We start from the raw sequence: 1,153,433 nt of genomic DNA, 5'->3' as shown, positions 1-1,153,433 counted from the left end.
ATCATCCGGCCGGTACTTAAGTACGGAACACGGAACAGCCGGTCTCTGACGTTGTGTGAACATAGCCTTACACCTGTTAGGAAAAGTACTGCTCCTGTCGCTGACTCTTTTAAATGCTGCCATTGTTATAGATCGTGGAATTTGAGGGGTTAATGGCAGACAGCTGCAACATTGCAACTGCCTGTCATTATGCCTGGCTCCCTGCACTCATTAGTATGTTTATAGTACATACGCACAGTATATTCCTATTGCATGGGGCATGGTGTAAAGCCATGTGGTTGACATGAAAAGGTTACGATATGTTTTTTTTGTACATAAGAAATCATTGGCAAAGTAGCTTTTTAACCTTAAATACAACACCTTTTAACAGGATGTAAAAATATGGTATAAATGGACCCTGGATTATTAGTAAAAGAGTCTGTAGAGAATACTTAGCAGTGTTTCTCTCTAATGATTTTAAGTAAATCAATCAAAATAATTGAATCTAATTAACTCACACGAGGCCAATGAAGGACGTGCTGAAGCTTTGGCATCTAGATAATTCCCAAAGGAGAGGAATGACAAATTCTGTAATGGAAATACAACAGTTGTACTGCTGTCAATCAACATTCAGTCTCTTAATTTTATAAAATAATGATTGGAAAAATCTCAAGTGACAAACTATGTAAAGCATAGATTATGAAATTTCACAAAATGAAAGTCTATTAGAAAGTCACTTTATCTACTTTATTGTTTTCAACACTTTTACAGAATACTAATTATTTGCTCTGGATAACATATTGTAACAAAAAAAATTGTGTTAGAAACTGTCTCACCTGTTCATTAAGGTTTATACGGCACAGTGCAACACTGCTAACAATGAGGGGAAAAATAAGTCACACAAAGGAAACATATCTCTTCTATGATTGGTAATTAAGGTCAGATAGCGAAACAGTTTTTTTTCTAGTCCATCCTATCTTGTAACTATAGAACTTTTTTTAGTCACTTTTTGTAATGTTTCCTCCTTATATAGTGTATATCACTTTATACATTTTTTTGTGATTCTTTGATCATTTGATTCTAGGATTATAAATGAAGAATGTAAGAAAATAAAGAAAACACCAGTTAGTCTTGTTTGTTAATGTTATAGAGCATGGAATTAACAGCACTAGTACTATCTTTGCAGATGACACCAAAGTTTGTTGTAAATTACAGTCTATGGCTATGTTCACACAACTTTTTTCAGCTCAGTTTAAAACGACGTCCGTAATTTTGAGTCTAAAACAGCGGATGTAATTTAGCTGTCTGCCCGCCCCTTAGTGCAATGACGGCTGTTGGCACATTAGTTATAGTTTGGGAATTACTAATTGGCCTTTGGGTGTGGCTTTATTGAATTTAATTGTAAAAACGGAGAAAAAACGATGACAAAAGAAAAATGGTGTGTGAACCACTAATAAAAAACGTCCACTGTTTGCAAAAGATGTCCACAAATAATTGTCATGATCATTATTTTGACATCCGCATCCAATGCATTGTGTGCATTGGACGTCCAACTTTCCATTGACTTCAAGGCATCGCAGTAGTCAGTTAAATCAAGGCAATAACGGACGTTATTTTAAATTTCAAAGCCTGCCTTTTATCTGTTTTTGACGTTGTGGGAACATACATTTGTTGGAAGAGATATCACAAAAAGAAACGTGCAGTACCACAAGTCTTGTACATCATTGGAAGGAATTTCCAGATGCCTGAAAATAACACATTTATGTCTGTTCAAATGATAAAATGCAAGTTGAAGCCACATGAGACCACAAAGCTGTAATAAAGGATGGCGATACGTATTGTCTTCTTAAGAAGAACACACTCTGGTGTGCAAAATACTATCAACAAAGATCAATAAAGAACAACAGCAAGCATTGGGAAGATACTAGGGAAAACATAGGCATCTATAGATGGATATCAGTACAGATAAAAGTTTACTACCATGAGCTGATATCCAGCAATAGAGATTCAGGCAGTTGGTAAAAAGTGATGAGCGAGCATGCTCGTCCGTGCTTGGTACTCGTTCGAGTATTAGGGTACTTGATGGTACTCGTTACTCGGATGAGCATTTCGCGATACTGAAGCCAATGGCATGTTCCTCTTCCTGCATGTTTGGTGGGTTTTTTCAGCCAAACATCATGCAGGAGAGGCTTTGAGAGCTTGTAGCATCACGTGGGAACCCTACATGTCGATAACAGTGATAGGCTGGTCAGATCAGATGACCTGGGCATATAAGGATCAGGGCTCACGATGCTCGCGTCAGAAGCAGGCTGGAAGAGATTAGGGAGAGAGCTGCTGTTTTCAGGGAGAGTGTTAGGCAGGGAATTAGTGTGCGGTTAGTCAGGAATCTGACACAAAGAACCCAACAGTCTTTCTAAGGGCTTAACATTTTTAAAACATATATTTTTTGCTACTCTTGGCTGCTGGTTTGGACTTGTAGTGCAGCTGTCAGTAGTCAATATTTTTTCTGTTGCTGACATTCTCTTGGCTGGCTGGGATCTGTAGTCCAGCTATACCTATTCTTACTGTGCAGTGTCCTGTGCAACGGGTGCCTTGCACCAGTTACAAACATAACCTATACGACAACCCCCAAATCTGCTGTCAGTAATCAATTTGTCCTGTTGCTGATATTCTCTTGGCTGGCTGGGATCTGTAGTTCAGCTATACCTCTCCTAACCCTCTCCTAACTATACTGTGCAAAATTGTCTTGAAGGTCACCACCAGGCTGTTGCCCTGAATTTGGCGTAATGGTGCGATTAGGCAGCCTCAGAGGCATCCATACATGCTGTGCTGCTGTTTCCTGTCTATTTCCGAGGTGTTGCCATCATTTTCTGAGGTTTCCAGGTTTCCAGCTTTGGTCCCCTGCAAAAATGCTCAAGTTTCCTATTGACTTCAATGGGGTTGGTATTGAAAATGCAGGCCAATTTTTACACAGCTTGTTAAAGGGCAGGAATAGCTAATATATATATATATATATATATATATAATGTATATGTCTTGTGGGAAAAGGTATAGAACAATAAGTAGAGATCTACATACAAAAGTGATCTTGAAAGTTACCCTGGAACTTTTCCCACAAAAGTGATTGTGGCACCTGTTATTGCATCTGATTGTTGCTCCTGTTACAGTACCTGACTGTCACTGCTTTTATTGTCCATGAAATTTGATAAACATCCTAAAAAATAAAAAGACATTTAATGCCAAAATAAAATAGGCATACCTGTATTGTAAATGTGAATTCTTATCTCATTTGAGTTGTATCTTTGTTTCAAGAAGAGAAATTCAAACCTACAAAAAGTGCAAACGTTACAAAAGGTATATGACGTTTTAGAGTCTGTCACAAAAAAGGGTCAGTGTATGAACCAAAATTTACTAATAACATGAAGTACATTTTCTAAAGGGAAAACCTTCTCAGAATCACTTGGATAAGTCAAAGCTTTACAAAGTTATTTGCACACAATTGCACACACCATTGCACACAATGCGGTTACATACCCGCAGTGGAATTTTCATTCCGCTGCTAGTATGTAACCCGGCCCCTTTAACCCCTCAGCGCCGCGGCTGAATGCGAGGCTCCTGGCTCCCGTCGGCCACCATCAGCCAATCAGTGCTGCCGTGAAATCCGCTGCGAATCCGGTACGTTTAAAGCTACCTTTAAAGGTTTTTTTTTTTTTCATTTCTAATCCATTACTATTTCACTCTACATCTCCTTATTGACATAATTTTGCCCATGTTTTTCTTCATACAGGACAGCTTCATTACATTTTACATTTAGTCTATTCAATATAATAAAGCTTTGCAAGATGTCAACAATTTATGATGCAATTTAATTTTCAGTTGTCATAAAATATGAATAATGAGCTCAAAATAACCTTGATGATCCATGAGTTTTATGAAAAGTCTTTAAGCTAAATGCACTTAAAAACTCACAATGACTAACCAGTTGTAAACCAAATACAATGGCACAAACAATCCTACAAAGTTCTTTTTGAAATATAATTGCTATTGATCTGCAATAACCTAGAGGCATTATAATGTAAATGCTAAAGCTAAAAGGATGAAAATTGCATCCTTCGTTTTAAAGACTACAGTAAAACCAAAATGATGAGTCTCATAGACAATGGACGGCAGTATAATGCCAAGTTGGGTATTGCATTTTTTTTTTCTTTTTCTTTTAACTTTTTTTTAAGCCAAATAAAACATTCCATGTCCTACAAGCAGGAAGGAACTTAAGTATGTCTGATGCTGTGTATAAAAAATGTACATAAAGTATAAAAAAAAAGGGCTGATATAAAAATAATAATATTACAATAATAACATTGCAAGATTAAGTTTATTTTCATCATTGAATTTCATGGCTTATTCTAGAAATCATAATTGTGGTTGGTGGATGCTCACTGTGTATGGTGAATAGGGCTGTATTGTACACCCTACTGAAAACTGTCCAGAGCAGCAGCAAATCCCCGTAGAAAACCTCTCATGCTCTGGAGAGTTCCTGTCTTGGACAGAGATGTCAGCAGAACTGTGTCAGGCTGAAAAGAAAACAACATGTCCTGCAGGGCACACAGCAGCTGGTAAGTATGGGAAGACTTGAGATTTTTAAATAGAAGTAAATTACAAATCTATATATCTGTCTAAACCAGTTGAAATTTTCGCTGAATAATCCCTTAAAACTTTTTTTATACTATAGAGTCAGATAGAGTTTGTTTAAATTGACATTATACTGCTGTACACAGTTACATAGTTATTAAGGTTACATAGTTACCGTTGCATAGTTAATAGGCTTACTAATATTAACTAAGGTTGTAAAAAAGTTGAGTTCATCAAGTCCAACTTATAATCCTGCTGTGTTGATTCAAAGGAAGGCAAAAACTCTTTGGAGGCAGATCCAATTGTCCAGTCCAATATGGCAATCAGAATAAATCCCCGGATCAACATCCTATCTTTCAAAATCTAATGCCCATAACTTGTAATATACAATATATATTTGTACTGTCCATTCATATATTTGTGAATTGTGATAAGATTACACCTAAGACATATTTTTTTTCTAAAGTAAATAACCCCAAGCTTAACAATCTGTCTTGGTTCTGAAACCCACCCATTCTCTTGGTTGCCCTCCTTTGCATCTTCTTATATACTGGTGCCAAAAACTGTACACAGTATTCCATGTATGGTATGACCAGGGATTTGTAAAGGGGCAAAACTATGTTCTCATATTTAGCATCTGTGCCTCTATTGATGCATCCCATTATTTTATTAGCCTTGGCAGCTGCTGCCTGGCACTGGTCACTAAAGTTGAGCTTACTGTCCACCAATACCCCCAGGTCCTTTTTGGAAGCAGTTTTACCCAGTGTTTTATTATTTAGCACATACTTACTACATATAACTGTACTTATTATTTCTACGGCCCAAGTGCATAACCTTACATTTATCCACATTAAACTTAATTTGCCATTTCTCTGCCCAAGCCTCCATTTACCTCAGTTCCTTTAGTAATATTATATTTTTCTTCTCTGTGGTGATTACTTTACCTAGTTTAGTGTAATCTGTAAATATGGAAATTTTACTCTGTAGCCCCTCTACAAGGTTAACAGAATAACACTATATATGAAATAAATCAAGATTAAAACATAAAAAAGACCGTGTAATTCACAGCTTTTGTAATTTGTAGTGAGTTATTTACTTGTTATTTACTAGAGATGATCAAATCTACAGAATTAGCAACACAAAGTGATCCTGGGAAACTTCTCACAGAATGGCACCCAGCTTTTCCAGGCACCTATTGTGGCATTTGGAGAGGATAAGGATTCTGATAAGAGTGCCAAAAAAGCTTGTGGAGACTATCCCCTTTCCCCAATATGACATCTGGGGACATCATAAAAATCAATGAGTAACTGCAATGGGATGTCCCTAGACATCATGCTGGCCCAATCTCACCTCGATGTTCTTAGCAGCAATCGAGTGGTGGTAGGCAGCTGCGGCACACCGCTGCCAGGAGAGGAACTGAACTTTCATGGCAGTTAACTCTATATATGTAACCCAGAAGCCAGCCAGTGCTTCTTGGTTGCTGGCTTTAGTAACTGATCAGACTCCTGCATTGAGGAAAGAGCCTGAGCTATGTGGAAAAAAAAATAAAATAAAAATTACACATATATATATATATATATATATATATATATATATTCACCAATATATAGTTATCAATAATTAACTAACACTCCAATAATACGTAAATATAAATAAATAAATATGCACATTCCCAATTTCCCAATTTTAAATGATCCCTATAAATAAAATACATTGTATTGTCTTGTCCGTAATAACCCCCTCTATTAAAGGGGAACTCCAGGTAGAGGTAAAAAAACATGAAACTTCAGAAGCATATAACAATACTTACCTATCTATCCCAGTTTTGAAACTACCAAAGATCCATTTGTTTTGGGGGGTCTTGTTCTGTTTTGTGTTTCTGTATTTCCTGGTTGAGCAGATGTACTCAGTACTACAGGTTCCAGAATGCAATGCTTTCCCTCAGCTGTTCATCACAGCCCCCACCCTGCACATTCCAGGCCCAAAGCTGTTGCAGAACATCTAGGCTGTGTTAACACATTGCAGTTTCATTGTGTTACTGAACTATTTGCAGTACTTTATAATTTCATTGTGGTCCTAACTAGGGATGAACGAACTTTTGAAAAGTGCGGTTCGGTTCGATCCGGCAAACTTTCGTGAATTTCGGATCGATCCGAACCGAACCGAAAACGAACCTTGCTCTAACGGCTGAATAATTGCAGCTACAATAGTGGGAGTGTGATAGGGTATAGTTTTGTTTAGTTGCAGTTGATATTACAGCTGATAACAAACAAACCAATTTTTTTTTTTTTAAGGTTCTTTTTAAACTTTTTTGGTTGCGGGCAGCTAGCCGGGGTTAACAGCAACCAGCAGAGCACAAACGGACAGCTTTTGTGAGGCGCTGACTTAGCATCACCTACAACAGCTGATCACAAACAAACGTCTAGCGTCTCCTCTCTGTCACGGAACAGTAGCTGGTTCAATGCTACGTGTCCTGACTCCTGAGTGACTCTTCTCACTTTTCTCTCCCTATTTCTTTTTTTTATCTCCCTATCTCTCTCTAGATATCACGATTTTTGAGTTAGATGGCTATCTCTCCCTCTCTCTACCTAAGTCTTGATTTCTCAGCCTCTTTCACTATGTATGAGCTTATCAAGCTTTCCCTGTATCTTGCAATTATTATTTTTTTATCTTCCTCTCTCCGGCTTCTCTCACAAACAATATATACTCCATCTCCCTGTACTTATCCAGTTGTTTTGATATGTTATCTATGTGTTTTCCCTCTCTGCCTAACTTACACCTCCTCTCTCTCTGCAGTCTAGACACACAATGAGAAAGAGCATGGACGCTCAGGCACTTCCTGTTCCTGGAGTGACGTCACACACCTTGATATTCACATAATAACAGGATACAAAGGATTATAGGAGTAATAATCCCTTGTAGCCTGTTCTATTCTCTGATTAAAGTACAGTTTTGCGACGCCGTTGCGATTTTAACGAACTTCTTCACAAACTTTTTGAAAGTTCGGTTCGGTACCGAACCAAACTTTTTGCAAAGTTCGTAACGAATCTGGTTTGTAACGGTTCGGTTCGCTCATATTGGAATAAAGCAAAGAACTTTTTAAATAATTTTTTTTCCTCCTTTCCACACACATGTCTTGTTTTTTGTGCAGGTGGGATTGGCAGTGGCGGCTCTTATCCTCTCTGCTGTTAAGCATTATCTATTTGTGTTACTGCATCTTTTTTGTGCAGATGCTGCAGTACTGCAACGACACTCTAACATGTGTGAACAGAGCCCTAAATTCTCTGTAGACTTTTGAACAATCAGCGAAAGTTGAAACACCTGCTGAGACAAGCAGACTGAGACTAGCAGACACACACAATGTGAGACAGAGGCATGGAAGATTTGTCTCCTAAGGGGAGATAGCAGAAGGAGCAGGAGACAATGTGGATTGACACAAAGGCAATTTTTTTTTTACTTCCTGGATTTCTATCAGCTACCAGTGTTTGAGAACCGTACAGATACAGTAATATAAATTGTATAGACACATCTATATAACGTTTAATGTACCTTTAATAGAAAACAAGTTTTTCTTATCCGGAATTCCCCTTTAAACTGTTACATTTATTTTCACACTTGATTAACGTCATAGAAAAAAAAATAGTTTTTTTTTTTTGTTAAACCCCCCCAAAAATATCAAAAAAGCTATCAAATTGTCACATGTACCCAAAAGAGCCCTTCAGAACCAACCTGATCCCTAAAAAAATGCTGCTCAATTTGTAACCTCTCAAACTTTCTACATAAATAAGGTTAACACAGTTGACATATTGTAAATGATAAATCATAGGTGATATTTAGTAACTTTTTAATGTTGGAGTCTTTCCACAAACATAAAGTGCTATGTGTCACAAAAAACAATCTCAGAATCACTTAGTTGGGTAGATGCATATTTTTATTATTATTTATTTATTATTATTTATTTATAAAGCGCCCTTAGTTCCAGAGCGCTATACAATAGATAGGCAACAGGCAGGAACAATACAAGATCAGAAAACATTACATGAAGGCAAAAGACAGACTGGTACATGGGGGAAGAGGACCCTACCCGCGAGGGCTCACAATCTATGGGGTATAGGGAGAGAAACAGGAGGTAAAGTGCAGCCATTCAAGTGTGATGCAGAGTTATTGTAGGTTGTAGCCTTGTTTGAAGAGATGGGTTTTCAGGTTACTTTTGAAGGACTTGATGGTGGATAAGAGACGGATGTGTCGGGGTAGCGAGTTCCAGAGTATGGGGGAGGCTCGGGCAAAGTCTTGGAGGCGGTTGTGCGAGGTACGAACAAGGGGGGAGCGGAGACGGAGGTCACTGGAGGATCGAAGGTTGCGTGAGGGACGGTAGAGGGATATCAGGTCAGAGATGTACGGAGGGGACAGGTTGTGGATTGCCTTGTATGTCATGGTCAACAATTTAAAGTCAATACGTTGGGCAATGGGGAGCCAGTGAAGGGATTGGCAGAGGGGAGAGGCTGAGGCAAAGCGAGGGGAAAGGTGGATTAGTCGGGCAGCAGAGTTAAGGATAGACTGGAGGGGATCAAGGGAGTTAGCTGGAAGGCCAGAGAGGAGGATGTTACAGTAGTCCAAGCGGGAGATAATGAGAGCATGGACCAGCAGTTTGGTGGAGTCAGGGGTGAGGAAAGAGCGAATTCTGGAAATGTTTTTGAGGTGAAGGCGGCAGGAGGTGGTCAGGGCCTGAATATGTTGTTTAAAGGACAGGGCAGAGTCAAAGGTGACGCCAAGGCAGCGGACTTGGGGGACAGGGGACAGAGTACAGCCATTGATAGTGATTGACAGATTAGAAGGCGGGGTGGAGCGAGATGGGGGAAAGATGATAAGTTCTGTTTTGTCCATGTTGAGTTTTAGAAAGCGGGAGGAGAAGAAGGAGGATATGGCCGATAGACACTCTGGAATCCTGGATAGGATATTAAAGTTATGGATATTAAAGTTATAGCTAGATAAAGTTTTTCACATCAGGACCCTGGTTTTAAGACATAAACTAGCAGCGGTAGCAAGGGGTCAGAGGGGTTCACAGGGGAGCAGAAAAGATGCCACCCATTATGCTCACGGGCTGCCTAATGTCCAATAGCTGCTCGATGTCACCAAAGTTGTGGCAACATCAGGCGGCTATTAGACATAATGTATGAGCCCAGTTTCACCCACACACAATGCTTGTGACATGCATTTACCAAGACAGCCAGAGGGAGAAATTGTAGTGTCAGGGAGTTGAACTGATAAGAACTTTTCTGCTTCCTGGACAGCCCAGGAATGATAGTCATAGAATGAATGGAGATTACATAAGTAACATAAAAAGTTAATTATACAAGGGGAAATATACAAGGGAAAATAATGAGATATAAAATAAGGTTGACCATTCACATCCACTGTATACACACAAAATTTTTGGCCTATTTACTAGGATAATTTACCATCATTTATGGACCTTCTCATTATATTAATTACATTTGACCTACATTGGCACAATATAAATTGGCATACACTGAGCTTTCAAGGTTGTGATACTGCAGCCCTAAAGGGGGTTGTGCCAGCTATCTTTTTTCAGCTCAGTTTTAATGATAACTTTGCCCCCCCCCTCGCTAAAAAAAAACAATAACAAAAAAGACAGGTTGCAGATAAATTCAAAAATGCAATGTGAACATGGCTTTTTTTTTTTTTTTTTTTTTTTACTTCATTTGATCCAGAGAATCATTATGTGTAGTGAATGTTCATGTGCCGAAGATCAGTGCAGCTAATTTGTTTGTGTTTGGTTCCATTTACATAGATTAATATCAAGTCAAGTCCAGGATTTCTTTCGTCTAGATTGCCAAAGTTAACAGTGTAGATATTAATTTTACATATAATTTTAGATATTAGTGTTTGCAGTTATTAGTACATTGCCTTTTCATCTATTTGTAGAGGTCGAGTGAAAAAAATAAAAGACTAACTTGGATCACTGAGCCCTGTACAAGAGACTGATCAGTCTGCAATTACTGCAGAGGATTCTAACATCTTCCTGGAAAGGAACTATGATATGAGTTAGACTCCTACTGAACTGAACTGAATCAAGCTGTATATTTTTATTTCACAGGATTCCAACATTCTCCAACTTTGAGTGATGATAGGGGTGATAGTCCTGTTAATGTGGCCCTTAACAGTGTCACAGTTGTTAATTTTTTTTTGCAGAAATCAATAGTACAGGCGATTTTAAGAAACTTTGTAATTGGGTTTATTAGGTGAAAAATGCATTTTTATCATGAAAAAGCAGTTTGAAGTTCTCTCTCTCCTTCATTGTCCTCTATGAAGAGGGGAGGGGTGGAGGGAGGTAAGTCACCAAAACAGGACAACAAAGAGTTAATTTACAGCTAAATCACCGGTTATCTCCTCTGACAGCACTGACCTCTCTGACCTCTGAATAGGGGCTTTTATGCAGCTCCCGTTGTGTAATCCTTTGTTCTCTGCTCTCCGCTACCGACTAACCTCCCTCCTCCCCCTCCCCTCTTCATAGAACAGACAGGGCCCCGACTGATGTAAAACAGTCCAGATTTCCTGATAATGACCAGTGAATGAGAGAGAGGAGGGAGGGGGAACCTGGGGAAAGGTTTTTTTTAATGCAGATAATGGCATATTTGCTTAATAAACCAAATTACAAAGGACTGGGAGATACGAACAGGACAGACAGTAGGCCCTAGGTCTGTACCCACCCCACTGTCTCTAATTACTTGCCTAATTCAGCCCTAGGCGGCCGTGGACAACCATGAAGACGTTCCCTGTACTGGATATGTGGAACACAAAACGAGACAGACAGACAAACACAATATAGAATAGTAAACAGGCCAAGTCAAAACCAAATCGGCAGCACAGTACAGAGTCAAAAGGCAATCGGATAGTCAAAGGTCAGGCGGGAGGTCAGATAACAAGGCAAACAGTAAGCGGGTATTAGGAAGGGGTTCACAGGAGAGCTGGGACCAGTAAATGTCCGCTGGCTCTTTAAATGCAGGACCAGGAGCCCGGACCAGAATGTGATTGGTCCGGACTCCGCACTCCTGAGTCAGTTGAGCAGCCTCACATCACTGGAGCCCGCGGCACCACTGGTAACCAGGGACGCCGTCGGGTCTCCGTGACATCACAGGGCCCCGGTCTGGAGGATGGTGCCGCAACCCGGAAGCTGAGACCGGCGCTGGTCAGGTAAGTTCCTTACACAAAGTTTCTTAAAATAGCCTGTACTATTGATTTCTGCAAAAAAATAAATAAATAAATGAAACAACAGCGACACTTTAAGCCTATTAATTTATAGCAACCTTTAAGATACAATAAAAACACATCTCTATGACAAGAAATAAACATCAAAATAAGTCCATTCCATTCAAAATTTTGTATTAGTGAGAATGAATCCAAGTTGGGTTTGACATAAATAATTTGTAATGACAAAAATACAGATGCAGCAGATTGATGGTAAGAGGCAGAATGCATGGGGGCAAGGATTATAAACAGAAAATGTATCATAGATAAGGGACAGAATAAACGTGTATACAAATAATTTATAAAAACAGAAATGCATGATAGCTGTTTAGATAGATAGATATATAGATAGATAGATAGATAGATAGATAGATAGATAGATAGATAGATAGATGTTTAATAAATAATGTACTCCTACCTGGGATTACTAATGTATATTAGCAACACTTTGGTTGAATTTGGCAAGATATAATTTGATATATTGTTGTCATAGTGATATGTTGATATATTATCATATTATTATGCTTATGCCTTAGGAAGGACTTTAATGGTCTGAAACATTGCATAATTCATGTGTGAACATAAGCTGATGTACAGTATTATCAAGAAAATAAAGATAAAATTGCATTTAAACATATCCTGCAGTGTGTGCTGTTCAAACAGAATTGTGAAATGGAGATATGTCATGATCACTAAGCTGTACAGCAAAATATGTAAATGTGCAACTGCATATATTTTCCTGGTCAATTTCCCTTGGTATCTACAGTATATTGTCTATGTACATTATTGTGAGCCTACTAACCAGTTATTATTTAAATCGTTGCCCGACTTCACCCTTGTTTTAGCACTTGGCTTCACTGCAGGGGGCCACAAGGTTGCTACCTCTAGGAGGGTTACTGGCATATGTGGAACATCATTTTGAGGCAAGGGGTTAAACCTAAGTGAGCAGGCACGCGTGTTAACAGCAAAGGAGAGGAGCAGGAGCATGGATCCATGAGTCACCCTGCAGGGCCTGGAGTGAAGCCCGTGGGCGTGACAGATATGGAGAAAGTTAAATGCCCTTCCTTGAGGATTAACACTTTTGGCACTATAAAATGTTCACTTTTTTTAACTGTAAAGATACTGCTGCCGAAAGGTAAAAGAACCTTCACCAAAAATTACGATAATCATAAGTAAGGGTTCTATAAAACAATGAATGCATTGAATCATCAGAGTTGTGTATTGTATTTTCTATATGGCCATGTTGGCATATTCTACGGCCATGCTGGCTGTTTTTTGTTACTCTTACTGGTTGGAAGGTGTAATTGCACCAAAGTAATAAAGGGTGAGTTAAAAAAACTCTTTGTGACAGATTTGCTGTTGCCAATCTTCAGATGTTTTTTTTTTAAAGTTACTACTATACAGCTGAGCTGAAGTCACTGATCATAAAAATTTTAAAAATTGAGAAGAGCTAAAACATTTTCAAGCAGTCACATTCCAAACTGCTGACACTCTTCAATAGCTGTTAGGTCAAGGAGACACATGGTACTTTTCATATATCTGTCTCTGCTTCCATAACATAGAAAAATACTTTTATTCTCCTTTGCAAAGTGTAAAGGAGACTTCCCAAGCCCCTGAGATTCCTTCTAGCTTCTCCTCCCAACCCTCACCCTGCTTGGGACTCTCCCAGGTGAATCAAAGTATTTTTCTACATTATGGAAGCCCAGATGGATATACTGAAGATACCATGTATCTCCATACTCTAACAGCTATCAAACAGTATCAGCAATATGATATGTGAATTGCAGCTGACAGATTGATTTTAAATAACATTGTTCTAAATCTCAGCTGGAATTTCTTTTTAACTTTCCATTGATTAACATGATCAATATTGCATTCTCCAGAATTGCCACCTCTAAATTTAAACAGCCTAATCTATATCCTATAGCTTTTATTTATTTACTAAATTCAAAGTAAGGAGATATACATTAAAACTAAAAGAAGCGCCATTACCTGTGAAAAAGACTTTGAAAATGCTCAATGCGAATATTTAACCCTTTTTTGACATGGAATTTTTTATTTTTTGCTTGTGTTTTTATTCCTCCTTGCTTTCTAAAATCCATAATGTTTTTATTGTTCCACCTATTTTATGAAGTTTCATTTTGTGCAAGGCATCCTGTACTTTGTAATGGCTTTGTAATGGCATCCTTTATTGTACCATATTGTACTGCAAAACCATTTAAAAATGATTGTGAAATAAAATAATAAAAAAAAATACATTTGCAGAATTTTGTGGGTGAAACTTTTCACCATATGGTAAAACTGACATGCTAACTTTATTCTTTCCTTTAGTATGATTACAATTATACAAAGTCTTTATACTTGTTTTCCTTTACTGTACTAACAAGACTAGCAGAGGGATTCAGAAGGCCTCTGGCTGCTATGACTGATCCGTACTTCCTGATTGCATCATAGGGGTGCCGACTGGAACTCCAACTTTTCAAATAACTCAAAAGATGCTCCAATTGCTATTGATCTTCAGAGTAGCTTCATGTGTACCAGATTTACAGCAGATTTCACGCTGCAAGTTTGCAGCGAAATTCGCTGCGAATCCTGGTAGTGTGATGTTTTATGGGGTTACATATCCACAGAGGAATTTCCATTCTGCTGCAGATATGTCCCCCGACCCCCTTAACCCCCTGCCGCTGATGAAAATCACTAGCCTCAGTTATACCTAGCACAAGACCATTGAGGTCAGTAATGCAAAATGTCATCAGAAGAGGATTTTTTTTTTTTTTATATAAATCTTGGGCAGCCTACTTAAAGGGGCAGAAAGTTAAACAAATTTGTAAACTACTTATATTAAGAAAATCTCAAACCTTTCAGTACTTATGAGCTGCTGTATGTCCTGAAGGTAGTGGTATATTCTTCTCAGTCTGACAGTGCTCTCTGCTGCCACCACTCTGTAAATGGAACTGCCCAGAGCAGTAGCAAATCCCCATAAAAAATCTCTTCTACTATGGCAGTTCCTGACATGGATAGAGGTGACAGCACTTGAGTAATACTGAAAGTCTCTTCCTCACATGTTTAGTGGCTTTAATATGCTAAATACATATGGGGAAGGGGCTGACAGATCCTGATATGCTGCAGCCATGTTGGTTTCTGGCATACCAGTAATTGGCTGTTAGTATAAGGAGACTTGGATGTATATAGACAACAGTTGTAAAGCTCTAAACTCTAAAGCAGTGTTTCTCAACTCCAGTCCTTGCCATCGGCAACAACGGCCGTACTTTTACGTAGTGTGAACATAGCCTTACAGTGTGTTTATGAGGCCCTCCTTTATGTGTAATGAATATTTATGGGGTTGCCTCTTTCCTTTAGACAGATGTCAGCCCTTTAGCTTAAACAGGGTCTTACCATGACACAAATGTGTACAAAAACATTTACCAGTGGCTGTACTTTGAGTTCCCCCTAAACTTGCTTGTAAGAGATGATGGCAAGGTGTGAGATTGGCCAATTTTAAAAGAATATAGGTGGCAAAGGAGATTTTTCAATTTTTTTGTTTCTCTACAGGTCAATGGCAGGAAAGAATGTTTCCTAACTTTTTTCCCACTTTCAATTAGACTTTCTCTTGGGGCCGATGGGCATAATTCTCAACCAGTAAAAGTGAAAACAACTCGACATAAATAATAAGCATTAGAGAATTTTAGTACTGGCTCAAATCTAATCACTATATATATGAAAACACTACATAATTCTGCATTAATAGAGGGCTATTAGAAAACAAGGCAATACATCAGCTATAAAGGGCATCTCTCCTTCTGTAAGATACAGTCTGTTGATGTATTGTATGGACATACAACATTCCAAAGAGTTTAATGTAATTCGTAATTCTTCATGTTCTGGAGCTGCAGGGAACGTATAGCTTAGAAGTATAGCTAGAGATGTCAACATTGGGGTATCCTGTAACCCACTTAATGGTTTTATTATGTGTAGTTGTAGGCAACTGCAGCATAGTATTAATATTTTTAACTTTCATTTTAAATGTTCAGTATAATAATTTTTTGAAGGCCTTATGGTCTCTTAATTTAGTTGTTCTTATTCTTTATTAACCACTATTTAAAATCTCCTTTTTATTTCTCAGATCTCTAGTTGCAAAAATTCTTCTGTATTAAAACTTGAAGGCTAATTATAAAGTAGGGGATTTATTTTTTACTGAAATGAATTTTCTTTTACTATTTGAATGTCTTTTGCTTACTCCCTGAAAGAACTATAAAGAGTAATCTTGATCATGGTTTTTCCGGCAATCACATTGCAATTCCTAGCTGATTGCCGATTAATGCATAATTTACCAGGTGCTCAGCAGGAAAATTTGCATCTGATGGCAAATATTTTGCACGTTTCACACATAATCAGGGTGCTTTAAGATTGCTGTTCTACAACTGAAATAGAGCTTTTCATGATGAACTGTCTGAAGAATATATATATATATATATATCACTTGAACAAAGATGCTTGAAATTGATAAGAATTTGCTTTCACCTTTTTTGTTATTATTCACATATGTGAAATATAATTTAAAGACAATTTTTTCATTTGAGGCATTAAATGTTAAAGCAATTGTACCACCACATTTAATAAATAAATATTTTATTACAACCTGATTGGCTCCGCAGCTGTCCAGTTCTCAAATCTCTGCCTGTTTCTTGAAATCTCTGTATATGAAAATGTTATATTTTTGTGCACTGGAGGCTTGTCCAGTGCCTCCCCCCCAGTGCACCGATATCTGTTGACCTGGTTGATGCGTGTCTCCGGCCTTTCTCTGGCTGGGGACAGACATCATTCAGGAGGTGATGCATCAGGAGATATCGGTGCACTGAGGGTGCTTGTTCTGCCTCCAGTGCACCAAACTGTTTAATTTTCATACACAAAAAATTTATGAGATCTCAAGAACCAGGTTTTGGTTTGAGAAATAATCATCATAAATGATCATATTGGTAAACAGCATAAATCAAATGTCTCAGGAAACCCTTGTATTTCAGAAATTAAAGGAGAAATTACATATTTAAATACCCTAGCAAGTAATGGGTGATGGGTGGTTTTTAGACCATGTCTGAAACATGCCTGCCATCTTGAAAGCCGCCATATTGAGTCCAGGGCATGTTTTTCCAGAGTAAAGGTTGTCATGTAGCTGTTTATGAAGACCTTGATTGATTCAAACAATCAGATTTGTACTATCTTGAGTGTTTTAAAAGTGAGCATACACTAACGTTCAAAAGTTTGGGGTCACATTGAAATGTCCTTCTTTTTGAAGGAAAAGCACTGTACTTTTCAATAAAGATAACTTTAAACTATTCCTAACTTTAAACAAATACACTCTATACATTGCTCTATACATTGCTCTATACATTCCAGTGTTCTAATGGAACAATGTGTTTGCTCATTGGCTCAGAAGACTAATTGATGATTAGAAAACCCTTGTGCAATCATGTTCACACATCTGAAAACAGTCTAGCTCGTTACAGAAGCTACAAAACTGATCTTCCTTTGAGCAGATTGTGTTTCTGGAGCATCACATTTGTGGGGTCAATTAAACGCTCAAAATGGCCAGAGAAAGAGAACTTTCATCTGAAACTCGACAGTCTATTCTTGTTCTTAGAAATGAAGGCTATTCCATGCGAGAAATTGCTAAGAAATTGAAGATTTCCTACAATGGTGTGTACTACTCCCTTCAGAGGACAGCACAAACAGGCTCTAACCAGAGTAGAAAAAGAAGTGGGAGGCCGCGATGCACAACTAAGCAAGAAGATAAGCACATTAGAGTCTCTAGTTTGAAAAACAGACGCCCCAAAGGTCCCCAACTGGCATCTTCATTAAATAGTACCCGCAAAATACCAGTGTCAACATCTACAGTGAAGAGGAGGCTGCGGGATTTTGGCCTTCAGGGCAGAGTGGCAAAGAAAAAGCCATATCTGAGACTGGCCAATAAAAGAAAAAGATTAAGATGGGCAAAAGAACACAGACATTGGACAAAGGAAGACTGGAAAAAAGTGTTGTGGACGGATGAGTTTGAGGTGTTTGGATCACAAAGAAGAACTTTTGTGAGACGCAGAACAAATGAAAAGATGCTGGAAGAATGTCTGACGACATCTGTTAAGCATGGTGGAAGTAATGTGATGGTCTGGGGTTGCTTTGGTGCTGGTAAGGTGGGAGATTTGTACAGGGTAAAAGGGATTCTGAATAAGGAAGGCTATCACTCAATTTTGCAACGCCATGCCATACCCAGTGGACAGCGCTTGATTGGAGCTAATTTCATCCTACAACAGGACAATGACCATAAACACACCTACAAATTGTGCAAGAACTATTTACAGCAGAAGCAGGCAGCTGGTATGCTATCGGTAATGGAGTGGCCAGCGCAGTCACCAGATCTGAACCCCATTGAGCTGTTGTGGGAGCAGTATGACCAGTTGAGCAGTTGACCGTATGGTACGCCAGAAGTACCCATCCAACCAATCCAAATTGTGGAAGCTGCTTCTAGAAGCGTGGGGTGCAATTTCTCCAGCCTACCTCAACAGATTAATAGCTAGAATGCCAAAGGTGTGCAATGCTGTAATTGCTGCAAAAGGAGGATTCTTTGACGAAAGCAAAGTTTGATGTAAAAACAATGTTATTTCAAATACAAATCATTATTTCTAACCTTGTCAATGTCTTGACTCTGTTTTCTATTCGTTTCACAATGTATGGTGGTGAAGAAGTGTGACTTTTCATGGAAAACACAAAAAACGGTAGTGTAAGTTTAAAAGTTATTAAAATTCTATTCTATGTTCAACAGAACTGTCCATGGTGCTGAACACAGAAATTAAAAGGGTTTTCAGGGCAAAATTTACTGATGGGCTATCCACAGAATTGGCAGATTAGCAAAGTGCTGATTGACAGGGCACTCACGTTGATCAACTTGAGGTTTTTTTTCAAAAATGTTGCCCTAATATGCAACAATGCAAGACAGTAAAATTGGGCGGTTATATCTGCGATATTTCTGATATGATATGTTGCAAAACAAAAATTGTAGTATACACCCTGATATGTACCTGTGGCTTCTTTTACATAGGGAAGACCATTCGCCCTATGAATAAGCGGTTCAGCGAGCACATTAGGTCACTGCGCACAGGACAGGGGGCACCACGCCTAATAGAACACATGAATCAAAAACACAAAGGGAACATAAGAGATCTTAAATTCATGGGACTAAAGCGAATGCATTATAAAGGAAATGGAGATGCCAATTGGCAGTTACTCCAATGTGAATCACGCTTGATACTCGCTACAAATGCACAGGGTCATATGGGTCTAAATGACCGTACTGACCTGTGACTATATGAGGTAACTTGACTGAAGGGGCGGGATCTGAAGATGCGCCGATTAGGAGGCGTGAAACAGCTGTCATCTCTAGTGGAAGGTGTTGGCGTCCCTCTCCCCCTTTACCTGCACCACGCTAATATGAACCTAAGAATTGAATGAAGAAAGCATTTTCTACCATACTGGTGAGTGCACTTGGACTTTTCTTTCTATACTAAGTATTACATGAACAGCCACTCAGCTCTGCCCGATTGTTGCACCACCGATGGTAACAGTTTGACAAAGAGCACAGCTACATGCACGCATCTGGTGAAGCTACAATTGCTAAAGGAGCTTCAGTAGTGCCGACTCTCTCTATCTATATACTGACTTTAAAAAAAAATATCACAGCACTCCTTTAATCCAAAATTGAACTTTAAAAAATGTAAATATGAAATAGAAAAATGGAAACAAAGTTACCAGTCCCGTAGTCCACCAGAACTAAAGTCCATGCAATAGAAAAAAGGTAACCCAGGTACTCAGGTACTCAGATTTTATATTTCACTCTTTTTTCACTGAGTTGGTGTAAAGTGGGTTAATGAAGTAATGAAGGGGTGAATACCTTGTAGCTCTCATTAGGCCTGTGATTTGTGATGTATTGTGTATACAGTACTGTATATACCCTGCTATATGCCATTGTATACTAGCTTGAGAAAGACTATGTAGGTCAAAACGTCACTGCTATGTATGTGCCATGAGGTAATAAAGCACTTTTGCTTTTTGCACTTTAAACTGCCTGGATGCTGTAACCTTTTCTTTATTGCATCGACTTTATTATGTGGCACGCAGAACAGCAGTACCACTCTTATATTTTTGGCCTTGGCACACAAGGAGTATACAGCCGTATACCCTCTCTGATGTATAATAAGAATGCCCTACAGTAGGCAACAAGTGTTTGACTTTATAATGTGGCACGCAACATGCAGAACAGTAGCACTACGCTTATATTATTTGCATCGTTCAGCATTTGAATAACGGTGGCTAAAGAAGTTGGATGCAGCCCTAGGGAGTCTAAAAAAACATGGATACCGTCATTGAGACAGCTCTTTTCCTATGTACTATTAGAGCTTTTTTCTACAATAGAAGGGAGTTCTAACTCATGACCTTCTTAATGTGGTACATATGCCTAATTATAGCATAGGAGGTCAAAGAAGGGAGCTCCTTCTTCTAGGAGATAAAAGGGTAATTAATAATTAAAGAAATATTTTCATGCACCCCTTTAAATCACATTGCACATTAATAATTAGAGTCTCCTGCTCAGACAGAATTGAGTTTTAAGTTGTACATGGACAGGCACTTAACCCCTTAACGATGCATGATGGGTAAACCCGTCGTGTGGCCGTTAAGAGTGATCACAGTGGGCTCCCGGCGTGAGCCCTCTTGGCCTATCCCTGGCGTCTAGTAAAGGATCTCCCCCCACAATGCGATCAATAAGGGGAGATCCGTTGTAATGAGTTGGCCGGGACTCAGCGTCTGAATGACGCTGATCCAGGCTCGGCAATCCGTTTAGATGGTCTGCAGCAGACCATTATAATAGAGCTCCGATCTGATGGATCAGTGCTCTGTTATATACACAGCATTGATCTTAATGGGAGATCAGTGCTGTGTATATAGAAGTCCCCCAGGGGGATCAGTGCTGTGTATATAGAAGTCCCCCAGGGGGCTTCTAATTACTGTATGTGAAAATAAAATAAAGTGTTTTTATTAATAAATAACCCCCTCCCCTAAAAAAAAAAAAAAAAAAAACATATTTGGTATTGACGTGTGCGAAATCGCCCAAACTATTAAATGATTACATTCCTGATCTCGCACGTTTAGGCTATGTTCACACTACGTATATGTCCGGCCGCATATTTTCGCGGCCGGACATATACGTGTTAAACTCCGGCCGGGAATTTACGCAAGTTGCGGTCGGCTACGTGCGGACCGCGAACTTACGCTCGTAGTCTACTTACGCTTCCCGAGCGCCCTAAGTAGCGATCTGACATCGGTCTTTTACTTGGAGATCTTCGCCTAGCCCCACAGAACCTTTTGGATTGTCACAAAAAGCTTGCAAAATGAAGAAATCACCACTATGTACGGGACCGCATGTTACGCTACGGGCGTAAGTTACGGCATTTTCGCCCTCAAACAATGGTCTGGTTCATTTTTTACGCGGCCGCATACGATCCGGGCGTAAGTTCGTACGTAGTGTGAAATGTGCAGCCGTACATCGTGTACTTTCCATTGTACGCAAACTACGTAAGTCTCCGGCCGCTTATTCACGGAACGCGCTTTGTCCGGAGACTTACGTAGTGTGAACATAGCCTGAGGCTGGGTTCACACTACGTATATTTCAGTCAATATTGTGGTCCTCATATTGCAACCAAAACCAGGAGTGGATTAAAAACACAGAAAGGATCTGTTCACACAATGTTGAAATTGAGTGGATGGGCGCCATTTAATGGCAAATATTTGCTGTTTTTTTTAAACAACGGCTGTTATATTGAAATAATGGCAGTTATTTACTGTTATATGGCAGCCATCCACTCAATTTCAACATTGTGTGAACAGATCCTTTCTGTGTTTTTAATACACTCCATGTTTTGGTTGCAATATGAGGACAATACTGACAGAAATATACGTAGTGTGAACCCAGCCTAAAGGCGTAAGCGCAAAAACCGGCCAAAGTGCAAAATTGCGCATTTTTGTTTACATTTAATCCAGAAAAAATTTGATAAAAAATGATCAAAAAGTTGCATATACGCAAACAAGGTACCAAAAGAAGGAACAGATTGCGGCACAAAAGATGACACCTTACACAGCCCCATAGACCAAACAATAAAAGCGTTATAAGTAGGGATGAGCGAACTTTTAAAAAGTTCGGTTCGGTTCGATCCGGCGAACTTTTGTGAATTTCGGATCGGTCCAAACCGAACCGAAAACGAACCTTGCTCTAACGGCTGAATAATTGCAGCTACAATAGTGGGAGTGTGATAGGGTATAGTTTTAGTTGCAGTTGATATTACAATGAAAAAAAGTGGGGGGAAAAAATTTCCAAAAATAATGAGAAAAAAAAATTAATAATATTAGGAATAAAATTAATAAAATATAGTGAATCAAAGTGCCAAATAGTGAAAAAAAATATTGGAAAAAAAAGTTTACAAGGAGGATGCGGCAGCACTTGATTGCACCCATGCCAGTATTGTTGAGAAGAGACAAGTTGAGAACCAGGAGGAAGCAGCAGTAGATTGCTCGCCTCTCAGTCCAGTATTGTTGAGAAGACACAAGTTGAGCAGCAGGAGGAGGCAGCAGTTGATTGATTCCAGTCCAGTATTATTGAGGAGAGGCTACTTGAGGAAGATGAGGCAGCAGTTGATTGATTCCAGGCCAGTATTATTGAGGAGAGGCTACTTGAGGAGGAGGCAGCAGTTGATCGATTCCAGGCCAGTATTATGGAAGAGTGGCTAGTTGAGGAAGATGAGGCAGCAGTTGATTGATTCCAGGCCAGTATTATGGAAGAGTGGCTACTTGAGGAAGATGAGGCAGCAGTTGATTGATTCCAGGCCAGTATTATTGAGGAGAGGCTACTTGAGGAGGAGGCAGCAGTTGATCGATTCCAGGCCAGTATTATGGAAGAGTGGCTACTTGAGGAAGATGAGGCAGCAGTTGATTGATTCCAGGCCAGTATTATGGAGGAGAGGCTAATTGAGGAGGAGGAGGCAGCAGTTGATTGAGTCCAGGCCAGTCTTATCGAGGAGAGGCTAATTGAGGAGGATGAGGCAGCAGTTGATCGATTCCAGGCCAGTATTATTGAGGAGAGGCTACTTGAGGAGGATGAGGCAGCAGTTGATCGATTACAGGCCAGTATAATTAAAAAGAGACTACTAGAAGAGCAGGAGGAGGCAGCAGTTGATTGATTCCAGGCCAGTATAATCGAGGAGAGGCTACTTGAGGAGGATGAGGCAGCAGTTGATCGATTAGAGGCCAGTATTATTGAGGAGAGGCTACTTGAGGAGGATGAGGCAGCAGTTTATCGATTACAGGCCAGTATTATTGAGGAGAGGCTACTTGAGGAGGATGAGGCAGCAGTTGATTGATTACAGGCCAGTATAATCGAGGAGAGGCTACTTGATGAGGATGAGGCAGCAGTTGATCAATTACAGGCCAGTATAATTAAAAACAGACTACTTGAACAGCAGGAGGAGGCAGCGGGTGATTGATTCCAGGCCAGTATTATCGAGGAGAGGCTACTTGAGGAGGAGGCAGCAGCAGTTTATCTATTCCAGGCCAGGATTATGCGGGTGGCAAGAGGGGTTTGACGGCAACCAGCAGAGCACAAACGGACAGCTTTTGTGGGGCGCTGACTTCGCCTCAAATAGAACAGCTGATCACAAACAAAAAAAAAAACTTTTTTGTATTTTTTTTGAAGATTTTTTTTTTTTAACTTTCTTGGTTGCGGGTGGCAAGAGGGGTTTGACGGCAACCAGCAGAGCACAAATGGGCAGCTTTTGTGGGGCGCTGACTTTGCCTCAAATAGAACAGCTGATCACAAACAAACAAACTTTTTTTATTTTTTTTAAACGTTGTTTTTTTTTTTACTTTTTTGATTGCGGGTGACTAGAGGGGTTTGACGGCAACCAGCAGAGCACAAACGGACAGCTTTTGTGGGGCGCTGACTTCGCCTCAAATAGAACAGCTGATCACAAACAAACAAACTTTTTTTTTTTTTAAGGGTTTTTTTTTTTACTTTTTTGGTTGCGGGTGGCTAGAGGGGTTTGACGGCAACCAGCAGAGCACAAACGGACAGCTTTTGTGAGGTGCTGACTTAGCGTCACCTAGAACAGCTGATAACAAACAAATCAATTTTTATTTTTATTTATTTTTTTTAAGTTTTTTTTAAACTTTTTTGGTTGCGGACAGCTAGCCGGGGTTAACGGCAACCAGCAGAGCACAAACGGACAGCTTTTGTGAGGCGCTGACTTAGCGTCACCTACAACAGCTGATCACAAACAAACAAACGTCTAGGGTCTCCTCTCTGTCACGGAACAGTAGCTGGTTTAATGCTACGTGTCCTGACTCCTGAGTGACTCTTCTCACTTTTCTCTCCCTATTTCTTTTTTTTATCTCCCTATCTCTCCCTAGATATCACGATTTTTTAGTTAGATGGCTATCTCTCCCTCTCTCTACCTAACTCTTGATTTCTCAGCCTCTTTCACTATGTATGAGCTTATCAAGCTTTCCCTGTATCTTGCGATTTTTTTTTTTTTATCTTCCTCTCCCCGGCTTCTCTCACAAACAATACATACTCCTTCTCTATCTCTCCCTGTACTTATCCAGTTGTTTTGATATGTAATCTATGTGTTTTCCCTCTCTGCCTAACGTACACCTCCTCTCTCTGCAGTCTAGACACACAATGAGAAAGAGCATGGACGCTCAGGCACTTCCTGTTCCTGGAGTGACGTCACACACCTTGATATTCACATAACAGGATACAAAGGATTATAGAAGTAATAATCCCTTGTAGCCTGTTCTATTCTCTGATTAAAGTACAGTTTTGCGACAGTTGCGATTTAACGAACTTCGTCACAAACTTTTAGCAAAGTTCTTAACGAATCTGGTTCGTAACGGTTCGGTTCGCTCATCCCTAGTTATGGGAATATGGGAAGGATGGGAATAGAGCGATTTTAAACAACATTTTTTTTTAAAAGCCATCAAATAATATGAAAGTTACATATGGTTTTACTGACTTGAGGAACATAGATAACAAGTCAGTTTTACCATAGGGCGAACGGCGAAAATACGAAACTCTTCAAAATAAAAGGAATTGCACCTTTTTTCAAATTTCACTGCACATATAATTTTTTTCTGCTTTTGCAGCATATTTTATAGAAAAATTAAGTCTGTATTTGCAAAGTATAATTGGTGTCACACAAAATTAGGGCTCATGTGGGTCTGTAGGGGGAAATATGCAAGCGCAGTGGCCTTTTAAACATGAGGAGGAAAAAACAGATGAAAACTGGCTCTGTCCTTAAGGGGTTAAATGGTCACTTGTAATACTTTCCTGGGAGTTATTATTTCCTGGAACCCAATGATCAGCTTAGCTTCACTGCAGTTCCCTTATGAAAAGGGTTATCTATATTTAACCTTTCAAATCACAAATTCAGATCAGTAGATTAACATCAGTCTATAAATACCTCAAATAGAACATTTAGAAAAAAATTGCAGACTAAGCACTTAATTAGTAAAGTTTCCAACATGTGGTATGCTTTTCAGTTTAGGAACTGGTAAGATTAGAAACTTGATAAATAGCTGGAAGTGTGGAAAGAGACCATGAAGTACTTAATGAAAATAGGTGATGTGAGATAAAGAGAGATAAAAGAGAAGCAGAAAAAAGATCTGGTTAATGACACAATATAATTGAATGAATGTGAAGTCTTCCATTTAATCTAAAAGTACCTGATGAATAATAAGTGCATTTCCATCACCCTCCCATGGCTGCTACGCCAAGTCTCTTGCTGGGAGAAATAATATTTCCTGCATCATAAGGAGTTCCATATTATATGAAAAGCAGAAAGCTTTCCCTAATTGTCCTGTGCTTTTTTATTTTATTTAAATTCGCATTGCAAATTATATAGCAGATTGTAATAACATTACAGACAATACTACTATTCAGGTGCACAATTTTATGTTTCTAATAATAATGCTTTCAAATGAGTAACATGAATAAGGAAATAATGGCTGATGAATATATTATTTGTTTATTGCAGCTCAAAGTTCTAGCCTATAGCTAAACATTGAATACTAGAATGTTTTCACTGTGAACCTTGCAAATGCACCCACATAAAACATATAAAGTTCATGTTGATGTTGATATAGGGGTTCTGGATTTTTGGTTTGCTAAGTTACAAATACCAAAATTAAAAAATTAAAACAGTCAAAATGTCTGACTAAATAGCCAATCTGGGTCCCAAATTTGGTATGAGAAACTTTGATGGTTTGACTGGCAAACATCATCATTGAAAAATCCTATGGTATCAATAATTTTTTATTATTATTATTTTTTCAATGACACAATGGCAGATCATAATGTGGGTGGTTCAGAGGCCGCCCACAGCCTGATGCTCCTGGGGGGCCCACAGCTACCGAAACCTCCCATATTTGTTCTTGCCTCCAATCCTTTGGTGGTCCTCTAAGTGATATGCAGCTGCAGGCCTTCCCTGAACACACACAGTAATCAATTGTGTGTGCACCGAATGCTTATAGGTGGCAGGAACTTCCAGGCCATCTAATATAGGGGAACTACACAGGGGCCATCTCTTATAAGGGGAGTTACAAAGGGCACTATCTACTATAGGGGATGCAAGCGAGCATGTTGCCCTTCGCATCTGGGCACTGGAGAGGGGCAGGATCGGTTGAAAATCCAGGGTACATTTAACCTGCCCCTGGACACACTCCAGTGCAGTTCAGACAATTTCTTTTTTTCAGTCCTCCCCCTCCTCACAGGGGGAAAAAAAAGCATGGTCAAGAGCTGAAGGCTGAAATAAAATATGCATATTTTAAGCATGGAAGAAAACAAACAAAGCAAGTAGGTAGCTGAAAAAAATTACATGAACATTGAGCTGAAAGGAAACTTATGATAGGCGAGTAAAGCCAGCTGTTTACTTTTCATGAAGTTCAGGGTGAAGTCTTAAAACAGACCAGAAAATTTGACAATCTATGTAATCTACAAAATTCAGCCTCAAACAGAGATTATAATCTTCAGAGTAATAGTTTTGGCAAGAATTAACTAAAAACTGTAATTCCCAGGGATTGATAGGAAGAATGGTATTTCATGGGGTTTGATGGATCAAACATTTGTAATTCATAAAGTATACCACATAAAGCAACTGTAATTTACAGGGTTTGGGTAAATAAAAATGTTATAATGCACAAGGATGTGAAAGCCTAATAATTGTAAAGCTCAGAGTTATGTAACTTTGTAATTCTTTGGATTTGTTAATAAAGCATTGTTAGTTAAAGGGTTTGGTAAATTTAACATTTGCAATCGCTGGAGTTTCATAAATAAAACAATTATCCAAGATATGGTTCTCTCTCTTTCTCTCTCTCTTTAATCAGAGTAGTGTTTGGGGAAAGCCCAAATGGTTGACAACTTTTGTATGGCTTTAAGAGGTTGTGTATTAAAGAAACTCTGTACCCACAATCCACCCCCCCCCCCCAAAAAAAAAAAAAAACCTCTTGTACAGATAGCTGTTTTTAATCCAATATCTGTCCTGGGGTCTGTTTGTTAGGTGATGCAGTTTTGACCTAATGATCCAGCACATGTGCAGTGTTCAGACAAGTGACGAGTGGGAGAAATCCTACCCAGGGGCATTCCTAATTATGAAGAGGGTGAGGAGGAGGCATTGAGAGTTTGTGCAAGCCTAGGGCAGAGACTCTGTAGGCCATGCAAATTTGACACAGTGCTGCAAGTTTAAAAGTTGTTTTTTAGGACAATAACTACATAACCTGCAGAATAGACACCAGGACAGATCTTGGAGTAAAAGAAGCTATGTGACGGTACAAAGGTGTTTTTTTTTTTGGGGGGGGGGGGGGGCAGATTGTGGGTACAGGTCACTTTAAGTCCCTATTACATGGCTCAATGCCTATCCCAATATTTTGGGTAAGCAAGCACCAATCTGCCCACTGACTCACCACCAAGGCTCTGAAGATCTAGCGTCGGCTGCGGACAGAGGGCAGAAACAAGAAGAACACCGGGAGATTTTCTTTTTTTTTTTTCAATCATTTTATTATTTTTTCTTTTTACACACTCACAATCCATCAGCAGAAAGATAAGTGGAACGAAAATTGAACCAAAGATAATCTAATTGTCACTCCCTGTAGTAGGGCCTTTTGTCACATTTTAGTTGTTGTCCCTTTCTTGTGGTGATCTATTTGAAGTGTCTCCTTGGAAATTGAATAGGTTAGATCCTATTTTATCAGTTTGGGAACAGACAACTCTAATTATACAACACTCTTGTGTACTCTTGAGTGATGTAACATTTTTTTATTCTAGATGGGGGAACCTGTGTTGTATTTCCTATCTCCTGCACCCCAGGAGAAAGCGCGTGCATCCCAGTCAGTACTTTTTTCTCTGGTCCCACTGCGCAGTTTCCCCAGGTTTCCCCAGCTGTCAGTGGGAGACAGAGCTCTCTTTTCTGTTACCCTGTCACCTGAAGATCGGGTATTCCTTTATACTACGCCAAACAACTTCATGCCTATACTATTTTCGGATCCACCACTTGTCCTGTCCCTCCATTTCCACAGTGTCTGACACAGTTTCTGGGAACATGAGCAGGATCAATATCTGACAGTTCTAGCGTCCTCCTGCCTGGTGTTTCAAATGATTGCCAGGATCATATCCTTTCGGCTCCTGTGTCCTGCTCTTGTCCCAGCTGCACCCTTGCTGGGGATCACATACTGTGCCCCGGCAGCCTGAATGCTCACTAGTGGCTTATAGCTTAGCTTGCTATGTAGCTTTTATGACCTTGCAGCTGCTTTTAAGAATACATTTCAACTGCTATCAGCAATACATTTTCAACAGTTTTCAACAATATATTACAACTGCTCTTTCAGCTTTTTTTTAGCTTAATATGCTGTATTATGTTTATGACCTTGTAGCTGGGCTGAAGAACACATTTTCATATTTGTAGATTTTACAAAATGTGTAAGTTAATGCACACAAAGGATATTAGGATATATAGAAATTTGAAGATTTAATGCAAATTTAATGTGCATAAATATGAGACTACATTTACATTACATTTGTAATGAGGTAATTCTGACATAAAAAAGGATGTGGGCATATCAGTCCACTACAAACAGACTTTTATTAACAAGTAACAGAAAGCTGTTGCTAATAGGGAAACATACACAAGAAAGTTTTACCTGAACGTCTAAACAGTCCAGTTTTATCTGAAATACTATGTAATGCTTTCTCCAAGAAACTCAGATCTTATTCTCTGAGTGCTGAAAGGTACAGAACTTAATTAAGAGAAATATGAAAAAAAAGATGTGATAAATGGCAGTGATTTATTTTATTAAAAAGATGCCTTAGGGGCAATCTAATTATACCTCGTAAATATATCAAATGCCAGTACAAAATTCTGTCTAATGAACTTTTTATACCCAAGGAAGAATATCTAACAGGGGTTATGCACTACACAAAAAGCTGAGCTCCCAATCCAGTCTCAACCCTACAGGACATAGCATTTTTTTTTCTTTTAATTTTTTTCATCTGAGCAGGATAAGAGTGGTAACTTACTTTTCTATGAACATTGAAAAAAGCAGTAACATTTTTCATTTAATGTAGCCTTTTTAGGTCTTATATTTGGATTTATAGGGGGACATTTATTAAGGTCATCATTGTTGCACCAGGCTTAAAAATGTCTCTGCAGCACGGTGGCACTGAGGATTTATGTCGAGGCTTACACTGGAGCCTCTCCATTTTTACACAGTAAACCTACGTCAGCCCTTTCCTTCGGTGAAAAGGGACACGATGCAAATGAAATATTTGCAGAACAGGCATTTGTGGATAGAATAATAATGTGTGTATAATAATAATAATAATAATAATAATAATAATAATAATAATAATAATATATGTATATACAGTGGGGAAAAAAAGTATTTAGTCAGTCACCAATAATGCAAGTTCCACCAATTAAATAAATGAGAGAGGCCTGTAATTGACACCATATGTAGATCTCAACTATGGGAGACAAAATGAGAAAACAAATCCAGAAAATCACATTGCCTGATTTTGTAAGAATTTATTTGCAAATTATGGTGGAAAATAAGTATTTGGTCAGTAACAAAATTTGTTATATATCCTTTGTTGGCAATGACAGAGGTCAAACGTTTTCTGTAAGTTTTAACAAGGTTGGCACACACTGTTGTTGGTATGTTGGCCCATTCCTCCATGCAGAGCTCCTCTAGAGCAGTGATGTTTTGGGGATGTCGCTTGGCAACACAGACTTTCAAAAGGTTTTCTATAGGGTTGAGATCTGGAGACTGGCTAGGCCACTCCAGGACCTTGAAGTGCTTCTTACGAAGCCACTCCTTCGTTGCCCTGGCGGTGTGCTTTGGATCATTGTCATGTTGAAAGATCCAGCCACGTTTCATCTTTAATGCCCTTGCTGATGGAAGGAGGTTTGCACTAAAAATCTCACGATACATGGCCCCATTTATTCTTTCATGATCAGTCGTCCTGGCCCCTTTGCAGAGAAACAGCCCCAAAGCATGATGTTTCCACCCCACAGTAGGTATAGTGTTTGATGCATGCAACTCAGCATTCTTTTTCCTCCAAACACAACAAGTTGTGTTTCTTCCAAACAGTTCCACTTTGGTTTCATCAGACCATAGGACATTCTCCCAATACTCTTCTGGATCATCCAAATGCTCTCTATCAAACTTCAGACGGGCTCGGACATGCAGGGCCGTTTCTGCCATGAGGCAGACTGAGCTTTCTGACTCAGGCGGCAGATTCTTTACTCCACTAGGGGGCGGCACAATCCCTCACTTTCACTTTCACCCGGTCTGCAGACACATCACCAGGCACCTCTGCCTCCTCCTCAGGCCCCCTCTCCGTAGCTCAGTGATGGACAGCCTTGTCACTGGGGGCGGCTGTCTCCTAGCTGGCTGGCTGTCTCTGTCGGAGCAGAGAGAAGGGGAGGGAGGCCCAGCACCACAGTAGAGCTGACTGGAATCTGTGTGTGCCCTGTCCCCTCCCATACAGCCTCATCTCCCGAGCCCTCCACTGCTGGCCTGGGATGTGACATCTGCTGGAGGAGACAGACACAGGAGGTTAGTGTGTGTGTATACAGTATGTGTGTGTGTATACAGTATATGGCTAGGTTCACACTCTGTATCTGTGCGGCTGTATTGCGGGCGGTAAATCATTGGCCGGATTTTTCCGGATCATGCGTACGCTGGAAAGTATACGATATACGGCTGCACAGTGCACACTATGTATGAATCTACGGCCCGATCGTAAACGGACCCTTAAAAAATGAACAAGACCATTGTTTGCGGCTGGAAATGCGTCCGTGGATTGACAGGCGGTCCGTACAGAGTACTTCAAAAATAGCCGGCAATGATGCCGAATGCCGATGCCTCTAATAGTTAATATTTTAAATTAATAAAACACATTTTCTTAGTAATAAAGTCCCTTTCGTTGTTCAATAATTTAATTCTAACGAATCCATCATTGTGCAAGGAAATATACTGTTAAAATAAATATATATATAAATAAATGTATATTTATATATATAATTATTTATTTTTTGACAGTATATTTAATTGCACAATGATGGATTCGTTTAAATTAAATTATTGAACAACGAAACTGATTTTATTTCAACGAAAACGTGTTTTATTAATTAAATATTAATTAGTACAGGAAGCTCCAGTAAGCCGTTAATTCATATTGCCGGCAATAGAGCATTCTGTACTAATCATCACTTTACTTTAATTAAAACATCAAATGTTTCTTCTAATTATGTTATCACAATAGCATTATTAGAAGAAACATTTAGAATTATATGTGCGCTCAGCTGATTGGCTGATCGGCTGAGCGCACATATAAAGAGCCGGTCCGCAGTACAGTGACTTCATTGTGCTGCGGACCAGCGAAGAGGACACATCGGAGTGAGTATAGAGCTCTCCCCACCCCCTCCCCAGCACTGCACCCCTCCAAGCAAGAAAGGGGGGTCACTTAACCCCTTCCTTGATGGGATGGGTTCAGTCTGACATCAGTCTGGCCCCCAAGGGGTTAAGGGGGATACAATACATCCTCCCTTAACCCCTTGGGGGCCAGACTGTAAGCAGCGATCTGTAAAGATGCTGCATACTGTAAGGAGCACAACACCGCTCACAATGATGGGTGTTGTGCTCCTGTTTGTGTGTTTTTTGTGTGTTTCTCCCTTTTTGTTTTTCAGATATCGGTATCCTGTGGATTACGTCGGATTCCGTGGACTACGTCGATGACCAGTGGTTATTTATTTTTTTTTTTTTATAAAATGGTCAATGAGGGGTGTGGGGGTGTTTTAATTTGAATAAAAAAATTTTTATCTTCTGTCTTCTCTTTATTTCTTTACTTTATAGACTTAGTAGTGGAAGCCGTCTAATAGACGGAATCCATTACTAAATTGGGGCCTAGTGTTAGCCGGTATAAAATGGCTAACACTAACCCCCCATTATTACCCCAGTACCCAATGCCACCAGGGGTACTGGGAAGAGCCGGGTGCCAGTGGTCCCGGAGCATCAAAATTGGCGCTCCTGGAACGGGCGGCAGCAGGCTGGTAAGATTTAGGCTGGGGAGGGCCTAAAACAATGGCTCTTCCCACCCTGGTGTTACCAGGCTGCTGTCGTTTGGTTTTTAACCCGGCTGGTTATAAAAATAGGGGGGACCCTATGCATTTTTTTTAAATAAATAAATAATTAAAAAAAAATCATAGGGTCCCCCCTATTTTTATAACCAGCCGGGTTAAAAACCAAACGACAGCAGCCTGGTAACACCAGGGTGGGAAGAGCCATTGGTTTAGGCCCTCCCCAGCTTAAATCTTACGAGCCTGCTGCTGCCCGGTCCAGGAGCGCCAATTTTGACGCTCCGGGACCACTGGCCCCCGGCTCTTCCCAGTACCCCTGGTGGCATTGGGTACTGGGGTAATAATGGGGGGTTAGAGTTAGTCATTTTATACCGGCTAACACTAGGCCCCGACTTAGTAATGGATTCCGTCTATTAGACGGCTTCCACTACTAAGTCTATAAAGTAAAGAAATAAAGAGAAGACACAAGTTAAAAATTTTTTTTAATCAAATAAAAACACCCCCACACCCCTCATTGATCATTTTATTAAAAAAAACAAAAAAAAAACGCTGGTCATCGACGAAGTCCACCGAATCCGACGTAATCCACTGGATACCGATATCTGAAAAACAAAAAGGGAGAAACACACAAAAAACACACAAACAGGAGCACAACACCCATCATTGTGATCGGTGTTATGCTCCTTACAGTATGCAGCATCTTTACAGATCGCTGCTTACAGTCTGGCCCCCAAGGGGTTAAGGGAGGATGTATTGTATCCCCCTTAACCCCTTGGGGGCCAGACTGATGTCAGACTGCACCCATCCCAGCAAGGAAGGGGTTAAGTGACCCCCATTCCTTGCTGGGAGGGGTGCAGTGCTGGGGAGGGGGTGGGGAGAGCTCTATACTCACCCTATTGTTGTCTCTTCGCTGGTCCGCAGCACAATGAAGTCACTGTGCTGCGGACCCACTAATTATACGTGTGCTTAGCGGATCAGCCAATCAGCTGAGCGCACATATAATTCTAAATGTTTCTTCTAATAATGCTATTGTGATAACATAATTAGAAGAAACATTTGATGTTTTAATTAAAGTAAAGTGATGATTAGTACAGAATGCTCTATTGCCGGCAATATGAATTAACGGCTTACTGGAGCTTCCTGTACTAATTAATATTTAATTAATAAAACACATTTTCGTTGTAATAAAATCAGTTTCGTTGTTCAATAATTTAATTTAAACTAATCCATTATTGTGCAATTAAATATACTGTCAAAATAAATATATATATATATATATATATATATATATATATATATATATATATAGATTTATTTATATATATATATTTATTTTAACAGTATATTTAATTGCAAAATGATGGAATCATTTAAATTTAATTATTGAATAATGAAAGGGACTTTATTACAACGAAAATGTGTTTTATTAATTCAATATTTTAACCATGAGAGGCATCGGCATACTGCAGAGGATCGCAAACCCCGGTAATAGCAATTGATGTAAACTGTTTCCCTGCTTTCCCAGATATGTTTGCATCACTTTCTTAAGATTTTTAGTTGAACCAGATTTCCGTATGTAAGTAAATGACCGTATGTTTTCAGCCGCATGTCTATTTTTTCTCACGGCCGTAGTTTCAGCCACACATTTACAGCTGCATAAAAAATACAGCCGCACACATACATAGTGTGAACATAGCCTATATGTGTGTGTGTGTATACAGTATGTGTGTGTGTATACAGTATATGTGTGTGTATACAGTATATATATGTGTGTATACAGTATATTTGTGTATACAGTATATGTGTGTGTATACAGTATATGGCCAGGTTCAGACTATGTAAGTGTGCGGCTGTATTTGCGGCTGTAATTGTGCAGCGGTATTTTTGGTGGTTCATGCGTACGCTGGAAAGTATACGATATACGGCTGCACAGTGCACACTATGTATGAATCTACTGCCCTATCGTAAACGGACCCGTAAAAAATGAACAAGACCATTGTTTGCGGCTGGAAACGCGGCCGTGGATTAACAGGCGGTCCGTACGGAGTACTTCAAAAATAGCCGGCAATGATGCCGAATGCCGATGCCTCTAATAGTTAATATATTAAATTAATAAAACACATTTTCTTTGTAATAAAGTCCCTTTCGTTGTTCAATAATTTAATTCTAACGAATCCATCATTTTGCAATTAAATATACTGTTAAAATAAATATATATATAAATAAATGTATATTTATATATATATTTATTTTTTGACAGTATATTTAATTGCACAATGATGGATTCATTAGAATTAAATTATTGAACAACGAAACTGAATTTATTTCAACGAAAATGTGTTTTATTCATTAAATATTAATTAGTACAGGAAGCTCCATAAGCCGTTAATTCATATTGCCGGCAAAAGAGCATTCTGTACTAATCATCACTTTACTTTAATGAAAACATCAAATGTTTCTTCTAATTATGTTATCACAATAGCATTATTAGAAGAAACATTTAGAATTATATGTGCGCTCAGCTGATTGGCTGATCGGCTGAGCGCACATATAATTAGCGGGTCCGCAGCACAGTGACTTTATTGTGCTGCGGACCAGCGAAGAGACAACATCGGGGTCAGTATAGAGCTCTCCCCACCCCCTCCCCAGCACTGCACCCCTCCCAGCAAGGAAGGGGGGTCACTTAACCCCTTCCTTGCTGGTTGGGTGCAGTCTGACATCAGTCTGGCCCCCAAGGGGTTAAGGGGGATACAATACATCCTCCCTTAACCCCTTGGGGGCCAGACTGTAAGCAGCGATCTGTAAAGATGCTGCATACTGTAAGGAGCATAACACCGCTCACAATGATGGGTGTTGTGCTCCTGTTTGTGTGTTTCTCCCTTATTGTTTTTCAGATATCGGTATCCTGGGGATTATGTCAGATTCCGTGGACTACGTCGATGACCAGCGGGGACCCTATGCATTTTTTTTTTTAAATAAATAAATAATAATAAAAAAAAAGCATAGGGTCCCCCCTATTTTTATAACCAGCCGGGTTAAAAACCAAACAACAGCAGCCTGGTAACACCAGGGTGGGAAGAGCCATTGGTTTAGGCCCTCCCCAGCCTAAATCTTACCAGCCTGCTGCCGCCCGTTCCAGGAGCGCCAATTTTGATGCTCCGGGACCACTGGCACCCGGCTCTTCCCAGTACCCCTGGTGGCATTGGGTACTGGGGTAATAATGGGGGGTTAGTGTTTGCCATTTTATACCGGCTAACACTAGGAACCAACTTAGTAATGGATTCCGTCTATTAGACGGCTTCCACTACTAAGTCTATAAAGTAAAGAAATAAAGAGAAGACACAAGTTAAAAAAAAATTTTAGTCAAATAAAAACACCCCCACACCCCTCATTGACCATTTTATAAAAAAAAAAAAAAACAACAAAAAACCGCTGGTCATCGACGTAGTCCACGGAATCCGACGTTATCCCCAGGATACCGATATCTGAAAAACAAAAAAGGAGAAACACACAAAAAACACACAAACAGGAGCACAACAGCCATCATTGTAAGCGGTGTTGTGCTCCTTACAGTATGCAGCATCTTTACAGATCGCTGCTTACAGTCTGGCCCCCAAGGGGTTAAGGGAGGATGTATTGCATCCCCCTTAACCCCTTGGGGGCCAGACTGATTTCAGAGTGCACCCATCCCAGCAAGGAAGGCATTAAGTGACCCCCTTCCTTGCTGGGAGGGGTGCAGTGCTGGGGAGGGGGTGGGGAGAGCTTTATACTCACCCTGATATTGTCTCTTCGCTGGTCCGCAGCACAATGAAGTCACTGTGCTGCGGACCCGCTAATTATATGTGCGCTCAGCCAATCAGCTGAGCGCACATATAATTCTAAATGTTTCTTCTCTTAAAGTGACACTGTCACCTCCTTTTTGCATTCTGACATCTTTACACAGGTGTAAAAGGTAAATTAAACGTTTTTCATACCTTATTTCATATCCTACGTCATGGTGTTTGTTCAAGTAAAAAGTGTTATTTTATCAACTGCAGATTGTATTAAGAGGGCGTGGCCTCACAGCATTAGCGCCACTTAGCCCTGCCCACAACGGCACCGTTGGCCCGCCCCCTCACCGGCCATTGGAACAGGCTGGCTGGAAGGTCTAGACCCCACCCCCTTTACGTCGGCCAACCAATGGGCGTCAAGGGGGCGGGGCCAACGGTACAATACAATACAATCTGCAGTTGATAAAAGGACACTTTTTCCTTGAACAAACACCATGACGTATGATATGAAATAAGGTATGAAAAACGCTAAATTTACCCTTTACACCTGTGTGGAGATGTCAGAATGCACTAAGGGGGTGACAGTGTCACTTTAAAGAAGAAGTTACAGGTCTGTGAGAGCCAGAAATCTTGATTGTTTGTAGGTGACCAAATACTTATTTTCCACCATAATTTGCAAATAAATTCTTACAAAATCAGACAATGTGATTTTCGGGATTTGTTTTCTCATTTTGTCTCCCATAGTTGAGGTCTACCTGGGATGTAAATTACAGACGCCTCTCATCTCTTTAAGTGGGACCACTATTGGTGACTGACTAAATATTTTTTTTACCCCACTGTATATATATATATAAATATATATATATATATATATATATATATATATATATATATCAGGGATGAGCGAACTGAACCGGTACGAACCAGATTCGTTACAAACTTTGCAAAAACCAAACCGAACTTTCAAAAAGTTTTTTACGAAGTTAGTTAAAACCGCAACGGCGTCGCAAAACTGTATTGTTTTCACAGAATGGAAGAGGATGTAAGGAATTATTACTCCTATAATCCCTTTTATCCTGTTATTATGTGAATATCAAGGTGTGTGACGTCACTACAGGAACAGGAAGTGCCTGAGCGTCCATGCTCTTTCTCATTGTGTGTCTAGACTGCAGAGAGAGAGGAGCTCCGTGCTAGTTAGAGAGGGAAAGCACATAGATAGATAGGCAAACAAGTAGATATTTACAGGGAGGTAGAGAGAGCGAGAGATAGGCAGAGATAGGATGTAAAAAACTTGTGATATCCAGGCAGAGATAGGGATATAAAAAAAAAAGACAGAGAAAAGTGAGAAGAGTCAGAACACCTGTCTCTGTTTTTTTTTATTTTTTTATTTATTTTTAACATTTGCTTGCCCTTACTATATCTAATGTTTTATTTTAGAATGGCCAAAAAGCTTTTATAAATTAATTATAACAAAACAATGTATGTAAACCAGGTAGTGCCTGTCAACATTGTTGTTGTGTCTTCAAATACACATAAGCTCACTAGATCAACTAATGGCCATTAACCTCTTAAGGACATATGACGTACCGGTACGTCATATGTCCGCACTTGCACTTCAAAGCGGGACCGCGCGGCGGCCCCGCTTTGAAGTGCCGCGATCCCGGGTGCCGCGAGTAGCCCGGGACCGCTGCTATTAGCGGGCACGGTCTGATCGCCGTGCCCGCTAATTAGCTAATCGGAGGCAGCTGTCAAAGTTGACAGCTGCCTCCGATTACCGGAGGCAACGTTTCCCTGGGGTCTAGTGGGGGAGATCGCTCCTCCGGGACCTTGTCCCGGAGGAGCGATCTCCGTTACTGATGCCGGCCGGGGACGCGTCCAAGATGGCGCCGTCCTCGGCTCGGCACACGTTCGTTTTGGGCGGCAGCAGCCGAAAGCAAACGAGTGCCGATCTCATGGATCTCTGCAGCATATCTATGCTGTAGAGATCTCAATGAGAGATCCAAGTGTATATACTAGAAGTCCCCCAGGGGGGCTTCTAGTATATGTGTAAAAAAAAATAAATAAAGTGTTGTTAATAGTAAAAAGCCCCCTCCCCTAATAAAAGTCTGAATCACCCCCCTTTTCCCAGGTTTTAAATAAAAGTAAACAAATAAATAAATAAATAAACATGTTTGGTATCGCCACGTGCGTAATCGCCCGAACTATTAATTAATCACATTCCTGATCTCGTACGGTAAACGGCGTCAGCGCAAAAAAATCCCAAAGTGCAAAATTGCGCATTTTTGGTCGCATCAAATCCAGAAAAAATTTAATAAAAAGCGATCAAAAAGACGTATATGGGCAATCAAGGTACCGATAGAAAGATCACATCATGGCGCAAAAAATGACACCTCGCACAGCTCCATAGACCAAAGGATAAAAGCGCTATAAGCCTGGGAATGGAGCGATTTTAAGGAACGTATATTGGTTAACAACGAATTTTTTACAGTCCATCCGATACAATATAAGTTATACATGTTATATATCGTTTTAATCGTAACAACTTGAGGAACATGCATAACAAGTCAGTTTTACCCCAGGGAGAATGGCGTAAAAACACATTTCCCCCAAATAAAAGAAATGCGTTTTTTTTTTCAATTTCACCACACTTTGAATTTTTTTCTGGTTTCGCAGTGTACTTTATGCAAAAATTCAGCCTGTAATTGCAAAGTACAATTAGTGACGCAAAAAATAAGGGGTCATGTGGGTTTCTAGGTGGAAAAATGCAAGTGCTATGACCTTTTAAACACAAGGAGGAAAAACCGAAAACGTTAAAACGAAAATGGGCCATGTCCTTAAAGGGTTAATTAGCGATCAAACACAGATGCAGCTAATATTCCAATAGTATACTGATCTCAAACTATTGTGCACAAACTGTGATGTGACCCAAACAGGTGTATTTCCTATGGACTGTCCAGCAGGGTGCGCAATATATGTAGAAATATATGTCATGTCTTTGATATGTAACAACACAGTGTATGTAATTTGTCCTGAGGACACAGGGCATCTCACTTTACGCATCACCATTACCACACTACATACATCCCTCCAGCCATCACCCAGGTGCGCCACGTGAATGGAGGGATGGATGTTGGCTAGTTATATATCTGGTTATGTGTAACAGTAACATTCTCGACGGCTACAGCAAAATCGCAGCTGCTGGTTGTCATGGCTGAGATTTTGGATTAGAATTTCAGACTGACACATTGCTCTCTGTTGAAATGTGTGTCTCCAGATCGGAAACATTTATTAGCCTAATAATATCGACCATCCAAACACTCTCCTGCTCTGGCCACTTCCTACCTCGGCCACAGATGTCAGCAGAGAGCACTGTCAGACTGTTACACATAATAAACAAAAATTTATCTAAAAGTAAAAACATTCTTTGTGTGCTTTGGTTTTGAAATCGCAAACAAGATAAATACATATAGTACAATTTATTAAACAAAAAATATATATATTTTTCATAAATTTAGAAAATAGTCAAACACCGATATATCACAAAATATCTTTATTACATGCTCGAAATAGTATAAAGCACAGGATAGTGGTTGAGGGGGGGGGGGGCAGAGGCTGTGTGACCACTAATCACAATCATTTATGCCAACAACAACCTTAGTATAAGAGGGAGTGCAGGCAGGACGCCCACAATTTATTCTTTAACATCAAGCCAGATGTTTGTCTCCCTGCCCAGGCTCAACAGGGCCCTCTTGGCCTCTTGGTGGTGGAGTCATGGTGCGTGCCTCCGTCAGATGAGGTTCTTTATTCTCTTCATCCGATGAGGCCTCTGCTGTTTGTTGAGATTCTTCATCTCTGCTGACAAATGAACAGTAGACAAAATCTGTTATTACAAACATGTTAGCAACATTGTAACAATTCTCAAGAACCAATATGCATCCAATGCAGGATTTTACTTAGGCTTTTTGTGTCCTTTTTTATCCAGTATGTCCAATGTGTTAGCCTTACCTTTGCGCATAATCTAGACTATTGATCAACATTCTCACACTGCTCCCCAAAAATGATGCTCAGGGAAAATAATATGTCTGCAAAGAAATAGTAATTTATTCTTACATCTTGCACTAATTAGCCCTTGGCTCCCTAAAAATCTCACTTGAGAAATGAGTGGGACATTGTTAGGTCATATGTAATCATTGGGGCACATTTGTCGCCATTTATCCTGTCCGTGCTTTGTAGCTAAATCGAACTCCAGTTAGGTCTTACATCATCGACTTATTAAACAATTTTTAGTATCCAGTTAGGGTACGCTGCATTTATAAAGAATATTGAGTGTGCAGCAGGGGGAGCATTATTGTTAGTAACTTTATTATTATCCAGTTCCAGAAATATATAGGTCCCCCTGCAGGAAGCTCGATGTATATAATCTCTATCTACGTAACACATGTCTATATGTCTGCACACATAACAGACTGAACTAATACTGACATCTTCTGATCCTAGCATGGACAGATGCAATTAAGACACACACTTACTGGCGCCGTCTGCTGGCATTCAAAATAAAAACGCAGCATTGGGGCAAAACGCAAAGAGCCGAGTTCTTCTTGTGAGGCCCCACGCCTCATCAGCTGCCGTCGCTCCCTGATGAATCTGTCCCTCACACTGGACCACCTGGTCTCCACATGTTTGGCTGAAAGCAAAAAACGTACAGACATTAGTAATATATGAGCGTCAGGTGACCATAACAGTAGAGTTTCTTGTTTGACATAGTGGGTAAATAACTTACCAATGATCAACTTCTGTAATCTACTATGCTTGTCCCAACCTGGGTACACAATCCGGGCAACCTCCCTCCATGCGGCACTCCGCCTTAGCCGGCTTGTGTACCCAGGCGCACTGCCGTCCGATAGCAGTGGCCGAGCATGGACCTTAATAAAAAGATAAATAAATAATATAAACCTCTTGCAAACAATGCTCGCTTGGTTAAGTAATAGCTAGTCAAGGCTTTTTCCTTGTTAGAGGCAATGTTGCTGACTAAATATGACGTCACTTATGTGGGTGGGTTATGGAGCTTCCCGTGCTGCTAACTTCCTCCCTCTCCCTCCATGATGTCCGCTGCCGGCACATATCATATACACAGTACACAACTACTCCCATCATGTGGTCATAGTGTAAGCCTCAAATATTTCAAACATAACGTAATAGTGAATTCGACACCACAATCCGGAGGGGGGATGGGGGAGGGGGGAGTGAGTTAGCTGCACGGACAGCTCGCTAACACAAACCATAAGTCACACCCTCGTTTCTTAGCAACATGTGATCAAACAAAGAAAATTCGTGGAAGAGATATTACACGAACATTGCGAATCAAACATAATTAGCGGCACATTGGCTACAATTGGAAATACATTGCATTATGTTTCACACAGACACATAGCCTAAGGGTACAAACACACACACCGTATACGCAGCCTATTTACTGCTGCGATACGCAGCAAATAAGCAACAAATACGCAGCAAATACGCAGCAGATTAGATCTAAATGACTGAACACAGCATCAAATCTGCACCACCAAATCTGCTGCAGATCTGCTGTGTATTTGCTGCGTATCTGCTGCGTATACAGTGTGTGTGTTTGTACCCTAACAAATATAAATGTATAGTGCGATTTAGAGCTAACCCTTATGGGCAAGCCATATGAATTACACACATTTGTAGGGACGTGAACTACTATCAGCAATGTATGGTGACCAAAGTAGTCACACAGGGCAATAGGTGGGGGCAAAAATCCATAATGAATATTTAGCTTCGTCATAAATAAAGATCATTCATGACTAACTTGTAATTGAGAAATTAGGAAGGAAAGAGCCTTTAACAACATATATAAAATGAAGCAATGTAAAGTACCGGGACAGAATGTAAGCATTATTGAGAACAGATATCTGATATATTCGAAGACCAGACCTGTACATTTAATTTTGACACTAATTCTAAAAAATACATCAAGTGACTGTCACACACATCGCTTCTCAGACTCACAATGATAAGCCAAAAAGCGGTAAGCTGTTAGAACTCCACCTATGTCAACATTTATTAACTCATTAATGGCAAGGCGTTATCAAATACTTACTTCTAAGATTAGTCCATAAACGTCGATGAGTGATTTATCGATAACCATATCTGCCTCCATGGATTTGCCTTCACAGTTCTAAATAAGCTAATTGAGTGAATTGCTTTCACTCTTCAGATGTGAAAATACAGAAAATGGCGAAATAACCTTGGCATATACACATAGGAACAAAAAACAATACATTTGTTATTTTGTTTCTCAAAACAATCACGTGACGCCCTAGATGCAATTGTATCATGGCCAGTGAACCTGCTTCGTAGGAGTAAGTAGATTCAGTTTGTCAGAACTTTGTAAGCCGAGGAACAAAAATAGAAATATAATCATCACTAGCAGTAGTGGATTATAATAGGGGCATTTTGGGTGGCAGCCCGGGGCCCTGAGCTCCTGGGGGGCCCATGACCACCCAAAAAGACTTATACTTTCAATGGTGTACTGTCTCCTGGCTACACTTCTGCCATGATTTGCAAAAAATCACTGTTTTTTTTATGGCAATTTTGCACAAATCAGGACATCATGATATTATCTATCCTGTACTATGAACGCCAGGCTAGTGCTTCCATAGTTACATTGGGGTGGGGGGGCCCAGGCTTGGTGAACAGCCCGGGGCCTATGGTAAAATTAATCCGCCCCTGATCACTAGTAGTCTATTTTTAATTATACTGGCCTGTAATCAATCAACTACTGCCTCCTCCTCAAGTAGCCTCCCCTCAATAATACTGGACTGGAATCAATCAACTACTGCCTCCTCCTCAAGTAGCCTCCCCTCAATAATACTGGACTGGAATCAATCAACTGCTGCCTCCTCCTGCTGCTCAACTTGTCTCTTCTCAACAATACTGGCCTGGGTGCAATCAAGTGCTGCCGCATCATCCTTGTAAATTTTTGTTTTCAATATTTTTTGTCACTATTTTGGCACTTTTATTCACTATATTTTATTAATTTTATTTCTATTATTATTATTATTTTTTTTTCCCTCATTATTTTTGGAAAAAAATATTCCCACTTTTTTCATTGTAATATAATAATTTTATTTTTTTATTTTTTTATTATATAGTGTCAACATATTCCACAGCACTTTACAATTCAGAGGGAACATACATAGAGAAAATCAGACATTACACAATCACTTACAATTGCAAGAACTGAGGACGTTGGTTGATCCATCAACGTCCACAGCTCTCCGGGGTAATGTTAAATCTGTCAGTCACTTGCCTGGTTACTTTAGGTGGCCTGTCCTAAAACCATGTCTGGCTGTAGAATAAATGTAATTGTCAATGACGCTTATTCAGCTGCCAAACACAGTATTGAAACAGGCCATCTTTTATAACCTGGCAGGCGACCTTAAGGGTTAAAATGTCACTATCTTTATAACTTTTCAAATCTAAATTAACAGGAGATGGGAAATAAAGCAAGTCAGTTCACACTTGTGTATATATAATACCCTTTTATAAATCACCCCCATGAAGTCTGACCTGTACAGAGTGTCACAGCTCAAGCTAATCTGTCTGTCAAGCAAATGACTGCCTTCTCTATGAGCCTGCAGATTACCTGGGAGACACAGGACTTCCTGGTGTTTAGACAAACAGAGTCTAAACACAGAAAGACAAGGGGGACATCCTTCTCCCTGGCGTATGCCTGCCATATGCCCCACTCACCCGATGGGCGGGCTGGGGGAGCTTGGGGGAGTGACAAGGCGGGGAGGCGTGGCCTCCTCCCGCACCTCATTTATTATGATTAAGGCCTACGCCTAAAGCATGATCCAAATCTACACCTGCTGGAAGCAGTATGCCGGGCACAGGTTCGGGTGTGTGCCTCTAAGGGAATCCTGCTAGGCAAAAGGGGCTAATATAAGACCGCCCAAAGACCGCCCAAATCCACCAAATAATCTAAACACAGGAAGTTCCATGTTTTCCATGCTAACAAAAAATAAATAAATATATAAAATATGAATTGCAAACTTGCTTTATTTCACATGTAAAGTTGATTTAGATTTTGAAAGTTATAACAACAGTGCCACTTTAACTTCTCCTAGGAGAGTTGTGGACAGCGGGGGGTCACTGGCAATCAGTGATCCACCACTGTTCACAGTTCTCTGGGTGAGTTTATCCTGTGAAGCACCTGATTCAAAGTCTTTTTTTTTTTTTTTTTCAAAATAAGATTCCCACACAGTAAAATAAAAGCTATATATGAGACCATAATTTTGAGCCATTCTTATAGATAAGGCCCATTAAAGCGACTCTGTACCCACAATCTGCCCCCCCCCCCCCAAACCGCTTGTACCTTTGGATAGCGGCTTTTGATCCAAGATCTGTCCTGGGTTCATTTGGCAGGTGATGCAATTATTGTCCTAAAAAACAACTTTTAAACTTGCAGCCTGTGCCAAATGGGAGTATCTGTGCCCTAACTTTGCACCACCCCTCCATGCCTCCTCCCCACCCTCTTCATAATTAGCAATGCCCCTGGAACATTTTCTGCATGCTGAACATTGCACAGGTCCTTAACAAACCAGCCCATGTGCCGGGCTGCCACAGGTGGGGAATAGGAGGCAATCTGCCTGGAACAATTCTAATGATGAGGAGGGTGGGGAGGAGGGACGGAGGGGTGGTGCAAAGTTATGGCACAGATTTTCCCGTTGAGCACAGGGCTGCAAGTTTAAAAGTAGTTTTTTGGGACAATAACTGCATCACCTGCCGAACGGGCGGCAGGACAGATCTTGGATTAAAAGCAGCTATCTGAAGGTACAAGCAGTTTGGGGGTCAGATTGTGGGTACAGAGTCGATTTAATGACATTACAAAACCATATATTAGCTCTCACTAAGAGGTTAATGAGAATCACTGCCCCCTGAGGTTGGTTGTATCAAAAGCACAGCAAAATAAAAGCAAGCAAACAATAATGGTATAAAATAAAATTTTTGTTTTATAAGTACCCAGTATATATTGACTATAATGTCTTAAAAACAACAATATATTCATACAACGTTCAAAGGAAAATGTGTTTCTCCTTTGTGTAAAGCAAAACATTTAACATATAAACTGGTACTATGGCAGTCATTTATTTTCCAAACTATAAAAAGGATTCAAATGATGCGATAATGTCTTTTGTACTATATTTTGAAAGAGTGCCTAGTGCTGGTAGCAGTATTATGAATTTATTATAGTCATTCAATAAAATGCTTAATGTACTTTTTTATGTAGCTCAAATATTGTTCATGATACAAAAATATCACAGAACATAAAGCATAAATTATAGGAAGAACAAAACAACTGTGAAGCCAATATGAGAATGAATTTGCTCATGAGCAACTCAATTTCCATTATTGAAGCTGTGTTTTTATTTGATTTGGCTTCTGTTTGTTTGTTAGAAGTTTTCTCCAATGTACTGTAAACCAGTTTTGATAAAGCTTGATTGAACATAATCACAAAAGCAATACTGAAAATAGAGAATTATGTTCAAGAACTGTTTTCATTTCATGCTGACAGGATATGCCCGTATTGCATGTAGAGCACATATTAAATATTTGGAAAATTAAATTAAAGCAAACAATTTTATTTATCTGTCAGATCTTCTTTTCACTAGCTGCACAATTTCATGCCATTACGATTCAATTATATGACCTATTTGGCCAAACTGTTAACTGTGAAGTGAAATAGTTTTCTTTATCAACTAATAAAATATGATTTACAATAAGCTTTCAAATCTGTGCTGCCAGTATTGTGACTACTTACTAAAAAATGATACCTCCACTGTGTTTAGGTAGGTTTCACAAAACAGAGGCACCAAGTAAAAGCTACTGAGGCTAAGTAGTGCTTGAAAATAAGAAAAATTTATAATGAGGGATTATCTCATGATGTGTCATGTTTCTGCGCACTAAAGGCCCTATTCCACGGAACGATTATCGCCCGTATTCGGCTGATATCGGCCGCTACAGACGATAATCTTCCCGTGGAATAGAGTGCAACGATCAGCCGACATCGTTCATGTCCGCTGATCGTTGCAGTCGCTTGTTTTTCAACATGTTGAAAAACAAGCGACTGATACAGCAACGATCTGCTGCTGTCGCTCCATTGAATAGGAGCATTGGCAGCAGACGCTGCTGTATCCTATGGGCTGCCCGGACGATCAGCAATCACCCGGGCAGCCCCCCCGCAGCTCCCCGCCGCCCCTCCCGCACTCACCCGCTCGCTGCAGCCGTGACGAATAACGGCAGCAGCGAGCGGGGAACGAGGAGCAAACGAGCGCTGAGAGCGCTCGTTTGCTCCTCTAGACGGCCCGTGGAATAGGGCCTTTAATGCATATTAGCAGCTATCATCGCTTGCTGAAGTGAGTTATATTAATTTCCTAGTATACCATTGCTAAGAGTTAAGCAAAAATGACATGTTAACATACTGTACTTAGATATATTTCAACATTTTCTCTAGATGCTATTTTGAAAAAATTATCCCTATCCACAGCATAAGGACTAACAAGATGATCATTGAGGGTCCAACCGATGGGCCTCACCTCCAATTCCAAGACTAGGGTCAAAATTGTCCACTCAATGAATGAATACATGCATTTCCTATGGGGCAACAGCATATTGCAGAGTTCAGTGCTTAGGAATGTTCAGTGGCATAGCAAGAGAATAAATTAAACACTAGACGCGCATGCATGGTGCACTTCATTTATTCAAGGCAAATTTTTGTTCCTGTTCTCAATCAAGATTGGAGAGAGTCCTAGAGGTTAAAGGAGAAGTCTGGTGAATTTTTTTTATTAAAGTATTGTATTGCTCTTCAAAAGTTACACAAATCACCAATATACACTTATTAGGGGAAATGCAGATAAACTGCTTTTTTCCCCTGCATTTACTACTGCATAAAGGCTTCACTTCCTGGATGAAATGGTGATGTCAAGACCCGACTCCCAGAGCTGTGCGGGCTGTGGCTACTGGAGAGGATGATGGCAGAGGGATGCTCAGTGTCCCTCCAGTTCCCTATGTCCCTCTGTGCTGTTGGAGACAAAAGCCTCTGAGTTACACCCACTATAAGACCCCAGGTGCATTCGGGCTAATTGTTGTTTGTTTAAAAGTGTTCCCTAATACAAAATGGCAGTTGAACATTTGGGTGGTTGCTAGTGATGAGCGAATATGCTCGACTAAGCTTGGTACTCGATGGTACTCTTTATTTGGACAAGCATCTCGCGATACTCGAGAAAATCTCATCATCCGTTTCCTGTAAGTTGCGGCGCAATTTCTCAGTCAATCAACATGCAGGAGACTCTTTGGTACATCCTGCGATCCCGTAGGACCCATACATACTTGTGTGACCACCAGTATATTTACTTATTTCTGTACTTCTTACTGAAGCCATACCCAAGCTCACTGCTAATTGCCCTGTGTAAGGGGATGTCACACAGTGTATAGGTACAGCCAACAACAGATTGTATACCACAGCCTCCAAAAAACTAGTGTGACCACCAGTATATTTACTTATTTTTGTACTCCTTACTGAAGCGATACCCAAGCTGACTGCTAATTGCCTTGTGTAAGGGGGAGTCACACAGTGTATAGGTGCAGCCACCAACAGATTGTATACCACAGCCTCCAAAAAATAAGTGTGACCACCATTATATTAACTTATTTCTGTATTTCTTACTGAAGCCATACCCAAGTTCACTGCTAATTCCCCTTTGTATGGGGGTTTCACACATTGTATAGGTACAGCCACCAACAGATTGTATACCACAACCTCTAAAAAAACAGTGGGACCACCAGTATTTTTATGATTTCTGTATTTTTTTACTCAAGGCATATCCAAGCTCACTACTGATTACCCTGTGTAAGGCAGTGTCATACAGTGTATAGCTGAAGTCAACAACAGATTATATACCACAGCCTCCAAAAAAACTAGTGTGACCTGACCACCAGTATATTTTATGATTTCTGTATTTCTCAGTGAAGGCATATCCGAGCTCACTGCTCACTGCAACTGCCCTGTGTAAGAGGGTGGCATGGCATACAGTATATAGCAGGACTTACCCACAGATTGCATTTGACAACCTCCAAAAAACAGTATATTCCAAATACCAGTCTGACCAGTATATTTTTTTATTTCTTTATTTCTCAGTGCAGCCATATACAAGCTCACTGCTAATTGCCCTGTGTAAGAGGGTGGCATACTCTATATAGCAGCACTTAAACTTCTGAGGGGGAGGCAAGGTCAGTCAAAGGACCGGTTGGAAGAGGGATGGGCAGAGGGAGAAGCAGGGCCAGAGCAAGTAGATAAGCAACTGTTTCACAGAGTTAAACTCCCGTGGCCAGGCCTAGATGATGGCAAGACTGGAGGTTCTTTAACCTCTTAAGGACATATGACGTACCCGTACGTCAATTTTTCTCATTAGCACTTCAAAGCGGGTCCGCGCGGCGACCCCGCTTTGAAGCGCTGCAGTCCCGGGTGCCGCGTGTAGCCCAGGACCGCCGCTATTAGCGGGCACGGTCTGATCGCCGTGTCCGCTAATTAGCTAATCGGAGGCAGCTGTCAAAGTTGACAGCTGCCTCCGATTACCGGAGGCAACCTTTCCCTGGGGTCTAGTGGGGGAGATCGCTCCTCCGGGACGTTGTCCTGGAGGAGTGATCTCCCTGTCTGATGCCGGCCGGGGACTCATCCAAGATGGCGCCGTCCCCGGCTCGGCACACGTTTGTTTCCGGCTGCAGCAGCCGAAAGCAAACGAGTGCCTATCTCATTGATCTTTGCTGTATATCTATACAGCAAAGATCTCAATGAGAGATCAAAGTATATATACTAGAAGTCCCCTAGTGGGGCTTCTAGTATATGTGTAAAAAAAAAAAAAAAAAAGTGTTGTTTATAGTAAAAAGCCCCCTCCCCTAATAAAAGTCTGAATCACCCCCCTTTCCCAGGTTTTAATTAATAAATAAACATGTTTGGTATCGCCGCGTGCGTAATCGCCTGAACTATTAATTAATCACATTCCTGATCTCGCACGGTAAACGGCGTCAGCGCAACAAAATCCCAAAGTGCAAAATTGCGCAGTTTTTGGTCGCATCAAATCCAGAAAAAAATTAATAAAAAGCAATCAAAAAGTCGTATATGCGCAATCATGGTACCGATAGAAAGAAAACATCATGGCGCAAAAAATGACACCTGATACAGCCCCATAGACCCAAGAATAAAAGCGTTACAAGCCTGGGAATGGAGTGATTTTAAGGAACATATATTTGTTTACAATGTTTTGAATTTTTTATAGGCCATCAGATACAATATAAGTTATACATGTTAGATACCGTTTTAATCGTAACGACTTGAGGAACATGCATAACAAGTCAGTTTTATCCCAGGGCGAATGGCGTAAAAACACAGTTCCCCCAAATAAAAGAAATTTTTTTTTTCAATTTCACCACACATTGAATTTTTTTCTGGTTTCGTAGTGTACCAAATGCAAAAATTCAGCCTGTCATTGCAAAGGACAATTAGTGACGCAAAAAATAAGGGCTCATGTGGGTTTCTAGGTGCGCAGGCATATGAATGCTAAACACCCCACTCAGTGGAACCAAGGCCATTCAGTGACTGCTAGTCACACCTCTGCTCCTTCCCCTGTGTCAAGTGCTGGCTCTGTCAGTCCCGCCGCCCAGGCCCAAGGCACGAGGCCCTCCCTGACAGCCTCCAAAAAACTAGTGTGACCAGTATATTTTCCCATTTCTTTATTTCCAAGTGCAGCCATATCCAAGCTCACTGCTAATTACAATGTGTAATTAGCAGTGAGCTTGGTTGCGTGTGACTACGAGCGAAACCTGGTGCCGACTCTGCAACTCGGCAGCCTCACACATATACCAAGCCTGGCCCACATCTTCATCCTAGAGTTGCTGCGGTTCCTTAAAATCTATCCCAATTTGGCTGACTTACTTACCAAGGTGCATTGTATCTGTGCGCATTTACGCAAGTCAACCAGGGAAAGTTACCCCAACTGCTACAGTCAAATTCAAAGTCAAATTCAAACTCTAATCAGCGGTGGGGAGAAGTGTTGAGTGAGTAACATGATGCAGGGAAAGTTACCCCAACTGCTACAGTCAAATTCAAAGTCAAATTCAAACTCTAATCAGCGGTGGGGAGAAGTGTTGAGTGAGTAACATGATGCAGGGAAAGTTACCCCAACTGCTACATTCAAATTCAAAGTCAAATTCAAACTCTAATCAGCGGTGGGGAGAAGTGTTGAGTGAGTAACATGATACAGGGAAAGTTACCCCAACTGGTACAGTCAAATTCAAAGTCAAATTTAAACTCAAATCAGTGGTGGGGAGAAGTGGTGAGTCACATGATGCAGTAAAAGTTATCCCAACTGCTACAGTCAAATTCAAACTCAAATTCAAACTCAAATCAGTGGTGGGGAGAAGTGGTGGGTCACATGATGCCGGAAAAGTTACCCCAACTGCTACAGTCAAATTCAAACTCAAATTCAAACTCAAATCAGCGGTGGGGAGAAGTCAAAGTGTTGAATGAGTCACATGATGCAGGCAAAGTTACCTTAACTTCTACAGTCAAACTCTACTGTGTCAGGCCTAATTTTTGTGAGATTCCACGCATGCCTCATCTAAAGGCCGGTAAATGCCACTTTATGGTCTTTTTCTTTTTAATCTTCAATTTTAATTTTCAAATCTAATCGACTTCAGTTCCAGTGCTTTTTTGCAGTGCTGTCTGGTCATCTATTGTATCTCCACGATACAAGCCACTGTTTAAAGGAACAGACAGGGAACATGGTGGATCCTAATTTAGCATCCTCCTTGTGTTGTCCATTTCAAACCATATTATCTGTGGATGTCAACTTGGGGTGTTCTCTGCCGTACTTTCATTTTTTAGCTGTTTCAAAGGCAGTAGTCATCTACTGGTCAGTCTATTAATTTAAAAGACAAGTTATTAAGGGGGGGAGGGAGCTGTCTGCTTGTCAGGCACTGGCAACATTCAAAGGAACAGACTGTGAAAATGGTGGCTCCTAATTTAGCATCCTCCTTGTGTTGTCCATTTTGAACCGGACAATCTGTGGATGTCAACTTGCGGGTGTTCTCTGCCGTCCTTTAATTTTTTAGCTGTTTCAAAGGCAGTGGTTAGCTGCTCGTTAAAGGGAAACTCTGGATTAGGAAAACTTGTTTTCTATAAAAAGTACATGAAAAGTTATATAGATGTGTCTATATAATGTATTACTGTATATGTGCGGTTCCAGGAAGTGAAAAAAAATTGCCTCGGTGCCAATCTACATTGTCTCCTGCTCCCACTTCTCTCCCACCTTAGGAGACAAATATTCCATGCCTCTGTCTCACATTGTGTGTGTTTGCTGAGCAAAGGCTGATGATGCAGACAGGGGCAGGGCGTGATGCCACAGGAAACTTGGCTGGATCCCCAATCCCCTAAATGATTCACCATCTGTGACCGTCCAGAAGCAGGTGCACAGATTTCTCTAATTGTACAGAAGTGTGCAGTGAAATTAGGGCTGTGTTCACACATGTTGGAGTGTCATTGCAGTACTGCAACGTGTTCACAAAAATGATGCAGTAACACAAGTAAATGATGCTAAATGGCAGAGAGGATCAGAGCCTTATTGTGGGGCTCAAGTTCAAAAATAAAAGATGCTTGATCATAATATGTGCGTGGAAATGAAAAGAAAAAAATACATCAAAAAGTTCTTTACTTTATTCCAATATCAGCGTTACATGTAGAGAATACAGCGTGCTGTGTGATTGAACAGGTAGAGAATACAGCGTGCTGTGTGGGTGGGACAACAATGAAATGATAAAGTAATGCATTCAGTGACTCAGTAATTCAGTAACACAATGAAACTGCAATGTGTGAACACAGCCTAGATGTTTTGCAATAGATTTGGGCAGGGAATGTGCACGGTGGGGGCCTGTGATGAACAGCTGAGGGAAAGCATTGCATTCTGGAACCTGTAGTACTGAGTACAACTGCTCAACCAGGAAGTGCAGAAACACAAAACAGAACAACCCTTATGCTTCTGCAGAAGTTTCTTTTTTTTTTTATCCTCTACCTGGAGTTTCCCTTTAAAGGCCACTTCATGGCCTTTATTTTAATCTTCAATTTCAATTTTCAATTATGTTAGTCTGTCTTTTCTGTGACCCTCGGGTTAATTTTTTTTTTTACAACACCGATTACTGGGTGTTCAACCTTCTGGACCCTCGGTACAAGCAGAACTTTTCCACTCGTATTCCTGCCGAGGAATGCAGTATGAGAGTGAATCAATATCAACAGGCCCTGATGCAGAAGCTGAAAATTTTCTTGCCATCTGACACCACTAGCGCCAGAGGATGTAGTTCTGTGGGCCAAAAAGTGGGGGAGAGGGGGGTGGAGCAGGCAGCTTGTCAAGGGGCAGGGGAACACTCTCTAAGGCCTTTGACAGTTTCATGGCACCCCAGCAAGACTATGTTACCCATCCCCAGTCTAGACAGAGTAGAGGAGAGGCCTTATACTTAACGTATACAATCTATGGGTAACTGCAGGTATATACTGTAGTATATTCCACCCTGTTACACAGGGCAATTATCAGTGAGCTTTGATGTGAGTGTAGTAAGAAATGAAGAAAGAAAATATAGTGGTCACACTAGTTTTTGGAGGTTGTTGAATAAAATCTGTGGATAACTGAAGCTATATAGTATATGCCACACTCTTACACAGGGCAATTAGCAGTAAGCTTGGATGTGACTGCAGAAAGAAATGATGAACTAAGAAAATATTTTGGTTACACTAGTTTTTGGCGGTTGTCGTATAAAATCTGTGGGTAATTGCAGCTATATAGTATATGCCACCCTCTTACACAGGGCAATTAGCAGTGAGCTTGGATGTGATTCACCACTTCTCCCCACCGCTGATTTGATTTTGAGTTTGACTTGGAGGTGCTGGGCTGCCCTGCCGCTAGTGTGTTGTCAGAGCGGGTCTTCAGTGCAGCTGGTGGAATCATCACTGTCTTGCATAATTGTTGGGAGGCTTACCTGCTACCGCTTCTACCTGGGTCACTCTGTCCTCACCCCCATACTGTGTCTTGCGTAATTGTTGGGAGGCTCACTTGCTACCTCACTTTTAATGGTTCTCTGTGTCCTCACTGCCATGCTGTGTCAGGCCTAATTTTTGGGAGGTTTCACGTCTGCCTCATCTAAAAGCCGGTAATAGACACTTTATGGTCTTTTTTTCTTAATGTTCAATATTAAATTTTTAAAGCACACCACAGACATTCACTCCCTAGCTTATTCTCCCAACTTACGGGGTCTCACGGTACACCGCTGTTGAAACCGCAACAGGGTAAACAGGTGATCACATGGAGAGAATATACAAACTTCATGCAGATCATGGCCTTGGTGGTATTTGAACCCAGGACCCCAGTGCTGCAAGGTTACAGTGCTAACCACTGAGCCACTCAAATTCAAACTCAAATTCAAAATCAAACTCAAATTCTAACTCAAGGCAGGATTGACCAGGTCTTTTTAATAAACATGTGATGATAATTTATGGTGAGTGCCACTGAAGATTATTTATCTACTCACTAAGTTATGCATGGACTACTTACAGTAGAGCACCACCTACCCCTGTTGAAGAGGGAGTGTCAGCTTGCATCTGAATATATATGCTGGGACTTGTAGTGCCGGTCACTTTCTATAGCTGGATTCTTTTTAATAAACAGGCTACCGCACTTGTCCTCTCTTAGATACTTTTTAAAGGATTAAAAGTGTATTTGTTCAAATTCCGGGGCCTCTTAAGAAGACTGTATTGTTATTCTTCATCCCTACCTCCAACCATATGCCTCTCATGCACAACTGCATGAGGGTGTGAGGCTAAATCTAGCCATAATCTGGCTATTTTTATTGGATGATTGTATTGTATATCTTGGTCTGGGTCAGTGGTGTCAGGCTAAGTTTTTGTGTGGTCCATATGCTACCTGTGTTTGAATGGTTCCCTGTGTTCTCCCTGCCATGCTGTGTCAGGCTAAATTTTGGGGTGGTTCATATGCTACCTCTTCTTTAATGGTTCTCTCTGTTCTCACCGCCATGCTGTGTCAGGCCTAATTTTTGGGATGCTCACTTGCTACCTCACTTTTAATGGTTCTCTGTGTCCTCACCGCCATGCTGTGTTAGGCAAAGTTTTTGGGTTGTTCATCATATGCTACCTCTGTTTTAATGGTTCCTTGTGTTCTCACTGCCATGCTATGTCAGGCTAAATTTTGGGGTGGTTCATATGCTACCTCTGTTTTAATCCTTCACTGTGTGATCACTGCCATACTGTTGCCCATTATTTGGTGTAATAGTGCGATTAGGCAGCTTCAGAGGCATCCATGCATGCTGCCCATGCTGTTTCCTATCCATTTCTGTGGTGTTTCCATCATTTTCTGAGGTTGACAGGTTTTCACATGACCTTTCCTCTACTGATCTTGGACCCCTGCAAAAATGCTCGAGTTTACCATTGACTTCAATGGGGTTTGTTACTCGAAACAAGCACCCGAGTATTGGGAAATATTTGTCTCGAGTAACGATCACCCAAGCATTTTAGTACTCGCTTACCAATAGTGGTTGCTAAAGAAGCCTATGGTGTTATTAATGGGCCTGCAGGCATACAGAGAAGTTGCAATCTATGTCTTCTTTACATACATTAATTGTCTGTTCAGTAGCTAGTAAGCTGATATGAACAAAGCGAATGTGGCAAATCTAGATTCACTACAAATCGCACAATTCATTTGCTTCATTTGTTGCACCAAAAATCGCCAACATGGCGGCCAGGATGGCACCCGAACATGTTAGCTTAGTACTGTCACTTGGCGGGAGCAAAGAATTATCTATAATTCCTTATGACCGTCCAATCACCTGCAAGCCCCACTGTGATGCAGCAAACCCACCCACCCCACCATCTATAAAGGGTGAGCTACTTACAGGAGGCAGTCAGCCAGCTGTGTGTGTAGTGAAGAGCAGAATTGCAGCGGCATTTAGAGCAGAGCAGGGAGAGAATATAGAGATGCTTGCTGTGCATTATACCAAGTCACTGTGTGCTTGCTGTGCATTATACTAAGTTGCTAGGTGTGCATTATACCAAATTTCTGGGTTCTGGATGTGCATTATACCAAGTCATTGGGTGCCGAGTGTACATAATACAAAGTAACTGGGTGCTGGTTGTGCATTGTACCAAATCACTAGGTGCCTGCTGTACATAATACCAAGTCACTGGGTGCTGGGTGCACATTATACCCAGTAACTTGGTACTGGTTGTGCATTACACCAAGTCACTGGGTGCTGCCTGTGCATTATACCACATCACTGGATGCTACCTGTGCATTATACTAATCACTGGGTGTGTGTTATACCAATTGTCTGAGAGTACATTATACAAGTCACTATGATCACATTTGCATTACAATAAAAAGATTTTTTTTGTTCCCTTTTAAAAATAAATACATATCCAAACGTGCCAAAAAATATGGCCCCTTATCAGGGTACGGCCAGTGTCACAGAAGGTGGTTCCACTCAAACACAGACTTGTGGAAGTGGTGATTGGTTTTCGGATTGCCTGTGCCATCAGCAAGACAGCTGCTGCTAAGCCTCACAGCCTAGAACCTAAGACACTTAATTTGGAGAAGTTTTTTGAGAAATCTACTGAGAGGCAACAATTTGAAGGAAGCGTTGAGATTTCATGGGTTGACGTGCTTTTTGGCCACCAACCCAGCGTCACGTCCCAGTCAAGTATTCTGGGTCAGGAGGGAAAAGAGGTAGGCGTAGCGCATTAGCCAAAAGACGTCAGAAAGGCCCTGGCACTCAACAGGTGCCATGAGGTGGCAGCAGCAGTTCAAAAGAGGCTACCAGCGGGCCTGCTTGGAGGAACCATCTACTGACATAAGAGGTGTGGCATCTGCCATCTGTTACATATACAACTATAAAGTTGAAAACCATAAAGTTGGTCGGGTTTGGGTGCAAACCCAAGCACCACTTTTATGCGTCAGCATATGTAGCGCCCCTACTCCACTGGCTGGAGGAACCCCAGGGCACTAGGTAGTCTCCATGAAAGTAAAGTCTCCAATGAAATATTTGCCCATATTTTACTTGTTATGCCAAAAATGTATAGGATAGTCCTCTAGCAAATACCCATAATCAATTTGGATATATAGGGGGAGATTTATCAAACTTGGGTAAAGTACAATTGTTTCAGTTACCCATAGCAACCATTCAGATTCCACCTTTCATTTTTCTAGGAATCTTTAAAGAATACAAAGGGGAATCTGATTTGTTGCTAGGGCAATTGAGACAGTTCTACTTTACAACCCTTTGATAAATCGCCCCCATCTTTAAAGTTAATGTCCATGTCAAAACATTTCCAATATATCATATTTTATCCACGCCAACTTAATGCTTTGCCAAAGTACAATGTGCTACCCAAGAACAGGATTACCTAGACACACATCCCCATGACTATGGATCACAAAAAGGACATTTCTCTTCTGGTTAACCATAGTCATGGGGTTTCAACACTGACACTTTTGCCAAGAAATGTTACCATGTCCCATTTTTGTGGACAAGCATGGTATCTGGACACATTAACTGTATCACAAGGGTATTTAGAGCTCGCACAATGGTTTTTGATAGGTTACTTGTTCTGTGAAGTTTTAATGGCTCTTGTGGTTTCTTGAGTGGTAAAAAGCTATAGTAAGATTTCTTGATGGGGTATATATCACAGATGATGATGTCCTCTAAACGTGATATAAGATACTTCAAAAGCTACCACCAGCAGCTATCTGTGGCTGAAATGCAGGTTATCTTAGTGCATTCATCCGTAAATGGTTGCTTTTTGGTTTCTGCTGCCTAAAACCCTCAGAAGATGTGCAGCTGTTTTTCAGCCACCTTTCATTACTATGGGGCAAGCGGATAATACAAAGTTTAGTGCAGAACTACCAAAAGAGATGCTTTTACACAGCAGCCCTGGAGCAACATGTGAATGCAAGATTAGGGTGAGGTTTTTTTGAGTAACCAATGCAAGGGTGGGAAGGTAACTCCCATACCCCATCATTGGTATCCCCCCTCCCTGTATATTTGCCTTAAGTTTTTCACATGAATAAAACGGCGCCGAAAAGCCAGTGCCATGTTCTTTTTTTTATAACCGCAGCCCAGGTACCGCGCACAGTACCGGTCTATTACTGAGCATCGGCCTGGGCATTGATTCTAATGGAGCCACGTTATAGAGGAGCGGGGATTGCCTCCCACCTGGGGCAGGCTGGCTTGCCTTCAGCACTTCAGCCTGGAATGGTGCTGTGTGATAGACAGGCGCCATACATGGTAAAACAAGCCGCAGATAAAAAAAAAAGGGCACCAGCTTCCCGGGGCCATTCATGTGCAAAACCTAATGCGAATGTACTGTTGGTACATTCACTTTAAGCACCCAAGAGATGCATGGGTTGCATCTTGCACTTTATTAAATCACTAACCAGGTGTTGATATGTATGCATGTTTTGAAAAAAGGCAGAGGTCCAGATTCAGCACGGTTTTTGAACACATTTTGCGCCCTTTTTTTTTTTTTTTAAGACAATACAGTACAGTGGAAAAATCCCTTAACCCCTTAACGACATCGGGCGTAAATTTACGCCCTCGCGCCCTGGTACTTAACGCATCAGGGCGTAAATTTACGCCTGATGTTTCCCCCGATCGCTGCGTGTTCGCACACAGCAATCGGGGAAGATGGCCTGCTATAAATCATAGCAGGCCATCTTAGCTTCTCGGCATGGGGGGTGGTTAACACCCCCCGTGCTTACTATCGCCGCTATTGGCTGATCAATTCAGATCAGCCAATAGCATCGATCGGAACCTTTACGGGTCATCGGTGACCCGATGACCCGGAAAAAAATGGCGGTCGGTGCTGTCCGAGGACGGCATCGACCGCCATTACTGTAAAAAGTAATGGTGGTCACGGTGCCACCGGCCCGATCACCGTGAACGGTTCACGGTGATCGGGCCGGCGGCACGGCGATCAGAGTCCCCCAAAATAGTAAATACCTGCTCTGGACCCCTCAGCTAGGTAGATGAGGGGTCCAGAGCAGGTATTTATACATTACTCACCTGTCCCGGGGTCCTGATCGGCGTCTTCCTGGTTCGCGGCGTCCTCCGTCTTCTCATTCGGTTTTCGGCTCTTTCCGGCAGTCCCCATCGGCTTTTTTCGGCTATTTTCGGCTCCAGCCTCGTCTTTTTCCGGATTTTGCGCTCTGCTGCCCCCTAGCGGCTGATATGTGTAATACACTTATCAGCAGCTACAGTTACAGCTTTTTTTCCAAATTTTTTTTTTCCTATTTTCCGCACCCTATCGCCGCTGAGTGTTGATCAGCATCGCACGAAAGTGCGCTGCTAATCAGCAACTCCTCCTTTTTGGCGTAGGGTGTTTTTTTTCTATATCCTACTGCCACGGTCTGCTGATAAGTGCGGCATTTATCAGCAACGCCTTTGTTGGCGTAGGTTTTTTTTATACTTACTGTAAAAAAAAAAACACGTAAAAAACACTACATTACACCACACTACATTGAATAAAGTTTGACACTACACCACTACATACCCCATATACTAGTCCCCGTATAAAAATGGCCCCCAGGGTGTTTTCGGCGTCAGAGGGATACGTTATTATTGCCTCCGACACCGAAACAGCCAGTGAGGATGAATGGGGGGATCCTTCTTTCCTCCATTCATCCTCATCATCCAGTGACATGTCTGGGGGGTAGCGTAGCGTACGCTGCCCCCCAGACACGTCTTTTCCGCCAGTACCGTCCCAATAAGAGATGACGGTATGGCGTGAAATTCTACAAACTCTGAGTGTACCTCTGGGTACCCTTACAGATTTAGGGTACGTGCACACTGCGGAATGGCGAAGGATAACCCTTTGTGCATTCCGCAGCTGGCACCCGCCGGCGGACTGATGCGGGCGCATGTCTCCACCCATGTCATAGACTCCAATCTATGCATAGGCGGATTCCATCGTCCATCCAAAGAATGAATACGTTGGACGGAGAGCGGAATCCGCCCGTGCATAGAATTGAGTCTATGACACTTGTGGAGATGTGTGCCTGCATCAGTCCGCCGGCGGGTGCCAACTGCGGAATGCACGAAGGGTTATCTGTTGTGACTCCGCAGTGTGCACGTACCCTCAGAGTGTATGTAGGAAGGGACACCAGAATCCAGCCCCCAGATGCCCCCTCCCCTCCATCCTCGGAACAAGTAGGAAGATCGTCCGGGAACTGATCTTCCCACTGCTGGATAAAGGTTACCACCTGTAGGGGGATAACTCTTATACCAGCACCCCCTCTTCCGGTCCCACGCTGCCCTGTAGCTTGCGGCACGATCCGAACATATCAGAAGTAGTAATAGGGCCCTAATATTTAGCAGCCATGGAGCGGACCCAGCGCTTCTGGATATGTAGGACCCCGTATCACACCAGGGCAACATTTTCCAGGTGACGTCCCCCACACTGGAAAACAGGAGACCCCAGAAGAAGTGCAGAGTGTGGCATAACAGGGGGATCAGGAAGGACACCATTTTCCAGTGTGACACCTGTCCTGATCCCCCCGGCCTCTGCATACTGGATTGCTCCAAGGCATACTACACGTCATTGGGGTTCTACATTATCTAAATTCTGTCCCTTATTCCTATTTCAGGGGTCACGTTGATCCAGGGATTATTCTCATCGCCATTATGGAGTCGGGAAGGAATTTTTCCCCTGTGATGAAGCTACTGTCGTCTGCCTTATGAGGGTTTTTTTTTGCCTTCCTCTGGATTAACACAGATTGAGTTTGATGGACACCTGTCATTTTCAACCTTATAAACCAATAATTGGCCTAATACCCCCAAATAAATTAGAATTGTCCCTTTTCCCCAGCAAAATAGATATGACCGCCATTCCTATTAGAGACTTGCCATTATGCAATTACAAAGCCTCTGTGCGGCCAGGACAGTAGAAACCCCCCACAAGTGACCGCATTATGGAAACTATACCCCATAAGGAATCTAACAAGGGGGGCAGCGGGGATATGGCCCCCTGGTGGAGGCCACATTTGGGACGTGAAAATGAAAAAAAATATTATTTTTTATTTTCTCGGCACATGTTCTACGTAAGTCCACGTCACCAGTGGGTTCCATATCCTCACTGCACCCCTTGTTAGATTCCTTATGGGGTGTAGTTTCCAGAATGGGGTCACTTGTGGGGGGTTTCTACTGTCCTGGCAGCACAGGAGCTTTGTAAATGCGACATGGCCTCCATCCTCCATTCCAGACTCTAAATGGCGCTCTGTCCCTTTGGTGGCTTGCCCTGTGCCCATATGGCACATTATGCCCACATGTGGGGTATTTTAATACTCAGTGGAAACTACCCTACACGTTTTGTTTTCATTTTCTTTTTTTACCCCTTGTGGAAATGGAAAAAATCAAGGCTAGACGAACATTTAGTGTAATTTTTGTAAAATTTTTACTCTAAATCATTAATCTTGTCATGATTTTTTCATTTTCACAAGGGGCTAAAAGATAAAAAAAAAACACTAAATGTGTAGCTCAATTTCCCCTGAGTACGGAAATACCCCACATGTGGACATAAAGCGCCATGCGGGTGCAATGTAAGCCTCCGAAGGGAAGGTGCGCCATTTGGTTTTTGAAGGCTGGATTTGGATGGAATGGATTTCGAGGGGCCATGTTGCATTCAAAAGGCCCCTGTGTTGCCAAGACAGTTGAAACCCCTACAAGTGACCCCATTATAGAAACTATACCCCTCAGGGAATGTAACAAGGGGTGTAGTGAGCATATGGACCCCACTGGTGATGGGCACAAATGTGGAACAATGTGGCGTGAAAATGAAATATTACATTTTTTACACTATAATGTTGGTTTAGCCTTGAATTTATCATTTTCACAAGGGGTTAAAAGAGGGGGAAAAAAACTAAAATGTGTAGAGCAATTTCCCCCGAGTCCGTAAATACCCCACATGTGGACATAAAGCGCCATGTGGGCGCAGGGCAAGCCTCCGAAGGGAAGGAGCACCATTTGGATTTTGGAGGTTGGATTTGGCTAGAATGGATGATGAACGCCATGTCGCATTTACAGAGCCCTCGTGCTGCCAAAACACTGGAAACCCCCCACAAGTGACCCCATTCTGGAAACTCCACCCCTCAGGGAATCTAACAAGTGGTGCAGTGAGGATATGGACCCCTTGATGACGGGCACATTTGTGCCATGAAAGTGAAAAAAATGAAAATTTTCCCTTTCACGTCACATTGTTCCACATTTTGCCCGTCACCAGTGGGGTCCATATGCTCACTGCACCCCTTGTTAGATTCCTTGAGGGGTGTAGTTTCCAGAATGGAGTCACTTGTGGGGGGGTTCCAGTGTCTTGGCAGCACCAGGGCTCTGTAAATGCGACATGGCCCTTGAAATCCTTTCTAGTGAAATTCAGCTTTCAAAAGCCAATTGGCGCTCCTTCCCTTTGGAGGCTCGTCCTGCGCCCCCTTGGCACTTTATCGCCACATGTGGGGTAGTTCCGTACTCGGGAGAAACTGCGCTATACATTTTGTGTCTTTTTTTTCCTCTTATCCCTTTAAGAAAATGAAAAATTGAAGGCTAGAACAACGTTTTAGTGTAAAAAATAAATTTTTCTTTTTTCACGCCATATTGTTCGGAAAATCTGTGAAGCACCTGTGGGGTCCAAATGCTCACCGCACCCCTTGTTACATTCCTTGAGGGGTGTAGTTTTCTAAATGGTGTCCCTTTAGGGGTGTTTTTTAGGTTTTGGCACCCCAGAGCCTCTGCCAACCTGAAGTGGTACAGTCAAAAATGACCAAATATAACAGAGGCATTGAAATTCACTAGGCGCTCTTTTATATCTGAGGCTTGTGGTTTCATCAAATAGCGCAATAGGGCAACATATGGGGTATTTCTATAAACTGCAGAAACGTGGCAATAATTATTGGGGTGCATTTCCCTGGTAATAGGTTTATAATTATGAAAAATATTGGATTACAATAAAATCTCTGCACAGAAAATTTAAATTTTCAAATTTCTTACACACTTGGCTTTTATTTCTGTGACTCCCCTAAAGGGTTAAAAAACTTTCTGGATGTGCTTTTGCAGAGTGTGGGGGGTGCAGTTTCTGAAATGGGGTGCTTTGTGAGGCTTTCTAACATACAGGCCCCTCAAATACACTTAAATTAAACCTGAACAGGTCCCTAAAAATATCTGATTTTGAAATTTTACTGAAAATTTGGAAATTTGCTGCTAATGTTTTAAGCTTCCTATTGTTTAAAAAAAATGAAAGATCGTTTAATAAATGCCGCCAACATAAAATAGACATGTTGCTAATGCTATTTAATATATAATTTATGTGGTATAACCACTTTCTGTATAAGCAAAAAAGTTTCAAAGTTGGAAAAATGCTTTTTTTCAAATTTTTTTTTACATTATTTGGTGTTTTTTCATAAAGATTCATTATGAGTATCGACTCCAATTTTCCAGAAATGTAAAGTACAATATGTCACGAGAAAACATTCTCAGAATCAGCCGGATAGGTAAAAGCATCCCGAAGTTATTAATGAATAAAGTGACACTGGTCATATTCATAAAATTTGTCTCTGTCATTAAGGCCATTTCAGGCTCTGTCCTTAAGGGGTTAATTAACTCTTTGTTGTCCTGTTTTGGTGTCTCTTTTCCCTCTCTCCATAGGAGAACAATGAATACGGGGATAGCTTCAAACTGCTTTTTTATGATAAAAATAAATTTTTTTGCCTAATAAACCCAATTACAAAGTTTCTTAAAATTGCCTGGAATATTGATTTCTGCAAAAAAAAAAAAAAAAATTACGACAGTGACTCTTTAACCCTTTGAGGACCAGGCCCAAAATGACCCAGTGGACCGCGCAAATTTTGATCTTAGTGTTTCCGTTTTTCCCTCCTCCCCTTCTAAGAGCTCTAGCACTTTCAGTTTTTTTATCTACAGGGCCATGTAAGGGCTTATTTGTTACAGGAATAGTTGTACTTTGTAATGGCGTCATTCATTTTACCATAACATGTATGGAATTCCAAATATATTATTTATGAAGATATAAATTGGTGAAATTGCAAAAAAGAATGCAATATGGTAACGTTTGGGGGGTTCCTGTGTCTACGTAATACACTATATGGTAAAAGTGACATGATACCATTATTCTATAGGTCAGTCCGAACACAACCACATGCAGGTTTACACAGATTCTCTAATGTTATAAATTTTTTTTAAATGAAATCCTTTTTTTTGGCAATTTATTATAAATAAAATGGGCCTATTGTGACACTTATAACGGTTTTATTTTTTCACCTACGGGGCTGTATGGGTGTCATGTTTTCCGCCATGATCTCTAGTTTTTATTAATACCATTTTGTGAAGATCGGACATTTTGATCACTTTTTATTAATTTTTTTTTTATATATAATGTAACATAAAATCGGTAATCCGCGCACTTTTTCCCCTCCTTTCGTGTACGCCGTTTACCGTTCGCAATGACGCTTGTTATATTTTAATAGATCGGACAACTACGCACGCTACGGTATATTATATGTTTATTTGTTTATTTATTTTTATATGTTTTATTTATATAATGGGAAAGGGGGGTGATTTCAACTTTTATTGGGGGAGGGGTTTTGGGGTAGTGTATTGGTGTTTTTAACTTTTTTTTTTTTTTACACATTTGAAGTCCCTTTGGGGGATTTTTACGTACATTAGTTTGATTTCTAAACTGATGAATGCTATGCCATAGGCATAGCATTGATCAGTGCTATCGGCGATCTGCTCATTGAGCCTGCCTGTGCAGGCTCAGTGTAGCAGATCGCCGATCGGACCGCACGGAGGCAGGTGAGAGACCTCCGGCAGTCCGTTTTACCGATCGGGACCCCCGAAGTCACACTGCGGGGGTCCCGATCGGTAAGTGACAGGGGACTCCCCCTGTCACTTACACTTAAACACTGCGGTCGTTTAAGGAGTTAATGACACGCGGCAGCGCGATCGTTGCAGTGTGTCATTACCGGTGAGGTCCCGGCTGCTGATTGCAGCCGGCCCCCACCTGCTATGAAGCGCGCTCCGCTCCGGAGCACGCTTCATAGCGGGAGAAACACCCAGGGCGTACAGTTACGCCCTAGGTCGTTTGGGGACAGACTTCCATGGCGTAACTATACGCCCTGGGTCGTCTAGGGGTTAAAGTTGTTATTAGGGATGAGCGAACCGAACCGTTACAAACTAGCTTCGCTACAAACTTTGGGAAAAGTTTGGTTTGGGTCCCAACCGAACTTTGAGAAAGTTTGTTACAAATCTGGTAAAAATAACAATGGCGACGCAAAATTATACTTTTGTCACAAAATAGACCAGGAAACAAGGTATTATTACTCCTATAATCCCTTGTATCCTGGTTTTCTGTGAATATCAAGATGTGTGACATCACCCCTGTTAGGGTGAGACCTTAACCCCTTAAGGACGGGGCCAATTTTCGTTTTTGAATTTTTGTTTTTTCCTTCTTGTATTTAAAAGCCCATAGCACTTGCATTTTTCCACCTAGAAACCCACATGAGCCCTTATTTTTTGCGTTACTAATTGTACTTTGCAATGACAGGCTGAATTTTTGCATAAAATACACTGCGAAACCAGGAAAAAATTTAATATGTGGTGAATTTGAACAAAAATAACACATTTATTTTATTTGGGGGTATTTGTTATCACGCTATTTGCCCTGGGGTAAAACTGACTTATTATGCATGTTCCTCAAGTCGTTATGATTACAACGATATATAACTTTTATAATTTTTCTTTTATCTAATGTCTTGTAAAAAATTCAAACCATTGTTAACAAATATATGTATCTTAAAATCGCTCCATTCCCATACTTATAACGCTATTATCTATCTATTATTGGTCTATGGGGCTGTGTGAGGTGTCATTTTTTGCGCCATAATGTGTTCTTTCTATGTGTACCTTGATTGCGCATATATGACTTTTTTATCACTTTTTATTAAATTTTTTCTGGATTTGATGCGACCAAAAATGCGCAATTTTGCACTTTGGTATTTTTTTGCGCTTACGCTGTTTACCGTGCAAGATCAGGAATGTGAATAATTAATAGTTCGAGCGATTATGCAGGCGGTGATACCAAACATGTTTATTTATTTATTTTTATTTATAACATGGGGAAAGGGGGGTAATTCAAACTTTTATTAGGGGAGGGGGCTTTTTATTAACAACAACATTTTTTATTTTTTTTTACACATATACTAGAAGCCCCCCTGGGGGATTTCTAGTATGTTCACTCTGATCTCCCATTGATCTATGCTGTATATAGTTATACAGCATAGATCGATGAGATTGGCACTTGATTGCTTTCGGCTGCTGCAGCCGAAAACAACCAAGTGGCGAGCTGGGGTCAGCGCCATTTTGGCCCCGACAGGTAATAGACTTGGAGATCGCTGTCCCGGAGGAGCGATCTCCGCCACTAGACACCAGGGAACGGCTGCATACAGTAATCGATTTCCAATTTCCTGATTAGCGGGCACGGGACACGCTAATAGCCGCGGTCCAGGGCTACACGCGGCACCCGCAGCACCGCGGCACCAGGGACATGCTAATAGGCGCGGTCCAGGGCTACACGCGGCACCCGGGACAGCGGCGGTCAGCTGCGGGGCCCCGCTCTGAACACTTCGTACGGGTACGTCATATGTCCCTAAGAGGTAAAATTAGTCTCCTCAGATATACCTGGGTGCTGCCTAATCAAGACTGTAATGTGACAGCTGTCTGTGAGTATTAACCAAGACACATAAAAGCAACTTCAATGTTTAAGCTTATCAAATTTATTCAGGTAAAATCAGTTCATATCTTTAAAATCAGGTTAAAAAAATAGAAGAACCCCGTTTAGCTGCAACAACGAAAAGTAAAAAAAAAAAAAATTCCAAAAAAGTCCCATCACTGTCTGAGAAACAAAACAAAATCATCCCAAAAAAGTCCCATCACTGTCCCAGAAACAAAAAAAGTAAAAAAAAAAAAAGTCCCATCAGCTTTCCCATCAGCTCTCCCATCATTGCACAGTTGTGTAGAAAAATGTTGGCGACTCATTGGGATTCTTGGTGTCCGAGACGGTGCACCCCAGTGCTGATGTCTGGTCCTTTAATTATGAGCAAGGGCAGTACATGATCTCCGCCACTAGACACCAGGGAACGGCTGCATACAGTAATCGATTTCCGATTTCCTGATTAGCGGGCATGGGACACGCTAATAGCCGCGGTCCAGGGCTACACGTGGCACCCGCGGCACCCGGGACACGCTAATAGCCGCGGTCCAGGGCTACACGCGGCACCCGGGACAGCGGCGGTTCAGCTGCGCGGCCCCGCTCTGAACACCTCGTACGGGTATGTCATATGTCCCTAAGAGGTTAAATTAGTCTCCTCAGATATACCTGAGTGCTGCCTAATCAAAAATGTAATGTGACAGCTGTCTTTGAGTATTAACCAAGACACATAAAAGCAACTTCAATGTTCAAGCTTATCAAATTTATTCAGGTAAAATCAGTTCATATCTTTAAAATCAGGTTAAAAAAAATAGAAGAACCCCGTTTAGCTGCAACAACGAAAAGTAAAAAAAAAAAAAAATCCCAAAAAAGTCCCATCACTGTCTGAGAAACAAAAAAAATCCAAAAGAAAAGTCCCATCACTGTCCCAAAAACAAAAAAAGTTAAAAAAAAAAGTCCCATCAGCTTTCCCATCAGCTCTCCCATCACTGCACAGTTGTGTAGAAAAATGTTGGCGACTCATTGGGATTCTTGGTGTCCAAGACGGTGCACCCCAGTGCTGATGTCTGGTCCTTTAATTATGAGCAAGGGCAGTACATGTCTGTTACTGCCCATTGGGTCAACATTCCCCCAGAAGACCACCAGAAAGTTAGCCCATTCTTGCCACTGTCACCTCCTCAGTGTTTTAGGGGGCCAGTTCTGCACAAGTTTTGCCTCCACCAGCTTGCAACCATCCACCACTTTGACTGCAGTCCAACCTGCCCTGGTGTCTTACTAATGATGTCAGGCCTAGCGCTCTCAGACTGTCCTCCATTTTGTGAGCCGGGGTGAACAAAGCCACAGTGGGCAGGAGCTCCTCCGGACCATCAGGTAGGAGATAGTTGACCTTGGCTCAGCCATTCATTTAACGGTGTGAAGTGTTGTAGCCCACGAAGGGAGGAACCTTTTCTCTGCAGTGCAGCAGGGAGGGCTGCGTCATACACATTATATGGCACATAAGATAAACCTCATAGTGCACAGGTCTCTTCAAACATGGCGTGCCAATTGTTGATCCCTTTTGAGGACGCGACTCTGTGAGTAGGCATCAAGGACATCATCCCACTCGTTCGTATTCTGGAAAGTGCGATAACCAACATCATCAGCGAGGAATCCCAGGCCACCACTCCAAGGCTGACCCTCCTCCTCCATGAATAGCATGTTCGCAATCATACTGGCCTGGGTGCAATCAGGTACTGCCTCCTCCTCCTCAAATAGTCTGTTCCCAATCATACTGGGCTTGGTGCAATCAAGTGGTGCCGCCTCCTCCAATAGTCTCTTTTCAACCATACTGGGCTGTTTGCAATCAAGTTATACTGCCTCCTCCTCCGCCTCGTCCACACTGGGTCCAATACAGTACTATTAACTGCTGCTGGTTCAACTTTCAAATGTCTGTTTTCCACCTACTGGGTCCATTGAACTTTGTGTCCTATGTCCCGTGTAATCACTTACACCTTGGCTATTTTTTTTTTTTTTACTATTTTTGCACTTTGATTTTTTCCCCCTTTTTTCATTGTAATAACAACTTCAACTAAACGAAACTATACCCTATCAGACTTCCACTATTGTAGCTGCAATTATTCAGCCGTTATTGCAAGGTTCGTTTTAGGTTCGGTTCGTACGAATCCGAACTTCACGAAAGTTCGCCGGATCGAACCGAACCGCTCATCCCTAGTTGTTATAACCTATGCCACCCTTTTATTTAATATAATTAATGTAAAGTCTTATTAAATCAGGATTTTTCTCTCCTTCTTTCTCTATCACATGATACTGTACATGCTTTTGCGGGTGGGGTTTTTCAGTCTATTTATATTCATTCCAATTGACTACATGTTCATTTCCATTTTTTTGGCGGTTGAATGGCACATTCAGCTAAACTTTCGGATTATGGTAATTTTTTCGTGATAAAAAAAAAACAAAAAAAACTGTGTGTATTAATTGAGAGTTTTCTTTCTTTTCTTGTATATTTTCAAGAAAAAAGGAAAGTACTACTACAGTTACCACACTTAAATGTCTGTGCTAGGCCCCTCAGGGTCAAAGTTAGGCAGAGTGCCATCTCTGCCACGTTTAGTGTCTTTTCTGGTGCTTTATAGGACCATTCCGCTTTAGAATGTCTACTGCTGTCCTGGGAGAAAGTGTCATTTTAAGCTGTTCATTTACCAATGTCTACTGCTGTCCTTGGAGTAATTTGATGTTACGCTGCTGATTTTTCCCGGAGGGATATCTGGCTAGTCCTGTGTTTTGAGACTCTTCAGTGAGGCTCCTTTGGCTCTTTTGTATATATATGTTTTCCAGGGGGCAACGCACCTAGGATTTCACTGCATTTAACTCTTTTACTAGCAGCCGGCAGTGTTATCGTTTGTCTGGTCTCCCTAAGATCAGCGATCTGTTTCTATCATGGCTCTACTAGGAATTGCTCCCACCTAGCCATAATCCTGCTCCACACTGATGCGGAGCAACAACCCAAAACAGCTGTATGTGGATTGATACCTGGCCTTGGTTTTTTTCCTTGCCAACTTATAATGTTGATTTTGGTGGTTTCCTTACTGGAGCCCCGCCTTGGCTGGGTCCTTCTCAGAGGGATATTTGGCTAGTTATGTGTTTTGAGATGCTTTGATGAGGCTCCACGGGCTCTTCTTTTGCATATATATGCTTTCCTGGGGGCAATGCACCTAGGATTTCACTGCATTGAGCGCTTTTACTACCAGCTGGCACTGTTACGGTTTGGCTGGTCTCCCTGAGATCAGTGATCTGTTTCACTGATCCACTAGATCCAAAGTCCATTACTGCCCATGGCGGGAATTGAATGACTCATTGACTAATTGACTTTTTTTTTTTAATTGTTAGTTTCCAATTTTGACACTGTAAAAACAACATCTGTTGAAAAAAAATCGCTACTCTGTAATAGTATCACTATTCCAAGTAATATGGTTCGCCTGAGATTAATTTATATTCGATTTGTAAATAATTACGAATCTGACCTAAAATTAGTTGACATCACAAAACAAATTTACAGCTGCTTAACTTATCTCTAAACAGTATATATCAGTAATGAAAGATGAATGAGTATACAGTAGTACCTTGGTTAAAGAATAACTTGGTTTAAGAGCTCACAGATCTTCAAAATTGTGACTTGGTTTAAGAGCATTGTTTTGGTTTCAGAGCTCCCTGTACTGGGTGGCAGCTGGAGTGGGGGAGGGGCATGGTCTGCATAGCAGGGTCTACAGCACTGTACTCTGACCCAGCAAGTCTCCCTCACCTTCAAAATCATAGCAGATCCACTTCAGGCTGGGGCTTGCATCATGGGACAGGATTGTGGAGGTAATCTCACAATAGCTGTAACCCCTCTCTTCCCCGACAGAGAGTGCTGCTATACTTTGCTCACATCAGCTCTGCTCAGTCCATATTGGCCCATGCTGGACCCACCCCCTTCCCCATTGCGGTCATGTGACCACACAGACCTCTGAAAGCAGCCCTGCTTTTCTATTCTAGCCTGTTGCACTACACTACTGCATTATGGTGATCTGCAGCTCCATCCTGTATCTGCAAACTGCTGCTGTTTTTAAGGTTTATGCACTTACTATACAATATACTCCACATGCTCATTGCTATATTGTACAGTAACTTATATCACATATACAGCTGTTTCTAAATGTTTTTTTTAACTCCTTAAAGGACAAGTGCCATGAAAAACTTTTTTCCCAGTAATTGAAGCACAATACAAAGTTATATAACTGTGTAATGTGCTTCAATCACCTATCTGCCTCCTTTCCCTGTCTTTTCCCCCCTCCACCCCCCACCAGGAAGTGCACTAAACTCACACAGACCTGATTACTGTTGTCACCGTCACCAGGCAGCTCCTTCTTGCAAGGATGAGTCATCAGCAGGAGGGCTGGTCTAGGTCCTGTCACATCAGCCTCCCCCTCTCCTCCTTGTCAGGTGACTCTGCTTGCTCAGCTTATCTTCTCTAGTGACATGACTCCTTCACTGAGTCCACGGCAGCAGGAGAGAGGGTATGAGGGGAGGGGGGAACTGCCTATGTGCCGGAGTCAGTAGGAGGGAAGATAAGCAAGTGAGATGTGACAAGTGATGGCTTGCAGTTATTCAGCCAATTGGAGCTGACCAAGCTGAGTCACCTGACAAGGCAGGGGAGGGGGAGGCTAGTGTAACAAGAGAAGGAGCTGAGAGAAGAGCTTGGTGACGACAATAATCAGGTCTGTGTGAGTTAGGACACTTCCTGGTGGGGGGTGGAGGGGGGAAAAGACAGGGAAGGGGGGCAGATAGGTGATTGAAGCATATTACAGAGTTATATAACTTTGTAATGTGCTTCAATTACTGGGAAAAAGTTTTTCATGGCACTTGTCCTTTAAGGACCGGGCCAATTTCGTTTTTTGGGTTTTCGTTTTTTCCTCCTTGTGCTTAAAAGGCCGTAGCACTTGCAATTTTTCACCTAGAAACCCACATGAGCCCTTATTTTTTGAGCCACTAATTTTACTTCGCAATGACAGGCTGAATTTTTTCATAAAGTACACTGCAAAACCAGAAAAAAAAATAAATGTGTGGTGAAATTGAAAGACAAAACAAACAAACAAACAAAAAAAAATACACATTTTGTTTATTTGGGGAATATTTGTTTTTACGCCGTTCGCCCTGGGGTGAAACTGACTTGTTATATATGTCCGTCATTACGATTACAACGATATGTAACATGTATAACTTTTCTGTTATGTGATGGCTTGTAAAAAATTCAAACCGAAAATTCAACCAAAAATATGTTTCATAAAATCGCTCCATTCCCAGGCTTATAGCGCTTTTATCCTTTGGTCTTTGGGGCTGTGTGAGATGTGATTTTTTTTGCACCATGATTCGTACTTTCTATCGGAACCTTTTTGATCGCTTTTTATTACAATTTTTCTGGATTTGATGCAACCAAAAATCCGCAATTTTGCACTTTGGGATTTTTTTGCGCTTACACTGTTTACTGTCAAGATCAGGAATGTGATAAATTAATAGTTCGGGCGATTATGCACGCGGCAATAACAAACATGTTTTATTTATTTATTATTATTTATAACATGGGAAAAGGGGGGTGATTCAAACTTTTATTAGGGGAGGGGGCTTTTTATTAATAACAACATTTTTTTTTTTTTTACACTTATACTAGAAGCCTCCCTGGGGGACTTCTAGTATAAGCACACTGATCTCTCTTTGAGATCTATGCTGTATAGATATACAGCTGCAGCAGGAGGCAACCGAGTGCCGAGCTGGGATCAGCGACATTACAACGCAGACCCCGGCCCGAGCTGGATGTGTGGATCGCTCATCCGAGACAACGTCCACCCCACTAGACACCAAGGAACAGCTGCATAAGGTAATCGGATTTGACGGCTGCATCTGATTACCTAATTAGCGGGCACGGTAATCAGACCCTGCCCGCTAATAGCCGCGGTCCCGGGCTACATGCGGCACCAGGGACCGCTGCGGCTCAGAGCGGGGTCGCTGCGCGGCCCTGCTCTGAACTCCCTTACAGATCGCAGGGTGTAAATATATGCCCGCGGTCCTTAAGGGGTTAATCTGTTCTACATGCTATTCAGAATATAAAATCATTATTTTTGGGGTGTGGAACCAATTGTCTGCATTTACCTGAATTCCTATGGGAAAATTTGCTTTGGTTTAAGAGTGGATTCGGATTTCAAGCACGGTCCCCGAACAAATTATATACTGAAATTCATACTGAAAAGTGCCATTCGTATCAAACTCTAACATTAAACTTTGATATTGAGGTAAGGGCCGCAAACTATTGTCCCAAGGGCCACAGTTGGCCCATGGGCCACAAGTTTGAGACCCCTGCCCTAGAGGATTATTGTATTATTGAGGGTGTAAAGGGGGAACATTATTTAATACTTTTAAAAAAAATAAATAAATAAATATGATGGACCTGGTGGCAATATTTTTTGGGGGACTTTTCTTGAAGAGAATGATGGTTGACTTCAGGGAGATCAACCAAAACACCACACAGACACCATCATGTGTTTCTTAACATCAGTAATTCTAACAACATTGCCCCCTGGGAAATCAAATATGCAAAAATACTGCGGAGACTCATAACATGTTTCTCAACTTCAGTGAGCTAGCCAGACCTTCCTCCATGAAGGAACAACCAAGCCAAGCAGGGTTCTCCAGTCAAGGATACCACCTTTCAACTACCCACAATCAAGAAATGACAGGACTTATGAAATACCCCAACAAGGTATCCATCCACAGACATTTGTTTCAGGGTATTTGCCTCTCATTGGTGTGGAGTAGGATTCTGGCTAGTGGAAGCAAAGCCTAGTAAGTGCATTCAAGAGAATGATGGTTGACTTCAGGAAGATCAACTAAAACAAGACAGAGACACCATCATGTGTTTCTCAATGTCTGTGAATCTAGGAACATTGTCCCTGGGAAATCAAATATGCAAAAATACTGCAGAGACACCCTCACATGTGTCCTTGAGCTAACCGGACCTTCCTCCAGAACGGAACAGCCAAGGAAACGACCCTCCATCAAGCCACAATCAAAAAATGACAGGACAACAAGGTACATATCCACAGACAGTGGGATTTGTCCCTCATCAATTTGGAGTAGGAATCTGGCTAGTGGAGGCAAAGCCTAGTGCATTCAAGAAAATTATGGTTGACCTCAGGGAGATCAACCAAAACTCTGCAGAGATACTATCACATGTGTATCAACATCAGGCACACTCCTATAGCTGTCTGCTGGCTGATGTCTCTGTCCTTAACATCCAGCATGGAGGTGGAAAAATTTCGTCTTAACTAGGCTTGGTTCAATTCAATAAAAGTCAGCCTCTTCACACTGGGGAAATACAGCCTTGTCCTTGTTGGTTTCCCAATGGCCCCTGCAACTCTAAATACCCTCTTAGATGCCACACTGCTGGCTGGCCAAGACTACAGGGTCAGAGTAAACTCTGCCAGATAACAACCTTTTCTGCCCATAACTGCTCCAGGTCAAAAATATTAAGGAGCAAGGGAGACTTCAAGTATGACTCGACCTGTAATTTCAGATGCTGCTGGAGGGAGACTTCAAAGTGTGGCTGACTGTTCTTTTTCTATGGCTATTGTACACTTGACCACCGGGTCTTATGGGGAGTCGTAATGAGCAAACATGTTTCTAAATGTTCGCATGTTCGTACGAACATGATGCTAATTGTCCGTGTCGCCGATCACGAACAATTTTTTCGATTATCGGAATGGTTATAACAATCATTTTCGAACATATTTAAACGTACACAACCGCCTTGCACCTGACAATCTGTACATGCGTAACTCTAGACTGAAAGGTACACAACCTGTACGCAATCTGTATGCAAATGAAAGCAAATGAAATGCGCAACTGCGTAATTTTACGTTTTGCACCTGATAATCTTTACGCATGTGCGTGGACTGAAACGTAAGCTTCTACTGTATGTTCGTTATTTGTTTGTGAATGCTTGGCAAACGCAAACACAAACTGATCACAATTTTTTATTTTTTTAATGTTCGTGTTCAGGATCCGAACCGAACATTTGGATGTTCGCTCATCACTAACTGGGAGCTGCAAGCTTTGTCCAAGCCTGTTAGGATCGCCACTACCACAAACTTGTGTTTTACCACTTTCACCCCCTTGACTGCTACAGTATCTCTCCAGCTGCCACTGGCCAATCCCTGAAAAAGGACAAACTTCTTAAGATGGTTTGATATCCTTGCAGAAGACTGTTTCTTTAATTCAAAATTAGGTTAATTAAAATCAAAATTAAATAAACTGAAATTAAATTGACACTTATTTTGGCGCAATGTAAACTAACAGGATACAAAGGGTGCCACATGAAGAGAGGTTAAAAACTCTGGTAGCAAGAATGCAAAGGAGGACTCCACTTATGTTAAGTATACATTGTGCATTTATGGGCCATGAACGCACAACATTTTTTTTTTGGTCTTTATCTTTTGGACGGACATCATTTCACGGTCAAATAATGACCGTTATTACAAAATACCATTGGTTATTACAAAATACCATCAGATATTTTGTAAAAACATATTATTTGGCTGGAAAATCCCAACCGTTAAAGAAAAAAAAAAAACCTGGCCAAAAAAACATGTTGTGTCGTCATGGCCTTACTGTGAATTTGAGAGCTGAAATTAGGTAGATAAGGAAGGCATCAGAAGAAAATGATTAATATTTGGTTAAACTGCATTACATAGAATTTTAAACCAATTTTAAACTAAACCCCAAGGATTCAAATCAAAAAAGTTTATTTTAATACAGTTACAAGAGGCTGCTTTGCTTTCAACTGCATGCACTGATACAGCTGGAAATTTTCTCAGTATTTTAAAGTTTATAAATGTGTTTAACAGCATTTCACATAAGACATGATCACATAAACAGATACATGTTAAAATGTTTTAAAACCTTCTGGATTAGTCTGATTAAAATTGAATTAAGCAAGATAACATATAAAAGAGAAATATTTATTTCCTTTTTGAAAGTAAGGATTTTCGATTCAGAAACATAAATCTTGTATCTCTGGTTTCTATGCATGAGCTTTAGCTAGAATTTCAAACATATCCTTTAGAAAATCCATTCCATGAGGAAATGGATGCATAAACATACACAAGGGCTAAGCTGAAGTATAAGCCTGTAAGTTCAATCATATGTTAGTTCTTCCAAACCATATAAACCCAGCTTCCCTACAGAATCCTGTTTTTGTATTAGTAGGATACAGTCATTTGTTTTGAAAAAGGTGAAAGTACAGAATAGATTAACATTTCTGTTCTTCCCAGCGTAAATACTAAAGTTAATGTTAACCCCTTCGTGCTGCAGCTAGTTTGGGCCTTAACCCTTTAAGGACATGGCCCATTTTCGTTTTTTACGTTTTCGGTTTTTCCTCCTTGTGTTTAAAAGGTCATAGCACTTGCATTTTTCCACCTAGAAACCCACATGACCCCTTATTTTTTGCGTCACTAATTGTACTTTGCAATTACAGGCTGAATTTTTGCATAAAGTACACTGCGAAACCAGAAAAAAATTCGAAGTGTGGTGAAATTGAAAAAAAAAAACGCATTTCTTTTATTTGGGGGAAATGTGTTTTTACGCCATTCACCCTGGGGTAAAACTGACTTGTTATGCATGTTCCTCAAGTCGTTACGATTAAAACGATATATAACATGTATAACTTATATTGTATCTGATGGCCTGTAAAAAATTCAAACCGTTGTTAACCAATATACGTTCCTTAAAATCGCTCCATTCCCAGGGTTATAGCACTTTTATCCTTTGGTCTATGGGGCTGTGCGAGGTGTCATTTTTTGCGCCATGATGTGATCTTTCTATCGGTACCTTGATTGCCCATATACGTCTTTTTGATCGCTTTTTATTACATTTTTTCTGGATTTGATGCGACCAAAAATGCGCAATTTTGCACTTTGGGATTTTTTTGCGCTGACGCCGTTTACCGTACGAGATCAGGAATGTGATTAATTAATAGTTCGGGCGATTACGCAGGCGGCGATACCAAATATGTTTATTTATTTATTTATTTGTTTACTTTTATTTAAAACCTGGGAAAAGGGGGGTGATTCAGACTTTTATTAGGGGAGGGGGATTTTTACTATTAACAACACTTTTTTTTTTTTTTTTTACACATATACTAGAAGCCCCCCTGGGGGACTTCTAGTATATACACTGTGATCTCTCATTGAGATCTCTGCAGCATAGATATGCTACAGAGATCCATGAGATCGGCACTCGTTTGCTTTCGGCTGCTGCAGCCGAATACAAACGAGTGCCGAGCCGAGGACGGTGCCATCTTGGACGCGTCCCCGGCCGGCATCAGTAACGGAGATCGCTCCTCCGGGACAAGGTCCCGGAGGAGCGATCTCCCCCACTAGACACCAGGGAAACGTTGCCTCCGGTAATCGGAGGCAGCTGTCAACTTTGACAGCTGCCTCCGATTAGCTAATTAGCGGGCACGGCGATCAGACCGTGCCCGCTAATAGCGGCGGTCCCGGGCTACACGCGGCACCCGGGATCGCGGCACTTCAAAGCGGGGCCGCCGCGCGGCCCCGCTTTGAAGTGCAAGTGAGGACATAGGACGTACCGGTACGTCCTATGTCCTTAAGAGGTTAATGACCAGGCTAATTTTTCAAAATCTGACCTGTCTCACTTTATGCTCTTATAGCTCAGTGATGCTTTAACATATGCTAACGATTCTGAGATAGTTTTTTCGTCACATATGGCTTCTTATGTTAGTGGCAAAATTTGGTCACTACTTTGTGTGTTTTTTGTGAAAAACATCAAAATATCATGAAACATTTAAACTGACCCCCCCTTCCTTGCTGGGAGGGGTGCAGTGCTGGGGAGGGGGTGGGGAGAGCTCTATACTCACCCCGATGTGTCCTCTTCGCTGGTCCGCAGCACAATGAAGTCACTGTACTGCGGACCGGCTCTTTATATGTGCGCTCAGCCGATCAGCCAATCAGCTGAACGCACATATAATTCTAAATGTTTCTTCTAATAATGCTATTGTGATAACATAATTAGAAGAAACATTTGATGTTTTCATTAAAGTAAAGTGATGATTAGTACAGAATGCTCTATTGCCGGCATATGAATTAACGGCTTATGGAGCTTCCTGTACTAATTAATATTTAATTAATAAAACACATTTTCGATTAAATAAATTCAGTTTCGTTGGTCAATAATTTAATTCTAACGAATCCATCATTGTGCAATTAAAAATACTGTCAAAAAATAAATATATATATAAATATACATTTATTTATATATCTATTTATTTTAACAGTATATTTAATTGCCAAATGATGGATTCGTTAGAATTAAATTATTGACCAACGAAAGGGATTTTATTACAAAGAAAATGTGTTTTATTAATTTAATATATTAACTATTAGACTCCGTAGCACTCGTTTTCATATGCAAAGTGTTCAAACGTTTATTTACAGCGTGAAAAACGGCAAGGCCAGGAAATATACAATCATTGCAAAATACTTGGGGTTATGGCGACAGTGTCGCCATAACCCAAAGTATTTTGCAATGATTGTATATTTCCTGGCCTTGCCGTTTTTCACGCTGTAAATAAACGTTTGAACACTTTGCATATGAAAACGAGTGCTACGGAGTCTTTATATTGGATTATAATTGGATGAAAATCCATCCGTAATCAGCACCACCCAGTCCTGCTGTGCACCCCTATCTTTTCTACTATTAACTATTAGAGGCATCGGCATTCGGCATCATTGCCGGCTATTTTTGAAGTACTCCGTACGGACCGCCTGTCAATCCTCGGCCGCATGTCCAGCTGCAAACAATGGTCTTGTTCATTTTTTACGGGTCTGTTTACGATCGGGCCGTAGATTCATACATAGTGTGCACTGTGCAACCGTATATCCTATACTTTCCAGCGTACGCATGAACCACCAAAAATACCGCTGCACAATTACAGCCGCAAATACAGCCGCACACTTACATAGTCTGAACCTGGCCCAAGTGTGTATATATCCCCCATTCTGTGTAGGTATACAGCAGTGTATATACTTATTATCCTCCTGTATAAGGCTGCGTTCACACTACGTATATTTCAGTCACTATATTTCAGTCAGTATTGCAACCAAAACAAGGAGTGGATTAAAAACACTGAAAGGATCTGTTCACACAATGTTGAAATTGAGTGGATGGCTGCCATATAACAGTAAATAACTGCCATTATTTCAATATAACAGCCGTTGTTCTAAAATAACAGCAAATATTTGCCATTAAATGGCGGCCATCCACTCAATTTCAACATTGTGTGAACAGATCCTTTCTGTGTTTTTAATCCACTCCTGGTTTTAGTTGCAATACTGACTGAAATATACATATACTGACTGAAATATACGTAGTGTGAACATAGTGTGAACAAGTGTGTATATATCCCCTATTCTGTGTAGGTATACAGCAGTGTTTTATATACTTATCCTCCTCCTGAGTGTGTATATATCTCTCCATTCAGTGCATTATATACTTATCCTCCTCCTGAGTGTGTATTTATCTCCTTTCAGTGTATACAGCAGTTTATTATATACTTATCCTCCTCCTGAGTGTATATATCTCTCCATTCAGTGTATACAGCCGTGTATTATATACTTATCTTCCTCCTGTATGAGTGTGTATATATCTCTCCATTCTGTGTAGGTATACAGCAGTGTATTATATACTTATCCTCCTCCTGAGTGTGTATATATCTCTATTCAGTGTATACAGCAGTGAATTATATACTTATACTTCTCCTGAGTGTATATATCTCTGTATACCTGTATCTATACAGTAGATAAATAGGTGGTAAGGTATATTGCCTATAATAGTGATATACTGTATGTGTGCAAGATATGTGACAATCACTATTATAGGCAATATACCTTACCAGATAAGGGGGTTTTGATGGCGGCGGCCGCTGGGGAGGGGGGTCAATTCGCACCTCTGCCCAGGGGCCCATAATGCTGTTAAGACGGCCCTGACTGTCAGCAGAACATGATGGGAGTAGTAGTTCTGCAACCTGAATGGCCACATGTTGCAGAACTTCAACTCCCATTATGGACTGTCAGCAGGACGGTGGTGTGGATGATGTGCATGATGATGTGCGGCCAGGCCACTGGTTCCCTAGGGGGGTATGGCCAGGCCAACGGCTGCCGAGGTCCGGGGGTCAGGCACTGAAGTGTCCGGGGGTGGGGTTTGTTTGGTCCGGCGGCAGGAGCTGAGGTCCGGGAGGGGGGAGGAGGCAGCAGGAGCTTGGGGGTCGGAGGTGCCGGGACAGATGGGGGTGGAGATAGGGGCAGATCTGAGCGGCAGAGGCAGGAGGCTGGGGGAGTTGACTTGTGGGTGAGAGGGGTACGGGCAGTGAGACAATCTGGAACTTGGCGCTTTCCTGACGGGTTCAGGTGTTCCCATAGGCTTCTATGGGAGCGTCTGGACATGACCTATAAAATCTGGATCTATTTTCCGGAACAGACACCCTTCTGAAAAAATCCGGAGGGGTGTCTGTGACTTATTAAAGTCTATGCGTCTGGAAATCCATCTGGATATCCTGATAGGAAATCCGTTTTTTTTCCCGGACCTGTGAAGGGGGCCTTATTGTCCCTAGTGCCACAAATTTTAAAAGGTGAGAAAAAAACATGCTGACAGCAATTTAGCTAAGAGAATTTAGACATTTCTAGAGAAACTATTCTTAAAATATTATGAGCGATGAAAGATGGGTCCACCACTATAATTCCAAGCAAGAGTCTATGCAATGAAAACATGAGGGGACACCAACTCCAAAGAAATTTTGTGTGCAGCAGTCAACTAAAAAGATCATGCCAATATTTTATTTAGATTGTGTCACAGTCTCAGCACATAGCTTTTGCCACGGCCACGCTCCTGACCACGGCCGCAATCTTGTCCCCGGCCGCATGTGTTCTGCCACTGCTTCCCATCTCCTTCTCTGTGCCGGGGCTCCGCCTCCTCCAGGTCCCTACTGGCCCAACACGCACGTCCCTGTCTCCTATGGATCGTGCACGCCGGCTCTGCTTTAATTTAAAGGGCCAGGGTGCCTTAAATTGGCTGATGCTCTGCAGCTCTCCTATAAATTGCAGCCCTACCTGTAACGACTAGAGTTGTGGATACACTATACCACCACTAGCGATGACGTAATCCGCAGCAGGGAGCGTAGTCTAAGTGGCCACTGGTCCTCACCAGAGCCCGCAGCAAGGCGAGATGGACTTGCTGCGGCAAGCGACCCCCCAGGTCGCTACCCCTGGCTTGGCTTGCTAGTGGCGGTGGCAAGGTGCAACTGGAGGCAAGTAGGCAAATAGGCTGGAACTCAGCAGGAGTCTCTGCTGGAAATGAGACAGCAGTCAGATGGCAGGAACCAGGAAGGACTGGAACCGCTTGGCAGGATACACAAGCAGGAATATACGGGTAGGATACACGGGCAGGATACACAGGCAGGAATATACGGACAGGATACACGGGCAGGACGCACAAGCAGGAAACACAGTGAGCTGGACCACACACTAAGGAAAGCATGCAGAGGCTCCAACAGGGAATGTGAGGACAGGTGCAGCTTTATAAGCAGGTGATTATGTGCACAGCCAATTAGGCATACACTGTTCCTTTTAGTTCAAGCAGAGTCGTCGCGTGCGCTCCCTAGGAGATGGGTACGCACACGCATGTGGAAGGAGAAGAGGGCTGAGGATGTCCGGGACCGTGTGCAGCCAGGGGAACTAGCCCGTCTGCTGCCAGGGTAAACAGCGCCGCTGCTGGAAGAGGTACGTGACGCAGTTGAAACACTGCCCTACCACATGTGTTGGTGCCTTTACATGCTTCCTTTTAGTGTTTGGCCCAGCTCTCAGTTCCAGCCGAGCCCCCTGCTGAGTTGCAGCCTATCTGCCTACTTGTCTTCAGCTGCACCTCGCCACCGCCTTTAGCAGGCCAAGCCAGGGATAGAAACCTGAGGGTCACCTGCAGCAGCAAGCCCATCCCGCGGCGCTCTGGTGAAGACCAGCGGCCACTTAGACTCCGCTCCCTGGTGCAGCTTACGTCATCGCTATTGGTGGCACAGCTGATCCACAACATCCATTGTTACAGATTGTGTTTTACTAGAGTTAATACCACACAAGAGAACAATTACTGCAGATACATACATGTGTCTGTATGCTTACTAAATGATGTTATTATTTCAGAAATGTACACCAGCAGTAGTTTACACAAAAATCTGAGATTTTTTTGTGTTCGTGCACCAGACGCAGAGATGATAAATACCCCCCTCCCACAATAAAATTAAGAATAAATAAATTTTAAAAAATGCCAGTTAGTCGGAAAATTTTGGAAGGGTGGAACATTTGGAACATTTTGCCCACAAATTTAGAACCCAGAAATACAACTGAAAGCTATATTTTTATAGAAAGTAAACACTCAAAAACTAGGTAAGAAACATTTACGACTTCTTATTTATTCATCTCCATATCTTCATTAGTGATAAATTATTCTAAAAGTGAAAATCAAGATTGGGAGGGAAGTGGTGTAATGCAAATAGAAAGTAATTCCAAACACATGCTGATCACCTAGAACTTTTTATCAGTAAATGTTCAGCATGAAGAATTTATAATTCACTCATTTAGCATCTGCCTTTGTACAAATGTAACATTTTGTTAATAATACCCTATGGCTAATTTTATCTTAGTTTAACTATTGTCTATTGTCATTTACAATTTGCTTTTACATGTTGCTCTTAAATAGTTGCATTGGTATAATTGTTATTGTGATTATGATTATTACCATAAAAAAACATGAGACAACCCCTTTAACAACCCATTAATTGTTTATTCTCTAATCTGTAAAACATCAAGCCGCAATATATTTAATCCAGGAAAAAAGAAAAATTGGCCATTACATGATGTTTGTGCAAGTTATTTAACTTTCTGCTGCAAAGTCTTTATGCATTCTGTTATAACTTATAAGAATATCCACAATATTCCAAGATATTTTTCAGGCAGAGCTATAGCTTGAAACTTCTTTATCCCAATGCCACATATATAACATGTCTGTCCTGGGGTTTTCCCATGTGGCCTTCTGACTCCTGCAGGCACCACGACTCTGGTACTATGTGACTGCAATCCCCATAACCTCTATAACGGCATCATATTTTCAGATTAAGAAAAAGTATACAATTGTAATAATGTTTTCTAATAAATGGTAAGTGGGAAGTTTATCTGAGTTTAAAAATAAGGATCTGGTGCAAAATTAAGAGCTGAAGGTGTCTGGGCATCAAACCGTATAGACAAGACATAGTTAGAAGAGGTAATGGTGCTTTACATCAGAAGGAGGGGAAAAAAGGAAAAACTTCAGAAAAGTTACCTGATACCATTGTGTAAAAGTAAATGTTGGGCCAGGCTGGAGCCCCCTCTTGGCTTCTGCCCTATGCTACTCAAAACAGCTAAAGACAAGTCTATAACATCATTAACCTCTCAACCTTCCACATGTCCCTTACCTTATTGAAATTATAAACTCTCATGTCCAGCTTGACTTTGGGTGCAGAGAGTTGCAGATGCATGCAGGACAGTACAGTTGCTGAAGCAACTCGCCATTGTCCATGATTTATATAGTTGCCTTTAGTGTGAAGATATAACTCTTGGTCATGGTATGGCTGGATTATGTGCACCTTGTATACTGGTACTTTTGGTAACATTAGTCTTGGTATACTGGATTTGGTCAGTAACAGCATGACAGTATGGTGATAATAGGTGTCCCTTGTGTTATTTAGCAGCTGTATGGCTTTTATTTAAAGATATATGGTATTATCACATATAAGAAATATTTATAGCCAAGTTGTCTTATAGATTTGTGTGTCTGTTTTTGCTTAGGGTGTCAAAATACTTTCTCCCAGCCCTGGCTAAATGTTTGGTTTTGGCAAACAATGTATTTCTATTAAGGAAATATAATGCTACTGCACATGCCTTGAAGCTGTCTTATTTACTTCTGTTCCAAGTTTCTAAACAAGGTAAAAAATAATGCTTAAGAAACAAGATTTCAGTATTTATTATAATAAGAATTGGTAACTACGGTAATCTTATGTTAGACTTTATCTTTCATATTATATGCAGTAGATTCAAGTTGTCTATTTTTCAGTGTCTTTGCTGAGAAATACTCAGCTCGCCAAAGGAAAGGATTTTGTAATTAGCATTTTTAATTTACTTACTGTGTCTTATGGTAATTGTACAGTACATACATTTCAAATGAAACACTGAATAAAATATAAGTTAAAATATGAAAAGGATTAGTAACCTGGGGTTTTATCATTATTTTGTGGTCATTGGTATAATTGTACTGATATATTATTGTTAATGACATTATAATGATTGATACACAAGTTTTTTTAACTGGATGACATCAATGTAATCAGTTATATAATAGTCATGATTGATGAGAGAAAGCAATTAGGCTAATTTCATATTAGTGTAACCTTTTGAAAAGCACCGAATATGTTTACACATCCCAAGTCGTATTTCATTGGGCTCAGAGTAGGATATGTTTCTCCTTTCTCTCTCTCTCTCTCTCTCTCTCTCTCTCTCTCTCTCTCTCTCTCCCCTTCTCCCCCCCCCCCCTTCCTACATTAAACCTTTACATTTATACCCAGTTATGTTTGATTAGTATTTGACATTTGGATGTCTGATACTGGAATGTTACTTAGAACGGCTTGAGGCTCATGTATGCCATTACCATGGGCGTATTAACAGCTGCTGCTGCCCTAGGCACTAAACCTGAAGATGCCCCATCTTGGGGAGTGTGGTTTAGGCCACATGAATTTCTCTAAAAAACATTGTTTAAATCATGTTTTTCATGGTTTTTAGTTGCTTAAAACATAAACAAATTTCCACATTGAATCAATGATTAGAGCCCTCTGCATACTGTCTGAGGGAATTCTCACCACAGGATTGGTAGATAGGTAGGTAATAGCTCCAGGCATCACATTTAACACCGCCACATCATACCTGAACAATACCACCATACTGTGACTGGATAACACGGCAGCACCAGACCTGACCAATACTACAATCCCCCCACCCCCGAAAGACACCAGATTTACTGGCAAATTTAAACAGGAGGTGGGAGACTAAAAAATTTTTTAACAACAAAAAAAGTTGTCTTCTCCCCCCTTCTCCCTGGTGCTGCCCCCCTGCTAGGTGCTGCCCTAAGCATCAGACCACAGGTGCCTAGTGGTAAATATGGCCCTGGCCATTGCTGTCCCTCGAGCTTTTGCTTGCAGACATACAGTACCTAAATGCATTTTTTCCTCTTAAGTCATTTCTGTTCTCTATGTTGACATTATTTCTTTTAAGTCTTGATATTGACAGTTGATTGTACTGTACTTTCATTGAACCTATATTATCTGTGTATTGTCACTTGATTTGATATGTTCATCTTAAAAATATATAGAGAATTGATATAAAAAATTAGGATATGTTTCTTTACAATTCAGTTTTTCAGTTTTTAGATACAATAGCTCAAATAAATTGAAATGAATAAAAATATAATTTTCTGCTGTATTAAAACAATTCTAGATATGCTGGTCAGCCATACCAAGCATAGGAATCTTGATGATTTTGACAAACACTAAACAATCCTTTGGTGTCAATGTGCAAATAAAATGGTCAAAAGTATGACAACCAGTAAATTATCTACAAGGTCATTTAAACAGATCCATAGAATAATGGAAGAGGTGGCCTCATTTAATGAATCCTGTGTTCTTTTACATGATTATGCTTAGTTAGGTAAGAGATGGTACCATGATGCACTGTGAGAAGCAGACAAGCTCGCAGAGGCAGTGTGAATCTCTGGGAAATGTTCTACTGAAAATCATTGGTTCTGGCAATTATGTTGATGTTTCTTGGACTACAAACGTAAACATTACTTAGTGAAAACAAAACTAAAAAGTGTGTTTTGACAGTTTAAAGACTGTATCAAATTCACTGTCTATTGAGGTATTTGCAAGTCAATGTATGACAGGGTATGTGAAAAATAAACCCTGCAGCTCTGCATATATTACCAGACTGCTACTTCTGATAAGGTTATATTTACTAAATATTTTTAGAGAAAAACTAGAAAAAATCTCGGCGCGTTTTACAAGCAGCTGTACTCAGCTGACAGGCGCTATGAGTGTGTGCAGGAGAGATTTCTTTCCTGCTCCGTACACAGCGCCTGTCAATCGCCCCGATACAATTCAGCTGACAGGCGCTGTGTACGAAGCAAGAAAGAAATCTCTTGTGCACACACCACACTCACAGCGCCCTGTCAGCTGAGTACAGCTGCTTGAAAAAGCCGCAGCACGAGTACACCGGGGGTTGGGGGTGAGTGATCTGTGTATTGGAATGATTACACAGGGATGGGGACTGGGTGGGTCTGAGTGATTACATCGGGAGGGAGACCAGGGGGGCAGTCGGATTGATTACACAGGGAGGGGGGCCGTGGGGATCAGCACCTGGCTAACTGTACAGCAGGTCACTGTGATGAGGGGTCCTGTAGAGTGATGTCGGATGCCAGGCACAATGGCACCGCACAGGGACCCCTCACAGTGACCTGCTGTAGTGCTGCACGCCGGCCCTGCTGATGTAACTGGTGACCCGCACTGAGCCCCCACAACCCCTGGTAATTAACAGCAGGCCCAGGGGATGCAGAGCACTAAACCCTGATTGGCTACACGCTACCAAGCCAGTCAGGGTTCAGTGCTCTGCTCCTAATAAGAGCCGGAGGCAGGTTGGGTATAATAACGTCATCGGACTGGAAGGACAGAGGATCCGGGAGCCGCAAGCTGGAAGATCAAACGACCGGACTGGAGATCTCCTTGGGGGGCCAATAAAGGACAGGTAAGTATATTAGGAAAGATTTAACCTTGGTTAACCCTTTCCATTACCAATTTATTGATTTTCCCTGGAATACCCCTTTAAATAAGGCTCAAAAAGACTATGAACATAAAGCTGCCTACATAATGAAATTGCCACCTTTTATTCCTTTGATGATTTCATGTTTATAGTTTTATATAAAGCACATTTCATTGTTTTCTGTTCCATTCTACTTGATTTAACCAGTTCCATTCTACTTGATTTTTTAGTCAAAAATACTGGATTACTGAGATTGAGAAAGGGAAACCCTGCTCTTTTTGTTACAAAGTGGAAGAATTCTCCTCCTTAACTCCAGAAACAATGGATCACATAGTAACCAAAGGGTCTAAGGTGCAGTTCCAGATATGCTTTATTCACAAAATCCACATAAGAAAAAAACGTTTCAGTGGATGCAACTGCCTTTTTAAACATTGCAGCTTATGTGGAATAAAGCATATCTGGGACCTCACCTTAAACCCTTTTGCTATGCTGTGAACGGTTGCTTCATATATTTAAGACTGATGCAGCCATATCAGCCATAATGGGGCTAATACCTTCAATTTACCATAATGAAAAATCGATAAGTACCTGTTTTTAACATATCATCTCGTGTTCATGGGTGTTTAGAGAAATACCTGGTTGAATTGATTCCTATACAGTACCTACAGAGCTTTGTGCTTTCTAATCTTCCTATTGGTAAGATCTTCCCGAATTTTTTTTTTTTTAGGTTGAACTGAAATTCATCTTGACATTACACTGTGAATTCTTGATAGCTAGATAACTGACAAGATAACACATATGAAGTAATAACTTCTTCACGGCATATCATTATAACAACATCACTAACCTATATTGTTAAAAGCAACATAAATTACCATCAGAATCATTATAGGCCACAACTTTACTAGATTAATTACTAAACCATTCGGGCCTACAATGAGTATTACATTTACTGCTGAGCCTAATTGGATCACCAGGGATATTATTAGTAATCCCTGGGCCAGTATAAATCACTACCTGTGATAAACAATAACCTTAAATCAATCACACTCTGCCAAGAACATTTCATATTACGCTGTCAACCCATGATAAGAAGTATTAGAAGAGGCATCAATGTGTTCTGGTGGCACAGTAAGACTAAACATTATGCAGATTTTAAAGATTTATGGCTAAGATGAAAACATAGACTATTTAATGAAAATCTGGGTTGTACATCTAAGCAAATTCAAATTGTGGTAGCCACAAGGGGTTGTGACAGATTGTATAGTAAAGAACTAGTGGGGTGCAGTAGTGTGTTGAAAATGGCCCGTTGCAGGGTGGTGTTGCTAGTGTAGTATACCTACTTTATTACGCATCCCTTTGTCAATGAGATATTTCAGTGAATCAAAGTTCACATGAAAGACTTCTGACACTAGGATTTTGTGAAACAACTGTGAACTTTACTGCACAGTCTTTAGGCAGAAATCCAACAATCATATGGTCTTTTATAGCACTGGGTAGATTGAGCTTTTGCATTCCCCATAATTCTGCTGCTGCTTGTGATGTGTATCGTAGGAATGCAATTATGTACTTTATGCAGGTCTTTCTGGGGAAATGTGTAATTTACAGTAGTAGTGCAGTGTATTGTATAAGTGACCAAAGTATTACACCAGTGTACAGTGTAAAGTGCACAAAAACACCATCCCCCCTATAATAAAAATGCATTACATTCCCCATATTCAATAAACCGTTACATAAAACAGATCAAAAACACAAATCATATACATGTTTGGTATCGCTAAGTCCGTAACAACCCAATCTATAAAACTATACCAATTATATCGCACAACACACGCTGAAAAAAAAAAAAAAAAAACAGTACCAGAATAACTGTATTTTATCAATCTGCTTTAGAAAATACATCATAAAAAAGATCAAAAATTCATATACATATAAAACTTAGTATCAATAGAAACTCCACATCTTCCTGCAAAAAATAAGCCCAAAACAAGCTCTGTCTCAAAAAAGATGAGAACACTATGGATCTTGCAATGTGGCAACAGTTTTTGTGGATTTTTGCAAGGAAGATAGTTTCTATTGCGCCAAAACGGAAATAGTTAAAAAAAAAAAAGACACAAATTTGGTATAGCTGTAATCGTAGTGACCCAGAGAATACGTGTATTATGTTATTAGTGACCGCCGATACAGATTTTTATGGCGGTCACTTATGGGCTCTATTCTGCTGCCATCAGCTCTTTATGGCAATGGCACAGAATAGTACAGCAGCGCTGGTAAGGTCCGCAGCCCCCTCCTCTCAGCTACCGGAGGCAGCTGAGGGGTTTGGGTAGAATGTGGGGTCAGTCCCAACTGGTCCTCACACTGGCGATCGTCGTTATTAACAATATAATGGCAGCCACCGGAAAAGGACACTGCACGCTTTTATCTCCTCTCACTGTGAATCCACAGTGAGAGAGGTTGAATACATGTCCCCCCCCAACCCCCACAGGATTAACCCTAGTGTTCACAGTGATTGATTCCTAAAAAAAGATCAAACTCCCATTCTCTCCACTACCCCATATTACCTGTAATCACCCCAGATTACCTGTAACCACCCCGCATTACCTGTAACCACCCCAGATTATTCATAACCACTCCACTTTACCTGTAACCCCTCAGATTACCCGTAACCACCCCAGATTGCCACAGACTGCCCGTAACCCTGCCCCCCCCGATTGTCCATCACCACCCCAGATATCCAGTAAACACCCCCAGATTGTCTGTAACCACCCCAGATAGCCAGTAAACACCCCCAGATTGTCTGTAATCACCCCAGATTGCCATAGGCTGCCCATAACCACTACAGATTGCCACAGACTGCCCGTAACCACCCCAGATTGCCCATACTTACCCCAGATTGCCTGTCACTCCTCCCCCTGATTGACCATCACCCCCCCAGATTGCCTGTGACCCCCCCCCAGATTGCCATCACCACCCCAGATGGTCAGTAAACACACCCAGATTGTCCGTTACCACCCCAGATAGCCAGTAAACACCCCAGATTGTCCATTACCACCCCAGATAGCCACTAAACACCCCCAGACTGTCCGTTACCACCCCAGGTGCATTTTCTCTCCTGTTCCTCGAGAAATTGAGAAATTTAAAACTAAACAAACATATTATTGGAAAAATTCTATTTTTTTTTTTTTCCATTTTTACTTTCTAATTTTGAATACTCTCCTCTAATACCTGTAGGGTCAAAATGCTCACCGCACCCCAAGTTGGATTCTTTGAGTGGTGTAATTTCCCCAATGAGATGACTTTTTGGAGGTTTCTCTTCTGCTGACACTACAGGGGCACTGCAAACGCACCTGGCGCTCGGAAACTTCTTAAAAAAAAATCTTCACTGAAAATGATAATTGGCGGTACTTCTCTACTGAACCCTGCTGTGTGCCCATACAGTGGTTTACGCCCACATATGGGGTACCTTTCTACTCAGGAGAACCTGCGTTACACATTCTGGGGTGCACTTTCTCTCCATTTCCTTGTGAAGTTGAGAAATTTCAAACTAAACAAACTGTCTAACTTTGAATACTTTCCTCTAGGACCTGTGGGGTCAAAATGCTCACCACACCCAAAGATGAATTCTTTGAGGGGTTTACTTTCCAAAATGGGGTGAATTTTGGGGGGTATCATTCCTCTGGCACTACAGGGGTACTGCAAACGCACACACTGAAAACTTCTACAGCAAAATCTGCACTAAAAATGCTAATTGGCTCTCCTTCCGTTCTGAGCCCTGCTGTGTGCCCATAAAGTGGTTTCTGCCCAGATATGGGGTACCTTTCTACTGTGTTACAAATTTTGGGGTGCTTTTTCTCTCCTATTGCTTGTGAAAATAAGATAAGATACCTAGATTAATTCTTTAGGGTGTGTGGTTTACAAAATGGGGTCACTTATGGGGGTTTCAAGTATACAAGCCTCCTAAACCCACAAAAAAAATCAGTTTTGGAAATTTCAAGAAATTTGATAATTTGCTGTTACATTTCTAAGCTCTGTAACACCCTAAAAAAGTACAATATGTTTACGCAATGAAGCCAGAATCAAGAGGACATATTGATAATGTGACCTAGTAACTAATTTATGTGATACAACTTTCTTTTTTTAGAAGCAGAGAATTTCAAAGTTCGTAAAGTGCAAATTTTTCATGATATTTTGATGTTTTTCACAAAAAAACACACGAGATAGTGACCAAATTTTGCCACTAACACAAAGTACCATATGTTACGAGCTGCCCACTCACTCATCGGTTTGAATTTGGCGCCTCTGTAGCCGAGCGCGCTGTCAAGAACATCTACTGTTTCTCTCTCCTCCACTCAGCAGCTGGATATCTCCTGTCAATACAGGTAAGAGGAGGAGTGGGGGCGGCACCAGGGCGGTCCGTGGGCGTACCAGATTGCCGGCGGGGAAATCCTCTTTTTAAATCTCTGGGATTCCTTGCGTCCGTGCCCTCTGCTAGGCAGCCGCTCGCTTGTGACAGAACTGTAAGTACTGCTACCTTATTGGGATTATCTGTGCTTTATCGTTGATGCAAGCAGTTGTATTCTGATTATATGTTTTAGATCCAGCATGGACTCTCCTGCTAGAAAAAATTTAAGCAAATCTAAACATAGATTATGCATATCTTGCCAACAACCTCTGCCAGAGGATAATGCTACTGTCACATGTGCCTTGTGTAGTTTGGCAGTACCAGCCTCTAACACCTCGCTGACAGATTCTATTCGTGACATTATAAGGAATGAATTGTCTAACATGTTTGGTGACGGGGGTCCCGGTGCTAAGTTACAGGCTACAGGAGGCACATACCTCATCGTGGGAGGCTCCTCCCAAGCTGGACTTAGCAGTTGCAAAACTGTCCAAGAAGTCTATCTTTCCACAGGAAGAAGCTTCTATGTTGAAGGATCCTCTAGATAAGAATGCGGACGTCCTTGCTAAAAAATCCTATGCAGCAGCTGCGGCCGTTTCAAAAGTGGCTTTAACTCCAGTGGTGAGAGCCCTCCGAGTATGGCTTAGTGACATCACCAAAGACCTCTCTTCACAGGTACCCAGAAAAGAGATTCTAGAAAAATTGCCAACCATGAAGGCAGCAGCAGAATTCCTGTGCGATCCCCCTGTGGATACTCTGGCTTTGGCTTCAAAAATTATGGCATCATCTAATTCTACCAGGAGATGTCTGTGGCTGAAACAATGGCCTGGAGATGTATCTTCTAAGCAACATTTCTGCTCCCTCCCATTTCAGCCTGAGTCCCTGTTCGGATCTCAGCTAAAGGATATCCCAAAAGACTTGCATGAAGAGAAAGGAACTTCCTTTCCTTTTCCTAAGAAACCATTCTCCAAGACTGGGAGACAAACCAAGTCTCCCCCCAGGGGACGCAGGGACTACAGGACCAACAGGTTCGAAAATTTCAGACCGAGACTGTCTGGATCAGCATCATCTTCCTCCAAGAAAACACCAGGGAAGAAAGATTTGAATTTATGACGCCAATTTTCCAAACTTAGGCGTAGGAGGGAGACTCGGGCATTTCTTGGCAGCTTGGACAAAGTCTACAACAGACAAATGGGTTCTATCCCTCATCAAAAACGGCTATTTTCTAGAACTAAAGACAATCCCTCAGGACCAGTACTTTCTCAACAAGTCCTCCGATCCACATCTTCTTCCCCTGGTTAGGGAATTTATCTTCAAGAACACCCTGGAGCCAGTCCCCAGTCCCCAGAGAGGCCGAGGTTTCTACTCGAGGATCTTCACAGTACCGAAGTCCAGCGGGAAGTATAGGTTGGTCATAGACCTGTCTCACCTAAACAAGTTTATGAAGAGAATTCCATTCAAGATGAACAACATCAGATCAGTAATTCCACTTCTGGACAAAGGGGATTATTTAGCGTCGTTGGACCTTATAGATGCCTATCTCCATATCCCGATAGCCCCAGCTCATCGGAGGTTCCTGAGAGTAGCCCTTCTCTGGGATTGGAAGATTCACCATCTTTAGTTTTGCTGTCTCCCCTTCGGCCTCTCATCAGCCCCCAGGGTCTTTACAAAAGTTTGCATAGTCCTATCTGCAATACTAAGGATCAGGGGTATTCGTTCCGTATTTGGACGATTGGCTACTCATCGCCAAGTCTGCAGATCAGCTGTCCTGTCAAGTCACAGAGTCTATCCATCTGCTACAACAACACGGCTTTCTAGTGAATTTCGAGAAGTCTCAACTGACTCCTTCTCAGTCCTTGATTTTTCTGGGTTTTGTAATCGACACACTACAGATGAAGTTATATATGTCGGAAGATCGAATCAAGAGATTGAGAAAACAAGTTGCTTTCCTGCTGAGCAATACTATCTGTACCATCAAGACTGCTATGAGAGTACTAGGTACCCTGTCATCGACTCTAGATGCGGTCCCATGGGCACGAGCCCACATTCGTCAATTACAAAAGGACATATTGACAGCATGGGACAGGGATCATCATACATTGCAAAGATACATGACAATCTCAGAATCGACTCAGTTGGACCTTCACTGGTGGCTGAAACCTCTTCATGTGTCTCGAGGAGTGTCCCTTTTCCCACAGGTGAAGATTATATTGACAACAGATGCCTCACAGTTCGGATGGGGAGCACATATCCAAAACTCTTGGATACAGAGGGAATGGTCTGCCCGGGAGAAGTTGATGTCTTCAAACAGAAGGGAACTTCGGGCGATAAGGTTGGCCCTCTTTCACTTCCAGTCACGGTTGAAGAATCAGAGTATACTGGTGCAGTCGGACAACCTCTCCGCTGTTTTCTACCTGAACAAGCAGGGGGGCACCAGGTGTCAGTCCGTCTTGGAGGAAAGCCAATCCATTTTTCGTTGGGCGGAAAGGAATGTGGCTCAGATATCAGCAGTTCATATCAAAGGGATCTTGAATCAATCAGCCGATATTCTCAGCAGACACATGCTACTCCCAGGGGAAAGGTCCCTGTCACCGAAAATATTTCATCAAGTGACTCAGAGATTCGGAGTCCCAAACCTAGACGCCTTTGCGTCTCGGCAAAACGCCAAGCTCCCCAGGTTCTGTTCGAGAGACCCGACTCATCAGCCTACATTTGTGGACAGCCTGACGACTCCATGGGAGGGGAATTTTGTCTATGCCTTTCCCCCTCTAGCCCTGATTCCGAGAGTCCTCTCCAAGGTGAAGATAGAACAGGCCAAGTGCATTCTCATTCTTCCCTACTGGCCACGCAGGCCATGGTTCTCCCTTGCAAAAGATCTTGCAAGAGGCAGAATATGGAGACTTCCGATGGTTCCAGATCTACTCTCTCAGATGGGATTTCTACATCCAAACCTGGACCATCTAAAATTAACAGCCTGGCAGATGAATTGAGTGGCATCAATACAGAAAATCTATCGAAAGATGTCCTGAATACAATGGTTAATGCTAGAAGGAAGAGTACTAGACTTAAATATGCGGGAGTCTGGAAAACGTTTCAAGCCTTCTCCTCAGACCATTCGGTCTCAAGCGTTTGGAATTTCCTTCAAAAAGGACTAAACCAAGGTCTTAAGTTCAGTACTATACGAGTACAGTTTGCTGCAATCAATTCCTTTATGGCTGGGAAGTACTCGGGCAACCCTCTTATCACAAGGTTTCTCAAAGGAGCTAGGAACTTAAGACCTCCAATAACATCCCCCGCTCCATCATGGGATTTGCATATAGTACTGGAAGCCTTCAAGAGAGCTCCGTTTGAACCGTTGAGTTCTACCGAACTGCACCACTTATCCTGGAAAACGGCTTTTCTAGTGGCCATGGCTTCGGCCCGTAGGGTCAGTGAAATACAGGCCCTCTCCTGCCGAGAACCGTATCTTAGAGACTTAGGAGACTCCTTATTCTTACGCACTATGCCTGGTTTTCTTCCCAAAGTTGCTTCACAATCAGCACTGAACCAGGAGATTGTACTCCCGAGCCTGCCTTCATCAGACGCCAAAGGCAATCCCCTGGATGTCAGAAGATCGGTCTTGGAATATCTCAAAAGAGTGAATTCATTCAGGCTGGCAGAGAATTTGTTCATTCTCTACGAGGGGAAGATGAAAGGATTCAAAGCCTCTAAAAGAATTATCTCTAACTGGATGCGTAATGCCATTACACTATCCTACTCACTGCAAGATCTTCAGGCACCAGCAGGAATTAGAGCCACCTAAAAATTTGGCCTGACACAGCATGGTGGTCACAACAGAGTGACCAAATTCGACTGAGGTAGCAGGTGAACCACCCAAGAATTTTGCCTGACACAGCATGGCGGTGACAACAGAGTCACCAATGAGATTGCAGTCAAAAGGCTGTAGTTGACCCTACTAAAAAATATTTTTTAAGTGTCTGTAGTTCACCCTCTTAAAAAATTGATTGGAGAGAGCGCCTGTAGGTGGCCCTCCGTAAACATTGTTTGAAGAGAGCCAGTTGGCCCTCTAAAAAAAATTGCCTGTAGGCTCAGCGTTTGTGTAAGAAGAGATAAAGGAGGAGGAAGAGAGGAGAGGATACATGAAGAATCTTCATGTTGAGCTGCTTTGCCTCGGTGAAGAGTAGAATTTCAGTGAAATTCAGGCTTTATTCATTTTAATAAGCATCAGCCTGTCAGCGCTGTCAGTTGACAGGCGAGTACGCTTATCAATTATGATGACACCAGCTGCACTATAGACCTGCTCTGACAACAAGCTATAGGCATGGCAGGGCAGGCCAGCACCTCCAAGGTGTACAGCGCCAGTTCGGGCAACATGTCCAGCTTTGCAACCCAGTAGTTGCATGGAGCAGAGTGATCATGCAGGATGTTGGAATTGTCAGCTAGGTACTCCCTCACCATCTTTCTGAACAGCTCCCGCCTACTTTGTCTAGACTGGTGACGGGTAACATAGTTGTGTTGGGGTGCCATAAAACTGGCAAAGACCTTGGAGAGTGTTCCTCTGCCAGTGCTTGACAAGCTGCCTGCTCCCCTCCTCTCCCGTGCAAGTTGGCCCAAAGAACTAAGTCCTCTGCCAGGTCAGATGGGTAGGATTGTTTCAGCTTGTGCACCAGGGCCTGTTGATATTGATTCACTCTCATACTCCTTTCCTCTACAGGAATGAGAGTGGAAAAGTTCTGCTTGTACCGGGGGTCAAGGAGGGTGAACACACAGAAATCATTGGAAAAATTGTTTCTAATGCAAGGGTCACAGGAAAGGCAGCCTAACATAAAGTCAGCCATGTGCGCCAGAGTCCCAATACACAAAAATTCCCTCCACTCAATAGGCTTACTCTCCATTTCCCCCTCCTCCAACTCCTCCTCTTCAGGCCATACACGCTCAACAGATAAGAAGGAATGAGCATAGGTACTCTCTTCAGTCTCACAAACAGTCTCCTCCTCTTCCCCCTCATCCTCCCTCTCCTCCAATACGCGCTGATAAACAGACCTGAGGGTCGTCTGGCTATCAAGCAACATATCTTCTTCCCCAATCTCCTGTGAAAAGCGCGAAACCTCTGACTTCATGCTGAGCAGTGAGTTTACCAGCAGACAAAGCAGCGGGATAGTGACGCTGATAATGGCGGCATCGCTGCTGACCATCTGTGTTGACTCCACAAAGGGACTTAATACCTGACATATATCAGACATCCATGTCCACTCCTCATTGTAGACTTGAGGAAGCTGACTAACCTGACCACTAGTTCTTGCGGAAGTTGTCATCTGGCAGCCTACAATCGCTCTGTGCTGCTGGTAAACCCTGGCTAACATGTGTAACTTGGAATTCCATTATGTGGGTACATCACCTAAGCTCATCAGTTTCAGCACCGCCTGTTGCCGTTTACCCATGCCAGTGCTGCTGTGCCTAGAGCTACCAACTGAAGGCGCCGTGCTCACGGATGGTAATTGAGAGGAGGAGGAGTTGGAGGAAGAGGCATAATAAGCCTGAGAACCCGTGACTGAGATAGGCCCCTCATTCCTCGGTGTGGGCAGCACATGAGTGGACCCAGGGTCAGACTTGATGACAGCTGGTACCCAATCTAACTTGTTCACTCTGTTTTCAACCCCATGTTGTATCAGGCTACATTTTTTGGTGGTTCAGCTGCTACCTCATCTAATTTGGTCACTCTGTTGTCACAGTCTGATGTGGCACAGGTTGCACACCACAGTTTGTAGGTCATCCTCACTTTATTTTATGAACCTCCAGACTTGTGAACATCTAACCCTTGACACGGGAGCTTTACTGCATGAAACAGTTGCTGATCTATTTGCTCTGGCCCTGCTTCTCACTCTGTCCACCCCATTGCCTTTTCCAACCTGTTCTGGTGCTGCACTTGCCTTCCCCTCAGAAGCACTGTCTTGACTAGGCTTACCAACCCAGCTTGGATCAGTCACCTCATCATCCACCAGCTCTTCCTCCAAATCCTCACTCTGCTGCTCCCTTGGACTTACTGCCCTGACAACAATGTCACTGTCTGACAACCGTGTCTCATCATCATCCAACACCTCTTCACACACTACTTGCAAGTCCCCTACTCTCATCACCGACAGACTGGGAAAGTCTGATATTTTGGCCATCTGGATAGAGCAACTGCTCAGGTTGCTGCTGAGCAGTGGTTTGTGACTCTGGGAACGGACCTGAAAAGAGTTCCTGGGAGTATACTGGATCTGAATCCCTAATTTCCATGGAGGGGCCAAGCTGGGGGGAACGAGGTTGAACTGGAGCAGCCACAGTTCCACTAACTTGGCTAGCGTGGGTGGACTGCTTGGAAAACTGGAGTGAATGTAAGTGAGAGGACACACTGATTCACTGGACTGGAGTGAATGTAACTGAGAGGACACATACATTCACACTGGACTCCAGTCCAGTATATCAAACAGATAGCAAAAACGTATTCACTAGACTGTGGTTGGTGTACCGCAGAGCACACACTTGTTTACTGGACTATAGTAAAGAGCATGCACTAGTATTTGGCGAGCCAAGAATATACCACCAAGGTGTTTTTTTTTTTTTAAATAGTGTACGTTGCGTTATGCGGCCAGGATAGGCATAGCGGCACTACAGATTCCAGCAAGCCAAGATGCTTGCTGCAACACTGCAACATAATTTGTAGATGTTAATTTAAAAAAACTGTATAGATTTTTGCCTTAAAAAATTAATAAGAACTCCTACTGAAATTTTGATGTGTCAAAAACGGAGAGAAAAGGACTTTTCGTGACAAGTAGAATATTTGCCATGCTGATTCAGCATCTCATTGCATGGAGAACAGATTTTACGTTTGAAGAAAATAATATACTAGCAAAAGAATTGATGTGCTATTTATACTTGCATTAAATCATTCTATACAGCATAAAATATTTCTGTTTGGAGCAGATGTGATGAATTTCTTGAAGAAGATTAATCATGTAGGCCTTCTATGCACATATAAAGATCAGAAAGAGATATTTCACCTCTGTTCTCTGCAAAGTACATTGACAAGTAGAGTACAATTAAAATTAAAGATGAAGCACCTGCTGAAATCACTAATCGAAGCTTTATTATTTGACTTTTGCCATAAATATATAATGCTTGGACATTAAAAAGTTTTATAATGTACTGCAAATAGCAATAAGATATAGTTTAAGAAGAAGCTATCATGAGCTGTTAATAAGTTTTGCAAAGGAGAAAAACAAAGAGGATAATTATTCCTTGTTAGCAAAACAGAAAACAGCAGAATGTTTCATAGGTAAACAGACTATTAGAAATCAAAAGTTTAAGAGAAAGTGTTTTGAGCAATTGTTTTATTCAAGTGACTCTCAGATATCTTTATATAAGTGTCCATCCTCCATACTATCGAGCTGGAGGGGACCCTGTGTGTAGTCTTTAGTGTGAATGATGCCTCAAAATTTAAAATAAAACTGTTAAGATTTTTTTTTATTTCCTTAAAGGATAATTCCAGTGAAAATTTTTATTAAAGTATTGTATTGCCCCCTAAAAGTTATACAAATCACCAATATACATTTATTATGGGAAATGCCTATAAAGTGCTTTTTCCCTGTACTTGCTACTACATCACGGCTTCATTTCCTGGATAAAATGGTGATGTCACGACCCAACTTCCAGAGCTGTGCGGGCTGTGGCTCCTGGAGAGGATGATGGCAGGGGGATGCTTAGTGTCCGTTCAGTGTCCTATGTCCCTCAGTGTCCTCCTGCCATCATCCTCTTCAGCAGCCACAGCCCGCACAGCTCTGGGAGTCGGGTCGTGACATCATCATTTTATCCAGGAAGTGAAGCCTTGATGCAGTAGTAAGTGCAGGGAAAAAAGGCACTTTATGTGCATTTCCTATGATAAGTGTATATTGCCAATTTGTATAACTTTTGGGGGCAATACAATACTTAGCCGGACTTCTCCTTTAACCCCTTAGTGACCGCCGATACGGCTTTCTACGGCGGTCACTAATGGTCCTTATTCTGCTGCCATCAGCTTTTTACGGCGATGGCAGAGAATAAGGCTGCGGGGCCGGGACGGCCCCCACCCCATCCCCCCGGCTACCGGAGGTAGCTGAGGGGTTGGGGCAGTGTGTGGGGTCCGTCCCGGCCCCCCCCCTTACCGACGATCGCCGCTATTAACGTTATAGCGGCGGCCGTCGGTAAAGGGGATTACCGGTGCCGCCGCCGCCGCCTTTCATCTCCCCCCGCCGTGAATCTACGGCGGGGGGAGATGAAATAAGTGTATATCAAATAAGTGTAAATAAGTGTATAACGTCGGTTCACAGCGATTAAAAAGTTAAAATGAATGAAAGCCCCATGCTCTCCGCCACCGGAGGTAGCGGAGAGCATGGGGCGGTCATCGGGGACCCCCCTGTGGGGTCCCGGTACAAGCGATCAGCGGTATATACTATATACCGCTGATCGCTTGTACCATGTGCTCCCGGCACTTTTTATCCCCTGTCACCATAAATGATTGGTGACAGGGGATAAAAAGTGATGTCCCCCCACCCCCCAAGTCGCCCCCCACCCCCCCTGTCACCCCCGTCCCCCAGTCACCCCCCCCCCCCCTTCCCCATTTACGTTACCTGCTCCTGGAGCTCCTTCCTCCTCGACGTCCTGGCTGGTTATGAAGTGCGCATGCACTTCACAACCAGCCAACTCTGAAAATTTAAAGTGACAGAGACCAATTTGGTCTCTGTCACTGAACTATGATTACTGTGATAGAAAATATCACAGTAATCATAGTAATACAGTGAAAATGAATATGTAAAGTACAAAAAGTGACAAACATACAAAAAAATAAAACACACACTTTGTATTATAGTAATAATTGCAGTTTACTCCCAAATTACCCCTAACCCCTCCCCAGATTACCCGTAACCACCGCACGTTGCCCGTAACCACCGCACGTTGCCCGTAACCACCGCACGTTGTCCGTAACCACCGCACGTTGCCCGTAACCACCGCACGTTGCCCGTAACCACCGCACGTTGCCCGTAACCACCGCAAATTGCCAGTGACCCCCTCCAGATTGCCCGTAACCACCCCAAATTACATGTACCCACCCCAGATTACCTATAAGCACTTCAGTTTATCAGTAACAATCCCAGATTGTCTGTAACCCTTCCAGGTTGCACATAACCCCCCCAGGTTCCCCGTAATCATGCCAGATTACATGTAACCCCCCCAGATTGCACGTAACCACCGCGCGTTGCCTCTGACCACGCCACGATGCCTCTGACCACACCACGATGCCTCTGACCACGCCACAATGCCTCTGACCACCGCACGTCGCCTCTGACCACCACACGTCGCCTCTGACCACCACACGTCGCCTCTGACCACCACACGTTGCCTCTGACCACCACACGTCGCCTCTGACCACCCCAAATTTCCAATGACCCCCTCCAGATTGCGGTGCCCATGTCAGATTACAGGTACCCACCCCAGATTGCCTATAAGAACTTCAGTTTATCCGTAACCACCCCACATTGCCCGTAACCACCCCACGTTGCCCGTAACCACCCCAGATTGTCAGTAAGCACTGCAGGTTGCGCGTAACCACCCCACGTTGCCAGTATCCACCTCAGATTGTCTGTAAGCACTGCAGGTTGCCCGTAACCAGCCCACGTTGCCTGTAACCGCCCCAGATTGTCTGTAAGCATTGCAGGTTGCCCGTAACCACCCCACGTTGCCCGTATCCACCCCAGATTGTCTGTAAGCACTGCAGGTTGCCCGTAACCACCCCACGTTTCCCGTAACCATCCCAGATTGTCTGTAAGAACAGCAGGTTGCCCGTAAACAGCCCACGTTGCCTGTTACCAGCCCACGTTGCCTGTAACCAGCCCACGTTGCCTGTAACCAGCCCACGTTGCCTGTAACCACCCCACGTTGCCTGTAACCACCCCACGTTGCCGTAACCACAGCAGGTTGCCCGTGACCACCACACGTTGCACATAACCACCACACGTTGCCCGTAACCACCCCGCGTTGCCTGTAACCACCCCACGTTGCCTGTAACCACAGCAGGTTGCCCGTGACCACCCCATGTTGTCCGTAACCACCCCAGATTACCTGTAACCACCTCAGGTTGCCCATAACCACCCCTGGTTGCCCGTAACCACCCCACATTACTTGTAATCTCATTTTTTTTATTTTATTTTAGTAACTGCGCTATTCTAATAACCATTACTAGCTGCGGTTTTGCTCCTGTAAATTGGCGCTCCTTCCCTTCTGAGCCCTGCTGTGTGCCCATACAGTGGTTTATGCCCACATATGAGGTACCGTTTTACTCAGGAGAACCTGCGTTACAGATTTTGGGGTGAATTTTCTCTCCTGTTCCTCGTCAAATTGAGAAATTTCAAACTAAACCAACATATTATTGGAAAAATTCGAGTTTTTCATTTTTACTGGCCAATTTTGAATACTTTCCTCTAATACCTGTGGGGTAAAATGGTCACCACACACCAAGATGAATTCTTTGAGGGGTGCTCTTTCCAAAATGTGGTGACTTTTGGGGGGAATCTATTCTGCTGACACTACAGGGGCTCAGCAAACGCACCTGGCGCTCAGAAACTTCTTCAGAAAAATCTGCACTGAAAATGCTAATTGGCGCTCCTTCCCTTCTGAGCCCGGCTGTGTGCCCATGCAGTGGTTTATGCCCACATATGGGGTACCGTTCTACTCAGGAGAACCTGCTTTACATATATTGGGGTGACATTTCTCTCCTGTTCCTCGTGAAATTGAGAAATTTCAAACTAAAGGAACATATTATTGGAAAAATTCGAGTTTTTCATTTTTACTGTCTACTTTTGAATACTTTCCTCAAATACCTGTGGGGTCAAAATGCTCACCACACCCCAAAATAAATTCTATGAGGGGTGCACTTTCCAAAATGGAGTGACTTATGGCGAGATTTTACTCCGCTGGCACTACAGGGGCACTGCAAACGCACCTGGCGCTCGGAAACTTCTACAGCAAAATCTGCATTGAAAAAGCTAATTGGCGCTCCTTCCCTTCTGAGCCCTCCTGTGTGCCCATGCAGTGGTTTATGCCCACATATGGGGTACCATTGTACTCAGGAGAACCTGCGTTACAAATTTTGGGGTACTTTTTTCCTCTTGTTCCTCGTGAAATTGAGAAATTTTAAACTAAACGAACATATTATTGGAAGAATTCGAGTTTTTCATTTTTACTGTCTTCTTTTGAATACTTTCCTGTAATACCTGTGGGGTCAAAATGGTCACCACACACCAAGATGAATTCTTTGAGGGGTGTACTTTCCAAAATCGGGTGACTTATGGGGGGTTTTCTCTCTGCTGACACTACAGGGGCACTACAAACGCACCTGGCGCTCAGAAACTTCTTCAGCAAAATCTGCATAGGAAAAGCTAATTGGCGCTCCCTTCCTTCTGAGCCCTGCTGTGTGCCCATACAGTGGTTTACGCCCACATATGGGGTACCGTTGTACTCAAGAGAACCTGCATTACAAATTTTGGGGTGCTTTTTGTCTCATATTCCTTTTGAAAATGAGAAACTTTAATCTAAACGTATATATTATTGGAAAATTTAAATTTTCTATTTTTTTACTGCCTAATTGTGAATACTTTCCTCCAGCCCCTGTAGGGTTAAAATGCTCATTATACCCCTAGATTAATTCTTTAAGGTGTGTAGTTTCCAAAATGGGGTCACTTATGGGGGTTTTCAGGATACCAGACTTCTAAATCCATTTAAAAAAAGAACTGGTCCCTAAAAAAATCAGTTTCACGAAAATGTGATAATTTGCTGATAAATTTCTAAGCCCCATAACACCCTAAAAAAGTAAAATATGTTTACCAAATTATGCCAGAATAAAGAAGACATATTGGTAATGTGACTTAGTAACTAATTTATGTGCTACGACTTTCTTTTTTTAGAAGCAGAGAATTTCAAAGTTCATAAAATGCAATTTTTTTTAATTTTTCATGATATTTTGATGTTTTTCACAAAAAACACACAAAGTAGTGACCAAATTTTGCCACTAACATAAAGTGCCATATGTCACGAAAAAACAATCTCAGAATCGCTAGCATACGTTAAAGCATCACTGAGCTATAAGAGCATAAAGTGAGACAGGTCAGATTTTGAAAAATTAGCCTGGTCATTAAGGCCCAAACTAGCTGCAGCACGAAGGGGTTAATTAAAATAAATTTTATTGTGAACAAACAACTGAAATGTTTTGTTTTAGACAATATATATGTATACTTTTATCCATTGCAATTATAAAATTGACAGAACATCACTAGTGTGCTTTAAAACAGCCCTATTGTACAAGATGGTGCCTCATCTTTCTGGTAATACCAATACTATGTAGCAGCTGAGTGTTATTTTTAATTTTACTTTACTGCTAGCTGTACTTCCTTCCTGAAAAGTGGAGTTTCACCCTACTGCTAGAGTGCAAAAGTTCAAGCCAAAAGAAAGAACAACAATCACCAGCAATCTCAGACTCAGTCGGTAAAATGCCTTTGCCTTTTTACCTTTTGTTCTTTTACATAGACATAGCACAATGTGGCATTTTTAAAAAAGGAGTAGTTTTTTCTGCGTGAAACCTGAATTTCTCATATTTTCTTCTTTTACACAGACTCAGACCAGTAACTGCAAGCTTCTACGGTCTCAACCTAAAGATATCCTATGTACTATATTTGAAAGTCTATTTTACAATGTCCTTATCTACCAATTCTTGGGGTGTTTGTGGATGTTTCAGTGACTGCACTCTACCACACAGTTAAAGAGATCCTGGTAGCTTTGTCTTTAACCCCTTCATGACTGAGCCAATTGATGCACGGATGTCTGTGTCAAATTAATGCAATGCAATATTTTTCTACCTACAGGGCTGGTTGGAGTGTCATTTTTTGCGCCACGATCTCTAGTTTTTATTTATATCATATTGGTGTAAAAGAAAAATTTTGATCGCTTTTTATAAAAAAAAAAAATCCTGATATATAATTTTAAAAAATCAGCAATCCTGGTGTTTTTTTTTTTTTTTTTCGTTTATAGCGTTCACCACACAGGAACAATAATGTTATATTTTAATAGATCAGATAATTCTTCACGGTTTGATATATACTATGTTTATTTATTTATGTCATATTTTTATTTTCATAATGGGTCAGGAGGTATTTTAAACATTTATGTATTGATCAGGGTTTCTAGATACTTAATTATTACACTTTTTAAAACACTTTTTACACTTTAAAACATGCAATCAATAGATTACATATACTGATCGATGCTATGCCATAGCATAGATCTGTATTATCGGCGATCTGCACATTATAAGTCTATGGAGCCAAACCTGGAGTAAACACCAAACTGACGACTGATGCATGTTGCTCCTGGCTTTATCAAAAGATTTGTGGGGGTCATGGCACTGAGACACCAACCAATCAAAAGGCTTGAGATTAACATTTTTTTTTTTAACAATAACACTTTAAAACACAGTCAACATGTTCATGTGTAGAGGCAAAAGTTGAATAAAAGGTCCATACAAGCCTTTGTGTGCTTTTTAAAAAAAAAAAAAAAGTATTAAATAAGTTAATGTATTTGTATATCATTTTGGAAATTTAAACTGAGGAATATGTTTTTCACAACCTTAGAGAGTCAACCTTTGCTTAACCGATATTTGACAGTTGCAGACCACAATAGATGTAAGCGCTAAATGCCAGCAGGCAGATTTTGTTTTTTGAGGATGTACTGCTTTTAAAGTTTTCCTATTTTGTAAATCTTAGAATGTATTGGAGCATTTCTTGTGAGACTAATCTTTTCTGTAAAGTTTTTGTATTGATAGTAGACTGAGGTGTAAAAAGTTTGATGGCATATGATGTATCTGAAAGTTTCAGAAAGAGCTGCTGTTGTCTTCATTCAACATCTTTGGAACTTTAATGTTTTTTTATGAAAGAAAATATTAGTACAGAGATAAACTGAGTTATATTTTTCTTTTTTTTTTTAACTTGTTTAAAAACTATTTTATTGAAGTCAGAGGAAAAAACGGTATTTGAGGAAAAACAGTTTTGCTTAAAGGGGTTATCCGGTAAAGTATATGCTGAAACATTCTCCCTCCTGGAGAATAACAATTCAATCCATACATTTCATTATCTATTCAATCTCCTTCCATCACTTTTGAGCTACTAATTTCTGCTGAAGGCATACAAATTTCTCTCTGACCTGTTCAGTCCAACACTGCTCTCAACCCCCTCCTCCTTCTACCTTACAGACGGCTGATGTAAACAACTCCTTATTTACAACTTGGTAGCTTCAGCAATGCGACCTCAGATTAATCCTACTAGCATAAAAAAAAGGAGCTACAATATTGTTAATAAGGACTTGTTTACGTCAGAAATTAGTAGATCCAAAGTGATAGAAGGAGACTGAATAGATGAGCACATGTATTGAATTAATTGTTAGTCTCCAGGAGGGCGGGGGGGGGGGGGGGTTGTGACTCAGCATAGATAACCCCTTTAAGGTTTCCACAAATTAGCTACAGATGTAGGCATTGTTGCCATGATCGGATTGACTCGTCAGCCCGTCACAGTAAACTTTCTCCTTCAAAGACGCATGGATAGAAATTCTGGATGTAATATCTACATTTCACCACCAAATAAAGCAATGGAACATGGAATTGAGCAATGTTATACTATATAGTACGACATGGAGAGAAAGGAACGGCTGCACATCCCATCTATGGCTGATACTAATGCCGCTAGGCCTGTTTTAAAAATCAACACCAGGGTGTCTGGATCAAACCATAATAGCCCCGTGTACCACGTGCAGGTCCCCTGGTTCACACGGGTCCCTACGCTAACTCCACACTGTGTCTGTCAGCGACCGCCAACCCCGCAAAGCGTGCACATGCAGGTAAGGGAGGCCACGGAATGGACCTGCAACCCAAATGTCACAGGACCAAACCTAAAATGCCCCACCAGAACCCGGCCAGCACCACCATCGGGGAAGGTTGCCCCCAAACAACACAAGTATGAATATGCTATTACACTCACGACTGCTGCTCACACAGAATGGGGAAGACATAAGGTACTGACATGTGTCACTTAAAAGTTGCTGACAGAGAGCCACTGTGTATAGAAGGCGGCTGATGCCCCCTTCAGCTGTCACATGTCTTGCCATTCCTTTTAGAACCAATGCTGAGTTCAGAGAGTGCAACTGCTGTGTATTAGCAATGCTTCAGAGCCCCTCCGCACTATCTGCCCCTTTCTGCTCTAAGAATTGACATGTTAGTTCTTTAAGCGGAGAGGCGCGGAAAGCAAAGGTGCGTGAGCCCTCCCATTCAAAGAGATTGAAGGCAGGATTTGGCACTCTGCACTGATTCTGTAGTGTGAACGGGTCCAAAATCTGTAACAAGTACGTATAGCCTAAAAGCCATGTTGGTATTTTACAGTCTTTATCTGAAGATTCACTTATTTTAAATCAGTATACTGTAATAACTTTTAAATTTTATAAGTTGCAACTATTAAAATATACAGTAAATATCCAGTACCATTGGACGAGTTTAGAGGAATCTGCAGACACTGCACAATGTCTGCTGACATTCATAGACAAAGAGTTTATGTAAAAAAGCTTGAAAGAAAATGATCTGAAATGAACAGTAGACAAGACATTTTAATAAGCTAATCAGCTAAACCAAATGGAAAACATCCAGAGTACTCAGTAAGAGGTCAAACAAATATAGAAATAAATTTGTGGCAACATAACCAATCACATCACAAAATAAGAAAAACATTTGAAATACTGCCATTTACTGTACTACTTAAAGGGGTATTCTCATCACAATTACTATATTTAAAACAATAGGTAATTTAAAGCGGCACTATCAGCAGGTTCTGACCAGAGAGCCTGCTGGTATGCCCCATAAGCTGATTTACTAAGCAGATCACCGTCCTGAAACTTGTCCTCCTCCCCCACATTTCCAAGTAATCCCCTAATTGCCCCTACAAATGATGTGTTTAGAGCATTTGGGGCGTCTCCCTCCTGCTCCGAGCACCACTCATCACCACGCAAGCGCCGGGGAGATGTCCCGTTAGAGACGAGCATCTTCCCGCGCAAGTGCGAATCGTCTAGTTGCCTGCGGCAAAGTTCTTTTCATCCCGAGGTCACTGACATCAGTAGGTATACATACAGTATGTCCGTCTTGTCATGTGTGTGTATTGTTATTTTGTAAATTGTATTTAGTGTGTCCCTGTTGGAGCATTGGGCATTGAGTGGATGATGAGAGTGTGGATGCATGGAGTGGATGATGGGAGTGTGCATGATGGTAGTGTGGATGACGGGAGTGTGCATGATGGGAGTATGGATGCATGGAGTGGATGATGGGAGTGTGGATGATGGGAGTGTGGATGCATGGAGTGGATGATGGGAGTGTGCATGATAGTAGTGTGGATGACGGGAGTGTGCATGATGGGAGTATGGATGCATGGAGTGGATGATGGGAGTGTGGATGATGGGAGTGTGGATGCATTGAGAGGATGATGGGAGTGTGGATGATGTGAGTGTGGATGCATGGAGTGGATGATGGGAGTGTGGATGATGGGAGTGTGGATGCATGGAGTGGATGATGGGAGTGTGGATGATGGGAGTTTGCAAGATGGGAGTGTGGATGCATGGAGTGGATGATGGGAGTGTGGATGATGGGAGTGTGGATGATAGGAGTGTGGATGCATGGATTGGATGATGGGAGTGTGGATCATGGGAGTTTGCATAATGGGAGTGTGGATGCATGGAGTGGATGATGGGAGTGTGGATGCATCGAGTGAATGATGGGAGTGTGGATGATGGGAGTGTGGATACATGGAGTGGATGATATGAGTGTGGATGACGGGAGTTTGGATGATGAGAGTTTGGATCATGGGAGTTTGCATGATGGGAGTGTGGATGATGGGAGTGTGCATTATGGGGAGTGTGGATGATGAGAGTGTGGATGATGGGAGTTTGGATTATGGGAGTGTGGATCATGGGAGTTTGCATGATGGGAGTGTGGATGCATAGAGTGGATGATGGGAGTGTGGATGATGGGAGTGTGGATGCATGGAGTGAATGATGGGAGTGTGGATGAGGGGAGTGTGGATGATAGGAGTGGGGATACATTGAGTGGATGATGGGGGTGTGGATGATGGGAGTGGATCATGGCAGTTTGGTGATGGGAGTTTGCATGATGTGATTGTGGATACATGGAGTATGGATGATGGGAGTGTGGATGAATGGAGTGGATAATGGGAGTGTGGATGATGAGGGTGTGGATGATGGAAGTTTGCATGTTGGGAGTGTGGATGCATGGAGTGTGGATGATGGGAGTTTGCATGATGGGAGTGTGGATGATGGGAGTGTGAATGCATGGAGTGTATGACACTCCCATCATCCACACTCCCATCATGCAAACTCCCATCATCTACACTCCCATCATCCACTCCATGCATCCACACTCCCACCATCCACACTCCCATCATCCACACTCCATGCATCCACACTCCCATCATCCACTCCATGCATCCACCCATCAGCCACACTCCATGCATCCACATTCTAATCATGCAAACTCCTATCATCCACACTCCCATCATCCACTCCATGCATCCACCTTATCATCCATCATCATTATCCTAATTCCCATCATCCACACTCCCAAAATCCAAGCTCCCATCATCCACTCCTTGCATTCACACTCCCATCATCCACTACATGCATCCACACTCCCATCATGCACACTCCCATCATCCACTCAATGCACATTCTCTCAACAGGGACACACTAAGCACAATTTACAAAAAACCACACACACATGACAAGATGAACATAAATGTATACTTACTGATGTCTAGGGGATGAAAAGAACTTTGCTGCAGGAAAGGATTCTTCTTCCTGCGTCCGCACATGCGCAGGAAGAGCTCCGTCCCCTTTTTTGATGCTCCATAGACGTATAATGGAGCCCTTCTCCTACAATGGGTTGGAGCAAGTCACAAGCCAGGGAGCGATGCACTCGCACCACATGCCGCTCTCGTCTGTATCTAGACATTGCAACTGAGACTGTGTGTGATAAAAACTTTTGACACGTCTGCATTACATGTGAACATTTTTTAATACATGACAGTTAGTCTTAAAACATATTTAAATGCAGAATTTATTTATTAATTCACAATCTGTTTAACCCTTTAGCGACCCATGACGTATCTGATACGTCATGGTGCCGCGGGGGGTGTTCAGAGAGGGGTCCCGCCGGGACCCCGCTCTGACTGGCGCCGCTCCCAGCTGATATGTATAGCCAGGGAGCGCCTCTTTTAGCTGGTGCGGGTCCCGTTGGTGTCTGGTGGGACGGATCTCCCCCCCCCCCCCCCCCCCCGCGATCTTCCCCCTGGGAAGAGAGCGATTTTAAGGAACATATATTTGTTAACAACGGTTTGAATTTTTTACAGGCCATCAGATAATATAAAAGTTATGTATGTTACATATTGTTGTAATCGTAATGACTTGAGGAACATATATAACAAGTCAGTTTTACCATAGGGCGAACGGCCTAAATGCAAAACTCCCCGAAATCAAAACAAATTCCTTTTTTATTTCAATTTAACAGCGCAAATGATTCTTTTCCGGTTTCGCTGCATATTTTATGGAAAACTAGTGCCTGTCATTGCAAATTACAATTGGTTTCGCAAAAAATAAGGGCTCATATGGGTCTCTAGGTTAAAAAATGCAAGGGCTATGGCCTTTTAAACATAAAGTGGAAAAAGCAAAAGTGCAAAAATTAAAATTGGCTTTGACCTTAAGGGATTAAATAGACATTATATTCTTCAATTCTTTAATTTTGTTAGCTTCTTAAACTTGTTTGCTTCTTTATGTTTATTTGCTCCTCTAGGTTGTAAAGGAAATTTATAGAGAATTTAATCTCGACAGGTTGAAAACTTTTTTTTTATAGTATTTTTTATTTTAGCAAAGGATTTAGAATTACTGCAGAAATAAGGGTTAACATCCATTGTGTTCTAGATTAGGTGAAACAAGAGACCACTATAAATACTTGATTCACATTTACTGTGTCACCCTACAGATGCTCTTTTTTGTGAAGGAGATCCACAATTCTTTGTAGACGTATTAACAATACCAGGAGGATATCATTTAATTGGCATCCATATGGATATAACATTTTGAAAGGACAATGTATCCCAAGCATTGGATTTAGTTGTATGGCATAAAAAGGGCAAAAACATTGTTCTTTCTACTTATGAGAAGCACTGAATGTTAATTAATAGGATATTGAATGAAATATATATATATATATATATATATATATATATATATAAGATATATATATATATATATATAAGATGAGTGAATCACTCGGAAAATTGTTTTGCGAAGTGCACGAATATTTACATGTATTCGCAAATATTCGTGAATAATGTATAACCGAATTTCATTTAAAACAGTTGAACTATAGAAGTTACAATAGTGGGACTATTAAAAAAGGGCAAATTTTTCACCCCATGTTGCTGTGTCAAAAGTTGAAAATTTTTGATTTTTTTTTAAAATGTCAATCAGCAGTGGACATTGCTAAAATAGCGGGCATCATTGGACGCCAGTCGATCAGTGGCATAAAATGAGTCTTTCTCACAGGACAGCATTTGACATTGTAAAGTGGAAGCCCCATCAGGGGCAATGTCTTAGCCCTAGAGGTGTCAGGAATATGACTTTGCGCTCCTCGGTTCGTGCTGGGCGACCGAGGAAGCACTGAGCCTATGGTTGTTTATTTGCACTAGTTGTCTGAATGCTGTCTTAGCTTCCCATTCACACCCGCATTGCCTGTTACACTCTGGCAGTGCTGGGGTTAATCTTTCTTTAGGCCTGTCCAGCTGAGATGGGTGCTAAGATTAGGGCTGAACCAATCAGCTGCCGGACCCAGTCCCTGATCGCAGATAAATATCAGCTAGCTCCTCATTTCCCTCCGGTTATAGGCTATGTTCACACAAAGTATGAGACCGGCCGTTCCAAGACCCCGGCCGGGTCACGGAACGGCAGGTTTCTGCCTGGATCATCCCGGCCATCCTGGATCAAGTTCCGGCCAGATGATCTTTCCAGCCGCAGAGCTCTGATGCAGGTGCATCAACGCGCGCCCGCATCAGAGCTTCCCATAGCACACAGTAAAGCAAGCAGCTGGAGCCACTCGCTTCACTGTATGAACTGACAGGGTTTCCTACGGCCGCAATTCATTGAATTGCGGCTGCAGAAAACTGACAGGTCAGTTTTTTGCGGCCCGCACGGAATCCCGACGGGAGCGCAACAATGTGTATATGCTCTGGCCGGGATCCTATTGAAAATAAGGCATTGTTCCGCCCCACTAAAAGTACGGCTGTTGTTGCCGATGGCAGGGCAGAGATGATAACTAGTGGTGTTTGTAAAACCTGGCCATATACCTCCTCCTCCAATTGGTTCATCTCTGGGCTCAGATGGACATCATAGGCGGTCCCACTGCCCCGAGTCCCCTCTGCAATGATTTCATTTAAAGCCGCCTCAATGATGTGAAGCAGGGGAATGATGTCATTTACAGCGTACTCGCTGCAGCTGACCAGAGTGGCTTCCTCGAACGTTGCAAGCAATCTGCAGACATCTCGCATCATCTGCCAATCTGTGACCTGAAAATTACAGTTCTGTGAGAAGGTGCCAGTGTGCGTGACGATGAAGGCAGAGACTGCTGATCTTTGTTGGTATAGGGACAAGTTCCACCACGTGGGCACATCGCACACGAGCCGATGTTCCTGCAGTCCGTGTTGGCGTTGGATCTTGTGGATGGCGTTTTATGCCACATAGGAGTGGCTGAAGTGTGTGCACAGTTTCCTTGCCATCTTCAGAAGATCTTTCAGTCCTGGGAAGGAGCGGAGGAACCTATGCACAACGAGGTTCAGCACATGGGCAATGCAAGGAATGTGCATTAGATCACCCCGCTGCAGTGCAGACACAATGTTATGCCCATTGTCAGCCACTACGTTTCCCACCTGCAAATGCCGAGGGGTCAGCCATTTTGTGATGTCATCCTCCATTGCCCGCAGGAGTTAGTTCCCAGTGGGGCTTCTTTCACCCAAGCTGCGCTAGTGAAGGACAGCCTGACAGCGCTGGGCTTGACAGTGTTGGTACGCCACTGTGACTGGGTGTGCAGTGTCTTGATGACCGGATGAGGTGGTGGAGGCAGATGTTGAGCTCTCTGGATGATGTCCTCGCACAATTCTTAAAGGAGACAGAGGTGTGACCTCCTTTGCTCCCTGATGCTGCTGCAGCTCTCCAGGGGCTACATTAACCCAGTGGGCAGTCACTGACATGTACTGGCCCTGGCCATAATTCGAACTCCACATGTCTGCGTTTAGGTACACCTGATTAGACACAGAGAGGTCCAAAGAGTCCCCAACTTTTTTTTTACAGATATAGGGGCATTGATGGAATTGCCTTGTTTGAAAAAAAGTGTTGACCGGGTGCTCTCCATCTCAGATGTGCACAAGCCATCAGGTCTCTAAATGGCTTTGACTCCACAAGTTGGAATGGGAGGGATTGAGGGCGACGCGCTTCGCCAGGTGGGCGTTTAGCGTCTGTGCCGTCGGGAGATTTGTTGGAGTATTGCTGTCTCCTGGTCATCGCTTCTGACAGTGACTGCTCTCTCATCAGTGGCAGTGTTTGCCTACTGTAGCTGATGGAGGAGGCAGACATCCAGCAGAATCCGACGCCGAACGTTCTGGTTTTCACGAGCCAGAAGTCCGAAAAGTCTGTTCATCTCTACTGTTCACAAGCGAGGCTGCAGAATCCTGGCTTTCTGCTACTGGCTGCAAGGTGGTAGCTGCAGCCATTTGCTGTTCCTGGCAAGATGGGGATTGCTGGTCCCGGTTCTTCCAGGCAGTGGGGTGGTGTCGCTCCATGGGCTGTCACATAGAAGTGGTCCCTGGATTCGAACCCAAACCACAACCCACTTTATGCTCACAAAGGCAGCACACGGCTGCATTGTCTTTGCCGCCAGCAACGAAAAACTGCCACACGTGTGATGTAAGTGGGCGTTTCTTGGGAGCAGGCTCACTGACAGCCTGTTGTGGAGTGCTGCCGCTGTCTTCCAGGGCTGGTTCACTGCCTGGGCCCTGCCCACATGAACTGGCTGACGTTGTCCGCCTCCCTCTTTTTCCTCCGGTGCCCCGAGCTGCAGATCGGGGCTGATGCTGGGTCAGTGGAACAAATACAGCATCGTCATCCCCTGACGATGATGCCGAGGATGGCATCTGTTGGACCACATTCCACGTTGGGTCTGCAACATCATTCTCTTCGTAGTCTGGGATGAATGTCTACTCTCCTAAGCTCTCCTTCGTAGTTATATGGGAGGATATCACACTTTGGTCTTACTGGCTCTCCTGACTCCTTTGGAGCCTGTCCACTCCAAGAGTCTCAAGGCCTTCTTCAAGGTCTTGCCTGTCAGGCAATTCCTCTAATAGATCCTCTGAAAAGAGGGGCTGAGAGTGTGGGGGGGGGGGGAGTGTTAAGCTTGCCAGTAGCTCTCTTGCCGACCTGCCTGGCAAGTGTGATTGTGTGCGGGACACAATAGGAGATGGGGGGGCGAATATACATCCTGGCCTTGCCAGGGAATTGTTGTGGCACTACCCTAGGACCACCCTTCCGTTGGCTGCTCTCACTGTGTTTAGGTATTGCCTGATGTGGAACTGGAGCTTTGCAGTAGCCAGTACACGATCCTAGGTTGGCTAGTGTTCACTTTGTCTCACAGGTAGCTGCAATCGTCCTCCACTTCCACGACTTTGCGATCGACTGGGGCCACCTCTGCCGCTGACACCTGACATACCCTCTGGAGACCGGGTTTTGATGAAACGCTTGGACATATTGACAATATAAATGAACTGACTCTTTCACAGTACACCTTTTATTTAGATATAGCCACACACTGGATTCTATGTGTAATGGCTTTTTCTGCACCCAAACACTGTGAGTTAGCTTCACCTAATGACTTTAACAGTAGACAACTTTTTTTTATATAGCCACACACTGGATTCACTTTAGACACTGTTTTCTCAAATGAACAGTGAATAGAAATAGGTTCCAAAAACACCCACAGACATGTATTATCCCCAACTCAACTACCTAAACTGCCCTTTCCTATCCTTTCCCTATCTCTTCTCTGAGCTCACTCTCCCTGCTCCTCTCTCCTCGCTATCTACAGCCAGAGTGCTGTCTGCTTCAACAGGCGGAAACTGTGTAGAGGGGGACGGGCGGGGGGACTACACAGAACTGCTGAAAAGCAATTTTTACCTTATTCTATGGGAGAAAGGGATTAGTAACCATATAACTGTATGCCAACACGGACAGCCGCAATCTTTAAAGCGAATTGGGTGAAATTTACTTCGCAATGCAGTGTTGCAGTGTTATATACAGCCTGGTTATATACAACATTAGCAGTGTTATATACAGCCTGGTATACAGCCTAAGGCCAGGTTCAGACGCTGTAACTGTGCGGCTGTATTTGCAGCTGTAATTGTGCGGCGGTATTTTTGGTGGTTCGTGTGTATGCTTGGAAGTATAGGATATGCGGCTGCACAGTGCACACTATGTCTGAATCTACGGCCCTATCGTAAACGGACCCGTAAAAAATGAACAAGACCATTGTTTGCGGCTGGAGATGCGGCCGAGGATTGACAGGCGGTCCGTACGGAGTACTTCAAAAATAGCAGGCAATGATGCCGAATGCCGATGCCTCTAATAGTTAATATATTAAATTAATAAAACACATTTTCTTTGTAATCAAGACACTTTCGTTGTTCAATAATTTATTTCTAACGAATCCATCATTTTGCAATTAAATATACTGTTAAAATAAATAGATATATGAATAAATGTATATTTATATATATATAAATTTTTTGACAGTATATTTAATTGCACAATGATGGATTCGTTAGAATTAAATTATTGAACAAATAAACTGTATTTATTTCAACGAAAATGTGTTTTGTTAATTAAATATTAATTAGTACAGGAAGCTCCATAAGCCGTTAATTCATATTCCCGGCAATAGAGCATTCTGTACTAATCATCACTTTACTTTAATTAAAACATCAAATGTTTCTTCTAATTATGTTATGACAATAGCATTATTAGAAGAAACATTTAGAATTATATGTGCGCTCAGCTGATTGGCTGTTCGGCTGAGCGCACATATAATGATCCGGTCCGCAGTACAGTGACTTCATTGTGCTGCGGACCAGCGAAGAGGACACATCGGGACATCGGATGGTGAGTATAGAGCTCTCCCCACCCCCTCCCCAGCACTGCACCCCTCCCAGCAAGGAAGGGGGGTCACCTAACCCCTTCCTTGCTGGGATGGGTGCAGTCTGACATCAGTCTGGCCCCCAGGGGGTTAAGGGGGATGCCATACATCCTCCCTTAACCCCTTGGGGGTCAGACTGTAAGCAGCGATCTGTAAAGATGCTGCATACTGTAAGGAGCACAACACCGCTCACAATGATGGGTGTTGTGCTCCTGTTTGTGTTTTTTTTGTGTGTTTCTCCCTTTTTATTTTTCAGATATCGGTATCCTGGGGATTACGTCGGATTCCATGGACTACGTCGATGACCAGCGGTTGTTGTTTTAATTTTTTTAATAAAATGGTCAACGAGGGGTGTGGGGGTGTTTTTATTTGAATAAAAAAATTTTTTAACTTGTGTGTTGTCTTTATTTCTTTACTTTATAGACTTAGTAGTGGAAGCCGTCTAATAGACGGAATCCATTACTAAGTTGGGGCCTAGTGTTAGCCGATATAAAATGGCTAACACTAACCCCCTATTATTACCCCAGTACCCAATGCCACCAGGGGTACTGGGAAGAGCCGGGTGCCAGTGGTCCCGGAGCGTCAAAATTGGCGCTCCTGGACCGGGCGGCAGCAGGCTGGTAAGATTTAGGCTGGGGAGGGCCTAAACCAATGGCTCTTCCCACCCTGGTGTTACCAGGCTGATGTCGTTTGGTTTTTAACCCGGCTGGTTATAAAAATAGGGGGGATCCTATGCGGTTTTTTTTTAAATAAATAAATAATAAAAAAAAAACGCATAGGGTCCCCCCTATTTTTATAACCAGCCGGGTTAAAAACCAAACGACAGCAGCCTGGTAACACCAGGGTGGGAAGAGCCATTGGTTTAGGCCCTCCCCAGCCTAAATCTTACCAGCCTGCTGCCGCCCCAGTCCAGGAGCGCCAATTTTGACGCTCCGGGACCACTGGCACCCGGCTCTTCCCAGTACCCCTGGTGGCATTGGGTACTGGGGTAATAATAGGGGGTTAGTGTTAGCCATTTTATACCGGCTAACACTAGGCCCCAACTTAGTAATGGATTCCGTCTATTAGACGGCTTCCACTACTAAGTCTATAAAGTAAAGAAATAAAGACAAGACACAAGTTAAAAAAATTTTTTATTCAAATAAAAACACCCCCACACCCCTCATTGACCATTTTATTAAAAAAATAAAATAAAAAAATGCTGGTCATCGACGTAGTCCACGGAATCCGACGTAATCCCCAGGATACCGATATCTGAAAAACAAAAAGGGAGAAACACACAAAAAACCACACAAACAGGAGCACAACACCCATCAATCAGCTGAGCGCACATATAATTCTAAATGTTTCTTCTAATAATGCTATTGTGATAACATAATTAGAAGAAACATTTGATGTTTTCATTAAAGTAAAGTGATGATTAGTACAGAATGCTCTTTTGCCAGCAATATGAATTAACGGCTTATGGAGCTTCCTGTACTAATTAATATTTAATTAATAAAACACATTTTCGATTAAATAAATTCATTTTCGTTGTTCAATAGTTTTATTCTAACGAATCCATCATTTTGCAATTAAATATACTGTCAAAAAATAAATATATATAAATATACATTTATTTATATATCTATTTATTTTAACAGTATATTTAATTGCAAAATGATGGATTAGTTTAAATTTAATTAGTGAACAACGAAAGGCACTTTATTACAACGAAAATGTGTTTTATTATTTTAATAGATTAACCATGAGAGACATCGGCATTAGTGCAGAGGATCGCAAACCCCGGTAATAGCAATTCATGTAAACTGTGTTCCCTGCTTTCCCAGATGCATCCAGAGGTGTTTGCATCACTTTCTTAAGATTTTATTTGTTATTTTTAGTTGAACCAGATTTCCAAGTAAATGACCGTATGTTTTGAGCCGCATGTCTATTTTTTCCCACGGCCGTAGTTTCATCCGCACATTTACAGCCACATAAAAAATACAGCCGCACAGTTACATAGTGTGAACCTAGCCTAAGGGTGCGTTCACACCTACAGGATCTGCAGCAGATCTGCAGCAGATTTGATGCTGTGTTCAGTTATTTAGATGAAATCTGCTGCAGAAAATCAGCTGCAGATCCTGTAGGTGTGAACGCACCATGAAAGTGTATTTGAGGGGACTGTATGTTAGAAAGCCCCACAAAGCACCCCATTTCAGAAACTACACCCCCCAAACTCTGCAAAAGCACATTCAGAAAGTTTGTTTTAACCGTTTAGGGGAGTCACAGAAATAAAAGCTAAGTGTGTAAGAAATTTAAAAATTTTAATTTTCTGTGCAGAGATTTTATTGTAATCCAATATTTTTCATAATTATAAACCTATTACCATAGAAATGCACCCCAATTTTGATTGCCCCGTTCCTGCAGTTTATAGAAATACCCCATATGTTGCCGTATTGCGCTATTTGACGCAACCACAAGCCTCAGATACAAAGGAGCGCCTAGTGAATTTCAACACCTCCGTTATATTTGGTCATTTTTGACCGTACCACTTCAGGTTGGCAGAGGCTCTGGGGTGCCAAAACCTAAAAAACACCCCTAAAGGGACGCCATTTAGAAAACTACACCCCTCAAGGAATGTAACAAGGGGTGCGATGATCATTTGGACCCCAGACCCCACAGGTGCTTCACAGATTTTCAGAACAATGTGGTGTGAAAAGGAAAAATTCTTTTTTTTTACACTAAAATGTTGTTATAGCCTTCATTTTTTATTTATACAAGGGGTTAAAAGAAAAAAAAAAAACACCAAACATATTGTGCAGTTTCTCCCGAGTACAGAAATACCCCATATGTGGACATAAAGTGCCAAGCAGGCGCAGGACGAGCCTCCAAAGGGAAGGTGAAGCTGAATTTCACTGGAATGGATTTCAAGGGTCATGTTGCATTTACAGAGCCCTCGTGCTGCAAAAACACTGGAAATCCCCCACAAGTGATCACATTCTGGAAACTACACCCCTCAAGGAATCTAACAAGGGGTGCAGTGAGCATATGGACCCCACTGGTGACGGGCACAAATGTGGAACAATGTGACGTGAAAGGGAAATTTTTCATTTTTTCATTTTCACGGCACAAATATGGCCGTCATCAAGGGTGCACCCCTTGTTAGATTCCTTGAGGGGTGTAGTTTTCAGAATGGGGTCACGTGTGTGGGGGGGTTTACTGTCTTGGCAGCACGAGGGCTCTGTAAATGTGACATGGCTTTCATCATCCATTCTGGCCAAATCCAGACTTCAAAATCCAAATGGTGCTCCTTCCCTTCGGAGGCTTGCCCTGCGCCCCATGGCGCTTTATGTCCACATGTGGGGTTTTTACGGACTCGGGGGAAATTGTTCTACATATTTTGTGTGTTTTTTTATCTTTTAATCCCTTACGAAAATGAAAAATTTAAGGCTAAACCAACATTATAGTGTAAAAAATGTAATATTTCATTTTCACGCCACATTGTTCCACATTTGTGCCTGTCACCAGTGGGGTCCATATGCTTACTGCACCACTTGTTACATTCCTTGATGGGTGTAGTTTCCATCATGGGGTCACTTGTGGGGGGTTTCAACTGTCTTGGCAGCACAGAGGCCTTTTAAATGCAACAAGGCCCTCAAAATCCATTCCAGCCAAATCCAGCCTCCAAAAACGAAATGGCGCTCCTTCCCTTTGGAGGCTTACCCTGCACCCGCTTGGTGCTTTATGTCTACATGTGGGGTATTTTCGTACTCAGGGGAAATTGCTCTACACATTTTATGTTTTTTTATCTTTTAACCCCTTGTGAAAATGAAAAAATCAAGACAAGATCAATGATTTAGTGTAAAAATTTTACATTTTCTTACACTAAATGTTGGCCTAGCCTTGATTTTTTTTCATTTCAACAAGCGGTTAAAAAAGAAAATGAATGCAAAACGTGTAGAGTAATTTCCCCTAAGTACGAAAATACCCAACAAGTGGACATAATGTGCCATATGGGCACAGGGCAAGCGACCAAAGGGACATAGCGCCATTTAGAGGCTGGAATGGAGGATGGAGGCCATGTCGCAATTACAATTACAAATTAGGACCCCCCCCACAAGTAACCCCATTCTGGAAACTACACCCAACAAGGAATCTAACAAGGGGTGTAGTGTGCATATGGACCCCACTGGTGACTGGCACATATGTAGAACATGTGCCATAAAAATAAAAAATACAAATTTTTTCAATTTCACGGCACAAATGTGCCCGTCACCAGGGGGCCATATCCCGGCTGCGCGCTGGTCCCCTGATTCCTCATGGGGAGTAGTTTCCAGAATGGGGTCACTTGTGGGGGGTTTCTACTGTCCTGGCCGCACAGAGGCTTTGTAATTGCATCATAGCATCCTCTAATGGGAATGGCGGCCATACCTATTTAGCTGGGGAAAAGGGACAATTATTCATTTATTTGGGAATATTAGGCCAATTATTAGTTTGGTTGAAGGTTGAAAAGGACAGGTGTCCATCAAACTCAACCTGTGTTGATCCAGAGGAAGGCAAAAAAAAAAACTCTTGTGAGGCAGACGACAGTAGCCTCATCACTGGGAAAAAAATTCCTTCCCGACTCCATAATGGCAATCAGAATAGTCCCTGGATCAACGTGACCCCTGAAATAGGAATAAGGGACAGAATTTAGATAATGTAAAACTCCAATGACGTGTGGTACGCCTTGAAGCGATCCAGTATGCAGAGGCCGGGGTGATCAGGACAGGTGTCACACTGGAAAATGGTGTCCTTCCTGATCCCCCTGTTACGCCACAGTCTGCAATTCTTCTGGGGTCACCTGTTTTCCAGTGTGGGGGACGTCACCTGGAAAATTTTGCCCTGGTGCGATACGGGGTCCTTCATATCCAGCAGTGGGAAGATCAGTTCCCAAATGATCTTCCCACTAACTCGGAGGATGGGGGGGGGGGGGCGGCATCTGGGGGCTGGATTCTGGTGTCCCTTCCTTCATACACTCTAAGGGTACGTGCACACTGCGGAATGGAGAAGGAAAACTCTTTGTGCATTCCGCAGATGGCACCCGCTGGCGGACTGATGGAGGCGCGTGTCTTCGCTCGTGTCACACTCCATTCTATGCACAGGCAGTTCATAGGATGGAGTCTATGACACGGGTGGAGACGCGTGCCCGCATCAGTCTGCCGGCGGGTGCCAGCTGCGGAAGGCACAAAGGGTTATCCTTCTCTATTCCGCAGTGTGCACGTACCCTAAATCTTTAAGTGTACCCTGAGGTACTCTCACAGAGTTTGGAGAATTTCATGCCATACCGTCATCTCTTATTGGGGCGGTATTGGCGGAAAAGGCGTGTCTGGGGGGCAGTGTACGCTACGCTATCCCCAGACACGTCACTGGATGATGAGGATGAATGGAGGAAAGAAGGATCCCCCCATTCATCCTCACTGGCTGTTTCGGTGTCGGAGGCAATAATAACGTATGCGTACGACGCCGAAAACACCCTGGGGGCCATTTTTATATGGGGACTAGTAAATTGGGTATGTTAATGTGTAGTGGTGTATTATAAAACTTTATTTCATGTAGTGTGGTGTAATGTAGTGTTTTTTAATTTTTTTTGACAGTAAGAAAATAATATACCTACGCCAAGAAAGTTGTTGCTGATAAATACCGCACTTATGTGCGGCACTTATCAGCAGCCGGTGGTGGTAGGATATAGGGGGGAAAAAACGCCCCTACGCCAAAAAGGAGGAGTTGCTGATCAGCGGCGCACTTATGTGCGATGCTGATTAGCACTCAGCGGCGCAAGGGCGCATAAAAAGAAAAAAAAAATAGAAAAAAAAAAATCTTTTTAACCCAAAGCAACTGATCAGTGAATAATATTGACTAATCAGCCGCTAGGGGGCAGTAGAATGGAGCTGCCGGAGATGGCTGAGGCCTGCCAAAGCCCGAAGACCTGAGTATTTCCGGAAATTGACAAAGACCCGACGCTGGACCCGACCGAACCCGGAAGTCGCGCTGAGGATGCCGTGGACCGCAGATCGTCGCTCCGAACGCTGGGATCAGGTGAGTATGGTGCACCTACACCACACACACCTGTTCTGCACCCCTCAGCTACCTAGCTGAGGGGTGCAGAACCGGGCAACACTGTTTTTTAACAGTTTGATCGCCGTGATGGGCCGGCCGGTACTGGCCGGCCTATCACGGTGATCTTGGGGGTGGCACCGGCGCCATCTTTCCCCAGTAAACAAATGGTGATTGGTGACCCTGAAAGCTGTATCCAGCTGCTATCGGCTGATCTGTATTGATTGTATTGTAGCGATCGTCGGCACGGGGGGGGGGGATTAATCACCCCCCGTGCCAACGAGCAGAGATGGCCTGCTATACATTATAGCAAGCCATCTTCCCCGAAGATGACCACTGTGACCCACAACAATCCTTTTCCCCGGGTGCAGGAAAATCTGGCTACACCTCTGGTCTAAAGGATCTACTTCCACAATTTAAAATTATTATGTCCTGGAAATAACTTTATGCCCCTACTCTAAGTGGGTTGAATTGGTTAATACCTATATCCCATTCTACAAGATTTTGTACATGCAAATGCCCCCCTCCTTCCCCCCCCCCCCAAAAAAAAAAAAAGAAGAAGAATCAGAACAAAAGATAACATATTCTTAGCATCATATAACATGCCTTCACAAAATCATGACGAAGGCCAATTATATAATGATTAAAAAAAATCCTGGTCTGACTGTGCATCTAAAATAACAGCTTCATATCTGTATTATGTTAGCTTAGATCAGGTCAGAAAACCTTTGGTCAGACTAGTATTTATACTTGTATAAGATCAGAAATCCACCTTTTTTGTCCTCTTCTGAATCTTTGATTTTTATGGTTAAAAAACTACAGTTCTCTTAACTAGACTGTATTACATTATTTTTTTAATAAACTGTGGAATACTTTCACAAACCAGGTTTTATACTCTCCTCAACTAAAATTCCAACAACAAGAAAGAAAATTCATGGAGTTATGGAAATTTGCGGATTGATAGACATGTTAGGCTGGGTATACATCTGAATTGGAGGCTCTATTCGGGGTCTTCTTCAAAGAGCCCATTCACTCTACAAGAACAGAGGTGGATGGGTTGTTGTACAACGGCCACCAACAGATCCTAATGGATGCCATTGACTTTAACTCCTTTAGGGTGAAGGGTATGTCATGGGGTGCTAGGGGGATTTATAGGGGGGTCAAAATGTAACCCCACACTGAATCACCCCACTCCCATCTGCTATCAGCAGCTGGGGACCACGGCTATTAGCGGGTGCGGGCCGATAGCTACGCCTGGCTAATTGACAAATTAAATACTAGCGAGTGGATCCCCGCTCCCACACAATGCAATCATGGAGGGGCCATCCGCGCTTGTGACCGAGCCAGTGTTAGCACCGTTATGACACCGATCCCGGTTTGGCACTAGATTACTATGGGTTCCAGTAGCAGTTTAAATCAGCCCTCTTTTCCCATTTTATAGGTAAAATAAGCAATTATCCACTTCAAGACCAAGCCCATTGATGCACAGATGTCTGGGTCAAATTAATGCAATGTTCCTCCCGGCCTTCCAAGAGCCATTGCGCTTTTATTTTTCCACCTACAGGGCTGGTTGGGGTGCCATTTTTTGTGCCATGATCTATACTTTTTTCTTATATATAATTTAAAAAAATCAGCAATCCTGATTATTGTTCTCCGAGCTAGAACAATAATGTTATATTTTAATAGATAGATAGAATAAATCAATAAATTGCATATACTGATCTATGCCATAGCATAGCATAGATCAGTGTTATCAGTGATCTATGCATAGATGGGAGCAGACTCTATACAAAGAATGCCAATATGACAGGATGGATGTAAGTGACTTACCCCCGCCCGTCAATACAAGCGATGGCTGCGGGGCTCTCGATCACTCAGTGACAGGTGCTTGTCCTGTCACCGACTATCTTAAACGTTGCAATCGCTATAAATCGTGCCGTTTAAGAGGTTAATGACAAGCAGCTGTGGAAATAGTCTCACGGTATATTTAATTGAAAAATTTGGTCTGTCATTGCAAAATACAACTAGTATTGCAAAAAATAAGTGATGAAGTCGGGGAAGGTGAAAAAATGCAAGCAATATGGCCTTCGGGAGGAAAAAAAAATGAAAATTGGCCTGGTCATCAAAGGATTAATGGGGATCATAGGGTTATCCTCTGGTGTCTGTTTGTTTACATAGCCATACAAACCACAAACTAATGAGTTTACATGGCAAAACGCATCATTTTATATCACATTGTTAAATAAAAAAAGATTAAAAAGAGAAAAAAAAAAAAAAAACATTTAAATGACAGTCCCGTTCCAGGAAGATGTATAAAACTATAACAAAACCACACACCTAGATTCTAGAGATGAGCAGACCGTCCGACTTTTGGTCCGACGACATTGGCGCTCTCTCATTGTGCCTTTGATCCCAGACGCATACTTGCGCTCCCGCGAATATGCAGCCATGGTTTTCCAGGGAATTCAACAGGGATTCCCTGGAATATCCTGGCCGCATATTCCCGTGAGCGCAAGTATGCGGCCGGGATCAAAGACATGATGAGAGAGCGAACTGCTTTCGTACCAAAAGTCCGAGCAGTTCTCTCATCTCTACTAGATTCCCACCAGGAAAATATATAGTAGAACAAAAGACAAATCAACACAATGAATTTCCAACTCAATATCAATAGCAAAAAATTGATAATATTTATATAAAGTGCAGAATGGAGTCTGGGCATACTAAAAACTGAGTTTCCACCGGAACGCCACCACCCTGATGCACGTTTCATGACCTTCGTCCGGGGGTTTGTGTGTGGTGTCTGTTTGTTTAGCAGAAATTAAGCAAAATATAAAAATTATAATATTATATAAAAAATACTTCTTGAAGTTTTTTTGTCCAAGCTGGCCAAGCCAAATAGATAGATTCTACATGGAGTGCCCCAGGCAAAATATTCAAAACATCTCAACTTACAAATTGGTATATTCTAAACATCTCATACATTATGCAACTCCAAATAATAATCCAAATAGTAGGATCAGTGTTGCAATCCTTTGCAATCTACGGGCCCTTGTTTTGCATAATCCTTTGTGAACGTCTCTTTATGTCATTGTCCACATGGTCTATAGACAAATCTTCAGCTATTATTACATCTAGGACAAAAGTGGGACTCATCACAGAAGAGGGTAGACCCCCATTTCAGTCTCCATTGCTGCCTTGCTGGGTTCACACTACGTATATTTCAGTCAGTATTGTGGTCCTCATATTGCAACCAAAACCAGGAGTGGATTAAAAACACAGAAAGGATCTGTTCACACAATGTTGAAATTTGAGTGGATGGCCGCCATATAACAGTAAATAACGGCCATTATTACAATACAACAGCCGTTGTTTTAAAATACCAGCAAATATTTGCCATTAAATGACGGCCATCCACTCAATTTCAACATTGTGTGAACAGATCCTTTCTGTGTAATCCACTCCTGGTTTTGGTTGCAATATGAGGACCAAAATACTGACTGAAATATACGTAGTGTGAACGTAGCCCCCTCTGCACCAAACCTTTCAGCTTGCCCTTTTTGGTGTTGAAATTTCAAAATTGATAAGGGAAAGTCACACCAGTTACTCCAGAAAGTATATTTTGTGGTTGACGTAATGTATGTTAGCCAGATTCCCTAAGACTTCATTTCAGGTATATTAACAGCTCAGCTTAACATTGATTTGGTCACGGAAACAGTAGTGTTCCACGAGTCATTAATTAGAATAGGGTTCATGTACGAGACTGAGTACTGTACACAAACTGTATTTAAGCAGAAACAATCTTATGTATCAGATTATCAAATTGTTATTACCCAATATTTTTAATATTTTATGCACCATATGTATTTCACAAACTACAGTATATAAATTGAATAATACTATTTGAACTACTTTAACTGTATTATCCTTATTTTATATACACTGATTCCACAGAACTTGCAGCAGATGGAATATACTGTAAGTGGAAAGAATGTTGACATGCTGGTTAGGATTCTGAGTAATTGCTTTTCATATGTAATAAAAAAAATGTTGGCTCATAATTATTATTATGTGCTGAATATGATAGATGATTATTAAAATCATCTAAACTTCGCAACCACAAAATTATATTCCATGTTTAAAGAGGTCACTGCTGTGATCATTGAAAACCATCAGTATAGATTTAGGCTGACACCTCTGATAAAGCCTAGACATGAAGCAGATCATTTATAAATTTACAATGTAGTATGTGTGGTTTAATATAAGACTACATTGTAAATCTATTACAAATCTAAATTCAGAATTTGAAATGTGCAAGACCTAGGAAACAAGAACATCAAATTTAGCTGTGCTAGATGCATAGAGACACATGGTGAGTGTAAAAATGTGGAACAAATTTTTTTTATTGCTCGACAGCATACGACATCAGGAAACTCTTAAAGGGATGCTTAAGACCATCTACTATTTTTGTAGTCCATCTTTGGACCCGTTCTATTTTTTTTAATAGTTTTCTGTAGATGAGGTCTCCAGAACTGGACACTGGACAGTCTTACTAGAGCTCTATACAGCAGAATAACAATCTCCCTCTTCCTACTGGTTATACCTGTAGCTATACAGCCCATTATTCAATTAGCTTTCCTTACTGCCTCTGCACTAGTAATTAAACAGCAACTACACCTCCAATACACTTGATCCAAAACACAGGTGAGTATGTGTAGGTCATTCACCACAAGAGAAAGATAATATGGAACATAAAATGTAATAAAATACTTAAAAGCGTAAAAACACAACGCGTTTCCAGGACGGACCAGCCTCTTCCTCAGGTGAAATGCTGTTTCTCACCATTGTGGGTTCCCAGAAGGGCTGTGGTCCCATAGTCCTGCATACACTGTAGTGAGAGTTGTGCCTTGTTCTGCACAACTCCACCAGTTGAGGGAGTCCACCTTTACTTCTGTTTGTATTCTTCTACTTGATACATCTTCTACACCATGGAGTGCTGTCTTTGCTTGTTCCTGTAGCACTAGTAATTAAAGTCTATCAGAAATAACTTCCTCTAAATCCTTCTCTTTTAAAGTCGGAACTGGCAAGCAATGCAAATGCAATGCAACTACATCATGCATTTTATTAGATGAAGCGATTTTTTGTTTTCTCTTTTTTTATGGTTTTAATTTAGATTGTCAATATACTCTAGTATACGTACGATTATAATAGCAAACAATGTGTTCATACACCAAAAGATTTGTGAATGGTTATCAATGATTTTATGGTCACCTTAACCGATGCAATTAACAACTTAAGAACAAATTTCCGTAGTTGTTTGATTGTTGTCTGCATACCCACGGAAAGATTAGTACTTAAATTTTAAGAATTTAACAATTTTTCACACGATAATCTTTCTATGTAATAGGGCCCTTAGGCTATGTTCACAGCAAAATATGGCTGAAAAATTAGGAAATAATATGGCTATTTTTAATATAATATTGTGTTAAAGTTTTCTATGCACACATTGCAATAAAATATTAGCTTTTACAATATATTTTTCTTTATCTATTTTATATATTTTCCTTATCTTATGGTCATATTTTGCTTTTTACATGTTAAGGCTATGTTCAGACTACGTAAAACTACGGCCGTAGTTCTCGCCACAGAACTACGACCGTAGTTTTGAGGAGTGGAACATAGCCTTATTTTTAATAGGATCCCGGCCAGAGCGTACACACATTGTATACGCTCCGGCCGGGAGCCCATGCGGCACCGGAAAAAAAACTGACATGTCAGTTTTCTGCAGCCGGAATTCAGTGAATTCTGGCTGCAGAAAGACCTGCCAGTTCACACAGTGAAGCGAGCGGCTCCTGCCGCTCTCTTCACCGTGGGCTATGGGAAGCTCTGATGCGCGCGCACGCTGATGCGGCCGCATCAGAGCTCCGGGGCCGGAAAGATCATCCGGCCGCTACTTAAGTACCGGCCGGGATGATCCGTGCAGAGACTGGCCATTCCGTGACACGGCCAGGGTCACAGAATGGCTGGTCTCTTACGTAGTGTGAACATAGCCTAACACAGTCTTTTGGGCAGTATTCCAGTCAGTATTTTGGTCAGTTTTTGGTCAGCATGGAAAGGTTTTATTAAGGCATGGATCATGGCCCTGTAATCCATACAGACATGTGAACAATGTCATTCAAACTCATTCAAACTAATAGATCCATAATCTGTTGAAAATTGTATGTGTTGAAAAACATTGAAAATTGAATGTGTTACTGCAGCCTTAGGCTATGTTCCCACACAGTGTGAGAATTGCCTTTCTGTGTTTTCAATGCACTCCTGGTTTTAGTTGCAAAATACTGAGCAGAAATTTTGCGTGGGAACATAGCCTAGGCTGCGTTCACACTACGTATATTTCAGTCAATATATGTATACTTCAGTCAGTATATTTCAGTCAGTATTGCAACCAAAACCAGGAGTGGATTAAAAACACAGAAAGGCTCTGTTCACACAATGTTGAAATTGAGTGGATAGCCGCCATTTAATGGCAAATATTTGCTGTTATTTTAGAACAACGGCTGTTATATTGAAATAATGGCAGTTATTTACTGTTATATGGCAGCCATCCACTCAATTTCAACATTGTGTGAACAGATCCTTTCTGTGTTTTTAATCCACTCCTTGTTTTGGTTGCAGTACTAACTGAAATATACTGACTGAAATATACATATACTGACTGAAATATATGTAGTGTGAACCCAGCCTTAGGCTGTAAAAAAGTAAAATAGAAATGTATCCAATAATATGTTCATTTACATTAAAGTGTCTCTTTTTCACAAGGAACATAAGAAAAAAAGCACCACAACATTTTTAACAGAGGTTCTCTTGAGTACATCGATACCCCATATGTGAGCATCACTGTTTGGGCACAGGGTAGGGCTCCAAAGGAAAGCAGCGCAAATTAGCATTTTCAGTGAAGATTTTGCTGGAGAAGTTTTTGAGTGCCATGTGTGTCCCTATAGTACCAGTAGTGTGGAACACCCCTTAAGTGACCCCATTTTAGAAAGTACACCAATTATATCATCTCAAGTGTTAGAGGAAAGTATTCACCTTTAGGCTATGCTCTGCATGAAAGCCCGTTGTTTAACACAATCTGCAAACAGAATTCATTTTATACAGGCTTTTTGCCTCTACAGAGCATGTGCAGTGCAGAAGCAGCCCGAATGTGGAAAGGATCTGATGATCACTAGGGGAGGATGGGGCCACTTTGGGGTTTATTCCGGGGGATGGGGGGGTGGACCTACATTCATCTCCTCTCACCGTGGATTCACAGTGAGAGGAGGCGAAAGCATGCAGTGGCCCCAGCAATGCCTGTTACAGTCAGTCGCCACTATAACATTAATTGCAGCGGCTGTCAGATAGGGGATTAGCCAGGACGGAGGGGGCTGTGGGTCTTACGCGGCTGCATTATTCTGAGCCATTGCTTGTCTCTAGAAGCCCTCACTTTTTAATATAGCATCAGTCCATAGGAAAAAGAAGTCGGCACTGCTAAGTTACTCTAACCCCCCACTTCAGGCTTTTATCTGGTCATAGCAGTACTACTGGGCTTGAACTTAGGTAAGGCTCCATGGTGTTAGTATATAGCAGTTCAAAATGGTATCATCCAAGAAAAGCGATGACAGCTCTCACAAGCATGTCCTTAATGAATCAGCTTTATTAGCTAGTGATCATGTTGCAGAGCCCTGCAAAATGATCATTGCCTAATAAAGCAAAATCATTATGGACATGCTTGTGAGAGCTGTGATAATTTTTTTTTAATGATTTAAACATAGGATGTATCTATATCACACTTTTTCACACACCTTAAAATGCAGCCATCATTTCAGGGTCAAAATACAGCTGTATTCTAAATATATTAATCCCTTCCATCATAGGTCAATTTTATATTTTGCGCTTTTCATTTTCTTCTGTTTAAAAGGCCATAGTACTTGTATTTTTTCCACCTAAAGACCCACATGAGCCCTTAATTTTTCCAACACCTATGCTTTGCAAAAACAGACTTAATTTTTCCATAAAATATGCTGCCAGGCTAAAAAAAATTATTTGTGCTATGCAGTGAAATAAAAAATAAGGTGCAATTCTTTTGTTTGTTGTTTGTTTACGCCTTTTGCCCTATGGTAAAACTGGCATATTATCTATGTTCATCAAGTCAGTACAATTACAATGATATGTGACTTGTATAACTTTTATTTTATTTGATGGCTTTAAGAAAAAAAAACTTAAAGTTCTTCAAATTGCTCTGTTCTGATGATTATAACACTTGTATTTTTCAGTCTATAAGGCTGTATAAGATATCATTTTTTGCACCATGATCAGTAGCTTGTTTGCATATATGCAACTTTTTGACTTTGATTTTTTACTTTTTATTACAATTTTTCTAGATCTGATGTGACAAAAAAAATCAAAATTCTGCACTTTGGCAGGTTTTTGCACTTACGCCCTTTAGGCTATGTTCCCACTACGTATAAGACCGGCCGTTCCTTGACCCTGGCCGGTCTCTGCCCGGATCATCTAGGCCAGTACTTAAGCATCAGAGCTTCCCATAGCACACAGTGAAGCGAGCGGCCAGAGTCGCTCGCTTCACTGTGTGAACTGACAGGGTTTCCTACGGCCGCAATTCATTTAATTGCGGCCACAGAAAACTGACATGTCAGTTCTTTGCGGCGCCGCACGGGATCCCTTCCAGAGTGTATACGATGTGTGTATGCTCTGGCCAGGATCCCATTGAAGCAGAGGCAGTGTTCCACTCCGCAGAAAGTATGGCTGTTGTTTTACGGCCGTACTTTTACGTAGTGTGAACATAGCCTTACAGTGCAAGAACAGTGAGTGAGATAGTTGAATAGTTTGGCCGATTTTGCACACAGCGATAACAAATTTATATATGTATTTATATTTTATAACATGGAAAAAAGGGGGTGATTTATACTATTACTAGGCGAGGGGATTTTTTTTATAAATGAAAAACCTTTTTTTTGCCCCGCAAATGTGAAGGAAGAAGATGGCACTCACAGACAGGGTATAATTATCCAGCTTTATTGAACATCTGAGGATCGGGGGAGGAAGGAGTCGGGTGACAGCTTTGTCTAACCCTCCTTTTTTTTTTTTACCAGTACACTTCAACTTTTATTATTACTGCACTGATAAATGCAGGATACCTATCCAGCACTGATCGATTAGATCACAAAGCCTCTGCAACGATTGGAACAGCTGCATCTTAATGGCCAATTAGTCGGGCGCAGCAATCGACCGCTAGTACTCGCTTTCCATGACTCCTGACAGCAATCAGGAGCTGTGTGCTGCAGAGAGGGATCACGCCGGGAGCCTTCTCTGCTTCCCCATAACAGTGGCAAGACAAGCATGCGCATCCTGCATCGTTGAGGGCTTAAAGTCAATTGGAAATTAGCCTTATTTGAAAAATAAGACCATTTTTTTATCTATTAACACTATTATTATTATCTATTATCTATTATTATCTATTATTATACTATATGTGAACATATAGTCTAACTAGCTTTAAAGATGTTGTCCAGCGAAAAACTTTTTCTTTCAAATCAACTGGTGTCGGAAACTTATACAGATCCGTAATTTACTTCTATTAAAAAATCTCAAGTCTTCCCATACTTATTAGCTACTATTTGTCAAGCAGGAAGTGTTGTTTTATTTTTAGTCTGACACAGTGCTCTCTGCTGACATCTCTGGCTGAGAAAATAACTCTGTCTCGGTTTTCTATGAATCTTCATAGAAAACCTCTCCTGCTCTGGATAGTTCCTGTCTCAGTCAGAGATGTCAGTAGAGAGCACTTTGTCAGACTGAAAATAAAATAACATTTCCTGCATGACATATAGTAGCTAATAAGTATGGGAAGACTTGAGATTTTTTTAATAGAAGTAAATTACAAATCTATATAACTTTCTGACACCAGTTGACAACCCCTTTAAGCTAATAAGACTTTGTAACGCCTGGAGTAGTGGATCCACTGGACCGTCACCAGCGACAGCACAGACCTCACCAGGGAGCGGAGTCTAAGGGGCCGCTGGTTTTCACCAGAGCCCGCCGCAAGGCGGGATGGACTTGCTGCGGCAGGCGACCCCCAGGTCGCTACCCCTGGCTTGGTTGCTAGTGACGGCAGGCGAGGCGTGACAGGAGCAGTAGGCAGGAGATAGTGCAGGCGAAGGATAGTATATGTGCTTGCAGGTGGCGGACAGGACTCAGGAACAATGGGAAGGCAGCGGGCAAAGACTAGGGACTAGGACTGAGGACAGGAACAAGGGACAAGGACTAAGGTCAGGAACAACAGGGAGCTGGGCCAAACGCTATGGGAAGCATATAGAGGCTCCAACACGAGGGACAGGGCATGCTGGGATTTATAGGGAGTGATTGGGTGCAACTACCAATTAGGGACGGACTGGTCCTTTAAATCTGAGACAGCCGACGCGCGCGCGCCCTAGGAGGCGGGGACGCGTGCGCCGGCCGGCACAGACGGAGACCGGAGCGGGACGAGGTGAGGCGCCCCCCGGGGCCGAACAGACCGCAGCGCCGGGTCCCTGCACAGGGACCCCGGCAGCTGCGTGGGATAGAGGGCGGTCGCGGCGGCGGCCCGGAGCACGGGACGCCGCCGCGGCCATGACAGACTTATCGTAGGGATAGAATTATATATAGATTATATATATATATATATATATATATATATATATATATACAGTATATACTAAAATTGGTTGTTTACTTTTTTTGCTATCTAAGAAAACTTGAAATATAAAAATGCAGTACTTCAGATAAAGATAAAACTAGTAGCAAAATCCTTACAGCTGCATTGCAAATTGTGAATGGCAATAGAAGGTTATTTTGTAAAACATACAGAACATAAAGTGGTACATAAGTTATTGAATACAGATGGATGTGATTATCAAGACACATCTGGCGTTATGGGAAAAAAATATTTTAAGCTGGAAGAAAAAAAATGTTTTACAAAATAAGCTTATCCACTATACAGATTTTATTAGTATGTTACAAATTTATGCTACAATGTTAACATTATTGGAGGAAAAGGGCATTCCCATTTCAACATTTATGGCAAATTCTCAAGATATACTATAAATGATAGCTGCTTGATTCCTTTAACTTTTTAATCCCTTTCTTTCCCACTTTTACAGATGCAGAATAAAACTATGTTCCCACACAGTATTTTGGTCAGTATTTTGAAACCAAACCCAGGAGTGGATTGAAAACACAGAAAGGCTTTGTTTACACACTGTTAAAATATGGTGGATGGTCGTCATTTAATGGCAAATAATGGTTGTTATTTAAAATAACTGTTAGTTGCCATTAAATGGCAGTTCTGCACCTCTTGAAGCATTTTGCTTCTACATTGTTCAATTTGCAATAAAACTGCTATACTATCTTTAACGGCTCCATACATAGTGGATGCAACATTGTGTTTGCTTTAAATTAATGCTTTATTTAATTTATACAATAGATGATATGAAAATATGCAATTCTGTCATTTGATATTATTTATTGCTTATGCCCATCACTGTGCAGGATTAAAAATGGTTTATTGTAATAATTTGTTTTTTGTATTTTAAAATTGAGAAAAGGGGGTGATTTACTTTGTAGCGAAGGTTTTGTTTTACTTTTTAAAACTTTAAAATAAAAAAAAAAAACTTTCTAAATCCCCCTAGGGAACTTTAATATGTAATCACATAGTATTACTTTCCGGCAGCTACAGCAACCAAACCACACAACCGTTCTTTGCTAAATGGTGCCGATCGGTCATCTGAAAGGTCTGTTGCCAGTGTTTTTACACGTTAACATCTGCTTGGATATAAGTTTTAAGAAAATAATTCCTTTCCTTTTTTAAAAAAATATTTCCTCACAAAATTATGCAAAGGTGCATATGGCGCACAGGTGTCTACAGCCTATCAAGACAGCTGTAATTGTCAGATTGTCTGCTTTTAAAAAATATATGGTTATTAGGGGTGCACTTCCTTTTTGAGGTGTGTTATGTCTGTATTTTGTAGGTTAAAGGATAGTGAAAGGGTAGTAGTGCAAGTTGTGTAACAGTGAAATCACTCCTGCCCTGTCACTTAGTGTGTCAGTACATGCTGTTTACCATTCTCCTGAGTAAAGGTAACGCTGTGAAGCACCTGACAGCCAAAAAGATGTTGTGGGAACATAGCTTTAGTGTGGTTAATTTTATCCCCCTTATCACACGTAGTTTTATTTTCACTTAAAATGAGGGCCATATTTTATTATTGTTATTATTATTATTATTATTATTATTATTATTATTATTTCACTGTGCGTGATCACAGCCATATTGTTAGGAGATAGGTACATATAACTTTGTACTTGGGTTTCACTTTTACCTGGTATTAATAGTTAAGGAAATATTACAATATTTAACCCTTAGGGGACACAGCCAGTTTTCATTTTTGCGTTTTCGTTTTTTCCCTCTTCGTGTATATAAGGCCATAGCGCCTGCATTTTTCCACCTAGAGACCCAAATGAGCCCTTATTTTTTGCGCAACTAATTGTACTTTGCTATGGCAGATGTAATTTTTGCCTAAAATGTGCCGGAAAACCAGAAAAAAATTATATGTGTGGTGAAATTGAAATTTTTTTTTTTTTTTATTTGGGGGGGGGGGGGGGGTTGTTTTTACTATGTTTGATATGAAAGAAAATATATGTTCCTTAAAATCGCTCCATTTCCAGGCTTATAGCGCTTTTATCCTTTGGTCTATGGGTCTGTGTGAGGTGTTATTTTTTGCGCCATGATGTGATCTTTCTATCGGTACCTTGATTGCGCATATATGACTTTTTGATCGCTTTTTATTACAATTATTCTGGATTTGATGCGACCAAAAATGCGCAATTTTGCACTTTGGGATTTTTTTGCGCTGACGCCGTTTACCGTGTGAGATCAGGAATGTGATTAATTAATAGTTCGGGCGATTATGCATGCGGCGATAGCAAACATGTTTGTTTATTAATTAATTAATTTATTTTTATTTATAAAATGGGGAAAGGGGGGTGATTCAGACTTTTATTAGGGGAGGGGATTTTGTGTTATTAAAAATACATTTTTCTTTTACTTTACACATATACTAGAAGCCCCCCTGGGGGACTTCTAGTATATGCACTCTGCTCTCTCATAGAGATCCATGCAGTATAGTTATACTGCATGAATCCATGAGATCGGTGTTCTATTGCTTTTGGCTGCTGCAGCCAAAAGCAATAGAATGCCGAGCCGGGATCAGCGCCATTACGGCGCAGACCCCGGCTCGGGATGGATGCGGGGATCGCCCCCCCGCAACCGCGCCGCAGGGGGGCGATCCCCCCACTAGACCACCAGGGATGGATATGAGCAAGTATTTAGAAGCAGCTGTCAACTTTGACAGCTGCTTCTAAGTACTTAATTAGCGGGCACGGCGATTGGACCATGCCCGCTAATAGCCGCGATCCCGGGCTACATGCGGCACCCGGGATCACGGCAGTTCAGAGGGGGGTCGCCGCCAGAAAATATCTTGTTAAGGCTATGTTCACACAACATCAAAAATAGAGAAAAGGCTTCCAATTTTGATATTTAAAATAACATCAGTTATTGCCACAATTTAATTGACTGCAATGGCAATGCATTGAAGTCAATGTAAAGACGGACGTCCAATGCACATAATTAGAGATGAGCAAACCTCGAGCTTTATCCAAGTTCAGCAGCCCCAGCTAATCAAATACCGAACGTTTGGGTTCGGATCGACTCGAACTCGAACCCGGTTTGCTCATCTCTACACATAATGTATTGAATAACGGATGTTTTTACCGCGGACGTCAAAATAATGAACATTATCGTTATTTCCGGACGTCTTTTGCAAACAGTGGATGTTTTTTATTAGTTGTTTACACGCAGTTTTTCTTTTGTCATTGTTCTTTCTTCGTTTATACTATTAAATTCAATGGATTTATTAATTAAAACCACACCCAAACTCTAATCAGTAAACCCAACCTAGAGTAATGTACAAATAGCAGTCATTGCACTAAGGGGAGGCCAGATAGGTGTTCGTTATTTTAGACTCAAAATGACGGACGCCATTTTAAACAGAGCTGAGAAAACGTTGTGAACATAGCCTAATAGTGGGCTTAATCTGATTTTTTTTTTCTAATTTTGGTTTAATTTCCTGGCTACCAGGGGTGCAAAATTCCCCCAAATCCCTGGCAGACAATGGGTTAAAGTTTACTTTTTAAGTTTAACTTCCATCTGTTCTTCAGATTGGGAATGGAAAGATACAGTGCAGTTAGGTTGCCAAGACAACCACACAAGCCCAGTGAGTTCCCTATGCAAGCCCTATCAGCAGTGGCATAGCCGCCACGACCGGGCCGCTACCAAGGGGAGGGCCCGTGAGGCCCCCCTCGCCACCGCCCTGTTATCCCTCCCATTCCCCCTTGTGACCGCAAGCAGGTTTGCTTGCGATCACAAAAGGGAGGCTGGCATGGGCTCCCGGCTGACGCACAGCTCCCGGCTCTCTCTGGTCCTGTCCCCGGCAGCACAGCACCAGTGACCTCTGTGTGCGCCGGGAAATACTTCCGGCACAGCTTTCGGCACAGCTAGCCCACTGTGCTGGAAGTAACATCCCCAGCGCACACTGAGGTCATTGGTGCTGTGCTGCTGGGGACAGGACACAGCCGGGATCCACGCATCAGCTGGAGAAGTGCTGGAGAAGACACGGCGGATGAGCTAGTTGTCAGGTGAGTTGTTTTTTTTTTTTTTTTTTTTTTGCACAGACTGGGGGTCATCTATAAGGGGGATACATGGGGCCATCTATAAGGGGGATACATGAGGGACCATCTGTAAGAGGGATACAGGGGGGACCATCTATAAGGGGGATACAGGAGTGGCATCTATAAGGGGGATACAGGGGGGACCATCTATAAGGGGGAAACATGGGGGCCATCTATAAGGGGGATACATGAGGACCATCTATAAGGGGGATACATGGGTGTCATCTGTAAGGGGAATAAATGGGTCCATCTATAAGGGGGATTGTAAGGGAGCCACCGATAAGGGGGATACATGGGGGCCTTTATAAGGGGGATACATGGGGGCCATCTATAAGGGGGATACATGGGGGGCATCTATAAGGGGGATACATTGGGCACACCTATAAGGGGGATAACATGGGGGCAATCTAAAAGGGGATACATGGGGACTACACAGGGGGTTGTATTCAATAGGGCATGTACTATAGTGGACCACAAAGAGGGGGGCGTATATAGGGGCATATAAGGGGGATCACATAGAGTCAGCCTACCCACTAAATGAGGGTGTAAAGGGGCCATTACAAATGTGCAGTTTATATAGAGATGAGGATGGTGCCAGAGTGAGGAGCCTAATATGTCTGTCTGGCAGATTCTGTGGATTCGTGTCTCAGAGAAGTTCTCATAGTGGTCCTAGACAGATGGAGAAGAATGAAAAGGGAAGAACTCTGATTAGAGAAGACGTCCCCTGTGAGTCACTTGATATAACTGCTCTGTCTAAATGCTCTATGCTCTTTATAATGTCTATGGTGTACAGAACCTTTGTAGAGCAGCATCCACCTCTATATGACTGTGATACTGATCTTTGTACAGTGGATTATTCAGTAGCAGCGGTGGTGTTAGTCAGTATGTGATGTTGTTAGTCAGTATGTGGTGGTGTTAGCCAGTATGTGGCGGTGTTATTTGTTACTTGTAATCTGGTACTGTGTTTTATTGGATTTAGCATACAGAATTTGGTCAGTAACAATATGGTGATGATGGTAGTGGTTGTGGTGTGGCGGTAATATTTCCCCTTGTACAGTATACTGGTATTATTGGTAATATTGGTCTCAGTATACAGGATTTGGTTAGTGACAGTATGGCGGTAATATCTATGGTGATATTTCCTATATACTGGTATTATTGGTAATATCAGTCTTGAGATTATACTAATAGCATCGCTTGGTTAAGGAAGGGGGGGGGGGCAAGTTGACCTCTTGCACCAAAACCCAGGAGACATTAGCTATGCCCCTGCCTATCAGTTAGAAATGGACTTGTGCACACCATGATCAAAAGAATAGGTAGGTCAAATTCATTAGTACCCTTTGACTGTGTAATAGTGTAATAGTGTTACCCTCAATTTGCTTTAGACTAGTTTCACACGTACCACATCGCAGCATACTTCATGCTGCGGGTTACGCAGCAAAATCTGCTGAGATACTAAATACTGCAGTGTCCATTCTTACAGCAGATTTTCATTCCGCTGCCAGAATATAGCTTATGCCATTTAATTAATTGGATACTGGGCTTTAAATACTTTAAGGGTGCATTCACACGTACAGGATCCACAGCAGATCTGCCGCAGATATGACGGTGCAGATTTTAACTGTGCTCAGTTATATGGATGAAATCTGCTGCGGATCTGCAGCATAAAATCTGCTGCAATACAGTGTGAAGCTACCCTGATACGTTATGAAACTGGTTGTTATGGAACTGACAGTGGAGAGGTGGGAGAACAGTCACTAGTGATAAGAGGAAATTAAATATGGTTAAGAATATTAGGTATATGCATACTAATGCCAGAAGCCTCATTAATAAAACTGAAGAATTAAAACTCATAATGGTGGAAGAGGAATATGATATAGTAGGGATAAGTGAGACATGACTGGATAATAGCTATGACTAGACGGTAATCTGCTGGATATGCTCTTACACTTGGTGAGGATTACTTTTAAGCTTGCAAAGTACCTGCAATGTATTACTTTCTGGCAGGTCTTTTACCTACAGAGTTTGAATGTTAAATAACACCAAACTGAATATCTGTGTGAAGTTTGTAAGACTTCTAACAGAAAGCATACCAGTCTAAACTGCACAAACATTGGATAGTAAAGTAATAATTTTACATATTAAGTAGAACCAAATATTCTTTCAACATTAATGCTTTATAGAGAGTCTATTCTAGGTTCCCTTTGTCCGTATTGTGGCTTCTACAAATTATACAATGTCATTTTTTTAAAGGTTTTCTAGTTTTATATAAAGAGTAGAGATGAGCGAATAGCTCCCGATATTCGACTATTCGATTGAATATCGAATCCCATTATAGTCTATGGGAGAAAAATCCCTGGTACTTGGAAATCAAGATTCGAACACTAGGAGGTCACCAAGTGCCCAATGAAACCTCAGGAAATTATGCCAACCCCTCTGGAATGCATATGGGACAGCAGGGGAAGCATGCCAGGGTACATGAATGTAAAGTAGAAGTGTTCTTATTAGGTGGTGCGTAATATTAGCATATGTTTGTTTCTTGTTTATTGAGTACACTTGTGAAATGCAATTGTTTGCAGAGTTATATATCCACTTTCAGTATTACGCCACTATCACAGACTATCAAATATAACCTCCAAATACAATATAACCGCTTTGTATAATGGAAAAAATACTCAGACAACTTATTTCCTCTACATTAGTGTAGACAGAAAGCCAAATATTGAGCAAAAGTAAATTTATCATGCAGCCATTTAAATTACAAAAAGCAAAGTTGGTGTGGGGATTACTTTAAACGGCAAGAGAGTCTCTCTCCCCATGCTGTTTAGCCAAACAGCAGTCCTTTTATTTTTTGAGGCAATGGAAAAGCGTGAAATACGTGCGACCAGTCGTCCCACCCATCACTTTGACTACTCCAGTAAAGCCGGACCCGGAACAGCTGTGTAAAAGTGACAATAACCTACAGTTACTGTCTAAAGCTACCGGTTCACTACACCAAGGCCAGGAACCTCGTGACACATATCTGTCCTCTAAAATGACAAATAGTATTTTCTCACAAGACCAAGACAAGCTTGAGGCCCATAAGGTTAGCCCTCAAAAAATTAGATTGAGGCCTATGAAGTGAGCCCTCCAAAAATTGTATAAAGGCCTATGCACTTTGGCCCATGAGGTGAGCCCTCAAAAAAAATTGTATAAAGGCCTATGCACTTTGGCCCATGAGGTGAGCCCTCAAAAAAAATTGTATAGGGGCCTATGAAATTAGGCCCATGAGGTGGGCCCTTAAAAAAATTGTGAACATGGCCCTTCAGGTGAGCCTTGTTAATTTTTTTATTTTTTTTAAATGGCCCATTTCTAACTTTATTTCTCAAGGCTTTCAACTGGTGGAGAAGCAAAGTTTGGGTCTATCCACTGGACGTTCATTTTGATGAGCGTCAGCCTGTCAGCACTGTCAGTTGACAGGCGGCTGCGCTTATCTGTGATGATGCCCCTAGCTGCGCTAAAGACTCTTTCGGACAGAACGCTGGCGGCAGGGAAGGCCGGCATCTCCACAACATTTACCCAGTGTGCCGTGAGTGATATATAGCGTCCCTGGCCTCAACCACTTGTCCATGCGTCTTCATGCTTTTTTTTTATTTTTATGTTGAATCTGATTTTATTAAAGATTTTCAGAAAAATAAAACAAGAGGGACAGAGTCCTGTCCAATCGTAGTACACAGAAACATAATGCACAATCCAAAAATACAACCGAACACAAAAGAACATCCATCCTATGATCTCTGTAATGTTTACAACTGGTACACATGTTTATCAGACTTTACTACAGATGGACAAAAGCTGAAGACAATGCTCAGGAAACCAGCAGGAGGATGGAACAATTTCAGAAAAAGAAAGGAAAAGAGAAAAGAAAAAGAAGGAAGGGGGGGGGGGGAGGGGGGAAAGACGATGGGGCAACATTCAGGAAACAAAATACTGTTGCCACACACCTTCAGGTGTGGGCTCGCCACCAAAGGACATGACAATACACAAAATGAAAACACCTATGACTCCTCTCCGTCTGAGGCCAGGAAACCAGAAGGTGCAAAGAATTAAAGGCCGTTTCCTCACTCAGTCACACCCATAATAAATGGCCAGGGAGCTCAACAAAACAGCTGTGGGAACTCGGGAGAATCTTTAAACAATAGCCATCCCCTCCACACCTTGGAGTACGCTGTTTTACGGTCGTGATCTTCCGCAATAAGCTCTTCATATCTGCTAATTGCATTAAGCTCCGCCAGCCATTCCGTCATGGAGGGACACATTGAGGTTTTCCAATGCCTAGGAATTACCAGGCGTGCAGCCATCAAGAAGTGTCTCAAAATGCCCTTTTTGATCGAGGAAATGGACCCCGGAAGAAGGCTTAATAAGGCACATTGTGGCGTGTTAGCGATTCGTCTCCCAGAATAGGCCTCATGTACCTGGAACACACGGTCCCAAAAGGATTTAATCGCAGGGCATGCCCACCATATGTGCAAAATTCCCCTATCCGAGGACTCCAGCAAGCTCCAGAAGCGGATGGATACATGCGCCGAATATCCTCGGGGCACCTATACCACCGTGACAGGATTTTATAGTTCTTTTCTTTTGTATGCGAGGCCATGGAGAGACCATGAGTGAAGGTACAGATCTTCTGGATCTGTTCCTCCGAGAAAGTGATAGAGCAATCGGCCTCCCATTTCCCAAAGAACTGGGCCTGGTCTTCATGCTAACCGCGTAACTCAGGGCCCGCCCCATGTTACAGGACATGTGCTGGTGCAAGGCGGGGAAGGCACACCTGGAAAAGTAATGGCGGCTGGGGACAGAATACCGAGGTGTGGCAATTGCCATGAGGTCACGGAAGGCTTGTGTCTCCACAAGCCTAAAAGGCAACATCTCCATGGCCAGCAATTTGGAGATGTGGCAGTTTAAGGCTTGGGCAGAGGGGTGAGTAGAGGCGTACTTATGCCTGCAATCAAATGCCCGACTGAGAAACAATTGCACTGAAGAGGCGCATGGCGGCGCAGGCGAAAGAGCAGATGCAGGCAAAGAGGAAGGTGAAGAAGGCACCAAAGTGGCCAAAGCACAGGCATATGACGAAGTGTCCTGGCTGGTGGTGGTCTGGACTGTAACTCTAGCAGAGAGAACAGGGGAAGAGTCAGCAGTGACGATGCTGGGTGCAGGTTCTCCTGCGTTTGCTCTTTCTCACTGAGCCCATTGCTTTGCTTCCAGGTGACGCCGCATGGCCGAGGTGGTCAAGTTGCTCTTCTCCGAGCCTCTACTCAGTTTGGAGTGACATAGTGTGCCCACCGCGCTTATCTTGTCATCCATGCAAACATTAAAAAACCTCGACACCAAAGAACTGCATGACCTCAAGGGGGGAGCTTGACATGACTGGCTGCTTCGGGGGAAAGCTTCGGCCCTGGTGACTATGGCCTGCCTCCGCTGATTAATCTGTCCTCTACCTCTGGACATCCCCCTGCCTCTTTGTGCCTTTTTTGTTGCGGCGTGGGCCTCCACACCTCCACTACTTTCCCCACTGGACATCAACCCTTGCCAGGTCAGTCGCTACATCCTCCAGCCCTACTCCTCTATCTCCTCACTCTGCTGCTCCTCCTGCATACAATTATACAAATATACAATTTAGCTGTACCAGCAGTATCGGACTGGGGTATCTGGGGACCACCAGAGGAAATGATCCTGGGGGCCCACCAATGAAGAACTAGTGAGAAACAAAATGTCAGTGTTAGTGCAGGTTCTAAAGCTAGGGGCCCACCGGAGGATCCTCTGGTCCTCTGGTGGGCTAGTCCAACACTATGTATCAGGTTGTTTTTAATTTATCCCACACACTGTATACAGCCGTATACCGGATATAGAATTGTTTATACAACAATAGAAATAACGGGCTGGTCAGCGCCTTCACTGGACGCACCCTGCGCAAATCTCTAGAGACGAGATAACAGCTATATTATCCCACACAATGTATACAGCCGTATACTTGAGATAGAATTGTTTTTACAACAATAGAAATAAAAGGCTCATCGGTGCCTTTAGTGGACGCAGACTAGCCAAATTTGTGGTAGCAAGATAAAAGGTATTATCCCATAATTACAGTATCAGTGGGTATACACACTGTGTATACACACTGCCTGTCTCACTACAACTTATACAGTGTAGACACACTGTCTGTCTCACAACTGCTTATACAGTGTGTGTCTACACTGCCTGTCTCACAACTGCAGTGTGTGTATACACCGCCTGTCTCACAACAGCTTATACAGTGTAGACACACTGCCTGTCTCACAACTGCTTATACAGTGTGTGTATACACTGACTGCCAGTCTCACAATAGCTTATACAGTGTAGACACACTGACTCTGTCACAACAGCTTGTAAATGTCTGTTTTTATATAGTTTTAACCCTAACAAGGGCTTTTGGGGGTCCCTTCCTACATAACTTCACAGACTGTCCCTCTCTAGTTCCAACCAGCAAGTGACACGAATCTCAAATCACTATTCTTATATTCAGGATGTCACATGATTTAGCCAGCCAATCAAAGTTAGAGTTTTTTTAAAAAAAATCCTGCCTATTCCTAGTACCTGTCCTTACCCCCTGCATGTTTATTGGCTAAAAAAAAGCGCCAGGGGATGTGGGAGGGGGAATCAAATGTTTACTGTGGTCGAATACCTCGAATAGCGTACTATTCGATCGAATAGTATTCGTTCGTCTCTAATAAAGAGTATTTATCATTGATGAAACAAGTGATTGGCTGAAAGGCCACATGTGTCAAGACAGAGACCAGGAAGATGTGCAAAGTTAGGACTGGGCACTGTCAGAACAGCACGATGGGGAGTACACAAAAAATAACATAATTGATTGTAGATACAGATCACCCGCACTGCTAGAAAACAGTTCTTAGTATGGACGATGAAAAGACACAAAGGAACTCAGAAAATGCTCTGCATGTAAAGGTGTCCAGCAAGATACCGGGGTGCTAGCAAACGAGTAAGTGCAGTCTGCACCCCCTGTATACCTGTTCCCGCTTCTCAGAAAAATGAAATAAAGCTTGTCCCTGCTTCATGGACCGGTAATCGCTGGACAGGGCCGGTGTCAGCACATGGTTTACCTGGGCAAGTGCCGGGGCCCACAGCATCTCTAGGGGCCCAGAGAGGGAGAGGGGCCCGGTTTTCTGATATTCAGCCTCCTCACTGTAGTGCAGGGTCAAACTTTAAAGGGGTATTCCCCCCAATTTTTTTTTTTTTTTTTTTTTTTTTTTTTTGCATTAATACGTTGCCCACCCATAGTTTTCCATCTTTCCAATATCAATTTATTATGGATTCTGCACAGTTTTACTGTTATCTAGTTGCATTCAAACCCCTGAACTGCATGGAATCATCAACTCTCAGTCCAACCCTACACCACTCCCTGCATCTGCCCCCCCCCCCCCCCTCCGAGGCGGCATCAGGTGTCCTCCATCTATTCAATGGGCTGGCTTCTAACCCAGTCCACTGAAGTGAGGGAGGACACTGACAGCTGCTGCTGAACAGTGTCTCCGGACTTCCGGTCACCGCAGCTCAATTGCCAGCTCACCAGCAGCAGCGGTAGCTGTACCCGACCCCCTCCCCCCGGCCGACACGTCCCTGTCACTTACCAACAGCAGCGGCGGCCGACACGTCCCTGTCACTCACCAACAGCAGTGGTGGCCGACACGTCCTTGTAACTCACCAACAGCAGCGGCGGCCGACAACACGTCCAACGGGCAGCATGGCCGCGTCACTCACTGGTACCCCCCCCCGGACTCGGCAGCAACCAACCCAGCCACAACCCCCCCCGGACAGCAGCGGGGGGGGAGGAATACCCCTTTAACATCAGAAGACACAGGAGAAGCAGCAGGACCTGCACAGAGAGAGAGAAAAGGGATAAGGACCTGATCACATGACCTAAAGGTCCTCAACCGTACAGTGTGGAGAGCAGCCCGACAGAGAGGAAGAGGGAGAAGACTGAGCTGTGTGTGAGTGTTTGAGTGTGTCAGTGTCAGTCAGGGCCCTATTCCACGGCACAATTATTGTTCGTATAATTGTTAACGATAAACAATCTCAAAAGACCGCTATTGCAAACGACCTGAAATCGTTCACCCATTTACATGGAACGATGATCGTTACTTATAATCGTTCTTGCGGTCGTCTTGTCTTCGCTATTGCGTTTGTCACTACTGCGAACGACCTGACGACGTCTTATTCCATGCAAACGGTTTGCGAACGAGGCACGATAAAAAACGATCCAGGTCTTATTAAGCGATGAACGATTTCTCTTTCGTTGCTTCATTGTTAACTGCTATTTAACCGAACGATTATCGCTTTGTTCCGAACGATTTAATGATTAGCTGAACTATAATCATCACCTGGAATAGGGCTCTCCATGTCTATGTCAATACTGTATGTTTGTACATGTTAGTGGTGCCTCACATTATTGTGCATAGTGTGTAAATGAGGGGCCCCGCTGAGGCTCTGTCGCCCAAGGGCCCACAAAAATTTGGAGCCGGCCCTGGTGCTGGAAATTCTTTTTCTCTGTATTTCACATAAAATAACACCGCTGCCTGATGTTTTAGTATATGGTAGCTGACTTGTATGCAGTGAGGTGCTTGTATGTCTTTATTTCTTTATCATTTTAAAAATACAATTTCTCTTTATGAACTGGAAATAATAGGAAAATAATCCTAACATTCCATCCATGGTGGAGTAGAAAAAGCAGGTAGATCAGCTAATAAATTATGAAAAAAATGTGCTTCATATAGGAATAAATGTGATAAATTCTTTAGTAAGCTTGATTCATGGATTTTCTCCTCAGATAAGCACTTTTACATTTTAAAGTCATTATTCATATACTGTATATTTTTTTTAGTTTAGTATTTTTAAGAACTGACTTTTAGGGTACAAACCCACCCAATACGCAGCAAATACGCAGCAAATACACAACAAATACGCAACAAATACGCAGCAGATTAGATCTAAATAACTGAACACAGCTTCAAATCTGCTGCGTTTTTGCTGCGTATCTGCTGTGTATACAGTGTGTGGGTTTGTACCCTAAATACACATAAAATTCTTATTATTATTTTCACAGCAATGTATTACTCCATACCACAATGCATCTTGCGGCATTACACTAACAAAACATACCTCTTCATTGTAAAACAACAGTATACTCTCTTAAAGGGGTAATCCCATGTGAAAAAAAAAAAAAAAATTGCAAATGCTGTGGAAACATAAAACAATAACTTGTGTGACCTAGTTCTCAAGCCAAAGTCCATTTGTTTTATGTGTCTGTAATCCTCTCCGTGCTTCCCTGTAGTCATGAGTTAGTATGTTCACTTGTATAGTCTGCTGCTATAGTAATGCACTTTATATTATAAGTCACTTGTATCTAAATAGCATTTTCCACCTTCAGTCCACTTTATTTATTTTCATGTTTTTTTGTTAGTAGTCACAGACCATTGTTAGTGATATTTGGATATTTATGTCTTTATGGTGTTTTAATAATTATTATTTTTTCCCTGCACTAATTTGAGTGGTTAAGCTTTTTTCTTATTGGTTGTGTAGTCTTTTGCTAAAACCCAAATCTTAGGCTATTGGGCCTTTAATATATGCTCCTTCATTCAGTGTGTTTACATACATTCCTTTTAAGAGGATCTCAGGCTATTATAATTTTGGTGTATATACAGTTTTTTTTTATCTATTTTCATCTTTAAACTACTGTTGATTTGATTGCATGAGTTTTTTTTTTTCTATGTTACAAATCGGCTACATTTAAACCTCGAGGCTAGGTTCCCACTTCGGGAAGGGCTGTCATTTAATGGGGAAAGGCAGACGTCTATTTATAATGATGGCTGCAAATAATGATCATAATTTAAAAAAGCCTTAAACTCAATGGACCTGCTGCCTATACAATACAATACACAGTGACTGTTTTTGACAAGTTACTGATGTAGTCATTAAAGTGTCACTGTTAAAACATAAGGAAAAAAAAAAAAAAAAAAAAAGGACAAAAATACTGAAAAAGCCAAAAGATGAACACCTAGTCAGGGACAAAAGTCAGATTACCAATAGATCAAGACTGCAAATCTCAGAGGCAATTAAAGCAGACAGAAAAATAGGGACCCAAGGACCCAGACAGGAAAATAGGACTGTTAATGAACAGCAACCATTAAAGTGCTGGAAGAAATCACTCCCAAAAATGCATAGGCGTTAACCAGAATTAAATCAACTAACCCAAGGCAGATTTAACCTATGTTCACACAAAAATATCCAAAATCATCTCAGCTGCGTCGCAAGTCAAAAGTTCTTTTAACCCTTTCACGGCCTGGGGTCATTGATGCCTCAATGCCAAGGTTGTTTTAGGATATCAGCTTATGGGATCATAATGATGCCATAAGCTGATGTCCCTATGTCTGCCGCCTCTCCTCTGACCTGTGCCGCTGTCACAATCTTGTGATAGCGGCAGGGAAGAGAGGGCAAGGGGCAGAGCTAACGGCAGACCCGCCACTTCGCAGAGCCCCGATAGACAGCGGACAAAAAATTCTCCCTCTGTAGAGGGAGAATTCTCTGTCAGAAGCCCTATAGGTGCTGCGGCCGTGCTGACCGCAGTATCTATAGGGTTAACTCTCAGCTCCGAATCTGCAATCTGGTGCTGAGAGTTAACCCTATAGATACTTGCGGCGGCTCTCCAGCTATCACTGATAGCCGGGACCCGCCGAGGATGATACAGGTGCAGCTCCTGCGCCTGTGTCATCCTGGATCGTAAATTACTATTGCTGCAGCATCATGCATAGGCTGCAGCGACGATAATTCACTCTGGAGCGGCGGGAGGAGGTTAAAGTCACAGTGCCCATTTGAAATCTTTTGACCCCAGACATTGCAAAAACTGCTCAGATGTTGTGCTACAGCTGCAGGTCAGGCAGGCTCAGTTGCTGTTATTTCATTCATAAAACATAACTATATGTTGTGTTGCAGAGCTTTACGTAAAAACTTGATGTACAGTTACTCAGTGTTGTTCTACGGGATTGTTGCCCTAGGGGATTAATGGGCTGACACAAATATATGAAATGTAACATTTAATCCTTTGGTGCACCCATTTGCATCTTACCAGTGCATGCATAAAATCCACAAAAAAAAACTGGTAAACCAGCATTTGCAAAAAAGAGTGCTTTTTTTCATTTACACAGGATGTACAAAAACACCTGAGTGCAGTGACCCCACAGAAATCAGACATGTTTCATGCGCATGCACGCTCTTGCTCACCTCAATTTCCACCATAACCACTCTCTTTAACCCCTTCCCGCATAAGGGCGTAACTGTCTGTCCTGATGCGGAAGGGGGCATTCAGAGAGGGGGCGCACAGCTTCCCCGCTCTGAGCCGCCGCAATCCCGGGTGCCATGTGTAGTGCGGGACCGCGGCTATTAGCAGACATGGTCTGCTAATTATTCTTTTAAACGCAGCTGTCAAATCTGACAGCTGTATTTAAAAGTATTACTGTCCCCCATTCCCTGTTGTCTAGTGGGGGATCTCCCCCCTGCGATGCAATCGGGAAGGGGAGATCCATTCTGCTTACCAAACTGGGACTTAGCGGCGCTCCGACGCTGATCCTGGCTCGGCATTTGATTCCTCTGGTCTGCTGCAGACCAGAGTAATACAGCAATGATCTCATCGATCATTGCAGTATAAAGTATACTGCAGTAATCTCTATGGGAGATCACTGCAGTAATACTGAAAGTCCCTCAGGGGGACTAAAAGTTAAAGTATAAAGTAAAAAAAAAGTGTTTTTATTAATAAAAAATCCCCTCCCTAATGAAAGTCTGAATAACCCCCTTTTTCCCATTTTATAAATAAAAATAAATAAATAAATAAACATATTTGGTATCTCCGCGTGCTTAATCGCCTAAACTATTAAATTATCACATTGCTGATCTCGCATTGCAAATGGCGTAAGCACAAAAAAAAACACCAAAGTGCAAAAATGCGCATTTTTTGTCGCATCAAATCCAGAATAATTGTAATAAAAAGTGATCAAAAAGTTGCATATACACAAGTAAGGTATCGATAGAAAGTACACGGTGGTGTGATGGTGCAAAAAATGACACCTCACACAGCCCCATAGACCAAAGGATAAAAGCGCTATAAGTCTGGGAATAGAGCGATTTTAAGGAACATATATTTGTTAGCAATGGTTTGAATTTTTTAAAAGCCATCAGATAAAATAAAAGTTATACATATTACATGTCATTGTAATCGTAACGACTTGAGGAACATATATAACAAGTCAGTTTTACCCCAGGGCGAACGGTGTAAAAACAAAAACCCTCCAAATATGTTTTTTTTTTTTTCAATTTCATCACACATTTAATTTTTTTCTGGTTTTGCAGCATACTTCATGCAAAATTTAAGCCTGCCATTGAAAAGCACAATTAGTGGTGCAAAAATGAAGGGCTCATGTGGGTCTCTAGCTGAAAAATTGCAAGTGCTATGGCCTTTTAAGCACAAGGAGGGAAAAAACGGAACTGCAAAAAATGCAAGCTGGCTCTGTCCTTAAGGGGTTAATCACAGATCCACACTCCTGTAGAATACACCTGTCGAGGTTGCTATTAAAAAAGGGTATTTTTGGTGGAAATTAAGGTGAGCAAGAGCGTGCATGCACTAGAAACGCGTCTGATTTCTGTGGGGTCACTTCACTCAGGTGTTTTTGTAGATAATGTATAAACGGAAATAAAGCATTTTTCTTTCAAGTGCCGGATTAACTGTTTTTCTTGTGGGGTGTTATTAGGTAACAGGTGATGAGTGACTAATGCAATTAAGGGATCAAACTTAATAACATTTAATTATATAATTGAAAACATCATAAATATTTATTAACACATGCTCTCCTATCACATACTAGTTTTTTTTAGTAGTGTGAAAATAATAATGAAATGCAGTGAGACATCTATATACTGTAATATTTTTATAGTGTTATTTTGGTTAGATAGTTTACTTTTGATTCTATAGATTTGCATTTTTCAATTTAAACTACTGTTCAGTTGATTTATAGGGTTTTGCCATCATAAAGTAACACAGTTATAGATTCAATTTTGTTGTTTTACAGCTATAAATTTACCAAGTATCCGTGAAGTTGTCATCATGCTCTCCATTTATCAGAAGCAAAGCTCAAATGGATTGCCATTTGGTCACTCAGACATTGCTTTACACTGTTTATTTTAAATGCCAGATGCCATCTGAATGTAACACATAACCAGGGAAGATATTTGCATGAAATGCTATCCCCTGGAGATATGGAAATATCTAAACTGTTGTTTTAGTAAAAAATAAGTGACATATGTTATAGATTGAACAAACTGGAATCTCAGATTTGTCATTAAGTCTTGAACAAATACTAAAACTTTCTAAAGAAATAAATTAGTGACTAGGTAAAACAGAACAATATGATTCCATTGAAGCTGTTAACATATTATTAAATATGCTTCTAATAGACTTATCAAAAGGTGTAAAGTCTAGAATCATAGTTCCTTGGTGGTTTTACATGGTCAACTATTCATTTGAATGGCCGGCATGTAATTCAACATTTTATCTGCAGTACAGCAGCAGTGTATGTAAATCTTCTCACCCTATCTGCTTTCTTTTGCAAGAAATTATATTTACTTTGAGTACTCCTTATATTAAACTATTGAAGTCAATATGGGCCATAAATCAAGGAGTCCTCACAGGAAATTTGGATTCCTGGGAGAGAGAGAATATGATTTATACATATTGCTTCAGTTATGCAGGCTCTATCTACATAAGCCGCAAAAGATCAATGATGTGTAAGGCACATCTACTGATTCATGATCTGCTTAGAATTTTTTTTCCTAAAGCTGGGGGGCAAACTTTAGAAGAGATTGTCCTCTAAATCTTCAGAGGAACCTGGTTGCAGGCGTTTAATTCTTTTACACATGAAACATTAAATGGGTATTGTCTCTGAAAAAAATATTTTTGAAATGTCAAAAGTTTTAATCAGTCAGGGTGCCTGCTAGTTCATGCCAACTGACAGCAATCTTTATTTAGGATATGTTCACACAACGTATCAGACAGGCCGTTCCATGACCCCGGCCGGGTCACGGAACTGCCGGTCTGTGCCCGGATCATCGCGGCCCGCATCAGGGCTTCCCATAGTGCACAGTGAAGCGAGCGGCCGGAGCCGCTCGCTTCATTGTGTGAATTGACAGGTCTTTCTGCGTCCGGAATTCACTGAATTCTGCGGCCCGTAATGGATCCCGGCCGGAGTGTATACAATGTGTATAAGCTCCGACCGGGATCCCATATAAGATAAGGTTATGTTGCGCTCCGTTGTTGCCGATGGCAACAATGGCCATACTTTTATGTAGTGTGAACATAGCCTTAGACTGCTCCATTATAAGTCAATGAGCTGCATGCATGGGGATGATTAAAAGTAGGGAGGTGGAGCACGCTGCAACACACCTCTTCATGCTTGTTATCCTGATCCCCACTGACATGTCTTCATGTAGATTTATTTTTTAAATGACATCTATGTTTTTAATATTATGAACACCTTTGAAAAGCATTTGTTTCATAGCCATGGTGCAAAAACATTTGCTGCATAGGTCTTATTTGTCCTTCAACAGGTCTATATGATTTTACCTTGCTGACAGCCTAGTATCTGCTCTCCTTTCCTTCTCCAGCCTGTTGTTTGCATTTAGGAAACAAATCAACAATAAAAAAAGAAAAGTGCAGATATGTCCAAAACCTTTAGGCATTTCGTTTAAATTATGCATGCTCCAGCAAAGAAATGTAGTTTTTATTCACAAAACAACCAGGATAAATAATTTCTAATATGATATTGTTAATCCTGTATTTTCTTTATAAGGCCTTGTTCACAGGCTGTAAAATCACCCGGTCGTTACTGCAATTCTGGCCGGGTGAACATCACTTCATGGTAATTGGAATGCGGGCACATTCGGGCATGCCTGCACTCCAATTAACCATAGCAAACAATGCAAAGTACGGTCGTGAGTCATACTTACTTTGTGTGTACTGCTTATTTTATGCTGCCAAAATACAGTGAGTAGTGGCTGCACAAAAGGAACATCTGCACGGAACCGCAGTCACAGTGTACACAGAGTATATTCATTGCGGCCATTGTTCCATAGAAAACAATGTTTTTCAGACTTTCAATAAATAGCAAATAACGGACGTTATTTATTTAAAAAATAAAAATGTGGGAACATGGCCTAAAAATGTATACAGTTTACTGTATTAAAAAATGTGTTTTTTTTTTCTTTCTTTTAACCTGAATTTATGATGGCAATATGTAACTTGCTTATAGATGGCCATGCAATTATATTATATTTCAGAACTTGACTATAAGTGTTTTCTTTGTAAGGATTGCCATTAATCTTATCTGAGAGATTCAGCTGCTGCAGTGTAAAGCAGATAAGCCAGTGAAAGAAACTAATCAGTGCAAAGAAGCTATTTCAGGTCTATATACTTAGCAATTGAATATCAATACAGTTATATTGAGATCAATATCTTAAACAATTTAGGATATGTTCTTAGAACTGGAATATATTTCCTAGTCATTGAGTTAGCTTTCTCAGCAAGTCAAATGTTTCCTGTTATAACATAGTTGAAGATACAAAAAGTTCACCTCAATTAAATTTCTTCCTATATTTTCACATATACAGTAGTAATCCCAAGGAATTTCCCCAATCTTTGCTATTCTTCAGCCTTGTGTTCTTAAAAGGATAATCTGAGTTTGAACATGCAATAGGGACAAAAGACAGATAAATGCTATCTCTTAGATTGGCAGCTACCATACACACACATACCTAAAGTGATTTTATTTTATACTTCATATAAAGGTTACAATCTACAACTGTCTCATTGAAATTATATTTTCCATTTTCAACTCAATTTTAACACCTTCACACATCACACATTACATTTACGGCATAGGATGCAGCTAAGGAATAAGCGGTTTAACTTATTAAATGACACTCTCAATTTGAAACAAATGCATCTATGGGGTCAAAGCAAAGGTGATTGTTCTCCTTCTTGTCTACGGGAAATATCAGAAACCAGGAGATAAAGGAAACCAGTGGGAGATGGGGAGTGGCAGTGCGGTGGCTGTGCTGAACCAACATAGGTGACTGTCAGACGACACCAGTTGCAAATTACCAACATCATCAATAACGGTGATGTCAGTCATTAAACCATTTCAATGCCAATTCTAAAATTGACAGCAGCATTTAAATAGTATCCTGAGACCAATATTGTCAATAATACCAACAATTACTTCCAAACTGTAACAAAACAAACCCAGTATTTTAAGACCAATAATACCAAATGTGGCAATTTACAAGGGACAAATAATACCATCACATACCAACCAAATACTTCCACCACACTTCTAATAAAAAATATTCCCTATACCAACACCCCCCCACCCCCCCAACACACACACACACAGCCTATAAAAAAAAGTAAATACCCAGCTGTACACTAGCTCTGCAGACCATATAAGGGGTTTCAGTGCTTTTACTCTCAATGACTCACAGGGGAGTCTTCTCTGAATGAATAACAGGTGACATCTTCTCTGATCTAAGTTGTTTTATTTTCTACTCGCAGCACTGGTTGTCATGAAAACTTCTACCAGCTGCAACTTGTCTCCACAAAATCTGCCAGACAAACATGTTGCGCTCCTCACTTTAGCACCATCCTTACCTTTATTCTTGCATTCTATGCAGTGCCTATATAGTATAAGGCTAATAAAGTTAAAAAAGATGAATCCATCAAGTTCAACCTATAACTATATTGATCCAGAGGAAGGCAAAAACACTCATAAGGCAGATGCCAATTGTTCCATTACAGGGAGAAAAAAATCATTTCTGACTCCCAAGCCTGATAATTTGTATTGGTACTGTAATCTTCCCATTCCCTTAATGAACTAGATTGTCCTGCTCTGTACCCTTTTCAGCAATGTCCTTTTTATATACAGGTGACTAAAACTGTACACAATATTCCATGTGTGTTCTGACCAGTAATTTGTAAAGAGGCAAAACTATGTTGTTATCTTTAGTGATTATATCTCTTTTTACACATCCAATGATTAGATTCCACCTTTCATTTTCCAAAGTGTCTGTGAGTAATAATCTGATTGGTTGCTAGGTGCAACTGAGCCTGTTTTACTTTACACCATGCTTGATCAATCTCCCCAATTATTTATATAGCCAAAGTGCATAACTTAATATATCCACATTTAATTTAATTTGCCATTTCTCTGCCCAACCCTCCAGCTTCTCCAAATCCATCTGTAATAATATATTATCCTTCTCTGTGATAATTACTTTACCAAGTTTAGAATCATGTGCAAATATGGAAAGTCCTCTATAATCTTTCTACAATCTCATTATTAAACAAATTTAAAAGAAGTGGATCCAATACTGACCTCTGTGGTACCTCACCACTCATTCCAGTTACTTACTCATTTATATCTTCCACTAGTCCAAGCATTCTCATTTTATGGACCAACTTTCATGCTGCACAGTATGAAATGCCTTTGAAAAGTGCAGATACACTTGTATCTGTAATGGGCTTAAAGTGTCACTGTCGTGAATTTTTTTTTTGCAGAAATCAATAGTCCAGGCGATTTTAAGAAACTTTGTAATTGGGTTTATTATCCGAAAAATGCATTTTTATCATGAAAAAGCAGTTTGAAGCTCTCCCCCCTGTCTTCATTGTTCTCCTATGGAGAGAGCTAAAGAAAAGACCAAAACAGGACAACAAAGAGTTCATCTACAAATCCCTCACGGGATATCTCCTGTGACAGTCACCAGTGACCTGTCTGAGCTCTGATTACAGCTGTCACCCAGCTCCTTGCCTGTAATCCTCTGTTATCTGCTTTCTGCTGCCGACTAACTCCCTCCTTCCTCCTCCCCCCTCCCCTCTCCCTAGAGCAGACAGGGTACGTCTCCTGCAACAAGTCACAATTTTCTGATTTTTCAGAGTGAATGAAAAAGAGGAAGGAGGGGGGGACCTGGGAAAAGGCTTTTTACATGCAGATAATGGCAGATTTGGCTAATAAACCCAATTACAAAGTTTCTTAAAATCGCCTGGACTATTGATTTCTGCAAAAAAAAATAAAAAATACGACAGTGACTCTTTAACCCTTTAAGGACATGGCCCATTTTCGTTTTTACGTTTTCGGTTTTTCCTCCTTGTGTTTAAAAGGTCATAGCACTTGCATTTTTCCACCTAGAAACCCACATGAGCCCTTATTTTTTGCGTCACTAATTGTACTTTGCAATTACAGGCTGAATTTTTGCATAAAGTACACTGCGAAACCAGAAAAAAATTCAAAGTGTGGTGAAATTGAAAAAAAAAACGCATTTCTTTTATTTGGGGGAAATGTGTTTTTACGCCATTCACCCTGGGGTAAAACTGACTTGTTATGCATGTTCCTCAAGTCGTTACGATTAAAACGATATATAACATGTATAACTTATATTGTATCTGATGGCCTGTAAAAAATTCAAACCGTTGTTAACCAATATACGTTCCTTAAAATCGCTCCATTCCCAGGCTTATAGCGCTTTTATCCTTTGGTCTATGGGGCTGTGCGAGGTGTCATTTTTTGCGCCATGATGTGATCTTTCTATCGGTACCTTGATTGCCCATATACTTCTTTTTGATCACTTTTTATTAAATTTTTTCTGGATTTGATGCGACCAAAAATGCGCAATTTTGCACTTTGGGATCTTTTTGCGCTGACGCCGTTTACCGTACGAGATCAGGAATGTGATTAATTAATAGTTCGGGCGATTACGCACGCGGCGATAGCAAACATGTTTATTTATTTATTTATTTGTTTACTTTTATTTAAAACCTGGGAAAAGGGGGGTGATTCAGACTTTTATTAGGGGAGGGGGCTTTTTACTATAAACAACACTTTTTTTTTTTTTTTTACACATATACTAGAAGCCCCCCTAGGGGACTTCTAGTATATACACTTGGATCTCTCATTGAGATCTCTGCAGCATAGATATGCTGCAGAGATCCATGAGATCGGCACTCGTTTGCTTTCGGCTGCTGCAGCCGGAAACAAACGAGTGCCGAGCCGAGGACGGCGCCATCTTGGACGCGTCCCCGGCCGGCATCAGTAACGGAGATCGCTCCTCCGGGACAAGGTCCCGGAGGAGCGATCTCCCCCACTAGACACCAGGGAAACGTTGCCTCCGGTAATCGGAGGCAGCTGTCAACTTTGACAGCTGCCTCCGATTAGCTAATTAGCGGGCACGGCGATCAGACCGTGCCCGCTAATAGCGGCGGTCCCGGGCTACACGCGGCACCCGGGATCGCGGCACTTCAAAGCGGGGCCGCCGCGCGGCCCCGCTTTGAAGTGCAAGTGAGGACATAGGACGTACCGGTACGTCCTATGTCCTTAAGAGGTTAAGGCAGGATTTAACATATAGGCAAACCCCCCCCCCCCCTTTCTTATTTGTAGAGTCATTTGTGAACCGTCTATAACCCTACAGATTAGTAGTAACCCAGTTTAAGTTATAATAAGCCTCTCTGTGCAGCTCCTATATAATATTAGGCCCCTCAGTGCAGCCCCAGTATTAGGCCCTTCTGTTCCCCTATATAGTATTAAACTCCTCTATCAAGTCCTCTCTGTTACTGACCAAATCCAGTATACCAAAGCCAATATTAACAATGATATTACCAATAATACCAATAGCCACACTATGACTACTATCATTACCACCATTGTTACGGACCAAATCTAGTACACTAATTATATCAACAGTACCACTTTACAAGGGTAGTATCGGCACAGGATGACCACTTACCACTTCATAATGACTAATACCACCACACTGCTACTGAATAAAATCCACTATACAAACAACAATATTCCCCCATATAAAGGTAAACCAGTATTAGGACCACTTGTGAAGCCCCTATATAATATTAGGCCCCTTTTGTGTAGCCCCTACATAGTAGATAGCAAACACAGTGTCCCTAAATAGTATTAGGCCCCTATGTACAATACTATAGGATTATGTTTCCCAGTGTAATAGTATGCCCCTTTTTAGTATTAGGCCTTGTGGAGCCTTGTATAAGGCCCCTCTGTGCAGCCCTATATTAGATTCTTAGGTGTGATATTATATATTGTATAAGGCTTCTCTATACAGACCCCATATAGCAAGGACTCTTCTTTCTAGCCCCAATTTTGTTTTAGACCTCCATAGATAGTCCCTATAGAGTGTTATGCCCCTCTGTGTTCCCATAAAAAAAAAAAACTACCTTTCACATTGCTCCACTGCAGCTTCTTTACCGGCTTGCACTCTTGTCTTCTCTCTTCCAGCCCAGGCAGCATGCTAGAGAGACACTGTACAAAAGAGAGACTCCTCTCCCCTGCTACCTCAATTCCCTTATTAAAGCCAGATTGTCTGTTCACACCTGGTGAGTGCCATCTGCAATCTCTCTTTTGTATGCTGCATTTAGTGTGATTTCTTAATAAAGAGCACCACTCAGCTACTGGCACATGCAACGTGTCCGACACCTAGTAAATGAAGAGCCAAGCTGTGCCATCTTCTGTTATCTATGCATGGAATTCTCCAGAGACACTATTTGCACTGGAGGATCTCAAGTGGTTTTTAGCATTACTAAATCTTAGGGTCCATTTACACAGAAAGATTATCTGACAGATTATCAGCCAAAGATTTGAAGCCAAAGCCAGGAATGTATTTGAAAAGCGGAGAAATCTCAGGCTTTCCTTTCTGACCTTATCTCTGTTTATAGTCTGTTTATAGCTTTGGCTTCAAATCTTTGGCAGATATTCTGTCAGATAATCTTTCTGTGTAAATTGACCCTCAAAGATGCTCATATAATTTAATTGTATGCTAATGAGGGAATCTGGGGCAGATGTCCTGGATTTCAGGGCAGGAACTGCACCAAAGAATGTTGCAATCATTGGGGCCCATGCTCCAGTGTTCCATGCTAGCCAAAGAACCACTTAGATGCTGTGGTCAATAGCAGCCACAGCATGTAAGGGGTTGCATAGATTGCATTTAAAAGTTTGACATGAGCCCCAGGCTTTCTCAGTTATGCCTGAAATTAATATAATAGATGCATATTTTTGTCAATTCTATTGTACATCATACCATTTAAGTCTTATAATATGTATATAGATATTTGAATTTGGTAAAAATTTTAATATGTTATAATATTAACCCCTTTGGCCACCATGATGTGATAGTACGTCATGGGGCCAATAGGGATGGACGTAGCAGGTTGACTCTCTATACCCAACAGCGTTCTGCTGAAGTTGAACACTCAGCCAGTCCGTGACCGTAGTGGGGTCCTGTCTCAGCTGCTGACTGGCTGAGCGGGCCTGACATGTCACAACCTTGGTCCCTCAGACCAGGAAGCGTCCGGGGGACCAGAAATCAGATCAGAGGATAGCGGAGCCATGCGCTGGAGCTGAGAATGTAGGTGCATGTTGTTATGTTCAGCCAGGGCCGGCCTTAGGGTATATGGCGCCCTGTGCGAAACGTTCTTTCGCCCCCCCCCCCCCTTGAAACCCCCTAATAGTTACATAGACTAAATCCCACAGCCTCCCACCCCTCTAGACAACCCCCACAATCAAACCAGGCTGAGGCTGAAGGATTTAGATATGATAGACTAAATCCTACTACTACGAGCGCCACCCCTAAACCACCCGGCTCCCGATAAAGATAATTACCAGCACACAAGGGGACAGGTGCCTCCGCGGCTGTCTTTGGCCTTCCTGATTGGCACTCCTGCAGACAATTGTACACAGGGGAGTAGCTAGGGGTTCAGCCTAGGAGAGGGGCGAGCGAGTCTGAATGGGCCCCCAACCGATTATGTTATTCATAGGGAACATAAGCAGGTTACAATGCCTATCTATCTCTCTATCTAGCTGGGTGACCTCCAGCATACTGACTGCTATACAAGATGCTGAGAAAGCTGGGTGACCTCCATTATACTGACTACTATACAAGATGCTGGAAAGCTGGGTGACCTCCATCATAATGACTACTATACAAGATGCTGGAAAACTGTGTGACCTCCATCATACTGACTACTATACAAGATGCTGAGAAAGCTGGGTGACCTCCATTATACTGACTACTATACAGGATGCTGAGAAAGCTTGATGACCTCCATTATACTGACTATTATACAAGATGCTGATAAAAGCTGGGTGACCTATATTATACTGACTACTATACAAGATGCTAGAAAAGCTGGGTGACCTCTATATACTGACTACTATACAAGATGCTGGGAAAGCTGGGTGACCCACATTATAGTGACTACTATAAAGGGTGCTGGGAGAGCTGAGTGACTTCTATTATACATTGACATACAGGATGCTGGGAAAGCTGGGTGACCTCCATTACACTGACATACAGGATGCTGGGGGGAGAGCTGGTTGACCACCATTATACTGACATACAGGATGCTGGGAGAGCTGGTTGACCTCCATTACACTGACATTGAGGTTGCTGGGAGAGCTGGGTGACATCCATTACACTGACATACAGGATACTGTGAGAGCTAAGTGACCTCTATTACACTGACATACAGGATGCTGGAAAAGCTGGGTGACCTCCATTATACTAACATCCAGGATGCTGGGTGACCTCCATTACACTGACATAGAGGTTGCTGGAAAAGCTGGGTGACCTCCATTTTACTGACATCCAGGATGCTGGGAGAGCTGGGTGACCTCCATTACACTGACATACAGGATGCTGGGAAAGCTGGGTGACCTCGATTACACTGATATACAGGATGCTGAGAGAGCTGGGTGACCTCCATTACACTGACATTAAGGATGCTGGGAAAGCTGGGTTACCTCCATCATACTATGATAAATCATTGCTAAATAAATCATTGCCAATCATAAATGCCATATAATGTTAGTAGCCCAGGAAAGAATCCTTCCAGCCAGCAGCATAGTGCAGTAGTATCAGTGCTGAGTACAGGCTGCTGATGATGATCACTAACCTGTTCCCAGCACACTAAGGGATGTGGCTGCTGCTATCTCCCTTTGCTTTCCTCACTTTAGACCCACTCCCTCCTGTATCTCCCCCCCTTCTTTGCTGCCCCTCAGCAGGATAATGAAGGCTCTGTGCACTCAGTGTCCCACTTGCGGTAAGCACCAGGGGTGGGGCTTTTGGCAGGGGGGCAGAGCCTACCGGGACATACCCAGAACAGTTATTTGCCAGGTCCCCAGCAAGCTTGGTGGGTGGGAGCGCCTCCCTACTGGCAGCACATCTAACTTAGACATAGGAATATCTAAGCTAGATGTGCTGTCTGTCTGCAGGAGCACCCCAAAGCAACCACCATGGGAGGAGGGGAGGCGGCCAGCTGGAGGGGTGCTCCAGCAGACACACAGCACATCTAACCTAGAGATTCCTATGTCTAAGTTAGATGTTCAGCTCTCTGTCTGCCAGAGCGCCCTCTAGCTGGCCAGGAGTGATGCGCCCTGTGCAAGGTTACACGCCCCAAAGGCCGCCCCTGTGTTCAGCCACCTCCTCCTTGGCTCTTTTGAAAAATAAAGTCTGAGCCTGGATTACCTGCACGTCTAGGGCCACCTACGGGCGTTCACAGCGGGGCCGCGCGGCGGCCGCGCTCTGAACCGGCCCAGTCCCAGGTGTCGCATGTAGCCCGGGACCACGTGCCTGCTAATTAAGTAAACGGATGCAGCTGTCAAAGTTGATAGCTGCATCTGATTACCTTATGCAGCCCTTCCCTGGTGTTTGGTGGGGTGGATCGCTCCTCTAGGACGTTGTCCCAGAGAAGTGATCCACACGTCCGACTTGGTCCGGGATCTGCACCATAATGGCGCTGATCCCGACTCGGCACTCGATTGCTTCCGGCTGCATCTCATTGATCTATGCTGTATAAATATACAGCATAGATCTCAAGGACAGATCAGAGTGCTTATACTAGAAGTCCCCCAGGGGGCTTCTAGTATAAGTGTATGAGAAAAAAAAAAGTGTTGTTAATTAAAAAAAAACCCTTCCCTAATAAAAGTTCGAATCACCCCCCTTTTCCCATGTTATAAATAAAAATAAATAAACATGTTTTGCTTTGTCGCGTGCGTAATCGCCAGAACTATTAATTAATCACATTCCTGATCTTGTACAGTAAACGGAAGCGCAAAAAATCGCAAGTGTATAAAATCCCAAAGTGCAAAATTGCGCATTTTTGGTCACAACAAATCCAGAAAAATTTTAATAAAAAGCGGTCAAAAAGTCGCATATGCGCAATTAAGGTAACAATAGAAAGTAAACATCATGGCGCAAAAAATTACTCCTAACACAGCCCCATAGACAAAACGATAAAAGCGCTATAAGCCTGGGAATAGAGCAATTTTAAGGAACATATTTTTGTTAACAATGGTTTGAATTTTTTACAAGCCATCACATAGTATAAAAGTTATACATGTTACATATCGTTGTAATCGTAACTACTTGAGGAACATATATAATAAGTCAGTTTTACCCCAGGGTGTTAAAAAAAAATACCCTCCAAATAAAAGAAATGCTTTTTTTTTTTCCCCCAATTTAACCACACGTTGAATTTTTTTCTGGTTTTGCAGAGTAGTTTATGTAAAAATTTAGCCTGTTATTGCAAAGTATAATTAGTGCAAAAAATAAGGGCTCATGTGGGTTTTTGGGTGAAAAAATGCAACTGCTATGGCCTTTTAAGCACAAGGAGGAAAAAACGAAAACGCAAAAATTGAAATTAGCCCGGTCCTCTAAGGCAGTGTTTCCCAACCTGCGGTACGAGTACCACAGGGAGTACGCGCTGCAGGTTGAGGGGGTACGTGGGACAGGGAAAAAAATAAATAAAGTTTGGGTGCTGGGACAATGCTATCATTTAGCAATGTCCCGGCACCAGTCACTGCAGCAGCTCTCCCCTTCTCTCCTCCAGCAGCAGCTCAGCAGTGTTCTGTGGGGGACAGGGCTTGGAGCTGCTGCCGGGTAAAAAATGGAGAGAGTCAAGGTGATCACAGGTGGAGCAGCACACCAGCAGCGTCTGCTGCATGCTGTCCCCTGCGGCTGCTGGATTCGGGAGTGGCGGCATCACTATCCCGGTCAGCAGCAAGATAGTGATGGGGCAGAGAGGAGGTGATGGGGGTGGATTTAGCATCACGAGTACAATCGGGGTGGGAGGGTCCTAATGCGACCCGAGAGGGGTCCGGCCAGCTGACAGAGAAGCGGGCCAGTGATGAGTCGTGGTGCGCAGGGCTACCCCGCCCCGGGCTGTGACAGGAGTGGAATGTGGACCGGAAGATTGGCGCTATACAAATAAATTTATTATTATTAATTTATTATTAAAATGGGGCAACCCCGGCGTCCACCGGCCGCTGCTATTACCTGGTGGCCCTGGACGCCGGGGCTGCCACATCTCTCGGTCCACATTCTACTCCTGTCTCACCCCCATCATCTCCTCTTCTCACCCCTATCATCTCCTTCTCTCACCACCTATCACCTCCTCTCACCACCTATCACCTCCTCTCACCCCCATCATCTCCTCTCACTCCCATCATCTCATCCTCTCTCCCCCATCATCTCCTCCTCTCACTCCCATCATCTCCTCCTCTAACCCCATCATCTCCTCTCACCCCATCACCTCCTCTCACCCCCATCATCTCCTCCTCTCACCCCCATCATCTCCTCATTTCACGCCCATCACCTCCTCCTCTCACCCTCATCACCTCCTCCTCTCACCCCCATCATCTCCTCCTCCTCTCACCCCCATCATCTCCTCCTCTCTCCCCATCATCTCCTACTCTAACCCCCATAATCTCCTCTTACTCCATCTCCGCATCTCACCCCCATCATCTCCTCCTCTTACCCCATCATCTCTTCCTTTCACCCCCATCATCTCCTCCTCTCACCCCCATCATCTCCTCCTTTCACCCCATCACCTTCTCCTCTCACCTCCATCATCTCCTCCTCTCACTTCATCATCTCCTCCTCTCAACCCATCATCTCCTCCTCTCACCCCCATCACCTCCTCTCACCCCCATCACCTCCTCCTCTCACTCCCATCACCTTCTTCGCTCACCCCATCATCTCCTCCTCTTACCCCATCATCTCCTCCTCTCACCCCATCACCTCCTCTCACCCCCATCACCTCCTCCTCTCACCCCCATCATTTTCTTTTCTCACCCCATCATCTCCTCCTCTTACCCCATCATCTCCTCCTCTCACCCCATCACCTCCTCTCACCCCCATCATCTCCTCCTCTCACCCCATCATCTCCTCTCACCCCCATCACCTCCTCTCACCCCCATCATCTCCTCTCACCACCCATCACCTCCTCCTCTCCCCATCATCTCCTCCTCTCACCCCGATCATCTCCACCTCTCACCCCCATCATCATCTCCTCCTCTCACCCCCATCATCATCTCCTCCTCTCACCCCCATCATCTCCTCCTCTCACCCCCATCACCTCCTCTCACCCCCATCACCTCCTCCTCTCACCCCCATCATCTTCTTCGCTCACCCCATCATCTCCTCCTCTCACCCCATCACCTCCTCTCACCCCCCATCACCTCCTCCTCTCACCCCCATCATCTTCTTTTCTCACCCCATCATCTCCTCCTCTTACCCCCATCATCTCCTCCTCTCACCCCCATCACCTCCTCCTCTCACCCCCATCATCTCCTCCTCTCACCCCATCATCTCCTTTTATCACCCCATCACCTCCTCTCACCCCCCATCACCTCCTCTCACCCCCATCATCTCCTCCTCTCACCCCCATCATCATGTCCTCCTCTCACCCCCATCATCTTCTCCTCTCACCCCCTTCACCTCCTTTCTCTTGCCTTCACCTCCTCTTTCCCCCTCTTTCCTTCTTTCCCCCTCAGACCGTACTCTGCCCTTGATCTCCTCGTGGCTCAGAGTCTGGAGAAGAGAGGAAGACCCACTCCATGCCCAGATTACGTGAGTATGAATTTTTTTTGTGTGTTGGGGCAGGAGGGGGAGGGAGTACAATGGTGGGCATTACTATGGAGGCAGGCAGAGCACATTAAAGGAAAACTGTGGTGCCTAAGATGTCTGGCAGGTTCTCTGGCAAGAGGTAAATTGTAGCTGCAAGAAATCATCATGGTGGTCTGGGCCAGATGGAGAAGAAAAGGACAAGCGATATCTGGCTACATGGGAAGGTATATGGCTATAGAAGGAGGTATCTTAACTACATGGGGGGATGTCTGGCTGCAAAGCGGGTAGGTATCTGGCTAAATAGGGGGAGGTATCTGACTATATGGGAGAGGTATCTGGCTACATAGGGTTAGATATCTGGCTACATAGGGGTAGGTATCTGGCTACATAGGGGGAAGTATCTGACTACATGGGAGAGGTATCTGGCTACATAGGGGGAGGTATCTGACTACATGGGAGAGGTATCTGGCTACATAGGGGGAGGTATCTGACTACATGGGAGAGGTATCTGGCTGCATAGGGGAAGGCATCTGGCTACATAGGGGTAGGTATCTGGCTACAAAGGGGAGGTATCTGACTACATGAGAGAGGTATCTGGCTACATAGGGTAGGTATCTGGCTACATAAGGGGAGGTATCTGACTACATGGGAGAGGTATTTGGCTACATAGGGGTAGGTATCTGGCTACATAGGGGTAGGTATCTGGATACATGTGGAGGAGGTATCTGGCTACATAGGGGGAGGTATCTGGCTACATGGGGGGAGGTATCTGGCTTCATGTGGAGGTATCTGGTTTCATAGAGGGAGGTATCTGGCTACATGGGGAGGTATCTGGCTTCATAGGGGGAGGCATCTGGCTTCATAGGAGGAGGTGTCTGACTACATGGGGAGGAGGTATCTGACTACATGGGGAGATATCTTGCTAGATATAAGGAGGCCTCTTGACTACATGGGGGAGGTATCTGGCTGCAGGGGGACATATCCAGCTCTGTGGGATATATCCCACCTGCTTCTCTGGCACCTGGTTTACTGACGGCCTGCTCAGTCAATCAGTGCACTGTCCCACCGTAACCACTGATTGGATGAGCGGGCTGTCTGTGAGCGGGGAGCCAGAGAAGCAGGTGAAAGTACAGACAGGTAAGTATGATCTGTTAAGGACCGACAGTTAATAAGGTAAATAGGCAGTAGCTACATTCTCGCAGCAGGATGAAAATCCTCTGTGAGAATGCAGAGCCATAGGCCATAACAGTACAGAGTATTGAAGTAGATTTTGCTGCGAAACGTACACGTGAATCTACCTTGAGGCAACGTTATTAATGGATGGCATCCTTGGGGGTACTCGGCTGGAGCATCTCGTCGCATGGGGGTACTTGGCTTGAAAAGGCTGAGAAACACTGCTCTAAGGGTTAATAAGTAGTTATAAGCGAATAGTGAAATATTCTAATATTCAATATCTGTATGAATTTCTCCCGAATATTCGAGCGAATATTCGATCCCATTAAAGTCAATGGGAACAAGTATTCAATTATTGAAAAACATCTATTCGACCACTTGGAGGTAAAAACCGGAAGTTGGGGGATTTGAATATTTGCCGAACTATTCAATAATATTCTATAGATCGAATACCTTACTATTCGATCAAATATCTATTTGATCGAACAGTATTCGCTCATCACTATTAACCCCTTGCCGCAAAATGACGTTTGGGGAATGTCATGTAAAACAAGTAGTTCCCCAAACGTCATGCTTTCCCTGCCTCCCCCCGCTGTCCCTAACGGTGATCGGGCAGCGGGAGGAGGCTATGTCACACAGCATCCTCCCGTTGCCTCTGCCCGGAGGGGAGCCGCGCTCCCCGCGGGCAGTTAAACCCATAAACGCCGCGGTCAATGCGACCACAGCGTCTATGGGAAGATTTGTGTCCTCCCGCCGATCGGGCGGGGTAGGAGGCTGCAGAACGTTGCCTCCTCCCGCCGCCACTTCTTCTATGTCCCCTGGCCCCCTCGTCTCGTCCCCCGATACCGGCGGATCGCCGCTATTACCGTTATAGTGGCGATCCGCCGGTAACGGGTATTACCGGCGCCGCCGACAGTTTTCATCTCCCCCACCTATTCACGGTGGGGGGAGATGAAAATGTATAAATCAGACCCCAGATCAGCCCCCTTAGTGGGCGATCACTAACCAGCTCCCCTCCCCGGGCGGCCATCAGATCCAAGATGGCCGCCCCTATCCCTGCGAACAAACAATGTTTGTTCGCAGGGATGGAAATAAATAAATGATCAAAGCCCCATGCTCTCTGCCACCGGAGGTAGCGGAGAGCATGGGGCATTGATCGGGACCCCCCCCCCCCAAATCATTGGTGACAGGGGATAAAAAGTGTCAGTGTGTCGCCCCCCAAGTCGCCCCCCACCCCCCCAGTCACCTCCCTTCCCCATATACGTTACCTGATCCACGGAGCTCCTTCCTCCTCGGCGTCCTGGCTGGTTATGAAGTGCGCATGCGCTCCACAACCAGCCAGCTCTGAAAATTTAAAGTGACAGAGACCAATTTGGTCTCTGTCACTGAACTATGATTACTGTGATAGAAAATATCACAGTAATCATAGTAATATGGTGAATATGAATGTGTAAAAGTACAAAAAGTGAAAAACATACAAAAAAATAAAACACACACTTTTTATTATAGTAATAATTGCAGTTTACTCCCAAATTACCCCTAACCCCCCCCAGATTACCCGTAACCACCGCAGGTTGCCCATATCCGCCCCAGGTTGCCCGTAATCACGCCAGATTGCACGTAATCACCGCACGTTGCCCATAACCACCACACGTTGCCCATAACCACCGCACGTTGCCCATAACCACCGCACGTTGCCCACAACCACCGCACGTTGCCCATAACCACCGCACGTTACCCCTAACCACTGCATATTGCCCATAACCACCGCACGTTGCCTCTAACCACCGCACGTTGCCCATAACCACCGCACGTTGCCCATAACCACCCCACGTTGCCCATAACCACCGCACATTGCCTATAACAACCGCACATTGCCTATAACCACCGCACGTTTCCCATAACCACCGCACGTTGCCTGTAACCACCACATGTTGACCGTAACCACCCCGAATTGCCAGTGACCCCCTCCAGATGGTCCGTAATCAGCCCCGATTGCCTGTAACCCCCCAGATTGCACGAAACCACCGCACGTTGCCTCTGACCACCGCACGTTGCCTCTAACCACCGCACATTGCCAGTGACCCCCTCCAGATTGCCGTAACCACCCAAAATTACATGAACCCACCCCTGATTACCTATAAGCACTTCAGTTTATCCGTAACCACCCCAGATTGTCTGTAACCACCCCATGTTGCCCGTAACCACCGCAGATTGTCTGTAACCCCCCCAGGTTTCCCCTAATCACACGTAATTCCCCCAAGATTGCCTCTGACCACCGCACGTTGCCTCCGACCACCGCACGTTTCCTCTGGCCTCTGCACGTTGCTTCTGGCCACCGCACGTTGCCTCTGACCACCGCACGTTTCCTCTAACCACCCCAAATTGCCAGTGACCCTCTTCAGATTGCCCGTAACCACGCCAGATTGCCTGTAACGACCCCAAATTACAGGTACCCATCCCAGATTACCTATAAGCACTACAGTTTATCCGTAACCACCCCACGTTGCCTGTTACCACCCCACGTTGCCCGTTACCACCCCACGTTGCCCGTAACCACCCCACGTTGCCGTAACTACCGCAGGTTGCCCATAACCACCCCAGGTTGCCCATGACCACCCCAGGTTGCCCGTGACCACCCCACATTACCTGTAATCTCATTTTTTATTGTATTTTAGTAACTGAGCTATTCTAATAACTATTACTAGCTGCGGTTTTGCTCCAGCAAATTGGCACTCCCTTCCTTCTGAGCCCTGCTGTGTGCCCATACAGTGGTTTATGCCCACATATGGGGTACCTTTTTACTTAGAAGAAGCTGCATTACAGATTTTGGGGTATGTTTTTTCTCCCATTCCTTGTGAAATTAAGAAATTTTAAACTAAACGAACATATTATTGGAAAAATTCGAGTTTTTAATTTTTACTGTCTTGATTTGAATACTTTCCTCTAATACCTGTGGGGTCAAACCGCTCACTGCACGCCAAGATGAGTTCTTTGTGGGGTGTACTTTCCTAAATGTGGTGACTTTTGGGGGGGTTCTATTCTGCTGACACTACAGGGGCGCTGCAAACGCACTTGGCGCTCAGAAACTTCTTCAGAAAAATCTGCACTGAAAATGCAAATTGGCGCTCCTTCCCTTCTGAGCCCGGCTGGGTGCCCATACAGTGGTTTATGCCCATGTATGGGGTACCATTCTACTCAGGAGAACCTGCGTTACAGATTTTTTCACTGTTCCTAGTGAAATTGAGAAATTTCAAACTAAACGAACATATTATTGGAAAAATTCTAGTTTTTCAATTTTACTGTCTTATTTTGAATACTTTCCTCTAATACCTGTGGGGTCAAAATGGTCACCCCACCCCAAGATGAATTCTTTGAGGGGTGTACTTTCCAAAATGGGGTGATTATTTTTTTTTTTTTGGGGGGGGGGGTCAGAATCACTAGCATACGTTAAAGCATCACTGAGCTATAAGCGCATAAAGTGAGACAGGTCAGATTTTGAAAAATGAACCTGGTCATTAAGGCCAAAAGAGGCTTTAGAAGCAAGGGGTTAATAAGTTAATTACTGCTTTGGAAAAGAACTGATTTCTAGTTACCAGTAGCCTGATAAATGGTTACCAGTTTTCAGTAGCCTGATAAATGTTTTTTTTTTGTCTAAAGTAAATCAGTTTAGCAAAAGGACATAAAGAGTAGTTGTTGTTGCTTAACACATGAATATACAGTACGGGCAGCATTTGGTGCACATGAAATAATATTGTTTGTATAGATGCTAAAAGCCAGACACATTGTTGAACTATTAAAACTTCGTGTGACCTCTTGCTTTTTGCTTTCTGCTTTTTCCACCTTGGGATCATTGACCCCAGCAGGTGGGAATTCAATAATAACAATGTGCCACTGTGCCAGAAATAACTGAGTGTATTCGGTTTCTTTCCACAAAGAAACAGTGTTTAAGAGACAGCCTTAACATAACTCTTTTGATCTTTTTCACCTATTGGTTCTGTACCTGAAACCTGGCTAAATGCCTATTCACTATTTATTCAGAATATTATTTATTATAGTTTTACACTTTCAGATTTACTATTTGTAGTGGGATTTTTTTTTTGGTCTGCTGTGAGTCTCCTCTGATCTTTGTTGCTAGTGCAGGAGTATGGCTGTCAATCGAAAACACAATCCTGCTGCTGAGCAGATTGACACAGTTATTAGTGTGCGTTTACACAGAAAGATTGACAGATTATCTGCCAAAGATTTGAAGCCATAGCCAGGATGCCCTGCAACAGCTCCTGGGCCGTGTGCCTCTTGTCACCTAAGCTGAGCAGTTTCAACACCACCTGTTGGGGCTTAACCACCGCAGTACTGATGCAGCAGTGCTGGTGTAGGCCTGGGACGCCACACCGTGAAAAGTAGTGGTGGTTGGGGACAGAGTATCGAGGGACAGCTACCGCCATGAGGTTCCTAAAAGCCTCTGTCTCTACCAGCCGATAGGGCAGCATCTCCAGGCTCAGAAGTTTGCACATTTAAGGCTTGTGCGTGCGGGTGAATGGCAGTGTATTTGCACTTCCGTTCAAAGGTCTACTGCAGGGACAGTTGAACGCTGCGCTTGGACACCTTGCTGGAGGGTGTGTAGCATAGTGGAGATGAGGGGGTGCGTGTAGGGCGGGAGGCGCTCATGCCTGGGGCCTGGGCGAGGGACTGACAGAGCCAGCATGTGACACAGGGGAAAAAGCAGGGGTGCGACTTGCACTAACTAAGCGGCCCTGGTTCCACTGAATGGGGTGTTTAGCACTCATATGCCTGCGCATGCTGGTAGTGGTTAGGCTGGTAGTGGTGGCTCCCCTGCTGATCGTGGCGTGGCACACGTTGCACACTACAGTCCGTCGGTCATCAGCACTTTCTTTAAAAAACCTCCAGACTTGGGAATATCTAGGCCTAGTCACGGGAGTTTGACTCCGTGAAACAGTTGCTGATCTACTAACTCTGCCCCTACTTCTCCCTTTGCCCACCCCTCTTCCTCTTCCAACCGCTCCTGCGGGTGAACTTGCCTCTCCCTCAGAAGCACGGTCTTCACTAGGCTTATCCACCCAGCTCAGGTCAGTCACCTCGTCCTCATCATCCACCAACTCTTCCTCCAATTCCTCACTCTGCTCCCCACTTTGAGTTACATCCATGACAACAACCTAACTGTCTGACAACCGCGTCTCATCGTCATCATCAGACACCTCTTCCAACCCCGCTTGCAAGTCCCCACTCTCATCACCCACTGACTGCGTGAGCTGCATAGTTTGGGCATCAGGACAGATAGACTGCTCCGGTTGCTCAGACTCAGGGAAGGGTCCAGAAAAGAGTTCCTGGGAGCATGGGGGTTGTAGTGGATCTGAATACCTTCTTTCCTTGGAGGGGCCAGGCTGTGGTAAAGGATGCTGAGCTGCTGGAGTAAGGGTTCCACTCCCTTGGGTAGCGTGGGTGGAATGCGTGGATAGGTTACTGGACACATTATCCGCTATCCAAGTGATTATCAGTTCATGCTGCTCCGATTTCAATAGATGTGTACCCTGGGACCCCGTAAGTTGTGCAAAGAAGGTAGGGAGTGAACGTCTACGGTGTGCCACTGCTCCCTCCTCAACGGGTGCTGCTATGTCTCCCTGCCCTGAACCACGGCCTCTGCCAACTGCATTGTTTGAACCCCACGCCCTCGTCATCGACCCTTACTCCGGGGATTAAACATTTTATGGACACTTGTCTACAGAATATAGATCCACACCCGTATAAAAATTAGATATCTTTATTTACATTAAATATAGGGATGAGCGAACTTTTGAAAAGTTTGGTTCGGTTCGATCTACCGAACTTTCCTGAAGTTCGGGTTCTGATGAACCGAACCGAAAATGAACCTTGCAATAACGGCTGAATGATTGAAGCTACAATAGTGGGAGTGTGATAGGGTATAGTTTCGTGTTGTTGCAGTTGCTATTACAATGAAAAAAGTGGAAAAAATCAAAATGCAAAAATAGTGGGAAAAAAATAGCCGGCAAATCGGCAATAATGCCGACTCCTCAAATGGTTAATATATTTAATTAACAGAACATATTTTCGTTGTAATAAAGTCACTTTCGTGGTTCAATACTTTAATTAAAACGATTCCATCATTGTGCAATTAAATATACTGTAAAATAAATATATATGTATAAATAAATGTATATATACATATATATATATATATATTTTTTTTTTTTTTTTTACAGTATATTTAATTGCACAAGTATGGATTTGTTTAAATTAAATTATTGAACAACGCAATTAATTTTATTACAACAAAAATGTGTTTTATTAATTAAATATTAATTATTACAGAAAGCTCTATTAAGCCGTTAATTCATATTGCCGGTAAAAAGAGCTCACTGTAATAATTAATACTTTACCTTAATTAAAACATCAAATGTTTCTTCTAATTATGCTATCACAATAGCATTATTAGAAGAAACATTTTGAATCATATGTGCACTCAGCTGATCGGCTCACATATAATTAGCGGGTCCGCAGCACAGTGACTTTATTGTGCTGCAGACCAGCGAAGAGGACACATGGGGGTGAGTATAAAGCTCTCCCCACCCCCTCCCCAGCACTGCACCCATCCCAGCAAGGAAGGGGGGTCACTTAACCCCTTACTTGCTGGGATGGGTGCAGTCTGACATCAGTCTGGCCCCCAAGGTGTTAAGGGGGATGCAATGCATCCTCCCTTAACCCCTTGGGGGCCAGACTGTAAGCAGCGATCTGTAAAGATGCTGCATACTGTAAGGTGCACAACACCGCACACAATGATGGGTGTTGTGCTCCTGTTTGTGTGTTTTTTGTGTGTTTGTCCCTTTTTGTTTTTCAGATATCAGTATCCTGTGGATTACGTCGGATTTGGTGGACTACGACGATGACCAACGGTTGTTTGGGTGTTTTTTTTTTTAATAAAATGGTCAATGAGGGGTGTGGGGGTGTTTTTATTTGAATAAAAAAAATTTTCACTTGTGTCGTGTCTTTATTTCTTTACTTTATAGACTTAGTGGAAGACGTCTAATAGACGGAATCCATTACTAAGTCAGGGCCTAGTGTTAGCCGGTATAAAATGGCTAATACTAACCCCCCCATTATTACCCCAGTACCCAATGCCACCAGGGGTACTGGGAAGAACGGTGTGCCAGTGGTCGCGGAGCATCAAAATTGGCGTTCCTGGACTGGGGCGGCAGCAGGCTGGTAAGATTTAGGCTGGGGAGGGCCTAAACCAATGGCTCTTCCCACCCTGGTGTTACCAGGCTGCTGTCACTTGTTTTTTAACTCGGCTGGTAATGAAAATAGGGGGAACCCTACTCGATTTTTTTTTTTTATAAATAAATAATAAAAAAAAAACGCATAGGGTTCCCCCTATTTTCTTAACCAGCCGGGTCTATTAGATGGCTTCCACTACTAAGTCTATAAAGTAAAGAAATAAAGATAAGACACAAGTGAAATTTTTTTTTATTCAAATAAAAACACCCCCACACCCCTCATTGACCATTTTATTTTAAAAAATCCAAACCCCCGCTGGTCATCGTCATAGTCCACCCAATCCGACGTAATTCACTGGATACCGATATCTGAAAAACAAAAAGGGAGAAACACACAAAAAACACACAAACAGGAGCACAACACCCATCATTGTGAGCGGTGTTGTGCACCTTACAGTATGCAGCATCTTTACAGATTGCTGCTTACAGTGTGGCACCCAAGGGGTTAAGGGAGGATGCATTGCATCCCCCTTAACCCTTTGGGTGCCATACTGAACAATCTGGCCCCCAGGGGGTTAGGTAAGGGTCCCCACTTAATCCTTTGGGGGCCAGACTGTTGTCAGACTGCACCCATACCAGCAAGGAAGGGGTTAAGTGACCCCCCCTTTTCTTGCTGGGAGGGGTGCAGTGCAGGGGAGGGGGGGGGTTACTCACGCTCCCAGGTCTTCTATCTTCTTTCTTCTTCACCTTTCTTCTATCTTCTTTCTTCTTCGCCGGAGCCGGCACACTAAGCTCAGTGTGTCGGCTCCGGCTCGGGTAAATTCACACGGGCGGATCCGCAGCGGATACCGCCCCTGTGATTTCCAATGTAATTACATACTGGCAGCGGGATTGTCATCCCGCTGCCAGTATGTAATTCCCGGCCCCATTAACCCCCCCGGGATAATACATTACCGGCAGCGCAATCCGGCCACATCTGAGGCTCCCGACTCCCGCGCAGCCAATCAGTGACTGCAGCGGGGCCATGCACTGATTGGCTGCGTGGGAGCCGAGAGCCTCAGATGCGGCCGGATCGCGCTGCCGGTATGTAATTACATTGGAATTCACAGTGGTGGTATCCGCTGCGGATCCGCCTGTGTGAATTTACCCGAGCCGGAGCTGACACACTGAGCTCAGTGTGCCAACTCTGGCGAAGAAGAAATAAGATAGAAGACCTGGGAGCGTGAGTAACCCCCTCCCTCCCCTGCACTGCAGCCCTCCCAGCAAGGAAGGGGGGGGGGTTACTTAACCCCTTCCTTGCTGGTATGGGTGCAGTCTGACAACAGTCTGGCCCCCAAGGGGTTAAGTGGGGACCCTTACTTAACCCCCTGGGGGCCAGATTGTTCAGTATGGCACCCAAGGGGTTAAGGGGGATGCAATGCATCCTCCCTTAACCCCTTGGGGGCCAAACTGTAAGCAGCGATCTGTAAAGATGCTGCATACTGTAAGGTGCACCACACCACTCACAATGATGGGTGTTGTGCTTTTGTTTGTGTGTTTTTTGTGTGTTTCTCCCTTTTTGTTTTTCAGATATCGGTATCCAGTGGATTACATCGGATTCGGTGGACTACGACGATGACCAACGGTTGTTTGGATTTTTTAAAACAAAATGGTCAATAAGGGGTGTGGGGGTGTTTTTATTTGAATAAAAAAAAATTCACTTGTGTCTTTTCTTTATTTCTTTACTTTATAGACTTAGTAGTGGAAGCCGTCTAATAGAAGGAACCCATTACTAAGTCGGGGCCTAGTGTTAGCCGGTATAAAATGGCTAACACTAACCCCCCAATATTACCCCAGTACCCAATGCCACCAGGGGTACTGGGAAGAGCCGGGTGCCAGTGTTCCCGGAGCGTCAAAATTAGCACTCCTGGACTGGGGCGGCAGCAGGCTGGTAATATTTAGGCTGGGGAAGGCCTAAACCAATGGCTCTTCCCACCCTGGTGTTATCAGGCCGCTTGGTTTTTAACCCGGCTGGTTATAAAAATAAGGGGAATACTCTACATACTCTATATAAGTGCAAAAAATTGTTTACACATTACACATAAACAGGATATATGTAATATATATTTAAAAATGTCCCCTTTCTTCTGTCCCTTACCCAGTATAGATCAGTGGTTATCCATAATACTTTCCTCTAACATTAAAATAGTAGCTCCGATTCATTTTTATTAAGCCACGGAATAGTCCTGAACACGGATGAGCGCATGCGCTGGTTTAAGATCTGGACGCTGCTTATCCGGGCATATGTAGGTGACGCGCCTATAACTTTTGGCCATCTTGGTCTTGGGCATCGGCACGCCGCCGGACGCCATGGATGACGCGGTGTGATTTCCGGAAATCAGCCGTGCATGCGCCAATAGATCCGAAAGTAGGGATGACATCAGCGAATCAGCTCATAAAAGAGAGCCCACATGACAGAATAAGCAACGCCCCCTGAGGAAGCAAAAAGATCGCTTTACGATCGCGAAACATGCGTTGGGGACTTGACCAGACGTGCATGATTATGGGTAAGATAAATAGTGATTACAGTGAGATTGTGCAATAATGTTAAATTGTTTACATATTGATCGTTGGGCAGAGGTTATGTGTTAGGATGGCCCATATTGAGAGTAGCTAAGTGTAACACATTGAGGACACACGGCAGATAGACACAATTTTGGTGTGGAACTGAGACTAACTCTAGACGCTGTATTCTCCTCCCATACATAGCCTCTCATCTGTACTGTTTTGCACTTCTTTGATTGTTATTGTTGCACAAAATTTTATTCAAACCCTTTTCTAAATACACGTTCTGGAAGATTTCATGTTTGGAATTGCCTCTTGTCTTTTTATTTTTTGTGTATCTAATGTTAATAAAGAAATCTAATTTTTATACGGGTGTGGATCTATATTCTGTAGATATGTATTTTATAAGGGATCTCTGTGGTCACTAGATTGGATGGAGGTAAATTGTATAACACTATGGTAGTGTAGTGTATAACACTGGGTAATGTGTTCCCACCATCCACTGGAGTACTTGTATATATAATTTTATGGACACTGCATAGTATGGAGCTTAGATATTCCTTGAGTAAGAAATACAAAAATCTGAAAATATACTAGTGGTCCCACTAGTTTTTGGGGGTCTGTAGTATACAATCTGTTGTAGAAAGGGGGGAGAAGAGGGGAAGAGGTGGGGGCGCCTCCTGGTGCAATAAAAGGTGACCAAAGTGATAAACACAGGGGAAAAAGAGGTGTTACACTCACCTAGTAGAGTTGTGCTGGGTTATAGGCACAACTCTATATCAAGCATATTAGGTAGAACACCGCAGCTCCTGCCGGGGTACGTCCAAGGGAGTCGTACAGTCAGAGAGAGAAGAATATCAGCCGCAGCAGGCTTTAGGACCATGGGGGATCCCGGCTCAAATAGGGCGCAGATGTCCAGTAAACCACAGAATGAAGCGGTTATCTCATGGAAGGGGTATTTATTAGAATCCACCTATATACTTCACCTATATACTCTGTGAAACCCCCTTTACACTGTGCAAGCAGTAGTGAATTTAGATATGCCTTGCGTAAGAAATACAAAAATCAGAAAATATAGTAGAGGGCCCCCTAGTTTTTAGGGGGCTGTGGGATACAATCTGTTGGTGGCTGCACCTATACACACTCTGTGACACCCTCTTTACACTGTGGAAGCAGTAGTGAACTTAGATATGCCTTGTGTAAGTAATACAGAAATCAGAAAATATAGTAGAGGTCCCAATAAAATAGTAATGAGCACTTCTTAGGGGTCTGTACGCAACACCTAATGTCCTCTTTCTGCCAGCAGCCGATCACCACAGTGTACTGCTGAAATCGTGGTAGCTGCACTGCAAGTCCTAGCCAGCAGTCTTTTGTAATACAATTTAAAAATGATTTGAAGGGGCTTACAAGGGCTGTTTGGTTGTTTCGCTAGTATTTCCTACCTATTGGAACGCTAATTCCCTCCCTAACGCTCTCCCTGACCCGCATCAGCTCTGTCCCTAACCTCTTCCAGCATGCATGTGAGCCGAGGCTCGGTGGCCGAGAGCTGAGATTTTTATATGGCAGAGTCATCTGTTCTGGCCAACCTATCGCTGCTATCAACATGTATGGTTCCCACGTGATCGCAGGATGTACCAAAGAGTGTCCTGCATGTTTATTGGATTAGAAAAAACACCAAAACGTACAGGAAACAGGAAGATGAAATCCTCCCGAATATCGCGAGATGCTCGAACGAGTAACAAGCTCGGACGAGCATGTTTGCTCATCACTATTAAGCAAGTAAATTTGATATTAAAGGAGAATTCTGAGCACAGACTCTTTTTTTTTTAACTCCCAGGGAGGAGATGGGTGAAAAAAAACATGTACTTACTTCCCAAACTCCAACACTGATGTACGCTGTCCTCCATTACTGTCCTTGGCAATTTCTAGGTCTGAGTGGGGACCTGGGACATGACATGTCAGGTCTGCTCACCCAGAGGCAGGACACCGCTACAGTCGCTGACTGGCTAAGCGGACTTGAAAAGTCCCAAGTCCCCTTCTAGACCAGAAAGCCACTAGGAACTGGGGGACCAGAACAGAGGACAGCAGACACCACCTCTGGAGCCACATAAGTAAGTGCATGTTGTTTTTTTCACCCATCCCCTCCGCAACAGTATTGAAAAAAAATGTTCCTGCCCGGAATTCTTCTTTGACAAAAGCTTGACAAGATTACTCCAAAAGTATAACAATAGGTTATCTAATAATTCACAAAATACTCGGAAAAACATAAAAAAAAATTGGCCAGAGAATCAGTAAGATCTGTACATAGTACAGTAAAATGTGGAGTGCAGATAGTTTCATGTTTCAGGAAAAACTTAATTTTTTCCTATTAACTTCTGTAAAATAAAGAATCTGATGACTGCCTTAGTGGTGATGAGATAACTTAAAGTGTCACTGTCGTCAATTTTTTTGTTGCAGAAGTAAATAGTCCAGGCGATTTTAAGAAACTTTGTATTTGGGTTTATTAGCCAAATATGCCATTATCTCCATGTAAAAAGCCTTTTCCCAGCCCCCCCCTCCTCTCCTTTCTGTCATCCACTCCTCAGAATCAGAAAATCTCGACTGTTTTTTCATTAGTTGGATCTGTCTAGTCTATGAAGAGAGGAGGGGGGAGGGGGAAGGAACAAAATTAGCGGGCAGCAGAGAGCTGAGAACAAAGGATTGCTCAGCAGGGGAGCTATTCAGAGCCCTAATTAGAGGTCAGATAGGTCAGTGGTGACTGTCAGAGGAGAGAGCCCATGATGTGAATGTAAATTAACTCTTTTTGTCCTGTTTTGCTGCCTTTACTTTCTCTCTCCATAGGAAAACCATAAAGACAGGGGGGAGAGCTTCAAACTGCTTTTTTCATGATAAAAATTCATTTTTCGGCTAATAAAATCAATTAAAAGCAATAAAAATTTTAATGACAGTGACACTTTAAGACTTCTGCCACTATAAATATGTATAGTGTCCTGTGGATTAATGAATATAGTGTCATGTAAAGTCCATTTTTTGAAATAGAGGTCCTCTAGCACATAGCAAGTAGTGTCCATTAGAGTCTCCAAATAAAAAAATCACCAAATTTAATCCCTTATAAAAGACTGCAGTAGCAATAACTGTAGTAGCATATTTTTAACACACTTAACCACAACAAAATTGCCCCCCCCCCCAAAAAAAAAAAAAAAAAAGCGGATGTAGAGGAAGGCTCTGGTGGCAACACACATGACTAGGTTATGGCAGCAGCCCACCATCCATGTGACCCTCACATAGGGCTGTACTCTGACTCCTCACACAGTACCGAGTTATGCATAAAGTCCAGGAGGTAATCTCTTTTCACAGAGCTCCTGGCAACAAACAAGGTACTGCCATGTGCTAGGTCTTTCGAAAAGCCATCCCCTTTAACTTTGTTGAACATCAAGATTGTTTCCTTGCTCCTTTCTGGACTTGCTTCAACTGCTCCTTCCTATGTCCAAACCATCTGTGAAAGGTCAGGGGGAAGTAAGTGTTGGTGCTGGTGCAGGAGAGGGTGATGGCCCAAATGGGACTGCTGCACACCCACAGCTTGATGGCCTCTCTAAGACTTCTGCATTCTCAAATCTTGACAGCCTCTCCGGCAATGCTGCCTGCTCGGGTGTGCTGCCTCTCTGGCACTGCTGCCACTTTCAAGCATAGTGGGCGATCTCTCTTTGATTGCTGCTCTGGGACTTTTACACTCCAATCATTTACTTGAGCTTCTGCTCCTAATACAGCCTCCCAGTAAGACAGTGTTTTATAGTGCTTTGTTTATAGTTCGAAACCTGCCAAACCGAACAGTTGCCTAAACAAGACAGTGTGAATATGGCATAAGAGACACATGTAGTATTATATATTGTATAACAATCTATTCATGTATCAAATGACTAGATAGATGTGAAATAACTGGTTAGATAGATAGATAGATAGATAGATAGATAGATAGATAGATAGATAGATAGATAGATAGATAGATAGATATGCTGTGGAGGCGAGTGGCACTACAGATCTCAGCGGTGCGGGTGCCAGTTGGCTTGGTTCTGACCACGAACCTTTGATCCAAATAGAAAGTGATGACCAGCGGCACACCAGTTGTGTGAAAACAAAACGTGATGATTTATTCGTGAATCAATACATCTCAACAGGTGCAACACAGTCTAGCACTGTGCTAGACTGTGTTGCACCTGTTGAGATGTATTGATTCACGAATAAATCATCACGTTTTGTTTTCACACAACTGGTGTGCCGCTGGTCATCACTTTCTATTTAGATAGATAGATAGATAGATAATATAGATAGAAGGGAGTAAGAGAGAAAGATAGATAAATAAATAGAGACAGATGCTTTAGATAGGAGATAGAGGGTACCTATTGGGCCCTCATCTTTACTATCTTATAGTTCGTGGTGAAAGGAAGTATATAGACAATATACAAAGTAATATGCCTTATGAAAGTGGAGCTGGATGTATGAATGGTATGAACGGTGTACAGCCTGGAACCCACAATCAATTGCAGATCGGGGTCTGAGGGAAGGGGGCAGTTTTTGCAAAGTACAAGACACAGACAACCGCATACTGTTTAAAACATATGGGCAGCGTGGTCACCACAATACTTACTAAGCCTGTGCCAGGATGACTGCAGCAGGGAATGCATGAAGTACTAAGCAATAATGAAGAGGGGCTGGAGCCAGACACTACTGGTCACTCTGGACACTCTCAGACTATGCAGGGGATAAAAATCTGTCCCCTTCACACATAGTTTCTCTTGGGGAGCCAGCTCCTTAAGCTGTTCACTTGTTTTTTTTTAAAAATGGGCAGCAGCTTCAGAAGCAAGCTACAACATATGAACTGTGCAGACGTGTCCTCTGTAACTTGGGTGAACCTCACCTACTGCATGGTATATTTGAGATCTTCTTCCTCACATGCATTACACCAATTACATTGCTCTGAATAAGAGGAGACAGTGATAACAGACAATGATAGATTGCAGAACTGATGGGCCTACAGTGGCTTGGCCCCTGACAGCAGTACCAACTATACTGCCCTGATGGTTCCAATGCTTCAGTCTCAGTATCACAAATAAGCATCATCTTCTCCTTAAACGATCAATAAAAATTAAAAACCAATAGAGCTGCCATTCTAAAATATACAATAACTACCTGAAAAGAAAAATGTAACATAGCATTTTCAACAAACAAATGCAGAAGGCATACAATACACATAACCTGAGCTGAGAAACTTACTTGAACAACCCTTTGTTAAATCCTTAGAAATACATTTAAAAAAAAAACTGTGATCACTTTCATGCTGTCCTAAACACAAGTTATCCAGGTGGTCTCTGGTGGCTTCATCCTGTCCTTGAGTGACAGATCTCTCCTTATACCCAGAGAGAGATCTATCAATCAGGGCTGTTTAGGCAGGAGGGAAGCAGCTGGGGACTACTTATAAATATATTGAAAGGTTCCCTTTAAAGTATATGTCAGGTTTCATGTGCTTATATGAAGACAGTATAATTTGTATAGCACCAACTGATTACGTAGCACTTTGCATAGCTTTGTCAAATATGGCATAGAAGGAAGTTTTATATGATGTAAAGTGTAGCTTTGGTGGTTGGGGCAGTTTTGTAAACAATTAATTTTTGTGCAGTATTGTTATTTTTCTAATAAACATATATTTAGAATTAAGCACTGGGCTCGGTTTCTTAGCGCCAATTCTTTCTGAGACAGCATGAGACCCAGTGCCATAGACTTATGCAGTGGGGAGCAGGGGGTGAGAAAAAGAAGTGCTCTGAAACTTATTACAATGTCAATATACTATCATGCATAGGTATGTTCAATGCCCAGTTTGTTACTAGGCCTCACCAGCTGGCCTCCTCTAGCTCCAGCTCCATCATGACCATCATGGGCTCAGGAATACCCACTCAGTCAATGACTGGGGTGGGACACCACTGCAATCACTGATTGGCTGAGGGAGTACTTTCCCTCGACTCATGACGTACCAGGAAGCTGGGGGGAAATAAAGTCTGGAAGCTGTCAGTGAGCTGTTGACATGGCACTGCAGAGGTATGGGGATGGGTAAGTAAACATTGTTCCCACCACCCCCTGGCTGCACTGGACTTTTAGTTGCGGCTCCTTTAAAGCAATCCTCAAGTATCCCTTTTATTATGGTTCACGTTTCACAGTATAATATGTGATATACAATTTTGCCAATGTACACCAGCTCTACACACATAGCCTGCTTAACTTGTGATGGACCTTTTACACACTATATATCAGACAATAAGAAGGGGCATAACTATAATGGGAAAATAGAGAGAGCAGGAGAATGGATCAATCATGAGACAGGAGACCATATTGTTTTGAATTTTTATCTTGAGAAATCATTGTCCTTAATAAATTCAATGAGAGATGAAATACATTTATTCCGATATAACTGCATGGAAGTAAAACTCCACTCATGTGACATGCTCAGTGGTCACATGTCTCTCCCAAAAAGATTAGTATTGCTTAATAATTCTTTTAATTAGATTATAACTTTGTGTACTATGTATTTATTAACCCCTCCATGTTAGCCATAGCTATATATGTTCCTGCTGCACGTACTGTATATATGCAACATATATAAACGTTCCTGAGAGTGAAGGGGTTTTAATGTGTGCAGGGCTGTTTCAATGTGATCGGCCCTGCACACATCATTGAGGGTGAGTCCCGCCGCTTTTTTTGCTTGACCCAGGCTCCTTTAAATAGGGCCACTATGTGTATTTCAAATGTACATCTTCTTGGCTTGAGAAAGAGGCATACTAGCCTTGAAACGCACTGCTTTTGCAACAATTAAAAAAGTTTAAACCATCTCCTGTCTGCTGTGGCCTTCCTGCACCTAAAGTCTCTGCTCTAGAAGCTGTCTGACTCCGGTCTCCACCTTCTACTCAGCACATCCTTCCTTACTGGTCTCACCTGGGACGTTGTTGGCCTTTCACCCGTGGGATCATGGAGCGGCTGCATTAAGTGCCACATACCCTCCAATCGCTGCTGATTCACCCAGGGAGCTCCTGTGTTTGTGGTTTCAACTATCTTTTTTAATATGGCCTACAGGCTCTGACATAATGATGGACTAAAATGTTTGTAAAAGGAATACTGGGTTAATTTGTTTATGTACTGTATTTTAAGTGTTCTGAAAGTGTGTCAGTATATTATGTTCAAGTGATTAAGGGCCAGTTCACAAGTAGCAAAAGCGGCGGAGAGGTCTGCTGCGCAATCCCGCCGGCCTCAGACATGTTAATTCTATGAGTGGAGAGCGACGGAGGCGGAAGCGCGCAAGCCGTCCCATAAAGACACTGTGGAACACTGATACAGGCGGGATTCCGGAGGGGAGAGCTTTGCCACAGAATTCAACTGCTTTTGCTCCATGTGAACTGGCCCTCAATGTGAAATTGAGAGAAATTAGACATAAAATAAGGACATATCTGTAAGAGTGCCCTCCCACACTTTTTGTCTGGCTTTTTCAGGCCCCAAAGAAAGCCAGGGAAAAAGGCCACTGTGGCACATTCTTTTATATAAGTTTATATGTGGTTTAGTCATTTTTAGGTGCAGAACTTACCTCTGCCATCAAAATACCTAGTTGCTGGACCAAACAAATGCCAGGAAAAAAAGCCATACACATAGCAATTAATATGCAAAAGAAGAACCCATGGAGCCTCAATACACAGGACATGCCAGAAATCCCTCCAGGAAAGACCTAGCCAAGGGATGGCTCCTGTAGGGAAACAACCAAAGCCACCATATTAAGTGGCCCTATAAGTTAATGTAATGACAAGGAAAAACCAAGGCCCAGGTATCCATCCACAGACAGCCGTTTTGGGGGGTTCTGGGGGGGTCTTTAACAGGGCCGGACTGGGACTGAAAATCAGCCCTGGCATTTCAGAGCACACAGGCCCACTCACCGTACGGTGATAAGTTATGAGACGATGTTGTGAGTGCAGCACGGCTACATGTTGTATCATCACGGCCATGACTGGAATTACAGATAATAACAAAGTAAATAGGGTCAGAAGCTTCTGTCTCTGTACTGTGTAGCTTAGCTGCAGTTACTGGTCATCACCACTACACAGTGTACAGAGGCAGACTGCTTCCGGCCCTGGGCACTGTGCTGAGTTTAACACCACCACCACATACTGACTAATACCACCGCATACTGACTAAAACCACCGCATACTGACTAATGTCACCGCATACTGACTAGTCAGTGTGTGGTGGCATTAGTCAGTGTGTGGTGACATTAGTCAGTGTGTGGTGGTATTAATGTCACCACATACTGACTAATGTCACCACATACTGACTAATACCACCACATACCGACTAACCCCACCGCTGCTACTGAATAAGATCTTCTGTACACAGATCACTATCACCTCATCCAGTCAAATAGAGGTGAACGCAGCTCTACACAGGTTCTGTACTCCATTTACATTACAATGCAGTTATATTAGGTGACTCACAGGGGACGTCTTCTCTGATCAGAGTTCTTCCCTTTCCATTTTCTTCTCCATCTTCCCTGGGCCATTATTACTTCTCCGAGCAACGAATCCACAGAATCTGCCAGAGAAACATATTAGGCTCCTCACTCTGGCACCATCCTAATCTCTATACACATTGCACACCTGTATTGTCCCCTTTACACCCTCCTTTAGTGGGTAGGCTGACTCTATGTGATCCCATTTTAGTATATGGCCCTCCTCTCTGTCGCCCCTCCTTATAGATAGCCCCCTTATTTTGCCCCCCTATAGAAGCCCCCCCCATGCTGTCCCCCGTACAGATGCCCCCCATGTTGTACCCTTATAGATGGCCCCCTATGTTGCCCCCCCTATAGATGGCCCCTCCTATGTTGTCCTCTTATAGATGGCTCCCTCTCCCCCTATATTGTCCCCTTATAGATTTCCCCCTCTCCCCCAATGTTGTCCCTTTATAATACCCCTCTCCCCCTATGTTGTCCCCCTCTCCCCTATGTTGTGCCCTTATAGGCCCCCTCTCCCCCTATGTTGTACCCTTATAGATGGCCCCCTCTTCCCCTATGTAGCCCCCTCCCCCCGTTATAGATGGCCACTTCTCCCTCCCTTATAGATGCCCCCCTCTCCCCCCTTCCTTATAGATGGCCTCTTCTCCCCATCCCCCTTATAGATGCCACCTTCTCACTTCCTAATAGATGTCCCCCTCCTCCCCCTTCCTTATAGATGGCTTCTTCTCCCCATCCCCTCCTTATAGATGCCACCTTCTCCCTCCCTTATAGATGTCCCCCTCTCCTCCCCTTCCTTATAGATGGCCTCTTCTCCCCATCCCCCTTATAGATGCCACCTTCTCACTTCCTAATAGATGTCCCCCTCCTCCCCCTTCCTTATAGATGGCTTCTTCTCCCCATCCCCTCCTTATAGATGCCACCTTCTCCCTCCCTTATAGATGTCCCCCTCTCCTCCCCTTCCTTATAGATGTCCTCTTCTACCCATCCCCCCCTTATAGATGCCCCCTTCTCCCTCCCTTATAGATGTCCCCCTCTCCCCCCTTCCTTATGGATGGCCTTATCTCCCCATCCCCCCCTTATAGATACCCCCTTCTCCCTCCCTTATAGATGTCCCCCTCTCCCCCCTTCCTTATAGATGACCTCTTCTCCCCATCCCCCCTCCCTTATAGATGGCCCCTTTATCCTCTCTTAATAGATGGCTCTCTCTCCCCCCTTCCTTACAGATGGCCTCTTCTCCCCATCCCCCTTATAGATGCCCCTTTTCCCTCCCTTATAGATGTCCCCCTCTCCCCCCTTCCTTATATATGGCCTCATCTCCCCATACCCTCCTTATAGATGCCCCCTTCTCCCTCCCTTATAGATGTCCCCCTCTCCCCCCTTCCTTATAGATGGCCTCTTCTCCCCATCCCCCCTCCCTTATAGATGCCCCCTTCTCCCTCCCTTATAGATGTCCCCCTCTCCCCCCTTCCTTATAGATGGCCTCTTCTCCTCATCCCTCCCTTATAGATGCCCCCTTCTCCCTCCCTTATAGATGTCCTTCTCCCCCCCTTCATTATAGATGGCCTCTTCTCCCCATCCCCCCCTTATAGATGCCACCTTCTCCCCCCTTCCTTATAGATGTCCTCTTCTCCCCATCCCCCCCTTATAGATGCCACCTTCTCCCCCCTCATTCCTTATAGATGGCCTCTTCTCCCCATCCCCCCACCCCCTTATTGATGGCCCCTCCTCTTCTCCTCCCTCCCCCTCGTCGTGGAACCCAGGTTTAAAAAAACAATAAAAAAAACCTCACCTAATAACGTGGTCCCCCGTCAACCCTTTTTCCTGCAGCCTCCGTCTGATGCACGGCTGCCAGGGGTTTCGCATCCTATCATCGGCAGTGGGCGTATCATAGAGCTCTCTGTGGGCCTGTGGCCGTGACTTCCAGCACACATCTCTGTACCGGAAGTCGCAGCCACAGCACAAGCCCACAGAGAGCTCTATGATACGCGCGCTGCCGGGGATAGGATGCCACACCCCCGGCAGCTGCGCTTCAGACGGGGGAAAAGCTCTATGGCCAGTCTGGCCCTGCTCTTTAATGAGGCTCTATGGGTTCTTCTTTTGCATATTTATGTTTCCCAGGTAGCAGTGCACCTAGGATTTCACTGCATAGAGCGTTTTAACTAGCAGCTGGTGCTGTTTCTATTAATACACATAGCAATGGCATTTTTGAGACAACCAGAACAATCCCATTAAAGTCTATGGGAGAAATAACGCCACAGTTTGCAAAGAATAAACAATAAGCCACACCCTCAGCATGTCAGCTGTTTTGACAAAACTGCCTCAGAGACTCAAAAACACCAAGAGAGGAGAAAAATGCCCCCCCCCCCCAAAAAAAAAAAAAAAAGTCATGTGTGCAAGGCATATTATAAACTTCTAAGGACTTCCAGCTAACATCTGGCTGCTGGTGTTTTTTGATACAGCAGTATCTATACTTTATTATACAACTGTATTCTATACAAATAATGCTAACTTTGCATCAAAACTGAATTTCTTTGTTGCATTATTTATGGAACTTACAGTTTGTTTGCAGCTTAATCTGTATTTTATAAAGCAATTGTTCTGTCTTGTTTGTGTATCATTTATTGTTAAATATTTTTTCAATTTTTTTCTATAGTCATATCATAAATCACCATCTTGTTTGTCGATTACTTTCTAGCTATTTATTTTCAAAGACTCAAATCTACGCCTAAATTTGATGAAGATAAAATGTATTAAATTTAAGAGCAACTTCCTGAAGTTTTCATATATTTCTAGAAATATTTTTTTTAATGTAATAATCTTCCAGGGGTTTATGTGATGTACTCTGAGATGAGATAAAATAGATCAATTCATTGTAGCAGGGTATTACTTTCTACTGTTTCTGGCATTTAAATGGTAGGTTATCCTTACTAGTCCATTTGTACAAAATGATAGATCAAGTGGCATAGCAAATATACAGTAAGTGGCCTGGGAATAGATCAAATCTACAGTCGATGCAAAGAAACAACATGCTTTTGAACTTTGGCTTAACAGGGAGATGACTGAACTGTTTCCTGTTAAAAAAAGGTCAGCTAAATGTGAATTATCAAAACAGAGCTACTAAAGAAAAAAAGGATACACTTTATGTTTGAAGGTGTTAATACATATCATAATTATCAATGTTACTCATATACTGTTGTTGTTGTTGTTGTTGTTATTATTATACAATAATGTCAAATAATTTGAATTATTTTATCATGTTATTCATTCCAGTGCATTAAACATACTATATGACATAAAAGTTTAAGTAGGAGTTTAAGCATAATATTAAAAAAGAAAAGTATAATAAACATGAACTTAAGTCAGACAGAGTGGTAGAGAGGAACTTATCAATGAGGACTTACAATTTATAAGAAGAGAGTGGAAAGAGAAAGAAGCAAGGTTATTGTATTTATTGGTTATTGTTATTGTAGGTCTTAAAGGTAGAAGATATTTAAATATGTTGGTATGTGTGTTATAAATCGGGGATAAGACTGTAAGAAGCAGACAAGGAGAAATAAACAAAGAGAGTTATAACCTACACTCAGAGGGGCCGACCTCCCCCGACCCTCTACATGCATGCCCGACTATTTCTTCCCCCCAACTCTGCACAGCTTCTGCAGCTGCACGTCCGCGCAATTGACTGTGCTGCAGCATCAAGAGGAGTTTGCCAGGTCAGCTGTTGGTCTACTCTTCTTCTTTTGGCCCGCCTGCTGTGATGTCACATGTTCCACGTCCCCAGCGCTTGCCCAGCAAGCTGGGGACACATCCTTTCCTGATTGACGCCAGCCAGTTTTGTCACAAGCGGGCACCCCAGAACTATGTAACACCCAACCCCAAAGATTGGGGACAACTCCCATCATACCCTAACAGCTATAGATCTTCGGGAACTGCTGGGAGTTGTAGTTCTCTCAACAAAATACATTTTTTATTAAGGTAAAATAGACACCCAGAATTATCTATTTTGTTGGGAGAACTACAACTCCCATCAGTTCCTATCATGTCATGATGGCAGTTGTAGTTCCCAATCTGTGGGATTGGGTGTTACATAGTTCTGGATATTGGAATAAAATAAAGAATTGTTTAAATTTAATATAATTTCCCCCTTAATCTCCTCGCACATATTATGATCAAGCATCTTTTATCTTTGAAGTTGAGCCCCACAATAAGGACTTTATCCTATATTATCTTACATGGGATATACTGTTTATGCCTGTTTTTTTCTCCAGGTGGGATTGGCAGTGGTGGCTATGATCCTCTGTGACATTTAGCATCATTCTATTGGGTTACTGCATCAATTTTGTGAAGACGCTGTAGTACTGCAATGAGACTCCAGCATGTGTGAACCTAGCCCTAATTTCATTGCAGTTGCAGCACCTGCTTCTGGCTGGTCAGAGATAGTGAATCACTCAGAGGATTGGGGGATCCAGCCAAGCCTCCTGTGACATTACTCCCTGCCCCTGTCTGCATCATCAGCCTGTGCTCAGCAAACACACACAATATGAGACAGAGGCATAAAATCTTTGTCTCCTAAGGTGGGAGAGCAGAGACAGCAGGAGACAATGTGGATTGGCACAAAGGCAAGTTTCCTTCACTTCCTGGATGATCAGCTACCAGTGTGTTAGAACTGTACAGATATGGTAATACATCATATAGACACATCTATATAACTTTTAATGTACTTTTAATATGTGGAGTTTACCTTTAAGGTCAATGCCTCCCCTTGATCCATCAGTCAAAACCAGTCAAATAAAATAAAAGTTATATAAATTGCCTATTTTTATAATCCTACTGACTTAAGCAATATAGATAACATGTCATTTTTACCATAGGTCAAATAGCTTAAATGAAGTGAGTTTTGCAGCATGTTTTATGGAAAAAATTAAATCTGTCATTACAAAGTGCAATTGGTGTCTCAAAAAAAAAGATCTTTTGTGGGTCTGTAGGTGAAAAAATGCAAGCGCTGTGGCCTTTTAAACACTAGGAGGAAAAATGCAAAAACAAAAATCGGCCTGGTCATCAAAGAGTTAAGCATGTAAATTCTCCTTTAATCGAACAGGTTCCCTTTAATTACCCATTATTGGCAAAGTGTGTAATTATTATAATCCCAATAAAATATAAACTTCCATGGGTTGTTATAGATCTAAATATAGAAAAAAGAAAAACATATAGGAAATGCATGAATACATATAAAAAACATGTTGGCAATCAGTCTGTAAACAGTGGTTACCGAGAATGTTTCTAAGTACTGGCAGGGCTTTACAAAACAGCTGAGTTTTAGAAAAAGTTTAAATTGTTTGATTTGATAGTTTGACAAAATACAAGCTTTTGCAAGGTACTCAATGTATTACTATTTTAGGCTTTAACTGATGATAAGGATTTCTTTTTTTCCCCTACTGGATTTTCTTGCTGCGTTCCCAGTTTCTCCCAGTCTTTTCTGTCTTTGAATTCCTACTCTGCTGAAGAAAGCTGAAAGTGTTATTTTGACATCAACAGCATTGGATGTGAAAGGTGGTGTTAACGCTTAAGTACTAACAGAACTTTCAGTTCATCTGAGAGAATGAGAAGATGAGTTAAATAGCATTGATTGATGAAAATGCTGTTATTAAACACCATACAGGGAATTGTTTCATTGTTTCCTTTTTATATTATAATCTTTATTTTTCATTGTAGATTCTACATTTCTCCTCTGCTCATACTAAATGCCCATTAACTGTCAATTTATGGAGGTTGATAAGACTTGTTTTCCTTTACTGTGAAAAATATAGCACAGGTTTGACATTATTAAAGGGAATTTACCATTATTGCTACAGGATTTTTTTTTCTTTGTAGTATCTGCTCGGCATTGGTGGGGATCCCAGTGATGCAGTCCTTATTTTAAAAGGCATCTGGTTCCTGCTCTCAGGGCCATTTTGTGCATAAGCACTGAAGGCAGGCCCAGCGCCCCCGTGGCGTGACAATACCCCTCAGCTCAGTGATGCATCTCCGAGAGTGTGGGATGATGCTCCCCCCCCCCCCAGAGTGGGGGTCACCGGGACTGCCCCCAGTGTTCAAAGCCGGGCCATTGCTTACATAGAAAATATTGCTGAGTGCTGGAACCGGGTGAAGTTTTGAAAATAGGACCAAGACCAGGATCCTGAAGACGGCACAGAGCAGGTACTACAAAAAATTTCTGTAGCAGTGATGATACATTCGCTTTTATGATTTTTTTTTCTCTCTTTATTATCACTATTGTTAGGTTCAGCAGTGAATATTAATGTATAGCAAACTTATTTCTTTGTTTTAGTACTCTCATCAACTAGTCTTTCCCGTTATACTATTTATTAGTTCAGGAAAATGTATGCAAATAATATAAAGAGGCCTCTAAAAGATATGCTTCCATTCAGATGGGTGTACTGAAACATATTTAGTACAGTTGGGGACATTTTTAATGATGAGCGAATAGTGAGATATTCGAATATTCAATATTCGTACGAATATCCTGCGAATATTCGAATGTTCGATCGAGTATTCAATCCCATTAAAGTCTATGGGAACAAGTATTCGATTAGTGAAAAACATCTATTTGACCATTTGGAGGGTGAAACCGGAAGCTGGGGGATTTGAATGCTTATCGAATATTTGTTGAATATTCGCGGGATATTGGTTCGAATATTCTAATATCTCACTATTCGATCGAATATCTATTCGATTGAACAGTATTCGCTCATCACTAGACATTTTATTTTTAAGCAGCAGTAAGTAATTAATGTATAGTAGCCAATGTACAGTCATGGCCAAAAGTTTTGAGAATGATACGAATATTAATTTTTACAATGTCTACTGCTTTAGTTTTGGCAATTTGCATATACTCCAGAAAGTGATCGAAGCTAGAAAGATTGCACCTCAGTCAACAATCTATCGCATCATCAAGAACTTCAAGGAGAGAGGTTCCATTGTTGGCAAAAAGGCTCCAGGGTGCCCAAGAAAGACCAGCAAGAGCAGGACCATCTCTTAAAAGTGTTTCAGCTGCAGGATTGGGCTACCAGCAGTGCAGAGCTTGCTCAGGAATGGCAGCAGGCAGGTGTGAGTGCATCTGCACGCACTGTGAGGTGGAGACTCTTGGAGCAAGGCCTGGTCTCAAGGAGGGCAGCAAAGAAGCCACTTCTCTCCAAAAAAAAAAAAAACCATCAGGGACAGACTGATATTCTGCAAAAGGTACAGGGAGTGGACTGCTGAGGACTGGGGTAAAGTCATTTTCTCTGATGAATCCCCTTTCCGATAATTTGGGACATCTGGAAAACAGCTTATTCGGAGAAGACGAGGTGAGCACTACCACCAGCCTTGTCTCATGCCAACTGTAAAGCATCCTTAAACCATTCATGTGTGGGGTTGCTTCTCAGCCAAGGGAATCGGCTCTCTCACAGTCTTGCCTAAAAACACAGCCATGAATAAAGAATGGACTGCTATCAATCAGGATTTTGTCCAGAAGTTTATTGAGAGCATGTCGGGGAGAATTGCAGAGGTCCTGAAGAAGAAGGGTCAACACTGCAAATCTTGACTTGCTGCATCAACTCATTCCAACTGTCAATATAAGCTTTTGTTACTCATAATATGATTGCAATTATATTTCTGTATGTGATAAAAACATCTGACACATAAAAACCAGAGGGCAGCAGATCATGTGAAAATATAAAATTTGTGTTATTCTCAAAACTTTTGGCCATGACTGTATAGTAGACTACTGGGTACACCATAGGATACCCAGCCAAAAATCTGCATGTCATTGTTTAGCCTTAGCCTGATAAACATGGGCAAACTGATAATGATATCAGTCTGAAATTTGCTAAAGGTTGGTTTGGTGCAATACATACACTAGTTGTAGTTAAAGCAACATTGTAAAGAATGTTTCACATATGCTGTGTCACTGCAAGTTCTGTTTCAATGCAAGTCAAGAGTCCCTGCTTGTTTGTTTGTTGTTTTTGGTACAGTAATTGCTGTGAAAAAGCAGTGTCAAAGCAAATCTAATGGGGGTGCACACATTATGGTCTCATTGCATGTTCATATCTATGGTGATCCGACGTTTCGGATGAAGAGAGGATCTTGCATATGATCCAGCAGCACAGAGTCATGTTGGGTACACTTTAAGATTTTACATTTACAAGCTGGTGCCCATCATTGTACCCAGGTGGCAAAATTCCAGCTCCAAATGATGCTACTCTGTGACCAACTGCTAAAGCGACCTTTGGATAAATGCACCAGCTGCATGGTAAAATGTTGATAAATTCCACCCTAATGTATTTTCAGATGCCAACTGAAAAATGATCACATTTAACTTAATTAAACACCACAAAGGTCAATAGAGCAACATAAAAGTCAATAGAATAAAATGATTCTTTACTAACAGTGGAACTTGTAGTGTAGATAATTGAGGGCTATGATGATAATAGAGTAGATGCCCCAAAATATAATAATATTAATAATTTATATATTTTCTGAGCTTAGTTTAACACTTGCACCGTACAGTAAGAGCCCTAATACATGGAAAAATTATTGTGCAAAAAACTTATTACAATTTGAATTTAAGTGACAATCTTTCAGTGTGTAGCCAGGCAACAATCAAACGACTAATTAAAATTTATAAGTATGTTGTTCAACACATTTTTTGAGCTGACCATAAAATCGTTGTTAATTATTCACTAATGGTTTGGTGTATGTACACATAATTTATTCATACTTATACTAGAGTATATGAACAATCATAATTATGATCGCAAATGCAACTAATGACTGTCATTCCATTTATTATGGCGAATGATGTCTGGACATTCCCAAAAGTGCTCATTTTTAATCTTTTATTGTTAATCAGAAAAAAACAAAAAATCGCTTTGTATAATAGGACCCTTAGATGATCAGTTCAATTATGTCATTAAGACCTGCAGATTGAAGGGTCTTTAGCTTGTATATCCTGCATCCTCCATCTCTTTTTCAGCTTTCCATGAAACATGAAAACCAATTAGGTGTCCCATGTCTTCTTTTTTTGTAAGGGCTATAATGACTCTAGGTAAAATAAATAAATAAATAAATAAATAAAAAATAATAATACAATAATACAATACTACAATACAATATACCACTGTATGGGTTGTCAAAACCATTGCTTCTACCCCCTGACCTAAATATTTCCTCAAAGCCATAAAACTTTTGCTTAAAAAGAGCTTTAAAGTACTTAAAAACACTCATAGGCTACCTAAAAGCGTGTTGCACTGTTAAACATGGGTTTTAGGCCATTGAAAAAAAGGTATTCAGGTCAATCTGAATCTTTGAACCAGATGAGCCAAAAGTTTGCTCATTTCTTAAAATCCATTTCACCATTGCCATACATGTTGCTGCAACTTTGACATTAAAGGCATACAGAAGACTTTTTTTTACTGCCTCCCCTAGCAATAAAAAGATTCTAGAAACAGGCTATGAACCCCAACATGCTTCCAATACCCCATAGAACAGTGATATTTATTGTATATTTATATGTAATATGTATTGCATACATACATACATATATGTTTTGGTCCACTGGGGGGGGGGGGGGGGGGTCTCTTAACCCTCAGTGCACTGATGCTGTTGCAGAATGCCCAATACTATTCAAAAAAGCCATCAGTTTGAATAGTATTTAGAGATGAGCCAACCAAACCCATCAAACCCAGGTTCTTTTCAGACGTGTTTATTAACCAAACTTTTGCCCAAGTTTGATTGAACCTTTAACAAAATGGCATGGTAAAACATTTTCAGGTCTTTTAGGACAGTGGCTAGAGCAAGGGATTATCCCTTATCCCTTTTTGTGAATGTAATTTCTGGGAAAAGTCTCCCCCTATTGATGTTATCATTCAGTTGCTGGAGTAAGGCAGAGAAGCAGCTGGATAGAGTAGTTAGGGACATAGAAAAAGAGAGAAAAGGTGATTATAGGTTCAGGTAGGGCAATTTAGAGTTGATTGCAGTGAGGCAGGACTGCTTTAGTTAAGAAGTTGTCACTCAGTGTGTCAGTTGACCCACTGAGGCACTTGCAGGTTACATGAGTTTTCTTTGTTTAATGTGTGGCACTGTGCTACTTGTGTCACTATTCCCGACAACATTTTTGCTGGCTATCTTGGGGAAATTCAACTCACAGAGCCATGTGGCATATTAAGTCCATTCACTATTTAGATATATTTTGACACTGTCAATAAAGTCTTATTAACAAATAAGGTATTTCTGGCCATCTTGGTTGAAGTTAACCCACAGAGGCAGGTAGCATATTACATAAAAAGAAAGAAAATGCTGCTGAAAAGAGCAAGTGCCATATAACATTTTAGTTTTATTAGAGAATTTTTTTGAAAAAAAAAAGAGGTTCTTAGTAGACAGTTTGATTAAACTGAATGTAGCAACCAATTACGTTAAGGTGCCCTCAGAGAGTTCGACCTACACTAACAATGAGCAACTGAACTCTGTGTAACACACCTGCAGGAGCTGGGTGAAGTGCACAGCTATAAAGAGGGAGCCACCCCCCACATTTGAAACATAACAAAACAATTAAAGCCCGCACATTTACTTTTGTTGACACTATGCAGTTTGCACACAGCCATGGCTAACAGTAAATAAAAACCAGAAAATGCTGCAGCAAAGAGCATGTTCCATATAACATTTTAGTTTTTCTAGAAACATTTTTTGAAAAAAACCTTGCATAGTGTGAACAAGAGTAAATTTGTGGGCTTTAATTGTTTTGTTATGTTTCACATGTAGTGGTGGCTCCCTCTTTATAGCCGTGCTCTTCACCCAGCTTCTGCAGATGTGTTACATAGAGTTTAGTTGCTCTTACATGCCCAGATATGAAGACTTATAGTCCGAGAGAGGCCATTGTCAGTGTAGGTCCAACTCTTTGAGGGCACCTAACGTGGTGAGTTGGTACATTCAGTTTGATCAAAGCATCTGCTAAGAACCTCTTTTTTTTTTTTTTCTAAAAAACATCACCATTACATGGCAAGGGCAGTCTCTCTCCTCGGCTCCATCTCCTCTCTTTACTATGCCTTTGGAGCACTATCAGCCCGCCGACTTTTGTCAAGCCTGTCGTAACCACGGAAGATGAATGTCCAAATAGTCAGTGTTTCCTTAGCAGTGTTGAGATTTTAGTAATTGAAAGCTCTCAAGGCAGCCAGAAAAGCCTAGGAGGGACACCTTCTGGATCATACTGCAAGACAACAGAGGATGACAGCATTGGAAATGAAATATTCATCCCCAATTACGAAGATGATGGTGCTGCAGACCATGATTGGCATCTGGGTCCACAGAAGAGATGAGCGAACTTTTCAAAAGTTCGGTCCGACCAGACTTTCTGATTTTTTCGGAAAATTCGGTTCAACCGAATTTCGGATTTCTTCGGATTTCATAGTTTAAAGCATCTATATGATACGAGGGTAGTATATTTGGTTGAATTTAGGACTCTATATTTCAGTAACATCATTATCTTTTTTTGATATCTCAAAGTCATTTTTTTTTTTAGACTTCAATATTCACCATTGCAGGGTCTATGCAGGAAATTCACCATTATAGGGTCTATGCACGAAAAAGGTCACAAATGCAGTGAAGGAGCAGCAGTAGTCATTGGAGGCCAGTGGAGGTCCAGCAATAATCATTTAAGGCCAGTACAGGAGCAGCAGTAGTCAACATGGAGGCCAGGCAGGAGCAGCAGTAGCCAACATGGAGGCCAGGCAGGAGCAGCAGTAGTCAACCTGGACCAGGTATTTTTGTCAGGATAAGACGGATTTGATATAAACACTAATAATTAGAAGGGTCCAAGTATAGAAATTGTGTGTGTGTATATATATATATATATATATATATATATATATATATAGCACTTTAACCTGAACCCACTGATCGAACGGGGCCGGCCGCCACAGTCCGTTTTTTGGACCGAGGTCTGGTTCCCAGTACGGCGCCGTTCTATGCACCAGAGCTGGCCGGTGCTCAAGCCCCCAGTGGGAGGGAATTCCCTCTCCTGTATGACGCGGCTCCATTGGGATTCCAGTGCATAGAACGGCGCCGTGCATGGGAACCGGGCCTCGGTCAAAAAAAAAACGGCTTCACCGTGGCGGCGCCGTTCGATCAGTGGGTTCAGGTTAAAGAGGATTTACCTGGTGGTACATCCTCTTTAAGATATAATGCTTACACCTGCACCAGGTATTTTTGTCTCTCAGGATAAGACGGATGTGATATACACACTATCAATCAGAAGGGTCCAAGTATAGAAATTGTATATATATATATATATATATATATAGCACTTTTTAAAGATATAATGCTTACACCTGCACCAGGTATGTTAGTCTCAGAATAAGACGGATGTGATATACACACATCAGAAGTATAGGACTTGTATATCTGTACTGCATGTTTTGGTTCCGTGCACCCTTTGTTGTCCTATGCCTAATCTATTTATCTTTCGCCCTCTCTATATTTCTCTCTCAATCACAAGATGTTTCTCCTCTCCGCTTTCCTGATCTTTCCTTTCCTTTCCCACAATATCTTCTCAGTAGTCTGTAGTACACAACAGCAGCTTGCTTCCTCTCTCTCTCTCTCTCTCTCTCTCTCTCTCTCTACACACTGCGTGGTGTGGTCATTGCTTTTAAAGCAACACTTACATCACACAGGGGGTGGGCTAGTGCAAGATTCCTGCTGATTGGATGTGTTCCGGGCATCATGGGAAAGCGCTTTTCCCGCCCAGAACACTTCCTGTTTTCTAGAATGGCGGCTGCCATTTTAGAAAGCAAGAAAAAAAAATCGGAGCGGATTTCCAAAACAAGACAGCTTGTTTACAAAGTATTGACACGCTGAGAGATATGGCCTATCAAGCTCTACAGCTTAATTTACAGACTATTTCTTACCTAGACAAATGGACAGAGGAGCTTCAGATAATTTCCAAAGAGCGTTGAGCTCAAGTATTTACATTACCTTTTAAAGTGTCAAAAATTTATTAATCACCTTAAAGCTTTGCGTAAGCTCCTATACCGATGGTATATGATGCCCTACCGCTTATCTAGAATATTCCAAGGTACATCCTCTTTGTGTTGGAGATGTCAACGTAGTATTGGTACTCTATTCCATATTTGGTGGGATTAGCGAACTTTTGAAAAGTTCGGTTTGGTTCAATCTGGCGAACTTTCGTGAAGTTCGGATTCAGCCGAACTGAACCTAAAATGAACCTTGCAATAACGGCTGAATAATTGCAGCTACAATAGTGGGAGTCTGATAGGGTATAATTTCGTTTAGTTGCAGTTGCAATTACAATGAAAAAAGTGGAAAAAATCAAAGTGCAAGAATAGTGAAAAAAAATTAGCCAAGGTGTAAATGATTACACGGGACATAGCACACAAAGTTCCTTGGACCCAGTAGTGTGGAAAACAGACATTTGACAGCGGAAACAGCAGCAGTAATAGTACTGTATTGGACCCAGTGTGGAGGAGGGGGTGGAGGAGGCAGTAGCACTTGATTGCAAACAGCCCAGTATGGTTAAAAAGAGACTATTTGAGGAGGAGGCAGTACCTGATTGCACTCAGGCCAGTATTATTGAGAACAGACTAGTCATGGAGCAGGAGGATGGTCAGCCTTGGAGTGGTGGGATTCCTCACTGATGATGTTGGTTACCGCACTTTTCAGAATACGGACGAGTGGGATGATGTCCTTGATGCCTGCTCACAGAGTCGCATCCTCAAAAGGGATCAACAATTGGCACAACATGTTCGAAGAAACCTGTGCATTATGAGGTTCATCACATGTGCTATACAAAGTGTATGACTCCCTGCTGCACTGCAGAGACAATATTCCTCCCGTTGTTGGCTACAACACTCCCCAATGTTAGTTGACCTGGGGTCAGCCATTCATATATCTCCTTCTCCACCATGATGATCCGGTGGAGCTCCTGACCACTGTGGCTTCGTTCACCCAGGCTCACAAAATGGAGGACAACCTGAGAGCGCCAGGCCTAACATCGTTGGTAAGACACCAGGGCAAGTTGGACTGCAGTCAAAGCGGTGGATGGTTGCAAGCTGGTGGAGGCAGAACTTCTGCAGAACTGGCCCCCTAAAGCAACGGGAGGTGACAGTGGCAAGAATGGGCTAACTTTCTGGTGGTCTTCTGGGGGAATGTTGATCCAATGGGCAGTAACAGACATGTACTGCCCTTGCCCATAATTAAAGGACCAGACATCAGCACTGGGGTGCACGGTCTTGGACACCAAGATACCCAATGAGTCGCCAACATTTTTCTACACAACTGAGCAGTGATGGGACAGCTAATGGGACTTTTTTTTATTGGACTTTTTTGTTTCTGGGACAGTGATGGGACTTAATTAACTTTTTGTTGTTGCAGCTTAACGGGGTTCTTCTATTTTTTTAACCTGATTTTAAAGATATGAACTGATTTTACCTTAATAAATTCGATAAGTTTGAACATTGAAGTTGCTTTTATGTGTCTTGGTTAATACTAATAGACAGCTTTCACGTTACATTTTTGATTAGGCAGCACCCAGGTATATCTGAGGAGACTAATTTAAGGTGATGTCACACATCTTGATATTCACAGAAAACCAGGATACAAGGGATTATAGGAGTAATAATCCCTTGTATCCTGGTGTATTCTGTGAAAAAAGTACAATTTTGCATCGCCGTTGTTATTTTTAACAGATTTGTAACAAACTTTCTCAAAGTTCGGTTCGGTACCGAACCAAATTTTTGTAAAGTTTGTGACGAATCTGGTTCATAACGGTTCGGTTCGCTCATCCCTAGGTGGGATTGTCCCCTTATTAAACCATTTTGGACCCACATGCCTTCCCTCTTAGAGAATATTCTTAGAATTAGGATAAGCTTGAGCCCTGGCTTAGCGCTGTTGGAACTAGATATGGATGCATGGCATATATCTGACATGAGAGTAGCATTACATGGACAGAGGAGCTTCAGATAATTTCCAAAGAGCAATGGGCTCAAGTATTTACATTACCTTCTAAAGTGTCAAAATGTATTAATCACCTTGAAGCTTCGCGTAAGCTCCTATACCAGTGGTATATGATGCCTTATCTAGAATATTCCAAGGTATATCCCCTTTGTGTTGGAGATGTCAACGTAGTATTGGTACTCTATTCCATATTTGCTGGGATTGTCCCCTTATTAAACCATTTTGGACCCGCATTCATTCCCTCTTGGAGAATATTCTTAGAAGTAGGATAAACTGGAGCCCTGGCTTAGCGCTGTTGGGACTAGATATAGATACATGGCATATATCTGACACGACAGTAGCATTACATGTATTAATGGCCACACATAACTGTATAGCCAAAAAATGGAAAAGTACTGATTTGGAAAAGTACTGTTCGCTTTAATTACCAGATAGTGGTGGCCACAGCAACCAGGGCAGAGTTCTTAACCCAATTTAATGCTAAATGGAATAAATGGGTTGAGTTCATGAAGGCTTAAACGTATAAAGGATGGACGAATGAGCCCATTGAGTTAGCTATCTGTCAAACATAATATAGGTACACTTTCCTAATAACAGAGTGAAAATGCCCTGCACTTGTTATCTGTTGTTATTTGTTATCTGTTTTTATTTTTTGTTGTAGCTGCTTGTTTGTGTGTATGAAAAACTTGCCTACTACCAGTTGTTTGTATATAGCAATGTTGGTAAGATACTGTTACCTTTCTGTATGTTTATAATGGAAATTTTTTAAATAAAAATACAAATCACAAAAGCGACTGGTGTGCTCACTCTGTAAATAGAAAGTGAGCGTGGCTCAATTGGAAACCTTGGTACCACCTCCATGAGAAGGCACCTGAAATGCCACCACCTCAGTGCCTGGCAAAATTGGGTCCCCAATGCCACAGCTTGTCAACAACCACAAATAAAAGCATCCACCACTGCTAAGACCACTGCTTGCCTTGCAGTCGCTCCCATTCCAGGTAGGGGTTTCCAAACCATTTAGGGAGCTGATGGCTTGTTCCCATCCGAAGTGGGAAGTACCGAGTAGGCATTATTTTTCTAAGCAGACAGTTCCATTGTTTCACAGTTACCTGTAGAAGAAATTTGCCAACTCCTTGGATTTTCTGTCTCCAACCAGGTGCACATCAGTGCTTACTTAAGGAGCTCCAGCTATGCTCAAGGGCAAGGGCAATATATGTCCATCACTGCCAACTGGATCAACATCCTTCCGGTTGAGGGACAACAACAGCAGTGCCTTAAGAGGCTATTATCAGGATCCTTTGCCTCTTTCTCCACCACCTTGACCTCAACTTCTCAGCAGTCAGGAGTACACCCTGTCCTTGTGTCTTACCAACGCTGCCAAGCTCATCAGTGTCAGGCTGTCAGGCATTTGCGCAGCATGGGTGAACACAGCCACACAGGGCAGGAATTGCGTGGCTGCATTAGGGAGGAAATTGCTAGCTGGCTGACGCCTCACCACCTTTATGTTTGAACCGTAGTTACCAACAACAGGAGAAACATTGTGTTGGCACTTCATCGGGGAGGGCTGACTCATGCAGCGTGCATGACTTAAGTCAACAACCTGATATTCCAAAGGTTGGTTGATTCACCAACGTCTAAAGCTGGCCGGGGAGAAATCTCAATTTTACGCTGCTAATCCACCACTGTGAACATCTGGCTTGAAATAAAAATTAACTGATGCGCGCAGGATTTATGAAGAGGCACAAATCTCCGAACTGTTGAAGCTGCGGGGACATTTTGAAGTCCGCCGCAGAAAACGCCAGACTTGATAAATGCCCCCCATACTCTGTAATGCTACCACTTATAAAGCTGCAATCCTTCTCCTATTACAATGCAGTTCATTTAGGTTCAGTTCAGATTGAACCTGAACTTTGTGGTGAAGTTCGGCGAACCGATCAAACCGAAGTTTTCAAAAGTTCACTCATCTCTACTAGTATTTTCTCACCACTTCTCTTGTCACTCAAGGAGTAGGACTTAGTAAACACTTTATGCATCGGAACTCCCTTTCTAGATCCATAGAAGTTAATAAGTTTGAGATCTGATATCTGACACCACTCAGATATATTCATGTTTGGTTCACATTTGATTTTTATGGTGTACTTGTAAGGACTGTACCTGTTGGGATATTGGTGTGATCCTTGGATTGTAAAGAACAATCTAGACTGCCTTTTGATAATGTTTGCCTATTTTATGTTTAATTTTCTCTTTTCTTAACACTGTCCTATTCTTTCTGCCATTGTAATTGATTTCCTCACCCATCTGTTCCCTGCATAGTTCTCTCTGGTCACTTTGGAGTTAATTTTTTTGTGCATTGGTTATTTCTGTGATGGGCAGGTCCCCTGCAAATATGGGCCCTATTCCACAGTAACGATAATTGGCCAGATCGGCCCCATTTGGCCCGATTCGGCCGATCATCGTTCGGTGAAATAGAGAGAACGATCAGCCGATGATCGTGTCATCGACTGATCGTTCATTTAGGGCCAGACCTAAAATTATTGTTCCCTCATGTGCATCACTATGGTTGAATAGCGGCGCGCGGCGGGCGACCGACAATTTGACAAGCAGCAACATACATTACCTGTCCAGGCTTCTTCTCCGCGCTGTCTTCATCCCCGGGTCCTGCGCGCTCTATCTTCAGAATGCTCTGCAGATAGAGCATGCGGGACCCGGGGATGAAGACAGCGCGGAGAAAAAGCCTGGACAAGCAATGTATGATGCTGCAAGGGCTGCAAGGACATTGGTAACGATGTCCTTGCAGCCCTCGCTCAACGATCATCGGGCCGTGGAATAGGCCCAGTAAACGAGCGGCGATCTAGCAGATTGCCACTTATTTACATCATTAATCGGGCCCTCCTCGTCCATGTTTCAGCTTTGTTGCAAGTGAGGGACCGGCTCTCTGGTTGTCCACAGTTGCTTAGGACTATTTGAGGCAAGAAGGCAAGATTAGTGAGAGGGGATGAGTTCAGGGTTCACTATCCGTGTTACCATCCACCCATAAAAGTATACTTGAACAAAAAAAAATTTGCAAGAAAAAGTATCAGCTATCTTATTGTTTAACCCCTTCGGGACCAGGCTAATTTTCGTTTTTGCGTTTTCGTTTTTTCCTCCTTGTGCTTAAAAGGCCATAGCACTTGCATTTTTCACCTACAGACCCACATGAGCCCTTATTTTTTGCGTCACTAATTGTACTTTGCAATGAATAGCTGAATTTTTGCATAAAGTATGCTACGAAACCAGAAAAAAAATTCTAAGTGTGGTGAAATTGAAAAAAACAACGCATTTCTTTTATTTGGGGGGAATGTGTTTTTACGCCATTCGTCCTGGGGTAAAACTGACTTATTATGCATGTTCCTCAAGTCATTATGATTAAAACTATATATAACATGTATAACTTATATTGTATCTGATGGCCTGTAAAAAAATTCAAACCATTGTTAACAAATACACGTTCCTTAAAATCGCTCCATTCCCAGGCTTATATTGCTTTTATCCTTTGGTCTATGGGGCTGTATGAGGTGTCATTTTTTGCGCCATGATGTTTACTTTCTATCGGTACCTTGATTGAACATATACAACTTTTTGATCGAGATCAGGAATGTGATTTATTAATTAATAGTTCAGGCGATTACACATGCGGCGGTAGCAAACATGTTTATTAATTTATTTACTTTTATTTAAAACCTGGGAAAAGGGGGGTGATTCAGACTTTTATTAGGAGAGGGGGCTTTTTACTAATGACAACACTTTTTTTTTTCTTTTACACATATACTAGAAGCCCCCCTGGGGGACTTCTAGTATATACACTTTGATCTCTCATTGAGTTCTTTGCTGTATAGATATACAGCAAAGATCAATGAGATCGGCACTCGTTTGCTTTCGACTGCTGCAGCCGAAAACAAACGAGTGCTGAGCCGGGGATGGCACCATCTTGGAGCGGTCCCCGGCCGGCTTCAGTAATGGAGATCGCTCCTCCGGGACAACGGTAATCGGATGCAGCTGTCATGTTTGACAGCTGCATCTGATTACTTTATCAGCGGGCACGGCGATCGGACCGTGCCCGCTAATACCGGCGGTCCCAGGCTACAAGCGGCACCCTGGACCGTTGCGGTTCAGATCGGGGTCGCCGCGCGGCCCCGCTCTGAACGCCCGCAACCGCGCGAGGACGCACAGTTACGTCCTCGTGCGGGAAAGGGTTAAATGCAAAAGGAGGTCATAAGGGAAGTTGCCATTTGCCAGAAAACTGGTTTAACTTTGCATTAAAACAAGCTCAAGTACTTAGATATACTCTTTGGTGACCTTGGCTTGTTATACTGTACATGACTTTTATAGCTCTTAAAAGTTTTAGAGCTATTGATGACGTTCGGATTGAGTCCACAATTTGCAGCGACTACAGCCCCCATCATGGGTCTTATAGCAAATAGAAGGAACCAGCACTCAGCAGTAATGCTTCTAATTTGTTCTTCGTATATCACATATCCAATAAAAGTCAGCGTTAGGGTACACAATGATGTAATCACTCCTTTGTCCTTGTCACTGTAACCAGGCAACCATTTCGGGCCATTTGCTAATAGGACATGGGCACAGTTACTTAATCATATTATACAAGAATTGCAACATCTAGTACAAAAACTAAACAGAACTATAAACCATACATATTATTTACACCATAAATATACAATTAATGTACAATCAATACACTAATATTAAATATACTAAATATATAATGTATACAAAACATTCATAACAATGTATCACTGATGTGGCCAATATTTATATTTATATTAATCAACCGAACAATTGATGCATTTTCGATTAATAAAAATTATGTACTATATTAATAGTGTAATGCTTGATAAATTATCATTAAAAATATAGTATGACACACCCTATTCTTGTTGCTGTGAACTTAGATTCAGGTCCCAGCTTTCTTTAACTGACCTGTGTCAACTATAGTGAACAAGAAACAAAGAGATTAAAAGTAGATATTTTAATATAGCAAGCTGTTCAACTCATATTCATGATTCAGACCCTTAGGGTATAATGTTTCAAGGGTGTGAATGCAAAACGCCAAAAGGGTCTGAATCGTGAACATGAGTTGAACAGCTTGCTATACTAAAGTATCTGTTCTTAATTTCTTTTTTCTGCTTCACTATAATTGACATTTAAACAGATCTGGCCAGAGTTGGGGCTCACAGCAACACAAGCATAGGGGTATCTCATACTACATGTTTACTGATAATTCATCAAGCATTAAAATATTAGTATAGTATGTCCTTTTTATTAATCAGAAATGCATAAATTTTTTGGTTGATTAATATCAATTTACAGTGGTAATTAAATAATTGCCATATCAGTGATACATTTTGAGGCTATGTTCACACTACGTATATGTCCGGCCGCATATTTCCGCGGCCGGACATATACGTATGAAACTCCGGCCGGGACTTTACGCAAGTTGCGGCCGGATACGTACGGACCGCAAACTTACGCCCGAAGTGTACTTACGCTTCCTGAGCGCTCTTCGTAGCGCTCTGACAGTGGTCTTTTACTTGGAAATCTTCGCCTAGCCCCGGACACCCCACAGAACCTTTTGGATCGGCACAAAAAGCTTTCAAAATGAAGAAATCACCACTACGTACGGGACCGCATGTAACTCTACGGGCGTAAGTTACAGCATTTCCGTCCCGAAACAATGGTCTGGTTAATTTTTTATGGCGCCGCATTTGATCCGGGCGTAAGTTCGTACGTAGTGTGAACCGTGCGGCCGTAGATCGTATACTTTACATTGTACGCAAACTACGTAAGTTTCCGGCCGCTTATTCACGGAACGCGCTACGGCCGGAAACTTACGTAGTGTGAACCCAGTTATGGATTTTTTGTATACATTGTATGTTGATTGTGTATTGATTGCACATTAATTGTATACTTATAGCGTAAATAATATGTATGGTTTATAGGGATTTTTGCACTAGATGTGATTCTTGTATAATATGATTAGGAAGCTATGCCCATATCCTATTCGCAAATATCCCAGAATGCTTGCTTGCTTACAGCGATGCAGTCGAAAGCATGATGTCATCAATGTGTACACACAGTACACAGTAGGCAGTTGAAAAAGGCTGATGCCGCAATGCATCCTGCGTAGGCTTTTAATGCATATATCATATTTGAAGAATATGATTTTGGGGATTTTCGGCCAGATCCTTTTGAATCTTGTCAGGTTGAGCAGGGACCATCGGTGGGCAGTAGTGATGAGTGAGTACTAAAATGCTCAGGTGCGCGTTACTCACGACGAGTATTTCCCAATACTCGAGTGCTCGTTTCGAGTAACGAACCCCATTGAAGTCAATGGGAGATTCGACCATTTTTGCACAAGACTCAAGGAAAGGTTGTGTAAAAAACCTGTCAACCTCAGAAATTGATGGAAACACAATGGAAATGGACAGGGAAAAAAACACAGGGGCAGCATGTATGCATGCCTCTGAGGCTGCCTAATGGCACCATTATGCCTAATTCTGTGCAACAGCCTGGTTAAAACAGGGGTAGGCATATGGACCACCTGAAAACTCAGCCTGACACAGCATGGCTGTGAGAACACAGGGAACCATTAAAACAGAGGTAGCATATGATGAACCACCCCAAAATTTAGCCTGACACAGCATGGCAGTGAGGACAAAGGGAACAAGGTAGAAGCGGTAGCCAGTGAGCCTTCCAAAAACCAGACACAACATGGCATTGAGCACACAGAGAACCAATAAAAGTGAGTGAGGAAGCAAGTGAGCCTCCCCAAAATTTGGCCAGACACAGCATGGCATTGAGCACACAGAGAACCATTAAAAGGAATCGAGGAAGCAAGTGAGCCTCCCAAAAATTAGGCCAGACACAGCATGGCATTGAGCACACAGAGAACCATTAAAAGTGAGCGAGGAAGCAAGTGAGCCTCCCAAAAATTAAGCCAGACACAGCATGGCATTAAGCACACAGAGAACCATTAAAAGGAAGCGAGGAAGCAAGTGAGCCTCCCAAAAATTAGGCCAGACACAGCATGGCATTGAGCACACAGAGAACCATTAAAAGTGAGTGAGGAAGAAAAAGAGCCTCCCAAAAATTAGGCCAGACACAGCATGGCATTGAGCACATAGAGAACCATTAAAAGTGAGTGAGGAAGCAAGTAGGCCTCCCAAAAATTAGGCCAGACACAGCATGGCATTGAGCACACAGAGAACCATTAAAAGTGAGTGAGGAAGCAAGTGAGCCCACCCAAAAATTGGAGTGAGTCCAGGGGCTGGGATTTATAGTGGACACGAACCCGGTTCCGACAGCTAACTGGCTAGGCCACCTGGTAGTCACCATCAAGGGTACACCTGCATGCATCTCGAAGGGGGGTGGTGAGGCCTTGGCCACGGCTAGACAAAAAAATATATAAATAAAACAGCTGGCTGGTTGGTGGAGGTGCAATCGGTGGGCCCCCACCAACAAGTCCTGCTCCTCTGCAGACATAGTGTGACGTCAGAGCATGGCAGTGAAGACACAGAGAACCATTAGAAGTGAGTAAGCAAGTGAGCATCCCTAAAATTACAGATGTAGCCAGGGTTAACATGATCCCTGACTCAACAATTGTGTCAGGGAGCTATGCTAAGTCAATTAGAGTGTCGAGTTAAATGCGTTATTGTGATCAAGTTAACCCTGGCTACATCTGTAGGCCAGACACTGCATGGCATTGAGCACACAGAGAACCATTAAAAGTGAGTGAGAAAGCAAGTGAGCCTCCTAAAAATTACATTGAGTACACAGAGAACCATTAAAAGTGAGTGTGGAAGCATGTGAGCCTCCTAAAAATAAGGCCAGACACAGCATGGCATTGAGCAAACAGAAAACCATTAAAAGTGAGTGAGGAAGCAAGTGGGCCCATCTCGACATGAATGGGTCCCACCTGATCGCAGGATGTACCAAAGAGTCTCCTGCATGTTTATTGGCTGAGAAATAGCGCCCAAACTTACAGGAAATGGATGATAAGATTTTCTCGAGTATCGCAAGATGCTAATCCGAGTAATGAGTACCATTGAGTACCCTAATGTTCAATCGAGTACCAAGCTCGGACGAGCATGCTCGCTCATCACTAGTGGGCAGCCATTTTTAGGTCTCTCCAATCAGAGCTTTGGCTGGGCATCTCAAAGATATTTACACAGTTGTCCCTAAGCCACTATTGTGCTGTCTTGGCTGTATGCCTTGGGTCATTGTCTTGTTGGAGAGGGACCCTTTGGCCCAGTCTTAGGTCCAGAGCATTATGCATCAGGTTCATACTAAGAACATCTTGGTAATTTGCTTCATTCCGCTTTGCCTCAGATCTGGACAGTGTTCCTGCACCAGAAGCTGAAAAAAATCAACCCACAGAATGATGCTGCCAGTAACATGCTTCAATGTAGAAATTATATTGGGCAGGACAAGAACAGTGCCTAGCTTTTACCTCGCATGATGCTTAGAATTTAAGCCACAAAGCGTTCAACATTCTAAAGAATCTTGCATCTTACTGTCTGAGGCTATATTGACACAGCATATCTTTTCATAAAATTATGGCCGTTGTTGCAATCGGCAACAACGGCCATACTTTGTACGAAAGGACACACTGTCTTATCTTCTATGGGATCCCGGACGTAGCTTATACATATAGCATATGCTCCGGCAGGATCTCTTGCGGCGCCGCAAACAACTAACATGTCAGTTTTTTTCCGGCCACTACTCAGTGAAACCATATCAGTGCACACTGTGGAGCGAGCAACTGCGGCCGCTTGCTCCAAAGTGTGCTGTTAAGATTTCTGATGCGGGCGTGCACGGATGCACCAGCATCAGAACCCTGCGGCCGAAAAGATGATCTTTTCAGAGACCGGCCGTTTCGTGACCCGGCCGGGTCATGGAACGGACGGTCTCTCATGTTGTGTGAACATGGCCTTATAGTGATATTTTTCCAAACTCCAGACTGAGGAGAAACTTTTTTCTGGTGGTGTGTCATAACTTCACATTGGTGATGTGCCAATATAACGGTTGACACTCTGGAAGTTTCTCTGATCTACACACCGTATCTTTGGAGCTCAGATAAAGTGATTAATGGGACCCTGGTCCCCTCTGTACCAAGGCTTTCCCCCCAATTACTTAGAAAAAGTTGGTAGACATACCAACTTTAAGAGAAATAAAAGCACTATGGCTCTTAAGGAGGAAAAAACAAAACACAAAAATTTTAATTAGCCTGGTTTTTAAGGCCAAAATCCACTGTGTGATCAAAATATAATGTTATTGATCTTCACAATGAACATCATATGGAAAAAAAACACAATGTCAAAATGATTGTTTTGCTCACAAAATATAATACTTTATAATGTGTTCAAAAACTTCTATGTAAACCAAAACGGTACCAAAACAAACTAAAAGTCATAGCTCAAACAATGAGCCCTTAAACAGCCTCAGGCCATGTTCACATGGCGTAATAGACCGGCCTTTCCGTGATCTGGACTGCAGTACCGGCCGGATGATCTTTCAGCACGCAGAGGTCTTATGCAGGCGCAACTGTGCGCGCCCGCATCAGAACTCCCCACAGCACACAATGAAGCAAGCGGCCGGAGCCGCTCGCTTCATCGTGCGAACTGACAGAGCTTTTTGCGGCCGCTATTCATTGAATAGCGGCCGCAAAAAACTGACATGTCAGTTCTTAATGGTGCTGCGAGAGATTCCGGCCAGAGCGTATACTATGTGTTTACGCTCTGGCCGGGATCCCATAGAAGGCTAAGCAGCGTAGCTCTTTGTAAAAAGTACGGCCGTTGTTGCCGATTGCAACAACGGTCATACTTTTACGAAAAGTTATGTTGTGTGAACATAGCCTTATACATTAAAAAATATTAAAAGTACATAGTGGAGTATAAAGTAATTTTAAGCATATGTATTCTTTAAGGAAAAAAGTAAAAAAATGTTTAATAGTATTAAAATTAAATAAAATCTATATACGATAATGGGTGTCAATGTAATCACACTGATCAACAAAATACACATAAAAATGTCTGCTATATAATAATTTGGATAGAAAATATTATAAAACAACATTTTTTCTTAATTTTTCAGTTTCAAGCCACAAATCAATCAAAAAATCTATCTATCTATTTATCTATCTATCTATCTATCTATCTATCTATCTATTTTTTAATATTATTTATTTATTTTTGTTTCACTGACAAAAATAAACTCAGTCCAGGATGGGTTAAATAACTGTTGTCAGTGATCTGTGTACAAAATAGACAATATTATTTTTTTTCTTAAACCTTCTCTACCAGCAGAGATTAAAGCAAGTGCTGGGACATTGGTCACGAGTCTAGTGCTTGGTCACGAGTCTAGTGCCTGTAAGTTGATATCTTTAGTTTCATGTTACAATTCCTAGAACCAGACTCCTATTACAACCGTGAAGGCCAATATAGACAGCAGAAGAGAAAATAAAAGTAGAACCTGCCAAAAAACATCCTCCTGAGATTCTAAGCTACCTGGGATATTTTTAATCCATATAACATGTCAAAGGTTATTCCAGTATTAGATGTGACACGCCATCACTTCATGACAAGTGACAATCTGACCTCTGAGACATAACCATTCACCTGAATAAAGTCACAAAAGGCATGTTATAATCTCCTCTAAAAACACTGCTCTTGTCCACTCACTGCACCACAGAAAACTGCACCACAGTCTTATTTACTTGAAAGTAGAGATAAGGGAAGGGAATCAGGCAAATCCAGATTCTTTGCGGATGTCGTTGTCCTGTTCTGTGAAGCAAATTCAACACAACTCCCACCAAAAGTCACTAAACATGGCGGCATTGATGACCCCTGCACATTAGCTTACAGTACTGTCACTAGGCGGGAGTAAAGGATTATCCATAATCCTTTGCAGCCGTCCAATCACCAGCAAGCCCCACTGTGATGTTAGCACCTCCCCCTCTATATAGGGTGAGCTGCTTCCTGGAGTCAGCTTTGTGTGTAGTGGAGAGCAGGATAGCAGCAGGCATTTAGTGCAGAGCAGGGAGAGAAATAAAGAGAGACAGGGACAGAGAGGATAGGAGGGTATATTGGTGGTGGTTGTCTGTGGGTGTGCATTATACCAAGTCACTGGCTGCTGGCTGGGCATTATTCCAAGTAGCTGGCTTTGCTTTATACAAATTCTCTGGATGTGCATTATACCAAGACATTGGGAAATGGCTGTGAATTATACCAAGTAGCTAGTCGTGCATTGTACCAACTGACCGGGTGCTTGCTGTGCATGATATCAAGTCACTAAGTGGGCATTATACCAAGTAACTGGGTTTTGGGTGTGTAATATACCAAGTTACTGGATGCTGGCTGTGCATTACGCCAAGTTGCTGGGTGTGCATTACACCAAGTCACTGGTAGCTGGCTGTTCCTTATATGAAGTCACTGGGTCCTGGCTGTGCATTATACCAAGGAACTTGGTTCTAGGTGTGCACTATATCAAGTCACTAGGATCAGGTTGTACATTGTACCAAGTCGCTAACTGGGCATTATAGCAAGTAGCTGGTTGTGCATTATAGCAAGTAGCTGGGTGTGTATTATAGCAAGTAGCTGGGTGTGCATTATACCAATCCTCTGGGTGTGCAATAAACCAAGTCACTGGGTGCTGGATGGGCACTATACCAAGTAGCTGGCTGTGCATTATACCAATTCACTGGGAGCTGGCTGAGCATCATATGAAGTAACTGGGTGCTGACGGTACATTATACCAAGTCCCTGGGATCTATGTATGCATTATACCAGGTCATTGGATGAAGGCTGTGCATTATACCAAGTAGCTGGGTGTGCATTATACCAATTCTCTGGGTTTGTACTATACTAAACTGGGTGCTGGCTGTGCATTAGCCAAGTCGCTCAGTGTGCATTATATCAATTTGCTGTGTGTGCATTATACCAAGTCACTGGGTGCTGGCTATGCTTTATATCAAGTCGCAGGGTATGCATTATATCAAGTTATTGGGCTCAGGGTGTGCATTATACCAAGTACAGATGTGCAAACTTTAAAAAAAAAGTTCATTTAAACGGTTTGTCAAATTTTACTGCAAAGTTTAGTTTAGTTTTAAACTAAACCAATCAAACCTCATTATAATAAGATAAGGATGCTATCTATTAGTGATGAGCGAATACTGTTCGATCGAATAGATATTTGATCGAATAGTAAGGTATTCGACCTTTAGAATATTATCGAATAGTTCGCCGAATATTCGATAAATATTCGATAAGCGTTCAAATCCCCCAGCTTCCGGTTTTTACCTCCAAGTGGTCGAATAGATGTTTTTCAATTATCAAATACTTGTTCCCATTGACTTTAATGGGATTGAATATTCGATCGAATATTCGAATATTCTGGAGATATTCGTATGAATATCGAATATTCGAATATTTCACTATTCGCTCATCACTACTATCTATGTTAGTGGTAATATTACTTACTATAGGTTCAAGAGTCAGCAAGAGCTATTCCAGTGAAAAAAAGGGAAAATTTCTTAGTGCAAAAAATGTCAATCTTCAGGGCATATGACTTTCACTATTTTTGACACAATACAGCATTGAAGCTGTCAGTAGCAGATGTTGCTGACTAATTTGGCTGATAAGTGTTGTAAAATAATGTTTTCTGTCAGGACAGCAGTGGGTGTAGTGGATCTCCAGCTTAAAATGAAATTTCTTACAGGGCAGAAGTTCGTGTTTGTGGATCAGTGGTGTAAAATTGAGGTTTCTTCAAGGACAGCAGTGAACGTTGGTGAATCAGTGGCACAAAACAGATTTTTCTCCATGGACAGCAGTGGACGTTGGTGGATCAGCGGTATATACTTAATTTTTTTCCAGGACAACAGTAGACGTTGGTGGATCAGCAGTGGTGTATACTTACGTTTTCTCCATAGACAGCAGTGGACATTGGTGGATCAGTGACATAAATGGATGCTTTCTACAAGGACACTGGAAACCTCAATGTGGCAGCACCGTTAGGGGCAATCAATTTTACCGTGTTGTTGGCTTTAGGCAAATAGCATGAGGGTCCTGATTCTTTCCTACATGCAGTCGTGGGGTGGCATTCCATGTGCTGCCACATAGAAGTTGTACCTGGCTTTTAACCCAAATCCAACCTACTTTATGATCACAGATGCTGCATACATATCATGTTTTTGATACTGTATGCAGTTGCCACCGAGACAGAAAAAAAGGCAGCGGGTATGTGTTTGTAGCAGTTGTGCTGCTTGACTGCTGTTGAGTGGCGCTGCTGTCTTAGTGTACCAATTGAGAGCCTGGGCCTTCTTGAATGCTACTCTGCCAACTAGCTAATGGTGTACCTCTTGGTGTACCCTGAGCCTTCCCCTTTGCCTCTGGAACAACAAGTTGTTCTGATGCTGGCTTGGTGGAACAAACACATTTAAGTGCCCTGGTGAACATGACAATGTCATCATCGTAGTCAGGGATGAATGTTTCCTTTTCAAGGCTCTCTTCTTCCAGTGGCATGTTTTTCATGTTGCTTTGTAAGAAGATTCCCCTGCCTGGCTCTCTTGAATGCTTTTGGACTTAGCAACTCCTACAATTTCAACGCATCCTTCCAAAGTTTGACTGTCCTCCCACTCCTCAATGAGATCCTCTGATTACAACGGCTGGGAGTCCGGGGGAGTTTCCTCTGCCCCGTCTCCTGTCGTGTCTTGGCCCCAGTTATTGTCAGGTACCATCCTCCCACACTGAAAGTACCTAACATTAACTGGGGACTGATATCATGAGGATCTTCACCACCCTGTCAAGGTCTTTTGAGTATATTCTGCACTTTGGCATTATGTGATCTATATCCACAGAGCCATGATTAAGGGTGAGTATGTCCGAAGCATGTCAGCCTTTTAAATAAATTTCTATAAAGCATTCTTTGATTTTACGAGAGCTGGAGACTTCTTTTTCTACAACATAATGAATAGAATGAGACTTTATTTATGTTTTCTGATTTCTCTGGAAATGTTATAATCATGGTGCACTAGTGCCACATTATATAATAAAGTTATTAAGAAACTTGCACAGTGCTTGCAATATTAGGGTTTATTCTCTTCCAAGCATTTATTACATACAGAACATCAATATGGTTTTAGTAATATAACTAAGATGTAAAAGAGACTGACTAGTTAACACAGATTGTACGATTATTACAAGGCGTTGTTTCACAATGGTAGTCTCAGAAAAAGGAAAAACATTTATGAATAAACATAATTCTGTCTTAGTTAATGCTAACACAAATTTTAGCCAAAATGATCCTATGTTCCAGGAGAGATTTAGCAAACACATCTTAGACCTACTTCCATCATTCTACAGCATTTTGAGCCTGTGAGCTAATTTATATCCTAGTGTCTATAAGTCATGTGATGGTGTTATTGTTAACACCAAAACTGGAATATATATTTTGAATTGTTATCAGTACATTTTACTGGCTGTTACCTTAATGCTATAATATCTATATTTCAAATACATTTGTGCCTCCACCCATGCTTTTCACCATAATCTGTATTATCACTCCACGTCCACATTACTTGACCTCAATTATTTATACTAAATATTATGCTTTAAAACCATTTAATGACCATTGATTTATGTCCTACGAGAGTAGACCAGCCATTCTGGCATTAGGGCAGACCTTAATGCTCATGGTTGAAAGTAGCCCATAGCTTTTATGTTGAATACAGCAGTAATTAATGGATAAAGGGGTTGCCTCATAAAGACAATCCTTCTCTATATTAGAACAACTACATGTCAGAGAGGGCTTTACTGTTACAAGGCTCATTTAAAAGCCACAATTGCAAAGCCACTCAAAGAGAAGCTTCTCATCTTTTCCTCTGGTGGATAAAGGCCCCTATGTATTTTTTGATGGCCATAAATGGCTTATAAACATTTAACCGCCTGCCTAGTATCCTGAAGCTCTCCCTTATACTACCCAAAGAGCTCTTAGACAAGGTATGGATTCCAGCAAACCTTTAAAGGGTTTGTAAGTTAAGTTTTACATTGTAAGATGAGGCCTCCATGCACTGAGCTCATTTTATCCAGCACTTTCCACAAATGTTTAATCAGATTAAGATTTCAGAAATTTAACATCCAAAGTTTAGACTTTTTGTTATGTTCCTTAAACCTTTAATTTTTGGAGTATGGCAGGGCAGATTATCCTACAGTATACAACAATGCATGCTACAGTTTTCATATTGATAGAAAACCTTCTAAACATAAACTCATACTGCTGTTTATAAAGTTTTAAAATACAAATTTCTTTGTGCTATGCATGGAGGACTTGTACCTGATACACTTTCTTGACAAAATACAAACCAAATTGAAGAATAGTATTGAATGAATCATTAAAACAAATCATTAAAAGAAAAATCACCACTAAGTTATGATTGAAAAGAGAAATATATAAATCTATATGTGGGTCTGCTTACATCATAGCTTCTTAAGTACCACTATATAATGATTACATCTTTTTTCCAAATCTTTTCGATGTTATTAAAAAACAAAAACACATTCTTTTCTAGATTACAACAGATCATTAGAACAATAGTTCCCTATTTCTTGATAGAAAAATGTCCATCACCCATCAATATTATTGGCAATTAACTGACTGTATTGGTTGGTAATTGTTGACAGAAACAAATGTGCGCATATACAAAACAAACTGTATAATGGCATGACAGCCTGACTGTTAGTTTATACATCCAGATGTACCATAAGGCTATGTTCACACAAATTTTTTCTGCTCTGTTTAAAATGACGTCCGTTATTTTGAGTAAAAAATAACGGACGCTATTTAGCTGTCTAGCCTCCCCTTAGTGCAATGACTGGTGTTTGTACATTTTAGTTAGAGGTTACTAATTGCACTTTGGGTGCGGCTTAATTAAAAAGTCCATTGAGTTTAATAGTAAAAACGGAGAAAGAACGGTGACAAAAGAAAAACTGTGTGTGAACAACTAATAAAAAGTTCGCTGTTTCCAAAAGACGTCCGAAAATTGGACGTTTGTCTTCCTATTGACTTCAATGCATTGCCATTGCAGTCAGTTAAATCGCGGCAAAAACGGACGTTTTTTTAAATATCAAAATCGGTCACCTTTTCTCAATTTTTGACATTGTGTAAACATAGCCTATCATGTTTTTCAACATTAACCTAAAAAATACACATGAATGGGCTCAGCACAAAGGGAATCTGTATGTTGCAATTTACATCTCATACTCTAATGCTCTTAGAACAAGGAGACACCTGATATATTTGATATATCCCTCTTTGCCTCTATATCATTGAAATATGCTTTTAATACCTGGTGCAAAGCATCAAAGAGGCATTTCCAAGCCCAGATGATGAGTGCTGTAACACAACCGTGCACCCCCTCCCATCCCTATTCTTGCTTGGGATTTCCAATGGATGTACAATGCAGCTGAAAGGTTTGCTTTAATTTTCATGGTTCAGTTCAGTAAAAGTTTGTGGTGCCCACATGTTAAAGACTCAGGCTATGTATACACACTGTTAAAATGACGGTCAATTTTATTAGATGAATGACATTTAAAGAAAAATAATGGCCATTATTTTCAAACAAAATCTGTTATTTTATGAAAACAGGTAATATTTGTATAATATTTTATCAAAAAAGTTATTTTTCTTTAAATGAGGACCATGCAATAAAAACGGGTGATATTTTGATGGTTTGTAAACATAGCCTCAGGAGTACATGTATCAACATGTTTGTGTTCTTTTTTTGGCTAATACTGTTTTTGTGCACAGCTTATTTTCTAGTGCGACATTTATTAAGGCAAATTAGCTAGATTTCTCCAGTTTATCCCGCATTCATCATTTATCAGTTTTTGTGCCAGGAACATTCATGGTTTCAGATTAGCTACCATTTTTATCAGCTGATTTATTATTTACTTTTTTTTTTTTGCTAAATGTGTAATTTTTAGCAGTAGTTTTTTTTAATAGTTTTAGGCAAAAATGTGCAAAATAAATTGCTCAAGAATTATCAATTCAATTGCTATAAAATTTTGTGCAGCCCATAAGGTACCACCTACTCAAAAAAAAGGAAGCATGTGATACATGCCCACCTCAATGTTAATCTTAAAATCTGGCCATCTGAAAGCAACCTATATTTATATTAAACCTCTAATGGACAGTTTTTGCTTTTTTGCTTTTGATTCTTTCTCACTATCTAAAAACCATTTAAGAACCATTAAAAGTTTTTTATTTTTATATCAAAGAGGGCTTGTTTTTTGTGGGACTAGTTGTAGTTTTTAAGACCATGTCAGGGGTAGGGAACCCTGGCTGTCCAACTGTTGCAAATCTACAACTCCCATCATTCCTGGAAGCTTTAGCTGTCCAGGCATGATGGGAGTTGTAGTTTTGGAACAGCTGGAGAGCCAAGGTTTCCTACCCCCGGGCTATGTTTACAAGCAGTATATTTGCTGTTGAACAGTTGCAGAAAATGTTCAATGTTTCTGCACTACAACAAATCATTGTGCTTAAAATTAGTTGCAAATCTGTTAGAGATCAGTTGCAGAAAATTTAGAGGATATGACTATGTTCCCACTTCAGAAACATAGTCGGGGAAAGCGGCCATCTCTCTATATAGGTGGCAGCTAAATATGATCATGATCATTATTAGTGGCCGTGTATATAAGAGACAACTGTCTTTGTCTGATATGTTCCAAACTGGGAACATTGCCTTAGAATGTACCCTAATAGCACCTTTTCTTTAACCTTATAATTTAATAAGGTATAGGGGGAAAAAATAAAGAGAGAGAAAGAGAAAGCTGACACGACAACTGTGGTTATCTGTGGTTGGTACAATTACAGAAATATCAACTTTAGTTTTTGCTCTGCTTAACTATTAAAAAAAAAATCTTTTATGAACCCTTTATGCTGGTTTCACACATGTCCATTTTTACTGCCACTGCTGTTTTTGTACCAAAACTAGAAGTGGATCAAACAGGACAATTACTCCCTATATTTTCCATAATTTGAATCCACTTCTGGCTTTGGCACAAAAACTGCAGTAAGCTGGGTTCACACAACTTTTTTTTCATCAATTTTTGCAAAAAAACAGATGAAAAATGGATGAAAAAAAATGCATTTGTGTGCATCCCTTTGATCTGTTTTTTCTATGATTTCCATTATTTAAAAAAATAAATAAAAAATGGATCAAAACACCTTTTTAACGTACACAAGAAATAAGGTCAGCTGCCTTTTTGTGTAAGTTAAAATAAAAAAAGATGCATTTTGATCCCTTTTTTAAGTTAATGTAAAAATGGATCAAAACGGATAAACACAAATGCATTGATTTTTCCATCAGTTTTTTATTTGTTTTCTGTTTCCTTGCAAAAATGTATGATAAAAACATAGTGTGATAAATGTGACTTTTTGTTTTGTTTTCCTCTATGCCCTTTAGGATATTAGATGATCAAAAATGGGCAATTTTTGCATTTATGCCCCCATTCATCAAGCTACATTAGGTTAATATACCTTTTTTTTTTCCTTTTACTCAAAAAATAGCATAGTAGTCAGTTTTGTTATTTTATCCAAATATACCCCACACAGAAAGGTATGCTGCTTGGCATATTTTTATACAGGAGAACCTTTGGGTGCCACTTTTTTTGTGATGTTTGACTACAGACTTATTAGTTGAGAAAGGCTATGTTCACACGGTTTTTTTTTTTCAGCTCTGTTTAAAATGACGTCTATTTAGCTGTCCGGCCTCCCCTTAGTGCAATGATAGCTGTTGGTACATTAGTCTAGTTTGGGGTTACCAATTGCACTTTGGGTGTGGCTTAATTAAAAAGTCCATTGAATTTAATAGTAAAAACGGAGAAAGAACAGGGACAAAAGAAAAACTGTGTGTGAACAACTAATTTTAAAAAATCCGCTACTTGCAAAAGACATCCGAAAATAATAATCATGTTCATTATTTTGATGTCCATGGTAAAAACGTCTGTTATTCAATGCATTGTGTGCATTGGACGTCCGTCTTCCCATTGACTTAAATGCATTGCCACTGCAGTCAGTTAAATTGCGGCAAAAACTGGCGTTTTTTAAGCATAAAACTCGTCCGCCTTTTCTCTATTTTTGACTTTGTGTGAACATAGCCAAACAGTAAAAGAGTACCATAGGTATACTATTTATCTGTTTCTTTCAACAACAATAACAATACTAGAAGTAGAAGCAGAAATTGATGCACTGTGGAAAGATTGGTTTTGATTAAAAAATAATAAAATACACATCTTAAAAATAACAGCAGTAAAGTAAAATGTTGATGGTGGTGTTGTTGTTATTAATATTATTATTAGGGCTGTTGTTATTATAATATACAATTCTATCATATTTAGTTGTAAGAAGTTTTACTTTGCATGAATTTACAACAACATAAAAATCCCAATATCTGCATTTTCTCAACTGGTTAAACTGGTTAAACTGGTTTTAAGGCTATGTTCACACTATGTAAAAACAACATCCATATTTCATAGCAACGGCCAATGTTATGAAATACCACTGTTGTTTTTTCATAGTTTGAACATAGCTTAAAGGGGTATTTCAATGAAAAAAAAAAAAAACATGTTATCAAAATAACTGGTGCTAAAAAGTTATACAGGTTTGTAAATTACCTCTATTTTTAAACTCCATACTCTATTATGACATTAAAAGTATAATCCTAAAAACAAATAAAATGTTGTACCTGAAATCAGTCCCTAAAACTTGACTGTTAAAAACAACACATTTTTTAAAGACTATAATTGTGCGCAAACAACACTTCAAACTACAATCCAGAACTTTGATGGGATGATTCAGTATGACAGGTATGATACATTAAATGTTTCAGTCTAATTGACCATTCACAGGACATATTATGGATATATCTTCTCTCTCACAACATGTTCCCAATGGTTATATGTTACTCTTGTCTTTTTTTAATGTGTTTCTTATAAAATATTCCACCCAAGGCACGAATGAATAGGGGACAGAACGTGGCTCTTATAAAATAAGAAAACAAAAAAGCATGGCGCTATCATTCTCTTGACTTATGAGCCATAAATATAAACTAAAAAAGTGAAATTGTTATTTTCCCCACTTTCCATTACTTAGTTTTCGCTGTTTTTATTATTTTAAACATCATTTTATGAAAATTATAAAAGTTATATAATTTTACAATTTTATCCGTAAACAATTCAGTGTAACTCATGAAAATATGAAAAGAAAAAAAAAATCCTGGGCTTTGCAAAATTATTTTAAAATACTTAAATTTGCAAAAGCTAAACAGGTGGAAAGAAATACATTATTTTAAATTTAACAAAAAAAAAAAAAAAGATAAAAGGGGAAAAAAAGGAAAAAAAAATTAATTTTATGCTTCCCCAAACCAAACAATTGTGTTGCCTCTTACAACCTCAGTAATCTCACAATTTAATTTGTTAAGTCGTCCATCTAGAATAAACAGTGATTCCTTAGAGGGTGTCATTAAGTACTGTCCAAAGAGGCCACTCTCGATGATAATTCGATTTTTTGAGCTCCATGCCCATTGTTCTAGTTTCATTGGTTCTTTAAGGCTCTTTATCATTTTCACTTTTCCAGATGAGAGCTCTACAAAAAGAACATCAGTTTGTGTACTGGAGCTTGCATAGACATTGTACTGGTGAGCTTCTATGAATGATGATTGAAAGGCCACATCAGATATATGCAAATTGGTATGGATGACAAATAAATCCTGGATTTCTCCTTGAATTGTTATTAGTTGTACACTCATGATTCCTTTTATATCATCAATGCTGACAAGGTAGTGACCATCAGGAGAGACATAAGGAGTGCCAGTAACATCCTTGTTGTATCCAATAACAGCATCAGTTACGCCATCAACTATTACTTGAGGAAGAATTGCTCCAGTTGTATCAGGCTTACAATGGATAAAGTAATATCCACCGAGGTGGGTGTAAGCCAAAGATTGAGGGATGCAATTATAGTCTTTTAAGCTTACTGTCTTGATATAAGACATTGTCTCCAAATCAATTTTCAGAAGAGCTTGCTCATCTTTATGAAGGATGAACCCGAACCTAAAAGAAAAAATAAGGTAGCTTGAAGGATGAGCTGAATTCTTAACTTTTTAGAATACACTTAACTATATTACATATTTTATTACATAAACAGCCTGAATAACTTGTGTTCAATACTAATGATTTTATCATATATCTAGTAACGCAAATTTTAAGAGATCTTTTAAGTGACCGTTTAAGCTCCTTTGGGTGAAGTTTCCTTGTGTACATCAATATTTACAGCAGACAGTAAATATGATTTCCAGTAGATGTTTCTTTCTGTGATAAAAAGTACAGATTGATGTAAATTTGCACTGGAAAGCATGCTGGAAGCAAAACTATTAATACCTGAAGTCTAAATGTTTTTCATCACTACAATAGAATGACAGTTTACCAGTAATGGATTTTCTCTTTTTGAGATGTTCTGCAGAGGTTTTCTATGCATACTGTGCACTTACTTTGCCATAACACATCTGTTCTTTATTTTGTGAAAACTAACATAAAACAATGACATTAACACCATTGATAGGTCAAAGGAAAAGCACTTATTATTGTGTGGCAAAGGCATCTAAGAAAGAGGTGGAATGGCATTAGGCACCAAACCAACAGTCAGTATCTGAAGTTTATGTGCAAAAAGCAGAACAAATTAAAAGTGTTAAAATCTGAGATACTTTAAAAAGGATCATATTGTGATGGCTAGAAAAATGGCTAATAGCATCACTAAAAGAGTAGGCCTTGGGGGTGCTCCTAGTATGCAGTTATTAGTACCTACTAAAAGTAGGCCAAGAAACTTGAACTGAGAAATGGTTAATTAGAGTCCAACACTCATTAATTCATTTTGGGAGAAAAGGCTAGCCTGTATGGTCTGATTGGACAGAAAAGCTATCCAAAATTTTTAAGAAAATGAATTCTGGCTAAGACGGAAAGGTTGTAATGACAAAAAATATTTAATCTTTAAAAAACTTCTAATAGTAGCATTATACAATCACTTCACAAATGGCACCCAAGTGTGTGCAACATATATACAGTATGAGCAGGATACAATTTCATTGTCTGTGCAGATGGGGCTATGGATATGAAAGGGTAAAAAGACAAAGAAAAGTATCTTAGGCAACCATTATTATACATCACGTTACCCTATGGATAAAATTACCCTATATCTCACCCTATTTCTTAACATGCCCTGCCTATCATAGCAAGATTGCTGCCCTAATAAGAGTGATCCTGTGGTTGTACCTCCTGCAGGCCCTGATGACTCCCTATTTGATCAGTAACTTAACTCTTGCACTCAGATTGGTGCCTGCGGAGTCAACAGAGAGTAGGTAAAAATGTAAATCTATGTATTCAGAAAAACTCCAATATTAGTTCCTCCAGTAAATAGCTCCAACGCATTTCACTGAGTAGGCACATACCACAAAGATTCTCAGGGAGCTATAATCAAATTATTATATGAACCATGTGGGATTCTAGATTCCATACTACCCACCCATGCTGTAATGTGCCATCTTTAGAAGCGACTACAGATGAGCGAACCTCGAGCATGCTCGAGTCGATCCGAACCCAAACTTTTGGCATTTGATTAGCGGTGGCTGCTGAACTTGGATAAAGCCCTAAGGCTATGTGGAAAACATGGATATAGTCATTGGCTGTATCCATGTTTTCCAGACAACCTTAGAGCTTTATCCAAGTTCTGCAGCCCCCGCTAATCAAATACCGAACGTTCGGGTTCGGATCGACTCGAACCCAAAACCCGGTTCACTCATCTCTAGAAGCGACAACAGAAAATAGTTAATAAACAACTTGGTAAAAATATGCATGATATTTAAGTCACAGTGCGATACATCAGATGTACTGATTTGGTAATTAGAGAATATAATCAAAATACCCAGATGTAACACTTGATTCAGATGCATTCAGATAAGCATGATTAATACTTCCTCTCCATTAAGAGTATGCATTTCTATATTATGGCAAACTGCAATATCATTCACTCAATACTAATCTAATGTAGTATGCACTCACCTAGTAGAGTTGTGCAAGGATAGGCACAACTCTATGTAGCACATGTAAGGTAGGATGAGACACCGCAGCTCCTGCCAGGGGTACGTCAAGGAAGGCGTACCAATCACAATCTCGAAAACGGGCCCCGACGGGCTCCTGGACCATAGAATCCTGGCTTTGTATAGGCGCAGATGCTCAGTGAAACCACACTATAAAGTGGTTTATTCCGAACTGTAAGTGATACATCTCATGACACTTTACTTTATTATTTATTATGCACTATCTGGGACAAACCAGCCAATATGGAGTATGTATATGTAATATGACCCGGTCAAGCCTCTCCGACCCGGAAGTCATTTGATGTGATGTAATGCGACGTGCTATCTAAACTGCCTATTCTTGCCAATACTGTTCACTTAAAAAGGCCCCCCCTGGAATTGGTGGCCGAAACGCGTTGTGTATCCATAATAAACCTCTTAAATGGAATAAACCACTTTATAGTGTGGTTTCACTGAGCATCTGCGCCCATACAAAGCCAGGATTCTATGGTCAAGGAGCCCGTCGGGGCCCGTTTTCAAGATTGTACTGTGTAATGGCATCTTTCATTCTACTATATCATGCATGATGGAACCCCAAAATTATTATTTATGAAGATATAAATTGGTGAAATCGTAAAAAAAGAATGCAATACGGTAACGTTTGGGGGATTCCTGTGTCTACATAATGCACTATAAGGTAAAAGTGACATAATACCATTATTCTATAGGTCAGTCCAAACACAACCATATGCAGGTTTACACAGATTTTCTAATGTGATATATATATTTTTTATGAAATCCTTTTTTTTGCCATTAATCATTAATAAAATAGGCATATTGTGACGCTTATAACGGTTTTATTTTTTCACCTACGGGGCTGTATGTGGTGTCATTTTTTCCGCCATGATCTCTAGTTTTCATTAATACTATATGGCTATGTTCACACAATGTCACAAATATTAAAAAGGCGTCCCATTTTTATATTTAAAATAACGTCTGTTTTTGCCGAGATTTAACTGACTGCAATGCAATGCATTGAAGTCAATGGTAAGACAGACGTGCAATGCATACAGCGTATTGAATAACGGACGTTTTTGCCGCGGGCGTCAAAATAAGGAACATGATCATCGATTTACCCTATGTAAAAGATGGGCTTAAGCGATCTTAAAAACGATTGCAATAACAATTTTTCTTACGAATTTTAAAACGATTTTTCTAACGATTTATTCGTCTAAACACTGATCGTTATCAAAACCAAACCGTTGCTTCAAAACCGTTAAACGATCGATTGGGCGAATTATCGCTCCATGTAAACGTGCTGCTCATTGAGCCTGCCTGTGCAGGTTCAGTAAGCATTTTGCCGATCAGACCGCGCTGAGGCAGGTGAGAGACCTCCAACGATCCGTTACAACGATCGTTAAGTAACAGGGGACTCCCCCTGTCACTTACACTTAAACGCTGCTGTCGCTGCATTTAAGGGGTTAATGACACGCTGCAGCCTGTCATTAACGGTGAGAGCCCGGCTGCTCACTGCAGCCGGCCCCTTCCTCCTATGAAGCGTGCTCTACTCCGGAGTGCCCTTCATAGGTCAGGGCGTACAGGTACGCCCACGGTCAACTGAACACAGACTTCCAGGTTAAGGCTGGGTTCACACTACGTAAGTTTCCGGCCGTAGCGCGTTCCGTGAATAAGCGGCCGGAAACTTACGTAGTTTGCGTACAATGTAAAGTATACGATCTACGGCCGCACAGTTCACACTACGTACGAACTTACGCCCGGATCAAATGCGGCGCCGTAAAAAATGAACCAGACCATTATTGCCCGTAGCGTAACATGCGGTCCCGTACATAGTGGTGATTTCTTCATTTTTCAAGCTTTTTGTGACGATCCAAAAGGTTCTGTGGGGTGTCCGGGGCTAGGCGAAGATTTCCAAGTAAAAGACCGCTGTCAGATCGCTACGAAGAGCACTCAGGAAGCGTAAGTACACTACGGGCGTAAGTTTGCGTTCCGTACGTATCCGGCCGCAACTTGCGTAAAGTCCCGGCCGGAGTTTCATATGTATATCTCCGGCCACGGAAAATATGCGGCCGGACATATACGTAGTGTGAACATAGCCTGTATCTGTATGCCCTAGGTCGTCTAGGGGTTAAGGACTACGCCAATTTTAATTTTAGTGTTTTCGTATTTTCTGCCTTGTTGGGAAAAAAAAGAGCCATAGCACTCTACTTTTCATTGGTACCATAGTCATGTAGATGTGACATTTTTATTGATCTATTTATTTTTTTCCCTCATATTTATTGTAACAAAAAATCATTATTTCTGACGCTTTTTGCTTTTTTTTTTTAATTTACGCAGTTCACTGTACAGTAACATATTTGTTAAATTTTATTAGATCAGACAATTATGCACGCTACAATATATAATATGTTTATTTATTTATTTTTAGGTGTTTTAAATAAAATAGGAAAAATTTGTGATTTAAACTTTTATTGGGGGACAGGCTATGTTATATTTAAAACATAATATATATATATATATATATATATATATATATATATATATATATATATTTATTGCAGTAAACTGCAGTAAAGAAAGGATTCTGATTCCATTACAATCAGCGTCTGTTCTCTACTGAAAAAAATTACGTTGTGTGAACAAAGCCATAGGGTAAGTTGATTTATAGGGTAACATAATATATTATTAATGAGTGCCATTGACATCCGTAGCCCCATCCGATTGGACAATGAAATCGTATCCTGCTCATTTATATTTTGCACACACTTGGGTGTCTTTTGTAAAGTAGTTTTATAATGCTACGATTAAAAGTTAGGTTGTAACTGGGATTTTTTTGTCATTCCGATTTGTCTTTAAAGGACAACTCCCACGGGACCCCAAAAAAAAAAAAAAACACAAACACACACAGACACCATACTCACCATCTCTCCGGTGACGATCGCCACTCGATTCGCCCGCCGTCCGCCTCTCCGTCGCCGCCGTCCGTCATCCAGCGATGTCTCCAACTTCCGGGTCCAGGGGATGGAAAAGGCTGCCAGTGCGCTTGCGCACCGGCAGCCTTTTCATTGGCTGGAGCGCATCACATGGCTTCCAGCAAGCTCAGCCAATCAGGGCTGAGCAAGCTGGAAGCCATGTGATGCGCTCCAGCCAATGAAAAGGCTGCTGGTGCGCATGTGCACCAGCAGCCTTTTCATCCCCATTCACTTTGCATGAAGACGCCGAGGAGGAAGAAGACCCGGACCGCCCCCAGCTCTGACGTCGTCGTCACCAGATGCCGCCCCGGAGAAGAGGACCGTGACGATCGTAATAGGTAATGTATACATTCCTTAACTTCCGGGGTGGGGGGTCGGGGGTCCGAAAGTGGGGGAAGGGGGCCAGGCCGGGTATTTAACCACATTACAAAGTTATATAACTTTGTAATGTGTGTTAAATGAGCAAAAAAAAATTTTTGTGGGAGTTGTCCTTTAATTATATGATCGTGGCAGTGATCATTAGGCTATAGGTAACGGCATCATTGGTCACCACGATTTATGTAAGACAGAAAGGTGTCAGAACATGCAGTGGCTCAGATTTATTAAAGTATGTAAAACAGAAACTGGTATGAACTGCCCATAGCAACCAATAGTTTTCTACTCAGGGAAAGTATAGGTTAAGTTGTGATTGGTTGCTATGGACATTTTACACCAGTTTCTAGTTTGCATAAATTAAATTAGTCCGAATTTTACAGTTAACTGTGTATGGGATTGCCTAGTCGCAGACCATTTAAAATGTACTGTAGATGCTGACCTCTGTCAACTACTAAACACATGCACAATGATAAGACTGGATTTATTTATTTTTTTTAATATCACATGCATGGTCATATGCAAGCACATTGCTCACCTGGAGAAGAAAATAGCGCAAGGATTCACCATTAGAAGAAGACATGTCTTTGGAGAAAGTGTGATGGTCTGCTGGGGAAACCTGAGTTCCGACATTACTGTAATGTAGCTATAACCTGGCATGTACCACCTACCTAAACATTGATGTACACTACACTACAAAAATTTCTAAGGAATGGTTTGAGAACAAGAGAAATATTTCAAGGTGTTGATTTGGCCACCAAATTTCCCAGTTCTAAATCTGATCAAAGTTTGCACTGCTTACACACTAAGGTAGGGCGAGGCCTGTAAGGGGCGGGGCCTTTATGCCCTCACTCATGTACTACATTTCAGACCAGAAATTTGCGTAAAATATATCAGAAATGAAAAATAGACCAACAAAACACAACAATCACTGAGCTTTGGGAGATCAGTAAAAAAAAATTAAAAATCCAATAGAGTACTCATTTAGGAGTCTCCAGTGATTGCCCTCTTCAAAATTTGAATATGCAAAGAAGGGGTCCGTGGTGCCTCATTTGCGAGTCTCAAAACACAGGAATAGCCAAATACCCCTCTCTCCAGAGAAGGAAGCCTGTTGCCAAGGGGTGCCTCCTAGTGGGGAGGACATCAAACCACCCTGATACATAGCCCCTAAGGTCCTTACTCTGTTGCGAGCAATGGGACCTAAATAGGGAAACACCAGGGTGACCCCCTTTAAGTCAAAGTCTAACTCTGTTGCCAGTGTAACAACATAAGAAAAGGGTTACCAAGGCTAGGCATCCATCCACAGACAGCTGTGTTGGGGTATTTACCCCTCGTCAGTGTGGAACAGTATCTATCTATCTATCTATCTATCTATCTATCTATGCAAAAAAGGGGTCCGTGGAGCCTCAGTTACGAGTCTCAAAACACGGGAATAGCCAGATATCCCTCTCTCCAGAGAAGGAAGCCTATTGCCAAGGGGTGCCTCCTAGTGGGGAGAGCACCAAACCACCCTGATACGTAGTCCCTTAGGTCCTCACTCTGTTGCGAGCTTTAGGACCTAAATAGGGAAACACCAGGGTGGCCCCTGTGAGCCAAAGTCTAACTCTGTGGCGAGTATAATGACATAAGACAAGGGTTACCAAGGCTAGGCATTCATCCAAAGACTGCAGTTTCGGGTTATTTGCCCCTCGTCAGTGTGGAGCAGGATTCTGGCTACTGGGGCAATGATAAATAGACCAACAAAACACAACAATCACTGAACTCAGGGAGAACAGTGAAAAATTCCAGTGGAGTACTCATTTACGAGTCTCCATTGATTGTCCCATACAAAATTTAAATATGCAAAAAAGGGGTCCGTGGAGCCTCAGTTACGAGTCTCAAAACACGGGAATAGCCAGATATTCCTCTCTCCAGAGAAGGAAGCCCATTGCCAAGGGGTGCCTCCTAGTGGGGAGAGCACCAAACCACCCTGATACGTAGTCCCTCAGGTCCTCACTCTGTTGCGATTCACAGGGGCCACCCTGGTGTTTACCTATTTAGGTCCTAAAGCTCGCAACAGAGTGAGGACCTGAAGGACTACGTATCAGGGTGGTTTGGTGCTCTCCCCACTAGGAGGCACCCCTTGGCAAAGGGCTTCCTTCTCTGGAGAGAGGGATATCTGGCTATTCCCGTGTTTTGAGACTCGTAACTGAGGCTCCACGGACCCCTTTTTTGCATATTTAAATTTTGTATGGGACAATTAATGGAGACTCGTAAATGAGTACTCCATTGGAATTTTTCACTGTTCTCACTGAGTTCAGTGATTGTTGTGTTTTGTTGGTCTATTTATCATTGCCCCAGTAGCCAGAATCCTGCTCCACACTGACGAGGGGCAAATACCCCGAAACTGCAGTCTGTGGATGGATGCCTAGCCTTGGTAACCCTTGTCTTATGTCGTTATACTCGCAACAGAGTTAGACTTTGACTCACAGGGGCCACCCTGGTGTTTCCCTATTTAGGTCCTAAAGCTCGCAACAGAGTGAGGACCTAAGGGACTACGTATCAGGGTGGTTTGGTGCTCTCCCCACTAGGAGGCACACCTTGGCAATGGGCTTCCTTCTCTGGAGAGAGGGATATCTGGCTATTCCCGTGTTTTGAGACTCGTAACTGAGGCTCCACGGACCCCTTTTTTGCATATTTAAATTTTGTATGGGACAATCAATGGAGACTCGTAAATGAGTACTCCATTGGAATTTTTCACTGTTCTCCCTGAGTTCAGTGATTGTTGTGTTTTGTTGGTCTATTTATCATTGCCCCAGTAGCCAGAATCCTGCTCCACACTGACAAGGGGCAAATACCCTGAAACTGCAGTCTGTGGATGGATGCCTAGCCTTGGTAACCCTTGTCTTATGTCGTTATACTCGCCACAGAGTTAGACTTTGACTCACAGGGGCCACCCTGGTGTTTCCCTATTTAGGTCCTAAAGCTCGCAACAGAGTGAGGACCTAAGGGACTACGTATCAAGGTGGTTTGGTGCTCTCCCCACTAGGAGGCACCCCTTGGCAATGGGCTTCCTTCTCTGGAGAGAGGGATATCTGGCTATTCCCGTGTTTTGAAACTCGTAACTGAGGCTCCACAGACCCCTTTTTTGCATATTTAAATTTTGTATGGGACAATCAATGGAGACTCGTGAATTTATCTATCTATCTACCTAGCTATTGGCCTATCTATAGGCATAATAGACTTACGGGTTGAATCTTTTTCAGTACTCATATGGAAAACTGTAGAATTTAAAGAGGGGAGACTTTTTGTTCTTTAAACTTGTTTAGACTAATTTTTAGACTAATTCAGCAGCTAAACAGAGGTCATTTGATATATGTCATAAATAGTTTAATAGTTTTCTAAACCAGTGAGTTACAGCAATATAATATGGTATTAATGTCTCAGAAGAACAATTTAAATATGTAAAACATACAGAATGATGGGAAAATCAACAAAAGAAGCAGGACTAATCTAATAATCACTATAGTAAAAAACTGTGGGAGAGACAAGGTAAAAGTTTTGGTCTGAAAGTATTCAGTTGAGAGTAGATGGGTTAGAAGACATTTATTTATAAAGTGTACATAATAACTTTCCTCCACAGCAGTCTGCTATTCAATGTCTAATCGATCACATGATCTTTTTAGCAGGATGAAAAACTATAACTATTTTAAATATATTAGGTTCAACTTTCTGATGTGTTGGCAATTTTTTTCTGTTCTACCTGTCTTTTAAGTATAGAATATTTCATACCTGATATGATTGATAATCAGTGTTGTGCTTGGTATGAAGAAGTCATCGACTCTGTCAAAATGCTTTCCGACTGGCTGAGTATGTATTGTATGATGAGAAACACTTCCACTTGCTTGGGTAATGACCTAAGAACAAAAAAAAATAATAATAAATAAATAAATAAATAAATATATATGTATATAAATATATATATATATATATATATATATATATATTTACATAATCTTTAGAAAATAACAAGTCAGCAATAAATGTTTACATAAAAGTATAGCATTCAAAAGAATAATTACAAAATTAAAGGGATATTATATAATATATAATATATTCATATTCATATTCATATTCATATTATTATTATTATTATTATTATTATTATTATAAATATATATAATAAATATATTCAAATCAACTGGTGCCAGAAAGCTATACAAATTCAAATACTTCCAGTATCAATAAGATCTTGTATACCTTTGACTATAGGGGTCATGTATCATTGAGTTTCTCCTTTTTTTGGTTGGCTAATAATACATGGCTGCAAAATTTGTAATGCAGTGTGCAATTGTTACCAAGCAGATTTAGCTAATTTTCCATGTTTTTACCACATTTGCCTCTTTTTTTTTTTTTTTTTTGCTAGAAGGGGGCATGATTTGTGATTTGTCAAAGTTTATGTGCGATTTATGATGGGTGAATAGTTTATTTTTGTACAAAGAATCGAGTAACAGTATTCCATTGCCACTGGCAGTTAGCTTTTAGTTTACTGTGTGTGAATCTTGAACACTCTAACCAAACCGTTGATACCATTTTGAAGACATATCCAGTCTCTGGGTCTGTCTGTCTCCTTGAGACAGTATTCATTGTAAAATCTTGTTTGATTCTAGCAGCATGGTGTGGTGGGTATCACTAGGCGGTGGGTATCACTTGGCGGTGCCTAGAGCATCCGTGCCGTAGGCGTGCGGCACCTCACTCCCGCCATTTTTTCTCTTCTTATAGGTGCTGTAGATCAATAGTGTCTTAAATAATCCAAATGGAGCCTTTGAAGTGCTAGAGTGTTGTAACGACCAAACAGTTCTGGATGTATCAAACCGTTCTGAATGGGCTGGATCTACATCATTGGCTGAAAATTCAGCCATGGGGGGTAGCATAAAAGGAATACAGGCAGGAATATATATACTTATGGCCTACAACACGGATGCTCTAGGCCCCACCTCATTGACACCCTACCTTGCTGCAAGCAAAAATAAAGTTCAATTTATCAAGTATTGTATCGTCTATAATTCCGGATGCTTTCCAGATTTTAGGGAATCCAGGAAAAAAAAAGACACTTGTTTCTTTATTCCCAAACAAAACAGGTTAGAAGACGATCAGACAAACAAACAAGACGATCAGGCAACAGCTGTTTTACATGTATTGTTCTCTTCTTGGGGGCTGTGAAGCACAATAAATATGAAACAGCTGTTGACTGATGGTCTGATCTGTTCCATGCAACCTGTTTTGTCTAGAAATAAGGGAACAAGTGTTTTGCTATATTTGGCGAGTACCATGTCTGTTCATCTGAATTGCTCACATTGTATCGGTTGTACTTGACATGGAGTTTTTTCGTGTGGCCGGATGGAATCCCGGCTGGAGCGTATACTAAGTGTATACGCCCCGGCCGGGATTCCATGCATTCCCATACAACGTATGTGTTGTATAAATCACTACCGTTATTGCAAATTGCAACAACGGTCGTGATTTATACAACACATACGTTGTGTGAACATGGCCATAGACTGTATCCATGTTTTCCCTGCCATTCCATGCCTGCATTCAACTTCTTCAGCCACCAGTATTCAACTGCTAAAAGATCAGACTTAAGCATGCTCAAATTGCACTCATCTCTAGTATGTACATGTTAAAAGGTAATATGATGGATAATAATAATAAACACAATTTTACAAGTTGTTGCTAAAAATACCAAATTAGCATGTTTAAACTTTAGTAAACAATCTTCGCAAAGGTCTTAATACAATTTTGATATTTATTTTTTATTATGTCTACACTGAGAAACTTCTAGGGATTGAAAGGCAAAGGATAGATAGATAGATAGATAGATAGATAGATAGATAGATAGATAGATAGATAGATAGATAGATAGATTATAGTGATGTGTTTTTCTCACATACTGTATACTGCTATTTCTACCTAACAACTGCAAATTGATTATGTGAACACACAAGTAGCTTTTGTCTTGTTACAAAATAAAATAAGAAAAAGTCAGCCCTTTGTTTAGCTAATGTTTAATGCATAGTAAATACACTCTACACATGCTGATGCATTAAGTATGCCCAGTAAATGTTTCCCATGGGTGCAATAGCCTTTGCTAAATCTGTACAGTATCTATTATGTGACTCACAATATGGTCTTTCTTTATGTTGCATTTTTATTAGATTTTTATTACTGGAACACTAGTGAACTAGTATAATGCCATTGTAAGCACATTATTGATCTGTCTGTTGAAATGTGGAAAAATTAAAGTAAGATAAAGTGAAGGACTTTTGGGTATAGAATGTCTGATGTGAACTTCTTTCTTTTAAGCGATTAATGTCAGCCTTACATGGGCTTTACAGACAGTATGGTGGTCCATCAGTTAGCAGGGTTGCCTTGCAAAACCAATATCCTGAGTTTAAATCCAACCAAAGGCCTAATTTTCATGGCGTATGGTTTGCATGTTCTCTATGGGTTTACTCTAAAATGCCAAGAATATACATATACAGTCATTAGGTATGTCCCAATGGGAACAGGAATCATTGACACTGTACATTGCTATGGAATATGTTGGAGCTATATAATTAATGACATAAATAAATTGTACAATTTTAAATTAAAAATGTACTTTTAGCTATGAATGTGGCTGCTTTTTCCACATGTATAAATGTGATTGTGCAAAGCAGAACCAGGAGAGTAGTATTCCTATTGCTTAGCTAACCATAGAATGAAGGCCTCTCAGAGATACACTGACATTATGCCACTGTGCCTGTATGACCTAGTATTGGCCCAGCAGCTTAAAAAACAAACAAACTCTGAGCCCAAATAACTCTTTGTATGGCATATCACACTTGTGATACCACTGGTACTAATATCATGAAAGGTTACACAGCTCTGTGCCTATATTTCCTATTGCTAGTAGACACCTTGATACACACTAAAAACTTATACAGGACAGGTGTAGTTATAAAGGTATAGGTATAAAGGACAGGTACAGGTATAGATTGGTGTTATCTATTTCTACGCAGTAAAACAACCATCCCTAAGGCCGCTGTCACACACAGCAGTTTTTTTGGGAAGTTTTTGAGCTAAAGCCAGAAGTGGATCCAACAGGAAGCAGAAATATAAGTCCTTCCGTTATAGTTCCTGTTCCTTTTAAATGCACTCTTCGTTTTGGATCAAAAACTGACATCTGTTACAGCAGCCTGAGGTAAGCTACTTGAGGGTATGTAAATATCTTACCTGCCGTCTCTAAATAAATGCTCTCAATATTCAATAAAAGTAGTATGAGTAATGCTGGGTTTACACAGAATGATTATCGTGCGAATTTGCACAATAACGATCGAATTTGAACAATAATCGTACGTGTAAACGCAGCGTATGATCGAACGACAAGCGAGAAATCGTTCATTTTGATCTTTTAACAGGTTCTTAAATCATTGTTCGTCGTTTGCAAAAAATTTGCCGATCGTTCCGTGTAAACAGTCGTTTACTGATTTTTCCTATGTGCAAGATATGCTTAAGCGATCGCAAAACGATCGGAAAACTAATTTTCTGTACGATATATCGTTCCATCTAAACGCTGATCGTTATAAAAGAAATATCGTTACTTAGAAATCGTTAATCGTACAATTGGGCAAATTATCGCTCCGTGTAAACCCAGCATTAAAGTCAGTGCTATTAAGTTATAGTTTAACACAGGTGATTTTTACACCCATAGGCCATGTTCACATGGCGTAAGCCTCCGCCCGTTCTGTGTCTTCACTTTTGATGAATTGGGAAAGCAGAAGCATCCGTGCACACCTGCATCCCAATTTGCTGCTGCCCACAATGCTGCAAATTGCCACAACAGCCGTGATTTATACAACACATATGTTGTGTGAACATAGCCATAAGGAGAGACTGTTAGATCATCTCATTTAGTAGTTGTTTTATATAGAGATGTGCCAGCCAGGTTTACATTCACTTACTGTGGATTTATCAACCACATCTACTGGAAGTTTGTTCTAAGCATCTTTTACCCTTTCAGTAAAATAGCCAAAAGAAAAAAATGATTTTTTTTCTATACTGTAGAAAAAAAAAAAGTTAAACACTAAAGCTTATGGAATAAAATAATAAATATAGTACAACTCAAAACTCTTTGAGCATCTTAACCTAAAAAAAACCTATTGTAATGTAAACATTAAATAATATCTTTCTGTCCTAAATAGCAATATGATTTTTGGAGATACTCTTAATTTAATGCCCCCACCAAGTAGCACTCCAGTAGACTCCAATGTTAAGAGCTTTCTTTAAAAAAATGTCTTTGTAAGGCTATGTTCACACAACGTCAAAAATGGAGAAAAAACTTCCGATTTCACTATTTAAAAAAACGTCCGTTAATGCAGCAATTTAACTGACTTCAATGCAATTGCATTGAAGTCAATGGGAAGACAGACGTCCTATGCACACAATGCATTGAAAAACGGACGTTTTTGCCGCAGACGTCAAAATAATGAACATGAACATTATTTTCGGACGTTGTTTGCAAATAGCGGACATTTTTTATTAGTTGTTCACACACAGTTCTTCTTTTGTCACCGTTCTTTCTCCGTTTCAATTAAGCCACAACCAAAGGCCAATTAGTAACCCCAAACTAAAATAATGTGCAAACATGTGCAAACTAAAATAATGTGCAACACAAGGGGATGCCAGGCTTCGAAAAACGTCCGTTACTTTAGACTCAAAATAACGGATGTCATTTTAAACGGAGCTGAAAAAAACGTTGTGTGAACATAGCCTAAGGCTATGTTCACACAACATCAAAAATTTAGAATAGGCGCCCGACTTTCATATTTTAAAAAATGTCTTTGTAAGGCTATGTTCACACAACGTCAAAAATGGAGAAAAAACTTCCGATTTCACTATTTAAAAAAACGTCCGTTAATGCAGCAATTTAACTGACTTCAATGCAATTGCATTGAAGTCAATGGGAAGACAGACGTCCTATGCACACAATGCATTGAAAAACGGACGTTTTTGCCGCAGACGTCAAAATAATGAACATGAACATTATTTTCGGACGTTGTTTGCAAATAGCGGACATTTTTTATTAGTTGTTCACACACAGTTCTTCTTTTGTCACCGTTCTTTCTCCGTTCCAATTAAGCCACAATCAAAGGCCAATTAGTAACCCCAAACTAAAATAATGTGCAAACACCCATCATTGCACTAAGGGGATGCCAGGCTTCGAAAAATGTCCGTTATTATAGACTCAAAATAATGGATGTCATTTTAAACAGAGCTGAAAAAAACGTTGTGTGAACATAGCCTAAGGCTATGTACACAACATCAAAAATATAGAATAGGCGCCCGATTTTCATATTTTAAAAAATGTCAGTTTTTACTGAGATATAACTTACTGTAATGGCAATGGATTGAAGTCAATAGGAAGACAGACATCCAATGCACACAGTGTATTGAATAACGGACGTTTTTAACGGGGCCGCTAAAATAATTAACATGATCATTATTTTTGGACATCTTTTGCAAAAAGCGGATGTTTTTTATTAGTTGTTTACACACAGTTTTTCTTTTTTCACCATGCTTTCTCCATTTTTACCATTAAATTCAATGGACTTTTCAATAAAGCCACACCCAAAGGCCAATTAGTAATCCTATTGCTGCGTTTACACGGAACGATTATCGTGGGAATTAGCACGATAACGATCGAATTCGAACGATAATCGTACGTGTAAACGCAGCGGACGATCGAACGACGAGCGAGAAATCGTTCATTTTGATCTTTGAACATATGTTCTTAAATCGTCGTTCGCAAAAAATTCGCCGATCGTTCCGTGTAAACAGTCGTTCACTGATTTTTCCTATGTGCGAGATAGGCTTAAGCGATCGCAAAACGATCGGAAAACAAATTTTCTGTACGATGTATTGTTCCATCTAAACGCTGATCGTTATGGAAGAAGAATGGCTGCAGCATTACTAAAATAAGTAATGGGGAGAATACGTTTATTGATGGAGATAAGGCGGTCGCTGACTATTTGAATAGTTACTTCTGCTCAGTGTTTTCAGAAGGCGGTCTTCACAATCACAGGATGGTTGGACACAACATTGCCTCCAGCTATATGGGTTCGGCTCCAGTATTTTCAGAGGCTGAAGTTGCAGAGGAACTTGCCCGTTTAAAGCTGAATAAGGCGATGGGTCCAGATGGGATCCATCCCAGGGTTCTTAAAGAACTCAGATCTGTGATTGCTGCCCCCCTGACAGATCTGTATAACCAATCCCTGCTAACAGGAGATGTCCCCGATGATTGGAGAACAGCCAATGTTATACCAATCCACAAAAAGGGGAATAGAGAAGAGCCCAGTAACTACAGGCCAGTGAGCCTGACATCTGTAGTAGTGAAAATGATGGAAACTCTTCTAAAAAAGAAGATAATGGATCACCTAAGAATCAACAATTTGATGGATCCAAACCAGCATGGCTTTACTGAGGGCTGATCATGTCAGACTAATCTCATTGATTTCTTTGATTATGCCACAAAAGTGCTGGATGAAGGTGGTGCTGTGGATATCGCCTATCTGGACTTCAGCAAAGCTTTTGATACAGTTCCCTATAAAGAGCTGATAGAGAAGTTGGAGAAAATTGGACTAAATCCCTGGATAGTTCAGTGGATTTGTGGTTGGCTGAAGGAGAGATATCAGAGGGTTGTTGTTAATGGTGTATATTCTGAGCAGAGACTGGTTACAAGTGGTGTGCCACAAGGGTCTGTTCTGGGTCCTATTCTTTTTAATATGTTTGTAAGTGATATAGGAGAAGGGTTGGTAGGTAAAGTTTGTCTGTTTGCTGACGACACAAAAGTGTGCAATAGGGTGGATATTCCTGGAGGTGTCAGTAATATAGAAAATGATTTAGCTTTGCTAGATACGTGGTCCAAACAGTGGAAATTGAAGTTCAACGTTTCCAAATGTAAAATAATGCACTTGCGCAGGAGGAATCCTCTATCCGAGTATCACATCGGCAGTACTGTGTTGGAAAAGACTTCAGAAGAGAAGGATTTACGGGTAATGATTTCTGAAAGCCTTAAAATGAGTCACCAGTGCAACCAGGCGGTGGGGAAAGCAAATCGTATGCTGGGGTGTATAGCTAGAGGTATAACCAGTAGGAAGAGGGAGATTGTGATCCCGCTGTATAGAGCTCTGGTGAGGCCACATCTGGAATACTGTGTCCAGTTCTGGAGACCTCACCTTAAAAAGGACATTGATAAAATAGAACGGGTCCAAAGACGAGCTACAAAAATGGTGGAGGGTGTGAGGCATAAACCATATCAGGAAAGACTTAAGGATTTGAATCTGTATAGTCTGAAGGAAAGACGGGAAAGGGGGGACATGATTGAAACCTTTAAGTATGTTAAGGGACTAAATAAGGTTCAAGAGGGGAGTGTTTTTAGTAAAAAACTGAGCTCAAGAACAAGAGGACACAGTGAGAGGTTAGTTGGGGGAAAGATCAGAAGCAATGTAAGAAAATATTATTTTACTGAAAGAGTAGTAGATACCTGGAACAAACTTCCAGCAGAGGTGGTTGGTAAATCTACAATAACAGAATTTAAACACCCCTGGGATAGACATATATCTATCCTAAGATAATAAGGAAGAAAATACTAAAAGGGCGGACTAGATGGACCCAGTGGTCTTTTTCTGCCGACAATCTTCTATGTTTCTATGTTTCTATGTTATAAAAGAAAAATCGTTACTTAGAAATCGTTTATCGTACAATTGGGCGAATTATCGCTCCGTGTAAACCCAGCATTAAAGTCAGTGCTATTTAGTTATAGTTTAACACAGATGACTTTTACACCCATAGGCCATGTTCACATGGCGTAAGCCTCCGCCCATTCTGTGTCTTCACTTTTGAGGAATTGGGAAAGCAGAAGCATCCGTGCACACCTGCATCCCAATTTGCTGCTGCCCACAATGCTGCAAATTGCCACAACGGCCGTGATTTATACAACACATACGTTATGTGAACATAGCCATAAGGAGAGACTGTTAGATCATCTCATTTAGTAGTTGTTTTATATAGAGATGTGCCAACCAGGTTTACATTCACTTTTATCAACCACATCTACTGAAAGTTTGTTCTAAGCATCTTTTACCCTTTCAGTAAAATAGCCAAAAGAAAAATTAGGATTTTTTTTCTATACTGTAGAAAAAAAAAAGTTAAACACTAAAGCTTATGGAATAAAATAATAAATATAGTACAACTCAAAACTTTTTGAGCATCTTAACCTAAAAAAAAAACTATTGTAATGTAAACATTAACCCCTTAGTTACCGCCGATACCGCTTTTTACGGCGGTCACTAAGGGTCCTTATTCTGCTGCCATCAGCTTTTTACGGCGATGGCAGAGAATAAGGCTACGGGGTCGGGACGGCCCCCACCCCATCCCCCCGGCTACCGGAGGTAGCTGAGGGGTTGGGGCAGTGTGTGGGGTCCGTCCCGGCCCCCCGCCTTACCGACGATCGCCGCTATTAACGTTATAGCGGCGGCCGTCGGTAAAGGAGATTACCGGTGCTGCCGCCTCCTTTCATCTCCCCCTGCCGTGAATCTACGGCGGGGGGAGATGAAATAAGTGTCCCCCAGACCTCAGATCAGCCCCCCCTAGTAGGGCGATCACTAGCCCCCCCTCCCCCGGCAGCCATCATTTCCAATATGGCCGCCACCATCGATGTGAACCGACTAATGTCTGTTCACAGCGATGGAAAAGTTCAAATGAATGAAAGCCCCATGCTCTCCGCCACCGGAGGTAGCGGAGAGCATGGGACAGTCATCGGGGACCCCCCCCCGGTATACTATATACCGCTGATCGCTTGTACCATGTGCTCCTGGCACTTTTTATCCCCTGTCACCATGAATGATTGGTGACAGGGGATAAAAAGTGATGTCCCCCCACCCCCCAAGTCGCCCCCCCACCCCCCCTGTCACCCCCGTCCCCCAGTCACCCCCCCCCCCTTCCCCATATACTCACCTGCTCCTGGAGCTCCTTCCTCCTCGACGTCCTGGCTGGTTATGAAGTGCGCATGCGCTTCACAACCAGCCAACTCTGAAAATTTAAAGTGACAGAGACCAATTTGGTCTCTGTCACTGAACTATGATTACTGAGATAGAAAATATCACAGTAATCATAGTAATACAGTGAAAATGAATATGTAAAATACAAAAAGTGACAAACATACAAAAAAATAAAACACACACTTTTTATTATAGTAATAATTGCAGTTTACTCCCAAATTACCCCTAACCCCTCCCCAGATTACCCGTAACCACCGCACGTTGCCCGTAACCACCGCACGTTGCCCGTAACCACCGCACGTTGCCCGTAACCACCGCACGTTGCCCGTAACCACCGCACGTTGCCCGTAACCACCGCATGTTGCCCGTAACCACCACAAATTGCCAGTGACCTCCTCCCGATTGCCCGTAACCACCCTAAATTACATGTACCCACCCCAGATTACATATAAGCACTTCAGTTTATCAGTAACAATCCCAGATTGTCTGTAACCCTTCCAGGTTGCACATAACCCCCCCAGGTTCCCCGTAATCACGCCAGATTACATGTAACCCCGCCAGATTGCACGTAACCACCGCGCGTTGCCTCTGACCACGCCACGATGCCTCTGACCAGGCCACGATGCCTCTGACCACGCCACGATGCCTCTGACCACCGCACGTCGCCTCTGACCACCGCACGTCGCCTCTGACCACCGCACGTCGTTTCTGACCACCGCACGTCGCCTCTGACCACCGCACGTCGCTTCTGACCACCGCACGTCGCCTCTGACCACCACACGAAGCCTCTGACCACGCCACGGCGCCTCTGACCACCCCAAATTGCCAATGATCCCCTCCAGATTGCGGTGCCCATGCCAGATTACAGGTATCCACCCCAGATCCACCTCAGTTTATCCGCAACCACCCCACATTGCCCGTAACCACCCCACGTTGCCCGTAACCATCCCAGATTGTCAGTAAGCACTGCAGGTTGCCCGTAACCACCCCACGTTGCCCGTAACCACCCCAGATTGTCTGTAAGCACTGCAGGTTGCCCGTAACCACCCCACGTTGCCCGTAACCACCCCAGATTGTCTGTAAGCACTGCAGGTTGCCCGTAACCACCCCAGGTTGCCCGTAACCACCCCAGATTGTCTGTAAGCACTGCAGGTTGCCCGTAACCACCCCACGTTGCCCGTATCCACCCCAGATTGTCTGTAAGCACTGCAGGTTGCCCGTAACCACCCCACGTTTCCCGTAACCATCCCAGATTGTCTGTAAGCACAGCAGATTGCCCGTAACCAGCCCACGTTGCCTGTAACCAGCCCACGTTGCCTGTAACCAGCCCACGTTGCCGTAACCACAGCAGGTTGCCCGTGACCACCACACGTTGCCCATAACCACCCCTCGTTGCCCGTAACCACCCCACGTTGCCTGTAACCACCCCAGGTTGCTGTAACCACAGCAGGTTGCCCGTGACCACCCCATGTTGTCCGTAACCACCCCAGATTACCTGTAACCACCTCAGGTTGCCCATAACCACCCCTGGTTGCCCGTAACCACCCCACATTACCTGTAATCTCATTTTTTTTTTTTATTTTAGTAATTGCGCTATTCTAATAACCATTACTAGCTGCGGTTTTGCTCCTGTAAATTGGCGCTCCTTCCCTTCTGAGCCCTGCTGTGTGCCCATACAGTGGTTTATGCCCACATATGGGGTACCATTGTATTCAGGAGAACCTGCGTTACAGATTTTGTGGTACGTTTTCTCTCCTGTTCCTCGTCAAATTGAGAAATTTCAAACTAAACCAACATATTATTGGAAAAATTCGAGTTTTTCATTTTTACTGGACAATTTTGAATACTTTCCTCTAATACCTGTGGGGTAAAAATGGTCACCACACCCCAAGATGAATTTTTTGAGGGGTGCACTTTCCAAAATGTGGTGACTTTTGGGGGGAATCTATTCTGCTGACACTACAGGGGCTCTGCAAACTCACCTGGCGCTCAGAAACTTCTTCAGAAAAATCTGCACTGAAAATGCTAATTGGCGCTCCTTCCCTTCTGAGCCCGGCTGTGTGCTCATGCAGTGGTTTATGCCCACATATGGGGTACCGTTCTACTCAGGAGAACCTGCTTTACATATATTGGGGTGACATTTCTCTCCTGTTCCTCGAGAAATTGAGAAATTTTAAACTAAAGGAACATATTATTGGAAAAAATCGAGTTTTTCATTTTTACTGTCTACTTTTGAATACTTTCCTCAAATACCTGTGGGGTCAAAATGCTCACCACACCCCAAAATAAATTCTTTGAGGGGTGCACTTTCCAAAATGGGGTGACTTATTGGGAGATTTTACTCTGCGGACACTACAGGGGCTCTGCAAACGCACCTGGCGCTCGGAAACTTTTTCAGCAAAATCTGCATTGAAAAAGCTAATTGGCGCTCCTTTCCTTCTGAGCCCTCCTGTGTGCCCATGCAGTGGTTTATGCCCACATATGAGGTACCTTTTCACTTAGGAGAACCTGCGTTACAAATTTTGGGGTACTTTTTTCCTCTTGTTCCTCAAAAAATTTAGAAATTTCAAACTAAAAGAACATAATATTGGAAAAATTTGAGTTTTTCATTTTTACTGTCTACTTTTGAATACTTTCCTCTAATACCTGTGGGGTCAAAATGGTCACCACACACCAAGATGAATACTTTGAGGGGTGCACTTTCCAAAATGGAGTGACTTATGGCGAGATTTTACTCCGCTGGCACTACAGGGGCACTGCAAACGCACCTGGCGCTCGGAAACTTCTGCAGCAAAATCTGCATTGAAAAAGCTAATTGGCACTCCTTCCCTTCTGAGCCCTCCTGTGTGCCCATGCAGTGGTTTATGCCCACATATGGGGTACCATTGTACTCAGGAGAACCTGCCTTACAAATTTTGTGGTACTTTTTTCCTCTTGTTCCTCGTGAAATTGAGAAATTTCAAACTAAACGAACATATTATTGGAAGAATTCGAGTTTTTCATTTTTACTGTCTTCTTTTGAATACTTTCCTGTAATACCTGTGGGGTCAAAATGGTCACCACACACCAAGATGAATTCTTTGAGGGGTGTACTTTACAAAATGGGGTGACTTATGGGGTTTTTTCTCTCTGCTAACACTACAGGGGCACTGCAAACGCACCTGGCACTCAGAAACTTCTTCAGCAAAATTTGCATTGGAAAAGCTAATTGGCGCTCCCTTCCTTCTGAGCCCTGCTGTGTGCCCATACAGTGGTTTACGCCCACATATGGGGTACCGTTGTACTCAAGAGAACCTGCATTACAAATTTTGGGGTGCTTTTTGTCTCATATTCCTTTTGAAAATGAGAAACTTTCATCTAAACGTATATATTATTGGAAAATTAAAATTTTCTATTTTTTTACTGCCTAATTGTGAATACTTTCCTCCAGCCCCTGTAGGGTTAAAATGCTCATTATACCCCTAGATTAATTCTTTAAGGTGCATAGTTTCCAAAATGGGGTCACTTATGGGGGTTTTCAGGATACCAGACTTCTAAATCCATTTAAAAAAAGAACTGGTCCCTAAAAAAATCCGTTTCACGAAAATGTGATAATTTGCTGATAAATTTCTAAGCCCCATAACACCCTAAAAAATTAAAATATGTTCACCAAATTATGCCAGAATAAAGAAGACATATTGGTAATGTGACTTAGTAACTAATTTATGTGCTACGACTTTCTTTTTTTAGAAGCAGAGAATTTCAAAGTTCATAAAATGCAAATTTTTAAAATTTTTCATGATATTTTGATGTTTTTCACAAAAAACACACAAAGTACTGACCAAATTTTGCCACTAACATAAAGTGCCATATGTCACGAAAAAACAATCTCAGAATCGCTAGCATACGTTAAAGCATGACTGAGCTATAAGAGCATAAAGTGAGACAGGTCAGATTTTGAAAAATTAGCCTGGTCATTAAGGCCCAAACTAGCTGTAGCACGAAGGGGTTAAATAATATCTTTCTGTCCTAAATAGCAATATGATTTTTGGAGATACTCCTAATTTAATGCCCCCACCAAGCAGCACTCCAGTAGACTCCAATGTTAAGAGCTTTCTTAAAAAAAATGTCTTGTAAGGCTATGTTCACACAACGACAAAAATAGAGAAAAAACGTCCGATTTAGCTATTTTAAAAAAACGTCCATTAATGCAGCAATTTAACTGACTTCAATGCAATTGCATTGAAGTCAATGGGAAGACAGACGTCCTATGCACACAATGCATTGAAAAACGGACGTTTTTGCCGCGGACGTCAAAATAATGAACATGAACATTATTTTCAGACGTTGTTTGCAAATAGCGGACATTTTTTATTAGTTGTTCACACACAGTTCTTTTTTTGTCACCGTTCTTTCTCCGTTCCAATTAAGCCACAACCAAAGGCCAATTAGTAACCCCAAACTAAAATAATGTGCAAACATGTGCAAACTAAAATAATGTGCAACACAAGGGGATGCCAGGCTTCGAAAAACGTCCGTTACTTTAGACTCAAAATAACGGATGTCATTTTAAACGGAGCTGAAAAAAACGTTGTGTGAACATAGCCTAAGGCTATGTTCACACAACATCAAAAATTTAGAATAGGCGCCCGACTTTCATATTTTAAAAAATGTCAGTTTTTACTGAGATATAACTTACTGTAATGGCAATGGATTGAAGTCAATAGGAAGACAGACATCCAATGCACACAGTGTATTGAATAACGGACGTTTTTACCGCGGCCGCTAAAATAATTAACATTATCACTATTTTTGGACATCTTTCGCAAAAAGCGGATGTTTATTATTAGTTGTTTACACACAGTTTTTCTTTTTCCACCATGCTTTCTCCATTTTTACCATTAAATTCAATGGACTTTTCAATAAAGCCACACCCAAAGGCCAATTAGTAATCCTATTGCTGCGTTTACACGGAACGATTATCGTGGGAATTAGCACGATAACGATCGAATTCGAACGATAATCGTACGTGTAAACGCAGCGAACGATCGAACGACGAGCGAGAAATCGTTCATTTTGATCTTTGAACATATGTTCTTAAATCGTTGTTCATCATTCACAAAAAATTCGCAGATTGTTCAGTGTAAACAGTTGTTCACCGATTTTACCTATGTGCAAGATAGGCTTAAGCGATCGCAAAACGATCCCAAACTGAATTTTCCGTATGATATATCGTTCCGTCTAAACGCTGATCGTTCTAAAAAAAATCGTTACTTTGAAATCATTAATCGTACGATCGAGTGAATTATCATTCTGTGTAAACGCAGCACAAACAAGAATAATGTAGAAACACCGGTCATTGCACTAAGGGAAGGCAAGGCTGCTAAATGACTCAAAATAACGGACGTCATTTTAAACAGAGCTGAAAAAATGTTGTGTGAACATAGCCTAAGGCCACATGGTACACTCTGTTTGATCAAATAGTTTGCTAAGATCCTCACTTTTTAATATCTACGGAGCAGGTGTTTACAGTGTGTACGCTGGAAGGAGTATATACAGTGAGCCCCTGCACCTGTCGGTTGCTGTTGCACCTTCTGTTTTTTTGCCAAAGGTTATGTTCACAAAACGTTTCTACAGCTCCTTTTAAAATGAAGTCTGTCATTTAGAGTCTAAAATGACGGAGGTCATTTAGCTGTCTGGCCTCCTGGCAGTGCAATGACTGCTCTTGGTACATTATTCTAGTTTAGGTGAACTGATTGCCCTTTGGGTGTGTCTTTACTTGAAAAGTCCATTGAATTTAATAGTAAAAATGGTAAAAAGACGGTGACAATAAAAAACTGTGAACAATGAGTTAACAAAAAAATAACATTCGCTGTTTACAAAAGACATCCAAAAATAATTGACCTGATCATTATTTTAACGTCTGCGCATATGATGTTTATTATTTTATACACTGTATGCATTGCATTGAAGTCGATTAAATTGCGGCAATAACGGACATCTTTTTAAAAAGAAAAGACTAATGCCTTTTCTCTTTTTTGGATGTTGTGTAAACATAGCCTATTCCAGTTAATGAGGGTGATAATGCTATTATTTGTTGTCCCACATTCATTGCAATATTTCATCCCCGCATTAGGGCTTTGTTTTATTTCTACAGCAATCTTTCCTCTTGTAATATGACAAGTTGAAAAATACAAAACTTATGCCCAAATGCATTAGTACCAAGGCTCATTTTTTGCATTTTTTGTTGTCATTGTTGTTATGGTTGTTGATCAGGTGACTTGGTTTTGTTTTATGTATTCAACTTGGTGCTAAAATGCATTGTTTGATACACAGGCCCTGGAATCAGATTATGTAGAGAGTGTATGGGTGGGTTCACATTGAGGAATTCTTGAGGGATTGGGGTATGTGCACACTGAGGAATTCTCGAGGAATTGAAGCAGAAAGTTTTCAGGCAGAATTCAAGCAGAATTTAAGTCCCCCATTGACTTCTATAGGATTCCTCTAGCAGATCTACAGCAGAAAATTCTGCTCGGAAATTCTGCAGTGTGAACAACAGAGCAGAAAACCCATTGAACACAATGGGACTTTGCTCTGTACATATTTTACGGGAGGAATTTCAAGCTGAATTTCAAGCTGAATTTCAAGCTGAATTTCAAGCTGAATTTCAAGCTGAATTTCAAGCTGAATTTCAAGCTGAATTCTTCGCCTTTTCCTCAGTGTGCACATAGCCTCAGAGATATGGGTTTCTAGCTAGTTGTCTAGTTGTTCTTTATTGGACGTTTAGACGTAAAGTGGTCTTCTGCCCCTTTTGTTATGACATTAAACTAAACACACATACACACACACACATATATATATATATTCTAAACATTTATACATTTATGAAGTAAAATAACAATCGTTTAAGGGGACCTGTCACCCAGGCTGCCGGGGTGAAGCCTGCCCAACCCCCCGTGTAGCCCTTTATACTTACCTCTTCCTCCAAGTCCTGGTCCCGGACCCCGTCCCGCTGCCGAGAAATCCCCTTCGGAGACAGGTGCCCTTTAATTACTACTGTCCAAGTGGAATGCAGCAACTACTATATATATATATATATATCTGACATTAGGCCAAATGAGTTTTTTGCCTCAGGTAGCAGATTTGTAGAATCTCTGAGGGGCTGCATGTTTCATGGAGTGGCCTTAAATTGTACTGTCTGCTACACCACTGTCAAAATGTAGTGACTATTGTATATTCTTGGAGAAGAAATGAAGATTGAAGAATTGTATACACACTCGTGGAATAGAAAGTGCTTTCAACTTTTTCTGTCTTGTCCTCACCAAGAACGAAAGGTAGTGCTTGACCAGTGTGATTTATGGTGGAGCTGGATTGCGTATGGAAATAAGCTGCAGGATTTCTTACGTACAGTATGCAGCCTTACTTACTTATGATTTACAATAGGCTCAGGGCAGGAGTGATATGCTGATGTGGGCACTAAGAGGGGGCACCATTTCAGGTTTTGTCTTTATGTTTTTTTTTTCCTTTGACCTTTTACAATGGAGCGGGTTATAATAAGACAATCCATGGCACAAAATACTATTTGTGCTGTAGCATGATACTTATATACAGCAGCATGCCATCTGGCCCTTGCTATGTTGGTAGAAGCCGCACCCAGGCCTAGATAACTTAGGGGTCCACTGTCACATGGTTACAGATTTTACACTGGGGCCTTTGCATGTGCCTGATGAGATGTTTACATCCTTGTAATGGGATCACATTCACTTCTAATTCCAGCTACAAATCAGGGAATTGCTGTCTGTTTTGATACATCACATCTCAGTACTGTTTAGCTTCCTAACTCAAGGTTAAACAGCATTTACAGATTTAGGTTAAAGCCTAGTGACTTAGTTTACTAATCATTAAAAAAATAAACTTTAAGTTAAACCTCTTTATTAGGTGTATATGAAAAATAATAAATAACTAGAACTTGCCTAACAGGTATTAAAAGATAAGTGGATCTTTGCTAGGCCTATGTTCCCACAAAGTATTTCCATCAGTATTTTGGTCAGGCTTTTTTCAACCAAAACTAGTGGAGTGGATTAAAAACACAGAAGCTGTAAAAATCTTTTGATTTTAATTTTGTCCTGTCAATTCGACTCCTGATTTTGGGCTGATGGAAATACTATGTGTGACTACAGCTTAAGGCCATGTTCCCACTCTGTAAGAGACCTGCCATTCCGTGACCCGTCCAGATGATCTTTACTGAACTGACAGGGTTTTCATGTCAGTTTCCTGCGGCGCTGCTAGGGATCCCAGCCGGAGTGTATACTATGTGTATACACTCTCGACGGTATTCCCTCAGCGGCAGCACTACGTATGTACCAAAGTAATCGCGGCCATGATCAACAACGGCCGTGGTCACTACAGTACTTACGTAGTGTGAACATAGCCTAAAACAGTAATTGTACAAAACACGGTGAAGTTACAATGCATTTAGAATTGCAGGTTTACTTTTTTACATCACAGTCTTGGGCTATGTTCACACCGTCTTTTTCTGGTCAATTGACAGCCATCTTTTAGGACAGTCATTATTTTGAGGTCAAATAATAGCATTTATTTCAGAATGACGGTGTTTGGACTGGTCAAAGTAAACACAGAAAACAAAGAGACAAGTGCGAACCTGAAGCTGTCCCACACCCATTGTCCCTGCCTACTTGCCTCAACATATCCTAAGCGAAACGGGACAACTTGGAGACGTTTCCTGTGCTAAAATAGGTAGAACAGGACACTCAAAAATTACAAAGTAAGGACAGAGATACACAATGGTGGGTGGTCAGCAAGCTAGGCTCAAACCAGGAGAGGCAGAAGCTAGTACAAAATCACTGGGCACTAAATAGAGTCAAGGAGGCAAACCAAAGTCAGAAAACCAGAGGACCAAAACAGATGGCACACACATTGTAAGGGACACAATCCAAAGTCAGGCAGCCATTGAATCAGGATAGCTAGCACAGAATAAGAAGCGAGTATAGGCACACAAGGGAATGCTATAGCCGGCAACAAGCATAGTAAGTGACTGAGTCTTAAAGGAAGCCAAATCCCGGTCTCAGAGATGATTGGAGTAAACAGAAAAGAACTAAGACAGGGGGAAAAGGCTGTCAATCACAGGCCAGGCAAGGAGTTAACTGTTAAGGTGCTAGTAAAATACACTCCAGAACATGCAGGACGTTAACTAGAATGTAATCAATGAAGCCAAAGCAGAACCCAACAATGTTCACACCAGTAAATGTGAGAACAACTAGCAAGAACGTATGCTTTGCCGTAATGGCCATATCTGGCAGTCAGAGCTCAAAACCAAGGGTGTATCAGGTGCTGTCGAGACAGATGGCCATTATGTGTAAAGTCACTGCTGTTATTTGGCCTTAAAATATTTTTGTGTTTATTAAAAGGAAAAACAAATATTCTACATGCACATAAATGACCTAGGAACAACTTTGTGGATGTCCTTGAGGGCACATCCAGAGTTCTGACTTGGACCCAATTGAACTTATTTTTTTGAATATGGATACCTTTTATTTTATTTTATTTAAAACCCTGTTCAAACCATTTAGCTAAATTGCTTCTAGAATTGTTATTCTGATATCAAATTGTTTTTTAGAAGTAAAAGGTTTTGTCGGCCCCCTGTGCCTCTCCTCTACATTTTGCCTTAAAAGAATCCTTTAATGTTCTGACAGCCCTGGTGTTGTGCTGAATTGGTTTTATAAACAGATAGAAAAACATGTGTGCTGCAGTTTTCCAACGTGGATTTATTTCTTTCAAAGTATCTATAGTCAAATCCATGGTAAATCTATTTACAAATTCAGCAGTGTATTCTGTAAGGATTTGCAGCAAATTTCATGGCAGATTTCTAGGGGAAAAATCTACCACAGGAGGACTTGTAGCTTATTAAACACACACTGTACATACAATCAACATACCTGTAAAGTTGAGGAAGACTTTTCTATAGTACCCCAGCTGAGAACCCAGACTTGGTCATGTGACTTATCATAATGTAGTTTTACAGGAACGGGATCTGTGTTCACTGCCTATAAGAATCATAATATATAAATAATTGGTTAAATGCATAAATATATCAAAAACACATATTTTAGGTAAAAAAAATAGCATCATTCTTAACATGATCTCAATATGTTAGCTAACTATTAACAGAATTTTTTTTATTTTTTTGAAATATAAATAAAAATATAAATCTAGATACTGACTTTTAATGTTTTATTTGTTATAGGTTAAATTATTCTATTAAGTAATAACTTATAATGGTAAACAAATATTCAAAGTTCCTAATTTGGAAGACTTTTCTCTGAGAACAAACTGAAGCTATTTCTTTTACTGTTTCTTAGAACTCATACAGCTTATGAAGGACACTTCAAAGTTTTCACACCTAGAATCTAAATCTTTCATCTAATCAGGCAGACAATTTTGCTACTGTATGTCTGGAAAATTGTTCTTCCTTGTTTTGATTGCTGTTGACCACTTTTGATGTTACCACTTTCTAGCAGTCAATCTTTTTTAAAGGTAATTTAAGTTGGGTATTCCAAAGTGAATTATTTCACAGTGCTTAGTTTATTTCATCATGTCCTTATCTCATTCGCAATACACTTCTTTTCATATTTATTAACATTTCATATGCAAATACTTTATTTTAGGTAAAATTTTACCATTATTTTAATACTGATATTCACACATACACATTATATGCACACTCAATTTATGCATACTTTCTAGACTGGTTGTAGTCTATAGTAAAGGTGCTGCAGTCTGTCCAGATGCCATCGCAATCTCCCAGGACACAGGTAACAAGGCAGCCATAGGGCATGCTCAGTTTTTTCTCCTATCTGCGCTGTGCACCTTTCCACCTCCTGCTCAGTGACTCGACTGCTGCATAAAAAGACTGGAGCAGAGTTGGGGCCAGGCACAGGAGGAAGAAAAGATTGTGAGGAAGAGATAAATACTGCTTTAATGTTTTCCCTCTCGTTCTGCTGTTAGCTCTCAAACACTTCCCTTCCTCTCCCCCTTACAGTGCCTCATGCTGGTGGCTGTATGTAATAAGCATCCCAGCTCTGTGATGAGCACAGGCAGGAGGACATACTTAGCAGTGCAGGGCTGGGATGTTTCACTGACATTTCAGGGGACCCCTGTGAGGTTAGACGCCCCAGGCAGTTGCCCAGTTTGCCCCTTCCTCTAAAGCTTGCCCTACTGCTGTGAGCACATTTAAATTTCCCTCCTGCTGTCAGTTTTAAAATGACACTTTCACCCTGTTTTTTCATTATGACTTCCCAGGAGTAAAGGTTAAATTTAGTAGATTTCATGCCTTATTTTATATCATATGCCGTTATGCTTGTTCCAGTTAAAAGTTATCTTTTATCATTTGCAGATTGTGCCACCTGGGCGCAGCTTCTGGACTGAAGCACCACTTAACCCTAGCCACAACAGCGCTGTAGGCCCCTCCCCTCTGTGAAGTCATAGCTGTCTAGGCCCCACCCCCTCAACAGCCATTGGAACGGGCTGGCCTAAATAACTAGACCCCACCCCTTCTAGGTCGGCCCATACCAATGGTCGCCAAGGGGGCGGGTCTATGTGCCAATGGCATCACGGAGGGTATCACAATCCGCAGATGATAAAAGATCACTTTTTATTGGAACAAGCACCATGACATATGACAAAATAAGTTGTGAAAACTGCTAAATTTACCTTTTACACCTGTGTAAAGAAATCATAATGCAAAAAGGGGGTGGCAGGGCAGGCTTTTATATGAGAAGTATGCACATAATAACCAATAACATACTGCAGTTTTAATTGTATGGCGCTCCTATGCCATGCTGGTCCATCCTCCGAGCTCCCCCACGTCACAGTGCTGCATCACCACCGTGGACTAGGGTAGTGTGCCACTCAGTCTATCTAACTTTTATCATCACCATTGCTGTGTTCTAGTGCTTGGATCCCCTAGGTCTGGTGCCTTATACCCCTATGATGGCTTGTTTGGCAACTTGCCCTTGTCAAAGATGGCTGCTGCAGTTGAGCGATCTGATGTGCATGCACTCCCCCTCTGCAGCTGCCTCCTTTCCTGTTGCTGTTTTGCCGTTGCACATCCGGCGTTCTCTGTGATGCGGCGCCATGATGTAGGGCAGTAAATAAGCAAAGTTCACAGCAACACAAACCAAAAAATAGAATAAGGCGGGTGCCCGTCTCACCACTCCGGCCCAGGGGCGGCAGCAAATCCAAAAGAACATTGAAAGACAGCACTTCCAAAGCAATAAGTGAAATTTTATTGACACACCAGTGCGCGACGTTTCGGCTGTATTAGCCTTTCTCACTGCTTGAGAAAGGCTAATACAGCCGAAACGTCGCGCACTGGTGTGTCAATAAAATTTCACTTATTGCTTTGGAAGTGCTGTCTTTCAACGTTCTTTTATGATGTAGGGCAGCTCATAGGGTGGACCAGCATGACGCCGGAGCGCCATACAGTTAAAACTGCGGTATGTTATTGGCTATTATGTGCATACTTCTCATGTAAAGCCTGCCCTGCTCTAATTACCCCACCACTCCTTCAGAAAGACTTTACGAAACGTGTTGGAGGATAAGGTATAGGGGACTGCTTGCACATGGAACTTGACTTCTCTGTAATTGCCTGGTCTGAATGGGGTTTACAATCGGCAATATAGCTCTTTACCAATTTATACATCATTGACTGTTCAGCACCATTTATTTATTTTGTTTATGCACTAGCACTTATATATATATATATATACACACACAATGATTTTTGACACTGGAGTCATTTTATGCATGGATGTCCTAATGTCCTAATGTGCAGGTTCTTACTTGAATATTTATTTTTTTGTAATGATCTATGGTCCCCTATACCCTGTTTTTAAATGTCTATTGTGTACATGTTGATTTTATGGGATATTTGGGTATGATGAACTAATAAAGTCTTTTTATTATTTATATACAATTTAATTTTGTGTTATCAATTATTTGATCTAAGGTATTTGTGGTTTTGCTGCATACAATACCCTGCTCCAAATCTTAAATCTTATCTGGTGATTATCACTCTCAGGTAATGTTAACTGTTGTTGATAGTATCACAGCATGTAAATCATGCGAGATTGAACAAACTAGGTAAAGTCAGGAAACTTGATTTATCAGTTCATATAGCAGTTTAGGACTTGCCCCTGGCTGTGAATGGTATTACAGCTAAGCCTTATTTACTTGATTAGAGATGAACTTCAATACCAGACATAGCCTAAGGGCACATGTAGAACTGCTTTGAAAAAAAAAAGTTTTTTTTTGTCTAATCCCTAATAATCCACTTAAATGCTGTTTCACTGACTTTTCAAAGATTTGCATATAAAGACCAAGAGATGCGCATTTATTCCAAATTTTTCTCTGATATTGGCTTAATATGAGAGTAAGGTACATAGTAATGTTTATTGCATTTCTTTAACATCAGGTTTAACTGGACTATTCTTAAACAATAAGACTATGCCTTGAATTAAGAAAAAAAAAAAAAAAAAATAGGGATGCTAATGAGCTAGTGTCACATTTCCTATATTTCTGCATGGTATTCCTTGTCTTGTTTGTCAAGGAAGGGACCAGCTGGCTAATTAAGATCAGCTAATTTAAACTAATGATATAGATTCTCGGGATAATGCACTAATGACTGGCTGAGATTGCTGATGACACATAAGAGCACTCTTGGGCTGTTTCAACAAACCTTTCCTATATCCCAACTGAACTAATGTTCCTCTTCACGAGAAAATAAAGCAGTTGTTTATCCTAGCTTTGCTTTGCAGAGCATACAACGACACCTGCAACCAGTTCATTAAAAGGACAGACCATCTTTTCCTTATTGTATCTTCTGTTGTTTATTGCATAATCATATATACTGTACATGACTAGAAGTTACTGTGTGCTTCCTTATGTCATTGAGAGGATATTATAAATCTAAAGTATTTTTTTTCTGAATAATGCTTTAAATAATTAAATGACACATTAAATATTCTCAGTTTGTGAGTTGTATTTAATGGATCCATGATATGGTATGTAGCCTGTTATGGGCCTGTACCTCTAGACAATTACTATTCATAGAAACATCATATGGCTTAGCATAGATCCATAGGGATTTCATGCACATACATGCACATTATTACGTATGTATGTAGTGCACATACACCCCCCCCCCCCAGAACTTTTGGATCACCTGATGGTGGAAACCATTTTGTGTGTTTTCTCCAACAGTGCTTTCATTTTTGACCCCTTTGTTCTAAGTCTTAAAAAGAGCATAAAACACCCAAATATTGCAGAGTTTTTACTGCACAGTGTAACTTTTTGTGCATGCATAATAAAATGTAATCAGCAAAATATTACCAGTACTCTTCACCCCTTAATGACCAGGCCTGAAAAGACCTTAATGACCAGCTATTTTTTCATTTTTGCCTCACTATATTTGAGCAGGCAAATCTTTACTTTTTTCATTGACGTGGCTGTATAAGGCCTTATTTTATGCAACTCATTGTGTGTGTGTGTGTGTGTGTGTGTGTGTGTGTGTGTGTGTGTGTGTGTGTAGTTTGGCAGTACATATGAAACACCATGTAGTTTGCATAAATGATTTTTTTTTGTGGTGTAAATATGGACATACTGTAAATAACCTGTTACACTAATTCCTTAATGCAGTGTAAAATGTTTTTTTAATACTAAATCACAATTTTTCCCCTTTTATTTAATTTCCCATACTTTCTTTTGCGTCACAAATTTTTTATTACTTCACTGCAGCAGTCCAATGTCATATCATATAAATGGCTCTCTGGCTTTGGAATGGCAAAACAATAGACAGCTTTGGCTACGTGGTATAGAATAAAAGAATACACAAAAGCTCTAGATGAAATTTGGGAGTTTGACACTTGGGAGATACCAGATTTCTTCTTAACCTCTCATCCCTTTCTGCTGGTATTACCTGGCCCACAGCTAACTTAGAGTAAAGAACCATGGGTTTTTATTTCTACCTTCTCATTCGTAGTCTGCCATATTGGTATTTCTATATGCTATTATGTATTTTTCCTTTCTTAGATGTATTTGACCATGTTACCCCACTACTCATTTCATACAATGGTGCAACTACACATGTCAAGAGACATATCATCCCCTAACACATTTTCCAGGCACATACCCACTCCTCTTTTGTTAATATATTACTCTTACCAATTGCTATCAGTTATTACTGTTCTGTTCAATCATTTTTCCATTTTTCTGTTTTTGCAGCTAACAAAGAACAATGCACAATAGTATGTCATACATTTCCCACTGCATCATGGGGATAGATGCATGTGAATGTGTGCATGAGGCCTTAGAAAAAAAGACATCTTAGTACTGTCTTGCTTGAGTTTGGTGACTATGACTTCTCTAAGTTGTACCTTGAGTATATTCTCTTCCCATTGCGATAAGCACTACACATAATAAATCTCAACACATTTATAGCCATTGCTAAACTTTAGTTAACAAAGTAAGCATTATTTATAGGGCTATACATTTTACTAAATTGAAATGTTCCTGAAGTTTTAGCAAGCATATTGTCAAGTGTAGTTCAATTACAAACTTTAAAATCCAATTATATAAATTTGAAAATGTATAAATTACTCCTCCAATTTATAAACACTATTCTAATTCATGGAATATTAAAGTCTAACTATAAAATAACCAAATGTAGACATCAGCATGCACAATTTATGAGCCTAATCGTTGTATTAAATTGTAAACAATAGAGACTGAATAAATATCATATTTACTATAGATGTCATGTTCACATAATGCATAGTACTGAGTCCTGCTACACAAAAAAAAACATGATAGATCTTTACTCTCAAAACTTATTACAACTCGCAATAAAACACAGGCATTATTAAGACTATGCAATTTCCAAAGCACTGAACAGCACAGATGCACCTGATATAAGTTAATTTATTTCTACAGTCTTATAACTTCAGGCTTAAAATCACTTTTAGGATTGCTGAAAGATAGTGCATTGACTACTATGATGGGAAAGGACTTTTGACATCCAAAATGAAATATCTGTAATTGGCTGACCTCTGTTGCAGCTGTAAGCAAAACAAAGCTAACCTTTTCGGTCAAATGATTTCAATTTAAGTATTCAAAGTGTATACCTAGAAAAATATTAAAGTACTTCTTCATAAACTATTAAAATGAGTTACAATGAAGTCTGGATGTGCAACAAAAGGGCAGAAAGTGTTCTGTGGTTTTATTACTTCTTACTTTAAAAAAAAGTTACATAACAGATAAAATGTTATATAACCCATAACATATCATTTGCAGATGAGTTAGATCAGATCAGGATGTATATCATAAATAGTGACACCATTTTAAAAAGTTTATCTTTGAATTCATGAATGAAGACTCAGTTTTAACAGATTTTTCAGTTTTTTTTTTCTACTCTTCGTACCCATGGATTTCAGCAGAATATCACTTCCTACCCAATACACTGCTATACACTCTGTAGCATATGAACCTGGTATTGCAGTTCATACCGTACACATCAATGGGATGAGCTATAGTACCAGGTAAAGCCAATACAGAACATGGCAATTTTCTGCAGCACTCCCCTGAGCATAGTGTGTGTGTGTGTGTGTGTGTGTGTGTGTGTGTGTGTGTGTGTGTGTAGGGGGGTATCAAGAGTGTCATACCCTGTAATCCACTCCCCCTACCAGTCATCCATCAGTCTAGAACAAGTTTAAAAGACACTATCATATTAAGAAAATTGACAGATTGGTTATTGCAACATTTTTTTTTTGTTTTATTTACCTCTCGGATAAAAGCTGTATAGTCCACATTTTAATAAGATATCAATAGTATCCCTAACAGTTTCCTTTTACTTTCTGAATGCTCTGTAGACAGATTCAGCTCAGGCTAGCTTCACACTAAAGTTTTTTTCATTTGCTAATGGATCCTTCCCTAATTGGATTGATCATCTTTAACAGAAATGCAAACGGATTTAAAGCTGTGTCGTGTGATTCAAGTTAATCTGATGTCTCTCCTCTTGCTACCCCTTTATGTTCTCTTCAAGACTCTGTAAAAAAAACTCAGCCACATTGCCAACTTTGTCTTCTTCTGTTCCCCTTTCCCTTATGTTTTACACTAGAAGGGTTTAGGGCCAGTTCACCCTTAGCAAAAACAACGGAGCTGTCGGCCATGGAATCCTGCTGTGTTCAGTGTCCTGCAGTGTCTCTTTGGGAGGGCACGTGCCTCCGCTTCCTCCCCTCCTTGCTCAAAGAAGTGACATGTCAAATCCTTCAAGTGTAAAACATAAGGCAAAGCGAAACAGAAGAAGACAAAGTTGGTAATGTGGCTGAGGTTTTTTACCTCATGGTCTTTCATGGTGACAGCTTGAAGAGAAGATATATAGGGGTAGAGAGGAGAGACATCAGATTAACTTAATTTACACAACACAGTTTACATCCGTTTGCATTTCTCTTAAGGGTGCCTTCACGCGTACTGGATCCGCAGCGGATTTCACGATGCAATTTGCAGCAAAATCCGCTGTGGATCCTGGTATAGTGAAGTTCTTTGGGGTCACATACAGTACCCGCAGCGGAATTTTCATTCTGCTGCAGATATGTGACCCGGCCCCTTTAACCCCCCACAGCCTTGAAGCATACATTACCTGCTCGGCGCAGTCGCTGTGTGAGGCTCCCAGCTCCCCATCAGCCAATCAGCACACGGCAGCACTAATTGTCTGATTGGGACCGATGGGAGCCGGGAGGCTCACACACAGCTGCGGCACCGATTAGGTAATGTATGCTGTGGGCGGCAGGGGGTTAAAGGGGCCGGGTCACATATCTGCAGCAGAATGAAAATTCCGCTGCGGGTATGTGACCCCATAGAACTTCACCATACCAGGATCCGCAGCGCAGATCGCAAATCGCAGCATAAAATCCGCTGCGGATCTGTTACGTGTGAAGGCACCCTAAAGATGATCTGTCCAAGTAATAGGGAAGGATCCATTAGCTCTTTGCCGTGGAGTGTGAACTGGCCCTTGTGGAATTATTCTATATAACAGTTTAAGTTACAAAGAGACTGCTGATAATGGGCCACTACAGGCTGCTGGTGGGTGAGAAAGATGTTGCTTTCCTTTTCTCACATTTTCTATTTAGAATTATAAAAACTAGATGCTACCATAAGCAGCTTTATTTTCTTCATAGGAAGCCAATGCATATATTGTTTTACTATACAGAGCCTGATATTATCTTATCTAAAAACAAAAAACAAATATATACTGTATCTTAAAACTATTTAGACAATAGGTACATGGGTTTGTCCTAACTATAGTAAAGTACCCATGTCACTTTAGAAAACATTTGAAATGTCCATACCAATGCTGGGAGAAGTGCTCAACTGAGTGCTTCACTTCCCAGCTCAAAGCAATCTCTGTCTTGCTGCAGAAAATAATATATAAAGACTTATAATGACAATCTATTATAATGAGCCCAACAAAAATGTCAGCAAGCCTGAGACGGAGGCACTTAGCTGACTGCTCACCCCGTCTATATCTATTGATTTAGATCTACAGTAGATTTCTCTAGGAAATGTAAAAAGTTTTTTTTCCCCTTAATGACAGTGCCAATTTAAAGGGGCATTCCCTAAGACATATAACTTACTAATATAATGTTGTCACAAACTGTACTGGCTTCACTCACCCCTGAACTGTACTGTACTGTAGTGTGGTGTAGTTTTCGCAGTTGCCAAGCTTCTTTCTGATGTGGTGAGAAAGGACTACAAATCCACAAGACAAATGGATTTTTGGTAGTTATAACTGGGGCAGACAGGTAAGCAATGTTATATGCTTCAGAGCACCTTTAGTGCTGCTAGCATAATTTCTAACTTCTATTTCCTAACAATATAAATTGGAAATAAATAATCTATTATTAATTATTATTATTATTATTATTATTATTATTATTATTATTATTATTATTATTATTATTATTACTACTACTACTACTACTAATAATAATAATAATAATCAATTTTAGGGCTGCCGTTTTTTTAATCCATTGAATTAAATGAAAACAGTGATTTTCTAAAATAATGGATTAAAAGAAAACAATGATTTTCTAAAATAATGGATTTTTCTAAATATATTTGTAGACAAAGTCACCTTCCAGCTAAATGGTTGGTTAATTCATCATTTTTGTTCTTTACTTTTAAGTACTTAATTACATTTTTGCAGTATTGACATACCAGAAAATGCACTTTAGATTACCTGCACAACTTTTTGAGCCTGGATATCAACAAGGATAACTCTATTTAGCATAGGCTGGGCTGCATATATAAATTTGTCCTTTACTATAACAGCAGATGCCCAAATACACCCTTGAGTTTCATGTCCTTCTAGCTTTGGACAAACTTCATCCTAGGAAAGCGATAGACAAAAACACTGATTAGTACAAAATATTGTGATGGCCTTAACTGCATATAATACATACTGGTTTACATAGCAACATATTCCTCACATTAGCGGATGTAACACTCACTAATTTTGTGGACACTCTTTTCTTTTTTAATCATATTTTAAAAGTACTGTATTTTACATTAAGATTAGTAAAGAAATAGGGATAACAGGATATCAGGATAACAATAACACAAGTGTATCACAGTAACAATAATATAACTGACTTAAGACGTCGCAAGAGTACAACAAAGGAGGGAGAAGCACAAAATAAAGAGGAGTGATTGTCAAAGGTTGACAGTCAACAATGAGAGAAGAGGGTAGATTTAGGGTAAATGCCTGGATAGTCAAAGCAAAGCTCAGATGTGAGACTTCCAGTTAAAGCGACTCTGTACCCACAACCTGCTCCCCCAAATCACGTGTACCTTTTGATAGCTGCAAGATCTGTCCTGGGGTCCATTTGGCATGTGATGCAGTTATTGTCCTAAAAAAACAACTTTTAAACTTGCAGCCCAGTGTAAAATTGGCTTGTCCTAGGGTGTCTATGCCCTAGGCTTGTAATGCCCCTCCGTCCCTCCTCCCCGCTCTCCTCATCACTAGGAATGCCCCAGGATGGATTTTTCCTACTCCTCACCTGTCTGAACACTGACTGCACAGGTGTCTTAACAATCCAGCTCATGTGCAGTGTTCCGACAGGTAAGAAATAGGAAAAAAAAAATAGCGTTCCCAGTACTGTATATAAATACAAATGCAACTACGATCATTCACAGCAAAAAAACAAATGCAATTATGATCATATTTACAATCGTAATAACAATTGCATTCATGACTTCATTGCAATTTATCTTCTCGTAATAAAATGTCTATGGCTATTAGCAGGCACGGTCCGATCGCCGAGCCCGCTAATAAAGTAATCGGATGAAGCTTTCAAAGTTGACAGCTGCATCCGATTACTTGAATGCAGCCATCCCTGTTGTCTAGTGGGGTGGATCGCTCCTCTTCTGTCCGGGCGCAGCGCTGTAATGGTGATGATCCTGGCTCGGCACTCGACTGCTGCAGCCAGAAGCAATCAAAGTGCTTATCTCATTGATCTATGCTGCATATCTATGCAGCATAGATCTCAATGAGAGATCAGTGTACTTATAGAAGAAGTCCCCCAGGGGAACTTCTAGTATAAGTGTAAAAGTAAAATTACCTGCCCAGAAGCATATTTTTGAAGTTTGAAGATGGGAAATCTTTCCTTTTGGAGAGATAGTTTGGCTTAGCATCCCCAGTCAATGTTCTAAGGCTCCTTGACTGAGCGAGACTTGACTTGAAGGGACATCTCTTTGCTTAAGAGGTATTAGAGCTATTTTGCATATCCTTTCACCCTTATGTGGATAGATTAAACCTGACTACATGGTCTTTAATGGCGACAGGCTTATACAACTTGAACTTTCAGGCAAAGTGGTGTCCACACTTATGTCTTCCTGTAAGTCTTCTACTAACTTTGTCTATATCAAACTATAAGGGGAAAAATGAAAATAATTTTTAGTAAGGCTCACAAGATGAAAAAACCTGCAGCTCCCCAAACCTCTTTAAAGACATGATGGTGACCAGACCACTAACCAATCTCTCTGCCTGTCAATCACTCCCTGCCCAGCTGACTAGTTGCCACCCCTCTCCCAGCAGAATAAAACAAATTGTTCCATGCGTTAAAGCTTCAAGGAGCTGCACAGCAGAGCTATTCTCTGCATCAGGCAACCATATCAGCACAATTGTGCTGACTGGTTCCTTTTAACCCCTTAGGGACCAAGCATGTTTGGGCCTTAATGACCAGGCTCATTTTTCAAAATCTGACCTGTCTCACTTTATGCGCTTATAGCTCAGTGATGCTTTAAAGAGTCACTGTCGTATTTTTTTATTTTATTTTATTTTTTTTGCAGAAATCAATAGTCCAGGCGATTTTAAGAAACTTTGTAATTGGGTTTATTAGCCAAATCTGCCATTATCTGCATGTAAAAAGCCTTTTCCCAGGTCCCCCCCTCCTTCCTCTTTTTCATCCACTCCAAAAAAATCTGAAAATTGTGACTTGTTGCAGGAGTTGTACCCTGTCTGCTCTAGGGAGAGGGGAGTGGGGAGGAGGAAGGAGGGAGTTAGCCGGCAGCAGAAAGCAGATAACAGAGGATTACAGGCACGGAGCTGGGTGACAGCTGTAATCTGAGCTCAGACAGGTCACTGGTGATGGTCAGAAGAGATAACGGGTGAGGGATTTGTAGATTAACTCTTTGTTGTCCTGTTTTGGTCTTTTCTTTAGCTCTCTCCATAGGAGAACAATGAAGACAGGGGGGAGAGCTTCAAACTGCTTTTTCATGATAAAAATGCATTTTTCGGATAATAAACCCAATTACAAAGTTTCTTAAAATCGCCTGGACTATTGATTTCTGCAAAAAAAAAATTCACGACAGTGACACTTTAACGTATGCTAGTGATTCTGAGATAGTTTTTTCGTAACATATGGTACTTTATGGTAGTGGCAAAATTTGGTCACTGTCTTGTGTGTTTTTTTGTGAAAAACATCAAAATATAATGAAAAATTTGAAAATTTTGCACTTTAAAACTTTGATAAACTTTGATAACAGATAAAAATTAGTTAGTAAGTCTTTATAAATATTTCCTCTTTATTCTGGCTTCATTTCGTAAACATATTTCACTTTTTTAGGGTGTTACGGGGCTTAGAAATGTATCAGCAAATTATAAAATTTTCATGAAATTTCCAAAACTGATTTTTTTAGGGACCAGTTCTTTTTTTAATTTGATTTAGGAGGCTTGTATACTGGAAACCCCCATAAGTGACCCCATTTAGGAAACTAGACACGTTTAAGAAATAATTTAGGGGTATAATGAGCATTTTAACCCTACAGGGGCTGGAGGAAAGTATTCATAATTAGGCTGGAAAAAAAATGGAAAATAGAAATTTTCCAATAATATATATGTTAAGATTAAAGTATCTCATTTTCATAATAAACATGAGAGAAAATGCACCCCAAATTTTGTAACGCAGGTTCTCCTGAGTACAATGGTACCCCATTTGTGGGCGTAAACCACTGTATGGGCACACAGCGGGGCTCAGAAGGGAAGGAGCGCCGATTAGCATTTCCAGTTCAGATTTTGCTGAAGAAGTTTCTGAGCGCCAGGTGCGTTTGCAGAGCCCCTGTAGTGTCAGCAGAATAGAAACCCCCAAAAGTCACCCCATTTTGGAAAGTTCACCCCTCAAAGAATACATCTTGGGGTGTGGTGACCATTTTTTTTCCACAGGTATTAGAGGAAAGTATTCAATAGAAGACAGTAAAAATGAAAAAATAGAATTTTTCCAATAATATGTTTGTTTAGTTTGAAATTTCTCAATTTCACGAGGAACAGGGGAGAAAACTCACCTCAACATATGTAACGCCAGTTCTTCTGAGTAGAACGGTACCCCATATGTGGGCATAAACCACTGTGTGGGCACACAGCAGGGCTCAGAAGGGAAGGAGCGCCAATTAGCATTTCCAGTTCAGATTTTGCTGAAGAAGTTTCTGAGCGCCAGGTGCGTTTGCAGTGCCCCTATAGTGTCAGCAGAATAACCCCCCTCCAAAAGTCACCCCATTTAGGAAAGTGCACCCCTCAAAGAATACATCTTGGGGTGTGGTGACCATTTTGACCCCACAGGTATTAGAGGAAAGTATTCAAAAGAAGACAGTAAAAATGAAAAAAATAGAATTTTTCCAATAACATGTTTGTTTAGTTTGAAATTTCTCAATTTCAAGAGGAAGAAAACTCACCCCAATATATGTAACGCAGGTTCTCCTGAGTAGAACGGTACCCCATACATGGGTATAAACCACTGTGTGGGCACACAGCGGGCCTCGGAAGGAAGGGAGCGCCAATTAGCATTTTCAGTGCATGATTTTTCTGAAGAAGTTTCTGAGAGCCAGGTGCGTTTGCAGTGCCCCTGTAATGTCTATAGAATAGAACCCCCCCCCCCCAAAAGTCACCCCATTTTGGAAAGTACATCCCTCATGTAATTCATCTTGGGGTGTGGTGAGCATTTTGACCCCACAGGTATTGGAGGAAAGTATTCAAAACTAGACCGTAAAAATGAAAAAAAAAAAAATAGATTTTTTTCCAATAACATGTTTGTTTAGTTTGAAATTTCTCAATTTAACTAGGAACAGGGGAGAAAAAGAACCCCAAAATTTGTAACGGAGGTTCTCCTGAGTACAATGGTACCCCATATGTGGGCATAAACCACTGTATGGGCACACAGCAGGGCTCAGAAGAGAAGGAGTGTTACTTTAATTACAGGCAATATGTGGGTGTTTACTGGTAATCTGGGGTGGTAATGGACAATCTCGGGGTGTTTACTGGCTATCTGAGGTGGCAACAGGCAATCTGGTGGGGTTATGGGCAATCTGGGGTGGTTACGAGCAGTGTGTGCCAATCTGGGGTGGTTACGGTCAATCTGGGGTGGTCACGGGCAATCTGGGGTGGTTATGGGCAATCTTGGGGTGCTTACTGGCTATATGGGGTGGTTATGGGCAATCTTGGGGTGTTTACTGGCTATCTAGGGGTGGTTACTGGCTATCTGGGGTGGTGATGGGCAATCTGGTGGTATTCACTGACTATCTGGGTTTGCAACGGTTGCGAGCAATCTGGGGTGGTTGCGAGCAACCTGGGGTGGTTACAGGCAATTTGGGGTAGTTACAGGCAGTCTGTGGCAATTTGGGGTGGTTAAGGGCAATCTGTGGTGGTTACGGGCTGTCTGGAATGGTTATGGGCTATCTGGGGAGATTACAGGCAATCTGGGGAGATTACAGCCAATCTGGGGTAGTAACAGGCAATCTGGGGTGGTGACGGGCAATCTGGAGTGGTGATGGGCAATCTGGGGTGGTGACGGGCAATCTGGGGTGGTGACGGGCTGTCGGAGATGGTTATGGGCTGTCTGGGATGGTTATGGGCTGTCTGGGATGGTTATGGGCTGCCTTGGATGGTTATAGACTATCTGGGGTGGATACGGGCAATCTGGGGAGATTACGGACAATCTGGGGAGATTACAGGCAATCTAGGGTGGTTACAGGCAATCTGGGGTGGTGACGGGCAATCTGGGATGGTTACAGGTAATCTAGGGTGGTTACAGGTAATCTGGGGTGGTTACAAGTAATCCAGGGTGGTTACGGGTAATCCAGGGCACTTGACTTTGGTGACAGGCGTAAAAAAGTGCTGGCACCATTTGGAACAAGCGATCAGTGGTATATAGTATATACCGCTGATCACTTGTACTGGGACCACACCGGGTGGTCACGATCAATGCCCCATGCTCTCCGCCACCTCCGGTGGTGGAGAGAATGAAGCTTTGATCATTTTTAGGAATCCATCACTGTGAACAGAGTCTGTTCACAGAGATGGCGGCGGCCATCTTGGATCAGATGGCCGCCCTGGGAGGGGAGGGTCAGTGAACAGGTCACTAGGGTTAATTCTGGGGACAGGGGGGGACATGTTCTCATCTCCTCTCACTGTGGATTCACAGTGAGAAGAGATGAAAGTGTTCAGCTGCGCTTGCCATGTCTGGCATTACCGGCGCCGCTGCACTATTCTGCACCATCGCCATAAAGAGCTGATGGCAGCAGAATAGAGCCATTAGTGAAAATCCGTATCGGCGGTCACTAATAACATAATACATGTATTCTCTGGGTCATTACGGTTACGGTGATACCACATTTGTATAGGTTTTTTTTTAACTATTATCACTTTGGCGCAATAGAAACTATCTTCCTAGCAAAAACCCACAAAAACTGTCGCCGCATTGCAAGATCCATAGCGTTCTCTTTTTTTGCGCGACAGAGCTTGTTTGGGGCTTATTTTTTGCGGGAAGATCTGTAGTTTCTATTGATACCAAGTTTTATATGTATATGACTTTTTGATCTCTTTTATGACGTATTTTCTAAAGTGGATTGATAAAATACAGCTATTCTGGTACTGTTTTTTTTTTTTTTTTTTTTTATAGTGTGTGTTGTGCAATATAATTATTTATATAGTTTTATAGATTTGGTCGTTTCGGACGTGGCGATACCAAATATGTATATGATTTGTGTTTTTGATCACTTTTATGTCACGTTTTATTGGGTATAGGGAATGTAATGCATCTTTATTATTGGGGGGGCTGTGTTGTGTTTGGTGCACATTTTTTTCACTCTTTTTTACTTTTACACTAGTGTACATTACTGTACACTAGTTTAAAATACTTGGATCACTGATACAATACATTGCAGTACCTGATGTACTGCAATGTATTGTATCATGCCTCATGCTGACAGGCAATAGCCACGGCCACCCCTGTCAGCATGGGGCATCTACATGGACACCTCGTGGACCTTCATTAGGACCCTGGGATCACCATGGAGACATCGGAGAACCGGACGGCGCCACGGGACATCACGATCACGTAAGTGACCCACGGCGCTGTCCGGGATCCACCAGGACCCATTAGATACCATGTCATGGTTTGACAGCGGCATTTAACGGGTTAAACTGCCTGGAGCGGAGAATCCTCCGCTCCGGGCAGTTACAGGAGGGTGTCAGCGGTTACACTGACCGCTGATCACCCGATCTGCCGTTAAAAGGCGTACGCATCGGAATAAAGCCCATTAGTGGCCGCCGTGAATATGCATGCGGCGGTCACTAAGGGGTTAAGAGACCCCTAACATTTTATTTAACCAGGGTTCAATACTTTTGGCAGAAAGAAAGTACACTTTTTACTCTTTGCAGGGCCCAGAAGTCTTCAATCTCTCCTCAAAATATAGAAATATCTGAGTGACCAATTACCTCCAAAGGTCCTATACAATTACTGTGTACAGAGAATGGCTTTGTTTGCACAGCCAATTGCCTGGTAATGCCTGGCAACATGGGCAGTGGTATAGCTACCATAGAGGCAGGGAAGGCGGTTGCTATGGGGCCCTTAGAGGGAGGGGGCCCGGGAAGATAAGAGCCGTCCTATGTACTTCAGTGTGTAAGTGACCCAGTCTTCTCTTACATGCTGCAACACAAAAAAGGGTTACCACAGAAGACAAATAGTTCTCTCCCTCACTACTCTGATAACCTCTGACCTCTGTTCTCTGAGCTCCTGCAGAGGTCAGGGGTTATCAGTGCAGAAGTAGTGAAGGAGAGAGCTAATTGTCTTCTGTGTTAACCCTTTTTTTGTGTTGCAGCATGTAATAGAACATTATGTCACTTACACACTGCAGTAAATAAGGGGTTAAGCAAAAGGTAGTCTTCTCCTGTACCTATGTATATAACCATGAGGCTCCTAATAGGCTGTTATAGTTAAATACAGTGGATAGACAGAACAAGTAGACATTGGCTTTCTCCTCTGCCAGTCACTGTAGTGACTGCATGCAGAATTCTGCCTCTGGCCACAAGAGAATTATTTTTTGGCCACATCACCGAATATATCAGGCGCAGTCATCTATCGACAATGATGGCCACAAATAATGATCATGAACATTACTTGTGGCCATCATTATCAATAAACAGCTGCCTTTTCCCAATAAAATGCCGCAGTGGAAACATAACCATAGACTGTATCCATGTTTCCCAGGACTCCCTAGGGCAGCATCCATCTTCTTCAGCTGCCGGTATTCAAATGCCGAGAGTTTGGACTTGGCTAAACCCGAACATACTCGAAGTTCACTCATCTCTCTTAGCAATTAATTAAATCAATGCTCTTTTCAATTTTTATAATTTTCATATATGTTTAAATCATACTAACAGATTTGCTTGAGAAAATCTTTTTTTTTAATTAAGAATAATTTCTACATTACAAACTACTGACCCACTGATCAACATTATAAAATCATACCAGGCAACTGCCTTAAAAACTTACTATGAGATAATGCCAAGTTATACATGTTATTGTTTTTTACAACTTAACATGACTGTAACTGCCCTGCATACAGAACTGTTTATTTAGAACATGATCTGGCCTAAAAATATGAAAGGCTCAATCAGTAAAATGACCATCATATGCAGAAAAGATTGATCATAGTGTATGGCCAAATCTCTTCCCTTACTTTCTTGTAAGAAAAGTAAGAAAGTCATTCACCCATTGTGGGTTTTCCCTATCCCACAGTGGTGAAGCCTAGGTCAAGGCTTTCCCCTCAAGGAGGCTGATGACAAAAGCCACCTTAGACCATTCTGTGATGAACTGATGGGCCATGAGCTCAATATGCATGGTACACTGGGAGACGAAACCTCTGCACATCTTGGGGTCTCCCCCATACTTGGACGGGAGTGCCAGGCATAAATTTGGTCTAAGGGGAGATGCTACCAGCACTGGAGGCAGACACTGCCTATTGACCTGTATGGAGCTGCTGCAACATCATCTGTTGTGACTGCTGTGTGATCTGCTAGTTCTGCTGGGGATGAATCTGGGATGTCTGGCACCTTGCCTACTAGAGCCTATTGTAACGACTAGAGTTGCAGATCCAACTTCCACTAGCGATGGTGTAAGCCGCGGCCAGGAGCACAGCCTAAGGGGGACGCTGGTCTTCACCAGAGCCCACTGCAAGGTGAGTTAAATTTGCTGCAGCAGGCAATCCCCAGGTTGCTACCCCTGGCTTAGCTTGGTGAGGTGCAGCTGGAGACACGTAGGCAGGACTCCAGGCATGAACACAACAGGAGTCACGGGCAGGGGAGCTGTGACCACAAAGCTTAGGGTAGCAATGCAGAGGCTCCAACAAGGAATGTCAGGACAGGTGCACATTTATAGTAGGGAGGTGTTTTGGATGCAAACCAATTAAGGGCATACTGGCCCCTTTAATCTTCAAGAGCTGAGCCCTAGGAGGCAGGGACGTGTGAACCGGGCAGAGCAGGAGCATGGAAAAAACATGGAAAAGTGACATCCGGGGGGAGGGGTAAAGGAATGGTGGCGCCGGGCCCCTGCAAGTGGGTTTTGATGTCCGCTGGGCATAGACCACTGGGAGAGTAGAGAGAGCGGGTGCCATGACAATGGCAGATGAGATTGTACAAATAGAACAACTGCCAAAATGGCCTCAAAATGACAGTGGTCCTAAAAGATGTCCGTAAAATAGACAAAGAAGGATGGTGTGTGAACATAGCCTAAAAATTAACGTATTCATTATGCATGACCTGCGTTTGCAAAATACATGTTTTTTTTTAATCTGTTTACAAATAGTTTTATTTTATTCAAAATAATGGCTGTATTTACTCTACTGTAGCTTTGTTTATATATATATATATATATATATATATATATATATATATAATGGTCCGCATTGTACCTTGTGCCTTTACATGGAGACACATAGATGTTTGTTCCATCATATTCAATGTCATGAAGATATTCTCTCTTATTGTGGCCTAATATTGCTAAACAAAATGGGTGAGATTTATGAATATGTCTTAAAAGGGTAGTGCGGCGCTAATCATTTATTCACAAAATAACACACATTACAAAGTTATACAACTGTGTGTTATGTATGTGAATGGCGACCTTCCCCGTGTTTCCCCCCACCCACGCTAGACCCGGAAGTGTTGGTGGATCACGGCTGAGCAGCTGATGACGCAGCAGAGGGGGACCGGCATGAGGGACGGATGGAGCGGTTTGGCCGGCCTCCCGAAGACAACGTCATTGTCCCAAGATGGCAGAGGGGGGGTTGACACGAATGCGGTAAATATATAGCACCAACACTTCCGGGTCTAGCGTAGGTGGGGGGAAACACGGAAAGGGGGCCATTCACATACATAACACACATTACAAAGTTGTATAACTTTCCACCAAGGCCCACTGCTCTCCATGGTGGAAATTGAAAGATGAACTGGCTAATTGATATTTTTTTTAAATTGTCATTTTCCAATTTTTGACACTGTAACAACAACATCTGTTGAAAAAAAATGTTTCTCTGTTATAGTCCTACTGTTGTAGCTACCTTAGATGTTGTAATGGCTGTTTTAATGAAATTTGTTTGCATATGATTTACGATTCCTGACCCAATATTCACGAACCTCAGGAAAGAAATTTTCAATAGCTTTGCTCAGCTCAATTTAAGATCGCTACAATTTAATATTCTTTGATTTTCATGTATGTCTTTTATTCCTACTATCTTAGTATCATAGTACGTCCATCCAGGTCAGTACGTCCATCCAGGTCAGATCACTACCCAAGACAATGTTCCCACAATGTCTTTTTTTTTTTTTTTTTTTTTTGCGAAAAACGTCCGTCTTTTAATAATGGTGTATGTTGTTAATGGTCCTGATGATTAGCCCTATAGTGTTCAATAAGAAGGAAAAAGATCCCTGAGGTACAAGCCTCATTTTAGGAACACTTGTTTTTGAGGCAAAAGTATTGCCGTATTTTCATAATTATGGCCATTATTGTCCTATTTTTTCCTAAAAGAAGGGTTGTGTGAACATTGCCTAAGAGTGAAGAGAGAGTGTTTACATTTAACATTTATTTACCTAATCTACATACAGGTTACTTCATGTTATTCACAGCTACTAAACATAAAAAAAAACTTTGCTTTTAAAAATATTGTTTAGACTATTGAAATAGTTCACATTGAGCATACAAAACACATGTTTTCTGTGAATCTTGGTAGTAATTCTACAAAGGTAATTTGACAGTAAGTCAATGAAGTCCGGTAGGAATCATGTGCTTTGTAAGCTCTCCCAAATGAATAAAAATGATATAGTGCAACACTGAGAAAAAGGGCAATAAAACTTTAATTTGCTCAGAGAATGAAAAAGTTGACACATGTTGGATGTTGCTCATTTTCCCAATCTGTAGACCTTTGTTTTTGTTTTCTAACTGCCAACATTGTGTCATTTTGCTAACATAACCTTTAAAATATATTTTAGCTTATTCTAGCTCTATCTGTGTCATTTAATTTCAGATGCAATTTATTTCATTGACTACAAGCTATGACATGTTTTTACCAATAGCTCAAGGGCTTTGTATAAGTTTTTTTATTTATTTTTTCAAAACCTTAGCGTTCTATGAATTTCAACATAACAACTGAACCTAAAGACTGGTGTCAATGTTGTAAAAAAACTGAAAGGTTACTGGTGCCACCAATAGTTCAGCAAAGCATACTGTACATACTGAGACAAACTAAAGCAAATGTTTGTAATCAATACTAATTTGAGCATGTAAGCTTTACGTGATAACACTCTACTGGTGATGTTTAAGTGTTAAATTCTACTAGTTTTCGTGCATTGCTAAGGACTATATCACAACATAAGGCATTTTAGGGGCTAAATCTCATTTAGTTAAAAAAGCAAATGTTATTTGGTGTGGATTACAGTATTTTTTCTTTCACTTTAAAGGGGACCTGCCACCCCGCTGCTGGGGTGAAGCCCGCCCGACCACTCGGTGGAGCCCCTTATACTTACCCCTTCCTTGGAGTCCCGGTCCCGAACCCTTCCCCCGCGGCCGAGAATTTCCTGTGAGAAGCCGGGTGCGCACTCACCAGAGATGAGTCCGACGCCCCTAGAGAATGACTGCTCCAGCCAACCGCTTTAATTACTATGGAATTCCATGATTCAAAACTGACATGTCAATTTTGTGCGGCCACTATTCATTGAATAGCGGACACATGGAATTGACTGTGCAGACAATGTAAAGTACAGCTCAGGCCATACTTTACATTGCCTCCTATGTCACCCGAATGTGCCTGCATTGCAATTCCAAAGAAGTGATGTTCATCCGAGTGGTACTGCAGTGAGCTTCACAGACAGCAGCCGTTCTATGACATGGCCATGTCCCAGAACGCGCGCTGTCTTATAAAGTGTGAACGTGGCCTAAAAATATTGGGTGGATTGAAACAGGTGTCTAACATGTGGGTCTTAAGTAATCCCCATCAACACACACTGGATTTATAGACATGCCTTGCATTAGTCCGGGTACATCTTAGGCTACCCATATGCCCTTACTGAACAGTCATACATTCTAATATATGTGGCATGTGCTGCCCCCTTGGCCATATCAGCACAGACTGGTAAAAGCATAAAATGGGTCAAAAAATACAGACTTGGGGTTTAGGGAAGAAGAAAAAAAACCTTGTCATTACTGGCCCTCTCTACTCCTTCTATGCCAGTACAATATACCAGCTTTAACAGGCTTTGGTTCAGGACAGTCCTGGGGACATTTATTGGATATCATGTTTTTACTATTTAAAGACAAATTTTAGAATGTATCATTAAATTTGATTTGTCTTCTCAATAGATTGAATAACTAGCCTCTGAAGTTTCAGCAATCTTGTTTTTTTTTTTTTTTTTTTTCTTTGGGGGGGGAGGTGTAGTTCTGGAATACATTTCCCAGTAGGTACATGTAAAGAAATACTTTGATTGGGATGAACACAGGTAGTTAATGGCACAATGTCATGTTTCCCATGCGGTCTCATGTATTGATTGAAATCCCAGCTCACTGTGGGCTTTTGAGTTTAATACAGAGATGTGTCTAAATGACGGTCACCTTTCCCTGCACCTTTCCCTGCACCTTTCCCTGCATATATACACATAGCTGTCAGTCACTGAGTAGTACTGTCCATTGGACTCAAAAACCACAGTTAGAAGTAATGTAAATAAATAAAATGAAACAAACTAAATACATTCCCAATAAACTATATTTCAGCCTGTTTAACTTCTTTTTGTCAAAGTGCTGCCAGATTTGACAGCAAGGAACAACTTTCCTTAAGGCTACAAACCCACTTGGCGGGTCTGCAGCGAGTCTCCTTGCTGCGTTTTTGCAGCGAGACTCGCTGAAGATCCCAGCCCTATACTTTCATTAGCAGAGAAACTTTCATTAGCAGAAAAACTAGCAGAGATTTTTTCTGCAGCCTGCCCCATTAACCCCCTAGCCGCCGGACATTATACATTACCGGGTCCCCGTTCCTGCTTGCTTCGGGGCTCCCGGTGTCTTCACGGCCCGCCCGGCCAATCAGTGCACTGCGGTAGGGCAGCGCACTGATTGGCCAGGCAGAATGTGCCGGGAGCCGCCGAAGCAAGCAGGAGCGGGGACCTGGTAATGTATATCCTGCCCGCCCCCCCTGCAGCCCCGATCGCCCCCGACCGCATGATCGCCCCCCGCACCCCCCGGCTGCATGCACGCCCCCCGCACCCCCCGGCCGCATGATCGCCTCCCGCACTCCCCGGCCGCACGATCGCCCCCCGCAGCCCGTGCGGCCGGGGGGTGCGGGGGGCGATCGTGCAGCCGGGGGGTGTGGGGGGCGATCATGCGGCCGGGGGGTGCGGGGGGCGATCATGCGGCCGGGGGCGATCGGGGCTGCAGGGAGGGTGGGCAGGATATACATTACCAGGTCCCCGCTCCTGCTTGCTTCAGCGGCTCCCGGCACGTTCTGCCCGGCCAATCAGTGCACTGCCCTGCCGCAGCGCACTGATTGGCCGGGCGGGCAGTGAAGACACCGGGAGCCCCGAAGCAAGCAGGAACGGGGACCCGGTAATGTATAATGTCCGGCGGCTAGGGAGTTAATGGGGAGGGCTGCAGACAAAATCGCAGCAGGGATGTATATCCCTGCTGGGAGTTTCTCTGCTAATGAAAGTATAGGGCTGGGATCTGCAGCGAGTTTCGCTGCAAAAACGCAGCAAGGAGACTCGCTGCAGATCCGGCAAGTGTGTTTGTACCCTAAGGGTGCCTTCACACCTACCGACTCGCAGCGTTAATAACACTGCGAGTCGGCTAGGTCCTGGCAGATCACTGTCAGTACATACACGCAGCGGTCTGAGCGGTCTGCGTGTATGTAAATCTGCCGGCCGCTTAACCCCTTCTGATGCCGGCCGGCTCCTGCTCCGCTCCGCTCTGTATACATTACCTGTCCTCGCTCCACTGGGTCCCAGAGTACTGCTCTCCCGCCCGGCCAATCAGTGGCTGCGGCAGGGCAAAACACTGATTGGCCGGGCGCGAGAGCAGGACGCCGGGACCCCGTGAAGCGAGGACAGGTAATGTATACAGAGCAGAGCGGGAGGCGGCCGGCATCAGAAGGGGTTAAGTGGCCGGCAGATTTACATACACGCAGCGGTCGTTCAGACCGCTGCGTGTATGTACTGACAGTGATCTGCCAGGACCTAGCCGACTCGCAGCGTTATTAACGCTGCGAGTCGGTAGGTGTGAAGGCACCCTAAATCATGGTTAAACTTTGTTCACATGTTTGCTTTGTTCTTTCTTGGTGTACTGTTTTAAGAGGAAAAAGATATTGGTTAGGTATCTTTGTATGTTCACTGAGTAAAAAAAAAGGTTTGAAAATGTAATTACTTACGCAGCTATCACAAATAGCACCTTGGGAACCTTTTATAAAAGTTTGTTTTAGTTGGTAAAAGTTCATATAAATGCACAGAGGGTATTGCATTAGGTTCAGTTGTAAATTAGTTTGCACTGCCCATTTTTCTAGTTTTGCACTTGTTCACATTAATAATATGCATTTTATGGATTGCTTGTGCGTCTCTTAAGCTGGCTTCTAGTTTGTTTGTACCAGATCATTTATTCCACAGTTACAAAACATGTGAGAAAATAACTGAACATATGTATTTACTTTTTTCTCAGATTTTGTAAGTAAAGGCCCTATTCATTTTATTAGCGGTAATCTTGCTGCAATCATGTTTGCAGGAACTTGTATCCACACAGCCAATGTTAGGTTTTGTTCCGCCTGGCTCGGGTGATTGCCGCACATCCGAGCTAGACACCGGGAACAAAGCCTAACATCAGCAGTGTTGATGCAACAAATTTTGTATGCGAATAAATAAATTTTCGTATCTGGTCATTTTACGCTTGTAGCGCAAGGTAGGCGGGGAGGGAGTGGCGGAACAGGGGATGCAGACTCTGGGTCAGCTAAATCCATAATTTTTCGTTCTGAAAAATGGTAAGGAAACCTATGCCAGCTCAGAGCTAGAGCACACAGGATTTATGTAGAGACACTGCGCCTCTACATAAGTGTGCAAACTGTTGGCACTGCAGAGACATTTTCAAGCCCGACGCAGAAAAATGCTGGACTTAAAGGGGAACTCTGGATAAGAAAAACTTGTTTTCTATTAAAAGTACATTAAAAACTAAATATATGTGTCTATACAATGTATTACCGTATCTGTACGGTTCTGCCACACTGGTAGCTGATAGAAATCCAAGTGAAAAAAAAAATGGCATCTGTGCAAATCCACATTGTCTCCTGCTCCTTCTGCTATCCTCCTTAAGAGACAAATCTTCCATGCTGCTAGGCACAGGCTGATGATGCAGACAGGGGTCGGGCGTGATGTCCCAGGAGGCTTGGCTGGATCCCCCAATACCCTGAGTGATCCACCATCTTTGACCAGTGTGCAGTGAAAGACCCATGGAATAGAGCGTGCTGTGTGGTGTTACAGGTAGAGAATACAGCATGCTGTGTGGTGTTACGGGTAGAAAATACAGCGTGCTGTGTGGTGTTACAGGTAGGGAATACAGCGTGCTGTGTGGTGTTATAGGTAGAGAATAGAGCGTGCTGTGTGGTTTTACAGGTAGAGAATACAGTGCTGTGTGGCGTTACAGGTAGAGAATACAGTGTGCTGTGTGGTGTTACAGTTAGAAAATACAGTGCGCTGTGTGGGTGTGTATGACCACAATGATATCATAAATTACTGCAAATAATTCATTAACACAATGAAACGGCAAAGTGTGAACACAGCCTAGATGTTCTGCAACAGCTTTGGGTGGGGAATGGGCAGGGTGGAGGACTGTGATGAACAGCTGAGGGAAAGCATTGCATTCTGGAACCTGTAGTACTGTGTACAACTGCTCGACCAGGAAGTGCAGAAACACAAAACAGAACAACCCCCCCCCCCCCCCAAATAAATGGATTTTTGGTAGTTTCAAAAATGGAATAGATAGGTAAGTAATGCTTTATGCTTCTGCAGAAGGTTTTTTTTTTAACCTCTACCTGGAGTTCCCCTATGTGTATTAATACAATATGAACCAATATGAACTTTTTAAAGGTTCCCATGTTGCTATTGGTGATGGTTGCTTAAGTAATTACATGAGTTTGGTTTTTGTTTTTCTTTTCTTCTTTTATATAAGTCTAAATAAAAGTTTTAAGCCTTTCTCTACTCAGCCTTCTCTAAATAATTCAAGAGACTATATTCAAGGATTCACTAATCTTTTCAGGATAGATATCTGTGTAGACTGTATATCCATATATGTTTTTGTGCACAGCAATCCAAATAAAAGCAATTTTTTTTTATAAAAGATTTCATTATTTCTGTGGTATCTCACAATAAAAGATCCCTTTGTTTTTATAAGCTCAAGGTGCCATTGCCATTATTCCTGTGATATGCCACAAAATGGCAGATTTTTATCTATAGGACCAATGTGACATTGTTCTTCTTTATACTATGCTTGCAGTCATAGGCTATGTTAACACAACTTCTTTTTTGGCCATCATTTTGACACCAAATGCAGCTGTTTTATGCAAATTATGGACCCAAAAATGATGGCCGTAAAAAAAACAAAACTGAACAAAGAACCCAGTGAAACAGCCAACAAAAGACATTATGTGAACATAGTCATGGACAACCACCCAAAAGAAATATGTGAGTATATACTTGTAACCAATCACGTTCATGAATAATAAAGTTCACATATTACTGACTTAAAATTACCTGGGTTCCAAAAATTTTTTCAGTGGTCCTAATATGTCTTTGATATTCACATTCTACAGGCTGGATTACTTTGATACCATCTTCATTAAACACGTAGAACAAATTTCCAATTCCAAGACCTTAAAAAGAAATATGTTTCAGTGTCAATGTAACCTTATGCTATGGGGCTACATACAGTACGTAAATATCTAGGTTTGTACAGAATTGTACTTTGTTTTAATTGATTTTTCAAATATCATAGTAAAATGTGAAACCTTAAAGGAGAACTCCGGCAAAATTTTTAATTAAAGTATAGTATTGCCCCCCAAAAGTTATACATATCACCAATATACCCTTACTACGGGAAATGCTTATAAAGTGCTTTCCCCCTGCTCTTACTACTACATCAAGACTTCACTTCCTGAATAAAATGGTGATGTCAGGACCTGACTCCCAGAGCTGTGCGGGCTGTGGCAGAGAGGATGATGGCAGATGGATGCTCAGTTTACCTCTAGTGCCCTGTGTCCCTCAATGTTCCCCTGTCATCATCCTCTCCAGCAGCCACAGCCCGTACAGCTCTGGGAGTTGGGTTGTGACATCACCATTTAAAGCATCTGTTAGCGTAGGGAAAAAGCACTTTAAAAGCATTTCCCGTAATAAGTGTATATTGGGGAGTTGTATAACTTTTGCTGGGCAATACAATACTTTAATGAAAATTTTCGCCGGACTTCTCTTTTAAGGTTCCCATAAAAGAAAAGCATGATAATTAAAATAGAACCAACATCAACTGTTTTTTTTATTGATTTGATCTCTTGACAACACATGAAAACACTGTATTTTGAAATGTATGCATTGTTTATTGTTTTATAGCTATACGTGTGCTTTTGAGCTTTTGAGATACTGAAACATTAGTTTTTCTAATATATTTCTATTTTCTGATTGTAGTTTTCTTTAATTTTTTGTACATTGTTATAGAGGCTGTACTCAGCTGTCTCAGCTGTTTAAATAGCTTTAAGTGATATGCTTTACAGTAAACACAATGGACATACTGTAGATGACATTGGAAAGGACCTGTCCCCTTGGAATGCATGTGGAAAATTACTAAGCATATTTGTGACCTTTGAAGAGGTTATTACACATGGAGATGCTATTGTCTTATATTGATGCTATATATTTAGTGCTTTTACTGTACTGTACAGATCACTTTACAGCAGCCTCCTCTTATCACCACAGACAGAATAGAAAGTATCAGCTTAGTTTTAGACCCATTGGGGGAAATGAAAACTGCAGGATTTCAGGATTATTTTATAATATAGATGGTAAAATTGAAAATTACTTAAAACATTATCAATCTTAAAACATAACATTTTATTTAACCAACAGGTTATTTGCTAATGACATGTTGTCATGACAAAGGAGCAGGCTATGCATGGACAATATAATACTTGAGCATTCCCACCAAGATGTATTTAGGAAATAGATCAACTATTACTTTTGACCACCAACAATGACCATGCCACTACATACATTGCATTTAGAAAGTCTTCAGAACTTTTTTTCTTTTTCCCATTTTGTTTAGCTACGGCTTTGTACTGAAATACCAAGATCATGTTTACCCCATCACTCTACACTCAATATCACATAATGACAAAGGTGAAAAAGAATGTTAGAAATCTTTGCTAATTTATTGAGAGGAGAAACTCAAATCTAGTATGAAATAAGTGTTCAGAGCCTTTACTTAATATTTTGAGCCCTATTACCCACATAGATTTTTCTGACAAATCTCTAAAGTTAAAGACAGGAACACGCTAAAAATAGAAAATAGGTCATAAGGGAAATATTGAGTTTTCTTCTCTTTTCAAATCCATTCCTGGCTTTGGCTTCAAGGATCTGTTAGATAACTCTGTGTGTGTAATAGGGCCCTTAGTTGAAGAACTTTTGGCAGAGATGACAGCCTTCAGTCTTCTTGGGTATAATGCCACAAGGCTTCTTTATTACCAGTAGTTCGGTACCATCTCTCCAAAGATGTTCCATGGGGTTCAAGTCAGGGTGCTGTCCTGGCCCCTCATGGACATTTATAAGTTTGTTCCTGTGTTGTTGGCTGTGTGCTTAGGATCATTGTCTTTTTTGAAGGTAAACCTCCTTTCAAGGGCACTACACTATGAATTAGAATGTCCGCATGCACTATGTATATTAAAGCTACATAACATTATTCAATGTACTTACTGGGGGACATTTACTCATACGCTGGTCTTAAATTAGACCCCATCCCCATTGCTCTGCTGGATTCACTAGGAAGCAAATGCGGCCTGTACTATGTGTTCTTCCTTAAAAGGTGTAGATCTCTGCCAAGCAAGCAGGCATAAATCATGGTAAATCAGATGCGGGAGAAGGCCATGCCTCCTCCCCAGATTGCTAAGCCCCCTGCCCCCCCATGGGGCAAAAGGAGGATACGGCTGACATATACCAGGGAGAATGTAAGAATCTGGGCCTTCACCCTGGCGTACGCCCAGGCTGCAGCCTTCATAAATGTCCCCCCCCTCCCCCCATGTTAAAACTGCATCTGCTGTTCATCTTACAGCATAATTTGCTACTTATCTGACTGCTTTATGTACAATTACATTATATTCATGTCCTCCCCCCACACCGGCCTTACTATTGCCCCATAGACCTCCTACAAGGTGCTATGCCTCCTCAATAAATAGTGTATCCTTTCTCAGTTCCAGAGACTGAAGCCATATCTGTGTACATTAAGGATAATCCACAGAAAGCCTTCTGTCAACCTCTCCAGCTGGTATTGGGCTCTTCTTCGTCCAGAAGAAAGATAGGTTTCTCTGTTATGAATCAACTATCGGCGTCTCAACAAGGTGAGGAATGGAACATCATCTTCAACACCAGGGATGGGTATTTTGAGTATCTGATCATGCTCTTTGGAGGTAGGCGGTCGCTGACCGACACGGTGTGGAGTTAGCGTAGGGACTTGTGTGGACCAGAGGACCTGAGCGGTGGTACACGGGGCAATATGGCTTGATCAATTCATATACAGACACTCTGGTGTTGATTTTTAATATAGGCTTAGCGGCATTAGTATCAGCCATAGATGGGATGTGCAGCCGTTCCATTCTCTCCAGTTCATATTTCACAGTTCTCCCTCTCTGAACAGCTCGCACTCCTTTATAAGACCCACATGACCAAAATTAGCAGGATATGCCTGTGCTCACATGTCTGGACCTTATGTCTTCCCCATTCTGTGAGAGCAGCAATGGTAAGTGTAATACCATATCCATACTTGTGTCGTTTGGGGGCAGCCTTCCCCGCCGGTGGTGCTGGCTGGGTTTTGGTGGGGCTTTTTGGGTCTGGTCCTGTGACATTGGGGTTGCAGGGACGTTCCATGGCCTCCCTTCCCTGCATGTGCACGCTTTGCGGGGTTGGCGGTCGCTGACCGACACGGTGTGGAGTTAGCGTAGGGACCCGTGTGGACCAGAGGACCTGCGCGATGGTACATGTGGCAATATGGCTTGATCAATTCATATACAGACACTCTGGTGTTGATTTTTAATATAGGCTTAGCGGCATTAGTATCAGCCATAGATGGGATGTGCAGCCGTTCCATTCTCTCCAGTTCGGCCTTCATAAATGTCCCCCCCTCCCCCCATGTTAAAACTGCATCTGCTGTTCATCTTACAGCATAATTTGCTACTTATCTGACTGCTTTATGTACAATTACATTATATTCATGTCCTCCTCCCACACCGGCCTTACTATTGCCCCATAGACCTCCTACAAGGCGCTATGCCTCCTCAATAAAGAGTGTATCCTTTCTCAGTTCCAGAGGCTGAAGCCATATCTGTGTACATTAAGGATAATCCACAGAAATCCTTCTGTCAACCTCTCCAGCTGGTATCGGGCTCTTCTTCGTCCAGAAGAAAGATAGGTTTCTCTGTTATGAATCAACTATCGGCATCTCAACAAGGTGAGGAATGGAACATCATCTTCAACACCAGGGATAGGTATTTTGAGTATCTGATCATGCCCTTTGGATTATGCAACGTCCCAGCAGTCTTCCAGGAGTTCATCAATGATATTGTCTGCAATCTCCTTTACCCCTTTGTCATTGTGTACCTCGACGACAATCTGACCTACTCCCCAGATCTGCAGACTAATGTGGGTCATGTATGTCAAGTGCTACGATGGTTCAGAGCCAATCACCTGTATGCAAAAGCTTGTTCTATCAGATCAGCCTTTGTTTTCTTGAGTATATTGTCTCTGACCGTGGTGTGCAGGTGGATTTAGCGAAGCTGTCTGCGGTTCTTTAGTGGCCACATCCCGTTGGACTTTGAGCTATATAATGGTTTCATTTGGTTCGCCAACTTTTATTGTAAGTTTATTACCCACTTTTCCACCCTGGTTGCGATGATAGTGGCCCTAACCAAAAAGAATGCTAAGCCTAAGTAATGGCCGACTGAAGTCGAACACGTCTTTTTTGGTCTTCTTCTTCTCCTGTTCCAAATTTATCATATACTTTTTACCTGCGGAGAAGAATTTGAAAGCCAACTCTGTCTCTAATGCTTCTGATGTTCTTGCTCAGGAGGACGCCTCTCGCCACATTAGACCACCTCAATATTTGTTGCCAGTAGCCACCTTAGTTCTTAAGAATGTCCCTCTTGGCAAGACTTATGCGTGCCTAACGCTCAAAAGGAGAGTTTTGAATTGAGGTCAATCTTCCTTGATCGCTGAACATCCTGGAGTCCATAATACCGGACAGTTGATCTCCCGACATTACTGGAGGCCAAGTCTTTCCAAGGATCTCAAGGACTATGTGGCTTCTTGCTCAATCTGTGCCCGAAACAAGACCTCCCACCTGAAACCAGCGGGTCTGCTTTAGCCTTTGCCCATTCCCGATAGCCCTTGGGCACATATTGCCATGGACTTTGTTACTGACCTTTCTCCTTCTGCGAGTAACACTGTCATCTGGGTGGTTACTGACCATTTTTCCAAGATATCCAAGTTTATGCCTCTTACCGATTTGACTTTTGCTCATCTGGCCAGCCTTTTCCTCCAGCATATCTTTTGTGTTGCATGGCCTACCTCAACATATCATTTCAGACAGGGGAGCTCAATTTGTTTCCAGGTTTTGGTGTGCTCCCTGTTCCCGGCTCCAGGTAAATTTAGACTTTTCTTTGGCCTATCAAGTTGGGCCCATGGTTACTTGGACCATTCATGGTGCTGAAATGCATCAAAACGGTTGACTACAAGCTCTGTCTGCCCTTCACCATGCCGATCCTGAACTAATTTTTTCTAGAAAGTCTACCTCTCTTCCCATACAGTCTCCTCTGAAGTCTATGCTGTCAAGATCTCCCTGGCCATGATGATGGTTAGAAGGAGAAAATATTTTTTGGTTGACTGGAAAGGTTTTGGACCGGAAGAGTGGTCCTGAAAGCCAGAGGCTAACATTCTGGATCGGGAGCTCATCAAGAAATTCTTACAGGCAAGGAGAGAGAGGCCAAAGGGGTGGTGCTCACACAGCTGTGGCAGCATCCCATGCTTTAGACCACGGCACCTGCTCCCACTGCAATCAGTGTCTGGTGGATGCTGGAGCCCACACGCTGGGGCCCGTTTGCCCCCTAAGTGCCTCAACTGTCCCCAATCCTTTCTGCTGCTCCTCTGTTCCATTGCACCCCTTCTCCACGCCTCCTAGGGCACATGTGCGCTGGGCCTTCTAGATTTAAAAGACCAGTGTGCCCTTAATTGGTTATGCATCTAATCCCCTTCCCCTATAAAAATACAGCTGCCCTGTCATTCCTTGTTGGAGCGGCTCCTGCCCGTGATTCCTGTCTTTGGTTTCTGCCCATTATAGCTGTCCTGGTTCCAGATGTTCATGCTGCTGCAGTCTTGTTTGCCTTCGAGCCTACGTGTCTCCAGCAGCACCTTGTGCACTGCCGCTGACAAGCCAAGCCAGGGGTAGTGACCTGGGGGTCGCCTACTACAGCAAGTGCAAACCACCTTGTGGTGGGCTCTGGTGAAAACCAGCTGCCCCTTAGACTCTGCTCCCTGGTGCAGCTTTCACCATAGCTAGCTGTGGCTCAGCAGATCAATGACTCCTGCCATTACAATCGGGGGTTTGTTTTTTACATACCACATAGTAGGCTACAATAAATTAAGCTGTGGTTTATCTCTAATGCATCTGCTAGAAGATATTCAGCATATTCTTTTATATCTCACAAAAATATATTTACTAAAATGTGAGAAATCCATTCTAAAACCAATTGTAATGTTTTGATGTCAAGATGGTTCTTGAATATCATTTAATATAATCAGCTGAGTTTTATGGACAATTTTATGACATTTTCCCCTGATTGACTTTCCCTCTTGTACCTGAATGCTTTTAGAAAAACTAAACTTCAGCAAAACTGCTTTAAGGAAATTTCAGAGGTAAGTGCCGCACATCAATAATCAAGATTTAACTTGTCTGGTCCATGCCCTCTAGTCTTTATAGCTGAACCTTTCTGTTCTTATTTTCTATACAAAATAGCGTACCAGGATAAGCGTTACCCACTCTAGCAATATCGTAGCAGTCTGTGCTACACTCTGGGAGCTGCATATCAGCATAGCTGATACCTGCAATCAGCTAAAGCAAATCAGTCTATGTATATTAACCCCTTCATGTCCGAAGTCATTGGTGCCCAGATGTCCGGGCATAATTAATGCTATGTCCCTCCCTAAGAGCTTTTAATTTTTTTACCTACAGGGCTGGTTGGGGTGTCAATAATTGCGCCATGATCTCTAGTTTTTCATAGTATCATACTGGTGTAAAAAAAAAATAAATTCTACATTCCTCCATTCAGCAGGCGGCAACAACAATGTATATTTGAATAGATCTGACAATTCCGCATGCTACATTATGTAACATGTTTATTTGTATTTTTTATACATATTTTTTATAATGGGTACAGAGGTATTTTAAACTTATATTGGAGGGGTTTTTAAGGTTTTTTCTTATACTTTTGAAAATGTTTCTTTTATTACATTTTTTTACACTTTTATTTCACTGTTCATAGCATAGATCAATGTTTTCGGCAATCTGTGCATAGAGCCTGCCTGAAAGTAGACTGTATGCACAGATGGACGATGCGACAGGACAGAGGTAAGTGTCTTACTATCGTCCGTCCGTACAAGAGATCGGGACCTGCGGGGGTCCTGATCAATCAGGGACAGGTGCTTAACCTGTCACTGACAACTTTAAATGCTGCGATTGCTATAGATCACGGCATTTAAGGGGTTAATGACAGGCAGCTGCGGGATGGCACTGCACTGCAGTTGTTGCTCCCACAGCTAAAGCCCCTCACTCTCAGGAATGTATATCTACATTCCTGTTGCACAGGGCATCTGCAGTAGGAACATATATATATATATAGGTATTGCTGACCTGAAGGGGTTAAGTAACTTATCACGCTCTTATTATAAAGGAAATGGCTGCAGAGTGCTCTGTCACCCAGTGGATCTCTCTGATGAGCATGCATCAACTATCATGAATTGCTCTTTCCTCAAACGGTAAGTACACGGCCACAGAGTTGGTTTGGAACTACAGGTAATTCAGTAGCACTTCCAGGCTTCCATAGGGAATGTGACATCACGTTGGATTTCTGAAAGTGTTATACCGGGAGAGAGTAGCGTCATCGGCCGGGGTGCACTCCTCCACTTTAATACCAAACACCAGCGGATTGCAGCAAAAACCAGCAGTGCTGAACAGCGGAAAGAGACTGCTGTGCAAGAGTTCTACTTAATTACCTGTAGTTCCATACCAACTGTGTGGCTGTGTACTTACCGTGTGAGGACAGAGCAATTCATGATAGTTGATGCATGTTCATCAGAGAGATCTGCTGGGTGACAGGAACCTGCAGCCATTTTGTTTATAATAAGAGTGTGATCAGTTACTTAATATACATAGACTGGTTTGTTCTCTTTTTCTGTTGTCATTTATTTTAACTTCCCAGGTCACAATAACCAAGAACTTGATTTTCAAGATCTAAAAGCTGAGCTGTGATTGGTTGCAAGGGCAGTTTACACCATCACCCATATTTTACACCCTTTGATAAATCTCCTATGTGTCTCTGTATTGCTACCCTGTGATGTGAGTTTCAGCCTAGTAAAGGTCTTGCTAGCATGTTGCAATATTGTATTTAACTACTTTAATTTACATTTGGTGTGCATCCACATTACATACAGCGCTCCACACAGTATCCATAGTAAAATAGGGGTAGTTGAACACCAATTTAAAATCTTTGACATTTACATAACCCAATAAAAATATGGCGTGACAGGCCCCAGAGTACTGAGATATTATGGGTCAATCTCACCTACAGACTATGAAGCAAGAAAAAACAAATAAAATTGTAAAAGAAACTTTGCAGCTGCCATGACTGGTTACTCACAGACAGCAGTTCATTAACAGTAACTTATGCCTGTCCCCAACCACCAGTCAAGGTTAGATGTGATTGCAAAAAGTCTTTGTGGTATGGGCCAGATGAAAGACAAGAAAGACAAAATGAACAACTCTGATAAGAGAAGATATCACCTGGGAGTTACTGGATGTAACTGTTTATTCTGTCTCTGACTGTGTCTTATTTAGGGTGGCCCCTGCTACAATGTTGCACCAGGGCCCAGGAGCCATTAGCTATGCACCTGCTACCACAAGTATAACACCAATGCTGCATCCTGCTGCTTCCAGGCCTATGCACCCCCTTTGACCCTGTGCTTCTGCTGAGACAGCTACTTTTACCACCATTCCTGCAGTAAGTAGATCATGTTTTCTACTTTTTGTTCATAAACAAAAACAAAAAACATTCCTTTTTTACTTTCCAGGATGCTGATCCTCCCGCCACTTGCTCAAATTAGATGAATTTTTGCACAGCTTGTAAAAATCCATTGCTTCTTCATGTACCTCAAACTTATCTGTTTCGAATTAAACATTTTGCCAAGATTAGGGAATTATTTTACAAACATATAGCAAAGGCCAAAGGACAAATTAAAATTTGTGAATGGATGAAAAAAATTAAAAAACATAAAGTACTTTATGAATACCTTCTTTGCGCCATAATATATTCGACACTGCAGCATGGTGGAGGAAAAAAACAAACAAAATAGAAACAAATAAAATGTGAATATGTAAAACAATGGATAAAAAGTACATGCATTTATATTGCTCCATTACAATGTATATTCATTATAGGAAAAAAAAAAAGAAAAGAAAAACAAAACATAATATGATAGTAATGGTGGACCCAGCTATAATAACTACATATAAAATATCACTTTAAGATGATCATCAAGAATTAATAAAATTACTTTTATTATTCTATTCATAATAGAAACCTTTTTACTGAAAACATCAAGGACAAGGTTCAATAATGACGAAGCTTGTCTGCATTTATTCTACTAATGTTCTGCACTTATAACCTTTATTATGGTTCTATTTGCTATGGCTTGAAGACCCCCACAAAGTCACTTTTCATCCTTAATTAGTTGGTCCAAGAAAAAAGCGTATGCTATAAACGTCTGAAAGTATCAGCCCCATGGACCATATTGCTATACAAATGTCCTTAACTGCTGATGTTGATTTTACAGTGTATGAACAAAACCTTAGGAAGCATCTATGAAAACATTTCTTCTATAATTTAGTTAATAATAAACCATTTCTTAATAAAGTGCGTCATTACAGAACTTGCATTGACACTAATATTTATCAGAATCCTTCATGCTTTCACTTACAACATTTTATTTTACCTGATTTACAAAGCGTGTTTAATAAAAAGACAATGAAAGTTTTTTCATTTTATTAAGTGGCTATAATTTAGCACTTTTAGCTGTTATAAAAGTATGTTAACATTTTGATGGGAATGGGAAAAAATTGTATTTGATTTAAAATAAAAAGGTAACTTTACTTTGTACCTAACTTTATATTTATTACTAGTTATCAGCAATTTCGAATGATCGGACTAAACAATAATGTGGTTCAGGGTCAGGGCCTTTCTTTATCTAGCAAAAAAATTTCTATAAAGAAAATGTCAGCCTGAAACCAAAATGCATGCACATTATGTTTCCTTCTATCACACAAATAAATCTAAAAAAGTTGCAAGATATAAGGCTGGGTTCACACATCTCCATCATCTATATCATAAAAATCAAAGTCTGTCTGTCTGTCTGTCTGTCTGTCCTTCTGTCTGTCTGTCTGTCTGTCCTCTATAGACTTCCAAACGCCTGAACCGTTTGACCCCAAATTTGGCACACAGATACATTGGGTGCCCGGGAAGGTTATTGCAAAGGTCCCGTCCCCGCCAGATGTACAGGAGGGGAGGGGGAGGGGAAAGAGCGCCCCATAGAGATGAATGGGAAAATCTCCTCACTGCAAACACAGGTGATATAATTAGCTGCAGCAGACACGGCAGTTGGAGCCTTAGCAACCAATAGGATTACTGCTTTCATTTTCACAGGGAGCAATGGTTGCTAGGGAAGCTACCTCACAACATCCACAGTAATAACTGGTAGACCCCCTACTCCATCTATACAGTACATGTATATACAGGACCCCCTACTCCATCTATACAGTACATGTATATACAGGACCCCCTACTCCATCTATACAGTACATGTATATACAGGACCCCCTACTCCATCTATACAGTACATGTATATACAGGACCCCCTACTCCATCTATACAGTACATGTATATACAGGACCCCTACTCCATCTATACAGTACATGTATATACAGGACCCCCTACTCCATCTATACAGTACATGTATATACAGGACCCCCTACTCCATCTATACAGTACATGTATATACAGGGCCCACTACTCCATCTATACAGTACATGTATATACAGGACCCCCTACTCCATCCATACAGTACATGTATATACAGGACCCCCTACTTCATCTATACAGTACATGTATATACAGGACCCCTACTCCATCTATACAGAACATGTATACAGGACCCCCTACTTCATCTATACAGTACATGTATATACAGAACCCCCTACTCCATTTATACAGTACATGTATATACAGGAGCCCCTACTCCATCTATACAGTACATGTATATAAAGGACCCCCTACTCCATCTATACAGGACATGTATACAGGGCCCCCTACTCCATCTATACAGTACATATATATACAGGACCTCCTACTCCATCTATACAGTACATGTATATACAGGACCCCCTACTCCATCTATACAGTACATGTATATACAGGGCCCCCTACTCCATCTATACAGTACATGTATATACAGGACCCCCTACTCCATCTATACAGTACATGTATATACAGGACACCCTACTCCATCTATACAGTACATGTATATACAGGACCCCCTACCCCATCTATACAGTACATGTATATACAGGACCCCCTACTCCATCTATACAGTACATGTATATACAGGGCCCCCTACTCCATCTATACAGTACATGTATACAGGACCCCCTACTCCATCTATACAGGACATGTATATACAGGACCCCCTACTCCATCTATACAGTACATGTATATACAGGACCCCCTACTCCATCTATACAGTACATGTGTATACAGGACCTCCTACTCCATCTATACAGTGTATGTATATACAGGACCCCCTACTCCATCTATACAGGACATATATATACAGGGCCCCCTACTCCAACTATAGAGTACATGTATATACAGGACCCCCTACTCCATCTATACAGTACATGTATATACAGGACCTCCTACTCAATCTATACAATACATGTATATACAGGACCCCCTACTTCATCTATACAGTATATGTATATACAGGGAACTACATCTATACAGTACATGTATATACAGGACCCCCTACTCCATCTATACAGTACATGTATACAGGACCCCCTACTCCATATATACAGTACATGTATATACAGGACCCCCTACTCCATCTATACAGTACATGTATATACAGGACCCCCTACTTCATATATACAGTACATGTATATACAGGACCGTATATACAGGACCCCCTACTCCATATATACAGTACATGTATATACAAACCCCCTACTCCATCTATACAGTACATGTATACAGGACCTCCTACTCCATCTATACAGTACATGTATATACAGGACCCCCTACTCCATATATACAGTACATGTATATACAGGACCCCCTACTCCATCTATACAGTACATGTATACAGGGCCCCCTACTCCATCTATACAGTACATGTATATACAGGGCACAACAGGTATACCAAACTGTGACTGGGTAACACTGATACACCAGACCTGACCAATACTGCCATACTGTGACTGGATAACACTGTCATACTAGACCTGACCAATACCGCCATACTGTGACTGGATACCACCGCCAGACCTGACCAATACTGCCATACTGTGACTGGATAACACCTCCATACCAGACCTGACCAATACCGACATACTGTGACTGGGTAACACCGCCACACCAGACCTGACCAATACCGCCATACTGTGACTGGATAACACTGTCATACCAGACCTGACCAATACCGCCATACTGTGACTGGATAACACTGTCATATAAGACCAGACCAATACCACCATACTGTGAATGGATAACACCGCCACACCAGACCTGACCAATACCGCTATACTGTGCTGGATAACACTGTCATACCAGACCTGACCAATACAGCCATACTGTGACTGGATAACACTGCCATACCAGACCTGACCAATACTGCCATACTGTGCTGAATAACACTGTCATACCAGACCTGACCAATACCGCCATACTGTGACTGGATAACACTGCCATACCAGACCTGACCAATACCGGCAAACTGTGACTGGGTAACACCGCCACACCAGTCCTGACCAATACCACCATACTGTGACTGGATAACACCATCATATCAGACCTGACCAATACCACCATACTGTGACTGGATAACACCGCTATACCAGACCTGACCAATACCACCATGCCGTGACTGGATAATACCACCACACCAGACCTGACCAATACCGCCATACTGTGACTGGATAACACCCCCATACCAGACATGACCAATACCGACACACTGTGACTGAATAACACTGCCATACGGATAAATACATCCCTGCAGGTATACAGGACACTACAGGTATATAGGACCCCAAACCTATACACTACAAGTGCACGGGACCTCCACAAACTATATACTACAGGTATACAGGACCCCAAAACTATATACTACAGGTATACAGGACCTCCACCAACTATATACTTCAGGTATACAGGACCTCCACCAACTATATACTACAGGTATACAGGACCCCAAACTATACACTACAGGTATACAGGACCCCAAAACTATACACTACAGGTATACAGGAACTCCACCAACTATATACTACAGGTATATAGGACCTCAAACTATACACTACAGGTATACAGGACCTCAAAACCATACACTACAGGTATAAAGGACCTACACCAACTCTATAATACTGGTATACAGCACCTTCACCAACTCTATACTACAAGTATACAGGACCCCAAATATACTACAAGTATACAGGGACTCCACCAGCTATATACTACAGATATATAGGACCACAAACTATACATTACAGGTATACAGGACCTCCACCAACTCTATACTATAGTTATACAGGACCCTCAAACTATTTACTACAGGTATACAGGACCCCCGAACTATATACTACAGGTATACAAGACCTCCACCAATTGTACACTACAGGTATCCAGGACCCTCAAACTATAAACTACAGGTATACAAGACCTCCACCATCTATACATTACAGGTATACAGCACCAACTATATAGTACAGGTATACAGGACCCCCAAACTATACAGTACAGGTATACAGGACCTTCACCAACTGTACACTGCAGGTATACAGGACCTCCCTCAACTATACACTATAGGTATACAGCCCCCCCCAACTATGCACTACAGATATGCGAGACCCCTAAAACTATACATTGTGGGTATACAGAACCCCTCCAACTATGCACTACAGGTATACACTAATTCCACTGATTAACTCAGATGAAACAATACCTTTAGCTTGGCCTTCTGGGCACCTTAGAACAAATCTAATTAACACACTGACACTTTATACCCGGGCAGCGCCGGGTACATTTTCTAGTCTTGCATATTTTCCATCTGGTGTGCAGGTGGCAGATATATAAACACTGAGCACAGCATTTTTTGATCCAGCTAAAGGGCAAATATGCCAGATGATCCAAATGTCCAGTGCTGTGAACCATTTTAGGTCATGGGGCAACAAATGGAACGCTGGAAGCGAAAGAACCGGCTTGTGGCATCCAGTGTCCCCATTTTTTCCCCATCATGGACAGTGTCAGATCACTAGACGATTAACCCCTAGACGACCCTGGGCGTACACGTATGTTCTGGGCCGCCTAGGGGTGTTCAGAGCGGGGCCCCGCTGGCCCCGCTCTGAACTGCTGTGGTGCCGGGTGCAGCATGTAGCCCGGGACCGCAGCTATTAGACGTGCCCGCTAATTACGTAATCAGATGCAACTGTCAAAGTTGATAGCTGCATCTGTTTACTAAATGCAGCCTTATCTCTGGTGTCTAGTGGGGGGATCGCCCCCCCCCCCGCGACTCGATCGTGAAGGGGCGATCCCTGTGTCTGGTACCTGCTGGGGTCTGATCCCGGCTCGGCACTCGGCTGTTTTCGGCTGCAGCAGCCGAAAGCAATTGAGTGCCGATCTCATTAATCTATGCAGTATAACTATACTTAATAGATCTCAATGAGAGATGAGTGTACTTATTCTAGAAGTCCCCCAGGGGGGCTTCTAGTATAAGTATAACAAAAAAAAAAGTGTTTTTATTATTAAAAAGCCCCCTCAACTAATAAAAATTAGAATCACCCCCCTTTTCCCATGTTACAAATAAAAATAAATAAATAAATAAACATGTTTGGTATCGCCGCATGCGGAATCGCCAGAGCTATTATTTTATCACATTCCTGATCTCGCACGGTAAACTGCGTAAGTGCAAAAAAATCCCAAAGTGCAAAATTGTGTACTTTTGGTTGCATCAAATCCAGGAAAATTCTAATAAAAAGCGATCATAACATTGCATATGCACAATCAAGGTACCAATAGAAAGTAAAAAAACATTGCGCAAAAAAAGACACCTCACACAGCCCCATAGACCAAAGGATAAAAGCCCTATAAGCCTGGGAATGGAGCGATTTTAAGAAACATATATTTGTTAACAATGGTTTGATTTTTTTACAAGCCATCAAATAAAATAAAAGTTATACATGTTACATATCGTTGTAATTTTAATGACTTGAGGAATATAACAACACAGTTTTACCCCAAGGCGAACAGCGTAAAAACAAAAACCCTCCAAATAAAAAAAATTGTGTATTTTTTTTTTCAATTTCACCACATATTTAAATTTTTCCTGCTTTTGCAGTGCACTTTATGAACAAATTCAGCCCATCATTGCAAAGTACAATAAGTGTAAAAAAAAATAAGAGCTCATGTGGGTTTCTAGGTGAAAAAACGCAAGTGCTATGGCCTTTTAAGCACAAGGAGGAAAAAACAAAAACGCAAAAATTGAAATTGGCCCAGTCCTCTAAGGGTTAAAAATCCCAGTCACATTGGTTGACATTTAAAAATTAACTTAACTATTAAATTAAATAAAAAAAACATAAATTTTTGCTGTGATTTAATTGACTTCAATGCAACACATTGAAGTCAATGGAATGACGGACGTCCAGTGCACACAGTGTATTAAATAATGGATGTTGTATGCGCGGCCATCAACATTTTGATCACGACTTTTATTTTTGGACAGGGGGCCAAACAGTGAAATGAAGGCATCATTTTTTCTTTCCAAAAATGGAGAGGGAAAAATGTTTAAGCATAACCTATGTATGAATGAAGCCTCCGGACAGAAAATATTAATATATGTGATTTCATTTTTTTGTATTTAGTTCCATATTAATGATATTATCTTAATCAGTGAACAGTAAGGAATAATGTGCTTATCCTCAGGATATAGAGCTCCACTTGGCAGAAAGCCTTAATTACATAATTCTGCAAGAGCTGCTAAGATATTTTGTACTGAGCTTCAGAAAATGCTTTCCTGGACCATTTTAAAACATGACAAATGACAAACAGCAATACATTTATGTTCTCAAAGTTAAAGGAAAGTACCAGAAATAACTTATGTATTTACATAATTGCACAAATGAGTCCAAGATACTGATATTTAATTATAAAGGTAATTTAAAGCATTGTGCAGACTTGCATAACATGACACAATTTATCTCAATGCTCCCACTTTTATAAGCCTTGCTTTGATTTTATAGACACATCTTGAATAATCCCTGAGCAGAGATGCATTCACTGATTTTATTAATTGATATGTAAATTATACATTGAATTTTCCATTAAGGTAAATCTTAACCTTTTAAAAACTGTAAAAAAGGATTTTCTCAATTTGTTGCAAAACTATGCAAAGAACTTAAACTTTTCTACAAATGAACGTGTAACATATGGACAGTGCCACTTTGGTAACTGTGTACATGGTGCTTATTGAGTGCTGTGTTTATAGAGTTCAAGAAAGCAAGGATAATGGTAATAAAGCATCTCTGCCTTCTCTATGAGAGGTCCACCTGTCTGTGGCATCTGGCTCATCTCTTTTTCAGCTGCACACTGTAAAGAAATATGAAAAGATGTTGGGTAGTTCACAAACATAAATAATAGTAAAGGGAATGTGAAGATTTTCTCTGATTAGAGACATGCTAAAACATATTCTTTTTTTCTTTTTGTTTTAGGACTTTAATTTATTATTTTTTGTACATTGTTGTGGGGGCTCTCATCTTGCCTGAGCTTAGTGAGATCCTTTAAAGGAAGCCTCACGGACAGAGACAACCATAGAAAGGACCTGTCCTCTTGAGATGAATGTGAAACATTTCTGAGCATACTCTGTGACCTTTGAAGAATTCATTCCATAACCATCTGTTATTGTCTTATACTGATGCTGTTCAGCTACGTGTGTCACTTGTCTACAGATAACTTTACAGCAGCCCCCTGCTTATCACCCTAGACAGAATTCTAGTTGGTTAGAATAAATAATAAAAAAATTATTAGAAACACATTAAAATTATAAAAAAAAAAAACTTTAACATAAAAACTTGATTTTATGTTATGATGACACATTCTCTTTAATTTCAATCTTTGGCGGTTATTTACTATATGGGCACTAACATTTAGGATTCTTCCATTGTAATGTTGGATAACCCTTTTAAAGGGATAGTGCGGCGGTAAAGAATTATTGACAGAATAACACACATTACAAAGTTATAAAACTTTGTAATGTATGTTATGTCTGTGAATGGCCCCCTTCCCCGTGTCCCACCACCACCACCACCACCCGTGTACCCGGAAGTGTGGTGCGCTATACATACCTGTCACATGCCGACTCGTCTACGATCTTCAGTCTGCGATGTCGTGTTCGGACGGCCGGGCCAAATCCCTTCGAGCATCCTGAGTGCCGGCCGCCCTCTTCAGCGTCATCGACTGCTCAGCCGCGATTGTCTGAGCATAACTGTGCTCAGCCAATCGCGGCTGAGCAGCCGATGACGCGGCCGCGTCATCTGCTGCTCAGCCGCGATTGGCTGAGCCAAACTGTGCTCAGCCAATCGCGGCTAAGCATCTGATGACGCTGAAGAGGGTGGCCGGCTGTCCAAAGACGACATCGCAAACTGAAGATCGGAGACGAGTCGGCACGTGACAGGTATGTATAGCGCACCACACTTCCGGGTACACCGGTGGGGGTGGTGGGACACGCTGAAGGGGGCCATTCACAGACATAACATACATTACAAAGTGGTATAACTTTGTAATGTGTTTTATTCTGTCAATAATTCTTTACCGCCGCACTACCCCTTTAAGACAAAATACATGTTCCAACTTTCTTTCTGTTACTGTGCACCACTGAACTGCATGCTCATTTTTACTTTAAAATTCCTCTCTACATATTTATATATTGTTCATTGTGAAACCTTTTTTTTACTTTTCTTTTTTTCTTTTACATTTTCTGTGGTCCATAAGTCTGAATAAAAATAAATCTATTGTTTAAAAACATTTGTTTACAGGGACAGATCCATTAGACAATGTGGTCCAAAAATATTGTGCCATTTGTCTGATGGGAGAGATCAAAAGATACAAAAGACTTATGATTATAGGTTCCCTTTATTGATGAGAGGAGAGCTTGCCCTTGCCCACCCCCCTCAGTACTAATTTAGGGGAGTTAGTGTATCTGTTTGCATAATAACCTACCATTAATCCCTGTCTGAAGTGGAGGGTGACATGAGGGACAAAAGGAGAAAATAAATAACTATAAACTCACTGTAGGCTTGGATCCCATCTATTAACTATACAGCACATTATTTTAATGGCTATTAGGCAAACCAAGTGGTCTGTGAGATGTACAGTACAGTGCCTACATACAGTAAATCAACATATTCTAGAAATAAATATGCTCTTAAACATACAGATATGCTGGCCTACAAATAATAATCACATTGCCTTGCTGTAGCTCTTACTGCACCATTATAGCTCAATGTATACAGTTCTTATTATTTTCCAGTATACTCATGCCTACTGTATACACAATGAATATACCACAATAGTCTAAAATATTAATTTAAAAAAATATATTAAGCAATGGTGGACAATGTTTGACCAGGTAGAATTATAAAAAAAAAAATAGTAGTGTAAAGCCATTAATATGTATCACCATTCAGAAAACCTAGGAAAAGATGATAAAGGCAGTATGACAGATTTGAGAGGATTAAATCCTAATGATAAAATTGGAAAAAGAAACATTTTCACTTTTTCCTATTTTACAGTTGACTTGCCTTAATACAAAAACAAATCTGAAATCTGAATTTTTTTTTTGAATGACAGAGGTGAGAGATTGAAAAATTAGCAGAGCTGAAATAATGTAATAGGAAAGATGTGGTTTGTCTAGAAAGCAGTTCTGCACATTCCAAGAGTCAATAAAGGGGAAAAAAGAAAATGAAGAGGTATAGGTGAAATGAGTTGGCAAAAGAGCCACACTCCTTAAAAAAAAACAAAAAAAAAACAGAAAAGATCAATGAAAAGATTTTTGTTATAACACCTGCAACTACTTCAAATACTTTTAAAAGATTACAAAGCTTTCCATGTCAATATGTCCCAAATGAATTATTAAAATCTAGTCAAAGCAGTCATGGACTTTTTTTTTTACACATATTTAACCCTTTCACGACCTGGGGTCATTGATGGCTCAATGCCCAGGTCGTGTTTGGATGTCAGCTTATGGGATCATAATGCTCTCATAAGCTGATGTCCGTATCTCTGCTTCATTTCCCCTGTCCCTTGCCGCTGTTACAATCTTGTTACAGCGGCAGGGGAGAGAGGGCAGAGATTATGGGCACGCGCCCCACGCACCCAGCCTTCCCTCCCGACCCCCGCCAGCTTCTTTAGCCAGGAAACTGTTTCTATGCATACCATCGGGGCTCTGCGATCACTTCCTGTAGAGGGAGAATTCTCTATTTGGAGCCCTGTAGATGCTGCGGTCGTGCCTACCGCAGTAACTACAGGGTTAATTCTCAGTGTTGAGAGTTGCGGCGGGTCCCCGGCTCCTGCGCCTGTGTCATCCTGGATCATTAATTAACGTCGCTGCAGAATCAGGCATAGGCCGCAGCTCTGTTAATTAACAGTGCGGCGGCGGGAGGGGGTTAAGCTATCTACATAAAATGGTAGGAGTATATCTGCAAACTTGCTTATTTTTCATTGTAGATGTTATGGAGCAATAACAACATGTTACTTGCCATTAACCTCTCTGATCAAAAAAAAAAAAGAAAAAGAAAAGGATCTTAGGATTTTCTATAATATAGGTAGATACAATTCTGGCTTCTGTTTTTCTACCATGCACCATTCTCTTCCTTCAATGTACAGTTTCTATATGTTAAGTGAAATGTCAACATATTCTTGTGTAAATGTCAGTATACACATTGAATAAAACATGACAACGCTCTATAATATTGAAAATGCATATCTCTGCAAAAACTGAAGAAAGGAGAAGTCAGGAACACACACTGTATAGCAGAGCATGCAATGGAACAACTATTCACAGTGATTACATATTAGGCTTAGGAGATCATGGTCACAGCTCTGTGATGAAGTTGATACTTTAAACTTATGATTCTAATTTTATAGGTATAAACCCTCCATGGTATGTTCTCAACAGTAAATGTTCTGATGTGTCTTGCAGTAACCTATTGCATTTTTTCGTTATATTTTTGTAAATTTTGGCAATTCAAGTGATCAGTAAAAAAAAATTGCAAAAATTAGAATTATTATTTCATCAGTTTCGGAGCTTAGAGCATCATAATGAATTTATGATTCAGTAGCAGAAGTAGCAAATATTTTACCACACTTTGAGCACAATCAAACATCCCAATGCTCGATTGAACACTATGTTCCACTGAGCATGATCGCTGGTCATTTAAGTTTCTGTGGGAGGCCCAATTTGATCATGTGCCTAATAGGCAGCTGTATTTGTTAGGAATGCATTGCAGACTGGCCCTTGGTAGCTCCCTAGTTAACACAGATTACTTCTCCTTCTGACCTGCAGAGAGAGTAATCCTTTATACACGGTCCAGCACACATCAATGTTGCCAGAGCTGGACGTAATGACTGTGGTTATTATCCCCTTAAATGCCACAATCTATAGCAATTGTGGCGTTTTAAAAGTGTAAAAAAGTAAAAAAAAAAAAAAACCTTATAAAATAAACCCCCAATAAAATCTTAAATTACCTCCATTCCCATTATAAATATATGAAAAAAAAAAATAATCATTAATCAAAGTGTGCAGAATGGTCCATACTATAAAAAAAAATATGTATTGTTTCTGCGCGGTTAACAACGTAAACGAAAAGATGGTAAAAAAAACAACAGAATTGCTGATTCTTTTAAAATTATATTCAGAAAAAAAAATTACAAAAACTTAGCTGAATTTTTCTTTTACACCACTATATAACCAACAAAAACTAGAGATCATGGCGCAAAAAATGACACCCCAACTAGCCCTGTAGATGAAAAGATAAAAAGCGATATAGCTCTTAGAAGGTGAGGAGGAGAGGACTTCTTCATTGTGACCTGGACATCCTTACGTCAATGACCTTCAGTCTTGAAGGAGTTAAAGACAGGTTCATAAATGATGATGATGATCGTTCGGGTTCATGCGAACCCTAATTTTCATTAAGTTCGCTCATCTCTATTGAGAAAAAATTGACAAAAGGCAAAATTTTTTCCATATGTATGGAGGATTATACATTAGATTACCTTTTTCTTTCAATGTAAACTAAGCAGTTTTGTACATTTTACTAGCATGTTTTGGATAACTGAGCTACTTGGATTTACAATTTGCTATATAATAAATGTTTGTGTTAGCAATGCTGTGCTAACAAAGAGCTTAGAGCAGTGATCAGTCTTATGTTCACACAACATCAAAAATAGAGAAAAGGCGGATGATTTTGCTATTTAAAATAACGTTTCTTTTTGCCATGATTTAACTGACTGCAATGGCAATGCATTAAAGTTAAGGGGAAGACGGACGTCCAATGCACACAATGTTTTTACCGCGAAAGGCAAAATATTGAACATGATCATTATTTTCGGACATCTTTTGCAAACAGCGGACATTTTTTATTAGTTGTTCACACACAGTTTTTCTTTTGTCACAGTTTTTTCTCTGTTTTTACTATTAAACTCAATAGACTTTTCAATTAAGCCGCACCCAAAGGGCAATTAGTAATCTAAACTAGAATAATGTACAAACACCAGTCATTGCACTAAGGGGAGCTCAGGCTGCTAAATGACGGCCGTTATTTTAGACTCAAAATGACGGACGTAATTTTAAGTGTAACTTAAAAACATTGTGTGAACATAGTCCTACACATGGCATTTTCACTTGTGGGTCAGTTACAATTTTTCGCTTCGGGGTCTTTTTTGCAAGGCTTCCCTTCTAAACATTTCCCTTCCGTTATATTTCTCCTAGCAGAAGCTATGTGTATAAGAAAAACAATACTAATTCCACATAAATACTCATGGCCATTCTAAATGTGTAGGTGTTTGCATATAAAACTGATGTGATTGATCACACACTTCCACTCTAACTTCGTAAAAGCTCTTTAAAAAGATGTACTATATTTCAGAGATTTTCTTTGCATACATTAGTGTCTCAGGAAGCAATAATGTAGAAATAATTTTGTTTACATATAGAGCGCAGGCAAAGACATAAAATTAGATATCTGTGTATATTATGTTTTAGGAAATTAACAAAAAAGGCATTGTTAAGTGCTAAAATGACAGGTTTATTTTCTAAATGTAAAATAAAATACACTGGAATGGCAGTGGCTTTCAGTAAAATATTGTACTTCGATTTCTAATGGGACAAAATGCTTATGTATTCATTATTATGAGAAATCAATCAGTTTTAAATAAAAAGCAATTTGAAGAGTACAGTGAATAAACAATGTAAGGGTATGTTCAAACAATGTATTTTTTTAAGTAAAGTTTTTTCAATGAAAACAGCGGTTGTTCTTTTCATTGATTTCTTTGACTGATTTTCTTTGCATTGATTTTGTTGCAATGCCGCCCGTTTCATGCACGCCCCAAACCGACAATGGTTGTTGTGTTTTTGTGCAAAAAATGAACACGTCAATTAATAAGGGACACTGTTCCATCAATAGCGGACGTTTTTATTCTTCCATGCACACATGAATGCAGTCTGTGCATCCGTGGTGTGTATGGAAATCATTGCTTAATTAATTTCCTATACACACCTCCAAAGGGCCGTATGGAAAACAATGTTCCTGCGGCTGTCAGAGCTCTGATGGTCGCAAGAACATGGTGAAAACTGGCTGGTGTTTGGCCAGTATAAGGCTATGTTTACACAACAGACGCTGTTAAACTGCCAGCTGCCAGGCTGAATTCAGGACGTTTCTGCAGACGATATCTCTGTATCGGTTGCAGGAACATTATTTTTTTTACAATTGACTTGCAGGCACCATCGGGTGTGTCCCCAAATCAATAAGCCATTCACTTTAATGTAAAGTGCGGCCACCGGCCAACTTAACATTGTGTGAACAGCTATTATTTTTGGACGCTGTTCATGAAACAATGTCCTGAAATAATAGACATGTACATTATTTTATTGCCCTTTCTAAAGAACTGGCATTAAAATAATGATGTGTGAACACAGCGGGTGGCATTGCATTTACTTCAATGCAATGTTGCCCCTGCAGTAAAGAACGGCTGCTGATTCCATTGCAATCAACATCCATTCTTTACAGAAATATGACGACTAAGGCTATGTTTACACAACGTCAAAAATAGAGAAAAGGCAGACGATTTTGATGTTTTAAATAGAGATGAGCGAACCTCGAGCATGCGCGAGTCGATCCGAACCTGAACTTTCGGCATTTGATTAGCGGTGGCTGCTGAAGTTGGATAAAGCCCTAAGGCTATGTGGAAAACATGGATATATTAATTGGCTGTATCCATGTTTTCCAGACAACCTTAGAGCTTTATCCAAGTTCAGCAGCCCCCGCCAATCAAATACCAAACGTTCGAGTTCGGATTGACTCGAACCCGAACCCGGTTCGCTCATCTCTAGTTTTAAACATTGCACAATTTAACTGACTGCAATGGCAATGCCTTGAAGTCAACGGAAAGACTGACGTTATTTTAAATGGAGCTTAAAAAACCTTGTGTGAACATAAATTAACAATGGCTGTGTAAACATAGCCTTAATATGTTTATGTGTGAAAATTAAGTTAAATGGAATGGTGGTAATGAGATAAGCCAGATAACCTTATGTTGTGTCATCATCTCAATCATGTTTATCTAATTGCCTGTTATAAAATAACAATATGAAACATAATCAGTAAATGATAAAGTAAAACTACAGTCACAAATAATAATAAAAAAACAGCCCTCACATAGTGTTTATATACATTCCCTAAATGATCATTTCTTTAACCCCTTAAGGACAGAGCCAATTTCGATTTTTGCGTTTTTGTTTTTTCCTCCTTGTGCTTAAAAGGCCATAGCACTTACATTTTTCCACCTAGAGACCTATATGAGCCCTTATTTTTTGCACCACTAATTTTACTTTGCAGTGACAGGCTGAATTTTTTTATAAGGTACACTGGAAAACCAGAAAAAAAAAATTGTGTGGTGAAGTTGAAAAAAAAAGCATTTTGTTTATTTGGGGGGGTATTTGTTTTTACGCCATTCGCCCTGGGGTAAAACTGACTTGTTATATGTTCCTCAAGTCGTTTACGATTACGGCGATATGTAACATGTATAACTTTTATTGTATCTGATGGCCTGTAAAAAATTTCAAACCATTGTTCACAAACATATGTTCCTTAAAATCGCTCCATTCCCAGGCTTATAGGGCTATGGGGCTGTATGAGGTGTCATTTTTTGCACCATGATGTTTACTTTCTATCGGTACCTTGATTGCGCATATACGACTTTTTATTGCTTTTTATTACAATTTTTCTGCATTTGATGCGACCAAAAATGCTCAATTTTGCACTTTGGGATTTTTTTTGGCGCTTACGCAGTTTACTGTGCGAGATCAGTAATGTGATTAATTAATAGTTCGGGCGATTATGCACGCGGCGATAGTAAACATGTTTATTTATTTATTCAAACTTTTATTAGGGGAGGGGGCTTTTTATTGACAACAACACTTTATTTCTTTTTTTCACACATATACTAGAAGCCCCCCTGGCAGGTAAAAGATACGGACCCCGGACCCCGGCAGGTAAAAGATAGCTCCTCCGGGACAACGTCCCGGGGGAGCGATCTCCGCCACTAGACAACAGGGAAGCGCTGGATCTGGTAATCGGATGCAGCTGTCAACTTTGACAGCTGCATCTGATTACCTTTTTAATCAGATCGCCATGCCCGCTAATAGCCGCGGTCCCGGGCTACACGCGGCACCCAGGACAGATTCAGATCAGGGTAGCCGCGCGGCCCCATTCTGATGCCCCTTACCGACAATAGGGCATAAATATACGCCCTTTGTCGTTAAGGGGTTAATATAAATTGTAAATGCTTTATCATTTATCTTGTTTTTAAAGTGGTTACTGGTACTGCAGTTTTTAAAAAATAGAGCTTGCTTAAAAGCTTGAAACGGGCGCCATCTTATCAGCAGCAGCCAGAGATCAGGTCAGGCATTTCATTCTTAAGCCAATCCAGGCATTTCTTAACAAGCTCTGGTATAATGTTCTGCTTTTAGACAGATTGGTAAACCTGGGCCTGTCTGTGTAGACTGGTTAACTTTTAGTTTGATTTAAAAGCACCATCTGGCTGCAGCATTTTCAACCAATATCATGAAAATGCGGAATGTGAATCCAGACTTACTTTGCAGCTTCTTGTAATGTCTTTGACACATGTAAAATAGAAATAATCAGTCATGTGACCTTACTAGATGTGAGTAGTAAGGTGTTTATCATTTACCAGGGAACAAAACCTGTAAAAATCATATACATATACAAATACATAGATTTATGTATTAACGATTAAGATGGGAAAATTATACACAAAACAAATGTTGTCTTGGTGAATCAAGTTTTTGATTAATACGGCCACTGCTGAAATTCCTGCAACCAGTTTAGGGGTATTTATTAAGAGATGTTAAAATGTGTATGCAGTGTGTTCATTTTGATAGTAGCTAAAGGAATACAAAATCTTACAGTGTTAGGCTTTGTCCATTGTATAATAAATTGGGGAAGACGGCCGTCTTGTACCATAGTCGGATGCTAAAAATGATCATGGTCATTATTAGCGGCCATCTATTTAATGAGACCGCTGTTTTCCGCTAATATTATTACGCATTGGGAACATAGCCTTACACTATAGGCCCCATCAATTATACACATTTCATGTGCGAAATAAGATAGAATCATAGTTATACTGTTCTGCTTAAGACCAGTTAATATGCCATCCTAAACAATCTAATAGTCTAACTACAATAAACAGTCAGGGGTGGGCTGGCCTGGTGGGCAGGGGGGCCACGACCCGCAGCTGACTTGCGAATAGCGAGTGAGAATAGCGCGATCGGCCACCGCGCTATTCCCTCGGTCTCTTCCGGGCCACCTGATGCCCCCAGGAGCCGCGGCTGCAGATGTGCTGCGTGCAGGCACGTCTGCAGGAACCTACATCAGGTCCCCAGCGGCTGATGTCACTTTGGTGACGGAGTTAGGGCGGTTGTTGTTGATGGGGGGGTGGTGCTGGGGGATGCACGGGGGGCTATTCTATATGGGGGGTGCAGTGCACGGGGGCTATTCTATAAGGGGATGAACGGGGGGGCTATTCTATATGGGGGGATGCACAGGGGGGCTATTCTATAAGGGAGGAAGCACAGGGGGCTATTCTATATGGGGGATGCAAGGAGGGCTATTCTAAATTGGGGATGTACAGCAGGGGGGCTATTTTATATGGGGGATGCACAGGGGGGGCTATTCTATAAGGGGGATGCATGGGGAGGCTATTCTATATGGGTAGATAGATAGTTAGATAGATAAATAGATATGAGATAAATAAATAGATAGATAGATAGATAGATAGATAGATAGGAGACAGACAAATAGATAGATAGATAGATAGATAGATAAGAGATAGAGAGATAGATAGACATGAGATCACAACCAGCTGACACATTTAAATAATGAGAACCTTCTATGGGGATGATCCTGGTATTTGTACAGTGGATGGTATTTAGTAATAAAGGTGGTGAATGGGTTGTGATTAGAGATGAGCGAACCGGGTTCGGGTTCGAGTCGATCCGAACCCGAACTTTCGGCATTTGATTAGCGAGGGCTGCTGAACTTGGATAAAGCTCTAAAGTTGTCTGAAAAACATGGATACAGCCAATGACTATATCCATGTTTTCCACATAGCCTTAGGGCTTTATCCAACTTCAGCAGCCATCGCTAATCAAATGCCGAAAGTTTGGGTTCGGATCGACTCGAGCATGCTACAGGTTCTCTCATCTCTAGTTGTGATATTTGTTTCTTTTATACTGGTATTATTGGTCTTAGTATACTGGATTTCAGTTATGGTGTGGTGGTATTAGTTAGTATGGTGTGGTAATGGTTGTGGTCACAGTGATAATATATGTTTGTTATACACTGGTGTATTGGATTTGGTCAGTAACAATATATGTCTTCTATCCCCTATCAGTTCTGTTCTGGTGTCACATCCACACACACTCAGCCCCAACAGAACTATGTATACTGATCTCCCACAAAGCCTCCAGTTTACAATACAGAATCCTCCAAATACAACAGCTACAAACACTACAACTCCAAGCATTTACTTACAGTCTGCAGCCCTCAGGATATACTGGGAGTTGTAGTACATCCTCTGACAACAGCTGGTGCTGTAGAGATTTAGGGCTGATGGTTGTAACATGATAAGAGAACCAGAAGGGTAATGTAAATGATTACAGCACTGATATCAGGGTCACCGGGTACACAGCATGGTACCTTAAGGGGTGCATTCACACAGACAGATTTATCTGACAGATTTTTTAGGCCAAAGCCAGGAATGGAGTTGAAAAGAGGAGAAATCTCAGTTTTTCCTTTATGACCTATTCTCTGCTTATAGTCTGTTTCTGGCTTTGGCTTCAAACATCTGTCAGATAAATATCTCTGTATAAAGGCGCCCAAAGGTACTATGCTGTGCACTGGAGATAGGTTCCCTTTAATCCAACAGATAAATAAATATATATATATATATATATATATATATATATATATATATATATACATATATACAGTATATATATATTTTTTTCTTAGATAGCTCTCATTACATACTATATAGCATGTGAGAGAGCACTAGGTTTAAAGAAGTACTCAGGGGCTTGAGACATCTCATCCGGAGGTAAGACAATTACAAGGGCTTTTCGTGGTAGGAACACTGGCCCCAATACTATAATTCTGTGCATGTGGTATCTTTCTTTCCCGCACTTATTTGGGGAGGGTAATACCAGGTGAGGGCCAGAGTGGTCCTTGAAGGATGGGCCCCTAGCCTGCCTCTCAAGGGCCAGTGCTGTGTGCTTGCCCCCCAGGCTAAAATTTGCCAGCCAGCCCCTGTCCACAGCACAGGGGATAACAATCTGATCTGTGGGGGTCAGACGACTGGGACATTCACAATACATAATACCTGTGAGTCACTTAATGCAAAACTGCATGTGAGTTCATTTGAACATTTCTGTATTTACTTGTGTTAACTTGGTATCTGAGCACTTTATGGTCACTGGGTGCTGTATATTAGTCTTCATTTAGTGGTTTGGTATTGTTGTACAAGAAGAAGTCACTTCTTTTCGAGCTACAGGAAATGACCAACATTTTGCACTGCAAATATCTAGAACATGTGCCTTTCTTTATAGTTTTAGCATGTTGAATTTTATTTAACGTAAAACGGTGAACAACAAATTAATTTCTGCATGGAATAATCTCCATAGAAATAGGCATATCACGTATTGGTTTTCAAGGGTAGTCTGTGAAGAAATGCACTTTTTGTCCTGTGCACTATTTTATATTGCATTAGACTTAGGGCCCTATTACACCAACAGATTATCTGACAGATTTTTGGAGCGAAAGCCAGGAATAGACTATACACAGAGAACAGGTAATAAAGGAAAGACCAAGATTTCTCCTCTTTTCAAATCAATTCCGGGCTTTGGCTAAAAGAAATCTGTCAGATAATCTTTGGTGTAATAGGGCCCTTAGTACAAGTACTAGGGTAAGGTAAGATGCAATTATCAAATACAAACTTCTATTGGTTCTTAAAATTAGCCTTATACCTTTAAAAAATATGGAGGGGCTCCTCAAGATAGAGAGGTGAAAATGGATTCCAAAATGAAAAAAATAAATAAATAATAAAATAATAATAATAATAATAATAAAAAAAAAAAAAATATATATATATATATATATATATATACAGAAAAACATCAAGTGAACTGTTTCTATCCTGTGAACCAGTATATCATTAAAATAGGCACACCAAACATTACTGCAGGCAGAGAAAAGTCCTGTGCAGCGATATTTACCAGCATATGGTCGATAGCGGCAAAACCCCTTTACAGCCTGCATTGTGAGTATGTTGCGGTGTGTGCCAACTGATTAATGTTCTATAGCGCAGTTATCATCTCATAAAAAAAGGACTGTGTACTGTAAATGATTAAAACTGATAAATTATTATCCAACTTTGCTGACTTGCATTAAGGTGTCAACTGTTTATGTAGTCTATTGTTGTTTTATGCTTAATAAAACACTACAGTAAATTTAAAACACTAATATAATTTATAGTTTATCAACATAACTGAAAGTCATATTAGTTAGCGATAACATATAAATGCAGCATATTGCATAAAGCAAAGTGGCAGAATATGAGTTGAACTTCTTTTCTAATGGGTCCTAACAGTGCAGTGGTGTAATATCATTATATATATTCACACATTGTATTTTTGTCAGTATTTTGGCCAGTCTTTTTTCAACCAAAATCAGGAGTGAAACTAGCAGGGCAAATTATAATAGATAAATTTACCCAGTTACCGTGTTTTCAACCCACTCACAGTGTTTTCAGCCCACTCCTGGTTTTGGTTAGAAAAAAAAAACGAAACAAAGACTGACGGAAGTACTACATGTGAAATTAGCTTAGTACTGAAGGTTAAGTCCACGTGTCTTCTTACACATGGGTTACAATATAAACCATTTACATGCTGGTTCTAAAACAATAACCAATAACCAGTAGTAAAGTGGGGAAATGAATGTCAAAAACTGTACTCATGTTTTACATGAGTATACACTTATGTATGTAAAACTTAAGTAATATAATTTATTACATACGTGTCTTTCTGGCTGAGTCTTCCACAAAGAGAGAAGAAATATCTTCATCTACTCCAGCTGTATTCTTGGCAATGCAAGTATATGCTCCAGTGTCTTCATAGCGCACATTGCTGATGTGCACTTCACTGCCATTTGCTAGGGGAAGAAAGGAAATATTTTACAAATGAATATGCTGATTTTCTCGGTCTATGAGAAACTGCTAAAGCTGAAAAAAGAATAATTGCAATAAAATGAGATATATGTGCAAATGATTAAAAGTTCAATTTATTTGTTTAAAGAGGACATGTGGCCAATGCCAAAAAATAACATGTTACTATGATGAAATAGCTTATGAGTGCCCTGTTTTCACACCTGTTACTTGATATGCCCTTTATTCCTTATATATGTGGGTTCATAGGGAATCGTCAGGTGGGCATTAATTTAGTTTAAATAATGGGTGTGAATTTTATGTGTTGGGCTTGATTATGCATTTACGAATTGTTTCTTAAAGGGGTTTTCTGATTTATTATTATTTTTCCCTTATCCACAGTATTGGGGACAAGTACAAGATTGTGGTAGAGGGTCTCACCTCCAGGGATCTCTAGCTCCTTGAATGGTGCCACAGGTCGGAGCGTTACCAGCTGCTCCATTGAAAAGTTGTCCTCTGTTCTGCAGATAGGGTCAAGTAATAGCAAATCTGAAAAACCTCTTTGAAGGGCATGTGTCACCTAGATTTTATTTTTCTGAAAAGAGTCAGATACGAAAACATGTTCTTTTTTCTAATCTGTTTTTATTTTCTGACTGAATTTATTTTTATTTCACCTTTTTTACAATGTAATGGAGGCTGCCATCTTGCCTGAGTCATTTTTAAAGGGGTTATGCAGCGCTACAAAAACCATCACTTTTGCCCCACTCTTGTCTCCAGTTTAGGTGTTTTTTTGCAATTAAGCCCTATTTATTTCAATGGAACTTAGTTTCAAAACCCACCCAATCTGGAGACAAGAGTTGTGCAAAAAGTGGCCATGTTTTTGTAGCACTGGATAACCCCTTTAAGAGTATTTAGTGACATGCTCTACAGGAAACCTCATGGACATAAACAACAATAGACAGAGTCTGTCCCCTTGAGATGATTGTCAAACATTACAGAGTGTACTCTGTGACCTTTAAAGAGGTCATTCCACAGGGATCTGCTATTGTATCCTCTACTGGTGTCACATCAGTTATAGTGGCCTCCTCTTCTCACTACAAACAGAACAGGAACTCTCCTTTTAGTTTTAGACCCAGTGGTGAGAATGTAAACTGCAAGATTTTAGCATTATGTTATAATAAATATATAAGAAACTAAAAAATTGCAACAAAAAATTCTTAAAAAATTTGTTTAACATAGATACTTGATTTAAACATCAGGTCATTTTCTGAGGACACCTTTAAGTATTCATTCCCCTCAATGAAAGAATAAACACCATCTTACTGTATAACTCCTGTCACCTAAAATTCAATCCTATTATTAAAATTAGTTACGTCAAAAAGGTAATTTAAATTATGGGAACTTTCACGGCTGTGGTGACCTCCCATGCGCCAGGCTGCCTACTGCACCCGCTCCCGGGCTCTTCTGGAGGCATGAACAGCACAAGCTAGGGCCCAATGTTGCCTCATCTTCAGGCCCCACTGGGCAATTAACAGTTTCACACTGCAGCTCAATCCCTTTGTCACCGGTGCGCATTTCCTCACCTTCTACAGGACACATGCTGGCTCAGTAAAATTTAAAGGGGCAGTATGTACCCCCAAGCACTCCCTATAAATTTCTGCCCCCATTCTGACCCTGCAGTTCGAGTACAGTAATACCTCGGTTCCTGAATACCTTGGTGTTCGAACGCTTTGGTATTCAAACAAAATTTCTACCTGAAGTTTCATTTTGTATATGAACAAAATCAGGGGGTGATAACTGAGAGTTATTGAGGTGTTCCCAACCAAAAAGAAAGGGGCCTGTGATATAAAATCACCTCGCACACCAATTAGAAATAAAAAATGATTTCTTTATTAAACATTAATCCATGGGAAAAAATGACACACTGAAACACAGACAATTAAAAACACAAAGAATACATCAAGGGGGTCCTAACAATATAAAGGGGAACAAATTCCCACAACATAAACAAAATATACCCAAATTAATGCAAAGCGCTACTGCAATATAAGCACGGAATGAGTGGGGAGCAGTGGACCCCGACATGAACACCATTATTTGGTACTATCCTTGCTTTTCTGTCTACACTTGCCCTTTTCTTTTTGGTTGGTAGTACTTATTTTCTTGTAATTTCACTAAGCTCTTTTCATATTAGGCATTCTATAGTCCACACAAATTGGTTTTAGTTATTGAGGTGTTCAGGAACAGGATCGGGGAATCCTGTTATAATGATAGAAATCCCCGCTCTGTGTTCCCCACAACAGAGAGTGCGGTAGCAGCAGGCAGCTGTTTAAACTTGCTGTGCTGCGGCTTCTCTCAGCTGCGGGGGACACTCTGTAAAGAAGTGGGGATTCCCCACATGAAGGGAATCCCTGCTTCTTTACAGAGTGTTCACAGCAGCTGGGAGAAGCAGGGACAGCGTGGGAAGTTAAAAAAGCTGCCCACTGCTACCACTCTCTGGGGAACATCTTGCTGCCCTGCTAGCCCTCCCACTGCTCACGTACACCGGCAGTCTCCGGCTCCCGCTGCTCCCTGGCACCACCCACTGCTCTCTCCAACAGCCAGGGCAGCTCCCAGGAACCATATTCAGCAGGGAGTAGCTGGCGCCAGCGGCTGAAGAGTACGTGAGCAAGACCACTGATGAAGTAGCGTGGGCGCTGGAGGGCTGATATTCTGGATAATCCGGATACTGCTAAAGTAGGTGAGCAGTGCAGGGGTCAGCATCTCAGGGGATTCTTCTTTGCAAGGTGTTCAACAGAGAGAGGCAGCAGCAGACGGCCGTTTAAACTTGCCGTGCTGCTTCTGCTTCTTTCAGCTGTAGGACACACCCTGTAAAGAAGCGGGGATTCCCATCATAATGAGGGCAATTTCTGCTTCTTAATTGAGTGTCACTCACAGCTGAGAGAAACAGCAGTGGCGCAGCAAGTTTTAACCGCTCCTGCCTCTCTTTCTCTGGGGAACACAGAGTGGGGATTCCCACCAGAATGATGGGAATCCCTACTCTTTACAGTAACTAGTGGTGCAAGATGCACCGCTACTTTCTGCTAGCTTTTATGCTCTGTGGGCCGGGTGCACTTGACCGATGGAGTGTAAAAAACAATTAATTTCACATTGTTCCTTATGAAAACTTACAGCTTGGTTCTTGAACTTCTCTGTTCTGGAACAGCCTTCCAGAACTGATTAGGTTTGAGAACAGAGGTACTGCTGTAGATAGATAGATAGATAGATAGATAGATAGATAGATAGATAACCAAAATGTAGACACGAGGACGGCACTCCAGTAATATAAAGTGAAGGTTTATTCACCCAATCACAAACAGCTAGATAGATAGATAGATAGATAGATAGATCTTGTCAACAAGCGGGCATATCAAGAAACTGCAAAAAGGTATGTAATCAGAGCCTCCTAGGCTGTTTAATTACAATAACATCTACTATTGCCATAGGTCCTCTTTAATTGGTTAAAAAATAGCTTTTTTCAGACGTGAGGAGCAATATAAACACACTAAGTGTAATAATATGCTGACACATCTGTTCTGTAGAGTAAACCTTTCAGCAGTCTCCTCTTAATCTTTCTGGCAGAATTACAGTGAGAGAGTACACCAGTATAAAAATAATGTAGGGTTAGACCATCTAAAAAAAGACAATGGCCACAGGTTGACCTGTCTCCACAATGAGGCTTTCCAGGTCCTTTTTTAAGGCATGATAAGGTAAAAAAGGCCAAAAAAGTCTGTGATTTTCCTACTTTTGTTCATATATCTATTATGTATGTATTGTTGATTGTTATCAACAATGAACTTTCATTTTTTGATCAAGTAACATATTGTTAGAAATTACTTATTTGTCTTATAAGACATTAACTAGGAAAAAAAATGGCCAGACACTGAAAATCTATATAAAAAGTGTCATTCTGTCCAATACTGCTAGTTCTAAAACATCTGGTATATGACAGGTTTTGAGTTTCATTTGTTACAAGATTAATATATCTTGGAGTAGGCATCAGTGTGAAAGAGAGGAGCAGCTGAGCAATAAATTAAATGCATACAATTTGCATGACTTCTAAAAGTCTTGTAATTACCTGTCAATCAATATCTAAGGATTGTTTTTTTTTTTTTTATAAAGCCTAAATTGTTTTAATGAGACAGCACATATACTATATGCAGAAATACATCCAGATTTTAAAATAGTATCACAGGTTTTGAGATTTTTTTAACTTTAAATAATTAATGCAGTTTTATCTTACAACAACAAACATGCTCCTAGAGGAGCCTTGTGTGTAAAAAAGCATTCTGTGGAGCCTCAGTTGTGAGTCTCATAACATGAGAATAGTCAGATATCCCCCCAGGAAAGAAAACCCGTGGCCAAGATGTGCCTCCCAGTGAAAGATCACGAAACACCATGATACGTAGCCCCTTAAGCAGTAGTGAATTATAATAGGGGCGTTTCGGGCGGTAGCCCGGGGTCCTGAGCTCCTGGGGGGCCCATGACCACCCAAAAAGACTTATACTTTCAATGGTGTGCTGTCTCCTGGCTACACTTCCGCCATGATTTGCAAAAAAATCACTGGTTTTTTTATGGCAATTTTGCACAAATCAGGACATCATGACATTATCTGTCCTGTACTGCCATAGTTACAGTGGGGTGGGGGGCCCATTCTTGGTGAACAGCCTGGGGCCTATGGTAAAGTTAATCCGCCCCTGCCCTTAAGTCCCACTCAGTTGTGAGTATTGACACACAAAGGGCCCCTTTTGCGTCAAGGTCTAACTCATTTGTGAGTATTGCGACATGACAAGGGATTACTAAAGCCAGGCATCCACGGACAGTATATCACATGGGATAAAAAATAATATATTTGGAGATATTAAAATAAATATCTGTCAGCAACAAAATTGTTTTAAGGAATCAGAGTCATAAAAATTGGCTGATGTCTGGATTATTGTAAATTCATGGGAATTGAACATTGAAGGAAGGCAAAGCGACTGGTACAGCTTGCTTAGATATGTAAATCCAATTATATTAGACCACATAGTTTTAACATTATGTCAAGAATACAGGTTTAGAGTTATTACTTGCAGTTGCAGGATGCCCCAAAGGTACACCTTGGTGCACTCAAGAGGTTTACAAAGTTAGTGATCTTTGTTTTTGTTTGTTACTGTGTGTGTGTGTGTGCTATGTTCTTGTAAGTGAAATGATCCATTAAGGCAGTGCTTCTCAATTCCAGTCCTCAGGTCTCACCAACAGGTCATGTTTTGAGGTTTTCCTTAGTTTTTCACAGGTGATACAATTATTCTCAGTGCATCAGGTATTATCACAGGTGTGCTTTGTGTGGGATATTCTCAAAACATGACCTGTTGGTGAGGCCTGAGGACTCGAATTGTGAAGCACTGCATTAAGGAAGCCTCTTCATTTCAATGTACTGTATTTAAAATGGATATTCCAGCACAGTACCTATTTATTGCAAAGATGCAACTGATCCAAACAGATTGGGCAACTGATTCCTAAATCCAAACATAAAAAATACAAATTTTATTGAGTTTAAAACACAATTTGGGAGGGCACCCCCCCCCCCCCCCCAATTCAATTGGTGTCAGAAAGCTATAAAGATTTGTAATTTACTTCTATTAAAAATCTCAAGTCTTCCAGTACTTATCAGCTGCTTTATGTACTGCAGGAAGTGGTGTATTTTTTTCAGTCTGGGACAGTGCTCTCTATTGCCACCTCTGTCAGTGACAAGAACTGTGCAGAGCAGTAGAGGTTTTCTATGAGGATTTGCTACTGCTTTGGAAAGTTCCTGCCATAGACAGAGGTGGCAGTAGAGAGAACTGTGACAAACTTAAATAGAAGCAAAATACAATTTATTTAGCTTTCTGACATTGTGCCCTTTTAAGTAATATTAAAATAGAGTTGTACTAAAGGTTGAAACCTTGATTTAGAACAATCCTTCTTAACCTCTTAAGGAAGGAGCCAATTTTTCGCTTTTGCGTTTTTATTTTTTCCTCCTTGTGTTTTATAGACCATAGCATTTTTTTCACCTAGAAACCCACATGAGTCCTTATTTTTTGCGTCACTAATTGTACTTTGCAATGGCAGACTTAATTTTTTTGCATAAGATATGCTGCATAACCAGAAAAAAATTATATGCGTGGTATGTTCCTTAAGTCAGTACGATTGAAACGATATGCAACTTACATAACTTTTATATTACTTGATGGCTTTTAAAAAAAAAAACCTTTTACAGGAAAAAAAGTTCCTTAAAATTGCTCTTTTCCCATGCTTATAAAGCTTTTATCCTTTGGTCTATGGAGCTAATTGAAGTGTCATTTTTCTATTGGTACCCTGATTGCACATATGCGACTTTTTGATTGCTATTCATTACAATTTTCCTGGATTTGATGCGACCAAAAATGCACAATTTTTGCACTTTGGCAGATCTTTGCGCTTACGCCGTTTACTGTAAGAGTTTAGAAATGTGATAAATTAATAAATCACGCAATTACGCACACGGTGATACCAAACATATTTATTTATTTGTATTTATAAAATGGGAAAAGGGGGGTGAATTATACTTTTATTAGGGGAGGTTTGTTTTTTATTTATGAAAACACTTAAAAAAAAAAAACTTCTACAGTGATTATAAGTCCCCTTGGGGGCCTTCTAATACAACTACACTGATCCCCCATAGAGATCAGTGTAGCTGTATTACACAGCACCGATCTATGAGATTGGTGTTCTATTGCCTTCGCCTGCTGCAGGCAATATGTGGCGGTGTTAGTCAGTATGTGGTGGTAGTAGTCAGTATGTGGTGGTGTTAGTCAGTATGTGGTGGTTATATTTGTTATCTGGTACTGTGTTTTATTGGATTTAGTATGCTGGATTTGGTCAGTAACAATATGGTGGTGATGGTAGTGGTTGTGGTGTGGCGGTAATATTTGCCCCCTGTATGCTGGTATTATTGGCAATATTAATCTCAGTATACAGGATTTGGTTAGTAACAGTATGGTGATAATTAGTGATGAGCAAGTACTATAATGCTCGGGTTCTTGTTACTCGAGACAAATATTTCCTGATACTCGAGTGCTCATTTTGAGTAACGAACCCCATAGAAGTCAATGAGAAACTCAAGCATTTTTGCAGGGGACCCAAGTTTAGTAGAGGGAAGGTCGTGTAAAAAACTGTAAACCTCAGAAAATGTGTGAATATGAAGCACCCCAAAATTTAGCCTGACACAGCATGGCGGTGAGAACACAGGGAACCGTTAAAACAGAGGTAGCATATGAACCACCCCAAAATGTAGCCTGACACAGCATGGCGTTGAAACACAGGGAACCATTAAAACAGAGGTAGCATATGAAGCACCCCAAAATTTAGGCTGACACAGCATAGTGGTGAGGACACAGAGAACCATTAAAACAGAGGTAGCATATGAACCACCCCAAAATTTAGCCTGACACAGCATGGCAGTGAGAACACATGGAACCATTCAAACACTGGTAGCATATGGACCACCCAAAAATTTAACCTGACACCACTGACCCAGACCAAGATGGACAATACAGTCATCCAATAAAAATAGCCGGATTATGGCTAGATTTAGCCTCACACCCTCATGCAGTTGTGCGCCAGAGGCATATCATTGGAGGTAGGGAAGAATAACAATACAGTCTTTTTAGGAGGCCCCGGAATTTGAATTACACTTTCAATCCTTTAAACAGTCTCTAAGAAAGGGCAAGTGCGGTATTCTGTCTATTAAAAAGACCTGGTCAATCCTGCTTCAAAAAGGCTACAACATCCAAGGAAGGTAGATGGTACCAATTCTCCCCCCACAGCTGTTTTGACTTTGAATTTGACTGTAGCAGTTGGGGTAACATTCCCTGCATCATGTGACTCACCACTTCTCCCCGCACTGCTGTTTTGACTTTGAATTTGACTGTAGAAGTAGGGGTAACATTCCCTGCATCATGTGCCTCACCACTTCTCCCCCCCACTGCTGTTTTAACTTTGAATTTGACTGTAGCAGTTGGAGTAACATCCCCTGAATCATGTGACTCACCTCTTCTCCCCCACCACTGTTTTGAGTTTGAATTTGACTGTAGCAGTTGGGGTAACATTCCCTGCATCATGGCAGACAGTGGCAGTGAGGCAGTGAGGACACAAAGAACCATTCAAATACAGGTAGCATATAAACCACCCAAACACTTTGCCTGACACAGAATGGCGGTGAGGACACAGGGAACCATTCAAATACAGGTAGCATATGAACCACCTAAACACTTTGCCTGACATACCATGGCGGTGAGGACACAGAGAACCATTAAAAGTGAGGTAGCAAGTGAGCCTCCCAAAAACATTCCCTGCATCATGTCACTCACCACTTCTCACCCAACTACTGTTTTGAGTTTGAATTTGACTGTAGTAGTTGGGGTAACTTTCCCTGGTTGACTTGCGGAAATGCACACAGATGTGGTGCACCTTGGTGAGCAAGTCAGCCAAATTGGGGTAGGTTTTAAGGAAACACACCAACACTAGGTTGAAGACGTGGGCCAGGCATGGTACATGTGAGAAGCTGCCGAGTTGCAGAGCCGTAACCAGGTTCCGCCCGTTGTCACACACAACCAAGCTCACTGCTAATTACACAGGGTAAAACAATACAGTCTTCTTAAGCGGCCCTGGAATTTTATTAAAAAGACCTGGTCATGGTCAAGCCTGCCTTCAAAACGGCTACAACATCCAAGGAAGGTAGAAGGTACAGGTGAAAGGACAGCAGAGGACATCCGTAACATGGTATGGTACATTTGTGAGGCTGCTGAGTTGCAGAGCCGCCACCAGGTTCCGCCTGTTGTCATAAGCAACCAAGCTCACTGCTAATTACACAGGGTAATTAGCAGTGAGATTGGATATGGCTACAATAAGAAATAAAAAAATAATAAAATAAATAAACGTCAGCCTGTCAGCGCTGTCAGTTGACAGGCGGGTGCACTTATTAGTGACTGATGATGCCACCAGCTGCACTGAAGACCCGCTCTGACAACACGCTAGGGGCAGGGCAGCCCAGCACCTCCAAGTCAATTTCAAAATCAAAATTTAATCAGTGGTGGGGAGAAGTGGTGAGTGACAGCCATGCTCACTGCTAATTGCCCTGTTAAAGATGGTGGCATAAACTATATAGCTGCAGTTACCAATAGATACCCATTATACCCATTGTATACGACAACCTCCAGAAACTAGTATGACCAGCATATTTTCTTAATTCTTCATTTATGACTGCAGAATGGGGTGGTGGGTCGTGGAGGATTTACATTGTAATTCACCGCAAAAGGTATCTGATTTGCTGTATCTCTAAATTTTGTGGGGCTATAATAGTCGATGAAGGGTGGATAGGAGATTTATCAACTTGGGGTAGGCCAACTTTATGAATTGCATGCGCTAGCACTTTATATTTAATAAGCCTGTATAGTGTCCTACTGTATGATGTTTAGAATGTATCCCCCTGTATTATGATGTAGGTTGTTGGTCAGGGATCCTAGCACATGTGATCTGGTAACAATAGAAACACCTCCAGGATAGCCACCGTTCTTTTAATGTCTGGTTTGTCTCTCTTTTTTTATGAATTGTTTTTAATATATATATTTAATAAAGATATAAAAGTTTTTCGCTACGAAAAATCAGCATTTGTTTTTCTTTGGGTTGTAATTTATGACTGCAGTCACATCAAAGCTCACTGCTAATTGCCCTGTGGTATATACTAAATAATAATAATAATAATAATAATAATAATAATAATAATAATAATAATAATAATAATAATATAGTACTGAAGACTTCTTAAGGGTCTGGATGCAACACCTGCTGTCCCTTTTCTGCCAGCAGCCGATCACCACAGTGTGCTGCTAAAATCTTGGTAGCTGCACTGCATGTCCCAGCCAGCAGTTTGGAGTCTGACTTTGAGTTTGACTTTGAGCATAGTGGAGGTGAAGGGGTGGGTATAGGGCGGGAGGCGCTCATGCCTGGGGCCTGGGCGTGGGGACTGACAGAGCCATCATGTGACACAAGGGAAGGAGCACTAAGTGAATGGCCCTGGTTCCACTAAGTGTGGTGTTTAGCACTTATATGCCTACGCATGCTGGTAGTGGTTAGACTGGTAGTGGTGGCTCCCCTGATGATCCTGGCGTGGCACAGGTTGCACACTACAGTCCGTCGGTCATGCGCAGTTTCTTTAAAGAACCTCCAGACTTGCGAACATCTAGGCCTGGTTACGGGAGTTTGACTCCGCGAAACAGTTGCTGATCTACTTGCTCTGGCTCTGCTTCTCCCTCTGCCCTCCCCTCTTCCAACCTGTCCTGTGACTGATCTTGACTCCCCCTTGGAAGCACTGTCACTAGGCTTATCCACCCAGCTACCTCGTCCTCATCCACCAGCCCTTCCTCCAATTCTGAATCCCTCCTTTCCCTGGAGGGGCCAGGCTGTGGAGAAGGAGGCTGAGCTTCTGGAGCAAGGGTTCCACTCCCTTGGCTAGCGTGGGTGGACTGCGTGAAAGACTGGGTGGTGGATAAGTTACTGAAAACATTATCCACTATCTACGTCAGCACCTGTTCACCCTGCTGCTGTTTCAATAGTGGTGTACCCTGAGACCCGTTGTGAGAAGTTGTGAGAAGAAGCTAGGGATTGAATGTCTGCGGTGTGCCACTGCTCCCTCCTCAACAGGTGCTGCTGTGTCACTCTGCCCAGAATTACAGCCTCTGCATCGCTTGGAACCCCACGCCCTCGTCCTCGACCCTTGCCCCTGGGCTTTACTATTTTATGGACACTGCACAGTCAAGACTGAGATAGCTGCACTACAGATCACAGCAAGCCAAGAAAATATATTACTTAGACTACTTTTGGAGGTAATCGTGTAGAGTCTGTGTGTAAGTGCTGCTATATGGTGTATAGCAGCACTTACACAGGGCAATTAGCAGTGAGTTTGGATATGCCCTCAGTAAGAAATACAGAAATAAGAAAATATACTGGTGGTCACACTAGTTTTTTTGGAGGTTGGGGTATACAATCTGTTGCTGACTGCAGATATACACTGTATGACACCCCCTTACACAGGGCAATCAGTAGTTAGCTTAGATAGGCCTTGAGTAGTAAATACAGAAATCAGCAAATATACTGGTGGTCCCACTAGTTTTTGGGTGGCTGTGGTATACAATCTGTTGGTGGCTACACCTATACACTGTATGACACCCCCTTACACGGGGCAATCAGTAGTTAGCTTAGATATGCCTTGAGTAGTAAATACAGAAATCAGCAAATATACTAGTGGTTCCACGAGTTTATGGGAGGCTGTGGTAGACAATATGGTGGTGGCTGCAGCAGCTATACACTACTGTGTGACATCCCCTTACACTGTGCAATCACTTCTGAGCTTAGATATGCTTTGAGTAGTAAATACAGAAATCAGCAAATATACTAGTGGTCCCACTAGTTTATGGGAGGCTGTGGTATACAATATGTTGGTGGCTGCACCTATGCACTACTGTATGACATCTCCTTACACTGGGCAATTACTACTGAGCTTAGATATGCTTTGAGTAGTAAATACAGAAATCAGCAAATATACTAGTGGTTCCACAAGTTTATGGGAGGCTGTGGTATACAATATGGTGGTGGCTGCACCAATACACTGTGTGACAACCCCTTACACTGGGCAATCACTACTAAGCTTAGATATGCCTTGAGTAAGAAATACAGAAATCAGCAAATATACTGGTGGTCAGTGTCACACTAGTATTTGGAGGCTGTCTATAGAGTCTGTGTGTAAGTGGTGGGCTGTGGTCTATGGCACCTGTTACACAGGACAATGAGCAGTCAAGTTCCATGCAGGTGTACTACAAATCACAGCAATACAATCTACAACAGCAGCACCACCAGCCACAAAATCATAAAAGAGTACTGAGCACTTCTTAGGGGTCTATATGCAACATCTAATGTCCCCTTTCTGCCAGCAGCCGATCACCACAGTGTGCTGCTGAATTCGTGGTAGCAGCACTGCAAGTCCCAGCCAGCAGTCTGTAGTAATAGAAATTAAAAACGATTTGAAGCCCTTACAAGGGCTGCTTGGTTGTTTCGCTAGTATTCCCTGCCTACTGGAACGCTAATTTCCTCCCTAGCGCTCTCCCTAACCAACAGCAGCTCTGTCCCTAATCTCTTCCAGCATACGTCTAAAGCGAGCACTGGTGACCGCGATTTTTTATATAGCAGGGTCATCTGATCTGGCCAACCAATCGCTGCTATTGACATGTATGGGTCCCACGCGATCGCAGGATGTACCAAAGAGTCTCCTGTATGTTAATTGGCTGAGAAATTGCGCCCAAACTTACAGGAAAGGATGATGAGATTTTCTCGAGTATTGGGAGATGCTCGTCCGAGTAACGAGTACCATCGAGTACCCTAATACTCGAACGAGTACCAAGCTCGGACGAGCATGTTCGCTCATCACTAGTGATAATATTTATTATATACTGGTATTATTGGTAATATCAGTATTGAGATTATATATATATAAACCAATAGCATCGTTTGGTCAAGGAAGGGGGGGGCAAAGTTGACCTCTTGCACCAAGGCTCAAGAGGCTTTAGCTACGCCCGTGGGTAGGGCCTTTTCTGCTCTCTGGATAGCCCCTTTAACTGTTATGCAATATGGATAGCTTTAACTTGAAATATTTACATTACATTTTCTTTTATGTCAAAGCTACACTTAATTTTTACAACAGAAATTTTAATTTACTTATTTTTCATATTCACATTTTAACTTTCTTACAAACATTTTCACAATGTCAGCACATATAAAATCAGTTTAATAGTTGGTTGAATTCACTGTATAGTATCTCTATTGGAATAGTAAAATTTAACTTTTTTGTGGAAAAAATAAGAGCAGATTCAATTTTATACCAATTGTTATTGACAACAAATATTCTAAAATAGTATATAATATAAAAAGAAATCTGGAAGTGGAAATCTATTCAATAAAAGTACAAGTAGGACATACTGTATAAAGTACAGTACATCTTAAGGAGTCGGTGGGGAAATCAATCATTTAAAGAAAGACGTTTCAGTGAAATATATTTTCAACTGGGTTTTATAAATTGAAAGAGATGTTTGAAGAATATTTAGTCTAAGAAATTCTATAAAAAAGGTAGAGTAAAAGGTAAAAAGGATTTAGGACATCAAAGGATAAAAGTACAAAGATGAAACCTTTCTTGGCGTGACAGAAGAGGGAGCATGACTGGTTAGTTAGAATCATGTGAGTACAGTTGTACAGTATTTAAAGTTGTAAAAATGGGATGAATGAATAAATTCTTGCTCTATATAGTACATTTCAGAAAAATGTGTTGAGAGAGTGGGGTGCCTAGAGCCTAGCTTCTCAATCTTGCCATTCAAATACCTCCTGACCATGTAAGTGTATATTTGTAAGATATACATAATAACAATGTGATAATTATATAGACAGCAATAAATAATGAAATGTAAACCACATGCAATTACCCCTGATGAAGTCACAGAAGTGACAGAAGTGTGTGGGGCTTCACAGACCTCCTTCCCCCGATATATTGTTTACCTTGGTGATAAGTCTTTTTGAACTCTTTATAACTTATTCATGCATGATTTTTCCAGGATTTGAGTGGGTATTATTTCCAGGTTGCACTTTGGGAACAAGTTTTCCCTATATTGTTTATAGTATTTTCTTTGAATTTTTGGAGGATAGTTCAGTTCTTGGGGTGTGGGCATTCCTCCCCCAAGTGGCTGTCTGTGTATTTAAATTGTGTTTAATATGGTTTTCTAGTCTCGTCTAGTGCTTAATAAAAATATTATGGTAATATAAATAAATGAGAGTGCATTATGTCATTTGACTAGACGATCCAAGTCTTTACCCGGAAAGTATTGTTACAATCCCTTCTATCTGAGAATTACACCTATCTGAACACCCCACTTTCCCCAGTGGCATTAAAATGTAACTTTGCATCTGATTTTGTATACGCTTAGTAATTCCCCTCTTGTCCCACTGTTCTCGTATCTAGCTGCTAACCAATTGCAGGACATGGTTAGTTCCTAATGTTAGTCCGCTGATACAGTTTAAGGCTATGTTCACACTACGCAAAAGTACGGTCGTTGTTGCCGATGGCAACAACGGCCGTACTTTTACCGCGGTGGAACAATGCCTGTTGTTCTATGGGATCCCGGCCGGAGCGTACACACATTGTACACACTCCGGCCGGGATCCCATACGCCGCCGCAAACAACTGACATGTCAGTTTTCTGCGGCCGGAATTCAGTGAATTCCAGCCGCAGAAAGCCCTGTCAGTTCACACAGTGAAGAGAGCGGCTCCGGCTATGTGCGCTATCTGCGCGTGCCCACATCAGAGCTCTGCGGCCGAAAGGATCATCCGATGATAAAGATGATCCGGCCAGAGACCGGCCGTTCGGTGACCCGGCCGGGATCACTGAACGGCCGGTCTCTCACGTAGTGTGAACATAGCCTAAAATTATACCTTGCCTTACATTCCTAACATGTTTTATCAGATGCTCTGACGTTCTCAAAGTAATTGTCAAAGTCAATTTGTAGAGATCCTACTACCCTATATTTATAGCACACACTCAAAAGCAACATTGAGAACATTATTTACAGAACTGAGCAGTGTAAGGCTATGTTCACACTACGTAAGAGACCATCCGGGTCACGGAACGGCCGGTCTCTGGCCGGATCATCTCGGCCGGTACTTAAGTACCGGCCGGATGATCTTTTGGCCGCAGAGCTCTGATGTGGGCACATCAGCGCGCGCCCACATCAGAGCTTCCCATAGCCCACAGTGAAGCAAGCGGCCGGAGGCGCTCGCTTCACTGTGTGAACTGAATTCACTGAATTCCGGCCGCAGAAAACTGACCTGTCAGTTATTTGCGGGGCCGCACAGATTCCGGCCGGAGCATATACGATGTGTGTACGCTCCGGCTGGGATCCCATTAAAGATAAGCTATGTTCCACAGCGCAAAACTACGGCCGTAGTTCTGCGGCGAGAACTACGGCCGTAGTTTTACGTAGTGTGAACATAGCCTAAATCTGTGAATCTAGTCTGCAACATACTAACCGGTGAATATAGATTGTGAGCCCCTATGGGGATAGGGACCAATCTGACATAGCTTTTACATCACGGCGGTATTATTATTATTATCATTATTATTATTATTACTAGTATTAGTATTAAAAGATATGCACTCATTACAAGCCTCTCACTGTATCTCTTCCTATGTCTTTCTACAGCAAACGCACACACCTTCTTTGTAGATGGATGTATATATATATATATATATATATATATATATATATATATATATATATATATATATATTCTTATTTGTTATGTTATTTATTTATTTATTTATTTATCTAATTTGATTTTTACCTCATGAATTGAATTTAAGTGGCAGGTGGGGAACTAGAAAATAGTTTGATAAATATTATAGAGGAATGGGCCTTTTTTCTTTGAGGAGATATTATAATTAAAGGACAAGTGCCATGAAAAACTTTTTCCCAGTAATTGAAGCACATTACAAAGTTATATAACTCTGTAATATGCTTCAATCACCTATCTGCCTCCCTTCCCTGTCTTTTCCCCCCTCCACCCCCCAGCAGGAAGTGTCCTGACTCACACAGACCTGATTACTGTCGTCACCGTCACCAAGCTCTTCTCTCAGCTCCTTCTCCTGTTACACCAGCCTCCCCCCTCCCCTGCCTTGTCAGGTGACAGGCTTGCTCAGCTCCCATTGGCTGAACAACTGCAAGCCATCACTTGTCACATCTCACTTGCTTATCTTCCCTCAGACTGACTCCGGCACATAGGCAGCTCCCCCCTCCCCTCATACCCTCTGTCCTGCTGCAGTGGACTCAGTGAAGTAGTCATGTCACTAGAGAAGATAAGCTGAGGAAGCAGAGTCACCTGACAAGGAGGGGAGGGGGGGCTGGTGTAACAGGACCTAGAGCAGCCCTCCTGCTGATGACTCATCCTCACAAGAAGGAGCTGCCTGGTGGCAGTGACGACAGTAATCAGGTCTGTGTGAGTCAGGACACTTCTTGGTGGGGGGTGGAGGGGGGAAAAGACAGGGAAGGGAGGCAGATAGGTGATTGAAGCATATTACAGAGTTGTATAACTTTGTAATGTGCTTCAATTACTGGGAAAAAGTTTTTCATGGCACTTGTCCTTTAAAGATGAGTGAACCTCGAGCATGTTCGAGTCGATCCGAACCCGAACTTTCAGCATTTGATTAGCGGTGGCTGCTGAACTTGGATAAAGCCCTAAGGCTATGTGGAAAACATGGATATAGTCATCGGCTGTATTGATGTTTTCCAGACAACCTTAGAGCTTTATCCAAGTTCAGCAGCCCCAGCTAATCAAATACCGAATGTTCGGGTTCGGATCGACTCTAACCCGAACCTGGTTTGCTCATCTCTAATTATAATGTTTCTTACATTTGCTAGTAACATTGATTACCAGATGCTTTAGAGAAATGCACAGAAGGAGTTCACCTGTTATACAGGTCTAATCCCTGGTAGTGATAATAAATAATTATAAAATACTTGTTCAAAATTGTTAATTGAACATAAAACAGTTTTTTGAAATTATAATCATAGTGTCAGATTGTGGTCAAACCTTGTAATGTTAGCTGCTTGGATAATTTTGTTGTAATGTCTATTCCATTCTTTAGCCAGCTTAGTTGGGGCTGTGGGATTCCATCAGCATGGCATCTAAGACTGGCGGTAACACCAGGTTCTCTGGCTTGGCTTTCGGGGTAGACACGAATGACAGGTGGAACTAAAAGAAGAAAAAAAGAAGTTGTTTATATATTTAATATAAAACAAATTACTCAAATAAAGAAATAATACATAACGCATAAATCATATTTAAATTTTATGTATATGGATCATAAATCTAAAAAAAAGTTACTTATTTAAAAATAGCATTTTAATTATTGAAATAAAACAGTAGATATTGTTTAGCTAGTATGAGGTAAAAGAAATACTGTAATTGCTGAAGTTAAAGATGATACGTAAAGGGAAACTTCAGTGATCCCACAAAAAAGTAAAATGCACCAAAAAGCGTATAGTTGCACTCACCAATTCCCCACTGATTGACACCGGATCCACTTGTCTACATTGCTCCTAGACCCACATTTAAACTTATATAAATGATACTAGTTTTACATCTTGGCCTCCTCCATCATGTATCGCACCTCAGAGCCAACTGCTGGGTAGCCTCTGCTGTAGTATCTGCCTACCACTTGCTGGATCTGCTTTTGCTTTGTACAGTAAACTATCTTTATAGCTATCTATCTTTCTGTTTGTTTGTTTTTTTATCTAAATATATAGGTAAGAGAGAGAGAGAGATGAAACAACAGTGTCTCCTTTCCCCTATACTACTCAGGAGAGGCTGTTGTTTCACTGCTTGTGAACAGGTGTGATGTCAGTGGTGTGCTGGGTTACAGATGAGGTGTTACAGCTTACCTGGCTACAGAAGAGAAAAAGATCATGTGATCTCTGTCTCAGAAGGGAGGGGGAGGACATTGGATTGGAAACAGGGGACCAGGAAATAAGGATTTTCCGCAGCTTCAGGATATGATTGAGGATATGCTGCAGATAAACAGACCAATTCATGTAATAGAAATCTATTACAAACAAGCATAGATAACGGGTCAGAATTGAACAGGGTTAAATATTTCTTATCCAAAGTTCCCCTTTAAACCCTTAAGGACACTTGACATACCCATACATGATTTGTTCGCTATGAGGATTCAAAAAGGTGTCGCACCGTGGACTCATGTCGCATTACTGCCCACTAATTAGGATATTTAAATGCAGCTGTCACAGCTGCATTTAAATGCCTCTATAGCCCATTCATGATGATCTAGTGGCGGAATCTTCACCCCACGATGCGATCATGGAGGGTGGATTTCTTCCTCTTACAAAGTTGCACTGACGCTGATCCCGGCTTGGCAACCTTGAAATCTGGGCAGTAGCCCAGAGCAATACAGCACTGATTTAATCGGTCAGTGCTGCATAATGTAAAGTGTACTGATCTCTATGATCTCTATGTATTACAAGTGCCCCCGGGGGACTCACCCCCCTTTTCCCAGTTCATAAATGAAAATAAATAAATAAACAACATATTTGGTATCACAGCATCACCCAAAATCACCCAAAATATTAAAATATCACATTCCTCATCATACATGGTAAAAGGGATAAACGCAAAGAAATGGCAAAGCGCCAAATTGGTGATCTTTTAGTCGCATGAAATCCAGAAAAATTGCAATAAAAAGTGATCAAAAATGCAAGCAAGGTATCATGGGAAAGTACAGATCATGGTGCAAGAAATGACATCTCACATAGCCCCATAGAACAAAGGATAAGCATTATTAGGATTATAATATAGCAGTTTGGACATTTACTGTTTTTTTTTATAATTTTTACTATTTTAAAAGCCATCAAAAATAAAAGTTATACAAGTTACGTATTTTTGTATTCACACTGACCTAGAACATAGTTAACAAGTCAGTTTTACCATAGGGCAAACAGTGTACCCCCCTAAAAAAAGAAGAAAGAAAAAAAAAGCATTTTATTCTCATTTTCTCCATGCAAATTTTTTTTTCCCGGTTTCACAGCATATTTTATGAAAAAATTACATTTGTAATTGCAAAGTACAATTAGTGTCGCTCGTGTAGGGCTCGTGTAGATCTGTAGGTGAAAAAATTCAAGCACTGTGGCCTTTTAAACATGAGAAGACACAAATTGAAAGTGCAAAAATTTAAATTGTCATCAGGTATTAAAATCATCACTTTACCATGTGAAAAAAAGGGAGACAGAACTATGATTCGCTTTGCTCTCACCTACATGGCACAGCCCAACCCCACTAAAGAGAATGGGTGTGGGGTGGAGGTGGTTTACAAGAAAGCTTAGCTATATAATGGGAAATAAAATGAATTGATGGTGCAAATTATCTTGTATTTGCTGATAGCATAATGCCTATTTAAAGCCCCCAAAAAGTTAATTTGATATGTAATATTTATCTGAATTAGGCAAGTATAGAGATACAGGTACTCTGCACAGTCCTTTTATCAGTCTCAGTCTATTGCGAATGCAGGATACACTAATATAAACCACTGTCTTGGCGCACAGAACCGAAGGCAGAAAATCTCAAATATGACAGTGTAGATAAACGAATGGCACTCGCCAGGAATGTGGATTGCAGTTGAATTCTCAATAAAGCATAGCAGAGAGGGGGACAGAACAGAGCTGCACACTCCTGGGGCAGCCTGTTTCGAGACTCTGCCCTTCTACAGCCATTGGTTGTGTTCACATAATGTTTTTTCAGCTGTGTTTAAAATTACGTCCGTCATTTTGAGTCTAAAATAACGAACGTCATTAGGATGTCTAGCCTTCCCTTAGTGTAATGACGGCTGAGGGTACATTGTTCTAGTTTGGGTTACTAATTGGCCTTTGGGTGTGGCTTAATTGAAAAGTCCATTGAATTTAATAGTAAAAACAGAAAGAACGGTGACAAAAGAAAAACTGTGTGTGAAAAACTAATAAAAAACGTCCGCTGTTTGCAAAAGAGATCTGAAAATAATGATCATGTTCATTATTTTGACGTGGTAAAAACGTCCGTTATTCAATACATTGTTTGCATTGGACGTCTGTCTTCCCAAATAACTTCAATGCATTGCCACTGCAGTCAGTTAAATTGTGGCAAAAACTGTCTTTTTTTTTTAAATAGCTAAATCGGCCACCTTTTCTCTATTTTTGACGTTGTGAGAACATAGCCATTATCTGACTTATATTGTCCATAGTGTGCAATGCATCTATTGGAGAAGGGCTCTGTAATAAAGCATGCAATTACACATGCGATGATCTTTCTTATGCATGTCTCTGAATAGTTGGAAGGACACAGAGGTACAGTATAGTGCGGGCTGACATGGTGGTATGAGTGCTGAGTGTTTGGGCCCTTATAATCAGTTTTCAACAGTATAATTATACATAAAATAATTCATTGGCAACTACTATATCTGTTTCTGAGAACCTGTTTCTAAGTATATTATCTTTCTCATTTAAACAACTGCCCTATGCCACCTGTCAGCATTTATTAAAGCAAATATGAATAGAACAGCTAAAAAATGGACATATGTATCAGAAAAATGGTTAATGAGATTCGGGTTCAGCTAATGAGGTCAATACATTTCTATGTCAAAAAACTGTTAACCTCTACATAAAAATCAATGTTGTGCAGGCTTAAAAATATTGAATTCCTGTGTGGTCCTATAATTATCATGCTAGATGGTGCCTAGAAGGTGTGCAAAGATGTTCCCACTGAGATGATAAAACAAATGTATCCATCTTCTCCATTTTATAAAGAATCATCTGCTTTTCCAATTCGTGATTCAATGTAAACAGCCTACTGACTAAAGTATATGAACATTGTCAGTGCAAATCAGTGCAGAGGGGTGTTCACCTCAAAATCTACTGTACATGTACAGTGAACAGGTGTTTTGGGAATAAAAGGCTATAGAAGTTCCAGCTAAGCCTAAACTGCACTGATAAAAAGTATAGATTACAGCACAAAAAAGGCCCCACAGAAATCCTTATAGACATAAAAGTTAGATTCGTATAAGATACGCATATGTAAAGCAGAACTGTCTTGTTTTTAGTAAAGAAAATTACATCCCTGTACCATTTTTCTTCCATATGCGCCTGCTTTCTTCCTTGTTCCTTCTCTGAACTGTGACCCTGCTGGTGCCATGCAACACTGCAGACACTTTCCCATAATCCCCCTTGCTGCATGTGAAGTGAAAACCAACTGCCAGTACGAATCAGATTGTGACTGGGTTTGAACTAAGCATCCCAACATAGCGCATGCCTGGGGAGCAACAGGTTATGAAACTAAGCAGCAGATGGGGGATTAGTAAATCTATATCTCTAAAATTATACATTTTAAGAAATGCTAAATTTGGAATATATTTCATTTAACAAAATGCATCACTATAAACTTTTTCTTCATGACACCACCTTTTTAACCCCCCCCCCCAAAAAAAAAAAAAAAAAAAAACTTTCAAATATCTTTCTTTCTTTCTTTCCCTTTTTCCTATAGTACATGTTTTAGTAAAGCAAAGGGTGTCATAACAAGAGTTAAAAAAATAAAGGAAGTGATAAAGAAAAATTTTAAATGCAAAAATGAAAATGAGCTGTATAGCCATACACAGATGTAGCATAGTTAACAGTCAGACTTGGTTCATTAAGACATCTAGTTAACGCGCCATGACTGCGAATGTTAACTCTGCAACATCTGTATTATATTGTCACTTTGACATTATTTATGCTCTCTTGGTGTTAGAGCTTGAATAGGTTGGATATAGTCCTTGGAGAGCTCAGTGTCATACAGAAGTCTTCTAAGCAGCGTCTAAATCTAAATCATACAGATAATTCTATCAAATTGGAATCAAAACAAATCTGAGACTTTTTTCATCTCTAACTCTTCATAATTTCTCTTCTGCATTCATGATCTTTATACTTTCTGCTGTGTCTCCACATTTACATGATGTTGCTACTGAATATTCAATGTACATATTGCCCTTTTGCTCTGCATTGTCATTTTTATTGTATTTTGTGTATAAAAAAATAACTTGCTGTGTTTGTTATTTGACACAACCAAGGTTTTTAGCTTGGCATATGACCTTTTTTAATCAATATGCTTATGGTTTCTTTGCATGCAGAAAGGACAACTAACTTCCACAAAAACCCAGAAAAAGGTGAAATATTCATTATTTTTTTATCCTCACAAATTTTTCACATCATACTAGTAAATACATTTTTGCCAATTATAGATATAACAAGGGATGAGCAAATTTACAGTAGGAACAAAGCAAAGTGCTTAGTTCCTACTGGCATTCTGCTCATAGGGCTGAAAGGCTTTGAAGTGTGCTTCGCTGTGTGCCACTCCTCCCAAGGTGCTGGAAAGAAGATAGATCTAGTCCTGGGATACTCGGAGAAGTTTCCCAGGGTGGGAGCCATCTTTTTTCAGCACCTAGGGAGGAGCGACACAGAGCGGAGCACACTTCAAAGCCCTGCTTCATTCCTACTGTAAATTCACTCATACCTAGATATAACTGTATGTCTAGGGTCACACACACCAAAATAAAAGCAAAATATGGCTCTAATGAAATATATGGCTGTATTATTTTTTTTTTTAATCTCAAAATTAGTAGTGAGCGGCATTGCCGAACCCAAATAGTTCAGCATGTCTGCTCAACACTAATACTAATAGTGTGTCACCTCAGCATTAGGGCTCGTTCCCACTGAGCAAAAGCAGCTGAATTTCTGCGCTGAATCAGCGCTGAAATTTCAGCCGTTAAAATAGGTGCAGAGCTAATTTCCATTGTGTTGAATGGAAATTCTGCTCTGCAGTTCACACAGTGAAATTTCCGCACTGAACTAATCCGCTTTCCGCCAGAAGAATGAACATGTTCATTCTTCCGCTAGCAAAAGCCTATACAAATCAATGGGGCTCTGATTTTCTGTTTCAGCGCGGAATACACGCGTATTCAGCGCGGAATACAAGCGGAATACAAGCGGAAATTACTCGCTGAATTAGCGCGGAAATGGGGAAAAGGGGGGGGGAGGAGGATTCTAGTATATGTTCTGGTATAGTCTAGTTTACTCACCAAATACTCGCTGAATTTCAGCGCTGAATGCATGCGGATTCCTCGAGTATTCCGCGCTGAATTTGTCAAGAGCTGATTACGAGCTGAACACTTTCCTAGCAGAATACGCAGGGATTCTGCTTACATTCTGCTTATATTCTGCTCGGAATTCAGCGTCAGTTGATTTCAGGCGGAAATATTTCCTTGCGTAATCCGCTCCTTTTGCTCTGTGTAAACGTAGCCTAACTGGAACGTACATTTTGTAAACAAGGTCTGTTTGTAAGTAATATTTATATTTTGTAAACACAGTCTATGTTTGTAACTAATATGTATATTTGGTAAACAGTCTTGTAACTAATTGTAACTATTTTTCTCCAGGTAAACCTCAAGTTTTGAAAAGTTTAGGGGAAAAAAAATTCCACTCTGTTCTCCATTATTTCATGTAATAAAGTCACCAAGCCAGCCTGATTTTTTTGTTGTTGTTGTTTTAAATCAATGTGGTCACGTTAGCAGAGAGTAAATGGGGAAAACTACACGATCGGAAGTTTTTTGCTATTTTTTTTTAATGCAGTTTTATGGAATTGCATAAAACTGCTTTGTCTTCTAAACTGAACTTTCTTGCTTTCTCCCTTAGTCCTTCATCTAGGTAAAAAGCAAGATTTTTCACCTCCTATATCATTATTTAAATTACAATTTATTATCCTTTAAGTTACTTTTGCATGATGCTCTGTACTTATTTTCTCCTTCCCTTGTGTTGGAAAAATTGGCTATTCTCTTTGTACAATTTTCTTATAAATTCTTTAATTCTTTGAAAACCAAATTTACTCTGCTTACCATTCACTTGGAGGATATGCGTTTGATAAAGCTTATCATAGCCATCAGCATGACAGCTGTAATTCCCCATGTGGGTTGTGGTAGCCTTGGTAATGTATAAGGATCCATCATCTCCAAAATCCTAAAGGAATAATTGTAGAAAAACAAGGTTATTGTAATTATCTTAATACCATAACATTAATTATGTTCTTCAACTTGGCACATTAATTGCAATGCAAGACACTCACTGCAATCATGAATGATAAATAGAGTCATCATACAGATCCAGCTGAGTAATAAGTAGAGTACATTATTTACATTAGATTCATATTATATTTAACTGTCTCTTCTCTGATTTGCAATACAGTAACACTTATTCAACAATCTTTACATTCCATTTACATTGCTTTTCCCGAAGGCTCCTGGTCCCCTCATCTCAGTCAGATTCCTCTTTTATTTTACATAAAATCCCTGCAGCCCTCTCAGCCAATCACTGACTGCTGTGGCCAGTGATTGACATTTTCTGCAAGGATAACAGGTCAGGGGAACCAGGGAACACCAACTATGAGGGATTGGGACAGGTGAGTATGGTTGGATAATTGTAAAGCACCATCACTCCTTTTTAAAAAAAACTCTAATGCTGCAATTAAACTTTATATACCCTTTATGCAATGGTCTTTAAGACTGATTAGTAATTCCACAATTTGGTTCTAATCATTTTTATAATATATTTTTATTGGAGTCAGAGCTTCCTATGTCTGTTGCTACATTGGTACAAATAATTTTAGCTTAGTTTATTGAAGATGAATTCGTAAGAATTATAATAAATCTTCTTTAGCAAGATCACTCTAGTGGGGGCCAGCAGTGGCAGGTTATACTATATTAGTTCTGGGCAGCCATCCTGGACCCTTTACTCCTGGGGGACCCATAGCCACCCAATACAGACATGTACTTTCCATTATGAGAGAACTATGGAGGAGAAGAACTGCAGTTATGTGGCAAAAAGGGTAGGGAAGCCAATCAGAGGGAGACAGGGAGACCAATCTGTGTCTCCCTGGGACAGAGCAATTTGTCTGGGGTAGATGTGTGTGTGTGTGGGGGGGTACATGGTGATTAGTCTGAGGTGGGATGGTGGCAGGATGACCAGTCTGAGGTTGGAGTGTACAGAGTGACCAGACACTGGGGTGGGGTTGTTGGAGGTAGCCCTACCAGTCTAGAGAGGGAGGAGCTGAGTGAGAAGGGGGACGCAAGGAGCAATTAATAGGAGAGGAGGGCAATGGGAGTAGTGTTTAAAAATAGCTCTTCCAGCTCCGCCTCAAGCGCAAGACTGACTGCCATAAAATCACATGATACTGGAGGAAAATAAAGCAGGAGGCTCTGTCTCCTAATGCAGATAGGTGGAGCAGGGACTACAGCGCTAAATTTAGAATGTAAGTAATTTAGATAAATAAACATTGTGCACATTGTTTCCAATTTATTTTTCATAAAACTTCATGGGTACACTTCAATATATTGTTATTTATCCCATAATGTGAAGGCCATTTTAGTGCTGCCATAGTTACAGTGGGATGAGGAGCCCATGTTTTGTGAATATTCTGTGCCTATGCTATTCATTCTACTAAGGAGCAGTGTCTATTCTTAACTTCCTTTTTTCAGTTTTGCTCTTCTTGTAACATGATCCCTTTTCTCTGAAATTGTAATCCCACAAGCTTGTTCATTGACCTTCTAACTTTAGAAAAAGCCAACTACAAAGAATCCACTACTACTATATGATGCTTCTTTTAATAAAGACCAGGCTAATAACATTTGAATGAGTAAACATGTCTAAATGACCCGCTTGTTAGCACAGTTCACTGCAATCTAGCATAAAGATGCAAAGTGGAAAAAAGGATCTGTCAGTACTCCTGGCATTTCTCTTTTGTAAATAATTACTATAGCAATTATGAAGCATCTTTTCTTTATTATGTTGTTGATTCTTTGTCACACTGACACTGCCCGATAAGTGCTTACAGTGCCATACTGTATAGGGACATAGCCTTCTGACACCCAATTGTCAATTTATTCATGAATTTCCAGGAGCAATAACAGAGGTACAGAGCAACTCAGAGTTTTAAGAATAAACGATCCAGTATTATCATATCATCCAGAATGGAGACATGTCAGAAAAGATGACAGGTCTTGTTTAATTAGGTCAACTGCAACATTATGTGCTTTCTTGCATGCAGTTAAATGTTTAGCTAAGATCAAGTTAGACTTTGTTCTTGTCTCCTCTTGTGGCCAAAATACACATAAATACAGCCACCAAAATGGTTAACAATTGTTTAAAGTGCAACTATAAAATATTTTGACCATTCAGTTTTAGTTAGCTTAGGTCATGATAAGACTTTTTGCAATATACATTAATAACCTAAAATGAACAGTTTTTTAAATACATAAGGCTGACTATCCCCTTATAGCTCTGTCTGGTTCTAACTTATTTCTGCAATCCTGCTGGATACGCCCCCTCACTGCAGATCCATCCTGATGTACAGACTGTGACAGGAGGATCAGATAACAGCCCTGACACAGACATAAACAAAACCTCCTCCCCCCCTCCCCTCACCTCCTAGCAGCACTCTCTCCCCCCTCCCCTCACAGAGATCACATAGCAGAGCTGAGGGTGTTGTGTGTGAGGAGCAGCGCAGGGGAAGAGCTGGATGGAGGGACAAGTACTATGTGCTTCACCCAGGAGGCACATGCCACCATGACTCCAATGTACTGCATGAGGGAGAGTGGGTGAGTCACTGAGGGGAGGACTACAAGTCCCAGCACAACACAGCTGTAGTCCTTCCATAGTACATATAACATTCACTATCAGATGTCTGCAGCAGGTGCCCCCACCTCCATGGCTGACATTATCCTACAGTGTAATGAGAGCAGATGACTGTATCTAATCCCACTGTGTGTGATACCATCTGCTGGGGCTGTATCTAATCCTGCTATGTGTGATACATCTGCTAAGGTGCTGCTCAGTGAATGGAAGGACGCAGCCAGGGAGATGAGGGATAGGCCATGCCCACTTTCATGCAGCCAGAAGAAAAATTCATTTATTCTTCTGAGCCAAACAACTGGGGATGTCTCAGCGAGCGCACATGCTATCAACGCAGTTTAGGGCTCTTTTTAAAAGGTAACACGAGGGCTTTTTATTTGAGGAATTTCATTTTTTGGCTACTGAAATTATAGTTGCTCTTTTAGCAAATTCACACAGATTCTTAGCGACCATTTTAGTGGCATAGTTTGTAAAACTAAACAAGACAAGCTAACCTCCCTGTCCATCTGCTTCACCTATGCCTCCCCCCGTGCCAGTCCCTACACAAGCTGCCCATTCAGCACATAGTACGTACAATATATACTTCCCTTTCTTACCCACAAAGCTATCCACAGAACTGGACCTCTCTACATATATTGTCCCCTGTCTGACCCCCTACCCAAGCATATATATGCAGTATATATGTACATACACACACATAGTAACTCCATCAGAGAGCAAGGCTGGCCCATTGGATGCACCGATGGCGTCCCTAGTAACCGACCTGTCCAGTTGCTGAGGGTGCACAGACATTGTCTCTAGCTGGAGCGCCCTTTGAGCCTGCTGCGGCCAATGCCACCTTGCCCCTTGCTGAGCCACTGAGCTGCATTGCATTTTTTATAAGCTGGCTGGTGGCAAGCTTATACTTCATATACTTCTTATTCTTCTAATAGGTATAAATTAGTGATTGAAACTAACTTGATGGTTACAGACATGAAAGACAATGCAGCTTTGAGGAGCGGCCAGATGCTACAGCCATTCTAGATGGCAACTTGAAACAGTTGATGACTGCCTGTACTGAAGAAGTCCCATGACACATAGCATCCTTTAAAGACGCTAACCCTGCCCTCACTTGCTGAAGGGTGGATTTAGCTGAGAGGACTACATGAACAAAGACTGACACACACTGTGACATACAGTATGAGAAAAAGTGGGGAATTGTGAGACTAGGACCAAACTTTCCTTGTGTCCTGAGAAGTTATAATGGTTTTAGATGTTTGGCTCTAAAGAGTAAAATCATAACAAGCCTTCATAACCGGTAAACAGAAGACTCAAGGGTGTATTCTCATAAGATCCACAGATGTGTGTGGGACATTGTTCTTGAGAGATAACACCATAACTAGTATCTGTTTGTAGTAACATTCATGTTTTAACTTTACTTATTTTATTTCACTTATTTATTGTATAATGTATTACAAATATTACCTGTTCTGTACTTATTTATTAAAAAAAAAAAAAAAAAAAAGCGCTGCGGAATCTGTTGGCGCTTTACAAATATATTAATATATTATTATTATTATTATTATTATTATTATTATTCATGTATCAATTTGTATATTCCTTCTTACTAAAACAGTTCACATGTATATAATGAAAACAACAATAACCTTATTTACTATTGTCTTTTGTCGTATTTCTACTCATGCCCAGTGCTGGTCATCTAATAAGAAGCCCATCATACCTGGGCAAGGCAAAGCCATATCTTTGGTTGTTCAGGCATGATTGAAATTGTAGTTTTGCAACAGCTGGAGTGTCAAGGTTAGCCATCACTGTTCTATGACCATTTCTGTATTTCTAATAAATGTCCAAAATGCTCCTGTCAGTCGACCTAAGATTTCTTTCCGAAGCACAGCATGTAATAAGGGGTAATTTCACTACTCTAATATGCCCAATCCTAATCTTTTTAGACCCGAAGTTCTAGGGTTGTGGGATGTCCCCTTGTAATCTCACTGCTGTGAGTTCGCAACATACAAAAAATTCACTTCTAGTATAACAAACAGCAGTAATAAACTTCTGCATGATTTAGCGGCGAACAAGTTAGACCATCACAGCCATAATAGAGACCCTTCCATGTTCCATGGCTATATACCCAAATTAATTCTGTAGATACAGTACGAGTAAACATGTTGTACTTTTTTTTAACAATAATCCTTCTGACTAACCTTGATGGTGTGACAAGTCTGAGAAATTGCATGCAATGGTTTTCAGGATCACCTTACACCATATTTTCTATTTACAGTAACATCTACCTCATTATTTTTGACATTACAGCCAAAGACACAGGTAGTCATTCCCCTTGTGGAGATACTACACAGTTTGTAGAGAATCTTGAGAAAAATGTTACCTAGGAAAAAATTAAACTCTCTTCAATAAGAACAAAACAGATGTAGAGTGTTAGTTAAATTACTTTTTCAGCCCATATTGTTGCCAAACTCACTTAACCCCTTAACGACAGCGGGCGTACATTTACGCCCCGGCAGGCTGGGCCTTCGCGCAAATGGACGTAAATGTACGCGGGCGGGTTCCCCTATCGCTGTGTGTACACACACAGCGCTTGGGGACGATGGCCTGCTATGATGTATAGCAGGCCATCTTAGCTTGTCGGCACGGGGGATGGTTACCCCCCCCCGTGCCGTCGATCAGCGCTATTGGCTGATCGATTCAGATCAGCCAATAGCGGCGATCTGCAGCTTTCTGGGTCATCGGTGACCAGGAAAGCAATGGCGTTCGGTGCTGTCCAAGACAGCACCGACCGCCATTACTGTTAAAAGTAATGGTGGCCAAGGTGCCACGACCCGATCACGGCGATATAAGTCCCTCAAAAAAGGGTTAAATACCTGCTATGGACACCTCAGCTAGGTAGCTGAGGTGTCCACAGCAGGTATTGACCCACACTAACCTGATCCAGGGACCCGATCGCGTCTTCCGGGTCCCGCGGCGTCCTCTTTTTCCGTCAGTGTCTTTGGCTCTTTCCGTCGGCCCCGCTTTGGCAATCTTAGGCTTTTTTCGGCCCCCTCGTTGTCAAACTTCGGCTTTTTCTGACATTTGTGTCCTACTGTCCCTTAGCGGCTGATTAGTGTATATAATACACTTATCAGTAGCTATAGAGTTGTAGAAAATGGTTTTTTTTTTTCCAATTTTTTTTTTTTACTTTTTTTATTTTCCGCACCTTACCGCCACTGAGTGCTGATCAGCATCGCACGTAAGTGCACTGCTAATCAGCAACTCCTCCTTTTTGGCTAAAGGTGTTTTTTTGTATATCCTACAGCCACTGTCTGTTGATAAGTACCGCACATAAGTGCGGCATTTATCAGCAACGCCTTTTTTGGCGTAGGGTTTTTCTTTTATAACTAATGTTATAAAACATGTAAAAAACGCTATTACACTACACGAAATAAAGTTTTACACTACACCACTACACATTTACATACCCCATATACCAATTCCCATATGAAAATGGCCCCCAGGGTGTTTTCGGCATCAGAGGCATACTCTATTATTGCCTCCCACACCGAAACAGCCAGTGAGGATGAATGGGAGGGATCCTTTTTTCCTCCATTCATCCTCATCCTCATCATCCAGTGATGTGTCTGGGGGTAGCGTAGCATATGCTGCCCTGCAGACACGTCTTCTCTGCCAGTACCATCTCAATAAGAGATCACGGTATGGCGTGAAGTTCTGCAAACTCTGTGAGAGTACCTCAGGGTACAATTACAGATTTGCAAAGGTACATGCACACTGTGGATTAGCGAAGGATAACCCTTTGAAATTCACTAGGCGCCCCTTTATATCTGAGGCTTGTGGTTGCATCAAACAACACATTAGGGCCACATATGGGGTATTTCTATAAACTGCAAAAACGGGGCAATAAATATTGGGGTGCATCTCTCTGGTAATAGGTTTACAATTATGAAAGATATTGGATTTGCAGATTTGCAGATATTAGGCTTTTGCAGAGTGTGGGGAGTGCAGTTTCTGAAATGGGGTGCTTTGTGGGGCTTTCTAACATACAGTGATTTTGAAATTTTTGTGAAAATTTGGAAATTTGCTTCTAATGTTTCAAGCTTCCTATTATCTAAAAAAAATGAAAAATAGTTTAATAAATGCTGCCAACATAAAGTAGACATGTTGCTAATGCTATTTAATATATAATTTATCGGGCATAACCATTTTGTGTATAAGCAGAAAAGTTTCAAAGTTGGAAAAATGCATTTATTTCACAATTTTTCACGTTATTTATTTATTTTTTTCCCATAAAGATTCATTATAAGTATCGACTCCAATTTACTAGAAATGTAAAGAACCATATTTCATGAGAAAACAATCTCAGAATCAGCCGGATAGGTAAAAGCACTCCCAAGTTATTAATGAATAAAGTGACACAGGTCATATTCATTAACCCTTTAAGGACATGGCCCATTTTCGTTTTTACGTTTTCGGTTTTTCCTCCTTGTGTTTAAAAGGTCATAGCACTTGCATTTTTCCACCTAGAAACCCACATGACCCCTTATTTTTTGCGTCACTAATTGTACTTTGCAATTACAGGCTGAATTTTTGCATAAAGTACACTGCGAAACCAGAAAAAAATTCGAAGTGTGGTGAAATTGAAAAAAAAACCGCATTTCTTTTATTTGGGGGAAATGTGTTTTTACGCCATTCACCCTGGGGTAAAACTGACTTGTTATGCATGTTCCTCAAGTCGTTACGATTAAAACGATATATAACATGTATAACTTATATTGTATCTGAAGGCCTGTAAAAAATTCAAACCGTTGTTAACCAATATACGTTCCTTAAAATTAAAGTTCCATTCCCAGGCTTATAGCGCTTTTATCCTTTGGTCTATGGGGCTGTGCGAGGTGTCATTTTTTGCGCCATGATTTGATCTTTCTATCGGTACCTTGATTGCCCATATACGTCTTTTTGATCGCTTTTTATTACATTTTTTCTGGATTTGATGCGACCAAAAATGCGCAATTTTGGACTTTGGGATTTTTTTGCGCTGACGCCGTTTACCGTACGAGATCAGGAATGTGATTAATTAATAGTTCAGGCGATTACGCACGCGGCGATAGCAAACATGTTTATTTATTTATTTATTTGTTTACTTTTATTTAAAACCTGGGAAAAGGGGGGTGATTCAGACTTTTATTAGGGGAGGGGGCTTTTTACTATTAACAACACTTTTTTTTTTTTTTTTACACATATACTAGAAGCCCCCCTGGGGGACTTCTAGTATATACACTTGGATCTCTCATTGAGATCTCTGCAGCATAGATATGCTGCAGAGATCCATGAGATCGGCACTCGTTTGCTTTCGGCTGCTGCAGCCGAAAACGAACGAGTGCCGAGCCGAGGACGGCGCCATCTTGGACGCGTCCCCGGCCGGCATCAGTAACGGAGATCGCTCCTCCGGGCCAAGGTCCCGGAGGAGCGATCTCCCCCACTAGACACCAGGGAAACGTTGCCTCCGGTAATCGGAGGCAGCTGTCAACTTTGACAGCTGCCTCCGATTAGCTAATTAGCGGGCACGGCGATCAGACCGTGCCCGCTAATAGCGGCGGTCCCGGGCTACACGCGGCACCCGAGATCGCGGCACTTCAAAGCGGGGCCGCCGCGCGGCCCCGCTTTGAAGTGCAAGTGAGGACATAGGACGTACCGGTACGTCCTATGTCCTTAAGAGGTTAAAGCGTAACTGTCATGTTTTTTTTTTATTGCAGAAATCAGTAGTATAAGCGATTTTAAGAAACTCTGTAATAGGTTTCATCAGCCAAAAAAGCCTCCTTCTGTACTCAAGAAGCAATCTCCCAGCCTCCCCCCTGACTTCTTATCTGTGCATTATCAGGCAAACACGTCTTCATTACAGAGAAGCCAGTGAAGACGTGCTCTGCTCTCCCATTCTATCCTTATGGAGGGGGGAGGGGCCGAGGGAGATGAGGGAGCAGGAAGAGGTGACATGAAGGTCAGCTGTTTGTAGACTGTCTGGGCACCTAAAACGCTAAATTCAGGTGTCAGAAAGGTCAGTGCTTATCTATGAACTTACTGAGAGAAGATTGCAGGGTGTTGTGCTTTGCAGAAATCCTCCGTGCTCAGTCCCTCCTAACAGCCCCTCCCCTCTCCATAGCCACATAATGGAGACAGAAATCCTGCTTTATCTGATGTGAGGGGGGAGGCTGGGAGATTGCTTTTTCAGTCCAGAAGGAAACTCTTTTAGTACATAAAACCTATTACAGAGTTTCTTAAAATCGCTTGTACTATTGATATTCATTCCCCACGTAGTTTTGATTCCATTTCCTTCTTATCTCTCTCAGACTTCCAACCAGCCTTCCAACCAGTCTTCTCAGCCTTCCAACCAGTGATTGAGGAAAAAGTCTCCAAGCTCCTCTTGCCCCAATCTCTGCCCTAGTGACCCTTTCCCTCACACCTTGTCCAGTCTCTCTCTCCTGCCCTCACTACTTACCTAACTAAAAATATTCAACCTCTCCCTTTCTTTTGGCATCTTTTCATCTACCTTCTGTAACAGACAATGTGGAGAGGTTGTAGATGGAGTATATATTTCCCCAAGTTTTATCAGAATGTATGCAATAGGTCTGGTGTAAAGCCTGGTAATGGGTGCTGATGTGCAGGCCACAGCTAGACAGTCCGGGTCTTAGACCTCTGAGACAGAGTAATCAGGACTCAGGTGTGATGGCCTTATAAAAGCCTGCTAGGTGCTCAGATCTCTCTCTCTCTCTCCCTGGGGAAAAGAGCTAAGGCCAAGTGTCTGTGAGAGCCCAGCTCTAAAACTGCATCAGGTTGTATGGACTGTGCTATTCTTTTTTGTTGGTGCCAGGTGATTAGCCAGGAGCATTTATGTTTAGTTAGAGCTGGACAAGCATAGGGTTTTATTTTGCTGTTTTATTTTTTTTTACTACAACCTGAGAAATAAAACTGGCTGCGGTCAGTTATACCAAACCTTGGTGTGGACTGACTCCTGCATGTGTGCCTGCCCAGGGTGCCTGTCTATCCCAGGAGACACCTTTCCTGCTACCTAATCCCTTACACTTCAAACACTCCATCATTACCTCATTACTAGAGACAAGCATACTCGAGTTGATCCAAACCCGAACTTTTGGCATTTGATTAGCGGTGGCTGCTGAAGTTGGATAAAGCCCTAAGGGTATGTGGAAAACATGGATACAGTCATTGGCTGTATGCATGTTTTCCAGACAACCTTAGAGCTTTATCCACGTTCAGCAGCCCTAGCTAATCAAATACTGAACGTTCATTACTAAAAAAATCCTTCTCCATATCCATCCTGTACAGCCAACTATCGACCTGCTTCTAATCTCCCTTTTATCTCTAAACTCTTGGAACATCTGGTCTATTCCCACCTATCCCGTTCTCTGAAAATTTTCCTCTTGTTTCCCTTCAGTCTGGTTTCCATCCTCTCCATTCCACAGAAACTGCCCTTACTAAAATCTGTAAGTAACTCATCAATGCCAAATCTAAAGGCAACAGGTAACAGTGAATCACTTTTCCCTCTCTGCCTTTTGTCTCCAACCCTTCCCTCATAGACTGTAAACTCTTCTGAGCAGGACCCTCACTCCTCATGGATAGTTTATAATTACATGTGTATCTCTGTTATGTCTGACTTTTGTCTATGTATCTACCCACAGAATTGTAAAGTGCTGCAGAATCTGTTGGCGCTATATCAATAAATATTATTATTATTATTATTATTATTATTGTAACATGTACTTAATTTATTACATTAACTATTATACATATGTATGGTTTTTGGTCAAATGTTTGCAGTACAATCCATTTGCCATACTTTAGTAATGTGCTGAAAATATGCCGGTATCAGCCATATACAATATATATATATGGTAGTAACAAAGACAGCATGAAAAATTCACTGCTCATAAGAAAACATACAAACATGAAAGTTTAAAGCATTTGCTTTACATCATACAGGGATTACAATTTCTTGTTTTGTTCTGGGGCATAGGGATGTGTTTTATCTAATGTTCTCTCTGTGTGGAATGTGTGTGTTTATCAGTTCAGATACAAGTATGTTTCTACTTGTCAAGCTGTTCTCAGCATCTTGAAGTACAATGTGGATCTATAGAAAACTGTATCCCTCAACTGTGCACCAATGGATGTCTGTGAATGAACTACTATACACAACTGGGTAGAAGATAATGAACAGCCTGTCATCCGGTTGCTGCAATTAAATAATAGGTGCTTATGTGATCAGGACATGTCCTACTATAGTGTGAATTCTAGCGGCAAAGAAGGTTTTGAAAGAATTCTATTCAGCAAAACAAAACAAAAAAAAAGTGCAATTTTGGCAGTGGAAAACACAATAAATTAGAAGCATTAGTACTGATCTAATGCATACACCATTACTGTCCTGCAAAGCACCATCAAACAGTTAGGAACATAAGACTGGGTTCACACTACATTTTTGTTGTCTGTTTAATGGATCAGTTAAAATGAATGCATGTGTGTGCATCTGTTTGGATCTTTTTTCTATTGACTTCCATTATTTAACCCCTTAAGGGCACAGGGTGTACATATATGCCCTGGCATCACTAGGGGAGTTTACAGGGGGAGGGGCGTGTGGCGCTCGGGCTCTGAACCGCTGTGATCGCGGCTGCTACCTGCAGCCAGGGACCTCAGCAATTATCACTTCACGTTCCTGATCTCGCACGGTAAATGGCGTAAGTGCAAAACAATTCCGAAGAGAGAAATTGCACATTTTTGGCTGCATCAAATCCAGAAAAAATTTAATAAAAAAGTCGCTTATACGCAAACAAGGTGCCAATAGAAAGTACAGACCATTGTGCAAAAAATTACATCTCATATAGCCCCATAGACCAAAAAAAAATAAAAGCGTTATAGCGCAATTTTAAGGAACATTTTTTTTTTTTTTAAAAAAGGTATTAGCTTTTTAACCCCTTAAAGACTGAGCCAATTTCCATTTTTGCTTTTTATTTTTTTTCTCTTAAAAAGCCATAGCACTTGTATTTCTTTACCTAGAAACCCACATGAGCCCCTATTTTTTGCACCACAGATTGTAATTTGCAATTAATTAGGCTTAATTTTTGCATAAAGTATGATGTGAAACCAGAAAGAAATACGCTGTTTGTCCTCAAGTTTGTCCTCAAGTTGTTACGATTACAGCTACATGTAACTTGTGTAACTTTTATTTTATTTGATGGCTTTTAAAAAAAATTGACCACATGTTTGTGTACGCTAAAAAACTGATCCGTTATTATGCATTTACTTTTTATTAAGGGATGAGCGAACTTTTGAAAAGTTTGGTTCGGTTCGATACGGTAAACTTTCGTGAAATTCGGATTCGTATGAATCGAACCTAAAACGAACCTTGCTATAACGGCTGAATAATTGCAGCTACAATAGTTGGAGTCTGACAGGGTATAGTTTTGTTTACTTGCAGTTGCTATTACAATGAAAAAGTGGAAAAAATCTAAGTGCAAAAATAGTGAAAAAAAATTAGCCAAGGTATAAGGGATTACACAGGACTTAGGACACAAAGTTACTTGGACCCAGTAGGGTGGAAAACAGACATTTGTCAGTGGAACCAGCACCACTAATAGTACTGTAGTGGACCCAGTATGGTTGATAATAGACAGTTGATTGAGGAGGAGAAGGGAGCAGCAGCACTTGATTGCACCCAGCCCAGTATGGTTGAGAAGAGACTATTGGAGGAGGCGGCACCCAGGCCAGTATGGTTGAGAACAGACTATTTGAGGAGGAGGCTGCTGTACCTGATTGCACCCAGGCCAGTATGGTTGAGAACAGACAATTGACGGAGAAGGAGGAGGATGTTTAGCCTTGGAGTGGTGGCCTGGGAATCGTCGCTGATGATGTTATTCGGCGCATTTTCCAGAACACGGACGAGTGGGATGATGTTGTTGAATCCATAGTCATGCCGGCTCACAAACAGTCACGTCCTCAAAAGGGATCAACAATCGGCAGGAAATGTTCGAAGAAACCTGTGCACTATGAGGTTTATCACATGTGCCATACAAGGTGTATGACTCAGCACTCCCTGCTGCACTGCAGATACAATGTTCCTCCCATTGTCGGCTACAACACTTCCCACCGAGGTCAGCCATTCATATATCTCCTCCCTGATGGTCTGGAGGAGCTCCTGCCCACTGAGGCTCCGTTCACCCAGGCTCACAAAATGGAGAACAGCCTGAGAGCGCCGGGCCTGACATCGTTGGTAAGACACAAGGGCAGGATGGACTGCAGTCAAAGTGGTGGATGGTTGCAAGCTGGTGGAGGCAGAATTTTGAAGAACTGGCCCCCTAAAGCACCGGATAGGTGACAGTGGCAAGAATGGGCTAACTTTCTGATGGTCTTCTGGGGGAATGTTGACCCAATGGGCAGTAACAGACATGTACTTCCCTTGCCCATAATTAAAGGACCAGACATCAGAATTGGGGTGCACGGTCTTGGACACCAAGAATCCCAATGAGTCACCAACATTTTTCTATACAGTGATGGGACAGCCGATGGGAATTTTTTTTTTCTGGGACAGTAATTTTTTTTGGATTTTTTTAAAATAAATTTTTTTGTTGCGGCTTAACGGGTTCTCCCATTTTTTCAACCTTTATTGTAAAAACATGAACTGAGATTTTCACTTAATAAAGTAGATCAGCTTGAACACTAAAGTTGCTTTCATGTGTCTTGGTTGATACTCACAGACAGCTGTTTGATTAGGCAGCACCCAGGTATATCTGAGGAGACTAACTTAAGGTCTCACCCTAACGGGTGACGGCACGCATATTGGTATTCACAGAAAACCAGTCTACAAGGCATTATAGGAGTAATAATCCCTTGTATCCTTGTCTACTCTGTGATTTTATTTGCTCTTGTTATTTCAACCAGATTCGTTACGGACTTTCTCAAAGTTCAGTTCGATGCTGAAATGAACTTTTTGCAGTACTCGGTTCACTCATCCCTATTTTTTATGATGGAAATCAATGCAGTGTGAGTCCAGCCTAAATATGTTTTTCAGCTAGAATTTTAGTAATATCTTGAAGAGAACTGAACTGTTTCCAACATTGTCCTGGTTTAGAGAAAAAAATTGTTTACTTATTTCGTGTTAAGATGAAATATCTCAAGAGGAACACATCAAGATTAGATCATGTAAAGGCAACAAGCCAAGAAAGAATAGCTAACATTACCCCAGTGAGACTTCAGGATAAGACAAACAGGTAGGGGGAAGAGAGGGCATAAGAGGATAAGAAAAAGCTCAGAATCACTTGGTCTAGGAGGAATTCACTGTAATAATATCTGCAATGCACAGTAAAAAGCCAGGTTGGAAACAATGACGACTGGTGTCATGTTTGTGTTACATTACTAGCAAGGTCAAATAGAACAGTGCAGAATCCCTTGACAGAATCTTTCTCATGTACAGATGTTACTGAATATTTCAGACTTCTGGCAGAAGGATATTGTTGAACGGTTTTATACTTGCACATATTTACTAAAAATTCCAAAACCTTTTCGTTTTTTGTTGACATACATGATATATGGATCATAATATTTGATTTTGAAGTTACAGGGTAAATACCTCTCCTGGTCACTGAGAATTAAGATTACGGCATTCATTTATGTCTTGCCTAAAAAAATAGATCCTAATAGGTCCTAAAGCTTGTAATTCCTATATAGTATAGTATATATTGTAATATAGAAGTAGATGGTAAAGTCAAGATTCAGTAGAGTCTGCCTTGTTGTGCATATATATGTGAAAAAAAAATAGACATCCCCTGTTTGTCATATGCAACGTCATTAAGATCTCCCTGCAGAGCTGTCCCTCCTCTAGCTGATCATACCAGTGTACAGTGATTTATAGTAGACACGAACCTAGGTGCTGACAGCTAACTGGCTAGGCCAGCTGTCAGTCACCATCAAGAGTACACCTGATGCCAATCAACCGGGGGGGGGGGGGGTGAGGCCCTGGCCATGGCTACACAAAAAAAAAAGATAACACAGCTGGCTGGTTGCCGGTGACACGATCGGTGGGCCCCCAGCAACCAGTCCCGCTCCTCCGCAGACGTAGTGACGTCAGAGCATGGCAGTCAGGACACAAAGAACCATTAAAAGTGAGTGAGGTAGAAAGTGAGCCTCCCAAAAATAAGGCCATACACAGCATGGCAGTGAGAACACAGAGAACCATTAAAAACGGAGGTAGCATATGAACCACCCAAAAACTGAGCCTGACACCACAGACCCAGACCAAGATGGGCAATACAATTATCAAATAAAAATACCTGCATTATGGCTAGATTTAGCCTCACCCTCTCATGCAGTTGTGCGTGAGAGGCATATCTTTGGTAGGGATGAAGTATAACAATACAGTCTTCTTAAGAGGCCCCGGAATTTAATTTGATCGAATGAATACACCTTCAATCCTTTTAAGAGTCTCTAAGAGAGGGCAAGTGGGGTAACCTGTCTATTAAAAAGACCTGGTCAATCCTGCCTTCAAAAAGGCTACAACATCAGAGTAAGGATAGAAGTTACTGGTGAAGGGCCTGGTCAATCCTGCCTTCAAAAAGGCTACTACAACATCCAAGGAAAAATAGAAGTTACTGGTGGAAGGCCTGGTCAATCCTGCCTTCAAAAAGGCTACAACAACATCCAAGGAAAGATAGAAGTTACTGTTGAAAGGCCTGGTCAATCCTGCCTTCAAAAAGGCTACAACAACATCCAAGGAAGAATAGAAGCTACTGGTGAAAGGAATGGTCAATCCTGCCTTCAAAAAGGCTAATACAACATCAAAGGAAGGATAGAAGCTACTGGTGAAAGACCTTATCAATCCTGCGTTCAAAACAGCTAAAACATTCAAGGAAGGTAGAAGGTGCTGTTCAGCAGTTTGAGCACCGCCTGTTGGCGCTTACCCAGCGCACTGCTGCTGCGCCTAAAACTAAAATAGCCGGATTATGGCTAAATTTATCCTCACAACCTCATTCAGTTGTTCGTGAGAGGCATATCTTTAGAGGTAGGAACAAAAAATAACAATACAGTCTTTTTAAGAGGCCCCGGAATTTGATTTGATCGAATGAATACACTTTCAATCCTTTAAGGAGTCTCTAAGAGAGGGCAAGTGCGGTAGCCTTTCTATTAAAAATACCTGGTCAATCCTGCCTTCAAAAAGGCTACTACAACATCCAAGGAAGGATAGAAGCTACTGGTGAAAAGCCTGGTCAACCATGCCTTCAAAACGGCCAATACAACATCCAAGGAAGGATAAAATCTACTAGTGAAAGGCCTGGTCAATCCTGCCTTCAAAACAGCTACAACATCGAAAAAAAGGTAGAAGGTACTGGTGAAAGGACGGCAGAGGACACCCGTAAGATGACATCCACAGATGATATGGTTCAAATGGAAAAGACAAGGATGCTAAATTGAATTTGACTATGAATTTGACTGTAGCAATTGGGGTAACATTCTCTGCATAATGTGACTCCCCACTTCTTCCCCCACAGCTGTTTCGACTTTGAATTTGACTGTAGCAGTTGTGGTAACATTCTCTGCATAATGTGACTCCCCATTTCTCCCCCCACAGCTGTTTCGACTTTGAATTTTACTGTAGCAGTTGGGGTAACATTCCCTGCATAATGTGACTCCCCACTTCTCCCCCCACCGCTCTTTCGACTTTGAATTTGATTATAGCAGTTGGGCTAACTTTCCGTTTGACTTGCGGAAATGAGCACAGATGTGGTGCACCTTAGTGAGCAAGTCAGCCAAATTGGGGTAGGTCTTAAGGAACTGCAGCAACACTAGGTTGAAGAAGTGGGCCAGGCATGGTACATGTGTGAGGCTGCCGAGTTGCAGAGCCGCCACCAAGTTCCGCCCTTTGTCACACGCAACCAAGTTTACTGCTAATTACACGGGGTAATTAGCAGCGAGCTTGGATATGGCTTCAATAAGACATAAATAAATAACAAAAATAATAAACGTTAGCCTGTCAGCGATTTCAGTTGACAGGCGGGTGCGCTTATTAGTGACTGATGATGCCACCAGCTGCACTGAAGACCCGCTCTGACAACACACTAGGGGCAGGGCAGCCCAGCACCTCCAAGTCAGAGAGTAAGAAAGACAGAAATCTGGAAATATACTAGTGGTCCCACTAGTTTTTTTGGGAAAGTGAGAAACAATCTGGTGGTGGCTGCACCAATACACTCTGTGACACCCCATTTACACTCTGCAAGCAGTAGTGAACTTGGATATGCCTTGCGTAAGAAATACAGAAATCAGAAAATATAGTAGAGGGCCCACTAGTTTTTAGGGGGCTGTGAGAAACAATCTGGTGGTGGCTGCACCAATACACTCTATGACACCCCATTTACACTCTGCAAGCAGTAGTGAACTTAAATATGGCTTGAGTAAGAAAGACAGAAATCTGGAAATAAACTAGTGGTCCGAATAGTTTTTGGGGGGCTGTGAGATACAATCTGGTGGTGGCTGCACCAATATACTCTGTGACACCCCCTTTACACTGTGAAAGCAGTACTGAACTTAAATATGGCTTGAGTAAGAAAGACAGAAATCCTGAAATATACTAGTGGTCCCAACATTTTTTGGGGGGCTGCGAGATTCAATCTGGTGGTGGCTGCACCAATATACTCTGTGACACCCCCTTACAATGAGCAGTGAAGTTCTTTGCAGGTGTAGTACAAATCACAGCAATACAATGTACTACAGTAGTACCACCAGCCACAAAATCATAAAAGAGTACTGAGCATTAAGGGGTCTATATGCAACACCTAATGTCCCCTTTCTGCCAGCAGCCAATCATCACAGTGCACTGCTGAAATCGTGGTAGCTGCACTGCAAGTCCCAGCCAGAAGTCTGTTGTAATATAATTTAAAAAACGATTTAAACCCCTTACAAGGGCTGTTTGTTTGTTTCGCTAGTATTTCCTGCCTACTGGAACGCTAATTCCCTCCCTAACGCTCACCCTGACCAGCATCAGCTCTGTCCCTAATATCTTCCAGCATACGTCTGAAGCAAGCACTACCGGCCTCGATTTTTACATGGCAGGGCCAACCAATCGCTGCTATCGACATGTATGGGTCCCACGTGATTGCAGGATGTACCAAAGAGTCTCCTGCATGCTTATTGGCTGAGAAATAGCGCCCAAACTTGCAGGAAACAGATGATGAGATTTTCTGGAGTATCGAGAGATGCTTGTCTGAGTAACGAGTACCATCGAGTACCAAGCTCGGACGAGAATGTTCGCTCATCACTATTCCTTGGTGGTCTATGGCAGTAAAGTGGTTAAGGCAAGGGGTTTCCCCTGTTCACACTTTTTTTTACTGTGTTTGAACCTAGCTTTAAAGTCTATGGAGAAACACAGTTCTTTGCCTATATCGTAAAAAAATGTTTTACACAGCAAAGTGGTTTGGGGATAAAAATATAGCAATAAAATTATCACCGTCACATTAGGATATGGTTTTTACATGAGTAGGTTGGAGTCACACACAAAAGACTGTAGTACTGAGAAGGTGGTTTGTTAAAAAATAAATAAAATACGATTTTCCTGAAGTATGTATCATGCAAGTTGAATATATATTACTATATACAGTATTTCTTTAAAAACTTCGAAGCAGCTGCAGTTTGTCCATAAGCATCTGTGATATTTAGAAATGAATTCATGTAGTGCTGCATATTAACACAGAAACAGTGTCAGAAAAAGCAGCTGCATCTGATTAGATAATCATAAAGCATTACAACCCAATCATTCACAAGCAAGCTGGCACCAAGTTTCTCTGCTGCAAGATGTGTACTTATCTTGGGATGTACAGTACCTATGGTAGCATATTCAATTATATGCAGGCAAAAATCTTGATTAAACAGCAAGGATCATAGGCATATCTTTGTTTCAGTGTATATTTAAAAAATGTTTTATATGGAAAAGGGTATTTAAGTACTTTGTAACATACTGTATATTGAGTACCTTGTAAAAGTAATTCATTGCTGCAGTAGTCAACAGATTTGCCTGGATTTTAAATGACATATAAACAAATTGTTCCAGCCAGTACTTTTCTTGCAAACCAGATGCTAAATTAAGTAAACAGAGTTTTTAATAAAATTTAAACCTGAAAATGCTATTTGCCGTATTTGTCCCTTGTGCTGGGGAAAGTCTAATTGAATGATATTGCACTAACATTTTATTTAGAACTGAACTCTACAAAAGTGCCATCTAATTCAAGTACTAAAAATCAGTGAATGTGAAGAAAAGCTTTAAAAAAAAAGAAACAAAGGGCATTCTAATGAAAAGTCCTACATTTATGACATGTACATAGTCATGCAGAAGGGAAGTGGCTAGAAAATTGTATCTCCATGAGTTTGTACAGTTGCTTTGCGGTTACAGAATAAACAAGCAGCTGTTTCTAGTGCTTAATTTTATAGCACTTAGTGGGCACAGTTTGTCTAACATTAATGGAATAAACTGTACAATATATTTTGAAAACTAAGGTTAGGTTGTGACTAGAGATGAGAGAATACGATTCGATCGAGTAGGTATTCGGTTGAATATTGCGGTATTCGAAAGATTCAAATTCAATCGAGTAGTGAGGCGAATACGCGGAAACATTCGAAAGCCCTCCCATCGAAGTTGGCGCTTTTTTTAATCCAATGACAATGCAAAGAGGCTGTGAGGGACCCTGGGAGTACGCACGCAGCGCAAAAATGGCATCTACCCTCATTGGATAGCTGAACCACATGACCTTAAATCCTAAATACTCCCGCCTCTCGACCGCGGATGAGCTTTCAACCTAGCCAGGGAAAGATCTTGCAGCAGGGAGAGATTTACTAGCGTTTTACTAGGGTTTTGGTTAGGCAGGCTTACTACAGAACCCAAAAGTCCTTTTTCAGGGCTAAGATCAAGCGAAAAAGTAATCTCTGAATCAAAAGCACTTCTCAGTGCTAAATAATAGATGATATAAAAGCAGCAGCAGCAGCATCAGCAGCAGCAGGTGTATTCATTTCAGTACCCTGTGTACAAGTGACTTATAGTGTCCCTGTTTAACACCACTAAGGGCACTTTATACATATTGTTCTAGTAGCCCACTAAGGGCACTTAATATATACTGTTTCAGTAGCCCAGTAAAAGGCATGTGATACATATTGTTCCAGTAGCCAAGAAAAAGGCACGTCATACATACTGTTCCAGTAACGTTCGTACAGAATTACGTGTGATACTGTACACACGAATAACATGACGCTCTGCGGATGCACATTGGAATCACGTATGTAAACATTGCCCTAAAAGTTCGTAAAGCATTCGTAAATATTTTTCCTTTGCTACTGCATACAGTGGCATTATACTGCGATTTTCGGGTGTTGGGTGCACACAGACATGCTCCCCCTAATGTCCCAGTGTAATTCCGGAGGTGTTTGCATCGTTTAGGGAGGTTTCATGGGGGACTTGGTGACCTCCAAGTGGTTGAATTTTTATTTCCAAGTGCCGCAATTTTTTTCCCATAGACTATAATGGGATCGAATACTTGTTCGAATAGTCAAATATCAGTACCTATTCGATTTGAATTTTCGAAAGTCGAATATTTTACTACTCGCTCATCTCTAGTTGTGACCAATATGATTGTTGGCTTCTGCACATACCTCATATTCCACTATACATCTAATAGTCCAAGAAGGCTACACTCTAGATATGCTAATTACACTCTTACATGCTAATCGCACTCTTACATGCTAATCACACTTGTGACATTTCCATAGCGTGGTCCTTTAAGACAGTTAAAGTTCACATAGTCCATTCAAGGTTACAATTTCCGAATGTATCACTTTAAAAGACAGTACAATGTTCAAATTGATGGCAATCTTGCCACGTATGCTGTTTAATGAGACGAGTGGAGGGAGAGTGTTCATCAGTTCAGTATTCAGTACCAGTGTTCAGTGTACATAGTGTTCAGTATACAAAGTCACTGAGTGCTGTTTTTGCATTACAGAAAGTCGTTGTGTGTACATTATACCAAGTCACTGGGTGTGCATAACAAGTAACTGGCTGCTGGTTCTGCATTATAGCAAGTTGCTGTGTGTACATTATGCCAAGTAACTGGGTGCTATGAAGACGGGGTCCAATATATCAAGCTGGGTATTGTAAAAAAAAATGTATTATAAATCAGTTGGTGCAGAGAAAAAAATGTATATTATAAGTCTATGGGTACTGTGAAAACACTTCCATTTATCAGTCATTTGGTATTGTGAAGCTAGTTTCCATTTTCAGTCAGTGGGTGCGTTGCTTGAAGTTACCCCTTCTGGATAGTCTGTTAATGTAAATCTTTACTATACTGTCTTGATAAATACAAGTGACAAAAATCACCATCAAATCCCTTCAAAACTCTGTAAAATAAAGTATTCAACCCTGTACTTTCCCAGTTGCCCCCCTCTTCCCAATTAGGTTACACCAATGGCCTGTCAAATCTATTGAGGCACTATCAGCGGCACTGTGACCCATATAAATAACGTATTTGGCTCCCTCAATTTATTTACCTTCCTCAACCATTCACACGTTAATCCACACTGAATCACATAAGGTAACCTGCCTTTAAGCAACAAACTGCTGCTGGTAGTACCTTTAGAATTTTTTTCTATCACAGTTAGAGGACATCATCCTTCGTGATATATACCCCATGACAAAACAATTCTATAGCCTTAAGCCACTCAAGAAACCACTCAAGAGCCATTTAAAACTCACACAATAAGTACCCTTTGTTGAACCATTGTGCAAAATCTAACTATCATGATGATATTATAAATACTCCAAGAACATTTATCAGCCAGTCACCTTGCGTTTACCCCAGGTAAACGACCATAGAAGTTTTTAAATGCAGCTGTCATGTTTGACAGCTTCATTTAATCGTCTTAATTAGCGAGAGCGGCGATCAGTCACGTGCTGCAGATAGCAGTCGGGATCGCGGGAGTTTTGAGCGGGGTCGCGGCATGGCCCTCCTCTGAACTCCCCTGTAAATATACATCATCCGTCATTAAGGGGTTAAATTGATGTAACTTAAATTGACTGGGAGGAGAAAGGATGACACACAATGGGAAGTGAAAGGGTACTTTAAGGGGGATTGCTACGTGTGAAATGTTTTAATATAAAGATGTCTGATTTTATGCCACTGATACAACAATGTACACTACTGTCCTGGGAAAAAAAATGATATTATGCAGCTTATCCACCAAGGTCCACTGCTGTTCATGGCGTAAATTGAATAATTGACTGGCTTATATATATTTTTTTTTTTAAATAGACATTTTCCAATTTTTGACACTGTAACAACATCTGTTGAAAATGTCCCACCATTGTAGTTACTATAGTTTGGCTGTTTTAATGAGATTCATTTGTATATGATTCACAAATAACAGTATATTGAAAAAGACAGATGCCTATGAAGATAAAGAAGCAGGAAAAAATGTTTTGATATTGTGTGAACTTGACAGCTTTGGCCCGAACACAGGTCAGCATCATGTGCCTAATAAAAGTGAATGAGGTAATTTTACAATCTGAAAGTTGACGTAATCGAGACCTGACAGTAGCCAGAAACTCATAATTTCCTGGCAACTTGTGGGTCTCAACATGGTAGGATTTCATAATTTGTTTACCAGTGGTTAAAGAAGCCCAAATCAATACTCAACAAATGCTCAGCAGATCAAGATTTTAAAATTCAACCAACAAATAAAATCCCAAGGCACTAGAGGTAGAATACCCCCTTATGACACCTCACCCCTAGAATATAGCTTTTATTTTGTTTTATCTTGAGGGTGACGGCTCACTCAGCTGATCCCTGAACATGGAACTGCCCCGATGTGATTGGCTGAGCAGACTGTCACTCTTGCCTCTGGAGTTTATGGTATATAACAACTGCAGTCGACTCCAAAGTTTTCCAAAGTGAAAAGCAATATTTAGGCACATTTCAAGACATCACATGTTAGTTAACAATCCTCCCACATAGTGTTAGTATACCCAATTAAGGAACATTTTGGTCGCTTGGATCTTCGTCAACCAGGTATTTGTAGGCAGTAAGCGAAATACAATCATTTACAAGACAGTGGATTGGCTGAGTGGGCTGTCACACTTGTCTTAGAAGTCGATGTAGCTGCGACCAGCAGGGCACACCAGAGACCCATAGGAAGACACCAGGGAAGTTTTTAAAAACAGTGTATTAAAATATGTGGCCTCCATCCTGGAACGCCTTCATTGCAAACTTGGTTCTGTAAAGAACTGAACTTTGTGCAAAGTTTGTAACTAATCTTGGTTTGTAAAGTTTGGTTCACTGATCTCTACTAATAATTATTGAAATGCCAGCTGCAAGGGAGTGCTTTCTTTTTCTTTTCTTTTTTTAAGCTAGTCTGTCCCTTTGCTAAAAATATATATGCTGTCAAATATGGAGATTAGGGAAGCTTGCACAGGTCCTATGAGATGTAAGATGTTATATTTTATTGTAATTTTTTGCCTTTATTAAGAAAAATAATGAGATCTGTGGTTTAACATAATGAGTACCTAGTATTTTGTGGTTAAAAATTCAGAGTATACATGAACTCTTTCTGTAGTCCAGATTTCCCTGCCTATAATAAGTCTGCATCTATTATCTTTGATTTCTCCTAATGTGTTAGGCAGTCCTATGAGACTATTCAATGCCGCATCTTTTACATGAAGGAGGATTTATGTGAATTTTCCCCTAGTCTATTACTTTACATCCTCTGTATGTGACCTCTCATTTAGCCTTCATCTTTCTATTATCTTTTAATATTCTTGAGACACTTGGAATTTTCATCACGATTCCCTTACCTCTTCACTCTGCTTAGCAGATAGGATGCATTTTAATTAAGATTTTCTAGTTGTTTGCACATTCTTTATCCCTCAAAAATATTCGCAAGTAAATATAATTATTTCAGTGGTTGTTTTTTATATCAAGTAGGGATTAAGAACAAATTACACTAATTAATAAATCGTCATGTGAAAATTATTTATCAGAATTCTGTAAAATGCCATGTATTAATGGAGAAACGAAGCTGGGCAGCATTATGAAACCCATACTTTGGATTACTGATTGAATAAATTATGATGTACAAAATATATTGCTAATTATTTTTTAATCCCGTCATTAAAGCTGGAAAAGAATGAAAACAAGTGATGAAAAATATATACTAAGCTATAAAATAAAACAGTTACTAGAGTTGATAATGAGCTTTCTATTGGTATTTATTACAAAGCACGCATTTTTATTTGATTATCTTCCTTAATGGGTTTATCAGGACAGGATTTATTTATGGGCAAAGTTTATGGGCATAGTGCCTATACACCTTCAATAATTGTTATCTCACCCATCCTCCCCATACATATGACCATTCACCAAGGCCAGTATTCCTTATGGGGTGGAAAAGGGTAACACAAAAGGGTAAGCTCTGAAACTGACTTATTCCTCTGAGAACAAAAGGACGCCCAACCTTTTTCTCTTTCATCAATGTCATTTGGAGGTGCATGTGGAGGCATGCACCTTATCCTAATGGTCTCAGCCCGGATCATCCCGGCCGGTACTTAAGTACCGGCAAGGTGATCTTTCCGGCCGCGGAGCTCTGATGGGGAGCTTCCCATAGCCCACAGTGAAGAAAGCGGCCGGAGCCGCTTGCTTCACTGTGTGAACTGACAGGTCTTTCTGCGTCCGGAATTCACTAAATTCCGGCCGCAGAAAACTGACTTGTCAGTTTTTTTCAGCGCCGCATGGGATCCCGGACGGAGCGCATACGATGTGTGTACGCTCCGGCCGGGATACCATTGAAAATAAGGCTATGTTCCACCCCTCAAAACTACGGCTGTAGTTCTGCCGCGAGAACTACGGCCGTAGTTTTACGTAGTGTGAACATAGCCTAAAGTGTATGAGTGCCTTGCAGCTCCAGACATACTGTGCGTACAGGCATCTGAAATGTAAATTAGTTATTTTATTTTATTTTTTAAACTATTGGACCAAATACTTATTAGGTTCTCAGTCCCCACCTAACCCTCTTTCATTACATAATTTAGCTATTTGCTCTGTAAGGGCCTTTGAACACTTTGAAAATCACACGGATAACTTGCTGCGGATTCTGTACGCTCTCTCGCTTGACTCTCTGCCTGTCTGTGTCTATGACATGTCACTTCTTTGGGCGAACACTGGAATCCGCCTGACCATAGAATGGAGCCTATGGGACCGGTGGCACTTCAACAGGGCAGTTTCTAAATCATTTTAGCAACAGGGCGAATCTTGATAAAAGTGCCCCCCCACTCCCCCCCCCACCCCGCAACCTCACTCAATTCAGCCCTGGAGAAGACAGGGGGGCTTTTATCAGGATTCGGGTTATTAGGAAGAAGCAGTGTGTGTATTTTGGCATAGAGCAATGTTGCACCCCTAAGATATAATGTTCAAGCGAATACAAAATCATCATACAGGGACTCACAGATGGCGTTTTCTTTGATCTGAGGTGCCATTTTCCTTTTCCTCTCCAACCAGACCACCATGATGATTTCTTGCAGTTACAATTCATCTCTTCTGAACCTGCCAGACAAAATCTCAGGCTCCGCACTTACACAGCAACTTCCTTCCCTTTTCCCTCCTATAGGCCTATAGTAATTCTGCTGCTTGGTGCAGTAAAGTCTGCAAGGTGTGACCTCCATTATACTGACATACAGGATACTGGGAGAGCTGGGTGACCTCCATTACACTGACATACAGGATACTGGGAAAGCTGTGTGACCTCCATTACACACTGACATACAGGATTCTGGGAAAGCTGGGTGACCTCCATTTTACTGACTTACAGGATGCTGGGAAAGCTGTGTGACCTCCATTACACACTGACATACAGGATGCTGGGAAAGCTGTGTGACCTCCATTATACTGACATAAAGGATCATGGGATAGCTGTGTGACCTTCATTATACTGACATACAGGATGCTGGTAAAGCTGTGTGACCTCCATTATACTTACATACAGGATGCTGGGAGAGCTGGGTGACCTCCATTATACTGACATTCAGGATACTGGGAAAGCTGTGTGACCTCCATTACACACTGACATACAGGATGCTGGGAAAGCTGTGTGACCTCCATTATATTGACATACAGGATGCTGGGAAAGCTGTGTGACCTCCATTACACACGGACATACAGGTTGCTGGGAAAGCTGTGTGACCTCTACTATACTGACATACAGGATGCTGGAAAAGCTGTGTGACCTCCATTATGCTGACATACAGGATGCTGGGAAAGCTGGGTGACCACCCCCTGTAATCCCCCCTGTGCTGTCCCCATTGTCATACCCCTCCCCTCCCTGTGCTGTCTCCATAAAAAAATCCCCCCTGTGCTCCCCACCATAGTAATGATCCCCTCTGCTCCCCATGCATTGCCAAACACACACATACACACAAAAAAAAAAAAAACATTATACTCACCTTATTCTGGCATAGGGGTCCCTCTCTCCTCTTCTTCTCCAGCCTGCGAGGAGCAGGCCGCTGCCACCCCTGCACGCATCTCTCTTTAGCAAACGCAGTGATATGACGTCATTGCGCTGCTGGAGGGAGAAGATGTCTGCAGGTGCAGAGTGCTCGGCTGGGTCGGAGCGGTCCTGGGGCGGAGCTACGGGCGGTCTGAGGGCAGAGCTACGGGCGGTCCGGAGGCGGAGGTCCGGGCGGTCCGAGGGCGGAGCTACGGGCAGGCGGAGGGCAGTCTTGCCAGGTGATGGGGCGAGCGAGCGGGCAGGCGGCCATGGGATGCGCGCAGCTAAGTGGAGTCCGGGGGTACCACCAGTGCACCCTAGCTGTCGGGGCCCTGTGCGGTCGTTCAGCCCGCCCACCTCTAGAAACGGTCCTGCGTTTCAAAGACGGAATCCGTGGCAAGTTATCCGTCTGATTTCTTTAGTGTGCAAGAGCTCTTAGGGTGTGTTCACACTGAGGAATCGGTGAGGAATTGGTGAGGAATTTTTTGGGGTCGATTCTGCTAGCAGTACTTCTCAATTCCAGTCCTCAGGCCTCACCAACAGGTCATGTTTTGAGGATTTACTTAGTATTTCACAGGTGATATAAGTATTTGCACTGGTGTTCTTTGTATGGGATATCCTCAAAACATGACCTGTTGGTTAGGCCAGAGGACTGGATTTGAGAAGCACTGTGCTAGAGAAATCCTATAACAGTCAATGGGGCTTCAATTCCACTTGTATTCTGCTCAAATGCAAATTTACCAACCTGCTTTTTCCCCATTTTAGACAACAAAAATCATGGATTGCCAACATTTTCTACCAGCAAATCATACAATTCTAGTAAATTATAAAAAATATAAATCTATAATTCAGGATTAAAAAATAAAGCCAATAGCTGCATTTACTTATAAAATGATGACAAAAAAATATGATAATTTTATTGAACTGTCTAGGAATTTTACAGATGGTTAGCAATCCTGTTTGTTTTGGAGGAAGTTGCACAAGTGGGGGCAGGGTGCAGATTGTTGTATACATTATGACTGTGGAATGTTTTGATAAATAGAAAAGTTTTATCAACACATTAAATTTTGAAACACAGTGGTTGAGCACTTTAATGACCCATATAACCCATTATATCAGACAACACAGTGCTATAGCAATAAAAAGGACTTAGAGTCAATTCAGTCAAGTCGGTTACCCAGCAGTGTATTACCCAACATCTGTATTGACAATAGAGGAAAAGATAACAATTTTGAATGACTGACACATTGTACTCTACAAAAATGCAGGTATATATGCCTAATTTTTTTCTGCAACCTTTTTGCTTCTTTCTTTTTTTTCTTTAGTTTTATTTTTTTGATGGTGGTAATTTAAGCAGTATATTTAACAAATAAACATACAGTATAATAGGTTTTACTTTTTTAAGCATGCATTACCAGTAACAAAAAGACAATTTGCCAGTTACATACACTGCTCAAAAAATAAAGGGAACTCTTACACAAGATATTATAAACTCCAAGTAAATTAAACTTCTGTGAAATCAAACTGTCCACTTAGGGAGCAAAACTGATTGACAATCAATTTTACATGCCGTTGTGCAAATGGAATAGACAACAGGTGGAAATGCTTGGCAATTAGCAAGACACACTAAATAAAGGAGTGGTTCTGCAGATGGGGAACACTTCTTAGAACCTATGCTTTCTAACTGATGTGGTCACTTTTGAATGTTGGTGGGGCTTTCACACTCGTGGTAGCATGAGACAGACTCTATAACCTACACAAGTGGCTCAGGGAGTGCAGCTCATCCAGGATGGCACATGAATGCGAGCTGTGGCACAAAGGTTTTCTGTGTCTGTCAGCGTAGTGTCCAGAGACTGGAGGTGCTACCAGGAGACAGGCCAGTACACCAGGAGACGTGAAGGAGGCCGTAGGAGGGCAACAACGCAGAAGCAGGACCGCTACCTCCTGCTTTGTGCAAGGAGGAACAGGAGGAGCCACAAATGTGCATGTGTCTGCCCAAAATGGTTAGTAATCAACTCCCTGAGGATGGTATCAGGGCCTGCTGTCCACAGATGGGGGTTGTGCTCACAACCCAACACTGTGAAGAATGCTTGACATTTGCCAGAGAACACCAGGATTGGCAAATTCGCCACTGGTGCCATGTGCTCTTCACAGCAGATTCACTTTGATCATAAAAGCAGGTTCACATTGTTTGTGTGTGACAGACGCAACAGTCTGGAGACACAGTGGAGAGCAATCTTCTGCCTGCAAAATCCTTCAGCATGACCGGTTTGGCAGTGGGCTAGTAATGGTTTGGGTGTGGCATTTCTTTGGAGGGCCACACAGCCCTCCATGTATGGGCCAGAGGTAGCCTTATTGCAATTAGGTACTGAGATGAGATCCTAAGACTCCTTGTGAGACCATATGTTGGTGCTGTCGGCCCTGGGCTCTTCCTAATGCAGGACCATGCTAGATCTCATGTGACTGGAGTGTCAGCAGTTCTTGCAAGATGAAGGCATTGAAGCTATGGACCTTTTTGGGGTTCAAAGAACAGATCAGGAAAAATGTATGCATATAGGTATATAAGAGTTTAGCACTCTCTGTGTCAGGACTGTATCTCTGCAGAGTGTGATGCCCCCCTCCGCTCGTTCTGTTCGGCCGAGAAGGCGCTGATTTCTTGTATTCTGTTTCTGTGTTTTGTTTTGCAGTGTCTGAACACTAATATATCTGCTCACTTGATTTAATAGACACACCCGACTTCACCTGCTGAGTTCAGTCTGGCCATGGTTAATCTCTGTTTTGGTTCTGCTGTGACTGACAGGTTTTTTCTGCCAGTGGATTTGTTTTGTTGTCAGGTGTCTGTGCTTGGAGATCAGGGGGTGGGTCAAATTTTTTTACCTCCCTTGCTTGCCGCCTGCCCCTGACCATATTGCTTGTACTTTGACTACGCCTTTTGGATTCTGATTTTGTACTTTGCTGCCCGATTGTTGTGACCCGGACTGTTTACTATATTTTATTGTGTTTGTTTGTCTGTTTTGTTCTGTGTGCACCTATACTAGTATAGGGAACGTCTTTGTGGTTGTCCACGGCTGCCCAGGGCTGTTTGAAGCAAGTAGGTAGGGACAGTTGGTGGGTTCAGCGTCAAGGCTCACTGTCTTGTCTTGTCTTGTCCCTGCCGTCCGATTCCAGACACACTGATTCTTGGGTCTCAGCAGGTTTTATTTCAGTCAGAAAGACAAGGAGGGGAAGAGATGACACAAGTGGGTCTCCTGGGATGCCTGTTTCGGGATTGCACCCTTTTTCCGGACAGAATTCAAGATCACCGTAGAGGAGTGACTTATATACACTCTCACACAGGTGCCCAGTGAACTTATACAACAAACAAACAAACAAAGCATAAGAATGATCTTACAAGACACCCCAATCAGTTACTTAATTGAGGCCCAGAGGGCCTGTCCCATTAACCCCTAGGCGACCCTGGATGTACCCGTAAGTCCAGGACCGCCTCCATGCGTTCAGAGTGGGGCCATGCGGCGGCCGCGCTCTGAACTGCTGCGGTTCCGGGTGCCGCTCGTCGTCCAGGACCGCGGCTATTAGCAGGCACCCGCGGCTATTAAAAATAAATAAATAAACATGTTTGGTATCGCTGCTTGCTTAATCGCCCAAACTATTAATTTATCACATTCCCGATTTCGCACGGTAAATGGCGTAAGCGCAAAAAAATCCCAAAGTGCTAAATTGCGCATTTTTGGTTGCATCAAATCCAGAAAATTTTTTATAAAAATCGATCAAAAAGTCACATATGCGCAATCAAGGTACGGATAGAAAGAAAACTTCAGGGCGCAAAAAATGACACCTGAAACAGCCCCATAGATTAAAGGATAAAAGTGCTATAAGCCTGGGAATGGAGCGATTTTTAGGAACATATATTTGTTAACAATGGTTTGAAATTTTTATAGGCCATCAGATACAATGAAAGTTATACATGTTACATATCGTTGTAATCATAACAACTTGAGGAACATATACAACAAGTCAGTTTTACCCCAGGGTGAACGGCCTAAAAACGCAAACCCCCCAGATAAAAGATATGCGTTTTTTTTTTTGTTTTGTTTTTTCAATTTTACCCCACTTTGAATTTTTTTCTGGTTTCGCAGTGTACTTTATGAAAAAATTCAGCCTGTCATTGCAAATTACAATTAGTGGCGCAAAAAATAAGGGCTCATGTAGGTTTCTAGGTGAAAAAATGCAAGTGCTATGGCCTTTTAAGCACAAGGAGGAAAAAATGAAAACACAAAAATTGAAATTGGCCCGCTCCTCTAAGGGTTAAGGTCATAGAAAAGGATGTCCCATGAGACGCACACGCACCTGTATCATTTCTTCCCCTTCCTGTTTTTCTGATGCAAATTAACCTACTGAGTGCTAGACCCTTTTCTACCTATATGCAGATATGAAAATATAGTGCACTTCCTATTAATTAAGAATATTTTCACACCTGTGAAAGTTATTTTGCTCTGCTTTATCAAAATAACAGTTGTGCACGATCTTTCATATGACTGAACCAATAATGTGGGATAAACCCCCTACTATTATGGGGGCCACTAGGATTCTGTATTGATATATTTATATACAAGCTAAATCAGCAACACCACAATAGCAAACAAGTCTCTAAGAAATATTGCAAATCTAAACTGACAATGTGGTATCTTTAGCAGATCAATACTGTATTGGGAACATTAATAATATAACATCCTTTTGGAACACTGATTCAGAAATAATTTTCTTTTGTACGGTTCATTGTGTACTGTGCAAAGAAGTTAGGAGAACTCCAGTCTACTTTTATACAGTTGCTAAGCACTGTGTCGTATTTCATTTAGTCTTTGTTCAGTGCTATTAAAGTTGTAGTAGACTAGAATAGAAATATTCGGCTTTCAAGAATTCGAATCGAATAGGCACCGATATTCGACTATTCAAACGAGTATTCAATCCCATTATAGTCTATGTGGAAAAAATTTGAGGCACTTGGAAATCAAAATTTTACCACTTGGAGGTCACAAAGTCCCCCATAAAACCAACCTAACTGATGCAAACACCTCCGGAATGACACTGGGACATTAGGGGGAGCATGCCTGGGTGCACCCAACACCCCAAAATTGCAGTATAATGCCACTCTCTGCAGTTGCAAAGGAAAAATATTTGTGAATGCTTTACGAACATTTATGGCAATGTTCACACATTTGGTTCGTATTTCTTGCGCAGTGTTACATACACGATTCCAATGTGTGTCTGCAGAGTGTCATGTTATTCGTGCGTATCTTGCATAATGCTGTACGAACGTTACTGGAACAGTATGTATGACGTGCCTTTTTCTGGGCTATTGAAACAACATGTATAACGTGCCCTCAGTGGTGTTAAACAGGGACACACAGGGTACTGGAATGAATACACCTGCAGATGCTGATGATAATGCTGCTGTTATATCATCTATTTCTTAGCACTGAGAAGTGCTTTTGATTCAGAGATGACTTTTTCGCTTGATCTTAGCCCTGAAGAGGACTTTTGGGTTCTGTAGTAAGCCTGCCTAACCAAAACGCTACTAAAAGGCTACTTCAGATGAAAGAAATGGTAAGTTTATGTAAAGGGCAATGTGTCAATGTGATGACAATGTTCATGAGCCAAACACATTTCAGCACCACTTTTGGGTTCCCTCCTCAGTGGCTTAAATTGTGGTGTGGTGTAAATTGTGCAAATGGTGGGAAAATGGCTGATGTGTTCTATATTGTCATCCTTTTGTAGGGATCCTTTAACAGTACAAAAATCTGGAGCCAAATCCAGATAAGGAGTTAGTCCATCAATTCTGGTATCATGCCTATTTCTGAAATTGAGAGTGGTGGAACATATGTATAACATCAGAAGGTTAAGACACACCCACTTTCAAAACATTTTACTGTATGTCACCAAAACCCAAGTTCTATATAATATGCAGCCCTCCCAAGGGTGACAAAAGATTGTAGGGGAAGAGATTGTTTGAGAATGATGTGTAGACCTGAAACACAAAAAAATATCTGAATTTGACTGCTTGGAACCCAAGGAACTTAATGACCTGGAGCCTTTACTTAAAACAGGTTACGGTTTACCCCGTAGCGCCAACGTACACACCATACATGGTCTTATCCAAGTAGATACTACATTATTCTAGCCTATCTTATCCTGTGTGATTTTATGTCACTATATATTGACATTGACTAAATAGTGCATTGGTATAATTAAATATATCCTTGGATGGTATGGACAGAAGTAGGCATAATACCAGAATTGATGGACTAACTCCTCATCTGGATTTGGCTACGGATTTTTGTACTGTTAAAGAAGAGAAGAGGAGTGACCACTTGAGACATATGAGATACAGCTTCACAACTAGTGGAGAGAAGAGTGGCGAAAGGTGTCGGAGGTGTTCGCATCTCCCTTAGCAAAATGAGCACTAGAACTTGACTCTTTTATCTCTGACTGCATTGTGGCCCGCCACTATTGTGATAGACTGTCTGACACCTGTAGTGAGCCAGTATTGCTTTAAACTAACCAGATGCTACATGTCTAATACAACATAACAAAGAATTAGCTTTATTTAACTGAGACTTGTGGTACTGCAACATCAATACCAGTCTGCACATACCATAAGGGCTTTATGGTGATAAATTCTGTATGAAATCTGTTGCATTAGATTTTAATCATGAAGTTTTTGTCTATATGAAACAGTTTTTTTAAGAAATTAATCATGCAGTTGTTTATTTTGTTTTGTTAATTAAATGTACATACTGATAATAACATATTTTGCATGTTTATTTGCACATTCATCCTGCCTTGCGTTCTAGGCGTTTTCTGTATGAATCTTTCTTTTTGATACTTTGTAATTGGGGTAATCACTGTCTATTTGACCCTGGCCCATTGAGTGGAAAAAAATATTGATTTTGGGAATGTTCACACAATGTTTTTCTCAGGCATAAATACGGCAATATTTTGATAATTATGGCCATAAGTAATGATCATTATGGAAATATGGTCATATAGTCGCCTTATAAAGTGTTGTTTGCACATAGCCTATTGCTACCTATACATATACTGTATATACACAGTTAAATACACACAGTATCTAGTAATATAATAATGCTCAAAGATACACAGACTCCTCATAAATCAACACATTCTTCTGTAAAGATGCTTTGAGAGTCTGTAACTAATGTACTATATTTTCAGATGTCAATGAAAGGGAATCTAAATCACTTTCCAGACAAATAAGTATTGCATTGTCTTGGGAAGTAATTTGTTATATCAGTGCTGAGTGGACATGGTTGTTTGACATGCTATCCTATGGAGAATTGATAAAAGTATTCCACTTTGAGGAGGGTCTTGCCGTAGACTATCAAAATACAGCTCTTTCTGTCTGCAAGATGATTTAGTTACACATCACATTTTTCAGTAAGAATTTTGGACTGCAAAATTTTTCAGCTAAATCATATGCATTGATTATGCTGTCTAGAGCGGCAGATCTCCAACAAAGTGTCATGAACAAACACAAAGGGACAGCTTAGTTTATTTAGTTGTTTTACACCAGTGCATAGTATATTTATTTTAGAAAACTTACAGATTTGTATTTGAAGTACTGTGCACTATTATAAATTTCAGATGACAAACTTGATTCAATGCTCACACTGATATAGATACATTATAATAATAAATGTTAAATATTAAGTTTTATAATGACGGATGTCAACTTGTGAAAGAAATACTTTTAGAAAGTATCAATACTATTACAGAGAAGGCATTATAATTACTCTATATGCACTTGGTAACATAATTGTCAGAACAATATTACACGGGACGATTATCTTGCACAAAATCGTTAAATCGTTCAAATTTAAACAATAATCGTTCTGTGTAATTGCAGGCAGCGATCGAAAAATCGTTCAAATGTCGTTGATCGTTGATTTAGATCTGAATCGTTCACTGTAATTCCACATTCGTTCGCTCAAGTTCAGCATTTTTTCACTAATCGTTCAGTGTAATTGCACATTGTTCATTGTTTTGCTGGGATCAGAAGGAATAAACGATCATAGTAACGATAGCAATAACGATCGTAGTAACAATCATAACTAACGATTATCGTTCTGTGTAATATGGTGAACGATTTCAGGTTAACGATAAACAATCTCGTTTGCGATTATTTATTGTTAGTCGTTAATTGTTAAAAAATCGCTCTGTGTAATAGGACCCTAAAACAAAAGTAAATGGAAAAGAAAAAAACTTCGATACTTGTAAACAGCGCTGTCCCAGAAAATGTCCAAGGCTACACCAAAGTGGTGGAATAAAAATTCATATTTATTATAGAAGCACAAAGTTTACGCGTTTCAGGAGTTACATAATCTCCCTTCATCAGAACAGTGCATAAAGTATAGTCCGGTAGTGTTGTGGTTTAAAAGGGAGAAAACAACCCGCCAAAACCGCCCATTTCCCAAGGGGAGGGGGAGGGAGAGGAGGGGCATAAAAGACATGTAAATATAACAAATTTATAGGATAAAATAATCACAATAGACCAACATAGTCTTAAACATAATCTCATTAGTCTTTAAGTATATTACTCTTATGCTGAAAGGAGCTCAACTTCAGTGCGGCTCCAGCACTGACCTGGATCAATAGATCTATTTACATACGTAAATTATGTACGCTAATTGCGTACGTCACGGGAATCTTCTGAAAGAGAATCCCCATAGCGCCATAGCGCTGTACAAAATAGGAGGGGCCTACCCTCAAGAGCTACGTGCACATACGGGGGAGGGGCCTACAAACACTGGCCAATCAGTCACTCCGGAGAAGGACCGAACTGTCACAATAACAACAAGCTGAAAGCTAAAGAAGGAGTATTACGACCCGGTCCGGACCGCCCGGGGGGGGCCACAGGATCATGTCGCCCGGAAAGACATGGACTGCAGAGATGTCCGGGTGGATAACCATGTCATACAGGGCGCCAGAAACCGCAAGGTCCGAACCCAGCCGCCAAACTCCGCCAGTGAGACTGGCCAAGCAGTAAGAGATACATATTGTAACTAGCTTAAAATAGACACTGTTATTATATAAATTGAACTGTAAACACCCTTATTGGGAGCTAGTTTCACACATGATAAAAAGAGATACATATTATAACCAGCTTAAAATAGACACTGTTATTGTATAAATTAAACTGTAAACACCCTTATTTGGGAGCTAGTTTCACACATGATAAATAGAGATACATATTATAACTAGCTTAAAATAGACACTGTTATTATATAAATTGAACTGTAAACACCCTTATTGGGAGCTAGTTTCACACATGATAAAAAGAGATACATATTATAACCAGCTTAAAATAGACGCTGTTATTGTATAAATTAAACTGTAAACACCCTTATTTGGGAGCTAGTTTCACACATGATAAATAGAGATACATATTATAACTAGCTTAAAATAGACACTGTTATTATATAAATTAAACTATAAACACCCTTATTGGGAGCTAGTTTCACACATGTTAAATAACCCATATATGGGACCACTAATAAAGTAGACATGGTTATATATATAGAACAAAAATAATAATAATAGCTAAGTTAATTTAAAAGTAGCGTTTCATATAAAATCTTTCTCAAAATGTCTATTGACATACATTTTCTCTATATTCGTTTAAACCTTCGGGTATCAATGTTTTCAATTTATAAATCCAATAATTCTCACGCCTCTTAAGATTCTGATACCTTTGGCCACCCACTGGTATCTGTTCAATGGGTAGTACAGTAAAGGAAGAAAATTTGGAGTTATTGCAGTCAACAGCATGTCTGGAGACGCTATGTAGTTGAAAACCACGTTCAACGTTAGACCTATGTTTATTAATTCTCACACGAAGGGCTTGGGTGGTACGCCCCACGTACTGAATCCCACAGGAACAAGTGATTAGATAAACCACAAACGAGGAGCTGCAGGACATAAAGGATTTGATGTTGAACGATTCGGCCAGAAACCCTAGAGCTAAAATTAGTGATCTTGTTAGCAATATTAGTACAACATTTGCACTTACTGACCCCACACCTGAAGCTACCCCTAGTGTTGGAGAGAAAGCCACCATTCACACCCCCTTTCTTCTTAACAGATTTGAGTCTGCTCGGGGCTAATATATTCTTCAGGCTTGCTGCTCGTCTAAATGTAACCCCGGGGTGGGCGGGTAAAATATCCCTTAAAAAGGGATCTCGCTGCAGTACGTGCCAGTGTTTGGCAAGGATAGATCTAATATTAGCATTATCCGATGTGAAAGTCGTAATAAAATTTAGATTAAAATCTTTGGCTGTAGGATCATTTTTCTTTCCTGGTAAGAGGCACTGGTGTTGACTAAGGCCAGCTGCTTTGATCCTAGAGTTAGTAACTAATGACCGTGGATATTTTTTAGCTAAGAACCTCTTAGTAAGTACTTTACTTTGGTCCCTATAATCTTCTAATCTAGTGCAGTTTCTTCTAATACGGCGGAATTCTCCAAACGGGATGTTGACCAGCCATTTTTTATAATGGGCACTATCAAAATGTAAATAAATGTTCCCATCCACTGATTTAAAAAAAGTTTTAGTTAAAATCTGTTGTTGTTCATGAAAAATTAAAATATCTAAAAACTCAGCATTATTAGTAAAAATATTATGTGTAAACTCAAGACCCCACTCGTTCCGATTAATATCTGCAATGAAGAGTGAGAGTTCTTCCTCGGAGCCATTCCAAATAATAAAAATATCGTCTATATATCTACCATATAGTTGACATCTAGAAAAAAGTGGATGTTGGTAAATAATAGTGTGTTCAAAGCTGCCGACAAAGAGATTCGCAAAGCTCGGTGCAAACGTACTGCCCATAGCTGTCCCTGTCTCTTGTTATGGGCAGTACGTTTGCACCGAGCTTTGCGAATCTCTTTGTCGGCAGCTTTGAACACAATATTATTTACCAACATCCACTTTTTTCTAGATGTCAACTATATGGTAGATATATAGACGATATTTTTATTATTTGGAATGGCTCCGAGGAAGAACTCTCACTCTTCATTGCAGATATTAATCGGAACGAGTGGGGTCTTGAGTTTACACATAATATTTTTACTAATAATGCAGAGTTTTTAGATATTTTAATTTTTCATGAACAACAACAGATTTTAACTAAAACTTTTTTTAAATCAGTGGATGGGAACATTTATTTACATTTTGATAGTGCCCATTATAAAAAATGGCTGGTCAACATCCCGTTTGGAGAATTCCGCCGTATTAGAAGAAACTGCACTAGATTAGAAGATTATAGGGACCAAAGTAAAGTACTTACTAAGAGGTTCTTAGCTAAAAAATATCCAAGGTCATTAGTTACTAACTCTAGGATCAAAGCAGCTGGCCTTAGTCAACACCAGTGCCTCTTACCAGGAAAGAAAAATGATCCTACAGCCAAAGATTTTAATCTAAATTTTATTACGACTTTCACATCGGATAATGCTAATATTAGATCTATCCTTGCCAAACACTGGCACGTACTGCAGCGAGATCCCTTTTTAAGGGATATTTTACCCGCCCGCCCCGGGGTTACATTTAGACGAGCAGCAAGCCTGAAGAATATATTAGCCCTGGAGCTGGACATTTTCTGGGACAGCGCTGTTTACAAGTATCAAAGTTTTTTTCTTTTCCATTTACTCCAATACGGGCCCCTGCTTGGGAGCATCCCGTTCACGATACATCTGGCTGCAGTCCTCAGCTTCCTTTGCTACCTTCTCCACACGGAATTCTGGATACCCCAGTGGGGTGATATGCTTACAGCCCAAGGGGCTATTAGGTGAGTGCAATTGTTCACTCTTTGTCTGTCTGGTTTGAGTCTGCCACAGTAAGACACGAGGCGCCGGTGCCCTTGTTTTTTCCTGTTTTATTTTTTAGTTCTAAAACAAAAGTGGCTTCCCGTGGAATTACCTCCCTGCCTCCCCCCACTGTCCTTATCCATGATCAGGTGGCGTGAGGAGGCACACATTGCCTCCTCTCGCCGCCACTTCCCTCAGAGGAGCCGTGCTCCCTCCAAGCAGTTTACCCCATTAACACTGCAGTTGGTGGGACCGCGGCATCTATAGGGAATCTGGAGAAAGATCCGCTCCCTCCACCGCCCTCTGGTGCTGCCCCCATGATCGGGTGGTGGGAGGAGGCTGCAGCACATTGCCTCCTCCTGCCGCTACTGCGCTAGTGCGCTACTGGTATCCGCACTTCTCTCCAGGCAGTAAACCCCATAGACAATGCCAGGCAGCAAACCCCATAGACAATGCCATCAGATTTTCACCCCCATGTACAATGGCTGGACCATGGACAAATGAAGCACTTATGCCTGGTGTCAACCCAAATTGTAGTCTGTAAGCTCCAACAAACAGGTCTCGTTTATACTTTGTATTTTTATGATATTTTTATTTATTCTAATTATTTAACTGTGTATTATGTACCTCTGTACTGTATGCATAGAAAAAAATCGCTGCAGAATCTGTTGGCGCTAGACAAATAAATATATTATTATTATTATTTATTAAAGAATCTCAGAATAGCTGCGATAGTTAAAAGCATTGCAGAGTTATTACTACATAAAGAGAGACAGGACGGATTTGAAAAATTGACCCTGCGCATTAAGGCTTAAAACAGGCTGCGGAAGGAAGGGTTTAAGGGGTCAGTCTCTGTCTATTGTCATCTATGCCCATGAGTCTTGTTGTATCGCATGTCACTAAATGTTTTTAAAGACACCTTGGGCAAAATGGCACCCCCCCATAACAATGTACAGAAATAAAATAAAAAATATTGCAGTCAGAAAATAGTAACAAGTTAAAATAAAAGAAAACAGCTTTTAGTATTTGACTCTAATCAGTAAAAGAAAATTTAGGTGACACATGGCTTTTAAACTTGCATCACACTCAGCACTAGTTTTACGTGTTTTTTTTTTTTTTTTGGCAACAGTTCAGTTCACGTTTAAGTTAAACTTTGACTTTGAAATACCCCTAGTTCTGTCTGCAGATGCTTCATTGGCCTTTGCATACTGAGACGTTATCAAGGAAACAGGAGACCTTAACACATCCATTAACGTGTAGATGGTACCGTTCCATAGCTTGCCTCAATCCATAACTGTCCCGGGGTCAGTTTGCATTCTTAGTTTGTTTGTTTTTTGGGTAAAAACAACTTTTATTCTGTTGGTGCATGGTCAAAAAGGCGGAGCCTTGAGCTGCCATGCTTTAGGCCTGCTAAAAATGAATATCCAGCCTAGGGGTGAAGCCACTACAAAAAAAGACAAAGGGGGATAGAAAGGTGCTTAAAGGTGCTTATTCGGTTCTCAAAAAACAAAGTTAAACTTGCAAGATTTCTCAAGTTAAATACAAATACATTCAAATACATTCAATTGGCTAACTTGCCTCCTTTTCCTAATATGCTGCTGCTATCCTCCCTTTGTTGACAGCTGGTTGACCAGGTTACAGACCACGCCTCTGCTCTAAAACAGTGGTTTAGCTGGTGTATATATAGCTGTAATGTGTAAATTTATAGAGCTTTTGTAATATATATATATATATATATATATATATATATATATATAAACTATATCTAGGTATACAACAGCCAGACCACTGTTTTTAGAGCAGAGTAGTGGTCTATAAACTAGACAACAAGCTGTCAACAATGGGAGGGAAAGCAGCATATTAGGAGAAGTAGGCAAGTTTGCGAAATAAGTGTATTTGCAAAAATATTTAACTTGACAGGTCCTACGAGATTAAAGGACAACTCCGGTGGGACCCCCCCCAAAAAAAAAAACACAGACACACACAGACACCATACTCACCATCCCTCCGGTGACGATCGCCACTCCATTCGCCCGCCGTCCGCCTCACCGTCACCGCCGTCCGCCGTCCAGCGATGTCTCTGATTTCCGGGTCCTGGGGATGGAAAAGGCTGCCAGTGCGCTTGCGCACCGGCAGCCTTTTCATTGGCTGGAGCGCATCACATGGCTTCCAGCAACCTCAGCCAATCAGGGCTGACGAAGCTGGAAGCCATGTGATGCGCTCCAGCCAATGAAAAGGCTGCTGGTGCGCATGTGCACCAGCAGCCTTTTCCATCCCATTCATTCTCTATGAAGACGCCGAGGAGGAAGAAGACCCGGACCGCCCCCCGGCTCTGACGTCGTCGTCACCAGATGCCGCCCGGGAGAAGAGGACCGTGACGATCGTAATAGGTAATGTATATATTCTTTAACTTCCGGGCGGGGGGTCGGGGGTCCGAAAGTGGGGGAAGGGGGCCAGACCGGGTATTTAACCACATTACAAAGTTATATAACTTTGTAATGTGTGTTAAATAAGCTAAAAAAAAATTTTGTGGGAGTTGTCCTTTAACTAGATTTGTTAATCCATAAAGTCTTCACCTTGACAAAGGCTACAATGAGCCAAAATGTTGCACTGGTGTAATTAGGAAGTGTCATTTCCTTGGAAGTGCAGTCTCCTTTGTTTATCCTAAACATATTTGTTGAGATAGTAATACCCCTCTAGTCCCTGCCTCTTTGAATCCATGGTTCCAGAATAAAAGATTTTTTTACATGAATAAAAGCCCCAGGAGACCAATGGATTAGGGAACAGGTGATGGAATAAAGCAACGGAACAGGTCATGGAATAAAGCAAGGTAAGAAACAGTAGTTGTAGTTTTTTTTTTTTTTTGGGGGGGGGAGGGTCGGGGCGAAAAGGGTACCGATTTGCCTACCAACCATGCACCAACATGGGACCCTGTCATGTCTGACATCTTATACCCATAATACAAATTAACAGATTTTAGAAAAGCACAAATAATAAATATTAACAGCAATATAATCTACATGACTTATTAATAAAAGGGCCTTACTATTCATGGCAGGCATATCAGGAAAAGGTCAGCTTAACTAGATAAAAAATAAGGATATTCATTATTTAAGTTAAGGTAATTTTGTCAAGCTCCTGTATACTGAGCACAAATAATTCATAAGAAGGACAAAATAGTGGGGACAGTGGAGAAAAAAATAGCAGAGATTAGATGCCATAGCATTATGCACTAGTGAAATCTCTAGAGCTGTGTGTGAGGGGCCACTTTATGCCAGTCAGTAAAGAGAGACAGTAGAACTGAGATGTATGTAGTAAATAGATATTTAGGATAACTAAGGAGGCACAGTTACCAAGATACATTGTATACTGAAGTGTACTCTTAAGAAATATAACTGCTTCCTGGTCACATGGTTCATTTTGAAGCCCACCAAAAGAAAGGAGAGACCAGAGCAATGGAGGGGTGAGGTAGTGGCTTAAAAGGATTAAGATTACAATGGACAGTATGATGCGTATTACTAATATTGTGATGGTGAATTTAATGAAAGACTTAATATTTGAAGTTGGCAAACTACATTGAATAATTGTTTAAGCCTCTTGAGTAGTGATGAGCGAACATGCTAGTCCGAGCTTGGTACTCGTTCGAGTATTACGGTACTTGATGGTACTCGTTACTCGGATGAGCATCTCGCAATACTCGAGAAAATCTCATCATCCATTTCCTGTAAGTTTGGGCGCTATTTCTAAGCCAATAAACATACAGGAGACTCTTTGGTACATCCTGCGATCACGTGGGACCCATACATGTCGATAGCAGCGATTGGTTGGCCAGATCAGATGACCCTGCCATATAAAAATCTCGGTCGCCGAGGCTCGGCTCACATGCATGCTGGAAGAGATCAGGGACAGAGCTGCTGGTCAGTGAGAGCTTTAGGGAGGGAATTAGCGTTCCAGTAGGCAGGGAATACTAGCAAAACAGCCCTTGTAAGAGCTTCAAATCATTTTTAAATTGTATTTCTACAGACTGCTGGCTGGGACTTGCAGTGCAGCTACCACGATTTCAGCAGCACACTGTGGTGATCGGCTGCTGGCAGAAAGGGGACATTAGGTGTTGCATACAGACCCCTAAGAAGTGCTCAGTACTATTTTATTGGGCCCTCTACTGTACTTTCTGATTTTTGTATTTCTTACAAAAGGCATATCTAAGTTCACTACTGCTTCCACAGTGTAAAGGAGGTGTCACAGAGTGTGTATAGGTGCAGCCACCAACAGATTGTATCCCACAGCTGTTGCCCAGAATTTGGCATAATGGTGCGATTAGGCAACCTCAGAGACATCCATACATGCTGCCCCTGCTGTTTCCTGTCCATTTCTGTGGTGTTTCCATCATTTTCTGAGGTTGACAGGTTTTCACATGACCTTCCCTCTACCAAACTTGGGTCCCCTGCAAAAATGCTCAAGTTTCCCATTGACTTCAATGGGGTTCGTTACTCGAAACGAGCACTCAAGTATCGGGAGAGAGAGATTGGTCTTGAGTAACGAGCACCCGAGCATTTTAGTACTCGGTCATCACTACTCTTGATCTATCTTACTAGAGTATGTATTAAAAAAAATCTGAAAAGAAGCACCTGCTATTAAAATACAACATTAAATTAATACAGTTAAAAAATATTAATCCTACAGATACAAGTATGTTCCCTTGAACAAAAAAATAAATAAATGACAACAACATTCCAGAGTGGAAGGACTTGCTTAATCCAGTCCCTCTCCCACAGACAACAATACTACACAGATCCTGGCCCAAAAGAGTTGGGTCCACCATTTTCTATTAGTGGACATTTGGTCTTTAGCACAAACTCTTCTGGCTATCATTGAACCAGGCCAGTTCTCCTCTTGGCAGGTACAACAACTACCCTACTTTTTGGCCTCCATTCCTAATCATAAGGGTAATGTTTGATCGAACAATCTCCTTTGAGTGCATGTCTCACTCTAAGGGCACCTTTCGTCATGCCTTATCGTACAAGTATCAGTTAGTGCTGCAGTCCTTTTTTTGAACCGTGGCCCAGTTCCCATGCATGGCACTGGTATATTCCACTGGCACTGGGCTGGCCTGAAGCACTGGAGGTGGGCGGGCCTGCCCCCAGTGTAATGAAATTCCTTTCCTTTGTGACGTGGCTCCATTGATTCTAAAAGAGACGCTTTGCAAAGGGAGGGCATTATGTCACACTGGGGGCGAACAGGCCCACCTTTAGTGCCTCAGTCTTGGCCAGTGACCGAGAATAGACTGGCAATGTACGCGGGAACCGGACCGCAGTTAGAAAAAACTACAACATTGCACCGGCTTTAAACTTCTTTCCGGGCTTTAAACTTCTTTCCTGGCTACACTGCCTATTCCCTTCAATTTTGCCACTCTGTTGGCATTGTGGCTCGGAGACATATTTTCTGGGACTTAACAGACTTTTGGACAAAAGTGTGGCACCTGACTAGCAAATTTACAGATTACCCCATCACCAGATCACTCACCTTGTTCCTGCTGCACCTCTGAGAGATCCCTCTCTCATCCTAAAAAAGTCAGTGGTGAGATACCTCGTCAGTATAGCTAGGGCCTTTGTCCTGGCCCTTTGAAAGCAGACCTCCTGCCCATTAACCCCTACATGGTTTTGCAAAACACAGGAGATGATAAGGACGAAGGACTTAACTGCAATAAAAGAAATTTACCAAAACTTAGTACTACTGACCTAAATTCCCTTGACTACTGCTCCTACTAATGAGTGTTTTGCCTCTTCATTCCAGACTGAAGGTTGTGGAACTGTCTACAGGGTGCTAGGGGTCCCTTTTTAGAACGAGTGATGTGACAATCCCTATTGGTTTTCTGATTTTTTATTTTTATATATATATATATATATATATATATATATATATATATATATATATATCTACTGAGGTGTATATCCATAGTCATAAATGGGATTTAGGATCAGTGAACTTTGCATCATAGTATGTATTTTACAATATGTTTAAGAGTGTTTCTACATGTTCTGTTATATACAGTCATCCTAATAGATGCTGTTCTGCATATGATAGGTGTGAGACATGGTTTCTTGTCTCACAAACACTGCTGCCATATCTCTGTCACCAGAAAAGTTTTTGTGAAGCTGCAAGGCAGTGCACCTTTTTATTTTTAACCAGGCTCTGCTCCATACATGTTGTGGGTGATGGGTTTGGTAAAGCAGATATCTGCAGCTTTGTGCCATTCAAGTGAATAGCGCCGAGCTACAGTATAAGACATAGCCAATACTAATGCACAAAGATGTAGGGGGTAATAATAAAGAGGACACAGCTATTTATGGAGTGCCTGAACTACCTATGTAATATTCACAAGCTACCCTGAACGTAAGCCATCAATATTAAAATCCAGTAAAAAAAAACCTTTTAAACAATTCTATTGAACATTTTTCAACATTACAAAGTTTAAATCTATACAGCAGGTTGGTAACATTTATAAATACATGAATGCAGGTCAAGGAATATAAGGATTACAGGATTAGCAAATCCTTCTTTAATACTCGGGTCTTTCTATCTACAATACACTGGATAATATTGCAACAGTTATTTCTTTATAGACAGCTCAGTTCTATATTAACACACCACAATCTGCTGTGATATACACTGGCAGGCAATTCATTTCTTCTGAAAAATGCTGCCTGTCACTGAGCTTCGTGTTGTGATGCTGTGAGATGGAACAAGTAATGTTATGCTGGACAGATTACAGCAAGCACAAAATACAGAGGGTGGATGGCTGCCACTACCGCTGCAGCACTTTTATTGTTTGGAGAAAAATTTGTTTGTTCAACAAATTGTAAGTCACTAGGACAAATCTATTATTATTGTTGCATCAAAACAACAGGCTGCAGACGTTGGACGTTTTGACCCTTATGCACCATCTTATTGGCTTTAAAAATGTTGTTCTTTTGGTTTTCTTCCTACCTCTCAATGTTACTTTTGCTGACGTTTTCTCCTCCTTCCCTTCCTTAGGAATGTTTCTTTGTAATTGTCCTATTTTCTATGTACACAGCCCCTATTGGACAAACTATCGGTAGATACCCTTTCTACATTGAAGGCCCCTGACTTCATAACTCGTGCACCCATGCGCTACTTTCAAACATCAGGAAATGTTTGTCAGTGGGTTTTAACATCACATAGGTTGTAAATTAAGGTCCTATATGGGGCATGCTACTCTATTTACTAGAATTTCATAGCATCTTATTTGAAAATATATTTGGTAAACTGGACCTTTTAAGTCCTTTTAATAAAACACCAAAGGGGAGATTTATCAAGCTGGTGTCTTAGTTGCCCCTAGAGTGAAAAGTGGAATCTGATTGGTTGCTAGGGGCAACTAAGACAATTCTACTTTACACCAGTTTGATAAATTTCCCCCTATGTTCTTCTGTTCAAAATGTTTTTTAGGTAGTAAAGATGGTTCACTTAAAGGGGTACTCAGGCAAATTGAAAATAGTTTTTAAATCAACTGCTGTCTGAAAAGTTATATATATATATTTGTAAGTTACTTCTATTAAAAATTCTCCAGTCTTCCAGTACTTATTAGCTGATGTAAGTCCTGCAGGAAGGGATGTATTCTTTCCAGCCTGACAGTACTCTCTTCTGCCACCTCTGTCCATGTCAGGAACTGTCCACAACAGTAGCAAATTCCCACAGAAAACCTCTCTTGCTCTTTATAGTTCTTAATATGCAAAAAGTCTGTGGAGCCTTGAAACACGGAACCAGCCAGATATCCCTCCAGGAAATGGCCCAGCTAAGGGGTGTCTCCTGTAAAGAGGCTACCAAAACCTCCATATTAAGAAGCCCTTTCAGTTAATATCCAACTCAATTTACGAAAGGGCCACCTAATATGGTGGTTTTGGTGGTCTTTTTACAGGAGCTACTCCTAAGCTGAGCCCTTCCCAGAGGGATATCTGGCTAGTCCTGTGTTTTAAGACTCCTAAATGAGGATCCATCAACAATTTTTGCATATTTGTATCTCCCAGGGGCAATATACCTAGGATTTCACAGTATTCAGCACTTTTGACTAGCAGCCGATAGTGTTTTATTTGGCTGGTCTCCCTGAGAGCAGTGATCTGTTTACTGTATAGTTCCTGACATGGACAGAAGTGGCAGCAGGGAGCACTGTGTTAGTCTGAAAAGAATATTCCACTTCCCGCAGGACATACAGCAGCTGATAATTACTTGAAGGATTGAGATTTTTTAAAAATTAAAGTCATTTACAAATTACAAAGTCAACAAGTGTTTCTGAAAACCATCAATTGATCGATACTTGACTATTGTAAAAGTGTCAGAAAAACACCCACTTTTCGGCTGATCACATTTTTTTGTGTCAGTAAAATTTATGATTATCAGCCGCACATTACTCTAAGTAAATAAGAGAAATGTGGCTGATAACAATGAATGTTAGTTGCTGTATCATTTGTGTGGCCCAGCTGCTCAATTTATAGTTTCATGTAAAGGCATTACAAACTAGCACCAATCTAGCGGATCGGCTATGGGGGGCTTAATATTGCATTTTTAGACTACCCTACAGCAATGGTTCATTCAAGAGGAATGGGGGGGGGGGGGGATTTGAGCTCATTGTGAATAGGGCAAGTAACAATTAAAGAGGTCCTGGTCCTGGAGCCAGTCCTGCCACAGAGATATGCTGTAGCCACGCGCACGCTCATTAGGGATTAGTCCGACGCCCATAGAGAATGATGGCTCCAGTCATTCTCTATGGACATCAGACTCATCTCTGGGGAGCGCACGCGCAGTTTCAGACGGGGATACCTCTGCGGCGGGACGGGCTCCCGGACTTTGTGGAAGCAATAACTATATGTGTCTGCATCGGGGCATCGGCCAGGTGACAGGTTCCCTTTTAGATTAAGGCAAATTTTACACAACGTCAGTTTGGGGCCAAATGATGCTGTGATTATATAAATAACGGCTGCCATTATAAAACAACTGCTGACACTATAAAATAACAGCCAAAAAAAGACAGTTCGGGAATATAGCCTGAAATGGAACTGTGGTAAAAAAAAAAAAATATACAGTTTTTTCCACCTATTTTCACTCTATATTTTGGTATTATTTTACTGAGTAGCCTTAATGTGAAGGTTCTGAAGGTTCCCTATACTCACACCTATAAAATTTTGAACCTTTCAGTCTTTTCCCAGTCTTTTGGAAAAATTTAAGCATTAGTTTAGTAATAGAGATAAGCGAACCTCGAGTATGCTCAAGTCCATCCAAACCCGATCATTCGGCATTTGATTAGCGGTGGCTGCTGAACTTGGATAAAGCCCTAAGGTTGTCTGGAAAACATGGATACAGCCAATGACTATATCCATGTTTTCTACATAGCCTTAGGGCTTTATCCAACTTCATCAGCCACCGCTAATCCAATGCCGAACGATCGGGTTTGGATGGACTCAAGCATTCTAGAGGTTCTCTCATCTCTATTTAGTAATAATATAGAAGCTCGGATGATGATGACACTTCAAAGGGCTACACCTTTTTGTGTACTTACTTAAATTTTGTGCATTTTCAACGCATTTAATACATATATTTGCATTTTTCAATGTTCTGTTCTACAAATTTACAAAAATAATTTCAGAATTACTTCAAATGATGACATTTCTCATTAGTTTTCATCAGGTAGAGCGTTATCATTAATCAGGCCTCTGGTGTTTTCTCTGAGAGAGCAAATCTCATTATCAGATATAAGGTATGAGATAACAAGGTGTATGTCATTTAGCACTTCACAGTTAATTTATTCTTAAGGGGCAGATGATGCCTGTCTCATGGATAACAAACAATTCAGGAGTATACAAGCACATTCATAAGTCTTTCATTATAGACAACTGTACTGTCATTGATGGCAGAGCAATTTTTAATCTAGATGCTTTTTATGGTTTGAATACTCTCTGTGCTCGTAAACTATATGATTAAAATTTTATAAGATCTGAAATATTTAAAAGATTATTTAAATAAAGGAATTCTAGCTGTTATTTGTACGAGAGTAAGCCAGTCCTGTTCACCCACCCAAACCAGTCCTGTTCACCCCCAAACCAGTCCTGTTCACCCCCCAAACTAATTACAAAAAGGGTAAGTATCATACAGAAACGACTTATTATAGTAACTCACTATAGTAGGTTTATGCACAAAGTATTAGTATTACTTAAGGTTCAGGGCACTATGAATAAGATTTTTTTGCTACACTCAGCTTTCCCTCCACCATGAACAGTCTTCCTCTTTGAATTCACTGATGGTATGTTTCCGTTTCCGGACCATACCCCTGCCATAGTTGTCAAAACTGTAATGCTATTACTTTGGGAGAAAATGTGATGCATCCAAGTAAAGGGACTCCGATTAAGATGGTTTTCATGTGATAGCAAACAAATAATATATTTATTAAAGTGTCCCTGTGGACTTTGCTATGTTGGCCAAACGTCTCATAATGTAAAAATCAGATTAGGGGAACACAAGGCAGCGATAAGGAGGGGTCTGCAGAGAGGAACAACAGATGAGTCTAATAAGTACGGGGAAACAGGAGTGGTGAAATACTTTGTTGAACGGAAACATAACATCAGTGAACTCAAATGGTTAATCTTAGAAGAGAAAGAAGGTGTTAATAAAGAGGAGGTAAAGAAAAGACTATTACACTGCGAGGTGTACTGGATTCAGACGCTGGATACACTTTACCCTAGAGGTCTGAATGAAAAATGTTGTTTTAGTGTGTTTTTATAGGTATCCTGATGCAGTCTAGTAGACATAATGTTGATATAAATGTTGTTACAAAGTGGACACACAAATGGACAAATGTTGCCATAAATTGCTATAACTTATGTAATTAAGGATGTTATGTAAATGTGTTGCAAAATAATGTATATTTATGTCCCGTTGTTTTTTACAGCTATGGAAGACCTCTCCCGAGACTTCCTAGACTTATACTTGGTGGTGGGTGATTTCACAACTATCCTTGAGAAAAAAGCAGAATCTTCGAAGCGTCACATATGCGTGAACGTGGATCTCCATGCTAACGCTATTCCGTGAATGCAGACGGTAGCTCTGGAGGACTCTTAGAAGTAGCATGGGCGATGGACATTAACTCTGATAATTTCTTGTCATGAGAACGTTTTTGCAATACACAGGAGTGATTGTTCTATTCCTGTATTTGCATAAGGAATATTAACCCCTTCAAGACAGAGCGCTTTGATGCACAAAGGTCTGGGTCAAATTAATGCAAAGTCCCCCCCCCCCCCCCCCGGCACCTTCTAAGTGCCATAGCACTTTTATTTTTTCACCTACAGGGCTGGTTGGGGTTTTGAGACATGATCTCTAGTTTTTATTAATATCACAGAAAAATTTTGATTGCTTTTTATAAAAAAAAAAAAATATATATATAATATTTAAAAAATCAGCAATCCCGGTGTTTTTTTTTTCTGTTTATGCCGTTCACCTTGTGGGAACAATAATGTAATATCCGTATAGATCGGACAATTCCGCACACTATAATATGTAAAATGTTTATTTATTTTATGTTTTTAAATATTTTTATTTTTATAATGGGCAAGGGGGTATATTAAACTTTTATTGGAGGGGGTTTATAAGGGTTTTTTTCACTGTAAATTATGCAATCATTAGATTGCATATACTGATCTATGCTATGCCATAGCATAACATAGATTAGTGTTATCAGCGATCTGTGCATAGAGCCTGCCTGAGAGCAGACTCTATACACAGATCGCCGAAGCGACAGGACGGAAGTACATGTGTTAGTACATGCGATCAGGACCCCCGCAGCATGGCGGGAGTCCCGATTAGGGATGGTCTGAACCTGCTTCGGTTCGGGTTCGTATGAACCCGAACGCTCGGCATCAGATTCCCGCTGTCTGCCCGCTCCGTGCAGCGGGTGGATGCAGCGGGAGGACCGCCTGGAAAACTGGGATGCAGCCTATGGTTATGACTGTACCCCAATTTTCCATTCAGTCCTCCCGCTGTATCCACCCTCTCCACAACCATGACCAGTCTTCCTCTTTGAGTTCACTGATGTTATGTTTCCGTTTCCGGACCATACCCCTGCCATAGTTGTCAAAACTGTAATGCTATTACTTTGGGAGAAAATGTGATGCATCCAAGTAAAGGGACTCCGATTAAGATGGTTTTCATGTGATAGCAAACAAATAATATATTTATTAAAGTGTCCCTGTGGACTTTGCTATGTTGGCCAAACGTCTCATAATGTAAAAATCAGATTAGGGGAACACAAGGCAGCGATAAGGAGGGGTCTGCAGAGAGGAACAACAGATGAGTCTAATAAGTACGGGGAAACAGGAGTGGTGAAATACTTTGTTGAACGGAAACATAACATCAGTGAACTCAAATGGTTAATCTAAGAAGAGAAAGAAGGTGTTAATAAAGAGGAGGTAAAGAAGCGACAGGACGGAAGTACATGTGTTAGTACATGCGATCAGGACCCCCGCAGCATGGCTGCGGGAGTCCCGATTAGGGATGGTCTGAACCTGCTTCGGTTCAGGTTCGTATGAACCCGAACGCTCGGCATCAGATTCCCGCTGTCTGCCCGCTCCGTGCAGCGGGTGGATGCAGCGGGAGGACCGCCTGGAAAACTGGAATGCAGCCTATGGTTATGACTGTACCCCAATTTTCCATTCGGTCCTCCCGCTGTATCCACCCTCTCCACGGAGCGGGCAGGGAGTTCGGGTTCGTACGAACCTGGACCGAACCTGGACCTTAAATAACGTGATCGCTATAGATTGGGGCGTTTAAGGGGTTAATGAGACACCTGCCTCTCATTACCTGATGTGTGCGGGAATGCTCTCACTGCTGCGGTCCCGCACACATCAGTGTGCCCCGTCAGTGCAGAAACATATCTATACATTCCTACTGCATGGGGTATGTGCTGTAGGAACGTACATATACGGATTACTGACGGGAAGGGGTAATATTAAAAATATTGCATTTGGAATAGAATTTAAACCATAACTGTAATTTAAATGTCATTTTTAAGAAATAAATAGATATCACTACACCAGCGATTTTGAGAAACTCTATATAAATTCTATATAACTCTGTATAAAATGAAAAATAAAGATGTATTAAAAAAAAATATATATGGTAACCCTTTGAGGACCAGGCCAAAATGACCCAGTGGACTGCGGCAATTATAATTTTAGCGTTTTTGTTTTTTCCTCCTCTCCTTCTAAGAGGTCTAGCACTTTCAATTTTCTATCTACAGGGCCATGGAAGGGATTGTTTTTTCAGAAACAGGTGTAATTTGTAATGGCATCATTCATTCTACCATAACATGTATGATGAAACCCCACAAATATGATTTATAATTGGAAAAAAGAATGCAACATGGTAACTTGTGGGGGTTCCTGTGTCTACGTAATGCACTATACGGTTATTGGTCACTCAGAACACAACCATATGCAGGTTTTCACAGATTTTCGAATGTTTTATTTATTTTTATTTTTTTAATGAAATATTTTTTTTTTCTTGTTGCACTTAATTATTAATAAAATGGCCCTATTGTGACTCCTATAGCGGCTTTAGTTTTTCACCTATGGGGCTGTGTGAGGGGTAATTTTTTGCGCTATGATTTCTTTTTTATTAATACCATATTTGTGTAGATCGGACGTTTTGATCACTTTTTATTAATTTTTTTATATATATAATGTAACAAGAAATTGGTAATCCTGAAGCTTTTTTTTCCTCTTTTCCCTTATGATGTTTACCATACAGGATGGCAATTGTTATATTTTAATAGATCTGACTATTACACATGCTATGGTATATATGTTTATTTATTTGGGGTATTTTAAAAAACAATTTAACTTTTTTTTTTTTACTCACTTTAAGTCCCCTTGGGGGACTTTTACATGCAATCTTTAGATTGCATACACTGTTCATTGCTATGCCATAGGCATATGTACCAGTATATATATAGGCAGTGTATTAGGCTCTCTGCTCATTAAGTCTGCCTGTGGCAGACTCATTGAGCAGAGCACAGATCAGACCACACAGAGGAAGGTAAGAGACCTCTGCCTGTCCGACACAGCACTCCGGAGGGTGCTACATAACCCAGGACATGACTGTACGCCCAGGGTCGTCTGGTGACAGGCTGCCAGGGCATAAAGGTATGTCCTAGGTGGTTTAGATGTTAAATATGGCACAATGGTCTTTTCCACCACCAAGACAGAAGAACTGCCACACCGCTGATGTCAGTGGGGGGTTCTTCTGAGCAGGCACACAGGTAGCCTCTTCTAGACTGCCACTGCTGCTGCCTTATGTCACCCGTTGAGTACCAGGGCCTTCCAGGCATCTTTTGGCTGATACTGTACACTTACCCCTTTTCCTCCTGACCCAGAAACTTTGGATGGGACCTGATGCTGGGTCTGTGGCACAGATACAGCTTCATCATCTGATGATAATGATTTGTGGATAATCCCTTGCTCCTGCCTAGAGATGAGCGAACCTCGAGCATGCTCGAGTCCATCCGAACCCGAACTTTTGGCATTTGATTAGCGGTGGCTTCTGAAGTTGGATAAAGCCCTAAGGCTATGTGGAAAACATGGATATAGTCATTGGCTGTATCCATGTTTTCCAGACAACCTTAGAGCTTTATCCAACTTCAGCAGCCACCGCTAATCAAATGCCGATCGTTGGGGTTCGGATGGACTCGAACCCGGTTCGCTCATCTTTACTCCTGCCCAATGATTTTTAAAAATGAGGGGGGCCCGCACAACTGTAAACTGTGTGCTTCCTATAACAGACCAATAACCAATTGTAGCTCAACAGAAAAGAAGAGCGGTATGTTATAAAAAGGAGCACTCCAACAAAAAATGCAAAACTATGAAAATATTTATTTCAAGTTCCAAAAAGCAAAAAATATACAATGGCATAGAAACAAAACAATCCCTATACACTATTTAAAACACTTAAAATATCAACAACCATGAGGGACCCATACAATAAAAGGATCCCCCGGGCCTGCAACACGGTAAACAGAACAACCCAGAGACCCTCCTCCTATTACATATAATGTGGTTCCTGACCAAGTTCCTGTTGGGACGTAATGCGTAGGGTATTATGGGTCTCCATGTGAATGCTCCTCTCTCTTTTGAAATATGTATATAGATATAACTGCTTTTTTCTGTACTTATGTGTGTTGGATTTTTTTTTTTTCACCAGCTTATTTTGTTTATTCATACATTATTTTTTCTCATATGTTATGTGGTATAATATGGTTCACACTGTGGGCCATTGATTGGTCACACCTTCTTATTCAGCACATAGCACTTTATACTGTATGCAATAGGAGGAGGGTCTGTGGGTAGGGATGAGCGAACCGGCTAAGGTTCGGGTTCGTATGAACCTGAACTATCGGCTTCTGATTCCTGCTGTCTGCCTGCTCTATGGTTATGGCTGTATCCCAGTTTTCCAGGTGATCCTCAAGGTTGTATTCACCCTCTCCACGGAGCGGGCAGACAGCGGGAATCAGAAGCCGATAGTTCAGGTTCATACGAACCCAAACCTCAACCGGTTCGCTCATCCCTATCTGTGGGTTGTATTGTTTACTGTGTTAAAGGCCCAGGGGATCCTTTTATAGTATGGGTCCCTCATGGTTGTGGATATTTTAAGTGTTTTTAAATAGTGCATAGGGATTCTGTTTTGTTTCTATGCCATTGTATATTTTTTGCTTTTTGGAACTTGTAATAAATATTTTCATAGTTTTGCATTTTTTGTTGGAGTGCTCCTTTTTATAACATTCCTCTGTTCTTTTCTGTTGACCTGCACAATGATTTGGTAATGAATTACTGTCAATTCGCTTTGCAAAATGAAGTGAATTAACAGCAGGAATTTCACTGATCTCTAGTTTTTCTATTATTTTTTGCTATTTTTTCTTAATGTTATTGTTTTGCAGTTTTAACTGCTGTGATAAACTAGTTAATAGATGTTGTTATTATGTGCATCCTTTGGCTTGATGTATGTTAACATAAAGGTCAATCCTAGTGCTAGCCATTGTTCTGCCTGAGGCATAAGTGGAATGCTGACTTCACTATCTACTAAAAGGTAATAGAAGGTTGTAATACTCCAGTTTGTTATCTAAAGTAAATAATTTCTTTTGTATATTAGAAAATTTATGTAGACATTGTGGGACATTTACTAAGGAGTCTAATATGTGCCACAATTCTAATGGAAATTGATGTGTATTTTGTTCCAATATTTTGTGACTGATTAATTAAAATGTGGTACTGCCATAGTAAATGTATCTAATTAAAAGGTGAAAAAAAAGGTGCAAATATGAAAAAATTGCAGTTTTATTCACCTGATACTGGCCAGACGTAAGCCTGTGCCTGTTTATGCGACTTTTTAAAAAGTCACAAATGATTAATTGGGCGCTAATGACTTTTGGGTGAATACTTAAAACAGGCAGATTAAAAAAAAGTTGCATCTAAAAAATATTCACCTGTCGGATACTAGTTCATGAATAGAACTTAGACTAAAACAGGGTGAAAAATACAATTATTCATCGAAAATTAGGCGCAAAACCCTTGATAAATGTCCCCAATTGACTTTTTGTAAAGTTTTGCAGAAATGGCAATAGTATTTTAAATTGTACTTTACTGTAATGTAAGCACCTGATCACAGTCAGTTATTCAGCCTGAGGCAGGGCTCACATGTTCTAAAATAAAAATAAATAAATATCCATAAAAAAGATCAACATAATAGTTAAAAATGAGAAAATTGACAGTAATAATGAAGCAAATCTGCTCTTTAGCTTGCTTCCTTTTAATTGATGGCCACTCCTTGACACTCCTTCTAGGACTGGATCCAGCTTTTCCCAGCGACCAGGGAAGAGTGGCACAGAGCGGCAGTCAGTTAAAAGGCAGCTGGCTGATGAGCAGATTTCAGAGATAACAAAGCGCTTTGTTATTACATTGTCAGTAGAGATGAGTGAATTAGATTTGTTCAGAATTTTACAATCGTCTGAATCCAATCTTGTGATTGGCTTCGAGCCAATTAACAGACGAAGCAAGACACAAACACAGTAGTCCCTTATTCTGTACTGTACTTGCAGAGCAAAAAGGTATGAAAACAGAAAACAGGTGACAACTCTATACATTAAAGTGGATGTTATGCCTGTAAGAAGGAGTTGTTTTATGTATTTAAGGCAAGCATAATTTATGTTACAAGATGTGTCACTGTAGCCCTGAGTACAGTGTCAAAGGAGAAAAGACATATCAAATACAGGAGTCCCTTCTTTTGTTCTTACAGAGCAACAAGACATACAATGTATGCTAAGTTGCTCCATATATAGTTTCCATAGGACCCTTGAATGGGGCAGTACAGTTCAGAGCAGTAACAAATACTTATAGAAAATCTCTCCTGATCTTGATGGTTCCTGACACAGACAGAGGTGGTAGCAGATAGCTTTTTGTCAGGCTGGAAAGACTACACCACTTCCTGCAGGGGACAGCTGATAATTACTGGAAGACTTTTTATAGAAGTAATTTACAAATCTTTTTGGAACCAGTTGATTTTTTTCTCTAGAGTACCCCTCTACTGATGTACCTGCTGTAATGGTGTAAAATTTCAGTGCAAATACTGAAATTCTGCAACTAATTTGTAAAGCCAGCCCTTTGTAAATACTGTTCAGAAAAAGGAATTTTACATTATTTTCCGGCTATTAAACTGTCTTACAGAACATCTCTGCTTACATTAACTGAAACTCATCCTTGTTAATGAATGCACTTTCCTTATGCTATTGATTTTCATAAAATTATGGTAAGGAGATGAAAGACAAAATTATTATAATTAAAAGAGATAACGAAAACAGGTGACAGCTCTATACATTTAAGTTTGAAGTTATGCCTGTAAGAATCCCTTGTTTTATGTATTTAATGACCAACATAATTTATGAGAAAAGATGAGTATCTGCTATGAGTACAATGTTGAATGGATTAATCACTGGTAAAGATTAAAAGGATTTCAATAGTACTGTATGTTGCCCTCTCTAAAGCAGTTATACAACTATCAAGCAAATCATACGCAAAAAAGGGGGAGATATATACATATATTCAGCAGTATAATGTGGCATTTAATGCAATTTCCCTTAGATGACACTTTATTAATAAATTATTATTTTAGGCCTTGTTCACACAAAGTATCTTCTGTATTTATCACGGCCGTTGTTGCAAATTGCAACAATGGCCATGATTAATACAAAAGATACATTGCATTGAAAATTAATGGGATCCCGACTGGTATACGCTCTGGCCTGGATCCCTAGTTACCACAATGAAAACTGAAATGTCAGTTTTGTACAGCCGCTATTCATTGAATGGTGGCCGCACAACCTTGAAAGTGCACACAATGAAGAATGTGGCTCCAGCCGCACTTTCCATTGTGTGCAATGCTTAATTGGGATGCAGGTGCACAGGGATGCGCCCGCATCCCAATTTAATAGAAATTAAGTTTATCACTGCCAGTACTGCAGTAACTGCCGGTTTCAAAGTGCAAAATTGTGCATTGTTGATCGCATCAAATACATAAAACTTGGATAGTAAAAAGTTATAAAAAAAAGTTGCAGATGCCCAAACAAGGTACCAATAGAAAGTACAGATCATGGCGCAAATAATGACACCTCAAAAAGATCCATAGACAAAAAAAAAGTGTTATAAGGATGGTCAATTTTAAACACATTTAGTGGGAGATTTATCTTGGTTGCCCCTAGCAACCAATCAGATTCCACCTTTCATTTTTTAAAGAGTCTGTGAGGAATGAAAAGTGAAATCTGATTGGTTGCTAGGGGCAGCTAAGACAATTCTACTTTACACCAGTTTGATAAATCTCCCCCATAATTCTTTTTTAAAAAAAGGTTTACATTTTTAAAAAGCTGTCAAATAAAATAAAAGTTATACACGTTTCATATCATTGTAATTGTACTGATATGAGGAACATCGAAAATATGTCAGTTTTACCATAGGGCATAGGGAATGAAAACAAATCCCTTTTTTTTTTAACCCCTTAAGGACAGAGCCAATTTAGATTTTTGCGTTTTCGTTTTTTCCTCCTTGTGCATAAAAGGCCATAGCACTTGCATTTTTACACCTACAGACCCACATGAGCCCTTATTTTTTGCGTCACTAATTGAACTTTGCAATGGCAGGCTGAATTTTTGCATAAAGTATACTGCGAAACCAGAAAAAAATTAAAGTGTGGTGAAATTGAAAAAAAAAAACGCATTTTGTTTATTTGGGCGAAATGTGTTTTTACGCCATTCGCCCTGGGGTAAAACTGACTTGTTATGCACGTTCCTCAAGTCGTTACGATTAAAACGATATGTAACATGTATAACTTATATTGTATCGGATGGCCTGTAAAAAATTCAAACCATTGTCAACAAATTCACGTCACTTAAAACCGCTCCATTCCCAGGCTTATAGAGCTTTTATCCTTTGGTGTATGGGGCTGTGTGAGGTGTCATTTTTTGCGCCATGATGTGTTCTTTCTATCGGTACCTTGATTGCGCATATACGACTTTTTGATCGCTTTTTATTACAATTTTTCTGGATTTGATGCGACCAAAAATGCGCAATTTTGCACTTTGGGATTTTTTGGCGCTTACGCCGTTTACCGTACGAGATCAGGAATGTGATTAATTAATAGTTCGGGTGATTACGCACGCGGCGATAGCAAACATGTTTGTTTATTTATTTACTTTTATTTATAACCTGGGAAATTGGGGGTGATTCAGACTTTTATTAGGGGAGGAGGCTTTTTATTCACAACAACACTGTTCTTATTTTTTTTACACATATACTAGAAGCCCCCCTGGGGGACTTCTAGTATATACACTCTGATCTCTCATTGAGATCTCTGCAGCATAGATATGCTGCAGAGATCCATGAGATCGGCACTCGTTTGCTTTTGGCTGCTGCAGCCGGAAACAAACGAGTGCCGAGTCGGGGACGGCGCCATCTTGGAGCGGTCCCCGGCCGGATTCAGAAACGGAGATCGCTTCTCCGGGATAACATCCCGGAGGAGCGATCTCCGCCACTAGACACCAGGGAGATGCTGGATCCGGTAATCGGATGCAGCTGTCATGTTTGACAGCTGCATCTGATTACTGTATTAGCGGGCACGGCGATCGGACCGTGCCCGCTAATACCTACGGTCCCAGGCTACACGCGGCACCCGGGACTGCCGCGGTTCAGAGCAGGGTCGCTGCGCGGCCCCGCTCTGAGCGCCCTTACCGGCGATAGGGCGTACCTATGCGCCCTTTGTCGTTAAGGGGTTAATTTGAAAGCGCAAATGATTTTTCTGATTTTGCAGCATATTTTATGGGAAAATCAAGTCTGTCATTGCAAAGTACAACTGGTGTAGCAAAAAATAAGGGCTCATGTGAGTCTGTAGGTGAAAAAATACAAGCGCTATGGCCTTATTAACATAAAAAGGAAAAGTGCAAAAAGGAAAATTGGCTTTGTCCTTAAGGGGTTAAAGGTAACCTATCAGCACCAAACTCGCTATAAAGCCCATGAACATTATTAATAAAGTTCCTAATACAGTGTCCAAGCATATTTTGGTTTTCCAAGTCCCAGCCAGCAAAATCCCCAAAACGTTTATTGGTCCCCGAGCTGTGCAGTCCTGGGGTCCTAACACGTCACAATCATGTATTCTGCCGTAATCACAGCTCTCTGGGCATACTTTACAGCTCAGCTTGTCACAGAGGGTCTTGTACTAGCGCCTAAGTCTATAATCATGTGGTGTACTTTCCCTGCTGTACTGCACCTGTCATAGCCTTGAATGCATCCCCATCTGTCAGCACCAGTGGTAGCATCTATGCAGCCAAGATCATTGAGACACAGTGTTTTCATCAATGACATTAGTAACGACTTGTGTTTCATACATAAAACAGTTATTCACCATTTTTCACACAGGGCACTTAAATGTTTAATACAAGGTAATCATGACTCACTTAGATGTCTCTTTTTTTCTCTTTCACATAATATTAAAAACATACAATATGTGTCTGGATATTGATGCCAAATCAATGGAAAAAAAATTGTCATCAATTGTATCTGCCTTGTATCTGTAAATAAGATATTGGCCAGACACAACTAATATGCATGAACCAATCCTTAACAAAACAAGAGAGAAATATTGCAAGAATGATACCATTCACAACTTACATTGATGTCTTCTAAATCCAACGTGTTCAAAATGACATTGTTACGTTTCCAAACAATAGGTGGCCTCATATTTCCTTGTATTCCACAGATCAATACAAGACTTTGTCCAACTGTTACTGTGGTAAAACTCAGTTTCTGATCTTCTGGAAGGATTAACTGCACAATTCCTGCAATCATAGTAAGACACAAATGTTGCATTGTTAACAGAGTGATAGCTTTCATTACTCAAGAAAAAGTTTTATGCTAAATAAATTAAATATTGTTTTTAACTATGTAAAATAAAAGGTCAGCCTGACATTTCTATTAAAGTGAATGACAACTATCACCTGGGAGGATAAGAAGAGCATTTCACTTGAGAGAGCTACAGAATCATAGTTATACTAAGCATGACAGATTTCACCTGCAGGTAGATGCATTATTTAAAGGGCAAACAATGCTTTCTGCATAATAACAAAGTGTTCCAGAAATCTATAATAAGTTAAAGGGAACCTGTCACTAGGCTTATTCCTCCTTGTATAGGAAAAGGTCTGTTAATCACAATAAGCAAGTGTGGAGAGGTAGAGAAAAGCTAACCCTCGGACACATCTCTTTAACCCTTTAGTGATCGCCAAACGTATTTTTATGGCGTCACTAATGGGCTTTATTCCGATACATATGCCTTTTTACGGGGTATGTATCAGAATGTTCTGCCGTCCCCCTGCAGTGGCAGAGTGGGGGATCAGCTGTCAGTGTGACAGCTGATCTCTCCTGTACCTACCCGGAGCGGATATTCCTCCGCTCTGGGTAGTTTAACCCGTGATTTGACAGCGGCATCTCACGGGTTCTGGTGACTTTAGGGCATACTGACATGATCGTGATGTTCCGCGGCGCTGTCCAGTCCCCGGTGGTCTTCATAGTAATCCTGGGGGCCTAATCCTGGACTTACCATGGATATGCCTTTGCTCAGCTATAGCAGAAATATGGCTGAGCCGATGCTGACATATACAATACACTGCACTACAGTAGAAGTGCAGTGTATTGTATCAGTGATCAATGATCACTGTTTAGTATTACACTAGTGAACAGTAATGTACACTAGTGTAAAAGTAAAAATAAAAGTGCACCAAACACACAAAATACCCCCCAGCCCCCCAATAATAAAAATGCATTACATTCACTATACACAATAAACTGTTACATAAAACAGATCCAAACCACAAATCCTATACATATTTGGTATCACCACGTCCGTAATGAGCCAATTGATAAAACTATATAATTAATTATATCGCACTACACATGCTGTAAAAAAAAAAAAAAAAAAAAACCTACCAGAATTGCTGTATTTTATCAATCTGCTTTAGAAAATATGCAATAAAAGAGATCAAAAAGTCATATATAAGTAAAACTTGGTATCAGAAGAAACTACACATATTCCTGAAAAAATAAGCCCAAAACCAGCTCTGTCGTGCAAAAGACAAGAACACTATGTATCTTGCAATGTGACAGTTTTTGTGGGTATTTGTTAGGAAGATAGTTTCTATTGCAACAAAGTGGTAATAGATAAAAAAAACTATACAAATTTGGTATCACCATAACCATAGGGACCCAGAGAATACATTTATTATGTTATTAGTGACCGCTGATACAGATTTTTATGGCAGTTACTAATGGGCTCTATTCTGCTGCCATTAGCTTTTTACGGCGATGGCACAGAATAGTACAGTGGCGCCAATAAGGCCCACAGCCCCCTTTTTTTTTGGGTGGGGGGTTGTTTAGGTAGGTGAATTTTGTATCTTTCCGTCCTAAATTTGGGTGGCTTTTGATTCTCTATTACGGATAAAAACAGGTAAACTGCCCTAGTGCCTTAGCCCCAAGGTATATAAGGCAGACGAAGAGAAGGGGTAATGATTTTGTAAGGATGGAGTGAAAGGAAGGAAGGAAGGAAGGAAAGGGTTGTGAGTAGGAGGGAGTTGATGAGGGAGATGTTTAGGGATAAGCCCTTGCGGTGGAGACTCCAACTTAAAGATGATTATTGTTAAAATGGGTGTTGATGGGGGGTTGGTAGGGTGGAGTAATATAGCACAGATTGCACATAGGTTTATTTTTTCAAATAAAGTTTATTTTAAATCGTAAAAGCCCACAGTCTCCTCCTCTCAGGTACCAGTAGTAGCTATGGGGTTGCGTAAGAGTGTGGAGTCCGTCTTGGCCGGATCTTTAGTAACAGTATAACGGCGGCCGACGGTAACGGGCATTGCCGGCACAGCTGAGCGCTTTCATCTCTTCTCGGTGAGAGGAGATTAAGACCCTGCCCCCTGGTTTAATCATAGTTACCCAGTCACTGACCCTCCCCTCCCTGGACGGCCATCTGATCCAAGATGGCTGCCGCCATCACTGTGAACAGACTCTGTTCACAGTAATGGATTCCTAAAAATGATCAAAGCCCATTCTCTCCACCACTGAAGGTGGTGGAAAGCATGGGACAATGATCGGAGACCACCCGGTGTGGTCCCGCTACAAGCGATGAGTGTTATATACTATATACCGCTGATCGCTTGTTCCAAATGCTGCCGGAACTTTTTATCCTCTGTCACCAAAGTCAGGTGCCCCAGATTACCTGTAACAGCCCCGAATTACTTGTAACAGCCTCGGATTACCTGTAACCACCCCGGATTACCTGTAACCACCCTGGATTACCTGATACCACATTGAATTGCTCATAACCACTCCAGTTTACCTGTAACCAATCAGATTACCCGTAACCGTCTCAGATTGCCTGTCACCACCACAGATAGCCAGTAAACATCCCCAGATTGCCCATTACAATCCCAGAAAGCCAGTAAATACCCCCAGATTGCCCAATACCACCCCAGATTGCTATCCAACACCCCAGATTGCCTGATAGCCAGTAAACACCCCCAGATTGTCCGTAACAATCCCAGATAGCCAGTAAATACCCCCAGATTGCCCATAACCACCCCAGATTGCCACAGACTGCCGGTAAAAATCCCAGATTGCCCACAAGCACCCCAGATTGCCCTTCACCACACCCGATAGCCAGTAAATACCCCCAGATTGCCCATAACCATCCCAGATTGCCACAGACTGCCGGTAAAAATCCCAGGTTTCCCACAAGCACCCCAGATTGCCCGTCACCAAAGTAAATACCCTCAGTTTGCCCGTAACCAAAATTACGCTCCTTACCTTCTGAGTCCTGCTGTGTGCACATACAGTAATTTATGCCCACATATGGGGTACTATTGCACTCAGAAGAACCTGCGGTACAAATTTTGAGGTGTGTGTTTTCTCTCTTGTTCCTTGTGAAATTTAGAAATGTCAAACTAAACAAACATATTATTGGAAAAATTCAATTGTTACAGCACCCACTGATTGATAATGAATAGAGATGAGCGAACCTGGTTCGGGTTCGAGTCGATCCGAACCCGAACATTTGATTAGCTGGGGCTGCTGAACTTGGATAAAGCTCTAAGGTTGTCTGGAAAATATGGATACAGCCAATGATTATATACATGTTTTCCAGATAGCCTTAGGGCTTTATCCAAGTTCAGCAGCCACCGCTAATCAAATGCCGAAAATTCGGGTTCGGATCGACTTGAGCATGCTCGAGGTTCGCTCATCTCTAATAATGAACACTGACTGATAATGGACGCTGGCTTTACAACACCCACAGTCAACTACCCACAATAGACTTTCCTCTTCTCTCTCTCCCTATCTGTGTCAATTTCTTTCCCTGCTCTGCTATAGATTCCTGCTGTGATTCTTCTCTCCTCTGCACACACAGCTGACTACCTGCCTCCAGGAAGTAAATCACACAATATACAGGCAAAGGGGGAGGTGCAAACATCACAGTGGGGCTTGCAGGTGATTGGATCTTCTCAAGAGATTATGGATAATCCCTTGTTGTTACCAAATGACAGTAAGAAAACAAAAACAGGTGTGACCAGCATCACGTCAGCCATGTTTAGTCAATTTTGGAACAAATCACATGAAATTCATTTTGCAAAGCAAATCAACAGTGGGATTCGCAGTGAATTTGACTTTACAAGATTCTCTTCGCTCGACTCTAATGGTGACTGCACTGTGACTACCCTCCTGATATCACAGAGTACAAAAAAACAGCAGGCCAGACACACTGTTTACATAAGCACCCCAAAAGGGAGGGGGGAGAAGGGAGAACAGAGCGGGACGAAGAGAACAGCTTAACACAGTTTTCTAGGGGAAGGAGACTGATGAGATCATAAGTATGGAACTGTTAGTCAGAAGTACCTCTTCCCATGTAAACAGTGCATACTCTGCCAACAATGATAAAAGTGAAAAACTGCCCAAATGATCCAAAGATCATTAGGTCTTAACTATCAGTTATTGAATAGAAATGAGCAAACCTGCCAAAAGTTTGGGTTCCCAGAAACTTAAACTATCGGTATTTTAATCCTTCCATGTAGTCCTAGGGCTGCTTCCCCCTTGTCCAGACAACAGAATTTAAATTCCGATCACTTGGGTTTGTGCAATCCCGAACTTTCCTCAGGTTTGCTCATCTCTATTATTAACACATCTAAACAGGGTTTATATGAGAAGAAAATTTTAGTTTTTCCATACAGTTATAGTTTCCAAAATTCTATACATTTGTACCTAGTACAAATGAATTAAAAAATAAATGTACATTTTGCCCACACTACCTCCAATTTTCGTATCAGTAGGAAAGCATATATATTTCCGTGACCTATGCGATACTAGTATAAATAGAAAAGGGTGGTTACTGAAATCTAAAGAGTGATTATCATTCTCCATATTAAACAGGATTACTGCATGTTTCATAATATAATCTATCCATAGCTGTTCACCACAAGCTTTACCTATGGTTTTAGAGAAACATTCCAAGAATAACAGAACAATGTAATAGCCTCTTGTAAATTTCTCTTTTCAAAACGAAATATGTATGCAATCTGCTAGATTATGCTAGAACATTATAATTAGCACAATAGCAATCAAAGATATAATGGAATAAATGGAACTCAGTACAGAATGTAACAAAGTCATTAAATCTGTTTTAAGTAGGTAGATTTAAGTAATACATGCAGAGGAAGCACACAGTAGCTGCCATCTCATAATCACCCATTCTTCAAGAAGAAATATTTCTTGTCTTGTTTTTATTATTCTTATCATTCCTAGTATATTTACATACCAAAATTATTTTACATTTTAAATTAAATTAGACTGTCATGAAGAGTTAAAAGGAAAATAAGCTTAGTCTATTGTTTACAGGAAACATCATGCAAATACAGTTTTATCTTTATCTCTACGTGGCAGGCTAGGTTCATGCTTTTTTTTCACAGTAAGACCGTAATCAGATCCTACCAGTCCAATTAAATTCCATGGAACTCAAATTAATGGCAAAGTGTATAGGTTTGCATTAGTCTAAGGTTCCCATCATACTTTTGCATCTGGTATATTCATTTAGTTCATTTATATTTGTTTTTAAGCCAATTTCAAAAGAGAAGACAGTTTCCTCTTTCAAGATAATCATTTGGAAATCTGATTTACCAGTACAAAGACCAATCTAAAGACTACTGAATAGCTTAGGATAAGTTAAAACACCAAGGGAAAACTTTGCTTGATAATATGCTGATTAGCTGTATTCCAGAATGAAGGGCTGTATTGCACAGCACAAACATAAGGGGGAAGCAAGAGCTGAGAGGCTGCCTTAACGATCCTTAGATCATTCGGGCTGCCCATTGACATCAGCGGTGGTATGCTTCTGCTGAGCCTATTACGCAGAGCATGTCAGCTGCATAATGGCTTATTATGGCCTTTTAACCTGTCCTTTTACACAAAATGATTATCGGCCCTATCAGCTGATACTCGGCCAAGTAAGGCTGATAATAGTTTTGTGTATTAGGGCCTTAAAGTTATTCTGTACCCACGATCTGCCCTCACAAACCACTTGTACCTTCTTATAGCTGCTTTTAATCCAAGATCTGTCTTGGGGTCTGCTCGGCAGATGATGCAGTTATTGCTCTAAAAAACAATTTTTAAACTTGCAGCCCTGTGTCAAATTGGCGTGGCCTAGAGTGTCCGTGCCCTAGGCTTGCACCGCCTCTCCGTCCCTCCTCCCCACCCTCTTAACCATTAGGAACGCCCGTGGAAAGATTTTATTTTATTCAAATAAATTTTAGAGCCTCCTATGCCCCCCAAATAATGAGGCTCTTAGGTGCAGACAGTTGTTTCAGGAATCTTTCTCCTAATGTGTATAGATCAGGATACTTACTGGCTAGAGATGCTTTGATTTAGCTCAGGTACTGTTTCTCATTGAAGAGACCCAGTGATATTTTGAGACATTTTCTTAGGAATGATCCATGAAAAAGTGTGCACATCATTATTCCTTTACAAGAAAGAACACTATCAATTAATACACTCTGGTTTCACTTGCATAACATTTTAACATAAATTTTCTATATTCTGGAGTAAAACTTATTTGCATTATTTTTCTCCAAATTAGGACAGTTTCTTATAAATAAGTTTCTAGAAACATTAAATACTGTCAACAGAAAAGACCACTTGCTCCATCTAGTCTGCCTTTTTAGTATTTACTTTCTTATTATTTTAGGATAGATTTATGTTTATCCCAGGCATGTTTACATTCAGTTATTTTATATTTACCAACCACATCTGTTGGCACATCTGCTACTCTTTTAGTAAAGTAATAGTTTCTCACATTGCTTCTGATCTTTCCCCCAACTAACCACTCTAACTTCCCTCCTGAACCTTATTTAGTCCTTTAACATATTTAAAGGTTTTGATCGTGTCCCCTCTTTCCCTTCTTTCCTCCAGACTATACAGATTAAAATCCTCAAGTCTTTTCTGATATGTTTATGCCTGGCACCCTCTACCATCTTTGGACCCATTCTATTTATCAATATGTTTTTTGTTGGTGAGGTCTCTCCAACTGACACAGTATTTCAGATATGATCTCACTAGAGCTCTATAGAGCGGGATCACAATCTTCCACTCCCTATTGGCTAAACAGTTGTGCTTAAAAGTTTACATACTCCTGCAGAATTGTTGCTTTCTTGTACTGGTTCCAGAGAATATGAATGATGGCACAAAAACTTATTTTCCAAAACACAAGGCCAAGTTGACCTGTTATTGGCTAGAGCAGAACAAAGTGAAAGTTCTGGAGTAACCATCTGAGTCTCCTGTCCTGAATATCATTGAGCCACTCTGGGGAGATCTCAAGCACAATTAATGCAATAAAGCCCAGGAATTTACAGGAACTGGAGGCTTTTTGCAAAGAAGAATGGGCAGCTTTACCATCTGTGAAAATAAAAAGCCTCATCCACAACTACCACAAAAGGCTTTTAGCTGTCACTGATGTTAGAGGGGGCAATACATGGTATTAAGAACTGGGATATGTAAACTTTTAATCAGGTTCATTTGGATGTTTTTGGTTGCCATTATGATTTAAAAAGAGAAAATACAGTAGTTTGACAATAAATGGCTTTACCCAACCACTAACCATGAGTGGAAAATATGTTTTTGTGCTATCATTCATATTCTCTAAAAAAAGGACGAGAAAGCAAAAATTCTCCAGATGTATGTAAACTTTTGAGCACAACTGTACCACTAGCTATACAGCCCAGTATAGGATTAGCTTTCCCTACTGCCCTGTTGCACTGATGACTCATTTCAACACTTTCAGAAATCACTACCCCTAAATAATAATAATAATAATAATAATAATAATAATAATAATAATAATTTTTATTTATATAGCGCCAACAGATCCTGCAGCACTTTACAATTCTGGGGTACATACATAGACAAAAAATAGACATTACAGAGATACATATAATTATCCATACATGAGGAGTGAGGTCCCTGCTCGCATGCATGAGCTTACATACTTACATACCCCTAAATCCTTCTCCTGTGAAATCTTTGCCAGCACAAAACTCCTGATATGATTCTCAGAGGATTCTTACTCCCCAAGTGCATTATTTTACTTTTAGACACATTGAACTTCAGTTTCAATTCTTTGGACCACTTATCTAGCAAAGCTGAATAATTTCCATATTACTTACATTTCCATAAATCAACCCTACTGCACACATTTGTGTCATCAGCAAAAACACAAACCTTACCTACCAAACCTTCTCCTATGTCACTTACAAAAATATTAAAAAGAACAGGACCCAGAACAGACCCTTGTGGCACACCACTTGTAATCAATCTCTGCCCAGAATATACACCATTAACAACAACCCTGTTTATCCTTCAGCCAACAACAAATCCAATGAACTACGGTATTACACTAAATCGGACTCTTCAATGGAAAAGAATACCCTCCCCTGAGCTGCATTATATAAGTAGTAAAGTCTAATGGAAGGACTTCCAATATGAGTAAAGACTTTCAATGCCAGAAAAGGGGGGCATTTCGAGAGAGATAATATGTGTTTTTGGAAGCATGCAATCTGCCTTTTCAGTAACTAAAATTCTAAGTCAAAGCTATGAAACAAAGAACTCATGTCAAAATTCAGAATGTATCCCATGCATAACTACAATGATTGTTTTGCATCCTTGGCATCGGTGAATAAACACTTTAATAACAATATTATTATTAATCTGCAAATCAGGAGGTTGCTAAAGCAGAAGAAAAACACAAACAATTGTAATGCAGACATAATTGAAGCTTTAATCATTCTAAACATGTACAGCTTAGTATGACAGCCAGCAAACCCTGAAGTAGACAGTATTTATTACAGAGCTAGTGAAAAGCGAACAAGAAAGACAAGGATAGATGGCTGAGGTCTAGGGTCTGGGTTGTAATATGGTTGCAGCCTTCTGAAACGAGCTGCCGGCAGAATAAGTAGGAACAATATACTGAAGTTTAACTTATCAGGCAGTTAGGCAATATTGTAGTAAGTATAAACATGGTTCAGCTTACACATAGAAACAAACACAAATTCACATCCTCCAGGCAAAAAAGTACAATACTAGTGGTTTACAACCACTCATACTGGGGTAACTCAAAAATTCTTCCGGAAGTGCCATTGACTACATTGTATAAACTCACAATGCATGACTCGCAATTGAATAGACAATGGGGGAGATTTACCAAACTGGTGTAAAGTAGAATTGGCTCAGTTGCCCCTAGCAACTAATCAGATTCCACCTTTTATTCCTAACAGGTTCTGAGGATTGGTTGCTAGGGGCAACTGAGCCAGTTTCCCTTTACACCAGTTTGATAAATCTCCCCCAATATTATTACAGCATATCCTGCCACCAACCTAATATGTAAAAAAACTAAAACAAAAAAGTGTGCACTTCGTGGAGTTAGACACTCGTCGGCGCTGCACTGCAAAAAGGAAACTAATATGCTGCTATATAGATCTTGAGGATTCCGTATCCTCAGTGAACATAAACTAACTAAATTACCAGTTATGATCTATAGCGCTATAGTGCCAAGAAGATGTGATGTTTAAATAATAATATGGCATACAAGGAATAAATTCTGGTGAATTCAGGTGGTTATACAAAAAGGCCGCTGATTGCCTCAGATATAATTGATCAGCTGTTGCATAACATGCTATGGAGTGATATATAGCTAGTTGCGGAATCCCATTGTTCCTACCTGTTTTGCACCGCTGTGATGTCTTTTTCACAAATATAAACTTAGTAGTTAGATGGTGTCCAAAATGTAGTCCTGAAAAGTTGGAGGAAAATGAAAATGTCCTTTTTTATCGGGGTCGGGAGCGAGCCCCGGCCGGTGGCTCTGCTACTACCTTACACCCGACGTAGTGGAGTAGATCGGGAGGAATCCACAGTTGAGTGACGTCACTTTGGTGGATACGGAGGCCGATGTAGGGAAAGAAACAGATGTTTCTTTCCCTACATCGGCCTCCGTATCCACCAAAGTGACGTCACTCAACTGTGGATTCCTCCCGATCTACTCCACTACGTCGGGTGTAAGGTAGTAGCAGAGCCACCGGCCGGGGCTCGCTCCCGACCCCGATAAAAAAGGACATTTTCATTTTCCTCCAACTTTTCAGGACTACATTTTGGACACCATCTAACTACTAAGTTTATATTTGTGAAAAAGACATCACAGCGGTGCAAAACAGGTAGGAACAATGGGATTCCGCAACTAGCTATATATCACTCCATAGCATGTTATGCAACAGCTGATCAATTATATCTGAGGCAATCAGCGGCCTTTTTGTATAACCACCTGAATACACCAGAATTTATTCCTTGTATGCCATATTATTATTTAAACATCACATCTTCTTGGCACTATAGCGCTATAGATCATAACTGGTAATTTAATATGTAAAAAGTTGTCAAATAAACAGACCACATGTTTTTTTTCTTTACTGCACACTGCTATAAAATTCTGCTACACACTTATACCCCAATAAACTGTGTAATAATGGAGTTTTCCGTTTTGTTAATTAGGATTTTTTTTCTTATTATAACAAATGTAAGCCCTAAAAACCTTATTATCTGCAGCCCCCCCTTCTATAAGATCAGCATGTACAGCATGAGGCTACATTTACTCAAAATCAAAATTTAACGGCAAATAAAAGCAGTTATTTTATAACAATGGTCATTATTTGCCATTGAATTATGGCTATCGAATAAAAATGGATGTCATTTTGATGCTGTGTGAACATAGCCTCTTAGTAAACTTTTCCCTTTAAATATAGGGGATCCTAAATGTAAGGTGCATTTTACAGCCTAGGTTATAAGTAGTCCTAAACAGCATAGGCAATAACAATTTTGATGCAAGGTATTAAGATAAGAAACATTGCTTAACTGTTGGCTAAAGCTTTGCGTCTATACTTCTGAATTTACTCTGGATATAATATTAGTAACACTGAGAATTGTTGCTTCCTTTGGCCACAGTTTAATCAGTATTTTGTTCGTATTTTGTTCCCCAAAACGAGGACTGAGTTGAAAATGCACAAACCTTTCCCATTATATTTTTCTCTCTTGATTTTGGCTGACCAAAATACTGACAGAAAACTCACCAAAATGCTATATGTGAACAAAGCCTTAAAGTTATTCAAGTAAGAGCAGTTTCTTTTTATGTTTCAGTAAACAAGATCTAAAGATGTCATGTATTGCAGTTCAATAAAGAGAAGCCTTTGTTGGAAACCTAAAATAGTCATGCAAACAAATAACACTTTTTATATATGGCAACGTTCACACTACGTTTAACAGCGTCTGTTGCATAGCAAACTGGCGACCGTCGGGCTACATTTAGGACATTCCTGCAGCCGATACCTCTGTATCGGCTGCGGGAACGTTCTTTTTTTACAATTGATTTGTGGGCATCTGGTGTGCCCGGAATCTGGTGTGCTCCCAAATCAATTAGCCATTAACTTCAATGTAATGTGCGGCCGCCACCGCACATTAGTGTATGAACAGCTGTAATTTACAGACGCTGTTCACTGAATAACGCCTGTTCTAAAAAACGGTCATTAACAGAACGATGTACGAACACAGCGGGTGGCATTGCATTGACTTCAATGCAGTAAAGAATGGACGCTGATTCCATTGCAATCAGCATTCGTTCTTTCCATAAATATTACATTGTGTGAACATAGCCTATGACAATAATGTTATGTATTTTAAAACAAGTAAAATAGAGTAAAAACTACCACACATATACACACACACCTGAATTAAATAAAAAAAAAAAAAAAGTTTAACTGTAGAGTTATGTCTGACAGTGAAAAATGACTAAAATTTTAGAATACAAAAGTAATGTAATTTTTTTGAATCATTCAAGCATTTTAAATCTAAAATATTTGAATGTCAGATTTAAAGTATGTCATCATTGTCTGAACCTAAAAAAAAAACACAGTCAAATTTCATTGCATGAATGTCTAAGTAATATTCTGCTTCCTGGCAGCTTATATTAATTTTTATATTTGCAGCTTTCCTAGCCAAGAGATTTTAAAGGACTGGAATTAGCAGAACACTAACCTTTAAGATTATCAAGATATGACTTTTCTGCATTATGTATGTCAAATCATAAAATGCTGACTTTTTGATATGTTAGCTCTCTAAAGAGCACATCAGTCAGGGAGATGAATCAAGGGTTTTAATTGTAAAGTCATTTTAATATTCTCAACTTGGACTAATACAGACAATAAATCAACTGAAAAATAAATAAAATGTAAAACGTTTATACCTGACTGTATAATCACATTTATAGGCCAGGTTCAGACTATGTAACTGTGCGGCTGTATTTGCGGCTGTAATTGTGCGGCGGTATTTTTGGTGGTTCATGCTTACGCTGGAAAGTATAGGATATACGGCTGCACAGTGCACACTATGTATGAATCTACGGCCCGATCGTAAACGGACCCGTAAAAAATGAACAAGACCATTGTTTGCGGCTGGACATGCGGCCGAGGATTGACAGGCGGTCCGTACGGAGTACTTCAAAAATAGCCGGCAATGATGCCGAATGCCGATGCCTCTAATAGTTAATATATTAAATTAATAAAACACATTCTCTTTGTAATAAAGTCCCTTTCGTTGGTCAATAATTTAATTCTAACGAATCCATCATTTTGCAATTAAAGATACTGTTAAAATAAATAGATATATAAATAAATGTATATTTATATATATATTTATTTTTTGACAGTATATTTAATTGCACAATGATGGATTCGTTAGAATTAAATTATTGACCAACGAAACTGAATTTATTTCAACGAAAATGTGTTTTATTAATTAAATATTAATTAGTATTAATTGTTACCAGGCTGCTGTCGTTTGGTTTTTAACCCGGCTGGTTATAAAAATAGGGGGGACCCTATGCGTTTTTTTTTTAATTATTTATTTATTTAAAAAAAAAAACCACATAGGGTCCCCCCTATTTTTATAACCAGCCGGGTTAAAAACCAAACGACAGCAGCCTGGTAACACCAGGGTGGGAAGAGCCATTGGTTTAGGCCCTCCCCAGCCTAAATCTTACCAGCCTGCTGCCGCCCAGTCCAGGAGCGCCAATTTTGACGCTCCGGGACCACTGGCACCCGGCTCTTCCCAGTACCCCTGGTGGCATTGGGTACTGGGGTAATAATAGGGGGTTAGTGTTAGCCATTTTATACCGGCTAACACTAGGCCCCAACTTAGTAATGGATTCCGTCTATTAGACGGCTTCCACTACTAATTCTATAAAGTAAAGAAATAAAGACAAGACACAAGTTAAAAAAAATTTTTATTCAAATAAAAACACACCCACACCCCTCATTGACCATTTTATAAAAAAAAAAAAACATAAAAAAAACGCTGGTCATCGACGTAGTCCACGGAATCCGACGTAATCCCCAGGATACCAATATCTGAAAAACAAAAAGGGAGAAACACACAAAAAACACACAAACAGGAGCACAACACCCATCATTGTGAGCGGTGTTGTGCTCCTTACAGTATGCAGCATCTTTACAGATCGCTGCTTACAGTCTGGCCCCCAAGGGGTTAAGGGAGGATGTATTGTATCCCCCTTAACCCCTTGGGGGCCAGACTGATGTCAGACTGCACCCATCCCAGCAAGGAAGGGGTTAACTGACCCCCCCTTCCTTGCTGGGAGGGGTGCAGTGCTGGGGAGGGGGTGGGGAGAGCTCTATACTCACTCCGATGTGTCCTCTTCGCTGGTCCGCAGCACAATGAAGTCACTGTACTGCGGACCGGCTCATTATATGTGCGCTGAGTCGATCAGCCAATCAGCTGAGCGCACATATAATTCTAAATGTTTCTTCTAATAATGCTATTGTGATAACATAATTAGAAGAAACATTTGATGTTTTCATTAAAGTAAAGTGATGATTAGTACAGAAAGCTCTATTGCCGGCATATGAATTAACGGCTTATGGAGCTTCCTGTACTAATTAATATTTAATTAATAAAACACATTTTCGTTGAAATAAATTCAGTTTCGTTGGTCAATAATTTAATTCTAACGAATCCATCATTGTGCAATTAAATAAATATATATATATATATATATATATATATATATATATATATAAATATACATTTATTTATATATCTATTTATTTTAACAGTATATTTAATTGCAAAATGATGGATTAGTTTAAATTTAATTATTGAACAACGAAAGGGACTTTATTACAACGAAAATGTGTTTTATTATTTTAATATATTAACCATGAGAGACATCGGCATACTGCAGAGGATCGCAAACCCCGGTAATAGCAATTCATGTAAACTGTTTCCCTGCTTTCCCAGATGCATCCAGAGGTGTTTGCATCACTTTCTTAAGATTTTATTTGTTATTTTTAGTTGAACCAGATTTCAAAGTAAATGACCGTATGTTTTGAGCCGCATGTCTATTTTTTCCCACGGCCGGAGTTTCATCCGCACATTTACAGCCGCATAAAAAATACAGCCGCACAGTTACATAGTGGGAACCTAGCCCCAATCTGATATTCAATCTAATTATTTCAATTAAATTTATTCCCTTCTGAATATTAACTGAAAGCATTTACTTGCAATCCCCTATTGTTGTATGCAGGACTTTTAGTGGTTTTCTAGACAGAAAATGAACCAGTGAACCACCAAATCATTGCCCTTCCTATGTGGGATACATGTTGTAGCTTACAGTGAACCATTTCCTGTAATCTGTCTTTTTCTTTTGTTTTTTATGCCAAACCAGACTACAGTATATCTGTACCCGTAGTCTAGGGTTCATTTGCACCATTATTTTGCTGTCCAATGCATGGACACCCTGTTAGATTCAGTGTTGATATATCTATATATATGAACAGTAGTCAGCTAGTGACTACATTCGGGTCATTCCCTGCATGTATCCCAGTTTTTACTCAAAAGTGCAGCAAACCCCACATTTGAGTCTGAGTGAAAAATGTAGAAAATTACCCAAACCTAATCAATAACTGACCCTGCTCAGGCCATAGGAGTAAATAGGGTCCATGCTTAGATACGTTAGTACCCGATTCTGACAGGGTGCCGATGTATCACTGCATCATATGGCAGAATCTGAATGTAAACCTAGCCTTAGTTAAACCCCTCTACTCGATTATGGAACAACAATGCTTGTCTGGGCTCCAAAATCTGAATGTCACCTGCCATTTAACAAAATACTGCAATCACTGAGCTCAGGAAGATCAGTGAAAAAATTCCAATGAAATACTCAATCAAGAGTCTCCATTGATGCCCCCTAAAAATTTAAATGTGCAAAAAAGGGAGTCCGTGGAGCCTCGGTTGCAATTCTCAAACACAGGAATAGCCAGATATCCCTAGCCTGTTGCCAAGTGGTGCCTCCAGAATGGGAGAGCACCAAACCACCCTGATACGTAGCCCCTTAAGTCCCACTCGGTTGTATTAGAACATAAATAGGAAAACACCAGGGTGACCCCTTTTGTGTTAAAGGGGTTGTTCACCAAATTTTTTTTTCTTTCAAATCAACTGGTGCCATAAAGTGCCAGAGATTTGTAATTCACTTCTATTACAAAATCTTAAGTCTTCCAGTACTTATCAGCTGCTGTATGTCCTGCAGGAAGTGGTGTTTTCTTTCATGTCTGACACAGTGCTCTCTGTTGCCTCCTCTGTCCATGTCAGGAACTGTCCAGAGCAGCAGCAAATCCCCATAGAAAACCTCTCCTGCTCTCCAGACTGGAAATAATACAACTTCCTGTTGGGCATACAGCAGCTGATAAGTACTGGAAGGTTTGAGATTTTTTAATAGAAGTAAATTACAAATCTCTGGCACTTTATGGCAGCAGTTGATTTGAAAGAAAACATTTTTTGGTGGACAACCCCTTTAAAGTCTAACTCAGGGACTTAAGAGGCTACCTATAAGGGTGGTTTGGTGCTCTCCCCATCTGGAGGCACCACTTGGAAACAGGCTAGAAATATCTGGCTATTCCCGTGTTTTGAGACTCGCAATCAAGGCTCCATGGACTCCCTTTTTAACCTGTCATTTACTTTTCTTAAGGACCTATTACACTGAACGATTATCGGCCGTATTCTGCCGATATCGGGCATTACGGGCGATAATCTTCCCATGTAATAGAGGGCAATAATCAGCTGACATGAACAATGTTGGCTGATAGTTGCTGTCATTTTTCTTTCAACAGGTTGATGATCAATGATAGCAGCGATCTGCTGCCGTCGCTCAGCGGAACAGGAGCGACAGCAGCAGACCACTGCTATCCTCTATGGGTTGCCTGGACGATCTAGGGATCACTAGGGCAGGTCCCTCTCTCCGCACCTCCCTGCCCCCCCACCTGTACTCACCCGCTTGCTGCCGACATGTTTAATAGCTGCGATAAGGGAATGAGGAGAAAACGAGCGCTGATGGCCGCGTGTAATAAGGGCTTTAGTATTGACTGCATTTTATCTCTACTCAATTAGGGGACAGTTATATACATGTTAATTAACCCCTTAACAACGTATATTTACATTGCCGCGGTCCCAATGCCGCATGTAGCCCGGGGCCGCGGCTATTAGCAGGCATGGTCCGATCGTTGTGCCTGCTAATAAGGTAATCGGATGCAGCTGCCAAAGATGACAGCTGCATCCGATTACCTGATGCAGCTGTTCCCTGATGTCTAGTGGCGGAGATCGCCCCCCCTGGACGTTGTCCTGGAGGAGCGATCCCTGTGTCTTCACTCGGCCAGGGTCTGCGCCGTAATGGTGCTGATCCCGGCTCGGCACTCGGATGCTTCTGGCTGCAGCAGCCGGAAGCAATCGAGTGCCTACCTCATTGATCTTTGCTGTATATCTGTACAGCATAGATCTCAATGAGAGATCAGTGTACTTATACTAGAAGTCCCCCTGTTAGTGTTTTACCGACATTAAGTCTATTAACCCTTAGACGACCCTGGACGTAGGGTTACGTCATGGAAGTCTGTCCCCAGACGACCCATGACGTAACCTTACGTCCTGGGTGTTTCTCCCGCTATGAAGCGTGCTCCGGAGCGGAGCGCACTTCATAGCAGGTGGGGGCCGGCTGCAATCAGCAGCCGGGACCTCACCGGTAATGACACGCTGCAGCGATCGCGCTGCCGCGTGTCATTAACCCCTTAAACGCCGCGATCACGGCGCGACCACGGCGTTTAAGTGTAAGTGACAGGGGGAGTCCCCTGTCACTTACCGATCGGGACCCCCGCAGTCACGCTGTCCCGATCGTTGAAACGGACTGCCGGAGGTCTCTCACCTGCCTCCGTGTGGTCCGATCGGCGATCTGCTACACTGAGCCTGCACAGGCAGGCTCAATGAGCAGATCGCCGATAACACTGATCAATGCTATGCCTATGGCATAGCATTCATCAGTGTAGAAATCTAAGTATTGTATGTACAAGTCCCCCAAAGGGACTTCAAAAGTGTAAAAAAAAAAAGTTCAAAACACTATTACACTACCCCAAAGCCCCTCCCCCAATAAAAGTCTAAATCACCCCCCTTTCCCATTATATAAATAAAACATATAAAAATGAATAAATAGATAAACATATAATATACCGTAGCGTGCGGAATTGTCCGATCTATTAAAATATAACAAGCGTCATTGTGACCGGTAAACGGCGTACACGAAAAGAGGGGAAAAAGTGCGCAGATTACCGATTTTATGTTACATTATATATTAAAAAAAATCAATAAAAAGTGATCAAAACGTCCGATCTTCACAAATATGGTATTAATAAAAACTAGAGATCATGGCGGAAAAAATGACACCCCATACAGCCCCGTAGGTGAAAAAATAAAAACGTTATAAGCGTCACAATAGGCCCATTTTATTAATATTTAATTGGCAAAAAAAAGGATTTCATAAAAAAAAAATATATATAACGTTAGAGAATCTGTGTAACCTGCATATGGTTGTGTTCGGACTGACCTATAGAATAATAGTCTCATGTCGCTGTTACCATATAGTGCATTACGTAGACACAGGAACCCCCCAAACGTTACCATATTGCATTCTTTCTTACGATTTCACCTATTCATATCTTCATAAATAATATATTTGGAATTCCATCATACATGTTATGGTAGAATGAAAGACACCATTACACAGTACAACTATTCCTGTAAAAAACAAGCCCTTACATGGCCTTGTAGATAGAAAACTGAGAGTGCTAGAGCTCTTAGAAGGGGAGGAGGGAAAAACGAAAACACTAAGATCAAAATTTGCGCGGTCCACTGGGTCATTTTGGGCCTGGTCCTCAAAGGGTTAAGGTCCTTGTTGGGGCCTAAAAGGCTCTTCACATCACAAACCCTGGAAGTCATTGTTACTTCCTCTACTACGGTAACAACATATCATCACCCTGAAATCATATTTATGAAATAACCATATTTTGATCTATAAAGTCATGATCAACATTGACAGCAGCATTTGCAGTTTTAGGAGCTTGTGATCTGAGATAACTTTAACCCTGGCCATTTCAGCAGACTGGGCAGCAGCTGAAAAAGGTTGACAGGGACAGGGTATTTTTTATATAGCCAGCAGGTAGGAACAAGTTTTATTACTTATTGTGTATAGTAGGAAAAAGATTGGATGAAAAAGGCACAGAGGATGGGGACAACAGAATCTTTGTTTTTTTTTTCTTCTTTTTTTAACAGGGCAAGGAGGATGAGGCCAAATCAGCAGGTAGAAAACATGATTTATTTATATAACAGATAAAGGGGTCTGGTGGGAATAGGAAGACGGGGGTCCTTCACTGCTTGTGTATTTATTTTACATAAATAGTTTGTCCAAGCTTGATTTCATTCCATTTGATTTTTTTAAGCCTAATGGAAAAAGCTACTGATATTAATTAAAGTTTGAAAGACCTTTTGTAAGCTAATAGTCCCATGGCTAGAAAGGGCTTTTAATCAGGATTCCAGGAATACCTTTCACCCCCATAGTTCTCTCCAATGCCAAGACATATACCTTTTAAATAGATAAATGAGGCTCAAATGTCCAATGTTAACTAGCTGATATTTTTTATCACCTCTTTGTAGTAAATAGGCCTGCGGGATGGATGTATGCAAGCGGACAAGGAGGCAGTGAATAAAAGGAGATGGGCTGGATAATCATGGCAAGAAACACCCCCTGGACACATTATTTACATATTAATAAAACGGCTTATATCTTGGTGCTGGAAAGGGTCACTGAAAAAGGTATGCCCGACGGAAAGCTTCAAGGCCCTATTACACACACAGATTTATCTGACAGATCATTGAAGCCAAAGCCAGGAACATACTATAAACAGAGAAAAGGTCATAAAGGGAAGACTGGGATCTATCCTCTTTTTAAATTGGCTCCAAAAATCTGTCAGATAAATCTGTGTGTGTAATAGGGCTATATCGAATCATGGGCTTATTTTTACCCCTATTTACCCCTATTTAGCTGCTGACAAGTCTGCTTTAAGTAATGCATTTTTCATCTTACCCATTCATGGTTCAGAATAATCAATAGGGGTCGAGGAATTTCATAAGCTCCAAAATTCCAATACACCAAGCATGATTTATGAGATGAAGAAAGCATATCCATTTTTTAGTAAGTAGCTATGTCTTGTACTAACAGAAAATACTTTGAAATGGATAAATAGATGTGTTTTGCAAATAAGCATTGGTAAGAATGTCAAAGTAGGAATTAGTTGGTGGCCTGTTAGTTAAGGCAATCTTTTATTTAATGCCTTGCTTGTAATAGTATCTAAACATTATGTAATTAATTTTTAATCTGAAATATCAGAATGTACCTGTCTTGGCTTTCCTTAATGCCTGTTTACATCTATAAATCTATTAGCAATAAAACATCTTGCAACCCACTGCTCTGGATTTCCATGCATATTCTAATGCCTCATTGAACCTGACTTAATGGGTTTATTTATCAGTTATCATACTAAAGCTGAACAATGGTCCATATGTTTGGTTGTAAATCATTGTGTTTACTTGATTTAGTTTTTGTACCAAAAATAATTACTATTGGAACCACAGGTGGGATTTATTTACTTATTTTTTTTTTTTTTTTTTTTGCATTTCTTAACCCCTTCAGGACCAGTCCAGATAGTGCCTTAAAGGGGTTGTCCAGTGAAAACATTTTTCTTTTAAATCAACTGGTGTCTTAAAGTTATACAGATTTGTAATTTACTTCTACTCTATAAATCTCAAGTCTTCACATATTTATTAGCTGCTGTATGTCCTGCAGGAAATGTTGTTTTATTTTTAGTCGGAGACAGTGCTCTCTGCTGACATCTCTGGCCAAGACAGGAACTCTCCAGAGGAGAGGTTTTCTATGAGAATTCCCATAGCAAGACCTGTTGCACTTTATGTGGATATAGCTCCTTGAGGCTTTAACTTAACTATGCAACTTTGAGAATGTTTTCTTGTGACATACTTTACATTAGTGGTAAATTTTGGCATATATATCCATACATTTCTTTTTAAATGCCTATTTTTCATTTAAAAAAAAATGATAAAACTTGTATTTTTGTTTATTTATTATTTTTACATTTATTATTGCAACAAGGGTTATGGAGATTTTCTGTGTTTTGTACTTTAATTTCTTTTTATTTATGTGTGTGTTTTATATTCACTGTTGTACTTTATTTTATTGTTCCACCATGGAAGCTTCACTTTTTGATTGCCTGATTACAGGCACATTACAGTGCAATGCAGACCTGTATTGCATTGTAATGTGCCTGTAATAGGCAAAGCTGACCAGGCTCTGCCTTAGGGCTGAGCCTGATCAGACACTGTAGTTATGACACAGGAGGCTTCAGGGAAGCCTCTTGGTGTCACAGCAACTATCGGAGCTGTGCAATCGCTTCCACACAGCCCCGATGGGAAAAGAGGGAAGATCGGAAGGATGTACAGTTACGTCCCTCATCCTGAAGAGGTTAAAAATGCAAGGGTATAGTTGCATCTGCATGCCTCCAGCAGGCTGGAATAAAATGTAACTCTTAAAATAAAGAATGTGGAAAGAACAATATTGGTACATGTCAGCCAGCATCAGTAATTGGTAGTTAAGATTTGTACAGTATTAGCTGACAAAGCTGCAGACAAAAGTAACGTTTTACTCTTTAGCCAAAACCTGAATTTACATTTTTTTGGCCCAAAGACAGACTTTATAACGAACTTTAGATTTTTCTTCTTTGAGTAAAATGTTCCTTGTGTATTCCACAAATTATCCTATGATAAAATGCCAAGAAACTTTCAGATTGAGCTTGGATTTTTGCTGGCTTACTGAATAGTTTTTGTTCTTATGAATCTTTCAAAGTGCAAATCCAATTGAAAAATCCTTTATGGATCATAGAAACACAGGAAGGTTGAAAAAAGCATGTCCATCTCCTATTATCCCGCTGATCCTCAGTAAGACAAAAACCTATAGTTATGCTCAAAAGTTTACATACTCCAGCAGAATTTTTGCTTTCTTGCCCTTTTTACAGAGAATATGAATGCTAAAACTTGGTTATTGGTTGAATAAAGTCATTTATTGTCAAACTACTGTGTTTTTTTCTTTTTAAATCATAATGACAACATAAAAAAAAGTTTACATACCCCAACTCTTAACCCCTTAAGGACAGAGCCTAAAATGACATTAATGACCACAACAATTTTCAATTTTGAGTTTTCGTTATTTTTCCCTCTTTGCCATCTAATAGCTATAACACTTTTAGTTTTCCATCTACAGGGCCATTTAAGGCCTTGTTTTTTTTCAGAAACAGGTTTACTTTGTAGTAGCACCTTTAAATCTACCATAAAATAAATAACCCCCAAAACCCCCAAAATCTCATTTATGGGGTGAAATTTGAAAAAAAAAAACTTATTCAGCTAATTTTGGGGGTTCCATGTATGTCGTAATGCACTTTATGGTAAAACTGAGATGATATCGTTATTTTATAGGTCAGTGTGAACACATAGAAATTCATGTTTACATAGCTTTTCTAATGTTTTACTATTTTTATTAACAGTAAAACATTTTCTTTAGAAAATATTTTAATGTAAAATGTAATAAAAAATTAGCAATCCTGCTATTTTTTACCGCATTTTGATTACAGCGTTCACTGTGAGGGAACAACATTGTTTTTTTCTAATAGATCAGACAATTACACACACTACGATATAAATGTTTATTTTTATTATTTTCCAGTTTTTTATTTATAGCATCAATGAGAGCTCTATATTTTCTCAAATGGTAAAGTTGTCCATTCCTCTTGGAAAAAGAACTCCAGTTCCTGTAAATTCCCGAGCTGTCTTGCATGAATTGCGTGCTTGAGATTTTCCCAGAGTGGATTTTTCATACTGAGGTTAGGAGCCTGAATTCATCTTTCCTTCAACTTTGAACAAATTTCCAGTGCCTTTGTAGCTCTTACATCCCCAAAACATCAGCAATCCACCTCCATGTTTGCAATTCAAACAATTAGCCACAGAAGTGGCTGAAAAATTGTTGGTCTACTGGACTGGGGTTTGGTTTTCACAGAGTCCCTGATTTTCAATTTGTTAATCACAGATTGAACACTGCTGACTGTCACTATCAATTCCTTGGATATCAGAACAAAGTGAAAGTTCTAGAGGGGCAATGCTCAGTTTTCTGATCTCAATATAATTAAGCCACTCTGGGGAGATCTCAAATTTCATTAGCAGTTTGTTGTCTTTATTGCCAAATTTGGCAGATTATTGCTCTGTGTAATAGGGCCTTAAGGTGTAAAGAAACCTTTTTCATCAAGACATATTGGATGTCGTTATCTTATTATAGTTACAATTTTAGTATATTATTTTACTGACATTTTACATTGTCATACATGATATCATAAGTTCAGGTATCTCCTGTCTTTTATCCCAAATTAAATGGCTTAACTTGTCATAATTGTTCATGGTACTGCAGTTTATCAGTTCCATATAGTACTTTGGTTATTCAATATTAAACTCATTCAAGCCCTGTTCTCTTTTCTGAATGCAAATCCAACAAGGATATTTTAAAAAAGAAACAACTTCAGTTATAAGCCATTCTTGGATCTAGGCAAAGTTCATGGAGTACAGTTCTAGTTTCAGGATAAAATAAGAATAAAATGGGATGTAGATCACTCCTAATAACACTGGCATATAAAAATAAAAATACCATCATACATAACTACACAGAACACACTGCTCAAATAATAGCACTTACATTCTGCCAGTAGGCTTGCAGCCTACAAAGAATAAATAGCAGATAAAGATTTTACAACCCAGTGTTATCAGTGTTATATTTTCACACTGAGCACATTCAGTGGAGCACATTTCTGCTTCATGTGGTATCAAGTGAAGGGGGGTTCCAGTTTTTTGTTCCCTGTATTGATGCATGGGGCACTATTAAGGGAGGTAAATATTGTGTCAGGGCACTTTTAAGGGACAAATTATTGTTTTGGCTTTAGTTGTGGCTCATTAACTGCAGTGGCAGTTGTCCAAAGGACAGAGTAACTTTTATAAACACCCAAAGGTAATAACTCAAACTTCCATTTCAGAATTGTGCTGTGTATGGTTATGTTCACACATTTTTAGCTCCGTGTAAAATAACATCCATCATTTTGAGTATAAAATAACAGACGTTATTTAGTTGTCTGGCCTCCCCCTGCAATGACTGGTGTTTATACATTATTCTAGTTTAGGTGGACTAATTGGCCTTTGGGTGTGGCTTAATTGAAAAGTCCATTGAATTTAATAGTAAAAACGGGGAAAGAAAAAGAACCCCCCTCCCGGCCCCTCCTCCATCCCTATATACCCAGTATCCATGTCACCACCTACCCGTAATGAGCCTATGCAGTTAATGAGTTTGTCAGATACACCAGACGTCCCTTTTACTCCTAATTGCTGATTATTACGCAAAGATTTTGTGTATATACCTATTGCTGCACTATTGTTAACATGGATACTGAAAAAACTTCAATGAAACTTGATTTAAAAAAAAAGAACAGTGACAAAAGAAAAACTGTGTGAACAACTAATAAAAAACTTCCTCTGTTTGCAAAAGATGTCCCAAAATAATGATCATGTTCATTATTTTGATGTCTGCGTTAAAAACGTCCGTTATTCAATACATTGTGTGCATTGGATGTCCGTTTTTCTATTGACTTCAATGCATTGCCATTGCAGTTAGATAAATCGTGGTAAAAACGGACGTTATTTTAAATTGCAAAACCGTCCGCCTTTTTTCTATTTACAGTCTACCACACAAAATGACATAAGTTCTGTCTCTGAGAAATGTAGGGTTCATACTCTATGAGACCTTCTACATGAATTATCTGACTGCATCAGAACAACACAGAATATTATACATAAAATGTTTTTTACATTCTGAAAACATTTTCAGCTATTATAATGGGACTATTAAATTGCTCATAAAATGCATATAGTGCTCTGAAATCAACAAGCTGCATAAAGTTTAGATTGCTGCTTAAATTAAAGCTCACCAATTTCATCCATTTCTGATGAAGATGAAAAAATTTACCAGGATTTTTTTCAATAAACACAAGTTTCATCTGGATTTCTATATTTTTCCATTTACAATATCCACTGACATGTATTTGTCATTTTAGGGATAAAACTGATCATTCCCATCATGCCTAGACAGCCAAAGGCAAACCCCTAGCTGTCTAGCAGTCTAAGCAATATGGGGACAGCCTCCCTTCACCTGGGGTTACATAGGGCCAAAGTTATGAATAACACTCCTTTGTACTTACCATTTACAATATCCTACCCTTTGTAACATGTACAGTAACCTTAGGTGGCTACTTTTGCCTATACATTATCACTAATAAAGCTAAGTTTATATACACTTAATTGCATATTAGGCTATGTTCACACAACGTTTTTTCAGCTCCGTTTAAAATGACGTCCATCATTTTGAGTCTAAAATAACGGACATTATTTAGTTGTCTGACCTCCCCTTAGTGCACTGACGAGTGTTTGCACATTATTCTTGTTTGGTTACTAATCGGCCGTTGGATGGGGCTTAATTGAAAAGTCCATTGAATTTAATAGCAAAAACGGAGACAGAACGGTGATAAAAGGAAAACTGTGTGTGAAATACAAATAAAAAACGTCCGCTGTTTGCAAAAGACGTCCAAAAATAATGTTCACGTTCATTATTTTGGCAAGAACGTCCGTTGTTCAATGCATTGTGTGCATTGGACGTCCGTTTTCCCATTGACTCCAATGCATTGCCAATGCAGTCAGTTAAATCTCGGCAAAAACTGACGTTTTTTTAAATATGAAAATTGGACGCCTTTTCAATATTTTTGACGTTGTGTGAACATAGCCTTATAGTGCATTTTTATGGTGAATTTGTTACAAACATCCCCATCCACATTTACACAAGGTTATACACCAGGGCTCTGTGTGTAAACATCACCTTATTGTTACTACTACAATCCTCAATATTCGAAAGATAATAATAACTATTCTAATAACAAAAGCAATTATACAGTATATAAACTCTGAACATTAAAAAAGATTTCCACTTAAATGATGTAAAATGCCATAAATTATTAAATTGTCTTTGCAGGAGTTTGTAACTTTTACAATAGTCTCTCAAAAACTGACCACAAACTAAAAGATCATATTAACCAAGCAGAGCCATGTGCATTAACTTCTTGTTGATAGGACATCTCTTAGGTGAGAATGTTTATAACTCTGTACAGTAAGAAATCAAATGCATAGAAAGGTATATCAAACCCACAAACCTCTTTAAATGTTTAATTATGGCTTTGTCATGGATACCAAAAAACTAAACAAAAACAAATATGTATCAGTATATGATCATTTTTAAGTAGATGTAAAAATGTTCTTCAAAGCAGACCAGTCACAAGATATTAGATGGTTAAACTAAGTGCATGATTGTTTGGAGACTCATGATTTCATGCATACCTTGCTTTTATATATTGAGTAGGCATGAGCGAACTTTTCAAAAGTTTGGTTCGGTTCGATCCGGCGAACTTTCGTGAAGTTCGGATTATTCCGAACCGAAAATGAACCTTGCTATAACGGCTGAATAATTGCAGCTACAATAGTGGGAGTGTGATAGGGTATAGTTTCGTTTAGTTGCAGTTGATATTACAATGAAAAAAGTGGGGGGGAAAAAAGTGCAAAAATAATGAGAAAAAAAAAGTAATAATAATAGGAATAATATTAATAAAATATAGTGAATAAAAGTGCCAAAATAGTGACAAAAAATATTGAAAAAAAAAGTTTACAAGGAGGATGCGGCAGCACTTGATTGCACCCAGGCCAGTATTGTTGAGAAGAGACAAGTTGAGCAGCAGGAGGAGGCAACAGTTGATTGCTCGCCTCTCAGGCCAGTATTGTTGAGAAGAGACAAGTTGAGGAAATGGAGGAGGCAGCAGTAGGTTGCTCGCCTCTGAGGCCAGTATTGATGAGAAGAGACAAGTTGAGCAGCAGGAGGAGGCAGCAGTTGATTGCTCGCCTCTCAGGCCAGTATTGTTGAGAAGAGACAAGTCGAGGAACAGGAGGAGGCAGCAGTAGATTGCTCGCCTCTCAGGCCAGTATTGATGAGAAGAGACAAGTCGAGGAACAGGAGGAGGAAGCAGTAGATTGCTCGCCTCTCAGGCCAGTATTGATGAGAAGAGACAAGTCGAGGAACAGGAGGAGGCAGCAGTAGATTGCTTGCCTCTCAAGCCAGTATTGTTTAGAAGAGATTGATTCCAGTCCAGTATTATTTAGGAGAGGCTACTTGAGGAGGAGGAGGCAGCAGTTGATCGATTCCAGGCCAATTTTATTGAGGAGGAGGCAGCAGTTGATCGATTCAAGGCCACTATTATCGAGGAGAGGCTACTTGAGGAGGAGGCAGCAGTTGATTGATTCAAGGCCAGTATTATCGAGGAGAGTCTACTCGAGGAGGAGCCAGCAGTTGATCAATTCAAGGCCAGAATTATCGAGGAGAGGCTACTTGAGGAGGAGGAGGCAGCAGTTGATTGATTCAAGGCCAGTATTATCGAGGAGAGGCTACTTGAGGAGGAGGCAGCAGTTGATTGATTCAAGGCCAGTATTATCGAGGAGAGGCTACTTGAGGAGGAGGAGGCAGCAGTTGATTAATTCAAGGCCAGTATTATCGAGGAGAGGCTACTTGAGGAGGATAAGGCAGCAGTTGATTGATTCAAGGCCAGTATTATCGAGGAGAGGCTACTTGAGGAGGAGAAGGCAGCAGTTGATTGATTCAAGGCCAGTATGATCGAGGAGAGGCTACTTAAGGAGGAGGCAGCAGTTGATCGATTTAAGGCCAGTATTATCAATGAGAGGCTACTTGAGGAGGAGGAGGAGGCAGCAGTTGATTGATTTAAGGCCAGTATTATCGAGGAGAGGCTACTTGAGGAGGATGAGGCAGCAGTTGATTGATTCAAGGCCAGTATTATCGAGGAGAGGCTAATTGAGGAGGATTATCACCCCTGCCACGACTGACCCTCTCATTGCACAGCAGGCACAGAGTGATGTGCTTATCTGTCCCCAGCCGAAAGAACTGCCAGACGACAGAGCACCATGGTTTGCTGCCAGCCACGGGGGGTCTTGCTGGTTGTTCATTGCCACCGCTGCCTGAGGATCCCCTCTCAGGACCAAGGCTTGGAGGTAATGGACTCTGCCTGGTAGATTGTCTTCTACCCCTCCCTCTTGTGCCTCGCTTCCTTGCAGCAGTGGGATGTTGCTGTCTCGGTAGCACCTCAATTTCCTCCCCTGATGACGCTGAGGATAATGGTGCTTGGGGGCGCCACGTCCGATCAGCGACATCATCATCACCACCACTGCTACTGTCCTCCAGTGGCTGGGACAGGATCTCAGGTGTGGCACTGGATGCCCCTCCCTGGCTTACAGCCAACACCTCCTCTGCAGTCTCTGCACGTTCCACTTGCTGCCTTTGGGGGACTACCTCCTCCTCATCATCATCACTAAAAAGTGGTAGAGAATCCAAAGGCAGATGAAGATTTGCCAACAATTCCCTGGCAGAAGGTGCCCCAAAGGTGAGTGGCATAGTAACAACAGGGGACGGGGCAGAGGACTCTCGCTGACCGTCCCATGTAAGGGTGGTGTCGGATGATCCAGCCAACCTCGTTTGGGAGCTTTGGGTGGTGGAAGTGGAGGATTGGGTAAGCCAATCTAGAACCGCTGGCTGTGTGGTTCTTACAGAACCACTGGGTGTCTGGGGTAGCTGCACCCTGCTGCCATGCCTGTTGCCCCAGCTGCCACCGGGCCTGGTGCTGCCACTTCTTCTAGCCTCACCGCCTCTTGCAGTCCCTGCCTGTGAAGTGCTGGATGTAGGACGCTTGGACATGGTTCTTTTGTTGGGGGAAAATGAAAGAAGCTACTGGCCGTAAGGCACAAACTTTCAGTGACAATCTTGTGGGTTGGCGGCACCCAGCAAAGTAGCAATGTACAGGTAATCACAAAACACTTTTTTTTTATTTTTAGTTTTTTGTGTTTTTTTGTACTTTTTTTTTAAACTTTTTTTTAATGAACTTTTTAAAGAACTTTTGTGGTTGCAGCCAGCTATACGGGGTTGACATCACCCAGCAAAGCAGCAATGTACAGGTTAGCACAAACAAACAAACTTTTTTTTTTTAACTTTTTTAGGGTTTTTTTAACAACTTTGTGGGTTGCAGCTATAAGGGGTTGACAGCACCCAACAAAGCAGCAATGTACAGGGTATCACAAACGAACAAACAACCTTTTTTTTTAGTTTTTTAGTTTTTTTGAACAACTTTGTGGGTTGCAGCTATACGGGGTTGAGAGCACCCAACAAAGCAGCAATGTACAGGTTATCACACACGAACAAACAAACAACCTTTTTTTTTTAGTTTTTGGGGGTTTTTTTAACAACTTTGTGGGTTGCAGCTATACGGGGTTGACAGCACCCAACAAAGCAGCAATGTACAGGTTAGCACAAACAAATAAACAAACAACCTTTTTTTCTACTTTTTTAGTTTTTTTTAACAACTTTGTGGGTTGCAGCTATACGGGGTTGACAGCACCCAACAAAGCAGAAATGTACAGGTTATCACACACGAACAAACAACCTTTTTTTTTGTTTTATTTTTTTTGTTTTTTTTTACAACTTTGTGGGTTGCAGCTATACGGGGTTGACAGCACCCAACAAAGCAGCAATGTACAGGTTAGCACAAACGAACAAACAACCTTTTTTTTAAAACTTTTTTAGGTTTTTTTAACAACTTTGTTGATTGCAGCTATACGGGGTTGACAGCACCCAACAAAGCAGCAATGTACAGGTTATCACAAACGAACAAACAAACAACTTTTTTTAACTTTTTTAGTTTTTTTTTAACAACTTTGTGGGTTGTAGCTATACGGGGTTGACAGCACCCAACAAAGCAGCAATGTACAGGTTATCACACGCGAACAAACAAACAACCTTTTTTTTTTTAGTTTTTTTTTTTTTTTTTTTTACAACTTTGTGGGTTGCAGCTATACGGGGTTGACAGCACCCAACAAAGCAGCAATGTACAGGTTAGCACAAACAAACAAACAAACAACCTTTTTTTTACTTTTTTAGTTTTTTTTAACAACTTTGTGGGTTGCAGCTATACGGGGTTGACAGCACCCAACAAAGCAGCAATGTACAGGTTAGCACAAACGAACAAACAAACAACCTTTTTTTAAAAAACTTTTTTAGGGTCTTTTTTAACAACTTTGTTGATTGCAGCTATACGGGGTTGACAGCACCCAACAAAGCAGCAATGTACAGGTTATCACAAACAAACAAAAAAACAACCTTTCTTTAAAAACTTTTTTAGGTTTTTTTTTTTTAACAACTTTGTGGGTTGCAGCTATACGGGGTTGACAGCACCCAACAAAGCAGCAATGTACAGGGTATCACAAACAAACAAACTTTTTTTTTAGTTTTTTAGTTTTTTTTAATGAAGTTTTTTGGTTGCAGCTATACGGGGGTTGACGGCACCCACCACATCAGCAACAACAACTAGCGTCTCCTCTCAGTTACAGAACGGTAGCTGGTTTTGACTCTTCTCACTTTTCTCTGTCTTTTTTTTTTTTATCTCCCTATCTCTGCCTGGATATCACAAGTTTTTTTACTTCCTATCTCTGCCTATCTCTCCCTCTCTCTACCTCCCTGTAGCTATCTACTTGTTTGCCTATCTATCTATGTGCTTTCCCTCCCTAACTAGCACGGAGCTCCTCTCTCTCTGCAGTCTGGACACACAATGAGAAAGAGCATGGACGCTCAGGCACTTCCTGTTCCTGTAGTGACGTCACACACCTTGATATTCACATAATAACAGGATAAAAGGGATGATAGGAGTAATAATTCCTTATATCCTCTTCCATTCTGTGAAAACAATACAGTTTTGCGACGCTGTTGCGGTTTTAACGAACTTCGTAACAAACTTTTTGAAAGTTCGATTCGATTCCGAATCAAACTTTTTGCAAAGTTCGTAACGAATCTGGTTTGTGACGGTTTGGTTCGCTCATCCCTAATATTGAGCCTTCCAGTGATAAGATTTTTTTTATTATTTTTATTATTATGGAAATTAGCTCCCAAAGCCCAGGGGGTATTCCCCTGTAAGCAAAAGCCCGGCTATTTAAATCACAGCACCTGCCTGCAAATCCCCTGTTCTCACTTCTATTAACCTCCAGCTGCTTGATCCACATTCACTAGGTTTCACTTTCAATTTCTAATTTATTAAATGAAATGTTGTGTGAGTGTACAGCACATGTACTGTTCTCTGGGCTTCCCCTGGATGCCTCTAGGGCATGTCTGAGCTGTCAAAAGGCCAAATACAGAGCAGTGACTAAGAGCCCTATTCCACGGGACGATTATCATTCGCTTTATCGTTAACGATAAACGATCCAAACGACCGCTATTGCGAAAGACCTGAAATCGTTCACCTATTTACATGGAACGATAATTGTTACTTATGATCAATCTTGTGGTCGTCTTGTCGTCGCTATTGCGTTTGTCTATACTGAGAATGACCAAACGACGTCTCATTCAATGCGAACAATTTGCAAACGAAAAATAGGTCCAGGTCTTATTTAACGATTAACAATTTCTTGTTTGGTCGTTAATCGTTAACTGCTATTCAACCAAACGATTATAGCTTAGATTCGAACGATTTAACGATAATCTGAACGATAATCGTCCCATGGAATAGGTCCCTAAGGCTGCTGGAAGAAGTTCTCAGTAGGTGGAGTTAAAAGTAAAGCCTAGTGGATGTCAGTAAAGCAGCTGGAGGCTGATAGAAGTAGAAGCACAAGGGTGTTGCAGGCAAGCTGTGGGATTTACATAGCTGGGCTTTTGCATCCAGGGGGCTTTTAAAGCTTATTTCAATATTAATATAAAGAGAGATATCTCTTCATTGAAGGGCTCAATCTGTAAATTGAGAAATGAGAAACCCTAGACAACTGTGCATTTAGTTTAACCAATTAAAACCCTGTGACAGGTCTGATTTAGTCAGCTAATGAATAGTTCATCATAATAGTTTAGACTTGTTGCTGGTTTAATTCATTCTAAACAAAGCTGGAAGAAAATATAGAATAGTCCGTGGTTCTCTTCAGTTGCCCACTTCCTGCATTATTTGCTGATCGCATTTCAACAAAGGATTGTTATACCCTGTTCTTACCCACTCAGCATGCCAAGTATCTCTGATCTTTATAGCGATCTAATTTCCCAAGGGTTTAAAAAAACAAACACAGAAGAACTGCAATTGTGTTCATTTATCTCTATTTGCACTGCAAGCCTTCAAAGATGACAGTGGTTATTAATTAGACTTCTACAAATACACTGTTCTACTTCACATCAGATCTTCCTGCACATCCTGATTATTCCATAATGTGCTCCCCTCTCCATGCATAATTAACTTGGAAAAGTTGCTAAAGCTTTTACGGACCTTTTTTAAGTTAATACTCCAATATTCCTACAAGTTCCTTGCTTCCTTGTCTGGACTTTGGAAGCATCACAAGGAATGATGGTTAGTTAACAAATGGCCATTCTCCTTCAGAACAAGCAAAAAAAACACTCCATGGTGTAGAAGTATCAAATAGAGGCATACAAACAGAAGTAAAGGTGAACTCACTAACCTGGTGGAGTTTTGCAGATTAGAGGCACAACTCTCACTACAGCATGTACCCAGGTGAGTAGGCACAGGTCTTCCACCACAATGGCCAGATAATATAGAACATAAAATGTAATTACCAAAACTATTAAATATAAAAAATGGTAAAAGCATGACACAATGATGCACCTGAAGAAGAGGCTGATCTAACCTGGAAACGCATCATGCTATCTGGTCTGGTAGTGGATGACCCGTGCCTACTCACCTGTGTTTGGATAAAGTGGATTGGAGGTGTGCTTGCTGATTCTCCTTTATAGACACTTCAAGTTTAAGGACCCCCTGGATTTGTGTTACACCTGCCTTGTTTTAGCTGGTTTACATTTTTAAATGATTAAGGCTATGTTCACATACAGTAATATAAAAGCAAAATATGATAGTAAAATATGCATAAAACACAGCCGAATAGGCCAAGGGTCCTTAACTGGCGGCCAGTTGTCCGCACTCATGCTGTAGCTGCGCTCTCCACAGTAATTACGAGCGCTCATACTGTAGTTACCATGCAGCAGCAGCACTGATAGGAAGGGAGCCATAGGGAAGAGGACGCACTCTGCCTCTGGTGTCGGCGCTCGAGTGACGTCACTGCGCCAGCGCCAGGGCAAGGGGAGAGCAGCCTCTTGTGAACGCTGCAGTGCGGCCACAAGACGGAAGAGAAGATGCCGTACCCAGGTGAGCATAAGGGTTTGGATGTTTGTGCTATATGGGAGGGGGGAGCGCAAAGGGGGGGCTATATACTACAGGGGGAGAGCACACAGGGGGGCTATATACTACAGGGGAAGAGCACTCAGAGGGGCTATATGGGAGAGGGAGAGCACACGGGGGGCTATTTACTACAGGGGGAGAGTGCAAAGGGGGTTATATACTACTGGGGGAGAGAGCACAGAGGGGGCTATATACTACAAGGGGAGAGAGCACAGGGGAGCTATATACTACTGGGGGAGAGAGCACAGGGGGGCTATATACTACAAGGGGAGAGAGCACAGGGGAGCTATATACTACAGGGGGAGAGAGCAAAGGGGGGGCTATTTACTACAAGGGGAGGGCGCAAAGGGGGGTTATATACTACTGGGGGAGAGAGCACAGGGGTGCTATATACTACAGGGGGAGAGCACACAGGGGGGCTATATACTACAAGCTATAAGGGGCTATATGGGAGGAAAAAAGCACACATGGGGGCTATATACTACAGGCTATATGGGGCTGTATGGGAGGGGGAAAGCACACAGGGGGGCTATATACTACAAGGGGGGAGAGAGCACAGGGGGGCTATACTACAGGGGAGAGTGCACAGGGGGGCTATATACTACAGGGGGAGAGTGCAAAGGGGGCTATATACTACTGGGGGAGAGCGCACAGGGGGGTTATATACTACTGGGGGAGAGAGCACAGGGGGGCTTTACACTGCAGAGGGAGAATTCACAGGGGGCTATATACTACTGGGGGAGAGTGCACAGGGGGCTATATACTACAAGGGGAAAAACGCATGGGGCTATATACTACTGGGGGAGAGCATAGGGTGTCTATATACTACTGGGGGAGAGCACAGGGGGTCTATATACCACTGGGGGAGAGCGCACAGGGGGGCTTTATATTACTGGGGGAGAGCACAGGGGGGCTATATACTACTGGGGAGAGTGCAAAGGGGGCTATATGCTACTGAGGGAGTGCACATGGGGGCTATATACTACTGGGGGAGAGCACAGGGGGCTGTATGCTACTAGGGGAGAGCGCACAGGGGTGCTATATACTACTAAGGGAGAGCGCGCAGGCCTATATACTACTGGGTAAGAGCACACAGGGGTCTATATATACTACTGGGGGAGCAACAGAAGGGCTATATACTACTGGAGCAGTCACCCCCTTTGTACCTAATTTCAAAGGGCTGATGAGAGAGAAAAAATGCCAGTTTTCCCACTAATAAGCATCAATTCTGTATGTAAATAGTTCAACAACATTTGTGATAAGTAATAAAACACATTCAATACTGACGTTTAGCTCGGACCTTCACCTGGGGGAGAGAGGACAGGGGTGCTATATACTACAGGGGAGAGCACACAGGGGGACTATATACTACAGGGGGAGAGCACACAGGGGGGCTATATACTACAGGGGGAGAGCGCACAGGGGGGCTATATGGGAGGGGGAAAGCACACAGGGGGCTATATACTTCTGGGGAGAGCACACAGGGGGCTATATACTACTGGGGAGAGCACACAGGGGGCTATATACTACTGGGGAACAGAGCACATGGGGGCTATATGCTACAGGGGGAAAGCACAGGGGGGCTATACTACAGTGGAGAGTGCACAGGGGGCTATATACTACAGGGGGAGAGCGCAGAGAAGGCTATATACTACTGGGGGAGAGCGCACAGGGGGGTTATATACTATGGGGGGAGAGAGCACAGGGGGGCTTTAAACTACAGAGGGAGAGCTCACAGGGGCTATATACTACAGGGGGAGAGTGCACAGGGGGGCTATATACTACAAAGGGGAAAGCGCACAGGGGGGCTATATACTACTAGGGGAGTGCACAGGGGGGCTATATACTACTGGGGGAGCACACAGGGGTCTATATACTACAGGAGGAGAGCGCACAGGGGTCTATATACTACAGGGTGAGAGTGCACAGGGGGCTATATATTACTGGGGAGAGCACAGGGGGCTATATACTACTGAGGGAGCGCACAGTGGGGCTATATACTACTGGGGGAGAGTGCAAAGGTGGCTATATACTACTGAGGGAGCGCACAGGGGGGCTATATACTACTGAGGGAGCGCACAGGGGGGCTATATACTACTAGGGGGAGCGCACAGGGGGCTATATACTACTGGGGAAGAGCACACAGGGGGCTATATACTACTGGGGGGGCAACAGTGGCGCTATATACTACCTTAGCAGTCACCCCCTTTGTACCTAATTTAAAAGGGCCAGTGAGAGAAGAAAAAATGCCAGTTTTCCCACTAATAAGCAGCAATTCTGTATGTAAATAGTTCAACAACGTTTGTGAAAAGTAACTAAATGCGTTTAATACTGTTGTTCAGCTCGGACCTTCACCTGACAAAAGACCTCTGTATGTGGACTTTTCAATTAAAGTTGTTGAGTATCCCTGGTACAGGCTATGTTCACACAATGTCAATTTTTAGGCATATTTTTGGACGGACATCATTTTGAGGCAAAAAAGGCCGTAATTTGCAAAATACGGATGAATTTTCAACTGAAAATGACAGCTGTCCAGATACATTATATGGCTGAAAAACAATGTTGTGTGAACAAAGCCTTAGGCTATGTTCACACAAACTATGTTTTTTTACAACAACGGCCATAATTACTATGGAACTTAGTGCTGCCATCTATGGAGTCTATACACATAGTATACGTTCCGGTCGTGATCCCTAGTGGCGCCGCATAAACTGACATATCAGTTTTCTGTGGCCGATATTCATTGAACAGCGGCCGCATGCTCCATTGTGTGCAGCAGCGAATTGGGATGCAGGAGCACACTGATGCATCTGCATCTCAATTCATCAGAGATAAAGATCATCCGGCCGTTACTTCAGTACCAGCTGGGATGATCTTCTCTTACACCGGCCGTTCCATGACCCGGACGGGTCCCAGAATGTTCGATGTCTTACGTCATGTGATCATGGCCTAAAACTTATTCATTTCATATTTCAATATGGAGAGTCAATTTTATTTTAGTCTATAATAAATTTATTGTACAATAATCATGAATATTTACATGGATCATTCAAAGACTATTCATTATTTACTTTAAAACATTATTTAAAGAAAACATGTAACCAAATAAAAAAATGTCTATGATTAACCCCTTAACAACGCATGACGGGTATACTCGTCATGCGGCCGTTAAGGTTAAACAAAGAGGGCTCCCGGCGTTCTGCTATGTGAAGCCAGGGAACGCGGGTATTAGCCGGCACGGTCCGATCACCGCGGACGGCTAATTAACTATTCAAATGCAGCTGTCAAAGCTGACAGCTGCATTTGGATAGTATATGTGGCCCCTGCCCTGGTGTCTAGTGGGCGATATCCCCTCTGCGATGCGATCGGAATGACGCTGATCCCGGCTCTGCAGCAGACCATTAAAATAGAGCACCCATCTGATGGATCAGTGCTCTATTATATACACAGCATTGATCTCAATGGGAGATCAGTGCTGTGTATATAGAAGTTCCCCAGGGGGCTTCTAATTGCTGTATGTGAAAATAAAATAAAGTGTTTTTATTATTAATAATCCCCTCCCCTAATAAAAGTTTGAATCACCCCCCTAAATAAATAAACATGTTTGGTATTGCCGCGACCAAAATGCCGCGAACATGTTCATTCTTCAGCGCCGAGAAATGCAGGGCGCACCTCCCATAGAGCATCATTATGACACGGACACTGGCGGCATTCTGCGGCGCACAATTCCGCTGTTCTTACTCTGTGTTAACGGGCCCTTTTTTTCCAGTGATGGCTTGTGCTAAGCATTATGGTGATTGTATTTCCTCTGCAAAGAACAAACACTGAGGTATTATACAAACTCTATACCTTCTAAAACTGCCCTGGATATCTGTATACATGTATTACCTAACCAAGTCTATAAATAAATAATAAAACCAAATCTATTTGCCACAATATAATAATAATAATAATAATAATAATAATAATAATAATAATAATAATAAAAAAAATTATTATTATTATTACAAATAGATTTGGTTTTATTATTTATTTATAGACTTGGTTAGGTAATACATGTATACAGATATCCAGGGCGGTTTTAGAAGGTATAGAGTCAATAGGTATTGTCAGTGGAGTTTTATTTTCTTTGAAAATTCATCTTGTTTGTATAATACCTCAGTGTTTCTTGTTTGCAGAGGAAATACAATCAGCATAATGCTTAGCACAAGCCATCACTGGAAAATAAGATGGAAAAAAAAAAATCAAACTGTGACAGGATGTGAACCCTGGTCAGTGAGCTTGGTAACCCTGACACTTACCCCTGCTCCACAGGCAGAGGCTGAAAAAACCGGAGGAAAATAGTCCATAACAGTGTTCTGCCACACAGAGCTCCTCTCCACCCCTGTCCCGACCTCCTCCCTCCACACAGACATAGGAGGACACCAGCAGCAGCTCTATCTATAGGAAAGATCCCACTGACATCACATGAGCCCTGTGTGTGGAGGGGGGAGGGGTGGCTAAGGACGGGGTGGAGATGATTTCTGTGTTGTGACAGAGCTATCAGATCGGCAGCAGCACAGACACACAGCATCTCCCTCTCACAGTGACTCTCACTGCTCCTGCTCTGGAAGGGAAGCAGCCTGCTGCAGCATTGTGTGATTCACTCTGGGGACGGAGAGACACTGTGGATGTCTGTGCTGTTGCCGAGAGCCATGTCTGTGCTGTTGCCGAGAGCCAATCAGAAAGCATCAACACCTGAGTCCCTCCCCCTCTCCACAAGGACTCAGCAGCTTCCAGACGGTCCGGGATGTGACAGGAAGTCAGAAGCTCAGGAGCAGGCAACTCAAATGACCAGCAGGGGGATCTCCTAGAGCTTACAAGTAATGTTAGGGAAGTATATTAGAAAAGGGTTAACCTTGGTTAACCCTTTCCTAATACCAAAAATCAATTTTTCCTGGAAAACCCCTTTAAAGAGGACCTGTCACCCCCCCGTGCCGGGGTGACAGGCTCCTGACCCCCCGTTACAGCCCCCTATACTCACCTGATCCCGCCGGATCCCGCTTTTGGATCCGGTCGGTTCACAGAGATATCAGCTCCCGAAGCCCGGCGCGCTGACAGGAGAGTCCGGCTCTCATAGAGAATGAATGGGGAGTCCGATGCTCCGTCATTCTCTATGGGCATCGGACTCTCCTTTTAGCGTGCGAGCCGGGCTTCGGGAGCTGATATCTCCGTGACCCGACCGGATCAGGAAGCGGGACCCGGCGGGATCAGGTGAGTATAGGGGGCTGTAACGGGGGGTCGGGAGCCTGTCACCCCGGCACGGGGGGTGACAGGTCTCCTTTAAAGATTACCACTGTAAGAGATGTAGTGTTATTTTATTTATTTCTCATGGATCTATTAAGAGATGAGTGAAGGGAATCTGACGAGGCCAGATTTGATGCGATTCATGCTGTCAATTTGCTTTGTTTTGCAAAGCAAATCCACAGCGATTCATTACTCAATTCGCTAAACATGGTGGCCAAGATGGCAGCTGCACATGTTACCTTACAGTAATCTCATTTAGCGGGAGAAAAGGATTATCCATAATTCCGTGAACCCCGTCCAATAATGTGCAAGCCCCACTGTGATGTGAGTTCTTTATACCTCTATATATAGGGTGATTTATTTCCTGGAGGCGGGCAGTTAGCTTTGTGTATAGTGGAGAGTAGGTTTCAGCAGGCAGTCAGGGCAGGGCAGGGCAGGGAGAGAAATACAGACATAGGGAGAGATATAGGGACAAAGAGGAGAAGATAGTAGGGTGGATAGTGAGAACATTTTGGGTGGTTTTCTGTGACAGCTGGGAAGCCAGTGTCTAGTATTACAAGCAACTGGGTGCTGGTTTTGTGCATTACACCAAGTCACTGGGTGTTGGTTCTGTGAATTAAAGTAAGTCAATGGTGCTGGTTTTGTGCATTATACCAAGTAACTAGGTGTTGGTTCTGTGCATTAAAGTAAGTCAATGGGTGCTGGTTTTGTGCATTATACCAAGTAACTAGCTGTGCATTATACCAAGTCACTGGGTGTCGGCTGGACATTATGCAAATTCACTGTGTGTGCATTGTACCAAGACACTGGGTGCTGGCTGGGCATTATACCAAGTCACTGGGTGCTGGCTGGGTATTACACCAAGTCACACATACTAAATTACGCAAGGTAACCTGTCTTTCAGCATCAAATTGCTGCTGGTAGTAGCTTTAGAAGTTTGTACTAAATTGTTGTGGCTTACCAACAGTAAGTGCAGGGAGAACTAAGAAACATGCAACAGGTCACAGAAGACATAAGCAAAGAATGTAATAAAACCAGGAATGGACTTAAGGCAAAAAGCGCAGTCTTAGGCGCAGAAGTCGAATCTTCGTTGCAGAGGGTGGTACTGATGCCTTTTCAGCAATGATCATGACAATATAATTTACTAACATAGTGCAACCACTAATGGTATTGGCTCCAGCTTCGAATGATATGCCATCCTGGATGAGCTGCACTACCTGCACACCTTCTGTGGGTGTAGACACTGCCTCATGTTACCTCTATGGGTGAGAGCAATGACCACATGCAAAAGTGACCAAAAAAATTAGCAAAAGGGATGAGAACAGAGAAATGGTCTGTTCTCACCACCTGTAGAATTACTCTTATATAAGGGTTATTTTGCCCATTGCTTTAATTTCTATGTCATTTGTCCCATTTGCGCAACAGCCGGAGAAATTTATTCACAATTAGTGTTTATCGAACTGTTCGAGAAAAGTTAAGTTCAAGTCAAACATCTTGATTTTCTTGAACTCGAACTGAACCGAACTTTTTACTTTTCGTTCGAGTTAGTATTCAAGTTTGAGTTCAAGTTTGAGCTCCTTTTTTTTTGCCAGCCAATCAGCACATAGAAGTGTCAGAAACATCATTGCTGAGGTGTAGGGGTCTCACTGGCTGCTAAAATGACATGGCCATCTCATATATATATATATATCACTGTTATGTGTTCTGGGCGCCAATTTCTGCTCACTCACTGTGCTGTACAGACTGCTCTCTGTCTGTCTGACTGTCTGCTTGCATACTGCTATTTAGCTCAGATAGATAGATAGATAGATAGTGGGGTGTTTAGCAAGCTTAGGGACTTAGGGAGAAGCGTAGACTTTGTTAGATACCATTTCTTTCTCCATAGACAGCAATATTTAGGTTTGATAAAGCTGGGTGACCTCCATTATTTTCTTATTCACACTCAGTGCCCAAAAGTCAATTTTTGTCAGTTTTTATTGCTGAATAATAGTATAAAAATACGTCTTCCCATCTATCATACGCATCTATCAATCATACATAGGGTTTGCTTAGTTAAAAGTTCATTTTTGTCAGTTTTGGGGGAGAAATACTATTCAAATATACCGTGTGTTATTGTCATATAGATATATATGTATATTGAGATAGTCCAAGATTTATTCCTACTTAGTCGCTTCCTTTATATCATTACTATTAATCACTGAAGAATAAGAAGTTATAAAATATACCTTTTATTTCTTTCCATTAAAAATGTGCCAAGAAAAAATGTATATTCAAAAAGAAAAAACAAAACACACAAAAAAATCCTCAATAAGAGGCAAATCAAAAAAACAAAAGTTCATACGTGCTTAGAGCTCTTCACGGCCAACTTCATGCTGCCACTTAAATTGTTATAATGGCGGTCACCCAGCTTTCCTAGCATCATGCATATTAGTCAGTATAATGGCGGTCACCCAGCTTTCCTAGCATCATGTATAGTAGTCAGTATAATAGAGGTCACCCAGCTTTGATATTGGAAAGATTGAAAGCTATGGGTGGGATATTTATTAAAGCAATAAATGATTTTTGGGGGAATACCCCTGTGAAAATTAGACTTTTTGCCATTGAGAAGGATTTAGCAACAGAGAGAACTCTATTTCCTGGATATATATCTATATGTTGTGTTTTTTTTTTATTAATCACTGAAGAATAAGAAGTTATAAAATATTCCTTTTATTTCTTTCCATTAAAAATGTGCCAAGAAAAAATGTATATTCAAAAAGAAAAAACAAAACACACAAAAAAATCCTCAATAAGAGGCAAATCAAAAAAACAAAAGTTCATATGTGCTTAGAGCTCTTCACGGCCAACTTCATGCTGCCACTTAAATTGTTATAAACTTTCACTTAGTGTATTATCTATTATTATTGCACTTGTATGATACTTTCATTGCATAGTAGTTATTGCACTTTTTTATTTATATTAATTGCACATAACCATATATTCTTATATTGCAGCTATTCAGTAGTTATTGCACTAGTAATTATTGCACTTTTTCCTTTTTCCATTGCACATAACCACTTTATTTATTTATTATAGCTTAATCAGTGCGGTGCATAGTCCATCTTTTGAGTCTTGCATGATAAAGTTCTTCTCAAAAAATGCAAAACAATTCACAAAAATATTTCACAAAAATAACGAATTAAAAAGACTTCCCTTTTATGTATTCATTGGAGTCCATTCAGATTATTCTATCAGTAGCCCTACGCGTTTCCTTAGCGATAAATCCTCAGGGGCTTGTTGCGCTTGCTTCTTGATGGAGATACTTGCATGTGAACAGCTTTGATGTTGGCCGCACACCATTTATCGCTAAGGAAACGCGTAGGGCTACTGATAGAATAATCTGAATGGACTCCAATGAATACATAAAAGGGAAGTCTTTTTAATTCGTTATTTTTGTGAATTGTTTTGCATTTTTTGAGAAGAACTTTATCATGCAAGACTCAAAAGATGGACTATGCACCGCACTGATTAAGCTATAATAAATAAATAAAGTGGTTATGTGCAATGGAAAAAGGAAAAAGTGCAATAACTACTGAATAGCTGCAATATAAGAATATATGGTTATGTGCAATTAATATAAATAAAAAAGTGCAATAACTACTATGCAATGAAAGTATCATACAAGTGCAATAATAATAGATAATACACTAAGTGAAAGTTTATAACAATTTAAGTGGCAGCATGAAGTTGGCCGTGAAGAGCTCTAAGCACATATGAACTTTTGTTTTTTTGATTTGCCTCTTATTGAGGATTTTTTTGTGTGTTTTGTTTTTTCTTTTTGAATATACATTTTTTCTTGGCACATTTTTAATGGAAAGAAATAAAAGGAATATTTTATAACTTCTTATTCTTCAGTGATTAATAAAAAAAAAACACAACATATAGATATATATCCAGGAAATAGAGTTCTCTCTGTTGCTAAATCCTTCTCAATGGCAAAAAGTCTAATTTTCACAGGGGTATTCCCCCAAAAATCATTTATTGCTTTAATAAATATCCCACCCATAGCTTTCAATCTTTCCAATATCAAAGCTGGGTGACCTCTATTATACTGACTACTATACATGATGCTAGGAAAGCTGGATGACCGCCATTATACTGACTAATATGCATGATGCTAGGAAAGCTGGGTGACCGCCATTATACTGACTGCTGTACAAGATACTAGGAAAGCTGGGTGACCTCTATTATACTGACTACTATACATGATGCTAGGAAAGCTGGGTGACCGCCATTATACTGCGTACTATACAAGATGCTAGGAAAGCTGTGTGACCACCATTATACTGACTACTATACATAAAGCTAGGAAAGCTGGGTGACTGCCATTATACTGCATACTATACAATATACTCATATATAGACCAAAAAGCGGCCTGTCCTCTAGCCCACTACACAACTCCTATACAACGGACAACAGTATAATCAATAATAGTCTTTATTTAAATTCACATAAAAATTATTTCAGACAAACAATATTAAAAAAGCCATAATAGCCATACACATGGGGCGAATAGTACACAGGAAATATTTGAACAGTATTGCACAAGATCCAGTAAACCAGTTATGTTACAATCTATTAGTATTGGTTCATTGCACAATTCCCTTCAAAGAGTGAATATAATTTATATTGCACAAAACCCAGTGGCAGCACAAAAGAATTAATAGAGAAGGGTGAAATTACATAAAGTATCCAGTACCTGTGGTCAGGGTGTATGCACGCTCCCCTCCAACGCACGTTTCGCGCAAAGCTTTCTCTAGGAGGTGATGTTCCCCTATCCCAAGGTCCCTTATATACTGATCTCTAATGGAGAACCCGGCCTCCAGACGCCGTCCTCACTTCCGGCCACGTGATCGCACCCGGCGCGGCAGCGTGACTACATCACGTGATCCGTCACATGGACGGGTCCCCGTGTGACGTCACAGCGCGTTGCCAAGAAACCGATCACGCGTCCAGAAGTGATTTCGGCGTCTGGCCATGTCTCGGAGCGCACACCCACCAGCGTCACATGACTGGGAGTTCTATGCAAACTACACATGATATCGCTGTAGTAAATAAAATAATTCCAGCATCCCTGACGATCTACTATCTACATGGCCACCACAGTACACATATGTAATCATGAGCCATGATATAAATAATCTAAGGAAACATACACAAATAAAAAACAAATATATAATAAGTCTAACTGCTAATGCAATCGTAATGAAACCTCCAAATCCACACATAATTATCCATAAAATTAATACCATAATAATAATGTTGTGTAAAAAGAGAAAACCCCCCACACTAAAGAAACAACTCCCCCCCCCCCCCCCCCCCCCCCCCCACGCCCGGACCCACGCACACACACACACACACACCCCCACACACACACTCACATGTGCCCCCCAAAATGTGAGTCAATTAATAAAACCAATGAATAACGTGAATTAAGTGTAATTATGTATAATTAGTGAAATTAATTCATGAAATAAATAAAGTGCAATCATGTAAATATAAAATATAAAAAATATTATATAAATATATGTGAATAAAATATGAATCAATCAATTGTGTGTCCAAAAATTTATACGTAGTATATGTGATTATATATAAAAAAAGAAAATAAAGAAAATAGTAGTAAAATTAATTAAGTGCAATCATGTGAGTGAAATAAATGAATAAAATGAACTATATAAAAGGAATATATAGATTGCCAAGCTAGTGCTACCAAACTAGAGAAGCATGAGCCAATAAGAATGTGTGAATGTGACCATTAAATATGAACATAGAAAACTACATCCTAGTAGCAATAAAATATAATACAAATGAGTGTAATGAATCTGATACACATAAAGATTAGTAATGATAAAAAATATAGTCATAAATAAATAATAATAATACAGTATGTGACCTAATATATTTCATGTATTACGTAGGGATGCACAATTTAGTATATAACATGCACTGTGTTAAAATGGTAAACACCTAGCAACTACAGCCAGGATATAATCCAATATAAATTGAGACTCCAAAGACACAGGAACGGAACTCCACCACTTCAAAGGGCCTGGGGATTCAACACGAAATCTAAAAACATATACATAAAACACAAAAATTAATATAAAATAAATTTTTACAAGAGAACCTGAACAAGCACTCCCACCCCAACCTCAGACAGAGATCCCCATCTACCCCATGAACAAGACTATAAGAAGGAGGCAAAGCTAAGAACCTCATTCAACCCTTTTGGACTTACACAATCCACTTTCATAATCCAACGAGTTTCCAACTGCGCAAGGATCTTTCTCCAGTCTCCGCCTCTTCTCCCAATATGGACGCGGTCAATGCCCTTGATCATCAACAGGTTCGCATTTCCATTATGTACCGTTTTAAAATGGCGCGGGATTGGTTTCAGCAGGTGTAGGTCACTAACATCCAAAGACTTCCTGATGTCATGTACGTGTTCACGTACCCTAATCTTCAACTTCCTTGATGTAAGTCCTACATAGACAAGATTACAAGGACATGTGGCATAATATATGACTCCTTCCGTGTTACACGTAATGTGTTGCGTGATCTTAAAATTTTTACTCCCATCACTGGAAAGAAAGTCATCAGCTCTCACAACATTGGGACATGCCACACAGGACCCACAGGGGTAACATCCCCATTTAGGCCCCTTAGAGCCAAATACATTTCGGGCCGTTGTGCCCCCATGGTAGCTTTGGACTAGAATGTCCTTCAAATTGGCAGCCCGTTTGTACGTAATAGCAGGAGCATCCGGAACCCATTTACCAATACCAGGGTCTATAGATAAAACGGGCCAAAATTTTTCCAGTATCGCCCTAACTTCTGTTGCTCTCTCATTATATGGAGTAATGAACCTCACCTGGTTCTCTTTGTCTTTGTTACGGGGGGGGCCTGTCTTGGGTATAATCAGCTCCTCTCTTTTGGAACGAAGTGCCCGATCCAATCCTCTCTGGATACTACGCCTGCTGTATCCTCGTGCTGTAAATCTTTCGGATAGCTCCGTGGCCTGTCTGTAAAAAGAAGAATCGTCTGAGCAGAGGCGGCGGACCCTCAAAAATTGTCCGACTGGAATCCCCTTCACCGTCGCTCTGGGATGAAATGATGAGGCATGTAAAAGTGCGTTCACCGATGTTTCTTTGCGGTAAAGGTCCGTCTGTATAGTCCCTCTCGCATCTTTATATATTTTCAAGTCAAGGAACTCGATTGCATGTTGACTGTATTTCAAGGACAACTTGATGTTCTTCTGATTTTGATTCAAGGCCTGAACAAACCTGATGAGCTCCTCCTCTGTGCCCTGCCAAATAAAGAGAATATCATCTATGAATCAAATCCATAGATGAACCTTATTGATATTTGTGACTGGATTGGTACAAAAAATCTCCCTCTCCCACAGCCCCAGGAACAAGTTAGCATAGGAGGGCGCACATGCTGCCCCCATTGCCGTCCCCTGGAGCTGTAGGTAGAGGGATTCCTTGAAAATAAACACATTGTGTGTTAGCACAAATTCCAATGCCTCCAACAGAAAATTCCGCAGTTCTAGATCCACTGAATTCATGGACATAAATGCTTGGGCAGCTTCCAACCCATCCCTGTGTGTGATGGAGGTATAAAGAGCCTCGACGTCACATGTGACAAGCCACATATCATCCTCCAGGGTGATATTGTCCAATTTCCGAAGGACATCCCCCGTATCCATCACAAAAGAGGGTAAGTCCCCCACAAACGGTTTCAAATGTAAGTCAAGATACTTACTTAATGGTTCACATAGACTCCCGTTTCCGGACACTATCGGACGCCCTGGTGGATTCTGCATGTTTTTGTGCACTTTAGGGAGAAGATATAAGCAGGCCATCCTTGGATTCTCTACCATTAGACACTTCATCGTATTCCCAGAGATCACCCCATTCTCCCGTGCTTTTTCCAGTAGGATCTTCAATTGTGTCTGAAAAGCAGAAGTGGGATTGAAGGTCATCTTTTGGTAGCACTCCCGGTCACGTAATTGTCGGAATGCCTCTTTCTCATAGAGGTTGACCGGCCAGACTACCACATTACCCCCCTTATCCGCCATTTTAAACACCACTTCTTTCATGGTCTTCAATTCCTTCAATGCCGCCCTTTGATTTCTACTCAAGTTATCATGACGAACTCTGGTGGATACTTTCCGTAACTCAGCGGTTACCAATTTGACAAACATGTCCACATTCGGGCACAAATTCAGTGGGGGGAATCTGGTAGATTTTGCCACCAACTGATGAGCTCCCTTACCTTCAGTGGTAACCTGTTCTTGTTCATCCATCAATTCCACTAAGGCTGATAGGGCTTCCCTTTCCTGTGTGGTCCAATTATCGTCCCCTGTGGATGGCCGATCATGTAGTTTCTTTAAAACCAATTTCCTTGCGAATAGATGTAAGTCTTTTACGGCTGTGAAAAAATCAAAACTAGATGTTGGAGAGAAAGTCAACCCCAAACTCAACACCTCTAATTGAGCTGGGGAAAAGATAATATTGGACAAGTTAATAACCTGCACCGTTTGGCCACTCACCTGATGTCTCTTCCCACTCAGTTGACCATGCGCAGGGGTCTTCTTTCTTTTCATCCCTCTATCGGCTAGGTACGGTCTATATGTTGACACTTGACTTGAACTGTCAGTAGATGTCAGTGAAGTCATAGAGGCTGACCTAGATACCGGGCGCGTCCTTTTAAATCCGTGATGCCATTTGTATACCCTATTCGACTGGAAGTCGTTGGCATCCCGCTGGAATTTTTTCATCTTGGTGTCCTGAATGTCTTTTTCCCAGGTCGTGTATTGGGCCTCCAATTCTCTTTTAAAAAGATCCATACTGGAGGTCGACATCTCTTGTGCCAATTTCGTCTGGATTTCGGTGATTTCACCTTCCAAACCTTCCAATGTTTTTTTATTAATGCCAATAAGGATCTCCATAAATGTCTTGGAGCACGTACCACATGCTTCTTCCCATCTCGATTTCATTAATGCATCTTCCACAGGGAAGGAGGGGAACACTTGTACACGTAAACCCCTGGGAATGAGATTTTTAGCCAAATAGTTCTCTAAAGTGGCCTTATTCCACCAAGTACGCATTCGTCTATGCAGCAGTTGTTTAAGAGTTTCCTTAGATTCTTGTATTTGTCCTCCTTCATTGGCTCCGTACAGTATCTCTTGTTTAAAAATAGAATCAATCTGAGATAACCAAGCTTGGTCCCTTCCTCTCAGATCCATGGCGGTCTGCACTCTGTAGATATACTGTAGATATACAGAACTGTAGATATACAGACTTGAAAATATATAAAGATGCGAGAGGGACTATACAGACGGACCTTTACCGCAAAGAAACATCGGTGAACGCACTTTTACATGCCTCATCATTTCATCCCAGAGCGACGGTGAAGGGGATTCCAGTCGGACAATTTTTGAGGGTCCGCCGCCTCTGCTCAGACGATTCTTCTTTTTACAGACAGGCCACGGAGCTATCCGAAAGATTTACAGCACGAGGATACAGCAGGCGTAGTATCCAGAGAGGATTGGATCGGGCACTTCGTTCCAAAAGAGAGGAGCTGATTATACCCAAGACAGGCCCCCCCCGTAACAAAGACAAAGAGAACCAGGTGAGGTTCATTACTCCATATAATGAGAGAGCAACAGAAGTTAGGGCGATACTGGAAAAATTTTGGCCCGTTTTATCTATAGACCCTGGTATTGGTAAATGGGTTCCGGATGCTCCTGCTATTACGTACAAACGGGCTGCCAATTTGAAGGACATTCTAGTCCAAAGCTACCATGGGGGCACAACGGCCCGAAATGTATTTGGCTCTAAGGGGCCTAAATGGGGATGTTACCCCTGTGGGTCCTGTGTGGCATGTCCCAATGTTGTGAGAGCTGATGACTTTCTTTCCAGTGATGGGAGTAAAAATTTTAAGATCACGCAACACATTACGTGTAACACGGAAGGAGTCATATATTATGCCACATGTCCTTGTAATCTTGTCTATGTAGGACTTACATCAAGGAAGTTGAAGATTAGGGTACGTGAACACGTACATGACATCAGGAAGTCTTTGGATGTTAGTGACCTACACCTGCTGAAACCAATCCCGCGCCATTTTAAAACGGTACATAATGGAAATGCGAACCTGTTGATGATCAAGGGCATTGACCGCGTCCATATTGGGAGAAGAGGCGGAGACTGGAGAAAGATCCTTGCGCAGTTGGAAACTCGTTGGATTATGAAAGTGGATTGTGTAAGTCCAAAAGGGTTGAATGAGGTTCTTAGCTTTGCCTCCTTCTTATAGTCTTGTTCATGGGGTAGATGGGGATCTCTGTCTGAGGTTGGGGTGGGAGTGCTTGTTCAGGTTCTCTTGTAAAAATTTATTTTATATTAATTTTTGTGTTTTATGTATATGTTTTTAGATTTCGTGTTGAATCCCCAGGCCCTTTGAAGTGGTGGAGTTCCGTTCCTGTGTCTTTGGAGTCTCAATTTATATTGGATTATATCCTGGCTGTAGTTGCTAGGTGTTTACCATTTTAACACAGTGCATGTTATATACTAAATTGTGCATCCCTACGTAATACATGAAATATATTAGGTCACATACTGTATTATTATTATTTATTTATGACTATATTTTTTATCATTACTAATCTTTATGTGTATCAGATTCATTACACTCATTTGTATTATATTTTATTGCTACTAGGATGTAGTTTTCTATGTTCATATTTAATGGTCACATTCACACATTCTTATTGGCTCATGCTTCTCTAGTTTGGTAGCACTAGCTTGGCAATCTATATATTCCTTTTATATAGTTCATTTTATTCATTTATTTCACTCACATGATTGCACTTAATTAATTTTACTACTATTTTCTTTATTTTCTTTTTTTTATATATAATCACATATACTACGTATAAATTTTTGGACACACAATTGATTGATTCATATTTTATTCACATATATTTATATAATATTTTTTATATTTTATATTTACATGATTGCACTTTATTTATTTCATGAATTAATTTCACTAATTATACATAATTACACTTAATTCACGTTATTCATTGGTTTTATTAATTGACTCACATTTTGGGGGGCACATGTGAGTGTGTGTGTGGGGGTGTGTGTGTGTGTGTGTGCGTGGGTCCGGGCGTGGGGGGGGGTGGGGGGGGGGGGTGGGGGGGCGGAGTTGTTTCTTTAGTGTGGGGGGTTTTCTCTTTTTACACAACATTATTATTATGGTATTAATTTTATGGATAATTATGTGTGGATTTGGAGGTTTCAATACGATTGCATTAGCAGTTAGACTTATTATATATTTGTTTTTTATTTATGTGTATGTTTCCTTAGATTATTTATATCATGGCTCATGATTACATATGTGTACTGTGGTGGCCATGTAGATAGTAGATCGTCAGGGATGCTGGAATTATTTTATTTACTACAGCGATATCATGTGTAGTTTGCATAGAACTCCCAGTCATGTGACGCTGGTGGGTGTGCGCTCCGAGACATGGCCAGACGCCGAAATCACTTCTGGACGCGTGATCGGTTTCTTGGCAACGCGCTGTGACGTCACACGGGGACCCGTCCATGTGACGGATCACGTGATGTAGTCACGCTGCCGCGCCGGGTGCGATCACGTGGCCGGAAGTGAGGACGGCGTCTGGAGGCCGGGTTCTCCATTAGAGATCAGTATATAAGGGACCTTGGGATAGGGGAACATCACCTCCTAGAGAAAGCTTTGCGCGAAACGTGCGTTGGAGGGGAGCGTGCATACACCCTGACCACAGGTACTGGATACTTTATGTAATTTCACCCTTCTCTATTAATTCTTTTGTGCTGCCACTGGGTTTTGTGCAATATAAATTATATTCACTCTTTGAAGGGAATTGTGCAATGAACCAATACTAATAGATTGTAACATAACTGGTTTACTGGATCTTGTGCAATACTGTTCAAATATTTCCTGTGTACTATTCGCCCCATGTGTATGGCTATTATGGCTTTTTTAATATTGTTTGTCTGAAATAATTTTTATGTGAATTTAAATAAAGACTATTATTGATTATACTGTTGTCCGTTGTATAGGAGTTGTGCATACTATACAAGATGCTAGCAAAGCTGGGTGACCGCCAGTATACTGACTAATATGCATGATGCTAGGAAAGCTGGGTGACCGCCATTATACTGACTGCTGTACAAGATGCTGGGAAAGCTGGGTGACCTCTATTTAAAAGATGCTGGGAAAACTGAGAGACCTCCATTATACTGACTGCTATACAAGATGCTAGGAAAGCTGGGTGGCCGCCATTTTACTGCCTACTATACAAGATGCTAGGAAAGCTGAGTGACCTCCATTATACTGACTACTATACAAGATGCTAGTAAAGCTGGGTGACCGCTATTATACTGACTACTATACAAGATGCTAGGAAAGCTGGGTGACTGCCTAATACTGCGTACTATACAAGATGCTAGGAAAGCTGAGTGACTGCCATTATATTGACTACTATGCATGATGCTAGGAAAGCTGGGTGACCGCTATTATACTGCGTACTATACAAGATGCTAGGAAAGCTGGGTGACCGCCATTATACTGACTACTATACATGATGCTAGGAAAGCTGGGTGACTGCCATTATACTGCATACTATACAAAATGCTAGCAAAGCTGGGTGACCGCCATTATACTGACTACTATGCATGATGCTAGGAAAGCTGGGTGACTGCCATTATACTGACTGCTGTACAAGATGCTGGGAAAGCTGGGTGACCTCTATTTAAAAGATGCTGGGAAAGCTGAGAGACCTCCATTATACTGACTGCTATACAACATGCTAGGAAAGCTGGGTGGCTGCCATTTTATTGCCTACTATAAAAGATGCTACGAAAGCTGAGTGACCTCCATTATACTGACTACTATACAAGATGCTAGTAAAGCTGGGTGACCGCTATTATACTGACTACTATACAAGATGCTAGGAAAGCTGGGTGACTGCCTAATACTGCGTACTATACAAGATGCTAGGAAAGCTGAGTGACTGCCATTATATTGACTACTATGCATGATGCTAGGAAAGCTGGGTGACCGCTATTATACTGCGTACTATACAAGATGCTAGGAAAGCTGGGTGACCGCCATTATACTGACTACTATACATGATGCTAGGAAAGCTGGGTGACTGCCATTATACTGCATACTATACAAAATGCTAGCAAAGCTGGGTGACCGCCATTATACTGACTACTATGCATGATGCTAGGAAAGCTGGGTGACTGCCATTATACTGACTGCTGTACAAGATGCTGGGAAAGCTGGGTGACCTCTATTTAAAAGATGCTGGGAAAGCTGAGAGACCTCCATTATACTGACTGCTATACAACATGCTAGGAAAGCTGGGTGGCTGCCATTTTATTGCCTACTATAAAAGATGCTACGAAAGCTGAGTGACCTCCATTATACTGACTACTATACAAGATGCTAGTAAAGCTGGGTGACCGCTATTATACTGACTACTATACAAGATGCTAGGAAAGCTGGGTGACTGCCTCATACTGCGTACGATACAAGATGCTAGGAAAGCTGAGTGACCGCTATTATACTGACTGCTGTACAAGATGCTGGGAAAGCTGGGTGACCTCTATTTAAAAGATGCTGGGAAAGTTGAGAGACCTCCATTATACTGACTGCTATACAAGATGCTAGGAAAGCTGGGTGGCCGCCATTTTACTGTCTACTATACAAGATGCTAGGAAAGCTGGGTGACCGCCATTATGCTGACTACTATACATGATGCTAGGAAAGCTGGGTGACCGCCATTGTTCTGCCTACTATACCAGATGCTCGCAAAGCAGGGTGACCGCCATTATACTGACTACTGTAAAAGATGCTGGGAAAGCTGGGCGACCTCCATTTAAAAGATGCTGGGAAAGCTGAGAGACCTCCATTATACTGACTGCTATACAAGATTCTAGGAAAGCTGGGTGGCCGCCTTTATACTGCCTGCTATACAAGATGCTAGGAAAGCTGAGTGACCTCCATTATACTGACTACTATACAAGATGCTAGTAAATCTGGGTGACCGCCATTATACTAACTACTATACAAGATGCTTGGAAAGCTGGGTGACCGCCATTATACTGCGTACTATACAAGATGCTAGGAAAGTTGGTTTACCGCCATTGTACTGCCTACAATACAAGATATTAGGAAAGCTGGGTCACCTCCATTATACTGCCTACTATACAAGATGCTGGGAAAGCTGGGTGACCTCCATTATACAAAATGCTGTAAAAGCTGAGAGACCTCCATTATACTGACTACTATACAACATGCTAGGAAAGCTGAGTGAACTACAACTGGCGTTACTGCTGCCTCAACTCTGCTACGTCACTACTCTTAAAACTCTGCTATGCCTCTGCCACCTCAACTCTGCCACGTCACTGCCACCTCAACTCTGCTACATCACTGCCAATTCAACTCTGCTACATCACTACCTTACTACCTCGACTTTGCTATGTCAATACCTTACTACCTCAATTGTGCTACAGATAGACAAACATACAAAAAACAGAGGCACACTATAGTGTAGTATCTTCAGTGGAGCAGCAACAAGGTGACATTCATCAAGCAACAGGTGACATTCATTAAATGGAAACTAACCTGGTTAGGTTGTGCTGAACTAGGCACAACTCTATGAAGCATTTGTATTGAGCAGAAGAACTGTACCGCAGCTCGGCTTGTGATCCCGCAATTGTCATCCATCACAATGTGATTGCCTAAAATACACCAGCTTACATCCACCAATTGGATCAACCTTACAGCCTTAGCGCAGGAATAGCGACTCTTGTTGCTAATAAAAGCACCACTTTATTGCACACTCTGATAAAATGTACAGTAGAAAAGAGCGACACCATCTTCATAAAAACCTCTGCTGTTTTCCACATCCTTATATATCCATTAAAAGGTTGTAGCTAAAAACTGGCATAAAATCACAATCAAAATCAGGCATGGATCAAACACTATTCATAAAATTGCTAAAAATCAACAAGCATATTTACTTATATTACAGCTGGTCAGACCTTCCCAAGTACTGTATAACAACATGAGCTCCCCCATGGCTCAAATGGACATTCCCATAGTAGCATTGTTTGATGTCATTGAATGAAAACACCCTGTGAATGGGAACACCCAGTAACCTTGTATGCTGTCACTGATTGAAAACACCCAGTAGCCTTGTTTTCTGTCACTGAATGGAAACACACAGCAACCTTGCTTGCTGTCACTGAATGAAAAAGACCAGTAACCTTGTTTGCTTTCCATTAACCCTTAGCCGCACCAGGAAGTTATAGTACGTCCTGGCAGGAGGTTACTATCCGCACCAGGACGTACTATAACTTCCCGGCTCCCGGTGCTCACTGTTTACATAAACAGTGACCGGAAGCCGCAACTAAACTGTCAGCTGATAGCTGACAGTTTAGTGTTGCTGCTGCTGGACCCCCTGAAGGGGTCCAGCACAGGCGATCACCGGCATCAGTGGATCGGTAACGATCCACTGATCCCGGTGAAGCAAGCAGTAAACCCCCGGTCCCGGTCTCTGCCGAGTTCCGGGATCCGGGGGAAGCTGCTGCCACACAATCCCTGCCCCCCCGCTGTCCCCCGATCTTCATCCCCGCCTGCTGCCGCCGGCGCTCCTGCTGTACCGGTACTTACCACAGCACAGCGCCGGCGATCCGGCGGCAGCGGAGATCCGGCGGCAGCGGCGAACGGGGTGGTGGTGGGGGGGTGTCGGGGGTCTTTGACTTGCTTCAACCTGGAGGCAGAGGAAGCCCGGCATCAGGGGGGGGAGAGAGAGAGGTCCATGCTGCAGCAGGAGGGGGGTCACGTCAGAGATCGCTCCTTCCCCCACCTCCTTGCAGCACTGGCTCTCCGGTCCCAGAGCTCAATGAGTTCTGGGACCGGAGAGCCAGTGCTGCAAGGAGGTGGGGGAAGGAGCGATCTCTGACGTGACCCCCCTCCTGCTGCAGCATGGACCTCTCTCTCTCCCCCCCCTGATGCCGGGCTTCCTCTGCCTCCAGGATGAAGCAATCCCCCCACCCCCGGATCGCCGCCGCTGTTTCTGTACTCACCGGAGGGTCACAGCAGATGTCTCTCCTTCCCCCTCCTCCTGGCAGCACTGGCTCCCCGTATCCCGGAGCTCAGAGTTCCGGGACCCGGGAGCCAGTGCTGCGAGGAGGAGGGGGAAGGAGAGACATCTGCTGTGACCCCCTCCTGCTGCAGCAGCATGTACCAGCGTCTTTTTAATGACGCTGGTACATGCTGCTATATACTGTGAGTGACAGCTCTGTCATCAGAGCTGTCAATCACATTATCTGATCATGGATGCAGGCTCTGATCCCTCCCTTTGTGAGGAGATCAGAGCCTGCATCCATATACTGTAAAACACACACACAAACACACACACATATAATAAAAAATGCCCCCTCCCAGTAATAAGGGAGATCTTAGTGTCTGTCAGTTAGTAAGCGTCAGTCAGTGTCCGTTAGTAAGCGTCAGTCAGCATCTGTTAGTAAGCGTCAGTCAGCGTCCGTTAGTAAGCGTCAGTCAGCGTCCGTTAGTAAGAGTGAGTAAGCATCAGTCAGTGTCCATTAGTAAGTGTCAGTAAACGTCTGTGCACACACAGACATAGGTGCTCCTTCTCTTCTGAGCCCTGTTGTGCGCCCATACAATACTTTATGTTCACAAATGGGGTATTTCTGTGCTCAGGAGAAATTGCTTTACAAATATCGGCAGGCTTTTACTCCTCCAAGCTTTTGGAAATTTGAAAAATTTGGGATTTTGCCAATGTATAAGTGTGAAACATGCAATTTTTCATTTTCATGGCCCACTTATGCAAAAAACTGTAAAAAACCCGTAGGGTCCAAATGCCCACTGTACCCCTTGTTACATTCCTTATGGGGTGTAGTTTTCAAAATGGAGTCACTAGTGGGGGGGTTTCACTGTCTCGGCACTAGGGGGGCTCTGTAACTGTAACATGGTCTCCTACATTTATTCCAACCAAATCCATACTCCAAAATTTAAAGGGTGCTCCTTCTCTTCTGAGCCGTGCTGTGTGCCCACACAACACTTTACATCCACAAATGGGGTATTTGTAAAAACTGCAGATTCAGAGGAATAAATATTTTATTGCATTTCACTTTTTTTTAACTGTGCGGTATGAAAGAAATAGAATTGAATTGAAATGTCTACAAAGAAAATGGAAATTTTTACTTTTCACACTTATTTTGCAGTTATTCCTGTGAAATGCCTAAAGGGTTAAAAACAGTTTTAAATGTCAATTTAAATACGTTAAAGGGTGAAGAGTTCAAAATGGGGTGAATTATGGGGGTTTCTAATATATGGGCCTCTAGAATATGCTCCAAAACTGAACTGGTCCCTAAAGAATTCTGAGTTTTAAATTTTTACAAAAATGTAGAAAATTGCTACTAAACAATCATGGCCTCTAAAATCCTAAAACAGTTCAGGCATGTTCACCAAATGCTGCCAATATAAAGTAGACATGTTCTAGATATGAATTAGTCAATAATTTATATGGTATAACTATCTTTCTTATTGGCAGAGACTTTCAAATTTAGAGAAATGCAATTTTTTTCAATTTTTCACAACATTTTGGAGTTTTTTACAAAAAAACTTAAAGGTAGTGGCCCAAATGTACCACTAACATAAAGTGGAACATGTCACGAAAAAACAATCTTGGAACCACAAGGATCGGTAAAAGCATTCCTGAGTTATTAATATATAAAGTGAAACATGTCATATTTGAAAAATTTGGCCGTGTCATAAACACCAAAACTGGCTGTGTCCCCTAAGGGTTAATGGAAACACCCAGTACTCTTGTTTGCTGTCAATGAATGGAAACACCCATTTAATATGATTCTATAATGTCAACCCACTGTTATTCTTTAGCCCAGGAAATTGAGAAAATAATGTTTTAAAGTGAATCTGTCACCCCCTGGCTGCCTATAGAACTGGCGGCACTGTTGGGTAGATAAAAAAATAAAACATTATTCAGAACATATCTTTGTTGTCTGAATTTATATTTTTAAATAAGTGAATAGTGTCAAAAAGGCAGAGCCTATAGTTCTCTAGTAGTATCATAATGGTACTAGAGCCCAGGGAACAATAGGCTCCACCACTTTGACACTATTAACATAAAAATATTATTCTGAATGCTTTTATTGATAATTGTCCACCAATGTTGACAGCTTAGTGAGTTATTTTGCTGCTCTCCCTGAGATCAGTGATCTGTTCCCCGTATGGACTAGTAAGGGGTCAGGGGTGACAGATTTGCTTTAAGTCGAACATTAATTTACTGTCAAACATAAAGCCCAGTCATAAAATGATATTATCATTTAATGATCTTACATTTGTATGCAGTGATAAAAATTACATTGATGTGGTTGTCAGCTGTTGCATCCAGTTTAATAATTTACATTCAATATGGTCTATGGTATTTTCAGATCATTAGTAAAGTAGTGTGGTCACATCTCCTTTTATCCTCAGACATGAGAAGGACAAAGGATGGTAATTAGAAATGATATAACTACATTGTGAAGCTTAGAAAAAAGACAACATATGTTAATATATTATCTATAGAAAGTCATTCCATTTAATTATTAGCAGGCAATGCTTTACAATGATGCATTCCATTAGCTATGGTACAATGTTATGGTGCCATTTAAATCGATTTACATACAGTTTCTATGTACATTAATCATAGCACGATATAAACAAATAAAGCTTACAATTTAAATTAAATCTTTAATGACAAGCCCAAAATTATATTAACCTCTTAATGACGCAGGACTCAAAGCACAGGCCCTTTCTGTAGCATGTGGTTCCCGGCTGCTATCAGCAGCCTGGGACCATGTGCATTAGCCGGCATGGTTGATTGCCGCTCCCGGCTAATTAGGTATTTAAATGCAGCTGTCATTTTTTTTTTTAATAAATACTCTACACTTTGAACTGGGGGAGGGGTGAGTTAGGGTTCTTTTTAGATGCACAGATTTGTCAGCAGCGGGGGCCACAAATGAGCACCAGTCAGAGAGATCTTCACTTGTTTGCAGATTTAAATCTCTTTGTTCACCTGTTAGACTCACTCAATTTATTGTACCCTATATAATTTCCACATGCGCTTTACAGTAGTAACAATGCCTAAAGCAAGCAAATGAAAATTTACATATATGTTAAATTTCTCACTACTTGGGTCCAGTATCTAACTGCAAACTATCTGCTGTTTGTAGTCAGAGGTTTTATCTGTCACGAGGGCAACTAGGCTATTATTTAACAACTGATATATATATATATATATATATATATATATATATATATATATGTAATACTTACTATGATAACACATAAAGAAGGGTGATAAGTATAGTTATAATATGTACTCACGAAATGCTCGGTAAAATTCATCCAAGGATAGATGTTTATCACCATTGAAATCATCAAATTTTATTAGATCAAATAAGGAACATTCATACATATTCTTTCCAAAACCTTCCTGCCTCATAACCTATAAAGAGAAAGTACACATATGTTAACATTTACAATATCCCATATCACTGGTTCATCAGATTATGGGAAATAAGAAAAAGAAGATAGTGGAGCTCACTATACTGCTAAACCTGAGGTCAATGGTCAACCCAGTACCATGGGTGGAAAAATGCGAGATAGAAAAATATATAGATATGACCAATCCTTAAAGGTACTTGCCCAAATGGATATATTTTTAATATTAATTAAGAAAAACACAGTGTAATAAAATTGACACAATCAAATCAATACAATAAAAATACATAAACAGTTACCATAGGGCCCTAATGGTATAATAAATGGGATAAAAACAATTTATCATAAAATCTGAGCAAATATTAGATATATATAAATAGAGCTCAGTGTAGTCCCTGAATTGGAAGGTCTCTTAAAAATGACTGATATAGAAAGGAAAAAAGTTCATATAGTGCACCTCTCACCAGACCACGTTGGCATTGCCGATAATTTCGTAGTAATCTGCGAGATGTTATCAGTGATATGTCCAAACAGGTAGAGCACTTAAAAAAGATCGCTGTATGTCCACTATATGCGACCTATAGTGTGCCTGCGGTTTCCCACTGTAGATCACCGTCTTGGATCTCCGATCTCGGGTGAGGTTATCTGTCAGCTTATACCGCTTTCAATACAGGGAGCGCCGGCTGGAGAGTGGGGTCTTCTCCGCTCCTGCTGCTCGCGGTGGTGTAGTAGATTGTGATCGTGGAAGTCCAACGCGGGAACTCAGCTGTCAATCAGCGTACCGTGGCAGTATACGGTAAGATGTCGTAACTTGTGATTTAGCCAATTCTCTATGTTTAGGGTCTGAGATGGTGTACTATCAGTACCAGGTGAGATACTGTAGCTATACGCGTTTCAAGGCAACCAGGGCCTCTTCGTCAGTAGCTTGTACAGACTCTGCTAATAAAAATAAAAATACAAATAAAAATACAAAAAGAAATAAAAATAAAAATAAATAACAATGAAAATAAAAATAAATAAAAAAATAAAAATAAGAATAAACACAAACAAAAAACTAACAAAAATAAAAATAAAAATAGAAATAAACAAACAAAAATGAAAACAAAAATATAGAAAAATAATAATGAAGTAAAAATAAAAATAAAATAAAATAAAACTGAAAAAGTAAAAATACAAATAAAAATAAAAATGAAAAAAAGATGAGAATACAATAATAATAAGACTGCAAATAGATGTAAAAATATGAATGAATGTAAATTGGGTGTTACAGATGGTACATAATATCAACTGAGAAGGGAGGGAGGGCATGTATCACAGGGCACATGGCCAGGCTGGTAATTAGACAGCCCGCTGGCCATCACCGTGGGGGACATGCCCCCTCTCTAGGGGGGAAAAAGGGGAAGCATAAATGAGAATTTAGAGAAAACCAAATATTTCTAACTCTGAATTGAGTCCCTTGGGTTGTATGGATTCAAATTCATAGATCTTACGTGATTCAGCTCTGGACATTTGAGTAATCAGATCTCCCCCCCTCCAGTTTTTCTTCACACTTAATAGGGCCGTGAATGTCAGTTGTCTTGGGTCCCCTGAATGATGTTCAGAAAAGTGTGCCGATAGGGGGGGTGTCATATTGCGTTTACGTATATTGTATAGATGTTCAGCAATTCTGATTTTTATTGGCGTTTGGTTCTGCCTATGTACTGTTTCTTACAGCTACATTCTATAAGGTAAATGACTCCCTTCGTAGCACATGTCAAAAACTCTGTAATTTCCCATTTGAAATTATTAACTGTAGATGTTACAATTTGTGTTTTCCCTCTGGAGTTAGTGGTTTTGCAATTGCTGCATGTCCCACACTTGTGGAAACCTTTACTGGTTAACCAGTTGGTTGTGATTATGTTCTTTTGGGGATTTCTGATTGTTGGTGCTATCTGAATTCCCAGATTCGGTGCTCTTGTGTAGACTATTGAAGGTCTATTGGGTATGAGTTGTCCTATAAGTTTATCTTCCTGAATTAAATGCCAATTTTTATAAAGAATGGTTTCAACTTTTTTGTAGTCTTTATTGAAAGGTATGATAATTTTGGATACATTGTTAGTAGGGGTATCTTTTGTAGATGGTCGAAATTTTTTTTCCCTATCTAGCCGACGTACTGTATCCAATGATTTGGACAGCAGGTCTCCTGGATATTTTTTCTCTAAGAATTTATTAGTTAATGCATGGGCTTCTTCTTTAAATTGTTCTACCTGGGTACAATTTCTCTTTAAGCGACGGTATTGGCTGATGGGAATGTTGAGCAGCCATCTTGGAAGATGGCAGCTTGAAAATAAAATGAAGCTATTCTTTGATGTGGGTTTATGATAAGTGCTACATGATAATTTCGGAGATTTGACAGAAATAAGAAGATCTAGAAATTCAACCTGACTTTGGCTCATCGATGCAGTGAGTGTAATATTGTAAATGTTGGTATGAAGGATTCGAGGTCGGCCATGGACCCGCGGCAAATGAGTAGGATATCATCTATATATCTGCGCCAGAGCACCAGACTCGCGCCTATGTGGGGTATGATGGTTGACTCCTCCCACTTGGCCATGAATAGGTTGGCATAACTAGGCGCGAATCTGGTGCCCATGGCGGTACCGGTGGTCTGCAGGTAATGGTCGCCCTCGAAATGGTCTTGAGGTGAAATATCTCCAGAACAAGTAGACTCTATATTACAATCAATCCAATATATTTTAAGTCACAATTACTTTTATTTCGAGGGCGACCATTACCTGCAGACCACGATACCGCCATGGGCACCAGATTCGCGCCTAGTTATGCCAACCTATTCATGGCCAAGTGGGAGGAGTCAACCATCATACCCCACATAGGCGCGAGTCTGGTGCTCTGGCGCAGACATATAGATGACATCCTACTCATTTGGCGCGGGTCCATGGCCGACCTCGAATCCTTCATACCAACATTTACAATATTACACTCACTGCATTGATGAGCCAAAGTCAGGTTGAATTTCTAGATCTTCTTATTTCTGTCAAATCTCCGAAATTATCATGTAGCACTTATCATAAACCCACATCAAAGAATAGCTTCATTTTATTTTCAAGCTGCCATCTTCCAAGATGGCTGCTCAACATTCCCATCAGCCAATACCGTCGCTTAAAGAGAAATTGTACCCAGGTAGAACAATTTGAAGAAGAAGCCCATGCATTAACTAATAAATTCTTAGGGAAGAAATATCCAGGAGACCTGCTGTCCAAATCATTGGATACGGTACGTCGGCTAGATAGGGAACAATTTTTTCGACCATCTACGAAAGATACCCCTACTAACAATGTATCCAAAATTATCATACCTTTCAAAAAAGACTACAAAAAGTTGAAACCATTCTTTATAAAAATTGGCATTTACTTCAGGAAGATAAACTTATAGGACAACTCATACCCAATAGACCTTCAATAGTCTACACAAGAGCACCGAATCTGGGAATTCAGATAACACCAACAATCAGAAATCCCCAAAAGAACATAATCACAACCAACTGGTTAACCAGTAAAGGTTTCCACAAGTGTGGGGCATGCAGCAATTGCAAAACCACTAACTCCAGAGGGAAAACACAAATTGTAACATCTACAGTTAATAATTTCAAATAGGAAATTACAGAGTTTTTGACATGTGCTACGAAGGGAGTCATTTACCTTATAGAATGTAGCTGTAAGAAACAGTACGTAGGCAGAACCAAACGCCAAATGAAAATCAGAATTGCTGAACATCTATACAATATACGTAAACGCAATATGACACACCCCCTATCGGCACACTTTTCTGAACATCATTCAGGGGACCCAAGACAACTGACATTCACGGCCCTATTAAGTGTGAAGAAAAACTGGAGGGGGGGAGATCTGATTACTCAAATGTCCAGAGCTGAATCACGTAAGATCTATGAATTTGAATCCATACAACCCAAGGGACTCAATTCAGAATTAGAAATATTTGGTTTTCTCTAAATTCTCATTTATGCTTCCCCTTTTTTTTCCCCTAGAGAGGGGGCATGTCCCCCACAGTGATGGCCAGCGGGCTGTCTAATTACCAGCTTGGCCATGTGCCCTGTGATACCATCTGTAACACCCAATTTACATTCATTCATATTTTTACATCTATTTGCAGTCTTATTATTATTGTATTCTCATCTTTTTTTTCATTTTTATTTTTATTTGTATTTTTACTTTTTCAGTTTTATTTTATTTTTATTTTTACTTCATTGTTATTTTTCTATATTTTTGTTTTCATTTTTGTTAGTTTATTTTTATTTTTGTTAGTTTTTTGTTTGTGTTTATTCTTATTTTTATTTTTATATTTATTTTTATTTTCATTGTTATTTCTTTTTATTTTTATTTCTTTTTGTATTTTTATTTGTATTTTTATTATCAGTATCAGTATTCTTATTCTTATAACTATATCTCTATATGAATTTAGGTAAACATCTAACTCACTATACAATCGTTTTGTGTGCAGTAATATATCTTTTATATTTTATTATATTTATATCCCATACAATGATGCTATCAATGTTGCTATTTGACTGATCTGAAGTGGTCATAATGACCATCTCATGCAATAATTTACAACCTCTTTATAAGCATTTATATCCTACATTATGATCTAATTATTAAGGATAAGTACATGTACATATCATGCGTTTTGGATACATTCTTTCTTGCCTGCATAACTCTGACACATCGGACACTCCACATTTTGGAAATTACTTTAGACTCTCTCTCTCCCATAATGGTATAAAACGGACTACAACCGCAGAGTCTGTTCAAGCTACTGACGAAGAGGCCCTGGTTGCCTTGAAACGCATATAGCTATCTCACCTGGTACCGATAGTACACCATCTCAGACCCTAAACATAGAGAATTGGCTAAACCACAAGTTACAACATCTTACCGTATACTGCCACGGTACGCTGATTGACAGCTGAGTTCCCGCGTTGGACTTCCACGATCCCAATCTACTACATCACCGCGAGCAGCAGGAGCGGAGAAGATGCCACTCTCCAGCCGGCGCTCCCTGCATTGAAAGCGGTATAAGCTGACAGATAACCTCACCCGAGATCGGAGATCCAAGACGATGATCTACAGTGGGAAACCGCGGGCGCATTATAGGTCGCATATAGTGGACATACAGCAATCTTTTTTAAGTGCTCTACCTGTTTGCACATATCACTGATAACATCTCTAGCGTACCACAGGACGCAGATTACTACGAAGTCATCGACAATGCCAACGTGGTCTGGTGAGAGGTGCACTATATGAACTCTTTTCCTTTCTATATCAGTCATTTTTAAGAGACCTTCCAATTCAGGGACTACACTGAGCTCTTTTTATATATATCTAATATTTGCTCAGATTTTATGATAAATTGTTTTTATCCCATTTATTATACCATTAGGGCCCTATGGTAACTGTTTATGTATTTTTATTGTATTGATTTGATTGTGTCAATTTTATTACACTGTGTTTTTTCTTAATTAATATTAAAAATATATCCATTTGGGCAAGTACCTTTAAGGATTGGTCATATCTATATATTTTTCTATCTCAGATTATGGGAAATGTTATAAAATGTCATATAGCTAATGACATATATAGTTGAGTCATTTATTTCTTAATTTGAGGAATAATTTATACTTTGCCACTGCATTATTAGTCAAACACATATATACCGAGAGGTAGACCATGTAGCTGCGACACATTTCTTACAGTAAGTGGGACCAGCCCTGGTTAGTCCATTCTCTTTGTTCCTCAATGGAGAAAGCCTATGCAAATATTCTCCAGAGGAACTATGTTGTATACAAATGAGAGAGTGGGGAACGTGAAGTGAAAAACAACCTTCTGGTTCTTCCAGGTGGCAAAATTCACAACTATCACAGGGAGCATATCTACACTTTTATTACGGGCTCCCTTCTTGTGCATGTACGCCACTGTTATACTTCACAAAAACAGAATTTTTTTTTTTTTATTGGGTTACTGTTAATGGTGTGATTCTTAATATAACATATATTTGAGATAAATAAAGAAGATATTGATACAATGTAATATCCTGCATAGCACTTTCTGTGTTTTCTCTGAAGATCTCTTGAGCAGTTGAGAACACGGAAAGCAAAGCTTGTCAACTATATTCCTGTCCTAATGTAATCACTGACATAAGTAGGCTTGACCTGGCTTAGTCAACCTATGGTAGAAAATGGTGACCATATCTGGGTCATACTTGATTTAAAAAAAAAGAAATTAGGCTTAATTAAAGCACAGAAGATGACTTAATGTACAATTTACTGTCTGGCTTAATAACCTTTATTCACAAAAGATTTTTAAGTGTAACCAAATGGCTTTGCAACCATAACTGTTAATAGAGTTTCATATTTAAAATTACAGAAATTAAATACAAGTAGAAATAATGTTTTTTTAAATCTGATTCTGATACTGTAAAGATGGTATTCATCCAAAATGGATACACAAATGCACATATAAATAATTGCTCAATGTTGAGCCTCTGTCATACAAGTCACAAACACAGTCTCAGATCAATAATAATTCTATGAAAGAAAAAAGGACCTTACGTGTAATGATAAACTGAAGTCAACATAAATTAAGTATTATAATTCAAAACTTTATTAGTTAAAAATAGCAGCAATAGCAGTAAAAAGTTCAGAAACCACACATGGAAAACAGCACCACAGGTATGGGCAGGCCAGGGTAACCTAATGATACAGGCTGCACCATGCTGTAAACTACTAGGGGGTAGTCAAAACCATACACTGATGGTATATGTAACAAGGTATATGGCTCTAAAGCCCAGATAATGTCCTAACTAAACCATCTATTGTAAGGTGACTAAGTGCTAAAGTGCATGGAGCAAGGTGCAGAACATACCCATCCACAGTTCACTGCCCGTCCTGGATGCCGCCAAACCCCGACGTACGTTTAGTCTCCTTCATCCCCCTTCATCCCCCTGATTAACCTGTATCATTAGGTTACCCTGGCCTGCCCATACCTGTGGTGCTGTTTTCCATGTGTGGTTTCTGAACTTTTTACTGCTATTGCTGCTATTTTTAACTAATAAAGTTTTGAATTCTAATACTTAATTTATGTTGACTTCAGTTTATCATTACACGTAAGGTCTTTTTTTCTTTCATAGGATTATTACTGTAAAGATGGTAGTAGCAAACTTCTCACCCCATTTAGCTCAAATGATGCATTAGTTTCTTTTCTTTACTGTTTAGCACTTTCATTTGATAAAACTGACTTTTATAATATTTTCTGTATTTATGGGTTTCTGCCATACAAATAATTTTTTATGAACGGTCATATTTCTATATTGTTTTACAACATTGTATGAGGCTGGTTGCAGAACAGGCATTATTACCGGAGAGGATTTTTTTTTTTTTTTTATAAAAACAGACCAGTGCACCAAGCCAATGCATTCTTGTAGCCCTGTGCATAGATCCTATTTCAACTTGCCTAGTAACTCTCCAAATAAATTCCAATTTGATCCAGCAACAAGATAAAAGTCTTACTTTAGTTTCTACAGCATAAAAACAGACACCATATGCAAATAGACATGCAGACAACTAGCCGGATTAAAAAATCTTTATTTTGTATTTACTTTCAGTCAACAGAGCCATATGGGATCTTGTTTTTTTGCAGGCTGGTTGTATTTTTGAATGGCATATTTCTATTTATGTGGAATCAATGTAATGTGGGTTTTTTGAGCAGTGAAGATGCCTGCAGAATGGTATTGAGGACCCCAGAACCTGTATCATAGACAGGGACAGACAGTGTGAGCCCTATAGGCCTAGAGGCCTAGAGCTAGGCTTGCCAGTCTTGAACTAGGCCTCAAGTGAGAGCTTGGCATTGGTGAGACAAAATAGAGGAACACAATAAAAAATAGTAAGCTATTCTACAGGCAGCTAAAGCTCAAACTGGAAATAGCAGAAAAGTACAAAAAAATTAGGCAAAAATGGAAAACTGGCTCAGTTGCCCCTAGCAACCGATGTGATTCCACTATTCATTCTTTAAGAATTCTTTGTAAAATGAAAGGTGGAATCTGATTGGTTGCTAGGGGCAACTGAGCCAGTTTCACTTTGCACCATGTTTTATAAATCTCCCTCTATATGTTTTATCTAAGGATATGTTCACACTATGTTCTTTTTGAGTAAAGAACGGAGGCTGATTACAATGGAATCATCGTCCATTCTTTACTGCAGGGGCGGCATTGCATTGAAGTAAATGCAATGCCGTCCACTGTGTTCACACATCGTACATGTCTATTATGTCTGGATGCTGTCCACAGAACAGTGTCCAGAAACAATAGCTGTTCATGCAATGTTAAGTGTGGCGGCCGCCGCACTTTACATTGAAGTGAATGGCTAATTAATTTGCGGGCACACCCGGCGGTGCCTGCAAATCAGTTGTAAAAGAAAAAACATTCCTGCAGCTGATACAGACGCTGTTGAACCAAGTGTAAACATAGCTTAATGGTGCGTTCACACCTACAGGATCTGCAGCTGATTTTCTGCAGCAGATTTCATTTAAATAACTGAACACAGCATCAAATCTGCTGCAGATCTGCTGCAGATCCTGTAGGTGTGAACGCACCCTTAGGGTGGATTTTTTTTTTATTTAAAAGTTTGAGAATTATAGTATTATGATGGTGCTGGATCACTTTTGAATTTTTCTTGATTCTTACTGGACAGCCTTGAAGATCATGGCCAATCATGAGCAATCATCAAGTGCAACAAAGCCTCATTCTACTATGCCTACAATTTTAATTTTTAAGTTGTTTGTTACATACAGTATGCAATCGCAGCCACGTTTTGTTAAATAGAAGTCAGTTTTAACTCTATGTACCAAAAGTAATCCGATTAACAAGTATTTTCTTGTAGCGCTTGACAATAAATATGACACTGGGAGCAAGTTATCTTGTTGTATCATCATTTTATAATTTCTTTGTTGTCTAAACTTCTCAAGCATTAAAATTGTTTTAGGGATTTAATTTAAACCTTTGAAAAGTAACTCCTGAATTTGTAATACCTGTTTATGCAGCCAAAAATCTGAGTTTTTGGCAATTATCTCAGTAATTATGCAAGCATTACAAGTATGACCAAAAAACTTGGCTGAGATGCCATTTTGTCAGCAAATATAAGAATGGAAACTTATTTTACATCCTTGAATCTAACTCAGTATAATGAGTAAATATAAAGTTTGTAGTCAGGCTGCTAGCCTTTATTGACTAGAGAGTATGCAAATGTAAGTTTTTGGAATATGTAACGTTTCTGTATAGCATAATTAGTCAATGTAGGGACTATCTACCAGCTGGAGCCATCAGTTAGGACGGATCGTCCAAGTAGGTTAACAAAGTGGTTTGAGTAAGAGCAGGGCTGCATTATATTTATTACCTAACAAAAAAGTTGTTGTTTTTTTAACCAAAAGCTATATCCATGAACTTTCTACTTTAATTGGTACATTCAATGGTACATTTGCTTTAAAATTTTCTAGTAATATGAGAGACAAAAATAGTTCAAGAGTTAAAAATGACAAATTATCTTTCATTATAAAAAATATTGTGGCATGTTTGTATGTAATACCCCAAAATTCAATAATTTTAGGTGATTTTTTTGGAGAGCACTCAGCTCTTTCTTGTTGGTAGGGAATAATCAACATGTACATAATCATGTGAATGATATAAATTAATCTTTTACCTGAGATAATTCATTAATGTCCACCAATCCATTGCTGTCTTCATCAAAAAATTTAAACATTTGGTCAACCAAAGCTTTCTTTAGACCAAATTGGTCCATATTTTCTTTCTCACTTTCCTTTCTGACGTATTTCTGGTTCTGGGACTCAAGTAATGCATTTTTCATCTTGCTATATTCTGGGGCTTTACATTTGTTTCCTAAAGAGAAAAAAATGGCTAAACATATATCAAAACATATATACACTGTTGGATTCACCAATGTGTTAAAGTATTTGTTAATGAGATTTTAACATTAATACATTTAATATTTTAAGTCTGTACCAACAATAATTATAATGCTTAGAATACAAAAGCTTCAGATTACATATATTTTTAGTGCAAGGATGGCTTAATACTGATATTTATTGAAAATCTTGTTACACACCAAAATAGTCCACACCAAAATAAAATTGCCCTTTGGTCTCTGCAAATATGTTTAACAGAATTGACAGTCCATGTTCATATAAATGGTCTCAACTACCATATGTGCCTATCACAGGCGGAGTAAAGAGCAAATAATTCCAAGATGTGTTGAATGTTATCCTAGGATGTGTTGAGTTGATGTGTAGATTTATAGTTTAAGTAAGGTGTCCATATTTCAGGAATCAATTATGTGTGCACGTGTGTATGGTATTTCCAACAATAGTGATCCCTCAACATACAATATTAAATGGTTCCAGGACGACCATTGTACTATATGTTGAAACCATTGTATGTGAAGACCAAAATTCTATGGAAAACTGGTAACTGGTTCTGAATCCCCCAAAATGTCATCCCAAAATAAGAAAAAAACAAGAAAGATTTAAAGAAAAACAAGCAGATAACTAATATGGATAAAGCAAGTCCTTACATTCAACAGTCTGAAAGAGGGACTAGACACTGTAAATTACTTACTATGTACAAGATTAGAGCATTTTCAGGGTCCCGTGCACAAAAATAAAGCCGCCCTCTCCTGGTGCCCAAAGGAGCAGCTCAAGCTGGCCCAGGTAAAGTGCGATACAGGACATGTAGTATCACAGTATACTCTATACAACTTCTTTCTTGTGGATCATTCGGATGCACTAGACCAAATCGTCCCAGCAGCTCATCGGGCGCAGGAATTCACGGTAGGGACATAAAATCCATATTCCACGAGTATTCAGAAACATATGGTAATTTATTAATACTTCACAACGCGCTTCGCGTAAAGTATTAATAAATTACTATATATTCCTGAATACTCGTGGAATATGGATTTTATGTCCCTATCGTGAATTCCTGGGCCCGATGAGCTGCTGGGAGGATTTGGTCTGGTGCATCCGAGTGATCCACAAGAAAGAAGTTGTCTATCTCCCAATTCTGGTTGGCGTGTCCCGACCCGGATCTGCGGTATTCCCTTTTACCTGTTGTCAATAGAGTTGTGCCTAATTTGCAGTGAGTGCTATTTATCCTCTCTAAGTAGAGCGTTCATCCCGAGATATTACACCAGGAGGCGCCCCTGTCTGTTTTCTTTTCCCCAGCTATACTCTAGAGAATCACTGCCAGACAGCCAACCAGTGCATGCATTTTACTAATACTGTTTTTTTTTTTTTTTTTTTACCAGTAATATGGCCACTTTCATTGGTTCATCACCTAGTTATTTACATGCGGCGCAGATCCTGACTGTCTGTAGCATTGTATGTTGAATCTGGTCTTAAGTTACGATGGTTCAGAAAGGACCATTGTATGTTGAAAATATTGTATCTTGAGGCCATGGTAAGTTAAGGGATCAATGTAGATAGTTCCTATAACTTGTAGATCAGAACCACTTTTGCAAAGCATTGTGGGATAAGTGGGGGCTGAAGCCACAATAAGGGTACCATTAGCTTTGCTTTAGAGATCAGAAGAGTGTCCAAACAGTGCTACAATAGATGTCAGTTCCCAGTGTAAAGGCCAAGAGCTATTGTTTGAAATGAAAGAGAGAAATCAATGTATGGTCTACTTCTCGCAAATTTGGGGCGATGGCAGGGCAGGTTCACCAAATGAGAAGGTTCCAACAGTGGCCTCACACCTCCAGCATATATGAGAGTCTGAAAGACCCAAATGGTAGAGGAGTTTTGTATCAGCAAGTAAGCAGTTTGTAATCATTCTCTTGTAACTTGATGTACTTAGAATAAACATGGGCATTATGCAATATGGTTAAGTGTTCTGAGATGTTACGATTAAAGCTCAACTCGCTCTCCCAGGAAATCAGGTATGTAGGCGTCTTGCCAGTTATGTTTAACAATAGATGTTGATGGTACAGGGATAGTTTATATTTCTAAGCATGTCTAGTGATAAGGAGGTGATCCAGCAAGGTAAGCTCCTTTAGGATTACACATTATTTTAGCAAGGTGATACAGGTGTGTATGATCAAATAGTGGTGGAGGAAGTTTAAAGTGACACTGTCACCCTCTTTTTGCATTCTGACTTCTCTACACAGGTGTAATAGGTAAATTTAGGAGTTTCCATATCTTATTTTATATCATATGTCATGGTGCTTGTTCAGGTAAAAAGTTATCTTTTATCAACTGCAGATTGTGCTTAGTGGGCGGGTTTCACAGGAACAGCGCCACTTAGCCCTGCCCACAGTGCCACCGTTGATCAGCCCCCTCCATGATGTCATAGGCACATAGGCCTTGCCCCCTTGCTTACCATTGGAATAGGCTGGCCTAAAGGTCTAGGCCCCACCCACTCTAGGTCTGCCCATACCAATGGGCGTCGATGTGGTGGGGCCTTACGACCATGACGTCACAGAGGGACGGGGACAATGGTGGCGCTGTGGACGGGGCTAAGTGGCGCTGCTGCCCACACACTTAGCGCAATCTGCAGTTGATAAAAGATAACTTTTTACTTGAACAAGCACCATGACGTATGATATAAAATAAGGTATGAAAACTGCTAAATTTACCCATTACACCTGTGTCAGAATGCAAAAAAGGGGGGACAGTATCACTTTAAACTTATAGACAGTACAGACACCAGTCAATATGGTGAGAACTTATTCCAAGATGAGGCACATAGAATGTGATCCAACATACATAGTATAAGAGAACTAGGAATTAAAGACTATATGAAGCTGACCTTTGTGGCTTTGTTTTGGAGGTGCGAGCAAGTTTTACAAAGAGAGTGACTTTAATCAGTAGATTTGTTAAACAGTTCAAGTCTGCCAGAGTAAGCTGTGTACTGAGGTCTCTAATATACCTAATTGATTACTTTCTAATGCTTATCCCACAAGAAGGCTCTAGAACTACACGTACCCACCTCTGAAGGTGGACAGCTTTTTGAACGAACATGACATTGGGTAGCCCTCCACAGTTGATATTTGAGTCCACAAGAATTCTGAAAACAAGTCTTCCCTTTAAGGGTGCCTTCACACCTACCGGATCCGCAGCGGATCTCACCTCTGCAGATTCGCAGCGAGATCAGCTGCGGATCAAGTATAATTCACCCCTATGATAGCACATACTCGCAGCGGGATTGACATCCCGCTGTGAGTATGTGCTTTAACTCCCTGTTGCCCGCACCCCCGTCCCCTCAGCCCCGCCGCTGGCATCTTCCATCCCCGTCCCCGGCATCCTCCATCCCCGGCATCCTCCATCCCCGCCGCCGACATCCTCCATCCCCACGCCCGCATCCCGCCGCCGAGAGCATACATGCTGCTACAGTGAGGCTCCGGTGCCGCTGCGGTGCACTGATCGGCTGAGCGGGACCGGAGCCGGGAGCCTCACTGCAGCTGCACCGCCGAGCAGGTAATGTATGCTCTCGGCGGCGGGCTGCAGGATGCGGGCGCGGGGATGGAGGATGCCGGGGACGGGGATTAAGGATGCCAGGGATGGGTATGCCGAGTACGGGGATGCCGGGGATGGAGGATGCCGGGAACGGGGATGGATGATGCCGGGGACGGGGATGATGGGACGGGGCTGCGGGCACCAGGGAGTTAAAGCACATGCTCAAAGCGAGATGTCAATCCCGCTGCGAGTATGTTCTATCATAGGGGTAAATGATACTGGATCCGCAGCTGATCTCACTGCGAATCTGCAGAAGTGAGATCCGCTGCGGATCCAGTAGGTGTGAAGGCACCCTCAAGCAAGTAAGATTGTGTTAGGTTGATTAGGTCCATGTGTACGACAATACGAATTCCTGTTGCCCAGACAAGTTAGAAAAAAGTAGTTAGAAACTTCCAAACTTCAGTTTAGCTACCAGGGGCATGTAATTTAGTGCAAAATTGGGTCAATAGACCAGGAAGCATTATACCTAGACATTCAATGCAATGTAAGGGCTATGCAAAGGTAAGGAGAGTTTATGTTTTTGTGTCTTGGATCCACTTCTGGCTTTGGGTAAAACACTGACTAACACTACTGAGCAAAAGACCAACCTCACACAAATTAAGAAATATATATTTTATCATCTGTATATACATATATTTACAAACATCTTTGTTGATCTAGTACAGTATGTTTCCAGTAATTTGTCATCAGTTTGCCTGAGTTCACCTTTGGTATGTGGAAAAGTGTTTTTTAAATCAAAAGAAACATCGGCAATCAATTCATGTTTTTCTCTGTATGCCATCTTGCACCTCTTTCATAGTAAAGCAGAAACAGAAGAAACATTGTTCAGAAGTGTGAAAATCATGAACACAGTCCGGCCGGGATCCCTAGCGTCAGTTTCAATGAATAGCTGCCGCAAAAAAACCTTGTCAGTTCACACAATGGAGCGTGCGTCTCTAGCCGCATGCTCCATTATAAGCAGCGGGAATTCAGATGTGGGCGCACATGGATGTGCCCGCATCCGAATTCAACGGCAGTAAAGATCATCTGGTCAGTACTGCAGTCGGTTCACGGAATGGCCCATGTTTTACAGCATGGAAACATGGCCTTATACTAATAACTTAAAGGGGTTGGCCACTTTATAGTAAAATAGGTGAGTACAAAGTAGCTAAAATCAGACTCCCCTTCACCAGGCTTGGCTGCCCTGCTCTGTTTTGTTTCAGTTCATAAAATGGCCGACATGGAGGAGCATGTGACCAGGCCCTGTCCCCTGTGTCCTCCATAGACATACACAGGCTCAGTAATGGACACTGGGGGGCGGGGCATGGTCACATGCTCCTCCATGTAAGCAATCTTATGGACCAAAACACCACAGAGCAGGGCAGCCCAGCCTGGAGGAGGGGAGTCTGATTTTAGCTCTATGAGGTACACAGGGAGCTGCTGTCAGTATATACAGTGAGTACAGTTACTAATACTATACACTGACCTATTTTACTATAAAGTGGCCAACCCCTTTAATGCCAGGTGAGGCATTTCCATAGTTAGAAATGTGCTGTAAATGTTTGAAAAAAAAAAAGGCCTGCTTGTAGTTACTTAAAGGGGTTGTCCGGCGATAAAAAATTATTCACAGAATAACACACATTACAAAGTTATACAACTTTGTAATGTATGTTATGTCTGTGAATGGCCCCCTTCCCCGTGTCCCACCACCCCCACCCGTGTACCCGGAAGTGTGGTGCGCTATACATTACCTGTCGCGTGCCGACCACGGTCTCCGATCGTCAGCAGTGACGTCTTCTTCGGGAGGCCAGCGGATCTTCCCGAGTGCCGGCCGCCCTCTGCAGCGTCATCCGAAGCTCAGCCGCGATTGGCTGAGCATAACTGTGCTCAGCCAATCGCGGCTGAGCAGCTGATGACGCTCCCGAAGAAGACGTCACTGCTGACGATCGGAGACCGTGGACGACACGATATGCGGTGAGTATAATGCACCACACTTCCGGGTCTAGCGTGGGTGGGGGGAAACACGGGGAAGGGGGCCATTCACAGACATAACATACATTACAAAGTTGTATAACTTTGTAATGTGTGTTATTCTGTGAATAATTTTTTATCGCCGGACAACCCCTTTAAAAGATTTCTGGGCTAAAACTGTCTAATTCATGTAAAGGGTAAATTTAGGTTGCAGTGGTTATGCCATATGGGAAATTTAGATACTTGTCTTAAGACCCTTTTACATTTGCCTATTACCATTAACCCCTTCAAGACAGAGCCCTTTGATGCACAAAAGTCCAGGTCAGATTAATGCAATGTTCCTCCCAGCCTTCTAAAAGCCATAGCTTTGGTTGGGGTGTCATTTTTTGCGCCTGATCTCTAGTTTTTTCCCTGCAGCGATCTCGCTCACATCAGGAAGCCCCTCTCAGTGCATGAACGCAGGGGCGTAGCTAATGTCTCCTGGGCCCTGGTGCGAGAGGCCAACTTGCCCCCCCCCCTCCTTTCACGACCAAGTGATGCTATTGGTGTGTGTGTGTGTATATATATATATATATATATATATATATATACACACACACACCAAGACAGATATTACCAATAACACCAGCACATTGGAAGAGAAAGTATTATCACCGTACATATTACCGCCATACTGTTACCGACCACATTCTGTATAATGAGACCAATATTACCAGTAATACCAGTATATAGGAAGAAAACATTACCACCACACCACAACCACTACCACCACCGCCATATTGTTACTGACCAAATCCAGTATACTAAATCACCTCATCCAGTCATATAGAGGTGGCCCCAGCTCTACACAGGTTCTATACACCATATACATTACAGTGCAGTTATATCAAGTGACTCACAGGAGACGTCTTTTCTGATCGGAGTTCTTTCCTTTCCATCTTCTCCATCCGTCCTGGGCCGTTATGAGAACTTCTCCGAGCCACAAATCCACAGAATCTGCCAGACAGACATATTAGGCTCCTCACACTGGCACCATCCTCATCTCTATACTAACTGCACATCTGTATTGGCCCCTTTACACCCTCATTTAGTGGGTAGCCCTGACTCTATGTGACCCCCTAATAATATATGCCCCCCTCTGTGTATTCCCTCTCCCCTTATGTTGCCCCCCCAAATAGATGGCCCCTCTCCCCCCATGTTGCCCTCCTTATAGATGGCCCCCTCTCCCCCCACCCTCCCTTATAGATGGCCTTCTCTCCCCCCTCCATATAGATGGCCCCCTCTACCCCCTCCCTTATAGATGGCCCCCTCTCTCCTCACCCTACCTTATGGATGGCCCCCTCTCCCCCCACCCTCCCTTATAGATGGCCCCCTCTCCCCCCACCCTCCCTTAAAGATGCCCCCCTCTCCCCCCACCCTCCCTTATAGATGGCCCCCTCTCCCCCCAACCTTCCTTTATAGATGATCCCCTTTCCCCCTCTCCCTTATAGATGGTCCCTCTTCCCCCCCACCCTCATAGATGGTCCTCTATTTTCCCCCACCCTCATAGATGGCCCCCTTTCCCCCTACCCTCATAGATGGCCCAATCTTTCCCCCCACCCTCATAGATGGCCTCTCTCCCCCCCCCACCCTCATAGATGGCTCCTCTTTCCCCCCTACCCTCATAGATGCCCCCTCTTCCCCCCACCCTCATAGATGGCCCCCTCTCTCCTCACCCTACCTTATGGATGGCCCCCTCTCCCCCCACCCTCCCTTATAGATGGCCCCCTCTCCCCCACCCTCCCTTATAGATGGCCCCCTCTCCCCCCACCCTCCCTTAAAGATGCCCCCCTCTCCCCCCACCCTCCCTTATAGATGGCCCCCTCTCCCCCCACCCTCCCTTATAGATGATCCCCTTCCCCCCCTCCCTTATAGATGGTCCCTCCCCCCCCCACCCTCATAGATGGTCCTCTATTTCCCCCCACCCTCATAGATGGCCCCCTTTCCCCCTACCCTCATAGATGGCCCAATCTTTCCCCCCACCCTCATAGATGGCCTCTCTCCCCCCAACCCTCATAGATGGCTCCTCTTTCCCCCCCACCCTCATAGATGCCCCCTCTTCCCCCCACCCTCATAGATGGCCCCCTTTCTCCTCACCCTACCTTATGGATGGCCCCCTTTCCCCCACCCTCCCTTATAGATGGCCCCCTTTCCCCCCACCCTCCCTTAAAGATGGCCCCCTCTCCCCCCACCCTCCCTTATAGATGGCCCCCTCTCCCCCCCCACCCTCCCTTATAGATGATCCCCTTTTCCCCCCTCCCTTATAGATGGTCCCCTTCCCCCCCTCCCTTATAGATGGTCCCCTTCCCCCCTCCCTTATAGATGGTCCCTCTTTCCTCCCCACCCTCATAGATGGTCCTCTATTTCCCCCCACCCACATAGATGGTCCCCTTTCCCCCCACCCTCATAGATGGCCCAATCTTTCCCCCCACCCTCATAGATGGCCTCTCTCCCCCCCCACCCTCATAGATGGCTCCTCTTTCCCCCCACCCTCATAGATGCCCCCTCTTCCCCCCACCCTCATAGATGGTCCCCTTTCCCCCCACCCTCATAGATGGCCCAATCTTTCCCCCCACCCTCATAGATGGCCTCTCTCCCCCCACCCTCATAGATGGCTCCTCTTTCCCCCCACCCTCATAGATGCCCCCTCTTCCCCCCACCCTCATAGATGCCCCCTCTTACCCCCACCCTCATAGATGGTCCCCTTTCCCCCCACCCTCATAGATGCCCCCCTCTTTCCCCCCACCCTCATAGATGGCCCCCTCTTTCCCCCCACCCTCATAGATGGCCCCCTCTTTCTCCCACCCTCATAGATGCCCCCCTCTTCCCCCCCCACCCACATAGATGCCCCCCTCTTTCCCCCCACCCTCACAGATGCCCCCTCTTTCCCCCCACCCTCATAGATGCCCCCCTCTTTCCCCCCACCCTCATAGATGCCCCCCTCTTTCCCCCCACCCTGCAGGCTGATTAAAAAAAAACTTAACTCACCTGACAACGCGCTCCCACCTTGATCCTCACTCCTCCTGGTCTGTCCCCGGCTGCTGCGCGGCTGCCGGGGGTGTCGCGTCTTATCCCCGGCAGTGCGCACATCCCAGAGCTCCCTGCGCACCGGAACCGGAAGTCAGGGCACAAGGCGCGCAGGGAGCTCTGGGATGCGCGCACTGCCGGGGATAAGTTGCGACATTCCGGCAGCCGCGCAGCAGCTGGGGGAAGACGGAACCGGACACTTGTGACCGCAAGCAAAACAATGCTTGCGGTCACAAGAGTGATTGATCGCGGCGGGCCCGGTCACGGCGGCGACCGCCGCGACCGCGGTACCTACGCCACTGCATGAACGTATGTATACATTCCTACTGCACGGGGTATGTGCAGTAGGAACGTATATATACAGATTGCTGACGGGAAGGGTTTTTTAAAGAGGCTTCCTAGGAATGCTTATTTACCCAAAAATAGGTCCATATACAAGGACTAGCATTCAGCCAACGAGTGAGCAAACATTTGCTCATCAACTGATTTGATCTTTTGTGCGGCCAATAAAATCATTGGTAATGGCCCCACATCTTTTTGTCTTAACAGGAGATGTGCGGCACATAACAATATTTTTAAATGACCACACAAACTTTCATCTCATCTATTTCTTTTTCTGTTTGTATGTGTCATTGCATCATGGAACTGTGCATTTATTCTATTTTATTCAAAGGTGCTGATCATTTTTCCTTTTGGCATGCTATGAATGGGGGAACTGGCAGCCCACTTCTGGTTCTACACTTCTCCCGGTTGGTTTTAATTACAGTCAAATATAGCTAGATATAACATACACCCTGAGTAGTGTTTGTAGGCTTAAAGTCCCGGAGAGGTGAATCAGTGTAATGTAAGGGTCCCTTCAGACATAGGGTCACCCCAGCGTTTGTGAATGGGAAAAACAATTTCAGCAAATGATCACTAAGAGCTCCAATTTTACATATAAAGTATATAATCCATATATTCAGTATTCACATGTCTAGAATTTACAGACTGCTGCTGTGATAGTTATGTGTTTGCATTTATGCTCCAGCCATGGCAGCATGCACCTGTGCATTTATTTCATCCAGTGGTAAAGATATTAACCATTTTTGTACCACCCATTGCTTGGGTTAATTTGATTGTAAATTTAGCACCAACATTTTGACACACAGTGTTGCATTTAAGCCCCTTTTGAAGCATTTAAGCCACTTTTCAATGATGACATGGCACTTTTCATTTTTTGTCATAAACTTCCCTAGAATTCTAGTATTAACACTATGATATTATGATAGAAATTTGCAATACGCATGCTGGTCACTGTAGCATTTAAAAACAGTAGAGGTATTAACAGACTTACTAAAAACTCACCATGGTTTTTCTTTTTTGCCTGGAATTTTCTCTTATCTAACTAGGCCATTTGGATATATACATACGGATTCCACGGCTTAAAATAGTACCTTGGGGAAGAAAATGTTTTCGAATCACCTGGTTCTATAGATTTGAAAATTACTTTTATTAAAAAAAATGTGCAAATAAACTCAAGTCTTCCAGTACTTATCAGCTGCTGTGAATCCTGCAAAAGAATAGGTGTATACTTTTTTGCATGGACATGGTGCTCTCTGCTGCCACCTCTCTCCATGGCAGAAACTGTCTGGAGCAGTAGCAAACCCCGCAAAACCTTATCTCCTCATCTGGACAGTTGATTTCACAGACAGAGGTGGCAGTGGAGAGTATTATGTCAGACTAAAAGAATATTCCTGCCTAGTATACAGCAGCTGATAAGTACTAGAAGACTTGATTTATAAACAAAAGTAATATACAAATCAGTATTACTTTCTGTCACTATTTGATTTAAAACATTTTCCACCCTCTGGAGTACCCCTTATTGCTTAAATAGACCATGGAAAACATGGCTTCAAAACTTCACCTTGGCATGAGGGACATCACTGTGACTAACATTTGCCCCCACCTGTAGTACCTTTGACCTTTGCAGCCATCTCCCTCCCAAATTTAATCGCCAGTGAAAAAAAAGAGAGAGAGAGATTAAATGTTAAAGACTAGAGATGAGTGAACCGGGTTTGGGTTCAAGTCGATCCAAACCGGAACGTTCGGTATTTGATTAGCTGGGGCTGCTGAACTTGGATAAAGCTCTAAGGTTGTCTGGAAAACATGGATACAGCCAATGACTATATCCATGTTTTCCACATAGCCTTAGAGCTTTATCCAAGTTCAGGAGCCACCGCTAATCAAATGCCGAAAGTTCGGGTTCAGATGGACTCGAGCATGCTCGTGGTTCGCTCATCTCTATTAAAGACCCTTATTAATCTAAAGAAGGTAAAATATTTAACTAATAAAACAGAGTTGACTACTGAATTTACACACATGGCTGTCCATTTTTACAATTTTAGGTGCAGGATATCATAATTGTATTGTTATATGTTTGAAGGTAATCTATTTTTCTTATTAATATGTATAACTTATTATTCATAGTACAATATTAACTTGGCAAAGTATTCTTTTTCAATTTTAGATGATAAAATTATGAACTAAAATGACATGTTAAAGTCAGAAAAGTCAGTTTATCCAGATAGATCTTTTCTTCAGACACAAAAGCAGTATGAGCTGCTGGTACATGGATTTCAATAGACTGCAAGAAATCAGATGGTAAATGTTCATTATAGTACTTTGAAAAGAGCCAATTATTAGCAGAAGCCTGACATGAAGAGAACATACCACAACAATTACTAAGAGATAGAGCTTATTCTATCTCCCTATAACTTGTTCGGATTAAAATCCAATATAACATAATTAAAAGCTGGCAGATATGTTTTTGTACTTTAATAAAGGTAACAATGGGAAATGACTAGTGCCTTTTGTAAATGAATCCAAGCTTTGTTGCTTAATTGTACAATATTAATATTTATTAACTCAAACTATGCACATTATTAAATGTCATGACAGGAAAGGTTATGCATTAGATGGCATAATTACTGCTAATGCTTATTGCAAAAGAAAAAAAAAACATAAAAAGCCATATATAAAATCACATACGTAAGTATAATTACAGCGATAGCCTGAATAAGCTTATAAGGAACCCGTCAGGGGGGAAATGTCTTCAGTATATTGTACATTATTGTGACAAAGTATTTCCAACATCCTACTTCTATATTGGGATATGATTACTTGGAATTGCAGGTTTGAAACTTGAAAGAGATTACAATGTCAACTCGATTTCTGTCAGGTGTAGTGTTGTCATGGAGAACATGTGAGTATCTACTTTACAAGCTTGCCTAAATAGAGCTGGTCATGTATTGGGGTGTGGGAAATCAATATATTTGGTAACCCTAAGGATATTGTATACATTGTTTTTTGCGTTTAGAGTGTTTTATGTACATATATTTAGCAAAGGATTTGTAGTACTTGTAGTTTTTTGTAGTTTTTTTTTTTTTTTTTTGGGGGGGGGGTATTTAAATAAGCATTTAGCAGTAATAAAAAAGCATTTTTTCAAGGGTTAATTACAAAAAAAATAACCCATTATACTTTTTGGGTAAAGCAAGATCATGGACTTTTTAACGGCCCTAAAAAGAAAAAAAAAAAAAAAAAAAAGAAAAAATACTTGAACTATCAAATATTTTAGACTTTTTTTTTTTTTTTTTTGCTTTTATGCTTCCACACATCCAAAGAGGTATTTCCATCTTACTCATTCCTGCATATTTACTGGATATGCCATACACAGTAGGCATGATTGGTACAGATCTCATCTCTGGGACCCTCATCAATTTGGAGAACGGAGTTCTTGTGATAACATGTGAAAAGTTTTGGTCAGGACCGGGCACAATAATTAGAAGCAGGGCACATCATTTTCCTGCTGCCAGCCATCTCTGTTTGGCTATCTTCATACAAAAAAAAAAAAAAAAAGGCAACCTCTTTTTCTATAAAAAGACGTCCGTTATTGCTGCTATTTAACTGATTGCAATGCAATGCACTGAAGTCTATGGAATGATGGACGTCCAGTGCACACAGTGTATAAAATGACGGACATTAGATGCATGGATGGCAAAATACTGATCATGTCAATTACTTTCAAACGTTTTTTTTTGCAAATAGTGGACGTTGTTTAGTAGTTCACACAGTTTTTCTTTTTTTTCACTGTCCTTTCTCCGTTTTTACTATGAAATTCAATAGACTTTTCAACTTCAACACACCAAAAGGCCAAGTAGTCCACCTTAACTAGAATAATGTACAAACAGCAATCATTGCAGTGATGGGCGTCCAGACAGTTAAATAACGGACATCATTTAGGACTCAAAATAACTGACATCATTTTAAAAATGATTAATGAACAAGAAAAAAAATTGTGTGAACATAGCCTTTTAAGCTGCTATATAGACTTATAATGGAGCTGTCTTGGTAGGGATTGTTGCTAGTCAGGAGTAAAGTGCACTACCCTGCGGCTGTCCTGGCTCATTTGACATGTGCCCACATATATAAACCCCTCAGATTAATGGCCCTTTTACACTGGCCAATTATTATTGAGCGTTCCTGGGAACACTCATTAACCCAATAATCAACCCATGTAAAACAGCCAGCAATTAAAAAGCAAGATTAAATTAAATTAAACAGGAAATGTGCGGCAGATAACAATGTATTCAAATGGTCGCACAAACAACGCAGCCATTGTTCCTCCAGCCCAGCCACTTGATTAATCGTGCCTTGTAAAGACACTATAAGCAATCGACGATCTCCATGACCTGGGTCATTTGCAGCAGTACATGGCTGCATATCAAGCCATGTAAAAGGATTCTTAATGTATGAGTGAAGACTCATTTAGAATGTCCACAGATTTGCTACACTACTACTGCTAGAGAAGAAATTCAATGTGACAAGTGAATTGATCTGTCATGTAACCTGAATCATTTTATTTAGGAGAGGCACATTACTGTTAAATACCTGCTATTCACGTGAACACTGCTCTTGTATTTATCTCTTTAGTCAGCATTAATGGTATCATCAATTTGCATTGGAGATAAAATAAAACTATTATGCTTATTAACAAGAGCAATAAATCTTAGTAAAATACTGAACAATGATTCATGCTAAACAGATTCTGAATTAGGTTTGATTCAAGCTAATTAGGTGTCTTATCGCTTACAACCAGACCACAAACAATTTAGGCCTGGTGTGTAATGCAATCCATCATTGTAATGCCTATCATCTTGTGCTTCAAACTCTTCACAGTTGTCTTGCTCAGCTATATATGTACATGTTGCTTTCATTTTAAATGACAATTTTAATTAACAAATTCTAGTGGACTCACTGTAATAAACTAGACACATTTTTTCTTTATCAACATCATTGTTATTATTTCTTAAAAGAAGTTAAAAATGGCATCTGCAAAAAAGGAGAGAGTCGGCGAAAAAAGGGAAAGTCCGGGAGAGGCAAAGTTATAGAAACTTTATTAGGTAGAAGGGATACATAGAGGACATTGTGAGGAAAATAGCAGTGGGAAATTTGTCACTTGCTGCAGTAACTTTGTGTATCTGTAATGTTGTGATTTTAACCCCTTGATTTACCCGTTAGGTTACATCCTCAGTCCTTAAATGAAACCATCTTTGGCAGTATAATACCCATCACTGACGTTTTCATTGAACCATTTGATTCACCAGTCAGGTCCTCAGCCCTTTTCATCAAACCGTGTCTGGCAGCATAATACCTGTGATTGTACGTCAGTAATCCACCAACATCTTATTGCTTTCACCATAAACTGTCTGTTCTAGGCCCAACGAGAGTGCTGCTACTGCTTCCACCATAATTTGGCTGTTCTAGGCCCAACCAGAGTGCTGCTATTGCTTCCACCTTCAACTTTCTGTCCTAGGCCTTGTAGGGTCACTTACACTGTTGCTAATGAGGCCAAACCTCATACAGGGCAAGTACAGGGTAAATAAATTGTTCTGCTTTTCTATCTTTTGTCCTGGGAGGTCACTGAGACCATTGTTATTACTACTTTCTGCCTCCAGCAGTATTTCTCTGTAAGGGTTTGTTCTCGCAGATATTTAAAACCATGCTTTTTTGGTGCAGTTGTTGAAGAGGTTTTGCCACAAAAGCACTTTTTTAATGCCTAGAACAAGCAGAAGAGCTCTTAGAAAATCAGGTCACTTGATTTTGAGCATAGCTTTAATAATTGCTATGTTGCTGTTATTGCAATTGTTTAGCCGTTTTACTGCGGTTCATTTAAATTTTGGTACGGATAAACCTTTTTATGCAAAAAATTTGTGAACCTTCCAAACCGAACTAGTGAAATGTTTGCTCATCTCTAATAATATCACACAATCAGCAATGCTGCAGATTGAGAACTTATGTTGACTGCTGCAGTTTCAAACTAAAAGCCTCTATTACACTTGGCGATTCAGAGGAGCAAGCGAGCGCCGACCTGTCAGGTCAGAGCTCGCTTGTTCCTCATTCCCTGCTCACTGCCAGCACAACTACATAGGACAGCAGCGAGCGGGTAAGAGCTGGGGGGGGGGGGGGCGGGGAGCTGCTGGGGGGGGGGGGGGGAGTTGGTATTGGTAGCACCCGCCGCTACTATTACACACAGCAACAGCAACATATTGCTGCTATTGTGATAGTTCTTTCAACATGTTGAAAGACAGCGATCAGCCGGCATTGTGCATGCCGACTGATCATTGTCACTTGATGATTATCGGCCGTAACGGACAATATTGGCTGAATATGGCCGATAAACGCTTTGTGTAGTAGGGCCTTAACTCCATATACAAAGTTTGTGTGGTTTACTAAGGAGATTTTTTTTTCTACAGATTTTTCAATTGATTTATTCTGACTGTAATTTATATTTGTATATCATCTTACCCCAAAAAAAAACTTTTTCCATGCCTACAAGCGACTATTTTTTATCAGCATTGCAAAATAGTACCATTGATTGTCTACTACAATTACAATAATTAATTAGATTTTTTTTTATTTAATGTACAATGATTAGGGTGTTCAAACTTAAGCAATTTTATTCAGGACTTTGGTTGACTGTGGTTTACATCAACATTTACAGCAACCTTTTACCAATTAGTGTTCTGCTGTATATATTCTCTACTACTGTTAATTTTATTGTTGCTTTGGGGCAGTCGTGATTTTATTATATGGTGTGCTGTCAGTGAGTTGCACAGTATGGATTCATTTGCAGTGCTCATGTTTTTTGGACAAAAATTTAAAACTGTTTCTGCATTTTAATTTGCATTCAGTCTTTAGAATTACTAGATCTGATAGCTCTAAATGTGACAGGATATATATTTTCTAAATGCACTATGCACTAGGAGGATTCCTGCCACAGCTACTTTATTCTAAAGGGATTTGGTGATGTTTAATTAAAAATACAAATGCAAAACAGCAAATTCTAGGAAGATAAAACTGTCCACAACCATTAATATGATACAATGCAGTTATAATTTAACCATGTAGCTTCATCTTTTCTTTAAAATGTTTTATATCTGTTTGATATACATGTACTTTACTGGCCAGGCAACAGGAATTCCTATTTGTAGTTCTTAAACAGTTAGGGCTAAATGTTTTTTTAAACATGGAGAATAAAAGCCAGAATATATAAATAAATGGTGCTCACTGCTATTGGTGCTGATGTGAGAAAAAAGAAGGATTTGGATTCCCCATAGAAACCCTATGCCAGTCATCCCTAGTTGTATAGTAATGGGTAAGTGATGGGTAAATGCTTTGTTTACAAACACATTTTACACAAGTAAAAATTTTAAAATGTTCTGTCACATAAACTAGTGGTACATGTGGAAACATGAAATTCTATAGCACACCTTTGTAGCTGGACACTTTATAGGATTATGCCCAGACACAATAATGGGTTTCTAATATAGCATTGCCCTAAAGGTCCAGCAGAAGACAACCTTATTAAGCCAGGACTTTGAAGCTGGTCAAGACTTGATACACAAGCTAACTATAAGATATTATTGATTATATGTTCTGCATGAGTAATGATAGGCCCAGAGCATCCCATTTCCATCCCAGTTTGTCACATTAGAAAATAACATTTTTATTTTTATTTTTTTATCTCCAAGCAGCCTGTACTTCTTATACCTACTGACTCTAATATTGTTCAGAAACCGTGCAGCAGAAAATGACATGTCAAAAAAATAAATTTAGGACAGGGAGAAGGGAAGTGGAAGGGCATGCAACTGAAATATCTTTTCCTCAGAGTGTTGATATAGTGGGGATATTTTACTATTGCAAATGAATCTGAATTCTGGTATAATTTGGGCCCAAAGACTGTTACATGACTTGTGAACAACAGAAAGTAACATCCGCTGTTTGCAATAGATGTCCGAAAATAATTGACATGATCATTATTTTGACGTCCGCGCAGATAACGTCCGTCACTTAATACACTTAGTGCACTGGATGTCTATCATTCCATTAACTTCAATACATTGCATTACAGTCAGTTAAATTGCGGCAATAACGGACGTCTTTTTAAATAGAAAAAGCATCCGCCTTTTCTCTTTTTTTTTACTTTGTGTAAACATAGCCTTAGACAGCATGGTAAATCTGGTGAATTTAGAGAATGAAGTCTAACTCTGCACTGTATAAAAATTAGATTTAGTAAATTCCCCCAGTATGTTATGGGAGGGTAGAGAAAGCACCAGGGTAAGACATTTGGTCTAAGCCCATCACAGGTCTGTACTTACACAATGGCAAGCACCATGAGAAAAAATATTAATTTACAGAAAACACCAGAGGAAATGAACATGCTCAATATTAACACATTTTGTAGATCCAAATGGAGAGGTTCATTGTCCCAAATTATTATTCATGTATTTTCTCTTTTAAGCCTCTTATATGCAGACTTTTTTTCTCTTTACTATAGCCCTTACATTTCTTGAAAAGCACAATGGTTTTCTTTAATTTGTCATACATATACTATTATCTAGTTGCCTTTAATAAGGCTTTTTACATACTGTACATCTACATGAAGTTAAAAATGTGTTATTCATTATACCTGTTCTACCTGTTTCTATTACTCCATTGTCAAGTTCTAAAGTTCACATGCCCATTGTGGGGGATTTTAGGGGTAGGAGCTACTGTATGATTGATTTGCATCTATGCATTCCCATACACACCAAGGTGAAATCCACAGTGTTTCTGACACCTTTTTATCCTAACTAGCATTAATTTTTGAGCAATTTGTGCTATAGTAGTTGCAAGACTGAACCAGAAACACAAGTTTTTGTTTTCACGTACATTAATGACCCTGGTTCCATGGTTTTTCTTCCTTGGGTCACTTTAGTAGAAACACTCAACAAAACCTGACATTTGACCAAGTTACCTAGCTGAGAAAAGTGTACCTGGAAAAGAGTTAGCATGTGTAAATTTATCTACAGTATAGATATAGAAACATCGATAGATGATTGATAGATAGATAGATAGATAGATACTTTATTTCTTAAATTATCTATTAGGATATGTTCACACAACGTTTTTTCATCTCCCTTTAAAATGACGTCCGTTATTTTGAGTCTAAAATAATGGACGTTATTTAACAGCCTGACCTCCCCTTAGTGCACTGACGGGTGTTTGTACATTATTCTAACTTTGGGTTACTAATTGTACTTTGGATGTGGCTTAATTAAAAAGTTCATTGAATTTAATAGTAAAAACGGAGACAGAACGGTGACAAAAGGAAAACTGTGTGTGAACTACAAATAAAAAACGTCCGCTGTTTGCAAAAGACGTCCAAAAATAATGATCATGTTCATTATTTTGACGCCCGCGGCAAAAACATCCGTTATTCAAAATGCTGTGTGCATTGGACGTCCGTCTTCCCATTGACTTTAATGCATTGCATTGCAGTCAGTTAAATCTTGCCAAAAACGTCAGTTTTTAAAATAAGAAAATCGGCCGCCTTTTCTCTATTTTTGATGTTTTAATAGGGAGTGGTTTACGCTGCCACACAATTCACCCCTACCAATTAAAATTTTTTATATCTCTGTGTCACATGTCAAAATGATTTTTTATGGCAGTAACACATTGAGTTTTTCTTTATCCTTTATACCCTTATAGCATTTATCCTGGCTGACAGAAGGAGCAAAATATGCCATTTCTAAAGTAGGTATTCAATATCTCCTAATAGGCTTTCTAAAAGTAGGGCCACATCTGTAAGGTGCAGAAAGGCATGCTAACGTATACCTTGGCTTACCAGTAACAAGTCATGCCCATCCAGCTCTATAGACCAAAAGTTCTTTATTAGTAACTATATCCACATCCATTCCAAGTGTATACTGTAAACTTGTAGGACTCAAAATGCACCCACTTTCACTTTAGAGTCCCAAAAAATTACAGTATATACTTCGAAATGAATCAAAAGTAGTCAGTTTGAGATGATGTTTGGTCCATTAAACTGAAAAGGCACGTTTCAGGTGTGCTGTCTTATATGCCAGTATACTATTATGTTGGTTTCCTGATGAGTGCCCTGAATGTAGGTCACGTAACAAATGTGAGCATACCACAACCTAGAAAACCTCATTAAGAGCACATCTGTGTAAAAACAAAATTAGTCAGATATTAAACTGACACACTACAATAGTATTAACAAATATAAAAGGTCTATATCCTGTAGAATTGCATTATGTTAAATAGGTATTCTAATAAACTAAACTTTTATAAGGTGCTAGAAAATGCAAGAGTAAGCAATTATGGAAATTATTTGCATTAACAAAATTGCTAAGTTTTTCTTTTTGGTCCTTCTCTCTCTCTCTTTACTAGACAGCTCATTGCCTAGGTTCCCAACCTGGCTGTGATGTCACTTCGGGAGAATCAAGTATACAGCCCCGGCACCTTCTAAGTATCCCTCTGAGGTGACACACATCTCAGAACTTATGGGTTGTCCCTGGAAGTGTGTGTAATCTTATTGGGAGACATAGTGATGCAGAGCTGATTCAGCCCAGAACCGCTGCATTTTGTCCTCACTCAAATATTTATCAAGGTCTTTGCACCTATTTTTTGGTGAATAATTGGATTTTTCATCCAAGTTTTATTTATAAACCAGTATTCGACTGGTGAATATTTTTTTATGCAACTTTTTTTTAATCTTAATTTTGAGTATTCACCCAAAAATTCACACAACCCGGAATTATATAATTTGCGACTTTTTAAAAAGCCGTATAAACAGGAGTAGGCCTACGTCTGGACACTACCAGGCAAATATGATTGCGCAATTTTTGCATTTTTGCAACTTTTTTTATGACTTTTTACTTAGATACATTACCTGTGGCAGTGCTACATTTTAATAAATCAGTCAAAAGCTATTAGAACAAAATATTTACCACTCCTTATTAGAATAGTTGCACACATTAGACTCCATAGTAAATGTCCCCTTTGTTTTTATTTTGCTTTATTTTCTTAAAGTGAGATTATTATTATTATTATTATTATTATTATTATTATTATTATTATTTATTTATTTATTTTTTTACAGGAACAACAGCTTCTTTGCCTGTAGCCTTTACCAGTCTTTTATAACTCTAGCTTCCAATGTGGAAGATTCTGTGATTAATTTGAGAACCAGCTCAGCTCGACATATATGTAGTTTGGCTAGGCTGGGTATTTACAGATAACTAATTATCCTAACTCCTCCCTTTTGTAGAAAATCCTACAAATTTCTAAAGTGTTCTTAACTACCCAGTTTTGGTCTAAGTTGTATTTATGAACCAGTATTCGACTGGCGAATATTTTTAGATGCGACTTTTTTAATCTGCCTTTTTAATCTGCTTTTGAGTATTCACCCAAATTCACCACATAATCCAGGATAAGTGCCCAATTTATCATTTGCGCGTTTTTGAAAAGTCGCACAAACAGGTGCAGGCCTACGTCTGGTCACTAACAGGTGAATATGATTGCACAATATTTGAATTTTTCGACTTTTTTTTAGACTTTACTTAGATACATCCACTATGGCAGTTCTATATTTTAATAAATCAATCACAGGCTATTGGAACAAAATACACACCTATCCTCATTAGAATAGTTGCACGCATTAGACTCCATAGTAAATGCCCCCTTTTTTTATTTTGCTTTATTTTTTTAAGTGAGATTTTAAAAATTCTAATCTTATTAAAGAAATGTAAAAAAAATATATCACTTGAATTCTCCTTTTTACCTAGCTTTTTGTTGTTTTGTGGGACTTAACTCACTCACCTTTGTATCCCTATATTTTAGTAGTTTAATATTTTTGACAGATGTTTTTATATACACAACTGATTTCCTCCAGAGGACAAGTCAAATAGTTTTATATAATGTCACTGAGGTTAACATGTTATATACTAGAAAAAGATTGCACATGCAGCCATAAACTGTTTATGAGCAGTTCACGGTTAATTTTTGCTTTATATAGCATTCTGCAAAAAGGAAATAAAATGGAGCTAAAACTAAAGAAAGAGGACAGAATTTCTCACAATTCATTATGCTGTCTGGCATAGGCATTGGAAGAGCGGTAAAGGCATAAATTAACTTGGACAGTATTATTTTGTGCTTTCGAATTGTCTTGAATCCACATATAATAAACATGCCATGGACTTTGTGGAATACATTTTTATTGTGTCCATTAATACAGCTTGGCTTTTGCTAAGGCAACATATGCTGACTACATTCAAATAAATCCTGCTAGAGGTATGGTGTGATGTGCTTTGTGCACCTGCCATTCCTCTCCTTCAGACATTTAAAAGCCAAAAATCCTGTTCTACTGAAAATTCAATTGGCTTCACACACATACTGTATATTCATATTCTGGGAACCATATTGAAGCACCACACAGAGCACAACAGTTCCTTTCCAAAGTCTAAATAATAATGCAAGATAATGCAAAGAGTATAAATATTAAGAGTCCAAAAAATGTAAACCAGCACTATGTATATACAATTAGCAGTGCCATGCAGTGTTTTACATTTGGGTTTTACAAACCCAAATTTACGGTGCATTGGATCATATCTATTTAAAATGTTATGGTGTATTGCTAAGATACTGTATGCTGCTCTAAAAGGTGATTCCCTTGGTTGCCTTCTAGCATTTACTTACTTTCATGGATGGGTGCCATAATCTATGGTTTTCTATCATGGTGATGTGAAGTGGCACCCACAAGGCTCCCAGCCAGAAGCCCACTTCGGGTACCTGGAAAAATCTACAGTGTCCTTGTAAGCACTCATTTCTACAAGCTGAAAGCTGTAGCTGAAGAAAGAAATCCATCACATAGGTGTGAGGTGGCAATTGGATTTCTATTTTTACAGGAACAACAGCTTCTGAACCTGTAGCCTTGACCAGTCTTTTATAACTCTACCTCCCAATGTGGAAAATTCTGTGATTTATTTGAGAACCATCTCAGCTGGACATATATGTAGTTTGGCTAAGCTGGGTATATACAGACAACTAATTATCTTAACTCCTCCCTTTTGTAGAAAATTCTACAAATTTCTAAAGTGTTCCTAACTAGAGTTGAACAAACTTTAGGCATAAACCTGAGTGTGCAGCATTTGATTATTGGTGGCTACTGAAGTTGGATGGAGCCCTAGGGAGTCCTGGAAAACATGGACCCCATTCTTTACCTATCAGAAAACAACCTAAACCTCAATAATGTGTGTTTTGATCAATTTTATGAATTCTTGCTAGCCAGAAGGTGAAAAGTTACAATACATTTTAACATTACTAGGCTATGTTCACACTGTGTATGAGTCTGGCCGTAGTGCGAACCACAAATACACGCACGTAGTTTTGCGGTTGATGCGTTCGCTTGAAAGTATACAATATACGCCCGCACAGTGCACACTACGTATGAGCTTACGGCCGGATCCTATACGGCGCCGTGAAAAATGAACAAGACCATTGTTTGAGGACGGAAATGTTGAAACTCACGGCCGTGGATTTCCTTGCGGTCTCGTACGGAGTACTTATTTCAGCCAAATTGAACTTGATTTTTCTATCCAAAAGGTTCTGTGAGTTTTATTGGGCTGGGCGAAGATTTCCAAGTAAATGACCTGTTTCAGATCGCTTCGAAACAAGCTAGGGAAGCATAACTTTACTACGGGCGTATGTTCACGGTTCGTACGCATCCGGCCGCATGTCTATTTTTTCCACGCCTGTAGTTTCAGCCGCACATGTACGAAATGTACGAAATGTGGCCGGACTCATACGCCTTGTGAACATAGCCCTAGAAAGCATAGCAACAAAATAGTTCTATTAGTTCTGAGTACTGGGATACTGCATATGGCCTGTGTGTGAGCAATAACAGTAAAGTTTATTGGATTGTAAAAGCTGACATCCTAAAAATAACTTTAGTATAGGCCTTCAAATTACAATTTCACCAATACCCTGGTTCAGTACAATAAATATGGAAAGTAATGCAATACTCAGTACTTCAAGTTTATATGTTGACTATATTAATATAAAAACTGTAAATGCTGGTTAAAAAGAAACAGCCACTGAATGTGATGTCATCAGTACAAGCACATTTAGGAGGCATTACGTTAGACTAAGGAGGAAAAGTTTCCTTTCCAAAGTACAGAATAAAGAAAACAACTTTTTTTTATTTTTTTTAAAATCTTTCCTAATATACAATGTTCATATATTTGAGAAACACATAAAATGCATAAACTACCCTTTCTATCTTCTCTTACTTTGCATCTGTCCTTTTCCTCTCAGCCAGATGAGTGGATTTACTTTGATTTTTTAATAAGAATTAATGGAAATTAAAGAGGATTTATTGACTGATGGCAGATGGCTTGAGGATTATGTGGAGGTGTCATGCATTTGTGAAGAGAGTGATATCAACCTCTGGCTCTAGACAAATGTTAGCTAAGAAATAAATGAGGTAGTTTTTGCTTGATTAATTTGAGGAAAGAAAGAAAATGTAAGCTTGTTGTGAATTTCATGATTAACTTGTGTTGAAGTTTTAGTGTTTTCCTTTTCTGCAAAAAACGGTCTGCGACCTTCTTAACACATCAATACATAGCAAAGTTTCTTTTATATCTTGCTAATAAAACTTAGTATTTTAAAAAGATAGAGTAGAAATTTAGATCCATTACATGCAACAAATTGAATAATAAAGTAACAAGCCTGACCACTGCCATCATAATTCAGTGTCCTGACAATAAAGAACGGCTTCAATGGCAAAATATTTTAAGCATGCCATATTGAATGTTAATTGAATGTCCATTTATAGGGACTATGTGGCTTACAGTTGTGAGTGATACTGTGGTAGGCACCTATGCAAGATACTAGGCCAGGCAATTGTTTCTGGAACTATCATAGTAGAATTATGAGTGGTTCTGTTACAGGAACATTGCATCTGTCACTTTTCTAGGGATACACTGACTGTCCTTTTCATGGGCACTCTATACCAGTGCTTCTCAAACTTTTTCTACTAGAGCCTCACCCAACAGACCAAGGCAATGCCTGGGCCTCACCAGACTAACCAAGAGGTTTCCTAGGCCTCATCATCTGTGGTGAAAGTCCATTTAAATGCTGAAAATAATGCTAGGGCTACCTTTCACCCTCCCAAGCTCTATATACTAATAAAGTAAGTACAAAATAAATTAATAATGTTGCTAAAATGGAGATTTTTCCATCATCATCAGATCATAGTTACTTTTGTGAAAACTGGCTTCACAGCTGGACCTCACCAACAACTAGGGGGGGCCTCACTGGTGAGGCCCGCCTCACAGTTTGAGAAGCACTGCTTCATACAGTACCTGTCACTATTATTGTCACTTTTATCATAATGATGTATAATATCTGTTAAAAGGGAAGAAGCTCACAGGACACAAATACACTCATTAACAAAAAATAATAATAATTAATACTGCACTCAGAATTATTGGATTACTGCAAAACTCAACATACAGTTATGTCTCGGGCAGAAAGGTAAATGAGTAGACAATAGGTTAAGATGGAGTTAAAGTGCTTCCCTCTCCACCTTAATATAAATACTTTCAAAGGCTTCTTTTGGGTAGTGTACCTCTCGGTAAGAGATTGTTTCCCTAGCCGATTATGCATATACAAAGCACCTGACATTTTGTCTAGTAGACAGGCTTTGAGTGAGAAGCAGGATGGTTGTTTCAACTAACTGCCTGTCATCTAAGCCATTCTCAACAATCTATTAGGATGTATGGGAAGATGTGGTTAAATGAGGGCATGTACAACAGATAGACCACCAATAAAGAGGATTGTTTGATGTTTCAACAAACACAAGCATCTTCTACAGATGTGCTCTGCCATTAAAAGCTGGTCATTATCACCTTCTTTAAAAGTGGTGCCTTGAATGTAAAACATGGATTACTATGGACTGGAACTGTATCATTGTTAACTACAAATTCAGATTTTTTTGTATGGAAGCCATATGTGTTTCCTCTCAAAGCAAGATTTCCAACTGGCATTTTTCAGTACAATAATACCCATACACAGCAAAGGGTTTCCTAGGAATGTCTCTGCCAAATTGCAACACTACCTTGGCCTGTCCAGTCTACACACTTATCGCCAATCAAGCATTTATAGGACAAGCTGGAACACTAGCTACAAGTGCTTGGGATCTACAGGTTAAACTGCAAAATCTATGGGCAAATGTCCTGCAAGATGCTATTGTGTGTCTGTGAATTTACTACATATGGCTATGTTTTTAGTGTCAAAGTTTTTATTGAGGAAGATTTAATGCATACAATAAACAGGATGAAGGCAAAATCTCCCCACGCAGGGGTGATAAAGTACATTGGATACCTCCTCCAGGCTTGGAAGAAGAAAACATAAGATCAAGGAAGAGGAAACATAAAACAAACAAACAGATATACAGTATTAGCATACAAGGTCGTTCAAGTGCCTGCAGGATTTAAACATGAAGGGTAATAGAATCCCTTGGGGGGGGAGGGGGAGTGGAGGGTTCAGCTCATGCATAGGTACGGAGGAATCCATCGCTAGGAAGCCAGACGGAGCATTGATAGTAGGGATGGGGTGTTTGCGTAGTCTAGCCATGGTTGCCAGACTGCGGTGTATCGTTCGAGTGTGTCAGTACGGGTGGCTTCAATTTTTTCATAGAGCATGATTGCATTCACCCTGTCAACAACTGCCTGGACTGACAGTGTGGGAGATCTCCATTTGGCCGCTATGTGGATTCTGGCAGCCATAAGGAAGTGTTGGAGTAGTTTATGTTGTTTGAAATTAGTGGAGGGAAATTTGTCTCCTAGTAGGAGTGCTGATGGCCTTTTAGGGAGGGCTTTGTGAAGCAGGGAGGAGAGAATTACCAATATAGAATCCCAAAAGCTAGAGACCACAGGGCAGGTCCACCAAATATGCAGTGTATTGCCAGTATCTGAGCAGCCATTGAAACAGGTCGGTGGCACATGGGGATAGAATTTATGAAGGAGGCTGGGCACATAATGGACCCTATGTAGCACCTTAATCGAGGATTCCATAAGGGACACTTGTCGGCTTCCTTTAGTGATCTGTTCACAGCAATGATGCCATCGCTCTGGGGATAGTGTAAGAGCAAGGTCAGTTTCCCATTTGATCATGAAAGGTAATTTGGTCTGTGGGGGGGGGGAGGGGAGTTGAATGTGGAATACAGATCAGAGATTATCCCCTTCCCAGTTGGGTCAGAACGGCAAATGTGTTCAAATGATGAGAAGGAGGTGCTAGTGTTATATTGCCACGGGAGGGATTTGAGAAAATGGTAAATTTGGAGTAGTCTAAACAGTTCTGAGGGCGGAATGAGTTTATCTTTGCGAAATCTGTCTAAAGGGACTAATATGGAGTGTTGCGTAAACTTCTTGAGGGTGGTCAGATGGTTTTCCGTCCACCACCGAAATTGTGAGGGGGAAAGGCCAGGGGGAAACATAGGATTGCGAAGTATTTCTAGCATTGGGGAGGGGTTTAATTGGAATTTGTACTGGAAGCGGAGGGTTCTCCAGAGAATCAGTGAATGGTGCGTTAATGGGGACTTGGCTTTCAGTTCTCGTGGGAGAAGACCGGTGGACCATAGTAAGCCGTTCAAGGAGTAGGGTTCCAACAAGGCTGATTCCAAGTGAATCCAGCAGGGTGCATTTTGTTGGGCGGAGATCACGGAAAGTTGGGCAATACGAGATATGGCTATGTTTTTATTATGTGTATAAAGAACTGAAACAATGCTAGCTAGATTATGGGTGTCCTTGATAGAGAGTACTAGAACACTATAAATCATTCTACACTATACAACCACTAATCCACAATGGAACAGTTAAGAATTTTAAGTATGTGCTTGGAAGGTATCGCTGTGATGGTAATAGAATGTTATTATATAAAACTATTCTATGAATTATTTTAAAAATTACAAGGAAAATGAGGACACACACGTACAAAAAATAAAAATACAGAAATCACATTAATACTGCTAATGGGTCTGTGCAATGATTATAACGTTCACAGCATAAATTATAATTATAACATTAATAGTTACTTTCCTCTCTTAGGCTAAGTTCACACAACATATTTATTCACTGGCCATTATTAATTGAATAAATACATTGCATTGACTTCTAAAGAATTCTGTCTGGAGTGTATTCCTTGCAGTTGCACCGAAAACTGACATGTCAGTTTTGTGCGGCCACTATTCATTGAATAATGGCCGCACAAGACTTGACAGCAGACAATGAAAAGTGCGGCTCCGGCTGCACTTTACATTGTCTGTTATGGTTAATTGGAATGCAGGCACACCCAAATGCACCCAAATCCCAATTAAAAAGAAATTAAGTCCATCTGGTCAGTACTGCTTGGCCTTAAAAAGCATTCTGTTAGGCAGCCAAGTCAAGATTTAAAGTGATATAACTAATGCTGCAATGTACTATTTTACGTTTCTTGTATTCTCAATTAAATCAATAAGGAAATTAATCTATCAGAAAAGTTACAAATGACAAAACATCTTATTGAAGAACAGCATATTCCCACTTGTAGCTGGTATTATTAATAAGAAGGAACTGGTAATGTCAAAGGAATTCTCTAAATCAAACGTATAAAAGATTATTATTTGTTGGCAATTTAATTTTGAATCCAATCTCAGAGAATGAATGAACAGTGCTACAGATGAAATGAACTGAAATAATATACAATATGTATAAGACTTGATTTTGATGCATTTCATTGTTTTTCATTTTCCTGGACTGTTAATAAAGTGAAACTGAATTCTAAAAACAGAAACACCAGAACAAGATTAACAATTGTTTTATTTCAATCTTTCACTATGTCAACAGTTCATAGGAAATGATTGGCAGAAATGTGAAACACATCAAACAATATTTTTTAAGCACTCTAGTACAATGTTTTTTTGGAACTGAAAACATGCATTAATTCTGTATCATTATATGCTTTAACTAGTTTACTAAATGTCAAAGAGAAATATTATTATTATTATTATTATTATTATTATTATTATTATTATTATTATTATTATTATTTTATATTATTTATATTTCAGTATAAATGGCTGGCTGTTAAACCTGAATATGAAGACCCATATTTCTACATATCTCTGATTCATGATTGATGCTTCATGCATAACATGTAAAGACATTTTAGTCTTGGAACATTTTTTTTAAGCCCTAGGAACATTGAATCTTGTGAAGAATAGGTTCATGCATACCTGAAGGAGACGCTAGAGGTTTCAAAGTGTGAAGCTGTTTGGGACACCACCATATAGCCTCCATGCCATGTCCATGAGGTCTTACAAAAACAACAGTACTATTTGTGCCTGTATGTGAAAGCCTGTAGCTTTTAAGCCAACTGTATAAGTAGAGCACTCGACTTACAAATAAAAACTTGCTCTGTATGGCTATGTTCACACAACGTTTTTTACAGCTCTGTTTAAAATGACGTCCGCCATTATGAGTCTAAAATAACAGACCTTATTTAGCTGTCTTGGCTCCCCTTAGTGCAATGACGGCTGTTGGCACATTATTCTAGTTTGGGTTACTAATTGGACTTTGGATGCGGCTTAATTGAAAAGTCCATTAAATTTAATAGTAAAACTGAGAAAGTATATTGACAAAAGAAATACTGTGTGTGAACAACTAATAAAAAAGTCCACTGTTGCAAAAAAAGACGTCCGGAAATAATTGTCATGATCATTATTTTGATGTCCACAGCAATAAAGTCCATTATTCATTACATTGTGTGCATTGGACGTCCGTCTTTCCATTGACTGCAATGCATTGCATTGCAGTCAATTAAATTGCGGGAATAACAGATGTTTTTTAAAATTGCAAAAGTGGAAGCCTTTTCTCTATTTTTGACGTTGTTTGAACATAGCCTATCTCTGATTACAATTTATTCTCCTAATATGGCACTGCTATCTGTTGACATCCCATTATATATATGTATATGTATACTATGGCGTACTGCAGTGGGCCTCTTTCATTTTAATGGGACAAAAGTATTTATCAAATGACTAGCATGGTATTTGTGTGCCTTGTTACAGTCAGTTGTAAGATACATTTCCCCAGAAAGTTTGTAATACAGCACAAAGCTTCTTGGGGTATGTTCACACACACGTGTCATGATCATGATATTTTTTGCCATTTATTAGACATTTTAACATGCACAGTTAATTGCAGTTTTTATAGACTGTCACATTACATACATTAAATGGTTTAAAATTCCTACTTGAAGTGAATGTAAAGATTACAGCAGTATTCAGTCCATGCTCTGCACTCTTGTAAATCTTAGCCTGTGCAATACTTATGACAAACGTCCATTGAACTGAAAAGCTTTCCCTGCTGTGGCTACAGATATTGCTAACTTAAACTTGACTTTACACCATATGATAGTTCACTGCAGCGTGATATCACACAACAGAAGACAACAAAAAAACACTGAAAAGCTATTAAGAGAGTCAAGCTCCTAGTTTGTGTTGTAATGTTGTGTGTTAAGTTAAATTTGACTCCGTCTATATCATGGGTCTCAAACTCGCGGCCCGCGGGCCAACTGCGGCCCGCGGGACACAAGTTTGCGGCCCCCACCAATTTACTGCCCGGCGGCCCCCCTCCGCCGCCCGGCCCATTGATCGATCACTCTTGTGACCGCAAGCAGTGTTTTGCTTGCGGTCACAAGAGTCTGTGTTGGACGGCCCCCGGCTGATGCTGCCTCCCTGCGGGTGTCCCCGGGATTCCCGGGCAGCACGCGCACCAGGGAGCTGTGTGCGCAGCGGCTGTTGCTTCCGAGTCAGGGAGCGCTGACCCGGAAGTAACAGCCTGGCGCACACAGCTCCCTGGTGCGCGTGCTGCCCGGGAATCCCGGGGACACCCGCAGGGAGGCAGCATCAGCCGGGGGCTGTCAGTAAGAAGGGAGCTGCGACGTGGGATCGATGTGTTAGGTGAGTTGTTTTTTTGTTTTGCTCTTTATCTACTTTGCGGGGTACAAGATATGGGGACAACATCTACAAAGAGGGGGGGGGCATTTATTTGGGGGGAAAGATAAGGGAGGCATCTATATGGGGGAAAAGTTAAGAAGGGGGCAACATAAAAGAGGCATCTATCTGGGGGGGGAGATAAGGGAGGCAACATAAAGGAGGCATCTATCTGGGGGGGGAGATAAGGGAGGCAACATAAAGGAGGCATCTATATGGGGGGGAGATAAGGGGGGCAACATAAAGGAGGCATCTATATGGGGGGGAGATAAGGGGGGCAACATAAAGGAGGCATCTATATGGGGGGAGATAAGGGGGGCAACATAAAGGAGGCATCTATATGGGGGGAGATAAGGGGGGCAACATAAAGGAGGCATCTATATGGGGGGAGATAAGGGGGGCAACATAAAGGAGGCATCTATATGGGGGGGAGATAAGGGGGCAACATAAAGGAGGCATCTATATGGGGGGGGAGATAAGGGGGGCAACATAAAAAAAGGCATCTATATGGGGGGGAGATAAGGGGGGAAACATAAAGGAGGCATCTATATGGGGGGAGATAAGGGGGGAAACATAAAGGAGGCATCTATATGGGGGGGAGATAAGGAGGCAACATAAAGGAGGCATCTATATGGGGGGGAGATAAGGGGGCAACATAAAGGAGGCATCTATATGGGGGGGGAGATAAGGGGGGCAACATAAAGGAGGCATCTATATGGGGGGGAGATAAGGGGGGCAATATAAAGGAGGCATCTATATGGGGGGAATATAAGGAGGGGACTACATGGGGGCATCTACTATAGGGGGACTACACAGAGAGGGGCTCCCAAGGAGATGCACATGGGGCCATCTATATGGAAGACTGAGCAAGGGGCCATCTGTACACAGAGGGGGGCATATTCTATAAGGTGGATCAGATAGAGTCAGCCTACCTACTAAATGAGGGTGTAAAGGGGCCAATACAGATGTGCAGTTAGTAGAGAGATGAGGATGGTGCCAGTGTGAGGAGCCTAATTTGTTTCTCTGGTAGATTCTGTGGATTCGTGGCTCGAAGAAGTTCTCACAATGGCACAGGAGAGAAGGAGAAGATGATGAAAAGGGAAGAACTCCGATCAATGAAGACGTCCCCTGTGAGTCACCTGATGTAACTTTCATGTTCAGAAAGTTAAATGTTAAGGAACTGTCAATACAGACATTTGAATCTGAATAATAATAATTACATTTGATGACATTGGAATGTTTTTGTAAGAGCTTTTCTTGTGGAAACCCTGATGCGGCCCAGCCTCACCCAGACTCTACCTCCAGCGGCCCCCAGGTAAATTGAGTTTGAGATCCCTGGTCTATATGTTATATTCTGATGGGGTTACCACGAGGTGGATGGGTGGAGTAGTTCATGCAAAAAATAAAATTTGCGCGGTCCCCTGGATCATTTTGGGCTTGGTCCTCAAAGAGTTAAGGAGAACCAATAAGGTTGTAAAAATCATTTTTTTTTTTGTACTATATTTACGTTCTGTAGCCATTTTTGTTTCTTGGCTTACACCTGATTTTATTGGAGGAATCGTCACAAGCCCGGAACTTCCTGGCATGCACAGTGGCGGGAAAGGCTACCATGATTGTTTACCTGTCGCTCTGTCAATACACAGGGATCTCACGTTATCCAGCACGAGATCACTTTGTATTTATAAGTGACCCTGTTCTGTCCCTTAGTGTATTTACAATGATACAGACTGCCTTTGCAGTCTATTACTTTACCTAATCCTGTGTCCCTGTTCTGTAACGTCAGGTGCTGCCATCTTGGGGACGTCACTGCATTCCAGTGGTGCATTCCAGCGCATTGTAGTAATAAAATTTATATTTTGTACTTTTGGGAATGTACAGTCATATAGGCGACTCAGCACTAACTCCAGCTGGAATCCCACATAGTTTAGTCATTGTAAAAGTGTCTTTGCACGGTTAATTCCCGATTCTGACTGGATGGCTGTCTCTCTTGGAGCAAGAACAAGTCTTAAGAGATGATTTCCCTCTCAGCAAGGACTGGAGATTATCTTGGGCAAGGGCATTATTGGGACCAGGCATTTTTAGCCCTGTGCCCCGCATCTCCGGGGCATCTGTGTCCTCTGAAGGTTAGCAGAGAAGTAGCGGTCCATTCCCTAATTTATTCACATCTCTGCAGCTTGTGATATGGGCACACAATTGGAATTATTACTACATCGAGGCAAAGGAGGGCATCATTACTATATGGAGGCATATGGGACATTTATATTGTATGAAGCATTATTAGTGCATGGGGGCATTATTACAATGTGGGGACACTGTGGGGAAGAATAGGCATTATTATTATATGGGGCACAGGGTGTATTATTACAATATGGGGCACAGAGAGCATTTTAACTGTATGCAGATACAGAAGACATTCTAACTACAGTAGATAGGGCACAGATTAGCATTATTACCTAGGAGCTCACCTAGGAGCCACTGGTGGTAATGGCACTAAAATCACTTAGATGAGATGGAGAGCTATATAATACTCATATATACCACTGTAAGGCTACTGTATGTGAGAAAAATTGCTTTTATTTTTTATTGCAGCAGTCACAATTTTTTTGTTTGTTTCTTTTAGAGAGGTAAAGGCTAAACTTGCCTTAAAAGGGTTGTCCAGCGAAAATATTTTTCTTTCAAATCAACTGGTGTGAGAAGGTTGTATAGATCTGTAATTTTCTTCTGTTAAAAATTTCAAGTTCTCCCATATTTATTATCTTCTATTTGTCATGCAGGAAATGTTTTAATTTCAGTCTGACACAGTGCTCTCTGCTGACATCTCTGGCCGAGACAGGAACTGTCCAGAATAGGAGAGGTTTTCTATAGGGATTCATAGAAAACCGAGATAGAGTTCCTGTCTTGGCCAGAGATGTCAGCAGTCAGACTGAAAATAAAACACCATTTCCTGCAGGACACATAATAGCTAATAAGTATGGGAAGACTTGAGATTTTTTAATAGAAGTAAATTACAAATCTATATAACTTTCTGACACCAGTTGTTTTGAAAGAAAAAGATTTTCGCTGGACAAGCCTTTAAGGCACGACCCAGGTCTTGGGCAAAATGCCTTATAGTGCCTCAGCACTGTAACTGATCCAAAACTGACTTCAAAGATGAATCTTAGCTTCTGGCTCTAGATGTAAAATAGTTTCACTTTCAAAGTCGGAACTAAGCCTAAACCTTTTCTTGTCACGTAGCCTTACAGGACTAGACTAGAATGATCTAGTCATTTGTAGAGAGAAGGTTGCAGTGATTGGTTCTAACATGGTAGAAATGGTTGAACCTGGGGGACTTCTCTGTCAGAACACTCTTGTAACAGAAGCTATCGGGAAAAGGTCACTGGACCAAATTTTCATGCATCATTTACATATGCTATTCACTAGTGGTGACAGTAAAGAGCAGCAATGGTTTAACCCAAGCATCTCCTGAACTTTTTGATTGTTAGTAAGCAATTTTGCAAATGTTTTAATTAGCAAAATTGCTTTCTTTTGCAACTGTGCCCTGTACTCTGTCCCAATTGTTGATAGCTCCTTTCCCAGGTTACCAAAGACTACTCCACTCTGTGAGTGATGGCTGGGCTGCTGACATCACACAGTGGCCAGGGCCTCAGGAGCACACTTCGGCTGGTGAGTACACTTGTGCACAGCTTCTGTGCCTTCCTCTCAGATCGCAGACAGCTCCAAGGTTTGTGGATTATCTCTGGAGACACAAAGATGATGAACTGAACTGTGTGTGTGCTCATTTTTTACAATGTAATCTGTAGTTTTTGTTTGTAACATTTTGTGATGGATGGGACTTTTTCATCATGGTGCAATGATGTACAGGTATGTCATGGTACATTAAGGGGTTAAAGAATAATATAATTAATAGTTTTTTTCAGACCCTTTATATATGAATACCAGATGGTTTGGGGTTCAGTTCTCAACATACCTGCAGATTGGCTGATTGAAGGGCAACAACACTCATGCAAGTTCTGTGGCCTCTTCTTTCCTTGCGAGGCAAAGTTCCGAACATTCTATAGTGGGGGAACTTGGTATTGAAGCTTCTCCCATTTACTTAAATATAAACTGCATGATATAAGCAACAGCACTTGGCACAGCCTAGATCTGTGTAAACAATGAAGAAGATGTGGTTGCAGCCTATTCATTATGCTAAGTGGCAGTGGTTTTGGGGTAGGATCATCAATATTTAAGTCCCAGAGAAAACCTTTAGTAATAAAAGGATGATGATAAAAAAATTTGTGATAATTTTTTGTAAAATCCATATCTAAACATGTAATACACAATCAAATTAAAATATTGCTTTTCTGAATTAATTTGCCTAATCTGTATATCCCCATGATAAATGTGTATGTCCTCTTGGGATAAAAAGTAATTCCTAAATCGTGCTGGTTTACAAAGGGTCCATATTTATAACAATTGGCTTCATGCAGTTCACAGCTTCCAGTTATTAGATCATTACAGCTTCCATACATTATGTTTTTCATTATCTGTATATAATGTGTACAAACACATATTCCTAATTACAGTTGAAATTGAGCTCAGACAAGATATTTCATTCTTACCAGTCTCATTTGCTGAGCATATGAGCATAATGTATCATCTACTTCAGAATAAAGCAAATTTATGACTTGGAACAGCACTGTAATTATTAAAGGCGAGATTTGTGTATGATTATTAATTGAAGGTAATTATTATGATAAATATTTTCCTGCCACTGTTTTACTGGTGTTTACATATTCCCTCATAAAACAATAAGAATTTTTACACATTGTTTAATATCTGACGTCAATTTCATGAACTATCTTGTAAAGTAGTACTATAATAACATGTTTCATTCAATATTTCATTTCCAACTGCCCAATACACTGGAAGAGAAAACTAAATGGAGCCTTCCAACACATTAAATATATATTTTAAAACTATGTGGAAGGAATTTATTAGGCAACAACATTTCACATACCATAAGTAAAATAAGGCTGCCAAGTATTGAATAAATTGTGTTAACAGTCGAATTATTGTTTATAAAAGTCCTCTAGAGGGACAAAAAGTATAAAAAGTCTGAGGTGGTTGGCACACCATCAGCTTCAGTTCAGTCAGTGCAGTATGTTTTATTTGTCAATTCAAGGAAAGGCATATAAGACATTAGGCAACATTTTGCACATAAAATAAATCATAGGCCGTTTAGCCCCTGACTAATGCCACAGCTCCTCTGCACTCACTGGTTTCACCAAGTCCTCTTGGCTGCTGCTCCCACAGGCCTAGCACTGCCTGTGCTATCCCAACCTGGGAGTCATCACCTGGGAAGCTCTGAAGTTTCTAATAGAGCACAACCTGGTGTTTTTTAGAGTCTCTTCAGCTTTTAAAGGTGTTATCCAGTGCTACAAAAACATGGCTCCTTCCCAGAGACAGCCCTTACCCAGTCTCCAGCTTGGGTGGGTTTTTGCTGCTCAGTTCTATTGAAGTGAATTGAACTTAATTGTAAACCACACCTGAACTGGAGACATGAGTCATGTTGTCTCTGAAAGAAAGTGGCCATGTTTTTGTAGCACTGGATAACACCTTTAAGTTGGAGTGGGGTATATGGACCAGGAGCTCCACCCTAAGCACAATCCCCACTCCAGAGGCACAATACTACCTTAAAAAAAAAAAAAAAAATAATGTGTGTGTATATATATATATATATATATATATATATATATATATATATAGTCCCCCCTGTCAGTGTTTGTGAATGGTAAATGGTGTAGAAATAGGGAACCAAATTACTAATTAAAAACGGTCCCAGAAAAAAACACTTAATTTATTTTAAAGTGTACCTATCACTTTAGGACTGTGGCTGGATACGGTGAAAAAATCCTTCAGGTTGGCCATCCCCATAGTGTGAGAGCAGGGTACAGAATGTTTAGAAGTGACATTGACTGCATTGTAATACACTTATAATACAATCTATGGCACCTCCGCGAGTTCCGTTCTAATCCCGCAACAGAGGACAACTGCATACATCCAGGCAATTTTCAGTGTATCCTGCTACAGTCCTGAAGTGACACACTTTAAGGAGGTACACTTTAACTCCTTCCCCCAATATGACGCCCAGGGATGTAATGAAAAGGAGTGCCAGAATGCATAATGACGACCCTGGACATCATGGTTTCCCTGCCTCCCCCCAAAATTATTTTTGCATTAATACGTTGCCCACCCGTAGCTTTCCATCTTTCCAATATAAAGTTATTACGGATTCTGCATAGTTTTGCTGTTATCCAGCTGCATTCACCTCCACGGATTGCATAGAATCATCAGACCTCAGTCTACACCGACACGCTCCCTGCTTCTGGCCCCCACCCTCCGTGTCGGCATCACGTGTCCTCAGTCCCAGCACAGTGAAGTGACTGAGAACACTGATGGGGTGGCTGCTGTTACAGAGGGAGACAGTGATCAGCGCAGCTGTGACTGCATCCCTCTCTAACAGCAGCCCCTCGGTCACCCCCAGCCCAGAGCTCACCCACATGTCCAGAGCCTCCCGGCAGCACTCACCCACAGCACACAGCCCCCTGGGCCACAACCAACTGCCCCCTCACTCACCCGAGGCATAGCCGCTGCACCCCCCGCGGCAAGCTCCGCCCCCGCGATCGCCCACAGCAAGCTCCACCCCCCATCGTCCACGGCTAGCCCCCCCGCGATCGCCCACGGCAAGCTCCGCCCCCATCGCCTGTGAGAAGCTCCGCCCCCTCGCGATCGCCCGCGCCAAGCTCCGCCCCCCACGAGCGCCCGCGGCAAGCTCCGCCCCCCGCGACAAGCTCCGCTCCCCATCGTCATCCCCAACTCAGTTCTGCTACGCCGTCATCCCCAACTCAGCTCTGCTACACCATCATCCCCAACTCATCTTTGCTACAATGTGACCCCCAACTCAGCTCTGCTACAACGTCTCTTCCAATTCAGCTTTGCTACACGGACACCGCCATCTCAGCTCTGCTACACTGTCATCATCTCCTTCATTGTCTCAGCTTTGCTACTTCACCATCATCAGGCAGAAGCATTGCATGATGGGAAATGTAGTTTCCTATATTGGATATAGATTGGCTTTTAGAAAAACTTGTAACTCAGGAACGGCAGCAGCTAGAAAGATGGGAGAAGGCTCAAAATACTCAGGAAGACATGGTGAGTAAGGCCAGCTAGCTTTGGGAGCATTTCATTTGTTTAGCTCTTGGGGGGAGTACCCCTTTAACCCCATAGACACCTTGGTCGTTGATCGGGTGGCGGGAGGAGGCTGCAGTATGTTGCCTCCTCCCACTGTCACTGCTGTAGTTCTCCCGTCAGGCAGGCCTCCTTCCTTCTCTGTCCTCTCCTGCTCCCCCCACCCCGATTCAGTCACACACCCCCCCGCAGTACTCCGATCCATCTCCCCCCCCCCCCGCGTGCTCCCCCCCCGTCCTCCAGTCTGGTCCCTCTTCTTGTCCCCCGTCCCCCCCAGATACAGCTCACTTCTTGTGCTGAACAATCAGGTCCCTGCACTGATCGTTTGAATCAGCTGCAGGGACCTGACCTTTTGAATGATTGTCAGTGTGTAACACTGACCCTCATTCACTATATAATGCATTACAGCACGGATTATGTGCCATAATGCATTATATATGTACCTGCAAAAGTAAAAAAACACAAATACATAAATAATTAATTAATTAAAACAAATAAATAAAATAATTAAATAAATAAATAAATAAATCATTAAAATAAATATACACATTCCCCACCCCCCTTTATAAATGATCCCTTATAAATAAGATACACATATTTGGTATCACAGCGTCTGTACTGACCCATTACATTAACCCATTACATTAATTATCCCGCCCAATTAACGCCATTTTAAAAAAAATGACAATTTTTTGTTAATCCCGCCCCCTAAAAAATATAGAAAAAAGCTAACAAAACGTCACATGTACCAAAAGGTGTACCACTAAAAACGTCAGCTTATGCGGCAAAAAAAAAGCTCTCATATAACTCCATTTGTGAAAAAATTTAAATATTACTGCCCTTACAATATGCAAGACACAAACAGCATTTATAGCATAAATTTCATAAACTATAACAAAAGCTATATAAAATGGATATCGCTGTAATCGTACCGACCTGTCGAATAACAGTAACATGTCATATGTAACGTATAGTAAACAGCATACAAAAAAATGATGAAAAACTGCTGCTAAATTGTGTTTTTTATTCGTACCACCTCATAAAAATTTTTATAAAAAATTATTAGGGTGTCACATGTCCCCCAGAATGGTACCGATGGAAACGTCATCTGGTCTTACACAAATATTTTGGCCCTGCAAGGCCTCTGTGCCATGGTATAATGGCTAAAAAAAACTAAAATAAAAAAGGCCCCAAAATTCCTTAGTTCTTTGTCATGTCTGCGGCCTGTGGTTGAGTCTGGTGACGTAAAGCAGCCACAAATGGGTAATTTTTAGAAACACTGGAATAAGGGGAATACATATTGAGTTCTACTTCTCAGTTAGTAATTGCTGTGTTAGAGGGAAAAATGGACTAAAATAGAATATCTGCCAAAAAAAAAAAAATGACAATTTTTAATTTTCCCTCCAACTTGCTTAAATTTCTGCAAAGCACCTAAAGGGTTAAGAAACTTATGAAAGGTTACTTTGAAGACTTTGAGGGATGCAGTTTTTACAGTGGAGAGATTTAAAGGGATAATTAACATACAGGCTAGGGATGAGCGAATTTTGAAAAGTTCGGTTCGATCGAACCGAACTGAAAATGAACCTTGCAATAACGGCTGAATAATTGCAGCTACATTAGTGGGAGTGTGATAGGGTATAGTTTCGTGTAGTTGCAGTTGCTATTACAATGAAAAAAGTGGAAAAAATCTAAGTGCAAAAATAGTGAAAAAAAAAAAAAAATAGCCGGCAAATAGGCAATAATGCCGAGCCGACTCCCCTAATGGTTAATATATTTAATTAATAGAACATATTTTCGTTGTAATTAAGTCACTTTCGTTGTTCAATAATTGAATTAAAACGATTCCATCATTGTGCAATTAAATATACTGTTAAAATAAATAAATATATGTGTTGTCTTGTGTCTTGTCTTTATTTCTTTACTTTATAGACTTAGTAGTGAAAGCCGTCTAATAGACAGAATCCATTACTAAGTCGGGGCCTAGTGTTAGCCGGTATAAAATGGATAACACTAACCCCCCATTATTACCCCAGTACCCAATGCCACCAGGGGTACTGGGAAGAGCTGGGTGCCAGTTTTCCCGGAGCGTCAAAATTGGCGCTCCTGGACTGGGGCGGCAGCAAGCTGGTAAGATTTAGGCTAAACCAATGGCTCTTCCCACCCTGGTGTTGCCAGGCTGCTGTTGCTTGGTTTTTAACCCGGCTGGTTATGAAAATAAGGGGAACCTTACTCGTTTTTTTTTAATTAATAAATAATTTAAAAAATGCATAGGGTCCCCCCTATTTTCATAACCAGCCGGGTTAAAAACCAAGCAACAGCAGCCTGGTAACACCAGGGTGGGAAGAGCCATTGGTTTAGGCCCTCCCCAGCCTAAATCTTACCAGCCTGCTGCCACCCCAGTCCAGGAGCGCCAATTTTGACGCTCCGGGATTACTGGCACCCGGCTCTTCCCAGTACCCCTGGTGGCATTGGGTACTGGGGTAATAATGGGGGGGGGTTAGTGTTAGCCATTTTATACCGGCTAACACTAGGCCCCGACTTAGTAATGGATTCCGTCTATTAGACGGCTTCCACTACTAAGTCTATAAAGTAAAGAACTAAAGACAAGACACAAGTGAAATTTTTTTTTATTCAAATAAAAACACCCCCACAGCCCTCATTGACCAATTTATTTTAAAAAATCCAAACAACCGCTGGTCATCGTCGTAGTCCACCGAATTCGACGTAATCCACTGGATACCGATATCTGAAAAACAAAAAGGGAGAAACACACAAAAAACACACAAACAGGAGCACAACACCCATCATTGTGAGCGGTGTTGTGCACCTTACAGTATGCAGCATCTTTAATGATCGCTGCTTACAGTCTGGCCCCCAAGGGGTTAAGGGAGGATGCATTGCATCCCCCTTAACCCCTTGGGGGCCAGACTGATGTCAGACTGCACCCATCCCAGCAAGGAAGGGGTTAACTGACCCCCCTTCCTTGCTGGGAGGGGTGCAGTGCTGGGGAGGGGGTGGAGAGAGCTGTATATTCACTACCATGTGTCCTCTTCGCTGATCTGCAGCACAATGAAGTCACTGTGCTGCGGACCCGCTAATTATATGTGCGCTGAGCCGATCAGCTGATCAGCTCAGCGCACATATGATTCAAAATGTTTCTTCTAACAATGCTATTGTGATAGCATAATTAGAAGAAACATTTGATGTTTTAATCAAAGTAAAGTATTGATTATTACAGTTTGCTCTGAATTTGCTATGAATTAATGGCTTTAAAAGAGCTTCCTGTAATAATTAATATTTAATTAATAAAACACATTTTCGTTGTAATAAAATTAATTTCGTTGTTCAATAATTTAATTAAAACGAATCCATACTTGTGCAATTAAATATACAGTAAAAAAATAAATATATATATATAAATATACATTTATTTATATACAGTATATATTTATTTTAACAGTATATTTAATTGCACAATGATGGAATTGTTTTAATTAAATTATTGAACAACAAAGGGGCTTTATTACAACGAAAATATGTTCTATTAATTAAATATATTAACCATTAGAGGAGTCGGCATTATTGCAGAGGATCGCTAACCCCAAAATGCCGATTCCTCTAATACTGTTTCCCTGCTTTCCCAGATGCATTCCAGAGGTGTTTGCATCACTTTTTAAAGATGTCTTTGATTCTATTTGTTATTGTTATTTTAACCAGATTCGTGACGAACTTTCTCAAAGTTCGGTTTGGTGACGAACAGAACTTTTTGCAAAGTTCGTAACGAATCTGGTTCGTTACGGTTCGGTTCGCTCATCTCTAATACAGGCTCCACAAATCCACTTCAGAACTGAACTGAATAATTCCTGCAAAATTTCAAAGCCCTCTAACATCCAAACAAGTAAAAGGAAGTTCACCGAATGATGTCACCATAAAGTAGACACGATGTTGCAGTCATAAATAGTTCATGTGGCATGACTATTTGAGAATTTTGAATATACAGGATTGTAATTTTTTCAAATCTTTGCGCAAATGTGTTGTTTTTTTTTTACAAAAAACTACTGAGTGTATCAACCAAAGTATACCACTAACATAAAGATGCATATGTCATGAAAAAAATCTCAGAATAACCGCAATAGCTAAAAGCACTGCAGAGTTATCACTACATAAAGAGAGACAGTTCAGATTTGAAAAATAGGCCCTGGTCATTAAGGCCAAAACAGGCTGCGGTGGGTTTAAGGCTATGTTTACACACTGACAATGACCGTTGTTTGACATGGTCGTTATTACCTGTGTTAAACAACTGCTGCTGTCTTGCATGTTCACCTGGCCGATACTGCGGTATCGGTCGGATAAACACTATTTTATTTCTATTTTGCTTGCAGGCACCTTTGGGTGTGCAGTCTAAGTCTATGTTCACACTGCGTATGTTTCCGTCCGTAGTGCGAACCGCGAATATACGCACGTAGTTTAGAGGTTGATGCGTTCGCTTAAAAGTATACGATATACGCCCGAACAATGCACACTACGTATGAGCTTACGACTGGATCGTATACGGCGCCGTGAAAAATGAACAAGACCATTGTTTGAGGACGGAAATGTTGAAACTCACGGCCGTAGATTTCAGTGCGGTCCCGTACAGAGTACTTATTTCAGCCAAATTGAACTTGATTTTTCGATCCAAAAGTTTCTGTGAATTTTATTGGGCTGGGCGAAGATTTCCAAGTAAATGACCTGTTTCAGATTGCTTCGAAACAAGCTAGGGAAGCATAACTGTACTACGGGTGTATGTTCGCGATTCGTACGCATCCGTCCGCATGTCGATTTTTCCCACGCCCGTAGTTTCAGCCGCACATGTACGGCGGTGTACGAACTACGTCCGGAAACATACGCAGTGTGAACATAGCCTAATTAAGCATTGCACACAAAGTAAAATACAGGTGACAGCCTTACTTTACGTTGTGTGCACAGCTATTTTCTACAGTTCGACCAACTGGGGCCGAAGAAAATAGACATGTTCATTTTTTTTTTCGACCGCAGTTAAACAACGACCGTAGTGTATTGTATACTGTGTGTATATGCTATGGTTGTTTAAATAGTCAAGGGAGGAATTAAATTAGTTACAAAATTGTGCAATTCACTTTTTTTTTTTAGCACGGACAGCATATACCATACTTTTCGCTTTATAGGACGCGTCTTTTGATAAGACGCACCCCTGATTTTACGGGGGGGAAATAGAAAAAAAAATATTTTGCTCATTGTCACAGTTTGGAGATAGCAGCAGTGTGATTGGTGCCAATCCCCCCACATAGTGCCCCACATAGTAGCCAATGCCCCCATATAGTGCCCCACATAGTAGCCAATGCCCCCATACAGTGCCCCCATATAGTAGCCAGTGCCCCCATATAGTAGCCAATGCTACCATACAGTGCCCCCATATAGTAGCCAAAGCCCCCATACAGTGCCCCCATGTAGTAGCCAATGCCCCCATACAGTGCCCCCATATAGTAGCCAATGCCCCCATACAGTGCCCCCATATAGTAGCCAATGCCCCCATACAGTACCCCCATATAGTAGCCAGTGCCCCATATAGTAGCCAATGCCCCCATACAGTGCCCCCCATAGTAGCCAATCCCCCCTGCGACCAGAAAAACAACAAACAGGCTACTCACCTCTCCGCCGGCCCCAGGAGCTCCTCTCCCGACACTCCGGTCTCCCGTCATCCTGCGGGCACAGGCAGTGGGGTACAGAGACGCTGTCTGTGTCCCGGAAGTGTTCTGCAGCGGCAGTCTCTCTGTCCCCCGCTGCCTGTGCCGGCCCTCTCCATCGCTGCTTAGCCGATCAGGAGCCCAGGAAAGTGCTGCTCATTGTACTTTTCCGGGCTTCTGATCGGCTCAGCTGAGCGGCGATAGAAGGGGCGGGCTGTGCCCCTTACATAACACATGTTGGATTAAAAGATATATAGGACATATAGCTATGAAAATATTCAAAGCTATACATATCCTTTACTGCAACAAAAAAAAAAAAGATTGGAATAAAAAAGAAAAAATATATTTTCTTGTATACAATAAAATTCCACAAAGGAAATCTTGTCAGATTCAGGCTATGTTCCCACAACAGGAAAATGACAAACTTTCTGGACAGCCACAAATAATAAACAATAATGAACAATAGTTATGACATTGGTCATTAGTCACTGTTAAAATCACGGCCATCCACAAAGACAGACATAATTTTTCCCTTGTGGGAACATATCCTTAGGCTGGCTTTAAACACAGTTCTTTGGCCATAATAATAATTCAGGCCTTATTTAGGAATCATTTTGGTCCACTGACCATTCATGAGTGGGCTCAAAGTAATTTGTATGAACCCTGCCTCATTGTTAAACTAGCCCAAAGATTCAGCAAAGGTCAAGCACACAACAACCCAATTTAACTGTTTCATTACAGTGCTGCAAAGAATAAAACCCTTTCCCAGCTCCTGCATAATATTGATACATGATGCTCGGTGGGGATAGGGTCTGCTAGATTCCTTACCTACAGTAGGTTCAGTGTTTTTTCCAGGACATGGGAATAAGCCCTAAGTGTAAGCAGTGTGCAAGTCTATAAGAGGAAAAACAGAGGCAGAGTCCTTTAATAACATGTTGAGATATTGTGGTAAAAGGTTGTCGTGAAAAAATTCTTTCCATAACTTAACCTCTTAGGGACATATGACGTACCGGTACGTCATATGTCTCTAGGGGTGTTCAGAGCGGGGCCGCCGCGATACCGGGTGCCGCGTGTAGCCCGGGACCGCGGCTATTAGCGGGAGCGGTCTGATCACCGTGCCTGCTAATAAGGTAATCAGATGCAGCTGCCAAAGTTGACATCTGCCTCCGATTACCGGAGGCAGCCGTTCCCTGGTGTCTAGTGGGGGAGATCGCTCCTCCGGGACGTTGCTGTCTACTCCCCCCATCCCTCCCTTCAGCCCTGGTAGAAATAGTTGAAAATAAATCTTAATTTAGGTATATATAATCCACTACATTTGGTTGGTGCTACTAAATCCTTATACTGCATTTTCATTCAACTGCTGATTATAGAATTCCCTCCCTCTTCCGTGCCATAATGGGTTAGATATTACAGCTAATTTTATTTAAACATCTACTTGATTGACAACTAAGAAGTATGCTGACATTATTTTCAACCTTAAAAGTCATCCTTCAAGGGTTTAAAGTCTGGTGTATTTGTAGAAATTAGAAGATATAAAAAAAAAAAAAATAGAAATCTCTTTATTCTCCTGATAGCTGAAATGTGTTTAGAATCCATCTAAGACATTTTGTCTTGCCAATCATTTGAATAATGCTAGACACTTATCTTGGTGAGTTTTGAATAGCTGTCATTATTAAACTTTAACTTGCTCTCTTAAATATGCCCATGGGTTTTATCAAGGCATACAGCTGCAATTGAATTTTGAGTAATGTTACCGAAGGTAAAAATTTACCATTTAACTTACATACACCATGTCATACCATGTCCATAGAGGAACAGTGATGTGATCATTATTTTCTTTTGCTAACACCAGTATTTACTGCATGTGTATTGCATAAAGAATAAAACATTTAGCAAACTATATTTTCTACAGACTCACACCCACCCTCATATAATATAAAGGGCTTCCTTGTCTAGTTTTGGGTACATTCTCATAAACCTTGTTTCCAGCAGATTTTATACTGAAGTTTCCCTTTGTGGACTTTGTGTTGCAGATTTTATGTTGCCTTCAGTCCTTTATTTATATTAATTTACACAACATAAAATCACCAGTGTGAAATTTACATTCTGTGATATAAACGAGCACTGGTTATTATTAATATTTCTTATAGTATCAGGAAATCACTAATACCAAAAATCAATTAATAGCATGCACGGATTGTGATCATGATTCCAAGTTCATTACAATATTGATAATTGCCAAAAGTACAGACACATTGGGGGATGTTTATTAAGTTCAGTGGTTTTTACGCTGGGCTTACAAATGTCGCTGCAGCACCGGAGCTCAGAGCATTTATGTAGCGGCGCACTGCCTAAACATAAATCCCGTGCAAACAAAGGGAAACCTACGCCAGAGCTCCCGCCTGAAAAATGATAAATGCAGCGCACGCAGAGGCCATGCCCCCTCTGTGCTGCGGTACCCCCGTAACGCCTCCTCCCTACTCTACTGGCGCAGGAGGCAAAGATGGGCCCGATGCGAATAAAATATTTGCAAACAGGCCATTTGTAAATATTTTTAAGCCATTCTGCCAATAAAAAAGGCATTATAGCCTTTTAATAAATTTCCCGCATTGTATACATTCTTCATGCATAGGAGCTGTAGTCAAATAAGCAGGGGCATCACTGAGTTTCATAGAATCGGTTCAAGTAAAGCATTTTTCATAGTTTTCTGAAAGCAGTTTTGGTGCTGTTTATTTTTTTTACATCCAAGAAGAAAATGCCATTCCAGCATCATTAAGTGCTATAGACTAATGTTGGTTTATTTTTTGCACTTATAATGTCATGAATGTGCCTGTACCGAACTCCGTGCGCCCCTTGGCTCGTGCTGCGCGCCTGAGATGGCGCTGATATTCAGTGTTTTTGTATGTTTGTGCAGTGTCCTGAACCTTGTCTGAACACTGCTCTATTTCCTTCTGTGTTTGTTCAGCCACACCCGCTTTGCCTGAGATACTCCTGGCCACTCCGGAGTTAACTATGATGCTGGTTAGCTAGTCTGATTGACTGTTCTCTCTGCCAGTCAGGTTGCTCTTGCCCCAGGTGTTCTGAGGAGATTAGGGGTCTGGTCCAATCAGCTCCTGCACTGGACCTCTGGTCTCCTATATAGTGTCTGCCAGCCTGCCTCTCACGGCCGGATATGAGCTTGTCTCTGCCTGGTTCTGTTTATTCTGACTCATTTGCTTTGTATTTCTGACCATCCCTGCTAGCTGCCTGCCCTGACCATATTGCCTGTTTATAAACCTTGCTTCTTGGATTGTGTTTTTGTACTGCGCTGCCAGACTGTTGTGACCCGGATTCCTGACCATTCTCATTGTGTTTTGTCTGTCTGTCTTGTCTTTTTGTCCCACCAAGCCAGTACAGGGACCGCCGCCCAGTTGCTGCCCTGGGGTTTAGCCTAGGGGGGCAAGTAGGTAGAGGACAGTGGGCGGGGCTGAGCTTAGGGCAGCAACTGGGCGGCGGTCCCTGTACTGGCTTGGTGGGACAAAAAGACAAGACAGACAGACAAAACACAATGAGAATGGTCAGGAATCCGGGTCACAACAGTCTGGCAGCGCAGTACAAAAACACAATCCAAGAAGCAAGGTTTATAAACAGGCAATATGGTCAGGGCAGGCAGCTAGCAGGGATGGTCAGAAATACAAAGCAAAAGAGTCAGAATAAACAGAGCAGGAGAAACAGAACCAGGCAGAGACAAGCTCATATCCGGCCGTGAGAGGCAGGCTGGCAGACACTATCTAGGAGACCAGAGGTCCAGTGCAGGAGCTGATTGGACCAGACCCCTAATCTCCTCAGAACACCTGGGGTAAGAGCAACCTGACTGGCAGAGAGAACAGTCAATCAGACTAGCTAACCAGCATCATAGTTAACTCCGGAGTGGCCAGGAGTATCTCAGGCAAGGCGGGTGTGGCTGAACAAACACAGAAGGAAATAGAGCAGTGTTCAGACAAGGTTCAGGACACTGCACAAACATACAAAAACACTGAATATCAGCGCCATCTCAGGCGCGCAGCACGAGCCAAGGGGCGCACGGAGTTCGGTACAGGCACATTCAAGTTGTAGCCTAAATTATCCTCTTAAGTTCAAAGACAAATTTTGTTTTTGCACTCTTGCTTTTTCCACTTTATATTTGAAAGGCCATTGAATTTTTTCACCTAGAGACCCATATGAGCCCTTATTTTTTGCGAAACCAATTGTACTTTGCAATGACAGGCATTATTTTCCCATAAAATATGCTGCAAAAAATAATGGACGTCATTTGGGACTAAAAATTATGGATGTCATTTTAAAAATTATAAACGGACAAGAAAAAACATTGTGTGAACTAATTGGCCTTTGGGTGTTTCTTTAATTGAAAAGTCAATTAAATTTAATAGTAAAAACGGTCAAAGGATGGTGAAAAACTGTGTGTAAACAAATAAATAACATCTAATGTTTGCAAAAGACATCCAAAAATAATTGTCATGATCATTATTGTGACGTCCGCGCAGAGAATGTCCATTATTTCATTTCATGTGCATTGGACATCTGTCATTCTATTGACTTCAAGTTAACTTTAGACTGATAAATGTTATTTTCTTGTTTGTTTTTATTTTCCAATTGTAACTTTTTAAATCTATCTTCTGCATGTAAATTTGGAAATATTCAGCTTTCCTCAGCTGCTATTAACAGCATTTAAAAGTATGCTTTCTGACTGCCACATAAAAACAGCATGAACCTATAATGTGAAGCTGACTCTGGGCACGATGAGTAACTGGTGTAGAGTTCACTAAGTATTGAGGTTGGAAGAAGATAGGGATCTGTAACCACCATCTATTTGTGAATGGTATAGTTATATTATATAGAGAAAGGATATGACCCAGGAGCCACAACACAGGACCCCAGTTCTGTAAGGCTACAGTGCTAACCACCATGCAGGATTTAGCTTATAGATTAAATGGGCGACTTCATGTACATCATATGTTTTAGCCAATGCCTAATCAACAAATATTTTACACCACCTAACCATATCTGCAAATGTGTAACATTTTTCAATAGTGATTTAATAAACTACCAGTCACCTTATCATAATAGTTATAGCATTGTACTCTCCTCACATGACTCTGTTTATAGACTTACTATATAAGAATATATGGGGTGATTTATGAAAGGGTGTAAATATACACCTGGTGTAAACTGCCCACAGCAACCAATCACAGCTCAGCGTTCAGCTCTGGTAAAATATAAGAGGAGCTGTGATTGGTTGCTGTGGGCAGTTTACACCAGGTGTATATTTACACCCTTTCATAAATCTTTGCCTTAGCTTTGCTTTATACTGAGCAAGAGCCCGGTCCGGATCCTTATTGGACCGGCGCTCTGATTCTCCAGGCTGCAGACAGGCAGAGAAACCAGTCAATCACAGAGACCAGACAGGTGTAAAATCAAGCCCAGAAGCTTCTCAGCTTAACTCCTGCATGTCCGGAAGCTGAGAAGCAATCGGGTGTGGCACACAAAAGCAAAACACCAGGCCCAGTTCAGACCAGGCTACTGCAGATTTCTGACAGGAATCTCCTATTTACCTTTTATTCAACCATTCCTTTTTTAAATAGTCTCATAATAGTAAGCTACCTAATCAGTGTCTCACCCTGGGCCAAGAAGTATTTTTCACAACTATGCACGGCTCATACAAGATCATTAGTGAGGCTTTTACAGCTGTCCTCAGTTTTACATTTTCTCTGGCAGATGTGTTTTCAATATTTTGAACTTTGTTATAAAAAACTTAGATGGCTCTTTTCTTGCCGCAGGAAGACTTCTACATTGCTAGCAATAAACTCTTAGTAACCATTTGCCAGTTCAAAGCATTATCTTTAATATGGTACTTTAAATTTGAGTAGTTTCTAAGGCAACATGGACGCCAGAGACACAAACACAGAGCACTTTGTGTTCTTTATAGTGATCCTTACATCAAACAGCATGATTTAGTAATTATATTCTTAAAAAAATTATTGTTTTAACAAAATATATATATGTGTTTATGTGGTGAGTAGAAATCCCCATACACTGGTGTTATCTTCAAGCAACTTAAAGGGGAGCTATCAGAAGGTTAGACAAATCTAACCTGCTGATATGTCCCTACTGCACAAGAGTATGTCTCTTACCTTCCTCCTTGGCACCGTTCGGGTGCAGTTAACCCCTTAAGGACAGAGCCTGAAATGGCTTTAATGACAGAGACAAATTTTATGAATATGACCAGTGTCACTTTAGTCATTAATACCTTCGGGATGCTTTTACCTATCCGGCTGATTCTGAGATTGTTTTCTCGTGACATATTGTACTTTACATTTCTGGTAAATTGGAGTCGATACTCATAACAAATCTTTATGAAAAAAAACCAAATAATGTGAAAAAATGTGAAAAAATGCATTTTTCCAACTTTGAAACTTTTTTGCGTATACAGAAAGTGGTTATACCACATAAATTATATATTAAATAGCATTAGCAACATGTCTACTTTATGTTGGCGGCATTTATTAAACTATTTTTCATTTTTTTTACACAATAGGGAGCTTAAAACATTAGCAGCAAATTTCCAAATTTTCAGTAAAATTTCAAAATCAGATATTTTTAGGGACCTGTTCAGGTTTAAAGTGTATTTGAGGGGCCTGTATGTTAGAAAGCCCCACAAAGCACCCCATTTCAGAAACTGCACCCCCCAAACTCTGCAAAAGCAGATCCAGAAAGTGTTTTAACCCTTTAGGGGAGTCACAGAAATAAAAGCTAAGTGTGTAAGGAATTTGAAAATTTTAATTTTCTGTGCAGAGATTTTATTGTAATCCAATATTTTTCATAATTATAAACCTATTACCAGAGAAATGCACCCCAATAATTATTGCCCCGTTTCTGCAGTTTATAGAAATACCCCATATGTGACCCTATTGCGCTATTTGACGCAACCACAAGCCTCAGATATAAGGGAGCGCCTAGTGAATTTCAACGCCTCCGTTATATTTGGTCATTTTTGACTGTACCACTTCAGGTTGGCAGAGGCTCTGGGGTGTCAAAACCTAAAAAACACCCCTAAAGGGACAACATTTAGAAAACTACACCCCCTCAAGGAATGTAACAAGGGGTGCGGTGAGCATCTGGACCCCACAGGTGCTTCACAGATTTTCCGAACAATATGGCGTGAAAAAAGAAAAAATTATTTTTTACACTAAAACGTTGTTCTAGCCTTCAATTTTTCATTTTCTTAAAGGGATAAGAGGCAAAAAAAGACAAAAAATGTGTAGCGCAGTTTCTCCCGAGTACGGAAATACCCCACATGTGGACATAAAGTGCCAAGGGGGCGCAGGACGAGCCTCCAAAGGGAAGGAGCGCCAATTGGCTTTTGGAAGCTGAATTTCACTGGAAAGGATTTCAAGGGCCATGTCGCATTTACAGAGGCCCTATGCTACCAGGACAGTGGAAACCCCCCACAAGTGACCCCATTCTGGAAACTACACCCCTCAAGGAATCTAACAAGGGGTGCAGTGAGCATATGGACCCCACTGGTGACGGGCACAAATGTGGAACAATGTGACGTGAAAGGGAAAAATTAAATTTTTTCACTTTCATGGCACAAATGTGCCCGTCATCAAGGGGTCCATATCCTCTTTCCCCCCCCTGTTAGATTCCTTGAGGGGTGCAGTTTCCAGAATGGAGTCACTTGTGGGGGGTTTCCAGTGTTTTGGCAGCACGAGGGCTCTGTAAATGCGACATGGCGTTCATCATCCATTCTAGCCAAATCCAACCTCCAAAATCCAAATGGCGCTCCTTCCCTTCGGAGGCTTGCCCTGCGCCCACATGGCGCTTTATGTCCACATGTGGGGTATTTACGGACTCGGGGGAAATTGCTCTACACATATTGTGTGTTTTTTTCTCTTTTAACCCCTTGTGAAAATGATAAATTCAAGGCTAAACCAACATTATAGTGTAAAAAATGTAATATTTCATTTTCACGCCACATTGTTCCACATTTGTGCCCGTCACCAGTGGGGTCCATATGCTCACTACACCCCTTGTTACATTCCTTGAGGGGTGTAGTTTCCATAATGGGGTCACTTGTGGGGGGTTTCAACTGTCTTGGCAACACAGAGGCCTTTTGAATGCAACATGGCCCCTCAAAATCCATTCCATCCAAATCCAGCCTTCAAAAACGAAATGGTGCTCCTTCCCTTCGGAGGCTTGCCCTGCACCCACATGGCGCTTTATGTCCACATGTGGGGTATTTACGGACTCGGGGGAAATTGCGCTACACATTTTGTTTTTTTTCTCCTCTTTTAACCCCTTGTGAAAATGATATATTCAAGGCTAAACCAACATTATAGTGTAAAAAATGTAATATTTCATTTTCACGCCACATTGTTCCACATTTGTGTCCGTCACCAGTGGGGTCCATATGCTCACTACACCCCTTGTTACATTCCTTGAGGGGTTCAGTTTCCATAATGGGGTCACTTGTGGGGGGTTTCAACTGTCTTGGCAACACAGGGGCCTTTTGAATGCAACATGGCCCCTCGAAATCCATTCCATCCAAATCCAGCCTTCAAAAACCAAATGGCGCTTCTTCCCTTCGGAGGCTTACCCTGCACCCGCATGGCGCTTTATGTCCACATGTGGGGTATTTCCGTACTCAGGGGAAATTGCTCTACACATTAAATGTTTTTTTTTATCTTTTAACCCCTTGTGAAAATGAAAAAACATGACAAGATTAATAATTTAGAGTAAAAATTTTACAAAAATTACACTAAATGTTGGTCTAGCCTTGATTTTTTTCCATTTCCACAAGGGGTTAAAAAAGAAAATGAACACAAAACGTGTAGGGTAGTGTCCCCTGAGTACGAAAATACCCCACATGTGGGCATAATGTGCCATATGGGCACAGGGCAAGTCACCAAAGGGACAGAGCGCCATTTAGAGGCTGGAATGGAGGATGGAGGCCATGTCGCAATTACAAAGCTCCTGTGCTGCCAGGACAGTAGAAACCCCCGACAAGTGACCCCATTCTGGAAACTACACCCCATAAGGAATCTAACAAGGGGTGCAGTGAGCATATGGACCCCACTGGTGACGGGCACTTACGTAGAACATGTGCCGAGAAAATAAAAAATACAATTTTTTTCATTTTCACGTCCCAAATGTGGCCGTCACCAGGGGGCCATATCCCCGCTGCCCCCCTTCTTAGATTCCTTATGGGGTGTAGTTTCCAGAATGGGGTCACTTGGGGGGGTTTCTACTGTCCTGGCCGCACAGAGGCTTTGTAATTGCATCATGGCATCCTCTAATGGGAATGGCGGCCATACCTACTTAGCTGGGGAAAAGGGACCATTCTAATTTATTTGGGGGTATTAGGCCAATTATTAGTTTATAAGGTTGGAAATGACAGGTGTCCATCAAACTCAACCTGTGTTGATCCAGAGGAAGGCAAAAACCCCTCGTGAGGCAGACGACAGTAGCCTCATCACAGGGAAAAATTCCTTCCCGACTCCATAATGGCGATCAGAATAATCCCCGGACCAACGTGACCCCTGAAATAGGAATAAGGGACAGAATTTAGATAATGTAGAACCCCAGTGACGTGTGGTGCGCCTTGGAGCTATCCAGTATGCAGAGGCCGGGGGGATCAGGACAGGTGTCCCACTGGAAAATGGTGTCCTTCCTGATCCCCCTGTTACCCCACACTCTGCACTTCTTCTGGGGTCTCCCGTTCTCCAGTGTGGGGGACGTCACCTGGAAAATGTTGTCCTGGTGCGATACGGGGTCCCACATATCCAGAAGCGCTGGGTCCGCTCCATGGCTGCTAAATATTAGGGCGCTATTACTGCTTCTGATATGTTCGGATCGTGCCGCAAGCTACAGGGCAGCGAGGGACCAGAAGAGGGGGTGCTGGTATAAAAGTTATCCCGTACAGGTGGTAACCTTTATCCAGCAGTGGGAAGATCAGTTCCCGGACGATCTCCCCACTAACTCCGAGGATGGGGGGGAGGGGGCATCTGGGGGCTGGATTCGGGTGTCCCTTCCTACATACACTCTAAGGGTACATGCACACTGCGGAATCGCGACAGATAACCCTTCGTGCATTCCACAGCTGGCACCCGCCGGCGGACTGATGCAGGCGCACGTCTCCACAAGTGTCATAGACTCCATTCTATGCACGGGCGGATTCCGCTCTCCGTCCAACGTGTTCATTCTTTGGATGGACGACGGATTCCGCCCGTGCATAGAATGGAGTCTATGACACGGGTAGAGACATGCGCCCGCATCAGTCCGCCGGTGGGTGCCAGCTGCGGAATGCACAAAGGGTTATCCTTCGCAATTCCGTAGTTTGCACGTACACGAAATCTGTAAGTGCACCCTGAGGTACTGTCACAGAGTTTGTAGAATTTCACGCCATACCGTGATCTCTTATTGGGACGGTACTGGCAGAAAAGACGTGTCTGGGGGGCAGCGCACACTACGCTACCCCCAGACATGTCACTGGATGATGAGGATGAATGGAGGAAAGAAGGATCCCCCCCATTCATCCTCACTGGCTGTTTCGGTGTCGGAGGTAATAATAACGTATCCCTCTGACGCCGAAAACACCCTGGGGGCCATCTTTATACGGGGATTGGTATATGGGGTATGTAGTGGTGTAGTGTCAAACTTTATTCAATGTAGTGTGGTGTAATGTAGTGTTTTTTACGTGTTTTTTTACAGTAAGTATAAAAAAAAAACCTACGCCAACAAAGGAGTTGCTGATAAATGCCGCACTTATGTGCGGCACTTATAAGCAGACCGTGGCAGTAGGATATAGATAAAAAACACCCTACGCCAAAAAGGAGGAGTTGCTGATTAGCAGCGCACTTTCGTGCGATGCTGATCAACACTCAGCGGCGATAGGGTGCGGAAAATAGAAAAAAAAAATTTTTGGAAAAAAAAAACAACCTTTTTCTACATTCTGAATATCCCTGTAGCTGCTGATAAGTGTATTACACATATCAGCCGCTAGAGGGCAGCAGAGCGCAAAATGCGGAAAATGACGAGGCTGGAGCCGAAAATAGCCGAAAGAAGACGACGGGGACCGCCGGAAAGACCCGAAGACCGAACGGAATGACAGAGGACGCCGCGAACCCGGAAGACGCCGATCAGGAGCCTGGGACAGGTGAGTAATGTACAAATACCTGCTCTGGACCCCTCGGCTACCTAGCTGAGGGGTCCAGGGCAGGTATTTACTATATTGTGGCACTCTGATCGCCGTGCCACCGGCCCGATCGCCGTGAACGGCCGGCCGGCCGTTCACGGTGATCGGGCCGGTGGCACGGCGATCACCATTACTTTTTACAGTAATGGCGGTCGGTGCCGTCCTCGGACAGCACCGACCGCCATTTTTTTTCCGGGTCATCGGGTCGCCGATGACCCGGAAAGGTTCCGATCGCCGCTATTGGCTGATCTGAATTGATCAGCCTATAGCGGCGATCGTAAGCACGGGGGGTGTTAACCACCCCCCGTGCCGTGAAGCTAAGATGGCCTGCTATGATTTATAGCAGGCCATCTTCCCCGACCGCTGTGTGTGAACACGCAGCGATCGGGGAAACATCGGGCGTACCCATACGCCCGTTTGCGTTAAAGCCCAGGCAACGGGGGCGTATGGGTACGCCCGATGTCGTTAAGGGGTTAATACTGTAGTTTGCTACATGGTCCTGTAAGACCGTTAGGAGCATGGGGGCACCCGTTAGGAGCACTGCCCGCCTTCATTGCGCCGACTCTCCAGCCGTTAATTTGTTCTGGATTGTATGTTGAAATCATAACTTTATAAAACATACTTGATTCTGAAGCCCCCTTAATATCATCCCAAAATGTGAAAAAAATAAGATTTAAAATAAACCCCTTCAGGACCGTGCAATTTTTCGTTTTTGTGCTTTCGTTTTTTCCTCCTTGCGTTTAAAAGTCCATAGCACTTCCTTTTTTCACCTAAAGGCCGACATGAACCCTTATTTTTTGTGCTACTATTTGTACTTTGCAATAACAGACATAATTTTTCCATAAAGTATGCTGCGAAACCGGAAAAAAAATATTTGTGCGGGGGGGAGGGGTTTTGTTTACACCATTTGTCCTATCGTAAAACTGATATGTTATCTATGTTCCTCAAGTCAGTACAATTACAACAACATGTAACTTTTATTTTATTTGATGGCTTTTTAAAATTCTAAATGCTCCTTAAAATTGCTTTTATCCTTTGGTCTATGGGGCTGGTTGAGGTGTCATTTTTTGCCCCATGATCTGTACTTTCTATCGGTACCTTGATTGCGTATACAACTTTTTTTATCGCTTTGTATTACAGTTTTTTGGAATTGATGCAACCAAAAATGTGCAGTTTTGCACTTTGACAGATTTTTGTGCTTACTTCATTTACCATGCAAGATCAGTAATGTAATTACGCACACGGCAATACCTAATATTTTTATTTATTTTATTTATAAAATGGGAAAAGGTGGGTGATTTAAACTTTTATTAGGGGACGGGATTTTTTATTAATTTATTTTTTCACACAGGAATTAGAAGTCCCCTGGGGGACTTCTATGTACACAGCATTGATCTCCCATTTAGATCAATGCTGGTCTGGTCTGCTGCAGACCAGACCAGAAGAATACCAAGCTGGGATCAGCGTCATTCCGATGCTGAGGCCTAGCTGGGTAAGTTAAATGGAATGCCCCTCCGTGATCATAAATAGCTGTTAATGCCATCCACAGAGCCCCGCGCGTTCCGTCTGTACCCTCGGACTTCCTGAGGAAGTCCGAGGGTACGGACGGAACGTGTGGGGCTCTGTGGATTGCACCCCAGCCTATCCCTGTCTCCTTGATATAGTGATATACAGCCTTGGTCATCTTCTTTCATAGATATATCTTTTTTGCTTTCTTAGCACTATTTACTTTTATCACACATTTGTTGTCTACATTGTTTATATCTCTGTGCATGGTAGCCTGCCTTATAGTTATATCTACACCTTTTTCATTACATCTATTTATAGGACAGGGAAATCATATATATTGTATATGGGGTTGTCTGTACTCGATAGCATTAGACTCTATGCTTTCCTTGGAGTTTTTTGGGATTTTTAAATAGTTTTAATTGGGATCTTTTTATCTGTATTTTTGTACCTGATTAAATAAAGTACTGTTACATATGTAATATCTGGTGTGCCTGTGTTGCCATTATAGTACACATCTTTTGTATTCTTTATGCTCAGGGAACTAATACTTGCAATCATGCAATTTGGACATTTCTGCATGTAAAAATACCAGTTATGTTGTTTATACTGTAGTGTAATTTTTGTTTACTTGAAAAATCCCTAATCACTTTTTGTAGTCACTCTAGATGACTTAATTATGTACTTGTTTGGTCATTTGTACTTATGTATTGCAATGTACTCTCAAAATGCTAATTTTATATTGCAGCCTGTCTGTGCCAAACTGTAATAGGGTGTCCTATTAGGGCAGACATGGCAGCCTACAGAAGGCCCCTAGCTGCCATGACAAGTAAAGGGCACCTCACAATTGTGAAGTAAAATGGTTGGCAATTTTAATGGTAAAAATATAGAAAGTTTTACATTTAGAAAACCAACGATTTAAATAACACCCCATTTAAGTCAGATAGCACTTTTCCTTTACATCATAAAAGATTAATTTCACTTCTTTGTACCTTACCTTTGAAGAAACAGTCTTCATTGTGAACCATGATGATTTTTTGCTTTTTCTGGCATGCAGCTCTGTGGACTTCACAATGATTTTCATAGAATTCTCCATCTGACCCACAAACTGGTTTGTAATGTGGTTTACAGCGCTCCATGCATGCACATTCTGCTTGTCCTGTCTCTTGGTTAAGTACACAGTGCCTTCCAAGACCACAATACTTATTTTCACAAGATCCACGCCCATCCTCCTGACCAAAGTAACCTTTTAAAAAAAACAATAAAACAAATTATTTTATGTGAAATTATACATCAACAAAATATTACAAGCAGATTATCGCTCTGTGTAATAAGTAGAGATGAGCGAACTTTTCGAAAGTTCGTTCCGACCGGACTTATGGATTTTTTTGAAAAGTTCGGTTCGACTGAATTTAGGATTTCTTCGGATTTCATAGTTTAAAGCATATACACTCTGGCAAGGGTCCAACTATAGTACTTGTATATCTGTATAGCACTTTTTTTAGAGTTTTATTCTACACACATGTACAAGGTATATACAGTATTTGTGCCTCAGGAAAACACATATGTCATATACACTCTTCCAAGGGTCCAACTATAGTACTTGTATATCTGTATAGCACATTTTTGTTCTGTGCATCCTTTGCTCTCCTATGCCTAATCTATCTACCTATCTATCTTTCGCCCTTTCTATTTTTCTCTCTCAAACACTATATGTTTCTCCTCTCCGCTTCCCTAATAAGTTTTTGTCTTTGCTTTTGTACAATATCTTCTCAGTGCAGCAGCAGCATCTGTTTTGACAGCAGCATCTGAAGACTTCAGAGCAGCTCTTCCCTGGTGTCCAGTGGGGAGATCGCTCCCCCTGTGACGTTGTCACGGAGGAGCGATTTCCGTGACTGATGCCAGCCAGGGTCTCCGCCAAGATGGCGCTGATCCCGGCTCAGCATTCGGTTGCTTCCGGCTGCAGCAGTCGGAAGCAAACGAGTGCCGATCTCATCGATCTATGCTGCATATCTATGCAGCATAGATCTGAATGAGAGATCAGTGCACTTATACTAGAGGTCCCCCATGGGGGCTTCTAGTATAAGTGTAAAAGTTAAAAATAAAGTGTCATTATTAATAAAAAGCCCCTTTCCCTAATAAAAGTCAGAATCACCCCCTTTTCCCATTTTATAAAAAATAAATAAATAAATAAACATGCTTCGTATCGCCACGTGCGTAATCGCCCAAAATATTAATTTATCACATTCCTGATCTCGCACGGTAAACTGTAAACTGCATAAGCGATTTTAAGGAACATATATTTGTTAACAATGATTTGAATTTTTTTACAGGCCATCAGATACAATACAAGTTATACATGTTACATATGGTTGTAATCGTAACGAATTGAGGAACATACATAACATGTCAGTTTTTCCATAGGACACACGGCGTAAAAACGAAGCCCCCCCAAAGAAAAATATTTTTTTTTTTCAATTTCACTGAGCATATAATTTTGCTCTGATTTTGCAGCATATTTCATGCAAAAATTCAGCCTGTCATTGCAAAGTACAATTAGTGACGCAAAAAATAAGGGCTCATGTCGGTCTGTAGGTGTAAAAACGCAAGTGCTATGGCCTTTTAAGCACAAAGAGGAAAAAATGAAAACGCAAAAACGAAAATTAGCCTGGTCCTGAAGGGGTTAAGATGTTGCCCAGACAGTCTTCAGCTGAACGCTAAGCTTTGCAGAAGAGCAGACAGAAAATGTGTCTTCTCGGCTCATGTTCTCCATAAATTAGTGTCAAGTGACTGCACCTTCCTATGTTTATTTATTTATTTATTTATTTATTTTTAAATTATGAATGAGTGAACTGAACCGTTACGAACCAGACTCGTTACGAACTTTGGGATAATTGTACTTTTGTCACAGAATAGACCAGGATACAAAGATTATTACTCCTTGTATCCTGGTTTTCTGTAAATATCCAGATGTGTGACATCACCCCTGTTAGGGTGAGACCTTAAATTAGTCTCCTCAGATATACCTGGGTGCTGCCTAATCAAAAATGTAATGTGACAGCTGTCTGTGAGTATTAACCAAGACACATGAAACTTCAATGTTCAAGCTTATCGAATTTATTAAAGGAAAATCAGTTTATATCTTTACAATCAGGTTAAAAAAATAGAAGAACCCTGTTTAGCCGCAACAACAAAAAGTTAAAAAAAGTCCAAAAAAAGTCCCATCACTGTCGCAGAAACAAAAAAAGTCCAAAAAAAAGTCCCATCACTGTCTGAGAAACAAAAAAAAGTCCCATCACTGTCCCAGAAACAAAAAAAAGTCCAATAAAAGCCCCATCAGTTGTCCCATCGGCTTTCCCATCACTGCAAAGTTGTGTAGACAAATGTTGGTGACTCATTGGGTATCTTGGTGTCCAAGACCGTGCACCCCAGTGCTGATGTCTGGTCCTTTAATTATTGGCAAGGGCAGTACATGTCTGTTACTGCCCATTGGGTCAGTATTCCCCCAGAAGTCCACCAGAAAGTTAGCCTATTCTTGCCACTGTCACTTCCCCGTTGCTTTAGGGGGCCAGTTCTGCACAAGTTTTGCCTCCACATGCTTCTAACTATCCACCACTTTGACTGCAGTCCAACCTGCCTCGGTGTCTTACCAACCATGTCAGGCCTGGCTCTCTCAGGCTGTCCTCCATTTGTCCTCCATGTTGTGAGCCTGGGTGAATGAAGCCACAGTGGGCAGGAGCTCCTCCGGACCATCAGGGAGGAGAAGGAGGTATATGAATGGCTGACCCAAGGTCAACTAACGGTGGGAAGTGTTGTAGCCCACAACGGGAGGAACATTGTCTCTGCAGTGCAGTAGGGAGGGCTGCGTCATACACTTTGTATTGCTCATGTGATAAACCTCATAGTGCACAGGTTTCTTCGAACATGTCGTGCCAATTGTTAATCCCTTTTGAGGACGCGACTCTGTGAGCAGGCATCAAGGACATCATCCCACTTGTCCGTATTCTGGAAAATGTGGTAACCAACATCATCAGCGAGAAATCCCAGGCTGACCATCCTCCTCCATGAATAGTCTGTTTGCAATCATACTGGCCTGGGTGCAATAAGGTACTGCCTCCTCCTCCTCAAATAGTTTGTTCCCAATCATACTGGGCTTGGTGCAATCAAGTTGTGCCACTTCCTCCAATAGTCTCTTTTCAACCATACTGAGTTGTTTGCAAGTGTTTGCAAGAAAAGTGCTACTGCCTCCTCCTCCCCCTCCTCCACACTGGGTCCAATACCGTACTATTACTGCTGCTGGTTCCACTGTCGAATGTCTGTTTTCCACCCTACTGGGTCCAAGGAACTTTGTGTCCTATGTCCCATATAATCACTTACACCTTGGCTAATTTTTTTTCACTATTTTTGCACTTTGATTTTTTCCACTTTTTTCATTGTAATAGCAATTGCTATTACGAAACTATATCCTATCACACTCCCACTGTTGTATCTGCAATTATTCAGCCTTTATAGCAAGGTTCATTTTAGGTTCGGTTTGCACGAATCCGAACTGCACGAAGGTTTGCCGGATCAAACCGAACCGAACTTTTCAAAAGTCTGCTCATCCCTAATAAATATCTATTCATAACTTGGCAGGTCTCATGAAACAAGCTCGTTCTCTGGAGTATTCTCTCCAGGAGAACATTGTCCTTTCCAAAAATAAAGATGGACACGTTTTTACTCTGGAATTTTCTAAAGTCGAGCAATATCCAGTTTGAAAAGGTCTCAGACTAAAAGGTCTGTTGCAAGTGGGACTCAATCATCTGTACCAGATGGACCGCCAAAGTCTTGTTCTGATGATTTTTATATGAGACGTTTTAGTTCACAGAATGGTAGTTTAGGCTCTTCTGCCATGTCTCCCGTAGGACCACCACGCAGTGAAAGCTTCCCTCACATTTCCTCTACCCCAGGTATACCCAAAATGGGTGTTTGAATTGCAGATTGGCCACCTAGAAAAGAAAATGTGAAGGAAATAAGTAGAACAAGTCAGGATATTGAGACATCCAGTATAGAAACAATGTCTGTGAAGAGTAGTCCTAGTAGTCAAGTTAGTACATCCAATATGAATTGTAGTGACTCTGTTATGCTAAAAAGTATCCAGAACACTTTTAAGAATAAAACAAGACAGGCAGAAAGTTTAGATTCAAGGTTTCTGTCTCCCAAAGGTTGTTCTAGTGGTAGCTCTCCTAGGAAGTCCACCGCAGAATAAGGCAAAGGAGTAACAGTATTAGTGAGTTTGATATGGAAAATTTTGAAGAATGTATGTCACCCACTTTTAAGACAGGTCCATCACTCCATCACTCCACCGAGAATACGGTAGCACCTCCTCCATAGACAAACAGGGGACATCGAGCCATAGTTTTTTTGATATAATAAAAGGATATAAAAATGAGAGACGTGATCATCGGGGGCACGGGCCATCAAAGTTAAGCAAACTATTACTGAGCAGTGGCAACAGAGGCTCTGGATCCTCCCTGGATGTTATAGATGGTCAGAGGATGGGCATATGGCCTTTAAAGACCGGGACAAGCCACTAAAGAGACGCTCCAAATCAGAGACTGGAGATTCTTCCATTTTCCGTAAGCTTCGAAACGCAAAGGTCGAAGGAGAACTTGGAAAATCTGGAGACATTGAGGACAGTCGTTCTGATGACAGTATTAAGTCATGGACATGCCCCAAGTGCTTTGCTCATCAGGATGTTCAGAGCATGCTTTTTGACTTGAATGAAGTTATGATCAACCGGCATAATGAAACACCACCACTGGGGCTTCAGCCGCCGCTGCCGCTTCTCTGGCTGCCGGACCATTGTCACACTCTTCCAGCTTCAATTCTCCGACTGGTAGCTCCGAGGACTTAAACGTGAAAGAAAATGTCCACCAAGGAGACGACAAAAGCAAAAATTTGGTCATGAGCTGTCCGTACTTCCTGTACAAAATGGGAGGTGAAGGGGAAAAGAAAGTCAGCTTGTCCAAATCGAACTCTGGCTCTTTTTCTGGCTGTGAAAATTAATCTATTGAGTCGACGATGAGTTCACACTTATCACAGCATGTTTTAAATGACAATGTTTCTGTTTTTCATTTCCAAAAGCAACATTTGAATTAAAACATGCTGTTCTAGTGCGGTTCGTTAACGGTACAGTTCAGACACACGCAAATTTTTCTTCCAAGAAAACCCGCTGAAACAAACATTTTAAAAGTCCACTCATCTCTAACTGTTGCCATATTATACACTAATAAGGGCACCATACTCTACAAGGAGTCGCGCTTGAAAGAATACATAATGGCCTTCTGAGTCACTAAGAGTAGCTCATATGGGCTGTAGAGCTGTAATATAATACTAGAATCTATCATTGTATAAGGCGGGGATATTTGACATATTGTTCTCTATAATAGATAAATTTTATGTAGTTATCATGTGTATGCGTTATTATTATTATTATTATTTTTTATTTTTTTTGGGGGGGGGTAGAACATGCCTTCATCTTTTTAGATCCTAGTAGTGCCTCAAGAGGCACAGCTCCATACATTTAGAAGTTGCTCTTGCAGCTTGTCCCATTTACATGGGTCAGTATCTCAGGGTCACAAATCAGATATTGATTAAATTTCTAAGGATGGATTCACGCACACCGCATCCAGTGTGATACTGATATCTTTTAAAGTCTATGACACTGCATTCTCTCTGGGTCCCAACACACTAACAGCCCAGTCAGTGAATGGCAGCCTGTGATATGGTGAGAGTCCACCCTTAGGATGGGTTCACACTACGTATATTTCAGTCCGTCTTGTGGTCCTCATATTGCAACCAAAACCAGGAGTGGATTAAAAACACAGAAAGGATCTGTTCACACAATGTTGAAATTGAGTGGATGGCCGCCATGTAATGGCAAATATTTGCTGTTATTGTAAAACAACGGCTGTTATATTGAAATAATGGCAGTTATTTACTGTTATATGGCGGCCATCCACTCAATTTCAACATTGTGTGGACAGAGCCTTTCTGTGTTTTTAATCCACTCCTGGTTTTGGTTGCAATATGAGGACCACAATACTGACTGAAATATACGTAGTGTGAACCCAGCCTTAAGCTATATTTGCATTGCTATCAGAGGTTTTATTTGGAACCTCTGTCAACAGTACCAGTAGATTAATTGTATAAAATAGCACTGCATGTACTTTTCTTCTTATGAAAACAAGAGACACCAAAATAGAACATGATGGACCCCATTTTATGACAAATGATCCCAGCTTGCATCCATTGTGTGTCAAATCTATACTTCATAGTTTTCTTATTAAAATTAGAAAACAAGGGGTAGGCAAAAACTAGTCTTGAATTAAAGAAAACATCTTTAATAAATATTCAACCAATATCAATGTATTTGCTCAAATTCAAAGTATTTTACAAAAGTTAGATTATTTTCCTGTTTAAATATTTAATAATATAATTGAATTAAAAAATTTATTTCACCTTGACTTTGTTGCAAATTCACCCAGCATAGTGCCTAATAGCTTTCTAACAGCCTGCTGTTAAACAGACATGACATATAATACTATGCTCATTTTGTATTTGCAGATAATTAACCTTGATCGCCAGAAAATTTTTAAGAAGGCTGCCTTATTTGACCGGCTGCTAATGCATCGTTGTCTTTTTGTGAAGAATGAAAAGTACAAAAATCATCTGACAGTAATTATGCATGACTATTACAGAATATGCTCAGACTGTAGTTAAACATGACTCTCACGTCAAGGTAACAACCAAAACACACATTTCTAATCATTTCAACATCATTGCATCTATTGTGTGGCACTTTATTTCTGCAGTTCTATGTTAATTTTTGTTTATATTTTCCCATTTGTTATTAAGATTTCGTAGTGGTTGTATATGCACTGATATGCAGAAAGATAGAAAAAAGTTGAACTAACAACTTTTTCTATTTAACTCCCAGTAGTCTCCTCTTCAGAGCAGCATCTACCTCTGCACATCCTGTTTATGAATCTCCAGATTAATCAGACTAGGCCTTTTCTGTCTAATTATAGACGTGTCCTCCGGCAAGACCGCCGTGCCGCGCTCTGAATACGCGTTGGCGACGTCGATCCTTAGTCTACATAACCTAGTTGATGTTTGGAGAATCCTTCATCCTAAGGATAGGGATTTTACCCATTATTCTGATGCACATCGCACATATGGTAGACTGGACATGTTTTTGTGGCGCAGTTTGCGCTGACCCTTAGCCCTGCGGCCAGCATAGGCACTTCCTTGTGGTCGGATCATTCTCCTATCTTTTTGTCCTTGCAATTGCCGGGGTTGGTGCCCAGGGAATGGTCGTGGAGACTGAATGAGTCACTTCTTCGGGAAGTGGCATGCAAAGCGGCTGTGTCACAGACAATACAGGACTTCTTGCGAGATCATGCTTCTGATGACACCCCCTTACCTCTACAATGGGAGGCTCTTAAGTTTGTTGTTCCAGCATGGGGCTCGGCTTAAGAGAGAGAGGAGCGCAAAAATTGTAGCGTTGCTAGGTCGGGTTGAGGCACTTTCCACAGCCCATAAACGAAATGCCACTGATGAGAACTGGACTGCACTGACCCTGGCTAGGGAACAACTAAAAGATACTCTTGCTCAGTCTTCCTCCTCTCAGCAGGAACGGTATCGTAGCTTTCTCTATGAACATGCCAATAAGAGCGGCAGAGCTTTGGCCCGCTTGATTCATCCGAGAACGCAGGTTACACACATCCCTAGTCTCCTTGATCACCAAGGCAAGGAGGTACATAATCCCAAAGAGATCACAGCTCTTTTTCGCTCCTATTTCTCCTCTCTCTATAATACTAAGGGCCGTTTCTCGGAGCTGCCAATGGAGGAAATGGAGACTAGGGTGTCCGCTTATCTGCTAGACACGGCATTACCTACTGTTCCTGCGGAGTCGGCTGAAGAATTGGAAGCTCCCCTCACGGAGGATGAGTTTTGGGCAGCCATCACTAATACTAAAGGGGGTAAGAGCCCGGGGCCTGATGGCTTTACTGCCGGATTTTTCAAAATATTTAAGGAATTGTTAGTTCCGTTTATGACTGAGTGCTTTAATGACGTTTCTGTTTCATGTCCCTTCCCTCGCCAATCCTTGGAGGCACATGTGGTGGTCCTGCCCAAACCTGGTAAGGACCCCAAATACTGCAAAAATTACCGCCCTATTTCCCTTATCAATTGTGATCTCAAACTTTACGCCAAGGTACTGGCAACTCGTCTGAGTCTCCTTATCCCCCAAATCATCCATGTCGACCAGGTTGGTTTCGTCCCGGGCAGGGAGGCAAGGGACAATACCCTTCGGACGATTTCACTGCTGTCGTAGGCTGGCAGTACGGGATCCCCTCTGTGCTTACTCTCTGTTGACGCTGAAAAGGCTTTCGATAGAGTGCATTGGGGGTTCCTGCGGTTGGTCCTGGCGGGGGTGGGACTTGGTCCGCATTTTGTAGATAAGATCATGGCGTTGTATTCCTGCCTGTCAGCCCGTGTTCGGGCCAATGGCATACTCTCTAGCTCATTTACGATCCACAGTGGTACACGCCAGGGTTGTCCCTTGTCTCCCACGCTTTATATTCTCACAATGGAACACCTGGCTGTGGCCCTACGGCAAAATCCCACAATCAAGGGGGCAGTGTTTGGGCAGGACCACCACAAATTGGCACTCTATGCGGACGACCTGCTTCTATATATATCCTCTCCTATCACTTCCCTTCCCTCCATTCTCCAAGAATTTCAGCGGTTTGGTGACCTTAGTAATTTTAAGGTCAACCTGTCCAAAACTGAGGGTCTCAACATTTCAATCCCACAGGAGACATTTGGTGTGGTCAGAGCCTCCTTTCCTTTTCAGTGTCATGCAGACTCTATTGTGTATCTAGGTGTTAGAGTCCCTTCCGCTCTTAGCTCTCTCTTTGCCTTAAATTATACTCCCCTGCTGAATAAGGTCTTATCAGAAATGACCTCTTACTTCTTGAAACCAGCTTCCTGGTTTGGGCGGATGGCTATTGTAAAAATGGATGTCCTTCCAAAACTGCTGTACATCTTCCAGACTGTACCTATTGTCGTGCCTGTGGCCTTTTTCAGGGCCCTACGCCCTGCTATCTCAAAATTTATCTGGGGCAAGAGCAGAGCACGGATCAAATATTCGACTCTCACACAGTCCCCAGATCCCTGGGTGGCATGGGTCTCCCTGATTTGCGTTCTTATCATGAGGCGGCGGTTCTGCGTGGGGTCCTGGACTGGGTGCACAGCAGAGGCCTGAAGAGATGGGTGGACCTGATGTTTTCCCTGTGCCCGGTTGGCCCCTCTGTCCTCCCCTGGATACTTCCTGAGGTCAGGTCAGGTTTTCTCAAGTCTCCCTTTTCTGATGTCTCATACGCTCTGTGTCTGGGATAGATGGGTCGATAAACGGAGGTTGTCCGTTACCCCTGGGCCACTCTCCCCTATTCTCCAGAATCTGAAATTCCAGCCCGGATGGCAGACACACACGTTCCTGCTATGGGACCGATCTGCCTGTCCTAGAATACGTGACTGCATGACGGGCAGGACAGTTTCTTCCTTGGCTTCTCTTCAAGCCCAGTCTACAAGAGGTCGGCTGTCCTGGCTGGAACATAATAAGTTGGTCTCTTTCATTAGGGCCCTCTTCCCACAGGACACTTACACTCCGGCACTCACTGACTTCGACAACCTAGTTGTCTCCACATCTGCCATTCTGCATTGTATCTCGGTTATCTATCAGATCTTGGTCAGTACCGCTAACCCTGACAGAGCTTCCTTCTTTGATAAATGGGAAGCAGACCTCAACACCTCTTTTGACTCACAGTCTGTCCAGAAGATATGCGAACTAACCCACGGCATTTCCATGGCTGCTAAAGCTAAGGAAAAGAACTACAAAATTATCTTGAGGTGGTATTACTGCCCGGTCACCTTGCATAAAATGTTCCCTGAGGCCTCTGACCGCTGCTGGCGGTGCCTGACGGAGGCTGGTGATATGTTACACATCTGGTGGGCTTGCCCGGGGATCCGCGACTTCTGGGACAAAGTCTTGGGAATCTACAATGCGTATTCTGGACAGACCGTTGTCAATTCTCCCCAACTGACTTTGTTGTCTAAACTACCGGGTTCCCTTTCTAAGTCCAAAAAGGGACTCTTGCGACACTTCATGACTGCTGCCCGCATGGTCATCCCCCGACACTGGAAAACTCCCCTTGTACCTACCCTGGCAGAATGGATGAGTGAGCTTAGAGACCTTGGCAGAATGGAAGAGTTAGTGGCTGAGGCCCATGATCGATCTGACCAATTTGAGAAAATATGGTTTCCTTGGCGCTTGTTCATGGATTCAGAGGAGTTCCTTGCTCTTATCCGCTAACTTATGACATCCGGAGATTCTGGGTTTCTGGGGTTGGCGAGCCTATCTGACTGTGGTAGCCATTTTCCTCCCCCTGCCATCCCCCTCTCTCCCTCTGATCTTCTCTTCATCTTTGTTCCCTCTTTTCCTCTCTCTTTTCTTTTGTCTTTCTTTTCCCTTTTTCTTTCAGCCTGCATATCCATCAATGTTATTTTTGCTGGTGGTCCTGCTTGGTGCCTTGGGCACCTCTAGCAGCATTATGCTATAACTGATAGCTGCTTCTATTTGTATTCTTTTATTATAATAGAAAACCTGACACCATGCGACTTGCAGGTCGGAGTTTATTGCATGTGATTTAATGTGTATCTGTTATTTTGCATGGTTGCCAATAAAATCAGATTATACATAATTATAGATGTGTCTCTGAACACTTTTACCAAAACATTTATATTTAGATCCAAATCTTCCTTGTACATGACATGCGTCCATTAAGTTCTGCCTATTACTCTATAGTGTTGCTCTAGAGGAAGGCATAAGGCCCCATGAGGTACAAGAGAAATTTCTCCCTAAAATTAGATAAATTGTCTTTTAACTCTTTAAATCTCCACTATGTCTTTCTGGTACACTGGTGCCCAAAACAGTACTCCCGAATAGGTGTACATGCCCGCCACAATGCCTGTGCTAGCTGCAGGGCCAGATGGCTTTATTAAAAGGCATGTGCCTCTTATGGTGTGTTTAGACAGAGATTTATCTGATAAATCTCTGTGTAAACACACCACTAGTTAAGCCAGTCAGGGAATAGGGGCGGGGCTTTAATAAGACTGGCGTATTTGTATGTTAGTCTTGATAAGTGTACCCTTATTTTCTGTTTGGTCTGATACGTAGTCTGACTAATGATTTGCACAGTAGTCTTTATTGATAAATCATATAAGTTATATTGTACTCATCTAGACATAATAACCTAAATACATTTGGGGCTCTATGTTAACTTGTACATGATGGCAAATTACATTATAGGGCATGGTGGCACAGAGCATTAGAGGCATAATGGCATAAATAATTGGGGAATGGTGGCACAGAGCATTAGAGGCATGGTGGCATAGAGCATTAGTGGCATGGTGGCACAGATTATTAGAGGCATGGTGGTGCAGATCAATAGGGGCATGGTGTTGTAGATCATTAGGGCATGGTGGTGCAGATTATTAGGACATGGTGGTGTAAAATATAAGGGGCATGGTGGCACAGATGACAGATGATATGGACATGGTGGAGCAGAATATGAGGACATGGTGGAGAAAATAATTAGGAAGCATGGTGGTGTAGATCATTAGAGTTATGATGACAGATCATTAAAGCGACTCTGTACCCACAATCTGACCCCCCCCCCCCAAACTGCTTGTACCTTCAGATAGCTGCTTTTAATACAAGATCTGTCCTGGGGTCCATTCAGCAGGTGATGCAGTTATTGTCCTAAAAAACAACTTTGAATCTTGCGGTCGTGTGCCAAACGGCTGTGGCCTAGAGTCACTATGCATTAGGCTGGCACAACCTGTCTGTCCCTCCTTCCTGCCCTTTTTATCATTAGGAATGCAGCAGGCAGGTATTCTCCTATTCATCAGCTGTGAGAACATGGCACATGGGCTGGATAGTTAAGGCACCTGTGCAGTTTTTACTGCAGAGGAATAGGAAATATCCTGCCAGTGCCATTCCTAGCGATAAAGAGGGTAGGGAGGAGGGACGGAGGGGTGGTGCAAGGTTATGGCACGGATGCACTAGGCCACTGCTGTTTGGCACAGGGCTGCGAGTTTAAAAGTTGTTTATTAGATAATTGTTAAAAATAATTGCACAGACCCTTAAGAGGCATGTTGGCACAGAAAATTAGTGGGGATGGTGGTGTAGATCATTAGGAGCATGGTGGCATACAGTAGATCATTGAGGGAATGGTGGCACAGATCATTAAGAAGCATGATGCCACAATACATTGGGGTATGGTGGCACAAAACATTAGGGTCATGGTGGGACAGGTCATTATAAGCATGGAGGTACAGATGAGTCAGTGACACAGTTCATTATGGTAAAGTGGCACAGATTAGTAGAGAACCATGTAAAAGTGGGATCATTAATTTATTTTAAGAGCACTGTGACACAAAAAATGATTTAAGGGGGCAGAGATCATGCTGTCTACTGCTAAGGCCAATGACTGGCTTCAGGCACATCCTTTGTCCCAGAAAGTATGCAAGGGTAGCAGTGAAGACTTTTTCAATCTAATTCCGACAACCCTCATTAATTGTTTAGACCGGCGAGCAAACATGTTGCAGTGTGTGATAATAGTAGGAGCTAGTATAGAGATTAACAATCCAAAGACTTCTGGGCATCAATCTCTGCAAAGCTGAACTTTTACACCAGGGGCTATGAACCCTTAGGCTATCTTCACAGTATTTTTGCTCAGTATTTTGGTCAAAAATTTTCAACCTAAATCAGGAGTGGATTGAAAACACAGAAAGGCTATGTTCACACACTGTTGAAATTGAGTGGAGAGCCATCATTTAATGGCAAATAACAGCCGTTAATTTAAAACAACCACCATTGTTTTAAAATAACAGCAATTATTTGCCATTAAACAGAAGCCATCCACTCAGTTTTAAGAGTGTGTCCATAGCTTTTCTGTGTTTTCAATCCACTTCTGGTTTTGGTTGAAAAAATACTGACCAAAATTCTGAGCAAAAATACTATGTTTGAACATAGCCTTAAAGGGTAACTGTCATTAAATTGTCATTATTTAAAAATCATTAAATATTAATAGTAAAAGTGATTTTAAGAAACTCTAACTTAGGTTTTATTAAGCAAAAAAGTTTCCTTCTGTACTCAAAAAGCTGTTTTTCTACCTCCCTACTTTCTTCCTGAGAACGGAGAGGAGAAAAGGCAGCCCACCAAAACACTACTTCTCTTACCAAGCTCCCCGATAACCACTGACATTTATGACCTGTGAATGAAGCATCCTATGTGCCCAGACAATCTCCAAACTGCACAGCTGCTTCTCTGTTCTTCCTGTTCACTCATCCACCTCAACCCCTCCCGCCTCCAAAGGGGGGGGCTGCAAAACAGCTTTGTGAGTGAAGAAATATGCTTTTCGCCTAATTAAACCTATTGCAGAGTTTCTTAAAATCGCTTGTACTAATTTAAATGACAGTAACACTTTGACCATGCCCCTGTGCACAACTGCTTTAATAATAACTAATTTACACAACTAGTTCAATATGGTTCATGTTGAAATATTACTTGCTGCCTAGTTGCATGAAAGTTGCAGATATTTATGAGTGTGATATTTTTGTGTATGTATATCTATTAGTGATGAGGGATTAGTGAGATATTCGAATATTCGATATTCGTATGAATATCCCGCGAATATTCGAATATTCGATCGAATATTCGATCCTATTAAGGTCTATGGGAACAAGTGTTCGATTCGTGAAAAACATCTATTTGACCATTTGGAGGGTGAAACCGGAAGCTTTGAACGCATATCGAATATTTATCGAATATTCGCGGGATATTCGTACGAATATCGAATATTCAAATATCTCAGTATTCGATCGAATATCTATTCGATCGAACAGTATTCGCTCATCACTTATATCTATGAGCTGCAAAGTGCTGTGGAATCTGTTGGCGCTATATAAATAAAAAATGTAAAAAAAAAATTATAAAAATTATTACTGCAAATGTTGCATGTCAGGAAAGCTCTGAGTATTCCTTTTAGTCCAAAGCTACTGTCGCAAATCTGTCATTCTGTCACTGTTGACAAATTAACCCTCTTCAATCAATAATGTATAGAAGAGATGGTTTTTCTTCCAGTTAAGATTGTATTGCAATGTTTGGTTTAAAATTACATCTCCAAGAATGCAAATCACCAGATGAAGCTCAATGGTGGCAACTAAAATAGCTAGAAATTCTCTCTCAAGTAAGTCAAATTGTTTAGCTTTGCAGCATGTTATTTGTAAAGATTTACATGAGCGCTTTGATTACTATAGCAGAGGTGTAGATAGCATGACATGTAACATATTTTTTATCTTTATGTCCAATGGTAACATATGGAAGAAAATTGAAGCTAACTATTTTCATTAACAATTTGCATGACACATATCAAAAAAGTAAGTATGTTCATATATTTTTAAATCAAGGTAATATAACCTTTCATAACTTTACATAACTTAAATTTTGTCGGGCTTCCTCCAGACGTTTTGCTTTGTGGCTTTTTCCAACCTTAATCTGTCCCTGCTCTGGATGTTATACACTGTTAGGATAACAACAACACCTTTATTTTGCTTGTACAATACATCTTTAAATTTTGATCTCTCATTTTGATTATATCTTAAGGGTACATTCACATGTATCGTATCCGCAGAGGATTGGCAGCCAGTTTGCATTCACTTCAATGTGATGACATACTCGCAGAGGCATTGTCAGCCCGTTGCAAGTATGTCAAATTCAGAGCCCTTAACCCCCGCAGCCCAGGTACATACTGTACTGGGTGCCCGCTCCGGTTTGCTTCGGGGGCCCCCGGTATCTCCCAGCACTCAGCCAATAAGTGCGCTGCGGTGGGGCAGCACACTTATTGGCTGAGGGCCAGGAGATGCCAGTAGCCCCCTAAGCAAGCCGGAGCGGGGACCTGGTAAAGTATGTACCTGGGCAGCGGGTGTTAGGGGCTCCTACTTTGTCAATCCCACTGCGAGTATGTCATCCCATTTAATTAATGGAAAGGTATCCGCAGTGGATTTTGTTGCGAACTTGCAGCGTGAAATATGCTGTGAATATGGGTTTTCCAGGCAAAAGTAACTTATGAGCTATGTACATGATCAGTCATTGATCAGAGGTGGGCTGGTCCAACACCCGACACAATTGTCAATCAACTGTTTAGCACCTGCATTACACGAACAAAGTTTGTCTTCCTGTCTCATTCTCTAGTTCTGTAGGAGAATTGTAACTGCAGCTCAACTCCCATTTAAATTAATAGCGCTGGTTACAGGTCACCGCTCACCACCGGTACACATTGTACAGGAATAGACCCCACTGATCAGTCAATTTTGCCTGGAAAACCCCTTTAATGGTCATTACATATTTTCAAATTTTTCATTCCCTATACCAGTGCAGAGTGGAAAAATTGAACAATCTTTTTTTTTTTTTTTTTTTTCAAAATTTTTTGCAAATTTTTTTTCCCTACAAAAAATGAAACCTGGACAAAAAACATGCACAATTTTGCCAATTTATGCTGGTGCAGAAAATGATCACATCATCCTCTATTTTTGCAGACCTTTTTTTTTTACATTTTTGTTTTTGCTGTCAGTAGTATGGGAAATCCCTGCTGAAAGCTTTTCTAAAACCATGCAGCATTCATATGTCAAAGTGCTAAAATATGATATGAGGATAGTGGAAAAATTCATCTATATATAAGATGTGCTGTGATTTGTCTTATGGCTATTTATGTCAGAACTCATTTAACTTAGCAAGAGGCAGCATCTGGCATGCCATCTACTAGGGAGAACAGAAATATTGTTTTTATGACCAACAGGCATATATTAATTGACCATATTTTACAGAAGTGGTAAAATATTGGATAAATGTGTTCACAGATCCATTTTATGTGACATTTTATAGATAAGGATTCAATTACAAGTAAATATAGTTCATGATCAAAAATATAGCTGAATAATTCAGACTTTCCGATTAGATAATGATGGTTTAAATCAAATTATTTACACAAATATAATACTGAGTAGATTGTATTGAAAAGCAAAACACTTCTTTTTACTCTACAATATGTATTTCATATTTTTAATATCATTAAATATTATTTAAATGTTTTATTTCTACCACTCACTAGCTGTTGTGAGGGCAGGGAAATGTTTCACATTTCTGGTAAAATCGACTGTTTATCTGTCCACATAATAGCTCATTAGTCACTGATAGTGGGGTGCTGACACCTAAAACCTGCGCTGATCAACTGTCCGGCACCTGCACTACAAAGAGGACAAGGCCAGAAGCAGTTTAAGGCCATGTTCACATGCTGTGAAAAAAATGGCTCGTTTTACATGGTCGTGTCAAACAACGGCCCATGTCTGACATGTTCACCCAGTCAAAACTGCAGTATCGGCCGGATGAACATCACTTTATTTTAATTGGAATGTGGTCACATTTGGGTGTGCCTACACTCCAATTTGCCATAGACCACAGTGTAAAGTACGTCCAGGAGCCATCCTTTAGACTGTGACCAGAGCCTATTTTATACAGCCACTTGGGATATCTGTGCCCTAACTTTGCACCACCCCTCCGACCCTCCTCTCCACTCTCTTCATCATTAGGAAAGCCACTGGAACATTTACTTCTGTCTGAACATTTGCACAGGTGCCATAACGATCCAGCCCATGTGTCGTGCTGACACAGCTGACAAATAGGAGACAATCTGCCTGGAGCATTCCTAATGATGAGGAGGGCTTGGAGGAGGGACGAAAAGGGTTGTGCCAACCTAATGCATACACAATCTAGGCCACTCCCGTAGGGGACAGGTCTGCCATATTAAAAGTTGTTTTTTTAGGACAAAAACTGCATCACCTGCCAAACGGACTACAGGACAGATCTAGGATTAAACCAATTTTGGTGTAAGTTCTATTTATGAACCAGTATTCGACGTGTGAATATTTTTAAACTTTTTTTTTAAACTGCCTGTTTTAAGTATTCACCCAAAAGTTTGCATACTCTAGGTTTATCACCCAATTTATCATCTGCAACTTTTTAAAAAGTCACACAAATTGGCGCAGGCCTACGTCTGGTCAATACAAGGTGAATTTGTTTGCAACTTTTTTTTAATTTTTTACTTTTTTTGCGACAATTTTGCAACTTTTTCTTAGATGCATACACTATGTGGGTGCTACATTTTAATAAATAAGTCACAAGCTATTGTAACTAATTATACACCATTCTCATTGAATCCTCAGCTTTATGTATGCTGCCTGCTTTGAGTTTAATATCTTTGTTCTAGCTGTCTGTTTAGTGACCTATTTTGCTGCCCATACTTTAGCATTTCACCCTAAACCGGTGACCGGACCATTTCTAAATGACACTTGCCTTATAAACTCTCATTCACCCATTCAGCTGCTCATCGGCCGATTTGATCTTTTGTGCAGAGGTAAAATTTATGGTTATCAGCCGCACATCTTTTTGTGTAAACAGGACATGTACAAGTGAAAACAATGCTTGTAAATGGCTGTACAAACAATTCAATGAGGTTCATGTGGTCCAGCTGCTTGATATTTTGAGCCTTGTGAAGGCACTGCAAATGCTTGCACTTCTACACAGCCCTATATCAAGCTGTGTAAAAGGAGCCTTAGTTAAAGGTGCATTTACACACAGAGATTTATCTGACAGATTTTTTAAGCCAAAGCCAGGAACAGACTATAAACCGGGAAGTCATAAAGGAAAGACTGAGATTTCTCCTATTTTCAAACCCATTCCTGGCTTTGGCTTTCAAAATCTGACAGATAAAACTCTCTGTGTAAACGCACCATTACTCACACAGAGCTAGCCAATAAATCTGTGCCTAGCAGAGGGACAACTGACATTATTTTCTTTTTTACTTTTAATAAAGACCAATTGGCTTTAGTAAGGGAGCCCACAGTTTTCAAGTGAAACCAAGTGGCCAAATATGTAGCATTATATTTCTTATAGAAAACAGGCAGTAAAGCAAATGAAGTAAATTACAAAGATGTAGTATATCCGCTCCCCTGCAGATTAACCATAATTTATTCATATATATTATTCTTTGCTGTCTCAGGAGGCTTGGAAAGAATGAGGTATATTTACAGCATGCTGCCTTTTGTTTAACAATGCTGCAAACAGAGGAGTGAATACAGCAACTTTTGCAGATTATGAAAGGAGGTGACACTGTCACTAACAACAAGAGTTACTGCTAACATTTTAATCCATTATTAATGAGGAAATATAGTATTTTTCCAATAGAATCAATTTAATGGGGGCTGAGGGTGTTTAGCACTCTTATATAGGCAGTACACTGATAGGAAAATACATGAGTAATTCTATACGAGTTGGAATATACAGTATATGGTCAATATGGAACATCTGGTCAATTGAAATTGTAGCAGCACTACTATATGACTGACAATTTGTCGGATCTGTCCAACCTCAGCATTCTGACACTAGCTGAACTATCTAAGGGTAGCATAAACATATGACAGAGAAGTTGAGCAGAATGATGTATCACTTACATTGTTCTGTGCAGCTGATCCAGAGATATTCTCTTAAATAACATGGACAATAAGTAGTCATCTCCATTATGTGCATGAGCTCAATTGTCCTGAATATTCATGAGGCCACGAAAACTCAGCCCACCAGCTGCTGATTGTCAAATATCTATCCATGCCGTGTATAGGGAGTCATCTGTCAATCAGCAGCGGCAGGGTGGGAGGAGTGGTGTGGCAAGGATCCCACTTTCCTGCATATTAGAACGGCTGAACAAATTGATGTCAGTAATACATTGTTCTGTTCAGCATTTCTGTCTCAAGTTTATGCTGCTCTCATGTAAGGCAGCTTCAACCTAGTTTCCCTAGACATAGATTCCCTATAAACATCCCTTCAAGGGATGAAATATATAAATTAGATACAATATATAAAAAATGCAATAGGTAAACCAGGTACCCTCTGCTCTGCTGAGCAGGGAGCACCTGGTTAAATGCTCAAGTTTTCCATTAATTTCAATGGGATTCTTTACTCGAGTCGAGCATTGAAAAGTAAAAAGCATACAAGCATTTTAGTGCTCGCTAAACACTTGTCGGCATGATTACTGCTAGAATAAATAATAGGATGTTAGCGCTGATTATCGCTCTTTATTTCTGGCATCCTATGTAGAGTTACTGTAAACAGATTGACTAATATGCAAACATACTAACACTATCCTACTATTAATAGGCAAATAATAACAGGTCACTTGTGTAATTACTATGAATAGCGTGACCCTCTTAGTGAAGAGCTAATAATCTTCCAGGATTCACTGATTATATTTGTTTCTTAATTCAGCATGTACTTTTGAGGAAGATCATTAATCATTAATCATTTAAATATTAAGTAGCACCTGCTCTGATTTAGTCCCACTTTATTTATGTTTATATCCTTGCCTATTGTAATACTGTCACCATACATTGCATTTTGAGGCTATGTTCACACTACGTATCTTTCCGACCTTAGTTCGTACGCAGCTGTACATGTGCTGCTGAAAGTACGGGCATGGGAAAAATAGATATGCGAACGGATTGCGAACATGCGGGCGAACCGCGAACATACGCCCGTAGTACAGTTATGCTTCCCTAGCTCGTTTCGAAGCGATCTAAAACAGGTCATTTAGTTGGAAATCTTCGCCTAGCCCAATAAAACACACAGAACCTTTTGGATCTAAAAATTACGTTCAATTTGGCAGAAATAAGTACTCCGTACGGGACCGCATGGAAATCCACGGCCGTGAGTTGGAACATTTCCGTCCTCAAACAATGGTCTTGTTCATTTTTCACGGCGCCGCATACGATCCGGCCGTAAGCTCATACGTAGTGTGCACTGTGCGGGCGTATATCGTATACTTTCAAGCGAATGCATCAACCTCAAAACTACGTGCGTATATTTGCGGTTCGCACTATGGCCGGAAAGATACGTAGTGTGAACATAGCCTGATAATATAAAAAAAAGTGTTTTTAAAAGCTACTGTGTGCAGCACACCACATCAAATTTGTATGTATTCTTAGTATATAAATGGATTCTAATAGCTTTAATGTTAAATAACAAGAGATCAATAATTTGCAGTTACCACTGGACACAAATGCTGTACATACAGACTCCTGCTGGAAAATACCATTTTTGTTGCATAATTATAAATATGTCAAGTGCATGCGAAAATAGAAAAGTGCTTTCAGTGAGATAAGCAGCTGCAAATGCTGGTAGAATCACTCAAAATTAATGCTAGAGAGGAATGAAGAGATAGCAAATAGGTAAGAAAAGAAATAACAGTAAAACAGCTGTTTCCACTTACAAAACACCTTCTGAGCTAATAAAACCGAATATATTTGTTGGTTTAGAACATCACAAAAACCACCCATTGAGCAGTTCACAAAAATAGCAGAGAGAAACATTTAAATATTAAATAACACATTTATCAAAGAACGGAATTAAAGGTGTTACCTTCAGGCAAATATTCAACTGAAAAATATGGTAATTATCGCAGATGCTCAGATTGTTCAGAGCTTTTCTGAGAAAAGAGCATTGTTTTTCATTTAAACAATTTACCATATGTAATGACATTAATTCCTATGCTATACAGTTAAATGGTTAATAATGAGAGATGGTAGATTGTAGATTTAGAACCTCAGCCTTAAATTAGCATATGATTCACTAAATAGGTCAATTTATATCAAAATAACAAATACAACAATAATAGACTATGTTCACACAATGTCAAAAATAGAGAAAAGGCGTCTGATTTCGCTATTTAAAAAACTTAAATTTGTGCCGCAATTTAAGTGACTGCAATGACAATGCATTGAAGTCGATGGGTAGACGGACGTCCAATGCACACAATGTATTGAATAACGGACATTTTTACTGCGGGCGTCAAAGTAATGAACATGATCATTATTTTCGGACGTCTTTTGCAAACAGTAGATGTTTTTATTAGTTGTTCACGCACAGTTTTTCATTTGTCACCGTTCTTTCTCCATTTTCACTATTAAATTCAATGGACTTTTCAATGAAGCCACACCCAAAGGCCAATTAGTAACCCCAAACTAGAATAATGTACAAACACCAGTCATTGCACTAAGGGGAGGCCAGGCTGCTAAATAACGTCTGTTATTTTAGACTCAAAATGACGGATGTAATTTTAAATGGAGCTGAAAAATTGTTGTGTCAACATAGCCTAATACTGATCCCTAAAAATACTGTAAGACTTTGTTTATTTTAACCTTAAAGCGAATGTACCATCAGCGGAAGTATTCTCGGGAGTGGACTCAACAGATACCACGTATGACATGAGACAGGCCCGGACTGGTAATCTGGCAAGGCGGGCAAATGCCCGCTGGGCTGGCCAGATTACCAGTCCGTGGGCCGCCCGGCTGTCTTAATGGAAAAAAAAAATCACCGCTGCGGCCCGCTCCTGACATGCTCCTCCGCTCCAATCCAATCAACGTGGGGCCGATGCGGCCCCTCGTTGATTGGCGGAGCACGCCAGGAGCGGGCCAGCCGAGGCGAGGTGAGCGGGCTGTGGTGGCGGGAGGGGGCTGCAGTGGCGTGTCTCTGCCCTGTTATCCCCCCCCCCCCCAAGTGCCGAGGGCCGCAGACGTGCCGCGCGCAGGCACGTCTGCAGCCACCTCCACCAGGCCCCCAGCGGTGACGTCACTTCCCTGACGCGCCGCTGAGGACCTGGAGGAGAGAGAGGAGAGCCGCCGCCGCCGCCGCCGTGGACCGAAGATCCAGCCGAGGAAGAAGCTGCTGGGAGCGAGGTGAGGTGAGAATGTTTTTTGTTTTTTTTTTAACCCCTTCACATGTGGCCATGCAGGGGGCTATTCTATATAGGAGGGGGGTGCAGGGGGGGGGCTATTCCATATTGGAGGAGGATGCAGGGGGTCTATTCTATATAGGAGGGGGTGCAGGGGGCTATTCTATATTGGAGGAGGATGCAGGGGGTCTATTCTATACAGGAGGGGGTGCAGGGGGCTATTCTATATGGGAGGGGGATGCAGGGGGCTATTCTATACAGGAGGGGGTGCAGGGGGCTATTCTATACGGGAGGGGGATGCAGGGGGCTATTCTATATAGGAGGGGGATGTAGGGGGCTATTCTATATAGGAGGGGGATGCAGGGGGCTATTCTATATAGGAGGGGGATGCAGGGGGCTATTCTATATGGGAGGGGGGTGCAGGGGGCTATTCTATATGGGAGGGGGATGCAGGGGGCTATTCTATATGGGAGGGGGATGCAGGGGGCTATTCTATATGGGAGGGGGATGCAGGGGGCTATTCTATATGGGAGGGGGGTGCAGGGGGCTATTCTATATGGGAGGGGGATGTAGGGGGCTATTCTATATAGGAGGGGGATGCAGGGGGCTATTCTATATGGGAGGGGGGTGCAGGGGGCTATTCTATATGGGAGGGGGATGTAGGGGGCTATTCTATATGGGAGGGGGGTGCAGGGGAGGCTATTCTATATAGGAGGGGGATGCAGGGGGCTATTCTATATAGGAGGGGATGCAGGGGGCTATTCTATATGGGAGGGGATGCAGGGGGGGCTATTCTATACAGGAGGGGGTGCAGGGGGCTATTCTATATAGGAGGGGGTGCAGGGGGGCTATTCTATATGGGAGGGGGGTGCAGGGGGCTATTCTATATGGGAGGGGGATGTAGGGGGCTATTCTATATAGGAGGGGGATGCAGGGGGCTATTCTATATAGGAGGGGATGCAGGGGGCTATTCTATATGGGAGGGGATGCAGGGGGGGCTATTCTATACAGGAGGGGGTGCAGGGGGCTATTCTATATAGGAGGGGGTGCAGGGGGGCTATTCTATATGGGAGGGGGATGCAGGGGGGCTATTCTATATGGGAGGGGGATGCAGGGGGGCTATTCTATATGGGAGGGGGATGCAGGGGGGCTATTCTATATAGGAGGGGGGTGCAGGGGGCTATTCTATACAGGAGGGGGATGCAGGGGGGCTATTCTATATAGGAGGGGGGTGCAGGGGGGCTATTCTATATGGAGGGGGATGCAGGGGGCTATTCTATAGAGGAGGGGGTGCAGGGGGCTATTCTATAGAGGAGGGGGTGCAGGGGGCTATTCTATACGGGAGGGGGATGCAGGGGGCTATTCTATATAGGAGGGGGTGCAGGGGGGCTATTCTATACGGGAGGGGGATGCAGGGGGGCTATTCTATACAGGAGGGGGATGCAGGGGGGCTATTCTATATGGAGGGGGATGCAGGGGGCTATTCTATAGAGGAGGGGGTGCAGGGGGCTATTCTATAGAGGAGGGGGTGCAGGGGGCTATTCTATACAGGAGGGGGTGCAGGGGGCTATTCTATACAGGAGGGGGTGCAGGGGGCTATTCTATATGGGAGGGGGATGCAGGAGGGCTATTCTATATGGGAGGGGGATGCAGGGGGCTATTCTATACAGGAGGGGGTGCAGGGGGCTATTCTATATGGGAGGGGGATGCAGGGGGGCTATTCTATATGGGAGGGGGATGCAGGGGGGCTATTCTATATGGGAGGGGGATGCAGGGGGGCTATTCTATATGGGAGGGGGATGCAGGGGGGCTATTCTATATGGGAGGGGGATGCAGGGGGCTATTCTATATGGGAGGGGGATGCAGGGGGGCTATTCTATATGGGAGGGGGATGCAGGGGGGCTATTCTATATGGGAGGGGGATGCAGGGGGGCTATTCTGTATTGGAGGGGTATGCAGGGGGCTATTCTGTATTGGAGGGGTATGCAGGGGGCTATTCTATACAGGAGGGGGATGCAGGGGGGCTATTCTATATAGGAGGGGGGTGCAGGGGGGCTATTCTATATAGGAGGGGGGTGCAGGGGGGCTATACTATATAGGAGGGGGGTGCAGGGGGGCTATTCTGTATGGGAGGGGGATGCAGGGGGGCTATTCTATACAGGAGGGGGATGCAGGGGGCTATTCTATATGGGAGGGGGATGCAGGGGGCTATTCTATACAGGAGGGGGATGCAGGGGACTATTCTATATGGGAGGGGGATGCAGGGGGCTATTCTATATGGAGGGATGCAGGGGGCTATTCTATATGGAGGGGGATGCAGGGGGCTATTCTATATGGAGGGGGATGCAGGGGGGCTATTCTATATTGGGGGGATGCAGGGGGCTATTCTATATGGGAGGGGATGCAGGGGGGCTATTCTATATAGGGGGATGTACAGCAGGGGGTCTATTCTATATGGGGGGATGTACAGCAGGGGGGCTATTCTATATGGGGGGGATGTACAGCAGGGGGGCTATTCTATATGGGGGGGATGTACAGCAGGGGGGCTATTCTATATGGGGGGGGGATGTATAGATGAGGATGTTGCTGGAGCATGAAGCCTAAAATGTCTGTCTGGCAGATCCCGTGGAGAGGAGTCATGGCCAGAGAAGCCTTCATGATGGCCGGAGCCAGATGGAGAAGAAAAGGAAAAGTGGATGTCTCTTCATGCAGAGAAGACGCCTACTGTGAGTGACAGGATGTAATTGCACTATAATCACTTATCAGGTCTGCAGAACCTTTATACAGCTGGGATCTACCTCAGTATCAGGGGTGTCACACTCCGGCCCTCCAGGTGTTGCAAAACTACAATTCCCACCATGCTTTAGCTGTCCAGGCATGATGGGATTTGTAGTTCTGTAACAGCTGGAGGGCCGGAGTGTGACATCTGTGTTCTATTGTCACTGTTCTGGGAGAATATTGGTCTTTATATAGTGGCTGTTATTTGGTGCCAGTATAGTGGTATTATCCAGTCACTGTATGCTGCGGGCAGTGGGCATGGTGTGATGGTATAGTGGTATTATCCAGTCACTGTATGCTGCGGGCAGTGGGCATGGTGTGATGGTATAGTGGTATTATCCAGTCACCGTATGCTGAGGGTAGTGGGCATGGTGTGATGGTATAGTGGTATTATCCAGTCACTGTATGGTGAGGGTAGTGGGCATGGTGTGATGGTATAGTGGTATTATCCAGTCACTGTATGGTGGGAGTAGTGGGTATGGTGTGATGGTATAGTGGTATTATCCAGTCACTGTATGGTGGGAGTAGTGGGTATGGTGTGATGGTATAGTGGTATTATCCAGTCACTGTATGCTGCGGGCAGTGGGCATGGTGTGATGGTATAGTGGTATTATCCAGTCACCATATGCTGAGGGTAGTGGGCATGGTGTGATGGTATAGTGGTATTATCCAGTCACTGTATGGTGAGGGTAGTGAGCATGGTGTGATAGTATAGTGGTATTATCCAGTCATCGTATGCTGAGGGTAGTGGGCATGGTGTGATGGTATAGTGGTATTATCCAGTCACTGTATGGTGAGGGTAGTGGGCATGGTGTGATGGTATAGTGGTATTATCCAGTCACCGTATGCTGAGGGTAGTGGGCATGGTGTGATGGTATAATGGTATTATCCAGTCACTGTATGGTGAGGGTAGTGGGCATGGTGTGATGGTATAGTGGTATTATCCAGTCACTGTATGGTGAGGGTAGTGGGCATGGTGTGATGGTTACATAGTTACATAGTTAATACGGTTGAAAAAAGACACATGTCCATCAAGTTCAACCAAGGAGGGGATGGATACAGGGAAGGGGGAGGGGTGATATGTTCTATACATATGCATCTATATTATTTTGGTCTAAGAACTTGTCTAGCCCTGTTTTGAAGCCCTCTACTGTTTTTGCTGTGACCAGATCCTGTGGTAGACTGTTCCACAGATTCACAGTTCTCATGGTAATAGTGGTATTATCCAGTCACTGTATGGTGAGAGTAGTGGGCATGGTGTGATGGTATTACTCGTATTATTGGTAATATTAGTGTTGTATATAGTGGATTGTATTCAGTCACAGTGTAGCGGTATTAGTCATTATGTGGTGATAATGGCAGTGCTCATGGTGTGGTGATATTATTTGTTACTTATATACTGGTAGTATTGGCAGTATTGGTGGGTTTGCTTAATAACAGTATGGCAGTAACGGGTACACTATGGTGATATTTGCTTACTGGTGTTATTAACTATGACACTGTTATCATGCACATAAAATTCTTACCTATGTTACCATTATATATCCTTCAATTTTTCATGGGGCCCTACTGATAGATAGATAGATGGATAGATAGATAGATATCCAGTAGGAAATGGCTATCTAGCAGCTTATTATGTAGCTTTGACCGCCATTATATGGTGTGCAAACATAGTCAGGATAAAAGGGATTTAAAAAATATAGTAACTTTTGTCCAAAAACAGCACCATCCTGTCCTCAGTGTATGGTTATTACAACTTGGCTCCATTCACTTCAATGGAACTGAGCTGCAATACCTCACACAAACTGAAGAAGAGTGTGGCGCTATTTCTGGAAGAAGGTGGCCATGTTTTTCTCCTATAAAGGGAATCTGTGAGGTCCATACCAGGTCTAGGGCTGTAGATCTCAGCAGACAGATGTGAGCGAGATATCACAGACAGGACCTTTAGTCCAGTGTAAACTTATATAATTGTCCTTTTCATTTCCAACTAAAGTTTCACAACAGCAGCGGCAGCAGCAGCCCCACCCTATACGTCCATCAGTCAGAGCAGGAAGGGGCGGGGCAGAAGGTGCTGCTGTGGCTCCACCTCTGTGACACTTCAGCTGGTAATGAAAAGAACGATTATAGAGGTTTACACTGGACTAAAGATCCAGTCCCTGACCTGTACGCTGGGATCTACAGCTGTGCACCTGGTATAGACCCCACAGGTTCCCTTTAAGGGCACGTTCATACCTATTCCAATGCGGATTTGATGCTTCTTATTTAATCAGTTGAAATGAATGCATATATATGCCACATCAAATCCACAGCAGATCATGTTATAGCATTATTTTTAGGTGCTGATGGTGGGGTTCACATGTTTAAGGGAGTAGTGGGGACATGGATAAATGAAGCAGAATTTGCTACAGCTCGTATTTTACACGGCTATCCATGATATATAGGGAAGGATATGGTATGTGGGCTGCTGGGGTTTGATTGCCAGGGCTGATTTTAAGTCCCAGTCCGGCCCTGACATGAGAAAAGCCATATGGAGTTAAAAGACAAAGAAGAAACAACTCAAAATATGGTGGCATGTCAATACCCTAAGGGAATACGTGGAGCGAAATATGATCCCCCGAGGATTGCGAGTGAGAAAGTCCCCAAATCCTACAGAGGGGTAGGAGTATGCCACGGAGTGGAATTCAGCCTTATCTACCTGCTCTTTCACCCTTATGAACATCATCATCAAAAAAGGTGAAAGTAAGCTTACAACATTGCATGCTTGCATCAAAGACTTGGAAGTTACATTACAAACTTGCCAACAGATGCCTAGCTATGAATCCGAGATGGAACAAATAACAAATGCATTAACAGATTTTGAGAATGACATCATATCTACTAAAAAAAACAATTTGGCACGTGATCAGAAAGACTATTCCATGGATACCGTGTACACTTGGTAGGAACAAAGACGCAAAGCTTAGACTGTTCAGGAATCATCTGGATCTACTACTCAAAGACAAAGGACTGTTACTTTTGCCTCCACTGACGCGGACACCTCCGATACACAGACGGAGCTTTCTGACCAGGAGGAGCTTCCGTACACACCTGCAACTCAGAGAGGACGCCCACGCAGGAGAACCACGAGAGACCCTCCCAATACACGCTCCCGAGCCAATTCCTATCAGGATTAGTCAAAAAATGACCGAGGCCACGGAGAGCTGGCAGAAAGCACCGGACGAGGAAGACGCGGCAGACAACAAAGGAGGTAATGACTAAGACATCTCCCGATGTCTATAATTTATCTGCTACAATGCTGTCTAAGGATCACCTGAAAGTTCTGTCTCGGGGCCTTAATTTTGTTCCAAATAAAACATTTGACTTATATGCCACTTAGCAAGATGTAAACAAATTCATGCGTCTTGTTACGGTCAAGAGACATTTTCTAACTAATAATGAGGACATTACACCTGAACCAGATTTCCCATTTTCTCCAATTTTTGTTTCTCATGATTTAAATACGGTTGGTCACAATGTTGTTTCACTAAATTTATTGTTTCAGGAACAAATGTCTATTCAATCCTTATTAGATCTAGAAAGTGATAATGTTGTTTGTTCAGATATGATCACAAATACAGACAGAATTCCAGTTCCAAACCCCGATTTTTATCCAATTAACTCTAGAGTGCCTTGGATGTTTTCCTAACTAAGGTTGAGGAGGAGCTGAATGCACTCTCCATTAAATCCCGTTTTGGAACTGGTAAATACAACCTGTCCAAAGGTGAAAGACTCGCTTTACAGGAATTGACATCCAATCCTTACCTTACTATACGTCAATCTGACAAAGCAGGGTCGGTGGTACACCTGGATAGGGACCTGTATGTGTGTGAGTTTTTTCACATCCTCCATGATGTTACTACATACAGACTACTCCCATCAGATCCCACCGATGTAGTGAGAAAAAGACTTGGGGACATTCTAGACACAGGGCTAGAGGGAGGTTTTCTAACACCCAAACAACAAAAATATATGATGCTCATTTTTCACGCCTTACCAAAAATTCATAAGGGAGTGTTTCCCTCTCCCCTCCGGCCGATTGTTTTTGGCATAGGCTCTCTGCTCGAGCCTCTATGCATGTGGCTTGATAATCTATTGCAACCCTTGGCCACACGCAGCATAGGGTTCGTTCGAGATAGTAAAAGTCTCTTTGCCTCCCTGGATAAACTGCTGCCCATACACGATGCCTCTTGGCTGTCATGTGACTTGGTGGCTCTCTATCCATCGTTACCACATGATCTGTCCATTACTGCTCTTTCTTACCATCTCCATAAATACAGTAACTATACTAGTGATCTTTGTACATACATTCTTGAAGTCACACATTTTTTGTTATCCAGCAATTTTTTTCAATTCATGGATACATTTTTTCTGCAGATTAAAGGCTGACCCATGGGGGCTGCGTTCTCCCCGTCGCTCGCAAACATTTACATGTCATATTGGGAGGAGGCCATCCTGTACAATGTCCACAACCCGTATCGGGGATTCATCCTTTGATACGGGAGGTACATCGATGACCTCCTCCTGATATGGGCGGGCGACGGCAAGTTAGCCAAGGATTTCGGCACATACATTAATGGGAACACACTAAACCTTAAATTCACTTTTCAAAATGAATGTTGTTCTATTCCCTTTCTATATGTCTTGCTCTCCCTTGACAATAGAAGGGTTAATAGTACATTATACAGGAAACCCTCTGCGGGCAATGGGATACAGCACGCGGAGAGCAGCCATCCTAGACATGTGATCAGAAATCTCCCCATTGGGAAATTTGTCAGGGCAATACGTAATTGCACGTCTGAACAAGCCTATAAAGAAACCGCAGCTAAGCTATCGGTCAGACTAAACAACAGGGGCTATAGTACCCACTACATTAACAGAGCTCGCAATATTGCTGAAAGTCATGACAGGGCACACAGTCCATAACAAACATCCACTTACTTTCTCCACGCCATATAGTCCTCAGTTTGACAAAATTAAAGCCATAATAACAAAATATATACCAATTCTTTTCCAAGACAAACAGTGTGAACTAGTTCTTATGGATATGATGAGATGTGTAGCCAAGAGAGGTCAAACCCTGGGTAATATCCTGTCCCCAACAGAATTAAGACCTGACTATCAGTCTGCAAATGTGGGTAATTGGCTTAAAACAACTATTTTTTACAAATGCGCAGCTCCAAGATGTTCAATGTGTACTTTCACTGAAAAAAGCACCTCTTTCGTTTCCTACACCACAGGTAGCTCGTTTAAAATCAAGAGCTTCATTAATTGCGCCAGTTCACATACGGTGTACTTGGAGGAATGCTCAACTTGCCAGTTGCAATACGTGGGGTCAACCAAGAGGAAACTCAAGGTCCGTTTTGCTGAACATGTACGTGATATTCGTTCTGCAACCACTCTCCCTGGTACTAAATCTATGTCTGGCTTGTCCAGACATTTCCATCAATGTCATGAAGGTGACATGAGCACCCTTAAAATACGGCCATTGAGAAAGTAAATAAACCACCAAGGGGAGGGGATTGGGTAAAGGTCCTCCGAAAGAGAGAAGCATATTGGATACTAAATCTTGCTACACGCTTCCCACAAGGTATGAATTTCAAAACAGATTTATTCTACATTTTTTGAGGTTTATATACTCCATTTATAGTATCCATTAATGTATAAATTTTTCTCTACTTGCATGCTCACATATATTTTTTTGCATATATTCACATAAAGTTAACTCTATATCTACTACATGTATATTTTATTCATTTGTTATGTGATTCATGTAATTCCTCTTCACGCCCCATGGGTGTGTTTTTTTTCTCCCTGCTTCTAGCGGGAGGGGCTAGTGGAAGGAGGTACATCTCACAACATATAAAAAGATCTACTGTGCAGTATACTCTTTGCCATGATTAAGGAGGGTTTCCTCTGCAACGCGTCGGCGCGGTTTTAAAGTTTTTATTATTTTTGTTTGTACCAAATAAAGTTTTTCATACCACCATAAGGAGCTGTGGAACCTTGTATCGTTTGGAATTACCATCAGGTATATTTGCTTTAGGTGGAGCATATCAATAGAATGGCGCCGTTGCGGGGAAGCCGTTGTTGTGGTCTTTCTTTGAACCACGGCTTGATTCCCGTCCATGGCGCGGGTCTTTTACCAGCTGAAGCACTGGATATGGGCCGGCCCGCCCCCAGTGGGAGGAAACCCCTACCCCTCCATTCATTTTAATGGAGCCACATCACGGAGGGGCAGGAGTTTCCCCTCCTGCCCCTCCGTGATGTGGCCCGCCTCCAGTGCTTCAGCCCCGGCAGATGCCGATTAATAAATTGGCACTGCGCATGGGAATCGGGCCGCAGTTTAAAAAATGGACCACGGCACCGGCTTTTCTTGCGCTGGCTCCATTATACTGAGATGCTGCCCTTCAACATTTGATTTATATTTCTTGGTGTGACAATCTATTGTGGTATACATAATTTCTCTTATTTTTGGTTAGCAGTACTAGGGATTTGTCACATAACTAATTCTTGTGTTTTCTATGGTTCATTCAATTTTGATACTATCCTCCAAGTTCAGTGCACTGTTCCTTAGCAGTGACTTGAGCAGGCTGCGTTTCAGGCCTCCTTGGAAACTGATCCTCTGAAAAAATTATGTAAATATAAATGAGGTTGAAGAGACCAGGCCACCAGCCAGTTTTGACAGTTTACCATTTACCAGGAACTTACTAATCTAATGGACGACATACATATAATTATAGAAATCCTGGCTGTTTCCACAATAGTCTTTCTTATTCTTTTTCATTTAGTGTTGGTATTTTAAAGAAATAAAATAAAATGTAGGTAGGTTTTTGAGTTTTTATATCTCCACAATCATCAAAAAGGACCCTAGCATTACTCAACACTCAATGTCTCTAGCCATTTTTGTATTTTTATTAATTTCCCGTTTCGAACGATTTCCGTTTGCAATAAATGATATAGATGTTTTATGACACATACATGCTTCCTGAAATAAATACTAAGGATACAATCAATTGTGCACATTATATATTTAAAAAAGCTGCCATTCTACCTTAACTATTGCAGAAGTTTACACCACCTTAAATGTCACAGCATTAATATATACATTACAGTCAAGTTATACTGCCAATGCTTGATTTGTAAGACTGTAGTTCCTGATAACCTTTTTTTGGAAGCATACTGAATTAAACAGAGCAATTTGAGGAAAGTACAAATTAAACAAGACATTACCAAGTGCTTAGGACAAGCTATCACACTTTAAAGCCTTAACTTAGTTCATTGTCATTTAACAGGAATAGTTGAATTGCAATTAGACTTCTATAGCTCCTTTACATAAGAGGAGCATTTTTATGCAAAAAAAAAATAAATAAAAAAAAATAATAAATATATATATATATATATATATATATATATATATATATATATCACATTTTACACACCGACCTTGAATAATCCCATGTCAGTGTATCGGCATGATGGATTTCATAGAGGTCCATACCACTGTATAACTCTCGGTACATCTAAGCTGCTCTTACCTGGTTTTTCAAATTTATGCCAGCCTGGAGCTACACCGCATGGAGGACAAACCTCCTCCACATTATGCCACGTGCTATATTTGCACACCTGTCGTTATAACTGTCTAAATCTAAATAATTTAATCTCTTTCCATTTACATGGATTGAGTGAATGAAGTTAGGGTGGACGAAAATTTGTGTTCCTGTGACCAGCAATGTTGGATTTGAGAAAAATTTGAGGCAGACAATTTTTAAGGAAATAGGGTTTAGAGTATTAAACCACCTAATTCAAAGGGTAGGATAAAGCAACTAACTAACTGCTTGCTGAATTTAAACATGCCTGGGGAAAACATATACTGTAGCTATCCTAAAATACAAGAAAAAATAAAAGGGAAGACTAGATGGATCATACGGTCTTTTTCTGCCAAAAATCTTCTATTTTGGGGGGGGGGGTGGAAAGGCTACATTTTCCATGTGTTTCCTTTTTTACTTAGGATGGCTTTTTGGTGTCAGAGGAAGTTTTTTTTAAAAATGCTGCATGCTCTGGGTACAGACTTTTGTTCTTCCAGTTAACTGTGTGTGTTTTTTTTTCCTTAAACCACCACTGTTTTGTATAAAAGGTGAGATGCTTTTGTGTTTTTTTTTAACATTTATTTATTTTAAAGGGGAACTCCGGATAAGAAAAACTTGTTTTCTATTAAAAGTACATTAAAAGTTAAATATGTGTCTATACAATGTATTACCACTTCTGTACGGTTCTGCCACACTGGTAGCTGATAGAAATCCAGAAAGTGAGAGATGAAATCCAGAAAGTGAAAGTTGAGATCAGGCTGATGATGCAGACAGGGGGCAGGGCGTGTTGTCCCAGGAGGCTTGGCTGGATCCCCCAATCCCCTGAGTGATTCACCATCTCTAACCAGCCAGAAGCAGGTGTTGCACTGATTTCTCTAATTGTGCAGAAGTGTGCAGTGAAATTAGGGCTGTGTTCACATGTTGGAGTGTCATTGCAGTAGTGCAGCATATTCACAAAAATGATGCAGTAACACAAGTAAATGGTGCTGAACAGCAGAGAGGATCAAAGCCTTATTGTGGGGATCAACTTCAAAGATAAAAGATGCTTGATCCTACTATGTGCGTGGAAATGAAAAGGAACAAAAAAAAATGAAAAAGTTATTTATCTTATTCCAATATCAGCGTGACAGGTAGAGAATACAGTGTGATGTGTGGTGTTACAGGTAGATAATTTAGTAATACAATGTGCTGTGTGATGTTACAGGTAGAGAATACAGAGTGCTGTTTGGTGTTACAGGTAGAGAATACAGTGTGCTGTGTGGTGTTACAGGTAGAGAATACAGCGTGCTGTGTGGTGTTACAGGTAGAGAATACAGAGAATACAGTGTGCTGTGTGGTGTTACAGGTAGAGAATACAGCGTGCTGTATGGTGTTACAGGTAGAGAATACAGAGAATACAGTGTGCTGTGTGGTGTTACAGGTAGAGAATACAGTGTGCTGTGTGGTGTTACAGGTAGAGTATACAGTGTGCTGTGTGGTGTTACAGGTAGAGAATATAGTGTGCTGTGTGGTGTTACAGGTAGAGAATACAGGGTGGTGTTACCGGTAGAGAATACAGTGTGCTGTATGGGTGGGACCACAATGGAATCATAAATTACTGCAAATAATTCAGTAACACATTGAAATTGCAATGTGTGAACACAGCCTAGATGTTCTGCAACAGCTTTGGGTGGGCAATGGGCAGGGTGGAGGACTGTGTTGAACAGCTGAGGTAAAGCATTGCATTCTGGAACCTGTAGTACTGTGTACAACTGATAAACCAGGAAGTGCAGAAACACAAAAAAGAACAAAAAAACCCAAAATAAATGGATTTTTGGTAGTTTCAAAACTGGAATAGATAGGTAAGTAATGCTTTATGCTTCTGCAGAAGTTTTATTTTTTTAACCTCTTCCTGGAGTTCCCCTTTAATATAAATCCTTGAATGATATGATCCAATACATAACTTGTTATATAGTCAATTCCACCAAAAAAGTCAACCAAAACACCTGCACTAAAACACACTATTTTGAAAAATGGTAATGAAAATTGCATAAAATAACACAAAATGCAAAATAAGCACGGCAGGTTTTTTTTAAAGTATTCTTTTAAACTAAAAGGCAGGGAAAAAAGTGTGGATGAAAAGGCCTAAGGGATTCTCCCAACCACTGCACTAATACTATCTCACTATGACAAGGAAATAAATCTTAATTCCACCTCACTGTGTTTTTTCCCTTATTAGTTAAAGTGAAGTATGCATGAGTTTAATTCTCTATTTCTACACCATACTTATCATGATGAACCGTATGTAAGCTTAGAAATGATGTTTCCATGCACATGTTTCACAAATATTTCTTAATAAACTGTCAAGAAGAATTTTTATACACATATAAGTTTCCATAATAGTATAGTATCTTGTGATCAATAGCATTATAGCATTAATGTGATGTCATTGCTACAAATTATTTACTGGGTATAGTCAACAGAAGGCAGAGTAAAACAGTGTCATACATACAAGCTTAGACAAAAATACATACATAGATGTACACATATTCAAAACATAATATCTTGATAGCAGCTGCGTTTATGGAGATAATGTGTCTTCAAAACCTTGTTGACGCCTTTTCTTTATTGTGTATGCTTGTGCTATGCAATCCAGACATGACATATGCAGAGGGGAAACACATTTCCTGTACTTACTGACATTTCCAGGAAAGCACTGTCACAATAACAGCAGTCAATTTAACTTGATGAGAAGGTGGGCATACACATTGGACAGACGTAGGTTGATGGCTCAAAAATAGCTGAACAATTAATTGTCTGATGTAGCCCATTTGTCTCCAGATTGGCCATTACAGATGTTCAAAATGACCACACATGATCATGAGAATATTTTGGGACCACCCTTTCCTGAAAGCAGTATTACGAGCCTCTAAAGTTGAAAGTAAAACCCTGCAAAAACAGACATTAAAGTCTTGCAGAACTAGAAACTGGGGAAAAGGAAGGTACAGTGTATCTCACTTATTCCTAAATGTGCTGAGGTTAACTAGTAAAAACTGAAATTGACGCCCCTCAGTGAGCCCTCCATAAATCCTTGGAGCTACAGTAGAACTGATAACAATACAGTCTTTTTAAGAGATCCTGGAATTTGAATGTTCACACCTTAAATCCTTTAAAGAGTATCTAAGAAAAGGCAAATTTAACCCTTTGAGGACCAGGCCCAAAATGACCCAGTGGACCACGCAAATTTTGATCTTAGTGTTTTCGTTTTTTCCCTCAGTTTTCTATCTACAAGCCATGTAAGTGCTTGTTTTTTACAGGAATAGTTGTACTTTGTAATGGCGTCATTCATTTTACCATAACATGTATGATGGAATTCCAAATATATTATTTATGAAGATATAAATAGGTGAAATCGTAAAAAAGAATGCAATATGGTAACGTTTGGGGGGTTTCTGTGTCTACGTAATACACTATTTGGTAACAGCGACATGATACTATTATTCTATAGGTCAGTCCGAACACAACCATATGCAGGTTACACAGATTCTCTAATGTTATATATATATATATATATATATATATATATATATATATATTTTTTTTTTTTTTTTTTCTTTTTATGAAATCCTTTTTTTTGGCAATTAAAATATTAATAAAATGGGCCTATTGTGACACTTATAACAGTTTTATTTTTTTCACCTACGGGGCTGTATGGGGTGTCATTTTTTCCGCCATGATCTCTAGTTTTATTAATACCATATTTGTGAAGATAGGACGTTTTGATCACTTTTTATAGATTTTTTTAAATATATATTGTAACATAAAATCGGTAATCCGCACACTTTTCCCCCTCTTTTCGTGTACGCCGTTCACCGATCACAATGACGCTTGTTACATTTTAATAGATCGGACAATTACGAACGCTACGGTATATTATATGTTTATCTATTTATTTATTTTTATATGTTTTATTTATATAATGAGATGAGGGGGTTATTTCAACTTTTATTGAGGGAGGGGTTTTGGGGTAGTGTAATAGTGTTTTGAACTTTTTTTATTTATACATTTGAAGTCCCTTTGGGGGACTTTTACATACACTAGTTTGATTTCTACACTGACCATTGCTATGCCATAGGCATAGCATTGATTAGTGTTATCGGCGATCTGCTCATTGAGCCTGCCTGTGCAGGCTCAGTGTAGCAGATCGACGATCGGACCACACAGTGGCAGGAGAGAGACCGCCGGCGATCCGTTTCAACGATCGGGACCCCCGCAGTCACACTGCGGGGGTCCCGATCGGTAAGTGACAGAAGACTCCCCCTGTCACTTACACTTAAACGCCGCGGTCGCGGCGTTTAAGGGGTTAATGACACGCGGCAGCGCGATCGCTGCGGTGTGTCATTACCGGTGAGGTCCCGGCTGCTCACTACAGCCGGCCCCCACCTCCTATGAAGCGCTCTCCGCTCCGGAGTGCGCTTCATAGCGGGAGAACCACCCAGGACATACAGTTACGTCCAGGGTCGTCTGGTGACAAACTTCCATGATGTAACTCTACGTCCTGGGTCGTCTAGGGGTTAAACTGAATTTGATACAAAAAACATCCACTAATACCACCTCTACCGACCTGATTGATCCTGCCTGCTAAACAGTGACTTCTTTCACCTAAAAACATATTGAAAAAAATTAGCAGGCCCTTGAAGTGAGTCCTTCAAAAACTGATTTTGTGGTGAGGCCTCCAATAGTCCCATTCGATTCGATTTAATTAAAAAAAAAAAAAAAAAGGGTAAAAAATTTAACTGAATTCAAGTTAATTTGAAATCGAAGATTAAAAAAACAGCCGATAAAGTGGCCTTTAGCGAGTTGCTGGCTTCTGAAACATCTACAAAATAAAAGGAAGGCATAAGACACCACCAGCAAGTTTTTATCCACAAATTATGTGGTTTCAAACGGAAAACACAAGGACCCTACTAAAATAGCAAGATTATGATTAAGGCTATGTTCATACTACGTAAAAGTATTGCCGCCGCAGAAAGACCTGTTAGCTGTGAAAGGTTCTGATGCGGGCCCGCGCTGATGCGCCCACATCAGAACCCGGTCACGGAACGGACGGTCTTTTCATGTAGTGTGAACATAAAAGTTGAAATAACAAGTTTTTGCCAGACACACGTTTTTGGCCTAACAAGGGCTTTTGGGGGGTCTCCCCTGCCTTATATCACCTAATAACTAACACACTCTGCTATACACTGTCCCCTCTCTAGCTCCAAGTAGCACCTGATAGTGAATCTCAAATCAACTATTCAATGCATGGCCATTGAGATGAAGGCTCTAAAAATTTGCGTAAGGCATTTGAGGGGAGCCTTACAAAAATTAGTTTGAGGCACTTGAGCTGAGCCTTTTAAAAGCAGAGTTAGAGGCAATAGAAAAGTCTCTCTCCATATGCAGTTTAGCCAAATATTTTATATTGCAAAGGAAATCCATCTTTAAATTTGTGAAAGCAGTCATCCCACCCAGCACTAAGACTGCTCCAGTAAAAGACCGTCCCTAATCAACTGTGCAAACAGCTATATATATATATATATATATTTATATTTTTTTATTTTTTTATTTTTTTTAAGTGTCAGTAACCTTGGGTTGCTGACAAAAGCTTCACCGAGGCCAGGCAACTCGGTGACATGTACCTTCTCACAAGGCCCTTGAGTTGAGTCTTTCAAAATTAGCTTTAGGCACTTGTGGGGAGCCTTTTAAAAGCGGAATTAGAGGCCCTTGCGGTAAGCCATCCAAAAATTAGCCTGAGGCCCTTGAAAGAGCCCCCGAAAAAATATGAAAATAGCCTTCTTAAAAATTATATGAAAAAAATTATGTGCATAGACCTTTTAAAAATTATATGGAGGCCCTTGAAAGAGCTTCCCCAAAACATTATGAGCATAGCCCTTCAGGTGAGCCTCAATGGTGTTTTTTTTCTATGGTGGTTGAGGAGGGGAAAATGAACTGGAGCAGACACATGGCACTTCCTTTTTGGCTGCTTTCCACCAGTGGAGAAGCAAAGTCTGGGTCAATTCAGTGGCTGTTCATTTTTATTAGTGTCAGCCGGGCAGCAATGTCAGTTGAAAGGCGGCTGCGCTTATCTTTGATGATGCCCCGGCTGTGCTGAAAACCCTTTCTGACAGAATGCTGGCAGCAGGGCGTACAGGGACGGTTCCAGGCACATGTTCAACTTGGAGACCCAGTAAGTGTAGGGCGCCGAGGGATCGGGGAGGATAGGGCTGCGGTTGGCCATGTATTCCTGCAACATCCGCCTATACGTCTCCCTTCTGCTCACTACATTGATGGAGGTTTCACGAGGGGGTGCCATGAACGTGTCCCACACCCCTGGTGGCTGTGGACCTGATGGATTTTGTCAGGCTTTGGGAGGAACTCTCCTCTCTGCCGCCAGCCATGGTAGGTGGGAGTATTTCTATCATGTTCTGCAAGATTTCTTTATGGTATTCCTGAAATTGATGGCTCCTCTTCTTCACCGGAATAAAAGAGGACACCTTATTTTTATACCTGGGGACGAGGATAGCAAACATCCAGTATTGTTTGCTCTTCATTATGTGGAAATTACTTTTGTCCTGGGAAAAGCAGCCCAACATAAAGTCCCCCATGTGTGGCAGGCTCTCATTAGGCGGGACTACACTGCCGCCACCGGAAGGATTGATCTCCATTTCCTTCTCTTCCTCTTCCACCTCCTCTTTGCCCCATCTGTGCTGAACCCAGGGGCGTAACTACCACTATAGCAGCCATAGCGGCTGCTATGGGGCCCGCTGCATGAGGGGGCCCCATGGCCTGCTCCTGCAATACACTGGGCCCCCTGAGCCGTCATCATTTGCAGCACCGGGTGGCCCTGCTGGTCTCCTGGGTTTTGCAAATGTCCCTTTAACTGCAAACACTCCTGACCAGAGCTAGCAGTTATGTAGTAATCACTTCACTTGACTAGTGGTCAGTCGGGGGGGGGGGGGGGGCCCAATCAAAAGTTTGCTATGGGGCCCAGCCATTTCTAGTTATGCCCCTGGCTGAACCAATGGAATGCACGCAACTTGAGTGCTACCCTCGCCAGCCTCCTCTATGTCCTCGTCCTCCTCTTCCTCCTGCAACTGCTGCTGAGAAGCAGACACGAGTGTCTCTTCCTATTCCGGCCTCCTCTGTGTGCACCGCGTTCTCCCTTATGGAGATAAGGGATTCCTTGAGGACAAATAGGAGTGGAATGAATATGCTGTGGCGACTTCACAGCTGACCCTCATAGTGAACTCCTTAAATATGCGTAATACATATGTCTGCCGTCTATAGCCACTCATGGTTGGCGAACTGAGTTTGAGGCAGACATGGGTTCTGGAGCTGGTACTCCATCAATGCTCTCTGCTGCTCACAAACCCTGGACAACATATGATATGTTGCTTTTCAATTCTGTACAGCACCCAGAACAGAGGCAACATGCTTAGATTTTTAAACTTGGCACCCAGGGATTATTCACCCGTATACCCTGACTAATGTAATGCAAGTATGCAATACAGCAGGAAACAGGTGTTTGACTTTATAATGTGGCGCACACCACCCAGAACAGTAGCACCACACGTAGATTTTTTAAGTTGGCACACTAGGAGTATACAGCCGTATACCCTAATTTAATGCAAGAATGCCCTACAGCAGGCAACAGGCGTTTGACTTTATAAAGTGCCACACAGCACCCAGAACAGTAGCATCACATTTAGATTTTTTTAAGGTGGCACACAAGGAGTATACAGCCATATACCCTATACTGACAGATACACTGCAGCCTATTTCTCACACTGCACTCCAACTGCCTGCCTGTCTGAACACACCTATGTGCTTGTGCTGCTAGCCGCTTTAATAGCTGCGTATCTTTTGCTAAATGTGTTTTTTTTCTATAATTTTAGCCCTAAAAATGGCTTTTGTGGGTCTCTTCTGCCTAATATGACCTAATACCTGACTGGCCTTACTACACACTGTCTCCCTCTCTAGCTTCAAGTGTCATCTGAATCCGAATCTTAAATAAACTATTCTATGACTGTGAAGGTCACATGGTTTAGTCAGCCAATGAATGTAGCGCCTGCACCACACACCCTTTATTGGTTATTGGTTAAAAGAAAAGCCAGGGATGGTGGGAGGTGATTCAAATTTTTACCGTGTTTCTGATCAAATATCAAAATCGAGTATTTCTCGCTCATCTCTAGTTGTGATTATTAGCAAATAAAATTTACAATTTGTGCATGTAGTGAAAGATGTGACACCTTTAACTTCAAACCTCAGAGAACTAGTAAGAAATATAAAGTTAAATTTATAGGACATTTCGCCACATGTAGAAGAATCATTACTGATAAAGTGGAAATTGTCTTGAAGTGTAAATAAAAATAAGATAAAAAGGAACAGCCTCTGAGGTTCTGCAGGGCGCAGGTTCTTCACAAATTAAATTTGATAAAGCTGTCTATGAACATCATAAACTTTGCTGAGCCATGCATCACAATATAGAGATCTCAGAATCAGTGCAGTACAATTTAACCTCTCAATGACACAGGGCGTAAATGTACGCCCTGGCGCCTTAAAGGGCGTTCATAAAAACAATTTTTTTTTATTTATAAAATTCCCCTTCCCTAATAAAAGTTTGAATCACCTCCCTTTCCCCATTTTATAAATAAAAATAAATAAACAAACAAATAAATTTAAATATTTGGTATCGCCCAAACTATTAATTTATTTAATTCCTGATCTCTCACAGTAAATGGCGTAAGCGCGAAAAAGTTCCATGCAAAATTGTGCATTTTTGGTCGCATCAAATCCAGAAAAATTGTAATAAAAAGCGATCAAAAAGCTGCATATGAAAATATAGAAAGAACAGATCATGGTGCAAAAAATGACACCTCACACAGACCCATAGACCAAAGGGTAAAGGCACTATAAGCATGGTAATAGAGCGATTTTAAGGAACATATTTATTTTAAAAAAAGGTTTTAATTTTTTAAAAGCCATCAAATAAAATAAAAGTTATGCAATTTACATATCATTGTAATCGTAACAACTTGAGGAACATGCATAACAACTCCCTTTTACTCAAATGGCGTCAACACGAAACCCCCCCAAATTAAAAAAAATAATTTTTGTTTTCAATTTCACCACACATTTAATTTTTTTCTGGTTTCGCAGCGTACTTTACTTTATGCAAGAATTAAGCCTGCCATTGCAAAGTACAATTAGTGGCACAAAAAATAAGGGGCCCATGTGGGTCTTTGGGTGAAAAAATGCAAGTGTTATGGCCTTTTAATCACAAGAAGGAAAAAACAAAAGTGCAAAAATGGAAATTGGCTCTGTCCTTAACCCCTTGCCTCCGCAGCCTCTTTTGGCCTTAATGACCAGGGCCTATTTTTCAAATCTGACCTGCCTCTCTTTATGTAGTTATAGCTCTGCGGTGCTTTTACCTATCGCTGTTATTCTCAGATAGTTTTTTCGTGACATATTCCTCTTTATGTTTGTGGTATACTTTGGTTGATACACTCAGTATTTTTTTGTGAAAAACACAGCATTTGCGCAAAAAATTGAAAAATGTATGTTTCTTTATCTTCAAAATTTTCTTTTCCTAAGAAAGATAGTCATGCCACATGAACTAATTATTACTGCAACATCTTCAACAATTTTTCAAATTTTCAGGAAAATTTCAAATTTCTGATTTTTTTTAGGGACCAGTTCAGTTCTGAAGTGGATTTGTGGGGCCTGTATGTTAGTTACCCCCATAAATCCCTCCACTGTACAAACTGCACCCCTCAAAGTATTCAATGTAACACTTCATAAGTGTATTAACCCTGAAGGTGTTTCACACAAATTTAATCAAGTTGGAGGAGAAATTTACCATTTTCATTTTTTTGGGGCAGATATTCCATTTTAATCCATTTTTTTCCTCTAACACAGCAAATACTAACTGAAAAATGGAACTCACTTTTGATTCCCCTTATTCCAATGTTTCTAGAAATCCCCCATATGCGGCCGCAGTGCGTCACCTGACACAACCACAGGCCGCAGACATGACAGAAGCCTTGTGTATTTTTGGGGTCTTTTCTTATTTCAGTTTTTTTTTACCCATTATACCATGTCACAGAGGCCTTGCGGTGCCAAAATATTTGTGTAAGACAAGTTGACGTTTCCATGTGTAATATTCTGGGGACATGTGACACCCTGATCATTTTTTAATAAATTTTTTAAGAGGTGATATGAATAAAAAACACAATTTAGCAGCTGTTTTTCACCATTTTTTTTGTACGCCGTTTACTATACGTTACATATGACATGTTATCATTATTCGTCAGGTTACAGTAATATCCATGTTATATAGCTTTTGTTATAGTTTATGCCATTTATACTATAAAAACTGTTTGTATCTTGCATATTGTAAGAGTGGTAATATTTAAATTTTTTCACCAATGGAGTTATGTGAGGGCTTTTTTTTGTGGCATAAGCTGACGTTTTTAGTGGTACACCTTTTGGATACATGTGACGTTTTGATAGCTTTTATCTATATTTTTTATGGGGCGGAATTAACAAAAAAAGTCATTCTGATTAGTTTTTTATTATTTTTTTTTTGTGGCGTTTATCGGGTGGTATAATTAAGGTAACGGGTTAATAGATGGGGTCATTACGGACGCGGTGATACCAAATATGTGTATCTTATTTATAGGGGATCATTTATAAAGGGGGGATGGTGAATATATTTATTTAAATTTATTTTAATTCATTGTTTATTTATTTATGTATTTAATTAATTAATTTAATTAATTAAGTATTTGTGTGTGTGTGTTTTTAACTTTTGCAGATATATATGATCTGTGCTATAATGCATGATATAATGAATGAGTGTCAGCTTTACAGCTGACAGCTCATTCAAACGATCAGGTCCCTGAATTGAAGAGGGAGCCAAAGCCAGATCCGGGGGGGAAGCTGGACCAGGGGAGGGGGAGCAGAACGGGGAGGAAGCCGGATCGCAGGAGCAGAACGGGGGGGGGGGAGCCACCCGGGGGAGGGGGAGCAGAATGGAAAGGAAGCCGGATCGGGGGAGCAGAACGGGGAGGAAGCCGCAGCAGGATCGGGGGTGGGGGGGAGAGAGACAGCACAGGGGAGGAAGTCGGAGCAGGATCGAGGGGAGGGGGGACCGTGGAAGCAGCACGGGGTGTAGAGTGAGCTTTATTGGGGCTGGGGGAGAATAAAAACAGTGGCGGCAGGAGGAGGCAATGTCTGCAGCCTCCTCCTGCCGCCCGATCAGCATCAGAGGCATCAGATCTCCCCATAGACGCAGCGGTCGCAACGACCGCGGTGTCTATGGGGTTAACTGCCCGGTGGGGAGCGCGGCTCCCCTCCGGGAAGTGGCAGCAGGAGGATGCTGTGTGACACAGCCTCCTCCTGCTGCCCAATCTCTTCTAGGGACAGTGGGGGGAGGCAGAGAAGGCATGACGTCCAGGGACGTCATGATGCGTTCTGGCACTGCTTTTCATGACGTCCCTGGACGTCATATTGGGGGAAGGGGTTAAGGGGTTAAAGTACCAGAAGGACAGTACTAGTGGCATAGTTGTAATGGTTGCAGTTGAATCAAGTCTCTAATGCACACTATGGCTGGGTTCACACTGAATTTTTGCAATCCGTTATACGTACAGTATATGTTTTCTAGAAAAAAAATGTATACGAAAACAGATGCAACTGTGTGTCATCTGTTTGTATCCATTTTTTTTTATTGACTTTCATTATAAAAAAAAAAAAAAAACATCAATACAGATGCGGTTTTTTATCGGAAACAAAAGCAGTGTTGACTTCGTTTTTCTGTCCGTTAAAAGTAACCAATTAAAAACGGCAACAATTAGCCAAAATGCACAATGTCAGCTGATCGGTCTTTCAAGGTCTTTCAACATATAACAAGACATACGATCCAAATAGCAAAGATCTTCTGCCTTCGCCCTGTGTAATAGGTGTGGCGGCAGCAGACACTGCTATCCTCTATGAGCTACCCGGATGATTTAAAGATCGCCAGGGCAGCCCCCCCGCAGCTTCATGCGGCCCCCCTGCTCTTACCCACTTGCTGTCAGCGCTTGTAATAGCAAAAGCAGTGAGCAGAGAACAAGGAGAAAGCAAGTGCTGACATAGATGGCGCTCGCTTGCTCCTACTGATCGCCCCTTTTAATAGGGGTCTAAGTTTATACTATCTGCCCCTCTGTTTCATTGCAGCTCAAAACTGTGCACAGAAAACAATACAAGAGGGGAGCAGGTTAGTTGTCATAGGAAAGTAAAAATCTTAGGTTTTACTATGTTTTCTTTATTTTATTCATTGATTTTTTAAAATACACAGAAAAATCTACAAGAAAATCTATAAGCATCTCTCCAGATTTGTTGAGAAGATTTCCCTGTAGATTTCTGTAGATTTCAATTCTGTCATATATCGTTCACATGTTCAATAGTTTTTCAAGACCATATATTATGTCCACAATCGTCGTCTGCAATCCACATAAAAATTGTCCACAGTGCATCAGTAATCCATAGTTTTGGGCTGTTCCGAAAAACATAAGAAGGTATTAAATTAAGAAGATCCATATTTTTTGTGGATGTGGAAATTTCTTCTGTAAAAATTACGGATTGCTCCTATGGACAGTGCCACAATTAAGGCCCATACTAGGACATTAAAAACAATTGGGGAGATTTATCAACAGGGGATTTTTCTAGATGTGGCCTATTTCTGCTTTGGCATGAATAGACTGGTCTATTTAAAGTGCAATTTACTATCAGGGATAAGCCTGGTCTATTTTCTGTGGTGCTGAGTTGTTTGGCTCAGAATTGTCTCTAAATAGTCTCAGAATTGTCTCTAAATAGTCTCATGGTTTCTCGTGGTTTGCCTCCTAGGTAATGAGCATTTTCTTCTCCCTTTCTTTTCCAGATACCCGCATGCAGAGGATTACGTCGGATTCGTTTGGACTACTTCGATGACCGGCGGAAGGGGGCACTTAACCCCCTTCCTTGCTGGTGCAGATGCAGTGCCAGAACAGTCTGACTCCCAGGGGGTTAAGTACCCTGGGAGCCAGACTGTAACTACCATGCCCATGCTGGAGGTCACCCAACTTTCCCAGCATCCTGTAAGAGTTAACCTTACAGGATGCTGGGAAAGCTGGGTGACCTTCAACATGGGCATGGGAGTTACAGTCTGGCTCCCAATGGCTTAAGCCTCTGGGAGCCAGACTGTAAATTCTGTGCCAAGATTTTAAAACTGCTTTCTGCTTTTAGGTGGGAAACCCTGTAGGCAGAGAATCCCTGCTTAATTAAAGCGTAACTATAAAATATTTTGACCATTCAGTTTTAGTTAGCTTAGGTCATGATAAGACTTTTTGCAATATACATTAATAACCTAAAATGAACAGTTTTTTAAATACATAAAGCCAAAAGTCCCCTCAGAGCTCTCTTTGCCTCTGACTTATTTCTGCATTCCTGCTGGACACGCACCCTCCCAGGAGATCTGTACCTAGAGTACGACACTGACAGCAGCATCTGACACACACATAAACGAAACCTCCTCCCCCCCTTCCCTCACCTCCTAGCAGCACATTCTCCCCCCTCCCCTCACAGAGGTCACTAAGCAGAGCTGAGGGTGTTGTGTATGAGGAGCAGCGCAGGGGAAGAGCTGGATGGAGGCACAAGTGTATCCAGAGCCACCATGACTCCAATGTACTGCATGAGGCAGAGTGGGTGAGTCACTGAGGGGAGGACTACAAGTCCTAGCACAACACAGCTGTAGTCCTTCCATAGTACATATAACATTCACTATCAGATGTCTGCAGCAGGTGCCCCCACCTCCATGGCTGACATTATCCTACAGTGTTATGAGAGCAGACGACTGTATCTAATCCCACTGTGTGTGATACCATCTGCTGGGGCTCTGTATCTAATCTTACATTGTGATACTGTATGTTGGGGCTCTATCTAATCCTGCTATGTGTGATACATCTGCTAAGGTGCTGCTCAGTGAATGGAGGGACCCAGCCAGGGAGATGAGGGATAGGACACGCCCACTTTCAGCCAGGAGAAAAATTCATTTATTCTTCTAAGCCAAACAACTGGTGATATCTCAGCGAGATAAACGTCTCTTCTCCAGACTAAAATGTAATTCTTTTAATCTCTCCTCATAACTAAGATGCTCCATTCCCCTTATTGGTTTAGTTTCCCGTCTTTGTACCCTCTCCAGCTCTAGGACGTCCTTTTTACGAATCGGATTCCAAAACTAGACAGCATGCTGTACTCTCGAGGCCACACCAAAGCTTTAAAAAGCGGTAATATTATATCCCTGTCCTTAGAGTCCATGCCTGTTTTGATGCATGACAATATCGTGCTGGCTTAGAAGCAGCTGACTGACATTGTGTGCTGTTCTGCAGTCTATTATCTACAAGTACACCCAGATCCTTCTCCGTCAGCAGCTCTCCTAGTGTAACTCCCCCTAGCACATACAGTATGATGCATGTGGGTTATTAGTACCCAGGTGCATAACTTTACATTTATCCACATTGAACCTCATTTGCCAAGTGGACGCCCAAACACTCAGTGTGTCTAAGTCATCCTGTAACATCTGCACATCCTCTATAGACTGTACTGTGCTACAAAGCTTGGTGTCATCTTAAAAAATAGAAACATTGCTGTTAATTCCATTCTCAATATCATTAATAAACAAGTTAAACAGAAGAGGGCCCAGTACTGACCCTTGGGGTACACCACTTATTACCGGGGACGATTCGGAGTAGGAATCATTGACCCCCACTCTCTGGGTACGATTATTAAGCCAGTTTTCAATCCAGTTACACATTAAACTTTCCAAACCAATAGACTTTGACTTACCCATCAGACGTCCATGAGGAACTGTGTCAAACGCTTTTGCAAAATCCAGGTTCCCACATCCAGATATCCACAGCCGCTTCTACTCACCTCTTCGTAGAAACATATCAGGTTGGTTTGACAGCTTCTATCCTTAGTAAAACCATGCTGGTTATCACTTATAATACTATTAGCCACTACATATTCCTGGATGTAGTCCCTTATAAGCCCCTCAAATAGTTTCCCCACAATGGACGTTAAGCTTACGGGTCTATAGTTACCTGGGGAAGTTTGAGAGCCCTTTTTGAAGATCGGAACTACATTTGCTTCTGTTAGCATCTGTATATACAGAGCTGAAGAACCCATAAAGTAACTTAGCTTTCTCCTGATCCCGTGTTATTAACTCCCCTTCACCATTAATTAGGGGTCCTACATGCTCTGACCTTGGTTTTTTGCATTCATATATTTGAAGAATTTTGAGGGGGTTTGTTTTGCTGTCTATGGCTACCTGCATTTCATTGTGAATTTTTGCTGCTTTTATTACATTTTAACAGGTTTTTGGAGACTTCTTTGAAATGTTTAAAGGCTACAGCTGACCCCTCTGATTAGTATTTTTTGAATGCACCTTTTTTTGTCATTTATAGCCCTTCTAACCTCGGTTGTAAGCCATGTGGGATTGGATTTTAACTGTTTATATTTGTTTCCCATAGGAATATACTTGCCAGTACAGTTATTTAATGTGGATTTGAAGATTTCCCATTTATTAGCTGCATTAGTATGTGACAGCAGCTGCTCCCAGTCTATGCCCTGAAGTTCTGCCCTTAACCCAGGAAAATTGGCTTTTTACCACTTACCACTACTGTCCCCTCCCGGGCAGCCTGCCCTATTTGTCTATTCAACTGAACATCTATCACCTCAGTAATGTTGGGGGGGGGGGTCTATAGATTACTCCAAGAATAATTCTTTCACTCTTTACCTCCCTCTGTAGTTCTACCCACAATGCTTCCACATCATCACAGTCATTGCCCACTATTGCATCTTTTACACTCGCTTTAATATCATTTCTGACATACAGACATACTCCTCCTGCCCTTCTGCCCACCCAGTCCCTTCTGAAAAATGTAAATCCCTGAATATTGACAGCCCAGTCATGTGAAGAGTCCAGCCATGTCTCAGTTACACCAACCAGAATCAGGGCCTCTAGCTCCCCCATCTTGCTAACTAGACTTCTGGCATTAGTAACCATACACTTTATATTACCTTCGAGTTTAACGGCTTCATTATAAGAAATGGGATTTATTACAGTGCTGTGACTACAATAATCCTCACTGCTTATCCGCAACAAATATATTTTGCTATCCACTGCTCTAATCCTCCCCCCACAGATCCTTTCTCCTCCCACCTCAATGTTCTGTCCCCTCTCTAATCAGCAACTATATTACATACTACATTGTCCTCCCTCCACATCCCTAGTTTAAAAACCCCTTCACCCCTTCTAGGATTCTCTCCCCCAGCACAGCGGACCCCCTTCCATTCAGGTGCAAATTATATGCGGAAAACAGATTGTACCCCAATGAAAATTCAGGCCAGTGCTCTAAAAACCCAAACCCTTCTCCTCTACACCACAACTTGAGCCATGCATTTAACTCCCGCTGTCCCGCTGTCTTTCCTGCAATGCGCATGGCACAGGCAATAGTCCAGAGAATATAACCTTGGAGGTCCTTCCCTTCAACTTAGCACCTAGTTCTCTAAAATTATTTTTAATGGACCTCCACCTACCTTGTACCCTGTCATTGGTTCCCACATGAACAACGACAGCTGGGTCATCCCCAGCCCCCCAATTAATTTATCCACCCTTTCTACCACATGCCGAACCTTGGCACCAGGGAGACAGCAAACCATTCGGTTGAAGCGGTCTTGGCGACAAAGTATTCTATCCGTCTTCCTGGTTATAGAATCCCCTACAACCACTAGCTGTCTAGGCCTACCTACAATACCATCCTGCCCACTACTAGTTGGACTGTTCCCCGGCTGGTGACCTACTGGTTAAATGGGCCTTTCCATAGACTATAGGTAGGCCTATTATACAGTATTATACTTTTTATTTTTTTGACATTTGCACTGAGAACTGCAGCCTCATTAAATAATTTGAATTCATTTATAAGATACAGTACTAATGCCTCTTCTGTTCCCAATTTTTTAGGAATATATCATTAAAGAAAGGTATTTAAGACGCCAACAATGTAATGAATAAATATGTTTTGAAAAATAGAAAATGAAGGCTGATGAGAAAAAAACACACATGTGCCCGGGAGGAATACTTATTAATTCAGCTGAGGCCACTTTGATGTTGCAAAAACCGAATTTGTAGTCAACTTACAGATACCTTTGGAGAAAGCTGTGAAAAAAGGCTATTTCTTCATGAAAAGAGCCATGAAATGAGTGACTGTCATTACTCACCCTTGTTCTCTGTGCCCCGCAGGTACAAAAGTTAAATCTCTGTTGTCTCCCAACTTTGTAGCTCAGAGAAAGATTCTGAAAATAGGTGTAGCTTTCAAATAATATGAAAAAAGCAAAATGAAGGTATAAGTGGTATATTGAGGTCAGTCTAAGGCCTTTTAAGCGCATGAAAAGAAATTTCACAAGCTAAACAGCTATATTTTGGAAATTACGCTACAAAGATATAGATGATACATGTCATCATACAGTAATAGTCTTCTAGAATGTCCTAGAATTTGTTGCATTGCCATGTACAACATGGACATATATTTTAATGTCTCTCAGTTTATATTTATTGTCTATTTTGTACATTAAAACATATTTTATTGAACACATCCATATATGAATTTTGTAAGTTCAGTTACAGTATATACATATTCAATAATGGAAAAAATAGAATGAATGATAAGGTTGACACAAGAATAGTGCAAACATAGATTTATTTTGTGCAGAAAAAATAATGACATACAGGTAACTTTAATTTTTTTTCCAGAAAAAAGTTGTAGGTATGAGCGGCAAATGGCTAAGGTACTGTCAGGGTAGTGAAAATGCTAGAGTAGGGACCGTGTCTCTGAGGACGCCTTAACGTGGCGACAGGGTACACTCTGTTTAATCAAATAGTTTGCTAAGATCCTCACTTTTCTAAAAAAATTATATATATATTAAAATTTTTAATATCTACAGAGCGGGTGTTTACAGTGTGTACGCTGGGAGGAGTATATAGCCCTTGCACCTGTGGGTTGCTGTTGCACCTTTTGTTTTTTGTCTGTACTTAAGCCACAAGCAGCGTGCAACCTGCAGTGTGAACAGAGTCATAGATGTGCTGCCAAAATTTCCCTTTTTTTCTGTCCCTGACAGTACCTCAGCCATTTGCCTTTCATACCTACAACCTCTTTTTTTAACAAAAAGGTACCTGTATGTCACTATTGATTTGCACTATTCTTGTGTCTACCACGTCATTTTTTCGAATTTTTCTAAGTTGTTGGTAGAACTCTAAATCTGTGCTTTTCATATTCAATACTGGAATGAATGACAAAAGAAGTATATAGAAGTAATGTCATCTACTGGATGTTTACAGCAGACATATTTTTTAGCCAAGAAAAGTTGCGGCACAGCCTTAGAGAACAAGCTTTACCTAAAATGATTGTAGGGAACCAGCATTATGCAATAGTGTAAACCTGAAAGGCATTTCTGTTAACTTACAGTAGTAGTTGCCTCATATCAACTACATTATATAATAAGCATATACAATATTTTACAATAGAGCTATCTTTATGTCATTTTGGGTAAAAGCACAAGTGAAATAGGAAATTCATATTCAGAGCAGCAATCCATTCTAAACCTTTTTATAGCTAACCCTAAATATCACAATTACAACAACTTGCAAGTGTCTTTGTGGTTTAACCCCTTAGCGACCCATGACGTATCTGATACGTCATGGTGCCGCAGTGGGTGTTCAGAGCGGGGTCCCGCCGGGACCCCGCTCTGAACGGCACCGATCCCGGCTGCAATCTGCAGCCGGGCAGTGCCTCTATTAGCCGGCGCGGGTCCCGTTGCCGCGCCGGCTAATTAAGCCCTTCAATGCAGCTGTCAAACCTGACAGCTGCATTGAAGTGCTTTCCTCCGTGCATCCCTGGTGTCTAGTGGCACGGATCTCCCCCCCGCGATGCGATCGCGGGGGGAGATCCGTTCTTCTGCCCGTGCCGGGCCTCTGCGTCGGAATGACGCTGATCCCGGCTCGGCAATAGATTGCTATGGCCTGCAGCAGGCCATAGCAATCTATGACCGATCTAATGGATCTTTGCTGTGTATATACACAGCATTGATCTCTATGAGAGATCAGTGCTATGCATATACAAGCCCCCCAGGGGGGCTTCTAGAGTATGTAAAAAAAAAAGGAAAAAAGTGTTTTTATTAATAAAAAATCCCCTCCCCTAATAAAAGTCCAAATCACCCCCCTTTTCCCATTTTATAAATATAAATTAATAAATAAATTAATTAATAAACATATTTAGTATCACTGCACACGTAATCGCCCGAACTATTAATTAATCACATTCCTGATCTTGCACGGTAAACGGCGTAAGCGCAAAAAAATCCCAAAGTGCAAAATTGCGCAATTTTGGTCGCATCAAATCCAGAAAAAATGTAATAAAAAGCGATCAAAAAGTCGTATATGCGCAATCAAGGTACCGATAGAAAGAACGCATCATGGCGCAAAAACTGACACCTCACACAGCCCCATAGACCAAAGGATAAAAGCGCTATAAGCCTGGGAATGGAGTGATTTTAAGTGACATATATTTGTTAACAATGGTTTGAATTTTTTACAGGCCATCCGATACAATATAAGTTATACATGTTATATATCATAGTAATCGTAACGACTTGAGGAACATGCATAACAAGTCAGTTTTACCATAGGGTGAACGCCGTAAATGCAAAACTCCCCGAAATCAAAACAAATTCGTTTTTTTTTTTCAATTTGACAGCGCAAATGATTTTTTTCCGGTTTCACAACATATTTTATGGAAAAATTATGCCTGTAATTGCAAAGTACAATTGGTTTCACAAAAAATAAGCACTCATATAAGTCTCTAGATGAAAAAATGCAAGCGCTATGGACTTTTAAACATAAAATGGAAAAAGCAAAAGCGCAAAAACGAAAATTGGCTTTGACCTTAAGGGGTTAACCTCTTAATGATGGATGACAACGTAAGCCCTCTCAGTACCAAGCCACTCTTAGATGCTATCAGCAGCCACAGAGCACTGCTTTTAGCCAGCTAATTGACTGACACAACGGACAGAGGCATTTAAATGGTTATGACATACCTACATTGGTGGTCCAGTGGCCAGCTTCCTGCAGTGAGATTGCAGAGAGACAATCTGACGTCAGTGCACCCTAACACCTTTCCAAGCTCTGGGCTGCCTGACATTAGAGATTGCCTCAGCCTGTCTTCAGCAGGCTGAAACAATTGAGCGTCAAGATAATGGGTCAATGCAGTACATATGTATTGCATTGACACCTAAGAGCAATCAGGAGTAATCTAGGGGAAATACAAATACATGTAAAATGTAAATGTTTTGTAATATAAAAAAAAAATCCCATCCCATAATAAAAGTGTAAATTACCCCCTTTCCGAATTATAATAAACATATTTGTTATCACTGCATGGGGAGTTGGGCAAACTTTATCACTTTCCTGATCTCGCACCACTAATAGTGTTAAAACAGTAAAGTGTTAAAACCGGGCAAAGTGCAAATCTTTTTATAACATCACGTTCCGAATTTTTTTTAATTAAAAACTGATCAAAAGTCACATTTATGCAAGTGAGGTACCAATACAAAGTACAGTCGTGCCTTGGATTATAAGCATAATTCGTTCTGGGACTGTGCTTGTAATCCAAATCCACTCTTAAACCAAACCAAATTTTCTGAAATGCAGAAAATTGGTTCCACACCCCAAAAATAATGATTTTTTTTTTCTGAATAACATGTAGAACAGATTAAACAAACAATGAGAAACAGCTGAATGCGTCATATTATTAGTTACAGTAAAGTATATCAATCAATATATGCAGTATAATGTATAGTAACTTCATAAACCTGAAAAAAAAGCAGCAGTTTGTTAATACAGGATGGAACTGCTGATCCCCATAATGCAGTAGTGTAGTACAACAGGCTAGAATAGAGAAGCAGGGCTGCTATCAGAGGACTGCGTGCTCACATAACAGCAATAGGGAAGGGGTGTGTGTTCAGCACAGACGAATCAGAAAGTGAGAATCACAGAGCTGTGCAGGAGGACATTGACAGAAACCTTTCTATATAGCAGTGGGAATGGCTGAGTGTAAGTGCAGGCACATTATAGTAGCACTGTGTATAGCTGAGTGTAAGTGCAGGCACATTATAGCAGCACTGTGTATAGCTGAGTGTAAGTGCAAGAAGATTATAGGAGGAATGGAGAGGATGGGAAACAGAAGGGCTGACAGAGACTACAGGGAGCATGAAGGAATGAGCAGGGTATATGTGGACACATGCATGCAGCACTCTCTGTCCTGGGAGAGAGGGGTTACAGCTAGGAAGATTACCCCAACAATCCTGTCCCCTGATGTAAGCCCTATCCTGAAGTGGATCTTCTATGATTTGGGAGGTGAGGGAGACTCCCTGGGTTAGAGTACAGTGCTGTAGACCCCGCTATGAAGACAATGCCGCTTCCCCACTCCCCTGCCACCCAGTACAGGGAGCTCTTAAACCAAAGCAATGCTCTTAAACCAAGGATACAATTTTGAAAAACTGTGAGCTCTTCTTGCAAAACACTCTCAATCCAAGTTACTCTTAAACCAAGGTACCACTGTACAGATTTTGGCACAAAAAATGTCCCTTCAAATAGCTCTTTACACCAAAAAATAAGAACATTATAATGATTACAATTGAGCAATTTTAAGTATATTTATTAAATTTTAAAATGTTTTTATATCTTTTAAAGTAGTAAACTAAAATAAAATTATATAAATTATGTAATATAAATAATACTTTTCCGTTTTTCAGCATATTTTATTGGAAACATTAAGTGTGTCATCACAAAGTACAATCTGTGTCGCAAAAAAAATGCCTGTAGGTGAAAAAATAAGTGGTCTGGCCTTTTAAACATGAGGAATAAACAAAGGTGCAAAAACGAAAATTGGCTCAGTTATTAATATAAAAACAGTATACAACAACTTCCTACAACATCATGCTTCCTACATTTATGATATTATTTCATGCCAAGAAGATCATTGTAGGTTGAAAATATTGTAACTTGAGGCCATAACTTTATGAAAATTAATAATTTATTCCAAAGCCCTTAAAACATTAACCCAAAATAAAAGGAGCTTTGGCTTTGGCTGTCCAGGCATGATAGGAATTATAGTTTTGCAGCAGCTGAAAAGCTATAGCTTCCTCATCACTGCACTAGAAGTTGGTGATGCACTTTTAGAGATGATGAAGATAGTGTTTCCCTACACAAGAAAAAAAAAAGAGAGACACCCTCGCCATCCTTGCAGTAAAGTACATATAACACAGCTGTAAAGCAATGCAGTACATATAGTATAGGTAGAGAGCAGTACAATTCGTGGTATACAGGTGCGTTAGACAGTATTACAAACTAGACATTATAGTACACATAAAACAAGCAAAGTATAGGAAAATACTTGTATGTACATGCACCACTGGCAATTAATAGCTCAATGTATGCAGGGGCATTAAGAGATAAGCACATATAAATATCTGTACTGGAAAGGTAGAGCTGGTACTGGACGGTTAAAAAAATAAATAAATAAAAAAAGGTCTTTGGTTGTCCTCGATATTTGTACTCCCCTTTTCCCAAGTTTTATTGTATTATACTGAATCACAGTGGGTTTAATTAGGTTTGTTTGATCTCTGTGATCAACAGGAAAAGACTCTTTAATGTAAAGTAAAATGCAATTCACAGATCTTTTCAAAGTAATATACATTGACTACATTATGAAAGAATCATAAAAGAACCTCATTCAAAGATCTTGTATTATTAGCGGTATATTTTTGGTGTCACCACAATATGCTACTCTCCAGAGACCTGGCCATATTAACTTCAGCCATAATCTTAGCAAATTTTTTTATGTGTTTTTTTCAACCTGACAAAAAACAAGTGTCTGGTTTTCCTCATAGCCAATCACAGCTTAGTTTTCATATTATCAGAGCTTGTTAACATATGAAAGCTGAGCTGTGGTTAGTTGCTGTGGCTAAGAACAGACAGTTTTGGTTTCTGGCTGATTGATAAACCTGGGCGAGAATTATTTACGAGGCTCTTATGTCTCCATGGTTCCACTTCTCATGACCTTGCAAGTGTGTGTTTATATACTTAATTTACTTAAGAGATTGTTGCTGTTTATAGGTGATCTCGGTGATCTGGTAGTGCATGAAAAACAAGTTAAGAGCACTTGTCAAACATTCAAAGATGCATCACAAAACCATGGTAACGTAGAAATATGTGCACAGTACACTTGTAAGTGCACCATAATAGATGTCAATGTAACAGCCTGAATCATATGCTTTTAGTTACTTTGTATTTCATAATTATAACAATTGTATGTTTTTTGTTTTTTTTTTACTAATATGTACTTTTTAATGTGAGAGTTTACTAAGCTGCTGCTTCACTACAATGGCATTTGGTAGGGAGATTTGGTGGTTCTAAAGCGGCAAATATATCACTGTGACAATGTGATTTTATGTTCAGTGAATCAAAACGTGTATAGATTGTTTCCACTAAAGATTTTTTTGTTAGTACTAAAATAAAGGGAAACAGTGCACACTCCTGACAAATAACATTATACAGTTGTACCTTGGTTTAAGGTTCCTATTCCAAGGGCCGAGCAGGGCCCGATCAATGATGCAATTGAGCACCGATTTGCTAAGTCGGCGCTCGTTTACTGGGCCTATTCCACGGTCCGACAACCGTTAGCGAGGGCTGCAGGGACATCGTTACCAATGTCCTTGCAGCCCTTGTTTCATACATTTCCTACATGATGCCGCGCGGCAGCATCAGCTTCGGAGCAGCCTGACTGAACAGACAGAACGCTCAGCCAATCACTGGCCGCGGCGGTCCTGGCCAGTGATTGGCTGAGCGCTCTGTTAGCTTAGACAGACCGCTCTGAAGCTGATGCTGCCGCACGTGAACGGGAGAAGGATAAGACCTGCGCCTGGACAGGTAATGTATGATGTTTGTGAAATTGTCGGTCGCCCGCCGTGCCCGCTATGCCACATAGAGAAGCGCGGGTGGCGACCGATGTTTTTAGGTTTGAACCTAAATGAACGACCAGCTGTTGACATGATCATCGGCTGATCGTTCTCTCTATTCCACGGAGCGATAATCGGCCAAATCAGCCCCATTGAGCCGGTTTATTGCTCCGTGGAATAGGCCCCTTAGAGTAACTTAGATTAAGAGCATTTTGCAAAAAGAGCTCACAGTTTTTCAAAATTATAACTTGGTTTAAGAGCATTGCTTTGGTTTAAGAGCTCCCTGTACTGGAACAGAGGGTGAGTGGGGAAGGGGCATAGTCTGCATAGCGCGATCTTCAGCCCTGTACTCTGACCCAGGAAGTCTCCCTCACCTCCCAAATCATAGCAGATCCACTTCAGGCTGGGGCTTGCATCAGGGGACAGGACTGTGGAGGTCATCTCTTCATAGCTGTAACTTCTCTCTCCTCAGATGGGAGTGCTGCATTTATGTGCCCACATCTGTCCTGCTCATTCCTTCATGCTCCCTGCAGTCTCTGTCAGCCCTTTTGTTTCCCATGCTCTCCATTCCAGCTACAATATGCCTGCACTTACACTCAGCTATACACACTGCTGCTATAATGTGCCTGCACATACACTTAGTTGTACACACTGCTGCTAAAATGTTCCTACGCTCACACTCAGCCATTCGCACTGCTGCTATAATGTGCCTGCACTTACACTCATCTATACACACTGCTGCTATAATATGCCTGCACTTACACTCAGCCATTCACACTGCCACATAGAAAAGTTTCTGTCACCGTCTTCCTGCACAGCCCCGTGATTCTCACTTCCTGACTGGTCCATGCTGAACACACACCCCTGCCCCGTTGCTGTCATGTAACCACATAGATTTCTGACAGCAGACCTCCTCTTCTAGCCTGTTGTATTACGCTACGGCATTATGGGATCTAGAGATCTTTCCTGTATCTACAAACAGCTTGTATTTTTGCCGGTTTATGTACTTCCTATACATTATACTACACATGCTGATTGCTATACTGTACAGTAACTTATAATATCACATATTCAGCTGTTTCTAAATGTTTGTTTCATTTGTTTTACATGTTATTTAGAATTTTAAAAAATCATTATTTTTGGGGTCAATGATTTCTTGTGGGAAAATTTGCTTTGGTTTAAGAGTGGATTTCGATTACAAGCACAGTCCCGGAACCAATTATGCTCGTATATGGGTGCCTTGGATTACGAGCATAATTGGTTCCGCCACTGTGCTTGTAATCAAAATCCACTCTTAAACCAAAGAAAATTTTCCCACAAGAAATCAGTGAACATATATATATTAAACAAGATAAGCATTATTATTACAAGATGTAAACTCTGAGGCTAGTAATTAGAATGAAGGGGGAGGATATGATGCTCGCAAGTTGGATTTGTTTGTTTGTGGTTTTCTTGTTTTCCAAGCCTGTGAAGTTTTTAACATGTGTTATATGGTTCTTAATCGGGGGTTAGTCATGTGATGTATAGCACTACCCTATATAGCAATATGAGCTTGTATGTATCATGCTTCAGTTGTGAACAAGACGCGAGAAGCGCTGAAACGCGTAAACTTTTATTATTACTGTCCTATGTGAAGATTTTCTAATAAAGTATGGAATTTTAATGGTACATGCCGACCTGGTGCTGGACTCTTTTCTCTGGTTTGCAATCAACTTTGTTTTAAAATTAGTTAAAGATTACAGCTGCACATCTAAAAACACAAACAAAAAAAAATGGTACGCTCACTTGTCTGCTTCCTCCGTGCCCCGCTCTGTGTCTCTGTTGTGTCTCAGCCAATTACTGACTGAGACAGGACAGCGCCATGGCCAGTGATTGGCTGAGTGGGCTGTTATACTTGTCAGGAGAGCCCCTAGCTTACACAGCCAATTACTGGCCAAGGTACGTCCCATCTCAGTCAGTCACTGAGATAACAGTGACAGCCTATCAGCCAATCAGTGACTGACTGAGACTGGACAGCGCCACAGCCAGTGATTGGCTGACAATGTTGCTACTCCTGTAGCTACTCCGAGGCTGTATGCCTTGAGAGTGACAGTGCTTAGCCAATCAGTGACTGACTGAGACTGGACAGCGTTGCAGCCCAGGACCCTAGTGCTGCATTGCTATAGTACTAACCACTGAGCTGCTCTGCTGAACCGTATTGAACAAGATGACGTGGGTTACCATGGTATAGCACCGTAAAGTATGTGGGTATAATGGTTGAAAAGGAAAATGTCAGTATGGATTATTGGACATGCAAGGCATACAGTATATGCACAAGCAACAAATTAAACCAGTGGAGTAAACATAGGTCAAACTGTTAAAATATAACAGGTAGGGAGGAAACTTTTATACCGAAGATCTAATGTAGGGGTGGTTGTAGTCTATCTAGCAAACACTTGTAACGAAGGTCGGGCCACTATCAACTTCAACATGGTACAGGGTCATGAGATTATTGCAGTTTTAACAATACAATTGGTGAAGCATTGGTAGCATTTTAGAGCATATAAAGCTCATGTTATTATGCTTACAAGGAGGAAGAAGTATATTTTTTTATTTTATTTTTTGCAGCTTACTTTTCTTTTTTACGTTTCTTTAAGTTTCCAAAAGACATTCTTCATAGATTTGAATTAAAAATGTTATTTACTTTTCTATGGCTTCTGCATTCTCCTATTATTAGTGAAGTCAGTCAAGATGCTATAATACAGTACAAAGCAAAAATACAAAAATGCTTTAAAAGGTCTTCATGGCCTTTACAGAAGCCAGACCTGCAGCTTCAGCCAATCACTGTAGCTCCTTTATTGTTTGCTTTTGCTCAGAAGAAACAAGCCTTTTATTGAAAATAATAACACAATGTAGTCCACAAAGTCTAAAAGTGTGAGAAAAAAATAAATCTCACACAGAGGGTGTAGTATCACAGAACAACATTACATGCTCCTCCTCACTCCGCTCATCAGATGGTAATTACCGGGTTTGAACTTCAGCTTTCACTGACTCAGTTTTACCATTTGTGGTTCGTTCTTGTATTTAACTTCAGTAACGTCACTATATACATCTTCTTAACAGCTGACAATCTGTTACTCTGGCTGCAATAATGGTCTATTTCCCGTCTTAATGTATTGGACTAGAACAGCATATGCATACAATTACAGCTATATTACATAAAGGATGTTTAGCTCTTATACATTCTATCAAATGTAGGAAGTGGCACCAATCCAGGAAAGGAAAAGGCAGTTTCTTTGTTATGTGTTATACAATCTGCTCCCATATTTGTATTTTCATACACCGTTCTCATGCATACAGTGTGGAATAGAACATTTCACAAAAACTTTGTAGTCTAAACTTAGAATTCATCAGCTGTTTTCGATACTGAATCTTCTTAGTGCCCTCATTTAAAAATGGGAACTATGGCAACCGCTGTCAAAACAGTAGTAAAGCAGATGATTTTAACAATTTTAGATTGTTGTGATATTCTCTCCAAAGAGCTGTTGATGTCTAAACTCTACAAACTCCAATACAATTTTTCACTCTTATTGCTGGCAATCCCAAGTGCTATAAATGTTCCTGTTAGGACAGTTACTGGATTAAACATTGGCCAAGCCTCTGTTAGCAGGGCGATGATAGATGTTTCTCGCAGTATATTTTACCCTTACTTGAGCACTGTGCTCACATTGAATTCCACAGATTTTGAAAGTATATGTGACTTCCAGGATCATTAAAGTAAATAAAAATGACTTAAGCAAAACTGAACTCTGGGCTGAAATATCTATATTCTGGATGTGTTTTCTCTGTCAGTGTAACATTATTTTACTTATCTTTCCTATTAAAATGCTGAAGGAGCCTTTGATGGCTGACACATTTCCCCAGTAGGTCTACATTTCGGCTAACTGGGTTTCCTGTGTCATTTTTCAGATATCTTTACATGTCCAGCCTGACAGTTATAAATGCTTTTATAATTTTACAATTTACTTTCTTTAAAATAATTTTAATTAACTAGGATAAGTGTAATATATCAATCTGGTGACTTTCCAGTGATGGGGACAATGTGTGCGGCTATCTATTGTCTGTGGCGCTATGTGCATTTTTCTGCTAATACACATAGTGCCGGATTTCTATGGCTACCAGTCTTGCTACTAGCAGGGCTGGTCATCCAGACAGCATGAGTGCCGAGCTAGTCATACTGAGCTTTGGGAGCATCCCATGTTCTTTTAGCCCAGGCTATCTGAGCAGGTAACTTGCTGGCCACAGGTGCCTGTGATTGTTTGCCCTGAGCTTCACTCCCATTCCTGGATCTTGCAGTCTCATCCTTATTGCCACCTGAGTGGCAATTACGGACAAAATTAGTGGCCATTGATTTCTATAGGACTATTCACACTATTTACTGATTCACAATCTGTACATCAAAAAAGTAAATAAATAAAAAATAGGACAAAAATAGGACCAAAAGAAGTCTATGGAATTCACATTTTCTGCAGACAATTCCCCAAGTAGTGTCACAGGCTGAAAGCAAACATGTGACCTTTTTGAGGGGTTGGACATTTTTTTTTTCTACCAGTTTAACTTTATTAACTAGAACACATCCCCAAAATAAATAAATAAATGGATTACAGATGCACTATGGACATTTTTTTTGCAGATTAAGAACATGATTGTGGACATTAATGTACAGCCAAAAAAAAAAATCACTTAACCTGTGAGTGAGGCCTTACTGTTAGCTTAACCTTCTGCTAATTTTATTGGTTTACTTTCTATGGTTAAAAACGTGCACCCTGATGTACCTTTCTTTCTTCTTAAACAGGTACTTCAGCATTGGAAAACTGTTATATATTGCGACAGTTACCATATATAAAAAATAATAAAGATGCTATTCTTACCTCACCATGCTCCCCAATTTCCTCCTGAGTAGACTTTGGGTCCCCTGCTAAATGATCTGGCCAACACTTCTGAGATGGACTGGTCTCAGCAGTAACAACTCAGCTTCTGCTTGTAAATTCACTGCATGACTGGATTTGGACCCCCAGACTGTATCCTGCCTACACATTGTCTGCTAATATATAGATAATACATAAAGGGGGAATTTAGTTGGAGGCCATTCTACATACACCCCCCATTGCCAATCACTGACAGAATGACAGAATTATTAGTCACCATCCCCTTCATAAGTCTGTCTGTGTATGAGTGGTCATGCAGGTATACTAGCTTTACACTGACTCAAAAGCAAAAGTAAAAATGTGTATATGTGCAGGAAAAAACCTGAACATAGTAACCAGCTGACCATGTACGGGTTTTAAAAATAAATGGGGCCCATACCAATACATGTATAGGCATGCCAGGAATAATTTTTCATAGGGTGGCAGCATATCTTTAGGCATAATCTGTGTGTGTATGTACTTTAAGCTGTTTATTAGTTTTCTCCAAACCTGAATGCTCAGCATTTGGCTCCTCGTTGCTGAAGAGTTTCATGTCTCTCTAGAGAGTCCTGAAGAACATGGATACAACCTATGGTTCGGAGAACGTTACCAAACTAGAACAGTTCAGCCTCTCTGCTCAATGCTACTGTTGATGCCTTGTAAATAAAACATGACTGGATTTCTTCTGAGCAGCAGATTCCCCATCAGATCCCCTAGCACAGCCAAGCTTATAACAGTGTCCCTGCTCCTGTTTCTATGCAATGTAACCAAGAGGGCACCCCATATGGGTGAGAAAGATATGACACCATACAGCAGCAGAGTCATAGAAAGTCTATGTGCCACAATACAAATCTCATGCTTATGGCTCTGCCACACCCATTACACCTAAGTGTAAAAAAAACTTTTTCTTTTGAAAGTTCAGTGAATGCAAGCTGTTGTATCTTACTTGGTATAGATCTCTTTTTGTTCCCAAGAACATTTTCAAAACAATAAACTCTCATTGCAGGCCTTAAAAAAATCAATATCACAGACCACACATGCAAGTCAAAAGTAAATCAAAAGTCAGGAAGACTTCCTTTTCCTTTTTTAAAGGGGTAGTCCAGGGAATATCTTTTTCTTTCAAATCAATTGGTGTCAGAAAGTTATATAGATTTGTAATTTACTTCTATTAAAAAAGTATTTCCATACTTTACATTAGCTGCTGTATGTCCTGCAGGAAGTGTTGTTTTATTTTCAGTCTGACACAGTGCTCTCTGCTTACATCTCTGGCCGAGACAGGAACTGCCCAGAGCAGGAGAGGTTTTCTATGGGGATTCATAGAAAACCGAGACAGAGTTCCTGTCTCGGCCAGAAATGTCAGCAGAGAGCACTGTGTCAGACTGAAAATAAAACATTTCCTGCATGACATATAGAAGCTAATACTGTAGGTATGGGAAGACTTGAGATTTTTTAATAGAAATAAATTACAAATCTATATAACTTTCTGATATCAGTGGATTTGAAAGAAAGATTTTCGCTGGATAACCCCTTTAAGTCCATTTAAAACCACTTAGGAATTTATATTAAAAAAAATTCACGAGAGACTGTAGAATAAACTTTTCGTATCATTCCAGACTAAAAATATTAATACTATTATCAAAGTGGTATGTCAAGATAATATTAATGTTTTCTAGGCCCCAAAGATTCCTTTAATAAAATGAGCTAAAATTTAATAAATTAAGGCTTTGTTGACACAAAGTTTTGGAGTTAAGAATACAGCCACAGTTTAATAATTATGGACATAAATAATGATTATGCTCTTTATTTACTTTTTATTTATTGCTGTATTATTGCCTCAAAAATGTTGAGTGAACAGTCTTAAGCATAAGTGTCAGAAAATTATACAGATTTGTAAACGACTTCAAGTTTTCAAGTACTTATCAGCTACTCTGCGGCCCTCTTTGTCTGTGACAGAAACTGTCCAAAGCAGGAAAGGTTTCCTGTGGAGCTTTGCTACTGCTCTGGACATTTTCAGACATGAACTGAGGTGTCAGACTAGAAAGAGAACCCCCACTTCCTGGAAGACTTTGAAATTAGTATAATTTACTCACACCAGTTCATTTTAAAGTACTTTTTTGCTCCAGAGTACCCTTTTAATTCTACAGCACCTCCAAAAAGTAACAATTAGAACTGGAAGAATATAGTTCATTGAAAAGCACTATGCCCTTTCATACCCTCTTATACCCTATTAGGTGTATTTAAATGCGGTAAGAAGACATAGCCCATCAAGAACATGAGTTTAAATCTATTGTCACAGTGAAGATTTTTCCAATCAAACAACGACTTACATGTAGTTCTTTCTTTTTAGTTTATTTATTAAACTGTGCATGCGGACTACAATATGTGGGCCGCACGTCACAGCCCCTACTCAGACGAATGCACACACATAGGTATAACACTAAGAAAGGGTTTCTTAAACATAGTGTGTCTCAACACCTATGTCAAGAACACTATATGGATTTCAATAAAATTAAAATATTTCCTATTGAACAGGTCTCTGAATTAGTTGCAGATAGATGGGCTCTACTTAATAAAAGGGAGAGGTTTTGGATACATAAATTGGAGAGATTGGCACCAGCAGGTTTGAACGAGATGATAAAGCATATTAAGGGTACCTTCACATGTACCTGATCCGCAGCGGATTTGACGCTGCGAGTTTGCAGTGAAATCTGCTGAGCATCCTGGTAGTGTGAAGGTCTATGGGGTTACATATACAATTTTCATTCCACTGTGGCTATTTAACCCAGCCCCTTTAATGTCCACAGCCCCGGCCCAGAGCATACATCACCTGCCCCAGGCTCCTGCTTGCTTCGGGGCCTCCCAGCATCTCCTGGCAGTCAGCCAATCAGTGCGCTACCCTGCTGCAGCGCACTGATTGGCTGACCACTGGGAGATGCCGGGGGGCTCCGAAGCAAGCAGGAGCCTGGAGCAGGTGATGCATGCTCCAGGGCTGTCCCCGGCCCATACATTACCTGCTTGGCACCACGGCTGTGTGAAGTGCCCGGCTCCAGTCGCTCATCATCAACCAATCAGTGCACGGCAGCACTGATTGGCTGAAGAGGGGAGCCGGGAATTTCAAACGGCTCCCCTTCAGCCAATCAGTGCTGAAGAGGAGCACTGATTGGCTGAAGGGGAGCCGTTTGAAATTCCCGGCTCATCTCTTCAGCCAATCAATGCGCTGAAGATGGGAGCCGGGGATGTCGGAAGACCTGCTGCGTGGAGCAGGTAACGTATGCTCGCGGGCCGCGGCGGTGGGGGCGATCGGAGCGGCGGGGGGGGGGGGGGCGATCGGAGCGCCGGGGGTGGCGATCGGAGCGGCGGCCGGGGGGCGATCGGAGCGGCGGGGGTGGCGATTGGAGCGGCAGGGGTGGTGATTGGGGCGGCGCAGGGGGCTGCGGGGGTCAGGGGTCGGGCTGCGGGCGGGCCGGGCTGCGGGCGCGCGATTGCAAAACGATTTTTCCGTATGATATATCGTACCGTCTAAACGCTGATCGTTATAAAAAAAATTGTTACTTCGAAATAGTTAATTGTGCGATCGGCCCAATTATCGCTCCATGTAAACTTAGCATAACAGAAGTTACTGAATACCTATTGCTGACAGCGAGTGGCAAACAGCTGATGCAGCTAGTAAGGAAGTCTGACCAAGGTAAAATCTCCTATATTAAGTGTTACCAAGTTGTGTTTATACTGTGTTTTACATTGTGGTTTATTTAGAGGAGAGCTCTAGACCAAGCTGCAGACATGATCTGCAGGAATGATCCAATTCACACATATCTGCAAGAAAGATAATCGTGAGTGTCACCAGCCATTTAAATAGGTATGTTGATATGTATAAACATTGCATAGTGTGTATTATGTTTATAGTTTACTCTTTTGTTTGTTCTGATCTTAAATTGTTTGTAATATGTTAGGATGTACACTGTGATTGTTATCATTGGACCCAGAAGGAGTCCCATGACCTGATAGGGGGTGGGATATCCTAATGTGCATGTGCTATTTATATGTGATGTTTATTACTGTTTAGTTGTTACCCGATGAAAGCTCTATGAGATAACAATGCATTATTTTTTATTAAATTCATTTATTATTATTATTATTATTATTATTAGCAACATACATGCGTTTTTATTTTACATTTTTGGCTGGTTGCGCTTTCATTTTATGAGGAAGTCCTCTTTTATCTGCCTGGTCCGGGTCGAAGTCCCTGTTTTATTTGCACACACTCTGGTGACTAGATTGCCAGTAGTGGTCCTCAGAGACTGCACCGCACTTTATCCATGCGCTTTGTAGAGTTGTGCCTATGATATTGCACAACCACATCTGGTGAGTGGGATCATTCACTACTCTGCATGAGCAAGTCCATTTGTCTGACCTACCACACCAGGAAGCGCCTGTCCATTTTCTATTTTCACACTTTAATACCCTTTGTCCTTTGTTAGACATAAACACGTGGTCCCAATAAAACAGATTTCATCCGCAATGTTCTGCAGTCTGTAATAGATATTTATCCATGTTATGTATAAAATGTTGACAGCAGAGAACGAATAAACGATAAAATCTCTGTTGCTTAAAGCTCATGTTTTGTGACAAGAATTCTATAGGAGCATTAAAAAAAAAAAACTTTTAATTAACCCCTTTTTGACCCCAAGTGTAGATTTTTGCTCATTCGCATGTTTTTTCCTTCATCCCCCTCTAAGGACTACATGACGTTTTGTTATATGACCTCCTGGATTTGGCCCTATTATGCGGCTTAATTATCATTGCTAATGTCTGAAGCATTGAAGTCAATGGGATGAAGGATGTCCAATGCACACAAGTATAAAATAACGGACATTATCTGCACAGACATCAAAATAATGATCATGTCAGTTTTCGGACATCTATTGCAAACAGGGGACTTTTTGTTGTTGTTCATACACGGTTTTTCCCTTTTCACTGTCTTTTCCCAGTTTTTACTATTAAATTCAATGGACTTTTCAATTAAAGACACACTTAAAGGCCGATTAGGAACCCAAGCTAGAATAATGTACCAACAGTTGTTATTGCACTGATGGGCGTCCAGACAGTTGAATGACTTTCGCAATTTTAGACTCAAAATGACTGACGTCATTTTAAACAGAGCTGAAAAATATTGTGTGAACATAGCCAAATAATACATTATGAATTCAAGTTGATGGGGCAATAATTTATTTTGTTCTAGTCAAGCGGACACGGCTTAATGCTCCTCCTGTCCCATTGAGCATCCACCATTCACCCAAATAATTAACACATCAATTCTCTGGGCATATGGCAGATTAAGCGTGAGAAGCCAGCCAGGACAGCCAAGACTTTAAGAGGTGTCTGCCACACGGCCTCCGATTGAAATTTACATACATATTCCATATCGGGAACATACCCCTAGATGTAATGTTTCCAATATGAATACTTAAGTTCTGTAATAGTAATGTGTAATTTAAAAAAAAAACACACACTTGAAATGAAAAGGATTGCCGTTATTTTAGAACAACATCAGTTAAATGACGGCCATCCACTTAATTATAATAGTGTGTCAACATAGCCTTTTTGTGTTTTTAATCCACTCCTGTTGTGGTTGAAAAATACTGAGCAAAAATATTGTGTGTGAACATATTCTTAGGGTACGTTCACACGAACCATATGGCATCTGATTTAATGTTGCGAGTTCCTCGCAATGAAGTCTGCTGCAATACTGATAACCATTAAAGTCTATGGCACTCCTGTCAATACTGTGATGTTGTTATAGTAAAAAAAAGAAAAAGAAAATAAAGCAGTCATTCTTACTAGAGATAAGTCCGCCGGGGGGAGCATGAGGAGGTAAGAATGGCTGCTTCATTTATTTATTTTTTCTATAGCAGCACAGTATCTTAGGGTTTTACCAGGGGCGTAACTAGGATTCATAGCAAAAACTTTTACCCCCCCCCCCCCAAGTACTCACCAGGCCTGGCACGTCACTTGAGTGCTACGGAGCGAGCTGTGAGAATAAAGAAAAACCGCAACAGGCAAGATAAGTATGTGTATGGCGCAAAATGTTGTGAGCCCTACATGTACCCACATGGCTGTTAGTGTACTGTGCCACCATCCGTTTCCTATTCTTGTACCATGCCACTGTCTCCACCTCATGTACTGCCTTATCGTCTTATCTGTTGCAGAACTACAACTCCTATTATGTGATGTAGTCCTGCATATTACCACACAGCATGCTGGGAGATGTAGTTCTACTGTGCCACTGCAAAACTTCAACTTCCATTATGAACTGTCAATAGGGGATGATGAGGGTTTCACTTCTGCAACTCGAATGTCCACAGGCTGAAAAACTACTTAGCAGAACTGTTAGCAGAACATGGTGGGGGTTGTAGTTCTCTGGGGAAAGTCTACCAGTCCTGGTTCCTGCTCGGGTCATGTGTGGCTGGCTTGCAGTGGTGGTGGGATGACTGCTCATCGCCACTGAGGTAGGGGGGCCCTGGAACACTGTGGGGGGATGGGGGGGCCCTGGGACACTGTGTGGAGATGGGGGCCATGGAACACTGCGGGGGGCTGGGTCATTGCGGAGGGGGGTGATGATGGTTCTGGGACACTATGAAGGGGGGGCTGCTCTGGGGACACTGAGGGGGGTGACGCCTCTAGGGATGATGTGCGGCGCTGGGGACACGGTGCGGGGGGAGGGAATGTGCAGCGGACACTGTGCGGGGGGCTTCTGGTAACGATGAGCGGAGGGTGGAGGGAACGTGAAGGAGACACTGTGCGGGGAGGTAGATGCCTCTGGGGATGGTTGGTGCAGCTACAAGAGTGACTGGCAGGGCCCGGAGTTCAGCAGGACATTTGCAGGCCTGCTCGACGGCCGGGTGCTGCAAGTGTATCTCAGGGAGCCCAGTCTATTACGTTGATGTGGCATTACATTCTCACAGTAAAATGAAAATCCGCTGCGAGAAAGGAGTGCCATAGACTTAGGTTATCAGTAATGCAGCTTATTTCACTGCAAAATGCACAGAGTGAAAAAAGGTGATATGGTTCTTTTGAACTTACCCTTAAGGCCCTATTCCACGGCCCAACTCTGAGGAGCAAAGGAGCACTGTCATCGCTCGGTTGCTCCTCGTTCCCTGCTCGCTGCCACTACTATTGCTTGCAGCGGCAGCGAGCGGGTTAGTGCGGGAGGTGCCGCGCGGAGCCATGGGGGGGCTGTCCGGGTGATCGCTAGATAATCCCGGCAGCCCATAGGGGATAGCGGCGGTCTGCTGCCACCACTCCTATTCCACGCAGCGATGGCAGCAGACTGCTGCTATCACAGTTGTTTGTTTTTCAACATGTCGACTGATCGTTGCCTTCTATTCCACGGGACGATTATTGGCCGTAAAGCCCGATATCGGCCAAACACGGGCCTTTAGTCAGACGACATGGTGAAGAAATGTGAGTAAAATTCTGCCCGAACCTTCCTTTTGATGATATTATCTCAGAACTACAAGTTATTACCTCCCAAAATATGTTACTATAGATTACTTTAAAAAAAAGCACCTACCTGTCATGGCTGCAGCAGCGTCCCACAGCACTTGCTTCCCGGGCACCCCTGACAGACAAATGGCAAAGATTACACTGACATTACACTCAGGCTATGTTCACACTACGTAAATTCTGTAGTAATCACAGCCATTGTTGCTGATTTGCAACAACGGCTGTGATTACTACCGAACTTACGTAGTGCTACAGGCTAAGGGAATCCCGGAAAGAGTTTATACACATAGTATACACTGCAGCTGGGATCCCTAGCAGCGCCGCAAAAAACTGAATAGCGTCCACAGGAAACCTGTCAGTTCACAAAATGGAGCGGCGAATTGGGATGCAGGTGCGAACGGATGCACCCAGATCCCAATTCATCAAGAGTGAAGTACCAGCCGGGATGATCTTCTGTGACATCGGGAGTTCTGTGACCCGGCCGGGTTGTGGAACGGCCGGTGTCTTACGCCATGTGAACATGGCCTCAATATAGGAAATATTTTACTTTATTTTTTAAACGAAAAAGCAACTTATGTGTGCTGTCCAAAACACATTGATAACATCCATTGTATAACTGTAAATGTGAATGTTGTAGTTTGACCCCTTGCTTATCAGAAATGACCATCTTGCAATGCACAACTGAGCTTTTTGCAAGGAAAATTATATGATTCTTATGGCTTTATGTTAGGTTTTCAGTCAGCTGAGGGTGAAATGCATGAACCATATTTTTCATAAAAGCTTGTCAACTGATTTTATTTTAAACTATTTTTAAGAACAAACCTATCAATTCTGGGCCTGCATGCTACCTCAAAGATACGCTTCAGCCATGTGGAACATTTTTAATGACCTCTTGTCAAATGTGCTGAATAACATAATTATCAACTTTTCATGCTCACAGGGTGTGTGTTTTTACAGCTGAAAGCACTTCTCCTGATATTCTCTCTGCCACTGTTTTTCTATTATATATGTTACCACCAAGCGATCTGAAACCCTTGCAAGATATTTTGATCCTTGCACAGATGCAAACAGTAAATGTGAATGGAAGTATGGAGTACTATTTGTACTAAGTCTAGGTTCACACACACACACACACACACATTTTTTTTTTTTTTTTTAAAGGCTGTATTTTGCAAAAAGCAGGTTGTAAATAATGAGCATGTTCATAATGAGCATGTTGCAATTGAACATGCTGTTATTCTATACAGTGTGTGCACTGCTGCCAATTTTCCCTTGACTTCAATGGAGTGGATTATTATTATTTTAAAAATACAGCCATAGTTTGACCTCGGAATTATGGCTGTATTTTACCTGTATTTTAAGCTATGTAAACATTACGTAAGGATACCCTGATATGATGAAAATAATTACAGGTGTTGTCTAAATAGATACTATGGGGAAAATGTATCATTGCTGTATGTCTGTGGATTGGTTTAAAAAAGTTACACATTTTTGCGCAATCGCTTCATTGCTCATAAATTTGCGAATTTTTGCAGGCTTCTCCTCAGGTCTTTTGTTAGTTAAAGTGACACTATCACCTCCTTTTTGCATTCTGACATCTCTATACAGGTGTAAAGGGTAAATTTAGTGTTCTTCATACCTTATTTCATATCATATGTTATGGTGCTTGTTCAAGTAAAAAGTGACCTTTTATCAACTGCAGATTGTATTAAGTGGGCGTGACCTCGCGGTATTAGCGCCACTTAGCCCCGCCCACAATGGCACCGTTGGCCCCGCCCCCTTGTTGGCCATTGGAACAGGCTGGCTGAAAGGTCTAGACCCCACCCCCTTTACGTCGACCAACCAATGGGGCGGGGCCAACGATGCCACGCCCACTTAATACAATCTGCAGTTGATAAAAGGACACTTTTTACTTGAACAAACACCATGACGTATGATATGAAATAAGGTATGAAAAACGCTAAATTTACCCTTTACACCTGTGTAGAGATGTCAGAATGCACAAAGGGGGTGACAGTGACACATTTATCTACAGTAGTTACAGTTGGCAAATTAATTAACCCATAGCTGCACCAGGACGTTACTGAACGTCCTGGTGCGGCTACGGGAGTTCAGAGGGGGGGTCGCACGGCGTACTTCCGCATTTCTGGGTGCCGCATGTAGCCAGGGATCGCCGCTATTAGCGGGCACGGTCCGATCGCCGTGCCCGCTTATTAGGTACTTAGAAGCGATCCCCGCATCCATCCCGGGCCGGGGTCTGCGCTTTAATGGCGCTGATCCCGGCTCGGCATTCTATTGCTTGCAGCAGCCGAAAGCAATAGAACACTGATCTCATGGATTCATGCAGTATAACTATACTGCATGGATTTCTATGAGAGATCAGAGTGCATATACTAGAAGTCCCCCAGGGTAAAGTAAAAGAAAAATGTATTTTTAATAACACAAAGCCCCCTCCCCTAATAATAGTGTGAATCACCCCCCTTTCCCCATTTTATAAATAAAAATAAATAAATAAATAAACAAACATGTTTGCTATCGCCGCGTGCGTAATCGCCCGAACTATTAATTTATCACATTACTGATCTCACACGGTAAACGGCATAAGCGTAAAAAAAAAATCCAAAGTGCAAAATTGTGCATTTTTGGTCGCATCAAATCCAGAATAATTGTAATAAAAAGCAATCAAAAAGTTGTATATGCACAATCAAGGTACCGATAGAAAGATCACATCATGGCCCAAAAAATGACACCTTAAACAGCCCCATAGACCAAAGATAAAAGCATGGGAATAGAGCGAATTTAAGGAACATATATTTTCCTTAAAAGGTTTTAATTTTTTACAAGCCATCAAATCAAATAAAAGTTATACATGTTAGATATCGTTGTAATCGTAACTTAAGGAACATATATAACAAGTCAGTTTTACCCTAGGGCGAACGGAGTAAAAACAACCCCCCCCCCCCCTCCCCCCAAATAAAAAAAAAAAATTTTTTTTTTTTTTCAATTTCACCACACATATAATTTTTTTCTGGTTTCCCAACACATTTTAGGCAACAATTGTGGTAATAATTTATCACTCACCAAGTATAAGGCTATGTTCACACAACATCCAAAAAAATGTGTTCGTTTTTTTGTTTTAAAAAAGGCATACGTTAATATTGCGTTGTATTAAGTGACTTCAATAAATTGCATTGAAGTCTATGGAATAACGGACGTCTTTTTCACACAGTGTTATGAATGACGGACGTTTTTTGAGGTGGACGTCATTCAATACTGTGTGAAAAAGACATCTGTTATTCTATAAACTTCAATGCACTTTATTGAAGTCAACATGATGCAATAACAGACGGCTTTTTTAAAACAAAAAACAAATGCCTCTTTCCTTTTTGGATGTTGTGTAAACATGGCCTAAGGGTCCTTTTATACACACAGATATTTGACAGATTATCTGACAGACTTTTGAAGCCAAAGCCAGAAACTGACTCTAAAAAAAGAACAAGTTATAAAGGAAAGACTGAGATTTCTCCTCTTTCCAAATCCATTTCTGGCTTTGGTCTCAAAACTCTGTCAGATATCTGAGTTAGTAAAAGGACCCTTATGGGGAGATTTATAAAAGGGTGTAAAATTTAGACGGTGCAAACTGGCTGCATCTCAGCTTCCAACTCTGGGTGAAGGAAAGAGGAGCTGTGATTGGTTGCTGGGGGAAGTTTGCACCAGTCTAAATTTTACACCCTTTGCTAAATCTCCCCCTAAGTGTTTAGTCCTACTCATAAGTGTGTGTTTATCTCATGGACAGCAATGCTCCCAAAATGTTTTTGTTTTTTTTGAGGATGAAGTTAAGTAATGCTGCGTTTACATGGAACGATTATCGTTCGAATTTTCGCATAAACGATCGCATTTGAGTGATAATCGTTCCGTGTAAACACAGCAAACAATCAAACAACGAGCGAGAAATCGTTTATTTTGATCTTTCAACATGTTCTTAAATTGTCATTCGTCGTTCGATGAAGATTGGCAGATCGCTTTGTGTAAACAGTCTTTCACCGATTCACCCTATGTAAAAGATGGGCTTAAGAGATCTTAAAAACGATCGCAATAACGATTTTTCTTACGAATTTTCAAACGATTTTTCTAACAATTTATTCGTCTAAACGCTGATTGTTATAAAAACCGAATCATTGCTTCAAAATCGTTAAACGATCAATGGGGCGAATTATCGCTTTGTGTAAACGCAGCATAACTTACCCTTATCCTCAGTGACCCATGTGCAATAAGGACATATAAGCAGGTTAGATTATTCTGTCCTGCTTATAGATTCCCTTTAAGCATATAAGTTTAAATTGGATTCCAAGTAATACTTTATGGAGCATTATATTTATTTATTTATTTTTATTTATGTAGACATTATGCACCTAGAATTTTTTAAAGTTTTATGTGAAACCTCTGCAGATCCCCTCATGAAATATATTGCAAGATACAATTTTGTCTTAATCACTGTAACTTTTTACTAAGCATTCCTCCCAAAACCAGGTATGGAATCTACACAGGAAAAAAGCTATGATGGGAAGATTGGAACCTCTTCTTTGATTTGGCCCCACTAATAATTTTGGCTAAGAAATACTTATTGTGTGAAAGTAGGCTAGACTAGGTACACACCTTGTGAAACCTCACTAACATCCAATTTTGGTAGTTTTTAATTTGACATTAATTGACCCTTGAGGGTCCTAATGATTCTTTTTTAAGGCTATGTTCACACTACACAAAACTACGCCGTAGTTCTCGCCGCAGAACTACGGCCATAGTTTTGCGGTGTGTGACATAGCTTTATGTTGAATGGGATCCCGGCCGGACCGTACACACATCGTATGCAGTTCAGCCAGGATCCCATGCGGCGCCGGAACAAAACTGACAGGTCAGTTTTCTGCGGCCGGAATTCAGTGAATTCCGGCCGCAGAAAGACCTGTTAGTTCACACAGTGAAGCGAGCGGCTCCGGCCGCACGCTTCACTGTGGGCTATGGGAAGCTCTGATGCGGACGCACGCTGATGCGCCGGCATCAGAGCTCCGCGGCTGGAAAGATCATCTGGCCGGTACTTGAGTACCGGCCGCGATGATCCGGGCACAGACCGGCCGTTCCGTGACCCGGCCGGGGTCACGGAACGGCCGGTCTGATACGCCGTGTGTACATAGCCTAAAATTGCAAATGGAGCCAGCCATTAGAGGCCATTCCCTGCATAAAAAAACAGCCCATAGCAACTCAGCATCCAGCTCCCCACAACTAATCTTTCCCTCCCACCGTCACCGAGGAGAGCACTGGGCCAGGGTGAGGGGCGGTCAAGAAATATGGGTCACAAAGGAGTTGCTGCTGTGCACTGGGGCCACAACAAAATCAAAGATCTCACAGGTGCTAGTGGGCTGGAGACTGGGGAGGAGGGGGTCGTGATTGAATGCAGCAGGGTTATACACAATATTAGAGCCAGCACAGTGTACATGGAGGAGACTGGCACAGCATATACAGACACTGCACTGCCACAGTATATACAGGGTATTTATACACTGCATCAGTTCAGAGTCTGTATATATTGTGGCAGTGCAGTGTCCATATATAGCGGGGTAGTGTCTGTGTACTCCTACAAGGGGGTTACTGTTTTTTTTTAATGAAAAAATCGCAAGTCTTCTTGCACTTATCAGCTGTTGTATGTCCTGCAGGAAGTTGTGTACTCTTTCCAGCCTAATATAGTATTCTTTGTTGCCACTTCCTGTCCAGGAATCCCCACTAATCCCCACCAAACACATCTACTGCTCTGGACAGGTCCTGTCACATACAGAGGTGGCAGCATAGAGCATCATGTTAGACTGCATAAAATATACCACTTTCTACAGCAGTTGAAAAGTACTTGAAAATGTAAGTAAATTGTAAATACTTTTTTGGCAATGGAGCAAATAAAAAACTGGTTTCTGTGCAGAAAAAGGAAGATATGAGGGAGTAATAAAATGGATGAATGAAAATTGCCGGCTGTAGTGTTCTGGTCATAATTCTGCATGATGAAATTGATTTCCAATTATGAATAAAAAACAAAACAAAAAACAAATATATCCACTGGAACATTTTGTCTCTTAATGGTCCTTTTTAATGCAAAGTATGTAGAAACTTTGTACAAAAAGAGAAAATACCAAATTTCCTCTTTATGTCATTATCTTCTGTTGAATTGAATAGATTTAAAATCAGTCTTTCTGAGTGCTTCTAACAAGGCATTACACAATTAGAATATTACCACAATAGCAGGGTCATTTTATTCTGTTAGACCAGAAGATGAGCCTCACAAATTATTCAGTTCAAATAAGCATTTTCCCATCAGTAAAAATCCCCATGCAATCAGTTGGAGAGATCAGTTTTTATACTTGTAATGATATAAAAAAAAAGTTTTGAATAAAGGTACTTGAAAAAAAAAAAACTTATGTGAACAAGGCCGCCTATTAGTCCTCATTCACATGGCAGTATCCTGTGGTCATATTTTGCATCAGCATTTGTAAGCCAAAACCAGGATTAACACACAAAAAAGAAGTTGTTCAATTTTCTTTTATTATAGTTTCCCTTGGTAGTCTCCATTCTTGATTTTAGCAAATACCAACAGAATTCTGGAGTGTGAGAAAGATGACAGACAGGTTTGAGAATTACTTAATGCCTTTGCAGCTCAGTTGAAATGGACTAAGATTATAATTAGATATGAGCGAATTTACAGTAATAACGGAGCAAAATGCTTTATTATCTCTGTAATCCGCCTACTGCCATTAAACTGTGTTCCTCTCCGTGCCGCTCTTCTCCAGGTGCTGGGAAAAGCTGGAACCAGTCCTGGGAAACTGTGAGAAGTTTCCCCGGACTGGATCCAGCTTTTCATAGCACCCAGGGAGGAGTGGCATGGAGTGGCAGTCAGTTAAAAGGCAGCCCTCTGATGAGCGGATTACAGAGATAATGAAGTACTTTACTCCGTTATTACTGTATATTTGCTCATATCTAATTATAAAAGGATTTCATGATAAAACCAAATGCAATCTAAATTTATTATTCCAACCAATGTGGAAATTGTGTTTTTTTCAATCAAATGAAAAATATGGATGTTTTTACAAATAGATGCAGTAATAAAATAAAAGCCTATTAAGGTTAAGGAAACCCCAACAGAACCCTGTGAAATTATGTGACTAGATCTGCAATAAATATCTATACTGTAGATTTGTAAAAAAAAAAAAAAAAAAAAAAATCCACAGCAAAATGGTTATGCTAGGGATTTCAGTCCCCTACTACCAAACCCATGTAAATTCAGCTAATGGCAAGGCTCTGTACCAGAATGTACATCACTTTTAAAGAGCTGGAATTTACTTTCTTCTATGTATCTCTATATAAGACAGTGACTTCCGGCCTATGTAGACTCTGGGACAGACAAAGGACAGTTCATGTAAGTTCCAGCAGGACTTGGATGGTGAAGAAGCAAATAAATAATGCTGAGTGTTGTGGTGTGGGATTGCAATCAGTTTGGGTGAGTATTTAAAAACAATTGCCTATTATAGCAGGTATAAACAGGTATGAAAACTAGACAGAACAAAGAACACTGATGATGTGAATAGTGCTTAAAGATAGCACAGGGTGGAGTGGCAGGAAAGAGTTTATTCCCCTGAAAGAGTTTTATTTGAAGAGATAACTGCTACTTAATCTAAAAGGGATACTTTATAGAAAATTGTAGAAAGAAAGTTATAAAGATTTGTAAATAACTTCCATTTAAAGTAAGCTCAAGCCTTCCAGCACCTTCCAGCTGGTGTATGCCTTGCAGAAAGTGGGGGGTTATTTGTAGTCTGACACAGGGCTCTCTGCTGCCACCTCTGTGCATGTCAGGAACTGTGCAGAGCAGTAGCAAATCTTAGAAAATCTTTCCTGCTCTAGATAGTTCCTGTTGAAGATAGAGGCATCAGCACATAGTACTGTATGGGTCTAGAAAGAATACCCCACTTAACTACACTCCTGCAGGGTATACAGCAACTATGAGTACTGGAAGACTTGAGCTTTTATAAACAGAAGTAATTTACAAATCTGTATAACTTGATGATACTAGTTAAATAATATAATGAATTATACAATGACTATTAAAACAAACTTTCAAAACCAGCTCCTCTTGCATTAGGTAAATGGTAATGATGGTAATAAGTGAACATTTATATGAAAGAATTCAAAACTAGAAACTACTATTATACAAAAAATAGAACAAACTAAGAAAAATTAAAGACCTCAATGTATGAATATTCAACTCAATGCAAATATTGACTTTTCTAACAAAAAAAAAGAAAGAAAAAGAAATCAGAAGAACCAACAGATTGCTTTAACAATATGTGCTGGGAATATAGAATTCAATGAGGAGAATGAGAACTGACGTTAATACCCAATATGTCTGCTCTATAGCTTATTAGCATGCATGATTCTGTTAACCTTTAAATTGTTTCAATGGCTAAAAAATGAATGTGGCATATGAAAAAGGTCAGTTTGTGATATAATTTATTTATAGGAGGACAGCACAGTTGATATTCTGTCGTAGTTTCTTGAGTTTAATAGAATATCAGTGCTATTACATTTTGACTTAGGTCAGCTGTATTTACATGGTATAGACTGACTGGTCTTCAGAGATTGGATGTTTGACTTTCACTTATTAGACAATCCCAGGTACATTATGAATGTTTGTACAGAGAAATCTATTTGCTTATCTATTGTTAGGTGCACTCCAATAACAAAGGAGAAGACAGAGAAGCGTAAGTGTCATTACACTGTCTGTGCATATGTCGACTTCAGTTCATAATCATAATGTGAACATAGCCTAAATAAAGTTTTCAAACCTAAACTAACATATCTGACATGTTTGACCCCCCCTCTCCAACAATGGGCTAACCCCATTGTTTTGACCTGCCACTTCATTTAATCCATATATAGCTGCCAAAGAGAGCTGAGCAATGAACCCAGTTATTTTTGGCAGTACAGGGTATGCAGTTACTGTATCTGTCAGCTTCCAGGATAGCCCTTGCACATGTGGTAAAAAGGTCAATATGGCCCCATTCACTGTATACTGTATGTCTGGGTTAGCTAGACAGAATAATGAACACTATTGCATTATTGCATCCATAAGGAAAAGATATTATTCAGTTTAGGTTTTGTGACCCTTTGTATGACATATCATACTAAAGTATAGGTCGGACTTACAGTATGCTTCTGGGAATTCCTCTTGACATATACTAATAGACACTGCTAATGCCCAACTGCTTTTATAGTGCTACAATACCAGCATTAGTGGACTCTTTACAATCATTTTAGAAGGTTAATAATAAAAAAAAAATAGTGTTAAGACCTCTAAGGGGGGAACCTGCTAACTCCACTCCCTCCCTTAGCTAAAACTTACATGATACAAAATTAAATAACACACACACACATTTTGGCAAAAATTCTCATAACCCCAACCCCTCTCACACCTATCTCCCTCATGATATTGAACCACTACTATCCCCATTATATTCAAATCCCTCTAACAACCACTCGGTCGTGGTCGCAGAGACCCCCCTTATGGTTCCTCGCCGGGAGGCCCCTTACCCTAACTCGTCACTCTTTGTCATATTTGTAAATGCTCCCTGCTTTACACATCTAGTTTTTACTGGGGGAAAAAAAATTCTGACAAAGCTTTAGAAATCCAGAACAATGTTTGGAGAAAAGGTTATAATCAAATCAAGCTATTCAAGTGAAAGAAACATGAAGCTACAATAATTAATTGGTAATCAATCCCTCCAGGGTGAGCTCTTTAACATCATAATAGTATAATCAACTGGTTAGATTTGAAGAAATTCTAATGAGAAAATAAACAAATGAATTTCTAGTGCCATGTCTCCTCTTTTACTAGTACTATATTTATAATGTTTTACCTCTCAAAGACATATGCTCGGCTTTCTGTTTACAAAGGAACATGGCAGCAAAGCCCACCCATTGATTTTTTTTCCCCCAGCACTGCTTTATTTTCAGCTGCTAGATCGACCATGCTGATGCTGAAGAAAAGAAAATCTGTCTGGGAGGTAGGAAGTAGATTATGTAGCTTTGCTTTACAGTATATGAACTATTTACATATCACTGCTTCAGCTTTTGTTATGTGCCCTTGTACATGGAGATGACTGATGGAAATCTGTTATAGAGTTTCTCTTACCAAAGCTATTTAGTATTTTGCCATGACTTTGCTAAATTTGTCATCATTTGGCAAATAATTTGTGTATTACAAGGTGAATGGTTAGTTAAGGAAATGTGCCGTGCACCTATACTTAACCCCTTAAGGACCGGGCCTGAAATGACCTTATGGACTGGGCCTATTGTCGCTTTTGAGTTTTCATTTTTTCCACCTCGCCTTCTAAGACCAATAGCTCTTTTATTTTTCCACCTACAGGGCCATGTGAGGGCTTGTATTTTTTTGAAACAGGTATACTTTGTAATGGCATCTTTCAATCTGCCACAAAATAAATGACGGTACCCCCAAAATATCATTAATGGGGTGAATTTGGGTCAAAAAATGTGATTTCGCAAAATTTGGCGGGTTCCATGTTTACGTAATGCACTTTACGGTAAAACTGACATTTTTTCTTCTATAGGTCGGTCTGAACACAGAGATATGCATGTTTACTAGGTTTTCTAACGTTTTATTATTTTTATTAGCAGTAAAACTTTTTTTTTGCAAATAGGTATCTTTAAAATGGCCCTATTGTGACTCTTATAGTGCTTTTATTTTTTCACCTACTGGGTCTTATGGGGTGTCATTTTTTGCGCCATGATCTCTAGTTTTTGTTAGTAACATTTTTTCCTAGATCAGTTCACGTTATTCACCGTGCAGGAATAATATTGTTTTTTTTTTATTTGAATAGATCGGACAATTGTGCACACTACAGTAAATTATATGTTAATTAACTTTATTATTTTTATGTCTTTTATGTATAAAATGGGAAGGGGGAGTGATTTTCATGCTAGGCAGGCAATCACGGTAGTCTGTCATTAACTCCTGAGCTACATGCCCCTGCAGGAAGTGTAGTTTTCATTCACATCTGACCTGGTTCTTTTTACTGCCACCTCTGTCTAAAGGACTTATATATGCAATATAAAATGTGTGTTTTTTTTTTTTTTTTTTTTTTTTTAAACATTTCTTTAAAAAACCCTAATAAAATGCCCTAAATAAAGATTTATATTACCCCCTTGGCCATTATACATTATTACCCCCTTGCCCATTATACATTATATATATGAAAATATTAAAAGAATATAAACATATTACAAACGTAGCATGCAGAATTGTTCGATTAAAATATAAAAATATTGTTCCTGTATAGCTAACAACGTAAATGAAAAGTGGGGGAAAAAACACCAGGATTGATTTTTTTTTATTATTATTTTTATATATTAGAAAAAAAACCCAAAAACTATTAAAATGTTTCTTTTGTACCAATATGATATCAATAAAAACTAGAGTTCATGGCATAAAAAAATGACACCTCAACCAGCCCTGTAGGTGAAAAAGTTGAAGCACTATGGCTCTTAGAAGGAACATTGCTTAAATTTGACCCGGATATCCGTGCATCAATGACCTTGGTCATAAGGGCTTAATAGATATTTTTGTAGGGTACCTTCCAATATTTTGACCTACTATAAGTTATACTGTTCTACTCTTGGATCTCGCACCTGTTGTTCTACTCTTCTTACCACTGACTATTTTCCTGACTTTACTTCCATCAGGTCCTCTAACCACATTTCCGTCAAGGTCTCTTTTCTGACTACTTTTTCTGAAGAGTATTGTTAGCCATAGAAATCAGTAGAATAGAGAAGAAATCAGGCGATACCTTTTAGAGGTTAACTGTGTATATTTGATTGTAAGCTTTTGAGAGTCTAGCTTCCTTCGTCAAACATGATGTTATACAAAACTGAAAAAAATCACAGACTTATAAACACTAGACAGAGCTCATCAAAGAATTTTAGAAACTTTAAAAATAACAAAATGCAGTATACATAGGGTCTGCTATTTACAACAGGTCAATAAATTAAAGATCGTAAGGCGTGACAAGAGTTCTTGTTGCTATCTGTTTGTTGTCAATTAATGGTCATCATAGCCAGAACAGGCCACATATAGGCCAACATGAAGCTGGCATGGATATTGAGACCATGTTTCAGACTTTTCAATTTGAGCATTAGTTTATATTCCCATTTCTTTCTTCAACTGTATGTCCCTCTCTGGAAAAATGTGCAGTCACAGGGAGATCTGTCCGGCCATTGTTATTATTAAAGTGGTGTGAGTTCATTTGTTGACTGAGTCTCTGCCCTGTTTCCCCCACATAGAGGCCTGTAGTGGGGCATCGCACACACATGATCAGATACACCACATTGGAAGATCTGCAAGAAAATGTTCCCTTGATTTTGTGTACCTCCTGTGACTGTGAAACTGGTACACTGTCAGATATATGGATGTGTGTGTAGGTCTTGGCAGGGTGAGGTGCTATTATCTGTTTGGGCCTTCAGAGCACTGTGGACAATGATTTGTCGCTGGGGATTGTAAGTGACAACTAGGGGCACTCGGGTTTCATCATGGGCCTTCTTATATGTGAGTAGAGTATCTTCGTTGATGGCTGCCTCTTGGCTGATCTGTTTGTCTGTCATGTTTGGTTTGTAGCCCAATTGGAGGAATTAAGTCCTAAGATTAAGGAGATGTTGGTTCAGGTCTGCTTTTTCTGAGCAGATACGGATGTATCGAATAGCCTGGCTGTATATAATAGATTTTTTTGTATGTTTGGGATGGAAGTTGTCGCTTCTCAGGTAAGCAGTTCGGTCTGTCGGTTTGCGGTATATTGCTGTAAGTATCCGATGGTCTTTAATGCGTATAGTTGTGTCCAAAAAATGTATTTCACTATGGGAATGGCTTTGTTTGAGGTTGATGGTGGCGTGAAAGTTGTTGAAGTCTTCATGAAATTTAAGCAGGGCCTCCTCACCTGCAGTCCAAATAATCAGGATATTGTCAATGTATCAAAGGTAGGTGGTGCATGTTGATAGGTATGCTCCTTCCAGTTCTGCCGTAAAAAGATTTGCATACTGTGGTGCACATCTTGAACCCATTGATGTCCCCATTCTCTGGAGGTATAGGTCATCTCCAAAGGAAAAATAGTTATGGGTTAGCAGGAATTGAATAAGTTGTGTGATTGGTTTTATTAGGAGGTCTTGTTTCTCCAGGTGTTTTCTACATGCTGCAACTCCATCCTTTTTGGGGGATATTAGTGTACAAGGATTCCACATCCATGGTGGCCAATATGATGTCATCAGGTAGTGAACCTAAGGCTTTTAGTTTGTTTAGAAGGTCAGTAGTGTCCTGAATGTTGCTGGGAGTGTCTCTAACCAGGGGTTTTAGGATATTTTCCACCCAACCAAAGATGTTTTCTGTCAATGTCCCAATGCCTAAAATTATGGGTGTCCCAGGGTTGCATTCTTTGTGGATCTTGGGGAGCATGTAGAAGCAGCCTGGACTGGGATCTTCTGGAATGAGCAGTTTAATTTGTTCCTGGATGTTCATATGAATCTTCTTGATAATGTCCTTGTTTGAGTTGTTTTTTTGTAGGCCTCCGTAGGATCACTTTCAAATTTAGAGTAGTGGACGGGTTGGATAGTTACATGTCTGGTTGGGTGGAAAATATCCTAAAACCCCTGATCAGAGACACTCCCAGCTACATCCAGGACACTAGTGACCTAAACAAACTAAAAGCCTTAGGCCCACTACCTGATGACACCATATTGGCCACCATGGATGTGAAATCCTTGTACACTAACATCCCCCCAAGGATGGAGTTGCAGCATGTAGAAAATACCTGAAGAAACAAGACCTCCAAATAAAACCAATCACACAACTCATTCAATTCCTGCTAACCCATTACTATTTTGCCTTTGGAGATGACCTATACCTCCAGTGAATGGGGACATCAATGGGTTCAAGATGTGCACCACAGTATGCAAATCTTTTTATGGCAGAACTGGAAGGAGCATACCTATCGACATGCACCACCAAACCTATATCCTTCCTTCGATACATTGACGATATCCTGATCATTTGGACTGCAGGTGAGGAGGCCCTGCTTAAATTTCATGAAGACTTCAAAAACTTTCACCCCACCATCAACCTCAAACGAAGCCATTCCCATAGTGAAGTCTATTTTTTGGACACAACTATACGCATTAAAGACCACCGGATACTTAGAGCCATATACCGCAAACCGACAGACCGAACCGCTTACCTGAGAAGCGACAACTTCCATCCCAAACATACAAAACAATCTATTATATACAGCCAGGCTATTCGGTACAATGGTATCTGCTCAGAAAAAGCAGGCCTGGACCAACATCTCCTTACTCTTAGGACTGAATTTCTCCAATTGGGCTACAAACCAATTATGACGGACAAACAGATCAGCCAAGAGGCAGCCATCAACAAAGATACTCTACTAACATATAAGGAGGCCCATGATGAAACCCGAGTGCCCCTAGTTGTCACCTACAATCCTCAGCTGGAGATCCTACGAAAGATTGCTAGGGAACTCCAATCTGCGCTACACAAGGAAAGCAGACTAAAATAAATATTCCCATCCCCCGCTGCTTTCATTTCGGCAACCACCAAACCTGCGACAAATCATTGTCTGCAGTGCTCTGAAGGCCCAAACAGATAATGGCACCTCACCCTGCCTACAAAACAGGTGCAAGACCTGCACACACATCCATATCTCTGACAGTGTACGAGTCCCACAGTCATAGCAGGTACAGAGAATCAAGGGGACATTTTCTTCTAGATCTTTTAATGTGGTGTATCTGATCATGTGTGTGCAATGCCCCATTCCAGGCCTTTATGTGGGGGAAACATGGCAGAGACTCAGTCAGCGAATGAACTCACACAGCTTTAATATTAACAACGGCCGGACCGCTCTCCCTTTGTCTGCACATTTCTCTGGAGAGGGACATATAGTTAAAGACCTGCAGGTTACAGTCTTAATGGGAGAATTTAAGACACAAAAAGAAAGAAATGAATGGAAATATAAACTGATGCCCAAATTTAAAACTTTGCAACATGGTCTCAATATCCATGCCGGCTTCATGTCGGCCTATGTGTGACCTGTTCTGGCTATGAAGACCATTAATTGCTATCAGGACATTAATCTGACAACAAACAGATAGCAACAAGAGCTTACCATCCTCTTGTCACGCCTCACCAGCTTTAGTTTATTGACCTGTTGTAAATAGCAGACAATTGGAATATAGTATTTTGTTAGTTTTAAAGTTTCTAAAATCCTTTGATGAGCTCTATCTAGTGTATATAAGTCTGTTATTTTTTTAGTTTTGTATAACATCATGTCTGACGAAGGGAGCTAGACTCTCGAAAGCTTACAAACAAATATACTCAGTTAACCTCCAAAAGGTATCACCTGATTTCTTCTCTATTCTACTCTTTCTAAAGACAGCTTTTGGACTATGCTACTGCTGTATCATTCTCAGTGCTGAAAATCTTTGTCAATTATGGAAACCATGACCTTGGGATTACTCAGCAGCAAAGTCCACACGTACTTGACACTTTGATTCTGTACTTCAGTGTAGTTAGCACCAAAGGGATCATGGCTTAGAGAATCCACAGCTCAGCTATATGATGACAATAACATTTAGGCTACATTGTCAATGCTGTATATATAAGTCCTTATACGAATATAAGTCCTTAATAGAATGTTAAAAAGGCATCAGAGTGTTAGTGGGCACTATTGTGATCACTGGGTCAGCAGTTTTTTTTCCCAGAAGTGCTTTGCAAAGTGTTCCTTGGTAACACCCTAGTTAACCCCAAATCACCTCTCTTGTATCAATATACTGAGCTTTGTACAAAGAAAAACCTAACACTCACAGATCAAGGGATCTCCCTAATAAATAGTGCAGCGGAGTCTAATCTATCTTAAAGGGAAACTCTGGCGAAAATATTGTTTTTTCAATCCACTGGTGTCAGAAAGTTATATAGATTTGTAATTTATTTCTATTTAAAAATCTCAAGTCTTCCCATACTTATCAGCTGCTGTATATCCTGCAGGAAGTAGTATATCCTTTCCAGCAGTGACGTAGCTACCATAGAAGCAGGGAAGGCAGTTGCTATGGGGCCCCTGGAGGGAGGGGGGCCCAGGGATGCACATGGAAGATAAGAGCCTCCTGTGTCCTTCTGCTTAACCCCTTATTTACTGCAGTGTGTAAGTGACCCAGTGTTCTCTTAAATGATGTAACACAAAAAAGGGTCAATAAGCTATAGACAATTAGTTCTCTGCCTCACTGCTCTGATAACCTCTGACCTCTGTTCTCTGAACTCCTGCAGAGGTCAGAGGTTATCAGTGTAGAAGTAGTATAGGAGAGATTTAATTGTCTTTAGCTTATTAACCCTTTTTGTGTTGCAGCATGTAAGAGAACATTGGGTCACTTACACACTGCAGTACGAGGGGTTAAGCAAAAGGTAGTCTGCTCCTGCACCTACTGTATGATTGTAACCATGAGGCTCCTAATAGGCTGTTATAGTTAAATACAGTGGATGGACAGAACAAGCAGACATTGGCTTTCTTCTCTGGCAGTCACTGTTGTAGCTGCATTCTGCCTCTGGCCACAAGAGATTTATTTTTTGGCCACATCACCGAGTATATAGATAGATAGATAGATAGAGTGAAGGGGAGGGGGGCCCCATGAATCCTAGCTACGCCCCTGCTTTTCAGTCTGACACAGTGCTCTCTGCTGTCGCCTCTGTCCGAGGCAAGAACTTTCCCAATCCGGATAGGTTTTCTGTGGGGATCTGCTACTTTTCTGGACAATTCTTGTCATAGAAAGAGATGTCAGAAGAGAGCACTGTGTCAGACCGAAAAGAAAACACCACTTCCTGCAGGACATACAGCACTTGATAAGTACTGGAAAACTGGAGATTTTTAAATAGAAGTAAATTACAAATCTATATAACTTTCTAAAACCAGTTGATTTTGAAAAAAGAAAAAAAATGATTTTCGCCGGAGTTCCCCTTTCATTTTCTTCTTCACCACCCTTACACCATATTACTCTTCTTATTTAATTGATGTGTTTCCTATATGTACTTCCATCATACAGACTCCTTCCCCCTGTTCTCACATATCCAGACTTATTGAAGTACATGTATATACAAATGTGTAAAGGAACAGTAGGGGGCACCACCACTGACATCGATAACTCTGATAACAGAAACAGCATTTTTATTCAATAGCTATGAACAAACTATTTATTTCCCCACATACTGTTATTATACACAATACCTTTTGTTGGACAACCCCCTTGTGCAACTGAAAGTGTATTGTAAATGAGGAAAAAAGAAGTCCCCACACCAGGCTTGTTTATAATGGTTTTTAATACAAGGCAATCACTTTGTGACCTTGTTTTTCAAATGAAATAAAACATAAGAACAATTCAATAATAATGCTTTCTATTAAGGTTAAATGCATCAGAAAGACAAAGGTAACCATGGAAATTAATTTTGCAGTCAGAACTCCTTAAAAGGATAGACTAGTATTTCTGATTCTGAGTATATGGTAAGTTAAGCATTTGCATGGTGCTGCTTGTTTTCAGCACACAATAAACCTATTTAGTTTTTTACGTTAAGACTAGAATATGGTTTATAATTCAGGAATAAGTTGCACCATCACTTCACCATCACAAAACAGCCACTGGTTTTGTATGCCTTAAAGGGGTAGTGCGGCACTAAAAAATTATTCACAGAATAACACACATTACAAAGTTATACAAAGTTATACATTATCCGTGTCGAGCCCGTCCGCCATCTTGTGCCAAACGTCATCTTGGGGCGGACGGCGTCATCAGCCGCTCAGCCACGATTGGCTGAGCATAACTGTGCTCAGCCAATCGCGACTGAGCACAGTTATGACGGGGCAGAGGGGGGGCGGCGGCAGTGATTCGTCCGTCCGTCCGGAAATAAATGTTTGTTTGTTTTTTTTACTTCAGATAACCTAATTTTGTCTAGACTATTATTTTAATTGCCTTTTATTTTCTTTGATCTTTTAACCTAATTCTGTTAAATGAGGGATGATTTTTTTGAAGATGGCTGAAGGTAGGAGGCGAGAGATGAATCTTTTTGTACCGTGACAAATGGATCTGTTGTTAATATGCAGTTTTACATCATTTTCTAGCCTCAGCAACAAGACATCATAACAACATATCACAATATAGAAATGAACGAGGTGGCACTCACCATCGGATGAATCTCTGGACTTTATTTCATCATGTAAAAGGACATAATAGATGCATAAAACGATGTGGCAGACGCGGTCCGTAGAAGCCACTTTACTGCGAAACAGACTGTTACCACCCACCTGCTGGCATCTGCCACATCGTTTTATGCATCTATTATGTCCTTTTATATGATGAAATGAAGTCCAGAGATTCATCCGATGGTGAGTGCCACCTCGTTCATTTCTATATTGTGAATGGTGCTTATCAGAGACTATTGCTGTTGAGAGCCGGCACCCCATCGTTGCTGTCGACTGCACGGGCCCGACGCCGTGGAAGGGGTTGTGCTGACCAAATCTTGTATATATCATCATAACAACAAATGACTAGAACATTCCTAGTAGACATATATTATTAGCATATCTACAATTAAATACAGGAGGGATTCTGAAAGCACATCAAATGAGTAAAAAAGAAACTGCAGGGAACCCAAATAAATACCCCACCTGTAAATCTGGCACAGAACTACAGCATCTGTAACGCAATGGCAATAAATGTACTTTTTACTATACCTTTTATTTCTATAAAGCTCTATAGACCCAGAGGCACACAGAGTGTACTGCAGTTCTACATTATGGAGAAAATTACTTTTGAGTTTTGTATTATGATGAATCCATTTATGCCCTATATAAAACTAGAGACAGTAGGACCCCAAACACATTTACAGGTGCGATATTATGGTTTCAAACAATGCAGAGATTTATTAGAGCTGTAATATGACTTATAAGGACTTATTGGTATTATAAGTAGTGCAGCAATGTAAAAGTGAATATTCTTGTCATTACAGAAATGCATTCAATTGTCTTCCGGTGGTTTAGTAAAACCATCACTGAATTAGCCATCCCGCTGGAGTTGCTCAACGGCATACAGATCTGTTATGCAGATAATTGTACATTATAGAACTACACTATAGAACTACACTGCATTCGTAAGTACATATTTTTGTTGGGGTGTGCAGAAGTGGAGCTCCACTTGTCTCCAAGGGACCTGGAGGAGCATTTATAAACAAATACATCTCTCTATAAAAGAATTATAGTTACTTTTCTTCCACCTGTTACACAATGTTTGTAGGAAGACAGTTATAAGAACTGTATTCTGTTCCCTCAATTCTAAAGTTTCATCGCAGAACCGCTATTCTTTTGTATCGCACAGGGCATATTACTTCTTACAAAACACTGTTTTCTAAGAAATTTCTCACAGTGTATTGTAATTTATTCTTTTCAAAAGTCTTGTCTGTAAATCATTGAAAAGTAAATAAAGAAATTATGCAGAGTTTATTAAATCTACTTTATTCAGAGAGTTAGAAGAAATAATGGAAAACTAAAACTGGTAGAGCTACCCTTGTGGTTGTGTGTAATCATTTTCCTCCGAAGGCCGCTTTGTCATAAACAGCCTCATGAATCATATTATGGTTTAACCATTACGAGAGACATTTAGCTGTAATATGTTTCCTCTTACCTACAAAATCCAATGAGCTAAATTAACAAATGCCATTTCCAAGTATTTAGCCTATCTTTCACAGTAAAACAATACAAGTCAGATTCAATACTCAGTGAGGGAAGCAGACAGCCTTCTATTAAGAACCTGTTACCTTAGGATTTCCTGGGAATAAAATGAACACATGGATTTTAGGACTGGTGAGGCTGGTCTGCTTAATAGAACAATGTGAAGATACAGCCCTGTCAATATCAATCAGGTCTATACCAAGTAAAGAACAGAACAAACCATTGGAAGTGTGCATTGGAACAAAGCTGATACATTGTATGTTTAACACTGTAACATGTTGTTAAAAATTGAACACTTTGTCTAATGTACAGTACATGTAGGAGGAGACACTAATAGTAAATCCATTGCATTACTTACTGTAACCTGTATCAGTGCTAATTTACAGTATATATTGTTACAGATATATAGTTACATTTCTAAGTCTACAGACATGAGAGGTGCAGTGTTCTTACATCAAGAATAATGGTGTTTAGGAAGTGCACACTCTAGCTAAAGTGTATATATGATTATATATAGTTTAACAGTATTTACGAAAATAAAAATGTATTCGATAAAAAAGTTATATTATAATTATGATATCCCTTACAACGATGTAAAAGTTAACAACCCCTACTGTTTCTTGTTCTCCTACCTTCTAGCACTCCCCCCCCCCCGGTAAAACAAATTGCGTTTTATTTTCAATTTTACTACACATATATATTTTTTTGTTTCACAGCATATTTTATGCAAAAATGAAGTCTGTCAAACCAACAACTACAATTAGTGGCACAAAAAATAAAGGCTCGTCTGGGTGAAAAAATGCAAGCGCTATGGCCTTTTAAGCACGAGGAGGCAAAAATGAAAATTGGCCTGGTCTTCAAAGGGTAAAAAATAATAAAAACAAACTATTAACACAATAAACAGTAAGATCTGCAGTGCTGCTCTTACTGCAAAAATTACTGGTACCCCAACAGACCCACTCGAAGTCAATGTGATTTGCTCTAATGTGCACCAATAACAAATGAAGCCATAACAGCAGCGTGAACCAATCCTTACACATATTTCTTGCTGGCTTGGTAAGCAAGAAAAAATAAATAAAGAGAGAATATTATTTACTAGGAGTATATTAGCTATTTTAAGCAGGTATCTTCACTTCTCTCATGAACTTCGTAATTTAATAATATGTATGACATTGTGAGAGATAATTATTAATATCTAAGAAAACATCCAATTAAACTATGTATTTTCTAAAATGATTACATTTCTACAGGTTGGCAAATTAGTTTAAGATATCAAAACCTTACAAAGACTTTATTCATGTGCTTTTAGTTGTTTTCATTTTGCCTTTGTGGAAAATACCCTTGTTAAAAGAGAAGCTTGTGTTCCCCGTCAGAGATAATTAACATGTTTAATACAAGTACAAATGAACTGTGTCACTAATTAGAGAATGATCAGATCTGAGTAGCAGGGATGTAATCCTTCATTCCTTTTACCTGTGTTTCACGTATCATTTTTATTCAGTTAACAAAAGTGTTGGTTAACACAATATTTTCATTATGTGAATTTGTCAGTTGCATATGCACCTTGTATAAAGCTATAGGCACCCCTGTATTTTGTTTCCCTGTCAGGGTTCCACTGGAATTTCCCAAAAATGGACCACATTAAAAGTCAGCGGGCCCTTCCAATAAATGTAAGCCATAAGCAGCAACTATAGCTCAAATTGAACAATCTAAGGTTCTGTCTGTAAAGTCCATGCAGGTGTCCATTTTTTCTTCTTTTCTAGCCTTCTACATAAAAGATGGAATTTTAACAAACCCATTACCCGTTAAAAATTTAAGTCAAGGGGAGTGATTTATCAAAGGGTGTGAAATTTAGACTCATGCAAACTGCCCTCAGCAACCAATCACAATTCAGATTTAAGCTCTGGTAAAATGAGGAGCTGTAATTGGTTGTTGTGGGCAGTTTGCACCAGTTTAAATTTTACACCCTTTAATAAATTACCCCCAAGATGTCATGCAACATAGTCTTATATAAAATCCTTTAAATGACTATTAAAAAAGAGAAGTTTATACTTGTGTGTATCCCTTAATAATTCCTTTCCTGTAGTCTAGTAGTACAAACTGATCAAGGAATTTCCACCATTAATCTAAAACATTAGCCTAGAGTTACTAAAACTGATGCGCACAACTCATCTGAACCAGGGAATCCCCTTTATGGGGATGGTAAGGCTGCTCTGGTAATATCTGGCAGGTTCAGCTGCTGATAGAGCTATGGTGAGCTATGGTAAAATATATTAAGGAGCTCCTTACTGGTTCTTAGACAATGTGTGTTTAAAACTAACACAAAGAGAACATTAATATTTACAAACATAGTCGATCAAGTTTAACTTATAACCCTACATGTCTCAAAAACAATTCTTGCACTGTATAAGAATTAGGCAGTACTAGTAAATTCCTCTCATAGTTCAATGTCCAGACCTTAACCGGCTTTAATTGCAGCAATTAATTGTGTACACAGTATGTGTGTATCAAAGTTGGCATCACATACAATTTCCCTACCAAAACTCCTTTAGTTTTGGGCACTGTGCTGTCGTCTTATAATATAAGGTCTGGTCAGGAACTTATCGCTCCACACTGGTGTGTGTTAACTTGGGGTACTGCCAATTCCCATGTCTTTGGCTTATATCAACTTAGTAGTTCAATATATCCCTATGTTGCAAAGACACAATCTCATGTGAGCGTACTATTTATAAATAGAGGCACTCACGGTTAGTAGTCTTTATTTCAACTTCTGTTTATTGAACGCTGTATTTAAGTTCGGCTGGGTGTGAACAGAGCACTGGAGATAAATAGAGGCAAGGTGTTCTCTTCCCTGCCAGGCGGTAGGGGAGAGGATGCCTGTCCTCCAGCTACTTCCTGTTACTGCACTTCCTTTACTGGCAATTCAGCGTTAGGCTACTGTATGTTCCCACTACATAGAAAATAAAAGCTATCTTTCCGGACAGCTGTCATTTTATTGACATATGACAGTAATCTACTGGTATTGACAGACAAATAATGTTCATGACCATTATTTGCAGACATCATTACAGATAGGCGGACATCATTTGTGTCTGAAATGACTGCCATCCAAAAAGACGTAATTTTTGCATAGTGGGAACATAGTTTTTCATTGGAATATTGAAATCCCATAATATTCAATTAGAATCCATTTTTAATATATTATGTGTGTTAATATTAAGATATCCAGATTTTGATACTTTGGTACACTACAGAATAATGTTCCAATTTTCTCATAGACAAAAATAAGTACAATACATAATGATTACACTAAGGAGGACATTTACTATTCAGTTTAAAACACACATTTTTTTCTACAGAGAATTAATCAGTTTTTTTACCCAGCTAAAAAGGACTAATTTGACAATTTTTTTTATAAATTTGTGAATACAATATTCGCTGAGTATTCACAATAAATTCTGCAAACAAATTCCCCTAGTACTGACCAGATGTAGGCTTGCACCAGTTTGTGCCACTTTTGAAAGAAGTTCCAAATAATAAATTGGGCACAAAGCACAGGTTATGTAAACTTTTCTGTGATTACTCAAAACAGGCAGATTTAAAACATCTAAAAAAAAGAATATTCGCCCATTTAATACTGGTTCATAAATAGAAATTATTCTTCAAAAAAAGTGCAAAGCCCTTGATAAATTTCCCCCTTATTGTATGTGAACACAACTAATCAGCAAAATACAAATGGGCATTTATACTGTTACAATTCATTTGATTGCTTTCTATTCCTTAGTAAAAAATCTGTCTAGATCATTGGAAGCGGTCAATTGTTCAAGGACTTTTACAGTACATTTAAAGTATTTATTTACTGTGTGATGGGTCCTTTGTGCTTGATCTAGTTAAATACATGTTCAATAGTGACATATTGATTTGCATTGTGTGCAGAGGACAATTTGCCACATAATTTTGCAATTTAAAAAAAAAATAACTCTTAGTGAATTGCTTTACTTTGACATTAGTAACACTTGAATTTAGTCCTTTCTTAACTAGTGCTTGCCTGTTTAACCTACAAAATTCCATTTTCTTTTCTTTCTCATCTTGATATGAATGCACCTCAAGAGTGCTGTCATCAGGTGAGTTTTACAAGATTCTAACAGATGGTGGCACCGGTACTTACTAATTATTATAACTATGTTCTGAAAACGGGTAACATATCTCCATTGGCAAAACAGGTGTATATAAAGTTCTCCCCAAGCCGGGTAAAGACTTGCTGGAACCCGGTTCGTACAGGCCTATCTCGCTGATAAATAAAGATCCTGACGAAACTGTTGGCCGCAGATTGGCCACGCTCTTGCCAGATCTTGTAAGACCATATCAGGTGGGCTTTGTGAGAAATAGATCTTCGGTGACCAATATCCGCAAGGTTTTGACAGTGCTTGATTACACGCGACGCAGATCCCAGACAAATTGTCCATTGGTATTGTTAACGTTGGATGCTGAGAAAGCTTTTGACAATGTCCGCTGGGATTGGCTGGGATCTGTGCTCGATGAGTTCGGGATACAGGGAAACTTCAGAGTTTTTTTTAGCAGGACTCTATAGAGACCTCACGGCACCCATATATACTTCCGGTGTACTATCGCAACCATTTCCCATGTAAAAAGGTAACCGCCAGGGGTGCCCAATATCCCCGCTATTGTTTGACTTAGCTATAGAGCCATTGGCGAGACATTTGTTACAGACAAATGTTTATGAGGGCATAAGTATCCACCGCCAACCCGTGAAACTAGCTATGTTTGCCGTTGATGTACTCATATTTATGAACAACCCGGTTTCTGACCTGCCCCGTTTATTTTCCTTCCTAACATGGTATGGCACCTTTACTGGGTACAAAATAAACATAACAAAATGCGAACTACTACCCTTGGGAACGTCTACCCGGCAGTTGCAGTTGGTGGCGGGTTCTCTGGGCTTGGTTGTAGCCTCCTCCTTCATAACCTACTTAGGAATTAAAATAGGAAGGTCAACCAATTTATTATACTCTCTTAACTATACACCAATCATTCGGAAGATAATCACTGAATTGCACTCCTGGAGGACTCTCCCACTATCACTGATGGGAAAATGATAAGCTTTGCCTGTCTACTATACCCCCTACAAACCCTGCCACTTCTGATAAAGCATACGGACATTACGGCGGTACAGGCGGCTTTCTCTAAATTTATCTGGAGTGGCAAACGCCCCAGAATATCATTAACTAAATTAATGCTCTGCAAAGCTGAGGGGGGAGTGAATTTCCCTAACCTGCGGGGATACAATTTGGTGAGCATCTTTCGCCACATTATGGATTGGCTACATAATTCTTCCTATTTCTCCAACTTACTTTTGGAACGAGCTTTAGCTTACCCATGGGATCTCAAATGCCTTTTACACACAACCTATTCCAAACTACAGGTAGACATAAAGCAATCCTGTCTCCTACGTGACACCATAGTATCTTGGAAAATAATTCGTAAGATGTTAGGGCTTCCCGTCTTGATATCTAAACACATGCCACTGGATCGGCATCCGGAGTTTTTAAATGGCCACAATAGGGAATGGTTAAAATTGTGGGTGGAAAATGGTTTTAGACAGGTGGGGGACTTAATGGATTCCAGTTCACGCCGCTGGCTCACACCCTCTGAAATACAACAAAAATTTCACCTGCCGCAATCTCACAACATTTACATTTAATCAGGTGTATGCTTTTTGCATCTCTCGGCTCAAAGATGTTAAGAAAGAGTTTCAGCACCACACACTCGACAGCATAATTGAGGATGATAATAATAGAGCATCCATTTCCATCTTATACAATGCCTTACGCAACGATTTCCTTAAAATAGACCCCAGGAAACTCTTCCATAGATGGGCAGCTTTGACGGGGGACGACAACATCACGGAAGTGATATTATCAGGGTGGGCAACAGTCAGAAAATGTGTCATCAATGAGAGGTGGAGGGAGACATACTTTAAACTCTCACACTTTGCACTGTATGGATTTAACATTCTTCCTTCTCCGGCCTTCCCAGATAGGATTACAGCATGCCCCAAGTGTAAGACCCCCCTTACTAACTTATGGCATGGGATTTGGACTTGTCAAGCTACGATTTCCTATTAGAATATGATCATATCTTATATCCATTCCCGATACAAACTTAAACTAACACTGGCTCCAAAGGTGATCTTTTTCCACCAGTTGCGGCCCCCTGAATTAGGGGATGAGGTTACATCCATGCCCCAGTTGGTACACATCACCTTATTAGTAGCTTTACGGTGCCTGTTTACTAAATGGTTGTTACCAGATGTGCCAGATATTGACATGGTAATAGCGCAGTTAAAAAATTTTCTTGGAGTAGATAGATTGGATACAGAGAGACACAAGGACACGGGAACAAAGAGGTTCTTTAAGAAATGGCGACCTTTTATTCTGACACATTATGATGCGGCGGCAATACATAACATTGTCCGACCATTTCAGTTAACCAAGTGATATTGTGTTGAGTCTTTGAAAGGCACGTTGGGTGCCTTACAGTTACCTCAACAGTCGTCTCATTACAGGACTTCTTTGTCCCCTGATGCTCTCTGAAAGTGCCTTTTTCCTGTTACTCTGTTTGTCTTAGTCTTTGGAAGCTGTGCGCTTACTCCCTGTATGATGGATGTGTCTCTTGTCATATCTCCCCTGTATATCCTTTGTATTGTTGCTATTTACTATTGTGTCTTTTTTGACATTGTATTGTTAATTTTTCTTTTGTGAAAACCAAATAAAAATATTGGTTAAAAAAAAAAGCGCTGTCATAATGACTGTCTGTTCCACGTTACAAATTAGAAAGTCTATAGTGTGCACTGAGTAACCACACTAATATACTGATAGTTAAAGTGTATCTCCTTTATTCAAAGATAGTAAAGATGGGGGGGGGTTCTTCTACTAAGGCTCGTGTCAGCACTTCATATGCTTTCAGGAATGTAAACATCTCTACGTGTTGAAAGGCCAGCACCATATTGCAGTGGCTTCACTACATATACAAAACATGACATTGTTAACAGTCTAGTGGATTATGTAAATGGACTTCAATGGAGCACATTATTCTATTGAAAATGTGTCAATATGTTAACCGGTCTATGACATAGGACAAGCATGCACATAAGTGGGCTCACAACGCAAGCCTGCTCTATACATGGCTCCTGTGGGCTGGTATCAGCAGCTGGGGGCCCCTGCTAATAGCTGGCACAGAGCAACCCTATATGCCGGTTAATCAACCATTGAAATGCTGCTGTAAAAACTGACAGCTGCACTTAGATGACTTAAAATACCTTAATTGGTGGTCCAGTGGGGGATTGGCTCCCCACAGTGAAAATGTGGGGAGCAACCTGTTCACAGCACAGTCCAAAACCTCTATGAGGCCGCCTGGGCTGCCTAACAGTGGTGGTTACTATAACTTGCCTTCAGCAGCCTGTGGGAATCATGAATTCAAAAGCGCTGAATCATGGATTAAGGCAGTACATATGTACCACATTGATCCCTATGAGCAATCATGGTATAGATCATAGAAGTTCCCTACGGGGGCTACAGAAAAATGTTTAAAAAAAAATGATGATGATGATGATAATAATAAATAAATAAATCTATCCATAATAAAAGTTCCACCCCTTCCCATATTTTAAATAAAAAATAAACATATTTGCTATTGTCGCATGCAAAATCAAACCGCAAATTGTGTAAGTGCAAAAAAACTGCCAAAGTGCAAAATCACATCCCAGAAAAAAAAATCCTTCCCCCTTCCCCAATTTGTAATATAGGTTGAAAAATAAAAGTAGTGGCAGAAAGAGAAAGAAAAAGAAATGTGCAAAAATGAAAATGTGCTTAGTCTTTAAGGGGTTTATTCTATGGTGTGTTAACACAGCCAAAAAGTTTTAAGGCTATTTTTGCTCCTTCTTTATCCTAATTTCTTAGATTGAGTATGAGTTCTGATGGGTTTATGTGCCTTTTTGTAATGAAAATGAAGATATAATAAATCGCTGTGTATAAAACAACCAAAAGCATCACTCTATTTTCATCAGAAATAATAGTGGCCAATCATATACAGTAAGTTACTTCTAATTAGGGAAAAAAATGTATATTGGAAATATTGAAAGGAATGTATAAAGAGCAAAATTGCAAGTACTGCCACCCACAGAACACTTCAATAGAAAATGTCACTGAAATGAATTCATTTCTTACAAAAACTGTTTAGCTTTTCTCTATATGTATACCCATCTTAAAAATTTTATTACTAAAAAATACCACATTGGACATTATATAGCTGGAAGTACATGGCTATGAAGTGAAAACATATCCCCTAGTACAGGGATGGGGAACCTGCTGCCCTCCAGTAGTTTCAAAACTTCAATACCAATCATGCCTGGACCTCCAAACTTAAGCTTTGTCTGGCCAGGTTTGATGGGAATTATCGTTTTACAACAGCTGGAGGAACAGCTTGAAATCACCACTATGCAAGTTTTTGTTCACACCATTTTTATCTTAAATTTTCTGCATATTTGTGGAGCTTCACATGTAGGCTATGTTCACACAACGTTACAAATATTGAAAAGGCGGACGATTTTCATATTTAACATAACGGATGTTTATATACTGCAAAATAGAAAGATCTAAGGTATACACTAAAACACCATTGTTCAAACATGAGTGTAGAATGCATTGCTAGACCACAGCATGAACCAAGCCTTACATGAACCAAGCCTTACCTGCACACGTGAAAGCTGCATATATTGCATACTGAATTTCATTATAGTATAATGCATATTATGTGGTTGACTGTGCTGGCCTGTTTCAGCCAGTTAGTCACTCACAAATTCTAAGTCTAATCATTTATAGCAGGTCTTGTTGGTTTCCTTTCAAGGATTATATAGCTTTAAGACTTCTTAATTATTAAGCAAACTATGGTTTCCTTTGAAACATCATAAAAAAAGTTTGATCAGTTCTAGAGATGAGCGAACCCCGAGCATGCACAAGTTAATCCGAACCAGAGCGTTTAGCATTTGATTAGTGGGGGCTGCTGAAGTTGGATAAAGCCCTAAGGCTATGTAGAAAAACATAGATATAGTCATTGGCTGTATCTATGTTTTTAAGACAACCTTCTAGACAAGCTTTATCCAACTTCAGCAGCCACAGCTAATCAAATGCTGAGCATGCTCGAGGTTTGCTCATCTCTAATCAGTTCTCATTATCAATATAAAACCTAACATTAAGTACATATGATGCAAAAATGGCAAAGAGATTAAACGTAAGCACTAGCATACTAAGCACTTGAGTCACCTATTTAAAAAAGACTGTTTCTTTTCCTTTAGATTCAAATGGTTGAAATCATATTATAACACTGTCCTTTACAGATCTGTTAGCTTATAGGTATAAATGCACAAAAGCTTAGCTTAAGTCATCTATTACACTTGCCCTTCAAAATGGCCTTCTACATAGTTTCCTGCATTGTCATGGTTGCAGACTACTTCATGAAGCTAAGCAAAACAGTTACGATTTGGTGAAATTCTAAAGCAGATGCACTTCTTTTATTTCTGCCTCGACATTTTTACTTATTACTATTATCCCCAGTATAGCTCTGCATATTAAAAATGAATCAACTGTCTTATGAATAGTATATAAGTATATCCCATTTAAATAGAAAAAAATCGACATATAAACAGGGGATTGCTAATTTAATCAAAAAAGCTGACAGCGTCCTCAAAGCAATCAGGAATTGCATGTCTGAAATTGATCTGTAAGCAAAAATCATTTTGCATTCAGATGTTAAGGTAAGCGTAAAATTAAATGGATCGATATTCTATGTGACATATATTGTAATTAACAATCTAGCAATCAATACCTTGCATTTTATGCTTGACAGAAGTTTTAGTATTTTAGTTGATCATGAAATGCTTGTAAAAAAAAAATTAAGATGAAATGCATTTGCTCCAGTTTGGGTTTTAAATTGTTGCAAAAACTCACAAACCATTTGTGTAGAAAATGTTGCAAACAAACTTTTTAGTATTGCAGGTTCTAGTTTTCCCTACACCTGAGGACACTGCTTATAGAGTGAAACTAGTTGTGTTGCGGCAGTGTCTTAGATATAAATTGTCCATTGCCACAGCTTATACTCTGTAGTTAGTCTGCAGTAGTGATGAGCGAATACTGTTCGATCGAATAGTGAGATATTCGATTATTCGATGTTCGTACGAATATCCCGCAAATATTCGATAAATATTCGATAATCGTTTAAATCGCCCAGCTTCCGGTTTCACCCTCCAAATTCGCTCATCACTAGTCTGCAGCTAACTCCAGTTCTATATAGTACCACTGTGCAGAGGACATAACACACCTGTTCATTCTAGCTGAGGTATAAGAATTTTTCTGTGCACATTTCTTTTTGTGTTGTTAAATTATAAACCTGACATCCACAAAAGCTCCAGTGTGAACTGGTTAGTCACACTAGGATGCAGCGGGAAAGTAGCAATGTATCAGGTAAAAGAAGCATTCACTAAGCAAAGGGAGCAGGAGGGCTGGGGAACTGTTTACTTCTGCTTGCCGTGTGCTAAGAAAAAAAAAAAAAAACACTTTATAATGAAAATGTGTTTTTAAGTTATTGATATCTATTGTTACTACAGCTTTAGTATAGAGTATAAAATTCACACTACACATGAAAAAACTCCCTTTGCAGATGTCCATCAACAGTTTGAGTAGATACTTCAAAGTTTTTTTCCTCCTTTTTTTTCTCTTTTTCTTTTTGCTTTTTTATATCTATGATGAGAACACGTTAACTATGAATATAATTTATGTAGCTTTAATGTTTTCAGAATTTTTGCAGATACATCTATGAATTCATCTAAGTGTTTGTATATTTTGCAAGGATCGTTAGTCCTCTCTTGTTTCAACCTGTGGTTTTAATCATGTGTTTGTAATTTGATTTTAATTTTTGAATCATGTGATCTGGTGCTACACACCCCATAAATATGAAAGGGTGCTAAACTAAGTTGTTATCAAGGCATGTGCCTTAGGCTGGGTTCACAGTGCATTTTTGCAATCCGTTTTTTTGCAAAAACGGATGAAAAACGGATGAAAAAAAGGATGCATTTGTGTGCATCCATTTTGATCTGTTTTTCCATTGACTTCCATAGTAAAAAAAAAACGGATCAAACCGGATCCCTTTTTTTAACGGACACAAAAGTAGTGTCAGCTGCGTTTTTGTGTCCATAAAAAAAAAACGGATCCGTTTTGATCCGTTTTTTTTTGTACAATGGAAGTCAATGGAAAAATGGTTCAAAACGGATGCACACAAAAAAAAACGGATTGCAAAAACGCAGTGTGAACCCAGCCTAAGCCTAAACGCGTAAACTAGCTGTCTATCTCTGGTTTTATGGAATTGCAATAAAGACTTTGGATAAGGCTTTATTGTATAAATAATTTAATTGTATAACTAACATCTTTTTTTTTTTTTTCGTTTTTGGCCAATCTTTTTTTTTTTTTCTCGTAGGTTACATACAGTAATAATGACAAGTGGATGCTGAGAACTGTGTCACTGGAGACTGGTAAAAGTACTTTTAATCTCTCAGAAATCCCTGATTCTCCAGAAAATGTATTTCTCATGGGAATCAAAGAGCAGGATTCTAACTACCTTTATAGTTGATAGATAACATTTCCTGTTATCAAGAAGTATCTCTGGAGTAGTGAGAAATAGTTCCTGTTATCACTTCTATGAGCCCAGCTAGCATAAAATCTTATAAGGCAATTAGTAGTCCAACTGTGAGAGCAAAGTACTTTGTGCTACTATCTAAAGCAGCATTGAGAGTTCTTGGGTAGTTATTAAGTGTCATCATAGTGTGAACATCTGATTCCCATAGACAGCGAGATTAAAAACTCAGGTGACAGAAACATTAATCACACTATACTGGAAGGTACAACAAAATGTATAATGAAACACAGGCTACAAGTTGCTCCTTACCATAAAATATTATTAGCGTAAGAAAAGTACTTAAGAGGAGTTTGTGTCCATATATAAACATGTAAGTCTGTCTCCTTCTATGAGTCTATACAAGTAAATCAGTTAGTAGATCATTTCAATAGGAATACTACTATGGCCCAGATTTACCAATGCTGCGGCAGAAAAATACTTAAAAACAATCACAATTTTTTTCCCCAAAGCGTTGGAGACATCAGATAAAACAAGGGACATGCTGCTTTTTCAGGTCTCTGAGCTACTTATTTGATCTCAAAATTACAAAAGAAAACCTGGAAAAAAAAACTATAAAAAGTGTTGGCTTCTGTGTGGGAAAATGTATTTTAACATGTGAAATAGTCATTAAGGATTTTAGTACAAAAGATATTTGCTTTTAATTTATACATTGACAGCCTGAAGACATTGTGCTGTGCATTTCATATATGGACTGTATCTATGCTCTATTTAGTGCCATTAGTTAAAAGCTCCTATTGTATTTGAATTGCAGGTCAGAGTCAGTGTTTCTATTAATCTTTACATGATCTTAGAACCACAACTTTTATTTCTATTGTTCAGTCTTTTCAGCATTCAGTACTGTTTGTCCCATTTTATAGAAACATCTGTTTACATAAACCCCTAAAAGCAAAACCGAGACTTGGGCTGATGATCATAGCGGGTTCTAATAATGCACCCCTGCAATTAATTAGCAGGAGCCCAGCTGTTATACACAGCCGAGACCCTGATGGGACTGCTGTTAAAACAGACTATGCATACTGTCTGGCTAAGGCTCAACTCAATTTCAACATTGTGTGAACAGATCCTTTCTGTGTTTTCAATCCACTCCTGGTTTTGGTTGCAATATGAGGACCACAATACTGACTGAAATATACGTAGTGTGAACCCAGCCCAAAGAAGGTAGCTTCTTACACTCATTGGGCTTGGCACTATATACCCAGCTGAGTGTTAACTGAGCAGTGAGGCACACAGTATATGTTCCCCATGTAGAGAAGAAAGGATTCCTCTTAAGATGTGCTATGTTCCACTATTAATGTCTGTCCCAAGGAGGTAAACTTCTCATACTCACTAGGCTGAGAACTCTGCATCTAGACCACAAAGTGAAGGGTCTAACCTGAACCAGCCATCAATTCTGGAACTAATTTAACAGTGGACAGGAAAATCCTGCCGACTGAAATTAAGTGTTTCACTCATCTCTATATCTCAAAATCATTTCTTATATACATACATGACTTTTTTTTTCTGAAATGTAATCTCAAATGATAGTTAAGGTTGCTATGCACATGGCCATCAGTAATCTCTCCCATCCTCCCTATGCACAGGAATGGTCAGCATTCCTACACACCCTATACTGGAGACGGATCCCCCAGTAAACTTTTAGAAACACCGCCTAAATTTAAGATTTTTATTTTGCATATTGTTCTATTAGAATATGTGACTAAATCATTTTAAAAGCTTGGGTTTTGAAATGATGCAAAGTGAGGTATAAAGTTGTTTTATACACTTGCCTGATTGGTGTATGTTATACGGTGTACATATATCACTTGTTGTCAATAGCAAAGTAACAAATATATACACACTCCAGCTCGCCTTCAAGCATGCGCTTGAAAAGCGTAGAGGTGTATCTGCTTGATTCCAGATGGTATCTTGCTGATTTTTAATCATATGGGATAAAGCATTGAAAGATTTACCAAGTGTTGGATGGACCTTCCTCTATGTCAACAGCAAAGTAACAAAGTAATCTTGTTTGAACTACTGGATTAAATTCAATGCCTTCTTTTGATAATAGCTCACATTGAGATTCTATGTACTTCTAATTGCTATGCATATTTTACTGCCTGTAAACAAGTAGAGTGCTGCTTGTCTTGTGTTCCATATTAATTATAAATATTTCTTTTTAGTAGGTTTAGGAGCAGCAGAGTACCAATTCTCCTGTTCTGTGTGCAATCCTCTTTTCATCGGATCCTGCATGCATGAATAACTGCACATCAACACTTCTTTCCACTTAGTGTGTATACAGCCTTGGAACGCTTGCTGGTAAAAGAGGGGTGGGGATGAACATGCGAAAACAATTTTATGCATAGACTTATTACAATTCCAGCCCTGTGGCTACTGTTAAAAGCATTCATCTAACATTCGATACAACCAAACTAATGTGAATTCACATTAAAAAGCTCTTTACTAAGAGAAAATAGTTACACTAATCAGTGATTTGTACATAGAATAATCCTGTTTCCTAATAACAGTTGTAAAAACATAAAAAGGAAGAAAAGCTATTGCCAGTGTTATAATAAGTGCTATTGAAAGTCTAGGAAGAGGCAAAGAGTAATATGCAGAAAATAGTTAAAGAAAAACAGCTTCTTTATTTCTTTGGGTTCATCGCCATATTGATAATGCCAAAAACGAAAACAGATTATTTTGTTTTGTTTCTAACTAATACATCAGCCAATATGCTATTTAGTATCAAATACTACATTTGTACTTTCCATCTGTCAACATCCCGTATTGACAAGTAAAATACCTAAAAATGGGCATTACGTTAGCAAGATGGGATGTTTCCTTGTGTGCTTTAGGCTATGTTCACACTACGTAAAACTACGGCCGTAGTTCTCGCCGCAGAACTACGCCCGTAGTTTTACGGGGTGGAACATAGCCTTATTGTCAATTGGATCCCGTCCAGACCGTACACACATCGTATACGCTCCAGCCGGGATCCTGTGCGGCACCGGAAAAAACTGGCTTCGGCCGCTTGCTTCACTGTGTGCTATGGGAAGCTCTGATGTGGGCGCACGCTGATGCGCCCGCATCAGAGCACTGCAGCCGGAAAGATCACCCGGCCGGTACTTAAGATGGGGTCACGGAACGGACGGTCTCATACAGCATGTGCACATAGCCTTAAACTGCATAGTTTTTTTTTTGTGTATATTGGTATTACCAGAATTAAATTTATCATCTTTGCACAGTATAGGTGTTAAGTATCTAATTGTTTAAGGAACCACCACTTACAGTATATCCCCAACAATCATGAGAATGGTTGTCCTGTGTCTCCCATTAATCCACACTGCCCCACAGAGTGATTTCAATGGAGCAGTAATTGGGCATGCTCACTGCCCATCCACTTAAAGTCTATGGGACTGACCAAGAAGGTGTCCCCAATCACAACCTACACCAATTCTTGATTGAGGACTATATACAACCTTATCCCTGCCCACTACTCATGCTGTCTGTGTCAGTTTGTAAATATGCTCTGGGTGGACCAAAGCACTGAAAAACTATGACATAAGCATTGCAGTAGGCACTTAGGAGAGTTCCTTGGCTTTTTTTTTTTTTTTTTTGTAAACATGAAGTTACATTATAGAAACCCATTTTGCTTATAGATAAATCAGTGTTTATACTGTAAGTACAGAATTGTGTCATGTCAATGAGGGGTTCCTCTTTGTACTCAGTTCTAGAGCTATTATTCATATGTTTATATTTAGTACTAGGTATGTTACATTTACACTTTCATATTTTTTCTCACATCTATTGAATTATTCTTGATACCTATTTTTTCAGGCTATGTAACATACATAGTTGTCATCAAACTATACTTGACATTGAAAAGATTCCTCAGTCTGTTAACTGGTTTCCACAGAAACACTGCCCTACGGCATGCTCCATCTTCATTTATAGCTTTTTAATTCCATCTTTTTATCACACAGATCTAGGGAGTAAAAATACATTTTTGTCTACCACAAAGTTAAGAATTTTTTTTTTTTTTTTTTTTAAAAGAGAGTCAAGTGTAAGAACACTTTTAATATAGGGTAGCAGTTATATAGAAAATAATAAAGAAGCAATTCTAACTTCACTGTATTCCCTCGGTTGCCACAACCTCTGAGACTCATCTCAGCAGTGACAGCCCACATAGCCAATCACTAACTGAGACAGGACAATTCTGTGACCATTGATGTCATTGCATTAGTAGAGGCTGGATTGTTCAGTGGGGAACCTGGAGACACGATAGGAGGACACCAGAAGAGCACAGTGATGTTAGATTAGCTTCTTTATTATTTTCTATATAACTGCAGAATTATTATTAATATTATTATTATTTTTATTATTATTATTATTATTATTATTATTATTATGTAATGGTCATTTATAATTGTTATTGCAGAATTGATTTTAACCCTTTGAGGACCAGGCCCAAAATGACCCAGTGGACCGCGCAAATTTTGATCTTAGTGTTTTCGTTTTTCCCTCCCCCCTTTCTAAGAGCTCTAGCACTCTCAGTTTTCTATCTACAGGCCATGTAAGTGCTTGTTTTTTACAGGAATAGTTGTACTGTGTAATGGCATCATTCATTTTACCATAACATGTATGATGGAATCCCAAATATATTATTTATGAAGATATAAATAGGTGAAATCGTAAAAAAGAATGCAATATGGTAACTTTTGGAGGGTTCCTGTGTCTACGTAATGCACTATATGGTAACAGCGACATGACACAATTATTCTATAGGTCAGTCCGAACACAACCATATGCAAGTTACACAGATTCTCTAATGTTATATATATTATTTTTTATGAAATCCTTTTTTTTGGCAATTAAATATTAATAAAATGGGCCTATTGTGACACTTATAACAGTTTTATTTTTTCACCTAAGGGGCTGTATGGGGTGTCATTTTTTCCACCATGATCTCTAGTTTTTATTAATACCATATTTGTGAAGATCGGACGTTTTGATCACTTTTTATTAATTTTTTAAAATATATAATGTAACATAAAATCGGTAATCCGTGCACTTTTTTCCCTCTTTTCGTGTACGCCGTTTGCCGTTCGCAATGACGCTTGTTATATTTTAATAGATCGGAAAATTACGCACGCTACGGTATATTATATGTTTATCTATTTATTTATTTTTATATGTTTTATTTATATTATGGGAAAGGGGGGTGATTTCAACTTTTATTGGGGGAGGGTTTTGGGGTAGTGTGTTAGTGATTTTACCTTTTTTTTTTACACATTTGAAGTCCCTTTGGGGGACTTCTACATTCACTACTTGGATTTTTACACTGATCATTGCTATGCCATAGGCATAGCATTGATCAGTGTTATCGGCGATCTGCTCATTGAGCCTGCCTGTGCAGGCTTAGTGCAGCAGATCGCCGATCGGACCGCACGGAGGAAGGTAAGTGACAGGGGACCCCCCCTGTCACTTGCACTTAAACGCGGCGTTTAAGGAGTTAATGACACGCGGCAGCGCGATCGCTGCAGCGTGTCATTACCGGTGAGGTCCCGGCTGCTTACTGCAGCCGGCCCCCACCTCCTATGAAGCGCGCTCCGCTCCGGAGCACGCTTCATAGCCGGAGAAACACCCAGGACGTAGAGTTACGTCATGGGTCGTCTGGGGACAGACTTCCATGACGTAACCCTACGTCCAGGGTCGTCTAGGGGTTAAGGAACTCTCTAATAGGTTTTATTAAGCAAAAAGCCTCTTTCTGTACTCTAAAAGCTGTTTTGCAGCCCACCCCTTCTCACTTCTTATCTGTGCATTATTAGGCAAAGTCGTTTTCATTACAGAGGAGAAAAGCGGAGGGCCAAGGGGGATGAGTGAGCAGGAAGAGAACAGAGGCAGCAAGTGTAGTTTGGAGACTGTCTTGGCACATAAAACATTGGATTCATAAAGGTCAGTGCTTATCTTTGAGCTTGGTAAGAGAAGATGTACATAAGATTGCAGGATGTAGGGTTTTTTTTGTACAGCCCTGCTTTTCTCCACTCCCTGCTCACTCACCCTCCTTGAACCCTACCATCTCCATAAAGCATAATGGAAACAAAAATCCTGCTTCTTCTGAACTCTTCTGAACTCTTTTGCTTAATAAAAGCTATTACAGAGTTTCTTAAAATCCCTTGTACTATTGATATTTATTGATTTCTGAAAAATTACATTGAATTGATTGTTATGCTTTAAAGCTGCACAATGAACCTGCTGATATCACCCAGCCACTCTTTACCTAAGGACTTCAGGGCTGCTCTTCTTATTTCGGCCCGTTCTGTGCTAATACGCATTCTGGGCGTTGCCCGTCCGCACGAAGCACCTGCTTGGTCCGGCTATCCCATCTTTTCCTGCATATTCATATATTTATAGTTAGGCTGCTTGTTACAGGCTGCTATCTGCACATGTGCGGTAACAAGCTGGCTAACTATGCATATATGAATTGCATAGTGGGCAGGATGGGAGGGGCAGGCTAGGTGGGCTGAGCAAGTGCTCCGGGGCAGACAGGCAATGCCTAGAATGCTCCTAACATGTGGATTAGCATATCTGAAATTATCAAAAAGCGGCACCTTACTGAAAAAGGCAGAAATAGCAAGAGCAGCACTAGGAGAGACCTAAGGAGAATGCTTAGGTAAAGAGCGAATGGGATATATCAGCAGGTTCATTGGCCCAAGCCTCTTGATAGTACCACTTTAAATATATGTTTAACTACACCTCAAACAAGTAAGGAGATTTTATTGAAGGGCTAAATATCTTAACCCTTTCCCGCATGAGGACGTAACTGTACGTCCTCGCGTAGGTGCGGGCGTTCAGAGAGGGGCCGCGCGGCTTGTAGCCCGGGACCACCGGTATTAGCGGGCACGGTCCGATCGCCTTGCTCGCTATAGTAATCAGATGCAGCTGTCAAACATGACAGCTGCATCCGATTACTGGATACAGCATTTCCCTGGTGTCTAGTGGTGGAGATCGCTCCTCCGGGACGTTGTCCCGGAGGAGCGATCTCCGTTACTGCTGTCGGCCGGGGACTCGTCCAAGATGGCGCCGTCCCCGGCTCGGCACTCGTTTGTTTTCGGGTGCAGCAGCCGAAAGCAAACGAGTGCTGATCTCTTTGATCTTTGCTGTATAACTATACAGCAAAGATCTCAATAAGAGATCAAAGTGTATATACTAGAAGTACCCCAGGGGGGCTTTTAGTATATGTGTAGAAAAAAAAAAGGATTGCCATTAGTAAAAAGCCCCCTCCCCTAATAAAAGTCTGAATCACCCCCCTTTTCCCAGGTTTTAAATAAAAGTAAATAAATAAATAAACATGTTTGCTATCGCTGCGTGCGTAATCGCCCGAACTATTAATTAGTCACATTCCTGATCTCGTACGGTAAACGGCGTCAGCGCAAAAAAATCTCAAAGTGCAAAATTGCGCATTTTTGGTCGCATCAAATCCAGAAAAAATGTAATAAAAAGCGATCAAAAAGTCATATGTGCGCAGTCAAGGTATCAATAGAAAGTAAACATCATGGCGCAAAAAATGACACCTCACACAGCCCCATAGACCAAAGGATAAAAGCGCTATAAGCCTGGGAATGGAGCGATTTTAAGGAACGTATATTTGTTACCAATGGTTTGAATTTTTTACAGGCCATCAGATACAGTATAAGTTATACATGTTACATATCGTTTTAATTGTAACGACTTGAGGAACATGCATAATAAGTCCTTTTTACCCCAGGGCGAATGGCGTAAAAACACATTCCCCCCAAATAAAAGAAATGTGTTTTTTTTTTTCAATTTCACCACACTTTGAATTTTTTTCTGGTTTCATAGTATACTTTATGCAAAAATTTTGCATGTCATTTCAAAGTACAATTAGTGTCACAAAAAAAAAAGGGCTCATGTGGGTCTGTAGGTGTAAAAATGCAAGTGCTATGGCCTTTTAAGCACAAGGAAGAAAAAACGAAAACGCAAAACGAAAATTAGCCTGGTCCCGAAGGGGTTAAACGGGTAATGGCTATTCAAGACTAGGCTTGATCGAACAGCGGAAAAAGCTAGGTTCGATCGAACTCCAAGATTCTGCCTATTAACTAGGCTGTATCCCAGAGTTCTAGGTGGTCCCTGGGCTGTCTCCTCCTTCCGCACGGACCGGGAAGGCATCAGGAATCAAATGCTGAAGGTCCGGTTAGGTTTGAGTTCGATCGAACCTAGCTTTATCTGCTGTTCGATCAAGTCTATTCAAGACATGGAATCAAAGGCTCAGATTTATTAAACAACCTTAATCCCAGACTGTCTGTTTTTCCCACAGCAACCAATCACACATCTTGTTTTATATCCTGAAGAAAAATTAAACTGTCATTGGTTGCTGTGGAATGAACTAGCCACTGTAGGTTTTAGGCAGCTTGATATATCTGTGTCAATGATTGCCTTATTATGCTATTATTTAAAGAGACTAGGCCCCAAGAAAACCTTCACATAGTCAGAAGTTATTGTCAAGCACAAGTCAATGTAATATGAAGTATATTTGTTTTAACTTTAAACACCTATAACTAGATGATACCATATCTTATATCTTATATTTTATCATATATATATATATATATATATATATATATATATATATATATATATCATAAAAGATTGATAAAAAAGTGCGAGTGCAAGATATGATTTTGAAATAGCATCCAGACAGTAACACCAGTAAGATGTTTTTTGTCACAATGTCTATGAATTACACAATACCCAAAAAGGCGAGAGCAGCATAGTAAAATAACCATATTACACCTAGCCCAGATAATATTTCCAAAGAGGGAAACATATTAACACATGCTGAACATAAATCAAGATAAATGCAAGACAAAATACTGTAAGTATAGGACATTATGACATACTTAACCAGGAGAAGTTTAGTTCACAGACAGCACCCCAACGCACGTTTTGGAAAAGCCTTCCTCAGGGTAAAACTGCAATATACTGTCCTCTTTGCTAGTTATATGTTCCTCCCCCATTTTGTATCCTACAATTTCTTACGGTATATCCAGAGAAACTCTCTGATTGACTTGTTTGAACCTTTGTTTTGACCAACATGGCTTAAGTCTTTACCATGGTACCACAAACCTGGATTTGTCATATCCTGGACTATATAACCATGTTTCCTCTGTATCATTGGAATCAGACCTATGTTCATGTGCAGCATAGTATAGGTCTAATGGATCACAAGATATCTACTCAATAAATTATAAAAAATACTTTTTTATGTTAGAGGAACGCTCTAGGTAAAGAGAAAGCACTGTGTAAAGCCTCATTCTAAACAGGGACCACCATGATGAGATTCTCTGCTTAGTGTTCTTTGAATCCTTGCAACATGTATTGTACCCTTAGGCCCAGAACTTGGCATAACACAGTTTATTGGTTTAGCCTATGGTGTTCCTTTTAAAGGCAATTGAACACTTACTGCTGGGTTCACCCACTGATTACATCAACTTGCTGGAGGGTTCAGCAACAGGACACCCTGTTTATTAGCTTGCCCAATGGTGCAGTCTTGTTTAGGTTCTTACATTTTAGTGTTTCAAGAACCGCATAATCAATTACATATAAAAGAAAAGGTAATAAGAAAATGTGTAATTGGAATAGTAAAAAAAAAAATTATAATAATAAAGATAAAAGAAGATAAAATGTTTCACATCTCAAACTACATTTGCAGCCTTGCACTCTTAGTTAGGGCATTCTATTAAGTATTCCAGAAAGTTTGATTTGTTTCACTAAGGCTCCTGTATAGAGCTGAATAACCTCTTTGTTACAGTGGAATGCATCTGTTCCCTCCTCAAGACCATCTTTTTTCAAAATAAAGTTTTTGTATGCTGTCAGCATAGCTGCCTGGTGCAACATATGAATGATGAATTCTCTTTTTCTAAATCACCAATTACAGACTAAATAATACTCTAAATGTATTAGCCTGAAACTAAAGTAGGAATAATGCTTGTAATTAGCTATTTGTGTGAAGCACATCGTACTGCTCACTATGTTAATAATGCGTTTCACAGTATCTTTGCTTGAGAAAGCTTAAGGAGGATTTCCACTCAAAGCGTAAAATTGGCCATATATTAGTAAAATAGAAGTTGCAGGACTAGACAAAACTTTGATAATTGTTTTTGTTCTTAAAGAGTTAGGCTATGTTCACACAATGTTTTTTCAGCTCCATTTAAAATGACATCCATTATTGTGAGTCTAAAATAACGGATGTCATTTAGCAGCCTGGCCTCCCCTTAGTGCAATGACTGGTGTTTGTACATTATTCCAGTTTGGGGTTACTAATTGGACTTTGGGTGCGGCTTAATTGAAAAGTCAATTGAATTTAATAGTAAAAACGGAGAAAGAGAACAGTGACAAAAAACACTTTGTGCATTGGACGTCTGTCTTCCCATTGACTTCAATGCATTGCCATTTCAGTCAGTTAAATTGCGGCAAAAACAGACTTTTTTTTAAATATGAAAATCGGCCGCCTTTTTAATATTTTTGATTTTGTGTGAACATAGCCTTACAGTACCTCCTATTTTCTAGTCTCTGCAACAAGATGAGTTTGACAAAATTCATATTTTATTGAGGCAATATACAGGGGGAAAATTCTGTTTAATAATAATAATAACTAGAAAATGTCCGGGAAGAAAGTGCTGGTGTGTTAATCAGATTTGTTCCAAGGGTGCCCATGTTTTTTTTTGTTTTGTTTTGTTTAAGGGGAAATTCCCAGGAGCCCTATATACCCCTATATACCGACAGTTCTGCATTGTTTATTTAAATTGTAGCTTATGCACATTAGAAATTAACTAAAAACTTTAAACTTCGTAAAAAACAAACTGAGATGTCATGTGATCAGACTATATACAGCCTGGTTATAAACAACATTGGCAGTGTTATATACAGCCTGGTTATATATAATATTGGCAATGTTATATACAGCCTGGTTATTTATAACATTGGCAATGTTACATACAGCCTGGTTATGTACAACATTGGCAGTGCTATATACAGCCTGGTTATATATAATATTGGCAATGTTATATACAGCCTGGTTATTTATAACATTGGCAATGTTACATACAGCCTGGTTATATACAACATTGGCAGTGTTGTAAACAGCCTGGTTATAAACAACATTGGCAGTGTTACATACAGCCTGGTTATATACAACATAGGCAGTGTTGTATACAGCCTGGTTATATACAACATTGGCAGTGTTGTATAAAGCCTGGTTATATACAACATTGGCAGTCCTATTGCCAGGTACACTGACATAAAGATTTTTACCTGATACAACTCTGGAGCAGCAGCATACAATTGTCCATGTGGAAAACATGCAGAATCCAGATTTATGCCGCCACCTGCAGTGATCAGCCTTTGGCCTTGTTTATTGTCATTGCAAATGGTGCTTAACAGAAAACTTCAATCGTTTAAAAGATTTTGTTTTATTGAGTTAATCAATGGAATTCGTGTACACCTGTAGTTTATAATTGGAGGGGTGTGTATACCTAAAGTGTATAATTTTAGGGGTCATGTATACCTGTAGTGTATAGTTGGGGTAGAGCCTGTATACCTATAGTGTACAGTTAAGGGGGGTTCTGTATACCTGTAGTGTATAGTTGGGGGGCTGTATACCTGTACTGTAGAGTTTGAGGGTCCTGTATACCTGTTATGTAAAGTTGGTGAAGGTGCTGTATACCTTTAGTGTAGAGTATGTGTGTGGGAGGGAGGGGGGTTCTGTATACCTGCACTGTATAGTTTTGGGGTCCTTTATACTTGTTATGTATAGTTGTTGAAGGTGCTGTATACCTGAAGTGCAAAGATGGGGGATCATGTGTACCTGAAGTGCATAGTTGGTGAAGGTGCTGTATACCTGTAGTGTAGAGTTGGGGGGTCCTGTGTTCCTGTAGTGTTTAGTTTGGGAGTCCTGTATACCTGTAGTATATAGTTGGTGGATGTCCTGTATACCTGTGGTGTATCTTTTTGGGGTCCTGTATATCTGTAGTTTATAGTTTTGGGGGTCCTGTATACCTGTAGTATATAGTTGGTGGAGGTCCTGTATACCTGTAGTATATAGTTTGGGGGTCCTGTATACCTGTAGTGTATAGTTTTGTGGGTCCTTTATACCTGTAGTTTATAGTTTTGGGGACCCTTTATACCTGTACTATATAGTTTGGCGGGTCTTGTAAACCTGTAGTATAAAGTCGATGGAGGTCCTCTATACCTGTTTGAGGGTCCTGTATACCTGTAGTGTATAGTTTGAGGCTCCTGTATACCTGTAGTGTATATTTCATGGGGTCCTGTATACCTGTACCGTATAGTTTTGGGGTCCTGTATACCTGTAGTGTATAGGGGTGCTGTATTACCTGTAGTGTATAGTTTATGGGTCCTGTATACCTGTAGTGTATAGTTTTGGGGTCCTCTATACCTGTAGTGTCCTTTATACCTGTGGTATATAGTTGGTGGAGGTCCTGTATACCTGTAGTGTATAGTTCTGGGGTCCTGTATACCTGTAGTGTCCTGTATCACCTCTATTATATAGTTGGAGTAGGGGGGTCTACCATATATTTCTGTGGATCTGTTCACAGGCAGCTGGCCCTAGCAACCAATAAGATTCCAGCTCCCTTTGAAAATGAAAGTAGTAATCCAATTGGATGCTAAGGCTCCAAACTGCCGTTACTGCTGGAGACCTGCAGCACTAATTATATCACCTGTGTGTGCAGTGTGGAGATTTTCTCATTCATTTCTATAGGGCGTTCTTCCCCATCCCCCTCCCCTCCTGTACATCTGGCATAGATGGGACCTTCGCTCTTACCTTCCGAGGCACCCAATGCACCTGCGTGCCAAATTTGGGGTCAAACAGTTCAGGTGTTTGAAAGTGTATAGAGGACAGACGGACACACAGACAGAGAAAAAAACAGGCAGACAGACTTTTATTTTTATGATATAGATAATAATAGTATTATTAATAATAATATTAATAATAGATGAGCAAGGTGAATCCCGTGAATCAAGATATGCTGCGGATCACGCCGTCAATTCGCTTAGTTTTGCAAAGCAAATTCGCAGCGACAAAATTCACTAAACATGGCGGCTAAAATGGCGGAAGCAAATGTTAGCTTACAATACAGTCACTTAGTTCAAACAAGGGTTTATCCATATTCCCATGTGCCAATCCAATCACCTGCAAGCCCTTTTGTGATGTCAAAACCTCCCCCTCATCCTCTATATATAAAGGTGATTCTCTTCCTGGAGACAGGCAGCCAGCTGTATGTGTAGTGGAGAACAGGATCACAGCAGGCAGTTAGTGCAGAGCAGGTAGAGTAATATAGAGAGCTAGGAACAGAGTGGAGAGGATAGGAGGGTGGATTGTGGTTTGATTGTGTGTGAGGGGGGGGTCTCTGTGGCAGCTGTGAAGCCAGTGTCCAGTATCACAATTAACTGGGTGCTAGTGATGAGGGAATAGTAAAATATTTAAATATTTGATATTCATTCGAATATCTCCCCTTAATTTGACTATTTGATCGAATATTTAATCCCATTAAAGTCTATGGGAACAAGTATTCTTTTTTTGAAAAACATTGATTCGACCACTTGGAGGTTTACCAAGTCCACAATAAAACCTCAGGAAATTATGCCAACACGACTAAAATTCAACTGGGACAGCAGGGGAAGCATCTAACACCCCAAAATCGCAGGTAATAAAGTAACAAGTCAATGTTATACAGGTGAAATACCTGGTTATTAAAGGGTGTATAAATATTTTATAGGTAAAGATGGATGGCTGTATTATGTAGCACGTAGCACTTGGTAAACAGAGTGCCTTAAAGTAGCACAGCAGCCTGCTTGTACCACCCTGTGCATTCATTTATGACGTAGCAGCATTGACTTACAATTGGATTTTATAAATGTAGCTAAGTATCATTTCATTTATTAAATATCTCTATGAGTTTGTACACATTTTTTGACAATGATAAAAATCAACCTATTGCATTATTTTAGTGACAACAGTAACAAAATGAAGTGCAACCACACAGGTTGGTGTCTCGTGATAAAACTGACCATGCTGACAAAAATTACAATTGATTATCAGTTTGTGGGAAATTATATATGTGTCCACCCTTACCTTTCCTCTAATTTAGTATAACAATTTCTCATAAAACCAATTTAACAAATATCACAACATAAAAGACAAAGTGGTAAATTTTTTAAGACTGGTGTACTTGTATGCCAGTCTTAGTTGAAGTGCCCCCCTCCCTCCCAATCCTGACCAGATTTACTAAAGGACACTATACACTATGAAAAAAATTGAGCACTTGTAGATTTTTGCCTGGTTTCCATCCGTTTCCAGATGTAAACCTTGATAAATTAGGTGCATGAGGAGGCCACGGCAATCAGGTGAGCAGGGCTTATGGTTGGTGTACGCAATGGATAAGGCAAGAATCTGTGCCTTCATCATGGCATACGTCATGGGGTCATAATTAATACATCCCTCCCAAAGTCCTTTCCAAAGTCAAAGTTGATAACCAATATGGCTGCTCTTCCTATTATTAGACTTGAAAATGGCCACCAGAAATTATGCAAATATTGATGTAAATAAAGCATTATTACCAAATTTTGACTGCTACTGTGTTTCCTAATTTCCTATAATATGCATTAACTTCACATGAAATATGTAAACACAAATTATCAAGTGTTGTCAAAATATAAAGCAGCTTAGAATTAACCATTAAATATTTCTCTTGGCATCAGAGGCCATTGTAAAATGAAATATACTGTCTAGCTGTTATGATGATAAGTACATGCAGTACTGCATAGCAGTGATCTGCAACACTGACCTCTTTATCACCTGAGCCTTATAAGCAAAATGCTTTAAAGCTTTTGTTGTGTTTGACGCCATGTTATACTTTGTATGCCATAAAGTGTTCCATGTTTATCTTTAATACTTTGCCTCAATTTAGTGTGCATTTAATTTATTCATGTTATTCTGCCCTAATATATAAGAGCAGGAGAATCTTGTATTGGTTTTTTTCTCCATTTTCTCCATTTGTATTCTTTGTAAGGTAACACTTACAGCAATGAATAAAACCTTTAAAGCAACTGAATACAAATAAAGATGCAAAGCTGCTTGTACATGCTGGGTTCTGAAACATTATCCAAGGCAAAATGTCATGTATTCATACACCTACAGTTAATCTATAACTTCTTAATAGCAAGCATGTTTTCATCAGATAAAAAGTAGACATAAGTCCTTCATCAAGGAAAACAAGAGAGAGCACAGCTAATTCTAGTATGGAAAAAAACTGGGTGCACAGCCACTATATATAATGAAAAATGCAAAGTATATAGCACAAAATAGCTGGCGCACCAAAATGATCAAATATCAAGAAATCTTTATTATTATAACTCATTAATCAAATAGAGAAGTATGTACAAACAACATGATTCCAAAACCCCTAAAAACAATTAAAAATGCAAAAAAAGCGGAACAGAGCTAACAGTTATAACTTCAGCTCACTGTAAAGCTCACTTTAAAGCTTGGACTTTCTCAAGGGTAATACTTTAGCAGTACCCTTGAGAAAGTCCAAGCTTTGGACGGAACGTGTGAGGTTCTTGATAGCACGTAGCACGTTATGTAGTTTGCAATATATAATTTCTTTTTTGCTGTTTTTTGTATTTTTGTTGCACTTGGCACTTTGTATAGTTAGTTCATTATTCTCTATACACTGCAATGCACTTGCACTTTTTGTGTCTATAGGTACTTTATATTTATTGTATTATTAATTATATTGGGCATTTGGATTTTTAGGGCAGCCTCATTTATTGTGAAGGTCGGGGAGTGAGCTAAGGTTAAAACTGTTAGCTCCTTTTTTGAAGTTTCTAATTGTTTTCAGGGGTTTTGTAATCATGTTGTTTGTACATTCTTCTTTATTTGATTGATGATATATAATTTGATTATTTTGGTGTTCCAGCTATTTTGTGCCACATACTTTGCTTTTTAGTCCTTCAGCACATAAAATAGAGCTGACTTCAATTAACAGTACCTTTTGGCCAGGTGATAACACTAAATGACAACAATTTTATATTTGATATTTGACTATTGGGGGTACTGTTAGATTTAGCTGGGCTCACACAATTTAAGCCATGAGCCTGCTTAGAAAAAATACATATTGTTATGGGAAATTGGAGACTATACAACAGGAATCATCCATATAGTTCTAGAATTTTAATGGTAAAATAGGACAGGAGAACAGAGCTTTCTTTCTAATTAGATGAAAAAAAGTCATGAGTTACAATAACTTTAAATAAGTCTCTAAGTAGACAAGTTTTGTCTAAACAGTCAAAATATGTTTTGCCGTATGTCAAATACATGTGGCATATGACGTGGGGGATGTGACTGTAAAGGAGGTGCTCTACTTGTGCACCCACTTGCACACACAAATATTGTAACCAACCCCGAGGCCAATACACATATCCACACACACACCTCCACTGCCACCACCCGTCATTTATGCCAGACAGGACTACACAATAAAACAGTGCTTTCCCTCTATAAGGATGTGGGCGCATTTAGAGCCAAGGACAAACTTATTAATTTAAAGGTCTGATATGCAATAGTACAGTGCTTTCAGAGTTACAAATGGAAGGAATATAAAAAAGAAACCTCCTAATAATTGGATTGGCAAAAAACCCAGAGGAGAACTGGTAAAATTGTGAACAAACCTACAAGCTAGACTGCATTTCCTGAGTTTCACCAAGTGGGATTGTTTAGAATGGTCTTAGTCAAACATTGGGCTTAAGGAAAGGGTAAGGTGAGTCTCGCACATTATTCATTACCAAAGTCACATCCTTACATAAAATTCCTCAAAACGTACATAAGTTTTAAAAAGCTTTTGGCATTGAGAGTAGAAAAGCTTCTCAGTTGTTGCATGGAGTTAAGCTCAGGTTTGCAGATCTATTAGGCTTTTTCTTCATTTAGGCATTCAAAGTTTTACAGAAAGTAAAGTTTGGTAACAGTAAAAAATGTTTTATGTGATCTAGTTTAAATTTTGAAGTACAACATAGTATGAAAATGCATCTTCCGAGGTCTGAAAGACCTTATTTTTTCAAGCCAATTCAAATAAAAACATTTATTTTTACTGAATCTTCATTTATTTTTTCTCAATCTTTACTTTGTGAAGTGCAAATATTAAAAAATGCTATTCCCTAATGGGCCCAAAGGATAACTACAAAGATAGAACAAGTATACTTTAGATGAAAAACAAATATACTGAACTGCACTGTCATACTTTATGATATCATATATAATATAAGCTTGCTAAGGTACAAGTATACTGATATTACTCGTGGACACTATTTACCATCAATTCTAGTTAACTTTAAAATCAAGAAAAAAACAAAGTACAGTAAAAAGAGGCAGTTTTTTTTAAATATATCGATTGTGAAAACAAAAAACATCTGCATGCACTCACCAAGTTGCAGAAAGTGTCTTTTTATTCATTGCTCTTGTACAGCCATTACATAGTCCGTGCGGTTAGTGAGGAGACCAACACCCTCCACTGATGATGAGAGCTGTTTCACTCCCTAATTCGGCACCTCTTCTGAAGAAGCGCTGAATTAGGGCGTAAAACAGCTGTCATCATCAGTGAAGGGTGTTGGCATCCTCACTACCTGTATGTCGTCACTATGTCCTCACTATGTAATGGCTATACACGAGCAATGAATAAAAAGACACTTTTTGCAACATGGTGAGTGCATCCAGATGTTTTTTCTTTTCACAATTATTTGGATAAGATATTTTCCACATCTGTGTTATTGCACCACATATGCAAAGACTTTCTGGAGCGTTTTATCCACCCTGTAGCTAGTGTGGTTATAGTAGTGCTGACCCCTGTATCTTGCACTGTTGTTTCGCTCTTTGGCTGCTCATCAGTGCAATAATGTTTGTTGGTACGTTATTCTAGTTTAGGTGAACTAATTGTCTTTGTGTGTATATTAGGCTATGTTCACACAAAGTCAAAAAAGTGAAAAGGCCTCTGCCTTTTCAATTTAAAAAGATGTGCAATATTGCGTCGATTTAATTGACTTCAATGCAAGGCATTGAGTCAATAGAGTGATGGACATGCAATGCACACAATGTATAAAATGACACGTTGTCTATGTGGACGAAAAGATAATGATCATGTCAATTTTTTTCCGGACGTCTTTTGCAATCAGCAGACGTTATTTTTTAGTTATTCACATAGTTTTTCTTTTTTCACCATCCTTTCACCGTTTTTGCTATTAAATTCAATAGACTTTTCAAATAAAGACACAACCAAAGGGCAATTAATCCCCCTGAACTAGAATAATGTACCAACAGCTATCATTGTACTGTGGGCCAAAAAAAAAATGACAGATGGACGTCATTTTAAATGGAGGAGAAAAAACATTGTGTGAACATAGTCATTAATCTAAAATCCGTTGAATTTGATAGTAAAAATGGTGAAAGCACGGAAATAACTGACATGATCATTATTTTGACATCCGCACTGACTATGTCCGTCATTTTATACACTGTGTGCATTGGATGTCCTTCATTCTATTGACTTCAGTACATTGCATTGGTGTCAACTAAATTGTGGCAATAACGGATGTCTTTTTAAATATAAAAGGTGGCTACCTTTTCTCTTTTTTGACGTTGTGTGAACATAGCCCTTAAAATCTGGCCCCAAAAACCTTGGTTTGGAAATCACATTTCAATAAAAGCATATTATAAAATAAAATATGGCTGCATTAAAATACTTTTTTTTTTACATTGTTAAATCAAGGCCCTCTACGTTTGTGCATAACTTTCTCAGAAATATTTATTAAAACAACAAGGCAACATTTTTTACTTTTAAATAAATTGTAGTCAGTTGTAACCTTTGTTTCGCTATACTGTACTTATGTCAATAGTAATAAAAGACGAGTTTTCCTACTGTGGAATTGGATTAAATTGAGTGTTTTCTGGGCACAATGCCTAAAGCTCAGTTAGTTAACCAACATTCAAAACTGTGAAGCACAATGCAAAATTGTTTCCATTGCACAGACAGACATGTAAACTACTTCCTGCTGTTACATCTAAGTTGGCAGATTTGACATCCTATATTTAAATTTGCTCACCTAGCGAAGCATGTTTTAAAAAAAAAACGTAAACCCACCTTTATTCCTTGAGACGTCATGATTTCTGTCTTGCTGGAAATAAAAATACGGAAAACAATTAGACGTGTGACAACATGCAATGCATTTCTGTTTGCAAAGTGCAAGTGCAAAAATACAAGTTTGGACACAGAATTATTAGTCAATAAGAAAACATATAGCTTGTTCTACTTTTTATAGTGCATATGGAGGGTTATTTATGTCTATAGATTGATGAAAAAGATTGGAGCCCTCCCCACAATTCAAAGCCAACATTTCCATTTCACTTTATGTTGTTCAGGCAGCTGCTTCAATCTAATTCAGCATCTCATCAATGCTTTAGATATAGCAGCCTGTGACATCTTGCTGTGTAAAGGAGCTGCCTCATTCATAGTTTAGACAAATATATCACATGTTTTTTTATTTGCTGTAAAATACAAGTGAATAAAAAAAAACAACACTCCCCCCCCCACACACACACACACATTGAAAGCATGGTCATTTATTATTTATGTGGTAGTTTTTATTTTAGCATAGCTGATCGTACTTCATTGATTGGTTGATACATCAATATTGTCATTATTGTTGTTTTATTATGATTTATTTATTTACAATCGGTAAACAAAAAGATTGAAAATGACAACTTTGCATAGGTGTAATGAAATCCTAATAGCTTTAATACATAGCTTTTATTTAGGTAGGCATTTTCTTGAGTATTCTGCTAGTTTCAAATTTCCCACTGTGGTATCAGCAGCAGATTAGAAGATGTGTGAATGCTTCACCTGCTGTGTTTTATTTTATTTTTTATTTTAGTAAAACAACAAAATGTACCTACAAAAGGAAACCCACATGCTGTTTATGGTAACATATTTCTATCATAAGATACTAGAGCCTATAACAAAAAAAAAAATATATTTTTATATATATATATATATATATATATATATATATATATATATATATATATTATTTTGGCCAATATTTTCTTAAAATATATATCTTCATTGATAAAAAAAAAGAAACCTTCACACTGCTCTTAGTCTTCCTAAATTTCTATCAAGAAAGTATTTTAATCCCTTAATCGACAATTGACGTAAATGAAAGTCATGGACCAAGTAACGCATGGCATACATTTACGTCATGTTACGTCAGGACCTGAGCTCGCTTTAAAGACAGGGAGAACCAGCTGCTATGAGCAGCTGGAAGCTCACTGTTAATGATGGGCTGCCGCGATCCTGCGGCCGCCCCACATCAACCCTTTCAATGCCGTGATCACGGCATTTAAATGACAGGAGCACTGCTCCTGTCATTGTCCGATCGGTACCCCTGAAGTGTATTGTGGGGGTCCCGATCAGTCTATTATGCTGCCGGAGGTCTCAGACTGCCGATCTCTGCATTGAGTCTGCCACAGGCAGGCTCAGTGCAGTGATCGGAGATAACACTGATTAATGCTATGCCTATGGCATAGCAATGATCAGTGTTAGTAATCTAATGTATGTAAGTTATAGTCCCCTTGGGGGACTTAAAAAGTGTTAAAAAATAAAATAAAATAAAAAAGTTTTTAAAAACATGCCATAGCCCAAGTTGAAATCACCCCCCCTTCCCATTTTTGAAATAAAACACATAAAAATAATAAAATAAATAAACATATAATACACTGTAACATGTGTAATCAGAGCCAGAGACTCAGAGTGCTATACACTGCTGTCCTGGGAGAAAATTTACATTACGCCACTGGTCCACCAATGTCCACTGGTGGCCTGAGGGAAAATTTATATTACACTGCCTATCCACCAAAGTCTTCTGATGTCCATGGCGGATATTGAATGATTGACTAGCTGACTGACTTTTTTAATTGTCATTTAGCATTTTTCTTACACTGTAACAACATCTGTTGAAAAAAAAAATTGCTACTCTGTAGTAGTCCCACTATTGTAGCTACTATACAGTAGTTTGGCTGTTTTAATTAGATTCATTTGTATTCGTTTTGTGAATATTATGGAATCCAACCCAAAATTTGTGAATCTCACAAAAACATATTTTCATCTTTAGAAAATTACAAATTACAATAATTACAAAAGTTGCAACCAGTAGTAGTAGTAGTTAACTTTTTTGTTAACTGGTTTACAAGCATATGCTTACACACAATATAATCTATACAGTAAATACTGTATACATTCTTAGGCTATGTTCACACAACATTTTTTTCAGCTCCGTTTAAAATGACGTCCATTATTTTGAGTCTAAAATAACGGACGTTTTTCGACGCCTGGCATCCCCTTGATGACGGGTGTTTGCAAATTATTTTAGTTTGGGGTTAGTAATTGCTCTTTGGTTGTGGGTTAATTGAAAAATCCATTGAATTTAATAGTAAAAACGGATAAAAAACAGTGACAAAAGAAAAACTGTGTGTGAACAACTAATAAAAAACGTCCGCTATTTGCAAAAAATGTCTTAAGATAATGTTCATGTTTATTATTTTCTCGTCCGCGGCAAAAACGTGTTTTTCACTGCATTGTGTGCATAGGACGTCCGTCTTCCCATTGACTTCAATGCAATTGCATTGAAGTCAGTTAAATTGCTGCAAAAACGGACGTTTTTTTAAATAGCGAAATAAGACGTTTTTTCTCCACTTTTGACGTTGTGTGAACATAGCCTTACACATATCTTACAACCTTATTTGCATGTTATATGCTATTTCTGTTCTAACATGTCAAGCTATCTTAAAGTTTTTTTTTTTTTATAATAATAAAAAGGTGTCCCAATTATGTTATTTTACTGTTCATGCATATGCCACCTTAGAATTTTGATAATCAGATTCCATCTTCAACTCTACCTGAACATTAGCTGGAATGAGAGCTTCACCCTTCTTAATTATTTTATGAAATGTCTTTAGGATAATTACAGAGATTTTTTGCTTTTTAAATCATTTTGCATTTTTACTCATCAGTATAATCACTGTTATAGCTGAAGTTAAAAGAAAAATCATCTGTGTGATGACCAGATAAAAATAGTGACTAAACAAATAACTGCAAAGCCAGGTCAAGGTTAGGAGGACAGATTATAGTAGATGCTTCGGATAAATTTAGCTATGAACAAAGAAGATTAAGTCCCTGCATAATAACAGTGTCTGGGATTTTAAAGGGAATTGTCACAATAAATCATATGTCTCTTTCCTTTCAAATGCCTCTAGAGTAAAATAAATAAAAAACACTTACAAATTATATTTTTTCATAATTAGTATTATTAGGTGACAGACTTTATACTATATATATAAATCTAATATAATTTTTTTCTAATAGGTAATGTTGTTAATTTAACTGTATTATATACTTTAAGGCCAAGTTCACACTACGTGAAACACCAACCGTTCCATGACCCGGCTGGGTCACAAAACAGCCAGTGTTAGTGAAGATCAACCCGGCCGGTACTTATGATCTTCATTTGTGCTGAATTGGGATGTGGGTGCATCCAAGTGCAGCCGGAGCCACACTCTCCATTGTGTGACCCTACATTTTTTGTCCGACTGCTAGCAATACCGGCCGGAGTGTATACTATGTGTTTACACTATGACTGGGATTCCACAGACAGCAGCACAGCGTAAGTTTACTATTATTCAGGCCCATTGTTGCAAATTGACAACAACCACCGTGATTAATAGAAAACTTATGTTGTGTGAACATAGTCTAAAAACTTAGCTTGATATCATTAGAAGATAAGCTTAAAAGCGACTCTGTACCCACAATCTGACCCCCCCAAACCACTTGTACCTTCGAATAGCTGCTTTTAATCCAAGATCTGTCCTGGAGTCCGTTCGGCAGGGGATGCAGTTGTCCTAAAAACAATTTTTAATCCTGCAGCTCTGTGTCTAACGGCGGGGGCTTACATTTGTATATGCATTAGGCTGGCACTACCTCTCCGTCCTTCCTCCCCACCCTCCTCATCATTAGAAATGCTCCAGGAACATTTGCTGCTGTTTGAGCTTTGCACAGGTGTATTAACAATCCAGCCCATGTTCATTATACACAAAGGTGGGGAAGGGAAGCAATCTGCCTGGAGCATTCCTAATGATGAGGAGGGTGAGGAGTAAGGACAGAGAGGTTGTGCCAGCCTAATGCATATACAAATGTAAGCCCCGGCCGTTAGACACAGAGCTGCAGGATTAAAAGTTGTTTTGATGACAATAACTGCATCTCCTGCTGAACAGACCCCAGGACAGATCTTGGATTAAAAGCAGCTATCCGAAGGTACAAGTTGTTTAGGATGTCAGATTGTGGGTACAGAGTCGCTTTAAGATTCAGACACTAGAGGTTAAATTTTTTTCTTAATCATATCATAATTACACATGTGAATGGAGCTGAATTTTAATACCCCACACAACCTGAAGACCTGAAGGTGGTGCTGTTTTTGCAAGTCAGCAGCTGTTCATTTTCTAATCATTGATAACGCTTTTAATAGCTAGGCCCTTGTATGTTCCTTAGATCTTTACTACACATGGCAGTATACTAGGCATATTAAATGTCAGTACATTATAGTTTAAAATAAAAAAATTTAAATCATTCTATAGAATTACAAAAAAATGGGAAAATAGATTTAGAAAAAAAATCTGTAAAATTACACAAATGCACATTGTTTTTATTATTATTATTATTTTTTTTTTTACAACAAAATTGAACTTGGCAGCATTAAATCTGTGCAATGTATACAATAAAATTATAGCTATCAATGTTTAGGCTGCGTTCACACTATGTATATTTCAGTCAGTATATGTATATTTCAGTCAGTATATTTCAGTTAGTATTGCAACCAAAACCAGGAGTGGATTGAAAACACAGAAAGGATCTGTTCACACAATGTTGAAATTGAGTGGATGGCCGCCATATAACAGTAAGTAACTGCCATTATTTCAATATAACAGCCGTTGTTCTAAAATAACAGCAAATATTTGCCATTAAATGGCAGCCATCCACTCAATTTCAACATTGTGTGAACAGATCCTTTCTGTGTTTTTAATCCACTCCTGGTTTTGGTTGCAATACTGACTGAAATATACTGACTGAAATATACATATACTGACTGAAATATACGTAGTGTGAACCCAGCCTTAATGTATACTGTAGCTGCCTGTTGTTAGTGTCAGTCCAGAGACACCAAGATTGACTAAATAATAGACCCAAGCTACAGGATATTCTCAGCTGTGGAAAAGCAAGCTCCAATTTAATTGTAATAAAATAGCTTTTGCATAATAAGTTATATCTATCTATATTTAAAGGTGAACTGCCTCGGTCAGTGATTGGCTGAATGAGCATTCTGGAGCAGATTTTTCAAGGATTTGCCCCTGGCGTATGCGAGGGAGAGGGCGCAGATTCTTATGAAATCCGGGCAGGAAAGGGGGTGGGCTTTATTTAAAACTGGCCTCCTCGTACGCCAGTCTTGATAAATGTTCCCCTTCCTGCCCAAACAAAGAAGAGAAAGAGCACCACGCCAAATTTGTTTTGTATTTATTTTATATTATGTTTTCTCTATTTTGTATTTCTGTCTTTCCTGTATTTTTAATAATGTGGATGTCCTAGTAATTGACATGTTGTTATTCTTCCTCAGAGAAAGCGCTGTGAACAAGGACAAATTAAAAAAAATGTTACATTAAATTTGATGACAATCTAAAGACCATGGTTTAAAGTTACAGTCACCCCCTTTGTGCATTCTGACATCTCTACACAGGTGTAAAGGGTAAATTTAGAGTTTTTCATAACTTATTTCATACATCATGGTGCTTGTTCAAGTAAAAAGTGTCCTTTTAACTGCAGATTGTATTAAGTGGGCGTGGCCTCGCACCATTGGCCCCGCCAAAGGGTGTGGGGTCTAGACCTTTTAGCCAGCCTGTTTCAATGGCCAGTGAGGGGGTGGTGCCAACTGTTGTGTTGTGGGCGGGGCTAAGTAGCGCTAATGCCGCAAGCCCTCGCCCACTTAACTCAATCTGCAGTTGATAAAAGATGACTTTTTACTTGAACAAGCGCCATGACGTATAAAATAAGGTATGAATACCGCTAAATTTACCCTTTACACCTGTGTAGAGATGTAAAAATGCACAAAGGAGGTGACAGTGTCACTTTAACTTACTACATATGAAATTATTAAACATGGAAACCCTAATGATGGTCTGGCAGATAAATAACAGAGAGCCTTCTCTATTTGTCAGCCACATGATCAGCATTGAAATGGCTAATAATGGTGATCATGTGACAATAAACAAGACTCTTAACTTGGTTATTACTTTAAAAATGCGAGCAGTAAATAGGCGAGGAAGACAGTTATTCAATTCCATGTGGAAAGTGCTGCAGTCTACTAGGATCTAGTCTTTCGTTTAACAGGAAGCAGTTAATAGTAGACATTTCTTCCCAATACGATTTATTATTTATATTTGCTTTAGAAACATTCTTCTATTTCTTTGCATGTTCTACTGTAAATGGCATATAAAACATAAAAAACAAACAAAAAGTTGCTACTCAAAATGTATAATAAAGTTGACTTTGAGAATTATTTGATATACATTATCCAGCCAAGTACTCTTTTAAGAAGCAGTGGATATTTGTTATTGGCTGCTGTGCAATTCCCGTACCTTGGGTTTCATCTCTTATCTGCCAGCTGGTGACCCTGGAGGGAATATGTGGTTTATCTGCAAACAATTAAGTTACTCCCACCACAGGGAACACTGTCTCAATTCTCATTTAAAATAGCTGAGTTTCTCCCTTGATATCCTCTCTTTAACTGATGTGCTGTTTGTGTATCTGCTTTAGTACTTTTCATTGAAAGTGTTATAGGTTCTGTAGTGTTCAGGTAATGTATAATTATTCAACATGTAATTTGTTCCAAGGGTTGTAATAATGTTTGATATACCTGTATGACAGCAGACATAAATTGAGTCTTTTTACTAAATGTGAGACATGAATGGCCACAAGAAAAACAATTGGGAATAAAAGTATATAATCAGTCAGTCTGCCTGTACAGTATGTAAATTTCTGCTGGCTTTTTAAAATTTAACATTTTAGAGAATAAAATGCAGCGATCATAAAGTAATAATGTTGTCAAGTACAGTAAAGCGATTTTATACTGTTGTCCATCAGTGGCTTTCACAAGCAAAAAAAGCTTATTTTGTTACATCAGAACATGACTCTTTTACAAAAAGACTTGTATGCGGCAGGTTTCAAATAGATCCTAAGGGATTAAAGCAGCCTAGCAAGATTTGAGTCCATCTGGCCCTATTAGCACAAAGGCTGGGAAAAGCTGACACAAGCAAGTTCTAATTTTGTCTTTTCTATAAATTATAGCGAAATTGCTTGTATAAATCAAAGCGCTCTATATTGCTTTTGGCGTGTTTTCTTAGAAAGATTAACTTATCTTGTATCTTCCTTAAGAATATTGCTTGAATTGGTTGACCCTGATTTACAATAAAAGTATTTGTCCTTGGGAAGCTCATACTATATCAAGCACTGGAAAGTCTTTGATTTTCCATTAACTTGTTTCCTATTTGAAATTGAACATTATGAAATAGCACAAATATTGTTTTGAAATGCCAGCAATTCATTAAAATCTATCGCTCAAAAGAATTTCAAGTTATTATATGTAAAACGATATAATAGACATACCAATAAACAAACAAGAAGAAACATGTTGTTTGGCTTGTTACTGTTTGATGCATGTTTTCGTAATAGTTAGGCTACTTTGACATAGCTCTAATACAGTCCCGTTTTAGTATGTGTCTTTTAGCAACATTGCTCTGGTTTGCTGCAGCTCTATTAAACTAAATTTAAATTAGCATAGTGTATATGGTAAGCTAGGTTTGGTTCACTTTGATCCTTATGTAACAAGTAATACATTTTTGTATTTATTTTCACATAAATACTCATTAGTTGTTTTTTTTTTAATTGTCATTACAGCATAGAACAGTTTGTGTCAGCTGGCACAAATCTTTTTTGTTGGTTAAGGCTTTGTAGCCATCATGTTAGCAATAGGAATTTAGAGGGAGATTTATCAAACGTGGCTCCTAGCAACCAATCAGATTCCACCTTTCATTTTCAAAAGAGTCTGTAAGGAATGAGAAGTAGAATCTGATTGGTTGCTAGTGGCAACTGAGCCAGCTTCACTTTACACCATGTTTGATAAAACTCCCCCTTAGTGTATATGTTGGCAGCAATTGTCAGTGTAAACACAGAACTTAAAGGGGAATTTTCATCTCGACTAACATAGTTAAACCTATAGGACACATTAAAGATGTTATCCAGCGAAAATCTTATTCTTTCAAATCATCTGGTGTCAGAAAGTTACATAGATTTGTAATTTATATAACCTACAACTAAAAAATGCTGGACAAAATTCTTATTTAATCGATAAATGCTTTATTGTTACATACAAAAGATATCATTTAAAAACATTAAAAAAGGAAGCAGAAAGTAATACAATACATGCATCAGATGGTTTACAAGGCAGAAATAAATGGATATTGTATGCTCTATATATTCAGAAAATGATGGTAGGTCAGTCAACCCCCTGAGGTACCAGGGTACTTTGATGCTAGTAAACAGTATACTCCTAGGGTGCTTAAATGGACTACGTGTATAATGCTGCAAGTGCAGACTAAAGTGCAATGTCACATATATAGTATATAACTAAAGATAAAATGATTTAGACCACAAAAGAGTAAAGAGCAACTATACTTAAACCTCTGGGTACAACAATGTCCTGCCTGGTAAAACCACTCACCCAACGCTGCATTTCGCCGTACCAGCTTTATCAAGGACCCTTGACTCTTTTACTCTCAAGTTATTTATAGCTTGTTGTATAGATTACAACCAACACTTTGCTATAAAAGCAGTGTCTGGATTGTAACTGTATGCCAGTCCTACATACATCCTCATCCCCCCACACCTCTTTGTAAATCTAGAGAATATGAGGCTGCCGTGCAGCAGTCTTAGAAGTGTACACCAACTCTGAGCTGCTCCCCCTCCAGGCCATGCCATTACCATGTCTTGCTGCGCCACCCTGTCTGCACATGAATTTTTGTCTTGTGCAAAAATTTGTGCCTTTTTGCTGATTTACACCAGGCACCGGCAACATATCTATAAACATCTACACTATATCTATCAGTCTGACTACTGCATTTAGAGTAGAATGGTGGTCGGTAACCTAGACAATGAACTATCAACATTGCAAGAGAAAGAGCAGGCATATTAGGAGAAAGGGGCAAGTTTGTTAAATTGATTTGGTTTACACAACCATTTATTTTGACAAACTCAACAATTTTAACTATATTAGTTGGGCAAAGCCATGTTGGGATAACCATGTTGCTTTTAGGCATCACATATTAAAAGCCAAAAAACCTTAGGTGACAATCTGAATATGTATTTGTCTTCATTTTTGTGCAAATATTCAGCAGTTTATAATATACCTAAAACATGAACTCTACATACAGTATAACCTTTCCCATGTCACTAACATCAATCAAAAATATAACAAGCAGTATTTTATTTTAACAAATGCTTCAATAGGCACTGTTACTTTTAGGCTATGTTCACACTGCGTACGAGTCTGGCCGCATTTCGTACGCCGCCATACATGTGCGGCTGAAACTACGGGCGTGGGAAAAATAGACATGCGGCCAGATGTGTACGAACTGCGAACATACGCCCTTAGTACAGTTATGCTTCCCTAGCTTGTTTTGAAGCAATCTGAGGCAGGTCATTTACTTGGAAATCTTTGCCCAGCCCCGTAAACCACACAGAACCTTTTAGATCGAAAAATCAAGTTCAATTTGACTGAAATAAGTACTCCGTACGGGACCGCATTGAAATCCACGGCCGTGAGTTTTAACATTTCCGTCCTCAAACAATGGTCTTGTTCATTTTTCATGGCGCCGTATACGATCCGGCCGTAAGCTCATACGTAGTGTGTACTGTGCGGGCATATATTGTATACTTTCCAGTGTATGCATTAACCTCAAAACTACGGGCAAATATTTGCGGTTCACACTATGGCCGGAAACATACGCAGTGTGAACATAGCCTTAAAAAGGAAAAAAAAATTGACCTAGACACATGTCATAAGTTTTGATCAGTCAGGGTTTGGAAGTTAAGAGTCCTGTCAATCATTAACTAGATTAAGGGAGAGGTGTTCGGGTAAGCACTTTCCCTCTCTGCTTACCGTCTTTTTTGTCTCTCTGCAAGAGACAGCTTCAATTGTTAGTGACCATCTCCTGCAGTAACACAGAGACCACAGTGAGTTAGGAAGAGAGGCACCTAGCCAAGTACCTCTCCCAGCTCTAGCAAATGAGGATGGTCTTAACACACTGTGAAGCAAATGGCAAATCAGCTCACATGTGCATGTGTAGACAGTGTGGTCGTTGTTCCCACACTATGGAGGAGCACGGAAGACCAGAAAATCTAGGCCTCTCACCAGCTGCATAATCATGTAATGAGGAAAGTTTACAGCTATAAAATTAAAATTCACAATATATTCCATATCATCAAAAAAAAAAAGTTTTTTTTTTAGGGCCATGAAATAAAACGTAAATTTTTATTTTGGATCTGTGGATTTAACAAACTGACCCTGACTGGTCAATACTTTTGACATGCCTCTTTGACGCGTCAAAAGTTTTTAAAGTTGCAGAGACACACAGAAAACAGCATTTCCACTGATGTATAAAAAAGGGATTATGGACAGGGATGTTTTAGCCCAGGTCTCTGGATCTTCCACCCTTTGGCATCCTCCAGACCATCAAATAAAACAGGAGGATAGAGAACTGTTAGCTCTAAAGTTCACTAACATAGGTTACATTTACTGGCCTTTATCCTATGATCCGTACATGAGCAGGCATTGGAGCTGTATTTGGGGCACAGGGGGCATCATTACTGCATGGGAGCATTATTGCTAGATGGGAGCACAGTGGGTATATTACATAGGGGCACTGGGGGTATAATTAATGAAAGGGTGTACTTTTGGGACATTATTTGTCAAAGTGATAAAAGTAAGGACGTTTTTAGCTAGTGGGACACAGGTTAGGCATTCCAGGTGAGCGGATGGGTGCACAATTGCAGCATTATTAGTGAGTGCGGGGCACAGTCAGGGCAATATTAGTGAGGACATTAATAGGCTATGTTCCCATTTCAGGAGTCTATGGGGTAAAGGTGTCCGTACAATAATGACAGCCACAAATAATGATCATGATCATTATTAGCGGCCATCTTTATCAATAGACAATAATCAGTTTTCTCTGTACCAACCTTTTGTTTTCAATTTAAACACAAAATTATATCCACAACATAACAGGATAAAAATAGTATATTCTCAGCTATTCTCTCCCTTAGACACTTTGCAATGACCACTGGAAACAGTTATAGTAACATGTGCCACACAACCCATGATTAATCTGTCGTCTACAGCGTTCTTAGTTGCTTTAAATGGCAGGAGAAAAATAACTTTAATTGTGAATCTCGAAGGCTTTTGGATCCTTTCTGGATGTTCACACAAAGAAAGTATCACAACAGCATTTAAAGGGAAATTATCTCATTGTTAAGGTTTCAGTTAACTACACTGAGAATTGTAAGAAACGTTTAGAAAAATTCTCACCTTCATCAAGATCACTTAATTAAATGGTGCCACATAACAAACAGGCAATGGCTCCCGGCCTTCAACACATTGTTTCTATAGTTCATAGGCAACACTTGTCGTGATGTCTGTGTAGATTCGAACTAGTTAAATGCTTGTTTAAACCAGAAGATTTACCAAACATTAAAATACAATGTGATAACACGTGGGCTAGCTAGTGCCGGTTTTGTTTGGCTATTTCTGTTGAAAAGAATTCAATTACAATAATCAAACAAATAGAATGTAAAACAGCTAATGGCAAGATAAAGTAATAATATCATTGTGATATACATATATACTTTATTAAAGAATTTGGTTATAGATGATACACTGGGATTTATGCAATAGAGAAGTACATGAACTATTATGAAGACATTATCAGACCCTAGAGGCCAACAGAACTAATTATTTTTTCTGCCTGTAATGTATGTTTCTGAAGCAGAGAAATAGTACTGTAATACCGTAATTATTAGAATATAGTTATTCCTTTCAGGAAGCCCACAACATTTAACCTTTTATTGACTACTGATAAGCATTTTTAGACTCTTTTTTAATGGTGTGGCTAAAATAAAGCAGTCCAGATCTCCCTTATATGCCACAGTAAAATCATGACTGTAAAATGTATCAAATTTGTGTGAGTCATTTAACCCATTGACATTTCGACAACACGATTACCGATTTAGGTGGGCCCCCCAGGCATGCCATGGGTGTCTAACTACCAGGGTACCTTTAAAATGTCATCTCAGTGATCAGAAGTTTAAAAATATATATATATATATATATATATATATATATATATATATAAACTGAAAAACAAAATAATACCCCAATCACCACAAAAAAAACTTTACGCTTCCCTCTAAAAAAAATACTTAAAACAAAAATATAGGTACAAATTAATTAGAAATTAGACGGCTATGCCCACACCATTTAGAAGAATTGACATAATTACAGCCATCCCAAAAAAATTACAAAATTATATATCCATCTAATTAGCTTTTTCTGTTCTACAACATGATGCCTGCAGATTTGGCTTTATTTCCAATGTGACAGGTTCATTTTAAAAAGAAATGGTGAACTATCCTTACATAGTATAATCTTTTCTTTATTGTGTCATTTTTCTTTTATTCTTCCTGAAAATGTATGAATACATTGATGACAGACTGATACCATTCCCCTATTAATGGGGTGTGCCCCTATAAAGGTAACACTATCCAATCAGATAGTGAGAAAGGTTTAGGTAACACCTTTTTGTCATTTTATTCATATATCATCAGAGATTTGATTCTAAGAAAAGAATGTCCATAATGGCTACTGTGGAGATAGCAAGCAGACAGGTCCTCTCTAAAAAAAAAATAAAAAAAAATAATGAAACCATGTACAAAAACAGTTCAATAAACTGGTGCTCTTTATTCTGGAAAGGTCCCAGTTTAATAAAATGTGTTTATCCTGATGTCTCTCATGCAGCATGTGAATGCACTAATGATAACTGTAGTGATTCATACCACAGATCAGTCACTTGGTAAGCCATTATTATGGGCCTAGTTTAATGAATAGGAACACAGGAAATTCCTTTTAAAATGTCAATATCCATTTATAAAGCATATGGATAGAAAAAGTCTAGTGTTGCGATGATTAAGCAATCTTTTTTTTTTTACTTAAGTTTGTTTTCAGTTAAATAATAAATAAATCTACCTTAAAAAAAAAAAATTTTCAACACTGAATGGAATGCTTTATTGTATGAAAGTCAAAATCTATGTTCTGCCTTTATACCTTTAACAACTCATTTAGATTATAATATCTTATGCACTGTAATTTATGTTCAGGTATATTAATGATGATCATAGAAGATATGGAGTTCTGATTTTAATTAACTTTGCATTATTTATACACTGCCCTCATGGTAATAAGAATTATGTAGATCTAGATGAGTAAATACCTTTGCTGTCTCAAAGTCATACAAAGACTGTATAACATAAGGAAGGTGCATTCATTGAAGGCCGCATAAATATTTATTATTCATTATTGTCCTGAATTGTTTGTGTATTATTATGATTCAATAACATGAAATATAGGGTATAAACTCTAAGGTAGAAGAACCTCTCATGTGCAATACATGATGTTTAGATTTCTAATCATCAAAGCCTTCTATTAAATGTTTTTTTTTTTTTTGCTGCATGAACAAAATGACAGGGCTTTAAAGTGGTTATCCAGTGCTACAAAAACATGGCCACTTTCTTCCAGAGACAACACTAGTCTTGTCTCCAGTTCAGGTGCGGTTTGCAATTAAGCTCCATCACTTCATTGAAACTGAGCAGCAAAACCCTGCACAAGCTAGAGACAAGCATGGGGATGTCTCTGGAAGAAAGTGGCCATGTTTTTGTAGCGCTGGATAACCCCTTTAAAAAAGCAACAATCAAAGTAATCCTTTTAAAGGGGTCTTCTAGGGATTTTTTGTTATATAGGAAATTGAGTTCAGACTGCTGTTATATAGAAGAAAAACATATGATTATAACATATTAATGGGAGCCTGACATCCAACTTCGCAATGGTTAGCTATTTGTCTGAGCCACAACACTTCCACATGCATTAACCCCTATGCGACCTAGGACGTACCGGTACATCCTGGAAGTCTGTCCCCAGACGACCCTGGATGTACCGGTACGTCCTGAGCTATGAAGCGCTACGGAGCGGAGCGCGCTTCATAGCAGGTGGGGGTCGGCAATCAGCAGCCGGCGCCTCACCGTTAATGGCCCGCTGCAGCGATCGCGCTGCAGCGTGACATTACCCCTTAAATGCCGCAGCCACAGCGTTTAAGTGTAAGTGACTGGGGGAGTCACTCCCGGTCGTTAAAACGGACCGCCGGAGGTCTCTCACCTGCCTCCGTGAGGTCCGATCGGCGCTCTGGTCACTGAGCCTGCACAGGCAGGCTCAATGAGCAGAGCGCCAATAACACTGATCAATGCTATACGGTTCAGGGAAGAAAAAGAGTGCTGCACCTCACACCTATGGCTGATACTAGTACCTCTCGGCTGCATAAAAAACATCAGAATAATGTATGTGAATTGATCAAGCCACACTGCCCCATGTACCGCGTGCAGGTATCTGATACACATGGGTCCCTACACTAAGTCCAAACTGTGCCGGTCAGCGACCACCACCCCCGCAAGCGTGCACAGTCAGGGAAGGGAGGCCATGGAACGGCCCTGCAACACCCATGCCACAGGACCAGACCAAAAATGCCACACCAAAACCCAGCCAGCACCAGCGGCGGAGGAAGCAGCGCTCTTTTTCTTCCATGAACCGTATTTTGTTTCTCTCTTTTCTCCGTGTTTTGCACTCCTCCTGGTGACACCCACATGACCGCAATTAACAGGAGACACCTGAGTGCTCATGGTTTTAATCCCTCCTGTCTGTCCCATTCTATCTTTGATAGCTATGGTGAGTGCAATACCTTATCTAGACTTGTGCTGTTTGGGGGCAGCTTCCTCCACCGCTGGTGCTGGCTGGGTTTTGGTGTGGCATATTTGGGTCTGGTCCTGTGGCATGGGTGTTGCAGGGCCATTCCATGGCCTCCCTTCCCTGACTGTGCACGCCTGCGGGGGTGGTGGTCGCTGACCGGCACAGTTTGGACTAAGTGTAGGGACCCATGTGTATCAGATACCCGCACGAGGTACATGGGGCAGTGTGGCTTGATCAATTCACATACAGAATTCTGATGTTTTTTATGCAGCCGAGAGGTACTAGTATCAGCCATAGGTGTGAGGTGCAGCACTCTTTTTCTTTCCTGAACCGTATTTTGTTTCTCCCTTTTCTCCGTGTTTTTCACTCCTCCTGGTGAGACCCACATGGCCGCAATTAGCAAGAGACACCTGAGTGCTCATGGTTTTAATCCCTCCTGTCTGTCCCATTCTATCTTTGATAGCTATGGTGAGTGTAATACCTTATCCAGACTTGTGCTGTTTGGGGGCAGCTTCCTCCGCCGCTGGTGCTGGCTGGGTTTTGGTGTGGCATTTTTGGGTCTGGTCCTGTGGCATGGGTGTTGCAGGGCCGTTCCATGGCCTCCCTTGCCTGACTGTGCACGCCTGCGGGGGTGGTGGTCGCTGACCGGCACAGTTTGGACTTAGTGTAGGGACCCATGTGTATCAGATACCTGCACGAGGTACATGGGGCAGTGTGGCTTGATCAATTCACATACAGAATTTTGATGATTTTTATGCAGCCGAGAGGTACTAGTATCAGCCATAGGTGTGAGGTGCAGCACTCTTTTTTTTCCCTGAACCTGATCAATGCTATGCCTATGGCATAGCAATGATCAGTGTAAAAATCAAAGTACTGTATGTAAAAGTCCCCCAAAGGGACTTAAAAAAAGTAAAAAATCACTAACACACTGCCCCAAAACCCCTTCCCCAATAAAAGTTTACCCCCCCCTTTCCCATTAGATAAATAAAACATATAAAAATAAATAAATAAATAAACATATAATATACCATAGTGTGCGTAATTGTCCGATCTAATAAAATATAACAAGCGTCATTGCGAACGGTGAACGGCGTACACGAAAAGAGGGAAAAAAGTGCGCGGATTACCGATTTTATGTTACATAATATATAGAAAAAAATTAATAAAAAGTGATCAAAACGTCCGATCTTCACAAATATGATATTAATAAAAACTAGAAATCATGGCGGAAAAAAATGACACCCCATACAGCCCTGTAGGTGAAAAAATAAAACTGTTATAAGCGTCACAAAAGGCCCATTTTATTAATATTTAATTGCCAAAAAAAAAGGATTTCATTAAAAAAAATATATAACATTAGAGAATCTGTGTAAACCTGCATATGGTTGTGTTCGGACTGACCTATAGAGTAATAGTATCATGTTGCTTTTACCATATAGTGCATTACGTAGACACAGGAACCCCCCAAACGTTACCATATTGCATTGCTTTTTTACGATTTCACCTATTTATATCTTCATAAATAATATATTTGGGATTCTGTCATACATGTTATGGTAAAATGAAAGACGCCATTACAAAGTACAACTATTCCTGTAACAAACAAGCCATTACATGGCCTTGTAGATAGAAAACTAAAAGTGCTAGAGCTCTTAGAAGGGGAGGAGGGAAAAAAGAAAGCGCAAAGATCAAAATTTGCGCGGTCCACTGGGTCATTTTGGGCCTGGTCCTCAAAGGGTTAAACAGAGGCAGAAGCAGACTGATCAATGCATTGTGTAGTGGGCATGCTGGATTACTGCAGCTCAGCTCCAGGAATATGTCCTGTAATTTAGCATTTTTCTACATTTTTTTGTATGTAACGATTTTATGTAATTAACACAATAAATATCGGATTTTATTGGACTGCTGGAATATGTTTCTTTTATCCATATCCTGTTATTAATGGTACTCGTTAGAGTATTAGGGTACTCGATGGCACTCATTACTAGGACGAGCATCTTGCGATGCTCAAGACAATGGCACCTTCCTCTTCCTGCATGTTTGGTGGCTTTTTTTTACAGCCAATCATCATGAAGGAGAGTCTTTGGGAGCTGGTGGTATCTTTTGGGAACCCTACATGTTGATAGCAGCGATTGGTTGGCCAGATCAGATAACCTGGGCATATCAGTATCAGGTCCCATGATGCTCACTTTAGATGCAGGCTGGATGAGCATAGGGATAGAGCTGCTGGCTGTCAGGGAGAGTGTTAGGCGGGGAATTAGTGTGCTGTTAGGCAGGAATCCGACACAAAGAGGGGACTCAAGAGGGGAATATAAAAATGACACAAATTATGAAAATAAACATGCAGTCCTAAACAATAAGTGTATCATACCCACAAACGGTAACAGGTCCCAAAGTAGCAGAAGACTCCTGACGAAGCCGCAATGTAGCGGTGATACGCGTGGAGCATTTCTTCTGCTACTTTGGGACGTGTTACCGTTTGTGGGTATGATACACTTATTGTATAGGACTGCATGTGTATTTTCATAATTTGTGTCATTTTTATATCCCCCTCTTTAGTCCCATCCCTGTGGGCCCACCTGGCCTGTAACTTTGTAGTAGTGCGGTTTACCTTTATTATAGGTGCTGCAGTGTTTCTTTTCCCTTTATGGGATTTTAGATGTTTTTAACTTTTTTGCTTTGCCGGTGTTCAATAAAGTTTGTTATTACTGCAGTTATCATTGGTGTGCGCTTGACTTTTTTGCCCCATTTTTACTCTGTTCCTCTCTCCATTTACATTGTTGCATATTTGGGTAGTCGTCTGCCCCCACATTTATCACCATTTTTACGTTAGGTGGTGCCTACCCTACCCTTTGTGTTCTCCAGGATACAGCCATATACACTATCAGTAGATGTCCGAACACACTGCCCGTCTCACAACAGCTTTTAAATATATGTATTTTATACTTTTCACAATAATAAGGGCTTTTTGGGGTCCCTTCCTACCTAACTTCACCTAAAAGCTTTCTCTCAATGTAGTACAGTCTGTCCCTCTTTAGCTCCAACCAGCAAGTGACACGAATCTGAAATCCCCTATTCTTATATTTAGGAGGTGACATAGTTTAGCCAATCACAGTTCAAATAGAATTTTTACTGCGTTATCGTTTAAAAATTGGAACACAATCGAATAGCGTGAATAGCGTACTTTTCAATCGAATACTATTCGCTCATCAAAAGTATTTATGAATAGTAGTAGTAGGTAAACATCTATTGTCTGTGTTTCCTTTTGTTCACCTAACTGAATGTTAATCAGTTTTTCTAGACTGTCCATTTATATTAGACTGAGTTTACTGTTGCCCAAATTTAAAAAAAAATGTGCAAAGCTTTTTCACAGTCATTCCCCACCTTCTGACCAAATGTAAAATTTTCACCTGTTTCAGTGCACAAAGAAGAAATATTGTGCAGATTCACAAAGGTTTTTGTATACAATAGATACATTTCACACAAAGAACTTTGCAAAAAAAAAGGCACAGAAAGGCTACGTTCACACAACGTCAAAAATTGAGAAAAAACATCAGATTTTGCTATTTAAAAAAACATCAGTTTTTGCAGCAATTTAACTGACTTCAATGCAATTGCATTGAAGTCAATGGGAAGACGGACGTCCTTTGCACACAATGCATTGAAAAACAGACGTTTTTGGACGTCAAAGTAATGAACATAAACATTATTTTCGGACACTTTTTGCAAATAGCGGACGTTTTGTATTAGTTGTTCACACAGTTCTTCTATTGTCACCGTTCTTTGGCTAAGTTTACACAACGTCATTTGTTAGTAAAGAACGGACGCTGATTGCAATTGCCTCAGCGTCCGTTCTTTACTGCAGGGGCGTCAATGCAATGCCACCCGCTGTGTTCAGACATCGTTCGCCCCATCTTTAGAATGGGCGTTAGAATAATGAGCCTGTACATTATTTCCGGACGCTGTTCACTGAACAGCGCCCGGAAACATCAGCTGTTCACACAACACAATGACACTTGTTAAAGGCTGCGCTTAGGACATGCCATAGAAAAGTTTGTGCACCCCCAGGCCATGTTCCCACTTTGTAAGACACTGGCCAGGTCAGGGAACGGGCGATGTCTGAGAAGATCATCCTGGCTGGTACTGCAGTACTTGGCCGGATGATCTTTACTGCCGCTGATATCAGATGCAGTAGCATCCGCACGCGCCTGCATACGAATTCTCCGCTGCGCACAATGGAGCGTGCAGCCGAAGCCACATGCTCCATTGTGTGCACTGACAGGTTTTCTTCTGATGCTATTCACTGAATAGTGGCCGTAGGAAATTGACACGGCCGGAGTGTATACCATGTATGTACACTTCAGCCGGGATTCCTTAAAAGGCAGCACTAGGTAAGTTCCGTAGTAATCACAGCCGTTGTTATACCAGCTGTGATTTCTACGGAACTTACATAGTGTGAACATAGCCCCAGGCTTGCCAAAAAGGTAGCAACATTCCCTCGATATATTCCACTCCATAAATCCAGTGCAGTCAACATAAGCAGAATATCAGTCGAGAGCAGCATATGATTTGCCGCTCTTGATAAGTCTTCCTGATAATTGGTGGCTTTGTTGTTGATTTCTTTTACTCTGCATGTTAAGATATCTTTAAAATTTTTGTATACTTGATTGGCTTGGTATTTAATATGGTTGGTAAATATTATGTAAATGTATTAATAATAAACATTTTGTACTTTTTATATTTTGAGATATCAAGTGAAAAAGAACTGCTCATTCTTTCAAGCTTAAACATATGGCTGCATACAGCTCTCTTTTCTAAAGAGCCTTTCTACAGCATCCAATGATGCACAAAGGGCCTTTAGTTGATACAGAGTTTTTTTTTTGTAAATTCTATACCTATCTATTAAGTAAACACAAAAGGAATTCTCCTTTGGATGCTTGATTTTTTGAAGTATTCTCCTCTAGAGGCATTGATACCAGGGGAGTCAAGCATTGTGCATATAGGACTCTATGCTTGCATGAGGCCCAAATGCCGTTTTATTTGTTGTTACATCTCTAAGGCACTGAACAGAATACACACATGTTGTATAAACTGTTTTGATCTCCGTATTTCATGCAATCATAACACATGAGCTATTAATAATTCCAACAACTAAATAAATCATAGATAAACAGCTTAGGTACCAAGACAGAATTGTACACCCTTTATAGTATATAGTCTTTCCCTTCTCAGCTCTTTTGCTCTGAAATAAATTCTATTTTCAAAAGCAACCCATGCCACTGTATATTTACAGCATAGATTTAAGGTGGTTCCCAGAGCTACTGGGCAATAAAATATAAGATGCCCAGCTGTCAGAGACTGCTCAGGAGGAATGGCAGAAGCAGCTGTTAACACTTTTGTCTTTTCTGAATTGATATACACAAGTTTCAGTTGTAATAATATTAGATTTTGATAAAATACACAGACTCTACACATCCTATAAAGTGACCACTGGAATGGTGATACACAGATGGTGCAGCTTGGTAACTGTGTCACCACTCCCACTTCCTACCCCTTTCAGAACACCTTTCTTCAAGACTTAGCAACCAAGTCACATCTCAGACCCAGCTGCAGCCAACTTGGAAAGGAATCATCCTACGTCTAAAAAAAGGAGCCTAACTGAAGCCTTCTTACCACTCACAGAAACAAACTTCTAAACTGTATTTCAGTTAACCTCATAGTCAATTTGAGGAACAATTAAAGGGGTATTTCTTTGATAAAAAAAAATATGTTTTTAAATCAACTGGTGCCAGAGAGTTATACAGATTTATAAATTACTTCTATTAAAAAAACAGATAAAAAACAAAAACACAATCCTTCCAGTATTTATCAGCTGCTGTATGTCCTACAGGAAGTGGCGTTTTCTTTCTAGTCTGACACGGTGCTCTCTGTTGCCACCTGTGTCCACGTCAGGAACTCTGCAGAGCAGTAGCAAATCCTCATTAAGACCTTACCTACATTATATAGTTTCTGGCAGCGGAGAGCACTGTGTAAGACTAGAAAAAATACAAGGCTTCCTGAAGGGCATACATCAGCTTAAAATAACTAGAAGTAATGATTTTTAGGGTGCCTTCACATACACCCCAGAGGATTTCACACAGTGGGATTGACATCACGCCGCGAGTATGTAAGTTAACCCCATGCTGGTAAGAGCATACATCACTTGCATCAGGCTACGGGATGCTTCGGGGGTTCCTGGCGTCTGCTTGTCCCAGTTAGCCCATCAGTGCGCTGCCTCAGTGATGTATGCTCCAACCGGTGGGGGGTTAACTTACATACTCGTGGCGGGATTTCAATCCCACTGTGAGTATGTATTCTCATAGGGATAAAAAGGCACTGGATCCTCAGCGGACCTCGCTGCGTGAAATCCGCTGCGGATCCGGTGTGTGTGAAAGCACCCTAATAGAAGTAAATTAAAAATCGGTATAATTTTCTGGCACTAGTTGATTTAAAAACATTTACCCCCGTAAATCCTCCATTAATCTTGTAAAGGATACATAAAAAATCCACTGATTATAAAGAAAAGGAATAAGTTCATCCTCTGGTTCCATCAACATTTCACCTAACTAGGTACAGGAGGCTGTTTTACTCTGCACGGTGACACCTGAAATTCCTTATTAGAAAGCTTTAGGGACTTTGACTGTCTTCACCTGTTGATTCATGGAAAAAATTACTGTACATTAGAAAATTTAAACCTTTACACAAATTCTTCCAATGAAATATATCAAGCAGCCAGACTGCTTGGAACGATCTTTGTATTGTTTGTGCAGCCATGTAAACTGACAGGATGGATTTACATATATCTGTGCTGTCAGTTTCCAGATCACACAGCAGTACATACTTATAGTCCGCTGTACTGTAATCCAGCATCCTGTCCTCCAGCTTTTCCATCCAGCCACTGTGTATATAGGGCCCGCCTCATCCGGTTGTCAATCATTCTGGAGGAGACAGGGCCTGAATATACAGCGACTGGATGGAGGAGCCAGAGAACAGGATGCCGGATCACAGCAGCAGCAGTATGTACTGCTGTGTGATCTGGAAATTAATATGTATATGCATGCTCTCAGTCTGCCTTTATCATTATCGGCCTCACATCCCCTGTTTTCACACAAAGATATGCAGTTCTAAAGACACAATCTACTGAGGATGGGGCATTTTCCCCATCCTCGGCCAGAGGGGCATTTCTTGCAACATTCCAGGCTAATAATTGACCCCTGTAAAAAGCCCTATAGTTTTAGATCTAGTAGGAGAATGAAAGCAAGATATTAGGATTAAGGTGGCCATGAACCTTCAATAAACTGAAGGCCAAATGATTGTTTTTCATCTGGGAGGGAAAGGACACAGCCAGACTGTTCTCTCTAGGAACAAAGTTTGATTTTTTTATCACAACTGACCCCTACCTCCACCGACATAATCTGTAAGTGGATGGTCTAAAGAGAGCCCCATACTACAAGCAGGAGGTATGGCTGACAAATGTACAAAGTGCATGGGGACCTTTATTTTACATTATAGACAGAAAAAGGGAAAATCATAATAAACATCTCCAAAAATTCTTAAAAATATGTTTAACATAAAAACTTAATTTAAACAATCAGTAATTTTTATAATGACACATTGCCTTTATTTATTTATTTAATTTTAAATTGCCCTATAGGGAGATTTTCACTATCGTAGTGCAGCATAATATACCTGCCATCATTATACAGACAGCTGTGCCTCCAGAACGAGTTTGTAAAAGAACATACATGCGAGGATTGTGGCCCATTGGCAGTCCCTGGCTGCCATGTGAGGTTGGGCTAATCATGAAGTAAGAGAGACTAGCAGATCTGTTAAAGGGAACAGTCATAATTCGAACTTGCCATGAAAAGAGTTAAATTGGCAGGATTTTTTCAGTCCTGACAGTTAATGGGGAGGTCAAGCAGTCAGTTTGAGCTTCTACGATCTCGGCATGGGCCTAGGCAGCCAGGGTGCGACCATAAAAAAGGCATGAAGCCCCTTAGTGATCTTCATAAAAATCATGTACTGATGTTTATTAAAGTCCTTAAAGTCTAAAAAAAAATGTATGAATGAATCTGTTTTACAAGATTTTTTTTTTTACATTGTTACATAAAATAATTTTCTGCAGCCCTTATTTTCTTACTCAACAGCTCGGGTAAGTAGATTTTCAGTCTTCTTATTACCAGGCAAGCTTCCGTTACATTATGAACACAAAACAAACAAAAAAAAGTTAATAGAAAAAATGATTCATCCTGTCTGCCTAATTATAGTAATTTGTTTTACATTTCTGGTTCCTGTTTTATATAGAACTACAATGATTTGTTCTGTTTTTTTGTAGCACCAACTATATTTCTCATACTTTCCTTAGAAATCTAGTTCTTTTCTATTGTACTTTACAATTACATTTACATGTACAATCACAATTACATTACAGCTATTAGGTAGCACAGTAATACATTAGGTAACAATTTCGATAGCTATAAGACATGTCAATTTCTAATATTCTCTAATATTCTCTTAATAATATAGTATCTAAGATAATTTGTTACATTAGTGTGAAGAGCAGCAGTGTGGTTAGGCATAAATGTCTGGGGCCCACACCCCAAAGGATTTATGGCTAGCCTCCAAAGTTTTTTGCGCTACAGGGACAGGCACATCTGGGTGTCCCTTTCACTGAAGATGCTCCTGAGGGCTTAAGGTTAAATGCAGTGCTGTGATTGCAGATCGGGAAGTCATTGACTTCCCACTGGGACAACTACTCTTGTGGCCACAGGCATCATTCTGCTTCTGGACACAAAAGGCCACTCCCACTGTAGGTAATAATATTAGTTTCTTATATACTAGTATTATTAGTCTTGGTTTACTGGATTTTAGTAATAGTATGGTGGTATTGGTCTTTATGTGGTGGTGATACACGTAAATCACTAATACACATAGTGATTGATACAGATATTATTTTCAAGTAAGTATTTCTAATATCCTGTATGTGGCATTAAAATGTGTTATTTAGACATACTTTTGTGTGTCAAACCTCTTAATAAACAAGATGCAACTTAGAGGGATGATGCCCCGGGTGTTTTAGAATCCTAGCAATGCCCCTGGTGGGAAGGGAAGCAATCAAGCTATTTTATTTTTATGATAAAAGTCAAGAACAATACAGAGCTACAATTTTATAACTTTGTAGTGCTTTTCAAGCTAAAGGAAAGTCACAGAGCTCTTGAAAAATCATTAGGTATACTTCTAGAATACTACACTACGCATAGGCAAGCTATGTCAAAGCTACTTCAAATAGAACTGTCAAAGCTTGTCATCTGATCACATCAGGACTTTGCACTAGACACCTAACAGCATTTTTATTTTCTATTTGAGGTCTTTTTCATTATTGTAGTGTTTTTTGTACCACTACAAAAAAGTACAAAAAATGAGCAGCAAATGCTAGCAAGTATTTCCTGATCAAGTCACATTGGGTAAAGATAACCATGAGAGGAATAGTTATTAACCCAATTTATGTTCCATTATGCCTTATCCTGTATCTTAACTCCAAAGGATGTTAGCAAACCCCAAAATGCAGAAATTGCAAGGGTGAATTAGTATAAAGAAAAGGCAAAAGAGGGAAATCTCTTTAAGATATTATTGTCTTATCCTAAAGGGGTATTCATAACTCAGATAATATACTTATACTTATAGGCTTGTCAAGGTAAATACTTTCGCAAATACATTCATTTAGCAAACTTGCCTCCTTCTCCTGATATGCCTGCTCTTTCCATCCCTCCTTTATAACTTACTGACACCAGCTGATTTGAAAGAAAAAGATTTTTTGCTGGACAACCCCTTTAAAGAATAGATCATCAATGTTATAGCCCTAAAAAAAACTTTTGAACCAAAAACTAAATTTTGTACTACATAAAAAATTATAAATGTTCCAAACGTAAAAATATTGCTGCCATGCCATAAAACCAGTAAAGCTATACAAGATAAAGTAAAGTTACTCTGCAAAATGATGATAACCTAGGGGAGTATTGTGCCAATTAGAAATACAGTATGTTATTTTCTAGGATAGCAGTAGCAGTAGCAGTAGCTAGTAGTTTTCTAGGTAAGACTTCTTATTCATCTTTGATGTTTCAAACTCCTTAGGAAGTATGAAATTAAATGCTTTTAAAACCATTCTGATACAAAATGCCCTAAAATAATAGTACAGAGAAATAATGCAAAAGCTGTTGTAAAGATTAGACCGTCTCATAAAACTATAAAAATTTTCTCTAGAAAACTCTCACATTTAGATGAGGAAATGTTCAAAGAAGTTAATGATGCTGATTCAAAATTGTCTGCTGTTTTTACTCTAGGTGAAGCAGAATATTTATTTTGTTCTCACCTTGCGTCTATAGATTTTGCCCTTAACAGCAGCATCTGACCTGATTTGATTTGGTTTAAGTATTACGTATTGCGAAGAATAAATCTTTCTACTTTGTATGATTTGGATTAAAAAAGATAAAAGTCAAGAAAAAATAATCTTGCTGTACACATTCAAATGTATTTTGGACTAGCACACTGCTACCTTGAAAGGGTGTTATTTGCAATATGTTATTATATGTAATGTACACATTCTCTTAAAGTTATGCCAGCTATGTTTTGATAGATAGATAGACACAGTCTGTTTTAGAAGAAAGGGTATTTGCAGATTTTTAAAACAAATTGGAAAAAGAAATTTAAATAACTATACTCACCCCTGTGGTTACCCACATTCCAGTCAATCTGAAGTGTCCAGCAAACGTGCCCTGATAATGTTCTAATACACTTGGCAAGAGATGCTACAGCAAATCAAGTGCCTAAAAAGGCGCCACATATAAAAATAAGTAGACGAGCATGGGAATGTGCAGTTCTGCCACAACAGGTACACATAAACAGGTTTGTATGCACTAACCTGCTGATAGCTTGCCTTTAAAGTAGTTATCCAAAGCTGAAATCACCTAATCCCCTATGAGACTTATGCTATGTTTGCACAAAACGATAACTCGCCAGATCGTACGATTAACGATGTTGGAGTAACAATTTTTTTCATAACGATCAGCGTTTAGACGGTACACTATATCGTACAGAAAATTCGTTTTGCAATCGTTTTGCGATCGCTTAAGCCTATCTCACACATCGGTTAAAGCGGCGAACGGCTGTTCAAACGGAACGATCGGCAAATTTTTTGCGAACGATTAACGACGATTTGAGAAGTTGTTGAAAGATTAAAATGAACGATTTCTCGCTCATCGTTTGATCGTTCGCTGTGTTTACCTGTATGATTATCTTTCGAATTCGATCGTTATTGTGCGAATTCGCACGGTAATCGTTCCGTGTAAACGCAGCATTAGAAGCAGCAATTAAAGGTGATTTTCTTAGAAGAATCTTGCTTTTTATTATACATTAAAAGCTTTCAAAGGGGACATTCTTCTGCTTTATTTTCTAATTATGCTCAGAGTGCATGAATATGATAAAATATGTACTTGCCTTCCTCACTCCCCTACCACTGCTACTGTCGCAAAGCCCAGTCCCACTACACAGCTTTTCTTTGGTTGGTGTTTGCACAAGGGTCTCCCAGACAGCCAATTACCCCCTGGCTAAGCAGGTGGATCCTTGTGACGCTGCCACTGGTACAAAGCCCAGATCCACTGCCTAGCATTACTTGTGTTATTATTCTCACAAGGACCTGCTTGCTCAGTCATTGGGACACTGTTGCAGCCCATGACTGGTTGAATTGGAGGTTCTCATGTGAACACCAACACTAAGGGATCTTCAGGGATCGAGAAAGGTAAGTATAGAATTTTCCTCTAACTGTGCTATCCAACTTCAACCCCTTTAAACATATTTGGAAGGTCTTCCTATGTACATGATATAAAGCGCTCGATTAACTTTAGTATTTTTGATACACATGTCTATCTGTCAGCAATAGATTCAAGGTGCAATGTAGCAATTTTCTGTTTTCATTAACAAAATAACCATAGGGTATGAGACTAGGCTACTTTTCGAAGCTGATAAACATGATTTTTTTTTTTTAACCTACATTGTTACAAAGCTAATAAATAGTTTGGATATGTAACATTTGTAAAATGCTGAATATTTTTTCCTATGAATGTTAAAACAATTTTTTTTCTTGGGAAATCAATTACCAGTTCCAGAATCCTGCAATGTGTTTAAATTAGAAGTATGTAGAAAATTAATTGTTATATTTTATTTCATGTGCATTAAAGTTCTATAGAAAAAAAGAAAATGTTAACACGAGATAGATAGATAGATAGATAGATAGATAGATACAGTACTTTTTCTTCTTTAGGTTTTTGCAACAGCCCTACTGTAAATGCAGGTTTTTTTAATGCATACCTCCTCTTCAGCTCTAGACCACTCAGGTTAGTAACAAAGCTAAGCAAATCTAATCATAACTGAAGGGGAACAGAGTTCTCATAAATACTATTTACCCTTTGTTTCAGTGATCTTAGGGGTCTGACTACTTGAACCCTCACCAATCTGACTTTTTGACATGCCACTATGAAAAGCCAACATTTTATGAGAAGACAGTTAAAGGGAATCTTTCAACAAGACAATGCTAATCTGATCTATAGATATTAGGGAAGATTTATCAAAGGGTGTAAAATATAGACTGGTGTATACTGCCCACAACAACCAATCACAGCTCAGCTTTCAGCTCTGGTAAAATGAATGAGGAGCTGTGATTGGTTGCTGTGGCCAGTTTACACCAGTGTATATTTTACACCTGTTAATAAATCTGGAACATTATGTTACAAAGCAGGAAGAACTAAGCAGAGTGATATATATCTTTGTGGGGAAATATTTAGTATAACATGTAATTTGTTGATTGAAATCCCTCCTCACTCTCTGTTAAGGAGTCCATTGAACAGTGTTACTTAGTAAAAGGATCACTGGATTCCTCAGCATGGAAACATCAGAGATTTCAATCAATAAATTAAAAGTTATTCTAAATCTTTCCCCTTAAAGATATATATCTGCTTAGTGACTCTCCCTGTAAGGGAGCGCCAATCTGCTTGATCAATGTTTGCCTAATGAGCTTATTACAAAGCTCAAAAATAGTTAGCAATGTCTGTGCAGCCCTTGCTTTATATAGAAAATAGTTAAGAAGTACCGTAGTTATACTTACCTCCATGTTTCCCCAATATCCTCCTACCATATTTTTGCATTCTCTGCTGACCACAGCCCCCGCTGAACCTGCCTCTGCTGTGACAGCTCACTCAGCCAATCACTGATTAAAAGAGGACAGCACCACACCCAGTGATTGGCTGAGCGGGCTGTCACTGCAGAGATGGGTTTGGAAATGTTAGCAGTGGCTGCAGTCAGTGAGGGATGCAGAGACGTGGCAGGAAAACAATGGGGAAGCGTGGAGAGGTAAGCATATTTATCAGCCATCAGCCATCGGCTATGCATCACTTATCACAAAGGTAGATGTATGGCCAGCGTCCAAGAATTTTTAAACATTTTGAAAGGCAACATTCAGCCGATGGGCAAATGATTGCTCGCTCCTCGACTAATCATTTTCTTTATTAGACGGAGCAATATCTGCCCAAATTGGCCTGATTCAGCAGATAATCCTGTTGATAATACAGCCTTTAACCCCTTCACGTCAGCAATCTGTATACATAAGTAATCATCACTGGAGTTAGCTCTGATGCCAGTTACTGACCACTGGAGATGAGCGAACCTCGAGCACACTCAAGTTAATTCGGATGAACCCGAGCATGCCCAAGGTTCGCTAATCTCTACCGACCACCTCTGTAAATTGCTTAAAACAGCCACCAGCTGCCAGATATAGAGAGGGCTTAGCACTTAAATAAATCCCATTCTTTAGGCCTCTTTCTACGGTGAGTATTAATTAAAAGGCAGAAATATTCCTTTAGTCCCACATGGTAAGGGATAATTTGTTTCATTATGTAAGAATATAATCTTTTTGAGTTCTGCATCAGTAGAAAAGGGAGGATAGAAGATCCCAACCAGAACATCTGGAATCGAGGCCATTCTGTATGGACTTAGCGCAGGTATTGAAGTGTTGCTTTGGGCAGTTACACATCGGGCCTCAATCCAAGATGGTTCTGGTTGGGATCATCTATCCATATTGTTCACTCCAGCTTGGAGCCAAGAGTACCCTGGAGCAAGCTGTGGTGCAGGAGTGGTATATATGTTTTTTATAGAGTTGTGCCTTTATATCTGCACAACTCCTCTAGGTGAGTGAAACCACTCATATCTATTGTTTTATTAACTAAGATTTATTACATCAGAAGGCACCCCCATCTCTCTTTTTCATTTAGTAGACAGGAGGGATAAAACACATTGTAAAATGAACAATAGTATCCAATTAACAAAACAGCATTGTAAACTGCAAAACATACAATAAAATAGCCAACCAAACTATTAAGAGTTATTAGGATCACTAAAAAACCTCACTAATGTTGGAGAGTTTATCTCACTGAGATCTACCTTCAAATGACATTTATAGCAACTTGGAATAATTGTATTTCCTTTATGACTACCTAAACAGCACACACAATTTACAGAACTTTTCTGTTACCCTTCACATGCTTAGTTTAAAATTTTCCTATGATTTAAGCAGTTTTTTTTTTTTTTTACTTGATTGGTATTTTGCTAGTGTGTATACACTGATATAAAAAAATTATTACGTATAATATTCAACCATTTTTTTTATTTTGATGGTTAAAGTTAATGTTACCCTTGAGGGACCTTTATGTTTTAAAATACAACTAGAATTCTAATTCTAAATTTATTCTAAAATTATACTTTCCTTTTGTTACCCCATATGCCATTTATTGCTGTCACCATATTTTTTTCTTATATTTCTTATATTTCTGTCTGTATCGTTCAGAAGACAAATGACTTTATAGCTGATTAAAACAAATAAAAAGAACCACTAGTCCAGCCTACTAACTATACTAACTACTCATATAAAAAAAAATCTTCTACCATATTTGTTGTTTTGGACCAATTCTCCTATTTGTTTTGTAAAGAGAAAATAATAATAATAATAATAATAATAATAATAATAATAATAATAATAATAATAATAATAATTATATATATATATATATATATATATAATTTTTTAAATAAATATTTTAGTTATCTATGTTCAATCTCTATATCATGTTGAGAAACATCTGCTAGGAGAATGTAATATTGATACTAATTGTCAACTTGATGATGCAGTAAATAGCACATTGCCATTCTATTTGTCACGATAATGAGTTTCTAATTATCTGCATTTTAAGGCATTGAAGTTATAGGGCACACTGAATTTTTCATAATATTTAGATGGAATTTTTTTCCATCTTAATCTGAAAAAAAAAAAAAATCAATAAAGAAAATCATGTGAAATAGACTTTAGAATTTCAAGTTAGTGCCACATGATTCTGTCTGATGATTCTGTCTGAAAAAGTGACCGGTAGCATCTCTTGAGGTGATGATAATTAAAGGTTATGTTACAATACTTCACATATACTTAAGGGTTAAGATAATATTGTCCTTGTACTGCAATTCAGTTTAGTTGGAAAAACAGAATGCGCGCCACTGTCCTTCAAATGATAAATACATAGAAAATGCAGTCTAATGAGTTAAAATTTTCTCATTAAAATACCATTTAATGATCTTTAAGATAAATGTAGTGACAATGAATATGTAATTAGCCACTTAACATTCATTTCCATACCAAGTGGTGAGTTTGTCAATAGTTTTTAACAAGAATGTACAACCTTGCCAAAAGTGAAGGATGCAGCATTAAGGAAAGATCACACTTGAAAATGCAAGTTTTGATTTAAATCCACTTTAATATCACAAATTCTTGTCAACAGCGATATCAACCTTTGGTAAATCTCCCCACTGAGAGCTTTAGCTGATATTTGTGGATGATACAGAGTTTGCTTTAAGGTAAGAGGGAGATTTAAGAAGAAAATAAACCACACAGTTCCAGACACTTTAAAATGAATCTAGCTACTGTTTGTTGGATATTTGTCAATGACATACTCTTGGAAGCTATAAAGATATAGAAGTGGCCCTGAGGAAAAAAAATATACACCACAATCAGCTGCTTAACAGAAGTAAAGTCAAGCTTTAATGCCTGTTTGAGTACAATGTAGGTTGCATTTAGGAGTGAAGCTTACTTTGTTTATTGTGCAAATATGTTGCAGATGTTCTATGGGTTTGGTGAATTTCTTTACACTTCAAGTGTTAAATAAAAGTGCTATTTCCCTTTTCTTGATCTGTTTTTTTTTTTTTTTTACAATGGAAGTCAATGGAAAAACTGATCAAAACGGATGCACACTAATGCATCCGTTTTTTCCATCCGTTTTTCATCCGTTTTTTGCAAAGACGGATGAAAAAAACGGATTGCAAAACCGCAGTGTGAACCTAGCCTAACCCTTTGAGGACCAGGCCCAAAATGACCCAGTGGACCACGCAAATTTTGATCTTAGTGTTTTTGTTTTTTCCTCCTCTAAGAGCTCTAGCACTTTCAGTTTTCTATCTACAGGGCCATGTAAGGGGATATTTTTTTCAGACACAGGTATACTTTGTAATGGCATCTTTCATTTTACCATAACATGTATGATGAAACCCCAAAATATTATTTATGAAGATATAAATTGGTAAAATCATAAAAAAAAAATGCAATATGGTAACTTTTGGGGGGTTCCTGAGTCTAAGTAATGCACTATACGGTAAAAGCGACATAATACCATTACTTTATAGATCAGTCCGAACCACATGCAGGTTTACACAGATTCTCTAATGTTATAATTATATATTTTTTTACGAAATTAATGAAATAGGCCTATTGTGACGCTTATAACGGTTTTATTTTTTCATCTACGGGGCTGTATGGGGTGTCATTGTTTCCACCATGATCTCTGTTTTTTATTAATACCATATTAATACCATATTTGTTAAGATCTGACGTTTTGATCACTTTTTATTAATTTTTTTTATATTTAATGTAACATCAAATCGGTAATCCGTGTACTTTTTTCCCTCTTTTCGTTTACGCCGTTCGCCTTCAGTGATGGCGATTGTTATATTTTAATAAATCGGACAATTACTTATTTATTTTTATATGTTTTATTTATATAATGGGAAAGGGTGTGATTTAAACTTTTATTGGGGAGGGGCTTTGGGGTGGTGTATTAGTGATTTTAACTTTTTTTTACACATTTTAAGTCCCTTTGGGGGACTTTTACATACATTAGTTTGATTTCTACACTGATCATTGCTATGCCATAGGCATAGCATTGATCAGTGTGATGGGCGACCACATGGAGGAAGGTGAGAGAACTCCGGCGGTCCGTTTCAGCGATCGGGACCCCCGCAGTCACACTGTGGGGGGCCTGATCGGTTAGTGATGTGGTGTTTAAGAAGTTAATGACACACTACAGCGCAAATGCTGCAGCCTGTCTTTAATGGTGAGGTGCCGGCTGCTCACTGCAGCTGGCCCTCACCTGCTATGAAGCACGCTCCGCTCCAGAGCACTCTTAATAGCAGGAGAAACACCCAGGATGTACAGTTACGCCCAGGGTCATCTGGTGACAGACTTCCATGGCGTAACTGTACGTCCAGGGTCGTCTAGGGGTTAAAAATTGCCCACAGTTCCCTAGAGCCAAGATCCTTAAATAGGGAACCCCTTCCAAACAATCCAGAATAGTTGCTAGGTGTTCCTTACCCAGGAAAATGATTAAGTTAACTGTCCTAGCCCTGTAAATACCATGGCCAAGGTAAAATACCATGTTCCCTCTTTCTTAGCTCCCTTACAGGACATCACATTTGGTAACATGCCCAAAAAGCTTCCTTCAGCTATGCCCCATGTCTTAGAAACAGAAGGGTCTCCTTTTATCACTGAAATAAATGAAATAATGATGTCAGGGTAATGATTATAGATTATGATTGAATTATAGAGAAACATCTCAATTTGTTATGAGTATGCTCACAAGGTGATGAGTCTATTTTAGCCCACCTTGCATCGATTTACTGTCTCCGTCAAGAGTCCGCAAAAGACTCTCCTATACAAACTCTCAGACACGAGTGTGTGCACTACTTCCTTTTAATATTGTTCCTCAAATATATTTATATAGGCATGGTATACAAGAGTGGTTACACAGTCACATGAATATATTTGATATAACATGATTGGATAAGTTTGTTCTCCAGACATATATGGTATATAAAAGACAAAAGAAGCTATTTTAGTACTTAGTTTAAGTATAAACAAAATATAATTTTTTGTGAAACATCTATAGTTAGAAATATCGGAATATATGCATTTACTTTCAAATATATAAGAAATTAGCCAAATAACAATTCACATTACTGTGATATACTGAAACAAAAAAAACAAATGTAACATACACAATAAAAACGGAAAAAAACTCTCAAACCGTCCATAATTTTTATTTTTATTTTTTAATTCCATTTGAATTATGCTTCTCACCCAAGAGCTTTCTAAAAAAAGATCCAGTGATTCCAGATCTTTTTAAAATATTTCCTCTTCTCTTGCCGAATGGCCTCGATCCTTTCACCACACAAAATAAGATTAACTTTATCTATAAATCTACCAAAGCATAAATCATTATTTTTTCAACTCTATGCTTAACAAACCTTGGCCACTGCTAGGAGATACTGCAAATTTGTGTAAAACATTCAATATATTTTACTTTTAGGAGTGATCTTTCACATCCTCTTACACACACTTAAAGGTGTTGTCTAGCAAAAATCTTTCTCTTTCAAATCAACTGGTGTCAGAAAGTTATATAGATTTGTAATTTACTTCTATAAAAAAATCTCAAGTCTTCCCATACTTATTAGCTACTATACGTCATGCAGGAAATGTTCTTTTATTTTCAGTCTGTCACCGTGCTCTCTGCTGACACCTCTGGCCAAGACAGGAACTGTCCTGATCAGGACAGGTTTTCTATGGGGATTCATAGAAAACTGAGGCAGAGTTCGTCTCAGCCAGAGATGTCAGCAGAGAGCACTGTGTCAGACTGAAAATAAAACAACATTTCCTGCAGGACATTTAGTAGCTAATAAGTATGGGAAGACTTGAGATTAAAATATATAATATATATTGAGATATAAATGTATATAACTTTCTGATATCAGTTGATTTGAAAGAAAAAGATTTTCGCTGGATAACCCCTTTAAAAATTAAAGAGGCTTTCCAGGAAAATCCAATATGTATGCTATGCATCCCAGTGCATTAAAATAACAAAAGGCTGCACACTTACTTCACCTGCTCCTCCATAGCTGTCATATCTTTTGGTCGCCACTTCTGTAAACTAGTGTAATCTGTAATTAGCTCAAAATACACTGATTCTAAATTTGTAAAGATTATTGGGGAGATTTATCAAACATGGTGTAAAGTGAAACTGGCTCAGTTGCCCCTAGCAACCATCAGATTCAACCTTTCATTTTCCAAAGCATGAAGGAAAGGAATGAAAAGTGGAATCTGATTGGTTGCTAGGGGCAGTTGAGCCAGTTTCACTTTACACCATGTTTGATAAATCTCCCCATATCTCTTATCACTCATTTGATTGTCCCTAAAATAAGCTTAAGACTGTGCTCACACAATGTTAAAATGATGGGCCTTTTTTTATGTACGTCATTTAGTGCCAAAAGACAGCTGTCTTTTGATAATGACAGCCGCAAAAAAATTATCATTAGCATTATTTGCAACCGTCATTATCAAAAAACTGTTGTCCAGAAAAAAGGCTGCAATTTCAATTTTGTGTGAACAACCTCAAACCTCAAACTGAACATTCTGATAAATAAGGAGTAGTACTAAGTTCAGCAATCAAATGTAGAGGACAGGATTCTAAGTGTAGTTTAAGTGGGTTTCAGAGTCCCTTTTATGACTGCTGACTTGTGTTTCTATGGTGGCCATTCAAGCAACTTTTTCTACTGCCTTTTTGACTTTTGCAAAGTGCCTTGTGCCTTGAGCACCAACCAATAAAGTTGGTCTCAGATCATTTAACTTATACCAAAGGTTTGGCCTTATAGTTTTCCTGTCCCTATAATACTGACACGCAATAATGCCTCGAAATTATATGTAGTGGCATAAAAAAAAAGCATCCTATACTCACCACCACCAGTTGTCTGAAGATGCTATGCCAATGCTATACTCTTTGGCTGTGCCTTGTGCATAATTTTGAGGATGGTACTTTATGTGATTATACCTTTGTGTGTTTTTGTAAGCTATGTTATTTTTAAAGGGGTTATCCTGGAAACAGAAAAGTTCCTACCACACTTTGCCCATCTGTGCTGTTAACGTCCGCATACATCCTGAGAATCTTAATTTATTGATCTGTTAATGTAGCAGTTGGGATTTGTAAATTATTATTTATTAATAAAATAGTTCTAAAATTCTTAACTTAACCCATAGCTGCACCAGGACGTTACTGAACGTCCTTGTGCCGCTATGGGAGTTCAGAGAAGGGTCGCGCGGCGACTGCCGCGATCCCGGGTGCCGCATGTAGCCCGGGATTGCGGCTATTAGCTAATTAAGTACTCAGAAGCAGCTGTCAAAGTTGACAGCTGCTTCTAAATACTTGCTCATCTCAATACCTTGTGGTCTAGTGGGCGGATCGCCCCCCGCGGTGCGATTGCGGGGGGGCGATTCCCGCATCCATCCCGGGCCAGGGTCTGCGCCGTAATGGCGCTGATCCCGGCTCGGCATTCTATTGCTTTCGGCTGCAGCAGCCAAAAGCAATAGAACACCGATCTCATGGATTCATGCAGTATAACTATACTGCATGGATCTCTATGAGAGATCAGAGTGCATATACTAGAAGTCCCCCAGAGGGGCTTCTAGTATATGTGTAAAGTAAAAGAAAATTGTATTTTTAATAACACAAAATCCCCTCCCCTAATAAAAGTCTGAATCACCCCCCTTTCCCCATTTTATAAATAAAAATAAATAAATAAACAAACATGTTTGCTATCGCCGCGTGCGTAATCGCCCGAACTATTAATTAATCACATTCCTGATCTCACACGGTAAACGGTGTCAGCGCAAAAAAATCCCAAAGTGCAAAATTGCGCATTTTTGGTCGCATCAAATCCAGAATAATTGTAATAAAAAGCGATCAAAAAGTCGTATATGCGCAATCAAGGTACCGATAGAAAGATCACATCATGGCGCAAAAAATTATACCTCACACAGACCCATAGACCAAAGGATAAAAGCGCTATAAGCCTGGGAATGGAGCGATTTTAAGGAGCATATATTTTCTTTAAAAGGTTTTAATTTTTTACAAGCCATCAAATCAAATAAAAGTTATACATGTTACATATCGTAGTAATCGTAACAACTTAAGGAACATATATAACAAGTCAGTTTTACTCCAGGGCGAACGGAGTAAAAACAACCCCCCCCCAAATAAAAAAAAAAAAAAAAACATTTTTTTTTTTTCAATTTCACCACACATAGAATTTTTTTCTGGTTTCCCGGCACATTTTAGGCAAAAATTACATCTGCCATAGCAAAGTACAATTAGTTGCGCAAAAAATAAGGGCTCTCTTGGGTTTCTAGGTGGAAAAATGCAGGCGCTATGGCCTTATATACACGAGGAGGGAAAAATGAAAACACAAAAATGAAAACTGGCTGTGCCCCCTAAGGGTTAAAGGAAATCTTATTTTGGTTTTCAAGAAATACATTAGGCATTTTCTATCCTCATAATACTATTTTTCAGGTTTTTAATAACATTCTGTAGAAAATCTGTCAGGAGCCCTACCCAAGTTTAACATTTTTATAGTTTACAAAATGCTATTTAATTTGTTTCATTTCTTATTTTGGTAGATTTGCTTCCAGTGAAAGATGAGAAAGTGTATTTATATTGAAAGTGCCTGTAAGTGAATATAATTTCTGATAAAAATCCTTAAATGCCTGATAAATTTTCTCTGGTTTTGATGTCACTAATCCATTACTTATTCGGATTTTATATACTCAGTAATTACTATGTCTTTTTTCAAAGCCTAGCTAATGGTTCATCCAATATATTAGCATACTTATATTCTGTTTCCATTCTTAGGACAATCTCTCTTATCAATCATGATCACATTGATGCATTGACACATAGGTCACGTTTAAGCTCCTTTTTTTCCAAACATAACATAATTTTTTTATTCACCTTATACTGTTTCACTTCCAGGTCTAAAATAATTTTAATATAATTCTTTAGTTTTTTTTCTTGACTCATTATAAGTCATTATGAAACTCCCTCTAATAAAGGCTTTATGTGCTAACCAAAGCCCTTGCACTACCCATAATGTCTGTAATAGAAAACAATTTATATCAAGTATTCAATTTGTTTTTCAATGACTTTACCTGACAATAATGCCCCATTTAATCTTCAAGATCTTTTTATATTTATGGTGTGTTCTAACATCAACTAAAGCAGCATCATTATCAGACTAAGAACAAACTATGTCTAGAATACAATTTATTGAGAATTAGTCTAATATTCAACATCATTATATTTATATAGCACTCTTCAGCAGATTGTATTTCCTTTTGCTTTTTCCTAGAGTAGAAAAATATCATGACTCTCCAGTTTGGGTGGGGTGTTGCAAATAAGCTTATTTATTCAATGGGAGTCAGCTGCAAAACCCCACCCAAACTGAGGACATGCGATGTGCTGTTTTTAACCCCTTTATGGTGCGTTCACACCTACAGGATCTGCAGCTGATTTTCTGCAGCAGATTTCATTTAAATAACTGAACACAGCATCAAATCTGCTGCAGATCTGCTGCAGATCCTGTAGGTGTGAACGCACCCTTAAGCTATATTTATGCAACAAGTTCCATCAATATTAAAACCCAGTACCAAGTAAGTGTAAAAAAAAAACACCAAGATTGCTGACTTTTTAGAATTATATATCAGAAAAAAATTAATAAAAAGCGATCAAAATATTTCTGTTACACCAATATGACATTAATGAAAACTAGGGATCATAACGCAAAAAATGACACCCCAACCAGACCTGTAGGTGAAAAAATAAAAGTGTTATGGCTCCTAGAAGGCGGGGAGGAACATTGCATTAATTTGACCCGGGCATGACAGGGCTCTGTCTTGAAGGGGTGAATTGAAAAGTCCATTGAATTTAATAGTAAAAACAGGGAAAAAAGAAAACCTGTGTGTTTTAGACTAAAAAATAAAATCTGCTGTTTTCAAATGACGTCCGAAAAATAATTGTCATTATCATTATGTTTAACTTCCATAATTTTGTACACTGACTTCAATGCACTGCATTAAAGTCAATTAAATTGGAGCAATAATGAATGTCATTTTAGACCAAAAACAGCCACCTTTTCTCATTTTTTTGGCGTTGTGTGAACATAACCCAAAGAAGCAATTGCTTAAAACAATTAATGTTTGCACATTTATATGAATAATTTAGCTTGTGGATGTATGACCTACAAAAAAAATTACCCAGATTTACAATTAAAGATTTTCTCCCATTTTGATTTTATCTGACTCACTTTTTTATACTCATTTACATTTTAACAAAATGACTTACATCTTGGCAAAAAGGACTATAGAGATGAAACAGCCCAGAATCCTGATGAGAAGCCCTTTCTAGCCATGTGCCTATTTACACAACTGTTTTCATGCTGACAGGTCTGCTTTAAAATTATAAGACAGTGGCACTTGAAGTACAAATATCTAAAAGCTTCATTTCGGAAGTTTAAACAGTGGGGAAATAAAGACGTTTGGGAGGAGGGGCACCCTTTGCCACTTCTCTATTCATGTAAAAAGGACATGTTAGCAATGCCTGAGGAGGACAGCTTTGTTAGCCAGCAGTTCCTTTTCAGTCAGTGGTAAATGCTCTGAGAAAAAAAGGGAATCAATTTAGTAAAATAGAGAGTCTCAGTTTCTCAGTTCTTCTTTAAAATATCAATTATTTTAAGAGCTTCATACCACACAGAATTGCTGATCCTTATCACTAACTTCACTGGCCAATGCAAATAACTTAATATACATTTTTATAAGTATATACAAATGAATACTAGCCCAAGCCCGATTGGAACGTCTACCAGGGACAACCCCTGGATAACCCCTTTAAGGATCTACCAGTTTCTTTGAAATGTGCACTTTTGTATTCCAAACTGCTCTTTTTACATACTTCCATTTGTAATCTTCGTTGCCATTATGATTCTTAACTCTTTTCATTAATAATATGTCACTGAAGTATCATTAACCTGCAGAATTGTTCCTGTCTCTGAATATTCAATTACTTATGAAGCCATGGAGTTCTTTCCAGATAAAATAATAGTTAACCTATGATAGGTCAGTATGATATAGACAGACAGACAGACAAACATAATGCACATGCATTCCTCAGATGTAGAATTATTGCAGTACTCTATTAACATCTTATTGTATTCTGTTAAACCTAAGTCAGTGGGGATTCAGAACAATTTTACAGTACAATAAACTCAGTATTCAAATTATTGCAGAATTATTCAAATGTGTCTTCAAATGACCAGATAACCATATAAAGCTGGGATATATAACAATTTCCAATAGCTGAGAAGGCCAGACTTTCTGATTAAAAAAAAGACAGACTTGTTTTATGTAGCCATTACAGAAAATTAAATTGGAGGATATTACCCTATTTGTAGCAAAATTAAAAGAAAGTAATTTTATGATCACCTAACAACCTTGAGGCATAAGCTCCCTGAGGCAATGTAATTCACAGTTAGATATTTTATAGCATCAATAATCTGCCTCAAGCATTACAAAATACAAGGGTACAAAGCAACAAACATTTCTCTTCAGCGAGACCCTATATATTTGATAGCAGAAGGTTACCGGCAAATTGAATTCAGTCTGATGTAGCTAAATATTCTAAGAACTTGTGATGTACAGCAGGCATCCCACATCGGTTGGCTCTCTAGCAAGCATACAAACGTTTCATTACTGGAGAAACTGTGAGATTCACAGGGATTTCAGCGTGATAAATCAAATCCTTTCAATATGTGTGTCTTGTTGTTCCCATAAATTACGGTATTAATGACAGACCTAAAGCTTATCTTTTTGTTATATTTTTCGTTAGGCTACAAAATACCACATATACTTTGTGTATCTTTTTTTGTTTAGTTTTTGATCAGTAAATATGTCCATAGTCCAACATAAAGCAATTTTCTTCTTATAATAAGAGGCAAGGCATTGGTAGCCAGTGTTGGACCGGGGTACCTAGGGCCCACTAATGGAACTGATCCTGGGGGCCACCAATGAAGAACCAATGGGAAACATGCTGACCTAGTTCTATCCTGGGTTCAGCTGTATCTGTGTCCACCACTCCCTTGTAAATAACAAGATTTTACTACAATTAGACCTACAAGTCTCAGAATGCCCTATACTACATTTATAAAGCTCTCAGTGTATGGATTTGAAGTTTATGAGATGCCAAACCTTTAATCTAGGTTGCTATAAATGTCAAAATAGATGTTGACAATATTAAAAGGTAAAGTGATGGTTGTGTAGAGGCTCATAGTGGCTGCTGCAAGTTGTGGTTCATCAGTCCTGAAGGTCCATAATTAAGTCTTTCTACAGTATTGGTGGTTAGCAAAGGAGTTGTGTGTTCATTTGTACCTCAAATCCCATAATATCCTGAGGGCTGTAGACTGTCAGTGCATGCTGGGAGTTGTAGTGTTTGCACCTACAACTCCCAGCATGCACTGAAAGACTGCAGCTGTTGTAGCTATAGTTGAAAAGTCAGAGGTGCACTATACACAGTACACACCCCTCTGTAAGTAATCCCCCCTTCAGTCGTAAGCCCTTCAGTATATAGCATCCCCCATGCAGGCACCCCCTCTAGGTAATCCCTCCCAGGGAGTCAGCCAACCCCCAGTAGGTAGCATACTTCTGCAGATTTTATCCTGGTATTTATCACCCATATTAGTTACCTACCCTTCCCTCCAAATATAAACAAACATTTTCATTTTCTATCATACAACCCCAGGAATATCAACCCTGTCACCTGCCAAACATTTTCCCTTGTCACCTACATAAAGAACAAGACCGAGAATAGATTCTTGTGGCACACTGTAACTGATCTCTATCCCAGATACAACAATTAACAACCACCCCCAGATATCTGTCCTTCAGCCATTTGCAAAACTACTGTACTATGCAAAGGTTAGAGGGTTTGTCTAGGACAAACAAATAATCGAGGATGCTCCAGTGATGTATACTTACTACTCCAGCAGCTTTAAGTCCAATTTTTAACAATCTATTTACCAGCTGTTTATGTAAAACTGTATTAGGCTATGTTCACACAGCGTAAAAGTACAACCATTGTTGCTATCGGCAACAACGACCGTACTTTGTACAGTGTGGAACACTGCATTGCCTTCTATAGGATCCTGGCCGGAGAGTATACACATAGTACACACTCCCGCCGGGATCCCATGCGGCGCTGCGAAGAACTAACATGTCAGATTTCTGCCACTGCAACGGCTCCAGCTATGAGAGTTCTGATGCGGGCACGCGATGATGCCCCCACATCAGAACCCTGCAGCCGGAAAGATCATCGGAAGTACCGGCCGGGATGATCTTTTCAGAGACTGGCCAGGTCACGGAACGGCTGGTCTCATACACCGTGTGAACATAGCCTTAAAGTGGCTGTCCAGTGCAAATTATACTTATCTGTCCCAATTCCCCCACAATGTCTGAGCCGAAATTAATTGCTACTGTTTTTATGTGCAGGAAATTCCTGCTCGGACACTGGCTGTATCTGTGACCCACCTTGTTCGGCTGAGCTATCATTTCCTGCATGTTGAGGTGAAGGCAAGGAGCACTGCACAGTGGGGATTGGTACCTCTGGTCCTGCCATGTAAACTTCATCTGTCCTAAGTAAAGCCATGCTGTTTAGTAAAAACGCTGTTGGTTTTCAGCTGGTAAATTATCTTCTTTCAAGCTTGTCTAGCTTTCTGGCCTGTAGTTTCCAGCTTCTTTTCTACTACTATTTTTGCGCATGGTTACAACATTGGCTATTCTTTATTCATCAGAAACATCTCCTGTTAGACGGGACTGGTTGAACAAATCAGTTTGAATTGCAGAATTCACAAATTGGTTGGATGTTATCTTTACCCATTGCCTAATTTAAATGCAGGAAGCATCAGCCTCCAAGAACACTGAGTCTGAACCTTTAAACTAGAGGTAATGTGATGCACAAGCCACCTCAATAAACAGAACTAAAAGAGTTAGCAATTGCCGTATTCACATCAATTCTAATCACAGATTCCTGTTTAGCTTGCCTGTAAACCCACAGATTGTTTAGCTCCTCATGAGCATTTTAAATTACTGTTGATTTTAAACTTTTCTTAACATAAAGAGCAACTTTTCCACTTGCTCCTTTTTTCCACCCTGCCTTTTCTGTACAATGCATATCCAGGTAAGACTATTTCACAGTGATTAGAGTCCGTGAACCACGTCTCTGTTATAGCAACCAGATATACATTATCCCTAGCTATCATAGTCATTAGCTCGCAGCGCCCATTGCCTAATATATCCAGCTATGGCTATTTCACAGTCATTACAATCTTTGAATCATGTCTCTGTTATTGCAACCAAATCCAAGTTATCCCTAGATATAATAGTCATTACCTTGTAAGCTGTTGCCTAAGTTACAAGCATTGTTACACATTATTTGAAAAACACACCACTGTTTTCTTTTATTCTAAACATCACTTGCATCTACTGTACCATATCAACAACCTTATTTTAAAATAGCAGTACACTATTTAATTCTGATTTGAGACAGAAATCATCCTTAGAAATGACACCTTTTGTTGTATAAGGTTGTTTTTTGTGAACCAAGACTATTTTTACAATTCTATGTTCCCACACAGTATTTTTGCTTAGTATTTTGCAACCAAACCCAGGAGTGGATTAAAACACAGAAAGGCTATGTTCACACACTGTTAAAATTTTGTGAATGGCCGCCAATAGTAGCAAATAATGACCGTAATTTCGAAACAACGCAATTATTTGCTATTAAATCACAGCTATCCACTAAATTTCAACAGTGTGTGACCATAACCTTTCTGTGTTTTCAGTATAGTTCTGGTTTTGGCTAAAAAATACTGACCAAAATACTGAGCAAAAATTATACTAAATCCACATACTCATCTGTTATCATGAGTGACCCAAGCAGAATGTTACATGAACTGCAGCACCTAAAAAGTTTAATGTACACAGGCGTTAAAATAAAATGTGTCAACATTGACTTTAATGCAATGCCGCCCCCGTCAGTAAAGAATGGACACTGATTCCATTGCAACCAGCATCCATCCTTTACTTAAAAACAACATAATGTGAACATAGCCATAGGCAGTACATAAAGTTTTCTATACACCTTTAATAACTGTCCAGGCACCATCCTCCCCATACACAGAGCTTATCTCTCTTATGAGAAAGGGGTCGGGTGGTAATTTTCCACCACACTCGACATGATCTCCACTTACTTACAAAGTAAATTGATGAGTGTGCACAGAGAATAATGAATGAATGAATGCATATTTTTTGCACAATAACCTATTATAGAGTTTTCTTTAGGATGGTTTGGCATAACACTAAATAAACCCATTCAGGAACATATACTATTATATAGGATATATAAGTATTTTTTCACACATTATTTGTCACATATTTTAGTCTCATACCTTACCTTACTTTGTATTTACACCTTCATTTTTTCTTGCATTGCTTTACACATGATTACTGTTGTTTTACACATCATTTATTTTTCATATATTATTTTTTTTTCCATTTATTTTATTCACACCATCACACTTCATTCTCACACATTTATATAGAGCTTGTAGCAATCAAGTGCCAAATTATTGATCAATGCAGTACATCACTATCTCAATCAGTATATTTCTCACAGTAGTTCCCTAGGGAGACTATAAATATGTGTAAAAAATATATGTTTGTTAATAAATAAATAAAAATCCATCCAATGATGAAAGTACCCCATTTTCCTTTAAAAAAAAAAAAAAGCATATTTGGTGTCACCACATATGGAATCTCCCAAACTATTAAAATATTAAAATTCGTGATCTGTCATGATAACGGTGATAACACAAATACTCACTATCTCAGATTTTTTTTTTTTTCATAAAACACATAGAGGGAAATTTGTGAACGGCTTTGCGCCAATTTTTAGGTGAATAATATAATTTTTCACCCAGTTTTGGTCTAAGTTCTATTTATGAACCAGTATTCAACAGGCAAATATTTTATAGATGTGACTCTTTTTAATCTGCCTGTTTTGAGTATTCACCCAAAAGTTTGCATAATCCGGGATTTCTGACTTCATCACCCAAATATATATTGTTTTGTCTTGTTTGGTTTCGTAGCAAGAGGTTAAAGAGACACATGCACTGACAAAATGCATATTCCTTTGCAGAACCAACAAGTATATAATTGAAACTCCACAGCGAGATATAACACAGAAGCAGGACAAGACAATAACCTGGCCTATGGCCATTTCACGTCCACAGATGTGTCCTCCTGGCCTTAAGGAATCCTTGATGTGAAGACTTGAAATGGCCAGGGGCCAGGTTCTTCTGTTGTATTTTGCTGCAGAGCTTCAATAAAGATGGATTGCAATTTGCAAATATATACTGATGAGTGCCTTGGATTATATATCTGTTTCTTCTGGAATATTCTTCTTACATCTTATTGACACTAAACAGTATTGGCTTAAAACTTATGCTTGTATGTTCCTACCTAAATTGTTAATGATGTATTCATGGGGCAGCTCTCTTTAAAGAGGACCTGCCACCACGTCTGATATGCAGATATAGAAGAGAGTTAGCGGGGATGATGCAGGAGTGGATGATGGAGGCAATAGTACTAATGGTACCTGATGCCTAGGGCCTCTCTCCTTCTATACAGCTCCTCAGCTCAACCAACAATGAGATTGCTGATGAGCGGCTGGGAAGTTGAGAGCAACAATGCTACCTGCTACCCTTGTAGTGTGCCACAGCCGCTATACTCACACTGCCTTGTCACAGTAACTGGTGGTCCCCAGGGTTTCTGCAGGGGGCAATCTGGAACTTTCCTTTAATGTCTCTTTCTCTTGGGGGATCTGTTGTAGAGGTGTTAGAGAGGCTACAACTGTTTCTTTGGTGGTGATGATGCCAGTGGAGTGGAACTTGTAGTTCCCCTGGGGCCAACCTATGATAATGCTGTCTGGGATGATGACAATTGGCCTTGATGTTGGTGTGATGCAGACTGTTAACCAGACAACAGGGAGAAGATGGAGGTGTTGAAACTATGACTTCTTTTCTTAGAAACTGACTACTTGACATAGGCTCTTATACAGTCCAGTTCCATACAGTTCTTTATGATGGGTTACTGTGTTTGTGTGGAGAGGTGTTTGTTGTCGCCTGCAGCTGAGAATTTCCAATGAGACTTGAGTCTTTTTAACCCTCTTTCCAGGGTGTTTACTGATAAGTATCTTGGCCAATTCCTAGAATATCCAAGGGTCCTTCGAGAAATTACCCCTTGAATCTCCAAAGTAATAAAGTATACTCAAATCTGTCTACTTAGCTTGACTCCTTCTTCTCAGTCTTCACTATGACAAACTGCACACTGACTAACTGAACTACACTGGATTGACTAACCAACTGAACTAAACAACTAAACTTTATAGCTCAGCTTATGTGGAGCTTATTAGCATAGTCCCTTACACTTGCTGGAATGTTCCTTCACAAAGTAATACAATTCACTTAAGAGACTGATGGTGGCAGTGTTACCTAAAAGGTGTGTGTGTGTGTGTGTGTGTGTGTGTGTGTGTCTGCCACTGTTATCAGAGAATAAACATAAGAAATTACATGAATACATTCTATTACATTAAAGCGTACCTATGATTTTGTAAAAATCCTGCCAGTATATTGTTCAAGTACGCACCAGAGACAGAATTTTTTCTGAAAGTGCCATTAACTTTATTAAGCGCCGGTAAAGACGTTACACAAATAGACAGGTCCCATCAACGACCTAGCCTCTTAGGCTGAACACTGGTTTTATATATATATATATATATTTTTATTATTATTATTATTATTATTATTTTGAATTTATTTATTTGTTTATTTTTCAATAATTTCAATTCGTATTTTCATGTGAAAAATCTCATAGAAGACCTATAAAGAATGTTTAAAAGCCCTCAAATACAATAACTGGGTTTGGGTGGAGGAATAAGACTCACAGCATTCTTCTGACAGCATTTAAACACTTTTTACATAAAATACTGAATGAAATAATAGAAAGCTGGATATTCTATGCCTGGGGTATCCCCTTTATATTATGGTATCTCGGATGGAGACCTGAACATTTTTAAATTTCTGTGCATTTTTGTATATTTTAATTTTCTTGTACATTTTTTGTCATCCATAGGCTATGTTCATTTAACGTTTTTTATTTCCTATCTGTTTATGTTTTAAAATGACACCCATCATTTTGAGTTCAAAATCACATCAGTCGTTTTGCATTTTGGCCCCACTGTCACTACAATATTGGCTATTGGTACAGTACATTATTCTAGTTTAGGTTGACTTATTACCCTTTGGACGTGTCTTTAAATAAAAAGTCCATTGAATTTAATAGTAAAAACGCTGAAACAAGAAAGACTGTGTGTGTACCACAAAAAAATAGGGTTTGTTTGCAAAAGACGTTGTGTTTATGATCATTATTTTAATACATTGGGCAGCCATCATTCCATTGACTTCAATGGATTCCATTAACGTCAATAAAAATGTGGTAAAAACTTCAATGGTAAATAAACATAACGACTGTTATTGGAGCAATGTAATTGACTTTAATGTTATGTATTAAAGTCAATGGAATGATGGACATCCAATACATACCATGTATAAAATAACACACGTTGTCTGTGCAGACAACAAAATAGTGATCACAACAATTCTTTTAGGACATCTTTTGCAAACAGCGGACGTTATTTTATAGTTGTTCACACAAAGTTTTTCTTTTTTCACCATCCTATTACTGTTTTTACCATTAAATTCAATGGACTTTTCATTTAAAGACACACCTAAACTAGAATAATGTACCAACAGCCACCATTGCACTGACAGGTGACTAAACAGCAAAATGACGGAGATTGTTTTTTCTTTACAGAAATGAAGAGAGAAAACATTGTGTGAACATAGAGCCATTCTTTATTATTTATTTGAAGATCTAAGTTACTTGTCATTTAATAACTCATTTTTTCGATATTTGAATAGCCAACAAATAAAAGAAATGCCTTTCCAGTACAGAATGCCCTTGTCTCACAAATGTATGCTCTGTCGCATATTTCAATACCCTACTCACAAATACCAATCCACAATTGTAAATGACTCGTCTTTGTGCAATAAATGACTCTAGAAACTAAGTGTAGCTAAAATACAACACACAATAAACACTCAAAAGATGATATTTACAATCAGACTTATAAGGTCAATTATGTTACTTTTTAATATTTTTTTCTATATTTATATAAAGGACATGACAGATTTGACATGATACATTTTCAGTGACTTTTCTCTAGCTTTTTTTTTTTATAACAAGTAAACACTAGGAATAAAAAAATGATTTAATCTAAAAAGGAAAACCAGTGTAAAGTGCTCATAAAGTAACCAATCACGGCTCAGTTTTCAGCTTTGGTAAAATGAAAGCTGAGCTGTGATTTGCTATTATAAGCAGCGTATACTGGTCTCTGTTTTACACAGTTTAATATATCTACAAACCAACACTAAAAAATTAAGTGATAGTCATAAGCAACAATGCTAGTAGTTTACCGGGTCAAGTGTTTTTTATAAGAAATTTGAAAGAAACTTTATGAAAATTTACCTACAATTGGCACAGATAAGAGAACATATTACCATTCCTTCAACTTATGACAAGATGTCATGTACACATTATGTTCACATTACATTTTTTGATAAAAAAAAAATCAGCCATTGTTTGATATTGACAGCCATTAATAATGATCATGTTTATTATTTATAGCCACCATTACAAAAAAAATTGCCATTATTTTAAAAATCAATGGCTGTTATTTCACCTAAAAATATGTTGGCATAACATAGCCTAAGGCTATGTTGCTACTATGGAACATAGTGGGGAAAGGTTGCCATCTTATAATATTGAAGGCCTTAAAGTGGCACTGTCACCCCTTTTTGTATTCTGACTTCTCTACACAGGTGTAAAGGGTAAATTTAGCATTTTTTATATCTTATTTTGTATCAGATTAGCAGATTGTGCTAAGTGGACGGGGCTTCACGGCAACAGCAGCCTGTTATAATGGTCGGCGAGGGGGTGGGGTCTATGTGCCTATTACCTCATGGAGGCGCAGGGCCAGGGCTAAGTGGCACTGCTGCAGTGAAGCCACACCCACTTAGCACAATCTGCAGTTGATAAAAGATCACTTTTAACTTGAACAAGCACCATGACGGATGATATAAAACATAAAGTTCATTATTTGCTGCCATCTATATTACAAGATGGCTGCCTTTCCCCACTACGTTCCGGAATTGGGAACGTACCCTAAAAGTAATACTGTCCCTACATTCACAGTCACAGCAGCAGGCTGGGGCTTCTCTGCCTTTATGTCCCCACTCCCCGTCTTTGTCCGGAGCTTCGTAAACTAGAACATCACTAGAGGGGCATGGAATATATCACTGGAGTGGGGCTAAGAGAGAGGACTCAATGGTTGAGGAGCTCTGCCTTGGTGATGCTGGCCACCAATGATTAAAAGCTTATTTAGAAGTCACAGAGCTAAAAGAAGTCACAGAGCTAAAAGAAGCAACATGTTATTAATGTGCATTCTCAACGTTTCTCAACTCTTCCTAAAGTCTATCTCCTTTTTACCAGTTTTTGGTACGCCTTTGTTTCCTGCAGTATCAGTAAATATAATTTGTATAGATGGCTGTAGGAAACAAAATTACAGTGCTCTGTATCCTGAGGGAAGGGTTACACTTAATGGACATCTACATGGTGTCATTCTGTTATCTTTTTGAAGCACATTCTTTTTTTTTTTCAACATTCACCATTCACTATCGTTTCCGTTATACCCTGCTGTAAGCATCACCATCTGAGAATTTTGTTCAAATGTCTATTTGTAATTGGAAAAAAGAAAAATGTGTTTTCATCAAATTAAAGCAACACAACAAGCAGTAGTAGATCCAGGGTAATGTGACTCTTGGGGTGGTAGATTTATACTAGGCCTTATTTCTACACCATCCTTTCAGGTCAATAATGCATTACGCGTTTTGTTCATCTCTAGTAGTTTATTTTGCATAGGGGCTGTGGATCCTTCCTTTTAAATAGATATTTACGGTAGCATTTGCAGTATTTGTGATATATACTACTCTGTCACTTTCATTGCTTTTTACAAGGAAATTGCCAAAGCCATTTAAATGAAGGTGAACCATTAGAAAAAAAAATCAGCAAATAAGTAGTAGAGTAGTATACTAATATAGCCGAAATGGAAACATTAAGGCATTTTCATTTCATTAATAATGATTTCAAAGTAGACATGTAATGTTAAAATATTTACATTGAAAAATGTCACACATAAAATCTCAGATTACTCTTTCCCCAGAGGATAAAAAGCAACACGTAAAGCATTAATAAATTTAGTGGTAATGGCAAAAGATAAAAATATTTAAAATCTTTGCTTTCAAGACTTTACGGGTTCATTTACGGAGAAGTTCAAAGTGTTAGTAAAATCCTTTGCGCTGAAACACAACATCAGCTGGGTGATTACTATGTATGACACATTACAAAGCAGAGGGCAGATGACTCTCAGCCTTTTACAATTACTTCTACCTTTTCTTACGGTTACAGTCTTTTAAAAACATCACTACGTTTTTAGCCTTTTTATTTAGTTAAATTTCACTCTTTGCTGTACAAGAAAAGAAAGTCTGCGGTTGCTATCTGGAGGAGCATTTCATACGCCACCCTTAACCCCTAGACGACCCAGGGCGTATAGTTACGCCATGGAAGTCTGTCCCCAGACGACCTAGGGCGTAACTGTACGCCCTGGGTGTTTCTCCTGCTATGAAGCGTGCTCCAGAGCGGAGCGCGCTTCATAGGAGGTGGGGGCCGGCTGCAGTGAGCAGCCGGGACCTCCCCGGTAATGACACGCTGCAGCGATCGCGCTGCCGCGTGTCATTAACTCCTTAAACGTGTAAAGTGAAAGTGACAGGGGGAGTCCCCTGTCACTTACCGATCGGGACCCCCGCAGTGTGACTGCGGGGGTCCCGATCGGTAAAACGGACTGCCGGAGGTCTCTCACCTGCCTCCGTGCGGTCCGATCGGCGATCTGCTGCTCTGAGCCTGCACAGGCAGGCTCAATGAGCAGATCGCCGATAACACTGATCAATGCTATGCCTATGGCATAGCATTCATCAGGGTAGAAATCAAAGTACTGGATGTAAAAGTCCCCCAAAGGGCTTCAAATGTGTAAAAAAAAAAAAGTTAAAAACACTAACACACTACCCCAAAACCCCTCCCCTAATAAAAGTTGAAATCACCTCCCTTTCCCATTATATAAATAAAACATATAAAAATAAATAAACAAATAAACATATAATATACCGTAGCGTGCGTAATTGTCCGATCTATTAAAATATAACAAGCGTCATTGCGAACGGTAAACGGCGTACACGGAAAGAGGGAAAAAAGTGCGCGGATTACCGATTTTATGTTACATTATATAGAATTTTTTTTTATAAAAAGTGATCAAAACGTCCGATCTTCACAAATATGGTATTAATAAAAACTAGAGATCATGGCGGAAAAATGACACCCCATACAGCCTCATAGGTGAAAAAAATTTCATTTAAAAAAAATATATAACATTAGAGAATCTGTGTAAACCTGCATATGGTTGTGTTCGGGCTGACCTATAGAATAATTGTATCATGTCGCTTTTACCATATAGTGCATTATGTAGACACAGGAACCCCCCAAACGTTACCATATTGCATTCTTTTTTGCGATTTCACCAATTTATATCTTCATAAATAATATATTTGGGATTCCGTCATACATGTTATGGTAAAATGAATGACGCCATTACACAGTACAACTATTCCTGTAACAAATAAGCCCTTACATGGCCTTGTAGATAGAAAACTGAAAGTGCTAGAGCTCTTAGAAGGGGAGGAGGGAAAAACGGAAACACTAAGATTAAAATTTGCGCGGTCCACTGGGTCATTTTGGGCCTGGTCCTCAAAGGGTTAAAGAGAACCAATCACGGGCGAAAATGAATTTTTTTTTATTCCCAAATTAGATGTAAATCCTAATTTTAACAATATTTGTAAATATAATTAATTAATTTTAAAGCTGCGTTTTTTAAATATTTCTGTTTTACTTTCCTGCCTCGCACCGGCTCTTTTCAAAAGAGCCGGCGCGAGACAGGAAACTCCCGTCATGCAGAGCGACAGCAAGGCCGGTGGGAGCCCGCCATCTTGATGACGTCACTTGCGTTCCACCGCTGGAACGCAAGTCACGTCTTCAAGATGGCGCCCCCCCCCGGCCTAGCTACACCAAACAAGCGGATTAGGTAAAGTACGGTTCAGGGAAGAAAAAGAGTGCTGCACCTCACACCTATGGCTGATACTTGTACCTCTCGGCTGCATTAACAACATCAGAATTCTGTATGTGAATTGATCAAGCCACACTGCCCCATGTACCGCGTGCAGGTATCTGATACACATGGGTCCCTACACTAAGTCCACACTGTGCCGGTCAGCGACCACCACCCCCGCAGGCGTGCACAGTCAGGGAAGGGAGGCCATGGAACGGCCCTGCAACCCCCATGCCACAGGACCAGACCCAAAAATGCCACACCAAAACCCAGCCAGCACCACCGGCGGAGGAAGCTGCCCCCAAACAGCACAAGTCTGGATAAGGTATTGCACTCACCATAGCTATCAAAGATAGAATGGGACAGACAGGAGGGATTAAAACCATGAGCACTCAGGTGTCTCCTGCTAATTGCGGTCATGTGGGTCTCACCAGGAGGAGTGCAAAACACGGAGAAAAGAGAGAAACAAAATACGGTTCAGGGAAGAAAAAGAGTGCTGCACCTCACACCTATGGCTGATACTTGTACCTCTCGGCTGCATTAACAACATCAGAATTCTGTATGTGAATTGATCAAGCCACACTGCCCCATGTACCGCGTGCAGGTATCTGATACACATGGGTCCCTACACTAAGTCCACACTGTGCCGGTCAGCGACCACCACCCCCGCAGGCGTGCACAGTCAGGGAAGGGAGGCCATGGAACGGCCCTGCAACCCCCATGCCACAGGACCAGACCCAAAAATGCCACACCAAAACCCAGCCAGCACCACCGGCGGAGGAAGCTGCCCCCAAACAGCACAAGTCTGGATAAGGTATTGCACTCACCATAGCTATCAAAGATAGAATGGGACAGACAGGAGGGATTAAAACCATGAGCACTCAGGTGTCTCCTGCTAATTGCGGTCATGTGGGTCTCACCAGGAGGAGTGCAAAACACGGAGAAAAGAGAGAAACAAAATACGGTTCAGGGAAGAAAAAGAGTGCTGCACCTCACACCTATGGCTGATACTTGTACCTCTCGGCTGCATTAACAACATCAGAATTCTGTATGTGAATTGATCAAGCCACACTGCCCCATGTACCGCGTGCAGGTATCTGATACACATGGGTCCCTACACTAAGTCCACACTGTGCCGGTCAGCGACCACCACCCCCGCAGGCGTGCACAGTCAGGGAAGGGAGGCCATGGAACGGCCCTGCAACCCCCATGCCACAGGACCAGACCCAAAAATGCCACACCAAAACCCAGCCAGCACCACCGGCGGAGGAAGCTGCCCCCAAACAGCACAAGTCTGGATAAGGTATTGCACTCACCATAGCTATCAAAGATAGAATGGGACAGACAGGAGGGATTAAAACCATGAGCACTCAGGTGTCTCCTGCTAATTGCGGTCATGTGGGTCTCACCAGGAGGAGTGCAAAACACGGAGAAAAGAGAGAAACAAAATACGGTTCAGGGAAGAAAAAGAGTGCTGCACCTCACACCTATGGCTGATACTTGTACCTCTCGGCTGCATTAACAACATCAGAATTCTGTATGTGAATTGATCAAGCCACACTGCCCCATGTACCGCGTGCAGGTATCTGATACACATGGGTCCCTACACTAAGTCCACACTGTGCCGGTCAGCGACCACCACCCCCGCAGGCGTGCACAGTCAGGGAAGGGAGGCCATGGAACGGCCCTGCAACCCCCATGCCACAGGACCAGACCCAAAAATGCCACACCAAAACCCAGCCAGCACCACCGGCGGAGGAAGCTGCCCCCAAACAGCACAAGTCTGGATAAGGTATTGCACTCACCATAGCTATCAAAGATAGAATGGGACAGACAGGAGGGATTAAAACCATGAGCACTCAGGTGTCTCCTGCTAATTGCGGTCATGTGGGTCTCACCAGGAGGAGTGCAAAACACGGAGAAAAGAGAGAAACAAAATACGGTTCAGGGAAGAAAAAGAGTGCTGCACCTCACACCTATGGCTGATACTTGTACCTCTCGGCTGCATTAACAACATCAGAATTCTGTATGTGAATTGATCAAGCCACACTGCCCCATGTACCGCGTGCAGGTATCTGATACACATGGGTCCCTACACGTGCACGCTTTGCGGGGTTGGCGGTCGCTGACCGACACGGTGTGGAGTTAGCGTAGGGACCCGTGTGGACCAGAGGACCTGCGCGGTGGTACACGGGGCAATATGGCTTGATCAATTCATATACAGACACTCTGGTGTTGATTTTTAATATAGGCCTAGCGGCATTAGTGTCAGCCATAGATGGGATGTGCAGCGGTTCCATTCTCTCCAGTTCGTGTTTTACAATTCTCCCTCTCTGAACAGCTAGCACTCCTTTATAAGACCCACATGACCAAAATTAGCAGGATATGCCTGTGCTCACATGTCTGGATCCTATGTCTTCCCCATTCTGTGAGAGCAGCAATGGTAAGTGTAATACCATATCCATACTTGTGTCGTTTGGGGGCAGCCTTCCCCGCCGGTGGTGCTGGCTGGGTTTTGGTGGGGCTTTTTGGGTCTGGTCCTGTGACATTGGGGTTGCAGGGCCGTTCCATGGCCTCCCTTCCCTGCACGTGCACGCTTTGCGGGGTTGGCGGTCGCTGACCGACACGGTGTGGAGTTAGCGTAGGGACCCGTGTGGACCAGAGGACCTGCGCGGTGGTACACGGGGCAATATGGCTTGATCAATTCATATACAGACACTCTGGTGTTGATTTTTAATATAGGCCTAGCGGCATTAGTGTCAGCCATAGATGGGATGTGCAGCGGTTCCATTCTCTCCAGTTCGTGTTTTACAATTCTCCCTCTCTGAACAGCTAGCACTCCTTTATAAGACCCACATGACCAAAATTAGCAGGATATGCCTGTGCTCACATGTCTGGATCCTATGTCTTCCCCATTCTGTGAGAGCAGCAATGGTAAGTGTAATACCATATCCATACTTGTGTCGTTTGGGGGCAGCCTTCCCCGCCGGTGGTGCTGGCTGGGTTTTGGTGGGGCTTTTTGGGTCTGGTCCTGTGACATTGGGGTTGCAGGGCCGTTCCATGGCCTCCCTTCCCTGCACGTGCACGCTTTGCGGGGTTGGCGGTCGCTGACCGACACGGTGTGGAGTTAGCGTAGGGACCCGTGTGGACCAGAGGACCTGCGCGGTGGTACACGGGGCAATATGGCTTGATCAATTCATATACAGACACTCTGGTGTTGATTTTTAATATAGGCCTAGCGGCATTAGTGTCAGCCATAGATGGGATGTGCAGCGGTTCCATTCTCTCCAGTTCGTGGATTAGGTAAAGTATAAGACTGTAAAGGCAGTCTGTATCTTCATGACTGCCTTTGCAGTCTGTATCTTATGCCTTACCTACTACTCTGTGCCGGTGCAGCAGGGCCGGCGCCGCCATCTTGATTACGTCTTTGCGTTCCACCGCTGGAACGCAAGTTACGTCATCAAGATGGCGGCGCCGGCCTTGCTGCACAGAACAGAGGATTAGGTAAAGTAGAAGATACAGACTGTAAAGACAGTCTGTATCTTCATAAATAGACTTCATTTACAGTCTGTATCTTCTACTTTACTTACTCTGTTCTGTGCAGCTAGGACGGCGCCGCCATCTTGATGGCGTAACTTGCGTTCCAGCGGTGGAACGCAAAGACGTAATCAAGATGGCGGCGCCGGCCCTGCTGCACCGGCACGAAGTAGTAGGTAAGGCATAAGATACAGACTGCAAAGGCAGTCTGTATCTTCATAAGTAGACTTCATCTATCTTATCTTCTACTTTACCTAATCCTCTGTTTCTGTGCAAGCAAGGCCAGGCGCCGCCATCTTGATGACGCAACTTGCGTTCCAACGGTGGAACGCAAATGACGTCATCAAGATGGCGGCTCCCGGCCTTGCTTACACAGATACGAAAGAGTAGGTAAGGCATAAGATACAGACTGCAAAGGCAGTCTGTATCTTCATAGATAGACTTAGGGAAAGATATACTTTAATATTAGGGACAGTGAAATTTAGATGATAGGTTCTCTTTAAATAAAAATTTATCTTGTATTCGCTGCACTGGATTCCTTGAATTCACATTTGTCAATAACTGTAACACATGTAACAGATGTAGGTGAACCTTGTGTAGACGTAAACTGTTGTAAATTGAGCACACATTGAAGCCACGCCCCTTCATGAAATTCCACACCCACTCCCCACCCACTTTGTGAGTGCAGCAAAGGCCAAGGTAAATACAACAGCTTATTTTTCACAGCTCAGGGCAGTAGGTGCAGCCATTAATGAATTTACCCCTTAGTGCACATATCACCAATATCAAAATTACTTTAGCCATTAAATGTATCTCACAGCAAGAAAAAGGAAGACAACAACATCAATTACTCATACTTTAAAACTCATATTGGAGACAAAACCTAGCAGTCTGGCCCCAAGTAGTTAAGTGAGGATGCCATGCATTCCTATTTAACCCCTCGGGGGCCAGACTGGGGGGGGGGAGGTAATTATACTAATCGTCCTGGGCTCCGGTCTTCTGTATTCAGTAGATCTGATGCTTGATGATGCTTTACAGTTGGGGTTCGTCCCTATTTATGACCTCTTAGGATCCTCTCATCAGCACAGACTACTCATCATGGTAATTCAGTGAATGTCAGGTCCCTCTGAAATCAGTGGTCATATAATAATAATGGTCATATATATATATATTTTTTTTTTGCTTCACATTAACCCATTAAAGCTCAGAATCCTGTTTTTAATGAAGCACTTCATATACAAATGTCACCACAGGCTGTAATATCCCTCTCTAGAGCTACTACTGCTCAAAGTACATGGTAATTGTTACCTGTAGCTTGAAATCAGTGAGAAAAAGTAATGCTGTTCTTTATGCTGCTTACTTCCATAATAGATTATATTTGGTTACAGTGCAAATGTTCCATAAATGAACAGTAATTTCAACGATAGCTACAGAGCGACATGAAGTGCACACAATTCGCTCTATTTAAGGAACTATACAAGTGAAAATATTTGCTATAAATATATTATATTTAAAGATTATTGCTAGGTTAGAGCTTAAGGCATGCAGCAGAATGCCTCACATATAACATAAATATTTCTTGCTCCTTTCCATTTCTTTTACATCCCTGAAAGAAGCTAAAGTTCTTTATCTTTTGGTCTTCTTTTGTGCTCTGTTCGCATGGCATGAAGCTCCCATGAAAATCTAGTTAAAAGTAGTAATAATAAAAACAATAATTGATATAAAAACCTTTTGCTCTTTTCAAAAACAAGTTGCTAAATTAAGACCAAAATGGTTCCTAATAATTTACGCACCAGAAGACCCAGAGGTTACCTTCCTTGAGAAATGTAGAAGCAGAAATTATGGTGATATGTATTAATACACCACTAGCTGTTCTCTCTTGAGTGTTTCCCACAATAAGAAAACTAGGCATTGTAACCATTTGCAACTGTGCTATTGCTAGGCAGCTGGCTGAACTTATTTAGGAACTAACTAGTAAGCCCAGCGATTAGAAAAAGCGGTTCATTACAGTGGAACATTCTGTACAAAGAAGTAGTATAAGAGCTGCCATGGTGACTGCTGGCACATCATAACTGTCCTCATATGCACAACTCACGTGACCAATCTACAGACAGAAGAATGTTGCTGGTATTCACACTGCAAAATACTTCAGCAGAACAAATTATCTATATTAAAGGGGTTATCCAGCGCTACAGAAACATGGCCACTTTCCCCCTAATGTTGTCTCCAGTTTGGGTGGGGTTTTGAAACTCAGTTCCACTTCCAGACCTGAACAGGACACAACAGTAGGGGGAAAAGTGGCCATGTTTTTGTAGCGCTGTATAACCCCTTTAACTAACATAACTGTCAAGCTATCCTATTATTATTATTTTTATATAAGATAGTGTCATTACTAGATTCCATTGTCTCTATCTGTCATCAAGTGCCAAATAGCCTTAATTTTCTACTGTAGAAACTGATAACACTTAATAATGTAGTTAAAGAGGATGTTCAACACTAATGGGAAAAAAACAGGCTGGCATTGTGGCTACTGCTTACCCAGTCCCCCTGGCAAGTTTCGCCGTGATCCACTCTTTTTTGAGGCCACGGTGGAGTCTTTTCTATCCTGGCATCATCTCTTCACTTCCTGGTTCTGATAATGTGCCCACCCACTGTCTCAGACTACACGGACCAGCATTCAGATCAGCTGATAGCAGCTCAAAACAGCTTTCCGGGTCATCGGTGACCCGGTGACCCGGAAAGCAATGGCGATCGGTGTTGTCTGAGACAGCACCAATTGCCATTAGCGACCCAGCAAAAGATGGTGCCGATGCCACATCCACGATCGCCATGATGGGCCGGCCAATACCGGCCGACCTATGACTGCCATCAAACAGTTTAAAAAATTTGTCCCCGGGTTCTGCAACCCCTCAGCTAGGTAGCTGAGGGGTGCAGAACATGTGTGTGTGTGTGTAGTGCACCATACTCACCTGATCCGGGTGTCCTGAGCACAGATCTGGCGGTCCCGCGACGTCCTCTTCTTCGTCGTCTAACTTTGGCTCCCGTCGTCTAACATCGGCTATCTTCTGCTCTTCGGGCTCTTCCGTCGACAATCTTCTGCAGCTTCACTCTACTGCCCCCTAGCGGCTGATCAGTGTATATTATACACTGATCAGTTGCTTTGGGGTAAAAAGAGTGTTTTTTTTTTCTTCTTTTCTTTTTATGCGCCCTAACGCCGCTGAGTGCTGATCAGAATCACACGTAAGTGCGCCACTGATCAGCAACTCCTCCTTTTTTCTGTCTGCTGATAGGTACCGCACATAAGTGTGGCATTTATCAGTAACTCCTTTCTTGACGTAGGTATATTTTTTCTTACTGTAAAAAAAACATGAGAAAACACTACATTACACTACACTACATGAAATAAAGTTTTACACTATACTACATTACACATTTACATACAGGGTGTTTTCAGCGGTGGAGGCATACACTATTATTGCCTCCGACACCGAAACAGCCAGTGAGGATGAATGGGGGGATCCTTTTTTCCTCCATTCATCCTCATCATCCAGTGACGTGTCTGGGGGTAGTGTAGCGTATGCTGCCCCCCAGACACGTTTTTTCCACCAGTACCTTCCCAATAAGAGATCACGGTATGGCGTGAAATTCTACAAATTCTGTGAGAGTACATCAGGGTAAACTTACAGATTTAGGGTATGTGCACATTGCGGAATGGTGAAGGAAAACCCTTTGTGCATTCCGCAGCTGGCACCCCCCGGCGGACTGATGCAGGCATGCGTCTCCACCAGTGTCATAGACTCCATTCAACTCTAACACGTTCATTCTTTGGACAGAGGCCTGAATCCGCCCGTGCGTAGAATGGAGTCTATGACACGGGCGGAGACGCGTGCCCGCATCACTCCGCCGGTGAGTGCAAGCTGCAGAATGCACAAAGGGTTATCTTTCGCCATTCTGCAGTGTGCACATACCCCTACAGTGTATGAAAGAAGGGACACCTGAATGCAGCCCCCAGATGCCCCCCCATCCTCAGAGTTAGTGGGAAGGTTGTTTTATGAACTGATCTTCCCATTGCTGGATAAAGGTTACCACCTGTGCGGGGATAACTTTTATACCAGCACGCCTTTTTCCAGTCCCTCGCTGCCTGAGCTACTTTAGTTTGCGTCATGATCCGAAAATATCAGAAGCAGTAAAAAAGCCCTAATATTTAGCAGCCATGGAGAGGACCCAGCGCTTCTGGATATGAAGGACCCCGAATTGTACAGGGACAACATTTTCCATGTGATGTCCCTGACACTGGAAAACAGGAAACCCCAGAAGAAGTGCAGAGTGTGCTGTAATAGGGGGATCAGGAAGGAAACAATTTTCCAGTGTGACGCCTGTCCTGATCACCCTGGCCTCTGCATAAAGGATCACTTCAAGGCGTATCACACATCATTGTAGTTCTACATTTTCTAAATTCTTTCCTTTACTCCTATTTCAGGGGTCACGTTGATCCAGGGATTATTCTGATTGCCATTTTGGAGTCGGGAAGGAATTTTTTCCCAGTGATGAGGCTACTGTTGTCTGCCTCACAAGGGTTTTTTGCCTTCCTCTGGATCAACACAGGTTGAATTTGATGGACTCCTGTCCTTTTCAACCTCATAAACTAATAATTGGCCTAATACCCTTTTCCCCAACTAAATAGGTATGGCCCCCATACCCATTAGAGGCTTGCCATGATAAATTACAAAGCCTCTGTGCTGCCAGGACAGTAGAAACCCCCAAGTGACCCCATTCTGGAAACTACACCTGAAAAGGAATATAAAAGGGGTACGGCGGGGATATGGCCCCCTGGTGACGTGCACATGAAAGAATTGTATTTTTTATTTTCACGGGACATGTTCTACATATGTGCCCGTCATAGTGGGGTCCATATGCTCATTACACCCCTTGTTAGATTCCTTATGTGGTGATGTTTCCAGAATGGGGTTACTTGTTGGGGGTTTCTACTGTTCTGGTAGCACAGGAGCTTTGTAATTGCAGTATGGCTTCCAACCTCCATTCCAGCCTCTGAATGGTGCTCTGTCCCTTTGGTGGCTTGCCCTGTGCCAATATGGCACATTATGTCCACATGTGGGGTATTTTCGTACTCAGGGGAAATTACCCTACACGTTTTGAGTTTATTTTTTTTTTTAACCCCTTGGGGAAATAGAAAATAAATCAAGGCTATACCAACATTTAGTGTATTTTTTTTTTTTACACTAAATCATTGATCTTGTCTTGACTTTTTCATGTTCACAATGGGTTAAAAGATTAAAAAAACACAAAATATGTAGAGCAATTTCCCCTGTGTACGAAAATACCACACATGTGGACATAAAGTGTCAAATGGGGGCAGGGTAAGCCTCTAAAAGAAGGAGTGCCATTTGGCTTTTGGAGGCTGGATTTGGCTGGAATGGATTTCGAGGGCCTTGTTGCATTTAAAAGGCCTCTGTGTTGCCAAGACAGTTGAAACCCACCCACAAGTGACCCCATTATGGAAACTAAACCCCTCAGGGAATGTAATAAGGGGTGTAGTGAGCATATGGACCCCACTGTTGAGGGGCACAAATGTGGAACAATGTGGCGTGAAAATAAAATATTACATGTTTTACACCATAATGTTGGTTTAGCCTTGAATTTTTCATTTTCACAAGGGGTTGAAAGAGAAAAAAACACACTAAATGTGTAGAGCAATTTCCCCTGAGTCCGTAAATACCCCACATAAAGCGCCATGTGAGCGCAGGGCAAGCCTCCGAAGGAAAGGAGCCCCATTTTGATTTTGGAGGCTGGATTTGGTCAGAATGGATGATGAACGCCATGTCACATTTACAGAGCCCTCGTTCTGCCAAGACAGTGAAAGCCCCCCACAATTGACCCCATTCTGCAAACTACACCCCTCAAGGAATTTAACAAGAGATGCAGTGAGGATATGGTCCCCTTGACGACGGGCACATTTGTGCCGTGAAAGTGAAAAAATGAAAATTTTCCATTTCATGTCGCATTGTTCCACATTTGTGCCCGTCACCAGTGGGGTCCATTTGCTCACTGCACCCCTTATTAGATTCCTTGATGGATGTAGTTTCCAGAATGTGGTCACTTGTGGGGGTTTCCAGTGTTTTGGCAGCACAAGGGCTTTGTAAATGCGACACGGTCCTTGAAATCCATTCCAGTGAAATTCAGCTTCCAAAGGCCAATTGGTGCTCCTTCCCTTTGGAGGCTCGTCCTGCACCCCCTTGGCACTTTATGTCCACATGTGGGGTATTTCTGTACCCAGGAGAAACTGCGCTACACGTTTGGTGTTTTTTTTTTCTTTTATCCCCTTGTAAAAATGAAAAATTAAAGGCTAGAACAACGTTTTAGTGTAAAAAATAAATTTTTTCCTTTTTCATGCCACATTGTTCTGAAAATCTGTGAAACACATGTGGGGTCTAAATGCTCACTGCACATCTTGTTACATTCCTTGAGGGGTGCAGTTTTCTAAAGGTTTTTTTTTTTATGTTTTGGCACCCCAGAGCCTCTGCCAACTTGAAGTGGTACAGTCAAAAAGGACCAAATATAACTGAGGGGTTGAAATTCACTAGGCGCTCATTTGTATCTTAGGCTTGTGGTTGCGTCAAACAACGCAATAGGGCCACATATGGGGTATTTCTTTAAACTGCAGAAATGGGGCAATCAATATTGGGGTGCATTTCTCTGGTAATAAGTTTAAAATTGTGATAGATATTGGATTCAATAAAATCTCTGCACAGAAAAATTTTCTAATTTCTTACACACTTAGCTTTTATTTTTGTGACTCCCCTAAAAGGTTAAAAAACTTTTTGGATGTGCTTTTACAGAGTTTGAGGGGTGCAGTTTCTGAAATGGCGTGCTTTGTGGGGATTTCTAACATACAGTACCCTCAAATACACTTTAAACCTGAGCAGGTCCCTAAAAATATCTGATTTTGAAATTTTACTGAAAATTTGGAAAATTGCTGCTAATGTTTTAAGCTTTCTATTGTCTAAAAGAAATGAAAGATAATTTAATAAATGCTGCAAACATAAAGAAGACATGTTGCTAATTCTATTTAATATATAATTTATGTGGCATAACCATTTTCTGCATAAGCAGAAAAGTTTCAAAGTTGGGAAAATGCAATTTTTCTACATTTTTCACGTTATTTATTTTATTTTTTTTCAAAATGATTTGTTATAAGTATCAACTCCAATTTACCAGAAATGTAAAGTACAATATGTCTCGAGAAAACAGTCTCAGAATCAGCCAGATAGGTGAAAACACTCCCAAGTTATTAATGAATAAAGTGACACAGTTCGTTTTCATAAAATTTGCTTCGGTCCTTAACGCTATTTCAGGCCAGGTCCTTAAGGAGTTAAAGTGACTTAGCACAGAGCAGTACAGCACAGATAGGACGCCACTGTACTGTGCACGTCTAACGTAATGAAAGGCCTGCCTCTTGGTAACATTGCTTATACAGCGCTGAGACTGGTAACTACTTGGCCCATAGACATTGCCCAGATTACTAGTTGGCCCGCATTTATATGTAGTGTGATTGAGTAAGATTGTGGGTTATACCGGGCAAGGACGTTGGCTACATGTTTATGTTTAGGAAGCAAGTTTGCGTAATTGTTTACCAAATTTGTGGTGATTGCTTCACTTTAAAGACTTTTGAAGGTACATAGTGATAAATAATGACAAACCAATAGATTGAAACAGCTTTTATAATCAACAATTTCCATTGTTTTTGAACAAATTGAGTTAGGCTATTTTCACACATAGTATGCCCATCAGTCTTTTTTTAAACCAAAATAAGAGTGGAACTAAAGGGGCAAAATTATAATGTAATTACTGGAACAATTTCTGTGTTTTCAATTTACTTCTGGTTTTGGTTGAAAAAAGACTCACCAAAAAAACTGACAGAAATAGTATATGTGAACATAGGATTAATGGTTACTGTAAATTTTCGATTTTCCTCACAATGATGTCCATTACTTTGAGTACCAAATGATGTCCATCATTTCATTACAATAACGGCTGTAGGTACATTGTTCTAGTTCAGACCCTTTTAAGTGTGGATCTTTTTTAAAGGTCTATTGAATTTAGTAGTAAAAACGGTTGGGGAACGGTGGAAAAAAATGAGTATGAACAATAAAAATAATTACAAAATATTGTTACATTGAACATATGGAAGTATTTTAACTCAAAATTATAGCTGTATTTTGGTCTCTTTGTAAGTAATGTGAACAAACCCTCAAAGTATCACATCTGTAATAAAATAAACATTACTTGTACACATATTAATTTACTCATGACTTAATAAGAACTATCTTCAGTGTCCTGAAAGTGGTGATATGGCCCCCACAAAGCCCTGATCTCAACATCATCAAGTCTGTCTGGGATTACACGAGGAGCCATGTAATTTACATGTAACCTACATCCACAGAAGATCTGATATTTGTTCTCCGGGAAGTTTAGGACAACCCCCCTACTGAGCTCCTTCAGAGCTGTGTGCAAATGTACCATATCTAGAGGAACTAATGCTGTTTTGAAGATAAAGGAAGGTCACACCAAATGTCAATTTAATTAAGCTTTCTCTACTCTGTGGAGTGGCAGTCATGATACCAAGAGATGTTGTCCCATAGTTAATGTAGAAGAGTTAAATTTAAGAGACAGTTGTTAATGCCCCCAAATTCCCTCATAATTCTTTAGAAGCCGCAGCAGAAAGGAGGACATTGCAGAACAGTACAGGTGAATGTAAGCTGTGAATAAAGTGCTTGGTGGGAAGTAAAACTTACTAGACTTTTTAATAGGTTCACTATATGCCTCTGACTGCCTCTGTGTCACCCTGTACCTAACTCCTTCTCCCCTTTCATCCCTCTATAGACTTCTATAGGCAGCACGTAAACTGATCTCCTAGTGAGCTAACAGTCCCTCTGCTTTGTAAAGATGGACTTTTAGCAGTAAAAATAGATCTGTACAGAATGATCCATTTGGGGGTAGGGGGGCTGAAAAGTTATGAAAGAAGCATTTTCTAATAAACTATATTTAAAAGATTTTAATTTTATATTTATAATTGATTTATGCAAAAAAGTTAGTGTGGAAAAGTTAGTAACTGTTGAAGCAGAACTGTGGTGCTGACTTATTTACCAGTTGTTATGGCTTCCAATGAGCCATACATTAAGACTACAGTAGAAAAATAACACATACCTACTGACACATATTAACTGCACAACCTCTGATTCCTATAACCTAGTCTCATTGGCTAAGACTGCTGTTAGAGCGTCCAGTTAGGATCCTATATCTTTAAATGACTTTGTTGTGCCCACATAACATAAAATACATGTGCTACCCATTCAATCATATAATGATTGTTACAGGCCATAATACAGTATCAAGAGATTATTAACTGTAAGTGTTTCTTAGTATTCTAGAACGCTCATAATGATACACATCAGCGACAACATCTCTAGAAGAGACATTTAAATATGCTGTGCAGATCATGTTTCCTGTCATGTTCTTATCATTTCTCTTAGCTTTGTCACTGCAGAGCTGTAGAAGGCTTTCCTAGCTTTGATGCATTATGTCAGAATGTGTTGTGATATTTGTACAGAATGCCATATGGTATGCTGAGCTACTGATAGATATGTTGTTATCTGACATACCACCATTATATATTAAAGCTTTTTAAAGCTCCCAAACAACACACAAGAAAAAATAAAAATCATGCTGAGTAATCAAGCAACTATTTTATGGCACAGCATGCTATCTAGCCCGACTTAAAGAACATAAATTCCAATTCCGATTTTTCTTTCCTTTAGGGCTATTTTTCACATATTGGATGGCGTCAAAATGAATACAATTAAGCACTTTATAGAATGTTGACCCATTTATCTCTTTGGAAAATATTTCCTTGTGTGTTAGACAAAAATATTCTTTTATTGTAAAGGTTCCTTGGAGTTTTATATAAAGTACTGATGTATTATAGTTTACAGTGCTTTCGGAAATGCTATGGTTCATTTTAAGAAAAAAAAAACGGCAGTCATTATACTTAGATATCTTTTTCAATATACAAAATACACAGAAATGTAGAGAAGCTTGCCTTTGGCACTACTTAAAAAGACACTATAAGGTAAAGAAGAAGAAAAAATGTGACATCCTCCTCCTCCTCGAACTTGTTCTGTTTCACAGTATAATCCAAAAGGTTGAGATAATTCAGAAAAAAAGATGTTTCCCCGGAGGCTTTCATTTGTTTTCCCCTCTTCTTGCCCCCATGTAGAGAATAGATTTGTGAAAGGAAGAAAGCTTTGCCGCTTTCATTCTATCCGAGAGGAAATTTGATAAAGCAGAACCCACCACTGTTGTGGCTGTAATGGAGACTGAACAAGACTGGCATAATCCTCTTTATTTAAAGCCCTGCCTTAACTATTGATGGTCTAGAGAGAATCAGGTGAAGCACCCTATTTCTTTGTTAGGTTTATCTAAAATAGCTTGTTTTAGGAAACGTATAGATGTCCTTGTAGATTGACATATAAATAAATGTTTTATTATATTTCCAGAACATAAGAAATATGTGTGTAGCAACATAAAATAGATAGATAGATAAAGGAGAAGTAGGAGCCGCACTTCTTAGTGGATGTAGCGGGTGCTGCAGGATGTAAGTCCCTTGGCTAGAGGGATCCCCAAATACAAAACGAAAGTTCCAAGCACTCCAGCATAGGTGAAAAAAGTAGTGGTTTATTGCAAAGTGCAAAAAAAATACAAGGATGCAACGTTTCGATTCCCTCTCAGAATCGTTCTCAAGCATGATGATGCTTGAGAACGATTCTGAGAGGGAATCGAAACGTTGCATCCTTTTTTTTTTTTTTGCACTTTGCAATAAACCACTACTTTTTTCACCTATGCTGGAGTGCTTGGAACTTTCGTTTTGTAGATAGATAGATAGATAGATAGATAGATAGATAGATAGATAGGATAGATTTTTTTTTTACAAGATTTGAAAGTAGACGGTGACCAGGCAAAAGAAGGAGAGATGATCTTGCAGAAAGCAATCTAAGTAGGTTTATACACCCTGGATAGTGGGCAAATCTCAATTTAAATAAAATCTATGGACTCTCCACTTTTATTTAAGAGGCACAGTTTATGTTCTGTCATACAGCCTATGTGCAAATGCATCCTGAAACAGTGTCAGCAATACTGTTGTAGTTCATGGTGAACCTCCTGTGCTTTTACCACATGGTTCTTGACTATGTGGCACCCTACCCACAATTCATGAACCCTGCTTACCAGTTTACTACAAATTTACCAGTCTGTTGGCTGAGTACATCAGAAGCACAGGCTATATAAACATCCTATACTTTATATGTAGAGATGAGCGAGTAGTGAAAAATTCGAATTTTGAGAATTCTAATCGAACAGAAACCGAGATTTGACTATTCGAACGAATATTCAATCCCATTATAGTCTACGGGAAAAAAATTCTCGGCACTTGGAAATCCAAATTCGACCACTTGGAGGTCCCCAAGTCCCCCATGAAACCTCCCTAAATGATGCCAACACCTGCGGAATGACACTGTGACATCAGGGGGAGCATACCTGGGTGCACCCAACACCCCAAAATTGCAGTATAATGCCACTCTCCGCAGTTGCGAATGAAAAATATTTGCGAACGCTTTACAAATGTTTAGGGCAATGTTCACACATTTCCTTCGTATTTCTTGCACATCGTTAAATACATGATTCCAATGTGCGTCCGTAGAGCGTCATGTTATTCGCACGTATCACGCAATATGCTGTACGAACGTTACTGGAACAGTATGTATGGCGTGCCTTTTACTAGACTACTGGAACATGAGCTACACTTGCCTTTTACTGGGCTACTAGAACAATAGGTATCACATGCCATTTACTGGGCAACTGGCACAATAGGTATGACTTGCCTTTTACTGGGCAAATGGCACAATAGTGGGCTAAACCAGGGACACTATAAGTCAGTTGTACACACAGGGTACTGGAATGAATACAACTGCTGCTGTTATATCATCTATTTCTATTATATCATTCTATTCTATTATGTTATATCATCTATTTCTTAGCACTGAAAAGGACTTTTGGGTTCTGTAGTAAGCCTGCCTAACCAAAACGCTACTAAAGCCTATCTCTCCCTGCTCCAAGATCTCTCCCTTACTAGGTTGAAAGCGCATCTGCGGTCGAGAGGCAGAAATCAATTATTAAATATTCGAGGTCATGTGGTTCAGCCGTTTTCGGGTTGCGTGTGTACTCCCAGGGTCCCTCAAGGCCTCCCTGCATGGTAATTGGATTTAAAAAAGTGCCAACTGCGATGGGAGGGCTTTTGAATGTTTCCTGCGTATTTGTCACACTACTCGATTGAATTCGAATCCTTCGAATACTGCAATATTCGATCGAATACCATCTCGAACAAATTGTATTCGCTCATCTCTATATCCTTTCCTGCTAGCTACAATGTATCAGTGTAAGGCTATATTCACACCATCATATTTTGAGCTTTTATATTATGGGTGTAAGCCCTCGAATGATGACAGGTCTGATGACCTGATATAAATCTTGGGCTTTCACTGATATTCAGAATTCTTATGCTGATATCACAAATCTTGTAACTGAACAGACCAAACAAACAAACAAACATATACATATAATTATACATAGAGAAGTGCATGTCTCACCTTGTGCCGCAGTCGTATATATGGTGGAAAGGATTTATTTCCAAACTCTTCCTTTGCTGCCCTTCCTTGAACTAGCAGGATAACGCATCCCAAACAGACTGCATGGTGCCAACTCAACATCTTGTTCTGATAAGACATAAAAAGAACAATTAACTACAAAGCTTACAAACTCATTTAAAGAAAACAATAAGTAGATAATATAGTAGAAAAAAATAGTAGAAATAGATGTAGATATGTAAAGATGCAGGTTTAGGGTATGTTCACACGTACCAGATCTGCAGCAGATTTTCTGTTGCATAACCGCAGCGGATCCGCAGCAGATTTCATCTAAATAACTGAACACAGCATCAAATCTGCACCATCAAATCTGCTGCAGATCCTGTACGCACCCTAAATCATGATATCAGGATAATATAATGCAAAAGTTTGGTGTTTAAAAATAGTATGCATTATTACTAATGATGAGTAGCATACTGGACCACATGCTAGAGATTTAAATATATTGATTAAAATCCCTGCCCTTTCTATTATTCAGAGTTTAGTTGGCAGTGGATTAGCTGCATTCTGATGTTCAAGCATAACACTTCATAGAAATCAATTGATACTGTGTCACATTTAACATGTAGATAAATACACATGTACTAGAATCACAGTGGGTTTCACACTGGGAATTCCACAGCGAAATCGGCAGTGATTCCTGGTACTGTCAGTTTGTATGGGTTTACATACTCACAGCGGAATCTTCATACTGCTGCCAATATGTAAGCCTTGTCCCCCTTAACCGACCAGTGAATATTTTATCCATCCAGACGGGCGGGACAGCTACTGATCAGCTGATTCTGGTACGTGTGAAACTACCCTTAGGGTGCCTTCACACCTACCGTATCGCAGTAGAAAATCCGCTGCGGATCCGCAGCAGATTAAACTAAATGAATGAACACAGCATTAAATACGCACTTTCAAATCCGCTGCGGATCCGCAGCAGATTAGTAAGTGCGGATTTAATGCTGTGTTCATTCATTTAGTTAAATCCGCTGCGGATCCGCAGCGTATTTTCTACTGCGATACGGTAGGTGTGAAGGCACCCTTAGAGGAATTTTCTAGTATAGTCTAGTTTTTAATCTGAAACTATTTTGTTCATCATTATCAAAACTAATTAAAATTATTTTTCCTACTATATATCATATTACTATACATAAAAATACAGAAATACATAATACATAAAAGATTTTTCTAGTACAGCTATAAGCATACCATATAATATCACATTGACTACTATGAGTTAATGGCTTTTTTCATGTACAGTAGACTTCTTCGCTTTGATTCTAGTAATACTGACAGAAATTGAATGCAATTCCCTTTCTGTGACCACTTCACACATTATTTGATAGATGAGTCTATCTAAGAGTCCATTACAGAAGTATAAATATGGAACCCTGCAGGCATGTACCTACAATTTGCAGAAAGCTGATGGATAGGTGCATTAGAATGGTGGCATCTTTAGAGTTGGCACAAAAGATGTTCTGATGGCTGGAATAGCCATATGTAATGAGGAGTAGAATGAATGATGTACCGTGCCTTACTCTTATATAAAAAAAAAAATGCTTCCTTTTTGAAGTAAACAGATGTAGATGTTTCTGTGTTATTTTTATTTCGTGTGAAAAAAAATGCCAATAATCAAATATCCCTATTCTATCACAGAAGGTATTATAATACACTCCTGTTACATAGGGTGTTATGGACCTCACACTAGGGCTTTAAAACACACATGTATAGAAAAATACAATCAAATTATATAATAAAGTACCCCAGCAAATTATCTATTAGTAAAGAAGTAAATGTAAATATTTTTCTTTGTTACAGGTTAAAAAAAAAAAGATAGCAGTGCATTAAATTCAACCTGTAAACCTACTGCACTGATCCACAGGAAGGCAAAGAACCCTCATAAGGCAGATGCCATTTTCCCAATACCAGGGGGAATTCCTTCTCTATTCCAACACCCTACCTTTAGAAAGGAGTCAGCCACCACAAACTAATATGGCAGAAAGTTCCAGTCTCACTGCTCTTACAGTAAAGAATTGTGGTGATGGTGAAATTTTTTTCTTTTCTCTAAACATTGTACTTGCTCCCTGCAGGGCAGTTTCTGCCATGAGGCAAAATGAGTTCATTGCTCAAGCAGCAGATTTTATTTACACACTTATGGAATTGTAAACTTTGAAAGTTTTTCTGTCTTGTCCTCACCATGGATGGAAGGCAGTGATTGAACAGCGCAAATTATGGTGAAGCTGGATTGTGTGTATGCACTTATTATTATAAGCTGCAGATTTTCTGAACACATGCCTTATTTACTAATAATTTTCAATAGAATGGGGGGGAGATGATGAAGAAGTGTGGGCACTGGTGGGTTGCCATTTTAGGTTTCACCTCAAGGAACAGAACACCTAGAATCAACCCTTGTCAACTCCCTGGTCATAAGAGCATCAGGAAAGAGTGGTATATGTCTTACCCTTGTCATCTCCAGAGAACCAAGAAGGGGTAGAGTAAAGAAGATCAGCTACAAAAACTGCCCCTTCATTGCAAATGACCATTAAAGGCAACTTGAGGAATCACTGGCCATAACACTTGCACAGGATGTGCCCTTGAGAAACTAAAAGTGACACCAAGCGTAAGGCAAAGAGTAAGAAGTTCTCATGGAAGCCATTCAGCCATAGTGACTAGTGAAACACGGACCATGAACAACTTGAGAACTACAAGCCAGAGACACCTTAAAGGCCTACTCCCCATCCTTCTATCGAGGCTGATACAATATCACAGCTCATACTGTACATTAGACCAGTAGGTTCCTACACACTGAATGAAGAGAAATAAAAAAAGTATAGGAAGCAGCAGGGAGAGAACTCTCCAAAAGAAGGATTACACACAACACTTATGGCTGCTCTATTATCTGTTACACCTATGTACAGCTGCATATTCAGGGATTGTAAACATTGTAGCTTCATTTTAAAGCAATATGTGCACCAAGGATAAGCATAAGAAAAATGGATAATGTATGAAATGTCTGCTTTTTATATACACCATATTTTAAGTTTCTTAATGTTGCTATAAATTTGTTGAAAAGCATAAAAAGCTAACATTGCATGTGGTTCAATGCAGTCTTCAGATTTTCTGGAATGAGACTGCTAAATCTAACTAATGTTCAGTGATTAACCCTAGTTTTTGTTTTCTAACTTGTATTAATAAGTAATGCTAAACAACAGAACAGCAAACAATGATTTTTACCTTTCACTATGAATGTTACCATTTACATTTACTTACACTTTTACCTATAGTAAATTGTTTACTGACGTTTAAAGCAGCTATTCTAACCCACTCCATGAATAATATATAAAATGACCTTGCTGATCACTGTAAATAATCAGTGATATCCCAAATGCCGGATTCATTTTACATGGATTACCAATCTTGTCATGTTCTGTGCTCCTCAGCAATTGTCCATTTCAGTTTTCTCTCTGCCTACCATCAGCAGAAACTTAGTAGTAATACCATCAGTAAACACTTTAGCATTAGCTAATGGTATTGACCTTAATTCTCAGATTTTTTTTTCTTTTAGATGGGATTTACAAGGGACAATAAAAACTGTATTGTATGATACTCAACAATAAAAATAGGTACTCAATACTCAACAAAATAAATAGTTTTTTGAGGTAAGCTGTTCAGTTCCTGCACTAAACAATAAACAGAGTTTCCCTCCATTTACTGTACAAAGGTGGTGACCTGTAACTGCAGCTCACCTCCTATTCACTGAAACAGGAGCTGAGCTGCAGTTAAAGGTCGACACTTTTACACAATGAACAGAGACAAACTGCTTCAGGCCCCATTCACCCCACTGGTCAGTGACTGATAAGCTATCCTGTGGATAGTTCATCATTCGCAAAACCCCTTTGAGCTAACTTATGAAGTCATCCAACCTAAACTCTCGTACTACACCTTTAGAAAATAGACAACTCATACATTGATAAAATATCACATTGTACTTAATTTCTAATCTATTTAAGGGTGCCTTCACACCTACCGGATCCGCAGCGGATCTCACTTCTGCGCATTCGCAGCGCGATCAGCTGCGGATCCAGTATCATTCACCCCTATGATAGCACATACTCGCAGCGGGATCGACATCCTGCTGTGAATATGTACTTTAACCCCCCGCTGTCTGCAGCCCCGCCTCCGCATTCCGCATCCCCCATCCCCGGCCGCATCAGCCCATCCCCGGCCGCATCCATCAGCCGGCATCCCCCATCCCTGGCCCCAGCTAAAATTGTCTTGTGTAATAGCACTGTAATAGCATGTTGAAAGACCAACGATCTAGATAGCAGTAATATGCTTCCGTCTCTCTGTGTAATAGGAGCGGCGGCAATAAGCCACCACTATCTTACATGGGCTGCCAGGATGATCCGGCACTCACATGGACAACAGGTCATCGTTTTCTTACACTGGCTGCCCGGACGATCCGACATTCACATGGGCAGCCCCCACGCAGCTCCCAGTGGCTCTTACTCGCTCGCTGTCGGCATGTGTAATAGCCACCCCTGGTCTTTCTCCCTGACATAACATTCTTTGCCCTTTGGGATGCCAATGAGATATTTTGATCCAGCTATGAGTCCCATGGAAGTAACTGTTCTGTCTGTTTCTTCATGGGATGCTGGTTCAGAGTCCCATACAGAAACATACAGAGCTGCGACTTCCGATCTGTCCACAGAAGTGAAATGCGGCTGGTCAGAGTCCGGCTCACAGGGGTCCCACAGCCGCAATGTCTCACCAGGGAGAACCGACAGGATTGAGCATAGTACCATGGTACTGACCACCTGAACAAAGGGGAGTGCTTTTATTAAAGGAGAACTATAAGCAGGTTAGACCACAACTTAGAGCAGGTGGGCTAGATTATGCTCAATGAAGTGGGTGGATGATGCTGTGAGGGTGGAACAGTGCTCCTAGCCAAAGATTACGCTAACTAACAGTGCAGGACTTGCACTGAGGAGGAAGGTAAAACACATACCTTCCAATGTATGACATGGATGACACAGCACAAAAAATTATATCCCATGCCATCTGTGGCATTCGACACAACTGTCAGGACCCAAGCCATGCTTTTATCCTGGCAGTTAACCCTATAGATGCTGTGGTCAGTGCGAGTGTAGCATCCATAGGTAGAACAGAAGCAATGCAGCGCGATTTCAGTCCCAATGGTAGCTATGACAACTGAAAGCCTTTCTGAGGCCTCCAGTGTATTAGCTAGAGAAGTCTATCATACTTTCCTCTATCAACCAGATGTGAAGTGAAGTCCCCTAGGTGAGACAGGAAAATAAAGTGGAAATGTAATAATAAAAATGAAAATCCACACTAAAAATATAAATAAATAAACACATTGGAACTGATTTACTAAAGTGTTTTGTTTGAGACTGATAAATTTACTAAAGATGTGTGACACAATTTGTCAACAAACCAGACAAGCTAGTCATTTGTGTCAGAAAACCCGCCAAGTGGGCATGTTGTGGGTGTGTCATGGATGTGTCCTTTAAAACTGCCACAACAGACAGATTTATTAAGCAGTCATTTTTTTTACGGGTTTTATATAAGATGTGTGCCTCATTAATTGATTTGGCACCAAAAAACAGTAACAAACGATGGCTTAAAATTAATGAATTGTTAGCCCATAATCACCATATCCCCCACTGAAAATAATAAATGAAGAAGAAAAAGTAGATGTATATGCATGGGGACCACAGAAAATTTAGTTAGAAAAAAAGCTGCACCATGGTGTGCTGATGTGTTTTTTTAGCCTTCAAGTTATCCCAACTTGAGTTAAGTTATCCCAACAGTAACAAGGTTCATGGAGTACATTTACCTATATGCATATATATTCTTTACATTGCCATGAATAATTCATTTCACCCTGTGGTATTACGGCAAATTAAAAGAAGAAAACAGGATTCTTCACACTACGTAAAGAGACAGGCCGTTCCATGACCCGGTCGGGGTAACGGAACTGCCGTTCTCTGCACAGATCATCCCAGCCGGTACTGCAGACTATCTTTCCGGCCGCAGTGTTCTGATGCGGGCACATCAGAGCGCGCCCGCATAAGAACTTCACACAGCACACAATAAAGCAAGCGGCTGGAGCCGATCACTTGATTCACTGAATTGCGGGCACAGAAAACTGACATGTCAGTTATTTGCGGGTCCGCATGAGATCCCGGCCGGAGCGTATACTATGTGCATACGCTCCGGCCGAGATCCCATAGCAGATAAGGCAATATTCCAATGGCAACAACGGCCGTACTTTTACGTAGTATGAACATAGCCTTAAACTGAAAAATAGGTGTTCTTAATAGTAAACTAACGGCAAATTATCGCAAAATGCTCTTTATAGTTTTCATTTTATATTTCCTGGTATGTAGGCGTATATGTCTAATGTAGGCCAATACATGGAGTATTTTTAGCCTTGTTTTATTTGGATGTATGTCATTTATGAGCAATTTATCTGATATATGTGCACAGGTACTCCCTTTTTATAACAAGATTTTAAGTACCTTCAGAGCATATATGCCCATTACACTCACTTCTTACTTCTACATCACTTTCCACTAAAACATCTTGCAAATATAAAAAGGTTATAAGGTCAATGACTCATGCCATAGCAGCCAGCTCTATATTCAGTAATCTATCACCCCAACCCTAAGGATGTAATTCTATTTCCAATCCTCTCTGTACACTGGAAAAAAGTATAGAAATAAAATGTGGCTAGAGAAGCACCAAGAATTTTACAGAAATGTGTCATCCAAAAATAACCTATTGTTTCAACCAAGTTTTATGTTAAATATATTTTTTAAAAGTTTTTGAGTTTTTTTCTTATTGCCCACTTTCCCATTTAGGCTATGTTCACACTACGTATATGTCCGGCCGCATATTTTCCGCGGCCGGACATATACGTATGAAACTCCGGCCGGGACTTTACGCAAGTTGCGGCCGGATACGTACGGAACGCAAAGTTACGCCCGTAGTGTACTTACGCTTCCTAAACGCTCTTCGTAGCGATCTGACAGCGGTCTTTTACTTGGAAATCTTCGCCTAGCCCCGGACACCCCACAGAACCTTTTGGATCGGCACAAAAAGCTTTCAAAATGAAGAAATCACTACTACGCACGGGACCGCATGTAACGCTACGGGAGTAAGTTACGGCATTTCCGTCCCGAAATAATGGTCTGGTTCATTTTTTATGGTGCCGCATACGATCCGGGCGTAAGTTCGTACGTAGTGTGAACTGTGCGGCCGTAGATCGTATACTTTACATTGTACGCAAACTACATAAGTTACCGGCCGCTTATTCACGGAACGCGCTACGGCCGGTAACTTACATAATGTGAACCCAGCCTTAATATGTATATTATGAAATAATCCTGAAATCTTGCAGTTCTCATTTTGGCCAATAGGCTGAAAACTAAGCAGAGATTTCCTGTTCTCTACTTATCATTTCCTAGAAGTGTCGTTCTTATCAACACAGACAGGAGTACAGTGACAAATTACACCAGTATATAGATGACAGAGATAAGAGGTACACACAATAGTTGTTGCTCACAAATCAGCTCCCTCTCCTGTGGAAGGAGCCCAAAAAGCATGCTCACAAGTGTCAGATATAAAGAATAATGTCTGGAGATGTTTATTGTGTCTATGTCCATGGGGCTTGCTGTAAAGCATGCCACTAAATGCTGTTAATCATAGCCTAGGAGTGATGGCAGCCCCGATAATAATAAATTAGGAATAAAATTAAAAAAAGATTAAAATGTGAAAATAGAAACAGATTCTAAAAAGGAACATGTTCCAGTATCTGGGTCTAATCAGTAAAAACAAATGTGGTTATAAATTTTCTTTAATAGATCTATCTATGAGACACAGTTTTTTAAACATAAACTATGATTACAAGCTATTGTCTATGATTAATATTGCTTATACTACACTGGGAGTGGGAGCAGGCAAGGCCTAAAAAGCAGTTAGAGGGGAGAGGTGAAAGCCGTGGTCTCTTTAAGTCCTTCCTTCTCCCTCCTTCTCCTGTATTTCTCTAAGTTTAAGCAATTGTTTTAATTAGAGATTAGTGAATTTCCAGAAATAATAAAGTGAAGTACTTTGTTAGCTCGGCAATCCACTCATCAGCCTGCTGCCTTTGAACTCTGTGCTGCTCCTCCTCGAGTGCCTGGAAAAGCTGGATCCAGTCCTGGGAAACTGGAAGAAATTTTCAAGGACATAATCTAGCTTTTCCAGGAACCCGAAAAAAAAAACCTGCTTATCTCTAGTTGTAACTATGCAGCATTTCTGTCAGAACAGTATGTGTGTATGGGGGGTAGTCTAAAGATACATTATAGGGAACATTTATTAAGACCAAAATACTCGTATGCTGGTCTTATTTAGGTCCCACCTCCATTAGGCCACATTTACGAAGAGGTGCATGCTTCTTTGCAAATCCATGGGACCTGCTACTGCCATCCAGCATTCACAGAAATGTACACACACTCGGGAACAGTTGTAGCATTCTGTCACGTCTTCCATGTCATGCTAAATAAGGCATGAGGGAAGGACATCTCCCCACTTTTCCAACCCCCTTGTGATTTTCGCAAAACTCTGCGCCTTTTCCATGGCTCATGCCAGGAGCGAGTTTGATAATTGTGACCATTTGTCTTTTATTCACTTTGTTCTCACAGTGTGTATTTATTGTGAAAATATGTGTGTCATTCGACGATACGGTATGTGTGTATGTATAATGTGTGTGTTTTGTGTAAGCATGTAATTGTAATGAGTATACATATATCTAAGCACTCCTGAGGGATGAGTTCCTTCATCCTTCACCCCTACAAAGAAGTTTTCTATGAATGTTCATTATTCATTTAACAATAATTATGTTTGTTTGTTTGTTTGTTTTTGTTTGTTTTTTGCACTGGAGACTACACAGTATGCACTGGTGTGGAAATGCATATACAGTGACTATTGTGCATGATTATACACCTTGTGGCTATGTTCCCACAATGTCTTTTTGTACGATAATGGATAATTGATTGTAAGTATGCACATACTGTATTGCATATAATGCAATAAATGTATTTAAACAGTCATATAATTGTAAGGGAAAGGTTCTATGAGAAAACCAAAATATTGTTCCCATTTGATACAACAGATTAATTTCTGCACCTGTCACCACTACATTGAATAAATCGGCGTCCCATTTGAAGTCATATGTTGTAACATGACCTACAGTGCAGGGCAGATTTAGGCATTCCTTTTTTCATGCTATAAATCTCAGTTTTATTTATTCTCCCAGTGTGGATCCATTTTCTTACACATTTAATATCTCACTGGATCTGCTTCTTCAAATATGCATACGTATAAAACTAATAGACTCTAATAGCAAAATCTTTGATTTGCATGAAACATGTAGCTCCTCTCATGAGATGATGCAGTTATCTGAGATAATGGTACAATTCTGAAAGAGAAACAAATTAAGTTCTAGCTTCTCAGCTTGATGTCTCCTATGTGTCTTCCTAGTAAACATGCTTGAACATGCTGAAAGACTGATGCAGCTGTAACTCACTACATATATTGACAGGTATGAAAAGTCACATAAAACACACATAGTGAATTCCCCCGTGTTACCATGTAAGCTCATGTTTTATTTACCAAGGAAATGTTCAACCACAAACACAAACTGAATCCACCAGGCTGTCTCACTAGTTAAAATATGTATCTGCAAATTTCTAACTTTCTTAAAACTGCCTTTTATATCACTAACCAGTAAATCAAAGCATTAAGTCTGCCTTTGGCTGTGTTTCTTGTGGGTATGTGGTTGTCCTGACTGAACAGAGGATGTTGAGACAAAGAAGGAAGGTAACTTTTATAATGATGCAATTGATTTCTAGTGTTCATTCTAGAGTCTTTGAAACGTAATGGATGGACACAGCTTATGCACCATATGATTCAATTATCATTAAAAGGTAATTTACACATATTGATGGTGTTGCCTGTTTGAGAAAATCTTTTTTATATTTGGAGATTTTCTATTTGCAGCAATATAGCACATTATGGCTCATTTTTAGCTGGCACAGGAAACAGACCATAACAATCCTTCATTGTTCAAATAAAAGATCTCTATCATAGTCTATGGTCCATTAGGTAAATATTCCCTTAAAGGCTATTTGATAAGGCGTAATCAACAAGTGGTTTTTCTCAATCTCATTTAGTTCATCTTTCTAAACTTATGTCATACAGATAAAATGTAGAAATGTGTCCTTTGCTAAAGATGGATCTTTTTTTCAATTGCTACTTTTAAGGGAAACTAGATGAGCATCTAACCTGCTGTTATGTTCCCATAGTACATGGTGAACTGAGGATGAAACACATTTTCTTATCTTGATCTTCAGTAAAGTTTTCGAGAAATCATATGAAGCGGTTTGATGCACTGGGGGTTAGACTAGTGCCCTCAGGGGCACAGATCTGTCCCTCCGGCCTGCCCCTCCTTATGAATATTCATTGGATATTCTGCAGTGATGAGTGCCAAAGTGATTTTACTGCAGAGCACCATCTAAATATTCATGCATGACAGCCACACATTGTGTGAACTGCCATTATTTGTGGCTGCTGTTTTCCAACAACTGTCCCAAATAACTGACATGTCAATTATTAGTACAGCAAACAACGGCCATGTGTGCTGCATAGGGTGCATGACATCGGCCGTTGTTTTATTGAAACCAATGTAAACGAATGGATGCTGATAACTACGGCCGTAGTTTTCAATGACAACTACGGACGTAGTTTTACCATTCGCTTACATTGTGTGAAAATAACCTTTAAGTGCTGTAAAATAGGGGGCATATAAGTCATTCATGTATAAAGGATGTTGTCCATAAGAAAAGGAATAGCAAGCTGATACCCCCACATAAATGGAATGCACCACAGGCGTGTGACCCATGCTTTATTCATTTTCTGTGGGATTTCCAAACATTGTTGAAATCATAGCTTGCCAATGCTCAGAAGCCCCATGCAGAATGAGCTCTGTGTGTCATGCACATGTGATGCACTTCATTTATTTAGGGGGTAGGGGGTACAATTTTCCCCTGTTTTTGTGATCAATGGGGATCCCAGTGATCAGACACCCACTGATCAGCTTGTTATCTCCTATCCACACATAACTTTTTGACTTGAGAGTAGACCACCTAATCTTTCTGGAAAATGTCTTAAATAAAGAATATAAAAAAAAAAAAAAAATATATATATATATATATATATATATATGTTTAAATAATGTGTAATTGAATGTAATTTACATAAAATATAAAAAAATGCACTGTAAATGTAATGATCAAATGTAATTAACATAAGCGCAAGATAAAACCAAGAAGGCATCAGTGCTGTGATTTCTCACTTCCAAAAATAAGCCTCATTGTTGTGTAATATTCCTGTTCTGAACATTTTTATGCTGTTGAATTGACATCTCGATCTTTCCTGTAACATTCTTTGTAATTTCTTTGAAATACTGATAGAAAAAAAGAATGAACTTTTTTAGGGGTGAGTAATTGCAAGTCTGCATGAGGTATATGAAGAATTAAAGCTTCAATTCATAGCAGCTGCTAAGCATTTAAATCACACAGGTCTCTGAAGTATTTGGAAACAAATATCCCATCATGCACTATGATATTCTGTGAAATCGAAATAATAGGCTCCTCTGTTTTGCAACTAAGCAACTAAAAGAGAGTAGTTACTTTTACAATGAGCTGTACTTTATATCTTGTGAAAACTATAAAATTAGGAAAGAATAATAGCAATCATTTCAAACATTATTAATATCACCATTACATTTTATATCATTATAATCATTGTTCTTATGAATAATGTCTGCAAAAACTTTTGGAAGATTTCACTCAAAAGTAGACATGAATGAACTGAGCCATCTGAACCTAGATTTGCCAAAAGTTTGGCTACCAAGGGGTTCAAGAAATGTCACCCCTCATGTAAAAAAATAAAGAACATATTCTCATCTATCCGTGGACGCCCAGTGTCTCCTGGTGGCTCTCTGGTCCCATACTGGCATCTTCTGTGGTGATGGCCAATCACAGGCTGACTAGGATGGGGCAGTACCGCGGCCTGTGGTTGGCTGTGAGGGCTGTCACCTTTGTCTCTGTTGAGCAGAGGAAAATGCGCCCATTGTAGCAAGAAAGGGGTAAAGCGACTTAACCTACCCCTTGCTGTGGAGGGCACAGTGCACTCAGCACAAGAAGTGGAGAACAGTCTAGCCACCAGGGAGTTGAGTAGGGCCAGACTGTGCTATATGACTTCAACATGCCAGATGGGGATTGGAATATCCTTAAGCACTTACATGTAAAACAAGAATGTAATAGAGGCCCTAAAAGGGGCCTAAAACAGCTTGTGAGGTCAACCAGAGGAGAGAACATTTGAGATTTAGTATTTCATAATGGGAATTGGGTGTCTGAAGTTAGAGTGGAAGAAAACTTTTCAGTGACCACCATTGTTTGTTTTGACATACAAACTGACTGCGTGCAATCCCCTTCTACAACAATTGGATTTTAGGAAGACAGATTTCAAGAAAATGGGGGAGTAATTAGATAAAGAATTAAAAGGGTGGTATAAAACATGGGGAGTGAGCACTCATTGGGCACCTTTGAGGACCAAGCCCAAAATGACCCAGTGGACGGTGACAATTTTCATTTTTACGTTTTTGTTTTTTCCTCCTCCCCTTCTTAGAGCTCTAGCACTTTCATTTTTCTAGCAACAGGGCCATGTGAGAGCTTGTTTTTTACAGGAGTAGTAGTACTTTGTAATGGCATCTTTCATTCTACCATTACATCTATGACAGAAAGACCCAAAATATTATTTATAAAAATATAGATTGGTGAAATTGGAAAAAAAGAATGCAATATGGTAACATTTGGGGGGTTCCTGTGTCTACGTAATGCACTATACAGTAAAAACAATGTAATACCATTATTCAATAGGTCAGTCCGAACACAACCATGTAGGTTTACGCAGATTCTCTAATGTTATTATTATTATTATTATTTTTTTTTTATGAAATCCTTTTTTTTTTTTTTTTTGCCATTTATTAATAGAATGGGCCTATTGTGACACTTATAACGGTTTTAGTTTTTCACCTACTGGGCTGTATGGGGTGTCATTTTTTGCGCCATGATCTCTAGTTTTTATAAATACCATATTTGTGTAGATCAGCAATCCTGCAGTTTTTCCCTCTTTTTGTTTAGGCCGCTCGCCGTTCATGATGAGGATTGTTATATTTTAACAGATCGGACAATTATGCACCCTACTGTATATAATGTTTATTTAATTATTTTTATATGCTTTATTTATATTATGGGATGGGGGATGATTTTAACTTTTATTGGGGGAAGGGCTTTGGAGTATTTTTTTTTTAATTTTTACTTTTTTTTTTTTTACACACCTTTAGTCCCCCTGGGGGACTTTTACATGCAATCATCAGATTGCATACACTGTACAATGCTATGCCATAGGCATAGCATTGATCAGTGTAATAGACGCTCTGCCTGTGGCAGACACTATGCCTGTGGCAGACTGAATGAGCAAATCGCCAATCGGACGGCACGGAGGAAGGTAAGAGACCTTGTGGTCCATTAAAATTATCGGGACCCGCGCAGTCATACTAACCGATTGGTTAGTGACAGAAGCTGCTTCTGTCATTTTCACTTAAACTTAAGGGGTTAGTGACAGGCTGCAGCGCTATCGCTGCAGTCTGTTATTAATGGTGAGGAACCGGCTGCTCATTGCAGACAGCCCCCACCTGCTATGAGCTGCGATCCGGTCCGGAGCATGCTTCATAGCTCCCTAGAGACCCAGGACGTAGAAGAAAAAGAAGAAGAAGAAGAAGAACTGTAGCATTACTAAAATAAGTAATGGGGAGCATACGTTTATTGATGGAGATAAGGCAGGTGCTGACTATTTCAATAGCTACTTCTTCTCAGTATTTTCAGAAGGAGGCCTTCACAATAACAGAGTGGTTGGACACAGCATTGGCTTCAGTTCTATGGGTTCAGCTCCAGTATTTTCAGAAACTGAAGTTGCAGAGGAACTTGCCCGTTTAAAGTCGATTAAGGCGATAGGTCCAGATGGTGTCCACCCCAGGGTTCTTAAAGAACTCAGATCTGTGATTGCTGCCTCCCAGACAGATATGTACAACCAATGCCTACTAACAGAAAATGTCCCTGATGATCACAGAAAGGCCAATGTTATACCCATCCACAAGAAGTGGAGTAGAGAGGAACCCAGTAACTACAGGCCAGTGAGCTTAACATCTGTAGAAGTAAAAATGATGGAAACTCTTCTAAGAAAAAAGATAATGGATCACCTAAGAATCAACAATTTAATGGATCCAAACCAGCATGGCTTTACTGCGGGTCAATCATGTTAGACTAATCTCATTGATTTCTTTGATTATGTCACAAAAATGCTGGAGGATGGTGGTGTCGTGGATATCAACTATCCCCATCCAGTTCCCCATAAAGAGCTGTTAGAGAAGTTAGATAAAATTGAATTTAACCCCTTAACGACGCATGACAGGTATACCCATCATAAGGCCGTTAAGGGTGATCAGAAAGGGCTCCCGGCGTGAGCCCTCTCTGCAGCCCGTGTTCCCCAGTTGCTATGTGCAGCTAGGGCATGCAGGCATTAGCCGCCACGGCCGATGGCTGCTGCCAGCTAATTAATTATTCAAATGCAGCTGTCAAAGCTGACAGCTGCATTTAAATAGTATCTGTGCCCCCTGTCCCTGGTGTCTAGTGGGGGATTGCATCGCGGGGAGGAGATTACTTGTACTGAGCCAGCCGGGGCTCAGCGTCGGAATGACGCTGATCCCAGCTCGGCATTCCATGTATAAAAACTCTTTTATTTACATCAAATCAAGGAAAAATTTATAAAAAGGGATCAAAAAGTCGCATATAAGCAATGAAGGTACCAAAAGAAAGAACATATCGTGGCACAAAAAAGACACCACACACAGCCCCATAGACCAAACAATAAAACCGTTATAAGGATGGGAATAGAGCAATTTTAAACAGATTTAGTTTAAAAAAAAAATAATAATTATTTGTTAAAAGCCATCAAATAATATAAACGTTATGCATGTTACATACACTGACTTGAGGAAAATAGATAACATGTCAGTTTTACCATAGGGCGAACGTCGTAAAAAAGAAACCCCTCGAAATAAAAGGAATTGCACCTTTTTTCCCAATTTCACTGCACATATAATTGTTTTCTGGTTTTGCAGCATATTTTATAGAAAAATTATATCTGTATTTACAAAGCATAATTGTGTCGCAAAAAATAATGGCTCATGTGGATCTGTAGGGGAAAATATGCAGGCGCAGTGGCCTTTTAAACATGAGCAGGGAAAAATAGAAGCGCAAAAATAAAAACTGGCTCCATCCTTAAAGAGTTAATTCGTAGATAGTTCAGTGGATTTGTGGATGGCTAAAGGATAGATATCAGAGGGTTGTTGTTAATGGTGTATATTCTGAGCAGAGACTGGTTACAAGTGGTGTGCCACAAGGGTCTGTTCTGGGTCCTATTCTTTTTAATATGTTTTTAAGTGACATAGGAGAAGGTTTGGTAGGTAAAGTTTGTCTGTCTGCTGATGACACAAAAGTGTGCAATAGGGTTGATATTCCTGGAGGTGTCAGTAATATAGAAAATTATTTAGCTTTGCTAGATAAGTGTTCCAAACATTGGTAATTGAAGTTCAATGTTTCCAAATGTAAAATAATGCACTTAGGAAGGAGGAGGAATCCTCTATCCGAGTATCACATCGGCAGTACTGTATTGGGAAAGACTTCAGAACAGAAGGATTTAGGGGTAATGATTTCTGACAGCCTTAAAATGAGTCATTAGTGCAACCAGGAGGTGGGGAAAGCAAATAATATGCTTGGCTGTATAGCTAGAGGTATAACCAGTAGGAAGAGGGAGATTGTGATCCTGCTCTCTAGAGCTCTGGTGAGACCACATCTGGAATACTGTGTCCAGTTCCGGAGACCTCACCTAAAAAAAAGGAAATTACTGAAATAGAACGGGTCGAAAGATGGGCTAAAAAAATAGTAGACAGTGTCAGGCATAAACCATATCAGGAAAGACTTAAGGATTTGAATCTGTATAGTTTGGAGGAAAGAACAGAAAGCGGGGACATGATTCAAACCTTTAAGTATGTTAAAGGACTAAATAAGGTTCAGGAGGGGAGTGTTTTTAGTAAAAAACTGAACTCAATAACAAGAGGACACAGTGAGAGTTTAGTTGGGGAAAAGATCAGAGGCAACGTGAAAAAATATTACTTTAGTAAAAGAGTAGTAGATACTTGGAAAAAACTTCCAGCAGATGTGGTTGGTAAATCTACAATAACAGAATTTAAACATGCCTGGGATATATATATATATATATATATATATATATATATATATATATATATATATCCTAAGATAATAAAAATGGAAATACTAAAAGGGAAGACTAGATGGACTCAGTGGTCTTTTTCTGCCTACAATCTACTATGTTTCTATATCTGCCAGACAGTAAGCAGCTATCTTTGTAGATGCTGCATACTGTAAAGGAGCAGAACTCCTGTCAAAATGATGGGTGTTCTGCTTCCAATGTTTTTTTCCTTGTCTCTACTTTTTGTTTTTCAGATATAATATCCTTACTCCTATACAGCGCTCAATATAATTTAGTCCATAAGCATACCTATTTGTATAAAAAAAACAAAAAGGGATTAACCCAAAAACAAATGTAGGACCAGATGTAAACAAATATTGTTATACTTTATTGAAAATATACCAAGTATATAAAACCATTGCATATAATGATAAAATTCACATGATAGAAGCTGAAACATATACAGATCCACAGAAAATGGGTGGGAGTAAATTATGTTACATAATAAAACTATAAAAGTTGAAAAGGCAACATATATCCCAAATAAATTTACATACAAAAGTACTGGACATATAATAGACTATAATATTACTCACAGTGGGTAAAAATTGCATAGATGTCATCTATATGATTTTTAACCACTGTGAGCCTGTTTAAGCATTTTCTGGGCATATATATATATATATATATATATATATATATATATATATATATACACTACCGTTCAAAAGTTTGGGGTGACCCAAACAATTTTGTGTTTTCCATGAAAAGTCACACTTATTCACCACCATACGTTGTGAAATGAATAGAAAATAGAGTCAAGAAATTGACAAGGTTAGAAATAATGATTTGTATTTGAAATAACATAGTTTTTACATCAAACTTTGCTTTCGTCAAAGAATCCACCTTTTGCAGCAATTCCAGCATTGCACACCTTTAGCAATTTAGCTATTAATCTGTTGAGGTAAGCTGGAGAAATTGCACCCCACGCTTCTAGAAGCAGCTCCCACAAGTTGGATTGGTTGGATGGGCACTTCTGGCGTTCCATACGGTCAAGCTGCTCCCACAACAGCTCAATGGGGTTCAGATCTGGTGACTGCGCTGGCCACTCCATTACCGATAGAATACCAGCTGCCTGCTTCTGCTGTAAATAGTTCTTGCACAATTTGGAGGTGTGTTTAGGGTCATTGTCCTGTTGTAGGATGAAATTGGTTCCAATCAAGCGCTGTCCACTGGGTATGGCATGGCGTGGCAAAATTGAGTCATAGCCTTCCTTATTCAGAATCCCTTTTACCCTGTACAAATCTCCCACCTTACCAGCACCAAAGCAACCCCAGACAATCACATTACCTCCACCATGCCTAACAGATGGTATCAGGCATTCTTCCAGCATCTTTTCATTTGTTCTGCGTCTCACAAACGTTCTTCTTTGTAATCCAAACACCTCAAACTTGGATTCATCCGTCCACAACACTTTTTTCCAGTCTTCCTCTGTCCAATGTCTATGTTCTTTTGCCCATCTTAATCTTTTTCTTTTATTGGCCAGTCTCAGATATGGCTTTTTCTTTGCCACTCTGCCCTGAAGCCCAAAATCCAGCAGCCGCCTCTTCACTGTAGATGTTGACACTGGTGTTTTGCGGGTACTATTTAATGAAGATGCCAGTTGGGGACCTGTGAGGCATCTGTTTCTCAAACTAGAGACTCTAATGTGTTTATCTTCTTGCTTAGTTGTGCAACTCGGCCTCCCACTTCTTTTTCTACTCTGGTTAGAGCCTGTTTGTGCTGTCCTCTGAAGGAAGTAGTACACACCGTTGTAAGAAATCTTCAATTTTTTAGCAATTTCTCGCATGGAATAGCCTTCATTTCTAAGAACAAGAATAAACTGTCGAGTTTCAGATGAAAGTCCTCTTTTTCTGGCAATTTTGAGCGTTTAATTGACCCCACAATTGTGATGCTCCAGAAACACAATCTGCTCAAAGGAAGGTCAGTTTTGTAGCTTCTGTAACGAGCTAGACTGTTTTCAGATGTGTGAACATGATTGCACAAGGGTTTTCTCATCATCAATTAGCCTTCTGAGTCAATGAGCAAACACATTGTACCATTAGAACACTAGAGTGATAGTTGCTGGAAATGGGCCTCTATACACCTATGTAGATATTGCACCAAAAACCAGACATTTGCATCTAGAATAGTCATTTACCACATTAGCAATGTATACAGTGTATTTGTTTAAAGTTAGGACTAGTTTAAACCTATCTTCATTGAAAAGTACAGTGCTTTTCCTTCAAAAATAAGGACATTTCAATGTCACCCCAAATTTTTGAATGGTAGTGTATATATATATATATATATATATATATATATATTTTTTTTTTTACTGAAATAACCCCCCCCCCTCTCATTAACCATTTAATAAAATAAAAATCTTATAGTCCACCAAATTCTGTATCTGAAGGGGTTAAGTTACTTATATGTAACTATGTACATGTATAACTCCCCCCTCCTCCTTTGTTGGACTCGAAACCCTTTTTTTAGGTTTGACTGAGCTCAAGTAATGAGCCCTTGGTGGAAGCTAGATATTTAAGCAATAAACTCTACTGTAGAAGAAAACAACTGTGTAGAAAGTTAAGTAACAATAAAAGGTTTTGTTAATTTACTTAATATGATATATATTAAAAATGTGTTTTAGGGTAGCTTTACAAACACTGTATCGTAGCGGATTTTATGCAGCAGATTTAGTCTAAATAACTGAACACAGCATCAAATCTGCACATCAAATCTGCTGCGGATCTGCTGTGGATGCTGTACGTGTGAATGCACCCTTAATGTATTTTACAGAAAAATGCTGGTGAATGCAGTGCTTTTATGTTCTATCAGTATCTTACTTTACAGTCAAAAACGTTTTCCTATCAACATACAAAATATTTATGTCTTAGGGTATGTTCACACAACTTTGTGTAAACACAGCTTCAAAACCATGTTTAAAAATACATTATATATATATATGGTTGAAGATAATTATAATTCACTGCATTTTTGCTTACTGCCATTATTAATATTATAAACAACACATTATTAACACATTATTTATTGTATTGCCTACACCATTAGCAGTTCTGTACAGAGAATGTGTTCATACTAGTTTTCTCTGGGGGCTTGCATTCTAATTTGATTATGTGAGGCATGCACACAATTTCATAAGGAACAAATGATTGTATATTTGTTTACCACCAGCATAGCTGAAACATGCTCCCAGGACGGGGAGGTGAGACAAGACGAGACAGTGGACCCTAAAGTCTACCAGCATATGATGACTAACTTGCCAGTAGAGATGAGCAGACCCAGGCTGTACAATATTGACTGGGATTGAACTTGTACCCAGTTAAACCCAATCAAACCAACTCATCCCCGAGTCCGCACATCCCTAATGAGAAGTTAATCATTACATACTGGTACAAAAAGCACCAAAAATAATATGTTAATAATATGCAGAAAATAGCTGCAGTAAACAAAAATGCTGTGAATTATGCTATCTTTAACTTATAATTTAGTTTTAAACAATGTTTTTTGAGGTGCCATATTTGGATAATTACAGCCATAGGCCATGTTCACACAATGTAAGTGAAATATTAATCACAGCCGTTGTTGCCAATTTGCAACATAGCCGTGAATAATACTTCACTTACATTGTGCTGCAGCTAGAGGGAATCCCAGCCGAAGTGTATACACATAGTATACACTCTGGCCAGGATTGCTAGCGGTTTTGCAAAAAAATGACATATCAGTTTTCTGCAGCCGCTATTCATTGAATAGCGGCCGCAGAGAACCTGTCAGTGCACACAATGCTCCATTGTGTGCAGCAGAGAATTCAGATGCGGGCACACACAGCTGTGTGAAGATCATCCAGTCGGTGCTGCAGTACTGGCCAGGATAATCTTCTCTGACACCGGTCGTACAGTGACCTGGCTGGGTCACAGAAAGGCCAGTGTCTTGCGCCATGTGAACATGGGAATAAAGAGCATGCTCATTTTTTATGGCTGTAATTATCCAAACAAGAATTTTCTGTTCAAAAAAATTCCAATATTTTTACCGGCATTTTTCTGTAAAATACATTAAAACTTTAAATCATATCATTAAGTAAATTAACATACCGTAACTGTATTTTATTTTATTTTAACTTTCTACACAGTTGTTTTCTTCTCTACAGTAGAGTTTATTGCTCAAAATATCTATCTGCCGCCCAGGGCTTGTTACTTGGCATCTGTTCAGTGAGAAATTTTAAATAAGGGCTTAAAAATGATTCCTACAGAATACTACTGGCAAAATGACAAGTCTCTTTAACAGAATCCCCTTAGTAAACTAGTACAAAAAGTCAAAGGTTGCTGTTACACCATACACACAACCAGGAGTATAAAGAGTTTAAAAAAACAGAGCAATGGTAAGCTTTTAGAGTACTGTAATTTGTTACTTATTTACTAAATTGAATAAAAAATAGAATCATGACTGAGATGCTTCAATTTATACAAAAAGAAACACATTTCAACATATCATGTCCACAATAAAAGTGTGAATTAAATGCTCCAATCCGTGTACTAAACATTAACAAGATGACAAGATATGGAGAGACCTCAGAACTCACGCTAATCTTTTGCATTACTTGTGCGCTGGACAGATCTAAGTAAATAAAATGCCATCAATTAGGCCCTTTCATGTCAAAAAGCTCTTGCCTTCTAACAACTAACCAAAGTCTGTTTGTTTCAGGTTGCTGAATATGTATTCAGAGTATTAAATTGTATGAAATTGTCCCTCCAAATGTATGCTCCAAAAAAAAACTGTATAGGAGGAACATATCAAACCTGCAAAGCCGAAACTACAACAAAAGATTGCAATATATTGCCCATGTGGATGGGCAGGGGGATGTGGCATGGCACAAATAAAGCAAATATATGGGGTTTCACCAAGATTAATTTGCTGTTTGCTGAGGTGGTGACTGTGGTTCAGTTGAAGATGCATTCTAGGACACTGTTAGTATAGAATGTGTTTTTATACTGTTATACTGTTTATAATGCTATGGTCTTTTATTTTTTTTTTATTCACTAGGAAATCACATAAAACCCACAATATTCTCAGAAGAATAACCGTGGAATGGAATCCTTAAAATCCTGCTCACTACAGTGTAACTAGCCTGAGTTAATTGGTGTGGTTTGCAATTAAGCTCCATTTACTTCAATGGAACTTGAAGTTGTAAAACCCCACCCAAAGCGTAGACAAGAGTGGTGGTGTCTCTTGAAGAAAGTGACCATGTTTTTCTAATGCTGGATAACCTTTATAACATGTATATACTTATGTGACTTAGGTGAAGATAACTCAAAATTTTAATACACAAAATGATAAACTGTAATTTCAGTGGCTTGATTATACATACTCTATATACAGTAGATACATTTTGTCATTCTTTAGGTTTACCCTGCTAAAGCTCACTCTTCACAATTAAATAAGTCAGCATAATCTAGCATTGAATTAAATAAAACCGAACTGGTAATGAACTAATTCATTGGAAAAATCTATTGTAACACTAACTTCTCATTAACAGCTCTTCCTCTATTAAAAAAAAAAACAAAAAACTATTTAAATAATCACATCATTGTAAAGGTAAAATAAGTCAACACCTAGTCATGGGTAGTTGGGTCACCATACAGCTGCAAATTACTCTTGCTATAACATAATTTATAAAGTGCTTAAATACCAGAAAATACATTAATGGTGCGTTCACACCTACAGGATCTGCAGCTGATTTTCTGCAGCAGATTTCATTTAAATAACTGAACACATCATCAAATCTGCTGCAGATCTGCTGCAGATCCTGTAGGTGTGAACGCACCCTAAGGAAACATTCCTACATACTGTGTTTCATTGTTAGGTGAGGTCAGCATATTTTTTTTTTAACTTCTTGTATCCCCTTATTCTGTTTAACTAAGGTACATTGTCATCCTATGGTCTAAAAAGAAACATCACAAACATCACCACAGTCCCTCATTGGGGCCTGGGCTGTCCATGGTATGAAAATAAATTGTATCACTTAGAATCTCTGTCATGTAATGAAAGGGAGGGGGGTCCACCTTTACATTTTGTTGATTGCCACCTTAAAGAAGTTAAACAGCAGTCATAGGTTTATCTGTTCTATATCACTAGAGCAGGGCTACAATTGTATACTACTGTTATGCCCATGCCTGCTTGGACCTTGGCACGGTGCTCAGCTCATGGTATGCCATTAGTCATGGTTTTGTGTTTGTATTCTATGTTTTATTTGCACTTTTCTGAACACTGTCTGAACAGAGCTCTACTCCTTCTGATCTGCTTATTGAATTTGTTCTGCTGACAGGTATTGTTACCTGGCTTTCCCAGACTTCGGCTCTGTTTTCTGACTATTCTCTTGGATACTGTTTTTGTACCTTGTTGCCCATTTGGTTTGACTTCTGTTGACTACCCCTTGTATGTAAGTTGTCCTTGTTTCGTGTATTCACCTTATTGCAAGTAGGAACTGTCTCTGTGGCTGTCTGCAGTTGCCTAGAACTGTTAAGGCAAATAGGCAGGGTCAGCTGATGGGACCAGATTAGGGTTCAGTGTCCTTCCCCACCCTTTTTCAGGCTACCCTACTTATGGTCGTATCAATTGCACAGTTCTGTTCTTAAATGCTATATCCTACTATTATTTAAAGGTCACTAAGGAGTTAATACATTTTCTTTGGAAAGCTCAGATTGGTATATTTATGTCAACATTAATTTATTGGTTCTGTAAACATGACCAAACATGAAACCATTTGAAAATATGCATACATTTTAGAGAAATACTTAAATTACTATCAACCACATTTTTAATGTTCCCAAATACATTCTATGCGGCAAACCTAAAGGTTGTTTGTCCAACAGCTATTTCTTTTGAGTTCAACATAACTTAGTATGAAAATCACACCACAAACACGCAATGAACTAAACTTTATTCTTCATTTTTATCTGAATATAAAGCAACAACAACATCACTCTGTTGCATGTTGCAATTCACAAAACAACAGCTCATGGTGAGTGGGGACCCTTGTTATGCATATATTTACAGTATGGCCAAGGAGCTTCAAGTTATGTCTATGACACTTAGCACTACCATAGTGGGGAATATGCAGCATTGTAACTGCATATTGTCTTACTGGCTGTTAGAACAGATCAGTCACTGATCCCGCCAGGTAGGTAGTTACTTTCTTTTTTTTACCAACATCCCTGCTGAGTTACACTATGTTCCCACTATGAGAATGGGCCATCATTTATCAACAAAATATGGTCATCTTTTCAGAATGAAGACTGCAAATAACAAACATGAACTTTTATTAATTAGACGTATGTCATTTTAAAGTAAGATCCTGTGTAGGACATAGCCTTAAAATTTTGTGTAATAAAGAATACCTTTTTGGAGACCATGAAATAATGTCATGTAGTGTATCCTATTTTACAAAAATGATACTGTTATACATGCTGTCATTTGAATATATTATAGTGTATGCATATAGCATTTCATAATGATTTTTATGAAAAGGAAATTCATACTTCCTAAAAAAAAAGTTATTACTCTCATTTACTGATCACCCACATAGATGAAAAATATGCCTCTTGCTTTCACAATGTACTATGTATTGCACAACAGCATAGTCATGCATATTTTAACAAATATTACCATTTTCCCAAATGTTCTTCTTCACTAACTGTATAGTTTATTAAATAAATGTGTGAAATTTGTAAGCAGATTCCTGGCTGTTATTTCCGATTCTTGGCATATTATCAAATGTTTTCATCTATTGATTTCTTTGGAATGTGTTGCTAAAGTATTTGAATGTTACACATTTATGTTAAAAAAAAAAACCAATTGCTGGCTTCATATATAATCTTCTTTATTAAAATGTGAGCATGGATATTAGCTACTGAGCAAGCCGCGTAGCTATAGGGGAGACAAAAGTGCACCTAGGCCCTGGTGCCTGAAGATCCCTTTGCCATATAAGAGGTCCTGAGTAACGTAAATGGTTATTTAAAGACCCTATTACACGAAACAAGCCCTCACAGCACTGGTTTGCTCCTCTTTGTCGCTCCGTGTAATAGGGGCTTTACTGGACCTACCTCTGGCTTCTAGTCCTCAGATAGATTCACATGCTGTATATTTTCAATAAATAACGGCCTTTGTTACAGATTTCAACACCAAAAGCTATTTATTGAAAAGGCGAATTCACATTGTTTCCTATGTATACACTGTATACACTGCAGCCGGGATTCCATGCTGCTGCACAGAAAACTGAAATGTCAATTTTGTGTGGCTCCGGTGTGGGCATATCAGAATGTCCCCATAGTCTAATTCAAAAGAAGTGATGTTCACTTCATGGGTGAACTTCACAGACAGCAGCCTTTCTGTGACACGGCCATGTCACAGAATGGCCACTGTCTTACAGCATCTGAACATGGCCTTATAGTAGAGCAGAACAGAATGAGCAGCAAGTAGTAGCAATTAGAGATGAGTGAATCATTAAAAATTTCAGTTCAATTTCAATTTTACAGCAAAATTTGCAAACTTCACAAACCAAACTTAATGAATCAATACATACGTTTGCATGACAACCCCCCCACCCACACACACACACACATCCTCTTCCGTGTTTTCATCTGCATGCTCAGCCAATCACTTCCTTCTCACCTAGTCAGTCAGTGATTGGCTGAGTGGGCTGTCACTCTCTGCTCAGTCAACCACTGACTAGGCGGGCAGTCACTCTTGTAAATCCCCGCCCGTGGTGCCCTCCCTCAGTGCTATGCCAGTGATTGCCTAAGCACATGGCTGAAGACATGAAAAAGGACACTGGGGGAGTGCGGACATGTATATAAACTCATTATTTTGCAAATGTTGTTAACAGATTTAGCAAAAATTTGCTTAGTTAACTTTGCTTCGCTGGATTTGCGGCACTCATCTCTAGTGATAATGAAAAACATATAATACACATTAAAATCAAAAGTGTGATGGCATCTCACTAACAGATGGCCAACACTTAGATGATGATGATATAAATAAAAAAATAAAAATAATAATAATAATAATAATAATAATAGTAACCAGATGTCACTCAGGGAGAGCCCTAATTGACATTCCCTGTTGATTTCCCTAAACCTAAGCTAAACACATTGGGGAAGATTTATCAAACATGGTGTAAAGTGAAACTGGCTCAGTTGCCCCTAGCAACCAATCAGTTTAAACCTTTCATTCCTCACAGACTCGTTGGAAAATAAACGGTGGAATCTGATTGGTTGCTAGGGGCAACTGAGCCTGTTTCATTTTACACAATGTTTGATAAATGTCCCTCAATAAGTGTAACTTGACTGTACCTGTAATATGTCTGCAATAGCCATAGACTACACTATGCCAAAAGAAACAACAAGAAGGCACAAGAAACGAGAAAGACACAGCTGGGGCAAAACTGTAAAATTTCCAGGGTAAACACATCAAATCAGACTTACCAATATCAGGATAACATAAGCAGGAATCAAGAAGTAAACAAACAAAAAAACTAAAGGCCCTATTCCACGGACCGATTATTGACCGCATTCGGCCGTTGCAGTTGTTTGTTTTTCAACATGTTGAAAAACAAACGACTCATACAGCAATTATATGCTACCGTCTCTCCGTGGAACAGGAGCAGCAGCAGCAGACCGCTACTGTATGCTAAGGGCTGCCCGGACAATATAGCGATCACCTGAAAAGCCCCCCCCCCCGCTCCCCTCGGCCCCCCGGCTCTCACCCCCTTGCAGCTGCCGAGAGGAATAGCGGTAGCAGCGAGCGGGGAACAAGGAGCTGACAGCGCTCGTTTGCTTCTCTCTGTCGGCCTGTGGAATAGGGCCTTAAGACAATAACAGGAAACTAAACAGATAGCAACAGTTGGAAAGACCTAAATATCGCATACAACATCGTCCACAGAGATTGCACAGCTCTAGAGCTTTTTCAAGACTAATAAAACCGAACCCAACCCTGACCTCAGCAATCAAACCTGGTTCCCTAACACATTATGCTAGAATCAGGCTATGAGACAGGTGCATAGCAACTACCTGAAAAACCAAAACAATAAACAGGATATGAGGGACTAACAGAAAAATCCCTGTATTTACAACATGACCCAAACACCTCTGTATATTTAATAGAAAAAATAAGTAGGGTTTGCAAGATGTTTTAGAATTGATTGATTGTAGAGCAGCATGTCATGAGTAAGGAACTCTCTGCAATGGAATAGACTCATGGCAATTGGCAGCAGAACATGCCGTACTCTTCAATCTTTACAATGGAGCAATATATAAAATTAAGAGAGGAAACTTCTACAAAATGATTAAAAGACTATATAAGTAGATGGAAATTATTTTACAAAATTGTACTAATAATCTGTTTTTAAATATAAAAATTGCCTTCATGAATTCTGCTATTTTATTTTAGTTATATCATGTTTTTATACATAAGCTTTGTTCCCCAATATTGCCCCTATTTATACCTCTGCTCTGCTTGGAATTTAGTCAAAATAATCTTGAGACTGGTAATTTACAATTTTAATGGGATTTTAATGTGTTACAAGGACTTAAAGCAAGCTTGTGAGGCAAATTATGCTGCCCTATTTGAAAGCATGACAGGATAGAGAGAAAAATGCTGAGCTACAAGATATATAAGTACAAAATGTATTGCAAATTCATTAAAATCAGAATTAAGCCACAGAGTATAAAGCAAACTGCCCCCCCCCCTAGCCCTTCAGCAGCCTGAAAGTAAAGCCCCGTTTTATTAAGGAGGTTGTGCAGGCAGTACACATTTGGATATATAGCCAAGAAGAATTAAATACACATACCTTTCTGGCTCCTACGTCACTGGTACTATGCCACTCTTGTTTCCTTGTGTGGTTACTTCTGTGTTCCGAGAAGTTATGTCACAGGCCAATCGTATGCTGTACCAGTGTCCTGTCTTAGCCGCACATTGGCTGAGTGGGCCTGTTACATCATGTCTCTGAAACCAGAAGTGACTGCACTGCTGGGACTTGAGTAGCATAACACTAGAAGCAGAGTGAGAGCCTGGAGGGTAAGTATATGTTACAATTTTTATCCACCCGTTCAGTGGCGTAGCTACCATCGAGGCAGGGTAGGCAGCTGCTATGGGGCCCATGCCGGAGGGGGGGCCCAAGGGAGAAGTAAGAGCCGTCCTGAGTCCTTCTGCTTAACCCTCTATGTACTGCAGTGTGTATATGACCCAATGTTTACTTACATGGTGCAACACAAATAAGGGTTAATAAGCAGAAGACAAAGAGATCTCTGCTACTGCACCTATGTATTTAACCATAAGGGCTCCTAATTGGCTCTTATAGTTAAAAACAGTTGACTGGCAGAGCAAGCGGCCATTGGCTCTCTATGCTGCCAGTCACTCTTGTGGCTGCAGGCAGGATTTTGCCTCTGTCCACAAGAGATTTTATTTTTTAGCTACATCACAGAGTATATATATGCAGTGCTTTGTCTTGTGCGTAGGGGAGGGGGGGCCTTTACAATTTTTTGCTATGGGGCCCTGTGAAACCTAGCTACGACCCTGCACCCATTCCATATCTAAAAAAGTGTCTTGCCCCTTACAATTCCCCTAACACAATGCCTGTGTTAATAATCACTGCCTTTAATGCTGGAGCTAGGGCTGTATTAGACGGCCCGATCACTATATTAAACGAGTGCCGATCTGCTAGATTTGTGCTTGTTTACTAAGCCTAGTACACAGCTCAATTATCCTTTAAGAAAGGAATGTCTGTGCATTCCTTGCTTAAAAAGTGTAAAATAAAAGTTCTTACATTACCTCTCCACACTCCCGGGGGTTCTTTTTTCTTCTCCACGCTCCCTGCAACTGCCACTGAAGCTTCTACACATGTCTTTAAAGTGACAGACCGCTTAGCCAATCACTGGCTGTGGTGGTCCCGCCCCGGCCAGTGATTGGCTGAGCAGCCTGTCACATCAGAAATCAGCTCTGAAGTTGCTGCGGTGAGTGATGAGAAGCAAAGAAAACACTGGGCAGCAGGGAGAGTTAATTTAAGAACTTTATTATTTTCTTTACACATTCATCAGCCGTCTGCCGTGCACTGCTGTTACACCTAGTGACGCATGCCCAGCATTTTAGGTCAGGACCTATAGACATGATAAGCCTATGAGCATTGTTATCGGCTGATCATTGTCTTTATAACATGTAGTGATGATCTGCTGAATCAGCCTGATTTGGCAGATTATCATTCTATGTAATACGGCCCTTACACTCTTCCTGGTTCTCCAAACTGCCAGCATTTGGTAAATAGTTCAGTAGAGTAAAGCTTGAAGTGCAGTGATCAGCAGCAAGTTACTAATTATTAAAATTTGCTTATTTTCATTAGCTTCGAAAACACATTGAAACAAAAACGATTGGCTTCAGAATATGAAAATCTTTCATTGAAAATAAATTGACTTCCATTTTATTACAACCCAGAGAAATGGATTCAGAAAAATAAATAAACTGGCTATAGTCAGATCATAATGGTGACAAAAACAATCTCTGTTTCCAGAAAACAAAGCAAAGCTGTAGAGAATAGTGAACCCAATGGAGAATTAATAAGCAAATCCACATCTGAGACCTGTCTTTCTTTGTAACATGATGACACATGCAATACTGATTGCATTATCTTTAGAACACCTTGTCCTATTACATAGAAACGTCTAATCTTTTTTCCATCGCCAAGAAATAATGCTATGCTTTGGCACAATAGTGAGTTAAAGTAATAACACATCTAAATTCAAATACAATCTAGTATCAATGGAAGCACAATTTTAAACAAGGTGGCATATCCCCTGAAAAACCCTGATAACCACCGCCAATTACAAACAAGGGATTATGATTAAGCTATTTTACAGTAACTGGGTGAATATATATAACTTGGCTGAGAAAAACAACGCACATAAATGATCATATAGTATCGCACAATTTCTAAAAAAAACATTATTCCTAGCTTTCTTGGTTACTTTTGTTTTATTACTAAATTGGATTGGTTTGAATTTGTCAAAGTAAGAACCTACATACATTGACTGCTCCACTTTCCCTTGCATTGGTTCTGATATATCTGATATATATTTCATTGGGTAGTGGATCAATTTTAGTCTAATGTCTAAAAAGAACGGTTTAGATTTGACAGTACGACTTAAAAAATTATGGGAAATTTTTTACATGCACCTAAGGCCACATTCATATGTTCAGTAGTGCACCCGTAATTATGGACCCACAATTACAGGCAACACTATATAGACACATTCATTTAAATGGCCCTGTTCACATGTTTCATATGTGTTATGGGGCCATAATTTGTTCTGCAACCCCCCCAAAAAAAACGGGTAGGTCCTAGTACAGGCCCACAATAGGAATTTACTAGTTTCTATAGGGTGGTTCTGTGCATTGCTGACACCCTACAGATGCACTTCAACTACAGACACCCTACAGAATATGTCTATGAGGCCTAAAGCTTATTCAACTGGTAAGATTTAGACTGGTCACCGAATAAAACAGTGAGCGCAAATATAATAAATGCCTAAATTTTGTGTGTAATACTAATAAATCAACAAACAAAGAAAAAGCCATGTCACACATACAGGGGTGGCACATCCCCAAAGAAAATGATGGAATAGACTGTATGTGAAAGTGAAAATAATACAGATTTTATTAGTACACAAAAACTACAAAGTGCAAAACATACATGATAAATTCAATTAAAACCACAACATACAAAAGGCCCATGTTAAATGGACATGGAACCAGGACATACCGACATGTATAAATATTATCATCCCCCTATGGCTAATGGTGTTGGCTCACAAAAAATAGTGTAATAATGTCAGAGTATAAACAATAATGTCTGTGTAAATGACTAAACTCTGTGGACACAAAACAAAAAATAATGACAAGAAGGGTAGGAAAAGATATGGGAGCCAAGTAAATAAATCAAATATCACCGGGGGGGAGTCCATGTCGGGGTCTGAGAAACCTCACGCGTTCCGTCTCTGTCACAAGACTTTCTCAAGTCCAGGTATGTCCTGGTTCCATGTCCATTTAACATGGGCCATTTGTATGTTGTGGTTTTAATTTATTTTATCATGTATGTTTTGCACTTTGTAGTTTTTGTGTACTAATAAAATCTGTATTATTTTTCACTTTCACATACAGTCTATTCCATCATTTTCTTTGGGGATGTGCCACCCCTGTATGTGTGACATGGCTTTTTCTTTGTTTGTTGATTTATACGCTTTTTTCATGTCATATTGGGTTGAGCACCCCACTTTACAGATATAGTAGTGCCTTGTCCTCCATTTTGTCTTTCGTGTGTAATACTAATAACGTCAAAAAGTTAAAAAGCACAAGAAAGCCCTATTACATGGAGCAATAATCTACCGAATCAGGTTGATTTGACAGAATATCGCTCTGTTTAATAAAGATTACGATCAGCCGAGGACAACGTTCATGAGAAGGACATCGGGGAGTGTGGAAAGGTAAAATATTTACTTTATTATTTACTATATACAGCAAGGGCTGCATGGACATCACTAACGAAGCCCTGGCTGCACTATTATCGAGCCATGTAATAGGCCATATCAATATCAAAACAGAAAGGCAAAACTAAAGATAAGATGATCACTAAAGCAGTAAGTAGATTAGTGACATGACACATGGTATAAAGAAGATGTCTCTGGCTATACTAATACTGTACAATTAGAATATCATTATAAATGTTAGACTTTAATTGACATATAAAGTTTGCCCTTGACTGAACACCTTGGGTACCACATTTTGCATAGAACCTATATATTGGGGTCGATGTCATCCTGGAGGATATATACTATGGGTGTGTAATGTTAGTATCACAAAACTGTATATTGGGTCAGTTGTCCCAATGGATTACTGTGGAAAGGAGAGCAGCTACAAAGAGTATCTCTCACTCAGGATGACCTATCCTGGTTGACACAGATAATTCATTGATTTGAAGGGTCACTGTGCAATGATTTATCACTCCTGTAGCAGCACTGTAGGGAGACTGAACACTTTCTACTGAAAAATGACAGATGATTGGGAGTCCCAGCAGGAGAAACTTTGCAAACAACTTATTTTTGTAATTACCCCATGGACAAGAAGAGATTGTCCAAAATGGAGTACCACTTTCATTTTATGTTACAATGCAATCTTTAACCCTTTAAAGACAGGGCCAATTTTCTTGCTTGCTCTTTTTCTCCTTCTTGTGTTTAAAAAGCCATAGTGCTTGCATTTTTTTTTCATCTGCAGACCCACATGAGCACTTATTTTTTGTGACACCAATTGTACTTTGCATTGACCAACAATATTTTTGCATAAAATATGTTGCACAACTGGAAAAAAATTATTTGTGCAGTGAAATTTTTATTGGGGGGGGAGGGGAGGGGAGGGGGGGGTTGTGTTAACACTGTTCGCCATATTTTTAAAACTAACATGTTACCTACGGCCCTAAAGTCAGTGCGATTGAAACAATATGTAACTTGTATAAAATGTATTTTATTTGCTGGCTTTTAAAAAATTAAAACCTTTTTCAAAAAATAAAAGTTCTTCAAATTGCTCTATAACCATCCTTTTATAGCTTTTATTTTTTAGTCCATAGGGCTGTGTTAGGTGTAATTTTTTGTGTCATGATCTGTAATTTTTTTTGGTGCCTTGATTGCATATATGCAGCTTTTTGATCACTTTTTATTATAACTTTTTGGGATTTCATGTGAAAAAAAAGCAATTTTGCATTTTGATGGGTTTTAGTGCTTACGCCGTTTATCATGCGAGATCAGGAATGTTATCATTTAAAAGTTCAGTAGATTACACATGCGGCGATACCAAATATGTTTGTTTATTTATCTATTTTTATTTATTAAATAGGAGAAGGGGGTAATTCAGACTTTTAATAGCTAAGGGTACTTTTTATCGATGAAAAAAAAATTATTACTGGTCGACTTTTCTGATTCTGCAGTATACTTATAATACAGCGATGCATTAGATAAGTGATAACAGTCCCCGGCTGTACATAACAGCTGGGAGCTGCGCGCAGCGGAGAGGGATGGTGCGGTGAGCCCTTTCTGTATTTCCTTAACAGCGGCATGACAAGTATACTTGACATACTGTATGCCCTTAAGGGGTTAAATACAAAAACGGTTGTTTTTATAATCTTAATCAGTCCAAGAAATAAGCACTGATTCTTTCCTTTCAATAATTTATATGGCTCAGTGCTTTTATTTCCTGCGGAAAGGACATCCTTCTAGCTGCCTCCCCTTGATGGAGATTTACAACTTTCTGTACAACTTGTACAACTTGTACAAAATGTAAACAGTATGAAGAAGACTCTACTAAACTCTCTCTAAAAAGTTAACAACCTGATAACTGTGGGCCTAATGAAAACACAATGCTAAAAGGTGGACATTCAATTGAAGGGGTCATGCACAGATTTACATTTTGAGGTTTTGTCACGGGTATGTTGAAAATGCCATTTCTATTTTTCTATAGGCCCATATAATCCAAGTAAATTAGCAGAAACATCTAAGTTTGTTCACATACTCAAAATCAGAATCTGTCAGATGTTATATTACAGATTTAGTCTCCCTAAAATAATTTTCTAGGGGAGAATATAGAACCTCAAGTATCCTTTATACAGTGATACACAGAGTGCCTATGCATTTATTTTTTGTACCCTCAATGCATCATTGAACACATCATACAGGCATTGCCATGTACAAGAGTACCAGGCCAAAAAGTTGTCATCATGTTGTTATTACAATGTTGCTTTGCTACATAGAACAGTGAATGTATCCGGCTTTTACAGGTAAATTAAGTTGAAAGTACTTGTTTCACCAGAAAGAAGGAGCCACAAACACATTGGGGGCATTTACTAAGGAGTATAATGTGTGTGACTCTTCTAATGAGCATATCATAAGGAAAAGAATGGTGGAGGCACTCACCGTGTAAAAATCTTCTTTATTCGTAATCTACGTTAAAAACCATACAGAGAGTGTAGCAGTCAGATGGGGACGCCGCTCAGCAACTGATTGTGTGACAGCTGTTTCCCACGCGCATGCGTGATTCTTCTGAAGAATCACACATGCGCGTGGGAAACAGCTGTCACACAATCAGTTGCTGAGCGGCGTCCCCGCCTGACTGCTACACTCTCTGTATGGTTTTTAACGAAGATTATGAATAAAGAAGATTTTTACACGGTGAGTGCCTCCACCATTCTTTTCCTTATGATATGCTATGATTGTCCCTATTGCATTTTCACGGAAGAGCACCCTGAATCTTACCGCATGATCTAGCCCAGATTCACCATTGTATGCATGTTAATTGTGACGGTCTGCTGTGTCTTCACTGGGACTCTTCTAATGAGGATTGGTGTATATTTTGTTCCAATATCTTGTGACTAATTTAATAAAATGTAGCACTGCCACAATGAATGTGTCTATGAAAAAAGTCACAAAGTCACAGAAAAAGTCACAAAAATGCAAAAACTGCATGCTAATCCCGGATTATGCAAACTTTTAAGTGAATACTCAAAACAGGCAGATTAAAGAAAGTCACATCTAAATAATACCCCCTCCCCCTTTCAAATACTGGTTCATGCATAGAACTTAGACCAAAATGGGTGAAACTACACCAAAACATAGCTCTGCTACATAGACATATCTAAATATCAAATTGCTGACTGCTGCATGCCATTATCTGGGCAAGAAAGTACAATTCAGGGTTAAAACCAATTTGGAATTAGCATCCATCTGAATTTTCAGCTGTAAGCATGCATGCCTGAAAGAATTTTACAGCACTGAAATTTAGCATTAAAAAAACATGTGGTAACACATACTCCTTTTATCAGCACTTAACCCACTCCTACTGATTTAAGAGAATTCCCTACTGCCTGACAATATTTCCTTTTAAATGTAGTTTAACTATATTAATGGTGCCACAAAAGCTGTAATAATTTTCATAATTGTACGGCTCACTTCATTGTTTCCCATTGGTTGGAAATTCAGCATCTTTATTATATCTCTAATAAAATAAGAACAGCGGCGCATAAAGTATATTTTCCTCAGGAAAAGAACAAATCAAAGTCTGCCAAATTGCTTTAATATATTTAGAAATCTAATATTATGTTCTACACTAGACCTTAGCAGACTTCTCAGCTGGACTCTGGTCTCAATCAATTTATATAAAACTAAGCTGTTAACTTCAACCCACGTTCTACAAACTGAACATTCCAGGCTCAGTATGTGCTATGTTAACCCTACCTCAACGGGTCTACAATAAAAATGGAACTTACAAATTAGGCTATACAGTAAGAGTAATCTCACATCCACCAAATAGCATCATATTTTCAATGCTTTTGAAAGCAGCAAAAAAAAAAAAAAAAAAAAAAGCATTGCAAACTGCAGAACTTTATGGTTAAATGTATGGTGTGCAGTAACCAGTGGCTAAGTGTCAAAAAGTGCAATTAGGCATGTGTGAAAGCACCCAAAGTGCTTGCTAGGATAATGTCACATAAAACACTGGTACACATCTTATACAGTCATTTTGCCCTTGTAATGGATTTTGGATATTTTAGAAATAGTTGTCACCAGTGCTAACATAAAAGCGAAAAACAGCAAAGGGACTAAGAAAGTAAGTGGAGACAAAAATACAGTGTACTGCAGAAAACCTGCAAAAGTCAAATGAATTCTGATTTAATACATAATGGCCTCCTTTTAAGGAACTTTAAGTGATCTCTTAACCCAGTGCTTCTCAATTCCAGTCCTCAGGCCTCACCAACAGGTCATGTTTTGAGGATATTCCATACAAAGAGCAGCTGTGATAAGACCTGATGCACTGAGGATAATTATATCACCTGTGAAATACTAAGGAAATCCTCAAACCATGACCTGTTGGTGAGGCCTGAGGACTGGAATTGAGAAGCACTGTCCTAACCGTTCTGAAATGTGACTATGTGCAGCGTCTCTCATCATGGTGCACCCCATCCTTGCATCACATAGACACCTGTTGGTTTTAAATACCACTGTGCAGTGTTTCTTGGCTTCTCTGCTCAGGCAGCAAAGACATTGAACACTTACTTTATCTGTGAATTTCTCCTTGGCTGCTCCTCACAACCATTTCCAGGATATCTCCCTATACTCTGGAACTCACAACCCCAACAAATCTGACCATCACCCATACTCATAACCCGTAAAAGTAACCTGAAAACCCATCTGTTAAAAAAACCTACAAAAACCATGCTGTCCCTATACTGCACTATGAACAGCTGCCCCTTACCTTGTAGATTCTAAGTGGGGGGAAAGGTCCTCTTTCCCTTTGTATCATTTAAGTAATTTATGCTTATTGTACTGCATACAATGTTATAATATGTATTTTAACCCCTTACCTTAAGTACAGAACCCTGAAATAAATGGCACTCAAAAAATAAATGATAATGATAATACTATGAGGTTCCCTTACTTGCTGGCAGGCCATATGGGCACCAGTAAATGACACAAGTTTTTCATCAGGTCAGCATCTGCATTCAGGCAGCAGAGAATCTGCATTTCTACATAGCCTGTTTATTACTGCTAACAGGTATTAAAGCCCAGCCCACAGTGGAGCCCCCAAGTCAGAATCTAAACCTCCCTATTTGTTGTACACAGCTATAAAACTGAAATATAAATGCCCAGGCTATGTTCCCATTATGGGAACGTGCTGTCCTATATCAGGAAAAGGCAGCTCTCTTTTGATAATGATGGACGCTGATAAGGATCATGATTATTATTTGCAGTTATCTATAATAACAGACGGAAAACCTTTCCTGCTATGATCCCGTAGTGGGTACATAGCCTTAATGGCTTTGTAAAGGAATATAACCTAACCTGTAGATGGAAGTCTCTATGAGAACTTAATACATCAATCAAAGAAAATTTCAGATAAATATTGGTAAAGTACAATATTCCAGTTCTGCAGAAAATACAAAGCCACTTCCAAGGCATTGGAATACCACAGAGAAACTAAAAATGGCTTAAATATCATTTAGTCATCCCTTGTCTGGCTAGTCCATAAAATTAACTCCAAGGACGCAGAAACTTTTCCAAGAAATCACAAAACATTTTACATTCAACTAGATGCAGGCCAGTCCTCTTACGAAAACTATCTGGTCATCTGCCCCCTGATGTTAAAATGATTAAGCTTACACAGCTAGACAGTCATCCAATACATAGCGGGAGAAAATAAGATTGTACTGCTGGAGGGCTGAGTTAAAACCAGGGCTTGAATTCAACACCATCTGTAATGTGTCATTCATGCAGGATGCCCTACTAATATGCATAACTGAATCCATTTGCCCAAGTAGAGTGAGTTATTATTATTGCATTAGCTTAAGGAAATAAAGCCATTCCAAATAACAAATATACAATATTGCCACTAATTTGTTTTTGTTTTGTTTTTTCCACGCTATGCATATTTTGATCATTCTGTTTTGTATGCATGTTGTAGAAGAAGGCATTGGGGGTTATACAAAGGATCATGTACCTTTTAGACAGTGTTTGTTCACATAACAGTTTCTTACATACTGTAATATGCTGTTCAAGTGATTTAGCCTAAGGCTGGGTTTACCTAAAGCATTTCTTTCAATGCATCCAGCAGCAAGAGTGACTTCTAGGAAAAAAGTATAAATGAAAAAATTTTTTGAATCTTATCAGAGACTAAACATAAAAAAAGCAAAAAGTGCAACAAAGCTGCACTGTGTGAATTCAACCTTAGTGCTCAATTAATTTATTGTTAATTAGAAGAATGAGTACAGCTCATAGCTAGAAGACATCTGACCACTCTCATCTTTCAACAGTATTTATAAGTGCATGCTATATATGTCAGAAGAGAAAGCCATGCACATGGCAGAACAGAATAAAACTTGCTTATTTGTTATATCTTCTAATTTAAATGACTAATCTGTTAACCTTACTCTTAAAAGGATACTACAGTGAAGCTAATGTCTAAAGCAAACCTCCTCCCACTTGTGACCTAGATAGAGTCTATCCGTCTGTTTACCATCTGATACACACATCTACACGCATTTGCTCCAGCTATTAAAACTATAGTAATTAAAGCAAAGTGAAGGCTTATCAGTAATACAGCACATACGTCCACATTTATTATTTTTTTACGCTTCAAAAGTGGGAAAAAAATTCATGCTGGAAAACATGCAAGTATTAACATGCTAACCCAAATGCCAAATGAAAAGCATAAATAGGCAAGTTTCAGCCGTCAACCATGTGGCACTATAGTGGAGGAACATTTCGCACTAGTTAGAACATTCAATGAAAATGAGGGTTTCATACAGAGCTTTCTGTAACAATTTTAATGAAATAATGTTGGTACATTATTTAAGTTTAGGTTAAATTATGGCCAGCATCCTTTAGGGTGTGGTTATTTTCTAATTATTTATTTTAGTGAAAGGGTGGCCAATAAATATATAAGCGTTTGGACAACTTAAAATAACAACCGTTGTTCCCTAAATAACGTTGGACAATAAATGTCCTGAACATTAATTTGATGGTCGCTGTGATCAACCATTGTTATTCTATGCATTGTGTGAACCAGTGGCATTTGTTTCAAAAGAATTCAATGGAAATCATTGAGACTCAAAATAACGGCTGATATTTTACAAAAAAAGTGTGTGAACATGGCCTAAACAATACAAAAACTATTAATGTAATAAACAAAATAAAGTGTAACGTTCAGTTCCCACTTCATATTTTAGACACATCAGTTTAACGCCACGTGCTTCTACTATACGCCTCTAAGAATAGCACTGACACCTATTCTAAATCACGTATACCATGTAGTATATGTTCTTTCATTGTGTATAGAAATGCATAGTAAACTAAAAGCAACTCTGTGCCAACCCCTACCCACAACCCACCACAAACCTATGGTATCTTTGTGTAGTTGATAATAAATCCACTACAGTGCTATGGTCCAAATTCTTCTCCAGTGCCATTACTTTAAAAAAAAAAAAATGCATTTTTTTTTTTTGGTGATAACAGGGTCAAAGAGGCAGGGTCAAGAGTTGAATCAGCTCAAGGGGCCATAATCCAGCCTGTGGGTGTTACTGGAAAGAACAGAGATTAAGAGAAAGCACAGAGAGATTTTGCAGGCATAGGCCCAGCCTCTTTGACCCTGCCGTCACCAGAATAAACAACGGCACCAGCAAGGATTTGGGCTATTGCACTGCATTTCTTTTATTATCAGCCATTCAAAGGTACTAGCGGTAGGGGGTAAGTGTGGCACAGATTCCCTTTAAATGGCATACTAAGATACAGTATAACAGCTCTCTGTGGTTTAAAAGTACAGTCTTTCGTTATATGTTTGGTGCACAGGGGCCTAAAAAATAAGCATCGTAGAAACTGAGGCATAAATGCAGGCCTCAGTCAGCTATTATCTACCTATAATAGATATTATCTACCTATTATCTACCTATAGTTAAAGACTGAGGTTGCCATAAACTGACTTTCTGCAAATGTAAGACTACCAAATGACATGCGACTTCAAAGGGCTCTACAAGCAAAAATGGCTGCTTTCTTCCTAAAATGAGGACCCTGCCCATCTATTTTATGTCTGTATTGTAACCAATGGAGCCACGCCCCATTATCACATACAACTTGTGCTCAGATATGGTTCGAGGAAAGCAGCCATGTTTTTCTAATACTTTACATTTCTTTAAAATAATATGTTATCCATGAGTATACTAGAGTACAACTGATATTATCATACACCTTGTTCTAAAATGGATTTTTATATATTATATTTCCAGGTTTATTTTAATAGCATATTATTTACACATTTGCCTTTGTGTCGTTAAACATAATACAAATCATTTTACTATACTGCAAGGATCTGTTCAGCGTGTGGTTAGTAGATACTGATATGCATATAACTTCAGCTGTCCCTACTCACACCAGGATTATGTCATCATTAGGATTCAGTTCCATCAATATAATTAACAGAAGATGAATTACTATATATAGTGTCCTGGAAGTAGAGGCTCATTCACTTTATAGAGAGTCTGGTGATCCCCACTATTAAAGGTTCTTAACATTCTGAGCTAATGCAGAGATTATCCTTATACAATGTAGTCTGATCTTAAATTCCAATTTATTACAGGCTCTCCATTTACATAGAGCAGATGTCTGCACCTGCCAGAAAATGAGTATTGTATTACTTTACATTACATTAACGGCAGTGCACTAACCTTTTTGCTTCTGAGCATAGATTAGTGATATATATACTATGTTAAATCAGGAACTAATAATGAAAACTTTGCTAAATAACAATGTATTACATGTCGTACATGTGCAGATTTATAAATATGTGTCTCATCCAATATTTGAAATTATGAATGATAAAATAATCCAAAGGGTGAGTTCAGATGGCATAGTAATCCACTTACAGGTTCTAAATGGGATGTTTTATTATAGAAATGCAATGTTTCTGCTATGCAAATAAGTATTAAAACTAAATGTTTCTAATAACCTGTGCAATCTCCTATTCATTTCCTCTTTTTTGTTCCATCATGACTACAATATCCTTTTTTTTTCTAATCTGTAGCTATTCTCTGCTTATAAAATGTCTAATATATATTAGGGGGTAACCATATTGCCTAAATGTTCTTCACAGCATTTGTAGAAATGCTTAACTACAACAGCCCAAAGGAGATGACCATTAATGGGTTGTCGAAAGTCATAACTGGCCATCAATGTGTGATAAATGGGGTGCAGCAATGATAAGCTGTTTGGGGGAGCCTATGCACCCGTACACAGCGAACTGTGCCAGAAGCCCTGTGTCATCTATTGTATAGTAGTGGCACTTATTACTACAGCTCAGCTCCTATTGATTTGAATGGGAGCACACCTTTAGTAGTCTGTGCCAAGACAATACAGTAGGGCTTCTAGCTGATCAGATCCACAAAACTGTTGGGTGTTGGCACCCCACCCACTCCCCGATCATACATCGATGGCTTTTCCTCTGGATATTGCATTTGCATTTGTATTCGGTGATTTTTGCAAATAAACAGCATCCAGCTGAATCCGGTGAGTGCCATCTCGCTATTATTTTCTACATCGTATTCATGTAAGTACCTTTCATGGACTGAGCACCGCTGTGTGTCACCGTAATACCACCATTTACCTGCATGAGCTTCCTGTACCCAGCTTGGCCTGAAGAACAGTGAGGATAAGTAGTGACAGGATTTGCTACTATCATTGGATTTTCCTCTGGATACGTCCTCAATGTTACAAATCAAGAAAACCCCTTTAACCCATGAAGAGTTTTCTAGTCATGCTCTGTGACTTGGGCAGAGGTCATAGGCAAGGAGGGGGAAGCTAAGCTCTATTACCTATTATAAATGGCCTGATCTACTGATCTATAAACTGATGTCACCTTTCACAGTATGTCTGATAGTGCTAATGAGACTGCTGAAACATTTTCTCTGCAGAATATAAAGTGTAATAATTACTTGAAGTGACCCTAACCCTGGTCTTATAGCCAGGACTATTGGGGTAGTAGCCCTTATCATATGTTGCGGATTCTTTCAATTGCAAACATGTGAATTTCAATATATATATATATATATATATATATATATATATATATATATATATATATATATTAAGAGGTGCTTGAAGTCTTCTTGCATTTCAAATTGCTAATTGATTTTTTTTTTTTGAAAATCCTTTAAACATTGTCAATATTGTACAATGTCAAATCATGTCATGAATTTAGTACCAATGACATAATCAATGATAATCAAGTACGAGAATTTACAGTATATTTAACATATAACAGGAACAAAAATCTGGTACACATGGGGTCACAGAAAAAGCAAGCATTCAAACACTTTACTTAACTGAAGGACACAGTTATAATAACATAGTTTGAGTCCACAGACTATACCAGGGTCATTGCCTCTGTAGTGTACTAGGTAAGTTTAGCCAACTTCAATTGTCTTTATCTAATAACAATTTTGTAATAATGACATGGGCTCTTGATTGAGGCCAGGCAGGAAGACAGTCCCAAATATGAACTGTACTTGCTTAGGGGCTGGTATGATGTTTGGCTAACAATAGCTACTGGTTCCCAGACCATTCTGAAATGGAGCTGTACCTCAAGGACCTAATGGACTCACTATTAGCAAGCATCACTCCAAACACACAGCCAAAATGAATTGCTGTCCACCACCACTTCTCTCTGGCTTTCAGTCTTTATTGCTCCCTCTTGAGGGTTTGTAGTCTCAAGATTTAAGTGCTGACCCACATACTATATTTTTAAATAACTTTGGGATGGTTCATACATCTTATAAAGCTAAAAATAACTCGAGTGAAAATAAGGAAGTGATGTGTGTTGTACTTAGTATTTATTTTGAGTTTATTTCTTGACACTTCCATGATATTCTATATCAGAGACCAGTGATACTCTGCATATCTCTGTCCGGGCACTATGTTGTGGGGTCCAACCTCTCAACAGCCCCCCCCCCATGCCATATTTGACATGACATTTTTTTCCATTACACTGTTGTATTTCTTTGTAGTTGCACTACATACAGGTTACATCTTTACAGCATTCGAGACAGAATGCAGAATCACAGACAGAATAATTAAATCTAGGCCTTAGTGCCTATTTTGCAATATGCATTTAAAGTTGTGGAAGTTTCACAGAAAGATTAGCACTTTTTTCTATGTTTTAGTTACAAATACTGACCAAAACGAGTTTAAATTCTGATAAAATACTAAGCAAAATAATACATAGGTATCTGCGCAAATATTGCCACATAAATGTGGATTTAGCTTGGTTTTATACAAGATGACACGGAGACAAGACTTGTGGCTGTAATAGGAATGAAGAAACAAGCTTCATTCATACATTCATGTAATATTGGCCTTAAGGCCCTTCTTCATTGGCCGAATATTGGCCAGGAACTTTGCTAGGCCAATAATTGGCCCATATAAAAGTGTCAGCAATCAGCCAAAGAACGGAAAAACAATTACTTGTCATCTGATCGAATCTTTTGTAAATGCGGTAATAGTTATCAATAGCGATTGAGCATCTCTTAGTGTAAAAATGAATGTGCAGCAGATAGTAATACATTTAAATGGCTGCACGAATGATACAGTGATAGTTCATGCAGACTGGCTTTGTGATTAATTGTGCCTTCTAAAGGCACTGCAAACGAGCGCTGATCTCGCTGATTGGCACTTACTTGCATCATTACATGGCCCCATATTGGCTGTGTAAAAGGACGCTTATGCTGAGAAAACCACACGCTGTTTTAGGCTTTGAATTGTTCAGCATTGCACTGTAATCCTCCATTAAAGCAAACAAAGGAGAACGTCCATCCAAGAATTCATTATCTCCATATTCTGAACTAATTTTTTTATTTACTTCTGTTAAAAAAATATCAAGTCTTCCCATACTTATTAGCTGCTGTATGTCGTGCAGGAAGCTGTGTTTTCTTTTCAGTCTCACAAAGTACTCTTTGCTGACATCTCTGGCCGAGACAGGAACTCTGTCTCCGTTTTCTATGAACCCCCATGGGGATTCATTGAAAACGGAGACAGAGTTCCTGTCAGACTGTAATAAAACAACATTTTCTGCAGCTTAAGCTGCATATGTGCAATGTGTGAGACTGTCTACCTGCTGAAGATGACAGCTCCTGAAAGTTAAATCAAAGCTTCCATCTTTTACTATCTATAAAGTTATGGCCAGCTGTCACTTTTGTAAATAACAGTGTGTCTACTGCTGTATGTCCATAGTGTTGCCACCTTTCCTCTCCACATGCCATCTTATAGTATACTTTGTGAACCATCAGTCCAGCACAATGCCAGCTTTTCAACTCCAGTGCACTTTCTCTAGTACTATGTCATGGAGAAGAGGAGTATGTTGTGCTGTACTGTGATTGGCTAGAGATGTAAGGGAGGAGTTGTTGTGTATATCCTACTTGAAAACAGCACAGCTCTGGTCCTGGCATAAATGAAAAATAGCTGTGCACACTGGAGAGGAATCTTAACGGCTTAATAACGGCAGTGAGAAAACGACTTCCTCTGCTTCCCTGAGCAAGTCATAGTGTAAAGTAGTTTTACAACAGCTTTATAATGCTGTCCTGCAACTCATGGCAGTTGTCTGGAATCACATGAACGTTATTGGCTGAATGCATTCCTTTGTACTGTTGGTTAGTAGTTAAAGGACAACTCCCACAAAAAATTTTTTTTTGCTCATTTAACACACATTACAAAGTTATATAACTTTGTAATGTGGTTAAATACCCGGCCTGGCCCCCTTCCCCCACTTTCGGACCCCCGACCCCCCACCCCGGAAGTTAAGGAATGTATACATTACCTATTACGATCGTCACGGTCCTCTTCTCCGGGGCGGCATCTGGTGACGACGACGTCAGAGCCGAGGGGCGGTCCGGGTCTTCTTCCTCCTCGGCGTCTTCATGCAAAGTGAATGGGGATGAAAAGGCTGCTGGTGCACATGCGCACCAGCAGCCTTTTCATTGGCTGGAGCGCATCACATGGCTTCCAGCTTGCTCAGCCCTGATTGGCTGAGCTTGCTGGAAGCCATGTGATGCGCTCCAGCCAATGAAAAGGCTGCCGGTGCGCAAGCGCACTGGCAGCCTTTTCCATCCCCTGGACCCGGAAGTTGGAGACATCGCTGGATGGCGGACGGCGGCGACGGAGAGGCGGACGGTGGGCGAATCGAGTGGCGATCGTCACCGGAGAGATGGTGAGTATGGTGTCTGTGTGTGTCTGTGTTTTTTTTTTTTTTGGGGTCCCGCGGGAGTTGTCCTTTAACCAAGCCGTGCCATGGAAAGTTCTTTTAGTTTTGTTCGCAACATAATGCCAAGAAAGGTTTTTTTTTTTCTTTATTGTTTGTAAAGATGGAGAACATTTATCAGATGTTCAATTCTTTTTATCCAGCATAACTTATACCAACAGTGTGAAATAGCCCTATAAGTCTGTCACTGGTGACACAGTATCATGGCAGCAGGCTTATTTTATATATATTAAAAAAATGAAAGGTTGATGCCTTCAAAAATGTTATAAGAATAAACAATACAAGATCTCACAATAACTCACCTACAAAAAAAAACAACAACCCCAACAACTAAATCTAAACATACAATCTAATAATTATTTTTGCTGTCATAAAAATATTGCAGCACAAAATATGAAAGTAACAAAACAAAGTCTATCTTTCACAAGCTATTAGTGTTACAATAATGGCCTAGAGGAAATACATTCAGAAGCTGAACAAGAGCTATTGTCTAATATATAACACGCACTGACAAATAAAAAATACAATGTTCCGCTACAAATAAAATATGAAAACAACATCTAATTTTTAATCTTTTCTTTTTTTGTCTTTGGTTATAATAGAAGAATTTGACATTGACATTTTTGCCAAAGTCAGAAAAAGTGCAAAGCAAAGTAATATAAGAGTTACAAATTTATTTTGAATTTACTGACGCCTGTAAAAGAAATAACACAAAGACAAATAAGATGATTAACTCCATAAGGACAATTTTCAATTTATTTTCCTACTCATCCTGCAGTGTGTCTACTGCTGTATGCCCAAAGTGCTGCAGTTTAAATTCCCTTCCCCTACCTTTTAACTTCTCAGAAGCAGCAACAGCAGTGTATCAGTAACCCCCTTTACTCTGCACATGCTATCTTGTAGTGTACTTTGGTAATAAAGAAGAATTTGACATTGACATTTTCACCAAAGTCATTGAAAGTGTAAAGCAAAGTAAAATAAGAGTTACAAAATTGCTTTGAATTTACTGACGCCTATAAAAAAAAAAAAAAAAAACACAATGCAAAGACAAGGGGAGATGAGAAGATTAACTCCTTAAAGGGGTTATCCAGTAAAAATCTTTCTAACCTTCTGAAACAAGTTGATTTGAAATAATCAGATTTTCGCTGGATACTTTTTTTTTTCATACTCATCCTGGAAAAGCAATAACTCTTATTTTAAAATGGACTGAGCCATATACTGTATGTTTTTTTGCAGGATGATTTGTACTTTATAGGCTATGTACATTAGTAATATTTCTCTCAGTCTTTTAGTCATAGCTTTTTTACTAAATACCAGGAGTGGATTAAAAACACAGAAACTGTCCAAATCTTTCCCTTATAATGTTTCTCTGTCGGTTCCACTCCTGATTTAGATGACAAATACTATTCAGAATACTGACAGAAATGCTGAGCATAAGGCTATGTTCACACTTGGTAAGAGTCACGGAGCGTCCGGTTTCAGAAAAGATCATCCCGCCGGTGCAGTAAGGTTACATTGTGTGAATATAGTGTGAACATAGCCTAAATGTGAACTTTCATGTTACCATGAAAACGTTATACGTAGCAAAAAAAAACAATGTAGAATTGGAAAAAATTTAATCCTGCAGCTTTAGGCTATGTTCATACAATGTTTCTTCCTCTCAGTTTTTGAAAGGAAAAATGATGTCCGTCATTCAAATTGGCGTCCGTCATTTCGCTGTTGGTACATTATTCTAGTTTAGGTGGATTGATTGGCCTTTGGCTGTGTTGCCGTGTTTGAATTGAAAAGTTCATTGAATTTAATATTAAAAATAAAGAAAGGACAGTGAAAAAGAGAAAACTCTGTGTGGACAACTCTCTGGAGGTACAAGCAGTTTGGTGTGGGCAGATTCACTTTGATGTGGTACAGAGTCACTTTAAATGGTGGAAAAAATGGATGTCTTTTTAAATAAAATAAAAAAGTGGACACCTTTTCTTTTTCTTAAACGTAGTGGGAACATAGCCTTGAAGTGTACTGGTTGTTATAACTTTCAAAATCAAAATTAGATGTGATATAAAGCAAGTCTGCAATTAACAGTCATTAACAGCACTTCCTGTGTTTAGGCTCTCCTGTCTTTAGGAGACTGGATCTGGATTTCTGGTAAGTATAGCTTTGTTTTACTACATGATAACTGAAAAAAGATTAAGAATGTATATTGCTAACTTGCTTTATATCACATCTAATGTTGATTTAGATTTTCAAAGATATAACAACAGGTACACTTTAATTTTTATACTGTGTAGTACAAATGTGTGGAAGTATCAAATTCAAAATGAATGATGTAATTAACTATGCTAAAAGAGTTTTTTCGGCTTATAGAAAAGGCAATCAATCACTGATCAGCACTTAGACGAAACCTGGCACCATTGCCCATCAGCCGTTTTGTAGTACACTACACAGTGGCAGGGACCAGAAGCAGTTGGCTCCATTCACTGCACAGTGGCTACAGCCTACAGTAGTTACTGCACCACATGTCCCATTCACTTGAATAGATGCTGAGCTGCCGTTACACAATGCCACCCCATACAATGAAAGGATCAAACTTCTGTTCCCATTCTCTGCATAGTGCAAGCACTGATCAGCGAATCACTGAAGGGGTGGGGGGCCAAGTGTCAGAACCCCATCTGTAAATAATATATGGCCTATACTTTTGGTAAGACATCAATCATATTGCCCCAAAAAAACATATATGACATATTTATAGAAGGTTATCCAATTCCTTAAAGGGTAACTATCAGCAGGTTAGATGAGTATATTGTGCACAGGGCACCAAGAAGGAAGGCATGTCTCTTACCTTCCTCCTTGATGTCATTCCAATGCTGTGAGTAATTGAATCCTCAGCCCAAAGCACCATTAGGAGCACTGCCCCGTCCCCATAGTGCCAAGCCAGGCTGTCCACTCCATTGATTATCATTAGAAGGAGTGAGCTGACTTAGTGCTTTGGGCCAATGTTTGGGAAATGTTTCTAACCATGCTCTGGGCCAGTGTTCTGTTAGATTTGTCTAAATGTGTCCAACCTCTTTAAAATTCGCGCCATGATATTTTTATGGTGTAAGTTTAACCCCTTCCCCCAATATGACGTCCAGGGACGTCATGAAAAGCAGTGGCAGAACGCATCATGACGTCCCTGGACGTCATGCCTTTTCTGCCTCCCCCCACTGTCCCTGGCTGAGATCGGGCAGCAGGAGGAGGCTGTGTCACACAGCCTCCTCCTGCTGCCAATGCCGGAGGGGAGCCGTGCTCCCCCCGGGCAGTTAACCCCATAAACACCGCGTCTATGGGGAGATTCTGTGCAGCAGGTTGATCAGGCGGCAGGAGGAGGCTGCAGCACATTGCCTCCTCCTGTCGCCACTGCTGTAATCCTCCCACAGGCCCCCCTTCCTTCCCCCTGTAATGTCTGGGCTCCCCCGCCCCCCCCCCCCCCGTTCTCCTCTTTTACCCTGTTCTCCTCTCCCTCCCCTTGTCCCCCTCCTCTCCGGATTCGGCTCCTTCCCGTGCTTGTGCTCCCCCCCCCCTCCGGGCTTGTGCTCCCCCGTGCTTCCGCTCCCCCGTGCTCGTGCTCCCCCGTACTTCTGCTCCCCTGTGCTGGTGCTCCCCCGTGCTTCCGCTCCCCCGTGCTCCCCCATGCTTCCGCTCCCCTGTGCTCCCCCTCCCCCGTGCTCCGTTCCGGTCCCGTCCCTCTCCCTCCCCTTGCCCCCCCCCTCCGGATTCGGCTCCCCCCGTTCTGCACTGATCGTTTGAATCAGCTACAGGGACCTGATCATTTGAATGAGTGTGTAACACTGACACTCATTCTCTATATAATGCATTACAGCACTAAATATGTGCTGTAATGTGTTATATATACACCTGCAAAAGTAAAAAAACACACACACACAAATACATAAATAAAACAAATAAATTAAATAATTCAATAAATAAATACATAAATAAAAAATAAATAATTAAAATAAATATACACATTCCCCATCCCCCTTTATAAATGATCCCCTATAAATAAGATACACATATTTGGTATTGCCTTGTCCGTAATGACCCCATCTATTAACCTGTTACATTAATTATACCGCCAGATTAAAATGACAATTTTTTGTTAATTCCGCCCCCTAAAAAATATAGAAAAAATCAAAACGTCACATGTACCCAAAAGGTGTACCACTAAGAACTTCAGCTTATGCCGCAAAAAAAAAGCCTCACATAACTCCATTGGCGAAAAAATTTAAATATTACTGCTCTTTTAATATGCAAGACACAAACAGTTTTTATAGTATAAATGCCATAAACTATAGCAAAAGCTATATAATATGGATATCACTGTAATTGTACCGACCTGACGAATAAAAATAACATGTCATATGTGACGTATAGTAAACGGCGTACAAAAATATGGTGAAAAACAGCTGCTAAATTGTGTTTTTTATTCATACCACCTCATAAAAAATGTTATAAAAAACTATCAGGGTGTCACATGTCCCTCACAATGGTACCGATGGAAACGTCAACTTGTCTTACACAAATATTTTGGCACCGCAAGACCCTGTGACATGGTGTAATGGCTCTAAAAAAACCTGAAATAAAAAAAGACCCCAAAATTCCCCAGGTCTCTGTCATGTCTGCAGCCTGTGGTTGAGTCAGGTGACGCACTGCGGCCACATATGGGGGAATTCTAGAAACATAGGAATATGGGGAATAAATACTGAGTTCCATTTCTCAGTTAGTAATTGCTGTGTTAGATGAAAAAAATGGATTAAAATGTAATATCTGCCAAAAAAAATGAAAATTTTAAATTCCCCCTCCAACTTGCTTACATTTCTGCAAAACACCCAAAGGGTTAACAAACTTATATAATGTTACTTTGAATACTTTGAGAGGTTCAGTTTTTACAGTGGAGGGATTTATGGGGGTAACTAACATACAGGCCCCACAAATACACTTCAGAACTGGACTGGTCCCTTAAAAAATCAGAATTTGACATTTTCCTGATATTACAAAAATCGCTGCAGAATTTCGAAGCCCTCTAACATCCTAACAAGTAAAAGGACGTTCACCAAATAACGTCACCATAAAGTAGACATGATGTAGATGTTGCAGTAATAATTAGTTCATGCAGCATGACTATCTTTCTCAGAAAAAGAGAATTTTGAATATAAAGGATAGTAAATTTTTCTAATTTTTGCGCAAATGTTGTGTTTTTTTACAAAAAATACTTAGTGTATCAACCAAAGTATACCACACACATAAAGAGGAATATGTCACGAAAAAACAATCTCAGAATAACTGCGATAGGTAAAAGCATCGCAGAGTTATCACTACATAAAGAGAGACAGGTCAGATTTGAAAAATAGGCCCTGGTCATTAAGGCCAAAACAGGCTGCGGAGGCAAGGGGTTAAACTGGTTTTGACTACTTTTATTGTATCTGATTTCCCACACAATGCCAATTGATGCCAATGGTAATGCAAGGCAGGGGCACTAGTCAATAAAGCAGGGTTAATATACTATGTTAAACAGTGGAAATTGCAGTAAAAAGTATATGTGTAAGCTATTATGGGAAACGTCTTTCAATTTGTTGTGGCTGCTTGATGCATCTGATTAAAGTAGCCTCCTGCCTATTTCATATGGAGTCGATAAGACAGCAAGATCACATGCTTTCTTGCAGATATTGCATGATCCTGCTACAATATAAACACTGATAGGCTATGTTCACACAATAACGAAAATATTGAAAAGGTGGCTGAGTTTTATATTTAAAATAACGTCAGTTTTTGCCGCGATTCATCTGACTGCAGTGGCAATGCATTGAAGTCAATGGGAAGACGGACGTCCAAAGCACACAATGCATTGAATAACGGACTTTTTGCTGCAGATGTCCAAATAATGGACTTTTTTTATTAGTAGTTCACACACAGTTTTTCTATGTCACTGTTCTTTCTCCATTTTTACTATTAAATTCATTGACTTTTCAATTAAACTGCACCGAAAGTCAAATTAGTAACCCCAAACTAGAATAATGTACAAACACCAGTCATTGAACTAAGGGGAGGCCAGGCTTCTAAGACTTTAGACTCAAAATAACAAACGTCCTTTTAAAAGGAGCTAAAAAAAACGTTAAGTGAACATAGCCTTACTATCATTTCTCATTGGACAGTGTCATTAGTTTTTTTATATATCATTTCCTATTTATCGGGGGTACGAAAACACCTAGGAGGCCAAAAAGCAAAAACAATACACTATTAGAGAATGTAAGGTATATCTATTTCAGAAACCTGTGAGGTGATGATAAGTCCTTTTTAGAGCATTAATAAAAGAGCATTAACAAACAGTTATATGAAACATTATACTAGCAAAAACTGAACAAAATCTGTTTCAGAACTTCAGCTAAAAACAGAGTAACTAGCTCTCAACTTATCAGTGTTCATTCAATCCACCACTGGTGCCTGAAGCCAAATGTCATTCCCTTCGGCTGAAATCAAATAATATATAGAGGGAGAAGCAGGCTTGTATCACACATCATAGCTCAAATATGACCTGTAAGTTTTAAAAATAAAGTAAGGGCATATGGTTTTATTAAGAAAATGTTTTTAACTCATTCAGTACTGAGACTTCTTTGGCCTTCAACATGACAAGATTTTTACTTCAAATGCTGCATTTAGAGAGTCATAACGTTTCAAATTGTCCACTTAGTAGTTATATTAGTGTTATATTCTTGAGTAAACAGTTAGCAGTAAAATGTACTCAGCCACTGTCCCTACCTATTTGGACATACTGTCCTAAATAATTGACCTTAACTTTGCAATGGTCCCTCCTCTGGCTACATGCAGGGATGTCAAAAAGAATGGTCAGCAGTCCTTGTCAAAACCAGGGCAGTACGACGAAGGCAAAATCAGAAAGCAGAAAGTCAGAGCAAAACTAGAAGAGCACATGAAGAACCAAATCAGATTAAGAAGACAGAAAAAAGAAACCTGCCAAGCATCATACACATAGGATAGTGAACTACACAATCAGGAGACAAGAATCTAAGTAAGGAAATCAAGCCAAGGGGTCAGGAACACGAGGGAACACTTCAGAGGATACAGGGAAAACACTGGTGATGCAGTCAGGCACCAATAGCTAATGCTGAAATTACCCGTCAGATGTCTTTCTGGAGAACTAAATTGCTTGTAATTGGCCCGGCGCTCCAGAGCTCCGGATAGGAGCTGCATCAATTGGCCCAGCCAGCATAGCACTCCCACTAACACTAGTTGGATTCTTGGCAATACTTGAGATGACCAGGCATACTCTGAAGTTTTTCAATTTTTTTACAATATCATATCATAAAAAAAAAATTCTTAAAGGGGTTGGCCACTTTATAGTAAATATGTTCAGTGTACAGAATTAGTAACTGTACTCACTGCACTTACTGACAGCAGCTCCCTGTGTGCCCAATAAAGCTTAAATAAGGAGCATGGTCACATACTCCTCTATGTCGGCCATCTTATTAACAGAATCACAACAGAACAAGATGGCACAGTCCAGAGGAGGGGAGTATGCTTTTAATTCAATGGGGTACACGGGGAGTCAATGATCGCTGTGAGTACACTTACTAATACTCTCTATATAGAACATTTTACTATAACCTGTAACCCCTTTAAGTTGCTCCATTTCAAGATCCATAGCTGTTTTTCTTTCTAAGCAATGTAGTAATATGCTATCATATTGACATTTATGGATACATATGTTGTCAGTTACTTGACTTTCAGACTGGATGTGGTGTTGAATAAATGATTTCTTGCTTCTGGTGTTCTTATCATGTAAAGCTAGTTGACTGTCCATGCCTACACGCCTGTAAAGCATTGTCCATACTACAATAAAAGCTGAGCTGTCATTGGTTACTATGAGCAACAGAGAGCATTCTTTTGTCCCTTTTTTTGTCCCACTAGAAGACTTTATAATATTATTGTTTAATCCGTTCTATAATGCTTTTGTATCCTCAGTATACTAAAGAATTACTGTCGTTCAGTAATAAACTGACATGCAATCTATCAGGCTGTGCTATTGGGAAAAGGTTAAAAAATGTTTTATTGACCATGGTTTATGAATACTTGTATGTATGGAAAGGGCAATAATAAGACAATGACTGAGACCCCAATCCTTAGTCCCCTCAGCTTTGTTGTCGAGGCCAGAGATTACACAAACAGTTATGCTACTTCCATAATTCTTATAGACATAAAGGAGACAGAAAGGTGTAGCAATGCACAACACCTACAGTATATCATAACATTTAGGGCCTATACAATGGTTATAAACGAAGAGCCGTCATAAACAAATATATTCTTTTATTTCACACCTTTTATTTTCCAAGTAAAAAAAATGAATAGGGGAACACTGAGATCTCAATAGCCAGTATATCATTACACACTATTAAAAAACCTACATATGTCAGCCGCCTAGTGAGCAATTGTCCTGAATAGCATTGCCTAGGTTGTAGTAGCCTGTCTTGATAGAGCTTTCCTCCTAGTTCTAACTTGTTTTCCATTGTTTCTATAGTTCCATCATATACCACAGTGCTGAACAGAGATTATCAACATTCAATTCATTTTCTATTCCCAAAGGGCTCATATTCCCATATCAAATACAAAGGAACACTAGAGTTATATTCAAAAGGACTCAGTTTATATCACATTATGTTTTTGGATTGTCTGAAGAAACCAGGAGAAACTTATATAGGGGAAAGATTCAAATTCCATCACTGATTGACACGTCACTACTATGGCCAGTGAGTGGGAATTTCTTGTATTCTGAAGAGAAAAAAAAGAAATAGCAGGCAGGGGTAAGGCACTGGTAAGGAATCAGAGCAGGTGAGTACACTTTTTATTTTTTTATTTTTTTATTTTAAGCCAGGCTGAAAAACAAAACAAGTATTTTGTTACCAAACAACCTTCTTAAAGTGATATTGGCAACCATCATTACACAAGTGAAATACACAGAAGCAGTCACAACAGAAGCTTCTGCACGTGGTAGCTATACCTCTGTTAAGCAGGTCTGGGGATTCTTTTGGTTGAAAGTAAGTTTTAAACCTTGTTGTCACCGGGTTGAGAGTGTTATAAAGGCGAGGCTTCTCTGTCTCCTCTTCCGCCTTGGTCTGGCGCTGGAGTTGCATGGAGCGACCCAATCCATGTGAAAAGAGCAGTGGACAGAGCCAGGGTAAGGAGACTCAGTGACAGAGAAGCCCCACCTCAGTAACACTCTTGACCGGGTGACAAGGTTTAAAACTTGCTTTCAACCAAAAGAACCCCGGACCTGACTAACAATGGTATAGCTGTAATGTGCAGCAGTTGTGGCTGCTGTGGACATCACCCATGTAATCACAGGTGACAATATCACTTTGAAAGTCAAGGTTTGACATCAGATCCAATGTCATCAGTTTATGTAAATGCCAGAGGAGTCACATCACTGATCTCTACTCTGTGGTTTTATATATATATATATATATATATAGAGTTCAAGCACTGGTGTCAGACAGGAAGAATCATCTGTTCTACTTTTGATTTTGCTTATTTCATCTCATGGCTCTGCAACTTATTGAATAAATGATTTGTTTTTGCCCTTGGCTGTAACGGGTCAACGTCTCTGGTGCTTGTTCTAACAGAAGCAAATTCATAATGCTTCCTGCCATTAGTGTACACAGAAATGGCAAATGGTACCTAGGGGAATGCAGAGTTACTCAACTGTGAGGCCACATGAAGAATTTCTGCTATACCTCACTCTTTTCTATCTGACATTTTTAAATGTGCATGGTGTGAATTTCTATTGGATTCTGAAATGAACACATTCATTCTATTTGTTTCTAAATGATGGAACTTGGTACGTAACTAGGGAACACTGTATCACAGCTACATACTTTTTGAAGAAGGACACAACTCAACCCTACACCATTGTATTGAAACCCTGGATCTAAGAAAGAGACATCTCTGCAACCCTGATACCTGTATAAGAAAAATGTCCTTTTAGATACAGAGCACTGGTGCAGGAAATGGGGCCACTGGGGCAGCAGGCAGTATACTAGACATTCCTGCACTGAACTGGCCTGGAGAGGGAAAAGGTTTTATTGGTAGGAAAAGCAATGGCATTCAAATTAGCAGATTGTTTTACTTTCCCTGGAGTTATCCTCTAGTTACACCAGCACAGTCTCCCACACTACATTGTCTTTATATATTCTCTTTTAACCATATTAATAGTGCCCATTGTGATATTATCAGGACAGCCAAAGTAATTAGGTGTAGTAGCAATGAGCGGGAAGTGGAGAGCCGGATTAATAGCCACAGGTTTCAATGTGTCTTTCATGCTTCCTTCCCTTGACTTCTGCCCCATGCGGTGTGACCTCTCCTCTCAGCACATTTATTCAAACATCTGATCTCTCTTCTTTCCATCTGCCTTTTTATCTGTCTCTCATGTGAAAAGTGATTGCTATTAGCAGTGATATTAAGTGCTCCATTCTCTGAAGCTGTCTAGCACATACTGTACAATATAAATATATATATATAAATATATATATATATATATATATATATATATATATATATACTCACTTGGATGTAATCTATTCTCAGAACTCAGCATTGTAATCGTCAAACTCTAAACTATGAAGTACAACTAGACAACAGTGTATCCTATCTAATATGTGCAATATAATGACACCAGACTGTGGATTATGCTTTACAGAGACTTCAGCTTGCACACGTTGCCATAGATCCATATTAAGTATGTAAGAAGCAAAGAACAGTACAAGACTGAATAAGAATATTGTTACATGGAACACAATAGAATGTGATTTAATAGGGAACAGAAGGCAGGTGCATTGTGCAGGAAGGCTGTAAAATAAAAGAAAATTCTCTCTAAAATATAGACTAGCTGTCATTCCTGGGTGACATTCATTTGGCTAAGTACAATAGTGATAGTTAAATCTGCCAATCCCTGGCAAATCTATTCATTCATTATTAGTTTAAGTGCTTTGTCAACTGCAATTAACTGCAACTATAGAAAATCCAACAGCTGTATGTGTATGTAATGCTCCATTAATAGCTTGTACAACGTGCTCGGAACACCTGACAATAATACCTATTGTTACAATAATAAATACATGTGTTTGCTCCAGCATTGTATATGTTTGCAGAAAAGCAGCAGTAGATATAGTCAGGAACTGAGCTGGGATTTCCATTGCCAGCAGTCACTTGTAATTCACTTTACAAATGAGTTTGTCATGTCTGTTGCATGGTGTTCTCCTAGATCAATGCGATTAGTGCAAATCTTCCACCCCAGCCAAATGCTTACAGATCAGTTATACAACAGCTACTCGCAAACTCTTCACTCAAACAGGGTGAGACAGATAGCATTTCAGCAGTCCTCTAGCTGGGGTCTGACAGCCTACAGTGCAACCATTCCCTTATCTACAAGTAGACTTCCTCCCATATTCTATTGCACAGCCCTGTATCAATCACAGGCTGCTGCCATAAATAATGGGCTCATTTGGGAATCAGGACATCTGAAAGCATCATTTGTGTTTTTACACATGTGACCACCCTGATTTTCTATCTCCTGGGACCAGTCTTTCTTGCATCAGAAATCAGAAAACAGCAATAATGCCAATAGATAGAGTAGATAAACAGGAGCTTTGAAAACTGAACATGATGGAGCTCATGAAGGAACGTAGGCGCACATGATGTCTATATTAATAGTGCTGGCAACTGATGTAATGATGCTTAATTTAAGCCATTTTCCCCATGCTACCATATTAACTGATCTAGGTGTTGTATAAGAATAGGAAAAAAAAGATCAGATGTTTCCCCTGAAACAGCACCACTCTTGTCCATGGCTGTGACTGGTATTGCAGTTCTTCCTTCACTTCAGTTGAGCTGAACTGCAATAAAATATATAGCTAGAGGACAAGAGTGGAACTATTTCTGGTGAATAAAATCATACTCTTTAAAAAAAAATTCTTTTAACTCCTTAAAGGTGGCAGGGATTGTCCATTGGTAGATAACCACATGACGCACCGTTCAAGGCACTTGTACATGTGTGAAATGTTAAAAAGATGCAGTGCCCAGCATTCATGACACACCTAGCAAGCTTTGCCCTGTCATGAACCCTGGTGAACATAAAGGCAGTCTATGAAAGAGAACATCATGTCCCTCTGGCATAGGTCTGTAACCATTACATTATGTATATTATTATATTTATACATAGACCCCTGTATGTTCCTTATAATCAACCTGAGAGACAAGGTGTGTTAGCAGTTCTCTAAGTGATATTCCTAACAACTCCATCATTAAAACAACAACAACAACAACAAAACTGTTCTCTGTGCCCCCTGCTACTTATTTCAGCCAGCTTTTCTATCTGCTAATACAAACCGGATTGTAGCCAGATGGAATTATAGATGGAGCAGTTTAATACAATACCAGGTAATAAGAAAGTCTGTTATCAAGGCTTGTACACAGGACTGCAAGTCAACCCACTGCATTATCTATACTGAAAATGCACAAAGAATACAACCTCAAGCAGTAAGATCCCTCAGCTCTGCTCCATCTGTAAGATTCGGATAGAAAGCACCTTTCACATCAATAACCTCCTGCATCCAAGCCCTAGTCACTCACTACAGGATTTGCTATTTGAGCTGAAACTTTTTACTTTGAGAAAGTTTGAAGATGTAGAGAACAGAGGTGCCCTGGAGAAGGAGAGGGAGGCTATGGGGAGACAGAGCAGACATGAATCCATCCCCCACTACTCCAGCTACACCAGGAGCTACTACCCTATTCCAGCATGTCAGTCAGCTCCTCCTAAGATGTCTATGATATCAGTGCACAGGTGAGTGCAGAAATAGACGGACAGCTGAGCAGGACACCTTACCTGTGCAGACACGACTCTCCTGGATAGATAGTCAGTGCTTTAGAGTAATCCCAAGAAATCCACTAACAGGCAAAACCCCAAGACTTGTGCAATAGTAAGCATAAATCCCCAGCAAGTGCAGGCAGCGGTATCCAGAGCAGTTAGATCCCCAGCGGATAGAAAGCGGTGGCCGGTAAGAGCTCGTTCCCCAGCAGAGATCCGGGAGCCGGGCACGAGATGCAGCAGGCGCGGGGCCAGAGTTCAGCACCAGCTCACAAGTGGACAGAGGCTGCACAGCACAAGTGAGCACGCCTGCAGCTCCACCTCCCCGCCCCACTGCTCACGTCAGTCCATCTGCTCCCTTCACTCCTCTACATGTTGGTGTGAGCAAGTGAAAGCTCCAAGCACTGGGAGACAATGACAGCTCGGGAGGTGAGAGGGGACGCTGAATATTTTCACAGCTACTGCTTCTAGTCACTGAGCTCCTCTCTGCCCAAGCGCCTGTTCTCTTCTGCAAAGCAAGATTGCAACTGTTGCCTTCGTCCAGCCTTGTGGCTCTCCAGCTTCTGCTACACACAGGATGCCAATATACAATACAACACAATACAATACAATCCTGATACTACACACAGGGTGCTTATATACTATACAGTACAATACAATCCTGATACTACACACAGGATGCCAATAAACAATACAACACAATACAATACAATCCTGATACTACACACAGGGTGCTTATATACTATACAGTACAATACAATCCTGATACTACACACAGGATGCCAATAAACAATACAACACAATACAATACAATCCTGATACTACACACAGGGTGCTTATATACTATACAGTACAATACAATCCTGATACTACACACAGGATGCCAATATACAATACAACACAATACAATACAATCCTGATACTACACACAGGATGCCAATATACAATACAACACAATACAATACAATCCTGATACTACACACAGGGTGCTTATATACTATACAGTACAATACAATCCTGATACTACACACAGGATGCCAATATACAATACAACAGTTGTCTCCCCCAATACTGCTGATACTACACACAGGATGCCAATATACAATATAACAGTTGTCTCCCCCAATACTGCTGATACTACACACAGGATGCCAATATACAATATAACAGTTGTCTCCCCCAGTACTGCTGATACTACACACAGGATGCCAATATACAATATAACAGTTGTCTCCCCCAGTACTGCTGATACTACACACAGGATGCCAATAGAGAACACAACAGTTGTCTCCCCCAATACTGCTGATACTACACACAGGATGCCAATATACAATATAACAGTTGTCTCCCCCAATGCTGCTGATACTACACGCAGGATGTTTATATACAATACAACAGTTGTCTACCCCAGTACTGCTGATACTACACACAGGATGCTAATATACAATACAACAGTTGTCTACCCCAGTACTGCTGATACTACACACAGGATGCTAATATACAATACAACAGTTGTCTCCTCCAGTACTGCTGATACTACACACAGGATGCCAATACAGAACACAACAGTTGTCTCCCCCAATACTGCTGATACTACACACAGGATGCTAATATACAATACAACAGTTGTCTCCCCCAGTACTGCTGATACTAGCCACAGGATGCCAATACAGAACACAACAGTTGTCTCCCCCAGTACTGCTGATACTACACACAGGATGCTAATATACAATACAACAGTTGTCTCCCCCAGTACTGCTGATACTACACACAGGATGTCAATACAGAACACAACAGTTGTCTCCCCCAGTACTGCTGATACTACACACATGATGCAAATATACAATACAACAGTTGTCAAACCTAGTACTGCTGATACTACACACAGGATGCTAATATACAATACAACAGTTGTCAAACCTAGTACTGCTGATACTACACACAGGATGCCAATACAGAACACAACAGTTGTCTTACATAATACTGGTGTCTATAGAACATGACTATACAGGATGTTGGCAGAAATTGGGTTTCAGCTATTTAAAAGCTCAGATAGATTACTGGAAATGTGAGCTATTTTGTATACTAGTCTTATTGCCCCAGTCCTAATTATAGGACACAATATACTGTAACATAAAGCACATACTGAGTATGAGTATTTTGTAAAGGTATCTTGAATTACAATAGTATATACAGATATAGCAGAGCTATATTTACTTGTCTGTGAAGAACTATGCTAAGTGCATCCATACTGAGATAGTTCACAAGGTTTCAAACATAGATAACATACAAATAAAAGGCTGTGTCACACTTACCTGCATTGTCTCCTAAGACCCCAGCTGTGCAACAGATGTGAGGAATTCTAGTATTTCCACACAAGAGCATACACAAGGTACTCTAAAGAGATGAGGAGTAAAAAATAAATAAATAAAATGAAAAGAAGAAGAAGAATGCACACATACCATGACTACAGATAACTACCACATAACAACTGGAAAATAATGCTGCTAAATAATACCGCTACACCACGACCAAACATTATCACTATACTTTTTCTAAATGAAACACACTGTACATAGATAAATATTATCAATACAAAGTACATGTAGTACATGTAGTAGCAGATAATGTAAGTCAAACACATGTGTTCTGCAGTGTGTATAAATGATTCTAGTGCAGTATCACACAGCAGCTTACAGTTGATTTTTTGTCATTCTCTTTCCTCTTCCTTATCCATCCATTTTCAGATGGCCAGACTGCCCTAAATGAGTGGTTCTGTAGTGCCATCAAACTCATGCTGTGTCTGGTTTGTGGGTTGGCCTAGTTTTATTTCTTCAGCGCAGTGAGGCGAGGAGTCAATGCGGCGTGGCCTAGAGCATCCTGGAAACAATTAATTTCGGACAGGGGTTGGGGGGGGGGATAATAAAGAAAGTATGTTAACTGGACCTTATGCCTATGCTGCGCCACATCCGCAGGCTACCATACCCTGTCATTTTCTCCAAGCTTTGGATATGTCACGACCTGGCTGAAATGTCCCAAATCGGTGGAATTTAGTCCCTCAGCCCATCAGTGACTGTATTGGTGTCCCATCCCAGTCACTGATTGGCTAAGCGGGGCATCCATCAGCCGGGTTGTGATGTAGCAGGGAGGGGGAATTGGAATACTGTCTGTGGGGTCTAGGAGCCGAAATCAGCATTGCATGGGCCCACTGTGTTCCCACACCCCCTGCCCCAAATGATTGTTTTCTCCACTGGACTTCTGCCACTGTCATTAAAAATTTTTTTGCAGAAATCAATAGTAAAGGCGATTTTAAAAAATCTTTGTAATTTGGTTTATTAGCAGAAAAATGCATTTTTATAATGAAAAAGCAGTTTGAAGCTCTCCCCCTGTCTTCATTGTTGTCTATGGAAGAGAGAAGATGAGGCTCCAAAACAGGACAACAAAGAGTTAATTAAAAGCTACATTACCAGGTGCTTTCCTCTGATGTCACCACTGACCTTTGAATATAGCTTTCAGCGGGCTCCCTGTGGTGTAATCCTTTGTTCTCTGCTCTCTGCTGCCGACTCATCTCACTCATCTCTTCTACCCTCTCCATAGCACAGAAAGGACCCGTCTGATTGAGATTTCCTGATTCTAAACAGTGGATGGCAGAAAGGAGAGGAGGGGGGGGGACCTGGGAAAAGTCCTTGTAAATGCAAATAATTGCATATTTGCCTAATATACCCAAGTTTCTTAAAATCGCCTTGACTATTGATTTCTAAAAAAAAAAAAATTAACGACTGTGACTCTCTAAGTATCTTGTCTGTTACCAGTGAGCTGAAGGATCCTATACATTTTTTTTTTGGATCATGAGTTTTCTAGGACTGTTGTAATGTATGCACATTAAGGCTATGTTCACACTATGTATGTGAGCGGCTGTATTTTTTATGCGGCTGGAAATGTGCGGCATCACTTTACTTTAATTAAAACATCAAATGTTTCTTCTAATTATGTTATCACAATAGCATTATTAGAAGAAACATTTTGAACTATATCTGCGCTCAGCTGATTGGCTGATCGGCTGAGCGTACATATAATTAGCGGGTCCGCAGCACAGTGACTTCATTGTGCTGCGGACCAGCGAAGAGGACACATCGGGGTTAGTATAGAGCTCTCCCCACCCCCTCCCCAGCACTGCACCCCTCCCAGCATGGAAGGGGGGTCACTTAACCCCTTCCTTGCTGGGATGGGTGCAGTCTGACATCAGTCTGGCCCCCAAGGGGTTAAGGGGGATGCAATGCATCCTCCCTTAATCCCTTGGGGGCCAGACTGTAAGCAGCGATCTGTAAAGATGCTGCATACTGTAAGGAGCACAACACCGCTCACAATGATGGGTGTTGTGCTCCTGTTTGTGTGTTTTTTGTGTGTTTCTCCCTTTTTGTTTTTCAGATATCGGTATCCTGTGGATTACGTCGGATTCCGTGGACTACGTCGATGACCAGCGGTTGTTTGGATTTTTTTTAATAAAATGGTCAATGAGGGGTGTGGGGGTGTTTTTATTTGAATAAAACATTTTTTTAACTTGTGTCTTGTCTTTATTTCTTTTCTTTATAGACTTAGTAGTGGAAGCCGTCTAATAGACGGAATCCATTACTAAGTCGGGGCCTAGTGTTAGCCGGTATAAAATGGCTAACACTAACCCCCCATTATTACCCCAGTACCCAATGCCACCAGGGGTACTGGGAAGAGCCAGGTGCCAGTGGTCCCGGAGTGTCAAAATTGGCGCTCCTGGACCGGGCGGCAGCAGGCTGGTAAGATTTAGGCTGGGGAGGGCCTAAACCAAAGGCTCTTCCCACCCTGGTCTTACCAGGCTGCTTTCGTTTGGTTTTTAACCCGGCTGGTTATAAAAATAGGGGGGACCCTATGCGTTTTTTTTTAAATAAATAAATAATTAAAAAAAAACGCATTGTATAAATATAAAGATGAAGCCAGCACAAAACCACCCTATGTGTGTGGCCTTAGAAATGAAGAAATCACTACTGTTTTAAAGGCTGGGTCTGGTATCAATGCTCAAGCCCTTGTACATGAATGAGGAGAGATCAATAATACATGACGATGACTATAGCCAAGAGGAGATCGGCTTCTGGTGGGAAAGAAATTGAGTTGTTAAATTGATATGACTACAGAATACACTTAAAAGAAAAATGCTGACTATAGAAGAATCTCAGTGAGAACAAACACCATTTTAATCTAAAGAATGCTGTTATCAATAGAATACTCTGTAGTGATACATTATAACAATATGGCTGCAAGAGTTTAAGTTAGGTTTGTGATGGACATCAAAGATTTTTCAAGCTCAGCACAGGTAAGCTTGGGTGTCGGTGCTTTTAACTCTTTGGGGACAAGGCCCAAAATGACCCAGTGGACCGCGCAAATTCTGATCTTAGTGTTTTCGTTTTTCCCTCCTCCCCTTCTAAGAGCTCTAGCACTCTCAGTTTTCTATCTACAGACCATGTAAGGGCTTATTTGTTACAGGAATAGTTGTACTTTGTAATGGCATCTTTCATTTTACCATAACGTATGACGGAATCCCCAAATTATTATTTATGAAGATATAAATAGGTGAAATCGTAAAAAAGAATGCAGTATGGTAACGTTTGGGGGGTTCCTGTGTCTACGTAATGCACTATATGGTAAAAGTGACATGATACCACTATTCTATAGGTCAGTCCAAACACAACCATATGCAGGTTTACACAGATTCTCTACTGTTATAATTTTTTTTTTTTATGAAATCCTTTTTTTTTGGCAATTAGTTATTAATAAAATGGGCCTATTGTGACGCTTATAATGGTTTTATTTTTTCACCTACGGGGCTGTATGGGGTGTCATTATTTCCGCCATGATTTCTAGTTTTTATTAATACCATACTTGTGAAGATCGGACATTTTGATCACTTTTTATTATTTTTTTTTATATATAATGTAACATCAAATCTGTAATCTGAGCACTTTTTTCCCTCTTTTCGTTTACACCGTTCACAATGACGCTTGTTACATTTTAATAGATCGGACAATTACGCATGCTACGGTATATGATATGTTTATTTATTTATTTTTATATGTTTTATTTATATAATGGGAAAGGGTGGTGATTTAAACTTTTATTGGGGGAGGGTTTTTGGGGTAGTGTATTGGTGTTTTTAACTTTTTTTTTTTTTTACACATTTGAAGTCCCTTTGGGGGACTTTTACATTCATTAGTGTGATTATTTACACTGATCACTGTTATGCCATAGGCATAGCATTGATCAATGTGATAGGCCATATGCTCATTGAGCCTGCCTGTGCAGGCTCAGTGAGCAGATTGCCAATCGGACTGCACGGAGGAAGGTAAGAGACCTCCTGCGGTCCAATACAGCGATCGGGACCCCTGCAGTCACACTGCGTGGGTCCCGATCGGTAAGTGACAGGGAACTCCCCCTGTCACTTACACTTAGATGCCGCAGCGCAGTGATCGTGGCGTTTAAGGAGTAAATGATATGCTGCAGCGCAATCATTGCGAGCTCACTGCAGCCGGCCCCTACCACTGCAGCAGGAGAAACACCCAGGACGTACAGTTATGTCCAGGGTCGTCTGGTGACAGACTTCCATGGCGTAACTGTACGTCCAGGGTCGTCATGGAGAACATACAATGAGTCTGTGAAGCCAATATTGGAGCTTGCAAGCTTGCCACAATTCCAATGCACAGTACGCGTATAAAATTTCACCTGGGTTTAGATAACCCTGGCTGTCCATCAGAGGGGAGGGAGAGTGGGAAAAAAAAGACAGGGAGAGATATTGCAGCTTGGGAACCTCTAAACCTCAGCCACGATACATGATCGCTTTCTTACAAAAGCAGCACCTCCTAACTCTTAGTTTGGGTGTGGTTTTGTCGTCAGTTTTATTGAAGTAAATAGAGCTGAATTGCAATACCACACAGAAGCTGGGGACAGGTTTGGTGCTGTTTTTTGCAAGAAAGTAGATTCTGGATAACCCTTTTAAAAACAATCATTTATTGCTGCCACAGAGGCTAAATAAGGGTCATGATACTCTCGGAACATGGACTACACTATAACTATAGTGAATAATTGTAAATTAGTGAACTATAGTGAATCTTAACTTTTTTATGGGTTATAATATGTGGATCTTTATAACAGAACAGGTGCTGCTGCCTACGACTATGCCCTAAAACAGCCTATGGACAAGAGTCGTCCTGAAGCAACTCCCTTGGAGAAAGCCTGCTGTGTTACCCATTGTATAGAAAAAAATAAATATTAAGTGACAACCACTGTATGTTCAGATTCTGCTCCAATGTGATGTTCCTGAGATTGCATGTTACATCAGTTATATCACAGAACACCAGATCACGTTTCAGGCAAGGAAGACAGAACAATTTTTTCTCTTTCATATGTTATTTTATGGTCGACATTGCCTGTGGAGACAGCAATGTATACTGAGTGTGTCACTGAGTATTTTCAGCACAATCTCCATTCCTTTACCTGCTTTGCTTTCAGTTACATTCATACCTGAGAATAAATATTTAATGTTTAATCTTTACAGCCTCATCTGCTGATAGAAGATTTTAAAGGATTTTTCTCCTGCTGTGACACATACTGTTACATATATCCCACATGAGAAGATTTACAAGGAACTGCAGCCTTTATTGTAGCCTTTTCACAAAAATAGTGTTTGGAATACTGGGTAAATGAGTAAGCAGGTCTCACAAGACTGAATATGCCTATTAAGAGCAATTTGGAACAAGATAGTTGTCGTTGTGAAAAGTAACAAGCTGAGATAAGGTAGCAAATGATCTGAACCAGTATTTTTCTTCTTTATTCCTCTAAAATGAATTGACCAGAATTTACGCTGTTTTCCTTTGATGAACTAATAGGGTACTTGTAATTTTTTGAGGAATATACAGCAGTAGCCTCTCCTTAAAGGGGTATTCCAGTTTATGTAAAAGCCCCACAGCAGTATGTTAGAACTACAAAATAACAAATATTTGTATACTCACCTCATCTAGTCCATTGTCAGCAGTCCAGTCTACCTCATTGTCTGTGTAGATTTCCCCCAATGATACACTCTTGAGACTGCCGATCCCATTACAAGCCCACTACAGCCTCAGTATTTAAATGGCATCAGTAGAGCTAGGAGAATGCATAATCAGGGTGACTAAACAAAGGCCTACGTGCAGGGGAAGGGTGAGTATAGTGTAGCTTGGTATTTTACAAACCTTGCTATATGTATTTTGTTTTTATAAATAAATCAAAGTGGAAGTTAAACCCCTATAACCCTAAATAGTATGCAGAACAAAGAGTCCATGGTTTTTGTTGAAGATCAGCAGCCACTTTACTATAGAATGAGGCTGAGCTGGACTTCTGAAACAGCCATAATAATTGATAATCAATGAGATTAATCAAGCTGCCAGAATCCCTCACTGTCTGTCCCCCCAGAAACCAATCACAGATCAGGTTTTATATCTTAACAAGCTTTTATTGAATGAAACCTGTGCTGTGATTGATCACTGTGGGGAAAAGAACCAACAGTCTGGGTTTAAGGCAGCTGCATGAATGTTTTGAACATCCTGTAAAGCATGCATCTACTTTTACTATGTATCTATAGAAAAAGCTAAGCATTTTTTCAAATACAAAGTATTACCTATTTTACTAATCCCGACCTATACACTACATAATAATCTAGAGTAAATCTGGTAAATAATGTTCATATTCTTTAAGAGACTAAATGCGAGGAGATCTTCCAAGATCCCAGGTAAGGTTGTTACTTCAATCTTGCTGGCCCAACTCCTTGGTGAACAACATGATACCAGCTGCACTTTAGGCTATTTGTGCCTCAGCATCTGATTTGTCTTTATGTAAAACATAAATGTTAGTTTTATGATAAAACGGTGTAATAAGGACTTTTTACTCTATAATATTTATTGCCACAATGGTTTCTTAAAATCAATTTTGACTCTTTTTAACAGGTGCCATGTGCACTACAGGGGTATTTACACTTCATTAACATTCCAATGTTCCAAAATATGTGTTCTTTATTCCCTAGTTAGTAATTTGGAACATTGCTGCATGTTCAGATTTTTGCCCTCTTTGAACTCTCCAACAACAACGTATACGATAGATACAGTATAACCCAGAATCCAGATGGTATTTGCAAATTTTTTACAAACTACGACCATCAATATGTAATAAAAATCACCTTAAAAAGTAAACATAAAAACTGAAAGGATCACCAGATGGCTTAAATACATATAGGTAGTAGATAGCTAAAGATGATCTGATCATAATAATACATGCCGACTAGCATAAACCATTCTGTAGTGACTATGCAGGATGAGCCAGTAGAATGTATTTATAGTCTCTCATGATGTTTTGATAAAATATTGAATAGATGAAGATATTAAAGCTAAACCATTTATCACTTCCCATGTGCTGTGTAGTCTGGAAAATTAAATTATTTTGAACATTTCTAAAACATAATCTTTCCTCATTTTAGTGATAACATTTCTCTGTAATCTTAATAAATGCAAGTAAAACCTTAAAAAGCTGCACTGAAATCCCAATCATTTCTGCATCACAATTCTTCCTTTTGCTGATGGTTTGTTGGCGAGAGAACTTTAGTGACATCTACTGACAAAAAGAGAATATTAAATGTAATGTGTAACTAAACTCCAATTCCCAACGTAAATAAATAATCTAGACCATCGTTCAGCGCTACATCTTCTAAAAATGAGTGTTATTTATTACCTAATTTGTAATCTTGCTAACAAAATATAACATCTGTCATTGCTTTGTTAAATATTTATGTAACTGTACAAAAAATATCTGGCATTGGTTTAGTGCAGATTGGTGCCTGCCTTACAGATCCCATAGCTATACAAAAATCGAGATCTTAGCAGCACTACAAATGAGGCTCCTTTATTATCCGTGGATTAGTAGAGGATATTCATCTGTAGTACTTCCTGCATGTCCATTTTTGTAGTTATTCTGGATTATATTTTTAGCGGTTATTTTTTTCTCCTACAAAGGATTTTGGATTAGTCATATCGGATAAGGTGAAACACAATATGATTGATGACACATAGTCAGACTATGTGTGTCATAGTGACCTTGGCTAAGCTCTGTTCTGCTCAATCCCCTGAAGGGGGAAAAAAACCAAACTGTTTAGGTTTCTCCTCCCCAAAAGGGCTTTAAGAGTAAGCAAGGGTAATTGAAAGTTTGTCCATGGGTCAAGTTCTGCTCTAGATGATAACATAACAAAATCTTTGCTATTAAGTCCCCTCTGTTCTGTATACTGAATTTGACTGATGTTAAAATGTCTGATTGCTTTCAAATTTTAACATGATGTTAAAAAAAAAGTTTTAAACGTTTTCTTAGCTAAAAATAACTTTCATTTGTTATTTATTTTTGTTACCTGTATGCAGCCTGGAATGGTGCTCCTGGAATGGGCAGTGGGATGCTGGTATTATTAGACTGGGAATGGCCAAAATAAATGGCCCTTCCCGCCCTGGTACTCGTAGGCTGCTTCTGCTGCTGTTTGTTTTTTACCTGGCTAGTTATTGAAAAGAGGGGGGGGGGTCCTCTTTTTACTTCTTTATTCTTTATACTTTTTACACTTCACCTGCCCACATTTCCTGTGCTCTCCTGCCCTCGGTATGCGTCCTGGTACTGCTGATGAGCCATTCAGCCAATTAATGGCCATGATGGTCCCGGCCAGTGAAGCTGCAGCAAGCAGTGCCGGGACACAAACAGATCGCAGGAGAACACCAGGAACCACAGAAAGGTGGAGTATTTATCTACTCTCCTGTCTTTTCCCGCTGTTTTGTTAATCAGCCAATCAGTGGTGCAGGCCGTACAGAAAGACAGCTAGGCTCTCAAGCTAACTGCCAGGACTAGAAAAACCTCTGAACCTGACATGCTGGCAGGCATAATACAATGCACTACAATAGTGAGGTGCATTTTATGAATGGTCAGAAAAATGCATGCAAAAGTCCCTTAGTGGGACTAATTAAAAAAAAAGTTGTGACAATTTTCTATTATGCCAAAGTACAAAATCTAAACCTATCCAATGCATCCATGGGTGTATCAGATTTACCTTTAAGTGGTGACAATGTAAATTCAGTGCTCTCACTGCAGTTATTGAGCCCCTGAGAGGCCTCTTCATGGTGCACAGCTATCTCTCATTCAGTAGATTTCAGGGAGCAGGACTAATGATATGCTTTTTTCCAGTATACACACACATATGACCCTTGCTTCTCTAGACAAAGCACACCACAACACATCCTACATCCTCTAAAAGTGCACTGAGCAGGCTTGCACTAGCCTGGGTTGATGATTTACACAGTATACTACTATAGTTGGCATATCGGTTAGAAGGGGTTACTGATAAACTGGTTTTTCAAAGTGCTGTGTAAACATGTGTGAAATAAGCAGCAACACATCAAACACTGAACTGATGAACTAGCTCAAGGTGTTAAGTATTCAGAAAGCAAATATACAGCTACAGCAAAGCTTTCTCTCATATGGACAGTGCAGAAAGGGATGTAACTAGAAATAGCTGGGCCCCATAGCAAACTTTTGATTGGGCCCACCACCCCCACTCCCTGACCTACCACTACACCCTCACATGTAGTCCTAATCTTGTGAGCTCTTTAGGTCCATTCGGAACAGGGTCTTGACGGAATGTCCACGTTCACATGCTGTGTAGCAACGTTTTGAGAGTAATCTCTCTCAAGCACAAAAACGTCGCTACACAGCATGTGAACGTGGACGTTCCATCAAGACCCTGTTCCGAATGGACCTAAAGAGCTCTGTATTAGCCGTGGACTTTATTACTTCCTCGTTTACAGCGTTACTTGCACAAGTGGTGAAATGTCTACTGCATGTAAGATTTGAAAATTTTCATATAAAAATATCGCATTGGAACTTTTTTTGGGGGGGGGATTTTTGGGATGTTTTCTGTGTTACGAGCAAACATTTGAGATCACTAAGCAAAAATAGACAGTTTTGTGCAAAAATAAGCAACTTTTTTAAACCAGGTTTCTGGTATAAATTCTTTGAGAAATCTGTGCTAAGTCTGCAGGGCTTTGAGGGTGCGTTCACATCTACAGGATCTGCAGCAGATCTGCAGCAGATTTGATGCTGTGTTCAGTTATTTAAATGAAATCTGCTGCAGAAAATCAGCTGCAGATCCTGTAGGTGTGAACGCACCATCAAAGAATAAATTAATATGCTACATATTGAAAACCCATACCAGAAGTGAGATTATACATAATTTGTGTACAGATTTTTTTACACAGCATGGGGGAGATTTATCAAAGGGTGTAAAATTTAGACTGGTGCAAACTACCCACAGCAACCAATCACAGCTCAACTTTAGGCAGTGCTGAAAGGAAAGCTGAGCTGTGATTGGATGCTGTGGGCAGTTTGCACCAGTCTAAATTTTACACCCTTTGATAAATCTCCCCCCATGTGTATGTAATTTTAGTAAAGATATAAAAGAAAATCAATTGTTTTGAGTTTCTTTCCTCATTTATTTATTTTTAGATGATTGTTATACACCTGTATACTAGTTTTATTATTTTTCATTGCAAGTGCAGTGAAACATGGTGACTCTAACATATAAATTAGTATAATGACCTATGACTCTTATTGAGGGCACTTATAGTATAAGAGTTTTGCTCTTTGTGCTTTTCTCTCTACTCTTGAGCCAACAGCCAGAACACAAGCTACCCAATATTGATTTTCTTAAGATGGGAAGAGCTATAAACTTATGTGCATTATGATTCTTGTGATGAAAAAAAAAATCTCTCATCTTTGAGGGTTTATGAAACCAAGGGAAGTTATGTCTGAACAACTAATATGTTTCATCTAAAAATATTTGGCTGGAAAAATACAGTTGTGCTCAAAAGTTTACATACCCCAGCAGAATTTTAGCTTTCTTGCCCTTTTTTCAGAGAATATGAATGATAACACAAGGCAAAAGCCTCCAGTTCCTGTAAATTCTTGGGCTGTCTTACATGAATTGCAAGTTTGAGATCTCCCAAGAGTGGCTCCCCAGCGGCTACCCACAACTATTACAGAAAACTTCAACTCTCATTAATATTGGAAAGGATAATACACAGTATAAAGGGGTATGTAAACATTTGATCAGGGACATTTGGATGTTTCTGGTTGTCTTTATGATATATATATATATATATATATATATATATATATATATATATTACTATAAATTTCGTAGTATTCCGTGACTTATTATTTTTTTTGCAAAAATACCAGTGGCCAGATGTTAGCTGGAAGTCAGTGGAAGTTTATGGAAGTCAATTAAGTTTGTTCAAATGCAGCATGCTGAGGGTGTTGCATTTTTTTTGCATTTTTCTCCCATAGACTTCATGGAAGTCTTTTGCTCCACTAAAAAACGCCATATATATAAATCCTATATAGACCAATATTATATAATGTGGATACCTACAGTACAATCCAAAAGTTTGGACACACTTTCTGATTCAAAGACTATGAAAATTGTAGATTCACGCTAAAGGCATCAAAACTATGAATTAACACTTGTGGAATAATATACTTAACAAAAAAGTGTGAAACAACTAAAAATAGGTCTTATATTTTAGGTTCTTCAAAGTAGCCACCTTTTGCTTTGATTACTGCTTTGCACACTCTTGGCATTCTGTTGATGAGCTTCAAGCGGTAGTCACCGGAAATGGTTGTCACTTCACGGATATGCCCTGTCAGGTTTAATTGGGATTTAAGTGGGATTTCTTGCCTTACAAATGGGGTTGGGACCATCAGTTGTGTTGTGCAGAAGTCAGGTGGATACACAGCCGATAATTCTACAGAATAGACTGTTAGAATTTATATTATGGCAAGAAAAATGCAGCTAAGTAAAGAAAAACGACTGGCCGTGATTACTTTAAGAAATGAAGGTCAGTCAATTCGAAAAATTGGGAAAACTTTGAAAGTGTCCCCAAGTGCAGTTGCAAAAACCATCAAGCGCTATAAAGAAACTGGCCTACATGAGGAGCACCCCAGGAAAAGAAGGCCAAGTCACCTATGTTGCGGGGGATAAGTTCATCCGAGTCACCAGTCTCAGAAGTTGCAGGTTAACAGCAGCTCAGATTAGAGACCAGGTCAATGGCACACAGAGTTCTAGCAGCAGACACATCTCTACATCAACTGGTGAGAGGTGACTTTGTGCAGCAGGTCTTCGTGGTAAAATAGCTGCTAGGAAACCACTTCTAAGGACAGGAAACAAGCAGAAGGGACTAGTTTGGGCTAAAGAACACAAGGAATGGACATTAGACCATTGGAATTCTGTGCTTTGGTCTGATGAGTCCAAATTTGAGATCTTTGGTTCCAACCACTGTGTCTTTGTGCGATGCAGAAAAAGGTGAACGGATGGACTCTACATGCCTGGTAGCCACTGTGAAGCATGTGAAGCATTCAAAATTTAGGGCATACTGACCCAGCATGGCTACCACAGCATTTTGCAGCAGCATGCTAATCCTTTCGGTTTGCATTTAGTTGGACCATCATTTATTTTTCAACAGGACAATGACCCCAAACACACCTCCAGGCTGTGTAAGGGCTATGTGACCAAGAAGGAGTGAAAGCAAAAGGGCCAACAAGTGCTAAGCATCTCTGGGAACTCCTTCAAGACTGTTGGAAGACCATTAATCAAAGCAAAAGGTGGCTACTTTAAAGAACCTAAAATATAAGACATATTTTGATTTCTTTTACACTTATTTTTGTTAAGTATATCATTCCACATGTGTTAATTCATAGTTTTGATGCCTTATGTGTGAATCTACAATTTTCATAGTCATGAAAGTACAGAAAACTCTTTGAATGAGAAGGTGTGTCCAAATTTTTGGTCTGTACTGTACTGTATATTGAAAAAATCCTACAAAAGTTGCACATTTGAGAAATATTCAAATCTTAAATCACAAATCCTTTATTAAACATATTTCAAAACAACATTATTAAAAACATATATAAATGTATTGGCAGAAATGCAGAGATGGTATGAGTACACCACAGATCGCACCTGGACACAACAATGATAAAAGAAGAACATAGGCGTCAAAGGGGAGCAGATAAATAAATAAATAAAGTGCAAGTGCTGTAGTCCTATTTGGTATAATCTCCCTGACATGGAATACCACTCCTGAGCCTGTCACCATGTGGGGCAATCAGCTTCCAAAATTAGTGCCGAGTGCAAATGGGTATGTATACCTCAATGTCCGATGGTCCGTGGGTGCCTCTCCTCCCCAACGCACTTTTTGCGTACAAGAGCTTGATCACGGGGCCATAGCCTATACGTATTGCATTTTTAGTGGTGCTTTTCTCGGGACAAAAAAGCCACAGTCTGGTCCCCATGGGGTTAACTTAACCCCCTGTGGGCTAGACTTTGCTCAATTGGGGTGGCAAGAGGCTAGACTGTGCTCCACTACAAGGGGGTTTAACTTACCCTCTGGTCTTCTTTTGGTCTTATTTCCCTTAGCCTGATCTGGGATACTGCATCAGCCACTGATTGACTGATGACATCTTTGAAGAGCCAGATGCCTATCAACTTTACACTCCAAACACAATATAACCTCTATGTAAAGTGGAGAAAATACATGGAAAGCCACATTTTAATTTAAAGAAATATTTTCATGCACCCCTTTATGTTGCACAAAGCACGTAGAAGAGTAGTACAACACTTTTATTTTTTGCCTTGGCACACAAGGAGTATACAGCCATATACCCTCTCTGATGTCTAATAAGAATGCCCTAAAGCAGGCAACAGGCGTTTGTCTTTATAATGTGGTGCACAGCTAGCAGAACAGTAGCACCACGATTATATTTTTTGCCTTGGCACACTAGAAGCATACAGCCGTATACCCTCACTAATGTAATACAAGAATGCCCTACAGCAGGCAACAGGTGTTTGACTTTATAATGTGTTGCACAGCATGCAGAACAGTATTACCATGCTTATATTATTTGCCTAGGCACACAAGAAGTATACAGCTGTATACCCTCTCTGATGTATAATAAGAATGCCCTACATCAGGCAACAGGCGTTCGACTTTGTTATGTGGCACACAGCACCCAGAACAGAAGTATCACACTTATATTTTTTGCCTTGGCACACAAGGAGTATACAGCCATATACCCTCACTAATGTAATACAAGAATGTCCTACAGCAGGAAACAGGCATTTGACTTTATAATGTGGCGCACAGCACGCAAAACAGTAGTACCATGCTTATATTTTTTGCCTTGGCACACAAGGAGTATACAGCCATATACTCTATACAGACAGAAACAGTCATGGCCGAAAGTGTTGGCACCCCTGATTTTTTTTTTCCAGAAAATGAAGTATTCCTCCCAGAAAATTATTGCAATTAAACGTGTTTTGTTATACACATGTTTATTTAATTCGTGTGTATTGGAATAATACAAAAACAGTGGAAAAAAAGGCAAATTTAACATAATTTCACACAAACCACCAAAAATGGGCCAGACAAAATTATTTGCACCCTCAACTTAATACAGTATATAGTTGCACACCCTTTGGAAAAAAATAACTGAAATCAATGGCTTCCTATAACCATCAACAAGCTTCTTAGACCTCTCAGCTGGAATTTTGGACCACTGTTCTTTTGCAAACTGCTCTAAGTCTCTCATATTTGAAGGGTGCCTTCTCCCAACAGCAATTTTAAGATCTCTCCGCAGGTGTTCAAGGAGATTTAGATCCTGACTCATTGCTGGCCACTTTAGAACTCTCCAGCTCTTTGTTTCCATCCATTTCTGGGTGCTTTTTGAAGTATGTTTGGGGTCATTGTCTTGCTGGAAGACCCATGACCTAGGACACAAACCCGGCTTTCTCACACTGGGCCCTACATTGCTATCCAAAATCCTTAGGTAATCTTCAGATTTCATGATGCCTTGCACACAGTCAAGGCTCCCAATTCCAGAGGCAGCAAAACAACTACCTCCACCATATTTGACTGTAGGTACTGTTTTCTTTTTTTGGTAGGCCTCATTCCATTTTCAGTAAACAGTAGAATAATGTGCTTTACCAAAAGCACCTTCTTGGTCTCATCTGTCCACAGGATGTTTTTCCAGAAGGATTTCAGCTTACTTACAAACATTTTGGCAAACTGCAGCTTTTTTATGCCTCTGTGTCAGCAGTGGGGTCCTGATTCTCCTGCCATAGCGTTTCATTTAATTCAAACGTCGATAGATAGTTCGAGCTGACACTGATGCACCCTATGCCTTCAGGACAGCTTGAAATTCTTTGGAACTTGATTGGGGCTGCTTATCCACCATCCGGACTATCCTGCGTTGCAACCTTTGATCAATTTTTCTCCTCTGTCCACGTCCAGGGAGATTAGCTACAGAGCCATGGGTTGTAAACTTCTTGATTATGTTGTGCACTGTGGACAAAGGAACATTAAGATCTATTGAGATGGACTTGTAACCGTGAGATTGTTGATATTTTTCCACAATTTTGGTTCTCAAGTTCTCAGACAGTTCTCTTCTCCTCTTTCTGTTCTCCATGATTAGTGTGGCACAAAAAGACACACAATGCAAAGATTGAGTCAACTTCTTTTCTTTTTATCTGGTTTCAGGTGTGATTTTTAAATTACCCACACCTGTTACTTATCACAAGTAAGTTTGAATGAGGATCACATGCTTGAAACAAAGTTATTTACCCTCATTTTTTAAAACGTGACAATAATTTTGTCTGGCCCATTTTTGAAGTTTTGTGTGAAATTATGTCAAACTTGCTTTTTTTTTCCTCAGTTTTTTTTTTTTTTTTTTGCGTTGTTCCAATACACACAAAGAAAATATACATGTGTATACCAAAACATTTGTAATTGCAATAATTTTCTCGGAGGCCATGACTGTACACTGCAACCTATTCCTCACAGTGAATACAATCCAGCTGCCTGTCTGAACACACCTATGTGACCTATGTGCTGCTAGCCGGTTTAATAGCTGTATTTTTTTAGATAAATGTGTTCCTTTTATAGCATTGACCCTAACATGGGCTTTGGGGGGTCTCTCCTGCCTAATATGATCTGACTGTCCCTGCTACACACTGTCTCCCTGTCTAGCTCCAAGTCTCATCTGAAAATGATTGTCAAATCCATTCAGTTACTGTGAAGGTCACATGGTTTAGCCAGCCAATGAATGTAAGTGAATTTTTTTCACTGCCTGTGTGCTCCTAGTGCCCCCCCCCCCCTGCCCCCGCATAGTTATTGGTAAAAAAAAACACCAGGGAAGGTGGGAGGGGAATCCAATTTTTACTTGGGTTTTGATGGAATGCTTGATCGAAATATATCTAGTATTTCGAATAGTGTACTATTAGATCGAATACCTACTGCAAGTAGTACTCGCTCATATCTATTGGCCAGTATAAAATGGCTAACACTAACCACCCCATTATAACCTCAGTAACCACCACACCAAGGGGTACTGGGAAGAGCTGAGTACCAGTAGTCCAGGAGTTTCAAAGTTGGTGCTCCTCGACTGGGTGGAAAGCTGGTATTATTAGGCTGGGGATTCCACTTTGGTATTACTAGGCTGCTGCTGTTTGGTTTTTTAGGCTGGCTGGTTATGGAAATAGGGGGAACTCTATACATTTTTTCTTTTCTTTTTTTTTTTTAAGCATAGGGTTCCACTCATTTTCATAATCAGCCAGTTAAAAAAAACAAACAGCGGCACCCTAGTAGTATCAGGGTGGAAAGGGCCAATGCCAAGTCCGGGAGCACCAATTTTGATGCTCTTGGACTACTGGTACCTTGCTCTTCCCACTAGACCTGGTGCTGTGAGTAGTAAGGTAATAATAGAGGGGTTTAGTGTTAGCCTCTTTATACTGGCTAACACTAAGCCCTGGCTTAGTAGTGGATGCCATCTATCAGACAACTTCCACTTCTAAGCCTGAAAAAAAAAAAGGAATTGACACATGACAAAATTGAGAAAAATATTTTATTTTAAAAAAAACACCCTCACAGCCTTTGTTGACCATTTCGTAAAAAAAAAAAAACACCAGGCATCAACGTAGTCCACCAAATCCGATGCAGTCCACTGCTAGATACTACTTCCAGTCTGCTACATCGCTTTGGGTGCCAGACTAAGCAATGTGGCCGCCAGAGGGTTAAGTGAAGATGTATAGTTTCAACGATTAACCCCCAGTGGTCAGATTGATCCCACACTGTACAAATCTCAGCAAGGAATGGGGTTAAGTGCTCCCCTTCCTTGCTCGGATGAGTGCAGTGCTGGGGGGGGGGGGTCATACTCCTCTTAGACATCTTCATTCTTCACCAGAGCCTGACACATTCAGTGTGAAAGGCTCTGGCTTTTCAAAGATGTAATCAGCCAAGCAGCAACTGAGGCAGAGCATCACAAATCAGCAGCTGAAGCAGTGGCCCGGCTCAGCTGCTGAGGCAAAGAAGACAGGGAGAAGACTGGGGAGTAAGCTAACCATCCCCCGCCCTCTGCTTATAACGGGGCACAGTCTGTCACGCCTTGGACCCCTCTGACATCTATGGACCACAGTCTGGCCCAAAGGTGGTTAAGTTAACCCCCTGGGGACCAGAGTGTGGCATTCTTCCACCTGCCCAGCTCCCCCTCTCCCCCCAGCTCCCCAGCAAGGAAGAAGTCACTTAACCACTTCCTTTCAGGAGCGGGTGACATCCATGTTCGGGTAAAACCGATGACCCAAAAAAATTAAAACTTATTTTCATACATGTAAAAAAATGCCAGAAAAAAATTCCAACATAAGATGCAAAAGCCTGAAAAAAAAAATGCCATGTGTCAAATTGACGTTTTTTAAGGCTTTTTTTTAATGAAAAACACCAAACAAAAAGGATGTGTGTAAATTAAAAACAATACTAATACAAATATTAGTTGCATAGAACAGCCAGAGATTAAGGTTGACTTGGTAAGTAAAAAAAAAAATTGTGTTTGCTTGAATATTTCATAGGTAATTAGTATTGAAAGTAGAGGCTTTGAGACTTGGCAGAATGTTGAAAAGGCACCAGCATCAGAAATGGTCACAGATGCCAGCCCTATGCACAGCAGCATAAAAGTTAATGTCAAAGTGAAAAGCCACAGGATAGACTTTTATATGAAAAATGTACCAAAAGAATCCTTTAATTGAAAGGCAGAAAAAAAAGATGACAAGGAAAGTATAGCCAGTATGTGAAATTGTTGTTACAGGGTTATGCTGCTGGCTATAATGTAAACTAGCATGCTAAAGGCATTTAAGGTTTATTATGGAATGAAGTCTACTAACACAAAGAAACTGTCCACAGGGAACAGCACGGTCGTCAGATTTATTTCTATGATTTTAATGGAATACTAAAAATATATTTAACTTAGCATGACTTAAAAACCTGATGGTGACTACTGTGAGAAGTCAATGTTCAAGCAATCTGGTACCACTAAACAGTCTGGCTACTTCATCACCATCTGTCATGTTACTCATTGTCTTTAAGTTAAATGACAAACATTTGAAAGATGTTTTTGCATTAAAAGAATTTTTTCTGGCTATGTTTATTTTGCAAGAAATAACGCAATTTTGCAATGTACACTTGCCAGCATAGCAAATGTAACATGCGCTTTTCATGGAATTTCTACATGATGTAATTTTATTCAAGCACTTTTCCTCACATTTTTGAGCCTATGGGGAAAACTCCAGGAAAAAAATAAGTCATGCTGCATTTTGAAAAATATGACAGTGACCACAAAAAACACAACAAAATGCCACCAACCAAAATACTTTGCAGAATGGAAATATGTAACTAGGTTTTTTCATTCAACAATCTTCATATGAATTTTGTGCCTCTGTCGCAAAACTTTCTGTCTCAACACAGCCATGTCACAGTGATGCTGAGTGAGCAAGGATAACTGTCAATTACCACTCGCTCTGCTATACTGTGCCACAGCCAGGGCCGTATTACCAACTGCTGCCCTAGGCACTAAACCTGAAGATGCCCTATCTTCACTCACCAATTAGCATCATGATTTTCTAGTTTCTGAACATCATATTGATATCAGATCAATCTTAGGCCATGTTCACACAACATATATTTTCGCAAAAGTACGGCCATCATTGCAATCGGCAACAATGGACGTACTTTTACGAAAATATATGTTGCCTTGCCGTCTATGGAATCCCAGCCGGAGCGTATAGACATAGTATACGCTCCGGCCGGGATCACTAGCGGCGCCATAGAAAACTGCCATGTTAGTTTTCTGCGGCCGCTATTCATTGAATAGCAGCCGCAGAAACACTGTCAGTGCACACAATGGAACAAGCGGCTAAGGCCGCTCTCTCCGTAGTGTGCAGTGGGGAGTTCTGATGCAGGCGCGCACGGATGCGCCCACATCAGAGCTCTGCGGCACAGTACCGGCTGTGCAGTACCGGCCGGGATGATCTTTTCTGAGACCGGCCATTCTGTGACCCGGACGGGTCACGGAATGGCCGGTCTCATACTAAGTGTGCACATAGCCTTAGGCCACGTTCACACATTTACTGTACATCACCAAATGCAGCTGAAACCAGATCCTCATGCGGTAACCAATAGGCGTATGGCCAATAATCCTGGTAGCACATGACTACTGGGAAAGAAATAGGAGCGTTGTTTCGGCCGCAGGCATTTCTCTACATGCAAAACATTCTCTAAATCGCATATTTCCTGGTTTTAACTGCTTAAAACAAACACAAATTTCCACATTGAATCAATGATTAGAGCAGTCTGCATATTCTCGGAAGGAATTAAAACCACAGGATTGGTACAGTAGATTGGCAGGTAATAGTTCCAGTACCACCATAACCCCCCTTCGAAAAGACACCAGATTTACTGCCAAGTCTGAACGGGAGGTGGGAGACTAAAAAAACATTACAAAAATGTGTACTGCATTGGTCTCTATGAGAAATCAGAGCAGCGATTTCCCCAAGGGGATTACAAAGTACAAGAAAAAAAAAGTTTTTTCATTTATAAAAAAAATCCCATCCCATATAAAAAGTTTAAATCACCCCCCTTTCCCCCCTTTTTTAAACATATTTGATATCACCTCATGTGGATTTGCTCAAACTATTAAATGATGGCATTGCTGATTTCACACGGTTCTCATAAAGAATCATGCAATCGTTCCTGGTTTGCTACATATAATGATATAATATCCAGGTCTATTCCCTAGAGATTCTCATACTTTGTTGAATATGCCAAATCAATGTATAGATGGGATAACTCATTTTATTTACCTTGGTTATTCTGTACCTTTATAGTCGCAGAAATAATTGTTCAGGAATATTATATTATGGAGCAATTTGGCAGAGAATTGTGTACTTTGTAAGACATACTGATGTTTTACTACCTGTAAGCGTGAACACAATTACTGAATTATATTCATATAACTTATGTAAAGTCCAATAACAGTGTTATATTTGCACTTGAGTATATATTGAAATGGAATTTACAGAAGCAATAAGCTTCATTTCCTTGGGCTTTAACTTTTAATGCGCCTCTGTTGCCAGGACAATTCAATTGTATTGCATATTTTTGCAAACCTTTTAAATTTGTGATCTTTAAAATACTTTTCCTCATTTGAAATCCATAGTCTGGATGTCATCCTGAAAATGCATTTTTGTTCATGTTTAACTGTAAAACAGTTTGTAGTAAGAATTTTTATATTTTATGAACATTAAATTTGAATGCACTCGAACACAGCTAAAATTGTATTTACATTGAGCTGAAGCGCCGTCTGCAGAAAGTGATATTGTATTTATTAGTTCAACCAAATGTAATGGCTTGAAATATTGCTGTCACGCATGCATTCTGTTGAATGTTACTTAGAACAAAATGTCTGCAAATGCAAGCACTTAAAATAAATCTCATCTGAATCTTTTGTAACAGATTTGAAAAAGAAGGCCTCATTGAATTTATGTTTCCATCAGGAACATAAAACCAACTTTAAATGCAGAAAAAGTCCATTAGTGTTGATGTTCCCTGTGATATAATGATTACACAGTTCCATGTTAATTAACTCAACATAATTCATGACAATTTCTCTCTAAAGTATTGTCAAACATCTTGTTGACAAATTTTCATTTTCCTTCATTAGACTTGCATCGTAAAAATCAATCAAGCATATTTTTCCATAGACTTAAGCTGACAGGATTGCGTGTTCATTTATGCACACTCTGAGATCTCAAAGATCATGATCTTTACAGGACAGATGTTGTAAATCGAAAAATTATTATCATTAGTATGTAACTTTAATCAGTCTCGCTAATAAAAACAACAACTGCAACAATAATTAAAACAGGAATAAAAGAATTAGAAAAGTCAATTAGATTTTTGTTTTTTCCTAATTAAAATGTGGGGATAGTAAAATGTTAACCTCTTCCTGCATTTTGACTTACTATCACATGCTTACAGTAAACTTCTAATGAGGGTAGGATGTAATAGTACAGACATTTATGTGATCACTCTGGAAGCCTAACTGTGTGACTAAGCTGATCTTTGACTGATCATGTGTAATAGTAACCATGAAATAGTAACCAAGTTACATTTTTAATATATGTGGGCAAACTAGTATTTGCTTTGCAAATAAAATATAAAAATAAAGGTAATATATTTTAAAACAATATTCAGAAATATAAAACATAAATTATATCCATGACTACTTATACCTGGTATTTCCACCTTTGACAGAAACAATACAGTGATTTATTAGAGATGAGCGAACCGGGTATGAGTCGATCCGAACCCGAATGTTCAGCATTTGATTAGCGGTGGCTGCTGAACTTGGATAAAGCCCTAAGGCTATGTGGAACACATGTATATAGTCATTGGCTGTATCCATGTTCTCAAGACAATCTTAGAGCTTTATCCAAGTTCAGCAGCCCCAGCTAATCAAATACCGAACGTTTGGGTTCGGATGGACCCGAACCCAGTTCGCTCATCTCTATTACTTATGTTTCTGACACTGATGTTTTTTGTATACATCGCTCATTTCAAAACCCTCTACATGATCTTTATGAAATTTATATCTGGTCTTAAAGTTCAAAATTCTAAAGCTCTCAACTTATCTTTTATATATTCAATCCTTGGTGGATTAATGGCATGTTTTTGGCAATCGTCACATTTTCATGTCACATGGACAGCAGGCAGAAGCAATAAGAACACCGGGAGCTTGGAGAGATGTAAACTTTATTATTTTCTTACAATGATCAGCCATTGACTTTTTCATCATCTGATTGTCTTGTTTATTACATGAAGAGATAATCTGGTGAATCGGGCTGATTTGGCAGACTATCGCTCCGTGCAGGGAACTAAAACTGCACATTCTCCAATAAAAATTAGCCAGGCATAAGGCCTTCTAAAACAAAGTGCTCTAGACAAAGTGGGAAATGATTATGCTATTCGGGCAAAACTACAGAAAAAAACCTAAACATTTCATCAAAACAAACGAAAACCACCTTTAAAGCATTGTGGTAGAAATATCATGCATGCCCTGGTTTATGGCTGCTTTGCTGCATTAGAGCCTAGGCAGTTCACTTATAAAGAATCCAGCATGAATTCTTTATTGTACTGAAGGGTGGTTGAAGAACATATAACGCCATTTGTCAATCGGTCCTAAGAAAGAAATTTAGCTGAATGTGGTTCTTGGGACACTACAATGATTATCAAAATACTTGTAAAACCACTAAGAAACTGCTGAAAAGATGATGAGGACACAATAAATGAAAAAAAATTATAATGATCGCCTTCTGCCAAAAGGGCCAATACCAACTACTGCTTACTTTTCACATCTGTAAATTGTTGTTCAATTACATCATCTGTATCATACTGTGGCTACATTAGGACCAAATACTACGTCCACACAAGCTAAAAAAGGAATATATGCTACACTTACTTATTAACATGTGAAAAAATTCATTGTTGTGTTCTAGCAACAACTGATATCCAAAAATACTTTAAAGAACAAAGAAAAGGCTAGGTATCATAAGTTTTCTGTAGTACCAGTGGTCTGGACAACTGTAAAAATCATCACATTTTTACAACACTTTACCAAATTCCTTTCTGGTAGACTTGCACTTTGAGAAAATTGCAATTAAAATGAAACTTATAACAGAGTAAGAAAATAGAATTCTCTGCAGCAAAGTCATCCCAAAGAGTAATGGCTCTGCGAAAAAAAAAATAAACAATAATATAGATGTGGGTGTAAAAGTTAACTAATTTATGATTGTGACAAACTGCCGTCACATATTCCTCCTGTTTAGCATTTTGATTGAGTTACAGAAGTCATTTATCTTACTTGAATTTTGATTATTTTATAGACTTTAGACATATCGTAATCAGAGAGAGTTGTAGCATGGTGCAACGTACATAAAAACACATTTTAATTTAGCAGAAATTGATATCAGTGTAAAACTTCCTGGACTTATCAGCAAAGTCCGACAAAACTTTGAGTTTCATTTCTTTAATAGGATAGTCTAGCTCATTTTATGTCCAGTATGATTAAATAGATTGATTCTGTTTCTTTTTTTATGATACTTGCATATTATATTTTTAGCAAAATATTAGTAAAAAATTATGATTTCATCAACTTGGGATTTTTTTTCTTAATGACAGTAAGTATGCAAATTAGACTAATCATATCTATCAGTTAAAACATGGTACTTGTTAAAAGGCATATGATCTGGATGCAATAAGGCAGAATTCTGATCCTTGCCACTCAGCCTCAAACCAAGTAAAAACTATTTACATAAACAAACACCTGGCTCTTAAATCCAATTGATACAATTATATGCTAATGAGAAACTCTAGCTTTAACTGTCACAGAAACCGGAAACCAGGTTGCAATGCTCCTTCCTCTGAAAACTTCAGACTCACCTGCTTCCCACTTTTCCTATAAAGCTTAAGCGTTAGAGAGGTGAGGCAGAGCTGAAGTGGTATGTCACTGTGGCCGGGAGCTGACTCTCTGTTTCTTAAGCTTTACAGGAAGATAACAAAGATAACAGAAGAGAAAGGTATAGTTAAGGCCCAATTAGATAGCCTAAACCTCACTGCAAACAAGCATTAATCTTTCAGATCAGCCACTGTTTACAGAGCCTATTACATAGCTCAGTTATCATGTACGCAGGGCTGCACAAACAATAGGGGGGGGGGCGATTATGGGAGCAGCTTTTGCTCTGCTCTGTTAACAGCACTTAGTGATATTCTTTACAGGGGCTACATGGACATCAAGAACAATAAACTTTATTTATTGACATCAGTGGTTACATCAGCACTGCCGTTATAACTTTTAAAATCTAAATCAACAGGCGATGTGAAATAAAACATGTTTGCAGTTTTCATTTTTTTTAGTTATCACGCTTTAAAACAATGCTATACTTACTTGTATCCAGGTCCAGTCTCCTTAAGGCTACAGTATGTTCACACTACGTAAAACTATGTCCATAGTACTTGCCGCAGAACTACGGGCGTACTTTTGCGGTGTGTGACATAGCCTTATGTGCAATGGGATCCCGGCCGGAGCGTACAAACATCGTACACGCTACGGCCGGGATCCCATGAGGCGCCGGAAAAAACTGACAGGTCAGTTTTTTGCGGCCAGAATTAAGTGAATTCCGGCCGCAGAAAGACATGTCAGTGCACACAGTGAAGCGAGCGGCTCCGGCAGCTATGGGAAGCTCTGTGCCCGCATGAGAGCTCCGCGGCCGGACGGATCATCCAGCCGGTACTTAAGTACTGGCCGCGATGATCCGGGCACAGACCGGCTGTTCCGTGACCCGGCCGGGGTCACGGAACGGCCAGACTGATACGCCGTGTGAACATAGCCTAAGGGAGCTTTTTAGTCTTGTGCTGCTTGAAAAGAAGAGACTAAATGTACAAGTCTCTGCTAGTACAGAATGTCACGACTCAATGCGTCCATCAATCAAATGACTGTCTTCTCTGTGAGTGTGTGGATGACGGGACTGCATTTTGTCTCTTTTATTCAACCAGCAGAAGGCTAAAAAGCTGCCTTTAGAAGTGGGGACCTGGATTTTAAGTATGTATTGCTTTGTTTTAAAGCATGATAAAAAAAAAAATGTAAATTGCAAACATGGTTTATTTCACATGCCCTGTTGATTCAGATATTGAAAGTTATAATGACAGGTATCCTTTAAAGGGGTACTCTGGAGACTTTTATACTTCCTTTACTTTTATATATTCCTTCTGCCTCCTACAATAGTACAATAATACAACAGTTTTAACAGTTATCCCCTGCAAGTCAGCCATATGGCGATACACGTTCCTGCTGCACATACATATATAAATGTTCCTGACTTTGAAGTGGTTTTAATGTGTGCAGGGCTGTTTCAATGAGATCGTCCCTGCACACATTACTGTCCAAAGACGTAGGCATAGTAGGCAGCTGCCCGGTCCCGCAGCTCCCTGTCATTAACCTCATTAAAGGGGTATTCCCCCCAAAATTATGTTTGCATTAATATGTTGCCCACTAGTAGCTTTCCATCTTTCCAATATCAATGTATTAAGGATTCTGCACAGTTTTGCTGTTATCCAGCTGCATCCAACCCCACGGATTGCATAGAATCATCAGACCTCAGTCCAACCCGACACGCTCCCTGCTCCTGGCCCCGACCCTCCGAGACGGCCTCACGTGTCCTCAGTCTCAGCACAGTGAAGTGACTGAGAACACTGATGGGGTGGCTGCTGTTAGAGAGGGAGAAAGTGATCAGCGCAGTTGTCACTGTCTCCCTCTCTAACAGCAGCCACCCGGTCACCCCCAGCCCAGAGGTCACCCCCTGTGTCCAGAGCCTCCCGGCGCACCGTCCAGCACCCACCCGCAGCACACAGCCCCCCGCCCCACAACCAACCGCCATCCCATCACCCGTGGCATCCCTCGCCCACCCCCGGCATAGCCTCCGCACTCAACCGCTCCCCCCGCGGCAAGCTCCACCCCCGCAATCGCCTGCGGCAAGCTCCGCCCCTCACAATCGTCCGTGGCAAGCTCCGCCCCCCCCCATCGCCCGCGGCAAGCTCCACCCCCTATCACCAGCGGCACCAGACCCCGCGATCACCGCCCAACCCCTCCACTGCACGATCACCAAGTGGCACCCCCCCCCTTCGTGATCAGCCATGGGGCACCACCTTCACCCGCAGCACTCACCATCTCAGCTCTGCTACTTGGTCAGTGCCATCTCAGTTCTGCTACACCTTCCCCCCCAACTCCGCTCTGCTACACCATCCACCAAACTAAGCTCTGCTACACCGTCTCCCCAACTCATCTCTGCTGCACCATCCCCACCAACTCAGCTCTACTACACCGTCCCCCCCAACTCAGCTCTGCTACACCGCCCCCACCAACTCAGCTCTACTACACCGTCATCCCCAACTCAGCTCTGCTACACCGTCATCCCCAACTCCGCTCTGCTACACTGTCCCCCCAACTCCGCTCTGCTACACCTTCCCCCCCAACTCAGCTCTGCTCCACCGTCATCCCCAACTCAGCTCTGCTACACCGTCATCCCCAACTCAGCTCTGCTACACCGTCATCCCCAACTCAGCTCTGCTACACCGTCACCGCCATCTCAGCTCTGCTACACTGTCATCATCTCCTTTATTGTCTCAGCTCTGCTACTTCACCATCATCAGGCATCAGCATTGCATGATGGGAAATGTAGTTTCCTATCTTGGATATAGATCAGCTTTTAGAAAAACTTGTAAATCAGGAACGGCAGCAGCTAGAAAGATGGGAGATGGCTCAAAATACTCAGAAGGACTTGGTGAGAAAGGCCTGCTAGGTTTGGGAGCATTACATTTTTTTAGCTCTTGGGGGGAATACCCCTTTAAATGCTGCAATGCACATCAATTGCAGCGTTTAAGGTAGTCAGTGACACGATAAACACCTGTCACTGACTAATCGGGACCCCCGCAGCATGACGGTGATAAGCCACTTACCTTTGTCCTTTTGGATATTTGATCTGTAGATAGAGTCTGCTCTCAGGCAGACTCTATGTGCAGATCGCCGATAATACTGATTAATTCTATGCTGTGGCATAGCTATAATCAGTATATACAATCAGGGCATTGCATATATTACTCCCCTAAGGGACTTATGTATGCAATACAAAATGTGTAAAAAAAATATATTATTGATAAAAAATAAGTTTAAAAACATATTTTAAAAAAAAACTAACATGAATGTCCCATTTATTTACCCCCTTTCCCAATATATATATATTACATATGATAACATGCAGAATTGTCTGATCTATTAAAATGTAATAATATTGTTCCTGCATGATGAACAGGGTAAATGAAAAGCAAAAAATACCCCAACAAGCATTCACCCCAACAAGTATTCTAGGTGAAAAAAATATAAAACGCAATGGCTCTTAGAAAACGAGGAGGAACATTATTCAATTTGACCTGGACATCCATGCATCAATCACCTTCAGTCATGGAGGGGTTAAACAGTTAATCACAGCTCAGTTTTACCAGAGCTGAAAACTGAGTTGTGATTGATTGCTATGGGCAGTTTTCACCAGTTTGTATTTACAATCTGATAAATCTGGGCCATGGTATTAAGAAATAAATAATGATATGTTATGATATATTTTTATTCTCTTGCCAAGTTATTTTTACCTATTTAAGTGGACCACATAAGAACCACTTATCAGACAGTAAGACATTGAAAGTAAGACATTTTACCCTGACCTGAATCAGTAGTGCTGTGCAGCAGTGCTGGGTGAGACCTTTCCATTGCCTTCTGATTTTGGACCTGACCTGCTATCCTGGTTTGACTCCCTTGTTTTAACTGCCCTGTTGGATTCTTATTTTGTACTGCACTGCTATCTGGGTTTAGACCCTTTCTAGTCTGTTACAATTTATTTTGTTGTCTGTATCTTGTATGTCTGTCCTGACCTGTGTACGTTTAATCCCTGTTTCCCCTGCAAATACTTAAAGAGGATGTACCACCAGGTACATCCTCTTTAACCCCTTAAGGACGAGGCCCATTTTCGTTTTTGCGTTTTCGTTTTTTCCTCCTTGTGTTTAAAAGGCCATAGCATTTGCATTTTTCCACCTAGAAACCCATATGAGCCCTTATTTTTTGCGTCACTAATTGTACTTTGCAATGACAGGCTGAATTTTTGCATTTGGTACACTACAAAACCAGAAAAATTCAAAGTATGGTGAAATTGAATTGAAAAAAAAAACGCATTTCTTTTATTTGGGGGAACTGTGTTTTTACGCCATTCGCCCTGGGGTAAAACTGACTTGTTATGCATGTTTCTCAAGTCGTTACAATTAAAACAATATATAACATGTATAACTTATATTGTATCTGATTGCCTATAAAAAAATTCAAACCATTGTTAACAAATATACGTTCCTTAAAATCGCTCCATTCCCAGGCTTATAACGCTTTTATTCTTAGGTCTATGGGGCTGTGTCAGGTGTCATTTTTTGCGCCATGATGCGTTCTTTCTATCGGTACCTTGATTGCGCATATACTACTTTTTGATCGCTTTTTATTACATTTTTTCTGGATTTGATGCGACCAAAAATGCGCAATTTTGCACTTTGGGAATTTTTTTGCGCTGACGTCATTTACTGTGTGAGATCAGGAATGTGATTAATTAATAGTTCGGGCGATTACGCACGCGGCGATACAGAACATGTTTATTTATTTATTTGTTTACTTTTATTTAAATCCTGGGAAAATGGGGGTGATTCAGACTTTTATTAGGGGAGGGGGCTTTTTACTACAAAAAACCCTTTTTTTTTTCTTTTTTTTTTACACATATACTAGAAGCCCCCCTAGGGGACTTCTAGTATATATACTTTGATCTCTCATTGAGATCTTTGCTGTATAGATATACAGCAAAGATCAATGAGATAGACACTCGTTTGCTTTCGGCTGCTGCAGCCGGAAACAAACGAGTGCTGAGCCGGGGAAGGTGCCATCTTGGACGAGTCCCCGGCCGACATCAGACAGGGAGATCGCTCCTCCGGGACAACGTCCCGGAGGAGCGATCTCCCCCACTAGACACCAGGGAACGGTTGCCTCCGGTAATCTGAGGCAGCTGTCAACTTTGACAGCTGCCTCCGATTAGCTAATTAGTGGGCACGGCGATCAGACCGTGCCCGCTAATAGCGGCGGTCCCGGGCTACATGCGGCACCCAGGACCACACCGCTTCAAAGCGGGGTCGCCGCGCGGCCCCACTTTGAAGTGCTAATGAGGACATATGACGTACGGGTACGTCATATGTCCTTAAGAGGTTAATCTGAACCTGCGGATCGAACGGCGCCGTCACGGGGAAGCTGGTGCCGCAGTTCGTTTTTCAGACTGCGGCCCGGTTCCCGTGTATGGCGCTGTTCTATGCACTGGAGGTAGGCCGGGCCGCCCCCAGTGGGAGGGAATTCCCTCCCCTCTATGAGGCGGCTCCATTACAATGAGTGGGAATTCCCTCCCACTGGGGGCGGCCCGACCTACCTCCAGTGCTTGAGTACCCGCTGGTTCCGGTGCATAGAATGGCGCCATATACGGCTTCCCCGTGACGACGCCGTTCGATCCGCCGGTTCAGATTAAAGAGGATGTACCTGGTGGTACATCCTTTTTAAGTGTAAGGACTTTCGCCCAGTTGGGGTAAGCCGTTTTAGACCGGACAAGACTTTGAGTAAGAACAGAGCCGCATTGATCCCTACTTGACACTGATTTCTGGAAGTGTCCATGAGCCCATGCTGTAATTTTCAGTATGCAATTATGCAATGCTCTTTAAGGGCACAGAGATCACAAGTAGAGATGAGCTAACCCAGATTTGTTGTGAATCACAATGTCATTTCGCGTTGTTTTGTGAAATTAATTCACAGCTATTCATTACAAAATTCACTAAACATGGCGGCGGCCATCATAAAGTGGGTTGGAGTTTGGGTCAAAATCCAGGCATCACTTCTATGCATCAGCATATGTAGCGCCACCACCCCACTGAGTGAAAGAATCACGACCCCCAGGGCATGTGCTGGTTTCCATCAAAGTAAATTATTTAATTTTTACAAACCAAGTAATTTTACCCCTTAAGCCAAAATTTAATAGGATTGGTTGCAAATACCCATAGCCAATTGGATCGGAGATATATATATATATATATATATATATATATAGATATATATATATATATATATTTATTTATATATCTTTAAATTTAGTGCCCATGTCAAAACATTTGCTAAATAGCATATATTATCCACACCAGCTTAATGCCTCACCAAAGTACAATGTGCAACCCATGCCCCAAGAAGATATAGGAAGGGTTCTTGATGGGGTATACATCACAGAGGATAATGTCCTCTAAATGCTATACAAGAAACTTCTAAAGCTATCTAAAGCTGTTAGTGAAAGGCAGGTTACCTAGCCTTGTACATAGTGTATTCATCCATGAATGGTTGCTATTTGTTTTCTGCAGCCTAAAACCCTCAGTAGATGCGCAACTGTTTTTCAGCCACCTTTTAGTACTATGGGGCAGACGGATAATACAAAGCTCAGTGCGTAACTACCTAGTTCAACACTGAAACTACATACAGTAGCACTGACCAGCATAAAAATCCGTTGATGGTTTTGCAAAATGTGAAGGCACCATTAGAGTGAGGTTTTTGGGGAGTGACCAAAGCGAGGGTGGGAGGGTTACTCCCATAAATCATCAAGGTTATTCCTGTTCCCTGTTAATTTAAGCTGGAGACAGATTAAACACCATAAGAGATGCATGCATGGGTTGTGTCTTGTACTTTGTCGAATCCCCAACATGGTGTTTATATGTATACATGTCTTGGAAAAAGCCTGAGGCCCAGATTCAGCGAGGTTCTTGAACACATTTTTTACGCTTTTATTTATTATTTTTTTTAAATAAAATACAGTACAGTGGGAAAATCTTCTCCAACTTAAGGGTATTGGAAAATTTGCCACTTTATTTAATATAATCTGTGTAAAGCCTTTTTGAATCTGTGCTGTGTGTTCTCTATTCCATTCTCCATCACATGGTCCGTGCATTTGCGGGTGGGGATTTCCGGTCTATTTAAGTGTATCCCAATTGACTAGTTTTTCATTTCCATTCTTTGGCAGTTGGATGTGTGTGTTGGGGGCTTTCTTTCTTCTCCCATATATTTTTAAGAAAAAAATCAAAGTACCGCTACAATTACCACTGTTAATTGTCTGTGCTAGGCCCCTTAGGGTCTAAGTGAGTCAGAGTGCTGTCACTGCTACCTCTCAATGAATGTCTGTTCTAGGCCACTTAGGGTCGAAGATAGCCAGAGAGCTTTTGCTGCCACCTCCTGGTGTCTGTTCTAGAGCCTTCTAAGGCTATAAGACATTGTCTCTGATGGGGATGCCGATTTAGAATGTCTACTGCTGTCCTGGAAGAAAGTGTCATATAACACCGCTGATGTCCATAGAGAAAGTGTAAGTATACACCATAATTCAACAACCTCCATTGCTGTCCTAGGAGACAACTTGATTTGATGCCACAGGTCCACCAATGTCCACTGCATTCCTGGGAGAAAGTATCATTTTAAGCCGCTCATTTACTAATATCCACTGCTGACTTGGGAGAAAATTGATATTATGCTGCTGATCCTCCAAGACGCCCCAAAATTTTTGAACCCTGTGAAACAAAATTTTGAATGCTTCACTAATCACAAGCATTCGATCTTGATTGTCTGCCTTGTCTTTTGCACACATGGACCAGATTCTCTGAATCTTTTTATGATATTATGTATTGTAGATAGTGAGATATCCATAGTCTTTAAAATTTTATGTTGTGTAACATTTTTTTGAAATTGCTCCATAACTTACAAATGCAGTGTTTTGCAGATTGGTGAACCACTATTTATCTTTTCTGCTGATTAGAGTCAGTCATTTGACTTAGTATAACCGTAAATTTCTCCTCCTGTTGCTTTTTTATTAGTACTGTTTATTTTTTAACCTTTTGTTGCCAGTGTCCAGTGGCGTAGCTACCATGAAGGTAGACCAAACAAGAGCTACGGGGTCCGTGCACCAAAGGGGCCCTCGGGTCCAGAATGGGCAAAGCAAGACCTGCATTTGTGATGAATAGTGATGAACGAGCATGTTTGTCCGAACTTGGTACTCGTTCGAGAATTAGGGTACTTGATGGTACTCGTTACTCGGACGAGCTCTCGCTATACTCGTGCAAATGGCATCATCCGTTTCCTGTAAGTTTGAGCTAAATTTTTCAGCCAATTAACATGCAGGAGACTCTTTGGTACATCCTGCAATCAAATGGGAGCCATACATGTTGATAGCAGCGATTGGTTGGCCAGATCAGATGACCCTGCCCTATAAAAATCTTGGCCTCAGACACTCAGCTCACATGCATGCTGGAAGAGATTAGGGACAGAGCTGCTGCTTGTCAGGGAGAGCGTTAGAGAGGGAATTCCCTAGGGAATACTATATACAGAACCCAACAGCCCTTTGAAGGGCTTAAAATCTTTATTTTTTTCCATTTCTCCAGACTGCTGACTGTGACTTGCAGTGCAGCTAACACGATTTTAGCAGCACACTGTGGTGATCGGCTGCTGTCAGAAAGGGGATGGCTGGTGTTGCATACAGAACCCAAAGAAGTCCTCAGTACTACTATATTATTTGAGGCTGGTGCTGCTGATGTGGTACATTGTATTGCTGTGATTTGTAGTACAACTGCATAGAACCTCACTGCTCATTGTCCTGTGTAATAGGTGGCATAGACCATATACCCCCACTTACACACAGACTATACGACAACCTCCAAAAACTAGTGTGATCAGTATATTTTTTTTTATTTCTTCGTGCAGCAATATCCAAGCTCACTGCTAATTGCCCTGTGTAAGAGGGTGGCATTGCATACAGTATATAGCTGCACTTACCCACAGATTGTATTTGACAACCTCCAAAAACTAGTCTGACCACTATAAGAAATACAAAAATATACTGGTCAGACTAGTTTTTGAAGGTTGTCAAACACATTCTGTGGGTAAGTGCTGCTATATACTGTATGCCATGCCACCCTCTTATACAGGGCAATTAGCAGTGAGCTTGTATATAGCTGCACTGAGAAATAAAGAAATGTTGCTCCTTCCCCTGTGTCACATGCTGGCTCTGTCAGTTCCCCCGCCCAGGCTCCAGGCATGAGTGCCTCCCACCCTACACCCACCCCTTCACCTCCACTATGCTCCACACCCTCCACCAAAGTGTCCAAGCACAGCGTTCAACTGTCCCTACAACAGACCTTTGAACGGAAGCGCAAATACTCTGCCACTCACCCACATGTACAAGCCCTAAGTGTGCAAATAGGTAAACTGCTGAGCCTGGAGATGCTGCCCTATCGGGTGGTAGAGACAGAGGATTTTAGGAACCTCATGGCGGTGGCTGTCCCTCGGTACTCTACTGTGTCAGGCCTAATTTTTGGGAGGTTCCAAACCTGCCTTATCTAAAGGCTGGTAAAGGCCACTTTATGGTCTTTTTTTTAATCTTCAATTTAAATTTCAAATCAAATCAACTTCAATTTAAGTGCTATTTTGCAGGGCTGTCAGGTCATCTATTGTATCTCCGCAATACACGCCACCATTCAAAGGAACAGACAGTGAAAATGATGGATCCTAATTTAGCATCCTTGTGTTGTCCATTTCGAACCATACTATCTGTGGATGTCAACTTGCGGGTGTTCTCTGCCATCCTTTCATTTTTTAGCTGTTTCAAAGGCAGTAGTCAGCTGCTTGTTAAAGGCCACTTTATGGCTTTATTTAATTTTCAATTTTCAAATTAAATCAAATTCAAATTTGACTATTTTGCAGGGCTGTCTGGTCATCTATTGTATCTCCGTGGTGTCAGGCTAAGTTTTTGGGTTGTTCATATGCTTCTTCTGTTTTAATAGTTCCCTGTGTTCTCACTGCCATGCTGTGTCAGGCTAAATTTTGTGGTGGTTCACATGCTCATGCAGTGGAATTCCACCTTCCAGGGTAGCCAGGGTTTACCAGCAACGCAGAGCCATTGTGGAATGCCAGATGTCAACCTCGGCAAGAAGCGGTAATCAGGTCAGCTTCCTCAAATCTAAAATAAGGAGTGGATGTGGATGTCTGGTATCTGTCAGGTGCTGAACCCCCTTGAGCAGTCAACACAGATGGCCAGTGGTAATGCCACCATCATCAGCCTCACCATCTCGCTGCTGTGTCTGCTTCAAACCTCCCTGCTCAGCCTGAAATCTGAGACTTTGCCTTTGTCTCAGGAGACGGGGGAAGAACATCTGTTGATAGATAGCCAGCCCATGCTCACGTCTGTTTCTCAGCACAAAGTAGAGGAGGAGGAAGAGGAGCATATTACTGCCGTGACTGAAGAGAGTGCCCATGCTCAGTCCTTTGCTGTTGAATGTGTATGGCCTGAAGAGTAGGAATTGGTGGAGGAGGAAATTGAAAGTCAGCTTATTGAGGAGAGGGAATTCTTGCGTGTTGGGACCCTACCGCACATGGCTGACTTTATGTTAGGCTGTCTTTCCCGTGACTCTCGGGTTAAAAAAATTTTTTTTACAACACCGATTACTGGATGTTCCCCCTCCTGGACCCTCGGTACAAGCAGAAGTTTTCCACTCTCATTCCTGCCGAGAAACGCAGTATGAGAGTGAATCACCCTGGTGCAGAAGCAGAAAATTTACTTGCCATCTCACACAAATAGCGTCAGAGGATGAAGTTCTGTAGACCAAAAAGTGGGGGAGAGGAGGGATGGAGCAGGCAGCTTGTCAATGGGCAGGGGAACACTCTCCAAGGCCTTTGACAGTTTCATGGCACCCCAGCAAGACTATGTAACCGTCTCAGTCTAGACAGAGTAGAGGGAAGACCTTCAGAAAGGTAGTGAGGGAGTACCTTGCTGACCATACCATGTATACAATCTGTGCATAACTGCATCTACATAGTATATGCCACCCTCTTACTGTTAAATATGATGTGTTTTACAATGAACAATATCTTGGTATAATATAATGTAAGTCATATATATACTGCTGACCTCACCATAATAGCACAACACTATTCACTGTATAAAGTGATTGTAATACTGACATTATAATATCATATTCTATACTAAGGAGACGTGTATAAGTTGGAAATAGATACATGTGTACACAGCACTATTCACGGATCCATGACTATGTAGGGTGTTAAGGCTGTACACAGCACGATAACTATACATCCATGAGTGGAAACAGGTTATGCTGATGCATAGAGAAAGAGTTCTATATTTGTTATGGTCATATATGTGCAGACACAAACACTCAATTATAATAAACACGCCCACACACACACATGACATTGACAGTGAGTCATGAACCTATATAAGATGGGAGTTACCAAGATGGAGGTTGGTTGGATCAGGGCTGTACAGAAGGTATGAGCCCTATGTCACAAGAAGGATCCAGAGCCTTCAAGGAGAAGGTTGTGATGTAAGCGTGAGGAATCCATGATGGAAGCGTGAAGGAAGGAATGTCTCCCAGGATGCTTGAGTGAAGCAACAGCTGCCTGAAGCTCGTGACGATTTGTAAGACAAACCCTTCACTTCAAAGGACTCTCATATGGACACTAAAGACTGTAAGACGTTTCTCTGATATTCTTTTATATTCATTTCTGTAACTTCCACTACTTTTAAAGAAGAAGCAATAAATCTCCATTTTATAAAGAAACCCTCTGATGTCATCCTATTGCGGCGAGCCATAAACTACAGGTGCCTACGCCATTTTCTACAGTTGGCGTGCCAGCCATACCAAGCTCCTTTAGCTTGAACAGGGGGGAAGAGTCGAGACCCCAGAGACATACGTTTCAAGCTTTCGGAACACGGAGAACCTAAGGACAGTAGGAAGGACAACGGGAATCCAGACACGTGACTGTGCTGATGATCACAAACAAGTTTGTAAGTATGGAAACTTTATCTTCTATTGGGAAATGTACTGTAGAATGTACAGTAAAGTCTAGTGATAAGCCAGATTTAAGTATAGCATGGATGCATTTGTATTCACAATGTAGTGCTATGAATAGAAACTTAGATGAAGATTTAAGATTAAGAAACATTGCACATTTGGTGAATGTTTATCATTCTTTTGTTGAACAATGTATGGATCCTAGTGTAACGACTGTAACTGATCCAAAAATAGACACAGCTACGCAGTGTAGTATTTCTGAAGAGAATGTGTCAATGGGCCATGCTGAAGACAGTTCTTTTCAGAAGAAACTTTTAAATATAAAGGAAGCCAGCTTAAAACTGAAGTTACAAGGGTACTTGATAAACCTAAGTAAGGATTTACCTGCATATGATGAGAAAGTGCATGTATGCAGGAATGCAGACATTTTTGAGAGTTTTGCTGAGAAATTTGATCTATCAAATGAGCAAAAAAACCAATTGTTTAGACTTTGGCTACCAGTAAATATAAGTAGATGCCTAGAAGTAAAAAAGTGTTTTGACAATGATGAATGGTTACATTTTGATGACGTAGGACGGTTAAGGTTACTCTGCAATGCTACAGAGGTTCTTACTTTGGACATTTTGAATAAATTAAGAATTGGCTGGAACGAATGTACTTTTACATTCATGTCTATTTACCAAAGAGCATATAAAGCAATTTGTTCTAACTTGTTCAATTTAAAAGATAACTTTATACAGAAGTTCAATTTCTTAGATCCTGTAACCAGAGTATTGGCATCTGACAAGGAATCTATTTTGGAAGCTGCCAAGGTAATCGATATCGCCAGACGGCAGGAGTGGCAGAGTAAGTCAAAGTCCCACAGAGAAATCCCACAAAAAGAGATTAAAATGTCAAAACAGCCATGCATCTCTAAAACATATTTCAATGATGAAATTTATTTAGAGAGACGTAAAAAGATTCATGTAAAACCCAAATCTTACTTTGAGACAATGTCAAAAGTAAATGATTCAGGAGTGAGTGTGACAGCTGTTCAGACACCTAAAAGTAGGGAGAGACCAAGGATACGTGATCCTCGGCCTGTCACAGAGCTGTCAAGCACAGACAGATTGGTACCAAATGGTTCCAAAGCTGACATGCTTGCACTCATAAATAACAAGATCAGGAAAATGCATAAATTAGGAGAACCTCAATATTTGAGAAATGCATTTCATATAGTCAATGATTTTCTAAATCATGAAGTGTTCAGACCTGGAATAGGGATTGGCTAGATGTTTCATATGATATGTGAAAGATATTAATTACTGGTAACGGACCCGGCTTTGTACTAAGGACTTGAGTTATTTAATTACGAAATAAAAAGTAGTTATTATGTATTATTAGTAATATATGAGATATTATTAATATGTATAATGCTATGCAAATTAATACATAATAATAAGAATAATAATTTTTATTTTTATAGCACCAGCAGATTCCGTAGCACTTATAATCATAGTTTAGATCCTGAGAACATAGAAAGGGAATTAATGACAGTTTTAAAAGTGTAACTGGTATAGATATATACAGTGTATATGGTTTAAGCTAATAACCTTTCTCCCCCTAGGAATTCTTTTTAAATGTCAGAGGCTATAAATAAGTGTATGGGTTATTCAGAAGTCAGGAAACATATGTATGTACAAGGATTCTGTATTGTATCTATTACTTTTCCATTTGTTATTAACTCTAGTAGTTAATTTCAGGAATCACTCCCAATGGCTAAATTCTTAAATGTATGATATGTGATTCTAATGATATTTTCTCTCATTATAGAGTCTTCACAAAAGAGTATGAGCATTTTTGTGGTTAATGATGGAATGTAAAGTAATAGTTTTGTGTTAGCCTTTGTGTTATGCTTTTTAATGATGTAACTAATTTGTCATAACAAAATCTGTCACTAACATAAGAGGAATTGCATTTGCTGAGATTAAACAATGTATTGTACTGTTGCATGTTATTCTCATTCAGTGCAAGTATTAAGGCATGTGTTTGGATAAGTGATTGATGGGAACAGGAGGGCCTGGAATGTCCGTAGAGTTATAAGAGATAAATACAGATATATGTTTTCTCTCTCTCCCTCTCGTGTTTCATGTCTATATGTTTTCGTCTGTGAAAACAATATTTTAAAGAAAGGCCTATATTTTTCTTCAACATGGAAGAATCGGTATATTGAGGTACAACCAATACACCAAGACTTGTTGGATCCATTAAACATCTATTTTTTAGAAGTATCCTAGGAATATACTTAAGGTTTTTATGCGCATTATTTTTTAAGAAGAGACTAAATGTGAAAATCCTCTGAGATGAATGAATGTACACGTCAGGTATAAGTGATGTGTGACATGTGTTATAGCAGCTGCTCAGTATGTGTATGGTACCGCGTGTGTGTGTTGTAACTAAACCATGAGTAAGGAAAGTGTCTTATTTGTTAAGAAGGTTAAACATGAGATAATATTAGGAGAAATATTAAGTGTACAATATTTTATCCTGGGTATCATCATAAGAACACTGATATATATATATATATTTGATGTTTATCCAAATAATATACAAAGACACATTTTCAGCGATACATTATGGTTTAGGGGTTATATTTAATCATGTCATTATAAATATGTTATTATCAGAAGGTTAAGTTCATTCTTTAACAAATGTTGTTTCAGTTTCTTACAGGACTATTTGATGGTGTCATTTCAGTTCTTTCAGTTGAGAAGTCCAATACACAAATACAAATGTGTGAACACACAGTGTGTGCATATATCTACGAGCATATGTGTTTGATAACAGTATGAATATATACACACACATATATACACACAACCTTATGTTTCATTTGGGTATGTTTATTTTTAATGTGTTCTCATTAGAACTACGATACTACTGATGTCTGCCTCAGGTTACAAGAAGATAACTGTCTGCCAAGAATAGCAAGACATATCACATAAAATATTTCATTCACTCATACAAATATGGTGGTTATAGAAGGTGAATAATATTATATTGCGGTATTATTTATAAATATAGCAAATACATGTGGTGATAGTGTTCCAGTAAATAAAGGAAGTAGTATATAATATAAGAACATGTGAAAGCACACTGACTTTTAACGAAAACAAGGTCTATAACAATAATATTGTTTCATTGATTAGGAATGGTGTTTTTTTAAAGGTAAAAACATTCAAACAATATTTTTGGTAAATAGTGGTGATGCTTCTTCACTGAATATGGTTACAATAGTCTGGACTTTTGATAGTATTATTTTGGTAACATATTCATTGAATGAAACATTCTGTTATTTATTCTATCTGAATAATGTTGAAAACATCTTTGGGTATAAGGACACCAGGTTCATGCTTTAAGATAATTTAAAGTGATCTAACTATTGCAAGACCATATTCTATTCTTACTGAATACATACATGAACATTCTGGTAAATGAGGTTTTTGAGTAAAATAGATATGGGAATAGTTAAGGTAAAATAGAGTGATATGCTATGGTACACTGTGATTATCATAGGATAGCAATAATCACCAAGTTTTTGGTGTAGGGTAGGGAAGAAAAAGTAGATCTTCAATCAAGACATCAAAGCTTAGAATTTTTGTATAGATTTTTGATTTTTTCCAGCGTTGATCAGTAGCCAGAGAAAGAGACTGAGCTTTAATTCTTATCCAAGTAAAGCACTTAAAGGGAACAGACAAATCATGGATTGTTTTACTATTCTTTTCTTTGATCAACTGGCATGCTGAGACTTCTAGTACCACAAGCTTCTAGATGGCTATTGAGCTTTCTTCAGGTGATCTATCCTGGGACTATGCTAAAGTATCTTCATGATTGACATTCTTTTGTTTGTTACATTTTTAACTATGTCAAGCCAACTACAGATGCCATTACCGGAAGTCGAGTGGGCAGAGTGTGAGGGAAGCTGAAAGTTTGCACAATCCTCTTCTGCTAACAGCAAGTCTACAAGTGAGTTTAAAAGACTTTGTTCATTTCATTAAATCTCCTCCAGTGGTCATGATGGCAAAGGACAAAAGATGGCATATGTAAGTGATGGTTGCTGGACTATGCTTTTATCAAGTGTAAGTTATACAAGATTCTATCATCCTCAGCGAGTTGTTGGAAAAGATTGCTCCTAAAGTCTGAGAACAATGGACTTTGTGCTATAAGCTAAATCTTTATCTCCACAATCTGGATGAGAAATGACTGTGTTATGTTACAAGATGTCTGCTCTAGGTACTGACGTTACAGAGTTAAAGATGACCCTTGTAAAGACTACAGAAGTCAGATGAAATGAGGAAGTCGTTTGCACAAACAAGGGGGGTCAAGAAGTGCTAACTCTTTATGTGTTTTTTTTCAGTAGCCTAGCAGGTGTCAGCTGACAGCTTCAATTCCAGAGAGACAAAGACTCAATGACTCTTTACCATGCAAAGGAAAAGAGATGGATTATTGCATGAGGGATAATATCAAGACATTCATTTTGTTGTTTACTTTTTCAGCGAAGGAATTATTTTTCAAAAGACTTTGCCAATCTTATTTTGATTAATTAACAACAAAGGAATGTATAACCTAAAGACTTAGCTACACCAAGAAGAGTAAAGTCATCTGAACCATTCCAGGTTTTCCATGGATCCAGATGAAGACAAGAAGATGCATTTTTTAGACTAGGCCTAGCTAGAATTCTATCTTTTTATAAAATCAAATCACAGTTTCTCATAACATAATAATTTAAATGCTACAAATCTATTATGGGTAAAGTGATAATTTCCATAGACTTGTTATTAAAGTGATAGACGTTGTCTGTGTGTTTATAAGAAGAATGAAGAAAGAAGATTCCGTGATCTCTAATGTATAAAAGGTATTGTTCATTGGAAAGTCTAGATACTTTGAGGAGTCAATACAATGTATTTCATCCTCAAGAGGGGGAAATGTTAAATATGATGTGTTTTACAATGAACAATATCTTGGTATAATATAATGTAAGTCATATATATACTGCTGACCTCACCATAATAGCACAACACTATTCACTGTATAAAGTGATTGTAATACTGACATTATAATATCATATTCTATACTAAGGAGACGTGTATAAGTTGGAAATAGATACATGTGTACACAGCACTATTCACGGATCCATGACTATGTAGGGTGTTAAGGCTGTACACAGCACGATAACTATACATCCATGAGTGGAAACAGGTTATGCTGATGCATAGAGAAAGAGTTCTATATTTGTTATGGTCATATATGTGCAGACACAAACACTCAATTATAATAAACACGCCCACACACACACATGACATTGACAGTGAGTCATGAACCTATATAAGATGGGAGTTACCAAGATGGAGGTTGGTTGGATCAGGGCTGTACAGAAGGTATGAGCCCTATGTCACAAGAAGGATCCAGAGCCTTCAAGGAGAAGGTTGTGATGTAAGCGTGAGGAATCCATGATGGAAGCGTGAAGGAAGGAATGTCTCCCAGGATGCTTGAGTGAAGCAACAGCTGCCTGAAGCTCGTGACGATTTGTAAGACAAACCCTTCACTTCAAAGGACTCTCATATGGACACTAAAGACTGTAAGACGTTTCTCTGATATTCTTTTATATTCATTTCTGTAACTTCCACTACTTTTAAAGAAGAAGCAATAAATCTCCATTTTATAAAGAAACCCTCTGATGTCATCCTATTGCGGCGAGCCATAAACTACAGGTGCCTACGCCATTTTCTACACTTACACAGGGCAATTAGCAGTGAGCTTGGATGTGACTTCAGTAATAAATGAACTAGCGTGTTGTCAGAGCAGGTCTTTAGTGCAGCTGGTGGCATCATCACTGATAAGCGTACCCACCTGTCAACTGACAGCACTGACAGGCTGACGTTTACAAAAATGAACAAAACTGGATTTCTTAAAATCTGAATTTAACTGGCCACCCGGGGAAAGCAGCTCAACATAAGGATTCTGTGTATATCCTCTCCTCCTCCTACTCCTCCTTCAATTCTTAGCTCCCAATGTCTGGCATAATGGCACAATGTTATGCAATGTCTGGCATAATTGTTGGGAGGCTCACCTGCTACCGCTTCTACCAGGGTCACTCTGTCCTCACCGCCATGATGTGTCTGGCATAATTGTTGGGAGGCTCACTTGCTACCTCACTTTTAATGGTTCTCTGTATCCTCACCGCCATGCGGTGTCTGGCACAATTTTTGGGAGGCTCCCCTGTACCGCTCCTACCTTGGTCACTCTGTTCTCACTGCCATGCTGTGTCTGGCATAATTGTTGGGAGGCTCACCTGCTACCACTTCTAACTTGGTTACTCTGTCCTCACTGCCATGCTTTGTCTGGCATAATTGTTGGGAGGCTCACTTGCTACCTCACTTTTAATGATTCTCTTTGTCCTCACTGCCATGCTGTGTCATGCCTAATTTTTTGGAGATTCCACGCCTGCCTCATCTAAAGGCCAGTAAAGGCCACTTTATGGTCTTTTTTTAATGTTCAATTTCTATTTTCAAAGCATACCACATACATTCACTCCCTAGCTGCTTCTTCTTGCAACTTACTAGGCCTCAGGGTACACTGCTATTGAAACACAGCAGTGTGAACAGTTGATCACGTGAAGAGAACATATAAACTTCATGCAGATGTTGTCCTTGGTGGGATTTGAACCCCGGACCCCAGCACTGCAAGGTTACAGTGCTAACCACTGAGACACTCAAATTCAAACTCAAAATTAAACTCAAATTCATACCCAAATTCAAAATCGAATCAGCGGTGCGGAGAAGTGGTAAATCACATGATACAGGGAAAATTACCCCAACTGCAAAAGTAGTCAGGGGGTGTCATGCCCCAGCCCAGGTTAGTTTAGTAACCTAAAAAGACAAGTTATTAAGGGGGAAGGAGGGGAGCAGTCAGCTTGTCAGGCACTGGCAGGGGAACACTCTCCGAGGCCTTTGACCTTCAAAGTGACCTTCAGGCCTTTGACCTTGGTCGCATGTGCCTTGCCCATCTTGGTCTGGGTCAGCACTATTGTCTTGAGGTTGACCACCAGGCTGTTGCCCAGAATTTGGCGTAATGATGCAATTAGGCAGCCTCAGAGGCATCCATGCATGCTGCCCCTGCTGATTCCTGTCTATTTCCATGGTGTTCCGTGGTATCAGGCTAAGTTTTTGGGTGGTTCATGTGCTACCTATGTTTTAATGGTTCCCTGTGTTCTCACTGCCATGCTATGTCAGGCTAAATTTTTGGGTGGTTTATATGCTACCTCTCAGAAACAGGAGAACAGCTGAGTTTGCTACTGCCTAAGTGTCTCAGGCTATACTTGTGGTTCAAACTGAACTTGAGGGTAAAATATATTTCAAACACTGACTTCTAGGGTTGTGCTCTACGTAAATAAAGTCTATATGAAAGCATTCCCAACTGAGAGAAAAAGACGTGGCACTCACCCCTTTCTTGAAGTCTTCAGTGCATAACTTTATTTGCGTGTAGTAAAGTACATAAAACAGACAGGTTAAATGAGAGGACGCCTAGCGAGGCAGCTACAGCTGTTTCTTGCCTGTTCGGCACTTCATCACGGCTGCGTAATGGCGTCATACAGTGTCTATGCATATATAGTACAACCTCCTAAATTAGCATAAACATGACATGTAATTAAAACAGTTAAAAACAAATCATAAGAAGGCATTATATTAATTTTTTTGTTAAGACCTAGTGGACCCGTGGCTTCGTGGCTTCAAAGTACGCTATGAGAAATGCTTCTCTTTTAAGAAGCGTTGAATGCCTATCTCCGCCCCCTTCAGGTACATCTATCCTCTCCAGTCCTGCAAACATGAGTGATTTTTATTTCCACCATGATGATGTTTCACATGTTCAATAAGTTTAGTAGCTCCCTTGCCTGAAGTTATGGAATAGAGATGTTCTCTTATTCTATGGAATAATTTACGTTTAGTTTTTCCTATATAATAGTATCCGCAAGAGCACATAGACGTATACAACATATGTGCTTTGGCAAGTTATGAGATGTCTAACTTCCCAATTTTTTCCTCCCAATGTAAGCATATTAGTTGCCAGATTTTGGGAGTAAAATGAACATTGGTGACACTTTTTATTTCCTTTAGGGAGACTCTTTTCCAACCACGTTTTCTGAGTATTTAATTTACCGCTGTTCACACTATCGCCAATGGTGCGGTTGCATCTATGAGTAACTATAGGTTTACAGTTAGCTACTTCTGTTAATAGTGGGTCACTCTCTAGTATATACCAGTTTTTTTGTATAGCCCTTTTTATTTGATAATTTAGAGGAGTATTTTTAAAGGAAAAGCAAAATCTTTTCTCTTTTTTAGTTTCGCTTTTAGATTTATTTTTCAGTAGGGTATTACGATCTGTGTTATTTGCTTTAGTACGTGCTTTACTTAGAATTTCCTCAGGGTACCCTCGTTCCTTCAGTCTTTCTACCAAATCATCGGCCTGCTGTACATAGACTTTCTGGTCACTATTGATTCTTTTTAGACGAAGTAGCTGCCCATATGGTATCGCTTCTTTTACTGAATTAGGATGCGAACTCTCAAAATGCAGAAGAACATTTCGCGAGGTTGGCTTTCTATAGCCCTCTGTATGTATTTCTCCATTAATGATCTTTACAGTGACACCAAGAAAATTTAATGTATCGCCACCATATTGGCCCGTAAAAAACATATTCATATTATTACTTGCGTTAAGAAAATCTATAGAATAAGAGAACATCTCTATTCCATAACTTCAGGCAAGGGAGCTACTAAACTTATTGAACATGTGAAACATCATCATGGTGGAAATAAAAAATCACTCATGTTTGCAGGACTGGAGAGGATAGATGTACCTGAAGGGGGCGGAGATAGGCATTCAATGCTTCTTAAAAGAGAAGCATTTCTCATAGCGTACTTTGAAGCCACGGGTCCACTAGGTCTTAACGAAAAAAATGAATATAATGCCTTCTTATGATTTGTTTTTAACTGTTTTAATTACATGTCATATTTATGCTAATTTAGGAGGTTGTACTATGTATGCATAGACGCTGTATGACGCCATTACTCATCTGTGATGAAGTGCCGAACAGGCAAGAAATAGCTGTAGCTGCCTCGCTAGGCGTCCTCTCATTTAACCTGTCTGTTTTATGTACTTTACTACACGCAAATAAAGTTATGCACTGAAGACTTCAAGAAAGGGTGAGTGCCACGTCTTTTTCTCTCAGTTGGGAATGCTTTTATATGCTACCTCTGTTTTAATGGTTCCCTGTGTTCTCACTGCCATGCTGTTTCAGGCTAAATTTTGGGGTGGTTCATATGCTACCTCTGTTTTAATGGTTCCCTGTGTTCTCACTTCCATGCTGTGTCAGGCTAAATTTTGGGGTGGTTCATATGCTAACTGTGTTTTAATCCCTCCCTTTGTGATCACTGCCATGCGTTGCCCAGAATTTGGCATAATGGTGCGATTAGCCTCAGAGGTATTCATGCAGGCTGCCCCTGCTGTTTCCTGTCCATTTCCATGGTGTTTCCATCATTTTCTGAGGTTAAAAGGTTTTCACACAACCTTACCTGTGCCGAGCTCGGGTCCCCTGCAAAAATGCTTGAGTTTCCCATCAGCTTCAATGGGGCTCGTTACTCGAAACGAGCAGCAGAGTATCGGGTAATATTTGTCTCGAGTAATGAGCACCCAAGCATTTTAGTACTCGTTCATCACTAGTGATAAACACTTACTGTTTAAAGCTGCTTCATACTCTGCCAGTCTCTCTTGGTTCCGGTGGCAGAATTGTTTCAGCTCCCTGGCGTAATTCATGTGTTTCAAAGCTGGTAGAAAGAAGGAAAGCTGGGGGACTGTGCCATGCCATGTGAGTATGTATTTAAAGTATGTGTTTAATGGTGGTGGTGGTGGTGGTGGGTTCTACAGTGGTTTATTGCTTCCTACAGTTGGATAATGGTGTGGGGGGTTGCTATGGTGGGGTCACCTATTGGGGGTTACTATGGGGGGGTCCTACAGTGGGATTACTACATTATTACCTACAGGGGGATGCTACATACTTGACAGGTTAGTAACTACTAACCTGTCCCTTGGGGTGGGGGGGGGCAGCTTTTTTTCTATGAAGCCCCATAAATCCTAACTACCCCCTTGTCAGTGCATTAATGTCATCATGTTCTAAATGAGTTGATTTCTCTCATGACGTGGTAAAATGTTTCTCTTTCAACATCTGATACAGCTTTTATGATCTATTGTGAGTACAATAAAAGTCTATGAGGTTTGCAACTACATTTAGGAACATTTTGCAAAGCTTTCACACTTTTTTCTGAATTTTGGTTTTCTATAAATACCAAGCCACCAAGCTATCATTCCCTATATGACGCTGCAGCAAGAGACTCCCTGGAGGCTGCACTGTCCTGTCCACTCCTCTGCTGTGTCTTCCAGAATCTTCTTCCACATTCTGTTGCAGTGACACCTCTGGCCACTAGGTTGCACAGGTGACCAACTGATCTGGATTTACAGAGGCAGTATGTCTCCACCTGCTCCTGCCGTATGTCAACCCAGAGCGACTTGCACGTATTTAAACCAGCTCCAGCAGCCCCTCCTACACCTGAGCATTGTTGGAGTCTAGCAATCCAAGGAAAGGTATGCTATTTTGATGTATTCCCATGTTTTCTGATCCATTCCTGTTCTTTGGATTACACTGTCTGCCTGAGCCCTGTCTGCAGGGCCGGCCTTAGGGTAAATGGCGCCCTGTGCAAAACCTTTTTTCGCCCCCCCCCCTTAATGTAACATAAAGCTCCTTCAGCCTCCTTCCCCCCCCCCCCCGCCATTTACACATCTACCACCCCCAGCCCCCCCCCCAAACAACTAACATAACGGTAACGATATTATGACACGCCCCTTTTAACAAGCCACACCCTTTTTTGCAAGCCACATCCACTTAGCCATGCCAAAAAGGAACTTACTGAGCATCAACACAAGGCCGTGCCATTTAGTCTATAGCCATTATTATTATTTGTTATTATTAGGGGGTCTCAGCAGAAACCTGGATGAATATATACACAGGTATACAGCTATGCTCACACTACAGGAGTGTATATACAGGTATACATCCACTACAGGACAAGTATATACAGGTATACAGCCACTACAGGACGTGATACAGTTATGCAGTACATAGCTGTATACCTCTACATACAAGTCCTGTAGTGTGTACATAGCTGTATACGTATAAGTACACATCCTGTAGTGTACACACAAGACGAGTATTTACATGTATACACCCATGTACACACTACAGCTGTAAGAGCAGTGTAGACTAGGAAAGCTGCGTGACTACCTCTGTATGAGCAGTACAGACTAGGAAAGCTGAGTGACTACCTCTGTAGGAGCAGTACAGACTAGGAAAGCTGCGTGACTACCTCTGTAGGAGCAGTACAGACTAGGAAAGCTGCGTGACTACCTCTGTAGGAGCAGTACAGACTAGGAAAGCTGCGTGACTACCTCTGTAGGAGCAGTACAGACTAGGAAAGCTGAGTGACTACCTCTGTAGGAGCAGTGCAGACTAGGAAAGCTGGGTGACTACCCCTGTAGGAGCAGTGCAGACTAGGAAAGCTGGGTGACTACCTCTGGAAGAGCAGTGCAGACTAGGATAGCTGGGTGACAACCTCTGTAAGAGCAGTGCAGACTAGGAAAGCTGAGTGACTACCTCTGTAAGAGCAGTACAGACTAGGATAGCTGGGTGACAACCTCTGTAAGAGCAGTGCAGACTAGGAAAGCTGAGTGACTACCTCTGTAAGAGCAGTACAGACTAGGATAGCTGGGTGACAACCTCTGTAAGAGCAGTACAGACTAGGATAGCTGGGTGACAACCTCTGTAAGAGCAGTACAGACTAGGAAAGCTGAGTGACTACCTCTGTAGGAGCAGTGCAGACTAGGAAAGCTGAGTGACTACCTCTGTAAGAGCAGTGCAGACTAGGAAAGCTGTGTGACTACCTCTGTAAGAGCAGTACAGACTAGGATAGCTGGGTGACAACCTCTGTAAGAGCAGTACAGACTAGGATATCTGGGTGACAACCTCTGTAAGAGCAGTACAGACTAGGAAAGCTGAGTTACTACCTCTGTAGGAGCAGTGCAGACTAGGATAGCTGGGTGACAACCTCTGTAAGAGCAGTACAGACTAGGAAAGCTGCGTGACTACCTCTGTAGTAGCAGTGCAGACTAGGAAAGCTGCGTGACTACCTCTGTAGGAGCAGTGCAGACTAGGAAAGCTGAGTGACAACCCCTGTAAGAGCAGTGCAGACTAGGAAAGCTGAGTGACTACCTCTGTAAGAGCAGTACAGACTAGGAAAGCTGCGTGACTACCCCTGTAGGAGCAGTGCAGACAAGGAAAGCTGCGTGACTACCTCTGTAGGAGCAGTGCAGACAAGGAAAGCTGCGTGACTACCCCTGTAGGAGCAGTGCAGACTAGGAAAGCTGAGTGACTACCTCTGTAGGAGCAGTACAGACTAGGAAAGCTGCGTGACTACCTCTGTAGGAGCAGTGCAGACAAGGAAAGCTGCGTGACTACCCCTGTAGGAGCAGTGCAGACTAGGAAAGCTGCGTGACTACCTCTGTAGGAGCAGTGCAGACTAGGAAAGCTGGGTGACTACCCCTGTAGGAGCAGTGCAGACTAGGAAAGCTGGGTGACTACCTCTGTAAGAGCAGTGCAGACTAGGATAGCTGGGTGACAACCTCTGTAAGAGCAGTGCAGACTAGGAAAGCTGAGTGACTACCTCTGTAAGAGCAGTACAGACTAGGATAGCTGGGTGACAACCTCTGTAAGAGCAGTACAGACTAGGAAAGCTGCGTGACTACCTCTGTAGTAGCAGTGCAGACTAGGAAAGCTGCGTGACTATCTCTAATAAATATATACACACAGTATATACACATACATACAGTATATACATGATGTGTGTAGAGGCCAGGCTTATATATAAGGCCCCAGGCCTCCCCATACCTCTGTTGCTGGGCCTCTCCCCTCCATCCATCCAGGCACAGCTCTGCTCCTCTATGAGAGGAAGCTCACATCACACACATCATGGCTGCCCTCATCAAAGTGATGTCTACACACACATCATACATAACACTGTCCCCAGCATCCTCCTCAGGGGGTAAGGGGAAAGCACTGCTGCATCACATTCAGGAGGCTGGGAAAGCTGGGTGACAGGTAATGATCAGCCAATATCCTCCTATATACACTCTGTCTGGTTGTTAAGTAAGAAAGGAACAACAGAATGGCCATACAGAACACTAGGAAAGCTGGGTGACCGGCAGGCGTGGTTAGCAGACCCAAGAGAAAACAAAGTATAGTAATTACTAGCAATGGATTTCATATTTCCTACTCATATCTCAGCATTCCTGCAGCAGCCTGTATCTCAGCTTCCTCATGCCTGCAGCAGCCTGTATCTCAGCTTCCTCATGCCTGCAGCAGCCTGTATCTCAGCTTCCTCAGGCCTGCAGCAGCCTGTATCTCAGCTTCCTCAGGCCTGCAGCAGCCTGTATCTCAGCTTCCTCAGGCCTGCAGCAGCCTGTATCTCAGCTTCCTCAGGCCTGCAGCAGCCTGTATCTCAGCTTCCTCAGGCCTGCAGCAGCCTGTATCTCAGCTTCCTCAGGCCTGCAGCAGCCTGTATCTCAGCTTCCTCAGGCCTGCAGCAGCCTGTATCTCAGCTTCCTCAGGCCTGCAGCAGCCTGTATCTCAGCCTCCTCATGCCTGCAGCAGCCTGTATCTCAGCCTCCTCATGCCTGCAGCAGTCTGTATCTCAGCCTCCTCATGCCTGCAGCAGCCTGTATCTTAGCCTCCTCATTCCTGCAGCAGCCTGTATCTCAGCTTCCTCATGCCTGCAGCAGCCTGTATCTCAGCTTCCTCATGCCTGCAGCAGCCTGTATCTCAGCTTCCTCAGGCCTGCAGCAGCCTTTATCTCAGCTTCCTCATGCCTGCAGCAGCCTGTATCTCAGCTTCCTCATGCCTGCAGCCCTACCAGGGTGAGCTCCATCTCCTCCCTCCAGAACATGACTGTAAGAGTGCCCCCTGACGGCCTGAGGCTCCTCCCCCCACTGCGGATGGTGTACCCGGTGCTGAGCTGTGCAGTGCTGGGCACAGTGGTCCGTTGTTAGGAGCCCAGGCTGTGAGTATGGAGCGCTGATCCCCTCCTCCTGCCTCCTCATAGGAGGATGAGAGAGACATGATGCCGCCCCCGGCCTGCCACACACTGCCCCCCTGTGGTGGAGGACACTCACTGCAGCTTCTGACACAGAGACCCAAGGCTGGGAGCTGTGCAGTGCAGCTCTCTGCCGGAGCGCCCCCTAGCTGGCCGGGAGTGAGGCGCCCTGTGCAAGCGCACAGGTCGGACACCCCAAAGGCCGGCCCTGCCTGTCTGTACCACATACCTGTCCTGCTGCCTGATTCGAATTGTCTGACCTACCCTAATCCTTCGCCTGTCTGACTATGCTACCTGTCTCATCCCTTGCTGACCACACATACTATGCCTGTTCCCTGATGCTTAGCAGCAGAAGTCCAGCTTGAGTAGCACAGCAGGCCCATACTTGCTGTCTGTTACACCCTGATCAAGAATTTCACTTAATAATTATCAATATCAGTTTAAATTAAGAAGTAATATTCAGTGTCTCATACCCAGTAGTATTTATATACATATTATATACATGTTCCTAGGTAAAAGAAAAAATACAGTATATTATATTTAAAACTACAATTAAAGGGTTGTTCCAATGCTCTTGCAATTTTGGCTCCCCAACCCCTTCCAGCTTTCTTCTGACTGTCAGAGGTGGTCAGAAAGCAAAAACATTTTTTACTCAATTTGCATAGCTCTCATTGACTTAAGTAGAAGATACTTAAAGAGCGCACAGTGCTATATTAAATTACTCCTATTAAAGTTTCATAAAAGGAGGAGTTGCTTGAGTTGCTTAAATGATGGGTTCCCTTGGAGCCATATGGAAATCAAAGTTACTGACTTCCTTCCACAGTAAATGATATTTCTTGTTTTATTCTGTTTCATTCAGTTATTTCAAGCGCCCCTGAGGCTACTAAAGATATGTGAGTAAATGCTTCAGAAGATCTACAATTTTATACTGTGAGACCAAGGATCAGTCTAATCTTAAAACCATATGCACTATGCTTCATTTCAGAAAAAAGGACTGCAAATACTAATCATAGTCACAGATTTACTAAGGCAGCGCCAAGGCAGAATCCTAATTGTTTGTAGTAGTAACTTTCAGGTATTTAGAGGCCCTTTGCATCACATTTACTATATTAAGGATCCTTTTTATGCCCTTAGAAACTGCCTGCTTTAAGATGTCCATTGTGCTGATAGCATGTGAATATTATGGTATAAAGAGCAAAACCTATTCAGATCTTCATTGTTTCTAAACTAACAGTGCCTATCATAGAGATACAATAGAATCATCTGTATGCACTGTATTTGTTGTATGCACACGATTCATGCCAATACTGACATCTAGTGTATGAAGCAATAAATGCTCTAATAGGATGCCTAAGGATAGAAAATAAAGGGCATTTTACATGGGCAGATTATTGTACAGTAAATTGTTAAATCGTTCAAATTTGAGCAATAATCTTGCGGCGTAGATGTGGCAATGATCAAACAATGAACAAACAGTCGTTCATATGTCGTTGATTGTATCGCTAATCGTTCACAAGTCTTTCAGTGTAGACACTTATTGTTTGGTCTTTTACAGAGATCAGTATTATATTATGATCATGTTAACAACCTTATTAAACAATTTTTTGCAGGAATTCATATTTTCGTACAAATACTTGTTTACATGAAAAAATCATCGCATGTTGCTCGCTAAGTTTAAAATGACCCTCAGTTTAGGCCTAGCACACGTAGAGCTTTTGGTTAACTGTATTTATTGCCTACTTCTATGGTTTGCGTCAAAAATTTTTTGTTAGTGACTATTGAATGCTATGCTGCATTCTTTAAAGGGCAAATAGTATGATGCAAGAGATTTAAATAAAACATTAACCCCTCAGTGTCCTATGACGTATCCGTGCCATAACCCCACTCTGAACCGCTGTGCTCTCAACTACTATCAGCAGTGGCTATTAACAGGTGCGTGCTGATTGCCGCACCCACTAATTAAGACAATTAAATGCAGCTGTTATGCAGCTGAAAAATGTTTGTTAGTGACTATTGAATGTTATGCTGCATTCTTTATAGGGCAAATAGTATGATGCAAGAGATCTATATAAAACATTAACCAATTAGTGTCCCATGACGTATCCATGCCATGACCCCACTCTGAACCGCTGCGCTCCCAACTACTATCAGCAGTGGCTATTAGCAGGTGCGTGCTGATTGACGCACCCGCTAATTAAGACAATTAAATGCAGCTGTCATCACTGACAGCTGCATTTAAATGCCTTCAAAAGCCCATACCATCGCGGAGGGGCAATCCATTCATCTAACCCGGCCAGGCCTCAGCATCGCAATGAAACAGATCCCTGCTCGGTAACCACCTTTTCATATTTTATAAATTAAAAAAAAAAAAAAACATATTTTGTTTCACCGCGTGTGTAATCACTCAAAATATTAAATTATCACATTCCTGATCATGCACCGTAAACAGCATAAACGCAAAAAAATGCCAAAGTGCAATTTTTTTTTTTATTTTGGTTGCATCAAATCAATAAAATAAATAGTAATGTAATAAAAAGTGATAAAAAGAGTTGCATATGCGCAGGCAAGGTAACAATAGAAAGTACAGATCATTGCGCAAAAACTGACACCTTACGCAGCCCCATAGACCATAGAGCAATACAAGTTACCTATCACTTTAAGTACGTTACCAACTTAAGGAACATAGATAACATGCTAGTTTTACCATAGGGTAAACAGCGTAAACACAATCCACACAGACAACCCCCCCCCCCCCACACACACACACACACACACAATAAAAAAAAATGTCTTATTTTTAGTTTCACTGCACAAATCATTTTTTTCTGGTTTTGCAGCATATTTTATGGAAAAATTAAGTCTGTCATACAAGGTACAATTACTGCCCCCCAAAATAAGGGCTCATGTGGGTCTGTAGGTTAAAAAATGCGCGAAGGAGGAAAAAACTAAAGTGAAAATTGTGTCAGTCCATAAGCAGTTAAAGTGTTGTTCTAGCACCATTTCTTCCCCAGAGTATGTGCTGAACTGAACTGCATCCATTAGGCATTGATAGTTATGCATTGTATTTTATTTAAGCCTAAAAGTTATCACCAGACAAATAAAACCCAGGGGTTGATTTTGCAATTTTACAGGATCCTAGTAGACCCCCAAAGCCCAAAAATGTTTAAAACAGACAAATTAAAGAGAAGGAATTTTTGTGCAGATAAACTTAAAAAACTGTCACTACATGAACTGGAAACCAGGAGGCTCACCTAACTCACTGGCTGCTGTCTCCTGTTTTTTATCAATAGTTGTCTGCGGTCATGGCCCCTCCCCCATTCTCAAGATTAGGTCCCCACTAGTGATGGTCCGAACCTGCCATGGTTCGGGTTCGTACGAACCTGAACTCTCGGCAATGATTCCCGGTGTCTTCCACCTCCGTGGAGAGGGTGGATACAGCCGGAGGACCGCCTGGAAAACTGGGATACAGCCAGGGGCGTAGCTAAAATGTCATGGGCCCTGGTGCAAAACTTCAATTTGGGGCCCCCCCTTGACCGGTGACGCCATACCACTCCAAACCTACATATCCCCCTAACACCCTCACTCCACGCTGCCATTGCATAATACTACTGCACTGTTACTGCATAAAATCTACTATATAACATTCTCCTTCAGCAGTGACAGCTGGATTCTGCAGATTTTTTAATTGATACATTCAGTAACTCACAGGGGGCGTTGTCTCTTCTTGTGACCTTTTTGCAAGTCGGCGTTCTTCACTCTTCCTTTTCTTCTCCTTCTTGCCCGGCCATCATAAAAACGTCTTCAGCCATGACTCGTCTCCACAGGATCTAGGAAAAACATTTTAGGCTCCTCGCCACAACATTGTCCTCATCTCTACAATAACTCTCCATGTGTACTGCGTCACACAGTATCAGTGCCCCTCTGTGCCCTCATGTAAGTAATTATGCTTAATATGTCCCTCCAAATAATAGACAAGCCCCTTATGTGCTCCCATATAGTTTGTAGGTCCCCTCTGTGCATCCCCCCTGTAAGTAGTCCCCTGGTAGTTGCCCCCCCCCCACAGTAAATTGGTATGCTCCATGTAGAGCAGTACATCTTCACTCCAACCAATCCATTTTCTTGCCATATCAAGTGGTATGGTCGTTTCATTGACGACCTGCTCTTGGTTTGGGGAGGTGAAAAGGAGCAGGCCCACAAGTTTATCCAGTATATAAACAACAATGCTTTTAATCTTTCATTTACTTTCCATACTCATGAAACAGAAATCACTTTCTTGGACATAAACTTGCATGCCCTAGCTACTAAGAAATCTGTCACCACCTCTGTTTACCGCAAGCCCACCTCAGGCAACACTATACTGCATGCCACGAGTGAACATCCCCTCCATACAATACAAGCCATTCCAGTAGGGGAGTTCACGAGGGTGAAACGTATTTGTTCAGACAATGCGGTTTTCAGAACACAATGCAGAGAAACTGCTACCCGTCTAGCCAAAAGAGGCTATAATAGACAGACTATACGCAGAGCCGAGGGCATTGTCTCCACTAAGAACCGCGAGTCCCTGTTGCTAAAATCAGCGACTAACGCACAATCTGCGCAAGACTCTACCACTCCAATTACGTTTTCCACCACGTACTCACCCCAATATGACCAAATTGTGGGCATCCTGAAGAAAAACATCTCCATCTTGCGGCAGGATGAAGCCTTGTCCGAGATTTTGGACCTAGGCTTCAGGTGCGTACCACGCAGGGGCAAATCCTTAGGGGACCTGCTGTCACCCAGCATGTTAAGCCCTGATATATCACTGAACAGCCATAAACCTATGGGCTGTTTCAGATGTGGGGACATACGTTGCCCAATTTGCAAGTTTATGCCACATAAAAGGGAATCCTTTAGTGACAGCTCTGGAGAAAAAACCTTTAAAATTAGGGATTTCCTCAACTGTAATAGTGATCACATTATTTACACCATCGACTGCACAGCTTGCAATTTATCTTATGTGGGTTGTACTATAAGAAAATTTAAACAACGTATAAGTGAACACCTTACAAGTGTTAAAAAGTCACACATAACCAACATATCAGGGGCAGCAAAGCACTTTATTGAAATCCATAAAGGAGATGTCAGCACCTTCAGCACATGTGCAATCGTAAGGGTTAAAAAACCCCTTAGAGGAGGTGACTGGCACAAACAGGTCTTGAATAAAGAGGCAGAAATGATCTTCCGCCTGGATACTAGATATCCAAAAGGCTTGAATTATAGAAACGACTTACTTTTTCACTATTAGTAGTTTATTTAATCTTTCATAATTTTTTGTATCCTAGCATGCACTCCCACTTTGTAAATTTTTGGGAATCAACCCCGTTACATATGTAATTAGTGGTAGTTGCAATCATGCTAAACCTGTGTTGTTGTAACACATGATCCATGACGTAGGGATCCTCCTATTGGCTGGTCACTTGTTTTTATTCGTCACTATTCTCACTTGCTACTAGACCATGATTAAGCGCAGTAGCGCTAAACGCGTAGGTCCTGCTATGCCACCCGCTGTATTTTAACATGCACGAATAAAAGTTATGTTTTAATATTTCTACGTCCCGGAGTGCCGACTTCCACACCCCTTCCTCCCAACTCAGCATATGCTCCATGTAGGCAGTTCCTCCCCTCCTAAAGGGGTAATCGTGCCCCCATGTCTCATGACCCCTGGCTGTAAGACCCCTCACCCCAACCATGCTAACCTGGTGGATATTTCCCCTCATGTAGGTAAAAAAAATACATACTCACCAGGCTCTGCAGTCCTCAGGCATTCCTTCTTCCTCCCTAGTAAGCTGAAGGTGTGCCACGCGTGGCATCGGTAGGCAGAGCATCCACTCTATGAACACGAACTAAGGGTATGGGCCCGGCAGAGGATGGCACTAGCACACAGACAGACAGCCCACCACAGACATATGCACACAGCACAGACCCACCCCACACACAGAACACAGCACACAAGCCCACCACACACCCAGGACACAGCACAGACCCACCCCACACACAGAACACAGCACACAAGCCCACCACACACACAGGACACATCACACAAGCCCACCACACACCCAGGACACAGCACACAAGCCCACCACACACCCAGGACACAGCACACAAGCCCACCACACACCCAGGACACAGCACAGACCCACCCCACACACAGAACGCAGCACACAAGCCCACCACACACCCAGGACACATCACACAAGCCCACCACACACCCAGGACACATCACACAAGCCCACCACACACCCAGGACACATCACACAAGCCCACCACACACCCAGGACACATCACACAAGCCCACCACACACCCAGGACACATCACACAAGCCCACCACACACCCAGGACACATCACACAAGCCCACCACACACCCAGGACACAGCACACAAGCCCACCACACACCCAGGACACAGCACACAAGCCCACCACACACCCAGGACACATCACACAAGCCCACCACACACCCAGGACACAGCACAGACCCACCCCACACACAGAACACAGCACACAAGCCCACCACACACCCAGGACACAGCACACAGGCCCACCACACACCCAGGACACAGCACAGACCCACCCCACACACAGAACACAGCACACAAGCCCACCACACACCCAGGACACAGCACAGACCCACCCCACACACAGAACACAGCACACAAGCCCACCACACACCCAGGACACAGCACACAAGCCCACCACACACCCAGGACACAACACAGGCTTACCACACACAGCACTATACACACACAACTCACAGAACGGCACCACAGAGACAGAGTGGCACGACGTGAACGGGCAGGACACAGACTTCACTTGGCTCCGGTGACCGGCCAGTAGTTGCCATCAGTCACTGGTAAGCCCCGCCCCGTCGCGGTAAGCCCCGCCCCCTGCGCCCACCGCGGCGCTAACTACACAGGGCCAGAGGAGGAGAGACACCATGGACAACTGTAAATATGGTAAGAGACTGACCCATTATACTTACCATACTTCCTGTTGTCCATGGCGTCTCTCCTCCTCTGGCCCTGTGTACTCTGCTGGATAGTTAGCCCCGCGGTGGGCGCCGGGGGCGGGGCTTGCCGCGATGGGGGCGGGGCTTACCCGGGACTGATGGCAATTATGTGTGTGGGCAGAGAACGGGTGGGGTGCGAACCAAGAACGCATAGACGCCGGCGGGACGCCGGCTGTAACTGCTTGCATCCATGGCTCTGTGTGACCCATGAATGCAAGCAGCTTAACCCTTTGAGGACCAGGCCCAAAATGACCCAGTGGACCGCGCAAATTTTGATCTTAGTGCTTTCGTTTTTCCCTCCTCCCCTTCTAAGAGCTCTAGCACTCTCAGTTTTCTATCTACAAGCCATGTAAGTGCTTGTTTGTTACAGGAATAGTTGTACTTTGTAATGGCGTCTCTCATTTTACCATAACATGTATGATGGAATTCCAAATATATTATTTATGAAGATATAAATAGGTGAAATCGTAAGAAAGAATGCAATATGGTAACGTTTGGGGGGTTCCTGTTTCTACGTAATACACTATATGGTAACAGCGACATGATACCATTATTCTATAGGTCAGTCCGAACACAACCATATGCAGGTTACACAGATTCTCTAATGTTATATATATATTTTTTTATGAAATCCTTTTTTTTGGCAATTAAATATTAATAAAATGGGCCTATTGTGACGCTTATAACGGTTTTATTTTTTCCCCTATGGGGCTGTATGGGGTGTCATTTTTTCCGCCATGATCTCTAGTTTTTATTAATACCATATTTGTGAAGATCGGACGTTTTGATCACTTTTTATTGATTTTTTTTTATATATAATGTAACATAAAATCGGTAATCTGCGCACTTTTTCCCCTCTTTTCGTGTTCGCCGTTTACCGATCACAATGACGCTTGTTATATTTTAATAGATCGGACAATTACGCACGCTACGGTATATTATATGTTTATCTATTTATTCATTTTTATATGTTTTATTTATATAATGGGAAAGGGGGGTGATTTAGACTTTTATTGGGGGAGGGGTTTTGGGGTAGTGTGTTAGTGTTTTGAACTTTTTTTTTTTTACACTTTTGAAGTCCCTTTGGGGGACTTGTACATCCAGTACTTTGATTTCTACACTGATGAATGCTATGCCATAGGCACAGCATTGATCAGTGTTATCGGCGATCTGCTCATTGAGCCTGCCTGTGCAGGCTCAGTGTAGCAGATCGCCGATCGGACCGCACGGAGGCAGGTGAGAGACCTCCAGCAGTCCGTTTCAACGATCGGGACCCCCGCAGTCACACTGCAGGGGTCCCGATCGGTAAGTAACAGGGGACTCCCCCTGTCACTTACACTTAAACGCTGCGGTCGCGCCGCGATCGCGGCGTTTAAGGGGTTAATGACACGCGGCAGCGCGATCGCTGCAGCGTGTCATTACCGGTGAGGTCCCGGCTGCTCACTGCAGCCGGCCCCCACCTCCTATGAAGCGCGCTCTGCTGCGGAGCGCGCTTCATAGCGGGAATAACACCCATGACGTAAGGTTACGTCATGGGTCGTCTGGGGACAGACTTCCATGACGTAACCCTACGTCCAGGGTCGTCTAGGGGTTAAAGGACACAGCAAGGTGGCATGGGGGGCCCAGCCGGGCCCCCCTGGCTGGCGGGCAGGGTCACACCTGCGACCGTTGCGACCCCTGTAGCTACGCCACTGGATACAGCCTATGGCTATGGCTGTATCCCGGTTTTCCAGGCGGTCCTCCAGCTGTATCCACCCGCTGCACGGAGCGGGCAGACAGCGGGAATCATTGCCGAGAGTTCAGGTTCGTACGAACCCGAACCTCGGCAGGTTTGGACCATCCCTAGTCCCCACACCGCATTTTCAAATACATCTCTGGCTATCCATCAGGGCGTCAGAGCCAGGGATCTACTGTTGGCAGGGTTAACATGCAGCCTCTGACTTTGGCCAAACAGCGTCATATGCTGCTTTCCTGGCAGCACAGCTCACAGACAATGCTGAGCTATGCAGTCAGGAAAGTAACTTGTGGTGCTACTTAATCCAAGTCACAGGATGTCAACCCCCCCCTTCAGTGAATCACTAACTGTCACAGCCCAATGGTTAACCGGATTCATTTCCATAGTTTCACCATAATTCAATCTTTATCTTTCGCAGAAGCTCTTCAGCACCAAGAGATAAGAAACTCTTAGACTGAAAGTGATACCCACCATACTCTATGGGGGACATTTAGGAAGCCCGATGTACTCAATTTCCCGGCCGCATTCACTAAGAGGTGCAAATCTCTTAGTAAATCCAGCTTGACCTGCAGGTGCTTCCCACCCCAACCCCACCCATCCATCGAGCTAGCAGAAGATATGGCAGGCGTAAGCCAGGGAGCAGGGGCGAATCTGCGCCTTAATAAATGTCCCCCTATGTGCAGTTCTCTGTAACATCCACAAGCTTAGATGCTGCATATTCAATATATACCTGTATAAGACTCATTTATGTCTTCTTTCTACTCTAAAATCACTTCATCTCATCCTCAACAGAATCACCTAGGTGGAGCTTCACCGCAGTTAAGCCTCCTCTTCCCTGATACTTTCAACCGCACAGAACCACACTAAGCAGGAGTAGATTTGAATAGAGATGAGCGAACTTTTCAAAAGTTCAGTCCGACCAGACTTTCAGATTTTTTCAGAAAGTTCGGTTCGACCGGATTTCTTCTGATTTCATAGTTTAAAGCATCTATATGATACGGGGGGGGGGGGGGGGGGGTGTATTTGGTTGAATTTAGGGCTCTACATGTCAGTAACATCATTATCTTTTCGATATCTCAAAGTCATTTTTTTTTCTTTTTAGACTTCAATATTCACCATTACAGGGTCTATGCAGGAAATTCACCATTACAGGGTCTATGCAGGAAACTCACCATTACAGGGTCTATGCAGGAAACTCACCATTACAGGGTCTATGCAGGAAATTCACCATTACAGGGTCTATACAGGAAACTCGCCATTACAGGGTCTATGCAGGAAACTCACCATTACAGGGTCTATGCAGGAAACTCACCATTACAGGGTCTATGCAGGAAATTCACCATTACAGGGTCTATGCGAGAAACTCACCATTACAGGGTCTATGCAGGAAACTCACCATTACAGGGTCTATGCAGGAAACTCACCATTACAGGGTCTATGCAGGAAATTCACCATTACAGGGTCTATGCAGGAAAAAGGTCACAAATGTAGTGAAGGAGCAGCAGTAGTCATTGGAGGCCAGTAGAGGTCCAGAAATAGTCATTTGAGGCCAGTAAAGGAGCAGCAGTAGTCAACATGGAGGCCAGGCAAGAGCAGCAGTAGCCAAAATGGAGGAAAGGCAGGAGCAACAGTAGGCAACATGGAGGCCAGGCAGGATCAGCAGCAGCCAACATGGAGGCCAGGCAGGAGCAGCAATAGCCATCATGGAGGACAGGCAGGAGCAACAGTAGCCAACATGGAGGCCAGGCAGGATCAGCAGTAGCCAACATGGAGGGCAGGTAGGATCAGCAGTAGCCAACATGGAGGCCAGGCAGAAGCTGCAGTAGCCATCATGGAGGACAGGCATGAACAACAGTAGCCAACATGGGGGCCAGGAAAGAGCATCAGTAGCCAACATAGAGGCCAGGCAGGAGCAACAGTAGTCAACATGAAAGGCAGGCAGGATCAACAGTAGTCAACATGGAGAGCAGGCAGGATCAGCAGTAGCCAACAGGAAGGCCAGGCAGGAACAGTAGTCAACATGGAGGCCAGGCAGGAGCAGCAGTAGCCATCATGTAGGACAAGCAGGAGCAACATTAGCCAACATGAAGGCCAGGCAGGAGCAGCAGTAGTCAACATGGAGGCCAGGCAGAAGCAGCAGTAGCCATCATGGAGGAAAAGCAGAAGCAACAGTAGCCAACATGAAGGCCAGGCAGGAGCAGCAGTAGCCAACATGGAGGGCAGGCAGGAGCAGCAGTAGTCAACATGGAGGGCAGGCAGGAGCAGCAGTAGTCAAAATGGAGGGCAGGCAGGAGCAGCAGTCGTCAACATGGAGGCCAAGCAGGAGCAGCAGTAGCCAACATGGAGGCCAGGCAGGAGCAGAAGTAGCCAACATGGAGTCCAAGCAGGAGCAGCAGTAGCCAACATGGAGGCCAGGCAGGAGCAGCAGTATCAAAATGGATGCCAGTTAAGGCCCAGCAGTAGCCAACAAGGAGGCAAGGGCAGGCACACAAGTAGTCAACCTAGATGCCAGTTAAGGCCCAGCAGTAGCCAACAAGGAGGCCAGGCAGGAGCAGCAATAGTCAACATGGAGGCCAGACAGGAGCAGCAGTAGCCATCATGGAGGACAAGTAGGAGCAACAGTAGCCAACATGAAGGCCAGGCAGGAGCAGCAGTAGCCATCATGAGGCCAGGCATGAGCAACAGTAGTCAACATGGAGGGCAGGCAGGATCAGCCGTAGTCAACATGGAGGGCAGGCAGGAGCAGCAGTAGTCAACATGGAGGCCAAGCAGGAGCAGCGGGAGCCAACATGGAGGCCAGGCAGGATCAGCAGTAGTCAACATGGGTGCCAGTTAAGGCCCAGCAGTAGCCAACAAGGAGGCAAGGGCAGGCACACCAGTAGTCAACCTAAATTCTAGTTAAAGCCCAGCAGTAGCCAACAAGGAGGCAGGGGCCGGCACACCAGTAGTCAACCTAGATGCCAGTTAAGGCCCAGCAGTGGCGAACAAGGAGGCCTGGTCGGAGCAGCAGTAGCCAACATGGAGGCCAGCCAGGAGCAACAGTAGTCAACATGGAGGGCAGGAAGGATGAGCAGTAGCCAACAAGGAGGCAAGGACAGGCAAACCAGTAATCAACCTAAATGCCAGTTAAGACCCAGCAGTAGCCAACTAGGAGGAGAGGCAGGAGCAGCAGTAGCCAACATGGAGGCCAGGCAGGAGCAGCAGTAGCCATCATGAAAGACAGGCAGGAGCAAAAGTTGCCAACATGGAGGGCAGGCAGGAGCAACAGTAGTCAACATGGAGTGCAGGCAGGATCAGCAGTAGCCAACATGGAGGCCAGGAAGGAGCAGCAGTAGCCATAACGGAGGCCAAGCAGGAGCAGCAGGAGCAAACATGGAGGCCAGGCAGGAGCAGCAGTAGTCAACATGGATGCCAATTAAGGCCCAGCAGTAGCAAACAAGGAGGCAAGGGCAGGCACACCAGTAGTGAACCTTAATGCCAGTTAAGACCCAGCATTAGTCAACATAGAGGCAAGGGCCGGCACACCAGTAGTCAACCTAGATGCCAGTTAAGGCCCAGCAGTAGCCAACATGGAGGCCAGGCAGGAGCAACAGTAGTCAACATGGAGGCCAGGCAGGATCAGCAGTTACCAACATGGAGGCTAGGGAGGAGCAGCAGTAGCCATCATAGAGGACAGGCAGGAGCAACAGTAGCCAACATGAAGGCAAGGGCAGGCACACCAGTAGTCAACCTAGATGCCAGTTAAGGCCCAGCAGTAGCTAACATGGAGGCAAGGGCAGGCAAAGCAGTAGTCAACCTAGATGCCAGTTAAGGCCCAGCAGTAGCCATCATGGAGGCAAGGGAAGGCACAACAGTAGTTAACCTAGATGCCAGTAAAGGCCCAGCAGTAGCCAAAAAGGAGGCAAGGGAAACACACCAGTAGTCAACCTAGATGCCACTTAAGGCCCAGCAGTAGCCAACAAAGAGGCATGGGCAAGCACAGCAGTAGTCAACATGGATGCCAGTTAAGGCCTAGCAGTAGCCAATTATGAGGCCAGTGAAGGCACAGCAGTAGCCAATATGGAGGCCAGTGAAGGCCCAGCAGTGGCCAAGATGGAGGCCAGGGCAGGAGTAGCAGTTGTAATGGGGTGACATGAGGAGCAGAAGCAGAATAATGAGGTCCATGCACAGGCGAGAGGAAGCAGGGCAACAGGAATGGTGGAATGACCAGTAGTTCACATATAGGCCATAATAGATGCAGAAAAGGTCCTACATCTTGGTGATAACAGGACCAAATCCTACTCTGTGGTTTCAGGAGCAGGTGTCACAAAGTCCTTATCTATCTATGTGGCGTTCATTTTGATGAAAGTCAGACGTTCCACACTATCACAGGACAATCTGGTTCTCCTGGGACTGACAATATGACCTGCTGCACTGAAAACTCGATCGGATGACACAGTGCTGGCCGGACATGAGAGTATGTCCAAAGCAAATTCAGCGAGTTGTGGCCAGACATCTAATTTTCCCACCCAGTAGTCCAGGGGTTCAGGGACGTTAGGTGGCAAAGTAGAGTCCAAAAACACCTGGACTTGTTGTTTGAGGTGTGCCGCCATGTCCTGCTGCTGTGCGGGTGCTCCTGTTACCCCGGCTTGTGGCTGCATAAAAGCATGCATCATGGACATCAGGCTCAGACTGGTGCCGCTACTCATGCCACCCAAGCTGCTAGAGGAGGATGTGGAGGAGGCAGCGCTGCTGGTGTGGCCCTGGTGGGAATGGCGTGAATGAGAGCTCAGTGTTCCAAAGGCTGCCACTAACTGTGCACCCAACTCCTCTCTATAATAATTAATTTTTTCCTCCCGTTGGGAAGGGTGAATAAATTCACAAAGCTTGTTGCAATACCGTGGGTCCAGTAGTTTGGCCAGCCAGAACTCGTCCCGTTGACAAATCTTTTGCAAGCGTGGGTCAGCCCAAAAGCATCAACATGCGCTTAGCCATTTCCACCAGGGAGTGGGAAGGAGTCCCCGCCTCTGTCTCCACAGCATACTGCCAATGGGTACTGCCTCCATCCTCCTCATCCTCCTCATAGCCCTGTATATCCTTCTCTGGACCCCCTCTGGTCTGGCAGGAAGGCTCATCTCCTTCTCCTCCTGTTTCCCCTAAGAGTTCCTGTGCGTTCAGGTCCTCCTTAACTTCCTCTCCCTCCTCCTCCACCAAGCCTTCCTCTAGTGACCAGGGCTGCGATAGTGGCAAGACCTCTTCCCCCTCGCCACTGAGTCGCTTCAGCATAAGCTCCAGTACATGAAGCATGGGTATGAAGGCGCTCAGTCCTGTGTCTTGCCCACTGACCAGAAAGGTGGCCTCCTCAAAGAGTCTTAGAAAGCGGCAGGTGTCACGCATGAGCTGCCACTGCCCGAGCTCCAGGTTACACACACAGGGGAGTCGCCATGTCCTCCTGCATCAAGAGGAATTCAGTCGAGGCCTTCCTCTGCTCATAGAGCCGGTCCAGCATGTGGAGGGTGGAGTTCCAAAGCGTGGCTACATCGCAAATGAGACAATGGTTGGGAAGACCATTCCTCCGCTGCAGGTCTAGGAGGATGTGGTGAGAGTGACTTGAATGGCTGAAATGGTTACACAGCTTTCGAGCCATTGACAGTACAGTCTGTAAATGGGAAGAAGACTTTAGAAAGTGTGTAACTATTAGGTTTAAAACATGTGCCATACACGGGGCATGCCTCATACCAGCGCGGAGAGAATGTTGCTCCCATTGTCACTAACCACCGTCCCAACTTTAAGATTTCTGTCTCGAGCATGCGGTGCAGCTCTTCCCCTGTGTGTCCCCTTTCACCCAGGCAGGCTAGATGCAGCACAGCGTGACACCTCTGTGCTACACCCAAGTGGTACAAGGAAGGAACACTGGCGGTTGAGGAGGTTTTGAACCTACTGGAAGAGGTGGAGGAGGACCGTGACACAGGAACCCTGCTGTGATAACGGGGTTGTGTCATCGCCCTTCCCTGGCCAAGTTGCTGGGGGTCCGCCGGCCATATTACATTTACCCACTGAGCAGTAATGGACATATACTGCCCTTGCCCGTAATTACAGCTCCAGATGTCTGTGGTTAAATGTACATGTCTGCTCACTGAATGGCTCAGTGAGTCAGCAACCTTTTATCAAACATACATGGCCGGGATAGCTGTGTTGGAAAAATAGTGTCGACTCGGCACCTTCCAACGTGGCTCCGCACACGACATCAGTTCACGGAAAGGTGCCGAGTTGACAACTTTAAACGGAAGAGCCTGGAGCACCAGCAACTTGGCCAGGTGGGCATTCAGCTTGAGTGCTGCGGGATTGCTGGGTGCATATGTCTGCCTCAGGTATAGGGACTCCATGATGCCAGGCTGCCTACTGCTAGCAACACAGGGGCCACCAGCCGAAGAAGGGAGTGAAGCCACACTCCCTTCAACAGAGGAGGTCTGACTCTGTGAAAGCCCCCCCCCCCTGACTACTGCTGCTTCCTGCTGCTGTTGACCGCGGGTCTGCATGGGCCTGCTGTGACCCACTATCACCCCGTTTCTCCCAGGTGGTAAGGTGGTTGGGCTTCATATGGGCAGCCATGGCGCTGGTGCCAGGATGGCAAATCTTGCCTTTTTTAATGCGCCTGTCGCACAGGCGACAGATGACCACATAGGTATCCTCCAGGCACTTTTTAAAAAACTGCCACACAGGCGAGGTGTGGAGTCTAGTACCGACAGGCTGCAAGGATGGGCCGGCGCTGACGATACTAGTACCTGCAGTGGAGGAGGTTTCCCCAGTGGTCATTTGCTTGTCCCGGCTACGCTTCTGATTTATTAGTTGACCACTGCTGCCGAAAGTTCGGGTTCGGATCGACTCGAGCATGCTCGATCACTGCCTTGATTAACCCGATAATAACATGCTCTTCGTGTCGGCTTTATATAGAAATATACAAACATATAAGAGTGTCAGCAGACTGGGTCCATCTAGTCTGCCCTATTAGTATTTCCCTTTTTATTATCTTAGGATAGATATATGTATACACCAGGCAGGCTATTGTAGATTTACCAACTACATCTGCTGAAAGTTTCCTCATAGCATCTAGCACTCTTTCTGTAAAGAAATATTTTCTCACATTGCTTCTGATCTTTCGCCCAACTAACCTCTTGTTCTTGAATTTAGTTGTTTCCTAAAAACACTTCCCTCTTGAACCTAATTTACTCCTTTAACATATATAAAGATTTCATATCATTAACTCCCCCCCCCCCTTCCCTTCTTTTCTCCAGACTATATAAATTCACATTCTTAAGTCTTTCCCCGTCTGGCCGCCGCTTTCTGATCTGAGCTGTGGCTTGAGACTTTAAATGTCAAGGCAGCCCAGCTATTCAGTGGCTGAGACGGGACTCTGACCACTGAATGGCTGAGCAGCCTTAAGACATCACGCCTCAAGCCGCAGCTCAGACCAGGAGGCTGCGGCCGGATGGGAGAACGGGGCAGTGCGATCTGGGACGCGGCGATGAAACCAATGAGGTAAGTGACCGGCCGCTTCTATTTCCACCCCTTCCCCGGCCATACCCTAAAAATAACCCCCGCTTGGAGTACCCCTTTAAGCCACATAGAAGTATGCGATCTGATGAGGGCAGACACCTTCAGCTTAGACATTAATTAATGTGTCAATGATCCCTAGTGCTTGGACATATATAAGTGTGTAGGATTAGGGGTTTGTTCATACCGGACACTGATAGTGGCTGATCTTGGAACTGCCCATTTGAAAATTCCCCCCGGGACTGCATGATGATTGGAGCTGAAAAATAAAACAGAACAAATTAACATATATATTGTAGAAGGAAGGTCCATCTATAGCACATTGGTCAGTGTCCCAGAGCAGGTTTGGTCCCTGCAATGTTCTTGCCCACCTGTAATAAGGTACCTACCATTAGGGTCTACTTTTATCAATTGAGGTGGTGTGGGAGGGTCTGGGCTCCTTGCTGGAGATGGTGTCCTCTGTGGTGCAGCAGCTATCCAAAAAAAATAATAAAAAAAAAGGCATTACATTTATCTGTAATCACCTTTAGCACTGCTGATGGGGAATCATTTGAGATGAAATCATATTCCTATTCCATTTCTGCTCTACCATTTCTGCTCTGCTGTACTATTCTGAGCTATAGTTTTATATTTTTTTATTTTTTTTTTATTTTTGCATTTGGCGCTTTTCATAGCATGAAGTACTTTTCATGTGGGGAGGAAATGGGGGAAAACATTTTTTGACGCACCACTCTTTTAAGGCCATTTTACAACTGGTCATTAGGGGTTAAATATACATATCTTCACACTTACTAGAAGGTGTGGTGTGCACCTGTCTTGGACGCTGCCTGCATTTTTGGTGTCGATCTACAAAATAAATCAGTACCCACTTGTCAGAAGCTGTTTTATTACACACCCCGGTATGAGGTCTATTACACACCCCAGTATGAGGAACCCAGCATATTACACACCCCGGTATGAGGTCCCCAGTAAATTACACACCCCAGTATTAAGCACCGAGCATATTACACACCCCAGTATAAGGTCCCCGCCCGCCTTTATGCAGCTAGTCACCTGCTGACAGGCCTGAAACTTGAGCTTGCAGAAATACAGGCAATGCTGGCAAGGCAACGCCAAAGGCAGAGTTAATTTTTTTTTTTTTCTTCAAGGGGTTGGCCACTTTATAGTAAATGATTCAGTGTACAGTATTAGTAAGTGTACTCACTGTCTTTACTGACAGTAGCTCCCTGTGTACCTCAATCACACTTCCCTCCTCCAGGCTGCCCTGCTCTTTGGTGTTCCTGTCCATAAAATGGCTGACGTTGAGGAGCATGTGACACCCCCCCCCCCCCCCCCCAGTGTCCATCACAAAGCCTGTATATGCCTATGGAGGACACAGGGGGTGTTGCATGGTCAAATGCTCCTCCATGTCTGCCATCTTATGGACAGAAACAAAACAGAGCAGGGCAGCCCAGCTTAGAGAAGGGGAGTCTGATATTAGCTCTATGACAGTCCTATCCAACTCTGGCCCACAGGCCAAATCTGGGTTGTGGTGCCATTATTTTTGGCCCGCCATGCTTTTCCATTGCTGTGTTAAATTTGGCCCACCTGACATTGCAGCAGATTATAATATGGGTGGTCCGTAGAGCTGCTTGGACCACCCATATTATAATCTTGTAGGCCGCAGGTAGTTTTTACCCCACGGTCTAGAAGTATGTCAGTAGTGCCCCAACACTGGCAATGTGGTGAAGTCATCGTGCGCATCCTCCGACGGGCGCCTCACAGGGTGAGTCCAAGCTTAGGAGGCAGTCATGAACAACTACAGTAGGGGCTGGCTTCTATTTTAGAGACTATTCTTGAAGACTGGCTTCTACATAAGAGACTGTTAGGGAGGGCTGGCTACTATATAAGACTACTGGAGAGGGCTGACAACTAAAAAAAATATTGGGGTGGGCTGCCTACTATATAAGAGACTATTTTAGGGACTGGCTTATATATAAGACACAATTGGGGTGGGCTGGCTACTATATAAGAGACTATGAGTGAAGGCTGGCTACTATATAAGACACTATTGGGAGGACTGGCTACTATATAAGACACTATTGGGAGGGCTAGCTACTATATAAGACACCATCGGGAGGGCTGGCTACTATATAAGACACTATTGGGGGAGCTGGCTACTATATAAGACACTATTGGGGGTTGCTTACTATATGGGACACTATCATAAGGGCTGGCTACTATATAAGACACTATTGAGAGGGCTGGCTACTATATAAGACACTATTGGGGGCTGGTTACTATATGGGACACTATTGGGAGGGCTGGCTACTATGTAGGTCTCTAATAGTAGGCCTGGCTAGTACGTGGAGCACTATTTGGGGTGGCTTCTACATGGGGCACAATTAGGGGGTTACCTACTGCGTGAGGGATATAATGGGTGACTTTCATGTTGGGAAAATTACTTCAGGATAGGCAGTGCCAGGAACGCCGCACGCTGATCTGACTTTGTCCAATTTTTTCATTTTGTCCCATTTTGTATTTGAGTTTGACACCCCTGCTCTATGAGGTACACAGGGAGTGGCTGTCAGTATATACAGTGAATACACTTACGATTACTATACACAGACCTATTTTACTATAGTGGCCAACCCCTTTAAAAATTCTTATTTTACTGTTAATAAAAATGTTATTTGTGTATGCAGTGTTTGTCTTTTTTTTTTGCATTCCTTTTTATCATCTACCTTGCTGCATATTTTTCTCTATGGGACTCCCTAGTACACAAGACACACCCCAGTAATAGGCTCCCAGCATCTTACTCACTCCGGCGTATCTCCAAACGGATCTATCTCAGTCGCTCTGGACATTGTGTTTTAGGTCAGACCACTTCCTTTGGATCTGCCCCCGATTTCTTCTGACATTGAACGTTCTTCGCAAACCAAGTATTATTTTCCAGATGATTTCTTTTTTATGCAGATTCGGATTCTGCACTGATCACTTAGTAAGATCGTAATCCATTTTATCCATAACTGCTACAAGACATTTGGCTTCTGCACAACTTGGGGGGGGGGGGGGGGGGTCTCTGGGCCATCTTTCCTTGCAGCTCTGCCAATACGCGAGGGCCTGGCATTCGTCATACGTATTGCGTCATGCATACGCACGAGCGAGCCCGTAATATATATACGCTAATATTACGCACCACCTAATGCGTACGCAAGTACTACTAGACCAAAATGTACACTTTTACTTTTCATGAGGTTTCATTGTGCACTTGGTGACCTCCTAGTGGTCGATTATTAATTTCCAGGTCCCAAGTATTTTTCTCCCATAGGCTATAATGGGATTCCATATTCGTACGAATATCGGGAGCTATTCTATTCAAATTATTGAATATTTCACTATTCGCCCATCGCTTTAATTTTTAAAGCAAAATTTCTGTTGTTCCATGTTTCCAGTTTACTCTTCTGGATGATAATTACAGTTTCTCCTACTACATATAGGTGTCAAAATTTAAAGGGGTTTGAGTTTGAGTTGAACTTCGAACCGAACTTTATTACTGTTCGAGGTTCGATTTGAACTCCAACATTTTACTGTTCGATCATCACTAGTTAAGACTAGTGTTGATCGAACTGTTAGAGAAAAGTTAGGATAGAGTCGAACATCTCGATTTTCTCGAACTTGAACGAACCTAACATTTTACTGTTTATTTGAGTTAGCATTCGAGTTCAAGTGTCAGAAACGTCATTGCTGAGGTGTAGGGGTCTGATTGGCTGCTAAAATCACATGACCATCCCATATAAAACTCACTGTGATGCGTTCTGGACACCATTTTCAGCTCACTCACTGTGCTGGATAGAGTGCTCTCTCAGTCTCTCATTGTTTCCCTGCATGCTGGCATTTCAATTAGTCAGATAGTTAGTGAGATTACTGACATAGGTAGTGCGATTAGTGAGATTAGTGGGGTGTTTAGCAAGGTCAGACTAGCATTTATGCAACAAGCATTTTCCTGTTCATAGACAGCATTGCAGTCACAGCAATACTTAGCTGTGGTATTGCAGGCTGCATATTGGATTACATTGTGCCCAAAAGTGTATTTTGGTCTGCTCACATCTTTTATACCCAGTAATTAATCGTACATTTTTTTCAGTGATTACAGCTGTATTCCTATCAGTCTGTAATATGAATCCTGTAGTCTGGAATATCTGTCCTGTAATCTGTAATATGAGTCCTTTAGTCTGTAATATCAGTCCGATAGTCTGGAATATCAGTCCTTTAGTCTGTAATATCAGTCCGATAGTCTTTAATATCATTCCTACTTTATTAAGCTGTAATATCAGTCCGATAGTCTGGAATATGAGTCCTGTAGTCTGTAATATCAGCCCGATAGTCTGGAATATGAATCTTGTAGTCTGTAATATCAGTCCTGTAGTCTGGAATATAAATCCGATAGTCTGGAATATCAGTGCTGTAGTCTGGAATATAAATCTGATAGTCTGTAATATCAGTCCTGTCGTCTGTAATATCAGTCCTGTAGTCTCAAATATAAGTCCGATAGTCTGGAATATCAGTCCGATAGTCTGGAATATGAGTCCTGTAGTCTGGAACATTTGTCCTGTAATCTGTAATATCAGTCCAATAGTCTGTAATGTCAGTCCTGTAGTCTGTAATATGGGTCTGATAGTCTGGAATATCTGTCCTGTAGTCTGTAATATCAGTCTGATAGTCTGGAATATGAGTCCTGTAGTCTGTAATATGAGTCCAATAGTCTGTAATATGAGTGCTGTAGTCTGTAATATCAGTCTGATAGCCTGGAATATCAGTCCTGTAGTCTGTAATATGAGTCCTGTAGTCTAGAATATCAGTCCAATTGTCTGGAATATTACTCCTGTAGTCTGGCATATCAGTCTAATATTGTGGAATATGAGTCCTGTAGTCTGGAATATCAATCATGCAGTATTGAATATCTGTCCAATAGTCTGGAATATGATTTTGTTAGATGAATCAATATTAGTTTGTTAGATGAATCAATCTTTGGAGTTGGTGGTCAAATTTTTCCAGAGGGGTAAAAAGCCCATTTTGGTCAGTTTACATTGCTGAATAATTAAAAAAAAAACAAAAAAAAACAATTTCTTTATCTGTTAGATATTTTGATGTTTTGTACAGAGGAATAGGTGGTTAAATTTATCCTGAGTGGGTACAGAGCCAATTTTGACAGTCTGCATTGCCGAACAATTTTTTTTTTTAAATAATCTTTTCATCTGTTAGATGTATCTATGTTTCATACAGAGGAGTTCCCAAGTATTTTTCTCCCATAGACTATAATGTCATTCGATATTCGTTTGAATATACGAATATCAGGAGCTATTCGAATCCAATTTCAAATTGTCAAATATTTCACTATTCGCTCACCTCTATTAGTATTTTATCCACTTTTTTATGTGAGACAGCCTCCTCCCGCTGCCAGATCCCAGATAGGGACATCAGGGGGAGGCAGGGAAATCCTGATGTCCAGAGACGTCATGATGCAGAATGACACTGCTTTTCATGACGTCCCTGGACGTCATATTGGGGAAAGGGGTTAATGTCTAACCACTGAGAAGTTTCATGACAGTCACTGAAAATATAAGGATACTACAAAGAAAAGAAGGAGAGGCACCACAGGGCGCACATAGTGTGATCCGCAAACTGGCAAAGAGGGGGTACAGGCGGTGAGAAAATCGTACACTCAGCTGGTGTGGTCGTGCTACGAGCACGGCACCGCTGGGCGCAAGTAAATTAAGCACTGAAAATATAGTAATTCTGCTGCTCTCAAGTTCTGCAATTATGAGTCTGATGATATGACCAGGGAAATACCAAAGCCAGGTATCCATCCACAGACATCTGTTTTAGGGTGTGGCCCCTCTTCAGTGTGGATAAGGATTCTTGCTAGGTGGGAGAGATCTATTTGTCATTGCCCCAGTAGCCAGAATCCTGCTCCACACTGACGAGGGGCAAATACCCTGAAACTGCAGTCTGTGGATGGATGCCTAGCCTTGGTAACCCTTGTCTTATGTCGTTATACTCGCCACAGAGTTAGACTTTGACTTACAGGGGCCACCCTGGTGTTTCCCTATTTAGGTCCCAAAGCTCGCAACAGAGTGAGGACCTGAGGGACTACGTATCAGGGTGGTTTGGTGCTCTCCCCACTGGGAGGCACCCCTTGGCAATGGGCTTCCTTCTCTGGAGAGAGGGATATCTGGCTATTCCCGTGTTTTGAGACTCGTAACTGAGGCTCCACGGACCCCTTTTTTGCATATTCAAATTTAGTATGGGACAATCAATGGAGACTCGTAAATGAGTACTCCATTGGAATTTTTCGCTGTTCTCCCTGAGTTCGGTGATTGTTGTGTTTTGTAGGTGGGAGAGAAACCTACTAGACCACTAAGACAAACAGATCACTGATTTCAAGGAGACCAGCCAAAGAAGACACTGTCGACTGCTGGTTAAAGCGCTCAACACAGTGAAATCCTAGGTGCACTGCCCCCTGGGAAACATAATTATGCATGCAAAGAGGTCCACGTAGCCTAAGTTTTGACTCTCAAAACACAGGACCAGCCAGATAGCCCTTCAGGGAACGACCTAGCAAGGGAATAGCGGCTCCTGTACAGAGACCACCATAACCACCATATTAAGTGGCCCCTTAAGAGTCTGATGATATGACCAGGGAAATACCAAAGCCAGGTATGCATCCACAGACAGCTGTTTCAGGATGATTCCCCTCATCTATATGAACTATATAAACTACAATATACAACACACTATTACTGTATATACTATTAACTAGGGATGAGCAAACCGAACCGTTACGAACCAGATTCGTTACAAACAAAAAGTTCGGTTCAGCACCGAACTGAACTTTGAGAAAGTTTGTTACGAATCTGGTAAAAATAACAACGTCGGCGCAAAATTGTACTTTTTTTCACAAAATAGACCAGGATACAAGGGATTATTACTCCTACAGTATAATGCCTTGTATCCTTGTTTTCTGTGATTATCAAGATGTGTGCCCTCACCCCTGTTATTGTGAGACCCTAAAGCGACTCTGCACCCACAATCTGACCCCCTAAACCACTTGTACCTTCAGGTAGCTGCTTTTAATACAAGATCTGTCCTGTGGTTCCGTTTGGCAGGTAATGCAGTTATTGTCATAAAAAAAGAAAAATTAAAATTGCAGCCCTGTGCCCTACGGGCGTATCTGTGCCCTAACTTTGCACAACCCCCTCTGTCCCTCCTCCCCACCCTATTCATCATTAGGCATGCCACTGGAACACTTACTTCTGTTTGAACATTGCACAGGTGTCTTAATGATCCAGCTGTGGTAACACAGGCGGTGAATAATAGGCAATCTGCCTGGAGCATTCCTAATGATGAGAAGGGCGGGGAGGAGGGACGGAGGCGTGGTGCAAAGTTAGGGCACAGATATGCCCGTAGGGCACGGAGCTGCAATTTTAAAAGTAATTTTTTTTATCATAATAACTGCATTACCTGCCAAACGGACCACAGGACAGATCTTGGATTAAAAGCAGCTATCCGAAGGTACAAGCGGTTTGAGGGGTCAGATTGTGGGTACAGAGTCGCTTTAAATTATTCTTCTCAGATATACCTGGGTGCCGCCTAATCAAAAATGTAATGTGACAGCTGTCTGTGAGTATCAACCAAGACACATGAAAGCAACTTCAGTGTTCAAGCTTATCGAATTTATTAAGGGAAAATCTCAGTTCATATCTTTACACTGAAGGTTCAAAAAATAGGAGAACCCCGTTTATCCGCCACAAAAAAAGTAAAAAAAAAAAACACATTACTGTCCCAGAAAAAAAAGTCCAATCCGCTGTCCCATCACTGCACAGTTTTAAAGAAAAATGTTGGCGACTCATTGGGATTCTTGGTGTCCAAGACCGTACACCCCAGTGCTGATGTCTGTTCCTTTAATTATGGGCAAGGGCAGTACATGTCTGTTACTGCCCATTGGGTCAACATTCCCCCAGAAGACCATCAGAAAGTTAGCCCATTCTTGACACTGTCACATCCCCGGTGCTTTAGGGGGCCAGTTCTGCAAAAGTTCTGCCTCCACCAACTTGCAACTATCCACCGCTTTGACTGCAGTGCAACCTCCCCCGGTGTCTTACCACCGATGTCAGGCCCGACGCTCTCAGGCTGTCCTCCATTTTGTGAGCCTGGGTGAATAGAGCCACAGTGGGCAGGAGCTTCTCCGAACCATTAGGGAGCAGAAGGAAATATATGAATGGCTGACCCAAGGTCAATTAATGGTGGGAAGTGTTGTACCCCACCAAGGAAGGAACATTGTCTCTGCAGTGCAGCAGGGAGGGCTGAGTAATACACCTTGTATGGCACATGTGATAAACCTCATAGTGCACAGGTTTCTTAGAACATTTCCTGCCAATTGCTGATCCCTTTTGAGGACGCTACTCTGTTTGTGAGCAGGCATGACTATGGGATCAACAACATCATCCCACTTGTCCGTGTTCTTGAAAGTGCGGTGAACAACATAATCAGCGAGGATTCCCAGGCCACTCTCCAAGGCTGAACATCCTCCTACTCCGTGAATTGTCTGTTCTCAACCATACTGGCCTGGGTGCAATCAGGTACTGCCTCCTTCTCCTTCTCAAATAGTCTGTTCTCAATCATACTGGGCTGGGTGCAATCAAGACGTGCCGCCTACTCCAATAGTCTCTTTTCAACCATACTGATCTGGGTGCAATCAAGTGCTACTGCCTTCTCCTCCGTCAATTGTCTGTTCTCAACCACACTGGGTCCAATACAGTACTATTACTGCTGCTGGTTTCACTGTCAAATGTCTGTTTTCCACTCTACTGGGTCCAAGGAACTTTGGGGGAGATTTATCAAAGGGTGTAAAATTTAGACTGGTGCAAACTGACCACAGCAACCAATCACAGCTCCTTTTTATTATACCAGAGCTGGAAGCTGAGCTGTGATTGTTTGCTGTGGCTAGTTTGCACCAGTCAAAATTTTAGACCCTTTGATAAATCTCCCCCTTTGTGTCCTATGTCCCGTGTAATCACTTACACCTTGGCTCATTTTTTTTCACTATTTTTGCACTTAGATTTTTTCCACTTTTTTCATTGTAATAGCAACTGCAACTAAACAAAACTATACCCTATCAGACTCCCACTATTGTAGCTGCAATTATTCAGCCGGTATAGCAAGGTTTGTTTTAGGTTCGAACCGAACCGAACTTTTCAAATGTTCGCTCATCCCTACTATTAACCATTGCATTGTGCATAACCCAATACCACAGAACAAACAACAAAAAGGAGGGAAAAAAGGTAGGCATTCAGCATGATTCATTAGATGTCAGCAAGGCCCAGACACTCAGATACTGTTACTTGTAACAAGGAATAGTAGCATTCATGTTCGATTTTTACAGACACACATGGTGACTGGCTGATAAATTTTGTCGGAGTTTTTAAAATATCACCAGGATAGTTAGATGTGTTGCACAATGGTTCACAAAGGGTACTTATTGTGGGACTTTTTAACAGTTCTTGTGGTTTCTTGAGTGGTATGAGGCTATATAAATGTTTTGTCCTGGGGTATATATCACGTAGGATGAGGCCTCTAACTGTGATAGATTAATATTCTAAAGCTACTACCAGCAGCAATCTGTTGCTGAAAGGCAGTTTACCTTGCTTGATTTAGTGTGATTTAAATTAAGAGGGAGCAAAATAATTTATTTATATGGGGAATAGTGTCACTACTGGTGCCTCAATAAATGGGAAAGGCCACAGATTTAACCTAAATGGGGGGGTCCATTGGGAAAGGCAGGGGTTGAATACTTTATTGTACAGACACTTAAAGGGATTTGATGGGGATTTGAATGTGTTTGTAATATTTGTGCCACATGTGTTTTTCAAGGCAATAAAGTAAAGATTTACTTGAACCAACACTATCCAGTAATGTCACTAAGCAGCAACTCCATTGAGCAAGAACACTTGGTTAACTATAAGCACTGTACCCACAGACTGGTTTGAAAGGACACTGAATTCACAGCACTTACTGACTGATAATAGCAACTGTTTTCACACCATCCACTTACTGATAATAGGAAAAATTTTCACGACACCCAGAGAATTTGTATAATGCCATGCCAGCACCTGATGACTTGACATAATGTACGAAAACAGCACCCAGAAACAGTACTTCTGATACTGGACACTGGCTTCCCAGCTGCCACAGAAAACCACCCTCAATCTACCCACAATCTATTCATTATTCACCCGCCTATCCTCCCCTCTCTGTCCCTATGTCTCTGTATTTCTGTCTCTGCTCTACTCTAACTGCCTGCTGCAACCTGCTCTTTACTATAAACAGCTGACTTCCTTTATCCAGAAAGCGAATCCCCTTATATAGAGGGTAAGGGGAGGTTGCTGACATCACAGAAGGGCTTGCAGGTGACTGGACAGGTGCAAGGGATTATGGATAATCCCTTGCCCCTGCTGAGTGACTGTACTGTAAGCTAACATGTGTAGTCACCATTGCCGCCGCCACATTTCCCAAAATTGAAACAAAAAGCTGTGGATTTGCTTCACAGCACAAAGCGAATTGACATCAAAATTTGCTGCGTTCATCTCTAGGAGTATAAGGCCATGTTCACACATGGTATAACACTGGCCTTCTGTGACCCGGCCGGGTCAAAGAATGGACAGTGTTACTGAAGATCATCCTGGCCGGTACTGCAGTACTGGCTGGATGTTCTTCATTTCTGGTAAATTCGGATGCGGGCGCACGCAGTCCGAACTGCATCCGAATTAATCAGAAATGAAGATCATCCCAGTTCACTGCTGCACCCCATAATCTCCGCAATCGTATCGTTTAAGTGTAGGTGACCGGAGCATCTCCTGACTGCCGGAGGTCCCTTACCTTCCTCCGTGCAGTCAGGTCTTCAGTGTTCTGATTCAGTCTGCCAAATGCAGGCTCTATCAGAAGATCACAGATAACACTGATCCCTACTATGCTATGGCTTATCTAATGTAGTAATGTAAAAGTCCCCTAAAGGGACTTAAAATGTGTATAAAAAAAAAAATACAATAAAAGTTTTAATAAATGTCCCAAAGCCCCTTGCCCAATGAAAGTGAAAATCACCTCCCCTTCACATTTTAAAACACATAAAATTTATAAAGTTAATTAACATATTATATACCATAGTGTGTGTAATCGTCCAATGTATTAAAATAAAACAATATCGTTCCTGCATGGTGAACGGTGTGAACAAAAAAAGGTAAAAAAAAACAAACAAAAAAAAACAGAAGGATTGTTTTTTTTATTACATTTTATGTATAAAAAAATTATCAAAAAGCGATCAATACATTTGATCTAGGAAAAAAAATTACTAATAAAAACTAGAGATCATGGAGCAAAAAATGATGCCCCACACGACCCCGTAAGTGAAAATATAACAGTGCTATAAGACTCACAATAGGGCAATTTGAAATGAACCTATTTGCAAAAATGTTTTACTGCTCATAAAAATATTAAATGTTAGAAAACCTATAAAAACATGCATATCACTGTGTTCAGACTGAACCATAGAATAAAGGAAAATTTTTAGTTTTATCATAAAGTGCATTGCGTAAACATGGAACCCCCCCAAAAATTTGCGTAATCACATTTTTTTACCTGAATTTACCCCTTAACCCCTTAATGACATCGGGCGTAAACTTACGCCCTCGCGCCCTGGTACTTAGCGCATCAGGGCGTAAATTTACGCCCGATGTTTCCCCGATCGCTGCGTGTTCACACACAGCGGTCGGGGAAGATGGCCTGCTATAAATCATAGCAGGCCATCTTAGCTTCTCGGCACGGGGGGTGGTTAACACCCCCCGTGCTTACGATCGCCGCTATAGGCTGATCAATTCAGATCAGCCAATAGCGGCGATCGGAACCTTTCCGGGTCATTGGTGACCCGATGACCCGGAAAAAAATGGCGGTCGGTGCTGTCCGAGGACGGCACCGACCGCAATTACTGTAAAAAATAATGGTGGTCACCGTGCCACCGGCCCGATCGCCGTGAACGGCCGGCCGGCCGTTCACGGCGATCGGGCCGGTGGCACGGCGATCAGAGTCCAGCAAAATAATAAATACCTGCCCTGGACCCCTCAGCTAGGTAGCGGAGGGGTCCAGAGCAGGTATTTGTACATTACTCACTTGTCCCGGGCTCCTGATCGGCGTCTTCCGGGTTCGCGGCGTCCTCCGTCATTCCGTTTGGTCTTCGGGTCTCTCCGCCGTTCCCCGTCGTCTTCTTTCGGCTATTTTCGGCTCCAGCCTCGTCATTTTCCGGATTTTGCGCTCTGCTGCCCCCTAGCGGCTGATATGTGTAATACACTTATCAGCAGCTACAGGGATATTCAGAATATAGAAAAAGTTTTTTTATTTTTCCAAATTTTTTTTTTTTCTATTTTCCGCACCCTATCGCCGCTGAGTGTTGATCAGCATCGCACGAAAGTGCGCTGCTAATCAGCAACTCCTCCTTTTTGGCGTAGGGTGTTTTTTTTCTATATTCTACTGCCACGGTCTGCTGATAAGTGCCGCACATAAGTGCGGCATTTATCAGCAACTCCTTTGTTGGCGTAGGTTTTTTTTTTATACTTACTGTAAAAAAACACGTAAAAAACACTACATTACACCACACTACATTGAATAAAGTTTGACACTACACCACTACATACCCCATATACTAGTCCCCGTATAAAGATGGCCCCCAGGGTGTTTTCGGCATCAGAGGGATACGTTATTATTGCCTCCGACACCGAAACAGCCAGTAAGGATGAATGGGGGGATCCTTCTTTCCTCCATTCATCCTCATCATCCTCATCATCCAGTGACATGTCTGGGGGTAGCGTAGCGTACGCTGCCCCCCAGACACGTCTTTTCCGCCAGTACCGTCCCAATAAGAGATGACGGTATGGTGTGAAATTCTACAAACTGTGTGAGCGTACCTCAGGGTACACTTACAGATTTAGGGTACGTGCACACTGCGGAATGGCGAAGGATAACCCTTTGTGCATTCCGCAGCTTGCACCCGCCGGTGGACTGATGCGGGCGCATGTCTCCACCCGTGTCATAGACTCCATGTTATGCACGGGCGGATTCCATTGTCCGTCCAAAGAATGAACACGTTGGAAGTAGAGCGGAATCCGCCCGTGCATAGAATGGAGTCTATGACACGGACGGAGACGTGCGCCTGCATCACTCCGCCAGCGGGTGCCAACTGCGGAATGCACGAAGGGTTCTCTGCCGCGATTCCGCAGTGTGCACGTACCCTTAAGAGTGTATGTAGAAAGGGACACCCAAATCCAGCCCCCAAATGCCCCCAGATGCCCCCTCCCCCCCCATCCTCGGAACAAGTGGAAAGATCGTCCGGGAACTGATCTTCCCACTGCTGGATAAAGGTCACCACCTGTACGGGGATAACTTTTATACTAGCACCCCCTCTTCCAGTCCCTCGCTGCCCTGTAGCTTGTGGCACGATCCGAACATATCAGAAGTAGTAATAGAGCCCTAATATTTAGCAGCCATGGAACGGACCCAGCGCTTCTGGATATGAAGGACCCCGGATCGCACCAGGACAATATTTTCCAGGTGACGTCCCCCACACTGGAGAACAGGAGACCCCAGAAGAAGTGCGGAGTGTGGCGTAACAGGGGGATCAGGAAGGACACCATTTCCCAGTGTGACACCTGTCCTGATCACCCCGGCCTCTGCATACTGGATCGCTCCAAGGCGTACCACACGTCATTGGAGTTCTACATTATCTAAATTCTGTCCCTTATTCCTATTTCAGGGGTCACGTTGATCCAGGGATTATTCTGATCGCCATTATGGAGTCGGGAAGGAATTTTTCCCCTGTGATGAGGCTACTGTCGTCTGCCTCACAAGGGTTTTTTGCCTTCCTCTGGATCAACACAGGTTGAATTTGATGGACACCTGTCATTTCCAACCTTATAAACTAATAATTGGCCTAATACCCCCAAATAAATTAGAATTGTCCCTTTTTCCCAGCTAAATAGGTATGGCCGCCATTCCCATTAGAGGATGCCATGATGCAATTACGAAGCCTCTGTGCGGCCAGGACAGTAGAAACCCCCCACAAGTGACCCCATTCTGGAAACTACACCCGATAAGGAATCTAACAAGGGGGGCAGCGGGTATATGGCCCCCTGGTGACGGCCACATTTGGGACGTGAAAATGAAAAATCTGGTATTTTTTATTTTCTCGGCACATGTTCTACGTAAGTGCCTGTCACCAGTGGGGTCCATATCCTCACTGCACCCCTTGTTAGATTCCTTATGGGGTGTAGTTTCCAGAATGGGGTCACTTGTCGGGGGTTTCTACTGACCTGGCAGCACAGGAGCTTTGTAATTGCGACATGGCCTCCATCCTCCATTCCAGCCTCTAAATGGCGCTCTGTCCCTTTGGTGGCTTGCCCTGTGCCCATATGGCACATTATGTCCACATGTGGGGTATTTTCGTAATCAGGGGAAACTACCCTACACGTTTTGTGTTAATTTTCTTTTTTAACCCCTTGTGGAAATGGAAAAAATCAAGGCTAGACCAACATTTAGTGTAATTTTTGTAAAATTTTTACTCTAAATCATTAAACTTGTCATGATTTTTTCATTTTCACAAGGGGCTAAAAGATAAAAGAAACCACTAAATGTGTAGAGCAATTTCCCCTGAGTACGGAAATACCCCACATGTGGACATAAAGCGCCATGCGGGTGCAGGGTAAGCCTCCGAAGGGAAGGAGCGCCATTTCGTTTTTGAAGGCTGGATTTGGATGGAATGGATTTTAAGGGGCCATGTTGCATTCAAAAGGCCTCTGTGTTGCCAAGACAGTTGAAACCCCCCACAAGTGACCCCATTATGGAAACTACACCTCTCAAGGAATATAACAAGGGGTGTAGTGAGCATATGGACCCCACTGGTGACGGGCACAAATGTGGAACAATGTGGCGTGAAAATGAAATATTACATTTTTTACACTATAATGTTGGTTTTATCACCTTGAATTTATCATTTTCACAAGGGGTTAAAAGAGAAAAAAAAACACAATATGTGTAGAGCAATTTCCCCCGAGTCCGTAAATACCCCACATGTGGACATAAAGCGCCATGTGGGCGCAGGGCAAGCCTCCGAAGGGAAGGAGCGCCATTTGGATTTTGGAGGTTGGATTTGGCTAGAATGGATGATGAACGCCATGTCGCATTTACAGAGCCCTCGTGCTGCCAAAACACTGGAAACCCCCCACAAGTGACCCCATTATGGAAACTGCACCCCTCAAGGAATCTAACAAGGGGTGCAGTGAGGATATGGACCCCTTGATGACGGGCACATTTGTGCCATGAAAGTGAAAAAATGAAATTTTTTACTTTTACGTCACATTGTTCCACATTTGTGCCCGTCACCAGTGGGGTCCATATGCTCACTGTGCCCCTTGTTAGATTCCTTGAGGGGTGTAGTTTCCAGAATGGGGTCACTTGTGGGGGGTTTCCAGTGTCTTGGCAGCACGAGGGCTCTGTAAATGCGACATGGCCCTTGAAATCCTTTCCAGTGAAATTCAGCTTCCAAAAGCCAATTGGCGCTCCTTCCCTTTGGAGGCTCGTCCTGCGCCCGCTTGGCACTTTATCGCCACATGTGGGGTATTTCTGTACTCGGGAGAAACTGCGCTACACATTTTGTGTCTTTTTTTCCCTCTTATCCCTTTAAGAAAATGAAAAATTGAAGGCTAGAACAACGTTTTAATGTAAAAAATAAATTTTTCTTTTTTCACGCCATATTGTTTGGAAAATCTGTGAAGCACCTGTGGGGTCTAAATGCTCACCGCACCTCTTGTTACATTCCTTGAGGGGTGTAGTTTTCTAAATGGTGTCCCTTTAGGGGTGTTTTTTAGGTTTTGGCACCCCAGAGCCTCTGCCAACCTGAAGTGGTACAGTCAGAAATGACCAAATATAACGGAGGCGTTGAAATTCACTAGGCGCTCCTTTATATCTGAGGCTTGTGGTTGCGTCAAATAGCGCAATAGGGCCACATATGGGGTATTTCTATAAACTGCAGAAACGGGGCAATAATTATTGGGGTGCATTTCTCTGGTAATAGGTTTATAATTATGAAAAATATTGGATTACAATAAAATCTCTGCACAGAAAATTAAAATTTTCAAATTTCTTACACACTTAGCTTTTATTTCTTTGACTCCCCTAAAGGGTTAAAACACTTTCTGGATATGCTTTTGCAGAGTGTGGGGGGTGCAGTTTCTGAAATGGGGTGCTTTGTGGGGCTTTCTAACATACAGGCCCCTCAAATACACTTTAAACCTGAACAGGTCCCTAAAAATATCTGATTTTGAAATTTTACTGAAAATTTGGAAATTTGCTGCTAATGTTTTAAGCTTCCTATTGTCTAAAAAAAATTAAAGATCGTTTAATAAATGCCGCCAACATAAAGTAGACATGTTGCTAATGCTATTTAATATATAATTTATGTGGTATAACCACTTTCTGTATACGCAAAGAAGTTTCAAAGTTGGAAAAATGCAGTTTTTCACATTTTTTCACATTATTTGGTTTTTTTTCATAAAGATTTGTTATGATTATCGACTCCAATTTACCAGAAATGTAAAGTACAATATGTCACGAGAAAACAATCTCAGAATCAGCCGGATAGGTAAAAGCATCCCGAAGTTATTAATGAATAAAGTGACACTGGTCATATTCATAAAATTTGTCTCTGTCATTAAGGCCATTTCAGGCTCTGTCCTTAAGGGGTTAAATGATATTTTGGGGGTTCCGTTATTCATTTTATGGCATATTGAAAGATTCCATTACAAAGTACACCTGAAAAAAATAAGCCCTCACATGGCCCTGTAGGTGGAAAAAGAAAAGAGTTATGGGTCTTAGAAGGTGAGGAGGAAAAAATGAAAACGCAAAAGTAACAATTGGCCGGTCCTTAAGGGCATTTCAGGCTCTGTCCTTAAGGGGTTAAATGATGATTAAATAATGGGGGTGGGGGGAGGTTGGCTACAGTCTGTGACTTACACAGTTATACAGGATGTATTCCCACTGTACTTTTTAGGACATATGTGGAAATATATTTAGGATAGTGTATGACTATCCCATATATAACCAGTTTTTTTCATTATTTATTTATTTTGTAACAGTTATAGATGAATAAATATCAAAGTAAATAAGTGTATTACCATTGGACTGCAATAACAAACATCGTCACAATGTGGCACTAGAGGACTGAAAATCACAATATGGCCAAAACTGTGTAAATAATGTATTTTATTTACAGGCATTTTGACTTAAAAAATAATAACCCAAAACACTGAAGAGTGTATGTTATGAAAGCAGTGGCACACCATCATCATTATTAATAAATATTAATAATGGAGAAGAGATTAATAATATATATATATATATATATATATATATATATATATATAACCATCTACAAAAGAAACAACCCATTGGAAAGATGACGGACCCCTTGTACATACCAATATATATATATATATATATATATATATATATATATATATATATATTACAAAAGCCACATAGTGCATTGCGCATCCGACTACTCCCAAAATAGATCAAAAAATGCAAATACAATGTAAACAAGAAAATGTGCAAAAAATACATGTATACTGGCCAGCAGTTGACACATATTTGAAGGATGAAATTGTTAACAGAAAGGAGAGGCAGGGCCGTCTTAACAGTATTATGGGCCCCTGGGTAAACTTTGCCCCCCAAGCCCCGCCATAAATACTCCCCATACATACACCCCATACATAGATCGCCACCAGGCCCCCTCAATCCCGTGGAGGCCCCCAGCACAGCTAATTAGCAGTGTGGCGGCGGGAGGCCGTGGCGCTGTCTGTTACTTTTAAAATACTGACAGTGACATAATCTGTAACAGCAAGTTCTGGCAGTTGCTGAAAACCCCTTGGCTCTGTGGCGGCCCTCAGCATGGCCTCTGTCAGCTGCCAGAACTTGCTGTTACCGATCATGTCACTAGTGACATTTTAGCTGTGCATTGCCATGTCTGCTCCTCCTCCGGCCAACAACAAGTTTGGTTTGCCTGTACATGTTTTTGATGTATTATAATTATTTTGCCTATTATAAAAAGAGATGGTTTCCCATACTACACTATCCCTGAGAAAGTCCTGGGTACAGGACGGAACACGTAGGACACCTATGTGCTGAACTTACTCTGTTTGCCTCTCACCTCTCTTGTCTATTTCATCCTTCACATACTTGTCAAATGCTGGACAGTATAAATGTTTTTTGTTGGTTTTTTTTTGCATTTTCTTGTTTACATTGCATTGGCACTTTAGGATTCATTTTGTGACTAGTCGGATGTGCAATGCATTGCTATGTGGCTTTTTTATTATACAGTCATGGCCAAAAGTGTTGGCACCCCTGATTTTTTCCAGAAAATAAAGTATTCCTCCCAGAAAATTATTGCAATTACACGTTTTGTTAAACGCATGTTTATTGCCGTTGTGTGTATTGGAATAATAATAAAAAAAAATAAAAAAAAGAAAAAAGGCACATTTAACATAATTTCACACAAAACTCCAAAAATGGGCACCAAAATTATTGGCACCAATTAACTTAATATTTGGTTGCACACCCTTATAAAATAACTGAAACCAATGGCTTACTATGACCATCAACAAGCTTCTTACACCCCTCAGCTGGAATTTTGGACTACTGTTCTTTTGCAAACTTCTCCAAGTCTCTCATATTTAAAGGGTGCCTTTTCCCAACAGCAATTTTAAGATCTCTCCACAGGTGTTCAATGGGATTTAGATCTGGACTAGAGATGAGCGAACCTCGAGCATGCTCAAGTCTATCCGAACCCCATCGTTCGGCATTTCATTGGCGGTGGCTGCTGAACTTGGATAAAGCTCTAAGGTTGTCTGGAAAACATGGACACAGCCAATAACTATATCCATGTTTTCCACATAGCCTTAGGACTTTATCCAAGTTCAGCAGCCACCGCTAATCAAATGCTGAACAATCGGGTTCAGATAGACTCGAGCATGCTCGAGGTTCGCTCATCTCTAATCTGGACTCATTGCTGGCCACTTTAGAACTCTCCAGCTCTTTGTTTCCAATCATTTCTGGGTGCTTTTTGAAATATGTTCCAGAGGCAGCAAAACAACCCCATAACATCTTTAAACCTCCACCATATTTGACTGTAGGTACAGTGTTCTGTTCTTTGAAGGCCTCATTCCGTTTTCAGTAAACAGTAGAATGATGTGCTTTACCAAAAAAGCTCTATCTTGGTCTTATCTGTCCACAAGATGTTTACAAACATTTTGGCAAACTGCAGCTTTTTTATGTCTGTCAGCAGTGGGGTCCTCCTGAGTCTCCTGTCAAAGCGTTTAATTTTATTCAAATGTGGACCAATAGTTGGAGCTAACACTGATGCACCCTGCTCCTTCAGGACAGCTTGAATTTCTTTGGAACTTGATTGGGGCTGCTTAGCCACCATCCGGACTATCCTGCGCTGCAACCTTTGATCAAATTTTCTCCTTCGTCCACATTCAGGGAGATTAGCTTAGATGGACTTGTAACCGTGAGATTGTTAATATTTTTCCACAATTTTGGTTCTCAAGTCCTCAGACAGTTCTCTTCTCCTCTTTCTGTTCCCAATGCTTAGTGTGGCACACACAGACACACAATGCAAAGATTGAGTCAACTTCTCTTCTTTTTATCTGGTGATTTTTAAATTACCCACACCTGTTACTTATCACAAGTGAGTTTGAATGAGCATCACATGCTTGAAACAAAGTTATTTACCCTCATTTTTGAAAAGGTGCCAATAATTTTGTCCAGCACATTTTTGGAGTTTTGTGTGAAATTATGTCAAACTTGCCTTTTTTCTCATTTTTTTTTTGCATTTTTCCAATACACACAAAGGAAATAAACATGTGCATAGCAAAATATGTGTAATTGCAATAATTTTCTGGGAGGAATACTTGTGTGTATGTGTGTGTTTTGTATGTGCAGGGGGTCTGGCATCTTTTAAAGTTAAAGGAGAAGTCCAGCCAAAATGATTTTTTTATATGTTATTACTGATGGAAACTTAGACAATTTTCTAATGTATATTAATTATGGTAAATGCTCATATACTGCTATTTCCCTTAATTTAGTGTATCAGGAAGTGTTAGAATTCTCTCAGAAGTAGTGACGTCATGACGAATGGTGTAATTCCTATGAAGTGTCCAGCAGGGGCCCACTATATATAGAAGTCAATGAGTACCATCGACTTCTATATATAGTGCGCCCCTGCTGGACACTCTATAGAATCAATGGATGTGTGTATGTAATGTAATGTTATGTACTGTACTTTGTGATTGAATACATTTATGGAATACTTTGGGGAGCAAGTGTCCTTGCTCCCCAAAGTATCCCATAAATGTATTCAATGAATACATTTGCAGGGCACCGAGCAGGGAGGTAGAGAGGGGCTCGTGCATCTACCTCCCCCCTCCCTCCCTGCTCGGTGCTGGGCACATATACACAGTACTACTCCCCCATTATCTGCAGATAATGGGGGAGTAGTACCTGTGCTATCTATCCCCATCACATCGCCGCCGCCGCTGCTCACACAGGGGCTGCTCTTCATGCCCCCTCCTCTGCTTGAAACGAACTATTGTGCCGCTGACTCCCCGCCGCCTGCGCCGGTCCTCACACTACCCCGCCGCCGGCCGCCGCTTTCTGCTCCTACATACCGGCTCCCGGTCCGCCCTGCATGCTGGCCGTGTCAGGAGGGCAGCATGAAAAAGGCAACAGAATCCGTAAAAATAAAAAGGATGTGGTCTGTGTATTTTACCAAGGGATAGCAAGGCCTTAAAATAGGCCTCTGGGCAACATGCACTCTTCTAAGCTTTAAAGCATAGGGAACATTTACTCAGTTCACTATGGTTCCCCAAGTAAAGTAGTTCTTAGTATAATGCCAACCTAATTTAATATTATTGCTTAAATGGTCTTTCTAGTAATCTTAAATTAGACTACAAATTGTATTGATTAGAGTTGAGCGAGCATGCTTGCCCGAGTATACTACTTGGTTGAACATTGGGCTACTTGAGAGTGCTTGATGCTGGAACATGTTACTGGGGTGCTCGGATTTTTTAAAATGTTTTTTGAAAGTATGCTGAGCATACTTTTTTACAAGCTTTTAGGAAGTGAAAATGCATAACACTACAAGCATTCACTAATGCTCGACTCAAGTAACAAGTATTTTAGTACTTTGTCAACACTAGAAATGACATTAGGTGTAATGCACTCTAATTCATAATGTTATCATTGAAAGATTGCAATACATGGATATGAAGATCATATCCATAACCATATTCTCTTGATCTATTCTAGGAGTTTGCCACTAGGTAGCACCAAATGCATATGTTGTCTCTGCAGAAATCAGTTCTGTTTAAAGCACTGCTTCACCATTTTCCTGCTATATAAGAATTATATCTGTACTAGAGATGAGCGAACCTCGAGCATGTTCGAGTCGATCCGAACCCAAACTTTCGGCATTTGATTAGCGGTGGCTGCTGAACTTGGATAAAGCCCTAAGGCTATGTGGAAATCATGGATATAGTCATTGGCTGTATCCATGTTTTCCAGACAACCTTAGAGCTTTATCCAAGTTCAGCAGCCCCAGCTAATCAAATACAGAAGGTTCGGGTTCGAGTCCATACGACTCACTCATCTCTAATCTTCACCGCTTCACTTCTACAACATTCAATGCTCTGTACATGCAGTCCACTGGGGTAGAGTCCAAGATATGGTAGTGAGAATTTATACTCTTGTTGAGCCCTAAGCCAATTCACCTTTGGGGTTCCAGACCTATTCTCACTTCTTCGTGGTTGGTATGACACAAGGGAAGAAGAGTAAAAGTCAACTCCACAAACCATAGCAACTATCACTTGATTTATCCTATCACAAAGGTTTTGCGGCAGATATCTATGCTCTTGGAACCAGGCCAGTGGAATTCCTAATGATGAAGAGGGTGGGAAGGAGGGACGGAGGGGTGGTGCAAAGTTAGGGTACAGATACTCTAGGCCACGGCAGTTTGACAAAGGGCTGAAGGTTTAAAAGTTTGTTTTTTTTAGGAAAAAAATGCATCACCTGCCAAACGGACGCCAGGACAGATCTTGGATTAAAAGCAGCTATCCGAAAGTACAAGTGGTTTGGGGGGACATATTGTGGGTATAGAGTTGCTTTAATCACAGCTCCTGCTTGATACAGGTGCCTGTGTTTAGTCCCTCTGATCCCCACTAGCATTCACCTATATTCGGCTTTTCTAGTATTTTCCTAGTTTTTAGCGTATGTTTCATCATACCGTTGGCTGACAGCTTGGACTTGACCTTGACCTCGAGATACTAACCAAGGGTAAATGACCTGATTTCCCTGTCTGTCTTTTTGGTTTGAACCCTTTAGCAAGTTATTAGATTTTTCTTCTGTCTAGTGTTTTTTCTCTTTTTTTTTCTATTCTATATTGACCCTTCCTGTGGGTTTCTGATTTTCTCCTATCTTGTTCATTATGACTGATCAATGGTTAATACAACCATACAAGCTTACAACTGTACCCTCCCAGATATTGATTCCTTGGTTGGTCCCTTGGGTTCCATGGAATTACGTAGGGATTTTCAAGCATTTCTCTTTCCTTTAAGAGTATATACTTGTCACACTAGCATCTCTTTATCCACCCAGCTCTTGCCAGGACAGGTGTTGGTGATGGGAGACTTGAATATACTTCTTGGTCCCTGACTGAATACATCTAGGGGTTCTTTCGGCCTGCCTTGTAGAATAAAGCATCTTATATCAACACCAGTTGGTTGACCCATTAAGCATTCTGTGTCATTTTACCAGGGATTATACTTTTTTCTGATCCTTCACATCTAACTTTGTCATCATTTACATCACATTATCCACACAGATCAAGTGTTTTTTTTTTTGGCTTCACAGGAAGCCATTAATTTGACATATCACACCATTTTTATCTCCTTACCCTGTGTGCCTTTTATCAACAGACACAATGAATGCCTTTGGCTGGATTGAGGTTTTATGAGGGAAACTCCTTCCCTAATCTACAAGCTGAACTTACGACTTATACCGCACTTTTAGGCTATGTTCACACTGCGTATGTCCGCGAATATACGCACGTAGTTTTGAGGTTGATGCGTTCGCTTGAAAGTATACGATATACGCCCGCATAGTGCACACTACGTATGAGCTTACGGCCGGATCCTATACGGCGCAGTGAAAAATTAACAAGACCATTGTTTGAGGACGGAAATGTTCCAACTCACGGCCGTGGATTTCCTTGCGGTCCCGTACGGAGTACTTATTTCAGCCAATTTGAACTTTTTCGATCCAAAAGGTTCTGTGAGTTTTATTGGGCTGGGCGAAGATTTCCAAGTAAATGATCTGTTTCAGATCTCTTCGAATCAAGCTAGGGAAGCATAACTGTACTACGGGCGTATGTTCGTGGTTCGTACGCAACCGTCCGCATGTCGATTTTTCCCACTTTTTTTTTTCAGTTTCAGCCGCACATGTACGGCGGCGTACGAACTACGGACGGAAACATACGTAGTGTGAACATAGCCTTAGGCATATTTTTTCAAGTAATAACTGCTGTTGCAACACCGGCCGCTATCTATTGAAAAAATACATTGCATCGCTTTTTATGGAATCCCAGACGGAGTGTATACACTCCATACAGACTTTACATTGTCTACTATGGTTAATTGGAATGTTTGGAATGAGGGGACACTCCAATGCACCCGCATTCCAATTAAAAAGTGATTTTCATCCAGCTGATAATGCAGTACCGGCCAGGGTAAACTTCACAGAAAGCAGCCGTTCTTTGACATGGCCGTGCACAGAAAAGGTCGCTTTCCTACCCCGTGTGAACTTAAGCTTTAAACAAAAAAAAAATAAAAAATCTGAAATCAAAGGCTCTAAATCTATCGTTCCCTTTTCTCTAGTTTCTGACCTTCAGTATTCCTTTACCTCTTAGTGGTCAAGAAAATCTCTATCATATTTAGGGACTATTCCAATGGATTAAAACAGACTTAAGAGGTGCTCAAAGGGATTGATCGTTATTTGGCAAATGTGCTCTAGTAAAAATAAATAATCTTCCTAGAATTTTGAATCTCTTCCTGGCACTAACACTCCAAATACCTCATACTTTCTTAAAACAGTTGACCTCTACATTGGGTACATTTGTTTGGACCAACAAACAATTTGGGCCTGAATTGCCAGATTCTCTTTTGGGGGAAGTCTGATGCATCATTGGGCTCCCCAATATTGCTGCCTATCATCAGGCCACCTATCTGGTAAGGATCATGGAACTATATCACTATAAAGTAAACAAGCAATGAATTTACATTGAACAAGTTATCCTACATACACCCCTCCAGACAGTACCTTGGCTGGGATCTCAGACAACATTGGAGGCCCAGCTTCACCCCAAAATTGGTCATGCCCTAAAAGTTGTATCTATAACTTTCCGTAAAAAGGATATTTCCCCCTCTCTCTTCCCTTTCTTTCTCATCTTATTGCATCTGCAGATGCAGATGTTTAGTAATTGGATCTCAGTTCCAAGGAAAAAGAGCAACACATCCTTGGTAAATGTCTCTGCAACACCTAATGGAGGCCACACATCCATGTTCGATCATGTCTTTACTCATCCCTCATGCGCAACAAACTTTTAATCTCAGACCAATGTATATATAAGTACTTTATTTTTTATTATTGGAATTTTAAAAAGAAATTATTTCAATTAAAAATACATAACAGGGGGGCTGGAGCTAATACAAATCCCCATAAAAACGGTGGATTAACTAGGTTCCTATACATAAGATATGGTATCACAAAGTAGATAACAGTAGAAAATGGGGAACCTATATATACACACATATATACTGGGCACTGGGTTGGTACTACATACAATAAATAAATATAACTCACAGTGAGTACACAGAAAGAAATACCATCCACATATAGTAAATATTACCCATACGTGTCCTTAGTATACGAGTCCACCTCACCATACACCCGACGCGCGTTTCGCGTGTTGCTTTATCATAAGACTTATGGTTCCTCTGTTAAGACGGATCAGTAAGAGTATTTGTCCATGGTCAGATTTTGGCAGTATTGGTGTTGTCCAGGCTCTTTGTTTTTAGCTATTCTTCAGTGAAGTTGCGCCGGTGGTCGCCATCGGATCACCCAACAGTGACCCGATAGCTTTTTTATTTTTATTTGCAATTTATAAACCATAACTGGTCCTTGTAATAGGGTCTTAAGGGTCATAAATGCTTCTGAACCTTCCAATGCCTCCTCAGGTACGTTTTGACATGCTTTATTATTTATTTTATTTATTATTTATTACTGGAAGAGGCACCTCCATATGTTATTCTCAGAAGAGCAAAGAGATAGAAATTTTCCCTTGTCCACAAGGTATTAATTTCAAGCTGATTCCAGGAAGAAGGCTTTAACTACTTCCTTTTTGGTACAGAGCTCTCTCTAAGCTATATTTTTTTATTCCCCTCTGTATCTCTAATCAGTTGGCGATGATGCTTGGACACTGGCACCATGGTGCAACATCTGGACTGCAGGTTTATCTCTGTGAGATTCCCCTCTCATTATGTAAGCAGTAGGTATTAAGACACTCCATAAATATGGTAAGAGCTCGTATACCAACTCTTTGATGAAATTTCGAAAGGTATTACAAATGAGAGTAACACTTTGAGATTCACCTCCCATTGCCAATCGGCAATAGGTGTTTTGTATTGTAATCAACTGACTGTTGGCCGGCACCATCAGCCAGCTGTCAGATGTGTTCTGGGGCTGGATTCTCAGCCCCAATCATGCCAGGCCCCATAAGTTTTTTACTATCCCTTGGATTCCGTTTTTGTACAGCACAGACTGCTAGTAGCTGACCCGGACCTCTGACCCTGATTTATTGTGTTTTTTATTGTCTTGTCCATGTTCTGTGTCAAATCTGCATAGGCTAGGGACTGCCCACCAGTTGTCCGCTGCCGCCTAGGGCAGTCGAGGCAATTAGGCAGGGACATCGGGGTGGGTGTCAGCACCAGGGATTCCCCTGTCTTTTTTTATCCAGTAGCCTAGTCCTAACAATATATTTATATATGTGTAATATTTATATAACTTTAACATAAATTTATATTTATTGAAAAATTGTGCGATCCAATCTACTAAATTGTGTTGAATAATTTTAGATACAATATGTCTCAATATGTTGGTAGATGCCTAAGGTTTGAGGCTGGGTTCACACTACGTATATTTCAGTCAGTATATTTCAGTCAGTATTGCAACCAAAACCAGGAGTGGATTAAAAACACAGAAAGGATCTGTTCACACAATGTTGAAATTGAGCGGATGGATGCCATTTAATGGCAAATATTTGCTGTTATTTTAAAACAACGGCTGTTATATTGAAATAATGGCAGTTATTTACTGTGATATGGCGGCCATCCAGTCAATTTCAACATTGTGTGAACATAGCCTTTCTGTGTTTTTAATCCACTCCTGGTTTTGGTTGCAATATGAGGACCACAATACTGACTGAAATATCTGTAGTGTGAACCCAGCCTGGGCCAAAGTGTTCTGTAGCTAAATAAGACAAAATAAGTTAATATAAAAAAAATATAATATTCTGTGTTTCACATGTACAATTTCAAGTTAAATTAATGACTGACTACAAACCCCTTAAATAGGGTTTAAGGCTTGATCAGCCTGCATGGAAGAAAGTCTCTGATCAAAGTGTGGCATGCTGCTCCTATCTGGAAGGAATAGAATCTTATTAATCACATTATAACTTGATAGACAAATATTTCAAAGAGAATTCTTATACATGTTAATTCTTTTGATGTAGATAATTAATTTTAATGTTTGTGTTTTTACTTTTGCTTCCGCAAGGAAGCTAGGGGGGCATTGCATATTTAATGCTTTAATGGGTTTACAGTATTTAGTATTGCATTATTATTATTATTATTATTATTATTATTATTATTATTATTATTATGCAATATCCTATATTAATACATCAAAGAGGCGGCATTAAAATTACAGTGACAAAACTACTGTAAGGTGTATTAGGAAGACAGGATTAAATGTCATTATGTTTACAGCATATGATGTTAGCATTTCAGAAGATGTAATTGTATTCCACACATTTAAATGAAATATATTCAAACTATACACATCCTGCAAACAGAAAACAGTGTTAAAAAGCTTTTACAGAATTTCAGTTGTCAAAATTTTATCTGTGCAAGCTATTCAGTAGAGACGAACGAAGCAGCCTGAAATTCATTTTGCAAGGTTCGTAAATTTGGGGTCAAATTTGTTGAAATTTGGCGAATTTAACGAATTTTAATAAAACAGCCAAACTATAGTAGCTAGAGTACTGGGACTATTAAAGAAGGACAAATTTGCATGCATGTTCTTTTAAAAGTGTAAAAAAATTGGAAAATCACAATTTAAATAAAATGTCAATCATTCAATTTCCTTTTTTCGTGGACAGCAGTGGACATCGGTGGACCAGCAACGTAACATAAATTTTCTCCCAACACAGCAGTGGACATCAGTGGACCAGCAGCATAACATCAATTTTTTTTTTTTCAGAAAAGCAGTGGACAACAGTGGACCAGCGGCTAACATCAATTTTCTTCCAGAAAAGCTGTGGACATCAGTTGACTAGCGGCTAACATCAATTTTCTCCCAGTAAAAGCAGAAACATCCGGACGTGGCAGTGGAAGCACTCGGACTCTCTTTGACCCTGAGGGACCTGGGACAGACTTTCGGATGTGGAAGCGGAAGAACTCTCTTTGCCCCTGAGGGGCCTAGCACAGACAATTGAGGTTGGTAACTGTAGCGGGAGTTTCTTCTTCTTTTTTTTTTTTCATTCATTTTTAGACCCCCCAGAACCTAATTTTTTTCTTTAACATGTCAAGTTAAATTACTGTAATCCAATAGTTGAACTGAACGGGACAAATGGAAATTAAACCCTAGTCAATTGGGAATAGACCCACCAGCAAAAGAGAGAATAATAGAGAATGGAGAAAAGATCAGATTCAAGATGGCTTTACACTGATTATATTAAACAAAAGAGTGGCTAATTTAGATTTTCCCACTGTCCCACTGTTGTCTAGTTTCTTCTTAAAAAAAAAAAAAAATACTAATCATGGCAGAAATAATGGGGAAGATTTATCAAACTGGTGTAAAGTAGAATTGTCTCAGTTGCCCCTAGCAACTCATTTTCAAAGAGTCTGTCAAGAATGAAAGGTGGAATCTGATTGGTTGTTAGGGGCAACTGAGCCAGTTCTACTTTACTCCAGTTTGATAAATCTCCCCCAATGTGTTCAAAAACCTTACTGAATCTGGGTCTCTGGCTTTTTCCAAGACACGCATACATATCAACACCAGGTTATTGATTTAATAAAGTGCAAGACGCAACCCATGTGTGAATCTCTTGGGATGTTTAAGCTTATATGAACTCTGAAAGGGGATACCACTGATGGGGTATGGGAGTGAACATCCCACCCTCACTTTGGTCACTCCCAAAAAACCTCACACTGAGGAATCTGCATAGAGAAGTTAACTGTGGATTCCGTTGCTTGCCCCCACTCGCACCTGCGCACATCTCCATCTGTGGCATAAACTCCATTCTAAGAACAGGCGGATTCCCCTTTCCGTTGAAAAAATTGACAAGTCAATTCTTTTGGCGGGCAGTGGAATTTGCCCGACCATAGAATGGAGTCTATGGGGACAGGCGGAAATGCACGCAGGCGCAAGCAGGGGCAAGTGACAAAATCCACAAGAACTTCTCCACGTGGATTCTTCAGTGTGAACTCACCCTGGTGCATTCACATATCACTTCAGGGCTGCTGCACACACTGAACTGTGTATTATCCGCTTGCCCCATAGTACTAAAAGATGGCAGAAATACAGCTGCACATCTGCTTAAGGTTTTAGGCAACTAAAACCAAAAAGCAACCATTCACGGAGGAATGCATTATAAGGCAGGGTAGAGATTTCTTATATCATGTTTCGAGGACATCGTTCTCTGTTTTATAGACCCGATAAGGAACCCTTCCTATAGCTTTAAAGCACTGAAGAAATCACAAGAGAAATTAAAACGTCACACAACAAGGACCCTATGAGGAACCATTTTGCAAGCTCTAAGGACTATTGAGATATCTTAAAAAACCCAAGAAAAGTATCAGTCCAGTTACCACATGTCTTAAAAAATTAGACATAAATAGAAAGATTACTCGGCATAAGTACCAGGGTTGAAACCCCACAGCTATGTTTAACAAGAAGGGGACTCTTCTTTGTGAACCATAGTCATTGGGATGTGTGCCTGGATAATCTTGGGGCATGGGTTGCACATTGGAATGTGGTGAGGCATTAAGCTGGCGTTAATAATATGGGATATGTTGGACATGGACATGGGCACTACATTTAAAAATGTTGGGGGGGAGATGGAGGAAAGATATATCAAAGGGTTGTAAAGTTGAACTGGCTGGGTTGCCCATTGCAACCGATCAGATTCAACTTTTCATTCCTCACACAATCCTTGGAAAATGAAAGTTGGAAGGTGATTGGTTGCTATGGGCAACTTAGACAATTTTACATAAATATAAATATCCCACAGGGGGGTTAAAATATATCTACTATTTACTCAAATTTACTAGGGGTACTTGCTAAAGGACTATACTAATAATTTACGGGCTAAAACTACTTTGTATGTTTTAAAAAAAAAGTTGCTTAAAGTGGGGGAATAATTTATTGGGGATTTGGATGAGAGGGAGATGGGAATTTGCCCTGGGGGTCATGGTTCTCCCAATCTGTCCAGTGGTGGTGCCGCATTGAAGCGGTGCAAGAGTTTCGACCCAACCCACTTTCTGTTGGTAGATGTTGCAGGTAAGGAATTGTCTCTCCTGCCACCTGCATTCTTCTGATGCTGACATCACAGGAGGGCCTGCAGCTGATTGGAGGGACACTAGGGATTATAGTTAATCTTTTTCTCCCACCCAGTGACATTGCAGATGGCTAACATGTGACAGCCGCCATGTTTTTTGTGAATTTTCTTAACAAATCTGCATGCTTTACAGAAAAAAGCCAATTGGCAGTGCAATTCGCAGCGAATCTTGCCTTACCAGAGTAACTTCACTCATCTCTACTATTCAGGATAGTAAGGATAGGGGAATGGAAAAATAGGCAATTCTTGTTTGGACCAGTTTCAAATGAGTGTAACATGGCCACCTTTTTGCGTCCTTATTACAGCTTCATGTCCTAATTCAACCACATGATCTGTCTACCTGAATTGACAGCATCATAGATTATGTATGGGATATGAGGTTTTGTATTCACTCCTTACTGCCTTGCTCTATATGGCTATGGTCACACAAAACAAATAACATTCTCATTACTGCTAAATTAATCCTCCTCCCCCCAATTTTATATTCCCATGTAAATAGCCCCTGACACATGCCTCTTCCCTAACATATATTTATGATAGATGCCACTCATGGTATACTTTTTTTTTTTACAGGATCCCATTCTATGTTTTAACACAGACGACTTCTGTTCAGCAGAAAAAGTCAAACTCCACAGGTGATTGGAGTCTATGGGTATGTTTGCTGTATGTGCCAAGAGATTCCCCAATGGATCCTACAGATGGGCATCATCAATGTTTTGTGAAAAGAACCTTACCCAACCACTACCACCATTTCTTTTCTTTCCTTTATCGCTTTTCCTAGCGATAAAATTGAAAAAAGTTCTTTTTTTTATATGAAAAACTAGACAGGAAAAAGATCCAATTTATCAAATGTCAGACACTTATATGTTTGATTTTATACACTATATTGATCTTACCCCTTCAAGTAAAGTTGGACTCTTCAGAATAGACATTTAGCCTTCTGCAGAATTAACATAATTGACAATCTTAAGCCTCTTCAAGCCTCATGTTTAAATGTGTGTCCAAATGTATTGCCTGAGCAGACATGACATTTTAATTAAACTGTCAGAACGTTTCATTTATTTATTCAGTTCATGATTGCTACTTTTATTGTCCAAACTTAGTCTTTAATGGAAGATTCATGAAACAGTGCACAATACATTCCAAATGTAAATTTTCTGCAATCCATCTTAATTAAGTGGGATAGAAAAATAAAATCTGAAAATCTTATTTGCATCATCAGAATTGTGTTATACACAACTGAATCATTTAAACGATGCATTAGATGGTCATTTTAGTGAAATGATAGAAAAGGATATGACTGAAGACATTTTTTATGGAAAAAAAGAACAAGAATACAAGTAATAATTATGTTTCATTAAATCTGTGAATCAACCATTTTAGAGATAATGTTAGTAGAAAACTGGACATTGTAAGCCAAAGTAATTTGCTGCGCAAAACCACAAATTTTTAATTAAAGGTTTCAACTTACAACTTAGGAACCTATTTAATCTACTTTTTTTAAACTAATTTATCTCAAAATAAATTATTAAGTGTTTAAAATTGGAACATTACAGAACATATGTTAAAGTTTCTGTTTTCAGGGCTCTGGAAACCCTTTATGTCAAACAGAATTTAAAGCGACTCTGTAACCACAATCTGACCCCCCCCAAACCGCTTGTACTTTCGGATAGCTGCTCTTAATCCAAGATCTGTCCTGGGGTCCATTCGGCAGGTGATGCAGTTATTCTTCTAAAAAAAACTACTTTTAAACTGCCAGCCCCGTGCCCAACGGCCGGGGCTTAAAGTGTCTATGCATTAGGCTGGCATAACCCCTCTTTCCCTCCTCCCCGCCCTCCTCATCATTAGGAATGCTCCAGCCAGATTGTCTCCTATTCATCAGCTGTGAGCTGTGTGAATACTGAACATGGGCTGGATCGTTAATGCACCTGTGCAATGTTCAGACAGGAGAAAATGTTCCATTGGCATTCCTAATGATGAAGAGGGTGAGGAGGAGGAGGGACAGAGGGGTGGTGCCAGCCTAATGCATAGACATTCTAAGCCCCGAGCGTTGGGCACGGGGGCTGCCAGTTTAAAAGTTGTTTTTTAGGACGAAACCTGCATCACCTGACCCAAGGACAGATCTTGGAATAAAGCAGCTATCTGAAGGTACAAGTGGTTCGGGGGGTCAGATTGTGGGCACAGAGTCACTTTAACGACATATATTTACATATAACTAATATGGGTACATTTATCAGTAACCTTATTGGATACAGGTGCATATCTGCTCATAGATGGAAACCCATCATATAGCCGCAATTTATTGAATTAATGCATGCAGCATAGTTGTGTGCTTTATTAGTTATTAAGCTCTGGCACCATTATCACACTGTTATACTTCATACCTTCAGTATTCAAAGTTTTTCTATTGCTGACCAATTTATATTTACCCTAATGCAAGGAATTTGATATACTGTATGTTGCGTATTCATTCTGTTTAATGAAGATGAACTAGAAGTGAGTGCTGCATACATTTATTTCTTGTTTGATAAATTTGACACAACCTTAGAATGTCTTCAGTTTTAGACTTGGCTGACTATGTCAATTTGAGGGTGTCCCATCTAAGCCATATTTCTTTGTAGTAAATCCACAACCCCTCCCTATTAAATCATTCTACCCATGTTGGATGAACCACAAATAGTGTTTAAAATACATAATAAATTAGTTTTAGGTGAAGATACACCAAGATGCCTTTCATGTCATACATGCAAAAATGAACCAGTTGTAGGCCCATGTACATATTAAGGCTATGTTCACACAACGTTTTTTTAGCTCCGTTTAAAATTACTTTGAATATAAAATAACGGACGTCCTTAGCAGCCTTGCCTCCCTTTAGTGCAATGACGGCTGTTGGTACATTATTCTAGTTTAATTGAAAAGTCCATTGAATTTAATAGTAAAAATGGAGAAAGAACGATGAAAAAAGAAAAACTGCAGATGAACTACTAATAAAAAACGTCTGCTGTTTGCAAAAGGGGTCCGAAAATAATCATGTTCAATATTTTGACGTCCGCTGCAAAAACGTCCCTTATTCAATACACTTCATTGGACGTCCGTCTTCCCATTGACTTCAATGCATTGCCATTGCAGTCAGGTAAATCATGGCAAAAACTGACTTTATTTTAAATATCAAAATCGGCCGCCTTTTCTCTATTTTTGACGTTGTGTGAACATAGCCTAAAAAGGGATCTACATATATAAAATAGACAAAATACTTATTCAATAAACACTAAATAAATAAGAAAGGTGGCTACCCTGGGGGCAGAATTGAAGGTGGATTTAAGGGGTGCAAAAATGTTATCCACAAAGAAGGATGTTGCTGTAGTCTTGGTAGGAGGGCACAAACTAGCATTTTTATTAACTTAAGGTTCATAAAAAATGAAATTACAGAAATGAATTTGATTTAGCGCTGGACTGGCCATCTGGCAGATGCCAGATGGGCCTGTGCCTTCTGTGGGACACTCTTCTTCTCCAAACAAGTAAATTAAGTATTGTTGTCATGGCAAAAACTACACATACTTATAAGCAGCTAGAAGCTGTTATGATGTCATTAAAAGTTCTTGAGCACTAGCTAGTGTTTAAGAGGATGAGGTAATAAAGAGTCTGTAAGGAATCTTTGCTAAAGGGAAACAGGGTCACAGAGGTAAGCTGGGGTTGCTGAGCAGGGGTCCAAAAAAAAGGGTCACAGACAGTAGTTTACATGAGAGAGCGGGAACAATGAGCAGGTATGGGGGACCTTGGAGTCTAATCAGGCTAATGTCTACGTGGCAACATACATTCAATGACAACATTCTAAACCTACATTCTAGATCAACATTCTAAACCTACATTCTATGTTATCATTCTATGCTAATACGACATACAGTTCCACAGTATGCCAAAATTATGTTGTTATGTGGGCTGGTGGGGTAGTTTGTGTGCCAGGGCTGATTTTCTGGCCCAGTCCGTCCCTGATTTGGAGTCAGTGGGAGATGATGTTTGGTGTGAAATACAGATATGGGCTGGATTCACACTACGTATATTTCAGTCAGTATTGTGGTCCTCATATTGCAACCAAAACCAGGAGTGGATTGAAAACACAGAAAGGCTCTGTTCACATAATGTTGAAATTGAGTGGATGGCCGCCATTTAATGGCAAATATTTGCTGTTATTTTAAAACAACGGCTGTTATATTGAAATAATGGCAGTTATTTACTGTTATATGGCGGCCATCCACTCAATTTCCACATTGTGTGAACAGATCCTTTCTGTGTTTTTAATCCACTCCTGGTTTTGGTTGCAATACTGACTGAAATATACTGACTGAAATATATACGTTGTGTGAACATAGCCCCATACTGTATAAAAACTGTATATATAATGCATAGTATACTAAAGCCCCTATTACATGGGGGCAATGTTAAGGAGGAAACAAGTGCTGTCAGCACTCACTTGCTCCTCGTTCCCCACTCGCTGCCACCGCTATTACTAACCCGGGCAGCCCATGGAAGACAGCAGCAGTTATAATAGTCATTTGTCTTTCAATATGTTGAGAGACAAATGACAGCAATGATGAGCTGACATCGTTCATGTCGACTGATTGTTGTCTTCTATTACACGAGACGATTATCAGCTGTAACGGGTGATATCGGCCGAACACAGCCGATAATCGTTTTGTGTAATAGGGCCTTAACTGTGCAGTAACAAAAGGTTGCACTTACCTTTTTCATGGCACTATGAGATTCAAGTTTCATTTTACCAGGGTTCATCAAGGAATGAAAGCTGAGCCATGATTGGTTATTATGGGCAAATCAGTCTACAAGGTGAATAATGGCTCAGGACAAGCGCTGCAGCTGCCGCCAGCTCCCAACACTTTTGGAGAATGCACATAGTCAATTTGCATACTTTTAAAGAAACCCATAATCAGATTTACTGCCAATGGGCAAGACCAATTAAACCATTTCCAGCACAGGCATATATTATCCACAGCAGCTCAATGCCTCAACAAAGTCCACCATGCAACCCATGCCCCAAATATAGCATTATCCAAGCACAAATCTCCATAACGATGTTTCTCAAAGAGAAGCTTATTATTATAGCTGGGGTGTTTTATGCACTGGTAAGGAATAGTAGAATTCATTTCCCATTTTTACAGACACGCATGGTGACTGGAGGATAAATGTTCTTGGGGTTTTTACAATATCACAATGGTAGTTAGATGTTGCACAATGGTTCACGAAAGGGTGTGTTATTGTGTTTTTAAGTGGTATAAAGCTATAAAAATGTTTCATGATGGGGTGTATACCATGGAAGATGATGTCCTCTAGCTGTTGAAGGACAACCTTCTACTTACAGCAATTTATTGCTGAAAGTGAGGTTACCTTGTGTGATTTTGTATGCATTCACATGTGAATGGTTAAGGGAGCTAAATAAATGAAGAGGAGGCCAAATAAGTTATTTATATGGAAGAAAGTGCCACTACTGGTGCCTTAGTAGATGGTACAGGCCATGGATGTAACCTACTGAGGTGCTGTTGTCTACTGGGTATGGAATGGGTTGAATACTTTAGTTGAATACTTTATTTTACAGGGGTTGGGAGAGGCTTAATGGGGATTTGAATGTGTTTTCTATTATTTTTGTAACATGTATTTTTCAAGACAGTACAGTAAAGATTTACATGAACAGACTATTCAGTAATCTGACTAAGCAGGAACTTGATTTAGCAAGAACATTGGGATACCTTTAACCACAGCACACACAGACTGGTTTGTATGGATATTGAATTCAAAGCACCCACTGACTGATAATAGGAGCTGTTTTCACAGTACCCACTAACTGATAATAGTAAATGTTTTCACCCAGTGACTTAGTATAATGCACACTTTTTTCACAGCACCTAGTGACTTGGTATAATGGACACCCAGTACCCATTGAATTGGTATTACGCACACCCAGCACCTAGTGGCTTAGTATGATGCCCACTGCATTCACAGCACCCAGTGACTTAGTATAATGCACACCCATTATCCAGTGAGTTAGTATAATATACACCCAGCACCCAGTGACTTGGTATAATTCACACACAGCACCCAGTGGCTAGGTATAATGAACCCTGTCTTCACAGCACCCAGTGACTTGGTATAATGTACAATGTCTTCACAGCACTTAGTGACTTGGTATAATACATATTCAGCACCCAGTGACTTGGTTTGATGCACACCCAGCATGCAGTGACTTGGTATAATGCACAATGTCTTCACAGCTCCTACTGACTTGGTATAATGCACACCCAGAATCCAGCGACTTGGTTAAATGCCCACCCAGTATCCAATGACATGGTATAATGCACACCCAGCAACCAGTGATTATTTATACTTGAAACCCTGGCTTTGCAGCTCCCGCAAACAAACACCCACAATATACCCTCCTATCCTCTCTATCCCTTTTTCTCTCTGTTTCTCTCCCTGCTTTGCTCAAAATGCCTACCGCAATCCTGCTTTCCACTTCAAACTCTTTCCACCTCCAGGAAGTAGTTCACCGTATATAGTGGGTGAGGGGGAGGTGCTGACATTACAGTGAGGTTTGCAGGGGATTGAATGTCCTGTTTAGCGAGTTTTGAAACAAATCGTGCTGAATTTGCTTCGCAGAAGGAAGAGAATTGACAGCGCGATTTGCAGTGAATCTGGATTAGCCAGATTCACTTTGCTCATCTTTACTTCTGTGGGTGCTGGGTCCACCTTTAGTGCATAGAGCTGAACTGCACAAGAATAAAACAGCACCATGCACAGTAAGTGGGCACATTTTGATAATAGAGATGAGCGAAACAGCCGGAAATTTGTTTTGTGAGCTTAGCAAATTTTCGGTCAAACTTACAAATCAAATCTTAATGAAATTCATTAAAACAGCCAAAACTATAGTAGCTGCACTACTGGAACTATTACAGAAGGGCGAATTTGTTAAAGCATGTTGTTGTAAAATTGTAAATTAAAAAAAAAAGTAAATCAGCCAGTCAATCATGCAAATTCCGCCATTCCTCACCTCTCTGTCACTATATCACTTTGTTAGTCTCTGCCTGCTCTGCTCTAACTGCCTGCTGCAATCCTGGTCACTCCTCCACAGACAACCGACTGGCCACCTCAGTCAATGAACCACCTTATATAGAGGGTAAGGGTGAGGAGCTGACATCACTAACAATCAGCCCTCATATCCTCTCCTTTCGTCTCTTCTCTGTCCCTATATCACTCTGTTAGTGTCTCCCTGCTTGGCTCTAACTGTCTGCTGCGATCCTGCTATCTCCTCCACACATAACCGACTAGCCACCTCCTCAATGAACCTCCTTAAGAAACCGCCTAATATAGAAGGTAAGGAGGAGGTGCTGACATCACAGAGGGGCCTGCAGCTAATTGGATGGGTGCTGGGGATTATGGTTAATCCCTTTCCCCTGTGCAAGGAGGCTCCAGACAGCATGTGCGGCTGCTATTTTTTTTTTTTTTTTTTTTGGCAAATTTCCTTAACAAAACGATGGGAATTTGCTTTTCAGGATAAAGCAGCTTGACATCAATTTAGCCAGATTTGCTTCGCTCATCTCTAGTGATAAGGTATTAGGAAAAAAATTTACATAGCCACAATCCTACATTCACTTTAATTTATTTTTAGGGGATTTTAACTTTTACTGGGGGAGGGTTTTGGCATATTGTTAAAAACTTTTTTTTTCTCTTTTACACCTTAAAGTTCCCCAGCGGGGCTATAAAATGCATTCATTGGATTGCATATACAGTTAATTGCTATGCAATTGCAAAGCATTAATCTTTGATGTCAGCGCTATGAGAAAATTGACAATCAGACAGCATGCAGGTAAGTATAACTCCCTAGGCAGTCAGAGAAAATGATCGGGACAACTGCAATCGCACTGCGGGGGTCCCGATTAGTAATTGACAGGAGCTTGATGCCTGATCTCGCTTTATAGCACCATAGCTAATAATGGTGTACGGGTATGAAATGTCATCTGTCATCACAGGCGCCTATCTGTATCTGTGCAGCATGAGTCGTTAAGGGGTTAATAACACTCCATTTATTTTTATAACAAGGCACTGGTTATCATTTTAAAAAACAATGACAGCTCAGCTCTTGACTATTCATAAGCTCTGGTGAAATGAAAGCTGAGCTATGATAGGTTGCTATGGGCAACAAAGGACAGCCTGATAAATTTCCCCCATTGCCTTTTTTATTACTTGGCGGTAACATTAACACATATTCACCTCTCCAGAAACCAATGCGTTTTCCTACAAAATTACATTTACTTATTTTTACAAAAGTATGAACTTTCCCCAAAGAAGAAGTACTTTAAAAAGTATATGTGAAAAGTTATGAAACTCTTTATGCTCTGACTCAGCCTATGTTTGAAATACCTAAATGAAATATTTATCTCCCGCACACTGTCCTTGCACTTTAAATTCTGATGTTTTACTTACAGTAGATTTCACAGTACCTTACAGAGTGAGATTTGGTTCCATTAGTACTAATGCATTTTTCATGAAAAAGCTTTATTCTCATCTAGTATTTTTCTTTTAGAAAATATTATGAGACAGAAAATATTACATGATTGTAACATCTGAACTCAGCACTTTATTGATGTAAGCAATCCATTCCTCAAGGTTGAGGCAAACTATTCATTGCCAATTTTTATTATAACAGTTCTTATCTATCATTCTGCTTGATAAAGTGACATTACTTTGGCATATTCAACATATAAACTTGCTTTTTCAATGTAAATGTTTTGAAGAGATTTTAAGATACATTTTAGTGTACAGATATCTCTATGTATAAAACCCATCACTATGTAACAGAAAATAAGACTTTTAGACTTATTTTAAAGGGTTTAACAACACTGAATAAACCATTTAAGTATTACAAACTTATTATCCTGCTAGGCTTTAGAAGTCTCTGCCCATCTCCTACTTGTGATTGATAGGTTTCTCCCTGTATGGAATGGCAGTCTGAGGCCTATGGCATAGCATTGTACAGTGTCGGCAATCTAATGATTGCAGGTAAAAGTCCCCCAGGGGGACTTAAAATGTGTAAAAAAAAAAAAAAAAAAAAGTAAAAATCTTTTTATAATTACCCTAAAGCCCCTCCCCAATTAAAGTTAAAATCATATATATAATCATTTCAGATTATATAAATAAAACATCTAAAAATAAATAAACATATTATATACCATAGCGTGCGTAATTTTCCAATTTATTAAAATATAACAATCAACAATATAACAATATAACGGCATAAACGAAAAGAGGGAAAAAAGCGCCAGGATTACCGATTTTCTTGTTACATCATATATATTTAAAAAATTAATTAAAAAGTGATCAAACCGTCCGAGCTACACAAATATGGTATTAGTAAAAACTAGAGGTCATGGAGGAAAAAATTACAACCCATACTAAACTAAACTAAAAACTAAAACTGTTATAAACGTCAAAATAGGCCCATTTTATTAATAATTAATTGCAAAAAAAAAAAAGGATTTAATAAAAAAAGAAGAGAATCTGTGTAAACCTGCATATGGTTGTGTTTGGGCTGACCTGTAGTATAATGGTATCATGTCGCTTTTACCATATAGTGCATAACGTAGACACAGAAACCCCCCAAAAGTTACCATATTGCATTCTTTTTTTATGATTTCACCAATTTATATCTTCATAAATAATATTTTTGGGGTTCCATCATACATGTTATGGTAGAATGAAAGATGACAGTACAAAGTACAACTACTCCTGTAAAAAACAAGCCCTCACATGGCCCTGTTGATAGAAAAATGAAAGTGCTAGAGCTCTTAGAAAGGGAGGAGGAAAAAGCAAGAACACAAAAATGAAAATTTGCGTGGTCCACTGGGTCATTTTGGGCTTGGTCCTCAAAGGGTTAAAGACACCATCTGGAACCATCGCCTTACTTAACTTAACAGGCAAGTTCCTTGGAAACATTGACAATGCTAAAACCATATTGTGGTTGTAAAAGCCTCCTTCTGAAAATACTGAGCTTAAGTAGCTATTTAAAGGGGAACTGTCCGCAGGTTAGACTAATCTAGATGCTGAGGATGAAGGTATTTCTTTTACCTTTATCTTTGGCGTCATTCTGGTGCAGTTAGTAGCTTGCTCCACGGTCCGGTAAGACTGTTAGGAGCACTGGGGCACTGTTAGGACCGTTGCCCCGCCTCCATAGGGCCAATCCATCCCTGGCCGGCCCCTTTCTAATGATAATCATGGAGCAGGCAGTCCAGTAAGCCAGATTGATATAAGGGTGGGGAAGTGCTCCTAATGGTGCCCCAGTGCTCCTAACAGTCTTACCGGACCGTGGAGCAAATGACTAACTGCACAGAAACAGCACAGAGGATATCTTTATCCGTGTCTACTGCACAATAAAGGGCTATCAGCAGGTTAGATTTGTCTAACCTGCTCATAGTTCCCCTTTAATAAATCTCCATCAATAAATGTATTTTCCCCATTACTTATCTTAGTATTGCTGCAGGTTTTCTTCTTTTTGTCACTAATTTATCTAAAAAAGGTTTTATTCCCCCCTTAACAGATTTTTCACTACTTCCCCCTTTGAGGCATTTATAATGCGATTTTTACCCTTGTTGCCTCCCTGCAAACTCCATCACTGTGTGGGATTTTTTTATGATCAGCTGTAGTGTGGATGCAGACTAGCCTCTGTGCTGGCTCCTTTACACTTTATTGACACTAAAAACTATGTCCTGCAATCCTACCTTTGGGTGTGTGCACACTACGGAATTCCCGCGTATGACCCGCGCGGATTCCATCTCTCCTACCCACACGCGGAGGCGCACATCTCCGCCCGTGCCATAGACACTATTCTATGCACGAGTGGACTCCGCATTTCGCCGAAAGAAGTGAAATGTCAATTCTTTCGGTGGAATGCGGAATCCGCCCGTGCATAGAATAGTGTCTATGGCACGGGCAGAGATGCATGCCGCCGCGTGCGGATATGAGTGACGGAATCTGCGGTGGGTCATATGCGGGAATTCCGTAGTGTGCACGCACCCTTATTGTAGCAAACATTCAGATATTCCCAGACTGTCACTGAGCAGTTTAACATATGAATTTAGCATTTTCTGTGCTTCTCTCTTCTTCCTACTCACTCATTCCTTTCTTCCCCCCCAACTCCATAGGCTATAATGGTGTAAAGTGTATAGTGTAAACCCATCTTCACTTTGCCTCTTTGTGTTATAGATGGCTTTTTCTGATAATGAAGTTAAGTCATACTATCCTTTGTATCTTCAGTATATGAAAAAAGTGATGTAATGTAAACAGACGCTAAATTAAATTTCTGCAACATGGCTGACAAGTTAGTTAAAGTAGGAGACTAGCTATGATATATATTTTAGGCAACCAGTAGGGAAAATAGTGAAAGGTTGATATGTGGCAAGCAGGTTATTGCGCTCGGTGTGGAAGTTCCAGGGAGGTCAGGTTGGCAAATCCTGCAGTACATCAAGGACTTTCCAAATAGCTGAATTGCAGCAGGGAAACCACAATGTATGTGCCACAGAGCTCCTGGGACAATTTAGGGGAAAGATAGGGGTTCATGGTAGCAATAGAGATGAGTGAAGAAGCTGAAAATTCGTATTGCGAGGTTTGTAAATATTGGTTCGAATTTGTAATCATTTGCATATTCAATACAAATGAATCTCATTAAAGCAGCCACATTATAGTAGCTACAATAGTGGGACTATTACAGAGTAGCAATTTTTTCAACAGATGTTGTTGTTACAGTGTCAAAAATTGGAAAATGTCAAACAGCCAGACAATCATTCAATTTCTGCCATGGACAGTAGTGGACATTGTTGGATCATCGGTGTAATATAACTTTTCTCCCAGGACAGAAGTGCACATTAGTAAATGAGTGGTGTAAAATGACCCTTTCTCCCAGAAAAGCAGTGGAGATTGGTGGACCAGGGGCATCAAATCAAGCTCTAGAACAGGCACTGGGAGGCAGCAGGAGCCGCAGTCACAGACAGTTGAGGTTGTTAGTTGTAGTGGGAATTTCCTTTTTTCTTTAAAATATACGAGAAAAGAAAGAAAGTCCCCTAATGAATAGAAGCACACAGAACTTAACTTTTTTTTATGACAAGTAAAATGACTGTATCCTGACAGTTGAGCTGAATGGGCCAATCAACTGCCAAAAATGGAAATAAACACCTAGTGAATTGGGATACACTCGCAGAAGAGCATACTATATCTTGGAGAATGGACTAGAGAAAAGTTCAGATTTGAGAAGGCTTTATCTTGAAGAAGAGATAAGGAAGAGAGAGGAGAGGATAGTTTAGTGTAGTCCATTGTAGGTAGGTGTCAGTAGGTGCTGTCAAGGCTGAAGCCACTGTGTATTGTAAAGCAGGATGTGGGTAAATTTAACCCATAGCTATTCCTACTGTGTGGCTGCTGTCAAGCTAGTATCTAGTGAATCCAGTGTGTTGGTGCTGCGGGTGAAGTAAACCCAGTGTTCCTGTTCAGTGGAGTTCCTGCTGTATTTAATAAAAATCTTGTGAAACAAATTAAAGTCCCCGTGAAACCCTTTCCAACCCCTGTCTAGTAAAGTATTCAACCCCTTTTATTTCAAGTGAATCCCCATTAGTTTGCATAAACCGAGCAATATGTCCAAGAATTAGTAACAATATTGCTTTTATTTTTATAACTTCACATAGTTTGACAATTTTGGGCCCTGTCCCCATTAGGGCTCACAATCTAAATTCACCTATCTGTATGTTTTGGGAAGAAAACACAGAGAGAACATATAAACTCTTTGCATATGTTGCCCTTGGTGAGATTTGAACCCAGGACCCCAGCACTGCAAGGCTACAGTGCTAACCACTGAGCCACCATCTGATCTATGTGTATGCATGTCTTGGAAAAAACCTGAGGCACTGTATAGTGCAGTAAGAAAATCTTCTCCAGCTGAAGGTTGGATAAAAACAGGTGTCTGTTTTAGAGCCTAGAGATGAGCGAAGCGTTTAGAAATTCACAAGTTTCATCGTAAATTTGTGAATATTTGTGAATCGGACCTAAACAAATCCCACTTAAATAGCTAAATAATGTTTTACCTGTACAGATGAAAAATTGATTAGCATAAAAAAACATATTTTTGTTTCTGGTTTGCTATTGTAAATGAAAAATAGCAAAATTAGAATGAAAATATGTTGTATTAAGTAACTACTGTATATAGTAAAAGAGCAAGTAGTATTAGCAGCTAGCTGTTTTAGTTTAAACTGTATTTACTTAATACAACATATTTTTATTCTCATTTTGCTATTCTTCATTTAAAATAGCAAAACTGAAATGAAAATATACTACACACACATACACATACTCATAAAAATACTAAAAATAAATGATTTCATTCATTAATTTACCAGTAATAGCCAATTAATTCATGAATGAAATGACTTTGTATGACTGCGCCAGCTTTTTGTGAATGGAGTCAATTCACTTATATGTTATGAGTTCTTACCTGTGAATTCCTGTGAAATCCCCCCAATTACAGAAAGAGTTACATAATTGTAGCAAAATGCCAGACGTGGCCGCTCATTGAGATCAGCACAACTCATGTACATTTATGGTCCGTTTACACAGAGCAATAATTCGCCCAATTGAACGATTAATGATTTCGAAGTAACTGTGTTTTTTATAACGATCAGCATTTAAACGGAACGATATATTGTTTGGAAAAATCGTTATTGTGATCGTTGTAAGATCTTCTAAGCCCATCTCAAACATAAGGGGAAACGGTGAAAGACTGTCTAGACAAAGCGATCTGCTAATTTTCAGTGAACGACCAACGATGATTTGAGAACATGTTGAAAGATCATGACGAATGATTTATCGCTCATTGCTTTATCATTCGCTGTGTTTACACGAGACGATTATCGCTCAAATGCAATCGTTATCGCGAAAATTCGAACGATAATCTTTCCGTGTAAACGCACCATAAAAGGAGAGAATTACGTTAAAAATGTCTATTAAGCTAGGGAAATGTGCTGATAAATCACTGAGCACACTTCCCATACATGTCCCTATAACCTCCAACCCTGCAAAGTAAAACTTATAGACTTATTTTTACAGATTGGCGCGCTTTATGTTAATGACCCTCAAGTAGTCATCTGGGCTGTTTGAAGGGAGTGACGTCTCCTGGGCGGTGCGGCGATGTAATCATGTCCCCCTGGGCGCGAGAGGCATTATTTAATCTCCAGAGAAGCCATGACGTCATCCAGAGGGGTGCCGTAGTGCACAGCCGACGTTCTCATAGCTGCTACTAATAACAAGAATGAAGGTGCCCATTTGAATGTAGCAGTTGACAAATGCTGCCACTCCAGGTAATCTCTATGGGACTATGATAGCCAAGTAAAATGGCTCGAGAATCATGATTATTCTGAGCATTCCTATATTGCTGTTTACTTAAGAACATTGACCTTTGTTGAGACCAGAGAAGCATGTTTATCTGTCACTGCTTTTTTTTTAAAATCTTTTATGACTGAATGAATTACTGTCCAAAGCTAAAAGTCATTTTGTTAGGCCAAAACATTTACTGAGGTCCAGTATTATCCAGATTTCATTTCGATCATGGCATAGTATTCTCAAAGTAAGGTTCAAACTACTGTTAAGATTGAGAGGAACTGAAATAAAAAGCATGCAGATGGAAAAATTATTTATTCATAAAGTGGCCTGTCAGTTTTATTAGTACACATAACATTTCCACTTTCATCAATGTGAAATGATATATGTATATACATTTTTAAATTCACTAGTTTTACACTATATGATAATTTTCAATGTATAAAATATTTTTCTTTCCTTTTTTTAACAAATTTTACTTACTTTTTACATTTTTTTTACTTAGTTATATGATGGGATAATAAGGAGTATTTCCATCTCAAATAATATAGTAAAACTTTTAGTGCTTTACAAGTTAAATATTTTTGCAGATAAATTCATTTAGCAAACTTGTCTCCATTTCCTAACATGCCAACTCTTTTTCTCCCCTTTTTGAGAGCTTTTTTTTTTAGGTTAACAACCACCCCTCTGCTCTAAAGGCAGTGGCCTGGCACCATCAGTAAAAACGAGGCAAGTTTGCTAAATGAATGTTTTTGAGCCCTTCAAGTTTGGTGGTGGTTCCCATGTTATGCTTGCATCTTCCACAGGATAGAGGATAACTAGCTAGTTTGGTGTTGTACAGACTGAGGAGACCCTTACCAGTCACAAAAATGGAGGCCAAATGTCTGTGTAAAAGAAGGAGAAGTGCGCAGGCTCAGTTGGCTCTATGTTAGTTTTTTATTTAGGACCTCCAAACACTGCTTCTGAGTTTTGATCTCTTACTTATCCCTAGAATGCATACCTGGGGCCTTGCAGGCCCGCTCTGTTACTTGTTTTCTATTTACTGCAAGAATATTTTAGTTAGAATTCTGAAACTCCAGGTATTCCTCAGGTATATAGTTGTTAATCATTTCTAGTTGTTCATATATTTTTATGTTACAGGCATTTCGGTATAACAACTGTTTTTTGTGAATACCCCATATTCACATAGTTGGGGCCTTTTAGGCCCGTACTAGGTTTACATGTGATCCTACGTATTTTTATCTTTACTGTTGCCCCCATTAGCTACATCTGGAACCTTTTTATCAAGAACTGTACTAAGCATTACCATTCTAGTGAAAATGTGACAGTGGATGAGCAACTTCTTGCATTTAGGGGATGTTGCAAATTCATTCAGTATATGCCCAGCAAACCTGCTAAATATGGTATTAAAATTTTCTGGATGTGTGATGCTGCAAGCTATTATGGAATGAATGGTCTGATTTACTGTGGCAAAGATGTTGACGCTCCAGTCCAGAAGGACCTATGTTCTGATGTAGTAAAAACACTTGCTAAACCAATTTTCCATTCTGGAAAAAATATAACAATGGTCAACTTCTTCAGCCATCTAGAACTGGCCATTTTTTTGCTTCAGAAACAAATTACACTTGTTGGTAAAATGAAGCAAAACCGCAGAGAAATTCCTTCAATCATGACAACTTTATGATCGTGTATTTGGCTTCTGCAATCAAGCGGCAATGATGTCTTATAAAGCTAAGAAAGAAAAATCGGTGATATTACTGAGTACAATGCACCATGATGCAAGTATAGACACCAATAACAGGAAACTGAAACCGAAATAATCTTGCATTATCATAAAACCAAAGGAGCAGTTGACAAGATGGACGAAATGATTGGAGAGTATGCGTGCAAGAGGCAGACAAAACGTTGGCCTGTAGTTCTTTTATATAATATGCTAGATGTGTCAGCCCTCAATACCTATATTGTTTATAGTGAGACTCATCCAGAATTCCATGCCAACAGAAAGGACAAGAGTCTATACTTGACGGAACTTTGCTATGAACCTTCCATGATGGAGAGAAGCAGCACAAAATGCTTGCCAAGGCAAACAGAAGCTCTGATCAGATGTGGTATACGTTTTCAGGAACATACAGAGCCAAGAGATAAAAAAAGAAAGCGATGTTACATTTGTCCAGCAAAGAAGGACTGGAAATCGGAGCATGTCTGTACTACTTGTGGACAAAATGTCTGCAAGGATCATTCTTCCGAACGGATAACGTGTGAAAGATGTTGCGTTCATTAGTAAATTCAAAAAAGAAACTTTGAAAAGAGATATTCCTGCAGCATGTTTACTGCAACTTTTATATAAAAAAAACTTTTAGACAAAAAAACGTTATTATAAAGAGTTATATCGAATGTGTATATTGGTCGTTTTAAGCCCGTTCAGTTACTTTTTTGATGTTTTTTTGCACGTAATAATGTTTTATTCACATCTTAGGATGCATTGCCACTAGCGCTGGTGTCTGCCAGGAGGTGATCCGTAATGGATCTGATCTCTTGGTAACTCCAGTTAAGGCTGCCGGAATGTTTGGATTCTACCAGCCTTAGCTGGGGTCACCAGGTCGTCAGATCCATTACAGATCCCTTCCTGGCAGACAGCAGCGCTAGTGGGAATGCATCTTTACTTTGCAATTTTCAAATAAACTTTGAAAAGTATTTTTATTTGAGTTATTCCATGTTATTTGCACACAGGCCTAAAAGGCCCCAGGTATGTGAAAGCGTAGATTTTTATGGTCATGCATTCTAGGGTTAAATAATACTGACAGCCATTATCACAATACACTAATCAGGTAGCTTTAAAGGATACTAAAATTTCACCTACTGTACCTTCCCTTTCAATTCCCAGCCCTTGGAAGCTTATACTTTATTGCTTTATAAATCTTTTAAGTATCTGAAATTTTATTCTAACTTCTTTCTTATTCCACTAATCAAGTTGGATGTAAGAAGATATTTGAAACCCTCAGACTCTCCTCTGTTCTTCCTTAATGTATACATAATAACCAGGAGGAGTTTCCTTTGTGAGACAATGAACAAATGTTGTTCTTTATGTCCCATGCTTACAAACAGGCCCGGACTGCCAATCTGCCGTGCAGAGAAGATTCCTAATGTGATAAACTGTTCAGTACCATGGATGTTATAAGGTTATTGTTACAGAAGACTGCTGCCCTTGTGGCTGCCCAAGTCCTGACATACACATACAGCCCCATTCACTATGACAGCCTGTAAGGAGTCTCACAACCTTGTTCTTCCTCCTAATGAAATAATGACATTAATTTCTACTTAAATTCTACCAGTGGGATTCAGCTCCGCTGAAATCTATATTCTTCAACAACTTTTCTTTTATTAATGGCTTTTAGTGATCTTTGAAGCCATATATTAAAAATAAATTCACCTAATGAAGATTATTGGTTGCTCCTACATTGTGACCGCATACAATAACAGGTCATTATTACACAAGTTCTAACTAAAAAGCATTTGGCTGTGGCACTACTGGCAGAAGCTCTCTTCATTTAAGGATCTGGGCATACAGATTCCAAGAGACCTATCTTATCTACATAGACATTCATTTTGATTTGGCAAAATCAATGCCATTAAAATGTATTTATAACCCATGTTCTTATACATTGTCCATGGTGTGGACAACCACACATAGAGTAAGAAGGGTGACAATATCTCTTAAGGCTGGGTTCACACTACGTATATTTCAGTCAGTATTGTGGTCCTCATATTGCAACCAAAACCAGAAGTGGATTAAAAACATAGAAAGGATCTGTTCACACAATGTTGAAATTGAGTGGATGGCCGCCATATAACAGTAAATAACTGCCATTATTTAAATATAACAGCCGCTGTTTTAAAATAACAGCAAATATTTGCCATTGAATGGTGGCCATCCACTCAATTTCAACATCTTTTACATCACTGAGACTCGGGGCATAAGCAAAGTCTGTAAAAATTTTACATTTCATTTTTTTGCCTTACAAAATGAAACACTCTAATATACGTACACTGCAATACTTGATATTTGTTGACTCTTTTGGCCATTCTTATGTATTAAACTTAGTGTACAATGATTAACATGTTCATGAGCATTCCTATAAAAATTATACAAGTTTTTATTAAACCAAAACCTAAAAGGGTATTTCGTTTTGGCTACATTACCACACAGATAACAATAAGTTCTAAATCTCAATAACTATGACATAATAAGTGTTAATTGTTTTTCCAGTTTTTACAAAAGTGAAAATATCTCTTTTCTAAAATTAATCAAACTAATAACAGGACAATTAAAAATAAATCCATCATGTCAATACCAGAAATGAATAATGCAAGGAGAGACATGCTTCTGAGAGAAACTCTAGTCTCTAAAAATACACAGCAGTATAGCAGAATATAACATCATCTGAGAATGGAAGATTGCACAGCTACAGTATGTTGTTTGATCAGGCTGTAAACAAATAGGATGATAGTGAAAAATAAGCAGATTTGATGTCTAAAAGTTTGGAAGAAAATGCTAAACCAAAAGTAGACTTACTGTAATGTAAGTTCTCTATATGAATTACTAGAACTAGAACTAGAAATTAACTAGAAATGAACATGATATAAACATCAAGGGGAAAAAAACACAACTCAGCTAAGGACAAACCTCAAACTAATGAATGAATGAGCCTTTCCTGCTCCACTGGGAATTCTAGTAAGAAAGGATATGCAAAATAGCTCTCACGCCCTTGGCAAGATGGCTTTCCTTTAAATCAGTGTTTCACTTAACCTAGGAGTCTTCAAATTAAGGATATATGCCAAGTAGCAATGAGCGAATCTTGAGCATGCTTAGGTTCAACCAAACCCGAGCATGCTGCATTTGATTGCACATCGCTGCAAAATTTAGATACAGCTTCATGACTGCCTGGAAAACATGGACACAGCCATAGGTTGCGTTTATATTTTCCAGGACTCCCTAGGACTGTATCTGACTTCTGCAACAACCAGTAATCAAATGCCTCGCAATCAGCTGTGGACAAACCTGAGCATGCTCAAAATTGGCTTATCTCTAATGCCAAGCCAAACCTTTTTCTAAAGGAAGGACAACTCATCAGTACAGAGCTGGGTGTTGGCTGGCTAGTGAGAGGCCTATCCACATGGGGTTAAAAGGAAATTATTTCACTTTAAGGAGAGCATCACAAATATGTGTGGAGACTTAAGGACCATTCCTGTTCCACTGGGAATTTTGGAAAGAGAGAACATGCAAAATAGATTATTGATATTTGACAATTATAGTGCACTAAATGACCATTTTCACAGGGATCAGGATTTTATGCATCTACATGCAAAGGGTGCTTACTGGGCTTTCCTTCATAAAGTATAAAAGAATGTAGTGAACAACAAGAACTGCGAAGTGGGGATAAACTGCTATGTGAACAATGTTGAAGTAGGCCTTTATGACTGATAAACCTGGGCCACCATAAAAGAAATCTGATTTAGGATACCTAAAAGTAATAATAGTGTTGTGCCGCGCTAAAAGGTTACCATATTATAATAAAATGGTTAACTAATTCACATACTCTCTTCCATGTATTTGTTAAAAATAAAGTCACTCACCACATTGGTGTACTGGTTGTGCTCTGACTTGTAGTCCTCCGTATCAGCAGATACAGCATCCGATAGATTTTAGTTTCTTTCAAATTCCTTTAAGGTCCACGGAATAGGTTAGGGTTCTCTACGTCCTTTGTAGTTGTTTGTAACTTCTTTGCAAAGCGTGCGCCCCGGCCGGTGGCGCGTAAACCGCTTGCTAGGATAATCCTGAACGGAGTCCTCTGTGACGTCACAGTACAGACGTTTAAATATTCCCTGAGTTATATGAGCTTGTTACCTGGGGAACCTGTGACTATTGGCTCACATTCTGCATTTTAAAACAAACCCCCAAATTTAACAATTCTGAAATTATAAAGCTCTTCCAGAAGACAGTCTGGATATTAGAGATATATTTTTTCTGGTTTTAAAGGATTAAAGAATTTTGGTACTCATGAACAACCTAAAAATGTTTGTTATAGTGAATAAAATGTGTATTTTTTACACTGATTACTTTCTAATACCTCTATTGATGTCGGTTGGTCCCTCCTCACTAACAGGTTAAGGTCACTCTATAACATAATAAAAACATTGAGTGGAAAGATTATGTAGTTTTTTTCATGTGCAGGTTTGCCCTTGTGCATCTGTGAATATGCATTAAAACACAACACAAAACAGATTCTTAAAGGTATATTTCGTCATAACTGTCAGTGATTTACAAAGATTCCAATAGATTTTGTGTCACCTAGGAAACAAAGCAAAAAGAGCACCGTATTTGTATTACTCAGGCAAAGCAAGAACTCCTCCATTTCAGAAATAACAGATAACTGACTGCTTGAACATTTTCTGATCTAGCATAATGCAATGTACCTTTTTTGCCCTCAGTGCTCCCCCAAAGGGAACCAGTCATCAGTTTTATTATATCCAAACCATGGAGAGCATAAAACCCCCATCTATGATTCATTCTGAAACACTGTGGCACTTCAGAGAAATAAGAACCCAGCACGGCAAGAAGAAGCTAGCTGGGACTACACAGTTGACTTGAAGCCCCATTTTACCAGAAGTGCTGCAGCTTTTTAGATTGAATTGTAGATGGCTACAATTAGGAAGCCTATCCTTGTCTAATACCTTTGGGTGTACTACTCTCTTGGATGGTAATGTTACAGTGTTGTGACGCCAGAACTTGTCCAGCACACAGGTGTGATGTTGGTACCTGTTTTTAATGTGGTCAGTTTGTAGTGTTCCCCAAATGGTCGGTATCCTGCCAGGTGGTGATGGGTCCCTTGGGCTCTTGTCACGGTAGTCCAAAGTGGCAATTGACCCACGCAGACTATCGGTACCACCACAAACCGAAAAGGGAAAAATAACCCAAGGTGTACAGCTTGTGTATAGGTGCTGGTGCAAAGAGAAGGATCACGGTGATGGAAAGAATATAACAGCGTTACTGTACAGTCTCTTGATAATACAATACACTTTTGCAGAAATAGATAAATCTTTACACTGACTTCAGTGCTTCAACTTGTTTGAGCTAAGGAGATGCTTGAGGAAGTAGAGTAGAGGTAGTTGTAGTGGTGCCTACAGAGTTGAAACTAGAGTAGAGTAGCATAGAGAGGTTTAGTTTATAGAGGGAGTCCTAAACCAATGTAGCAATGTACTCTGCCGGAACTTGAGAGAATACTTGAGAGTGAGAAGTTTACTTGTACCCTTGTAAAGACTTAAGTCTGACCACCTTCTGCCCTACCGTGTCGAGTGACTCGTCCTCCTAGGGTTATAAAAGCCCCAGTTGTGGTTACCTGGATGAAGCTCGGTTTCCAGGGTGTCACAATTACCTGCACTGTGAGATAGGATACGTACACCTTTCTGGTAGCTTTGTCCTATTCAGGCTAGTTCCTCTTTTGTATCAGGATACTGCCCTGCACTTTGTAGAGTGGTTCTCGGCGTGGGATAGGATATTTTCAAACTCTTCTCCCTTTAAGCATTTAATTATAGACACGAGATAGCGCTCATCCACTCAAAAAAATTAAAAATAATAAATGTAAATTCAGAATGAAACTCACCCGGGTGTCAGTGGGTATAGGGTAGATCCAACCCTTCCACCACTTATCCACGGGGGCATTCATTAAATCTCAATCGCATCCTTGTTCAGTAGAACATCCATATGGAGGGCGCTCAGTAGATCCCGAATGTGTATCACACACCGGCCATAGACAATATTACAAGAGAAAAAAGAAAAAAGTGTACCAGCGCTCAAGGATGGATCGATACTATAAAATATGCATGTGGCAAAGAACATTTGGTTGACTTACTTCACTGTGGGGGAAAGGATGTATTAACCAACCAGTCCCCCTCCTGGGCGCCTTCAGTATTTCGCTTTGCTAGCGATTAGTCCGTTCCACAAGTTTACCAAGTATGTCATTTATTCCAATAAAATACAGTTGTTATGGCAACGCGTTTCAGCGGGTCATCCCCCACTTTTCTCAAGCCAAAAGAATATAAGAACAAGATCTGCTTTATACTTACAGTGCGGATCCATCACACTGTAAGTATAAAGCAGATCTTGTTCTTATATTCTTTTGGCTTGAGAAAAGTGGGGGATGACCCGCTGAAACGCGTTGCCATAACAACTGTATTTTATTGGAATAAATGACATACTTGGTAAACTTGTGGAACGGACTAATCGCTAGCAAAGCGAAATACTGAAGGCGCCCAGGAGGGGGACTGGTTGGTTAATACATCCTTTCCCCCACAGTGAAGTAAGTCCACCAAATGTTCTTTGCCACATGCATATTTTATAGTATCGATCCATCCTTGAGCGCTGGTGCACTTTTTTCTTTTTTCTCTTGTAACACCCTTTAAGCATTTAGCACTGTATAGTAGATATAGTAAGAATACTGGAAGAACTGGTTGTCTCTAGCTGCATCTGCATACACGGGCCTCTGACCAACCAACTGAACACACAAACTGAACTGACTTCCTCCCACACAGGGCTAACTAACCACTCCCACAGGGGCTGTGTATGTGTGTAAAGAAAAGGCATAGGTAGAAGAAGAAAGAGTATCTCTTATAGGCTAACACAAAACACATGGTACCACAATAACAGTAGCCCATTCCTATCTTCAGCTGTGCAATGAAACAACAAGAATTAGAAATAACACTGGCACCTAGTGGTGAAACTAGAGAATACTACCTTCATCACCACTGAACCTGGAGGGAGAACTTTACGACAGGTGCCTAGGGCACTTAACAGTGGGACACCCCATTAGAGTCTTCCATTGATTTCATTGGGTTTGTTGGTCAAGTTAAGCATCAGAGCATTGAAAAATGCTTGACTCAAGTAAAAAGAACTCAAGCATTTTATTGCTTGCTTAACACTAATTATTATTTCACCATGTGGGATCAATAAAGTTATATGTAATGGTTTAGACAAGTATAGTACGTATGCAGTGATGCCTAATATGCTTACTTTTTTACATTGTTTTTCATTTGTAAACTGAAGGGGGTGAATTGAAGTTTTATTAAGGGGCTTCTTAAAATTTTTTAAAACATTTCCCAGTCGTCCTCACAGCTGCACACGGGAAATTTTCTCATGCTGATTGGGACTGGAAAAGTATGCAGAGAGATTAAAACCCCCACCCTTTCTGCCCTCACCTGTCATGAACAGGTACCCAGAGAGATGCTGGGAGCTTTAAATGGGGGTTTTGTTTTTTTGCTGGATTTTTTATTTTTTTTCTGGGCTTCCTCCATTAACAGGAGAAGTCATATTTTTCACCCTATGGGACTATTGTAAGAAACCATTAGATTGCATACAATGATCAATGCTATGCTATTGCATAATATTGATCTGTCCGATTGGCGCTCTGCTAGTAGAGAATGCCTGAGGCAGAATATATTTTCAGATGGCCTATCAAGCTGCACAGAAGTAAAGAAAAGACCCCAGGATGCCATGAACTGACCAGTTTGTCATTTGTCAAAAATGTTTTCCTAATAAAGATTAAAACCATAAACTGACCAGTTTGTTATTTGTCAAAAATGTTTTCCTAATGAAGATTAAATCAAAACTGATCAGAGAACTGACAAATGCAGCAACTTTCAGTAAAACCTAAGTGCCGCCATGCCTATTGTTCATAGCATTTAAGGGACAAAATGAGTCATTAACTTTGAGACTCACTGTCTCCGAAGAAAGACTGTGAGCTTGCTTCATAAATTTATCCTACGCACTGTGTTGTACATGCACACAGGGCTGTATTTAACACTAGGCACCTGTGGTCTGGTGCCTAGGACAGCAACTTGTAGGGGGGTAGCACCAGGGAGCAGGGAAGGAAATCTTTTTTTTTTTTTTTTTTTTTTAAATCAGCCACCTCCTGTTCAGTCTTGCCGGTAAATCTGGTGTCTTTTCAAGGGGGAAGGGGGGTATGGAGGTATTGGTCAGGTCTGGCATGGCGGAATTATCCGGTCACAGTATGGCAGTATTGTTAATGTCTGGTATGACAGTGTTAAATGTGATGCCTGGAGCTATTACCTACCAATTAGGGATGAGCAAACTTTTGAAAAGTTTGGTTCGATTCGATCCGGCGAACTTTCGTGAAGTTCGGATTCGTAGGAACCGCACCTAAAACAAACCTTGCAATAACGGCTTAATAATTGCAGCTACAATAGTGGGAGTCTTACAGGGTATAGTTTCGTTTAGTTGCAGTTGCTATTACAATGAAAAAAAATGGAAAAAAGTGCAAAAATAGTGAAAAAAATTAGCCAAGGTGTAAGTAATTACACGGGACATAGGACACAAAGTTCCTTGGACCCAGTAGGGTGGAAAACAGACAATTGACAATGGAACCAGCAGCAGAATAGTACTGTATTGGACCCAGTGTGGTGGAGAACAGCCAATTGACGGAGGAGGAGCAGGCAGTAGCACTTGATTGCACCCAGGCCAGTATGATGGAGAACAGACTATTCAAGGAAGAGGATGTTCAGCCTTGGAGTGGTGGTCTGGGAATCCTCGCTGATTATGTGGTTCACCGTACTTTCAAGAACACGGACGAGTGGGATGATGTCGTTGATCAACAATTGGCAGGACATGTTCGAAGAAACCTGTGCATTATGAGGTTTATCAAATGTGCCATACAAGGTGTATGAAGCAGCCCTCTCTGCTGCACTGCAGAGAAAAGGTTTCTCCCTTTGTGGGCTACAACACTTCCCACCGTTAGCTGACCTTGGGTCAGCCATTTATATACCTCCTCCCTCATGGTCCGGCTCCGTTCACCCAGGCTCACAAAATGGAAGACAGCCTGAGAGCGCCGGGCCTGACATTGTTGGGAAGACATTGGGGCAGGTTGGACTGCAGTCAAAGCAGTGGATGGTTGCAAGCTGGTGTAGGCAGAACTTTTGCAGAACTGGCCCCCTAAAGCACCGGGGAGGTGACAGTGGCAAGAATGGGCTAAATTTATGGTGGTCTTCTGGGGGAATGTTGACCCAATGGGCACTAACAGACATATACTGCCCTTGCCCATAATTAAAGGACCATACATCAGCACTGGGGTGTCCTGGACACCAAGATCCCCAATGAGTCGCCAACATTTTTCTACACAACGGTGCAGTGATGGGACAGCCGATGGGACAGCTGATGGGAATTTTTTTTTCTCGGACAGTGATGGGACTTTTTTTTTTTAATTTTTGTTGTTGCAGCTTAACAGGGTTCTCCTATTTTTTGAACCTTATTGTAAAGATATGAACTGTTTTTCCCTTAATAAATTCTATAAGCTTGAATACTGAAGTTGCTTTCATGTGTCTTGGTTAACACTCACAGACAGCTGTCACATTACATTTTTGATTAGGCAGCACCCAGGTATATCTGAGACGACTAATTTAAGGTCTCACCCTAACAGGGGTGACGTCACACATCTTCATATTCACAGAAAACCAGGATACAAGGGATTATAGGAGTAATAATCCATTGTATCCTGGTCTATTCTGTGAAAAAAGTACAATTTTGTGTCGCCGTTGTTATTTTTTCCAGATTCGTAAAAAGCTTTCTCAAAAGTTCGGTTCGGTGCTGAGCCGAACTTTTTGCAAAGTTCAAAACGAATCTGGTTCGTTACGGTTCGGTTCGCTCATCCCTACTACCAATCTACCAAACCTGTGGTGAGAATTCCAGACAATATGCAGACGGCTCTAATCATTGATTCAATATGGAAATTTGTGTATGTTTTAAGCAGTTAAAAACCTTGAAAAACATGATTCAGACAATGTTTCTACATGTAGAGAAATGCATGTGGCCGAAACCATGCACCCATTTCTTCCTCAGTAGTCATGTGCTGTTACCAGGATTATTGGCCATATGTCTATTGGTTACTGCTTGAGGGCCTGGTTTCAGCTGCATGTGGTGACGTACAGTCAGGCTGCATTCACACTACGTATATTTCAGTCAGTATATGTATATTTCAGTAAGTATATTTCAGTCAGTATTGCAGCCAAAACCAGGAGTGGATTAAAAACACAGAAAGGATCTGTTCACACAATGTTGAAATTGAGTGGATGGCCGTCATTTAATGGCAAATATTTGCTGTTATTTTAGAACAACGGCTGTTATATTGAAAAAATGGCAGTTATTTACTGTTATATGGCAGCCATCCACTCAATTTCACCATTGTGTGAACAGATCCTTTCTGTGTTTTTAATCCACTCCTGGTTTTGGTTGCAATACTGACTGAAATATACGTAGTGTGAACACAGCCCCAATGTGGGAACACGACTTAAGACTGATTAGATATCAATATAATATTCAGGAAATAGAAAATCATGATGCTAATTGATGAGTGAAGATGGGGTGTCTTCATGTTTACTGCCTAGGGCAGCAGCAGCTGTTAATATGGCCTTGCATGTAAGCCATGTGTTATTAAGTCCCAGGAAGTCAAGACTTACACATAAATCATAGGTCACTAAGAGCTTTGCATTACAGTCAAAGTCTACTACATGATACAAACTAAAAGTCACAGAAATTACATTGTTACTCTGTGTATTACTATTGTGTTATTCAGACATTCCTTTTAATAGGAGCCTTTCCTTCCAAGTACTGTAATTTCATAATCTGTCTAACATTGGGTCTTTGGATAATGAATCCTTGCCACATTGTATGTTAATAAAATAAGCCCACCATTTTGCAATGGTATGAGGTGTTATGGATTATTATTACTGCCACCTTCAGGGGAAAAAACTCAGCACCCTGTTCTTTTGTGTTGTACTGTAATGTCCTATATATTATTCATCATTTTTTAATATATGTAATTTATCATACTAACATTTAGTTTCATTGTGCTCAATGGCCATATCATTTTGCAATAGCCTAATTTATTCTGTTATAAAAGCATTTTTTACTTGAGTAGCCACATTTCAGTTTTTGCATATTGCAGAGAATTGTGTGCTTGCTTGTTTTCAGATTCATATAACCAGGGCCAGCATAGTGTAATGGCATAACCATCAATGAGTTTGTTGTATAATAATACTTACTTATTTTATGTAATAGTTTTCTTATTTCTATGTCCAGAATTGTCGTCTGGGTGCTTCATGTAACTAATAAGAATCTGAAATCTTTTTCCAAAACATGTAAGCCAGAATTACTTCACATCAGATAATGGGCATAGTAAGAAATCCACGGGCATTATATTTTTGGTTGTGACATACAAGCAGTTAAATCTGACCTCTAGAGCTCATGACAGTGGAATAAAGATTTGTTAACAAAAATCCTAGAAGTAATTACTTGATATGCTTTAGTATTAGTTCTGCTCATGTGACATATACATTAAAAGTTTTATTATATAATGTTTGAAGAATATTAATGGTTAATGTTAAAGTGGAAGTCCAGGGTCCGACATAATTTTCAAAAGAGTAGGGCAGGAAGTGGCTGAACATAACAACTTGTACCTTCCTCCCCGATTCCATCGCAGGGGTCCGATATCTCCCGCTGCTTTTGGGTCTGAGCGAAGACCCGGGTCGTGACATGTCAGCCCTGCTCAGCCAGTCAGCAGCTGTGGCTGGGTCCCCGTCTGTTTTATAAGAAAAATGTCCAACCCCTGACTTCTCCTTTAAACATGTTTCTATTGGTGATGTATAAGTATATGTATTGCCAAATCATAAAGAAAAAATTGTTGGTCTCCAGCTTTTTAAAATTTCCAATTCTTTATTCCAAAAATCACATCTAAAATCACAGCTTCTAAAATCATGCCGACGCGTTGCAAGGTAAACACCTCTTAGTCATGAAAAAAGTACAATGAATTTCAAAAGGTATAAATGCACTACACAAGATGTGATGCCCCCTGTGGAAATCCCTCAGCCATGGGTAACACCTGAGTTAGGGAAGCCACATGACCTGCTCACATCAGCAAAAAAACTGGAAAACGTGGAGCGGAATAGAAAAATATAAAATAAACCACTCTTATAGTTAAGTCCGTTAGGATATCTAGTATTAAACTTGAGGATCCAAAAAGCTTCACGTTTTCTCAGAAGGTTCTCCCAATCCCCTCCTCTTGGGGGTCTATTTACATGTTCCAAGGCACTAACCTGTAAGGTGTCCACATTGCCATTATGGCAGTCTATGAAGTGCCTGTATAACTCTGTCTGTTCATTTAGCCTCGTTTCAATTATTATTAAAAAAGGGGAACAGAGACTCAATGACGTGAACAAAACTATTTCAGACTTGGCAACTACCCTACAAACTTACAAAGACATACCGGAATTTCCTCCAGCAAAGGATTCTACAAATAAAATCCTGATTAATTTTGAAAACGAAATAGTAGAGGAAAAGAAGTCCAAATTTAATTGTGACTTTAAGTACTACTCCTCAGATCAGGTGTACACCTGGTGGGAACACCGTAGGAGACAAAGAGCCATGCAGTCTAATATGGCAACATCTGAAAACAGAGGCAATACACAAAGTAATGTCACCTTTAATACCACCAATGTGGATTCCTCGGACACACAGACAGATCTGTCCAAGAAGGAGGAGCAACATACCTCTAGTAATCCACGAGGACGCCAGCCTTCCAAACCCCCACGGGCCCGAAATCGAGTAAGACAAGCTAACCGTGAACCCCCCCCGAATACTCGCTCCAGGACCAACACAGGGGAGTCCTCAAAAAAACGTGCTAAGTCCCGTCAGGCTGGCAGGAAACACCGCTCGGTGGAGGAAGAAGTGGCAATCAGAGGAGATAACAACTAAGAGAACTCTGGATGTGTATAACCTTTCAGCATGCATCTTATCTACGGATCAGAGTAAGGTACTGTCTAAAGGTTTGCCCTTTGTTCTCACAAAAAACTTTGACCTGTATAGCACATTACAAGACATTAATTTCTTTATGCGGGTACTTACTATTAAGAGACATTTCCTTGAAGATCGATCAGTTATTGTCCCTGTTGAAAATGACCCTGTAATGTCAACAGAAATTAATGTAAATGATTTAAACACGATTGGTAATGATAGAGTACCTCTTAACTTGACTTTTTCCCGAACAAGTATCTGTTCATTCCCTATTAGACTTACAAAGCCTGGACCATGTGGACACTGGTAAGGTCCTGAGTATGGCTAATATATTGAATATCCCTAAATATTGGCTTCAACCCCGTTAAGTCTAGAGTTCTAATAATGGATACATTCCAGCACAAAATAGAGGAGGAACTTACTTTGTTGAGTAACGGGTTAAAGAAGGATCACATTAGGGATAATCTTATGCCAGAGAGAGAGGATAGAGAGGATAGCAGTTAATGAGCTACACGAGAACCCCAATATAATAATACGTAAATCGGACAAAGGAGGTTCAGTAGTTATCCTTGATAAGGCACTGTATATTCAGGAGGTTCATAAAATCTTAGAGGACACTGTCACTTATAGGCCGTTGCCATCTGACCCTACCATCAGAGTCAGAAATTCACTTAAAGCGTAACTGTCATTTCAGGGCCATTTTTTCGAAAACATTAAATATCAACAGTTCAAGCGATTTTAAGAAACTCTGTAATAGGTTTTATAAACTAAAAGAGTTTCCTTCTGGACTGAAAAAGCAATCTCCCAGCCTCCCCCCTGACTTCATAAGCTGCAGGATTTCTGTCTCCATTATGTGGCTATGGAGAGGGGAGGGGCTGTTAGGAGTGACTGAGCACGGAGCAGTCCTGCAAAGCACAACACCCTGCAATCTTCTCTCAGTAAGTTCATAGATAAGCACTGACCTTTCTGACCCCAGAATCCGGCGGTTTAGGTGCCCAGAGAGTCTACAAACAGCTGACCTTCATATCCCCTCTTCCTGCTCCCTCATCTCCCTCAGCCCCTCCCCCCTCCATAAGGATAGAATGTGATAGCAGAGCCTGTCTTCACTGGCTTCTCTGTAATGAAGACGTGTTTGCCTGATAATGCACAAATAAGAAGTCAGGGGGGGAGGCTGGGAAATTGCTTTTTGAGTACAGAAGGAGGCTTTTTTGGCTGATAAAACCTATTACAGAGTTTCTTAAAATCGCTTATACTACTGATTTCTGCAATAAAAAAAAATATGACAGTTACGCTTTAACCTCTTAAGGACATATGACGTACCGATACGTCATATGTCCTCATTAGCACTTCAAAGCAGGGCCGCGCGGCGGCACCGCTTTGAAGCGCCGCGGTCCCAGGTACCGCGTGTAGCCCGGGACCGCCGCTATTAGCGGGCATGGTCTGATCGCCGTGCCCGCTAATTAGCTAATCGGAGGCAGCTGTCAAAGTTGACAGCTGCCTCCGATTACCGGAGGCAACCTTTCCCTGGTGTCTAGTGGGGGAGATCGCTCCTCCGGGACGTTGTCCCGGAGGAGCGATCTCCGTTACTAATGCCGGCCGGGGACTCGTCCAAGATAGCGCCGTCCCCGGCTCGGCACTCGTTTACTTCCGGCTGCAGCAGCCGGAAGTAAACGAGTGCCTATCTCATTGATCTCTGCAGCATATCTATGCTGCAGAGATCTCAATGAGCGATCACAGTATATATACTAGAAGTCCCCCAGGGGGGCTTCTTGTATATGTGTAAAAAAAAAAAAAAGTGTTGTTTATAGTAAAAAGCCCCCTCCCCCAATAAAAGTCTGAATCACCCCCCTTTTCCCAGGTTTTAAATAAAAGTAAACAAATAAATAAATAAATAAATAAACATGTTTGGTATCGGCGCGTGCGTAATCGCCCGAACTATTAATTAATCACATTCCTGATCTCGCACTGTAAACGGTGTCAGCGCAAAAAAATCCCAAAGTGCAAAATTGCGCATTTTTGGTTGCATCAAATCCAGAAAAAATGTAATAAAAAGCGATCAAAAAGTCGTATATGCGCAATCAAGGTACCGATAGAAAGAACACATCATGGCGCAAAAAATGACTCCTGACACAGCCCCATAGACCAAAGGATAAAAGCGTTATAAGCCTGGTAATGGAGCGATTTTAAGGAACGTATATTTGTTAACAATGGTTTGAGTTTTTTATAGGCCATCAGATACAATATAAGTTATACATGTTATATATCGTTTTAATCGGAACGACTTGAGGAACATGCATAACAAGTCAGTTTTACCCCAGGGCGAATGGCGTAAAAACACAGTTCCCCCAAATAAAAGAAATACGTTTTTTTTTTTCAATTTCACCCAAATAAAAGAAATGCGTATTTTTTTTTCAATTTCACCACACTTTGAATTTTTTTCTGGTTTCGTAGTATACTTCTTTTTTAGATCTTTCACTCAGTTTGGTGGATGGAGTTATTCACACTAGTCTCTACCGCAAACCTAGTTCAGAAAATGGCCTTCTACATGCCAAAAGTAGCCACCCCCCCATATGTGACATGTAATTTTCCAATAGGGGAATTTGTTAGAATAAGAAGAAACTGTTCAGATCTTGACAGTTATAACACCATAGCACAAGACTAGAGATGAGCTTTATCCAAGTTCAGCAGCGACCGCTAATCAAATGCCGAAAGTTCGGGTTCGGATCGACTCGAGCATGCTTGAGGTTCGCTCATCTCTACACAAGACCTAGAAACCAGATTGGAAGCAAGGGGCTACAAAAACATATAATTAATCGGGCATGGAAAATAGCAGCGGAAAAAAGTAGAATATACCATTTACAGGACAGAAACTTGGATAGTGAAAGGGTTAACACTTTACAGAGTAACAAAACAGATCACCTTTTAACTTTTTCTACTACATATAGTCCACAATACAAAAATATCTGTAACATTTTGCATAAATACTTACCCATGTTATATCAAGATCAAAGATGTGAAAAGGTACTTACCTCAGGTATCCGATGTGTGGCACAAAGAGGTCAAACCATAGGTAACATCTTGTCTCCAAGCGCACTACGCACTACATTACATTGGATCCTCAAGTTTAATACTAGATCTACTAGACTACATCTTGTCTCCAAGCGCACTACATTACATTGGATCCTCAAGTTTAATACTAGATATCCTAACGGACTTAACTGTAAGAGTGATTTATTTTATATTTATTGATTCCGCTCCACGTTTTCCAGTTTTTTTGCTGATGTGAGCAGGTCATGTGGCTTCCCTAACTCAGGTGTTACCCATGGCTGTGGGATTTCCACAGGGGGCATCACATCTTGCATAGTGCATTTATACCTTTGTAATTCATTTTACTTTTGCCATGACTAAGAGGTGTTTACCTTACAATGTGTCGGCGTGATTTTAGAAGCTGTGATTTTAGATGTGATTTTTGGAATAAAGAATTGTAAATTTTAAGAAGCTGGAGACTGACAATTTTTTCTTTATGATTTGGACATACGGGATATGGCCCGCAATAAAGGTCCTTCATCCTTCCAGTCTGGAGTGCCACAAATAAACCAAACAAGGCATGGTGAGCTGATAAAATCTTTTTTTTTTTATATGAATTGCCCCCTGGCAGTCATTCCTGCACTCATGAGTAAGAGCACATTGGGTCCTTAAATGTTGCTTCCATGGAGTGAGTGGCATGGGAACAGCTTGCCATAATCTTTAGTGATTATTCTGTGCAGATGGAATTGAATAAATGATTACATTACAACAGCATACAGCAGTAAAACAGTGACATGCCTCCCATAGAGGTAGACCACGCAACTGCTATAGGCCACTTGGGACGGGGGGCCAAGTTGCAGCCAAATCATTTACTGTTGTTTTTTTACTTATTTTTTTTTTTTAACACTTAGGGGGACATTTATTAAGTCTGGCGTTTTCTGCGCTGGACTTAAAAATGCCACCGCATGTCCGGCGCTATGGAGATGTATGTAGAGGCGGACTGCCTCTACATAAATCCTGTGCGAGCCAGTGCGCACGGCCGAAAACCTATGCCAGCTGAGGACTGGAGTAGGTTTTCAGCGTATCTTTTGGCAGAACGAATGGTGAATCGCGCAAATGGTGAATATTCGCAAATCGTCACTTTCCCCCAAAAAATATGCATTTTTTTCTTGATACATGTCCCCCTTAGTATGCAGAACATTGTTTTTTTCAATGTTGCACAATTTTAACCCCCTTCCCATCAAATCATGTATTGGCACATCCAATTTTGCATATCGATTCGGCAGATGGACGTGCCTGAAAGTAACAGGGATGACATGAGTGCAGGAGCTGTATCCATGTCTTCCTTAGGGGGAGAGGAGGGGTGATTGCAGCTGTCAGTGATAGCCGGGCACCCACCGCAACTGCCGAGATCCAGTCCGAGCTTGTATCTCAGCAGTTAACCCTATAGGCCCTCCCTTCATTCCCCCATCGGGGCCATGATGGTTGCTGTGAGGTCAGGCGGCTTCCCTAAGTCTCCTGTGTCTCAGCTACGGATTCTGATCAGCATTGCATATTACAGGCACGTTTCATTTCAGTGCAGATCAGCACTGCAATACAATATACCCATAATCAGGCAATTGCACAGTGAAGTTCTCATGGTGGGACAATAAAATAAAGCGTAAAAAAAAAAAAGAAAAAAAAAAGAAAAAAAATATTTATAATAAATACAAAATTTATGTTCAATCTATTTTTATTTAAAAAGAATGGTTCACAAAATAAACAATTAACAAGTCATCAAAGCACATCATAGGTAGACACTATAGAGCCTGTGAAACAATTTAGAATTGCCGATATGGCAGAAAGAAAGAAAGAAAGAAAGAAAGAAAGAAAGAAAGGAAGGGGGGGGACAGGGGAGGAAGGTATGAGGGAAATTGGAGTCTGGAAGGGGCTCCCGAGATGTCACCCCAGTAGAGCCTGGAAGTCGGCTGATTCCATATAAAGTCGCCATGGAAACCACACCGCATCGAATTTGGGAGACCTGTCATGCTGTCACCTGTCAAATACTAAATTTAAAATTCATATATAATCCCCATAGCCTCCAATACAATAATAAATGTTGGGGGAAAAAGTACACATATATAGTATCAGCCCTAGTATAGTATTATCCCTTTTATGCCAGCCTCCCTTTGTCAGCACAGGTTGCTCAGCTCCGATTGGCTGACCAAGCTGTAAGCCATCTAACAGTTTTACAGAGTCAGTTAGACATCACAGGAGACAAAGTGCATCATGGGAAAGCCCAAACAAGGAAGTAAAGAAATGAAGACACCTCGAGCTTCAAGGACCTGCAAACAGTGGGAAATTTAAGGAGACTCAGGAGGGATATATATATATATATATATATATATATATATATATATATATATATATATAAACAAAAAAATCAGCAATCCTGGGTTTTTTTTCCCTCTTCTCTTTTATGCTGTTCTCCGTACAGTAGTCTAATAGATCTGACATTATGCACGCTACAATAGCACATGTATTTTTATTTAATTATTTTTACTTGTTTTATTTGTATAATGGAAAAGGGGGGGGGGCAATTAAAATTTTTATTGGAGAAAGGGCTTCAGCATTTTTAAAAACATGTTTTAATTTATACTTTTTAAGTCCCTCTAGTGGACTAATACAAGCAATAATAAGATTGCTAACACTTGTCAATGTTATGTCATTGCATAGCATTAATCAGTGTTACCTACAATCTTCTCATAGAGTGACTCTATGTGAAGATCAAAATCAGACTGCGCAGAGGTAAGCAGTATTCCTCAGACAGCCATGAAAATAAATTAGGACCCCTGCAGATACGCTGCAGGGGTCCCGATCGGATAGTGACAAGAGCAGCTCCTGTCACTCACACCCCCTGGACCCTATGGGTACCGGTTAGAGATGAGCGAAACGGTCGAGGTTTGGGTTCGTATGAACCTGAACTCTTGGCTTCTGATTCCCACTGTCTGCCCGCTCCGTGGAGAGGATAAATACAGCCTGAGGACCGCCCGGAAAACAGCGATACAGCCATAGGGAATTTTCTGAAACTATTGTCCCACCTATCAGAAATGTTTAGTGAATTTCTTTTTAGAAATATTAATTACTAGAAAATGTACCCGGGGCTGCCCAGGTATAAAGTGTCAGTGTGTTAATTAGATTTGTTTTAAGGTGCCCATGAGGCCAATCTAAAGGTATTGTTTCATCAGTGGTATTAGTGTATACCTGTAGTGCATAGTTGGAGGGGTTTTGTATACCTACAGTGTATAGTTTTTAGGGGTCCCGCATATCTGTAGTGCAAAGTTTGGGGGTGGGGGATCTGTTTACCTATAGTGTATAGTTGGGGGAGTCCTGTATACCTGTAGTGTGTAGTTGGGAGGGCTGTAAACCTGTAGTGTATAGTTGAGTGAGGTCCTGTATACCAGTAGTGTATAGTTGGGGGGGCTGTATACATGTACTGTATAGTTTGGGAAGTCCTGTATACCTGCAGTTTATAGTTGGTGAAGGTCTTGTATACCTGTACTGTATAGTTTGCGGGTCCTGTATACCTGTAGTAAATAGTTGGTGCTGTATACCTGTAATGTATAGTTGGTGGAGGTTTTGTATACCTGTAGTTTATAGTTTGAGGGTATTGGATACCCATAGTGTATAGTTGGTGGAGGTCTTGTATACCTGTAGTATATAGTTCGGGGGTCCTGTATACCTGTAGTGTATAATTTGAGGGTCCTGTATACCTGTAGTATAGTTGGTAAAGGTGCTGTATACTTGTAGTATAGAGTTTGTGGAGGTCCTGTATACCTGTAGTGTAAAGTTTGGGGTCCTATATACCTGTAGTATATAGTTGGTGGAGTTCCTATATACCTGTAGTGTATAGTTTTGGGGTATTGTATACCTGTAGTGTATAGTTTGAGGTCCTGTATACCTGTAGTATAGAATTGGTGGGGGGTGCTGTATACCTGTATTATAGAGTTGGTGAAGGTCCTGTATACCTGTAGTGTATAGTTTGGGGTTTCTGTAAACCCGTAGTGTATAGTTTGGGGTCCTGTATACCTGTAGTATATAGTTGGTGGAGGTCCGGTATACCTGTAGTTTAAAGTTTAGGGGTCCTGTATACCTGTATTATAGAGTTGGTGAATGTCCTGTATACCTGTAGTGTATAGTTTTGGGTTTCTGTATACCTGTAATGTATAGTTTGGGGTCCTATATACCTGTAGAATATAGTTGGTGGACTTCCTTTATACTTGTAGTGTATAGTTTTAGGGTCCTGTATACCTGTAGTGTATAGTTTGCGGTCTTGTATACTTGTAGTATATAGTTGGTGGAGGTCCTGTATACCTGAATTATATAGTTGGTGGAGGTCCTGTATACCTGTAGTGTATAGTTTTGGGGTCCTGTATACTTGTAGTGTAAAGTTTGGGGTCCTGTATGCCTGTTGTATATAGTTGGTGGAGGTCCCGTGCACCTGTAGTGTATATTTTTGGGATCCTGTATACCTGTAGTGTCCTGTATGCCTGCAGGGTCGTATTTACCATTAGGCACCCATGGTCTGGTGCGTAGGGTAGCACCTTGCGGAGGGGCAGTACCCTCCCGTTCAGAAAATCTGGTGTCTTTTCGAAGGGGGTATGGCAGTATTGGTCAGGTCTGGTATAGCGGTCTTATCCAGTCACAGTATGGCGGTATTGGTAAGGTCTGGTATGGCAGTGTTATTCAGTCACAGTGTGTCGGTATTGATCAGGTCTGGTAAAGTGGTGTTATCCAGTCACAGTATGGCGGTATTGGTCAGATCTGGTATAGCGGTGTTATCCAGTCACAGTATGGCTGTATTGGTCAGGTCTGGTGTGGCGGTGTTATCCAGTCACAGTATAGAAGTATTGGTCAGGTCTGGTTTGGCGGTGTTATCCAGTTACAGTAAGGCGGTATTGGTCAGGTCTGGTATGGCAGTGTTATCCAGTCACAGTATGGCGGTATTGGTCAGGTCTGGTGTGGCGGTGTTAAATGTGACGTCTCGAGCTATTACTTACCTATCCTGATGCTAATTGGTGAGTGAGGATGGGCCGTCCTCAGGTTTAGTGCTTAGGGCAGCAGCAGCTGGTAATACTGCCCTGTATACCTGTATAGATAGAGTAGGAGGTCCTGTATACATGTACTGTATAGATGGAGTAGGGGGTCCTGTATATACATGTACTGTATAGATGGAGTAGGAGGTCCTGTATACATGTACTGTATAGATGGAGTAGGGGGTCTACCAGTTATTTCTGTGGATCCGTTGTGAGGCAGCTGGCCCTAGCAACCATTCACATTCCAGCTCAATGTGAAAGTAGTAATCCTATTGGTTGCTAAGGCTCCCAACTGCCAACTGCTGGCAGCTGCAGCTAATTATATCACCTGTGTGCAGTGTGGAGATTTTCCCATTCATTTCTATGGGGCGCCGCTCTTCCCCCTCCCCCTCCTCTCCTGTACATCTAGCGGGGACAGGACCTTCGCAATAACTTTCTCGGGCACCCAATGTATCTGCGTGCCAAATTTGGGGTCAAACGGTTCAGGCGTTTGGAAGTCTATTTGGGACAGACAGACAGACAGACTTTGATTTTTATGATATAGATTTCTAGGACTGTAGCATATAACAAGTATCAATAGGTAAGAAGTCAGTCGATTTTAGGATAAATAAGGTGCACAGACAGCTTAGGGACAGTGTGATATGTATTAACTTTGACGTTTTTGTATGGTGGGAGTGTTTATTGCGACTTACCAGATACCACTATCCGAATGCTGGGTAATGTCCAATAAAAGGCCAAGCTAGGCGCAAAGGATGGGTTAAATAAGCAAGTGCCCATCTCCTCCTGTGACTTTGGGGAACAAAGTCACAATCAAAGAGAAGATATGCATTACAAATGAATCCAGTTCTGTATACCTATTTAAGCACCCCCTGTATATTGGATAGTATACATTTTATTTTGGCTCCAGCTGCTGGATAATCCTGTTTATAAATGCTGTATGGAAACACATATTTGCAGTTTTTATTTTCATTGTGAAAATACATACATCTATATGGAAATCATTAAACATTTTTGGCCTGCTGGGGTATGTTTGTAGTATGACATTTTTTGCAAACAAGAATACACGCAAATAACAAATCTCATAAATTCATTATAATGTCTGTATATGACAGGTGACAACAGAACTGCCTGGTAAAATATTTCTAGGTTTGCTAAACACCATTAGAATTAGAATTCTTGAAATCTATATTGTTGCAGTATATTTGGTCCCTTTTGTTAATGCATATAAAATATTTAGATATGCTTGTCATACCAAGTCTTCTGAAAAGTGATAATCTGTATTGCCTTTGACATTTTTAAAATATACTTGCAATTTTGAAGCCATCTGCTTTGCATGATCTATTTCTGACACTGAAACAAATACACTCACAAAAATGATTAGCATTTAAATTAATACACATCCTTATATCAAACTCATTTTATGTCCGAGATATCAGATTATCTATGCATTGTCATGCAACAGTAAATGCCCTCCCATATGTTAGCCATGTAAAATTATTACACTTAATCATTGGGATTCAATTTAAGTGAACATTGAAATAATAGCATACACTAAAATAAAATAAAAAAAAAAATAAAAAAAGTGACAAATAGCAACTACAGCCACCTACTCAAGAGCTAACTTTATGATGTTGCATTTAATTCAGGCTATAGATCTTGTTTAAGCTTACACTTAAAGGGGTTTTCCAGGAAAAATTGATTTTTGGTATTAGGAAAGGGTTAACCAAGGTTAACCCTTTTCTAATATACTTCCCTATCATTACTTGTAAGCTCTAGGAGATCCCCCTGCTGGTCACATGACTTCCCTGCTCCTGAGCTTCTGGCTTCCTGTCACATCCCGGACCAGAAACACAGTGTTTCCGGTTCGGTGACGTCACTCCTGTGTCTGTATGTATCCTCTGCTATAGCTGAAAGCTGCTGAGTCCTGTGTGTGGAGAGGGGAAGGGACTCGGGTATTGATGCTTTCTGATTGGCTCTGGGCGGCAGCACAGACTTCTACAGTGTCTCTCCGTCCCCAGAGTGAATTACACTCTGCTGCAGCAGGCTGTATCCCTTCCTGACCAGGAGCAGTGAGAGTCACTGTGAGAGGGAGATGCTGTGTGTCTGTGCTGCTGCCGATCTGATAGCTCTCTCTGTCACACCACAGAAATCATCTCCACCCCGTCCTAAGCCCCCCTCCCTCCTCCACACACAGGACTCATGGGATGTCAGTGTGAACTTTCCTATAGATAGAGCTGCTGCTGGCGTCCTCCTATGTCTGTGTGGAGGGAGGAGGTCGGGACAGGGGTGGAGAGGATCTCTGTGTGGCAGAACACTTGTGGACTATTTTCCTTCTGCTTGACAAGCTTCTGCCTATGGTGCAGTGGTAAGTGTCAGGATTACCAGGGTTCACATCCTGGCACAGTTTGATTTTTTTTTTTTTTACCATCTTATTTTACAATGATGGCTTGTGCTAAGCATTCTGGCTATTGTAGTTCCTCTGCTAAGAAGAAACACTGAGGGTATTATACAAACATGATGAATTTTCAAAGAAAATGCTCCACTGACAATATCTATTGACTCTATTCCTTATAAAAGTACCATGGATATCTGTATACATGTATTACCTAACCAAATCTATAAATAAATATAAAATGAAGTCTATTTGCCTATATATATATATAATTTTTTATTATTATATGGTGGCAAATATGAATTGGTGTTGGTTAGGTAATACATGTATACAGATATCCCATTCACACAGAGTAAGAATGGCGGAATTGTCCGCCACAGAATGCCGCCAGCCTAAGTGTCATAATGACAGTCTATGGGAGGCGTGCGTGTTGCATCTCTCGGCACTGAAGAATGAACATGTTAATTATTCAGCACGGGGAGAGGAGCAGCGCGCACCTCCCATACAGCATCATTATGACACTTAGGCTGGCGGCATTCTGTGGCGGACAATTCCGCCATTCTTACTTTATGTGAACGGGCCCTAAGACGGGGAAAAATAAAATAAAAAACTGTCACAGGACCTGAACCCTGGTCAGTAAGCAGAGTAATCCTGATATTTACCACTACACCATAGGCAGAAGCTGTGGAAGCAGGAGGAAAATAGTCCAAAAATAGATCTAATTCTTAATAAATAAAAAGAATTAAAAATTTAAAAGATATATATTTTAGTCAGTTCATTATAATGTTTCAATGTTACAATTTGACATGATTTTATTTTGGTTAGGTAAGAAAGCCTATGCCTTAGCCCAGGTTCACGCTATGTAAAAACTACGGCCATTGTTATAAAATACGGACGTTGTTTTTACATACAGGTGTGAACCTGGCTTGCAGCACATGAGGTATTTGATTAGCTTGTTATACACTGCAATTCCAACTCTGGCCACTGGGTGTGCTGTGTAAGTAAACAGACAGAGCAGCTTGTAAACAAACAATACAAGATATAAAAAGAGCTGTTTCATCTCAAGAGAACCTGATAGAGAAGAAAAAAGTATATGGGGAGGTTTTTCTTGACTTAGGCAATAATGCTAGATGTTTTTTGAAAAAACCTTAAAATCTTGGAAGACCTCTTTAACCCCTTAACCCCTTAACGACCGCGGGCGTAAGTGTACGCCCCCAAAACCCGTGCCTTAACGCAAACGGGCGTACACACGCAGCGATCGGGGAACATGGGCTGCTATAATGTATAGCAGGCCATCCCTGCTTGTCGGCACGGGGGGTGATTAATTCAGATCAGCATATGGCGGCGATCTGCAGCTTTCCGGGTCACCAGTGACCCGATGGCCCGGAAAGCAATGGCGGTCGGTGCTGTCCGAGGACGACACCGACCGCCATTACTGTTAAAAGTAACGGTGGCCACGGTGCCACGTCCCGATCGCCGGGACTGGCCAGGAGCGGCCGGCCGATCACGGCGATATAAGTACCCCATGAAAGGGTTAAATACCTGCTGTGGACACCTCAGCTAGGTAGCTAAGGTGTCCAGAGCAGGTATTGACCCATACTCACCGGATCCAGCGTCCCGATCGCGTCTTCCGGGTTCCGAACGCGACTTCCGGGTTCCGAACGCGTCATCGTCTTCGTCGGCGTCTTTGTCTTTTTCCGGCGGTCCCCATCGGTAATCATCGGCTCCAGCGTCGTCAAACTTCGGCTTTTTCCGGAATTGGCGTTCTACTGCCCCCTAGCGGCTGATAAGTGTATATAATACACATATCAGTAGCTATAGGGTTGAAGAAAGATTATTTTATTTTTTCCCAATTTTTTTTTTTTCTATTTTCCGCACCCTATCGCCGCTGAGTGCTGATCAGCATCGCACGTAAGTGCGCCGCTGATCAGCAACTCCTCCTTTTTGGCGTAGAGTGTTTTTTTCCTATATCCTACAGCCACGGTCTGCTTATAAGTAGCGCACATAAGTGCGGCATTTATCAGCAACTCCTTTCTTGGCGCAGTTTTTTTTTTTATACTTAATGTTAAAAAAACATGTAAAAAACACCATTACACTACACGGAATAAAGTTTTACACTGCACCACTACATACCCCATATACCAATCCCCGTATAAAGATGACCCCCAGGGTGTTTTCGGTGTCGGATGCATACGCTATTATTGCCTCCGACACCGAAACAGCCAGTGAGGATGAATGGGGGGTCCTTTGTTCCTCCATTCATCCTCATCCTCATCATCCAATGACGTATCTGGGGGTAGCGTAGCGTACGCTGCCCCCCAGACACGTCTTTTCCGCCAGTACCGTCCCAATAAGAGATCACGGTATGGAGTGAAATTCTACAAACTCTGAGAGATTACCTCAGGGTACACTTACAGATTTAGGGTACGTGCACACTGCGGAATGGCGAAGGATAACCCTTTGTGCATTCCGCAGCTGGCACCCGCCGGCGGACTGATGCAGGCGCGCGTCTCCACCCGTGTCATAGACTCCATGTTATGCTTGGGCGGATTCCATCGTCCGTCCAAAGAATGAACACATTTGACGGAGAGCGGAATCCGCCCGTGCATAGAATGGATTCTATGACACGGACGGAGACGCGCGCCCGCATCAGTCTGCCGTGGGTGCCAGCTGCGGAATGCACAAAGGGTTATCCTTCGCCATTCCGCAGTGTGCACGTGCACTTAGAGTGTATGAAGGAAGGGACACCCAAATCCAGCCCCCAGATGCCCCCCCCCATCCTCTGAGTTAGTGGGGAGATCGTTCGGGAACTGATCTTCCCACTGCTGGATAAAGGTTACCACCTGTACGGGGATAACTTTTATACCAGCACCCCCTCTTCCGGTCCCTCGCTGCCCTGTAGCTTGCGGCACGATCCGAACATATCAGAAGTAGTAATAGCGCCCTAATATTTAGCAGCCATGGAGCGGACCCAGCGCTTCTGGATATGTGGGACCCCGTATCGCACCAGGACAACATTTTCCAGGTGACGTCCCCCACACTGGAAAACAGGAGACCCCAGAAGAAGTGCAGAGTGTGGCGTAACAGGGGGATCAGGAAGGACGTCATTTTCCAGTGTGACGCCTGTCCTGATCACCCCGGCCTCTGCATACTGGATCGCTTCAAGGCGTACCACACGTCATCGGAGATCTACATTATCTAAATTCTGTCCCTTATTCCTATTTCAGGGGTCACGTTGGTCCAGGGATTATTCTGATCACCATTATGGAGTCGGGAAGGAATTTTTTCCCTGTGATGAGGCTACTGTCGTCTGCCTTACGAGGGTTTTTTGCCTTCCTCTGGATCAACACAGGTTGAATTTGATGGACACCTGTCATTTTCAACCTTATAAACTAATAATTGGCCTAATACCCCCAAATAAATTAGAATTGTCCCTTTTTCCCCAGCTAAATAGGTATGGCCGCCATTCCCATTAGAGGATGCCATGATGCAATTACAGAGCCTCTGTGCGGCCAGGACAGTAGAAACCCCCGACAAGTGACCCCATTCTGGAAACTACACCCCATAAGGAATCTAACAAGGGGGGCAGCGGGGATATGGCCCCCTGGTGACGGCCACATTTGGGACGTGAAAATGAAAAAAAATGGTATTTTTTATTTTCACGGCACATGTTCTACATATGTGCCTGTTACCAGTGGGGTTCATATGCTCACTGCACCCCTTGTTAGATTCCTTATGGGGTGTAGTTTCCAGAATGGGGTCACTTGTGGGGGGTTTCTACTGTCCTGGCAGCACAGGAGCTTTGTAATTGCGACATGGCCTCCATCCTCCATTCCAGCCTCTAAATGGCGCTCTGTCCCTTTGGTGGCTTGTCCTGTGCCCATATGGCACATTATGTCCACATGTGGGGTATTTTCGTACTCAGGGGAAATTACCCTACACGCTTTGCGTTTATTTTCTTTTTTAACCCCTTGTGGAAATGGAAAAAAATCAAGGCTAGACCAACATTTGGTGTAATTTGTTTAAAAATTTTACTCTAAATGATTAATCTTGTCTTGATTTTTTCATTTTCACAAGGGGCTAAAAAATAAAAAAAAATAAAAAATTTGTAGAGCAATTTCCCCTGAGTACGGAAATACCCCACATGTGGACATTAAGCGCCATGCGGGTGCAGGGTAAGCCTCCAAAGGGAAGGAGCGCCATTTGGTTTTTTGAGGCTGGATTTGGCTGGAATGAATTTCGAGGGGCCATGTTGCATTTAAAAGGCCCCTGTGTTGCCAAGACAGTTGAAACCCCCCACAAGTGACCCCGTTATGGAAACTGCACCCCTCAGGGAATGTAACAAGGGGTGTAGTGAGCATATGGACCCCACTGGTGACGGGCACAAATATGGAACAATGTGGCGTGAAAATGAAATATTACATTTTTTACACTATAATGTTGGTCTAGCCTTGAATTTATTATTTTCACAAGGGGTTAAAAGAGAAAAAAACACACAAAATGTTTAGAGCAATTTCCCCCGAGTCCGTAAATACCCCACATGTGGACATAAAGCGCCATGTGGGTGCAGGGCAAGCCTCCCAAGGGAAGGAGCGCCATTTGGATTTTGGAGGTTGGATTTGGCTAGAATGGATGATGAACGCCATGTCGCATTTATAGAGCCCTTGTGCTGCCAAGACAGTGGAAACCCCCCACAAGTAACCCCATTCTGGAAACTACACCCCTCAAGGAATCTAACAAGGGGTGCAATGAGGATATGGACCCCTTGATGACGGGCACATTTTTGCCGTGAAAGTGAAAAAATGAAATTTTTCACTTTCACGTCACATTGTTCCACATTTGTGCCCGTCACCAGTGGGGTCCATATGCTCACTGCACCCCTTGTTAGATTCCTTGAGGGGTGTAGTTTCCAGAATGGGGTCACTTGTGGGGGGTTTCCAGTGTTTTAGCAGCACGAGGGCTCTGTAAATGTGACGTGGCCCTTGAAATCCATTCCAGTGAAATCCAGCTTCCAAAAGCCAATTGGCGCTCCTTCCCTTTGGAGGCTCGTCCTGCGCCCGCTTGGCACTTTATGTCCACATGTGGGGTATTTCCGTACTCGGGAGAAACTGCGCTACATGTTTTGTGGTTTTTTTTTCCTTTTATCCCATTGTGAAAATGAAAAATTGAAGGCTAGAACAACGTTTTAGTGTAAAAAATACTTTTGTCTTTTTTCACGCCATATTGTTGGGAAAATCTGTGAAGCACCTGTGGGGTCCAGATGCTCACCGCACCCCTTGTTACATTCCTTGAGGGGTGTAGTTTTCTAAATGGTGTCCCTTTAGTGGTGTTTTTTAGGTTTTGGCACCCCAGAGCCTCTGCCAAGCTGAAGTGATACAGTCAGAAATGACCAAATATAACGGAGCCATTGAAATGCACTAGGCGCTCCCTTATATCTGAGGCTTGTGGTTGCGTCAAATAGCGCAATAGGGTCACATATGTGGTATTTCTATAAACTTCAGAAACGGGGCAATAAATATTGGGGTGCATTTCTCTGGTAATAAGTTTATAATTATGAAAAATATTGGATTACAATAAAATCTCTGCACAGAAAATTAAAATTTTCAAATTTCTTACACACTTAGCTTTTATTTCTGTGACTCCCCTAAAGGGTTAAAAAACTTTCTGAATCTGTGTGAACAGATCCTTTCTGTGTTTTTAATCCACTCCTGGTTTTGGTTGCAATACTGACTGAAATATACATATACTGACTGAAATATACGTAGTGTGAACAAAGCCTAAACCTGAACAGGTCCCTAAAAATATCTGATTTAGAAATTTTACTGAAAATTTGGAAATTTGCTGCTAATGTTTTAAGCTTTCTATTGTCTAAAAAAAATGAAATATAGTTTAATAAATGCTGCCAACATAAAGTAGACATGTTGCTAATGCTATTTAATATATAATTTATGTGGCATAACCATTTTCTGTATAAGCAGAAAAGGTTTAAAGTTGGAAAAATGCATTTTTTTACAATTTTTCACGTTATTTTGGTTTTTTTCATAAAGATTCGTTATAAGTATCGACTCCAATTTACAAGAAATGTGAAGTACAATATGTCACGAGAAAACAATCTCAGAATCAGCCGGATAGGTAAAAGCATCCCGAAGTTATTAATGAATAAAGTGACACAGGTCATATTCATAAAATTTGCTCCGGTCCTTAAGGCCATTTTAGGCCCGGTCCTTAAGGGGTTAAGGACAGAGCCTGAAAAGGCCTTAATGACAGAGACAAATTTTATGAATATGACCTGTGTCACTTTATTCATTAATAACTTCGGGATGCTTTTACCTATCCGGCTGATTCTGACATTGTTTTCTCGTGACATATTGTACTTTACATTTCTGGTAAATTGGAGTCGATACTCATAACAAATCTTTATGAAAAAAACCCAAATAATGTGAAAAAATGTGAAAAAATGCATTTTTCCAACTTTGAAACTTTTTTGCGTATACAGAAAGTGGTTATACCACATAAATTATATATTAAATAGCATTAGCAACATGTCTACTTTATGTTGGCGGCATTTATTAAACTATCTTTAATTTTTTTTAGACAATAGGAAGCTTAAAACATTAGCAGCAAATTTCCAAATTTTCAGTAAAATTTCAAAATCAGATATTTTTAGGGACCTGTTCAGGTTTATTAAAGTGTATTTGAGGGGCCTGTATGTTAGAAAGCCCCACAAAGCACCCCATTTCAGAAACTGCACCCCCCAAACTCTGCAAAAGCACATCCAGAAAGTGTTTTAACCCTTTAGGGGAGTCACAGAAATAAAAGCCAAGTGTGTAAGAAATTTGAAAATTTTAATTTTCTTGTAATTTTATTGTAATCCAATATTTTTCTTGAGATTTTATTGTAATCCAATATTTTTCATAATTATAAACCTATTACCAGAGAAATGCACCCCAATAATTATTGTCCCGTTTGTGCAGTTTATAGAAATACCCCATATGTGACCCTATTACGCTATTTGACGCAACCACAAGCCTCAGATACAAAGGAGCGCCTAGTGAATTTCAACGCCTCCGTTATATTTGGTCATTTTTGACTGTACCACTTCAGGTTGGCAGAGGCTCTGGGGTGCCAAAACCTAAAAAACACCCCTAAAGGGACACCATTTAGAAAACTACACCCCTTAAGGAATGTAAAAAGGGGTGCGGTGAGCATCTGGACCCCACAGGTGCTTCACAGATTTTCCGAACAATATGGCGTGAAAAAAGAAAAATTAATTTTTTTACACTAAAACGTTGTTCTAGCCTTCAATTTTTCATTTTCTTAAAGGGATAAGAGGCAAAAAAAGACACAAAATGTGTAGCGCAGTTTCTCCCGAGTACGGAAATACCCCACATGTGGCGATAAAGTGCCAAGGGGGCGCAGGACGAGCCTCCAAAGGGAAGGAGCGCCAATTGGCTTTTGGAAGCTGAATTTCACTGAAAAGGATTTCAAGCGCCATGTAGCATTTACAGAGCCCTCGTGCTGCCAAAACACTGGAAACCCCCCACAAGTGACCCCATTCTGGAAACTACACCCCTCAAGGAATCTAACAAGGGGGGCAGTGAGCATATGGACCCCACTGGTGACGGGCACAAATGTGGAACAATGTGACGTAAAAGTAAAAAATTTCATTTTTTCACTTTCATGGCACAAATGTGCCCGTCATCAAGGAGTCCATATCCTCACTGCACCCCTTGTTAGATTCCCTGAGGGCTGCAGTTTCCAGAATGGGGTCACTTGTGGGGGGTTTCCAGTGTTTTGGCAGCACGAGGGCTCTGTAAATGCGACATGGCGTTCATCATCCATTCTAGCCAAATCCAACCTCCAAAATCCAAATGGCGCTCCTTCCCTTGGGAGGCTTGCCCTGCGCCCACATGGCGCTTTATGTCCACATGTGGGGTATTTACGGACTCGGGGGAAATTTCTCTACACATTTTGTTTTTTTTTCCTCTTTTAACCCCTTGTGAAAATGATAAATTCAAGGCTAAACCAACATTATAGTGTAAAAAATGTAATATTTCATTTTCACGCCACATTGTTCCACATTTGTGCCCGTCACCAGTGGGGTCCATATGCTCACTACACCCCTTGTTACATTCCCTAAGGGGTGCAGTTTCCATAATGGGGTCACTTGTGGGGGGTTTCAACTGTCTTGGCAACACAGGGTCCTTTTGAATGCAACATGGCCCCTCGAAATCCATTCCATCCAAATCCGGCCTTCAAAAACCAATTGGCGCTCCGTCCCTTCGGAGGCTTACCCTGCATCCGAATGGCGCTTTATGTACACATGTGGGGTATTTCCGTACTCAGGGGAAATTGCGCTACACATTAAATGTTTTTTTTTATCTTTTAACCCCTTGTGAAAATGAAAAAATCATGACAAGATTAATGATTTAGAGTAAAAATTTTACAAAAATTACACTAAATGTTGGTCTAGCCTTGATTTTTTTCCATTTCCACAAGGGGTTAAAAAAGAACATGAACACAAAACGTGTAGGGTAGTTTCCCCTGAGTACGAAAATACCCCACATGTGGGCATAATGTGCCATATGGGCACAGGGCAAGTCACCAAAGGGACAGAGCGCCATTTAGAGGCTGGAATGGAGGATAGAGGCCATGTCGCAATTACAAAGCTCCTGTGCTGCCAGGACAGTAGAAACCCCCGACAAGTGACTCCATTCTGGGAACTACACCCCATAAGGAATCTAACAAGGGGTGCAGTGAGGATATGGACCCCACTGGTGACGGGCACTTACGTAGAACATGTGCCGAGAAAATAAAAAATACAATTTTTTTCATTTTCACGTCCAAAATGTGGCCGTCACCAGGGGGCCATATCCCCGCTGCCCCCCTTGTTAGATTCCTTATGGGGTGTAGTTTCCAGAATGGGGTCACTTGTGGGGGGTTTCTACTGTCCTGGCCGCACAGAGGCTTTGTAATTGCATCATGGCATCCTCTAATGGGAATGGTGGCCATACCTACTTAGCTGGGGAAAAGGGACAATTCTAATTTATTTGGGGGTATTAGGCCAATTATTAGTTTATAAGGTTGAAAATGACAGGTGTCCATCAAACTCAACCTGTGTTGATCCAGAGGAAGGCAAAAACCCCTCGTGAGGCAGACGACAGTAGCCACATCACAGGGGAAAAATTCCTTCCCGACTCCATAATGGCGATCAGAATAATCCCCGGATCAACGTGACCCCGAAATAGGAATAAGGGACAGAATTTAGATAATGTAGAACCCCAATGACGTGTGGTGCGCCTTGGAGCGATCCAGTATGCAGAGGCCGGGGGGATCAGGACAGGTGTCACACTGGAAAATGGTGTCCTTCCTGATCCCCCTGTTACGCCACACTCTGCACTTCTTCTGGGGTCTCCCGTTCTCCAGTGTGGGGGACGTCACCTGGAGAATGTTGTCCTGGTGCGATCCGGGGTCCTTCATATCCAGAAACGCTGGGTCCGCTCCATGGCTGCTAAATATTAGGGCGCTATTACTACTTCTGATATGTTCGGATCGTGCCGCAAGCTACAGGGCAGCGAGGGACTGGAAGAGGGGGTGCTGGTATAAAAGTTATCCCCGTACAGGTGGTGACCTTTATCCAGCAGTGGGAAGATCAGTTCCCGGACGATCTTCCCACTTGTTCCGAGGATGGGGGGGGAGGGGGCATCTGGGGGCATCTGGGGGCATCTGGGGCTGGATTCGGGTGTCCCTTCCTACATACACTCTAAGGGTACGTGCACACTGCGGAATCACGACAGATAACCCTTCGTGCATTCCACAGCTGGCACCCACCGGCGGACTGATGCAGGCGCACGTCTCCGTCCGTGTCATAGACTCCATTCTATACACGGGCGGATTCCGCTCTCCGTCCAACGTGTTCATTCTTTGGACAGACGATGGAATCCGCCCATGCATAACATGGAGTCTATGACACGGGTGGAGACATGCGCCCGCATCAGTCCGCCGGCGGGTGCCAGCTGCGGAATGCACAAAGGGTTATCCTTTGCCATTCCGCAGTGTGCACGTACCCTAAATCTGTAAGTGTACCCTGAGGTACGCTCACACAGTTTGTAGAATTTCACGCCATACCGTGATCTCTTATTGGGACGGTACTGGCGGAAAAGACGTGTCTGGGGGGCAGCGTACGCTACGCTACCCCCAGACACGTCACTGGATGATGAGGATGATGAGGATGAATGGAGGAAAGAAGGATCCCCCCATTCATCCTTACTGGCTGTTTCGGTGTCGGAGGCAATATCGTATGCGTCCGACACCGAAAACACCCTGGGGGCCATCTTTATATGGGGACTAGTATATGGGGTATGTAGTGGTGTAGTGTCAAACGTTATTCAATGTAGTGTGGTGTAATGTAGTGTTTTTTACGTGTTTTTTTACAGTAAGTATAAAAAAAACCTACGCCAACAAAGGAGTTGCTGATAAATGCCGCACTTATGTGCGGCACTTATAAGCAGGTCGTGGCAGTAGAATATAGAAAAAAAACACCCTACGCCAAAAAGGAGGAGTTGCTGATTAGCAGCGCACTTTCGTGCGATAGGGTGCGGAAAATAGAAAAAAAAAAATTGAAAAAAAAAAAAAAAAAAAAAAACTTTTTCTACATTCTGAACATCCCTGTAGCTGCTGATAAGTGTATTACACATATCAGCCGCTAGAGGGCAGCAGAGCGCAAAATACGGAAAAAGCCGACGCTGGAGCCGAAAATAGCCGAGAGAAGCCGAACGTGACGTCACGGAGGAAGCCGAAGACCCGAACGAACACGAGGACGCCGCGAACCCGGAAGACGCCGATCAGGAGCCCGGGACAGGTGAGTAATGTACAAATACTTGCTCTGGACCCCTCGGCTACCTAGCTGAGGGGTCCAGGGTAGGTATTTACTATTTTGTGGGACTCTGATCGGCGTGCCACCGGCCCGATCGCCGTGAACGGCCGGTCGGCCGTTCACGGCGATCGGGCCGGTGGCACGGTGACCACCATTACTTTTTACAGTAATGGCGGTCGGTGCCGTCCTCGGACAGCACCGACCGCCATTTTTTTCCGGGTCATCGGGTCACCGATGACCCGGAAAGGTTCCGATCGCCGCTATTGGCTGATCTGAATTGATCAGCCTATAGCGGCAATCGTAAGCACGGGGGGTGTTAACCACCCCCCGTGCTGTGAAGCTAAGATGGCCTGCTATGATTTATAGCAGGTCATCTTCCCCGACCGCTGTGTGTGAACACACAGCGATCGGGGAAACATCGGGCGTACCTATACGCCCATTTGCGTTAAAGCCCACCCTGCGGGGGCGTATAGGTACGCCCGATGTCGTTAAGGGGTTAATATTCATAGAAAACTACACTGAATATGGTAAGTACAGTAGGGATATTCAAATGTATTACTTTTTCTTTAAACTGTTTTTTCTTACACTAATAACACAGTTTTTCATTTAAAGGAGAAGTCCAGCCAAAATTTTTTCTTTATATGTTATTACTGATGGAAAGTTATACAATTTTCTAATGTACATTAATTATGGGACATGCTCATATACTGCTATTTCCCTTAATTTAGTGTATCAGGAAGTGTTAGAATTATCTCTGAAGCAGTGACGTCACGACAAAAGGTGTAATTCCTATGGAGTGTCCAGCAGGGGGCACACTATATATAGAAGTCAATGAGTACCATTGAATTCTATATATAGTGCGCCCCTTATGGACACTCCATTGGAATTACAATGGATGTTTATGTAAATGTAGTATACAGTGTTTTTGATTGAAGACATTTATGAAATACTTTGGGGAGCAAGTGTCCTTACTCTCTTTTTTAGAGATATAATCCGGCTACTACTCTCCCATCACCTGCGCATGCTATGAGCAGGTGGGGAGAGTAGTAGTTCGCTGATGCTGCCGTGCAGGGGAGCCGCGCATCACTGCAGCCATCATCCCCCTCCGATCCCCCCTCCTGCTGCTTCCTTACTCTATCTGATGGCTGACTTACCGCCCAGCCGCCGCTCTCCGATCACACGTGCCGGCGGCCGGGCGGGGAGTCAGCCATCAGATAGTGTAAGGAAGCAGCAGGAGGGGGATGATTGCTGCAGTGATGTGCGGCTCCCCTGCGCGGCATCAGCGGCGGCGGCGATCTCGGAGATATAACCCAGCTACTACTCTCCCATCACCTGTGCATGCTATGAGCAGGTGGGGAGAGTAGTAGTTCAGTAGTCCAGAGCGGCAGGCGTTCAGTAGCGGCAGCGTTCGGTAGCGGCGGGCGGCGGTGGTTCGGCGGGCTTACTGTTATGTACTGATTGCTTACATTTATGGAATACTTTGGGGAGCAAGGACACTTGCTCCCCAAAGTATTTCATAAATGTATTCAATCAAAAACACTGTATACTACATTTACATACACATCCATTGTAATTCCAATGGAGTGTCCAGCAGGGGCGCATTATATATAGAAGTCAATGGTAGTCATTGACTTCTATATATAGTGTGCCCCCTGCTGGACACTCCATAGGAATTACACCTTTCGTCGTGACATCACTGCTTCAGAGATAATTCTAACACTTCCTGATACACTTAATTAAGAGAAATAGCAGTATATGAGCATTTCCCATAATTAATGTACATTAGAAAATTGTATAACTTTCCATCAGTAATAACATATAAAAAATAAATTTTGGCCGGACTTCTCCTTTAAGCAAAATAAGTGCTCAAGTAATGAACTAGACATACAATGAGATGAATCCAAATGAATATAAGATACAAAGTAAGATTAATGCATGTGTGGGCCTCACTTTTCAGAATAGTTCTTTTTCACTGCCATTTTAAATATTATTCAGATATTAAAGTGACACTGTCACCCCCTTTGTTCATTTTGACATCTCTACACAGGTGTAAAGGGTAAATTTAGTGTTTTTCATACCTTATTTCATATCATATGTCATGGTGCTTGTTCAAGTAAAAAGTGTCCTTTTATCATCTGCAGATTGTATTAAGTGGGCGTGGCCTCGCGGTACTAGCGCCACATAACCCCGCCCACAACGGCACAATTGGCCCCGCCCCCTCGCCGGCCATTGGAACAGGCTGGCCGAAAGGTCTAGACTCCACCCCCTTTACGTTGGACAACCAATGGGCGTCAAGGGGGCGGGGCCAACCGTGCCGTTGTGGGCGGGGTTATGTGGCGCTAGTGCCGCGAGGCCACGCCCACTTAATACAATCTGCAGTTGATAAAAGGACACTTTTTACTTGAACAAGCACCATGACGTATGATATGAAATAAGATATGAAAAACACTAAATTTACCCTTTACACCTGTGTAGAGATGTCAGAATGCACTAAGGGGGTGACGGTGTCACTTTAAGGCCTTCATCCAAGGTGGGCTAGGCTCTCTGCAACTGACCCCTAGAGTGTAAAAAACAATTAAATGTAATTCCATGATTTCCTATGGAAAAACTCTGCTCGGTTCTCTGCAATTGACCCCTGGAATGTAGAAAACAATTAAATGTAATTCCATGATTTCCTATGGAAAAACTCTGTGTCCTTACTCTCTTTTTTAGAGATATAATCCGGCTACTACTCTCCCATAACCTGCGCATGCTATGAGCAGGTGGGGAGAGTAGTAGTTCGCTGATGCTGCCGTGCAGGGGAGCCGCACATCACTGCAGCCATCATCCCCCTCCGCTCCCCCCTCCTGCTGCTTCCTTACTCTATCTGATGGCTGACTTACCGCCCAGCCGCCGCTCTCCGAACACACGTGCCGGCGGCCGGGCGGGGAGTCAGCCATCAGATAGTGTAAGGAAGCAGCAGGAGGGGGATGATTGCTGCAGTGATGCGCGGCTCCCCTGCGCGGCATCAGCGGCGGCGGCGATCTCGGAGATATAACCCAGCTACTACTCTCCCATCACCTGTGCATGCTATGAGCAGGTGGGGAGAGTAGTAGTTCAGTAGTCCAGAGCGGCAGGCGTTCGGTAGCGGCAGCATTCGGTAGCGGCGGGCGGCGGTGGTTCGGCGGGCTTACTGTTATGTACTGATTGCTTACTTTTATGGAATACTTTGGGGAGCAAGGACACTTGCTCCCCAAAGTATTTCATAAATGTATTCAATCAAAAACACTGTATACTACATTTACATACACATCCATTGTAATTCCAATGGAGTGTCCAGCAGGGGCGCATTATATATAGAAGTCAATGGTAGTCATTGACTTCTATATATAGTGTGCCCCCTGCTGGACACTCCATAGGAATTACACCTTTCGTCGTGACATCACTGCTTCAGAGATAATTCTAACACTTCCTGATACACTAAATTAAGGGAAATAGCAGTATATGAGCATGTCCCATAATTAATGTACATTAGAAAATTGTATAACTTTCCATCAGTAATAACATATAAAAAATAAATTTTGGCCGGACTTCTCCTTTAAGCAAAATAAGTGCTCAAGTAATGAACTAGACATACAATGAGATGAATCCAAATGAATATAAAATACAAAGTAAGATTAATGCATGTGTGGGCCTCACTTTTCAGAATAGTTCTTTTTCACTGCCATTTTAAATATTATTCAGATATTAAGGCCTTCATCCAAGGTGGGCTAGGCTCTCTGCAACTGACCCCTAGAGTGTAAAAAACAATTAAATGTAATTCCATGATTTCCTATGGAAAAACTCTGTGTCCTTACTCTCTTTTTTAGAGATATAATCCAGCTACTACTCTCCCATAACCTGCGTATGCTATGAGCAGGTGGGGAGAGTAGTAGTTCGCTGATGCTGCCGTGCAGGGGAGCCGCGCATCACTGCAGCCATCATCCCCCTCCGCTCCCCCCTCCTGCTGCTTCCTTACTCTATCTGATGGCTGACTTACCGCCCAGCCGCCGCTCCCCGATCACACGTGCCGGCGGCCGGGCGGGGAGTCAGCCATCAGATAGTGTAAGGAAGCAGCAGGAGGGGGATGATTGCTGCAGTGATGTGCGGCTCCCCTGCGCGGCATCAGCGGCGGCGGCGATCTCGGAGATATAACCCAGCTACTACTCTCCCATCACCTGTGCATGCTATGAGCAGGTGGGGAGAGTAGTAGTTCAGTAGTCCAGAGCGGCAGGCGTTCGGTAGCGGCAGCATTCGGTAGCGGCGGGCGGCGGTGGTTAGGCGGGCTTACTGTTATGTACTGATTGCTTACTTTTATGGAATACTTTGGGGAGCAAGGACACCACAGAAACTTTGTAATTGGGTTTATTAGCCAAATATGCCATTATCTGCATTTGAAAAGCCTTTTCCTAGGAACCCCCCTGCCTCCTCTTTTCCATCCACTGCAAAAAATCTGGAAATTGTGACTTGTTGCATCAGACATATTCTGTCTGTTCTATGGAGAGGGGAGGAAGAGGAGGAAGGAGGGAGTTAGCCGGCAGCAGAAAGCAGATAACAGAGGATTACAGGCACGGAGCTGGGTGACAGCTGTAATCATAGAAACATAGAAGATTGTTCACAGAACACAGAACACAGAAAAAGACCACTGGGTCCATCTAGTCTGCCCTTTTAGTATTTTCTTTCTTATTATCTTAGGATAGATGTATGTTTATCCCAGGCGTGTTTAAATTCTGTTATTGTAGATTTACCAACCACCTCTGCTGGAAGTTTGTTCCAGGTATCTACTACTCTTTCAATAAAATAATATTTTCTCACGTTGCTTCTAATCTTTCCCCCAACTAATCTCTCACTGTGTCCTCTTGTTCTTGAGCTCAGTTTTTTTTACTAAAAACACTCCCCTCTTGAACCTTATTTAGTCCCTTAACATACTTTAAAAGGATTCAATCATGTCCCCCCTTTCTCTTCTTTCCTCCAGACTATATAGATTCAAATCCTTAAGTCTTTCCTGATATGGTTTATGCCTCACACCCTCCACCATTTTTGTAGCCCGTCTTCTATTTTATCAATGTCCTTTTTTAGGTGAGGTCTCCAGAACACAGTATTCCAGATGTGGCCTCACCAGAGCTCTATACAGCAGATCACAATCTCCCCATTCCTACTTCCCTCAGAGGTCAGAGAGGTCAGTGGTGACTGTCAAAGGAGATAGAGGGTGAGGTATTTGTAGATTAACTCTTTGTTGTCCTTATTTAGCTCTCTCCATAGGAGAACAATGAAGACAGGGGGAGGGCTTCAAACTGCTTTCGCATGATAAAAATGCATTTTTTGGCTAATAAACCCAATTAAAAAGTTTCTAAAAATCACCTGGACTATTGATTTCTGCAAAAAAAAATTCACGACAGTGACACTGCTCATTGAATGGCTCAACGAATGAGCAACCTTTTCGCGAACAAAGCTAAACATGGCCGGGATAGCTGTGTTGGAAAAGTAGTGTTGACTCCACCGTGGCTCCGCACACAACATCAGTTCACGGAAAGGTGCCGAGTCGACAACTTTAAACGGCAGAGCCTGAAGCACCAGCAACTTGGCCAGGTGGGTGTTCAGCTTGACTGCTGCGGGATTGCTGGGTGCATGTGTCTGTCGGTGCATATGTCGGTATAGGGACTCCATGATGCCAGGCTGCCTACTGCTAGCAACACAGGGGCCACCAGCTGAAGAAGGGAGTAAAGCCACACTCCCTTCCACATTGGAGGTCTGACTCTGTGAAAGGCCCCCCTGACTACTGCTGCTTCCTGCTGCTGTTGACCGCTGGTCTGCCTGGGCCTGCTGTGACCCACTATCACCCCGTTTCTCCCAGGCGGAAAGGTGGTGGCGCTTCATATGGGCAGCCATGGCGCTGGTGCCAGAATGGCAACTCTTGCCCCTTTTAATGCGCCTGTCGCACAGGTGACAAATGACCACATAGATATCCTCCTGGCACATTTAAAAAAAACTGCCATACAGGAGAGGTGTACAGTCTAGTACCGACAGGCTGCGAGGATGGGCGGGTGCGGCCGATACTAGGACCTGCAGTGGAGGAGGTTTCCCCAGTGGTCATCTGCTTGTCCCGGCTACGCTTCCGACTTGTTAGTTGACTACTGCTGCCTGTCTGCTTCTTAGTTGTGGCGGGCCTGCTGGTGGACGGATTCCCGGTTGACGAATCCGTTGAATAAGCCATCCCATGTAACATCTGATGTAGCATCATCCGGTTCCGGATTGATGCTATCATCCTCATCAGGCTCCTGCCCAGCCCTCTCTCATCTACTGCCTACTGCTCTCCTGCCAGGCCTAATATGGGCCTGCTCTGATATCGCCTCCGACACAGCTATGCCCTCCACTTGATTGTCCCCTGTCTCTTTCCCCACGTACTCATCATCATCAAAGAGCAGTTGGCTGCTCATAGATGCCAACCGTTCCCTTGCAGGTGGCGGTTCAAAAATTAGTGTGATGTTGCTGATGATGTCAGATGGAGGAGGTGGGGGAATTGCTGCGTGCCCGTGCCAAGTCAGGGTCGTGTCCGAGGTACCCACAAGTTCCTGGCTGGCTGTCTCACTACTCATCCTTGTGGACATCGAAGTGTGAGCCAGCCACTCTAGGACTGTGGAATTAGACGTGTGGACACGACCATGGTGTGATAAAGGAAGCTCAGGCCTGCCACTGGACCCTCTTCCTGCGCTACTTCCTCTTCTGCCCCTTGAGCCAGACTCTCTGCCCTGCCCTCTGCCTGAAACGCTTTATAAGGTTTCCGGCTGCCGCTGTGCCATGACTTGTGTCTTAGAAAAACACGTATGTCATATACACTCTCACAAGGAGCCAACTATTGTACTTGGAATATCTGTAGAGCCCTTTTTTTAGAGTTTTATTGTCCACAAATGCACAAGGTATATTTGTGTCTTAGAAAAACACGTATGTCATATACACTCTCACAAGGAGCCAACTATTGTACTTGGAATATCTGTTGAGCCCTTTTTTTAAGACTTTTATTGTCCACAAATGCACAAGGTATATTGTGCCTCAGGATAACACCTATGTCATATACACTCTCACAAGGGTGACAGTATAGTACTTATATATCTGTAGAGCATGTTTTTCTTCTGTGCACCCTTTGCTCTCCTATGCCTAATCTATCTATCTTTGGCCCTATCTATTTTTCTCTCTCAATCAGTATATGTTTCTTCTCTCTGCTTTCCTAATACTCTTGTGGTCTTTGCTTTTGTAAATATCTTCTCGGTAGTCAGTACAGCAGCGTACTGCAGCAGCAGCGTTTTGTCACTGACGAGCTGTGTGCAGCAACAGACTCCTTCCTCTCTCTCTGCAGACTGCGTGGTGTGACCGCTCCTCTTAACGCAATACCAACGTCACACAGGAGGTGGGCTAGTGCAAGGTCCCTGCTGATTGGATGTGTTCCGGGCATCATGGGAAAGCGCTTTTCCCGCCTTCCTACTTTCTAAAATGGCTGTTGCCATTTGAGAAAGCAAGAAAAAAAAATCGGAGCGGACTTCCAAAAATCCGAATCCGACCAGACTCTTGGGAAAATCCGACCCGGATCCCATATCGGCTCGCTCATCTCTAGTAGAGACAAAGGAATTGCCAATCCTCTTCTGCCTTGGCAAAAAATGGCAACTTGGCACTCTCCATCTTGGCTGGCACAAGCAATTAGCTTCCTAAATGGCTTGGACTGTTTTACCTTGGGAGAGACTGCAGGGCAACCAAGGTGTCCATTTAGCATATGTGCCATAGGGTGGGTGTTGGTGTAGTGCTGTCTCCTTTTCATGGTTTCAGACAGGGACTGTTGTCTCAACAATAGCAGTGTTTGCAAACAGTGCCCTATGGAGAAAACAACAATGCAACAGTAAATGGTAGCAACCTACTACTTCCAACTGGGCTGCGCAGTTGTAGCTGCAGTCATTGGTAGTTCCAGGCAAAAAGTAGTGTGGGGGTCCCAGTTCTTTAAGGCAGTGGGGCAGTGACATTCCATGTGCTGCTCCGTAGAAGTTGTACCTGAGTTTAAACACAAACCATGATCCACTTTATGATCACGGATGGTGCATATGGCATAATGGTCTCTGCTGCCACCAAATACTGCTATACATCTGATCGCAGCGGGGGGGGGGGGGGGGGGGGGGTTGTCTTTCTAGAAGGTGCAGTGCTTGACTGTTGTTAAGTGCTGCTGCTGCTGCCTTTGGGTACTCGTCGAGTGCCTGGGCCACCTTCCAACTAGCTGATGGTTTACCCCTTCCCCTTTTGGCTCTGGAATGACAAGTCGTGAATGGGACATGAAGCTGGCTTGGTTGAATAAGGACATCTTCATCCCCTGATGATGATAACATATGTGGACTGGATTTTATGTGGGGTCTGGGACATCATTATTGTAGTCCGGGACAAAGGTTTCCTCTCCAAGGCTATCTTCGTCAAGTAGCATGGGGGACGATCCTGTACCCTTGGCAGAAGCTGCCTCTCCTTGGCTCTCATGGCTGCTTTCTGGCCTGACAACCCCTGGAGTCTTAATGCTGCCTTCCAAACACTGACTGTTCTCACATTCCTAAAGATTTCTAACGTATAGCAGCTTTGACTCTGGGGGTAGTGTTAGGCTTACCAGAAGCTCTCTGGCTGATGATACTTCAAAGCTTACTGTGGCCCAGACATGAAAGGACATGGGGCCGAGGAAAATTCCTGCCCTTGCCACGGAATGGTGGCAATGCTTTGTAAGGAGCCTTTTGCTGATTAATAGCTCTTGGACTGGCTACTGGTTTAGTTGTAACTTTGAAGGATCCATTCCATTATACCAGCCTGGCTGGTATTCACCTGACCACTGGGTGTTACTGGGAGCTGCACCCTTCATTTAAGCCTGTTGGCATCACCTCTACCATGACACTGCATTCCACCACTTCTACCACCTTGTGTGGTAACTACTTAGGATAGTTGTGGAAAGCTGAGTGGATCTAGCATTAGGTCCTACTGTCCTTGTCTTCCCATTTCCTCCTGGTTGCATTACAGCAGCTGTTGGCATTACAAGAGCTGTAAAGTGACTTCACTGCATTTATATATTGTATGCAGAGGTATGTCCTGTATACATTTTACCTGGACTCTTATCCTTACAATGCGTACATTATTGTGTAGAGAGCTTTATGTGAAGAATAGAAAACAACATTTACAGTAATTCATGTGGCTAATAGACTAGCTCCACAAAGAGTCTGTAGAAAGCATGTGTACCTATCTGGATCCTATAGGGCCTGTCACGGTCCAACAACTATCATCTTCCCTTGTTTATCATATGTTTGTGTTCATTAGCTTTTCTGCTCTTTTACTTGTGATGAGATTCCTTTTTATTTTATTGATTCGGATAAATAATGCAAAGAGCTAATAGAAAATGTTTTCTTCTACAAAACAAAGTTTCATTTTAGTGCATATATTTGCAGAATCCCTAACTTCCTAGAGAGGGAGTTGTTACAGTAGGAAAGGTTAGCAGACTAGTGGGAAAGGAGCAGCTGCACATTGTTCATTTTGACAGACCTTATGATAAATGACTGGAAACTCATGAACAAACTGTAGACATCTGCGTAAGTGCTGTTTGCAACACTGATATATACATCATCTTTTATATTTACAGACTATAACCCTTGAAAAGAAATCATTTCATTTAAGGATCAAATATTTCATTTAGGCTACAGAATAGGGCACATTAATTTTTTTCCCCAAACTCAGAATGTAGTTTTATCTTATATTTACAGTTACGGAAATGTCAATTGATTTTATAATCAAACAATACAAAACACAGAACAGGCAGACACTATTTGCACAGTATTGATTATATAATGCAATTGTACAGTAAGTAAAGTACAAATAGAAAATTAAGATATGCTTAATTTATATTATAATGTTCTTCAAGTCATTCTTGTTGTGTTTAGGGTTATGTAAGTTCTTGTAAATCTCGACAGGGGTTAATCACACTTCTGTTTCTATTATTGATTATATGCAACACATTATGTGTCAATGCACAAAGTCACAAATAAATTTATACTTATGTATCAGTGGTCTTTAAGGGGTATTCCCCCCAAGAGTAAAAAAATAAATAAATTGCTCCCAAACCTAGCTGGTTTTACCAACTCCCCCTGAGTATTTTGAGCTGCCTCCCATCTTTGTAACTGCTGCGGTTCCATAGTTAGACTTTTTTTTAAAAAAGCCAATCCATATACAACATGGCGTTGGCGTGAAAACTACATCTCCCATCATGCAATGCTTATGCCTGATTGGTCCATGATGTAGCAGGCAGCGGCATAGCAGAGTTGAGGTAGCGGAATAGCAGAGTTGAGGGAGCGGTATAGCAGAGTTGAGGGAGCGGCATAGCAGAGTTGAGGGAGTGGCATAGCAGCAAAACTGTGCAGAATCCATAATAAATTGATATTGGAAAGATGGAAAGCTATTGGTGGGAAACGTATTTATGCAAAAATAATTTTGGGGGGAATACCCCTTTAAGTTGCAACTCATCAGAAACCTACTCCACACTGATGAGGGGCAAAAACCCCGAAACGGCTGTCTGTGGATGGATACCTTGCTGAGGTGGTTTCCTTGACTGGAGAACGCTTTGGCTTGGTTGTTCCTTCCCGGAGGGAAGGTCTGGCGAGTTCACTGACGTCGAGACATGTGATGGTGTCTCTGCAGTGTTCTTTTGCATATTCGATTTCCCAGGGGGCAATGTTCTAGAATACACTGACGTTGAGACACGTGATGGTGTCTCTGCGGTGTTTTGGTTGATCTCCCTGAGGTCAACCAGCGTCCTTTTGCATGCACTTACTAGTCATTGCTCCCACTAGCCAGAAACCTACTCCACACTGATGAGGGGCAAAAACCCCGAAACGGCTGTCTGTGGATGGATACCTTGCTGAGGTGGTTTCCTTGACTGGAGAACGCTTTGGCTTGGTTGTTCCTTCCCGGAGGGAAGGTCTGGCTAGTTCACTGACGTCGAGACATGTGATGGTGTCTCTGCAGTGTTCTTTTGCATATTCGATTTCCCAGGGGGCAATGTTCTAGAATACACTGACGTTGAGACACGTGATGGTGTCTCTGCGGTGTTTTGGTTGATCTCCCTGAGGTCAACCAGCGTCCTTTTGCATGCACTTACTAGTCATTGCTCCCACTAGCCAGAAACCTACTCCACACTGATGAGGGGCAAAAACCCCAAAACGGCTGTCTGTGGATGGATACCTTGCTGAGGTGGTTTCCTTGACTGGAGAACGCTTTGGCTTGGTTGTTCCTTCCTGGAGGGAAGGTCTGGCTAGTTCACTGACGTCGAGACATGTGATGGTGTCTCTGCAGTGTTCTTTTGCATATTCGATTTCCCAGGGGGCAATGTTCTAGAATACACTGACGTTGAGACACGTGATGGTGTCTCTGCGGTGTTTTGGTTGATCTCCCTGAGGTCAACCAGCGTCCTTTTGCATGCACTTACTAGTCATTGCTCCCACTAGCCAGAAACCTACTCCACACTGATGAGGGGCAAAAACCCCGAAACGGCTGTCTGTGGATGGATACCTTGCTGAGGTGGTTTCCTTGACTGGAGAACGCTTTGGCTTGGTTGTTCCTTCCCGGAGGGAAGGTCTGGCTAGTTCACTGACGTCGAGACATGTGATGGTGTCTCTGCAGTGTTCTTTTGCAACTCATCAGACTGTCATGGCATGCTAGAAGTACTAATGTAAATGTATAAAGTCAACAATAGATAGAACGCTTCATGAATTATCTCTGCAAATAAATTACCGTACTTTACATTGTGTGAGCTAATAATAGGCATGTTCAACATTTTAACACCTGCTTTAAAGAACAGACATTAAAATAACAAAGTTGTAATACTTAGGGCGGCATTGCATTGAAATCAATGCAATGCCCCCGCTGCATAAGAGAACGGATGCTGATTTAATTGCAATCAGCGTCTGTTCTTTTCTAAAAAAAAATAATAATAATAATGTTGTGTGAACTTAGACTCACAGAGACAGGCATAATACACTGCACTATACAGGTAGTGCAGTGATTAATAGGAGAAATCAAATGATTGTATGTTGAAGTCCCTTCCTGGGGTGAAAAAATAGTTTTAAAAAATGTCAACATTTTTTTTTTTTACGGTCACAAAATCGTTTTATGGGAAAAATTGGCATTGTTGCATTCATGAAATAAATTATGGTGTTATTTATGCTATCTATACCAGATTATTTTTGGTCATCTACCTCCCAAATACAAAATTGAGAGCAATCTTAGTCATATAAGTCAACAAAGTAAAAATAAGAAACGAAAAATCATCTTGCAAAAAACAAGCCCTCTGGCAGCTCTGTTAACAAAATATTTTATAGGTATGCAGTGACAATTTTTAAAGAGACACTAAATTGTGTCTATAGATTTAGTATTCTGTAATTCTGTAAACAAGAGAACAACAAGCATTTTATTATACCACACAATGTATGTTGTAAATAAAAGTAAAAAAAAAAAAAAAAGGGGGAGGGGGCAAAAATTCTGTTTTTAATTTATCCCTAAAATTCATTATGGAAAGACCATCTCTAATCAGGCTCTCAAACATATGATAGAAACAAAAACATGAATGATAAAAGCTGTATGTATGTCTTAAAAACAAGGGCTGTGCCATGTAAAACTGGTATAAATCACATTTCCTTATGTTAAAAGTATGTTATGCTTCATACAGCCAGTGTGAAGTTTAAAAGGTTTTTTACTTTCATGACCTTGTAATGAGCACAAAGTATGATTTTGTATTAATACGTGTCAGAGTGCACGTACACAAATGCATCAATATCAAGTTTTATAGATTGTATTCAAATAAGTGTCCTTGTGATTTATTATATGTAGGCAAAGTTAGAGAAAATCAAACACATTGCTCTTTGAACAGATGTGGCAAAAATGCAAGGTGAAGTGACAACATCATTACAGCCAATAACACATATAGTAGTACACATTTCTTCAATGAGGGTCATTGCTGCTGGCTTCTAACTTTATAACTACACAAATAGAAAAGCCACAAAGAAACTGTTATACCCACCTCAATGTAGCAGTAAATCATAAAAAAAGGTTCTTCACTAGATGCCCTAGATTTAATTTTATTTACTGTATATTTCTGCATAGTTGACTTCCAGTAGAATATTGTGGTAGAAATAAAATGCCATTAATTAAATGGTAAGGTATATGTATATTTTTGTGGTCATTATAAGCCCAGTCTTTGGTGTTTATCCTTGAGAGTGGAACGTGAATTGAAGCTGGCAGGTTCCCTTTAAGGTTACAAACCCACTTGCCGGATCTGCAGCGAGTCTCCTTGCTGCGTTTTTGCAGCGAGACTCGCTGCAGATCCTGGCCCTATACTTTCAATAGCAGAGAAACTCGCAGCAGGGATGTACATCCCTGCTGCGATTTTGTCTGCAGTCCGCCCCATTAACCCCCCGGCCGCCGAACATTATACATTACTGGGTCCCCGTTCCTGCTTGCTTCGGGGCTCCCGGTGTCTTCACGGCCCGCCCGGCCAATCAGTGCGCTGCGGCGGGGCAGCGCACTGATTGGCCAGGCGGAACGTGCCGGGAGCCGCCGAAGCAAGCAGGAGCCGGGATCAGGTAATGTATATCCTGCAGCCCTGATCGCCCCCAGCCCCCGACCTCACGATAGCCACCAGCCCCGCAGCCCCCGGCCGCACGATCGCCCCCAGCCCCGCAGCCCCCGACCGCACGATCGCCCCCAGCCCCGCAGCCCCCGGCCGCACGATCGCCACCAGCCCCGCAGCCCCCGACCTCACGATCGCCCCCAGCCCCGCAGCCCCCGGCCGCACGATCGCCCCCAGCCCCGCAGCCCCCGACCTCACGATCGCCACCAGCCCCGCAGCCCCCGGCTGCACGATCGCCCCCAGCCCCGCAGCCCCCGACCGCACGATCGCGGCCGGGGGCTGGGGGGCTGCGGGCGATCGTGCGGCCGGGGGCTGCGGGGCTGGGGGCGATCGTGCGGCCGGGGGCTGCGGGGCTGGGGGCGATCGTGCAGCTGGGGGCTGCGGGCGATCATGAGGCCGGGGGCTGCGGGGCTGGGGGCGATCGTGCAGCCGGGGGCTGCGGGGCTGGGGGCGATCATGCGGCCGGGGGCTGGGGGCGATCGGGGCTGCAGGATATACATTACCTGATCCCGGCTCCTGCTTGCTTCGGCGGCTCCCGACACGTTCCGCCCGGCCAATCAGTGTGCTGCCCCGCCGCAGCACACTGATTGGCCAGGCGGGCCGTGAAGACACCAGGAGCCCCGAAGCAAGCAGGAACGGGGACCCGGTAATGTATAATGTCCGGCGGCCGGGGGGTTAATGGGGCGGGCTGCAGACAAAATCGCAGCAGGGATGTCCAGAGGTGGAGGTCCAGTAGTACTCACAGACCTTTGTGGCTGGCCGCCTCCTCTCTCTACTGTGTCGTCTCCTCTCTCTAGGAGTGCGGCTGTGTCCTTGGTCACCAGTGCCCCGCAGGGCTGCAAGATGGCGGTGGTCCGGTGGGTGCGTGGCACAGTTGCAATTCTGTAATGGGCCCCGCACCTCCCCGATGAGCTCCTGATTCCACTGAGCTTCCTCCTCTCCGGTGGTGGGGTCTCTTGGGACGTCTGTGCTCTCGCTGGCTCTGGTGCAGGGCTCTGAGCCGTGCCAGCTATGGCGGGAACAGTGAGAGGGGTCCTGTGGAGCAAAATTACTGGTCCGGTGTTGTCCGTTCTGTCCCATTTTAGGAAGTAACCGAGGGTATGGGGTAGGGTGTGGGGTGATTTTTTTTTTTTACAAAAGAACTAGGTTTTGGGGGTCTAGGAGAGAGAGCTCTGGACGTGCACGTCTGCTCTCTCCAGCAGTAAGGACATGCCCTCCCATCACCTTCTGCTTTGGGTGATCAATAGTGTGAGTCAGTTACAGAAGAAGTCTTCCAGCTTACTTAGCCCACTGAGGAGACAGTGATCACATGTTTTTTGTTGAAGAAAGGAAGGGGAGGACATTGGAGTGGAGACAGAGTGTGTCTGTCAGTGAAGATTTTAAGCAATTAATAAAATAGAAGCTAAATAAGCTCAGATTTTGCCTAAACATTGAACAGGATTAATTTTTTTCCAGCAGGAGTATCCTTTAAAGCCTTACATCAGGAGGAGGGAGCTCCCTTTGTCACTTCTACATCCAATGTTCATGATCAAAAAAGAGCTTATGCTTACATGCCCACGCTCCCCCAGCTGTCCTCCCATGAGTGTCCAGTGTCCCCCTTTAGGATTCTTGTGATGTCATGCAGTACTTAAACTTTTTGGAAGCGCCATACCAGCTAGTGAAGTACGTGCTACTGTCTGAGGGCACTCCTCACAGAGATTTACCGATTTGTCCAGCAGCTGAAGAATAACACCCGTTGAGAATTATACCAGAAGGAAAATCCTTATACAGCCTGGACATCCTGTGGCCTTCTCGCGCATTCTTTATCCTCATTTACACCTGTCATGTGGCAGCCTTAGATTTACTGAGAGGTGTACACTTTTTAGTAAATCCAGCATGGGACATAGGGGCAGGGCTGTTAATAGGCTTTGTAAAAAAAAAGTTGTAATTTGAAATACCATATTAACAAACATGCATCAGAACATTCATTTATTTAAAAATAAACTACTTCTTTAGGCCCGGTTCTCACAAGGTATGACAGCCGCTGTTTTGTGACACGGTCTTGTCACTAAATAGCTGCTGTCAGTGAAGTTCACGCTGGCCGGTACAATAGTACCGGTCAGATTAAGTTGAATTCTTTTGATTTGGAATGCGGGCGCATTTGAGTGTGCCCTCATTCCAAATCACCATAGCAGACAATGTAAAGTGCGGCGGCGGAGCCGCACTGTCTGTACTGTGAGTTCTTTTGCGGCCGCTATTCAATAAATAGCGGCCTCAGAAAACTGGCATTTCAGTTTTCTAAGCGGCCGCATGGAATCCTGGCGGTAGTGTCTATAGAGTGTACACACTCCGGTCAGGATTCCTTAGGACACAATGTTATTTTAATTTTCAATAAATAGCGTCCGGTCTTGCAATTGCCATTATTTATTGAAAATTTATGTTTTGTGAACTTACCGTTAAAAAGAGATTGTAGCATAGGTACATCACTTTGGGTTTTATACCTTAATGGATCAGTGCCAGTGATAAAATGTTTGTCCTGATACATGCTTTGCACCTTATATTTAAGAATTCTTCCTTCCATTTATTTATAAAATGTGTTATCTACTGGATTCAGTTTGCTTATGTCAACTAAATGTCATTAAAGGTCACTTATTTGCATGACTTTGGTGCAACCTTGGAAAGCTATAGCTTAGAAGTTTTCGCTCTACTTCCAACCCTGATGACCCTTAAATAACATGTTTTCTTTATAGATGGGGAGGGCATGAACATTTAACTTGAACTGTCATTGTCATGTTAGATTACGCTTTACTTATTGAAATGCATTTTATTATAGCTGTCAGTATTACAATGGCAAGTAGCCTAGATACTGCCTCTGCACATGGAAGATGTGGAGGCCATATTTAGCAAACTCAGCAAATCATCGGGGGTTGTTGGGATACAGAGCTAGCCCTTTCCCTCCTTCAACCGCTTTGATTCTGTCATTAGAATGGTACTGGCAGGAGATCAGCAACAGGTGAGTACTACTGATTTTATTTTTAACCCCCATTAGAGCCTTTTAATAAAAAAAAATATTTATCCAGACACCACATCTCAAGGTTAAACTCTAATTTCCTTATATGTTCCCACTGTTGCCTCTCAAGATTTGCATACAAAAAAAAAAATGATTTCAGTATTCTATATGCATGAGAAAATACAAGTCTCCACCTGTCTGTATTATGGAGAGTGATAATGTTATGGGGTTATATTTCACTGAAAGTGAATAATAATTTTTACCACAGCAAAACATTTTTAACATTTGTGTGCTTTTAACTTTGTACCAGCAAGGTCTGTAAAGTCATGGCTGGGTCAGCATGGTGTAAAAGAACTTTATTTACTCACCCCACAAAACACTTTTTGGTATTAATTAGGCAAACATTATGCAAGCCATGCCCTTTCATCCACCATCAGTCCCCGACTTCACAAATGTCCTTCTGCATGAGTGGGAAAATAGTTTCACAGACAACTATATAGAAAATCTGTTATAATTGAAAAAGTGTAAGAGTAAAGCAGAGCCTTCTGTACAGGATAGAGGTCCCCTTAATTGTTTGATAGTGTTTAGTAGTGTTTGCTACTTAAGGATATAGTGTACGCTTTAGGGCTTTAAACTAACGCAACTGGAAGACACCAGGGGAGCGAGGAGAGGTAAGGATAAGATGTTGGTTATGCTTTATATCAGGGCAGCAACATATAAAAAGTTTTTAAGTGCTGGATAACCCCTTTAAGCATGGATAGAAATGGTAAAGTTCACCCAGCTAACAATTGTGGTGTACAATCAATAGAATGAAAAAGCAGTCCTCAGGTAATTCCACCATAGAAAAAGAAGTAAAGAGTAGATGGAAGGCAAAATATGCAGTAAAACAGAGAACGTTAGTACTAACAGACAATGGCTATTTTACAGTCTTGTTGCTTTGTCTGGCCCTGACATCACCATGTGCACCACTCCCTTAAATGCCAAATCTATATAAACAACCATATAGAATTACAAATTTTAATACAACAGGAAATTACCACATTTAATTCTGGAAAGAAAGCACAACATCTTTGAGTACAGTGTAACAGTAAATTACACAATATACTAGCTCATTTGTAAAATACACTAATATCTGATTGCTCATTGTGGCTGCCTGGTCCTAGTTTTTAAAAGGAATCCTGTTTCACAATGTAAGAGGACTTTATGGCAATCCCTGCCTATTTGTGATGTCTCACTACATCCCATAAAGCACAAACAGCAGCTACTGTTTCTCCATTATGGGCTTCATTTATATGATTAATGATTAAAGGGGTTTGTCCTGTAATTTTTACTTGTCCTCTAGTCACAGGATGGGGGACAAGTATAAGATCATAATGGGTCCGACCTCTGTGTCCCCCAGGGATCTTTAGAACAGCTCCCCCACTCTTCTTTGAATAGGGCTGCAGGTCAGCGGGTTACCCACAGCTCCATTTATTCTATATGGAGCCGACAGAGAAACTCAAAAACCACTCTGAATAATTGGCATGTCTAGCAGAAACATGAAGTTTTACAGGAAGTAACTAAAGCAAAACCTATTATCTTTTTTAGAGATATTTTAGAGAATTTAAGCAATAACCTTGTCAGTATAGTATCACAACAAAACAAAAAAAATGAAAAGTGGTTAGAAAAGCTTTCCTTAGTGGTTATTGTAGGTGTAGACAATGCAGATTTTGTAATCATTTAATTCCTTAAGGGAAAATCTTTTTGGGTGCAGAACAAACAGTGTTGGACAATTTCATTTTTTACATAGATTCTTATGTGATTATATGCTTTAGAGTTTGGTTGTTGTTTGTGTTATATCGAGAAGATGATACACCACTATTAGGGATAAGCAAACTTTTGAAAAGTTCGGTTCGGTTCCATCTGGCAAACTTTTGTGAAGTTCGGATTCGGCCGAACCGAACCTAAAACGAACCTTGCAATAACGGCTAAATAATTGCAGCTACAATAGTTGGAGTCAGACAGGGTATAGTTTCGTTTAGTCGCAGTGGCTATTACAATGAAAAAAGTGGAAAAAATAAAAGTTCAAAAATAATGAAAAAAAAAATGTGAATAAAAAAAATATATATATTAAAAAAAATTATAATATTAGTAATAATAATAATAATAATAATAATAATAATAATAATAATGTGAATAAAAGTGCAAAAATAGTGATAAACAATATTGAAAAAAAAAGTTTAGGAGGAGGATGCGGCAGCACTTAATTGCACCAAGGCCAGTAATGTTGAGAAGAGACAAGTTGAGGAGCAGGAGGAGGCAGCAGTTGATTGCTTGCCTCTCAGGCCAGTATTGTTAAGAAGAGACAAGTTGTGCAGCAGGAGGAGACAGCAGTTGATTGCTCGCCTCCCAGGCCAGTATTGTTGAAAAGAGACAAGTTGAGCAGCAGGAGGAGGCAGCAGTTGATTGCTCGCCTCTCCTCAGGCCAGTATTGTTGAGAAGAGACAAGTTGATCAGCAGTAGGAGGCAGCAGTTGATTGCTCGCCTCTCAGGCCAATATTGTTGAGAAGAGACAAGTTGATCAGCAAGAGGAGGCAGCAGTTGATTGCTCGCCTCTCAGGCCAGTATTGTTGAGAAGAGACAAGTTGAGCAGCAGGAGGAGGCAGCAGGAGGAGGCAGCAGTTGGAGGCAGCAGGAGGAGGCAGCAGTTGATTGCTCACCTCTTAGGCCAGTGTTGTTGAGAACAGACAAGTTGAGCAGCAGGAGGAGGCGGCAGTTGATTGCTCGCCTCTCAGGCCAGTATTGCTTAGAACAGACAAGATGAGCAGCAGGAGGAGGCAGCAGTTGATTGCTCGCCTCTCAGGCCAGTATTGTTGAGAAGAGACAAGTTGAGCAGCAGGGGGAGGCAGCAGTTGATTGCACCCAGGCCAGTATTATTGAGAAGAGACAAGTTGAGCAGCAGAAGGAGGAAGCAGTTGATTGCACCCAGGCCAGTATTGTGTAGAAGAGACAGGTTGAGCAGCAGGAGGAGGCATCAGTTGATTTCACCCAGGCCAGTATTGTTGAGAACAGACAAGTTGAGCAGCAGGAGGAGGCAGCAGTTGATTGCACCCAGGCCAGTATTGTTGAGAACAGACAAGTTGAGCAGGAGGAGGAGGCAGCAGTTGATTTCACCCAGGCCAGTATTGCTGAGAACAGACAAGTTGAGGAGCAGGAGGAGGCAGCAGTTTATTGCTCGCCTCTCAGGCCAGTATAGTTGACAAGAGACAAGTTGAGCAGCAGGAGGAGGCAGCAGTTGATTGCACCCAGGCCAGTATTGTTGAGAAGAGACAAGTTGAGCAGCAGGAGGAGGCAGCAGTTGATTGCTCGCCTCTCAGGCCAGTATAGTTGAGAAGAAACAAGATTAGCAGGAGGAGGAGGCAGCAGTTGATTGCTCGCCTCTCAGGCCAGTATAGTTGAGAAGTGAATCTATGAGGAGAAGAAAGGACATTTAAAAAGGCACAGATTAAAGAAGGCTTTACCCCAGTTCCATTATCCAAAAATACGTGTCCAATTTTCATGAAATTGACTCCTCACTGGCACTGCTGTCGCCAGCTGGCTTAAAGGATAAGTCCGGGCAATTTAGGGCAAGTTTCTGGGTCAAGTAAAGGCACAGAAAGTTATTGATTGCCTGGACTTATCTTTTAAAGTGTGTAGGGGAAAAACCCCTGATGGGGTATGGGAGTGACCTCCCACCCTCGCTTTTGTCACTCCCAAAAAACCTCACCCTATGGGTACCTTCACATGTGGCTGCGGGTCTGCTGAGTAAAATCCACAGGGCATTTTTATACCGTTCACCAAACGGCTTTCAGTACTATGGTGCCGTCCGGACATACGCAGTTCTGCGCTGAACTGGATATTTGCGTCCGGCCCCATATTACTGAAGGTGCCATAAAATCAGTCAACGATGCGCTGTGGATTTTAGGCAGCAAAGAACCCCCAAAAAGCCTCCTATTGTAAAGGCACCCTTAAATAAGGCAAGATAACCTGCCTTTCAGCAACTTTTTGTTGCTGTAACTAACTGTGGACGTTTTTTATATCAAAGTTAAAGGACAGCAGCCTCCGTGATATATACCCCATAGACAGCCTTATTCCACTGCATGAGAGGCGTGAAATCATTTGCACATAGAAGAACCCCATCGGGATTTGCGGTGCAAGATTTTACTACTCTCATGATATCCACAAAATACCTCAAGAACAGTTAGTACCCGCTCACAAAACGGTAAGTAGTGTTCCTTGGCACGGTGCCAGGGATAGAACCCCATGGCTATAGTTCACAAAAGGTTAAATCCCCACTTTGTGAAGCATAGTCGTGGGGGTTATTTTAGGGATGGTACTGTACTTGGGGTATGGGTTGGACGGTGCAGCAGTGTGAGCCATTAATCTGGTGTGCAGATGTTAAATGGCCATCACACCATGGGCATTAAATTTGGAGATGGGGATCTGTTTTTTCAAATGTATCCGAATTAAGTAGGGAATTTTTAAGGTGATATTTGAAAATTTTGGGGTCTTATGCTACGTTTACACGGAGCGAAAATTGGCCCGATCTCACGATTAACGATTTCGAAAAAACTTTTTTTTTTATAACGATCAGCGTTTAGACGGTACAATATATCGTACGGAAAAATAGTTTTGCGATCGAGCGTCTGCAGCCCGGCCTGCCCGCAGCCCGCCCCACCGCAGCCCCCTGCGCCGCCCCAATCGCCACCCCCGCCGCTCCAATCACCACCCCTGCCGCTCCGATCGCCACCCCCGCCGCTCCGATCGCCCCCCCGCTGCTGCTCCGATCGCCACCCCCGCCGCTGCCGCTCTGATCGCCACCCCCGCTTCTGCTCCGATCGCCCCCCCCGCTCCGATCGCCGCCGCTCCGATCGCCCCTGCCGTCCCGGCCGCGAGCATACGTTACCTGCTCCGCGTAGCAGGTCTTCAAATCCCCGGCTCCCCTCTTCAGCGCATTGATTGGCTGAAGAGATGAGCCGGGAATTTCAAACGGCTCCTCTTCAGCCAATCAGTGCTCCTCTTCAGCACTGACTGGCTGAAGGGGAGCCGTTTGAAATTCCCAGCTCCCCTCTTCAGCCAATCAGTGCTGCCTTGCATTGATTGGCTGAAGAGGGGAGCCAGGAATTTCAAACGGCTCCCCTTCAGCCAATCAGTGCTGAAGAGGAGCACTGATTGGCTGAAGAGGAGCCGTTTGAAATTCCCGTCTCCCCTCTTCAGCCAATCAGTGCACTGAAGAGGGGAGCCGGGGATGTTGAAGACCTGCAGGGCGGAGCAGGTAAAGTATGGTCGCGGCCGGGGTGGCGGGGGCGATCGGAGCGGTGGCGGCGATCGGAGCGGCGGCGGCGGGGTGGTGATCAGAGCGGCGGAGGGGGTGTCGATCGAGCCGGCGCAGGAGGCTGCGGATGAGCGGGGGGCAGGGCGGCGGGCGGGGCTGGGGGCGGCAGGCGGCCGGACTGTTTACACGGAACGATCTGCAAATTTTTTGCGAACGACGATTTAAGAACCTGTTAAAAGAGCAAAATGAACGATTTCTCGCTCGTCGTTCGATCGTTCGCCTCGTTTACACGTACGAAAATCGTTCGAATTCGATCGTTATCGTGCAAATTTGCAAGATAATCGTTCCGTGTAAACCCAGCATAAGGGGGGAACATTACTTAAATTAAGTTAAATTACAGATTTTTATGTTGGGCACATATTTTGGATATTAAGGACAGTTTCTTGGACACACGGATTGCCATGCAAGACGGGTAACTGATGACTTAGTCATTCACATCAAGCAGGGGGGTGGTATATTCTGATGTAATCCAGGCACGGTTCATCTTCACAAAAGTTAGCATCTCAACACTGTGGCAAGAGAGCCTTGTTCTTTGCGGTGTTATGATGTTACCCGCCACACTGAACGCTCATGCTGGTCCACGCCATGAGTCCAGTGTTTTGTCCTCTCTTCAGCAGCTGGCTGCAAGAAATCGCTCATCAGGGATTGTAAGCTGTAGCGACTTCTCACGCCTCCACTAGTGGTGGTGGGAGTGGAGCGCACTGATTCCCCCCGAGAGGATGTTGTCGGGGAACCTGACTGGTCTCGCAGGTAAGTTGAGACCAACTGACTGGTGAGTATGTCAAGGTAGTACACCAGTTTAGTCTCCCTCTGTGATGGCGGGAAAAATTCAGCCATTTTGCGGCGGAAGCGAGGGTCCAACAGGGTGGCAAGCCAGTATTGGTCCCTCTGGCGGATGTCCACAATCCGGCTGTCATTTCGGAGACCCTCCCGCAGACACCTTGCCATCTGCACCAAGGACAATGAGCGCCTCTCCTCTCCACTGTCCTCGGTATAATTCCAGGGTCTGCTGGGGTCTTCCTCCTCTTCCTCTACCACCTTATCATCCATCTCCTCCTGTAATAGAGAGGCAGAGAAGCCAGGTGGCGGTGTGTGGAATGGCTGAGCGTAGACATCTTCCTCTTCCTCAACCTCCATCTTCACTTCATCCAGCTCTGGGCTCAAGGCGATGTTCAGCCTTGGAGTGGTGACCTGGGAATCTTTGCTGATGGTGTTGTTCAGCGCACTTTCCAGAACATGGAGCAGTGGGATGATGTCGCTGTTCCTATAGTCCTGCCTGCTCACAAAGAGAGTCGCAAAAAGGATCAACAATTGGCAGACTTCCCGCATTAACTGCCAGTGTGTGACTTGGAAGTCGCAGTGTGGCGTGAAGCTGCCTGATTGCCCCATGAGGTAGTCTGTAACTGCTGATCTTTGTGGTGGTCGAGCATATGGAGGGCATAATTCCAGCGTGTTGGCATGTTGCAGATTAGCCAATGTTGGGGCATACCGCGCTGTCTCTGGATTCTGAGCGGGGTGTTCCTTGCAGCGTAGAAGTGGCTGTAATGTTTGCACACTCTGCATGACATCCAGGTCTTGTAGTGCAGGAAATGATCGGAGGAAGCTGTGCATTGTGAGGTTTATGACATGTGCAATACAAGGCCCTTCCCGCTGCACTGCAGAGACAATGTTCCTCCCATTGTCCGCCACGACACTTCCCACCGTTAGTCATCGTGGGGTCAGCCATTGATCTATCTCCTCCCTGATGGTACGGAGGAGCTCCTGCCCACTGTGGCTCTGTTCACACAGGCTCACCAAATGCAGGACAAGAGGAAAGTCTCCGGCTCTCATAAAATAACCAATTCTTTATTATAAATTCATTTAAAAGGCCGACATGTTTCGGACTTACCATCCTTAATCATGGCCCCTCATGTTGTAGGTCCCCTTTTTGCGCCTGGTATCATCTCCCACACCACACTTCAGTGTGGGAGATGATACCAGGCGCAAACAGGGGACCTACAACATGAGGAGCCATGATTAAGGACGAGTAAGTCCGAAACATGTCGGCCTTTTAAATGAATTTATAATAAAGAATTGGTTATTTTATGAGAGCTGGAGACTTTCCTCTTTTTCTGCAATACATACGTATACCGCCCCAAGGTCTGGGGTACTTTTCTGGTCTGTCAAGCTCCACCCAGGCAATTTGCTCAAAGGAGATACATATATCCATTTTTATTAAGGTGTTTTGACCCATCACTGGACTTTCTTCTACAAATGCAGGACAGCCTGGGACCGCCGGGCCTGACATCGGTGGTAAGACACCGGGGCAGGTTGGACTGCAGTGGTGGTGGAGGCAGAACTTCCCGCAGTGCTTCCCGCTGCTGGACCCTTAAAGCACCGTGAAGGTGACAGTGGCAAGAATGGGCCAACTTCCTGATGGTCTCCTGGGAGGATGTTGACCCAATGGGCAGTAACGGACATGTACTGGCCTTGCCCATAATTAAAGGACCAGACATCAACACCCAGGTGCACGGTCTTGGACACCGAGAATCCCAATGAGTCTCCAACCTTTCTCTTCACATAACTGAGCAGTGATGGGACAGCTTTGCCAGCGATGTAGTGGCGGCTGGGGACTCGCCATCTGGGGTGCACACACGCCATGAAATCCCTGAAAGGCTGGAAGTTCACAAGGTTAAACGGCAGGGACTGAAGCACCAGCAGCTTAACCAGGTGTCCGGTAAGTTTCTGGTCCATGGGATGGCTGCTGGAGTACACCTGACGTTTAGCCATGGACTCGGTCAGGGATTGCTGCCTCATTAGGGGTGTAGATGACAGTGACACTGTGCTGCTGCTGGTACCTGAGGCTGACGAGGCCTGAGTTTCACTGAGAGGATGCTGCATGATGGGATCTACAGTGTATGGTGCATCCTGACAGGAGGTGGTATTGGGGTCACGGTTCTTCCAGGCCTGTTGGTGTTGCCTTTCAATATGCTTTCGCATCGATGTTGTCCCAAGATTGTCACCCCTACCACGACTGACCCTCTCATTGCACAGCAGGCACAGAGCGATGTGCTTATCATCCCTTATCACCCAGGCGGAAGAACTGCCAGACAGAGGACCGTGGTTTGCTGACAGCCACGGGGGGTCTTGCGGCCTGTTCACTGCCACTGCTGCCTGAGGGTTCCCTCTCAGGACCAAGGCTTAGAGGTAATGAACTCTGCCTGGTAGGTTGTCTCCTACCCCTCCCTCTTGTGGCTTGGTTCCTTGCAACAGTGGGATGATGCTGCATCGGTTGCACCTCTATTTCCTCCCCTGATGATGCCGAGGATAATGCTGATTGAGGGCGCAACGTCCGATCAGCGACATCATCATCCTCAACACTGCTAATTTCCTCTAGTGGCTGGGACAGGATATTGGGTGTGGCACTGGATGCCCCTCCCTGGCTCTTTTGACGGCTTACAGCCAACACCTCCTCTGGAGTCTCTGCACGTTCCACCCGCTCACTTTTGGGGACTTCCTCTTCCTCCTCCTCCTCCTCCTCATCCCTAAAAAGTGATAGAGAGTCCAAGGGCAGATCAAGGTTTGCCAAGAGTTTCCTGGCAGAAGGTGCCCCAAAGTTGAGTGGCATAGTAAAAACAGGGGACGGGGCAGAGGACTCTCACTGACCGTCCCATGTAAGGGTGGTGTCGGATGATCCAGCCGATGTTTTACTCCTCGTTTGGGAGCTTTGGGCGGTGGAAGTGGAGGATTGGGTAAGCCAATCTAGAACCGCTGGCTGTGTGGTTCTTACATGACCAGTGGGCTTCTGGGGTAGCTGCACCCTGCTGCCACGCCTGTTCCATTGGCGGGCCTGGTGCTGACACTTCTCCTACCCTCACCGCCTGCTGCGGCAATCCTTGCCTGTGAAGTGCTGGAAGTAAGACACTTGGACATAATTATTTGGTTGGGGGACAATGAAATGAGAATAAAAAAAAAATAATAATAAGTGAGTTATTGCCCGGAAGGCACAAAGTTTCAATGAGTGATGCTTTGTGGCTTAACGGCACCCAGCAAAGCAGAAACGGACAGGTTTTGTGGCCCGCTGACTTCGTCTCACACTCTATGGAGGGCTTCAATAACGTTTGCTGCTATACATTACTTCACCTATAACAGCTTATGAGAAACATTTTATTTTTATTTTTTTTAGTTTTTTGAAAGATTTTTTTGTTGTGGCTAAACAGGGTTGATGGCACCCAGCAAAGCAGAAACGGACAGGGTTTGTGGGACGCTGACTTCGCCTCATACTCTATGGAGGGCTTCACTAACTTTTGCTGCTATTCAGCTATAACAGCTTATGAGAAACAAATACTTTTTGGTCCGGCTAAACAAAGTTGATTGCACCCAGCAAAGCATAAACGGACATATTTTGTGGACGCTGACTTTGCCTCACACTCTATGGAGGGCTTCAATAACTTTTGCTGCTATACATTACTTCACCTATAACAGCTTATGACAAACTTTTTTTGGTGCGGCTAAACAAAGTTGGCGGCACCCATCAGAGCAGTAATGTGTAGTGTGTACTTTCAGTCACAGGACAGGAGCTGGTTCAATGCTAACTGTCCTCTTTTCTCACTTTTCTCTGAAAATTTCTTTTTTTATCTTCCTAACTCTCCCTAGATCTCACAATTTTTTTTATTTAGATGCCTATCTCTCCCTATCTCTTGATTTCTCAGCCTTTCTCCCTATGCATCAGCTTATCTTCTAAATTCAGCTTTCCCTGGATCTTGCCAGTTTTTTTTTTTCTTCCTCTCTCCTGCTTCTCTCCCATACACTTTGTATTCCTTCTCTATCTCTCCCTGTATCTATCTAGTTGTTTGGCTACCTATCTATCTCGTTTCTCTATCTACTGTGGAGCTCCTCTCTCTCTCTCTGAAGTCCTGCAACACAATGAGAACCTGCTGGTGCACTAAGGCACTTCCTGGTGCTGGGGAGTGACGTCACACATCTTGATTTTCACAGAAAACCAGGTTACAAGGCATTATAGGAGTAAAAATCCCTTGTATCCTGGTGTATTCTGTGAAAAAAGAACAATTTTGTGTCGCCGTTGTTATTTTTAACAGATTCGTAACAAACTTTCTCAAAGTTCGTAACGATTTTGGTTCGTACCAGTTTGGTTTGCTCATCTCTAACCACTATATAAACATTTTTTGCAGCAAGTTAGACTACCCATAATTAAAGGGAGACTAATCTGCTGATATTTCTCTTTAACCCACAGGGTACTGAGGATAAAGGTAATTTTGTTACCTTGATCTTCAATGCAATTTTAGGGAAATTTGTAGTCTGTTAAATATGTAAATAAGGGCATAGCCCCATACTCCTACCTAATTTTTGAACAAAACTACCTCATTCACATATCCAATAAACTACCTAATTCCCAAAATCGACGCTGAGGATGAATGTAAGTAAATTACTTTCATCCTCAGCACCACGAGCAGTATAGAGACACATCAGCGGGTTAGATACTTCTAACCTGCTGATAGTTTCCCTTTAAGCCTGTGCTTAATTAAACGTATGCTTGAAGTCCGGATAGGCACGGATAAACATGGCATATCTTTCCATGTAGAGCAAATGTCAGTGGAAGAGATACAAAGACTATATACAACACTTGCAAAATTACCCGCCACTGCATAGATCAATTCTATTTAACTGTTTGTGGTGAAAACCTCATTTGCTACTGATAGGAAGCCTACAAATAGAATAAAGTAAACAATTTACTTCAAAATACAGCTGATTTGAGTTTGGAGTTTGGGTTGGAGTTTGAACATAAAAAAAGCCTTTCTATAACATGAGTGGGGTGTTAAACTCATGACCCGCCAGTTGTTGCAAAACTGTAATCCTATCATGCCTGGACAGCCAAATCCAAAGCTTTAGCTGTCTTAGTGTAGTGTTCAAGCACAGGTTTGCCACTAAGTTTCTGTTCCACCTGTAAAAAGGTATCTCCATCAGGTCTCACACTCTGGGATGATGGGTGTCATTTTGCACTTGGTGTCTTACTCTCCCCTATTCTAACTGCACAGCTGAAGGTATGAAGGGTTAACTGTGTCTTATGTACTACATTTATGTTTTCCAATTAGTGGCTTAGGTGCCACACACTTCTTCAACTATCACACTTCACCCTTTCTAGCACTTTCCCTACCAATAGGATGTTCGTCAAAGTCATCCGTATATATGATAGCTAGTTCTTGGTGAGAGGGTCTTTTTTAGTGGATGGTAGAGAGAAGACACAGTCAAAGCAAGAGTTCCTGCTGAAGTTTATAACCAGATTTTTATGAGAGTTTTTCTAGTAACAAGTATGCAAAGCTAAACCAAAGATGGGGTAACTGCCACTGCGAATAAACCTTCCCTACGCCAGGGATAACCATCTTGGATTTAGTAAGGACTATGAACCTTGAGGGGTTAGCTACACTCACTTTTTCAACCCTGGGACTCGTACTACCAGACCTGACAGTCTGTGGGCTCGTCTGGCATAAGGTGGTTTTCTTTTTTCTCAGACTGGCCCTGCAGTACTCTGGCCCTGCAGTAAAATCTGTGTACGTCCGGGGAGGGGGTTGAAATAGAAGCTGGCGTTGACCTACCTGCCCAGTCCCAGCGGCGGCTCCAGGATTGTGCCGCCCCGTACCTCCGTACTGCAAATCTTAGCTATACAGGTAACTTGCTACCAGTCACCAAACATAAAACAACATAAAACAAAACAAATTGGTACAATACTGGTGTGGTTCAAAGTCCCAGCAGAGGCTTTAGGAGACCTCACACTCTCCTCTCTCCAGATGTCCATAAACAGTAGCACACTCGCTGGTTAGGAAGTTAGTCCCTTGGGTGAGGGAGTCTTAGCTGAGCTTTGGAGTAGAAAGGATGCAGCTCAGATAGCTCTTCTCAATGGTTCTACCTGGGCCTTGGCCTCTGCCAGGTCCCCTCTACGAGTTAGTTCTTAGTCAGTACCCCACATAGGTAGGACGCAGAACAGTCAGCTCTCACAACCCTCTTTTTTGAAACACCAAACCCCCTGTATGATGCGTTGCTAAGCCCTTCAGGAGAGGACTATGCTACAGATAACCTCAACCCACGCCAAGGTATAGGAGTCAGTACAGTGTAGGACAGTCTCCGCAGAAAAGCCAAAGAGCTAGGAACTGATCGGGCGGAGCAAAGTTACGTAAGGTCTATGAACTGCATCTCCCAACGCGGTTGTACTTAGGAAATCCTATCCATTCCACTCATCCCAGGTAACAGGGTCTGGGGTCTGTGTCACCCATCAGTAGGCGGTAGGCGGTGTGAAGACTATAGGAATGGTCAAAATGCAGGTACAGGTTATTTCTTCTTCTTTTACAAGTATTCTTCTAAGCACTTTAACCTCACGGCAGAGCAAATTACTGATTGGGTTGAGACTCTCACAGCACCCTCCTCTATACCACCTCAGTACAACCTTATCAACTCTAATACATCCTACTCAGCACTAGTAAACCAAGTCAATGTTATTACTGAGTCTCTGATTACTGACTACCACCTGCACAGCACTACACCACAATCTTGGGACATTTCTCCTATCTGTGGGTGGCGGTCCTACCAACATTTGGGAGGGTTATTATACCACTCTGACCACCTGTGACATAATCCCAAGGGACCCTGCACCAACCCGACAGCACACCGAGCACAGGGGAGAAGGGTATAACCGGCCTTATACTTAAAAAGCAGGCACGCTATTACACCTGTGTGCCCATCAGGCACTGGCATCACGGGACAAAATGACCAACAAAACACAGCTATCACTGAACTCAAGGAGAACAGTGAAAAAAATTCCAATGAAGTACTCAATCAAGAGTCTCCACTGATGCCCCCAAAAATTTTAATATGCAAAACAGGAGTCCGTGGAGCCTCGGTTGCGAGTCTCAAAACATGGGATAGCCAGATATCTCTAGCCTGTTGCCATGGGGTGCCTCCATGATAGGGAGAGACAAAACCCTTAAGGTCCGACTGTGCCTCGACCATCCACCACAAAGAGTGGCGTCACACTTCCATCTAGCAAGTGACCGGCCATGCCACTGCTACAACATCATCTGGGGGCTCATCACACCTCCAGATCTCACCCAGCTCTCCTTGGATGAGGCATGGCCTTCCTGAAACCTAGTGCACACATAAGATAGGTGTCTCAGGGAGATAGGGCAATTCCCGACCACCATTCCATAGAAAATAATGTAAATGTCTTTAATTGGTTCTGGCACCCACCAATCATTACCTACAATACTCATTAATTGCATTGAAAAGTGTCCAGTTTGATCACTGCAGTACAGAACAGAGCAGCACTATAGTACAGTAGATTGACCTCCCGCTGTGAATATGTGCTTTAACTCCCTGGTGCCCACATCCCCCCATCAGCCCACCCCCAGCCCGCCGCCGAGAGCATACAGTACCTGCACGGCGGCGCGGCTGCAGTGAGGCTGCCGGCTCCGATCCCGCTCAGATCAGCTGAACGTGACCGGAGCCGGGAGCCTCACTGCAGCCGTGCCGCTGAGCAGGTAATGTATGCTCGCGGGGATGGGGGATGCGACGGCGGGGCTGCGGGCACCAGGGAGTTAAAGCACATATTCACAGCGGGATGTCAATCCCGCTGCAAATATGTGCTATCATAGGGGTGAGTTGATACCGGATCCGCAGCGGTTCTCGCTTCGAATCCGCAGAAGTGAGATCCACTGTGGATCCGGTAGGTGTGAAGGCACCCTAAAGGTGAACAGAGACTGACAGACTGGAATAGCAAGGGGTTATTAGGAACAACAAAGGGTGTTCACATGGCCTAAGACAATTTACTCTCAGAAGGTGGACTTGAAGATAGACCAAGGGAGCCAGGTACATTCTACTTGATCCAAATGTGGCTTTCTGCCTAATGTCAAGGATTCTATGCAGTATTAAAGGTATACTGTAACTCCACAGTCCATAGAGGCAGCAGTTAGGAAGCATCTAATTGCTGGCACATTGTTTTCCCATAGATCCTTCCTTTATAGTTCCAATTGCTTTTGAATAAACATCTCTCTTTGGCTCAAAGACAGCACCACATCATTCATTGTTCCCTTTTTTATATTAAATTATAGAATTAAGTTCAGGATAAGGTTAGTAATTAATAGATCATTTACAAAAGCAGATATTTCTCACAAAAGAGGTTTTATAATGGATGATAATGTTCTTTTCAATTAAACATGATTAACATAGGGTAAAAATAATAATATAAAGATAAAAGGATACTCAACATCTGTGCTAGAATACAGCCTTACAATACTTCATAAATCTTACAGTAAGTGACTTATTAGATTTGTCTTTATCTGTTCAGTAATTAATTTCTTCAACATATAATAGTAAAGCAAAATGTGTTTTAATTTGTCTTTAGTGGGAAATAAGAAATTAAATGTGCTACTCTTATATTACAACATCATAATGTCAGTTGGGGCAAATAAAAACTAAATCTATTTCATTGGAAAAACCTTAAAGCGACTCTGTACCCACAATCTGACCCCCCAAACTGCTTGTACCTTCGGATAGCTGCTTTTACTCAAAGATCTGTCCTGGGGTCTGTTAGGCAGGTGATGCAGTTATTGTCCTAAAAAAACAACTTTTAAACTTGCATTCCTGTGACAAATTGGTGTGGCCTAGAGTGTGTATGCCCAAGGATTGCAACGCCCCTATGTCCCTCCTCAGGGCAAAATTTTTCCTATTTCTCACTTGTCTGAACACAGCACAGGTGTCTGAACGATCCTGCTCATGTGCAGTGTTCACACAGGTGATAAATGGGAGAAATTGTTCTAGGTGCATTCTTGATGATGAAGAGGGCGAAGAGGAGAAGGGGCAGAGGGGAGTCGCAATCCAAGGACATGGGTACTCTAGGCCACGCCAATTTGACACAGGGCTGCAAGTTAAAAAATTATTTTTTAGGACAATAACTGCATCACCTGCCGAACAGACCACAGGACAGATCCTTGATAAAATGCAGCTATCCGAAGGTACAAGCAGTTTGGGGGCGGTCAGATTGTGGGTACATAGTCGCTTAAATAGTTCATAAAGGCAAAAAAAATATATATATCAGGGAGCAAAGAGAGCATATAAAATAGACTTTAGCGAATTCTTTAGTTTTAACTCTTTAAAGTTGACTTTTTGTTGGAAGGGCTTCTAACACTAAATAAGGAGATTTAACTCATATTTCAATCCATCACCCCATTGTCTAAATATAAACTTTATACGTTTTATGGGAATTAGGAGATAAAGCCCATTAGCCTCAAAAAGCTAAGCACATTTGACCTGTCAATCTAAACAGAGTGGTCATTTACTTAAAGGCATTTACTTAAAGGCTGTGTTAGGAAAGAAGAGGCCAAACTAGGATTGCTGGGATTTGGCATCCTAGGGGAACATCCATTGGGCTTTCTCCACCTATATATATATAAAACTTCTAAAGTCTATAGTACACTGATGGAGCGTTGAGTTAAAATGACACCTATATCTCCTCATTCAGGGTAACAAGCGCTATTGTGTGCTACATTTACGTTAATCAACAAAAAGCTGATGACTGGTCTAACTTATAAAGATATTCTAAAAAAAAAAACATGGCAAGTGTCAAGCCTGCCTACAGGCCTTTCGGCCCAGTCATTTCAAAAGAACAGAGCTGAAAAACCAGGCACAAGCCATGGGCAGGTGTGGTGCTTTATCTATAAAAACTTCTTTACTATTCCTTAAAAAAGTGTAACTATTGTTTCAGAAAAAACATTTTTTTACGTTATAGAGTTACAGGTAATGTACGTACAAGTTCTAAATGTTTGTTGATTATCACTCAGAGGCATATACTTGATTAACAGTTCTGGTTATATCCATTTTAGCTTGTCCTTCAGAGCTGCAAAGTCTGGTACAATAGTAAATTGGGGGACATTTATTAACCCATTAGGGACCAAGCCTATTTGAGCCTTAATGACCAGGCTCATTTTTCAAAATCTGACCTGTCTCACTTTATGCGCTTATAGCTCAGTGATGCTTTAACATATGCTAGCGATTCTGAGATTGTTTTTTTGTAACATATGGTACTTTATATTAGTGGTAAAATTTGGTCACTATCTTTTGTGTTTTTGTGAAAAACATAAAAATATTAAAAAAAATGGAAAAATTTGCACTTTACAAACTTTGAAATTCTCTGCTTCTAAGAAAAGAAAGTTGTATCACATAAATTAGTTACTAGGTCACATTACCAATATGTCCTCTTTATTCTTGCATAATTTCGTAAACATATTTTACTTTTCTTCGGTGTTACGGGGCTTAGAAATGTATCAGCAAATTAACAATTTTTCATGAAATTTCCAAAACTAAGTCAGACCATTTTGGAAAGATAACCCCTCAAAGAATACATCTTGGGGTGTGGTGAGCATTTTGACCCCACAGGTATTAAAGGAAAGTATTTAAAATTAGACAGTAAAAATGATAAACTAGAATTTTTCCAATAATATGTATGTTTAGTTTGAAATTTCTCAATTTCACAAGGAACAGGAGTACCAAACAAAAAAATATAAAAAAAATAGGAGAGCGAACTTTACATCTGATAAAATCCTAAATATGTATCGTTAAAAAAGGGAGCACAGATGTTACTCACGCTGAGGAGGGAAGTTTTGGAATGCTCCCCTCCACCTCCAGGTTCTCTCCTATTTTTTTATATTTTTTTGTTTGGTATTTCAGAGACCAGGGAACTGGGAGTTCACACAGGGAGGATCGCAGCGAGCCTTGCATAATTATCTTTGGGCGTGTTACTTTTAGGAGTGGTGAAATCCTCACCACTCACCAAGTGTAAGTTCACCATTTCTAAGGACTAGTTCACACAGAAGACTTTACCGCTCCCAAAGTTTTTTTTCTTTCTTTTCTATTTTTAACAAGGAACAGGAGAGAAAAGGCACCCAGGTAACACAGGTTTTTCCGAGTAGAAAGGTACCCGATATGTGGGCATAAACCACTGTATGGGCACACAGCGGGTTTAGAAGGAAGGGAGCGCCAATTAGCATTTTCAGTGCAGATTTTGCTGTAGACGTTTCTGAGCGCCGGGTGCGGTTGCAATGCCCCTGTAGTGTCAGCAGAGTGAAACCCCTCCATAAGTCACCCCATTTTGGAAAGTGCACCCCTCAAAGAATTCATTTTGGTGTGCGGTGAGCATTTTGACCCCACAGGTATTAGAGGAAAGTATTCAAAATTAGACAGTAAAAATGAAAAACTAGAATTTTTCCAATAAAATGTTCCTTTAGTTTGAAATTTCTCAACTTCACAAGGAAAGGGAGCGAAAGCGAACCCCAAAATCTGTAACGCAGGTTCTCCTGAGTACAACGGTACCCCATATGTGAGCATAAACCACTGTATGGGCACACAGCGGGGCTCAGAACGGAAGGAGCACCAATTAGCATTTGCAGTACAGATTTTTCTGAAGAAGTTTCCGAGCACCGGGTGCGTTTGCAGTGCCCCTGTAGTGCCCGCAGAAGAGAAACCCCCCAAAAGTCACCCCATTTTGGAAAGGGCACCCCTCAAAGAAGTCATCTTGGGGTGCAGTGAGCATTTTGACCCCACAGGTATTAGAGGAAAGGATTCAAAATTAGAAAGTAAAAATGAAAAAAATGAATTTTTTCAATAATATGTTTGTTTAGTTTGAAATTTCTCAATTTCACAAGAAACAGGAGAGAAAATGCACTGCAAAATTTGTAAAGCATGTTCTCCTGAGTACAACGGTGCCCCATATGTGGGCATAAACCACTGTATGGGCACGCAGCAGGACTCAAAAGGGAAGGAGCGCCATTTTGCTGGTGCAAAACCGCAGCTAGTATCAGTTATTAGAATAGCGCAGGTGCTAAAAAAATTTTTTTAAATTAGATTACAGGTAATCTGGGGTAGTGACGAGCAACCAGAGTGGGAGTGTTTACTTGCTATCTGGGGTGTTTATGAGCAATCTGGGGTGTTTATGGGCAATGTGGGGGTGTTTACTGGCTATCTGGGTTGGTTACAGGCAATCTGGGGGTGTTTACTGGCAATCTGGGGGTGTTTACTGGCTATCTGGGGGGGTTTACTGGCTATCTGGGGGGGTTTACTGGCTATATGGGGTGGTAACGGACAATCTGGGGGTGTTAACTGGCTATCTGGGGTGGTGACGGGCAATCTGGGGGGGGGGGGTCACAGGCAAACTGGGGTGGTGATGGGCAATCTGGGGGAGGAGTGACAGGCATTGTGGGGTGGGTATGGGCAATCTGGGGTGGTTACGGGCAATCTGGGGTGGTTATGGGCAATCTGTGGTAATCTGTAGTGGTTATGGGTAGCCTGTGGCAATCTGGGGTGGTTACAGGCAATCTGGGGGTGTTTACTGGCTATCTGGGGTGGTTAAGGGTAATCTGAGCAGTTACAGGTAAACTGGAGTGGTTATGAATAATCTGGGGTGGTTACAGGTAATCTGGGGTGGTTACAGGTAATGCGGAGTGGTTACAGGTAATGCAGAGTGGTTACAGGTAATCTGGGGTGGTTACAGGTAATACGGAACGGTTACAGGTAATCTGGGGTGGTTACAGGTAATGCGGATAGGTTACAGGTAATGCAGAGTGGTTACAGGTAATCTGGGGTGGTTACAGGTAATGCGGAGTGATACAGGTAATCTGGGGTGGTTACAGGTAATGCGAGGTGGTTACAGGTAATCTGGGGTGGTTACAGGTAATGCGGAGTGGTTACCGGTAATGCGAGTGGTTACAGGTAATCTGGGGTGGTTACAGGTAATGCGGGGTGGTTACAGGTAATCTAGGGTGGTTACAGGTAATGCGAGGTGGTTACAGGTAATGCAGGGTGGTTACAGGTAATATGGGGTGGTTACAGGTAATGCGGAGTGATACAGGTAATCTAGGGTGGTTACAGGTAATGCGAGGTGGTTACAGGTAATGCAGGGTGGTTACAGGTAATATGGGGTGGTTACAGGTAATGCAAGGTGGTTACAGGTAATGCAGGGTGGTTACAGGTAATCTGGGGTGGTTACAGGTAATGCAAGGTGGTTACAGGTAATGCAGAGTGGTTACAGGTAATGCGGGGTGGTTACAGGTAATGCGGGGTGGTTACAGGTAATCTGGGGTGGTTACAGGTAATGCGAGGTGGTTACAGGTAATCCGGGGCACTTGACTTTTTATCCCGTCACCAATGATTTTTGGTGACGGGACAAAAAGTGCCGGAAGCATTTGGAACAAATGATCAGTGGTATATAGTATATACCGCTGATCACTTGTGCCAGGACCACATCGGCTAGTCCCTGATCATTGCCCCATGCTCTCCGCCACCTCTGGTGGTGGAGAGAATGAGAGTTTGATCTTTTTTAAAAGGTACAAACACACTTGTCGTATCCGCAGCGAGTTTCTGGCTGCGTATTCGCAGTGAGACTCGCTGAGGATCCCAGCCATGTGTACTCAATGGCAGACAAACTCGCAGCAGGGATGTACATCCCTGCTGCGAGTTTGTCCGCAGCTCGCCCCGTTAACTCCCCGGCCGCCGGAGACTATACGTCACCTGATCCCGGCTATGGGGCTCCCGGAGTCTTCACTGCCCGTTCAGCCAATCAGTGCTGCGGTGGGGCAGCGGGAGCGGGACGTGCCTGGAATCAGCGAAGGACCAGGTGATGTATAGTCGGGACCAGGTGATGTATAGTCTCCGGCAGCCGGGGGGTTAAACGGGTCGGCCTTTGGACAAACTCACAGCAGGGATGTACATCCCTGCTGCGAATTTGTCTGCCATTGAGTACACAGGGCCGGGATCCTCAGCGAGTCTCGCTGCGAATACGCAGCGAGAAACTCGTTGCCGATACGGCAAGTGTGTTTGTACCCTAAGGAATTAATCACTGTGAACACTAAGGTTATTCCGGGGGGGACAGGGGGGGGACATTCATCTCCTCTCACTGTGGATTAACGGTGAGAGGAGATGAAAGCATGCAGTGCTCGTTACCGGTGGCCGTAGTTATACTGGTAATAACGACGATCGTCGGTGCGGGGACTGGCCGGGACTGAGCCCACACTCTGCCCCAACTTCTCAGCGACCTCCGGTAGCTGAGAGGAGGGGGCTGCAGGCATTACCGGCGCTGCTGCACTATTCTGCACCATCGCCATAAAGAGCTGATGGCAGCAGAATAGAGCCCATTAGTGATCGCCGTAAAAATTCATATCAGCGGTCACTAATAACATAATACATGTATTCTCTGGGTCACTACGGTTACAGCGATACCACATTTGTGTAGGTTTTTTTAACTATTACCACTTTCGCACAATAGAAACTATCTTCCTAGCAAAAACTCACAAAAACTGTCGCCACATTGCAAGATCCATAGCGTTCTTATCTTTTGCACGACAGAGCTGGTTTTGGGCTTATTTTTTGCGGGAAGATCTGTAGTTTCTATTGATACCAAGTTTTATATGTATATGACTTTTTGATCTCTTTTATGATGTATTTTCTAAAGCAGATTGATAAAATACAGCTATTCTGGTAATTTTTTTATAAAATTTTTTACAGCGTGTGTCGTGCGATATAATTATTGACATTGTTTTATAGATTGGGTCGTTACGGACGTAGCAATACCAAATATGTATAGGATTTGTGTTTTTGATCACTTTTATGTAATGTTTTATAGTGTATGGGGAATGTAATGCATTTTTATTATGGGGGAGGGGGGGCTGGGGGGATTGTGATTGGTGCACTTTTTTTACTTTTTTACACTAGTGTACATTACTGTACACTAGTGTAAGACTTAGATCACAGTATACAATACACTGTACTGCTTCTGCAGTACAGTGTATTGTGTCATGTCACCATCCTGCTGACAGGCAGTAGCACAGCCACTACTGTCAGCAGGATGGCTTATCCATGGTAAGCCCGGGGGCCTTCATTAGGCCCCCGGAGTTACCATGGAGACGTCGGAGGGATCGGACGGCGCCGCGGGACCTCCGATCATCGGAACCCGTTAGATGCCGCTGTCATGCTTTGACAGCGGCATTTAACGGGTTAGACTGCCCGGAGCGGAGATTCTCCGCTCGGGCAGTTACAGGAGGGTGTCAGCAGTCACACTGACCGCTGATCACCAGTCCTGCAGCCGCCACCGGGTGGTAATTTATTCCGATGCGCCCGCCGTTAAAAGGCGTACGCATCGGAATAAAGCCCATTAGTGGCCGTTGTGAAAAGGCAGCATGGCGGTCACTAAGGGGTTAAATTTATCCGATTTGCCTCTTTACCATGGCGCATGCCAGCCGCACCCCTTGCTCGCCTGATGGGCAGGCATGGTTGATAAGGCAGGGTGGGGAGGAGGTGTGGCCTTATTTATCAAGTTTTATACACGGAAGCAGGTGTAAACCAGGCAAAAATTTGTACCTGCTTGAGAGCAGGTATACATTTTTTTGCACCTCCTTTGCCAAGTGTGCACCTCTTAGTAAATCAGACTGGGTAATTGTGGGTGGGGCCGAATTTAAGACCATCATACGAGTATGACGGTCTTAATAAATGTCCCCCTTAGTTTCTTCCCAAACCTCTGAGTCAAGGGTTCAATATCTCAGTCCTAACACTAGGCTTGTTCCCCAAGACAACTACAATACAGCCTTTCAACCTCTTTTGCAGATGATTCTGCTTCAGTGTTAACCCTTTGAGGACCAGGCCCAAAATGACCCAGTGGACCGCGCAAATTTTGATCTTAGTGCTTTCGTTTTTCCCTCCTCCCCTTCTAAGAGCTCTAGCACTCTCAGTTTTCTATCTACAAGCCATGTAAGTGCTTGTTTTTTACAGGAATAGTTGTACTTTGTAACGGCGTCTTTCATTTTACCATAACATGTATGATGGAATTCCAAATATATTATTTATGAAGATATAAATATCTGCAATATATCTGCAATATAAATGCAATATGGTAACGTTTGGGGGGTTCCTGTGTCTACGTAATGAACTATATGGTAACAGCGACATGACACTATTATTCTATAGGTCAGTCCGAACACAACCATATGCAGGTTACACAGATTCTCTAATGTTATATATTTTTTTTTATGAAATCCTTTTTTTTGGCAATTAAATATTAATAAAATGGGCCTATTGTGACGCTTATAACGGTTTTATTTTTTCACCTATGGGGCTGTATGGGGTGTAATTTTTTCCGCCATGATCTCTAGTTTTTATTAATACCATATTTGTGAAGATCGGACGTTTTGATCACTTTTTATTGATTTTTTTTAATATATAATGTAACATAAAATCGGTAATCTGCGCACTTTTTCCCCTCTTTTCGTGTACGCCGTTTACCGGTCGCAATGACACTTGTTATATTTTAATAGATCGGACAATTACGCACGCTATGGTATATTATATGTTTATCTATTTATTCATTTTTATATGTTTTATTTATATAATGGGAAAGGGGGGTGATTTAGACTTTTATTGGGGGAGGGGTTTTGGGGTAGTGTGTTAGTGTTTTGAACTTTTTTTTTTTTACACTTTTGAAGTCCCTTTGGGGGACTTGTACATACATTACTTTGATTTATACACTGATGAATGCTATGCCATAGGCATAGCATTGATCAGTGTTATCGGCGATCTGCTCATTGAGTCTGCCTGTGCAGGCTCAGTGTAGCAGATCGCCGATCGGACCGCATGGAGGCAGGTGAGAGACCTCCGGCGCTCGGTTTCAACGATCGGGACCCCCGCAGTCACACTGCGGGGGTCCCGATCGGTAAGTGACAGGGGACTCCCCCTGTCACTTACACTTAAACGCTGCGGTCGCGCCGCGTAAGGTTACCTCATGGGTCGTCTGGGGACAGACTTCCATGACGTAACCCTACGTCCAGGGTCGTCTAGGGGTTAACATGGCTGCAATGCCGTTTCACTGCTACAGTGCCACATACTCTGGTCTTTTCAATGCATGGATCTCATCTGTCTACTGCTTTAAACACCTTTTGCAGACCTATGGATGATGAATGCCTTTCCTGGATGGTTACTCTGCCATCGGTATCAACATCATGCCGGCAGCAGGGAAAATGTTTGAATCTTAGCTGCACTGTAATGACATAGCAGCACGGATCTGTAAGTAAGGGCCCTTTTACATTGAGTTATAATCTGCTGAATAATTATCTCTCCGTATAATAAAGACAATGATCAGCCAATGACAACAATCTTTTGGTCCTCCTGACCTAAAATCATCGGCCACCGACCATGCATTGCTATGTATAATAGCAATGTGCATCCGAGGGCTCATGAATTTGAAAGAAAATAATAAAGTTTATAAAATACGTCTCCACGTTCCCCAGTGTCTTCCTGGATTCTGCGCACTCCCTGTAGCCTCTGGTGTAACCTCAGAGACGGTTTCTAAAGTGAAAGGCACAGTGTCGGACTGGCTCACCAGAGAACTGGAGGGTTCCCCGGTGTGCCCCCAGCTTTAGAACCTGTACAAACACTGACATGTTGGGGGAGATTTATCAAACATGGTGTAAAGTGAAACTGGCCCAGTTGCCCCTAGCAACCAATCAGATTCCACTTTTCATTTTCCAAAGAATCTGTGAGAAATAAAAGGTTGAATCTGATAGGTTGCAACTGAGCCAGTTTCACTTTACACCATGTTTGATAAATCTCCTTCGTTGTTTCTTCCTGGTTCTTCATTGGTGGGCCCCAAGAATCATTTCCTCTGGTGGGCCCTAGATACCCCAGTCCACCACTGGACAGGCAGCTCCGCCAATCACTGGCCGGGACCAGCACTGCCAGTGATTGGTTGAGCAGCGTGTAACTTCAGACTGTAACTTTGGCCTGTAACTTCAGTTGGTAAAAGCCAGGAAGACACTGGGAAGGGTGGAGAGGTAGCGTATACACTTTATTATTTTACACTTTTAGGCTATGTTCACACTACGTACATTTCAGGCAGTATTTGGTCCTCAAGTCAGGTCCTCATATTGCAACCAAAACCAGGAGTGGATTGAAAACACAGAAAGGCTCTGTTCACACAATGTTGAAATTGAGTGGATGGCCGTCATATAACGGTAAATAACTGCCATTATTTCAATATAACAGCGGTTGTTTTAAAATAACAGCAAATATTTGCCATTAAATGACGGCCATCCACTCAATTACAACATTATGTGAACATAGCCTTTCTGTGTTTTCAATCCACTCCTTGTTTTGGTTGCTATACAGCCTCAAAAATACAGCCCCAAATATACGTAGTGTGAACCCAGCCTTAAAGCAACAACTGCATGGACATCACTAATAATATCTGTGTAGCCCTTGCTGCGCAATTATCAAGCGGCGTAATAGGCTCAGTAAACGATTGCAGATCACGCTTGTTTACATTACTAATTGGGCCATGTAATGGGGCCCTAAGAAATTTGTTGTACTCCACAGAGTGGTTTAAAGGAGGAGGCAACTGACCAATTAAAAAGTATTTGTTTTAACACTGCAAATATACGCCAAGATCTGCTATTATTTTTTTTAAATAAATGGAAATAGTATACTTACTACAGCATTAAAACAAGAAAAAAGACCAAGAAAGAGTTGTTAATGATTTTTTATATACTGTATATTTAAACAGCAATGGCAAAAAATACAGTATACAGTCATGATAATGTTGATACATGTTCTTTCTCCACTGGGGTGAATTTACCTATTCATTAATGGGGTGGTAACTTGAGATATTGTATTATTTCTAAACTCTCTCTATTCTTATATTTTCAGTGTTGTAAATGTAGGGGGAGATTTATCAAACATGGTGTAAAGTAAAAACTGGCTCAGTTGCCCCTAGCAACAAATCAGATTTCACCTTTCATTTTCCAAAGAGTCTGTGAGAAATGAAACATGGAATCTGATTGGTTGCTATAGTCCTTAGTTCTTAGTAAAATACTTAGGCTGAGGCTGTATTCAAGGACTGTACATCACATTTACTGCATTTCTATTTCAAGTCGTATCTGATTATGTTACATTTTACCTTGTGTGTGTTACTAATTTAGTGATATTGGGGGACATCTATTAAGTCTGGCGTTTTCTGTGATAAATGAAGCAGATCAAGAGTCCATGCCCCCCGTTCCGCCCCCTCCACACCCTCTCCCCTCCCCCTGCCGAAGCTGGCGTAAAATGGCCAGATGCGAGTATTTATTCGCAAAATGGCCATTTGCGAATAAATTTATTTGCATCTGGCCATTTTACGCCCCCCCAAAAAATTCCCTTTTATTAATTTCCCCTTTGTGTATTAATATAATGCCCTATGTATTTCATGCAATGCCTCCCTATAATACAGTGTCCGACTATTGCTGTTCAGAGTGCTTTCAAACTTTTCTGTTGCATTTTTGTATTAATGCATCAGCAATAAAAGCTTTTCACTTAGCTGAATGGTGAAATAGAAGTCTGATTTGAAGACATGATTACAATGGGCAGAAAAATTATGAAAAACAGTTGCAAGTCAATGTATTCACACTGCCTAATTCGTCAGTAAATGTTCAAATAACAGGAAGGCTTTTTGAAAATGAGAACAGCTTATGTGTGAATAAGGTGTATGATAATGATGTGTATTATAATGACTAACTTTCCTTTTATACTTATAAATAATATGAGTTCATGAATTTAGTTAACATTCAAGAGATGTTTATAGAATGGCTTGTGCATTCTGCAATGAATAACTTGTCTATATGCCCTTGTCTTAGGGCTGGGGCATCTTAGAGACAGTTTAAACTATTGAGCTACATCTGCAACTTAGTGTGCTCCTGAGGATGGCTCCTGTGCATCAATACTTAACCCCTTCGTGCTACAGCTAGTTTGGGCCTTAATGACCAGGCTAATTTTTCAAAATCTGACCTGTCTCACTTTATGCTCTTATAGGTCAGTGATGCTTTAACGTATGCTAGCGATTCTAGCGAAAATGTGGTCACTACTTTGTGTGTTTTTTGTGAAAAACATCAAAATATCATGAAAAATTTAAAAAATTTGCATTTTATGAACTTTGAAATTCTCTGCTTCTAAAAAAAGAAAGTCGTAGCACATAAATTAGTTGCTAAGTCACATTACCAATATGTCTTCTTTATTCTGGCATAATTTGGTAAACATATTTTACTTTTTTAGGGTGTTATGGGGCTTAGAAATTTATCAGCAAATTATCACATTTTCGTAAAACTGATTTTTTTAGGGACCAGTTCTTTTTTTAAATGGATTTAGAAGTCTGGTATCCTGAAAACCCCCATAAGTGACCCCATTTTGGAAACTACACACCTTAAAGAATTAATCTAGGGGTATAATGAGCATTTTAACCCTACAGGGGCTGGAGGAAAGTATTCACAATTAGGCAGTAAAAAATGGAAAATTTTAATTTTCCAATAATATATACGTTTAGATTAAAGTTTCTCATTTTCAAAAGGAATATGAGACAAAAAGCACCCCAAAATTTGTAATGCAGGTTCTCTTGAGTACAACGGTACCCCATATGTGGGCGTAAACCACTGTATGGGCACACAGCAGGGCTCAGAAGGAAGGGAGCGCCAATTAGCTTTTCCAATGCAAATTTTGCTGAAGAAGTTTCTGAGCGCCAGGTGCGTTTGCAGAGCCACTGTAGTGTCAGCAGAGAGAAAACCCCCCATAAGTCACCCCATTTTGGAAAGTACACCCCTCAAAGAATTCATCTTGGTGTGTGGTGACCATTTTGACCCCACAGGTATTACAGGAAAGTATTCAAAAGAAGACAGTAAAAATGAAAAACTCGAATTCTTCCAATAATATGTTCGTTTAGTTTGAAATTTCTCAATTTCACGAGGAACAAGAGAAAAAAAGTACCCCAAAATTTGTAACGCAGGTTCTCCTGAGTACAATGGTACCCCATATGTGGGCATAAACCACTGCATGGGCACACAGGAGGGCTTAGAAGGGAAGGAGCGCCAATTAGCTTTTTCAATGCAGATTTTGCTGCAGAAGTTTCCGAGCGCCAGGTGCGTTTGCAGTGCCCCTGTAGTGCCAGCGGAGTAAAATCTCGCCATAAATCACTCCATTTTGGATAGTGCACCCCTCAAAGAATTCATTTTGGGGTGTGGTGAGCATTTTGACCCCACAGGTACTAGAGGAAAGTATTCAAAAGTAGACAGTAAAAATGAAAAACTCAAATTTTTCCAATATTATGTTCTTTTAGTTTGAAATTTCTCAATTTTATGAGGAACAAGAGGAAAAAAATACCCCAAAATTTGTAACGCAGGTTCTCCTAAGTGAAAAGGTACCTCATATGTGCGCATAAACCAATGCATGAGCACACAGGAGGGCTCAGAAGGAAAGGAGCGCCAATTAGCTTTTTCAATGCAGATTTTGCTGAAGAAGTTTCCGAGCGCCAGGTGCGTTTGCAGAGCTCCTGTAGTGTCCGCAGAGTAAAATCTCCCAATAAGTCACCCCATTTTAGAAAGTGCACCCCTCAAAGAATTTATTTTGGGGTGTGGTGAGCATTTTGACCCCACAGGTATTTGAGGAAAGTATTCAAAAGTAGACAGTAAAAATGAAAAACTCGATTTTTTCCAATAATATGTTCCTTTAGTTTGAAATTTCTCAATTTCTCGAGGAACAGGAGAGAAATGTCACCCCAATATATGTAAAGCAGATTCTCCTGAGTAGAACGGTACCGCATATGTGGGCATAAACCACTGCATGGGCACACAGCCGGGCTCAGAAGGGAAGGAGCGCCAATTAGCATTTTCAGTGCAGATTTTTCTGAAGAAGTTTCTGAGCGCCAGGTGCGTTTGCAGAGCCCCTGTAGTGTCAGCAGAATAGATTCCCCCAAAAGTTATCCCATTTTGGAAAGTGCACCCCTCAAAGAATTCATCTTGGGGTGTGGTGACCATTTTTACCCCACAGGTATTAGAGGAAAGTATTCAAAATTGGCCAGTAAAAATGAAAAACTCGAATTTTTCCAATAATATGTTGGTTTAGTTTGAAATTTCTCAATTTGACGAGGAACAGGAGAGAAAACGTACCCCAAAATCTGTAACGCAGGTTCTCCTGAGTACAACGGTACCCCATATGTGGGCATAAACCACTGTATGGGCACACAGCAGGGCTCAGAAGGGAAGGAGCGCCAATTTACAGGAGCAAAACCGCAGCTAGTAATGGTTATTAGAATAGCGCAGTTACTAAAATAAAATAAAAAAAATGAGATTACAGGTAATGTGGGGTGGTTACGGACAGTCTGGGGTGGTTATGGGCAACCTGAGGTGGTTACAGGTAATCTGGGGTGGTTACGGACAACATGGGGTGGTCACGGGCAACCTGCTGTGGTTACGGCAACCTGGGGTGGTTACAGGCAACGTGGGGTGGTTACAGGCAACGTGGGCTGGTTACAGGCAACGTGGGCTGGTTACGGGCAATCTGCTGTGCTTACAGACAATCTGGGATGGTTACGGGAAACGTGGGGTGGTTACGGGCAACCTGCAGTGCTTACAGACAATCTGGGGTGGATACGGGCAACGTGGGGTGGTTACGGGCAACCTGCAGTGCTTACAGACAATCTGGGGTGGTTACGGGCAACGTGGGGTGGTTACGGGCAACCTGCAGTGCTTACAGACAATCTGGGGTGGTTACGGGCAACGTGGGGTGGTTACGGGCAATCTGCAGTGCTTACTGACAATCTGGGGTGGTTATGGGCAACGTGGGGTGGTTACGGGCAATGTGGGGTGGTTACGGATAAACTGAAGTTCTTATAGGCAATCTGGGGTGGATACCTGTAATCTGGCATGGGCACCGCAATCTGGAGGGGGTCATTGGCAATTTGGCGACGTCAGAGGCGACGTCAGAGGCGATGTGCGGTGGTCAGAGGCGACGTGCGGTGGTCAGAGGCGACGTGCGGTGGTCAGAGGCGACGTGCGGTGGTCAGAGGCATTGTGGCATGGTCAGAGGCAACGCGCGGTGGTTACGTGCAATCTGGGGGGGGTTACATGTAATCTGGCATGATTACGGGGAACCTGGGGGGGTTATGTGCAACCTGGAAGGGTTACAGACAATCTGGGATTGTTACTGATAAACTGAAGTGCTTATAGGTAATCTGGGGTGGGTACATGTAATTTGGGGTGGTTACTGGCAATCGGGAGGGGGGTCACTGGCAATTTGTGGTGGTTACGGGCAATGTGCGGTGGTTACGGGCAACGTGCGGTGGTTACGGGCAATGTGCGGTGGTTACGGCCAACGTGCGGTGGTTACGGCCAACGTGCGGTGGTTACGGCCAACGTGCGGTGGTTACGGGTAATCTGGGGAGGGGTTAGGGGTAATTTGGGAGTAAACTGCAATTATTACTATAATAAAAAGTGTGTGTTTTATTTTTTTGTATGTTTGTCACTTTTTGTACTTTACATATTCATTTTCACTGTATTACTATGATTACTGTAATATTTTCTATCTCAGTAATCATAGTTCAGTGACAGAGACCAAATTGGTCTCTGTCACTTTAAATTTTCAGAGTTGGCTGGTTGTGAAGCGCTTGCGCACTTCATAACCAGCCAGGACGTCGAGGAGGAAGGAGCTCCAGGAGCAGGTTAGTATATGGGGAAGGGGAGGGTGACTCGGGGACGGTGGTGACAGGGGGGGTGGGGGGCGACTTGGGGGGTGGGGGGACATCACTTTTTATCCCCTGTCACCAATCATTCATGGTGACAGGGGATAAAAAGTGCCTGGATGCACATGGTACAAGCGATCGGCGGTATATAGTATATACCGCTGATCGCTTGTACCGGGACCCAACAGGGGGGTCCCCGATGACTGCCCCATGCTCTCCGCTACCTCCGGTGGCGGAGAGCATGGGGCTTTCATTCATTTTAACTTTTCCATCGCTGTGAACCGACATTAGTCGGTTCACAGCGATGGCGGTGGCCATCTTGGAAATTATGGCCGCCGGGGGAGGGGGGTTAGTGATCGCCCTACTAGGGGGGGCTGATCTGAGGTCTGGGGGACACTTATTTCATCTCCCCCCGCCGTAGATTCACGGCGGGGGGAGATGAAAGGCGGCGGCAGCACCGGTAATCTCCTTTACCGACGGCCGCCGCTATAACGTTAATAGCGGCGATCGTCGGTAAGGGGGGGGGGCCCGTAGCCTTATTCTCTGCCATCGCCGTAAAAAGCTGATGGCAGCAGAATAAGGGCCCTTAGTGACCGCCGTAAAAAGCCGTATCGGCGGTCACTAAGGGGTTAAATTGGAAAGTTACACTAAAAAGTTTCTACATCATTACTAGAAACATAGAAGATTGTCGGCAGAAAAAGACCACTGGGTCCATCTAGTCCGCCCTTTTAGTATTTTCTTCCTTATTATCTTAGGATAGATATATGTCTATCCCAGGCGTGTTTAAATTCTGTTATTGTAGATTTACCAACCACCTCTGCTGGAAGTTTGTTCCAGGTATCTACTACTCTTTCAGTAAAATAATATTTTCTTACATTGCTTCTGATCTTTCCCCCAACTAACCTCTCACTGTGTCCTCTTGTTCTTGAGCTCAGTTTTTTACTAAAAACACTCCCCTCTTGAACCTTATTTAGTCCCTTAACATACTTAAAGGTTTCAATCATGTCCCCCCTTTCCCGTCTTTCCTCCAGACTATACAGATTCAAATCCTTAAGTCTTTCCTGATATGGTTTATGCCTCACACCCTCCACCATTTTTGTAGCTCGTCTTTGGACCCGTTCTATTTTATCAATGTCCTTTTTTAGGTGAGGTCTCCAGAACTGGACACAGTATTCCAGATGTGGCCTCACCAGAGCTCTATACAGCGGGATCACAATCTCCCTCTTCCTACTGGTTATACCTCTAGCTATACACCCCAGCATACGATTTGCTTTCCCCACCGCCTGGTTGCACTGGTGACTCATTTTAAGGCTTTCAGAAATCATTACCCCTAAATCCTTCTCTTCTGAAGTCTTTTCCAACACAGTACTGCCGATGTGATACTCGGATAGAGGATTCCTCCTCCCCAAGTGCATTATTTTACATTTGGAAACGTTGAACTTCAATTTCCACTGTTTGGACCACGTATCTAGCAAAGCTAAATCATTTTCCATATTACTGACACCTCCAGGAATATCCACCCTATTGCACACTTTTGTGTCGTCAGCAAACAGACAAACTTTACCTATCAACCCTTCTCCTATGTCACTTACAAACATATTAAAAAGAATAGGACCCAGAACAGACCCTTGAGGCACACCACTTGTAACCAGTCTCTGCTCAGAATATACACCATTAACAACAACCCTCTGATATCTCTCCTTCAGCCAACCACAAATCCACTGAACTATCCAGGGATTTAGTCCAATTTTCTCCAACTTCTCTATCAGCTCTTTATGGGGAACTGTATCAAAAGCTTTGCTGAAGTCCAGATAGGCGATATCCACAGCACCACCTTCATCCAGCACTTTTGTGGCATAATCAAAGAAATCAATGAGATTAGTCTGACATGATCGGCCCTCAGTAAAGCCATGCTGGTTTGGATCCATCAAATTGTTGATTCTTAGGTGATCCATTATCTTCTTTTTTAGAAGAGTTTCCATCATTTTCACTACTACAGATGTCAGGCTCACTGGCCTGTAGTTACTGGGCTCTTCTCTATTCCCCTTCTTGTGGATTGGTATAACATTGGCTGTTCTCCAATCATCGGGGACATCTCCTGTTAGCAGGGATTGGTTATACAGATCTGTCAGGGGGGCAGCAATCACAGATCTGAGTTCTTTAAGAACCCTGGGATGGATCCCATCTGGACCCATCGCCTTATTCAGCTTTAAACGGGCAAGTTCCTCTGCAACTTCAGCCTCTGAAAATACTGGAGCCGAACCCATATAGCTGGAGGCAATGTTGTGTCCAACCATTCTGTGATTGTGAAGGCCGCCTTCTGAAAACACTGAGCAGAAGTAACTATTCAAATAGTCAGCGACCGCCTTATCTCCATCAATACTAGGCAGAGAAGAGGTAGTCTTTAGTGAATTCTCAATTTGTAAATTATTATTATTATTATTATTATTATTATTATTATTATTATTATTATTATTATCATCATCATCTTTATTATTATATAGCATTTACCAGGCTCATTGTCTTACATATTGTATACATATTTATAACAGAAATTATTGATCACATTAATGTTCATTTGACCAATTCCTACAGTTAAACGGAATCTGTCGGCGGTAATTCATCTACATTATCAAAGCACATACTGTATGTATATGTGAAAGGTGCCATGTGTTTCCTGACCTAACACAATCTAGCAGTGTCAGCAGTTTGGAACATGGACTGTAGCTGACAGATTTTACTTTAATGTTGTTTAGGCTGAAAAAAAAATTTTAATAACTGATTTACCATGTGATTTGTTCACAGAACTGCTTTGTGATGATGTATCCCTTTAATAGTACATTTAGGGTTTGTGTACTTGGACACAACCTTTGAGTCATAGAGAGCGACACAATACAGTGCTTACTTAGAGACATCTACTCTTTCACAATTGGAGATTTCCTGTATGAAAATTAGACAGGAAACCTGTAACGCCTGGAGTAGTGGATCCACTGGACCGTCACCAGCTATGGCACTAACCTCACCAGGGAGCGGAGTCTAAGGGGCCGCTGGTCTTCACCAGAGCCCGCCGCAAGGCGGGATGGACCTGCTGCGGCAGGCGACCCCCAGGTCGCTACCCCTGGCTTGGTTGCTAGTGACGGCAGGCGAGGCGTAGCAGTAGGCAGGAGATGGTGCTGGCCGAGGTCTGTAGGCGTAACCGCAGGTGACAGGCTGAACACAGGAGCAATGGTGAAACAGAGGAACAGGAACCAGGAACAAGGACTAGGGACCAGGTAGCGGATAGGAATCAGGAACAACAGGGAGCTGGGCCAAACGCTATGGGAAGCATGTAGAGGCTCCAACACGAGGGACAGGGCATGCTGGGATTTATAGGGAGTGATTGGGTGCAACTACCAATTAGGGACGGACTGGCCCTTTAAATCTGAGACAGCCGGCCGGCACAGACGGAGACCGGAGCGGGACGAGGTGAGGCGCCCCCCGGGGCCGAACAGACCGCAGTGCCGGGTCCCTGCACAGGGACCCCGGCAGCTGCGTGGGATAGAGGGCGGTCTCCGGGCCGCCGCCGCGGCCATGACAGTGCCCCCCCCCTTTGGCCTCCCCCTCTTTCTAGCCTGCAGGAACCCCTTAATGAGGTCTTTGTCCAGGATGTTAGCCTCGGGTTCCCAGGACCTCTCCTCAGGACCAAATCCTCTCCAGTCCACCAGAAAGAATCGTCTCCCTCTGACAGTTTTCATGGCCAGAATGTCTTTAACAACGTAGACGTCGTCAGAGACGGCTTGTGGAACAGAGAACGGAGACTTATCGGAGAACCAGTTGAGGACCACTGGTTTCAAGAGGGAGACATGGAAGGCGTTCGGAATCCGCATCGTAGGGGGCAGGCGGAGTTTGTAGGTGACAGAGTTGATGTGTTTTAGCACCGAGAAAGGACCAAGGAATCGAGGACCCAACTTGTAGCTGGGAATCTTGAGTCGAACATATTTGGCCGAGAGCCAGACTTTGTCACCTGGAAGAAAATTCGTGGCAGGTCTCCTCTTCTTATCAGCCTGGTCCTTCATGCGTTCAGAGGCTTTGAGTAAGGACTGTCGAGTTTGCTCCCAGATCGACTGCAGGTCAGATAACAACTCCTCCACGGCTGGGACCCCAGAGGATGGAGAGAGAGGCAGAGGAGGACGAGGGTGATGCCCGTAGACCACATATAAAGGAGACTTGCCTGTGGAACTCGAGTCCAGATGGTTATAGCAGAATTCCGCCCATGGAAGTAGATCGGACCAGTTGTCTTGGCGGCTGGACACAAAATGACGTAGGTAGTTACCCAGGATCTGATTGACTCTCTCCACTTGCCCGTTGGTCTGGGGATGGTAGGCCGATGAGAAGTCCAGCTTCACTTGGAGCTGCGAGCAGAGGGCACGCCAAAACTTGGAGACAAATTGAGAGCCTCGGTCGGACACAATGTGAAGAGGAAGTCCATGCAGGCGGAAGATGTGTCGGAAGAACAACTGAGCCAGACGAGAAGCAGAGGGTAGTCCAGGAAGGGCCACGAAGTGAGCCATTTTTGAGAAGCGGTCCGTCACCACCTAAATGACTGTATTGCCCGCAGATGGGGGTAGGTCCGTGATGAAATCCATCCCAATGTGGTGCCAGGGATGGTCGGGGACTGGCAAGGGCAAAAGTAGGCCGGCAGGTGACGGGGAGACTTATTCCTGGCACAGACTGCGCAGGAAGCCACAAAGTCCTTGACATCCTGAAGGAGATTGGGCCACCAGTAGTGACGGGAGATCAATTGCCCGGTCTTTTGAGCTCCTGGATGCCCGGCGACCAAAGAGGAATGCCCCCACTTCAAGATACGTTTTCGGAGTGCGGGGCGCACATAGGTCTTACCGGGAGGCAGTCTCTGCAGAGCAGAAGTGGCAACTGGTACTAGGCGATCGGGAGGTATTATATGACGAGGATGCACCTTTGTTCTGAGGAAGGGAGATTTTACTCCTGAAACATGTTAACTCTGTGCAATAAATTGTTACTGTTCTACTTATAATTGATTCAAGATACTGGCTTTACTCCAGAGACAGCGCTGGTTTTGCTTTTACCTCCTTTTTTTTTCTTTTTTATTTTCACTGTGTTCACTGTGAGGAGTATCCCGTCTTGGAGGTACTACCAGCATTTGCAGTCCAGGATTCATCAGCCGAACCATAGTCGAGTTGTGAAGGATTCACCCAAGATTCATACCCTGTTTAGGGTGATATGCTACTAGCCCAAGTGGCTAAAAGGTGAGCACGCTACCGCTCTCTTTCTTTATCAACCTAATCCCTCTGGTATCACACGAGGCGCCTGTGCCGTTTTTTGCCTCTTTTCATTATATGACGAGGAGATTCCTCTTGCCCCATGACATCGGATGCTCGGGATAATGCATCGGCCTTTATATTCTTCTCGGCTGGACGGAAATGAATGGTAAAGTTGAACCGAGAGAAGAAGAGGGACCACCTGGCCTGCCGGGGATTGAGGCGTTGAGCCGATTGGAGGTAGAGGAGGTTCTTGTGGTCCGTGTAGATGTTAACGGGATGTTTAGCCCCCTCTAGGAGATGACGCCACTCCTCCAGTGCCAACTTAATAGCCAGGAGCTCACGGTCCCCAATCGTATAGTTCCTCTCGGCAGGGGAGAAAGTCTTAGAAAAGAACCCGCAGGTTCTGGTCTTGCCTGATCTGTCCCTTTGTGAGAGGACGGCTCCTGCGCCCACAGAAGATGCATCGACTTCAAGCGAAAACGGCCTGGTGACATCCGGACGGACTAGAGCAGGAGCAGAGGCAAAGGCAGACTTTAGGCTATTGAAGGCTTGTTCGGCCTCAGGAGGCCAACGTCTGGGATCCGCCTTCTTCTTGGTGAGAGCCACTATGGGTGCGACCAGGGTCGAGAAGTGAGGGATGAATTGCCGATAATAGTTGGCGAATCCAAGGAAACGTTGGATAGCTCTAAGTCCCACAGGGCGTGGCCACTGGAGGACAGCGGAGAGCTTGGCCGGATCCATCTGTAGACCCTGGTCGGAGACGATATAGCCAAGAAACGGAAGATTGCGCTGATGGAAAACGCACTTCTCTAGCTTGGCGTACAGATGATTGGCCCGTAGTCTTCGCAGGACCTGACGCACTTGTGCCACATGAGTCTGCTGGTCAGGGGAGAAGACCAAAATGTCGTCAAGATAGACAATGACGCAGACATAGAGGAGGTCTCGGAAGATATCGTTCACGAATTCCTGGAAGACCGCGGGGGCATTGCATAGGCCGAATGGCATGACCAGATATTCGTAGTGCCCATCCCTGGTGTTGAAAGCGGTCTTCCATTCGTCTCCTTCACGAATACGGATCAAGTTATACGCTCCCCTGAGATCCAGCTTGGAGAAGATCCTAGCTCCACGAAGGCGGTCGAATAGTTCGGGGATTAGCGGAAGAGGATAACGGTTCTTGACAGTCACCTTATTTAAGCCCCGGTAGTCAATGCATGGGCGGAGGGAACCGTCCTTCTTCTGCACGAAGAAAAATCCGGCGCCAGCGGGAGACGTGGATTTACGAATGAAGCCCTTCTGTAAGTTCTCCCGGATGTAGGAGGACATGGCTTCAGTCTCGGGCACAGAGAGGGGATATACTCGACCCCGTGGAGGAGAAGTTCCTGGAAGAAGGTCTATAGGGCAATCATAGGGCCGATGAGGTGGTAGGGAGTCCGCCTCCTTAGCCGAGAAGACATCAACAAAGTCTTGGTAATCCTCCGGTAGTCCAGACAGAGGCTTGGCGTAAGCAGGTGACCTCGTAGAACATTTGGGTTGAGGAGACCTCAGGCACCTATTTGGACAGTCCTGGCCCCAACTGAGAACCTCCCCAGTTCTCCAGTCAAGCTTAGGGGTATGTAATTGCAGCCAAGGAAGACCCAGCAGGATGTTAGAAGAGGAATGGCGCAAGAAGTAGAAGGAGATCCTCTCCTGATGTAAAGCGCCCACCTGGAGGATTAGGGGTACAGTCTGGCAGTGTACCGATTCGTTAAGAATCTCGCCCGTGACCGAAGAGATAGACCGGGATTGGGCTAGCTGGATCACGGGTAGCCGCCATCTTTGGACCAAGGAAGCAGAAATGAAACTGCCAGCAGCGCCAGAGTCGATGAGGGCAGTGGTCTGACGAACTTGCCCAGAGGGTGTCTGGATGGAGACTGGCATAGTCAACCTTGGAGAGGTGGCATTCACACCTAGGGAGGCCTCTCCCACCGGACCTAGGTGCGAGCGTTTCCCGGACGCTGAGGACGTTGGGGACATCTCTGCCGATAGTGATCAGCGCCACCGCAATAGAGGCAGAGATTCAGGTTCAGTCGACGAGTCCTCTCATCAGTTGTCAGGCGAGCACGTTCCACCTGCATAGGAACCTCTGGAGACGACTGGGACATGGGAGCAACGGGATTCTGGAGCACCGGTGCCAGCCGAGGATGGCGACGGGGCAGACTCAGACGCCGGACCTCCTCCTCTCTCTCGGAAAACCTGGTGTAGACTCTGGTAGCCAGTAGGATGAGTTCGTTCAAAGAGGTAGGCAGGTCTCGGGCAGCGAGCACATCCTTCACTTGACTGGACAGGCCCTTTTTAAAGGTGGCAATCAGAGCGGCCTCATTCCAGTCTAGTTCCGCAGCCAGGGTGCGGAACTGGATGGCGTAATCACCAACGGAGGAAGTCCCTTGGGATAAATTGAGGAGAGCAGTCTCAGCCGAAGACGCACGGGCAGGTTCCTCAAAGACAGAGCGGAACTCGTCCAGGAAGATTCGGAGATTGGCAGCAACCGGATCATTACGGTCCCATAGTGGCGTGGCCCAGGCCAGAGCTCTACCCTCCAATAGGCTGATAATGAAGGCCACTTTAGAGCGCTCGGTGGCAAACTGACTGCTTAGAAGTTCGATATACATAGTGCATTGGGTCAAGAATCCTCTGCACAACTTGGGGTCACCTCCATATTTACTTGGGAGAGCCAGTCGTAGTTTTGAAGAGACTGCTGAGCTGTGGTATGCTGCTGTACGGCTGCAGTCAGTTGTTGGATAAGCTGTGACTGTTGCTGGATCTGTTGAGCCTGTAGGGCGACCACTCGGGCTACTTCGCGGATATCAGGCACCTCGCCGGGATCCATGGTTGGAGCCTACTGTAACGCCTGGAGTAGTGGATCCACTGGACCGTCACCAGCGATGGCACTAACCTCACCAGGGAGCGGAGTCTAAGGGGCCGCTGGTCTTCACCAGAGCCCGCCGCAAGGCGGGATGGACTTGCTGCGGCAGGCGACCCCCAGGTCGCTACCCCTGGCTTGGTTGCTAGTGACGGCAGGCGAGGCGTAGCAGGAGCAGTAGGCAGGAGATGGTGCTGGCCGAGGTCTGTAGGCGTAACCGCAGGTGACAGGCTGAACACAGGAGCAATGGTGAAACAGGGGAACAGGAACCAGGAACAAGGACTAGGGACCAGGTAGCGGATAGGAATCAGGAACAACAGGGAGCTGGGCCAAACGCTATGGGAAGCATGTAGAGGCTCCAACACGAGGGACGGGGCATGCTGGGATTTATAGGGAGTGATTGGGTGCAACTACCAATTAGGGACGGACTGGCCCTTTAAATCTGAGACAGCCGGCGCGCGCGCGCCCTAGGAGGCGGGGACGCGCGCGCCGGCCGGCACAGACGGAGACCGGAGCGGGACGAGGTGAGGCGCCCCCCGGGGCCGAACAGACCGCAGCGCCAGGTCCCTGCACAGGGACCCCGGCAGCTGCGTGGGATAGAGGGCGGTCGCGGCGGCGGCCCGGACACGGGACGCCGCCGCGACCATGACAAAACCTCAGATTGCAGCACAAAATGGACTGACCAAGATTACTGTGGATCAGTATCAATGGGAATTGACATTTGTATTTGAAACTTGTATAATGTCACACTATTGGGGTTAGATTAACCAGCATTTTTTTTTCCATTCAACAGCATTGATAGTATTCTGAAAATTAATTTATCATGGAAAAATAACCAGTGGCAGAGATCTTGTAAAAGTAAAAACTTTTAGACAAAGTTTTTTACTAAATGGTACAAACCATTCTAAGCTTGAATGTGCCTCAACACACACATCTGAAATACATACAAAACATAAAGATAGAAACTGAAAGAATTAATACAATATTTAGATTTTAAAGTATACATTTTTACTTCAGGTCATTTATGGAAATGTAACTTAATAAAATGTTATTGTCTCCTGTCAGGGTCCTGAAGAACAAAGAGACAGGGCAAGTGTGCCATAAAGCTGGTACCCCCCACCCTGTCCCTACCTACTTGCAGAGCAAGTCCCAAACAACTGTCCACAACTGGACTGCAGTCCATGCTCTGAAATAGGTGCAAAAAAATAGGACAAAACACGGACAGACAAAATACAGGCAAAAAGACTGTCAAAACTGAAAAAGAAAACTGCAACTGAAAGGGTGAGCAAAGTACAATGACAGCAGACAAAGACATAGTCACAAAATGGGCAAAGATCAGTACCAAGAAGGCAGGGAGGTACAAAGTCAGAAAGAGAATAGGTAGAAACAAGCAAACGAAGGAAAAAAGCCAGAAACGGTAATAGGGTGAATGGAGGACAAAGCAAAGAACAGAATCAGTATGACAGAGAATTGTAACAAAACAGGCAAAAGGTGAGAATACAAGAAAACACTGAATGGCGGACAAAATGTGGGACAAAATATAAAGCAAGTTTGCAATATACATTGAATATTTTTTTTTTTTTAGCTATCATGGAAAACACTGCATTTCCTGATTTTTTTTTCTCAAAAAATCTAAACACAGGAAGTCAAAATATAAAGCAAGTTTGCAATATACATTGAATATTTTTTTTTTTTTAGCTATCATGGAAAACACTGCATTTCCTGATTTTTTTTTCTCAAAAAATCTAAACACAGGAAGTCCAGTGTTTCTCAGCTCATCTGAGCACTCACAGTGAAGGCAATCATGTACAGGCCGGGACTTCCTTTGCTTAGACTCTTTTTTCAACCAGCACAAGACTAAACATCTGCCTTCAGGAGACTGAACCTGGATTTTAGTATAGCTTTGTTTTACAGCATGATAACTAAAAAAAAAAATCAATATACATTGTAAACTTGTTTTATTTCCCATGTACTGTTGATTTAGATTTTGAACGTTATAACGACAGTGACACTTAAAGACCAAAAACGTATTTTCTGCCGCAGAGGTCGCAACTTCATCCTAGCGGATGGCACTGATGTCTGATCAGGCACGAACATAACGCTACCAGTGCATTTAAATTAAGAGTTTTAGCCAATGAAAGATGGAAAAAACTTGTAACAAGTAAGCATAAGTTTTATGTAAGCCTTAAAATGTAGTTGAGCTAATGTCAGCAGGCTTGTAGGTGAGAAATTTAGGTCCAGTGAATATGTTATTTAAACTATTGACTTTAACCCCTTAACGACATAGGGCGTATATTTACGCCCTGATGCCGTTAAGGACGTTCAGAGCGGGGCCGCGCGGCGACCCCACTCTGAACCGCGGCGGTCCCGGGTGCCACTTGTAGCCCGGGACCGCAGGTATTAGCGGGCACGGTCCGATCGCCGTGCCCGCTAATACAGTAATCAGATGCAGCTGTCAAACATGACAGCTGCATCCGATTACCGGACGCAGCGTCATCCCTGTTGTCTAGTGGGGAAATCGCTCCTCCGGGATAACATCCCGGAGGAGCGATCTCCGTTTCTGAAGACGGCCGGGGACTGCTCCAAGATGGCACCGTCCCCGGCTCGGCACTCGTTTACTTCCGGCTGCAGCAGCCGGAAGTAAACGAGTGCCTATCTCATGGATCTCTGCAGCATATCTATGCTGCAGAGATCTCTATGAGAGATCAAAGTGTATATACTAGAAGTCCCCCAGGGGGGCTTCTAGTATAAGTGTAAAAGTAAAAAAAAAAGTGTTGTTATTAGTAAAAATCCCCCTCCCCTAATAAAAGTCAGAATCACCCCCTTTTCCCAGGTTATAAATAAAAGTAAATAAATAAATAAATAAACATGTTTGCTATCGCCGCGTGCGTAATCGCCCGAACTATTAATTAATCACGTTCCTGATCTCGCACGGTAAACGGCGTCAGCGCAAAAAAATCCCAGAATTCAAAATTGCGCATTTTTGGTCGCATCAAATCCAGAAAAATTGTAATAAAAAGCGATCAAAAAGTCGTATATGCACAATCAAGGTACCCATAGAAAGATCACATCATGGTGCAAAAAATGACACCTCACACATCCCCATAGACCAAAGGATAAAAGTGCTATAAGCCTGGGAACGGAGCGGTTTTAAGTGACGTATATTTGTTGACAATGGTTTGAATTTTTTACAGGCCATCAAATACAATATAAGTTATACATGTTATATATCGTTTTAATCGTAAGGACCTGAGGAACATATATAACAAGTCAGTTTTACCCCAGGGCAAATGGCGTAAAAACACATTTCCCCCAAATAAACAAAATGCGTTTTTTGTTTTTCAATTTCACCACACATTTATTATTTTTCTGGATTCGCAGTGTACTTTATGCAAAAATTCAGCCAGTCATTGCAAAATACAATTAGTGACGCAAAAAATAAGGGCTCATGTGGGTTTCTAAATGGAAAAATGCAAGTGCTATGGCCTTTTAAGCACAAGGAGGGAAAAACGAAAACGCAAAAATCGAAATTGGCTCTGTCCTTAAGGGGTTAAGGAGTAAAATGCCAACAATAATTCAAAACCATAGTAAATCAAGTTACACGCCGGGCAAATAGCATTGAATTAAAGTAAATTATCTGTTTGAGAGCAAAAATCTTGTAATGTTATCATTGGATTCCAAGGGTCTCCTGAGTATGGTACAAACATCAAGACATCTTAAAATTGTTCCTTTTGAATACTAAAATTGTAGCCAAAAGCAACAGATGCAAGTCAGCATTATTCATACCAGGAGTGTCAAGGTTTTAGCTGTGGCATAAATCTTGGTGACCAAAAGTAAAGATAAACATAAATGTATAACTGAACTCATCACTAAGACTAGAAATGAGAAATAAAATAAATAAATAAATAAAAAAAACAAAACATGCCTTTTCCATCCTGAAACAGTCGCAAAGTTCATTGTTAATTTGTTTCATCTGACTTTTACGCTCAAATTTTCTTCTGGTAGATAATTAAATGGAGGTCGCTTAGCACTCAGGGCCTTCTATTCCAGACAGGGACATAATGGAGCCTGTTGCCATACAGCAAGAAACAAAAGAGGAAAATTGTTAATCACATGGGAAACACATAGAAGAATTGCCACAATGTCCACTGAATTATCAGACAGAATAAGATAAAAGACAATGACAATATAAAGAAAACAATTGCTGGGATGTTATCTTTATTTGCATATTTTTTACATGTGTGCTCAGTCTATAAGCAGATGCGTCCTTCCTGACATTTTGTCACATTTTACACACTGTCTTTATGTGGACACCCAGTAATTATTATGTAAATAAAGTCTTTTAACCCCTTTGTGCCAAAGGTCATTGATGCATGGATGTCCAGGTCAAACCGAAGAAATGTTCTTCCTCACCTTCTAAGAGCTATGATGCTTTTATTTTTTCACCTACATGGCTGGTTGGGGTGCAATTTTTTGTGCTATGATCCCAGTGTTATGGTGTGTTTACACAGATTTATCTGAGAAATTTTTGAAACCAAAGCCAGCAATGGATTTGAAAAGAAGAGAAATTTCAATCTTTCCTTTATGACTTGTTCCCTGTTTATAGTGTTTTCCTGGCTTTGGCTTCTATAATCTGTCAGATAAATCTCTCTGTCTAAACTCCATAAACTCCTGTCAACTCCATTCTCAGCTACTAAAGCAAATGGTATACGTAATTGTGATATGTAATGCTGCGTTTCGAATCGAGCGATAATCGTAAGTGTAAACGATGTGAACGATCAAACGACGAACGAGAAATCGTTCATTTTGATCTTACAACATGTTTCAAAATCGTCGTTCGTCGTTCGCAAAAAATTTGCAGATCGTTCCGTGTAAACAGTCGTTCGCCGATTTAACCAATGTAACAGATAGGCTTAAGCGATTGAAAAACAATCGCAAAACAATCGCAGAACGAATTTCCGTGCTATATATGGTACCATCTAAACGCTGAGCGTTATGAAAAAAAAAATCGTTACTCCGACATTGTTAATCGCACGATCGGGCCAATTATCGTTTTGTGTAAACGCAGCATAACTTTCAGCAATTCCATATACCACTGGATTTAGCAGTTGAGAATAGAGTTGATACACTTTGATGCTGCCACCTGGTGAAATGAAAGCAACTTTTTAAATGTGAAACACCAGAGGTTCATAAGGTCACATTATAAAATAAAAATAAAAAAAGTTTCTGAATATATTGTCAGGGAGAAAAAAAATGGCCATAAAAATGTGCTCCTTCATTGGTAAACACTACAGACCAGTTTGCGTTATCACCTAGTATCTCAGAGAAATTATAGAAAATATACTCTAAAGGATGTGTTCACATGCACAGAATCTGCAGCAGATTTGATGGGATAGATTTGAATCTTAAAATTTTATGTTGTGTTCAATCATTAAATCACAATGATATCTGCATTATCAAATCTGCTGCAGATCCTGTACGTGACCCTTGCTTAAAATACCACATGGGATGATTGTCAACAAGCGCTTGTAAGGGTTGGATACGCTGAATAGATGAACCTATTAATATAGAACAGTTCAAGGTGATAGCTGAAAATATATATAACAGAATTCTGATGGTGGGGGTGAAGTGTTTTGTTTCTACACAGTATTAATTGTTTGCATCATCCATGAATCTTGGTCAATGTTTACCCACACAGCCAGACCATGAACACTCTTTGTATCATGAGATGCATATAATATGCTGTTTATATGTATACCAACTTGTATGCCAACGTGTGCATGATTAAAATACAGTTGAAATTCCTTAAGGGATCATCTTAACCAATAGTTATAATTGTAGGACTCATCAAGTTAAATATTTTTGCAATTACAATCATTTACCAAACTTGTCTCCTCCTGATTTGCCACTCTTTTCCTCAAATTTTTGACAGCTTGTGGTCTAAGTTTCTGACCACCACTCTGCTCTAAAGGAAATGCTGTGGTTGGTGTGTGGTAGGGGGTCGGGGGGCATATATGAAAGTTGCGGCAGGGGCATATGCCAGGGAGAAAGCGTTGATTTGCCTCTTTTTACTGGCATACATCTGCCCTATCCCCCGCTTAGCCGATGGGTGGGCGGGGGGGGGGGGGGGCTCGAGGGAGCGTGACAAGGTGGGGCGCCTCATTGATCATGATTTATGTCTGTCATTTACACCTGGACCCACACACCATTTTAATTTAAAAAAAAACAACGCTGGTCATCGACATAGTCCAATGAATCTGACGTAATTCACAGGATACTGATATCTGGGGAAAAAAAGGAAAAAAATAAATAAATAAAAAAAAATGCCAGGAGCAAAACCGTATTCTGCACCTTACAGTAGGCAGCATCTTAGTAGATGCCGCTTACAGTATGGCCCACAGGGGGTGAAGTATGGATCCATAGTAATCCCCTGTGTGCAAGACAGAACAATGTGGCCCCCAGAGGGTTAAGTGAGGATGCATGGCATCCCCAATTAACCCCATGGGGACGACATTGATGCCACAATGTACCCATCCCAGCAAGGAAGTGGTTAATTGCCCCCCTTTCTTGCTGGGATAGGTACAGTGCTGGGGGAGAAGGGGGGGGGGGCTGTTTATACTCACCTCAACGTCTTTGATCTTCAGCACAGAGATAGAAGTGATACATTTTCTTACAAAATGGCACCCCAGCATCAGCGGCTGTAGCAGGGCCGCTGCTGCCGCTGCTGATTGGCTGAGCAGATGATGCTTAGCCAATCAGCAGCTGAAGCAGTGTTCCTGCTGCAGCCGCTGATCAGAAGAAGACTGGGAGAAGATCGGAGGGTAAGGTAACCACTTTCCAGCCCCCCCCCCCCCCCCCCGGAACAGAGCACAGTGCACGGGGGGTCACTGTCACCTCCTGGACCACAGTCTGGTCCACAGGGGGTTAAGGTAATTCAACCATCTGCATAATCTATGTTATTTTTTAGTGGAGCTAAAGACTTCCATTGAAGTCTATTAGAGAAAACCGCCGCAGTTTGCGGAAAAAACACCGAACCATCAGCCTGCTGCATTTTTGTAAAACTGCCACAGAGCTACAAAAACTCCAGAGACGAGAGAAAAACGCCAAAAAATAAAAACACCATAGGGGATATTTATGTATTTAAGAGTGTAAATATACACCTGGTGTAAACTGCCCACAGCAACCAATAACAGCTCAGCTTTCAGCTCTGGTAGAATAAAAGAGGAGCTGTGATTGGTTGCTGTGGGAAATTTACACCAGGTGTAAATTTACACCCTTTCATAAATCTCCCCCCATGTGTGCAAGGGAAATCATAAACTTTGATTCCCAGCTAACATCTGGCCACATGCGTTTTTGAAAAAGAAAAAAACGCCATGGCGTTTTTATTGGTGTTTTTGGAAAAAAAGAGGCAGTGTAAAGAGAAAAAAGAGGAACCCTCAAGGGAATGTATCACCTAGATTTTTTTATTTTTTTTTTTACTAAGAGTCTACTCTACTAAAAGGTGATGTTTTATATCAATAGGTTTTTATTTTCTGACTGTAATCTTTTTCTTCAATTTTTGTACATTGTTATGGGGGATCCCATTTTGCCTGAGCTGTTTTTAACAACATTTAGACATGCTTTACAGCAAGACTCATGGACAAGGATGATAGTAGAGAGAGTCTCTCCCCTTGAGATAAATGTGAAACATTGCTGAGCGTACTCTGTGACCTTTGAAGAGGTCATTCCACAGGGAGCTGCTATTATTATTTTTGTCGCTGCAATGCTGTGCAGATCACTTTACAGGAAGTAGGATGTCTCTGCTTAGTTTTTGCCCCAGTGATGAGAATGAAAACTGCAAGATATAATGCTTATTTTATAGTACAGATCGTAAAATTGAAGATTTTAATAAAAACAGCATCAAAAATTATGTTAAAAACATGTTTAACATAAAAAACCTTATTTAAATAATAGGTCACACTGATAGAACTAAATAGCTGTGCACTGGCAAGAGCAAGGGAATGCTCCTGGCTGCTCAGTGCTTCCTTCGTGATTCAGTGATACAACTAGGGCTGTCTGCATCATTCTACTAAGGTTAAGCCTGACTAGAAGAGGCCAGAGTAGTAGAGCAGTCTAAGATCTTACTAGTGGCTGTGCTTCACAAACAGTTGCTCTCTAGAGAGGTGATTTACCCCTAGTCCACATCTCCTACACAGTTTAGGCGGTTTAACTACATCTGATCGCAGATCAGTCCTCTGTTGGCAGATAGTGATTGACAGTGTGTGAGAGCAGGAGGCCTGGCAGCATTAATTATTCATAAAGAAGAGGGAGGAGGAAGGAGTGGTCAGGTGTGCTAGACTGAGGGACAAACACTGAGCCACAACTCCTCATTGACTCTTCATTACAATAGGAGACCTGAGATTGTGCATAATTTATTGCACGGACGAATTAACAAAAGGTTCCATGCCCACTAGGGGACTGCCAGCTACAGCACACTGTCAGTACCTTAGAGCGTAGGTAGTTTAACCCTTTATCTTTACAATCCTGTGTATATCAGATGACTGGTCCTTTGTACAACCTGTTTCTTTATAGATTGTAGACTCTTGCAAGTCATATTCTCACTACCATGGTTTGAATTATTATCATTATTATTATTATTATTATTATTATTATTATTATTAGTAGTAGTAGTAGTAGTAGTAGTAGTAGTAGTAGATTTACAGATAGAAAGACAGATAGATATTCTCAAAGAACAAAGGTGGAATCCCTCCTTTCCCATACATTTATCTGTACTTATTTTTAAATGACACATATTAATGAGAAGCTTATATATAGTATATGTACATATACATCACATATGTCCTTGAATGCTTTATTGTAGGCCAATGGTTCAGTGATTCTGTATGTGTGACTGAGGTTTCCCATTGCTATTCATGGAGAGAATAATGCTTGTCAAAAGAAATTAGTTTCTATAAGGATAATAGTGAAACTTACGTGCAGTCCTTCTCTCACATCATTTAAAAAAAAACTGCAATAATGACCGGAAAGACCAGATGTCATATAGACAAAAAAGCATTGCCTTGTGTTACGCATGAGCAGTGACTTTCCTCTAATGTGAGGATAAGAAATATGAATAAATATGTGCAAATTACTATTTCATTATTAAATAACTACTTTCTGTATTACTACATAATCCCATCATGTGCAGGGGACATTTTCTAGAGAATGTTCTACGTCTGCATTTCCACGTGAGTTCCAGGTTATGATATCACCTTGTTTTCTCCTTGTATTAAAGTCATCCACATGGGGAAAAAAACCCATTACAGTTCATGACAAATTAATACATTGCTTCCTCCTATGGCCGTTTAAATTATTTGTGTAAGCATTTGGTCCACAAGTTACTTGTCAAAATAAACTTTATGTCAGTATAGCACATTTTGCCAATTTTCCTTTTTTGATTCAATTATTTTGTAAAGAAAAGTAAAGAGATGCGCCAAAAATAGAAGCAATTTTCAATCATTTGCACTTCTCTTATGTAAATGAGCTGTTAAGAAGTGAAATGTTGGCATGTTTCTGATTAGCATATTTATGCAAGTGATATATTAGTAGATCACACTTGAGGAGAAGGTATTCTGAACTGAAAAAACCTTAATCTTCTAAATAAAGTTTAGAATAGTTTAGGTCGGTAACAAAAATATGGTTTTGGTTGATATGCCAGATAAGCCTTTTCCAGTGTACCTAAACAAAGTTCCTGCTACATCCTCAAGGTTATGAACATACACAGCAAACTATGAAGCTCATGACCTTGACACCAATCCCCTCATTGTCCTTTCTTGGTAGTGCTAACCACGGTGTGTTGGTAAAGTCACACAAAACCTGATGGTTTGGACAAGCTTTGACTGCAAATGCTTTGTCATTTATTTGAAACACACACCAAGGTCAAAAAGGGTAGTCACTCTCCTGAAGGAGAGCCCGTCATAAACACACACCAAAAAAAGGTAGGCTTAGATATTGCCACTCAGCTCTATGTGGTTGGTAAATATATAGTTACTAAATTTAACCCATTAGTGACCGACCTATTTTAGTCCTTAACCCCTTCCCTCCCGGGCCAGTTTTTTTTTTTTTTTTTTTTCTCCTCATGTTTAAAAGGCCATAGAACATGCATTTTTCCACCTACAGACCCACATGAGCCATTATTTTTGTGTCACTAATTGTATTTTGTAATAGCAGACTTAATTGTTGCATAAAATATCCTGCAAAACCAGAAAAAAAATATATGCGCTGTGAAATTGAAACTAAAACGTGGTTTTGTGTTTACGCCATGTGCCCTATGGTAAAAATGGCATGTTAACTATGTTCCACAAGTCCATATGGTTACAAGGATATGCAACTTGGATAACTTTTATTTGATGGCTTTTAAAAAAAATCAAAACCTTTTAAAAATATTAAATGTTCCTTAAAATTGCTCTATTCCCATCTTTATAATGCTTTTATCCTTTGGTCTACGGGACTGTGTGAGGTGTCATTTTTTTGCACCATCATCTGTACTTCCTATTGGTACCAAACTTTTTGATCACTTTTAATCACAATTGTTCTGGCTTTGATGCGGGTTTTTGCAGGTTCTTAAAATCTATTGATTATTTGTGTTAACCCTTTATTGGAGGGATAAATAAAAACATGTTATTTATTTTTATATATTTTTTAATAGCAAACTTACACTATGCGCTTGGTAAAAATAACATAATAAATGTATTCTCTGGGTCACTAGGGTTACAGCGATACCAAATTTGTTATAGGGTTTTTTTTTTTTAACTATTACCACTTTGGCACAATAGAAACTATTTTCTTGAAAAAAACATCAAAAACTGTTGCCACATTGAAAAATCCATAGCCTTCTTTCTTTCACATGACAGAGCTTGTTTATGACTCATTTTTTGCAGGAAGATGTGTTGTTTTATTGATATCAATTGATATCAATGATGCAGTTTTATAGATTGGGTCATTACAGACGTGGCATAACCAAACATGTGTAGGTTTTGTGTTTGTAAGTGGACCTTATTCAAGATATTCCATGCCTTGAGTGATTAGTATGCTGATGAAACAGACTGGTAGCTCAGAGCATTTGTAGCTGTGCACCAGTCCCCTATCCAGGTGCTTTATACCAGTAAACAGAGTTGGTGTTAAAAATGGGTTTTGTAAATGTTCAGTACTAGAATCACCATTGGCACAAAGGGGGACATTTACTATTGAATCTACAATGTGCTATTTTTCTACAGAGTATTTGTTTACCCAAATAGGACTTATTTAACAAACTTTTTGTAAATTTGTGACTAGAATATTCTCAAGAAAATTAGCAACAAATTTCACCTGGGACTGACCAGACGTAGGCATTCACCACTTTGTGTGACTTTTTAAAAAGTTGCAAATGAGAAATTGGCCGCTAATCCCAAATTATGTAAGTTTTTACATAACAGTTTAATATGTGGGTAATGCAATGAATATTTATTATTGGGGGAATGTTTTATTTTACACTTTTTTTTAAAGGCCAACGGGATTACCATGGAGACAATCGGGAGCCTGGACCTCGAAGCCTGACTTCAAAATCATGTGAGTATACCTGCGCAGGCACCATAACCCCTTACATGCCACTGTCATGATTTGACAGTGGAATTTAATGGGTTAAACTACCTGGAGCGGATGGATCAGATTGCCAACAATCTTTTACTTTTCTATGTATGATAACATACCTCTATAGTGCAGTCACAAAATAATGGTCAGATACCAGCTGTACACAGTGTACAGTTACACCCAAGTGAAGTGATTTTTCCATCGAAAGTCATTCATTTTTCTTTTTCTTCTTTATGCCCAGACCGGCAGGACACCTAGTTTTAGCCATGATCCATATCGATACACAAACCTCCTATCCTGCTGCTACTTCAATGCCTGAGTGCCCCATACACAGTAAGGCTATGTGCACACGCTGTATGAGACCGGCCGTTCTGTGACCCCGGCCGGGTCACGGAACGGCCGGGCTCTAGCCGGATCATCTTACTTAAGTACCGGCCGGGTGATCTTTCCGGCCGTGGAGCACTGACGCGGGCGCATCAGCGCAGGCCCACATCAGAGCTTCCCATAGCCCACAGTGAAGCAAGCGGCCGGAGCCGCTTGCTTCACTGTGTGAACTGACAGGTCTTCCTGCAGCCGTAATTCACTCCGGCCGGGATCCAATTGACAATAAGGCTATGTTCCACCCCGCAAAACTACGGCTGTAGTTCTGCGGCAAGAACTACGGCCGTAGTTTTACGTAGTGTGAACATAGCCTAATAGTACACACATTACAAGTGTTCTAAACAGTAGTAATTGCTTCATTCTTCTCACTACAATATACTGCCTCCCTTGTGCCCACAATAATAGTACCCTCCTTTGTCCTCTTACTACAATATTCCCCTCTTTAAACCTTCACATAGTGATAGTTGTCCCACAGTAATAATCTATTAAGGAGAGTTCCCCAAAGCAAAAAGCTCTGCATCAACACAGCTTGTACAGTTGATGACCAGATGGCCTCCTTTACACAGCCATTGCCATCAAGCCTGACAAAGCTTTGCATTACGTATCATGGTTATCCTAACTACAGATGAGTGAGACAATCATAGCCAAACTAAATCAAATTTAAAGAATTAGAATTATAATATTTAGGGATTGGTTTCTGGTGATTAATGTACAGGAATAATAAGCAGTGAAGCATACACTTGCCTGCCTCAGTGAATATCTGCTGCCGGCCAGATGCAAGTGGCAATATTGTATGGAGCACTGCTTATACTCACTGTGAAATGTGAATTGGATTCTGAATCAAATCCCACCACCAGTTCTCCCAAAATGAATTTCAGGAGCTTAATCCATATGTCATCCTGACTCAGTCTCATCTAGTTGCGCACACCAGAGAGAAGAAGCTCTGCATTACAAGAATGATCCAAGGAAGAGCTATAAAAGGAGAAGCATTGTCCACATTCGGTTCACATCTGATCACTTGATTGCTATAATGGAGCTGCTGGACAGCTGTAGCAATGACTTGCAGCGCGATCTATTATTAGAACTAATTTGCCAATAATTTACAAGGAAGGAGTATTCATAGAAATAGAATGTGGAAATAGACTGCCCTATTTGCATAATGACCCAACAACCAACAAGAATGTTATTAAAGGGGTTTAATATTCCTTTTATTCCTTGCTACACATTTATTCTCAAGGATACTGTTCAATCATATGTTGTCCAGTTTGCCATCTGTTGTATTAATCATTTTTATAGCTGGTGAAAGAGTTTTTCTGTTCTGGATATTGCTGTATTATTTTCCCTGGATTGTGCCCTTTTTATATTGCATAAACAAAAAATAAAGCACGTGTGTATTAAAATAAATCAATAAAAGTGATTAGGGGGAAAAATAAAGAAAAACATGAACAGATTTTGTAGTCAGTGTTATGTTTACAATGCTAACACAAAGTCCCATATGCTCCTCACAATACTTTGCCATTGAGTGCTGAAGTACACATAGAACTGAGCTTCAGGAAATGTAATTACCATTTAACATCAGATTGACTAGAAGAGTTGAATAATTATTATGCAGCATCAGATGTATCCCTATAAGTATATACGCTTCTATTATAAACTTGGCCCATAATAGTTATTGAGCTACTGACATTATGGCAGAGGCAAATTGGTGAAGCAACTATATAATGTTCCCTATTTCAAAGTAGGTAGCTCAGAAAACTCAATGAAAAGCTGCCTCAAAAGCTGAAGCATTTTTTTTTTGTTGTTGTTTTGTTTTTCTATTACTGTTTCCCCTGAAAATAAGACGTTCTCCAAAAATAAGGCGTAGTGCAGGATTTACATGATAGCTTAAAATAAGGCATCCCTCAAAAGTAAGATCCCCGTCGCCACACAGCAAAGGGAGGGGGGTTGGGGGGGGGGTGATTGGTTTTGTCTGGTTATGTTGGTTTGTGAAGACAACTACTATACAGTATATATACAGTATAAATATTCTCAATTCTTGTTCAACAATAAGTGTTGATTCTTCTTCATGGAAAAATAAGATATCCCCTAAAAATAAGACAAAGCACATCTTTGGGAGCAAAAGTTAATGTAAGACACTGTCTTACTTCCAGGGAAACATGGTAGGTATGTAACCTTTGTATGTAACATACTGAACTTGGAAAGGGTAGCCCCATAGAGAATGAATGGAGTGCAGGCTGCAGTGGCCATGCAGGAGCAGTGAGCTCTCCATTCATTGCAGGAACGATTGTGCCCATGTTCTTAGGATCAGCCTTTTTTAGCATCTCAAGCTGAGATGAGAATTACTTGGTAAGGCCCCATTCACACGTCCGTGTCAGTTTTTACTGTCAGGAAATCCTGATCAGGAGGCCTCAAATGTCATCAGGAAAGTATCAGGATTTCCTGACAGTAATCCGTTTTTACCTTCAGGAAACCATCAGGAAAAACCTTCAGGATTTCCTGATGAGAAGAAAAACAGGACATGTATTTCTGCAAACTGGATGGTCACAGCTTGCAGAAGTACAACTCCCATCATGCCCGGCTGACAGGTCATGATGGAAGTTGTACTTCTGCAGTCTGTGGTCACCCAGGTTGCAGGACATGATGGGAGGTTGCAGGACATGATGGCCACAGGCTGCAGAAGTACAACTCCCATCATGACTTGTCGGCAGGGCATGGTGGTAGTTGTACTTCTGCAACCTGGATGCCGTGAGTGGCGGGTGATGTGGTCCGATACCTGTAGAAGAGGCGGCAGACGAAGAGGCAGCAAGAGGCCGGGGCAGAGGCGGAAGGTGGTCCGGGAGAGTGGAACTCCGGACGCTCTCCTGAAGGGTGTCCGTGTCCAATGAAAGTCTATGCGTCCGGAAATCCGTCCAGATTTCCTGATAGGAAATCCGGGTGTTTTTTTCCGGACGTGTGAAAGGGGGCCTAAAGAAAAGAGCAGTCACTCCATTTTATCAGGTGTTTGAGCTTCTGCGTTACATGTTCAGAAAGTCTAAAATCAATTCTTTTGAGTAAGAACTGAATTTATAGTAAAAATCTCCACTAAACTCTTCCAATAGTTTAACAGTTCTTGCCAAAAAAGATTCTGGTTGTCAAACAGACAGTACTACATTATCTGCAAGTGAGCCTCCAGTATGCTTCTAATTATATGGTCTGACCGTAAAGGGGTTATCCAGCACTACAAAAACATTTTTCCCCCTCTCTTGTCAACAGTTCAGTTGTGGTTTGCAATTAAGCTCCATTTACTTCAATGGAAGTGAGTTTCAAACCCCACCCAATCTGGAGACAAAAGTGGGGCGAAGCTGGCCATGTTTTTGTAGCACTGGATAACCCCTTTAAGGCTGTGATCATCTGTTTGCTTTTTTGTGTATTTTGATAAATGACACTTGGTAGAAATTTTGCTGGTTGATTTTTACCAATATATAATTGTGTTTTTTATAGGGAAATACCAAAGTAACATAACTTTCCCCTGTATCATCTATTTCTTGAAATAAATAGTATAGAGGATTTCACTGCCCTTTTTTTGTCTACATTGGTTAAGAACATCTTATCATAACTTTTATGTTTTGATCTGTGGAGGATCGTTACTAAAATATATGTTTTGAACAGGTGTGACAAGCTTGATTTAATGCTCTAGTGTTTTAAAGTCTCTATGAACTGTGCACGGCCAGAAATATAGCTCTTTGACTTAACTTTTCAGTAAATTAGCTCAACTCTGTTTATGATTTATCCCTTAATCTCTTCACATCGGCCATGCGGCTAAATATGTTCCTACTGTTGATGCCCCATGCAGTAGGAACGTGTATAAAAGTTCCTGGCATGAGGGGGCTTTAATGTGTACGGGGCTGCTTCAGTGTGAGCAGCCCTGCACACTTTAAAGCGAATGTACCAGCTTGTTTTTTTTTAACCACAGTACCAGCCAGGGCTGAAGCACATTTGTACCAATGAATTTGGGTTTTACTTTACTGTTGATCTGTTCTTGTTTATATTGTTTATATGTGGTGTCCCACTGCAGGTGTTGCTTCCTATTTACACCCTTCGTAAAAGTCTGCACTTTTGTGTGGTTTTATCGCAGCTATAGTGTTACCAGAGATGACCACTAGATGTAACTGTATTGTATAACTGAGGTCTAGAAGTTGCACGGCTGAAGTATCCTAAAGGGTTATTGTTTGTGTCCAAGATTCTGTTAATCAGTAGGATTTCTCCTTTCTTTTCTCCTATCCTCTCTTTTCTATTCCATTTCTCTATTGCACTCTTTCCACTCAACCACACCTTACTCGCTGGTTAGGAAGTTAGTCCCTTGGGTGAAAAGAGGAGTGAGAAGAAAGAGGAGTCTTAGCTGAGCCTTGGTGGAGAAAGGACGCAACTCAGATAGCTCTCCACTGTGGTTCTACCTGGGCCCTGGCTCTCTGACAGGTCTCCTCTACACAAGTCAGTCTTAGTCAGTACCTCACATGGGTAGGACGCAGAACAGTCAGTGCTTACAAACCTTTTTCTTGAAGCACCACACACACTGTATGATGCACTGTTAAGCCCTTCAAGAGAGGAATAGCCTACAGATAACCTCAACCCACGCTGAGGACTAGGAGTCACTACAGTGTAGGACAGTATCCATTACAAAGCCAAAGAGCTAGGAACTATTCCGGAGAGTTACTACACCGCTCTGGCCATCTGTGACTGTATCACACGTGACATAATTCCAAGAGACCCTGCAGCAACCCGACAGGACACCGACCACAGGGGAAAAGGGTACAATCGGCCTTGCACTCTAAGGCTGGGTTCACACTACGTATATTTCAGTCAGTATTGTGGTCCTCATATTGCAACCAAAACCAGGAGTGGATTAAAAACACAGAAAGGATCTGTTCACACAATGTTGAAATTGAGTGGATGGACGCCATTTAATGGCAAATATTTGCTGTTATTTTAATACAACGGCTGTTATATTGAAATAATGGCCGTTATTTACTGTTATATGGCAGCCATCCACTCAATTTCAACATTGTGTGAACAGAGCCTTTCTGTGTTTTTAATCCACTCCTGGTTTTGGTTGCAATATGAGAACCACAATACTGACTGAAATATATGTAGTGTGAACCCAGCCTAAAAGCAGACGTGCCATCACACCTGTGTGCCCACCAGGCACTGGCGTCACATGACAAAACCCTAAGGTCCAGCTGTATCTCGGCCATCCACCACAGTAGTGGCGTCACACTTCCACCTAACAAGTGACTAGCCGTCCCACCGCTACAACATCATCCAGTGGCACACCGCATATATTCTACTGTCAGGTTATTATATACCTGTATAGTTGTAAGTAAAGTGCCCCCTATAATGGGATGTTTTGTCCTTTTTTCATGCTACATCCATATGTCCATTATTTCTTCTACATATCATGTCTAGTTTATTGTTGTGTATGTTGTGTCTTTTTTTCTGACAATGCATGTCAGCTGGTTCCATATGCAATTTTTTGACAAATAGGGAAAATGTATTACCTAAGATATTACTACTACTGTTGATTTATTTATATTCTTTACTTTTCATTAGTTAGAGTTTTTACACCCCTCTACTAGGCAAACCTTTTTGGTATTTCCATTTTCCATCCTTGAAATCCATCTAATCTTTGCCATATTTCTGCAACAGCACAGTAAATAGGACATTCCGACCTTCCATTTGCCTTTTATCATGTAACATGTAATAATCGAAGAGAGACATTTACCACATGAAAACATTTGATGCTAAAAATATATTCATTTCAGGAGATGTTATGCACATTTACCTGTCTTGAAATAATAAAAGATTTATAAGAACTATCATGAAAATAGACCAAAATGATGGAAGTGCATGTATGCAAAAACCTATAGCGTTTGGGCAATGTATATTTATGGATTATTGTTTCCTCTGATCTTATTTGCACTTAGCCGATTACAAGATTTAAATTCAACTTGTTGAGCAACTAGCAGGCTATGTTCATAAACAGTAGTAGAATAAAAGCAAAATACAACAGTAAAGTAAGCAAGGGCATAGCTAATGTCTCTTGGGCCCTGGTGCAAGAGGTAACTTGGGCCCCCCCTTCCTTGACCAAGCGATGCTATTGGTATATATATATATATATATATATATATATATATATAATGTCAAGACTGATATTACCAATAATACCAGTACATAATAAATATTATCACTATAAATATTACCGCAACCAAATCCTGTATACTGAGACCAATATTGCCAATATTACCAATACACAAGGGGCAAATATTACCACCACACCACAACCACTACCATCATCACCATATTGTTACTGACCAATTCCAATATACTAAGACCAATAAAACACAGTACCAGATAACAAGCAACATATAACACCGCCACATACTGACTAACACCGCGGCTGTTACTGAATAACATCAACTGTACACAGATCACTATCACCTCATACAGTCATATAGAGGTAGCCCCAGCTCTACACAGGCTCTTTAGACCATATACATTACAGTGCAGATATATTTAGTGACTCACAGAGGACGTCTTCTCTGATCAGAGTTCTTCCCTTTTCATCTTCTTCTCCATCCGTCCTGGGCCATTATGAGAACTTCTCCGAGCCACAAATCCACAGAATCTGCCAGACAGACATATTAGACTCCTCACCATCCTCATCTCTCTACAAACTGCACACTTGTATTGGCCCTTTTACACCCTCATTTAGTTGGCAGACTGACTCCCTTATAGTATATGCCTCTCTCTGTGGTCCACTATAGTTCATGCCCTATTGCATACACCCCCTGTGTAGTCCCCCTTTAAGATGCCCCCCAATGTTATCCCCCTTATTGATGGCCCCCCCAATGTTTCCCCCTTATAGATGGCCCCCATGTTATCCCCCTTATAGATGCCCCTCCGTATCCCCCTTATAGATGGTCCCCCATGTATCCCCTTTATAGATGGGTCCCCCTGTATCCCCCTTATAGATGGTCCCCCATGTATCCCCCTTATAGATGGCCCCCCATGTATCCCCCTTATAGATGGCCCCCCATGTATCCCCATTATAGATGGGTCACCCCTGTATCCCCCTTATAGATGGTCCCCCCCTGTATCCCCCTTATAGATGGTCCCCCATGTATCCCCCTTATAGATGGTCTCCCCATGTATCCCCCTTATAGATGGTCCCCCATGTATCCCCCTTATAGATGGGTCCCCCATGTATCTCCCTAATAGATGGTCCCCCTTTGTATCCCCCTTATAGATGGCCCCCTCTGTATTCCCCTTATAGATGGTCCCCCCATGTATCCCCCTTATAGATGGTCCCCCATGTATCCACCTTATAGATGGTCCCCCCCTGTATCCCCCTTATAGATGGTCCCCATGTATCCCCCTTATAGATGGTCCCCCCTGTATCCCCCCATAGATGCCCCCCATGTATCCCCCTTATAGATTGTTCCCCCCCTGTATCCCCCTTATAGATGGTCCCCCATGTCTGTGGGAAAAAAAACAACACAACTCACCTTACAACTCGCTCCCCCGCTGTGTCTCTCTCCTCCTGCAGTCCGGTCTGGCTGTTGGCTGACGCGCGGCTCCCGACTCTGCACGCTCCCGTCCCTGGCAGAACATACATCAGTAAGCTCTGTGCGCGCCGGGGATGTTACTTCCGGCACAGGGGTGCTTATTATCGACGCATTCTGCGCCGGAAGTACTTCCCCAGCGCACTCAAAGATCACTGATGTATGTGCTGCCGGGGATGGGAGCGTGCAGAGCCGGGAGCCGCGCGTCAGCCGGGGGCCCATCCCAGCCTCCCTCTTGTGATCGCAAGCGGTCTCAAGGGGGAATGGGAGGGGGGCAGTGCGGTGGCAAGGGGGGGTCCTGCGGGCCCCCCCTTGGTAGCGGCCTGGTCGCGACCCATAAGTGTGTGTTTGGGGGGTCTTTCCCTTTCTGCAGGGTAGGCGACTGCCACTGGGGCCCCCCATGAGTTATAGGCCCCCGGGCAGCCGCCTACCCTGCCCAATGGGAAAGACTGCCCTGCAGCTGGGATCCCTAGTGGCGCCACAAAAAAAAAATAATATTCACTGCTGAATAAAACTGCTATTCACTAAATAACGGCCACAGAAAACCTGCAGTGCAGTGGCAAATTGGGATGCGGACGCGCACGTGTGCGCCGACATCCCAATTTATAGTGAGTGAAGATCATCTGGCCGGTACTGCAGTACCGGCCGGAATGATGTTCTCTGACACCAGCTGTTGCGTGACCCGGCGCGGTCAAGAAATGACCGGTGTATTATGCCATGTGAACATGGCCTTATACTGGTGCTATCTATATACTTGTGTTACCTGTCACTGTAATGCTGTACAGCAGCTTCCTGTTGTGCCACCAAAGATACAACAGGAAGTCTCAGCTTAGATTTAGATCTAGTGGAGGAAAATTAGGAAAATTAGATGTGTATCACATATATGTAATGGAGTATAAATGTGCTGTTGTTTAATAAAGTAATTTACATCCCTGTGCTGTTTAATTCATGTCCATGGATTTTCTCTCTGCCAAACAACAGTGCACACAGGTTCTCAAAATCTCTCTGGCTTCTGAGCTATGTGAAAACTAACTGCTAGTACTGCCTGGAGATTGCAGTAGAACTAAGCATGCCTGGCGTAACCAAGGGCAACAGGTTATCAGACAAAACAGATACATGGTAAATTGCTAAGTCCATATCTCTTAAACAGTGATTAAATTGTGTTTAATTTCCCTTAATACATCAGCTTAGACCCAGTTCTCTTAATGACACAACCAACCCCTTTAAGGCATATCCACACCTATCTTAAAGGGAACCTGTCACGCGGTGTGCCAGGGCAGAGCCCTGTGATATCTCTGTCCCAGGAGCGGGACTTACAGGAAAGAGTAAGTATCCAGGGCTCCACTGGGGGTCGGGCGGGGTCTGCCCCGGCAAACCGCATGATAGGTTCCCTTTAAAATGATACTGTCACCCCTATTACTCTGTTTGCGGTTCTCCGCACCATTCACAAGCTTGGTTGCTGCACATTCAATATGTACCTTTTTACCTGTATAAAGCCTCTCTGTGTCTTTTTTCTTTTCTAAAATCACTTCATTTCATTGGTGGACAGTGTCATCTAGGTGGGATTTCTCAGCAGGAAGATGGGGCCTAACTGGCGTGAAGCCCCTCCTAGGTGACATTGCCCACCAATAAAATGAAGCAAGAGTAAGGGAGGTGACAGTATCCCTTTAAGATCAAGGACTTTCTGACTCCCTTTAACCTGCTCCCAGCCCCCCCCCCCAAAAAGCCAAATCCGGGGAGTTAAGTAATTTGCGTAACCCGCAAGCTATGCTTTTTATTTAATTCTGAGCTAAGTCTTAAAGGGGTATTTTGGAAAAAAAATAACTTTTCCCCTATCCACAGGATTGGGGAAAAGGAGGAGATTGCGGGGGTCCGACCTCTTAACCCCTCCGGCGATCACCGTATCGGAACCCCCTGGCTCTGTTATGAATAGAGCCCCAGGTCGGCATGTGATCCACGGCTCTACTCATTCCTGTGTAGTAACATAAATAGCCGAGTATATTGTTCTTTTGCCGTATTCAGCTCTTTCTGTTACTCCATAGGAATGAATAGAGCCGGGGGTCACGTGCCGACCCAGGGCTCTATTAATGACAGAGCTGGTGGGATCCAATACGGATATCACCAGGGGGTTCAGGTGTTCAGTGCTCGTCACCTTCCCCCGGGATGTCTCCTGCGATGTTCAAGGCAAACTGGATAACCCTGGCTCACAATGTCATAATAGAGCTAGTGGGGTCCGATACGGAGATCGCCAGGGGGTTCCGGGGTTCCACAATCTCCTACTTTTCCTTTATCCTGTGGATAAGGCAAAAGTCAATTTTTCCCAGAATGCCCTTAAACCAGTATTAACTGACAGACTGATTTAATGAATCCCTCCAAAAGACCATCTTTTTCATCTGTACCATGTTTTCTGTGCCAGATGTCAGCACTCTATATTAAAGCAAATACCAAGACAAAAGTCACTGGAATCCATAGACCCCGAAAAGGTTTCTCATGCTTGGACACTTCGACTAATAAACTACAGTGTGGACAGATCTAATTTTACACCTGAAATATTACCAGATATAAAATCATTAGCAAGATTCGCTTTTATAACATGCAAATAGCTGTTAATATAAAAACTAGAAAAACTTTCCAAGTAGACGATTCATTAAATAATTTACAGGCAGCCTTGCATTACTCATGCAGTGCAGACACAGGTTACAGTTTTTGTTTCCATGGTAATGGTTATATAAGCAGAAAGACATGATAATGTCTCTACAAGTGCATTCTTATTTCAGCTAGTAGCGTGCCATTTAGAAATATCAGCACAATTCCCTTGCTTTAGAAATGATTTTCCTATGGCTAAAAAACATAAAATATGCTCCTAAAATATATAATACTTAAGGCTGTACATATATAGAATGTATCATTCTTATCACTATAGATCAGACTCGTCTAATCATATCATTCTGCTTTTCATTGCACCTCTTTTCATTTGCATTTTAATTAACATTTAGAAATTATTAGTTTAATACTAGTCATTGAATTTACTTGGTTGTATAAGCTTAAAAAAGGTCAATTATTTTAGAAACACCATCAGTTTTGTCCATTGGCTATTTCTGGTATTGCACCTCAGCTCCCTTGAGTAGGGCTGAGCTGCCATACCAGTCACAGCAGAGATTTTTCAAACAGATAAATATTTTTAATATGTAAGTTTGGTATTTTGCTTTGCATTCTATGGCTATGTCCATACAATGTCTTTTTTTTGGCCGTTTGATGCCAAACAACAGCTGTTAATTAATAATGACGGCCATCATTTGTACAATAAGGGCCGTTAATATGAAAGACCATCCGTTATTTGGCCTCAAACTACCCCAAAAAAAGGGGAAAAAAGGACATTTGAACATAGCCTAGCACTGCATTAAAAATTCAACAATCGCTGTTTTCTGCAGGTGGGGACCACAGACCACGTGTTTTTGGTTACTTTAAATGTTGATGGTGTTTTCACACTCGTGGTAGCATGAGACAGACTCTAAAAACGCACACAAGTGGCTCAGGTAGTGCAGCTCATCCAGGATAGCACATCAATGCGAGCTGTGGCAAGAAGGCTTGCTGGGTCTCTCAGTGTAGTGTCTAGAGGCTGGAGGCGCTACCAGGAGACAGGCCAGTACACCAGCAGGGGTGGAGGAGGCCGCAGGAGCACAACAACCCAGCAGTAGGACCGCTACCTTCTGCCTTTATGCAAGGAGGAACAGGAGGAGCACTGCCAGAGCCCTGCAAAATGACCTCCAGCAGGCCACAAATGTGCATGTGTCTGCACAAATGGATAGAAACCGACTCAATGAGGATGGTATGAGGACCCAACATCCACAGATGGAGGTTGTGCTCACAGTCCAATGCCATGCAGGACGCTTGGCATGTGCCAGAGAAAACCAGGATTGGCAAATTCGCCACTGGTCCCCTTTTCTCTTCACAGATGAAGGCAGGTTCACACTGAGCACATGTGACAGACATGACAAAATCTGGAGATGCCAAGGAGAGCAATTTGCTGCATGCAAATCCCCTTCAGCATGACCCGTTTGGCAGTGGGCCAGTAATGGTGTGCGGTAGCATTTCTTTGGAGGGCCGCACAAAATCTGGAGATGCAGTGGAGAGCAATTTGCTACATGCAACCTCCTTCAGAGGTCACCAAAGGTAGCCTGACTGCTATTAGGTACTGAGATGAGATCCTTAGACCCCTTGGGAGACCGTATGCTGGTGTAGTTGGCCCTGAGTTACGCTTAATGCAGGAAAATGCTAGACCTCATGTGGCTGGAGTGTGTCAGCAGTTCCTGCAATATGAAGTCATTGAAGCTATGGACTGGCCCGTCCGTTCCCCAGACCTGAATCCAATTGAACACATCTGGGACATCATGTCCCGCTTCATCCACCAACGTCACGTTGCATCACAGACTGTACAGGAGTTGGCAGATGCTTTAGTGCAGATCTGGGAGGAGATCTCTCAGGACACCATCCACCACCTCATCAGGAGCATGTCCAGGCGTTGTAGGGAGGTCATACAGGCACGTGGAGGCCATACACAACACTGAGCCTCATTTTGACTTGTTTTAATGACATTACTACAAAGTTGGATCAGCCTGGAGTGTGTTTTTCCACTTTGAAACTGTACAGCAAAAATTCAGATTTGTAACTTAATAATCGTCCATCAAAGAAAACAAAAATATTGCTTGTTTACTATAACATAACTGTGGTTATCTGCAGCTTGGTATACTATGAATTAAGAAGGAATAAAAAGAAATAGCACATCTATGTTGACATCTATAAATTATTACAAAATGTCATTAACCCCTTAACGACTGTTAAGGGTAAACAGAGAGGGCTCCCGGTGTGAGCCCTCTCTGCAGCCCGCGGCCCCCGGTTGCTATGTGCAGCCACATACATGGATGTGCAGCCACATAATGGTCTGCTGCAGACCACATACATGGATTGCCGAGCCGGGATCAGCGTCATTTGAACGGATCTTCCCTCCGCGATCGCATCGCGGGGGGGAGATCCCCCACTAGACACCAGGGAGAGGGGCCACATACAGTATTCGGCTGGGTTCACACTACGTATATTTCAGTCAGTATTGTGGTCCTCATATTGCAACCAAAACCAGGAGTGGATTAAAAACACAGAAAGGATCTGTTCACACAATGTTGAAATTGAGTGGATGGCCGCCATATAACAGTATAATTTCAACATTGTGTGAACAGATCCTTTCTGTGTTTTTAATCCACTCCTGGTTTTGGTTGCAATATGAGGACCACAATACTGACTGAAATATACGTAGTGTGAACCCAGCCGAATACTGTATGTGGCCCCTCTCCCTGGTGTCTAGTGGGGGATCTCCCCCCCGCGATGCGATCGCGGAGGGAAGATCCGTTCAAATGACGCTGATCCCGGCTCGGCAATCCATGTATGTGGTCTGCAGCAGACCATTATAATAGAGCACCGATCTGATGGATTGGTGCTCTATTATATACACAGCACTGATTTCAATGGGAGATCAGTGCTGTGTATATAAAAGTCCCCCAAAGGGCTTCATATTACTGTATGTGAAAAAAAAGGGTTTTTATTAATAAATAACCCCCTCTCCTAATAAAAGTCCAAATCACCCCCCTTTTCCCATTTTATAAATAAAAATAAATAAATAAATAAACAAACATGTTTGGTATCGCTGCGTGCGTAATCGCCCGAAATATTAATTTATTTAATTCATGATCCCTCAGGGTAAATGGCGTAAGTGCGAAAGAATTCCAAATGCATGCAAAATTGCGCATTTTTGGTGGCATCAAATCCGGAAAAATTGTAATAAAAAGCAATAAAAAATTTGCATATGCGCAATCAAGGTACCGATAGAAAGTACAGATCATGGCGTAAAAAATGGCACATCACACATCCCCATAAACCAAAGGATAAAAGCGCTATAGGCATGGGAATAAAGCGATTTTATGGAACTTTTATTTTCCGTAAAAGGTTTTATTTTTTACGAGCCATCAATTCATATAAAAGTTATACATGTTACATATAGTTTTAATCGTACCGACATGAGGAACATATATAACATGTCAGTTTTTCCATAGGACACACAGCGTAAAAACGAAACCCTCCCAAAGAAAAAGAATTGCGTTTTTTTCAATTTCACCGCGGATATAATTTTTTTTTGTTTCGCAGCATATTTTATGCAAAAATTCAGCCTGTCATTGCAAAGTACAATTAGTGACACAAAAAATAAGGGCTCATGTGGGTCCGTAGGTGTTAAAATGCAAGTGCTTTTAATTAGCCCGGTCCTTAAGGGGTTAAAGGGAAGCTGTAATTCAGTTTCTGAACTGCTGACACTGTTAGATAGCTGGTAGTACAAGAAGGCACACTGTGCCTTTCATATATCAGTCTGTGCCTCCAGAATATAGAGACATTCTTTTATTCTCTTGTAATAAAAGTCTTGTACTAAAACTAAAACTAAACCTTGCTAAGACTGAGCTTCTTGTATTCCCTCCCTCTTGTATTCCCTCCCTCTGCTAACCGCCCCCTACCTGACATCTCCATCTCTGTCTGTGGTGTGACCATAACCCCTACACAACAAGCCCGCTGCCTTGGGGTTATGTTTGATTCGGATCTCTCCTTCACTCCTTCATTAAAATCCGTACCTTCCTCACTGTTGAATCCGCTAAAACTCTCATAGTCGCTTTGATTCATTCCCGTCTAGACTACTGCAATTCCCTACTAATCGGCCTTCCCTCCTCTAAACTCTCCTCTCTCCAGTCCATTCTCAATACAGCGGCCAGGCTCATCTCCATGTCCAGCCGCTATATCGATGCCTCCCCCTGTGCCAGTCACTACACTGGCTCCCTATTAAACACAGGATACAATACAAAGTCCTCCTGCTCACCCACAAGGCTCTCCACAGTGCTTTACCTCCCTATATCTCCTCCCTCATCTCTGTCTACCGCCCTACCCGTGCCTTACGGTCCTCTAATGACTTACGACTAACATCCACCTTGATCCGCACCTCTCATTCCCGTCTCCAGGACTTCACCCGAGCTGCACCAGTTCTATGGAATGCATTACTCAAGACTCTCAGACTCACATCCAATATCCAAAGCTTCAAACGTGCCCTCAAAACTAATTTTGACTGCTACCCTCAAACCCCCCCCCCCACACACACACACACATAGACACACACACCTCCACCACGCGCACACACACACAGACACAGGCACATACATACACACACACACCAAGCATTTAAGCACTTAGACCTGTGCATGCAGGCATTGGCTGGTTACAGGTTCACCCACCCTTACCTGCACTGCCTTATTTATAAAGATGGCCGGACCATAAGAACAATGATGCACTTTGGCTTTTTTCATGTCCCTAAATAGCTGCAAGCTGGAATGTCTCCTCTCTCCCCCCCTTTTTGCTTGATTCACCTGAAAGCTCAGTCACAAGCAGGGTTGGGTATGGAAGAGGGATAGAGGAAGTGTCTGCTGCACTTCAGGAGCTTGGGAAAGCCTCCTTGACTCTTCTTACTATTATGATGAAAGCATTTTTTTTACATCCTGGAACCACAGACAGATATGAGTGGTGCCAGGTGCCTCCCTGACCTAAAAGCTATGTAAACAGTATCAGCAGTTTGAAACGTAAATTGTAACTGACAGATTCCCTTTAACTGCACTTCTTTGTGCCTGACATGCTCATGGATATTATGTGTTCTTTACATGCTGCAGTGTTTACTTCTGTTCTGGTGTTCATTAAAGGACAAGTCCAGCAACATTTTTTATTTAAGTATTGTATTGGCCCCCAAAAGTTATACACATCAACAATATACTCTTATTATGGGAAATGCACATACAGTGCTTTTTCCCTGCACTTACTACTGCATCAAGGCTTCACTTCCTGGATAACATGGTGATGTCACAACCCGACTCCCAGAGCTGTGCGGGCTGTGGCTGCTGGAGAGGATGATGACATATATTCATATGATGATATATATTCAGGGTCATGGTTGTTCACAGTATCACAGCTACACAAGGGAGATGCAATGAGTCAATATTGCTCTGTTCCAAACTTTTGCAGAAACATCAGGCAAAAACAGTTTTTATTTTAATTATCAATTTAGGAAGAGTCATGGATTAGTAGACACAGTAATCATACTGCCATGGTGTGAGTGTTTTTTACCATCTTATCCTCAGCATAACTGACTAAACACTTGTCCATCTAGTCTGCCCTTATAATACTTACTTTATTTTTCATTATAAACAGATACATCTTTACCTCATGCATGTTTAACTCCAGTTAGGGTACTATTACACGGAACGATAATCAGCTGAATCGGCCCGATTCGTCCGATTATCGCTACGCGTTATAAATACAATGATCAGCGGATGACAACGATCATCGGTTGATCATTGATATAGGCTTGAACCTACAATTGTCAGGCTTTTATTTTTGGTCTATGAGGCTATGTGAGGTGTCATTTTTTGTGCCATGATCTGTACTTTCTACCAGTATCTTGTTTGCTTACACGCAACTTTTTGATTACTTTTTATTACAACTTTCTGGATTTGATGCAACCAAAAATGTGCAATTTTGCACTTTTTTGCAATTTTTTTGCGTTTACACCATTTCCTGTGCGAGATCAGGAATGTAATAATTTAATAGATTGTGGGATTACGCTGATGTCGATATCAAATATGGAAATTTATTTATTTTTATTTATAAAATGAGAAAAGGGGCTGATTCAGACTTTTATTAGGGGAGGGGATTCTATATATATATACTGGGGGACTTCTAGCATGACTACATTCATATATACTGCACAGATCAATGAGATCAGTGGTCGCTAACTGCCACGGTCCCAGGTTGCATACAGCAGCCGGGATCGCGACGGTTCAGAGCAGGGTTGCCGCACTGTAAGCAGCGATCTGTAAAAATGCTGCACAAAAAAAGGTGCACAACACCGCTCACAATGATGGGTGTTGTGCTCCTGTTTGTGTGTTTCTCCCTTTTTGTTGTTCAGATATTGGTATCCTGTTAATTATGGCAGATTTGGTGGACTATGGCAATGACCAGCAGTTGTTTGGGGGTGTGGGGGTGTTTTTATTTGAATAAAAATATTTTTCACTAGTGTCTTGTCTTTATTTCTTTACTATATAGACTTAGTAGTGGAAGCAGTCTAATAGAATCCATTACTAAGTCAGGGGTTAGTATTAGCCGGTATAAAATGGCTAACACTAACCCCCCCTTTATAACCCCAGTACCCAATGCCACCAGGGGTACTGGGAAGAGCCGGGTGCCAGTGGTCCCGGAGCGTCAAAAATGGTGCTTCTGGACTGGGCAGCAGCAGGCTGGTAATATAAGGCTGGGGAGGGCAAAAACAAATGGCCCTTCCCACCCTGGTGTTACTAGGCTGCTGTTGTTTAAAAAAAATGTGTAGGGTTCCCCCTATTTTCATAACCAGGCGGGTTAAAAACCAAGCAACAGCAGCCTAGTTACACCAGTGTGGGAAGGGCCATTTGTTTTGGCCCTCCCCAGCCTAATATTACCAGCCTGCTGCCGCCCAGTCCAGGAGGGCCAATTTTGATGCTCCGGGACCACTGGCACCTGGCTCTTCCCAGTACTTCTGGTGGCATTGGGTACTGGGGTAATAATGGGGGGAGGGGTAGTGCTAGCCATTTTATACCAGCTAACACTAAGCCCCGACTTAGTAATGAATTCCGTTTAGACGGCTTCCACTACTAAGTCTATATAGTAAAGATACAAAGAAAAGACACCAGTGAAAATATTTTTTATTCAAATAAAAACACCCTCCCACCCCTTGTTGACCATTTTATAAAAAAAAAAATCCAAACAACCGCTGGTCATCAACGTAGTCCACCAAATCCGTCGAAATCCACAGGATACCGATATCTGAAAAACAAAATGGGAGAAACACACAAAAAAACACACAAACAGGAGCACAACACCCATCATTGTGAGCGGTGTTGTGCACCTTACAGTATGCAGCATCTTACAGATCGCTGCTTACAGTGTGGAACCCAAGGGGTTAAAGGAGGATGCATTGCATCCCCCTTAACCCTTTGGGTGCCATACTGAACAATCTGGACCCCAGGGGGTTAAGTAAGGGTCCCCACTTAACACTTTGGGGGCCAGACTGATGTCAGACTGCACCCATACCAGCAAGTCTGGGATGGTTGAAGTGCAGGGGGGAGAGCTTTCTACTCACCCACGCAGGTCTAGTCTCTTCGCCGGTCCCCGACACACTGAGCTCAGTGTGCCGGCTCGGCTCTTTATATGTCTGCTCAGACAATCAGCTGAGCGGACATATAAATCTAAATGTTTCTTCTAATTTTGCAATTGTGATAAAAAAAATTGCATAATTAGAAGAAATATTTGCTGTTTTAATTAAAGTAAAGTATTAATTTAGTATTACATTGATTGAATAGGAATTGCCGGCATTAATACAGCTCCCTGTATTTGTTAATATTTAATTAGTAAAGCACATTTTCATTCTAATAAAGCTATTTTCGTTGTTCAATAGCATAGTTATAACGAATAAATGCTTTTTCAATTAAATATACTGTAAATAAATAAATATATATATATATACATACAATTATTTATATATTTATTTTTTTATTACCAGTATATTTAATTGCAAAAGCATTGATTCGTTTTAATTATGCTATTGAAGAATGAAAATAGCTTTTTTGGAACAAAAATTTGTTTAATTAATAAAATATAAACTATTACAGGGTGCGGTATTATTGCCGGCAATTGCTATTCGCTCATCTCTAGTCCCATGTATTCCCTTACACCTTGGCTAATTTTTTTTCACTATTTTTGTACTTTGATTTTTTCCACTTTTTTCATTGTAATAGGAACTGCAAATAAATGAAACTATACCCTATCACACTCCCACTATTGTAGCTGCAATTATTCAGCCGTTATAGCAAGGTTCGTCACAAAAGTTCACCGGATCGAACTGAACTTTTTAAAAGTTCGCTCATCCCTGATAGTATAAACTTAGAATGCTCCAGATTTATCACAGTATCTCATGTTGTTTGATAAATTTGCCTAGTCTAATTTTAGATCAGCTATTAGTTGACTCCACTTTTTGAAGCACAGTATTGCATTTATGTCACCTTTGCTATAATGCCATATACCTTTCCTTTCCTAATCCATGCCTCCTGTAGAGCAAGGTACAAATATACACAGGAACATCTTTGCATTTGCAGATAACACCCGGCCTGCTGACCCCTTCTAATGATCATGAGTGGAGCAACCTAGCTGGGGGCCTGTCAGATCAATGATCTCTTGGTAATAGCCCCACCCCAGTGCTCCAGACGGCTTTACTAGATGCAGGATTATCCTCTTTGCCCTGTAATCCTGCCGATTTTTTCTCTTTAAAGGGGCCGAAGCCTTCTAAAACCTGACACTCACTTCCTGTTGTTTTACATCTTGTAAGTATGACTTCTGAGACTTAAAGGGGTTGCTAGTTTAAATCTTTTTCTCTCCATTCTCTCCCTTTCCCCAAGTTATACATAACTCACATGTGCTCCTAGTACCAGTCCTGGTGTTTTCCTGCACTTTTCATCCCTCTCCTGCAGCCCAGGAAGTCATGTACAGTAGTTCTAAAATTTTCAATTACTGTCATCACCACTAACTTACAAGGCGCCATTTTGTGACACTTGTTCCTATCTGGCCAATAACAGAGCTCTGCAGGACCTTCATCACATGCACTGTCTCAGCCAATAGCATCCCCCCCATAACTGCTGAACTGCTCCCCAGATATAGGAGAGCTGAAAGTGTCACCAGCCCCCAGATATAGCAGAGCTGAATGTGTCATCCCTCCACATGTAGCAGAGCTGAATGTGTTACCCTCTATGTCTAGCAGGGCTGAAGGTGTCACACAAATGGGGATGGATGGGGCAGATACCCACTTGTCACTTGTGCCTGGCCCTCCCCCTCTCTGGGCTCTGAAGCTGTTAGAGCAGAGAGGGAGAGCAGTGCTTACTGCAGGTGAGGACCAGGCCCGGACCCCAACCCCGCTCAGTCCCAGTGCAAGCAGTCCAGCAGCAGCTGCTGGATCCATGTGTCTGTGTGACCCAATGCTGCAAGCAGCTGCAATAAGTATAGTATAAGTATAAGTATAAGTATAGTAGTTGACTGTTATAAGCAAACAGCAGTATATTAGATAAGGTGCACTGCCTTACATAGAGATTGTCTGCAGTCAGCAGCATCACTGGGCAGGGGGAAGTAACTAGAAGAAATGTGGGAGACATTAGCGGCAGGGGGCTGGCTCTGGCTTGCATGGCATGTTGGTCCATGTAGTGTGAGACGGTGGGTGGGCGCATTATTAGAGCCAGGAAGTGAAGAGAAGATGCCAGGATAGAAAAGACTCCACCGTGGCCTCAAAAAAGAGCAGATCACGGCGAAACTTGCCAGGGGGACTTGGGTAAGCAGTAGCCACTATGCCAGCCTGTTTTTTTTTTTTTTTTTCATTAGTGTTGAACATCCTCTTTAAAGAGGGTGGATATATTCCGATCATATAGTGCAGCTATTTGAGAATGTGTGTGGTTATAGTTTCACCTATATTTGATGATCGGGATCAGGTGCATCACTAGAAATGGCTGGGCCCCATAGCAAACTTTTCATTGCCCCTCCCCCTTTCCTGAAGGATCTCTAAGTCGTCAAGTGTAGTCATAACTGAATAACTGCAAGCCCTCCTCAGGAGTCCTTGCAGTTAAAGGGACACTTGCAGAACTGGCGAGTCCCGCTCGGCCTCTACTGCAAATGATCACAGCTCAGAAGGCCCAGTGTATTGCAGGCACAACCGCTATGGCTGCTACAGTTGTAGTTACTGTCCTGATCGGGATAAACAACCACCCCCTACACATACTGGAGGACATACTTCCTAATTTTGGAATTACAGGAAGTAAGTGCTGGGGAGCAGGAGGAATCAGCTCTTTTACCCCTTCCTGCAGATGGACGTGCCAGCACGTCACAGGGATGACACTATAATGATGCAAGAAGGGAGAATCCTCCCTTCGTCCCCCTTCATCAGGCAAAGCCTCCTGGTGTCACAGCTATAGAAGCTGGTCAGGCTCAGCCTAAGGCTGAGTCTGATCAGCTTTGCCTATTACAAGTATATTGCAACGCTGATCGGCAATGCAATGCAATATGCCTGTAATCAGGCAATTGTACAGTAAAGTCCCCATGGTGGGAGATTAAAATACAGTGTAAAAAAAATAACACACACAAAAAAAATTATAAAATAAAAATCACATAAATGCCCATAGCCCCCAATACAATAATAATGCAAAGTTGCAAAAATTTTTTTTTTTAAATACACATATTTAGTATCGCCGCATGCATAACGCCGCATGACGCTGGTAATAAAATCATTACATGAATAAACATGTGCGGTGAAGCAGAAAATTTTAATTGAGAAAACTTCAAATTTTTTCATGAAAAATAGTATTTTTCACAAAAAAAATTTTTGTATATCGGCCAAAATTTATCACTAACCTAAAGTACAATATCTCACAAAAAACAATCTCAGAATCAAAACGAAAAGTTATAGCATCACGTAGCTACAACCGCATAAAGTGAGACAGGTTGGATTTTAAAAAAACGAACTCTGGTCCTGAAGGCCAAAATCAGTCCAGTCCTGAAAAGGTTAATAGCCACACCAAAAAGTAGGAGATAGAATTAGAGCATTGCTGATGTAGTTTCCAAGTAAAAATACCCCAATACAATTGTGTGTTCTGAAATGTATATGAATAACTGAAAATAATTTCATAGGTATGTGACTAACAAGACATATGATAAAACTATACGCAAATAATCAAAAAAGCATAAGAATTTAGGAAGTCAGCTACGGCACTGCATGAGATAAATAGTGATTAGGACAAGCAACACAAAGAAAGGTGGGATAGTAAGTGAGAGATTTAAAAGACACATGAGGTAGAGTGAAAACTAGGTGATACTGAGAAGTGAAGGAGTTTGCACAAAGGTTGGAAAGCAAATTAACTGAAGTACATGGGGAAAGGAATAAAGGTGTTATGCATATAGAGAGCTAATAATATGGAGAAGAGTGAGATGAGCTATTAATGATGAGAGCATGTGCTGGATAAAGAAAGAACTTGGTTGTCATAGTGAGGGAAAGCAGAGTTAGACATCGAGAAGATAAGGAAGCAAGGAGATTAAAGAAAAGTGAAATAATTAGGGGTAAGTAAAAGAAAATTATACCTTGTGTGATTTTTCCTCAATCTGTTCCCATTCTCTCACAGTTCCACTTGTAATGAACTTGTGTTTAAGTTTCATTTTGTGTCATGCCATTTCATGAGACACTTGAGTATAAGGACCCGGTAGATTCAATTATTTATAAGGATATAACCTTAGTAAAGTTCAATTTCTATTTAATCTAGTGTGAATTCTTATAACTGTAGAAAAATTAAATCTCCCCTCATAACAGGATTAAATGGCAGTTTTCATAAGCCATCAATAATCTTTTTGTCAACTTAATTTCAACTATTTGGAGATGATAAGGAGGAAGATTAGTGACAAATCAACAGGTTTCAGCACAGTTATTAATGACAAACTCCTACACCAAAGCTTCTATGACTCTACCTCCTCCTCTTTCTTCCCTGTACTTAAATCCTCATATTAACCTTGTATTTGCTTTCATCTTTTCCAAGAAGCAGAGGCTGTCTTTTTAGATGCAGGTTCAAAAGTTGCCTTGCCCTTGAAATGGAAGGCTGGATTTCCTCATTATGCCTCATCAAAACATATTTGCCAAGATCTAACAATGCTTTCTAATCATTAAACAAGACAAGGTGTGCCAAATGTAACACAGTGGCTGTTTGATAAATGCTGTGTCCCATCTTTACAGCTATATAGCTTTTTAAGCCAACTCAATCTGCACCCCTCCCCCAACCACTTGTACTTTCGGATAGCTGCTTTTAATCCAAGATCTGTCCTGGGGTCTGTTTGGCAGGTGATGCAGTTATTGTCCTAAAAAAACAACTTTTAAACTTGCAGCCTCATGTCAAATTGGCGTGGCTAGAGTGTCTATGCCGTAGGCTTGCACTGCCTCTCCGTCCCTCCTCCCCACCCTCCTCATCATTAGGAATGCCCCTGCTCCTGTTTATCACTTGTCTAGCCACTGCACAGGTGCTTTAACGATCTACCACATGTGCAGTGTTCAGTGAGGATTAGGAGAAATGCTGCCTGGGGCATTCCTAATTATGAGGACAAGGGGAGGAGGGACGGAGAGGTGGTGCAACCCTAGGGCACAAACACTCTAGGCCACACCAATTTGACACAGGGCTGCAAGTTTTAAAGTTGTTTTCTAGAACAATAACTGCATCACCAGCCGAACGGACCCCAGGACAGATCTTCGATTAAAAGCAGTTATCCGACGGTACAAGCGGTTTGGACGGGGGGGGGGGGGCAGATTGTGGGTACAGAGTCCCTTTAAAGATCTACACCCAAACTGTGGTACATTTTGATGCAGTATGTCACATTATTTTGATGGCCCTCCAACTAGACAGTGTTTTTAAAACACATAATAATTATTAACAGGAAAAATACGGGTGAAGTAATCCCACCTGTAACACCTTGATTTATTAGGCCTGAGCTCAGCATACATTTGTAAAAGGTGATTTTTGCGCCTTTTTCTGAGCATATGCATTGCTTGCCTGATGGGCAGGCAGGAGAGCGTGGCAAGGCAGGAAGGAGGCGTGGCCTCCTCTAGCGCCTGATTTATAAAGAAAAGCAGTCTTAGCAAATCTCTACTCCCCTTGGGGGTTATTCAACAAAGTTTGCATCTGGCATGGGCCATTAAACTGTGGTGCATTTTTTGCAAAGGTCTGGATTGCGCAAAAATTGTGGAGCTTTTTACTGGGCTGCACCCCGCCCCAACAAGAAGGGGGCGTGGCAGTGCATAAAGGTGCGTGGCCTTCCTGTGCACAACTCTTATAACTTATGCCAGCATCCAGGCATAAATGATGGATAAGACCTATGCCGCACAGCAGCTTCAGATGCACAGGATTAGTATAGGTGTGCATCTCTTCATAAATCCAGCAGAGGATGGGAGGAATTTGTTATTAGGGCAGCATATGAGATGGCACTCTTGATGAATACCCCTATGGTTTACGCAGTACACATTCTCATATTTTACCCTTTTAAGAAGATATGGTTGAATCATTAAATTGGGAATTTCCATACCTGATACTATTTGTTGACCAATAACAGTTTACAGTTTACCTCCTAAATCTACATAATGTGTCATAATCTATCCTTCTAGGTGTGCTGGAGACATTACAGGAACCGTATTATCCGGCGTATAAGACAAATGGGCGTATAAGACGACCCCCAACTTTTCCAGTTAAAATATAGAATTTGGGATATACTTGCCATGTAAGACTACTCCTTTTCCAGGGCACACCAAATAAAAATTAATAAAAAAAACATCAGACAGCATCAAGATCTGAGAGGCAGAGAAGGAGGTACAGTAATACCTGGAGGGTACAAGGGCGGGCTAGACAGGTAAAAGAGGTGTGTTTTTCTGGGCACAGTGCCACTCTACCTTATCTCAGCTTTCTCTGCCCTTTATACAGCAGGGATGCGTCCGTTCTTGAGCTCTGCCCACCGTATGCGGCGACCACAGATTCTTCAGTCCGGTTCCAAAGTTTTTCAGCAACCACCCTATAAGATGACACCGGCATATAAGATGACCCCTGACTTTTAAGAAGTTTTCCTGGGTTAATAAGTAGTCTTATACACAGGCAAATACAGTATTTTATTATAGAGAGAGGCATACTGGATTCACGTTTTAGATACACTAGAACCAAAAGTACTCAATAGAGTTTATGAAAAGAAAACGTATCTGTCCTCTAAGCATTAAGTGCTAATAGGATGTTTTAATCATACATATAAAATATACAAGCCACAGGGCCCTTGTGGTGCAATAAAATCAAACCCAAGAATTAGGAAATAAAATACAAAACAGTAAAGTAACAATGTCAAAATCTTTAAAACATAATTCTTCAAGCACACAGTTCATACAAGCCTTATATAATGGTAATCTGGTCTTTGGATTCAGACCTAGAAAGGTATTCCCATTATCCTCTTAAAAGCTTCCAGCTTCCAGACTGTCAGTGATCATGGACAGATGAGGGGTATACTCCCAACCCACTGCATTTATGCAGCTCTGCTGATCGAGCAAAAGTCAGTTTGCTTATAATAATAGAAAGATTAAGATTTCTACAACAAGACAGATACCGCCGTTCTCCTGACGATCTGTCTATAGTACAATGTGTGTGCTCAGTCTCTATGGCTTTACAACTGCTAGTTGTCACATGGGAAAGCTTAGACACATACAGATCGTTTGGTGCAGGTGCACCTCTCATCTGTGCAGGATCACTGGCGTCCCGGTCTGCTCACTGTACGTGTAGTGACATCTCCAGCTGATTTCTAACTCTAACTCAGATTTGTCGTTATAGAGTGTAGACAAATGTTGGGGTGACTTCCAGACGCATTTTGGGGTCTCTGCACCCCTTCATCTGTGGCCAATGCGTTCCATGGCACCTCCATTCTTATTTATATTATACCCCTAATAGGGGAGTTTCAAAACATGGGCTGGATTGCATGAATTCCCATCTTAGTGGCTAGTCGAGGCCATATTTTGGCGACCTCATTATTAGACAACATATGACAATTATCAAGGCAATTGTGAATGCATACATAGAAGCAGTCCATTACTGACTATATACATCCAATTTCTTCAGCCACTAGTATTCAAACGCTGAACAAATGCACACAAGCATTCTGGAATTGCACTCATCTCTAATGATTACCCATGTATTCTATTAAGGGAAAGTGTTTTTTGTTCTTATATTATGTGTGACTCTTCCTATGCATTTTAGGTTTTTATGCTTTGTTTTACTTTCTTTAATTAACTTAGATTTGGACAAGTCTCCTTTTTGTGACCTGTTATATGATGTCATTTCCTATACCTACATTACCTGTTGAAAAAAGGCTCCGGTAGAGCTGGAATACAGCAATGTATTACAATGTTACACGTATTGCAGGAATGCTTTCAGCAAACATCAACAGATGTTCCTGACTTGTCAGGTTTGGTGGCAGTAAATAATTTAAACTTCAGACATGCTTGCTAATCATTGTGCTCATTTTTGGGAGCACCAGAGACCTGTTATTAGCATTTTACCAAAATTCTATTTGAGAAAAAAACATCTATAGCAGTGTCAGTGGATTGGCAGTCAAATATGGCTCTTAATCCCCCTGCAAGTGACTCTCCAAGAGTTGGTAGATCTTATTTGCACTAGAACATGGTATTAGGGTCAAATCATATTACATTAGAGTAAAAAGCATATGAGGGTGGCTCAACACTATAAGTCATATATCAAAATGGCTACATGTTGTTGGGACCACCATTTGAATAAAAAATTTCACCAGCTAAACCTTTTTCGCAGGCACAGTAACATGTAGGGTCACATATTTCTCCATAGTCAGCCATTTTATGGATAGAGGAACCATCTGGCCACACAGTAAAACATGGGGCGGTGGGCAGGGAGGAGCTACATATACATAAAGAATGGTGCTGTAGCAGTACATGCCTAATGTAGGGGCCAACCCTTCAAATATACAAGTGTTTGTATCACAATATATAACTTATGTTTTTAGATATGTTTGTATATTAGAATTATTAGTACTGTAAATGTTACAAAAAATGTAAAAATACTTAAAAAAATAAAAACCTATTAACATAATGCCAGTACAATAGGACATTTTTATACCAGGGTAAAATATATATATATATATATATATATATATATATATATATATATATATATATATATATTCTTACTTATTTTAATGAGAAAAATATACAGCACAACTGCTGTATAACAATATTTGATTTTAATACTGTTTGAGTAAAATAACTAATCATGAGCAAACTAGGATATATTACAAGCCAACATGACTTAAAGCTCAACTTGTGCGGTGATAGAAGTTAACTACATCCCAGTAGAATTATTTGTGATTGAGACAGCAGCATCTGTTTGATGTTGTATTTTGGGGAATTCCAATTAAAATTTAAAGCATAATATTTGAGTCTTGTACAGATCATAACAAGCACTCTAGATGTGTGAAATGGATCAAACACGTGAGCATTTGTGTAACCCTTCATACTAAATCTCAAAAAATAATGGTATGAGAATTATATGTGCTATAGAAATATCTTCTCTTTTATGCTTCTCTATCATAAAAAAAAACCTTTCTTAATAGGAAAATGCTGTATGAATACTAGTTGAATTGTAGAACTTATAGGCATTTGTAGGCATTGTAGGCATTTTTATTATTATTTTTTTTAACATAGTATACAGTACTGTGAAAAAGTTTTAGGCAGCTGCAGAAAAAATGATGCAAAGTTGTTTGTGCAAAATGTTTGTTTTCATAAATACCACGATTTAAAGCAAATGCACTGAAGAAAGTATTATTATTGTTTATATTTATTTTTAAAGTGTCCTTTATTCCAGAGCGCTGTACAAGTGATAAGAGTTTACACACAAAGGTAACATACTGTAACATTAAGAAAAATTATGTGAATAAAGTAAATAACAGACTGGTACATAGGGAGCAAGGACCCCTCCTGTGAGGGCTAAAAATCAACAGGTTGAGGGGTGAGAGACAGTAGGTGAGGGGGCAGGTAGTCAAAGTGTGGTTTTTGTAGGTTGTAATTAAGTCTAAAGAGGTGGTTTATTTGGGTTGCTTTTGAAAGGTCTTGATGGTGGGGGAGAGCCGAATGTGTCAGAGTAGTGAGTTCCAGAGTATGGAGGACGCTTGTGCAGAATATGGGCTGGGGATAAAGGAAGAGCAAAAACGAAAGTCTTGTGAGGTTGTGTAGTATCCACATATAGTAAAGTCCCCCCTGTGCAGCATACACATATAGTAAATATCCCACTGTGCAGATTTAGATTTCACTTCCATTCATTAACTTTTTATAAAATATTACCGCCTTTGCACAGTACAGTACACTTACTTATGCTATAACATAATAACATAGTTTGTAAGGCTGAAAAAAGACATACTCCTATGCAGTTTAGCCTATTGCACTGCAGTGTTGATCCAGAGAAAAGGGGGGGGGGGGGGGGGGGGGGGGAAACAGGTAGAATTCAATGAGGAAGAAAAAATCCAATCAGAATAAATCCTCGGAGCAACAACCTTTCTCCAGAATCTAAAATCTGTAAACTATATTATTAACGGTACTTTATATTTTCTTTCAATTCTGTATTTTCAGGAACAAAAGATGGTACAGCAACAATCGAACACACTAATTAATCAATGAAATACATCAGGTTATTATTACCTGTAGTAATGTTATCACACTTCAGAAATCTATCCACGTAGACATGAAAGGCGTTCACAGAAAACACAGACTTTATAAATGGACAAATCAATTGGAAATGAATTAAGAGTAGAGTTCCTCCAAGGACTAAAAAAGAAGTGCTGACAACAGAATTGTTCTAATAATTTACTTCTGCTGTAGAGAAATTACCTTAATACATACATGTAACCAGTATTGACTTGTTAGAAAACATACTAGCTCCAGGATAATGCTACTTTTCAACACTGTGAAGTTGGTTTACATGAAGTTTTGTTACTCACAGAGCTAATCTCTATTAATCCCATTATTCACAGTAAACATGTGTTTATTGATTTTGCAGGGGACCTTTCAACTAATATGTTTAAGGCTGTAGGCAAATAGTAAAGATTAAGGCTTCATGCACACGTCCGTTAAATTTATCTGGATTTCTTGCCGGGTAATCTGGATAAATTTCCGGAGCCATAGGGTTGTGTTAGACAAAGACACCCTTCAGTTTATTTTTTCTGAAGGGTGCCCATTCCAGAAAATAGGTCAGGAAAGCATAGAACCTATTTTTGTCCAGAATTCCAGTACAGATGACCAAACAGAAGTCTATGGCAGTGCCCGAAATTCCTGATGGTTTCCTGATGCCATAATTGGGGCATAGATTCACCCATTAAAGTGTATGGGAATGTCAATAATTTTTGCAGATTCATAATTTAATTATCAACTTCTCAATTTATTTTACATATTACAGATTATGGATGCACTATGGACAAATTTCTTGCAAGACATAATATATGGTCATAAAAAACTAATGAACATTTGAAGTCTTATACATGGCAAAAATGTCATCCAACAGGTTTGTTTGCTTTTCAGCCCTAACAATCTAAAACAGAAGTGTATAGCATAATCGGACGAATTTGGATGATCAATTGCCACTGTGAAATTCACTGTTGTGTGTTGTTTTATTTTTAACAAGTCTTTCCAATCTTCCTCTGGTTGCCCAAAGTCCTATGTGTATGATCAGTTTTAGGCATGAGTGAGATTCATTCTGCTGCATACATACATACATCTCATGCAACAGGCACCTATACTCCTGTGTCATTAAATACTGTAAGATGTCTAGTGGCCTGTTAAAGTCCCTATTACATGGAGAGATTATCTACCAAATCAGGCAGACATCTTCCTGTGTGGAAAAACCCAGAAATCCGCAGATGAACAAGCAAATGCTCAGCCGTCGGACGCACATCTCTCCATGTATTGTGGGGCCGACAGCTGATTAACCCCTAGTAACATGTATATATACGTTCCTATTGCACATACCCCGTGCAGTAGGAATGTATATATACGTTCCTGCTCTGATAGCACCGGAGATAATGAGAATCAGCTGCGATCCCGCAGCTGACCCCCCCATTAACCCCTTAGTGACCGCCGATACGGCGGTCACTAATGGGCCGGGGCCGCTGTTTTTCATCTCCCCCCACCGATAATCCACGGTGGGGGGAGATGAAATAAGTAAAATCAGACCCCAGATCAGCCCCCCTAGTGCCCCGATCACTAACCCCCCCTCCCCGCTGTGGCCATCAGATCCAAGATGGCCGCCGCCATCACTGTGAACAGACTAATGTCTGCTCACAGTGATCTAACAGTAAAAATGAATGAAAACCCCATGCTCTGCGACACCGGAGGTAGCAGAGAGCATGGGGCAGTGATCGGGGACCCCCCTGTGGGGTCCCGGTACAAGCGATCAGCGGTATATACTATATACCGCTGATCGTTTGTGCCATGTGCCGCCAGCACTTTTTATCCCGTCACCATAAATGATTGGTGACAGGGGATAAAAAGTGTTAGTGTCCGTCCACTAAGTCGCCCCCCACCCCCCCAGTCACCCCCGTCCCCCAGTCACCCACCCTACCCCATATACTCACCTGATTCTGGGAGGTCCTTCCTCCTCGGCGTCCTGGCCGGTTATAAAGTGAGCATGCGCTCCACAACCAGCCAACTCTGAAAATTTTAAGTGACAGAGACCAATTTGGTCTCTGTCACTGAACTATGATTACTGTGATAGAAAATATGACAGTAATCATAGTAATATAGTGAAAATGAATGTATAAAGTTCAAAAAGTGACAAACATACAAAAAAATAAAACACACACTTTTTATTATAGTAATAATTGCAGTTTACTCCCAAATTACCCCTAACCCCCCCAGATTACCCATAACCACCGCAGGTTGCCCGTAACCACCCCAGGTTGTCCGTAATCACGACAGATTGCACGTAACCCCCCAGATTACACGTAACCACCGCACGTTGCCCGTAACCACCGCACGTTGCCCGTAACCACCGCACGTTGCCTCTAACCACCGCACGTTGCCAGTGACCCCCTCTAGATTGCCTGTAACCACCCCAAATTACATGTACCAACCCCAGATTACCTATAAGCACTTCAGTTTATCCGTAACAATCCTAGATTGTCTGTAACCCCCCCAGGTTGCCCGTAACCACTGCAGGTTGCGCATAACCCCCCCAGCTTGCCCGTAATCATGCCAGATTACATGTAACCCCCCAGATTGCACGCAACCACCGCAGGTTGCCTCTGGCCACTGCAGGTTGTCTCTGACCACCGCACATCGCCTCTGACCACCGCACCTTGCCTCTGACCACCGCACCTTGCCTCTAACCACCCCAAATTGCCAATGACCCCCTCCAGATTGCCTGTAACCACCCCAGATACAGATTACAGGTACCCACCGCAGATTACCTGTAAGGACTTGTTTATCCGTAACCACCCAAGATTGTCCGTAACCACCCCAGATTGTCTGTAACCACCCCAGATTGTCTGTAACCACCCCAGATTGTCCGTAACCACCCTCGTCCCCCAGTCACCCACCCTACCCCATATACTCACCTGATCCTGGGAGGTCCTTCCTCCTCAGCATCCTGGCCGGTTATGAAGTGCGCATGCGTTCCGCAACCAGCCAACTCTGAAAATGTAAATTGACAGAGACCAATTTGGTCTCTGCCACTGAACTATGATTACTGTGATAGAAAATATCACAGTAATCATAGTAATATAGTGAAAATGAATGTATAAAGTACAAAAAGTGACAAACATACAAAAAAATAAAACACACACTTTTTATTATAGTAATAATTGCAGTTTACTCCCAAATTACCCCTAACCCCCCCAGATTACCCGTAACCACCAAACGTTGCCCGTAACCACCGCACGTTGCCCGTAACCACCGCATGTTGCCTCTAACCACTGCACGTTGCCAGTGACCCCCTCCAGATTGCCTGTAACCACACCAAATTACATGCACCCACCCCAGATTACCTATAAGCACTTCAGTTTATCCATAACAATCCTAGATTGTCTGTAACCCCCCAGGTTGCCCGTAACCACTGCAGGTTGCGCATAACCACCCCAGCTTGCCCGTAATCATGCCAGATTACATGTAACCCCCCAGATTGCACGCAACCACCGCAGGTTGCCTCTGACCACCGCACGTCGCCTCTGACCACCGCACGTCGCCTCTGACCACCGCACCTTGCCTCTGACCACCGCACCTTGCCTCTGACCACCGCACTTTGCCTCTGACCACCGCACCTTGCCACTGACAACCGCACCTTGCCTCTAACCACCCCAAATTGCCAATAACCCCCTCCAGATTGCCCGTAACCACGCCAGATCCAGATTACAGGTACCCACCGCAGATTACCTACTGTATAAGGACTTTATCCGTAACCACCCCAGATTGTCCGTAACCACCGCAAATTGTCTGTAACCACCCCAGATTGTCTGTAACCACCCCAGATTGTCTGTAACCACCCCAGATTGTCCGTAACCACCCCAGATTGTCCGTAACCACCCCAGATTGTCCATAACCACCCCGCGTCGCCCGTAACCACCCCATGTTTCCCGTAACCACAGCAGGTTGCCTGTAACCACCCTAGATTGTCTGTAACCACAGCAGGTTGTCCATATCCACCCCACATTGCCCGTAACCAGCCCAGGTTGCCTCTAACCACCCGAGGATGCCTGTAACTAACCCAAGTTTCTTGTAACCACCCCAGGTTGCCTCTAACCACCCCAGGTTGCCTCTAACCACCCCAGATTGTCCGTAACCACCCCAGATTGTCCGTAACCACCCCAGATTGTCCGTAACCACCCCACATTGCCCGTAACCACCCCATGTTTCCCGTAACCACAGCAGGTTGCCTGTAACCACCCCAGGTTGCCTCTTACCACCCCAAGTTGCCTCTAACCACCCCAGGTTGCCTGTAACTACCCCAGGTTTCCGTAACCACAGCAAGTTGCCCGTGACCACCCCATGTTGACCTTAACCACCTCCAGATTACCCGTAACCACCCCAGACTGTCCTTAACCACCCCACATTACCTGTAATCTTATTTTTTAATTTTATTTTAGTAACTGCGCTATTCTAATAACTATTACTAGCTGCGGTTTTGCTCCAGCAAATTGGCACTCCTTCCCTTCTGAGCCCCGATGTGTGCCCATACAGTGGTTTATGCCCACATATGGGGTACCGTTGTACTCAGGAGAACCTGTGTTACAGATTTTGTGGTACATTTTTTCTCCTGTTCCTTGTGAAATTTTGAAATTTCAAACTAATATTATTGGAAAAAATTGAGTTTTTCATTATTACTGGCCAATTTTGAATACTTTCCTCTAAAACCTGTGGGGTCAAAATGCTCATCCTTCCCCAATATGAATTCTTTGAGGGGTGTACTTTCCAAAATGGGGGGCCTTTTGGGGGGTTCTATTCTGTAGACATTACAGGGGCACTGCAAACGCACCCGGTGCTCAGAAACTTCTTCAGAAAAATCTGCACGGAAAATGCTAATTGGCGCTTCTTCCCTTCTGAGCCCGGCTGTGTGCCCATACAGTGGTTTATGCCCACATCTGGGGTACCTTTCTACTCAGGAGAACCTTCGTTACATATATTGGGGTGAGTTTTCTCCCCTGTTTCTCGTGAATTTGAGAAATTTTAAACTAAAGGAACATATTTTTGGAAAAATTTGAGTTATTCATTTTTACTGTCTACTTTTGAATACTTTCCTCTAATACCTGTGGGGTCAAAATGCTCATCACACCCCAAAGTGAATTCCTTGAGGGGTGCACTTTCCAAAATGGGGTGAATTATGGAGAAATTTTACTTCGCTGGCACTACAGGGGCACTGCAAACGCACCTGGCGCTCAGAAACTTTTTCAGCAAAATCTGCATTGAAAAAGCTAATTGGCACTCCCTTCCTTCTGAGCCCGGCTGTGTGCCCATGCAGTGGTTTATGCCCACATATGAGGTACCTTTTTGCTCAGGAAAATACTCAGGAATACTTTCCTCTAACACATGTGGGGTCAAAATGCTCATCCTACCCCAAGATGAATTCTTTGAGGGATGTACTTTCCAAAATAGGGTGACTTATGGGGTTTTTTCTCTCTGCTGACACTACAGGGGCTCTGCAAATGCACCGGGCGCTCGGAAACTTCTTCAGCAAAATCTGCAATGGAAAAGCTAATTGGCGCTCCCTTCCTTCTGAGCCCTGCTGTGTGCCCATATAATGGTTTACGGCCACATATGGGGTACCGTTGTTGTCAAGAGAACCTGCGATACAAATTTTGGGGTGCTTTTTCTCTCATGTTCCTTTTGAAAATGAGAAACTTTAATCTAAACGTATATATTATTGGAAAATTTAAATTTTTCAATTTTTTATGGCCTAATGGTGAATACTTTCCTCCAGCCCCTGTAGGGTTAAAATGTTCATTATACCCCTAGATTAATTCTTTAAGGTGTGTAGTTTCCAAAATGGGATCACATATGGGGGTTTTCAGTATACAAACCTTCTAAATCAACTGAATCAACTAAATCAACAAAAGACTGGTCCCTAAAAAAATCAGTTTTGGAAACTTTCACGAAAATGTGGTAATTTGCTGATAAATTTCTAAGTCCTGTAACACCCTAAAAAACTAAAATATGTTTATAAAATGAAGCCAGAATAAAGAGGACATATTGTTAATGTGACTTAGTAACTAATTTATGTGATACGACTTTCTTTTTTTAGAAGCAGAGAATTTCAAAGTTCATAAAATGCAAATGACCAAATTTTGCCACTTTTTTAAAGTGCCATATGTGACGAAAAAACTATCTCAGAATCGCTAGCATACGTTAAAGCATCACTGAGCTATAAGCGCATAAAGTGAGACAGGTCAGATTTTGAAAATTGAGCCTGGTCTTTTAGGTGCAAATAGGCTTGGTCTTGAAGGGGTTAAAGAAAAGGGCTCCATGTACATTGCTAGAAAAATTTTATATATATATATATATATATATATATATATATATATCTATATCATAAAAATCAAAGTCTGTCTGTCTGTCTGTCTGTCTGTCCTTCAGTCTGTCTGTCTGTCCTCTATAGACTTCCAAACGCCTGAACCGTTTGACCCCAAATTTGGCACACAGATACATTGGGTGCCAGGGAAGGTTATTGCGAAGGCCCCGTCCCCGCCAGATGTACAGGAGGGGAGGGGGAGGGGAAAGAGAGGCGCCCCATAGAGATGAATGGGAAAATCTCCTCACTGCAAACACAGGTGATATAATTAGCTGCAGCAGACACGGCAGTTGGAGCCTTAGCAACCAATAGGATTACTGCTTTCATTTTCACAGGGAGCAATGGTTGCTAGGGCAGCTGCCTCACAACATCCACAGTAATAACTGGTAGACCCCCTACTCCATGTATACAGTACATGTATATACAGGGCCCCCTACTCCATCCATACAGTACATATATATACAGGGCCCCCTACTCCATCTATACAGTACATGTATATACAGGACCTCCTACTCTATCTATACAGTATATGTATATACAGGACCCCCTACTCCATCTATACAGTACATGTATATACAGGGCCCCCTACTCCATCTATACAGTACATGTATATACAGGGCCCCCTACTCTATCTATACAGTACATGTATATACAGGGCCCCCTACTCCATCTATACAGTACATGTATATACAGGGCCCCCTACTCCATCTATACAGTACATGTATATACAGGGCCCCCTACTCCAACTATACATTACATGTATATACAGGACCCCCTACTCCATCCATACAGTACATGTATATACAGGGCCCCCTACTCCAACTATACATTACATGTATATACAGGACCCCCTACTCCATCCATACAGTACATGTATATACAGGACCCCCTACTCCATCTATACAGTACATGTATATACAGGGCCCCCTACTCCATCTATACAGTACATATATATACAGGGCACTACATGTATACAGGACCACCTACTCCATCCATACAGTACATGTATACACAGGGCACAACAGGTATACCAAACTGTGACTGGGTAACACTGCCACACCAGACCTGACCAATACCGCTATACTGTGACTGGATAACACTGTCATACCAGACCTGACCAATACCGCCATACTGTGCTGGATAACACTGTCATATAAGACCTGACCAATACCGCCATACTGTGCTGGATAACACTGTCATATAAGACCTGACCAATACCGCCATACTGTGAATGGATAACACTGTCATATAAGAGCTGACCAATACCGCCATACTGTGAATGGATAACACCGCCACACCAGACCTGACCAATACCGCTATACTGTGCTGGATAACACTGTCATACCAGACTTGACCAATACCGCCATACTGTGACTGGATAACACTGCCATACCAGACCTGACCAATACCGCCATACTGTGACTGGATAACACTGCCATACCAGACCTGACCAATACCAGCAAACTGACTGGGTAACACCGCCACCCCAGACCTGACCAATACCGCCATACTGTGACTGGATAACACCATCATATCAGACCTGACCAATAGTGCCATACTGTGACTGGATAACACCGCCACACCAGACCTGACCAATACCGCCATACTGTGACTGGATAACACCGCCATACCAGACATGACCAATACCGACACACTGTGACTGAATAACACTGCCATACGGGCAAATACAACCCTGCAGGTATACAGGACACTACAGGTGTACAGGACCCCAAAACTATACACTACAGGTGCACGGGACCTCCACAAAACTATATACCACAGGTATACAGGACCCCAAACTTTACACTACAGGTATACAGGACCCCCAAACTATATACTACAGGTATACAGGACCTCCACCAACTATATACTTCAGGTATACAGGACCTCCACCAACTATATACTACAGGTATACAGGACCCCAAACTATACACTACAGGTATACAGGACCCCCAAACTATACACTACAGGTATAAAGGAACTCCACCAACTATATACTACAGGTATATAGGACCCCAAACTACACTACAGGTATACAGGACCTCAAAACTATACACTACAGGTATACAGGACCTACACCAACTCTATAATACAGGTATACAGCACCTCCACCAACTATATACTACAGGTATACAGGACCCCAAACTATACACTACAGGTATACAGGACCCCAAAACTATACACTACAGGTATACAGGAACTCCACCAACTATATACTACAGGTATATAGGACCCCAAACTACACTACAGGTATACAGGACCTCAAAACTATACACTACAGGTATACAGGACCTACACCAACTCTATAATACAGGTATACAGCACCTTCACCAACTCTATACTACAAGTATACAGGACCCCAAATATACTACAGGTATACAGGAACTCCACCAGCTATATACTACAGGTATATAGGACCCCAAACTATACACTACAGGTATACAGGACCTCCACCAACTCTATACTATAGTTATACAGGACCCTCAAACTATTTACTACAGGTATACAGGACCCCCGAACTATATACTACAGGTATACAAGACCTCCACCAATTATACACTACAGGTATCCAGGACCCTCAAACTATAAACTACAGGTATACAAGACCTCCACCAACTATACATTACAGGTATACAGCCCGAACTATACAGTACAGGTATACAGGACCTTCACCAACTGTACACTGCAGGTATACAGGACCTCCCTCAACTATACACTACAGGTATACAGCCCCCCCCCAAATACACACTACAGGTATACAGGAACCCCCCCCAACTATACACTATAGGTATACAGCCCCCCCAACTATGCACTACAGATATGCGAGACCCCTAAAAACTATACATTGTGGGTATACAGAACCCCTCCAACTATGCACTACAGGTATACACTAATTCCACTGATTACTCAGATGAAACAATACCTTTAGCTTGGCCTCCTGGGCACCTTAGAACAAATCTAATTAACACACTGACACTTTATAACAAATGGCTGCACATCATGACAAGAGGCGGGGCGATGTGGCGCTTACCTTTTAATCCTGTGGAGAGCAGTCAAAATGCAAAAAGGGGGTGACAGTGTCACTTTAAACACGCTGATTCCACACCTATATTCAGTTTTACTGTAGCACGTCAAGATTTTTTCTAACTTTATAGAACTACATAGAACTACATTTACATTTATAGAAGCCTACATCTAATCACTAAATATACCATGATATCATAGACAACTCAGATGATGTAATTTTCTTAACAGCAATGAAATTATGGGGGACATGTATGAAAACTGTCTAGCTCTAAAACTTTCTTTGTTGCCCATTACAACCAATTAGAGCTTTCCTTTCATTTTTTTCAGAGAACTATTCTTAAACAACTATTGTAATCATCCGTTGGATTTATGATATCATGGTATATTATAGTCATTAGATGTGACTTGACATTAATAAACATGTTTAGTAGGCTTATCAGTATACATCACATAATACCGTTGTTAACCCCTTCAAGACTGAGCCCATTAATGCATGAATGTCTGGGTCAAATTAATGCACTGTTTCTCCCCGTCGTCTAAGAGACATCGCGCTGTTATTTTTCCACTTACAGGGCTGGTTGAGGTGTCATTTTTTGCACCATGATCTTCAGTTTTTAATAATATCATATTGGTGTAACAGAAAAATTTTGATGGTTTTTTAATAAATTTTTTCCTGATATATAATTTAAAAAAATCAGCAATCTTGTTTTTTTTTCCGTTTACACCGTTCACCATGCGGGAACAATAATGTTATATTTTAATAGATCGGACAATTCCGCACGCTACGATATATATAATGTTTTTGGTTTTTAAAATAAAATATTTTTAGTTTTATAATGGGCAAGGAGGTACAGTATATTAAACTTTTATTGGCAGGGGGGTTTATAAGGGTTTTTTTTTAAAATACTTTTAAAAGCTTTCTTTTTTATTACACTTTTTTACCACTTTTTTCACAGTAAAACATACAATCATTAGATTGCATGTACTGATCTACGCTATGCTATGTTATCGGCGATCTATGCATAGAGCCTGCCTGAGAGCAGACTTTATCCATAGATGGCCGATCCGATAGGACGGAGCTAAGTGGATAACCCCCGCCCGTCGGTACAAGCAATCGGGACCCCGGCAGCATGGCTTGTCTTGTCACTGAGTACCTTAAACGCCGCTATCGCTATAGATTGCGGTCTTTAAGGAGTTAATGAGAGGCAGCTGCGGTATCACAGCTGTCTTTCATTATAATCAGCTTCCGTCACACTGATGTGAGAGGGACCGCTCTCACCGTAGCGGTCCCGCACACATCAAACCCCTTCAATGTCAGGAAGGTATCTATAGATTCATACTGCACGGAGCATGTGCAGTAGGAACGTATATCTATGTATTACTGACGTAAAGGGGTTAAAGTTCTTCATAAAGTAAAAAAATATCGAAAAACGAATATTGATTTGGAATAAGCATGTTTAATTTGATAAAGGTACCCATAATTGGTCGCTTCATGATGTTGGCTGATCATGGTCTTTCAACATGTTAAAAGATCAGTGATGGTCTGCAGCTATTTGCTCCTAGTAATAGGAGCAGTGGCAGCAGACCACCACTGACCTCAATGGTCCATCCATGTTGATAGGGAATAGAAACATAGAAGATTGTTGGCAGAAAAAGGCAACTTGGTGCATCTAATCTGCCCTTTTAGTATCTCCCTTCTTTATTCCAGGCAGGTTTAAATTCAGTTGTTGTAGATTTATCAAACACATCTGCCAGTTGGGAACACCCCTTTAGCCTTTTAGTATTTAATTAATTAACAATGATAATGAACAATTTATAATTATTTTTTTACATTTGTATTCTAAAAATATGTACCCACCACAATATAATAGTCAAGTTTCCATTCCTTTTTTTCAACATTTGTCTATGACAATTTTTGTTGTTGTCAGAATTCTGTTGTCAGAATTTAGCAATAAAATGATAGTTACCCTTATGTTATGTTAAATAGTAGTGAGACTAGGAGAATGGGCCTGTTCACACTAAGAAATCAGACCCAAAAATCTGTGCTGACCCTCCCCCTGCATGGAATTTCAGCACCGATTCCGTGGTGTGAACAGGCCTTTAGAGTGTAATATTGTGACATTTACAGTGATAGTAGTGACAGAGTTAACATAACATAATGTCACATCATGTGATTTTCTTGGAGTGTGTTTGGCATGTTTCATGAGAACAGATCATAAACTGGCATTTAAAAAAAATCAAGATAAATATCTTGTAAGACATTTGGATCTAAATACCAAACACTATGCCAACAATAATTTAGCTTTTATAAGAACTATGAACTTGTCCATAATTTCAGCTTGCTGTACCACCATTGTAGAGAAATATTTAATTCAAATTATAATACATTAGGCTATGTTCACACACAGTAAGAGACAGGCCGTTCCATGACCCGGCTGGTCTCTACAAAGATCATCCTGGCTGGTACTGAACGGTACAGCTAGAGACGCTTGCTCCATAGTGTGCACTGACATGGTTTTCTGTGGCCGCTATTCACTGAATAGCGGCCGCAGAAAACTGACATGGCAGTTTTCCCGGCCAGAGCGTATACTATATGTATATGCTCTGGCCAGGATCCCATAGAAAGCCAGGCAACATATGTTTTTGTACAAAGTAAAGCCGTTGTTGCTGAGTGCAACAACGGCCGTACTTTTACTAAAATACACGTTATGTGAACATGGCCTAATACTTTGATAATCTAGTGTTTTATGTCATAAAATATTCAAATTCAAATAAAACTATACAAACCAGAAGGAATTATATGTACAATAAAGAAAAACATGTCTTAACTGTATTCGTGTAAAACACTGTCAGGCTAGGTTCACACTATGTAAGACATCAGCCGTATTTCATAACAACGCCTGGTACTTGCGGAAAAAAAACAGCTACACCCAGAGTAGAGACCTAGGACTTGTACTACCCCAGCAGGACGGAAACCCAACACTGCGGGGACGAAGGCGGTTAGGTGAGATAACTGAGACTCATCCATATGTGAGTACGAGGATTTATTCATCACTAAAAAGACACTTCACCACATCCTGTCAGAGTACATAGTACATTAGGCAAGGGGACCTCCAATCCGGTCCCTGACATTACCTTAGTGTTTATTCTATGAACTTACCTATATACCTGTTGGAGTATTATTGCTGATTATTTTTGCACTAAGTACCTGAGCACTGTTTGTAATTGTTTTGCACTAAGAAACCTTTTTCAAGTAAAGTTTGAAAGTTGTTTAAATTGGGACTCATCTTTACCGCTACACTTGCACCTCCACCCTCCACCCCACCTTAATCCTGATCAAGGTCCGGTTGCCATATGTCCGGGGGTGGGAGTTACCACTACTGGCCACCGTGACAAGTAGCCTCCAAAATACCAGAACCCACCAGCAGGCCCAACATCAGTTCAGACAACCTGGGCCACAGGAGGTATACCCATTATGCCCTCATTAAGAAGGAACACAGAGGGCTCACAACAAGTGCCCTCTTTTTGTACTGCTCCACTCAAGGCTGGTATCAATAGCTATTTAACCATTTAAATCCTGCTATCAAAACTTCACATACCTGCATTCTTGATCCACTGACTGGATCTGCTGTCCAGAGCGAGGTTGCAGAGGAACAATCGAGTGTCATTAGTGATAAGTGATAGACACTTATCACTTAGACATTGAAACCACAAATATTAAGTTAAGGAATAAGGAACAATAACCAAGAATGTCTCCATCAATGAATGTTTAAAATGGCTGCTTAGGTATAAAACATATGATATGGCTCACAGAACATTCTTTTAAGACAATGTTACTCTCCAGATGCATCCACATTCTTTTAAGATTTTAATCTTATCTATAACATAATCAGATTTTGCCATTAGACCATAAAATGGCAAAGGAGAATACAATCTACAAAATCTCTAACTCTGAATGGGAAATATAAATTGTTTACAAAGTTGTAAATATCTTGAAATAATCTGTTGGGATTGTTTTAGTTATGTAAATGTTATTATAGTCTGTATTCCCTGTATCTCTTGAATTTTAAAACACTATGAAGTATAAGAGAAGGAAGGAAGGAAGGAAGGAAGCAAGGGCACTGCATTATTATCCATCATCTAGCTGAGTAAGCGTAGGAAGCATGGTTTGCATTTTATTTATTAAAATGTACATTATTCTAACTTAAAAGTAAAAAGAAACTGCACTGATCTTTAATAATAGAAAAATATTATTGACTTCTTTGTGTGAACAGTGTTCAGGCTTCCTGCAATTTAGCAACAAATCTGTTGTTGGATATCTACCATTGTGGATTTGTGCCCCCTCAATCCAAGCACAATTCATGCACACTTCTTTTTCTCTGTACAGTCATTTTAAAAGTACACTGTACAAGGATAGTCATTTGTTAGGCAGACAGGCATACCAGCTGCCAGTAGAGCAGCATATTTCCACTTGTAGATGTGTGGGACATTTAGTGATCCCTGTGGAGCATAGACATACAGGGAAGAAATTGTATAGGGAAAAAATGTGGGTGACTGGAATACCAAGGAATAAAAGAAAAGACACAAAGTTGTTGTTTTTTTAAATGTATACAAAAATTATGTAGATATTTGACATGATGGGGCTGCTTGTGTCTTCCGGCATCTTCCACCTTCTGCTGCAGTGACACCTCTGGCTACTAGGGTGCACAGGCAACCAACTGCTCTGGATTTGTAGAGCCAACTTGTCTCCACCTGCTACTGCCTTCTGCCAATCCAGAGCCACCTACACCTGATTAAACCAGCTCCAGCAGCAGCTCCTCTGCCTGAGCATTACTCTTGGATTGTAAGCGAAAGTGTGTTTCTGCCATTCAGTAGACTCTCCATGAATTCTGACCTGTGCATGTTTTTTGGAATATGCCTATTGCTTGACCCCTGTCTGTACCATGTACTTCTCCTGTTGCTGACTCAAATTTCCTTACCTGCCTCTAAAGCCACCTGCTCTGACCCTTTGCCTGTCTGTCTGCAATACCTGTCTCATCCACGGTACTGCACTGACATTCCTGCTGTTGACCCGGCTTTCTGACCAAGCCTACTCGGCCTGTTCCCCAGTGCCTTGAACTAACTCTGGTTCTTGGGAACAAGCTGCTACTCACACCCAGACCACACTCCTGGAGCAACCTGGTGATTTCTGGCTGCAGAAGTCCAGCTTCTGCATCCTGGAGTGGGATAAATGGTGAAGACTAGAGATGAGGGAACCTCGAGCATGCTCGAGTCCATCCGAACCCAATCGTTCGGCATTTGATTAGCAGTGGCTGCTGAAGTTGGATAAAGCCCTAAGGATATGTGGAAAACATGGATATAGTCATTAGCTGTATCCATGTTTTCCAGACAACCTTAGGGCTTTATCCAAGTTCAGCAGCCACTGCTAATCAAATGCCGAACGATCGGGTTAGGATGAACTCGAGCATGCTCCAGGTTCGCTCATCTCTAGTGAAGACCCAAAGGGTACTTATACTTTGCTTCCTGGTGTGACCCAAAGCAAAACCGGTTGAAAATATATATATAGATATGACCAATCCTCAAAGGTACTTGCCCAAATGGATATATTTTTTCATATTAATTAAGAAAAAACACAGTGTAGTAAAATTAACACAATCAAATCAATACAATAAAAATACATAAACAGTTACCATAGGGCCCTAATGGTATAACAAATGAGATAAAAACAATTAATCATAAAATCTGAGCAAATATTAGATATATAAATAAAGCTCAGTGTGGCCCCTGAATTAGAAGGTCTCTTAAAAATGACTGATATAGAAAGGAAAAGAGTTCATATAGTGCACCTCTCACCAGACCACGTTGGCATTACCGATGATTTCTTAGTAATCTGCGACCTGTGCTACGCCAAAGATGTTATCAGTGATATGTCCAAACAGGTAGAGCACTTAAAAAAGATTGCTGTATGTCCACTATATGCGACCTATAGTGCGCCCGCGGTTTCCCACTGTAGATCACCGTCTTGGATCTCCTATCTCGGGTAAGGTTATCTGTCAGCTTATACCGCTTTCAATGCAGGGAGCGCCGGCTGGAGAGTGGCATCTTCTCCGCTCCTGCTGCTTGCGGTGGTGTAGTAGATTGTGATCGTGGAAGTCCAACGCGGGAACTCAGCTGTCAATCAGCGTACCGTGGCAGTATACGATAAGATGTCGTAACTTTAGCCAATTCTCTTTGTTTAGGGTCTGAGATGGTGTACTATCGGTACCAGGTGAGATAGCTATACGCGTTTCAAGGCAACCAGGGCCTCTTCATCAGTAGCTTGTACAGACTCTGCGGTTGTAGTCCGTTTTATACCATTATGGAAGAGAGAGTGGGGGTTAGAGTCTCAAGTAATTTCCAAAATGTGGAGTGTCCGATGTGGATGGGATCGTTGGTATCGGGTTACAGAGTTATGCAGGCAAGAAAGAATGTATCCAAAACGCATGATATGTACATGTACTTATCCTTAATAATGTAGGATCATAATGTAGGATATAAATGGTTATAAAGAGGTTGTAAATTACTGCATGAGATGGTCATTATGACCACTTCAGATCAGTCACATAGCAACATTGATAGCATCATTGTATGTGATACAAATATAATAAAATATAAAAGATATATTACTGCGCACAAAACCATTGTATAGTGAATTAGATGTTCATATAGAGATATAGTTATAAGAATAAAAATAAGAATAAGAATACTGATACTGATAATAAAAATAAAAATAACAATAAAAATAAAAAAAAATATAAATAACAATGAAAATAAAAATAAAAATAGAAATAAAAATAAACACAAACAAAAAACTAACAAAAATAAAAATAGAAATAAAATAGCAAAAATGAAAACAAAAATAAAAATATAGAAAAATAAAAATATAGAAAAATAATAATGAAGTAAAAATAAAAATAAAATAAAAATGAAAAAAAGAAAAAAAATTGAATGAAAAAAAAAAAAAGAGGTAAGAATACAATAATAATAAAACTGCAAATAGGTATAAAAATATGAATGAATGTAAATTGGGTGTTACAGATGGTACATAATATCAACTGAGAAGGGAGGGAGGGCATGTATCACAGGGCACATGGCCAGGCTGGTAATTAAACAGCCCGCTGGCCATCACCGTGGGGGACATGCCCCCTCTCTAGGGGGAAAAGAGGGGAAGCATAAATAAATGAGAATTTAGAGAAAACCAAATATTTCTAACTCTGAATTGAGTCCCTTGGGTTGTATGGATTCAAATTCATAGATCTTACGTGATTCAGCTCTGGACATTTGAGTAATCAGATCTCCCCCCCTCCAGTTTTTCTTCACACTTAATAGGGCCGTGAATGTCAGTTGTCTTGGGTCCCATGAATGATGTTCAGAAAAGTGTGCCGAATTCAGATAGCACCAACAATCAGAAATCCCCAAAAGAACATAATCACAACCAACTGGTTAACCAGTAAAGGTTTCCACAAGTGTGGGACATGCAGCAATTGCAAAACCACTAACTTCAGAGGGAAAACACAAACATCTACAGTTAATAATTTTAAATGGGAAATTACAGAGTTTTTGACATGTGCTACGAAGGGAGTCATTTACCTTATAGAATGTAGCTGTAAGAAACAGTACATAGGCAGAACCAAACGCCAAATGAAAATCAGAATTGCTGAACATCTATACAATATACGTAAACGCAATATGACACACCCCCTATCGGCACACTTTTCTGAACATCATTCAGGGGACCCAAGACAACTGACATTCACGGCCCTATTAAGTGTGAAGAAAAACTGGAGGGGGGGAGATCTGATTACTCAAATGTCCAGAGCTGAATCACATAAGATCTATGAATTTGAATCCATACAACCCAAGGGACTCAATTCAGAGTTAGAAATATTTGGTTTTCTCTAAATTCTCATTTATTTATGCTTCCCCTCTTTTCCCCCTAGAGAGGGGGCATGTCCCCCACAGTGATGGCCAGCGGGCTGTTTAATTACCAGCCTGGCCATATGCCATATGCCCTCCCTCCCTTCTCAGTTGATATTATGTACCATCTGTAACACCCAATTTACATTCATTCATATTTTTATACCTATTTGTAGTTTTATTATTATTGTATTCTTACCTTTTTTTTCCATTCATTTTTTTTTCATTTTTTCAGTTTTATTTTATTTTATTTTAATTTTTATTTTTACTTCATTATTATTTTTCTATATTTTTATTTTTCTATATTTTTATTTTCATTTTTGCTATTTATTTCTATTTTTATTTTTGTTAGTTTTTTTTGTTTGTGTTTATTCTTAATTCTATTTCTATTTTTATTGTTATTTATTTTTATTTTTATTGTTATTTTTATTTTTATTATCAGTATCAGTATTCTTATTCTTACTTTTATTCTTATAACTATATCTCTATATGAACATCTAATTCACTATACAATGGTTTTGTGCGCAGTAATATATCTTTTATATTTTATTATATTTATATCACATACAATGATGCTATCAATGTTGCTATGTGACTGATCTGAAGTAGTCATAATGACCATCTTATGCAATAATTTACAACCTCTTTATAACCATTTATATCCTACATTATGATCTAATTATTAAGGATAAGTACATGTACATATCATGCGTTTTGGATACGTTCTTTCTTGCCTAACTCTGACTAACTCTGTAACCCGATACCAACGATCCCATCCACATCGGACACTCCACATTTTGGAAATTACTTGAGACTCTAACCCCCACTCTCTCTCCCATAATGGTATAAAACGGACTACAACCGCAGAGTCTGTACAAGCTACTGATGAAGAGGCCCTGGTTGCCTTGAAACGCGTATAGCTATCTCACCTGGTACCGATAGTACACCATCTCAGACCCTAAACATAGAGAATTGGCTAAACCACAAGTTACGACATCTTACCGTATACTGCCACGGTACGCTGATTGACAGCTGAGTTCCCGCGTTGGACTTCCACGATCACAATCTACTACATCACCGCGAGCAGCAGGAGCGGAGAAGATGCCACTCTCCAGCCGGCGCTCCCTGCATTGAAAGCGGTATAAGCTGACAGATAACCTTACCCGAGATCGGAGATCCAAGACGGTGATCTACAGTGGGAAACCGCGGGCGCACTATAGGTCGCATATAGTGGACATACAGCAATCTTTTTCAAGTGCTCTACCTGTTTGGACATATCACTGATAACATCTTTGGCGTAGCACAGGTCGCAGATTACTACGAAATCATCGGTAATGCCAACGTGGTCTGGTGAGAGGTGCACTATATGAACTCTTTTCCTTTCTATATCAGTCATTTTTAAGAGACCTTCTAATTCAGGGGCCACACTGAGCTTTATTTATATATCTAATATTTGCTCAGATTTTATGATTAATTGTTTTTATCTCATTTGTTATACCATTAGGGCCCTATGGTAACTGTTTATGTATTTTTATTGTATTGATTTAATTGTGTCAATTTTACTACACTGTGTTTTTGTAACGCCTGGAGTAGTGGATCCACTGGACCGTCACTAGCGATAGCACTAACCTCACCAGGGAGCGGAATCTAAGGGGCCGCTGGTTTTTTACCAGAGCCCGCCGCAAGGCGGGATGGACTTGCTGCGGCAGTCGACCCCCAGGTCGCTACCCCTGGCTTGGTTGCTAGTGACGGCAGGCGAGGCGTGGCAGGAGCAGTAGGCAGCAGGCAGAGGACTGTAGACGTGCTCGCAGGTGGCGGACAGGACTCAGGAACAATGGGAAGGCAGCGGGCAAGGACTAGGGACAAGGACTGAAGACAGGAACAAGGGACAAGGACTAAGGTCAGGAACAGCAGGGAGCTGGGCCAAACGCTATGGGAAGCATGTAGAGGCTCCAACACCTGGGAGGGGGCAGGGCTGGAACTTATAGAAGAGTGTGATGTGCAGCAACCAATTAGGGGCGGAACTGGCCCTTTAAAACTGAGACAGCCGGCGCGCGCCGGCCGGCACAGTGAGAGACAGGAGCCGAGGAAGGTGAGGCGCCCCCGGGGGCCGAACTAGCAGCAGCGCCGGGTCCCTGCACAAGGACCCCGGCGGCTGCATGGGGCAGGAGGAGGTTGCGGCGGCGGCCCGGAACACAGTTTTTTCTTAATTAATATTAAAAATATATCCATTTGGGCAAGTACCTTTGAGGATTGGTCATATCTATATATTTTTCTCGCATTTTTCCACCCATGGTACTGGGTTGACCATTGACCTCAGGTTTAGCAGTATAGAGAGCTCCACTATCTTCTTCTTTTTCTGAAAATATATATATTTTTTTCTCTATAACATTAAAATAAATAAAAAAAATAAATTAAAACAAAAACAAGAGGGCCTAATGCATTTTAAAAGTGACTCATCACACCTACACTTACAGACGGAGATTCTACCTATGAAACCCATGGCTGTAAGGACAAGAAAAATTACAGAATGTGTAAAATCAGCAAGTTTATGCTTCACAGCATTTTGCATTGAGGAAAAAAAACACATTCTACCATTTTTTACATCTTATGATTTGTGGGATGTTTGCCTTAATCCATATGAAATGTGATCACTGTAGAATAATAAGAATGGAATAAATCCCGGCACTCGCTGGTGTTCACTGCTTCAGAAGATTTATTTATTTGTTTATTACATTAACGCTGCACGCGTATCGACCACACTGGTCTTTATCAACAGCACTGTAGAATAAAACACATATGCCAATTCATTTAGTATAACAAAATCCTTTTATTGGCTGAGCATCTCGTGTGTAATAGGGGATGTGCACCAGACGAGTGATAGAAGCTGGGGCTGCACAAGTATTTCAGTGGTCATTTAATGTGCGTTGGCCCTTGTAATAGTCTATATGACAGCGTGCGGACATGTTTTCAGGTCATTTTAGTGTCACCGAGATTGTATTACTGCATTCTTTAATTGTATTTTTAGGTGACTGTGATTGCCATGTTAGACCTTTAAATCTCTACCTGTAATGATTAGACTTCAAGCATTAATGATGCTTTATGAATATGTTATGCTGCCCTTTCACTTCCTGAGACTTTTCTGATTAAAGACCACCTATGAAGAATCATTTCGCTATTTTGGAGGTTATGTAATTTCTATGTTTTAATTAAACTTCAAAGATCTAATACATTAATATCATTATTACTAATACAGTATGTACAATAATGATTTATTTATACTGTGTAGTAACGAGGATCTTTTCAGCCATTTGTATTAATCGCCATTTTCAGCCAATAATCTCCTCTGTTTCTATATTGTAATATGGCATGTTCACATACATTCTTTTCTTATAAATTACACTCGTAAAGCCATGAAACTAAATCTTTATTTTCTAAAACTGACATGAAAATGGAATAGTAAAGTAAGGCTTGGAAAGTGTTGATGAACTGGTTCTGGCAGCTTGGAAAAGGTTAGCTAGACGTCATCGCCACATCAACATACCAATGGACGTAAAGGGGATAGTGCCTATGCACCCATGACGTCACAGAGGGTCAGGCCTACAGTGGTGATGTGGGCAAGGCTAAGTGGCCATGAGGACCCGCCCAGGTAGCACAATCGGCAGATGATAAAAGATCACTTTTTACTGGAACAAGCACCATGATGTATGATATAAAATAGGATATGAAAACTGCTAAATTTACTCTTTACACCTGTGTAGAGAAGGGGGTGACAGTATTCCATTTAAATTTTTTTATAAGATTTGATTGCAAAGTGGCTTCATTCTTCTGTCTTCATTCTGCTCATCCGGTTGCAGGCTTTGAAGTCTCCTTCACTCGGTGCCGCTCCCCTCACGATGCTGGGAAAAGATTAAACAAGTCCTGGGAAATTGGGATAAGGTTCCCAGGACTGGATACAGGAGGAGCAGCACCCAGTGGAGCAGATTTCAAAGCCCACAGCCTGATGAGCAGAATACAGATAGGAACAAAGGGGAGATTTATCAAACATGGTGTAAAGTGAAACTGGCTCAGTTGCCCCTAGCAACCAATCAGATTCCACCTTTCATTTTCCAAAGAGTCTCTGAGGAATGACAATGGGAATCTGATTGGTTGCTAGGGGCAACTGAGCCAGTTCCACTTTACACCATGTTTGATAAATCTCCCCCAAAGTGCTTTGCTTCACTCCTACTGTAAATTTGCTCATCTCTAATTACTACAATCAAAATAAAATCCCAGCAGAACCTCAATGGATGAATTGTAAGGTACTGTTTAAATCCAACACTGGATATGGAACTCTGCTGTGGCTCCAGTCATGAAGTAAATCCCAAGTGTAGATGTGAACAAATTAAAGGAGCGGTCAGCAGATTTTCATATATGTAAGCCCATGGATTAGTTTTCATTTTTTTTTAAACTAAAGCCCATGGATTAGTTTTAACACTTTTATTTTTGTATATACAGAGCTGTATGAGGTCTTGTCTATTATAGCACCAATTGCACTTTCTCATGACTATTTTATTATGACTGTAAAGCAAAACTGAGAAAAAAAATTGTAGGGTGGAATTGAAAAACAACAAAAACAGCAATTAAGCAAACTTTGGGGATTTATTCTTACAGCTTGCAAGTTAAAGTAAAAGTGACAATTCTGAGCATCAGTGTGATTACATCAATACATATGGGTCATACATCAATAAGTATGGACCTCTGCTTAAAGTGACACTGTCACACCCTTTTTGCATTCTGACATCTCTACACAGGTGTAAAGGGTAAATTTAGCGTTTTTCATACCTTATTTCATATCATACATCATGGTGTTAGTTCAAGTAAAAAGTGTCCTTTTATCAACTGCAGATTGTATTAAGTGGGCGTGACCTCACTGCATAAGCGTCACTTAGCCCCGCCGCCTTGACGCCCATTGGTTGGCCGACGTAAAAGGGTTGGGGTCTAGACCTCTCGGCCAGCCTGTTCCAATGGCCGGCGAGGGGGCAGGGTCAACAGCGCTGTTGTCGTCGGGGCTAAGTGGCGCTAATTCCGTGAGGCCACGCCCCCTTAATACAATCTGCAGTTGATAAAAGGAAACTTTTTACTTGAACACCATGATGTATGATAGGAAATATGGTATGAAAAAATGCTAAATTTACCCTTTACACCTGTGTAGAGATGTCAGAATGCAAAAAGGAAGTGACAGTGTCACTTTAAGTGATCCATAGGTACCCCACAGTAATGTTGCGGGGGTGATTGGACAGCTGACAAGTTTGGCACCTGTGATTCAGCCCATGATTGTGTTACATTGCAAGGGGGGTATTCCTCTGGTCACATGAGTGCAGCTACGTACTGCCCATCTCCTCTTCAAGACCATGGCCTCACCGTGAATGTACAACTTGAAGACTTTTCTCGAGTAATAGTAGTCTATCTAGAGTATAGTTGACTGACCGGTGGGGGCCTAACTTTTCAACATAAAGGGGAGCTATGCCCCATGATTCAGTTGGCCTTGAGAATTAATGGGGGGGGGGGGGGACCCAATGATCGCACGACGAATGATCTCATTATTAGGTTGTACTTCTAGAAAAGAGATTGAATTTCCTTAATGCTAAACTAAATATTCTTTTTTTTTCATTATTTAGTAGTTTAAACATGTGATATTAAGAATTGAGATTCACCTATAAACTTTGCAATATATTATTTCCTTGACTAATTTCAACACAGCATGATAAGGAAATAGTATATTATTTAATTTTATCACAATCACTACTTCCCACGAGCATTATTTTTTGATTACCTTATAAATGTTTAATACTGCAGCAAAGCAGGGGATTAACAAAACATTTAAAAGAGCTGCAATGAATTTCTGAAAGGCCTCCTGGGTGTTTCCTCTGACTTAATTGTACAATAGATGTATGAATATGATAGCCTACTGTGTACAATTTATAGCTAAAAGGTGTGAATTTTATATGAATAATAATCTTGATAAAAACAACTGCAAAATGTCACTTCATATGATGAAATCATAGTAATAACATGTAAAGCCTACAACACCTGTAAAATATTATGATTGTTAATTATGTTGTATGATGACTCAGTAGAATTAGTAGATCAAGGACTTAACATAAAAAAATATATATATATGCCTTTTAATTCATGTACATTAGCGAAATACAGGTAGTCCCACCCTCCTGCGCATTCTCGTGTGAGGCCATTTGAATGATAGCCCACCTAATGATAGATAGCCCACCTATTTGAATGTTTTTGAGTTCTATCCTTAGAGTAGGGAATGTTATTTGAGTTCTCGTGTGAGGCCATTTGAATGATAGCCCACCTAATGATAGATAGCCCACCTATTTGAATATTTGAATGATAGCCCACCTAAGCGTACATTTATCTACAAGCATGTGAACTGTGCAGGTGTCCTGCAGATGCACGTTTACAGACTGGAAGGACCCAGTTTTCTCATGACTCCTCAGGGCCTGTCCACTCATGATTTTGGCCTGACCGCTGACCGATCTCCCACACTGTATTGCTTTTCCTCTCTGCACTGCAAAAGCACTTGTACAGAGAGAGGATACGAATATGCAAAAAAAGGAGCCTGTGGAGACTCATTTTAGAGTCTCAAAACCCAGGACTAACAAGTTATTCCTCCAGGAAGGGCCCAGTCAAGGGGTGGCTGTACGGAAACCCCATTAAGTGGCCCTATAAGTCTGTGTAACGACAAGGGAAAATCCAAGGCTATCAACAGACACCTGTTTCAGGGTGTTGGCCATCAAGGTGGAGCAGAATTCTGGCTAGGTGGCAGCAATGCCTAGTAAAGCTATACGGGAAACAGATCACTGATCTCAGGGAAACCTGGCTGACAACGTAGGCGTGGCCTATCCATCATCTCCCTGGCTGGGTCCCTCCATCCACTGACCAGCACCTCAGCAGATGGTATCACACACAGTGGACAGTGGGATTAGATACAGCACTTTAGCAGATGGTATCACACACAGTGGCATCAGATGGAGCCCCAGCATACAGTATGACACAATAACATTAGATACAGAGCCCCAGCAGATGGTATCACACACAGTGGGATCAGATAGAGCCCCAGCATACAGTATGACACAATAACATTAGATACAGAGCCCCAGCAGATGGTATCACACACAGTGGACAGTGGGATTAGATACAGCACTTTAGCAGATGGTATCACACACAGTGGCATCAGATGGAGCCCCAGCATACAGTATGACAATGTAAGATTAGATACAGAGCCCCAGCAGATGGTATCACACACAGTGGCATCAGATGGAGCCCCAGCATACAGTATGACAATGTAAGATTAGATACAGAGCCCCAGCAGATGGTATCACACACAGTGGGATTAGATACAGTTGTCTGCTCTCATAACACTGTAGGATAATGTCAGCCATGGAGGTGGGGGCACCTGCTGCAGACATCTGATAGTGAATGTTATATGTACTATGGAAGGACTACAGCTGTGTTGTGCTGGGACTTGTAGTCCTCCCCTCAGTGACTCACCCACTCTCTCTCATGCACTACATTGGAGTCATGGCTGGCATGTCCCCCCTGGGTGAAGCACTAGGTACTTATCCCTTCATTCAGCTCCTCCCCTGCGCTGCTCCTCACACACATCAGGTCTGCTATGTGATCTCTGAGGGGAGGGGTGAGGAGGTTTTGTTTGTGTCTGTGTCAGGGCTGTTATCTGATGCTCCTGTTGGGAGTCTGTACACTCTGTAGGATCTCCAGGGAAAGGCGTGTCCAGCAGGATTGCACCAGTATCATTGAGGCAGACAGAGAGCTGACAGGACATTCAGCTTCATATATTAAAAAAAAAAAAAAAAACTGTTCATTTTAGTTTATTAATGTATATTGCAAAAATTTTTATCATGACCTAAGCTGACTAAAACGAAATGGTCAAAATATTTTATAGTTACACTTTAAGTGTGATTAGCAATTATGGAAATTCTACTCTGTAGCCCCACTGCAAAGTCATTAAAAAGCGGTCCCAATACTAAGCCCTGCGGTACCCCACTAGTAACTGTGACCCAATCTGAGTAGGACCACACTCTGTTTCCTATGACTCAGCCCATTTACATAGATTTTCTCCTAGTCTCAGCATCCCCATTTTATACACCAACCTTTTATGTGGCACAGTATCAAATGCCTTTGAAAAGTACAGATACACAACGTCAACAGCCTCCCCCAGGACCAGTCTATAACTGACCTCCTTATAAAAGCTGATCAGATTAAGGCCCTATTCCACCAACAGATCTGACGACAGATTATCTGCCAAAGATTTAAAGCCAAACCCAGGAACAGACTATAAACAGAGAACAGGTCATAAAGGAAAGACTGGATTTCTCCTCTTTTCAAATCCACTCCTGGGTTTGGCTTTAAATCTTTGGCAGATAATCTGTCGTCAGATCTGTTGGTGGAATAGGGCCTTTAGTCTGGCAGGACCGATCCCTCATAAACCATGCTGGTGCTGTGTTATATGATTATTTTCATTACAACACTCCAGTATTAGAGCCTCAAATACTTTATCCACAATAGATATTAACCTCAGTTATAGTTTTCAGGATCACTTTTAACCCCTCTTCGAATATTAGCACCACATTAGCTATGCGACAGTCTTGGAACAATTGCTGTCATTATAGAATCTTTAAACATTAGGAATAATGGTCGGTCAGACACAGTATCTTAATCCCTGCAAAACTCTGGGATAGATGCGTTTTAGGTCCAGTGATTTATGAATTTTAATATTTTAAAGGGAAACGCCAGCAATCCCTTAAAAAAAAAAAAAAAAAAAGGGGGCATATAGTTGCACTCACCGATCCCCCCACTGATTGTTTGACACCTTTCTCACTGGTCTACGCTGCTTGGAGCCCTAGATTCAAACTTGTGTAAATGATCCCAGTTTTACATCATGGCATCTGCCCAGGAAACTACATCTCCCAGCATCTATTGCACCTCAGAACCAACTAAAGGGTACCCCTTTCTTGAAGTAACTCCCAACCACTGGCTCGAAGAATCTGTCTCAAAGAAGAGATAGAGATCATGAGACCTCTGTCTCAAAAGGGAGGGAGAGGACAGAGAAACAGAAACAGGGTGGACCTGAAAGTGAGGATTTTCAGCAGCTTTAGGCTGCATTCCCACGTTCCGTGATCCTGACGGGTCACAGACGTGGAATGCATGTACTGGAGCCCCCCCCCGCGCCCGGACAGCATCTGTAATTAGATGCTGGGAGTGGGGGAGACTGTATTCATAAGCGCCGCGCTGTAATGAATCAGCCGCGCGGTGCTGTTACTACAGCGCGGCGCTTATGAATACAGTCTCCCCCGCTGCCAGCATCTAATTACAGATGCTGTCAGGGCGCAGGGGGACTCCGGTACATGCATTCCACGTCCGTGATCCGTCAGGATCACGGAACGTGGGAATGCAGCCTTAGAGTCAGGATGTGCCCAAACAAATGGACATATTTGTGTAATAGAAACAGATTATAAATAAGCTTTTATTATAGGTGGGGATTGAACGTGGTTAAATCTTCTTTACCTGGAGTCCCCCTTTATTCACTCTCTGGTTTTCTCTCAGATTCAATGTCAGTGACCCACCAACGTCCACAGCTTTCCTGGGTTACCTGTCAGGTTTCATCAGGTGGCCTGTACTAAAACAGTGTCTGGCAGCAGACACAGTTTTCTATGTATAACCCCTTTTACCCAGCCTTTTGATGTAATGTCATGTACAATATGCGGCCGCCACTTTGGATTGGTTTCACACAAACTTTTTAAGAAAATTCAGTTTGTTCCAAATTTTGCAAAATTTGTAATGAATCTCTGTTCTGGAAGTTCCCTTATCTAGAGTTGTGAGAATTATATTCTGGTTTTACTCACTCCGCAGCACTGGCTAGAAGAAACCACTGACGACAAGACTGTACCACGGATATGCTATTAGCAGGTCCACTTCAGAAGACCTGTGGAAATGGCATTACACATATACCATCATAACCATATAGTCAGTTATTGAAAAAATAAAAACACATTGGTAAAACATAGCAAAACACCTTCGTAAGAAAAAAATTATAGTTGTACAAATTTATTTACAACATTAATAGTGCTATGCATTGCTTTGTTAAAGATTATTCAATTTAACGCTTATAGTAATGTTTTAAATATCTCTGATATTACAAATAAAAATAATCAGAAAATAAGAATGTTTTTTTTTTAAAGCTAGTCAATGATTCAACAATTTGTTAAAAATATTGGTTTTATACAAAAGAAGCCTTGCTACAAAATAGTATGAGACATATCCTTCTAAATGCAAATTGTAAAAATCTGTAAAGATGTCACTATAGAAATATAGTTTAACTGATACACTTCACTCAATGAGTTGTTTGCATACAGACATTTGCTTTACATTACATAATAGATTTCAGAAATTAACAAATTGAAAGTCAACACAAAAACACTTAAAAAAAAAAAAACATTTTAAGTTAGGAACTGTCAATATTCCATCAGTAGCTAGGCTCACCAGAGTTTGGAGGAGCAGGTGGAGGAGGAGGGGGAGGCGGTGGGGGGAGATTGTACAAGTGTGAGCTTGACATATAAGGATAATGCAAGTTTGGAGCAGGCCAATTTATATCTGGAGGCGGTGGAGGAGGGGGAAATGCTTGCATATTACCATAATGTCCAAAGAAATTTGGCATAGGGGCTTGATAACCATTATTTGACAGGGGCATAGAATATTCTTGAGAATTAACATTGTGGTAAGTATAAGACTGCTGCATCATATGATGTCCTGGATAGCCTGAAGAATAATATGATTGGTGGTGTTGTCCATAGGAATTTTCTTGTGGATGTGAACCCCGTCCCTGGGAAAAACGAGGTGCCGAACCATTTCTTCCATAAGGTCTTGAGACCTGTTGCGATACTTGGGAACTTGTTGCTTTAAAGGAAATAAGCACAATTTAAACAAAACAAATGAGTATCATTGCATTCTTATTACAGTGAATTTTATATCTCAAAATTGCATGCTAAAAAACAGGCTTTATTTAAAATGCTAGGACTGAGGCATGCAAATTACTTCTTTCTGAACACAGTGCAGAATGTATTGCAGGAATGTAGCATAAAAATACAATCAATTATTTTCAAACAATGGTTTAATTCTGTGTAATGGAAGAACTCATGTCAAATTCTTCTAACTTCTGTAGTCAAGATGCTAAATATTTGGGGTACATTCACACACAGGGTTTAGCTGCGAGAAATTTGCAGAGGACTGCTTCCTTTTCACTTCAATGGGTAGCAAATAAGCTACTAAACATGTGGTCGAGTGCACTAAGGATTTGAGTGGTGATGCATAGCATTAAATTGTATTTGGCACAATTTGTACTGCTTAGTAGTGTACCACCACTTCACTCCTTGGGAGGATCAGAATGATGGGTGTTCTGCTCCTACATGGGAACATAAACGGATTCAGTCAGCTGCAATTCACATTCCAGACTGCTGATACTGTTAGGTCAAGAAGACAATAGTACTCGACCACATGCCCCTCAGTATTTCCTATGTTGTGGTGATTATAAATGAAACATCTGCTTAAAAGATTTTAGCCACCTACATGGTTTATCCTGATCAAATTTCTGTTTCTTTTTTCCCGGGTTTTGTGCTTTTTTCTTCTGTTTTGCTTCTCGTTCCTTCTCATCATCACTATAATCTATAACCTTAAAATAATAAAAGTTTAATGAATAAAATGCTTAAAAAAATACAAATTTCCACGCAAAACCATTATTCTGTTTCTACCTGGGCATGATCTCTGAATCAACAGTGCTCAACTGGAATATCTACTCTAACTGCAGTTGTGTCAGTGTCTACACCAGAGTAGCATGGGCCCTCCAGCTGTTGCAAAACTACAAATCCTGGACATGCCTGGACAGCCAAAACTAATGCTTTGACTGTCCAGGCATGATGGAAAATGAAGTTTTGCAACAGCTGGAAGCCTAGAAGTCCCCCCTCCCTTGTCTATACGGACTTAGTCGGACCCTTCTATGTCAATGGTTTGACAAAGTCTCACACTAAACCTCTCGGGAGCTCTAGATCACTGTCCCACTTCAGATTCCATTAATTTTACCAAGCTCAGGAGTGAAGTATGCATAACCTGTAGAAAAAGTTGGCTGAAGTACAGTGCCAGGTTCCTGATGCAACAGTAAGAATCAAAGATAAAATTGCATTCCAGCCATTAAACCCCTTAAAGGAACTCTGTCACCTCCAACCCACCCTCCTCAAAACCCTAAAAGTGTCACGTCATTATTTTTATTTTTTTGCAGAAATCAATAGTACAGGCGATTTTAAGAAACGTTGTATTTGGGTTTATTAGCCGAAAAATGCATTTATATCACGAAAAAGCAGTTTGAAGATCTACCCCCTGTATTTATTGTTCTCTATGGAGAGGGGAGAGATGAGGCAACAAAACAGGACAACAAAGAGTTAATTTACAGCTACATCACCAGGCTCTCTCCTCTGATGTCAGCACTGACCTCTCTGACCTCTGAATAGGGGCTTTCAGTGGCTCCCTGTGGTGTAATCCTTTGTTTTCTGCTGGCAACTAATCTCCCTCCTCCCCTCTCTATAGCACAGACAAGATCCAACTGATGTAAAACAGTAGAGATTTCCTGATTCTGAGCAGTGGATGACAGAAAGGAGAGGAGGGGGGGACCTGGAAAAAGTTTTTTTAAAATGCAGATAATAGCATATTTGAGTATTAAACCCAATTACAAAGTTTCTTAAAAATTGCCTGGACTATTGATTTGTGCAAAAAAAATAAATAAAATGTAACGATAGTGACTCTAACTCTTAGAGGACCGGGCCAATTTAAATTTTTGTCTTTTCGTTTTTTCCTCCTTGTGTTTAAAAGGCCATAGCACATGCATTTTTTCACCTAGAAACCCACATGAGCCCTTATTTTTTGCGCCCCTAATTGTACTGTGCAATGACGGGCTGATTTTTTTTTTTTATAAAGTACACTGCAAAAGCAGGAAAAAATTAAATGTGTGGTGAAATTGAAAAAAAAAATTTGGAGGGTATTTGTTTTTTTAACGCCGTTCGCCTTGGGGTAAAACTGACTTTGACTTCGTTTGGGCTAGGCGTGGGGGTGGGTATACGACTTATAGCAAAGGAATGCAAGAATATAGAAAAATAAAAAAAAAATAAAAAAAATGCAGATATAGAATCAGCAGTGTATACTCTACTGATGTATAATCTAATGTTTTTGAGGTGATAGAATCCCTTTAAATGCTGCAGTCATAGCTGTCCTGAGTGTACTGCTGTTTATTCTATATTTATACACCCCCCATGCCTGATCTATTAGTATTTTACAGAGAAATGGCAGAGGGACGGATACTTCATCATCATACTCATGTTCAGAGGATGCTGAAGGGCATACTGTTAGTGTGTGGGCCTATATAAGGTTTATGGTTGCAGGATATCAGAGAACCTGTAAGTGAACTTTAGTGGACACATGAAAGAACATTATATTGTACAGAGAAGGTGGTCAAATGATGGACAGTCCCTGCTATTGGTAACCTTTAGCTGACAGATTCTGTACAGACACTGCCATAGAAGAATCTTCCGTGTCTCTAGCGTCTGTGCAGAAGCTGTCAGCAAGAGGTGATCTATAGCAGGTTTATTGCACAGCCGCCTTCTCAGCGTAATATACTGCATTTTCATATGTCTTTCACTTGCAGGTTCTTGGGTATCTTGCTACCACAAAGCTCATACATGCCTGCACACTGTAACAGCACCCCTCTCTATGTAAATCATAACCCCTCAGCCCTTACAGTATTATAATTGTTTAAACCTCTGCCAATTCCATGAAACGTCAGGCAGTAAGACACTTATATCTTGGGAACAGAGGGAAATACTGCTATTCCTCATGTACACAAACATAAGTTTATTTAAAAATAATAAAAGTCACTTGAACTTATGCTTAAATGATTTATGCAGACCTAAATTATGGACAGTTACATCCAAAAACAGCACCACTCGTCTCAAGTTTTCAGTGTGGTTTGGCAACTTAGTCCATTCAAGTAAATGGAGCTTAATTGCAAGAGTTATGCTATTTTTGGAAGCAAGCAGCCATGTTTTTCTCATCTCTGGATTAGATGGGTTCATATAATGGGTTGCAAAAATAAATAATAATTTTCAAGATGAAGGATTAGAAATGGGGTTCCAAATCCTTTGCAGATTCTCATAGCAAAACCACAATAAAAGGGGAACTTCAGAGAGGGAAAATGATTTTAGATTACAAAATACATTGAACATTATTTAAATTTCTCTATATAATGTATATACCATGTGACATCCAGGGAGTAAAGAAAACTGGCCTCTGTGCAATCCACTCTTAGATATGTAGTGTGATAACCCACACAGCTGGACCTACACAGCTGAGGAAAGTCTCGCCTATTTCCATCAGTCATTGAATGGAGTGGCATTGCACTTGCTTGACTACTGCTGCATTTAAACTGTAGTAAAACCTACTCAATGCATTTTTTTTTTTTACTTCCACAAATGCTTACTTACATCCGGTGGTGGCTCTTGATCATTTGTCCAAGAGGCATCAGAACCTTTATCTCTATAAACCGAAATGGACAGGAGTTAGATAGAAGTTAGGTAAAATGTACAACAAAATTGAAAAATTACTTTATTTTTGCTTATTTCATCTTTGTAGGTGTTAGCTTGTTGTGAGAAGTCATTCTATTGCCGAAATACATCGAAAGATCTAAGTATTCTGATTCAATAAGGTGCACTTCTATACGGAGATCAGTGCCGTGATTCACCTCCGGGCATGACCAATTGTTTTGAGGCATGGATTGTGTAAATGAAAGCCTTAGTTTGTGTAAGGTATCTTAACTCTGTGCCATTGAAATGAATAGGGCAGAACTGTCATTAAAAAAAAAAAAAACAGGACAGTTGTGGTTCCATTTTTGGTAGCAAGTCATACTTTTCCCAAAATGGATAAACCTTAGAGGCCTCCTTCACTCATATCTATGAGGCTCTTGAACTTTATAAGGTCACTCTAAGCTTGTTGATGTCAGTTACATAACAACGAGACATGAAAAGTATGCCACAGGAATATAAAGAAGCAAGATGTATTCCTCCACCGCCCCACCCCTGTCTAGTCTAGTCAGTTTTCTGTTAAAAGGGAAAATGAGCAACATACACTCCACCATGGAAAACACTTAATAAGTATGTGAAAAAGTAGCTACAACAAAATAGAAAACTACATTGTATATGACCTGGGATATCACAATACACAGCGGCTTATGATTTAAGAACAAAAAACTTTAAGTACTACACAGAAGTTATTCACAACAGATAAGCTGGCAACTAGGGACACATGGTATTTTCTGCTGATCTAGCACAAAATTAATTGTAAAGGGGCTATTGGAAAATTAGAGCCAACAAAAGCACCGTAGCAGATTAACATTTATTCATATATAAATAGCATGAACTTTACATTTAATTTTGTTGCAGGGAAAACCGGCAAACAATGAAGTGATCGTTAGGTTGGTGAAGGTCACATTAATATCAGTTCTTAGCTGGGGAATGGAGTGCCATTCCCCCGGAACAACATTTTAATATTTGTAGCTCAATTACAACAGTCTATTTAGCAGTTTCTCATTCACATATGCTAAGTTGTGCAGATGCTAAAATGCAGCAACAAAGGGGTTATCCAGCACTTAAACTTTTTTGTATGTTGCTGCCCTTATATTAAATATACGCCTTATCCTAACACATTGTTTCCCAGGTTTACTCCTGCAGCATTTTCTAGTTCCCCACTAATGGCAGCCACTTCCGCAGACAAACTCATCTCAGCAGTGATATTGCGTTCAGCCAAATCACTGACTGAAAGACTGTACTGTAGCCAGTGATTGGCTGAGCAAGCTGTCACTGCAGGAAGGAAGAGATGGGTTTCTTGTAAACTAGGCTTAACAAAGAAGCTTGTTTAGGCATATACATAAAGTCACAAGTGGGCAAAAGGTTCTCCAACAAAAGGTCATGTCTGTGTATCTTCATTACTCCCCACATCTAATAATGATTGTTATACTAAAAACCTACCTATAAAATGCTGTGCCCTAAATAATTTTCAGCTATGCTCAAAGGTACCAAAGATGAAAACAGACACTTAAGATGGGAGATGTTAGCTAGGAAAGAAATTCCATGTGTTTGCTATAAGCACCTATAACTGCTATTAGTCTTTTAAACACTTTTTTTCCCTTGTGTATCTAAGGCTCACATATGCATTGGAGTTACGTTTAGAGAGCTCTACTGCCGGAGACATTTATTTAGCAGAATCTGAGCCAAAAAAACAAAACAAAACAAAAAAACGGACAAAGACGGGAAACCGATAGAACCCATTAAAGTTAATGTGATCTGTTTAGGACCTTTGTGCAATGGACTATCTGGCCCATTTTAAGTGCACTGGACAAACTTTGTAATGAGGCCACTGAACCTAGCCTCTAATGTAGATGTGGCCACTGAACCTAGCCTCTAATGTAGATGTGAACTGTTTCAGGTGACTTTTTAGTATAAGCTGTTGTGTGTGTGGACATGAGGAGTAGCACTACATCTGGCCATTACTAATATTGTACATGCCATTTTATGAAAGAATTTTAAGAGTAGATGACTGTTGAGCAGGAAAGGGTGAGAGGAAAAATGCTTGCCAACAGGAGAAGGAAACATTTTCTCTAATAAAATAGATTACAAAATTTCTTAGATTTGCTTGTACTACTCTATGCAATGCAATGTAATGCAAAAATTAGAAACAATAAAGTTACCCAAGTCAACTGCGTGCTAACTGAAGTGAGTATGTAATCGACTAGAGCATTCGTCTTGTACCTGGCATCTGCTGTGTGAACACTGCCAGGAATTTTTTCAAGGCTCTTATACAGCACAGCTGAAGAGCAAGTGTAAAATGGAAATAGGAAAAGGCAATTTAGTGTTGCACATAGCAGTGGCGCTTGATTCATAAAGTGTTTTTTTCCCTGTATCTCGAGAGAAGAAAAAAAAACAAATATTCTGTGCAGTAATTTTATAAATTAAACAAAAGCCATTTCAAACAGTTACAGGATCATGTGAATGAATAAATGAAATCTCATGACTAATAAACTAATAAAAACAAAATAAAAATTTGAACATCAACTTTAGTATGGGCTGTAGAAAGGGTAATATATAGTCAGTGCTTGCTTTTCCTGTTTACAAAAAAACAAAAATAAGACATTGTTAGGACTTCCGGTGCGTATGGGATGGCAGCAGTGTGAGTGAGCTCCTCCACCCTCCGCTCATAATATCGCTCCCCGCTCTGACTCCTGACATTACCGGCCCTGTCGGACCACACCTCTGACTTCTCTAAGTGCCGAGGAGTTGGAGGCACCACTTCATTAAGCGGGGAACCAGTTATACACCTCCCCATAAGCCCTCCTTCATTTACCTCACAGCTCTGTCACAGGGACACCTAAGATGGCGCCAACACGAGGTGCTGCTGCTGAGGCACACACAGAGGAAACACATACCTCACAAACCCCAGTGCCGGACCTCTGTGACACCATAATACCAGGACTAAATATGTCTTGCAAGGCACTGGCAATTCAAGTGTCCAAGAGGATATTAAATGACATAAAATCCTCTCGAGGCCACTAGTTTCCTCCCTAGCAACCATACAGGGAGATATAGCAACGCACACCTCACAGATTACTGAACTTCAGGAGAGAGTCAGCTTGTTAGAAGATGAAATACATTCTACAAAAATAAAACTACAACAGAATATGAATGTCACAGCTTCATTGCAAACAAAGACTGATGATCTAGAGAACCGCTCTAGGCGCAACAATTTACGTATTATAGGTTTACCTGAATCCATTCCAGCCATGCAATTACATGCTATATGTTCTCTAAAAATTCCCCAAGCCTTGGGTATCCCAGGTCACATTACTGTGGAAAGAGCTCACCGTGTGGGACCCCCACCAGCGAAACAAAAGCAAGAAGCAAATAGAAAAAAACAGAAACCCAGACAAGTGATTGTCAAGTATCTGAATTATAATGATAAAAACAACATTTTACAAAGCTTTAAAAAATCTACAGTTGATGTTGCAATTCGTGGCCACAAAATCCTCATGTTTAATGACTACTCTGCAGCAGTGGTAAAGCTTTCGCACACATTTGCTCGACATTGGTAAAAAATCAAATACGATTTGCTCTTCTTTATCCTGCCATACTGAAAGTTTTCAAATCGGATGGTTCAGCCTCTCTTTACAGTTCTCCTGAGGAAGCCATTTCTTCCCTTAAAGATGTAAAGGGTCTCACTCCACCTATTCAAGACAAGCACAAGAGACGAAGTTTGGATAGTCCTACTGACACGGTAGAAAAAATGGAATGATTATGAACGCCATCTCTATTCTGTTGGACGCTATGCTGCTCATTAAAACTGAGTATTTTTTTCTCTATTTAGTCCTATATATGTTGACTAAATACTATATTAGGGACACCTTGTTACTACATTATTATTTTCTTTAGTCTAGCTAGTAATGCATTTGGTGGTGTGTGTGTCTGTGTGTAAGTATGTATTTATGTATGTATATACATGTACAGTATATATATGTATGTGTGTGTGTGTGCATGTATATGTATGTATATGTATAATTCCACCTTGTATGGTTTTAGGTTTAGGTACAACTTCTTTAAGTACTAATCATTATATACTGGCTCTTCCTTTTATTTTATTTTATTTATTTGCTTCCCTGTGACAACTCACACATTTCTCAGGAGGGTAGGCATGTGTATGTCTTTAATTTTAATATATACACATTTAGTGGAGCGGAGGTTGATGTGACCTCTCCACCAGTTATTTCTTTCTCTTTATTTCTTCTCCATAATGCGAAGTTTGCGAATGCTCCGAACATTGGACAATACGAAAAAAGTGAAGTCCACATCTCACTGTATTCGCTTAGTTTATATTGTTAACTGTTTTATTCTTAGGTATATCACCTTTAGTTTGTCTGAAAATGCTACATGCTATCCTCTTTTTCTGCCTGAAAGGGTTACCCACTATGTTATTGTGCTTCCAGGGTCTCTTCTTAACACCTCCTCTTCTATTAATATTGTATGAAATTAATCACTTGGAATGTTAAGGGACTACGTTCCCCATCTAAGAGGACTTCTATACTGAAACACCTTAAGAGACTTAGGGCCGATATAGTATTATTGCAAGAAACACATTTAACTGAATCAGATTATTTCAGACTCAAACGTTTTTGGGTGGGTGCAGTTTATGGTTCACCAGCTATTAATCGTAAAGGCGGGGTAGTTATTCTTACACATAAAAATTTAGCCTGTACGGTATTATCTCAATATCAAGATGATGAAGGCAGGATATGTCATCTTCTTATTGACACTCCAGCGGGCAAATATAGCATATATATATAACGTCTATGGTCCCAACACTCAAGAGACCTGATTTTTTAAAAAAATTGGAAAACCTCATTCTGCAAGATGACAATAATCTTAAAATAGTTGGTGGAGACCTAAATACTGTTCTTAATACAACTGAAGATAGAAAAAGAACTAAGACCCCTACAGTATATACTTCATCAGATAATATTTTATCCAACTTCCTTAATTCTACCTCCCTATCTGATTCTTGGCGTCATCTACACCCAGATGGTAGAGAATACTCTTTTTACTCTCACTCCCAAACTGCCTGGTCAAGAATAGACTACTGTTTAGTGTCACCGGACTCTCTTGGCAGAGTAGAAGACTCTGAAATTCATGATATAGTAATTTCGGATCACTCCCGTTAGTTTACAATTAAGAGATATTTTTCAGAAGGGATCCGATATTATTTGGAGATTTCCTTCTCATTTAGCTAATGATGAATCATTTATCAAACTATTAAAAAAATGGTGGTCAGACTTTTATTCTAACAATGCTGAACATACACAATCCCCAATAATTTTCTGGGAGACTGCAAAAGTAATTCTAAGGGGCCAAATAATTTCTTATGTGGCTGCCCAGAAACGTGAAGCACGTACAAACTATCTTCAACTTTCCCAAGATCTGCGCTCTACATACACTCTTTTCCTGTCTTCCCCTACAGATGACAATAAATCTAAATGGACAGCAGCTAGACAAGCTTTCGAAATTGCACAGGAAAAACTCAATCCTATATATAGAGATCAATACATATCACTTTTATTCCGCTATGGTAATAAATCAGGGAAAATGTTAGCTAACCTTGCTAAAGGACGTAGACCTACTACACATATCCCTGCTCTCAAAGATACAGCGGGTAATATACAAAAAGATCCCAAAGTCATATCACAACTTTTACAACAATTTTACCGCTCACTATATTCCAAAGATAGGCTTGATCTAGCTGCTGGTAAGAACTTTCTAGAGTCATTAACTCTACCTTCTCTTGATACACCTTCTCTTGATTCTCTCAACGCCCCAGTCACATTGGAGGAAATTACTGCCACCATCTCTACACTTAAAAATAACAAAGCTCCAGGCCCTGATGGCTATAGTGCGGAATTTTATAAATCTATGTCTTCTGTCATCTCCCCCACTCTTCTTTCTACTTTCCAAACTATTCTGACTGACCATCACATGCTCCCCTTGGGAGATACTGCATATATCAAAATACTACATAAACAGGGGAAGGATCCGACATCTCCTAATTCGTACAGGCCAATCTCTTTAATAAATGTAGACCTAAAATTGTTGGCAAAGATTATGACCAATAGATTGGCAGACATCCTACCATCACTAATAGGCAGCCATCAAGTTGGCTTTATAAAAGGACATTCTGGTGTCACTAATATAAGAACGGTACTAGCGGCCCATTCTGGTGTCCAATCTGGGGGTCGTTCCAGCCACTCTCCAGGTCTGTTGGCAATTGACGCCGAAAAGGCTTTTGATAATATCAGCTGGGAGTGGCTGGACATGACCTTACCAAATTTGGTATCAAAGATTTTATTTCCACAATATACACATCTCCGAAAGCTAGAATTCATACCCCGGGTTTCCTTTCAGATAGCTTTCCCTTACAAAAAGGTACCAGACAGGGTTGCCCCCTATCCCCTCTATTGTTCAATTTGGCAATGGAGCCTCTTGCTAGACATCTTATTTCTTCTGACTTTTTCTCAGGCATACGGGTTGGTTCCCAAATCATCAAAGTTACATGCTTTGCTGATGATACTTTAATATATTTAGATAACCCAGATCTACATGTTCCAGCAGTATTAGATGCCTTAAAATTTTTTGGTTCCTTCTCTGGGTATAGAATCAATGTACATAAAAGTCAACTTCTTTACCTAACTCCACATAAGAGGTCTACTTCGGGTCCTGCGGGGGTCTCCATCGCTAAATCTTATATTACTTATCTTGGAATCCAGATTGGCAGAACTCCCTCCTCACTATATTCCCTGAACTATCGCCCTATAATTAAGAGAATAAAACAAGATCTCCAGAGATGGGAATCTCTACCATTGTCAATTCTAGGCCGTACCCACTTAATCAAAATGATGTGTTTTGGAAAACTGTTATATCCAATGCAAACAATACCCCTTTTACTCAAACATTCTGACGTTTCCCTACTCCAATCATATTTCACTAAATTTATTTGGCAATCAAAGAGACCTCGTATTGCCTATTCCACTCTCTGTCTCCCTACTTCTAAAGGTGGCGCTCAATGCCCAGATATTAGATTAAATAATTTAGCCGCTCTCTTTCGCCATGCTAAAGATTGGCTTATGGACACGTCATATTTCTCCAATATATTAATTGACAAAGCTTTAGCAGCACCTTGGCCTTTACCCACCCTGCTACATGCTAAATTACCAGAACTACCCCCAGAAATTAAGAGAAGTGTTATCTTTAACCCCTTGCCTCTAAAGCCTGTTTTGGCCTTAATGACCAGGCTCATTTTTCAAAATCTGACCTGTCTCACTTTATGCTCTTATAGCTCAGTGATGCTTTAACGTATGCTAGCGATTCTGAGATTGTTTTTTCGTCACATATGACACTTTATATTAGTAGCAAAATTTGGTCACTACTTTGTGTATTTTTTGTGAAAATCATCAAAATATCAAGAAAAATTTGAAAATTTTGCATTTTATGAACTTCTGAAATTCTCTGCTTCTAAAAAAGGAAGTCATAGCACATAAATTAGTTACTAAATCACATTACCAATATGTCCTCTTTATTCTTGCATAATTTGGGAAACATATTTTACTTTTTTAGGGTGTTACGGGGCTTAGAAATTTATGAGCAAATTATCACATTTTGTGAAAATTTCCAAAACTGATTTTTTTTTAGGGACCAGTTCTTTTTTTAAATGGATTTAGAAGGCTTGTATACTGGAAACCCCCATAAGTGACCCCATTTTGGAAACTAGACACCTTAAAGAATTAATCTAGGGGTATAATGAGCATTTTAACCCTACAGGTGCTGGAGGAAAGTATTCACAATTAGGCCGTAAAAAAATCGAAAATGTAAATTTTCAAATAATATATACGTTTAGATTAAAGTTTCTCATTTTCAAAAGGAACATGAGAAAAAAAGCATGCCAAAATTTGTAACGCAGGTTCTCTTGAGTACAACGGTACCCCATATGTGGGCGTAAACCACTGTATGGGCACACAGCCGGGCTCAGAAGTAAAGGAGCGCCAATTAGCTTTTTTAATGCAGATTTTGCTGAAGAAGTTTCTGAGCGCCAGGTGCATTTGCAGAGCCACTGTAGTGTCCGCAGAATAGAATCCCCCCAAAAGTCACCCCATTTTCGAAAGTACACCCCTCAAAGAATTCATCTTGGTGTGTGGTGACCATTTTGACCCCACAGGTATTAGAGGAAAGTATTTAAAATTAGACAGTAAAAATGAAAAACTTGAATTTTTCCTATAATATGTTTGTTTAGTTTGAAATTTCTCAATTTCACGAGGAACAAGAGAAAAAAAGTACCCCCAAATTTGTAAAGAAGGTTCTCCTGAATACAACGGTACCCCATATGTGGGCATAAACCACTGTATCGCCACACAGGAGGGCTCAGAAAGAAGGGAGCGCAAATTAGCATTTTCAGTTCAGATTTTGCTGAAGAAGTTTCTGAGCGCCAGGTGTGTTTGCAGAGCCCCTGTAGTGTCCGCAGAAGAGAACCCCCCCAAAAGTCCACCCATTTTGGAAAGTACACCCCTCAAAGAATTCATCTTGGGGTGTGGTGACCATTTTGACCCCAAAGGTATTAGAGGAAAGTATTCAAAATAAGACAGTAAAATTGAAAAACTAGAATTTTTCCAATAATATGTTCGTTTAGTTAGAACTTTCTCAATTTCACTAGGAACAGGGGAGAAGCTGCATGCCCAAATCTGTAACGCAGGTTCTCCTGAGTAGAACGGTACCCCATATGTGGGCATAAACCACTGTATGGGCACCCAGCCGGGCTCAGAGGGGAAGGAGCGCCAATTAGCATTTTCAGTGCAGATTTTTACGAAGAAGTTTCTGAGTGCCAGGTGCGTTTGCAGAGCCCCTGTAGTGTCAGAAGAATAGAACCCCAGCAAAAGTCACCCCATTTAGGAAAGTGCACCCCTCAAAGAATTCATCTTGGGGTGCAGTGAGCGGTTTGACCCCACAGGTATTAGAGGAAAGTATTCAAAATAAGACAGTAAAAATGAAAAACTCGAATTTTTCCAATAATATGTTTGTTTAGTTAAAAATTTCTTAATTTCACAAGGAACAGGAGAGAAAACGTACCCCAAAATCTGTAACGCAGGTTCTCCTGAGTACAACGGTACCCCATATGTGGGCATAAACCACTGTATGGGCACACAGCAGGGCTCAGAAGGAAGGGAGCGCCAATTTGCTGGAGCAAAACCGCAGCTAGTAATAGTTATTAGAATAGCGCAGTTACTAAAATACAATAAAAAATGAGATTACAGGTAATGTGGGGTGGTCACGGGCAACCTGGGGTGGTCACGGGCAACCTGGGGTGGTCACGGGCAACCTGGGGTGGTCACGGGCAACCTGGGGTGGTTACAGAGAATCTGGGGTGGTTACGGGCAACGTGGGGTGGTTACGGGCAACGCGGGGTGGTAACGGGCAACGCGGGGTGGTAACGGATAAACTGAAGTGCTTATAGGTAATCTGGGATGGATACCTGTAATTTGGGGTCGTTACGGGCAATCTGGAGAGGGTCACTGGCAATTTGGGGTGGTTAGAGGCAACGTGCGGTGGTCAGGGGCAACGTGCGGTGGTCAGGGGCAACGTGCGGTGGTCAGGGGCAACGTGCGGTGGTCAGGGGCAACGTGCGGTGGTCAGGGGCAACGTGCGGTGGTCAGGGGCAACGTGCGGTGGTTAGGGGCAACGTGCGGTGGTTAGGGGCAACGTGCGGTGGTTAGGGGCAGCGTGCGGTGGTTAGGGGCAGCGTGCGGTGGTTAGAGGCAACGTGCGGTGGTCAGAGGCAGCGTGCGGTGGTCAGAGGCAGCGTGTGGTGGTCAGAGGCAGCGTGCGGTGGTCAGGGGCAACGTGCCGTGGTCAGAGGCAACGTGCGGTGGTCAGAGGCAGCGTGCGGTAGTTACGGGCAATCTGGAGGGGGTCACTGGCAATTTGGGGTGGTTACGGTCAAGATGTGGTGGTTATGGGCAACGTGCGGTGGTTACATGTAATCTGGCGTGTTTACGGGCTACCTGCGGCGGTTACGGGCAAACTGGGGCGGATACGGGCAACCTGCGGTGGTTACGGGCAAACTGGGGCGGATACGGGCAACCTGCGGTGGTTACGGGTAATCTGGGAGTAAACTCTGGGAGTTTATTTTGTTTGTATGTTTTTCACTTTTTCACATTTACACTTTTTCACTTGTTCTTTTTTCACTTTCATTTTCACTGTATTACTATGATTACTGTGATATTTTCTATCACAGTAATCATAGTTTAGTGACAGAGACCAAATTGGTCTCTGTCACTTTAAATTTTCAGAGCTAACTGCTTCTGACGCGCATGCGCACATCAGAAGCAGTCAGGACGTCGAGGAGGACGGAGCTCCAGGATCCGGTGAGTATATGGGGAAGGGGGGGTGACTGGGGGGCGACTTGGGGGGGGGGCACGGTGACACTTTTTATCCCCTGTCACCAATGATTTATGGTGACAGGGGATAAAAAGTGTCGGGCAGCACTGGGAACAGGCGATCGGCGGTATATAGTATATACCGCCGATCGCCTGCTCCGGGACCACACGGGGGGGTCCCCGATCACTGCCCCATGCTCTCCGCTACCTCCGGTGGCGGAGAGCATGGGGCTTTGATCATTATTTTATATCCATCCCTGCGAACAAACATCGCAGGGATGGGGGCGGCCATCTTGGATCTGATGGCCGCTCGGGTACGGGGATCTGGGGTCTGATCGGGGGGCTGATCTGGGGTCTGAGGGGACATTTTTCATCTCCCCCCCACCGTGGATTCACGGTGGGGGGAGATGAAAGCTCTCGGCGGCGCCGGTAATTCCCGGTACCGGAGATCACCGCTATAACGGTAATAGCGGTGATCTCCGGTATCGGGGGACAAGGGGAGGGGGCCGGGGAACATACTAGTTGTGGCGGTGGGGGGAGGCAACGTGCTGCAGCCTCCCCCCGCCGCCCGATCTCCCCATAGACGCTGCGGTCGCATTGACCGCGGCGTTTATGGGGTTAACTGCCCGGGGGGAGCGCGGCTCCCCTCCGGGCAGAGGCAGCAGGGGGATGCTGTGTGACATAGCATCCTCCTGCTGCCCGATCTTCTATAGGGACAGCGGGGGGAGGCAGGGAAGCCATGACGTTCCTGGAACGTCATGTTGCGGGAACTACCTGCTTTACATGACGTTCCAGGAACGTCATTTTGCGGCAAGGGGTTAAAGACACCATTGCCACATGGAAGGCGATACGAAAATTATATGGTTTACCCTTTTGCCTATCGAAAAGATTTCCTCTGTGGCATTCACCACTTTACCCACCTGACTCAGACAAATTAGATTACTCAGAGTGGCAGAGTGCACATGTTTCTTCTGTTGGGGCTCTGCTGGATACTAATTCCAACACTTTCTTATCATGGGATATCGTCAGAACACGATTTAAATTGTCTTCATTTAATTTACCTCAATACGATTCTATAATTGAATTTCTTACTTCCAGAGTACGGGACATAGCAGAAGCAGAAAGTGATATGGAATTTGATAATCTATTCCCAACACCACCGGTACATAATTCTTTATCACATACATATGGAGAACTTAGATCACGCTCTCAAAAGAATTTATCTAGACAATTTTTTTTCAAAAAATGGTCCTCCGTAATTTTTTCAGAGGATCTGACCCAACAAATATTGAGAGGATCTCAACTAGTGCATTCTGCCACTCCCAATGTGGTTCTACGTGAAATACATTTCCGCTTTATACACAAGGCTATATATGCCTTTAATATTCCTTTTTCCAACTCCCACACTTCTCACATAAACAGTTGCCCGAAATGTTCACTTCCTAAAGCAGACTTGTTTCACTGTGCCTGGGCCTGCACGCGAGTGCAGGAATATTGGGACTCTGTGCGGCTCTATCTTTTGTCCATTTGGGGCATGCCATACCACTTCTCCCTCTTAGTTATCTTTTTCATTTTATTGATATAGACTCTACTACTCACTCTCCTAAATTACTTACTTCTAAAGGAATTCATTTAACTCTATTAGTTTCCCTGAAATGTTTATTAAGACATTGGATACTGGATACTCTACCAGACATTTCTGAGGTAATCTCCGCTCTGAAGGAGATCTTTCATTGGGAACTTTTGGATGTATTGCGCACCAAACAAAAAAAAAAAATCAACAAAAACATTTATGTCCAAATGGACACAATTTCTAATTCATGATTTTACTATAGAAGAGAGAGACTCTGTCATTAATCAATTTAAGGACACTGATTGGTATTGCATGGCCTCCCAAAAGGGAACTCTGGGAGCACTCCAAATATCTTAAGCTTTTCCCTTTCTCTGTTAAAGACAATTCTCTCCATTCTATTGGTAGCATATTTGAATATCTGACATCTATACCATGTTTTAAGGTGAAATTATAAATTACTGTTTTTCTACTTATGATTTTGGTAAGACTACGTTCTATTGTATATGATATTTCTTTTAAGGTTATTACAAAGGCTCATTGTATCTGTATGATATTGTAAACATACAATCCTTTGTTGCCTGTGAGCAACTTTCTTTTTGAATATGTAATGAATTTTCAATATGTATGTTCAAATATTACATAAGCCACTAATAAAATATCGTTTAAAAAAAAAAAAAAAAAAAAAGACATTGTTAGAAGCTTGTTAAGTTAGATTTACTGCTTTTTATGGAGAAAATAACCAGACTCCTCTAAAAATCAAATTACATGTGGATCTTTGATTGCAAAAAATAATCACAAGCAGAAAGCACATACAGTTTATAAAAACCTAGAAGATTGTCAGCAAGGGGAAAAAAAGAAAAAAAAAGACCAAAAAAGAAAAAAAAAAAAAAAAGACCATTTACGTCATCAGGTCCATCTTATCTGGCCTTACCTCTATTTTTACCTTAGGATGGCTACAGTTTACATTGGCATGCAAAATTACTATTATTGTGAACAGTTAAAGGGGTACTCAGACCACTTGTCCTCTCTTTAACTTCAGCAAATTCTGAAGTCAAATAAGAGTATAACACCAACTGTAAAAAAAAAACAAAAAAAGCTAGAATTTCATTGAATGCATTCTTCCCTCCCATGCCATCAGCCATCAACACAAATCCAAAGTATTATTGATCCACCCCAAGCTTAAAGCGACTCTGTACCCACAATCTGACCCCCCCCCAACTGCTTGTACCTTCGGATATCTGCTTTTAATCTAAGATTTGTCCTGGGGTCCGTTCGGCAGGTGATGCAGTTATTGTCCTAAAAAAAACAACTTTTAAACTTGCAGCCCTGTGTTAAATTGGCATGGCCTAGAGTGTCTATGTCCCAGGCTTGCACCGTCTCTTCGGCCCACCTTCCCGCCCTCTCCACCATTAGGAAAAATGCTGCCCAGGGGCGTTCCTATCAATCACCTGTCTGAACACTGCACAGGTGCCTTAATGATCCAACATATGTGCAGTGTTCACACAGGTGATGAATAGGAGAAATCCTGCCTGGGGAATTCCTTATGGTAAAGAGGGCGGGGAGGAGGGACGGAGAGGCATTGCAGGGCTAGGGCATAGACACTCTAGGCCAGGGCAATTCACAGAGGGCTGCAAGTTAAGTTTTTTAGGACAATAACTGCATCACCTGCCGAACGGACCCCGGGAGAGACCTTAGATTAAAAGCAGCTATCTGATGGTACAAGTGGTTTGGGGGAAAGGGGGGGGGGAGATTGTGGATACAGAGTGGCTTTAATGGCGAACTTCTGGCACATGTAGAAACCAAGGAAGGGCAGGGAGTGGTGGGAACATAATAAAGTTACACTTACCCAACCTGGTGCCCCCCTCAGCTGAGCACCACTCTCACCCTTCAGTGCCCTGTATCTCCCTAGGTCCCGTTTCTGAACAACCTGGAAAGAACTGCTCAGCCAGTCACTGACTGAAGAGGCGTCCTGCCTCTGTCACTGATCGGCTGAGTGGGGATTTCAGAGCTAGGTCGTGACGTCACAGGACTGGGAGATACAGGAGACTGGTGGGTGACTGAGAGGTGGACTGCACTTAGAGGGAACCAGGATGGGCAAGTATAACTATGAAGCAGGGGTTTAGATTTGCCTTTCCAGCAATCCTATGAGCAACTGTCTCTGAAATTTTTCTTGCCCTTCTCTGTTCCTTTTAGCTGCAATTTCTTAATTAAATTTCAAAAGGGAATGGCAAGTCGGAACCATCTCAAAAGGGCAGAAAACAAAAAATGTAGAAAAAAAAAAAAAAGTACAGATATTTATACTACACTAGATGGCCCCTGACCCATCACCTTTTCCAATAGATATTCTTCCCAATACCAAAGTAATGTAAATTTGTTTCACAAAAACCTTCCCATTCTCAGGTAAGATGAGGCACTATCTGCATTTCCATTAAGGGAAATTACAGATGTGTTTCACATAAAGGTTGCTCCGTCAGGGTCCATTTACACAGAAAGATTATCTGACAGATTATCTGCCAAAGATTTGAAGCCAAAGCCAGAAACAGACTATAAACAGAGAACAGATTATAAAGGAAAGAATGAGATTTCTACTTGTTTCAAATCCATTCCTGGCTTTGGCTTCAAATCTTTGGCAGATAATCTCTCTGTGTAAATGGACCCTAAGAGACATGAACATTCCCAGTATGTTAAAAGATGTTCCCACACAACACTTCTATTTTAAAGTGAGTATCATGTAAGTGTGGACAACCAAGATGTAGCGTTTGTCCCTACACAAAAATGTGTTACCCTGTGTGTTTGTTGATACAACATTGTTTATGCCTGTGAATATGTTTGTACAGCTGAGGGTGTATATCACGTAGTAGAGCTGAGTGTATATGGTGTAGCAGATCTGAGTGAGTGTTGTGCATGCAGCAGCTGTGTATGTGTAGGTATAAGGCACTGTCATTTTAATAAACTTTGACCCCTTCACTGCATTATCCCCTTCATGGCTTAAGACCACAAGGAAAGTTTAATTAGCATGAATTATTTTTTCCCTGTTTTCAAGGGTCTAAATCATGGGTGCGTCTTATAAAGCAAAAAATACGGTATGTTTATACATAAATATTCTAGTGCGGTAAGTGCAAAATAGGAAGCCAGTTTATTAATAATTTAGCCCATGTTCACACACAACACTTTAGTGCATTTAACAGGTGCGTTGATCTGGCACTAGTCTGGTTCATATTTACTGTGTTTCCTCAGTTTCATTATAATACAGAAAAACATGAATTATCTAGATATGCACACATTTCCCTCTCTATTGCAAAAAAAAACATTATATAAACTACTACTAAGTAACTAAATTTGCATTTCCAGGAAAATACATAGAGCTTGAAAAGAGCGCCCCTTTACCAGTGACTTCTTTTTAAGAAAAACTTTAACCCTGGGTGCCGCCCCTTTAAGACCGACATGGGTCCCTTTAGGTGTTGGTCGCTCTTAAAGGGACCCAGGTCGCTCTTAAAGGGCCCCGGGCCCCTTTAAGAGCGACATGGCTCCCGTCCTTTTAAGAGCTGCTCTGCTACTTATAATGGTAAAGATCATTGCTCGGTTACCATGACAATCTTACTTATGTCGTGAGAAGGAATCGTTAAGGAACTTCCATATATTACCGTATTTTTCGGACTATAAGGCGCACTTAAAATACCATTATTTTCTAAGAAATTGTAAGTGCGCCTTATAGTCCGGTGCGCCTTATATGTGGACCGGGACAGCTCCGGCCTCCATGGCACAGATAGACGCAGCGCTCCCTCACCTGGACTCCTGTGCTGTCCCGCTCTCTCCAGACGGGGCTGAGCACTACTGTGCTGAGGTGTCTGCATTCCGAAGGGGAGGGGGAGCACGAGTGGAGGCAGAGGGAAACTAAGGCCCCGTTCCCACTGAGGAAAGGTAGCGGAAATCCGCAACGGAATTGTCCGCCGCGGAATGCCACGGCATTCCGCGGCGGACAATTCCGTCGCGGAATTCCGCTACCTTTCCTCAGTGGGAACGGGGCCCAAGGCCTATGCTGCGGCTCTGCGGTTAAGCTCGGCAAGGGTCCGGGGAGACGGTATTTGTATTTGCAGGCAGGCTGTTCTGTCAGGCACTCTGTTACCTGTCAGATGAGGGAAGAGTACGGGCTGCCATGGGCTCCCTGCGTGTCCCCGCTGATGCTGTGTGTGACGGAGCAGTCTGCCACACTGCTCCGCCGCCGGCATATGAGCAGGAGGGAGGGGGAGCCGCAGGGACTCCGGCGCCATGTTGCTTTGACCGGGCAAAGGGGAGAGAGGCTTCCAGCTTCCTCCGTGCTTCCTCCGCCAAACTTATACACTATAATACGGTGCGCCTTATAGTCCGGTGCGCCTTATAGTCCGGTGCGCCTTATATATGAACCTAGATGGCTTAGCAGGCTAAAATTGGAGGTGCGCCTTATAGTCCGGTGCGCCTTATAGTCCGAAAAATACGGTACATCTTCTATTGGCTAATAGTGGACATGTGACTGTGTGGATGTTGTAATGCATTGACTGACAGGACCTTAGAATTCTTATTTGCTGCTATATTTCAGCTATTTGCATATGTGCTGTGATTGGCTGTTAGCAATTAGAGTGTGGCCATTATTTTCTATGGGAAATTCAGGGTCTTTAAACGTAAACTTCCTAAAAATGACAATTGTAAACGAAACGAAAAATAGATAGCACACCTCACACCGCAGAGTGCTTCAAAACGCAGTTTGAACGGAGCCTGTGCGCCAGTAGCGAAATTTGACGGGGGCAGGGGGGGGGCGGCCGCCCCCGGGCCCACTCTGGCAGGGGCCCACTCAGCCGCCCGCCATCTTAAGCTCCCCGGCCGCCGCCATCTTAAGCTCCCCCGGCCGCCGCCATCTTAATCCGCTGCGTACGGCCTCAGCGCACCGCTGCTGGTGCGTGCGCCGCCCTGGCCCGCCCACCTGCCAATCACCGCAGGCGCCGCGCTGTTCCGTCTCCTGCGCTCGCACCAGGTCAGTGCCGGGCGGCCGCCTAATGACTGCTGCAGCACACCGACAACCCAGCTGGTAAACAGGCCGATGTGGACACAGGGGGAGCTGGACATGTGGAAAACAGGGGGAGCTGGACATGTGGAAAACAGGGGGAGCTGGACATGTGGAAAACAGGGGGAGCTGGACATGTGGAAAACAGGGGGAGCTGGACATGTGGAAAACAGGGGGAGCTGGACATGTGGACACAGGGGGAGCTGGACATGTGGACACGGGGGAGCTGGACATGTGGAAAACAGGGGGGGCTGGACATGTGGAAAACAGGGGGGGCTGGACATGTGGACACAGGGGGAGCTGGACATGTGGACACAGGGGGAGCTGGACATGTGGAACACAGGGGGAGCTGGACATGTGGACACAGGGGGAGCTGGACATGTGGACACAGGGGGAGCTGGACATGTGGACACAGGGGGAGCTGGACATGTGGACACAGGGGGAGCTGGACATGTGGACACAGGGGGAGCTGGACATGTGGACACAGGGGGAGCTGGACATGTGGACACAGGGGGAGCTGGACATGTGGACACAGGGGGAGCTGGACATGTGGACACAGGGGGAGCTGGACATGTGGACACAGGGGGAGCTGGACATGTGGACACAGGGGGAGCTGGACATGTGGACACAGGGGGAGCTGGACATGTGGACACAGGGGGAGCTGGACATGTGGACACAGGGGGAGCTGGACATGTGGACACAGGGGGAGCTGGACATGTGGACACAGGGGGAGCTGGACATGTGGACACAGGGGGAGCTGGACATGTGGACACAGGGGGAGCTGGACATGTGGACACAGGGGGAGCTGGACATGTGGACACAGGGGGAGCTGGACATGTGGACACAGGGGGAGCTGGACATGTGGACACAGGGGGAGCTGGACATGTGGACACAGGGGGAGCTGGACATGTGGACACAGGGGGAGCTGGACATGTGGACACAGGGGGAGCTGGACATGTGGACACAGGGGGAGCTGGACATGTGGACACAGGGGGAGCTGGACATGTGGACACAGGGGGAGCTGGACATGTGGACACAGGGGGAGCTGGACATGTGGACACAGGGGGAGCTGGACATGTGGACACAGGGGGAGCTGGACATGTGGACACAGGGGGAGCTGGACATGTGGACACAGGGGGAGCTGGACATGTGGACACAGGGGGAGCTGGACATGTGGACACAGGGGGAGCTGGACATGTGGACACAGGGGGAGCTGGACATGTGGACACGGGGAGCTGGACATGTGGAAATGGGGGGTGGGGGATGGACATGTGGAAACAGGGGGGGGGGGCTGGACATGTGGAAAACAGTGTGGGACATGTGGAAAACCGGGAAAGGGGGACCTGGACATGTGGAAAACAGGGGGAGCAGGACTCGCAACTAAGCTGAAGGGGCCTCCAGTCATATATAGTGCACTGTCCACTGAGCTTTCCCATCCCAGGGGTTTTCTGATTCAACCCTACTTGGCCCAGTTCTCTCTGGCAGCTTCATAGAGGAGCTGGGGGCTGATCTGGAGATCCTGGGGGGAATGGGTGCAGAGGTCCGACCCCCCCAGTCTCCTACGGGATAAGGGACAAGTATGTTTAAATCAGAAAGCTGTGATTCAGATCACAGAGAGCAGGGTGCAGCAGCCTGTAGTGGCTGCCCGAGTTAGCTAGTGATTGAGCCTGCGGTACCTCCCTGCGAGTGATGCACCTGTCTTAGGCAGAATGCAAATGATCTACCTCTATGGTATATGGGTGAGTCAGTGTATAGGGAAAATAATAGTCTTTGCATAATGGATTTAACTTTTTTTTAACAGTTTTAACTACAGATCTCAGGTGAACCTGTTATACTGCCCATACATCCATGACATTGGGATAGTGAGCGACTCCGATGAGAAGACACCCCATGTAAGTCACTGTATTTATCTGCGCTGTAGTCACTTATATGTTGTGCAGAGCCTTTGTACCATTGGTATATACCTTTATGGGTCAGTTTATAGGGAAAATAATGTTTTTTTGTTTTTTTTTACAGTTTTAACTACAGATCTCAGGTGAACCTGTTATACTGCCCATACATCCATGACATTGGGATAGTGAGCGACTCCGATGAGAAGACACCCCATGTAAGTCACTGTATTTATCTGCACTGTAGTCACTTATATGTTGTGCAGAGCCTTTGTACCATTGGTATATACCTTTATGGGTCAGTTTATAGGGAAAATAATAATTTTTTTTTGTTTTTTTTACAGTTCAAACTAGAGGTCCCAAGAGAACCTGTTATGCTATCTATACATGCATGAAATCCACATTTCCAGCTGAGAAAGTAGAGTAAGCCAGAAAAAAGTGTATCGTAAGGTACTAGATGCATCTGTGAAATAAACCATAACTCTTACAGTCTTTAAGTAACATAAAAAGAACAAATAATTAAATATGGATATGTAGGAGGCACCGATATAAGGGATGTTACTGTCAAATAAAACAATCTTCCCTAAACTTTTTTTACTAGCTTTTAGTGACATATTTCACAGCAAGCCCCATGAACATAGCCTGCCAATAGACAGGACCTGTCCCATTGACAAGAATCCTAAGAAACATTATTGTGCATACTCTGTGACCTTTGATCAGGGAGCTGCTATTGTCTCATACTAGTGTTGGCCCACTGTCTAGTTTTTCCCACAGCAACTAATCAGAGGTTAGGACTCATCTTACCAGAGCTTGTTAAATGATAAATCTGTTGCTGTGGGAAAAAAACAGATATTGTGAGTTTCAAGCACATTGATAATGCTGTTACTACAATCTGGGCCAACATGTCAGTTTTACCATAGGCCATGTTCACACTGTATAATAAATATGGATGGAAATAAAGAACATGATCATTATTTTAGGCCGTACTTATCCAAATACGATTTTGCCCTTAATTTTAAGTTGTGAGAACCTAGCCTTAGAATTTTTTTTCTTTCAGTTTTAATTAGAGATTTGAGGGGAACCTGTCATACTAGCCACCCATCCATGCCTACCACATTTCAAGCTTGGAAGAATAGAGTAAGCCAGAAAGACGCCACAGCAAGTCTTTTGCAAGTTACTGGATGCACCTGTGAATTGAACCATTACTCTTACAGTCTGTGAGTAACATCATAATAGGAACATGAAATGTAGAACTACATTACATAGCATAGCTTGCAATATTATTAATTGTAAAGCACTGGTATAAGGAATTTTACTTGGAGAATGAAGTGTTACAGTAAAATAAAACGTGAAATGCTAAAAATCATTTGACAGTTTATCACTTTGATACTTATTTAGTCCACTTATTTTTTCTATGCTTGCAATTTTTTCCTAGGGTATGTTCACACTGAGTAAATTAGGCGGAATTCCGCAGCATAACTTTCCGTAGCGGAATCCCTCCTGCCAGTTCTGCTGCGGAATTGCACCTAATTTACTCGATGTGAACATACCCATTTACTTACTGTACTTTGTAAAATTTAATAAAAAGTTTTACACAAAAAAATCACACCAGGTCTCAATCACTGTGATCATAAGATATGGCTGGGTGAAACCAGGGAGTAAAGTGCTCTGATACAGGCTTCATGTCTCTACTCCAGACTTGTCTAAAGTTATTGGCAGTAAGGCTAGATTCACACTCACAGTAAAATTACAGTAAAATATGCTGCATTAAAGGGAACCTGTCACCCCCCGTACCGGGGTGACAGGCTCCCGACCCCCCGTTAGAGACCCCTATACTTACCTCATCCCGCCGGGTCCCGCTTCTGGATTCGGTCGGGTCCCGGAGATCTCAGCCGCTGCAGCCCGGCGCGCGCGCTGAGAGATGAGTCCAACACCCATAGAGAATGACAGGAGAGTCCAGCGCTCCGTCATTCTCTATGAGCGTTGGACTCATCTCTCAGCGCGCGCGCCGGGCTGCAGCGGCTGAGATCTCCGGGACCCGACCGAATCCAGAAGCGGGACCCGGCGGGATGAGGTAAGTATAGGGGTCTCTAACGGGGGGTCGGGAGCCTGTCACCCCGGCACGGGGGGTGACAGGTTCCCTTTAAAGTCTATAGGAAAATATCAGTTTGTGAAAATATTTTAAACACAATTTTTTTTTAATGTTTCCACAGACGTATGTTCTAGACTTTAATGTAGTGCAGTATTACATTTAAAATACAGTTGTCTTTTTATAACAATTTTAGGGCCAGATCTTGCTTTTATTTTACTGTTTTTGAACATAGCATAACACGTCAGTATTGTATGGGGCGGGCCGTAAGACATAGATTTTTAAGGGATATCTTCCAGGTTATCCTCCTTGTTTTTATATGCTCCATATCTTACTAGACAATGACGTATTTTGTTTTTGATTTTATTGTCTTCATAATTAAATAATTTCAAAGCAAACTGACAGAATATTCATATCTTTATTATCAGGTTTCGTTGAGAGACAGTACCCTGACCCAAACTTGCACTGGTTCTGCACTGATTAAGAGATGACAGCACTTGATAAAGGTAAGGAGTGCCCTTAGATGGGTGCTATTCTAGTGGAAAAAATGCACTAATTCCACTCCACGGACACCACTAATATGCAGTACAGATAAATGCCCTAGCTGATAATCCTCCACATACAATTTTTACTGTCCCAGCTGGGCCAGCCCAACTGCTTGTCTGATCACCCATATTGGCATATGTGAATTTGGATCATCAGACCTGTGGTTGGGTTTGAACTTGTGGCTGTAATACAGACATTAAAGTTATGTTCATATTAGATTAGTGTAAACCTGTCATATAATCAGAACTTGTCATTGAGAGAGAGAGAGAAAGTAGGAAACTGGGAGAGAGAGTTTTCTCACTGAGTTCCTCAATTTTCTTTTTAGGCTAGAAACCATGGATAAAAAATACAAGTCGGGTGCCCTGAAGCACAAAGAAAGAGAGCAAAAGAAAAGGCAACTTAATTCTTGTACTCCTTTGACAAAGTTTTTTTTTGTAAGCCAACCACCTGCACCTTCAGAAAAAAATAATGATGTGGCTCATGAAAATCAGTCAGGCAGCCTGTTAGTGTCTAACCAAGAAGACACAACTACAATAGTGCATGACAACACCCAGGTTCCCCTGGAGCACTCACAAGAAAGCCAACATGATAACTGTAGTAGTGATAAAGACATAGCCGACTTAAGCAATCCAATTGCTAGTTTAAACACACCTAACAGTCCTACTAATCAGACTGATGAGCTTGATGGCAATCCAGGTCTTAGCAGCAGTGCATCTGGTCCTGATGGCATATTCACATTAAACACTGAGGAGCCTTACCCTACTGATCCATGTCTTTTCATAAACAATACTCTTACTACTGACATAGTAAGAGTTCTATTGGAACATGGACCATGTCAGCCAGGTTTGAATGATCACTATGATGATTTTCCCTATAATTTAGAAAAAAGGCGATTCAATCCATCTTGGTACAATCGTAAAGTGGGAGACTCGTGCACAGTTATTCGCCAGGGGTTAATTTACTCTCCAAAAAGTAATCGTCTCTACTGTTTCTGCTGCTGGCTGTTTTGTCTGAGAAATGAAAAAGTTAGAGTCTGGGCAGACCCAGACATGGGGTTCTTTAACTTTAAAAAAGGTCTTGAAAAAATAGAACAACACGAAAGGTGTAATACGCACCGAGAATCTGAGAAAACATTTCTTTTGACTAAATACCGCATAAGTAAGGACAGCACTGTCATTGCAGGGCTCATTAGAGGTGAGAGGGAGAAGATAGAGAACAGAAAAATTCTTCACAGGCTTATAGATGTAACTTTTTTTAGCAAAACAAGGTCTTGCATTCCGGGGTCACTAGAAACATTCTGGCTTGGGTGACCCAAATGTCAATGAAGGGAATTTTTTGGAGCTGCTTAAATTGCTAGGGCAGTATGACTGTGTTCTAGAACATCATCTGAAAAATCCAGGAAGCCATGTAAGATATCTAAGCTCAGAATCCCAAAATGAGCTGATTTCTGCACTTGCATGTGAAGCTTTAAGCACTATCATAAATGAAGTGAAATCAGCAAATTTCTTTTCTGTAATTGTTGATTCCACAATTGATGTAACAAGGATAGACCAGTTCTCCTTATCGTTAAGATATGTTACAGAAGCAGGTAATATCACTGAGCGTTTCGTTAAATTTGAAAAACTTGCAGATGGCTGTGCTGAGTCATTCTATGATATATTAATTAACATACTCGCCAAAGAACTTGGCCTGAATCTAAGTCTAATGAGAGGGCAAGCCTATGATGGGGCAAGGACAATGTCAGGCCACTTAATGGGGTTGCAAGCAAGAGTGAAGCAACAGTGCTCTGAAAAAGCATTTTATGTTCATTGTTGTGCACACAATTTAAATTTAGTTCTAATTGATGCTGTGTGCGCATTATGCAGTGTTAAAAATTTTTTTGGTACACTTGAAACTCTGTACCTATTTCTAACATCCAGCTTACCTAGATACAGAATTCTGGAGGAGGAACAAAATAAAATCCTGGAAGGGACAGTATTAACATTAAAGAGGCTCTCCGATACACGATGGGCTTCCAGGAAGCAGGCAACTGAAGCAGTAATTAAAAGCCTACCTGCTATCGTTGAGGCTTTATGCCGTATTAAGACACAATGCCTCCACCCCAAAAACTGCTGCTGAAGCAGATGGTCTGGTAGCAAAACTAACCACTTATGAATTCAAGCTAATGCTTTTTGGAATACACTATTAAGTAAAACATATGTCCTTTCGAACTACCTACAGAAAGAGTCATTGGACATTAATACAGCTGTACATCTAATTGATGCATGCATGACACAAATCAGAGAGCTGCGATCAGATGAGGCTTTTGCAGCCATAGAAAATGCAGCTATGGACTTGGCTACCAAGTGTAACCACACTACTTCATATCATGAGGGAAAGGTTCGTAAGAGGAAAAGATTTTTTGATGAAAATGCAGAAGATGAGCCAATTGTGGATAGCCGTGCTCGCTTCAGAACGGAAGTATTTTATTATATAATAGATGTTTTTGTAGAACAGTTTGAGCACCGTTTTTCAGACTTTAGAGAAATTGCCAAATTGTTCTGTCTACTTAATAGCAAACACTTTCATGAATCAGATGTTACTGATAAAGTGATCAAGCTTGCCCGTTTTTATTCAGGGGATGTGTGCAAAGAACCAGAGGTAGTGTTAGCAGAGTTCCTTACATTGCGTAATATGTACAGTGAGCTGTCAATAGAGAAGGAGATGGTGTCCACTGAACAAATTTTACCATTTCTCATTGCCAATGACATGCATCGAGCCTTTCCAAATTTAAGTATACTTTACCGCATTTATTTAACTATTCCTGTTAGTAGCGCAAAAGCGGAGAGAAGTTTCAGCCGCCTGTATGCATGAGGCCAGACTGTCTAATTTAATGTTGCTCAGTATTGAGAGAGATATTGAAATTGATAAAGACAAGGTGGTTGGCAGATTCTCCAAAGTGAAGCAGAGAAAAATGGCTTTATAAGAAGTGTCTTTTATTTCTATGTAGTTCACTGGACTTATTGTGTAGTTCCGTTTTTTTTTTGTTTGTTTTTTTTAAATCTAATGTACCATTAAGGTACATTGCTAATTTGTTTTTTTAACTTTAGCGCTTTGCGCCGGATTGTGGTCCTTCTTTTTAAAATGGCACCCAGTTCCTGCTCTCAGTGCTGGTTTTTCCCCGATCACCATCCTGGCTCGGAACACTGTGAGCAGGCCCGCCGCCCCCCAGTGCGACAAAACCTCCTCCTCTCTGTGACACTGCTCCATTACAATTAATGGACCTGCGTCACAGAGGGGGAGAGGATATGGTCACACTGGGGGGCGGCGGGCCTGCTCACACTGTTCCGAGCCAGGATGGTGATCGGGGAAAAACCAGCACTGAGAGCAGGAACTAGGCACCATTTATATGGGTTAATCAATTTTTGATTAATCAATCAAAGTTTTTTTCTGAACTAACATAAATATCAGTTTGGTGGGTTCTACAGAATAGAAAATGTCTGTGCCCTTCTGAGATTACTTCCTCATCTCAAACTATTTATTGAAACAAAATCCAACATCAGTGGTGGGTATACTCCAACAACAAATGTCTCAGTAACTTGTCATGTTGAGCATCAATTACAGCTTGACTGTGACCTCTCCTGCTGTTGCCATTTGCCTTACTGTCTTCTGAGGTTGAATAATTTCTCTATGGGATTCAGGTCTGAAGAAAGTGCAACCACTCCATGTGGAGGTCCCCCAGTCTCCAGCAGCAGCTTCATGTAAGGTCCCCCAGTCTCCAGCAGCAGCTCCATGTGAGGTCCCCCAGTCTCCAGCAGCAGCTCCATGTGAGGTCCCCCAGTCTCCAGCAGCCGCTCCATGTGAGGTCCCCCAGTCTCCAGCAGCAGCTCCATGTGAGGTCCCCCAGTCTCCAGCAGCAGCTCCATGTGAGGTCCCCCAGTCTCCAGCAGCCGCTCCATGTAAGGTCCCCCAGTCTCCAGCAGCAGCTCCATGTGAGGTCCCCCAGTCTCCAGCAGCAGCTCCATGTGAGGTCCCCCAGTCTAGCAGAGGTTGTTCATGCAGAGACAATAACTGGATTACTTATGGACTTTTCCATTTACCATTCACAAAGTGCAGAGAAGATCTGTATGGACTAGACACACCTGCCCTGTGCACTGTAACACCACCACTAAACACACCTGCCCCACACAGTGTAACGCCACCACTGCTAGGCACACCTGCCCCATACACTATACCACCACCACCACCAGACACACCTGCACTGTACACTGGACCACCACCAAAGGCAGCTGTGTCTGATGCATAGCTCTCTCCTTCTAAGCTGGACAAGGGACCAGTGGGCCTTGGTGCGGTTTACTTTTCATCAGTGAACAGCACCAAGGCCCACTGGTCCCTTGTCCAGCTTAGAAGGAGAGAGCTATGCATCAGACACAGCTGCCTTTGGTGGTGGTCCAGTGTACAGTGCAGGTGTGTCTGGTGGTGGTGGTGGTATAGTGTATGGGGCAGGTGTGCCTAGCAGTGGTGGCGTTACACTGTGTGGGGCAGGTGTGTTTAGTGGTGGTGTTACAGTGTACAGGGCAGGTGTGTCTAGTGGTGGTGTTACAGTGTACAGGGCAGGTGTGTCTAGTCTATACAGATCTTCTCTGCACTTTGTGAATGGTACATGGAAAAGTCCATAAGTAATCCAGTTATTGTCTCTGCATGAACAACCTCTGCTAGACTGGGGGACCTCACATGGAGCTGCTGCTGGAGACTGGGGGACCTCACATGGAGCTGCTGCTGGAGACTGGGGGACCTCACATGGAGCTGCTGCTGGAGACTGGGGGACCTCACATGGAGCTGCTGCTGGAGACTGGGGGACCTTACATGGAGCTGCTGCTGGAAACTGGGGGACCTCCACATGGAGTGGCTGCACTTTCTTCAGACCTGAATCCCATAGAGAAATTATGAGGTCAGTTTAGTTGACATGTAGAGGCTCATAATTCAACCTCAGAAGACAGTAAGGCAAATGGCAACAGCAGGAGAGGGCACTTGTTTCAGACCTGAATCGCATAGAAAACCAGCTGGATCAGCTGAGTCCAATGTAGAGGCTTGTAACTCTGTACCCCAGAGCCTCAATGACCCGAAGGCTGCCATGCCTCAGCAGACATTAAGGCGACTTGTGGACAGAATGAGACTTCGTTGTCAGCTGTAGTTGATACTCAATGGCACATGACAAGTTATGCAGACAGTGACATGTTGTTGGTGTACCACTGGTGTTGGCTTTTGTTTCAATAACTTGTTTGATGAGGAAATCACTATTGCTGCTTCTACCTTAATGCCCTGTGGTATAATATCACTAAAGCATGAACTTTTTATGTGTATTTCACCCTCAAGCCAAATATTCCTAACTTTTTGTGAGTAGTATATGATGACATATTCCTATAAATATGTTAAAAGGTTTTTGATCATCTAGCATTAGTTGAACAGTTTTTTTCTGTCTGATAGAAAACAATTATGTGTGTGTTGGCCCAGCTGTACATGTGATTTGTACTCACCTACTTCTGTGATTTGGCAGGCATCTGTTTAGTATTCTAAACTGTATGTAATGACATTAAACTGATATCCTACTTTGAGTTTGGTTCATCTACTGTTGTCAAATCTTGCTAAAAGGGCCCTCACTTCTCTTTGATTTATTGTTAAATGTGCAATCTGTATCTGTAAAAATGTGATTTTTTTTTTTGTGTATGTATGTACTCCCAAAATTGGCAAAGTGCTGTGATATGTTTGTGCTATACAAATAAAATAATAATTATTTAATATCAAGGTGGTGTGGATGTACATTTCCTTTTAGGCAGCTGGGCTAAGTATATCAGTCTGCTTCTATACTTTGAAAAGCATTTATGATTAGTACTTTAAGGGGTTACCCAGGATTAGTACAGCATAGCCACTTTCTTCCAAAAACAGTGCCACACTGGTGTTGTGCAGTATTAAAACTCATCTCCATTTACTTCAGTAGAATTGAGCTTCAATACAACACACACACAGGTGTTTTTTTCTAGAAGAGAGCAATCATGTTTTTTTATCCTGAAGAACAGCTTTCATTTTATGTGTCTATATATGTAAATGTAGAAGCCTCTAACACTGCTCTTAATCTTAATTCACTATGAGTAATGGAGCAGAATATACCCTTTATTATTTAGAAAGCATTGTTGTCTAGTGAGGTTCCCTTTGGGTAACATAATCGGTTGGGGGCCCACTCAGACTTGCTCGCCCCCCCTAGGCTGAACCCCTAGCTACGCCCCTGCTGTGCGCAAAGCGGTTCAGGCTGTTTTAATCGCAGAAAAATGGCTGGAAGAAATGGAAGAAGAATACGGATTACAATATAGTGCTTTTCAAGCACTAGAACTACAATTTTTTTATGCACATGTGTATCTAGTTAGTTTGTTGCATTGTACACATATCTGCAACAGGTGATAACTGTAACTAACCTAGCATTCATGATTAGCTAATGTCTGCTTCTAACCCGTGTATGTACTCGCGGCATTTTGCATGCACAAAATGTGTTGTTTTATATAGATGTAATTAAATAACTGAACACAGCATCAAATCTGCTGTGGATCCTGTACGTGTGAACACACCCTTATGAAATAAAAAAAGTTACAAGGTCTTAAGAAACATTAATTGGAGTGCTGGATTCCCACTGTGGTTTTCTTCAATTCTAATGGAAATGTACCCCCCCCCCCACAAATCTAAAATTGTACAAATTACACTGATATTGCATAGGATGTGGAATATTAGGGTGTGTTTCATCTTTAACTTTATGCATTTTGGAGATCAAGGAGTCAAAGGAACCTAAAAGGCTTTTCCGAGCTCCTGAAGTGCAGCAAGCTGTTAGGCTGCATTCAGTGTTGATACAACATTGTTTATGCCTGTGAATATGTTTGTACAGCTGAGTGTGTATGATACAGCAGAGCCAAGTGTGTATGATGTAGCTGGGTGTATATGACATAGTAGAGCTAAATGTATATGGTGTAGCAGATCTGAGTGTGCATGTTGCAGGAGGAGCCCTGTAACATGCTTCGGTAAAGCATGGTGCTTGCAAAATAGTCAGTCGTGCTGCCGTGCATTGCTATTCCACGCAGCAATGTGCGGTCAGTGCCCGATGATTTTAGGTTTGAACCTAAATAAACGATTAGCTGATAAAGTTTAGGCGTTTAGGTGTAAGTGACAGGGGCAGTTCCCTGTCACTTACTATTCGTGAAAGGAAAAAAAATAAAAAATTGCCAAACTCCTTGGAAACACAGCGCTGTCTTCACAAAGTCATAGGACCAAAGTTTTAGGTGAAAGAAATAAAAAGCGTTAATTTCAGATAGCACAAATATAATGCGTTTCCAGAGCCTTAGCTCTCTTCATCTGATACAGTGCATTGTCAACGTTCAGTCACAGAATTCTGCCAACCGCTGGCAAATGGGCAGGCCAGCGAGGCAGCTCATAAATATTGCACAATACTGAGCGCTCTCTAACCAGTAATGATGAACAGGGATTTTTATCAGTTATGGTAACTACAAACAATAGTAAAATAGTGCATTACTCAGGGTCCCTGTAACCGTGTTTATGTCATCCTCCGATATGGCTGCCTAAAATTGGTGGCAGATTCTCTTTAAAAGGTATAGTGAGAAATCATTAGTCTGCCTAAACAGAGACAACAAAATGTCTTAGAGCTTCAATTAGAATGTATACTAGCAACTTTATATTCATGTCTAAAAAGTTTAAAGTGGTGTCCTTCATAGAATATAAAAAAAAAGAAAAGAAAAGAAAAGAAAAAAGACTCTTGGCTAAGAGAGTTTTACAATATAATCATCCATGTTTTAAGTGGAAGATTATCTCTCTATCTATAAACTATTCTAGGAGCTGTTCTTAGAACTACTTAGAATAAACCTTCATAATAACCATGCTGCAAAAACTGCTCTGAACTCAGACAGAACTACTAATGCCTGCTCAATAGGAAATTTCAAACACATCAAAAAAAGACAAATTGTCCAAAGACAGATTATAATGTCACATCAGTTTGAATAAAGACTGCACCTAATAAGGCAAGCAGATAGAGACAATCAGCAAGAAGTCTTTGCTAGCAGCCCGACTAAGGTTTCAGTTACACTGTCAAGACTGCTGCCCACATGAGCACTGATCAATGGATTTTCCTAAACGGTCAGCAACACATCCCACTACCACATGATATGCCGATGATAATTTTCAGGGCTACTGATGACAGGGCTGTGGAGTCGGTAAGCCGTAGCTCCAACTCAGACTCCTGAATTTTATCAGGACCGACTCCTACTCCTTCATAAATGGCCAGTCATATACCAGGGGAGTTATTTATCACACTGGCTCAGCAGCTTTTCCCTAATGTCCTACATGATCCTGAGGCGACTTCTGAGGGAATAAGGAAAGATATAAAGCAGATTATCCTGTGTGAGAAGTGGATGCAGCCAGTCTCCAGCCTCCATGTCCTGAACAACTCAGAACTAGACCAGATGGAGCAGGTGATCTTTTCCTGCTGACAATCTTCTATGTTTCTAAAATAATCACCATACACAAAGAAACACTGCTAACAATGCCAGATACCTGTGATATAGAGGGGGTCACACATTGTGATATAGAGAGGTTAGCCATAGGCCCAGATGTATCAGCTCTCTGTCAGTGTCCGCACTCCTGAATAATCGCGGACCCACAGGAACTACCCACTCAGCCAGTCAGTGACTACAGCTGTGCCTTGCCTCACTAACTGATTGGCTGAGTGGGCATTTCTTAGTGGGGCCATGACATCACAGGATTTGGAGCTCATGGCATGTTGCACTGTGGGGCACAGGGACGGGTAAATAGAACTTCTTTATTATGAACCAACCACCCCCTACCCCCCCTGGATTTTTCACTGTTTCCCCGGATACCCCTTTAAATGCAGCCATAACATACACACACACAGCCTGCTGCAGCAATAGCACACACACAGCTGCAGCCATAGAACACTGAAGAAAAAACACAAAATCTTCTCTCAGAGAGAAACCACATTAAGGACAGAGGTTACTGCTACACTACTTACATCTTGTCCTCCTCCTCTACATTACATATACAGTGATCCAGCATCCAGGAAGAAAACAGCACAGATCTCCCCCCACACAATGGACTCTTCCAGCTCAGAAACAAAATGCCAAATAGTGACGACAACATTTTCCCGACCACCCTCATCGAATAGGCCCAGTGCACTATTAGAATGTTGCTCATAAATTAAACTGATGAGCAAAAACTTATAAAATTCATATCAAAACTCAGTTCTAAATTTTTTAAAGACCTGGTGTCGGAGTCAGTAAATTTTTTCTAACTCCGACTCCAGCCAAAACTATCTCTGACAGATTATCTCTGGGTCTTTTAAAAGGGGCAATATTCTGCCCGTTTGGCCAATATTTGTTCCCTGTTAGTAATGGGGGTGACTATAGGTACAATAATGGAGGATAGGGGAGGCTATGAGGTACAACAACAGGTCAGGAGCAACTATTAGATACAGAAACAGTGGACAGGGGCAGCACAATGGTAGGATGGGATTAATTTCTGTGTTATACTGTACTTCACTGTGCTGGAGCTGTCCATTCCCGTCATTCTCCAAGGCGAGTGGCAATAGGTCCCTGGCTGGTTGGTGGGACCTATCACCACTCAACAATGTCGCTTAAACTTAAAAACCTTTGCTTTCCTGCTTTGGACTGCAAAGTATATGGAATATATTGATGTTTTACTTTAATGAAATAGCCTTTAGGTATATCTGTAAAAGCTATAGAATATAGAGTGACACTATCACCCCCTTTTTGCATTTTGACTGCTCTCCACAGGTGTAAAGGGTAAATGTTACAGCTTTCATTACTTATTTTATATTACACCTCATGGTGCTTGTTCTGGTAAAAAGTCGTTTTTATCACCTGTGGATTGGTATATGTGGGCGGGGCCTCGCGGCCTATGTGCCACATCGCTCCGCCCCTATCGTCACTTAGCCCCGCCCCCATCAGTGACGTCATCACCACAAAGGCCATTGGTGTGGGACAATCTAGGGGGTGGGGCCCAGAGCTTTAGGCTGTCCCTTCCAATGGCTGCTGAGGGGGTGGGGCCTATGCGGTGATGACATCAAGGATGGGGCGGGGCCAAGTGGCGCTAGGGGCGGAGCAATGTGGTACATATGCCCACATATATCAATCCACAGATGATAAAAACGACTTTTTACCAGAACAAGAACATAGATCCAAAAGCATGTAAACATATGCTCAAACTCCAAAAGGAACAAGTGCTCTTTAGTCGAATGATAACATACCTTTTCAATGCATCAGGGATTATATACTGTGTAAAATCCTGAACAGAAGGAGCAAAAAACATGGCATCTTTTATCTTGATTCCACTGGATTCTATTTGTTCTTTAGAATTAAAGCGAATCACATAAAATGGATGTGGTACAGGTCCAAATATCTCAAATATCTGAAAACACACATAAAACAAAAGGAAATGTCCATCAGTTGCTTACTATACAAACAGACTGCAAAATGTAATTATAATTAATCCATGTACCAGTCACCTACAGCTGACACTGGAGAGCAAAAAAGGAAAACACCACTGGAACAAAGGCACCCAAGTTGAAGGGTGCCTTCCCAAGACTTTACGCTGCAAATTCACAGTGTAATCCACTGCGGATTCATTGCCTTGTATTTTCTATGAGAGTATATACTCGCAGCGGGACTGTCATCCCGCTGCGAGTATATAAGTTAACTTCCCGCCAGCCGGTACATACGTTACCTGCTCCACGCTGGCACCCTAAATATAAAAAAAAAAAAAAAAAAAAAAACTCACACTTTCGGAGAGACAACAGATCCTCTTTAGGCTAGATTCCCACTGGACGTATCCGCAGCGGATATCACGTTCTCCTGTCAGTGTCAATGTGATTCCATAGTATGTAAGTGCCGACACCATCAACTCCCCGCCGCCGGGAAGATACTTTACTTGCTCTACGCTCCAGCTGCATCTGAGCCTCAGATGTGGCCGGAGCGTGTAGCAGATAAAGTATCTTCCCGGGGGGGGGGGGGGGGGGGGGTTTAATGGGGACGGCATATCTAAGCTTGTCGAGAGTGTGTTTGTGTGTGTGTGTGTGTGTGTGTGTGTGTGAGGGGTGGGTGGGGGGGTGGGGCTAGGTGACAATTTCACTTTGGGTGATATGAAATGCAGAGCTCAGTGTTATGTCCAGAATAAATATGCCCAAATGCTCATATGGGTTATAAGACTTCAGATAATTGTCACGTAACCTAGGATATGTGCACATTTAGTTTTGCTACCAACTGGCAGTGATCGTTCATGTGGCCCAGCTGCATGACTAATTGGGACCTGAGACTTTTGCTCAATTCACAGACTACTTACTCACTCAAGGGATTGCAATTTGCTTAAAAGGGGTAGAGCGGCGCTAAACAATTATTCACAAAATAACACACATTACAAAGCTATACAACTTTGTAATGTGTGTTATGTATGTGAATGACCCCCTTCCCTGTGTTTCCCCCACCCACGCTAGACCTGGAAGTGTGGTGCATTATACTGACCGCATCTCGTGACGACCCCTGTCCGCCATCATGGGACAATGACGTTGTCTTCAGGAGGCCGGCCGAACCGCTCCATCCGTCCCCCCTCAGCAGCTCAGCCGCGATTGGCTGAGCATAACTGTGCTCAGCCAATCGTGGCTGAGCACAGTTATGACGCGGCATAGGGGGGCCGGCATGAGGGAGATGGCGGATTGGGGTCGACACGAGATGCGGCGAGTATAATGCACCACACTTCCGGGTCTAGCGTGGGTGGGGGGAAACACGGGGAAGGGGGCCATTCACTAACATAACATACATTACAAAGTTTTATAACTTTGTAATGTGTGTTATATTGTGAATAATTGTTTAGCGCTGCACTACTCCTTTAATTAGGCTTGGCCACTAAAATATTTTGTCCAATCCCTTCTTGACATACATGTAGGTAGTAATATGAAAAACCTCCACTAAATGCTAAAACACAAGCCTTTAGAGGAGTAAAAACGAAGTATCAAAACAGGTCACTAGAAGACTGGATCTCTGCCAAATTTTTATTCATTACATATTAAAAATGAGATCCTAAGTTGTCAGGGGAGTTCAGGGGAGCACAGTAACAACAATTAGGAGTTCGTAGAATCTGTGTTCTTTCCCTTGTAAAACTATGCACATTTCCAGGAAGCCTTGGGGATTGCAATTTAATATATACATGCTGCGAGTCTGTGTCTCTTCACTAGAACACAAGTAAATAAATCACCCACCACGTATAAAAGACTCATCTTTAATCGTGCTGCTTAACTTATTACCTTGTCTGCTCTCAAAATAAGCATGGATATTTCACATAGCTAAAATAAGGTATTCAAGTCACCCAATCATAATAAAAAATATGTCCTTGTAATAAATAATGACATGTCAAAACATTTTACATGGTTAACGTCTTGTCTTGTTTGGGGCAAGAATTTTCCATGTATGGTGTTATTTGTACTCTACGCTGGAGTGCACTGTTGCTTAACATTCATTTCAAACCTGTATCCCTTACACACACACAATTCAGTAAAACATGTGTCTCTCCTAAGCTGTGTTCACACTGGTAAAATGATTTCCATTTTTTAGGGTGCCTACACATACACGACCGTTCAAAAGTTTGGGGTCAGCTGGAGAAATTGCACCCCACACTTCTAGAAGCAGCTCCCACAAGTTGAATTGGTTGGATGGGCACTTCTGGCGTACCATACGGTCAAGCTGCTCCCACAACAGCTCAATGGGGTTCAGATCTGGTGACAGTGCTGGCCACTCCATTACCGATAGAATACCAGCTGCCTGCTTCTGCTGTAAATAGTTCTTGCACAATTTGGAGGTGTGTTTAGGGTCATTGTCCTGTTGTAGGATGAAATTGGCTCCAATCAAGCGCTGTCCACTGGGTATGGCATGGCATTGCAAAACTGAGTGATAGCCTTCCTTATTCAGAACCTCTTTTACCCTGTACAAATCTCCCACCTTACCAGCACCAAAGCAACCCCAGACCATCACATTACCTCCACCATGCTTAACAGATGGCGTCAGGCATTCTTCCAGCATCTTTTCATTTGTTCTGCGTCTCACAAACGTTCTTCTTTGTGATCCAAACACCTCAAACTTGGATTCATCCGTCCACAACACTTTTTTCCAGTTTTCCTCTGTCCAATGTCTGTGTTCTTTTGCCCATCTTAATCTTTTTCTTTTATTGGCCAGTCTCAGATATGGTTTTTTCTTTGCCACTCTGCACTGAAGCCCAAAATCCTGCAGCCGCCCCTTCACTGTAGATGTTGACACTGGTGTTTTGCGGGTACTATTTAATGAAGATGCCAGTTGGGGACCTGTGAGGTGTCTGTTTCTCAAACTAGAGACTTTAATGTGATTATCTTCTTGCTTAGTTGTGCAACACGGCCTCCCACTTCTTTTTCTACTCTGGTTAGAGCCTGTTTGTGCTGTCCTCTGAAGGGAGTAGTACACACCGTTGTAGGAAATCTTTAATTTCTTAGCAATTTCTCACATGGAATAGCCTTAATTTCTAAGAGCAAGAATAGACTGTCGAGTTTTAGATGAAAGTTCTCTTGTTCTGGCCATTTTGAGCGTTTAATTGACCCCACAAATGTGATGCTCCAGAAACACAATCTGCTCAAAGGAAGGTCAGTTTTGTAGCTTCTGTAACGAGCTAGACTGTTTTCAGATGTGGGAACATGATTGCACAAGGGTTTTCTAATCATCAATTAGCCTTCTGAGCCAATGAGCACACACATTGTACAATTAGAACACTGGAGTGATAGTTGCTGGAAATGGGCCTCTATACACCTATGTAGATATTGCACCAAAAACCAGACATTTGCAGCTAGAATAGTCATTTACTATTTCTTTAAAGTTAAGACTAGTTTAAAGTTATCTTCATTGAAAAGTACAGTGCTTTTTCTTCAAAAATAAGGACATTTCAATGTGACCCCAAACTTTTGAACGGTAGTGTATACACGCACACACCGGATCCGCAGCGGATTTCATGCTAAATTCGTAGCAAAATCAGCTACGGTTGCATTGCCAGTTCATCCCTATAGGAATACATACTCGCAGCGGGAGTGACATCCCGCTGTGAGTATGTTAGTTAAAGGACAACTCCGGCGAAAAATTTTTTTGGCTTATTTAACACACATTACAAAGTTATATAACTTTATAATGTGGTTAAATACCCGGTCTGGCCCCCTTCCCCCACTTTCCGACCCCCGACCCCCCATCCCGGAAGTTAAAGAATATATACATTACCTATTACGGTCGTCACGGTCCTCTTCTCTGGTGTCGGGTGATGTCAGAGCTGGGGGCGGTCCGGGTCTTCTTCCTCCTCGGCGTCTTCATTGAGAGTGAATGGGAGAGAAAAGGCTGCTGGTGCACATGCGCACCAGCAGCCTTTTCATTGGCTGGAGCGCATCACATGGCTTCCAGCTTGCTCAGCCCTGATTGGCTGAGCTTGCTGGAAGCCATGTGATGCGCTCCAGCCAATGAAAAGGCTGCCGGTGCGCAAGCGCGCTGGCAGCCTTTTCTCTCTCATGGACCCGGAAGAAGGAGACATCGCTGGACGGCGGACGCAGGTGACGGTGAGGCGGACGGCGGGCGAATGGAGTGGCGATCGTCACCGGAGGGATGGTGAGTATGGTGTCTGTGTGTGTCTGTGTTTTTTTTTTTTGGGGGGGTCCCGCCGGAGTTGTCCTTTAACCCCCCTGCCTGCCAGAGAATACATCGCCTCCTACCCGCTCCAGTGTCCTTGGCTGCTGGAGACAGCCAGGGATTCTGAGAGGAGATAAAAGCAGCTTGTAACAGTTTGTGGGTGATCCACAGTGTGACAGAGCTGCTGACCGTAACTAATGTCACAACAGGTGTTTTCTTGTATACCCGAGACTCCAGAGGACAACCCAGTAAGCCAGTTCTTCTATGATCTCATGGGATACATAACTGCCCACATCATCACACGCACATAAAAGTGACCTAAACAATCTAAAAGTTTTGATCCGAAGATCTGTTTCTAGTGACATCTTATCAGATTCCAGAGATATAATGAACTACATGAAGTAAATAAGCCAATTTTTTAAACTACTCTTTTAAATGAAGCTAAATGAACCTAATGGTGACCTTATCCCTAAAATGAACAAGATTTCCCATCACTACTAGGCAGTCTGCAACAGCAAGGGAGCAGGAGTGATCGGGGAGGGAAATACTCTATGTTCCTTCTCCTGGACCTTCTGCCTATGACACATTTGACCATTCCTTCCTCCTGTCGATTGTAAGCCCTCACAGATAGGCCCCTTTACCCCTATGTACCAGTCTACCAGTCCTTGTAATGTTTCTATTTGTCACCCCCTATCGCCTGTATAGCGCTCTGGAATCAAGGGCGCTTTAAAAATAAAATATTAAAAAACGTATGCTTACCCCAACATATATGGGAAATAATAGGCCCCCCAAAATGCTTAATACATTGTTCTTTTTTCCTTTTTTACTGTGCACAATCCATAGAATTTTTGTTAACGACATGTGGCATTAATATTAACAGCTGACAGTTGCTTATGTTGGAATATACAGTATAATTACTCAGCCATTTGCAGCCAATTTCTAAAATTCTCACCTTCCCAACGACAGTCCGATCCTCCTTAAAAACGACAGTATCTTCATTTAAAGGTAAAATGTCACGCAAAGACTCAATAATTACTGGAAAGAAAAAAGCGAAAGGTTAAAAGGTGCAAAATGTATGCATTAAGCAGGTGATTAGAGAAATCACAAAGAGCTTATTTCCATTTCCCGTATTTTATGGGCCCTACAGATAGGGAAGCGCTGTACTAGAGTTTCCCCACCCAGCACGATGTATCAATATAATGCTGGGAATGGGGAAACTGTTTGAATCTCTGTGGCACTGTAGTGACAGAGCCGCATGGGTGGAATAAGCCCAAAGGGTGCTGCTGCCACTCCCCCCACCTGATGATTGGCTTTCCTGCATGTGCTTGTGTGTATTACATGGCTGTCCACTGATTTTAAACACCTGGGTAACAATGTTAACATCTGTTTGCTATGGTTAACGGGGTTACTGCCCAGATCAAGATAATTATAGAAGAAATGAAAACATGCTAATTATTGCATTGTATGGAAAGCAACTATTTTCTTAGTTTCTTTCTTTAGTTTATTTTACAATCCTATACATATAACGCGGCTCTTTGGAGCAGCCAGAAGTTCAGAGCCAAGTTCTGTATCCAGACATATACAAATCAGTGACACCTTTCCAAAAGGGAAAAAACTCCTCTGGTTCTTGGCACTAAATACATGATTCCTGCAAAGCACCATAGTACAGCTGCCTGAGTGCAGCTGATGAAGCGTCACACCTTGCAGAACATGGAATGCTGCCGTGCATCACCAAACAATTTGGATGTACTTAATAAAGATCTCAGCACAAAATAAAGTCACCATGCGGTACCCAGATTGGTCATTATTGCAATCTATAATTAATACTTGAAGCTCTTAAGTACCAGTAAATTTAGAAGGCTTTTATGTAAAAGCTCACTAAAAACCTCCAGCTCTGTGTCCAGCCATTGTTGTAAGAGTCTGCTAAATGGGTAATTATGGGGAGTATAATGTAAGGCAAGGACACAGGGTTCTTGTCAGATGGCATTTACAAGCTCCATCAAACAACATGCGTTAAAAACAAATCAAATTGGATATCTGAACAGTTCACCTGTTGATGGTGTAACTTAAAAATATGGTGGTGGTAGGGGGTATTATTGCTGTATTTACACATCTTTTTTGTGTCTATTTCCAGCAATCTGCACAAAAAAAATAAAAAAAATAAGCAACTCTTTAACTACAACGCTTTATAAAAACTCCTAGGATGAAGTAGAATTAGTTTTGAAGAACATGCGTTTTCAAACAATGAAACGTAAAAAATATCCAGAGAGACCACAAATCTTGCAACTTGCAAGAAAGATAGTGGCATTCCCATTTGTATATATTAAATGCAATTTATGCCTGTCCCATCCACACAGCTCAATTACAGCTAGTGTACACATCACCAAGAGACCACTGGTGAATGTAAAAGTATCATGGAGGATACTTTTCGGTAATGAGCCACAGGCACACTCTGTGATGGTGTATTGTGTCTCCATACAGCATCACTATCCATGCGCTCCTCCATTCAGTTATTAAAAAAAAAAAAAAACGCTAACAAAAAACACCTGAACAGGGAGCAATACTAAACTTATTTGGTTTTTTTTGAGTAACTGGGACACATGAATAGATTTCATATTAACTTGTACTTTTGATTTATTTGAAGAAAGTGTCAGCTCACCACTCACTTGCGGACGGCATTAAACAAATGGTGTCCTTGGATGTGGGGCACAGGAATCATATATTCAGGGCAGGGTGGATTTGTTTTAAATCAAACTGATTTAAATCACGATTTAAATCACGATTTAAATCACTAGTCCGGAAGGCTTGATTTAAATCAGTGATTTAAATCAAAGTTTCTACCTAAACTAGTTCTTGCTACTTTAACATGCAAGTAGATGAAGATTTTTAGAATCACTTTTTATATTACTTTTTTCTCCCCAGTTTAATGGGTTAATCATTCATATTTGGACACCACTGTTCTGTTGTACTTAGGAAGGAGAAAAATAATCCTGAACTTAATAACAATTTAAATGGATTTATTCAACTGAAACAATAACAACATTACAGCATACGTTATTTGCTTAAACAAACATCCATGTTAACTAATTTGGCTAAACAAAAAAAAAAAAAAAAAAAAAATAGTCCAAACAATCAGAAACATATTGTCTAACTTCTTGGACTTGGTACTGAAGGGGATGATTCTGTATTCATAGGTTTGTAGAATAGGATTAAGGTCTTTTTCTCAACTCTGTTCATGTTGTAACATTTGAGAACATATACAGCCTTTATTCTACTGAGTTAAACAACTCAGCTTTATCTCATGATGGAAGAACCTTTGGATGGTAAAATATTTTCCTCAAAAAGCAGTTTATTGAAAAAAATCCGATTTAAATCAAAAAAATCCGATTTAAATCAAAAAAATCCGATTTTTTTGATTTTTTTAAAAAAATCATTGATTTTTATCCACCCTGATTCAGGGTGATTCCCGATGTAGGTTCAATGTAGAAACTAAAGCAGCAGTTTCAGCTCATAGATTAATTAAAACTTCAAGTTTTTATTGTGGCATGTTAAAAAATGCAAAGCTAATCCGTTTTAAAAGTTAAAACCATGCCATGACGGTTTTAAACCCATTGCATTTTTTTTATCATGCCACAATACAATCTTGAAGCTTGGAATCTTGGAGCTGCAACTGTTGCTTTTATTTTTACCCTTTTGACTTATACAAAAGTTTGCTGAAACTGTGACCACTTAAGGCAGGGATGAGGAACCGTTGGCCCTCCAATGGTGCAGACATTTCAAGGAAGCTAGGAAGTTGGCAATCTATTGCCGAGTCGGGATCACCGTCACTGTGACGCTGAGGCCCGGCACGGGCAGAAGAACGATCGCATCGCGGGGGGGGGGGGGGAGATCCGTCCCACTAGACACCAGGGACGTGAGCTCTGAAGCCCTTCAATGCAGCTGCATTGAAGTGCTTAATTAGCCGGCGCGGCAATCTGCAGCCGGGAGCGGTGCCGTTCAGAGGGGGGTCCCGGCGGGACCATGACGTACCAGGTACGTCATGGGTCGCTAAGGGGTTAAGGATCGAGACAGTTTTTTTATTTTTATTTTTTCTCCTCATGTTTAAACGGCCATAGTGCTTGCATTTTTTTTAGACAGACGTTAATTTTTCCATAAAGTATGCTGCGAAACCTGGGAAAAAAAATTATTCTGTTGTGAAATTGTAAAAGAAAAAAAAAAAAACTCTTGGCAATGATTTCCGCTGTCTGCCCGCTCTGTGGAGAGGGTGGGTACAGCGGGAGGACCGCCTGGAAAACTGGTATACAGCCATAGCCATAGGCTGTATCCCAGTTTTCCAGGCGGTCCTCCCGCTGTATCCCCCTGCTGCACGGAGCGGCCAGACAGCGGGAATCATACGAACCCGAACCTCGGCAGATTCGGACCATCCTTATTTACAACAATCGGCAACTTGTATAACTTATTTTATTTAAAGGCTTTTAAAACCTTTTGAAAAAAACTAAAATGTTATTATAGAATTAGGTTATATTAAACTAAATAATACCACTAGACCATGACTATCATTATCACTACAGACTATACAAGGTCTATACGAGTTTACAGTGCAGTTACACCCAATGGCTACTCTGATTGGAGTGGTTCTCTTTTCCTCCTCTTAGGGCCCTATTCCACAGTAACGATAATCGGCCGAATCGGCCCGATTCGGGCGATTATCGTTCGGTGAAATAGAGAGAACGATCAGCCGATGATCGTTCATTTAGGGCCAGACCTAAAATCATTGATCCCCCACCGCGCATTGCTACGGTTGAATAGCGGGCGACCGACGATTTGACAGCAGCAGCATCATACATTACCTGTCTAGGCTTCTTCTCCATGCTGTCTTCAACCCCGGGTCCCGCGCTCTCTATCTTCAGAATGGCCGGTCAGCTGACGGAGTGCTCAGCCAATCACAGGCCGGGACCGCCGCGGCCTGTGATTGGCTGAGTGTGACCTGTCAGCTGACCAGCCATTCTGAAGATAGAGCGCGCGGGACCCGTGGATGAAGACAGCGTGGAGAAGAAGACCTGCAGATAATGTATGCTGCAAGGGCTGCAAGAACATCGGTAACAATGTCCCTGCAGCCCTCGCTCAACGATCATCTGGCCGTGGCATAAGCCCAGTAAACGAGCTGCGATCTACCAGATCGCCGCTCGTTTACATCGTTGATCGGGCCCTCCTCGGCCCGTGAAATAGGACCCTTAGTCATGCCCAGAAGATTTCTTCAAGCCAGGATTAATGAGGCAGAAATGAAGAGGCAGAGTGAGTGCTACTGAGCACTTCTGCCCCTTTGTTCTACCGATCCGGACCTGGACCGATACAAACCTCTGACATATCGTTATGAAGTTTGTTCAAATATTACCCTTTAAGTAATAACTTTATAAAAGCAATCACGATTAAAAAAAAGATACCCCTCAAATGCTGCTGACAGAAAAAAAAAAAAAAAAAAAAAAAAGATAAAATATTAGATTTCCATGATTTCTAAACCATACCCAGTTGTTCAATAACACTGGAAACTGTTCCAAATGGCTTTAATTCAACATGATCTGGCAGGTTAATGGATAATTCTTCAACTGGGGGTAACTCCTATAAAAAAGGAAAAAACAATAATATATTATTTATCAAGCTTTTCTAATACAAGGGATCCAACTGCACTTTCACATAAAATGACAAATTGAGAAATTGTGGTTAACCACAGCCTACAAAAAATGTTTCTAGCTACTCAATCATATTCATCAGGATAATCTTTGAGATTAGTGGGCTGAAGGTTCCTGTTGGATATTATGAATTTAGAGTACTCAGACCTTAAAATACTCAACTTCTAGCAAAAATTATTAACATATAAAAAAGGTCAAATTCTTTTTTGCAGCTAGTAAAGCAACACAAGACTAGGGGAATTAGCAGGCTCACAATTGTGCCAACGTTAGAAAATGTCGGCTTCAATGAAGAAAATAGTGGCTCCCAGCTCCAAAAAAATATGTAAACTTTATTGGACGTGCATCTTAAAAAAACAAACAACTAATAAAAACATGAGCGCTGATCTTTTTATTAGTTGTTTGTTTTTTTTAAAAGGGAACCTGTCACCCCCCGTGCCGGGGTGACAGGCTCCCGACCCCCCCCCCGTTAGAGCCCCATATACTCACCTAATCCTGCCGGGTCCCGCTTCTGGATCCGGTCGGGTGACGGAGATCTCAGCCGCTGCAGCCCGGCACGCGTGCTGAGAGATGAGTCCAACGCTCATAGAGAATGACGGAGCGCTGGACTCTCCTGTCATTCTCTATGGGTGTTGGACTCATCTCTCAGCGCGCGCGCCGGGCTGCAGCGGCTGAGATCTTCGTCACCCGACCACCTCCAGAAGCGGGACCCGGCGGGATTAGGTAAGTATATGGGGCTCTAACGGGGGGTCGGGAGCCTGTCACCCCGGCACGGGGGGTGACAGGTTCCCTTTAAGATGCACGTCCAATAAAGTTTACATATTTTTACGGAGCTGGGAGCCACTATTTTCTTCATTGAAGCCTACATACGGGAGACGGCCCGCAATATTGCTCTACGTGCTCCAAACTTGGGGAACTACAGCGGCACACTTACATTGCATTTGGTGAGCTGACCTTCCTTTTGCTCATTTGTTAGAAAAAGTCATCTGAACTTCTATTGGCATATGGACATAAATCCATGCAGGGAGAAGTGCTCTGCACAAAACCATTAAAGACACTTCTGCAGGTCTACCAATACTTAATCAAGTGTGAAGTCGTCAGAAACACAGCATGAAATTGCCTGCCAGTCACAGAACTGCAGCTTGTACTGACCCATAACAGTGAAGTAAATAGAATCCAAAACTATATGACATTAATGACAGCTCCAAGATATTACAGTAATTCTACCAGCATCAATATTTTCACTACATAAACTCTCATGAAAAGATATACATATTTCCAAGGGATACAATAAGATGGTCTACTTCACCTCACAGTTTAATGACAAAATAAGAGCTTATCCTTAATTTAAACTTAAAATTTAACCCTTAGAGGACCGGGGCAATTTCAATTTTTGCGTTTTCGTTTTTTCCTTCTTGTGCTTAAAAGGCCATAGCATTTTTTCACCTAGAAACCCACATGTGCCGTCACTAATTGTACTTTGCAATGACAGGCTGAATTTTTTCATAAAGTACACTGCGAAACCAGAAAAAAATTCAATGTGTGGTGAAATTGAAAAAAAAAACGCATTTCTTTTATTTGGAGGGTATTTTGTTTTTTACGCCATTCGCTCTGGGGTAAAACTGACTTGTTACATACGTTCCTCAAGTCTACTTGGGCATCTCTCGCTGGTGGTGCTCTGCACTCACAAACATGTCCACATCGAGTCCAGTAAAGAAGAAAGGCACTGCGGCACTCACCGAATTGGATGCAATAAGTGATTTATTCCATAAACAAGGTCATGGATACAGAATGATAATGTCTTTTAAGTATTACCAGATCACGGTTATTAATATGTACATACATATGTCATATCTTGGTATGAATTGGGTGTGTACCTCTTTAAGAGAGCTCACAGACTTAAGGGTTGGGTGTAGAGTTAGGGCCCTATTCCATCGGACGATTATCGTTCAGATTATCGTTAAATTGTTCGGATCTAACGATAATCGTTCGGTTGAAATGCAGTTAACGATATATAAGACCTGGACCTATTTTTATCGTTGCTCGTTCGCAAAACGTTCGCAAATTGTTCGCAAATTGTTCGCATTGAATAAGACATCGTTCGGTCGTTCGCAATAGATGCAAACGCATTAGCGAATAAATAGAGAAGAAAAAATTATCGCAATTACGATCATAAGTAACTATTATCGTTCCATGGAAATGAGTGAACGTTTTCAGGTCTTTCGCAATAGTGGTCGTTTGAGATCGTTAATGGTTAACGATTATGCAAACGATAATCGTCCGGTGGAATAGGGCCCTTAGATACACAGGCCGGGAGGAAGCGCACAGCGGTCGTAGCCTGTTTATCTGAATCCATGACCTTACTTATGAAATAAATCACTTATTGCATCCAATTCATTGAGTGCCACAGTGCCTGTCTTCTTTATTGGACTACATTTACTTTGTCTTTCTCAAGTTGCTTTTCATCCATATTTACTGAATTTATTTATTGTGTTAAAGTAGTGTACCTTCAACACTTATTTACATATTCTTCATTGGGTCTCCATTAATTGTTTTTATCTGAAAGTGTTAACCCTTTAAGGACAGAGCCTAAAATGGCCTTAAAGCGTAACTGTCATGTTTTTTTTTTTTTTTATTGCAGAAATCAGTAGTATAAGCGATTTTAAGAAACTCTTTAATAGGTTTTATCAGCCAAAAAAGCCTCTTTCTGTACTCAAGAAGCAATCTCCCAGCCTCCCCCCCTGAATTCTTATCTGTGCATTATCAGGCAAACACGTCTTCATTACAGAGAAGCCAGTGAAGACGGGTTCTGCTCTCTCCATTGTAAGCCTATGAAGGGGGGAGGGGCCGAGGGAGATGAGGGAGCAGGAAGAGGTGACATGAAGGTCAGCTGTTTGTAGACTCTCTGGGCACCTAAACCGCTAAATTCAGGTGTCAGAAAGGTGTTGTGCTGTGCAGAAATCCTCCGTGCTCAGTCACTCCTAACAGCCCCTCCCCTCTCCATAGCCACATAATGGACACAGAAATCCTGCTTCATTTGATGTGAGGGGGGAGGCTGGGAGATTGCTTTTTCACTTCAGAAGGAAACTCTTTTAGTACATAAAACCTATTACAGAGTTTCTTAAAATCGCTTGTTCTGTTGATATTTAATGTTTTCAGAAAAATGACCCTGAAATGACAGTTACGCTTTAAGAACGGGGCCAATTTTCATTTTTGCATTTTAGTTTTTTCCAAAATTTCTTATTGTTCCATCTGCAGGGCTATGTAAGGGTTTGCATTTTTCAGGAACAACTGGACTTTGTAATGGTGCCTTTCAATCTAGAATAAAATTAATGACAGAAGCCCTAAAATATTATTTATAGGGTGAAATTGGAGGAAAAATGCCATGTTTACATAATGCACTTTACAGTAAAATTGACATATCTTTATTCTATAGTTCAGTCTAAATACAGCAATATGCAATTTTTGCAAATAGGTATATTTAAAATGGCCCTAATTTAACTCCTATACCGTTGTTATTTTTTCACCTATGGGGCATCATTTTTTTGCGCCATGATCTCAACTCTGCCAGGACGGTATCTGCGGTATTTTTCCTCCCCTCACCCAGCGGCTGTTAGCTCTGCTCCCCTCAGGCTTCCTCGCGTCCCTCTTCCTCCGCTGTCTGGCCTGGGTAAAGCTATTCTGCTGTCTGGGGGGGGGGGGGGGGGGGGGGCGTGCGCCATGTGTGACGCTCGGCTCAGGACACTGTTAACAGTGCTGCTGGGGGTAAGGAAGAAGGCTGGAGATGTGACAGGCTGTTTCCAGGTAGCAGCTCCCCCTCCAGTGTGTGCTCATCGCTGCTGCTGCTGCCCGACGGCTCTGGAAGCTGCACTCACAGCGAGCCGTGGCCCCCCTCTCCCTTACATACAGTGGCTGCAGGGGGTCAGGTATAGGTCAGCACATCCTCCCTCCACCGGACACCGCACTCTGTCCCGCGCAGGAATCCTCGGGGCCTGTTATCATTTGTCAGTGTTGGAAGCAGCCGTGTGCGACGCTCTGCCCGGGACACTGACAGCATATATATGTGACAGGGAGGATTCCTGTGCGGGAGAGAGAGAGCGGTGCCCGGGGGAGCAAGGAGGTGCCGACCCCATACCTGACCCCAATTGTATGTGCGGGAGGGGGGTCAGGGCAGAACAGCAGGTAAAATAGATAGATATGAGAGAAATTAGATAGATTATAGATAGATAGATAATAGATAAGATAGATAGATAAATAGATAAGATAGATATATAAGATAGATAGATATATGAAACATATCTATATCTATCTTATCTCTCTATTATCTATCTATCTATCTTCTCTCTCTATTATCTATCTATCTATCTTCTCTCTCTCCTATCTCTCTCTACTATCTCTCTCTCTCCCATCTATATATCTATATCTATCTATCTAGTATCTACTATCTGTAGATCATCTATCTCCTATCTATATAAAATCTATCTATATTAGATCGATAGATTATATATAGATAGGAGATAGATGAAATATAGATAGATATGAGAGAGGAGATATATTATAGATAGATGATATACAGATCGTAGATTGATACAAGATAGATAGATAGATAGGACTCCTATCGATATATAATCTATCGATAATATATCTCCTCTCTCTAATATCTATTATCTATCTATCTTAGAAATTCAGAATGAATGCAGCGCTCGTGTAGCGATGAATGTGGTGCCAGGCAGTATATACCAGCGACCACCCGGTATAGGTAATATAAATCAGAAGAATACCGCAGCACTCATGGGATAGAATTCAACACAACGTGTTTGGGGAAATAAACACGTTGTGTTGAATTCTATCCCATGAGTGCTGCGGTATTCTTCTGATTTATCTATCTTAGATAGAGAGGTTGATCGATAGATAACTATAGCAAACAATATAGGCAGCACTGTGGGGGCCAGCAGACAAATCCTAGACCTTGGATCAGCTAGTAAAAAATACTCTGCAGCACTCTGATTGTAGTACAAATGTGAAAATGTGGATTTATTCCATAAAATGATGTGCAGCAAACTTCATAAGTAAACCACAGGGTTTTGGCGTCTCCTATGTCTCCTAAGTGCCACTTGAAAATGGCATAGGAGACGCCGAAACGTTGTGTTTCAAATGGGTGTGGTTTTCAAAAAGGGGGGGGTCATAATTATCGCTCAATTTATCGTTACCGCGGCAATATGTACGATAAACAGCGATATTAATTTAGGCAATTATCGCCCAGCCCTAATATATATATATATATATATATATATATATATATAAATATATATATTTATTATATAATTTATTTATTTAACAACAACAACAAATCTGCAATCCTGGCATTTTTTACAGCTTTTTGGTCACGTCGTTCACCATGAAGGAATATTGTTTTATTTTAATAGATCAGACCATTACGCAAGTTACAACATATAACATGTTTATTAAATTTATGTGTTTTATTTACAAAATAGGAAGGGGGCGGTGATTTCAACTTTTATTGGGGGAGGGGCTTTGGTAAATTTTTAAAAACCATTTATTTTTTTTACACTTTTGGATTGCATACACTGATCACTGCTATGAAATAGCTGCGGGGGCCCTGATCAGCAAGTAACAGGAGCTGCACCTGTAACTTACACTTAAAACGCCACAAGGGATAATGGTGGACTCTTCATTAACAGTGAGGGCCCGACCCCACCTGCTATGAAGCGATCTGGTAGGGCGTACATTTACGTCCTCGTGTTAAGGCCCAGATGCAGAGGGCCCGCGGTTGTTAAGGGGTTAATCAACTGGGGGGGGGGGGGGAGATGCAGGAGCCCTATTCTTGGGATTGTGGGGTTCTGACCACTGAGAATTAGTGATGGTAAAGGTGCTTGAAAGAAATCATAGATTATTGTATGAGAGGGGAACATAATATATAAATTAGAAAATAAAAAATGTAAAACACATAAAGAAGCATTCAATGATATCTCTCTTCAGCAAACAGATTAAGTGGCAAGGGTTCCCTCATTACTGAAGTAAACAAAATGTTGTAAACAGTTTAATAGGATAATAAGTAATAATGGTTTAATGATCTTGTTGTTTTTATCTAAATACAATATTGTAGAGTTATGAGTAACAGATGCTTTAGACTTTTAATCCTGACCTTTTATATTTACTTACAAAAATTCTGTACATTAATAAGAAAATATAGGAAACAGATCAGTGTTCTCAGGGAGACAAGCCAAAAATAACAATGTCGGCTGCCAGTTAACCCCTTCAAGACTAAGCCTATTTGGGCCTTAATGACCAGGCTCATTTTTCAAAATCTGACCTGTCTCACTTTATGCGCTTATAGCTCAGTGATGCTTTAACGTATGCTAGCGATTCTGAGATTGTTTTTTCGTCACATGTGGCACTTTATATTAGTGGCAAAATTTGGTCACTACTTTGTGTATTTTTTGTGAAAAACATCAAAATATCATGAAACATTTAAAAAATTTGCATTTTATGAACTTTGAAATTCTCTGCTTCTAAAAAAAGAAAATCGTAGCACATAAATTAGTTACTAAGTCACATTACCAATATGTCCTCTTTATTCTGGCTTCATTTCATAAACATATTTTACTTTTTAAGGGCGTTACGGGGCTTAGAAATTTATCAGCAAATTACCACATTTTCGTGAAAGTTTCCAAAACTGATTTTTTTAGGGACCAGTTCTTTTTTTAAGTTGATTTAGGAGGCTTGTATACTGGAAACCCCCATAAGTGACCCCATTTTGGAAACTACACACCTTAAAGAATTAATCTAGGGGTATAATGAGCATTTTAACCCTACAGGGGCTGGAGCAAAGTATTCACCATTAGGCCGTAAAAAAATGGAAAATTAAAATTTTCCAATAATATATACGTTTAGATTAAAGTTTCTCATTTTAAAAAGGAACATGAGAGAAAAAGCACCCCAAAATTTGTAACGCAGGTTCTCATGAGTACAACGGTACCCCATATGTGGGCGTAAACCACTGTATGGGCAAACAGCAGGGCTCAGAAGGAAGGGAGCGCCAATTAGCTCTTCCAATGCAGATTTTGCTGAAGAAGTTTCTGAGCACCAGGTGCATTTGCAGAGCCCCTGTAGTGTCAGCAGAATAGAACCCGCCCAAACGTCACCCCATTTTGGAAAGTACACCCCTCAAAGAATTAATCTTGGGGTAGGATGAGCATTTTGACCCCACAGGTATTAGAGGAAAGTATTCAAAATTAGACAGTAAAAATTTAAAACTCAAATTTTTCCAATAATATGTTCACTTAGTTTGAAATTTCTCAATTTCACGAGGAACAAGAGAAAAAAATTACCCCAAAATTTATAACGCAGGTTCTCCTGAGTACAATGGTACCCCATATGTGGGCATAAACCACTGCATGGGCACACAGCAGGGCTCAGAAGGAAGGGAGCGCCAATTAGCTTTTTCAATGCAGATTTTGCTGTAGAAGTTTCTGAGCGCCAGGTACGTTTGCAGTGCCCCTGTAGTGCTAGCGGAGTAAAATCTCCCCATAAGTCACCCCATTTTGGAAAGTGCACCCCTCAGAGAATTCATTTTGGGGTGTGGTGACCATTTTGACCCCACAGCTATTAGAGGAAAGTATTCAAAAGTAGACAGTAAAAATAAAAAACACAAATTTTTCCAATAATATATTCCTTTAGTTTGAAATTTCTCAATTTATTGAGGAGCAGGAGAGAAAGTTCACCCCAAAATCTGTTACGCAGGTTCTCCTGAGTACAACGGTACTCCATATGTGGGCATAAACCACTGCATGGGCACACAGCCGGGCTCAGAAGGAAAGGAGCGCCAATTAGCATTTTCAGTGCAGATTTTTCTGAAGAGGTTTCTGGGAGCCAGGTGCGTTAGCAGTGCCCCTGTATTGCTCCTGCGCCCCTGTCATCCCGTGGACATACCGGCACGTCCATCTGCAGGAACTGTATGCAGATTTGGACGTGCCGGTACGTCCATATGCGGCAAGGGGTTAAAGGGGTAGTGCGGCGTTTAAAAATTATTCACTAAATAACACACATTACAAAGTTATACAACTTTGTAATGTGTGTTATGTAAATGAACGGCTGAGTACAGTTATGCTCATCCAATTACGGCTGAGCAGTTGATGACGCGGCAGGGGGGGGGTGGCATGGGGGACGGCTGGAGCGGTCCGGCCAGCCTCCCGAAGATGATGATTCGACCCAAGATGGCGTCCGGGGGCGACAGTAATCTGGTGAGTATACTGCACCACACTTCCGGCTGTGGGGGGACACGGGGAAGAAAGCCATTCACTTACATAACACACATTACAAATTTGTATAACTTTGTAATGTGTATTATTTAGTGAATAATTTTTAAATGCAGCACTACCCCCTTTAAAGCGCTCAATACAGTGAAATCCTCGGTGCATTGCACCCTGAGAAATACAAATATGCAAAAAAGAGCCCGTAGAGTCTCAATACAAAGGACTAGCCAGATGTCCCTCTGGGAAGGACCCAGCCAAGGGGTGGCTCCTGTAGGGAAACCACCAAAACCTCCATATCTGATTTATCTGACAGATTTTGGAAGCCAAAGCCAGAAACAGACTATAAACAGAGAACAGATCATAAAGGAAAGACTGAGATTTCTCCTCTTTTCAAATCTATTCCTGCCTTTGGCTTCCAAAATCCGTCACATAAATCTCTCTGTGTACACACACCATAATGTAATGACAAGAAAAACAAAAAACAAACGAAGGCCAGGTATCCACCCACAGACAGCTGTTTCAGGGTGTTGTCCCTCATCACTGTGGAGAAGGATTCTGGCTAAGTGGGAGCAACGCCTAGTAGAGCCATAAAAAAAAACAGATCAATGATCTCCAGGAAGAAAACACTGTCGGTTGCCGGTTAAATAAGAAAATATAGCAATAATTAAAGGGGTACTCTGGAAAGGAGGATTTTTTTTCTCCTGTAAAGACAAGGCTCTAGTAAAGTTATATTATTTTGTAATATAGCATAATTAAAATAAATTTATACAGTGGTACCATGGTTTAAGAGTAACTTGGTTTAAGAGCGTTTAGGTTTAAGAGCTCACAGTTTTTTTAAAATTGTGACTTTGTTTAAGAGCATTGCTTTGGTTTAAGAGCTCCCTGTACTGGGTGGGAGGGGCATGGTCTGCATACCCGGGTCTACAGCCCTGTACTCTGACCCAGGAAGTCTCCCTCACCTTCCAAATCATAGCAGATCCACTTCAGGCTGGGGCTTACATCAGGGGACAGGACTGGAAATAATCTCTTTATAGTTGTAACCTCTCTCCCCGGACAGAGAGTGATGCATGTATGTGCCCACATCTGCTCTGCTCACCCCTTCATACTCCTTGCAGTCTCTGTCAGCCCCTGTGTTTGCCATCCTCTCCATTACTGTACAGTCACATATTCTGCTGTTTCTGAATGTTTGTTTCATCTGTTTTACATGTTATTCAGAATATTAAATCATTATTTTTGGGGTGTGGAACCAATTGTCTGCATTTCTAGGATTTCTTACGGGAAAATTTGCTTTGGTTTAAGAGTGGATTTGGATTACAGGCTCAGTCCCGGAACGAATTATGCTCGTAATCCAAGGCACCACTGTACTTTTTTCTTTATATATCCACTTTCATTGAGAGGCAGCAGGACTGTGGAGTGGGGGCTAGTTTGGGCAGGAGTCTTAGATGGAAAAAAATGTACCGACTGACTCCAGCTTAAAAAAAAAAAAAAAATCTTTCAAAATTTTATTTTCATATGAATTTAATAACTGTTCCTCATCAATATAGTTTATGTTCTATCAATCTAAGGAGCTTATTTATTAAAACCAGAAAAATCCTCTCACACATTTCGTTTTCTCCATATCTCAGTAATAAAGTACTGGCCCTATTAAATGAGGGTGGCAGGGGAGAGGTTGACTGTCACTATTTAGCAGTTTGTTTCTGAGCTGGAAGAGTCCATTGAGTAGGGGAGATCTGTGCAGTTCTCTTCCTAGATGATTAAATAGGAGCAGCTGTGTAACATAAAGATATTCTGTGTAATACAGAGAAGGAGTAAGAGAAGCTATACGTAGTGTAATAGTGATCCTCTGTCCTCAATGTGGTGTTTTCTCTCTGGGAGAAGACCATGGGGGAGATTTATTAAAAGGCTAAAATGTCTTTTATGTGCAGATGGGCCCCATCGATGTAAAAATATTTTCAAATGGTCTGTTTGCGAATATTTCATTTGCATCTGGCCCATCTACGCCAGTGGGGCGAGGAGGGGGCGCAGCCTCTGCGTTCGCCGCATTTATAATATTTCCTGAGGAAAAATGATATTGAAACCTACACCAGCTCTGAGCTCCGGAGCTGCAGGGACATTTGTAAGCCCGGTGTAAAAAAACGCCGGACTTAATATGTCCCCCCATGTATTTTTTCTGAGTGAGCTATGGCTGCAGCAGGCTGTGTGTGTGTGTGTGTGTGTGTGTGTGTGTGTGTGTGTGTGTGTGTGTGTGTGTGTGTGTGTGTGTGTGTGTGTATAATATGGCTGCAGCAGGCTGCGTGTGCGCTATGGCTGCACCAGGCTGTGTGTGTGCTGAAGCAGTCTAATATGAAGATATTCTGTGCAATATAGAGAATGAGGAAGAGAAGCCATAAGTAGTGTAGCAGTAACCGCTGTCCTCAATGTGGTGTTTTCTCTCCAGGAGAAGACTGTGTTTTTCTCGAGCGTGCTATAACTGCAGCAGGCTGTGTGTGTGTGTGCGTGGTAAGGCTGCAGCAGGCTGTAAGTGTTATGACTGCAGCAGGCTGCATGTGTGCAAGTGCTATGGCTATTTACCCGACCCCTGTGCCCCTGCAGTGTAGTGTCATGGCTCATAGTCCCCCGATGGACATCCCTGTGATGTCACAACCCAACTCAGAAATATCCATTCAACTAATCAGTGAATGAGGTGGGGTACAGCTGTAGACACTGACTGACTGAGTGGGTAGTTCCTGTAGGGCTGCGATGATTCCTCTATATAACTTTGGCTGACCCCTCTATATCACATATCATTGTTAGCAGTGTTTCTGTATAAAATGGTGAATATTTAGAAACATAGAAGACTGTCAGCAGGAAAAGACCACCTGCTCCATCTAGTCTAGTTCTGAGTTCTTCAGGACATGATGACTGGATACTAGCTGCATCCACTGCACACAAACACAAATACACACACACACGAGAATCTGAGTTATATATTTGCCTTATTCACTCAGAAGTTGCCCCAGGATCATGCAGGTCATTAGGAAGAAGCTGCTGAGCCAGTTCTACTTTACGCCAATGTGATAAATAACTCCCCGGCTATTTATGAAGGAGTCAAAGTTGGGAGTTTGATTCGGGAGTTGGTCCCTGATAAAATTCAGGAGTCAAAGCTGCGGCTAATTGACTCCACAGCCCTGGCCAGCAGCAAGGGGTGACATAGGCCCCTCTGCTGCCACTAATGTTCGGTATGGGAAGCTGCAGGGCTATCTAAGGCTTGAAGTTGCTGGTCTCTTGCTGTGATCAAGCACGCACTGTCACACAGTGCTATAGATATAGAGCATGGTTCCTGCCCCTTGAATATACAGTACCAGAGTTAGAGGGTGGGTGGTTAGACTCCAAAGTATTACTGTGCTTACAGTATTACAGTATTACTGTGTTTACTTACATCCACAAGAAGCTCATCTTTAGTCTTCAAAGGAACGTCAGTGTTTTCTAGAGGTTCTTCTTCAAGTTGGATAATTGAAGACATAGATGATGATGATGATGATGATGTAGAAGATGAAGATGATGAATCTGAATCAGAATCACTAAAAGAAACAAACTAGGTTTACTGTTTTGTTAAAAAAATGCGTTTGACAATGCTTTTTATTTGGACAGAAGTACTCACAAATGCACCAGACTGTTACTGGGTCACATGACAAAGGCAGTTACAAGAGTCAGGCAACTGCATACAATTCAACTGGCATTTGTTAGGAGGACCATTTACAAGCCAGTCTGTCGGAGGAAACAGAACTCCCTGGACATCCTGTTTACTTTGACAGACAACTCTGGGGAAACTCTAGTAGATGTGAATCTGCTGCACTACTGAACCAGTTTGACTTTGGGCCCCACTCTGTATAGTCATACAACTCTCTCCCTATGTGCCCCTCTCTATAGTCATACACCCTTATCCCTATGTTCTCCCTGTATATACACCCCTATCCCTATGTGCTCCTTGTATAGTCATACACCCCTATCCCTATGTGCCGTCTGTATAGACATACACCCCTATCCCTATGTGCCGCCCCCACCGTACAGTCATCCACCCCTATCCCTACGTGCCACCTGTGTATACACGTCCTGTAGTGGCTGTATAACTGTGTTGCAAAAGAGGCGTTTCATAATTATTGTTCAATTATCGTTACCACAGCTACATGTACGATGAACCGTGATATTGATTTAGACTATTATCGCCCAGCCTTACCCAGCACCATGGACCAACCAGGTATCATGGCAGAAGAACAGAGGACCTCATAATATTCATAAATACAATCATAATAGTATTTTTTCACACAAAAAAAAATAAAAACAAAGCTGCACTTAACGTCTAAATAGTTCTCTTACACGCTTTCATAGAAGAGTAAAATAGACGTAAAGTACATAGAGCATAACTGAAAGGCAAGGTATGCTCAACTCGCTGGTTGTGGAGTTTATTGGAAAAGAAATTCTCTGCAGAGACTCTGATCTCAAATTATATACTGCTAAGGTCCACACTTAGTTTACTGGTGCTCACAAACTAGAAGATACAGAAGATTCAGTACGCTGACAACATTGGAGCCTGGACTGTCACCTTTATCAAATTTTGTTTTTTCCTGCATTGTATGGAAAATGCTGAAATTAAAGGGGGTTTTCAGCTTATAAACACAACACAGACTGAAACTGAATTTTGCCTGCATTAAAAGCCCTAATAAACTGACAGTTTATTTCTGAAATTAGGCAGATATGGCACCAAGTAAGGGTCTATTTACACAGAAAGATTATCTGACAGATTATCTGCCAAAGATTTGAAGCCAAAGCCAGGAACAGACTATGAACAGAGATCAGGTCATAAAGGAAAGCCTGAGATGTCTTCTTTTTTCAAATCCATTCCTGGCTTTGGCTTCAAATCTTTGGCAGATAATCTGTCAGATACTCTTTCTGTGTAAATGGGCCCTAACAGTCCACAAATTTGCCTTGAAAGCTTCTTTAAAGCAAAGGCCTGCATGCAAATTCTAGCAATAGTTTTTTTAGTCAGAGGCTTTCATGAGCTCCTAAAGTGCAGCAAACTGTAACACTTCCAGTTTACAGCCCTCTGATTCCTTGTACCAGAGAATAGAAGCATTTTTCTACATTCTGGAAGCACAGCTGGATATAGTATAGGTACCATGTGTCCTTTTCCTAACAGCTATCTAACAGTGTCTTGTGGTATGTGCAGGAGCAAGAAGGTATTTCAGCTAGCAGCAGATCAGGAGCTTGGGAAAGCCTGGAGAACAGCATTTTTATACACTTTGGATGCAAAGACGGTCAGCCACTTGGAACATGACTCGCAGCTGAAAGATCCACTTCAAGTCAACAGTTCCCAACCAGAGTGCCATGGCATGTTCTCTTTAAGCATCCCTAGAAGCTGCATCCGCACAGTTTCTTCAGATGCCACACTAACTGATGTTCTGCCCGCTCACTGTAGCGCAGATGTAGTGCAGGGTGAGCAGGCTGACCATCACAGCTCAGCCTCTCAACTTTATTAACTATGTGACTATGACTGCAGCCTATGAGATGTCTGGAATGATCACTATAGCCGGCACAGTGATAGGTCATCACACCTGCTGGAGGATTCTGTCCCCGCAGCACTCAGGCTGGAAGTCAGAAGAGAGCAGCTCCATGGCTGGATTAAGTGAGTATTATGCATTACAATTAGTATTATTTTTTGGAGAATAACAGGCGGCCATTTTTACTATATGGGGGAGAGAGGGGAATTACCACTATGTGAGGGGTGCACAGCAGGGGGCATTTACTAGCATGTGGGGGTGCCTATAGGGAGCATTACTACTATGTGGAGGGGCAGAGCATGGTGCATTATTACTATATGTGGGGCAAAACGCATTATTAGTATATGGAGGGTTACTGCAAAGGGTATTACTACTATATGTGTGGGGCACAGCAGGGGGCATTCTTGCTATATGAGCAAGGCACAGCAGGGGGCATTAGTACTATATGGAGGGACACAGCATGGGGGCATTACTAATATAGAGGGATAGAGCATAAGGTCATTACTAATATAGAGCAATACAGCATGAGGGCATTACTACTATATGAAAGGGCACAGCAAAAATGTATCATTTGTTAGGGGTGTCCCCATGTAAATTTTTATTAACACTGCTTTAAAGTGTACCTGTTGGTTAATTTTTATTTCCAGAAATCAATAGTACAGGCGATTTTAAGAAACTTTGTAATTGGGTTTATTAGCCGAAAAAGGCATTTTTATCACAAGAAAGCAGTTTGAAGCTCTCACCGTCTTCATTGTTCTCTATGGAGAGGAGAGGGGTGGAGGGAGATGAGACACCAAAACAGGACAACAAAGAGTTAATTTACAGCTACATCACTGGGCTATCTCCACTGAAATCAGCACTGACCTCTCAATAAGAGGCTTTCACACAGGTCCCACTGTGTAATGCTTTGTTTTCTGCTCTCTGCTGCTGACTAATCTCCCTCCTTCCTCCTCCTCTCTCCCCTCTACATAGAACAGACAGGGGCACGTCTGATGCAATAAGACGTGATTTCCTGATAATAAGCAGTGGATGAGAGAGAGAGGAGGGGACCTGGGAAAAGTCTTTTTGAATGCAGATAATGCCATATGTGTCTAATAAACCCAATTACAAAGTTTCTTAAAATCATCTGTACTATTGATTTTTGCAAAAAAAGTGACAGTGACACTAAGTCATGACACATTTACAGTGCTCATCCATATTTGTAAATGTCCCCAGGCAGCACATCCCAGATATTCTTCATCTTATACTGCACAACGTTTTGGCTGATGTCAGTCTCTCTCATGCAATAACCACAATTAAACATTACCAAACTGGCCAAAAGCAGATGTGTATCTTTATGTATATCTATGTTAATGTCTACACCAACTTTCAGTATTTCAATGGCCTACCTGTCCGATGAGGAGTCCTCAGAAGTACTGTCTTCCTCTTCATAAGCCTCAGACACTATTTTAACACAAGCCGGGGGGCAATCAATTCTGACAACATCCTCATGTTCACCTATCGTACGGTTTTTGAAGTGTAAGCCTTCCAGTTGTTCAGCTACCTCCATATCTGATTGCTGTGGTTGCAGGATACAAGGCAAAGACTGAATCTGAACAGTCTGTCTATCCCCGTCGGAGACTTCTGCTGCCTGGGGCAGAATCCGAACTTCACCATTATCTTTTGAAGCGTCTTCTTCTCTGGATATAACTTGGGTCTTTTCTATGATAGTATGTATTATATCATCATTATATACAGGCAGTGGTGTTTTGTCAGGAGTATTTGACTCCGTTATTGAGGTCTTTTCATCTTCTCCTCCAAGAAGGTTATTGTTGTTTTGCAATTCATCGCCCGTTGCTTCAAGTAAAGCCATTGCCTCCTGTGTTTCCATGGTGCTCTATAATCCACAAAAAAAAAAACACAGTTATAACAAGGGCTAAAATAATGTAACAAATAACTAAAACCTTTGAAAATAAAGGGAGATATCAAATCTCTCAAGTGATTATTCAAAGGGGTTTTCCACTCAAACAAAAAACTGTCGCCACACTGCAAGATACATAGCTTTCTTATCTTTTGCATAATGGAGATGGTTTTGGGCTTTTTTTTTTTTTTTTTTTACTGGAAAAAGTTTTACACATATATGAAATTTTTCAGCCTGAATTGTGCGGTATAAGTTTTATAGTTGTTGCAGATGTATGTATAGTTTTTGTGTTTTTTAAGTGTTTTACCTAACAGTTTATTAAATATGGGGAATACAATGCATTTTTAATATTGGGGAGGGTTGGGAGGATTTCTTTATGTTTTATGGCAAACGTTTTTACTTTCACTAGTGTAAAAGCAAATAATACATTTTCTCTTTACACTCCCTTTTCCTACATAAACCATTAATTAGCACATTTGTGGCAGCTGAGCTCCCAGGAACGCTGCAGAGATGTTCCTAGCACATCTCCCGTACTGGGGGTTGTGTTTTCTGTAGCTTTATTTCTTTGCAAAATTATCTTTAAATCAGGTGTGCAGCTCAAGAAGAGAGCTGTGACTAGTCATCTGGGGCGATGTGCTAGTCACAGCTCTCTATCAGGACGCCCTGTACCGGTGATTGACAGGCAAGGACAGTCTGAACACTCAGGCCCCAACGGTTTAAAACTTTTGAAAAGTCTCTTACACACCAAAAGCTTTTTCAAACTGACAGGAATGATTTAAAGGGGTACTCCAGGGGCACTTTTTCGCTGGGACCGGGGAGGAGGTGGCTGAGGGAAAAGACATCCACTCACCTCCCCGGTTCCAGCAGCGGGTCCCGCATCGCGGTGCTCCAGTGCCCGTCCACTTCCTGTTGTGTGACGCGGTCCCGAGACGTGACGTCTCAGATCCACTCAGCCAGTCAGTGACAGAGGTGGGATCCGTTTCAAGTCCGCTCAGATCCCACCTCTGTCACTGACGTATTGTCTCGGGCCCGCGTCAGACACCAGGAAGCGGCCGGGAACCGGAGGGCCCAGCGAAAAAGTGCCACCCTCCCCCGCTGGAGTACCCCTTTAAAGTGCACCTGTCAACATAAAAAAAAATAAATAAATAAAAAATTTAGTGTGTCACGTGATGAATCTATGCCGTTTACACTATATGTGGACCTGGACAATCATATGGTTTAGCAGGAAATGGGGCTCCTTGTCTATTGATGTTTTTTCCTTTGCCCCTGTGCAATGTGGTTTTTGGTAATGAGATGTCATCAGGAAGAAGCCTGCCAGACTTAGGGTACTATTAGACGAGCCGATGGGGGCCCGATAACAACTGTAAAAGAGCGCTGATCTGCTAGATTGGCGATCGTTTACTGGGCCTATTACACAGCCCAATAATCGTTTAACAAGGGCTGCAAGGACATCGTTACCGATGCCCTTGCTTAAACGGTATACTTTACCTATCCACGCTCCAGAGCTGCTACTGCGGTCCGCTTCTCCCTGGGTCCCGCACGCTCTAGCTTCAGAGTGGCCTGTCAGCTGACAGGCCACTCAGCCAATCACAGGGCGCGGTGGTCCCAGCCTGTGATTGGCTGAGCGGCCTGTCAGCTCACACAGGCTAGAAGCTAGAATGCGCGGGACACGGGGAGAAGCGGACCGCAGCAGCAGCCCTGGAGCGTGGATAGGTAATGTATATCGTCGGCTGATTGTTGTCTTTATTACACGGAGCGATAATCGGCCGAATCGGATCGATTATCATTCGGTGTAATAGAACCTATTAATCTAACTGATTATCTGACAGTTTTTTTTAAGCCAAAGCCAGGAATGGTATTGAAAAGAGGAGAAATCTCAGTCTTTCCTTTTTGCCTGTTCTCTGTGTATAGTCCATTTCTGTCTTTGCCTCAAAAAAAATCTTTCAGATAATCTGTTGGTGTAATAGGGCCCTTACATCGTATGACTACTGTAGCAATGTGTCCTACTTGCATGCTGTTGTCGTTGCTGATATACCAAGTGACGCCCAATAGTTACCTCTTGCATCAAAGAGAAATACACAGGAGACTTCTAAGTGGAATGTTTTAGGGTGGTATTACACGGGCCGATGGGGGCCCGATAATACCTGTAAACGAGCAGAGATCTGCTAGATCGTCACTCGTTTGCTGGACCTATTACACGGCCCGATAATCGTTAAACAAGGGCTGCAGGGACATCGTTACCGATGTGTCCTTGCAGCCCTTGCTTAACTATATACATTACCTATCCACGTTCCAGGGCTGCTGCTGCGGTCTTCTTCTCCACGGGTCCCGCGTGCTCTAACTTCAGAGTGGCCTGTCAGCTGACAGGCCGCTCAGCCAATCACAGGCCGGGACCGCCGCGTGAGCGTGCAGGACTTGGGGAGAAGAAGACCACAGCCAGTCGCCGGCCGCGCACCGCTATTACAGACGAAAATAGGTCCAAACCTATATCAACGATCAGCCGATGATCGCTGTCATCAGCTGATCGTTGTATTTATTACATTGAGCGATAATCGCCCAAATCGGGCCAATTCGGCCGATTATCGTTCCGTGTAATAGTACCCTAAGATCTAATACACGACAGTGCAACGTTTTAGCCTAATACGTAGCATTGGTGCGTATTACATCTCAAACATTCCACTTGGACGTGCTTGGTTTTGGGGAGACGTGCAACCACCTATATATTTTTGTGTACCACTACCTGTGCTGCTGGGACTGTATGTGTCACCACTTTACTCATGTGCAGAGATGCAAACAAAGTGGCTCACATTTATTAATATGAAACGAAAAAAATGGTGTAATTTGCCCAAAGCAACCAACTGCACCCCATGATTGTATATACACACCCATCATCTGGTTATTTCAATTAAGTTCATGCCCATCTGACCTAGCTAAATTGTCAGACAAGTTATAAACCCCCAGATCTTGGGAAAGGAAGGGTATATAGAGAAACTATAAAGGTGTGTAAGCAGGATAACCTGCTGTAAAGCATCCCTGTAAATGCTGTTAGAGATAACTTAGGAAGGATGGCTGCCTCCATAATAATGCACAACAAACTTTAAAAAATTACAAATGTAAAGGTAATAGATTAAAAAAAAAAAATGAACGTTTTTTTTCTGTATCACCCATCTATCACAGACCCATATACAGTGTATGGCCCAGATAACAAAGTGCACACCTAGACAGGTGGTCTGCAAATGCATCACATTTATCTAAGTGTATACATCACATATTAGCTTATTCAAATCACAACTGTTCAACAATTTTCAAAGAATTTGTTACATAAACTGCCTCTGGACCAGATGTATCAATCAGTGAATAACTGTAACCATTGTAAGTTGCAGTGACCACTCACTGGGAAAATGAAACCTGAGCTGTGATTGGTTGCTGTAAGCAGTTTGCACAGGTTTTTATTCTGTATAGTTTGACAAATCTGGGCTATGTCCTAACTTTAGTCAACTATTACCCACCAGACACATGTACAGTCTATACCACTAACTATAGTCACCCACCAGACACATGTACAGTCTATACCACTAACTATAGTCACCCACCAGACACATGTACAGTCTATACCACTAACTATAGTCACCCACCAGACACATGTACAGTCTATACCACTAACTATAGTCACCCACCAGACACATGTACAGTCTATACCACTAAGTATAGTCACCCACCAGACACATGTACAGTCTATACCACTAAGTATAGTCACCCACCAGACACATGTACAGTCTATACCACTAAGTATAGTCACCCACCAGACACATGTACAGTCTATACCACTAACTATAGTCACCCACCAGACACATGTACAGTCTATACCACTAAGTATAGTCACCCACCAGACACATGTACAGTCTATACCACTAAGTATAGTCACCCACCAGACACATGTACAGTCTATACCACTATAGTCACCCACCATACACATGTACAGTCTATACCACTATAGTCACCCACCAGACACATGTGCAGTCTATACCACTATAGTCACCCACCATACACATGTACAGTCTATACCACTATAGTCACCCACCATACACATGTACAGTCTATACCACTATAGTCACCCACCATACACATGTACAGTCTATACCACTACAGTCACCCACCATACACATGTACAGTCTATACCACTACAGTCACCCACCAGACACATGTACAGTCTATACCACTACAGTCACCCACCAGACACATGTACAGTCTATACCACTAACTAGTCACGTGTAGTCTATGCCGCGCTCACAGGGACACGTGCTGTCTATGTCTCAGTAAAACAGGCTATTACGTTATTACACACTAATACGGAGATACGAAGAAGCACCTACCATTGTGACGTCACAATTGCACAACTCTTATACGTAGAATCTCTCCAGAGTTGATGTTAGATACAAATGCAAGCTAGAATACACACTCCAGGGGGAGGACCTCTTCGTGCAACTCCATTCTAGTCTCAACCAAATAACAAGTAGCAAAAGGACCTTTGATGACGTCACAGCCATGTGCTCGGTCACATGGGTGGGAGGAGTCATGGCTTTGCTGTTGGAGGAGTACAGTGTGTTAGAGAGCCTTGTCCTGCCAGCCGTACATTACAGGAGTCATGTAACCCAGCTGTACACTGTCCTTGTTGGTATATACATAGGCAGCTCTATGTGGTGGCTATTACACACATATACACCTCTGCACACAGCTGGACACTGATTACACCTATCACTGCATTGTGCTTGTTACACAGACATCACTAGTCACAGCTATATCTATATACACAACTGCACACAGCACATATACACACATCCCTATACAGCTATATCTATATACACAACTGCACACAGCACATATACACACAGCCCTATACAGCTATATCTATATACACAACTGCATATATACACACAGGTCTGTAAAGCACTTAATCATATAAACTTACACAGCTATATGCTGCTATACACCTTACTCCTCACCCCACACAGCTATATACTGCTATACACCGTATTCCTCCCCCTCACACAGCTATATACTGCTATACACCATACTCCTCACCCCACACAGCTATATACTGCTATACACCATACTCCTCACCCCCCACAGCTATATACTGCTATACACCATACTGCTCACCCCCACACAGCTATATACTGCTATACACCATACTCCTCACCCCACACAGCTATATACTGCTATACACCATACTCCTCACCTCCACACAGCTATATACTGCTATACACCGTATTCCTCCCCCTCACACAGCTATATACTGCTATATGCCATACTCCTCACCCCACACAGCTATATACTGCTATACACCGTATTCCTCCCCCTCACACAGCTATGTACTGCTATATGCCATACTCCTCACCCCCACACAGCTATATACTGCTATATGCCATACTCCTCACCCCCACACAGCTATTTACTGCTATACCCCATACTCCTCACTAGTGATGAGCGAGCATGCGCGTCCGAGCTTGGTACTCGATCGAGTATTAGGGTACTTGATGGTACTCGTTACTTGGACGAGCATCTCACGATAAACTCGAGAAAATTTTATCATCCGTTTCCTGTAAGTTTGGGCGCTATTTCTCAGCCAATAAACATGCAGGAGACTCTTTGCTACATCCTGCAATGACGTGGGACCCATACATGTCGATAGCAGCGATTGGTTGGACAGATCAGATGACCCTGCCATATAAAACTCGGCACCGGCAGTGCTCGCTTCAGACGTGTGCTGGAAGAGATCAGGGACAGAGGAGCTGCTGGTCAGGGAGAGAGTATTTATTAGTATTTATTAGTATTACTACAGACTGCTGGCTGGGACTTGCAGTGCTGCTACCACGATTTCAGCAGCGTACTGTGGTGATCGGCTGCTGGCAGAAAGGGGACATTAGGTGTTGCATACACACCCCTAAGAAGTGCTCAGTGTACTCTTTTTTTATTTTGGGGCTGGTGGTCCTGCTGTACTACATTGTATTGCTGGGATTTGTAGTACACCTGCATAGAACTTCAATGCTCATTGGACGGGGGTGTCAGAGAGTGTGTGTATAGTTCCGGCCAATTCCAGATTGTACTGTACAGCCCCCCCCTAAACTCGTGGGAACGACACTGTATTGCTGGGATTTGTAGTCCATCCTGCATAGAACTTCACTGCTCATTGTAAGGGGGTGTCAGAGAGTGTGTGTATAGGTCCAGCCACTACCAGATTGTACTGTGCAGCCCCCCTAAAACTAGTGGGTACTACACTGTATTGCTGGGATTTGTAGTACACCTGCATAGAACTTCACTGCTCATTGTAATGGGGTGTCACAAAGTGTGTATTGGTCCAGCCACTACCAGATTGTACTGTACAGCCCCCCCAATTCGCCGCCGCGACCGGGCCCGCCACAAGGGCCCGCCTGGTCACGGCCCTCCCGATCAATCACTCTTGTGACCGCAAGCATTGTTTTGCTATGAGGGGGGGGGGGGGGGGAAAGGGGACCATCTATGAGGGTGGGGGGGGGGGGGAAAGGGGACCATCTATGAGGGTGGGGGGGAAAGGGGACCATCTATGAGGGTGGGGGGGAAAGAGGGACCATCTATAAAGGGGGGGAAAGGGGACCATCTATAAGGGAGGGGGGGGGGAAGGGGACCATCCATAAGGGAGGGTGAGGAGAGAGGGGGCCATCTATAAGGGAGGGGGTAGAGGGGGCCATCTATAAGGGAGGGGGTAGAGGGGGCCATCTATTTGGGGGGGTAACATAGGGGGAGAGGGAATACACAGAGGGGGCATATATTATTAGGGGGTCACATAGAGTCAGGGCTACCCACTAAATGAGGGTGTAAAGGGGACAGTACAGATGTGCAGTGTGTATAAAGATGAGGATGGTGTCAGTGTGAGGAGCCTAATATGTTTGTCTGGCAGATTCTGTGGATTCGTGGCTCAGAGAAGTTCTCATAATGGCCCAGGACGGATGGAGAAGATGAAAAGGAAAGAACTCTGATCAGAAAAGACGTCTCCTGTGAGTCACCTGATATAACTGCACTGTAATGTATACCGCCACACCACAACCATCACCACCATATTGTTACTGACCAAATCCAGTATACTAAATCCAATAAAACACAGTACCAGATAACAAGTAACAAATAATACCACCACATACTGACTAATACCACTACATACTGACTAATACCACCACATACTGACTAACACCACCGCTGCTACTGAATATAATCCTCTGTACATAGAACAATATCACTTCATACAGTCATATAGAGGTGGATGCACTGTACACAGGATCTATACACCATATACATTACAGTGCAGTTATATCAAGTGACTCACAGGGGACGTCTTCTCTGATCAGAGTTCTTCCCTTTTCATCTTCTCCATCTGTCCTGGGCCATTATGAGAACTTCTCTGGGCCACGAATCCACAGAATCTGCCAGACAGACATATGAGGCTCCTCACACTGACACCATCCTCATCTCTCTAAAAACTGCACATCTGTACTGTCCCCTTTACACCCTCATTTAGTAGGTAGCCCTGACACTATGTGACCCCCCTTACAGTACATGCCCCCCTCTGTGCATGCCCTATTGTATACACCCCCCATGTAGTCCACCTTATAGATGGCCCCCAATGTTTCCCCCTTATAGATGGCCCCCTGTGTTGTCCCTCTTATAGATGCCCCCCATGTTATCCCCCATATAGATGGCCCCCCATTTTATCCCCCTTACAGATGCCCCCCATGTTGTCCCCTCCTCCTGCCCCTTCATCACCATACTACTACCCCTTTCATCCTCCTGCCCCTCCATCATCATACTACTACCCCTTCATCCTCCTGCCCTTTCATAATCATTCTACAAACACCTCCATCATAATACTACCACCCCCTTCATCCTCCTGCCCTTTCATCATCATACCACTACACCCTTCATCATCCTCTTGTTCCTTAATCATCATACCACTACACCCTCATCATCCTCTTGTTCCATCATCATACCACTACACCCCCCATCATCCTCTTGTTCCATCATCATACCACCACACCCCTCATCATCATACCACTACACCCCCATCATCCTCTTGTTCCTTCATCATACCACTACACCCCCATCATCCTCTTGTTCCATTATCATCATACCACTACACCCCTCATCATCCTCTTGTTTTGTCATCATCATCATACCACTACACCCCCATCATCCTCTTGTTCCTTCATCATACCACTACACCCCCATCATCCTCTTGTTCCTTCATCATCATCATACCACTATATCCCCATCATCCTCTTGTTCCTTCATCATCATACCACTACACCCTTCATCATCCTCTTGTTCGATCATCATACCACTACATCCCCATCATCCTCTTGTTCCTTCATCATCATACCACTACACCCCTCATCATCCTCTTGTTCCATCATCATCATACCACTACACCCCCATCATCCTCTTGTTCCATCATCATCATACCACTACATCCCCATCATCCTCTTGTTCCATCATCATCATACCACTACACCCCCATCATCCTCTTGTTCCATCATCATACCACTACACCCCCCATCATCCTCTTGTTCCACCATCATACCACTACACCCCCCATCATCCTCTTGTTCCATCATCATACTACTACACCCCTCATCATCCTCTTGTTCCATCATCATCATACCACTACAACCCCCATCATCCTCTTGTTCCATCAACATCACCATACCACTACACCCCCCATCATCCTCTTGTTCCATCATCATCATCACCATACCACTACACCCCCCATCATCCTCTTGTTCCATCATCATCACCATACCACTACACCCCCCATCATCCTCTTTTTCCATCATCATCACCATACCACTACACCCCCCATCATCCTCTTGTTCCATCATCATCACCATACCACTACACCCCCCATCATCCTCTTGTTCCTTCATCATCACCATACCACTACACCCGTCATCATCCTCTTGTTCCTTCATCATCACCATACCACTACACCCCCCATCATCCTCTTGTTCCATCACCATACCACTACACCCCCCATCATCCTCTTGTTCCATCATCATACCACTACACCCCCATCATCCTCTTGTTCCTTCATCATACCACTACACCCCTTATCATCCTCTTGTTCCTTCATCATACCACTACACCCCCCATCATCCTCTTGTTCCATCATCATACCACTACACCCCCATCATCCTCTTGTTCCTTCATCATACCACTACACCCCCATCATCATCATATCACTACAACCCCCATCATGCCCTTTAAAACTAAAAAATCTTTACTCACCTGAATGGTTCCTCTAGTCTTCTTGTCACGCGCGCTGGCAGGCTTCCCTCGACGGGGGGCGGGGCTTCCAGTGGAGGGGGCGGAGCTTTGCGGGACCTGTTGTTTTTCCCTCAAGATGCTCCCAATCTGGCAAGTCAGCCGGGGCCTCTTGTGATCGCAGGCAAAACATTGCTTGCGGTCACAAGAGGGAGTGGGATGGGAGCAGTACAGTGGCAAAGGGGGGCCTCGCGGGCCTCCCCTTGGTAGCGGCCCGGTCGCGGCGGCGACCGCTGCGACCGTGGTAGCTACGCCACTGGCCGCCCCCATGATAACAGCTGGTGGCGCCGCCTGAGGCAGACGACTCAGGTCGCCTCATCATTGGGGCGCCACTGCCTGCTTGAAGAACAGCCACTAGCTGCACTATCCAGTTACTGTACACACTGAGCACTGAGCTCTGACTTGCCAGTGCACCCTGACTGAACTGAACACTACTTCCTGTCACGGCTAGGTTGTATGAGGAGACTGCTCCTCCCCCTTCTAGCAACTTCCAAGCTTACTACACTACCTAAGCAGTTCCCACTAGTAGGTGTCGCTGCCCTGTGTGACTGTGTGGTGTGCAGCGAAAAGCATGCAACCCACTCTCTGCCTGCCAGTTACACTGGTACAGAGAAATACACATAACAGTTTAATATAAGACATATTAACTCCTAGAATATATAACAAAACACTTGTTGACAGGTGCAATCCTCAGCCCAGCCACAGGGATTACGCTCTCGTATACTACAGGTGTAAATATACACCTGGTGTAAACTGTACTCAGCAACAAATTACAGCTCAGCTTTCAGCTCTGGTAGAATATAAGAGGAGCTGTGATTGGTTGTTGTGGGCAGTTTACACCAGGTGTATATTCACATCCTGTCATAAATCTCCACCTTTAATTTCACAAACGAGGTACACACTGGAGGTAAAGTATTTCTCTCATAAAGAAATATTTTAGACATATACAGTATATAGTCAGACAGAGCACTACAACCTTTTTTCTGCTACCGCCGGACTAATAGTATAGCCAATACTCGGCAAATGTTGGCAAATATGGAGAAAATGCAGATGTCCTTGAGCAACCTCCCGAAATTAAAAGTTTAGTATGCAGTATCTTAAAGGCAGACTTGTCCACCCTAAAACCAAATGTCACTAAATGACATATAAACATGGAATATCTTAGCAAATGCCATCACTTTATTAGATGGGAATACCCTTGAGTAATATGGAAAAGAAGAGAAATAAGTATTTTCTAAGGGAATAAAAATGAAATGCTGCTGTGCTCATATTGAAATAATAGCCAAACAGCTAGGCAAATCAATTACAGGTTACCCTTGAAGCACATATGCAATAACAGCATAAACTTCAGTGAATCTGCTCATGCAACATAGAATGGTAATTACATTTTTGTACCGTTTTCCTACTTTATCATTAGTTTTCTTTTTTATAGAGAGAACAGTTTGAGTCCATTGATCTCAGAGAAGCACCGCTGTTACTGTACACTGGTATTGTTTGAATTTTCACAATTTAAGGTCTAAGTGCTAATACACATTTCCTCTTTTTAGAAAGCATAGTGAAGCTAAGGTCACATAATGTGTTCCCATGACCTTATAGGGTCATTTCATTTTAGGATCCATTATTTAAGTGTACTGCAATAAATAAATCTTGTCACAATATTTTAGGGCTGCAGTGTATTTTTTTTTTAACATACAGAAATATAAATGTATAAACTGATGCTAACAAGCATTATATATAGGATTTGCTGAATCATTTTCTCTTTTTGTACACTAAAGACAATATTTTAAAGCGACTCTGTACCCACAATCCCCAAACTCCCCAAACCGATTGTACCTTAAGATAGCTGCTTTTAGTCCAAGATATCTCCTGGGGTCCGTTCAGCAGGTGATGGAGTTATTGTCCTAAAAAAACAACTTTTAAACTGGCAGCCCTGTGTTAAATTGGCGTGGCCTAGAGTGTGTGTGCCCTAGGATTCTACTGCCCCTCCATCCCTCCTCATCACTAGGAACGTCCCCGGAAAGGATTTTTCCTATTCATCACTTGTGTGAACACTGCACAGGTGCCTTACCGATCCACCTCATGTGCAGTGTTAACACAGGTGATGAATAGGAGAAATTGTTCTAGGGGCATTCCTAGCAATGAGGAGGGATGGAGGGGTGTCACAATCCTTAGGCATTGGTGCTCTTGTCCATGCCAATTTGACACAGGGCTACAAGTTTAAAAGTTGTTTTTTAAATGTACCTTTACCAAGTAAAAAAGGTCAATGTTTGATAGGGCATTTAACTCACACATACACATATAAGAGCAGACATATTGCAGAATATTTATCACATTTGTCATCCTGCAGTTTCCATTGGTATAATTTAGATTTACAAAATCTTTGCAAAAAAATTTGTATTAGTGTATAAGTTAAAGTCTTGTGCTGGAGTGTGGACTCTCTAAGTCACAAACCATTTGGTGCAGACTAGACCAAGGTTTACATATTACAGAATGTTTAGGTTTTCATCCCTCAAATGTACCTGACATGATTTATTCTTCTAATTTTCCTTCTGCAGACACAGCTGCCATTGGAAATCCTGCCCTGTACACTCTTGCGGCAAATTCGTAGCGAGAAATCTGCTGCGGATCTTTTACGTGTTAACGCACCCTCAAGTAACTTTTTAGTTCCATGTGTGAGCATTGTAAGAAGAATAGGGCTTGTGCACAGAAATCAGAGATGCTTAAGGTGTTTCCACAGCAACCCAAACTTCCAAAGGAGGCTGTGTCTGTGCACAGAACTTTTGAAGATTGAACTATGATAGGTGCACTTTAACCCCTCACAAGAGGGTACAAACGTTGCTGCAGGTGGGTTCCCAGGTTGCATTCCCCGGAATACTCAGAGATTGTTGAAGGTAGTGCTGTCAGAACATTGGGAACCAAGTCAGAGTTTATAACCAGAAATGGAAAAACATCACATAGTATGTTTGCTTAAAGTAACACTGTCACCCCCTTTTTGCATTCTGACTTCTCTACACAGGTGTAAAAGGTACATTTTGCACGTTTCATACCTTATTTTATATCATACGTCATGGTGCTTGTTCCAGTAAAAAGTGATCTTTTATTTGTAGATTGTGCTACCTGAGTGGGCACAGCACCACTTAGCCCCAGCCACATCACCGACTTCTAAGGGTCTGGGCCCCAACCCCCACTAGGTCGGGGCACTAACGGGGCCTTAGCAATGACATCATGGAGGGATGTCGATCGGTGCCAATGTGGGCTGGGCTAAATGGGGCTACGCCCGAGAAGCCCCACCCACGTAGCACAATCCGCAGACAATACAAGTTCACTTTTTACTAGAACACACACCATGACATATGATATAAAATAAGGGATAAAAACTGCTAAATTTACCCTTTACACCTGTGTAGAGAAGTCATAGTGCAAAAAGGGGTGACAGTGTCACTTTAAAGCGTCACTGTCGTTATAACTTTCAAAACCTAAATCCCCAGTAGATGTGATATAAAGCAATTTTGCAATGGCAATTTTCTTAAAACAAAAACTGCCATGTGTCACACCAGCCCTAGTCTGTGTTTCCATATTTGCTTTTGAAATGTGTTCCAAACACAGTGAAACTACGCCCCCATTTCCTCCCCATGAGTCATGCGATGTTGCCAGAATTACCTGCAACATTGCACAGCTATTGGTTAAGAAATGTGGGCTTGATTTCACCCCGTTCAGAACACATGCTGAACACGTGGGAACACAGCCTTATACATTTTTTTGATAATAAATGTAGTTTAATTGGCACTAAGCAGTTTTTTTTGACAGTGTCAAGTGTTTTCTTCAAATTCAAAATGCACTGATTATAATTTACTGAAGTGCTGATAGTTTTCTTATCAGCCAACAGCGGCTTCCATAGTGATATCCCTATGGATTTATTAATTAACTCCACAGTCATGTAATGTGTTGTCTGTATGCTTGACATGTCACCACATACAGAAAGAAGCATCAGCACGGGCAGGGCTTCCATCAGGGCAGTATTGGCGGTACAGCTGTCAGGGGCCTGAGGCAAAACTGGAATCAGGGGGGCCCGGCCATTCAGCCTCCCTTCATAGAGACCCCTGCCAGCTGTACCGCACACTGCAGCTCCCTGTCAGCCTGCTCACTGTCTCTATACAGTAATCGTACTATAAAGAGACAGGAAAGAAGGGTGACAGGGAGGTGTAGACACAAGCAGGGCCCCCTCCTCACTCCCCCGGGCCCCTCCCCCACACACTCACTACTTTCTCTGCTAGCTTCCTGCTCTCTATGATGCCGGGACAGAAGAGGGGGAGGGGCCCGGAGCGGCTGTGAGGAGAAGAGCTGAAGCTGAGACCTGCACCACATGGACCCCCTGTAGCTTCCCTGCTGAGTAAGTATATTGTGTGTGTGTGTGTGTGTGTGTCAGTAGTATGGATCATGGATATGTATTGTGCATAAGTGCATAAATCTGTGTAAAGTGTGACTGTAGCGTATACAGCATGTGTTGGGTGTGTATGATGGATGTAATGTATACGTGTGTGTGTGTGTGTGTGTATGATGGATGGATGATATATATGTGCATGTGTGTGTATGATGGATGGATGATATATATGTGCATGTGTGTGTATGATGGATGTATGATATACATGTGCATGTGTGTGTATGATGGATGGATGATATACATGTGCATGTGTGGGTATGATGGATGTATGATATACATGTGCATGTGTGTGTATGATGGATATATGATATACATGTGTATGTGTGTGTATGATGGATGTATGATATACATGTGCATGTGTGTGTATTATGGATGTATGATATACATGTGTATGTGTGTGTATGATGGATGTATGATATACATGTGCATGTGTGGGTATGATGGATGATATACATGTGTATGTGTGTGTATGATGGATGGATGATATACATATGTATGTGTGTGTATGATGGATGGATGATATACATGTGTATGTGTGTTGTGTGTGGATGATGGATGGATGATATACATGTGTGTTGTGTGTGGATGATGGATGGATGATATACATGTGTATGTGTGTGGATGATGGATGGATGATATACATGTGTATGTGTGTTGTGTGTGGATGATGGATGGATGATATACATGTGTTTGTGTGTTGTGTGTGGATGATGGATGATATACATGTGTATACACAAGCAGGAGCAAAGTGCAAAGAATGTACATCCAAGCAAACTCAGCAAAAACATGTATAGCTTTATTATACATACAGAAAACTCACTATAAGTCTGATACTTGGTTCCATAACAAACAAAAGACCCCAATGACCAAATTCCGCATCCAGGATCCTTTAACAGTGTGCATGCCGCTATCACAACTGACAGCGGCATCTAACCGCTCCTGAGCAGCTTCATATGCAGCAAGGGTCTGCTGCATATGAAGCACCCACCACTGCTGATGACTGTGGCCCACGATCATCTAATCATTGCAGTCCCGTCCCCTATCATCTCCCTCTTGGATCTGCCGCTGCAGCCAGCGATCGCTCGCACCTCAGGTCCACTCCCATCCTCCCCTGGAACCGTCACAGTAGCCTGCTGTCCCTCGCACCCCCAGGCCCCCCCCCCCAAAACAACTCAACAACTACCAGCACAACAACTACCAGCATATAATGGAGGTATGCTGGGAGTTGTAGTGCACAAAGAGATATGCCAGGAGTTGTGTTGGGCGGCTGCTGCTGCACAACTGCCACTCCCAGCATACCTCCGTGTGCACTATAACTCCCAGCATGCCTTCTTGTGCACTATAACTCCCAGCATACCTTCACATGCACTAAAACTCCCAGCATACATTCTTGTGCACTACAACTCTCAGCATACCTTCATGTGCACTACAACTGTTGTGGTGCACAAGGAGTTATGCTAGAAGTTGTAATGCACAAGAGGGTATGCTGGGAGTTGTAGTGCACAAGAGGGTATGCTGGGAGTTGTAGTGCACAAGGAGGTATGCTGGGAGTTGAAGTGCACAAGGAGGTATGCTGGGAGTTGTAGTGCACAAGGAGGTATGCTGGGAGTTGCAGTTGTGCAGCAGCAGCCTCCCCATACAACAATAACTCCCAGCATATCCTCTTGTGCACTACAACTCCTAGCATACCTTTCTGTTCACTACAACTCCCAGTATAGCTTCTTGTGCACAAGGAGGTATGCTTAGAGTTTTTGTGCACAAGGAGGTGTGCTGGGAGTAGTTGTGCACAAGGAGCTATGCTGGGAGTAGTTGTGCACAAGGAGGTATGCTGGGAGTAGTTGTGCACAAGGAGGTATGCTTTATTAAAGGGAACCTGTCACCCCCCGTGCCGGGGTGACAGGCTCCCGACCCCCCGTTAGAGCCCCTTATACTCACCTAATCCCGCCGGGTCCCGCTTCTGGAGGGGGACGGAGATCTCAGCCGCTGTAGCCCGGCGCGCGCGCTGAGAGATGAGTCCAACGCTCATAGAGAATGACGGAGCGCTGGACTCTCCTGTCATTCTCTATGGGTGTTGGACTCATTTCTCAGCGCGCGCGCCGGGCTGCAGCGGCTGAGATCTTCGTCACCCGACCACCTCCAGAAGCGGGACCCGGCGGGATTAGGTAAGTATAGGGGGCTCTAACGGGGGGTCGGGAGCCTGTCACCCCGGCACGGGGGTGACAGGTTCCCTTTAAGTATCGAATTGGTATCAAGTAAGGATGTTCCGAACCTGCCGAGGTTTGGGATCGTACGAACCTGAACTCTCGGCAATGATTCCCGCTGTCTGGCTGCTCCGTGGAGAGGGTGGATACAGCCTATGGCTATGACTGTATCCCAGTTTTCCAGGGGGTCCTCCGGCTGTATCCACCCTCTACACTCAGCGGGCAGACAGCGGGAATCATTGCCGAGAGTTCAGGTTCGGAACATCCCTAGTATCAAGCATTGAAATAAAAAAGATGGTGTCGGTATGAAACGCAAAATTCTGGTGATATTCCTACCTGCTACATATAATTGTGCCATGAATGGTTTATTCCCTATATTTTATGTTCTCATATGCACCATATTCTGGTCTGATATATCATTATTATTGCCATTGGACATGCTTTGAGTCTGATACATGCATATACAGTTTAAAGAGCACCATCTTTTTGGGGGGCATTGACCAATTCCCCGATATTGTGGGAATATATGGATGACACGTTTAGAAGCATTGGGGGAGATTTATCAAACATGGCTCAGTCGCCCCTAGTAACCAATCAGATTCCACCTTTCATTTTCCAAAGAGTCTGTGAGGAATGAAAGGAGGAATCTGATTGGTTGCTAGGGGCGACTGAGCCAGTTTCACTTTACACCATGTCTGATAAATCTCCCCCATGGTGCTTGTACACTGACCACACACAGGTTTGTAGAATCATTGTAAATTATTATTGCGGTACTGTGTAAATATTGGACCCAATTTAGTTTATGACTTAGTGAGACGATACGTGTGGAGTCTCATCCACTCATGGCAATGTAACTCCATTTACTTGTCCTGCAGATGCATGAGTCACATGGTAACTGGCAGTCTCTGATATTTGGTCAGTGTAGGGACCTCTATCATTGTTTGTGACAGTGTCAGGTGGGTCTGTGGTACTGTGCCCACCCTGCTCTTCAACTATGGCTCTGTCATTATGCTGCTGCTTCCGAAAACGATTGACAGCCGGCTCATCTATATTGAAATCCTGCACAGCCAGCTGCCAATCATTCTTGGAGGGTGGCCTGGAGGCAGAGCAGTGGTCCAAGAGCTGGGCGGGTGTGAACAGTGTCATAGATCCGCCTCATTCCTAGTCACCTAGAAAATGCAATGCAGGTAACAGGAAACTGGCAGCTCTAATATGTGCATATCTGTACTTATATAATAGGGCTTGTGCATGGAAATTGGCTGGTGTGAGACATATCCGAAAAAAAACAATCTTCCAGTGGCATCTGCCTCTGCACACCGCTCCGGAGACGTCAGTCAAAGATACGTCTCAGATTCTTTTGTTAATGGGGGGCCCAGACACTTCAGCTGTATGGGGCCCTGAAATTCCTGATGGCTGCCCTGAGCACGGGTAGTAAGACAAATGCGTGTGGTTTTTCACATCTCACCTTACAAATCCATATGATAAAAAATCTGACTTTTTGCATGAATCAAACCTATAGTTCTTAATCCAATTCCATAAATATATATTTCAAACCAGTACCATCAGACTGCTCATCACAAACACCCCAGGGGGAGTAGCATATAGCAACACATTCCTTGCCTTCTCATCTGCAGATCTATATGCAGAAAGGATGCGTACCATAAAGCGTACGCACCTGCTTATATTATTTTGTTTTCTATTTAAAGGACTAGAACAAACATTCTAGACAGCTATTTATCCATTTCACAGCCTAGAGTGTTCCAAATCAGTCACTTACATTTTTTTTTCCTGACAAAATATCATGATGTTATTTATACAAACTGAAAAGTAGGCTCTTGTTCAAAAATGTAAAATTTCCAGATGGTTAAGTTATTTCAGAAGCATGCTGAGAACATAGGGTCAGCAATTACTAATAGCTCATATCCAAATGAAAATGGCAGCATATACACAGAGCTGGTCTCTTGTTAGCCAAAATGGTACAAAAACTATTGTGCAGTCTGGCTAATAGAAAAGAAGAAACAATACGTTTGGCTCATAGTATATAAGTCCAGTGTTTTTATGAGAGCAAACCAGGCAGCTTTTCCCACCTCCCTGTACCCTTAAGCAGTGATTGATAGTTGGTAGCTGTGTATCTGCATATACTGCTGTGGTCTTTTAACCCCTTCAAAACAGAGCCTTTGATTCACAAAAGTCAGGGTCAAATTAATGCAATGTTCCTTCCCACCTTCTAAGAGCCATAGTGCTTTTATTTTTTCACCTACAGGGATTGGGGTTGGGGTGTTATTTTTTGCGCCATGATCTCAAGTTTTTATTAAAGAGGTAGTGCGGCGCTGAAACAATTATTCACAAAATAACACACATTACAAAGTTCTACAACTTTGTAATGTGTGTTATGTATGTGAATGGCCCCCTTCCCCGTGTTTCCCCCCACCCACGCTAGACCCGGAAGTAGTGTGCATTATACTCACCGCATCTCGTGTCTTCGGGAGGCCAGCCGAACCGCTCCATCTGTCCCTCATGCCGACCCCCCTCTGCCACGTCATCAGCAGCTCAGCCGCGATTGGCTGAGCATAACTGTGCTCAGCCAATCACGGCTGAGCACAGTTATAACGCGACAGAGGGGGGCCGGTATGAGGGACGGATGGAGCGTTTCGGTGAATTTTTTTTTTATGAATACACCCGACTTATAAACTATGGTGCACATGCATCATTGGGTTTGCGCTATTATTTTGAATAATACAGAATTTTTGGTCACGGTGTACAAAATTGCACTGGATTTATTAAGACCTCTGCGCCTTTTTTGAACATTTTGTGTTAAATGCACCATTTTTCATTATTTACGCCTGGGGGGGAGCATGGTTTCTTTGTTAGCGAGATTTAAGATGTGCAATTTTTAATTTTTTGTGCAAAATAAGTGTGCAGCAGTACTCCACTTCTACCCTAGCATAGGTTTTTTTTAGCCATGCTGTTTTGGCCACAAAATTGTGCAAGATATGTCAAGGCACTTGCACCTAATGATAATTTTGGGGCAACAACCGTAAAATTTTTCAGAGCATATAAAAAGTACCACCTACTCAAAAAAGTGAGCAGATATATGTTCCTATAGTATACTGCTCTTACATAGAGCAGCATAGTCTAATAACAGATCAACTCTAACCCCTTCACATCAAATGAGGGATATTCAGTGGTACAGTACCTTGTTTCTAAGGGTACAAACCCACACATCGTATACGCAGCAAATACGCAACAAATACGCAACAAATACGCAGCAAATACGCAGCAGTTTGATGGTGAAGATTTAATGCTGAGTTCAGTTATTTAGATCTAATCTGCTGCGTTTTTGTTGCTTATTTGTTGCGTTTTTGCTGCGTATTCGCTGCGTATCGCAGCAGTAAATACGCTGTGTATACGGTGTGTGGGTTTATACCCTCAAACTCAATTGGTTCCAGAGGGCAGTTTGAGAACCAAGCAGTTTGAGAACCGAGCAGTGTCTTTCCATAAGAAATAATTTAATTGTGTTTAATTGGTTCCAGCACCCACTAATAATTACCTACAGGACCCATATATTACATTGATAAGTGCCAAGTTTAATCACTACGGTACAGTACAGAGCAGCACTATACTGTACAGTACATTATACACAAGAAATATTCAGCAAAGCCAGCAATTATAGTACAGTAGTCACCAACTCCTCACTCATCCTTTACTGTATAGAGTCCCCCCCATCCCAGCACTGTAAAGTATGGGAGATGGTGGTGCACTTCCTGTACTACTACTGTACTGTATATGTACACCATCAGTCTTAAACAGTACTCGCAAAAACCTTCAGATACCGAATACTTCAAGACTGGGTGCCCAGAAAGTGTTTGAGAACCGAGCAAGAGTTTGAGAACCAAAGCAAACTTTCCTTGAAAATATAGTTTGAGTTCCAAGCAGTTTGAGAACCGAGGTACCACTGTATTTGCCATGAGCAGGAGCTAGTTCAATGACAAATGACAAATGTTTGTATTATAATTATTAGCCACAATTAGTATTAGCCACAATATTGGACCTTGTGCTCTGCTCTAATATACTTTAATTGCTGAGTTTAAAGATAACTCCATTCCCAACAGTTTAGCCTCTTGGATGCCATGGTCTAATTAAAAAATTGTGGAATGCGGCAATAGAATTTTTTCCCCTAAATTTACCACGGTAGAGAAAAGTATGGTGGGAGTTTGTAAGCATGATACAACTGGCGAGGTGAGTGAGGTGTTTACTGTTAGTCTGGCTATTCACGAGTGTTCATGGATGGCCTGAGGAGGGTGAGGAGCCTGGGCATCCACCTGTGTTTCAGGGGTGGCCTGAGGAGGATGAAGATATACCACCATGTTCCTTTTCATCACTGCCAAGTTACAGGGAAGCAATAGAGTCTGGTTGGAATGAGGACCCAGATCAACGCAGTCTACCACTGTCCTAATGTAAGGCCATATTGGGCATTGAGGTGAGTGACTTGTGCATTCCCCGAAGAGCTGTTAAGCTGTGTGTGTACTGCAGTTCCAGAAGGGGGACATTAATTTGTGAATGTGCAGCAATCCCAGTGAGGCTGTTAAACAGTGAGTGTGCAGTGGTCCCATTGAGGCCATCACCCTCTCCTACAGCAGCACTACCACGTTCTACTTCACCTCTGACCTTTTGTACATAGTTTGGACAGAGGAAGGAGCAGGAGTGGGGTGTCAGGAGACATGTGGAGTACACAGAACCAGGTTAAGTGTGTCCTGAATGGACTAAGGCAACTGTGCAGGAGTTCAACAAAAATAAAGGGCATGGTTTTGTTAAAGACCTAATACGTGACCGTAGCCCTGTTTATGCCAGGAGCTCTGTGAAAAGGGACTACCTCTCACACTGTATGTATAACCTACAACCTGGTGAGGAGGTGGTGTACACTCATATGTGAGGGCCACAGGGATGGTGGGCTGCTGCCATAACATATCTGGGTGAGTTACCACCTCCTTCTTCTACATCCACAAGTGCCCAACTGTGAGAGGATGCCCACATGTCTTATGGTTCACAGGTTGAGGTTATCTATTTGCCCTACATGAGTGCCTCATGTGGCCAGTTAGAAAGCGTCATGTGGATTACAGTTATGGTCTGTGTTATATACAGTTGGGAAAAGTATTTAGGCTGTGCCTTGTTGGCCACATTTGGTAACATTTAAGAAAAGTGCCTAGCCATTACACAATGTATGTGGTGGGAAATCTGCCTATTTTTATGGGGGGGGGGTAATTTTGTTGAGGTTTAGTGTGTTAAAACCATAGTAGTGTAGTGATTGCTATTGCTGTATTTTATAGAGGATGATGTTTAATTACTATTTTATGCGGATACACTAATGGACACTACTTGCTATGTGCTAGATGACCTCTAGCTACAAAAATGGACTTATTATTCAAAGGACAATATACAAATTGAGGCTGGGTTCAAACTACGTATATTTCAGTCAGTATATTTCAGTCAGTATTGCAACCAAAACCAGGAGTGGATTAAAAACACAGAAAGGATCTGTTCACACAATGTTGAAATTGAGTGGATGGCCGCCATATAAAAGTTAATAACTGCCATTATTTCAATATAACAGCCGTTGTTCTAAAATAACAGCAAATATTTGCCATTAAATGGTGGCCATCCACTCAATTTCAACATTGTGTGAACAGAGCCTTTTTGTGTTTTTAATCCACTCCTGTTTTGGTTGCAATACTGACTGAAATATACTGACTGAAATATACATATACTGACTGAAATATACAAAGTGTGAACGCAGCCTTACAAAAGTAGAACTGTTATCTCATCACCACTACCACAGTCATCAGAAACTTTTATTTCCAGATGTTTATAAGAAAACTTTAATATGTTTAAGAGCATTATCAAGGACTATGAGTGTATCCAATTGGGCAGAAGACATCCCATTTTATAACTATTTATTATAGTATGTGTCCCTAATGCACTTTATTTGGCCATATTCACGTATGCTGCTATTATCTTGCATATAAGGTTTATGTGTTGTATTTGAAAGAAATTTGCACTTATTAACCCATCTGTGGCTATCAAGGTATTCAACAGATAAAAGAAGTTTACCAGTTTTCCTTGCTGTCTCATTAAAGTCACTGTTGAGCGATAACACCTCACCAACACCAAGAGTATCCTGACAGGTGACTCACTGGGTTAACTTCAGCCAAAAGAGCTGTGGATAGTGGTGGATCACTGGTGTGCAATGACTCGTGTACAATTGTACGTCAGTGATCCACCATCGTCCACAGTTCCCCTGGGTGAAGGTAAAGTGATAATGTCACCCCCTTACTCTATATGCGGTTCTTTCCATCCACAAGCCTATATGCTGGACATTAAATATACACCTGTATAAAACGTGTATTTGTCTTATTTTTCTGCTCTAAAATTGCTTAATTTCATCAGTGGACAGTGTAACCTAGATGGAGCTTCATGAAAGTTGAGAGATGGGGCCCAACTGCCAAGAAGCCCCACCTAATCAACACTTTTAACTGATGAAATGAAGCAAGAGTACGGGAGGGTGACTATCACTTTAGTCACCTTTAGACATCAGTTGATCTGTTAAAAATTCATGTCTGTCAGCAGAATTAAATTCCATTGTCAATAGAAATTATTGTGCTGACAGACATGGTTTTACAACACATGCAAAAAACACTGCAGAGACACCATCACATGTCTCAACGTCAATGAGCTACCCAGACCTTCCTCTGGGAAGGAATAACCAAGCCAAGAAATGTCTCCAGTCAAGGAAACCACCCAAACATCCATCCACAAACAACTGTTTCAGGGTGTTTGCTCCTCATCAGTGTGGAGTAGGATTCTGGTTAGTGCGAGCAACGACTAGTAAGTGCATGCAAAAGGATGCTAGTTGACCTCAGGCAGATGACCAAACCACTTCAGAGACACCATCACGTGTGTCGACGCCAGTGTATCTAGGACATTGCCCCCTGGGAAATTAAATATACAAAAAACACCGGAGGAAGGTCTGGCTAGCTCACTAACGTTGACACGTGATGGTGTCTCTGCAGTGTTTTTTGCATATTTGATTTCCTAGGGGGCAATGTCCTAGATACACTGATTGTGTCTCTGCGGTGTTTTGGTTGTTCTCCCTGAGGTCAACCAGCTTCCTTTTGCATGCACTTACTAGGTGTTGCTCCCACTAGCCAGAATCCTTTTCCACACTCATGAGGGGCAAACATCCCGAAACAGCTTTTTGTAGATGGCTACCTTGCTTAGGTGGTTTCCTTGACTGGAGACATTCCTTGGCTTGGTTTTCCCTTCCCAGGGGACTCTGTACGGTGTTTTTTTAATTAAGTAGCAGTACTGGTATTGTTCAGTCATTAAGAAGTGGTAGTGTGTTTAAGATGTGGTGGTATTATTTTTCCATTGTATAGTGTCAATATTTAGTCACTATGGAGTGGTGATATGGGGGTTCCATTAGCTTTCTCTGCCTAGGGCACCTAAACTCCTTGTCCCAGCCCTGCCTGGGTGTCATATTTGTAATTCTGTGAATCTGCACATTCATGTCTCTATAGCTCTGGCTGAGACCAATTTCCTCACCTGTGCATTGCTGAGGAGACACGCAGCTCTAATTATTATTGCAGTGGTCGAGATTCTCCTATTCATTTCTATGAGGCAGTCTTCCCTATCCCCTCCCCTCTCCTGACCCTCTGCCAAGGACAGGACCTTCGCTCTAACCTTCCCAGGCACCCAATGTATCTGTGTGCCAAATTTGGGGTCAACGGTTCAGGCGTTCGGAAGTCTATAGAGGACAGACAAACGGACAGATGCATGTGTGCATGTAAAAGCTGGCAGGCAGTCGGAATGGGGCACTTAGGGGCCAAGAAACTCACACAGTACACCAAAGAGGCTAAGCATATTTATTTTGGAAAATATAATTTGTAAATGGCATCACATAGACAAATAGGATCAGTGCCAGAATGAGCACCCCAGCGGCAACAGATTCATTATCAGCGGGTTTGTATGTACGAACCTGCTAATTGTTTCCCTTTAACTACTAGCTGAAGTTTAGCAAATTAACCCCTTCATGGCCAAAGGTCATTGATATACAGATGTGCAGGTCATAGTGAAGCACATAAGTAATTGCCTTCAGTCAGTTCTACTTATAATGCCAGTTTAGCCAATGCTCCCAAATAGGGTGACATAAGAACAGCCTGTTTCTATCATAATAACATTCATTTTAGATCTTCATTAATTCTAGTTTGTATGATATATTTCCTGCCATTGCGAGGGCAGAGGGTTCATGTCTGTTTAATTGAACAGCTTGTCAGAATTGATGTGTTGCCATGCTAATCACTTACAATGTGAAGGTCAGTGATCAGGAAACATAATGCAGTTTCTTTTAGACACATGAAAGTGTAAAACACAGTTAGGGTTATTGCTTCTAAAGCTAAATATGTTAGGCTTTTACCAGCTAGGTTTCTGGATTGATCTTTTATATTGCAGTATTGTATTGTCTTATTGGCAGCAGAATGTATTGAGAATAACAATGTAATCCCTTTGATTACACTGAAATGGTTTTTGTATTGAATAAGGCTGGGTTCACACTGCGTTTCTGAAATCCTTTCAACGTATCCGTTTTTAATTGGTTACTTTTAACAGACAAAAAATCGTAGTCAACACTATTTTTGTGTCCGCAAAAAAAAAAAACCACATCCATTTTTATCCGTTTTTATTTTTTTTTAAATAATGGAAGTCAATGGAAAAAGGGATCCAAACCAATGACACACAATTGCATCCGTTTTTGCATCCTTTTTTCCATAAAACATATACATTAAACGGATTGCAAAAACAGTGTGAACCCAGCCTAACCATATAAATTATGAATTTACAAGAATTAATTTTTTTTACAGTGCCTATTTAATAAAATATCGCAGTTGTCAAGTGCTGCAGAATATGTGATCGCTATCTAAATAAAAACATAATTTTTTATATTTTTATGAAATCTGTGTATAGATAATCAAAAGGTATTGTAATTGCATTATGATACATGTTTGATTTACTATGTAATAAAGTGGTAATTATAAAACAGCTTAGTTCTGTGTAAAGTGCTGTATCTGTTACCATGTTTGTTTGTTTTTTAAAGGAACTAAATAACTGCTTCAAGATAAAAACTATTATACAGCATGAGATGCTATCGTCATATAAAAAGGTCTCTGTATAGTGTTTTTTTTACATGATGGTTTACATAACCTTATCATTATGCATTTCTACTGCATTTGATATCCACAAGAGAATTATCCAGCTTTATTATTATAGTGCTTGAAAAAGCACTGTATTGTAATTTGTATTCTCCTTCTTCTTCCGCTTTTTTTTCCAGCCATTCTTCTGCAACTAATACAGCCCAAATCGCTTTACGCACATACTCCATTCAAACTGCATTTCGAAGCCCTCGACAGTAGGTGTCCTATCGGATTTACCATAGGAAATAATGACCCATTGGAAATAATGGCCACACTGTAAACACTTACAGCCAATCACAGCACATATAAAAATATCTGAAATATAGCAGCCAATAGAAATTCTATGGTCTTGTCAGTCAATGCCTCACAACATCCACACAGTCACATGTCCACTATTGGCCAATAAAAGATGTAGAAGATGGAAGGTCCTTAAAAGTTTTGTCTCACTGACATGAGTAAGATTGGTAAGTCATGGTAACCGAGCAATGTACTTTACCATAATAAGTAGCAGAGTTCAGTCAGTGAAGTAGCAGAGCTGAACCAGCCGTTTAGCAGAGCCGATACTCGCACTACATTGCAGAGCTGAGGCAGCCGTGTAGTAGAGCCAATACCCGCACTAAGTAGCAGACCCGAGGCAGACGTGTAGCAGAGCCGATACCCGCACTACGTAGCAGAGCCGAGTCAGACGTGTAGCAGAGCCGATACCCGTAATATGTAGCAGAGTTGAGCCAGCTGTGTAGCAGGGCTGATAGCCGCACTACATAGTAGAGCCAAGCAAGAAATGTAGCAGAGCCGATACCGGCACTATGTAGCAGAGCTGAGGCAGCCGTGTAGAAGAGCCGATACCTGCAATACGTAGCAGAGCTGAGCGAGCCATATAGCAGAGCTAATACCTGCACTACGTAGCAGAGCTAAGTCAGCAAAGTAGCAGAGCCGATACCCGCACTACGTAGCAGAGCTGAGGCAGCCGTGTAGCAGAGCCAATACCCGCACTACGTAGCAGAGCTGAGGCAGCCGTGTAGCAGAGCTGATACCCGCACTACATAGCAGAGTTGAGTCAGCCGTGTAGCAGAGCCTATACACTACGTAGCAGAGCTGAGCCAGCTGTGTAGCAAAGCCAATATTTACATTACGTAGCAGAGCTGAGCCAGCCATTTAGCAGAGCCTATACCCGAACTACGTAGCAGAGCTGAGGCAGCCATGTAGCAGAGCCGATACCTGCACTACGTAGCAGAGCTGAGGCAGCCGTGTAGCAGAGCTGGTACCCACACTACATAGCGGAGTTGAGTCGGCCGTGAAGCAGAGCGGAGCCAGCCATGTAGCAGAGCTGATACCCGCACTAAGTAGAAGAGCTGAGTCAGTAAAGTTGCAGAGCTGATACCCACACTATGTAGTAGAGCTACATCAGTAAAGTAGCAGAGTTGGGTCAGTGATATAGCAGAGCCTTTACGCACATGATACAGCAGAGCTGAGGCAGCCATGTAGCAGAGCTGGTACCCGCACTACATAGCAGAGTTGAGTCGGCCGTGTGACATAAGGGGCCACCCTGTTGTTTCCCTGTCTATTTTCCAATACTCGCAACCGAGTGGGACTTAAGGGGTTATTTATCAGGGTGGTGTGGTGCTCTCCCCATCGTGGAGGCACCCCGTTGGCAACAGGGTAGAGATATCTGGCTATCCCGTGTTTTGAGACTCGTAACTGAGGCTCCACGGACTCTTGTTTTGCATATTTAAATTTTTGGGGGCTCAGTGGAGACTCTTGATTGAGTACTTCATTGGATTTTTTTCCCGCTGTTCTCCTTGAGTTCAGTGATTACTGTGTTTTGTTGGTTGATTTGTCATTGCCCCAACTAGCCAGAATCCTACCCCACACTGACGAGGGACAAATACCCCAAAACGGCTGTCTGTGGGTGGAGGCCTGCCTTTGTAAGCCCTTGTCATGATCGCAATACTCGCACCTTGAGTTAGACATTGACAAAAGGGGCCACCCTGTTTTTTCCCTGTCTATGTTCCAATACTCGCAACCGAGTGGGACTTAAGGGGTTTTTTATCAGGGTGGTGTGGTGCTCTCCCAATCGTGGAGGCACCCCGTTGGCAACAGGCTAGAGATATCTGGCTATCCCGTGTTTTAAGACTCGTAACTGAGGCTCCACGGACTCTTGTTTTGCATATTTAAATTTTTGGGGGCTCAGTGGAGACTCTTGATTGAGTACTTCATTGGATTTTTTTTCCGCTGTTCTCCTTGAGTTCAGTGATTACTGTGTTTTGTTGGTTGATTTGTCATTGCCCCAACTAGCCAGAATCCTATCCCACACTGACGAGGGGCAAATACCCCAAAACGGCTGTCTGTGGGTGGAGGCCTGCCTTTGTAAGCCCTTGTCATGATCGCAATACTCGCACCTTGAGTTAGACATTGACAAAAGGGGCCACCCTGTTGTTTCCCTGTCTATGTTCCAATACTCGCAACCGAGTGGGACTTAAGGGGTTATTTATCAGGGTGGTGTGGTGCTCTCCCAATCGTGGAGGCACCCCGTTGGCAACAGGCTACAGATATCTGGCTATCCCGTGTTTTGAGACTCGTAACTGAGGCTCCACGGACTCTTGTTTTGCAAATTTTATTTTTGGGGGTTCAGTGGAGACTCTTGATTGAGTACTTAATTGGAATTTTTTTTCGCTGTTCTCCTTGAGTTCGTGATTACTGTGTTTTGGGAGTCGGCCGTGTAGCAGAGCTGAGCCAGCCGTGTAGCAGAGCTGATACCCGCAGTAAGTAGAAGAGCTGAGTCAGTAAAGTTGCAGAGCTGATACCCACACTACGTAGTAGAGCTACATCAGTAAAGTAGCAGAGTTGGGTCAGTGATATAGCAGAGCCGATACCCACATGATACAGATCGCCGTGCCCGCTAATTAGCTAATCTGAGGCAGCTGTCAAAGTTGACAGCTGCCTCCAATTACCGGAGGCAACCGTTCCGTGGTGTCTAGTGGGGGAGATCGCAACGTCCCGGAGGAGCGATCTCCCTGTCTGATGCCGGCCGGGGACTCGTCCAAGATGGCGCCGTCCCCGGCTCGGCACTCGTTTACTTCCGGCTGCAGCAGCTGAAAGCAAACGAGTGCCTATCTCATTGATCTTTGCTGTATATCTATACAGCAAAGATCTCAATGAGAGATCAAAGTATATATACTAGAAGTCCCCCAGGGGGGCTTCTAGTATATGTGTAAAAAAAAAAAAAAGTGTTGTTTATAGTAAAAAGCCCCCTCCCGTAATAAAAGTCTGAATCACCCCCCCCTTTTCCCAGGTTTTAAATAAAAGTAAACAAATGAATAAATAAATAAACATGTTTGCTATCGCCGCGTGCGTAATCGCCCGTACTATTAATTAATCACGTTTCTGATCTCGCACGGTAAACGGCGTCAGCGCAAAAAAATCCCAAAGTGCAAAACTGCGCATTTTTGGTCGCATCAAATCCAGAAAAAATGTAATAAAAAGCGATCAATAAGTCGTATATGCGCAATCAATGTACCGATAGAAAGAACACATCATGGCGCAAAAAATGACACCTGAAACAGCCCCAAAGACCCAAGAATAAAAGCGCTATAAGCCTGGGAATGGAGCGATTTTAAGGAACGTATATTTGTTAACAATGGTTTGAATTTATTATAGGCCATCAGATACAATATAAGTTATACATGTTATATATCGTTTTAATCATAACAACTTGTGGAACATGCATAACAAGTCAGTTTTACCCCAGGGCGAATGGCGCAAAAACACAGTTCCCCCAAATAAAAGAAATGCGTTTTTTTTTTTCAATTTCACCACACTTTGAATTTTTTTCTGGTTTCGTAGTGTACCAAATGCAAAAATTCAGCCTGTCATTGCAAAAGTACAATTAGTGACGCAAAAAAATAAGGGCTCATATGGGTTTCTAGGTTGAAAAATGCAAGTGCTATGGCCTTTTTAAACACAAGGAGGAAAAACCGAAAACGCAAAAATGAAAATGGGCCCCGTCCTTAAGGGGTTAAAGGGATGGTACCGGTGGAGCGTGGCCTGTACTTAAGGTGATCAGACGTGTCCCGCTCGAGCTCCGGCTTTCCAGGCTATTATCAGCAGCTTAGATTTTATTTCTTTTTGGACTGGAGACTCCTGAAAGACTCCTTCGCCTGTCCAGATGTCTACCACATCAAGAAGAGCCTTTGCGGCAGCCCGAAAGGAGGCGCATATTTCTCTTCCGACGGCGGGGAAAAAGCAAGATGGCGCTGGCTTCATCCCAGACTATTGGCGGGAGGCTCTGTATGCGGAGGTACAGACAGCATGGCGAACTCTTCCATCTCCCGAACTTACTATTCACCAACAAGAGAGTGTGTAGAAAGACAACACTCCCTCTCGAGCGTCTAAAAGGAGATCCCGGAGAAATAGGAATGCAAATACGAGCTTTCAACAACAAGACACCGCTGACTCCGTCAAACTTCAGAGCAAATCATTCCCGCCTGCAGAGCCCCCACTAACTTCTTCTCTTTCAATGCCTGGAGAAGCCTTGGGCTCCTGCACATCATCCATTGCGGACCTTTTTTTACTTTTCCCGGAAGATGTGAGTACACTAGAGACTTTGGACCCTAATCTAGCACCTCTGATAACACATTCAATTACGATACCGGAGCCCTCTGTAATGCGGAGTGACAGTGAGTACGGAATCCTCTCCCCGATGGCTCCTGAATTCCATAGCATTCGTCCTCTGGACGACACAGTAATTATTGCGGATTTCCCCCTTCAACCTGCTGCATCGTCCACCTCTGAATTGTGCCCCCAACCCCCTTTGCCAACCCAATCTACAGAATACACTCTGACCTCCTCGATACTAACGGAGGTGAAGAGGGATACCGATAAATATCTTGAATGCAATCCTCCATTACCTGTCCCCCTCATCAAAGATTGGCTTGCTGCGTTCAGAGATTCTTTACTAATGGGAATAGACGGGTCCTTCTCTTCCCTGTCTTCCCCAGTGAGGGTGGTGGAGGACAGGGCTTCGCTTGCTGAACTAAAATTGAGCGAAACAATTGAGGCCCATAATGCTCTGTTGGAAGCATGCAGGAGTTTGAAGGAGGAAACTCATTTATTGAGAAACAAACTCATACGGCAAGAAGACTTCAATAGAAGGAACAATCTCAAATTCCGCAATATTCCGGAAATGGTTACCCCACCGGAGCTGCCTGCCTTTATCCAAACCCTAATTAAACATACCCTACCCAACATACCCAATCGGGAAATAATTGTGGATTGGGCGAGGAGAATTCCCAAACCCCAACACCTTCCTCTTTCTACGCCTAGAGACACTATTGCGCAAATCCACTTCCTTCACGTAAAGTCTGCATTATTGCATGCATCAAGAGAAGGTACAAAGCTGTCTGAGAAACATAGGGACATTGAAGTGTTTACAGATCTCTCCTCGGAGACCCTCCGAGCCCGTAGATCCTACGCTACGCTTACCAGGATGCTCAGAAACAAGAACATTGCATATAAGTGGATCAATTCTGCGAAATTGTTGATCGACTAGGGGAACTCCAAATACCACATTTCGAACTTAACCCCTAGACGACCCTGGACGTAGGGTTACGTCATGGAAGTCTGTCCCCAGACGACCCATGACGTAACCTTACGTCATGGGTGTTATTCCCGCTATAAAGCGTGCTCCGGAGCGGAGCGCGCTTCATAGGAGGTGGTGGCCGGCTGCAGCGAGCAGCCGGGACCTCACCGGTAATGACACGCTGCAGCGATCGCGCTGCCGCGTGTCATTAACCCCTTAAACGCCGCAGCGTTTAAGTGTAAGTGACAGGGGGAGTCCCCTGTCACTTACCGATCGGGACCCCCGATGTGACTGCGGGGGTCCCGATCGTTGAAACGGACTGCTGGAGGTCTCTTACCTGCCTCCATGCGGTCCGATCGGCGATCTGCTACACTGAGCCTGCACAGGCAGGCTCAATGAGCAGATCGCCGATAACACTGATCAATGCTATGCCTATGGCATAGCATTCATCAGTGTAAAAATCAAAGTAATGTATGTACAAGTCCCCCAAAGGGACTTCAAAAGTGTAAAAAAAAAAGTTCAAAATACTAACACACTACCCCAAAACCCCTCCCCCAATAAAAGTCTAAATCACCCCCCTTTCCCATTATATAAATAAAACATATAAAAATGAATAAATAGATAAACATATAATATACCATAGCGTGCGTAATTGTCCGATCTATTAAAATATAACAAGCGTCATTGCGACCGGTAAACGGCGTACACGAAAAGAGGGGAAAAAGTGCGCAGATTACCGATTTTATGTTACATTATATATTTAAATAAATCAATAAAAAGTGATCAAAACGTCCGATCTTCACAAATATGGTATTAATAAAAACTAGAGATCATGGCGGAAAAAATGACACCCCATACAGCCTCATAGGTGAAAAAATAAAACCGCTATAAGCGTCACAATAGGCCCATTTTATTAATATTTAATTGCCAAAAAAACGGATTTCATAAAAAAAAATATATATAACATTAGAGAATCTGTGTAACCTGCATATGGTTGTGTTCGGACTGACCTATAGAATAATAGTGTCATGTCGCTGTTACCATATAGTGCATTACGTAGACACAGGAACCCCCCAAACGTTACCATATTGCATTCTTTCTTACGATTTCACCTATTTATATCTTCATAAATAATATATTTGGAATTCCATCATACATGTTATGGTAAAATGAAAGACGCCATTACAAAGTACAACTATTCCTGTAAAAAACAAGCACTTACATGGCTTGTAGATAGAAAACTGAGAGTGCTGGAGCTCTTAGAAGGGGGGGAGGGAAAAACGAAAGCACTAAGATCAAAATTTGCGTGGTCCACTGGGTCATTTTGGGCCTGGTCCTCAAAGGGTTAAAAGATGGACAGCGGTTGCTCAATGCCTGGAATCTTGAATGAATCTTCATCTGACTGGACACTCTCTGGATCCTTGTTAGGCCGGACTATGTACCCCTCATAGCCATTCTCTGCCGTGGATGCTCGTTGAGCATTACTGCACGTGCCTATATAGCCTTTCCTCGCTACACTCTAGAAATGTTCCCCTAGACTTGTGCCACACATCCCTGCGACGTTATTGTATATATTTGTTAGTTAGTACACTGTTGAGCCTATTCTTGTGTTGCTTCCTTAGTTAGCTATAATTTTAGCCTACTTCTGCATGCTATGATGTATACCTGCAGTTATATAGATACTAACGATGTGTAGCCATGTTTTTTTTGTTTACTATGCCTTAGCATTCCCTTGCGCGATGATATCTGCATCTAGACCATTTATACCAGCGTACCATATGCCTTTTATGCTTTATTATCTGCGTATACCTGCATGTTTAAATCTTGAAAAATTTGCCAATAAAAAACTATTGAAACATTAAAGGGACGGTACCCAAGTCATTCTTAAAGTGACGGTCACCAATACCCGCACTACATAGCGGAGCCGATACCCGCAATACGTAGCAGAGCCGAGTCGGCCATGTAGCAGAACCGATACATGCAATACGTAGCAGAGCCGAGCCAGCCATGTAGCAGAGCCGATAACCGCACTACGTAGCAGAGCCAAGGCAGCTGCGTAGCAAAGCCGATACCCGCTCTACACAGCAGAGCTGAGGCAGATGTGTAGCAGAGCCTATACCTGCACTACATAGTAGAGCCGAGCCAGACGTGTAGCAGAGCCGATACCGGCACTACGTAGAAGAGCTGAGGCAGCCGTGTAGCAGAGCCGATACCCGCACTAAGTAACAGAGCTGAGCCAACCATGTAGCAGAGCCTATACCCGCACTACATAGCAGAGCTGAGCCAGCTGTGTAGCAGAGCTGATAGCTGCACTACATAGTAGAGCCGAGCCAGTCGTGTAGCAGAGCCTATACTGGCACTACGTAGCAGAGCTGAGGCAGCCGTGTAGCAGAGCCAATACCCGCACTATGCAGCAGAGCTGAGCCAGCCATGTAGCATAGCCGATACCTGCACTACGTAGCAGAGCTGAGGCAGCCGTGTGGTAGAGCCGATATTTGCATTATGTAGCAGAGGTGAGCCAGCCATTTAGCAGAGCCTATACCCGCACTTTGTAGTAGAGCTGAAGCAGCCATGTAGCAAAGCCTATACCCGCACTACGTAGCAGAGCTGAGGCAGCCTTGTAGCGGAGCCGATACTCACACTACGTAGCAGATCTGAGCCAGCCGTGTAGCAGAGCTTATACCCGCACTACGTAGCAGAGCTAAGTCAGCAAAGTAGCAGAGCCGATACCCGCACTACATAGCAGAGCTGAGGCAGCCGTGTAGCAGAGCCGATACTCACACTTCGTAGCAGAGCTGAGCCAGCCGTGTAGCAGAGCCAATATTTGCATTACGTAGCAGAGCTGAGCCAGCCATGTAGCAGAGCTGATACCCGCACTACGTAACAGATCTGAGCCAGGCGTGTAGCAAAGCTTATACCCGCACTACGTAGCAGAGCTAAGTCAGCAAAGTAGCAGAGCCTATATCCGCACTACGTAGCAGAGCTGAGGCAGCTGTGTAGCAGAGTCGGTACCCACACTACATAGCAGAGTTGAGTCAGCCGTGTAGCAGAGCCGATACTCACACTACGTAGCAGAGCTGAGCCAGCCGTGTAGCAGAGCCAATATTTGCATTACGTAGCAGAGCTGAGCCAGCCATGTAGCAGAGCCGATACCCGCACTACCTAACAGAGCTGAGCCAGCCATGTAGCAGAGCAAATACCTGCACTACGTAGCAGAGCTGAGCCAGCCGTGTAGCAGATCTGATACCCGCACTACGTAGCAGAGCTGAGGCAGCAGTGTAGCAGAGCCATACTCACACTACGTAGCAGATCTGAGCCAGCCGTGTAGAAGAGCTGATACCTGCACTACGTAGCAGAGCTAAGTCAGCAAAGTAGCAGAGCTTATACCCACACTACGTAGTAGAGCTACGTCAGTAAGGTAGCAGAGCTGAGTCAGTAAAGTAGCAGAGCCGAGTCTGTGATATAGCAGAGCCAATACACGCATGATACAGCAGAGCTCAGTAAAATAGCCGAGGTACCAAAGTTGCTCTTAAAAGGGCATTACAGCACGGTACTGAAGTAGCTCTTAAAAGGACAGTACGAAAGTGACTGTTAAAGGGACGGTACCCAAGTCACTCTTAAAGGGACTGTACCTTAGTCACTTTTAAAGGGACAGTACCCAAGTCACTCTTGAAGAGACTGTCTCCGATACCCGCATTACGTAGCTGAGCTGATACCCGCAATATGTAGCAATATGTCACTCTTAAAGGGACAGTACCCAAGTCACTCTTAAAGGGATGGTACCCAAGTCACTCTTAAAGTGACGGTCTCCAAGTAACTCTTAAAGGGACAGTACCCAAGTCACAGTAATAAAGTTGTCCTTAAAGGGCCGAGGTCAAAGTCACTCTTAAAGGGACAGCACTTAAGTTGCTTTTCAAAGGATGGTACCTAAATTTCTTTAAAGGGACAATAATTAAGCTAGTCTTATAGGAACAAATCATAGGTCACTCAAAGCGTTGGCATCAAAGTCGCTCCTTAAGAGACTGTACCAAAGTCGCTCTTAAAGGGAGGGTATCAAGGGTTAAAGTTTCTCTTAAAGGGAAGTCACTGTTAAAGAGGTGCTCTTTTCAAGCACTATGTATTTCCCTGGAAATGGAAATCTAGTTGACCTATGCAATATCGAACCACAATATAGAAGCCTTAGCACAAGAATAGGGAAGCTGCCACCCTCCAGTTATTTCTAACTGCAATTCCCATTATACTTGGACAGACAAAACTTTAGCTTTGGCAATCCATGGGTCTTGTAGTTTTGCAACAGGTGGAAGGCCACAGGTTCCCAATCCCTGTCTCAGCATATTTTGGAATACTAAAATCACACCATTGCATGAATACTCCCCCATAGGGATTGTTTGTGCCCTTGTGCAAGTAAAGCACCAGATCTCGGTCACCTTTTATCTGGCATTGATAGCACAATTCTGAACTACAATGAAACAAAGCTATCTGTCCATTTACTTTATTTTAGGTAAAAGGGGGTTCTGTCAAAAGTTGCTCCAGTTTGTTGTTTGTTGTTTGTCAGCAGGCTGTATTGACATTGCCTGGGTAATGCACTTAGACCATGTAGCATAATCCTGGCACAATTGTGTACAAACAGAGGCTTTTAGATCAGTTAAAGGGGTTGGCCACTTTATAGTAAAATTGCTCAGTGTACAGTATTAGTAAGTGTACTCACTGTATATACTGACAGCAGCTCCCTGTGTACCTCATAGAGCTAATATCCGACTCCTTTCCTCCACGATATGCTGCCCTGCTCTGTGGTGTTTTGGTCCATAAGATTGCTGACATGGAGGAGCATGTGACCAGGCCCCACCCCCAGTGTCCACCACTGAGCCTGTATATGTCTATGGAGGACACAGGGGACAGAGCATGGTCACATACTCCTCCATGTCGGCCATTTTGTGGACTGAAACAAAACAGAGCAGGGCAGCCCAGCCTTATGAAGGAGAGTCTGATATTAGCTCTATGAGGTACACAGGGAGCTGCTGTCAGTATATACATTGAGCACACTTACTAATACTTTGTACTGACCTATTTCACTATAAAGTGGCCAACCCCTTTAAGTATCTGGAGAACTTTAGCAAAATTGCAAAAAGAACAGTATATGGACACTGAAATTTAGTGTCAGTATACAGGTACAGGTGTATGTTATGGTACCACAACATTTAGAGGGGTCACCACAGTTTATGCTAATTATGAATCAGTATGCAAGAGAAAACCTGCAAAAATTACAGTCAGCGGGGCATAGTGCTTATTCATCCCATACCCATCTAGACATAGGGGGAGATTTATTAAAGGATGTAAAATTTAGACTGGTGCAAAATGCCCACAGCAACCAATCACAGCTCAGCTTTCATTTTGTTATAGCTGAAAGCTGAGCTGTAATTGGTTGCTGTGGGCAGTTTGCACCAGTCTAAATTTTACATCCTTTGATAAATCTAGGCCATAGAGTATACGCAGCTTATGTAATCAGGCAACATATGACGCAATGGTATGAATTCCATACCATGTTCTTTTGACCTGGCTATATATGGCTAACTATTAGGATATGGAAGCCATCATATGGGAAATTGTAATAAAAGCTTTAAAAATCATTTTAAAGGGTAAACTATATTCACGCTGCCCAAACAACATCCATGTACACCCAGGCTATTAACAATAAGTTAGTACAACAAGTATTATACAGTATAGAGCCAGACAAAGAAATTATGACAAACCAATAGTTAACAGTGAATCCTTATAGGTGGTTTCTAGATCGAGTGTCAAGGTTTAGAGTACAACATCTAACCTGGGTGATCTACCAGAAAAGCAGGCAAAATTTAGTTTCTCATTAAGGCCTGTGGTTGAGGTGGTTTCCTTCCTGAATATCCATTCAGTTTCTTACTTTAGGACCATTTGTCCTAATTTCCTCTCTGTGAAAGGAATCGTACCAGCTCCAATCCCACAAATTTCAGACCTGTTAACTTAACCTCATGCTTAACATTGATGTGTCTGGCAGTTGGTTTGTCTGCCTTTGTCCCTATGGTGTTCACCAACCCTCCTCCGGAATTTCTGAATAGTATTCGATGTATTCGATGCCACACTCACAGGTGCCCTTGTATACAACTGATTAAATCCCTGATGTTATACATAAGCCCTATTATATTATCCCTAAAGTTCTTGGCCTTTTGTATGTGTTTACACACTATGCACCCACTACAGTGATAGCATCCAGGTATTTGGAAATCTAGCTGAGTCCTACCTTTACTTGGTGGCACAAAGTTGCTTTTGACAAGGCAGTCTCTCAGTCTTTTGCCTTCTTTTGAGGTGACCTGAGGAGCCAATCCTAGCTTGTTCCTGTAACCGGTTGCTTTTGATAATAGTCTGAGAAGGCTATAACCACACAGAATTATAGAAAAATAAGAGATTTATTACAGAAAACAATACTTAGCTGCAGTTACAGATGGTACAGATGCATAGATGTTCCTTCCACAATGAAATGGGGAGCCCCATTGTATATTATGGACTAATATACACCCATTTTGCTCGATGACAGGGTGCTGGGCACCTTCCATCCATGGTCCCAGCTGAGGCTGACTAGAAGCTACATACCCCCAGCTTTAATAGTAAGTTTGGGTGGGGGGTGATGTGCTTCCAGAAATGTCTATGTAGACCACTGATGACCATGAATGGAAGTTTCCCAGGCCCTGTACATGTTTACCAAGCAAAATGTGGTTGTACAATTACAGCTACATGTATTTGGACAATAACAACAACTGTGTCCTCCAATGTTGACACTACTGGGGAGGTTTATGGCCGAACAGTTGACATAACAATACATCTACCTATTCCCATGCACATAGCTAAATACAAACCAATCCCACTTACACAGCCAGCTAAGATAGATAGATAGATACTGTAGATACAAATAAGACATGAAAACACTACATTCCTTCCTATCACATGAATAAGACACTTTAACTATCTGAAATAAACCCATCCGGTTACAGTTCCTCAAATTAGGATCAAGCCTGAGCACCCAGAGTGCTTCAGCAGTATTTTTTCTTCACTTAAGCTCCTGAATTAAATGTCCTTATGACACGGGTGAAACCTGTGTCTTCTTGCTTTGGATTGGATGTGAGCATCTAACCCTATTATGTGCTGAGTGATATGCTTCCCTCAACTCTCTATCGGGATATCTCTGGGCCAAAAATCTTCTCCACAAGTCATTAGATTGGGCTTTAAATTTCATTTCTGATGAGCAATTATGTCTCTTTCTTTGGTATTCCTGCCATAAGGGGTCTGGAATGACTACTTTGCCCTAGGAGAAATGGTTGGTCGCCGTAGGTTTACAATGTATTGAGATGTTAATATACCGTTTCACATGTGATGGACATTCAGGAAATCCAATCTATCCTTGTGGATCTCATAAATTAACCTCAAACCCACATTGTTGTTGTTGAGGATATCAATGAAATCCACAAACTGGGCCTCTAATCCATTCCAGATGACGAAAACATCATCTATATAGGTGGACCAGAGGCCCACCTGGTCCGTATAGAGAGTGTTGTCCTCATTGAACATCAATGGCTCCTCCTACCAGCCCAGGAAATGATTTGCCACAATGGGGACACAAGGGCTCCCCATAGCCACTCACCTGAGCTAGTGGAAAAGCTGGCAACCAAACAGAAAGATATTTTTGGTCAGGGTAAACCTTAGCAGTTCAGTCATAAATTGCATTTGCTAATGACACATCTCTTCTGTTGAAAGTTGCCTCATGAAGAGATCCTGACTAAGAGATTTTATGGAATGAAATTCCTGAGGGGGTACGGACATTGGGTCTGTCTAAAGAAGGTTGCTCTGATGTTGATCTGCCCCCTCTTTTACTTCTCTTACCTCTCCTTCTATCTCCCCCTGTAACCTCTGATGCTTTTGTCTGAGTCTGATGTTTTAGGTTACAAACCCACTTGCCGGATCTGCAGCGAGTCTCCTTGCTGCGTTTTTGCAGCGAGACTCGCTGCAGATCCTGGCCCTATACTTTCAATAGCAGAGAAACTCGCAGCAGGGATGTACATCCCTGCTGCGATTTTGTCTGCAGCCCGCCCCATTAACCCCCCGGCCGCCGGACATTATACATTACCGGGTCCCCGTTCCTGCTTGCTTCGGGGCTCCCGGTGTCTTCACGGCCCGCCCGGCCAATCAGAGCGCTGCGGCGGGGCAGCGCACTGATTGGCCGGGCGGAACGTGCCGGGAGCTGCTGAAGCAAGCAGGAGCAGGGACCTGGTAATGTATATCCTGCCCGCCCCCCTGCAGCCCCGATCGCCCCGCAGCCCCCGGCCGCACGATCGCCCCCAGCCCCGCAGCCCCCGGCCGCTCGATCGCCTGCAGCCCCCCAGCCCCCGGCCGCACGATCGCCCGCAGCTCCGCAGCCCCCGGCCGCATGATCGCCCGCAGCCCCCAGCCCCGCAGCCCCCGGCCGCACGATCGCCCGCTGGGGGCGATCGTGCGGCCGGGGGCTGCGATGCTGGGGGCGATCGTGAGGTCGGGGGCTGCAGGGCTGGGGGAGATCGTGCGGCCGGGGGCTGCGGGCGATGGTGCGGTCGGGGGCTGCGGGGCTGGGGGCGATCGTGCGGCCGGGGGCTGGGGGCGATATACATTACCTGATCCCGGCTCCTGCTTGCTTCAGCGGCTCCCGACACGTTCCGCCTGGCCGATCAGTGCGCTGCCCCGCCGCAGCGCACTGATTGGCCGGGCGGGCCGTGAAGACACCAGGAGCCCCGAAGCAAGCAGGAACGGGGACCCGGTAATGTATAATGTCCGGAGGCCGGGGGGTTAATGGGGCGGGCTGCAGACAAAATCGCAGCAGGGATGTACATCCCTGCTGCGAGTTTCTCTGCTATTGAAAGTATAGGGCCAGGATCTGCAGCGAGTCTCGCTGCAAAAACGCAGCAAGGAGACTCGCTGCAGATCCGGCAAGTGGGTTTGTAACCTTAGGGAGTATTCTCCCCCAATTTCTTTCTAGGTGGGTTTAGACAAAAAGCTCTAGACCCGATTTTATCGCCCGACATATCTCATCTCAAGTATTACGAAAGCATTGGAACATCATCCGAGACAGCTACCCCAACATTCCTGAATTTAGCAATCCACCATTGATGAGCTACAAAAGAGACACAAACATCAAAAATAGACTTGTAAAAAATGATATCTCTAACAAGAATAAGTTAAAACAGACTTTTTTTTGAAACGTCAAAAAAAGGGTTCATTCCCTTGTTATACATGCATCAACTGTCCATTAATGAATAAAGGGTCTACATTCACGCATCCAAATACACAAAAAACATACGTTGAAATATTACTTTACATGTAATTCAGAATATGTAGTTTATGTTTTTTGGTGTCCATGCCTCCTACTGTATGTAGGAGAAAAGAAATGTGATTTTAAGACACGCATAAATCACTACCGCTACACCATTCACAAATTGAGACAGGACCTCCCAATATCTAATCACTTTTTTGAAATGGGTCACTCAGAGCATGACCTCAAATTCATGCTCCTTGATCCATGTACCACCACTTAAGAGGGGGGTGATGGTTTAAATATATTAATGGAAAGAGCTTTTTTGGATTCATGAACTTCAGACACTTAAACTCCGAGGGTTAAATGTAGATTTTAAGGTAAATCCAAAGATGTGCAAATGATGTGCCTTCTTGCATGTTCCCTATGAGGGTGAAACTCTGATATTATATATATATATATGTATATATTGTAAATATTCATTTTTCTATTTTGTTTCTTTATTTAGATGCTGAGGCCGCTAGAACACTCATCCACCACCATCTGTAGCACTTTATTTTGGAGAATTAACCCTGTAGCCTCTATACCATGGAATATTAACCCTTCAAGACCGGGATCTATACAATGAGCAGCCGAGCTAGGAATACCGCTGCAGTTGAGCTCCTGTAAACTGCAGTCCTGTGGAGGACGGGAGCAGCGGCGAGGGCAGCAGATGGGTCAGAAGTTCTTATCCATATACTAACGCGGGACCCGTGACTCCTGGCTGCTCTAAAACCCGGCATTTCAGTTATCTACCTTGACAGTGGTTAACTAGTTGATAGTAAACACTGACATACTCACGCTACGTTCACCTGGGGGGCCGGACTAAGTTTACGCATGCGCTGTTCCTCTGCCTCTCTGCCGGCAGACAACATCATTCTCCATTACAGCTCCTCACATGTGCTCTTTCCCTGAATGCTATTCCCTGTGTGGTGAGTGGATCCCGCGACCTCAACCTCATTTACATGTATATTATGAACTCTCAATGCTTTTACTGTTGTTAAGCATTGGCACTGTACACTGGATACACAACAGATCGGCACTTTATATAAGAAATCAATATCACCAAAGGTATTTTCTGTGCCACAGAGACTTATGTTAACACTTTTAAATCTTATTTATGTCAGTACTGATGATGATTTTTTTCACTTGTTTACATATGTTATTCACCTGATGATGTCACTAATTGTATGACTATATAATGACGACACTAGTCCCTTCTCACTATGCTTGATAATGGTCTTGAGAGAAGACTGAAACGTTGCATCTTCTTGTTATATTTTTTTGCACTCTACAATAAATATCAAATTTTTTTCACTTGTAGTTGGTGTGCTGCAGAATTTTGCTTCGTGCAGTATACTTAATACAGCAATGATCGATTAGATCATTACTGTATTACTCTGGTCTGCAGCAGACCAGATTCATCGATTGCAGAGCCGGGATCAGCCTCAGTGTAACACTGACCCCCGGCCCAGTAAGGAGAAGAGGTCTCCCTCTACGATTGCATCACAGGGGGGAACCCCCCCCCCACTAGACACCAGAAATAGGGGAACATAATACATTAAAATGATTGTAGCAGTTCAGAGCAGCATCGCCGCGCGACCCCTCTCTGAACGCCTCCACCCACATCAGGACACACAGTTACGTACTGATGCAGGAAGGGGTTAATATATATTTTTTATTTGTAAGAGAAGGGGTTGATTTTAACTTTTATTTTTTTTGTTAATGAAAATGGTTTTTATTTTTTTACAATAATTTAAAGTCCTCTCAGAGGACTCCTGTGAGCATTGTACTTAATGTACTGATTGCTCGTAGGGATCAATGCAGTCCATATGCACTTTATTGATCTATGTAATTGTCACCCAATTACTAGGCACTGCTAAAACGTCTAGTATTCTATTGCCAAGTCACGATCAGCATCATTACATTGCTGAGGCTCAGCCAAGTAAGTATAACAGATTGGCTTCTCACAATCGTATCTGCCACTAGACTACCGGGGATGCCTTTTTAATGGCATTTAAATGCCGCTGTCACTTTTAACAGTGGTGTTTAAATAGTTAAAAAGCCTGCGCAGCTAATTAGCCGCTGTCCCCAATTGCTGATAGCCGCCGGGAATGGGTTGGTACAGAGATGGCTCATGTTGTGAGCGCTCTCTGTACCCCCTTAGGGACTCCATGACGTACTTATACGTCATGAGTCCTTAAGGAGTTAAATGAAGATTTTATGACATTTTAGGTATTTTGGAGATTTTTTATAATAACCTGTAGGAGTTTTTATACTCAGCACTAAGCTTAAGGTAAGTAGCACCTCCTTTTTTCTGTACCGATCCTTTTCCAGCAATGCCCTTCTTATCAACAGAGGCTGGAGTTAAAAAAAAAAAAAAAAAAAAAAGGATACCCATATTAATATAAAAAAATACAGAAAAAAATTACAATAAAAAAACAGGATCGAAAAAAAACATGTAGGTCATACATTCCCTTTAATTTTCTAACACCAGTTTAGGAGGAAGAGTTGTTGCAAACTCGAAACAAAATAGAAAAGAAAAAGTGGAGCTGTTATGGCAAATAATCAGATTCCAGCTTTGTCATTTTTTTTGTACATCTGTGTAATTGTTCTAGCATAGTTTTGTAGGCTAAGAAAACAAAAGTTCATCTAGTTCAACCTATAAGGAAAGATTCCTTTCTGACTTCAAGTATGGGAAGAAAAAAATCTTTAGGTCAACAACCCATCTCTCTAGAAATCTAGTAACAACTAGTAATATTGTTACATTCTTAAAAAACATTGTCTAATAAACATTATAAAAAAATATTATTTATAAAAACTTATTAACAGAAGATAGAAAAGAATAAGAAGATAAAATAAATGTTTACCGTTAGTGTTTTTTTTTTTTTAAATAAAATAAGCCACATGCGAACACAGCGTCTGGGTCATATTTTGATTCAGTTTTCAATCCCTATGTCAAATAGTGGCAGTCAATTCCACTGAGATATCATATTTTTTTTCATATGCTTCAGTTACAGTGAATTGTTATTTTCCCATCATTGTTTAATCTGGAGTTTATGTACTAGATTCCTTAGGGAGGTCGCTTCCACAGCTGTAAATTTATTTTCACTAAGGTAGAAATTGCAAAGAATAAAACTGTATCTTAAAATATCATACAGCTTTATTGGTTTAGCTCTGGGCAGTTGAATACTATATGTTTCATTATCAATATGTTTTGCAAGGATTCTAGACCTATATATTAACCCCTTAAGGACAGAGCCTGAAATGGCCTTATGGACAGAGACAAATTTTATGAATATGACCTGTTTCACTTTATTCATTAATAACTTCGGGATGCTTTTACCTATCCGGCTGTTTCTGAGAATGTTTTCTCGTGACATATTGTACTTTACATTTCTGGTAAATTGGAGTCGATACTTATAACGAATCTTTATGAAAAAAAAAACAAAATAACATGAAAAATTGTGAAAAAATGCATTTACCAACTTTGAAACCTTTCTGCTTATACAGAAAATGGTTATGCCACATAAATTATATATTAAATAGCATTAGCAACATGTCTACTTTATGTTGGAGACTTTTATTAAACTGTGTTTCTTTTTTTTTTAGACAATAGAAAGCTTAAAACATTAGCAGCAATTTTTCAAATTTTCAGTAAAATTTCTAAATTATATATTTTTTAGGGACTTGTTCAGGTTAAGGCTATCTAACAAGGGGTGCAGTGAGCATATGGACCCCACTGGTGACGGGCACAAATGTGGAACAGTGTGACGTAAAAGTGAAAACTTTTATTTTTTCACTTTCATGGCACAAATATGCTCGTCATCAAGGGGTCCATATCCTCATTGCACCCCTTGTTAGGTTCCTATAGGGGTGTAGTTTCCAGAATGGGGTCACTTGTGGGGGGTTTCCTGTGTTTTGGCAGCACGACGGCTCTGTAAATGCGACATGGCGTTCATCATCCATTCTGGCCAAATCCAGCCTCCAAAATCCAAATGGCGCTCCCTCCTTTTGGAGGCTTGCCCTGCGCCCACACGGCGCTTTATGTCCACATGTGGGGTATTTACGGATTTGGGGGAAACTGCTCTATACACTTTGTGTGTTTTTTTCTCTTTTAACGCCTTGTGAAAATGAAAAAATTAAGGCTAAACCAACATTATAGTGTAAAAAATGTAATATTTCATTTTCACGCCACATTGTTCCACATTTGTGCCCGTCACCAGTGGGGTCCATATGCTTACTACACCCCTTGTTACATTCCCTGAGGGGTGTAGTTTCCATAATGGGGTCACTTTTGTTTTTTTTTTTAACTGTCTTGGCAACACAGAGGCTTTTCAAATGGCCCTCGAAATCCATTACAGCCAAATCCAGCCTCCAAAAGCCAAATGGAGCTCCCTCCCTTTGGAGACTTACATTGCATCCGCCTGGCGCTTTATGTCCACATGTGGGGTATTTCTGTACTCAGAGGTAATTGCTCTACACATTTTGTGTGTTTTTTTTATCTTTTGACCCCTTGTGAAAATGAAAAATCAAGACAAGATCAATGATTTAGTGTAAAAATTAAACATTTTTTACACTAAATGTTGGCCTAGCCTTGATTTTTTCCATTTCCACAAGGGGTTAAAAAAGAAAATGAATACAAAACATGTAGGGTAATTTCCCACGAGTATGAAAATACCCCACATGTGGACATGATGTGCCATATGGGCAGAGGGAAAGCCACCAAAAGGACAGAGCACCATTTAGAGGCTGGAATGGAGGATGGAGGCCATGTCGCAATTACAAAGCTCCTGTGCTGCCAGGACAGTAGAAGCCCCCCACAAGTGACCCCATTCTGGAAACTACACTCCATAAGGACTGGTGACTGGCACATATGCAGAACATGTGCCGTGAAAATAAAAAATATATATTTTTTCATATTTACGGCACAAATGTGCCCGTCGCCAGGGGGCCATATCCCCGGTGCACTCCTTGTTAGATTCCCTATGGGGTGTAGTTTCCAGAATGGTGTCACTTGTGGGGGATTTCTACTGTCCTGGCAGCACAGAGGCTTTGTAATTGCATCATGGCAAGTCTCTAATGGGAATGGCATACCTATTTAGCTGGGGAAAAGGGACAATTTTAATTTATTTCGGGGTATTAGGCCAATTACTAGTTTATAAGGTTTAAAATGACAGGTGTCCATCAAATTCAACCTGTGTTGATCCAGAGGAAGACAAAACCCTTGTGAGGCAGACGACAGTAGCCTCATCACAGGGAAAAAATTCCATCCCTACTCCATAATTGCAATCAGAATAATCCCCGGATCAATATGACCCCTAAAATAGGAAAGAGGGAAGGGATTTAGAAAATGTAGAACTCCAATGACGTGTGGTATGCCTTGAAGCGATCCAGTATGCAGAGGCTGGGGTGATGACAGTTGTCACACTGGAAAATGGTGTCCTTCCTGATCCCTGGTTACGCCACACTCTGCACTTCTTCTGGGATCTCCTGTTTTCCAGTGTGGGGACGTCACCTGGAAAATTTTGCCCTGGTACGATACGGGGTCCTTCATATCCAGAAGCTCTGGGTCTGCTCCATGGCTGCTACTTATGTGCGGTACTTATCAGCAAACAGTGGCGGTAGGATATAGGGGGGGAAAACGCCCCTACGCCAAAAAGGAGGAGTTGCTGATCAGCGGCAAACTTATGTGCGATGCTGATCAGCACTCAGTGGCGTTAGGGCGCATAAAAAGAAAAAAGAAATTTGAAAAAAACTTTTTAACCCAAAGCAATTGATCAGTGAATAATATACACTGATCAGCCGCTAGGGGGCAGTAGAGTTAAGCTGCCGAAGATTGCCGAAGCCCGCCAAAGCCCGAAGAGCTGAAGATTTCCGAAATTAGACGACGCAGACGCGACGGAACCCGGATGTGACCCGACGAAGAGAAGAGGACACCGCGGACCGCCGAGCTTCGCTCCGGACGCCCAGATCAGGTGAGTATAGTGCACCTACACTATACACACCTGTTTTGCACCCCTCAGCTACCTAGCTGAGGGGTGCAGAACCCCCTTTTTTTACAATTTGATCGATGTGATGGGCCGGCCGGTACTGGCCGGCCTATCACGGCGATCGTGGGGGTGGCACCGGCTGATCTGTATTGACCAGCATATAGCAGCTATCGCCGGCAAGGGAGGGGTTAATTACCCCCGTGCCGACGAGCAGAGATGACCTGCTATACATTATAGCAGGCCATCTTCCCCGATCGCTGTGTGTGTACACACAGCGATCGGGGAAGCATCGGCATAAATATACGTCCATTTGCGTTAAAGCCCACCCTGCGGGGGCGTACATTTACGCCTGATGTCGTTAAGGGGTTAACGGGGTGATCCAGCACTACAAAAACATGGCCACTTTCTTTCAGAGACATGGCCACTTCTGTCTCCAGCTTGGACAGGGTTTTGCTGCTCAGTTCCATTGAAGGTAATGGAGCTTAATTGCAAACCACATCCGAACTTGAGACAAGAGTCATGTTGTCTCTGAAAGAAAGTGGCCATGTTTTTGGAGCACTGGATAACCCCTTTAATTTTTCTCACTCAAATCAATAATTTTTTAAGGTATACTTGACATAATGAAGGAGGATTTTACTGTCTACTGTATCTGAATTTATACATTTAGTTATATAATCTGGCAATAGCTAAATTTAGAGATGAATAGAGATAAGCGAGTAGTGAAATTTTCGAAAGTCCATAATTTGATTCTTGTAGACCCTCTTAAAGTCTATGGGAAAAATGCTTGTGACTTGGTGATCTCCAAGTGGTCGAATTAAGTTTTCCAAGTCGACCATGATACCTAAGAAAATGATGCAAACACCTCTGAAATGCAACTGGGACATCAGGGGAAGCATGCCTGGGTGCATCTAACATGCCAAAGTCGCAGCATTACGCCACTGTCACAGCCTCTCAACAATACACTCCAAACACTCTCAGTATACAGTCGTATACCCAATATATATGATCTTTTTAGGAATGCCTTCAGGCAACAAGCATTCAAGCAATGGTTAATGTTACACACAGAATGCAAATTATTATATCTTTTTTTTTAGCACACTCTCAATATACAGCCGAATACCCTATATATGAAGTTTTCAGCAGGTAGATACACTGCAGCCTATTCCTCACAGTGCATTTCAGCTGCCTGCCTATCTGAACACACTGATGTGCTGCTAGTTGGTTTAATAACTATATATGTGATCAGTCTCTGCTATCTATAATTTTAGCACTAACAAGGGCTTTTGGGGGTCCCTCCTGCCTAAAATCACCTAACACCTAACTTTCCCTGCTATACACTGTCTCCCTCTCTAGCTCTAAATAGCATCTGAATACAAATATGAAAACCACTATTCTTGTACTTTGAAGGTCACATGGTTTAGCCAGCCAATTAATGCAGATGCTTTTTTCCCACTTTCTGTGTGCTCCTAGTGCCTGTACCAGCCTCCCTCTCCACATAGTTATTGTTTAAAAAATTCGCCAGGGAAGGTGGGAGGGAAATTTAATTTTTACTACATTTTTGCTCGAATACTCAATAGAAAACTCACTCCTCTCTAGAGATGACCAATATATGTCTTTAAAAAATGAGAGATAGAATCTGGTTGCTACTCAACTTTTTTGATAACTTTCTACTAGTTTACTATATTTAGGAATTTATAGTTTAGCAACAGGTACTGCTGAAAGTTCAAAGTAATGTGGAGGCTATCTCAGTTGGACCCCTGCAGATCAGTAAATTATATTCTGCCGATAGCATTTACTATGATGGGAAAAAAATCCATTTAATCTGCTGCGTTATAAAGCATAGGAACTGGAAGCCTGTCTAGAACTAGTGTGGTATAGTCTATTACTCTGTAGAAGATGATATGTGCAGCAGAAGAGTCTTTGTTTTTGCACATAACGGATCAACATTCCCGTGATTTTAATAACTGCTGGCAGTGGCTATGGGGTTTTTGCTGGAAGAATGGAATCATGCCAGATGTATCTGTCTAACTATTGGTAAGGTTTATGCCAGCCCAAATTTATTAAAGAAACCATTTTCAGGCTATGCTCACACACCATTTTTTTTACATATATAATAACAGACATTATTTGATAAAGACAGCTTCTAACATGCCTCGTTGCCTGTCAATCATGCCTGCAGAGCATGCTGAAAGGAAAGAGCCTTGACTAGTCACAGCCTAACCCCCTGCAGCGCACGCGAGAATTTAACAGCAGTTTTTTCAGATATATCCCCCTAGAAGGATAGCACACTAAGTATGGTATGATAATGCTTTACCAGCTCTATAAGAAGCTGCTAGCAGCGTTATATGTATTATAAGGCTATGTTCAAACTATGTAAGTACTGAAGTTATCACGTCCGTTGTCGATTTGCAACGCAGTGCTGCATCAGAGAAAAACCCGGCCGGAGTGTATATACATATACATGTACATGACAGTGTATATACATACACATATATGTAACAGCTGAATATAAATATACATATGCATGACAGCTCCAGTCGCATGCTCCATTGTGAGCAGCTGGGAATTCGGATGCGTGAGCACACTGATGCGCCTGCATCCGAATTCAGCGGCAGTGAAGATTATCCAGCTGGTACTACAGTACCGCTGGAAGGATCTTCTCTGAATTCGCCGTTCCATGACCCGGCTGGATCACGGAAAGGCCAGCGTATTACTATGTGTGAACATAGCCTAATAGTGATTGGTCACCTTTTATCACACAAAAACACAGGTAGATCTAAAATACTGTATTTACAGTGTCGAAAAGAAATAAAACTTCATAAAGGTGATCATATACAACGGATTAAAGAAGAAGTCTGGTGATTTTAAATAATGGACAGCTGTCAGTGAGGAACATAATAACCAAGCACTACTTCCTCTCCACGTGGCATCAAAGCGCCGTACCACTGGCTCCGGGACCCCGCTGAAAAGCATTTTCCCCCTAGTTGTGATGACATCATAACGCAGGGTAAAATTTTGACCCAGCTAATGGACAGACTGCTGAGCTGATCATGGACTGCAGTGGCGACCTGCCCCCATCACTTACTGGCTAAGAAGATGATCCTGGAGCCCGGTAAGTACTTATAGTTAGGCTATGTTTTTTACAATAAAATAAAAGGGGTTATCTAGCATTAGAAAAACATAGCCACTTTTTTCCAGAGACAGCGCCACTGTTGTCTCCAGTTTGGGTGGGGTTTCATTGAAGGGAATAGAGCTTAATTGCAAACCACACCTGATCTGGAGACAGAAGTTGTGTTGTTTGTGGAAGTGGCCATGTTTTTCTAACACTGGATAACCCCTTTAAGGTAAAATATGGATGTAATTTTAAGGTAAAAAATATAACTGTATTTTCAATACAATAATGTGCTCTATTGAAGTCAATGGGAAATTTTCCAGCAGTGCACTCAATGTATAGAATAATGGCAGTTATTTATTATGACTGTCTAAATAATATGTTCATTATTTACCACCTGTTTTTGCAAAATAATGAAATTTTTTAAAATCTGTTTACAAATTATTTTATTTTCACTCAAAATTATGGTTGAATTGAGCTTCTATTTTACTGTGTGTTAACCTTGCCTTTGGGTCCATTTGCATGTGTTTTCAGCTGCATGTTTTAATGCTGCATGCTTTGTTTTTTGTTGTAAGTTTGAAGCCTAAAAACAAGCAGGATAAAAACCAAAAACATTCCTCATTCTTCATTCACTTTCAAAACATGCAGCATCAAAAACATGCAGCTTTACAACATTGTACATGTGAGTGGACCGTTAGGAAGATTAAGAGCCCCATCAATTTTTCATTAATGATAATCTTGACAGCAGGATCCACGCCAATCTAGTGATAACTTTACTAATACTAGTGCGGGAAATGCGCACATAAACAGTTTTGCTACAATAAATTTTTGGTATAGCAGTTGGAGGATCATCTCTACTTTATAAACAGACTTCCTTTTTTGCCTAATTGAGGAGTGGACAGAAAAAAGGAAAGGTTCAGAAGATATTTTCCCACCAGCAGGTTTGCATATGAACCTTCTGATAGTTCCAGGTAGCCCCTTGCTTCCTCTTACCAGCACTTTCTTTTAGGTCCTGAAGTTTTGGTGACATTTGATCCTATACAAATATGCAAATGAACTCATTTCAGCCCCCTAGAGTACCCCTAGAGTACCCTGTGGCTCACCTACCTACTTAGATGCTCATATATATATATATGTTTCTTAAGTCAGTACGATTACAATATGTAACTTGTATAACTTTTATTTTATTTGTTGGCTTTTAAAAAAATTAAAACCTTTAAAAAAAAAAATATGTTCCTTAAAATTGCTCCATTCCCATGCATATAACACTCTTATCGTTTGGTCTATGGGGCTGGTTGAGTTTTAATTTTTTGCGCCATGATCTGTACTTTCTATTGGTACCTTGTTTGCTTATATGCGACTTTTTGATCGCTTTTATTACAATTTTTCTAGATTTGATGCAGCCATAAATGCGCAATTTTACACTTTGGAATTTTTTTTACGTTTTTGTTTACTGTGCAAGATCAGGAATATGATAATTTAATATTTCAGGTGATTATGCACACGGCAAACCAAACATGTTTATTTATTTATTTTTATTTATAAAATGGGAAAAGGGGGGGGTGATTCAAACTTTTATTAGGGGAGGTTTTTTTAATTAATTAAAAAAAAACAAAAACATTTTTTTACACACATACTATAAGTCCCCCTGGGACTCTTAAAGTGTCATTGTCATTTCTTTTTTTTTTTGGCAGAAATCAATGGTCCAGGTGATTTTAAGAAACTTTGTAATTGGGCTTCATAGGCAAAGATGCCATTATCTGCATTCAAAAAGCTTTTCCCCAGGTCCCCCCCTTCCCTCCTCTCTCTCATTTACTGCTTATTATCAGGAAATCTTGATTCTTTTACATTGGTCAGGCCCTGTCTGTTCTATGGGAAGGAGAGGAGGAAGTAGGAAGATTAGTCACAGCAGAGAGCAGAGAACAAAGGATTACACAACGGGAGCTGTGTGAAAGCCCTATTCAGAGAGGTCAGTGCTGATTTCAGAGGAGAGAGCCCGGTGATGTAGCTGTAAATTAACTCTTTGTTGTCCTGTTTTGGTGCCTCTTCTTCCTCCACCCCTTCCCTCTTCATAGCGAATAATGGCGAAAGGGGGGGGGAGAGCTTCAAACTGCTTTTTCATGATAAAAATGCATTTTTCAGCTAATAAACCTAAGCTAAGTTTCTTAAAATCACCTGTACTATTGATTTCTGGAAAAAAAACAACAGTGACACTTTAACCTCTTAAGGACATAGGACGTACCGGTACGTCCTATGTCCTCATTAGCACTTCAAAGCGGGGCCGCGCGGCGGGGCCGCGCGGCGGCCCCGCTTTGAAGTGCCGCGATCCCGGGTGCCGCGTGTAGCCCGGGACCGCCGCTATTAGCGGGCACGGTCCGATCGCCGTGCCCGCTAATTAGCTAATCGGAGGCAGCTGTCAAAGTTGACAGCTGCCTCCGATTACCGGAGGCAACGTTTCCCTGGTGTCTAGTGGGGGAGATCGCTCCTCCGGGACCTTGTCCCGGAGGAGCGATCTCCGTTACTGATGCCGGCCGGGGACGCGTCCAAGATGGCGCCGTCCTCGGCTCGGCACTCGTTTGTTTCCGGCTGCAGCAGCCGAAAGCAAACGAATGCCGATCTCATGGATCTCTGCAGCATATCTATGCTGCAGAGATTTCAATGAGAGATCCAAGTGTATATACTAGAAGTCCCCTAGGGGGCTTCTAGTATATGTGTAAAAAAAAAAAAAAAACGTGTTGTTAATAGTAAAAATCCCCCTCCCCTAATAAAAGTCTGAATCACCCCCCTTTTCCCAGGTTTTAAATAAAAGTAAACAAATAAATAAATAAATAAACATGTTTGGTATCGCCGCGTGCGTAATCGCCCGAACTATTAATTAATCACATTCCTGATCTCGTACGGTAAACGGCGTCAGCGCAAAAAAATCCCAAAGTGCAAAATTGCGCATTTTTGGTCGCATCAAATCCAGAAAAAATGTAATAAAAAGCGATCAAAAAGTCATATATGGGCAATCAAGGTACCGATAGAAAGATCACATCATGGCGCAAAAAATGACACCTCGCACAGCCCCATAGACCAAAGGATAAAAGCGCTATAAGCCTGGGAATGGAGCGATTTTAAGGAACGTATATTGGTTAACAACGGTTTGAATTTTTTACAGGCCATCAGATACAATATAAGTTATACATGTTATATATCGTTTTAATCGTAACGACTTGAGGAACATGCATAACAAGTCAGTTTTACCCCAGGGCGAATGGCGTAAAAACACATTTCCCCCAAATAAAAGAAATGCGTTTTTTTTTTCAATTTCACCACACTTTGAATTTTTTTCTGGCTTCGCAGTGTACTTTATGCAAAAATTCAGCCTGTAATTGCAAAGTACAATTAGTGACGCAAGAAATAAGGGGTCATGTGGGTTTCTAGGTGGAAAAATGCAAGTGCTATGACCTTTTAAACACAAGGAGGAAAAACCGAAAACGTAAAAACGAAAATGGGCCATGTCCTTAAAGGGTTAAGCTAATATGGATAGAGAGATGTAACTTGGGTAAACTAATGCAAATAATAGGTTTTTGCTCTGGACGCCTATGTTATATATATAAAATGAACATTCGAAAAAAGTAAAGAAAATAACTGGGCTCTAATATGTTATTAGGCTGTGGAACGTTTTTCGCAATGAAAGTGAGATGCCCAGAAAAGCATATTCATTTTAAATTCTAAAAGCTATCTATAGATGTAACAGGCTTGGATTATCGATCACTTTAACTATACAACTGTGCCCTGGGCAGTAAGATGTTAGTAACATTCCTAAGTGATAATTTTTCAAGATTGCTCTCTGCAAAGCATTGCACTTAACACTCACCAAGTATCTAACGTGAGATGAGAACTAAAAGCATTTGTGACTATTTTGATCAGAATTTATTGTCAGATTCCAGTGATGTTGAAGACTGTTATGTTGTATACAAGCTTTCTGACTTTCTGGAGTAGATTGCTTTGTTTCTCTTAAAAGTCTGCTTTCTAGGACCTATATGGCTTGCTTTTGCTTTATACTTGTTGTGTGTATTGTATTGTGCCTCAATAAAATTCTGTTGGATTTATTTTCCTTGTTTTTTTTTGAATTAACAGGTATAAAGCATTCCTACAAAATGTTTTATTTTTTGTCCCAGTACTTAACTACATTATGTAAAAAGAAGGACAACGCCGAAAAATCATCTGGTATTCTTCATTACCAACAATAATTTTTAACGTATTACTAGACTAATGTCACTGCAGAGCGCCACCCCAATATTCATTAGAAGGGACGGGCCAGCCAGGGAAGTCCGGTTTCCAGTGCACCAAGCCTAATTAGTATATAAAATTAACTACTAATATGCCAAAAACAGCGCCAATAAGATAAGAAACTACCTTCATCCTCAGCACCCTGTGAGCTATAGAGACATTTTATAACATTTCTAACCTGCTCATAGTTTCCCTTTAAAATCCATGCTGCAGGTCAATTTCTTTCCCCAAAATGCCTGCTATGTAGATAAGATTTCAAAAATCACATTTATTTGTTGATAATGTAATCTGCAGCAAATTGCTCTAATGTGCATTGACTTTAAGGTTATGGTCACACACAGTACAATAAAAGCAATATATCAATGTACTTTGGCGTGAAAATAATAAGGTGTAAACAGGTGGGAAAAAATGCTTTTTTTTTTTTTTTTACAAAAGCAGCTAAATAATGAGCATATTTTTTTTTTTTTTTCCACATGTACTCAATTGCGTTCTTTATTTTGTACCATTTTCTTACTGTGGCCAATTTATACCGCATTTTAATTGACGTCAATGGAATGCATTAAAGGCAATGAAATGACAGTCGCCAAGTGCACATAGTGTATTAACCCCTTCCCTCCTGGGCATATTTTCGTTTTTTTCCTGGGTTTAAAAAGCCATAGCACTTGCATTTTTTTACCCACATGAGCCCTTATTTTTTGTGCAACTAATTGTACTTTGAAATGGCAGACTTAATTTTTGCATTAAATATATTGCAAAACCAGAAAAAAATTATATACCCAGTGAAATTGAAAATAAAACGTAATATTTTTTATTTGGGGTGGTTTTGTGCTTACCCCATGCGCAATATGGTAAAACTGACTTATTATGCATGTTCTTCAAGTTGTAATGATTACAACGATATGCAACATGTATAACATTTATATTATTTGATGGCTTATAAAAAATCAAAACCTTTCAAAAAACGAAATATTCCTTAAAACTGCTCTATTGCCATGCTTATAGCGCTTTTATCTTTTGGTCAGGTGTCATTTTTTTGCGCCATGATGTGTTCTTTCTATCGGTACCTTATTTGCATATATGCAACTTTTTGATCGCTTTTTATCAAAATTTTTCTGAATTTGATAAATAAATTTGATTTATTTGAAATTAGATTAATAATTTGATTAATTGATTTATTTAAAATTTGATTAATAAAATGGAAAAAGGGGGGTGATTTAAACTTTTATTAGGGGAGGGTATTTTTTTTATTATTGAAAACACTTTTTTATTTTCACTCACAGTAATTAGAAGCCCCCTGGGGGATTTCTATATACACAGCACTGATCTCCCATTGAGATCAATGCTGTGTATATAACAGAGCACCGATCCATCAGATTGGTGCGCTATTATAATGGTCTGCTGCAGACCATCTAAATAGATTGTCGAGCCGGGATCAGCGTCATTCCGACGCTGAGCCCCGGCCGGCTCAATACACCGGATCCCCCCCCCCCCGTGCGATCGCATCGCGCGGGGGGGGGGGATCCGGCCACTAGGCACCAGGGAGAGAGGCACACAAGACAGAGGCAGGTGTCATGTTTGGCAGCTGCATCTAACTGTCCTAATTACTGGGCACGGCCGATCGGTGGCACCTACTAATAGCCGCAGTCCGGTGCTGCAGTAAGCAGCCGCGATCGAGGTGGTTTAGAGCGGGGCCACGGCACGGCCTCTCTCTGAATCTCCCCACCCCCCGCAGGATGTGCCGGTACGTCCTGCTTAGGGAAGGGGTTAAATAACAAATGTTGTTTGAGTGGAAGTCAAAATGAAGTTTATAACAATTAATTGCAGATTTTTTTTTTTTGCAAGCAGCACACATTTTTTTCACCTCCTATATTTTGCAAACAGTTTAACTGGGTTCACTTAACTTATCTTTATGTGTAACAACTTGATCAATGAATTATGTAACCCTGTTTCTTTTACACTTTACCTAAGGGACAAAATATGCATGTAAACCATATATGGATGGTATCATTATTGTTGTGACTTTTGAAGTGTACCTATCGCTATAACGTTCAAAATCTAAATTAACAGTATTCACTCTTTGTTTTAATGAAATTCGTAATATTCGATTTGCGAATCTTAACGCGTTTGACCGAAAATTTGCGAACCTAGCAAAACAAATTTTCAGCTGCTTCACTTATCTCCACTTGTGAGGTCACCAACCAGAGAAGAGAACATTCTAGATTTTGTATTTACTAATGGGGATCTGGTGTCTGAAGTTGGAATGCTGAATTTAGATTCCAGTGACCAACAGTGTTTATGGTTTGACATACAAACTGACTGCAACAAGAGTATTGGATTTTAGGATGACAGATTTTAAGAAAATGGGGGAGTATTTAGATAATGAATTAAAAAGGTGGGATAAAACATTGGGAGCGAGCACTCAGTGGGCAGTACTTAAAAATGCCAAATTAAAGGCAACTAGACTACATGTACAAGAAGTTAGCAAAAGGAAAATGAAGTAGAAACCACTATGGTTTACTAGAGATGTTAAAGCTATTGTAGAGGGGGAAAAAGTCATACTATAGGAGGTATAAAGGACCTGATATGTAGCTGACAAACATAAAATTAGACAGAAGGAGGCAAAGCAGATTATAAGGAGGGAAATAAAACCTTCTTCTGATATATAAGTGACAGGAAGAAAAAGAGTAACTGTAGAATTGCTAAAATAAGTAATGAGGATGATAAGTTTATTGATGGAAATAAGGCAGTTGGCAACTAATTGAATAGCTACTGTACCTCTGCTCAGTGTTTTCAGAAGGAGGCCTTCACAATCACACTATGGTTGGACACAGCATTGGCTCCAGTTGTATGGATTAAGCCCCAATGTTTTCTGAGACTGAAATTGCAGAGGAACTTGTCCGTTTAATGTTGCATAAGGTAATGGTGTCCACCCCAGGGTTTTAAAAGAACTTTAATCTGTGATTGTTGCCCCCTAACAAATCTGTTTAACACATCCTTCCTAGGTGGAGAGGTTTCTGATGATTTGTGAACAGCCAATGTTATAACATCAACAAGAATGGTATTAGAGAAAAGACCAGTAACTACAGGCCAGTAGCCAATATCTTTAATAATAAAAATAATAAAAAACTATTCTAAAAAAGAAGATAATAAATCCCCTAAGAATAAAAGATTTGATGGATCCAAACCAGCATGGCTTTACTGTGGACAGATCATAGACTAAACTTATTAATTGCTTTGATCATGTCACAAAAGTGCTGGATGAAGGTGGGGCCGTGGATATCGCCTATCTGGACTTCAGCAAAGCCTTTAATACAGCTCCCTTAATAGAAAAGTTAGAGAAAATTGGACTTAATCCCTGGATAGTTCAGTGGATTTGTGGTTGGCTGAAGGATAGATATCAGAGGGTTGTTGTTAATGGTGTATATTGTGAGCATAGACTGGTTACAAGTGGTGTGCCACAAGGGTCTGTTTTGGGTCCTATTGTTTTTAATATGTTTGTGAGTGATATAGGAGAAGGTTTGGTAGGTAAGGTTTGTCTGTGTGCTATTGACACAAAAGTGTGCAATAGGGTTAATATTCCTGGAGGTGTCAGTAATATGGAAAATGACTTAGCTTCACTAGATACGTGGTCCAAACAATGGAAATTGAAGTTTAATTTTTCCAAATGTAAAATTATGCACTTGGGGAGGATGAATCCTCTATCTGAGTATCATATTGGCACTTACGTGCTGGCAAAGACTTCAGGGGAGAAGGATTTAGGGGTAGTGATTTCTGACAGCCTCAAAATGAATTACCATTGCAACCAGGTGGTAGCTAAAGCGAATCGTATGCTGGGCTGTATAACTAGAGGTATAACCAGTAGGGAGAGGAACATTATGATCCAGCTGTAAAGAACTGTAGTGAGACCACATCTGGAATACTGTCCAGTTCTGGAGACCTCACCTAAAAAAGGATATTAATAAAAAAGAACGGGTCCAAAGACGGGTTACAAAAATGGTAGAGTGTATCAGGCATAAAACATATCAGAAAGACTTCCGGTTCCGGCGTGTGGATGTAAGCAGCTTGCTGGTGGAGCTCCGTGCCAGGCGTCCTGATCCCGGGACTACAACTCTCATGTAAGTCACTTGCCATTGAAGTGGCTAAAATACTCGGTCCCGATCTGAAAGCGTCCCTGGATGCCACCATCTCAGCTTTCCTGTCACAGATACAGGGCGAGGTGGCTAAAACACACAAATCAAATTGCTGACCTAGAGGAACGCTTAGACATTGTTGAGACCGAACTGTCCTATGCAAAAACGAAACTACAACTATCACAGAGAATGATTAAGTCATTACAAGATAAATCCGAAGATCTGGAAAACAGATCTCGGCGGAGAAACTTAAAGGGGTATTCCCCCCAAGAGCTAAAAAAATGTAATGCCCCCAAACCTAGCTGGCCTTACTCACCAAGTCCCCCTGAGTATTTTGAGACGTCTCCCATCTTTCTAGCTGCTGCCGTTCCTGAGTTGGTCTATATCCAAGATAGGAAACTACATTTCCCATCATGCAATGCTTCTGCCTGATGATGGTGAAGTAGCAGAGCAGAGACAATGAAGGAGATGATGACAGTGTAGCAGAGCTGAGTTGGCGGGGACGCCGGTGTAGCATAGCTGAGTTGGCGGGGACGCCGGTGTAGCAGAGCTGAGTTGGCGGGGACGCCGGTGTAGCAGAGCTGTTTTGGTGGGGACGCCGGTGTAGCAGACCTGAGTTGCCGGCGACGCCGGTGTAGCAGAGCTGAGTTGGCGGGGACGCCGGTGTAGCAGAGCTGAGTTGGCGGGGACGCCGGTGTAGCAGAGCTGAGTTGGCGGGGACGCCGATGTAGCAGAGCTGAGTAGGGGATGCCGGTGTAGCAGAGCTGAGTTGGCGGGGATGCCGGTATAGCAGAGCTGAGTTGGGGATGCCGCTGTAGCAGAGCTGAGTTGGCGGTGATGCGGGCGCTTGCGAGGGGCGGAGCTTGTCGCGGGGGCGGAGCTTGTCGCGGGTGATCGGGGGGGAGCTAGTCGCGGGCGATCGCGGGGGGCGGAGCTAGTCGCGGGGGCGATTGCGGGGGGCGGAGCTAGTCGCGGGGGCCATTGCGGGGGGCGGAGCTAGTCGCGGGGGCGATTGCGGGGGGCGGAGCTGGTCGCGAGGGCGATCGCGGGGGGCGGAGCTTGCCGGGGGGGTGCCTCGGGTGAGTGCGGAGGCTATGCTGCGGGTGAGTGAGGGATGCCAGGGGTGATGGGGGGGACGGTTGGTTGTGGGGCGGGGGGGCTGTGTGCTGCGGGTGAGTGCTGGACGGTGCCCCCGGGAGGCTCTGGACACGGGGTGAGCTCTGGGCTGGGGGTGACCGGGTGGCTGCTGTTAGAGAGGGAGACAGTGACATCTGCGCTGATCACTGTCTCCCTCTGTAACAGCAGCCACCGCATCAGTGTTCTCAGTCACTTCACTGTGCTGGGACTGAGGACACGTGATGCCGACACGGAGGGTGGGGGCCAGGAGCAGGGAGCGTGTCGGTGTGGACTGAGGTCTGATGATTCTATGCAATCCGTGGGGGTGAATGCAGCTGGATAACAGCAAAACTGTGCAGAATCCGTAATAACTTTATATTGGAAAGATGGAAAGCTACGGGTGGGCAGCGTATTAATGCAAAAATAATTTTGGGGGGAATACCCCTTTAAGACTCATAGGCCTTCCGGAGAACATTCCGCCATCTTGTCTGCAGCAAATCTTTGCTGAGGAGCTACCAACTGCATTAGGTATACCTGCTCCCTGCCTGGTCGAACGAGCTCATAGAATTGGCACCCCTCGCATTTCATCAAGCAAAAATGTTGCATCTAAGCCCCGACAAACCATTGCCAAGTACCTGAACTATGCAGACAAACAGGCAATCCTGCAAGCCTACAAGAAGAACCAATCGGATACCATGATTAGAGGACATAAAGTTCTCCTGTTCAATGATTTTTCTGCCGAAGTTGCCAAAAGACGCAAGGCTTTTTCTTTCATATGCACAGCCCTAGTGAAGAGACAAATGCGGTTCTCTCTGCAATTTCCAGCCACCCTACTCATCTACAAATATGATGGATCGGCATAAATCTTCCACACCCCTGAAGACGCGGCGCAATACATGGGCATCTCGGAATCACCTGCCATCCTAGAGAAACACAAGCGACGCAGACGTGATAGCCCAGATTCCCACCAAGACTCCATGGACTGATCGGGACAATAATGCTACCCCTCTCAGGTTATGTAACCACTCTTATATATGTACTCCTGCGGTACCCTTACTGTCCCCATGGTCATTGTGTTTTTCTCCCACTTGGAATGTTTATACTGTTTTTCTAAATTTCTATAAGCCACAACGCTAGCCAGAGTTTAAGTGTGTGCCCGGACATAGGTGTCTCACCAGTCCTAGGCGAAATAAGTTTTGTTCATTGGTATATGGAGTGGGACCCCGAGATCCACTCTTTTCACGCGAAAAAGTGAAGTCACCATTCATGCCTTCTCTCGAGATGCCTTTAGAGGCTTTGTTCTTAGTTTGGCCGAAAGGTCGTTATATGTTAATAGGTTTTATGTTCTTGTTTATATTATTGCATGTACCCACCTTGAATGTATCCACTATGATCTGGTCAACCAACACTGGCTCGCAGTCAAATGTCTCTCTCTCCACTTGCCATATTTTTAGGGTAACATGAAAATTGTATCATGGAACGTAAAGGGTCTCAGATCCCCTGCCAAGCAATCCAAAGTGCTACAGCGTTTGAAAGTGGACATCGCATTTCTTCAAGAATCACACCTCCATCAGGCCGAATTTTTCAGAATGACTAAACTGTGGGTAGGAGAGACATTTGGCTCCTCAGTTGTCAACGGGAAGGGAGGGGTAATTACACTCCTGCATAAACGTCTAACATACTCTGTCATTGACCAGCATGATGACGGTGAAAGCCGCATACATACACTTGTTCTGGACATGCCAGCGGGAAGACTTTCCCATACAACATATACGGTCCTCACTTAGACAGATGCCCATTTTTCTCTACCCTAGAGTCCCTCCTAATACAAGATGCAAACGCTGAGAAAATCCTTTGCGGCGACTTCAACACTGTCCTTAACAGCCTTGAAGATCGTAAGCCCTCCAGAACAGTTCTCCAGTCTAACATGGCGGCAGACTCTTTTCTACAACCACTGTTAGACTCGAACCACCTATTAGATAGTTGGAGACACTCACATCCCACAGAACGAGAGTACTCCCACTTCTCCCATTCTCAACAGGCATGGTCTAGATTAGACTATATCCTCATTTCCCCATCACTTCTGGCTAAAGTAGACCAATCTCATGTTTATGACATGGTCATCTCCGACCACTGCCCTATAAGTATTTCCATTAGGGATGACTTTGCGGTTGGATCAGATAAAATTTGGAGGTTTCCCATGTATCGGCGGTATCAAACCTTCGCACGGTTCTAGCTGTTCAAGCCACAATTTCTGAGAGACCCTACTCCAGCCAGGCCCCAGCCCTCTTTGTTGTAGACGCAGAAAAAGCGTTTGACAATGTCAGCTGGGCCTGGCTGGACATGGCCCTCAGTAAATTCGGCATTCAGGGCCACTTTTTCACCTTCCTCAAAAACATTTATAAAAACCCATTGGCGAAAATTCATATACCTGGCATTCTCTCCGAGAATTTCCCCCTCCAAAAGGGCACCCGTCAAGGATATCCCTTATCCCCTCTCCTTTTCAATTTAGCTATCGAACCCCTTGCCCACTATCTTATACACTCTGACACCTTTAAAGGCTTCCTGGTAGGTAACCGAGAGGTTAAAATCGCCTGCTTTGCAGATGACACACTGATATTCATGAATTCGCCACAAGATCACATCACGGCCCTATTGGAATCTTTCTCACTCTTTGGCTCCTTTTCGGGGTACAAAGTCAATGTGGACAAGTGCCAACTCCCCCCACCCCCCTAAGCCATACCCCTGACAAATCTAGACCCCCTCCCTCGGTCATTATTAACAACTCTTTTATTACTTACCTGGGTATAAAAATTGGTAAATGTCCGCTTTCCTTATATAACCTCAACTATCCCCCGCTTATACACCGAATTGAACAAGAACTTAAGAAATGGTCCCCCCTCCCCCTGTCCCTTATGGGCCTTACCAAAACTCCTATAACCCATGCAGACGATCCCCCTTCTTATACGCCACAATGATATCACCCAACTCAAAAGTATCTTTAATAAAGTTATCTGGCAAGGCAAGAGGATCCACATAGCATATGATGTCCTGTGTCTTCCTGCATCCGAAGGGGGGGGGGTGAAACTGCCAGATATCAAACTGTATAACATAGCAGCGATGTTCCGTCACGTACGTGATTGGATCCTCTCCACCAATTATTTCTCCAACCATGAACTAGAGTCTCAGATGGTTGAGCCATGGAAATTACCGGCATTACTGCACACCAAACTGTCCCAATTGCCAGGTTCAATCAAGTCCAACTTACTCCTATCAGACACAATAGCAACATGGAAGATAGTGCGGAAAATGTTTAATCTCCCCTACTGCCTCTCCAAATACTACACCCTTTGGGGAGCCCCGGGCTTCCCACAGGGATACTCCAACCCTCTATACAAAGAGTGGAGAACTCGTCAAATCAACTCATTCAATGACCTACTAAACCCATGCACTAATGCTTTTCACACATGGAACTCTTTTGCCGAAAAATATAGCCTCCCCAAGTCACAGGTGATGTCCTTTTTTAATTCACTAGTACTGCATAGCGATGCTGTGGAAACCCCTAACTCCTTTGACTCTCTCATAGGCCCTCCCACGAAGAGAGATTCTCTGTCTGACATTTATTGTCTCCTTTAAACGGTACTGCCAGAAGACATTAGTTGCTAAAGCGCTGGGAAAATGGAACTCCAAATTATCTAGCTCTGATCTATCCCTCCAGATGAAAACAGGTATCCAATATGTTAGACAATCCACCCCTAATGAATCCCTGAGAGAAATGCATATGCGAATATTACATAGGGCCACATATGCCTTCAATTTGCCATATAGGGACACAACAATCATACATCTTGACAAGTGCCCAAAATGTAAATTACCAGGCACAGACCTAGACCATTGCATATGGCACTGTGCCCACATACAAATTTACTGGTCGGAAGTACGCTCTGTTATAAAAACAGTGTGGAATCTAGACATGAAATTAAACATGATGGCCTATATCTTTCACTATATACCGGGAAAACCCCCTGAATCAGACACTGCAACAAGTGAGAATACACCAGCTGTAGCTACCAAAGGGGTCCATTTGGTCCTCCTAGCAGCACTTAAGTTTATCCTTAAGCATTGGATTCAACCGTCTACCCCAACACTTGTTGAACAAAAAGAATTTGTTCATTCACTTTTACATCAAGAACTAATATACACTCTCAGGGACAAAGAGAAAAGGGCTAAGACTTTTTTTAACAAATGGAAGAGGTACCTACATCATTAGTCCTCTGCCGATAAGAGGATGGCACTAATGAAACAATTTAAACTAACGGAATGGTACTGCCTAGCAGACCTCAAATGATCGTTAGGAAATCTCAAAGTTCCATGATTGTCCCGCCAACCAACTCCTCCATACTGACTTTTCCTGATTCACCCTTCGACACTTTTCCTTATTATGGTACCAAATAGAACTGCGCACTGTGTGTAGGGCACGGTTGTGACTTCACTCCTCTCCCACAAATGATGTGCCTGAAAATGACATGTTACTAGAAGGAGACCTGTAACCACTCTATAAAGCCCCTGGTTCCACCCCCACGGAATCCTACATGATAGCTGACCCAATATATATGACTGCGACTTCTATTACCGTTCTCGAAATACATTCTTCCCAGACTCATGGTAATAACTCACCGCCCTGGTACATGCAAATTAGTTTTGTTGATTTTATTAAATAAATTGTTTGTTTTCTTCTGCTGACTATCTCTAGCTAAGTGACCGTTCTATTATCTATGTCAACCTGCTTGCAAACGCTAGC

General features: G+C 41.3%; 2 protein-coding genes and 1 long non-coding RNA gene across 3 annotated transcripts; 1 reads left to right on the top strand and 2 right to left on the bottom strand.

Annotated features, from left to right (window-relative positions):
* Positions 1–217,957: 217,957 nt before the first annotated feature.
* FSTL5 (follistatin like 5) lies at positions 217,958–756,129 on the bottom strand. Its single transcript, XM_069976180.1, has 17 exons — positions 756,043–756,129; positions 698,685–698,810; positions 630,634–630,667; positions 510,881–511,134; positions 498,921–498,927; positions 453,958–454,154; positions 444,075–444,195; positions 386,451–386,617; positions 326,957–327,077; positions 320,086–320,247; positions 303,236–303,370; positions 282,334–282,360; positions 273,274–273,392; positions 256,414–256,563; positions 247,058–247,165; positions 227,812–227,936; positions 217,958–218,660 (listed from the first exon to the last, which is right to left on the bottom strand). The coding sequence occupies exons 2-17, from the start codon at positions 698,802–698,804 to the stop codon at positions 217,958–217,960; spliced, it is 2,550 nt and encodes an 849-aa protein (XP_069832281.1). The 5' UTR covers positions 698,805–698,810; positions 756,043–756,129.
* Positions 756,130–1,027,675: 271,546 nt separating this feature from the next.
* Positions 1,027,676–1,094,374, bottom strand: NAF1 (nuclear assembly factor 1 ribonucleoprotein). The gene is made up of 9 exons (XM_069976614.1): positions 1,094,218–1,094,374; positions 1,089,333–1,089,820; positions 1,085,826–1,085,967; positions 1,073,970–1,074,063; positions 1,069,397–1,069,479; positions 1,064,013–1,064,173; positions 1,032,034–1,032,085; positions 1,029,077–1,029,179; positions 1,027,676–1,028,407 (listed from the first exon to the last, which is right to left on the bottom strand). Exons 1-9 carry the CDS (start codon positions 1,094,218–1,094,220, stop codon positions 1,027,977–1,027,979), a joined length of 1,557 nt encoding a protein of 518 aa, XP_069832715.1. The 5' UTR covers positions 1,094,221–1,094,374; the 3' UTR covers positions 1,027,676–1,027,976.
* Positions 1,050,950–1,054,091, top strand: LOC138796884 (uncharacterized). The gene is made up of 6 exons (XR_011363835.1): positions 1,050,950–1,051,065; positions 1,051,190–1,051,280; positions 1,051,407–1,051,512; positions 1,052,120–1,052,279; positions 1,053,580–1,053,657; positions 1,054,023–1,054,091. It is a non-coding gene; the product is annotated as an uncharacterized lncRNA (long non-coding RNA).
* Positions 1,094,375–1,153,433: the final 59,059 nt, after the last annotated feature.

The sequence above is a fragment of the Dendropsophus ebraccatus genome, chromosome 7 (genome assembly GCF_027789765.1).
Source record: "Dendropsophus ebraccatus isolate aDenEbr1 chromosome 7, aDenEbr1.pat, whole genome shotgun sequence".
In the NCBI taxonomy this organism is placed as follows: domain Eukaryota; kingdom Metazoa; phylum Chordata; class Amphibia; order Anura; family Hylidae; genus Dendropsophus; species Dendropsophus ebraccatus.
The sequence above is the reverse complement of the archived record's forward strand: the minus strand, read 5'-3'. Positions and strand labels throughout refer to the sequence as shown.

Excerpts from the sequence above, each read along its gene's own strand:
- FSTL5 (XM_069976180.1), bottom strand. The coding sequence starts at position 698,804 with ATGTTGAGTTGGCACCATGCAGTCTGTTTGGGATGCGTTATCCTGCTA. Across the intron at positions 327,078-386,450 it reads TGGATTTAGAAGACATCAAT|GATTTTGGAGATGATGGATC; the intron begins GTAAGTTGTGAA and ends TTATTCCTTTAG. Across the intron at positions 227,937-247,057 it reads AGTCTTCCTCAACTTTACAG|GTCATTACCCAAGCAAGTGG; the intron begins GTATGTTGATTG and ends TTTTGTTCTTAG.
- NAF1 (XM_069976614.1), bottom strand. Across the intron at positions 1,085,968-1,089,332 it reads GAGGACTCCTCATCGGACAG|TGATTCTGATTCAGATTCAT; the intron begins GTAGGCCATTGA and ends TGTTTCTTTTAG. Across the intron at positions 1,029,180-1,032,033 it reads ATCAAGAGCCACCACCGGAT|GTTATAGATTATAGTGATGA; the intron begins GTAAGTAAGCAT and ends TATTATTTTAAG.